This window comes from Pleurodeles waltl, chromosome 3_1 (assembly GCF_031143425.1).
Source record: "Pleurodeles waltl isolate 20211129_DDA chromosome 3_1, aPleWal1.hap1.20221129, whole genome shotgun sequence".
Lineage (NCBI taxonomy): Eukaryota > Metazoa > Chordata > Amphibia > Caudata > Salamandridae > Pleurodeles > Pleurodeles waltl.
This window is the reverse complement of record NC_090440.1, coordinates 1,034,703,875-1,035,734,138: the sequence shown is the minus strand read 5'-3', so window position 1 is coordinate 1,035,734,138 and position 1,030,264 is coordinate 1,034,703,875. Positions and strand designations below refer to the sequence as shown.

The 1,030,264-nt window shown below is 46.3% G+C and overlaps 2 protein-coding genes across 5 annotated transcripts; one reads left to right on the top strand and one right to left on the bottom strand.

Moving 5' to 3' along the window:
• Positions 1–161,905: 161,905 nt before the first annotated feature.
• Positions 161,906–669,230, bottom strand: PARP9 (poly(ADP-ribose) polymerase family member 9). Of its 4 annotated transcripts, XM_069224307.1 has the most exons (11): positions 669,004–669,230; positions 632,550–632,737; positions 605,823–605,961; positions 534,781–535,646; positions 460,620–460,832; positions 460,297–460,515; positions 408,509–408,575; positions 357,966–358,346; positions 267,338–267,483; positions 222,125–222,296; positions 161,906–162,612 (listed from the first exon to the last, which is right to left on the bottom strand). In XM_069224307.1, exons 3-11 carry the CDS (start codon positions 605,932–605,934, stop codon positions 162,323–162,325), a joined length of 2,466 nt encoding a protein of 821 aa, XP_069080408.1. In that variant the 5' UTR covers positions 605,935–605,961; positions 632,550–632,737; positions 669,004–669,230; the 3' UTR covers positions 161,906–162,322. The 4 variants fall into 4 exon arrangements, with proteins under 4 accessions (XP_069080408.1, XP_069080410.1, XP_069080407.1 ...); XM_069224309.1 differs by lacking the exon at positions 605,823–605,961; XM_069224306.1 differs by lacking the exon at positions 632,550–632,737.
• Positions 669,231–726,117: 56,887 nt separating this feature from the next.
• Positions 726,118–834,031, top strand: LOC138283550 (E3 ubiquitin-protein ligase DTX3L-like). The gene is made up of 5 exons (XM_069221491.1): positions 726,118–726,137; positions 726,507–726,585; positions 740,810–742,287; positions 792,565–792,782; positions 833,261–834,031. The coding sequence occupies exons 1-4, from the start codon at positions 726,118–726,120 to the stop codon at positions 792,683–792,685; spliced, it is 1,698 nt and encodes a 565-aa protein (XP_069077592.1). The 3' UTR covers positions 792,686–792,782; positions 833,261–834,031.
• The last annotated feature ends 196,233 nt before the right edge of the window (positions 834,032–1,030,264 follow it).

Here is a 1,030,264-nt window from a genome sequence, read left to right as displayed (position 1 = left end):
ACCAAAAGTGGGGCTTTGTCCGGGGGAGGGGGGGCAGCTGTAATCCAAGGCTTGAGCCTTTGATGCTCACTGCCAGGTGTTACAGTTCCTGTAGGGGGGAGGTGTGAAGCACCTCCACCTAGGACAGGCTTTGTTTCTGATCACAGAGTGCACAAAGGCCCTTATCCCATGTGGTCAGAAACATGTCTAAAAGTGGCAGGCTAGCACAGACCGGTCAGTCCTACACTAGCAGTTTGGCTAACATACAGAGAGCATTTCTAAAATGCCCTCTGTGTGCATTTTTTAATAAACCCCACACTGGCATCAGTGATGGCTTATTGTGCTGAGAAGTTTGATATCAAACTTCCCGGTATTCAGTGAAGCCATTATGGAGCTGTGAAGTTCGTAATGACAAACTCCATGACCATATACTCAATATGGCTACAATGCACTTACAATGTCTAAGAATGGATTAAGACACTGCAGTTATGCCCTCACCTGTGGTATATTGCACCCTGCCTTAGAGGGGTGACTTACATATGCCACAGGCAGGGGTTTGTAGGCATTGCCCCCGAGAGGGATGTCCTGTCGATTTTTGTTTTTTTTCCTCCCCACCAGCACACACAAGCTGCAAGGCAGTGTACATGTGCTTGGTGAGGGGTCCCCAGGGTGGCATAATACATGCTGCAGCCCTTTGGGACCTTCCCACAGGGCCCTTGGTACCAGAGGTACCATTTATAAGGGACTTAACTGTGGGCCAGGGTTGTGCCAATTGTGTAAACAAAGGTACAGATTTGGGGAAAGAACACTGGTGCTGGGGCCTGGTTAGCAGGATGCCAGCACACTTTCAATCAAAGATGGCATCAACACTAGGCAAAACGTGTGTGGAGGGGGTAACCATGCCAACAGTGGCACCTTCCAAAACTGTTAAAGAGAAATTGTACTAACCCTGTAACCACCTATTCATAGGTTGTAGTGCTGTAAATTCAAAGGTAATGCACACCTCTACCATCTGTGGTTGGGGCCGGATATTTGTGACTTGTTTTTCTTCTAAGAACTTTGAGTCACAAAACCTGTTGTGAATCTTCCTTTAATCCAGAATGCAGCAGAATATATGGGCTCCTCCTCAGTTTGATTTCCACTTAGTGGGTCTGTATTGTTAGTAAAGTGCACTGTTGAAGAGACAGTGCACTGTACATAGTAAAGTGGATAAACAAAAAGGCATAGAAAATATCTGTGATCATCACTGGCTTATGGAGGAGAAGGGTAGGCACATGTGAAGCTTCAGCACTACATGCTACAAACAGATAGTTACAGAGTAAATAAGATTTTCTGTTCAAAGCTGTTGTGGCTGTAGATACACATGCTCTGCATAGACTACAAAGCAGTCCCTCTCCAAAGTGGTGGCTAGCTAGTGGATGATGCTGATGTCGGCAAGAGTGTTCTCAATGATGCTGATGTTTGAAAGAGTGTTCTCAATACCGTTTGGTTAATTAAAGTTGGTTACATAACTCACAACAAATGCGGCACAACTACTCTCATTTCTGGAATACCAAAAATGTGCTTTATAAAAACCACAGTCTAAAAACGGAGAAACATTTTGATGGAAAAGCTTCACCCACTGTTTTGTGGCATGCTTCCTCATTGGCCAGTCCGACCCACCATGTTAAGATGATACTAACATGGTGGTCCCAACCTTATTGAGGAGGGAGTTCAGAATAATTCTTTTCTGATCATACGTGGGGTCAAGATACTTATCTAAAGCAACCTCAGTTTAGACCCCGGTATTTCCTCTGTTCTTGGGTTCACTGAACTAGATTACAAAATAAACATGAGGATGCTACTGGGAGTTTACGCCTCGAGCATGAGCTTATATTTTCTTTGACAACATGTTTCAGCCTCCATAAGATCTCTCGTGAGTGAGTCCAGGGCCTTCATCAGGGCAGTCAAAGGTTATGGGGGAGGAACATTATTTGTGAACCTAGCAAGATCCTGACCTGGAAGAAGGTGAGCTACTTTCACATAATCCAGTTTTTGAGAGGCTGGACATTGCAAGTGGCTTGGACTCTTCCCAAGAATGGGAGTTATTGTCATCAAAAGGCATGCCTCCTTATGAGATCACTTCATATCATGCAGTGATAAGGAAGGCTGTAGATATGTAGGAGTTGCCCCTTCCTATAAATGAACTTTACCCCAATCTGTTGACAGAGGTACTGCATTCTGCTTCCTCTGTGTTAGAACCATTATTGCCTTTTAATGAGGCTTTAACTGAGCCTGTGTTGGACATTTGGCAGAAACATTTGTCAACCCAGGAAGTGTCTCAATCCATTGCCAGAAGGTACAAGACTGCTCAGGGGGATCCTCTGTTTTTGGGTAGTCATCCGAAAGTTTGGTGGTACAGGCTTCTTGTTCCTCGAAGTTGACTCCAGGGTCCTTTCCAACTTCTCCAGCGGACAGGGAGTCTAAGAAGAAGGAGCAATCTGCGAAGAAGGTATTTTCTTCAAGAAGTTTGGTTCTGAAGTCTGCCAACACTAGTTGACTTTTGGGCCTCTATACTCATGCTTTGATGGATTCTGCCAGGACTGTGATTCCAAAGCTGCCAGATGATGTTCAGGGGCACTTTGTAGAACTGTTAAATGACAGCCAGGCTGAAGCGAGGCAAGTTTTTCAGTAGGGCCTGGATACAGCTGATTTGTTTGCTAGAGCAATGGGAACCTCTACTGCTACACGGAAACACGGTTGGCTGAGGGGGCCTGGATTTTCGCCTGACCTGCAGTCCACTCTGATGGATTTGGCCTTCGATAATGCAAGACTGTTTGACACCAAAGCTGATTCTGCGTGGAGAGATTCAATGACAGTAAAGGGACAGTGAGGTCTTTAGGTCTTTACCTAAGCCCAGAGACTACAGGCCCTTGCGCAAGTTTGGTGGGTTTGGCCAGAACTACTCTTTTCATGGCAGACAGCAGTTACAGCAACAGCAGCAGTCTACAAATCCACTTTACAAGTCTTACAGGGGGGGTGGCAAAGTTAGAAAGCAAGGAGACACCCATCAGCCTTCCTCCTCCTTTTCCTCCTCTTTCGTGGCCAACATCACAGGAAAGCAGCCCTAGTTTCACCTTCTTGGAGCATGCTTTGCCAGTGGGAGGAAGGTTGTTTCATTGTCTACCACAGTGGAGGTCCATAACATCGGATCTGTGGGTTTTTAGTATAGTATAAAATGGGTACTCCCTATCCTTCCAGGAATTTCCCCACCTTGCCATCTCCAACAAAGTTTTTGTCCAAGGAACATCTTCTGCTACTTCAGCAGGAGGTCAAATCCCTACTTCATAAGGGCGCAGTGGAGTTGGTGTCAGAGCAGGAACGGGGTCAGGGATGTTATTTGCAGTACTTCCTGATTCTAAAAAAAAATGTCCGTTTGCGTCCAATCCCAGACCTCCGGGTTTTAAGTTGGCTCCTCAAGGAGGAAAAATTCAAAATGCGGACCCCGGCACAGGTGCTTTTTGCACTGGACAAGGAAGACTAGATGCTTTCAACTGATTGCAGGATGTGTATTTTCACATCCCGATTCTGCAGTCACGCAGGAAATATCTCTGCTTCATGGTGGGGTCTCAACATTACCAGTTTGTTGTCCTTCAATTTCATCTTAATACACACCTCGAGTCTTCACGAAGGTGATGGCAGTGGTTGCAGCACATCTCAGAAGATAGAAAGTACTGGTATTCCCTTAGCTAGACGATTGGCTGCTCAAAGCCAACTCGCCAGAGATGGTGCTGCATCACTTGTAGTTGACAACTCGGTTGTTGTACAACCTGTACTTTTCCATCAATGTACCAAAATCTCATCTAGAGCCCTCTCTGCGCACCCAGTTCATAGGGCAGTACTGGACACTACAGTAAATCATGCCTACGCTCCTCCTGAGAGGATTCTGGACATTCAAGCTATGATTCTGATGCTTCAGAGTGGAGCAATGGTTGCAGTTGTGAAGGTCTTGCACCTGCTCTGTCTGATAGCGTCCAGTATTCTACTAGTCACCCATACACGCTGGCACCAGAGGGCCCTCCAATGGTGTCACCTCAGGCAGTGGTTTCAGCACAACTAGATCTCAGAGAGTCGGTCAAAATCTCCAGAGACACTGCAGCAGATCTTCGGGGGTGGGGTATGGATGGCAATCTATTGCAAGGGAAGCCGTTTTGTCCTCCTCCGCCAGTGGCCAGAGTGATCACGGAAGCCTTCACTCTTGGATGGGGAACATATTTGGGGGATCTGGAGATCAAAGGACTTTGGTCGCTAGAAGAGAGATTGTTTCATCTCAATCCTTTGGAATTGTGAGCGATACATCTGGCTCAAGGCTTTCCTCCCTTCCATTTGAGGTCAACCAATCCAGGTCTAGACAGACAATACTACCACAATGTGGTACGTCAATAAACAGGGGATGTAGGGCCATATCTTCTTTGCAGAGAAGCTCTACGACTCTGGTGCTGAGCTCAGGACCATCAGATTTGCATCATGGCAAATCACTTGGCTGGAGTTCTGAACATGCATGCGGACAGTCTGTCAACATTTTTCAGCTGATCACGAGTTGTGTTGCCATCCAGAGGTGGTGCTTCACATCTTCCGGCTATGGGGGATCCCTCCGAAAGGCCTGTTTGCCACTCACGAGAACACGCACTGCCCTTTGTTCTGCAGCCTCCAGTAACCGATGCAGAGGGTATTGGAGGACATGTTTGAATTGGATTGGGGCCTTCCAGCTACTTTGCATGTTTCCACCCATACCCTTGAGTCCTTGGGGTCTGAAGAAGTCACCAAGACCGTGCCCAAGTCATACTAATAGCCCTGGATTGGCCAAGAAGGGTGTGATACACAGACCTTCTTCACCTCTCACTTTGCACTCCGCGCTATGTCCCTCACAGGGAAGACCTTTTGCAGTTGCAGGGGCAGGTTCTACACCTCCACCTTCACAGCCTGCACCTACATGCCTCGAGATTGAATGGGGCAACCTGAGTTCTTTTCCTCTTCCCCCTGATGTGGTGGATGTTATTTAATCAGCCAGGCGACACTCCATCAAGTAAGTTTATGGTGAAAGATGAGGTTGGTTTGTGAAGTGGTGCGACGAAAATTTGATTGACCATTTAAAAGCCCGTTTTGCACTTTCCCTAGCACACCAAAGTTGTGCAGTTGCAACAGTTAAGGGATAATTGTCTGCCCTTGTGGCATTACTTTGTTTACCCAACCAACCTTCTCTGTTTATGTCCCCTATAGTGTTAAGGTTTATTAGGGGACTTTCTAACAAATACTCAATTTTTTATGCCTTCGTGGGTTATTCATTTGGTACTAACTTACCTTATGGGTACTCCATTTGAACCCTTACAATGTTGTCATTTGAGACTACTTACTTTCAAAACTATGGGCCAGATTTAAGAGGGGCTAGTGCCTCCTTGCGCCACATTGGTGTCCTTTTTTATGGCGCTAATGTGGCCCAACGAGGCCAAATTCACTGCACCATATTTTCAGTGGTGCAATACATGCATTGCGCCACTTTGTAACTCCTTGAGCCACATTATGCCTGGCGCAGGCATAATGTATGCAAGGGGGGTGTTCCCCTGTTAGTAGGACGGCAAACATTACACAGTGGAATCTAAGAGATTACACTGTGCCATTTTTAGCGGCTATTTTTAATGCCTGCACAGAGCAGGTGTTAAAAGGAGGCATACCATTGTTTTCAATGGGCCCCTATGTACTCTGCAGAATTAGCGCCAACATTTTGGAGATAATCCTGCACAGTACATCAATAGAGTCAAACATGTTGATGCTATTGCCCCTGCCATGTGCCATGGTGCGCCGTAAATTAAATAAATCGCAAATATGGTGGCGGTGGGGGGGCAACAAAAGTGGCGCTGCATTGGATGCAGTGCCACGTTTCTTAAATTAGGCCCTATTTTTCTGGTTGACATAACCTCGGCTAGACGTGTTAGTGAAATGCAGGCATTAAATGTGAAACCCCACTTCACGACTTTCTATGCAGATGTTAGTATTGAAAACCAGGGCTCCTTTCTTGCCAAAGGTGGTTACTCTCTTCCACTTATCCCAGGCTATCACCGTTCCTACTTTCTACCCACCTCCACATCCATCTAAAGAGGAGGAAAGGCTCCATTGGTTGGACCCTAAAAGGGTTGTGAGCTTTTACGTGGACAGAACTCGTCATCTCTGGCTGGATGAATAGATGTTTGCTGGCTATGTGGGCAAGATGAAAGGAAAAATGGTGCATAAGAGAACATTCTCCCGATGGATCATCCTGTGCATAAAGATCTGCTTGCCATGGCAAACAAAGAGCCACCATAAGTAATGAGAGCTCATTCTGCCAGAGCTAAGTCTTCTACTTTTGCTTTAGCTAGGGGTGTCCCAGTAGTTGACGTTTGTAAATGGGCACCACAGGCCTCCTTGCACATGTTTGCAAAGGAATATTGCTTAGTCTCCAAAGTGAGGAGGGATGGTCATTTTGCCTGTTCTGTTTTACAAGATTTTTTGGTATAGGCAGACAGGCACCCACCTCCGAGTGCAGGACTGCCTGGGAATTCTATTCAAAAGGTGAGAAATCCACAGGTGGATATATCCATCAGAAAAACAAGTTACTTGTCTTTGGCAACGCCTTTTCTGGTGGATATAGTATCTACCTGTGGATTCCTCACTGACCCACCCGCCTCTCAGCATGCATATGCCCAAAAGAAATCTATTTGTATATTATTTATGTATTTCTTATTTCATATACATATTTTGGTATATATGTGGATTGCGACGTTGTTGCACTCATGATGTTGGTTTCAGCCTTTTGCCTCGAAGGCACAAAATAAGTGGTTGGAAACTAACGTCAGCACGCCGATGAGGGCTTCTTATGTCTCTGATGACATCACACATAGTCGTGTGCAGCACTGTGGCACTGTGACATCCTCGTCAAGGTGGAAAGCTAGGAAGAAAAGTTTCCATAGAATGCTGGTGCTTTAGGATGTTCAAAAGGTGAGGAATCCACATGTAGATACTGTATCCAGCAGAGAAAGTGCTACCACTGTACGTATCTTGTGCTTTAGGTTCTGGGTGAATTACTGATTTATATGCTGAGTGAGAAGGCCCGGTCTGATTGGCAGCTTCTTGTGTCGACTGACTGACGTATCAAGGAGCATTGAGTGCCAGGACTGTCTTGAACAGGAAGGCACTATTAGGATGAGGGTCATGGACACTTGTTAATGCACCCTGCTAAGCAGGCCCACAAAAACTTTCTCAACTCTCTACAGGTGCTCCACCAATAGGTGAATGTTGTTAAGAGTTGCCCAATGACAGATCTCCTGTGCCGCTGAGAAAACTGGGTACAGTGGGTCCGTTTGCTTTTGGAGGTAGAACGTGGCTGTCATGTTGTCTGTTTTTATGTGTACTAATTGTCCCCTCAGAAGTGTGAAAAATGCTCCGAGGGCTAGTCTGATGGCTAAAAGCTCCAGGTAGTTGATGTAATGGTCCTGGTGCTGAAGAGCCATAGAGCCTTGAATTGTTATCTGGTGGAGAAGAGCTCCACACCTTAAAAGAGACACATCAGTGGTGTTGGTCACATGTGGAAGGGGGTCTACGAAGGGTCTGCCAAGCTACAGGTTGCTGTTCCACCACAGGAGTGAATGCTGGGCCCTAGTCGTTACCAAAACTAGATCATTCCAATTGTCTCACCCCCTGTGCCCACTGCCATGTGAGGCACTCTTGTAATGGGCATATGTGTAATCGGGCCTGTAGTATAATCACTATGATTGTAGCTGATTCTCAACAGGTTCAGTGCAGTGATGGGACGCATTAGGATGCAAAGGTATGCGTCTTTTATATCCAGTGCCGACATAAAGTCACTTTGGCATAGCAGTGGGAAGATGTCTTATAAAGTGACTTTGTGTATTTTTTTCTGCTCATTTCTTCCATAGGCCCCTCTTTGAAAGTACTTAGGCCCATATTTATACTTTTTGACGCTAAACTGCGCTAACGCAGTTTAGCATCAAAAAAATTAGCGCCGTCTAACGCCATTCTGAAGCGCCATGCGGGCGCCGTATTTATGGAATGGCGTTAGCCGGCGCAAGCAGACCGGCGCTGCCTGGTGTGCGTGGAAAAAAACCACGTAGACCAGGCAGCGCCGGCGTTGGGAAAAAATGACGTTAGGGCGTCTTAAAATGGGGCAAGTCAGGTTGAGGCAAAAAAATCGCCTCAACCCGATTTGCGCCATTTGTTTACGACGCCCAGACGCCATTTCATGACTCCTGTCTTAGTAAAGACAGGAGTCATGCCCCCTTGCCCAATGGCCATGCCCAGGGGACTTGTGTCCCCTGGGCATGGTCATTGGGCATAGTGGCATGTAGGGGGGCACAAATAAGGCCCCCCTATGCCACCCCAAAAAAATAAAAAAATATAAAAAATTATACTTACCTGAACTTACCTGAATGTCCCTGGGGTGTGTCCCTCCATCCTTGGGTGTCCTCCTGGGGTGGGCAGGGGTGGCAGGGGGGGTCCCTGGGGGCAGGGGAGGGCACCTGTGGGCTCATTTTGAGCCCACAGGCCCCTTAACGCCTACCCTGACCCAGGCGTTAAATAGTGGCGCAAATGCAGGGTTTTTTGACCCGCCACCTCCCGGGCGTGATTTTTGCCCGGGAGTATAAATACGACGCATTTGCGTCGCCGTCATTTTTTTAGACGGGAACGCCTTCCTTGCATCTCATTAACGCAAGGAAGGCGTTCACGCAAAAAAATGACGCTATTTGCCCATACTTTGGCGCTAGACGCGTCTAACGCCAAAGTATAAATATGGCGTTAGTTTTGCGCCGAATTTGCGTCGAAAAAAACGACGCTAATTCGGCGCAAACGGAGTATAAATACGGGCCTTAGGCTATTGGTAGTCCTGAAAGAGCTGTTGGTCCTGCTGATGGGTGGGTGTCTCTGCCGAGTCCCCTTGCTTGTTACCTCTCGTGGTGTGCTGCTTGTGAAACGCAGGCTTTGGACTGAGAGACTGGAGGCCGTGCAAAGACTTTGCTTTGTCTGCATCCTTTATTATTTTTTCAAGCATCTGGTCGACATGAGGGCTGAACAAATTTTCCCCGCCAAAAGGTCCATTAAAGAGAGGCTGTAGTACCTTGAGAGCCTAAGCCAGGCATGCCTACGAAGAAGGATGCTAGTGCTGATCCCTCTAGACACTGTGTCTGCTGAATAAAGGGCACAACAAATATTACAATCACTAATTGTTTTGCCTTCTGCAACTAGCTTTTGTCACCTTTTGTGGTGAGCCTCCCTTAGTTGCTTTATGAGCTCCTCCAACTCTTCCCAATGGTAATGATCGTACTTGGAGAGGAGGCCCATCGAGTTGGCAATTCACAAATGTGTGGCTGTCCCCAGTGCGACCTGTTTCCGAACATCCTCAGTCTTTTTGGACTCCTTACCATGGGGAGGACTATACCTTGTGGCCTATGCAGAAGCTGCCTTAGGGGCAGTGTGCACCACCAGGGAATCGGCACAATGTGTCCAGAAATATAAACCAGATCTTCTGAGGCAGGCTTACATGTTTTATCTGTCTAGGTAGTAACAACCCTGTCCTTAACAGGGTCCTTAAAGGTATAACTGGTTTACCCTAACACCCCTTTCAACATAGGAAGTTAGCTAACAGACTTATCTTTCTTCGACATTTCCACAAAAATCTTTGTCATCTTCAACACCATCATGTCAAGCTCTATTCTGTGAGACAGCCCATTGTATTTATTGCATGGCACACAGTACCATCGGATGGGGATGGTTTAGCAGGATACTGCGCAAGATCAGGTTCATCCTGTGGATCCTCAGCATAATCCTACCAGAGATCATCTCCTTCCAGAGGCCGACAGGGCTCTTGATAGGGTTATTGTAAGTAGTAAGGCCTATCTGAATTGGAGTCAGAATCCAGTATTTTGGGCCACTAATAACTTTTTTTCGGATTTATCCAGGCTATCTACCAGCTTTTTGAAGATTGACCACTCCTAGGTGTCCAGTCTCTGAGTCTGAGGGGTGTTTGGTGGTGACTTTGGTGCCTGTTTTTGGTGGATCTTCAACATGAATTTTGGGTCCAAGTGGGGTTTGTCTACATCTCGGGGCTGAGCTGGTGGTGGCAGCAGAGCCATGTAAGATTCTTTTGCCACCTAGGCAATGAGCGGGCGACTGAGCAGGATGAGATTTCGTGCTCTTGGATGGGGCTTTCTTCAACATCAAACCAACCACAGAAGTCCATTACATGCTGGCCGGAGGTGTGGAACCCAAACGTTTATGCTGGTTTTGGCTCAATGCCTGACTCCCTCAAGAGCTGTGCTCAATTTCGGGCTTTGTTTGTTAAGAGTCTAATCATGAGGAGCAGCCTATGCGCATAGTGTAACCCTCGTCTTTGGGCCTTAGACTGGTGCATCCTGTGGAGCTGGTTCAAGGAACTCTATCTACTTTATCCTCGATGCTAGGTGCATCAAAGGGCAGGGCCTGTGAGTGAATCTTCTTGCATCTGGCCCTTGAATGCGAGCCCTGAAAATGTTGGGCGTTGTCGATAACTTTTGACCCTACATCTTGTAATGTAGCCTATATTTGATTTCCATACTTACTTTGTTTTCACTAAAGCTCGGTTTAGAGTGAGGGCCATCACATCAAGTACCAGGAGCTTTTAGCCATCAGTCTAGTCCTCACAGCATTTCTCACACTTCTAAGATGAAAAATAGTACTCATAAAAACAAGGAGCATAACAGCCATGTTGTAACCCTCATTACAAGGCGCCGGAAACTTGATGCTTTAATTATGCTCGTCACTGCTTTTCTGCACTGTTTGTCTGGCTTCATTAAGGTGGTCCTGCTGTTCTGTGGGCATTCATAGCTGCTGAGGGCTCTCATGGTAAATGTCTCACTTTAAGTGAGTCCTGAACTTTTAACAGACATTACATTGTATTCTGGATTTGAGATTGTGGTGATACCAGGTTGTAACCATGGGCTCAAACACCCCTGCAGTAAAGTGCAGTTGGGTAAAGAGCCACCATTAGCTGAAGGTATCACACATAACAATGGGGCACCTTTCAGCTATGAATTGTGTTAGTATATGAAAAGTCTTGTGTCGTGTTTCCACCACTATCACATGTGCATGGTGGCAGTACTCTTTTCGGAATGGTACATGTGAAAATTCCTTGCACTAAATGTCTCAAACCTAGAGTGTCTGGCAGGTGACCTGCTATCAATACTGACTTGTTAGAAAATGGGTCTGATGAATCAAAGGGTTTTACCCGTTCTGTGTGTAAATGTGAAGGCACATATTGGCCAATATCCTTATGAGCCAGACATTTCACCAATAAGTGAAAGCATTAAACACTACCAAAGGTTCAAATATGATTTTAACACTCCCAGATTCCCTGTAGTATATAAGATAATTAAATCAGACCTAAAACAAGCTTCTAAGCCCTGCACCTTTAATCCAAGCACGTCCATATACAACAAAACTCAAGCAGAATAATCTTAGACCAGCCTTTCTTGCAACTGCCTTGAATAACAAAGTTACATTGTGTTGCCCCCTTCAGAAAAAAATAAAAATAACTCATCCACTTCCTATGTTGAAAGGGGTGTTAGGGTAAACCAGTTATACCTTTTAAGGACCCTGTTAAGGACAGGGTTGTTACTACCTAGACAGATAAAAAATGTAAGCCTGCCTCAGAAGATCTGGTTTATATTTCTGGACACATTGTGCCTGATTACCATCTTGATGGGTGGGGTTACTCTGTCACAAACGTGACAGATATCACGTCACGCCACATTACGATCCCATTATATCCAATGGAGATTGTAATATGACACACGGAATGTCTGTCATGTTTGTGACGGAGCATTCCATCTGCTAAGATCATAAGGAGGTTCCAGCAAATTATAGACCTATCTCCTTGCTCCCAGCTTTTTCCAAGATTCTGAAAAACATGTTTACTCACAACTTTCCAGCTATCTTGAATCTAATAAACTGCTACATTCCAGTCAGTCTGGGTATAGGCTCAGGTATAGCACTGAGACAGCGCTCCTGGAGGTCAGTGAATGCATCAAAGGTACACTGGATGGAGGAGGTAAGGCTGTGCTGATATTGCTGGCCCTATCGGCAGCCTTTGATAAGGTCTCCCATGCCTGCCTCCACAGGGTCTGTCATCAGTGGGCATTTCGGGTCAAGGCTTTAATTGGCTGTCATCTTTTATAGAGGGACCCAGTCAGCAGATCTGGATTCCAACTTTCTCATCTGGGTCTCGAGATTTGTCAGTTGGGGTTGGCATTGAGCCCCACAATCTTTAATATATATCTGACTCTATTACCGGGCTTGCAGAATCCCAAGGTGCTAAGGTTATTTCCTATGCTGATGATACACAGCTTTTGTTCTCTTGTGATTAGGGCAGTGATCTCCCTAGGAACTAGATCAGAAGCTGCCTGATGGCAGTATTTCACTGGATGGCAGAACAGCTCAAGTGTAATGCAGAGAAGACAGAAATCCTTGTGTTCGGTGATCTTCCATCCAACTGCTGGTTATTCTTTTGACCTAATAATGCTCCTACTCCCGGCCTTAAGAGTGGCGCTGTCAAGAACTTTGGAGTGAAATTTAATGAGCAGTTATCCTTTAATCCACAAATTAAGGCGGTGGTAGGCATGTACTTTGGGATACTCTATTCTCTAGGAAAGTTTTTACATCTCCATTCTCAGCAAACAAATTTGTCATCCAGGCTCTGATAACATCTAGGTTTGATTACGGCAATTGACTTTACCTGGGCTTGCCTGAGTATCTTCTGGAGAAACTTCAGATGGTACAGAATGTGGCAGCTCGCCTCCTCCACCTGCTGGTGAGACTGCACTTCTCTCCATACCTGCGTGAGTTGCACTGGCTGCAGGATAAGAAAATAATTATGTTCAAAGCACTGGTACTGACACAGCGGCCCTTTATCTATCTAGGGCTGAATACCTGAGATTTAGGGCATATTTATGATGCCCCTAGCACCACCATGCGCCATATTTGCGTCATTTTTCTATGCAAATGTGGTTTTAAGGTGCCATTTCCCACGCTGCATATTTACAAAGTGGCACCATACAAGCTTGGCGCCACTTTGTAAACCCTTGCGCCACATTATGCCTGCACCAGGCATAATGTATGCAAAGGGGGCTTTCCCACGTAGGGAGGCCCAGAAAAATGGCGCAGTGAAATCTAGTAAACTTCACTGCGCCATTTTTAACATCATTATTAACGCCTGCCTAAGACAGGTGTTAAGATGACACTGCCATTGAAAACAATGGGTCTCCTTATGCTTTGCTGCATTAGCACCATAATTTATGGTGCCAATCCAGCAAAGCGCCACATTAGCGCCATAAATTATGACACTAATGTGAACACAACCGCCATGGCGTGTCGTACTGTAAATACGGCACACACATGGTGTTGTTAGAAGGATGCAATGGGGCACTAGAAAAGTGGTGCATCATGAATGATATGCCCCTTAGTTTTAGTTTTCATCACCCCTCTCACAACTTGAGATCAACTAATAAATCATTGGCAGTGATTCCAAGAATGTGGAAGGCCAGAATTGGCGGTAGATCCACTTTATTCCTGGTGCAATGGCCTGGAACAAGCTGCCACTAGAACTGTGGTCCCTGCCCTGACAATCAGCTTTTAAGAAACAATTGAGATGCCTGCTGACTTGCTGGCTTGTGCACCGGGACACTCTATTGAGTAGCCGTGTGCAATATAAGTCTCCTTATTCATTCATTCATAATCTGGCCCTTAGTTTGAGGTTGTGCAAAAGTATAGCAGTGTTTATATGTTTACACTGATGAGGGATGTGTCAGATTCTATAGGGTTTTATCAGTTATTTTAGCCTAAATATACGGTACGATTAGTCCAATAATCACTCCTCCATGCCAAGTCATGGGATAGTTATTTGACCCCCCATTGCATTACCAGAAACACTGAGGCCCATATTTACGAGTTTAGTGGCACAGGGCCGTGCAGCAAGTCACCTTGCTGCACGGCCCTGCGTCACAGGAAAAGGGCAAGAATGCACTATATTAATCCAATGCAGCTCATTCCTGTCCTTTCCCCGTGCACTGGTGCCATTTTGGCAGCCTAGTGCCAATGCAGGGACCCTTGCGCCACAGTGGAAGGGTGCCTGTGTTGTAGGCAGGATTGGGTTTGTGCAGGAGGGTGCCCTTTCCTGCATAAAAACAATCCTACCTGTAACACAAACACCCTTGCGCCATATGCCAATGCACTATCAAAACAAAGCAGTGCTTTTCTTTTAGGCAACTTTCCATTAAAGTAAATCCTAAATCATTACTTTGCACCAGTACCAATCACTTTTGGTGACCTTGCACCAGAGCAAAGTGTTGATAAATCTAGCTTTGAATGGTGCCCAGGATCCATATGAAAATGAGAGCACTTAACGACCTGCCAGGGATATGAACACTACATAAATATTGCATCCAGTCACCCAAGGAATCGCTTTGGGTCTCACAAGGGTTGTAAAAAGGACTACACAAATAACCAAAACAGTACAGCACTATATGCCCGTGCCTCTCCTTAATCACTAATCCTCCACCTCATGGGTCTCCCCTTCAGTTCAAAAGGAGCCAGCTTGATGAATGGACAGGAAGTGGTCTTAGCTGAGCTGGAAAAATGAGTAGGTCTTAGTATTCCAAAATGGACAAATGCCCAAATTTACTATGATTTTGTGGCAGTGTTGGTCGGATGCAAAATAATTTTTGGCATTTACTACATCATACGAAGCCACTTTGTGTGGCTTTGTGTGGTTAGTAAAACCACAGTAATACTAGCCAGCTCGTATACTTTATGTTCAGTAGATGTTACATGAGTGAAGCATGGGCATTCCCATACATTCACCCATGTATTTTGAGGTAAACCAAAATTTACAAAGTCCGAAAACCTGGGTTTGCGCCAAAATGGTGCACCTACCTGACAGAAGTGAAACTGAGGAGACATATCCTTATTACTTCTCTTTACTTTTTCTTTCCATGTGTACTGTGTTTTGCAGCAAACGTAGAGAGAGGAATATGCTTCGCTGGATTGTTTTTGTGCAAGGTGTCCTTTCCTGCCTGCTCAGGCACCATGCCTGCATTGGAGCAAGGCAGCACATAGTGCACCAGCGCAAAGAGAGAACGGAAATGCTCCATATCTTCGTAAATATGGAGAATTTCTGGTCTCCCCCTTTCAAGCAATGCAGCTCAGCAAGCTTTCTTGGTCAGCTGTGTGAAATAATAATGAATATGCCACCAAGAATCTAGTATGTGTGCTATTAAGCAATGGAAATTATTGCACTAGTTCAAGCATTATCTGAACTCATCTACTTAGTTTATTACAATTTTTGAGTATTCCCTGCTTGGTAATATCTTCCACAAAATTCTTAATTCTGAAAAACAAATGCAGGATCTTGGAGTTTCTTACAGCAAGTGCCTGACATTCGAAAGCTCTCTTATACTTTGAGATTGCTAATGTCCTAACAAACATCATGGGGAAGATTTACTAAGTTTTCACGCAAAGCAGAATAGCAAGAAAAATTGCTGCGCTGGGTTGCATGAAAGGGAGGCAGAAGAAATGCACCATGTCAATTATGATACAGCACATTTTTGCTGCCTCCTAGCGCTGGTACACTGGCACATGGTACAACGGTGTCTGTTACAGGCATGATTGTTTTAGTGCAGGAAAGGGCATCTTCCTGTGCAAATTTATTTTAATGACCTTCCCCTCTTTCTATGTGTGCTGTAAATGCAGCACACATGGAAAGAGGAACTAAATATATTTTTCCTTATTACGCCTCACTGGGGAAGGCCTGGCATTTTTACATATTCCCAGGTTTACAAACGATTGTAAATCTGGGAATGCACCAAAATCCATAGGTGGATATGCGGGTACACCCTTGCTGCACTCATGGAACACTTTCCCAAAGTAAGGTAAAGTGGCTTTTCATGGCTTAGTAAATAACAAAGATGGTTTTGCCTGGGGGCTGCAACACAAAAGTGACGCAACCCAGACACAAACTTTTAGTAAATCTGCCCCCCACTTTTTATTGCTCTGAGAGGTTACACTCTTAAACACCCTCCCCCATATGGTCAGTTAATTAGAACCTAGCTTCACTCTCACTGCAGTTTTGTACAACCCATTCAAGCCACATATAGGACACACTTTATCCTCCTTAGAGGGAAGAAGGGCAGCTTAGGAAGGGCAGGAGGGTCAGAAACGTGCTATAATGGCGATTACTTCTAATAGTTAGGACATTACCACCTTGTTTCACCCCTCGTTTTCAGGCTTATACATAGAGGAAATAAGGGCCAGATGTAGGTACCAAAAAATTAGCGACTCGCAATTTGCGAGTAAGTGCGACTCGCAAATTGCGTGTCGCTAATAGAAATGCAGGTACAATGTCGGTGTACAAATTGCGACTCGCACCCAGAGTCGCAACGCAGAGAGCGAGTCCGCTGTTTCCGAGGTCGCTTTTTGCGACCGTGCAAAAAACGAACTCGCAATTTGCGAGTGGGTGTCGCAAATTGCGAGTACCATGTAGATTGATTGCAGGTGCTGCAGAACACTCCAGAAACCACTCCATAACACTCTGGAAACACTTCCTGGCACATGATGATGACATCACAGCCAGGAAGTTTACAAATACACCTGGGAGGAGGGAGGACCACACCCATTTTAAACTGTTGAACTGCACACAGGAGGAACAGCAGCTACAATGGAAGAAACTCCTAGAAAAAGAAAACTAAAATTTTCAGAGAAGGAGCTGGAGGTGCTGACAGACGAATGCTGTCAGTACTATGATGAACTATTCAGAAAGGGAGCCCTCAATGTGCCAGAAGCCACCAAAAAACAACTCTGGCAGGAGATCCAAGAAAAAATTAACTCCCTGGGGGTGAGCCACGGGAGTGTGGAAGAGATAAAAAAACGGTGGTATGACCTCCGCTCCCGGACCAAGGAGAGGGTGGCTGAAAGGCTCCGGGAGATGAGAGGCACAGGAGGGAGACCATCATCTGTACCACCACCCACACCCCTGGAAGAAAGGGTGGAGGAGACCCTGGAGCAGGAGGCAGTGTCAGGATTTGGAGATCTGGACACCTCTGAGCCCACTACATCAACCAGTGAGTACCATGTGATATGCCTGTACCCCTATCAATGCCATACCCCCACCCACCATGTACACAGGGGCATGCTCAACCAAGATAGCTCCATTTCAGGGTAGCAAACACCAGAATGATGCATTATGGGAAATGTAGTCAAGTAGGCAGTTCATAGGCAAATGTTTATTAGGAAGTGTGCAACAGATAGTAGAAACTGACAATCTGTTCCCCATGTCCCACAGGTCTCCCACAAGACACCACCACAACCCACAGCAGCCAGCCCCATGAGGACAGCACAGGAGCCGCCACCACTCCCACCTGCACGACCAATACCATCCCTGTGATGTCCACACCTGCTGCAACTGTGTTTCAGGAGGCTGCACCAGCAACAGGCAGGAGTGGCACAGTTGAGCACACAGGGCAGCCACCACTGCGCAGGCAACGCAGGTACAGGAGATCAGGGCTGCAGGCTGCGTCCGGCCGTCAACCTACCACCAACAGTGAGGCACAGCTGCTGCGTGGTCAGCGCCTGCAAAACAATATATTAGGGCGGATTAGTGGTGTGCTGCACCGCTTTGTCAGAAACAACGAGGCCAGCATGCAGCATCTAAATTCCCGAATTGACGTTATGGCCACAAACACTGGGGACCTAGCCCTGTCCATAAGGGAACTGGTGGCAGGACTACTGGCACAGGGCGAGGGTGGGTGGTGCAGAGACCGTCAGCTGCTACAGAGGCTTGACAGGATGGCCACATCAATTGGCAGACTGGCTGTGAACACCACTGGCCTGTCGAGAAGGACATTTTGCAGGAGATGTGGCTAGGGGCCTGGGCCGGATCACACACGTGATTGACTTAATGGAGGCACAGCATCTGTCCAGGGGCACAGGGGACACACCCCAGGACAGCGAGGAGGGCTCTACAGTGAGCAGTGTCTCTGCCAGTGACACTAGGGTGCTCCGGAGTGGGAGTACCAGGCAGAGCACTGCAGAACCACCAGGGACCAGCCAGGCTGGCAGGGGCCGCCGTAGGACATAGACATAACCCTGTCCCTGATGATGTGGCACATGACAGCAATGTACCCCATGCATGGTTTGCATTTAGATGACCATGAACAGTTATTATTTGTAAATAGTTGTATTTCTGCACAAAATAAATCGTTTTTTTTTTCCACTTAACAAATGGAGTTTTTGGTCAGTAGGTGAGTATGGTTGGAGTTGACACGTACCTTCCAAAGTATTGGTTTGCGATGTGTTCCCGTCTCAGTCTGCCCTGATTAGCTATACTCCGATCCCCATGATGGCGATGTGGTTGCTCTTGCTCTTCATCCTCAGGATCTGGGTCTGCAGGGATGAGAGGTAGCCCACGTCGGGTGGCAATATTGTGCAGGATGGCGCATGCGACAACAATTTTTAATGCTGTAATGGAGGTATACTGGAGGGCACCTCCACTGCGGTGGAGGCATCTGAATCTTGCTTTCAGTAATCCGAAGGTGCGTTCGATAAGGTTCCTGGTCCTCTTATGTGCACTGTTGTATCGCCTCTCACATTCATTGCTGGGTGTTAAGAACGGAGTCATAATCCATGGGCGTAGAGCATATGCACTGTCACCTGTTGGGCACAAACATTACAGTGTTAGAAAGTCCTGGTTGGTGTGCAAAGTGACCTGTGTGTATGTCTGCAAGGTGTATGCAGCTCTACCTAGGAGGTATCCGTCTCCAAACTCCCCACGTTCCAGGCGTTGGTGTATCCCACTGTGCCTAAAAATGTAGGAGTCATGGGTACTGCCTGGAAACTTAGCTACAATGTCAGTGATGACATAATGGGCGTCACAAACAACCTGAATATTGAGTGAGTGGGTACACTTTCTGTTGCGGAAAAGATCTTCCAGGTTTGCAGGGGGGCATATTTGAATATGTGTCCCATCTACACATCCTATGACATGGGGAAAGTTGACAATCCGGTAAAAGTCCAGCTTGGTGCTGTTAATTTCTGCCTCATTCCTGGGTAGGTATATGAAGTGAGACATGTGTGTGACTATGGCATCTAGTAAGGCCCTGAGGAACCTTGACACTGCATTTTGAGATACCCCACCTGCCACAGCAATGACCCCCTGATAGCTCCCTGAGGCCAAGAGGTGCAGTGAGCATAGCACTTGCACATGCGTAGGGATGGCGCAGCCGCGCAGAGTCTGGTGTTCTAGCTGTGGTTTTAGTAAATCAATTAATTCTAGTATGGCTGCGCTGCTAAGGTGGTATTTATCGTATATCTCTTCCTCAGTTTGCTGGAACAGAGTCTGCCTTGTTCTATAAATCTTCTCCTGTCTCTGGCTCCTCCTCCTCCTCCTCTGCTGGGCTGCGTGGACTCTCCTCTTCACTGCTATCAGGTATATCTCCGCCATCTTGAGTAACCCAGATGCCTTCTGGGTCTCCTTTTATACTTTGGTTCTGGTTACCACCTGCTCTGAGTTAGTGGTAAATTGGAAGTGCAAAATGGGCTTTTTGCGACTAGTCGCAATTTGCGAGTTGCTATTGCATATGGTTTGCGACTCGCAAATTGCGACTTGCTATTTGCGGGTCGCAAAATGGGGTCGCACATTTTGCGAGTCGCTAACGGCTCGCATCGCTTTTTGCAAGTCGGAAATTGGATTTTTGCATCCCATTTCCGATTTTGCACAGTCGCAAATAGCTATTCGGGCCATTTGCGACTCCCAAACTTTGCTACATCTGGCCCTAAATCCTCAGCAACAGAGTTTGTCGCATAACAAAGGAAGACTGAGACTATGGGAAATGTAACTTTGGAAATGTAGTCCAATAAACAAAAAAAACATTTTAGACTGTGCTACCTTTAGTGAAGAGAATTCAACCTGAGCTGCTCTGTTGTTGCCTATCACCTCTTAATGCGAAATGTAGGGGGAAGAGACCTTGCAGATCTTCTACACACATCTGCCAAGGGAATGTCTACAGCCCAGGAAACCTCAATGGTTGTTGCAGACCAGTCGGCACCAGTGAACACGGGGCCTGATGTGCAAAAATTACATTTGCAAAAGGAGGTCGCAAATTGCCCACCGTTTATTTGCGACTGCAATCTGATATTGCGAACAGACCCTTTGAATTAATACTTTGGTTCATAGCATACTAAATCCCAAAACAGCCTGTGTCATTAATATTAATTTGGCAGGTCACAATCTGCAACCCCCTGTGATTGATTAGAATCGTAGGGATGGTGGCGGGCATGTGACAGCAGACCACCATACCTAGTCCTAGGTCTGTATGTACTAAAGCTTTTTCCCATATACACAAAATGGATAAAACCCTTTGATATATCTGGCCCCAAGTTACTTAAACAATCTGGGGCTGCTTAAAAAAATAATACATTTTCTGTTTTGGAAAACTGTGAAAGCAGGCAATGGTCTTGTGAATCACTGCCAACCCTGAAGCTGCCACCATGATTCTCAATGGGGGAGGGGTCCAAAAGGGACTTGGGGAATAAATTCCCATTCTAAGTTAGGATTCGGCAGCTGGTCAGTGGGTGGAGATCACAAATACTGTTGAAAACCATTCATATATCTGTGTCCATATATGTATTTGGAAGGGGCCCCAAAAACATGCCCCTTCCAAGTAGCAATTCGGGAACAATTTCTAAACCCATTTAACAATTCAGAAAACCGTTTCCAAACCACTACATGGGTTAAGTGCATAACAAAAAGATTTGTACTGGTTGGTTGCAAACCCTCGGAGTTAGGGAATCAGGGAGGTTTGTGACTGGTAAACAGCTTTATGCATCAGGCCCTTGCCTGCCAGTAGATAAGTTCTAGAAATTGGTCGAGTGTTGCTATACTAAACTAGTTCGTATTCTATTTTGATAAAAATTAAAAAGCAGAGCTTCATAATACTTGAAGCCCACCATTCTGGATAACTATTCAAAAGCCAAATTATGGATGTGCTACTCCTGTAATTCTGGATCAGTGCCATCAGTTGACGCACAGAAAGTGTAAAGTGCCTTTCTGAGTGTAATTAAAACAAAAATAGAAGAAAAAAAACAAGGTAACGACGGGGAAGTAAAAATGGTTTACCCTAATACGTAGAAAAAGATAAAAGTTTAAAGGAGGGTTTAACTTTAAAATAAAAAACGGAAAGTTATAGTTTATTGGAAAAGAAGGTGGATTATGGGGATCCCCTCATCAAAGAAAAAATCGATATTAAGTGAATTGTTAAATATTAAGTAGAATAGGGAAAATGAATTCATCACAATAAGGATAGAGCTGTGGTGTGGTGATTGTCCGTAAGCAGATAAACCAATGGCATTCAAATGTTTTCATGCCATGAACCCCCCATACCCAGAAAAATAAATTCTTTAGGCCCTTCAAAAAACAACAAGCATATTTTCTAACGCTTATCTCGTAAAATGATAAATATTGATGCATGCTAAAGAATTATAATAGGGATTGAGGGCACATCCTCTTACCAATACAGATAAAATTGATAATCAATAGTGCTTTTTAATATGTGTCGTGTTAAAGTAAGCAAGCCAAATATTTCAAGTAAGAATGGAGCGCATTTTAAAAGATGAGTATTATAATAAATCCCAGAAGTGAAATTAAAAATATATCAAAGGCAGAGGAGCTTAAATGTGTATGGGACTTTATAGAGCAAAAACTGCATTCACCCTCAACTTTTACTTTTTCATGTTATGTAGTGTAGCTGATAATTGGCACTGTGTGATGCGTGACAGCATCAGCACGTTCTGGTTGATAGCTAAAACCACTTATGTTGTGTTTTTGAGCTCATGCTTACAATATTTACAACAAAGCAGCATGTCCCAATATGCACCGTGCTGTTGGCTAAAATGTCACGACTAATTGAAGGGTGTGAGGAGGTGGGTGTTATTTGGAGGGGCCCTTTGGCACCTATTGCCAGCCCAACAGAATATAAAAAGACATGTTGGCCCATTACTGAGTGGCCCTTGATAATTCTTTATTTTCAATAAAATCACAGCACTGTTTTAAAGCATGATGTTTGCTTTCTTTTGGAATAAACTGAGAGCTCCACTTGTCCAAAGCTTTGCACCTCCCTAACACCCACACCCAGTATCCCCTTGTGAAAAAACCCTCACCCATTCAGAGTTCGAAGACCAATGACAAACAGGCCTGAAAGTATAATGTAGCAAGGGGTGAATTTCCTGATCTAATTCAAGCAGCTATTAAACGGCATTGAGGCTGAACAGCTGGGCAAGAGGTTTGGTGGGAAGAACATGGAATTATATTTGATATATAAAGTTAGCCTTGTTTTATTTCCATGAAAAAAGTGGAAATGTGAAATATGTTGTGGCGAGAAAAGCCCTGGTTTACATGGAGATCTAAAGTAGCCATGGGAAGGAGGGGGAAGGGTCTTTACATGAAGTACCATTTCCCCTCTTTAAAACCGATATGGGGCGACTTCCAAAGTACACTCCAGATCGAGGAGGGCAGTGTCCTCGAGGATAATCCTCCATTAAGATTAGCTGATCCATTAATCCTGTAGGCGATCTTAAGCGGGGACCACCTAGACAAATATATGCAACAAATCCAACTCAATGAAAAACCGGGGCCAGCCTTCTGAATACTTCTCACACTGCTTTGCTAGTAAGATGTCCCAGGAACCCACCAGTTTGACAGGCTTCAGATACATCAAGGGAATCGACGAATCATATTTTCCTCCACCGACAACTATCTTCTTTTTTAAAATATTTTTATTGAGCATTTATCATGGAAACACCATGACATGTTTGAAACAATAATAAACCCAGGTGCTGAGGTGTATGGACATGACATGAAAATTCAAAACAACAATGGAGTTGCCTGGCCTCTTAAAATAGGATGGTGACTCTCCATCCTCTATCCCTTCGGTGTTCTCAGGTATAGGGCATCTAGTTTCCCCCGTTATCTCCAGGGGCACTGGGTCTGACCGGTGGGCTCGGCTCCTGGGATACCGGTACCCAACCTCATTTACCATCATGACCTTGCCATGTTCCCCAAATGTTTGCAAACTTCTGAGGGCACTCCCTCGCATGATAGATGGGTTCTTTGGCCTGGCTACACCACTCCATGTGGGATGCCCACTCCCTCACCGATGCGACCCCACCATCCTCCAGTAACGTACTGGCTGTTCTGGTTACAGCCAGGGCCTTGTTGCAGAGGAGGAGAATTTACCTGTCCAGGGTCACATCACACCAGATAACCAAGGAAACCAGCTGATTGGTAAGTGTCAGAGGTCCCCAAAAAACAAGTGAGAGCCTGTGTTGTATTGCCAACCAGAATTCAGTTAGCCTCGGACACTCCCAAATCCTGTGCAGCAACGTGCCCCATTGGCAGCAGCATCCCTGACACTATTTGGTATCTATCATGCCCATCACAAACAGCCTTGTCCCGGTGAAGTACGCTCATTGTAATAATTTTAGCCTGACCAACCTGAACCCAGCTCGGATAACAACTTCCTGGGGTATCTACATGTCACCCCACATTCCTCATCCTCGTGTCTGCCTAGGTCTCTTTCCCAAGTTTCCTTCAGTTTCTGCAGGGGGCTAACTATTATTGAGGAGTGTGGAATAAATCTGAGATACTGCGTGCCTGAAAAGGGGGGCCCTAGAACACTGCATTCTAGCAGATTCTCGTCTGCTATTTATTTGGCCTTGTCAATCTGGCGTGCCAGGGTCGACCTGACCTGTAAGTAGATTAGGAAGTAGCTTCTAGTCCAGTGATATTGGCTCTGTAGTTTCTCAAAGGACAGCCACCCCTTCTAACCCCAGATGTCCCCCAGGTTTCGAGATGCCCAACGTATCCCATTGCTCATATCCTGTCACACCACACAGATCTGCCAGGGTCTTCATGTCCCATAGTGGTGTCTCTTGCGTCAGCAGTTTTGTCCATCCCAATTTGACAGACTGCCCTTCTCCAGGTCTAGACCATGGGGGCTGTTGGCGTCAAGAGATCCACCCATCTCTCTGTGTCGTAGAGCTACCCAACGTAGCACCAAGGCTCCATATCATGTCCTTCTACCATCAGGGAAGGCTTCATCTGGGTCTGCAAAGGACCAATTGTTTACCACAAATGTTTGGTTCACCCAATAATACAGATGCAGATCCAGTAATGTGGTTCCCTGTCCACTGACTTTCTAGTATAAATGGTGAGCGCTATCCTTGGCATCCCCCAGTTCCAGCACAGGGATCTAATCTCGGCCTCAACCAATTTGAAGATGTGGTTTAGGATTTCAAACAGCGCATTATGCAGGGCATAGAAGAATTTTGGCAGGTATTTCATCTTGTATGGGGCGGACCTTCCTAGCAGCAAGAGAGGGAGTTTACTCCAGTGGCCCACATCTCTTCAAAAGTTCACCAAACCGCATCACAAATTTGTGTCATGGAAACATTTGCTGTCTGTAGTCACATATACCTAGGTAAGTGAACGCAGTGGCGTAGCGTGGGGGGGGTGCAGGGGGGGCCGGCCGCACCTGGCGCAACATCTTGGAAGAGACTTGAGTGCTAAAATCCACAGGTTAGGGGGCGCAAATGACTTGCCTTGCCCCGGGTTAGGGGGCGCAAATTACTTGCCTTGCCCCGGGTGCTGACAACCCACGCTACGCCACTGAGTGAACGCACTTTTCTCCTAAATCAGTGGGCCTTGCCACCCACCACTCTGTCTGCAGTTTGAGGGTAGATATGCAGCATATTTCTTCCAACTGATGTTAAAGCCCGAAAACAGTCCAAAGACTCAATGGATCTTGAGAATCCTCAGAAAAGAGTGATCTGGGTCTATGAGATATAGTAGAATTTCATTGGTGTATAATGAAATCACATCTTCTCAGTTGCAGTCCCATTGCAATCCCCTTAACTGTGCCCCTCGCATCCAGTTCACCAGTGGTTCCATAGCCACTGCGAACAGCAGCAGAGACAGAGGACAGCCCAAAAGATGCCCTGGCCCAGGAGAGTGTGTCATTGACTCGGACACTTACTGTCGGTTTATGGTAAAGAAGATGCACCCAAGTAAAAAAAAAAAGAGTGCCCTAGGGCCATCTGTTCAAGCAGCACCAGGAGGTAGGGCCATTCTAGCGCATCAAAGGCTTTATCGGCGTCCAATTGCAAAAGCATGTCTGGTTCCATCACTCCTTATCTGCGCGCCAGGCACTCAGACAACTGCTGGAGATTGTGTCTAGTGCATCTATACGGCAATAAGCCTGACTGATCTGGGGCGACGATGCCATCTATGATTTGCATCAGGCTATTCACCAGGACCTTGACCGGTATTTTTGTTTCAATGTTTAAGAGAGATATCCACCTGTGTGATGCACTGTCCTTTAGAGCCTTTCTCAGTTTATGTATGAGCATGGTAGTAGCCTGTCGGAGGTCCCTGGCAAGCTCACCCTTCTTCCTAGGCTTGTAGAAAATATAACGGAGGGGTTGTACCACCCTTCTTTTTAAGCATTTTAAAAAATCCAGGGGTAGGCCGTTGATTCCTGGAGACTTCCCACTCTTAACTTGAGTAAGGGCCACATTGATTATAACTTCCGCAATCTCTGCATCCAGGGTTTCCCTAGCTTCCCTCACCAACAGACTGACTGGGATGTTGATGAATTTGTGCAAGTCTCTCAGCCCCATCAGTCGGACATGAGGCATAATGACTACCCAGGAACTGCACATAGGTTTGAGCAATCTCCCCTGCTGAGTCTGTCAGGTCGCTATGGTCTGTGCGAAATGTATGAATCCATCTCTGGCCCCCCTCTTTCTTGGCTAGCCAGGCCATCATCTTCCCTCCTTTAATCCCCATTTCATAAACCCTACTTTTCCTCATCCTGTAAAGTGCCCTGGCTTCCTAGCCCAGGAGGTGCCTGTATTCTTCTCTAAGTTGGGTCAATTGCTCTGCCAGCTTGGGGTCCAGCACTGGCACGTATCTCACTTCCTCTTATTGTATTCTTGTTTCCAGCTCCATGTCCTCTATGTACTTGCCTTCCTCTTCCCTGCCACATGGGAGATCAAAAGGCCCTCGCTGCTGTTTGTATGCCTCCCAGAATACAACCCCTAGGGCACCAACCCTTTCTTATCTTGGAAGTAGGTTTCCATCACCACCTGTACTTGTTTCCTGGTAGATCAATCGGTTAACTCCTAGGGATCCAATCTCCACCTGGGGCCGGTGTGGGACCCAGTGAACCATAACTGCATTGGCAAAGAAGAGGGGGCCAAGATGCCTATCAGCAGGTGATGAATGAGCTGCGATGGACGGATAGGAAAATTGCCGGAGCCCAGGGTGCAAGGTCCACCAGAGGTCCACCAATCCCAGTACCTCCATTAATATCCACAGGCACGAATCATCCCTGGAATCCCCCCTGGATTGAAGTATCCTATCTGTAGGAAGCTGGCTTGTTGTGTGGTGTACACCTATGGTGTTGGCACTTTATTCCAGGTACAGGCAACCCCTACTAGTGAAGTGTAGGCAGTATCTAGGAAGCCAGGGCTCAGTAGAGGTAGCTGTGGATGAGCAGCCAAGACTTCTCTAGGAGACATGAAAAGCTTATGCAATACCACTAGTCACATGCAACTTATTGCACATGAAAGAACCACACAGCATTACAAAAATAAGGTACTTTATTATGGTAACACAACACTCGATTTCTTATAAGCAGTACCCCCAACTGGAGGTAAGTACACACTAGATATATACAAATAGCAATCAGAAATTAACATAGAAACAACAAACATTGGCAATACTTAGTGAAAAAAGTAAGGGGCATAGGGGAGGGCCAAACCATATACTAAGAAAGTGGAATGCGAGATACAGTCTCCCACCCAAGGATGTGGAGTTGTTAGAGGAGAGCTGGAAGAACTAGGAAATCTGAGAGGTGAGTACCTGCGTGTTCCCCAGCAACCAGGAGAGCAGAGGTAAGTGCCTGGCCTTCCCAAGAACTAACAGGAGGACTTAGAAAAGGGATTGTGCAAGAACAGGACCAGTCTAAAGCAAACCAGGGGGGATTCCTGAAGAAGAGCACCTACAAAGGAAAGGGACAGAGTCTGGTCCACGATGGAGTGTCCAGTGGGGGCAGGAGCTACTACCCACCGTTCTGTGGATGAAGAACCAGGTCAATGTGGAAGAAGAAAACCAGCTGTGGAGCACAGGAGATGAAGAAGAGTCCTTGGAGCAGTGCAGATAGTGCCTCATGTCAGTTGTCGGTTTTCAGGTGGTCAGTGGTGTAGGAGAACCACCAACAAACCTTGGCAAATGCAAGAGGAACAAACGAAGCGTAGCAAGGCTGAAGAGAACCTGAAAGGCCCAGGGGTCTCAACCCTTGGAGGGAAGTCTGGGGTGACCCTCAGCAGTCAGGAGAGCTAACAGAATCAGTCACAGCCCCCACAGGCAACCCACTGGCAGCAGGCACACTAAGTCGCAGTGAGACCCAGTCAGCACACCTGAAGAGGAGTCCCACACTGCTGGAGCTGCAGAGAGGAGATTGTGCTTGGCAGAAAGAAGCGCTGGGGGCAGGGGCTACTTGGAGCCTAAAAATCCCTTGGAGCAGGAGACAACAAGCCTTAGTAGCTGCAAGAGGTGCGGTGCACAGGGGTACTGTCCTACAAGGAAAGGCAAGGGCTCACTGTCTCCTAAGTTGGCAGCTGGCAGAGAGGACCAAGGGGACTACTCCATACCACCACCTGTGATGCAGGATCCACGCAGCTGAGCGTCATTGCTGTAGGTGTCTGCACATGCAGGATAGTGACTCCTTCACTTTATGGGAGATTCCTTCTTGTTTCTTGGTGCAGGCTGACGTCTCGTCGACCCCAGAGGATGCAATGCCGGGTAAATGTTGCAGTTGCTGGAAGGAGCCGGATAAACAATGTTGCAATGCGAAGTTGTCCGGAGTTGCAGTCTTGTCAGTTCCTGAAGAGTCCTTTTGCTTTTCCAGCAGCCAGAAGTTGAAGTAAATGATGCAGAGGAGTCCTGGTGGAGTCTTGCACTTTGAATCTGAGGACCCACCCACAAGGGTGTCCCTAAATAGTCCTAAAAGGGGGACTGGTCACCTAGCAAGGTGACCACCTATCAGTAGGAGGTGTGACATCACCTGTGTCACCTGGCCACTCAGATGCTGCCAGAGGCCTCTGCACATCTTGGTTTCAAGATGGCAGAATCAAGTGGCCACCTGGAGGAGCTCTGGGCACCACCCCTGGGGTGGTGATGGACAGGAGAGGGGTCACTCCCTTTCCTTTGTCCATTTTCATGCCAGAGCAGGGACCGGGGGTCTCTGGACTGGTGCAAACCGGTTTATGCAAGGAGTCACCAAATGTGCCCTGCAAAGCAAACTGGTGGCTTGGGGAGGCTACCCCTCCCAAGTCTTGTAATACCTATTTCCAAAAGCTGTTACCTCCCTCTGCCACAGGAAATCCTTTATGCTGCCTTCCCCTGATTGAGCTAGTCAAGCAGCAGGAGGGCAGAACCCTCTCTGAAGGGTGGCAGCAGCGTGGGCTGCCTGGAAAACCCTAAAAGACTGGTAGGAGCAATACTGGGGGGTCCTCTAAGGACCCCCCAGAGTGCATGGAATCATACAACCAATACTGGAAACAGTATTGGAGTATGATTCTGACATGTTTGATACCAAACATGCCCATGTTCGAAGTTACCATTATGTAGCTGGACATAGGTAGTGACTTGTGTCCAGTACATGAGTAAAATTGCTTCCCCGCACTTACGAAGGCCAGTGTAATGGAAAAGGAGTTCGCAGGGGCACCTGTGCTCATGCAGGGGTGCCCTCACACACAGGGACCTGCAGCCTGGCCCCTGGGCTAGGAGGCCCTACCATAGGGGTGACTTACAGTAACCTGGTGCAGTGACCTGTGGTGAAAGGGTACATGACCATTTTCATGCAGGCTGCTATGGCAGGCCTGCAGACACATTTTGCATGGGCTCCCATGGGTGGCACAATACATGCTGCAGCCCATGGGGAACCGCTGGTGACCCAATGTTTTGGGTACCTAAGTACCAGTGCTTAATTTGTGCTTGTTGTTTCCAGTGCAGAGCCCCAGCACGTATTTTTGAGGGCCGGCGCTTATTTTTCTGCCTCAAGCATTTACTGCGAGCAAAAGACACGTATGGGAAAGACGCAGGAAGAGAAAAAAAGAAAAAGGGTCACAATGGGACACAGCAGAAAGCTGCAAGAGTGAGCTGAAGGGGCAGGGAGTGGCTTTAAATGGGTTGAAGATGCCTAAGATGGCTTCAGGTTTACGCTGCCTCAGTATTCTGTGCTCGCACATTTAATTGCAGAAGCCGCGTGTTTAAGAGGAGGGCATTGGGCACCGTCACATTTTTATTTACAAATTAAGCACTGCTAAGTACCATATACTAGGGACTTATAAGGGGCAACAGTATACCAATTGTGGAGTGTACAGAGTCCTAGGCAACCAAATTTAGAGGGAGAGAGCACAATCACTGGGGTCCTGGTTAGCAGGATCCCCGTGAAAAAAGTCTAAGCATACTGATAGCAGGCAAAAAGTTGGGGTAACCATGCCAAAAAGAGGGTACCTTCCTACACTATCCATGTCCCCCTTAGAGATCACAATTATTATTATTACATTTGTAAATTATTACTACATTTGTAAAGGTCATTTTTCACCTCAAAAGTATCCTGGTGCTGACCTCATTAGAGCAGGGCATAAAACAGGTTAGCTGCTAAGTCCCTATCTGGCCTTCTTAGCACAGACCTGTTATATACAAAACAACTATTCCTAAACTGAAGAAGGCCCTTACTGGCTCTCAGGAGGGTTGGCAATTTGTTATTTAGTTGTGCTGCCCTTACTGAGAAGGTCTGCCCTCCATATCTTACTTTCCGAAAATTCAGAATACATAGGAGATTCGCAGAGGAGGAGCGTAGGTTCCTTAATGGTATGTAGCATTTGAATTTTGTTTGTAAGGGTATGGGTCCTATTTTTTGCATTGCCTTATATACAATGCATAGTGACTTGAAAGTAATCCTCTCCTTTACCAGAAGCCAATGAAGTTCCTTCATGTTCCAGAAGAGGAGACATAGGCCCTCATTACAACCCTGGCGGTCGGTGATAAAGCGGCGGTAATTCCGCCAACAGGCCAGCGGTAAAAAAAAAAGGGATCACGACCATGGCGGAAACCGCCAACACAGACAGCCACTTTAACACTCTGACCACCACAGCGGTAGCAACAAACACCGCAGCGGTAACCGCCAACAGACAGGTGGAAGACAATGTACCGCCCACACTATTACAAGGCACCAATCCGCCAGCTTTCCTGGGTCGGTACCAACGTCACCAAAAGCACGGCAGAAACAGCCTGTGGAATGGAAACCACTCACCTCTCGACACCCAAAGAGGAACAAGGACGCCACGGAGCCCGAGTTACAGGTGTTACCAATGTTGGTTTACCTCCTCTTCTACCAGGAGCAGCAAAGACGGCTACAATGACCGCAGTGAGTACTGCACCTAGCACACAGGGGAGGGGGGGGAGAAAGTGACACACACACACGCAACACCTCCACCCCTCACCCACAACAACACACACACAAACACATGCATAAACATTACATTTACACCCTGTAACCCCCTGGAAGAAGGCAAGGACCAAATGAAATGATTGTAACAAGTGTAATAATCAAAAATCCAGATAGGTCAACATAACTTTAAAAGATCAGTATCTACAAATATTTACAGCAAGTACACAAGTCCATATACTGTTCCATCACATGTCCGTGGACCAGTGGCCCCAAAAAGCATGGCCGAAGCCCACACATGACACCTGCCTCAAAACGGAGAGAACACTGCAGGGGCATCAAGTCGAAAAATACGCAGGCACCTCAGCCGGAAGATGGGTCGCCGCCACTGCTCCTCGAGGGGGCTCCATGCCCACTGCTTGTTCCTGGGAAGTGCAAAGCCACAGTCTCTCAAGTGGGTGGGTTGACCACTGCTTGGTCCTGGGGAGTCCAAAGCCACAGTCTCTCAAGTCTCTCAAGTGGGTGGTTTGCCCACTGCTTGGTCCTGGGGAGTGCAAAGCCACAGTCTCCCAAGTGGGTGGGTTGCCCACTGCTTGATCCTGGGAAGTGCAAAGCCACAGTCTCTCAAGTTTCTCATGTCTCTCAAGTGGGTGGTTTGCCCACTGCTTGGTCCTGGGGAGTGCAAAGCCACAGTCTCTCTAGTGGATGGCTTCTCTACTGGTTCTGGAGGGGGCATGGTGCCCAGAGTGCTTCATCCTGCCAAGGACTCGGGTAGTGGATGCTGTTCTCCAGTGGTTCTGGAGGGGGCTTTGTGCCCAGAGTGCTTCATCCTGCCAAGGACTGGGGTAGTGGATGCTGTTCTCCACTGGTTCTGGAGGGGGCTTGGTGTCAAGAGTGCTTCATCCTGCCAAGGACTGGGGTAGTGGATACTGTTCTTCACTGGTTCTAGAGGGGGCTTTGTGCCCAGAGTGCTTCATCCTGCCAAGGACTGGGGTAGTGGATGCAGTTCTCCACTGGTTCTAGAAGGGGCTTTGTGCCCAGAGTGCTTCATCCTGCCAAGGACTGGGGTAGTGGATGCTGTTCTCCACTGGTTTTGGAGGGGGCATGGTGCCCAGAGTGCTGCACCTGGGGTGTGGCAGTTCCCATTCCCTCACCTGGGTGTCTGAGCCACGAGATTTCCTGGAAACAGGTAGCATGATACTCCATGGAGGCAGAGACACACTCCACCCTGCGGCGAGTTAGCCTGCCAACTGCTGGTACTGCCAGTGCTGTGTATGGTGCCTCATGTAGGGTGTGCAGGGTCCAGGACGTCTCCTGCTGCCTCGGACGGCTGCCCACTGGGGATGCTGCTGATGTCCGCTGCAGTGGCACTGGCTGGGCACTTTGCGGGGCAGGTAACGGTGGCTGCGGCGGTGTCTACGGCAGAGATGCTGCCAGTGGTGCAGGTGTCAGCACCTGTGGAGGGAGACACAAGGACGTCTCCTGCAGTCTCAGACGGCTGGGGATGATGTTGGGGACTGTAGCAGAGGCAGCAGACGTGCAGGTGGCAGTGCAGGTGGTGGTGGTTGCGGCGGTGGCCACCGTAGTACAGTTTGCTGTTCTGTCTTGCAGAAGGGGTGACACCAGTCCCTCACCCGGAGGCTCCTGAGCTGACTTCTCTTTGGCTTTGTGTCCCTTCCCCAGCCTGGAAGTCGCTGCTGGGACCTTGCCACTGTCCTCTTTTGTCTTGGGTGAGGCCTTGCTGGGGGGTTGGTGCGGCTTTTCCCTATGGCATGTGGGCCCCTTCTTCACCTTGGCAGGTGGCGGAATAGGGTGATCCTTGGCCTCACTAGGTGGCACACTGGCAGCCCTGATGGGTGCCCCCTTCGATGTTCCCGGACTTACTGGGACCACAGTGCTTGAGGATTTTGTGGCTGAGGTGCTGGGCTGGGATCTGGACATCCTGGCCCTAGGGGAAGGGCGGGGGGAGGTGTAGGGAAGAGGTCAATGGAAGCTAGGAAAAGTTTTGACACACTGGGAAGATGGAGGGGGTTTGGGAGTGGAGCAAGAGGTAGTGGTTGTAGGAGGTGTACGTCTGCTGAGTTTGGGTGAGGGTGCATGGGCTGGAGGCTGTTGTGAGCTGGATGGCTGGTGAGTGGGTGTGTGCCTGCATTTGTGTACTTTGGTAGGACGGCTCACCGACACACTGGGAGAGGACACAGGGGATGTGTGCATGGTAGTGGGGGTGGTGATTGCACCTGAGCGGTGTGTGGTGATGGGCGTGCTGGTAATGGAGGTAGTGGCTGAGGATGTAGTGCATGCAGGTGTGAGTGGAGACGAGACTGGGAGGGAGGTGAAGGACGTGGAGGAGGGGGACACAGTGGAGGCAGTGGATGTTGGTGTGTCAGCATGGGGATGGTGCTGGTGTGAGTGCCTGTGGGATGTGTGGTGCTTATGTTTGCCTGAGCCACTTTTGAGAGTTGATCAGTGTGCATGCAAGTCTGATGGTGTGCTTGGGATAGGCTGAGGTAGAGGGGATTGGGTCTGGGTAGTGGAAGTAGGAGGGAGAGGCTGGACACAGGGGCAATGGCTGCCATCAGTGCTGAGGCCAGAGCCTGAAATGCTCTCTGTTGAGCCGCCACGCCAGAATGAATGCCCTCCAGGTATGCATTTGTTTGTTGCAAATGCCTCTCAACACCCTGGATGGCATTCAGAATGGTTGACTGCCCAACAGCTAGGGATGTCAGGAGGTCAATAGCCTCCTCACTAAGGGCAGCAGGGCTGACTGGGGCAGGGCCTGAGGTGCCTGGGGTGAAGGAGATGCCCATCCTCCTGGGTGAGCGGGCACGGGAAACACGCTGAGGGGCTGCTGGGAGGGCAGTGCTGGTAGGGGGGGTGGCGGCTGTACCTGTTGTTGCGGTGGGCACTGAGGTGCCCGCCACCGCAAGGGAGCTCCCATCAGAGGAGGAGTCGCTGTCGCTGGTGTCTCCTCCTGTCCTCGTCATGGAGCTCCCGTCGCTCTCCGTCCCACTGGTTCCTTCAGACTCTGTACATTCCCCTAGGGCCATGTGGGTTGCAGCTCCCTCCTGCTCGGGTGCCACTGCTCCTCCGCCAGATGATGCTGATGCATACAAGCACAGGGTGACAAAAAAAATGGCGGGAAAGACAGAGGAGACACATGGTCAATGCCAGCAACAACACCACAGTTGGCGGACACAACACACAGGGAGCAGCCCTATGCACTAGGCCATGCATTAACAGTTCTTAGGAAAATCACCTGTCCATGGGGGACTGTGCCTAAGCCCATTTGCTGCGCACCTGGAACCCACAGGAGCCTGACTAGGTGTACCTGGCCACTACCACTTTTGCGGTTGGAGTGCCATAGAGCCTGCCTAAAAAGGGACCTACCCTAGCAAGTTTGCCCTGACCTAGGAGAACCCACAGCCCACTTCCCCCACCCAGACGCGCAGAGTCAGCTGAATGAGACTGTACTCACCGCCTGTGGCTGCTGTGATGCCCTCAAGCGCCCATCCAACTCAGGATATGCCACCGCCAGGATCCAGTACATCAGGGGCGTCATGGTGCGACAAGCACCCCTTCCACGTTGGGAGGCCATCCCCAGCTGGGCCTCCAGCGGCGCAGGTCCTCCCATCTTTTGCCGCAGTGGGTGCGCTCCGTCTATGGTAGATCCCCAGGGTCCGCACTACCTTGGCGATGGCACACCAAATACCCTTCTTCTGGTGGGCGCTGACCTAGAGGAAAAGAGAATTAGGAATGGATTTTACTCCCCCGTCCGGTTATTCTTACTCATTGGCCATAACTTCCCAACCATTCCCTGAAACACATATACTGACCATCCTCACATGCTGGCCACAGCCCTCCCCCACATGTATCTTCCATCCACGCCACTCCATACATTCATGTCCCATCCATCATGCTCACAGTGTACTCACCTGTTTGTCTGGAGGACCGTAGAGTAGCGTGTACTGGGGGAGGACCCCAGCCACCAGGTTGTCCAACTCCTCCGCGGTGAAGGCAGGGGCCCTTTCCCCAGACACAGTAGCCATTGTCTCTTCCAGACTCAGGTCACAGCAGCACTTGCAGTGTAGGTCCTCTCCTGTTGAAGGTCAGGTATCAAGTGAGTGAACATATAGAATATGGTGGTTATGTCCGCGGCGGTGCGTACCGTCATCGCCGGCGTACATCGTCATTGGCTCCTGGAACCCATAGGGCCCAATGATAACCAATGCTGAATTGCGCCGCGGTCTTCATTCGCCTACCGCGACGCTGCACAACGCCTGCGCAGTTACTTCATTTCCCCTTGTCCCTCCTTACAGGTCAGGCAGCCGCCATTTCAGGGGGCCACATAGCAGGCCAGCTAACTGCGTCACAGCACTTTTGGGCAGGAATACGGACAGACAGCGCCACAGACCGATTACATCACAATTGTTCAAAACACCCTTGTGTAAGCTATGTGGTGTATGACCCTCTGCTCACCATCCTCCTCCATAGGGCACATCCGCTGGGGCAGATGATGAGATGGCGTCATCCTCCGGTATACAGACCCTTGGTGGACCTGTCGACAATGGAAGACAGACACATCATTATCACCTACAGACTTGACCATGCCACAATCCATGAACTGTGTGCCCAGTTGGAGCCAGAACTGATGTCAGCTGACCGCCATCCCACAGGTATCCCCCCTCTAGTGCAGGTCCTGTTGGTGCTCCATTTCCTGGCCTGTGGTTCCTTTCAAACAACAGTGGCCATGGCATCAGGGATGTCACAGCCGATGTTCTCTAACGTGTTGTCCAGAGTGTTATCTGCCCTGCTGAAACACATGCGCAGCTACATCGTTTTCCCTCAGGTGGAGGATTTGCCCATAGTGAAAGGTGACTTCTATGCCCTGGGACATATCCGCAACATCATTGGTGCCATTGATGGTACACATGTGGCATTTGTCCCACCCGCAGGGATGAATAGGTGTACAGAAACCGCAAAAGCTACCATTCCTTGAATGTGCAGATGGTGTGTTCGGCAGGCCAGTACATCTCCCATGTGAATGCCAAGTATCCTGGCTCAGTGCATGACCCTTACATTTTGAGGAATAGCAGCATCCCTTATGTGATGGGGCAACTCCAGAGGCACCGTGTGTGGCTAATAGGTGAGCCCAAGGTCCCCACACAGTTTGAATAGGTGTCTGGGTATGGGAGAGTCCCTAAGGGTTGGTGTGTGTCTAACAGATACCCCTCGATATTTGCAGGTGACTCTGGTTACCCAAACTTGTCATGGCTACTGACCCCAGTGAGGAATCCCAGGACAAGGGCAGAGGAACACTATAATGAGGCACATGGGCGAACTAGGAGGATAATAGAGTGGACTTTCGGCCTCCTGGGGGCCAGGTTCCGGTGCCTCCATCTGACAGGTGGCATCCTATACTACTCACCAAAGAAGGTGTGCCAGATCATCATGGCATGCTGTATGTTGCACGTTGCACAACCTGGCTTTGCGACGCCAGGTGCCTTTTCTGCAGGAGGACGGGCCTGATGTTGGTCTTGTGGCAGCTGTGGAGCCTGTGGACAGTGAAGAAGAGGAGGCAGAAGAAGAAGATATAGACAACCAAAACAACATCATTATGCAATACTTCCAATGAGATACAGGTAAGAGACTGGCACTGCTCCTATCATATTATACTACTGTAGGACATTGCATGATTCTGCCTTTTTACCTCTGTGTATGGACCCTGACAGTTCACTTTGCCTTTCCATTTCACAGATCTGGGTACCACTTTCTGCCTTCTGGTATGTTTCCTGCTGGCCAACAATTGTCAAACATTGGTATGTGAAAATGAACATTGACATTGATATTTGTCAGAGAGGTTGTAATAACACTTGCGAAAGTACAGACTGTCTCCAGATCGTTTTGTGATTCAAGGGTGTTTATTGAAGTGCTATTCAGTGGAGGGGTATGTGCAATGGGCTGGGGTGATGGTGGAGGAATGTCCATGGTGAAGTCCAGTCTCTTTCCATCACAGTTGCATTGTCCAAGGGGGCATAGGAAGTGGACTAATGGCAGCTCAAGGTTGTCAGAGTGACATAGTGGGACAGAAGGGTGACAATCAAGAGAGTCTTATTTTCTGGCGGGGGACTTGGCAATGTTCTCTGTCTTGTGCCTGGGTCTCAGGGACCGTTTGCGGGGTGGTTCTCCTTCTGCAGGGGGTGGGGTGCTGGTGGCCTGTTGGTCCTGTGGCGGCACCTCCTGTCCACTAGCACTGGCGGACGTGGAGGGCTGTTCATCGTTCAGGCTACTGTCAGGGGCCCGTTGGTGTGCCACTGTCTCCCTCATGGTGTTGGCCATGTCTGTCAGCACCCTTGCAATGGTGACCAGGGTGGTGTTTATGGACTTCAAGTCCTCCCTGATCCCCAAGTACTGTTCCTCCTGCAGCTGCTGGGTCTCCTGAAACTTGGGCAATACCGTGCCCATGGTCTCCTGGGAATTATGGTATGCTCCCATGATGTTTGAGAGTGCCTCATGGAGAGTGGGTTCCCCGGGTCTGTCCTCCCCCGTCACACAGCAGTCCTCCCAGCTTCCCTGTTGTCCTGTGCCTCTGTCCCCTGAACCGTGTGCCCACTGCCACTGATCCCAGGTCCCTGACTGTCTTGGGTTAGTGGGGTTGCCTGGGTTCCCTGTAATGGTGGACACACTGCTGATTGACGTGTCCTGGGGACAGAGGTATGGGCCCGCTGGGTGGGTGCTGTGGTGGTGTTTCCTGAGGGGGGAGGTTCAGTCGTGGTTTGGGAATGTGGCAGGGTAACCGACTGTCCTGAGGACCCTGATGGGCCAGGCTGGTCATCTTGATCCAGGCGTGCAGAGCTGCTGTCGTCACTGTGGGCCTCTTCTGTGGGGGGACTGAATATGGCTGGCACCTCCTGTCCGGTGACGTTGGGTAGGGGTCCTGTTTGGGTGTAAATGCATTGTTATTATATCTGTGTGTGCCATCTTGTGCAATTGGTGAGTTACCCTCTACTCCTGTGCTTGCATTACTGCCTTGGCCCTTGTGTGATAGGTGATTTTGGGGCCTGGGTGAGTCTCTCTACTGGACATGCTTTGGTAATGGGTGACCATGCATTGGTGTTACATGCAGGGCTTGGTTTTGGGATGTGTGGGTTGTGATAGTGGGGTATCTGTGAGGTATTGGGGTGATGGGTGTGAGGGTAGGGGTAGGAGTTTGTGATGGCATGCAGGTGGGGTGGGGAGGATATAATAGTAAAGATTTGCCTTACCAGAGTCCAGTCCTCCTGCTACTCCTGCGAGGCCCTCAGGATGCATGATCGCCAAGACTTGCTCCTCCCATGTTGTAAGTTGTGGGGGAGGAGGTGGGGGTCCACGCCAGTCTTCTGTACGGCTACCTCGTGTATTGATACCATGAAATGCACCTTCCCCCGTAGGTCGTTTCACCTCTTCCTGATGTCATCCTGTGTTCTTGGACGCTGTCCCACTGCGTTGACCCTGTCGACAATTCTTTGCCATAGCTCCATCTTCCTTGCAATGGATGTCTGCTGCACCTGTGATCCGAATAGCTGAGGCTCTACCCAGATGATTTCCTCCACCATGACCCTGAGCTCCTCCTCGGAGAAGCAGGGGTGTCTTTGGCGTGACATGGGGTGGTGTAGGTGATGTGTGGGGTGGTGTATGTGTTGATGAGTGTGGTGAGTGCAGTGGTATGTGGTGTTTTGTGCTTGGATGTTGCGTGGATGATGGTGTTGTGTGCCTCTGTGTGATGGGGTTGTCTGTTCTGGGCTGTCTCTCTGAATTTTTGGTAGTAGGGGTTTGTGGGTGATGTGGGTGTGTGTTTTATATAGTATTGGGTGTGTGGGAGTGGCGTGTGTATGTGTGTCAGGTGTGTGTATTTGGAATTGTCCAATGTGGCGGTGTTTTGGAGATGTGTGTGTATTTTGAGCGCGGCGGTGTGTACCGCCAATGGAATACCGCGGTTGAAAGACCGCTGCGTGGATTCGCGGGTCGTAATGTCATGGGCGTGATTCTGTTGGCGTGGAGGTGGAGGATGTGTTTCCGCCAGTTTCTCGCTGACCTTTGGTGACCCTCACTGTCCCACTTTTTTACCCTGTCCAAATCGGAACTGACCTAGCTCCACTTCCAATGCCCAGATGTGCAATGTACCTGTGAGACTAATAGACTGGACTCTGCAATGGACATTCCTCCACCATCACCCATCACCAGTTTACAACCCCCCATAATTTTTTGAGCACTTAAATAAACACCCTTGAAACACTAAAAACAAATGGAGTCAGTCTATGATTTGTAAATCTGTATTATCAATTACAGTTTCATAATGGGTTACCCATTGGAAGGCTAACATACCTATGTCACACATCACAAGCCCTTCAAGGATGCAAACAGTTGACACGTAGGTTACCACATTTGTGAAACTGAAATGGAAGGGGACAACTCAGTTAACAAATAGTGAGTGAAATGTCGGTACAGGATAGAGGTAGATGTGTGAAAGTTAATGTAATGGTAAAAATGATAATGTTCTCACCTGTGTCTCACTGGAAATATTGCTGTATGACTGACTCCCTGTTGTCGTTTTCGTCTTCCTCAGCTTCATCCTCATCACTGTCCACAGGCTCCACAGCTGCCACAACACCGTCATCTGGATTATCCTCCTGCAGAAAAGGCACCTGGCGTCGCAATGCCAAGTTATGGAGCATGGAGCAGGCGATGATGATGTCGCACACCTTCTCCGGTGAGTAGAATAGGGACCCACCTGTCATATGGAGGCACCGGAACCTGGCCTTAAGGAGGCCGAAGGTGCGTTCGATAACCCTCCTAGTGCGCCCATGGGCCTCATTGTAGCGTTCCTCTGCCCTGGTCCTGGGATTCCTCACTGGGGTCAATAGCCAGGAAAGGTTGGGTTAACCAGAGTCCCCCAATAGCCATACATAGTGCCTCTGCAGTTCACCCATCATATCAGGGATGCTGCTATTCCGCAGGATGTAGGCGTCATGCACTGAGCCAGGGAACATAGCATTTACCTGCGAGATGTACTGGTCTGCCAAACAGACCATCTGGACATTCATGGAACGATAACTCTTCCTGTTCCTGTACACCTGTTCAGTCCTGCGGGGGGACCAGAGCTACATGGGTCCCATCAATGGCACCTATGACGTTGGGGATATGTCCAAGGGCATAGAAGTCACCTTTCACTGTAGGCAAATCCTCCACCTCAGGGAATATGATGTATCTCCTTACGTGTTTCAGCAGGGCAGACAACACTCTGGACAACACGTTGGAAAACATAGGCTGGGACATCCCTGATGCCATGGCCACTGTTGTTTGAAATGACCCACTTGCAAGGAAATGGAGCACTGACAGCACCTGCACGTCAGGGGGTGTTCCAGCCAGATGGCGGATTGGTGACATCAGGTCTGGCTCCAACTGGGTACATAGTTCCTGGATTGTAGCACGGTCAAACCGGTAGGTCACGATTAAATGTCTCTCTTCCATTGTTAACAGGTCCACCAGTGGTCGGTACACCGGAGGATTCCGCCATCTTCTCATATGTCCCAGCTGACGATGCCTAAGAAGGACAACAGCGAAGAACCAGTCACTACTCCTCCAGGTATGTACCCACAGTTACACACAAGACTACAGCAGACACAAAACCCTTCCTGTATGTGTGTTGAGTGTAGGCCTCAGTATGTGTGACGCAGTTGAAAATGAATCCATGTGGGCCCCTGAAATGGCAGCTGCCTGACCTCTAAACTGGGACAATGGGATTGTGGGGTAACAGCGCTGGCGTTGCACACCGTCGCGGTAGGCGGTCGTAGACTGCGGCGCAATGCTGCATTGGTTAACATTGGAACCCTATGGGTCCCAGGAGCCAATGAACAGGTGCGCCGGCGGTGATGATGCGACCCGCCGCGGACGTCACCGCCGCGGACGTCACCACCATTTTCTATCTGTTCAATCACTAGATACCTGACCTTCGACAGGAGAGGACCTACACAGCTAGTGCTGCTGTGACCTCGGTCTGGAAGCGACGATGGCTGCTGCGTCTGGGGAAAGGGCCCCTGCCTTCACTGCTCAAGAGTTGGAGAAACTTGTGGATGGGGTCCTCCCCCAGTACATGCTACTCTACGGTCCTCCAGACCAACAGGTTAGTACACAGGGAGCACGTTGTAGGGGCTAGGCCTGGGTGGACAGGGCTGGGTGGAAGAGGGAAGGAGTCAGAAGTCATACTACAGTAAAGCACGGGAATAAATGGGCCACATGGTCAGAGTAGGGAGGGGGCCACTCACATTGATGGTGCAGTTGGTAATGACTGTTCCTCTTTCCTTGTGCATGTCATGTAGGTCAGCGCCCACCAGAAGAGGGACATTTGGCGTGCCATCGCCAAGGAGGTCCGGACCCTGGGGGCCCATTAGAGACGGGGCACCCACTGCCGTAAGAGATGGGAGGACATTCGCTGCTGCAGCAAGAAGACGGCGGAGGCTCAGCTGGGGATGGCCTCCCAACGTGGAAGGGGTACCCGTCGTACCATGACCCCCCTGATGTTCCGGATCCTGGCGGTGGCCTACCCGGAGTTAGATGGGCGCTTAAGGACATCACAGCAGACACAAGGGGGTGAGTACACTCTCATTCTGCGGACTTTGCGTGCAGTGGAGGTGTCTGGGTGGGGGAGGTGGACTCTGGGTGTCCCTAGGCCAGGGCGAGTTAGGTAGGCAAGGCCCCTCCGTAATGTAGGCCATGTGGCACTCTACCCCACCTCAGTAAATTATCAAGTTGAGGTATAGTTGTCCCTGTGGCATCCAGGTGCGCAGATTTCCACCAATGCCATGTAGGCCATATCCCAGAAATTGCATGTGCAGAGGGCAGGAGCGCGGCGTTGTGCATTTGGCTGCTGCGCCTGTCTTGTCCGCCAACGGTAGCGGTATGCCATGCACTAAAACTCTCTTTGTTCTGTCTCCTCCCCTTTTCCTGCTCTCCCTGTCCTTTTGTACATCAGCATCAACAGGCGGAGGTACAGTGGCACCGGAGCACGAGGGAGCTGCATCCCACATGGCCATGGAGGGCCACACCACAGACTCTGAATACACCAGTGGGACGGAGGGCGAGGGGAGCTTCACGTCAGCCCCCGGATCACCAACCAGCGACACAGACTCGTCCGCCGATGTGAGCACCCCTGTGGTGGCGGCACCATCTGTGCGCCCCACTTCTACAGGTACAGCCGCCACCCCCCCTACCAGCACCGCCCTCCCAGCAACCCCTCAGCGTTCGCCCCGTGCCCGCTCACCCAGGAGGGTGGGCATCACCTTCACCCCAGGCACCTCAGGCCCTGCCCCAGTCACCCCTGCTACCCTCAGTGAGGAGGCCATTGACCTCCTCAGGTCACTCACTGTTGGGCAGTCTACCATTGTGAATGCCATCCAGGGTGTAGAAAGGGCATTGCAACACAGTAATGCATTCCTGGAGGGCATTCATTCTGTCAGGCTGTCCTTCAGCGAACCCTGCAATCTCTGGCCTCAGCACTGATGGCAGCAATTGCCCCTGTGTCCAGCCTCCCCCCTCCAACTTCCTCCACCCAGACCCAATCCCCTGTACCCCAGTCCATCCCAAGCACACCTACAGACCAGCATGCACACAAGTCAACACACAAAAGTAGCTCAGGCAAACATAGGCACCACACATCCCACAGGCACTCACACAAGCATCACACCCATACAGAAACAGCAACATCCACTGTCTCCACTGTGTCCCCCTCCTCCTCTTCTCCCTCATCCCTCCCAGTCTCGTCTACACACACACCTGCATGAACCACATCTACAGGCACTAGGACTCGCACCAGGACACCTAGCACCACACGCCGCTCACCTGCACTCACCACCTCCACTGCCATTTACACGTCCCCTGTGTCCTCTCCCAGTGTGTCTGTGACGCCCCCTCCCAAAGTACCCAAATGCCGGCAATCACTCACCCAACATCCATCCACCTCACGACAGCCTCCAGTACCTGCACCTGCACCCAAAACAGCTAAAGTGACACCTCCTACAACCACCTCCTCTTCCTCCACTCCCAGACCCCCTCCAGCTACCCATCCCAGTGTTCGTCAGAAACTGTCCCTCTGTCAAATTGATCTTTTTGCCCCTATCCCCCCACCATAATTCATCAGTCCCGTCGTAGCACCTCAGCCAAAAAGCCACCAGTACCAGTGGTGCGTGTTCCAGGTCTTTTGGAGTGCACCGTCCACCAGGGCAGGCAGTAGGACCCGGAGCCAAGGCACTGGCAGCCCACCCCCTGTAAAGGCTCAGAAATTGGAGAGTGGACGACGGGACCGTGTCAAGACTCCTGGTGGGACAACAAGTGAAATGGGATCGAAGGCGATTGGTGAGTCAGCTGTAACTCCAAAAAAGGTGGGGAAGGTCCCGAGGAAGTCTTCCCAGCCTGTTGTGTGTCACGGCGGAGAAGTGCGCCATCATTTCCGGCGGTCCAGACACAACCGCCAGCACCGTCGTCACTGGTCCAGAGCCCACCGCCAGAGTCAGTGCACAGGAGGGCCCAAGTATCGTAACGGGTCCAGAGCCCACCGCCAGAGTCAGTGCCCAGGAGGGCCCAAGTATCGTCACTGGTCCTGAGACCACCGCACAAGACACAGCCCAGGAGGGCCCAAGTATCGTCACTGGTCCTGAGACCACCGCACCAGACACAGCCCAGGCGGGGCCAGGATGCCACAGCCCCGCTGGGCAATAATGGAACGTCATGCCACACACCAATGTCCAGTATGGAGATCGTCATGCCACACACCAATGTCCAGTATGGAGATCGTCATGTCACACACCAATGTCCAGTGTGGAGATCGTCATGCCACACACCAATGTCCAGTATGGAGATCGTCATGTCACACACCAATGTCCGTATTAGAACCGCCATGTCAAAGCACCGCTGAACAGGGCAAAGACCGCCATGGCAAAGCACCGCTGAACAGTCCAGAACCGCCATGGCAAAGCACCGCTGAACAGTCCAGAGACCGGCATTTTAAGCACCGCTGAAAAGGGCAAAGACCGCCATGGCAAAGCACAGCTGAACAGTCCAGAGACTGCCATGTCAAAGCACTGCTGAACAGTCCAGAGACCGGCATGTCAAAGCATCGCTGAACAGGGCAAAGACCGCCATGGCAAAGCACCGATGAACAGTCCAGAACCGCCATGGCAAAGCACCGCTGAACAGTCCAGAGACCGCCATGTCAAAGCACCGCTGAACAGGGCAAAGACCGCCATGGCAAAGCACTGCTGAACAGTCCAGAACCGCCATGGCAAAGCACAGTTGAACAATTCAGAACCGCCATGGCAAAGCACAGCTGAACAGTCCAGAGACCGCCATGTCAAAGCACCGCTGAACAGGGCAAAGACCGCCATGGCAAAGCACCGCTGAACAGTCCAGAACCGCCATGGCAAAGCACAGCTGAACAGTCCAGAACCGCCATGGCAAAGCACCGCTGAACAGTCCAGAGACCGCCATGTCAAAGCACCGCTGAACAGGGCAAAGACCGCCATGGCAAAGCACAGCTGAACAGGGCAATGCACTTGAGAGACTGTGGCTTTGCACTCCCCAGGATTGAACAGTGGGCAAGCCACCCACTGTAGAGACTTGAGAGACTGTGGCTTTGCACTCCCCAGGACTGAACAGTGGGCAAGCCACCCACTGTAGAGACTTGAGAGACTGTGGCTTTGCACTCCCCAGGATTGAACAGTAGGCATGCCACCCACTGTAGAGACTTGAGAGACTGTCGCTTTGCACTCCCCAGGATACATCAATGGGCATGGAGCCCCGTCGTGGATCTGGCTTTGCATTCATCTGGCTGAGGTGCCCCCCCTTCCCTTCCTCCTGAGGTGCCTGTAGTGTTTCTATCTGATGCCCCGGCAGTGCTCTCTCGGATTTTGGTCAGGTATCTATTGTGGGCCTCGCCCATGCATTTTTGGACTGTTTGTGCACGGACATTGTTGTGTACATATCTGCAATACTTATCGGATTATTTATGTAAATATGAGTGATTTTGGAATACATATATTTGTATATTTTTGTATGACATGTATATTGGCACATTATAATGTTTTCCCGAAATTCGCATTGTGTTTGCATTCTTCCGGGGGGATTGTGGGTTGTTACTGTTCTTTTTGTGACTGCATTGGTGTGTATGTTGTACTATGCGAAGGTGGGGGTGGGGGTGTTTGGTGGGTGTCCCCCTAACTTTTGCCTCCCCCCTCCCCGTGTCGTAGGTGCAGTACTCACCGGTATCTTCTGCGCCTACGTCGCTGTTGGTCGTGAAGGAGCAGAAAGACAAGGACAGGTAGTATTTGGAGTTCCGGATCCATAGAGTCGTCGTTCCTCGTGGGATGTGTAGAAGGTGAGCGTTTTCCCATAGCAAAAGCTGTTTCCGCCTTGTTTTTATCCACGGTGAATCCGCCCCGGAAAAGGTGGCGGATTGGCCTGTTGTGATACTGTGGGCGGTACATTGTCTCCGCCTGTCTGTTGGCGGTGACCGCCGCGCTGCTTGTCTGTACCGCCGTGGCGGGCGGTGTGTTAAAGTGGCTGTCTTTTTTGGCGGTTTCCGCCAGGGTCATAATTCCCTTTTTTTGTCCGTCTGACTGTTTGCAGTATTACCGCATCTTTAACACCGTCCGCCAGGGTTGTAATGACCACCATAATATTGTAAGAATTAGGGGCTTTTCTTAAAATAGAGACCAGTTGCCTAAACAACATAATAGTCCAGCCGACAACAATACACGCATCATAAATGACTAAGATGTACAAATTACATATTCTTGAAAGTAGCTAGTACCAAAACTGTGCTTTTTAGCTTGAAGGATTGATACTTTGAAGGGTTAATGAGATGTAACTGTATAAGCCATGGTATTGTCACTCAGATGTACAGCATGTAGCAATGATGCTCGCACGTGCTCTCTTTATATCTTTCTGTATTGTTGCTTTAATAATAAAAAGGAAAGGAACAGGAAAACATCTGGAGTTGCACAAAGATTGACACGGGTACATGGGACTGCCACATTTTCTAAAAGGAGAAATAGAAGAAATCTTAATATAGTTATGGCGGTCAGGAGGAGCACACCCACTATCTTCACCACTTGTATTTAGGAGGAGGAAAACTCTTTAGTCAGGATACTCGTCCTTTAACGCTTAGGACTTCCAGGCTTGAAATGGGGTGAGTGGCAAGTTACTGGACGGGACATGGATCCATGCAGAAGGCCACAGGACCCTGTGCTGTCCTGTGGCAAAAGTTATAACAAGCGTCCACGGGTGTACAGATAGAAAGCGGCATCTAGGAATTCTGCAGCTACTTAACTGCCAAAGGACCAGAAGTACAAAAATGCAATTTAGCATTTCTTAAATAGCTAATTCATAGAAATCATTGCTATTTAAGAAATTCATAATGCTAAGGACAGAGATACCGATTTTCTAATAGCGATTCATACTATGTAGGAATCTCTATTAGGAAATCGGTATTAAGAAATCCCATTGCATTTTAGTCAATGGGCCGGTTTTGTATTTCCTAAATATTGATTTCTTATGAAGACACTTTGGCGGTAATTATGAACATGGCGGACTGGGCCACCATGCGCCCAGACTGCCATATAATGTTTGTGGCATAACCGCCACTTTTGTAACTCTGCCACCGCCAGGCTTCTGCCACCAGGCAGCCTGGCGATGCCAGAGCTACATATCCGACAGGGCAGCACTGCAAGCAGCGCTGCCCGCCGGATAATGAGGCAGGTTCCACCAGCCTTTCCTTGACAGTTTACCCCGCTAGGGAAAGGCTAGCAGAATGGGTGCTTTGGGGCCCCCCAGGGGGCCCCTGCACTGCCCAAGCACTTGGCATGGGCAGTGCAGGGGCCCCCATGCACAGCCCCGTCGCGCATTTCACTGCCCGAATTATAGGTAGTGAAATGTGAGACAGGTGCTGCTGCACCCGCCGCACTGCTACATTGCCACCGGTCCAGTTGGAGCCAGTGTCAATGTTCAGGCGCTGCATTCAGCTGGGCCGGCTGGCGGAAACACTGTTTCCGCCCGCCCGCCGGCCCAGCTGACTGTACATTATGGGGGTCATTACGACCTTGGCGGTATAAGGCGCTTACCGCCGTGCAGAAGAGCGCCAATACACCGCCGCGGTAGACCGCCACAGCTATTATGACACACATCTCGGAATCCGCCGAAATTCAGACACCCACACAACACCGCCATACCAAAGGTCAGCGATAAAAATGCGGAAACAAATCCTCCACCTCCACGCCAACAGAAACACGCCCATGCTATTACGACCCACGAATCCACGCGGCGGTCTTTCAACCACGGTATTCCATTGGCGATACACACTGCCACGCTCAAAATACACACACATCTCCAAAACACCGCCACATTGGACAATTCAAAATACACACACCTGATACACATACATTCACCACTCCCACACACCCAATACAATATAAAACACACACCCACATCACAAACAAACCCCTACGATCACAATTTCTGAGAGAAGGCCAGAGAGAGACAGCACAGAATAGAGAACCCCATCACACAGAGGCACACTACACCATCACCCACACAACACCCACGCACAAAACACCACATACCACTACACTCACCACACTCATCAACACATACACCACCCCACACCTCACCCACACCACCCCATGTCACGCCAAAGACACCCCCGCTTCTCCGAGGAGGAGCTCAGGGTCATGGTCGAGGAAATCATCCGGGTAGAGCCACAGCTATTCGGATCACAGGTACAGCACACATCCATAGCCAGGCAGATGGAGCTATGGCAAAGAATAGTCGACAGGGTCAACGCTGTGGGACAGCACCCAAGAAACAGGGAGGACATCAGGAAAAGGTGGAACGACCTACGGGGGAAGGTGCGTTCCACGGTATCCAGGCACCACATCGCGGTACAGCAGACTGGCGGCGGACCCCCACTGCCTCCCCCACAACTAACAACATGGGAGGAGCAAGTCTTGTCCATCTTGCATCCTGAGGGCCTCGCAGGAGTAGTTGGAGGAACGGACACTGGTAAGTCAATTCTTAAATATCATATCCCCCACCCTATCTGCATGCTATCACACACCCCCACCCTCACACCCTCCCCTATCACTCCAAATCCTCACCTATCTACCCATGACACCAACCACCCATCCCAACCCCAAAACCTGCATGACCTAACTAAGCATGGATACACATCACTAAAGCATGCCCACTGCACAGACCCACAACACCCCACAACTATCACCACACAAGCCCCCACACAGGAATGCCTGCACTGGGGTACACGCACACCCAAACATTGCACATCATGAAACACACACCTGCAATAATCATGTACTCATACCCCCGCAGGAACCCGAAGGAACGTCACCACACCAGAGGGTCCAGACAACACCACTCCAACCCACAAGAGGCCCACAGTGACGACAGCAGCTCTGCCCCACTGGATCTTGATGACCAGCCCGGACCAAAGTGGGCCTCAGGACAGTCTGTTCCCCTTGCCCAGCCACAGCCCAACACCGAACTGCCACCCTCTGGGAACACCAGCACAGCACCCACCCAGCGGGCCCAAACCTCCCTACCCAGGACAGGTCAATCAGCGGTGTGTCCACCACTACAGGGCACCCAGGCTAACCCACCACACCAACAACAACAGGGACCTGGGGGCAGTGGTAGTGGGCACACGGTCCAGGGGACAGAGGCACAGGAACACAGGGCAACTGGGAGGGCTGCTGTGCGACAGAGGGAGGACAGGCCAAGGGAACCTACTCTCAACGAGGCCCTCTCCTCCATCATGGGAGCACACCACCACTCCCAGGAGACGATGGCAACTGTACTGGCCAAGTTGCAGGAGACCCTGCGTCTGCAGGAGGAACAGTATTTGGGGTTCAGGGAGGAGCTCAGGACCATCGGCTCCGCCCTGGGCACCATTGTAGGGGTGCTGACGGACATTTAAAAGACCTTGAGGGACACCGTGGCACTCCAAGGGGCCCCTGACACTAGCCATGACGATGAACTGCCCACCACCTCCGTTGGCGCTAGTGGACAGGAGGCACCGCCACAGGACCAACACACCAGCACCCCATCCACTGCAGACGGACTACCACCACGCAAGCGGGCCCTGAGATCCAGGAACAGGACCGAGCAAGATGGCAAGACCCCCGCCAGGAAATAAGACCACCCTGATCGTCCTCCCACTGTCCCACTTTGTTACCCTGTCCAAATTGGAACTGCCCCAGCTCCACTTCCAATGACCAGATGTGCAATGTACCAGTGAGACTAATAGACTGGACTCTGCCATGGACATTCCTCCACCATCACCCATCCCCATTTCACAACCCCCCTTCATTGTTATGCACTTAAATAAACACCCTTGAAACACTAATAAAACTGGAGTCAGTCAATGATTGTGAATTTTGTATGGTCAATTACAGTGTTAAAAAAGGTTACCCATTGGAAGGCCAACATACCAATGTCACACATCACAAGCCTTTCAAGGGTGCAAGCTGTTGACACGTAGGTTACCACAATAGTGAAACTGAAATGGAAGGGGACAACTCAGTTAACAAATAGGGAGTGAAATGTAGGTACAGGATAGAGGTAGACGTGTGAAAGTTAATAATCTGCGAAACATGAAAATGTACTCACCTGTGTCTCACTGAAAATATTGCTGTATGACTGACTCCCTGTTGTCGTTTTCATCTTCACCAGCTTCATCCTCATCACTGTCCACAGGCTCCCCAGGCTCCCCCGCTGCAACAACACCATCATCTGGATCATCCTCCTGCAGAAAAGGCACCTGCCGTCGCAATGCCAAGTTATGGAGCATGGAGCAGGCGATGATGATGTCGCACACCTTCTTCGGTGAGTAGAATAGGGATCCACCAGTCATATGGAGGCACCTGAACCTGGCCTTCAGGAGGCCGAAGGTCCGCTCGATCACCCTCCTAGTCCATCCATGGGCCTCATTGTACCGTTCCTCTGCCCTGGTCCTGGGATTCCTCACTGGGGTCAATAGCCAGGACAGGTTGGGGTAACCAGAGTCCCCCAATAGCCATACACGGTGCCTCTGGAGTTCACCCATCATATCAGGGATGCTGCTATTCCGCAGGATGTAGGCGTCATGCACAGAGCCAGGGAACATAGCATTTACCTGCGAGATGTACTGGTCTGCCAAACAGACCATCTGGACATTCATGGAATGATAACTCTTCCTGTTCCTGTACACCTGTTCATTCCTGCGGGGGGGACCAGAGCTACATGGGTCCCATCAATGGCACCTATGACGTTGGGGATATGTCCAAGGGCATAGAAATCACCTTTCACTGTAGGCAAATCCTCCACCTGAGGGAAGATGATGTATCTCCTTACGTGTTTCAGCAGGGCAGACAACACTCTGGACAAGACGTTGGAAAACATAGGCTGGGACATCCCTGATGCCATGGCCACTGTTGTCTGAAAAGACCCACTTGCAAGGAAATGCAGCACTGACAGCACCTGCACGTCAGGGGGGATTCCAGTCGGATGGCGGATTGGTGACATCAGGTCTGGCTCCAACTGGGTACATAGTTCCTGGATAGTGGCACGGTCAAACCGGTAGGTCACGATGACATGTCGCTCTTCCATTGTCAACAGGTCCACCAGCGGTCGGTACACATATGCTGCATTGGTTAACATTGGACCCTATGGGTCCCAGGAGCCAATGAACAGGTGCGCTGGCGGTGATGATGCGCCCCGCCGCGGACGTCACCGCCGCGGACGTCACCACCATTTTCTATCTCTTCAATCACTAGATACCTGACCTTCGACAGGAGAGGACCTACACTGCTAGTGCTGCTGTGACCTCGGTCTGGAAGCGACGATGGCTGCAGCGTCTGGGGAAAGGGCCCCTGCCTTCACTGCACAGGAGTTGGAGAAACTTCTGGATGGGGTTCTCCCCCAGTACACGCTACTCTACGGTCCTCCAGACCAAAAGGTTAGTACACAGTTAGATGGGCTAGGCCTGGGTGGAGAGGGCTGGGTGGATGAGGGAAGAGGGCAGAGTACATAGAACAGTTATGCATGGGGATGAATGGGCCACAGGGATAGAGTTGGGAGGGGGCCAATCACAACGACGGTGCAGTAGGTAATGACTGTCCTCTTTCCTTGTGCATGTCATGTAGGTCAGCGCCCACCAGAAGAGGGACATTTGGCGTGCCATCGCCAAGGAAGTCCGGACCCTGGGGGCCCACCAGAGACGGGGCACCCACTGCCGTAAGTGATGGGAGGACATTCGCCGCTGCAGCAAGAAGACGGCGGAGGCTCAGCTGGGGATGGCCTCCCAACGTGGGAGGGGTGCCCGTCGCACCATGACCCCCCCTGATGTTCCGGATCCTGGCGGTGGCCTACCCGGAGTTGGATGGGCGCTTAAGGACATCACAGCAGACACAAGGGGGTGAGTACTACCTCATCATATGGACTTTGCGTGCAGTGGAGGTGTCTGGGTGGGGGTGGGGGTTTGTGGGTGTCCCTAGGCCAGGGCGAGTTAGGTAGGCAAGGCCCCTCCGTTTTGTAGGCCATGTGGCACTCTACCCCAGCTCAAAGCAGAGGGAAGTTGATGTAAAGTTGCCCCTTTGCCATCCATGTGGGCAGATTACTACCATTGCCATGTAGGCCATATCCCAGAAATAGCATGTGCAGAGGTCAGGAGCACAGCGTAATGCATGGGGCTGCTGCGTCTGTCTTGTCCGCCAACGGTAGCGGTATGGCATGCACTAAAACTCTCTTCTGTCTCCACCCTTTTCCTGCTCTCCCTGTTCTTTTGTACATCAGCATCAACAGGCGGAGGTACAGTGGCACCGGAGCACGAGGGAGCTGCATCCCACATAGCCATGGAGGGCCACACCACAGACTCTGAATTCACCAGTGGGACGGAGGGCGAGGGGAGCTTCACGTCGGCCACCAGATCATCAACCAGCGACTCGGACTCGTCCGCCAATGGGAGCTCCCCTGTGGTGGCGGCACCATCTGTGCGCCCCACTTCTACAGGTACAGCCGCCACCTCCCCTACCAGCACCACCCTCCCAGCAGCCCCTCAGCGTGTGTCCCGTGCCCGCTCACCCAGGAGGGTGGGCATCACCTTCGCCCCAGGCACCTCAGGCCCTGCCCCAGTCACCCCTGTTGCCCTCAGTGAGGAGGCCATTGACCTCCTCAGGTCACTCACTGTTGGGCAGTCTACCATTGTGAATGCCATCCAGGGTGTAGAACGAGAGTTGAAACACGGTAATGCATTCCTGGAAGGCATTCATTCTGGTCAGGCTGTCCTTCAGCGAACCCTGCAATCTCTGGCTTCAGCACTGATGGCAGCCATTGTCCCTGTGTCCAGCCTCCCCCCTCCAACTTCCTCCACCCAGACCCAATCCCCTGTACCCCAGCCCATCCCAAGCACACCTACAGACCAGCAGGCACACAAGTCAACACCCAAAAGTAGCTCAAGCAAACATAGGCACCACACACACCACAGGCACTCACACAAGCATCACACCCATACAGACACAGCAACATCCACTGTCTCCACTGTGTCCCCCTCCTCCTCTTCTCCCTCCTCCCTCCCAGTGTCGTCTACACACACACCTGCATGCACCACATCTACAGGCACTAGGACTCGCACCAGGACACCCAGCACCACAAGCCGCTCACCTGCACTCACCACCTCCATTGCCATTTACACGTCCCCTGTGTCCTCTCCCAGTGTGTCTGTGACGCCCCTTCCCAAAGTACCCAAATGCCAGCAATCACTCACCCAACATCCATCCACCTCACAACAGCCTCCAGTACCTGCACCTGCACCCAAAACAGCTAAAGTGACACCTCCTACAACCACCTCCTCTACCTCCACTCCCAGACCCCCTCCAACTACCCATCCCAGTGTCCGTCAGAAACTGTCCCTCTGTCAAATTGACCTGTTTGCCCCCCCCCTCCAGTTCATCAGTCCCGTTGTAGCGCCTCAGCCAAAAAGCCTCCAGTACCAGTGGTGCGTGTTCCAGGTTTTTGGAGTGCACCTTCCACCAGGGCAGGCAGTAGGACCCGGAGCCAAGGCACTGTCAGCCCACTCCCTGTAAAGGCTCAGAAATTGGAGAGTGGACGACGGGACCGTGTCAAGACTCCTGGTGGGACAACAAGTGAAATGGGATCGAAGGCGATTGGTGAGTCAGCTGTAACTCCAAAGAAGGTGGGGAAGGTTCCGAGGAAGTCTCCCCAGCCTGTTGTGAGTGTCACGGCGGAGAAGTGCACCATCATTTCCGGCAGTCCAGACACAACCGCCAGCACCGTCGTCACTGGTCTAGAGCCCACCGCCAGAGTCAGTGCCCAGGAGGGCCCAAGTATCGTAACGGGTCCAGAGCCCACCGCCAGAGTCATTGCCCAGGAGGGCCCAAGTATCGTTACTGGTCAGGAGACCACCGCCAGAGTCGTTGCCCAGGAGGGCCCAAGTATCGTCACTGGTCAGGAGACCACCGCCAGAGTCAGTGCCCAGGAGGGCCCGAGTATCGTCACTGGTCAGGAGACCACCGCCGGAGTCAGTGCCCAGGAGGGACCAGGATCCCACAGTCCCGCTGGGCGATGATGGAACGTCATGCCACACCCCAATGTCCAGTGTGGAGTTCATCATGCCACGCCCCAATGTCCAGTGTGGAGTTCGTCATGCCACACCCCAATGTCCAGTGTGGAGTTCGGCATGCCACACCCCAATGTCCAGTGTGGAGTTCGTCATGCCACACACCAATGTCAGTATCTGAACCGCCATCTCAGGCTACCGCTGAACAGTCCATAGCCAGGCATGGCAAAGCACAGCTGAACAAGGCCAAGACCGCCATGGTGAAGACCGCTGAACAGTCCATAGCCAGCCATGGCAAAGCACCTCTGAACAAGGCCAAGACCGCCATGGTGAAGACCGCTGAACAGTCCATAGCCAGCCATGGCAAAGCACCGCTGAACAAGGCCAAGACCGCCATGGCAAAGCACCGCTGAACAAGGCCAAGACCGCCATGGTGAAGACCGCTGAACAGTCCATAGCCAGCCATGGCAAAGCACTGCTGAACAAGGCCAAGACCGCCATGGTTAAGACCGCGGAACAGTCCATTGCCAGGCATGGCAAAGCACCGCTGAACAAGGCCAAGACCGCCATGGTGACGACCGCTGAACAGTCAATAGCCAGCCATGGCAAAGCACCGCTGAACAAAGCCAAGACCGCCATGGTGAAGACCGCTGAACAGTCCATAGCCAGCCATGGCAAAGCACCGCTGAACAAGGCCAAGACCGCCATGGTGAAGACCGCTGAACAGTCCATAGCCAGCCATGGCAAAGCACCGCTGAACAAGGCCAAGACCGCCATGGCAAAGCACCGCTGAACAAGGACAAGACTGCCATGGTGAAGACCGCTGAACAGTCCATAGCCAGGCATGGCAAAGCACCGCTGAACAAGGCCAAGACCGCCATGGTGAAGACCGCTGAACAGTCCATAGCCAGCCATGGCAAAGCACCGCTGAACAAGGCCAAGACCGCCATGGTGAAGCCCGCTGAACAGTCCATAGCCAGCCATGGCAAAGCACCGCTGAACAAGGCCAAGACCGCCATGGCAAAGCACCGCTGAACAAGGCCAAGACCGCCATGGTGAAGACCGCTGAACAGTCCATAGCCAGCCATGGCAAAGCACCGCTGAACAAGACCAAGACCGCCATGGCAAAGCACCGCTGAACAAGGCCAAGACCGCCATGGTGAAGACCGCTGAACAGTCCATAGCCAGCCATGGCAAAGCACCGCTGAACAAGGCCAAGACCGCCATGGTGAAGACCGCTGAACAGTCCATAGCCAGCCATAGCAAGGCACCGCTGAACAAGGCCAAGACCGCCATGGTGAAGACCGCTGAACAGTCCATAGCCAGCCATGGCAAAGCACTGCTGAACAAGGCCAAGACCGCCATGGTGAAGACCGCTGATCAGGGCAAACACTGTGTGGGTATGAATAGGCCGCCACATCAGGCATCCTTCTCCCATGTGCAGCTGGGACAGTGACAGGACAGAAACTTTCACGGGGAGACTCATCCAGTCTGGGCACCAGTCCCACCCAGTACCAGTTGAGAACTGCATCTACTTGCGTCAATGTGGCTTTGCACTCCCCAGGATGGTCCAGTGGGCAAGCCACCCACTGTAAAGACTTGAGAGACTGTGGCTTTGCACTCCCCAGGATGGTCCAGTGGGCAAGCCACCCACTGTAAAGACTTGAGAGACTGTGGCTTTGCACTCCCCAGGATTAAGCAGTGGGCAAGCCACCCACTGTAAAGACTTGAGAGACTGTTGCTTTGCACTCCCCAGGATGGTCCAGTGGGCAAGCCACCCACTGTAGTGACTTGAGAGACTGCGGCTTTGCACTCCCCAGGATTAAGCAGTGGGCAAGCCACCCACTGTAAAGACTTGAGAGACTGTGGCTTTGCACTCCCCAGGATGGTCCAGTGGGCAAGCCACCCACTGTAGTGACTTGAGAGACTGTGGCTTTGCACTCCCCAGGATACATCAATGGGCATGGAGCCCCGTCGTGGATCTGGCTTAGCAGTCATGTGGGTGAGGTGCCCCCCCTTCCCTTCCCCCTGAGGTGCCTGTAGTGTTTCAATCTGATGCCCCGGCAGTGTTCTCTCGGATTGTGGTCAGGTATCTATTGTGGGCGTCGCCCATGCATTTTTGGACTGTTGGTGCACGGACATTGTTGTGTTCATATCTGCACTACTTCTTGTATTGTATATATAGATATGTCAGGTTTCGAGATATGATTCAGTATATTTTTGTATGACATGTATATTGGCACATTACAATATTTGAACGGATCTCGCTTTGTCTTTGCATTCTTCCGGGGGGATTGTGGGCTGTTAATGTGATATTTTTGACTGCATTGGTGTGTATGTTGTACTATGCGAGGGTGGGGGTGGGGGTGTTTGGTGGGTGTCCCCCTAACTTTTGCCTCCCCCGTGTCGTAGATGCAGTACTCACCGGTATGTTCTGCGCCTACGTCGCTGTTGTTCGTACAGGAGCAGAAAGACAAGGGCAGGGAGTATTTGGAGTTCCGGGTCCATGGAGTCATCGTTCCTCATGGGATGTGTAGAAGGTGAGCGTTTTCCCATAGCAAAAGCTGTTTCCGTCGTGTTTTTATCCACGGTGAATCCGCCCCGGAAAAGGTGGCGGATTGGTGTGTTGTAATAGTGTGGGCGGTACATTGTCTCCTGCCTGTCTGTTGGCGGTGACCGCCACGCTGTTTGTCTGTACCGCCGTGGCGGGTGAAGTGTTAAAGTGGCTGTCTTTGTTGGCGGTTACCGCCAGGGTCGTAATTCCCTTTTTTTTCCACCGGCCTGTTTGCGGTATTACCCCACCTGTTAAACCGCCCGCCAGGGTTGTAATGACCACCTATGTGTCCGCCAGGTTGTTCTGCGTGCTGGTGGTCTTTTGTTGACTGCCAGCACCAAACCCGGTCAGTTTTCCTGCCAAGTTCATAATGACCACCTTTGTTTTGGTGCTCAGGCTTATTTTATGTTACAGTCCGACATTGTCAGTGCCTCACTAAATTCTCCTATGTAAGGTTTTTCCACATTTATCATGGTAAATGTGACAATTACAACGCAGAATGCACGTTCTTACCTTCAAAGACAACAGGGTGGATTTTCATTGCAGCTGAAATTCCCTACCTTTTCTGCCTTTGTAGTCCTTTTCCTTTGCTCTCTCAGGGAGTGTGCACCCTGCGTTTTGTCTGCTTCCATATACTTTCCAGTAGGTAACTGCTAGATCCTTCAACAGAGCAAGGAGAGAGGTCCTGTTTAATAGGCATGTGTGGTTTTGATCACTCCATTCTTCTTCTCCAATTTCTTCATTTATTGTATTTATTCACATTGGATGGTTGATGTCGCAAACATTTTCTTAGACTTTGTTCCATGGACTTTACATAAGTTTATCCTTTGTGCTTTATTCAACTTCTTTATTATAGGACTCTACCTTCAAAATACTGAATTCATTGTAGCCTGATTCCTTTTTATGGGATGCATGTGCTCCTTTCCAATTATTCTTCTCCCATGTCCTAATCTCTTGAGCACATTAGATTTACATCCGTTAGCCCTCTAAAGGCCACATGATGATATTCATCTGTCAGGGGGCGTGGCTTGAGGAGACAATATGGCAGACGCGAAATAGAGGAGCTCCGCCACACTGCCAACTTATCCTGCTCAAAGAGACCACATCATGAGGTACAGTGCACCATCATCGGTGCGCATGGAATACGTATAAGCTGTGTTATCGGGCAATGCTTTCCACGTGCCTGATGACGGCCGGCAAGAACTAAACTGCTGCAGAGTCCAGAGAGCAAAATAGCGTGCTGACCTACAGGCCGGCTGGAAGTGCGCCTGGTCCCACCTCGCACCCACGCTGCTGGGTAAAGCCAGATAATCATTGCCAGTGGTGGCAAACGGCGAGGGGGACCCGCTTACGGGACTGCGGGAGCTCAGCTGCCTGGTGGAGGACCGCTGAGAGCTTCTTGAAATAGGCTGCGAGAGCCGACGTGGGGCCGCGCAGAGGCTGGGAGCTGGCTGCTCCCTGAACTGGGGCCCCCTGTTGGATCAGCAGGGCGCAGGGGACTTCCTAAGGGGGCTGGCCATAGGGAGACCCGCACCCCCTGCAGTGATGGGCGGTTGAGCCCTCTCCTCTGCGGGACAGGCCGATTGAGACCCTCGGCAACACGGATGACGCCGCTGGACACGGAGCCGTGTGTGGAGGACTGCACAACGCTGCTACGGCCTCACCCTCTGAGCTGCGCTGTCATTGTGGGGCACGCATTTTGTGTACGGGCCTGTGTGCCCCTACGCTCAGCCTGTGTGTCCCAGTTACAAGTCTACTGTGATCCTTTGCCTTGCTGGAGGTGCAGGGGCGACAGCGCACTGGGTGAGTGCAGAGACAATGCGCTGTCCCCTGGCAGCACAAACACTAGACACAGCACACTAGGTGACGCTATTTATTAAGCACTGCGCGTCCTGTGGTGTGGCCTACCTGGAGCCATCAGTGAAACAGTACGTTACCTGGCAGTGCAGTAACTGTGATGGAAGAGGGGAACTGCATTGCAGTGTACAGAGCGAGCTCTGGTGACCATGCTACCAGGATTGAGCGCGGGCTCCGCTTTTTTAAATCGTGGGCTGCTGTGCCCAGTCTGTGATATGCATGTGACATTGGCGTGCCACGTTGACTTTCCTACAGGCAGTGGCACCTATGGGGTAAGAAGGCGGGAAGACATCAGTCGTGACAGGCAGCAGCATTCCATAACCTGTTGCATGCTCCACAATCTGTCATGCGCCACAGCACATACTTGCTCGCAGTGTTGAAGCCTATCCTACAGATGTAGTGCTGTACGGACCTGCCCAGGTGTTGGTTGACAGACTATCGAGTCATTGATGACTCTGTCTTGCTCCATAACCCTAAGAAACAATACAACACCGGCCATGGGCTGCCAGCGCACCATGGGGCAACCAACCACCACCCAATCCTGAGTATCCACGACGCAATCAATGACTGCTATAACTAATATGGCACACCCTTACACATTAGAGGAAAAAATAGATGCTGTATTGTTGGCAAAGATAACATGCGGACCAAAATGGACACAGTCGCCTCGATCATAAACCTTCTCCATGCGGATCACAGGAAGCTAGCGGACAGGGTAACACTAAATGAGCATGCTAAGCTATTGTGACATTGCCACCTAGAGCGACCAGCCTGGAATCCTCTCTGCAAAAACTGTCTGAAATAGTGTGCATGCTGGAGCGCGTGAAGAGGACGCGGAGGGCAGGTCCCGCACAAATAATGAGCGGCTGGTGGGACTCACAGAGGGCAACGAGAGACAGGACCCAGTGGAGTATCTTGAGGACAGGTTGCACGCCATTCTTTCCCCAGCATGCTCTCCCAATTTCACTCCATTGAACGGGCACATTGGGCCCTGGTGGGCGCTAACCAGCAGGCGATGGTGATATGCTTTTTCCACCACCGTGACAGAGATATAGGCCCTCATTTTGATGTTGGCGGTAAATCCTGCTTACCGCCATGGTGACGGCTACCTACATACCCCCGCAGTGGTGAATATCCGTTCGCCATATTATGACACACACACACCAATCCGACAGAATACTGCCACATACACAAATCTGCCAGGTCAAGGTCAGTGCTAAAGTGGCAGTACCAACACCCATACAGTTACGCCAACAAATCAATGTCCATGACATCATGACCCATCAATCACCATGGCGGACATTCAATGGCGGTAAACCTTTGGCGGTACACACCGGCATGCTCAGAATGGACACCCAAATACTAAACAGCACAATATATACCAAAAACACACACCTGACACTCATACACAGGCCACACCCACCCACCCACAGCACTGTAAAATACACAACCACATCCCTTTACAAACACAAATCATTGCCACCAGACTGACACCAAGACCACTGCGACAACTAGAGACACATACCACATTCACCCATACATCACTCACGCACACCACTACGCACACCCAACCACAGTAGCCAACACCCACGCACTTACACACACCACACAACAACCATGTCCCCACAAAGGCACCCCCATTTCACAGATGAGGAGTTGAGGGTCATGGTGGAGGAAATAGTCAGGGTAGAGCCACAGCTGTTTGGAGCACAGGTACAGCAGATTTCCATTGCCAGGAACATGGAGCTATGGCGGAGATTCGTGGGCAGGGTGAACGCCATGGGACAGCATCCAAGAACAAGGGAGAACATCAGGAAGAGGTGGAACGACCTACGGGGGAAGGTGCGTTCCATAGCGGCAAGGCACCAGCTTGCCATACAGAAGACTGGGGATTGACTCCCACCTCCTCCCCCACAGCTCACAGCATGGAAGGAGCAAGTCTTGGCAATACTGCATCCTGAGGGACTCACTGGAGTTGCCGGAGGACTGGACAATGGTGAGTCAATATTTACTACTTATCACCCCCATACCTGCATGCCATCACACCCCCTCACTCCCATCATCCCACTCCATACCACACACTGCACCTACACATATGACTAACCACAATGCACAGTCCTGCATGCAATACCAATGAAAGGACAGCCCTCCCAGCCCTACATGAACACCCATCACCAAAGCATGCCCATCATGGAGAACTAACAATCCCACAATACATCACCATACACAAACCAAGGTGTCAGGGAAACAGCAACGATAGACAGGAAGCTAGGGGTGTATAATATATCACAGGCATGAAGCATAATACATCACTTACATCCCCGCAGGTGCCCCAGCCAATGTCAGCAGAGAGGAGGTGCCACGACAAACGAGTCCCCCAACAGGAGATGCCCCCAGAGATGACAGTAACTCTGGACCTCAGGATCTGGATCAACAACCTGGCCCATCAGGGACCACTGGACAGTTGGTCACCCCAGCCCACTCACAGTCCACCACAGAGCCTCCCCCATCAGTATCCAATACCACAGCACCCACCCAGCGTCCCCACACCTTTGTCCCAGGACACGTCAATCAGCTGTGTGCCCACCTGTACAGGGACCAAAGGCCACACCTCACACCCAAGACAATCAGGGACCTGGGGTTAGTGGCAGTGGGCACACTGTTCAGGGGACACAGGCACAGGGACACTGGGAGGACCACTGTGCGCCAGGGGGAGGACAGGCCCGGGGAACCGACTCTCCACGAGGCTCTCACCAAGATCCTGGGTGCCTACCAACAATCCCAGGACACAATGGGCCAGATCCTTGACAACATTCAGAAGAACAAGCAGCTGCAGGAGGAACACCATCAGGAGATTAGGGAGGACTTGCAGGCTCTCAACACCACCATGATCTCCATAGCAGGAGTGCTGGCAGACATGGCCAACATCATGAGGGAATCGACAGCACACCAGTGGGCCCCTACCATTAGCCAGTCTATTGACCAGCCCACCACCTCCGCTGCAGCTAGTGGGCAGGATGCCCCACCACAGAAGCCACAGGCCACCAGCACCCCTCCCCGTGCAGAAGGTGAACCACCCCGCAAACGTTCACTGCGACCCAGACAAAAACCAGAGACACTTGCTAAGACCACTGCCAGGAAATGAGACCCTACTGAAATGACCCCCTTGTGTCCCACCCTGTCACCTTGTCCACTTTGAACTGCCTTTGCTCCCCTTCCTATGGCACCTTGGATACTGCACCTGTGCTATAAACAGAATGGAACAATACCCAGGACTTTCCTCTGCCATCACCCCATTCCATTGCACTCTACCCTCAATTTTATAGCACCATAATAAACACCCTTGAACACAACTTGACTTTATGTGTTGAAATTGGGCATATAGGGGAACAGTCACATCTGGTGCAAATGATATGGACACTGTGATAGCATACAATTAATGACCTGTTTCTGTGTGTAGTAACACATCAGGACACTGTTGTCATATCACCAACATCTGTAAAATGACAAGCCATAGATGACAGTAATTTTAGTTGCAAAGGAAGCGAATGCCATCATGCCAGTCACACAGATGAAATCAATAGTCAGAGCAATGATCAGTTCCACTGTCTCGCCTGCGTGTCATTGGTTGTCCACATCCTCATCCTCTGCCTCCTCATCCTCACTGTCCTCAGGGTCCACTGTTTCCACAGAGGCATCTCCAGTCTCCTCCTCCTGCAGAAAAGGCACATGCCGTCTGAGGGCCAGGTTGTGCATCGAGCAGCATGCCACTACTATCTGTCAGACCTTCCCGGGTAAGGTGCACAAGGATCCACCTGTCTGATGGAGGCACCTGAACCTGGCCTTCAGGCGGCCGAAGGTCCTCTCAAATATTCTTCTGGTTCATCCATGTGCCTCATTATAACGGTTCTCAGCCCCTGTCCTAGCATTCCCCACAGGGGTCAGGAGCCATGAAAGGTTTGGGAAGCCAGAGTCACCTGCAAATAGTGAGGGACAGAATTTAGCCTTGCACAATCCTATGGGGATAACACCTCAAGGCATATACTGACATTAAGTGGGTGGGGACTCTGGATCACCTATTAGCCACACCCTGTGCCTCTGTAGTTGGGCCATTATTTGGGATGCTGCCATTCCTCAGGACAAAGGCGTCATGCACTGACCCAGGATACTTGGCATTGACGTGGAGATGTACTGGTCAGCCAGGCACACCATTTGCACATTCAGTGAGTGGAAACGTTTCCGATTCCTGAACACCTGTTCATTCTGGCGGGGGACAAATGCAATATGTGTACAATCAATCGCCCCAATAATATTGGGGATATGGCCTGTTATGCCTTAACAGTGGCCAAATAATCCATCTGGGGGAAAACAATGTAGCTGCAAATGTGTTTCACCAGGGTAGACAGAACCCTTGCCAGCATGATTGAGAACATTGGCTGTGACATCCTGCTGCCAAGCCCACTGTCACTTGAAAAGAACCAGTTTCCAGGAAATGGAGCACTGATAGGACCTGCACAAGAGGGGGGGATCCCAGTGGGTAGACGGATAGCTGATATCAGATCAGGCTCTAATTGAGTACACAGCTCTGTGATTGTGCCCCTGTCCAGTCTATAGATCAGCATTATGTATCTGTCCTCCAGTGTAGCCAAGTCCACAAGGGGTCTGTACACCGGGTCTTGTCTCCTCCTCCTATTCCTCCGCAGTGGTAGGTATCTAAGGGAAACAAGTGAGTAGGCTGTTATAAATTGAACAATAGACCCACCACCTCAGTGTACATAGAGCATCAATGTGATGGGACAGTGGGAATGGCAATGTATGTGCTATTTTAGGCATTGACGCAGTTATGGTTTATCTGATCGTTGTCCACCACCATGAAATGGCGACCGCCTGTCCTGTATCTTGGGACAGGTGGAAGTGAGGTAGCTCCACCGACATTAGGCGTCATGGCGGAAGGCGGTCTTGCACCGCCGTGCAATTCCTCATTGGCTAATATGGGGCTCTATGAAGTACAGTTGCCAGTGGGGATCAGCGCCGGCAGTGAAGGTATACACCGCCGCGGACCTGACTGACATTTTCTATCCAAATCCTCACTTGTTTCCTGACTTTCCACAGGACGGCACTTACACTGCATGTGCTGCTGTAACGTGTCTGGAACCTACCATGGCCCGTGTGACTGGGGAAAGGGCCCCTGCCTTCACTTTGGAAGAGTTGGAGCAACTGGTGCATGGGGTCCTACCCCTGTATGGACTGCTGTATTGGCCTCCAGACCAACAGGTGAGTACACCATGGGCACGATGCATGTGGGAAGAATGCATGGGGATGTGTGTGCAGTGTGCAAGTATCACGTCATTGGGGGGTGTCTGGTGGTAGTTCACATGGTGGGCGCCCGACGATGTGTGTGCCAATGGTGATGGTAATGCAATTGGTGGGCCATATGTGTGACAGGCTGGATTGTATGTGTAATGGTATCCTCCTGTCTGAATTCCCTCTGCAGGTCAGCGCCCATCAAGGGATTGTGGTGTGCCATCACAAGAACGTGCGGACCCTGGGGGTCTACAGCAGGCGGAGCATCCGCTGCAGGAAATGGTGGGAGGACCTGAGATGCTGGGAACGGAAGACCGCGGAGGCCCAGTTGGGGATGGCCGCCCAGCGAGGAAGGGGTGCCCGTCAGAACCTGTCCCACATACTGGCGGTGGCCTACCCAGAGCTGGATGGGTGCTTGAGGGCATTACAGCGCCATAAGGGGGTGAGTACACTGGGCATTACTACAATAATTGGTAGGTGGCATGGGATCCGGGTGCTGCGTGTGAGTTAGTGGGTGCCCCTTTATGCCAGGCTAGACATTGCAGCCTGATCCAGCTCAAGGGTAATGGGTGTATGGCAAATGCAGGTAACCTAGCTTGTTCTTATTCCATGTCAGTCGGGGCTCTGTAGGTCCCAGGAGGGGTGCAGTTGGCGGTGTTTGGCCCTCATTTTGCTGTGGCATCTACCCAAATCAATGGCAGTGCAAAGTATAGTGCTCAATCCTGATCCCTGTGTGTGACGGTGCTGTGTATGCCAACTATGGTGTTGGTGCTGTAATTGACCCAGTGCTCCCTTTCTCTCCTCCCCCCCTTCCTCCTTCTGTCATCCTGTTCATGTGTGCATTAACATCATCTGGCGGAGAAGCAGGGGCTCCAGCGACAGAGGGAGCTGCATTCCACAGTACCCAGGAGGCAGAGTCATCTGACGCCAAGGGAACCAGTGGGACAGAGGGTGAGGGGAGCACCACGACGGAGACAGGAGGTGACAACACTGACTCAGATACCTCCTCCGATGGAAGCTCCCTGGTGGTGGCAGACACCTCTGTGACCACCCCAGCTGCAGGTACAGTTGCAACCCCCCATACCAGCACCGCCCTCCCAGTAGCCCCTCAGTGAGTTGCCCATGCCCGCTCACCCAGGAGGGTAGGCATCTCCTTCGCCCCAGGCACCTCAGGCTCTGCCCCAGTCAGCCCTGCTGCCCTGAGCGGGGAGGCTATTGAACTTCTGAGATCCATCTCTGTAGGGCAGTCAACCATTGTGAATGCCATCCAGGGGCTGGCATCCCAGATGCAGCCATGCAATGCATTCCTGGAGGGCATCCACGGTGGCTTGACAGCCCAACAGAGATCGATTCAGGCTCTGGCCTCCTCTCTAATGGCAGCCGTTGTCCCTGCTCCTACTGTCCCCCCTCCAAATACCACTTCCCAGTCCCAGTCTCCTGCACCCTAACCCATCCCATGCACACATACAGACGAGCATGCACACAGGACAACACACAAGAGTGGCACAGTCAAACACAGGTACCACACTTCAGCCCACAAGCACTCATGCAAACACCAGACAGTTGCAGACACAACCACATCCACTGCCTCCACTGTCTCCCCCTCCTCCTCCACCTCCCTCAGTCATGTCCACACTCACACTTGAATGCACTGCTTCAAAATCCACCACCATCACCACACCAAGCAGCACACACACCTCACTTGCAGACACCTCCACAACATACATCCACACGTCCCCTGTGTCCACTCTCACCCTGTCTGTCCCCCCCCTCCTAAAGGACACAAACACAGGCACTCAAACACCCAACAGCCACCCACCTCACATCAGCACACTCCCCATGCACATGCACCCAAGTCCAGCAGACGTACACCTCCAACAATCACTTCCTCAACCTCCACTTCCATCCATTCTCCCTCATCGTGCCCCACTGTCCCTAAAAAACTTTTCCTTGCCTAACTTGACCTCTTCCCTCTCCCTCCACCCCGTCCTGCCCATAAGAGCAGGGTCCCAACAACCCAACCCAGCACCTCAGCCAAACAGTCCACAAGGACAGTGGGGTCACCTCCTAGTCATGGAGGCAAGACAGGGAAGGATCCCACTCCAGCAGCCAGGAAGGGTAAGGACCCCACTTCAACAGCCAGCAAAGGGAAGGATCCCACTCCAACAGCCAGGAAGGGGAAGAATCCCACTCCAATAGCCAGGATAGGGAAGGAGGCATCACCTCCTGCCATGAAAGTAAAGAAGCCCTCACCTCCAGCTGCCACACATTAGCCCTCACCTCCAACGGAGGCTGCCCAGGAGGCAGCTTCCACAGCTGAGACACAGCAGCCCTCACCTCCAGCAGAGGCTGCCCAGGAGGCACCTTCCACAGCTGAGACACATTAGCCCTCACCTCCAGCAGAGGCTTCCCAGGAGGCACCTTCCACAGTTGATACACAGCAGCCCTCACCTCCAGCAGAGGCTGTCCAGGAGGCACCTTCCGCAGCTGAGACACAGCCCCTCCAGAAGAGGCTGGCAGGGTGCCACCACTACCACCACCAGTGGTCACGGATCCCTCACCTCCAGCTGAGACAGTGCAGCCCTCACCTCCAGCAGCGGACATGTAGCCCACTCTCAAGGGACTGCTGTGCAAGGAGCACCCTCCAGAAGCAGTTGGCGAGTTCCCCACCTGAGAGACTGTGACCTTGCACTCCTCAGCAAAGGAAAATGGGCATGGAGCCCCCTCTAGAACCAGTGGGCATGTTCCCCACTTCAGAGACTGTGGCCTTGCACTCCCCACCAGGGACAATTGGGCATGGAGCCCCCTCCAGAACCAGTGGGAATGTTTCCCACTTCAGAGACTGTGGTCTTGCACTCTCCATCAGGGACAATTGACCATGGAGCCCCCTCCAGAACCAGTGGGCAAGTTCCTGACTTCGGCTGAGATGTCCCCCACCCCCCTACCCCCTGAGGCGCCTACCCACTTCAATAATGATGCCCCTGCACAGTTCTGTGAGGATGTCGTCAGGAAACGAGTTGGGCCTTGGACTGTGCCATGTGCCATGTGAGCCCTTAGTACTTTGGACTGGGCATTAGCCCTTTGTGGACAATTGTACATATCTGGTTCATGTGGTGGCTTTTGCCTTGCTAATACATTTTCAGTACTTCCGAACTCTAGTCCTTGTATTATTATGCTGTGTGTGTGCCATTGGTTTGACTCTGCAGCTGATTGTGTGTATGGTGTGTGTGTGTGAATAGTGTGTGTTGTGCGTGTGTGTGTGTCACTCTCCTTTTCCTCCCTCCCTCCCTTGTGTGCTAGGCGGCTGTACTCCCCGTCATCATCTTCATCGGCGTTGGTGTTCCAGGTAGAGCATGGTGTAGAAGAGCATCCGGAAGACTTGCAGTTCCTGTTCCATGAAGGCATTGTTCTTCTCTGTGTCTCTGATGGTGAAGCTTTGGTCCTCTGTGCAGTTTTTCTGCCAAGCTTTTGTTGGCGTTGGTTCCACCCCGGAAATCATGGCGGATTGCAAGGTCATAATATGGTGGGCGGTACTTTGTCTTCTGCCTGGCTGTTGATGGTTATCGCCGTGGTGCGTGGTGTTAACACCCTGGCGGATGGTGTGGTACATTGGCTGTCTAAGGGCGTTCTCACCGCCATGGTCATGATTTGGCGGTAATTACCGCCAGCCTGTTGGCGGTATTCCCACCACTTTATCACTCACCGCCAATGTCATAATGACCACTATAGTTTTAAAGGAGACGCGCTCCTGTGCTGCCATACAGGCGGACAATGCCAAAGTGATGTTCTTTCCAGACTATACGATTCCGGTGCAGAAACAGCGCAATACCTTTCTGGCAGTGAAGTGACGACTGCAAGAGTTGGGACTTGGCTACTCTCTCCTCTTCCCAGTTAAACTCCACGGGGTGGCTAATAGCACCACACATTTCTTCACCACCCTCGAGGAAGCATGGACCTGCCTCGAAGGCTTCAATGTCCGCAGCAGCTGCCCCAAGCAAGTGGAGAAAACAGGAGAGGAGAGGTCCTGACGCAATCGCTGGGAACGAGGGCTGAGGTTGCGAGTAGAAAGAGGCCTCTCCGTGGTTCCACACCTGGAGCAGAGAACCCAGGAGCGACACAACACCTTGCAGCTAGCGGCTGCTCCAGCCCGGATGCCCTGGGCCCCCCTCGTCAGATGAGGAGAGCTCCATTGCTACATGGCCCTCTGTGCAAAGTTTACACATTCCTCCCGACATAACCCAGCGGACGGCAGATGCTATTATCCAATGTAATCTACAGGAAGTGACATCCAGGAAGTATTGAAGACACCATCTCGGATTGGGAAAAGCCACATTATAGTGAATGGGAAAATAGGGAAAATAGCCATAGGGGGTCATTCTGACCCCCGTGGGCGGCGGAAGCCACCCGCCTGGCGGGAACCGCCAGAAGACTGTACCGCGGTCAGAAGACCGCAGTGGTCATTCTGACTTTCCCGCTGGGCTGGCGGGCGACCGCCAAAAGGCCGCCCGCCCGCCCAGCGGGAAAGCCTCAGCAACGAGGAAGCCGGCTCCGAATGGAGCCGGTGGAGTTGCTGGTGTGCAACGGGTGCAGTTGCACCCGTCGCGATTTTCAGTGTCTGCCAAGCAGACACTGAAAATCTTAATGGGGCCCTGTTAGGGGGCCCCTGCCAGTGGCATGGGCACTGCAGGGGCCCCCAGGGGCCCCACGACACCCGTTCCCGGTGAAAACCGCCAGAAACAGGATGGTGGGAAGGGGGTCGGAATCCCCATGGCGGCGCTGCTTGCAGCGCCGCCGTGGACCATTCCCTGGGGCAGCGGGAAACCGGCGGGAAACCGCTGGTTTCCCTTTTCAATGGCCCCAGAAGCACCGCCAGCCTGTTGGCGGTGCTTCCGCGGTCGTTGGCCCTGGCGGTCCATGACTGCCAGGGTCAGAATGACCCCCATAGTCTAAAAAGTAGGGAGCAAAGCATGCAGGGAAGGAAACACAGACTCCTGGGAAGTAGAAAATATGGCCAAAGAAGAAAAAAGAAAAGAAAGCAAAAATAAGAAAAGAAGAAAAACAGCAAAAAACAGGTAAGTAAAACTAGGATGGCAAAAAACGGGCACAGTGTGAAACGGAGCCCAAAAGGGAAAGTTTCAGGTCAGGCTGCGGCCCAAAAAACAGGTCGTGAATCGAAAAGCGCCAGCGGAAGAAAGGCAGTCCGAGACGCAGACCACCGATCTGACCGCGACCCACAAGTAGGGCACCGCCGGTCTTCGCAGCGTCACAGTAGGTCTCCTCCCTGAAGCCCAAGGCTTGTTCGGAAAATGCCAAAATATGTGTGGACCAATCAAGGAGCATGGACCTAGGAAGCATCCTCCCACGAATAGTCACTAATGGGGTATTCCTTCCAGCGAATCAAGAATTGGAGACGATTCCAAAAAATGCGAGAATCGCATATCTCTTGTACTTCATTCTCAGGATGGCCATCAACCAAAAGAGGAGGAGGACAATAGGCATTTCTCTTGTAGGGATCAGAAATAAAAGATTTGAGTTGAGACACATGAAAAACATGATGAACCTTCCAAGTCAATGGTAGACGAAGTCGAACAGAGACTGGATTTATCACATGCAGGACTCTAAAAGGTCCATAGTAACAGGGTTTGAACTTATTCCGGGACAGGTGAAAAGGCAAAAACTTAGAAGAAAGCCAGACTTTGTTCCCAGGCAGGTAAGATGGTGCAGGACTATGCTGAGTATCAGCTACCTTCTTCATGTAAAGTTTTGTAGCTCAGAGATTGGTAAGTAGCAGGTCCTGAACCTGACGGATATTTCAAACAACTGAAGTAACTGTGGGAACAGAGGAATCCTTATTAGTGACGGTAGGAAAAGCAGTAGGGTGAAAACCATAAGTACAAAAAAAAGGTGTGGACTTTGTGGCACTTTGGACGACTGTATTATTATAGGAAAACTCAGCCAATGGTAGATATGAAGACCAACTACTTTGAGTTGCATTACAAAAGCAGAGTAGATATCGTTGTATCCTTGATTTAGGCGTTCTGTTTGACCATTGGTCTGAGGATGGAATCTGGACGATAGAGCCACCTCAATATGTAAAAACATACAAAATGTTATCCAAAAATGGGATACATATTGAGGTTCTCTATTGGAAATGATTACTTGAGGGAGGCCATGCAATTGAAATATATCGTAGAAATACTTGACTCATTTCCTTAGCAGTGGGTAATTTCTTTAGGGCTGAAAAATGAGCGATCTTAGTAAAAGAGTCAACTGTTACCATTATGACCTGATAACCCGCAGAGGATGGCAAAGAGAATATAAAATCTGTGGTCAATGTATGCCATGGAACGGATGGCACAGGCAAGGGCATCAATAAACCTGCTGGCTTAGTTCAAGGTGTCTTAGTTTGAGCACATATTGGGCAGGATCTTACATATGTTTCAACATCAGATCTTAACATGGGCCACCAAAAAGAACGGAGGAGCAGTTCCTGTGTGTTCCTAATTCCACGATGTCCAGCAATAGGTGAGTTGTGACACATTTGCAAGGCTTCAGATTGCACCTTCATAGTAGGCAAAAATAAGGTGTTTTTACTATAGTAATATTCCTGATGCTTCTGTAAGTGGGAAATTAAAGTGTTCCATTCTTCCATGGGTAGATTCTGATACTCTGTTTTCACATGATCGAGAAAGGACTCAACGACTCCCACTATTCGACATGGCTCTATGATGTGGCGAAAGTAGTAATTGTGCTCTCCGGATATTGGCAGGATAAAGCATCTGCTACAACATTTTGGGATCCAGGTACGTATGTTACTACAAAATCGGATTGGCTGAAAAAGAAAGCCCATCTGGCTTGCAGACTGTTCCGACATTGAAAACTACAGAGGCATTGTAGATTACAGTGTTCCGTTTTAACTTCAAACGTTTCCTGTGAACCCTTTAGAAAATGCCTCCATTCCTTGTAGGCAGCTTTTAATGCTAGTAATTCCCTCTCCAACATGGAATATTTTCATTCTGCCAACACATGGGATAGATAAAAGACAGGATGTTCAATCGTCTTGTCTTTGTAGAAACACGGCTCCAATAGCTCTATCTGATGCATCAGTGACCACTATAAATTTCTTTGTAGTGTCAGAATGATGTAAAATCAGAGCTTGTGTAAAGGCACGTTTTAGATTCTGAAAGGCTCTTTCTGGTTCTTCTGCCCAAATTAAACCCTTCTTTAGGCTTTCTTTTTTGATCGTCTGGGTTATATGACCTTGTTGTTGGGCAAAGTCTTTTATATATTGTCTATATAAATTGGATAACCCTAGAAAGCACTGTGTCTCCTTAACAGAAGCAGAAGAAGGCCAATCTAATATGGCTTGTGCCTTTTCTGGGTGTTCGAGCAGCAGAAGCACCTCTACCCCCGTCCCCACCTACCTCAGCACCTTGAGACCCTCATGGGTGAGTAGTGCGCTTTACAAAATTCCTAATTGATTGATTTTCTGGGTCCATGGCGATACCAACTTGATTGATACAGAAACCAAGATATTAAACCTGAGTCTTGTTGAACTCACACTTTTCAGGATTACAGTACAGATTGTTTTGTCGGAGTCTTTCCAGAACCTGAAGAACATGCTTAGTATGGTGTTCAGGAAAACAAGAATACACCAGGATGTCAACTAGATAGATTACAACACTTTGGTTCAAAAGATCAGAGAAAACTGAATCCATACATTTTTGGAATATGGAAGGTGCATTAGTCAGATCAAAAGGTATGACACAGTATTCAAAATGGCCTAACGGAGTACGAAAAGTGGTCTTCCATTCGCCACCTTCCTTAATTCATAAAAGATGATAGGCACCCCACAGATCTAACTTAGTGAATATCGTGGCCCCTTGGACTGCTTCCAAAATATCCTTAATAAGAGGTTGGGGATACCTATCCTTGATGGTAATTTTATTCAACTCTCGAAAGTCAATACAGGGGCGGAAATCTTTTGTCTTCTTAGGTACAAAGAAAACAGGAGCCCCGGCAGGTGATGAAGAGGGAACAATCTATCCGTTTTGCATGTTTCATCTATGTATTCCTTAAGTACTTTCCTTTCCTCCTCTGATAAGTAATACATTCTTCTGAATGGAACCACTTCCCCAGGTATCAAAGGAATAGCACAGCCCTAATCCCGATGAGGAGGCAAAATGGGTTTTTGAGGTTTCTGGAACACGTCGGAGTATCCTTGATAGCATCTGGGTACTCCTTGAATCATATTAATGGTACTGCTTGCTTCATTGGAAGAGAAAATTGACCCTTTCGGAGACCAATATGAATCTGTCAAATGGAAATGTAGTTGACAATAGTGGAAAGAAAGTGACATAGTCCGTGTCTCCCAATTTATATATGGATTATGTTGTGTTAGCCAAGGAATACCTAGGGGAAGATATCAAGTCAATGGCAACATATTCCTTATGTCTTCCGAACTGCAGGCAAAGGGTAGGAATAGTATCCACCACTGGTTCGAAGGTTAAAGGAGAGCCATCTACTGTTTGAACATGTTTGGGGATCTCTTTAGGAACACAAGGTATTCCTTTTTCCTTAGCCCTTTTCTCATCCAGGAACTTTCCACTGGCTCCACAATCCAATAACGCGAACACTTGTTCTTCCTGGTTAGGGCACTGTAGAATTACTGAAAATATAAAAAGAGCTGTGGTATCTTCTCTGGAGGAGCAGATGGAAGGTATCTCAATGCCTCCCGTCCCCTTCCTTCTCACAGGGGACGGGAGTTAGCTTTTCCCGACAGTCTGATGGGACGGATTGGACACATTTGAATAAATGACTTGCACTGCCACAATAAAGACACAAGCCTTTACATCGTCTGTTTTCTCGTTCTGCTTCAGATAATGGTCCACGAGCAACATCTATTTGCATGGGTTCTTCTTCTGTAGAAGCTGGTTTCTCTGATCGGTTTTCTTCAGGGTGATGTGCAGAAGGGGGCAATGCTACTGACTGGGACTAAAACCTGGACCCTCATTTCTCCAATCTACGTTCTCGTAAATGGTATTCAATATTAAGTGCCAGGTCCATCAGTTATTTTAATGATTCTACCTAGGTGGAATGCGCCAGTTCATCCTTCATTTTGTCTCGTAACCCTTGACGGAAGAGTGTTACAAAAGTGTGTTCAACCCATTTGGTTTCAGCCGCTAGTTGTTTGAAACAGGTTATCTAAGTTAGGACATCCTGATTCCCTTGTTGTATCTGACATAACGCCTCTTCCGCAGCCTCCTTCAGTCCAGGTCGTTCGAACATCTGTTTAAAGGTTTGAAGAAATTCTGAATAGTTGGATAATAAAGAGTCATTGGCAGCTACCAAGGGGGTTGCCCAGGCTAGGGATGGGCCCGACAGGGAGCTTATCAAATAACCAGCCTTGGTCTTATCCTGGGTAAACTGAGAGGGTTGAAATGCAAAATATACAGTTAAAGAGTCCAGAAATTCCTTTAACTTGTTTGGATCTCCAGAATCACGTAGTGTAGAGGCTGAGATAGTAGGTACATCAATGGATGGAGACACCAGAGCTTGTCTCAGAGCTGTACTTTCGGCACACAGTTGTTGTAATTCCTGTGCCTGTTGCTATACGGTATGCAGCATAGACGGTGCAGTATCCACAACATTTTCAGGTGGTCCTTCCATGGTTCCAGAGCAATGCAGAAGTTTTTGGTGTTGCAATCTGTCACGACCTGAACGCTTCTTACCGCTGTAACCTGCCAGTCTCTGGGCAGCACCTTGTTTCGTGCTCATTCTGGATTGAAAAAGGTAGGGGTGACCCTTTCCAGTAGCCACAGTGCTGCTGATAATATAAAACCAAGCAGGCCGTAACCTCCAGAAGGAGTCCCTAGCAGGTTTACCCCCTACGCTTTGGGAGGCCACATTGGTTTCCCTGCTAAAGCCGCATGAAGACCCTACTAATCTACACTCCTTTAGACCGTTAGTGCTCTTAAACACAGACAAAATATTGGCCAAAGTTGTTGCAATGCGACTGGCCCCGCTGGTACCTGTATTAGTACATGAGGATCAGAATGGATTTGTACCCGGTCGCACAACATCTCTTAACGTACGCCGATTTTTTCATATACTGCGATATGCCCCCCGTCGCTGGCCGCAAGCGGGTTGCCTCGTGATCAACTTAGAGAAGACATTTGACTCATTGGAATGGCCATTTCTTTTTAAAGTCATGCCAAAATACGATTTCGGCCCACGTTTTCTCCAGCTAGTGAGGTTATTGTACACACTCCCAAAGGCCCAGACCAAGATTGGATGCCTTATGTCACTGCTGATTCAGATTGGGAGAAGTACGCGGAAGGGGTGTCCTTTATCCCCCTTACTCTTCGGCCTGGCGATGGAGCCGCTGGCAGTCGCACTCCAGAAGGCAGTAAATGCTTGGGGAATACCTCAGGGGGATGGGGTCCATGCTGTGTCTTTATATGCAGTTGACTTTCTTGTGTACATTAGGAACCTAGCAGAGTTTCCCATGGATATAATACCCCTGTTTGATACGCATGCGAATGTCTCCGTCCTACGAGTCAACTGGGCTAAATCCTGTGTTTTCCCATTGTCACACGCTATGTCTGATTTAGGCCCCATCTCTGTCGCCCCCGGACTGGTGCAGCAGCCAAGTACATTCAGATATCTTGGCATTCAGGTACATCATACGAACTCTGATCTGTTTGATGGGAATCTGTTGCGTGCTGTATCAGCTCTGCGCAGCCAGATGGCATTCTGGAAGACATTGCCACTGACAGTGATGGTCCTTGTTAAAATGATAATCCTGCCCTGGTTGTTATATTACTTTGTGAATTTGCCACTATATATCCCAGCCTCCTTTTTTTGCTCCATGTAGCGGGACGTGCATAACTTCATTTGGAATACCGTTGTAGAGTGGCCCTTTCTAAACTCTATTGCCCAATGAACCTAGAAAGGTTGCCACTACCAAACCTGGAGCACTACTATCTGGCTGCGCAGCTGAAATGGGTGGCTCGCTGGTTTTCATCTCAACACCTATCGGATACTGCCACTGACCTACCAGCATGGTCACATTATAAACTGCTCAATTTATTCCACTGTTGTACCAAATCTCCTGAAACAGAGCCTATGTTACTGAGCCTAGCGTACCGCTGCTATCGTAGATGCTGTTACCTTACTAGGAACACCAGCCATACCACTACTAAGGATGCCACGTGGCGCATGTATCACATCAACAACAAATTTATTTCCTGGCATGAAGTAGGGATACGCAGCCTAGGGGACCTCTACACTGATGGCATGTTCCACACTCACGATACACTGATGGAGACCACTGATCTGCCCGAGGGACGCTTTCTATTATATAACTCACTCAAGCATACATTGCAGTGTGCATGGGGGGACCTGACAAGGAAACCTCAAATACATCTCACGTTATAATACCTACATGTGTTTAGGGAGGGGAGACACCTGGTGCGCTGGATGGTGGACTCTTTAAGGCTCCTCACGTCTGGCCCGCTCACAACTCTCCGCGGGCGATGGGAGGAGGACAAGGGGGGGGCCTTCACTGATAAGGAATGGCTGACTGTATTCAAAACTCTCGTGCATGTCCCACACAATATGCAATTCCGCCTATTACAATATTATGTCACACGGAGGGCCTATCTCACTCCTGAAAAGGTCAACCGATACTTCAGTCACATTGATGGTGTCTGCCCACGTTGACGGGGGGTGGAAGTGGAGCTACTACACATGATGTGATCGTGCCCAACTCTGAATCGTTACTGGACTGCAATTCTGAATCGAAATTCTGAACTGCTTAATGCACTGTGTGGGCCGGCCTATACCGCAGACATGGGAAGCATGCATTTTAGGGCTGTTCTCTGGGGGTAAAAAACTGAAAGCCATGTCCTGTTTTTCTGGATCAGGGCTTATTACTAGTTAAACGCCTTATAACTCGTAAATGGCGATCCCCTGATCCGCCAACATATGAGGCGTGGGTACAATCGCTAATCATCTGGGCAAGAGTGGAGGGCACAAAACGAAGAGCAAACGTTTTGGATTCGATGTAGTGTGGCTGGGGAATGCACCCCCCACTTCCCATGCCTCCACAGCCCCCCTCGTGGTCACACCCTATAGATTGAAGAGCTCTGCACTGGAGGCTCCTCAAGGGGACTTCATTTTTAGGTCTCAGCTACACAGCACATGTACTGTCTCTAACAAACATGTTGTTTAGAATCTGTGAGCTTCAGCCCGCCCATAGCACATATTGTTCGCAAACGATTCTCAACGAATTTAGATTTCTAGTAGTGTTTCAGCCAGCCTAACTGAATATGGTCTATGCTTCTTGCTCCCTTAAGAAAAACAACTGAGTGCCATTGGCGCTGTATTTCAGCAAGAAACTGATTTATTTCAACTAAATTTAAACTCTGAGGCCTTCTGACAGAAGTGTAATGCTCCTAAAATACTGCTTCAGTGCGCCTTTCATCTGTGCGTACTCTAAAGATCAAAGGCCCCAGCCATCTTTCCACATAACAAGCAGGCTCGAAGTTGGGCAATATAAACACCCAGAGAAATTTGGATTGCGACTTGTCTTTATAGCTGCCTTAACGTGCTTTGTACAAAACAGAAACAAACAAAAATAAAGGGCCAAACACAGAAAACAAGGATACATCACATCTTCCCTGCTTAGATTTTTGCTCTTAAACTACATGGCTAAAAGACATTAACAAAGCCAATTGCTTTCACATCGCCAATACCTATTGGCTTTGCCAATGCTTGTTTGTTTTGTATTATCTCCTTATGTCTTCTCAGACCACGGGTAGCACTACAGTGCTAAACTGCAAGGCTTTACACCTGTGATCTATGATGACCCCCTAAAAGACATTCATGAAGTTGACTTCTAAGTGTCATGTTCTGATTAACAGAGATGTTAGAGCTGTGATCGAACTGTAATACCGTGTGACATGGAGTGGGAGACTGAGAAGAGACTCTAGTGACAAGACCTCAGCTGAAAGCAGAGCTGAGTGAAAGTCTATTGCATCCCGGAAGAGCATCCAGTGGTAGATTATTACCCTGAAATAACAAAGAATAGCGTTTTCCCAGGGCCCCCCTTCCTACTCAGGAGGGGGGGAACCCTCAAGTACCTTGCATTGTCACAATGTCCCTCCTCTTCCTACTGAGGATGAGAACCCTTAAGTACTTTGCGATCTCCTGGGTTCCCCCTTCCTACTCCTATAGCACAATCTTTATTTTTGTTTTACCTGTATCTTGCTATTTTGAACAGTCAGGGCAGTACTGTGACAGGAAGATATAATAATGCTTGTATGAAAGTTCTCTAGTCAAGCAGATCCACTTGGACTATTTTAAGGGAATGAGCGTGGCGTTCACCCTGAGAAAGGAGAGTGCTTGTGAGGGGTAACTGACATCTAAAAATATATCCGTTGAGCTTGATAATCACTTTTTATCCATATATTTTTGTGTGTGTATATGGGTCACTGACCAAATATCGAAACCCTAAATATCATCATACAGAAATACTGTGTCAAAAATATCAAGCACAAAAATATCTATTCCTATACGTATAATAAAAAAAGTACAAAAATATCGAAAAAAATATTGTTTTACACTAATATACCAAAAAATATGTGAAAAAATATTGTTTTGAAGACATATAGTTAAAGATAGTAAACATTAAATATATGAACATTTAACAGTAGTGTAATGTAATTTAAATATATTTAAATAATATAATATATATATATATATACCTATTTAAACAAACATATGTATGTTTACAATTTTTTTTACATTTAATTAAATATATATATATATATATATATATATATATATATAAATACATTAAAGCAGTAAGAAACAAACTGGGATAAATTACAAAACATACCAATTTAATTACACATAATAAAGTAAACTATATATTACTAAAAATATATTATATATTACAAACATTACTGATCAAAAAATATTATTTAAAATACACAGAAATATAATAATAATAATATAATTTCAAACAATGTAAACACAACTATATATTTCTAGAAATATTATATATATACTATTCACACTCCAGTCTGTGCAACAGTATTGAAAGTGTTGGACTCAAGAGTGGTCAAATGTATTATTCCCACTCCAGTCAGTGCAACAGTATGGAAAGTGTTGAATTAAGGAGGGGGAAAATTAACTATTCCCATTCCAGTTGGTGCAACAGTAGGGAAAGCGTTGGACCCAGGAGGGGTGAAAATTAATATTTTCACTTGAGTCTGTGCAACAGTAGGGAAAGCAATAGACTCAAGAGGGGTAACATTTACTATTCCTACTCCAATCGGTACAACAGCAGGGAAAGATTTGGATTCAGGAGGGGTAAAATGTGCTATTCCTACTCCAGTTGGTGCAACAGTAGGGAAAGCATTGGACACAGGTGGGGTGAAATTTACTATTACTACTCCAGTCGGTGCAATAGCAGGGATAGAGTTGGACTCAGGAGTGGTAACATTTACTAATCCCACTCCAGTCAGTCCAACTGTAGGGAAAGTGTTGGACTCAGGAGGGATACAATGTGTTATTCCCATTCCAGTCTGTGCAAGAGTAGGGAAAGTACTTCACTTCAAACTCATATCTCATTTTAATACACAAGTATTAATCTCATAAAATTATAAAACTATTATCATAAAATTAATCTATTATTTTTTAACTTCCCACCCTATACCCCTACAATCCCAACACACACCTAAAATGTAAATTACATTTTTTTATAATTACACAATTTACATAATTGGTTAAATAATGAATGAATAATTTATCAATAATTAATAAATGTTCAATTATCTTCCCAGGCTACACCCCTACAAACCCAACAACCTGCACCTCAAATATTAAAATATACATTTAAAACTTATACTGATGACACAATTTACATAATAAATTAACAATTAATTCAAACTTCATCAAGTTATTCCCATTCCAGTCTGTGCAAGAGTAGGGAAAGTACTTCACTTCAAACTCATATCTCATTTTAATACACAAGTATTAATCTCATAAAATTATAAAACGATTAACATAAAATTAATCTATTATTTTTTAACTTCCCACCCTATACCCCTACAATCCCAACACACACCTAAAATGTAAATTACATTTTTTTTGTTTATTACACAATTTACATAATTGATTAAATAATGAATGAATAATTTATCGATAATTAATAAATGTTCAATTATCTTCCCAGGCTACACCCCTACAAACCCAACAACCTGCACCTCAAATATTAAAATATACATTTAAAACTTATACTGATGACACAATTTACATAATAAATGAACAATTAATTCAAATTTCATCAATAATTATTAATTAATTATTAGCTTCCCACCTTATACCCCTACAAAACCACCAACCCACACCTCAAATATAACTTAAAAAGTATTAGACATTTTGCATACTTGATAATAAAATAAATAATTATTATTAATTAGAAAAATATAAATTAATTATACGTAACTTCCCACTCTGTACCCCTACAAACCTCACAACCTGCTAAAACGCCATAAATTACTGTTTTAGAATTAAATTAAAACTATAAATAACTTAAAATTACAAACTATATTGAAAAACATTAACAACAATTACACAAACAATATAAAACATATACAAATAATATTTTATTTAAACACATAAAGAAACATAAAACATAAGAAACAATATTTCTTAACTTAAAGAAAAATCAATATTTTTGTCAACTGTATTTTTGCACATGATATTTTCTATATATCTAAAAACATACTGGTGGTAGCCAGTATGTAGGTATAGTTAGGATCTACTTTTCATAGGTAAAGCGTTTTTTGACTTGGCTATATCTCTGGTGCCGTTTGACGAATCTTCATGAAATCTTCTAAAAAAAATAAGTCAAAGTGATCTTGTTGTATATGGAAAGTTTCCAGGTGATCTGTCATCTGGGAGCCAAGAAAAAGGGGGGGATAAAAAAAAAAGTGTGTTACCCATGTTAATTCCCATAGGGATTTAAGACACGACTAAAGCCCGAACCTATGGCCAGAATTACAGCAAATTTGGCATTAGGGTAGCTCTTGGCCTAGAAACCGCCCTTTTTTGTTATTTGTTGTAAATTCGTTCAGTAGTTTTTGAGATATCAAAGAAAAAACAAATTTGTATATCTAGGTGTAAGAATACTTTGCAATAATTTTGCAACAAATCATGAATTTGTGCAGCAACAGGAATGCTGGGCTTGGCTGGCCACAACCTGAGCAGAAAGTTGCAGCTGCCATTTTAGGTAACAGAACATGGTGACCGGGGCTGAAAGTAAACATCAAAAGTGGTATAAGAGGTCAGGATAGAGGTAACCTGACCCAGCAGGTGGCATACAGGGGTGTTTGTGGGACACCTTATGCATACATGACGGTGAAAAATAATGTTTCCAAACAAGCGCTATTTGTGAATGTGTTGCGACACTCAGCGTAGCCCCCCACTTAAAGTCGCAACACCTTTGAGAATATTGACAAAAATATATTCAGACACTCACTCAGACACTTATGCACTCACTCACAGACACTCTCAAACTCTCTTACACCCAATCACAGACCCACTCAGAGTCTGACACACCCACTCCCAGGCCCACTTAGACACACACACCCACTCACAGACCCACTCAGACAATCATGCACCCACTCAGATACTCACTCAGTCGCTCACTCACCCACTTACAGATCTTCTCGAACACTCATGCACACACACACACACACACACAGACCCATTCAGGCACTCATGCACCCTCCCACAGACCCACTCAGAAACTCACACACCCACTGACTCACCCACTCAGACACTGAAGCACTAAGTCAGAGAGTTAATCTCTCAGAGACCCACTCACACATTCACACCCAGTCACAGATCCAGAGACTCACACACTCACTCACAGACCCAGTCAGACACAAGCGATCCACTCACAGAACCACTTAACGTCACACAACTACTCACAGACCCACTGAGACACCCACCCACTCAGAGACTCATCATTCACTCACACACCCTCTCAGAGACTCATGCACCCACTCACAGGCCCACTCAGAGGCTCTCACACCCACTCACTCACCCACTCAAAGATCCACTCACACTCTTACAACCACTCCCACAACCACTTCGAGGCTGATCCATCTACTCACAGACCCTCTCAGACACTAATTCACCCACTCTCAAACTTAGTCATGCCCCATTAGCCCACCCTGAGACTCATAGACCCACTCACAGTCCCACGCAAATGCTCAAGCAACCAGTCACTTACCCACTCAGAGACTCCTCCATCCACTCACAGACTATTTCAGTCACTGACACACCCACACACAGACCTATTCAGACAGTCAAGTATCCGCTCACAGGCCCACTAAAGCAGCCACACACAGTTAGACACCCAGTGACAGAGCTACATCCACTCAGCCATTCATGCACCCACTCACAGACCCACTCAAAGACTCATGCATCCAGTCACAGACTCATTTAGACAATGACACACTCCGTGTGATGCACAGAATCATTTACATAGCTGTGAATTTTAAATGTGCTGGGGTCTAATGAATGTCTGCTTTTGTTTTCGGTATTCGCAACGTATTCGCAAATATTGAAAAACATTTTTTAAAGAGATTTTAAACTAAAATTAACCAGTTTGGGGGAATTAGGGAGCCTCTGAGAAGAGCCTTTGTGTTTATTGTGTGTAGATGATAACTACACATAAAACAGGATGCATTGTTTCAAGTTGCTGAGGAATATCCTGTTGCCTATCTCTTTGAAGTGAACTCCATCATGTCAAAGTGTAATTTATTGTTGAATATAGAGCTCATGCTATGGTCTCTGAGCAACGCAAAAACAGTTTTATTAACATGCTTCCTGGCTTTGTCTATCTTTGGACAGAATGTGTTTGACTACTTCAATTTCTGCCTTTGACATATGTTGGAGAACACCAAAGCAGAGTGAGGTAATAGTACCATTAATTAAGCAAAGGCATCCTTCATTAGGATTTCCTGTCCTAACCCAGTAGATTAGCCCAGGACATTGCCACCACAGCGCACAATTACAAGGTCTGCACGTTGGCAATCCACAATGGCAGCTAATAATACCACTTTAACACTCTCTGGCCAACCCAAGTAATATCCACATTAGGTGAACCCAGGCCCCAGTCAATTTCACTCTTTCAAGCACTCTCCCTGGCCCAAATCACAAAGCTATAGCCCCACAATCCAGGCTATGTGCATTTTGTAGGGATGCTGAAGTAGCACACAGGAAAAAGCTGCAGCTGAATGAAATAGATTTCAAATGAAAGGCGTTTAAAATGGAGGCTAGCATCTAAAATGTAAAAGAGCAAATTGACTTGGATAGTGTAAATATGATAGTTCCTGAAAGCATGTAGTGATAGTAAGCAAAAAGTAAGTAAATGTGTTGTTGGCTGTGTAGAAATAACAGAAAAGTAAAGGTGTTTGGAACATTTCTATAATTTCGAACATTCTAACACACCTGCTGCAGTTGGTTTAGAAGTTAGCATGCTGCTCTCAGAAAGTGTTGTGAACTTGTGACATACTGTTAGTAGAGAATGTTTCAAACTTGGTCACCATGGTAACAAAGCTACGGCAGCATAGGGGGAAGGGAACTAAAAAGACTAGACTGCGTCTGAGAGAACTATGCTTATAGAAGTAATGGTGATTATGGAGCGTTTAAGTGATAATTTATTTACTTACAGCAAATGGGGTATAAATGTAAATTATCAGCAACAGATTATTAAAAACAGCTCTGAAGTGCAGTGTGTATTTGCAAATCTGCCACAACTGTGCATGGGAGGTGGTTGTGGGGGGGGGGGGAAGGAAGGGGCTGAGCAATGCAGCAGATTCACGAATTCTCTCAGAACACCCTATCAAATTATCCTTCTTCAGAGGGGTGTTAGAACGGGATAACAATATTAACCATTCATAAGTAGGGTGACACAGACCAAATATGAAAGGAAGCTTGTGATTTTTTTTCTGCCTGAGTAACTTTGAAAGTAAAGTTGAAAAAGTTGCCATGATTGGTTGCCTTTTATGAGAGTGGTGTACCATTCTTCTGCTTGTTTGTTTTGCATTTTCAGTAAGAAGAGATTCTAACTGATATTGAGAGACACAAATATAGGTATGTGTTTTAGGGTCTAGTCTGAAGAAAAATGTGTTTGAAAAACGTTGTGAGTGTATTAGGTGGACGAAAGTGCGTTGTATGTTAAAAAAAGGGAAGGTGTAGATAAAATGGAGCGCACATAATGATAGTAGGGTGTATTATAGTGACTAGCAAAGAAAGGAGGGACATTTGAAGTAGATATACAATACTTCTAACTATGTGAGTAGTACATAGTTACTACAAAGTAAGAAACTCAAATGCATTTTTAAATAGCAAGTTTCAGTTTTGGAGAAATAACTTTGATTCCCAAAGTACTATTCCAGGAAGTATGTAACACTCTACATTATATTAGAGTTTATCACAATATATGCTAAAACTCTTCAACAGAGCAGATACGCTATATTTATAGTGCTTTATATACTATACCTATTAAGGTACCTACAGAATTAATAAAACAGTAGTCAATCAATGACATAGTTAAATACAACTCTACAGACCCAGCCAAAGAGGAATTTATGGAGTCACTTAAAAATGTACTTAGGCACTGCAGGGCTTGAAAAATCCACTCGACCACTCGCAAGTCTTATTTGATCAGGTCGAGCTATTTTTAATACTTACAGTTGACGGGAAGGGCAATAAAAGATGCCTTTAAATCTTGTTCTTATGTCACATTTGCTCTGTGTTCACAGACATAGGTCAAAAGTCAGTTTTTCTCACAATTAATTTTCCTTCTGACTGCAGAGTTCCAGGACTTTGTAAGATGAACTGTGTGACTTGCTGCTTAGAATGTAAAATAAAAGAATACAGGGTGTCAGGTTTTTCCTAACACACTACATTCAAATGACTAAGTCAACGGTGCAAACATTTCAAAATATATTTCAGTAGTTGTGAAAGCCCTTTTTTATATTTCTGTGTGATGAAAAAATATTTGAATAGGATGAAAACAAATCAGAATACTTTACATGTTGATGTGCAAAGGATATGTTTTATCAAACCCTATATTCACAGATTGTTAATACACTATATAGTTTTATCAGTAGAGCTGCAAGTTAGTGAAGAGGTTTTTGGACATTTCTTGGAACGTTACTGTGTATAGATGACTATGGGGGTCATTACAACATTGGCGGTATAAGGCGCTTACCGCCATGCAGAAGACCGCCAATACACCACTGCGGCGGCGGTAGACCGCCACAGCTATTATGACACACATCACGGAATCCGCCGAAATTCAGACACCCACACAACACCGCCACACCAAAGGTCAGCGATAAACATGCGGAAACAAATCCTCCACCTCCACGCCAACAGAAACACGCCCATGCTATTACGACCCACGAATCCACGCGGCGGTCTTTCAACCGCGGTATTCCATTGGCGGTACACACCGCCGCGCTCAAAATACACACACATCTCCAAAACACCGCCACATTGGACAATTCCAAATACACACACCTGATACACATACAAACAACACTCCCACACACCCAACACAATATAAAACACACACCCACATCACCCACAAAGCCCTACGACCAGAAATTCTGAGAAAAGGCCAGAGAGAGAGCACAGCTATTGACAACCCCATTACACAGAGGCACACAACACCATCACCCACACAACATCCACGCACAAAACACCACATACCACTACACTCACCACACTCATCACCACATACACCACCCCACACCTCACACACACCACCCCATGTCACGCCAAAGACACCCCCGCTTCTCCGAGGAGGAGCTCAGGGTCATGGTGGAGGAAATCGTACGGGTAGAGCCACAGCTATTTGGCTCACAGGTACAGCACACATCAATAGCCAGAAAGATGGAGTTATGGTGCAGAATAGTGGACAGGGTGAACGCCGTGGGACAGCACCCAAGAAATAGGGAGGACATCAGGAAGAGGTGGAACAACCTACGGGGGAAGGTACGTTCCACGGTATCCAGGCACAACATCGCGGTGCAGCGGACTGGCGATGGACCCCCACCTCCTCCCCCAGAACTAACAACATGGGAGGAGCAAGTCTTGACCATCTTGCATCCTGAGGGCCTCGGAGGAGTCGGTGGAGGATGGGACACTGGTAAGTCAAATCTTAACTATCACATCCCCCACCCTACCTGCATGCTATCACACCCCCCCACCCTCACACCCTAACCTATCACCCCAAATCCTCACTAATGTACCCATAACACAAACCACCCATCCCAACACCAAGCCCTGCGTGACACAACTAAGCATGGTCACCCCTTGCTAAAGCATGCTCACTGCACATACCCAGAACACCCCCCCAACCATCATCACACAAGCCCCCACACAGGAATGCTTGCACTGGGGTACACAAACACCCACCCATTGCACACCATGAAACACACACATGCAATAATCATGTTCTCATACCCCTGCAGGAACCCGAAGGACCGTCACCACACCAGAGGGTCCAGACAACACCACTCCACCTCCAGAAGAGGCCCACAGTGACGACAGCAGCTCTGCCCCACTGGATCTTGATGACCAGCCCGGACCATCGTGGGCCTCCGGACAGTCGGTTCCCCTTGCCCAGCCACAGCCCAACACTGAGCTGCCACCCTCTGGTAACACCAGCACAGCACCCACCCAGCGGGCCCAAACCTCCCTACCCAGGTCAGGTCAATTAGCGGTGTGTCCACCACTACAGGGCACCCAGGCTAACCCACCACCCCAACAACAACAGGGACCTGGGGGCAGTGGTAGTGGGCACACGGTCCAGGGGACGGAGGCACAGGAACACCGGGGAACTGGGAGGGCTGCTGTGCGACAGAGGGAGGACAGGCCAAGGGAACCAACTCTCCACGAGGCCCTCTCCTGCATCATGGGAGCATACCACCACTCCCAGGAGACGATGACGACGGTCCTGGACAAGTTGCAGGAGACCCTGCGTCTGCAGGAGGAGCAGTATTTGGGGTTCAGGGAGGAGCTCAGGACCATCGGCTCCGCCCTGGGCACCATCGTAGGGGTGCTGACGGACATTCAAAAGACCTTGAGGGACACCGTGGCACTCCAAGGGGCCCCTGACACTAGCATTGACGATGAACTGCCCACCACCTCCGCCGGCGCTATTGGACAGGACGCCCCGCCACAGGACCACCACACCAGCACCCCACCCCCTGCAGACGGACAACCACCACGCAAGATCCAGGAACAGGACAGAACAAGATGGCAAGACCCCCGCCAGGAAATAAGACCACCCTGATTGTCCTCCCACTGTCCCACTTTGTTACCCTGTCCATATTTGAACTGCCCCAGCTCCACTTCCTATGCCAAGATGGGCAGTGCACCTGTGAGACTAATAGACTGGACTCTGCCATGGACATTCCTCCACCATCACCCATCACCATTTTACAACCCCCCTTCATTTTTTGAGCACTTAAATAAACACCCTCGAAACACCAAACAATCTGGAGTCAGTCTATGATTTGGTACTTTGTATTATCAATCACAGTGTCATAATGGGTTACCCATTGTAAAGCTAACATACCTATGTCACACATCACAAGCCCTTGAATGATGCAAGCAGTTGACACGTAGGTTACCACACTTGTGAAACTGAAATGGAAGGGTACAACTCAATTAACAAATAGTGAGTGAAATGTAGGTACAGGATAGAGGTAGACGTGTGAAAGTTAATGTAATGTTAAACCAGAATATGTTCTCATCTGTGTGTCACTGGAAATATTGCTGTATGACTGAATCCCTGTTGTCGTTTTCTTCTTCCTCAGCTTCATCCTCATCACTGTCCACAGGCTCCACAACTGCTACAACACAGTCATCTGGATCATCCTCCTGCAGAAAAGGCACCTGGCGTCGCAATGCCAAATTATGGAGCATGGAGCAGGCGACGATGATGTTGCACACCTTCTTCGGTGAGTAGAATAGGGATCCACCTGTCATATGGAGGCACCTGAACCTGGCCTTAAGGAGGCCGAAGGTGCGTTCCATAACCCTCCTAGTCCGCCCATGGGCATCATTGTACCGTTCCTCTGCCCTGGTCCTGGGATTCCTCACTGGGGTCAATAGCCAGGAAAGGTTGGGGTAACCAGAGTCCCCCAACAGCCATACACGGTGCCTCTGGAGTTGACCCATCATATCAGGGATTCTGCTATTGCGCAGGATGTAGGCGTCATGCACTGAGCCAGGGAACATAGCATTTACCTGCGAGATGTACTGGTCTGCCAAACAGACCATCTGGACATTCATAGAATGATAACTCTTCCTGTTCCAGTACACCTGTTCACTCCTGCGGGGGGGGGGGACCAGAGCTACATGGGTCCCATCAATGGCACCTATGACGTTGGGAATATGTCCAAGGGCATAGAAGTCACCTTTCACTGTAGGTAAATCCTCCACCGGAGGGAATATGATGTATCTCCTTACGTGTTTCAGCAGGGCAGACAACACTCTGGACAAGACGTTGGAAAACATAGGCTGGGACATCCCTGATGCCATGGCCACTGTTGTCTGAAATGACCCACTTGCAAGGAAATGGAGCACTGACAGCACCTGCACGTCAGGGGGGATTCCAGTCGGATGGCGGATCGGTGACATCAGGTCTGGCTCCAACTGGGTACATAGTTCCTGGACAGTGGCAGGGTGGAAACCTGTAGGTGACGATGACATGTCTTTCTTCCATTGTCAACAGGTCCACCAGCGGTCGGTACACTGGAGGATTCCGCCATCTTCTCATATGTCCCAGCTGACGGTGCATACGAAGGACAACAGCGAAGAACCAGTCATTAATCCTCCAGGTATGTACCCACTGTTACACACAAGACTACACCAGACACAAAACCCTTCCTGTATGTGTGTTGAGTGTAGGCCTAGCTATGTGTGACGCAGTAGTAAATGAAGCCATGTGGGCCCCTGACATGGCGGCTGCCTGACCTCTAAACTGGGACAATGGGATTGTGGGGTAACTGCGCTGGCGTTGCACACTGTCGCGGTAGGTGGTCGTAGACCGCGGCGCAATGCTGCATTGGTTAACATTGGACCCTATGGGTCCCAAGACCCAATGAACAGGTGCGCTGGCGGTGATGATGCGCACCGCCGCGGACGTCACCGCCATTTTCTATCTGTTCACTCACTAGATACCTGACCTTCGACAGGAGAGGACCTACACTGCTAGTGCTGCTGTGACCTCGGTCTGGAAGCGACGATGGCTGCTGTGTCTGGGGAAAGGGCCCCTGCCTTCACTGCACAGGAGTTGGAGAAACTTGTGGATGGGGTCCTCCCCCAGTACACGCTACTCTACGGTCCTCCAGACCAACAGGTTAGTACACAGGGAGCACGTTGTATGGGCTAGGCCTGGGTGGAGAGGGCTGGGTGGAAGAGGGAAGGGGGCAGAGTACATAGAACAGTTATGCATGGGAATGAATGGGCCACATGGCCAGAGTAGGGAGGGGGCCACTCACATTGACGGTGCAGTTGGTAATGACTGTACCTCTTCTCTTGTGCATGTCATGTAGGTCAGCACCCACCAGAAGAGGGACATTTGGCGTGCCATCGCCAAGGAGGTCCGGACCCTGGGGGCCCAACAGAGACGGGGCACCCAGTACCGTAAGAGATGGGAGGACATTCGCCGCTGCAGCAAGAAGACGGCGGAGGCTCAGCTCGGGATGGCCTCCCAACGTGGGAGGGGTGCCTGTCGCACCATGACCCCCCTGATGTTCCGGATCCTGGCAGTGGCCTACCCGGAGTTGGATGGGCGCTTGAGGACATCACAGCAGACACAAGGGGGTAAGTACAACCTCATTCTGCGGACTTTGCGTGCAGTGGAGGGGTCTGGGTGGGGGAGGTGGGCTGTGGGTGTACCTAGGCCAGGGCGAATTCGGTAGGCAAGGCCCCTCCGTAATGTAGGCCATGTGGCACTCTACCCCACCTCACCAGAGTGTCAAGTTGAGGTATAGTTGCCCCTGTGGCATCCATGTGCGCAGATGTCCACCATTGCCATGTAGGCCATATCCCAGAAATTGCATGTGCAGAGGGCAGGAGCACGGCATAATGCAGGGGGCTGCTGCGTCTGTCTTGTTCGCACTAAAACTCTCTTTCTTTTGTCTCCCCCCCCCTTTTCCTGCTCTCCCTGTCCTTTTGTACATCAGCATCATCAGGCAGAGGTACAGTGGCACCGGAGCACGAGGGAGCTGCATCCCACATGGCCATGGAGGGCCACACCACAGACTCTGAATGCACCAGTGGGACGGAGGGCGAGGGGAGCTTCACATCGGCCACCGGATCACCAACCAGCGACACAGACTTGTTCACCGATGGGAGCTCCCCTGTGGTGGCGGCACCATCTGTGTGCCCCACTTCTACAGGTACAGCTGCCACCTCCCCTACCGGCACTGCCCTCCCAGCAGCCCCTCAGCGTTCGCACCGTGCCTGCTCACCCAGGAGGGTGGGCATCACCTTCGCCCCAGGCACCTCAGGTCCTGCCCCAGTCACCCCTGCTGCCCTCAGTGAGGAGGCCATTGACCTCCTCAGGTCACTCACTGTTGGGCAGTCTACCATTGTGAATGCCATCCAGGGTGTAGAACGAGAGTTGCAACACGGTAATGCATTCCTGGAGGGCATTCATTCTGGTCAGGCTGTCCTTCAGCGAACCCTGCAATCTCTGGCCTCAGCACTGATGGCAGCCATTGTCCCTGTGTCCAGCCTCCCCCCTCCAACTTCTTCCACCCAGACCCAATCACCTGTACCCCAGCCCATCCCAAGCACACCTACAGACCAGCATGCACACAAGTCAACACACACAAGTAGCTCAAGCAAAAATAGGCACCACACACCCCACAGGCACTCACGCAAGCCTCACCCACATACAGACACAGCAACATCCACTGTCTCCACTGTGTCCCCCTCTTCCTCTTCTCCCTCCTCCCTCCCAGTCTCGTCTACACACACACCTGCATGCACCACATCTACAGGCACTAGGACTCGCACCAGGACACCCAGCACCACAAGCCGCTCACCTGCACTCACCACCTCCACTGCCATTTACACGTCCCCTGTGTCCTCTCCCAGTGTGTCTGTGACGCCCCCTCCCAAAGTACACAAACGCCAGCAATCACTAACCCAACATCCATACACCTCATGACAGCCTCCAGTACCTGCACCTGCACCTGCACCCAAAACACCTAAAGTGACACCTCCTACAACCACCTCCTCTTCCTCCACTCCCAGACCCCCTCCAGCTACCCATCCCAGTGTTCGTGAGAAACTGTCCCTAAGTCAAATTGACCTTTTTGCCCCCACCCCCCTCCAATTCATCAGTCCCATCGTAGCGCCTCAGCCAAAAAGCCTCCAATACCAGTGGTGCCTGTTCAAGGTTTGTGGAGTGCACCGGCCACCAGGGCAGGCAGTAGGACCCGGAGCCAAGGCACTGGCAGCCCACCCCCTGTAAAGGCTCTAAAATTGGAAAGTGGATGACGGGACCGTGTTAAGACTCCTGGTGGGACAACAAGTGACATGGGTTCGAAGGGGATAGGTGAGTCAGCTGTAACTCCAACAGAGGTGGGGAAGGTCCAGAGGAAGTCTGCCCAGCCTGTCGCGAGTGTCACGGCGGAGAAGTGCGCCATCATTTCCGGCGGTCCAGACACAACCGCCAGCACCGTCGTCACTGGTCCAGAGACCACCGCCATAGTCACAGCCCAGGAGGGCCCAAGTATCGTCACTGGTCAGGAGACCACCGCCGGAGTCAGTGCCCAGGAGGGCCCAAGTATCGTCACTGGTCCGAAGACCACCGCCGGAGTCACAGCCCAGGAGGGCCCAAGTATCGTCACTGGTCAGGAGACCACCGCCAGAGTCACACCCAGGACGGCCCAAGTATCGTCACTGGTCCAGAGACCACCGCTAGAGTCACAGCCCAGGAGGGCCTAAGTATCGTCACTGGTCCAGAGACCACCGCCAGAGTCACAGACCAGGAGGGCCCAAGTATCGTCACTGGTCCAGAGACCACCGCCAGAGTCACAGCCCAGGAGGGCCCAAGTATCGTCACTGGTCCAGAGACCACCGCCAGAGTCACAGCCCAGGAGGGTCCAAGTATCGTCACTGGTCAGGAGACCACCGCCACCGCCTGAGTCACAGCCCAGGAGGGCCCAAGTATTGTCACTGGTCCAAAGACCACCGCCAGAGTCACAGCCCAGGAGGGCCCAAGTATCGTCACTGGTCAGGAGACCACCGCCACCGCCGGAGTCACAGCCCAAGAGGGCCCAAGTATCGTCATTGGTCTAGAAACCACCGCCGGAGTCACAGCCCAGGAGGGCCCAAGTATCGTCATTGGTCCAGAAACCACCGCCGGAGTCACAGCCCAGGAGGGCCCAAGTATCGTCACTGGTCAGGAGACCACCGCCAGAGTCACAGCCCAGGAGGGCCCAAGTATCGTCACTGGTCAGGAGACCACCGCCACCGCCGGAGTCACAGCCCAAGAGGGCCCAAGTATCGTCATTGGTCCAGAAACCACCGCCGGAGTCACAGCCCAGGAGGGCCCAAGTATCGTCACTGGTCAGGAGACCACCGCCAGAGTCACAGCCCAGGAGGGCCCAAGTATCGTCACTGGTCAGGAGACCACCGCCACCGCCGGAGTCACAGCCCAGGAGGGCCCAAGTATCGTCACTGGTCCAGAGACCACCGGCAGAGTCACAGCCCAAGAGGGCCCAAGTATCGTCACTGGTCAGGAGACCACTGCCACCGCCGGATTCACAGCCCAGGAGGGCCCAAGTATTGTCACTGGTCCAGAGACCGCCGCCAGAGTCACAGCCCAGGAGGGCCCAAGTATCGTCACTGGTCAGGAGACCACCGCCACCGCCGGAGTCACAGCCCAGGAGGGCCCAAGTATCGTCACTGGTCAGGAGACCACCGCCAGAGTCACAGCCCAGGAGGGCCCAAGTATCGTCACTGGTCAGGAGACCACCGCCACCGACGGAGTCACAGCCCAAGAGGGCCCAAGTATCGTCATTGGTCCAGAAACCACCGCCGGAGTCACAGCCCAGGAGGGCCCAAGTATCGTCACTGGTCAGGAGACCACCGCCAGAGTCACAGCCCAGGAGGGCCCAAGTATCGTCACTGGTCAGGAGACCACCGCCACCGCCGGAGTCACAGCCCAGGAGGGCCCAAGTATCGTCACTGGTCCAGAGACCACAGCCAGAGTCACAGCCCAGGAGGGCCCAAGTATCGTCACTGGTCAGGAGGCCACCGCGGGATTCACAGCCCAGGAGGGCCCAAGTATTGTCACTGGTCCAGAGACCACCGCCAGAGTCACAGCCCAGGAGGGCCCAAGTATTGTCACTGGTCAGGAGACCACCACCACCGCCGGAGTCACAGCCCAGGAGGGCCCAAGTATCGTCACTGGTCAGGAGACCACCGCCAGAGTCACAGCCCAGAATGGCCCAAGTATCGTCACTGGTCAGGAGACCACTGCCACCGCCGGAGTCACAGCCCAGGAGGGCCCAAGTATCGTCACTGGTCCAGAAACCACTGCCAGAGTCACAGCCCAGGAGGGGCCCGCATGCCACAGCCCCGCTGGGCAATGATGGAACATCATGCCACCCACCAATGCTCATTGTAGAGAACGTCATGCCACCCACCAATGCCCATTGGAGAGAACGTCATGCCACATACCAATGCCCAGTGTAGAGATCGTCATGCCACACACCAATGTCTGTATCAGAACCGCCATGGCAAAGCACCGCTGAACATTCCAGAACCGCCATGGCAAAGCACCGCTGAACAGGGCAAAGACCGCCATGGCTAAGCACCGCTGAACAGTCCAGAACCGCCATGGCAAAGCACCCCTGAACAGGGCAAAGACCGCCATGGCAAAGCACCGCTGAACAGGGCAAAGACCGCCATGGCAAAGCACCGCTGAACAGTCCAGAACCGCCATGTCAAAGCACCGCTGAACAGGGCAAAGACCGCCATGGCAAAGCACCGCTGAACAGGGCAAAGACCGCCATGGCAAAGCACCGCTGAACAGGGCAAACACCGCCATGGCAAAGCACCGCTGAACAGTCCAGAACCGCCATAGCAAAGCACCGCTGAACAGGGCAAAGACCGCCATGGCAAAGCACCGCTGAACAGGGCAAACACCGCCATGGCAAAGCACCGCTGAACAGGGCATGCACCGTGTAGGAATGAAAAGGCCGCCACATCAGGCATCCTTCTCCCATGTGCAGCTGGGACAGTGACCGGACATGAACTTTCACGGGGAGACTCATCCAGTCTGGGCACCAGTCCCCCCCAGTACCAGTAGAGAACTGCATCTACTTGAGAGACTGTGGCTTTGCACTCCCCAGGATGGCACAGTGGGCAAGCCACCCACTGTAGAGACTTGAGAGACTGTGGCCTTGCACTCCCCAGGATGGCACAGTGGGCAAGCCACCCACTGTAGAGACTTGAGAGACTGTGGCCTTGCACTCCCCAGGATGGCACAGTGGGCAAGCCACCCACTGTAGAGACTTGAGAGACTGTGGCTTTGCACTCCCCAGGATGGCACAGTGGGCAACCCACCCACTGTATAGACTTGAGACTGTGGCCTTGCCCTCCCTAGGATGGCACAGTGGGCAAACCACCCACTGTCGAGACTTGAGAGACTGTGGCTTTGCACTCCCCAGGATACATCAATGGGCATGGAGCCCCGTCGTGGATCTGGCTTCGCATTCATCTGGCTGAGGTGCCCCCCCTTCCCTTCCCCCTGAGGTGCCTGTAGTGTTTCTATCTGATGCCCCGGCAGTGTTCTCTCCGATTTTGGTCAGGTATAGTTTGTGGGCCTCGCCCATGCATTTTTGGACAGTTGGTGCACGGACATTGTTGTGTACATATCTGCACTACTTCTCGGATTGTATGTGTAAATAAGAGTGATTTTGAGATATATATATCTGTATATTTTTGTATGACATGTATATTGGCACATTACAACGTTTGACCGAATTTCGCATTGTCTTTTCATTCTTCCGGGGGGATTGTGGGTTGTTACTGTGATTTTTGTGAATGCATTGGTGTGTATGTTGTAATATGCGAGGGTGGGGGTGTTTGGTGGGTGTCCCCCTAACTTTTGCCTGCCCCCTCCCCCGTGTCGTAGATGCAGTACTCACCGGTGTCTTCGGCGCCTACGTAGCTGTTGGTCGTAGAGGAGCAGAAAGACAAGGGCAGGTAGGATTTGTAATTCGGCCTCCATGGTGTCCTCCTTCCTCGTGGAGTATGTTGAGGTGAGCGTTTTCCCATAGCAAAAGCTGTTTCCGCCGTGTTTTTATCCACGGTGAATCCGCCCCGGAAAAGGTGGCAGATTGTAATAGTGTGGGCGGTACATTGTCTCCCGCCTGTCTGTTGGCGGTCACCCCCGCTGCTTGTCTGTACCGCTGGGGCAGGCGGTGTGTTAAAGTGGCTGTCTTTGTTGGCGGTTACCGCCAGGGTCATAATTCCCTTTTTTTGTCCGCCGCCCTGTTTGCGGTATTTCCGCAGCTTTAACACCGTCCGCCAGGGTTGTAATGACCACCTATATGTTACCATATGATGATTTAGTAATATATTTATTAAAATTGAGTGTTTAAACAAACTGAGAAACACTCCTGCCCTGATGGCAATGTTGTTAGTAAACTAAAAGAAGTCCTAGGTTATGTGGGCTAGACCTCGTGGGTATGTGGGCTAGATTCTTGTGATGCATGCAGCAAACGTTAGTCTACTTAATCAAACAAATGATGTTTTTTGTACTGCAGAAATGCTGAGCTCACATATTTGAAGGTGCAATCATATGTGAGAATTAAGAAAAAGGTGACTCTGTAAACTATTTGCCTAGGATCACACAATTTGAGACCTGTTTACTGGTCAAGTACATTACAGTTAGGTCGAGTAGATTATTTAAGTTATTCAACCTGCAGGTCTAGTAACATTTTTATGATTTTTTGAGCTCTGCACTGATACATTTAGTCACATATCCATACAGTATGGCATAAATGCATTTATAAATACAAAGTGAGGAACTTATAGTGCATGTTACACAGTGCATATTAACCGCAGGTATCCACCAAGTTATAGTGTTAGAAAACCCCTTATTACCCCAGAAGTGGTATAGGTAGATAACAAATGACACTGTGAGAAAGACACTAACGAAAATAATCATACACTCATTAACTCATCTACACATCCGTTAACATACTCACTAAGAATAATACAGCCACTGACAAACCCATGCATACATTGATCCACAGACTTAGACAACCAGGCATACACAGTTGCATACAGTGATATAGTAAGGCTCATACTGATCAATGCAGTGAAACACTCAGGCACACACTCACACATACACTATCACACCCAAACACACTCTAATGCATAGTTAGAGACACCTAGACACACACTGATGCACACAACACACCCAAGCGAACAGTCATCTATATACAAACACAGTCAGGCACACATTGATGCAGATACTGAAAGAACCAGACAGATACCCTTGCTTAAACTGACCCACCAAGACCTACACTCACACTAACACACACTGACCAACAGAACAACATAGGCAGCCGCACACTGATGCAAACATGGAAAGAACCAGGAAGATAGTCATGCATACACTGAGACACAAAGGCATTAACTGATGCATATAGTGACAGATCGAGAAACATGCTTATGCAAATACAGACACACGTAGGCAGACAGTGATGCACACATTAACACATCCAGGCACATTATCATGCAAACAGCAACACACCTAGGCGCACACTTATGCATACACTAAAACATGCAGATACACACTGACCCATACAGTAACTCAGCATGTCATACACTGATGCATACACTGACAGAACCAGTCTGATAGTCATGATTATACTAACACATTCAGGAACACAACTGTGCATACAATCACAGAACCAGGCCTGCTAATTTATACACTGACACATGCAATATGCCAGGCAGGCAGACACTGATGAATACACTAACACACCCAGGCAAACACTGATGCTTATACTTATACACCCAGGAAAACACTGATGCATATGCTGACACATCAAAACAAACATTGATGCATACAGATTTACACAGACATACTCAGATGCATATGCTGACATACCCATACACACACTCATGCATGCACTGACACACCCTGGCACACAGTTATGCATATACTAACACGCCCAGGCACACATTTATCCGTATGCCAAAACATCTAGAAACACAGTGATATATACTGTAATACACCCAGGCACACTCATGTTTACAATAATACATCCAGGCAGACACGGATTACTAGACCCACACAGACAGGTATCCATATAGTGACACAGACAGTCATACACTGATGCATACACTGACAGATCATGGATGATAGTCATGATTACACTAACACATGCAGGAACACAAGTGTGCATACAATGACAGAACCAGGCACACACTGATTCATACACTGACACACCCAGATATACACTGATACATGCAATGACACACCTAGGCACATACTCATGCGTTCACTGACACACGCTGGCACACAGTTACACCGACACTGATATACCCAGGCTCACATTTATCCATTTGCTGAAACATCTAGAAACACACTGATGTATAGACTAATACACCAAGACACACTCATGTATACAATAACACACCCAGGCAGAGACTGATTAATACACTAACACAGCCAGGTATACACTGATGAATACACTGACACATACAGGCACACACTTATTTATAAACTAATACACCCAAGCAAATACTAATGCATTTGCTGACACACCAAGACACACATTGATGTACATAGTACTACACCAAGACATACCCTGATGCCTGCCCTGAGACACCCAGGTGTATATTTGTGTATGCACTGACACAGCCAAGCACACACTGATAAATACAGTGACACACCCAGGTGTACACTGATGCATACGATGACACACCCAGACAGACAATTATGAATACATTAACACACCCAGGTATGCACTAATATATAGAGTGACACACCCAGGCAGACACTAATACACAGCCGCGGCCCGTCCTTTAGGACGGAGGGGCCACGCCCCCACCTTTTGACCCTCATGGAGAGTGTCTGTCAGGCTGAGCAAAGGTCAGCCTGACAGACAGTCTTCATGTTCAGATCTGGCAGCCAGGAGTGAGACATGCACAATTTGCACAAACTCCTGGCTGCCTGAGCTGAACTTTGCTGGGCAGAAGAGGTCACAGCTCCTATGGGCAGGACCTCCTCAGCTCAGCAAAGGTGCCTCGAGGCCCTTCCCCTCGGTGATGAGGGGAAGCGTCACCCATTGACTTAGACCTAGGCGCTTCAGGTTTAAGCCTTGAAGCGCCCTGGCGAGTGTCAATCAGTGACACAACACCTCGTCACAGAGTGGGGAGGGGTCAGAAGTCTCACTGACCCCATCCCACTCTGTGACGAAGTTGGGACTGCTGCCTTCCCTCATTGGCTGACCAAAGGTCAGCCAGAGAGGGAGGGCAGCAGTCCCAACCCTCCTGGAACCTCCGAGCTGAAGGTGTGTGTGGGTGTTTTTTAAATGAATGTTTGGTACGTGCGTGTATGTTTGAATGTTGATGAGTGTTTTGAATGGATGTGCGTGAGTGCGTGTGTGAATGAATAAGTGTGAGTGTGCTTCCCCCTCGCCCCCTAAAATTACCGGCCACCACTGCTAATACATAAACTGAGATACCCAGGTATACACTGACCACTGACCATACACTGATACACCCAGACAGACACAAATGTATAGACTAATTCACCCAGGTACACACTGATGCATTTGCTGACACACCTGGGCATACACTCGCGCATAGAGTGAAAATACCCAGACACACTGATACACCCAGGCACACACTAAAGCATATGATAACACACCAAGGAACACACCTATATGAACAATGACACATCCAAGGACACACTTGTGCATACAATAACACAACAAGGCACACAGTAATGCATACACTGATGAATACACCAACACACTCACATATACACTGATACCTGTGTAAACATACCGAGACAAACTTTGATGCATATAGTAAAGAGTACCAAGAAAGAGGTGCTCCTTATATTCACATGCTGCTATGGATAAAAAATGCACCGAAATTTGGAACAGGCAGTGATGAGCCTGTACTGTCCGTCATAGAACAGTAGGTTAGGTGCACCATTCCGAAAGACAATGATGAAAAAGGCCTCATACATCAAGTTCTATGGTTTCAAAAACCTAGATGTCAGAAGTACTGTCGTCGAAAATACAGATGTAAATTATGATTTTATACAAGGAGCTGTTTTGGATTTCCAAGACCTGTAATTTCCAAGGGAAGAGTGAAGAACTTTTTATCTACAGGCCGACATACATTGACACGAAAAACGCATACAACCTGAGAAGAACAGAGCCCTCCAAGTACATTAATGGCTATAATCCAGTGATTCTGAAAATGTGGAATGCAAACATGGATATACAATTTGTTGCAGACAACTATATCCCTATTGCTACTTATGTCACTTCTTACTTTACATAATCGGGGAAACAGAGATGGAGGATATTTCTGCTGAAAGGTTTCTAACAAAGAAATTGTACAGCTTCAGCTTGAAAATGCTTTCACATAGGAAGATAGGTTCCTATGAAGGCTGTGAATGGTTGACCCCAGCCAGTTCGTACTCGAAGTCAAGAGGAATTGTTTGGGTAAGTCTAGGTCTTTAAGTGTTTCCCTGAAATTCAGTATCTAGCAGAGTTTGATCCGGAAAGTACAGACATTGTTAAATCAAACATGTTGAACAAATAGGGCCTTATTAGGAGTTTGGTGGTCGGACTGCCAGATTGCCAAGTTGGCGGTCTTCCAGACCGCGCTATTACGAGCTACAAAGGCAGGACCACCAACCAAAAAAGGCGACTGCCAGTGGCACAGAGACCTGGAAATAGGCAGTCCCACCTCCAGCGCCGTCAGCACCGCGACCAACCACTGATCTTATTACATGCACACAGTCGCCATGTGTAGTGCTTTTGCTCTTAGCTAGTTTTTAGCACTTACATAAAACACCAGAAATGCACTTCTGAGTTCAAAGAAGATTTTTATTGTTGTTAATTCTTCCCCAACCGCAATTTTTATGTTGACGAATTAGTAGATTTCAAGCACACGTCAATGCACAGTTTGCAATATACACAGCAGGTTATATTTATAAGATATTGAATGCAAAGCAAAACAAATACTTCACTGTGTGGGAAACTATTTACAGCTTCATCTTTCTAGGGTCTGCAAGCTGATGACTCCCTGTCAGCTGCGAGAAAGTGATTCATCTACCCACACGGGATGCTGGCAACTGGCTCCTAGTTCCAGCACGAAGTCAGGCAGATCCGAATCTGATTCTCTGAAGCCTGTGACATTTGTTACAAAGGTGTGCCCCCTCCTCTCAGACTCGGGAAAACTGAGCAAGCCTTTGGAGACTGGCCAGGTCTCCAAGACTACTCCTCTTCCCAGGCTCAAGCGGAGAAAAACAACCAATGTACCCTCTCTTATCAGGTCTAGTCTACTGTGAGAAAAACATCTTGGTTCCTCTTGTGCAAAAACACAGCTTGGAAAAATACAGCTTGGATTCTCAACTGCAATGTCTAACTCCACGTTAAAGGCAATAGGCAGCTAACCTAAATATCAAATGCAATGTCTAGTATCATGTCAAAGCCAATAGGCATCTGAGCTGAATACAAAATGCAATGTATAATATCATGTCAAAGCCAATAGGCAGCTAAGCTGAATACAAAATGCAATGTATAATATCATGTCAAAGCCAATAGGCAGCTGAGCTGAATATAAAATGCAATGTATAATATCATGTCAAAGCCAATAGGCAGCTGAGCTGAATATAAAATGCAATATATACTATCATGTCAAAGCCAATAGGCAGAATATCTAATAGCATGTCAAAGCCAATAGGCAGCTAAACTAAATACATCATGTCAAAGCCAATAGGCAGAATACAGAATGTAATGGCTAATGCAATGTCAAAGCCAATAGGCAGAATACAGAATGTAATGACTAATGCAATGTCAAAGCCCATAGGCAGAATACAGAATGTAATGACTAATGCAATGTCAAAGCCCATAGGCGGCTAAACTGAATACAGAAAGTAATGGCTAATGCCATGTCAAAGCCAATAGGCGGCTCAACTGAACAAAACATACAATGTGCTACTGGTGAACATTGAGCAACTAATATGCGCAGTGGTGAAACACAAAGTCATTGGTCAAACAAAACTAATCAAATGGCAGAACATTCCGCCCTTTGACCAATGAATTTTTGTTTCACATATCTCTTGTTTCAAACAAAAACAAAAAACAAAAACATCAGCACAAAAAAAAACATTATCAGCAAGTCAGATTTGAATGATCAAAGCAATCCCTGTAAAGCAATAGAAGTGGATTAACACATTGATCTCATAACCTTTCACATCAGATACATCTACATAGAAAGGATGAGTGTCTCTAATTCAACAGTGTTAGCAATTTGATGTGGCATGAGTTCTACTCATGTAAAGGTGCACGGTCCACCTGAAAGGTATGCTGGAAGGTAAGCAAAAGTCAGAGTTCCATACGAGAAGGAAACAAAAAAAAAAAAAAAAAACACAGCTTAGTTCCAGTGGAAGAATGCAATCAAACAAGTTGAACTTGAACTGAAGGCGCAGTTTGCGCAAAATGGATCCATGGTGCTGGCACTTTACTCAGCCAGGTTCAGGTTGGGGATTCGGTCCCTTCCCCGACCCCACACGCACACACCGGAAGGGGGACCACACAGCACACTCAGGGACAGTGGCGAAACGTGGTAGGATCTGCAAAAGAAACAAGTATGACTTTTCTTGCAAATAACATTTGTCATTTAAACTGCACCCTTCCTCTTTCTTTCCCTGTTTTATAATCAGCATGACGTTTTTGGGGCCCTTTGTTATGATTTCTGCAGGTTCTGGAGGGTCACTTGGGGCTTCAGCCCACACATCAGCACTGAGGTTTTTATCTGCTGCGCCACAGCTTCCCTTTTCTTGCACTGTCAGAATGGCTGGGGCAGACTCATTCTTTACCAAACGTCCATTCACTGCATTTTTGCCAATTTGGGCCATTCTGTCTCCAATTTGTATGAATGAATCAGATTCTTTTCTAGGTATCAGAATAATTTCGATTTCTCCTTGGTAATTTGCAGCAATCACTTTCCCTAAAACCTGATCAATTTGCCATTTCTGTCCTGGTAACTTTTCTCTCCCCAACTGCTCTGTGACTGCTTGCATGACAGATTGCTTTTGTGCGCGCTGCACAGTTTTTATCAAATCTAGGGGAATGTGCATCTCTCTCATCTCTGCCCACCTGTAAGTGGCTTTTTCTCTCAGCTGTTCACATTTCTGGGGCACCCACTTAGCCATCCCCACTAAGGCAGAATTATGGGTGTACACTTCTCTCTCTGAATTTTTCTCATTAACATCTGCAAGGTAATTGAACCAGTTAGGTGCAAGCCATGTGGAAAAACAAACAGCTAAAATTTTAGCAATGAACCAAAAATCAGCATAAAAATGACACATCTCAAGTAGCTCTTGCTTTAAAATCTGACACACATTGTACAACTCTGTTCCTTCTCCTGTGCCATAAAACAACATTTCAGTCAATGAATCATTAGTCAAACAAACATGCTTTTTACCCTCAGTGGACACGAGTTCAAATGGTGCACACAATTTCACTAGTGACTCTTTTACCTGTGGTACTCTAGCCCTGTCTTGCAAGTACCAGATCCAGTGTATGATCCTAGCTAGGGGCACTATTTTCTTCCCTTGTTCATGATTTACATGTACATCAGTTTTTACCTCTTGCACTGCGCAGAAACCTAAAGTCTGAATTATTTCATTTGCCAAATCACAAGCGCGCAGCTGCATATAATTTTTCACAGTGACCATATACCAAAGTGTTAGGATTTCACTCAAATGAGGGCTATTCAGTTTCCAAAAATCAAACAAGCTAATGAAACTCGGTGTCTCTTGCTTAGTGCAAACAGTAAACAACGCTAAAATCTTTCTTTTTACTTCATTCTGCAACGGTAACTCGTAAATCACATTCTGAGCTCTCTCGTCCGTGTTATCAGTTAAGGAATCCATTTTGTCTGCCTAAAACCCTGTCTCACACAAAGGCTCAGTGCAGCTCGGAGCTGTCTTAACCCCCTCATTACTGGAATGGGAAAAGAAAGATTCTTCTAAAACAACATTTTTATAGCTTTCAGCATTATTTTGAATTAATGCATTCTGGCTAATTTGCTCACGTAAATTCCTATTTTCATGTTCCAACTGCCTACATTTCTCCTGCATTTCTCTGTAAGCAGATAAAGGTATCCAAACCTTTCTGTCATCATTGCTTCCAAAAGACACATTTTCTAAATATACACAACAAAAATTATTTCTCAAAGCACTATCAGGCAGTTTCAAACATGGTCTGCCGTGCTTCTGTAATTCTCCAAACAGAAAACAATTCACAGTTTTTTATAGCACCATCGGGCAGTTTAACAACACATGCATTTTCAGACATGGTCTGCCGTGCTTCTGTAATTCTCCAAACAACAGAAAACAATTCACAGTTTTTCATAACACCATCGGGCAGTTTAACAACACATGCATTTTCAAACATGGTCTGCCGTCGTACTGTGATTCTCCAAACAACAGAAAAACTATTTCTGTAATTCTCCAAACAACAAAAACAATTACACTTTTAAAGTGTGCACGTAGAAATCTACTAACTCGTCAACGCCTTAACCACCTCTTAACCGCCTCTTACCGACCCGACTTCTGGTACCAAATGTAGTGCTTTTGCTCTTAGCTAGTTTTTAGCACTTACATAAAACACCAGAAATGCACTTCTGAGTTCAAAGAAGATTTTTATTGTTGTTAATTCTTCCCCAACCGCAATTTTTATGTTGACGAATTAGTAAATTTCAAGCACACGTCAATGCACAGTTTGCAATATACACAGCAGGTTATATTTATAAGATATTGAATGCAAAGCAAAACAAATACTTCACCGTGTGGGAAACTATTTACAGCTTCATCTTTCTAGGGTCTGCAAGCTGATGACTCCCTGTCAGCTGCAAGAAAGAGATTCATCTACCCACACGGGATGCTGGCAACTGGCGCCTAGTTCCAGCACGAAGTCAGGCAGATCCGAATCTGATTCTCTGAAGCCTGTGACATTCGTTACAAAGGTGTGCCCCCTCCTCTCAGACTCGGGAATACTGAGCAAGCCTTTGGAGACTGGCCAGGTCTCCGAGACTACTCCTCTTCCCAGGCTCAAGCGGAGAAAAACAACCAATGTACCCTCTCTTATCAGGTCTAGTCTACTGTGAGAAAAACATCTTGGTTCATCTTGTGCAAAAACACAGCTTGGAAAAATACAGCTTGGATTCTCAACTGCAATGTCTAACTCCACGTTAAAGGCAATAGGCAGCTAACCTAAATATCAAATGCAATGTCTAGTGTCATGTCAAAGCCAATAGGCATCTGAGCTGAATACAAAATGCAATGTATAATATCATGTCAAAGCCAATAGGCAGCTAAGCTGAATACAAAATGCAATGTATAATATCATGTCAAAGCCAATAGGCAGCTGAGCTGAATATAAAATGCAATGTATAATATCATGTCAAAGCCAATAGGCAGCTGAGCTGAATATAAAATGCAATATATACTATCATGTCAAAGCCAATAGGCAGAATATCTAATAGCATGTCAAAGCCAATAGGCAGCTAAACTAAATACATCATGTCAAAGCCAATAGGCAGAATACAGAATGTAATGGCTAATGCAATGTCAAAGCCAATAGGCAGAATACAGAATGTAATGACTAATGCAATGTCAAAGCCCATAGGCAGAATACAGAATGTAATGACTAATGCAATGTCAAAGCCCATAGGCAGAATACAGAATGTAATGACTAATGCAACGTCAAAGCCCATAGGCGGCTAAACTGAATACAGAAAGTAATGGCTAATGCCATGTCAAAGCCAATAGGCGGCTCAACTGAACAAAACATACAATGTACTACTGGTGAACATTGAGCAACTAATATGCGCAGTGGTGAAACACAAAGTCATTGGTCAAACAAAACTAATCAAATGGCAGAACACCATGGCAAACCCCCATGGCAGTCAGCCAATGACAGTCCGAGCTACAGTGGTTCGCAGTCACCAAAGTAATACACAACAGCACACTGGATGAATTTGAAAACAACACAGCTGGCACATATTACTACACTGGACACACCTGCAAATTACACTATAAAACACACCCCTTCCACAACACAATCTCTTGCATTTAACACTGCAAGCCAACGAAGCCCGAGCACGTTTTTTGTAGAGTACATAGATTAGGCACCACTTTTTTCACCAAACAAGTGAACACAGTGCACACATTGTAGTCCATTCACACCCTATTGCACTCCCCCTGTTTAGTAAGTCACTGTCAGACGTTTTTATTTTTATTTCACCATGTCACATTAAAAAAATCCCTGTTTTTCTGGAGGTGAGTTAAGAGTCATGGTGGATGAAATCATGCAAGTAGAGCCACAATTGTATGGAGCACGAGTCCAGCACACTCCTCTCAGTAGGAAAATGGATATGTGGGACAGGAAAGTCAAAGCTGTAGGCACCACCCTGCACACAAAGGAGGACATTAGGAAGAGGTGGAACAACCTCAGGGGCACGGTCCTATCCCTGGTCCAGGCACCAGCTGCAGGCCAAGAGGCCTGGTGGTGACCCTACCAGTGCCCCATTCCATCTCTTTCCCTGGGAGGAGAAGTTCTTGCTTAGCCACCCTGCATCCAGAGGGCTTGACAGTAACACCTGGGGGAGTGGAGTCGGGTAAGTCACAACACTAAAAATGTCACTGAAATGCTATGTCATGCATGTTCATAGCTCACCTTTTGCCTCATTTACGGTTACTCCACTCACCAGGCCAGTGTTTACTTGTCCAAAGACCTCTGTTTGGCAATTCACAATTGAAGTGTACTCACTTGGGGTGGTGACATTTGTATAGTGTGTGTAGTACAGGGACAGACAAGACAATAACTCCCAGCAGACACTGTTCTATATCGCCAAACACCAGACTAGTGATCACTTCTCCAAATACCCCTGTTAGTTACCTTTCAATTTAAGGGTACACACCTGGGGAGATACCATTTGTCAAGAATGTGTAGTACAGGGGCTGACATGAATATAACTGCCAGGAGGCACTATTCCTGTACCTACAAACACTAGCATAGTGGTCACATGCTAAAATACATCTGTCAGTGAACTCTCAATTGAAGTGTACTCACCTGGGGGGGAGAACATTAGTCAAGTGTGTGTAGTCGAGAGAGTGAGGTGACTGCAAATCACAGAAGGCACTGTTTCTACAATTCCAAACACCAGAATAGTGTTTACTTGTCTAAAGACCACTGTCTGGCAACTCAAAATGTACGTTTACTCAGCTGAGAGGATAACATTTTTCAAATGTGGGAAGTAGAGGGAATGACATGAATACGGAGGTCATGGAGGCCCTGTGTATGTAAAACTAACTACTAGCCCAGTGTTCTCATGTCCAAATACCTTTGTTTGGTAACTTTCAATTGAAGTGTACTCACCTTGGAGGATAACATTTGTATAGTGTGTGTACTAGAGAGAGTGACCTGACTGCAACTCCAAACACCAGCACAGAGTTCTCTTGTCCAAGGACCCCTGTGTCTTAACTCTCAATTGAAGTGAACTCACCTGGGAGGATACCATTTGTATAGTGTGTGTAGTACAGGGAGTTACATGACTGTAACTCCCAGGAGGCTCTGTTACTGTAACTTCAACTACCAGTCCAGTATCCTCTTCTCCAAAGACTCCTGTTTGGTAACTCACACATGAAGTGTACTCATCTTGGGGGATAATATTTGGCTAGTGTGTGTACTAGAGTGACCTGAGTGATACCCCCAGCAGGCCTTGTGTTGGGGGCATCGTCACACCACATAGCTGCATACTGCAGCAAGCCTGCCATGTAGTATAGATAGAGGTCCAGTAGCCCCAATCCCCCATCAGCCAGGTCCAACTTCAGTACCTCGAGGCAGACTCTGCACCTCTTACCTGCCCAGACTAGGGACAGCAGCAACTTATCAATCTGGCGTATTGACTGTTCCGGGTCTGTGACGTACATCAGAGCATCATCTACATATAGTGATACAATGTGCGTTCTGGTCCCCACCCATTATGCCCCACTCCTGGAATCCTGCCCTAAGTTACACAGCCAGAGGCTCCATCGCCAGCGGAAACAGAAGTGTTGACAGTGGGCAACCCTGTTGCTTGCCTCGTTCAATGTCAAATGAATCTGACACTATCGCCCCAGTACGCACCGGTGCCCGCAGTGCCGTATACAGAAGGCGCACCCATGTCTGGAAGCTCAGTACAATGCCATTCTGCTCAATACCTTCCACAGGTAGTCCCAAGACAGAGCATTGAATGCCTTTTCTACGTCCCGGGGACCCAGTGTGGCGCGAGCTGCAGAGCCCCGGGTTTCATGCATTACATTTACGTGAGATAGCCTCCGCAGATTATTATGAGTTCCCCTCCCCGGCATGAATCCGCACTGATCCTCTTGCACCAGATGAGTAACCACATGGCTTAAGCGCATGGCCAAAAACCTATTACCTAGCCACGGTTTTGCCTGCACTGGTGGGAAGATGGCATTCTCAGGCCATCCTCCAAAGTGCTAATGATTTGCACATTTCAGCAGCTGCTTGACTTGAATGGAATTGTCATGCTTCACAAATATCAGATCAATACAAGCAAGACCATGGATACCTGCCACAATAGGATTAACTGCAAATTAAATTTGTACAAGTTGTATACTTAATGTAACACAAAATTGCTGGAGGTAGATGTCAAAATACAACCAGTTACATTGAATAGTTCACATTACCAGGTCGAACTGCCATTGGGCACGCAGAGGCCACAGAAGAGACTGCCACTACTCTGGATAAAGCCCTCAGTGAAGAAGACACTCCTGGACGTGGAGGATGGTTCTGGCCCATCTGGGCAACCTGGTCAGACACCAACAGTGAGTCTCACTGTGGCCAAATCAACACCTCCCAGCCCGGTTGCCTCAAAATCACAGGCAACCATTCCCCCACCCCAACATGTGTACCGAGCAGTGTCTACCATCTTGTGCCCCCCAATCCTGGATTTGGAGTTGCAGCTCAAGACTTTGGACAATGAGAGTCCAGGAACTAGTGGGAGAGAGCACCCTGTGGCAAGGGCACAGAGCAGTCTGGGTAGGGTGTATGAGAGGGATGCTGTGGGCCAGAAGGGTGAGGCCACTGGGGCTGCTCCAGGCCAGGACACCATCAGCCCTGTCTTGGAGGTCTATCAGGAGTCCCAAGGCGTGATGGGCCAGGTCTTGACCGAACTCTGGGAAATCAAGCAGCTAAAGAGCGACATCAATAGGGACATGCAAGAACAGATGGAGGCCCACAGTACCAACCTGACCTCCCTACCAGGGGTGATAATGGTCATACATACAGTCCTTTTTGTGTTGCACTTTTTTATTGTAGGAACAGAACAGACAAGTTACAACTCTCCTTGGATGCTTCACATCTTAAAACATAATACTGCATATTGTGATACAGAGTTACATGATACAGCACCTAACACATAGTACAGAACAACGACTTAGCAACGGGACCCAAAAGGGGGAAATGAGAAGGAGTGGTGAGGGGAGAAGGGAAGAAGAGATGTATAAGGGCGTACATCATATAAATTATAAAACAGCATCCCACAAAAGGGTATATGATAGGAAGAGAAAACATGAAAGGTCATTGTATGAGGCGAGGTAGATATGGTTCTGGGGGTCCCGGTGGTTGGGCAGGGCAGTTCGTTGACGGTCTGGAATAGGAGCAAAGAGAATTGCCAGACGAGAGAGGATGGAAGATCACTGAATGGAGATAGAATTACCTATGGTTCAGGGAGGAGGAGATACAAGAAAAGAGCATCCAGCGACGCTGTAGTATGGGGCGGAGAGCCCGGAGAGAGGGGGCCATCATTGAAATGGGGGGTGGGTGCGCTGAGATGGGACAGAAGTGGACAGGATATGTAGGTAGCCCCAGGTGAGACCAGTGTGGGGAGGGAGAAATGGATATGGGGAGGGGAAAAGGAGAAGGGGATGGGATGGTATAAGGAGAAAGGGGGGGAAGGGGGCAAAGCGTGAGGAAGGGACAAGGGGGAAGGGGGCGGAGGGTGAGGAAGGGACAGGGGGTGCCAGGACATCTACATCATTCTCTGTAGCAGCGGGGCAGTCAGTCACGTTGAGGGTCGTCCCTTAGGAAGGACCCCCAGGTCTGCAGAAATAAAGCTGATTGGTCTTGCAAGTGATAGATGACACGTTCATGGGCTGCTGTCTGTATCATCGCCACAGTCCATTCCTCTGCTGGGGGAGGGATTGGGGACCTCCAGTGCGGAGAATGCAGTTTTTGCCTGTTGCTGTGTGCAGAAGGCAGCGTTGCGGGTGGGACAAGTCAAGTAGGAGGATTAAAGAAGGAGAAAGGGGTGTCTGTAGCATCACGTAGGCCCTTAGGGTGGAACCTACCTCAGTCCAGAAGGATCTTATCTATGGGCATTCACAGAGGATATGCGTTAGGTCACATCTAATAGTTGTACACCGCCTGCAATTCGCATGGGGTAGGAGTTCCGCCTTGTGTAGTTTAACCAGTGTCCAGTGCCACTCAAAAAGCGTTTTAAAGAGGCAGAGGTTCAAGCAGGCCTCCTGTGCGCCTCTTTCAAGGGCTTCCATAATCTTGGTCCAGTCTTCCTCCCCAATCCACCAATTGGAGAATTGTGAGGCGTACCAGGAGCGGGAGCATAACATTACATGGGTGAATCGTGGTAGGGTGATCATCCGTACAGCTTGAACCCGGCTCCACATGGAGAGTCCCAAGCAGGACCATTTCTCAAAGTCCAATTTAATTCGGGCTATGAGGGGGTCAATGTTGTCTGCCACCATACAGTCCAATCCTTTGCTAACAAGAAAACCCAAGTATTTAAGTTGGGACGGTGTCCATCGTAAGGGATAACCGCAGATGGCTGCCCTCGCGGTGCTAGTGTAGAGGGGTACCGCTTTGCTCTTTTCCCAGTTCACCCGATAACCGGAGACGGGCGCAAAGTTTTCGTTGCTCTCCAGCAAAGCCTGAAGAGAATGGTCCAGGTCATTTAGGGTGAGCAGGCGGTCATCTGCATACAGGTGCAGTTCGGACAACCCCCCTCAGAGGTTATCCCAGAAAGCAGGGGGGAGTGGCGGCTAGGGGTTCCATCGCCAAGATGAATAAGAGCATCGAAAGCAGGCAGCCTTTTTGTGTTACCCTGCATATCAGAAAGGGGTCAGACAAAAAGCCACCACAATTCACCTGGGCCGTGGGGCAATCATAAAGTAGCCAAACTTTCGCAATAAACTGGCCTCCTAGTCCAAATTTTCGCATTGTTGCAAACAGCCCCATTCAATGGGATCAAATGCCTTTTCGGCATCGAGTGAAAGGGCTAGGGCCTCATCTGCTAGGTCCCTAGCTTCCCAGAGGGTATGAGACAATGGGCGGAGGTGATTTCTGGAAGTGCGGCCCAGTACGAACCCTACCTGGGTATGGTGTATAAGAGACGGGATGAATTACGGAGGCGAGCCGTCAGAATGTTAGCACTAAATTTTACCTCTCCATTCAGGAGGGAAATGGGACAATAGCTACTGCACAGGAGAGGGTTCTTCCCAGGTTTCGGGCTGACCACTATTGTTGCTCTATTTGAAAAGGGATACCAGGGAACCCTCCTGGGTTGCCTTCCAGAAGGCCTCGTAGAGGGAGTGACCAACCTCTTCTCCCACCCATTTATTAAAATTGGGTGGGGAAACCATCCTCCCCGCGGGCCTTGTGATATGGGAGCCTGGATATAGTTTGAGCGATTTTGGTCTTACTGATCTCCCCTTCGAAGAGTGCCCGGCCGGTGGGTGAAAAGAGGGGCATTCAAACGCATGCCAGGAAGGTTTCCACTTGATCAGTGCTGGCCACTGTTTCCAGGGTGTACAGCTCTTGATAAAAAGATACAAACTTGTTAACAATGTCTGGGGGTGAGTGAGGACTTTGCCACTTGAGGAGTGGATTGCAGGGATGGCCTGTGTTGCCTCCAGTTGGTGTAGTTGAGCGCTAGCTGCCGTCCGACATTTTTCCCTTGTTCATCATGGCGGCTCTTAGTTGTTGCAGGGCGTGTTCTGCCCTGGAGGTGTAAAGTTCATTAAGGGCTACCTGGACCTGCTCCAAACCCCGAAGCACGGGAGGTGAAGGGCTGGTGGTGAACAGATGGGTGAGGGAAGCTATGTCGGCTTCCAGTTCACTCTGGCGAGCCACTCTTTGTTTATTAGCTAGCACCACATCCTTCATCAGATGCCCTCGGATGGTTTCTTTCACAGCCATCCATAGGGTCCTGTGACACTTGATCGAGCCTTTTTTATTTTCCTGGTAGGTGGAGACATGGTTTCGGAGCTCGATTTTACCAGAGGGGGGCAATGGGTGCGGTAGCGTTGCACTGCGAGGCGCCAGGGTTTACGACCCAGAGAAGCAAGGCCAATGGCCACCATCAGCAGAATTGTAGCGTGGTCAGAGATGGAGGGTTCCAAAATGCAAGAGTCTTGTGTACAGGCCACCACGTTTTGAGAAATTAAAAAGTAATCCAGACACACCTTGGTACCAAACACTGACAAAAGGAAACTGTGTTCCCTGTCCGCTGGGGGGTAAGCCTCCACTGGTCTACCAATCCATGGTCAGATTGCACAACAAGGCCCTTATCTGGGTTGGTGCCTATGGCTATGGGGCCAGTCCTATCGAGTACTGCATCTCAGGCGAGATTCCAGTCACCCCCAATTATGTATTGAGAGGCCCCTATCATGGTAAGAAGGCGGCTGAGGCAGAGGAGGAAACTGCGTTCAGATGGTGTGGGCACGTAGACAGATCCCACACATTGCGTGGTTTCCCTGACCTTCAGTTTTGCAAAAATAAACCTGCTGTCAGGGACAGTCCATGTTTTGGTACGGTGACGGATAGCATCCTGCAGAGCAGGATCGCCATGCTGCATTTCCTAGTTGTCCCTCCCTCTGTCGTGGGTGGTTTCGGGCAGCTGCTGTAGAATACCCTCCCCCCACAGTCCCGGCACAATTTGTCAGATTGCAAGTCATTGTGGTGGGTCTCCTGTAATAAGGCCACATCTGCACGTTTCAAATGGAGGTAGGAGAGTACTTTTTTTTGCATTTTACGTAATCAGTCAGACTGTTGACATTCCACAAGAGGACGCGTAGCAGATGGGGGGGATGAGGGGCTTGACTGGTCATTGGAATGGCATGGGAGGGAGTAGAAAATAGGGAATATGGGAGGAAAAATGTAGAAGAGCACAAGACAGGGGGCACTTGGGGGGTAGGGATGTGGCAGAGGGAGTTGCAGGAGTCGGGAGAGGGGAGGGAGACAAGGGGTCTGGTTCTAAACCAGTGCAAAGCCTGGAGGGCCAAGGTCTTTAGACCGCTGGTCTAGGCTTGAGGAGTCAAGAAGCACGTCAGGGAGGGTCACCCCTGAAGGAAGGGGCATACAGAGAATGTGTTGGATGGCACTGGACGAAGATGCGGGGAGGGACCTACCTGGGGTACAGTGGACTTAGACAGCAAGGGGGAGGGCCAGAGTGGATGTTGATGTGTGGGTCCAGGGTACAGATTGCAGTAAACAAGCAGACCAGTATCAACAGGTAACCATTCAAAGCTGTTCTTTTAAACAATACAGAGTGCAGTTCAATAACATCTTACTCAACGCTAATATGCTCAGTGACTGGACTATAAAGACACGGGCACAGCAGGGCAGTAACATAACGACATAACAATCAACATGACACAATGCTATCCCGGAAATAGTGCTTCTTTTTACTATCATAACTAGCGCAAGCAGGCATCAGGATACTCAGCTGTCTGTCAGTAGCAGGGTCCAGTTCTATGGTCCCATATCAGGGCGTAGGCCTAGGGGGGGATGCAGAGTTCCCCAGCCGTCTCAGTGTCAAGTGGGAGTTGGTTTCAGAGGGGACATCGATTTATCCCTATCCTAGGATTGAGTACGATGTGCCACCACCTGGAGCACATGTTCTCTGCCACCCTGGGTACGCGCCCCCCTCTCGAGATCTCTGCCTCTTTGAAGCACCTCATCCTCTGCAAGCACACTCCCATCCAGGGAGGCTTGTCGAGACAGGGGCAGTGGGGGAACATTGGATGACGACAGGGAGGGAGCGACAGGGTTGATATCCATAACCTATGCCGAGAGGCCATCCAGGAATGAGTGCAAGTCTTCTGGGTCAAAGAAGTCTTTTTGATTTACCGTCTTTGGTGATCCACATCTGGGCTAGTTCAAACAGGCCATACTTTATGTCTAGTCTTTCGAGAAGTCTGCAGAGATGCGGATATCATGTCCTTCGCAGACTGCAGTAAAGAGCTGGCAAACCTGTTAGTGGCGCAGAAAGCAGGCGTTGATGGGGTGAGGCCATATGGGGGAGTCCTGCTGCTTCGGACCCAATCGATGTGCCCACTGGAATTCTAGCGGAGGATCAAAGGTGAGGCCAGTGATCACAGGAATAGTGTTTCTGAGGAAACCCTTGGTATCCGATCCCTCTGAGTTTTCGAGGAAGCCGAAAAAGCGGACACTGTCTCTGCGACTTCTGTCTTGCAGGTCGATGACCTTACTGTGAAGAAAGAGAAGTTCATGGTCTCTCTCCGGTATGCCTTTAAGGTGGTTCTCTACTGCTGTGATCCGTTGTTCCAGGCCAGTCACTCGGTTCTGAAAGCCTGCAATGTCCATACCAATGGATTTGGTCTCAGCTGTCAGCGCAGAAATATTAGAGTCCATCCCTTTCAGCCTCCGGCCCACTGTCATGACTTCCTGCAGGATACACTCTATGGTGGTGCTCTTGGCCGGGTCCATTGGGTCAGTGACCTGGTCTGCAGATGGTGTTCCCTTCACGGTGGCCGTGGAGCAGGGGTGTTGTCCAGCTTTTGAGGAGAGGAGTTGATGTGCAGAACTGATATTAGTCTTACTACTGTGTTTGCCTGACTGAGACAGTTGGAGGTCCACACAGTGCCTACCCTGATCACGGGACACACAAGCGCCACAGGCGTAGATAGTCCCTGCGTCCGGGAGGATGGGCTGTGGTCATACATTGGATGGGCCCCTTTGAAGTATCTTCGGCTCTACCATGGAGTTGGTGGAGGCAGAACAGGGGTCGTGGAAGGTTAGGGAGGACCGCCACCCCCTTGGAGGTTTGGCGCTGGTGCCTGGTAGTTGATCCTGGCTGGTGTGGAGGCCAAAGAGAATAAAAAGTCCCAGGGTAATTTTGAGGAGGAAGGCGGCAGGCAAAGACAGCTCCCCAAGCATTCATACAGCCTCATTCCGTTGTGAGGCTCCCCCTTAGGCCTCTTCAACTTAGGCAGTCTCTGAGAGTGGGGGGTCGATTAACAGTTGACCCCCGTGTCTTATGCCCCAGGCCCTTGGATCACTGTGTCTCGGAAGAAGGGGTGGGGAGAGCAGCAGTCCTGGGGAGGCAGCAGGTGCCCCCCGGAGTCTCAGCTGAATTCCACTGTCTTCAGACTTCAGGCTGGAGGGCGGCAGCCAGCAGCTCACGACCCTGGCCTCAGGTGCAGGCAGGCCCGGTTGCTCAAACCCGAGGCCGTGGTGTCTTCGGCCCTGCTAGGCATGTCCTCTGGCAATCACAGTGGGTGGGGCAGCCAGCGGGAAGGGGTTCCTGCACACTCAATCATGCTGCAGCCCCTATATGTTGGGAAGGTTTAGGCATGGTTACGGGCTCCTTCCGCATTGGGGGATGCCACTGCCTCTGTTCTGGGCCCGCAGGTGTGCAGAGCTCCCGGATCAAGCAGCAATCTGCAGCGTGGCCAGAATACATCCCCCCCCCCCATACACACAGTCCTGAGCAGGGCTTTTCAAAACCAATCTTCCCCTTGCTTTGGCTCAACAACACCAGGCATATCTACATCGGTGCCAGCCCCTGGAAGGGATGCCCTGCCAGTGGAAGAACCCGCCAGAGACACCCCTACCTCTGTAGAAGCAGATCCCGCCCCCGCAAGGGAGGACATCCAGCCAAGCATCCAGGAGGTGCAGATGGCAAGACACCCACCACTGCCAGCAGGTGACCTCTTCCGAAAGCAACTCCTTTGTGTGCCACATATTCATTCTGCTGACTGATCCTCAACCACTTACCAATCCAATGGGAGGACTACTCTGGACTTTGGACTCCCAGTGGTGTGGCATCTACCCCAGTGATTTCATCTACCATTAATGGCATCTTCACTTTATTTGTTCTTCTTTTCTGCATCAGCATTGTAATAAATTCACCCATCACAAACTCACTGTTTTGCTATGTAGAGATGTAAGACCATGTGAACCACATGATGAAGACATAACTTACTTGTGCAAGAGGGGATATGTTACAGGTACACAGTGTCCTGCTCAGGATTACAACTATTACACACAAACACATAAGCACACGTGTCTGGTCACACCAAACATTTTATTCCAGTGTACAGCTCATAGGCTGTCCATATGTCTGGACCATTTCTGACACAAGAATGTATAAGTCATATGGAGTCAAAGTTCATATTCCAAGGCACAGCTCCCCTTAGACCATGGAAGGAAGGGATTTGTCAGACATTGTCCTGTAGGCAAACATTAAACTGGATGATGGCAGCAGCTTGAGCCTTATCACATACCACACCAAAGTAATCAAACATCACATAATCCAAGATACAGACAGGTGGCAGTACAACAGGCCCTGATCACAGGGCCATCATAATCCATTACCGTGCATCTGGTGGTATGACTTAAACATATGTAAGTGTTGTGGTACAAGCAATGTGGCCTGCAATGATGAAACACATCAACAACTACATAAAGGTCATGCAAGAATAGTATTTAGTCAATGTAAAAGGTGAACAACTTGGTTGCAATCTATGACTACATATTTCATGCCCACATGATGACACACATGATGCAATTGTCCCAACACAGCACACAAAAAAAGTCCAATGTGCACTTCTGACCTTGCACCCAAACATTGTGCAAGCTGCGTTGGCACAGGTCTCATAACACCCCAAATCTATGACCTACGTTACCTGGAACAATCCATTGCCACTTTGTAGTTCAGAACAGCATCAGATACCTGCCAGTGTCACAACTCTGAAATGCCCATATGAGGATGTCATGGTGAAGGTACATGTACAAAGACAAAACAAGGATTATAGGCTTCAAAACAAACCTAGTACACACATCACATAGCAAGCAAATGGAAATGAAATTACATTGCAAGGAAACTGACATAAACAAAGCAACATCATCAAGGTGACGATATATCAAAGCCCAGCTCTTCAAGCAGGCTTCGGATGAGTATCAACACCCTAGTTGTTGCTAAAACACTCAACTCCACACATTCTCACAACTAGTTCATTGTACAGTTACAGTCATCACATCACACATACTTACACTCATGAAAAGTGGCTGTTGATGAGATCTTCGCGTAAGTCAGCTCCTTCACCACTGTCATCCTCACTTGGCATTTCAGGATTCTCATCCAGTGGCACTGCAGGCCCCCCCTCCTCTGGCATATATGGGATATTCCTCTGAAGGGCGATGTTGGGAAGCATGCAGCATGCCACAGTGATCTGACACACTTTCCCAGACGAGTAGAGGAGGGCTCCACCAGTCCTTTCCAGACACCTAAATCTGGACTTCAGGAGCCCAAAAGTCTACTCCACTACCGGCCATGTTCTTCCATAGGCCTTATTGACGCGGACTTCCCCTGTCGTAGTTGGATTCCCTTTGAGACGTCAGCAACCAAGGAGGGTTTGGATATGAGGAGTCTCCTGTTAAGGAATGGGACATATGTGCAACAAGGAGTCACTCACTTCATGATTGTAGCACCTGGCATTGCGCACATGCACAATCAGGACAGATCTGACTTACCAACCAGCCAGGCCCTTCCTGGGTACAGTTGTGACATCAGCTGGGGTATGGTGCTGTTCTGCATTATGAAGGAATCAAGGGCTGAATCCGGATAACAGGCACACACATATGAAATGTAGAGATCCTCCAAACAGACAACTTGCACGCTGATGGAATAGACGTTCTTTCTGTTGCGATAAACTTGTTCATTGGCCTTCGGTGGGACCAAGCCAACATGTGTGCTATCAATGGTGTGCAAAACCATAAAACTCAGCCCTCACATGGGCTAAATCCTCACATCAGGTAAACCAGATACAGATGTCAAGGTGTTTCAACAATGCTGAGAGGACATCCTTCAATATACATACCACTAAGGTACATACCACAGAACCCCACCCCCTGAAGTGGCATAAGCCTGCATTTGTTATTTCACATGTCCACACCTGGGCACTTTCCTTACCCACCATGCCAGCTCCTTGATTGTTACTCATGTGTAATACTTAAGTTTGGACTCTGGTTGTTGCCTGTAGGGACTGTATGAGGTGAGTCATTCTCAGAGTGTGAATCTGTTGGGCCATTCATGCCTACAGAGGTTCCCCTTCAAAAGCCACAAAGGTCTGTAATGTTTCATTGTGGCACGAATCACAGTATAGGTTTCTAGACCATGGGCTACCTGATGTCAGTAAGCTTGCTCGTTGTAGGCCATGAGCAGGGTAGTGGGTTAGTCTGCAGATGCAAATACATTTTTGTGTAGTCAGGTCCCTGTACTTATTGGCTTGTGTGTTTCACTCTTGGGGAGTATTAACAGTCAGAAAAGTCCTAACTTGGTGATACTTCCACATCTGTGAAAAAACTTGTGATTGTAATCTCTTGATTTGCCTTTTGCATCCATGCAGGTCAACGGGCATCAGAAAAAGGAACTATGGAGAGCCATCACCAAGATGGTGTGGACTGTGGGGGTACACAGCCTACGGAGTGCCCACTGTCAGAAGAGGTAGGAGGTCCTGAGGCACTGGGCCTGGAAGATTGCAGAGGTCCAGCTGGGGATGTCCTTCCAACGTGGGATGGGAGCCCATCAGACCATGACCCGCCAAATGGACCAGCATTCTGGTGGTGGTCTACCCAGACCTTGATGGGCATTTGAGGACAGCACAGCCCCCATAAGGTGGCGAGTACAAGGTATATTCCTGCTTGTCACATTGCCAAGTGAATGTTCTGACAGCTCCTACTAACGATTAGGGAGGAGCCCAGTGTAACACAGTAGATGAGTGATTGATTGTGTAGACATGTCATGTGTTGTATACTGATGTGCCTTGCCTATTTTCCCAGGGACCTAGGACACAACTGGGTACAATCCACAAACAACTTGCTCTCCAGAGGCAACATGTGGCTGTGTACATTGATCAATAAGTACTGTTTGTTGTCGTAGTGGTTGTAAATTCTATGCGATAGACCACAACTCCTCAGCGTTGCAGGCCAAATATAAGGAAGTAATGGATCACTGTCCTCAGCCATGGGTCTGGTTAAATGAGTATTTTGGCATCTGCCACCCAAAGGCTACTTGTCTTCAAGGCATGATGAGTGCTGGTGCCTCACTACTGTCTGTAATGTAAAAATGGCCATCACACATGTGACAGAGCATACATAGGTGGTTCTTATGAACATGGCAGTCTGGAAAGCAGCCAGTTCACTACCACCCACAGCAGGCCAGATTCGACCGCCGGGCCGACTGTGGGCACATTCGACCCGGCGGTGGAGGCTGGAGAGGCGGTGGGATTATGATCCCATTTCCACCAGGCATTCCCTGGCGAGTTACCCCGCCAGGTAATCTCTGGCAGGAAGCATACAGGTGACAGGAATAATCATTCCTGTCACCTGTATGTGACACGCCAGGCCCCTCCACCCCTTCTCACAACACCTGCCCACCTACCCAAGCCCCTGGAACAGCCTCCACCCCGAACACCGACCCCCCAACCCTCCACCTCCAGAACCCCATGTAGGTCTCCCCCAACCCGACCCTCACCATCCCCAACCCTACATACATGTCCCCCAAAGCCCAACCCCCCACATCCACAGGCACCCATTCACTTACATGCACACACGCATACATGCACTCAGATACACATCCCCCCAACACACATACACTCACGCACACCCCCATGCACTCACACACACCCCTTCCCTCTCAGACAGCACTTACCTTTCCCGTCACGCTGCTCCGGGAGGGAGCAGGCTCCCTGGATGCTACTCCGCCACCATCGCCGCCTCTCCATACACCGCCACTTCTATAACTGCTTCATTATAGGCGTGACGGTGCATGGACTGACGTGGCAGTGAGGGTGGAGCAGCATCCCCCCCGCCACCTACCGCCAGCATGGCGACCCTCACTGCCATCAATGGCGGTGAGGCTCCATGCGTCATTATGTGGCGGGATGCCGGCCGCCAACACTGGCGGTCTTTCATTGACTGCCGGCACGGTTGGCGGCGGGGCATCCCGCCATATTCATAATGACCCCCATAGTTCTTTAGGTGCAGCTACAGATCGATATGTTCCCTTGGTAAGCGGGTAATGTCCAGTGGCATGATTTATGTGCGATCACTGTTGCCAAAATTCATTGTGCCTACATGTCAGCATGTGTCCCTTTTTCTTTAGCAAGACAATTGTGAGCTGCTGTTTCATGCATGGTCTACCTGTATTGAAGGGTATATGTCTGTATTCCCTCACATATATGTGCATGGCAACCTGTGTGTGGAATAAGACATTTACAATGGGGGTACATTTCATGTTGTGCCACATAAAGGAGTGTGACAGCATTGTTTATTGGCTGTCATATACTCTTACACATCATAGCATGTAATTTGCCATGTATAACTGCAGTAGCAATGAGGGACATAAGAAGTAGGCCTAGACTGTTTAGCCACAATGTGCATTTCTATGCCATTGATGTAGAATCAAGTAGCAAAGTGCTTAGAACATGTGAAATGGGTAAGGTTTGTAACCTGACTGTTGGCATGCATCATGAAGTGACGTGCAGTTATGTTGAGATCACATGTGCTTGGGTACAACCATTCATCCACAGACATTTGGGTTTGCATGCCCAAAATGGAGACAATGATGTAGCTTCCAACTGGGCAACATATTGTGGGCCTTCAACAAGTACTTGCAAATCTCTGGGCCTCTCCAACATCCAAGGAAGTAATAACATCTACTGATGCACTCGGAGTATGTAATTGTAAGAGGTGCCAGACATTAGTGGTGATTTTCCTGGGGCTTGCTGATACATTGTGTTATGGAGTTTAGAGACATATCTCCCTGACATACTGCACATGATGTCTAGAGTGTCCATTTCCATGTTAAATGTGTGGCCCATCTGAACAACATTAGTACTACCTCCATGACTCCACTGGGAAAAATAACACTTGGTGAAGTGTGCTTTGTGGAACTGCTTTCGGTGTGGCATGAGTATTTCTATGTCACCTTCTCCATGCTATTGTACTGTTGTTAGCAACATGGAAGGATTTTGGAGCATAATTTCTTATTCTTGGGTTATTATGTAAGTGACAAATAGATGTGTGCATGATCTTGTGTGGGATCTGTGGGAATGCAGTTGGCATTGGCCTACTATTCTATGACAACAGGTATGCTCCATGGGTCAAATCATTGAGGGTGATGAGGTCTCCTACTAATTCAGTGGTTACTGTGATTGCACAACTTCAGCCATGCAATTGTAGTTGTCTGAGATCCTGATTTTCCTGTGGGCAACTGTTGACAGTTCAGTGGCCATGCATGCATGCATTTGGTATGACATAATGTATTGGCCACTTTGGTGGACTTTGTTGCTGGGGCCTACTTGGCATCATGGTAATGTTTCATAATCAGAGATGTTGTTCAAGTGTGATCATGGACATGTGATAACCCTATTTCTATTTGCAGCATCAGCCCAGGGAAGCAAAGGAGACAGGGCACAGCTGAGTGGGGTTGCATTGGGCCATGGGACCGAGGGTAAAGACACCACTGACACAGAGGGACCTCATGGCGCAGAGGGTGAGTGGAGTGCCACGGTGCGGACTGGATCAACATCCTCTTCATCATCTGATTCTTCCTTCTATGGCCACTGCCTAGTGATGGCGCACCCATTGGGGCATACCCCTGCATTATTTTTGTCCGCCACCCCCAGTTCTATCACCACCCTCCCTGTTGCTCTCCACCCAGTTGGCCGTGCCCGTTCACCCAAGAGGGTGAGTGTCTCCTTTGCCGCAGGCACCTCTGCCCCAGCCCGTTACCCTCGATGATGAGGCTATTGACCTCCTGAGGAGTATCTCTGTGGGTCAGACAGCCATTGTGAATGTCATCCAGGAATTAGTAACCCAACTGCAGCAGACCAATGCATTCCTGGAAGGCATTCAAGGTACAATGTCTGGCCTCCACAGTGACAGCAGCCCGTCAGCCCCCTTCCCCCACCCCCACCTTCTGTCCTCCCTCTACCTCCCTCTTCCCAATCCAAATCCCCCATTTCCCTACCTAACCTAACCACACAGACAGATCAACGCACACCCGCTTCAGCACACAAGAGCAACAAACATAGACACAAGAACCACAAAACACAGTGGCACACAAGCAAACAACAGAGACCCACACAAACATCAATCACCACTTCCCCAGACACCACCAGCAAACCACACACATCAAGCATACCCACAGGCACCACCACAACAGTGACATACACACCATACCCGCAGACACCACCCCAACAAACACACAGACATCCACCACTTCCAGCATACCTGCAAAAACCACCCCAACAGACACAGACATCCACCACTACCAGCGTACCCACAGACACCACCCCAACAGACACACATCCATCCATCACTTCATTACCCAGCACCTCCACCTTCCAGCCCCCCAAGACATGCTAACGCCCACACTCACACAAGTAACAGACACCGCCCAAACACAAGCATACCACACACACACACACACTGCCAAGACATCCATGAAGACAACCACTCCCTCAACCTCCAAAACCTCAACCCCTTCTGCTGGCTGTACCCGTGTTCCTAAGTCAGATTTTTTTGTTTACGCTTGCCCTTTCCCCTGTTCCCTCAAAACCCCGTCCCAAACCCAAGGGGCACTGACCCAACTCCCAACCCATCCCTTCCACTTCAAAGTCCTCCCCTGTCACACCTGCCCCCCTGCAAGTACCCATACCTCTCTCCCCCCCAAAAGAAGCCCACCTCGCCTAAGCAGTTCACCCATCCCAAACCCAACTATCCCAGACCTGATCCCCCACCCCCTAAGATGATCCCTGGAGGTGCCTGCCTGTCCACTTGATGCCCCTTCCTGTGGAGGTTCCATGGCAGTTAGGAGTCAAGTGACAGCACAGTGATGTGCCTGGACATTTCTATTTGGAATGGCCAATGGCCTTGTACTTCTCAAGTTTGGTTCTAAATAAAGGCCAAACAGTTGTTTTCTTGGGTTGTGTGATAGAACCACGTATGGCAGACCCATGCATGGCTTAACAAAGCGGTCTGAACCACAACATGCGCATTTACTATGCATGCCTTTACAATGAATTTCGTTGTAAAAGGATGCTTAATAAAGATATATCTGGTAACGCCATGCATGGTTGTGTGATACAACTCCCCCCGACTTCCTTGCCACAACCCTAAAACCTACCCTGCCCTAAAAACTACCCCACCCTGTATTAAAAACTACCCGCACCTGCCCTAAACCCTAAAAGCTACCTTGCCTGTCCTAAAACCTAACTCACCATCAAAAAACTACCCTGACCCTGCTCCTGCTCTGAACCCTAAATCCTACTGTGTCTTAAAAACTACCCTGCCCTGTCATAAAAACGACCCTAACCCCTGCCTTGAACCCTTAAACCTACCCACCCTGTGCTAAAAACTAACCGACCCCCTGCCCTAAACCCTAAAACCTACCCTGTCCTAAAAACTACCTCAACCCCCCACCCTGAACCCTAAAACCTACCCTGTCTTAAAAACTACCCTGCCCCATACCCTGAAACATACCCTGTCCTAAAAACGACCCCACCCTGTCTTAAAAACTACCCTGACCCCCACCCTAAAACCTACCCTGACCTAAAACCTACCCCGCCCTGTCCTAAAAACGACCTTGACCACGGCCCTAAAACCTACCCTGTCCTAAAAACTACCCCACCCTGTCCTAATAACTACCCTGACCCCCTGCCCTAAACCCTAAAATGTGCCCTGTCCTAAAATCTACCCCATCCTGTCCTAAAAACTACTGCGATCCCAGCCCCTGCCCTAAACTCTAAAACCTACCCTGTCCTAAAAACGACCCCATCCTGTCCTTAAAACTATCCCAACCCTGTTCTAAACCCTACCCTCTCCTAAAAACTACACCACCATGTCCTGAAAACTACCCCTACCTGCCCTAAAACCCCGCCCTGAACCTTAGAACCTACCCCACTCTGCCCTAAAAATTACCCACCCTTGCTCTGAGCCCTAAACCCTACCATGTCCTGAAAACTACCCAATCTGTCATAAAAACGACCCGACCCCGCCTAGAACCCTAAAACCTATCCGCCTTGTCCTAAAAACTACGCCGACATACGGAAACGCCCTAAACCCTAAAGAACGAGTTACTTACCTTCGGTAACGACTTTTCTGGTGGATACATTAGCTACCTGTGGATTCCTCACCTAATGAATACTCCCATGGCGCCAGCATTCGACGGAAATCTTCTTCCTAGTCTCTGCACGTCGTCGAGGACGTCATTCCAGCCACGCGACGCCGTCTGACGTCATACAGGCAATAAGAGGTGCTCGACGACGTGCCGACGTCAGTACCAACATTTTTTACGTGCATGAGAACAACAATCCAATGCAATGAAAGAGCAAGGTAACATCCCATAACATTGTAAAACACACAACATTGCAATGAATAGCTGTAAATTTAATATAACTCTCTTTTTTTTTTTTTAAACCAACAAATATATGCAAATCATGTATATACACAAAGATATATACATATATATATATATATATATATATATATATATATATATACAGATAAATATACACAAATATCCATATATACAACATCTATTGCAACCTTGAAGACCAAGAGGAGCGCACTCAAGGATTACTTGGTAAGACCAGAAAGGCAACGGGGAGGCGGGTGGGACCGTGAGGAATCCACAGGTAGCTAATGTATCCACCAGAAAAGTCGTTACCGAAGGTAAGTAACTCGTTCTTCTGATGAATACAACTACCTGTGGATTCCTCACCTAATGAATAGAGTCCCAAAGCAGTACCACGCCCGGTGGCGGGTGCCTAAATGGTCAAACCAAGAAATCCTGCAGCACTGACCATGCAAAATGGCCGTCCCTTCTAACCTCAGAATCCAAACAGTAATGTTTCGCAAAAGTGTGAAGGGACGACCAAGTTGCGGCCTTGCAGATGTCGACCACAGGAACACCTCTGGCCAAGGCCGAAGTGGCCGACTTAGCTCTGGTGGAATGAGCTCTAATGCCCTCAGGAGGATCCTTCTTTGCCAAAGAGTAACAGATTTTAATGCAAATAACAACCCACCTGGATAGTGTTCTCTTGTGGACTGCCTTTCCTCTCCTCTTGCCCACGTATCCAATGAACAGCTGATCCTCCAGCCTGAAACCTTTGTTCTATCAATAAAAAAACTCAACGCCCTCTTTGGGTCCAGCCGGTGCAGTCTTTCTTCCTCTTTGGAAGGATGAGGCGGAGGATAGAACGTGGACAAAGTAATTGTCTGAGCCAAATGGAAAGGTGAAACAACCTTCGGGAGGAAAGCAGCCTTGGTCCTCAACACCACCTTATCCCCATAAAAAGTTGTATAAGGGGGCTTTACCGACAAGGCCTGCAACTCACTCACTCTCCTTGCAGATGTTATAGCTACCAGGAAGACTGTTTTCATAACCAGATACCTTAAGGGGCAAGAATGCATAGGTTCAAAAGGGGCCCCCATAAGGAAAGACAGGACCAAGGACAAATCCCATTGCGGCATAACAAATGGTTTTGGAGGATATTTATTTAGAAGACCTTTCAAGAACCTGATAACAATAGGGGATTTAAATAACGATGGTTGGTCTGGAAGACATATGAAGGCTGACAAGGCCGATAAATAACCCTTAATGGTAGCCACTGCACAGCCTTTCTGCACTAGAAACAGAGCAAAAGGCAAAACGTCCGATAAATGAGCTTGCAAAGGATTAATCTGCCTCTCTCCACACCACGTCACAAATTTAGACCACCTATTAGCGTAGATAGATTTAGTGGAGTGTCGCCTGGCTGCTAATATAACATCCAGTACATCAGGCGGGAGAGAAAAGGAACTCAGGTTGCCCCGTTCAATCTCCAGGCATGTAGGTGCAGACTCTGGAGGTTGGGGTGTAAAACCTGCCCCTGCGACTGCGAGAGGAGGTCTGCCCTGAGAGGGAGACGGAGCAGAGGGCACATTGAGAGTTGGAGAAGGTCGGAGTACCACACCCTCCTTGGCCAATCCGGAGCTATAAAGATGACCTGGGCCCGGTCTTGGCGAATCTTCCTCAATACTCGAGGAATCAAGGGTATGGGAGGAAACGCGTAAAATAACTGGCCGCACCAGGTTATTTGAAACGCGTCCCCCAACGCTCCCTGCATCGGATACTGGAGGCTGCAGAATAACGGACAATGCGCGTTCTCCAGAGTGGCAAACAGATCTGCCCGAGGAAACCCCCAACTTTGGAAGATTAAACGGACTTGATCTGGATGGAGACGCCACTCGTGGTCTGCCGAGAATTGGCGACTGAGACTGTCCGCACGTACATTCAAGACCCCGGCCAGATGATTTTCTACCAAACAAATCTGATGGTCCTCTGCCCAGGACCATAGTCGAAGAGCTTCTCTGCAGAGAAGGTACGACCCTACTCCTCCCTGTTTGTTTATATACCACATCGTGGTAGTATTGTCCGTTAGGATCTGTACCGACTGACCACGAAGGGAAGGGAGGAAGGCCTTGAGAGCCAGACGTACAGCCCGTAACTCTAACAGATTGATATGAAACATCTGTTCCTCTGGAGACCAAAGGCCTTTGATCTCCAGATCCCCCAGATGAGCTCCCCACCCTAGAGTGGAAGCATCCGTTATGACCGTGGCCACTGGTGGCGACTGCGCGAACGGCTTTCCTTGTGAAAGATTGTTGACCGCAATCCACCACCTCAATTCCACAGCAGCATCTCTGGAGATCTTGACAGCACCTTCTAGATCCCCTTTGTGTTGAGACCACTGCCTTCGGAGGCACCACTGAAGAGCCCTCATGTGCCAGCGAGCATGCGTGACCAACAGAATGCAGGAGGCAAACAGACCGAGCAGACGAAGGACCTTGAGGACTGGAACTACCGCTCCATTTCGAAACATTGGAACCAATTCCTGAATATCTTGGATCCGCTGAGGCGGAGGAAAGGCTCGACCCAATGTCGTATCCAGTACTGCCCCTATGAACAGGAGGCGCTGAGAGGGCTTCAGGTGAGATTTGGGCTCGTTCACCGAAAAACCCAGGTCGAACAACAGCTGGGTTGTTGACTGCAGATGATGCGACACAAGCTCCGGAGACTTGGCTTTGATCAACCAGTCGTCCAAGTAAGGGAATACTGCTATCCCCTTCCTTCTGAGCTCTGCCGCAACCACTGACATCACCTTCGTGAAGACTCGAGGAGCTGAAGTAAGACCAAACGGGAGGACCGCAAACTGATAGTGTTGCGACCCTACCACAAACCGGAGATACTTCCTGTGCGACTTGAGTATCGGGATGTGAAAGTAAGCATCCTGCAAGTCGACAGACACCATCCAATCTTCTTTGTTCAACGCCAAAAGCACCTGTGCTAGGGTCAGCATCTTGAACTTTTCCTGATTGAGGAACCAATTCAAGATCCTCAGATCCAGGATCGGTCTCAACCGACCATCCTTCTTGGGAATCAGGAAATACCTTCAGTAACAACCTCAACCCCTTTCCTGCTCTGGGACCAACTCCACCGCGCCCTTTGAAAGGAGGACTTGAACCTCCTGTTCTAGCAACAGGAGGTGTTCTTCTGAACAATAAGATGGGCGGGGCGGGATGAGGGGCGGGAACTCCCGAATGGGAAGGGTGTAGCCTTTTCCCACAATACTGAGAACCCAAGTGTCCGTTGTAACAGTCTTCCATTTGCGGAGAAAATGCTGTAATCTTCCCCCTACAGGAGAGGAGTGAGTGGGAAATGGTGGAAGCCTAAGGCTGCTTCCCCTGCTGCACCCCTCCAGAGGATGAGGAAGAGGCAGAGTGCTGCTGAGAGGCTCCTCTGGTGCGGGCCCTACCTCTCCCTCTAAAAGATCTATAGGGATGGGAAGAAGCAGGTTGCTGGTATCTCCCCCGAAAGGAAGAGGAGGAAGAGCCACGCCCAAATCCACGAAACCTCCTGAAAAATCTGGAAGAGGCAGAGGAAGAAGGAGCTTGGAGCCCTAATGATTTAGCTGTGGCCCTGCTCTCCTTAAAAGTTCCAAGGCCGAATCTGCCTTGGCCCCAAACAGCTTGTCCCCATCAAAAGGGAGATCCAATAAGGTTGACTGCACATCCGCAGAAAACCCCGAGTTACGGAGCCAGGCCTGCCTCCTTGCCACCACAGTTGTGCCCATCGCTCTGGCCACCGAGTCGGTTGTGTCTAGCCCAGTCTGAATAATCTGGGTCGCGGCAGCCTGGGCATCTGAAACAACATCCAAAAGACCCTGGGGAAGCTCCGTAAATGATGAGGAAATGTCATCCATAAGAGCATGAATATATCTCCCCAGGATACAAGTTGCATTGGTGGCCTTCAACGCCAGACTGCAGGACGAAAAAATCTTCTTGGACTGCGCATCCAGTTTCTTCGAGTCCCTGTCTCCAGGCACCGTCGGGAACGAACCAGGCGCTGATTTGGATGAACAGGAGGCCTGCACCACCAAGCTCTCCGGTGTAGGGTGCCTAGAAAGAAAGCCAGGGTCAGTTGGTGCAGCTCGATACCTCCTGGCTACGGCTCTGTGAACCGCTGGGGAAGATACTGGTCTCTTCCACACCTCTAGCACCGGATCCAGCAAAGCGTCATTAAACAGCAAGAGTGGTTCCGCCGCAGCTGAGGCCGGATGTAGCACCTATGTCAAAATGTTCTATTTTGCCTCTACCACCGGCAAAGGCAGGTCCAGAAAACTAGCCGCCTTCCGTACCACTGCGTGAAAGGAAGCAGCCTCCTCCGTGTATTCCCCTGGAGACGAAAGATCCCACTCAGGGGAAGTGTCCAGCCCACTGGCCGTCTCTAGACCATGCAGTCCATCACCCGAGTCCTCTAGTTCTCCTTCTTCCAGGACTCTTTGGTACTCCTGCTCCTCTAATAAACGGAGAGCACGTCTCCTCGAATGAAGCCTATGCTCGATACGCGGAGTCGACAATGCCTCCGCCGAATTCGAAGATCGGCGCCGATCTTCAGAAGCCACCGACGCCACGTCCGGCGCCACAGGTAACTTCGGCGCCGATGAAAGAGCACTCGGAGCGGATGGACCCAACGGAGTCACAGGACGAAATCCTGACGTCGACGGGATGGAAATCTCCGGGGCCAATCCCTCTGAAGCCACCGGAGCAGCCACTGGCGCCGACACCGGCGCCGAGCCCACGTTCCCAAAAGGGAGAAAGGGCATAAAGGGTGCCGGCCGTAGAGGCGCAGGATCACCCAAAGAAAAGGCCAAAGGGCCAGCTGGAGCACCCCCTGGAGCCATCTGTTGGAAGATGGTATACATCGCATTTAGGAATGCGGTACTATCGGCTCCAGGGGTGGGGAAAGCCGGATACTGGGGTGCCTGTCTCGAAGGCGACCCCGACGCCGGCCTCGACGTCTGAGACGCCAGAGACAACACTTGAGGCTGCACCACTTCAATCACCGACGCCTGTCCAGGTGAAGTCGGCGACGCCGGAGAGGGCAACGGCGTCGATGGATGCGGCGTGACCGTGGGACTGACCTCCCAAGCCCTCCGGCGCCGATCCGAAGACCTAGAACGAGTCTCCTTACTTGAATGGCGCCGTGATTCTTTACGGCGCCGGGAGTCTCGATGACGCCGATGCCTTGGTGAAGAAGACTTCTTGTGATGTTTTTCTTTTTTCGACTTCGCCATAAACAACTTCGCCTCACGTTCCTTGAGGGCCTTTGGATTCATGTGCTGGCATGAATCGCAAGTCGCGACGTCGTGGTCGGAGCTCAAACACCAAAGGCAGTCGGAGTGAGGGTCCGTAACTGACATCTTGCCCCCACACTCACGACAAGGCTTAAAACCCGACTTTCTCTGCGACATTCTTACTGTAGCGAAGGACTACGCAGCAAAAATACGCTGTAACCACGAAAGTAACAGTTGCTCCCTCGAAGATAACCGTTTCGAATGCACAGAAAAAAGGGATCTGACGTCGGCACGTCGTCGAGGACCTCTTATTGCCTGTATGACGTCAGACGGCGTCGCGTGGCTGGAATGACGTCCTCGACGACGTGCAGAGACTAGGAAGAAGATTTCCGTCGAATGCTGGCGCCATGGGAGTATTCATTAGGTGAGGAATCCACAGGTAGTTGTATCCATCAGAAACCTACCATCCTAAAAATGATTCCACCCTGTCCTAAAAACTCCCCGACCCCCTTGCCCTGAACCCTAAAACCTACCCTACCCTAAAAACTAACCCCCTCCTCGCCTGAAACCCTAAAACCTACTCTGTCCTAAAAACTACCCCCACCCAGTCCTAAAAATGACCCCAACCCTCTGCCCCCGCCCTGAACCCTAAAACCTCCCCTACCTTGTCCTACAAACTAACCCGACCCCACGCCCTGAACCCTAAAACCTACCCCACCCTGCCCTAAAAACTACCCGAACCCCGTGCCCCTGCCCTTAAACTTTAAAATCTACCCCGCCCTGTGCTTAAAAATCTCCCTCACCCGCCCCAGCTCTACTTACCTGGCCACCACGATCCTCTCTTGGCTGTTCCTGCTTTGTGCCTGAACCACGCATATGCATGGTTCCTTAACCACGCATTTGCATGGTTCAGGCTAGCGTGGTAGCGGCTGTGTGGATACACCACATGTTGCTCCAGCTATGTAGAAAAGGCTGTTTCACATTTTCTTGGGTACACATTTGTCCTGCAATTCCTTTTCTACCTTTATGCTGTTCCTGAGTGACTTGTGTTGTCTGCCTACAGTTGTGTGTGTTTCAGCTTGCTTGTTGATCCATTTGCTGTTCTTTGCAGTATCTGACTTTGTGGGAAGAGCTGGTGTCCCCCAAGGCAAGGGTATATGTTGACTGTATGAATATGTGGGGGTAAATGCAATGGTGGTGTCATAGCATTGTGTTCTGTTTGGTATGGTAAGTTTTACATCTTGCATTGTCCAATGTGAGTATGTATGGTGTTACACCTGTCCACCCTGATATGGAATATAGATGCATCTACTTTGTGGCAGCTTGAGTTTTTGTGTGCAGGCATGGAGTATGTACAATAGTGCTACCTTTATTTGCATTAGATTGTGCACATGTCAATTTAGCTGTGTGTGCCTTGCAGCTACTTCATGTAGATGTACGTTCCACACAGTTGGAGTTGTATGTGTTTTCTTGACTTGGACTTCTGCATTGTGCAGATGAGCATGTCTTTTGGCTCTAGTATTGTTTGTCCCTGAGATACATGTAGGGCCAGTTCCTGTGCAAATGTTGTTTAAGGGGCATGTGCAAAGTGGTATGTGTCCCAGTGCAGCCTTCTTCCCTGAGTGCTCCTGATGCCCCCATCCCTATTATGTAGGTATTGTTTGCATAGTGAGCTTTGTATATTTGCCTGTCTACTGTGCTTTCCATTGTCCTTCCATTGTGTTGCAATGTGGGTGATGTGTGTGACCATTGCACGGCTGTTTAATGGTAGAGGGGTTTGTGTTCCATGCCACATCCATACATATATGTGTTGAATGTGACGATAGCCCATGGCATGTGTGCAATGTCAGTGTCTGAGTTGTATTTGTAGATGTGATGTTGCAGTGTTGGTGTTGTGTGAGACAATATTGTGTACACTTCACTGTCGCTGAAATGAGCAGACGTGCATTTTTGTGTAGTGCTGAGGTTCAGTGTGAGTGACCTACCCAAAGGGGGCGCATTGTGACTGTGAATGTGTCTTTATTTGTGTTTGATTCCAACCCAGAATACAATACGGGTACTTGGAGCCTGCAGTGTGACCCCCCCCCCAATATCATGTGTATGACTGCGCGACAATCTGTTGTTGAGCACAATGGTACAGGTAGATGTGTACTTATGGTCGGTTGTGTCCACACTAGCGTGGATTTTGTGCACCTTCGATGATCAGCAGCAGGGACAGGACTTTTGTGACGGGCTCCATGGCGGCACCGGACGTGTAAGGCTGCCTGCAGGTTAGTGTCTCCCTTTATACTTCCCATTTCCGTCTGCTGAGAGGTGGTGGTTGGACCGCCACAATCACATTGGTGGTGTGTAACCTCATAATGTGTCCGGCAGCAACACAAGCTACGTCAGCCTGTTTGTGCTGCCTCATGACCGTGGCTGTCTGTACTGCCTGGCAGCACCAGCGGAACCGCTGCAGTCTTTGCTCCATAGGCTCCCATGACTTGTAATACGGCGGTCAGACCACCAATCTGACGGCCGTCGGACCGCCAACACTGCCATGTTAGTCCACAGACTGCCAAACTTGTAATGAGTCCCACACGATCCAAGAAGGAGTCCACATCCAGAAAACATGTGCCTGTTCTCATGGGAAGCAGGGTCAAGACTGATTTGCATATGGTTGGGTTCAAACTGGGGTGGCATTGTAAGCAAAAGAACAATGGATTTAACCCAGATCTGTGACTGGGGGTGAGTGTTTGAAAAGTTTCAGCATTCTGTCCATCAACCTTTTGTGTTGCTAAAGTCACCCTTTATGAAGTACTTCAACACTACAGACACAGCAGTAATTGAATGTGACGTTGTTTGGTGAGACATACAAAAGGAAATCTTATTAACTGCAGAAAACTTAGTTGTTAAACTCCAGACAGGAGAGAATTTTTCTATTTGAAACTTCTATAACTCTTTAAGCCCTGGTGTGCTGAATCAGAATTACGTAGAGACTATGATTGCTACGAAGATTCTTCCAATGCTGTAAAAGACAGCATTCAGGCTTTCCAAACTACTTGCAAATGTTAAATGATGAGACTGAACAGGAAGAAATGACTGCTGTTGAGATAGCTAAGGAGAGTTCACAAAAGCAGCCAAAGCTCTGGACAACTGACTCAAGGTCCTCTTAGACAACCAAATATTGAAAATGAAGCCGCAATAGCCGTGAAAGGGGTGGAAAGTGCAATGGAACAAGCGAGAAGAGAAAGTGTTGATTTCAAACACTCAGGGCGTCATTATGTTTTTGGCGGGATGCCCTGCCGCCAACCGTGCCGGTGGTCAATGAAAGACCAGTGTTGGCGGCCGGCATCCCGCCAAATAATGCAGTATGGTGCTTCACCGCCATTGATGGCGGTGAGGGCCGCCATGTGCCATGCTGACGGTCGGTGGCGGGGGTGGATGCTGCTCCACTCTCACCGCCACATCACTCTATACACCGCCACGCCTGTAAAGAAGCAGTTATAGGCGTGGCAGTGTATGGAGAGGCGGCGATGGCGGCGGAGCAGCATCCAGGGAGCCAGTTCCCACCCGGAGCACTGTGATGGAAGAGGTAAAAGCTGTCCGAAAGGGAAAGGGGGAGGGGTGGTATGTGCATGAATGCATGTGGGGTGATTTGTGTCTGAGTGCATGTATGCGTGTGTGCATTTATGTGAATGGGTGCATGATGATGTGGGGGGGGGCTGGGGTTTTGGGGGACCTGTATGTAGGGGAGGGGATGGTGAGGGTTGGGGTAGGGGGACCTATGTGGGGTTTTGAGGGGTGGAGGGTCGGTTTTTGGGGCTGTTCTAGGTGCTTGGGGGGTGAGTAGGGTTAGTGAAAGGGGGGGAGGGGCCTGGCCTGTCACATATAGGTGACAGGAATTATTATTCCTGTCACCCGTATGCTTTCCGCCAGGGATTACCTGGCGGGGTAACTCGCCAGGAAATCCCTGGTGGAAATGGGATCATAATCCCACCGCCTGTTCGGCCTCCACAGCCGGGTCACATGTGCTCACAGTCGGCCCAGCGGTCTAATCTGGCCAGGTGGTGGGTGGTAGTGAACTGGCTGCTCTTCAGCCAGTTCATTACTGTGTTCAGAATATGGTGGTCTGGACCACCATGCCGTTGGCGGTAATGACCGCCTCCACTGGCGTGGCGGTCCAGATTGCCATGTTCATAATGATCACCTTAGTTACACAACTGAATGACGAACAGAAAGAAATTTATTTTGTGGTAAAAGAGAAAATAGAGCATGGATTCCTCCATGAGAAGAAAGAATGTCAATGTTCATTCTTTAAGACAATACAATTATACATCAGTGGTCAAGCTGGCACCAGGAAAAGCTTTTTAATTAAAGTTCCCACTGCTTACCTACAGTGCTACAGAATCAAATATATCATGTGTAGTAACAGCACCAACTCGATTAGCTCCACACAACATTAAAGGAATTACTTTACATCAACTTATTCTACCTGTTGAACATAACTTCAGGTGTTCCACTTTATTGTTATCTGTGTGAAGCTTGTCACGAGCTGTTAAGAATACTGAAGAAACTGAAGCTGTTAATCATCGAGGTCAGCATGGTTTCAAACCTAATGCTTTCCTTTGTACACTTGGGAATGCAACAGATTTTAAAAGCAGAGTATAATGTGCTGTTTGGAGAAAAGCATTTGCCTTCAGTGACCTACTTCAACTTGCCCCCACCCCATTAAAGGACAGCCTGTTTTGAAGACACTTCTCCAAGATGAAACATGACATTCATTTGGCAGTATCAGCAATGTAAACATTTGGATAAACTTTCAATCCAAGGATCTACTGAAGAATATGTGTCAAGCATCTGATGTGGAATACAGAAATATTCTCAAGGACATTAGAGTAGGAGTTTTGAAAAAGATGGGGAAATGTACTTTAGAAAGTCGACTTATCAAGGAACTATTTTCATTTAACAAAAAAGCAGCACAACTAATGTTCAATTTCAAAGAAGAGAAATTCATAGTCTGTTTAATGCCTACACTTCAAGAGTGCTCCAACTTTAATGAACAATTACTAAAACTGGAGAAAGAAGACATTTTGGAAATTACAGCTATCGACAATATGGAACACCAGGGAGTGCCAATGCTGCTGAGTGGAAAACTACAAGCAAAATTAGACTAATTTGTGAAGTCTGTATCCAGGACTGCAGGATGAGAAAAGTGTTTACACGTACAAAAACTGTAATTTTGCACCATCATTTAAATGTTGAGAAAGGGTTAGTAAATGATGCTATAGGTAAAGTTATTGATTTCCTTAATTTTCCAAATAGGGATGAGGTTGAATACTTAATCATAAAATATGATCAGATTGATGACATGAAGCAGATTGGCCGATTTATTGTCCATTATTTGCTTATATAGGACTTATATATCCGGTTGCAGCAGTTCCTATTCTCTCTGATGTATGCTGTAACTATTCCTAAATCTCAAGGTTTAAGTGTAGTCACAAGTTTTATTAATATTGGGAATACTGTATTTCAAGAAGATAGGTCATATCTAGCACCACCTCGAGTTAGAACATTGTCCGGTTTGTTTTGGTTGAGTTTGATAATAGGAAAGTTAGTGCTGATGCAAGTTGTGCCAGACAGTGTAATCAGTTAAGAAGTTTATATGCTCCTCATTCAGGACAGTATCCTAGCAGATAATCTGATCATAGCGGAAGCTTACAAAAGAGAAGATGGATGTTCCTGAAAAAAAGGAAAAAATGACAAGGAAAACCTGGAACATGAGGGAGGTATTGTAAGATACTAGTTGGAAAACAGTTCTGGTGTCAACTGCTGTGCAAATGTTGCTCTCAATGTACTCTTCCATTTACGACATCTTTCAAATTAAATTCAACAAAAACTAGAGAACAGTGTTGTGTGCTGTGTTGTTTGCTCAAAGTTTACATAGTAATAGGAGTGTAATGCATTTTGCTTCTGGCATTTAACAACTTGTAGATACATATAGTGGATCTCTAGTATTTACTCTCAACACTCAATAAGACACAAAATAATTTATAAAAGAATTTATAATGGCCATCCTTGGAGTTTTAGAAGAAAAAGTAAACATCAATGACTTATTTGGAATGAGTGACAAATGGAACCATGACTGTGAAGATTGCTCTTTTACATCTACCACTCAAATCAATTTTGTGTGATTTCTATACTGAACACTACCACATTCCAAAACTGTGCCGTTTGACAGATTGATCAAAAAAGAAAACCAAAATATGACCATGTCCAAATTGTAGATCAGATGTTATGCCTCTGTTGCATCTACAAATAAGTGGAAAATACCTTATATTAATGCTAAAATGATGCAGAGCAGATGGATCCAAACTGGAAATCAAAATTACAAACTTCAAAGGTGGACAAGTATCAATTTCTGGAAGGACTTATACTACTTTGGCTATTATCTTCCACAAAGGACTTAATGTAACATCTGGACACCACACTGTCTATTTAAAGAGAGAAACTGGATGGACAGAATGGATTGACATCAACCTTAAATTCAAACAAAAACTACCTTTCAAACTACCAAATTCTTACCTTTTGTTCTTCAACCAAAGTTCTAAGGAGGAGTGCTGGAAAAAAAGTAATGTGTGGTGTTTCTTCTACATGGATCCTCGGTGTTTTAGACAGCATTCACCTACAAGGGGTGATGTCTTTAAAAAGGTCTCAAAAATTCAAGTGTGCTTTAATCTATTAGTACTATTGTACCAGTTATAATAATAAAGAATTATTGTTAGCATTTGTTTGTTTGGATTAGTTTAATAATTGTAGGTAAAACAATGGATTAAATAATTATAGTGAGTGCAATGCATAGTCATTTATTTGTAGTGATATACAGCATTCTTTATTCTTCAATCTATACAATTGTTCTTTTCCCACTGTTCAAGGATGAATTCTTATATAAAACAATATTTAAGTTGTATAAGTATAAAAGCTGAGAACAGAAAAAAAGGGAAAATGAAATGTTTACTATAATGTGATATACTCTTACAGCGTGAGTAATGTGCATTGTTTTGTTTCTGGAATTTTGTAAATTTAATACTAACTTCTATTTATGTTCTATTTCTTTTTCAACAGTGGTTTGACTTATACATCTTTAGCTGTGTCAACATACTGTATCGCTACACAAATATTTCTGTGACATACCCTTGGAGAGGTTCTTGCCATATAAAGAACACTTGATGAACAATTTACTTCCCTTTGGTAACGCATTATCAGGTAGAGGCCTATTTTAGTTGCAGTTTCCTTACCACTGAATTTCCCCCAGGTGTCAGTCTGGGTCCAGAGATTTTTCTCGAGCAGTACCACTGCACGCCATTAGGTGGTGTCGGTCGACTCTGCTTCCATCATCGGCGTCATGCTCGCCGGATATTGCATTGTGAGTCCTATATAGGCGTACTGAGAACAGTTTCTTTTCACAACTTTCCACGCCAGGAGCACGGAGTCATGAAAAACAATGACCCTAGTACATCAGAAGTAGGGCCCTGAAAGGGAAGTCCCTGTCCATGGAAATCAGTTCACAGAGTGTGGAGAATGGGTGGGTCAGTAAGGAATCTGCAACTAAAATATGTCTTTACCAGATAATGCATTAACGAAGGTCAGTAACTTGTTCATCTGGTAGAGACTTCTAGTTGCAGATTCCTTACCTCAGAAAAGTTACCCAAGCAATACCATCCCCAGAGGTGGGTCTGCAAACCAAGATCATACTAAGAAGTCCTACCAGACCAAACAGGCAAAGTACCCATTCCTTTGGACCTCACTGTCCAGGCAATAGTGTTTGGTGAACGTGTGAAGAGACGCCCACGCTGCTGCCTGACAGATGTCAAAGACTGGAACTCTGCGTGCTAACGCACTGGTTGCAGCTGTTGCTCTGGTGGAGTGAGCATGCAGACCCTCCGGGGGTTGCTTTTTAGCCAATGCTTAGCACATTTTAATGCAGAGCATGACCCATCTGTAGAAGGTCCTCTTTTGCACTGCCCTACCTTTATTTACACTCACATAACTCACAAAGAGTTGATCATCCACCCAGAACTCTTTGGTATGATCAAAGTAGAATACACTGTTTTGGGGTCCAGGTGGTGGAGTCTCTCCTCTTCCATACAAGGATGTGGGGTGCGTATAAATTAGGCAAGTTGATAGACTGGCCTACATGAAACCGCGTGACCAACTTTGGTAAAAAGGAAGCCTTGGCACAATGCACGACCTTGTCATGATGAATTGAAATGAAGGGTGGCTTTGAGGAAAGGGCCTGCTCTTACTCACCCTGCAGGCAGAAATGATGGCTAGAAGGAACACTGTTTTTAGAGTAAGAAGCCTGAGTGGACAGTTATGAAGTGACTCAAAAGGAGCACACATCAGAAAAGTAAGAATCAGGTTCAAATCCCATTGGGGCATTAATGAACAGTGAATGAGGAACATATGGGTAAGACCCTTCAGGAATCTACCAACAATAGGAAATTCAAACAAAGAGGGTTGGTCAGGTAATCTCAGGAAAGCAGAGATAGCAGACAAGTAACACTTGAGGGTGCCCAAAACAGAGCCCTGCTGGGTTAGAGAAAGAACAAATAAAAGGACCTCTAATAAAGGGGCAGAGAGGGGGGGTCAACAGACTTGTCCTTGCACCATGTCACAAATTGCTTTCGATGACAGGCATATACCGTTTTGGTGGAGGGACGCCTGGCTGCCAAGATAACGTTATAGAATTCTGGAGGAAGGTCAAAAGCTGTCAGCTACTTCCGCTCAAACTCCACACAAGAAGGCAGAGACTGGACAGGTTCAAGTGGAGAACCATCACCTGCTGCTCCGACAGAAGATCCTCCTGAATGGGCAGTCTGATCGGAGGATAGCTGGCCATGCCCAAGTGCTCGCGATACCAGACTCTACGTGCCCAGTCTGGAGCCATAAGAACTATTTGGGCCCGGTCGTCCTTGATCTTCTTGTGAACTCTAGGCAGAAGTGGTATAGGCAGGAAACTAATTGCACTCGAGACGATAAGTGTCGCAGAGTGAGTGCCACCCTGGAAACTCCAACGTGCAAAACAGCTGATGTTGCGCAATCTCTGCAGAGGTGAACAGATCTAACCAAGGTTCTCCCCCACTGCTGAAAGAGACCTTGTGCCACCTCCAGATGGAGGTGCCATTCATGATCGCCCAGGCATTGATGGCTGAATTTGTCCACTCTGGGGTTTAGAGAACCTGCCAGATGTTAAACCACCACGGGTATGCCCTGATGTTCCAGTCATATCCAGAGGTGGAAAGCCTCCTGCCAATGGTCCAAGACACCACCCCACCATGTCACGGGCTACTCTTTGTTTATGTCTTTGGCCCACCGGAACTGCAGAGTGGTCTTGATTCTTGTAGGTTCTGCCTTGACCAAGGTAAGGGCAGCACTTTCTGGTAGCCACGGTGCTGCTGATGAAGGAACGGCAAGAGGCAGTTGTGCCCTCCAGAAGGACTCCCAGATGAAAAAAAAAACAACGGGAAAATCCTCTGTAGCGGGAAAAACCTCTGTAGCAGGAACTCCCTGGAACAAAAAGAAGCAAAAAGGTAAGTCTTTCAACAAGAAAAACAATACTGGAAGAAGCTGGAACAAGTGAGGAATAAAACTGGAGAAAAAATAACAGAAGCGAAGATCACCACCAAAGAAAGCGTTGCAGTGCAAGCAGAACAAGAATCACAAACCTTATATACCCTAAAGCAGGAAATGACCAACAGGACGAAGAACGATACCATTTTGGATTGGGAAAGAATCATAGGAGAATATAGAGAGAAGGCACCATTTTGAAAAAGGGTCCTAAGGCATGCAGGGAAAAAGATAGGCATGCTGGGAGAAAGAAGAACATGGCTGCTAAGTGTGAAAATAAGAACAAGAGGAAAAGGAGAAAGAAGAGAAAAAAAGAAGAAAGGAACAAGCTGCACCAGGTAAGTGAGGGGTTGGGGGAAGGTGCCCCCGTCTACTATCGAGGGCCCAAGACTCGCTGAGGCCCCATACCCACTTTGGGGCCTCGTGCAAGGAAATAAAGGACAGAAGGGGCGTGGCATGCCTGGCCGCGCCCTGAGCTGAACGCTCAGCTTGCGCAGCGGTCTGCCTTGGCCAGGGAATGGGGCCCCCCCGGAGCCCCGGATTTGTGCAGACACAGATGCAAAAAACGACGGATCAAAAGTGGGGCGTGAACAGAAGAACCTCTTCCCTAGAACATTCACTAAGAGGATAGCCTTTCCCATGAATAAGATATTGGGGATGGTTTCGGAAAATGCGAGAATCACATATTTCTTGAGCTTCATATTCGGGTCCGTCATTCACCAACAAAGGGGGAGGACAGGTGAATTTTCTATGAAAAGGGTCAGGCTTATAGGGCTTCAATTGAGAGATGTGAAATACAGGATAGATTTTCCATGTTCGAGGCAAACAAAATCAGAAAGGACACTGGATTAATCTTCTGAAGAATTAAAAAGGGTCCATATTAGCGGTTTTAAACTTATTTTGTGATAGATGGAGGGGCAAAAATCTGGAAGAAAGCCAGACTTTATCTTGGATTTGATAAGATGGAGCCTCACATCGTTTCTTATCAGTCATTCTTTTCATGTGCCTTTTAGTTAACAAAAGATTAGACCGAATAAGACGTTGAATTCTATGTAATCTTTGGGAAAAGGAGGTGATTGCAAGAAGTGTAGAAGAGGTCTTAGGAGTGGCAGGAAAAGATTTGGGATGAAATCCATATGAGTAGAAAAAAGGAGTGGCTTTTGAGGCACTATGTATGGTATTATTGTAGGAAAATTCAGCAATGGGTAAATACATGGTCCAGTTACTCTGAGTGGTATTGCAAAAACAGCGGAGATATTGCTCGAGTCCTTGAGTCAGGTGTTCCATCTGCCCATTAGTTTGAGGATGAAATACAGAAGATAAGGCTACATCGATATTTAGGGTTTTACAGAAGTGCATCCAAAACCGTGATATGTATTGAGGGCCACAATCTGAAACAATAACTTGAGGAAGGCCATGGAGACGAAAGATTTCTTGGATGAAGGCCTGGCTTAATTCTTTGGATGTGGATAGCTTCTTCAAGGCAGTAAAATGAGTCATTTTTGTAAACAGATCTACAGTCACCATTATAACTTGGTTTCCTCCTGAGGGTGGTATTGAACACATAAAATCGGTTGATATGATATGGCATGCCAAGGGACTGGTGGAACCGGTAAAGGTTGAAGTAGACCTGCAGGCCTTGTATGGGGTGTTTTTGCTTGGGCGCAGATGAGACAAGATACCACATAACTTTCAGTATCTTGCTTAAGCGTAGGCCACCAAAAAGAATGAAGGAGTAATTCCTGCGTGGCTTTGATACCACAATGACCGACCACAGGGGAATCGTGATACATTTGTAGTGCCTTTCTTTGCATTATCTTAGAGGGTAGGAATAACGCGTCCTTATGGTAGTAGTACCCTTTACTCTTGCGTAATTTGGACGCAGTTCCTTCATTTCTTGTTCTGAGAGGGTTGAGTACTCAGATTTTACTTTATCAAGGAAAGACTGGACTAAACCAATGATTTTGTCTGGTTCACTTAAGTGCTGTGAAGAGGTGTTAGTACTTTCAGGGTAGCATTGAGACAGAGCATCCGCCAAGATATTTTGAGAACATGGAATATAGGTAACATAAAAATCAAATTGGCTAAAGAAAAAGGCCCAACGGGCTTGGCGACTGTTCCGGTACTGAAAGTTTCGTAGGCATTGTAAATTGCGATGGTCTGTTCTCACTTCAAATGGTCCTTTAGAACCCATAAGCAATTGATTTCATTCTTGACAAGCTGTTTTTAGGGCTAGAAGTTCTCTTTCCAACACCGAATAATTTTGCTCAGAATCAGACAGCACATGAGACAGCACATGAGACGGATACAATATTGGATTTTCTAATCTGTTCTCGTCCTGTCTTTGAAATAATGCTGCCCCAATTGCTCTTCCTGAAGCATCAGTGACTACGATAAATTGTTTGCTGGTGACCAGACGCCGTAGTATAGGTGCTTGGGTGAAAGCTTGTTTTAGGTTTTGGAAAGCGTTTTCAGCCACATCTGTCCAGATGAAACTGTTTCGCAAACTTTCTTTTTTAAGAGTCTGTGTTATTTGTATAGTTTGTTGAGCAAAGTCCAAAATAAATTGGCGATAAAAGTTGGCCAGACCGAAAAAAAAAAACCACTGAGTTTCTTTGATGGACGAGGGGGATGGCCAATCCAGAATGGCCTGAACTTTCTCTGGGTCCATGGAGATATCAACCTGACTAATGTGATATCCTAAATATTTTACCTCTGTGTTGTCATATTCAAATTTCTCTGGTTTACAGTAGAGCTGATGTTGCCTAAGTCTGTCTAGTACTTGCTTTGCGTGTTTGGTGTGGAGTTCGGGGTGTCTAGAATATATGAGGATATCATCTAGATGAATCACAATGGTGTGATTTAACAGGTCAGAAAATACCATATCCATGAGTCTTTGAAAAATAGAGGGGGCATTTGTTAAACCAAAGGGCATTACCCTATATTCGTAATGACCAAAAGGTGTACGAAAAGCAGTCTTCCACTCATCACCTTCCTTAATTCTTAAAAGATGGTATACTCCCCGAAGGTCTAATTTTGAAAAGATCTGTGGCCCCTAACTGCTTCCAATATGTCTTTGATGAGAGGTAGTGGATATCGGTCTTTTATAGTGATTTTATTTAATCCACGAAAGTCTTCTTAGGCACGAAGAAGAAGGGTGCCCCAATGGGAGAAGAAGATGGTGCAATGAGACAACTCTGTAGATGTTCTTGCAGGTAATCCTTGAGTATCTTCTTTTTAGGTTCCGTAAGAGAACATTCTACCAAAGGGAACAACAGCTCCAGGTTCCAGAAGAATGGTACAATCATAGTCTCTATGTGGAGGTAGTACTGGTTTCAAGGGTTTTTGGAACACATCTGTATAATCCAGATAATGACTAGGTACCCCTTGAATAGAGTTTATGGAACACCCTAATTCAGGTTATGTGGATAACATAACAATGGTCTTGACAGAATTTGGAAGACAGAGAAATAGTTCTGGTTTGCTAACTGATATAAGGATTGTGTTGTGTAAATAAGGGTATTCCTAAGATTACTGTATGATTGGGAGAGGAGATTAAATCAAAAGAGACATGATCCTGATGCTTTCCAAAGTGTAGACATAGGGTAGGAGTGGTACTAATGACAGGACCGGATGCTAATAAGGATCATCTACTGTATGAACTTGTTCTGGAACGTCCTTCGGTAGTCGTGGAATTTTTTGTTTCTTGGCCCAGGTCTCATCCAGATAAATTCTACTCACCCCAGTCTAATAATGCCAAAGCTCTTTCATCCCGACCGTCAGGTAACTGCAGGGTAACGGGTAACAAAAACAGGGCAGTTGCATCTTCTTTAGACAAACAGATTGAAGGTATCTCAGAGAATTCCGTCCCCTCCCTTCTCAAAGAGTACGGGAATTGGCGTTTCCCGAGGACTTCACATGATAGACTGGGCAGGTACGAATCAAGTGGCCAGCAACCCCACAATATACAGGGAGTGCAGAATTATTAGGCAAGTTGTATTTTTGGGGATTAATTTTATTATTGAACAACAACCATGTTCTAAATGAACCCAAAAAACTCATTAATATCAAAGCTGAATATTTTTGGAAGTAGTTTTTAGTTTGTTTTTATTTTTAGCTATGTTAGGGGGATATCTGTGTGTGCAGGTGACTCTTACTGTGCATAATTATTAGGCAACTTAACAAAAAACAAATATATACCCATTTCAATTATTTATTATTACCAGTGAAACCAATATAACATCTCAACATTCACAAATATACATTTCTGACATTCAAAAACAAAACAAAAACAAATCAGTGACCAATATAGCCACCTTTCTTTGCAAGGACACTCAAAAGCCTGCCATCCATGGATTCTGTCAGTGTTTTGATCTGTTCACCATCAACATTGCGTGCAGCAGCAACCACAGCCTCCCAGACACTGTTCAGAGAGGTGTACTGTTTTCCCTCCTTGTAAATCTCACATTTGATGATGGACCACAGGTTCTCAATGGGGTTCAGATCAGGTGAACAAGGAGGCCATGTCATTAGATTTCCTTCTTTTATACCCTTTCTTGCCAGCCACGCTGTGGAGTACTTGGACGCGTGTGATGGAGCATTGTCCTGCATGAAAGTCATGTTTTTCTTGAAGGATGCAGACTTCTTCCTGTACCACTGCTTGAAGAAGGTGTCTTCCAGGAACTGGCAGTAGGACTGGGAGTTGAGCTTGACTCCATCCTCAACCCGAAAAGGCCCCACAAGCTCATCTTTGATGATACCAGCCCAAAACAGTACTCCACCTCCACCTTGCTGGCGTCTGAGTCGGACTGGAGCTCTCTGCCCTTTACCATTCCAGCCACGGGCCCATCCATCTGGCCCATCAAGACTCACTCTCATTTCATCAGTCCATAAAACCTTAGAAAAATCAGTCTTGAGATATTTCTTGGCCCAGTCTTGACGTTTCAGCTTGTGTGTCTTGTTCAGTGGTGGTAGTCTTTCAGCCTTTCTTACCTTGGCCATGTCTCTGAGTATTGCACACCTTGTGCTTTTGGGCACTCCAGTGATGTTGCAGCTCTGAAATATGGCCAAACTGGTGGCAAGTGGCATCGTGGCAGCTGCACGCTTGACTTTTCTCAGTTCATGGGCAGTTATTTTGCGCCTTGGTTTTTCCACACGCTTCTTGCGACCCTGTTGACTATTTTGAATGAAACGCTTGATTGTTCGATGATCACGCTTCAGAAGCTTTGCAATTTTAAGAGTGCTGCATCCCTCTGCAAGATATCTCACTATTTTTTACTTTTCTGAGCCTGTCAAGTCCTTCTTTTGACCCATTTTGCCAAAGGAAAGGAAGTTGCCTAATAATTATGCACACCTGATACAGGGTGTTGATGTCATTAGACCACACCCCTTCTCATTACAGAGATGCACATCACCTAACATGCTTAATTGGTAGTAGGCTTTCGAGCCTATACAGCTTGGAGTAAGACAACATGCATAAAGAGGATGATGTGGTCCAAATACTCATTTGCCTAATAATTCTGCACTCCCTGTAGACATGATCCTTTTCTCCATCTATTTTCGCATTCACTAGCAGTGAGAGAGCCACGAGCGGTGTCTATTTCCATTGGTTCCCCTTCTATTACTTCTCTTAATTCAGGTCCAGACTCTTCAGAACGATGGACGATTGTACGTGGGTTTTCTGCATGAGAAGGTCCACGAGTTTTCCTTTTTTCTAGATGGTGTTCTTGTAGACGATACTCTATGGAGAGCGCTAAATCCATCAATCCACGTAAATCTTCCACTCTAGCTGAATGTACTAGTTCGTCTTTTATTTTGTCTCGTAGACCTCTACGAGACAGTCACCAGAGTACGTTCTACCCAGGTCATCTCTGCTGGCAGTTGTCTAAAGGGCGTTATGTATTGGAGAACATCTTGGGTACATTGCTGAATATCACATAAAGCTGCCTCCGCTGATACCTCCATTCCTGCTTGTACAAACATTTGTTTAAATGCATTGACAAAAGCTGAATAGTCAGACAGCAAAGAGTCATTGGAGGCTACTAACGGAGTCTCCCAGGCCAAGGCAGGCACTTTGCGCAAATTGTGTTGGTTGAAAGGCAAAATAGACTGTCAGAGCATCGAGGAATTCTTGTAGCTTATTTGGATCTCCTGAGAAACGTGGCGTGGTGGCAGAGGCAGTGGGAACATCTGTGGTTTGGGATACCAGGGCTTGTGGTATAGCCGCATTTTCATTTCGTAATTGTTGCCGTTCCTGGGCTTGCTGTTGAATGGTTAAGAGTAGCGACTGGTTGGGTTCTGCAGCTGCCGTTGCGGTATTCTCCATACTGCTCGATGAAGTCTGCTTTGTTTGGCGCTGCAATCTTTCATGGGCTACTAGTCGTTTATGTCTTTGGCCCACCAAAACTGCAAAGTGGTCTTGATTCTAGCAGGTTCTGCCTTGACCAAGGTAAGGGTGGCCCTTTCTGGTAGCCACAGTGCTGCTGACGAAGGAATGCCAAGAGGCAGTCCGTGCCCTCCAGAAGGAGTCCCAGAGGAAAAAACCCCAACGGAAAAGCTTCTGTAGCAGGAACTCTCTGGAACAAAAAGAAGCAAAACGGTAAGTCTTCCAACAAGAAAAACAATATTGAAACAAGCTGGGACAAGCGAGGAAAAAAACTGAAGAAAAAATAACAGAAGCGAAGATCACCACCAAAGGAAGCGTTGCAGCGCAAGGAGAAGAAGAATCACACACCTTATATACCCTAAAACAGGAAATGACCAACAGGAAGAAGAAAGAAACCATATTGGATTGGGAAAGAATCATAGGAGAATATAGAGAGAAGGCGCCATTAGGCATGCAGAGAAAAAAAAAGGCATGCTGGGAGAAAGAAGAACATGGCTGCTAAGTGTGAAAATAAGAACAAGAGGAAAAGGAGAAAGAAGAGAAAAAAGAAGAAAATAAAGGAACAGGCTGCACCAGGTAAGTGAGGGGTTGGGGGGAAGGTGCCCACGTCTAATAACAAGGGCACAGCGCGCCCAAGACTCGCAGAGACCCCATGACCACTTTGGGGTCTCGTGCGAGGAAATAAAGGACAGAAACCGCGGCCGCGCCTCCAGCCGAACGCTCGGCTCATGCCACAGTCTGCCACGGCACTACACACCCTGCTTATTGCAGTATCACTTGGCAGTGGTGAAGTCCAAGAACACATGCACCAATTTCCTTTAGGGGAGGGAAGGAATGCTTAAAATGCTCGCCTAATCGCCCTGAGCTCCAAAAGACTGATTTGGAGCCCGGATTCCCCTGGAGACCGGACTCCACTAGAGACCAGACGCCTCTGATCTCCACCTCTCCTATGTGCCTGCCCCATCCCAGAAGTAAAGCATCTGTCAGATCTGGTTGGGAAAGGGAGAGGGATCTGCCTCTGACCCAGCTGCGGTTCAAAAGCCACCACTGGAGATCTTGCGCAGTTCCTTATGACATTTGGCTAATGTTGGAGAGATTCCCATGATGCTGTGGCCACTGGAACTTCAGGTCCAACTGAACAGCCTGGAAATGCCATTTGGCACATGTCACCAGCAGGATGCAGGAGGCCATGAGGCCCAGCAGCCTCAGAGTAATTCTCACAAAATCCAGAATAGATGCTAAAATATAGGTATCATAGCCTGAATATCCAGGACTTGCTCCTCAGGAGGTTAGGCCAGAAACTGCAGTGTTCAAAACATCTCCGATGAAAGGGAGATTCTGAGAAGGAGTCAGGTGTGACTTTGACACATTTATTGTGAACCCCAGCGAATGCAGGAGGTCTGCCGTAGTCTGGAGGTGGGAGAAGACAGACTCGGGCGAGCACTCCTTCAACAGCCAGTTGTTGAGGTAGGGGAGGACTGAAACCCCTGACCTGCGCGGATGAGCTGCAACCAGAGCCATCACTTTGGTGAACACCCAATGTGTGCTGGTAAGGCCAAAGGGGAGCCCGGTAAACTAAAAATGCCTACCATGAAGCACAAGTAACGTCTGTGGGCAGGTAGGATGGGAATATGGAAATATGCATCCTGCAAGTCCAATACTACCATCCAGTCTCCTGGGTCCAGGGCAGATAGGACCTGAGCCAGAGTAAGCATTTTAAACTTCTATTTCTTAAGGAAGAGATTGAGGGACTGGAGGTCTAGGATAGGGCGGAGGCTTATGTCCTTTTTGGAGCAAGCAAACACCAGAAAGTAGCTGGAATAACAACCACGACCTACTTCTGGCACATGACCATCTTTACGGCTCTCTTGGCCAAAAGAGACATACCTTCCTCATGGAGAAGTACCAGGTGATCCTCCATCATCACGTTGTAGGAAGGTGCCATGGATGGAAAGGTAGTCTTGAAGGAGAGGGAGTAGCTCCTTTAGACTATTTGCAAAACCCACCTGTTTGACGTGATGGATTGCCAGTGGGGCAGGTGATGGTGAATCCATCCTCCAACTCGTCCCTCATGGGGAAGCGCCAGACTAGGAAGGTTTGGAGGCTGCAGCAGGAGTGTTGGTGGACTGGACAGACCACATGCCCCCGGATCCACAAGGACATTGGATCCCACGTCCTTACCCACTCAGAGGCATGGAAGCATGTGCGGCACAGTAGCTGGGGGAAAAGGGACGTGGTTGGGTGCCCCTTGCGCAACCATGAAAGTGTCAAAAAGCATACTGAGGGGGGCGAGGGTCAGCAGTGAGGCCCAAGGACAGGGCCATTGCCTGGGTCTCCTTAAAGCGATTGAGTGCCAAGTCTGCTTTGCCTCCAAAGAAACGGGTGCCATTGAAGGGTATGTCCATAAGTGCGGCTTGGACATTCCCTGAAAAGCCAGACGTGCTCAACCAATTGTGGTGCCTCAATGCCACTGTCGATGCAACCGATCTACCTAGTGAGACAGTCGCATCCAGTCCACATTGTATCATGAACGTTGCTGCATCCCTCCTGTGAGCAACAGCTTGAAAGAAAATGGCCTGGGCCTCCCCAGGGACTCTGGCAGCACCTGCCCAACCATGTCCCATAAAGTAACATCCCAAAAAGCATGCGGTGTTCACGGACCGCAATGCCAGACTGCAGAAATAAAGCATCTTTTTCCAAGCTGATCCAGTCTTTTGGATTCCCTATCCCGTGGTGCAGAAGGGAATGTGCCTGAGGATGTAGAGGCCTGGATAGCCAAGTTCTCAGGGGTGGGGTGTTGCGTCCTGAATACTGGGTCATTAGGTGCTGGTCAATGGCAGCAGGTGATTGTCCTATTAATAGGAGCTCCTGTCCTGGGTTTGGACAACGCTCCCGCTGGACATCAGTGAGGGCTTCATTAAAGGACAAAAGGGGTTCTGAAGAGGAATCCCCTGGCTGAACAACCTCAGTCAGGAGTTTAGTTCTGACAGCCACTGAAGGCAGCTCGAGGCCAAGGACCTACGCACCATTAATAAGAAGCTCCCTCCTCTGTAGCCATGGTAGGGGTAGAAAGCACACCAGCGTCATAGGAAGTGCCAGACCGTTGGCTTCACCCAGGTCCTGATCCCAGTCCATGGGGTCAACAAGCTGGTATTCTAAAGGGTCCAGCACCCCCTCCGTACTCTCATCCTAGCCGTACCCATAAGAATATGTGTCAGGATCCGACCTAGGGAGCAAGATCCCCATTGAAGTCAGAATCAGCATCAAGCGATGTCGGCCCAGTTCTGTGTCGGAGTCAGGAATGACTATGGGATCGACGGCGGGTGTGGGTGGCATCGGAAGCATCGACGTCTAAACCGTTGTCAGGGAAGGTCGTGGTGGCACAACCAACGCCAGTTTGGACCTTGAAATGGATCCCTGGGTGCCCTCTGGAACTGAGGCCAAAGCTGTCACGTGGAACCTGACAGTGCCCCTGCCGACCCCGTGAGGCCCAAAGGTGCTCAGGCAGGGTCAGACTGCCTAAAGATGAGGCGCATGGCCTAATAAAACCCACGCAATTGGGCAGGGGTGACTCTGGCTCCCAGAAACTCGGGGAAGCACGAAGCCGACCCAGAAGTAGGCTCAGAGGACGGAGGTCTAGAGTGACGACGATCCATTTCCCATATTGCGTCATCCGACCAACAGGGTGAAGTCAAAGAATGCTTGCTATTTATTGACTTCTTATTGTGCTTACCTGAATGTCCCGAGGACAAAGGTCTTGGGACCTTCCTTTCAACCGGGAGCAACGCAAAGCTGAGTGCAGGGCACCAAGAAGCTTTAGGGACTGCTCCATCAAAGCCTTCTGGTTCATGGCTCAGCACTCGGAGCAACACTTTGGGTCGTGGTTGCGCTCCAAACACCAAAGACACACAAGGTGCGGATCCGTCACAGACATCATCCGGTGACAGGAATCCCAAGGCTTGAATCTGGTCTTCCGTGAAGACATCTCGAAGCACCAGAATGTCAAAAAAGCTTTGACAAAAGTTGAAAAGTCCATTTAAAAAGTGACTATAGGGGTAGCTCTTCTTCAGATCCGCCGTAGGCTGGCGCAGAAAGAAAAAAACTGACAGTGTGCCCAGGTGGCACCAATATAAGACCCGCAACATCATATCCTATCAGCTAAATGCCCCGAGTCGACCGACCCTGCCTAATGGTGCGCAGGGGTACTGCTCAAGAAAACTTTCCAGATTCCGACTGATGCCTGGGGGAATTCTATGATAAGGAATCTGCAACTACATATCTCTATCAGATATGGTTTGCCACCACTTTCTTATGGCTTGGGTGGATGATGAAAAACTCCAATGCAATTGATTTCTGCTTTCTTGTGCACTGGTCCTCCAAAGAACTGTATTCAACAGGGTGTGGTAACTGATCCTCACTGCCACAAGATGATATTTTATTGGCAAATGCGGAGGATAGCACCAAACTGCAAGCTAGAGAAAGAAAAGAGCACATGATGAATAGAGAAAATTGAGAAACGTTTTCTTTACAATCTTTGATTGTTTTTTCCACACTGTTCAAGAAAGGAACATTATATAGTACATTGATTATGCTGTACAAGTACTTAAGCTGACAAAAGTAAAAAAGAGAAAAGGGAATGCTTTACTATAATGTGAAATTCTATTACAGCATAAGAAATGTCTACTATATGGCCTATAGTATCAACTTATGTATTGCAGAAACTAAAAGTTTATCATGGAATTTTGCAAAAAGTAATACTACCTTATATGTATGTTCTTTTTCTTTCAAAGAGATGAAAGAGATCTATTTGTGTAAAGTAATTTCCTAATTAGGCTTCTTTTTGAGTAGTTCTGCAAACTAACAATGCAAAGGTATACCCCAAAGTGGAATTTATAGAGCCTCAGACATCCAGACACACACTGAAAGACACACCTAGTCATTCACCCTTTCAACCATCCACACACTCACTCACTGACACAGCCATCGTCTCTTACATCTAATACTAGTCATTCATACAACCACTCAGTCACCCATACACTCACTAACACACCCACTTTCCCATGTAACTACTGATACAGCCAATCACTCACACATACAGCTACAAACACATCCACTCCCTCCTCCAAAGAGCCACTCATACACTCACTTACTTACCTATGCAGCTAATAACATAGCCAGCCAGTCACTTATACAGCTAGTGACACACATACAGGCACTGACACAGTCATTCACTCACCCATACAGAGACTCATACATCCAGTCACCCACAATCACTAACACACACGGTCACTCTTATTTAACCACTGACAGTCCATCACTCACTCATACAGTTACAAACACCTCCACTCACTCACACACTCACCCAAACAGACAATCATACACCCACTCAGTCACCTATACACCTACTAACACAGCCAGTCAGTCATTGATATAGCTATTGACACACACTCAGGCCCTCATTCTGACCTTGGCGGTCGGCGGAGAGGCGGCGGTCGGACCGCGAACAGACCGGCGGTATTAAAAATGGCATTCTGACCGCGGCGGTCACCGCCGCGACCGACCGCCACTTCCCCACTCCGACAGTCACGGCGGTCATGACCGACGGGCTGGAGTCTGCGCACTCCGGTCCGGCGGTCGACCCAAGACCGCCAACGGTATCATGACCCTGCTTACCGCCGCGGTTTCTGGCGTTCGGGAACCGCCATGCGAACCATGGCGGTAGGCACTATCGGGGCCAGGGAATTCCTTCCCTGGCACTGATAGGGGTCTCCCCCACCCCCCACTGCCCCCCCGAGTCCTCCCCCCACACCCTCCACCCCCCTGCCACCCCCCAGAGGTGGTACGAACCCCCTCCCCACCCCCACCCCGACATGCACATACACGCACCCCGACATGCACACACCCCCAACATGCACATATACACACCCCCTACACACACACATACACAACGGGGACACATACCCGCACACATACATGCCGACATGCGCACCCGCCGAACTACACACATTGCCCATAGGCACAGCAGCACTCCCCGCCCGCATGCACGCACTCACACACCCCCTCTACACACTCACACGCACACCCCCATGCACGCACACATCACACAACACCCCCCCACCCCCTCCCCTCACGGACGATCAACTTACCTTGTGCGTTGGTCCTCCGGGAGGTGACAGGAGCCATGGGGAGGTGACCGCCAACAGAAGACCGCCAACAGAAGACCGCCACACAGAAATGTGGGTCGTAATTCTGTGGGCGGTGTTCTGCTGGCGTGGCGGTGGAGGTTGACCAGTCTCCACTTTCCCGCCGACCGCCAGTGTGGCTGCTGGCGGTTTTCCGGCGGAACGCTCCCAGCGGTCAGAATGCGCACAGCGGCATATCGCCGCGGTCGGCGGTCTTCACCGCGGCGGTAACTCGGCGGTCTTGTGAAAAGACCGCCAAGGTCAGAATGACCCCCTCAGTCTCTTGTACACTCACTGACAGAGGCACTCATTCATATGTACCCACTGTAGGAAAGAGCCTCTTTTGGCATGGGTACCCCCAACCTTTTGCCTAATAATGATGCTGACTTGACTGAGAGTGTGCCTGGATCATGTTAGCCAGCACCAGTGTTCTTTCCCAAAACTGTACCATTGTTCCCATAATTGGCAGACCCCTGGCACACAGCTAAGTCCCTTGTAAAAGGTACCAGTGGTACCAAGGGCTCTGTGACCAGGAAGGGTATCTATGGGCTGCAGCATGTATTGTGCCACCCTAAGGGACCCCTCACCAAGCACATGCACACTCCTATTGCAGGTTGAGTGTGATGGTGGGGAGAAAAAGGTTAAGTTGACATGGCATCCCTCTTATGGTGCCATGCCTACCAACCACTGCCTGTGGCATAGGTAGGTGAGCCCTCTAGCAGGCCTTACACCTAAGGCTGGGTGCACTATACCACAGGTGAGAGCATAGCTGCATGAGCAATATGTCCCTACAGTGTTTAAGTCCATTCTTAGACACTGTAACTGCACGGTGGCTATATTAAGTATGTGGGCTGGGAGTTTGTCCCCACGAACCCCACAGCTCAATAATGGCGGCTCAGACGGCTGGGAAGTTTGGTATCAAACTTCGCAGCACAGTAAACCCACACTGATGCCAGTGTTGGATTTATTGTACAATGCATCCATTGTATTTTAACCAACCCTTTAGTTTAAGGCTGAACAGTCCGTGCCAGCCTGCCACTAAAAGACACGTTTCTGAGAGCCTTTGTGCTCTCTGGAGTCAGAAACAAAGCCTGCTCTGGGTGGAGGTGCTTCACACCTCCCTCCTGCAGGAACTGCAACACTTGGTGGTAAGCCTAAAAGGCTCAGGCCTCCTGTTACAGTGCCGAAGTGACCCCCTTCCTGCAGAATCTCCCATCTTGGTTTGGAGGGCAGGGACCAGTAGGGTTAGGAATGTGCCCCCACTTTCCCCAAAGCGATTGGGCACAGGAATCCTGCTAACCAGTACCCCATTGACGGTGCTCTCTTCCTATAAATGTGGTTGTTTCTGACTTTGTACACCCCACAATTAGCATACCGGTGCCCCCATGTAAGCCCCAGTACATGGTACCCAGGGCATTGGGGGTACCAAGGGATCCCCATGGGCTGCAGCATACATTATGCCACCCATTGGAGCCTATGTAAAATGTGTCTCCCTGCCTGCCTTTGCAGCCTGCGTGAAAACATGCATGCACCTTTTCACTACTGGTCACTGCACCAGGTCACTGTAAGCCACCCCTATGGCAGGCCCTCCTAGCCGGGAGGGTAGGGTGCAAGTACCTGTGTGTGAGGGCACCCCTACACAAGCAGAGGTGCCCCCACGAACTCCAGCTTCATTTTCTTGGACTTCTTGAGTGCAGGAAGCCATTTTAACTGTGTACCTATGTCCAGCTACACAATGGTAACTCTGAAACTGGACATGTTTGGTATCAAACATGTCAGAATCATACCCCAATACTGTTGCCAGTATTGGTTGTATGATTCCATGCACTCCGGGGGCTCCTGAGAGGACCACCAGCTTGGCTGCTATCAGTTTGCATGGTTTTCCCGGGCAGCCTGTGCTGCTGCCTTCCTACAGACAGGGTTATGCCTACCTGCTGCTTGACCAGCTCAAGCCAAGGAAGACAGAACAACGGATTTCCTTTGGGAGAGGGAGGCAACACCCTCTACCTTTGGAAATAGGTATTACATGGCTTGGGAGGGGTAGCCTCCCCAAGCTACTTGTATGCTTTGAAGGGCACATTTAGTGCCCTCCTTGCATAACACCGGTTTGCACCAGCCCAGGGACACCCGGTCCCTGCTCTGGCTCAAAACTGGACATTGGGAAGGGGAGTAACCATTCCCCTGTCCATTACCATCCCAGGGGTGGTGCCCGCAGCTCCTTCAGGTGGCCACTTGATTATGCCATCTTGAATCCAAGGTAGGCATAGAGCACTGGGAGCATCTGAATAGCGAGGTAGGGCAGGTGATGTCACAGCCCCTCCTGATAGGTGGTCACCCTGCTAGGTGACCAATCCCCCTTTTAGGGCTATTAAGGGTCTCCCTCTTGGATGGGTCCTCAGATTTGATGTGCAAGATTCCAGCAGGACTCCTCTGTAACGTTTACTTTGACTTCTGGCCCCTGGAACTGTGACTGATCTTCACAGGAACATACAATCTGCAGCTCCAGCAACAACTTTGCTCTGTAACATTGTCTCTCCGGCTACTTCCAGCAACTGCAAAATTTCCCCAGCTGTCCATCCTCTGAGGGTGGCAAGTCTTCAGTCTGCACCAAGAAGCAAGAAGGAATCTCCCTTGGAGTGAAGGAGTCACTCCCCTACATCCGCAGGCACCAACTGCAACGACGATCGGCCGAGTGGATCCTCTCTCCTGTAACTCTGCGTGGGTCCTGCAACACAGGTGGTGGTCTGGAGTGGTCCCCTCTACCAGCTGCCTAAAGTGGGAGGTGGTGAGTCTTTGCCTTTCCTTGCAGGACGGTACCACTATGCACCATGACTATTGCAGCTACCAAGGCTTGTTGGCTCTTCTTCCGAGGGATCTTCAGGCTCTGTGTAGCCCCAGCTTCCAGCACTCTTCCCTGCAAAGCACAGTCTCCTGCCTGCTGCTCCAGCAACATAGGACTCCTCTCCAGGTGTGCTGAGTGGGCCTCACTGCAACTCCTGTGCCTGCTGCATGAGATTTGCTTGTGGCGGCTGCATTATTAACTTCTGGCTGTCCTTACTGTTGAGGGTGGCCTGGGACTCCCCTCCTTGGGTTGAGTCCCCTCTGACCTTCCTGGTCCCCAGCAGCTCTGCAACTCTTCTTCTGCAACTCTTGCCTTTGCCAAGGCTTGTTGATGGTTTTTCCACACCACTGACTGACTGCAACTCATCTTCCGACATGGGACATTGACTGCATCACTCCTGGAACTCTTCTCCTGTGCTGCATAGCCCAATCCTGGTCTTCACCGTTGACCTGGTCCTGCATCTCCAGAAGGGTGGGTAGTGGGCCCAACCGGACACTCCAACTGGAAATGGACTTGGTCACCTTCATTTGCAGGTTCTCTTCTGTCAGGATCCATCTTCTGTTTCTTCCATTCTTGCTTGGATTAGTCACACTCACTCATACAGTCACTGACACACCCACTCACTCGTCAATACACTCACATGGCACCTCATTCACTCATACGGCCACTCACACATCCACTCACTCACCCATAAAGATACTCGCACACCCACTTATTCACCCATACAGCTACTCACACACCCACTCACCAAAACAGCTAACAGCCACTCATTCACATATACAACCTCTCACACACCCACTCACACATCAATTAGCTAGTCACACAGCCACTCACCCAACCATACAGCCTCTCGCACACAGATCCAGAGAATGACACATGCAGATGAAATATGTTTGAAATAGTGTCACTCATCAGTAGTACTGAAAGAATAGTAATTTAACTTATGCAGTAGCTTAGTATCTATCTTTAACTCTCAGAATCGTTTGAAACAAACTCACTGGATGATGTCATCAGTGATGTAATTTGAGATGTCATCAGTGATGTCACCGACCAGGTCAGGAGTGATGTAATATGTAAGGTCATAAGCAGTGCACCTAGGGGTCTTAAGTTATAGTTAGGTCAGGTAACTATAACTGCTGAACTTCTGTTTTTTTTAAGGGAAAATTTGAGCTTAACTATAAAGTACCAGTAACCTTTGTTTTTTCAATATATATATATATATGGAAAATGTCACTTACCCAGTGTACATCTGTTCGTGGCATTAGTCGCTGCAGATTCACATGCTGTGCACAGTCCGCCGTCTGGTGTTGGGCTCGGAGTGTTACAAGTTGTTTTTCTTTGAAGAAGTCTTTTCGAGTCACGAGACCGAGGGACTCCTCCCATTTCGACTCCATTGCGCATGGGCGTCGACTCCATCTTAGACTTTTTTCCCCGCAGAGGGTGAGGTAGGAGTTGTGTATGCTAGTAATAGTGCCCATGCAATGGAGTGAATACGTATGTACATAATGAAGCTTAAAGTAATATATTTACAAATGTACAAATGTTCAAGATCTACTTTGAAACGGCTACAGGCTGCCGGGGAGGCGGGTGGGCGCATGTAAATCTGCAGCGACTAATGCCACGAACAGATGTACACTGGGTAAGTGACATTTTCCGTTCGATGGCATGTGTAGCTGCAGATACACATGCTGTGCATAGACTAGTAAGCAGTTATCTCCCCAAAAGCGGTGGTTCAGCCTGTAGGAGTTGAAGTAGTTTGAAATAATGTTCTTAGTACAGCTTGACCTACTGTGGCCTGTTGTGCAGTTAACACATCCACACAGTAGTGCTTGGTAAATGTATGAGGCGTAGACCATGTTGCTGCCTTACATATTTCGTTCATTGGAATATTTCCTAGAAAGGCCATGGTAGCACCTTTCTTTCTGGTTCAGTGTGCCTTTGGTGTAATAGGCAGCTGTCTCTTTGCTTTAATATAGCAGGTTTGAATGCATTTAACTATCCATCTAGCAATGCCTTGTTTAGAAATTGGATTTCCTGTATGAGGTTTTTGAAAAGCAATAAATAGTTGATTTGTTTTCCGAATTAGTTTTGTTCTGTCAATGTAGTACATTAGAGCTCTTTTGATGTCTAATGTATGTAGTGCTCTTTCAGCTACAGAATCTGGCTGTGAGAAAAACACTGGTAATTCTACCGTTTGATTCAAATGGAACGGTGAAATTACCTTTGGTAAAAATTTTGGATTTGTTCGTAGGACTATTTTATTTTTGTGTATTTGAATAAATGGTTCTTGTATGGTAAAAGCTTGAATTTCACTCACTCTTCTTAGAGATGTGATGGCAATTAAAAACGCAACTTTCCAGGTTAAGTATTGCATTTCACAAGAATGCATGGGTTCAAATGGTGGACCCATGAGTCGTGTTAAGACAATGTTGAGGTTCCATGAAGGAACAGGTGGTGTTCTTGGTGGTATAATTCTCTTTAGTCCTTCCATAAAAGCTTTTATGACTGGTATTCTAAATAATGAAGTTGAATGAGTAATTTGCAGGTAAGCTGATATTGCGGTAAGATGTATCTATATGGAAGAGAAGGCTAGATTTGACTTTTGTAAATGTAGTAAATATCCTACTATATCTTTTGGAGATGCGTGTAACGGCTGGATTTGATTACTATGGCAGTAATAGACAAATCTTTTCCACTTATTTGCATAGCAGTGTCTAGTGGTAGGTTTCCTAGCTTGTCTTATGACCTCCATACATTCTTGTGTGAGGTCTAAGTGTCCGAATTCTAGGATTTCAGGAGCCAAATTGCTAGATTCAGAGATGCTGGATTTGGATGTCTGATCTGTTGTTTGTGTTGTGTTAACAGATCTGGTCTGTTGGGTAGTTTGACATGAGGTACTACTGAAAGGTCTAGTAGTGTTGTGTACCAGGGTTGCCTCGCCCATGTTGGTGCTATTAGTATGAGTTTGAGTTTGTTTTGACTCAACCTGTTTACTAGATATGGAAGGAGCGGGAGAGGGGGAAAAGCGTACGCAAATATCCCTGACCAGTTCATCCATAGAGCATTGCCTTGGGATTGATCTTGTGGGTACCTGGATGCAAAGTTTTGGCATTTTGAGTTTTCCTTTGTTGCAAACAGATCTATTTGTGGTGTTCCCCAAATTTGGAAGTAAGTGTTCAGTATTTGGGGGTGAATCTCCCATTCGTGGATCTGTTGGTGATCCCGAGAGAGATTGTCTGCTAACTGATTCTGAATTCCTGGAATAAATTGTGCTATTAGGCGAATGTGGTTGTGAATCGCCCAATGCCATATTTTCTGTGTCAGGAGACACAACTGTGTCGAGTGTGTCCCTCCCTGTTTGTTTAGGTAATACATTGTTGTCATGTTGTCTGTTTTGACAAGAATGTATTTGTGGGTTATTATAAGTTGAAATGCTTTCAGCGCTAGAAATACCGCTAACAGTTCTAAGTGATTTATGTGAAACTGTCTTTGCTGTATGTCCCATTGTCCTTGGATGCTGTGATGATTGAGGTGTGCTCCCCACCCTGTCATGGAAGCATCTGTCGTTATCACGTATTGTGGCACTGGGTCTTGGAAAGGCCGCCCTTGGTTTAAATTTATACTGTTCCACCATAGAAGCGAGATGTATGTTTGGCGGTCTATCAACACCAGATCTTGAAGCTGACCCTGTGCTTGTGACCATTGTGATGCTAGGCACTGTTGTAAGGGCTGCATGTGCAACCTTGCGTTTGGGACAATGGCTATGCATGAAGACATCATGCCTAGCAGTTTCATTACCATTTTGACTTGTATCCTTTGTTTTGGATACATGGCCTGTATTACATTGTGAAATGTTTGAACCCTTTGTGGACTTGGAGTGGCAATCCCTTTTGCTGTGTTGATTGTCGCTCCTAAGTATTGCTGTGTTTGACACGGCATAAGGTGTGACTTTGTGTAGTTGATCGAGAAACCTAGTTTGTGGAGGATTTGTATGACATATTTTGTGTGCTGTGAACACTGTCTTAGCGTGTTGGTTTTGATTAACCAGTCGTCTAAGTACGGGAACACATGTATTTGCTGCCTTCTGATATGTGCAGCTACTACTGCCAGGCATTTTGTAAAAACTCTTGGCGCAGTTGTTATTCCGAATGGCAACACTTTGAATTGGTAATGTATTCCTTGGAATACGAACCTTAGGTATTTTCTGTTTTAAGGATGTATTGGTATATGGAAATACGCATCCTTTAGGTCTAGTGTTGTCATGTAGTCTTGTTGTTTGAGCAGTGGGATTACGTCTTGTAATGTAACCATGTGAAAGTGGTCTGATTTGATGTAGGTATTTAGTGTTCTGAGATCTAGTATTGGTCTCAGACTGCCGTCCTTTTTGGGTATTAGAAAGTACAGTGAGTAAACTCCTGTGTTTATTTGTTGTTTTGGTACTAATTCTATTGCTTCTTTTTGTAGCAATGCTTGAACTTCTAGTCCTAGAAGGTCTATATGTTGTTTTGACATACTGTGTGTTTTCGGTGGGATGTTTGGAGGGAATTTGAGGAATTCTATGCAATAACCATGCTGGATAATTGCTAAGACCCAATTGTCTGTTGTTATTTCCTCCCAATGTTTGTAAAATTGGCTTAGTCTCCCCCCCACTGGTGTTATGTGATGGGGCTGTGTGACTTGTAAGTCACTGTTTATTTTGAGGAGTTTTGGGGCTTTGGAACTTTCCCCTATTCTTCTGGAATTGGCCCCCTCTATATTGCCCCCGAAAACCTCCCCGCTGATATTGGCTCTGGTAAGTGGGCCTTGCTTGTGATGTTGTGGTTTCTGTTGGTTGACCTCGAAACCCTCCCCTAAAAGGTGTTTTGCGAAAAGTGCCTCTGCTCTGTGGGGAGTAGAGCGCGCCCATGGCTTTGGCTGTATCAGTGTCTTTCTTGAGTTTCTCAATAGCAGTGTCGACTTCCGGCCCAAACAACTGCTGTTCATTAAAGGGCATATTTAGCACGGCTTGTTGAATTTCCGGCTTGAACCCCGAAGTACGCAGCCATGCGTGCCTTCTTATTGTAATTGCAGTGTTTACTGTCCTTGCAGCCGTATCTGCTGCATCCATTGAAGACCGTATCTGATTATTTGAGATACTTTGTTCTTCTTCCACCACCTGTTGCACCCTTTTCCGGAACTCTTTGGGTAAGTGTTCTATGAAATGCTGCATCTCATCCCAATGAGCTCTATCATATCTTGCCAAAAGTGCTTGTGAATTGGCAATGCGCCATTGGTTTGCTGCTTGTGCTGCCACCCTTTTGCCCGCAGCATCAAATTTACGACTCTCCTTGTCTGGAGGTGGTGCGTCCCCTGAGGTATGAGAGTTCGCTCTCTTACGAGCTGCCCCGACAACTACTGAGTCCGGTGTCAATTGCGTTGTAATATAAACGGGATCTGTTGGCAGTGGCTTGTATTTTTTCTCCACCCTTGGGGTTATGGCTCTGCCTTTAACAGGATCTTGAAAGATTTGTTTGGCATGTTTTAGCATTCCTGGGAGCATAGGTAGGCTTTGGTACTGGCTATGGGTGGATGATAGGGTGTTAAACAAAAAGTCATCCTCAATTGGTTCGGAATGCAAGGTGACGTTGTGAAAAGCAGCCGCCCTTGCGACCACCTGTGTGTAAGATGTACTGTCCTCAGGTGGCGACGTCCTTGCAGGGTACGAGTCTGGGCTGTTGTCTGATACTGGGGCGTCGTAAAGGTCCCATGCATCGGGATCATCTTGACTCATTGTAGTATGAGCTGGGGAGTGCATCAGTGGTGGAGTTGTTACTGGTGATGCATGTATTGATAGTGGTGGAGACGGTGGTGGAGTTGTTTTCCTTGCCACTTTTGCCTGTGGCTGCTTGTCCTTTTGTTGAAAGGCAAGTTTTCTTTTAATTTTAATGGGGGGAAGAGTGGTTATCTTCCCTGTGTCCTCATGAATGTGGAGCCTTCTTTGTGTGTAATCTGGCTCTACAGTTTCAAGTTCCACTCCAAATCTATGCTTTTGCATTTGGGAGGTTAATCCTTGTTCCTCTGTGTAGGAACCTGTTTTCGGCTCCGAGGCTGGATGTTTCGGAACCGAAACTTTTTCGGATGTCTTTTTAGGCTCAGAAGAAACCTTTTTTATTTTCGGCGTGGTGTCTCGGTGCCGAACGTCTTCGGTGCCGCTGTCTCGGTGCCGAATTTTTTCGGAGCCGCTGTCTCGGGTCCGAGGTTGCTGTGTGGCGGTATCTCGACCTGAGTCGGATGACTTCACCACAAGCGTGCCCTTTTTCGGTGCCGATGGTCGGTCACCTATTTTTCGGGTTAAGCCATGGCCTGTTGGCGGTGGCGTCCCCTGGGCTTTTGTTGACTTGTCGTGAGTCTTACTCACGGTTTTTGGCGTTTCTTCGGCCTCAAGCTCTTCCGAGTCCGACTCGTGGATGGAGAAAGCTTCTTCTTCCTCCTCGAAACGCTCTTGTCCTTTCGGCGTCGACGCCATTTGCAGTCTTCTGGCTCTTCGGTCTCTTAATGTCTTTCTCGACCGAAACGCTCGACAGGCTTCACAAGTATCTTCCTTGTGCTCGGGAGACAAGCACAAGTTACAGACCAGATGCTGATCCGTATACGGATACTTGTTATGGCATTTTGGGCAGAAGCGGAATGGGGTCCGTTCCATCAGCCTTGTAGTCACGTGTGGCCGGGCCGACCAGGCCCCGACGGGGGATCGAAAAAACCCCGAAGGGCCACCGGAGCTCTTCTGAATTCGGTGTCGATTTGTTCTAACTAACCCAATACCGAACACAAACAATACCGACGTTTTTTTCCGAGATTCTAACTAACTTTCCGACCCGAAACACGGAGCGAAAAGGAACACGTCCGAACCCAATGGCGGAAAAAAAACAATCTAAGATGGAGTCGACGCCCATGCGCAATGGAGTCGAAATGGGAGGAGTCCCTCGGTCTTGTGACTCGAAAAGACTTCTTCGAAGAAAAACAACTTGTAACACTCCGAGCCCAACACCAGACGGCGGACTGTGCACAGCATGTGTATCTGCAGCTACACATGCCATCGAACATATATATATATATATATATATATATAACATTACACTGGTGACTCTAACACCAGTGTAGTTATAGTTGGGTCTGACATTCCATAGGAAATGCATTTTTTGTTTTTTAGCGTTGCCAAACACTGCACAGCTGAGGTGGGCACAAGCAGAGGTTGGGTGCGTGAGAAGGTTTGGTGCAGGGCCACCGATGATCCACGTGGCCAAGGGCACTGCTTATGTTCTCATAATCACATCACTTGTGACATGTTAAAAATAAAACAGTAGATAAGTGAAATCACAACACAAGAAAACTTTAGAAAAATAGAGTACAATAGACAGTTGTTGTTGGAGGTTCACGTTGGCAGTCATTGCGAGCTGTTGATGTTATAGCGCAAAGTGCAAAGCTCGCGTTGCCGGTCGATGCTGGTGGATGCTGTAGAGCAAAGAGTCTGGTTCCCTGCAAACTTCACGATGGCGGACAACAGGGAAGGTGCTACACTGATGCCACACCAAGGGTCCAGGACTTGGTGGGTACCGCTCGGAGATCAGGAGCTCACTCCAGCAGAGGCCAGCAGGGCTGGGGCAGATTCAGGCAGCAGTCAGCTGGGCACTTGCAGAGAGGCCTCTGGAGCTTGTTACATCACTGTAGCTCAGAACAGGCAGTGAGACACCTGACCCTTAGAGTCACAACAGACTTTACTGAAGGGAGCAAGTCCTGTCTTCCTTCTCAGCAGGCAGGCAGCAAGGTAGCAGTTCTTTTGGCGGCAGAACAGAATGCGTTTTCTGTAATATCCACAGGTCCATGAGTGTACTGAAGAGTTGGGTCTGAGGGTTAACTATTTATACATGGTGCCTACTTTGAAGTACGAGAGGTTTCTAGAGGCTTCCACCCCCAGAGGTGCTTGGAATTTTCTGCCTCCCTGCCCTGGTCCCAGTTTTTCTAGCATCAAAGACAATAGTGTCAAACCCTTTGTTGAGTGTGCTTAGACGGAAGCTTTGTGATGTGCAAGTGTGGTAGGTGATAGCTCCGCCCCCTGTCAAGTCAGAGACAGAACATCCTGCCAATTACTATTTCCCCTCTGACACACTGTCTGAGAGCAATACTCAAAGACCAACTGCCAGCTACACCTAGTCATGCCACTCAGGAAACAGGCTGAAGGCATCAACTGATCAGAAAAGAAAAATGCCAACTTTCTAAAACTGGCATTTTCAAAATTGTGACTTAAAATCTGACTTTGCCAATAAAGAGGTTTAGAATTACAATTCTTTAGACCCCAAACTCGACATGCCTACCTACTGCTAAATAAAAGTTATAGTTGGGACAGACTTTACATAAAAAGAGTATTTTTTGTTTTGTTTTGCTAATATCTTTGGTGCTGTTTATCAAATCTGCACAAACTTTTACAAAAAAAGAGTTTAGCCACCTCCGGAAACTTGTGGGGTTCTGTCAAGCTGGGGCAAAGAAAAAGGGGTGGTGTCCCAAAAAGCGATTTCCCCATTCCATTTCCAAAGGAAATTTTGCACAATGCCACAGTCGAAACAGCTGATCAGATCTTTTTTTATAACAAATTTTTGCTAGTTTTGAAAGCACCAAATAAAATACATATATATTCACATTTCACTTCCAGATGGTGCCAAGAGTGCTAAGCAACACTGTAAAAGGGTTATGTAGACTGACTAAAGATGACGTCAGCAACATTCAGTATGTGAGCCACTTTCAATAAACAAAAATGACTTTGAAGCAAATCAGATAGCGTAAGCAATTTATACAAAGGATTGGGTTTACTACCTTCCAAAGCAGGAGGGAAAGAAATGGTATGCATAGGTAGATTGGTTAAGAAGATATTTGGAGAGAATGAAAAGGTTTCAAAGTAAATGAATTACCGGGATTTACAGTGATGCATGATTTATTCCTGGCAGTTCTTCTTTTTATCTACTAAATATATATAATCAAGGTAAGTTATAAGTCCTATGGAAAAGAGTACAACGATAACGAGTAGCAGCATTTAATGTCAAGCTTGTCACACAATGGCTCCTGTCCCGGGCTACTTTTGGACCGAAGCATACATTATTCCACTCTGAGTCAAGTGTGTACATGATATTCAAAAACAGGGGATTTTCACAAACACGAGTCATCATAACTAATAATTGTATTACTGGCTTGGAATCATATTTTTCTCATACCAGGTGGCCCTCTCATGTGTAAGCAGCTACTTCATAGAAACAATAAATGGTGGTCAGACTTTGAGGCAAAGGGCCAATTTTCTTAGCTGCATGCTTCTTTTTTAATTCTTTATTACACGCACACAGAACACACACTACAGAGCTCCTGCTGTCTGCGACCCTCCAAATCAAAGCCGTGAATACAGAGTGCCAAAAGGACTACTGGAGGGCAGAAGTCATGTAAAAACGTCAGTAGAAATACATTTATCAGACGTGTGTAAAACTAACGTTCATAGATCCATATTACCAAAGCAACTAATAAGAGCGGCAGAAGTCAATTAGCTTTTAATACGTTTTATTTGATTAAACATTTTTGTGAAGGGTATTACTGTTGTTCTTAGTAGCTTCACTGTTATAAAACACAACAACGTTCAATTTCATTTTAAGCGGAATCGCTTTGATTTGTGTTTACATATATATTAAAACAATTTAGTGTGTTGTACATACATTTCTCTCTCGTTAATACTTTTTTATAATGACTACAACTATTTTCAAACAAAAAACTTGGTGTATGAGAACAAAAAAAATTATGAAAAACATATGCAATGAAAATTAATGTCTTCTCTAAGAGCATCAAAGCTTATCGAAAGATGCACCGGCTATTACGAACTACAATTCGCAAGCTTTAACATGAATCGTAATATGGATCTTACGGTAAAGATATATCTGATCTGAACTCTAGATTTATATTTCTATCATTTTCTTTTACAAGTAAACAAGAACAGTGGCATGGCCTGGCTGCTGTTAAAAATTACAAAGGTTTCTGGGGATGTCGTATCATCTACAACACTGTCATGCAAATCCAGGTAATCTTGGCCTACTGGAGGGGGCACAATGAACGACTCTTTGCCCCTGGTGAAGGAGCCTGTGATTACTTCAGCTTGGAAGATGTAAACATATTGATCCGGAACGGACATCTGCTTGTTAATGGCTTGGAGACCTTTAACAGATCTGGTAAAATACATTCCAGCTCCGTAGCGTGGTTCTGTGAAGAAATTAATGAAATGAGTTAAATGTCTTTTTTTTTTTTTTTTTTACCATGAATAGAGTGCAAACTGCAGGTGTGTTAAAAGTGATTCCCAAGATGGTGAAGGTGTACGACATTGTATTTTTCTGCTAATTAATACACGATGTAGCATCTGGGTTCACTCTGTATTGTTTCAGAGACAAAGATGATCAAAGACTACTTCCTCTTGGTACTCATACAGCGGGAAAATTCCAAACAAAATCTCCAAGACACTAAATAAAGGTTAATCCCGGAACGATTAAAAGACAGAACAGTCAATTCCTGCGCTAACATCATATAAGGACCATGTGGGAGCATACAATACTTTGGCAGGGCGCATCTATCATGGAAGGGAGTAGAGGCTTTAAGGGATCAAGGAATCTATAGGAGGCCAAAGTATATCTGCCAGAAGTGTCAAATTTTGTAAAGCTTTTTCGGGTAACCCGGACTTGCACTGTATACTTTCTCATACAAAGGTGCATGCCTGAGTTCTGTGTCCATCTCTGAAGAAAGTCAGATTCCCCCGAGTTGATCAATGCTTAGTCTTGTCAAGCTCCGATCCAAATAGTGGTAAAGAAAAGTTTGTTGAATTCCCAAGTTGCAGACTTTTCCCCACACTTCCGGCAATGCAGTTCTCTAAATAGTCTGGCCCAAGGATCCCAGGACTGTACTTCGATATCTCTTCACGTTTCCCAGAACACCTTTATCGATGAACTCTGCCACAGAGTACAGAGAAACGTATGTCGTTTTACAATGAATCTCATCCTGAGTAACTACGTTTATTTGTAGTATACCCTATAAATTAATTGCAATTGAATCAGCATAAACCATGACAGAATTGGCTCCTTCCTGGGGCATAATTTCGCTGTACACCAGTATTCTACACTTAGGGCCTCATTACATGTTCGGTGGTATTTAGGCATGACCGCTGTGCTCGCGTCTGCCAAAATACCGCCAGTGATCGTGGGCTCCTGACCGCCGCATAACGAGACAAACACGGGAGACTGCCCAAATACGGTCGGATTACGAAGACCACCAGGGCGGGAGAGAGGTGGTCCCACCACCAGCACCGCCACGACGTCATGATCTACCCGCCATATTATGTGGCAAATCACTGCACAGCGGTCACTGCACTGTGGTGAACCATTGGCGGTTTGCACCACCGTACACCAACCAATGGGGTGCCTTCATCTACCCCCTCCCAGATGGCCTCCTCGACGTGGGACACTGTGTGGTCCAGACAGGTAGGTGGGCCGACTATAATGCGGGGGGGGTTGCGAAAAGTGTACGTTTGTGGTGTGCGTGTGTCTGTATGGGTGTGCATTGGTGTGGGGGTGTGTGTAGGTGCGACAGGAATGGTTTTTCCTGTTGTAGGGTGCGCTTCCATCAGGGTTTTCATGGCAGGGTGACCGCTACGAAAACGCTGGCGGTTTGCACCCTTGTAATATGGCCAGTGGTGTACGGCATGCCGCTGGCCCAGAGAAAGTCCCTGCTGGCCGCAGCGGTCCACCTGCACTGCCGGTGGTGTGGCTATTTCCAGTCGGCCACACCGCCATGCTCATTATATAGCGGTGAGACCGCCACCTACACTGCAATGGTCCTCGAACCGCTGCGGTCGTAATGAGGGCCTTAGTGTGCCTACAGTCTCTTGCTTTTTATTCTAGATTGTAGTAAGCGTGTCTGGAGCTTTACTGAAAACTGTTTCACATAGAAATAATATTGGATTCTTCACTAGCAGTTGGTACAGCACTCTGTTTGAATCGGGAGGTGCTCTGCAGATCCCATTGGTTAACACCTTATTTGTGCATGGCATGTTTCAAAATGTACATTTTGTTGGGAGGCTGAAACCTGTAAGGGGTTTTCAAACTAATCTCATCCCACACATCACCCACTTTAGAGTTTCTAATCAAGTCCCACCCGCAAAGTTACTTGAGACTCTTGGGTCACCCAGCAAAGCTGTGTCCCACAGTGGGATCTTCGGACTCGTGATCCATTTACATCTAGTAGCTGCAGTAGTGGCCTTCCAAGTGTGTACAGCTTCCCTGATATGGGTGGAGAGGCCATATGAGAACCTCCAATTGGCAGCACTAAGCATCCCCTCGTTCCAGAGGATACCTATGTGATGCTATTGATCAAGTTTGACCAATGACTTTGTGTTTCACCACTGCGCATATTAGTTGCTCAATGTTCACCAGTAGCACATTGTATGTTTTGTTCAGTTTAGCCGCCTATTGGCTTTGACATGGCATTAGCCATTATTTTCTGTATTCAGTTTAGCCGCCTATTGGCTTTGGCATGGCATTAGCCATTACTTTCTGTATTCAGTTTAGCCGCCTATTGGCTTTGACATGGCATTAGCCATTACTTTCTGTATTCTGCCTATTGGCTTTGACATGCTGTATTCAGTTTAGCTGCCTATTGGCTTTGACGTGATATTATACATTGCATTTTGTATTCAGCTCAGCTGCCTATTGGCTTTGACATGATATTAGACCTTACATTTTGTATTCAGCTCAGCTGCCTATTGGCTTTGACATGACATTAGACATTACATTGGATATTTAGCTTAGCTGCCTATTGCCTTTAACGTGGAGTTAGACATTGCAGTTGAGAATCCAAGCTGTATTTTTCCAAGCTGTGTTTTTTCCACAAGATGAACCAAACAGTTTTTCTCACACCAGACTAGACCTGATAAGAGAGGGTACATTTGGTGTTGTTCCTTTCGGCTCAGGCTTGGGAGGAGGAGCAGTCTAGGAGATCTGGCCAGTCTCCAAAGGCTTGCGTAGTTTTCCCGAGTCTGAGAGGAGGGGGCACGCTTTTGTAACGGATGTCTCAGGGCTTCAGAGAATTAGATTCTTTTTCAGCCTGACTTCGGACTGGAACTTGGCGCCAGTTGCCAGTCTCCCGTGTGGGTAGATAATCTCTTTCTCGCAGTTGACCGGAGTCATCAACTTGCAGACCCCAGAAAGATGAAGCTGTAAACAGTTTCTCACACGGTGAAGTATTTGTTTTGCTTTGCATTCAATATCTTATAAATATAACCTGCTGTGTATATTGCAACTGTGATATATTTTGTTTTCATTGAACGTGTGCTTGAAATCTATTAATTTGTCTCTTTCGAACTTGTGGGTGGGGAAAAATTAACAACAATAAAGGTCTTCTTTGAACTCAGAAGTGCATTCCTGATATGTTCTGTAAGCTCTGATTACGAGATAAGAAGGAAAGCAGAACATTTTGGTACCAGAAGTGGGGCTAGAGGCGAATTATAGATTTCTACGTGCACAATTTAAAAGTGTCATTGTTTTTTTGTTGTTTGGAGAATTACAGAAGCACGGCAGACCATGTTTGAAAATGCACGTGTAGTTAAACTGTCTGATAGTGCTTTGAGAAACATGTTTTGTTGTGATGAAGCATATTTAGAAAATGTGCCTTTTGGAAGTGATGTTCCTTTTGTTTTTGACAGAAGGGTTTGGATACTTTTATCTGCTTACAGAGAAATACAGGAGAAATGTAGGCAGTTGGAACATGAAAATGAGAATTTACGTGAGCAAATTAGCCAGAATACATTAATTCAAGATAATGCTGAAAGTTATAAAAATGCTGTTTTAGAAGAATCTTTCTTTTCCCATTCCAGTAATGAGGGGGTTAAGACAGCTTCGAGCTGCTCTGAGCCTCCGTGTGAGCCAGGTTTTTTGGCAGTCAAAGTGCATTCCTTAACTGATAACACGAAAGACCGAGCTCAGAATGTGATTTACGAGTTACCATTGCAAAATGAAGTAAAACAAAAGATTTTAGAGTTTCTTACTGTTTGCACTAAGCAAGAGACACCAAGTTTCATTAGCTTGTTTGATTTTTGGAAACAGAATAGCCCTCATCTGAGTGAAATCCTAACACTTTGGTATATGGTCACTGGGAAAAATTATATGCAGCTGCGCGCTTGTGATTTGGCAAATGAAATAATTCAGACTTTAGGTTTCTGCGCAGTGCAAGAGGGAAACATAGTGCCCCTAGCTAGGATCATACATTGGATCTGGTACTTGCAAGACAGGGCTAGAGTACCACAGGTAAAAGAGTCACTAGTGAAATTGTGTGCACCATTTGAATTCGTGTCCACTGAAGATAAAAAGCATGTTTGTTTTACTAATGATTCATTGACTGAAATGTTGTTTTATGGCACAGGAGAAGGAACAGTGTTGTACAATGTGTGTCAGATTTTAAAGCAAGAGCTACGTGAGATGTGTCATTTTTACACTGATTCTTGGTTAATTGCCAATGGGTTAGTCGTTTGGTTTTCCACATGGCTTGCACCTAACTGGTTCAATTTCCTTGCAGATGTTAAAGAGAATAATTCAGAGAGAGAAGTGTACACCCAGAATTCTGACTTAGTGGGGATGGCTAAGTGGGTGCGCCAGAAATGTGAACAGCTGGGAGAAAAAGCCACTTACAGGTGGGCAGAGATGAGAGGGATGCACATTCCCCTAGATTTGATAAAAACTGTGCAGCACGCACAAAAGCAATCTCTCATGCAAGCAGTCACAGAGCAGTTGGGGAGAGGAAAGTTACCAGGACAGAAATGGCAAATTGAGCAGGTTTTAGGGGGAATGATTGCTGCAAATTACCAAGGAGAAATCGAAATTATGCTGATAACTAGAAAATAATCTGATTTATTCATACAAATTGGAGACAAAATGGCCCAACTTGTCAAAAGTGCAGTGAATGGAGGTTTGGTAAAGAATGAGTCTGCCCCAGCCCTTCTGATGGTGCAAGAAAAGGGAAGCTATGGTGCAGCAGATAAAAACCTCAGTGCTGAGGTGTGGGTTGAAGCCCCAAGTGACCCTCCAGAACCTGCAGAAATTATAACAAAGGGCCCTAAAAATGTCCTGCTGATTATAAAACAGGGAAAAGAGGAAGGGTACATTTCAAATGACAAATGTTATTTGCAAGAAAAGTCATACTTTTTTCTTTTGCAGATCCTACCACGTTTCGCCACTGTCCCTGAGTGTGCTGTGTGATCCCCCTTCGGGTGTGTGCGTGTGGGGTCGGGGAAGGGACCGAACCCCCAACCTGAACCTGGCTGAGTAAAGTGCGAGCACCATGGATCTATTTTGCGCAAATGGCGCCTTCAGCTCAAGTTCAACTTGTTTGATTGCATTCACCTTTACATGAATAGAACATCAAATTGCTATTTTAGAGACACCATAATCTCATTCAGAGTATAAACGTTTCAGTCGTTTCTGTTTAGATGTATCTGATGTGAAAGGTTATGAGATCTGTATGTTAATCCACTTCCATTGCTTTACAGGGATTGCTTTGATCATTCAAATCTGACTTGCTGATAATGTTTTTTTTTGTGCTGATGTTTTTTTTTGTTTTTTGTTTGAAACAAGAGATATGTGAAACAAAAATTCATTGGTCAAAGGGTGGAATGTGATGCTATTGATTAAGTTTGACCAATGACTTTGTGTTTCACCACTGCGCATATTAGTTGCTCAATGTTCACCAGTAGCACATTGTATGTTTTGTTCAGTTTAGCCGCCTATTGGCTTTGACATGGCATTAGCCATTATTTTCTGTATTCAGTTTAGCCGCCTATTGGCTTTGACATGGCATTAGCCATTACTTTCTGTATTCAGTTTAGCTGCCTATTGGCTTTGACATTGCATTAACCATTACTTTCTGTATTCTGCCTATTGGCTTTGACATGCTGTATTCAGTTTAGCTGCCTATTGGCTTTGACATGATATTATACATTGCATTTTGTATTCAGCTTAGCTGCCTATTGGCTTTGACATGATATTAGACCTTACATTTTGTATTCAGCTCAGCTGCCTATTGGCTTTGACATGACATTAGACATTACATTGGATATTTAGCTTAGCTGCCTATTGCCTTTAACGTGGAGTTAGACATTGCAGTTGAGAATCCAAGCTGTATTTTTCCAAGCTGTGTTTTTTCCACAAGATGAACCAAACTGTTTTTCTCACACCAGACTAGACCTGATAAGAGAGGGTACATTTGGTGTTGTTCCTTTCGGCTCAGGCTTGGGAGGAGGAGCAGTCTAGGAGATCTGGCCAGTCTCCAAAGGCTTGCGTAGTTTTCCCGAGTCTGAGAGGAGGGGGCATGCTTTTGTAACGGATGTCTCAGGGCTTCAGAGAATTAGATTATTTTTCTGCCTGACTTCGGACTGGAACTTGGCGCCAGTTGCCAGTCTCCCGTGTGGGAAATCTCTTTCTCGTAGTTGACCGGAGTCATCAACTTGCAGACCCCAGAAAGATGAAGCTGTAAACAGTTTCTCACACAGTGAAGTATTTGTTTTGGTTTGCATTCAATATCTTATAAATATAACCTGCTGTGTATATTGCAACTGTGATATATTTTGTTTTCATTGAACGTGTGCTTGAAATCTATTAATTTGTCTCTTACGAACTTGTGGGTGGGGAAGAATTAACAACAATAAAGGTCTTCTTTGAACTCAGAAGTGCATTCCTGATATGTTCTGTAAGCTCTGATTACGAGATAAGAAGGAAAGCAGAACAACCTATCAATAGTCAAGGAAGGCTCTTGTTGGGGGAAAAAAGACCATGGCATTTAAAACTACTAAGTAGGGTGCCTAATAATCCTGGAAGAGACATTCTAACATCATAAATTCCTTTACTGAGGGAGGCCAGCAACATTCTATGGCTAACCCCAATCCTGAGTAGAATGTGAAACACAGCCTCATGTTTCATAAATAATTTAACGGGAACCCGTAAATGAAGCATTCTGCAAACCTCAAGAAATTAAGAAAGGGCAGTCATTTTAAGGAGGGCAATGCAGCTCAGCAGGGGGAGGGGAAGAATCCTCCCTTAGTGCACATCCTTCGTGAGTTGGACTAAGGCACTTAGGGGCCAGATGTATGAAATTTTTTTGCACTTGCAAACGGTGCGAATCGCAAAATTCGGCCGTTTGCGAGTGCAAAACAGTGGTCTGTGATGCATGAAAGGCATTCGCAGACCACAAATAAGAAATCGCAAAAATTGCGATTTCTTGCGTTGTGACCTGGTTTTGCGAATCGCAATTTGCGATTCGCAAAATCCACATCGCAAGGTGATGCTGCAAAAAATCACAAATTGTGATTTTTCGCAGAATGGCATTTTGCACATGCAAAATACCATGAAATGAAACCAGGTGGTAACCTGGTGCAAAATTTAAAAATGCATTTAAAATGCATTTTTAAATTGAACATGTAAAGCACACATGCCCTTTTGGCATGTGTGCACCTTACCTGTCCCCCAAAACATTTTTGGGGTGCAGCAGAGGGGGCCTTGGGCCCCCAGCACCCTGGGCTTTTGTATTCCCAAAATTGCGATTTCTGGTTCAGAAATCGCAATTAATGCTGCGAATGGGGCCGGTATTGCAATTTGCGATTCAGTAATAGCATTTGCGATTTTTAAGAAATCGCTATTACCGAATCGCAAATGTGATACATGGCACTTTGCGAGTCGGAAATAGCGATTTCTTAAAAATCGCTATTTCCGACTCGCAAAGGGCCGTGATGATACATCTGGCCCTTACTAACGAGGTTGTCAACCATAATGATGTCTCTATTCATTCTATCAAAAATCCCCAAATAACAAACGCCCTGAGAAGTCACTAAGTGCAGATACGTGACATTAGGTAAGATGGTGTCCCCTTGCCAAGGGGAAAAGGAAAGGGTTCCCCAGTTCATACCTACACCACAATAACGGCTATTAATGTGTAAGGATGTATTAGGGTAAGCAACGTACACTAGTAGTTCATCCACATATAAGGATATCCCCTCATGTCATTCCAAATGCCATTCCGTCCCCTAAATAGTGCATCTCACAAGACTGGAGTTGTTGAGATGCTCGTTTGATATACAGCTTTAAAATTAATGTTGAACATGCAGTTTTTATATTACTGTGAAATTTGTTTTCATTATATCTATGATACTCTCAACGAAATGTGTGAAAATCACAGAGAAAAAACAATGGTATTTTTGTTTGCCAGATGTAGGTAAGTGTCCATGTAGGAGGCTGGCCTGGCTTATAGTGGGTACCTGATGGTACTTACACCTTGTGCCAGGTCCAGTTATCCCTCATTAGTAGATTAGTAGTCTTCTAGCAGCTTAGGCTGATTGAGGTAGATATAGCAGAGCAGCTTAGGCTGAATTAGGAGACATGCAAAGCTCCTATTATACCACTTATATCATATAGCACTATATCATACGAATCACAATACTCAAAGTTACTAAAAATAAAGATACTTTATTTTAGTGACAATGTGCCAATAATATCTCAGAGGATATACTCCCTTAGGAGGTAAGTAAAATACACAAAATATACACGCAAACCAAAATCAGGTTAAGTAAACAGTTAGAAAAGTAGTGCAAACACTGTAGAATACAATAGGATGCAATAGGCCTAGGGGCAACACAAGCCATATACTAAGAAAGTGGAATGCGAACCACTTAGGGACCCCAGGCCTAGTGTAGTGTTTCGCTGGGAGTGTAAGAAAACACTAAGGGTGTCCAAGATACCCCACCCCAAGACCCTGAAAAGTAGGAGTAAAGTTACCCTACTTCCCCAGAAACACACTAAAGGCGTGATAGGAGATTCTGTAAAGACAGCAACTGACTGCAAATCACTGAAGATGGATTCCTGGACCTGAGGACCTGCAAAGGAAGGGGACCAAGTACAAGAGTTACGAAAGTGTCCGGGGGCGGGGGGGGGGGGCAGGAGCCCACTAAACCCCAGGTGAAGGTGCAAAATGGCTGCCTCCGGGTGGAAGAAGCTGAAGACTGTGCAACAACGAAAGATGCCAGGAACTTCTCCTTTGTACAGAAGATGTCCCACAGCGTGCTGGATGCAGAGTAGTTTCCATGTAGAAAGACAGCAAACAGGCCTTGCTAACTGCAAAGGTCACAGGTGAAGAAAATGGGTTCTGCTCGGGCCCAGAAAGGACCAGGAGGTCGCCCCTTGGAGGAGGAGACAGAGGGGGCGCTCAGCAACACAGAGAGTCCATGCAGAAGCAGGCAGCAACCGCAGAAGCACTAGAACAAGGGTTCAAGAAATCTGAGCACGGCGGTTGTCTCAACACTACAAAGGAGGGTCCCACGAAGCCGATGGTCAACTCAGCGAGCTGAGCAATGCAGGACGGAGTGCTGGGGTCCTGGGCTGTGCTGTGCACGAATGATTCCTTGCAAAAGTGCACAGAAGCCCTAGCAGCTGCAGATCACACAATACACAGGATTACTGTCTGGCATGGGGAGGCAAGGACCTACCTCCACCCAATTTGGACAGATGGACCACTGGACTGTCGGGGTCACTTGGATCCAGCTCCTGTGTTGCAGGGACCATGCTCGTCACGATGAGAGGGGACCCAGAGGACAGGTGATGCAGAAGTTTGGTGCCTGCGTTAGCAGGCGGAAGGTTCCGTCGACCCACGGGAGATCTCTTCTTGGCTTCCAGTGCAGGGTGAAGGCAGAGAGCCCTCAGAGCATGCACCACCAGGAAACAGTCGAGAAAGCCAGCAGGATTAGGCGCTACAATGTTGCTGGTAGTCGCCTTGCTACTTTGTTGCGGTTTTGCAGGCGTCCTGGAGCAGTCAGCGGTCGATCCTTGGTAGAAGTCGAAGAGGGAGATACAAAGGAACTCTGGTGAGCTCTTACATTCGTTATCTGAGGAGAAGCCCACAGGAGAGACCCTAAATAGCCCTCAGAGGAGGATTGACCACCTAGTCAGGTAAGCACCTATCAGGAGGGGTCTCTGACGTCACCTGCTGCCACTGGCCACTCAGAGGTCTCTATTGTGCCCTCACACCTCTGCATTCAAGATGGCAGCGGTCTTGGACACACTGGAGGAGCTCTGGGCACCACCCCTGGGGTGGTGATGGACAGGGGAGTGGTCACTCCCCTTTCCTTTGTCCAGTTTCACACCAGAGCAGGGGCTGGGGCATCCCTGAACCGGTGTAGACTGGATTATGCAAGGAGGGTACCACCTGTGCCCTTCAAAGCATTCCCAGAGACACCTATTTCCAAATGGAGAGGGTGTAACACCCTCTCTCAGAGGAAATCCTTTGTTCTGCCTTCCTGGGACTGGGCTGCCCAGACCCTAGGAGGGCAGAAGCCTGTCTGTGGGTTGGCAGCAGCGGTAGCTGCAGTGAAAACCCCAGAGAGGTAGTTTGGCAGTACCCGGGGTCCATGCTGGAGCCCCGGGGATGCATGAGATTGGCACCCCAATACCAGATTTGGCATGAGGGGACAATTCCATGATCTTAGACATGTTACATGGCCATATTCAGAGTTAGCATTGTGAAGCCACATATAGGTATTGACCTATATGTAGTGCACACGTGTAATGGTGTCCCCGCACTCAAAAGGTTCCGGGAAATTGCCTTGAACTATGTGGGGGTACCTTGGCTAGTGCCAGAGTGCCCTCACACTTAGTAACTTTGCAAGTAACCTTCACTAAGTGAGCGTTAGACATATAGGTGACTTATAAGTTACTTAAGTGCAGTGAAAAATGGCTGTGAAATAACGTGGACGTTATTTCACTCAGGCTGCAGTGGCAGTCCTGTGTAAGAACGGTCTGAGTTCCCTATGGGTGGCAAACGAAATGCTGCAGCCCATAGGGATCTACTGGAACCCCAATACCCTGGGTAACTAGGTCCCTTAAACTAGAGAATTATAAGGGTGTTCCAGTGAGCCAATCAGAATTGGTAAAAATGGTCACTAGCCTGCAGTGACAATTTTAAAGACCGAGAGAGAGCATAAGCACTGAGGTTCTGGTTAGCAGAGCCTCAGTGACACAGTTAGGCAGCACACAGGGAACACATTCAGGCCACCACGTATGAGCACTGGGGTCCTGGCTAGCAGGATCCCAGTGAGACGGGCAAAAACAATCTGACACACAAGTAAAAATGGGGGTAACATGCCAGGCAAGATGGTACACTCCTACACAACCCCCCCCCCCCCAAACGAGGGACAATAAGGCTAACCTTGCCCAGATGAGTCTTCATTGTCTAAGTGGAAATATCTGGAAAGTCCATCTGCATTGGAGTGGGAACTCCCAGGTCTTTGTTCCACTGTATAGTCCATTTCCTGTAGGGAGGTGAACAACCTCAACAATTTAGGATTTTCACCTTTCATTTGTTTAAGTCATAATAGAGGTTTGTGGTCTGTCTGAACAATAAAGTGAGTACCAAACAGGTGTGGCCTCAACTTTTTCAGTGCCCAGACCACAGCAAAGGCCTCCCTCTCTATAGCGGACCAACGCTTTTCTCTAGGGGTCAACCTCCTGCTGATAAAAGCAACAGGTTGACCCTGGCCCTCAGTGTTAAGATGCGATAGCACTGCCCAAATTCCTAATTCAGAAGCATCCGTCTGGACTATGAACTTCTTGGAGTAGCAAGGGCTTTTTATGACAGGTGCAGAGCACATGGCCTGTTTGAGCTCATCAAAAGCCTTTTGACAGCTAGCTGTCCACAATACCTTTTTAGGCATCTTCTTACTAGTGAGATCATTAAGAGGAGCTGCAATGGAGCCATAGTTCTTAATGAACCTCCTGTAGTACCCTGTGAGGCCTAAGAAGGCTCTCACCTGGGTTTGAGTTGTAGGGGGAGCCCATTCCATAATGGTCTTGATCTTCCCCTGCAGCGGTGTAATCTGTTCCCCACCTACCATGTGGCCCAGATAAGCCATTTTCCCCTGCCCTATCTGGCACTTTGAAGCCTTGATAGTGAGGCCTGCCTTTTGCAGGGCCTCCAAAACTTTCCATATGTGGACCACGTGCTCATCCCAGGTGGAGCTAAAGACCGCTATATCATCTAGATATGCTGCACTAAAAGCTTCCAAATCCTGCAGAACTGTGTTCACCAACCTCTGAAAAGTGGCAGGTGCATTCTTCAAACCAAGGGGCATCACAGTGAACTGATAGTGCCCTCCAATGGTGGAAAATGCAGTTTTAGGTTTAGCATCTTCTGATAATTTAATCTGCCAATACCCTGCAGTTAAATCAAAAGTGCTTAGATAATTGCCAGAAGCCAGTGTATCTATTAGCTCATCTGCCCTGGGTATAGGGTGAGCATCAGTTTTGGTTACTTCATTGAGTCCTTTATAGTCAACACAAAACCTCATTTCTCTTTTAACATCCTTACTGTGAGGTTTTGGGACAAGCACCACTGGGCTAGCCCATGGGCTTTCTGAAGGCTCAATCACTCCTAAATCCAGCATTTTCTGTACCTCCTGTTTTATGCAATCCCTGACATGATCAGGCTGCCTATAAAGCTTACTTGTGATAGGTAAACTGTCTCCAGTATTGATTGTGTGCTCACACAAGGTAGTGGTATCAGTGAGAAGAGGTCTGAAAGTTGGCCTAGGAGATGTATACAGTTGTCCTTCTGCTCAGCAGTAAGGCAATGTGCAAGCACTACTCCCTCCACTAAGCCACCAGCTTCAATGGTGGAGAAGAGATCAGGGAGAGGGTCACTCTCTTCTTCCTGTCCCTCATCAGGTGCCATGGGCAGGGTTAAGTCAGCCCTGTCACAGTAGGGTTTTAGGCAATTGACATGGAGCACCCTAAGAGGACTCCTGGCAGTGCCCAGGTCTACCAAGTAGGTAACCTCACCCTTCTTTTCAACAATGAGATGGGGTCCACTCCATTTGTCGTGGAGTGCTCTTGGGGCCACAGGCTCCAATACCCAAACCTTCTGTCCTGGGTGGTACTGGGTCAGGACAGCCTTCTGGTCATGCCACTGTTTTTGGAGCTCTTGGCTGGCCTGAAGATTTTTACTGGCCCTTTTCATGTACTCAGCCATTCTGGATCTTAGGCCAAGTACAAAGTCTACAATGTCTTGCTTTGGAGCTTTTAAAGGTTGTTTCCAACCCTCCTTCCCAAGTGCAAGGGGACCTCTTACAGGGTGCCCAAAGAGGAGTTCAAAGGTGCTAAAGCCCACTCCTTTTTGGGGTACCTCCCTGTAAGCAAAAAGGAGGCATGGCAAAAGGACATCCCATCTCCTTCTGAGTTTTTCAGGGAGTTCCCATAATCATACCTTTGAGAGTTTTATTAAACCTCTCAACCAGACCATTTGTCTGTGGATGATAAGGAGTAGTGAACTTATAAGTTACACCACACTCCTTCCACATAGGCTTGAACTATGCAGACATGAAGTTACTACCCGTCTGACACCACTACCTTAGGGCAGCCCACCCTGGAAAAGATTCCCAGGAGGGCCTTTGCCACTGCAGGAGCTGTAGTGGTCCTTAAGGGAATTGCTTCAGGATACCTAGTGGCATGGTCCACCACCACAAGGATGAACCTATTGCCTGAAGCTGTTGGAGGGTCAAGAGGGCCAACTATGTCAACCCCTACCCTTTCAAAGGGTACCCCAACCACTGGGAGTGGAATTAAGGGGGCCTTAGATGTGCCACTAGTTTTGCCACTGGTTTGGCAGGTCACACAAGAGTGATAAGACTCTTTAGTGTCCTCTGACATATGAGGCCAATGAAACAATGGAACAAGCTAGTCCCAAGTTTTACTGTGGCCCAAATACCCAGCCAAAGGAATGTCCTGTGCCAAGGTTAGAAGAAACTCCCTATACTGCAAAGGGATAACCAATCTCCTGGCAGATCCAGGTTTAGGTCCCCTTGACTCAGTATAAAGGAGGTTGTCTTCCCAATACACCTTATGGCTATCAGTGACATCCCCATTCTGCTGTTTGACAGCTTGCTGTCTCAAACCCTCTAGTGTGGGACATTTCTGCTGTGCCACACTCAGCTCTTCCCTAGCAGCCCACCCGCACCCAAAAGCTCAGCTGTGTCTGCTGCCAGCTCATCTGGTGTAGGTTCTGCACAGGGAGAGGATTCCTCTTCCTCAAAAGGGGAATCTTCTGGAGAGGGAGGGATAGTGGGCAAGGATTTACCCTTTCTACCCCTAGCTTTTGGGAGCACTTGGTCCATTGTTCCAGGATCCAAGTTTCTCTGTCCTCTTTGCTTCTTGGCCTGAGCCCTTGTCAAAGCAAAGATATGCCCAGGAATGCCCAGCATTGCTGCATGAGCCTCCAACTCCACTTCAGCCCAAGCTGATGTTTCCAAATCATTGCCTAGTAAGCAATCTACAGGTAAATCAGTGGCTACCATAACTTTCTTTGGACCAGTAATCCCCCCCCAGTTGAGATTCAAAACAGCCATGGGGTGGCTAAGAGTGTTGTTATGAGCATCAGTCACAAAATGGCAGAGGTCCGGGACACAATGGAGGAGCTCTGGGCACCACCCCTGGGGTGGTGATGGACAGGGGAGTGGTCACTCCCCTTTCCTTTGTCCAGTTTCGCACCAGAGCAGGGGCTGAGGGATCACTGAACTGGTGTAGACTGGTTTATGCAAGGAGGGCACCATCTGTGCCCTTCAAAGCATTCCCAGAGGCCAGGAGAGGCTACTCCTCTTAGGCCCTTAACACCTATTTCCAAAGGGAGAGGGTGTGACACCCTCTCTCAAAGGAAATCCTTTGTTCTGCCTTCCTGGGACTGGGCTGCCCAGACCCAAAGAGGGCAGAAGCCTGTCTGTGGGTTGGCAGCAGCGGTAACTGCAGTAAGAACCCCAGAGAGCTAGTTTGGCAGTACCCGGGAGTCCATGCTGGAGCCCCAGGGATGCATGGGATTGGCACCTCAATACCAGATTTGGCATGGGGGGACAATTCCATGATCTTAGACATGTTACATGGCCATATTCGGAGTTACCATTGTGAAGCTACATATAGTTATTGACCTATATGTAGTGCACGTGTGTAATGGTGTCCCCGCACTCACAAAGTTCGGGGAAATTGCCCTGAACTATGTGGGGGTAGCTTGGCTAGTGCCAGGGCGCCCTCACACTTAGTAACTTTGCACCTAACCTTCACTAAGTGAGGGTTAGACATATAGGTGACTTATAAGTTACTTAAGTACAGTTAAAAATGGCTGTGAAATAACGTGGATGTCATTTCACTCAGGCTGCAGTAGTAGTCCTGTGTAAGAAGTTCTGAGCTCCCTATGGGTGGCAAAAGAAATGCTGCAGCCCATAGGGATCTTCTGGAACCCCAATACCCTGGGTACCTAGGTACCATTTACTAGGGAATTATAAGGGTGTTCCAGTGTGCCAATCAGAATTGGTAAAAATGGTCACTAGCCAGCAGTGGCAATTTTAAAGACAGAGTGAGCATAAGCACTGAGGTTCTGGTCAGCAGAGCCTCAGTGACACAGTTAGGCACCACACAGGGAACACATTCAGGCCACAACGTATGAGCACTGGGGTCCTGGCTAGCAGGATCCCAGTGAGATTGCAAAAACAAACTGACACACAAGTAAAAATGGTGGTAACATGCCAGGCAAGATGGTACTTTCCTACAGTCCATTTGCAGACGTTCGATAAAATAACTGAGAAAGAGCATTTATCCATCTACTTACCAGAACCACTACCCAATGGACATAATTACAAGTATTCACATGGGTTACAGTTTTTTTTACTGTAGGTGGAGTTGTGCATCTGAAGCATCACTTAGTTTACCCACAATTGATATTTTACATGACAACAATAATTAAGCGGAAAATAAAGATGAGGCAACCTTTAGATGAGCTACTCACCTGTGTTATCTGTACTACTCTTGGTGAAATGGGTTCTCTCCGTCAATACCTCTGTTATTTCAATAAAAAGTGTGCTGCTATGGACATCTTGTTCCTTTTTACTTGTCCCATATGCTGCTACACTCGATCATAGGCCCACCCAGTACAAACACCCGTTCTAAACAAGCACTGACATAGCCAAGGATCTGGTGTGAAGCCGTTGCCAATACTGGAGAAGCTGCTTTTAGTGCTGAAAAATGTGTTGGCTGCGTGTGCAGTAAGGAATTAATTTGTCCACATCACCAAAGCCATACTATAAAGTCAATAGTCCACTGTAATCATCCCCTAAATGCCTTAGCACTACACTGGCCTTATTAGAACACACATCAGACAGCCAAAGCTGCCTCTAGCCAGAAACAAACAAAACAAGGATTGGCAAAGCCAGGGGGCCTGTTTTTTTTTTTTAACATCTGAAAGTTCTACTTAAATGACTGTAGGGGTTGTGTGTATGGTTGAGTGATGAATATGATAATAAAGCAATGGATGGCTGAATAGTTAGAGAAGAGAGTACAGACAGATGATTAGATAAGTGAGTGCATGAATGAGTATGCAGCAGCAGCATATAGAGGGGGCAGCAGCATGCTGTTATCAATGTAACTACAAGCACGGTGGCCTCTGCCATCTATGCAGTCAATCACCTATCTTTCCTATACATACATCTTTACACTCAGGCATTCACCTCTATTCTGGAGAAGAAAGGCATTGTATTCAAAGAAAAGACCTGACTTTGTCCCCACAGAAAACCCTAGTCCCAGCAGGTACCAACTATTAGGTTAGCATCTGCACAACCCCTTGCATGTAAGTGCTTCACCAAGAAGACTCTTTGTCAGTGAAAATGTCAGCTAGTAGCCAAAATGCAGTCTTAGGGATCAAGGAACAGGGGTTTGGATCCTGGTTAATATATTTGACCAAACTCTGTGTTATTAGAGAGGTCACATTGTCACTCTGTGCTTCTCTTCTCTTAGCCACTAAAAAATTGAATGCCTTGAAGCTTTTCAGTTTGCAACTGTGAGTGATTCAAGAAAATAAATAAATTCTCTGATGTGATGCACTAACAAACGCACATTGTAAATATAATAATAGGTTTTTGGGCGATTTGACCTATAGAAAAAAATATATATATATAGTAAGCAACTCTATTAATATAGCCTATCCTGGGCACAGAAGGGGCGTCGGGTTCAACAAATATTGCACATTGCAAGAATCCTGGAGATAAAGATCTTGCACAGTGTCAGGTGTACAAACGCAAACTTCTCAAGATCATACAGTAGCAACTGATTAGACATCAAGGCCAGAGATAGTGTTAGTGACAGCGCACAAGATCACCAAAACTGACATCTGCTCCACCAAATAGAACACCGAGTTCTACTGATCCTACTAGCATCCCAGCCTTCTCCACGAGCCTTAGTAGCAGCTCTACTGGCGGGGCAACATTTTCGCCAGTGTGGTTAAGCCTTTAGTGAGGAATAGGTGGCACTGGCAAAGAGTGATACAGCTAAATGCGGGAGGATGCCCTCTCCTCCTCCAATAGGTCCCTGGAAGCAGGCAATGGGTCGGTGCGCAACACAAGAGAAGGCTGTGTACAAGCCTGGAGGATGCCCCAAAAATCATGCGAAAGTATGGGGGAGGTGGTTGGAGTATCATGGAATGTGATGGAGTGCATGATCGGGTGGGATATGATGGTGCACAATCAATGGTGTCATTCTATTTTATTTCTGGGCCTGTGGAAATGTTGTGGGTTGTTGAATGCTTCAAAAACCAATAAAATTCATTCAATTTATTAAACAAAAGTGGAAAAACAGCTGACTATTTACTACAGAAGAAATACAAAAACAACTCCATAGTTGAGGCCACTTCTCATCTATGACAAACTGTCAATCATTTTTTGTTGTTATCTTTAAGATGGTATCCATATATTTCATAACTTAACATACCGATTGATTTGATTGCCCATAAAAACAAAATTTGCCTGCAGTGCTCCCTGTTCTGCAAACATATTCTCAAACGACCTTAAAAATTTGGACACACACATAACATATGAATTGTTTCAAGGCTAAAAGAACATGGGGTTTCATATTCAAAAAGTAAAATTTTCAGTTCCTAAATAGCGAATAGTACCAACTTGCTATTAAAAAAATCGAAAAATGTGATGCAGTGTGAGTCCAGTTACTTAAATAGCAATTTCTCAGGAGTTGTTTAAGATACCAGGCCTCGTTTATGAAGAATGCATTTAGTAAAAAAGGGTTACAATGTGCTCACGGACTTTTACTGAAAGTATTTGTATTTTGCAAACTGACCTATGTACTAAAACGTCCATTCACAAAATACAGAAACAACTGCTATTGGCTACAGTCACAAGCATGGTAGCCTTCTGAGGTCAGCAGACCACCATGTCTTTGCTTGCTTTTCAATAAAGCTGACAGGACGTGCTTCCAAAGGGCTCCCTCGTGACCTCAACTAATCCTACGTAATCCTGCCATCATCAGGGTCTATCTGCCCTAAATTGCTGACCCCGCTGCCCTACACTGAACCGGAGCCTAGGACATACAGGGACAAGGTGGATTGGAGCAGCAGAAGGCTGTATGTTGCCCCCCTAGAGGCCTGTTGCGGTCATGGAAGGCGCAGCCAAATGCTGATTGAGCTCCTTCTTCCGGGGGTGCCTATGTGCGTGCACTGGGTGTTGCTGCCAATATCACCGGTGCCTGAGGGGATTGCTGACAGGAGTCACACGGCTTGAATCAGGTCTTGCGGAAAGACATCTTGACGCACCAAGTAGTCAAAAGCTTCGACAAAAAGGCATCTGGGTGCACTCTGTACTGTCTCAACGACAAAAAGGTTGAAAAGTAGGTCAAAAAAAGATTGAGGGTAGCTCTTCTCCGGATCTGCGTGTAGTCTGAGGTGGAAAGAACAGAACTGACATCAGCGCGCCACCGTGGTGCATATATATGACTGCGACATCATTACGGCAACCATGACGCCAACGACGGACGTGAAGTTGACGGACGCCACCTGAGAGTGCGCAAGGTTACTGCTTGAAGAAAAATCTCCGGATCCAGTCTGACGCCTGGGGGAAATTCTAAGGTAAGGAATCTGCAACTAGAATTCTCTATCAGATAGTGTGGATATGGCTGGATTTGCAGAATGATTCCATGTTGTTTTATTGTCTATCCGGGGTGGGGTGTTGCATTATTGTCTACTCATGCTAGTGGTAGGTTGCTTATTGTTATTTGCAGTGTGGGTGTGGAGCCGACTACGTATTTGCACCAATTAGTATCTTTCATGGTGGCACACAATTTGGGGGGCGAATCCAATCGACCCCTAGGGAAGGAAGTTGTAACACTGCATGGCTGACTGTACGTTTATCTTCACTTGAAATGTTAGGGGCCTACCAAGTTACTTCTAAGAGATATTTGGTCCATTCATTCCTCAGAAGGCACAAGCTACAAATTGCGTGCCTGAAGGAGACCCACTTGTTAGAAAGAGAGCCACAGAAACTGGGAAAGAGGCGGCGAGACCAATTGTTTTCGGCCACGTACTACTCATATGCCAGAGGGGTGGCCATGTGGACTGCACCTAGAGTTCCTTTTAGGCACACTTATAGTGAGGTGGATATTGAGGGTCGTTATTTCCTGATCCAGGGTACACTGGATGGCAGGGATATTCCTTTGTTGCCTCATAATTACAAACTATTTAATCATACAATCTCTGTCTCAAATATGGTTGTCTAGTGCTGCTCCTAGCTCTTATTGTGGCATGAGGTACATTGACACTGTTGCCCCATGTCAGGTGTATGTTCAACACAAGGACACTCCAGTGGTAGTTTTTGTTGGACCCTTCAGTCCTGTATTTTTCGCGAAATTCAGTTTAATCTTTTTAAAGGGCGTTATAACTATACACATTATGTTGGCATTCTGCCAAACAGTTACAACTGAACACCCCACAGTCACCCTCACTTCTTCTCCCTTAGGTGCAGCACAGGGTGTCTGTTGAGGCAGCACAGACATGCAATTTCAAGTGTAGTGTAAACTCCCGTCGCCAAGTAATGGCATTGGATAATTGGACAGGTTCATAACCGCACTGACCTCCTTCATCGTGAGGTGGATACTCGAATAGCTGATTGGGCCTTCAGGCCTACAAGAGGAAAGCAAGAGTTTTCCACTTTCATGCAGTATATGAGTGCCAGGTTCCATGTTTTTCACCACATTTAGCTTTTATGCGCCTAAGTTAGAGTCCAGTTACCTGTCAGGAAGTCAGAGTATTTTACTCAGTTGCCTTGACCGAGTAATCACACTCCAAATGTAAGATGTCTGCTGCCCCAGCAGGCAACTCTTCCATTGGCAAGTTCTAGTCTAAGCTTTCTTTTTTTTCCCAAAAAGAAAATCCAATGCTGGCTTTTCTTTTTGAAAATAAAAAAAAGCAATGACTTCTCCATCATGGGAGTTTTCTCCCATGTTGTGGGGGAGTCACTGAAATGTATTTAATTTCACTTACTGTCACGTTTTGGGTGGGTTGGAAATTGGAAAAACCTACGATGGCCCCTAGTCCATCGGGCCTTTGGAGGTGTAAGTCAGCAGTGCAAATGGAATAGTCTCTGCTGCTAACAAACTAAAAGTCTGCCTGACTCTAAATGAGGCGAGCAGAACTCCAGCATGATGGAAAGGTTACTCCGTCGCCTTTGTGATGGAGGACCCTTTCGGTCACACTCTAAATCAGGTCCTATGTCCGTAAGATTGTGAGACAACTTCTGCATCACCACTTAATGAGTTGGTGGAACTACAGAGCTATTTCTGATGTTACCTTTGACTGCCTGTTGAAACTGATCAACATCCTTGCATGGAGCATCTGAGATAAAAGTGCTCCCCCTCAGCCCTGTTCAAGCTCTCCAGTTGGGGTGGTCCAATAACCATCAGTGTCAAGTTTTGTTGTTGTTGTATCAGAGAGCCCAGAACCCCCTTAGATGCTCCATGACCTGTTCTCACAATGTTTCGATGTAAAAAAACACTTCCACCATATATGCAGCAAAGAGCCCACTCCTGAATCGTATCTCTAGCACTGTTGGAAAGTTGGGAAAGGTCCGAAGTAGAAGTTGCTGGGTTAGCTACCACTGGCACATGATTTTATAAGCTGATTCCATATATGAGATGCTCCTAAATGAACATGGAATACTGTCCCCCAGTTTGGACCAGACCTTCTACCAATGATGTCAAGCCAAAGTTAACTCCCATCAGTTCTGATATCCCCAACCACCTACTCAGTTCTGCGGTTTTAACAGAGAGGGCAAAATACAAAGAAAGCCAGCCACCATCTGTGCAGATTGGTGCTGTGAAATACTTGTGTCTAATATGACAGCCATAGGCATTTTTGGAATAAGGATGCATTACGTAGGCAAATGTAGGCAGCTGGATTAAATATATAACGACAATAAGACATAGTGCGACCCTATATTCCTTGGAATCTGGCCTTCTAACACTGTATAAATAACAATGATTCTGTCTGGTTCATTTGAAATCATTTCTAAGAAGACTTTAGCAAAGGAGGCTGAAATGGTCCTTGCAATGCCACCATATAAGACAAACGTACACTTAAATTTATTTGTTTCTCAAATATGTTAAAACTTAAATTGTTTTGGACACAAATCAAAGCACGGATTAACTATAAAATTATAAAGGTGCTCCTATGTAAACAAATGTATATGGCACATTGCTCGTGATGTGTGACGAAAGTGCAACAGAAACACAGTAAAAAGTACACAGAAAAATATACAGCCTTGTACTCCAGCTAGACTATTATGAATTTGCTGTTTTGCTTATTGTAATGAGCTAGTACCCAAGCAATCATTATATTTAAGTGTTAACGTTTCGACTAGTGGAAAATAATTTTGCAAAAAAACATATCTTCACCAGGACCAAGAACAAAGATTCATCCTAAAACAGGGTTCTCCTTTCAACAAATGGTGTACATGACGGCAATTGCCTTCAATTGATGTGCGACCATGTGCAGTGTTGTGCAGCTCAACACAGTTCTAATCCTATTGTGAGTGTAGGAGTTTGGTGGGGAAGAGTTGACCCCAATACACTTCAAGCTAGAACTGGGGACCAAATCGGCCCATCATATTACTGTTATCATGAAGAGATGTATTACACAAAGCCACAGACTGACTGAAGGTGATTGCCATCATTTATGGAATTCGGTGATAGGACTAGACCAATGTCCAGGCAGTTCTTCTGATTCCTAAATGAGTGTGCACAAACATTTAGGAATCAGAACAACTGCCTGGACATTTCAGAAGCAGATATGTCGAGAAACGGAGAAGCAAGAATGCAAATTTTGTTTCTTCTTTTATAGGTTTACTTTGTTAATTTATAAAATGCTTCATACCTCACAGGGAGTACTGAAAATTGAATACATTTATTTCACGTCAGATAAATTAGGGGTCAAGAGGTGGCAGTAGCAAGGGGGGAGTGCAGTCACAAGAGGCAGCGTTATGAGGCGCAAGTTCTGATAGTCAATTTAGACATTCAATTTTTTTGTAAAACTGTGCCCTCAGAGAAATTGGCAACATGGACAAATGGGATGGTAAATCTGTTCTGGATAACTTAATTGGTTTCAGACTGCCCTTTAAAATATCTTACAGGGTTAAAACACTTGCTGCAGAGGCTTTGTGTACCTAGGAAGTCCCAGGGTGTATTAGCTCCAATATAACTCTGGTGGTACATGCACTTGCCGTAGAGATGCATGTGCAGTCTAGGCACAGGTCTGACTCGGAAAATAGCACAGACGGTCAAGCTAAATGCTACAAAGCAAAGCATGTGGCATGCATGGCACAGGTGTATGTTCTTGTATGCTGTTCAGTGGGATAATATTTTTATTGCAGGGATCCTTGTGTTATCTGCAGGTTACAAGTTACAATCCCCGTTATATACCCTAGTGAGTTTTGAACCTGCATGAAGAAGGGGTATGCACACCACAGGGCATTGAGTTTAGAACCTTTGTGGGTTATTTCTCAATCTTTTGTTATTCCAAGGTTGCTAAAAAGGGTGCTTGGGTTGGCAATCACCACTTATTAGTAAGTGTTATGTACATGGTTATTAGATTCGATTCGATTAGATTAGATTCCTCAGTGTGTGCATATCTCTTAGATCCAGTGATTGGAAACGTAAAAAAAAAAACAACAGCTTTCAAATCAAAGTTTATCTCTTAAGCATGTGTGAAGTGACACCCCGAGTGTCTTCCTTTCCTCACTGGTATCCGAGTCTTACGCTCGGCTAGCTATCAGTATGGTTCACTCTCTAACAAAACGAGTGCTGATTGCCGTTTGTTTATGTAAGGCATTTATGTAGGGCTCAGCTGAAACTGAAAACAAATGTTTTCCCTCAACCTCTGCAGGTTGCTTCTCTGAACATAAAGCCACCTCTAAATATGCCCCGCCACCTGCAAATTGCACCAGTAAGCATATTTCACTGGCATCAGCCTAGACCCCCAGATCTGGTTCAATAATAGCTATTGGATCTATAATCTGGCTAGGGTCCAGCTTTTCTAGTACTGCTCATGAGACCAGGTGCTTTTGCTTACAGAGCAAAAAACAGTGGGCACATCACTGAGCCTAAAGCTTCACAGTACATCAGTCCCCTCCATTTCCGCAATGAGGGGCTTGGGGGACTTTCCACTGTCACTTCGCATGACACTCTGAAGATGTGTTTATACTATGTATGCAGAGACATCAGAATACATCAGAGTTAGGAACCGGAGGGACTATTTGTCATATACAGTATTTTTAGGGTTTCATTCTATATTCAGTCTCCTTTAAATCAGGCCCATGTAAAAGAGATAAATCCTTTGGATAAGGAGCTTATTGAGGGTGAAGACTAAATATTGATATTGTATTCGAGTTCCTATCCCTTTACCCCCTCCCGAAGTAAGCCAGGACTGCTCGCTATTGCCACTTTTGAGAGACAAGGTTACATATCAAACAAAGTCCTGAAACACCCATGGTAAATATCAGAATATAACCTCAGATATTTCCCAGTAACCACCTATTGCCATTTGTCCCAAAGAAAAGGCCCAACAATCTACCCATGTCGTTGTATGAAAATATTGGAATTGTTTAGAAACTGAATGAACAGAGTTAGTTAGTGTTTTTAAAAAACACATTTCAAGGGCCCCCACACTGCTAACAAGGTGAACAAATCGCTAGGGTGGGCAGACAACAGACCTAGATAGGGTTTAGCGGATAGTTTTTAGACCTGAAGCTACGATGCTTGACCACTTCAGCTCAATATACTTGAAATAAGAACTGTACTATGAATTCGACCAGAACACAGAACACAGTGACATTTCCTTGGGAACAGTAATTCCTATGCCTTAGCATGGGAATCACTGCTACCCCAACTGGGGTATAGTAGACTATTTGGAAATTATGGAGGCATGAGATGTGATTTTTAAATCATGTCATCCCCGTTTGGCCAAATTGTGCTCTGTGGCGAGCACTCTTTGCACTCATTCATCTGCTTCCTTTTTGGCAATTTTAGGAGTAGTTGTAATCACTACAAAAGCTGGCATTAATTGTGTGGTTAAATAGCAAATCTGAACTGGGTATTATCTTCAAGAAATGTGGGGCAGTGCAATTCTCCTTGTATATTCATCTAAATGCATTTTATTGATACATTTTGTCCCTCATTACAACCCTGGCGGTCGGTGTTAAAACGGCAGTAAGACCGCCAACAGGCCGGCGGTCCAAAAAATGGAATTATGACCATGGCGGAAACCGCCAACATAGACAGCCACCTTAACACTCCGACCGCCACGGCGGTACAAACAAACAGCATGGCGGTCACCGCCAACAGACAGGCGGAAGACAATGTACCGCCCTCACCATTACGAGAGGCCAATCCACACCTTTTCCGGGGCGGATTCAACGCGAACAAAAACACGGCGGAAACTGGACTTGGAAGGGAAAACTCTTATCTCTACACATCCCACGAGGAACCATGGAGCCGGAACTCCAAATTCTACCTGCGATTGTCTTCCTGCTCCTCTACCAGGAGCATGACCGACATCAGCGACAACCACGGTGAGTACTGCACCTATGACACAGGGGAGGGGGAGGGAAAAGAGAGTGACACACAAACACGCAACACCCCCACCCTCACACACAACAACACACACACCAAATACATGCTGAAACATTACATTTACGCCCCCTAACCCCCCCTGGAAGAACGCAATGACAAAAGGAAATGAGACGAACAATATGTACACCAAGAATTCAAGTCCATGGACCACTGGGCCCAAAATGCATGGGCGAGGCCCACACTCAATACCTGATCCAAATGGAGAAAACACTGCAGGGACATCAGGTCAAAATAAAACAGGCACCTAAGGGGGAAGGGAAGGGGGGGCACCTCAGCCAGATGAGTGCACAACGCCAGCTCCACGAGGGGGCTCCATGCCCACTGCTTTATCCTGGGGAGTGCAAAGCCACAGTCTCTCAAGTCTCTCCAGTGGGTGGTTTGCCCACTGCTTTATCCTGGGGAGTGCAAAGCCACAGTCTCTCAAGTCTCTCCAGTGGGTGGGTTGCCCACTGCTTTATCCTGGGGAGTGCAAAGCCACAGCCTCTCAGGTCTCTCCAGTGGGTGGTTTGCCCACTGATTTATCATGGGGAGTGCAAAGCCACAGTCTCTCAAGTGGATAACAGTCTCCACTGGTTCTGGAGGGGGCTTTGTGCCCAGAGTGCTTTATCCTGCCAAGGACTGAGGTAGTGGATGTCATTCTCCACTGGTTCTGGAGGGGGCTTTGTGCCCAGAGTGCTTCATCCTGCCAAGGACTGAGGTAGTGGATGTCATTCTCCACTGGTTCTGGAGGGGGCTTTGTGCCCAGAGTGCTTCATCCTGCCAAGGACAGAGGGAGTGGGTCTGACACTCCACTGATGGTGGGGCTACATGGAAGCTGTCCAGGCCCCTGGAACTGACCACCAGCCTCGTACGAATGACCACTGGGGATGGCAGCCTTGTCTGTGGTGGTGCCACTGGCACAGGATGTGGCGCGGCTGCTGGCGGCGGCCTCAGTAGTGGCTGTGCTTGTGGTGCTAATTGGGCAGCGGTGCTGGTGGGGGGCTCACTGAGCATGCTGCTGGAGGCGGTGTCCTGGGCGGCGGTGCTGGTGGGGGGCTCACTGAGTGTGCTGCTGGTGGCGGTGTCCTGGGCGGCGGTGCTGTTGGGGGGCTAACTGAGCGTGCTGCTGGCAGCGGTGTCCTGAGCGGCGGTGCTGGTGGGGGGCTCACTGAGCGTGCTGCTGGCGGCAGTGTCCTGAGAGGCAGTACCCGTGACGGCGGTTCATGTGGTGGTGCCGGTGGCGGTCTTGTCCGCCGTGCAGGTTGGCGGCAACTTCCCGGCAACTTCCCCTGCTTTCTCTGGCCCTTCCACACCTTGGATGGTGGCGCAGCTGTCTCGCCACTCCCAACTGTTGTCCTGGCTGAGCCCTTGGTGGCAGGTGTTTTGGCCTTCTCCCTCCGGGCTGTGGGCAACTTCTTTTGTTTTGAAGGTTGGGGAATGTCCCCAAGCCAAGATTAAAAAGGAAATAGGGGAGTGAAATACGGGGGATAATGTCCCACTACACTCCGTACAGAGGAAAAAGGTAGTGTACCTAGTCCTAACGTATTCTGGTCAACATGTTTCGCGTCTCCACGGTCATAAAAATGATCCAATGACGCTTCATCAGGACCCTAACAGCTACTTCTCCTATTTAATTATGTAGTTAAAAGTGCTGGGAAGTCACTTACTGCACGAGGACTATTCGTCAACGTCGATTTGGTCAATCAGTCACCCATCCCATAGTGAAGGATAGACATCATAGGAACGCGCAAGCCTCAAACCACAGAAGAATTATTCAGTCTTCCGCTGGTCCCTCGTATTAACCTGCCCTGAGGTGCGCGCCTGAATGTCCTTGGCCTGGTTCCTTGGGACACTGGCTGCCCTGCTGCTTGGCGCACTCCAGAAGCCGGTTACTGCTGGCACCACTGTTCCCAGTGATGTGGTGGCTGAGGTGCTGGGTTGGGACCTGGAAAGGCAGGCCCTAGGGGGCGCAAGGGGTGGGGGAGGTGAAGGGAAGAGTTCAAGGTTTGACAGGAAAAGTTTTTTAGACACATCGGGACGGGTAGATGGAGGGGGTTTCGGAGTGGAGGAAGAGGTAGCGGTTGTAGGAGGTGTTCATTTGATGACTTTGGGTGAAGGTGCATGGGCTGGAGGCTGTCGTGAGGTGGATGGCTGTTGGGTGGGTGTGTGACTGCGTTTGTGTAGTTTGGGAGGAGGGCTCACAGACACACTGGGAGAGGACACAGGGGATGTGTGAATGGTAGTGGGGGTGGTGAGTGCACGTGAGCGGTGTGTGATGATGGGCGTGCTGGTGATGGACGTACTGGCTGAAGATGTAGTGCATGCAGGTGTGAGTGGAGACGTGACAGGGAGGGAGGAGGGAGACGTGGAGGAGGGGGACACACTGGAGGCAGTGGATGGTGGTATGCCTGCATGGGTATGATGCTTGTGTGGGTGCCTGTGGGATGTGTGGTGCTTATGTTTGCCAGAGCTACCCTTGTGTGTTGAGGTGTGTTCATGCTGGTCTGATGGTGTGCTTGGGATAGGCTGAGGTACTGGGGATTGGGTCTGGGTGTGGTTGGAGGAAGTTGGAGGGGGGAGGCTGGACACAGGGACAATGGCTGCCATCAGTGCTGAGGCCAGAGTCTGAAAAGCTCGCTGTTGGGCTGCCTGACCAGAATGAATGCCCTCCAGGTATGCATTGGTCTGTTGCAACTGCCTCCCTACACCCTGGATGGCATTCAAAATGGTAGACTGCCCAACAGTGAGGGACCTGAGGAGGTCAATGGCCTCCTCACTGAGGGGAGCAGGGCTGACTGGGGCAGGGCCTGAGGTGCCTGGGGCGAAGGAGATGCCCACCCTCCTGGGTGAGCGGCCACGGGGCACACGCTGAGGGGCTGCTGGGAGGGCGGTGCTGGTGGGGGGGTGGCGGCTGTACATGTAGATGCGGTGGGCACAGAGGAGCTCCCATCAGAGAAGGAGTCTGTGTCGCTGGCCTCTGCTCCTGTCCCCGCCGTGGAACTCCCCTCGCCCTCTGTCCGACTGGTGAATTCTGAGTCCGTAGTCTCACCCTCCAGGGCCATGTGGGATGCAGCTCCCTCCTGCTCCGGTGCCACTGCTCCTCCGCCTGATGATGCTAATGCACACAAGAACAGGGAGACCACAAAAAGGGGGGGAAAGAAAGTAGAAAGACATGTTCAGTGCATGCAATACAGCGACCGCTGGCGGACACTACAGACACAGCAGCCCTCTGCACTACGCCATGCACTTAGAGTTCCCTAATTAATCACAGGGACATGGGGTACAAGGCCTATGCCCGATTGCTGCACACATGGAAGTCACAGGAGCCTGACTAGGGGTAGATGGCTCTTACCACTGGTGGGGTGGGGTGCCACATAGCCTGCCTCACGAAGGGACCTTGCCTAAAAAACCTGCGCTGGCCTAAGGGAACCCACAGCCCACCTCCCTCACCCAGACACCTCCAATCTGCACTGAATCAGATGGATGTGACTGTACTCACCCCCTTGTGGCTGCTGTGATGCCCTCAAGCACCCATCCAACTCCGAATACGCCACAGCCAGGATCAGGAACATCAGGGGAGTCATGGTGCGACAGGCACCCCTCCCACGTTGGGAGGCCATCCCGAACTGGGCCTCCGCCGTCTTATTGCTCCAGCGGCGAAGGTCCTCCCATCTTTTACAGCAGTGGGTGCTCCATCTGTGGTGGACCCCCAGGGCCCGGACGTCCTTGGCGATGGCACGCCAAATATCCACTTTCTGGTGGGCGCTGACCTACAGGAATAGTACAGGGGAAAAGGCAAAACTACAACCGTCCGGACCGTCACAGTCATTGGCCCATGTTCCCACCCTTGCCCTGACGCACATCCACTCACCGTCTGTAGGAAGTTGCCTCTGTATATACTATTTCAAAGTAAGAAATAGTGTGCACGGAGTCCAAGGGTTCCCCTTAGAGGTAAGACAGTGGCAAAAAGAGATAATTCTAATGCTCTATTTTGTGGTAGAGTGGTCGAGCAGTAGGCTTACCAGAGGGTAGTGTTAATCATTTGTTGTACACACACAGGCAATAAATGAGAAACACACACTCAAAGACAAATTCCAGGCCGTTAGGTTTTTATATAGAAAAATAAAATATATTTTCTTAGTTTATTATAAGAGCCACAGGTTCAAGATTTACAAACAATACTTTAAATGAAAGGTATTTCACTCAGGTATTCTATGAACTTTGAATTATCACAATAGCATGTACAGTTTTGACAAAAATGGCAATAAGCTATTTTAAAAGTGGACACTGCAAAAAACAACAGTTCCAGGGGGAGGTAAGTCAATGTTAAGTTCACAGGTAAGTAAAGCACTTACATGGTTCAAAGTTGGGTCCAAGGTAGCCCACCATTGGGGGTTCAAGGCAACCCCAAAGTTACCACACCAGCAGCTCAGGGCCAGTCAGGTGCAGAGGTCAAAGTGGTGCCCAAAACACATAGGGGGTCATTCCGACCGCCGGGGCCGGGGTCGGCGGGAGCACCGCCAACAGGCTGGCGGTGCTCCTGAGGGCATTCTGACCGCGGCGGTATGGCCGCGGTCAGAACCGGAAAACCGGCGGTGTCCCGCCGGTTTTCCGCTGCCCTGAGGAATCCCCCATGGCGGCGCAGCTTGCTGCGCCGCCTTGGGGGATTCCGACCCCCTCACCGCCATCCTGTTCCTGGCGGTTTCGACCGCCAGGAACAGGATGGCGGTGAGGGGTGTCGTGGGGCCCCTGGGGGCCCCTGCAGTGCCCATGCCAATGGCATGGGCACTGCAGGGGCCCCCGTAAGAGGGCCCCACTTTGAATTTCAGTGTCTGCTTAGCAGACACTGAAATTCGCGACGGGTGCTACTGCACCCGTCGCACACCTTCCACTCCGCCGGCTCCATTCGGAGCTGGCTTCGTCGTGGAAGGGTGTTTCCCACTGGGCTGGCAGGCGGCCTTTTGGCGGTCGCCCGCCAGCCCAGTGGGAAACCCAGAATGACCGCCGCGGTCTTTTGACCGCGGGACGGTCTTCTCGCGGTCCCAGCCAGGCCGACGGCTACCGCCGCCGGCCGGGGTCAGAATGACCCCCATAGGCTTCAATGGAAATAGGGGTGCTCCGGTTCCAGTCTGCCAGCAGGTAAGTACCCGCGACTTCGGAGGGCTGACCAGGGGGGTTTTGTAGGGCACCGGGGAGGGACACAAGCAGGCACAGAAAGTACACCCTCAGTGGCACAGGGGCGGCCGGGTGCAGAGTGCAAACAGGCGTCGGGATTTCAATAGGAATCAATGGGGAGACCCAGGGGTCTCTTCAATGATGCAGGCAGGCACAGGGGGGGCTCCTCGGGGTAGTCACCACCTGGGCTAGGCAGGGTGTCGTCTTGGGGTCGCTCTTGCACTGGAGTTCGGTTCCTTCAGGTCCTGGGGGCTGCGGGTGCAGTGTGTTTTCTAGGCATCGGGTTCCTTGAAACAGGCAGTCGCGGTCAGGGGGAGCCTCTGGATTTCCTCTGCAGGCGTCGCTGTGGGGGCTCAGAGGGGGTCAACTGTGGCTACTCCACTAGCTGGGATTCCCTGTGGCGCTGTAACAAAGGGGGTGAACCTTTGAGGCTCACCACCCGGTGTTACAGTTCCTGCAGGGGGAAGTGAGAAGCACCTCCATCCAGTACAGGCTTTGTTCCTGGCCACAGAGTGACAAAGGCACTCTCCCCATGTGGCCAGCAACATGTCTGGTGTGTGGCAGGCTGGCAAAAACTAGTCAGCCCACACTGGAAGTCAGATATGTTTTCAGGGGACATCTCTAAGATGCCCTCTGGGTGTATTTTTACAATAAAGTGCACACTGGCATCAGTGTGCATTTATTGTGCTGAGAAGTTTGATACCAAACTTCCCAGTTTTCAGTGTAGCCATTATGGTGTGTGGAGTTCGTGTCTGACAGACTCCCAGACCATATACTCTTATGGCTACCCTGCACTTACAATGTCTAAGGTTTTGTTTAGACACTGTAGGGGCATAGTGCTCATGCACATATGCCCTCACCTGTGGTATAGTGCACCCTGCCTTATGGCTGTAAGGCCTACTAGAGGGGTGACTTGCCTATGCCACAGGCAGTGTGAGGTTGGCATGGCACTCTGAGGGGAGTGCCATGTCAACTTAGTCATTTTCTCCCCACCAGCACACACAAGCTGGCAAGCAGTGTGTATGTCCTGAGTGAGGGGTCCCTAGGGTGGCATAAGACATGCTGCAGCCCTTAGAGACCTTCCCTGGCATCAGGGCCCTTGGTACCTGGGGTACCAGTTACAAGGGACTTACCTGGGTGCCAGTGTTGTGCCAATTGTGGAGACAAAGGTACAGTTTAGGGAAAGAACACTGGTGCTGGGGCCTGGTTAGCAGGGTCCTAGCACACTTTCAAATCAAAACTTGGCATCAGCAAGGGCAAAAAGTCAGGGGGTAACCATGCCAAGGAGGCATTTACTTACACCGTCGTTTTATGCACGCCTCATCCCCATCCCCAATCTCCAACCCACACCACTCCAAACAGGCATTGCCCATACAGCATGCTCACAGTGTACTCACCTGTTTGTCCGGAGGACCGGAGAGTAGCGTGTACTGGGGGAGGACCCCATCCACTAGTTTCTCCAACTCCTCCGATGTGAAGGCAGGGGCCCTTTCCCCAGACACTTGAGCCATTGTCGCTTCCAGACTGAGGTCACAGCAACACTTGCAGTGTAGGTCCTCTCCTGTCGAAGATCAGGTATCAAGTGAGTGAACAGAAAGAAAATGGCTGTCACGTCTGCGGCGGTGTGTACCGCCACCGCCAGCGTACATTGTCGTTGGCTCCTGGGACCCATAGGGTCCAATGTTAACCAATGCAGGATTGAGCCACGGTCTTCGACTGCCTACCGCAACGGTGTACAACGCCAGCGCAGTTACCTCATATCCCCTTGTCCCACATTACAGGTCAGGCAGCCGCTATTTCAGGGGGCCACATGGCATGAATTTTAAATGCGTCACACATATCTAGGCCTTGCATACACACTAAGACAGGCACATAGCGGATTGACAAATGTGTGCAATAATGTTGTTTATTTCGTACCTCAGTGTTGGCTGACCCTCTGATCGCTGTTCTCATCCATAGAGCACGTCCGCTGGGGCAGGTGAGGAGATGGCGGCATCCTTCGGTGAACAGACCGCTGGTGGACTTGTCGACAATGGAAGAGCGACATTTAATAGTCACCTACAGACTTGATGGTGCCACAATCCAGGAACTGTGTGCCCAGTTGGAGCCAGACCTGATGTCAGCTATCCACCATCCCACAGGAATCCCCCCTCTAGTGCAGGTCCTGTCAGTACTCCATTTCCTGGCAAGTGGGTCCTTTCAAACAACAGTGGCCATTTCATCAGGCATGTCCCAGCCAATGTTCTCTATCGTGTTGCCTAGAGTGTTGTCTGCCCTGCTGAAACATATGCGCAGCTACATCGTGTTCCCCTCAGGTGGAGGATTTGCCTACAGTGAAAGGTGACATATGCTCTGGGAAATATCCCCAACATCATAGGTGCCACTGATGGGACACATGTGGCCTTGGTACCCCCCCACAGAAGTGAACAGCTGTACAGAAACCGGAAGAGTTACCATTCAACGAATGTGCAGATGGTGTGTTTGGCCGACCAGTACATCACCCATGTGAACGCCAAGTTTCCTGGCTCACTGCAAGGCGCTTACATTCTAAGGAATAGCAGCATCCCTTATGTGATGGGGCAAGTCCAGAGGCACCGTGTGTGGCTATTAGGTGAGGACATGGACCCTATACAGTGTGAATAGTTGTCTGGGTCTGGGGTTGTCCCTAAGGGTTAGTGTGTGTCTATTAGTTGTCCCTCGACATTTGCAGGTGACTCTGGCTACCCCAACCTGTCATGGCTACTGACCCCAGTGATGAATCCCAGGACAAGGGCAGAGGAACGCTACAATGAGGCACATGGGCGAACTAGGAGGGTTATAAAGAGGACCTTCGGCCTCCTGAAGGCCAGGTTCAGGTACCTCCATATGACAGGTTGTTCCCTATACTAATCACCAAAGAAGGAGTGCCAGATCATCGTGGCCTGCTGTATGCTGCACAACTTGGCTTTGCGACAACAGGTGCCTTTTCTGCAGTAGGACGGTCCTGAAGGAGGTGTTGTGGCAGCTGTGGAGCCTGTGGACAGTGAAGAAGAGGAGGCAGAAGAAGAGGACATAGACAACAGAAACACTGTGATCCATCAATACTTCCAGTGAGACACAGGTAAGAAGACCGGACTGCCTCCTACATCTGATAAAATTGTTCGACCTCTCATCTGTCTGTCACTTTCACCCACTGTATGGACCCTGATTTGTCACTTTCGATTTCACAGATGTGGGTCCCACTGTGTGACCTCTGCTATGTTACCTCATGGACTAGAGCTGTGTGACATAGGTTTGTTGACAATACAATGGACATTGGTATTTTCCTTAGTTATAGCAAATACACATTTGTGAAAGCACAGACTGACTCCAGAGTGTTTTGTGATTCAAGGGTGTTTATTTAAGTGCAAATTAGTGGAGGGGGTTGTAAAATGGTCAGGGGGGATGGTGGAGGAATGTCCATAGCAGAGTCCAGTCTATTTGTCTCACAGGCGCCTTGTCCAGAGGGGCATAGGAAGTGGAGCTAGGGCAGTGTAAGGATGGACAGGGTGACAAAGTGGGACAGAAGGATGACAATCAGGGTGGTCTCATTTCTTGGCGGGGTCTTGGCATTGTTCTCTGTATTTGTCCTGGATCTCAGGGACCGCTTGCGGGGTGGTTCTCCATCTGCAGGGGGTGGGGTGCTGGTGTCATGGTCCTGTGGCGGTGCCTCCTGTCCACTAGTGCCGGCGGAGGTGGTGGGCAGTTCATCGTCCAGGCTAGTGTCAGGGGCCCCTTGTTGTGCCACAGTGTCCCACCTGGTGTTCACGAGGTCCTTCAGCACCCCTACAATGGTGCCCAGGGTGGTATTGATATATTTGAGTTCCTCCCTGAACCCCAAATACTGTTCCTCCTGCAGCCGCTGGGTCTCCTGAAACTTGGCCAGTACTGTTGCCATCGTCTCCTGGGAATGATGGTAGGCTCCCATGATGTTGGAGAGGGCCTCGTGGAGAGTGGGTTCCCTGGGCCTGTCCTCCCCCTGTCGCACAGCAGCCCTCCCAGTTTCCCCGCTTTCCTGTGCCTCTGTCCTCTGAACCGTGTGCCCACTGTCCCCAGGTCCCTGCTGTTCTTGGGGTGGTGGGTTAGCCTGGGTTCCCTGTAGTGGTGGACACACTGCTGCTTGACGTGTCCTGGGGACAGAGGTATGGGCCCGCTGGGTGGGTGCTGTGCTGGTGTTTCCTGAGGGGGGAGGCTCTGTGGTGGCCTGTGACTGTGTCAGGGGAACCGACTGGCCCGAGGTCCCAGAGGGGCTGGGCTGGTCATCTAGATCCAGTTGGACAGAGCTGCTGTCATCACTGTGGGGGGAGTGGACATGTCTAGAAACTCCTGTCCGGTGACGTTGGGTAGGAGTCCTGCAGGGGTGTAAAAGCATGATTATTGCATCTGTGTGTGCCATGGTGTGCAATGGGTGGGTGACCCTGTACCCCAGTTCTTCCATTCCTGTGTAGGACCTTGTGTGATAAATGTTTAGGGGTCTGTGTAGTGGACATGCATTGGTGATGGGTGTCCATGCTTTGTTGTTGCATGCAGGGCTTGGTGTTGGGATGTGTGGTTTGTGATAGTGGGACATATGTGAGGAGTTGGAGTGATGGGGGTGAGGGTGGGGGTATGTGATAGCATGCAGGTAGGGTGGGGGATGAAGTAGTTAAAGATTTAACTTACCAGAGTCCATTCCTCCAGCTACTCCTGCGAGGCCCTCAGGATGCAGTATAGCCAAGACCTGCTCCTCCCATGTTGTTAGTTGTGGGGGAGGAGGTGAGGGTCCGCCGCCAGTCCTCTGAACCGCAATGTGGTGTCTTGAGACCACAGAACGTACCTTCCCCCGTAGGTCGTTCTACCTCTTCCTGATGTCATCCCGTGTTCTTGGGTGCTATCCCACTGCGTTGACCCTGTCCACGATTCTGTGCTATAGTTCCATCTTCCTAGCTATGGTGGTGTGCTGCACCTGTGATCCGAATAGCTGTGGCTCTACCCGGATGATTTCCTCCACCATGACCCTGAGCTCCTCCTCAGAAAACCTGGGGTGTCTTTGCGGTGGCATGGGGTGGTGTGGGTGATGTGTGAGGTGGTGTGGGTGTTGTGATATGTGGGGTGATGTTAATGGGTGTGTGGTGTTTTGTACCTGGATGTGTATGTGTGATGGTGTTGTGTGCCTCTCTATGCTGGTGTTGTCTTTGCTTTGCTGTCTTTCTGGCCTTCTTCAAATTTTTGGGTAGTAAGGGTTTGTGGGTAATGTGTGTGTGTGTGTTTTATATTGGATTGGGTGTGTGGGAGTGGTGTGTGTATGTGTATCAGGTGTGTGTATTTCGATTTGTCCAATGTGGTAGTGTTTTGTGAATGTGTGTATTTTGAGGGCAGCGGTGTGTACCGCCAATGGAATAACGCGGTTGAAAGACCGCCGCATGGATTAGTGGGTCATGATAGTGTGGGCTTATTGCTGTTGGCGTGACGGTGGAGGTTTTGGTATTGCCAGTTTATCACTGACCTTTTGTGTGGCGCACTTGTGTGGGTGTCTAGATTTTGGCGGGTTCTGAGCTGTGGGTCGTAATAGCTGTGGCGGAACTCCGAAGCCGCGGTGGTGTTTTGGCGGTCTTCTGCACGGCGGTAAGCAGCATTTACTGCCAATATTGTAATGAGGGCCTTTATCTTTTGGAGCAAGTAGGAATGTGCTGCATGCTCAGGTCTTCTTCTTTGACAGAGGGCTAATCAGACAATATGTAACCACTCTGAAACAATCTTAATGCAATAAATAAACATCAAATCCATATTTCCAGTACAGTACCATATCATGGTTTCCATTCACATATTCAGGGCTGATTAGCACTGGGCTGGTGTCTGTACTTGCATCTCTAAAGCTGAACATGCTTCTAAAACAACACTGTGCAGGACCCTTCCCGTGGTGTAGCTCCTCCTTCCCAGCCAGAGACTGGGCATGATTCACAGCCCACTAAGGGCTGTAGGAATGAGAGTTGGACACCCTGCCAGGCTGCTCAAGGTGTCTCTACTGGCAGCTCCAATCCTCCTTTCTTACTTGTCCTGTGTAGGGGTCACAAGTGACGGGAACTAAAATGCAGGGACAAACTGGTGACCCGCAGTGCCTCTGTGTGGGCAGTAGGTGAAGAGGCACCACTGTAGAACAAAGATGCAAAATGCAGAGCAATTTGTCACCTTAACCCCACCACACATGGAATGTGACACATCTTGTTCAAATGTCCCAGAGTGGTCTGATTATCATTACAAGGCTAAAACAAAACATCAGTGAAAGGATAAAACAGGAAAGGAAAGAAAGTACATTACTCACTGTAGGTAGTTGCTAATATCCCTTGCTTCTGACTCAGTGGCTATTCAGTCTAGAAGGCTCAACACAAAGGAGAATAAATTAAACCTGCTGGCTTGTGCAGTTCAGTTGTACTCTCATTTTAACTCATGGCTTTGAAGCACAGCAAAGATTCGAGCCAAGGGCCACTCAAAAAGGAGAGGGGGTAAAAGGGTGGGGTCCATTGGACTGAAGAAGATTAAAAACTACCAGTATTTAAGGTGCAGAGTATGTGCTTACCGGTCCATCAAGCCCTCCTTTCTCCAGCCTTATGTAAAGATAAACAAAAAAATCATCCAAAATTAAACTTTAGCCAGACAAGAGCATTGCTTATAACCAGAAGGCTCCTACTGACAGAGACAGATGGATAGCAGGACCATAATCCAAAAGGGATCACTGGATGAGCCAAAACTGAAAGTAAGCTAAAGTGACTGAAATGGTAAGGAAACCTTTTTTCAAAAGAGAAGCAAATGAAGGAGCAGAACCTACAAACCTCTGTGCAGGCAAAAATGGGTTAAAACACACAAAATATAATGGGGGGATGCTTGCAATGAGTCTAACTACTGTTAAAAGTGGGGCCAAACATTTCAAGTTCACCCAGGATCTGAAGCCATGATCATAAACTATGAGAGCCAATGTCAGAGTGCAAAGGAAATGACTGCCACCACCCTGGCTGGTCTACTGCCAGCCATATGGTGAGATCTTCACCAGTCTGGTATGGATCTCATACCTTCAGATGAGCATTCAGTGTAGGGTTCCCAATGCTAGATCCAGCCGGGAATCACCAATGAAAACATGATGGTCCACAAGACTCTCATTGAGGCGGGAAGATTGTCATTTTGAGAGACAGGGTACTCCTGTCTGTCAAACTCAAAATGAGGTGCCAAAGTCTGATATTACAGCAGAACAGCACACATTTCACCTTCCAAATACTGTGACAAAAGCCTACTCCTCTTTTTTTCCTACAGTTGTGTACACACCTAAGATTTTAACAGTCTAAAAGGGACTCCACTTGTGGGTAGGCAGAGGAACAATGAGCCCTGAATGAAATCCAAAGTTTAGGAGAAGAGCCAACGGTACATTGTAAATTCCTACAAGATCGCACCATCAACAAGTCCAAAGTACCAAACAAGATGGTAGAAAATCCAGGCAAAATGTTGAAAGCAAAGCAATTGAACTAACGCTATAAATGCTCAGGAAGGGAATGGGTGATTCTTCTTGGGCCCTTTCAGCACTCTACAGTTATCAAAGATACTTGGACAGGTCACCTCACCCACTTATAATCTGGCATGCTTCATCATAGGTGACCTAACCATACTGTGTTAGGAATAGTATAATTACAATGGACTTAACCGTGTCCTGGGAGTTCTTGAAAAAGTGGTTCTGGAAATAGAGAAGGTTCCAGATATAAAAATATGGAGGGTGAACCCACAAAATATTTCCTTTATTGGTTGAGAAACTCCTGTATTATTAAAAGACAGAAAAATGGATAGGAAGTGATATACAATTTATCCTCTATGCATTCGTCATTTTTGTTTTATGTTGTATGTATGTAGCCAACATGTTTCAGGTTTGAACTTGCCCCTCTGGGTGAAACGGACCTTTTCAGGGCTTTGATGTATGCTCTCTGTCTACCACACTCAGACCATGCTAATACATGAGGCAACAGCTCTCATATCTATGTCTTCTTTCATAGTTTGAAACCTGTAAAAGGAATGCCTATGATCACTGCAAGGTATATGTAAACAAGGACAGCAACCCATATACTTGTAGACACCACAAATGTTGCATCACCCATGTACAAGTGCCATATGTGCTGATGTTGTGAGCTTAACACACTGCAATACATTGTTCATTCAAGACAGGTGTTCATGCATGTGTGAAAAATCATACTCATTAGCACATTTAACTAGCACCACGTATGGGTTAAACAGATGTCACTGCCATGGGGAGGGGGGTACCTCCCTTTAGTCTCACACTATGCAGATCAAAAATGAAGATATGATGCTGGTAGTGTATATAGTACTATGTTTGTCTTTCCCCATGCTAACTAAATGTGTGTTGCTCGTTGGTCAGAACTTCCCCCATTTTTAGGTTGCAGCCCACCAGACAACGGAGCTGTCTGGTTTGCTAAAGACATCTTTGGGACTTTCAGAAAATTGACCTAGGAATGCATTCGTCCCGTTTTCTTTCTTCCCACTTTCTGGCTGTATTTGTTTTAGTCTCTCCAAGTTCAGTTTATCCAGGCCGGTAAGAAAGCCATGTTCAGTGAATACTTCCACAAACTCCTTTTCTGACAACAGGCCTTTAAATCTTGTTCTCATCTGTCAGGTTTGCTGCACATTCAAAGACTGAGGTCAAATGTTAAACTGTGTTTTCATGGAAGCCTGGTTATTTTGTTGTGCTTTCTGCTGACTTCAAAGAGACAGCCTTTAAAGGGAAGAAGAATGCAGCCTGTGCCTTTTTTTGTATTTTATTTTAGACACAGCCATCACAAAGGGTATCTTTTTCTTCATCTGCATGTGTTTGAAAATTCTTCTTTGAGTCCATTTAATTTGTGAAACTGCCTTTTTTAGGAACAAAATACAAAACAGCATTTCAGTCTCAGCATCAGCTTCATATATGGTGATCTTGGGCAATTTACACTGTTTATAGCCCATTCACTATCAAGCAAAGGATACGATATTTTCACAGAAAACAGCCAGCCACAATGCAACACAATTTAACAATGCTTTGTTTTCAATTTGATGTGTAAAGCATATGCTTTTTTAATGACATCTGTGGCCACTCGTTTTGGAGAGTTGGCACCTTTTTATGAAAGCATTTGGGTTTGTTTACCTACAAAATAATTATGCATTCTATCTGTGATGTGCCTTTTTTCACAACACATACATTACTGGATATAAATGATTTCCTCACGTTACCTTACAGGCACTAAGGCCATGATTCGGATGTCACGCCAAGGTGCAGGGGCACAGGGGCCAAAAGGTCTAGGAAATTCACTGGACAGTGATTATTGCTATATGTTTCTACTAGGCAAGTTGTCACAAGTGCAGTTACCTTGCAGGCACTAAGGCCATGATTTGGAGAGTACAGCAGGTGCAGTGGCACAGGGGCCAAAAGCTCTAGGAAACCCACTGAGCATTGATTATTGCTATATGTTACCAATAAACAAGCAGTCCCAATGGCAGGAACCTTGCAGCAGACACAAGGGCCATAATTCTGATGGTGCAGCAGGTGCAGTGGCACAGGGGCCAAAAGCTCTAGGAAACCCACTGAGAACTGATTATTGCTTTAATAGAGACTCTAAATAGATCAAGGTCGTTGTTAGATTTAACCCCTATTAGAAATTCTGAAAAGGATGGATCATGAAATGGTTCCGAGTTAAAAATATTGACTCCTCAACATGTGAGCCCAATGCAGCAGCAGTTACAGAGTATGGAACCTGGTAATATTTAATTACAGGGTTTGACTGCACAGCAATTAACAAGGTGGTTGGAAGAATTAAGGGGGTCATTCTGACCCTGGCGGCCGGTGGCCGCCAGGGCCACCGACCACGGGAGCACCGCCAACAGGCTGGCGGTGCTCCCACGAGCATTCTGACCGCGGCGGTTCAGCCGCGGTCAGAAGCGGCAAGTCGGCGGGCTCCCGCCGACTTACCGCTGCTCGGGGGAATCCTTCATGGCGGCGGAGCGCGCTCCGCCGCCATGAGGATTCTGACAGCCCCTACCGCCATTCTGTTCATGGCGGGAAACCCGCCATGAACAGGATGGCGGTAGGGGGTGCCGCGGGGCCCCTGGGGGCCCCTGCCGTGCCCATGCCAATGGCATGGGCACGGCAGGGGCCCCCGTAAGAGGGCCCCGCAAAGTATTTCAGTGTCTGCCATGCAGACACTGAAATACGCGACGGGTGCAAACTGCACCCGTCGCACCCCTGCAACTACGCCGGCTCAATTCTGAGCCGGCGTCCTCGTTGCAGGGGCATTTCCTCTGGGCCGGCGGGCGCTCTTTTGGAGAGCGCCCGCCGGCCCAGAGGAAATGTTAGAATGGCCGCCGCGGTCTTGTGACCGCGGTGCGGTCATTTGGCGGCGGAACCTTGGCGGACGGCCTCCGCCGTCCACCAAGGTTATAATCAGGCCCTAAGTGTTTCAAGTGTTCCAGAGAATCAGTTTAAAGAAAAGGAGTTTATAAACAAGACGAGGTTGTGAACGGAAGCACATGAGCTTCTTGAAGGGACAATGGGAGTAAAAAGACTTGAGTCTTACAGTGAAGTTGAGTAGAGATATTTTTGTCCATTGATTACAGAGGGAGCAGCTGAAGTGCATCAGCAACTACAAGAATTAACAGATAAATATGGAATAGATCTTACAAAAACGAAATGCCTGAAAATAAGTTATAGATTAAATTTTGAAGCTGAAGATTTTGAACACATGAGGTCTGCAGGGATGAAAACACATCTTAGAGAGTTACTTGAGAAAGTACAAATTTGGAGAGCATTAGAAAAATGGGAGGGCAGTTGGGTCAAGAAAATGGAAATGCAGAGGAAAGTTTCAGATACTACTCCTGTAGATGTATCACAAATTAAAGAGGTAGTAAAAGTCTTACCAATGAGAGAGATTCCAGGAGGGAATTTTGTACAAGTCCCTTGGAGCAGGAGAGATATTTTGTCATTTACAAATGACTACCTGAGGTTGAGAGAGAAACCAGTCGAGTGGTACCAGCAAACAGATAGGTTTGCGAAACTTGCAAAATGCCTGTGGGAGGATTTAAAAAATCTTTTATAGATAGTTGTTAGAGCAATTTTGTGGATCGAGTGTAAGAGGAGTGTAGATTGGCCAACAAGTGAGCCGCCAAGGTGCACCATCTCAAGAAGTAATGAAGTATTACTATAAAGTTCCTGAAAACGAGAATTTCGCTGAAAAACACTGATTGGCAACACATAGATAGAACGGCTCAGGAAGCGAAAGAATCGATCCATGCATATTTTGAGAGATTGTTAAAAGCATTTAAACATTATAGTGGAACAGAAACAATTGAGTCAAAAGACATGATTCATTTTGTGTTCAGGTTTGTTGAAAAACTCAGACCAGATATTAGCCAGATGATTATGAATCATTTGATTTGTTGGCAAGCAAAGCCGATTGATGAGGTGTTGCAGCATGTGAAATACTGTAGTGATGAGATTGAATTGGAACAGAAAAAGTTGAAGGAAAAGGCAATGGTGATGCAGATCAAGGCTGCTCAAACAGGGATTCAGGCAGGATATCCAAATCATCAACAGCAACAGGGAAGTGGTATGTTTCAGCGTGAAGGGACGTTTCAGAATGGTGGCAGAAGTGAAGGTCGGGGTGGTAAGGGAAGTGTTAATTGTGGTCCTGATTTGAATTCTGTGATGATGCAAGCAGAGCCACAAGGAAAGAGAATGTTACCTTGTCACGTTTGCGGGGGAATCGGGCATTGGAAAAGGCAGTTTTCAATGTTAAATCAAGGAGGTGTTCCAACAGATGAATGGCTTCAATGCTTTTTAGAATATGAGAGGACCAAGAATGAGAGGTCAAATTCCAAATTTCCAGAATAATGTAAATCCGATGCAGGGTTTCCAACCCTTACAACCCATGCAGCTTATGCAAAATGTGCAACCGCAGGTACAATAAGTACAATTACCCCAATTGCAACAGATGCAGCCACAAGTGCAGATGGTCCTGCACAACAAATTTAAGTGCCTGGATAATTTCAGGTACCACAGTCTCCGATGGGTCAGCAACAGGTGATGCTTTCTCAGATGGTCACGAGTCAAAAATTGAATCGGGGTAATAATGCAGTACACCAATTTCCTTTACACACTGAGATTGGAATAAAGGAAGTATGGCAGTCAGATAGTTCAGATGAGGAAGAATGTATGAAGGCTGCTTCGTCAGAAGTGGATCAGAAAGGTCATTATGTTAGGGGAAAAGTGCATGGTCACAAAGTCTCTTTTCTGGTTGATACTGGAGCTACACGTTCAACAGTGAGATCTGCAGAGGTTCCAGATTTGCCTTTGTCAGGGAAGACAGTTCAGATTGTGGGAGTTGCAAATCAATATTTGACTACCCCAATTACAGAACCAGCCTTGGTTAAAATTGATACTTTTAAGGCTTTGCACAAGTTTATGGTTTGTGGTTAAAGTCCTGTATCCTTACTGGGAAGGGATAAACAAGGCGCTCAATTACTTGTTCTGATGAAGGTATTGAAATTCAAACAACCAGTGATGATGAGGAAGATCCAACACTTACTGTCAGCAGTGAGTCAGTGTCAGAAGAATTTCCTTTGATCATTTTTGATGAGCCAGTGATTGAAGAAGCTCCTTTGATTAGTTTCTTTCCAGTTTTTGAAGTAAAAGATCTTCCTTTTGATTTGCAAAAGACTGTTAAGTCTAAAGTTTGGGATCTTTCGGGAAAGGATATTGGGTTGATTAAAGAAGTAAAACTAGTCAGAGTTGCAGTGAAGCCCAATGTAGTTTTTCCTCAGACTCCACAATATCCGATGACAATTGAACAATCGAAGGTGTGAAACCCTTCATAGAGCAGTTCGTGGAGAAAGAGATTTTGAAAGAAGTGTTGAGTAGCCCGTGTAATTCACCAATAATGGGTCTGCGGAAACCATGTGGGAAAATGCGTCTTGTGCAGGATCTGAGAAAAATAAATGACATACTGATTAAGTGTTGCCCAAATGTGTCAAATCCATCTGTGATTATGTTTCAGATCCCATGTGATGCTGAATGGTTTACTGTGATAGGTGTATGTCAAGCTTTCTTTTCCGTGCCTCTTCATGAGGACAGCAGATTACTCTTTTTGTTTTAAATTTCTGAACAAGGTCTACTGCTGGTGTAGAATTCCACAAGGGTTTTCAGAGTCATCATCCATTTTCAGCCAGATCTTGAAATATAATTTGGAGTCATTTGTGATGCCTTACCAGTCAACATTAGTGCAATACATTGATGATTTATTAATTGCATCCAAGACAAAAGAAGGATGTAAATATGATACAATTGCTTTGTTGAATTTTCTGGGAGACAATGGACATAAACTATCCCCTGCTAAATTTCAGTACTGTCAGAAAGAAGTGAAATATGTGGGTCACCTGATTGAAAAAGGAACTAGGAAAAGTTCCAGGGAGAGAATAGATACAATTATGCAGATGAATGTACCGAATACACAAAAAGATGTGAGGATGTGTTTAGGAATGGTTGGCTAATGTCGCCAGTGGATTCTGAATTTTTCTGTTCTTTCAAAGCCCCTACAGAAACTGACTCATAAAGATGTTTCTGATCCTGTATAGATGGATGCAGCTTGTAAGAAAGCATTTAATAATCCGAAAGAAAGTTTATGTCAAGCTCCAGCATTACGTATGCCTGACTTCACCAAACATTTTCTACTGTTTTGTCATGAACATGATGCATGTCCTTTGTCTGTTCTGACTCAAGAGTCATGGTGCGGTAAACCTCTCAGTGGCATATTTTTCAGTTACTTTGGATCCGGTCACAGCAGCCTTACCAGGATGTTTGCGGTCTGTTGCAGCAGTCTAGCAGAGCCTTGCTCAGAGTGAGAATATAGTGATGGGTTATCCCCTTACTATTATGGCACCACATTCTATTGAGATTTTGCTCAGCTGGTCCAAGACACAATATCTGGACCAGTTCTAGACTGACCAGATATGAGACCTCGATCTTGGGGTCTCCAAATGTAAGCATTAAGAGATGTAAAGTGTTTAACCCAGCAACCTTACTCCCGATTGAAAACTATTTTTCTGACAAATTGGATGATACAGAACATGGTTGTCTGGAAATTACAGAGTTATGCACAAAAACCTGAGCAGATATTAGAGTTATCTGCCTTGAAGAAAGTGATCAGATTATCTTTGTTTATGGTTCCTGCCTGAGAGTTAATGTGGGCACATTAAGAGCAGGATATGCAGTGTGTACTTTCACTGGCATACTGGAAGCATCATGGCTTCGAGGAGTGTTTTCTGCACAAGTGGCAGAATTAGTAGCTCTGGAGCATGCCACATTTCAAATCAAATGAAAGTGACAATTTACACCAATAGTCAATATGGATTCGGCGCTGTGCATGACTTTGGCCTTATATGGTCACAAAGAGGCTTCTTAACCTCTTCCGGTTCACCAATAAGGAATGGTGAGAGAATTCTTGAGTTGTTTCAAGCCATTCAAAAGCCTGAAAAAGTTGGTGTGGTGAAATGCAGTGCACATCAGAGATCACAAGATACAATATTACGAGTACCATAGGATATAATGGACTCGTAATATGGCTGGTGGTATATCCATCACTTTACCGTCACTTTTGGGACGGATTAACACCTCCTCCAAAGTTGTAATAACCCCCTATGTGTCTTTGGGAAATACATATGCAGATCAAGTCGCAAAGTTTTGTGCCTTAAACAGCATATCCTTCAAAGGAAACTGGGAATTGTTGCCTGAAATGATGGGGCCTATACAAATTGTACCGTGCAAATTGTTGACACGGTCCCAAAGAAGAGCGTAGAGACTGGATTAAGCTCAAATGTGTGCAAAATGAATGATGATATCTGGATAACAGGAGAAGGGAAGGTAATTCTGCCAAATAGTCTACTGACTTAAATGGCCAGATACTATCATGCCCATGTAGGTAGAGATGCTATGGTCCGATGTTTCAAGCAGCATTGGAAAAGTTAGACAGGTTGCCGAAGAAATTTGCCATAAATGCATTGTTTGTCAACAGATGAATGTTGGGAAAGGGACAGTGGTCAATATGGGACATATTGGCATGGCTGGAGGACCATTTAACAGAATGCAGATGGATTTCACTGAGATGCCTGCGTGTGCTGGTTTGAAATATGTGATGGCGATTGTGTGCATTTTCAGTCATTGGATTGAGGCTTATCTTCCAGGGAGAAATGACAGTCTTACAGTAGCAAAGTTACTACTTTGAGAGTTAATTCCACATTTCGGTTTTCCGGTCTCTTTGGAAACAGATAAGGTAAGCCACTTCAACAATGAAGTGATTAAGATGCTATGTGCAGCCTTAAAGCTTGAGCAGAGATTCCATTGTAGCTACCGCCCAGAAGCTTCAGGACTCGTAGAGCAGATGGATGGCACTCTGAAATTGGGACTGGTGAAAATGTGTGTATCCACGAATTTGAAATGGCCAGATGCTTTGCTGTTGGTTCTAATGTCAATGAGAAGCACCCCTGACAAGAAAACAGGACTGTTGCCCCATGAAATCCTCATGGGAAGAGCTATGAGATCACCAGCTGTACCTGCAAATGCTGTTGTGAACATTACAGATGATATGGTGTTAGACTACTGCAAGGTTCTAGCTGATGTGGTAAGATCTTTCTCTCATCAGGTGGAAGCTACCACACATCAAACACCTCAAGGCCAAGGACACAACCTGAAGGCTGGTGATTGGATTGTGATCCGTAAGAACATGAGAAAATCGTTTTTGGAGCCTCTGTGGAAGGGACCCTACCAGGTGATCTTGGTAAGGACTACAGCTGTAAAGTGTGCAGGACTCTCAAATTGGATCTACGCAAGTCACACTCAGAATAATCCAACAGAGCAAGAAGAGGAGCTATCGAGATTCCCAGCACCTAAACGTATTCCAGGTCAAGAAAGAGAAAGAGAAGAGCAGAAAGCTGCACCTGAAAATGCTCCAGTCGACCTACTCACTCCTGAGTCGGACGAAGTGGAAGATATCCTAGACGAGGAGGGTGAATCATCCTCAAATGAAACTGTAAGGGAACAGGTCCAAAGAGAACAAGAGAGAGTACTGGTCCAAAAAAAACCTGCTCAGAGGAGGGTGTCCTCAGAAGCAAATGGTCTGACAAACCAGACTGAACAAGTGACTGACCCCAATGGAAAGGGAGTTGAGGCAGATCCATGTCAAGAGGGTTTGACTCCTCCTGAACCAGTTGCGGGAACGTCGAAGGAGAAGATATCAAGTTCAATTCTGAAAGGAGAATTACCTAGAAAACCTTTGAAAGGTGACAACCGGCCGGTGACAAGCTAATAGGCAGGGAAGATTAAAGTGGTGCCACCAATTCAGGAAGAAAACGAGTCAAGCATAGAAGAAGCTCTGAGTGAAGGAGATGCAAACAGTGGTCGAAGATTGAAAAAGAAAAGAGTTGTTAGTAAAAGATACTCTGGTCCTGAATGGGCATATGCACCTACTAATGAATGGAAAGAAGAATTTTTGAATTTTTGTTTTGACAGAGACATTGCAGGTCCATATTTTGGCACATGAGAAAGCTGGTGAAGATTTGTTGAGAAAAATTGAGAATTTGAGAGCTAAATGAAAAGACTTTGTTGAATAATTCCTGAAAAGACTTTGATAACCTAAACTGATTTTGACAACTTTTACTGAACTTTGACAAAATGAACTTTTGAAGAAGAAAAATAAAAACTTAGGAGTGATTGTAGATAGAAGATTGAAAGTGAAGAATTGAACCATTTTTGTCTTTTTGTTTTGATTTTTGCTGCATAGCTATACTTTTGTTTTTGCTTTTACTTTCTGATTCTGTACACACCATAGGAAACTTTAGTAATCAACACACTAAGAGTAGTCATTGTAAATTCAGAGGTATTAGTTTGGCAATTGTTTGTGCGCTAGTTTGTTTGTTATTGATTGTGAGTGTGACTGTCTTTGACTCAAATTGAGCCAACCATACAATAGCTTTACATACAGCTATTGCTCTTTTGAAATCAATTCCTACTCTCAGCAATAGATAGGTTTAAAATAGATGAGAGATACTTACATGAAAAAAAATAACTTTCTTCTAATGTCTTCTATCGCTTATTGCGTGAGTATGTTGATATAATAGATGCAAGAGATTGTTATGTCTGTATGCAGACTCCAGCATCTGTTGAAGAGGGAATTACCTATCATAGTCTGCCTCTAACATATGGCATGAGATGTAGTCTTTTACTAACACGATTATATAACCAAGAGTATATCCAATATTTCTATTCAAACATAGACATTGTGTTTTCTTTTGTGCCTATCATTATTAATTAAGGATATCAATAAGATAGCTAGGGATTATAACATAGAAATAGTAAAGGGTTTCTTTGAACCTACATTAACCATTGGGACTGCTTTTGCTCATAGAAACAATCTGACTTGTTTATTTTCACCTGCAGAAAAGAGTTTTCCAGATAACACAGAGTATAAGAGAACAGCGATTAAAGTTAACATTGATAAGGGATTAGTTCAACAAAGTCCTGGAACTGATCATGCTTACACTGACATTACTAAACAAGAACAACTAACTTTAGATGCATTATATATAGGGAAGCTTTGTATATATAGGCCTCAATCTAGAATAGATAGAATATTTGTGCGAACAAGTGAATGTAGACATGTGTTTTTGTTTCAGAGTAAATGGACATTTATGCTGAATGGTCAAGATCCTGCGATGCCTGGAGTTTATTACATCTGTGGGAAAAATGCCTATTACCGTCTTCTTAGAGGATGGTATGGCACATGTTATTTGGGAATAGTCTTTACGAAAATGTACCAACCGGAAGACTTGAGTAAGTTTCCTAAAGTTACTGGAATACAACCGAGACACAAGCGAGAATCAATTTATAGCATTGCGGGAGACATATCTGAAGCAATAATACCTTCAGTGGGAGTGTTCTGAATGCAGTGAAAATACAAAAGTTGTCCACAGTTGTGGATAACATGTTAATGGATTATTCAGGAGCTATTCTGCTCTTAGATACTGAAATGGCTGCGACAAGAGCTACGACTCTTCAGAAACGCCTTGTGTTAGACATTCTCTTAGCAAAGGAGGGCAGAGTTTGTAAATGACTTGGTCCGCGTCACTGTTGTTCATACATACCGGACAATAGTAAATTAGTTAGAGGTTTGATTAACAATGTAACTAAACATGAATCAGAACTAAAAGAATTAACCGAAACTACTATTTGGGAAAAGGCAGGCAAGGGAATTGCTTCAGTGGGAAATTGGCTTGGCAACCTAGGAGAAGGTATTATATTAAAATTAATAAAATGGATTTCAATTATTGTGTTTTGTCTAATTGGAATTCGAGGAATATATAAATTATTTCAAATGATCAAAAGAAGAAACTTTGAAAAGAATTAGAGGAGGCTAGATGTTAAAATGGAAAAACGTTATGGGAAAAATTCAAGAGGAAAGAAAATTTATAGAAATAAGGATGAAACTAAATTTTGAATAATGTAATGAAATAAATACATTTATTTTGGGTTTTTGTGTGATGACATATCTAGTCATCAGAGAAGGGATTTGGAGCGCATAATTTTTGTACTAATATTTTACTCATATGTAATCATACTTATATTTCAATATATAAATCATTATATGTTAATTTTATGTTAACACGAAGATAGTGCTCTTCTTAGTGGCCGCCTTCAAACGAAAGGCCTGCTTATGTTTTCTAATGTTGCATTAACAATGTGATGAAAAGTATTCTGTCTCTTTAAGAACATGTTTTCTGCTAAAACAAATGCTGAAATAAAATGAGTATTTCTTGTTCTCTGCTGGGCTTGAGGCACAGCAAGGTCACTGTGAAATGTTATCTATATTCAATGTTTCTATTGTACTTCGTTCCTATGACTTCATGACCGTTGCATAACAGACTTCCTTCATTGAATTTGCATATTGCTCTGTGGTTATGTTTCTAACTCCTGTATTTCTCTTGGGGCAAATGGTGCAACGAGAAATGTTTCCATATTTTGTAATCATTGTCCAGCAACAGCGTAACTGGGACATGCTGAACAAAAGTGCCTACAGATGCAACCGGAGAAGGAAGTGTACAAGATACATTTAGTATAATCCTGAACTACAAACGAAGAGCACCAGCTAATAAAAATCGTCGGAGCTAACATTTTATATAATTTTTATATCTGTTAAGTTTCCAATTGTCTTAACTGTGCATTGTTATTTGTATTTTGTTTTCCATGTAAAAACTGCTATTGTTTCTAGTCTGTAGTGACTAAAATATAGCCGAGATTTCTGCTTTAACACTACCAGAAAATATGATACATGCAGAGTCCAGGAAGAGCCTGGTGACCCATAACAAGGAAATACTAGTATCCCTGAAGCACACACAGCATATTTCTTTAGGGTTTTTAAAGACAACTGCCAGTGTCTGAAAATAAACATCGAGAAATGCGTCTAGTACAATGTGATCCATGGAAAAGTCTGAGTGACAGAAACTAAGGGCACCATTTGGTGTCTGAAATCAGAGGTGTCACTTGCACTGGGCTGAAAGATGTGGCAAAGGATGCTCTGGGGCGACTTTACAGAAACAGCATATGATCTGTCAAGAAAAGTGAAGCACTTTGAGTTGCCGAGCCATCACAGCAAAGCAGCTAATCTACCATAACTGCGATGCGTTTTAAAGCGTGGCTCTCCCGTCAACAGAAAAAACGAAGTCATGATATTCAGTGATTACACTTAACAAGTACTGACAGACAGGAAGTCCTCTGAAAGAGTTAAATATAATACTATGATCAATGAATGAATGAATAAACAAATTAAGATCACTCGCGAGCAGAGTATTATTTTTTGCAGATCCACAAGATGCCAGAAAGTGAGCAGGTGGATGATGGGCCCACGAGATGCAGAACGACTGGTAAAATGGTAACAGGAATGAAGAAGCTCCTGTGTAACTTAAAGATAAGAATGAACATGATCAATAGCAGGTTGCAGAAAATTGTCAGAGTCATGGAAGAAGGACTCCAAACGGGAGTAAAATCCTAATAAATAATTTGTTATTTATATAGTGCTTCATTCGGCACTTCAATCTCTTAAGTGCTGATGAATGAAGAATCTCAGGACAATGTTTCATATGGTTCAAAACCTCCATCTGGGAAGAATGCAAATGGGTGATGCAAGTGAACTTCTGTTTGCCAGATGAAACTTGAAGCACACAATCCGAGATCTAGAGTGGCTTGAGTCATCAACTGCTCATAAGTGACTATGACATGGGCACATTATACCTTAGCAGGTTGTAGACGTCCGTTTATGTCAGAGGAAAGAAGGATTAAAATAAGGTTTCGAAATTCATTGTTTTATATATTTGCTATTTTTGATAGGAATGGACTATCAATGTATTTCTAGAATAAGGCATTACAATTCTCATTAGTTCTTAGTGTGTCATCAAAACGGCTGGGCCTGGAAGTGGTAGTACACTAATTGTGCATCAACAAATACATATCACATGTGGACATTTGGAAGGGGTTGCAATTCAAAGAAGAAAGGTATGGAAAGGAGGGGGCAAAAGAAAGGGGAGTGATAATTGTGGTGCAATGTATTTCCACATACTGGGGTAAGTTCCATGGGGCATGTATGAGGGACGGAGTTCAAATGACGTTCAGTTGATGCAGTTTGTCAAGCAGCCCTATCCCAAGAGAAGAAGTGTTGGGAAGGAAAAGTCCTCTGCATGGTAAGATATGTGTACCCCTGCTCTAAGTGCCCAACTGCACTGTTGTCTTGATCCCTAATGCTGATTTTTGTCATAGGCAAACACAGATAATGCTTGTGCACCATGACACCTACCTGTCTCACGTCACGGATTGTGGTCTTGTTGGACCGGGAGGGACATTCAAAGTGCTATGCTCATAGTGGTGGAAGGCTACCGCATTCACCAGTAAGTAAGCAGCACGAGCGCAGAAGTGGCAGCATTCTGTGCAGTGATCAGTAGTAGTGAACAGGACCTTTCTACCCTGTCTCACTGAAGTGAGGCCTACATGCTCACTCACCTTTTTAAAAGTTCCGCTGCTGTGTGCTTAACTCACCCTTGGCCTACATCAGGTAAGATGCTGAGTGCTGTGCAACATAGGGGTAGGGTTACTGACTCTGCATTAGTTGTATGTGTGAGTGGGAAGGGTACAATACAAGGATGGAGAAGTACTGTGCAGTGAATGTGTGGTTAGTACATGTACAGGGTGTACGTATGCCTATGAGGAATACATTACATGAGAGATGTAGTGCGGTGCAGTGCATGTGCGGAGAAAGCATGTGCTGAGTGTATGTTTATTTGGGTGGTGTGCCATATATGAAGACTGAAGTGCTGTGGAGCATACACACAGCGAGTGTGTGTGCTGGCAGTGTGTGTTTGTTTTGAAGTAATACACCCTGGTTAAAGATAGAAAAGATTCAGTGCTGAACAATGCGTGCAGGCTGACTGTGTGTGCTGAATGCATGTGTGCAAGTAAGGGTAGAATGCAAACAGGTATTAGTGCTGGACAGTAAGTGTACTGTGATTTTACACCGAGTAAATGTGCTTGGTAGGGAGCCTTGTGTGGAGGACCTTGGTTTCCATTTTGGGAAGCCCAACCCTGCCTGATGAAGACATAAGAAGGTAAGGAATCCCCCCATACAGATTTGTGGGGAGCTGCATTCCTGTGAGCTGGGTGAGGACACACAGGAGGGAAAAGGAAGAGACTCCCTTTACATTCGAAAAGCCTACCTTTTGATTCAGTGGTATATCACAAGAATGGGCTTGATATCAGGAAGGGAGATGGGGCTGATAAGAGAATCATAAAGAGTAAGGGTGGGGTCTGCGATTAACCATTTGATGCACGCATTTTTGAGGCTGGCATCCTGGTGTGAACTCTAGCCATTCCAATCTATCAATCAAGCAATCAATCAGGATTTATAAATTGTGGATAATCACCCAATAGGGTGTCCAGGCGCTTGCAGGACCTAGAGGATTATTTGAACAGTCAGGTCTTGAAGGCCATTCAGAATTCTGGAAGTGAGGTGATGGTCCGGTGATGCGTGGGGAGGCTGTTCCAGGTTTTTGCTGCGATGTGCTTCAGTATATGTGGGAGTATGGGAAAGTGGAGGGGAGGCAGAGAGTAGTCTTCTCGACAGGTGGTGGAAATTCAGGCGGTGGTTAACGTACACGCGTTCTTGGATGTGTAAAGCCTTGTGTGCGTGGGTCAGCAGCTTGAATTGGCATCTCTTTGTACAGGGAGCCAGTGGAGTTGCCTGAGGAGGGGTGTGATGTGGGTTCGTCTGGGAAGGCAGAGGATGAATCTGGCTGCAGCGTTATGTATGGTCTGAAGTCTCTGTAGGAGGTGTGTGGCGATACCTACCTAGAGGGTGTTGCTGTAGTCCAGTCACCTGGTGTGAGGGTCTGTGTCACGATGTGTGTTCGGGTATCCACCTGAAGATCTTACGTAGCATGGGCAAAGTGAGGAAGAGGCAGAGGAGACGGAGTTGATCTGTGATTTCATTCATTCAGCTTATTGTCAATGATGATTCTGAGGTCTCTGGCATGTACGGATGGAGTGGGTGCGGGCCTTAGGTCTGATGGCCACCAGGAGTTGTTCCATGTGGTGCCGCTATTGCCAAAGATCAGTACTTCCGTCTTGTCTGTGTTCAGCTGCAGGCAGTTGTTCTTCATTCAGTCAGCGATGCTTCTCATGCATCTGTGTAAGATGGGAGGGGTCGTTGGTGAGTGAGAGGATGAATTATGTTGTAGATAATTAGCTTCAGAATCAGGCCTGCTGTGACAGACCTCTTTCATGAAGGAAAATGAAAAGGAGAAGTGCGCACTTCAAAAGAAACAGAGCCCCAAAATAAAAGTTCAAAGACCCAAACCCTAAATCACATTTGGTGTCTGGAAAAGGACTATAAGAAGAGGAGGTTGAGTCCCCAAAAATGTGTTATCGGCCAAGCCGCCAGACGGACTGTGTGAGAAGGGGAAGTTCCTCAAGACTTCTGCCTGTGACCAGGACTAGGGGCCAAGGCCTGTTAGTCTCCTTGCCTGGGTGAGGGGACATCACCCAGGGAAGACCAAGACCACCTGCCCAGGAGCCTGGAGCACCAGGGCCTGCCTGCTTGCCAAGAGCAGTGTGCCCTGCGAAGAAGAGGACAGTGCTGAAGGAAGCGAGGTCCAGTGGGGAGCCCTGCAGTGAGGACTTTCTGTGTGAGGTGTGAGGATTCGGCTGTGCACTCTTCGGGCCATAGCCCCTGTGTAAGATTGTTTTTGGTGACCCCTGTCTGCTGTAGACAGTGACACGTATTGAGCACTGTGTTAAGAGTGCCGAGCCCATAAGGCTGCATTGCTGTGAACCTCTATGCCACAGGAGGGTCACCAGTGAATGCCTGAGCAGCAACTCCATGTGCCAGGAGGGGCCGCAGTGGTGCAGGCGATTGCACCTGAAGAGTCTACATTGCGTCTGAAGGTACAGAGAAAACCCCATATGCCAAGTGGAGCTGCCAGGAGCAAATCAAAGACTTTGTGCCGTCGCCTGGGACCAAAGTGAGGCTGTGAATAGTGAGTTCATACTGAAGGATCTGATCTGACTGACCAGTAGGTAGTACCACGAATTTGTGAAAGAGCTGAACAGAAGTGGAGGGGCTGGGTTTATTATATATGTATGTAAGTGTATTTATTTAAAAAGAACTTAACTGTGAAACAAAGGACCACTGTGAAAGAAGAAGTACATGAGCACAATATTAGAGGGATTGGTTAGAAAAGAATGAAGCAAATACAATGCATTTGCAGACTCCGTAGTCAGTCTCCATATCTGCTCCACAAGGGGGATGCAACTGTTGCAGTAACTTGCAGTTAAGGTGTTCGTTGAAGAAGTCTATCTTCAATTACTTCTACAAGTGGGAAAGCGAAGGATCAAGACACATCTGTGTCAAGGCAGAATTTCAGATCTTGGTTAGTCCGCGGGCTTTCCTTCTGGACGTCTCATTTAGCACATGTTGGTCTCAATCCAGTCTATGTCACTGCTGCAAGCACTGCACTAAGCACCAATGATCTCGTGTCTGCCTGCTGGACTTGCTCATGGAAGTGTGATGCAGCAGCTGTTGTGCTGCAGGCAGGCAGGTAGAACCAATGAAGTTCCTGATAATTTGGCTTGACTGTGTCAAACTTTCTCACATCCTGGATTAATCGTGCACCATCACAGGGGACGTACTTCAAAGGAAGGGATAGCCGGCTTAGCTCCATGTAGGTGGGACAGAAAGAGAACCTGAATGGCCATTCTGAAGTAAGGAATGAGGAATTATGCCCTGACTTGCCGTCAGACTGTCTGAGTCTTTTTAGCAATGTGTCTTTTGAAGCCCATTCTGTTGTTTGGAGGGAACTCCCCAGTCCACCTCTCCCCCACATCCATTCTTAAACACTGTCAAGTTATAGTTTCATGCTCCCTCTGCCGAACCAGATGATTATGGAAAAAGCAACAGGGGAATTATGGGTCAATGTCCTAATTTCTGGACCACTCCCTACCTTTAGCCCACATCTGCCACCTTGGCCCACCTGAGATCAATCCGAAAAAGGAAAGTGCTTTAAATGTAACACACCCCTGTTTTTCAAAATGGTTAATAGTATTCCAGTAACGGAAAAGCGAACACATCCTAATATACTTATTGGGTATGTGCCTAACTCCATAGTGATCTTATTGATGGCATTAGTGTTTCAAGGTTTTGTTTCACAGAAAGTCTATTGATGGTTTCTCCAAGATTTCCATTTGTGTCAAGATCTTGTCAGTAATAACTTGCATTTTGAATATCTACACACTTGTTAGCCTGAATGGAGCAATAAAGTAATACAGACACTCCAAGGCCTTTTGGGATATTTAACTTGTGATTTATAGGTTCTTATTATTTTTATTAATAACGTCAATTAGAACAAAATAGATTCCAAAGCTGAGAATCTCCCAGAACCCAACCGCATGTTGCAAACCTCTTCAGTCAGTGCAGCAGGACTCCATAGGTAATATAAAACTTACACGACCCGAAAGACCAAATGGACAGAAAGGGATAGAAAAAACAATATGGAAAAAATCCAATCCCCAAATCATCTATTCCCCGCTACTCATCTCAGGGAAACATGACCCCATATCAACACTACAGTGTAAAACTCAGAAATTTCCACGCCTCAAAATCCCGGCCATAGCCTATCAAGGTCTCATCAACATTTATACCATCACCCTGCATTTAGATCCAAGCTTATCAAAAGCTATCTACCGACCTCACTTTGTAAGAGCAACATTTTTTTTCTCTATAGATTGTATAAAGTTGGAATGGAAATTCCATAGTTGTTTCTGTGTCTCTGGCAACAAGCACCTTCCTCACCTCAAAGAGTTAATGTTTATAGCTAAACTGTCTGTACTACAAGAGGGAGCTTGAGAAGTTTGTGACAGTTGCACAACACTGACCTCTTCCACAAATGTATCTCAATATCATGTCATGCCTCTCAGGGACATTGAGGACCACCATCACTGTGCATCCTGCCTCTGTGTCTACAGCATTATTTCTAGAGGGAATCCTGTAAGCACCACATGCTTTATTTTCGCTTCTGAAACCTCTGGCAGATTCCATAGGCGCTCATTCATCACTTGCCACACAGACTCCACATTCATTGACCCAGAGACCCCCCCCAGCCTGCTCAACAAGGATCAGCATTGTATATCATTTAGTACTGTGCACCGCAATAGACTCCTAACAGAGCAATATTTAAATTCAATCTCTAAGACCTTCTCTCCCTAAATGTCTACCTTCTTGATCGCTGCTGCTGAAGTCCCCAATGCCTGTTCCACTTGAACCACTCTACTTCTCAGCCCCACCACTTTATCCTTCACTGCCACTAAATCTTGTCTCAATTTTACTCAATTGTAGTATGAAGGCCATTTAGTGATCTAAGGAGGACCATTATTCAACTCTACTTCTTCCTCTTTTTTCTTCTTCATGATTGTCATGTGGCAGGGTTTTTAAGTGGTGCGGATTGTGCAAGTTGGACAAGTCTGCCCTCTACTTGTTTATCCCAAGCAAGCAGAAGTATGTGGCTTTATCTTCTAGCATGGCTGATCCAGGCTCCAAAGCCTACTATTAGGGGAGTTCTTGTATTCCAGCTAAGTTGGGAGCAGGACACCGATGTTTCTGGTGCCCCACTCGTGGTCTTGTGGCCACTGTATTCCTGGCTCATTTCCTGCCTTGCTGTGCTGCACAAGCACTCATATTAACCTCCACTGAACACTGTCCACTGGACTGCCACTGCCCATGACACAAGCCCTCCGATACGGTGTAGGCAAAAACTGGGGCTACAGTAGAAAACCGAATCCAATGCCGCACTCTTGGGCTCTGGGTGTCCCTTTAAACCCCGCCCCCTTACAATAGCACACATCCACTTGTTATTTTTATAGCACTTCCAGTGCCTTCACACATTCAGATTTTTCCAATTTGGGAACACTATTTGGTAGGTGGTAGTCTGGCAAGCAGATTCAAATGTTTCTACAAAAGAGGTATTTTTGTCCATTCATTTTAGATTCATTAATGTACATTCCCAAACCTTTCACTTGGGACTTGGCTGAGTTAGTCCTTAAGCCCACATCATCCATGAAGGAAACAAATTAATTCAACAATTTTTGAAGATCTACGCCAGTACTTGACATCAAAACACAGTCATCTGCATAAAGCAGAGCCAGACGTCTCTTAGTGCCCACCCTGGGTGTGTCAGCCTCTCCTTTTTTCAAACATTTGAATTATTAAAATAAAGGCAGAAAAAGAATGGTGCCAACAAACATCCCTGCCTCACACTGCATTTCATTCTAACTGGATCAGTACACTCCCCTCTCTTACCATATCTTATACGGCCATTTATACCTTCATGTAACCTGGCCATAAAACAGACCAAAATGTCATCTATACCCATGGAAAGCATTTTAAGCCACAGCTTTCTCCTATTCACCCAGTCACAAACTGAGGTGAGGTCCTTGAAGGTAAGATGGAGACGGCCATTCTTGGCCACCGTGTATTTACTAATGATAAGGTGGGTATTAAGGCATTGATTGATGGTGCTGAGACCTTTTATAAACTTGTATTGCATTTCAGAGAAACAACCCCTCTCAGCCACCCAGGTTTCCAATCGACACAATAAAACCCTACCCAAGAATTTTCAATTCGTATCAATTAATGAAATCGGGCAGTAACAACGAGGTTCTGCCCTGTCGCCTTTTTTTAATATGGGCACTATTAGGGAGCTAGAGCATGATTTTTGCATCCACCGCACATCCCAAAACGTTTGTCATTAACAGGGCCCATAATTCGAGGTTGTCAATGAACAGGTCAACGGGGACCTTGCTTTTTGCACTCTGCTGCAAAGCACAAATGACCTCCTTGAGTGTGGGACGTAGAGACTCAACACTACCCTGAGAGTGATCCAATAAAGAGTCAGTAGGCAGACAGTCATCACTAGCGTCACTACCATAGACCTCAGCGAAGTGCTCAATCCATTTGGCCGGAGGGATAGTAACATCAAATGGGCGTATCATGGATATCACTAAAATAGGGGGCATTAACGGTTTTCCAAAAAACAATGGGCCGTTTCTGATGGTGGCTTCATGTAATTTCCCCCAGATTTCTCGCCTGATAAAATACTTCCTTTCAGCAATCACATACTTATAATTCACCCTGCACATTCTTACCGCTCCCCATCCCTTGGCTCTTATTTCAGAGCAAAAATAAGATCTTTATGTGCCTTTGAGCACTTGGCATCGAACCACCTCTGTGGTTTGGGGCCCCGAGCCTTACTCTCAGTGGTCAAAAAGTCAGAAACACTGTGGCAAATTCCTGCAAATGCCTGAAGAACAAGCTTAGGGTCCGGTTCAAGCTCCACACATACCATAATCTCATCCCTACTTCTCTCTACTAAATGTCTTAGGGTAGCATCAGCATTCACAAAGGCCCATTTAGCAGTATCCCCTTGTTCTGATGATATACTACTGGAGTGACAGTGAGCATAGCACACTTTTTCTCATTACCGAAGTCGACAGATATGGATAAAAGTTAATGGTCACTCAAGCAATTGTGCACCATCATGACATCGGTGGTGTTTGTCTTGAAATGCAGGGGCATTATAATAAAGTCAATAAGGCTAGCCTGCCTCTACCAACATACGTAACCTCGCCAACAGTATTGAGTGATACCAGGTCAAGTGCAATAAAATGTGAATATTAATTTAAAATAGAGTTAAAACGGTCCCCACTAGTCTGTGCTCGAAATGTGAAAGATTCTCTGTTTCAGAGTCTATTAGCCCTTCTGTATGTACCTGCCAATATCAACCTGACACCTTGTTATAGTTAATTATGCTGTATAGCTAGGTCTATCTTCTCTGTTGGTTGTAGAAACATATGTATGTAATATTGGAACCTCATGAGCTAGAATCTCTCCAACAGATTCCGAGCTGAGGTTGTTGTGGGGGAGCCTGAAGGAGCTATTGGTGGTGAAAGACATTAACTCAATAAACCTTTGTTGTTAAACTTCTATGCAGTAGCTTGTTCTGTAGAATACTACAACACACCTTCAAGAGAGGTCTGCATGCCACAATCCAAGCTCTGAGCATCGGGGTGTGGTGTACTAAATACCTTTGGTATATCATCTTCAACACATTTATCTGAAACTAAAAAACAATAGATATATTTTGGGTATTTTGGACATGTTATTGAACTGCTATGATTTTTATTCCGCAATCATAGTTTAGTGCTGAGACTGGGGCATTCACCCCAGAATTTGGTTTACCTGTCTAGAAAGTTGTCAATGAGGTTCCACCTGTGTCATACATTATAAATGTGTTCACCAACTGTATTGCATATCTGTTAGAATACATTGGATGGATAATAATGTCCAAGATACGTGTACCAGCAACAACTGTGCTCTAGATGACTTTCACCCACGTGGCCTGGCTCTGCAGTCCGTTACACAGTTATGTCTAGCAGCCACTCAAGAACTCACAAACTCAGTGCAGTACCAAACCACTCAATGTTTCCTTCTCAGATGCGTGACACGTTCTTGTGGCACTCACTGTTGGTGTACCTGACTAGAAACTCAAATCTTCTCCCACATGAGTCATATAAATAAAAATATTTTAATTAACTGTAGTACATGGATGGAAAGATCTCCATACGATGCATGAATTCGATCTTCCCCCGCACATTAAAATATAATCACCAAATATATTAAAAGCCTGTTACGAGCATATTTGCATGTGTAGCCCATTTGTCTTGTCAGCATTTTTGCCAACAACACCATACATATGAACAGGCTCACATAGATTTATCTAAGGCTTCATTGATAAACATGTATTTTCTAAAAACGTGAAAAAGTTTTGCAAAATACATTTGAAGTGAGGGTTTTTAAAAAATGTAGTACACTTACAGCGTTCTAGTATAGACTTACCATGTGGGTGTGAGTAAAGTCTCTGAAACCCAATTTTGCATACCAGATTGCAGAACTGGGCAGGAACCTGGTGGTACAGCGTGGAAATCACACCTTTTTGTCTTTTTAATGAGACGTAATCTTTTCTTGATTGGTAGGTACCCTTTAGGAGATGATTTTGTATTTGCTCCATCTACAAAACAGAATATTTTGGATAGCAGATCAAAATTTTAAAATGTTTTGATTTACTATGGAACACAAAGAACCGTCAGAAGGTTCAGGCATACATGACGTATATCAACAAGCATTAGCAGAGCCAACAGGTCTCTGCAATGGGAGAGCTACTGGCTTTGTCAATATCAATGTCTTTCAGCCATGTTGTATAGCAGCCTCATAGCGCTTTTCTTCCTGACTTTCAGACATGCTGAACAGCAGCTACGCTGCTAAACAACATAACTAAAACACACTGACAAAGCCAATAACCCTCGCTTTGCACTTTATAAAATAAGTTTTGGCCACACTGCAAAGTGTCAGTGCTGCTGTGCAGTGCAGCTACCAAAGATTGCCAAAGCCAATAGCTCTAATAGACAAGACCTTGGCTTTGCAAATGTTTGTTGAGGACTACGGCTTACTTTTCATCATGAGATAATGACTCAGAGCAGAAGCGAGAAAGACAGAAAAAAAGGAGAAAGAGAAAAACAGTAACAACTGGAAAAAGCAGAGCTGAAAAAGAAACTGGAGGGTAATATAAATGGGGAGAAAACGTGAAAGTGGAAGAAAGAGGCATTAAATGAGATTAAAACGAGGCAGTCTTAGCATGTAGTACCCCAGAATTCGACAGCACTAGAAATGCCATCTCGAGGAAAAAATGTGGTCCCTCAAATTATAATTTTATTTATGTATGTATTTTTTTTATTTATTCACATGTTAAGAGCTGTATTTAATATTTTACTTAGGTACATTTTTGATTCATGCCATCGTCGTTCTTGCCTTTTTTTTTTCTTAGTAAAGCAGCATTCCTTGCATTTGGTTTGAAAATCATGTTATCAAGTACAGCCGTTTGCTCTGGAGTTAACAAGCTGTACAGTCTGTTCCCAGCAGCCTGTTAATGACGGTTATCTCTATTAATTGGGCTCTGAAACTGAAACTGAAGCCCTAGCAACATGTTATCCTAGGGGTAGAAGAAAGGTGAGAAGCATAAATATGTGAGGTGTACTGTTCCACTGAGAAACTGCAGGTCAAAAGGGCACTATTAAAAGTAGAAGACAGAGCCCTCACACACCCAATGGGTGTCATGCTTCATCATAGGGCCTGCTCCTCGTTGGGCTGGTGTTGCAATGTCCTACGGGCCGCTCAAGGGGGCTTTTTGCCAGAGATCTTTTGTGAAAAAGTGCTGTTGTTGTATGTAGGGGTAGATTCAGACCAAGCAGGAGAAGTGAAAAGCTAGAGACAGGGGATTATAAACCCTAACAAAAATTTATAAATTCCTTAGAAAGGGTCTAGATCAAGGTTAAAAACACAGGGAGTGATCAGGGGGATAATGTTCCTGCGCTCTACCAGAAAAGATAGGGAAAAGGGAAATTGATCTTACAACCCTAAATGATGGTCAACATGTTTCCCGCCTACGAAGTCCCGAACAGATTTATTGGCGTTTCTTCAGGACCGAAAACAAAAAAAGCAACTCCTAAGCTTCACTAAAGAACTCAAATTAAGTCAGAGGTAGGTGAAAAGAATATAACTTACATAAAGAACTACATAAAAAACACACTAGTTTATGACCTTCCTATATAAGTGAAAGGGCCCCTTGGGAAAATGCGAGCCTGTGGGACTACTGTGGCCGTCTACCCATAGCATCCAACTCTCGAAACCTACCCGGCGGCCAAAAATCCAGAAGAAAGGTGAGAAGCCTCATATTGCCAAGGCTCAAAATGCTTCTAAGATAATTGCTTGACAAAGACACGTAAACCTTGTTTTACAGTTTTCTGATTCACTGTGCTAGGAGTTGCTTTGCACACATTCCGAGAGTCCTAGACCGCACGGAGACCTGCCAGAATTAGGATGACCACCCGTCCATAATTTTCATGGACTGTCCGTGAATTAACCCTAAAGTCTGTTGTCCTTGATGGCGATTTCAACGGATAGCATTTATCTGCAATTTTGAAATGCGTACTAAAATACCAATGTTACAGTTTAAATGTCTTGCTGAAGTGGAAGGTCTCCTGTGCTGTTATCCTGAAGGAGGAGCAGACACAAAAAACAAGTAACAAGCCTTCTCGCCAAGGTGCTAGCTGCTTCAAAAGAAACATAGATCTGTGCAGTTAGTTAATGTGTAGATGTAAAGGTAGATTGTAAGCCAGGAGAGGTGGTGTTAAATGATGGAGACACTTTGGGCTTCCTGAAGGCAAATATTAGTTCTTTTTGAGATGTATTGTAGGGGTGTTCCAAGATAAGCTATGGATTGTGTGCTTTTAATGGACAGTAGTTAAACTGTTTGCACTAGGTACAATGTTCATATTACTAAAATCTATGGCTAAAACATTTTTTCAGTTCTATAGGCTTCTGTGTGTGCGACACACAGACACACGCACACACAGGTTGAGCGCTCCATTGGAAACAAAGGAGTAGCTCCGGGCTTCTAACGGCTGGTAAGAGCCCAGAGCCTCAACATTCCAATATTCATTGTTGAAGCAACCGCTTTGGTTCCCCCTCAATTTAAACATGTTTTTGGCTGTTCCCTGTCACAGGCACTTGGCCCACCTACACAAGTGAGGTATCATTTTTATCAGGAGACTGAAGGAGACATTGGGTGGTAGGAAATCTGTGCCGGTGCAGTGATCCCACATAGAAATGTGGGGCAAATGTGATGTTATAGCTAAATGTAAGGTTTGCTGAGGATTCTGGGTAAGAAGACACTGGGGTATCCATACAAATCACACTTCGCTGGACTCCCTAGGGTGTCTAGTTTTCAGAAATGTCTAGGTTTGGTAGGTTTCCCTAGATGGTTGCTGAGCCCGGGACCAAAAACACAGGTACCTGGCACCCACCTCCCCCCGGAAAAAACAGGTAGTTTTGTATTTGATAATTTTGATGTGTCTACATAGTGTTTTGAGGCATTTCCTGTCGCAGGCACTAGGCCTACCCACACAAGTGAGGTACCATTGTTATCGGGAGACTTAGAGGAATGATGGGTGGAAGGAAATTTGTGGCTCTTCTCAGATTCCAGAACTTTCTATCACCGAAATGTGAGGAAAAAAATGTTTTTTTGTTTGCAAAGGATTCTGGGTAACAGAACCTGGTGAGAGCCCCACAAGTCACCCCATTCTGAATTCCCCTAGGTGTCTATTTTTCAAAAATGTATAGGTTTGCTAGGTTTCCCTAGGTGCCGGCTGAGGTAGAGGCTAAAATCGACAGCTAGGCACCTTGCAAAAAACAGGTCAGTTTTCTTTGGGAAAATGTGATGTGTCCATGTTGGGTTTTGGGGCATTTCCTATTGCGGGAACTAGGCCTACCCACACACGTGAGGTACCATTTTTATCGGGAGACTTGGGGAAATGCTGGGTGGAAGGAAATATGTGGCTCCTCTCAGATTCCAGAACTTTCTATAACCGAAATTTGAGGAAAAAGTGTTTTGTTTGCAAAACTTTGAGGTTTGCAAAGGATTCTGTGTAACAGAACCTGGTGAGAGCCCCACAGGTCACCCCATCCTTGATTCCCCTAGGTGTTTAGTTTTAAAAAAATGCACAGGTTTGGTAGGTTTCTCTAGCTGCCGGCTGAGCTAGAGGCCATAATCCACAGCTAGGCACTTTCCTAAAAAACACGTCAGATTTCAATGTAAAAATGTGATGTGTCCATGTTACGTTTCGTGTCGCGGGCATTAGGGCTACCCACAAAAGTGAGCCACCATTTTATCGGGAGACTTGGGGGAACACAGATTAGCAGAACAAGTGATATTGCCCCTTGTCTTTCCCTACATTTTTTCCTTCCAAATGTAAGACAGTGTGCAAAAAAGACGTCTATTTGAGAAATGCCCTGTAATTCACATGTTAGTATGGGGACCCCGGAATTCAGAGATGTGCAAATGACCACTGCTTCTCAACACCTTATCTTGTGACTATTTTGGAAATACAAAGGTTTCCTTGATACCTATTTTTCACTCTTTATATTTCACCAAATTAATTGCTGCATACCCGGTATACAATGAATACCCATTACAAGGTGCAGCTCCTTTATTGGCTTTGGGTACCTAGGGTTCTTGATGAACCTACAAGCCCTATATATCCCCGCAACCAGAAGAGTCCAGCAGACGTAAAGGTATATTGCTTTCAAAAAACTGCCATGGCTGTAAAAAGTTATAGAAGAAAACGTAGTCAGAAATGGCTCTTATTTCACCTCAATTTCAATATTTTTTATTCTAGCTGTTACTTTCTGTAGGAAAACCTTGAATGATCTACACAAATGACCCCTTGCTGAGTTCAGAATTTTGTCTACTTTTCAGAAATTTTTAGCTGTCGGGGATCCAGCATTGGTTTCACACCCATTTCTGTCACTAACTGGAAGGAGGCTGAAAACACAAAGAAATAGTAAAAATGCCCCAGTAAAATGACAAAATTGTGTTGAAAAATGTGGTTTTCTGATTCAAGTCTGCCTGTTCCTGAAAGCTGGGAAAATGGTGATCTTAGCACCGCAAACCCTTTGTTGATGCCAAGCTTTCTTCTGCAGCCCTTTTTTCCAATTTTCTTTGAAAAAACTAAATTTTAGCTGTAGTTTGCTTAATTTCTTGGTCCCTTCCAGGGGAAACCAAAAACTCTGGGTACCTCTAGAATCCCTAGGATGTTGGAATAAAAGGACGCAAATTTGGCGTGGGTAGCTTATGTGGACAAAAAGTTATGAGGGCTAAAGCGCAAACTGCCCCAAATAGCTAAAAAGAGGCTTGGCTCAGGAGGGGAAAAACGCCTGGCAGCAAAGGGGTTAAGTTAAATCAAGTTACTTCATGTGTCTAGTTAACTTGAGAGTGACATTTGAGAGCACATTCAGATAATTCAGTTCAAGATAGATCCTGTGTAAAAACATCACTTGCAAATGCTTTAATTGACTGTAATATTTCACTATCCATAAAATTAATATTTTCCATGACTTAAGGGACACTTGACAATAAGTACTCTTTGTTCACTCATGGCTTTATCAGAAGGGAGGGTTAATAAATGTTTTCAAGTTCATGTTTAGAAACTTTCAATTCAAATAAATGTCAATGCAATGCCGTGATCTAATGTTCTAAACTGAAACACTTCCTTGTGTTAAAGAAACACTTTCTACATTTTAAAGTGTTTGTCATGTTCTTATATTTTGTTGTGTAATTTGCATCCCAAACATTTAGAAGGTTCTGTATGTTCTTTGGCACTTAGAAATGAGCCAGACCACTGGTTCAGGCTTGGCTTGACTGCAGAGGCATTTTAAGACATGGACAGAGTAGGCAATTGCCCAGGGCATAATATTCCAAGGGGCCCAGCACCTACCCACCCTCCTCAAGCACTACCAATGGACCATCACACCAGCAGACTTGGCTAGGGTGGGGGGGCGCTGCTTATTCAACAACTTGAGTGCCTCTTCTGTTTCCAGCCTCTCTGCTGAGACTATTCTCCAGATACACAATACTATCTAATATTCATGGAGGCCCTATCTGATTTTAGGAATTGTCTCACCTGGTTCTTCTCTTTCTTATTTGTCTGTGTCTCAGTATCAGTGGCTGTGGATGTCCCATCTGATCTTAACTTCATTATGCTCTTTAATTCTTTGTCTGGTAGTCGGGCTTCCAGTTCTAGGATAAATATAGAGTCCCTGACGCATAATCTAATGCAACAGTCAGGCCTTTTTGGTGCTGTAAGACTACAGACAAATTGTGGGTACCTCACATCCTGACATTTGGTGTGGGACTGACACCCACACCATCTGGTCTGCCTCATTAATTTTCTTATGTTTGATGTCTAGTGGGTATCAGGGGTGCCCCATGTGTTTCTTCAACTTGTATAAACTAGCAGAAAGTGAAAAAGTCACTTACCTTAATGTTTCCCCAACTGTTAGCCATGGGTATTGAAATGCTTAGAAACATAAACAAAATGTTGCTGTTGCATTTTCTCCAAGAAAGACTAGGTATATTTGGGTAGGAGTGATGACCTTGACACCATGCTCAAGAAGATCAATTTACTACTGATAAAGGACTTAATGCACCACCTGAAGGCAGCTTACCAATAGGCAATATCATACACAGCACAGTGAATAAATAGAGCAATATAAAAAACAGTAAATAAATGCATTGATAAACCAGTGGGGTATGGCCGCTCCTCCTTTTCTCATGAATTTTTGTCATGAATTTTGACCCTTTGTCCTGATTTTTTTTAAAGTCCCTTCCTGAATTAGCCTCCATGTCAGGTGGTCACCCTAACCAGAGCAGCTTGCAGCAGGTTGGGTCATTACTGAAATGCGGGAAGCAGCGCATGCGGCTTCCATGTTTTGAACTTCAAAGTTGAGCGAAATACTTACAAGCAATGTGCTTTACTTTTTAATGCAAACCTTTGAAACAATCACCAACTTTTCTTTTCTTTACATTTTTGCTGCATTACGACACATGAACAGAGAAGCCTGGGCTGTTTGTTCAGTGCATACAAAAGCAGAAGGAAAGGGCTTAGGCATGCCTTCACAAACCAGAACAAAGAAAATGAGAGCAACGATGCTCAAACCATTGAAAAGCTGAGAACAAAATATGCTGCCTAGCTGACACCTAAAAATCTGTATTTTCACTTCACCTAAGTGTACATAGTCACCTCAATCTTAAGGATTCAAATTGTTGCCAAATCAAGTGATCATTGTTGATTCATTTCCTTCACTCTAGGGCACAATTCCTTATGCAAATATTTTATCACTCTTACTTAACCACTTACCAAATGCAGTTACAAATGTTTTTTGCTGTTGTTAGTGAATCATGATCCTATATAAAGCGGTGGCCAGAAAGCCTACAGGAACTAATTGTGAGTCTCCCTTTAAATCCACTGGGAGATACAGGGACCAGAAATAATGATTGCAGTTTGTATGGACATAATGATAAACATCCAGATGACATTATGTCAGGAATCTCACCTCAGGTCTTGCACAGGAGCAAATGAAGAATGGTCCCAACTCCCTACCCAGAACCCTTCCCATATCCAATTTCACTGGAACACGGAAAAGCCCTGAGGGTATAAAGTTGAACCTTGTCTTCTGGTTCCTGTCTTTAATGTTATTCTTCCATCCATTGTGAACCATTCCTTAATGTGATGTCACTTATATGTCGTATTATTATTTTTCAAACTATTATTTTGACATACCCATGAATACTGAGACATTTGCTTCTCTCCTGTAATGTAACCTTCATATGTATTCTTCCTCGTAATATTCTTGTTGTGTGTGTCTGTTTCTTTCTAAAGCCTCTAATAAATTCTATTTTTATTGCGTTATGTATGGCATTTTGGAGTATTAAACATAGCACAATCACAGGTAAGCTCTTCACCTTACTATGGTTGCTCTCTTTCCATTGTTTTCACTTTTTAGATCTTTTTATTATATTTTACTCTTGTTGTGTATGAATATTTAAAAAGTTATTGCCAGGTTTATTTGTACATTCTTATAAAAAAAATTAAGGTTTACTTAGCTACATTCTGGCAAAGGAAGCGCGGAGTGAATAACCTCTATAACTAGACAGAATTCTGTTGTGCTTGGATCAATACTCTTTTTCTGTTCTGGTGCGCGACTCTCAGAAATATTCCTTACTGCCTTTACTACTTTTTCTCTCCGAAGCCACCACTAAAAATAACTTTATCATGAACTGCTCACTCACTTAACCAACTGGCAAACTCAGGGGAGTAAAACTTGAAGATGCTACTTCTTTCTATCTCTTATCAGCTGCGCAGACTCAATGGATGGCTCTTGAAACGCTGTCTTTCATTTAAATTTCTCAGACACCTCCGACGGTCGAAAGGACGGTGTGAAGCAATATTAAACAGACTGGTGACTCGTCGCAAACAACTCTAACTAAGCATACTGACAGAAACTATGAACTCAAAGTACGTATCGATGGAAACTCCAGTGAAGTGCACACTTATTCAGAAGCGCGATCTTCACTTTGAATCCTAAATTGAATTAGGTGGAACACTAGAGCGCTATAATCCCAGGCTTTGGGCAGCCATCTTGGAATTCCATTGACTCCAGGCTTTTCCCCAATCTTGTTTTGTCTTTCCCATTTCAGAATGCACCCTGTTCTTATAAATTGTTACAGCCACAAATTGACCTTTTGGTCTTTGGATCCTGACAGTACCCCTCGCGAGAGTGGTCCCTTTGGTCTGGATTTTGTTGGAAATTTTTGATGAAAGGCCTTAACCTATCTTGGTACATGTACATTAATAAGCACCTCCCAAGACATCGCTTCGGGTCCCTAACCTTTCCAATCTATTAAATAATAGATTCAATTATTACTTTTTTAATCCAAAATCCTTTTTATCTCAAGTTCCACTCCATCTTCTAGTTGCACTGGTTTGGGTGGAAGTTTCTGTCTTAATTCTGGAGGTGTATTTTTCAGCAAAGAAATGTAAAACGCTGGATGTACCTTCATTTTCTTTGGTAGTTCCAAAAGAAAGGTTACTGGATTCACAATCTACTGAACTGGATATGGTCCAATGAATTGTGGTTGAAATTTTGGATCTCCTTTAAGCTTAAGGTTCTTTGTGTTGAGCCAAACCTGATCCCCAACTTGCAGGGGTGGCTCTTCTCTTCTTTTTCGATCAGCAAAAGTTTTATAGCTTTCCTTGGCCTGAATTAGGTTCTTAGTTGCGGACTAGTGTACTATTGTAAGATGCCTCATTACATCCGTCACAGCTGGTACTGGGGTGTCCTTGAAATCCACCAATGAGTTAGGATGCCTGCCATAGTTTAGATAGAAAGGGGAATACCATTTGGACACATTCTTCGCATCATTATGTGCAAATTCCAGTGCCCTCAAGTAATCCGGCCAATCTCCTTCCTGGTCTAATAAAAACAACCTTATATATTGTTTTAGTTCCTGATTGGTTCTTTTAGTTTGACCATCAGTTTATGGATGGTAACTAGTGGAGTATCGAGATTCAATTCCAAACTCCCCCCCCGCATAGGCCCTCCAAAAATGGGACAAAAATCGAGAACCTCCATCTGAAATGAGTATTTTTGGAATTCCCTGGGCCTTTATAATGTGCTCATATAAGTGCATGGTTAATTGCTGAGCAGTAGGAATTCCTTTTAAGGCGACAAAATTAGATATTTTAGTGAATGCATCCACAAACACCGAATGGTTTTGTATCCCTGACTGGATGGCAAATCTACTATTAAATCTAGAGTCACTCTGTGCCATGGTGGCAGTGGGGGAGGTAATGGTTTTAAAAACTCTTTAGGTGGTTGCCTCTCCGATTTTCCCTGAGCACAAATTGTGCATGTTTTCACATAAGCATGGATGTCTCTGCTCATTTGTGGCCACCAAAACCTTATTTTCACTAGATCTTCAGTCTTTAAAATTCACTCATGGCTAGCGAAAGGACTGTCTTGACATTCATACACGGCATTCTTTTATAGTTCCGGGGTGGGCAGATATAAGGTTCCTTCATGAAAAGGTAATTGATCACAAATTTCTCTACTACAATCTTGTTGAGCACATTGCTGCATTTCTTCTGGGCTCATCACATCTCTCACTAATTTTTCAAAAGTGTCATGTGTCACAGTTCCTATCATTTTTGATTCTGGTATTATCTTTTGAATTTCTACTGTATCTTTCTGAACCTCTGTATCAATTCAAGACAAGGTGTCTGCTTTTCCATTTTTTTTTCCATTTTTGTTTCCTGGTCTGAAGGTGATGACAAAATCATAGTCAGCAAAATATAAAGACCAACAAAGCTGTTGTGGGGTCAATGTTCTTGCTGACTTTATGAATTTTAGATTGCAGTGATCAGCGAATACTATAACTGTACATCGTGCTCCCATTCAATAGTGTCTCCATTCTTAAAGGCATCTTTTATAGCAAGTAACTCCTTCTCTGTGATTTTATAGTTCACCTCAGCTGGGGTTAACTTCAGAGACTGGTAAGCCACTGATTATAATTGTCTGGTTCTTTTATGTCTTTGGGACAGCACTGCCCCAATAGCCAAATCTGATGCGTCTGTTTCCAGGTAAAAAGGTTCGCAACAATCAGCATGAAGGAAAAAACGGTGCTGTGGTGAAGTATTCCTTTAAAGATTCAAATAAATTTTCAGCATCGTCTGTCCATGAGAATGAAACCCCTTTCTTAACTGACGTGTGAGTGGAAAAATAATATGTGAGAACTCCTTGATGAATCTTCTATAAAAGTTTGCAAAACCAATAAAACTTTGCACTTCTCCTATGCAAGTTGGAGATTTCCACTCTGTAACTGTCTTTATCTTGTTTTCATCCATAGTGATTCCTGTTGGGGAAAGCATAAATCCCCAAAATTTCACAGATCTTAAATTAAAGGCACATTTTTCCAACTTTATATATAACTTGTTTTCTCGTAGTATTTGCAGAATTTTTCTCACTTGCTCTCAATGTTCTTCTTTGATTGAATAGATCAAAATATCATTGATATAAACTATAGCGCATTGATCAATCAACTCACTCAGGACATGATTGATGAAATGTTGGAATGCCTCTGGAGCATTACAATGGCAAGACTTGATATTCAAATAGCCCATATTTTGTCCTGAAAGCGGTTTTCCATTGGTCTCCCTCACTGATTCTAAACAGGGGGTTAGCTCCTCTGAGATGAAATTTTTTGTATATTTTTGCTTCTTTTATTTCGTCTAGCAGCACTAATATTAAAGGCAGAGGATAACATGTTTTTATTGTGACTCTGTTGATCGCTTGGTAATCTATACAAGGTCTCAATTTATCTTCCTTCTTTAAAACGAAAAACAGAGGTGATGAAACAGGAGATTGGGAAGGTCTAATAAATCCATTTGCAAGATATTTTTGGATGGACTCTTATAAATGCTGATTTTCCTTGTCAAAGTGTAAACTCAGCTACAGGGCAAGATTGACCCTGGTTTCAATTCTATTTTGCAATCAAAGGGTTGGTGCAGTGGAAGTTTATCTGCTTCAACTTCATCTAAGGCATCCTCACAATCTTCATACTCCTTTGGGATTTCTGTGGCCTTTGGGATTTCTGTGGTATGTATAACGCAAATTTATGCCCCTCCATCACACAGTAAGGTTGCGGATCTTGTTTCTCTTGTGATTCACTCTTTTTAAAACAACTTTCCTTACAATAATCTGAATCCAGGATAATGGTCCTGGCACTCCAATCTGTTGTTGGGTTGTGCTTTATTAACCAAGGCAGACCCAATTTTAACTGGAACTGAGGAGCATTGATCAGATTGAATTTTATGAACTCTTTATGACCCTCTTATGAGATCAGTTCAATCAGCTTGGTGTGACTCAATAGGTTCAGATGAGAGATTGGTTCCGTCAACAGCACTTACTGGCTCACTTTTACTCTTCTGAATTGCTTCTCAACCAATTTTTGCAGCAAATTTTATATCACAAAAGCTTCCTGTGGCTACAAAGTCAATCATTACAGAACCCTTTGACAAAGAAATATGTTGAAACTCAAGTGTCATAGGTAAGACCAAATGAGAGGAAGACGATTGCAAGGTGTTTTCTAGACAATGTTCAACTGGAGTTCTACCTTAATTGCATCAGTTCAACTCTCCCTACTTATGGTGCCGGAAGTTTTTCTTCTCCTTAGATGACATCTTTGGTTTCTTCGGACAGATCTTCATGAAATGGCCACTCATTCCCAATATAAGCATAGATTGTTCTGCCTCCGCTTCTTCTTCTCTTCCTTAGTAAAAGGACCTCATATGGTTCCAATCTGCATTGGCTCCACTCCCAATTGAATATCTCTGATCTTTGGATTATCGGTTTTAACTCTATCGAATCTAGGCATACTGGATCGGACTTCTTTTCTTCATTCGCCTCTCCTCTCATTTTGTCTACAATCGATTTCCAACACCAAATCCGCTAATGCAGATGTTTCTGTGGGTCTATTTGGAATTTGTGCTAATATATCTTTCAATTAATCTTATAACCCTTGATAAAAGACTGCTGCTCTTTCACTCTCTGGCCGTTCTGTTCCCAGCACAAGTTTGTTAAACTGAGCTAGTTAAGATACCAAGGGGGTCATTACGACCCTGGCGGAAGGCGGAGAACCGGCGGTAAGACCGCCAACAGGCTGGCGGTCTTACCTTGTGGAATTATGACCATGGCGATTACCGCCATGGTCATCCGCCGGTTCTCCGATCCACCCGCTGGGCTGGAGACCTGGGTCTCCAGCCCGGCGGCTGTCACTATACCGCCGGCGGTATTTGGACCCGGCTTACCGCCGTGGATTTCCAGCGGTTTGAACCGCCATGAAATCCATGGCGGTAAGCACTATCAGTGCCAGGGAATTCCTTCCCTGGCACTAATAGGGGTCTCCCCCACCCCGACTCCCTCCCCTACACCCCCCACCACCCCTGCCACCCCCCAAAGGTGGCAGGGCCCCCCTGCCCACCCCGACCCCCAACATCACATAACTCACACACACCCGACACATGCAGGCACCACCAACACACACACGCACACACCCCGACATACATGCCAACATCCACACACACAGTCAGACACGCACACCCACATTCAAACATACACGCACACATCCATATAGACATACCCACAGACATACACGCACTCAAACCCAAACACGCATCACCCCCACAAGCATACACGCACTCACACACCCCCTCTACATACTCAGACGCACACCCCCATGCACGCACACAACACACAACACCCCCCTCCCCTCACGGACGATCGACTTACCTGGTCCGTCGATCCTCCAGGAGGGGACGGGAGCCATGGGGGCAGCTCTGCCGACACCACACCGCCAACAGAACACCGCCACGGCAAATCACAGGACGTGATTCGCTGAACGGTGTTCTGTTGGCGTGGCGGTGGAGGTGGAGCAACCTCCACTTCCCCGCCTCCCGCCAGTATGGCTGTTGGCGGCTCTCCGTCCGTAAAGGGACGGAGAGCTGCCAACGGTCATAATAGGCAGAGCGGCAAACCGCCTGCACTGGCGGTCTTCCGCACGGCGGTCCCTCAGCGGTCTTGAAAAAAGACCGCCGAGGTCAAAATGACCCTCCAAGTCTTGGTTCCCGGCTTTATTACTAGAAGCTCATTATCAGTGGCTTGTGATAACTTTCGTCTATCAAAAATCCATAGAAATTACTTTTTCAATTTCTCAAAATTATATAGAATGGAATCATCTCGTGCAACTAGTGCATCAACCAGGAAGCCGCATCCCCACTAAGGTAGGACAGACCGAAAGCTACACAAGATTGTGCATCTGCAAAAATCGCAGGGCGACACATAAAATGTAAAGAACACTGTGTTAAGAAAATCTGTGCCTTCTATGGGTCCCCACTTCGGGTGGGGCTAAATGTATAACTGATGATAATGAGTGTATAACCGGCGTGGTTACTCTTGCTGTCGAACCAGTAGTTGAGCTAGTAGCCTCATCTTCCGAGAAATTGAATTTTAGACTGGGTCCAGAAGTGATTCCACTCAGTTTTGAAGCTAAGTTGGAGGTTTCTCTTTGAGAAAATATTAACGTTTGCTGGAGGTTTTTATTTTCTTCTCTAACAGAGGCTAATTCTTTCTTACTCAATCCCAGGACCTCCCCCAGGTTTTGCAAATGCATTCCCTTAGCCATTTGCTCAGGTGAAAGTTTAATACTTGGGCACTTCACTCTGTCAGGAATCTCACCTCAGGTCTTGCACAGGAGCAAACGAAGAACGACCCCAACGGCCTACCCAGAATCCTTCCTGTATCCAATTTCACTAGAACACAGGAATGCCCTGAGGGGGCAAAGGGGAAGGGGAAAATAGAAGAGACTGTCTAGTCTTCTGGTTCCTGCATTCAATGTTTTTTCTCCCATCTATTGTGAACCACTTCTTAGTGTAAGTCTATGGATAACATATAGGAACCTAATGACAGAACAATTATTTGACTAAAAGGTTGTTCTTTATTCATTACATGTCATATTATTATTATTTTTAACTATTCTTTTGACATACCCATAAATAGACATTTGTTTCTCCTCTGTAATGTAATCTGCATATGTATTCTTCCTTGTGATATTCTTGTTGTGTGTTTCTGTTTCTCTCTAAAACCTCTAATAAATTCTATTTTTATCTTCTTAGGTAAGGCATTTTGGAGAAATAAACATAACACAATCTCAGGTAAGTTCTTCACCTTACTACTGTTGCTCTCTTTTCATTGTTTTCACCTTTTAGATCTTTTTATTATTTCACTCTTGTTGTTATGTATGAACATTAAAAAAGTTATTGCCAGATTTATTTGTACATTCTTTTAAAAACGATTAAGGTTTACTTAGCTACACTCTGTCGAAGGAAGCGCGAAGTGAATAACCTCCACAATTCGAGAGAATTCTGCTGTGCTTGGATCAATACTCTTTTTCTGTTCTGGGGCCCGACTCTCATCAGAATTATTCCTTGCTGCCTATACTGTTTTTCCTCTCCGGTGCCACCACTAAAAATAACTCTGTATGAATTGCTCACTCACTTAACCAACTGGGCAAGCTCATGAGAGTAACACTTGAAGACGCTACTCCTTTCTATCTCTTCTTAGCTGTGCAGACTCAATGGGCGGCTCTTGAAACACTATGGTGGTCATTACAACCCTGGCGGTCGGTGTTAAAGTGGCGGTAAGACCGCCAACAGGCCGGCGTTAAAAAATTGGAATTACAACCGTGGTGGAAACCGCCAACAAAGACAGCCAATTTAACACTCTGACCGCCACGGTGGTACAGACAAACAGTTGGCGGTCACCACCATCAGACAGGCGGAAGACAAAGTACCGCCCACAGTATCACAACCTACCAATCCGCCACCTTTTCCGGGGCGGATTCACCATGGATAAAAACACGGCGGAAACAGGACTTCGAAGGGAAAACGCTCACCTCTACACACCCCACGAGGAATCCGGACGCCATGGAACCAGAGCTGCACATCCTGCCAGCCCTCACGTTCTTGCTCCTCTACCAGGATCACGAATGCCGGCGGCGAAGACCACGGTGACTACTGCACCTACGACACAGGGGAGGGAAAAATCAAGGACACACACATGCAACATCCCCACCCCCACCATCACCCACTACAACACACACGCTAATACATCATGATACATCACAGTTACGCCCCCCCAACCCCCCAGAAGAATGCAAAGACAAAAGGAAATGAGTGTAACTGTAACCGTAGCGGCACATAGGAAACACACATGAACCGGTTGTTCTATGTACAAGGTGTTTATTTTAGATATTGTGGGTTAGAGTCCGAGTAGTTTTAGGTCTTTCTTCTGCTGCCTTGGTTATGGAGGGTTTCAATATCAGGGTATGTTCTTCACACTTCTCCTTTGTCTCCTCGTCTCACAGGTTCCCCGGGAAGCGTATGTGGAGAAAAACAAAAGAGGAACAGAGGTAAGTGATTTAGTTTCGATACTCAGGGATTTTGTTATTCTCTTTTCTGTCTCCTTTCTGGTTTTCCTTCTTTTCTTTCCTCTCCACTGTGGTGTCTTTTCTTCCTGGTACTCGTTCTCTGTTCTATCTCTTTAACTAGGATTCTTCCTATGGCTATTCTTCTCTCTTCTTCTTCCTTTTCTTTCACTAACTGTATCAGTTTATTCGGTTCCTATAACTATTTGGCAGGTAAGACCCTGTGCGCGGTGCCTTGGTGTGGTCTCTATACTTGGTGCTGGAATTTCAGTGCGTTTAAGTGGTAGTCCTCTCCCACCCTTCAGTTGCCCTTTCTTTCCCCCCCCCCCTCTTTCCACTCCCTCAGGGCAGAGCCCTCACGCACCTGGAACTGCCACGCTTCTCCAGAAGCGTGGAGGGGTGCAGGGTTCCGTCTTCCCGGATTCCTGCTGTTAGGGTTCCCGTCAGAGGTCTTCGGTCGTCTTGCTGGGATGAACACCGCTCCCTCGTCTCTGAGCTCCTCTTGCATCTCCAACTTTCTTTGTCCTCTTCCTCGTTGTCCTCACAGTCTTCTGCCTTAACACCGGTTCCGTCTCCTTCTCCTCCGACAACTGCTCGTTCAGTTCCTGGAAAATTTGACCTCCTGGCGTCCCGTGCCCACGGTCCCTTCAGCCAATCACGGGACGGGAGGCCGGGAAGATCGGGAGCAATACCGGCAGCACCAGCACCAGTCAGTCCAATGTGCGGGCGATCCATACCTAGCCCGTCACAGTAACCATTGTAATATATAAAAATTAAGTACGCAAAAATATATATATATACACCATAAACAAAATATACACCAAGCTTAGTAGTCCAGGTAGTGCTCCAATGAAGTCTGTGGAACACTGGGCCCACACGGTATGGACGAGGCCCACGCAAGATCCCTGACCATGGCAGAGAGAACACTGCAGGAGCATCAGAGAGCAAAAAAACAGGCACCTCAGGGGGAGGGAACCTCAGCTGGTTGAGTGCACAACGCCAAATCCACGAGAGGGCCACATGCCCACTGTTCAATCCTGGGGAGTGCAAAGCCACAGTCTCTCAAGTCTCTACAGTGGGTGAATTGCCCACTGTTCCATCCTGAGGAGTGCAAAGCCCCAGTCTCACAAGTCTCTACAGTGGGTGGGTTGCCCACTGTTCCATCCTGGGGAGTGCAAAGCCACAGTCTCTCAAGTCTCTACAGTGGGTGGGTTGCCCACTGTTCCATCCTGGGGAGTGCAAAGCCACAGTCTCACAAGTGGATGACAGTCTCCACTGGTTCTGGAGGGAGCATGGTGCCCAGAGTACTTCATCCTGCTAAGGACAGAGGTAGTGGATGTATCTCTCCACTGGTTCTGGAGGGGGCAGAGGTAGTGGATGTATCTCTCCACTGGTTCTGGAGGGGCCATGGTGCCCAGAGTGCTACATCCTGCTAAGGACAGAGGTAGTGGATGACAGTCTCCACTGGTTCTGGAGGGGGCATGGTGCCCAGAGTGCCTCATTCTGCTAAGGACAGAGGTAGTGGATGTATCTCTCCACTGGTTCTGGAGGGGGCATGGTGCCCAGAGTGCTACATCCTGCTAAGGACAGAGGTAGTGGATGACAATCTCCACTGGTTCTGGAGGGGGCATGGTGCCCAGAGTGCTTCATCCTGCTAAGCACAGAGGTAGGGGATGTATCTCTCCACTGGTTCTGGAGGGGGCTCTGTGCCCAGAGTACTTCATCCTGCCCGTGACGGACTCAGTAGCGTCAGTGCCATTGGCGCTCATGGACCAGCGGTGCTTGGAGCGGCGGTGCCCTGTTCAACGGTGCTTGAGGCGGCGGTGCCCTGTTCAGCGGTGCATGGAGCGGCGGTGCCCTGTTCAGCGGTGCTTGGAGCTGCGGTGCCCTGTTCAGCGGTGCTTGGAGCGGCGGTGCCCAGTTCAGCGGTGCTTGGAGAGGTGGTGCCCAGTTCAGCGGTGCTTGGAGCGGTGGTGCCCTGTTCAGCGGTGCTTGGAGCGGCGGTGCCCTGTTCAGCGGTGCTTGGTGCGGCGGTGCCCTGTTCAGCGGTGCTTGGAGCAGTGGTGCCCCGTGCAGCGGTGCTTGAGGCGGGCGGGGCTCTGTTTAGCGGTGCTTAGAGCGGCGGTGCCCTGTTCAGAGGTGTTTGGAGCGGCGGTGCCCTGTTCAGCGGTGCTTGAGGCGGCGGGCTCCTTTGCAGTGACTCAGCTGCTGGCGGTCCTCTCTGTCTCAGCGGGGCTTCTGCTGCCGGTCCTCTCTGTCCCAGCGGGGCATGTGCTGGCGGTCCTCTCCGTCCCAGCGGGGATGATGGCGGTGGCCTCCTTTCCAGCAGGGATGATGGCGGTGGCCTCCTGGGCAGCGGGGATGATGGCGGTGGCCTCCTGGGCAGCGGGGAGGATGGGGGTCTCCTCCGCCGTGCTGCTCTTCCCAGACTTTCCTGGTTTCTTGTGGCCCTTGGAAGGTGTCGCAGCTGACTTCACACTCCCACCGGGACCCCTGGGAGCGGCTATGGTGGCTGGAGTCTTCCCCCTCTCCCGCCGGGCACTGGCCAACTTTTGATGCTTGACAGGTGGGGGACTGTCCGTGCTGTGGCTCAGTGCCACACTGGCTGCCCTGGTGGCCTGTGCACTCCAGATTCCGGTGACTACAGGCACCACTGATCCCGGAGATGTTTGTGGCTGAGGTGCTAGTTCGGGACCTGGAGATGGATGGGGTGGGGTGGGGGAGATGTGGGAAAGAGGTCAAGGTTGGACAGGAAAAGTTTTTTGGAGACACTGGGACGGGTGGCTGGAGGGGGTTTGGGAGTGGAGGAGGAGGTTGTGGTTGTAGGAGATGTTCGTTTGCTGACTTTGGGAGAAGCTGCATGGGCTGAAGGCTGTCGTGAGGTAGATGGCTGTTGGGTGGGTGTGTGCCTGCGTCTGTGTATCTTGGGAGGTGGCGTCACAGACACACTAGGAGAGGACACGGGGGACGTGTGAATGGTAGTGGGGGTGGTGACTGCACATGAACGGGGTGTGGTGGTGGGTGTGCTGGTGATGGCAGTAGTGGCTGTAGATGTAGTGCATGCAGGTGTGAGTGAAGACAAGACTGGGAGGGAGGAGGGAGACGAGGAGGAGAGGGACACAGTGGAGGCAGTGGATGTTGGTGTGTCTGCATGTGTGTGATGCTTGCGTGAGTGCCTGTGGGATGTGTGGTGCTTATGTTTGCCAGAGCATCCCCTTGTGTGTTGACGTGTGTGCATGCTGGTCTGAAGGTGTGCTTGTGATAGGCTGGGGTACAGGGGATTGGGTCTGGGTGGAGGAAGTTGGAGGGGGGAGGCTAGAGAAAGGGACAATGGCTGCCATCAGTGCTGAGGCCAGAGTCTGAAAAGCTCGCTGAAGGGCCGCATGACCAGAATGAATGCCCTCCAGGAATGCATTTGTTTGTTCCAACTGCCTTTCGACACCCTGGATGGCATTCAAAATGATAGACTGCCCAACAGTGAGGGACCTGAGGAGGTCAATTGCCTCCTCACTGAGGGCAGCAGGGGTGACTGGGGCAGGGCCTGAGGTGCCTGGGGCGAAGGTGATGCCCACCCTCCTGGGTGAGCGGGCAAGGGGCAAAGGCTGAGGGGCTGCTGGGAGGGCGGTGCTGGTAGGGAAAAGAGCTCCCATCAGAGGACGAGTCCGTGTCGCTGATCTCAGCTCCCGTCCCTGCCGTGGAGCTCCCCTCGCCCCACGTCCCACTGGTGAATTCAGACTCCGTAGTGTCACCCTCCAGGGCCATGTGGGATGCAGGTCCCACGTGCTCCGGTGCCACTGCTCCTCCGCTTGATGATGCTAATGCACACAAGAGCAGGGAGACCATAAAAAGGGGGGGACGACAGAAGAAAAACATGTTCAGTGCATGCATACCGCTACCGTTGGTGGGCACGACAGGCACAGAAGCCCTCTGCACTACGCCACGCTCTTGGGCTCCACTGTTCAATCCCTGGGAAATGTTCTACTAGGCTATGGACGACATCTGCACACATGGATGACACAGGGGCATGACTAGGTGTAATTGGCACTCTACAGAGGTGGGGTGGGGTGCCACATGGGCTGCCTTACGGAGGGACCGTGCCTACTAAACTCGCCCTGGCCTAGGGAAACCCGCAGCCCACCTCCCCCACCCAAACACCTCCACTGTGCACAAAATCAGCAGGATGAGAGTGTGCTCCCCCCCATGTGGCTGCTGTGATGCCCTCAAGCGCCCATCCAACTCCGGGTATGCCACCGCCAGGATCCTGAACATCAGGGGGGTCATGGTGCGATGGGCACCCCTCCATCGCTGGGAGGCCATCCCCAGCTGAGCTTCTGCTGTCTTTTTGCTCCAGCGGCGAATGTCCTCCCATCTTTTCCGGCAGTGGGTGCTCCGTCTGTGGTAGACCCCCAGGGTCCGGACGTCCTTGGCGATGGCACGCCAAATATCTTTTTTCTGGTGGGCGCTGACCTACATGAATTGTACATGGGGAAAATAAAAGTTATTACCAACTGCATCGTCGCAGTCATTGGCCCCCATCCCTACCCTTGCCATGTGGCACATGCACTCACCGTGGTTTCATGCACGCCGCAATCTCCCCCTCCCCCTTCTTACATCCACCCAACTCCACACAGGCATAGCCCATACAGCATGCTCCCAGTGTACTTACCTGTTTGTCTGGAGGACCGTAGAGTAGCGTGTACTGGGGGAGGACCCCGTCCACGAGTTTCTCCAACTCCTCCGATGTGAAGGCAAGGGGCCCTTTCCCCAGACACTCGAGCCATTGTCTCTTCCAGACCGAGGTCACAGCAGCACTCGCAGTGTAGGTCCTCTCCTGTCGAAGATCAGGCATCGAGTGATTGAACAGATAGAAAATGGCGTTCATGTCCGCGGTGGTGCGTACCGTCACCGCCAGCGTACATCGTCATTGGCTCCTGGGACCCATAGGGTCCAATGTTAACCAATGCAGCACTGCACCGCGGTCTTCGACCGCCTACCGCGACGGTGTACGACGCCAGCGCAGTTAGCTCACATCCCACTGTCCCACTTTAGAGGTCAGGCAGCCGCCATTTCAGGAGCCCACGTGGCTTCATTTTTAAGTGCGTTACACATACCTAGGCCTAGACTCAACACACATACAGGCCACTTTTCGGATTAGGATTTGTGTTCTGTGTAAGCTGTGGGTACGTACCTCTGAGTTGTTTGACTCTGTGCTCGCTGTTGTCCTTCATAGGCACCGTCCGCTGGGACATGTGAGGAGATGGCGGCATCCTCCGGTGCACAGACCGCTGGTGGACCTGTCGACAATGGAGGAAAGACATGTGATCATCACATACAGGATTGACCGTGCCACAATCCAGGAACTGTGTACCCAGCTGGAGCCAGACCTGATGTCAGCTATCCGCCATCCCACAGGAATCCCCCCTCAAGTGCAGGTGCTGTCAGTGCTCCATTTCCTTGCAAGTGGGTCATTTCAAACAACAGTGGCCATAGCATCAGGGATGTCCCAGCCTATGTTTTCCAACGTGTTGTCCAGAGTGTTGTCTGCCCTGCTGAAACACATGCAGAGCTACATCGTTTTCCCTCAGGTGGAGGATTTGCCTACAGTGAAAGGTGATTTCTATGCCTTGGGACATATCCCCAACATCATAGGTGCCATTAATGGGACCCATGTGGCTTTGGTCCCTCCCCGCAGGAGTGAACAGGTGTACAGAAACCGGAAGAGTTATCATTCCATGAATGTGCAGATGGTGTGTTTGGCAGACCAGTACATCTCCCATGTGAATGCCAAGTTCCCTGGCTCATGTCATGACGCCTACATCCTGCGGAATAGCAGCATCCCTTATGAGATGGGTCAACTCCAGAGGCACCATGTGTGGCTATTAGGTGAGCACCTGGAAGCAAGACAGTGGGAATGGTTGTCTGGGTCTAGGGTTATCCCTACAGGGTAGTGTGTGTCTAACAGTTGTCCCTCGCCATTTGCAGGTGACTCTGGTTACCCCAACCTGTCATGGCTACTGACCCCAGTGAGGAATCCCAGGACAAGGGCAGAGGAACGCTACAATGAGGCCCATGGGCGAACACAGCGGATAATCGAGCGGACCTTCGGCCTCCTGAAGGCCAGGTTCAGGTGCCTCCATATGGCAGGTGGATCCCTATTCTACTCACCAAAGAAGTTGTGCCAGATCATCGTGGCCTGCTGTATGCTTCACAACTTGGCTTTGCGACGACAGGTGCCTTTTCTGCAGGAGGATGGTCCAGATGGCAGTGTTGTTGCAGCTGTGGAGCCTGTGGACAGTGAAGATGAAGAAGCAGAAGAAGAGGACATGGACAACAGGGACTCAGTAATCCAGCAATATTTCCAGTGAGACACAGGTAAGAATACAAACCTGCCTACTACATGTACTTTAACACTACTACCGCTCTACTGCCTGTCGTTTTCACCCAGTGTATGGTCACTGAGTTGTCACTTTCCCTTACGATTTCACAGATGTGGGTCCCACTGTGTGACATCTGCTTTGATTCCTCATGGACTAGAGCTGTGTGACATAGGTATGTTGAAATTACAATTGAAAGATCTTTTTGCCACAGTAATTGCTAATACACTATTCCGAAATCACAGACTGACTCCAGATTGTTTTGTGCTTCAAGGGTGTTTATTTATGTGCAAAATATTTTTTGGGGGGGGCTTTGCAAAATGGTGAGTGGTGAGGGGTGGAGGAATGTCCATGGCAGAGTCCAGTGTATTATTCTCACGTTCTCTGTCTTTGTCCTGGATCTCAGGGTCCGTTTTCGGGGTGGTTCTCCCTCTGCAGGGGGTGTCGTGCTGGTGTGGTGGCCCTGTGGCGGTACCTCTTGTCCACTAGTGGGCAGTTCATCGTCCATGCTAGTGTCAGGGACCCCTTATTGTGCCACAGTGTCCCTCCTGGTGTTGAGTAGTTCCTTCAGCACTCTTACGATGGTGCCCAGGGTGGAATTGATGGATCTGAGTTCCTCCCTGAAGCCCAAATACTGTTCCTCCTGCAGGCGCTGGGTCTCCTGAAACTTGGCCAGTACCGTTGCCATCGTCTCCTGAGAGTGGTGGTAGGCTCCCATGATGGAGGAGAGGGCCTCGTAGAGAGTGGGTTCCCTTGGCCTGTCCTCACCCTGTCGCACAGCAGCCCTTCCAGTTCCCCTGTGTACCTGGGCCTCCGTCCCCTGGACCGGTTGCCCACTGCCACTGCCCCCAGGTCCCCGTTGTTGTTGGGATGGTGGGTTATCCTGGGTTCCCTGCAGTGGTGGACACACTGTTGATTGACGTGTCCTGGGGCCCGCTGAGTGGGTGATGTGCTGGTGTTTCCAGAGGGGGGAAGCTCTGTGGTGGCCTGTGACTGTGTGAGGGGAACCGATTGTCCCTAGGTCCCCAATGGGCTGGGCTGGTCATTTAGATCCAGTTGGACAGAGCTTCTGTCATCACTGTGGGCCTCTTCTGTTGGTGATGTGGACATGTGTGGTCCCTCCTGTCCGGTGAAGTTGGGTAGGGGTCCTGCAGGGGTATAAAAGGATGTTTATTACATCTGTGTGTGGCATGGTGGGAAATGGGTGGGTGCCCGTGTACCCCAGTGTTTGCATTCCTGTGTGGGACCTTGTGTGATGATGGTTTAGGGGGGGTGCATGGGTTTGTGCAGTGGGCATGCTTTAGTGATGGGTGTCCATGCTTTGGTGTTGCATGCAGGGCTTGGTGTTGGGATGTGTGGTTTGTGATAGTGGGACATCTGTGAGGAGTTGGAGTGATGGGGGTGAGGGTTGGGGTATGTGATGGCATGCAGGTAGGGTGGGGGATGTAATAGTTAAGATTTGACTTACCAGAGTCCATTCCGCCATCTACTGCTGCGAGGCCCTCAGGATGCAGAATCGCCAGGACCTGCTCCTCCCATGTTGTTAGTTGTGGGGGAGGAGGTGGGGGTCCGCCACCAGTCCGCTGAACCGCAAGGTGGTGTCTTCAGACCACGGAACGCACCTTCCCCCGTAGGTCGTTCCACCTCTTCCTGATGTCATCCCTATCTCATGGGTGCTGTCCCACTGCGTTGACCCTGTCCACTATTCTTCGTCATAGTTACATCTTCCTTGCAATGGAGGTGTGCTGCACCTGTCATCCGAATAGCTGTGGCTCTACCCGGACGATTTCCTCCACCATGACCATGAGCTCCTCCTCCGAGAACCTGGGGTGTCTTTGCCGTGCCATGGGGTGGTGTGTGTGATATGTGGGGTGGTGTGTGTGATGTGTGGGGTGGTGTGTGTGGTGATAAGTGTGCTGATATGTAGTGGGGTGTTGTGTGAGGTGCGTGGAAGTTATGTGGGTGATGGTCTGGTGTGCCTGTGGATGCTAGTATTGTTGATGGTGGTGTCTCTCTCTGTGGTTCTTTCTCAGTTGTTGTCGTAGGGGTTTGTGGGTGATGTGGGTGTGTGTTTTATATTGTATTGGGTGTGTGGGAGTGGTGTGTGTATGTGTATCAGGTGTGTGTATTTGGAATTGTCCAATGTGGCTCTGTTTTGTATGTGTGTGTGTATTTTGAGCGCAGCGGTGTGTACCGCCAATGGAATACCGCGGTTGAAAGAGCGCCGCGTGGATTCGTGTGTCGTGATAGTGTGGGCGTATTTCTATTGACGTGGCGGTGGAGGTTTTGTTTTCGCCAGTTTATCACTGACTTTTGGTGTGGCGGACTTGTGTGGGTGTCTGAATTTTGGCGGATTCCGTGCTGTGGGTCATAATAGCTGTGGCGGATTTCCGCGGGAGCGGCGGTGTGTTGGCGGTCTTCTGCACGGCAGTAAGCGGCTTTTACCGCAAATGTTGTAATGACCGCCTATATTTTATTTAAATTGCTCAGACACCTCCGACGCTAGAAAGGACGGCGCAAAGCAATATTAAACTAACTGGAGACTTGATGCAAACTACCCTAACTAAGCATACTGATGGGAACAATGAACTCAAGGTGCGTACCATTGGAAACTCTTCACTGAAGTGCAAAGTATTGTATTGTATTGTATTGTGTAGGTTTTGTAAAGCGTATTCCGGCAATAGAGCATTGAAGCGCTAACCTTAGTGAGAGAGAGAATCCAGGACCAATCTTGAATATGAAGCCAACGGAACCCTACCTACTGAGAGAAGAGCCACGCTTTTAGTTTCTTTCTGAAAGTCGTGTATATCTCCGTCTGTCTGATTAAAGAGGGCAGGGAGTTCCATAGTCTTGCTGCCTCCACCGTAAAGGCTCTGTCCCCCCACCTAGCCTTATGGCAGCGGGGTACCACAATCAGATGTTTAAAAGAGGATCTAAGGATCCTAGGTGGTTGATGATACTGTAAGGTGGAACTCAAGTACTCACATCCCTCTGCATGGAGAGCCTTGTAGGTTAAGTAAAGAGATTTGAACTTGATCCTTTTTTCGATCGGTAACCAGTGAAGCTGTCTAAGGCTGCTACTAGCTGAAGAGGAGCGGGGTAAATTCAGGACCATGCGAGCCGCCGCATTCTGAATAAGTTGGAGTTTGTGGAGGGCGGATTTACTAATATTTAACAATAAGGCGTTACAGTAGTTTATTCTGGATATGACTAACGCCAGAACTACAGTAACTTTCAGATTGTCCTCCAAAAAGGCAAAACATTTTCTGAGTATTTTCAGAGCCTAGGAGCAAACTTTAATCGTATTATTGACCTGCTGCTCAAAGGAAAGTGAGCTATCAAATACCATACCCAGATTTCTGGCTGAGGTACACGGAACTGGGCACCCACTGCAGGACTCCGGCCACCATCTGGCATTCCAAAGATTGCTGTTAAGACCAAAACAAATAATTTCAGTCTTGTCACCGTTTAGTTTAAGCCAATTACTGGACATCCAGCTCTTAATAGCAGTCATACATTGCTGGAATCTCTCCCTCGTTTCCTCCCAGTAGCGGGAAACTGGGATAATAAGCTGTGTGTCATCAGCGTAGGACACTATATGGAATCCAAAAGAGCGAACCACACTGGCCAGAGGTGCGACATTTAGATTGAAAAGAGTGGGGCGAGGGAAGAACCCTGAGGAACTCCGCAGGGCAGTTGGAAAGAGGTCGCACTATAGTCACTGCGGGACACCGTAGTGGATCTATTGGTCAGAAAAGACCTAAGAATGTTGAGTGCTTTGTCTCTCACTCCTGCCTGATGCAGACGCTTAATGAGGAATTCAGAAGCGAGTCCTTCATACTGAATTCTACATTGAAGTAGGTGGAACCCCAGACTCTAGGCAGCCATCTTGGAATTCCGTTGACTCCAGGCTTTTCCCCAATCTCGTCTTTTCTTTCTGATTTCTGGATGCACACTGTTCTTACATATTTTTACAGCCACAGATTGAAGTTTTGGTCTTTGGATCCTGACAAATTAGGTCTGAAACTCTGAATCAGTATTCATGTAGTTGATTGGTGCTTAGGAGGTAATACTGTAAGATGATTTTTAAAGGCCTATTCTGATGTGATAAAAATGTATTTCTTTCCTCACACTACAATGAGTCTGCAGTTTTCATGCTGTTCTATGGGTAAATATCCTTTACAATTTTTTAAAATGGGGGTGAGCCAGAACTACTTACCTATGCTACTAGGTATGCTGTGCAATTTCGCACTGATTCTGCTACACATCATAGACTTAGCATGTTCCTATAATTGTGTCACTTTTCTGTAGTAATAGTCTTTATGCCAATTGGTTTCTATGTATGCAGCAGTTTCTGAAGTTAATTTTGCTACTGTGCCTCTTTTAAATGCTTGTAATTAATCTTCACAAAATCCTTAATTCCGCCTTAGAACTCACTTATTGATGTAGCCCTTCTTTATTTGACAGTATTTTTTATGTGCGGATATGAACCTTATCTAGGGAAACACTGCCTTATGAAATTGAGGTGAACACGATCCCTGCTCCACCCAACCTGTGGTCGTGATTTTGAGGTGTAAGAACGTAGGGGTACAGCGTGTCCACGGTGTCCTAGGCAGCTAGCCATTGTGACAACTGGCCTCTCCTGCTAAGCTTAAACACATCCTGTGGAAAAGAAGCTGCAAGCCTTGACTACCCCATCTCATGGTTCAAAAGTGACTTGACAATTAAGAAGATATCTATCAAATACATCACAGAGCAAGAGCCTTAGGAAGCACTCGCTCTGCCCTAAGAGCCAGTAAGAAACATGTTGTGGGAAAGCCCAAAACAGTCTGTGATGACAAGGTCATTCCTTTTCACAGGCAAAATGACAGTATACTCTTGAAACAAGTACAAGAGTCTCCATGCAGCATAATATGAAATGTGCAGCTCGGGGGAAATTTTATAGTGAGAAATTCCATAGACAGGATACATTTTATGAAAATAAAACCTAGCCCTAGCATCAAGACCTTGCTGTCAGGTCTCATCCAGCCTGTGCGTGTGTTACCCACTGGCTGGGGCGAGACTTGAAGGAAGAACTACTCAAGTATTTCTTCTCGAGTAGTTCTTCCTTTTTGTCCTTAAGCGCATGCATGAGTTCGGGTGCGTGCTTAGGCGTCAGCGGTCGACTCAGATGCGGCAATTACAAAAGCTGTGTACGAGGCTGAAACGATGCTTGGCTTTATGTCTTCTGGCATTGTGTCGAGCCTGGCCACATTTGTGTGTCCTTTTTGAGTCCCAGCACCCTACATGCATTCCTCCCTCATAAGTAACCCATCTGAATACCTTTGTGTACCTTTTTTATCAAACTTTCTTAATTGGAGTTTAAGTGGCTTAGTGTATAACATACACCGGTGATGAGCTATGAGCCAACAGCATATAAAAGCTACAGACTGATACAGTAATTCAAACAGTTGGTCTACACAGTGAAAAGATACCTAACAGTGAAAACTTCATGGTTATCGCTCAGTGTGACAAGTAGCTAAACACAATACCACTGTTTAATGTAAAATATCCTAAAACGTAAACCAAGTAGGAACTAACACAATTTGGGAAAACAATCTGACCAATATAGCATGGATTAGACAGTGATTGCCAGATTAGGCCTAAGGCAAAAGCCATCCTGAGTAGGAATCTTTTATGATAATAAAAGAGCAACTTCTAAGAGAGATCGGGGGTCGCTATACCTGGAAGAGGTGGAGTGCTCGTATGAGGGGGTGGCAAGAAAGAAGTGGTAGAGAGGAACTGTACTAAAGGCCCCCAAATAAAGTCATAACCCTTACTCGTGTCGGTCAGAATATCAGCCATAAATTCCACAGAAAGGGTTCGCCAGAGTCTGGTATATCATCAAAATTTGGATGGGGCCTCAGGTTTCTTCCATGCTGCTGCCACGGCCATCTTAACTGTCCACAGACAGAGTCATATTATTGACCGAACGCCTGTCATCTGATGTTTTAAAGAGGGGTCTCAAAGGACCACGAGGACAAAGTCAACACCTACAGGAATTTGATAGCCCAAGAGGTGTGTCAGTATTCCCTTCCAATATGGGCGTATAGTCAGGCAATCCCACCATGTTTCTAAAGTCACCCAGCATTCCACACGCCCTCCAGCTGGTGTCAGAGGGATTCTGGAAGATCCTCTATATTTTTTCTGGATAGAGATGCCAGTCATAAAGGAGTTTGTCTCCCTCAGGCCCATAGAGCGATTACATTTAGTGATGTCCTGATAGAGTGTACTGCATTGCCTATGATCCATGGTTCTTCCCAGTGTCTGTTCCCAGAAAGTTACAAGATGAGGGAAGGGTGAACAACTGGCGGACATCAGTAAGGCATAGAGAGTGGAAATACAGCCTGTGTTCACCTAATTCTTTGAACAAATTGTGCAATAAGGGGCAGCTCCTTAGTAGCTGCGGAGAGAACTTGTGACTGTAACACCCAATGTTTCAACTGAGTGTTATGAAATATTTATGTAGGGGTTAGATTAAAGTCACAACAGAAGTTCTCAAAACGTCCATATGTCTGCTCTGTGGAATAAATTGGAAATCATCAGAAAACCTCCCTCCACTTGTCAAAGGGTCTGGGATGTTGTGCTGCGGGAAAGTCTGCATTTTAATGGATGGGAGTGTGTGGTGAAGGGAAGTTGTCAGTTCAGATGCCCTTGTTACTGCATCCTAAACATTAAGTGTGGCAGCCACAGGAGTACTTAAATATGGGTTTCTTGGGAGATCTTGTTTGGGTTTCCATAGGACATCCAATGTTGTGCAACCTAACACTGCACGATCCATGTGTAGTTAAAGTTTGTCCAAGACAGTAAGGGTCCACTCGGACATGACTCGCAATTGTGTCGCTCCAAGTCATAAGGAGGCCCAGTAATGCTAGACCGCCTAAATCCTTCTGAAGGGTCAGCATCTTAGAGGAAAGTTGTGCCCCATGTCCCTGCCAAATGAAGCTTGTGAACATTGATTGAATGTCTGTTAAGAAGTCTCTGCACACCTTGACTGGAAGACTTTGAAATAGATACAATATGTGTGAGAGGACCGTCATTTTAATTGCGTTGAATCTGCAGACATCTAATTAAGGGAGGGAAATTTGCCTTATGCAAGTCAATGATTTTGGGGGTTATCTTTATACCCAAATAAGTGATCTCCTCTTAACCCATTAAAAGAGGGAGGTAGAAGCTAGTTCCTCCATTTCTAGAAAGGGGATTGTCAAATTGAGTAGGTAGGATTTTTTAAGGTTGACAAGGAAGCCAGACACTGATTCAGATGCCTGGAGCTCCGCCTGAAGGATCAGCATTGAGGAATGAGGTGAATTGACAGACAGTAAGATATCATCCGCAAATGGGGAGACCTTATGCTCATCAGCACCAAAACTGATCCTGTGGATATCAGGGTGAGCGTGTATTCTTGCTGCTAGTGGCTCTATACCGAGAGCAAAAAGCAAGGGCGAGAGGGGGCACCTCTGTCTGGTCCCTCTTATCAACTCAAAAAAAGTCAGAAGCAGTGCCATTGAGGAATACCCAAGCACGGGGACAGGAATAGTTACTCATTATAATGGTGATAAAGTATTCGCCAAATCCAAACCGACGTAACATGGTCACCAAGAATGACCAGTCCACTTGGTCAAAGGCCTTCTCGGCGTGAAGCACCAGCAAGACCGCTGGTATGTGTTTCCTTGTTAGCTTTTTTATCAAGTGGTCTATACATCTCCATTTATCATGGGTTTGCCGGCCTTTGATAGATCCAGACTGGTCCTGGTGAATCAGCTCGGACATAATATCTTCCAATCTGTTGGCCAAAATTTTAGTATAGTTTTGTGTCTACCTTCAGAAGGGTCATAGGCCTATAAGAGGCAAAAGATTGGGAGTTATTCCCCGGTTTAGGGAGGACCGTAAGTAAGGCTTCACCCATAGTAGGGGACACCGTCTGCGAGTCCACCATATGGTTGAAAAGGTCAGTCAAGCTGGGGGTTAATTCAGAACTAAAAGTCCTAAAACAAATGTGCATTAAGGCCATCAGGACCGGGGGATTAATGCAGTTTAAGAGTATCAATGGTGGAGTCCTCTTTTATCTTCAGGAGATCGTGTAAGCCATCGCTTAGGTAAATAATAAACTATTTATAGGTCTCGGCTCTAGACAGCGCATGAACTGTCTCTAAAAAACATTAACATTCACAACAGCAATAGCCATCGTTTTCAGTTTGCAGTAGAGTGTATGATGGGAACTGTATTTCTTTTGGGGACACCAAAGTTCATGAAACTCACACCGGCGCAAATATGTTACGGTTCACAGTAGTTTTTGTCCCCCACTCGGCCCCATCCTCACCCCTATTGCTCTATCTACCCTGTGTGCGCAGTGCATATCTTTTGTAGTGTCTTTTTTTGTGGTATCTTTTCATGGGCAAACTCGCTTCACTGGATCCCAAAACTTGTGCATTTGGACCCAGCATTTGCCTGTCTCTGCAGTGAGCAGTCCTTTGGGTTGCTGTGTTGCTAGATGGTGCCGCTGAGCTCTTGCTGCACAGGCATGTGTGAGGAACACTGCAAGGCTAATGCAAAACATCTTTTGATTTCTTCGTGCAAGGGCTTGCAATCCTTTAATGAAGCTGGTGCGTGCAACTGGGCAGAGATATTGTGAATATTCGATATACTCTGACCTAAATAAAATGGATCACTCTCCTCCCCACTCCCTGTGTCGCTCAAAAGCCCTGTGTGCTTTTCTGCTTCCCAGCGCAAAATACTTTCCTGCTGTACCTTGAGTAGACCTACCCTCTGCTATAATCTCTGCAACGCACTCTCTTCCAAACATCTGGGAGAATGGCAAAGCTAGTCAACCATATACTTTCAATGTTTATTAAAGTCCATTGACAAAGCCAAAAGCTCTCCAATCGCCAAGATAGACTGGCTATTTATTTAGCGGAATCCACACCGGATGTTCCCATAATTGATGACCATAAGGTCTCAATTTTACTTTTTGCCGATTATGTGGTCCTACGGACTAAAACCGAAAATGCTATGGATAAGTTATTGGGAAGATATGTTACTGCCACAAGAAGGTTTTGACAATCAACTGCATAAAACAAAAGTGATGCTCGTGAAACCTACATAGAGATTGAAAAGAAAACTAATGCTGTATGGAAATCTAACAAAGTGTTGAGCAATTCGATTATTTGAGCATATGTTTTACCAAACAGCTTCTCTGGAAGGAGTGAATACTGAAAACAAGTACCACACTTTTGCAAGCATCTAGTGCTGTGCTCAAATTTATGGGAAAAGAAGGCCCCCAGTGAGTTAGCACCACAATCCAAGTTTATAAATCGAAAGCTGTGGCCACTGTCTTGTATGGGACTGAGCTATGAGGTTATAGTAATTTTCATGTGTAGCAAGAAGTGGAAAACAACTTTTTAAGAGCGCTGTTAAGGCTTGGGCTGGGGACCTCTTTACTGCCTCTGGTTACTGAACTTGGCCATACTACGATCTCAGATTTGGCTGAGATTAAGCCTGTATTGTACCAGATTAAACTAGTTAGGAACCCATATACCTTCACATATTTAAAGATGGTGGAGGGGGTAGCAAGTTGTGGTAGGATGCAGGGAAGTAACTGGCTGGTTCATGGCAAAAAAATGCTATCAGACCTACAATTGTGATACCTCTGGGGTGGAGACAAATAAAGTTGGTTCTGACAAAATTGGAAACGGTAAAAGAACATCACCAACTGCTAAAGTGGGAAGTCAAAGTGGCCAATCTAAGATCTGGTAGTATAGTGTCAGTTTACTTTGATCTAAAGATGGAACCAGGGCTAAAAAGTTATCTTGATGTACTTCACCCTGGACAGAAACGGACCCTGCATGTTAAGTTCAGACTGGGGATATTTCCAACTGAAGAATACCTTGTTAGATCTGAAATGCTTAAGAAGGCGTGAGAATACTGCGACTGCATGGTCGAGAGGGAAAGAAGCTATAGCACATCTCATGCTCCTCTGTTCTAAATTTAGAAGAGCATGCAAACATTGCCTTTTCCCGTTATTTAAGTCTTAAGGAGCAAATTCCTGCAAGAGTGCCCTGGATCTTTGCTAAAGAGCAGATGAGATGGACATTCTTAAATCCATAACTTCCTATCTGTGGGCAGTAAGACCCGATGTTAGAAATTAGGCAGTAGTGAGGAATTCAAGTTTTAAATTTTAAGGAATAATGTTCGCGATAATGTATGGTGTTTTATAATTAATAGAACTGTGCAATATGGTATTTGGATGCAACAGGCATGTTAGAATTTCTAAATTAAAAATGCTACTTTAATGTACTGTTATCGCATAATTTGATGTAAGGTATATTGGTAGTTGCAAAGATGTAGGGAGGTGATGAAGAGCAGAGACAGCTTCAAGTGTATTAAGCATTGGGTAATACACCCCAGCCATCACATCTGCTTCTTCCTCACAGCGATCTCTCCCTTCAACTGTCCTCGGTCCCATGGAAACCAAGGGCTACATCATGAACATTGTGATGTTTTATATTCTATGCTCAGAATGCCACACGCCTCTCTCCTATCATTATATAACTACAATATTAATATTAAGAATGTACATAACCAAAACACTTTAGATAACAATAAAATCATTTTCATACACATCGTTCTAGATTCTTTTTTTTTTACATGACAAAAATCATGTTTCAACAAATCCTTCAAGAAATTTCGGTCTCCTAACAACTCTTGAACTCCTCCTTATTTCTGGATAATCTTCAACAACATTCCTTTCCTTCACTTAATTCTTGACTGATTTGTTTTTCTTGACAAGATCCAACCCAGACTTGATTTTTACTACCGTTCCTATGTGCCACATCTTATGATATTCAGTCCTTATAGCATTCCCAAACACCTTTGTCACTCTGAGGCAAACAGAATACTTAGAATGATCTTGTGATAGACCCAAAGGGGATTTCTCACTTTTTGACAATATCGCCAACTTGAATCACAACTTTTTTTTACAGCTTTCTGTCTATCAAACCTGATTATCCTTTCTGATATTTTCTCTGTTCTCTCTCACATATCTTCTCATCATTACAAACAATTTCCAATTCCTGTCCCACCTTGTCATTTACCCATGCTAAACAAACTACTGTGTTAGGTTTTCTTCTCTTAAATAACTCAAAAGGAGAAATACCTGTGGTTGTCTGAAGAAACACTTGTTATTTAAAAAAGCCATCTGTATAGTTTCCTTCAAAACCCTGTTAAGTCTCCCTACCATACCATTTGTTTCTGTATGATAAAGTGAGCCCTTTTTGTGCTTAATGACTCTATCATTTATATACTTTTCCATATTGTGCAAGACAAATTGTACACCATTATCTGTCAGGATGGAAGAGGGAAATCCTTCTCTTTTAAAAATGTGTTCAAGACAATGTATAACATCTCATGTTTCTACAGAGGTAGTAATTCCTACTCCAGGCCACCGTGAGTACATATCCATTAAGACTATGATGTATTTGTCTGTATTAGAGTGTCTTATAGGACCCAAAATATCCATTGCTATTTCCTGCCAAGGTTCCTTTGGTATTTCTCTCACTTTCATAGGTTGAGCCCTACAAGTAAGAGTTTTATCAGCATTAGAACACTCTGCACAATCCCTTACACACCGCTCAACTTGAACATGCATTCCTGGCCACCAATACATTAGTCTAAACCTCTCTTTTGTTTTTTAAATTCCCGGATGACTCTCATGAATTAAAGATACTAATTCTTCTCTTAATTTCATTCGGGGCACTAATCTTGTCCCTCTTAGTATTAATCCTCCCTTAAGGATAACTCCTCTTTAACTCTCCAAAATCCACACAATAGTTGATCATTTTTCTCCCACACACTCCAACCATTACTGATCTTCCATATCACCTGTTGCATCACCTCATCGCTTTCTAGTTCTGCCACCCCCTCTTCTTCTTTATTTCTTCTCTTACCACACACACTTCAAATTCATCCTCTTCATATTGAGTATCTTCTTCGGCAATAGAGATATCATTTGGCAACCTTGAACAACAATAAGCAATACTATTTTTTACACCAGGTATATACTGTACCTCAAAACGAAATTCCTTTGGCACTGGTATCTGACATTATCACAATTTCTTGACCAGGTTTATTGTTCTGCAAACTTGAGGCTTTCCATAGATTTTGTTTCATTTTCTTGAATTTTTCTTCACATTGTTCACTCCACCTAAATGCAGTACCCTTTTCTACCAGCTCTCACATGAACTTTGTCTTTTCCACAAAATTGTTTACAAATTTACTGTAATATTCCGTCATACCAAGAAACTTGATCACCTCATCCTTGAAAGATGGACTCACAAGATTGTCAATAGTGTTGACCAACTCCTTTTTAGGTTTAATGCCTTTTGAAGAAATTCTGTGTTCTAAATAGTTAATTTCGTCTACACTGAACCAACACTTTTCAGCCTTCAAAGTCAGACCACTCTCTTTAAGTCTTTGAAGAACCTCACGTACCCGTTCATTGTGTTCACTATCATTTACCCCATAAACCAAAATGTAATCTTGATACACTTTGAGTCCTTGTACCACTTCTAGTATTCTTTCCATAGCACGTTGGAATACAGCTGCTGCTGAAATCAGACCAAACAGCATGCAAATAAACTTATAAGTACCAAAAGGGGTTATAAATGCGGTTAAGTCTTGCGGATCCTTGTGTAATCTTATTTGGTGGTACCAGATGTTAAATCAATGGATTAACAAACATTTTGCTTCCTTTAACATGGGCAACATCTCATTAATAGTTGGAAGAGGGTAATGATCAACTACTACACACTTATTTAATGCTCTCAAATGAACACATAATCTTGCTTCCCCGTTAACCTTCATTGCCATAACCACGGGAGCCAACCATTCCGTGGCTTCTACCTCCTCAATAATATCATTCTTTTTTAAATTCTCCAACTTTTCTTAAACCATTAAATGTACACCCCTTACTTTGCTAACTACAGGTGTAATTCCTTTCCTTATTTTAATCTAATGTATATAGTCCTTCAAACACCCAAATTTACTCTGAAAGACTTCAGGAAATTCTTGTTCATATTGTGGCCTAGAACTAGTTACTGTGTCAACACGTTCCATGTCTTTGAGTCTAGCCAAAGCGTTTCATTAGGATCAAGATATACCTTCAAATACCCCTGGTGAAACCAGCTAATAAGAAAGTCACCCTTTATGGAGATGTACATTTTCCATGTGGTTAACCTATCTTTGAATTTTATCAAACCAATAAAATAGCCCAGCAACTTAATAGGCTCACCACCATAACCCTTAGGAGATATATCCGGTTTAAATAACTTTACTTTAGCCCTAAGACTTTCCTCAAACATAGCTCTGGGAATAAGTGTTATTTTTGCCCCTGAACCAAACATCATGGAAACTGATATACCTTCAATTTGTACAATTTCTATTGGACCACTATTGCCATCTTTCACTTGTTAAATTATCTCCTCAGATGAAAAATCATCTTCATCAAATGTGACTTTTTAGACGTTTTTTTTTTTTTTTTAAAACAGAGCTCCTGCAACAGGTAGTAACGTCCTTTCTTGCCACAATTTTTACAAGTGACTTTCCATCCCACACAATCTTTGTAATTTGCACAATGACCAAACTCACCACACCTAAAACCCTTCTTTGACCTTTTTTTTTTTTTACTTTATCTTTATTAAAATCTTCCATTGTTTTCTGACTCACTACCTGATCATTTAGTTTTTTACCCTTACCAACAGATTGTACTAAACTTTCTTTGTCACCCAAAGCAGCTTTTTTAATATCTTCTACACATGTTAAACTATGCTCACACATCGTGGCGATAGTTATAACTTCACTGAGTGAAGGATTATCTTTAATCCAGAAAGATGATTTAGCTTTCTCTATGTTATACCCTAACATAAATTGGTCTCCTAATCTTTTTTCCTTACTTCCCCCAAAACTGCACGTCAAGGCAAATTTTCATATAACAGTCACATACTCTTCAACAGATTCACCCAATTTTTGTAATCTTTTGCCAAATTGATAACTCTCTAAAACTGTGGACATTTTTGGTAAGTAGTGTAGGTTGAACTTTTTTACACATATTTCATAGTCATTTATTTCACTGGCTTCTTCTGGAGAGAGTTCTTGTAAGTTTTCAAAAACCTCTTGCCCATCAGAACCTAAACAATGCATTAAAAGTGACATTTTATGTTCTGCGCTCAAAGAAGTACTGCATACTCTTGCGTAAAGTGCAAACACAGATACGGTACTTGTGGATCACCTGGAGTTGTCAAGAAGAAAGGTGGAAAAGTTACGTTTTGCATAATGATTTAAGAGACAAATATGACGTGTTACCGAATTATATAATACTCTATTCAAGTGTAGAAAGCTTCTCTATCCCTTTTTTAGGTGTGCCCGTCACCGAGCAGTTATCACATGAAGATGTGTCTAAATTGTTGTACTTAAAAAAAAAAAATCATAAAGGTGTCTGACACCAATATTGTCTCATGAGACTAAACGTCAACAGGTGTTCCATCCGATTTCCAACACAGCGAAGGCCCAGAAAGTGTAATAAAATGGTGTGCCTATCATCGTTCAAGGTGTGCTTATCCTGAGAAATTTTTTTAATAGAAGGTGTGCATATCAACGATTTCCAACACAGCTAAGGCACAAAAAGTGTATTAAAATGGTGTGCCTGTCACCGTTCAAGGTGTGCTTATCACCAATTGCCAGAATGAAGAAAGCACTGTAAATGATCGTGGCAATGGGTCCCCTCCCCAGTCGCCTCCCACCGTGGCCAGTCAGATGAGTACAGGAACAACCACAGAGCCCCCCCCCAACCAATGGGGAAAGGCCTTAAATTCCAGGCGCAGAGACCACTCAGCCCTGACAGCGGATAGGGTACGGGGGAGCCACTCCTGCGCCTGCTTGCAACCCCCCCCAATGCAAGCCATCTTACAAAAGATACTGGAAGCGATTGAGGAATCAAAAAATACCCTTAGGCACGAGATCGGGAAGGTGTCGACAGAGCAGAGCCACCTACTGTCAGGAATAAGGCTGTGCACGGTCCAGGTCCTGCCCGAAACTCCGCTGCGCGTATTTGCGGCGCTTCTTGCGCACCACTTGTCATCCCTTCCTGTTCTAAAAGTGGTCATCAGCATTGCCTGCCCTGTGGTAAAGCTAATGTAGCTGCAGGGTCAGGACATTGGTGGACAAGATGCACTTATCAGTGCTATTCTATAAAGGGACTACAATTCCTAGGTTTTTAGAGGCAGTGGCCATCTTGGGGTGTGGCAGGCCTATAAAGCCCAGCCACACCCAAGCCCCGTGCTCACTATTTTGAAGACTTCGATGCAGTCAGACCTCGTGGGGGTTCCTCTGAAGAAGAGAAGATTTCCTGCATGGCAGATTGACAGAAAGTCGGAGTATCCTTGTTTCCATGGTGAATTCAGATACGAGTAGGTCGTACTCGTAGCGGTAAGGTCTTGATGAGCCCAATCTTGAAAGAAGTGGTTACTTCCAAAAGTACCGCGCCCCTTAGCACAACGAGCAAAGGGTTTCTAGTTCTAAGAGTAAAGCGACCTTGGCGTAATGATCCAAGCGCTTCGGATCACAGGAGTGAAAGCGCCCCTTAGCACAACGAGCAAAGCGCTTCAGGCCACCCGTGTAAAGTGCCCTTGGCATGATAATCAAAGCGTTTCAGTCCACATGAGTAAAGCGCCCTTGGCAGGACAATCAAAGCGTTTCAGTCCACATGAGTAAAGCGCCCCTGACACGACAATCAAAACGTTTCAGTCCACATGAGCAAAGCGCCCTTGGCACGACAATCAAATCACTTTAGTCCACATGAGTAAAAGCTCCCCTTAGCACAACAAGCAAAGTGCGTCAAGGTATAAGAGTAAAACGCCCTTGGTACGACAATCAAAGCGTTTCAGGCCACATGAGTAAAGCACATAACAAGCATAGCACTTCAGACAAAGCAAGTAAAAGCGCTCTCTGGCATAATAAAAAAGGCGTTTCATGTATGATGATCAAAGCGCTTCATGAACAACAAGCAAGGCGCTTATGCCCAATGAACAAAACACCTCAAGTTCAATGAGTAAACTTTCAGGCCTAGGTAGTAAATGTGAAAACGTTTCAGAGATAAGCAAATTATAGTACCATTGTTTTTTTGGAAACATAATATGTGAGATACATATTTAAGTCTTTGAGAATTTCTAGGCTTAGATCAAAGGTTTATCTTATGAATGTATAATTGTTACATGATTGATATTCAGAGTATGACCATAGTCCAAAGCTCTTGCCATCTCTAGGTTTAGAGGTTGCAATTTGTTCTTGTTCCATGTTTCAAAGAAGGGGCTATGCCCAATTCACAAAAGGTCTCAATCTGATATCACGGAGACACCTTTATTCAAGAGTCTATTGGTGAGTTATACTGTTATGAATGAATGTATGCATATTTGTTCTAACCGTTTCTTTTCAGATCTCTCTCCCTGCTGTTCCCTACTCTAATTCCCTTCCCCCGCCTGGCTTCATCATATCTCTGTGCTATAATAGGCTTCTGAGTTGGTGACGCCAGGAGGTGGGCCTTTTGTTCAGCAGCGTGCAGATCCCGAGGAAAGGGCACTGTGACACCTACGGGCGGAACACCAGAAGCTTTCTGACAGGGTGAAAACCACCAAGGAAGAGTTGACAAGTCTTTGAACCCAGCAGCAGTCACACGAGATACAGATAGCCCATCTCACCAACAAAGTGCAGAGATTGGAATATTGAGCAGAAAATGCAGAGCACCGCAGTCGCTACAAAAATGTACGCATTATAGGACTCCCGGAGGGGGCTGAAGGTGCTGATATGGTGGCCTTCCTAGAGCCCTGGATGAAGTCCCTTCTCGGTGAGCAGCAGTTTACTTTAATTTTTTTGCACTGGAAAGAGCGCACAGGGTTCCGCCTAGACCCCAGGTCTCCCCAGACTGGTAGTGGCTAAGCTGCTACATTATAGGTATTGAGGCATCTTGTTACAGAGAGCACGAGTGGCAGGCCCTTTTACAGTAGAGAACAGCAGAGTCAACATGTTTTCGGATTACACAGCAGCGGTGCAGGCAAAGTGGGACTTATATCTATCTGTGAAAAAGGCACTATGCAACGAAGGAGTCCTCTATGCGCTGCTCTTCCCCTCAAAGCTGAAGATAATGTGGGAAGGCAGAACACACTTTTGCCAGACCCTGAAAGAAGCATGGGCCTGGTTTGAATCTTACAAAGATGGAAAAGTTGACTGTGCAGGGAATGAACTCAGTGCAGCTGGTAGTCATAGGAAGAGGCGCGGCTCTAAGGATCAAACGGTCATGGACCGCTTGGTCTGACCAACGCAACTACAGGAGGAGCAAAGCACAGCAAACTAGTTTACAGCATTACTGGGACAGAAACTACTCCACAGATATACACGAAACAGAGGACACATCCGACCTTGAATCTATCGGCAGTGTGATTGAGGAGCTCCCTCAGGTGACATCCCAAAAGCAGAAGACATAATCTGACATTTAATGGAGGACCTACCCTTGCTTTGCTAACGTCTCCTGGCTGGAGTGGCAGCTTTCAACTGGGTAGTGCCAGTCCGGGCAAGCTCAATGGTCTATTACAGGCTAAGGGACAATTTTACCCCCCACTCGCCCTTGGACTGCTCCAGATGGGCGACAATGAGAGACTGTAAAAGTTCGGTTTGGGCGGTTGGCCGTTGCTTGACTGCTCTTGGGTTGGGGAGTTGGGTTTTGAATATTGTTGTTCTTGTTGAAGCCCAGATATGCAATTGGCGTGTGGGGTTGGTGGTGTGAGTGGGAATTGGGGGGGGGGGGGGTTTCGGGGGGAGTCAGGAAAAGTAGATCAGTGGACACTGCAAAAATATGTTGAACAACAGCACTGCAATTAAATTGATGTCCTGGAACATCCAAGGGACAGGGACCACATTAAAACAGCTTAATATACTGACCTACATGGAGAGGAGAGGGGTCCATATAGCATTCCTACAAGAATCCCACCTCACTAAGACAGAGGCTGATAGTCTTCGCAGGATCTGGCAGCTCTTTGTCGCTACATATTCAGCCTATGCATGAGGCGCACTGATATGGGTGCGGGTGCCCTTTGAGGTCATCACACTAGATGCTGACAAAGAAGGGCGATATGTCTTAGTGGAGGGACGCCTTAGTGGCAGACGGATAGCCTTGGAGAGCGTATACGCCCCTAACCAAGACCAGAATCTCTTTTGGCAGGTTCTTTCAACCAGCCTGGCGCGATTCTCATACAGGCCCTATTTGCTGTTGGGGGCATTGCAACAGTATTGTTGACCCAGATTGGGATCGCTCCTCTCTCCCTCTGCAGGGAGCCGCAAAACTTAGAGTAGCGAAAGGCCTGGTGCAATGGCTAGATCAATGGGGTATGGAAGATACATGGCGGACTTAATACCTTCACAGTAAGGAATACTCACACTACTCTTCCCTCCACCAAGCGCACACAAGGATCGATCACATGTTCTGCTCCACTACACTCATGAGCGATGTTCTACATACCGAATACCTGGGTAGAACAATCTCTGACCACAGCCCATTGCTGCTGACACTGATGACACTGGGGAGGCGCCCACCGATACCGACATGGCGACAGTACCCTAAGTCCATAGAGGACAAGGTCTTCTGAACTGCACTAGCCTCTAAACTGACAGACTATCTCACAAGGGGACCGTCTCCTCTAGGGGGTTGGAATGGGAAGCCCTGAAAGTGGTTATTAGGGGGCACTGCCTTGGACAAACAGTGGAGATTAGGAAGGAACTAGAATCAGAACTAATCAGCCTAGAGACAGAGCTGGGCAGGTGAGAGTCAAGGCTGGGGACGGAACCCGGGGCCACTCGACAGCTAGCAGAAACGCGAGAAGCCCACACTGAAGCCTTAGAGCGCCTTAGATGCCACGACTACAAAGCATACTTAAGCAGGATATACGAAGAGGAGGGAAGGGCAGGGAGATTATTAGCCTGGCTGACCCAAACGGAGAGCAGGGACACACCAATTACCCGCTTGACGTCCAGAACCGGGGCTCCGCTTTATTCCCCGACAGACATCAATGATGAGTTTAGAGCCTACCACACATATTTGTATAGCGCACCAAGGGGGGATGACTTGGACTCTCTCCAAACTTACCTGGTGGGTCTACGGCTAGTGACGTTAACAGAGCAGGACGGCGCAGAATTGGGGGCACAGATGTGAGCCCAGGAGGGGGAAACTGCCATTTAAGCCCTGGCGACAGGAAAACCCCAGGAACGGATGGCCTCCCGCCAGAATTTTATCAGAGATTTACCAGAACTCTGGCACCGCGACTGATAGAGATGTATACCGAGGCCTATGAGATGGACAAACTTCTGCCATCCACTAGGGAGGCCTTTGTGATAACTCTCCCCAAGGGTAAACGGACTGACATGGCGGTGGCTGATTACCGCCCATTATCAATGTTGAATACTGACATTAAGGTGCTTAGCAAGGTCCTTGCGACCCAGTTACTACCACACATGCAGACTCTGATTCATAAAGATCAGAATGGGTTTATACCTACGCATAGTACATCACACAACCTACGGAGACTCTATTTCCTACTTTACGATGGCCCACATCCCCCGGAGATGGCGGCTACAATAGTGTTGGTGGACTGTGCAATGGGACTATCTAGAAGCGGTAATGATGTGGATGGGGCTAGGGCAGCAATGGACACAATGGTTAAGTCTACTATACACCCGACCCACGGCAAGACTGAAGACCGGACACACAATCTCGAGTAGCTATGACATTTGCAGGGGAACCAGGCAGGGCTGCCCTCTCTCGCCTTTATTGTTTGCCCTTGCAATAGAGCTGCTAGCGGAGAGCTTCCAGGCTGTGGCTGGAGAGTGGGGAGTAATCAGACGGGGAACCCTGCACATTATCTCCCTATATGCTGATGACCTCCTCATTTACTTGCGGGATGGGAACGCAGTGCTGCCACAGGTATTGCAGATGCTGGAGGACTTTGGCAACCTCTCAGGCCGGCGCCTCAATTGATGTAAGACATGTGTCTTCCCGATGATAGCAGGGATGCCACGCCCTCTCTCCTGCCCAGAGGATGTCCAGTGGTACCTGGGAGTTCAAATTTACCATGACTTGAAAGACCTTTGTGAGGGTAACCTGGGGGGAGTATACCGGGCATTGAAGTCTGCAGTAGCTTTTTGGCAATTGGTAAACTTCCCATTATGGCATGGATCGCCCTGTCCAAAATGGTGATGCTCTCCAGGCTTCTTTATTACTTCGGCAACCTACCGTTACTCATCCCAGTGTCCTAGTTTCGCACCTTGGACGGGCTCTTACGAGAGTTGGTGTGGGACATGGGGCACGAACGAGTAGCCCTGACAACACTCTGCCTGGGGAGGGGGGCTTGGAGTACCTGACTTTGAACTGTACCACTTGGCAGCTCAGCATCATTGGCTGGCATCATTGGCTGGCAAGATGGGTGGGACTCCTGGCTTCCCCATTTCAGGGGACACAGCCCCTTCCTGGATCGAATATACTGGTGGCCGCGGCATTGGCAGCCTGGCGCAGGACCCTCAGGTGAACACATACGACAAAACCCTACGCCCGGCCCCCCGCTGGTCAGCCTCCCACATGGTGAACCCTGCTCCTCCTTTACTGCACGACAGCTACAACAGTGGTCGTAGGTGGGATCACAATGATGGGGGACCTGTACCAGGGAGGAATGTTGATACCCTTTGGTGGCTTGAAGGACCAAACAGGCTTAGTCGCCGGCCAGTTCTTAAATTATGAGGCCATTGTAAGAGCCCTGAAAGCCATGTGGGGGGACGGAAGCGAGGAACCCACTGCAGCTGCGATCTTACAATCTATGTTGATTCTTGGGGGCGGATCACCCCTGGTAACGTGGTTCTACAGAGCCTTGAATGGGAAGATAGACCAATCATTGGAGGGACTGAGACGTAAGTGGAACACGGATTTAGGGAGACAGATGACAGACGCTGAATGGACTTGAACCCTGGCATACCCATACAAAATACGCGAGGATGTAATTTTCTATAGGCAATTGAAACTTTTTTGAAACGTGATGCTTGCAAGTTTGTTTCTTAAGTTGGTAGAGCACAGGCCAAGACAAAACAAACACAAGCAGAGCACAGTATTCAAATGATAACACGCCGAATGTTCTCGTGCACTGGACGCAGCATAAACATATAGTCGATGTTGAAGATATAATTTTGTAAACATATCTCATTTGGTCAGCAATTGAATGAGAGCATAGCTCGTAAACCAACAATTGCAAAGTACATACAGTTAAACGGTGTCTTTCATGTGTTGTGAGTTGGGGTGAAGAAAAAGCTGGCAGGTACTTAACCTCTTCTTTGAACTCGTCACCAATGAAAAGATGTAGGGAGGCGATGAAGGGTAGAGAAAGCTTCTAGTTTACTTAAGTATTGTGCAGTACACCACAGCCACCGCATCTGCTTTTTCCTCACAGCGATCTCTCCCTTCAACTGTCCTCGGTCCCATGGAAACCAAGGGCTACATCATGAGCATTGCGATGCTATACATTCTATGCTCAGAATGCCACAGGAGTCTTATGGAAAGAGTATAGTTTAAGAAGCCGAAATGCATTGGTTAAGTGATCTTGAGTTTCTCTCATCACATGAGGTTGATCTGCCACTAATGGCAGCCAGAAAAAACTACTGTTGCATGCTATCCAATAGGAATACCAAGATTGCTACTTGTGTCTATCTGTATTAATGCAACAGGAATTGCTGTGAGACTATGGAGAATTGATGATCGTGCCATTATGTGGTTGTTGCCGAGGGGGAAGTTAATGACCTTTCCACATTTACAAGCTCCAGCACTTTATTACCTTTGCACTTTCGGGTTGGCATACATATAGAGGTGATATTCTAATTTGATTTTACTTGCTGTTTTGGCTTTTGAGTAGATTAACATGTCATTTTAATGTTGTATTTTAATGTAAGTGTAGGGCAATTTTGCTGAAACAATAAAGAATTGTGTGGCTTGGAGCCTTTTCCACTCAGGCCCACTCCAGCGGCTTCTGACCAAGTGCATTGCGCTTAGTGCCTATGCCACCTCATCTACAGTACCATGTACACCTACCGGTGTTTTGCCATTCTAACCCTATAGCTTCTAAGGTACCAGCGGTGGCTCCGTGTGGTAATGCCTTTCTAAACCAAACCTGGGAAGGTGCTTTTTTCTTGGGGCTGTTGGTTGTCTGTGCCACTCACTGTTTGAAGTGCTCAGCTCCTGCTTAATCCCTAAACTCAGCTCCAGATTGGGTAGCACAAAAACCATCTTTTCAGATGATGTAGCATCAGAACTGCCTTCCGTTCTAAAACAGTGTAAGCAATCAGCTTGTAACAAGATTCATAAATGGCGTAGGCATAAACTTAAATGTACATATGCCATAACCCATTAAAAACAGAAAGAAACGTGGTCTATAAAGTATCACAGTGAGATGAAAACAAAAGCTAGAACTATCATCAAGTTCTTGCTACTAAAAGTATTACAAAATGCAACTAATATAAATGTTATTTCTATTATTGATGTAAAGCAAAACCCTGTCTGAAATTATATGCACACACACCAGGATCATAAAGAGGTATTCAGTACCAATCAATTACTGGTAGCTTAAACTCTGTAGTCACAAGTCTGTCACTTATAAACCTCTGCTGCAAACAATACTGTTATTTGGAAGACAGAACTGATAAAATATACCAGTCTAGAGTGCTACTGATTAATAGCTGTGATTCCCTCAAACTGCCACCTTGTCCACCTCAACGGGGCAGCCTGACACAATTAAGCCTTAATACACAGAATTTCCGCTGGCAGCTGCCAGTCTTCTCATAGTTCAGCTACTAGACAGGACTTCTACACAGAGTAAAACATCCATGTTTAAGTCAATCCCAACATCTATTATCAAATACTATTTGCTACAACTTGCATATTTCTCTATCATAGCTATGCTAGACAGTTTCGTTGCTAACCAAAAGCACACCAATCACTAGCATCTCACTTTTCAAGAATCCAGTCATGACCCACACAAAACGTCTGGATATTGCGCAAACAAATTATCTCTGTGCTGTAGAAAAAGGTAGGGAGAGAGAAATGTAGATACAAGAAGACACTGAAGACACTCTTACCTTAACAAGGAGAAAGCCTGCCTTTTCGAATTCCTTTTCTTTATCTTTATATTGTTGTCGATACGATTCAATGGCCTTTTTAATGTCACTAGCTTTAGGAAGTGTGATGTTTTCTCTCTTTTGCCCATATTCCTTATTTGGGATATCTATATGAAAGGAAAAGTACACTTTAGGCTTGTTTCAACTCTATAAAGCTGTCACCAACAAATTAAAAGCAATGATGAAGGATCCAGTCGCTTAGTGAGCATCATAACATGTAGGCGCATGTCTTCCTTGCCTTAATGTTATATCCCTATAAAAACGGAGCATTTGACTTCCATGTGCAAGATAATTTCAGGGACATGCAAACATTATTTGCATAGCACTTATGGCCTCACAAAAGCTGATTTGCAGCCCTGAGTGGAAATAATGGAACAGGAGCTAGGGAAAAAGGTGCTATGATGTTATGCTAATTTTGTTGTTTACTATATGCTCACTTTCAACTCAATTGTTTTTTCTCAATTTTTATGAATCTTAGCAACATTCACCAAAATTGTACTGATAACCACATTCGCCATCAAAACTCAGTGTATAATACATGAAAAAGAACAAAAGTACATATTATATCATTTATGAATCTTGTAATTACAAATTACTTTCCCAACATACATAGGTCCATCTGTCAACTGGTTATTCGGCCTTCAGCTATTCAGCCGTGGGCAACATCAGCACTGCTGCGTCTAACCAGCCTTTAACACATAAAAAGTACACACACAAATCTGACTGTATGCATCACAGGACTACCTGCATAATCTGACGACCACCATACACTCCTTTCATTTCTAAACTGCATAACATGTTTTCAATTGAAGCTCAGAAGGCATTTGTTAGTCGCCTTCATCAGGACCTTCTGGTGGGAGGTATTGCTATACTCACAAATTGAGCCTTTCTGTTTTGTTTTATAGTGAATCCCCCCAAAACAGACCAGTGGAATAAACTTTATTGTGTGATTACTTAAACTCTTTACAAACAGGATAAGAAAAATACATCACAATAAAATTAACAATGTAAAACAGTAGCCACAAAGTACCACTTAATAAATAAGACTCTGTGACAAATAAGCATTACGAGACCAAACAATAAAAACAATAACAAAATTAAGAAAATGACTAGACAACAAAGCAAAAGCGAAATGTATTCCAAATACGCAAAAACTGGCAAGTCATGATTTCTTGAGTATGATGCTGATATGCTGAGGGTTAAAACTTCGGCTAGGTCCGAATGGACCTTTGCCACATGTTCTAGTTCTTCATTAAGTGGCTTTTGCAGGAAACAGAGCATACGGGCCTTGTATGTTCCCACTTCCAAGGGCGGAACGCTTTCTAAGTGTGCTTAGTAAGCAAAACTGATCTAATATGTAGAGTGCCATGTGCATGTGCAAATGCAATCTATGTGTGTCTTAACCTTCAAAGTTCACAATACCCTCAAATATAAGTCTGGACGAACAGTACTAAAGTTATGATCGAAGTGGCCAAGGCTGGTGCAAGGACGCTACACTAAAGAGAGATTCTAGAGTCCCCCGAGCAGAAAACTGCAATCTATGTAGTTCTTTGCCAATCAAAGTGCAATAAACATTAGGGTGTGGTCCAAGACAAACAATACTCTAAGTACCCCATGCTTATACACAGGACATGCCATGAATGTGCTCAACAGATTAATATGCAAAGTGCCCAATGGTCGAGGCATAATGATGTGGCTCTAATCATTCTCGAACATATAATATGCCAGAGATTATAAACATTAGGACCATCCTTTGATACTCCCTTCTGGTCGTTTCATTCCCATTGCGAATGTTGAACTGCAGGCTCAAAGTTCTCAAGAAGCAGCCCTCATTGGTCGACTGGTATCACGCAGGAGCCTGCCTGCTTCCAAGAAAACTTAGCCAAACTGTGCTAATTCCATTGGGGCCACTGCAGTATATAAATATGTTGGCGCCTCTTTACATGTTCTTACCCCATGTTGTACAAAAATTGGCCTTATGCAAATTCGCCTACGGTTTAGCAAACCAGGACAGCAACATACAACATGGGCAGCTGATTCTTCGGGATACTGACACAGCCTGCAATGTCCCTGACTATAGGCTGAGGCCCTCCAATGAGACCTATATTGCCCTATGGGCATTGCTAAGAGCCTAGTAGACAAAATGTTCCTAAGCGCACATCTTCCAGTGGCTGCTTTTAAATATGAGTGGCAAAAAGTGGCTTTGTGTGAAGTCACAAGACCCACAGCTCCTCTAATTTTCCTGATTGAATTTATATTGGATTCTCTTAAGAGCCTCTTGCCTTACTCCTCTAAGGTTTTCTTTAATTGGTCTATTGTAATGCAAAGATATGTAGAGTACATCAAGGCCAGTTTTAGAGTGGCCTGGGCACTATCGAACTACTTTGACCAATTACTTTTTTTGTCCTGGAATATTACTTTCAGTGCCCCACGCACAGACTCTGGATCAGCCCTGGTCACCCGGCGATCGAACCTGATCATATCTTTTTAGTATTCTATATCAATGTTCACCAAGAGGAACTCAAGGCAAATCAATGTGTGCTGAATGTGCTTAGGGATTTTAAATACTTTCTTATATGAGGCTATGTGGCTACACTCAAGTGACTCAGTGAGCCTGTCGGGAAAAGCAAGGTGGCCATAGTTTATTGTGGGTAATAATTTGCCCTTATGACTCTCCGGATCGCCTCTGACAAGGGACTATGTAGCTTGTGATGTAATTTCGATAGAGCACATGTGATCTTGGCTGCTTAATCTGCCATTGTGGTAGCCTGGAGTAAGGATTTGCCGGTATCTGAAAGCCAGACACTAAGATAGTATATTTACTAGATGTCCCTATCTTTAATGGGCCTAGTTTCCATTCCAACTGGTGCTTATTGGTTCTTTGGCCCAAAATCAGGACCTTGGTTTTGGCAGCATTTGCATGCAGAGCATTCATGGTATTATACTACCGAAGTATATCTACGGCCTCTTCATCCCAAAGCGCGTTTGGTCAAATATAACCAAATCATCTGTATATTGTAAAATAGGAAGTCTCATCTGGCCTCATTTAGGTGGAAATGGGTTCTCTTTGAGCAGTTCCCCGCCCAAATCCACTGTATATAGGTTGAACAAGGTGGGGGCAATGACACAGCCTTTTTAAGCCCTTTTTATTACAGATTTTCCCCGTGGCATGGGTCCGCGTTATCTTCATCTGTACCCAGATATCTGTATATAATGCTGTTATTGCCACCAACAGTTGCCCAGGTATGCCCAATCTGCAAGTTTTTTCCAAAGAATACTGCAGCCGATTCCATCAAATGCTGCACTGTAGTCTGTAAAGTAGGCATACAATGGAGGAGTGGTGGTTTCCAATGCATTGGCACCCAGATAAGAAAGAGCAATCATACTATCCATAGCAGAGGAGTTGAGTCTAAGCCCTGTCTGATACATTGGTATGATGTTATTAACTTTTATCCAGGCGTCAAGCTTCTGTAGGAGCTTCTGTAGGAGCATTTTTGCAAAGGCCTTGCTGTCCAACAAGGCTATTAGGCTAACATTTTTGGATGGGGCGGTATTCCCCTTTTGGTGAATAAGATGCAGGATACATCCTTTCAATGATTCTGGGAAGGATGACAAATTGAGACAATCACTGAACAAGTTGAACATATGGGAGGCCTAAAAGGCCCGGTCTTCTTTGAAAATGCTCCCAGGTAAGCAATTTGGTCTTTGGGCCCCATCCTTCCAAATGCTCTTCAAAATGCTTAGTGTTGTCTCTTCAGTGACTGTATTCCAAGCCTTCTAGTATGTTGAGCAACAAGGACTTGTTGGTAGTCTTTGCACTGTCCTGGTTCACGCACAGTTTTTTCATGTACCCCTCCCAATCATTGGCTGAAACAGAGCTCTCCTTGCTTGAGGACATATTTACCAGACTACTGACATGTCCCCAAAATTCCCTTTTTTCCCCAGGTGGCAGCAGGTCATATATGTATTTCCATTGCCCCTCCCTTAGATTTTGTTTTAGCTTCTACTTTTTGATGTTGTTGCCTGGCCTCTTTCATCTTACTTTCCATAATGATGTTCTTCTCTCTTATGTGATGCTGTTCTGCGTGACAGGAGTGCAGTTTGCTCTCCCAAAATTCACTGGACTCGGACAGTGGATGCGATCTCCCTCTTTTGTCTCAACTGGCTGATTGTGCTGCCTAGTAGTGTTAATGCCTTATGGAGCTTTTTTTGCATTAAGCCCCAGTGTTAATCTACCACGTTTATCTTGTTTCCCAAAATTGGGAAGGCATAGGCAAGTTTCCAAAGTGATTATTTAACCATTCAGGCTGGGCCCCCACTTAACTCTTTTTATTAGCGGGCCAACGTTAGCTGAAAGTAAATTTGCGCCCGGTTTGTATGTCTTTTGCATTGTCATACTCAGATTGACCACTATAGATATCGGATAGTGATCCCTTTCAGTTCTATGTAGAATCTGATAGCTTATACATCTGTTTAGTAGGTCCTTGTTTAAAAAGATATAATCCAATGTGGAGCTATTTTTAAAAGTGGGTATGGTTTTTCCCACCTTTATACCTTTTTGATCAGTCAATCCCAGTTCTAACTTGCTACAACAGGCTTTGAGAAGGGCAAAGTCTTGTCTGTTCCCCTCCTTCCTGATGTTCCTGACCCATGCTCTCTTCTTGACGGGACGCAACTGGACTGGCAGCAACACACATTCAGATACTTGGGGGCACAGGTCTACCACTCCATGACTAATCTCTTTGAAGGTAATATCACTTGATCTGTAAAATCTCTGCGTGCACACATGACCTTTTGTGTTTGCTGCCATTGGCGGTGGTGGGGAGGATTACGTTCCTAAATATGGTGGTCTTGCCCCACCTTCTGTATTTCTTTACTAACCTTGCCATTTACATCTCTGCCACATTCTTCAGTGCATTTGACCAATAAGTTAGCAAATTTATCTGGAATAAATCATGGTGGAGGGTGGCAATGGGGAAGCTCTGTTTGCTAACAGACAAAGGGGGGTTAGCCGCCCCACACTTTGAGCAGAATTCAATGTATAACTAAGTGGCCCGCAGGTTTACAACGGATGGACACAGCGACATCTTCTCCTAGGTGGAGCCTGCCTGCCATTTTACTCGTTTCACCCCTGCACATGGACACAGGTAGCTGACTCCCTATTACTGGGGGTTGTGTATCAATGCTTTTGTAGATGCCTACGTACTACTAGCCATGTGATCCCCTATGCACTAGGGCTGGCCCCGCTGGGCACACCTAGGGCTGGAGGATCCACATCGGCAGCTAAGCTGACAACATGGCGTGCAGCAGGCTTACATACATTGGTGGATCTATACAGGGATGGTCCCTGGTACCATATGCAACGTTAACAGAAGAGGGTGGCCTACCCTCGGGACAATTTTTGCTACACAACTCACTACGTGCCTCACTGGGGCGTGAATGGGATGACATGACCACTGAACTGCCCATGCAACTCTTGATCCAATATTTATACGTGATGGGTAGGGGCAGACACCTCATACGCTGGTTCGCTGACACAATTCACTTTCACACTACTTCACAGCTTCTCCCCTTATGTCACTGTTGGGGGACCGACTTAACACGTCCCCGCTGTGACAAAGAATGGGCTGCTTCACTGAAAGGCCCACGACACATGCCCCGAAATGCCCGCTTCAAACTCATTCAGCTATGCATAATACACAGGGCTTATCTCACAGCTGCCAACATTAATAGGTTCTAACATTAGGAAGAAGCAGCTTGCCCAAATTGTCTCCTTGTAGATACAGGCGTATTACACATCCTTTGGTCTTGCCTCCGTTTACATACTTACTGGTTCAGCATCACCTCTTGTATATCTTCCTCCCCTGGGCACCTGGACTTACATAAGTGGGAAATATGTCTCCTGGGCTTGTATCATAGGAGCAAGGCAAGTAGGGTGATCTCCAGTTTCCTAGATCTGGGTTTCATTGTAGTTAAATGTCTTATTACCTGTAGATGGAATCGCTGGAGCCCCCATGGGTTACTGCCAGTGAGCGCGCAATGCTTAATTGGGCACTACAGAAAGTGTAGCCCTGCACAGAGAAGATGCACTTGGACTGCAAAAGTACCCTATGGCTACTTACAGGGACGCTATTTTATCCGACTTACAGTCCACTCACTCCTCCCCTAGGGGCAGTAGCCTGGTCACAGTAGTAGAGGGTTGGACCCTCAAACAGAAACCGCAGACTTAGGTTGATACAACGCTCATCAATACACCTCTCATGCACACTCTTCCCGTGGTCATTAGCAGTGCATATCTCACATGGCACCTATGGGAGATGACAGTTGGGGGGAGCAGTGGCGGGAAGATTAGCCGTGGGGTCTGTTACGATGTTCTGTTTAGTTTTCATTGCTCAATGTTTCTTGAAATGTGTGAATCTGTTCTTATCACTCACTATGTTCCTACTGGTCCTCTGCCTTTCTTATCCATTATTGCAGGGGTTCCCGTACAGACGTCCTATTAACTGTACAATAATCTACATCTTTGCTATGTTTCCTAGTCTGGAGCTAAACTCTGGTATTTCTCTCTTTAAATGGGCGCCTTCTATGCACTTGCTATTGTGATTTTACTGTACTTTTGGAATTACATGTTTACCATACCGACTTGCTGCAATTGTATGCTGTCATGTACAATTATATATGTTGTGCCACCTGCCTCTTGCTCTGCACTCGGATTGTATAATTGAAAACCTCAATAAACAGATTCAAATAAAAAAAATAAAAAATCAGGCTTCGAGAATAGCTCGAGAGGGGTCCCAGTGATTTTTCTCTGACTGACACAGATCTCTTAGGTTAAAATAATCTGCCACTACACATTCGTACCCTGGATCCTCAGCAAGGTTTTTATCAGCGCAGCAATGTTCTTGACGTAGGCCATTTTTACATCCTGACGGGGATTAACATACAGGTTGATAACCGTGATCGGAGTGGGTCTTCCATTTAGTACCAGTCCCTTCATGCTGACTACCTGTACATCCCAAGAAGAATTATTCCATACTTTTACTTTCACCTGTAGATCTAGTTTCACATATTTTGCAAGACCACCCATAGGTCTACCAAACAAATGTTTCATGTGTGCATCAGTGTGAATTGTTTGGTACCCTGGAATGGGAATTGGTGCAGTCGACCAGGTTTCTTGAAAACATAGTATATTACCAGTCTATAGGTACTCTAGTGTTTTTGAGTTTTCCATAAAGGAAGTCAAACACGCCAACTAATTTTCTTTGTAGTGCTTCTTGACAATTTTGCCTTATTTCATCCCTACTAGAGATTCAACCACCCCTTTGTTAGAAGGACTGCTGAAAACTAAGCCCAATCGGTCTGTCCTGCTCTATCAACTCCTCAACACCTTGATTATAACCTGTGCCCCTTGACAACTGCACTGTGATTTTTTTGTCCCAAGATGAATATGATATTTGCGGTGTTATTTGAGGTGTTCCTATTACTACTTTCTTCTCTATTTAGCAATGAAGATTGGTGTCTCTATCATAACACGGATGTTAGGTGCGCAGATGTGAAATGAGAAAGCAACGGTATGTTATGTAAAAGATAAATGATGTTGGACCTGTTAAGAGTATCTCAAAATCCCCTCATCCTAAATTCTGGAGTAAATATTAAGGTTGTCACCCTGGGAGTCCGCAAACAATCTTCACTGGCTCCATAATCTTGAGGCTTTTTTTAGTGGGCAGTTTATTCTTATTTTATGATCGATCTGATGTCTAGAGCCCTGCACATTCTATGTAGCCTCGACCAACCTAAAAGGGATGGCCGTAATTCTTTGGTCTACTGAAGTTGCCTTCTTATGCAATATGGTTTGTTGAACGGTGATGAAGTTATTATGACAGCTCTCTACATGGGATACAGTTGATACAATTTTATAACCCTGATGTGGCTCTGCTGCTCTTGCTGGATTGATTCGCTTGGAGATACAATGATGTACCCCTGACCTGTTTGTATCTGAGCCTAGTACTACCTCTCGCCCCGTCATCTGTGGAGCAAGTAAATAGTCAGATTGTTGGAGGTATTGTTGCTTAGCAGCACTGCCTTTATTACCAGAGATCACCACCTGTTAGTAGGTTTCTGTTTGATCGTTATGTACAATTGGGTGTGGCCGGAGTGTTATTTTTCTATTCCCCAGGACCATCCTTATGCAGATATGGTCCGGTACTTACTGAGGGGGATTGCCTTTCTGACGTTTCTACAGCTTGTTTAAGTTGTATAGGCTGTTCCTATGTACTATGAGGTGCTACTTTTTGTTGAACTATCGGATAGATCTCCAATTGCTTCAGGTTATTTTTTTTATCATTATCTCTACACATCTCTGGTATATTGGATATAGTGGTAGTTGCAATGGCATTTCTTTATGCCCATTACGGCTCAATCTGGTCCTTCTTTTACTACTTTTTAGGGATTTCCATAATTTCTTCTTTTGTCATCATGTTAACTGTGTCTGGGCCTTTTTCACCTCTTCATTGGTACCACTTGCCTGTTGGGTGTTTGGAGGTGCACCTCTGTGCACCCTATGGAGCTAAGATTGTCGGGCCAGCACTTTTTTGGGATTGTGCTCGACTTCCTCTTCAGGCCAGTGTACTTTGTTTGTTCTGTTGTATCTTATTGTTAATTTTGCTCACCATTTTACCAATACTAAATTCTAATGTACTTGGAGACATGGGTGCTTTGCAGCCTGTTTCTCTCCCATTATCGATGTATATTATGTCCTTCAACACGCCAGGCTCTATATTGGCCATCGATTTACCACATTGTGTATTACTCACATGGATAATTTTGCAGTGTTTTATTAATGTAGTAGGTCCGGCAATGTAGTTAATTATCAATTATTGCATTGTTTGCCCTACTGGCTGCCATGCTCCCATTGTTACATTTGTTTATCCAGTGGTCTACTTTCATATTAAGCTTGTCTATCTTATCAATCATTAGCACACTCTGGGCTAGCAAATGTGTGAACTCCACTTGGATTTTTGATTTCCAGGTAGAACTTTGAATGCCGCTAATAAGGAGGAGTTAATAGTGTTTATGATGGAATCAGGACTTTCCTCGCTTGTTGCAATGAAGCTAGGCGAAGGATCTTCTGCACGTGTCAAGTTTGGTGCTGCCCTGGTTTCTGCTTTGATGTGATTAACATCACATTTGTTCTCTTGAGGTAGCGCAATAATTGATTGCCGTTGCCCTATTCTGGATTAGTCAAAGGGGGTGGAACAGTTCTGATTAGGCCTAACGGGTGCTGAATCTTGTAATATATCATGTTGATGAAGACCTGACTAGTGGATCATTGCTTTTACTATGATTTCCTGCTTGCTTTGCAATATACCCTGGTTATCCTACCGCAGGCCATCCCCAAGTGAATTAAGGGCACTGGTACGTTTGCTTGGGCCGAGTCCCTGAGTGATCTCCTCCTGAGTTTGTCCATCCAATTCTGTACTCATTTCTCCAGTAATCATAGCTGAAGAAATCTCTGTCACCTCTATGACTTCGGTCTCTCCCGCTGACATATTTACATTAAAGGTATTTATAGTATAATTACTTCTTTCCAGAGCAGTCTCTGCCAACTCTACCATCTCTCCAACAATTGAAGCATATAGGCTAAGGCCTGCAACACTGTCTATGGGTATTACCTCTTGAAAAAACTCTTGTAGCCTTTTTTCAGATTGCTTTGGGTCTGGTCCATAAGGACCTTCTGGCATTGATTGCATCCTAGAAACTCCTACTTTCCCCATGCCTACCTTCCCATAAAATAATTGTGTACCGTATTTGTAGTTGCTGCCAATCCCAATGCTTGGGACCTTATACCCTTGGAGCCCGTCTTGCCAGCATTACCCTCCTGAAGCAGACCACTCTCCGGTGTAGTATGGATCCCCATCTTTCGCTGACCCTGCGTGCCCTTATTTTCCCCTTGCTGCTTCGGTCCACCTGCTTCTATTTCTATTGATGTGAGTCTGACAGTATTGCTCACTATGGTTCTCTGTTTCACTGTCTTTTGTGCCCTTAAGTTTGTGATGCACATGCATGTCTCAAATATCCTGTGTGCTAGCTTCCAGCTTGTGCAGAAAGCTGAAGTCTTATGGCGTGTTATATATGGCTTTAACAGTGTCCTTGGTTGCTTTACGAGAGCCGTCTGGCACCCTAGGGTGTGACCTGTTTTTTTAAATGACATGAATGCCACTGACCATCATTCAGGCAATGCGCTGATGTAAAGTTAGAGGCACCACACAATCACCAGACTGTTGATGACAAGATCAATCACAGGGTAGCTACTTTCAGTACTTTGCCTGTCACTTTAGCAGTTGTTTATCCTCTTCACTGCTGCCACTAGCACTGCAACTGCAACTGCTGCAACAATCGTACTTCTTCCACCACCGCTGCCGAAGGGCTGGCTGATGCCTCTGATCCCACCACTTTGACAATACAACCTAGGTCGCCTGTGTGAAGTCGTGTGCCTTGATGAATTAATGGGTTGATTGCCCTTTGTTGTTTCCTTTCGGTTCCTTTGCTTTTTTACCTACGTAACTAAGGCTATATCCACTAAATCCTTTGAGAAGAGGTGGTCACAATAGATCCCAGGAACCTACAGACACCGTATGTACGCCGCCTCACTCCAAGCAACTGGCTCCTAGGCTTAGGGGGCACGAGCAAGCACATGTGTCTAAATTAGATGAATTAACTGACGGCCCTCTGGTCGCTTATTGTTTGATAAATTATTTGAGAAATTTCCAGCAGATCCTTCTATCTCCTTGTGTGCGCCGCAACACCCCTTAATGCCGTCCTACAGGATAGGGGGGGCACAAGCACACTCAGCTTATTGATCAGAGGGAGGGTGTAGGTATAGGCCCAGGGAAGCTTTAGTTTAGTAGTCCTTGAGGGTTGTTACAGGTCAATCTGCAGAGAGGGCAGAAAAGTAAGCCACAACAGCAAGCTTTCGCTCAATGACAAGTCAATTGAAACTCATTTCTTACACAGTTTAATTCAAATTCCTGAAAGAGTTTAATTCAGATGGGTTTGAGCATAAACAATAGCAGGGGCAAGAGCTGTAAACCAATTACTGCCCGACTGATTACACAAGACCCCAGTTGAGGGCTTGACACAGCAAGCAACAGGCGCCGGCAGGACACGACCCAGGCCAAAAATGGAGCCTAAGGCCGGCTGCTTCCATGCCCCTTGGCAGGGCCCGTGGCTCTGAGGCTTACCTACCTCCCAAATCACTCCGAAGCTGCGCTGCCCTGCCCAATCCCGCCTCACTTGCTGCATACTACGGTCACCCTGCCTGAGTTCTGCCGTGCGGGCTGGCTCTGCCGTGCTGTGTCATGAAGGAACCCTCCCTCTCTGAATGCAAAGCGAGCAGAACAGGCGCGGCACGGCGTGCAGAGCCAGAAATCGACTTGCCAGGGGCGACCGCCTATCCACACCCCTAGCAGCAAGACCTGCGATGATCAGCCTTCTCCGGCCTCCTCAATCAGCGCTTCTCGCGAGCTCGAACTGGCTGCATATCGCATGTGATGTCAGTTCCACCATGTGACCAGTGGACCTGTAGCCTTCATTTAATCAGTCAGTGGCTTTTTACTACTCTGCTTCCCACAATGATGGGACGGTAATTCATGCCAGTGTGCTTGGCATTTCACTTCATTTTAGAGAGGTCTTGCAGATAAAATGTATTTATGTGCATCTGAGCCCCTGGAAAGTATATCCAGGTATTTTTCCTTGCAAGTATGGAGAGAAAGGTGCACCTGGTGCAAAATAAATCACATACGAACATTTTAAAAAGAGAGTAGGTGCCTTAGTAAAGTTGTCCTTAAAGACGCCGGAGGTACAGTTCAACAATGCTTACACATTCGGACTAACTAAAGAGGACCTCTGTCGATTTGGTATTTTCATTAAAAGGGTCTTTCCATTTATAGGGACACTGCGATGAAGCTAGCTGAATAAATCCAAGTATAGTTCTCACAAGAAAACCTGGAGGGCAGAGTCAGAAGTCTGTCTAATGTCCTCTATATCACATAAGAATTATTGCCCAATGCCAAAGGAAATAATGGTTGTTAAAGGCCCTTAACCCAACTTATAGAACCATTACAGCAAGAGGCTGAAGGGCTGTGAAACGTTTAGAACATTCAACCTACTCTGGGTAGTATCTTCTACATTAAAAAGGTAAAATGGTACAAAAAGAAAGTCAAACACTGTAATGCTGGAGCAGATGGCACGCACCAATCATTATTAGCGCTGAGCTACTCCTTTTGTCTTCAATGAGCTCAAAACATTCAATGTTCGAGGGTATTAACTCCCCAGGAAGGGGTTTAGTTACCTCTGCAGCACGCTGTCTTTACCACGCACCCTTTACCACACATTGCCCCAGGGAGGTGGCGGTCCCCAGGGTCCCCTCATAGATTACGAGGAATTGCCCTGGGCAGGTGGTGCTCCCTGGGGTATGGGGGGGTGGGGTAGGAAGCCTACATCTTATAATACTCTTGCTCTGGGGAGGTGGTGGTCCACAGGGTTTGATAAGCCCCAGGAGGGGGGCCCATGTGTCTCCCTCCTATATTTTATGAATGCCCCCAGGACCAGGCCCACCAGGGGATTAAATGAAAAGCAAACTTTTTTCCATGGCAAAATTTATGAATATTTATGATTTTCACAGTGAATTAAAAATAAATGCTTTTTAGCCCTGGAGGTATCCCTGGGGGACCTCTCCACCAAGGCTAGGACGGTAGGGTAACAGAACCCTGACCCCTTTTTTTTTTTTTTCTTTTTTTTTTGAGACACACTTTGAAGCCGAGTCTCAAAATGGCTGCTAAAACTCCCTGTTGAAGTGTTGGTGGCATCCAATCAGATCTCTACATGAGATCGGCACAAGGCACAACCCACGTGACTGTGTTGGAAATGGTGTCCATGAAGATGCAGGCATGGAACTTCACGGTGACTGACGCCACTCTGACCCTCACAGCATGCATAATGAAACCTCTTTGGGAGGGAAGACATTACTTATGGCATTGTGAAATGCAGGAAACCAACTAAAAAGCAACAAATGCCCTGTAAGCCTGTTTCCCTGTAAAGGATACACTACAAGTAAAAAAAAGCAGCATGTTTGGGGAATTTATGGTCTTGGTCCCCACAATATAAGATAGGATGATGGCACAGTTTAGGTGAAACGGATAGGAACACTATTTCAGAGGTTGCATAAAAGTCAAAAAGGACACTGGGAAGAAATGGCAGATATATTCAGAAGACTATTCTATCCTGATTAAAGCAGAATACGACTCAGAGGAGAAAACATCCTGAAACTCACTCACATTGCAAGCAGTGGTAACCACAGCGAAAAGCACACCTTTTCAGTGCATCTAATTAAATGTCACTTATATGAGCAATCGGGGTTTATTATCCATAACAAACAAGCTACTTACTTTTGGTAACGCTTTTTGTGGTGGATACTCTCCCAAACCCCAGATTCCTCATCTTTAAATATTCTCTAGGGGCTAGACTGAATCTGGAAACCTTTCTCCATATCAGTATGTCAGCACGCCGCTAGGTGGTTCCCTGCTGAATTCATAACACCTCAGAAGTAACAGAGCAGAGTAGCATAGGAACATCACCATTGAGTGACGATATCAGTTTCTTGACTTTTCTTTTTTTTCAAACTTGGACATGAACAATTGTTGGTACCAATCAATCAATTGTGGATTTATATAGCACGCTAATCACTCATAAGCGTATCCAGGCACTGGATCCAGCTGCTCAGTGTGTCAGTTGAACACCCAGGTCTTGAGCCCCTTTCTGAATTCCTGGAGGGAGGGTGCAATTCTGAGTTGGACAGGGAGGCTGCTCCTAGCTTTTGCAGCAAGGTACATGAAGGAGTGGCCTCCACTCTTGCCACAACAGATGAGGGGGTGTGGGCGAGGAACGCAGGGTCCTGCAGAGCAGGTGGAAGCTGAGGCGGTCTTTGAGGCATGCTGTTCCTTGGTTGTGAAGGGCTCTATAGGAGTGGGTCAGCATCTTGAAATGGCATGTTTTGTCAACGGGTAGCCAATGTAGTTTCCTAAGGTGAGGAGTCATGTGGGCCTGGGGAGGTTCAGGACAAGTCTCGACGCTGAGTTCTGTATGACGTGAAGTCTTTATGTGAGGTGTGATGTGATTCTGGTGTACAGGGCTTTTCCCATTGGGAGTGGGACGAAGGTCTCTTGAGCAGGGGTTTGATTTCGGTGTGTTTCCATCCATCCAGGTAGACGGCTGAGGTGAAGGATGTGCTTAAGAAGTCTGAGTTTGCAGCTGATGGTGAAGCCTCCAAGGTTGACAATGTGCTGAATACTAAACTTGGCACCTTTTTAGATGTTAAAAAGAAGAGGTCACTCACAGAATGAGGAGGTGGGAGAGTGGCAATGAGGAATCTGGTAAAATGGAATATCCTCCACAAAGATTGTTACAAAAAATAAGTAACTTATTCTTCTAATGTATGGTTATAAATGCAGATTTATCACCTTCAAAAGATATTCAAAAATTACCTTCCCAGTTGGAGGGTCTGTGGAGTGGAAGCAGACCAAAAAGTCTAGCAGGACCGAGCAGGCAAAAAGTTGTCCTGCCGGACCTGTTGGTCAAAGCAGTAACACTTTGTGAATGTTTGCACTTGACGGCCATGCTGTAGCCTGGCAGATGTAAATGACAGGAACCTCACATATGCGTGCAGTGATAACAGCCTGAGCCCTGGTAGAATGGGCTGTCAGGGCTTCCAGAGGCTGTTTCTTGGCCAATGCAGAGGATTATCAACCTTGACAGGCTCCTCTTTTTCACAACCTTCCCTAATTTTGCTTTGGAGAACCCCACAAAAAAGTGACCATCCACTTTAAGGTCCTTGTAGAAGCTTAAAGCTCATATGGAAACTAGCTGATAGTGCCCGTCCTCCTCATTCAAGGGGTGAGGTGAGCAAAAAATGCAGTTAGAGAGATGGATTGCCCAAAGTGGAAGGGAGCCAGGACTGCTCAAGTTCTCAAGCACCAATGTTTCCAGGAAATAGGTGGTATAGGGTGGCTACAATGAAAGTGCCTGAAGTCCATTCATGCGATGAGCTGACTATCGCAATGAGGAAGATGGCCTTTAAAGTCAGGAGAAGCAGTGAGCAGTTATACATCGGATCATAGGGCACACATATGAGAAACATCAAGACAAAGTTAAGGCCCTACTGTAACATCACAAATGGTTTGCGAGGAAACATGTATGACAAACCTTTAAGTAATCTCATCACCATAGGTGATTTAAACAATTACGCTTGGTTCGGCAAATGTAGAGAGACTGAAAGGGCCAACAAATAACCTTTAATTCTGCACACCATAAGACATTGATGGGCCAAAGATAAACATAAGGAAAACTGACAGCTCTGCTTGTAAGGGGTAAGTCTTGCGAATGGCACTCCAGGCCACATTTTTGTCTCAGCATATATGGATTTTGTGGAAAGGTGTCTGGTAGCAAGGGTGACATCCACCACTTCAGGTGGCAGATCAAAAACAGTCAGATTGCACCCCTAAATCTCTGCACATGAAGGTGTAGATTTATATTGAATACCTTGCCCTGCTGCTGAGATAAGAGGTCCTCGCAAAGTGGTAGCCTGATCGGAGGACAGGTGTTCATGCCCAGAAGGTCTGGGTATTAAACACACCAGCCCAAATAAGGACCCACTAGGTTGACTTGGGCCTGGGTCCAACGACCAGGCCCAAGTCAACCTAATGCACCTCCTAAAAAGTGTTCTTGCAGAAAATACACTGTGCATTCTTGACACTGGCTAAAATAGTTAGCTAGGGTTCTCGCCATTGTTGGAAGACACTCAGTGCTAGATCTGTATGTAGATGTCACTCGAGGTCTGACAGAGGCCACCTGCTCAGCTCGTCCACTTTTGCCTTCTGGGACCCTGCTAGGTGGCTTGTGATCAGTAAAATGGCCCAGCTATCAAACCACCACCAGAGGTGCAAAGCCTCTTGATACAGGACGCCATTCCGTGCTGCTTGTTCGAGTACAACACAGTGCTGGTGTTGTCCATGAGAACCTGTACCATCCTCCCTTTGATGGACAGCATAAAGGTTTTGAGAGTTAGATGAATGGCCCACAACTGCAGCACTCCTATAGGAAACCCTAATCTCCACGTCCCCAGATGACCCCTCTGCCCCAGAAGGTATGCAGCCATCACCACTGACAGCTCTGTGTAAGGAGGGGAAAGGGGTCTGCTGCTGGACCAATTGCGTTCAAGTAGCCACCACTGCATATTTTGAGCAATCGGACTACCTCAGATTCTATTGTAGAGCCTGCATATGCCACCTCAGATAGATGATGTGGAGGATGCAGGAAGCTAAGCGTCCAAGAATCCTAAGAACTCTTCTCACTGTAATTCAGGATTGTGCCTGCACATTGGGATCCTAGCCGATATGTCCTGGCCTGGTTGTGGCAGACTGTGGGGAGCCCGCCTTCAACAGCCAGTCATCAAGTTACAGGAATACTGGTATCCATGATCACTGAATATGTGCTGTGATCGCTGTCTTCACTTTTGTTAACACATGAAGGGCATTGTGAGGCCAAAAGGGAGTACAGCAAACTGAAAATGCGTCTGCCCTAGTTTGGACCGCAGACAGCACTTGTGGGACTGCAGGACAGCTATATGAAAATATGTGCTCTGAAGGTCCAATGACACCATTGAGTGGCCGAGGTCCAGTGCAGACAGGATCTGGACCAGTGTGTGCACTTTCAATTTGTCCTTCCACAGGAAGGCATTCAGAGGTCCAGAATAGGCCTCAGGCTCCTGTCCGGCTCCCGCACTTCTTTGGAAATAGCAAGACATACACCCTTCCTCTTTTTGGATGTAGTCTTCTTGATGGCACCTTCAAAGGGTAACAACTGCACCTTCTGTAATAGAATGAAAAGTTGCTATTTGGAAATCCACTCTGGGATGGGAGGAATAGTAGGCAGGGATGAAATAAAAGGCAGTGCATAGCCCTTTTTAATGATTTGTGACACCTCTCAGTTGAAAGTGATGGATTGCCAGCCTAGGAGGAAATGTTGAATCCTGCCCCCCACCAGATGGACATGTGCGACTAAGGGCAAACTAGTGGCTTAGTGGCCTTGTAGCAGGGGAGGAAGAATTGGAGGACTGATGCCTCTGATGGCCTGCATGCTGCCTGCAAAGCCACATCTATAGCCTTGTAGGACCTGGGCTGCATATTGCACTAGGTTGGGAAGGCTGTCTTGGTCTATACTGCAGGTGCCTTGAATAGCCTCTAAACCAGAGGTCTTCAAACATTTAAATACCGCCCCTCCCGTCTGAAATAAAAAATTATGGGAGGCCCCCTATGAATTCTTTACAATTCGTCTATTAATTTGGCAATGTTTAAATATGTGTAGACTTATTTAAACACTACAGTTGAGTTATGTTACTGATTTAAAAATGCAATCAAATACATTGTGCCAAGCACAAAGTTCTGGTAAGGCAGGACTTACTAACGTTCAAGAGTATTCAGGGTGTGATTATTAGAAGTGGGGGTCCTGAAGGGTATTTGGAGTCCCATCCCTTTTGACACACAATCCCAGCTAGGATTTAGATGACAAAACATGTTAGTAATGGCCCATTACAGAGCGGTTTACTGCTGCTCATTTTATTCAGCTTAAAACAAAGCCCTGTTATCAGCATAATGCTTCTTTTGGTCAAAGCCTGTCCCACCCCAGGATCACTTGAAGCCCCTGTGGTCCCCATAGGGGTCCCAACTCCAATTTGAAGATCCCCTGCTCTAAACTTTCTGAATTGATGCTGGAACTGTTTAGTAGTAGCCAACAGTCCCAAATAGCACACCCTGGCTCTACTGTTCTTAAAGCACTTCAAGGCAGGGTCAGCCTTCTAACCAAAAGGCAGAATGGATCTAAGAGCATATCCATGAAGGAGAGCAGTTCATCGCCTAAGAATCCTGTGGAATGCCCCCATGCTTGTCAACAAAGTACAACACTATTTCCGATTGCTCTCATCAGCAATCTATATTATTTAAATCTGTGTGCATAAAATATTGGCCACATCCTGTCTATCATGAATGATTTGAGCTAAAGATACCTAGAGTCTTCCAGAACTGCTAGCAAGATGTCACTGGCCACGTCCCACAGGGCCTCTATGTACACCCCAGCAAACAAACAGAATTAACAGATGGCAATGCTAGACTGGTGGGAAAAAACACACAGTTAACAACATTTCTAAAACCTCAATCCTCTTGGATTCTTTGTCTAGAGAGGTGATTAGAAATGAGATAGGATTTGCTTTACTGTTTGAGGCTTGTACAATCAGGTCCCTGTGGTGGGGTGCTTAGAGCAAAAATGCTGGTCACCAGGCATCAGTCTGCTATGTCTGGCCTCTTTACAGGCATGCAAGAACAAGGCTTCAATCAAGTACCCATAAAGGTATTAGTGAGGGCATCTTTAAAGGCAGGGGCTCAGAAGTAGCTGACCCAGGCTATAAAATCTCTATTAGGACATTTATTTCAGACTCAGCGAAGGGTAACTGTAATTTTATAGCCTCAGCCGCGCTCACGGCCAAGGAGGCACTCTCTTCCTTTAGAGACCCAAGTAGTGAATCAAGCTCTGTCTCAAGCGATGTGTCAAGCTCCCTGGCATTCTGTAAGTTTATGTATAAGGCATCATCACTATAGTGATGGAGAGGGAGAAAAAAAGCCATCCCCGTAATCATCTTGGGGTTGCCCTTGCTTGGACATAGGATCAGAGTCAGTACCAATAAGATATCAGAGCTTCTGCTGGTCGGTGTGACGTTGCAGAGGCAAGTTACATGATGACCTGTTTCGCTTTTTGTAATTTTATAGTGTGACATCGGTTGGGCTCAAGCCAAAGCCAGTCTGGGGTCAGACATTGGTGTCAGCCGCAGGTCCTCTTCTGGCACTAGTCAATCTCTGGGCCGCAGTAGAAGTCTGTACCAAAGTCAGCAGGGGCCAAGTAATGGGGGTTAAGAGGGCAAACATCACTGTGGTTAGAAAGACGAGCTGGCAGTAATAACAGCGGGCACCTGTGATGTCTTGGGCCCAAAGGCACATCAAAGGAAGCTCGGAGCAAACTACAAATTTGCAGAATGGCCTCCTTGAAGGCCTCAATCTGCTGCAGGGTTACCAACTATCCAGGAACTTCAGGGTGTTTCGGGACCAGCTGAGGAATCGGTTCTATTGCCAGAGATTTCAAAGTCCTGCAAATGTCATTTTGATGGTCTTGCTTCTTCTCTCCTCCTCCTGCAGAGAGTTGGGATGGGTCGAGTTGATTTAGAGTTAAAGAAGTACTTAAAGCACAACGTTGACCAGCTGCTACAATAGTTTAGGGACCATGCTTCTGTGTTTTTTTTTAAATCAGTGCTCTGGGGCTCTGCTTACAAGGTCCCGCTGTATGTGCTCAGACCCACTAAAACCTGTTGAAATTGTCTAGACTCCTAAAGCCACACACAGGAGTGCACCGTTGCCGGATCCTTCAGCACCAGGAGCAGGAGACAAAAGTCTTGGCTTGGAGCAGTCCTGACTGGACCAACGGTAAGTGTCTCAGGTATTGAGTCTCCTTCATAGCTGAATGGCCCTCAAGGAAGCCCTGAATTGGCCATGCAACACTTCGGCAGATGCAGACTCTTGAGGCTGGCCACAACTTCCAAAGCTGCCTCACCGTACAGGTTGGGTACAACAGAAAGTCACAGCCACACACAGGCCGGTCTCTTCACTTTGCAATTGTGGCCACAAACAAGCAGGCAGGCCAATGTGTAGCCCGGGAGCTCTCTGTCTTTTAACATTCAGCTAATGTTTGGTAAGAAACTTGATTTCTGATTCTGCGACTTGTAGTAATGCAGCTCTTGTGGGTAAATTGGTCTAGATTATGGATCTCGTTCTCTAGGCTGAGAGGGCCTTGTATGGTTTTAAATATACCAGAAAGCTTGAATATATATAACCTCAATATATAAGGTAAAAAAGACCCCCGTATTATGTCAAGACTGCCCATCGGGCCTAAAATTAGATTAAAGTAATCAGTAATCACTTGCCGCACCTCTGCCATGGACATAATTTTGTGAAGTGCCTCTGCACAGCAGCAGCATCTGCAAAACACACCGGCCTGAGTCAGCACAGCCACGTCGTCTACTACAGACTTATATAACAGGATGTTAACCAATAGTAGAGAAGCCATGATTCTTCATGAACAGATGAGTGGCAAGTGTGTTCCTTTTTATCAGCATATCTCGATTGCCTTACATTCACCAGACCCTGGTGTTGCATAATTTGAGGTAAAGTGTTTTCTACCAGCAACTGAGGCTGAAGTGTGGTCGATGATCTGTCTGGGTCTGAATAATGAGTTGTGTTAAAACCTCCCTCCTACACAACAGTATAGGACTATGGGGGTCATTCCTACTTTGGTGGGCGGCGGAGGCCGCCCGCCAAAGTACCCCCGCCAGAACACCGCTGCGCGGTCAGAAGACCGCCGCGGTGATTCTGGCTTTCCCGCTGGGCTGGCGGGCGACCGCTAGAAGGCCGCCCGCCAGCCCAGCGGGGAAAGCGCCTTCAACGAGGAAGCCGGCTCCGACTGGAGCCGGCGGCGTTGAAGGCGTGCGACGGGTGCAGTAGCACCCGTCGCGATTTTCAGTGTCTGCATAGCAGACACTGAAAATCATGGTGGGGCCCTCTTACGGGGGCCCCTGCAGTGCCCATGCCATTGGCATGGCATGGGCACTGCAGGGGCCCCACGACACCCCATACCGCCATCCTGTTCCTGGCGGCCAAAACCACCAGGAACAGGATGGCGATATGGGGGTCGGAATCCCCATGGCGGCACAGCAAGCTGCGCCGCCATGGTGGATTCCCCTGGGCAGCGGAAAACCGGCGGTACACCGCCGGTTTTCTGTTTCTGACCGCGGCTGTACCGCCGCAGTCAGAATTGCCCTCGATGCACCGCCAGCCTGTTGGCGGTGCATCCGCGGTACCCTACCCTGGCGGTCTCGGACCGCCAGGGTAGGAATGACCGCCTATATCTTCCCACATACAGAGAACATCTCATTGGCAAAGAAAGACTCAGAGATATTCTAAGGAAGAAGGGGCGGAAGAGCAACTATGGGTAGATAAAATAGCAAGGCTTGAGAGACAGCTAGTACTTATGCCAATGTTTATTGTAGAGCACAGGCTGTGGGAAGAATTAGAAAGGTGCAAACAAGCAGCAAGGGTTCAAGTGGAACTTAAACAACAAGAGAGATGGGGGCTGGCGGTCTGCAAAGGTTCGAATATGGTGAAAAACACAGGAACATTTTAGCATGGAAAGTTAAGAGACAAAGGACAAGGAATAATATAGCCCACTGCCAGGATGTCTCCGTGGAGATGTGCTCAGGTAATGCAGAGATAGGCAAAATCTTAGGAACTATAAGCTGAACAGAGAGGGATGACTGAGCAAGAACGAGAAGCCTGGTTGGATTCATTGGTTCTACCAAAATTAGGACTGTCTGGAGCAGGTAGATTTGGTATTGGAAATTTCAAAAGAGGAGGTCAAGGCAGCCATAGGCAGAATAAAGAAGATGGAAAGCAGCAGGCCCTGATGGGTTGTCAGGGGAATTATATAAAAACTTAGATGATGAAATAATACCCGTGTGGCTGGAACTGCTCAATGGTATCCTGTATAAGAGAGTGGATTCACCTAGCTTGTTGAGTGAGGCAACAATTGTAGTTATCCCTAAACCTAAGAGAACCCCTCATTGGTTGTGAGTGTTACTGGACAATGTCACTGTTGAACTGTGACTATAAAGTATTTGGTACAATTTTGGCCGCGAGAATCCCTGGTGTGGGGGGGAAACTGGTGAGGGACAATTAGAAGGGGTTTATACCAAGTAGACCACTGAACAAGCTAGTCCACAAGGTGATTGGAGTGATCAATGTGGCCTGTACATTGCAGGCCCCTTCAGCCCTGATAACCAGGGTTGCAGCCAATGCATTCAATCAGGTCAATTGGGAGTTTCTATGGTCCTGTCAGAAGAACTATGACTTCCTGCTCAGATTTATTCAGGCAGTTAGGGCTCTGTGTTGGAACCCCTCAGCCAAATTCCTGGTTAATAATACACTGACAGAGACAGTGGAGATTGGGAGGGGCACAAGGCTGCCCTCTCTCTCCCTCTCTTTTTGACCTTTTCATCGAGCCCGTGGCCCAAGCGATTAGGGCAGATGAAGGACTTAAACTATTTGACTGTGGCGGGTATAGGAGAAAGATTGCTCTGTACGCAGATGATCTGATCATGTTGACTAGTGAACTACAATCAGCAATTAGCATCTTCTCACTGCTAGAAGGGCACTTTGGCAGGATGGCAGCGTACTCGTAATCAAGAGAAGACAGAGCTAATGTGTTAGAATACTGAACATTTCGACGGCTCATTATGTACACAAACTAGACACTTGGGGATTGTTATCTGTCAGGACCTAGAAATAGTGGCTGAGGGAAAGGTGTCTTGAGTAGCAAAGGATGTCAAGGTCCTAAAGAAAAGGCAGAACCTCCGGTTGACCATTTATGTGGGAGTGAACTTAGTGAAAATGTGTGTGATGCCCAAGTTCTATTTATGTTTAATTGTATCCTCCCAACATTTGACTAAGGGACTCTTAAGAAAAACATTTTGGGCAAGCAAAGGGATCAGAATAGCATTGAAAAAGCTGAGACACAGGTTGGAGAAGGGAGGTCTGGGGTAACTTGTTTTGTTGGGCCTTCCAATTGAAAAACTATAGGTTGCTGCCTGAGACACTGGAGGAGGGAGTTGGACAGATATATGCAACAGTGACTCACATTAGGAAGTGATCAGCAAGCTTCTTGTATTAATTCGGCTCACCTAAATATTTCAAGAAGGTCAGGCTAAAGGTTTTGAAGACAGCCATAAATGTATGGTGTAAAATAAGGACTACATGGGGAATTCCATATTTTTAGGCGTTCTCACCAATTTTGGAATCCCAGGGTCACTATAATGTCTGAAGGACCCCCTAAGTCGACCACTTAAAGTAGCAAGTTACACAAGGTGGGGTGATCCGATTGTTGAAGGAGAACTAAGACCTTAGGAGAAGATGGACTTTAAATTTGCAGAGTGCCTAGCCAGATTTGATTACCTGCAACTTAGCTCTTGGTTGAAGGCCCTAAAACAAGGAAAAGGTATGGAGGACTCGACACTAGAGAGAGACTTGCACATGTCTGATGCACATAAAAAGGAAGTGGCAATGTGATCCCTATTACTCTGCGATGCACATGATAAAGGGAAACCTCCCCCCTGTCAGAAATGGAGCGTATGCTTGCTGAATGGAGAGCTGGAGAATCTATGGCAAGTGTCCTTAGCAGAAAATGGAGAATCTACAGCAAGTTTGGTGAGATCACGTGAAAATTTCTGTAGAAAGTTCGGTGACGCGGACATTAAACATATGTTTGTTCCGTGCCCAGTTCTGAAGGAGTTATGCAAGGATGTGAGTAGGTTATTAAGGGCAATTACCTGCATCCCACTTAAACATGGTACAACCAGCAAACTAGCAAGGCTGGAAATTGTACTCTCACATCTATAAATTAAGGTACGTGGAGATCAGGACTTCTCCAGCTTTGTGTAGGCCCATTCACTCAATCAGACAGTTTTCAAGGGAGCCGGTCAGGACACTGCCTCCAATCCAACAGAGGTAACAACTATACAATGTCAGTACACCCTCACAAAAGGTACAGTGGAACTCAACTCAACAGCTAGTAACTATGGTCACCAAGTAACTACATAAAGTGACTCAGCACTTCTACATTGACGAAATTCTAGGATAGGATACTGCAATAAAACAATAATGTGAAAAACCTCACTCGTTGTTTCATTCAATGTTTTCAATGGTTGGAGATGTATGAATGGGCAGTACTCTCCCAGAGGGAGACTTCAGAGGATCATAAAAGAAGTGTGAGATACTCTAATAAGTGATTTTGAGTTTAGTTACGTATAACATGACATACTATAGCTTCATCTTTTGCAACTTCTTCTTGACTCGCATAAATGTTTACCATGAGGGTGAAGTCAGGGTACACAGATAGCAAGAGGATTTGGTAGGCTAACACACTGTCTCCCTCTCAAATCTAAGGACTATTTCAAAGTCCCTAAAGGTTAGGTGGTGACAGTGATGTGTCTACCTGCCGCAGCACCAATATTAACTGAACTTTTTCACCTGTGAAGGCAAGTGAAAAGTCAGATCTTTCAAAAAGTTCCACTAGTTACTCCCCAACTAACGTTAACATTTTCCCTATTTGGAAGGCTCTGGGACTCAGGGGTTCAGATGATATTTCAAGAGGACCTAGGCTCAAAATCTTCATGTTGGGCCCTAATCACTTCCAGCACTTTTTCCATCTTGAGGAGTTTCTCCTCCCTGATGTTTGCATCATCTTCAACATCAGATGTTCTTATTTCCGCCATACCAAAACAATCCACCTGATTTCCAAGCCTTTCTTTCATGTGGTCCATCTCCTCAGTTGGTGCATCAATGTTCCTACTGATTGTGTGGAATTTCTTTTGCATGTCTAGCAGCAAGTTCTTCTCTTCCAAATCAAACCAGCAGTAATACTCCTTTACCAGGGGGTGAATACACATTGTCCTCAACTCTGTCCACAGACATTGCCACTTTTTTGAGTCAAAATACTTTTAGTGTTGTTTATAGTTATTCCTTCTTATGTATGACAGCAGACATATAATACGCTTTCTAGTACTCTGTTGGTGACATGCCGGTCTCTAACCCCAGGATGCAATCATATGATGATCAACTCTGTGCTCATGCCATGACAGTAGTCTCCAGGAAAGGGTTGGAAGCCCATCTTTATATGTTACAGCAATATTAGTTGAGACACTTCAACTATCCACTCCACCAAGAGACTAAACTCTTGCTGTGTGTCTCACGTGTCCTTATGCAGGCACCTAGCTCGCTCTCCTGCCATTGGAAACATCTGTGATGCTGCAAATGATAGTGGAGTGATACTGCAGATGATCATGGATTTCATGCTGGCTGACAGAGCTTTTGCCGCAATCTCAGGCCTTTGGTCTTTGGCACCTCCTGGTGATTGAGATTAATACATTGGTATTTTCTGTATTTTGTAATGGTATTTTGAGTGGACTATCTAGAATACAGGTTATTACTACCTATGAATGAAGCCTCATACAGTAGGAAACTTCCCCTGGTCGAAAAGTAAAAGTAGACTTTGAGAACTCTGATAGATAAATGTTACAGAAAAACCTTGCAATATCAGGTAATGTTTTCAAAGATACAGACTATTCAGCCATGTCAACCCAATAATGTGGGAAGCTAAAATATAAAGACAGAACAAGCACTTGCAGAAGGAACTAGGGTAACAGTACAAAAATCTGTTCTACATCATTAGCAATTCTCATTCCGCAAGCAAACACTGTGCATTGGCTAACTGCAGGTAAATAATTGATTCCTGCAGAGGAATCACTTGGAGAAGAGATGCTAACATAGGCTAGAGTAAGTTAATCGTAGCTGAGGAGCAAATGTAGAGGAAAGCTGAATGATGCAGAGAACTGGTTGAATATCAGTGTTAGAAACTGGGTCTCTAGTTGGTAGAGGTGTGCACCCTGTCCAAGTAGGAACCACAATCCTAGTCAGGGTAAGACACAAGGCAACCTAAACCATCCTGTACTCACCCCCAGTAGCTTGGCACAGAGCAGGCAGACTTAATTCAGAAGGCAATGTGTTAAGTATTTGTGTTGTAACTCATACAGTAACACAGTGAAAATACCACAAAACTTATTCCACACCAGTTTAGAAAAATAGATAATATTAATCTGAATAGAACAATACCAAAACGACATAGGTCCAATATACAGAGGCCAAGAGATTACCTTTTAAACATTTAAGTAGGTCTTAATCCATAGGAATCAATGGATGTATCTCTTTAGCACAAAGTACCTGGGATATGTCAAAAGCAAAATGATGCATCAGTTCCTTACTGCACAGTGGAGGTGATATGTGGATTCTTTCCTCACATGGGAGACGATGCTTCGATTTCCGGACACGCAGCCTTGGTTCCGTACTGTGGTCCGGGGTTGATGACAAATTGATGCCCAGGAATAATGTGTGAAAAATCCAGACACACTGTGATTAAGGAACCACAGTTAAACAGGTGTTGTCGATTCTGCAGGCACTGCGTTGATTTTTTTTGTCGACTGTTCTGGCGCGCTGCGTTGAGGCGTGGATTTTCTTCTAGGTGAAGTCTTTGATGGCCCTGAGACTTCTTAACAGGAGGAAAGCTGACCAGCCCTTGGAGATCAGTTGTGGTGGGAAGGCAAAGTCCTTCCAGCAGAGACAGGGAGCAGCAGGCAGCAGAGCAACAAGCACAAGAGCAGTCCTTCCAGAAAAGCAGTCCAGTTGAGTTATTTGGGCACCAATGCAGTCCTTCTGACGGGGTCCAGTTGTTGGCCCAGAAGTGTTTGATCTTGGGGGGTCACAGACCCAGTATATATATGCCCAAATGTGCCTTTGAAGTGAAGGAGACTTCCAAGAGTGGTTTCAAAGTGCACCAGTTCCCCTTTCAACCCAGTCCTGTCTTGCCTGGAGATCTGTAGGGAGTTACAAGTCCTTTGTGTGGGATCAAGCCAATACCCTTTGAAATGTAAGTGAGAGCCCCTTCACCCTTCCTGCCCAGGAAGACCAATCAGTATGCAGATGAATGCAGATGCAGCTGAGTGTCTGTGTTTATGGCTGTCTGGGTGGAATGCACAAGGGGAGCTGTCAACCAGGACTGACCAGACGTAGATTGGAGACAGTCTGTAAGGTACAGAGAGCAGTAAATGCATAGAAATGACTATTTCCTAAAAGTGGCATTTCTAAAATAGTAATGTTAAATCCAACTTCACCTGTAAGCAGGATTTCTCATTACCATTCCAACCATACCCAACATGACATTGCCACTCCTTTCAAATCAGAAATTACCACTTAAAAATATATATAACGGGGATTTCCAGTGCTGTCCTATGAGAGGAGCAGGGTTCACAATAGTGAAAAACGGCTTTGGGAGTTCTTCACTACCAGGACCTGCTGTATGTGCTACCTAGGGCCTGCCATAGGGGTGACATATATCTAATAAGAGGGGAGTTTAAGGCTTGAGAAGCAGTTTTATAAGTAAATGCCAAGTCGAAGTGGCAGTGAAACAGCACACACAAGCTTTCCAATGGCAGGTCTGAGACACGGTTAAGGAGTTACTTATGTGGGTGGTACAATCAGTGCTGCAGGCCCCCTAGTAGCCTTTAAGTTACAGGCCCTGGGCACATATAGTGCTCTTTACTAGGGACTTACAGGTAAATAAAATATGCCAATTGGGTAGGAGCCAATGTTACCATGTGTAGGGGTGAGAGCACAAGCACTTAAGCACTGGTCAGCAGTGGTAAAGTGCACAGGGTCCTAAAACCAGAAAAATCGAGATCAGAAAAATGGAGGAAGGCAGGCAAAAAGTGGGGTCAAGACCACCCTAAGGGTGTCAGGTCTAAAAATCAGAAACTACACAGACCTAAAAAACTGATTAGAAGAGTATATAGGAATCATTCTGTCTCCGAATATCTGAAAGTGTATTCTAAGATAGAATATTTACTGACTTGAGTTGTCGCTAAAGGACTGCAAAAGCCAGGAAGACTTAATCCAGTAGGCATGTGACAAAAAGAAATGAAGATGGAATCCAAAAGTGAAACATTTGAATTGCTGAAGAGTGAATCAACATCACAGAACTATGGCCCTCATTACAACCCTGGCGGTCGGTGGAGAAGTGGCGATAATACCGCCAATAGGCTGGCGGACATAAAAATTTAATTATGTCCATGGCGGCTACCGCCATGGACAACCGCCACTTCTCCACTCCGACCGCCAGGGCGGTGACGACTGCTGGGCCGGAGACTTCGGTCTCCAGCCCGGCGGCCGTCACCAGACCGCTGGCGGTATAAGGACCATGCATACCCGCCATGGATTTCGTGGGGTTTGGAACCGCCACGAAATCCATGGCGGTAGGCACTATCAGTGCCAGGGAATCCGTTCCCTGGCACTGATAGGGGTCTCCCCTTCCCCCCTCCCCAGAGTTGTCCCCCCCAAACCAACGACCCCCTACCGCCCACCAAAGGTGGGAGGACCCCCTCCCCACCCCTGCCCCCCCAAAACATCCACACACACTACCCCCGCCCCCCCAAAACATCCACACACACCACCCCGCCCCCTACATGCATGCACACACTACTAATACACATACATGCAGACATACATGCACACATGTACACAGACATATACCACACATTTACCATACACACAACACCCCCCGCATGCATACACGCACTCATACACCCCCTCACACGCACACCCCCATGCACGCACACACTACATAACACCCCCTCACCCCCCTCCCCTAACAGACGATCACCTTACCTTGTCCGGTGATCCTCCGGGATGGAACGGGATCCATGGGGGCTGCTCCACCGCCAGCTCCCCATCACTAGAACACCGCCACGCCGAATCCTGGGACGTGATTCGGTGGGCGGTGTTCTGATGACGGGGCGGTGGAGGTGGAGCAGCCTCCAATCCACCGCCGACTGCCAGTATGGCTGCAGGCGGGGAGGGCTGCCAGCAGTCATAATATGCTGGGCGGGAGACCGCCTGCACTGGCGGTCTTTGGCCCGGCGGTACATCAGCAGTCTTTGCAAAAGACCGCTGAGGTCCAAATGAGGGCCAATGTGTGCACCTTAAGGGGAATAGATGGGACAAAAACAGGTGGAAGCCCTATGGTCCACAAAGAAACACAAATATAAGAAAACCAAATGTCAGAGGGGAAACAGAAGCATAATTGTCATGAATGGGTATGAAAGGCCTAAGCCCCGGAAGACAGACAGTGCAGCTCACTTCTTTGTAGCAAATGAACAAACCTGCACCATGCTTTGTAGAGAACTACGAACCATGAACCAGAGTAAAGTTCAGAATAACAAGCACATGACTGGAAATTCTTGTACAATAATAAACAGGCTGAAGATTCCAGAATGCAGTCAGGTAAAAAAAATTCTCTAAAGAACAGAACAATGGGGAAAACCAGTGCAAATCATCTTTCTTACCACTGCTCTAGTATTCAATTATTTCACCACTACACCACCCACATGGCTACTCTGACCCAAGACAGGGTAATTACAAACTTTGCAATCCTAACTGTATGCTGAACACTGGTCTTTAGCCTTTAATGATTTATTTTGTATTGTTACAAAGATACTATAGATCTCCACATTGCACATTGTCATACCATTATATCGCACTTTTTGGTTATGACTTCAGATTTTATGCCTGCAGCAACCGTAAACTAGCAAAAATAGTTCTCTAATTACAAAAGTTAATTGCTAGTTATGGTGATGGGGTGGTGCCTTCGTGGGTGCCTTAGTAAGTTGCCAGTGTAGATGGATTACATTAATGATACAATTAGTGAACACATTTCCACTTCTTCTGGTATTGGTAATGAGTGGGAGTCATCTCACTAACGGCACGTCTTATAATTCTCAGTTTACATTAGAATACGTTTTCAGCCTAGTTTTTAAGTATTGCTATGTACAAAGATATGTCTAGATACATTTGATTCAACATGACTTGCCAAATTAATCTCTCTCTTTATTTTTAGTAATATTTTGTTCATCCTGTACATTTGCCTCCAAATGGTCTCAATAAACCATAATGCTACGTATGGTAGCTTTGCTTACTGTACCTGATAAGAGACATTACCACCAATCTATCATGTTTCAATCTCATGGCATGGTAATATGAGAGTGTACCAGATGAATGCAGCTTCTGCTGTACCGTTCATGTTTATTCAGTGTCCTGAGGGCTTTGAACTTCGCTTCTGCCCAACTCAGCAATTTCTCTTTTCAGGAAGTTTTTTTTAGGGGGCTTAGGAGCCTTCCAAGTCATTGCTATTTGTCATTTACTAGCAATGGTACATCTATGAATCTTCATATTATTTCAGCCATTTAGGCCTTGACCTTTAATTGTACAAATTTCTGGACGACAAAGTTGATCGACTAGTACCCTTGGGTAGTAGTTCTGTTATCCCTTTCCAGCAGTGTGCTAGTGTTAGGCAGGCCCAAGATACATAGACAACATATGCCCCATCTAGTTTACATCAAGGGCAAGTGTCAGGGATGGAGTATTATGTGTTGTCGACTTGGTGTCAGCTGTGTCTGATGTAAATAATTTAACTGAATGGAATTTAATTATGCCTTTCTAGATACCTTTGTGAAAAATCCTCTAGGTCTGTCACATTCATCCACGGCAAATCTTCTTCTTTTGATAGATTCCCACTGCATTCTGAAATAATTGTGTTATGCCCTGCAACCCAATGAGAAGAGTATGTTTTGTGTTGTACATTATCATTAGATATATGGCTCATCACATTTGCATTCCCATGTTTTGTGAATGTTTTGACAAGATGTTATTAACCTGATAAGACACTGTGGCGGTCATTACAACATTGGCGGTAAAAGCCGCTTACCGCCGTGCAGAAGACCGGCAACACACCGCCGGGCTCGTGGAAATCCGCCACAGCTATTATGACCCACAGCACGGAATCCGCCAAAATTCAGACACCCACACAAGTCCGCCACCCCAAAGGTCAGTGATAAAGTAGCAAAAACAAAACCTCTACTGTCACGCCAACAGAAATACGCCCACACTATCACGACACACAAATTCATGTGGCGGTCTTTCAACCGGGGTATTCCATTGGCGGTACACACCGCTGCGCTCAAAATACACACACACATACAAAACACAGCCACATTGGACAATTCGAAACGCACACACCTGATACACATATACACACCAGTCCCACACACCCAATACAATATAAAACACACACCCACATCACCCACAAACCCTTACAACAACAACTGAGAAAGAAGCACAGAGAGAGACACCACCATCAACAATACTAGCATCCACAGGCACACCAGACCATTACCCACATAACTTCCACGCACCTCACACAACACCCCACTACATATCAGCACACTTATCAGCACACACACCACCCCACACATCACCCACACAACCCCATGGCACGGCAAAGACACCCCAGGTTCTCGGAGGAGGAGCTCAGAGTCATGGTGGAGGAAATCGTCCGGGGAGAGCCACAGCTATTCGGATGACAGGTGCAGCACACCTCCATTGCAAGGAAGATGGAGCTATGGCGAAGAATAGTGGACAGGGTCAACGCAGTGGGACAGCACCCAAGAAATAGGGATGACATCAGGAAGAGGTGGAATGACCTACGGGGGAAGGGGCGTTCCGTGGTCTGAAGACACCAACTTGCGGTTCAGCGGACTGGCGGCGGACCCCCACCTCCTCCCCCACAACTAACAACATGGGAGGAGCAGGTCTTGGCAATTCTGCATCCTGAGGGCCTTGCAGGAGTAGATGGCGGAATGGACTCTGGTAAGTCAAACCTTAACTATTACATCCCCCAACCTACCTGCATGCCATCACATACCCCCACCCTCACCCCCATCACTCTAACTCCTCACAGATGTCCACCTATCACAAACCACACATCCCAACACCAAGCCCTGCATGCAACACCAAAGCATGGACACCCATCACTAAAGCATGCCCACTGCACAAACCCATACACCCCCCTAAACCATCATCACACAAGATCCGACACAGGAATGGAAGCACTGGGGTACACGGTCACCCACCCACTGCACACCATGCCACACACAGATGTAATAAACATCCTTTTATACCCCTGCAGGACCCCTACCCAACATCACCGGACAGGAGGGTCCACACATGTCCACACCACCAACAGAAGAGGCCCACAGTGATGACAGCAGCTGTCCAACTGGATCCAGATGACCAGCCTGGCCCACCGGGGACCTCGGGACAGTCGGTTCCCCTCACGTCACAGGCCACCACAGAGCTTTCCCCCTCTGGAAACACCACCACAGCACCCACCCAGCGGGCCCATACCTCTGTCCCCAGGACATGTCAATCAGCAGTGTGTCCACCACTACAGGGAACCCAGGATAACCCACCACCCCAACAACAACAGGGACCTGGGGCAGCGGCAGTGGGCACACGGTCCAGGGGACGGAGGCCCAGGTACACAGGGGAACTGGGAGGGCTGCTGTGCGACAGGGGGAGGACAGGCCAAGAGAACCCACTCTCCACGAGGCCCTCTCCTCCATGATGGGAGCCTACCACCACTCCCAGGAGATGATCACAACGGTACTGGCCAAGTTTCAGGAGACCCAGCGCATACAGGAGGAACAGTATTTGGGCTTCAGGGAGGAACTCAGATCCATCAATTCCACCCCGGGCACCATCGTAGGGGTGCTGAAGGAACTACTCAACACCAGGAGGGACACTGTGGCACAACAAGTGGCACAACAAGGGGCATGGACGATGAAATGCCCACCACCTCCACCAGCGCTAGTAGACAGGAGGTACCGCCAGAGGACCACCACACCAGCACCCCACCCCCTGCAGAGGAAGAACCACCCCGCAAACGGTCCCTGAGATCCAGGACAAAGACAGAGAACGATACCAAGACCCCTGCCAAGAAATGAGACCACCCTGAATGTCATCCTTCTGTCCCACTTTGTCACCCTGTCCATCCTTAAACTGCCCCAGCTCCACTTCCTATGCCCATTTGGGCAATGCACCTGCAAGACTAATAGACTGGACTCTGCCATGGACATTCCTCCACCATCACCCCTCACTATTTTTCAAACCCCCCCAATATTTTGCACATAAATAAACACCCTTGAATCACAAAACAATCTGGAGTCAGTCTGTGATTTCGGAATAGGGTATTAGCAATTACTGTGGCAAAAATATCTTTCAATTGTAATGTCAACATACCTATGTCACACAGCTCTAGTCCATGAGGCATCAAAGCAGATGTCACACAGTGGGACCCACATCTGTGAAATCGTAAGGGAAAGTGACAACTCAGTGACCATACACTGGGTGAAAATGACAGACAGTAGAGAGGTAGTAGTGTTAAAGTACATGTAGTAGGCAGGTTTGTATTCATACCTGTGTCTCACTGGAAATATTGCTGGATCACCGAGTCCCTGTTGTCCATGTCCTCTTCTTCTGCTTCCTCGTCTTCACTGTCCACAGGCTCCACAGCTGCAACAACACCGCCATCTGGACCATCCTCCTGCAGAAAAGGCACCTGTCGTCGCAAAGCCAAGTTGTGAAGCATACAGCAGGCCACGATGATCTGGCACACCTTCTTTGGTGAGTAGAATAGGGATCCACCTGTCATATGGAGGCACCTGAACCTGGCCTTCAGGAGGCCGAAGGTCCGCTCGATTATCCGCCGTGCTCGCCCATGGGCCTCATTGTAGCGTTCCTCTGCCCTTGTCCTGGGATTCCTCACTGGGGTCAGTAGCCATGACAGGTTGGGGTAACCAGAGTCACCTGCAAATGGCAAGGGACAACTGTTAGACACACACTAACCTGTCTGGATAACCCCAGACCCAGACAACCATTCCCACTGTCTTGCTTCCAGGTGCTCACCTAATTGCCACACACAGTGCCTCTGGAGTTGACCCATCACATAAGGGATGCTGCTATTCCGCAGGATGTAGGCGTCATGACATGAGCCAGGGAACTTGGCATTCACATGGGAGATGTACTGGTCTGCCAAACACACCATCTGCACATTCATGGAATGATAACTCTTCCAGGTTCTGTACACCTGTTCACTCCTGCGGGGGGGACCAAAGCCACATGGGTCCCATTAATGGCACGTATGATGTTGGGGATATGTCCCACGGCATAGAAATCACCTTTCACTGTAGGCAAATCCTCCACCTGAGGGAAAACGATGTAGCTCTGCATGTGTTTCAGCAGGGCAGACAACACTCTGGACAACACGTTGGAAAACATAGGCTGGAACAACACTGATGCTATGGCCACTGTTGTTTGAAATGACCCACTTGCAAGGAAATGGAGCACTGACAGCAGCACCTGCACTTGAGGGGGGATTCCTGTGGGATGGCGGATAGCTGACATCAGGTCTGGCTCCCGCTGGGTACACAGTTCCTGGATTGTGGCACGGTCAAGCCTGTAAGTGAAGATCACATTTCTTTCCTCCATTGTCGACAGGTCGACCAGAGGTCTGTACACCGGAGGATGCCGCCATCTCCTCACATGTCCCAGCGAGCACAGAGTCAAACAACTCAGAGGTACATTCCCACAGCTTACACAGAACACGAATCCTAATCCGAAAAGTGGCCTGTATGTGTGTTGAGTCTAGGCCTAGGTATGTGTGACGCACTTAAAAATTAAGCCATGTGGGCTCCTGAAATGGCGGCTGTCTGACCTCTAAAGTGGGACAATGGGATGTGAGCTAACCGCGCTGGCATTGTACACCGTCGCGGTAGGCGGTCGAAGACTGCGGCGCAATGCTGCATTCGTTAACATTGGACCCTATGGGTCCCAGGAGCCAATGACGATGTACGCCGGCGCTGACGGTACGCACCGCTGCAGATGTGATCGCCATTTTCTATCTGTTCAATCACTCAATACCTGATCTTCGACAGGAGAGGACCTACACTGCAAGTGCTGCTGTGACCTCGGTCTGGAAGAGACAATGGCTCGAGTGTCTGGGGAAAGGTCCCCTGCCTTCACATCGGAGGAGTTGGAGAAACTCGTGGACGGGGTCCTCCCCCAGTACACGCTACTCTACGGTCCTCCAGACAAACAGGTAAGTACACTGGGAGCATGCTGTATGGGCTATGCCTGTGTGGAGTGGGGTGGATGTAAGAAGGTGGGGGGGGAGATTGTGGCGTGCATGAAACGACGGTGAGTGCATGTGCCACATGGCAAGGGTAGGGATGGGGGCCAATGACTGTGATGATGCAGTTGGTAATAACTTTTCTTTTCCCCATGTACAATTCATGTAGGTCAGCGCCCACCAGAAAAAAGATATTTGGCATGCCATCGCCAAGGACGTCCAGACCCTGGGGGTCTACCACAGACGGAGCACCCACTGCCGGAAAAGATGGGAGGACATTTGCCGCTGGAGTAAGAAGACGGCGGAGGCTCAGCTGGGGATGGCCTCCCAACGTGGGAGGGGTGCCCGTCACACCATGACCCCCCTGATGTTCAGTATCCTGGCGGTGGCGTACCCGGAGTTGGATGGGCACTTGAGGGCATCAAAGCAGCCACAAGGGGGTGAGTACACTCTCATCCTGCTGATTTTGCGCGCAGTGGAGGTGTCTGGGTGGGGGAGGTGGGCTGTGGGTTTCCCTAGGCGAGTTTAGTAGGCACGGTCCCTCCATAAGGCAGCCCATGTGGCACCCCACCCCACCTCTGTAGAGTGCCAAGTACACCTAGTCATGCCCCTGTGTCATCCATGTGTGCAGATGTCGTCCATAGCCTAGTAGGACATTTCCCAGGGATTGAACAGTGGAGCCCAAGAGCACGGCGTAGTGCAGGGGGCTTATGTGTCTGTCGTGCCCGCCAGCGGTAGCGGTAATGCATGCACTGAACATGTCTTTCTTCTGTCGTCCCCCCCTTTTTGAGGTCTCCCTGTTCTTGTGTGCAATAGCATCATCAGGCGGAGGAGCAGTGGCACCGGAGCACGAGGGAGCTGCATCCCACATGGCCCTGGAGGGCGACACTACGGAGTCTGAATTCACCAGTGGGACGGAGGGCGAGGGGAGCTCCACGGCGGGGACAGGAGCTGAGACTAGCAACACGGACTCGTCCTCTGATGGTAGCTCCCTTATGGTGGCGGCAACCTCTGTGCCTCCCGCATCTACAGGTACAGCCACCACCCCCCTACCAACAACGCCCTCCCAGCAGCCCCTCAGCCTTTGCCCCGTGCCCGCTCACCCAGGAGGGTGGGCATCACCTTCGCCCCAGGCACCTCAGGCCCTGCCCCAGTCACCCCTGCTGCCCTCAGTGAGGAGGCCATTGAACTCCTCAGGTCCCTCACTGTTGGGCAGTCTACCATTTTGAATGCCATCCAGGGTGTCGAAAGGAAGTTGCAACAAACAAATACATTCCTGGAGGGCATTCATTCTGGTCAGGCGGCCCTTCAGCGAGCTTTTCAGACTCTGGCCTCAGCACTGATGGAAGCCATTGTCCCTGTCTCTAGCCTCCCCCCTCTAACTTCCTCCACCCAGACCCAATCCCCTGTACCCCAGCCTATCACAAGCACACCTTCAGACCAGCATGCACACACGTCAACACACAAGGGAAGCTCTGGCAAACATAAGCACCACACATCCCACAGGCACTCACGCAAGCATCACACACATGCAGACACACCAACATCCACTGCCTCCACTGTGTCCCCCTCCTCTTCGTCTCCCTCCTCCCTCCCTGTCTCGTCTACACTCACACCTGCATGCACTACATCTACAGCCACTACTGCCATCACCAGCGCACCCACCACCACACCCCGCTCACATGCAGTCACAACCCCCACTACCATTCACATGTCCCCTGTGTCCTTTCCCAGTGTGTCTGTGACTCCACCTCCCAAGATACACAAACGCAGGCACACACCCACCCAACAGCCAGCCACCTCACGACAGCCTCCAGCTTATGCACCTTCACCCAAAGTCAGCAAACGAACACCTCCTACAACCACAACCTCTTCCTCCACTCCCAAACCCCCTCCAGCTACCCATCCCAGTGTCTCCCAAAAACTTTTCCTGTCCAACCTTGACCTCTTTCCCACACCTCCCCCACCCCGTCCGTCTCCTAGGTCCCGAACTAGTACCTCAGCCACAACATCTCCGGGACCAGTGGTGCCTGTAGTCACCGGAATCTGGAGTGCACCGGCCACCAGGGCAGCCAGTGTGGCACGGAGCCACAGCACGAACAGTCCCCCACCTGTCAAGCATCAAAAGTTGGCCAGTGCCCGGCGGGAGAGGGTGAAGAATCCAGCCACCAAAGCCGCTCCCAGGGGTCCCGGTGGGAGTGTGGAGTCAGCTGCGACACCTTCCAAGGTGGGGAAGGGCCACAAGAAACCAGAAAAGTCTGGGAAGAGCACCGCCATCATCCCCGCTGCCCAGGAGGCCACAGCCATCATCCCCGCTGGCCAGGAGGCCACCGCCATCATCCCCGCTGGCCAGGAGGCTACCGCCATCATCCCCGCTGGGACGGAGAGGACCGCCAGCACAAGTCCCGCTGGGACAGAGAGGACCGCCAGCACAAGCCCCGCTGGGACAGAGAGAACTGCCAGCACAAGCCCCGCTGGGACAGAGAGGACCGCCAGCACAAGCCCCGCTGGGACAGAGAGAACCACTAGCACAAGCCTCGCTGGGACAGAGAGGATCGCCAGCAGCTGAGTCACTGTAAAGGAGCCCGCCGCCTCAAGCACCGCAGAACAGGGCACCGCCGCTCCAAACACCTCTGAACAGGGCACCGCCGCTCCAAGCACCGCTGAACAGGGCCCCGCCGCCTCAAGCACCGCTGAACAGGGCACCGCCGCTCCAAACACTTCTGAACAGGGCACCGCCGCTCCAAGCACCACTGAACAGGGCCCTGCAGTCTCAAGCACCGCTGAACAGGGCACCGCCGCTCCAAGCACCGCTGAACAGGGCACCGCCACTCCAAGCACCGCCGCTTCAAGCACCGGTGAACAGGGCACTGCCGCTCCAAGCACTGCTGAACAGGGCACCGCCGCCTCAAGCACCGCTGAACAGGGCACCGCCGCTCCAAGCACCGCGGGCCCATGAGCGCCAAGGGCACTGACGCTACTGAGTCCGTCACAAGCAGGATGAAGCACTCTGGGCACAGAGCCCCCTCCAGAACCAGTGGAGACTGTCATCCACTTGTGAGACTGTGGCTTTGCACTCCCCAGGATGGAACAGTGGGCAACCCACCCACTGTAGAGACTTGAGAGACTGTGGCTTTGCACTCCCCAGGATGGTACAATGGGCAACCCACCCACTGTAGAGACTTGAGACTGTGGCTTTGCACTCCCCAGGATGGAACAGTGGGCAACCCACCCACTGTAGAGACTTGAGAGACTGTGGCTTTGCACTCCCCAGGATGGAACAGTGGGCAACCCACCCACTGTAGAGACTTGAGAGACAGTGGCTTTGCACTCCCCAGGATGGAACAGTGGGCAACCCACCCACTGTAGAGACTTGAGAGACTGGCTTTGCACTCCCCAGGATGGAACAGTGGGCAACCCACCCACTGTAGAGACTTGAGAGACTGTGGCTTTGCACTCCCCAGGATTGAACAGTGGGCAACCCACCCACTGTAGAGACTTGAGAGACTGTGGCTTTGCACTCCCCAGGATGGAATAGTGGGCAACCCACCCACTGTAGAGATTTGAGAGACTGTGGCTTTGCACTCCCCAGGATTGAACAGTGGGCATGTGGCCCTCTCGTGGATTTGGCGTTATGCACTCAACCGGTTGAGGTGCCCCCCTTTCCCTCCCCCTGAGGTACCTGTTTTCTTGCTCTCTGATGCCCCTGCAGCGTTCTCTCCGTCATGGTCGGGGATCTTGTGTGGGCCTTGCCCATACCGTGTGGGCCCAGTGTTCCACGGACTTCACTGGAGCACTACCTAGGCCACTAAGCTTGGTGTATATTTTGTTTATGGTGTATATATATATATATATTTTTGCGTACTTGATTTTAATATATTACAATGGTTACAGTCATTTCCTTTTGTCTTTGCATTCTTCCGCGGTGTTTGGGGGGTGTAACTGTGATGTATCATGATGTATTAGCATGTGTGTTGTAGTGGGTGAGAGTGGGGGTGTTGCATGTGTGTGTCCCTGTTTTTTCCCTCCCCTGTGTCGTAGGTGCAGTACTCACCTTGGTCTTCACCGCTGGCGTTCGTGCTCCTGGTAGAGGAGCAAGTAGATGAGGGCTTGCAGGATGTGCAGCTCTGGTTCCATGGCGTCCGGATTCCTTGTGGGGTGTGTAGAGGTGAGCGTTTTCACTTTGAAGTCCTGTTTCCGCCGTGTTTTTATCCGCAGTGAATCCGCCCCGGAAAAGGTGGCGGATTGGTAGGTGGTGATACTGTGGGCGGTACTCTGTCTTCTGCCTGTCTGTTGGCGGTGACCGCCAAGCTGTTTGTCTGTACCGCCATGGCGGTCGGAGTGTTAAAGTGGCTGTCTTTGTTTGCGGTTTCTGCCACAGTCGTAATTCCAATTTGTTTACCGCCGGCCTGTTGGCGGTCTTACCGCTGCTTTAACACCAACCGCCAGGGTTGTAATGACCAACTGTGTGATTGTCTACGGGCATTACATTTAAGCTTTGTTGCTTTATATACAGGTCCCAAAATCTGGTTACTTCTACCTCCCTCTCTCAGTATTCTAAGCAGTCTTTTGGTCTGTTATTTCAAACCGTGTTAGGCACCACAAGGGCAAGTTTAGGTTGCTCATGCCTTTCAAGCCAGCTCTTTTTAGGTATCACATGGAACAATAATGTGCTGTGTCAGCCAGATTTAGGAAATTTAGCTGTCTGGGTTTCCTCCCTCAGCTGGTCTGTGCCACAGTGGAATTTTAGTGTCCTCGTTAGCATTAGTGTCACTGCTGTTTTGGTGTCCACTAACCATCTAGTCAAACACTGTAACAAATCTATTACCCCATGTCTACCTTTAGTGATTGGGAGCAATGGTTTAGTTGCAGAAACCCTTCTCTCGCCTCTTCCCCATATGTAATCTAGAATTAGTGGTGCTAACTCTTTGAAGAACTATCAGGGCTGCCTACCATGCCTAAGAGCAACAGTTCTGCTAACATAAATTCTGCCCGGCAGCAGCCACAAGCTTCAAGGTATCACAGGGTTAGAAAAGAAAGTATGATTCATTAAACAAATAAAACCGGCCTGCACGGACTTTGAGCAGGTCTGTTTTATTTTTTTTGTGCACGGACACCATAAAATATATGACAACTTCATATGTTTCATTTTATTTAAATTGTCTATTGTGTGTTGTTTTCTAGGTTCCTAATTTTCCCGTATGGCTGTATTTCACATTTCTATCAGGCAGCCTTGGACGTTAGATTACTAACCTGCACATTTGATAGTTCCCGAACTGCATCATGATGGTTGGTTGTTGTAAGAAATCAAACATCAATAAAGCTGGCAGTATTTACAGCATTTACTTATTTGCTGTAGATACTACCAGTTTTATCTTGCTTCATTGCCCACGAGGAGCAGCCATCATGATGCATATCGGGAACTATCAAATGTGTGAGTTAGTAAACTAGCGTCCAAGGCTGCTTGATAGAAATATGAAATACAGACACAGGGGAAAATTAGGAAGCTAGAAACCTAAATTCTATGTCAGGACCGGAGGCTTCGGATTGTGCTTCTCTCTCTTTAATGAATAACTCACAGCAGCCAATGAAAACAGTTTCTCAATATCCTATGTAGTCCATACACTGTCCAATCATAAATAACCCTTGTATATAAATGTCATCATCCACAAAGTCCTTCCTTTCCTTTGCTGCTCACAGTACGAGATAAGTGTCATTGTTTTCCCTTCTATCTGATTAATGATTGTCTATTCATTTAACCAGCTCTTGTGGAGTGGGAGCGGGACGTGAACCTGACGTACCGCTGTGCCCAAATAGTTTTCCTATCGCGCGCACTCTTTTCAAGGTAACGCGTGATCGGTAAAATGCTGTCGGGTCGCCGGACCCTTTATTGCATATTTGGTTTTGCGTTTGCGTTTACCCGAGGCTTTCGGGTCGCTTGCATGCTCTGATTCTGAGGAATGGGAGGACTCCGACTCTGCAGTCTCTAAGGTATTTGTAGACAGTTTAGGAAGAGACGCCGCAGCTTCCAAGGAAAAGAAAGGGTCATATTCGTGGTCCTTGAGCACTGACGCAGCCACCTGCGCAAGAATCTCTGCTGATGCTGATGGACCCACAGAGGCTCTCTGGGCAAAGCCCACATCTGATGCCAGATCATCTCTGGGCATATTCATCATAGGGAGTTTCCCTCTTAGTTCACCCTGGCCATATCGTACCGGGTGCCCAGGGCTTCCACAAGTCTTTTCTCCATTCCATATTCATCATGCATGTCAGGATTTTCCTGGCAAAACTCCTCTTCGTCAACGTAGTATGCCATCTTATTAATGAGCGGAGAGGAGTTCAAAGGGGGGGTGTCACCCAGCAGGTAAAATAGTATTTATCACCAAGTGCTTACAAAAATCGCTCTGGTCAATAAGAGGTGTAGGGAGCACCTGCAAACCCCTAGGGCAAGGCCCTACAATGTTTATACGCCCCGTCGGGCGTTCAGGGACAGTTTGCTGCACTTCGGAACTCGTGCTGCGCTCTGAGGCATGATCAGAATGAAAGGTGGTGTCAGAGCGCATGCGCGAGTTGGAAGCAGATAGAGGACAGAGTCCTCCATGTCCAGCCGTCACTAGAGCACGTGGGAGCAGCGCACCATGCCCACAGGCTCCCAGAGGGAGAAGTGCAAATCTTCAAGGAATAATTTGAACTTGAGGAAGACAGTCAGACCCAAAAGACCTTGTCCTTCGACCCTGAATCCATTATCCACCCAGGATCTACCAAATGGATTCCCTGTGCCGAGGTAGCGCACTACTTATAGAAGAGAATCCGTAAAGGTTTTGACCGCGTCGTACGTAGCACTCTACGCTCAGAATGTACACACCCTTCACTTCCAGGGAAAGTCGCAGATACCCCAGAGAAAGATCTAAATCTGGCAACTTTTATTAAAAAGTTCACTAAAGACCCCAAAGAGTGTTTGGATAGAGCCTGGAAAGGATGCCAGGACAAGTTGTTGGATATATCTGGCCCCATTACAAAGATCCTCGAACTTGCGGTGCAAGCTAAAGAAACCAATACTCCCTTAGATCCGGACACTATATTGCAATGGTCTCATGCTACATGTCTGCTTGGCAACGCAAACTGTGCTATTTCCATGGAAAGGAGACGGTCCTTCCTCATGCAGATTGATCCTAAACTGGCAGAGCTAGCACCGAATGAGACGGGCACTTTAGCAAACGGGATGTTGTTTGGGGACAAGTTTTTTAAAGATGTGGGGAAATATGTGGCCACTTTTTCAGCCTCAGACAAAGCCCAATCATCCATAAGGTTGATGTTTATTGGAGGCCTGTTTGCCAGTGCTGGGCAATTCAGAGTTCGTTCGCCGGCCCATAGATTTCATCAGGTGTCAGTAGGATTTGTGAAAAGAGGAAGAGGATCTACCTCTGCAGGATTCTATCCCTCCAGATCACAAAGGAGCTACGGCCATGGCTACCGAGATGATAACCGAGGCAGGTCCTCCACTTCAGACAACACCACAGGTGAGAATTATTCCCTTTTCAGAAGTAGTCCTGGGGGGCAGAATAGGACATTGTGTAAGTTACTGGGACAGCCTCTCTCCAGGTCCTTGGATCTTGAAAACCGGTCAAGGGTTCAGACTAGAGTTCTAGGCTACACCTTAACAGTCCAGTTTCCCTCAGACTCTTCATTTGTCCCGAGAAGAGAGTTCTTTCATAGATCTAGAAGTTTCTGCTTTGCTTCTCAAACACGCCATAGTCGAGATGACTCCACACCCTCTCGGCTTTATCAGTCCCATTTTTCTGGTGCAAAAGAAAGGCGGAGATTCTCGTCTGGTTCTCAATCTAATGAAATTAAATTCTTGGATAGCATATCGTCACTTCAAGATGGAAGATATCCATCTTCTAAGAGACTTGCTTCAAGAAAAAGATTTTCTTGTGCGACTAGACCTCAACAGCGTTTTTCTAACCGCCTCGATCTTCGGACTACATCGCAGATTCCTCTAATTGTTCTGTAGAGATCAATGTTATGAATTTACTGTCCTCCTGTTCGACCCGTCATCCGCCTGTAGTGTTTTACCAATCTCTTACGACCAGTGGTACAATCCCTCAGAGAGAGAGGTGATTATTTACCTGGAAGACATGCTGCTCATGGTCCAATCCAAAGAGACTCGTGACACATTTGTCATGGACTATCAGTCTGCTCCAAGACTTAGGTTTCCTCATCAGACTGGAAAAGTCGATATTGCCTCCTTCTCAGAATATAGAATTTTTAGGTTTTCAAATAGACTCCATCAAAGCGCAACTTCTGTTACCTCTTTCGAAGAGGACCTCTATTAAGAAGAGTTGAGGAGAGCCCTTGCCTCTCCGAATATATAATTGAGGACATTAGCTCGCCTGGTAGGCCTTCTGACCTCTTCCATTCAGGCAATCTTCCCGGGACCTCTCCATTATCGATCCCTTCAATGCTTAAAAATCCTACACCTTTGCAGGGGTCTATCCTATTCGGAACAGATCAAGCTTTCCAACGAGGCCAAAGCAGAGATCTCTTGGTGGTTAAATCATATGGATCCTTGTAATGGCAGAGAAATATTTGCAGCCACTCTGCAGATTGTGATGGAGTCAGAAGCCAGCCTTTGGGGCTGAGGAACTCGTTGCGGCTCAGTGACAACAGGGGGAAGATGGTCCATTCAGGAGAAATTACTCCATATCAATTGCCTGGAACTCTTGGCAGGATTGTTTGCGATCCGTTCACTATCCCCTCGGAACTCGAGTTGCTGCATTCTGCTGCGCTTGTACAATGTTACAGCGGATCGATACATGAACCATTTGGGGGGGACTAGGTCACAAGTGCTGGTGACGACAGCCAAAGAATTTTGGGAGTGCTGTCTCTAACATCAGATTTCTATTGTAACAGAGTACATTCCGGGCAGGTCCAACCGGACTGCGGACTGGAACTCTTGTTTCCTGAGGACGGCAGCGACTGGAAGATGAACCCTAAGATATTCTCCAAACAATCTGTTATGGGGTCCATGTTATATCGATCTTTTTGCCTCTCGTCTGAACGCACAACTTCCTTGGTTCTTCAGCTGGAGACCGGACCCTCTGGCAATGGGGTCGGACGCTTACCTTCAATCATGGGAGACGGGTCTGCTATATGCTTTTCCCCCATTCGCCATGATTCAGAGAGTTCTCTCTCAGGTGAGGAAACAATCAGCGGAATTGGTCCTTGTGACCCCGCTCTTGAAAGCTCAGCCATGGTTCCCAGTGGCGATGGAACTCTCATCTGCCCTTCCAATTTGGATCCCTGCATTTCGATCTCTGTTGCTAGACCCAGCAGTTAATAGTGACTGGACAGTTGTCCCTCATGACATGGAGACTTTCAGGAACCGTTGGCAGGTGCTGGGAGTTTCAGACAACGCTTTGTTCTTCCTGTCCCAATCCTGGGCTCTCTCTACTCACAAACGGTAGAGCTGACACGTAAACAGTTAGCAGCGAAACTTACGATCCATCTTTGTCTAATTTCCTGTCGTAAAGTGTCACATGTTAAAGCATTGGATTTAGCACGTAGAGTATTTACTCCTTTGGGAGTATCTTTTACTATTTCCAAAAGAACGCAAACAGATTCTAAATGTGTCTCTTATCCTGCTTTTCCACATCATAAAAAATTGTGTGTGGTTCAGTGTTTGAAAGTGTACAAGGATTCCACTCGGGAAGTTCGCCGAGACTTCCAGGGCCAACTACTCATTTCATTACAAAAGCCTTTTGATCAAGTGTCATCAGCTACATTAGCTAGATGGGTTAGATGGTTAATGACCGAAGCTGGGATAGATACCTCCAATTTTGGGGATCATTTGATCAGAGGAGCTATGGCTTCCAAGGTTTTTTCAACAGGTGCTTGCTTAGAAGACATTATGGCAGCAGTGACTGGTCAACCGACTCTTCCTTTAAAGTATTTTAGCATGAACTAATTGTTGATGTGGCTTCAGTTATAGTAAATCAACTTTGAACTAGCATAATCCGAAGCCTCTGGTCCTGACATCGAATACAAAATGTTCTAGCTGTCATGTCAAGAATTTTCAATTCTTCTAAGGACATGGAGGCGAGGATTATACCACCCTTTTACTTTACATTAAAACGATTTAATGGAGAAAAAAAATCTGTTATTGACTGAAATGATGTAACATTATATCAAAAACTGTGTATATATATATATATATATATAAATATATATATATATATATATACATATATATATATATATATATATATATATATATATGTATATATATGTGTATATATAAAAATATATATGGAAAATGTACTTACCCAGTGTACATCTGTTCGTGGCATGTTCCGCTGCAGATTCACATGCTATGCACAGGTCCTGCCATCTAGTGTTGGGCTCGGAGTGTTACAAGTTGTTTTTCTTTGAAGAAGTCTTTTCGAGTCACGGGACCGAGTGACTCCTCCTTTTCGGCTCCATTGCGCATGGGCATCGACTCCATCTTACATTGTTTTCCCGCAGAGGGTAAGGTAGGAGTGATAGAGTGTAAAGAAAGAGTTGTCCATGCAATGGAACAGAAATGTATATACATATGTACAAATTTTAAATGTAACTTAAATGGCTACAGGCTCCCGGGGAGGAGGGAGGGCGCATGTGAATCTGCAGCGGAACATGCCACGAACAGATGTACACTGGGTAAGTGACATTTTCCGTTCGATGGCATGTGTAGCTGCAGATACACGTGCTATGCATAGACTACAAAGCAGTAATCCTCTCCTAAGCGGTGGTCAGCCTGTAGGAGTTGAAGTTGTCTGAAATAATGTTCTTAGTACAGCCTGTCCTACTGTGGCCTGTTGTGTTGCTAACACATCTACACAGTAATGCTTGGTAAATGTATGAGGTGTCGAACAAGTGGCTGCTTTACAAATTTCTGTCATTGGTATGTTTCCTAGAAATGCCATTGTTGCTCCTTTTTTCCTAGTGGAATGTGCCTTTGGCGTAATTAGCAGTTGTCTTTTAGCCTTTAGGCAACAAGTTTGGATACATTTCACTATCCACCTGGCTATGCCTTGTTTTGATATAGGAGTACCAGTATGTGGTTTTTGGAATGCGACGAACAATTGTTTAGTTTTGCGAAATGATTTTGTTCTGTCAATGTAATACATTAGAGCTCTCTTAATATCTAATGTGTGTAGTGCTCTTTCTGCCACTGAGTCTGGCTGTGGGAAGAAGACTGGGAGTTCCACTGTTTGGTTTAAATCAAACGGTGAGATGACTTTAGGTAGAAATTTAGAGTTTGTGCAAAGTACAACCTTATGTCTGTGTACTTGTATAAAGGGTTGTTCAATAGTGAATGCTTGTATTTCACTAACTCTTTGTAATGAAGTGATTGCCACTTTCAAAGTTAGGAATTGAATCTGACTAGAGTGCATGGGTTCAAACGGTGGACCCATGAGTTGTGTAAGTACAATGTTAAGATTCCATGAGGGTACTGGTGGCGTTCTTGGAGGTATGATTTGTTTTAGACCCTCCATGAAAGCTTTAATGACTGGCACTCTAAATAGAGATTTGGTTTGATTATTTTGGAAATAAGCAGAAATTGCTGTGAGATGTATTTTGATGGATGAAAAAGCTAAATTTGCTTTTTGTAGGTGGAGTAAATAACCTACGATGTCTTGTATGGGCGCATCTAAGGGTGTTATATGTTTTGCTAGTCAGTAGGAAACAAATCTTTTCCATTTGTTAGCATAACACTGCCTGGTAGTAGGTTTTCTTGCCTGTTTAATGACTTCCATACATTCTGGTGGAAGATTTAGATACCCAAACTCTAGGATTTCAGGAGCCAGATTGACAGATTGAGCATCGCTGGATTGGGGTGTCTGATCTGCTGTTTGTTTTGTGTCAGAAGGTCTGGCCTGTTTGAGAGTTTGACGTGTGGTACTATTGACAGGTCTAGCAGTGTGGTGTACCATGGCTGTCGTGCCCACGTTGGTGCTATAAGTATGAGTTTGAGTTTGTTTTGACGCATTTTGTTGACCAAAAATGGAATGAGCAGGAGAGGGGGAAAAGCGTAAGCAAATATCCCTGACCAGTTGATCCATAGAGCATTCCCCTTGGGTAGAGGGTGTGGGTACCTGGATGCAAAGTTTTGGCATTTCGCGTTGTGTTTGGTGGCGAACAGATCTATGTCTGGTGTCCCCCACTGACAAAAGTATTTGTGAAGTACTTGGGGGTGAATTTCCCACTCGTGTGTTTGTTGGTGATCTCGACTGAGGTCGTCTGCTAACTGATTGTGAATCCCTGGAATGTATTGAGCTCCCAGGTGTATGTTGTTGTGAATTGCCCAATGCCATTTTTTTTGTGCTAGAAGGCAAAGTTGTGATGAGTGGGTTCCTCCCTGTTTGTTTAAGTAGTACATTGTTGTCATATTGTATGTTCTGACAAGAATGTGTTTGTGAGCAAGAAGAGGTTGAAAGGCTCTTAGTGCTAGGGAGACTGCTAGCAGTTCAGAAGTGATTTATGTGAAACTGTTTCTGTTGGTTGCCCCATTGTCCCTGAATATTGTGCTTGTTGAGGTGTGCTCCCCATCCAATCACTGATGCATCTGTTGTGAGAATGGGGTGAGGCACAGGGTCTTGAAATGGCCGCTCTTTGTTTAAAATTGTGGGATTTCATCACTGAAGCGAAATGTGTGTTTGGCGGTCTATCAACACTAGATCTTGGAGATGACCATGCACCTGCGTCCATTGTTTTGCGAGGCACTGTTGTAAGGGCAGCATGTGTAACCTTGCGTTTGGGACAATGGCGATGCATGATGCCATCATACCTAGCAGTTTCATGACAAAACGGACAGTGTAGCGTTGGTTTATCTGAATTTTTGGCAATATGTTGTGGAACGATTGCACTCTTTGTGGGCTTGGACTTACAAGCGCCTTTTGAGTGTTTAGTGTAGCCCCTAAGTACTGCTGAATTTGTGATGGTTGCAGGTGTGATTTTTGGTAATTTATTGAGAACCCTAGTGTGTGTAGGGTGTCTATTACATAACGTGTGTGATGTCAACACTGTTTTTGAGTGTTGGCTTTTATTAGCCAATCGTCGAGATATGGGAATACATGCATATGTTGTCTCCTTATGTATGCTGCGACTACGGCAAGGCATTTTGTAAAGACTCTGGGGGCTGTTGTTATCCCGAAGGGTAATACTTTGAATTGGTAATGTTTTCCTTGTATAATAAACCTGAGGTATTTTCTGTGAGCTGAATGGATGGGTATGTGAAAATACGCATCTTTTAGATCCGTGTTGTCAAAAATTCTACCTGTTGTAGCAGTGGGACTACATCTTGTAGTGTTACCATGTGAAAGTGTTCTGATTGGATGTAGAGGTTGAGAGTCCTGAGATCTAATATTGGTCTTAATGTTTTGTCCTTTTTGGGAATAAGGAACTACAGGGAGTAAACCCCTGTTCCTTTTTGATGATGCAGCACTAGTTCTATAGCTTGTTTGAGTAATAGTGCCTGTACTTCTGTTTGCAACATTGCAAGATGTTGTGATGAAAGTTTGTGCGCTTTTGGGGGAATGTCTGGAGGAAATTGTGTGAACTCTATGCAGTAACCATGTTGGATAATGGATAGTACCCATGTGTCTGTTGTGATGTTTAACCATTGGTCGTGGAACATTTCAGTCTTCCTCCCACAGAGGAAGTGTATTGAGGGAAGGTGATGATAAAGTCACTGTTTGTTATTAGTGGCTTGTTTTGAGGATTGGTATTTTCCTCTAGATTTGGGGAATTGTCCTCTGTAGGATCCTCGAAATCCCCCTCTTTGGTATTGTGTCTGGTAAGAGGGCTGGGATTGTGAGGTAGATGGCTCGGAGGGCTGTGGCCTGAAGCCTCCTCTATATTGAGGCTTCCGAAATGAGCCTCTGTATTGGGATGAATAAAGTGCTCCCATCGCTTTGGCAGTGTCGGCGTCTTTTTTTATCTTATCTATGGCTGTGTCCACCTGTGTGCCAAATAATTGTTGCTGATTAAAAGGCATGTTGAGGACGACTTGTTGGATTTCAGGTTTAAAACCTGATGACCTGAGCCATGCATGTCGCCTAATGGTGACAGCTGTATGTATAGTCCTTGCGGCTGTATCTGCTGAGTCTAGCGCCGACCTAATTTGATTGTTCGTAATTGCCGTCCCTCCTCTACTACCTGCTGGGCACTCTTCTGTTGGTCCTTGGGGAGATGCTGAATATTGTCCTTCATCTCATCCCAATGAGCCCTATCGTATCTAGCTAGAAGGGCCTGCGAATTAGCTATGCGCCACTGATTGGCTGCCTGTGACACCACCCTTTTCCCTGCAGCATCAAATTTTTTTGTTTTCTTTATCTGGAGGGGGTGCATCTCCACAGGACTGTGAGTTAGCCCTTTTCCTCGCTGCGCTGACCACTATTGAATCAGGGGGCAGCTGTTGTGTGATATAAACGGGGTCTGAGGGTGGTGGCTTGTACTTTTTCTCTACCCTTGGGGTTATAGCCCTTCCTTTAACCAATTCTTGGAATATCTGCTGCGCATGTTTGAGCATACCGGGGAGCATGGGTAGGCTTTAGTATGTGGCATGAGTTGAGGACAATGTATTGAATAAGAAGTCGTCCTCTAGAGGTTCTATGTCAGAGTCACCAGATCCTCAGGGTCTGTGCACGTTCCCAACACATCCACCACTGAACAGCTCCAAGACTCTGATAGATAAATCACAGAGACTGAGAGAGTTCAAGAGGGGAAGAGGGTATTAGGAAGGGAACAGCTGGGAAGGAGACCTGTAGTAAGAAAACGGTTAGAACACACAATATGAAAATTATATCTCCTGAAATCAATACTAGACTATGATTCTAAGCCTAGTCACTCTGAAAACATGAACAATCTAAGAGTTAAGTTTAGAATGATTAAGTTTCAAGATGGCCGGATACCTGTAGGGGAATCAAGATGAATTAAATGAAAACTTTCTTATTCAAGTACTTTCCTTTACATGAGAATCAGAAAAACATTCTGACTCAATTTTAAACCAGTCATATAAATCCTGTTTTGAGAATGTATACTAGGACCATACAATATTGCATCTAGAAACTCTGGCCTTCTGTGTACTCTTAAAATGTTTCAACACAAATTGCGCATATTGCAGATATATATATATATATATATATATATATAGTAAACACCATAAAAGGATTGTGCACCATGAATAACACGATATGGATTCAGGAAACAAATCACATAACTTGTCAACTCGAATATTACATAATAAATATCTTAGAATAGTGGCATACAATAAACAACATGAAATAAACTTGAGGAGAGAATCGTGCGTCTTGCTGATTCGAGTGTCATCATGTAAAATACCAAGAAATGGTAACACGCACTGAATATCAAGGTCAAATCATCATTAATCGAATCACGCGTCTTGCCGATTCGTACAACACAATGTAAATGTCAAGAAATAACAGCTCACAATAAATAAGAAGATCAGAGTACAATGAAACGAATCGCGCTTCTTTTGCCGATTCTTAAGCCACCATGTATATGTCAAGAAATGGTAGCGCGCCATGAACAACAAAGTTAAATCCTCATGAAACGAGTTGCGCGTCTTGTCAATTCGTAAAACATCATGTAAATGTCAAGAAATAGTAGCGCGCAATGGACAACAATGTTTAAACACCATAAAACGAATCGCGCGTCTTGCCGATTCTTAAGCCACCATGCCAATGTCAAGAAATGGTAGCACGCAATGAATAACAAAGTCAAACCTTTATGAAACCGATCGCGCGTCTTGCCTATTTGTAAACTACCATATAAATGTCAAGAAATGGTTGCGCGCAAGTAATCTGTTACTCATTTAAGAATTAAACCAAGAATATGAAAATTCTCAATAACGGTGTCGGGACACTCCAACCACCGTCTTACCACCTGGAACAATGATCACCAATGAAGGATGAAGGGCAGAAGACTGGAAAATCCAAATAGGCCACCGGAACAGGAGCTAAGGAAGAAGCTGCCGCTCTGCACCGGGACCTCTGAATAGTGAGCACTGGCAGTTGGGCTGGCTCTCTTTTATAGAGTCTTGGCCCAGCCCAGAACCGCGCCCAGGCATGTTGCAGGGAAAGTCTCTGGAAGGCCCTGGAAAGGGGCCACACCCTAACACACTCTGAAAACCTACAGCAATACATTGCAAAGGAACAGTATTTGTAAGCATATTAAAAATAAGTTTTCAGGATTGAACTCTGCAATGCAAAAGGTTAAACCACAACATATCAGCACAATGCATAAATTACTTTGTTTTGAGAGTGCTGGGTTTTTGCATTTTTGTCGCCAATAGAGCGCGTACTGCTCTGGTGTTGACATTCTGTGTGCATGGTCACGTTGTGAAAAGCTGCTGCCCTAGCTAGAACCTGTGTATACGAGGTGCTTCCTCAGGTGGCGATGGTTTAGATGGGTAGCACTTTGGGCTATTGTTTGAGACTGGGTCGTCATAGAGATCCCATGGATCTGTGTCCTGATGTGACTGCATAGTGTGTGATGGAGACTGTGCAGTGGGTGTAGCAGGCGGGGAGACAGTCTGTTGAGGAGAGGGAGGAGGAGACTGGTGAGGGGAAAACTGGGGAGGCGAAGATTTCTCTCTTGGCACTTTAGCCGTTGGCTGATCAGTGTCCAAGCGTCCGTGGAAGGCCAGTTTTCTTTTTATTTTGAGAGGAGGTGCTGTGAGGATCTTGCCAGTGTCCTGTCATCGAAATCCTCCATTTGTTGTAATTCTTCCTCAAATCTATGGCTTTCTTTTAACTGTTTCGAAGTCCATGCTCCTCTGTATAGGAATGTCTTTTCGGCTCCGAAGACGTTTTTTTCGGCACTGAAGGGCCTGGAGTAATTGTTGGCCTCGGTTCCGAAAGTGACTTCTAGGGTCTCGACTCGATGGGTCGGTGTCGTATACTTTCGGAGCCTGTGCCTCGGCTGGAGTCCGAAGGCTTCGTTACGGGCATGGCCTTTTTCGGTGCCAAAGATGTTACTTGGTCACCGGTTGCTTTTTTACGGGTGGAGCCATGGCCTTTCGGCAGTGGCGTCCCCGAGGCCTTGTGTTTGGGCTTGGTTTGGGTCGGGGCAAGCGTACTCACATGCTGGCCCGCTGTTAGTGGTTTGTCGACGTCGGACTCTTGTTCGGAATCGGATACCCGAACGGAGACGGCGGTGTGAATCATCTCCTCCTCTTCTGCCTCGAGGCCTTCGGTGCTTCTGGATTCCATCTCTAACCTTTGCGCTCTTCGGTCTCTCAAAGTCTTTTTCGAACAGAAGGATTTACAGGCTTCACAAGTATCCTCTCAAAGATCTGGAGATAAACACAGGTTACAAACCAGATGTTGATCTGTGTAGGGATACTTGTCGTGGCACCGAGGGCAGAATCTAAACGGGGTCTGGTCCATGAGGCTTCGACAATACTTTTGGTCGGGCCGACCAGGCCCATGTTGAGCACGGGTGCCCCGAAGGGCAACCAAAGAGGTGTATCCGCCGGTACCGAGGTGTCGATGCTGGATGAGACGCGATCAAGAACAATACCGACGATTTTAGATGGTTTCTAAGATTTTCTGACTCGAACAACCGGAGTGAAGAGGAACACGTCCGAACCCGATGGCGGAAAGAAAACAATCTAGGATGGAGTCGATGCCCATGCGCAATGGAGCCGAAAAGGAGGAGTCACTCGATCCCGTGACTCGAAAATACTTCTTTGAAGAAAAACAACTTGTAACACTCCGAGCCCAACACTAGATGGCAGGACCTGTGCACAGCATGTGTATCTGCAGCTACACATGCCATCGAACTTTTATATATATATTGATCTCCACCTGTTATCCTAGGTCTGAGAAACGTTTCAGAACTATTTTATTTTGTCCTCTGTTTTAGTTACGAGGAGTAATCCTGATCTTCTGCAAGTTGGTGTCCTGTTGACTCCACATTTGAAAGTTGTAGTTCCGTGTTCGTGCGGTTGATGATGCAATATTGGACTTCATCTATCGCAAACAAAGAGGAAGGACTTTGTGGATGGTGACATTTATATATGGGGGTTATCCATGAATGGACAGTGTTATGGACTACATACGAGCTTGGAAAACGTAGTTTTTCTGTTTATAGTGTTTTCATTGGCTGCTGTGAGTTATTCAGTAAAGAGAGAGAGGCATAATCCTCACCTCTGTGTCCTTAACAGAATTGAAAATTCTTGACGCTACAGCTAGAACATTTTGTATTGTAAGCATTCCTTAGGAAAGATTTTTGTCAGGAAGCGGCTGCTTTTAGGAAACCCCCACACGGTCTCCGTTCACACACCATCAATGAGGGATTAAGCAGAAATATTTCACACTCAGTATTTGTTATGCTATTCATATTATGTTTATGTTGACAATTGAGAAAGGACTACAAAGACTGGTGAGAGATTTGAGAAAAGATTCACCCATTGTACAACTGAAGTATAACGTACAGTTAGTATTACATTAATAGACATGAAATTATCCTAAAGAATGAAACTAAGACTAGGCATTTTGTGTTCGCTCAGTGTCTGCTTCCAGTGAATGCCATAAATGTCATTCATAAGCTTTATCATCATATTGAGCCATTCCTCTGAAAATGAATTACACTGCGCATCTATCTTGAAGAAAATGATGCATACAATTGAGCATGTTGCAAATATGAATCTAATAACGGTGTTTGAGGGGGAAATGTCGAGCTCACTGCACAGTTATAGACATCATATCTGATTAAAAAGGGGTCTGGGGTTTCAATTAGATGAATGAATGGAGAGATATTGTACTACCAGGTCTACCAAGTCTTTCCTCCTCTGCCCAGTGCTACACAAAACAACCCTTCAGTTGCCAGTTTTGTCTTTTCTGTTACACTTACTGGTTTATTGTAGTTTCAACAGCTGAGGACAAGCAGGTTGTGATATGAAGAATAGAAATCTGCCAGCAGGCCTGTTATCCCCAGTCCCTACTCATACGCAATGATGGAGCAGATTCCTTTATATCTTCAGTCGTTATTGGGGAATCTGATTCTATTCTTCAGGGACTTAGAGCCTGAATTAGATCTTGGTGGAGGGGAACACTCCGGCACAAACGTGACAGATATCCAGACGATCCCATAATAGCCTATGAAAATCGTAATACTGCGGACGGGATATCTGTCACGTTTGTGAAGGAGTAACCTGTCCACCAAACTCTAAATCAGGCCCTCAGTCTTCAATGTGCCCATTAGAGTACAGCTGTGTGCAATATGTTGCCACATTGAGGTTGTCCTTACATATGTAATTTCACAAACATAGCCTGCTTTATCACGGTTTACATAAATGCTGGCTGTATATTCACATTACTACTCAAATCGTCCTTTCGAATACTGGGCTTTGGAAAGTATGCAGCTGCAGTTTCTGGGTGGCATCCATGTGTTTTATTGCCGCATGCCAGAGTATAGATGAGGGTAATGATAAAAAATCAGTATACTAAGTATTCGTCATTCTCCAATTAAATGTAAGAGGATAATAAACATATCCAGCCTCAAATGTAAATATTACACTGGTGAATAAAAAGAGTATTCTCTGTGCCAGGGATGTGCATCTCTCATTTTCCAATTTTTACATCAGTATTTAGGCCTTCACTGCTCTGTTAACATATACATATCTATATTTATATATATATATATATATATATATATATATATATATATATATATATATATATACATACATATATAAAAATATGCTGTTAGAACAACCATTGATATATATTTGTGTCAATAAAGAAAGGGGTCCCTTTTTTTTTATGGTCCCTTTGTGTGTCTGGGGATTGGCAGTGGGGTGGGGGTGGGGGGGTGTCTATGTGCCATGAGCGAGGTGGGAGGGCGTTGTGGGCGCGATCTACTTCTGGTGTGTTTGGATTTTTCTGGAGCCAAATCACTTATGGGTTCCGTCAAACAATGAATCAATGAATCAGGTGGCACAGTGCTAACTTCAAGGTCACCTCATTAATGCGCAGGCTACATCACTAGTAACGGTGTTTGGATAAAATAGAGTTTTTAATATCGGACACAGAAATATCTAAAAAAATATTGTGATACAGAGAAATCATGATGCAGAAATATCGCTGTTAAGATTATTGTTTTTGCCACGTAAGTAATATTGTTAACAAGAACATCGCTGTTGTTTATATCATTTTCAAAAATATAGTTGTACATAACATAGTTTTTAAATTATTTTTATGTCATTTAGTTCATATATTAATTGTATTTGTTATTATTGTTTGCATATTTTTTTAGATATGGTTTGTGATTTTAAGTGATTTCAAATGTGTTATTAAATTGTTAATCGTAATTTATAGTGTTGTAGCGGGTTCTTGGGTTTGTAGGGGGTTAGGGCGGGAGATTAATTAAGTAATATTTACTTACTGTTAATTTTTAAGTAAGTGATTAAAAATAATTATTATATGTTATTTACTACTGTTTTAAATAATTATATTTCAAGTGTTGGTTGCTATGTTCGTAAGGTTACAGGCTGGAAAGTTAATTATGCAATAATTAACAATTTTTAATTGATTAATTATCTTATTGTTAATTATGTATATTATGTAATAACCATTTATTTTAGTAATATTTCAGGTGTGGGTTGCTGTATTTGTATGGATATAGGTTGGGAAGTTAATTAGTTATTTATGAATAATAAATTATTAATTTATTATTAGCATTTGGAGTGAAAATTAATCTTGTACATAATGTAATGCAGAAGTATTTTAGTTAAATTTTAGTTGTGGGCTGCTAGGTTTATAGGGGTATAGGGTTGAAAGTTAAGTCATATTTAATAAATAATAATTGTTATTGTATATTTAAATAATGAATTGAATAATAAGCATGCCAATTATGTAATAATTACATAATACTTTATATATATATACATATATATTAACTAGTGGCGGTCGCCACTAGGTAGGATCACATTTCTATACAAAAAGCTTTTTCTTACTTTCTTATATCTTTGGCAGCGCTTGGCGAATCTTCATGAAACTTTCCAAAATGTTTTGCCAGTACCGTCAGCTGCTGCTTGGAAAGTTTCAGGGTGATCCGTTGAGGTGGGGACGAGAAAAAAAGGGGGGAAGGGGTGTCTGGAAAACACGTTTTCCCCATTTATTTTTCCAGAGGGATTTTGAACAGTGGTAGCCCAAAAACTACTGGACGGAATTACACTAAATTTAGCAGGAAGGTAGGTCCTTTTTTTGTTTTGGTGTAATTCATCTGAGTCCCAAAATAAAAGTAAACAATAAACAAAAGGGCCAGGATACGATCACTCTGACCCCTTAGCTCTGGTGCTGGGGTCCTAAAGGGCCCCTCCCAGGGCAAAAAAGCATTTTTTATTTTTTATTTTATGAGCGTAGACGCGATGAATCCATGAATCCACTCGTAAAATTAAAAATATATAACGAAGCGTGGTCTTCCACGCTTGGTTAGTTTAAAGCCCCCGAGTGAGCCAAATCCCAGAGGCTTTTTTTTTTTATTAAAAAAAAAAAAAAAAAGCAGGGGGCCTCCTGGCCTCCTCCCGCTGCCCTAGGGACCACCACCCCAGGGCAAATGTTTACAAAAATAAACCACCTCCCTGGGGCTATTCCCGTTGGAGAGGAGCCTCTGATGGCATTGGGGACCGCGACCCATCCAACCCACCCGGCTCCTGCTACGTCCCGGGGTGTCCACTGCCACTTCCGTAATGCCCTGCTTATGACCTCACATATTACATCACTGATGACATCTCATAAGACATCACTGATGACATCTCATATGACATCACTGATGACATTACTGATGACATCATCCAGTGAGTGTAAGTGGTTGTAGCAATGTGTGAGTGGGTGTGTGAGTGTGTCTATGGGTGAATGAGTGGTTGAATAATTTGCTGTATGGGAGACTGAATGGATGTGTAAGTTGCTGTATAGGTGGGCAAGTGACTGTGTGAGCAGCTGCATTTCATTTAGTGAGTGGGTCTGTGGGTGGCTGAATGTGTAAGTGAGTGGGTGTCAGAGTGGTTGTCTGGGTAAGTGAATGGGTGAGTGACTTGGTGAGCCACTTACTGTATGGCTGTATGTATAAATGGGTGGCTGTGTCAGTGACTGTATGCGCACGTCAGTGGGTGTAGGAGTAGCTGTATCGTAAACTGAGTGGGTGAGTCAGTTTTTATATAGGATAGTGAGTGGCTGTGTGAATGGTTTATGGGTGACTGAGTGGGTATGTAAGTGCCTGCTGATGTGAGTGAGTTGGTGTCTGAATAGTTGTGTAGTTGAGTGATTGCGTGTGTAAATGACTGTAATAACGAGTCAGTGAGTGTGTGGGTGAGTGTGTGGGTGTGTTTCTACAGCTGATTAACTGGACATGTCGCTAGAATAGTGATCTATTAATGGACTGCATGAGTATGAGTGGGTGTGTCAGTGGGTGTATGAGTGGGTGTGTAACTGTAAGAGTCTGTGAATACCTCAGTTAGTAGTGTATGGGTGAGTAAGTGGTTGTGTCAATGGCTGTTTGACTGAATAAATGTCTGTATATCACTACTTGTATTCATCTCTGAATAAGTATGTGAGTAGATGTGTGTGTGTGGGTGGGTATAGGACTGTGTGGATGATGTCATCAGTGATGTCATTTGAGATGTCATCAATGGTGTCACTGACCATGTCATAAGTGATGTAATATGTGAGGTCATAAGCAGTGCATTACGGGAGTGCCAGTTATAGTTAGCTGGGGTACATGTAACTGCTGAATTTCTACGGTTTTGTACAAGTCAATTCAGAACCTAACTATAACGTCCACGTAACCTTTGTTTTCTTCAGTGAATTTCAAAGGTTTTTTATATTCTATTTCTTAACTATAACATCCCTGTAACCTTTGTTTTTTTCATTGATTTCCTAACTATAAAGTTCATGTAACCTGTGTTTTTTTTCAGTGAATTTCTATGGTTTTTTAAGGTATAGTAATGAAAATGTCACTTACCCAGTGTACATCTGTTCGTGGCATCAGTCGCAGTAGATTCGCATGTTCTGCAATAGCTCGCCATCTGGTGTTGGGCCGGAGTGTTACAAGTTGTTTTTCTTCGAAGAAGTCTTTCGAGTCACGGGACCGAGTGACTCCTCCTTTTGTCTCCATTGCGCATGGGCGTCGACTCCATCCTCGATTGTTTTTCCCCGCAGAGGGTGAGGTAGGAGTTGAATTGTAGTAATAGTGCCCATGCAATGGAGTGACTAAGTATGCACCTATTTAAGGTTGAGATGATACATATATAAATAATTGAAGGTAACTTCCAAACTGCTACAGGCTCCCGGGGAGGCGGGTGGGCACATGCGAATCTACTGCGACTGATGCCACGAACAGATGTACACTGGGTAAGTGACATTTTCAGTTCGATGGCATCTGTCGCTGTAGATACGCATGTTCTGCATAGACTAGTAAGCAGTTATTTCCCCAAAAGCGGTGGATCAGCCTGTAGGAGTGGAAGTAGTCTGAAATAATGTCCTTAATACGGCTTGACCTACTGTGGCTTGTTGTGCGGATAACACGTCTACACAGTAGTGCTTGGTGAATGTGTGAGGCGTAGACCATGTGGCTGCCTTACATATTTCTTGCATTGGGATGTTTCCTAGAAAGGCCATGGTAGCACCTTTCTTTCTGGTTGAGTGTGCCCTTGGTGTAATGGGCAGCTGTCGTTTAGCTTTAAGGTAGCAGATTTGGATGCATTTAACTATCCATCTGGCTATACCTTGTTTTGAAATTGGGTTTCCTGCATGAGGTTTTTGAAATGCAATAAAGAGTTGTTTAGTCTTTCTGATGTTCTTTGTTCTGTCAATGTAATACATCAATGCTCTTTTGACATCTAATGTATGTAGTGCCCTTTCAGCTACGGTATCTGACTGTGGAAAGAACACTGGAAGTTCCACTGTTTGATTTAGATGGAACGGTGAAATAACCTTTGGCAAAAATTTAGGATTGGTCCTTAGGACGACTTTATTTTTGTGTAGTTGTATAAAAGGTTCCTGTATAGTAAACGCCTGAATCTCGCTTACTCTTCTCAGGGAAGTAATGGCGATGAGAAATGCCACCTTCCAGGTTAGGAACTGTATGTCGCAGGAGTGCATGGGTTCAAAAGGTGGACCCATAAGTCTAGTTAGGACAACATTTAGGTTCCATGAAGGAACAGGTAGTGTTCTTGGTGGTATAATTCTCCTAAGGCCCTCCATGAATGCTTTAATGACTGGTATTTTATATAGGGAAGTTGAATAGGTAGTCTGCAGGTATGCAGATATTGCTGCAAGGTGAATCTTAATGGAAGAGAAAGCTAGGTTAGATTTTTGTAAGTGAAGCAAGTAACCCACTACATGTTCTGGAGTTGTGTGTAATGGTTGTATTTGATTAATATGGCAGTAGCAAACAAACCTCTTCCATTTACTTGCATAGCAGTGCCTGGTGGATGGCCTTCTTGCTTGTTTTATGACTTCCATACATTCTTGGGTAAGTTGTAAGTGCCCGAATTCTAGGATTTCAGGAGCCAGATTGCTAGATTCAGCGATGCTGGATCTGGGTGTCTGATCTTTTGGTTGTGCTGTGTCAACAGATCTGGCCTGTTGGGCAATTTGATGCAGGGTACCACTGATAGGTCTAGCAGCGTTGTGTACCAGGGTTGCCTTGCCCAAGTTGGTGCTATCAATATGAGTTTGAGTTTGCTTTGACTGAGTTTGTTTACCAGGTAAGGAAGGAGAGGGAGAGGAGGAAAAGCGTAAGCAAATATCCCTGCCCAGTTCATCCATAGGGCTTGCCTTGGGATTGTTTGTGTGGGTATCTGGATGCGAAGTTTTGGCATTTTGCGTTCTCCCTTGTCGCAAACAAGTCTATCTGAGGTGTTCCCCAGAGTTTGAAATAAGTGTTCAGAATTTGGGGGTGAATTTCCCATTCGTGGACCTGTTGGTGATCTCGAGAGAGATTGTCTGCGAGTTGATTTTGTATCCCTGGTATAAACTGTGCAATTAGGCGAATTTGGTTGTGAATTGCCCAATGCCAAATTTTTTGTGCTAGCAGGCTTAACTGCGTGGAGTGCGTCCCTCCCTGCTTGTTTAGATAATACATTGTTGTCATGTTGTCTGTTTTGACGAGAATGTATTTGTGAACTATTATTGGTTGGAAAGCTTTTAGTGCTTGAAAAACTGCTAGAAGTTCTAGGTGATTGATATGCAGTTTTGTTTGATGTACGTTCCATTGTCCTTGTATGCTGTGTTGATCGAGGTGTGCTCCCCACCCTGTCATGGAAGCATCTGTTGTTATTACGTATTGTGGCACTGGGTCTTGGAAAGGCCGCCCCTTGTTTAAATTTATGTTGTTCCACCACAGAAGCGAGAGGTAAGTTTGGCGGTCTATTAACACCAGATCTAGAAGGTGACCCTGTGCTTGAGACCACTGTGATGCTAGGCATTGTTGTAAGGGCCTCATGTGCAGTCTTGCGTTTGGGACAATGGCTATGCATGATGACATCATGCCTAGGAGTTGTAATACCATCTTTGCCTGTATCTTTTGTGTTGGATACATGCGTTGTATGATGGTGTTGAAATTTTGAATTCTTTGTGGACTTGGAGTGGCTACTCCTTTTGATGTGTCTATTATGGCTCCCAGGTATTGTTGTACCTTGCGTGGCAGAATTTTGGATTTTGTGAAATTGACGGTGAACCCTAGTTTGAAGAGGGTTTGTATGATATGATTTGTGTGATTTGAGCACTCTATTAACGAATGGGCCTTGATTAGCCAGTCGTCTAGATATGGGAACACATGTATTTGCTGCCTTCTTATGTGTGCTGCGACTACTGCTAGACATTTGGTAAAGACTCTTGGTGCGGTTGTTAATCCGAAAGGCAGTACCTTGAATTGGTAATGTATTCCTTTGAATACAAACCTTAGGTATTTCCTGTGCGATGGGTGTATTGGTATATGGAAATAAGCATCCTTGAGGTCTAAAGTTGCCATGTAGTCGTGCAGTTTTAGCAATGGCAATACTTCTTGTAGTGTGACCATGTGGAAGTGGTCTGATTTGATGAAAGTGTTCACTACTCTGAGGTCTAGGATTGGTCTCAGCGTTTTGTCCTTCTTTGGTATCAGAAAGTACAGTGAGTAAACTCCTGTGTTTATTTGTGTGTTTGGCACTAATTCGATTGCATTCTTTTGCAATAGTGCCTGCACTTCTATCTCCAGGAGATTGGAATGGTGTGTTGTTAAATTTTGTGCTTTTGGTGGTATGTTTGGAGGGAATTGTAGAAATTCTATGCAATAACCATGTTGGATAATTGCTAGAACCCAAGTGTCTGTAGTGATTTCCTCCCATGCTTTGTAATAATGACCTATTCTTCCCCCCACTGGTGTTGTGTGGAGGGGGTGAGTGACATGTGAGTCATTGTTTAGTAGTAGGGGTTTTGGGGCTTTGAAATCTCCCTCTATTTCTAGGGAATTGCCCTCCTGTATATTGTCCCTGAAAACCTCCTCTATACTGTCCCTGGTAAGTGGACGGTGTTGCTTGTGAGGTGCTGGCTTGTGTGCTTTGACCCCGAAACCCCCCTCGAAAGGGCGTTTTACGGAATGTGCTGTAATTCCCTCTGCTCTGCGGGGAGTAGAGTGCGCCCATGGCTTTGGCAGTGTCCGTATCTTTTTTGAGTTTCTCAATCGCTGTGTCCACTTCTGGACCGAACAGTTCTTTTTCATTAAAAGGCATATTGAGAACTGCTTGTTGAATCTCTGGTTTAAATCCAGACGTTCGGAGCCATGCATGCCTTCTGATAGTTACAGATGTATTAATTGTCCGTGCAGCTGTATCTGCAGCGTCCATGGAGGAACGTATCTGGTTGTTGGAGATGGTCTGTCCCTCCTCAACCACTTGTTTTGCCCTATTTTGGAAGTCCTTGGGCAGATGTTCAATGAGATGTTGCATCTCGTCCCAGTGGGCTCTTTCATAGCGCGCAAGTAGTGCCTGGGAGTTCGCGATGCGCCACTGGTTTGCAGCTTGTGTTGCGACTCTCTTACCAGCTGCATCGAACTTGCGGCTTTCTTTATCTGGGGGTGGTGCATCTCCAGATGTGTGAGAGTTGGCCCTTTTCCTAGCTGCTCCTACAACAACAGAGTCTGGTGGCAGCTGTGTAGTGATGAAAACCGGGTCCGTAGGAGGCGGCTTATACTTTTTTTCCACCCTTGGTGTGATTGCCCTACTTTTGACCGGCTCCTTAAATATGTCTTTTGCGTGCCGGAGCATACCAGGGAGCATAGGCAGGCTTTGGTAGGAGCTGTGGGTGGAGGAGAGTGTGTTGAACAAGAAATCATCCTCGACCTGTTCTGAGTGGAGGCTTACGTTGTGAAATTGTGCTGCTCTAGCCACCACCTGAGAGTACGCGGTGCTGTCTTCTGGTGGAGATGGCTTTGTAGGGTATGCCTCCGGGCTGTTATCTGACACTGGGGCGTCGTATAGGTCCCATGCGTCCTGATCTTGGTCACCCTGGCTCATGGTGGTGTGAGCTGGGGAGTGTGATGGAGTTTGTGCTGGTGAAACGTTAATCACGGGCGGAGGAGAGGGTGGTGGTGTAACTCTTTTCACCACTTTTGGTTGTGGTGCTTGTTCCGTCTGGAACTCCAACCTTCTCTTTCTCCTAATGGGGGGAAGGGTGCTTATTTTTCCTGTCCCCTGCTGAATGAAGATACGCTTTTGCGTATGGTCCACATCAGTTGCTTGTAGCTCTTCCTCAAACCTATGCTTTTGCATTTGGGAGGTTAGCGAGTGCTCTTCCGTATAAGAGCCTGAAGCTGGGTCGCTTGCAGTTTGTTTCGGCATCGAAACTTTGTCTGCGTGTTTTTTCGGCTCCGAGGTGACTTTTTTCCTTTTCGGGGCCGAAACCTCTCGGCGTCGATCTGTTTCGGTGCCGCTGTCTCGGCGTCGAGCCGTGTCCACACCGGCATCTCGGTGTCGAGGCTTGTCTCCAGCACTTTCTCGGTCCCGAGAAGGCTGCGTGCCGGTGTCTCGACCGGAGTCGGACGATCTCGGCACTGTTTGGGCCTTTTTCGGTGCCGACGGTCGGTCACCGAATTTATGGGTCGAGCCATGGCCTGGTGGCAGTGGCGTCCCCTGGGCCTTGTAAATGTTTCTTTGTGTGGTTTTCGACGTCTTACTCACGGTTTGTGTATCGTCGAATCCTTCGGAGTCTGAGTCTTGGATCGAGAAGGTACCTTCTTCTTCCTGTTCCTCGAACTCCCGTTGGGCTGTCGGTGCGGACGCCATTTGAAGTCTTCTGGCTCGACGGTCTCGGAGTGTTTTTCGGGACCGGAACGCACGACAGGCCTCGCAGGTGTCTTCGCTGTGCTCAGGTGACAGGCACAGGTTGCAGACCAAGTGTTGGTCTGTGTAGGGGTATTTATTGTGGCATTTGGGGCAGAAACGGAACGGGGTCCGTTCCATCGGCGTTCTTCAGCACGCGGTCGGGCCGACCAGGCCCCGACGGAGGATCGAAAAACTACGCCGAAGGGCACCGGAGCTCTTCGATCTTCGATGCGGTGTGGAATCTAAGTACGCCGATCCCGAACGCAACAATACCGACGAAAATCTTCCGAAATTAGCTAATTTTCCGTTCCGAAACTCGGAGCGAAAGGAACACGTCCGAACCCGATGGCGGAAAAAAAACAATCGAGGATGGAGTCGACGCCCATGCGCAATGGAGACAAAAGGAGGAGTCACTCGGTCCCGTGACTCGAAAGACTTCTTCGAAGAAAAACAACTTGTAACACTCCGGCCCAACACCAGATGGCGAGCTATTGCAGAACATGCGTATCTACAGCGACAGATGCCATCGAACTTTTAATTACTATACTTTAATCCAACCACTGCCGCGCAGTAAGCCACAGGGCCTGGCTTCAGGCCAGGCCCTGAGGCCAACCCCCTATAAGCACCCAACCGTGCTCGTCCTTCACCAATGCACAGGGGAGGTTGCCCGAAAGACCTGACCTGCAGTCAGACCCTGCGGCCAACATCCCCCAACCAACAAAACCCACACTGTGCACAGCCCTTTCGCCGTGCATAGCAGGACTCTGGGTATGAGAGGGTGTATCGGGTGGTGAGTGTGGCTGTCAGATTAGCTGGGTGTGAGAGTGCATACATTAATGTTTTAGTGGGTGCATCAGTCTGTGCACGGGTCTGTGAGTGGCTGCATGAGGGTGTCAGTGGGTCTGTGAGTGACTGGGTGAAAGTCTGAGTGGGTCTGTGAGTGTGTGCATAAGTGTTTAAGTGGGCGTGTGAGTGGAAGAAATTGATTGAAAGAGAGACAGAGAGAGAATGAAAGTGTGAGACAGATTTTTTTCAGGCTTTAATATCTCATATACTTAGAATTAGATATTTTTGTTGGATTTAACAAAAAATTTATTTAATATTTTTTTTAGAGGATTTTTTTTTATTTAAAAAAATAAATAAATAATGGTAATGAGTCAAGCTGGATACAACCCCCCATAGCTCAGTGTGAAAGTCTGCAACCTTCACACTGAGCTATGGGGGTTTAATTTTTTTTTTATCCCTTTATGGGCTTTCAGAGACCACAAGGGAGCCCAAAGGTTCCCCCGCAATCTTTATATATTTTTTATTTCAATATTTAACTTTTTTTAAATAATCAAAAACCCTTTGTCGGCTGTGTGGGACCGCAAGGAGGCTCCCCTGCAGTCCTTACTTTTTTTTAATGTATTTAATTTTTAGAACAATGCCCTTACGGACTACCTGGCACTGCGGGGGAAGCCTTAAGGCTTCCCTTGCAGTGCCAATGCTTCAGCAAGCACGGAGTACCAGTTGTAGTTAGCTGAGGTACCTATAACTGCTGAATTTCTACGGTTTTGTATGAGTAAATTCAGAACCTAACTATATTGTCCATGTAACCTTTTTCAGTGAATATACATATATATATATATATATATATATATAGATATATATATATAGATATATAGTCCTCCAAACACCACTTAAACTGACGAACTCTGTTACGAAGGGTGCCTCCTTCGTGCAAGTGGCATGCACGTAAAATATACAGAACAAATGGCTCTCCTCAAAGAAACCAAGGAGCACTCTTCGGGTTTGGTTTCATTATTTTATTCCAATCGCCAAGCATGACGCGTTTCGGACATTTCCTTTTCCACATGCTGGCTACAAAGTGACGCTCCTACAAAGTAAAAACACACATCCATAAATAGTTTACTCCAATTAGTTGTGTGGTCACCAAAGAGAACGGACTTCAGTCTCTACATACTGCTATTTGATTTGAGCGCCGCCATCATAGTATGCTACTTTCATTTATATATCGTGACTAAAGTAGCCATTATTTAAATCACAGTGAGTCTTTGCATATGCTGCGCTCTTTGTTCACCAATTTTCCAATGTTGCCTTTATTTAAGAATGTCATGTCATAGCAAAAGATTCTCTCATTTCACCTCCCTTTCATCTCCGTATACTGCCGAAAGGAAGCTCCCAGTCACCTGAGGGCACTCACCTGGTGATTTATGCCCTTCCGTGCTCTCACGTCCCAATCGTTGGCAGATAAACAATGCTTCCCAGGCTACGGCGGTTCTGGCAGTATATGTCAATAGTCCTCTAAACACCACTTAAACTGATGAACTCTGTTTCAACAGGTGCCTCCTTCGTGCAAGTAACATGCACGTAAAATATACAGAACAAATGGCTCTCCTTAAAGAAACCAAGGAGCACTCTCCGGGTGACGAAAGGGAGGTGAAATGAGAGAATCTTTTGTTATGACATGACACCCTTAAATAAAGGGAACATTGGAAAATTGGTGAACAAAGAGCGCAGCATATGCAAAGACTCACTATGATTGAAATAATGGCTACTTTAGTCACAATATATAAATGAAAGTAGTATACTATGATGGTGGCGCTCGCATCAAATAGAAATATGGAGAGAATGAAGTCTGTTCTCTTTGGTGACTACACAACTAATTGGAGTAAACTATTTATGGATGTGTGTTTTTACTTTGTAGGAGCAACACTTTGTAGCCAGCATTTGAAAAAGGAAATGTCCGAAACGCGTCATGCTTGGCGATTGGAATAAAATAATTAAACCAAAACCGGAGAGTGCTCCTTGGTTTCTTTGAGGATAGCCATTTGTTTGATATATATATCTATGTATATATATATATATCAAACAAATGGCTATCTATAAATATATATACACCCTGCCATGCACAGTTTTCTCATAGTAAGTTTATTGGAAATGTTGCTGTGATATTATCAAAGTTGGCATAGAAGATCTCGTGACTGATGTAATATGGGGGACAATTAGCAGTGCATGGCCAGGGCACGAGTTATAGTTACCTTACGGCGTGAATTATAGTTTCTTGAGATAAGTATAACTATAAACGCTGAATTGCTATGGTTTTGTATGTGTCTGAACCTAACTATAACGTCCCTGTAACCTTTGCTTTTTTCAGTGAATTTCTAGTTTTTTTTTTTTTTTTAACTTCAAGTAATATTTATTTTCCATATGTTAATCCAACCGCTACAACCGAGGGGTTGGTGCAGGGCCTGGACAACCCCCCGCATGCAGCCAACCCCATGCTCTGTGTCTGCAAGTGGAGGTGGGAGTGGCTGTATGTGCATGGTTGTGTAAGTGAGTGTGTGAGTGTATTAGTGGGTGTGTGAGTACGTGTGAGTAGCTATATAGGTCTGTGAGTGGGTGTGTGAGTGGCTTTGAGGGTCTCAGAGTGGGTGTATGAGTTTCTGTATGGGTGTGAGAGTGTTTATGTGTATGTACGAGTGGGTGTGTGAGTGTTAATGTGTATGTGTAAGTGGGTTTGTGAGTGGGTGTGGGAGTGGTTTTGTGGGTTTGTGAATGGCTGTATGGGTGTGTGAGTGGCTCTGTGGGTCTGTGACTGGGGGTGGTAGTGGTTGTGTGTGTCCATGAGTGGGTGTGTGAGTATGTTTGTGAGTGGCTGTGTCTCGATCAGGCCCATGGAGTCAGGAGACCTCTAACTTGACTCCTTATATCATATTCCATCTTTATTCCCCCTCTCCCCACCACGAATCATGCCCCAATTGACAAAATGGTAGACGCAACCTTTCTCTCAGGTTGCAGCCAGCCAATCACGGAATTGCTGTTGGCATGTGGATCCACTGATCCACCGCAGTGGATCCATGTCTCTAGATATACATAAATCTTTTTGTTATTAAATCCAAAACTACTGAACAGATTTACACCAAAGTTGAATTACAAAAAGAGATCTTTCTGGACCAAGATCTAGCTTTCTGCCAAATTTGGTGTAATTCCGTTCAGAGGTGCAGGCTGTAGTTGGTTCTAAAATTCCTATGGAAACTTGCATGGGGAGAGTGTGATTTGAGAATAATTTAAAAAACTAATATTATGTGAAATATATATTTTTAATAATCGTGTTATATATGTGTATGTATGAAAACATACATACAAATATGTATGTGTATAAGTATATATTTGTATACAGTATTAAACATTAGTGAGATGTAACTAACATTATAACAATGTTATATATTAAAATATTTAAGATTTTCTACTTCAAGCTATACTTTTATATTATTAATTAACAATATTTTTGTATGTTTTTAACACTATTAGTGTGAAACAATATTGTTTTGTTCAATATTTTTGTACTTACCATTATAAGTCTAGAAAAATGATATTTTTGTTATTGTTATTTTTGACACAATATTGTTGGTTCCGATGTTATGTCCGTGATCCCTAGTGATATTACATACATTGGACGGGAGAGGGAGGGGGTTCCCTGGCTAATCTTAGGGCCATCCAAGGATCGAGCAGGTGGGGTTATGGAAGGGGCTAAGGGCAAGAAGAGATATCCTTAACTCCTTCCGAGCCATGCCCACCAGCTAAAGCCACTTTCTTCTGTTGCTGGGAAGGAGGGGAGTGAAAGAGAGTTGAAGAAGCAGGTCAGTGTCCTCCATCCTCTTTCCTACCACCAGTCCCAATCCAATAACGGAAACAAATCAGGAGGTTGGTATTGGAAGGGAATGGATTCTGATTGTTCTTAATCTCTCCTCTTCAAGTCACCCATCCTGATGCAATGTCAGACAGCTCCTTCACCTGACACTGCTTCTCTATAAAATGTAAGCATGGGGAGTGGAAAGACGTGTGCTAGTGCCCTAGATACCCATTCCCCATTGAACCCAGTAATTTCTGAACAGTAGACACCTGAAGAATTCCTGGGTGTTATTGCCACCACTTTTTCTTACCCAGAATTTCCTGCACAGGTGAATCACTGATTAGAAAACACAGGACTGCCTCAAATTTGTGTGACGTGATGGATAGTCCCGGCAGATCGTGATGGGAACTGCAAAACTCCCAACATCCAGTGTTCCCAAACTTCTATCAACAAAAAGAGTTCTTCACATGTGTGGGTGGGCCTACTGCAACTGACCAGAACAGGCCAAATAATTAACAGTGAGCTGCCAATACAGTGTCAATATGGTCTTCATACTGGCACAACTTTGACCTATACCTCTCCTGTGCAACAGGCCCATCCACATAAGAAGGAACACCTGATGCTAGAACTTATGCCTTTTGCCTAAAGTTGTGGATTTCTCTGTCACAGAAACAGAAAGAATTGTGATTTCTGTTTATCCTTTCTTTGACATTTACAGAGGATTCTGATAAATAAAACGAGTTGTGATTCATGCAAGCCATATCACTATGGAGTATCCTGTGTCTAGTTTACAGAAATGGCTCCAGTTGGTAGGTTCCCTTGGGTGCTGTCCGACCTTGTGCCTAAATACAGCAGATATACCTATAGAATTTCCCCTATCAAAACTTTAACTGATGTCTAGTTTGTGGATCCCTGTTCAAATCCATCCATGTCCAATTAAACAACACTCAGAACACATAGAGTAACACAGAGTTGGGTCGAACCTTGGGAGGGATTCATTTCTGTGTGGGAAAGACAGAATTAAACTTCCATATTTGGGAGGAAAATGCAGAAAATATGACAAAAATGACAAATGGCACCTTGTCCTGGCAAGCCAGTCCAGGTGCTCTGACACTTAACGATAGAAACCTTATGAAGGGTAAATATTGAAAATATGTGGTTGTAATATGTATCTGTGGAGTCCAGTGGTAGTACCTATGACCCAAAGACAGGTTTTCTAAACAGGCATTTTGTGTGCAGCTGCTTTTCAAATTTGCAACGTACAGTGCACATGGTTCATCACCTGTGAGAACCCTGCACTCATAGAAAACCCATACATGTCTGATACCCCCACACTCAGGACACCAGAGGAACAAAGCTAGGAGTCACGTCTTGGCATATATCCCTGTGAGAGGAAGAGCGGCAGGAACTGCCATGTTTTGGAAAAAATACAAAAAATCTAACATCATATTCAGCCATCTTCCGGCCAGTACATCCAGGTGAGGGACGTCTATCACCCAGCAATAGAAATCTTAGGGTGTTCAGATGTCAAAAATATATGGTTGTGATATGTTTCGTTACAGGTCAGTGGTGATCTCTGTGTCTAAAAGAGATTAATACAATAAATATCTATCACTTAATTACTGCTTGAGAGAGAATCAAGGGAGTTACTATGTTTTAAAAAAATGCTAAAAACATGACAAACGTAAATGTTTAGCACGATTTCTCAGAAGCCAGTCATAGCAAGGAAAGGCTAGGTTGCACCAATGGATTTTTAGGTCATACGAAATCAAAACATATGTAGTTTTAATATTTTCCATATATTACTGAGTTTGAAGTCTGTCATCAAACGAACAGTGTATTACTAACAGTGACCCTGCCACAATTTTGTGTTCTGTGCTAATATTACTTAAGTAACTATACTGGCTACCTTCCTTAGTAAACACTGACATGTTTGGTATAACCAGACTCCAAACATTTAGGGCAACAATTCCTTGCCTATAGTTCCACGGTTTGTTTGTCTGTTTGAGAGATGAAATGAAATGAAATATTGAGCAAATATCTTAAAAAATGAAATAGTGCCATATTTGTATTTTATCTTCAAGCTACTATGAAATATTTATGTAGGGGTTGCACCAATACATAGCCCTGAATGTGCCTATTGTTTGTATGTGTGCACAAAGAGACCAAAGAGGTACATTTGACTGAACAACCAAATGCTAATTTACAAAAAACAAAAAAAAACGCTCCAGCATTCGAGGAGTGCAAACACCCTTAGCAGTCAACATCAAGTTACCTTCCTTTGATAATGCTCTTTTTGCAGAACTCTAAAAGGGGTCTCTTTTTCCAAATTGGAGATCTGTGCACTGGTACCTCTTATTATTGATGGGCTCCGTGTCTGAGGGCGGAGACAGACACTGATGTCAGAGTGCAGGGGTGGCACTTATATTGGTCTGTGCTCTGTCACTTCCAGGGTGGAACGACATCAACACTGAAGAGCACAACATCCCCTAGTGGCACGTGGAAAACTGTTGTTATATCTTCCAGATTCAGTCTGGTACCAGGGGATATTCTCAATGTGAGGAATCTAAGATTAGACGTAACCATCAGAATGGTTTAAAGTCTGCAGCTGTTTTTGTGTTTGCAGTCCTAGCTAGTGGGGGGTAAGAGCAAACTCTGTCTGCATTGGTTATGTAGTAAAGTTGCCTTGCCATAGTACTGGTGTATGTTCATCAAGTAGTAATTGGCCTATTATCCTGTTCAGGACTGGCACATCTGCAGAACCTGGGGCACAGATGCATACACATAATATTGGTTCTCAGTCCAATTTGCCTTTCACCATCAGATACACGCCCTCGAGATACTTGTAGGGATAAAGGGGACCCCTGGTCTAATCCAAAGGAGGATACCACTATCATAGTTAGAATAATACGTGTTGTATATTTGTCCCCTTCAGCATTTTTTTATTTTACGATCTTCATCTCCTCCAGAAATGTGTGTGTTCTTGTTGAAAGGCTATATGGACACCTCTACATTTCGACTGTTTATCTGAAGACAATCTCTGTGTCCAGCCATGTTACTGACATTCCATGTTATAAATATATTTGTTTTTTTTCTTTGATGTCGTTAGTACTTCAATGCGTGGGCTGCAGAATATCTATCCAATTTATTCAAGCTTGCACCAACTGCTATATTCAAGATCATATAACAATCCATATCTTTTCATGTTGGCTCATCCATTATGATCACTATGCTTCCAACTACACTGGTCTGAAAATTGTATTACCCCACCCTAGATCCATCTACTCTTATTTAGAAATACAACTTGAACTTGTAAAACTGTTGGCAGTAATGCAAGTATCTTTTTTCCACTTGAGGGCTGAGATCTGTGTATACATTCTAAAAGAACTACTGACAACAAAGTTAATGTATAAGCAGGGGTAGGCTTTCTGCGTTACATGATCTGCTATTGCTTTTCAGACCTAAATTCTACAATGTGTATTACCCAAGAATATATTACTTGACTTTTCTTTCTACTCCAAACAGGTCACCTGCGGAGCAGAGATCTGGAATCTATTACCTGATACAATGCCTTTGCATTTAAGACAGCTTTATTACTGATTTGCTAAATAGTAGTGTCAGGTGCCATTGGAGTGACTTGGAGGTCGATTTGCTCACTCAATCCTGACTGTTCCATGACCTCGCCTGACATTACAGAACTCTGCTCTGATTTCCTGCCTGGTTCTCTGGATGCCACACAATGCAATTTTCTACAAGTTCCACAACTGCTGTTTTCTCCTTTGCAGCTAGTACTTTAATTGGTTGGCCAGGTCTTTTTGGTTACCCCCTTCTTCATTGTTCTCACCATTGCCATCTGTCTTTATTTTGATCTATCCCCTTGGCTGATCCTGCTTTGCATGCTATAGTTTGTTTTTCCCTCTGCGATTGCCTTCAATTTAGCTGGAAAGAGAAGCATGCACTTGATACGGATTACATTTGCTGTAATAAGGGAAAGTGTGCTCATTTGTGTTTCCATACAGTACTTCGCCAATATTCTGAGTCTTTTCCAGAATGTGACCATTATCTCCACAGTTCACGATTCTTGTAATAAGTGGTCTAGGGTTGGATCTTGGAGGCATCAGGTCAATCGGTGATTTTTGTACATGATAACCCAGTCGGTACCACTGCTGGCAATACACAGTTCTCCAGAAAATATTCCTTTCTTGTACCGCTGGTAGGTCCACAATGTGGAAGTTATTACCTCGTAATCATTGTTCACATTCTTTTCTGCCATATTTGATAAACTGTCTGTCCTTTTAGGTTCTAAAGTGTTAGTTTTTTGTTCATTTTGCCAGTTTACGATAGGCTGCTCTTAATAACTTTTTTTGAAACTTTTTTTTATTAAGTATTTTGGAATCATCACTGTCTTCTCGACGATGCATAACATTGGCTTGTTACATGAGCAGTAGGGCTGCAGTAGTACAGAAAAAGCATACGTTTCATAACAGGGGGTAGTGAGCAGGGCAGGCAAGTGTGTGAGCACAGTTATTGAAAGAAAGAGGAAGATAGATTGGGGAAGCAACATGGGCACACTTAGGCCCTCATTACAACATTGGCGGTAAAAGCCGCTTACCGCCGTGCAGAAGACCGCCAACACACAGCCGCGGCAGTGGAATTCCACCACGGTCATTATGACCCAAAGCCCGGAATCTGCCAAAATTTAGACACCCACACAAGTCCGCCACACCAAAGGTCAGTGATAAACTGGCGATAACAAAACCTCCACCGTCACGCCAACAGGAATAGGCCCACACTATCACGACCCACGAATCCACGCAGCGGTCTTTCAACCGCAGTATTCCATTAGCGGTACACACTGCCACGCTCAAAAAACACACACATTTACAAAACACTACCACATTGGACAATTCCAAATACACACACCTGATACACATACACACACCACTCCAACACACCCAATACAATATAAAACACACACCAACATCACCCACAAACCCCTACTGCCAAAAATTCCGAAAGAAGGCCAGAGAGAGACACCACAATCTGCAAACAAGCATCCACAGGCATTCAACACCATCACCCACATAACATCCACGCACCTCACACAACACACCACTAAATATCACCCCACACATCACAACACACACCACCCCACACATCACACACACACCACCCCATGGCACGGCAAACACACCCCAGGTTCTCTGAGGAGGAGCTCAGGGTCATGGTGGAGGAAATCATCCGGGTAGAGCCACAGGTATTCGGATCACAGGTGCAGCACACCTCCATAGCTAGGAAGATGAAGCTATGGTGAAGAATAGTGGACAGGGTCAATGCAGTGGGACAGCACCCAAGAAATAGGGATGACATCAGGAAGAGGTGGAACGACCTACGGGGAAAGGTGCGTTCCGTGGTCTCAAGACACCACCTTGCGGTTCAGAGGACTGGCGGCGGACCCCCACCTCCTCCCCCACAACTAACAACATGGGAGGAGCAAGTCTTGGCTATTCTGCATCATGAGGGCCTCGCAGGAGTATCTGGAGGAATGGACTCGGGTAAGTCAAATCTTTAATACTATATCCCCAACCCTACCTGCATACCATCACCTACCCCCACCTTCGCCCTCAACCCCATCACTCCAACTCCTCACAAATGTTCCAATATCACAAACCACACATCCCAACACCAAGCCCTGCATGCAACAACAAAGCATGGACACCCATCACCAAAGCATGGCCACTGCACATACCCATACACCCTCCTAAACCATCATCACACAAGGCCCCACACAGGAATGCAAGCACTGGGGTACACGGTCACCCACCCATTGCACACCATGGCACACACAGATGCAATAATCATGCTTTTACACCCCTGCAGGACCCCTACCCAACGTCACCGGACAGGAGGGTCCAGTCATGACCACTCCACCCACAGAAGAGGCCCACAGTGATGACAGCAGCTCTGTCCAACTGGATCTAGACGACCAGCCCGGCCCATCTGGGACCTCGGGACAGTCAGTTCCCCTCACACAGTCACAGGCCAACACAGAGCTTCCCCCACCTCTGGAAACACCAGCACAGCACCCACCCAGCGGGCCCATACCTCTGTCCCCAGGACACGTCAAGCAGCAGTGTGTCCACCACTACAGGGAACCCAGGCTAACCCACCACCTCAACAACAGGGACCTGGGGGCAGTGGCAGTGGACACACGGTTCAGAGGACAGAGGCCCAGGGAAACAGGGGAACTGGGAGGAATTCAGATCCTTTAATTCCACCCTGGGCACCATTGTAGGGGTGCTGAAGAAAGTCCTCAACACCAGGAGGGACACTGTGGCACATCAAGGGGCCCCTGACACTAGCCTGGACGATGAACTGCCCACCACCTCCGCCGGCGCTAGTGGACAGGAGGCACCGCCACAGGACAACCACACCAGCACCCCACCCCCTGCAGATGGAGAACCACCCCACAAATGGTCCCTAAGATCCAGGACAAAGACAGAGAACGATGCCACGACCCCCGCCATGAAATGAGACCACACTGATTGTCATCCTTTTGTCCCACCTTGTCACCCTGTCCATCCTCAAACTGCCCCAGCTCCACTTCCTATGCCCCTTTGGACAATGCACCTGTGAGACTAATAGCTTGGACTCTGCCATGGACATTCCTCCACCATCACCCCACACCATTTAACAATCCCCTCCAATATTGAGCACTTAAATAAACACCCTTAAAGCACAAAACAATCTGGAGTCTGTCTGTGATTTCGAATTAGTGTATTAGCAATTACAGTGACAAAATGCTCTTTCAATTGTAATGTCAACATACCTATGTCACACAGCTCTAGTCCATGAGGAAACAAAGCAGATGTCACACAGTTAGAAATCTCACACACACATCTGTGAAATCATAAGAGAAAGTGAAAACTCAGTGACCATATACTGGATGAAAAGGACAGACAGTAGAGAGGTAGTAGTGTTAAAGTACATGTAGTAGGCAGGTTTGTCTTCTTACCTGTGTCTCACTGGAAGTATTGCAGGATCACAGAGTTCCTGTTGTCGACGTCCTCTTCTTCTGCTTCCTCGTCTTCACTGTCCACAGGCTCCACAGCTGCCACAACACCTCCATCTGGACCATCCTCCTGCAGAAAAGGCACCTGTCGTCGCAAAGCCAAGTTGTGAAGCATACAGCAGGCTACGATCATCTTGCACACCCTCTTTGGTGAGTAGAATAGGGATCCACCTGTCATATGTAGGCACCGGAACCTGGCCTTCAGGAGGCCGAAGGTCCGCTCGATAATCCTCCTAGTTCGCCCATAGACCTCATTGTAGCGTTCCTCTGCCCTTGTCCTGGGATTCCTCACTGGGGTCAGTAGCCATGAAAGGTTGGGGGAACCAGAGTCACCTGCAAATGGCGAGGGACAACTGTTAGACACACACTAACTCTTAGGGATATCCCCAGACAACTATTCCCACTGATTTGGTTCCAGGTGCTTACCTAGTAGCCACACACGGTGTCTCTGGAGTTGACCCATCACATAAGGGATGCTGCTATTCTGCAGGATGTAAGCGTCACGCACTGAGCCAGGGAATTTGGCATGAACATGGGAGATGTACTGGTCTGCCAAACACACCATCTGCACATTCCTCAAATGGTAACTCTTCCGGTTTCTGTACACCTGTTCACTCCTGCGGGGTGGACCAAAGCCACATGGGTCCCATCTATGGCACCAATGATGTTGGGGATATGTCCCAGGGCATAGAAGTCACCTTTCACTGTTGGCAAATCCTCCACCTGAGGGAAAACGATGTAGCTCCGCATGTGTTTCGGCAGGGCAGACAACACTCTGGACAACACGTTGGAAAACATAGGCTGGGACAACACTGATGCTATGGCCACTGTTTGAAATGACCCACTTGCAAGGAAATGGAGCACTGACAGCACCTGCACTTGACGGGGGATTCCTGTGGGATAGCGGACAGCTGACATCAGGTCTGGCTCCAGCTGGGTACACAGTTCCTGGATTGTGGCACGATCAAGCCTGTAGGTGATGATTTCATGTCTTTCCTCCATTGTCGACAGGTCCACCAGCGGTCTGTACACCAAAGGATGCCGACATCTCCTCACATGTCCCAGCGGACGGTGCCTATGGAGGACAACAGCGAGCACAGAGTCAACCAACGAAGAGGTACGTAAACACAGCTTACTCAGAAAACTATTCATAACCCGAAATTTGCCTGTATGAGTGTTGAGGCAAGGCCTAGGTATGTGTGACGCAGTTAAAAATAAAGCCATGTGGGCCCCTGAAATGGCGGCTGCCTGACCTGTAAAGTGGGACAATGGGATATGAGGTAACTGCGTTGGCGTACACCGTCGCGGTAGGCGGTTGAAGACCGCGGCGCAATTCTGCATTGGTTAACATTGGACCCTATGGGTCCCAGGAGCCAATGACGATGTACGCCGGCGGTGACGGTACGCACCGCCGCGGACGTGACCGCCATTTTCTATCAGTTCAATCACTCGATACCTGATCTTCGACAGGAGAGGACCTACACTGCAAGTGCTGCTGTGACCTCAGTCTGGAAGAGACAATGGCTTGTGCGTCTGGGGAAAGGGCCCCTGCCTTCAGCATGGAGGAGTTGGAGAAACTTGTGGATGGGGTCCTCCCCCAGTACACACTACTCTATGGTCCTCCAGACAAACAGGTAAGTACACTGTGAGCATGCTGTATGGGCAATGCCTGTGTGGAGTGGGGTGGATGAAAGATGGGGGGGGGAATGAGGCGTGCATGAAACAACGGTGAGTGCATGTGCCACATGGCAAGGGTAGGGATGCGGCCAATGATTGTGACGGTGCAGTTGGTAATAACTTTTCTTTTTCCCCTGCACCATTCCTGTAGGTCAGTGCCCACCAGAAGAAGGATATTTGGCCTGCCATCGCCAAGGATGTCCGGACCCTGGAGGTCTACCACAGACGGAGCACCCACTGCCGTAAAAGATGGGAGGACATTCGCCACTGGAGCAAGAAGACGGCGGAAGCCCAGCTGGGGATGGCCTCACAACGTGGGAGGGGTGCCCGTCGCACCATGACCCCCCTGATGTTCAGGATCCTGGTGGTGGCGTATCCGGAGTTGGATGGGCGCTTGAGGGCATCACAACAGCAACAAGGGGGTGAGTACACTCTCATTCTGCTGATTCAGTGCGCAGTGGAGGTGTCTGGGTGGGGGAGGTGGGCTGTGGGTTCCCCTAGGCCAGGGTGAGTGTGCTAGTTAAGTCCCCTTTTTAAGGCAGACCCTGTGGCACCCCACCCCACCTGGGTACAGTGCCAACTACACCTAGTCAGGCTCCTGTGACATCCACGTGTGCAGATATCAGCCATAGCCTTGTAGGCCATGTCCCAGGGATTGAATAGTGGACCCCAAGTGCGCGGCGTAGTGCAGGAGGCTTCTGTGTCTGTTGTGTCTACCAATGGTAGCGGTAATGCATGCACTCAACATGTCTTTCTTCTGTCTCCCCCCCCCTTTTTGTGGTCTCCCTGTACTTGTGTGCATTAGCATCATCAGGCAGAGGAGCAGTGGCACCGGAACAGGAGGGAGCTGCATCCCACATGGCCCTGGAGGGCGAGACTACGGACTCCGATTTCACCAGTGGGACGGAGGGCGAAGGGAGCTCCACGGCGGGGACAGGAGAGCTGACACCAGTGATACGGACTCGTCCTCTGATGGGAGCTCCCTTGCGGTGGCGGGCCAATCTGTGCCCCCGCATCTACAGGTACAGTCGCCACCACCCCCTCCAGCACCGCCCTCCCAGCAGCCCCTCAGCCTTTGCCCCGTGCCCACTCACCCAGGAGGGTGGGCACCACCTTCGCCCCAGGCACCTCAGGCCCTGCCCTAGTCAGCCCTGCTGCCCTCAGTGAGGAGGCCATTGACCTCCTCAGGTCCCTCACTGTTGGGCAGTCTACCATTTTGAATGCCATCCAGGGTGTAGAGAGGCAGTTGCAACAAACCAATGCATTCCTGAAGGGCATTCATTCTGGTCAGGCAGCCCTTCAGCGAGCTTTTCAGACTCTGGCCTCAGCACTGATGGCAGCCATTGTCCCTTTCTCTAGCCTCCCCCCTCCAACTTCCTCCACCCAGACCCACACCCCTGTACCTCAGCCTATCCTAAGCACACCATCAGACCAGCATGCGCACACCTCAACACACAAAGGAAGCTCTGGCAAACATCCCACAGGCATTCACGCAAGCATCACACACATGCAGACATACCAACATCCACTGCCTCCACTGTGTCCCCCTCCTCCTCGTCTCCCTCATCCCTCCCAGTCTCATCTCCACTCACACCTGCATGCACTACATCTTCAGCCACTACGTCCATCACCAGCACACCCACCACCACACCCCGCTCACGTGCAGTCACCACCCCCACTACCATTCACACATCCCCTGTGTCCTCTCCCAGTGTGTCTGTGAGGCCACCTCCCAAGGTACACAAACGCAGCCACACACCCACCCAACAGCCATCCGCCTCACGACAGCCTCCAGCCCATGCTCCTTCACCCAAAGTCAGCAAACGGACACCCCCTACGACCACTACCTCTTCCTCCACTCCCAAACCCCCTCCATCTACCCGTCCCAGTGTTCCTAAGAAACTTTTCCTGGCCAGCCTTGACCTTTATCCCTCACCTCCCCCACCCCGTCAGTCTCCTAGGGCCCAATTCTCCAGGTCCCAACCTAGCACCTCAGCCACAACATCGGCGGGACCAGTGGTGCCAGTAGTCACCGGAGTATGGAGTGCACCAGACAGCAGGGCAGCCAGTGTGGCAAGGAGCCACAGCACGGACAGTCCCCCACCTGTCAAGCATCAAAAGTTGGCCAGTGCCCGGTGGGAGAGGGGGAAGACACCAGCCACCAAAGCTGCTCCCAGGGGTACAGGTGGGAGTGTGGAGTCAGCTGCAACACCTTCAAAGGTGGGGAAAGGGCACAAGAAAACCGACAAGTCTGGGAAGATCAGCCCCGCTGCCAAGGAGCCGACCACCAGCAGCCCCGCTGCCAAGGAGCCGACCGCCAGCAGCCCCACTGCCCTAGACAGGACCACCAGCAGCAGCCCCACTGCCCAAGACAGGACCGCCAGCAGCAGCCCCGCTGCCCAAGACAGGACGGCCAGAAGCAGCCCCGCTGCCAAGGAGCCGGCCAGCAGCAGCCCCGCTGCCCAAGACAGGACCGCCAGCAGCAGCCCCGCTGCCCAAGACAGGACCGCCAGCAGCAGCCCCGCTGCCCAAGACAGGACCGCCAGCAGCAGCCCTCTGCCCAAGACAGGACCGCCAGCAGCAGCCCCGCTGCCAAAGACACCGCCGCCACAAGCACCACTGCCAAAGACACTGCCGCCACAAGCACCGCTGCCAAAGACACCGCCGCAACAAGCACCGCTGGCAAGGACACCGCCGCCACAAGCACTGCTGCCAAGGACACCGCCGCCACAAGCACCGCTGCTAAAGACACCGCCGCCACATGCACCGCTGCCAAAGACACCGCCGCAACAAGCCCCGCAGGCCCATGAGCGCCAAAAGCTCTGACGCTACTGAGGCCGCCACAAGCAGGATGAAGCACTTTGGGCACAAGGCCCCCTCCAGAACCAGTGGAGAGATACATCCACTACCTCAGTCCGTGGCAGGATGAAGCACTCTGGGCACAAGGCCCCCTCCAGAACCAATGGAGAAAGACATCCACTACCTCTGTCCTTGGCAGGATGAAGCACTCTGGCCACAAGGCCCCCTCCAGAACCAGTGGAGAATGTTATCCATTTGAGAGACTGTGGCTTTGCACTCCCCAGGATTAAGCAGTGGGCAAACCACCCACTGTAGAGACTTGAGAGACTGTGGCTTTGCACCCCCCAGGATTGAATAGTGGGCAAACCACCCACTTGAGAGACTGTGGCTTTGCACTCCCCAGGATTATACAGTGGGCAAACCACCCACTGTAGAGACTTGAGAGACTGTGGCTTTGCACTCCCCAGGATTGAACAGTGGGCAAACCACCCACTGTAGAGACTTGAGAGACTGTGGCTTTGCACTCCCCAGGATTGAACAGTGGGCAAACCACCCACTGTAGAGACTTGAGAGACTGTGGCTTTGCACTCCCCAGGATTGAACAGTGGGCATGGGGCCCCCTCGTGGATCTGGCATTGTGCACTCAACCGACTGAGGTGCCCACCCTTTCCCTTCCCCCTGAGGTGCCTGTTTTATTTCTATCTGATGCCCCTGCAGTGTTCTCTCCATCTTGTTCGGGTATCTTGTGTGGGCCTCGCCCATGCATTTTGGGCCCAGTGGTCCACGGATTTTAATGGTGGAATACCGTGGACTAATATTATTGGTGTATATATTTGTAAATAGTGTATGTATATTTTTTGAATACTGAATTTTAATATATTACAATCGTTCACCTCATTTCCTTTTGTCTTTGCATTCTTCCGGGGGTGGGGGGATTGGGTGGTGTAACTGTAATGTATCATGCTGTATTAGTGTGTGTGTTGTCGTGGGTGAGGGTGGGGGTGTTGCGTGTGTGTGTCACTGTTTTTTCCCTCCCCTGTGTCGTAGGTGCAGTACTCACCGTGGGCTTCGCCGCTGGCGTTCGTGCTCCTGGTAGAGGAGCAAGAAGATAAAGGCTGGAAAAATGTGGAGCTCTGGTTCCATGGCGTCCTGGTTCCTCGTGGGGTGTGCAGAGGTGAGCGTTTTCCCTTTGAATTCCTGTTTCCACTGTGTTTTTGTTCGCAGTGAATCTACCCCGGAAAAGGTTGCGGATTGGTAGGTTGTAATTCTGTGGGCGGTACATTGTCCTCCGCCTGTCTGTTGGCGGTGACCGCCGCTGTGTTTGTTTGTTTGTTTGTTTTTGGCGGTCGGAGTGTTAAAGTGGCTGTCTATGTTGGCGGTTTCCGCCACGGTCGTAATTCCATTTTTTTTTTTTACTGCCGGCCTGTTGCCGGTCTTACCGCCGCTTTAACACCGACCGCCAGGGTTGTAATGACCACCTAAGTCCTCAGCACTCACACATGGACATCCGTCGAGCTGGAGGAGAAAAAGTGTACAAATGGAGCACCTGTAACGGAGGTAAGTGACAGAACCAGGGGGAGGAAGACAAGCAGGGAAAGGGGCTGGGGAGACGATGGCTCCGGTATACAGCAGCAGTCATTCAGGTGTTGCAGCAGGAGGAGTATCTGTGGCAGATAATAGGGCAGGGGCACTGCTCTGAAATGGGATAGCATCTGCCCCATATTTGAACATCTCAAGCAGGGTGTCTCGCTGATGCAGAGTTGGGTACTTCTGAAGTCCCTGCAGTTTCTCTGATTGCATGGCAGCTCCCTCTGCCGTCGCCCATACCCCTACTGATCAAGCCCAAGCAAGCGGTCGAGGGGGAGCCCTTGACATCTATGCATGCATAATTCCCTGCTCAGCCAAGAGAAGCATTAGGTCAAGGAATCTGGAAACTGCCCTATTTTTCTTAGTATGTTTAAACAGGCCATAGTGAGGAAACCCCAGTGGTGCAGGAGAGGAGGGCAGCAATAGATAGCCGGTAGTCGGCTGCTTTGGGACAGGGCCGAAACATATGGACGAAGTCTGCGCCCTCGTGCAAGCAACGGGGCAGGAGGCATCTATAGTAAAAGATTTGATTAATCTTCATGGGAGTAAGATATGCTCTGGGCAGGATATAAAACTGTATTAGTTTGAATTGCAAGTTTCAGGAGATGTTGGCAGGATAGGTCAGGATTGCAGCCCATTCCCCATCGCTGCATGCTTTGCCCAGGTCCTTGTCCCACTGGTCACTTAGTGTCAGGAGAGACAGGCAAGTGAGTTTTGTGAGCCGGGTGACCATGTGATGCCCCTTGACCAGTTGATGCAGGTTTTGAAGGACCTGATGAGTGCTTGGTTTGGGCTGCAATGGCCCCCAGTGTACTTGTATTGTATCTATGACCAAATTGGGTGGACTAGTTTGGTTGCTCAGGTCAGCAAACAGAATGAGTGTAGTGTCAGAAAAGAGGTTGCCCAAAGTGCGGAGGCCTGCTCGTATCAATGGGTGATAGCCATCCTTGTGAGGTGCCTCGCTCTGTAGGTGTACCGAGTAGTGGGAGCAGGGGGATCTATGGTGCCAAGGCATTAGTAAGACTCAGGCAATGGTGAAAGCAGTGCAGCGCCACAGACAGGCGAGGCAGGGGCGGAATGGGAGCTTGGATTAAAGGGTAGAAAAGGTGCAGCAGGTGCTCCAGTGTCCACAAAGGGGACGTTTGTGTCACTGTGTCATCTTGATCGCTATCCGCGAACCACCGCACTAACCATTGCAGCTGGGCAGGAAGGTAATAGTGTTCAAAGTTGGGAGCCCCCTGCCCGCTCCTGTCAGTCAGTAGATACAGCTTTGATAGCTCTATTTGGCGGCGGCTGCCATGCTAAATGAAGTCACCCGGCAGATGCTCAAGTGTGACAAAGAAGGATTTTTGGAAATAAGTTGGAGCTAAGAAAGTAATAGAGTAGGCACAGAGGCATCACCATGTTGGAAAGAACGATGCATCCTGGCACAGTCAGAGGTAAGGTTGTCGAGAATGAGATTTGTCCGTGAAGGGAGGACACCATCTAGTGTATGTTGCCATCCTCCATTGCCGCTGTGTCCTAGCAAATCCGGATACTGAGGTAGCAAATCATGTCCTGTTTCCACTGCCCTAATGTCTCGCCCCGTTGGACAGCGGAGTCTGTTGCCCCGGCTGACAAGGAGAAGAGGCAAGACTTGTCCCAGTTGATGCGCAGGCCTGAGACAGCAGGAAAGAAGGTGAGCAAATGCTCAATCGCAGGCAGGAGTTCAAAGACATCTTGCACATAAAGAAGCATGTCATCGGTGCAGAGCGAGACAGCTTGTAAGCCGTCTCCCAGTGGGATCCCCAGTCGCGTCCTGGGACCTGCAGTTTATGCGCCAGGGGCTCCATAACCAGAAAGAAAAGAAGTGGCGAGAGAGGACATACCTGGTGAGTGCTGCAGCCTATCCATATGGGTTTGGAGATGTACCTGCAGATCTTAACGCAGGTTAGTGGTGTGGTATATAGTAACTTGATGAGTTCAAGCATGTGGGAACCCAGACCAAATTTGGACGTGACGGCAGAAAGGTAGCCCCACTAAGGGCTCCAAGTCCAGTACCAGACAGCCAGATCGTGGCCAGCGGCATGGCTCCAGTTCCATGACCCGGAAGAGGCAGCATAGATTCAGGGATGTGATGCGGCTCAGCACAAAGCCTTTCTGGTCTTTATGGAGCAGCTGTGGAATCACTGCCACCAGCCTGCTCACCAGGGTTTTCCAAGGGTTTTATTGTAAGCGTTAAGCAATGCCAAGAGTCTGTAGGAACGAAGGTTGGTCTGGTCTCACCCTGGTTTAGGAATAGAGCCTATCAATGCTTCGTGGAGTGACTGCGGGAGGCAGGAGCACTTGAGTGCTTTGTTGTATACGATTTGAAGGCAGGGGACCAGGAGCGTGGCATATGTTTTACAGAATTTCTAGGGGAGCACATGAGGGCCGGGAGCTTTTCCTCAATGCCAGCGAATGGATGGCCTCACGGATCTCAAATAGAGTGATTGCTGCATTGGTTCCTAGTGCCAAGTGGGGTGGGCTCTGTGGCAGGTCCACACCCAATAGGAAAGCCTCAACAGCTGAGGCAGTAATCCCAGCCACAGGCGCGAAAATACGCTTGTAGAGTTGGATGAAAGCTGTGTGTATTTCATGCTGCGTGTGTAGTGTTGTGGCTAGGGGCACAGTGAGGGATTGGCAGAGGCCGCCCCCGCAGGGGGCATCAAGGGCCGGCGCATTAACAGCTGCTGAGGACCCGGAAAGTACTAGTTAAAGCCACCTCAGCGGCAAAACAACAAAAGGATGGGCATCCTGCTCCCCCTCAGGGGAATTAAAAGAGCGCCAAGGCGGACGCGAAGTCATCAGGCCAATGAGGGCCCGGCAAGAACAAGGATTCCTTGGAACGCCCCTACAGGGAACAACACTGCACCCTCAGCTGGGGAACGGGGGTTTAAAAGGATGGCGCTGCCCCTGCAGAAGGTAAATCGTGGGGCAGGGGCAGCGCACAGGTGCTGTGGACTGTCTTGCTTCATAAACAAGGCCAGTAGGGTGCTGGATTTGTCTGCTCTGAAGGAAACCGTGCGAGTGCCCTGCGTAGTTAAGAAAGCGCTGGCACTCCAGCAGGGTTGTGTGCTCTCGGAGCGTGTTGGTGAGCTGGCACCTGCCCCGACCGAGGAGACAGCCAGCCTCTCAAGGAGGAGGAGGCTGCGCTCCATTCCCACAATATCCTGATCCAGCCGTTTTCTTATACCCATGACCGCATTCATACAGTGGCCATAAACAGTTACTTTAAATGCGTCCCATTCTATCAGGCGGGACAACACAGTGTCAGCATTTGTTTGGAAGAATTTGACACAGGAGACATTTAGGGTTGTGTGGAACTAGTGCCTCAGGACGCAGGTGCCACATCGGTATAGGAGGGAGAGCGTTGCCCCAGCAGATCTGGTTGCACTGAGGGTTGTGGTCCAAGTGCGTCCTTCCCAAGTGGTCAGTGTTTGTCACGTAGGTGGCCAACTCAAAAGAGCAGACAATGTGGTCAAGGCGCACATGGAGGTCGTGAGGATGGGAGTAGAAGGAGTATGCTCTGTCCTCCACACGGCGTTGTCACCATATGTCTACCAGTACCCAGTGGCCCAGCCAGGTACTCAGGTGCTTGGCATTAAAGTGTGTGGGAGAGTGGGGAAGTAGGTAGTAAGACCTGTCTAGTAATGCATCTAGGACACTGTTAAAGTTCCCACATAGGCAACCAGGAACTGCCTCCCCATCATGCTAAGACCCCTAAAGGCCTGTTGGAAGGCAGGCTGTTCCGTGCTCAGAGCATATATTGTTCTGAACAGCAAGCGGCGCTCCTCCAATGTGCCCTCCATGAAAAGTAAACGACCTTGGGCATTGACCGCTGAGTCAATGGCCAAAAAGGGGATCTCTGCTCTGATCTGCATTATGATCCCCCAGGACGTAGGAGGACTAGACAGTTGTGAAAACCTGGCCTCTCCAGCCGCAAAGAAGGCTTGTGGACTTCATGTTGGTGATATGTGTCTCCCGCTGGAGTGCAATAATTGCATTACAATGGCATAAGTAAGAGTATGACAAGTATCATCTGGAAGGGGATATGCATTCCCCTGATGTTCCATGTGATCACATTAAGGGCAGATGTAGCAGGTATCAGGGTGGGACCTCAGGTTGGCTTTGGTTGCAATAAAGGCGACAGACTCCAGGTGGGGATTGGGTGGCACCCGATGCACTGCAGCAGGGAATGCACAGGAGAAAGAGAGGGGAGAGAGGAACTATACCACACTAGACAGGGCACGTAGTGGCATGCGGGGGCTAGACACCACACAGAAGGTCAATGGGCATGCAGTGTAATCAAAGGATATCTTCTGCCGTCTGTGGCGTAAAAGCTGGCAGTGTGATCGAGCTCCATAGGGGTGAGCAAGTCTGCAACAATCCACTGTCTCTCTAGGAGGCTCGCTAGGGGCTGGCGTAAGAGTATGTGTCATGGTCAGCAGCATGAATGGATGCCTCCAAAGCTCACTTCCTCTCACGCATCATCTGCTCCAGGTCAGGAGGTGTAGTAAGCATCTCTGCAGGGAGGTCCCACAGCAGCCATTTAAGTACCGGGACTTATGTGACAAAATAGCCCAGTCTGATGTGGGTGGCAGGGAGGCTGCACGGCCTCAGTGTGCCTCTCGCCCAATCCCAGGCCACCACCGGTACAGCAAAGAAGAAGTATTTACCGTCAGAGGCCACTCAGAGACGTGCTGGGAAGAGCAGTAAGTACTGGAGATGGAGCTCCTGCAGCTTACGTTTGACTAGCTGGAATGTGGCCCTCTGGCTCTGCACCTCCAGTGTTTATTGTGAAAACAGCATCACGGGGCGATTGTCCACCATCAGAGGTCCTGCAGCCCGAGCCACATGGAGTAGAGTGCCTCTGTTGTTAAAGTGCAGGAGTTTAAAGACTATGGGTGCAGGGGCTATCCTGTCAGATGCTGGTGAGCTGTCACTCTGTTCGCTCTCTCAATGGAGAAGAATGATGATAAGGCGTCAGAGGGCATGAAGGATTGTAGCCAATCTTCCATGTAGGTCACTGTGTCTAGTTCCTCTCTAGTTTCCACAAGTCAACCAACACACAGGTTGGTCCTGTGTGAGCGACCCTCTGCAATGTCAACTTGAGTCTCCAGTCGATGAACATGGTTCAGTAACGCTTGTAAGTTCTTGTGTGTAGCCGCCGATGCCAGTCGAAGATCCGCTAGCTCAGGTTCAATGACAGTCACCCTGTCTACTAGCTTCCTGTGATCATCACGAAGGATGTTGAAGTCCTCTGCCAGATAACTGATCTTGTTTTCCATGGAGACACGTGACCTCTCAATGACGGCCAACACTATGTCAAGCTTGTCCTCAACAGACAGGTGCGTCACCGGGACACTTTCGGGAGGATCAGTCTTTGTCCCCATGGTTGTGCAGTCTCCAGTGCGTGGCATCAGGAAGGATCCAGCGGATCAAAAGTGGCGAGAGTTTTGACGCTATGTAGGTAGGTGGGAGCACTCAGTCAAGAGGTCAGCAGGGATTCCTGTAAAGCAGTCAAGGCAGGTGACCTGTAACCTGGGCAGTGTCAGCAGATCCAGTTGAAGTTGAAGTTGTTTCTCAGACAGGTGCCAGTGGCAATGCCCCCTGCCAGTCGGACCAACTCCAAAGTGCAGCACTGGGGGAGTAAGGTGATCCCCTGGTCACCAGAGTCTCAGGGCTCAGAAGCATCCTAACCTGATTCAGCTGCTCTATAACCTCTGTTAATGACCACAGTGGTGAGGTTGTAATGAGTGGGGACCGGGGGAAGGCAAGCATGCATCCTCGCGTCAGGGGGCAGCCTAAGGGTCAGTAAGCATGTTGTGTGCCGTCTCTCCTATCCCCGGGCCTGTCCTGTGCTCAATTGCAGCTGTTGCAGGTCACCAGGCCACCCTAGGCCTTCTCCGCTGCTGTTTCGTAGCCACAAGGCGTGTCCCTGATGCCAGAACGCACCAGCATGGTGCTTCTCCTCTGACAGTGTGACTCTTTGTCCCCTCTGCGGGCAGTGGAGCAAAAGGGGAGGGCCACAGAAGTCTGGATTGGAGGAAGGAAGAGTGGTAGGTAGCCGCAGCTATGCCATACTCCATGGACATTATCCGCCTCCCCTGCCCCACACTGTTACTTACTGATTTCTTTGCCTGCGTTGCGACCAGCAGGTAGGGGATGCCAGGAGGGCGTCAGGGCAGAGTTTTGCCCAGGGTGCGGAAGGCAAATCGCGTGTGAGGGACTCAGTGCAGGACTCTCTTCCCAGCTTGCAGCCCAGCAGCAACAAGCTGCCAGCCTCTTCGGGCGCCGAACGCTGCAGAACAGGCTCGGAAGTGCTTCCCCGATGTGTGTCCTGGTCAGGGGAGGCAGATTGCTGCAGCAACCGCCTGGACTCAGATTAGGACGTCCCTACCCGGGAGCGTTGGAAGATTCAGGCCGCAATCTTGGCCCCCCAGGCCACGACACCCCTCCCCCCCCCAAAAAAAATCATATGTTACAGCAGGCATGCCAGGCCACAACCCCCTAACACGACCTGGCACAACCTAACTGCCCAGCTAGCATCTACATCACCTTAGGTGATTCGCTATTGAAGTTAGACCACTTCAAACTATGAGATGCTCTTAATAACTTAACTTTAGTTGCTACTTGAACTATCTTTTCTTCCGTAGCTGTTCTTGTTTCCTGAACTGTTTAAAGAATCCATTCAAACCTGTCTTTGGCATTCATTTCCCCGTTAGGTCTCTTTTGCTTGCAGTGTCCAAAATGGTCAGATGTGTCCAATGCTGGGGTTTTTTCAGTTTATTTGTGGGTTCAGATTTACAGGCTCTGTGCTTCTCGATATCTGTATGCCATACATACATTCTGGGTTATGCCTTGCAAGCTATGAGACCGCAGTTGAGTAATTCAGAAGGGCTTTCGATCTAGATCACTAAACCAAAGGGCTGCACTGTTAGATAACTGCATCCTCTTAGCAAAGCTCTTTCAGAATACCTGTTCATTTGCCGATGTGCGTTCTCATGTAAATTCAGATTAGGTGAACAACCTGGTCCAGTGCCTGTACCAGCCTTTTTTATATTTACTAGTTGTGTGCTTAAGGTGCTATGTAACAAGAGGTCATTTTCAGCAATTTTCATAAGTTTTCATTCTGAATTTTACCTTCTTTATGGCATCTGTTTTATGTTAAATGTGAGTGTGGAAAGAGCGCGGCGCAGTCATCCCCTGTAATGCTTCTAGTAGTGTCTATATAAAATTACATCCGATATTCGTCTGTGTTCATGTCTTTCAGGGCTTTAGTGATATAAATGAGAGAAAGTACACTAGGTCCCTCCTTGCCATAATCTTCAGTTTTTGGCATGATTGTACGCCTGTGTTCGAGCCAAACTTTAGCTTCCTTGCAAGAAAATTCAATCCTCCTCCCACCACCAAACAATGTGTCGGTGTGTGTGGGGGAGCTGGGGGTGCTTAGAGTTACTGCTAACCTCAGGGGCTCAGTATTCTCGAAATTATAAACATGTTTCATGCTTCTGGGTGCAGGACGTCTCTGCAGGCTTGTAGCTTTTTCAAGAGCTTTCCCAGAACCATCCAAACCCAATCACAGTTAGACATGCCCCCTTCAGCTTTAGTTGCTTTATGCATGGTTTTAGTTACACAGATAATGGTCTGGTAGATAACATTGGCCACCCTAGAACTTAGGGTCAGTGAAAGGAAGCATGCTTTATAACTCGCAGCATGGCACTCAAACCATAAATCAATTAATTTAATATTCACAAACACTATTCAAACTTCGGAAAATTACCAGGGCATATACATGATAGTAAAGGAATGCTCTCGGCAAGCAGCCAATTATGTATAACTGAATCAGAGATCAACACTTTTAACTGGATGTCAGAGACGAGTTAAATGCATCATTACAAAAGAATAACTCTCGAAATGACTCCTGATCTAATCACGTTTTAGTGACAATCTTCACCAACACACTGTAAACAAGCTAATAACATACTGGGTTAGCACAATTACAGGCTAGAATGAGATCTGCAATGGGCTGAATGAATGGTGCCTGTTACAAGTCATGGTCACAACATTTCATCCACTGTAAAATTATTTAATTATATACATATAAGCCAATGAACACTACAACCCGGTAATCAGGATTCTGCACTTACACGAAGAACTCATGGCACAGAACATCTCCATGACAGATTACGATTTACAGATGTAATACAATATTAGGTACCTAAACTCTGCAACTTTGTCAAATCATTTCCCATACCTTTTCCGAGTGGAACTGTTACATGCTATTAGTATTGTTACAATCATCCCCTGAAGCCAAATGTAACAGGCATTTTAAGACTTGCAAACTTCCGATTCAGCATTTGTGACCATAAAAAATATTTTTCCTATTCAGACTCCTAAAATGAGAATCCGAATGGATAATGATTCGATATCTAGAAGGGAGGTATTCCAAATATCATATCGGTCTCTAATTTATCAATGTTTTGTGACCGGATTTCAGATTGATAGGAGTGGTAACAAATTAATGAAAGGGAGTGGTCCCCTTGAGGCACCTTGCACTTTGTGAACAAACAATAAAAGTTTAAATGTTTAAGGAAAGGCATTGGTCCATGAGACCACTGCATCCTTTAAACAAATGTCTGCTTTCTTAAAAACGCAATCATAGACCTATACATATACATAAAAATCTTTACTGGTCGCAAATTGCAACCACTAAATAGTACATATGGCCCCTGGTTATCTAGCAATGCATGTGACAAAATGTATTAAGATTTTTTTATACTGCGTACAATAATAAAAAGTTTAAAAATTATTCTGAATCTGTATGTTACTCGCTGAGAATAAGTTTGAATAATCGTGGGCCCAAGGTCTGCCTGCAGTGCCGCTCTGAAATCGGCTCTGTTACACCTCTAGAGGTCCTGTCACTGGGAAGAACGTCTCAGAAAGGATATTTTTGCCCAAATAAAAGTGTCACCTGGCATCCAATGACCAACCAGGCCACTGAAGATAGACAAAGCAGAATGCGATAGGGCTGAAATATATACGTTGGGTTCTATGACAGATCGATGAACCTTGCATCTTTTACTGACAGCTAGATCTACCTTAGCCCAGAGCTGAAAGTACTGGAGGAGTCCCATGATACGTGGAGGGTTAACATTTGGAACTTATAAGTCAGAGGAGGAATTCCAATTGAACTGAACTCCAAGTTTATATGAATCAAGAACAACTAGTTTCCCTCCAGGAGAACAACTGCCGCGATGGGCAGGCCACTGATTTACTAGATAAAAATTGGTGAATTCTTTGGCTGCTGAAATGTGACTAGCTTTTGTTACATCTTGTCAATTGTTTTGTCTATCAATGGGTCATCTTGCAGTTACATATAAGCTAAATATATTTTTCATTTTCTGCTTGTTTATCTTTAAAAATCGTTAATGACAAAAGTACTGTGCAAAATTTGCGCTTAGTCTTGCTTTGGGTATCAGAGTTATTAAAAGAGTAATTTTAAACCTCTGTAGTTATCTTAAGATTTTACACATTCGGGAACATATGCTAAGCAGCTACATGTATTGTTATTTTCAAAATAATATCATCTTACCTGCTAACTCCTTGAGTTGTCTCATCTGCTCCAATTCATACTGTTGTTGGACTTCATAAAGCAGCTTCTCTATTTCAAGGGCTGTCTTGACCACTGCAGGACCAAGACCTACAATTCTGATATGAGCGCTTCCATTTTCCACGGTTTCCAATAAGGATATATTCAGATCAAGGTTATTAACAAGCTTCTTGTGTTCTTGAGCTCCAAAGTAAATAATATGGTTGTTTTCGATCGTAAGCCCATGCTGGTGCTCCTTCAGTGTGTTCTGTATCCACGCTTCCGCCTCCTGTACACCAGTAAAGTTACTTCCACCAAGGTGGACAGTTGATTTCGAAGATTTCGACTCAAAACTCCCACTAAATGATCTTGCTATGGCAAAGTCTGAGGAGAGAAAATATTTTTTTTAGACAACTAATAACATGTCAAATCCCTATGCAACATATGGTGTGAAGCAAAAGCAACAATAAAGCTAGAGCCGAGTATTCAGTCACACTAAGGGACAGATGTACTAAGCTTTTTCAGCCTTTGCAAATTGGCCAATTTGCAGAATTGACCTGTTTGCAAACCGCACACAAGCATTTTCGTATATATGAAACCCAAACGTCAATTTGGTAACAGTGTACCAAATCGCAATTTGGATTTGCGACGAAATACAGATTCGGTATAGGAAGGGGCGTCCCTTCCAAATACCGAATTGGAATGGTATGTATTAATGTTTTGCGACCAAATTCTGTTTGAAAAACATTAATACTTTATTGACAAGAAACATGTAGTAATAACCCATTTGAAAATGTTGTAGTCCAATTTCCTTTAAGCAAAACGGGCTGTATTTATTAGAACAAAGATTGCTTTATTTAAAAGTAATCACAGACGTGGTGGTGTCCTGACCACAGCAGGACACCATCCCTGTGAAGGTTGCGATTCACAGAGGGTTGCAATTTGCGACCTACAGCATTAATAGTCACAAGGCAGGTCAAATTGCAACGCATTATGAATAAGTAATTTGCCAACCGACCTATTAGTACATAGGTTACTCCTGAAATGACCACACTGATCTTAAATTTTATCAAAGTATTTTGCCACCAGATGTACGTACATCTGGCCCTCAGCTGCATACTGATACAGCATGGTAAAATGTAAAAGACATAGCACATACACAAGGGTTGCTCGTGGTCTGACTATGTCACTGTCCGAACCAATCAATGTTTCATATATATTGACGTTTTTGTATAATGCTTTTCTTTGATCTTGTATAATGCTTTGTTTCTTTGCTCTGCCTAGCTCTAATCTCTATGTCAAAAGTTTGTGAATAACCACAGACTCACAAGTATTGCCTACACATAAAATTAGATTATACAAGTGTAAATTTTATATGTGAATAAATCACTCCAATTGTGATTTTTATTAAATATAACACATTAATTTAATCTCAAAAACAAGTTGTTTTGGTATCTAAGTTCAAAATAGTGAGCATATGGCTTCAACATTCTGGAACAATGCGTTGAGATTGTCCACCAATATAAATCCAACAATTATGCATCTGAAAATTCTACAGCATGTGCACTAAGTGGAACACAAAATACACTAGAATAAGTACTCCCAGTAAAACTGCAACTGTTGATGCTTTCCGGGAGTACTCTCTGAATACCAAAAAAGCCAATGGGAGAACAGTTCTGACTTCTTTGAAAATCAATCCCACTGTTGATTTAGTTAGAGAGTTTTGAAAGTACAAAACATGTCTCAGTCCATCCCGAGCATAGAAGGGAAAGGTACCTACCATCTGAAGAAAAGCGAAAAAAGGAAGAAGAGTCCAACCACATGCAAGATCGTACTCTAATGCACTTCTCAACCATGCGAATGAGCAGACAAATGTCTGTAAAGTTAAGTCTTCTGATGTTCATGAACTGGTATGGTTTGGCTCCGTCTGCTCTTTGAGCAGGCTGTAAGGCATTCCATAGTATGGGCCCTGAACCCACATAAACTTGGGTCTATGTTTTATTCTTCTGAAGATATGTTGTTAAATAAGGTGTCTGTTCTTTGAATGAAGACCCTGTGGTGGGGCGTGGATATTGGGCTCGATAGTACAGAGGCTCAGACTCAGTTTTGGAAGGGTTTATAAGGCCGAAGCCAGGGTTTATTGATTATATAAAAAAAAATGTTCAAAAACAAATAGAAACTGGTCTTCTCCTTAGTCTTTTCTCCGGGGAGTCTCTGTTTTACATGTGGGGTGGTTTGTGCAGGCCCTCAATATTTCCTTCTGTCCTTCTTGTAGGGGGTGGTCAGCTGCCGGCTTCTTCCTGGACGCCCGTGGACTCTCGGCAGAACAATAGGACAGGTCTCGGTAAGTGGGACGGTAAGTTACTAACTTTGTTATCTTTTTAGTATAAGGGAGGGGTGTGAGGAAAGGAACGACAGGGGTTGGTGATGTTATGGGGTTCGGGTCAGAAAAAGAGAGAAAACAAAAACCTGGGCGATTACCGGGGCTGTGACATAGTAGTGCAGGGCGGTTGACGTGCTCTGTGACTCCCGAGTCCTCTGTTCCCCAACCCAAGCTGCCCTGTTCCCCTTCCACCCTCCCCAGTTCCTTTTCCCTCCTTTCTCCTCCCTCCTACCTCTTTAGTGCAGGTGCCCCTGAATAAACCCCGTACCTTGGTTAGCCACGACCCTCCTGGGTCGTGGCAGGATTCTTCGTCTTCTCTGGCGGTTTCTCCGGTGTGAGTGCAGGGCTTCTGCTCCTTCTTCCTTGGTTCGGCCACAGACGGCTCCACGCTCTCAAATTCTTCGGTCCTCTCGTTTTCTCCTCTCGTCTGCTCTTCTCTCGTCTGCTCTTTTCTCGTCTGCCCCCCTTTCTCTGCCACGGCGTCCGTTTTTATGGCGTCTTCTCCGTTGTCCGAGCCGACAACCCGGAAGTCCGGTTGTGCCCGGCTGTGCGGGACCCACGCGTCTCCATGACGACGCGTAATGGGGAGTGAAGAAAGACTCCGTCGGCGCCAAGGCTGAATCTCGGTAGGCGAGGTGCATAACGCCCGCCTACATACCCCATCCCATGAACGGGACTGGTAGAGGCCCGTAGACTCTGGACAACGGGAGAGAAAGTCAGCGGGGCACTGGCTGGACCCAGGGATGTGACGAACCTGAAAGGTAAAGGGCTGGAGTTCAAGGAACCAGCGCAACACCCGGGAATTAGTATCCTTATGGGAGGCCAACCAAGTTAAAGGGGCATGGTCAGTATAGAGGACGAAAGGGCGACCCAAGAGATAATACTGGAGACACTCAATTGCCCACTTTATGGCAAGGCATTCCTTCTCGATAGTGGGATAGTGGGTTTCCCGGAGCAGTAGCTTACGACTAATATAGACAATGGGGTGATCATACCCCAGGTCGTCCGGCTGTGCAAGGACGGCACCTAGCCCGACGTTGGAAGCATCAGCAAAAAGATGAAAGGGCCTAGAAAAATCAGGACATCTCAATACGGGTTCGGTTGAGAGGGCCTCTTTAAGCAATGAGAAGCTCTTAAGATGGGAGGGCGAAAAAGAAGGCAGGGTGGTAGGATATTGCTTTTTTAGTAAATCTGTAAGAGGGGCAGTTATGGTAGAATATTGCGGAATGAATCTACGATAATACCCCACCAACCCCAGGAAGGAACGGAGTTCTTTTTTTGTTCTGGGGAGCGGTATCTGTCTAATGGTTTCTACTTTATCTTTCTGAGGACGTAGAACTCCCATACCAATGACGTAGCCTAGATATGCGATTTGGGTTTGGCCTAGGGTGCACTTTGAGGGATTGACGGTGAGTCCGGCTTTTGCTAAGGCGGAGAACACTTTGTCTAGGTGTTGGAGATGTTCTGTCCAGGTTGTACTAAATATAACAATGTCATCAAGGTAAGCGGCAGTAAATTCTTGGAAGGGCCGTAAAAGTCTGTCCATTAGTCGTTGGAATGTAGCAGGAGCACCGTGAAGACCAAAGGGAAGGACGGTAAATTGGTATAAACCCGATGGGGTGGTAAACGCTGTCTTTTCTTTATATTGTGGGGCTAAGGGAATCTGCCAATATCCCTTCGTTAGATCAATAGTGGACATGAAACATGCATGCCCAATCTTCTCTAGTACTTCATCTAGCCGGGGAATAGGATAAGTATCAAAAAGGGATATCTCATTGAGTTTCCTAAAATCTATACAAAACCGAACTGAACCATCTGGTTTCGGGACTAAAACAACAGGGGAACACCACAGACTTGTGGAAGGTTCAATGACTTTCATGGACAACATCTTTGTTATCTCTTTCTCTATAAGACGTTTTCTTGCTTCAGGAATTCGGTAGGGACGTAGACGTACGGTTCGTCCCTCAGGTGTTCTAATATGATGTTGGACTAAAGACGTGCGCCCAGGTAGGTCTGAGAAGAAATCGGAATGTTTTTGAATCAACTCAAATAGTTGACTTTTCTCTGTATCAGCTAAGGAATCATTGACACAAGGGTGTTTTTGTTTGTCCGGCTGAAGGGTGGGACAGAGTTCTAACCCTAGTGAGTTGGTTGGGGTTACCATGTATCCCGTAGCAGGACGATCACTATTGTCCCCAGGGTTCTCCCATTTCTTTAGCAAATTGATATGGTAGATCTGGGTCCGTTTAGGGTTATTATTTAATTCAATCAGGTAAGTAACGGGGGTAACTGCTTTTATTACACGATATGGCCCCTGTCATTTTGCCAACATCTTATGTTCGGAGGTGGGTCGTATGAACAGTACTTGATCATTGGGGTGAAGAACTCGCAGTTTGGTGCCCTGATCATATGAAGCTTTTTGACTTTGTTGAGCTATCTCTAAGTGGTGCCTCACGTCCTCCCAGACCGTCTGGAGGTGGGCTTTTAAGTTATGAATATAGTCTAGAAGGGACCTCTCCTCATCATTCTCTTCTTCCCACAGCTCTGCCGCCATATCTAGCAAATTACGAGGCTGTCTTCCGAAGACCACCTCGAACGGACTATGCCCAGTAGAAGACTGTTCATGTGTTCTAATTGCATACAGTACTAGGGGTAATTTCTGGTCCCAATCTTTGCCTGAGTCATTTACAATTTTACGCAAAAGGGACTTGATGGTACGATTATATCGTTCCACTAAACCATCAGTTTGTGGAGGATATACTGATGTCTTTATCTGGGTAATTCCTAAGGTCTTACAAATCTGTTTCATGAGCCCAGAAATGAAGGGTGTCCCCTGATCGGTAAGAATTTCTTCAGGGAAACCAACCCGCGAAAAAAAAGATATCATGGCTTGTGCAACTGTCTTGGTAGTGGTACTGGTAAGGGGAATTGCTTCCGGATATCTGCTGGCGTAATCAACTATCACGAGGATATGTGTATGGCCCTTGGTAGAAGGTAAAAGAGGTCCGACCAAGTCCATGCCTACTCTTTTGAAGGGGGTATCTATAATTGGTAGTGGATGTAATGGGGCTCTTCTGGTGACTCCTGGGTCTACAAGTTGGCATTTTGGGCATTGTGTACAGTATCTTCGAATTTGGGCATAGACTCCTGGCCAGTAAAAACGTCTCAATAAGTATTCCTCTGTTTTTTCCCGGCCACAATGGCCTCCTCGAGGCTGGTTATGAGCTAGGAACAATACTGAGTCCGGTAGGGCTCAGGGACCACTAGTTGTCGTTTCTCCCCATTTACTGTCCTGGATACTCTATATAATAAGTCCTTATGTACTATAAAGTGAGGGCCTACCTCTCCGGTAGAGTCACTTTTGGCATTTCTCCACGCGTGCTCGAGAGTGGGATCTTCGCGTTGGCTTACTCTAAACGATCCTGGGGCGCTGGTTATATTGGCCACTGTTTTCTCACCATCCGTCTGTCTTTGATTCATAGCATGTTTTTGTTTTTCAACCCTTTTCTCCCTCTTAGTTAGTTTTTTCCATTCGGGGAAACTAGCAATAGGGGTATCCCGAAATGGCGCTACTCCCCACCAGTCATCAATAGGGTTGGGCTTCCGTGTTTGGTCTAGAATGTCATTAAACCGCTGATAATCAGTCCCAAGAACACATTCTTCGATCAGGTTATCCATGATTCCCATGGCGAGAAAGTCATGATTAGCGTTCCACTCTACTTCTACCACTTCAAGGGGATACCGAGCTCGATCCCCATGGATGCAGCATATCGTCACCCAGTGTTCTGCATTAGACTTTACAGACCTGACTATATCGCGACGTATCACTGACTGAGTACATCCGGAGTCAATCAATGCCATGACCAATTGTCCATTGATCCGTAGAGGATATTTAAAGGATGTATCGCCTGTCCCTATGCACAGGACTCTCCCTCGAGTAACCCCTATCTCCATAGGTTCTACTCCCTCATGTTTCTTAGGACAAACTCGGGCTATGTGTCCCCACTCCCCACAACTGAAACATTGAGGTTGTTGCATGGGGTTTCTCTCTGTACTCCGAGAGGAATATCCTGGCTGAGTTTCGTCTAGTTGTATATTGAGAAGGAGTTGCAGGTGGCTTGTTCAGGGGTCGGGAAGTTTGGCCTTTCACATCCACTGATCGGTGATAGGCACACGCCAAATCGACTGCTATTTCGGTGTCGATTTTAGGGTGTTGTCTGATCCAATTCCGGGTGCTTATAGTTAGTGCGTCTAGATATTGTTCTAAAATAATGGCCTTGATGATATCTTCACGGTCGATCCCTAAGGGTCCCAACCACTTCAGTCCTAGATCTTTCACGCGGTAGTAAAACGTACGCGGATCCTCATGTGGTCCCCATTTAACTTTGCGGAACTTTGATCGATGATACTCAGTATCATGCCCCACTCGTTCTAATATACTCTTCTTAATTTCGGAATAGGGAGTGGTGCCTCCAGGATTTGCAGCCTGATAAGCGGACTGGAGGGTGCCGGTTAAGAGTGGGGCAATATATTGGCCCCATCAATTTTCAGGCCATTGAGCTGATGAGGCGACTTTTTCAAAGTTCGTAAATAAGGAGTCGGGATCCTCCCCCTCCTGATACTTCTGTAACACCGAGCTTGGTACATTTGGGTGTACCTTACTGGCAGCAATTGTATCGGTCAGTTTTTGCATAGCAGTCTCATGAACTAACTGATTATTGGCCATTATAGTGGCCTGACTTTTCAAGGCGGCTTGAAGTGCTTCTCTGTCTTCCTTGGCCTCCCTTTGTTGTGCCTCCCATACTAATTGGAGATGGCGTTGACCCTCTGCCAGTTGTTTTATCATATCCTCGACTGTGGGTTTCTCTTCCATACTTACAACACCTCTGTACAGCCCAGGGGGAGTGTAATATCCTCAGGTTTCCCTGATCCCACTTCTGACACCACTGTGGTGGGGCGTGGATATTGGGCTCGATAGTACAGAGGCTCAGACTCAGTTTTGGAAGGGTTTATAAGGCCGAAGCCAGGGTTTATTGATTATATAAAAAAAAAATGTTCAAAAACAAATAGAAACTGGTCTTCTCCTTAGTCTTTTCTCCGGGGAGTCTCTGTTTTACATGTGAGGTGGTTTGTGCAGGTCCTCAATATTTCCTTCTGTCCTTCTTGTAGGGGGTGGTCTGCTGCCGGCTTCTTCCTGGACGCCCGTGGACTCTCGGCAGAACAATAGGACAGGTCTCGGTAAGTGGGACGGTAAGTTACTATCTTTGTTATCTTTTTAGTATAAGGGAGGGGTGTGAGGAAAGGAACGACAGGGGTTGGTGATGTTATGGGGTTCGGGTCAGAAAAAGAGAGAAAACAAAAACCTGGGCGATTACCGGGGCTGTGACATAGTAGTGCAGGGTGGTTGACGTGCTCTGTGACTCCCGAGTCCTCAGTTCCCCAACCCAAGCTGCCCTGTTCCCCTCCACCATCCCCAGTTCCTTTTCCCTCCTTTCTCATCCCTCCTACCCCTTTAGTGCAGGTGCCCCTGAATAAACCCCGTACCTTGGTTAGCCACGACCCTCCTGGGTCGTGGCAGGATTCTTCATCTTCTCTGGCGGTTTCTCTCACTCCGGTGTGAGTGCAGGGCTTCTGCTCCTTCTTCCTTGGTTCGGCCACAGGCGGCTCCACGCTCTCAAATTCTTCGGTCCTCTCGTTTTCTCCTCTCGTCTACTCTTCTCTCGTCTGCCCCCCTTTCTCTGCCACGGCGTCCGTTTTTATGGCGTCTTCTCCGTTGTCCGAGCCGACAACCCGGAAGTCCGGTTGTGCCCGGCTGTGCGGGACCCAGGCTTCTCCATAACGACGCGTAATGGGGAGTGAAGAAAGACTCTGTCGGCGCCAAGGCTGAATCTCGGTAGGCGAGGTGCATAACGCCCGCCTACAGACCCCTAACTACAATGCAAAGAAGGCCTAGCATTTGAAGTACCAGGAACCCTTGTTGATGGAGCAAAGGATTTTAAACTTGACACTAGATTCCACAGAAAGCCAATGATTGGTTTAAAAAGCCAATTTCCCACTGTAATTTTTCTGGGACTGAGGTAGAATTTCTTTATGTGATTTTCAAGTCTTTACAACCTGCTGGTGAGCTTTCTGTAAGGCCTCTATAGACAACATTAACCAAACATCCCGTAACTAGGGTTCTTGTAAGTTCCACTCAGTGATAGCTTTGCATAAAGGGGCAGGCACTTCCTGAGCAGTGAGAGATGTAAGCTGAGGCCACAGACAGCACTGTTAATGCGGAGACCCAATGACAGACATGTTTGAAATATTCTGCCTAGATTTCTAGCTTCTTAATATGTTGGAGCCCAGGCTCTTGGCCAACGAAAAGGATGAATGTCATGGTGAAGTTCTCTTAGTACCCGGCTCTCTGTTTTTAGAGAGTGGTTTGTTTTGTGCAGGCTACAGTAACTTTAATTTATCAAGTATAAAATGTAGCCTAGGCATTCCATGATGTTGGACTGATTTTCAAAATTGCTGTCCAGTAAGATATGGATTTGAGAAGAATCAGCATATATCTGGAAATGTACCTGATGCAGTTCTAGGGCTGGGTAAATCACAGCACATATGTAATAATCAATAATGGTGAGTGGGAGAATCCAGGTGGGACAAGGCGTATGTCACCCACCTTTTTGAAGACTCTTCCTATCCAATGAGCATTCATTGGTTTCTAATAGGTGGAAGGAGCAGATCAAGTTTGAGTATTCCACATATTTTGGCCAATTCTCTCTGTCTTTTCCTGAAGATCTTGTGATCCATGATATCAGCAGCTGCTAAGAGGTCAAGGAGTATTAAGACTACTGTCTTCTATTCAGAGTAGGCAGCAGATCGTAATCTCCATTCATTTATTTACAATATAGCTATGCCACAGCTGCCTTAAACACACACTGCTCTCAATTTTACATCTGCCCTAGATGCATATTTACCTGTCTCACCTAGCTAATGTATTTTCACAAAATAACACATCATATTAGTAGTGTTATAAGATAGAGAAACAAGCTTTGGTCAATCTTCTGTAGCTATTGGTTTGTTAGTGTGTTATTGAAATGTTGCGTCAACCCAAAATAAATCCTTTCTACAGTGTTGGAATGAGTTAGTCCTCCTTAGCTACTGGCTTCACTGAGAGTGTCTCCCTAATTTGGATCAGCCCACAGGGCAAGAAATTGATAATTACATTATCAATTATATTGAGTCACAGCTTTTTGCCTGTGCACAGGAGTACATGGCTTAATGGGGCAGAAGAGATTTGTGAGTGACTCATCATTTGTAAGCCTTCTTTGTCTATTGCTTGGAAAGAAGTTATTGCTCAAGCTGTTGGTTTTAGAAGCAACCATGTGGAATTGGTAACAGCATTCTATTTTCCAAAACTAATTGTAGCTAAGTGGTAAAGTGGTGGTTGCATCTCTAAACATCTTAATGCTATGCATTTCATATTTTGCTTTTAGTAAGTCTGATTGTTTTTCTAAACAACAATATATATCCCTTTAACCCCATGGGTGCAGTGGACGAGCTGGTCTCGCCCTTGGTCACGGTTGCCGTGTGCAGAGGACGAGACCATCTTGTCCTGCACCCGGCCCATGGGGGAAGCGCTGGCCCTCCCCGTGGGTATCCCACCCACCCACAACCCCAGGGCAGGGATAGCACTTCCCCTGCCACCCCCCCTAATCCCACCCCCAGCGATCTGATGACGTCGGTGAGCTCATAAATAGATCCATGTTTCGCCCCCCCCGGGGGCTAGATTGGGTGTTTTTTCGAGCAATCGGCCACCCGGGAGGTCGCTGTCCTGTGGGCAAAATATTTGTCTATGTTTCGACCCCCCTCCCCACCCCCCCAACCCCTTGGAGCTAGATAGGCCATTTTTTCAGCTCCTCTGTCCTGATCTGTTTTATATGTTTTGTTCAGTTTCACGGTTAGCATTACTGTCATGTATTTGGTTAGAGCTTTTGTAGTTTTGTACTTATTGATAATTAGTTAGTGGTTTATTTGTTGTTTAAAACAAAAAACGTGATAGCGGTGTGCATGTTGTGGCGTTTGGCCAGGGGTGTGCGTGGAGTGGTGCTTGGCTGGCGGTGTGCGTGGGATAGTGCTGGGTGGCAATGTGCGTGGAGTGTCGCTTGGCTGGTAGTGTAAACAGTGAAATGCGGTTGCCCACTACAACACACTGCTAGCCAAACGCCAGTCCACAGACTCCCGTCAGCTGGTGTGATTGCTGTATCAGGTATGTGGGAGTATGAAAGTGATGGGCCCTTGAATGGCGCTGTGAGTGTTGTAATATGCTGGGACCACGGCTGGCGGCGTGAATGGTCTTGTGCATGTCATATATGAAAGGTGTGTGAATGGACTGTAAAGTGGTTGGTGCCGTGACGTGGCTTTACAGCTCACAAGCTGTGACTCAGTGGTTCCGTTTTATTGCCTTTCAGTTATTAACAATGAATTTCATTTTTGTGAAATCTCTTGTTAAAAAAATTTGATTACTGAACCATCACTCACCCTCGTGCCAAATTCAACCAGTATGTGGGGGTAAAAATGAAAAAACCTGCTCCGCTGTAATCAGGCGTCCAAGCACACCCGAGACATGCTAGGTGTCTCGGTGGGACCCCAATGTTGAAGCATGCCAACAACTATGTTGGTGGGTGAGGGGTCTTTTTAACATAACTTAAGTGCGTTTGGTATCACAATTTTAGTTTTTGGATCATTACAGAAGTAGGAATCTTGGTAGTGTGCTTGCTTCTTCTCTAGGGAAGAAGTACCAACTCTAGATTAGTGTGCAAACTGGACAACTGTTGGAGTCTGGGGAGCTGTGGCCTGCATGGATCCCCCAACATGTTTTTGTCCAGACTCCTCTGCAAACCTTCAAATTTGCTTACAAAAAATCACTTTTTCCTCACTTTTCTTTGTAGGATCACCGTGCCTGAACAAATTTCCTACTAACCATTGTTCCTCTCAGTCTCCTAAGTAAAACAATACTTCACTTGTGTGTGTTCCGCAAAGCAGAGGCAGCCTACAAATGTATTAAAAAAGTGTGCTTATCAACTTGCTGTGATATCTTTGGGGAACGCGGGGTGGAAAGAAGTCTGTGGCTTCCCTCAAATTCTAGCACTTTGCAGCACCGACTTGTGAGGAAAAAGTGTTTTTTGCCACATTTTGAGGTTTGAAAAGGATTATGGGTGCCAGAACCTGGTGAGAGCCCCACAAGTCACCACATTCTGGATTCCCCTAGGTGTCTAGTTTAAAAAAATGTATAGGTTTGCTAGGTTCCCTTAGGTGTCAGCTGAGCTAGAGGCCAAAACCCACAGCTAGGCACTTCCACAAAAAACAGGTCAGTTTTCTTTGGGAAAATGTGATGTGTCCGTGTTCTGTTTTGGGGCATTTCTTGTTGCGGGCACTAGGCCTAACCACACAAGTGAGGTACCAATTTTACCGTGTGACATGGGGGAATGCTGGCTGGAAAGAAGTCTGTGGCTCCCATCAGATTCCAGCACTTTGCACTACCGAAAAGTGAGGAAAAAGTGGTTTTTGCCACATTTTGAAGTTTGCAAAGGATTCTGGGTGCCAGAACCTCGTGAGAGCCCCACAAGCCACCACATTTTGGATTCCCCTAGGTGTTTAGTTTTGAAAAATGTATAGGTTTGCTAGGTTTCCCTAGGTGCCAGCTGAGCTAGAGGCTAAAACCCACAGCTAGGCACTTTGCCAAAAACTGGTCAGTTTTCTTTGAGAAAATGTGATGTGTCCGCATTGTATTTTGGGGCGTTTCGTGTTGAGGGAACTAGGCCTAACCACACAAGTGAGGTACCGTTTTTACCGTGAGACTTTGGGGAATGCTGGGTGGAAAGAAGTCTCTGCCTTCCCTCAGATTCCAGCACTTTGCAGCACCAAAATGTGAGGAAAAAATGTTTTTTTGCCACATTTTGAGGTTTGAAAAGGATTCTGGGTGCCAGAACCGGGTGAAAGCCCCACAAGTTACCACATTCTGGATTTTTCTAGGTGTGTAGTTTTAAAAAATGTATAAGTTTGCTAGGATTCCCTAGGTGCCGGATGAGGGTAGAGGGAAAAATAGACAGCTAGGCACATTTCCAAAAACAGGTCAGTTTTCTTTGGAAAAATATGATGTGTCCGCGCTGTGTTTTGGGGCGTTTCCTGTTGTGGGCACTAGGCCTATCCACACCAATTAGGTACCATTTTTACCGTGAGACTTGGGGGAATGCTGGGTGGAAAGAATTCTATGGCTCCTCTCGGGTTCCAGCACTTTGCAGCACCGAAATGTGAGGAAAAAGTGTTTTTTGCCACATTTTGAGCGTTTGTAAAGGATTCCGGGTGCCAGAAACTGGTGAGAGCCCCACAAGCCACCACATTTTGGATTCCCCTAGGTGTCTAGTTTTGAAAAATGTATAGGTTTGGAAGGTTTCTCTAGGTGTCGGCTGAGCTAGAGGCCAAAATATACAGCTAGGCAGTTTGTCAAAAAACAGGTCAGTTTTCTTTGGGAAAATATGATGTGTCCACATTGCATTTAGGGGTGTTTCCTGTTGCGGGAACTAGGCCTAACCACACAAGTGAGGTACTGTTTTTACTGTGAGACTTTGGGGAATCCTGGGTGGAAAGAAGTCTGTGGCTCCCCTCAGATTCCAGCACTTTGCAGTACCGAAATGTGAGGAAAAAGTGTTTTTTGCAAACTTTGAGGTTTGAAAAGGATTCTGGGTGCCAGAACCTGGTGAAAACCCCACAAGACACCACATTTCGGATTCCCCTAGGTGTGTAGTTTAAAAAAATATATAGGTTTGCTAGGTTTCCCTAGGTGCCGGCTGAGGGCAGAGGGCAAAGTCCACAGCTAGGCACTTTGCCAAAAACGGGTCAGTTTGCTTTGGGAAAATGTGATGGGACAGCGCTGTGTTTTGGGGCGTTTCCTGTTGCGGGCACAAGGCCTACCCACACAAGTGAGGTACCATTTTTACCGTGACACTTGGGGGAATGCTGGGTGGAAGGAAGTCTGTGGCTCCCAGGTGTCCAGTTTTGAAAAATGTATAGGTTTGCTAGGTTTCTCTAGGAGTTGGCTGAGCTAGAGGCCAAAATCCACAGCTAGGCACTTTGCCAAAATACAGGTCAGTTTTCTTTGGGAAAATGTGAGGAAAAAGTGTTTTTTGCCACATTTTGAGGTTTGAAAAGGATTCTGGGTACCAGAAACTGGTGAGAGCCCCACAAGTCACCACATTCTGTATTCCCCTAGGTGTCCAGTTTTGAAAAATGTATAGGTTTCCCTAGGTGACAGCTGAGCTAGAGGCCAAAACCCACATCTAGGCACTTTGCCAAAAACAGGTCAGTTTTCCTTGGGAAAATGTGATGTGTCCACATTGTATTTTGGGGCGATTCCTGTTGCCGGAACTAGGCCTAACCACACAAGTGAGGTACCGTTTTTACTGTGAGACTTTGAGGAATGCTGGGTGGAAATAAATCTCTGGCTCCCCTCAGATTCCAGCACTTTGCAGCACCGAAATGTGAGGAAAAAGTGTTTTTTGCCACATTTTGAGGTTTGAAAAGGATTCTGGGTGCCACAACCTGGTGAAAACCCCCCAAATCACCACATTCTGGATCCCCCCAGGTGTGTAGTTTTAAAAAAATGTATAGGTTTGCTAGGTTTCTATAGGTGTCAGCTGAGCTAGAGGCCAAAACCCAGAGCTGGGCACTTTGCCAAAAACAGGTCAGTTTTCTTTGGGAAAACTGTGATATGTCCGCACTGTGTTTTGGGGCGTTTCCTGTTGCGGGCACTAGGCCTACCCACACAACTGAGGTACCATTTTTACAGTGAGACTTAGGGGAATGCTGGGTGGAAGGAAGTCTGCGCTCCCATCAGATTCCAGCACTTTGCACTACCGAGAAGTGAGGAAAAAGTGTTTTTTGCCACATTTTGAGGTTTGAAAAGGATTCTGGGTGCCAGAAACTGGTGAGAGCCCCACAAGTCACCACATTCTGAATTTCACTAGCTGTCAAGTTTTGAAAAATGTATAGGATTGCTAGGTTCCTCTAGGAGTTGGCTGAGCTAGAGGCCAAAATCCACAGCTAGGCACTTTGCCAAAATACAGGTCAGTTTTATTTGGGAAAATGTGAGGAAAAAGTGTTTTTTGCCACATTTTGAGGTTTGAAAAGGATTCTGGGTGCCAGAACATGGTGGGAGCCCCACAAGTCACCACATTCTGAATTTCACTAGCTGTCAAGTTTTGAAAAATGTATAGGTTTGCTAGGTTTGCCAAAAACATGTCAGTTTTCTTTGGGAAAATGTGGTGTCCACATTGTATTTTGGGGCGTTTCCTGTTGAGGGAACTAGGCCTAACCACACAAGTGAGGTACCGTTTTTTCCGTGATACTTTGGGGAATGCTGGGTGGAAAGAAATCTCTGGCTCCCCTCAGATTCCAGCACTTTGCAGCACCCATATGTGGGGGAAAAGTGTTTTTGCCACATTTTGAGGTTTGCAAAGTATTCTGGGTGCCAGAACTTGGTGAGAGCCCCACAAGTCACCACATTCTGGATTCCCCTAGGTGTCTAGTTTTGAAAACTTTATAGACTTTTCAAGGTGCCAGCTGAGCTAGAGGTCAAAACCCACAGCTAGGCACTTTGCCTAAAACAGGTCAGTTTTCTTTGGGAAAATGTGATGTGTCCACATTGTATTTTGGGGCGTTTCCTGTTGAGGGAACTAGGCCAAACCACACAAGTGAGGTACAGTTTTTTCCGTGAGGCTTTGGGGTATGCTGGGTGAAAAGAAGCCTCCGGCTCCCCCTCAGATTACAGCACTTTGCAGCACCGAAATGTGAGGAAAAAGTGTTTTTTGCCACATTTTGAGGTTTGAAAGGATTCTATGTGCCAGAACCTGGTGAAAGCGCCCCACAAGTTACCACATTCTGGATTCCCCTAGGTGTGTAGTTTTAAAAAATGTATGCGTTTGCTGGGTTTCCCTAGGTGCCGGCTGAGGGTAGAGGGCAAAATCCACAGCTAGGCACATTTCCAAAAACAGGTCAGTTTTCTTTGGGAAAATGTGATGTGTCCGCGCTGTGTTTTAGGGCGTTTCATGTTGTGGGCACTAGGTCTACCCACACCAGTTAGGTACCATTTTTACCGTGAGACTTGGGGGGAATGCTGGGTGGAAAGAATTCTATGGTTCCAGCACTTTGCAGCACCGAAATGTGAGGAAAAAGTGTTTTTTGCCACATTTTCAGGATTGAAAAGGATTCCTGAGGCCAGAACTTGCGGAGAGCCCCACAAGTCACCACATTCTGTATTTCCCTAGGTGTATAGTTTTTAAAAATGTATAGGTTTGCTAGGTTTCTCTAGGTGTCGGCTGAGCTAGAGGCCAAAATCCACAGCTAGGCACTTTACCAAAATACAGGTCAGTTTTCTTTGGGAAAATGTGATGTGTCCACATTGCATTTAGGGGGGTTTCCTGTTGCGGGCACTAGGCCTACCCACACAAGTGAGGTACCATTTTACCGTGACACTTGGGAGAATGCTGGGTGGAAGGAAGTCTGTGGCTCCCATCAGATTCCAGCACTTTGCAGCACCGAAATGTGAGGAAAAAGTGTTTTTTGCCACATTTTGAGCGTTTGCATAGGATTCTGGGTGCCAGAACCTGGTGAGAGCCCCACAATTCACCACATTCTGGATTCCCCTAGTTGTGTAGTTTTAAAAAATGTATAGGTTTTCCTAGTTGCCAGCTGAGCTAGAGGCCAAAACCCACAGCTAGGCACGTTGCCAATAACAGGTCAGCTTTCTTTGGGAAAATGTGATGTGTCCACCCTGTGTTTTGGGGGTTTCCTGTTGAGGGCACTAGGCCTACCCACACAAGTGAGGTACCATTTTTACCGTGAGACTTGGGGGAATGCTGGGTGGGAGGAAGTCTGTGGCTCCCATCAGATTCCAGCACTTTGCATTCCCTAAATGTGAGGAAAAAGTGTTTTTTGCCACATTTTGAGGTTTGCAAAGGATTCTGGGTGCCAGAACCTGGTGAGAGCCCCACAGGTCACCACATTCTGGATTCCCCAAGGTGTGTAGTTTTAAAAAATGTATAGGTTTGCTAGGTTTCCCTAGGTGCTGGCGGAGGTAGAGTCAAAAAACCACAGCTAGGCCCTTTGTCAAAAACAGGTCAGTTTTCTTTGGGAAAATGTGATGTGTCCGCGCTGTGTTTTGGGGCGTTTCCTGTTGCGGGCACTAGGCCTACCCACACAATTGAGGTACCATTTTTACAGTGAGGCTTGGGGGAATGCTGGGTAGAAGGAAGTCTGTGGCTCCCATCAGATTCCAGCACTTTGCACTACCGAAAAGTGAGGAAAAAGTGTTTTTTGCCACATTTTGAGGTTTTCAAAGGATTCTGGGTGCCAGACCCCGGTGAGAGCCCCACAAGTCACCACATTTTGGATTCCCTTAGGTGTCTAGTTTTGATAAATGTATAGGTTTGCTAGGCTTCTCTAAGTGCCGGCTGAGCTGGAGGCCAAAACCCACAGCTAGGCACTTAGCCAAAAACAGGTCAGTTTTCTTTGGGAAAATGGGATGTGTCCGCGCTGTGTTTTGGGGCGTTTCCTGTTGCGGGCACTAGGCCTACCCACACAAGGGAGGTACCATTTCTACCGTGAGACTTTGGGGAATGCTGGGTGGAAGGAAGTCTGTGGCTCCCATCAGATTCCAGCACTTTGCAGTACCGAAATGTGAGGAAAAAGGTTTTTTTGCCACATTTTGAGGTTTGCAAAGGATTATGGGTGCCAGAACCTGGTGAGAGCCCCACAAGTCACCACATTTTGGATTCCCCTAGGTGTCTAGTTTTGAAAAATGTATAGGTTTGCAAGGTTTCTCTAGGTGTCGACTGAGCTAGAGGCTAAAATCCACAGCTAGGCACTTTGCCAAAAAACAGGTCAGATTTCTTTGGGAAAATGTGATGTGTCCACACTGAATTTAGGGGCGTTTCCTGTTGCGGGCACTAAGCCTACCCACACAAGTGAGGTACCATTTTTACCGTGACACTTGGGGGAATGCTGGGTGGAAAGAAGTCTGTGGCTCCCATCATATTCCAGCACTTTCACCACCGAAAAGTGAGGAAAAAGTGTTTTTTGCCACATTTTGAGGTTTGCAAAGGATTCTGGGTGCCAGAACCTGGTGAGAGCCCCACACGCCACCACATTTTAGATTCCCCTAGGTGTCTAGTTTTGAAAAATGTATAGGTTTGCAAGGTTTCTCTAGGTGTTGGCTGAGCTAGAGGCCAAAATCCACAGCTAGGCACTTTGCCAAAAAATAGGTCAGTTTTCTTTGGGAAAATGTGATGTGTCCGTGCTGTGTTTTGGGGTGTTTCCTGTTGCGGGCACTAGGCCTACCCACACAAGTGAGGTACCATTTTTACTGTGAGACTTGGGGGAATGCTGGGTGGAAGGAAGTCTGTGGCTCCCATCAGATTCCAGCACTTTGCACTACCGAAAAGTGAGGAAAAAGTGTTTTTTGCCACATTTTGAGGTTTGCAAAGGATTCTGGGTGCCAGAACCTGGTGAAAGCCCAACAAGTCACCACATTCTGGATTCCCTTAGGTTTCTAGTTTTGAAAAATGTGTAGGTTTGCTAGGTTTCCCTAGGTGCCAGCTGAGCTAGAGGTCAAAACCCACAGCTAGGCACTTTGCCAAAAACAGGTCCGTTTTCTTTGGGAAAATGTGATGTGTCCGCGTTGTATTTTAGGGCTTTTCCTGTTGCGGGAACTAAGCCTAACCACACAAGTGAGGTACAGTTTTTACCGCAAGCCTTTGGGGAATGCTGGGTGGAAAGAAGTCTCTGGCTCCCCTCGATTGCAGCACGTTGCAGTACCGAAATGTGAAGAAAAAGTGTTTTTTTCCACATTTTGAGGTTTGAAAAGGATTCTGGGTGCCAGAACCTGGTGAAAGCCCCAGAAGTCACCACATTTTGGATTCCCTTAGGAGTCTAGTTTTGAAAAATGTATAGGTTTTTCTAGGTGCCAGCTGAGCTAGAGGCCAAAACCCACAGCTAGGCACTTTGCCAAAAACAGGTCAGTTTTCTTTGGAAAAATGTGATTTGTTCGCGCTGTATTTTGGGGTGTTTCCTGTTGCGGGCACTAGGCCTACCCACACAAGTGAGGTACCATTTCTACCGTGAGACTTGGGGGGATGCTTGGCGGAAGGAAGTCTGTGGCTCCCATCAGATTCTAGCACTTTGCAGTACCGAAATGTGAGGAAAAAGTGTTTTTTGCCACATTTTGAGGTTTGCAAAGGATTCTGGGTGCCACAAGCCACAAGCTCCACAAGTCACCACATTGTGGATTTCCCTAGGTGTCTAGTTTTGAAAAATGTATAGGTTTGCTAGGTTTCTCTAGGTGTCGGCTGAGCTAGAGGCCAAAATCCACAGCTAGGCACTTTCCCAAAAACAGGTCAGTTTTCTTTGGGAAAATGTGATGCGTCTGCGCTGTATTCTCGGGCTTTTCCTGTTGCGGGCACTAGGCCTACCCACACAAGTGAGGTATAATTTCTACCGTGAGACTTGGGGAAATGCTGGGTGGAAGGAATTCTGTGGCTCCCATCAGATTCCAGCACCTTGCAGTACCGAAATGTGCGGAAAAAGTGTTTTTTGCCACATTTTGAGGTTTTCAAAGGATTCTGGGTGCCAGAACCTGGTGAAAGCTCCACAAGTCACCACATTGTGGATTTCCCTAGGTGTCTAGTTTTGAAAAATGTATAGGTTTGCTAGGTTTCTCTAGGTGTCGGCTGAGCTAGAGGCCAAAATCCACAGCTAGGCACTTTGCCAAAAACAGGCCAGTTTTCTTTGGCGAAAATGTGATGTGTCCGTGTTGTATTTTGCGGCTTTTCCTGTTGCGGGAACTAGACCTAACCACACAAGTGAGGTACCGTTTTTACCGCAAGACTTTGGGGAATGCTGGGTGGAAAGAAATCTCTGGCTCCCCTCGATTGCAGCACGTTGCAGTACCGAAATGTGAAGAAAAAGTGTTTTTTTTCCACATTTTGAGGTTTGAAAAGGATTCTGGGTGGCAGAACCTGGTGAAAGCCCCACAAGTCACCACATTTTGGATTCCCTTAGGTGTCTAGTTTTGAAAAATTTATAGGTTTTTCTAGGTGCCAGCTGAGCTAGAGGCCAAAACTCACAGCTAGGCACTTTGCCAACAAGAGGTCAGTGTTCTTTGGGAAAATGTGATGCGTCTGCGCTGTTTTCTGGGGCTTTTCCTGTTGTGGGCACTAGGCCTACCCACACAAGTGAGGTATAATTTTTACCGTGAGACTTGGGGGAATGCTGGGTGGAAGGAAGTCTGTGGCTCCCATCAGATTCCAGCACTTTGCAGTACCGAAATGTGTGGAAAAAGTGTTTTTTGCCACATTTTGAGGTTTGAAAAGGATTCTGGGTGCCAGAACTTGGTGAGAGTCACACAAGTCACCACATTCTGGATTCCCGTAGGTGTCTAATTTTGAAAAATGTATAGGTTTGCTAGGTTTCTCCAGGTCTCGGCTGAGCTGAAGGCCAAAACCCACAGCTAGGCACTTTGCCAAAAACAGGTCAGTTTTCTTTGGGAAAATGTGATATGTCCACGTTGTGTTCTGGAGCTTTTCCTGTCGCGGGGACTAGGCCTATCTACACAAGTGAGGTATCATTTTTATCGTACGACGTGGGGGAATGCTGGGTAGAAGGAAGCTTGTGGCTCCCCTAAGATTCCAGACCATCCCATCACCAAAATGTGGGGAAAATGTTTATTTTTTTGCCGCATTTTGAGGTTTGCAAAGGATTCTGGTTGCCAGAACCTGGCGAGAGCCCCACAAATCACTCCATTCTGGATTACCCTAGCTGTGCAGTTTTAAAAAATGTATAGGTTTGCTAGGCTTCCTGTAGACAGTCCCCACAGTATAGACACTCAGGAGAGGTAAATTTGGGTTTTTGAGGTAAGTATTTATTAGTAATTTGAAATAAGAACTGATGAAAAGTCAGTACGACGTTTAGCGCCAGTTTCTTCTCTGGAGTGGTGAATATCTTCCTTCTAATCTGTGTCCCTTTTCTTCCTTTTCTCTAGGTGGCGTACCGGATCGTCCTCGTCAGGTCCCGGATGTGACATATAAGAAAAAGGGAACACATACCGCTGGTGAGTGGAACGGACGCCTTATACCACGTCTTCTACTTATATGTTTTGCTGGGAAAAGGTTTAAGGAGGGGGGGGGGGTTTTATGTGTGATATAGGTGCCAGTGAGGACTTCAGGGCTTGTGTATATTCCGTACTTTACCCCTTTTGTGCTCTCCCGGTGCTCTCTAAAGTGCCCTTCTCTCCTCCCTCCCCTCACCCTGCCTTCCTCCCTTCCCCAGCGTCTCTCCCCTTTTATTGTGCCCCTCGGTTTGTCCAGAAGGACCGTACCTTGTAGAGCCACGACCCTCCAGGGTCGTGGCTGGCTCTGTGGAGGTCCTCTCGTCGGTCTGGGCTGGTCTCCCCTGCTTCCGGTCGGGCGCTGTTCCTCTGGGTTCGGGTTCCGCCGCTTCCAGGCCACTGGGGTCCTCCTCCGATGTCCTTGTCGCCGTCTCTCTCTTCCTCCTTCGGTTCGCCGCCGCCGCCGCCGTTCTCCTTTCTCTCTCCCTTCCCGGCTCTCCCCTTCTCGACCGGAGCTTCCGTCTTTTGGCCGCCTGGTGGCCAATCCGGAGCCTCCTCGTCACCGGAGGTTGCCGAGGCAACGTCAGGACGCTGGCCTCGTTGCGGACGCGTTTCCAGGGGAACCTGGGAACGCGGCCGTAGCGGTTCCGTTTCTGCCGGTTCCCCGCTGTTGCCCGGGGCGGCCCGGTCACACACCCTTCCCCAAGAACTGTCCTGTTCCAGGACAGGCGAAGACAGAGGAAATCGGGACAGATAATCAGCGGGGGCCTGGTGAGATCCAGGGACGTGCCGAACCTGAAAGGAGAATGGTTGCAGTTCAAGGAACCATCGCAGTATCCTGGAGTTAGAATCTTTATGCGCAGCCAGCCATGTAAGAGGAGCGTGATCCGTGAATAGTATAAACGGCCGCCCTAGGAGATAGTACTGCAAACAGTCAATGGCCCACTTGATAGCCAAGCACTCTCTCTCTATAATTGGATAGTTACGTTCCCGGGAAACCAGTTTTCTACTGATGTAGACCACCGGATGGTCAAGCCCCTCGCTATCTGGCTGAGTCAGAACCCCTCCAAGCCCAACATCCGATGCGTCAGTGTAGAGGTGAAACGGCTTCGTAAAATCTGGGCAGTGCAGGATGGGATCGGAGGTTAAGGAAACTCTCAACTGTTCAAAACTCGCGTTTTGCGTCTCCGAAAAAGGCAAAAGTCGATTGGGATATCGTTTAGTGAGTAGGTCCGTAAGAGGTGCTGCTAAGGTGGAGTAATGTGGAATGAAGCGCCGATAATAGCCCACTAATCCTAAAAAGGAGCGTAATTCCTTTTTCGTGTGTGGAAGAGGGGCATGTAAAATGGCATCCACCTTCCCATTTTGAGGTTGTAGTGTACCCTGATTAATCCGATATCCCAAATAGGAGATGTCGGTTTTACCTATCACACATTTCTTGGGATTGGCCGTCAAACCAGCAGTTTGAAGGGCTTGGAATATTCTCTGTAGGTGTATTAAGTGGTCCTCCCATGTTTCACTAAATACGACTACATCATCTAGATACGCAGCGGAGAATGCAGGATAGGGTTTTAGAATCCTATCCATCAACCTCTGAAAGGTTGCAGGGGCTCCATGAAGCCCAAAAGGCAGTACTGTAAATTGATATAACCCGGACTGGGTAGAAAAAGCTGTTTTTTCTCTATCTGGAGGAGCTAAGGGAATCTGCCAATACCCTTTAGTTAGGTCGATAGTAGACATGTATTTTGCTTTCCCTAGTTTTTCGAGAACATCGTCCACCCTAGGGATGGGATAGGTGTCGAATAGGGAGTTTGAGTTCAGTTTGCGGAAATCTATGCAAAACCTGACGCTACCATCAGGCTTCGGTACTAGGACAACCGGTGAACACCAGGGACTAGTGGACGGTTCGATGACCCCTAGGGATAACATTGTTTTGATTTCTTCTTCGATTATGTGTTTTCTAGCTTCTGGAATACGATACGGGCGTTCTCTGGTGATCTGCCCTGAGCTTGTGCGTATATTATGGTGAATTAAAAACGTCTTTCCTGGTTTCTCTGAAAAGAGTGGTTGCCATTGCTTTAAAACCTTAAGGGCTTGTTGCTTTTGCCCTTCAGGTAAAATATCGTCTACTATGGGTAGGGTACTTTCAGTATCGGGGTTGGTAGGGTAGAACTCGATATCTAGGGTCTTGTCGGGACACACAAACTGACCCATTTCTACGGAACGTTCAGGTTGTGCGGGGGTCTCCCATTTTTTTAGCAGGTTTACATGATATATTTGTGTTTTTATTGGACGGGAGGATATTTCGATAAGGTAGGTGACAGGGGAAACTGCTTTGATTACTCGATATGGGCCCTGCCATTTGGCCAGGAGTTTATGGTCGGAGGTGGGTCTCATTATTAGGACCTGGTCCTCGGGTTGTAAAACCCGTAGTTTACTTCCTTTGTCATAATAGGACTTTTGTGTTTGTTGGGCCTGTTCCAGGTTTGCGTGTACGTCGGTCCATAAGCTGTGTAGGTGGTTCCTCAATTTTTCCGCATATTCTAACAAAGGAGTCCCTGCTTCCTCAGCCTCGGCCTCCCAGGATTCTACCGCCATGTCTAAAAGGGACCGAGGTTGGCGTCCGAAGACCAACTCAAAGGGGCTATGCCCCGTGGATGCTTGCTCATGTGTCCGTATGGCGTACAACACTAGGGGTAACTTTTGATCCCAATCCTTCCCTGTCTCATTGATAGTCTTTCTCAGCAGGGTTTTAATGGTTCGATTATATCTTTCGACTAATCCGTCCGTTTGAGGATGGTAAACGGAGGTTCTGATCTGAGCTATCCCCAATGTTTTACACACTTGTTTCATTAAGGTGGACATAAAAGGGGTCCCCTGGTCCGTGAGGATTTCATGTGGAAACCCAAGACGAGAAAATACGTTAATCATAGCTTGGGCCACTGTCTTGGTTGTCATACTAGTCAGGGGAATGGCCTCTGGGTATCGTGTAGCATAATCTACAATGACTAAGATGTAGGTGTGTCCTTTGGACGAAGGAATCAAAGGTCCCACTAGATCCATCCCTATTCTTTTGAACGGGATATCGATGATGGGAAGGGGTAGGAGAGGCGCCTTCCTAGGCCGACTAGGTTCGGTTAACTGACAACGGGGACATTGGGCGCAATACCTACGTATGTGGGCGTACACTCCAGGCCAATAAAACCTTCTGAGTAAATATTCCTCGGTGTTTTCTCTCCCAAAGTGTCCTCCCCCTGGGTGATTATGAGCTAGTGTAAGAACATGTTCCCGATAGTGGGTAGGTACCAGAAGTTGGCGTTTACGTTCTCCCCGTCGGGTGGTAGTAACCCGATATAATAAGTTTTTTTGCACTATAAAGTAGGGACCCACCTCTTCTGTCTCCTCTGTTACTGCCGACCTCCAGGCATTGTTAAGGGAGGGGTCCTCTCTCTGTTGTTGGGAAAAAGTACTAGGAACTTCATGAATTTCTGCCACTATCTCTCCATAGGTGTTGTCACCTTTCGTCTTCCGATAGTCCCCTTTTCCCTGTCGTTTCTCTCTTCGTGACAACTTTCTACGATATAGCGGACACTCAATATCACTCTCTGAAAAAGGTGCCTCTCCCCACCAATCCTTAGTTTGTTTGCTATCTCTGACGTAGTCTAATAGTTCTTGGAAGTGGATGTAGTCTGTCCCAATGATGCATTCCTCGATTAACCGGGGCATTATCCCCACTGGGAGGAAGTCCTGATAGGGTCCCCACCTGATCTGGAGTACCTGTATAGGATACTGGGCCTTGTCCCCGTGTATGCAACATATAGATACCCATTGTTTCTCTTCTATATCATTATTTATCAAGTCGTTCCTAATTACTGACTGGCTGCAGCCGGAGTCAACCAGGGCATATACACTTTTCCCGTCCACTTGTATCATCATTTTAAATTTTAGGGCGCCCTTCCCAGTACATAACACCCTTCGCCTTGTCATCCCTATCTCCATGGGTTCTCCCATTTCTTGTTTCTGGGGACACATACGTGCGATGTGTCCCCATTCACCACAACTATAACATTGGGGTCCCATGGTAGGCGGGCCTTCAGGAATCCTACGTGGTACTAGATAGTTGGGTGGACTTTTTACAAATGTCTTTGGGGACGGTAGAACTGGTTTAATGATACTTCGCGTGGGACAGTTTCTGACATCGGTGGATCGATGAAAAGCACAGGCCAGATCGATGGCCGTCTCAGTATCCACTTTTGGGTGTTGTCTTATCCAGTGTTTTGTGGATGGATGTAGACCATCGAGATATTGTTCCAGTATAATGGTTTTGATGACTTCCTCCCGACTATCTCCAATATGGCCTAACCATTTTAATGCTAGATCCTTCACACGAAAATAAAAGGTTCTAGGGTCTTCGTTGGTGTCCCATTTGGCTTTACGAAATCTCATCCTGTAATATTCTGTGTCGTGACCCACCCTTTCTAGTATACTTGTTTTTATGTCTTGATAGGGGTTGACACCACCTGGGTTAGCGGCTTGATATGCTGATTGTAAGAGACCGGTGAGCAGGGGGGCCACATATTGTCCCCATTTATCTTCTGGCCATAGGGCGGAGGAGGCTACCCGTTCAAAGTTGGTGAAAAAGGATTCCGGATCCTCTCCCTCCTGATACTTCTGTAATACGGAACTAGGTACATTCGGATGTACCTTACTAGCGGCGATAGTCTCCGTTAGTTTTTTCATCGCACTTTCATGGACTAACTGGTTGTTCGCCAGTATGGTCGCCTGGCTCTTCAGCGCAGATTGTAAGGTTTCTCGGTCTTCTTTGGCCTCTCTCTGTTGGGCCTCCCATACTAGTTGTAAGTGTCTTTGCCCTTCCGCTAGTTGCTTAATCACGGTCTCTAACGATGGACTCTCACTCATTGTGTATACTGTCTGGACTGTTTTATGGAGAGGGATTAGAAACAAGATCCCACTTCTGACACCACTGTAGACAGTCCCCACAGTATAGACACTCAGGAGAGGTAAATTTGGGTTTTTGAGGTAAGTATTTATTAGTAATTTGAAATAAGAACTGATGAAAAGTCAGTACGACGTTTAGCGCCAGTTTCTTCTCTGGAGTGGTGAATATCTTCCTTCTAATCTGTGTCCCTTTTCTTCCTTTTCTCTAGGTGGCGTACCGGATCGTCCTCGTCAGGTCCCGGATGTGACATATAAGAAAAAGGGAACACATACCGCTGGTGAGTGGAACGGACGCCTTATACCACGTCTTCTACTTATATGTTTTGCTGGGAAAAGGTTTAAGGAGGGGGGGGGGGTTTTATGTGTGATATAGGTGCCAGTGAGGACTTCAGGGCTTGTGTATATTCCGTACTTTACCCCTTTTGTGCTCTCCCGGTGCTCTCTAAAGTGCCCTTCTCTCCTCCCTCCCCTCACCCTGCCTTCCTCCCTTCCCCAGCGTCTCTCCCCTTTTATTGTGCCCCTCGGTTTGTCCAGAAGGACCGTACCTTGTAGAGCCACGACCCTCCAGGGTCGTGGCTGGCTCTGTGGAGGTCCTCTCGTCGGTCTGGGCTGGTCTCCCCTGCTTCCGGTCGGGCGCTGTTCCTCTGGGTTCGGGTTCCGCCGCTTCCAGGCCACTGGGGTCCTCCTCCGATGTCCTTGTCGCCGTCTCTCTCTTCCTCCTTCGGTTCGCCGCCGCCGCCGCCGTTCTCCTTTCTCTCTCCCTTCCCGGCTCTCCCCTTCTCGACCGGAGCTTCCGTCTTTTGGCCGCCTGGTGGCCAATCCGGAGCCTCCTCGTCACCGGAGGTTGCCGAGGCAACGTCAGGACGCTGGCCTCGTTGCGGACGCGTTTCCAGGGGAACCTGGGAACGCGGCCGTAGCGGTTCCGTTTCTGCCGGTTCCCCGCTGTTGCCCGGGGCGGCCCGGTCACACTTCCCTAGGTGTCGGATGAGCTAGAGGCCAAAATCCACAGCTAGGCACTTTGCCAAAATACAGCTCAGTTTTCTTTGGGAAAATGTGATGTGTCCACATTGCATCTTGGAGCGTTTCCTGTTGCAGGCACTAGGTCTACCCACACAAGTGACGTACCATGTTTATCGTGAGACTTGGGGGAATGCTGGGTGGAAGGAAGTTCGTGGCTCCTCTTAGATTCCAGCACTTTGCAGCATCGAAATGTGAGGAAAAAGATTTGTTTTTGCCACATTTTGAGGTTTGCAAAGGATCCTGGGTGCCAGGGCCTGGTGAGAGCCCCACAAGTCACCCCATTCTGGATTCCTCTAGGGTAGGTTTGCTAGGTTTCCCTAGGTGCTGGCTGAGCTAGAAGCCAAACCCCACAGCTAGGCACTTTGCCAAAAACGGGTCAGTTTTCTTGGGGAAAATGAGATGTGTCCACGTTGTGTTCTGGGGCATTTCCTGTCGCGGGCTCTAGGTCTACCGACACAAGTGAGGTACCATTTTTATTGTGAGACTTGTGGAAATGCTGGGTAGAAGGGCGTTTGTGGCTCCCCTCAGATTGCAGAGTTTTCCAGCACCGAAATAAGAGGAAAAAGTGTTTTTTTTGCCATATTTTGAGAGTTGCAAAGGATTTCGGGTACCAGAATCTGATGAGAGCCCCACATCTCACCCCATTCTGGATTTCCGTAGGTGTCTAGTTTTGAAAAATGTATAGGCTTGCTAGGTTTCCCTAAGTGCTGGCTGAGCTAGAGGCCAAAATCCACAGCTAGGCACTTTGAAAAAAACAGGTCAGTTTTCTTTGGGAAAATGTGATGTGTCCACATTGCGTTTAGGGGTGTTTCCTGTCGCGGGCACTAGGCCTAGCCCCACAAGTAAGGTACCATTTTTATCAGGAGACTTGGGGAACGCTGGGTGGAAGGAAGTTTGTGGCTCCACTCAGATTCCAGAACTTTGCAGCACCGAAATTTGAGGAAAAGGTGTTTTTTTCAGCCACATTTTGAGGTTTGCAAAGGATTCTGGGTAACAGAACCCAGTGAGAGCCCCACAAGTCACCCCATCCTGGATTCCTCGAGGAGTCTAGTTTTAAAAAATGCACAGGTTTGTTAGGTTTTCCTAAGTGTTGGCTGAGCTACACGCCAAAACCCACATCTAGGCACTTTCCAAAAAACACATCAGATTTCAATGTAAAAATGTGATGTGTCCATGTTGCGTTTCCTGTCGCAGGCACTAGGCCTACCCACACAAGTGAGGTGCCATTTTTATCGGGAGACATGGGGGAACACAGGATAGAACAACAAGTGTTAGAGCCCATTGTCTTTCTGTAAATTGTCTCCTTCCACATGTAAGACAGTGTGTAATAAAGAAGTGTATTTGAGAAATGCCCTGTAATTCACATGCCCCCAAACTCAGAGATTTGTAAATAACCACTGCTTCTCAACACCTTATCTTGTGCCCATTTTGGGAATACATAGGGTTTCCTTGATACCTATTTTTGACTCTTTATATTTTACCAAATAAATTCCTGTATACCCGTTTACAATGAAAACCCATTGCAAGGTGCAGCTCATTTATTGGCTCTGGGTAGTTAGGGTTCTTGATGAACCTACAAGCCCTATATATCCCCGCAACCAGAAGATTACAGCAGGCGTCAATGGTATATTGCTTTTGAAAATCTGACACTGCAGGAAAAAGTTACAGAGTAAAACGTGGAGAGAAAGGCTTTTTTCACCTCAATTTCAATATTTTTTATTTCAGCTGTTATTTTCTATAGGAAAACCTTGTGGGATCTACACAAATTACCCCTTGCTGAATTCAGAATTTTGTCTATTTTTCAGTAATATTTAGTTGTCCGGGATCCCCCATAGGTTTCACGCACATTTTTGTCACTAAGTGGAAGGAGGCTGAAAGCACAAAAAACAGTAAAAATGGGGTATGTCCCAGTAAAATGCCAAGATTGTGTAGAAAAATTTGGTGTTCTGATTCAAATCTGGGTGTTCCTGAAAGCTGGGAAGATGGTGATTGGAACAGCGGAAACCCTTTGTTGATGCCATTTTCAGGGGAAACACACACATGCTTTCTTCTGAAGCACTTTTTGCAAAAAAACGAAATTTTAGCTGCATTTTGGCCTATTTCTAGGTGTCCTCCAGGGGAACCCACAACTCTGGGTACCTATAGAAACCCTAGGATTTTGGAAAGAAAGGATGCAAATTTGGCGTGGCTAGCTTACATGAACAAAAAGTTGAGGGCCTAAGCGCAAACTGCCCCAAACAGACAAAAAAAACGCTCAGCACAGGAGGGGTAAAGGCCTGGCAGTTAAGGGGTTAATATAATGTTGCTATTTCTAACTGCTCTAAATTGTTATGTTATGAACTGTGGAATGTTGTCTTTTTTTGGGTGTTGTGTATTCAACCAATACTTAATTGTGTGCTCAAAAAAAGCCACATTGTGGTTTTCTTGTAGCACGAATGATTTGAGAATAAAGTTAGCCACTGTACCAGAAAATAACTTGGCAATCAAGCTCTGACTTGGTGCTTTTGTCAATGCTTGTTTTAAAAAGATTGCACATATCCTTAAAAATAACAATATCTCACAGTGCAGTCAAGTATGGCGCAGTGCTGTCCACATATGCAGTGCTCAATTAGAGCCGGTGGATTCCGGTGTTCGGCACCAACACTTAATTGTCAACACCAGCGCTTACGATAATCTAGCACATTGAGGCGTTGTTTGTCTAAAACAGAGAGAAGCACAGAAATATTAGTTAGTTCATTCAATATAACGTAAACATGACTAACACCTGCCTCTCAAGCCATTGTTATAGCTTTGGGAGCCTGGAATAGTCTGAATTGTCACACATGGAGGGGTGTGATGGTTAGTAGTTGTGCTGGTACTGTCATTGGTGGTTCTGGCAGGGGCATGGTTGGTGCAAGCTGCAGCGGTCGCCTGAGAAGGGCCCTGGCACTTATTTGTTCACTAATTAAGCACTGCAGCAGAGTGCTGCCAAATATATTGTGGGGCCAATTATTACTTTCTGCTGATGCATTGCTACACAGGACAAATGGAACTGAGGAAAGAGAAAGACAGAGAATAATCATTGAGCAGTGTGTGATGGTAATCGCCTTAATTATTCGATCTGAACAAAAATTTGAAATAAGCCAGTGAAATTTGTGTAATTTCCAGTTATGCAAAATTCACTACATTTTTCAAAATGACACTTTTGCGTAGTGTTGGAATATGAGAGACTAGTTTGCACATTAAGGGCCTGATTTAGATCATTTAAAAAAAAGAAGAAAAAAAAACTTTATTTTTTCATTTTATTTAACTCTTGGTAGATTCTGAACATTGCGCCATTAACACGTTTGCACATATAGGTGGCTCTTTTGAAGGCGTGTAGTGGTTGCTGGAACGGGAGACCACCATATGTTAAAATCTTCCAATCATCTCTGATAATCCTCTGGATCTTATTAGATAGTGGATTGAACATGGTTACACACACTATCTGTTCCGTCTTGGGTTTGTTGGCCCGGGTTTGTAACAACTTGTCTCTATTGTTCCGTGCTCTTTTATATGCACTCCTAACAAGGTGTTCAGGATAATCTCTTTCTTGTAGTTTGATATACAGATTGTTAGCATGTTTATTATAGTTCGAGAGATTTGAGCAGTTCCGTCGTAGGCGTAGGAACTGACCCACGGGGAGGTTCTCCCTCAGGGATCTTGGGTGGTAGCTCTTAAATTGTAACAAACTGTAGCATTAACATAGATCTATGGGCGCCCACCCAGTACTGTGTCTGGACATTGACACTCCCCCTACCGAACAACCTGGACCTGTTCCCTTAGGTTGCTACTCCCCCAGTTTCCATCTCCTTTCATCCCAAAATCACCCAGTTTTCTGATTACTATAATGGGGTGAAGAATGTAATAAGCTTATTTTTCTATTTCAAAGTATCTTTACGTTGTAATGGCATATGTCTCAGTAAGCCTGGTGAGAGGCACTCTATTGATTCAGCTTGCCGACCAAAAGTTCAATTCCGGGTAAATGGCACCCCAAAGTGCTGAACAGATAAAAGCATTTTTTCCTCTCTGGCGTAATGTTCCTCAGCCTTCCTGCAGGGCCTTCTCACGTGGCCCTGTATCCGGTGTAATCTCGGGGCTGGAGTGCACATTGGGCGAGACGACCTCTCCCAAGGACGCCCGCTCTGGGGACCAGTCAGCTCTCCCCAGTGAGCTTGATTGTGACAATTGCATAGTGCCATCCTCGCCTATACAAATTCTGTGAGAAGTCGACGATTTTCGCTCCAGGTTCCCTCCGCCGGTGTATGTAGGTGCTCTGTGTGGTCGATTATCCCGTGTTCTCTTCCATCGTCTGAGCTCTTGCCCACGGCCCTGTGCACCCTTTCAATGACAAAAATCTCTGAAAGGCCACGTGATTTCAGGGATGACCTAACCCAGTCCTCCAGGAATTGCTTTGCCTTTGTCCCCCTCTGTCTTTTCTGGGAACCCCAGAACTCAAATGTTGCTGCGAGGGAAACATCCTTATGCATCTTCTGTAATTCTGCCAAATTCGGCCAGCTCAGCGCTTACTGTGGTCATCTGCCTCTTCATTGTGGCCATTTCCCCATGGAGGGTCCCTGTGTTGGTTTCCGCTGTGGTAACTTTGTCTGAGACTTTGCGGAGGTCCACCCTCAGAAAGTTGAGGTCAATAGACACCGTTTCTATCTGGTGTTCCAGTGCTGATCGGAGACCCTGAATGGCCTGCATCAAATCCGCTCTTGTGGGCTCTACTGTGTCCCCCCCCTCAGGAGGACCCCCATCTACTTCTCCTGTCTGTTGTGTGAGCCGCTGTTTTGGGGTGGTATATTGAGTTATGGAGTGCAAGCCAGCCACCCACGCTGCCCTGTCTTTCCCCATCAGTCCGCTGAGTCTGTTCCCTAGGGAGGCCCAGGGCGGGTCCGCTGGTAGGCAGGGAAATGTCCTCCACAATCAAGTATGCCCTCCGCTCAGCAGGATGTGCCAGTCAGTTGGAACCTAGTGGTGACCCGGGCAGAACCACCTGTCAGCGCCCCCACGGTGCCACACCATCAAGGGAAGCAGAAGGCCTAGATATTGCCACTTCTCCTGGGGCCCTGTCCACTGTCTTCCGGTCACCCAAGTGACTCCCCGGCCGGCCGGTAGGCTGTCACACTGCTAACTGAGGGCCCCCCTTCCGACCCAGACCTCAGCCGGCCGGTCCAACAGGCCGCCCGACGGTCAACATGCGCTCCGGTTGCACCAGGCTCGAGCTGCGCCTTATGAATCACCCTTGCAGGTGCCTGCTAATTTCCCATGCTGAACGCCAGGGCCAGCCCCACCACTCCGGCCCGTCCCCCTCTCACTCTCGGCGTCTCCCTTCCATCTCTTCCCTGATCTTCCGCTGCCAGCCCTCACCTTGCAGAGGGGGCCCACTGTGTTCATCAAGAGCCCCCTCCATCTGCGTCCAAGCAGGGATCTGCTCCGACCTTCTTCTCTTCAGCACTGCCGGCTCCCCCGCAGCTCAGCACCAAGAGCTGCCAGATCACAGGGAGGTCGGTGGCCCGCAGCTCTGCTCCTTCATCCACTGGGCCTCTGAGTTAGAGGCAGGTTACGCGGCCCGCTGAGGCCGCTACAAGCCAGACGCCAGGGCCGCCCCTGCAGTCTCAGCCTGTGCCGTTCTTTCTGCCAGCGTCTCCCTTGCGTCGACCACCCGATCCTCCGCTGCCAGATTACACCTTCCAAGGAGGCCCACTATAGGTAGCGAGAGCCCCCTCCGTCGGTGGCCGTGCAAGGGGCCCGTTCGGACCCTCGACTCTCATCCCCACCGGCTCCCCCGCAGCCTGATTCCCAGGGTCACCAGAGCTCCGGGAGGACAGCGGCCCCCAGGTCGTCTCCCTCAGTCTCCAGGCCTCTGAGTGTCAGAGGCTAGTTCCGCAGCCCGGCAAGGCCGCCGTAAGCCCTCTGTTGCTGTCTGTGGCTGCAGTCGGATCTTTTCTGAGGGCACTAGGTTCCCCAAAGCCTATGGCTTCCATGCCCGTAAGAAGGTGTGCTGGGTGTTAGGATTATCCAGGATTTAAGGATAAGAGCTCGGGGATTTACGTCCTGGTGGCCATCTTGTCAGGCCACTCCTCCCGGGCCGGAGTTAGATCTTAGCGAACAGGGTCACCAACGTGACAGATATCCCTTCTGCCGTATTATGATTCCATTATATCCTATGGAATTAGTAATACGGTGGATGGAATAACCGGCACATTTGTGACTGAGAAACTTGTCCGCCAAGATCTAAATCAGACACTAAATGTCTCACCGGGACGTTTTCTGCTGAAACCACTTTCCTGCCGGTATGTTGCAAGACTTATAGTACGCGAAGTGCGCACCTGTGTGAAAAGAGTCACACAAGTTACTGAAAAGCCACATTTCACTCTAAAAGAGTAATTTAGTGAATTATATGGAACTATGAGAAATTTCAAGAACAAAACTAAATTATGCACGTCCTTAGAAAGCATGTGTGTGAGTCTGTTGTTCAAGGATATTCCTGTGTCACATTGTGCTACGTTGTATGTAGCATGACAGTGATTTATGTGTTCCTGTAAGTCTGAAACTGTTCACCACACGCAGGAAGGGCGTCAGGGGCTGTGTGTGTGCACCTATGTGCATGTCATTGTCTCCCGCCATGACTGGAATGAATCTCCTCTTCCACCTACTGGAACCCTGGAAATTGGATACCGTGCACGGGTGTCTGAGTTCCCTGACATTTACACAGTAGTTGTCACACACTAGTAGTTAGAAACAGTTCGGACTAATGACACTGTAGTTGTCTTACTAATGATGTGTTATGTAAGAAAGCCTCAAAGCTTTATATGTACATTGCATTGTACTTTACATAACATAACAACATGTACTTGCAAGGGTCATAACCAATCCAATGGTATTGTGGCACTGAATTTCAGATGTTTATTGGAATGGATGAAAGGCTGTCAGAATTTGACATTGTGAAACTTGAAACTGTGACCAGAAACCTCCCCCCACCGTGCCTGGAGTCATCAGTGAAAAGAACAAATGATGGACTGAGTGATGACCAATGTCAAACATTCGCCCCGTCACAGATCTGGGTTTAATACATAATTTTTTCTTCACTACACCACTCCAGTTTGGACCCAACCATATGCAAATCAGTCTTGATCCTGCTCTCCATAGGAAAAATTCAGCCCGAACTGCCAGGCCAGGTCATCCCTGGACTGGCAACAAGCATCCTGGGACTGGTTTCATGGTATTACCCCTTATCAGCTAGGCTAGCTTGAATCCGTGACAGTGAGGACCAGACTCATGTTTGAGCATACCCTTCCCACTAAGGGTGACAGTGCCGTACACGGAGTGAACACCAGCCTGAAGAGACCCCTATGCATAGCCACAGAGCCCTCATCCAGCTTGCGGCCGCAACAGTGCATTAATGAGATGCACGGAGCCAGGAAGACATATAGCATCCAGTTGGGCCCCGCTCATCACGCCAGGGACCCACGGAGAGCAGCCGTATCCACGTATGTCGAAGACAATGCTGGCCAGCAGAATACTGATGTACTTTACCACTGAACGAGCCCATTGCCTGTCAAGATGACGTACGCCACTAGGAGCGTGTCCCTGCCTGGTGACTGCACAAGCCTCAGCTACAGGGACAGAGACTTGTTCCTCCAGATCTTTCGAGCAAAAGGTCTATGGCGCTATGAAAACAGCGAGCTCACAGCATTCCCGGACTACACTTCAGAGGTACAACCTCAGAGTGCCTCCTACACGGCTGTGAAAACCCAACTATAAGCACTTTGATTTAAATATGATCTCCTCTTCCACACAAAACTCTGAGTTGTGGTTGGAGGCCACACTCGTTTCTTCTCGCCCCCAGACTACGCTTGGACATGGCTGCATGCCAAGGGCCTGCCAGAGCGACTGGTGATGCCCCCAACTCTGGGGAATGGCTTACTCTGTGACGATATTGACGCCCCCAGAAGCCCCAACCTACGCCAGCCTTGGAACAGGCAGCCGAAGAACGGGCTCAGGTGATACAAGAGGTACTCCAACACATCTGCAATCCTTTTGAGGTCTTAAGGTCCAAAAACGTATGTCAGACTGATGGCACAGTGATCTCCACTGACGGCAACGTCTGTGGCCTGTTGCTGACACCCCTGGCTTTCTAACAGGCTACTGAATTGGACACACATAAGGTCGTGAGGAGGGGATACTGCATTGCACTACTTGGGGGGTTCGGCAGCCACTGCGAAGAGACATAGGGGGTCATTCTAACTCTGGCGGGCGGCGGAGGCCGCCCGCCAGAGTTCCCCCGACAGAACACCGCTCCGCGGTCTAAAGACCGCTGCAGTGATTCTGTGTTTCCCGCTGGGCTGGCGGGCGACCGCCAGAAGGCCGCCCGCCAGCCCAGCGGGAAACCCCTTCCCACGAGGAAGCCGGCTCCGAATGGAGCCGGCGGAGTGGGAAGGTGCGACTGGTGCAGTTGCACCCGTCGCGAATTTCAGTGTCTGCTAGGCAGACACTGAAATTCTTTGTGGGGCCCTCTTACGGGGGCCCCTGCAGTGCCCATGCCATTGGCATGGGCACTGCAGGGGCCCCCAGGGGCCCCACGACACCCCATACCGCCATCCTGTTCCTGGCGGGCGAACCGCCAGGAACAGGATGGCGGTATGGGGTGTCAGAATCCCCATGGCGGCGCAGCAAGCTGCGCCGCCATGGAGGATTCTGCAGGGCAGCGGAAAACCGGCGGGAGACCGCCGGTTTTCCTGTTCTGACCGCGGCCATACCGCCGCGGTCAGAATGCCCTGCGGAGCACCGCCAGCCTGTTGGCGGTGCTCCCGCCGACCCTGGCCCCGGCGGTCCTTGACCGCCGGGGTCAGAATGACCCCCATACTGTCCAAAGAACGAGACATGCATAGTCTGGAAACAGCCCAACCTCAATTCCTTGCTAGACTGAACCCCCTCCTATAAATGTGAAGAGAACACAGGGAACTAAAGCAGAGACTGGGAAAGCTCGACTACAATTACTATATTACCAGGCTACAAAGAGAGAGGGACCGGATGGTTAGGACGTTGGCGTGGCTCTTGCATGATTACTATTCACTCCCACCATTGGGTGCGATTCGAGCAGTAGACGGCTGGGTTCTTAACAAACAGGACAACATCAACGCGACCTTTGTCGGTTATTATAGTCCCCTTTACACGAAGGTACTGGGCTCATCAGGCTGTGCCCTACACAGCTATCCTTGGGAGGTGACACTCCCTGAGCTAAATGCTGTACAAATAGATGAATTGGATGCCCTCTCCAACTCGTGGAGAGGCGCCTACCAGTCTCACAGATTGCTTGCAGTAAAACAGTGGGAACAGATGGCCTCTTGATTGAGTATTACTCCACTTACAGTGCCCTTCCGATGCCCAAGCTCTTGAAGGTTTATACTTGGACGGGAACTGGACAGTTCCCGATATGCTCTGGGAGGCTCTCATAGTAGTCCTCGTAAAACCAGGCCGTACCCACTTAGACATGAAATCTGACAAGCCACTCTCGATGTTGAAACTAGATTGCAAAATCTTAGGGAAAGCCCTGGCAAATAGACTACTCCCCCTACTCAGCATCTTAGTGCACAACAACCAATCAGACTTTATACCAGGCCAAAGTACCTTCCTCCACATCTGCCACCTACTGCAATTACTGCGAGCCGAGCTGTATGCCACCGGTGTTTCGGTGGCAATGACGCTCGACACCCTGGTATGGGATTACCTGTTTGCAACACTTGGGATGATGCAGGCAGGTTCGGGCTATCTTAAGTGGCTTAAAACCCTCTATGGGCATTGTTGTGCAAGAGTTAATCCTAGCCAGTACATCTCTGACAAATTCGACAGGGCTGCCCACTGTCCCCCGTTCTTTTTGCGCTTGCTATGGAGCCTCTGCCTTCTCGGCTGCACATGAGAGCGGAGGACTGGAGGGGACAAAGGTTGGGAGTGCCCACCATTTCGTTTAATTATACGCAGACTATGCGGTAACATACTTGAGGGACCCGATGTCGAGTCTTTGGGTGAACTTGGAGAAATCGCGTTTATTCTCCCTCCGTCCCACTCACGAACTGGATATGTGTGCTCTTCCCAAGGTGCACCTACAATGGCACAGCAATACCTTAAAATATCTAGGTATACAGGTATATCACTCAGAAGCTAGTCCACCAGAGGGCAACCTCAACAGCACCCGTAACTCAGTGAATGGCTTGCTGCCTTTCTGGACATCTCTTCCGCTATCACCCATGGGCTGGGTGGCTATACTAAAGTGGCTGCGACTTTTGTATTATTTCTCTGCTCTCCCGCTCATGCCCCTCATGTGCTTCTTCTCTTAGCTACGATTGTTATCAGTTGAACTGATCTGGGGCAAAGGTCGGAGAAGAGTCGCACTTGATACACTGTACAATCCCCTACAAGAGGGAGGGCTTGGAGCCCCCAACTTTGAACTCTACTTCGCAGCTGCCCAGTTACAGTGGCCCCTGCTATGGCTGGGGACTGCCCTATGTGTTCAAAGACCAGTGGTCACGCATCTCTTTGTAGGGACCTCCATGTAGACCTGGCTTTCATTCACCCACCCTGGGCTGCTGGTAGTCTCACCTCAGATGACAGTGGGCAAACATTGTTGACAGAAATATATTCAGGGATGCAGTGATCCCCGTATACTCACCATTGATACCACTGTAGCAGCTGCCGTGTCTACAAGATGTTCTTTGAGTCCATGACCCGAATAGTTGGAAGGAGGCGGGAGTGATTCGGATAGGTGACCTATACAGCCGTGGCGCTATGCCCTTTCCCAGAACTAAGGGAAACATACCATATACTGGCTGGGCAGTTCCTGACCTACGGGACTATCCGCCATGTGCTGGCTTCCATATGGGGATGCAAACTAATGGAACCTGAGAGCGCACCTCCACTGCACATCATGTTGGCATACAAGAGTACATGCAGGATTATCAAAGCCTTACACACAGCTCTCCCGGAACAGAGACAGCAATCGGGAGCTAAGGTTAGGGAGCGCTAGACAGCAGACCTTCACCTCCCATTGACAGAAAAACAATGGACTCAAGCCCTGTGACTCGTCAACGATGTCTCTCGGAACTCACACTTCCGATTTACCCAATTAAATTACTTACACCAAACATGCCTTACATCCCACTGCATATCATGTGTATTTTCCACAACTAATCCAGGCTGCCCAAGATGTTGGGTCATTGACGCAGGGTTGTTCCACATGGTATGGGACTGTCCGGGTGTACAATAGACTGTGGAGAAAAGGCAAGGATCTCGTCATCCCTAGTACACACCCTAGTCCAGCCTACCCATGAGTCCTGCTTACTCAGTATTCGACCTAGAGCCAAAGGAGATAACTACCTCCACAGATTTGTTGATCTGGCATTCGTCCTATGCAAACAACAGATTGCAATGGCATGGGAATTGCCAGCTGCACCAGATACACCATGCTGAGATGGTGGAAGGCAGAATCAACAGCACTCACAGAGGCATGGCATAGGGGTGGGTCAGACCAGGGGATCATATTATGGGACACATTAATGCAAAAATTAAAGGGCAAGGGTGCTAGAGATGAAAGATAATACAAGACCACCCCAGACTGGACAGATCACACATATTCATGACCCACTGACATTAATGATGATCCCAGACATACCTATGAGATAAGCGGGTAGACGACCCACCACATGTTATGTGTCTGACCCTAAATTGTACCCTAAGCTTTCATGCTACCAACATACCTTTTTACAACGTAGATGTACTGACTCAAGGGATTTCCTCCCTGAACTGGATGCTTAAGACAGTGAGGATTGTAATGTGTTAGTTTTCCACGTCTTTTACTGTACTGATAGCCACAAGGCGTGTAGACTGTAAGAGCTCCCACAATGTCTTTATTTTGTTTTTGTTCTTATGCTTAGTAAAGAAATGTAAAAAAAAAAAAAAAAAAAGAGGTCTACAAAGGGTTACTCTTCGGTACATTTGGACCATTATTCATCAGACAGTCTGCAAATAGAGACCATTCAAAAACGTTTTCTCTTAATTTAATGTGTCCTCATTGGCCTAGGTGAGAAACCTTTCCATTTGGCCATGAGTCCAAAGTCTCGATCAACCAGATAGGCTGGCATCATAAGAACTTTTCTTTAATGCCAGCTATTTTGTTTATGCCCTAGTTTATGAATACTCTGCAAACCTCCATGTCAGGGAAAACAGGTTTTAACCACAAAGGCATTATTGAGTTATGGTCATCACATGGACTGTCAAAGAAACATATAAGAGGGGTAGGAAAGGCACTAGTAATTGTGTAATTTGAGATGTCATCAATTTTGACGCATGTTTGAAAGACAGCTTTGCAACTTAGTATAACTGGAGAAGTTCGAGTGTTTTTTGAGTTTGCATGTTAACTATAAAGTGACTTTTACTGTAGTTATTTACTAGACTGAGTTTTTTTTTTTTTAAACAAATGGTAATTTAATATGAGCGAAGGTAGCTACAAATTAGAAATAGCAAGGCTTTCAGTTATATACATTACAGAGCTGGTGAGGTCATGTGCGATTTTTGCTTTGCTTATAACAAACAGCATAAGTGGCTTAGTTTTGGCAGGTCAAGGTGAGTGCAAATCGGGTTAGGGCAAAAAATGAGGCAGGCATAAAAAAGTAGTTCCTATTTTAACTCCCAAAGAGAAAATGTCTCTTGCTCTATAAAAAATGGACTTGGCATGCAATTAGAACTTTACTCAAAGGAGTGTATTTGCTTGGGTTGGTGTAAATCAATTAGGTAGTTTAAGAGAAAATATGTTGTGTGGGTTTTTATGGGTTAAATTATACCAGGATCTTGACTCCTAGCATGGAAACAGTTTGCAAACCCATGTTTCCTCACCATTTATAGACCCAAATGTTTAAAAAACCGAACCCCTTTGGACAAGACAGTTTTTCCCATTGTCCAGTTTGGGTCCACAAACCAAAGCCAGGTTCACAAACCTGAAAGTTCTAATTGGCTGACTACAGCAAAGAATTTTCTGGTCTGGTGCAACCATCATTAAATTGGCACTGAGCACAGTCCCCCTCATCCAGAAAAAAAACGTCTCAAAAGGTGGCAGGGTGAAAATGCTGGTTTGGCTAAGTGAAGTAGTTTATGAAGTTTATAGCAACTGTCATATATTTTGCATAAAAAAAGAGTGTGGGCCTGGCCAAGATGGCGGCGGAGTAGGACGTGATCTGTGCTTCTCTGCTGCCCAGTCCCGCAAACGCTGCTGTAACTGGGGGCCTGACAAGGCGATAGCTCCCACACGCAGCATTAAATAGCCAACCGCAACATGGCGGGCCCTAAAAAGGCCGTCGCCTTGTTGCGAAGGCAGACCTCAGGGGCAGAACCACTTGGAGCTCACACGGCGGGACAATGGCGGCTGGGGATCCGGCCTTGGACCAGCAATAGTGCCCGGTGCACCTGGGTGCAAGGGGGACCACGATAACGCACCACTCCAACCTGCTGGCGGGGACGCGAAGTGAACCGGGGACCCGCCGCAGGTTGGTGGCTCATCCACAGCGCAAAAACAGCAGTGCCTAGGCAGGACCACAGGACCCACATGAGGGGCACCACGCTCTCTCTCAGAGCTTCTGAAGACAGCAGGCGACGGAAAGGAGCAAGGCCACGGGTGTGCCTCCTTGCCTGCCTGTGCGACCTACTGCACCCTAGCACAGCATTGCTGCAGGCGCCCGGGACACCACATTACTGCTCCTGTGCCCAAGGTGACGGTACCACGAAGACAGGAAGCCCTCCTCCGGGGACATTGTGGGGCCCCTCAGCGCCACCGTAGTGAGGCGGATCTGCTACGCCCTTCACTGCTTTACACCTCATGGCAGCACTGGCACCTCTGCTGCGACTGCACAGACCGCGAGGCCCACGGAAATGGGCTTGGACCCTGGCGACTACCCAGAGGGCCCCCCCCACACTACATACCGGTAAGTGCCTGGCACTTTGGGAACAGTGACCCTTGCCACCGCTAGAGTGGGGTGGGTTTGCTGGAAGAGTCATTTATCTAAGGACCATCCACCATACCAGCTCACAAAGGATTGCGTTGTTAGGTCCCGGGCAGCCTTCATAATACCAAACTGACTCTTTTGAAAGGGCTCCACAGGGAAGGATGCAGGATCCTGGCAGCCACCGACCACTGAAGGGCACAGCACACCCCCGGAGCAGTCTGCCCCACATGCAAACCATAGAAAGTTGCTACCATCCGCACTTTCCCCTACCCCTCCACCCTTGCAACATGGACACAGGGACCAGAACCCAGATTGCACTAACTACGGGGTCCTAGAGGACACCTGGAGAAGGGGGGTTTGAGAGTCATCGCCACCCACCAAATGTGGGGGACAACGACTGAGACAGGATCGAGAGGAGTTTACACCCCTCTTCCCTCCTACTGAGACCCTTGGCCTCCTTCGGGCTTGGTGCATTCACGGGCCACTGATTATATAGAAGCGGTCTAACAAGTACAGTGAAGCAGGTTCCATGCAGGGTAGTGACGAGGAATCCATTGATGCAGACTCAACACCAGTCACAAAGGGCTTCCTGACCTCCTTGTTTGACTCCTTGAAAGCTAACCTTCAAGATCTTCGCAAGGATATATCTCAAGAACTGCAAGACCTCCGCACTGAATTGACTTCGCTTGGGGAGGGTCTCTGGACTAGAAGAGAATGAGACGACCCGGGAAGATGATGCAGAGCTGCTACGGCTAAATGAACAGCAAGACATCCTACAAGCCCACACGGAAGATCTAGAGAACAGGTCACGCCATAACAATATCCATATCAGGGGGTTCCCTTCTGGAGCAGAAGGGTCAGACATCAAGGAATACACCCTTGCACTCTCCTCCTCTATCCTGGACTGGTAGGAAGACAAAGATCTACTAGATCGAGTACACAGAGCAGGTCACATAGGAGAGACTGATGCCAGACCACCAGACATCCTTGTATGTGTGCACAATTTTCAGATTAAAGAGGAAATTTTGGGAATGGCCAGGACCAAACAACCTATCGGTTTTAGGAATGAATCCCTTGGCCTCTACCAAGACATATCCCTGCTTACCCTACAACGAAACAGGGAATACAAACCTGTCACGGAATTCCTGTTCTCCCATGAGGTGACGTATGGCTGGGGGATCCCTTTTGATTGATTTTCCGGTGGGAAGGCAAACTTCATCAAGTCAAGAATCTTAAGGATGTGCGCTGAGTACTAGGGCTGACGGATGACCTCCATCCCCTATTCACACAAATTCCCGACTAGGGGGCCGCTGCCCCAACTATCATGATGGCAAAAAACAAGCCACCACCGTAAACACAACCAGTTGAGCCTTGAGGCACAAGCTCAAGGATGACAAGCGATTCTAGACAGGCTGTCCTCTGACACCAACAACCCTGTCCCATAATCTGCACTCCCTCAACTTCTACAATTAAGAATGATTTACGGGCCTAGTCTGCCCCCAGATTACCGGACCTGTGGCAGCAGAGGGGTTCTTCTTGGAAATGACCCCTCTAATGAACTTCTCTGAACTGCAGGTATATGTCCTAAAAGTAGTAACTGGTTCCTATAGCAGGACTCTGTTTTCTAACTAGTTTCTTTCGTTTTATGTTTGAATCTGTTGGTATAGAATTTACTCCTCCGAACTACATAATCTTTCACTATAGTTGTCAAGCCTACCACATGATGTATCATAACGAAAGTCTTGCCAGGGATTTTCGTAGCCCCCCTCATTATCACTGCACCACAACGTACAACAACCTCACATGCACACCTGGAACGTAAAATTCTGAGCCTCAATGTGCGGGGCCTAAATAACCCTACTATGCATGCTGCGGTGCTTTCCTCCTGCAGCTGACCCATCTGCTGGCTTAAGACACTCACCGGATGCGCTCCAGGTGGTTCCCACAACAACTCTGGACCCCTACCGGAAGCTAAGAAAGGGATTGCCATACCATTCTCAAGGGACTTCAGCGGGGAGATAATGTCCAAAGTGGATGCTGGTTAAGGGACATCTTCCGGGCTATCGGCTGCGGGTGGGGAATCTCCATTTCACTAAGAGTATATATACCTCTAACAAACACCAAGAAAAATTTATCACAAACCCTTTGGCCCCTGTCCTCCATACCCCAGACTCTGAAATCCTAGTAGGGATGACTGGAACCTAGTAATGGACCACGAGCTCGACAGATCTGGCCAACGGTCCGACCAGACTGGAGCATTCTCGCATGTAGGCCTTCAATGTTTGAGACACTGCAATCTGACTGACGCATGGTGACAGGCTCACCCTCACTCATGGGACTACACTTTCTATGCAGCTGCTCGGAAGGCCTAAGCCTGCATAAATCACTTCCTGGCCACCCCTGATTTTTTCCAACTGATTTGGGACACCTCAATCGAACTTAGGTCGCTATCTAACTATGCTCCCCTATCCCTGACTGCACACACTGATATAACTCAATACAGGTCCTCGTGGCGGAGGCTGAGGGAAACCATGATCCATTTTCCCCCCAATGTCAAAGTCGTGACCCGGGCCATCATAAACCATCTTAGCAACAACGACACAACACCCCTCGTCTCCATCTGGGAAGCGCTAAAGCTTGTCATATGGGAGAATTTGTTGCAGTTTGTTGCAATCTCGGTAGCCGAGAACAAGACTCGCAAAGAAACATGACAACAGCTAAAAACGCACATTTCTAGAATGGGAAGCCATACACAAACACACTGGGGCTCCAAGGTTATGGAGGGAATTAGAAAAGGCACGGTTACAACTCAAGCGACTTGACCTTGACAGGGCTGAATACCAGTACTCGTTTAAGACAGCTTGTTGCCACACGTCCCTTCGCCTTTTCAGGTTCCGACCACAGGCTTACCAGGGTCTGCATTCATTTTTTCTCACTCAACCATACTCTTATTAGGTCTACTCTAAGAAGTTACCACTGACGTTCCTGGGCCCATTCAACTGATCACGAGGCTCCCTCATTACTTACCTTTGTTACGCACCATCCTGGCCGGCTGGCCCAGCCTTGATAAAGTCACTGGTGTGACGAAACACGTGTTGGCTGTATCTCGCTGATGACACAATGATTTCTAGTATCTACAAATAAAAGACACCATCTACAAACAGGACTTGAGACTCCATTCAACTTTGCATCCTAGCAACATACCACAAGGGATACCTATCCCTGCCATACTATTGGACTATACTTTCTGTGTGCTGTGGCCATTTTGTCCAATTAGGGCTGAATACACGATTGCCGTTTGAAACATAAGTTCTATTTGGGAAGCAATCGATGTGTCCGGGTGCTAGCACATTGGCTGCGCACCCATGCCCAAGCCACTTCCATAATGGTTATTCGGTCACCTTCGACTGAAGAAGCACACGCGGACCTGCAAATAGCAGCTATCTTTCACCAATTTTACTGCACTCTATACACTGCCCCTGAGGGAGACCCCATAGATGACACTAGCTACTTGACTATATGTAACCGTACCACACTGCAAAATAATGAGGCTGAAGCCCTGGAGAAACCCGTACGCATGCAGGAGGTCATATCAGCAATAGCTTAAAATCTGGCAAGGCTCTCTGTCCTGATGGCTTCTCCTCCCTTTTTTATAAGACCTTTTGCAAAGAACTGGTGCCACTCCTAACAAGACTCTCTAACTCTTTTACAGACACGGGCTCCCTTACAAACTCTATGCTTAAAGCCAGTATTACCGTGATCCCGAAGCCGCGCAAAGACCCCACTAAGTGCGCGTCCCATAGGTCCATCTCCTTGCTCAATATAGATGCCAAACATTTTACTAGCATACTATCCCACCGCCAGAACTCCCTTATGCCTGGCTTGGTAGGCTTTATCCCTACTAGGCAATGCGGAGACAACACCAAACACACACAACCCTTAATAGACACGATCCACTGCTCCAAAAAGGAGGCCATCCTTGTAGGAAAGTAGCCTATTTTTAGCATGGTTACCCACACTTTTTGCCTGATGTAAGTATGTTTTGACTGTGTTCACTGGGATCCTGCTAACCAGGACCCCAGTGACTGTGCTCTCTTCCTCTAAATTTGGTTGCTTGGACTACACACACCCCACATTTGGCATACTGGTGCCCCATATAAGTCCCTAGTATATGGCACCCAGGGCATTGGGGCACCAGGGGTTCAACATGGGCTTCAGCATGTATTATGCCACCCATATGAACCCATGTAAAATGTCTCTGCAGGCCTGCCATTGCAGCCTTCATGAAAGGGTGGATGCACCCTTTTACTTCGGATCACTGCACCAGGTCACTGTAAGTCACCCCTATGGTAGGCTCTCCTAGCCCACAGGGCAGGGTGCAAGTACCTGTATGTGAGGGCAACCCTGCATGAGCAGACGTGCCCCCATGAACTCCAGCTCCATTTTCCTGGTCTTCGTGAGTGCGTGAAGGCTATTTATCTGTGTACTGGACATAGGTCACTACCTATGTCCAGCTACATAATGGTAACTGGGAACCTAGACATGTTTAGTATCAAACATGTCAGAATCATACCCCAATACTGTTGTAGGTATTGGTTGTATGATTCCATGCACTTTGAGGCTTCTTAGAGGGCCCCAAGCATTGCTCCTACCAGCTTTCAGGGGGGTTTCAGGCAGCCCACACTGCTGCCACCCCTCAGATGGGTTACTGCCATCCTGCTGCTTGATTAGCTCAAGCCTAGGAAGGCAAAACAAAGGATTTCCTTTGGGAGAGATTGAAAACACCCTCTCCCTTTGTAAGTAGGTGTTACATGGCTTGGGAGAGGGGTAGCCTCCCCAAGCCACTGGTATGCTTTGACGGGCATATTTGGTGCCCTCCTTGCATAAACCAGTCTGCACCAGTTCAGGGATGTCCAGTCCCTGCTCTGGTGCCAAACTGGACAGTGGAAAAGGGAGTGACCACTTCCCTGTCCATCACCACCCCAGGGGTGGTGCCCAGTGCTCCTCCAGGTGGCCTCTTGATTCTGCCATCTTGAATCCAAGGTGGGCAGAGGCCTCTGGGAGCATCAGAGAGGCCAGGTCAGGCAGGTGACGTCGTAGCCCCCTCCTGATAGATGGTCACCTTCCTAATTGACCAATCCCCCTTCCAGGGCTATTTAGGATCTCACTCTGGGGTGGGTCCTGGATCTCCCTCTTGGGTGGGCCCTCAGATTCAACATGCAAGACTCCAGCAGGAATCCTCTGCAATGCTTACTTCGACTTCTGGCCACTGGAACTGCAACTGGACTCCACAGGAACATACAATCTGCAGCTACAGCGACGACTCTGCTCTGCAACATTGTTTCTCCGGCTCCTTCCAGCAACTGCAACATTTCCCCGGCTGTGCATCCTCTGAGGGTGGAAAGTCTTCAGTCTGCACCACGAAGAAAGAAGGAATCTCCCTTGGAGCGAAGGAGTTACTCCCCTGCATCTGCAGGCACCAAATGCAACGATGACTGGCTGCGTGGATCTCCTCTCCTCCAGAACTGCGTGAATCCTGCATCACAGGTGGTGGTCTGGAGTGGTCCCCTCGGTCCTCTCTACCGGCTGGCCAACTTGGGAGACGGTAACCTCCTGTCTCTCTGTGTAGGACAGTAACCCTGTGCACAGCGTCGCTTGCAGCTACCAATGCTTGTTGGCATCTCCTCCAAGAGATCTTCAGGCTCTATGTAGCCCCAGCCCCTAGCACTCTTCCCTCCGATGCACAGCCCTCTGCATGCTTCTCCTGTGATGTAGGACTCCTTCCAAGGTGTGCTGCGTGGGCCTCATCGCAACTCCTGTGCTTGCTGCCTGGGGGTTGTCTGTGGGGGCTGCCTCCTCTTTCTGTGACTCTCCGCACTGCTGAGGGTCATCCGGGACTCCCCTCTGTGGGTTGAGTCCCCTTGGACCTTGCTGATCCCCGGCAGCTTTGCATTTCTTCATCCACAGCATTTGCCCTTGCCAAGGCTTGTTGGTGGTTTTTCCACACCACTGACAGACTGAAATCTTTCTTTCGGCATCACTGCAGGCACTCTTCTGCTGCTCCAGTGCTGCACTGCTGACTGTCTTCGTCCGCCGTCGACCTAGTCCTGCATCCACAGACAGGTGGGTAGTGGCACCTGCCACCATCGGACACTCCAACATGAAGGGGACTTGATCCCCTTCTTTTCCATGTCTTCCTCTTCCAGGATCCACCTTTGGTTTCTCGTAGTATTGTCTGGGTCTTGCAATATCCTTCTCTGAAGTCCTTTTTTTGTGTTTGGGGTGAACCAGTTAGTTACCTCTTTTCTCCTGGTCGCTGGAGGGTCCTTGTCCTTGTGGGTTTCCCAGTTCCTCCAGCTCCCCTCTACCGATTCCACTTCCTTGGGTGGGGGCCTGACCTTTGCATTCCACTTTCTTTGTATATGGTTTGGTCTCCCACTACGCCTTCAGTATTGTCTATTGCTTTCACTGTTTTCTATTGCACTATATGCTAATTCCGGACTACTACTGTACATATAATAGTGTGTTTTACTTACCTCCAGATGGGGTATTGCCTGTATAGTCTTTTAGTATTTGTGTCACTAAAAAAAGTACCTTTATTTTTGGAACATTGTGTTGTTCTTTCATGTGTGTAAGTGCTGTGTGGCTACAGTGGTATTGCATAAGCTTTACATGTCTGCTCGATAAGTCTTGGCTGCTCATCCACAGCTACCTCTAGAGAGCCTGGCTTCCTAGACACTGGTTACACCTCACTAAAAGGGGATACCTGGACCTGGCATAAGGTGATAACACCATAGGTGCTCACCACACACCATGCCAGCTTCCTACAATCCTTCTCTCAATGGATGCGGAAAAGGCATTCATTAGAGTACACTGACCCAACCTCTCCGCGACTCTCTCCCACCTGGGCTTTGGAGACAAATTTAGGTGCTGGGTAAGGAGTGTATATAGCACACCTTGGGCCTCAGTACAGGTGAATGGAGTATCTTTCCAGCTAATTCCCAACACAAAAAGGAACAAGGCAAGGATGCCCGTTATCCCCACTCCTCTTTGCCCTTGCACATGAAGCCTCTGGCCCAAAAGATCCGAGCTAACCCCGGCATTACCTGGTAATGTTTGGTGGAGATCGTCACCTCATTAGCTTATATGCAGATGATGTGATCCTGGCTATTTTAGATCCAGTGACATCTCTCCCTGCAATGGTCGCTGAACTCCAAGAGTTTGGGCTAATCACAGACCTCAAAGTGAACATGCAAAAATCTCAAATCTTAAACCTCTCAGTGACACCATCTCATGAGGCCACTCTCAGCTCTAGATTCTTCCTTACGTGGGCAAATGACCACAGCTCCTATCTGGGAATCAAACTGGCCCGATCTTTACCACACACTCTCATGTTAAACTATTCTACTCTCACATCACAAATACTGGCTGAGCTAGAGATTTGGCAATGCCTCTGCCTCTCCTGGGTGGGTTTAATCGCTGCGATTAAAATGACTACCATAACTCGCATCTTGTATCTTTTGAAAATGCTTCCTTTGGCCCCACTGACAAATAGCATACAAACCCTCCAAACCGCAATGTTCAAATTAATCTGGGATAGTAAGCCGCCCCAACTAGCCAAGCCCTTGATGCATCGTCCAACCTGAGAAGGGGGACTTGCAGTCCCCTGCCTCTGGCAATACTTGCAAGCTGCTCAATTACGTTTCTTAGTGGAATGGAGTCACCCGCTATCAGAAAAGCACTGGTGCTTCAAGGATCAGGCAGTGGCAGGGTTGCATTTATGGAAGGAAAATTGGCTTCCCCGCGAACACTGGGCATGGGGACTCTACAGCGTCCCAGAAGGTGTTTTTTAGCAGAGATGCAGCAGCAGCGAAAGTGGGTCTAACCTCCTTCCCATCCCCGATGACTGCAATATTTACAAAACCGCCACAGAGTGCTGCAAGCTACCCTGAAACAGCATGCCCGGCGACTTCTCACACTGTTCGAGAAATGGGTCTTTCTTAAAAAAAGATTACAAGATTCTCATCTCAGAGATCTACCATCTTTTGAGCACACAAACTCGCCTTACTAAGACACCCAGCCAAATTAGCTGGGAGACGGAACTAGGATGAGAACTGACTGACAAAGAATGGGGGATATATTCTATAGGGCCCATCACTCTGCCCACAGCATAACTAGCACCCAAACTGCATACAAGCTAATATAATACTGGTACTATACTCCTGTAAGGCTCCAATCATGGTCACCGATCAAGTCCAAAGAGTGTTGGAGAGGATGCGGGAATACGGGACCTTTCCCTACACCTAGTGTGACATTGTCCAGAACCCAAACAGTTCTGGGACTGCATACTAATTGACAGAGACCAAGCCTTCAAAACTAAGATTCCCCGTTTCCAAGCATACACCATCCTGGGTCTTCCCAATCCCTTAACTTATCCACTAAGATCCCCATGAGGGAAACAGATAGCCCTTGTTGTAGGACAATAAAGTAATTTTGGTACACTGGGGCAAGGAGACGATTCCTGGCTATATTGCATGGCTACACAAATGGTAGTTCATTATGGGGATGGAGGAGCTATCCTTGGCAGGAGGCCAACAAGACCTAGAATATCACACAACCTGGGTGCCATTACGCCAAATTCTATCTTCAGAATTAATGCGCTAACCTGTTCTTACCTAAAGGTCCTGCGCATTATACCACAAAACAGAATGACCCTAGATTAACACTAATTTACACTCGCACAAGCTTGCAGACCTGTGGTCAGGCTCACTCACCTATATGCTCAGCACTGGACAGACTAGTTGACATAGAGGAGGATGGGGGTTGGGGAGTTTTAAAATATGGATATTAATGTTTTTCGTTTACTCATTTTCTTAATACTATATTTACGCAACGCTGCCGCCTCCGGGTTGTTGGCATTAAGCTGTGTACACTTTCTGTTGATCAGCTTCACCTGCTGCCAGCCCTATGGGTTGTAGGCATTTAGCTGTATTGCACTAATGAATAAATAGAATTGATGCATAAAAAAAGAGTGTGGCAGTACAATTTACATTTTTGTAAAAGATCCATGGAAGCTGACATGGAAGCTTGCAGATTCAGCAATGTAGGCAGGGATTGGATTCTGCTCTCTGAAGCTTAGGCGCATGCTTGCTAAAAAGACCACAGGCTTATAGTGTAGATTTTTAAAAAAATATTTTGAAACGTGCATTACTCCTAAAATCCACATGTTCCTTTAAAAATTGTAAAATAACCTATTCCCATTCCACAGCAGACCTCTTTCACCAGTCAGATCAACAAATAATAGCCACTTCAATTGTAGTAAATGTTGTAGACTATGGCGATCATTATGATCTTAGCGGGACAGCCTGCAGCCAACCATGCTGGCGGTTGACAGAAGACCGCCAGTGGCGGCGGCTGGCATCCCACCAGATAATGACGCCTGGAGCCTCACACCGCCATTGATGGCGGTGAGGGCTGCCAGGCGCCAAGCCGGCAGTCGTGGCGGGGGTGGATGCTGCTCCACCCTCACCGCCACGTTAGTCCAGACACCACCACGCCTAGTCTAGGGGCGGTGAGTAGGGGCTGTGGCAAGGGGGGGGGAGGGGGCCTAGCGTGTCACATATGGGAGACAGGAATGAGATTTCCTGTTACCTTTATGTTTGTGATGGTACCATTATCCCACTGGAGGTCTGGCCTCCACCGCCGGGTCGAAAGTGGCTACCGTCGGCCCGACGGTCGATTCTGGCCTGGCGGTGGGTAGTAGTGAACTGGCTGCTTTGCCAGTTCACTATTGTTTTCTTTATATGGCAGTCTGAACCGCCATGCCGTCGGCGGTAATTACTGCCACCGCCGGCGGTGCGGTCATTACCGCCAACGTAATGACCACCTATAAAACTAAGACAAAACAAATTGAAAACATCAGACCAATAATTATCTGCGTCACCGTTTTGATCCAGATAGCTTCACCTGCTAGTCAATACTAGAAACTACTTGAAAATATATGTATGATTCACAAATGGCCTACCAGCAGAAGCGGTGTCTGGTGATGCATTTTGCTTTGGTGCTGCGGACTGGAGTGCATCAAGAAAAGCCTTCAGAAAGGGACAAGAAAAAAGATATATTAAAACAATAAATCAAGAACTACTGACGTGAAATAAGAAGATTTAGCAACTTCTGAAATACCATACTCAGATTTTAATGCATCTGATAAGAAGGAATTTTTCCACAATGATTCATTTTTTCTAACGATTTTATGAATCCACAAAGCATAAAACAGGCACACCAAAAGCTACGAATAGGCACACCAAAGGCTAAGAAATCATGTCATATGTTCCTCAGGAATGCCTGATTGGTTACTTTGTGACCATGTTTTAGATCGCTTTGCAACCTCGTTCTGGGCTTCTATGAGACTAAGTCAATGTTGAACAAAACCCACAAAAGCATTTTTACAGGTTTTTCTACATTTATTAATCCTAGAAACTTCTCTGAAAATTCTTGAGACACTCAATAGTTAAGTGAATGACCAAAACTAGTGTTTCTGCATACTTAGCTTCATCCACGAAATACTTTTTGATTGGTTAGAACGTGTGAAAGTGCTTCAGACCAGATGTACGTGCAGGGCGATCGTTTCAGGTCTCTTCCTTTCTCTCTACAGTCCCAACAGTGTCTTGAAACGTTCAGTAAACACTTTAAGACTCGGCTTTTCTCCTCTTTCAAAATATAGGAAATGAGGTAGGAATATCTCTTGATGCTAGCACTGGTATTTTTCTAGTGCCAGGACGCATACTGATGAACATCTTCACTGTAAAAAATAATCAAAACAGTAATACACAAGTCACAAATACGGGCGCACGAAGTGTGCACCAAATTTTTGAAACCTGTCTGTAATTTTCTGATGCAATCTATGTACTAATAGGTCACAACGAAAAAAAGCTTCACTCAGTGGGTCACAGAAGGACCTGCCAGATGAATATTTGATTGCTGCTGCAAGTTGCTACCAACGTAGAAACAATGATCAACACACCAGAGTTTGAATTTCCAAACGGGAAACATTTTTGGGTCTTGCCTACCAGGCAGCAGAACCTCTGTTTGAAAAAGATCTCTTGTGGGTTTGCCATTAACTTACAATAAGCTTACTGCCTGCACATACAGGTCCCCCCCACATCCTCATGTACCCATACACTTACATGCACACACGCATTCATACACTCAGGACACACATCCCCCCTTCACAAACACTCACGCACACCCCATGCACTCACACACTTACACACACGCCTCCCTCCCCCCTTCCCTCTGGGGCAGCACTTACCTGATCCGTTGCGCTGCTCCGGGAGGGAACGGGCTCCTTGGATGCTGCTCCGCCGGCATTGCCATGTCTCCATACACCGCCACACCTATAACTGCATCACTATAGGCATGGAGGGGTATGGACTGACGTGGCAGCGTCCACCCCCGCCACCGACCGCCAGCATGGTGGGCCTCACCGCCATCAATGGCGGTGAGGCTCCATGCGTCGGAATATGGCGGGATGCCTGCCGCCGCCACTGGCGGCCTTCTGTCTACCATCAGCATGGTCGGCGGTGGGCTATCCCTCCATGTTCCAAATGAGGGCCAAGATTTTGTTGTTAGATGTAGAAAGCCACTACAACTACCAGAGTACACTCCCCAACTCACACTCCAATCCTCAGAGCTCATGTTTAGTGTGGTAGAAAACTACTGCCATCTAAAAAAATGCCCTCATATACAGTTCAAACTCTAAATTAGGCCCGAAGTCAGAGGTAAAATCTTTGACCAGGGAGAACCTGGTTGGTGTATCTGACCTGTATTCCATCGCTGTAAGCCTCAAACCACCATTGCCCTCCTTGCACTTTGTTCTTTTTGGCGCTATATTTACCTACAACTTTAAAATGTAATCTCTCGAGCCCCATTATTGGATTATTGCCATTTTAGTGTAATTTTATGTATTAAATTGAACTCTATTTCCCTAATTTGGTTTTGGATTTTTATTGTTTGGTGTTTTACCTTTATTATTGCATTGGTGCTGTATAAATACTTTACAGATTGCACTAAGTTAAGCGTGTTTGTTCTGAGACATATGTGCTGGGGTTAATATCGCTAACTTTGGGTTTTGCCATGGAAAGAGTTGAAGGCAGTTGTCCACCCCAAATAGTATTCCAATTTGCTACGCCAATTAACTTCAAAGAAAAAGACATCAGTCAAAATGAAGAATGCACTGTGCGCACTAGTTCGCATAAAAGCCACCATACTTCAGATTTCGAAGCACAGTGTGAAAGGAAATGATGAGTGAACCTTTTTTGGGGAGGCGGATTGTTTTCTGGAAAAATGTAGTTACAGGTAAGTAATTGATTCTTTTGTAGAGGTCTTTTACAGAGTTATGTGCTTGATTAACAGTAGGAAGCAGTTTACAAACACATTAAGCAAAAATACATTTAGATCTTTGCAGAATAAAGTAACATATTTTAGGTTCTTTTCAACTGCTCCTTACCACCACAGTTTGCCTGACAGTGACAGACAGTAAAAAACCAGATACGTGTCCGCCCATCCTAGTTGAGCCAATTGTCCGACGGCCCTTAATCCATTAGGCCATTGGAGCAGTTTGTATGCATTGGAGGCTGAGTAGTTTCGGTCGTCAAACTATGGTCTGCCTACTTTTAAATTTGGTTGCCAGTAAGTATACTCTGTCTTTGTTGCAACAGTGTATGCTAACCGCTAACATTTGAATCGGGGCCCAAGTCCTGGCTGTTCAAGCTGTAGAAGATATGTTGGCATTTGATGTGGATTTGACAATACTAAATGCAGACCTTTAGACTGAGACCAGAAACAAAATCTCATCTATGGCCTGGCAAGTTTTGTTAGTAATCATTGTTGTTGAATAAGCAAGGATGGCCTGATACTCCACTGGAATATCTAAGGTAGAGTATTCCAGGTACTCAGGAGCAATGTCAAAAAAATGAGTGATACCAGTGATGGGGAATATCCCCTTTGCACCTGGTTAGAAGGACCAGTTATGCAACCAAGGGGATGCCTGGGGCTCCCATTGTTAAAGAAGATCCGTGGATTCAGTGTGGTGCAATCAGGATCAGATGGTCGGTCTACCTCTTAGAATGCTGATCACTCATTGGGACGAGAGACAGTAATGGAAAAGTGTAAGCAAATGCCTTGGGCATGGATATCTAAAAGGCAGCCTCCCTCAACCATGGTTCCCAGTGCCTTCTTGCGTAGTGTGGTAATTTCTTATTAGTTTTTCACTTTTGCAAACACAACCAGGGGTGGAAGATTCCAAGGGAAAAATACCATGTTAAGTGGAGTCTGGTTCTGCTCCCACTCCTGGCTCACCCCTTGAAGGCAGCTGAGAGTGTCCACTCACACATTGCTGTTTATTGGCATCTGTTCTGTTTTCATGGACATATTGTGATTAGGTGCCTACAGGTTTTGTGCTTCTAACAGCAGTGGTGACTTTGTTCCACCTTGCTAGTTCACGTAAAACATCAATGTGGTGTTGTCTCTTCTTGGGGTAACTGGTGAGTTTGTGAGATTTGAAATGGAAACCCCCCCCTCAACAACTTGGGATCCAAAAAATGTATGTGTAGCTGCTTTGTTTTGCGGGACTAGTGTCCTTATGTTTCCATGTCCTGCAGGATAACATCCGAGGCTCTACAGAAGCATCTCTAGTCATGACAATCGGAACAGTTTACTGTAGAAAGCTCAGGCTTACCGTTAGGCTGACCCATGAACGCCAGCAGGAGACTGCGCTTCTCATTAGTGGCGTAATTATGACCTGGTATTCAAACGAGTATGTGCATTCAAATCCTCCCAGCAAGGGTGCATGTGTAGTCCATAGTTTGGAATTAAAGGAATGCAGGAAGACTCCTTGCCCAATAGTGACTTGAATAGGGGGCACGAGCTGGATCAAGCCCCACGTCAAGCCCAATGCTCTTTAAGAGAGCTCCGTGCCAGACCCATCAAAGTTACGCACAATCCTGCCCAACAGAGGAAACCCAGAGCAACAACACAAATAACATTCGCCTAAGATACAGAAAGGCACTGGCCTGGGGGAGTCAGATGGGGACGGCCCGTGAGCGGGACTCGCAGGATGGCAGTCAGGTGGAAGGCAGTGGTAGGCCTGAGGACGTGGGGAGGCATGTCGCATGGTGAGGGGGCCTCAGGAGACTCCTGCTTCATCTACCGCTTCCGTCCTCTGAGTTGAGGGATGGCCACCGTCCCCAGGCCAGTGGGGCTGATTCGGCGGAGACAGGCTGCAGGGTCCGGCACCCGCCAGGGGAGCTGTTTAAGCGGCTGAGACAGCAGAGCTGCTAGGGGCACACAGGCAGCCGCTTCGTGAGCAGCCGCCACTGAGCAGGAGCACCGGCACAGTAACAGACATTGGGCCCCCCTCACATGGAGAAGAGCAGGGGTCACAGCCTAATATCATAAGATAGAACTACATATTTTTAAGGTCTGAACACTTCCCCATTTGAGCCCGGACCTCCCTAGGTGGGCTCCAAAGTAATGTTAAAGCGCTGGTCGGATATTGACCTCTATATCATGGCTAAAGATAAAGACCCAAACCACAGAGACAGGGGAAACTTGACCACTACGCCAAAACGATGACCCCCTCTTCCAAAGGATACCCCACCACCGATGCCTGACAACGCTACCCTCCTTCAGGCAATCCAAGCTTCCAGAGAGTACTGGAAGGTAAACTGGGGGAAGTGTGCACAGAGGTGTTGCTGCGGCAAGACCTCCGGAATGTGGCGGAAAGAGTCTTCTCCACGGAAGCAAGGATCTCCGAACTAGAGGACACAGTAAAGGATCTACACATGGCCGTGACTGAAGCCAGGGCATAAACGAAAGAGGCACTATGGAGACTGGATGATGCAGAGAACCAAGCCCAAAGTAATCAACTAAGTTTTTTGTGGGGTTCCCAGAAGGAGTGGAAGGCATGGACATGATAAGATTTCTGGACAAGTGGCTATGTAGCGATTTTCCTTCTTCTGATAAATTCTCCACATGCTTCATCTTAGAAAGGGTGCACCAAGTCTGAGGAAGCAAACCTCCACCTGGAGCCCCCCTCCAGGACAGTAATAGCCGCTTTCTCAACTACCAAGACCGCAATATGATCATTAGTGAGGCAATGAAAATGAGGAATATCCGCCATGAGAACTAAAAAATCCTTGATTACTCCAGAGAGGTACAGAAACAAAGACGTATTTTTGATTCAGTGAAAGCAAAATTGAGAGGTCTCAGCCTGAAATACAAGCTAATGTACCCAGCAAAACTAAAGGTCATGTCTCAAGGCAAGTCCTTCTTCTTTTCAAAACCAGAGGAGGTGTGGGTGTGGCTCGAAGAACACCCGAGCCTGCACAGGGCACGTAATAGAACCCTGGATATGGATCCCTATTAGAGGGTAGGAGCCAGGCCCAAAGAAAAGAGGAAGATCGGAAGGAGTGACAGCTTGGATCAATCGCAGATAAGCAATACCTTGCGGTCGGAGCCCACTGCGAAGGTGCCGTAGAAAACATTTTGACACAGAGGAAGACAGGCCTGCGGCCGGTCAAAAGAACAGGGTGAACATGCAGTTGGAGGTCTCCAACAACGACACAAGAGGGGAAGATATGGACAGTGACATAAAGCCAGATACGCCACACCCCCTGGCAAGGGCCACTGAAGCTTTAGAATGGACCGGCAGGGCATACTTTCAGACATCATGACTTTGTGTCCAGTGGCAGACACGTGAGAACAAGTTGGGATTGAGAACAGGAGCCGAGCAGCAAAGATATAGAATAATATTTGGCCCAGACCATTAAAGACAAGCTCAGAGAACGTTCAACAGAGCTCTTGAGTGGGACCATACAAGTGTATTGACTGTGAGCTCACACCAAGTTAAATGTGAGATTTAATTTGTGATTTGAAAAAGTATTTGGTGGGTGGGCTACAGGCCCCCTCGAATTCTCCTACGGCTTGTTATGGCTCAGTTGTTGAGTATTACTGCTGGTGGGAGAAAGGCGGGGGTGACGGGGTGAAGGGAGGGGGATAGTGTAAGTTTAACCGAAGTTCTCCTTACAGGATTGAGGGCCGGGCAAGTACAGGGAAGGAATGGGAAAATAACCCTCAGTAGAGTAATGCTACCACTGCTGATAGACACACATGGCACATACTGAACAAGTGGGTAGTTTCACACTGCTCATATTAACATGGAACATCAACGGCCTTGGCAATAACTTTAAACGGGGCCTCGTCATGCAATATATTCAACGTCTAACACCAGATGTGGTATTCCTCCAGGAAACACCTCTGCAGGGCACTCACTGGAAATTCCTCAGGAAAGGGGCTTACTTGACCGTAGCACATGCTGGCTTTACAAAGGGGGGAAGGTGCCTATCCTTGTAGGAAAAACCTCTCATTCACAGTGACTCGAATGTTGGTGGACCCCTTAGGGCGAGACACAGGGGCACTGGGCATCTTAGGCCATACCACGATCACCCTATTAAGTATCTATGCAAACCCCTACCATGATCCAAGTCTCCACTATCTTACTGGACTCCACCTCCACAATCTATATAAGAGGAGGTGACTTCAATGATGTAATGGACACAAAGCTGGACTGCTTCGGAGCCTCTTCCATTGGCTCTTAGCCACCCCAATGGCACAATTCACCAAGGGGATGGAACTGCAAGATGTATGGCAAGGGCTTCACCCAGACGTAAGTCTGTACTCTTACTTCTCTGGGGGGTATAGAGTGTATTCAAGGACCTACTACATCCAAGTGCTGAAAGGTAAGAGGGAAGATGCAAAGTGCAGAATATATGGCAAGAGGACTGTCTGATCACTCACCTTTGCTGGCCCAGATGGGACGCATGAGGAGGGGGGCTGAAAATTGAACGCATGGGACTTGAAAGACAAGGAAGTAACCAAGGGGCTCCAGACAGACATCACTCTCTTTTCTGAAGAAAATAATGAGTTGGTCCAAATCTAAAATTACACTGTGGGAGCCATTCAAAACAGTGTTCCGAGGCCAGGCACAAAACAGGATTGCACAGGAAAAAAAGGAGCGAGACCAAAGACCTGGAGCGCCCTGAGGGACAGATCCTACAGCTAGAAAATACGCGGGGCACCCGACTGAATCCTCTGGCCCTAAGACAAAAAAGCGGCCCTCCAAGTTGAATATAGGGACCTATCACAAGAAGAGGCCAAAAAACAAATAATGGCTGCCCTACACGACCTCTATGAGACTAGGGATAAAGCTGGACGCCAGTTAGCATTGTTGAGCAAAAGAGAACGAGAAGCCCGGTGGGTACATAGCATAACTTACACTAACGGGGAAAAATATGACACAGGTGACCTTATAGTCAGGGAATTCGCCCGACACTTCAGGGTGGGGGCACCTCCAGGATGTAGAGGCCATACGCCAATACCTCAAAACCATCCCCACTCCGGTCTTGGAGGATGAAGCTAGGAAATCCCTTGAAGAAGACATATCACTCCTGGACTTGCAAGCTGCAGTTGCAAAACTCCATACGGGGAAGATGCCCGGACCAAACAGTATCCCGGCCGAGTTGTATAAAAAACACCTGAACCTCCTTGCCCCACATTTGCTAAGCATACTGCAGGAGGTGGGGGAATGGGGGGAACTCCCCCCGGACCTTCGTAGGGCAACCATAGAGGCTCCCCTTAAAGCCGGGAAACCCAAAGATAAATGTGACTCTTATCGTTCCATCTCCTTGATCAACGTGGAAACCAAAATACTGGCCATGATCCTGGCCACACGTATGTTGCAGATCATTACGTTGTTGATTCACCTTGATCAATCCGGCTTTACGTCCGGAAGGTCAACACGTTTCAACCTAAGGCGTACGCACAATTGGTTGAACACGATACAAGACAGGCATCCCATCTTTTCCTATCATTAGACGCTGAGAAGGCATTCTTGCTGTGCACTGGTCGTCCTTAGAACAGACTTTGATAAAATTCTGATTTGGCCCCAAGTTCCGGAACTGGGTTGCGATTCTGTATTGCAGCCGTTACCGGTAGTCAAATTAACGGAAACATTTCAACAGACTTCCCAATATGCCAGGGAACGAGACAGCGGTGCCCCCTCTCCCTGCTCCTGTTTGCATTAACAATAGAGTTGCTGGCATGCAAGATCCGTCTACACCCAGACATGGTGGGATTCCGCGCCCCCAGGGAACATGATACACAAGGAAAGAACATTTCTCTTTACGCGGATGATATACTACTATATGTAGCTGAACTGATGACCACCATCCCTATGATATTCCAGGTGCTGGAGGAATATGGAAAATATGCAGGATACCAAATAAATTGGGAAAAGTCAGTACTATGCACTTCTCAGAGGTTGCTGGGTAACCTGCAACTACCTATGGGGCTCAGTTGGTCAGAAGAGCGGTTTCAGTACTTGGAATATTGTTGACAATACAGAGGGAACTGTGTTTACACAGGAACATAATACGGGTATTGCTTGAATTTCAAACAGATGCTGCGCATTGGAGAGGCCTTTGGTTATCCATAGAGGGACGGGCAGCCATGTTCAAAATGATTACCCAAATTAATATATGTTTTTCAAAACACTTACTACTCGATCCCCCAGGGAATATTCACTAAGGCCAATAAAGAACTGACCACATTATCATTGGATGGGAAACACCCGCGTATCTCTCTTAAGACGCTGCAGAGAAATCAATAAAATGGAGGCCTGGCCCTACCAGATATAGAAGGTTACTAATGGGCACACACCTACTAAATATAAATAACTGGATGTAGAGGCTAGGGTATAGTTACTGAAGGAGCGATATAAATGACTCTGTGAGAGACGTAATGTTGCTTTGGTAATGGTGTTGTTTATTGTAACATTTATTTAAGTCTCTTAGTTTCTCAAGAGTTCTGCACAGTCAGTGTTCTCTTTGTTATGGTTTTCTTTCTTTGGGTTCTTCTGTCCTCTGTGTCTTTTCCTTTCTTCTGTTCTCTTTGTCTCTAATTCCTTTCTTTGTCTCTTTGTTTAGGAGTCTTCTCTTCGGCTAGATGCTTGCCGCCGTCCGAACAGAACCAGAGGGACCATCGGGCGGAAAAAAGGAAAAAAGAAAAAAAGGTAAGTGGTTTACTCAGTGGCGGCTTTTGGGATAAGGGTTAGAAGGGAAAGTGTAGCGTGGTGGGTGATGGGACAGGGAAGCCTTAATAGATGCCCAAAATCTCACCAAGTTGTGGGGTGTTTCTTTGTGCCCTCAAAGATGTCCATCTTAACTCTATCAGTTAGGCTGTTAATTTCACAGTCCTTGTTTGTGCGTGTTTGTGAGACGTTTAAACAAAAACAAACAAATAAAAAAATAGTTTTTTGTTTATTAGGTCAACGGTGCTGAGTTAACCTTGTTAACCTTTCCCAGCACTTGTCCCCGCACCACCCGCTTTCCCCTCCCGCCAGAAAATTACATTATAGGGATTCTGGAAGCAGGCACGTAGCTACGATAGCCACGTCCCCTCCAGGGAAATTACTTCTGAATGTTATTTCACTTGGCCACAGGTCGTGTCGTCGGTTCCTGGGGTTTTTCTCTCGTCCTCCGGGTCCGGTCACTCTCCTTCTCATTTCTGTCTGTCTCAGTCTTCTGTTCTTCCCTCCGACGCTGCGCGTGCCGGCAGTCCTTCCTTTATTTTCTTGGTAACCCAGATACCCGGGTTTGTGAGGGACTCTTTTGTTTTGCATCTCCCATTGGTGCCCCCGGGCATTGGCTGATCGGCCCAGGGTCGATAATGGTAAGCAGGGCCCTCGCGTCCCTGTTACACTGGATCTATGCTCCCACTGACCACCACACTTTTGGCTGCAACGGGATCTACTGGAGCACAGAACACACCTACATTACTTATATGGGGGAGAAGGGGATCCACAGACTCCCACCCGCAACACAGGTGACCATACAGGCATGGATCAAGGCAACTAAAACATTAGGCTGGGCCACTAAAATAACAAAAGAGGTGGCCCTGTGGAAAGGAGACTGGCTCCGAGACATCAACACTTTCAAGGCTTTGGACCATGGGATACCATTGGCATCTCCAAGGTGGGGGACCTTATTAAAGCTGGAAAGTTCATGTATTTCCCTCTAATGCAAGACGAATATCAACTACACCTCACAGTTTCTGCGGTCCACGCTACTCAAACATGCCGGGGGGTAGGGAGGGCACAGGGTTGGAGGCATCTGACATACCAGAATATGCACCACTGGAGGGGCGGGTGCTGATGGATGAGATGGACAAAGAGGCAATCTCAGCCATATATAAGACAATAAATAATAACATGCCCAACATCCTAGGCACGCTGAGGCAAAGGTGGCAAAGAGAAGTATGGGACATGGAGCACGTGGACTGGGAGGCAGCACTAATGCACCCCAGGGAACTAGCCATTAAGATGTGTTTGCTCCCGATACAATTTAAAATCCAGAATAGAATATACTTTGACCGTCGAAAGCTGCATCTTATGGGAAGGGCCCCTTCTCCCACTATCTGGGAGTGCGCCAAAATTCAGGCCTACTGGACTGAGATGATAGGAGAGCTATTAAATATATTAGACACAACACTCCAACAAGATCCACATTTTGTGCTCCTGGGGATCCCCAATGAAATTGACCTTTCCTGTCCATAACTTATATTCTGTATGTGAGGCCATGTGGTGGCTAAGCAAGATGTAGCTCGCTTGTGGGGAGCGTCGGACCCACGACCCATACAAAAATGGAGAAAGCGAATGGACTTATACATGGCAGCTGAAAAAGTTGCGTATAAGAGCAGGGAATGCTCCCATAAGTTTGAGAAGATCTGACGGGGAGGGAGGTCATGCTACAGCATGGGGGGCCAGGATGCCAACATAAATGTTTACATGGGGGGGAGATACCAGTGAAGCAGTGACCTGGGATCGCAGTGATGTAAACGGTATAGCGATGTTCAACTGTGTAAGCTGAATATTCAGGATACATTGCTTGAGGGACTCTACTCAGAGTCATGAAATGTGGATATTTTATATGTTCAAATGTCATGCCCTTGATTGCTATGTTTTTGGTTAAATGAGAAATGTTCTAAAAAAAGAAAATAATAAAAACATTAAAGAAAATAGTGATTTGAATAGATGGATTGAGATGGCTGCCTTTTTAGTTAGCAGATTATCGTGTCTGATAGATATGCTTTGCCTAATGCTGTGTCCAGTACTGCTCCTAGAAATTGTATGTGAGCAGATGCAATGAGGAAATACACAAGCCATGGAAAGGCAACAGGCATGCTCCTGTAAAATCTTCTGCTGCTAAGCCAGAAGAAGCATGTGAGTAGATGCAATGGGGAAATACACAAGTCATGGAAAGGCAACATGCATGGTCCTGTAAAATCTTCTGCTGTTGAGCCAGAAGAAGCAGCCTTTGATGAAGCAGTCGCCTTGGTAGGGAAACACCTGGTGACTCTGCCATCATAGAAAGGGTGGAAATGTGTCAATACACTTGGTAAAGATCCCCGGGCCGACTTCAGTACAAAGGGCAAATCTGTGTATCGATAGTGGCATCAGGCTACATTGGAGAAACAAGAACCTGTTGAGCTTTGGAAGGATTACGAATAGAAATGTGCACCCTGACCTTCTCCTACTGAAGCAGCTATATATATCATCTTGCAGTGTGGCCATCTTAAAAGACTGCTTCCTTATATACTTATTTAGTTGGACAAGATAAAGAAAATTTGGCCATGCTTCATATATTTTCTTTACTAGGAACAAACAGGAGTAGCACCCCTTGTTGTAATAGTATATGGAATGGGCTAAAGAACCATTTTAGTCAGCATTATAAGGGTTTCAGACTCTAGTAACTGGAGGTGCTGATGTACATTCTTCTTCAGCAGAAATTCTGGTGTCTAATGCATGAAGTCCCCCCGATATGGGGCAAAGCATAACATTCTCTCATTGACGAGGCCCTGTGGAGAAGAGTGGTGGTGTGAGGTAACTGGTGCCAGCAAGCTGTCAGCATTTTTTCTTGCTTCCTCTGAGAGCCTCTATTTTCTTTGATTGTTGCCTGAATTGCAAGCAACTTAGGCCCTCATTTGGACCTCGGAGGTCTTTTGCAAAGACTGCCGAGGTACCGCCGGGCGAAAGACCGCCAGCGCAGGCGCTCTCCCACCCAGCGTATTATGACTGCTGGCAGCCCTCCACCCTTTTTTGGACGGAGAGCCGCCATGGATCCCATTCCCTCCCGGAGGATCACCAGACAAGGTAAGGTGATCGTCCGTTAGGGGAGGGAGGTGGGGGGTGGTGTGTGCGTGCATTGGGGTGTGCGTGTTAGTGTGTAGAGGGGGGGAATGAGTGCGTGTATGCATGCGGGGGGTGTGTTGTGTGCATGGGAAATGCATGCGTATATGTCTGTGTGCATGTGTGCGTGTATGTCTGCGTGTATGTGTAGTATTAGTGTGTGCATGCGTGTAGGGTGTGTGTGTGGTGTGTGTGGATGTTTTGGGGCTGGGTGGGGAGGGGGGTCCTGCCACATTTGGGGGGTGGTAGGGGGGTCGTGGGTTTGGGGGGGAGGACCCTGGCCGCAAGGGTTCGGAGTCTTGTGACAACAAGAAGGAGGAAGCCATGGTAATCCTCAGAGAGGGCATTGATGACTGCAGTTGGTTCTTAAATGGATGCCACATCCACATGGTTTTGATCAAATGGCAGGTGCTGCGGTATTAAAACTTTAGGGCTTGCTGTGATGCACACATGAGGTTCAGAATTACATACCCAATCTGGCCTTTGACAATGAATCATTGTTCTGGCAATATGTGGGCAAGGCATTGCAGTCCATTGAAGCGTACTCAAACACTGCTGGATCACTATGGGTAATACAATACTACCATGGGACACCATTCTGTGGCACATGAGGAAGAGTTTTTTTATTTCTTCTGTGAAAAATACAAGCCAGTGATTACAACCAGAACAGCAACAGTAGCAGTTTAACTGTCACCAACAATGTGGTCCTTTGGCCTGAACTCACTATGGCCCTCATTACAACCCTGGCGGTCGGAGTGGAGAAGTGGCGGTTGTCCATGGCGGTAACCGCCATGGACATAATTCTATTTTTTTGTCCGTCTGCCTGTTGGCGGTATTACCGCCACTTCTCCACCGACCGCCAGCAGCCATACTTTTTTTTTTTTTTTAAATAGTTCTTTATTGGCATTTTACAGATCACATCAGCAGGTTGTTTACATGGCAAATAAAGTATCCACACTACAGCTCACATTGCAGAGATCAGCAGAAACCATATCCAATTAACAAACGGCAAGTATAAGAGATAGCATTATAAGTGTCAATGTGTTGTTCCAATGTAATGACACAGTTATTTAAGCCAGTACGATGTACACAGTAGAAGTATTGCCAATACTATACAAATAATGGAATAATAGCAAATAGCAACAAATAGTTGACTGGGGCCATGTAGGTGGCATAGGGATATACATATATGATCACAGTATAATCATTATACATTTTAGTAATCATTATAGTGGGGGAAAGCAGGGAATGCAGGGGACCCAGGGGCTTCATCTGGAAATCCTCAGCAGGCCAAAAAAGAGAGGGGGGATTGGGGTGGGGAGCCGGCCCTTCTATAACAGCCAGAAAATCTGCACCCAACGCATGATGACAATTTTACGTCAAGGAGCAAAGTGAACTAGTGGGCGGGCTGATCCAATTTGTCAAACAGTTTAGGTACTTATGTGTACCAAAGTGTGGTAGCACTCACACCACCGCCTCGGCCACTGCCCATTTATGGACCACTTTAAGCCAGTAAGCAACAGTGGGGAGGGGGACGAGCCACTTTCCAAGATGTTGCAATTAAGCACTTAAACAAAGCTAAGGCCAGGTCAACCAGTTTCATGTAGCGGTTGGTGTGTATCATTTGTATAGTGAACTCCATTAGGCACAGTAAAGGACAAGGGAGCATTTGTACATTAATCCATGCAAATACATGCTCTATCATCTACACCCACACTTGTGCCAACAACGGGCATTCCCACACCACACCATATGTAGAAAAGTGACATCTTGGGGAGCGCAATGCGGGCAAGCCAGCGTCACTCACAGAAGCATTTTATGCTGCCGGCGCAGCATTAGATAAGCTTGATGTAGTTATTTAAATTGTATAAACGTTGTGCAGGCATTACGGGACACGCATTTCAGTAGTAGCATCGCCATCCCCCATTGCTTGACTGTCAGTGGTGCCTTCAACTGGGGCTTGCTATGCAGTGTATGTTCCTCTGTGACTGCCCGTCTGCCCAGGCCATGAGTGAGGAAGCACTGAAGCCCAAGATGTAGTTCTGGTTCCCCATGCCCCACTGTCCACGTATCCCTTAATTACCAGAACCAACACATTGTAGGCCAGAAAAAGCCCAGCTCCTAGTCCATATATGTCCTGTAAATCCTGAAATGAGTGCAATGTGCCCTCATTATATAGATTTCCCAGTTGGAATACCTCTGCCTCCCGCCACAGAGCCAGATCATGTTCCGTTAGTAGGACTCTCAAAACAGATGCGCTCCAATGCGCAACTGTGGGGCATATGGTGTTGGCTTGCACCTGGGCTGGACATATCATTCCAGCAGAGTTTGGTTACTCGAACCAGTAGTCCCAGATCCGTAGCTGGACCCCAGGTGACATAAGGCAGTCTAATACACCAGTGTCGCCCAACTCCTCCCAAATGCACCTACCTTCTCCCATTATGTCGCCATTCAGCCACCACATGGGCCACTGCAGCTGTGACTCTGTAAACTAAAGCTCAAAGTCCTGTGCTCCCAGACCACCTTCTGTCAGTGGTCGCTAAGTGTCACATTCATTGCTATCATCTGTCTGATGATCAAAAACGTTTTTTAACTCTTCTCCCTTCCCCTTCATTAATTTGATGTAAAGTGCATAGATTGGTAGATCCTTGGATAGAACAGAGAACAGGTACTGGCTTTGGTGTTTGAAGTGGACATTGTTCTGGAAACCAAGGCTGTGCTGATGGTTGAGGATGCACTAAAGGTTGTTGTGGTTGCTGTGGCACAATTCTTGAGTAGTAGTCAGACTGTGGAGGTCATTATGAAGTCCACTGATAGCAACAGAGTGTCATAGTAAGGGTGATTTTAGTAGTACTCATCATAGTGGAGGTCGTAATGTGAATGACTATAACCCCAACATATTTCTTCCTGCTCCTCTTCATCATATGGATGACTGGTTTCTTCTTCATCATGGCCACACTGAAAGTCTCGGTTGTGGCCTGAATAAGCCATATCATCACCGTCATCTGCATTCTGTCAACTAACACAGAGTTGTGTCGGACTGGTAGCAGGGCCAAAAGGGCACTTATCTTGGGACTCTGTCACCAGGAATTTTTAGTATTAGGACCAGAGGTACATTCCTGGGTCAGGCTTCAGGTGGCAGAATAGCTGATGGAATCTCATTCACTAAGATCAAGGATAGCTTCTCAGGAATTGTTATAGAAGGAGCTGTCATCAACAGAACTGTTCTCAATGGTCTGTTGATCAACGGTTCTGTTGCTGACTGCCTCTTCATTGGCAGTGCCCTTGTTAACAGTGTCTTCATTGATAATGTGTTCAGCAATGGTACTGTCCTCAATGGTGAGGTCAACGCAAAAGGAAAATGTAATGATAAAGACAGTGAAAGTGTGTGACAAACTTTAGTAACAGACTGTAACCAAGATACACTAAAGAGTAGGAGAGCACAAAAAACCCTGAACATAGGCTATGTGCAGCTTGCTATTGTACTTGTTAGAGGCCTTAAAGACAGATTTCACAAAGGTGGATGGCAACTCCTTAGCTGACACCCTGTTATTTGGCCTTCCCTTCATTCCAATGACATTTCTGTACTTATTTCAATCGTCCGGAGTTTACAGAGTCATCTCCAGAAGAAGGAATCTCAACTGAGGCCATTTTTTTTTACGTCATCTTAAAATTTGCCCTTCATCCATCAGGGTCACTGAAGGTTTTTGTGAAGAATCTATCATATCTTGAAGTCTTTTAACTTTTGACTTAAAAAAAAAATCAAAACATGCAGTCCTTGTGGGAGTCTTCCACGTGAAATTTTGTTTCTAGGAGTTACAGGCTTTGAGGAGAGCTTTTGTAGAAGAATCTTCCATGACCAAAATGCACTTTCTAATGGAGCGAAGCCAAAAGGCAGCAGACTGAAATAGAAGGTGCTGGAAGAGTGGGTACAAATTTCTTGGGAAGTGGAGGAAATTCAGTTTTAAAGACGAGATTTGCTTACTTTTTGACTAGGTATGTGCTTAACCAATAGCACATACATGCAGAGCTCTGAAGAACTCTATTCCACACGACGTGCAGTAAAAATATGAAGTATGGTGGCAACTAGAGGAAATAAACTACAAAGAGCTTTCTTCCTATTGGCTGACACTAAAGTTATTTTCTATGGTGCTGATCAACTACTAAAGCGGTAGTGCGTTTGGCCCTTTAGGTCTTGTTTAATAAGAACTGCTATTTGAAGATTAGGTAGGACTTCTAACATGACGAAGGAAAATGATTCAAGCAAGTGAATCTATGAAAGATCCACTGCTGGAGACCTGTAAGTTACGAACAATGGCCTTTTTATTCACTGCCCAAAGTGTTTATTAAGTGCATTGTGACTAATACAATTAGCAACATTTGCCACCAATGCTCTCGTCCTTTGTCAATATTTCAGCATTATATTTGCTTATATCTACGCTTTCCCTAGAATTGAACTTCTTAAACATTTAACACAGAGCTACACAAAGCCAACTCCCTATCAATCAGTCTTTCTGTAGAAACTTCATTTTCAATGAAATGGAAAAAGGTATGATATTTAAGGTTCAAGGAACCTTTTGGGGAATTGCATTCAACAAGCACATGCAAAGCATTATGGTCACTGATACATGGGAGCCGGCAATTCCCATATAAAGACATGTCTCTAATTTTCTTAATACAGTGTAGTTGTGACAGTACTACTCACCTGTAACAAGAAAATGGTGTTGCTACTCACTGTAATATTATTACGTTAGTGCTGCAACACCACAATGTTTCCTGCCAGAGTCAACAAACGGTGTGAAACACAGGTCAAGGATCAGAATCATAACAGCTGTTTAAACAATGAAAGTGAGAGGTAGCTTTTTGGTGCAACTGTTTTCCGGAAATAAACTGTCATCAGCATGGCGGAGTTGTTCATGATAGTATGCTTATTTTTTGCAGGACTATAGGGCAGGAATAGCTCTGCATGTTACCACATATAAAACTCACAGAATTAGAACACCAACCTGAATAAAATATCTTATTGAAACTGTGAGAAAACAGGGCTGATTGCAGAGGCCCCCTAACTTTTTGTCCCCATTTTTTACTTTTTGCTGGTGTTTTCCTGACTCTGATGGTGCCCTGGGTATTACTAACCAGCCCCAGGGCCTGTGCTCTGTATACAATGAGTATGCAAATTAGGCTAAATATAAATGGCTAAGTCAACCTACCTATAAGTCCCTAGTACATGGTAGGGTATGTAGGTTCAGGGACCTCAACATAGGTGGTGCACCCACAGGTGCACTGCTGAGGTGCCCAGTATCATTTTAAAGGCAGGCCTGCCTTGCTGGCTGCTTTTAAATTAAAGTTACATGCAAATTCGACTTTGGAACTTCTTTTAATTCCAAAGTCGAATTTGAGTGTAACTTTAATTTAAAAGCAGCCAGCAAGGCAGGCTTGTTGCATTTGGATGCATTTATTTTCATACTACAAATGCCACATCTTTGTAAATATGCACATTCTTATGCGGAAGCAAGAGTCCAAGGATTTACACATTTTGAGGGAAAGGTAATGATTTGACCATGTATTACAAGGAATAAAATATTTTGTGAAATACGTTGAAAGGAAAATTGCAAAACACCTCGGATTTCCCTTACCTAGTAAATGCACTCTGCCGCTCTCTGTCACTTGCAAGATCCTGAGAATGTACACTAGAGAGTACTCCCATATACAAGACAACTAAGACAGGATGTCAAAGATTTGAAAATGTTAATGTTGTCCCTTTGTGTCCAAAACAACAAAATCGAGATGCCTGATCTGCCCACGTTTCTATAAGAACCAAGCAAAATATTGGTTAGCAGTATAAGAATAATATATAGAGGCGCATTTCTTGGGAGAATGACCAATTCAGCTTGTCATATGTGCTAACAGCAGTTACTCTCCTGCTAAAAATAGTAACAAGGCAACAATCTGTTATCAGGAGCACTAACTTATGAAAATGATGGTTCTGAACATGAATGACTGCTACAAATTAGTAAACTATTTGTTCATGAAAGTTATAAAACTCAGTTTTGGAGAGAATGGTATGTCTGGGTGTGAGAAACTGGGTTGCTGGTTGAGAGGATAAAACCCTACTCAAGCAACAACCACAATACCTGCCAGGGTGAACCACAAAAAAATACACTAAATAACCTGTACTTAACCCTGTGGTAACTTGTCACAAAAGCAGTCAGGCTTAACTTAGAGGCAATGTTTAAAGTATTTATGCAGCACTTAAACAGCAATAAAGTGAACACAAAACACACACTCACCAATTTAGAACAATAGAGTGCATTCTAATAACTTGACACCCAAATGATAAACATCCAATTGGTAGAATCAGAGTTATGAATTTTTAAAGTTGAAAGTGAAAAACAGAGTCTAACAGATCAAAGCCCCAATTGCAGACATTTAGTTGCGCGAGACCGGGGCAAAGTTGAAAGTTATGGATGACTGCAATGGAGTGCAGGTCTGGTACACAAAGTGGATTGGGCACGGTCTCCGCTTAGCTTTGTATTTAGAATAATTTTTATGGAAAAATGTCTGAGAAGGTAAAGTTCAGATGTACAAGGCAGCCGGTCGGGGAACTAATGGAAGAAGTTGCGGTAAAGATTTCAACATTCAGACTTAGGCTCTCATTACAACCCTGGCGGTCGGTGTTAAAGCAGCGGTAATACCGCCAACAGGCCGGCGGAAAAATAAATGGAATCACGATCATGGCGGAAACCACCAACATAGACAGCCACTTTAACACTCCGACCGCCATGGCGGTAGAAACAAACACCGCAGCGGTAACCGCCAACAGACAGGCGGAGGACAAAGTACCGCCCACACTATTACAAGAGGCCTATCCGCCACCTTTTCCGGGGCAGTACGAACAACATCAAAAGCACGTCGGAAAGAGGACTTGGAACGGAAACCACTCACCTCTCGACACCCAACGAGGAACCAGGATGCCATGGAGCCCGAACTACAGGTCCTGCCAATGCTGCTCTTCCTCCTCATGTATCAGGAAGACTCAGTCGACAACCACTGTGAGTACCGCACCTACAACACAGGCAAGAGAGTGACACACACACACGCAACATGCAATACCCCCACCCCCACCCTCAACACCACACACACAAATACATGCAGCAACATTACATATACACCCCCTCACCCCCTGGAAGAACGCAAGGGCAAAAGGAAATGATTGTAACAATTGTAATCAATAAAAATCAGATAACGCAATTTTAAAAATCAGTATATGCAAATACGTACAGTAACTACACAAGTCCGGATAGTGTTCGAATCATTGTCCGTGGACCATTAACCCAAAATGCATGGGCGAAGTCCACAAAAGACACCTGACTCGAAACTGAGAGAACACTGCAGGGGCATCAGATCGAAATGAAACAGGCACCTCAGGGGACGGGAGGGGGGGCACCTCAGCCGGATGAACGCACAAGGGCACTGCTGCACGAGGGGGCTCCATGCCCACTGCTGTATCCTGGGGAGTGCAAAGCCACAGTCTCTCAAGTCTTTCCAGTGGGTGGTTTGCCCACTGCTCTATCATGGGGAGTGCAAAGCCACAGTCTCTCAAGTGGATGCTATTCTCCACTGGTTCTGGAGGGGGCTTTGTGCCCAGAATGCTACATCCTGCCAAGGACTGAGGAAGTGGATGCTATTCTCCACTGGTTCTGGAGGGGGCTTGGTGCCCAGAGTTCTTCATCCTGCCAAGGACTGAGGAAGTGAATGTATCTCTCCACTGGTTCTGGAGGGGGCTTGGTCCCAGAGTGCTTCATCTTGCCAGGGACTGAGGAAGTGGATGTATCTCTCCACTGGTTCTGGAGGGGGCTTTGTGCCCAGAGTGCTTCATCCTGCCAAGGACTGAGGAAGTAGATGCTATTCTCCTCTGGTTCTGGAGGGGGCTTGGTGCCCAGAGTGCTTCACATGCAGTGTGACAGGTCCCATTCCCTCACCTGGGTGTGTGTGCCACAAGATTGCCTGCAAACAGGTAGCATGATACGCCACGGAGGTTGAGACACACTCGACCCTGCTGCGACTTCGCCTAACACCTGCAGGTACAAACAGTGCTGAGAGTTATGCCTCATGGACGCTGGGCAGGGTCCAGGACGTCTCCTGCAGCCTCGGACGGCTGCCCACTGGGGATGATTGCCATGTCAGCTGTGGTGGCACTGTCTGAGCACGTCGCGGGGCTGGTGGCGGTGGTTGCGGCAGTGTCTGTGGAGGAGGTGCTGGCGGTGGTGGATGTGTCTGCACCTGTTGAGGGACACAGCAGGACGTCTCCTGCAGCCTCGGACGGCTGCCCACTGGGGATGATGCTGGGGACTGTTGCTGAGGCAGCAGACGTGCAGGTGGCGGTGTCCACCGCCGTACAGGTTGGTGTACTGGTTGACAGAAGGGGTGACTCTGGTGCCTCAGCCAGAGCCACCGTGCCCTGTCCTGACCTGCTCTTCAGTTTGTGTCCCTTCCCCACCTTTGATGTTGCTGCTGGTGTCTTACCACTGTCCCCTTTTAGTTTGGAGGAGCCCTTGCTTGCTGGTAGGTGCGGCTTCTCCCTCCGGCATGTGGGCACCTTCTTCACCTTGGCAGGTGGCAGAATGGCCTGCTCCTTGGCCTCGCTAGGTGGCACACTGGCAGCCCTGATAGGTGGCAGCCGCGATGAGACCGGAGTTGCTGTGACCACTGTGCTTGGGGATTTGGTGGCTGAGGTGCTGGGCTGGGACCTGGACAGACTGGCCCTAGGGGAAGGACAGGGGAGGGGGGGGGGGGCGGAGGTGTAGGGAAGAGGTCAATGTTAGCCAGGGAAAGTTTCTTAGACACACTGGGACGGGAAGATGGAGGGGGTTTGGGAGTGGAGGAAGAGGTAGTGGTTGTAGGAGGTGTACGTTTGCTGAATTTGGGTGAAGGTGCATTGGCCAGAGGCTGTTGTGAGGTGGATGGCTGTTGGGTGGGTGTGTGCCTGCGTGTGTGTGTACTTTGGGTGGAGGGCTCACAGACACACTGGGAGAGGACACAGGGGATGTGTGAATGGTAGTGGGGGTGGTGAGTGCACGTGAGCGGTGTGTGGTGATGGGCGTGCTGGTGATGGAGGTAGTGGCTGAGGATGTAGTACATGCAGGTGTGAGTGGAGGCGAGACATGGAGGGAGGAGGAGGACGTGGAGGAGGGGGACACAGTGGAGGCAGTGGATGTTGTGTCTGCATGGGGATGGTGCTTGTGTGAGTGTCTGTGGGATGTGTGGTGCTTATGTTTGCCATGTCCACTCTTGTGTGTTGATGAGTGTGCATGCTGGTCTGATGGTGTGCTTGGGATAGACTGAGGTACAGGGGATGTGGTCTGAGTGGAGGAAGTTGGAGGGGGAAGGCTGGACACAGGGACAATGGCTGACATAAGTGCTGAGGCCAGAGCCTGAACTGCTCTCTTGTTGGGCCACCTGCTCAGAATGAATGCCTTCCAGGTATGCATTTGTTTGCTACAAATGCCTCTCAACACCCTGGATGGCATTCAAAATGGTAGATTGCCCAACAGTGAGGGATCTCCGGAGGTCAATAGCCTCCTCACTGAGGGTAGCAGGGCTGACTGGGGCAGGGCCTGAGGTGCCAGGGGCGAAGGAGATGCCCACCCTCCTGGGTGAGCGGGCACGGGACACACGCTGAGGGGCTGCTGAGAGGGCGGTGCTGGTAGTGGGGGGTGGCAGCTGTACCTGTTGATGCGGTGGGCACAGAGGTGCCCGCCACCGCAAGGGAGCTCCCATCAGAGGAGGAGTCAATGTCGCTGGTGTATGCTCCTGTCCCCGTCGTGGAGCTCCCCTCGCCCTCCGTCCCACTGGTGCCTTCAGACTCAGTTACTTAACCCTCCAGGGCCATGTGGGATGCAGCTCCCTCCTGCTCCGGTACCACTGCTCCTCTGCCAGATGATGCTAATGCATGCAAGAACAGGGTGACAAAACAAAAAGGGGGGGAGGGAAGACAGAAGATACACATGGTCAGTGCATGCAACACCACTACCGTTGGTGGACACAACACACAGAGAGCAGCCCTATGCACTAAGCCATGCACTAACAGTGCATGGGAAAAGCACATGCCCAAGGGGGACACTGTCTACACCCATTTCATGCACAGCTGGAACTGATGTGAGCCTGACTAGGTGTAGAGGACAAATACCACCTCTGTGGTTGGACTGGGAATGAGGCTGCAAAACAGTGGATCTACCTATGCACGTCTGCCCTTGCCTAGGGGAATCCACAGGCCCCCACCGCCACCCAGACACCTCATCAAGCACGCTGAGTCAGCTGAATGAGAGTGTACTCACCACCTTGTGAATGCTGTGATGAGCTCAAGCGCCCATCCAACTCCAGATATGCCACTGCCTGGATCCGGTACATCAGGGGGGTCATGGTGCGACGGGTACCCCATCCACGTTGGGAGTCCATCCCCAGCTGGGCCTCCGCCGTCTTCTAGCTCCAGCGGTGAAGGTCCTTCCATCTTTTCCGGCAGTGAGTGCTCCGTCTATGGTAGACCCCAAGGGTCCGCACTTCCTTGGCGATGGCACGCCAAATCCCCTTCTTCTGGTGGGCGCTGACCTACAGGAAAAGTGAAGTAATAATGGATGTTACTATCCCATACTGTTCTTGTCACGCATTGCCTAAAAACCTCCCACCCTGGCCCAGACATACATACACACACACTATCCTCACAAGCTGGCCTGTCCCCCTCCCCTCCCTCTTCCATCTTCCATCCACAACACTACGTACAATCATGTGCCATCCACCATGTTCACAGTGTACTCACCTGTTTTTCTGGAGGACCGTACAGTTGCGTGTACTGGGGGTGGACCCCATCCACTAGTTTCTCCAACTCCTCTGAACTGAAGGCAGGGGCCCTTTCCCCAGAATCTGTAGCCATTGTCGCTTCCAGACACAGGTCACAGCAGCACTTGCAGTGTAGGTCCTCTCCTATTGAAGGTCAGATATCAAGTGAGTGAATAGATAGAAAATGGCGTCCACGTCCACGTCCACGGCGGTGCTTACCATCACTTCCGGCGTACATCATCATTGGCTCCTGGAACCCATAGGGCCCAATGTTAACCAATTCTGAATTGCGCCACGGTCTTCGACCGCCTACCGTGACAGTGTCCACCACCAGCGCAGTTACCTCATTTCCCCTTGTCCTACCTTACAGGTCAGGCAGCCGGCATTTCAGGGGGCCACATGGCAGGCCAAATAACTGCATCACACCTATTTAGGCCAGGAATACGGACAGACAAAGGTACATTGAGATACTGTTACGTTTTCGCTAAACGGCACTGTGATACCTAAGTGTTGTATGACGCTCTGCTCACCGTTCTCCTCCATAGGGCACGTCCGCCGGGGCAGGTGATGAGATGGCGGCATCCTCCGGTGTACAGACCCCTGGTGGACCTGTCGACAATGGAAGAGAGACACATAATTATCACTTACAGACTTGATCGTGCAACAATCCAGAACTGTGTGTCCAGTTGGAGCCAGACCTGATTTCAGCTATCCACCATCCCACAGGAATACCCCCCTCTAGTGCAGGTCCTGTCTGTACTCCATTTCCTGGCCAGTGGGTCTTTTCAAACAATGGTGGCCATGGCATCAGGGATGTCCCAGCCAATGTTCTCTAACATGCTGTCCAGAGTGTTGGCTGCCCTGCTGAAATACATGCGCAGCTACATTGTTTTCCCTCAAGTGGAGGATTTGCCCACAGTGAAAGGTGACTTATATGCCCTGGGACATATCCCCAACATCATAGGTGCCATTGATGGTACACATGTGATATTTGTCCCCCCCCCCCCAAGCAGGAATGAACAAGTGTACAGAAACCGGAAAAGCTACCATTCTATGAATGTGCAGATAGCGTGTTTGGCAGACAAGTACATCTCCCATGTGAATGCCAAGTATCCTGGCTCAGTGCATGACGCTTACATTTTAAGGAATAGCAGCATCCCTTATGTGATGGGCCAACTCCAGAGGCACCGTGTGTGGCTAATAGGTGAGCCTAAAGTCCCCACACAGTTTAATTTGCTGTCTGGGTATGGGAGATTCCCTAATGTTTGGAGGATGTCTAACAGTTGTCCCTCAATATTTGCAGGTGACTCTGGTTACCCCAACCTCTCATGGCTACTGACCCCAGTGAGGAATACCAGGACAAGGGCAGAGGAACGCTACAATGAGGCACATGGGCGAACTAGGAGGATAATAGAGCGCACCTTCGGCCTCCTGAAGGCCAGATTCCGGTGCCTCCATCTGACAGGTTGCTCCCTATACTATTCACCGAAGAAGGTGTGCCAGATCATCGTGGCCTGCTGTATGTTGCACAACCTGGCTCTGCGATGGCAGGTGCCTTTTCTGCAGGAGGATGGGCCTGATGCTGGTCTTGTGGCAGCTGTGGAGCCTGTGGACAGTGAAGAAGAGGAGGCAGAAGAAGAAGATGTAGACAACCAAAACAACATCATCATGCAATACTTCCAGTGAGACACAGGTAAGAAGATGGAACTGCTTCCCACATGTCATACTATTGTAGGACCTAGCATATATCTGCCTTTTTACCTCTGTGTATGGACCCTGACTTGTCACTTTGGCTTTCCATTTCACAGATCGGGGCCCCAATTTGAGCCCTCTGCTATGTTTACTTCTGGCCTACAGCTGTGTAAGATTGGTATGTAAACAAGTACTCTGACATTGCTATATTCCAGAGATTTTGCAATTACACATTTGTGAAAGCACAGACTGACTCCAGATTGATTTGTGATTCATGTTTATTTCTGTGCAAATAAGTGGAGGGGGTGTGAAATGGGCTGGGGTGATGGTGGAGGAATGTCCATGGAAGAGTCCAGTCTCTTGGTCTCACAGGTGCATTGTTCAATGGGAAATAGGAAGTGGAGCTGTGGCAGTTTATGGTGGACAGGGTGACAAAGTGGGACAGAAGGGTGACATTCAGGAGAGTCTTATTTCCTGGCGGGGGTCTTGGCCATGTTCTCTGTCTTGTTCCTGGATCTCAGGGACCTTTTGCGGGGTGGTTCTCCTTCTGCAGGGGGTGGGGTGCTGGTGGCCTGTTGGTCCTCTGGTGGTGCCTCCTGTCCACTAGCTCCCGCTGAGGTGGAGGGCTGTTCATCGTCCAGGCTAGTGTCCCACTGTGTCCCTCATGGTGCTGACAAGGTCTGCCAGCACCCCTGCAATGGTGACCAGGGTGGTGTTAATGGACTTCAAGTCCTCCCTGATCCCCAGGTAGTGTTCCTCCTGCAGCCGCTGGGTCTCCTGAAACTTGTCCAGTACCGTGCCCATGGTCTCCTGGGAATGGTGGTAAGCTCCCATGATGTTGGAGAGTGCCTCGTGGAGTGTCAGTTCCTTGGGCCTGTCCGCCCCTGTAGCACAGCAGTCCTCCCAGCTTCCCTGTTATCCTGTGCCTCTGTGCCCTGAACCGTGTGCCCACTGCCACTGACCCCGGGTCACTGATTGTCTTGGGTTAGTGGGTTTGCCTGGGGTCCCTGTAGTGGTGGACACACTGCTGCTTGACATGTCCTGGGGACAGAGGTATGGGCCAGCTGGGTGGGTGCTGTGGCGGTGTTTCCTGAGGGGGGGAGGGTCTGTGGTGGTTTGGGACTGTGTCAGGGGAACCGACTGTCCTGAGGTCCCTGATGGGCCGGGCTGGTCATCTTGATCCAGACGTGTAGAGCTGCTGTGAGCCTCTTCTGTGGGGGGACTGGATATGTCTGGCACCTCCTGTCCGGTGACATTGGGAATGGGTCCTGTTGGGGTGTAAATGCATAGTTTTAGTATCTGTGTGTGCCATCTTGTGCATTGGGTGAGGTACCCTCTACTCCTGTGCTTGCGTCATTGTGTTTGCCCTTTTGTGATAGTTGGTTTGGGGTCTGTGTTGGTTTCCGTACTGGACATGCTTTGGTGATGGTAGTCCATGCATAGGTGTTGAATGCAGGGCCTTGGTATTGAGATGTGTGGGTTGTGATAGTGGGACATATGGAGATGATGGTGTGATGGGGTAAGGGTAAGAGTGGGAGTATGTGACGGCATGCAGGTGAGGTGGAGGGGGTAAAGTAGTTAAGATATAACTTACCAGAGTCCAGTCCTCCTGCTACTCCTGCGAGGTCCTCAGGATGCATTATTGCCAAGACTTGCTCCTCCCATGTTGTTAGTTGTGGGGGAGGAGGTGGGGGTCCACTGCCAGTCCTCTGTACAGCAATCTGGTGTCTTGATACCACGGAACGTACCTTCCCCCGTAGGTCGTTCCACCTCTACCTGATGTTATCCTGTGTTCTTGGATGCTGTCCCACTGAGTTGACCCTGTCGACGATTCTCTGCCATAGCTCCATCTTCCTTGCAATGGATGTTTGCTGCACCTGTGATCCGAATAGCTGTGGCTCTACCCAGATGATTTCCTCCACCATGACCCTGAGATCCTCGTCAGGAAACCTGGGGTGTCTGTGAGGTGCCATGATGTGGTGTGGGTGATGTGTGAGGTGCTGTCTGTTGTGATGTGTGGGGGGATGTGTTGGTGTGTGTTGTTTGAGGTGCGTGGATGTTGTATAAGTGATGGTGTTGTGTGTCTGTGGATGCTGGTGTTGTGTTAGCTAATCTCTCTCTCTGGCCTTCTTCGTAATTTTTGGTTGTAAGGGTTTGTAGGTAATGTGGGTGTGTGTTTTATAGTGTTGTGGGTATGTGGGTGTGGTGTGTGTATGTGTATCAGGTGTGTGTATTTTGAGTTGTCCAATGTGGTTGTGTATTGTAAATGTGTGTGTATTTTGAGCACGGCAGTGTGTATCGCCAATGGATTACTGCGGTTGAAAGACCGCCACGTTGATGCGTGGGTCGTGATAGTGTGGGCGTTTTCTTGTTGGAGTGACGGTGTCAGTTTTGGTATCGCCAGTTTATCACTGACCTTTCGTGTGGCAGACTTGTGTGGGTGTCTGTATTGTGGCGGATTCCGAGCTGTGGGTCGTAATACATGTAGCAGATTTCCGCCGCCGCAACGGTATGTTGGCGGTCTTCAGCATGGCGGAAAGCGGGATTTACCACCAGGGTTGTAATGAGGGCCTTAGTCTCTTAAGAAAGCAGAAAATCTCCAGTGGAACAAAGCTGCAGCTTGTAGCCCATGAGGGCTCCACGAGGCTGGATACGCCTTCTGCGACGAGCCACTGAAGGGGATTTGCTGCTGCAGAGAAGAACGTACCGGGAGCTGCCACAAAGTCAGGCTAGCTGGCAATGCATCTTGGATAGATCAGCAAGCAGGTAGGCTCTTAGCTCCTCTTGGTTCTCAGAACACTTATTGGCAGAACATTTTCAAAGTCCCATGTTTTGGATTTGGGTAATATGGGATCATCCAGCACCATTTCCACTTGAAGCGGTAGGAGTCACTCATGCTAGGTCCAGGTTGGGGTTCAAGATGCTTGGAGACTTTTCTGTCCATGAGGCTCTGAGCAGGTCGGCCAACTAGCCCTTGAAGTCACTCTGGAGGGCCTGGGTTTAAGTAGAAAAGCAGGTCTCAAGCAGCAGGGCAACCTTCTGAAGGCACAAAACAGGCTTCAGGCAGCAGGGTATTCCTCTTGATATAGCAGGAAAGCCCTCTGATGTACACAGTATGCCATGGGAAGCAGGGCAGAAGTCTGAGAGTCCTTCCATAGGTCCAGAAGTGAACTGAAGAGTAGAAGAAATATTTGGGTTTTCCCCCCCAGCGAAGTGTCTGGAATTTCCTGCCTCCCTGGTCCCAGTCAGTCTGCAGTCACAATAGGCTAGTGTGAAGTTCTTTGTGAGTGAGCTGAGGTAGTGTCTTTGAAGTGCAAGTAGGGATTTGCACACCACTGCCCCCTCATCCAGCCATGGATGGCCCGTCCTGCCAAAACCTAGTACCTCTATTGTGTGGTTGTCTGGGAGAAATACACAAAGGTCAACTGCTGACTACACCTAGTCCTATGACCCATGAAACCGGCTGAATTCACCAAATGGTTAGGACAAGAAAATGGCAACTTTCTAAAAGTGGCATTTTCAGAATTGTGACTTAAAATCCGACTTTACCATACACACCAAACATGACATTCCCACCTACTCCCAAACAAAAAGTGTCACTTATTAAATGTAATAAATCAACAAAATGTTATCCTTTGGGAGCGGTAGGCCTCAAAAAAGTCAAAAATGAATTTGTGAGGCAATGTGAAGCTTAAAAGTGCATGTCCAACTATTTACTTACAATGCACCCTGCTCTATGGGCCGTCTAGGGCCTACTTTATGGGGGACCTATATGAAATAAAAAGTGAGTTTTGAGCTTTGCAAGGGGATTATTTTACTAAGCTGAATTGGTAGCTTAAAACTGCATACAGGCTGCTATTGAAGGCCTATGACGTGTTCTAATGGGCTACTTAAGTGGGCTGTGTAGTGTCTTATTTGTTAACGATGACAGGACCTTTATGGTCTCTGATGGACTCCGTAGAATTGTGACATAAGTGTTTGGATGTGGTGAATAGATTTAACTTTTAGAATGTTGAGTTTGCAGATACACACAGAGAAATAAAGATGTGTAAAACCAAGCAACATGTGTGGCATAGCCATTTATGAGTATGCCAGCTGGGGAGGACAGTACAACATTTGACAAGATACAGAATAAGTAACCCAAAGATCAACAGTGCTGTGGTCCAGCAAACTGCTTGTGCGTGCCACATGGGCCTTAGTCGAAGTGAAGATCGACATCTGGTGTATGTGGAGTCAAAGCACCACTCCAGTCAGTGTGAATCTTTTGAAGAATGAAAGCCTAATTGAAAAGTTAGTGCATTGTTGGCCAGAAACTTGCTAGTACCGCCATGAAATAGGTACTGCACCACTACGTGACACTGAGCTATAAATCATTCAGTATGACAACGAGAAAGGCAGCGACAATCGGTACACAGAAACGGTAAAGGCAGAAGAAAACAAATACAATGCAGAATGGCAAGAACGGTGGAGAACCTGTGCCAGAAATAAAGCCGCTACTCACAGTTAAAGAAGATGACAGGGCCTCACAGACAGAGAGCGGGTGTGATGACCCATGTGGTAGCACATGACTAATGCATGACGAAGGTGCCAGTACAAGCGGGCAGCAGACGCTGCCGGAATGAGCCCAGCTCTCGACAGACGAAAGTTCCACGGGTTATGATGCTGCCGCATTTTTTAAACCATTGCCTCCCTTCGATACCGTCAAAAAGCTAAATATTAGTGACAGATTGACTGCATGGGTAGAAATGTTTGATGATTTCATCGATGCAATGGAAGAAACAAACAACAAAAAGACTGTCAAATACCTCAAAAATCTTGCCGGTGAAGGAATAAAAGAGGTAATAAACAAACTGCAGCAAACTGAAGAAGTCACATAACGTCAAATCAAAGAAGCGTTAAATCTCAAGTTCAATCCAATGCCGAATGTCAATTATGAAATACATATTTTCAGTCCGGAATAACAGAAAGTTGGTGAAACAATCGACAAATCTGTCAAGAGACTTGATATGCTTATCAAACACTCTAGGGTCAAGGATTTCAATGATGAAGAAGCCATACGTCTCTGAATTATTAAAAGATGTCTGTCAGATTCATTTAGATGACAAATGCTGAGAGAAACTCTTAGTCTCGAGCAAGACCTCATGCCTGCCAAAGCTGAGGAATGTGCTGATCGACAAGCTGCTAACATGGAGGCTAGGAGTGCCCAGAATGAGTCAGTCATGAATATGAAAAGTAAGCAGAAATACAAAGATGAAGGACACAAAGTGATGCCTCTAAAGAAAAAGAAACTGTACTTTAGATGTGGATGTTCATTTGCACACAAAGGTAAATGTCCCGCCATTGGACAAATATGCAAAGGCTGTGGGAAGCAGAACCATTTTGCGACGGTTTACAAGGCGAAGGAAAATCTAAGCGCCTCATGACGAGAAAACAAAATGCACACCGAAACGTCCCAGAATCAACACAAAATGAAGTCTATCGTCCTCTAAATCTTGGTCCAAGAGTACTTCGGTTTCGCTGTTAAGTGACATTGAGGAAGATGGATGTGCGATGTCGATGTTTACCTTAGAAAGATGTGGGCATGTAGGACTGGTCGCATGCAAAGAAAAATTTGAGTCAAAGAAAAGTCAACAAGTAAAATCACAAAAGTCATTCAAACATTGCCTGAAGATTACACTAAAAGTAAACAGTTACTCCATACCTATTATTGACAGTGGTGCGTCGATAAACATTATGCCTGAGGAAAACTACAATGAACTGTCTCCATTGCCCCGTCTCACTAAACTAGACTAAAGTGCATGCATGGGCTGGATCAACACCATTAAAGAGTCAAGATTAATTTGTAGCAACTATGAGACACAAAAAGCCAAAAGCGCAAGCACCCATTCACATACTTCAAAGTACTGCGTCAAGTACCTGTTTGCTCAGTTTCAATAGTGTTGCTGATATGGAACTGATATCTGTGAACTACAACACAAATGCTCATCACGAAACAGTAAGTCAGGTCCGTCGAAGTTTCATGGATTGGGAAAACTGAAATATCATGAGAGTAAAGCTGAATATCAATAAGGATGTTTGTCCTGCTGCTCTAAGACATAGACAATTTGTATTTCAACTAAAGAAGCTGTGGAAAAGAGCTTAAAGACTACTAAAGCATGCTATCATTTAGCGATCTACTAGGTCAACTCCGTGGGTTTTGCCCATCGTACCAGTGCCCAAAGAGGACAGTGAAGGAGCTGAAAGCATCTGTGTTGATATGTGTCAAGATATCAACACAATTGAAACAGAACATCCCCGTCCGCACATTGCAGACATGATCCCACAGCTAACTGGTGCCAATGTCATCTCTTACCTTGATCTGAACAAAGAATATCATCAATTGGACTCAAAGAAAACTGCAGGTACATTACCACCTTTTCTATGCATGTTTGTTCAGATATGAACGTTTAAGTTTTGGTGCGTAATCAGGTGGACAACGTTTTCAAGATTTCATTAACCATATCATACAATCTGTCATGGATGCTTTAAATTATAGTGATGACATATTGGTTTTTGGAGCTACCCAAAAGGAACATGAAAAAGCTCTGGCACAAGTGTGTTGTTTACCTGCTGATGCAGGTTTTACTCTGAATGCTGAGAAATGTGAGTTTATCAAAACAAAGCTCAAATTATTTGGCTATATCTTTTCTGATGGTGGTATGAAGGGAGATCTAGCTGATGTCCAAGCTTTGTCAGATACCAGTCCTTCACAAGATGTTATGTTCATTCCTTGGCATGGCCAGTTATTGTTCCAGGTATATACGTGACTTTGCCACAGTAAGTGTTACCTTGAGAGACTGAACAAAAACAAATGCTTCATTTTACTGGTCACACAAATGTGAACAAAGTTTTAAGAAAATGAAGCATGCAATTGAGAAAGTCAATGAAATGGCCTACTTTGACCCAAAGCTTCTTATAGAGGTTGTTGTTGACGCAAGCCAAGTCAGGCACAATCCTTGCCCAAAACAATGGACACTCACATGCTCAAAGGCATATTATGGCACATGCAAGCAGGTGTTTGTCACAAACTGAATGTGCCTATTTACAACCTGAGAAAGACAGTCTAGCAATGGTGTGGGCTTGTGAACATTTCCACGTATTCTTATATGGAAAACCTTTCACTTTTGTAACTGATCATCAAGCATTGCTTACCATCTTTGGCAATCCAAAAGCCAAGATGTCTACAAGAATTGATAGTTGGGGTTTGCCACTGCAGGAATATGACTACACTATTATGCATGGACCAGGGAAAGATCCAAACCCTGCTGACTAATTTTCATAAGTGCCAGTACAGTGTCATTGTACCCCTTCCAAAGCTGCTGAAGCCTACATTAACTTCATTGTAAAGTCTGGTACTCCTGTTGCTACTTCTTAAAAAAAATATGAAAGACGAACTACCTGTTACTCAAGAAGGTATTGTCTTATGAGGTATAAGAATTGTCATACCACAGAGTCTGCGACAACAAGTAATTGAAGTGGCCCATGAAGGGCATCTTGGAATTGTTGCCACTAAACAAGCTCTACGAGACCATGTTTGGTTACCTCATCTTGACAAGAATCGAAAGAGAGTTGAAGGCTCGTCACTTGTGTAATTGCTTATTTCCCAAAATTACTCAACATACCTTGAACATGTTGGATTTGCAAAAATATGTATGGGAGAAAATCACTGTTGATTTCTTTGGTCCTCTTGACAATGGACATCATCTGATGGCGATTATTGATGAATACTCCAGTTGTCCACTAGCAGAAGATCTCTTATCCATTACTCAAGAAAGAGTCATCAAGAAGTTAGATGCCATTATTGCAATTGGGGTGTTCTTTCAAGTCTGAAGTCTGACAATGATCCACCTTTCAATAGTTGAGAATTCAGACTTTCTTGATCATCTCAATGTGAAGCATCAGAAATGCATACCTCTTTGGCCACAAGCAAATGGAGTTATCAAACACTTTATGAGCACACTCCAAAATACTGTCCAGCATGCTAAATTGAAGAAGCTCGATCTGAAGTCAGCTCGTCATACTACTCTGAGCTTATCAGTCGACTCCTCATTCAATGACAGGTGAAAGTCCTGTCACCCTGATGTTCAGGAGAGCCATGAAGACCAAGTTACCACAATGGACCAACAGCAAGGTCTACAAACAATGGTGAACTTCGTCGAACAGACTTGTGTTGTAAACAAAAGATGAAAGTATATGCCTGCAAGAGTCGATGTGCCAAGACATGGTTTTCAATAAAGGAAATTGAATATTGCTGCGACAACAGAGGAAACAAAAATCTGATGCTCCCCCTGATGCTAAACTCTTCTAAGTTGTAACTAGCAAAGGACACATGGTGACTTCCCACCGTTCTTGAAAGTACATAACGCAAGACTCTTCGACTTCAGTCATCGCCAGTCCCTGATGTCAGGCATGAGACTGGTTCGACTGAGACTTTAGAGAACCCCTCAACTGCACCCGTCACTCCATCACCAGTGCCAGTCATGGACAATTTTCTTCTCTCTTCACAGCCTCAGAGGACACAATCTGGGCATTTTTTCAGAGATCCACAACAACGTATAGAGCACTTGTAATATATATATATTTATATATCTGTGAAAAAAATTATTTTTTATTTAACAAGGTGGGAGATTTAGGCCCTCATAACAACTTCGCCGGTCTTCACAGAGGACCGCCGAAGCTGCGGGCGCCAGTATACCGCCAGTGCTGGCAGTATTTTGGCTCCCTATTTGGACTTTTCCGCTGGGCCAGTGGACAGTAACAGTGTTACCGTCCGCTGGCCCAGCGGAAAAGTCACATCAACATTGCTGCTGGCTCGTAATAGAGCCGGCGGCAATGCTGATGTGCAGCGTCGTGCATTTCACTGCCCGAAATTCAGGCAGTGAAATGCGCGATGGGGCTATGCCTGGGGGCTCCTACACTGCACATGCCAAGTGCATGGGCGGTGCAGGGGCCCCCAAGTCCCCCTTACCGCCAGCCTTTCCATGGCAGTGTTTACTGCCGTGGCCAGGCTAGCGATCAGGGACTCATAAGGATTATGACCACCAGGCGGAAGCCTGGCGATATAGTGGAGAGGCCGGTGCTATGGCCATGGCTATTGCGCCACAGTCATAATAGCTGGCGGAACACCGCCAGCCTGTTGGCGGTGTTACCGCCAGCTTACCGCCGGCCGCCAGGGTTGTATTGAGGCCCTTAGTGTCTTGTGAGTTAGCAATGACTGGACCATTTTGGTCTCTGATGGAAACCGCAGAACTGTGACATAAGTGTTCGGGTGTGGTAATGAAAATGTCACTTACCCAGTGTACATCTGTTCGTGGCATCAGTCGCAGTAGATTCGCATGTTCTGCAATAGCTCGCCATCTGGTGTTGGGCCGGAGTGTTACAAGTTGTTTTTCTTCGAAGAAGTCTTTCGAGTCACGGGACCGAGTGACTCCTCCTTTTGTCTCCATTGCGCATGGGCGTCGACTCCATCTTCGATTGTTTTTCCCCGCAGAGGGTGAGGTAGGAGTTGAATTGTAGTAATAGTGCCCATGCAATGGAGTGACTAAGTATGCACCTATTTAAGGTTGAGATGATACATATATAAATAATTGAAGGTAACTTCCAAACTGCTACAGGCTCCCGGGGAGGCGGGTGGGCACATGCGAATCTACTGCGACTGATGCCACGAACAGATGTACACTGGGTAAGTGACATTTTCAGTTCGATGGCATCTGTCGCTGTAGATACGCATGTTCTGCAATAGACTAGTAAGCAGTTATTTCCCCAAAAGCGGTGGATCAGCCTGTAGGAGTGGAAGTAGTCTGAAATAATGTCCTTAATACAGCTTGACCTACTGTGGCTTGTTGTGCGGATAACACGTCTACACAGTAGTGCTTGGTGAATGTGTGAGGCGTAGACCATGTGGCTGCCTTACATATTTCTTGCATTGGGATGTTTCCTAGAAAGGCCATGGTAGCACCTTTCTTTCTGGTTGAGTGTGCCCTTGGTGTAATGGGCAGCTGTCGTTTAGCTTTAAGGTAGCAGATTTGGATGCATTTAACTATCCATCTGGCTATACCTTGTTTTGAAATTGGGTTTCCTGCATGAGGTTTTTGAAATGCAATAAAGAGTTGTTTAGTCTTTCTGATGTTCTTTGTTCTGTCAATGTAATACATTAATGCTCTTTTGACATCTAATGTATGTAGTGCCCTTTCAGCTACGGTATCTGGCTGTGGAAAGAACACTGGAAGTTCCACTGTTTGATTTAGATGGAACGGTGAAATAACCTTTGGCAAAAATTTAGGATTGGTCCTTAGGACGACTTTATTTTTGTGTAGTTGTATAAAAGGTTCCTGTATAGTAAACGCCTGAATCTCGCTTACTCTTCTCAGGGAAGTAATGGCGATGAGAAATGCCACCTTCCAGGTTAGGAACTGTATGTCGCAGGAGTGCATGGGTTCAAAAGGTGGACCCATAAGTCTAGTTAGGACAACATTTAGGTTCCATGAAGGAACAGGTAGTGTTCTTGGTGGTATAATTCTCCTAAGGCCCTCCATGAATGCTTTAATGACTGGTATTTTATATAGGGAAGTTGAATAGGTAGTCTGCAGGTATGCAGATATTGCTGCAAGGTGAATCTTAATGGAAGAGAAAGCTAGGTTAGATTTTTGTAAGTGAAGCAAGTAACCCACTACATGTTCTGGAGTTGTGTGTAATGGTTGTATTTGATTAATATGGCAGTAGCAAACAAACCTCTTCCATTTACTTGCATAGCAGTGCCTGGTGGATGGCCTTCTTGCTTGTTTTATGACTTCCATACATTCTTGGGTAAGTTGTAAGTGCCCGAATTCTAGGATTTCAGGAGCCAGATTGCTAGATTCAGCGATGCTGGATCTGGGTGTCTGATCTTTTGGTTGTGCTGTGTCAACAGATCTGGCCTGTTGGGCAATTTGATGCAGGGTACCACTGATAGGTCTAGCAGCGTTGTGTACCAGGGTTGCCTTGCCCAAGTTGGTGCTATCAATATGAGTTTGAGTTTGCTTTGACTGAGTTTGTTTACCAGGTAAGGAAGGAGAGGGAGAGGAGGAAAAGCGTAAGCAAATATCCCTGACCAGTTCATCCATAGGGCATTGCCTTGGGATTGTTTGTGTGGGTATCTGGATGCGAAGTTTTGGCATTTTGCGTTCTCCCTTGTCGCAAACAAGTCTATCTGAGGTGTTCCCCAGAGTTTGAAATAAGTGTTCAGTATTTGGGGGTGAATTTCCCATTCGTGGACCTGTTGGTGATCTCGAGAGAGATTGTCTGCGAGTTGATTTTGTATCCCTGGTATAAACTGTGCAATTAGGCGAATTTGGTTGTGAATTGCCCAATGCCAAATTTTTTGTGCTAGCAGGCTTAACTGCGTGGAGTGCGTCCCTCCCTGCTTGTTTAGATAATACATTGTTGTCATGTTGTCTGTTTTGACGAGAATGTATTTGTGAACTATTATTGGTTGGAAAGCTTTTAGTGCTTGAAAAACTGCTAGAAGTTCTAGGTGATTGATATGCAGTTTTGTTTGATGTACGTTCCATTGTCCTTGTATGCTGTGTTGATTGAGGTGTGCTCCCCACCCTGTCATGGAAGCATCTGTTGTTATTACGTATTGTGGCACTGGGTCTTGGAAAGGCCGCCCCTTGTTTAAATTTATGTTGTTCCACCACAGAAGCGAGAGGTAAGTTTGGCGGTCTATTAACACCAGATCTAGAAGGTGACCCTGTGCTTGAGACCACTGTGATGCTAGGCATTGTTGTAAGGGCCTCATGTGCAGTCTTGCGTTTGGGACAATGGCTATGCATGATGACATCATGCCTAGGAGTTGTAATACCATCTTTGCCTGTATCTTTTGTGTTGGATACATGCGTTGTATGATGGTGTTGAAATTTTGAATTCTTTGTGGACTTGGAGTGGCTACTCCTTTTGATGTGTCTATTATGGCTCCCAGGTATTGTTGTACCTTGCGTGGCAGAATTTTGGATTTTGTGAAATTGACGGTGAACCCTAGTTTGAAGAGGGTTTGTATGATATGATTTGTGTGATTTGAGCACTCTATTAACGAATGGGCTTTGATTAGCCAGTCGTCTAGATATGGGAACACATGGATTTGCTGCCTTCTTATGTGTGCTGCGACCACTGCTAGACATTTGGTAAAGACTCTTGGTGCGGTTGTTAATCCGAAAGGCAGTACCTTGAATTGGTAATGTATTCCTTTGAATACAAACCTTAGGTATTTCCTGTGCGATGGGTGTATTGGTATATGGAAATAAGCATCCTTGAGGTCTAAAGTTGCCATGTAGTCGTGCAGTTTTAGTAATGGCAATACTTCTTGTAGTGTGACCATGTGGAAGTGGTCTGATTTGATGAAAGTGTTCACTACTCTGAGGTCTAGGATTGGTCTCAGCGTTTTGTCCTTCTTTGGTATCAGAAAGTACAGTGAGTAAACTCCTGTGTTTATTTGTGTGTTTGGCACTAATTCGATTGCATTCTTTTGCAATAGTGCCTGCACTTCTATCTCCAGGAGATTGGAATGGTGTGTTGTTAAATTTTGTGCTTTTGGTGGTATGTTTGGAGGGAATTGTAGAAATTCTATGCAATAACCATGTTGGATAATTGCTAGAACCCAAGTGTCTGTAGTGATTTCCTCCCATGCTTTGTAATGATGACCTATTCTTCCCCCCACTGGTGTTGTGTGGAGGGGGTGAGTGACATGTGAGTCATTGTTTAGTAGTAGGGGTTTTGGGGCTTTGAAATCTCCCTCTATTTCTAGGGAATTGCCCTCCTCTATATTGTCCCCGAAAACCTCCTCTATACTGTCCCTGGTAAGTGGACGGTGTTGCTTGTGAGGTGCTGGCTTGTGTGCTTTGACCCCGAAACCCCCCTCGAAAGGGCGTTTTACGGAATGTGCTGTAATTCCCTCTGCTCTGCGGGGAGTAGAGTGCGCCCATGGCTTTGGCAGTGTCTGTATCTTTTTTGAGTTTCTCAATCGCTGTGTCCACTTCTGGACCGAACAGTTCTTTTTCATTAAAAGGCATATTGAGAACTGCTTGTTGAATCTCTGGTTTAAATCCAGACGTTCGGAGCCATGCATGCCTTCTGATAGTTACAGATGTATTAATTGTCCGCGCAGCTGTATCTGCAGCGTCCATGGAGGAACGTATCTGGTTGTTGGAGATGGTCTGTCCCTCCTCAACCACTTGTTTTGCCCTATTTTGGAAGTCTTTGGGCAGATGTTCAATAAGATGTTGCATCTCGTCCCAGTGGGCTCTGTCATAGCGCGCAAGTAGTGCCTGGGAGTTCGCGATGCGCCACTGGTTTGCAGCTTGTGCTGCGACTCTCTTACCAGCTGCATCGAACTTGCGGCTTTCTTTATCTGGGGGTGGTGCATCTCCAGATGTGTGAGAGTTGGCCCTTTTCCTAGCTGCTCCTACAACAACAGAGTCTGGTGGCAGCTGTGTTGTGATGAAAACCGGGTCCGTAGGAGGCGGCTTATACTTTTTTTCCACCCTTGGTGTGATTGCCCTACTTTTGACCGGGTCCTTAAATATGTCTTTTGCGTGCCGGAGCATACCAGGGAGCATAGGCAGGCTTTGGTAGGAGCTGTGGGTGGAGGAGAGTGTGTTGAACAAGAAATCATCCTCGACCTGTTCTGAGTGGAGGCTTACGTTGTGAAATTGTGCTGCTCTAGCCACCACCTGAGAGTACGCGGTGCTGTCTTCTGGTGGAGATGGTTTTGTAGGGTATGCCTCTGGGCTGTTATCTGACACTGGGGCGTCGTATAGGTCCCATGCGTCCTGGTCTTGGTCACCCTGGCTCATGGTGGTGTGAGCTGGGGAGTGTGATGGCGTTTGTGCTGGTGAAACGTTAATCACGGGCGGAGGAGAGGGTGGTGGTGTAACCCTTTTCACCACTTTTGGTTGTGGTGCTTGTTCCGTCTGGAACTCCAACCTTCTCTTTCTCCTAATGGGGGGAAGGGTGCTAATTTTTCCTGTCCCCTGCTGAATGAAGATACGCTTTTGCGTATGGTCCAAATCAGTTGCTTGTAGCTCTTCCTCAAACCTATGCTTTTGCATTTGGGAGGTTAGCGAGTGCTCTTCTGTGTAAGAGCCCGAAGCTGGGTCGCTTGCAGTCTGTTTCGGCATCGAAACTTTGTCTGTGTGTTTTTTCGGCTCCGAGGTGACTTTTTTCCTTTTCGGGGCCGAAACCTCTCGGCGTCGATCTGTTTCGGTGCCGCTGTCTCGGCGTCGAGCCGTGTCCACACCGGCATCTCGGTGTCGAGGCTTGTCTCCAGCACTTTCTCGGTCCCGAGAAGGCTGCGTGCCGGTGTCTCGACCGGAGTCGGACGATCTCGGCACTGTTTGGGCCTTTTTCGGTGCCGACGGTCGGTCACCGAATTTATGGGTCGAGCCATGGCCTGGTGGCAGTGGCGTCCCCTGGGCCTTGTAAATGTTTCTTTGTGTGGTTTTCGACGTCTTACTCACGGTTTGTGTATCGTCGAATCCTTCGGAGTCTGAGTCTTGGATCGAGAAGGTACCTTCCTCTTCCTGTTCCTCGAACTCCCGTTGGGCTGTCGGTGCGGACGCCATTTGAAGTCTTCTGGCTCGACGGTCTCGGAGTGTTTTTCGGGACCGGAACGCACGACAGGCCTCGCAGGTGTCTTCGCTGTGCTCAGGTGACAGGCACAGGTTGCAGACCAAGTGTTGGTCTGTGTAGGGGTATTTATTGTGGCATTTGGGGCAGAAACGGAACGGGGTCCGTTCCATCGGCGTTCCTCAGCACGCGGTCGGGCCGACCAGGCCCCGACGGAGGATCGAAAAACTACCCCGAAGGGCACCGGAGCTCTTCGATCTTCGATGCGGTGTTGAATCTAAGTACGCCGATCCCGAACGCAACAATACCGACGAAAATCTTCCGAAATTAACTATTATTTTCCGTTCCGAAACTCGGAGCGACAGGGACACGTCCGAACCCGATGGCGGAAAAAAAAACAATCGAAGATGGAGTCGACGCCCATGCGCAATGGAGACAAAAGGAGGAGTCACTCGGTCCCGTGACTCGAAAGACTTCTTCGAAGAAAAACAACTTGTAACACTCCGGCCCAACACCAGATGGCGAGCTATTGCAGAACATGCGTATCTACAGCGACAGATGCCATCGAACATATATTTCCTGTTTAGAATGCATTTACACACAGAGCAATAAAGACGTGTACGACCAAGCTCCATGTGTGGCGTAGTCATTTACCCGTACCCTGGCTGGGGAGGACACTACAGGTGGCACAATGAGTGTTGCAGGTCCATTAGTAGCATTTAGTTATTCAGCCCTGGACATATCTTTTGCTTTTTTTTGCATGTGCCAGTCCTTCCCCACACATACCGGGCCAAATTTGTGACAGTACTAGGGATGACCAAACTCTGAAATTGATTGCCATAAGTCTGAGATTTGAATATTCAAATGCCACCATCAACTGCTTTAAAAACTGTTTCAGTTGCGCAAATAATCATTGTATTGAGTTGTGTTATTTTGTTAGAGTGCCTAATTGTGTTGATGTACACTAGGTTACATTTCTTTAGACACTTCGGTCAGTCTATGATCTTTATGTGTGTGTATAACTTGGTTCTGTGAACCATTTATATTATCCTAGCATTGTGGTTGTAAAAATATAGCTTTGAAACTTAATCCGTTTGGATCTTTGTTTCCATTGCCAAATTGGTCATGGTGTGTCTAATTTCCTAAATTTTGTCCAACTTGTTTAAAATGTTGATGTTGTTTAATTGGTGTTCAATGAATTTGATTACTACAGTCCTCTCTAAGTCAAAAGATCCGGTCGGCCTGATAGGGTGGTATGTGATGACTGCCCTAACATGTCTCTGAATGCTTATAAGGAGGAGGAACGGGCCTACACCACTAGGGGGGGTCTAATCAACCATCCATGATGGGGCAGTTCCCAACAGGCCCCTAAAGGTCACCATGTGGCTATGTTCTGGCAGGGGATCAGGCCCCAATGAAGCGGGGGAGTGAGTGCCTTGCTGTGACAGGCCTACAGAAGTCTATGGAAAGCGGGGTGGGCCACTTCAGGCCCTCTCTGGCTTCCTATTCAGTGGAAGTGAGTGCAGCGGACCCGAAACAAGAGCAGGTGGCACTACTCCACACCAAATTGGTGCCTCATGGCTGTTCCTCAGCTCCTGAACCACAAGCAGACAGGCGGATACGGCTTCTAAGCCCTAAGTCTGCGGCACACCCATCACTAGGAAGCTGTTACCTTCACATCACATTGCGTGCCTCGATTTCTATAAGGAGCGGACGGGTGTGAAGTATAGCTGGGAAAGCAAAGGCTTCATCGTGGCCAGACAAGAAGCTTAGAGATCACGCATCTTTTCGGCTTGGCCACGCCCAGAGACTGAGGTTTTCAGAGACTGATTACAAAGGATGGAGAGAAAGCCTTCTAGAAAGGAGAGGAACTGCATGGCTTTCCAAATAAGAATATTCATTTCAGATACACTTATTGTGTCATAGGGGGTCATACCGACCCTGGCGGTCCATGACCGCCAGGGCCGGGGACCGCGGAAGCACCGCCAACAGGCTGGCAGTGCTTCCTGGGCCATTCTGACCGCGGCGGTAAAGCCGCGGTCAGAAAAGGGCAACCGGCGGTTTCCCGCCGGTTTACCCCTGGCCCAGGGAATCCTCCATGGCGGCGCTGCTTGCAGCGACGCCATGGGGATTCCGACCCCCTACCCGCCATCCTGTTCCTGGCAGTTTTTACCGCCAGGAACAGGATGGCGGGAACGGGTGTCGTGGGGCCCCTGGGGGCCCCTGCACTGCCCATGCCACTGGCATGGGCAGTGCAGGGGCCCCCTAACAGGGCCCCATAAAGATTTTCAGTGTCTGCTTTGCAGACACTGAAAATCAAGACGGGTGCCACTGCACCCGTCGCACCCCTACAACTCCGCCGGCTCCAATCGGAGCCGGCTTCATTGTTGCAGGGGGTTTCCCGCTGGGCCGGCGGGCGGCCTTCTGGTGGTCGCCCGCCGGCCCAGCGGGAAAGCCAGAATGGCCGCGCGGTCATTCGGCAGTTCCCGCCGCCCACCGGGGTCAGAATGACCCCCATAGTGTATAATCAACCCCAGGTGGGTATTCCCAAAACACTACTAATATCCCAACATTTTTTAATAGTCCTAAGCATTGTAATTTAGAACATGTAGTTACGATAAAGATTTTGAGAATACTTACACAGAATTATTGAAGAGTTACAGAAGAATAGTGAACTTGTCTGATTGTAACATAGTAGCCACTTACCCACTTCTGTTTCAGGGAAGATGTGACTTTTACAGCAATTAACTTTGTCATGTGGTTTATCATGTTCACTTTATTGTTCAAATAATTATGCACCTGAATTAGTATGAACATAGTTTATTTATGTTCCAATAGATTACTTACCTGTTGTAACAAGGTTAGAAGTAACTGAAATTTCTGAGGGTTCTATAAAGTACAGTACTCACACTGAAGTGTTATTATACAGACTATGGGCCTGATTTCGACCTTGGCGCAGGGGATTACTCCGTCCCAAAAGTGACGGATATACTATCTGCCGTTTTACAAGTTCCATAGAATATAATGGAACTTGTAATATGGCAGGCGGGATATCCGTCACGTTTGAGACGGAGTAATCCCCTCCGCCAAGGTCTTAATCAGGCCCTATATGTAGATTAGCTGAAGAGGTGTGTAACTTTCTTTAAAAATATAACATGAAAAGGTCAGATGTCAAGTTGATAGGTTCACAAGTAATGGGATTTGATTTGAGGGAAGAGCCTATAAATAAAAGTTCGCCAATACACCCCAGCCTTAGAATTTGGAGAAGTAAATGTGTATATGATGTAAATGAAATGTACTGATAATAATAAAACAGTTATGATAGGGAACAGTGTGCATGATTAGAATTATCTAATAGATAGTTTTATATTTTAGGTGGTGTTGATCCTATGTTTAAAAGCATTTATGATATTTGAAACAAAACTACTTATTTTACACTTCTAAAAAGCCGGACAGGTTCCTCTTATTTAGCTTTAATTTACAATAAAATCAATCATGTAGATAGTTTGAGTGATGTGCATCATGGGAGAGTGAGAAGAAACAGTGTAGGCCAACAAGTATTAGATGTTTTTTCTAAATTAGTTCCTTGATAACATGACTAATATTGTGAATGTGTTTCACCCATAAGGGGAATCTGGGATCAGATATGTTCATGGATAGGTGTGGAAGGGCCAGCGAGCGGGATGCCGACGTACCCAAGATCTGATGAGGCGGGTGCAGTTCTAGTCACGCAGTCGCGCTCAGCAGCCCAGAACTCCGTCAGTCATCGTCTGTGGCCGATACAGAGGCAATCACCATCAAAAAGGAAGGCGAAGCTGACCCGACTGATGGAGCTTTAGCTGACGAGGACACAGAGACGTGTAAGGAAAAGTCCATCTGAAGAAGGAAAGAGAACAAGCAGCGAAGAAGAGAGAGATCCAGGCTGCCATCCCCTAGAGGAGGTTGTGGTGAGCAGCCGTTAAGAGAGCGAGGGGGTCCGAATGACTGCATGTCTGTTCTCACTGGACAGCCCCAAGAATGAGGACTCTGAGGTCTCCAACGCTACAGCTCAGGAGACAAGCCAAAGGCAAGTGGCCTGTGGTGATAAGGTGAAACATAGTGACGGGTCGGATTTGTGTGGTACCCAGGGACCTGGTGAGGACCCAGAGATCACCTCTATGTTCACATGGAACACTAGCAATGGATACCTGTCACCCATCCTAAAATAAAGGCACACTTCACGTGTGAATGGTGGCAGGGAATCACCTGAGATTCAACATTAGGTAAAAGACCTCTTTTTGTTTCCTGAGGGTTCGCTTCCATCGAAGAGGGAGTAGAAAAGGAGAGACCAGCGGCCCCAAAAATAGAAAGAGTATGAGAAGGGAAGTGGAGTACTCTGACACCATTCAAGAGGGTTAACATAACCTCCCTGAACTGAAGGGTGGGGAGATCCCTTAGACATGGGGTAAAGAGATACGTCCTCCCTACACTATATTATTATTATTAGGGAGCTCCCTGGAACATGGTTGAGCCCACCCTGACCTTTAGGAGTCAGGGTGAACCCGATGATGTAGCATGCCGCTAATAGAGTGGGTGAGGACTATGTATAATAAAAACTGTTTTTTTCCTTTCCCACACCTACAGGTGTGGAGTACAGGTGCAGCCAGCTACCATCAACTTTATTCCTGTGAGTGCCTCAGATCTAAGGAATATTCTAGTGTTAGTAATAAATGGAAATGGAGTGACATAACTCCGAACTGAAGTATATACAGCTCTTTGTATTTCCAACACTGAAGTTCAAACTAACAATAAACCACTATCCAGGTGTTTTCAATAAAGCTCTCAGACTTTCACACTGTCTGCATTGTTATCTGTTCGGCTAGCCTGTTACAAGTGGTGGCAGAAGTGGAATCTGGCACAGATACCACAGGCTACCGACATGACACAACCCAGCACTTATGAACAAATGATACAACAATTGGGGGGAAGTCAACGACACCTACAGCTACTAGTAAAGCATCACACAAAGCCACCAAACCTCAATAACGTACTGACAAGACAGACAGTCTTAGTTACTGAGAAACAACAGGCCCATGATGCATCTCTCCTGAAATTAATTGATGCATTGGTTAGCTCCAAAGTACATCCTAATGTCCCCAGTTCTGCACTACAGAAATACCAAGCAGGGGATGACCCGACTATTTCTTTACAAACTTTGAAAAAGTCACAAGAATTGCCTCCTGGCCAGTGCTTAATTTGAGCCTGTGGTTTCCAGTGCGGAGCACCAGCACTTATTATTGAGGGCCAGCACTTAGTTTTCTGCATCAGGCAATTACTACAAGCAAAAAGCACATATGGGAAAGGCAGAATAAAGATAGATGGAAAAGCGACACAAAAGGAGAAAGCAGAAAACTGCAAGAGTGAGCTGAAGGCTCAGAGAGTGGCTATAAATTGATTAAAGAGGCCCAAGATAGCTTCAGGATTATACTGCCGCAGTATTCTGTGCTCGCCCATTTAAATGCAGGAGCTGCGTGTTTCAGAAGAGAGCTTTGGGCATTGGCAAGTTTTTATTTAAGAAATTAACCACTGCTCCTAGCCCCCAGAAAGATGGAGCCAATAAACAGCACCCCTACTTTCAGAGTTTCAGCCAGCTTATCAAACTGCTAATCCCGAAGGACTACACTTTACGATGAAATTTTAAAAAACATTTTAGAAAGGTTAGGTTATGATAGTAAACATTATCGCATCAAGTTCAGAAAGGAAAAATGAGGCCTTAATGATAACCCACAAGCCCTATACTATAGGATACAAGACCTGGTAAATCTCTGGTTACAGCCAAATACCTCCACCATCGAAGACGTTGTTGAAAAGATGTACCTTGAGCAATATCTAGACACTCTACCCAGTTCAACTAGAGCGTGGATTAAACAACACCCTAATATTTCAGTGGAGGGGGCCATTGAATCAGAAAGCCCAGTAGCAACATTCCCTGGCGAGCTCAGCTTAGACCAAATACATTGCCCCTATATGAAAACAAAGGTCCTCAAAAAACCCCAGCTAAGGAGGTGGGTGCGGGTCCCCAGTGTTTCCACTGATCAGATTGGGGACACATTGAGAGGAATTTCCCCCAGAAAGGATCAACAATACAACCCACGGAAGTAGGGTTTTCAAAGGGTCAGGTGCTGAAAGTGGGGGAGAAACGCCCTAATGCATATAAACAGAAAGCACAGACAACAAGTAAATGCACTAATCGACTCAGGGTGCCATCACTCAGTCATTCACAGCAAGTGGATTAAACAGACCCCTAAGCGGGTATCTAAGAAGGTAGCCTTCACCTGTTTACATGGGGACTGGAAAGTATCCCCCACAGTACCTATAGATACACGAAGGGACAGCCAAGTACAGACAATGGAGGTAGGGAGAATACCAACTTTTCCTGAAGAGGCCATCACAGGCGTTGATCATCCCCAATTCACACAACTCTTATGTGATAAGGTCCAAGATAGTCCAGAACACAGCTAGCTAATAGAGGCCCCTTTCCGGTCCGGGACTAGGACTTGTAAGGGGGTAAGAGTAAAACCAAGAAACAAAACAGAAAAACGCAACAATAGATGAGTGTTTAAGTTAAATCATTTGAGTAACAAACCGTTTTTGTATTCTCCCACAGTGAACTACAGTGACACCCAGTGTAGCTTCAGTGCCACTCAATGGGAGGACACTAATTTAGATCAGGCTTGGACACAGGCAATCTCAGAAGACCACGGACAGGAAGGCCCTTTATCTTCTATGTACTAAGTGTTCTTAAATAGGGGGGTAAAAAAAGGGGGTGTTAAGCAAAAACAGTTAATACCCTTACCATTTAGGGAACAAGTCTTAATGCTTGCCCAATGGCAGGTAGGGAGGTGGACATTTAGGGAAAGAGAAAAGAGAATAGTATCTGCTGAGGAGATTTTATTGGCTAGGGGTCTATTCAGACATTCGAAAGTTCTGGATATCATGCCCCTGCTGTCAGCAGGTGAATCCGCCTAAAGACAGAGAGTTCCCCTACGACTGCTTCTTATCATTGATCTCCCATTCAAACGGGTGGGGATGGACCTGGTGGGTCCATAAGTAACATCATCTAAAGGATATCAGTACATACTAGTATTAATGGAAAACACCACAGGATATTGGGAGGCTATACCACTCACTAGTATTACCACTCCCGCGCTACCCAATCTATGGTTGGGTTCTTTTTCAGGGTGAGGTTCCAGGCTGAAATACTGACTTATCAGGGTACACCATTTATGTCGTGTCTGATGGCTCAAGTATGCAAATCCTGGGTATATAACAAATCTGGACCTCAGTATACCACCCCTAGACGGACAGACTATGTTAAAGAAACTAGTGTGCGAAACAGGCTGGGAATGGGATAAAAAGCTTCCTCTCGTCCTATTCGCCAACAGATGCTATGAACAATCCTCTACCGGGGTTTCCTCATTTGAACTTATTTTTGGAAGACAGCCACAAACTTTATTAGATATGGCCAGAGAACAGTGGGAGGATGAGGACTACGAGGGAAATCATTCTTGGGGTACACAGCACAGTTAAAGGACAATATAGATGAGCTATGGAGAAAAGTTGGAATAAATGTAGGAGAGGCACAGGAAAGACAGAAGGTGGGCTATGACAGGATAGCAAAAATCCTGGTGATCACCCCAGGGAAGAAAGTACTAATTTTATATGCCTCTTCCAATAGGACACGGTTAGCCAATTGGCAAGAGTCTGCACACAGTGCTAGGTCAAGTAACCTATAAGGTGGCCATACCCTACTGAAAACAGGGCAATGGATATTTCACATTAACCTCCAGAAGATATTGGAAAAACCAACAATAGCAGAAGTTAGAGCCCAGTGAGTCACATCCCTAGACATATGTTTTCCATCAAGGATTCATCCCTAGAGACTCAAGAAATGAGAATGGGACCCAATATCACAATAAATAACCACAGCGAGTTACAAAGTGTTCTCCAAATGTTTGTGGGGGTCTTGATAGGGAAACAGAATACAATACACCGGATTTGTAAAGCGTATGGCTATCCAAGACCGGGGCTTCCCAGAGTTAACGGAAAACAGTGAGAGACAGGCCCAACACATTAAGGGAAGAAGTAGGTTTTTAGCTGTTTCCTGAAGTGCAGCCTATTATTTTCACGTCTCAAATGGAGTGGGAGACAGTTCCACAGCCTAGGAGCAAGATATGAAAATAAACAACCGCACACCTGGATTTTTTTTTTCTAGGTGTAACTAGAAGATCCAGTGTGCCAGAGCTAAGGGCCCTATTCGGTTGGCAGGGTTTGATCAATTGGTGGAGGATTGTGGGGCCCAATTTGTATTTGAACCATGCAAAGTTCCTTAATCTGGACTATGCTGGTTATGGGCAGCCAGTGCAGAGTTCTAAGTGCTTCCCTCGCTGAATATGACTTTGGAATCCCCAAAAGAATCTGCCCTGCAGCATTCTGGATGAATTGAATTTTCCTTATCACCATCTTAGGGCTGCCTAAATATAGTGAACTGCCACAATCCAGATGAGATAAAAGTAACCCCTGGATTACAATTCTTCTAGAGTCCACTGGGACCCACTTCAAGGATTTTCTGAGTGCTCTCAGTAGACCAAAGCAGATGCCAGAAATCTTGTTGGCCTGCAAACTGAGAAGAGCTGCCTTCGTGACCCATCACATAGTAGTTGAAGGGAAGCAGGTGATTCGGTTACACTCCTACCGAATACCTGAAACCAGGAAAGGGGCTGTAGAAAAAGAGGTAGGGTCGATATTACAAGATGACATCATAGAACCCTCAATGGTGCTCTCTGGTAGTTAAATACCTCTCCACCCAAGACCTCACGAAGGGGTACTGACAGATCCCAGTCATTAATACAGCCAAGAAAAAAACAGCTTTTGCGACCCCATCTGGCTTAAACCAGTTCAAGGTCTACCTTTCAGTCTACATTTTTAAATCTTCCTCGAGAAGTTTTAAGTCTTCCTGAGGGGTACAAGTTTTTCCACCTACACTTCCCATCTCTGGAATTCTCTTCTAGTCTACCAGAGAAGTCAGCCTAATCTGCTTCTATTCAGGAAATGTCTTAAAACTTGGCTATTTATGCTTCCCTAGGTACTTTTTTCTATTTCTATACATGCATTTCTTAAAGATTTGTTTTTAGGCCATTTCTAAGTTCTGTTTTCTTATACTTAGACACTTGAGGCAGAGTGGAGGCACCTTTGGGCATTTATTCGCGCTTTACAAAGAAATAAACTCTAACTCATGGAGCACCCACAACCTTCCAAAGACTGATAGATAATGTCCTTCAGCCACATCAGGGTTACGCAGCTGCTTACTTGGATGGCATAGTGATCTTTATTCCGGACTGGGATGGTCATCTAGTACATCTGGAAGCCGTCTGCTTGGCTCTGAAAGAGGCAGGTTTGGTGTCAATGCAGAGAAATCTATCTTGACCACAGACTCTATCCATTATTTTGGACACCATTTTCAGGCCGGCAAGATTAGGCCTTAGTTGGACAAAGTGAGGACCAACAGAGACTTTCCTAGACCCCCCACAAAGTGAGAGATCAGATCATTTTTGGGTCTGATAGGCTATTACAGGAGATTCAGACCCCAGTTTTCAGTAATAGCGCACCCTCCTACGGACTTAATGGGAAACATCTCCCCATCTAAGATCAATGACTGGTCTGTTCTTCATCAAAGAACCCTTGCTAGCCTGAAGGAAACTTTGTGTTTTGATCTGGTGTTACTGTGCCCCGACCTTAAGAAACCATTTGTGTTTCAAACAGATGCTTCTGGTTTTGGCCTTGGGGCAGTTCTCTCCCAGACTGACCAGAAGAGAGCAAATTCTATCCTATTGTTTACATAAGCCGTAAACTGTTACCCAGGGAACTTAATTAAGCCACTATTGAGAAGGAATGCCTAGCAATTAAAAGGGCCGTTGAATCATGCCCTTTTGGTCTGGCTAGCTGGTAATAAACACCCGAATGTTCAGGTTCTTAGATGGTTTTTGGCACTGCAACTTATCACCGTGCTGGCTGACTTCAGACAAATGCCGAAAAAAACAAAAAGGGCTGCCGTTTTTCCCACCCTGATGAGGGTGCGATTCTAGTCAACAGGTCGTGCTCAGAGTTGTGAACTCCTGCGGTCATGCCCCTGTGGCTGCTTTATGAGAAGGGACCTGCCGATGCAGAAGGCATCGCCATCAAGAAGGAAGAAAAAGCTGATTTGAGTGAAGGAGCCATAACTGACGAGGACACTAAGATGTGTGGGCAAAAGCCAAAAAAAGGAACAGAAGCATGCCACCCCCGGAAGGAGGTCAAGCAGCAAGGAGGAGAGAGGTCCAGTCTGCCGCACCCAAGAGGATGCTGCGGTGAGCAGCGGTGAGAAGAGCGAGGGGGCCCTAACGATTGTATGTCTGTTCCCTCCCGGCAGCCCCAAGAGAGAGGACACTGAGTTCGACAACGCTCTGGCTCAGGAGATGAGCCGTAGCCCAAGGCAGTTACCTGTTACATGTTTGTGAAGTAGTGATAAGGGGCACCACTGTGACAGGTCGGATTTGCGTGGTACACAGGTGCCAGGTGAGGGCCCAGAGATCACGTCTATGTTCACAGGAACCCATATTAAAATAAAGGCACACTTCACGGGTGAATGGTGGTGGGGAATAGCCTGAGATTCAACGTTAGGTTAAAGACCTCTTTTTGTTTCCTGAGGGTCCATTTCCTTTGAAGAGGGAGTTGAAGAAGAAAGACCAAGGGACCTAAAAAGCAAAAGAGCATGAGAAGGAAAATAGGGTGACATAACTCTAGACTGCAGTATATACTGCTCTTTGTATTTCCAACACTGGAATCCAAGCTAACAATAAACCCCTATCCAGGTGTTTCCAATAAACATCTCAGACTATCACACTGTCTACTTTGTGATCTGTTCGGCTAGCCTGTTAGACTAGGGAAATACTTATTGGTGAAGATTGCTCTTTCATTAGCAATATATTTACGATTCAAACTAGTGTTTCTTTAAGATTTAAATTTTGTGAATCAATTTGTGACAGAGGTTCTAGATGTGATTGCAGGAACAAGAAGAGGGAGATGATGAGAATGTTGACAAATTAAATTGCTCTCAATAAAACAAAAGCAGAGGTTTATGACAATCTAAAAGCATTACACAGAGAGGATCCCTCAAGTGATGAGATATCATAAGTTTGGTGGTGTGATAATTTTCCATTATCAGGAGAGAGGGGGGCTTTAGAAAAGTATTATTTTATAAGCATAATAAAGCTTAATATAGGTTTGGTTAATGTAGCATAACAGGGCCACACCAGGCCACATTACTGACAGTGCTAGTTCAAATTCTGTGCAAGCTCACGTTCCTATTAGTTTTCAGAAAATCTCAAAATTCAGCTTCAACAACAGTCGCTGTATAAGTAAAGTATTGTTTCCTTAGGCTTGTTTGCCAAGGGCATGTGTTGGAAACTGTTTGCAAGGATATTGAGTTAAACCTCCATTTCTCTGTCTGTTGCTGTGCCTGTTTAGAACAGCCTATTGTATTATTTTCTTTTCTTGTTTTCTGTATTATCGTAACATAGGATTTCCTCCATGCTACTAACCATGTGCTTAACAACTAATGAAATCAGTTGGAAGTGTTTGTGGTGGTTTGGAAACTAACTGAATGACTGGGTTGCTATACAAGTAACATTTTAGTGACACCTTTTTACATAGTGTCATGCCATGAATCTGTATGCTTACATTATCTAAAACATAATAAAAGATTTGGAAATGTTACCTAGAGGTACTTATTATCATTGTTGTTCAGCTCTGCTTGTTATGTAGAAAGGGCTAGTTATGTGTGGTTTTGTTTCTATCTAAGAGTGTCTTACTCTTAATTTGATTATTCGTCAGATGTTCTGTGATAAATCAATTTCTTGAGGCACTTGACCTATTTTGTATTGATTCCTCCGACTCTAGCTTTTTACTTTCTGTAATGATAAATTTGATAAATTTGATATTTCAATAAATCAAATCTACAAAACTGAGAACTGAAAAAGCTAAGTTAAATAAGCTTCTCCTTAATGTTCCTGGTTGAGGGATCAGGTATAGAATTCTTCCTTTTCTGCAAATCGGTCCTTCTTAATATTTAGTGGGATGCTGAGTCAACAATGGAAACCGTGCATTAGAACTCATTCAAACCTGTTAAAATTGTTTACGGTAACATCAGAGCCAGAATATATGGCAATAACAGTTTTCTCTATGCTGGAATTTTAATGAGTTTATAAATGTTTTAATCCTAAAGCGATGCATTTTTTAAATGATAATGTCACACAAATACAAACCTTAAAAGTACCAACATCCATTGGATATATTACAAAGTACACCTGAACTTCCTTTTCAGAATGTTGTTTTGCAAAATGTATTACTTCGCTGACCATAATGTTCGCAACTTGTTTTTTGGAAAATTGAAGATTGCCAGTGCCAATTGCAGGGAACGAAATGGACTTGATGTCATCTCTGACTGTTTTTTCCAAGCATTCATAAACAGCACGACGAAATCTCTAAAATAAAAGAAAATTCAAAAATGAAATCTAATGAAAATCATGTCCTTGATAGAGGTAAAAATGCACTTTCAATTCGAGAAAATTGTTAAAATATATTTCACCTCCTCTGCGTGACTTGAGTGAGCTTCAGGTATAACCAGATGATATACCCATGCACATGGCAACTTATACCCTTTGGTCTTCAGCACTATAGAAGTAGTTTTCGTATTAATTTCATGCTGCATCTCAAAGCCAGCTTTACAAAGAATAGCTTTCGAAATATTTCCATCGTCGAGATTATGATTCTGGTTGACAGAATTAACGATGACTGTAGTCTAGAGACAAAAAAAAGATTAATTGAATGTTCATTATTTACATGCGTATTCAATTGTAATGCTTACGCACATTGTCACAGCAGCATGCATCTTAGCAAAGCGGTTATGCAGTACAATATATCACCTACAGTACTTTACAGCCATTTCTTTTCACATTTACAGTCCTGACCAAAAATCATGGTCTCTCTCTCCCTCCAAACAAAAAGTATGGAACACTGTCAACAGGCTAAGAGCCTCAGTCCGAATTCGGAGGTAAAATGATGGTGCTTTTCTACACCCAGTAAATATGCAGCCTCAGAGTGAGATATTTACCTGGTGTGTTGAATACCACCAATTCTGAATTCTGCAGGTCAGGATTACCAACAACCTGCACTCTTGTATTTTGCGCATTAATTACCCAATTATTCATATATCTTCTGATCATTTCCACAAAGAATATTTTACCAGGTTGTTCTTAGTGGAATATGTCTCGTAATAATTGTGGGTGCTGGGTAATTACCATTTTGCTATTGACCCTCTGTTTTACATGCCAAGCGTGCTAATTACCCAAACAGCGCTAATCACCCGACCATTCGAAATTCTGATTTATGTGCATACACAAATTAGAATTTACCACAATATTCGAAATGTAACCCTCTCTGCCCCCTGATATGGGTATTTGGACTACAAATGCAAGTGCCTTATGTAAAACTGATTCAGAATTCGTCAGAATACAGGTGCTATGTATCACACATGATAAATACAGATATCCTTGGGAACATTACTTGTCGGGTGCGATTAACAGCTCCTACTACAAGCTTTTGGGGAAAAATATGCACTTTTCGGTGCTTACTACAACAAAACCAGCATGGAACGGTACTTACCTTACACTTTTCCGCTACAAACGTCTGGCAGCTCTCATTTTCCGAAATTTAACAAGGTGTGAGATATCAAACACACCCTCAACAGGCTCCAATTTCCACCTCAACAGGCTATTTAAATCCTTGCACGGGGCAAAGGTTTATCCACTCAAAATTACGACCAGCTTGTATTCAGTGTCCATAGCCTTTATTTAATGCTTGAAAGTTAAGGGGTTGCAGATTTGGTGTCTATTAAAAGTTAATCTCTGATCAGTTTTTAGAGTGGCATAATAACAACTTCGTTTGTTTTAAATTTTACTGCTCCCAAAACTATCACACTTCATCTGGAATTACCTTTCTTTCCAAAACCAGTGCTTTAAGGTTCTACCAAAATGAAGGCTGCGGAGCAGGCAATAATAGGTCACCCACGGATTGATGCATTTCTCTTGGACATTTTCGCTGTCTAAAACTAAATTCTCCTGGTGTCCCTTGCAATGCTGAGCTAGTTTTTTTGTTTACTTGTGCAAATGCCCATCATGGCGTGAACCCACTATTTTTGTGTGCTTCGCTTTTGCCTACAAACGGCAAAAAAGAGGGTGAACTACAAACGGTAATTTTGCATTAGTACACAAACAGTAATTTTTCTTAAATCATTTTTATTCAAGGTTTGTAAACCCGTTCAAAATAAAATAATCAAGGTTGCAAGCGTCAATGGACGGAAGTCAGGAGATTCGTACAATGATATTGTCTTAATAGGCAAGATTAATTACAAAGTACCAGTAATACATGTGGGAATATGTGCTTATTAGTGCAGCTCTTCTAAATAATAAGTTTTATTGAAACACATTTATTTTCAATGCCAGAGAATGATTCTGTTTTGTTACAGCAAAACAATCACAATCAAGTTAAGAATTAAGAATACATGCAGAGGAGGTCACAGAGATCGTTTACTTGTACTAAGAGAATACATTTGGATCAAATCAATTGACATTACATCCCTCGTTAATAACTATAAACAAAATAGAAATACAAACTGAACTGTAATTGAAAGGGGAGGAGAGACTGATAAGTAGAAGAAAGATTACTCAGAGTTGTGCTTTGGATTGTTTTAAGAGTCATTTGTGATGATAAATATGTCTCTCAAGTGTGAAAGTTTACTACGCCGATTCGATTTTTTGGGATAGATTAACAGGTGAAAAATTAGTGATTTCATTCGCCTCAAGAAATGGTAGAAATAAGGCTCAAAATACACTGAAAATGAAACAATAATGTAGTGTCTTGCATGATTTAGAAAGGAACCTTTCGGAATACCCGAGTCAACATTAAAATAACAAAATCGTATGAACACTGTCGAAAGATTAAATTGAAAATAAATAGATGTTCAATGCCTTTAATTATCAATAGCAGTGCTTTGATAAATATAATGCCTGAAGAAAAGTACAATGAACTGTCTCCGTTACTGCGGCTTATGTCGTCAAGGCTCAAAGTGTACAACTGGGTTGCACTGACATCCATGAAAAGCAAAGGTTAATTTATGGAGACAGTGAAGTATAAGAAAACAAAAGTACAAGCACCGTCCATGCTCTTCAAAGTACAATGGCAAGTGCCTGATTGCTCGGTTTCAATATGACTGCTGACATGGGACTGATTTCAGTAAACTGTTGAGAGAGCGTAGTTTAAATATTACATATATTAGATATGAAATGCTTATATAAATATCTAACAACGCTGCATATAAAAATGATCATAAAATATTATTTGCTTAAATGTATTCTTAACATGATTATAAGTGTGAAGCTACTATTGTGCACATAAACTAATGTCGACTGTAAGAAATAATTGCTTGCATTATGATTAATTGAATATGTTAACACCTACGAAGATTGCATTTGTATTAAGACCCATAGGCCTTAAGTTAGCGTGAGTTGAAGTTTTAGCCGTGTAGCTCTCATATTTTTCTGTTTTCCAGTGTGCTGACTTGTAAAAGGCCATGACCCAGCATGTGTTCTTTTCCTTTGTTTATGTTGCAAGATTTGCCCTGTTCCCATCCGCATGCTAGCTGCCTTAGTATAAGTTTTATACTTTTTGCAACAAATGTAGAAACATCCAAGGACATTTAACCATGGAAAAGAGAACTTTTGACCCGAAGAACGTGCCAAGGAGATGACATCCTCCGGATGTGCCACCTACGAAGGCGTCAATTATGAAGACCAATCAAAGCGTTATAAATTATCGTGGGGTGACAATATGGATTACCTAATGTATAATTTGATAGGCTAAAGATAGTGGGGTATAGCGAATATCCAATAGAATTTTGGGGGAATGTATTGTGAAAAAGGGATAAAAACTCATGACACAGAACGGTCGTTGGAATTAGGGAGGGAATGATATCGATTGCATCCAGAAACTCTGTCACTCTGTTTGGTGATTTGAGACTTAGACAAAACCATCTTAATCCATAGACTGCCCTTTCACTTGTCCTCCTTATGAGGGAAGTGTCCCCTGTCCCTTAGATGAAATAAACTGTTGGCGATCTAACTGATGTCCTGAAGACGAAGACTGATCCTGTATGCTGACTTATTCCGAGGAGGGTAATTATGGCAATGCTATTGTAATTTGTCTCTTTGCTTTTCCTTTCTAGGTACCAACTGCTGTATTTTTGGATAGAGACCTTAGTTAGATGTTTTCCAAATTTATGTTCAAAATTATTTTGCATGAAGTCCAACATGCTGATGCTAATTAGTGGTTAGGCTAGGTGATCACTTTGACTGACGCAAATAGACATGACTGACATTGTGTTATGCTGAACTGAGATGTATATGATATTCTATGCACTCTGATCTATACATATCTTATGTTGGTGCTCTTATGTTTGTGATCCTTGCATTGTTGAAGTCTTATCATAGCTATTGTGTTGTGACTTTGCCTTTATGCTGCTTGGATTTGAGATTGACACTTCTATTATTAGATTGTAGTCAATACGGAATAAAATTCACAAAACTCTAATAAAGGTGTGGTTATTCATGGCTGAAAGATCATGGTTGCGCCGAGAGTTTAATAAATGTCTTCATCCAAAGTAAAGTATATTGTGGTGATATATGTTGATAATATCATTGACATATTGCTTGACATATTGATCAGTTATCTCGTTCTACAGTGTCTCACCACTGGGTCAAAAGATTCATCGGCCTAAAACGAGTCCTAATGTGTATAATATTGACATAAAGGGACGCGTTAACAGTTCTGGTAGCAGAGCGACGGTTTGGCCCTTGGGGACCCTAGGACAGAGATTCATTGTTTAATTTTTTTTTCTGTGATAATGCAAATTAGAGAGATGATGGGTATCTAAATTCACCATGACTTTCCCGGGATCTCGAAGCCTGCCTGAATAAGTTGGGAATGTTCTCGGCGCCATAGTGTATGTGGTTAGGGTCTTTGCGCTTGCTTAAGCTTATGCATTTTGCATGTGATTGTGAAAATTTTTGTGTATTTAGGCCAAACTAAGTGTTGTTTAGTAGGAGTGGGCGTACTCCACAGTATGAGAGCAGGGAAGTCGGCGTACTTCATGTGAATGTAGCGTTTGGTGCTCAAAAATTATCCACGTGGTTGGTTGTTGTGTACGGACCTGTTGAGGTCTAAGACTCCGGAGTATGAAGTCAAATATGGTTTATGTTGTAATCTGTGCGGTTTAATAGGTAAATCGGGCGTGGTTGACAAGTCAAGTTTGAGTCATAATGTGCGTATGAAACCTTCGATGGAGTTTTGGTGAGTTCTAAAGTGCACTAGGATAAGCCATTGACAAGTCGAGAGTAGAATTTGAGGGTCGAATTCTGCTTGCGTATGCGGGAACTGATAAGGAGAGAGTAGCGGCCGAGGCTTCAAGTGAAATCTCTGTAAAGTTCTGAAGCGAATGCGTTACCCTTTCTGTAGTAAACCGGCAGATTTGTGTTGTCATTTTAAAGTGCTCGCAATAATCGCATTAGTTTATGTGAGATTGTATAGGTTCAGTGAGGAACGGATGAGCCGCAAGACTTTGTCAGCTGCAGTGTGTGTGAGTGTGACGTCAGTGGTGCCGCGCTGAGATAGGTTGGTTGTCGAGAGGGGTCGCGCACGGATTGGCTGCCGTCCGTGAGAGGCAATAGATTGAGAAGGACGGGTGAAGAGTGTCCTGGGAACTAAGTCACTTCTGATTAAATACAAAATGAGAGAATCACAAAAATGAATTTCGTTAAAGCATTTAAGAGCGCTCTGAAAGGAGATGTATATATTGTTGCAACCGATGGAGAGCCTACACCACCCGAGGCTACTCCAGCTTATATAGTCATGGAAGAAAAAGGTGTTGCACCATGTTTATGGATGAAACAGTGGTGCAAGTTAACAGAAAAGGAGGGATGTTTAGCGTTTCCAGAATATGGGACGTTCAATACGAGGATTCTTGAAAACTTGAGGTGGATGTTAAGTACGCAGAAACCACCTCCGAAACCAGCTCAGTATGAGGCTTTGGCAATTTGGGATTTGATGGCTCTTAAAAATAGACAAGAAAGGTTTCAGAGAAGGCTGCGGAGGGCAGAAAAATCTTATGCAGAGGCTAGGTGGGATGATGAGAGCAAAATGTGGAGACGGGGAATTGTAGACAGATTGAAATTATTCCCAGCAATAACACAGGGAAAGAAAGCCTCTTGTAAAACCGACAAAGATTCAGGCAAATCTAAAGAGAATAAAAGATCTTGGGAAGAGGAAGATGATTCAGACGATGAGGAATTTATGGACAGATTATTACATGATCGTCCGCCACCATATGCAGTGAGCGACAATGCTCCAAGTACTAGCTTGGATCCTGGGAACCAGACGCAGGAAAAGGGAGTTACTGATATGGCACAGACTGGCGATACAGCTCCGATACAGAATGGTGTCAGTGTACCCACTGCACCAGACATACCGATACAGTTGCAACCTCCACCGCAGATACAGAGAATCTACTCTGACGACCCAGTGCTTGAAACAACTAAGAATTTGATAGTGTTGCCAGACCCGATATACACGAAGCCAAAGCTAATACAGATTGAATCAACTCCAAAATTAATATCTCAACCACAATCACAGCTGATACCAGGGTACAACCCAGCAGCTGGTCCACCATTAGTGCCGGTTCCGGGTGCATTGGAACAGACTTATGGAGTTGCTGCTCCAAGAAGTCTGGGTTCGGGCCAGACACCTGCTGCTATATCGTTACCCATTACTGTCGGTCCACCAGTGCCATTTTACACACAGGGTAAAACAGGAGTATGTGATCAGGGAGTGATGACACAGGAGGCGATAAGAGGAGGGTCCATGAGAACTCCACAGATAATGGCCCCTGGAGAACAAGTAATTGAACTGCCTAGGCCCTTAATGGACCTTAATCCAGTGGGAGCACCTCTTGAAGCAATGCGTCAAGCAGGTTTTGGAGTTCTAACCCCGCAAACCATGAGTACGAATACCTCACATTCCCTGATGAGGCATACGGGAACATTTCACTGCAGGATTTTACAGTCCAACAGTTAAATGAATGGTTAGAGAAAACTTATACTTCACAGAAGACTGCAGTGGTTACAGTTGAACCAGAGAAAGAAAAACAGGATGAATACCTGAACTTCGTATGATTAGGGGCGGAGGCTGCTGAGTTGCTAGAAGGGACAATGGGAGTAAATAGATTGGAGTCCTACACAGAGGCAGAATTGAGATACTTATGCCCCAAGATTACCAAAGAGGTAGGCAAAGTACATCAGAGAATTTAGCAGACAAATACAATATCGATATCGGAAACACTAAGCATTTGAAAAGAAGTTACAGATTAGATTTTGATTCAAAGGATTTCGAGCACATGAGATCTGCAGGAATGAAGGCACATTTGAGAGAACTGTTGCAAAGCGCACAAATTTGGGGTGCACTGGAAAAATGGGAAGGCAGATGGGCAAAGAAAAGAGATAAGGGAAAGGGTGACAGCCCAGGGTCTAATCAAGTCAAGACCTCACCTGATTTGGAATCAGTGAAAATATTACCTATGAGAGAGACAGCTGGTGATGTTTTAGTTCATGTGCCATGGACTAGAGGAGACATTCTATCCTTTACTAATGATTATCCCAGATTGAGAGAGAAACCGATCGAGTGGTATCAACAAACAGATAGGTTTGTAAAACTTGCAAAGTGTCTCTGGGAAGACTTGAACACCTTGTTTGAGATCATTGTTCCGCCTGATTTGTGGCTCGAGTGCAAGAGAGGTGTTGATTGGCCAACAAAAGAACCAGCAAGGGATAAGGTGACTGGAGCACCTTCTGAAGAGGTGATGAAGTATTATCATAAAGTGATTGAGTTTTTTAAACAAAAGGTTTCGCCGAAAGTGACTGACTGGCAGAAAATCGACCGGACCTCTCAAGAGGTTAAAGAGTCAATACATGCTTATTACGAGAGATTGTTAAAAGCATTTAAGCACTATAGTGGTACTGAGACTATTGAACCAAAGGACATGAACCACCTTGTGTTCAGATTCGTCGAAGGATTGAGACCAGAAGTTAGCCAAATGATTAAGAATCATTTGATTTGTTGGCAAGCTAAACCGATTGATGAAGTGTTGCAGTATGCAAAGTACTGTAGCGATGAGATTGAGTTGAAGCAGAAAAAGTTGAAGGAAAAGGTGATGGTGATGCAGATAAGGGCTGTACAGGCTGGAATACAGGGAAATGGAGTTCAACAGATGATACAGCAACAACCGCAGATGAATGGTGTGTTTCAGGCACAACCGAGAGGAAGAGGCAGAGGGTTTGTAAACTGTGGTTCAGACATGAGTACTGTTGTAATTCAAAATGACATTCAAGGGGCAAAAAAGATGTCACCATGTCATGCGTGTGGGGGCGTGGGTCACTGGAAACAGGAGTGCCCGAATATGGTGCAGGATGGTGCAGTTCAGCAGAGCACTAATGTTGGTGCATTACAAAATTCACGAGGCCCATAAATAAGACATCAAAACCCACATTTTCAGAATAACTTGGTACAAATGCAAGGGGTACAGCCCATGCAACAGATGCAAATGCTGCGCTTTCAGTCAATACAAATGCAACCAATGCAGCAGCAGATTCCTATGGTGCCTAGACAGCAAATGCAAATACCAATGGTTCCGATGGGACAGTAACAGGTGATGCTTCCTCAGCAGGTCACAGGCCAGGTAACAAGTGAAAACAATACTGTACAACAGTTCCCATTACGAGGTGAAAATGGCATGAATGAAGATTGGTCAGATGACAGCTCAGACAGTGAAGAGTGCAGGCTTGCAGCATCCTTAGAGGTAGATCAGAGAGGCCCATACGTCAAGGGAAAGGTGATGGGGTATAAGGTTTCATTTCTGGTTGACACAGGAGCCACACGCTCTACAGTCAGAAGTGTGGAAGTTCTGAGATTGCCACTGTCAGGGCGTACCATACGAGTGGTTGGAGTAGCAAATCAGTATCTGACCAACCTGATTACAGATCCAGTACAGGTTGAGATTGGCAATTTCCAGGGACTACATAGGTTTGTAGTATGTGATTCAAGTCCGGTATCCCTACTGGGAAGAGACTTACTGTGCAAGACAAAATGCTCAATTACCTGTTCCAACGATGGAATTGAGGTACAGACAAATAGTGATGATGAAGGAGATGAAAGCCAAATTTTTTAGGAAGAAGCAGGAACAAATGAGGACTATCCTCTGATTACTTTATTCCCAATGCATACCTTGATCGACTTACCTGTCGAACTACAAGGGACAGTAACAGAAAAGGTGTGGGATTTAACTGGGAAAGAAGTAGGATTGATAAAAGGAGTAGAACCAGTTAAAGTTCAGATAAAACCAAATGCAGAGTTCCCACAAGTGCCACATTACCATATGACCCAAGATGTTCTTATCGAAGTGTCACAAATAATTGCATACTTTCTCAGACAGGGAGTTCTAAAAGAGGTTTTGAGCAGTCCATGTAACTCTCCCATAATGGGGTTAAAGAAGCCTTGTGGAAAAGTTAGAATTGTGCAGGACCTGAGGAAAATAAATGAAATTGTGATAAAGTGTTGTCCTGTGGTGCCCAACCCGGCAGTAATCATGTTCCAGGTTCTCTGTGATGCTGAATGGTTTACCATGGTAGACCTATCACAAGCCTTCTTTTCAATACCTCTTCATGAGGACAGCCAATTTTTGTTCAGTTTCAAATTCCTGGATAAGGTGTACAGTTGGTGCAGAATTCCTCAAGGGTTTTCTGAATCACCGTCCATCTTCAATCAGATATTGAAAAATGATTTGGAGCCGCTTGTGCTGCCTTTTAATTCAACTCTTGTGCAGTACATTGATGATTTGATGATTGTGTCCAAAACAAGGGACAGTTGCAAGTATGATACCATTGCATTACTGAATCATCTGGGAAAGAACGGACATAAGGTGTCACCCAGAAAGCTACAATACTGTCAGAAGGAGGTAAAATACTTAGGACATTTGATTGAGAAAGGTTCCAGGAGAATATCAAAAGAAAGAATAACAGCTGTCTTGCAAATTAATCCCCCAACAACAAAAAGAGATGTCAGGATGTTTTGGGGAATGGTGGGCTACTGTCGCCAGTGGATACCCAACTTCTCAATCATTTCAAAGCCATTAATAAAACTGACAGGAAAGGAAATCAAGGATGAGCCATATACTATAACCTTGTCAAAAGAAGAGCTCGAATCATTTATGTAATTGAGAGAATGCATGTGCAGGGCACCAGCACTAGGAATGCCAGACTACGAGAAACCATTTCTGTTGTTTTGTCATGAACGTGATGCTTGTTCTTTGTCTGTCTTAACACAGGTCCACGGAGATGAAAATCGCCCTGTAGCATATTTTTCAGCTACCTTGGACCCTGTTGCAGCAGCCTTACCAGGTTGTTTGCGTGCAGTCGCAGCAGTTGGTCAGAGCCTTTTACAATGTGAAGGCATAGTCATGGGATACCCTCTAACAGTAATGGTTCCACATTCAGTTGAAATTCTGTTAACTCGAACTAAGAGTCAGCACATGACAAATGCACGTCTTACTAGATATGAGACGATCATACTGGGGTCACCGAATGTCATGCTCAGGAGATGCACTGTACTGAACCCGGCAACTTTGCTTCCAAATGAAAATACTGAAATCAAAGATGGGGAGGAATTTTAACATGATTGTCTTGAGGTGACTGAGTTGTGCACCAAACCTCGTCCCGATATTCAGGACATTCAACTGAAAGAAAATGACTGCATCATGTTTGTTGATGGGTCCTGTCTTAGAGACTCTGCCGGAACACTGAGAGCTGGTTATGCGGTATGTACTTTAACCGGCATCGTCGAAGCCTCCTGGCTCGAAAAAGTGTTTTCCGCACAAGTGGCAGAACTGATTGCCCTTACTAAGGCATGCCACACAGCTGTAAATTTGAAAGTCACTATTTATACTGACAGCAGATACGGATTCAGAATCGTACATGATTTTGGCCAACTTTGGTCACAGAGGGGTTTTATGACTTCATCTGGTTCTCCTGTGAAAAATGGTGAACAAATAAAGGATTTGTTGCATGCGATTCAGTTACCTCTTGAAACTGCTGTGGTGAAATGCAGTGCTCACATTAGATCACAAGACTTTGGGGGTTATTCTAACTTTGGAGGAGTGTTAATCCGTCCCAAAAGTGACGGTAAAGTGACGGATATACCACCAGCCGTATTACGAGTTCCATAGGATATAATGGACTCGTAATACGGCTGGTGGTAAATCCGTCACTTTTCCGTCACTTTTGGGACGGATTAACACCTCCTCCAAAGTTAGAATAACCCCCTTTGTGTCCATGGGAAACGGTTATGCAGATCAAGTCGCAAGATTCTGCGCATTGAACTGTATATCGTTCAAGGAGCAATGGGAATTGTTACCACAGACTGAGAATGACACATGTTTAAACCTAGCATTGCGGGTAGTTGACACATTGGACGAGCTAAAAACATTACAAAGCCGTGCAAGTAAGGAAGAAAAACGCTCTTGGCACAGAATGCAATGTGTGCAGAGAGCTGATGATTTATGGGTTTTAGAGGAAGGGAAATTAGTTTTGCCAAAAAGTCTCCTATCACAATTTGCCAGGCTCTATCATAGGCAGGCTCACCTGGGAAGAGATGCCATGATAATGTCATTTAAAATTGATTGGTTTAACCCAAAATTCAGACATGCCGCAGAAATTACTTGTCACAGATCCATCAGCTGTCAACAGATGAATGCAGGAAAAGGAACCATGGTAACTTTGAGCCATATTGGAAGAGCTGGAGGTCCATTTAACAAAATGCAAATGGATTTCATTGAAATGCCTGTTTGTGGAGGACTGAAGTATGTGTTGGTGATTGTGTGTGTTTTCAGTCATTGGATTGAGGCACATCCCACACTTAGAAATGACAGTCTTACAGTAGCCAAACTACTACTTAGGGAACTGATACCAAGGAGTGGGTTTCCGGTTTCTATAGAATCAGATAGGGGTAGACACTTCGACAATGAGGTGATTAAACTCCTGTGTGCTGCACTCAACATTGAACAAAAGCTGCATTGTAGCTATCGCCCTGAAGCATCAGGACTAGTAGAGCAAATGAACGGTACTTTGAAATCGAGAATGGCAAAAATGTGTGCAGCAACTAACATGAAGTGACCAGATGCCTTGCCTCTAGTGCTGATGTCAATGAGAAATACCCCAGACAAGAAAACGGGACTATCCCCCCATGAAATCCTCATGGGCAGAGCTATGAGACTATCAGCCGTACCTGCAAATGCACTTGTGAATATTACAGATGATATGGTGTTGGATTACTGCAAAGGTTTGGCTGATGTGATTCGCTCTTCCCCTCACCAGGTGGAAGCTAACACTTTGCCACCGATCGGAGATCCAGGCCACACTCTTCAAGCCAGTGACTGGGTGGTTGTCAAAAAGCGCGTGAGAAAATTGTGTCTAGAACCACGTTGGAAAGGGCCGTATCAAGTAATACTGACGACTACTACTGCTGTAAAGTGTGCTAGGGTTCCCAAATGGATACATGCCAGTCATACAAAAAGGGTAACGTGTCCTGTTGAAGAGGAACTTGAAGTTTCCGGCACAACAACGTTAGAAAGAGAAATCCCAGAGCCAGAGAACAGTCAAGAAGAAACTGAGACTACCGGAGAGCCCTCTGAGAACAGCCTTGTCCCTCAAACAGTTAATGAGTTCGAGAGAGGTGACAGAGTGCCTATCTCAGAAGAAGCGACAGGAGAACTAAATCAAGGAGAGGTTCTCCCAGAAGCAGGCGGATACGGGTTGGAGTTCGAACCCGGCACAGAACTGGAAGAAGAAGAAGAAGGAGAAATTGTAGAGAGGAATCAGAACATATCAGAACCTCCTGAACCCGTTGCAGGTCCATCAAGAGAAAACACCATATCACAAGAGGAGGGTACCGTCCAACGTCCTGAAAGGACACATCGAGAAAAGACACATAGAGGCGACAATTGGCCAGATGAGCCACTCTTCAAGATAAGAGATGTATCAAAAGACACAATAACTGAAGAGAACAATACATCTAGAGTGGATGATCTGAGTGAAGGAGAGCAACAGGGTGAGCGAAGGTTAAAGAGAAAAAGAATCGCAAACAGAAGATATACGGGTCCTGAATGGGCATATGCTACAACTTCTGAATGGCAACAAGAATTTCTAGCATTCTGCTTTGATCAAGAGGTACCAGGCCAATACTACGGTACCTGAACGAATCTGAGGGAAGCTTGGTTAAGTTCTGAGAAATTGAAATTGAAAAAAAGACATTATAAACTACCGGAAGGGACACTAAAACTGGACTGACTTTAAACCTGATTACGACAAGCTGCTAACCTGATTTGACAAAAGAGGTCCTGGAGTGAGTGAAGACGCTGTAAATATACGCAGAAAAAAAAAAAGAGAAAGAGAGAGTTTTATCCTGAAGTTGATTGTTGATCTGCTATTCTGATTCTATACAAACATGGCTTACAATAGAAATAGTAGCTAGGGAAGTAAGGTGTGTGGTTGGTTAGATCTTATAATAGGTGTGGTGTGTGCAGTAATAATTGTAGGAGTGATTGTAGGAATGCCCTGGATAGAGAAAGAAACTATTAACGCTACTTCAAAACCTGAAACTACCACACTGACACCGTGGGAGGGATTTGCGCAAGATGCAAGACACATGCATGAGGGAACTAATGCAAAAGGGGAACTTTCTACTAATGTCTTCTATCGCTTACTAAACGAATATGTGGAAACTATGGATGCGAAAGATTGTTATGTATGTACTAAAATTCCTTCATCTGTGCAGGAGGGAGTTACTTATCATAGCCTCCCTTTAACATATGGGATTAGTTGTAGCTTGCTATTAACAACATTCTATAATCAAGAGCATGTGCAATATTTTTATTCGAATCTGGATGTTGTGTTTTCTTTTGTGCCTGTGATTGAATTTTTGAATAAGTTAGCTAAGGAACATGATATAAAAATAGTTAGGGGATTCTTTGAGCTGACACTTACATTTGGAACTGCCTATGCACACCGCAATAATTTGACTTGCTTATTATCGCCTGTAGAGAAAAGCTTCTTAGATCACACAGATGATAGACACAAAGCATTAAAAGAAAGATTAGAAAAAGGATTAGAGAAACGCACATACGCAAATGATTATGCTTACACTGCAATTAAGACACAAGGCAAATTAGCAATAGATGCATTACATGTAGGTAGGCTTTGTATAAATAGGCCAAAATCTGAACAAAATAATTTGCTTGTGGGAACGAGTGAATGCAGGCATGTGTTTTTGTTTCAGAGTAAATGGACCTTTATGCTAAATGGACAAGATCCAGCGATTCCTGGAATCTATCACATCTGTGGGCTAAATGCTTATTACCGTGTCCCTAAGGGATGGTATGGGACATGTTATTTGGGGATAGTATTCGCCAAAGATTTACCAAATTGATGACCTAAAGCAAATACCTAAGACGTCTGAATTACAACATCCCAGACAGAAACGAGAATCAGTGGCGGCTGTCATTGGTGATATATTTGGAGCTATAATCCCATCAGTAGGGGTTATCTTGAATTCTATGAAGATTCAAAAGTTGTCTACTATAGTGGATAACATGTTGACAAATTTTACAGGGGCTATACTCCTGATGGATACTGAACTTGCTGCAGAAAGAGCTATGACTCTTCAAAATCGGCTTGCTTTAGACATTCTTTTAGCTAAGAGTGGAGGGGTCTGCAAGATGCTCAATGAGCGTCACTGTTGTTCATTTATACCAGATAACAGTAAGAAGATTAGAAGTATGCTTACTAATCTTACCTAGAGATAGAACAGATTTGAAGGATTTGAAAGAACTCGGTGTTTGGGAGAAATTTGGAAAGGGAATTGCCAAAGTTGGGAGCTGGTTTACCAACATTTGGAATGGGGTACTTGCAAAAATATTAATGGGTCTATTAATTGTTCTGGTCTGTCTATTAGGATTATGGGGGGCATGCAAAATCAATGACAAAATAAAGAGAAATTTGACTAAAAGAACAAGGAGAAACAAAGAAAGTGAAAGAGAGAAAATGTTCAATTAAATTTGGGAGAGTTCACATAAAGGGCAAGATGTTGAAATGCGTATCATGCGCAAGGTGAAAAATTAAAAGTGAAAGGTCAAAGAGAAAGATTTGTGTGATGACGAGCATCATCAGAGGAGGGACTGAGAGAGCGTAGTTTAAATATTACATATATTAGATATGAAATGCTTATATAAATATCTAACAACGCTGCATATAAAAACGATCATAAAATATTATTTGCTTAAATGTATTCTTAACATGATTATAAGTGTGAAGTTACTATTGTGCACATAAACTAATGTCGACTGTAAGAAATCATAGGCCTTAAGTTAGCGTGAGTTGAAGTTTTAGCCGTGTAGCTCTCATATTAAAGCATATTGTTCTGTTTTCCAGTGTGCTGACTCGTAAAAGGCCATGACCCAGCATGTGTTCTTTTCCTTTGTTTATGTTACAAGATTTGCCCTGTTTCCATCCGCATGCTAGCTGCCTTAGTATAAGTTTTATACGTTTTGCAACAAACGTAGAAACATCCAAGGACATTTAACCATGGAGAAGAGAACTTTTGACCCGAAGAATGTGCCAAGGAGACGACATCCTCCGGATGTGACACCTATGAAGGCGTCAATTATGAAGACCAATCAAAGCGTTATAAATTATCGTGGGGTGACAATTTGGATTACCTAATGCATAATTTGATAGGCTAAAGATAGTGGGGTATAGCGAATATCCAATAGAATTTTGCGGGAATGTATTGTGAAAAAGGGATAAAATCTCATGACACAGAACGGTCGTTGGAATTAGGGAGGGAATGATATTGATTGCATCCAGAAACTCTGTCACTCTGTTTGGTGATTTGAGACTTAGACAAAACCATCTTAATCCATAGACTGCCCTTTCACTTGTTCTCCTTATGAGGGAAGTGTCCCCTGTCCCTTAGATCAAATAAACTGTTGGCGATCTAACTGATGTCCTGAAGACGAAGACTGATCCTGTATGCTGACTTATTCCGAGGAGGGTAATTATGACAATGCTATTGTAATTTGTCTGTTTGCTTTTCCTTTCTAGGTACCAACTGCTGTATTTTTGGATAGAGACCTTAGTTAGATGTTTTCCAAATTTATGTTCAAAATTATTTTGCATGAAGTCCAACATGCTGATGCTAATTAGTGGTTAGGCTAGGTGATCACTTTGACTGACGCAAGAGACGTGACTGACATTGTGTTATGCTGAACTGAGATGTATATGATATTCTATGCACTCTGATCTATACATATCTTATGTTGGTGCTCTTATGTTTGTGATCCTTGCATTGTTGAAGTCTTATCATAGCTATTGTGTTGTGACTTTGCCTTTATGCTGCTTGGATTTGAGATTGACACTTCTATTATTAGATTGTAGTCAATAGGGAATAAAATTCACAAAACTCTAATAAAGGTGTGGTTATTCATGGCTGAAAAGTCATGGTTGCGCCGAGAGTTTAATAAATGTCTTCATCCAAAGTAAAGTATATTGTGGTGATATATGTTGATATTATCATTGACATATTGCTTGACATATTGATCAGTTATCTCGTTCTACAGTGTCTCACCACTGGGTCAAAAGATTCATCGGCCTAAAACGAGTCCTAATGTGTATAATATTGACATAAAGGGACGCATTAACACTGTAACATGAATCCTCATCACAAGATAGTAAGTCAATTTTCTTTATTGCTTCATGGTTTAGGAAAGGTAACGGCTATGAAAGTAAAGCTGCATATTAAAGAAGTTATCTGTCCTGTTGCTCAGTTGTTTTCCATTCACAAGAAGCTGTTTAAAAATAACTTGAATCATTACTCAAGCATGACATTATAGTCAATGTTCTAATGGTCTAACTGCATGGGTTTCTTCAATAATAGTAGTGCCTAAAAGGGACCATGAAGGAGCCGTGTGCATATGCTCTGACGTGCCAGGCGAACAAAGTGATTGAACGAGAGCGACATCCAGGGCCGCACACTGCTGACATGATCACGCAACTGAATGGGGCAAAGATCTTCTCTCAACCTGATTTAAATAAAGGTTGTAATCAGTTGAAACTGGAAGAAAGCTGCAGATATAGTACAACCTTTGCCACACATGTTGGTTTATTTAGATACAAGATACTGAGTATTGGTTTCTCATCAGCTGCCGAACTTTCCCTAGATGTCATACAATGGATCATACAGCCTGTTGTGAATGCATTTAACTATAGCAATAATATACTAGTCTTTTGAGCTACACAGAAGGAGCACTAAAGAGCCCTCATACAAGTGTGTCAATTAATCAATGATGCACGTTTTACTTTAAACGCAGAAAAGTGTGAGTTCAATAAGACAAAAATGAAACTCTTTGGTTGTATGTTTTCTGATGGGACATGACACCTGATCCTGCAAAAGTCCAAGCCCTGAATAATGCTAAACCCCTACAAGATTTTCAGTTGTACATTCTTTTCTTGGAATGGCCAGCTACTGCTCACAATACCTAAAAAAGTTTGCCACTGTCATTGCTCCATTACAAGATTTCACATAGAAAAGTATTTCTCTTAAATGGTCAAGAGAATGTGAAAAGAATTTTCAAGAGCATTAAACATGGCATCAAAAATGCTACAGAAATAGCGTACTTTAATCCAAAGCTACACACTGAGATTGTGGTTGACGCTAGCACTGTTGGCTTAAGTGCTATACTTGCACAGCATTGTGGACACCCAAATTCAAGATTACATATTGTGGACTATGCTAGTAGACGTTTGTCCTAAACAGAACGTGCTTACTCACAGCTTGAAGAGGAATGTTCAGCTCTGGTATGGGCTTGTGAACAATTCTATGTATTCCTGTACGGAAAGCCTTTTATGCTGCTGACTGATCATCAAGCACAGTTAACCATCTTCTGGCAATCCAAAAGTCAAGATGCCTCCTCGAATTGAACAACGGGGACTACAATTGCAAGAATACAAATATACATTGACCCGGAAAGAATAAAAATCCTGCTGACTACTTTTCAAGTGTGCCCATTCAAGGTCATGCTACCGCATCCAAAACGGTTGAGGCCTGCATCAATTACATTGTTAAGTCAAGTACAACAGCTTCAGCATTGTTAGCCCAGATTGTCACTGCTACGAGTCATGATAGTGACCTACTCAAGTTAAAAGATATAATTACACATCAGTCTTGGAACAAACACGTTCAACCTCAGTAATGATAATGAACATTAAAAGTACAAGAATGTCAAAGACAAACTGTCCATAACTCAGAAAGGAGTTATACTACCAGGATCGAGGTTCCTGATTCCTGAGAGACAACGACAAAAGGTGGTAGAAGTAGCTCATGAAGGACATTGTGGTATTGTTGCTACCCAGAGAACTCTCTGAGACCGAGTTTGGTGTCCATACCAAGATGAATGAGTTGAAAAAGGAACTCAAAGCCTGTCACATATGCAACTGCCTGTCAACCAAAGTTACTCAAAATACTCTGATCATGTCAGAACTCCCTGAACATGCTTGGGAGAAAATCACAATCAATTTCTTTGGTTCCCTTGACAATGGATATCATATAATGGTGATTGTAGATGAATAATCATGTTTTCCTTTGGTTGAAGATCTCTCATCCATGACATAGGAGCGAGAGATCAATAAACTTGGTGATATCTTTGCAACCTGGAGATTACCAGCCATTGTGAAGTCTGACAATGGTTCACCCTTCAACAGCAAATAATTTAAAGAATTTCTGTTCTAGAGCATCTAAAAATAAGCAGTTGAGCGGTTTATGAGTATGTTAAAGAAAGCAGTGCACTATGCAACTCTTGAGAAGCTCAGTCTAGAAACAGTGCTGAACTCAAACCTATGAGCTTATCGTTCAATACCCCCACACAACCACAAGTGAAAGTCCTGCTACTTTGATGTTCAGGAAGGCAGTGGCAACCAGGATACCCCAATGGACCACAGAAAAAATAATAATGAAATCCAGATTTGTATCAAGGACTTGGTTCAAAACAGAAAATGAAAATATATGCAGATAACAGGTGATATGCGAAAGATCTCTCATTCTGAAAAGGAGATCTGGTGATCGCTTGACAGTTACAGAAAAGTGAATCTGATGTTCCTTACAAAGATGAAACTCTTCAAATGGTGTCTACCAAAGAACACATGGTGACTGCCCTACGGGCTGGGAAGCCCTTTCCCTGAGACACTTCTCACTTCAGGACTGTTTCACTGGTGTTCAACTTGAGATGGTGAAAAAAAGACTGATTCTGAAAATTCAATAACTGTTGCTGATTAGTTACCATCATTTGCAATCTCCGACATTGAAGATGATTGTTTATAGCATTCAGTAACCAGATCGGCTTGACAGATCAAAGTGCCAAGAAGATTAATTGAAGAGCCATAACTGTACATGACTCTCTATATATTTAGATATGTGTCTGTCTCATGATTTCAAAAAAAAAAACTCGCAATTTTTCATTTAACAGAGGGGGAGATGTAATGTCTTGCATGATTTACAACAAAACCTTTCTGTCTCCCCGAGAATTCCATATCGTTGTGTGACGTAACCGTTAGAATTGAATCTATGAGCATTTGGTTTAAAATGTTGAAGTCCACGGGTACACGCAGAGGATTAAAGACGTGCGATTTATAGCCCCGTGTGTGGCCTAGCTATTCAGCAGGTAACAGGCAGAAGATGCTACAAATAACATCTGAAAACATTGGTTATTTAATTGTATGAAAGTGACATTGGTTATTTAATTGTGTGAAAATGCTCATAAAGAAATATCCAAGTAACGCTCTTTCTGGTAGAGACATTCTAACTGCAGATTCCTCACCTTTTGACCATTCTCCAGGTGTCAGACTAGATCCTCAAACTTTTGAACAGTACCGCTGCACACCAGTAGGTGGCTCTGTGTGGCTCTGCACTGACATCGTACTGCTCAGGAATGGACATGCAGGGCCCATACAGGTACCCCTCCCGTATAGTGACATCAACTGGTTTTGAGGCTGTCCACATACTCAGACAGAGAGCCCCAACAACAAATTAGCTTTGACCAATGTGCAGATTCCTAGATGTGGGATCTTATTATTGAACAGAGTCCAATTCATAGAACGAGGAGGGTGGGATGGCAAAGGTGGAATCTGTAGTTAGACAGAATCTCTACCAGAAAGACCTTTTCAGAAGGTAGGTAGCTTGTTCTCCTGATAAAGACTTCTTACTGCAAATTCATCACCTTTTGAATAAGTATCAGAGAAGTGCCTATAAAGAGGTGGGTGTATGAATTGGGTCAAATTAAAAAATCTTGCATGACCAAGCGGACAAAATACCTTTCTCTGTAAACCTAACTGTCCAGACAGAAGTGCCTAGAGAACGTATGGAGTGGTGCCCACATAGCCACCTGGGAGATGTCCAGGACAGCAACCCTGCATCCCAATGCAGGCAGTGGAAACAGCTTTCACCCTGGTGGAATGAGCTCACCATCCTTCTGGATGCTGCTTTTTGGCCACTGCCTAGCAGATCTAAGTGAAGAGCATAATTCCACAGGAAATGGTATTCTGAATTCTCTTGCCTTTTATCACTCGGGCTAAGCCTGCAAAGAGCTGATTGTTCACCTGGTGTCTTCTGGTACGATCGATGTAAAAGCTTAGTGCCCTTTTAGAATCCAAGCAATGGAGTCTCCCCTCCTCTTTAGAGGGGTGAGACAGTGCACAGACTGATGGCATGATGATGGTTTGACTAACGTGGAATGGTGTCACAACTTTCAGAAAGAAGGATGCTAGTGTCTGCAGAGCCAGTTTGTCTGTGAGGAAAGTGGTGTACAACTGGTTAACACAGAGAGCCTGATGCTCACTCACTCACCATGTCGATGTGATGGCCCTGAGGCACACCATTTTTAAGTTTTAATGTGAGGAGTTTGAAATTGACAGCTGTGAAGCAGCTGAAAGAGAGTGCACATTAAATATGTGAGGACCAAATTAAAGTCCCACTAAGGCAAGAGAAAAGGAGAGCGGGGAAAGAGGTGTTGCAGGCCTTCCAAAAAAACACGACAACCAGTGATTTAAATAACGTAGGCTAGTTTGGCAACCATGTAGAGACTGAAAGAGCTGAAAATTAACCTTTGACTGAGCCCAGAGCAGAGCATTGCTGGTAGAGGGGTAAACAAACAACAAAACATTAGCTAATTTAATCTGAAGGAGTCAATCTGGCACATACTGCACTAATTCACAAATTTGCCCCAACAAAAGACATATACAGTTTTTGTCTAGGGATGCCTGGATGCTAACCTGACATCAGCCACATCCAGAGGAACATCAAAGGTGTTTAGCTGTTGCAGCTGAATCTCTAAGCAAGAAGGTGGAGATTGGGAACACCCGGGTGCAGAACTCTGAGCTGTTGCTGCAAAAGCAGGTCCTCCTGTAGGGGCCGCCTGATCGGAGGAAGATGCTTAGGGCAGGTGCTCTGCACAACAAACTCTCTATGTCCAATTCATGGCTACAAGGATGACTTGGGCCGGATCGGTTCCGATCTTCTTAAAAAATACAGAGGTATCGTTGGGAATGAGTACCGGAGTCCAGAATTTCACCACACGGTGAATGTGTCTCCTAGCAAGATGCCTCAGAAACTCTAATGCGCAAAGCTGCTGAAATTGTGCGTTCTCAACGGAGGCGAAGAGTTCGACCCAAGGTTCTTCTTATGTGTAGAAGAGACCTTGCACAACCTGTAGGTACAACTGCCACTGGTGATCTGCTAGGTATTGATGGTTGAGCTCATTCGCCTCGGCATTCAAAGATCCTGCCAAATGGTTCACCACCAGGAAAATCCTGTGATGGTGCAATCATTTACAGAGACATAGGGCCTCTTGAAACGGGGCCAGGACCCCACTCTGCCTTGCTTGTTGCAATACTACATGGCAGTGGAGTTGTCTGTAAACACCTGCACAAGCCTCCCTTGATGGATGGAAAGAAGGCTTTCAACGCCAAATGTAGCCCTCAGCTCCAGGAGGTTGCTATGGAAGTGGGGCTCTGCTGGAGATCAGAGACCTCTGATCTCCACATCTCCCAGGAGACCGCTCAAGCCCAGAAATGACACATCGGTTACCACTGTCAGTTCTAGGTGTTGTAGGGAGAGTGGTCTGCCAAACCCCCAATTGCAGTCCAACAACCACCACTGCAGGCATTTTGCAGTATCCTACAAAATCTGAACATGGTTGGAGAGATCCCCGTGACGCGGGACCCCTGAGAGATCGCACTGCAGAGCCTGCATATGCCACCTGGTGTGTTTAACCAAAATGATGCAGAAGGCCTTCAGTCTCCACAGCCTAAGAGTCAACCTCACTGAAATCCAGGACAGAGACTGAAGGATCAGGATCATAGCCTGAATGTCCTAGACTCTCCCTTCCAAGAGGAAAGGCACGCAACTGAACTCTGTCTTGTAAGGCTCCAATGAAGAAGCGCATCTGAGAAGGAGTCAGGTGTGACTTCAGCACATTGACAGTGAACCCCAAAGATGACAGGAGGTTTACCATAGTCTGGGGTGATTAGAGACTGCCTTGAACCAGCTTGACTTCAACAGCTTGTCGAGCTGGGGAAGACTGTGAACCTTGATCTCAAAAGGTGAGCTACTAAACCCACCATCACTTTCGTGAACACACAAGGGGCACTGGTGAGAACAGGGGGAGCACAGCAAGCTGACCACCATCACTTTCGTGAACACACGTGGGGCACTGGTGAGACCAGGGGGGAGCAGAGCAAGCTGAAAATGTTGTTGAGCTGGGGAAGATTGTGACCCCTGATCTCAAAAGGTGAGCTGCTACCACCACCATCACTTTCGTGAACACAAGAGGGGCACTGGTGAGACCAGGGTGGAGCACAGCAAGCCGAAAATGATGTTGTCCAACCACAAACTGCTGGTAGCGCCAATGGGCCTGGAGGATAAGTATTTGGAAATAGGCATCCTGAAGATCCAATGTTACCATCCAGTCTCTAGTGTTGGGAGCAGGCAAGACCTGGTCCAGGGTGAGAATCTTGACTCTATCCTTCAAGAGGAAGGCCCCGAAAAAGTGCAGGACTAATGGAACGAAGGCCTCCGTCCCACTTTGGCAACATGAAGTAGTGAAAGTAACAACCAAAACCCCATGCTGATGCCAGACCCCCTCCCAAGAGCCCCTTTGGCCAAAAAGGCTTGCATTGTATACAGTAAAACAAACAAATGGGCCTCCTCCTTCAGTCATTCCTGCGACAGTCAAAGGTGTGACAAAACAGACAGAAAGGGTAGGGAATACCCTTCTGTACAATTTGCAGGACCCGCCTGTCAAACGTTATAGTCTGCCAGCCCAGTGTGGTGTCCCTGACTGCGGGATTGGTGGTTGCCAGTGCCTCTGCCACAAAAAGGCTGGATACCTTGCTGAAGCAGCAGTCTGAACGAGGTACCTATGTGTAGGAAGTTGGCTCTGTATGTACTATTTCAAAGTAAGAAATAGCATGCACAGAGTCCAAGGGTTCCCCTTAGAGGTAAGATAGTGGCAAAAAGAGATAATTCTAATGCTCTATTTTGTGGTAGTGTGGTCGAGCAATAGGCTTATCAGAGGGTAGTGTTAAGCATTTGTTGTACATACACAGGCAATAAATCAGGAACACGCACTCAAAGACAATTCCAGGCCAATAGGTTTTTCTATAGAAAAATATATTTTATTTTCTTAGTTTATTTTAAGAACCACAGGTTCAAGATTTACAATCAATACTTCAAATGAAAGGTACTTCACTTAGGTGTCATAGGAACTTTGAATCAGCAAAATAGCATGTACAGTTTTCACAAAAATGGCAATAAACTATTTTAAAACTAGACACAGTGCAAATTTCAACAGTTCCTGGGGGAGGTAAGTATTTGTTAGTTTTGCAGGTAAGTAAATCACCTACAGGGTTCAAAGTTGGGTCCAAAGTAGCCCACCGTTGGGGGTTCAGGGCAACCCCAAAGTTACCACACCAGCAGCTCAGGGCCGGTCAGGTGCAGGGGTCAAAGTGGTGCCCAAAACACATAGGCTTCAATGGAGAAGGGGGTGCCCCGGTACCAGTCTGCCAGCAGGTAGGTACCCGCGTCTTTGGAGGGCAGACCAGGGGGGTTTTGTAGGGCACCGCGGGGACACAAGTCAGCACAAAAAGTACACCCTCAGCGGCACGGGGCGGCCGGGTGCAGAGTGCAAACAGGCGTCGGGTTTGCAATGGAGTTCAATGGGAGACCCAGGGGTCTCTTCAGCGAAGCAGGCAGGCAAGGGGGGGCTCCTCGGGGTAGCCACCACCTGGGCAAGGGAGAGGGCCACCTGGGGGTCGCTTCTGCACTGGAGGTCGGATCCTTCAGGTCCTTGGGGCTGCGGGTGCAGTGCCTTTACCAGGCGTCGGGTTCTTTGAAGCAGGCAGTCGCGGTCAGGGGGAGCCTCTGGATTCCCTCTGCAGGCGTCGCTGGGGGTGGTCAGGGGGGTCAACTCTGGCTACTCACAGGTTCGCAGTTGCCGGGGAGTCCTCCCTGTAGTGTTGTTTCTCCGCAGGTCGAGCCGGGGGTGTCGGGTGCAGAGTGGAAAGTCTCACGCTTCCGGCGGGAGACCGTGCAGTCCTTTAAAAGTTGTTTCCTTGTTACAAAGTTGTTTCTTCTTTGGAGCAGAGCCGCTGTCCTCTGGAGTTCTTGGTCCTTTTAGATGCAGGGTAGTCCTCTGAGGCTTCAGAGGTCGCTGGACCCTGGGGAACGCGTCGCTGTTGCAGTTTTTCTTGAAGTGGGGAGACAGGCCGGTAGGGCTGGGGCCAAAGCAGTTGGTGTCTCCGTCTTCTCTGCAGGGCTTTCAAGTCAGCAGTCCTTCTTCGTCTTCAGGTTGCAGGAATCTATCTTGCTTGGTTCTGGGGGCCCCTAAATACTCAATTTAGGGGTGTGTTTAGGTCTGAGGGGTTAGTAGCCAATGGCTACTAGCCCTGAGGGTGGCTACACCCTCTTTGTGCCTCCTCCCTGAGGGGAGGAGGGCACATCCCTAATCCTATTGGGGGAATCCTCCATCTGCAAGATGGAGGATTTCTAAAAGTCAGAGTCACCTCAGCTCAGGACACCTTAGGGGTTGTCCTGACTGGCCAGTGACTCCTCCTTGTTTTTCTCATGATCTCCTCCGGCCTTGCCGCCAAAAGTGGGGCCGTGGCCAGAGGGGGCGGGCATTTCCACTAGCTGGAGTGCCCTGTGGTGCTGTAACAAAGGGGGTGAGCCTTTGAGGCTCACCGCCAGGTGTTACAGTTCCTGCAGGGGAGGTGAGAAGCACCTCCACCCAGTACAGGCTTTGTTACTAGCCACAGAGTGACAAAGGCACTCTCCCCATGTGGCCAGCAACATGTCTGGTGTGTGGCAGGCTGGCAAAACTAGTCAGCCCACACTGGAAGTCGGGTATGTTTTCAGGGGGCATCTCTAAGATGCCCTCTGGGATGTATTTCACAATAAAATGTACACTGGCATCAGTGTGGATTTATTGTGCTGAGAAGTTTGATACCAAACTTCCCAGTTTTCAGTGTAGCCATTATGGTGCTGTGGAGTTTGTGTATGACAGACTCCCAGACTATATACTCTTATGGCTACCCTGCACTTACAATGTCTAAGGTTTTCCTTAGACACTTTAGGGGCATAGTGCTCATGCACCTATGCCCTCACCTATGGTATAGTGCACCCTGTCTTAGGGCTGTAAGGCCTGCTAGAGGGGTGACTTATCTATGCCATAGGCAGTGTGAGGTTGGCATGGCACCCTGAGGGGAGTGCCATGTCGACGTAGTCATTTTCTCACCACTAGCACACACAAGCTGGCAAGCAGTGTGTCTGTGCTGAGTGAGGGGTCCCCAGGGTGGCATGGCATGAGACATGCTGCAGCCCTTAGAGACCTTCCCTGGCATCAGGGCCCTTGGTACCAGGGGTACCAGTTACAAGGGACTTACCTGGATTCCAGGGTGTGCCAATTGTGGAAACAAAGGTACAGTTTTAGGGAAAGAACACTGGTGCTGGGGCCTGGTTAGCAGGCCTCAGCACACTTTCAAATCATAACTTGGCATCAGCAAAGGCAAAAAGTCAGGGGGTAACCATGCCAAGGAGGCATTTCCTTACACTATGCCAAAGCTGCAAAAAGACTGATGCAGCTGGCATGGCAGAGTAGACAGGCCCAAAGTGCGCGTTATGGCCCTGCTCTCTTTGAAGTGCTCTAGAGTGAAGGCTGCCTTGTTCCCAAAGTCTGTTCCTGAAAGGCCACGCCTACAAGAGACAATTGGCAATCGCCCGAAAAGCCTGTCAATATGCAGCCAGGCATGATAACAAATAGCCATGTTAGCGTCAATTGCAAGCACGATGGAGTCAGTGGTGTCCAGCCCTCAACTGTTCATAAATTTGGTTGTATCACAGCAATTTCGAATTGGCTCTGTCAGTATAGGACGAAGGTCTTTTGGTATATCTAGGAGGATATGAGCAGCAGAATCCGAGAGAGTATGGGAATATCGCCTCAGCTAGCAACTAGCATTTATGGACCAGAGAGCCAAACTGGTAGAATAGAATTCCCTTTTTCTAAAGTTTTCCACTCGTTTGGACTACCTATCCAAGGAAGTAGTGGGAAAGTGTTAGGGTTCTTCTGACCAGTGAAAGCTTCCACCACTAACCTCTCAGGAGAGGGATGCTGAGACAAAAATGAGGGACACCTTGTGCAGGACAGTGGCACCTCGCAATTTGTCGATTTACTGGAGGTCCAGACGAAGGTTTGGCCCAGACCCCAAAGATGCTGCCAGTCATTGCCTCACTGAAAGACAGTAGGGGCTCAGTATCGGTCTGCCCATGCTGGAGGGCTTCTGTTAGAAAATTAGATTTGACCTCTGAGGTGGGTATCAGGAAGACAGGAACTTCTGCATCCCGCCGCATTACGATGGCAAAGAAAGAGCTTTGGGGGCCAGAGGGGATATGAGGCGAGAATCAGGATAGGTGTTGATGTCACGTACTGCGCTGGACTTCTCACCTCTGGATTTCGGATTAATTCTTTCAAAGAACAAGCTGGGGAAGAGTGTACAAGCTCATCTTTAATTTCTTCACGCAGGCCTCGGCGGAAATGGGTTACGAAGGTGCGTTCTACCCAGGAGGTGTCAGCTGCCAGCTGTTTGAAGCGGGTTATATACTGCAGTACATCCTGATTACCTTGCTGAATGTCACATAAGGCTTCTTCAGCTGCTGCTTCTACCCCAGGTCTCTCAAACATTTGTTTGAAAACAGTCAGGAAAGCGGAATAGTTAGCCAGGACTGGGTCATCTGCAGAAACCAGAGGAGTCGCCCAAGCAAGCGCTGGACCAGACAAGGCGCTGATCAGATAGCCTACCTTAGTATTATCCGAAGAAAACTGGAGTGGACGAAAGGCAAAGAAAACCATCAGGGCGTCCAAAAATTCCTTCATCTTTAAAGGATCTCTGGAATATTGAGGAATAGTATCAGATACGGGTGGTATGTCCATTGATCGGGAAGACAAGACCTGTCGTAGCGCAGTGTTCTCTGCCCGTAACTGTTGTAACTCTTGGGCTTGTTGTTGGACCGTCTGTAACATAGCTTGAGCATTTTCTGACACCTCTCCCTGTGGATCTTCCATGGCGCTCTTGCAACGCAGAATCTTTTGGCGTTGCAATCTGTCACGTACTGCGCTGGACTTCTCACCTCTGGATTTCGGATTGGCGAATACACCAAGTCTTCTACAGGTCCTGGATGTTCCCAGATAAGGGCGACCCCTTCTAGTAGCCACGGTGCCGCTTGACAGGCTACGCCAAAGCAGACCGTATCCTCCAGAAGGAGTCCCAGAGGGAAAAAACCCCAACACTGGGGAAAAAACCTCTAACAGGAATTCCTGAAGGAAAACAAGAAAAAACAGGACTTGACAACAGGAAACAAAAATAGGCAAAATCCAGGGTACAAGGCAGGAAAAAAGGAACAGGCAAAAATATCCCAAGGCAAAAGCAGGAACAAAGAACAGGCAAAAATCTCCCAAGGCAAAAGCAGGAACAAAGAACAGGCAAAAATCTCCCAAGGCAAAAAAGCAGGAACAAAGAACAGGAGCGAACAGCACAACCAGAAGGAAGTGTTTGCAACGCAAGGAGGAACAAAACTGACTGACTTATATACTGAGAAAAGGGAAGTGACATCACAGGAAAGGGAAGTAACACCATCTTGGATTGGGAAAGGCCCATAGACCAGTATAGGAAAAAGGAAGTAGTATAAAAGAAAAACAGAGCATGCTGGGACAAAAACACGAAGAAGACAAGATGAACACAACATGGATAGAGACAGGCAAAAGGCCCAACAAAAACCCACCACCAACAATAAAAGAAGAAAAAAGGCTACAAGTAAGTGTAGCGCGACCGGGAGTGAAATATATGCTTCCCAGAAAGCATAGTCAAAAAACGCGGAGAACGGCGCTCCGAATATCGGTAGCGTGTTCCACCCGCGAGGACAGAAAGAGACGCCGCGTCAGAGCGCGGCGTTACAGTTGAGGCCGCTGGCATCGTGGAGGTTATCATACCACTTGTTCTCGTGTTAGGGTTGGCCAATTTCATCACCTACTATGCAGTCGTTAGCGTCAATCTCTCCCAAACAACAAATGTAACATGTGGGACCTGCCTTGCAGAGGAAGGACATTAAGAGGATCCGAAGAGGAATGCTGTGTGTTATCAAAAACAGAGCGTGGGCTCGGTTGAGGTCGTGGCGGCGTTGGCTTCAGAGTCGGAGAGCACTGCGCCCTCCAGCATCAGTGGAGTCGGCATTGACATCGATGTTCTGGGAACTGGCGTGGGATGTGGAGCTGGAGTAGGTACTGGCACTGGAGAAGGCCCGGTGATGGTCCAACAGGCATTCTGGGCAAATCCGACAGCTGCATCCGAGGCAGCAGGCCTCTTAGCTGCATGGGGCCCATAGGCATACCAGAAGAAGTCCGAAGGGATCGAAAAAGTCAGAGAATGGCCTGACAGAACTCTTGGATCTTCCTTGCGGCTTCTTGTGTGTATGAGAGGCAGAAGGGGCTGCTTATGTTTTTTCTTCAAATTACTTGAAGATTTGGAGCGCAAGGATGAGCAACTATGGGATTGACTCCTGTGACATCTAGACCAGGAACTGACCAAGAACGATTGTTGAACCTGGACCAACCACGTCGTAGAGTTTCCAATGCTTGGCAACATATAACTTCACCTTGCGGTATCCTATTGTCTTCGCATTTATTGATGCACAGCTTCTGCAGGTCTAAACCTAGCGACTCGACCCTAGGTATCACAGGCAATTTGTTTGTGACATTCCTTACAATATTTGAATCCTATCATCTTGGGAGGTGACATTTTCCTTACACAATGTAAAATTTTGATAGAAAATGTTGTAGAAGAGACAAGAGGTAACGACGGACCTGCATATGATGGAGCAGAAACAAAGGAAATGATGTCAGCGCAATGGAGCTTTGCCTATATGTGCCCCACACCTCATTTCTGTAGGGTGCAAGTGGTGACTCATAAATAAGGATAGAAGACCCGATCTGGTGTGAGAAGCACGTTATGCTGAGGAAGTAACAAATTGACCTGCTGGGAAACGGCAAATAAATCTGCATGGGTTATCTGGACAAATCTCAATCTTGCCCATTATGTCTGCTGCAAGCATTTTTGCCAAAGAAACTGCTGGGAACCGGCCACATTCTCAAGCTCTTGGATGGGTCCTTGTGAGCAAGTTCCAAATTAAGTAGGTTATGAGCAAAGCTCTTGACACAATAGGGCGGCCATCAACACCCTTTAGCGCCTACTCATTCAGAACAGGGACAGCGGCCACTGCAGCACAGTACGGCATTGAGGAAAACAGATATAAGGCTGGGCTGCTGAGGGTCCACAGCATTCAGGATTTGCTTTAGGCAAGGTAACTGCGAATAGGAGCTCTCCTATTAGAGCTCACTGCTATTGTTTGTGTGCTTTTAGAAGGACTGACGGACAACATGACACAAGTATGTGTCTTCAAGCAATCCTACAACGATGGATGGACAAGAGGGGTAAGTATAAAGAAATGTAAGCACAACAACAATCGGACGGTTCAACCTAATTCCAAGGTTTGAATGGAGATGAGCAGCATTCCACCGAGCAGCAGCAAAGCTGCAGGCGCAGCTAAACATAGCCATGTGCAAATTCTGAATGAGAATTGCAATGGACAGGTTCAGACATGGAATAATAAATCTGGGGCTACTGGTATATTACAAAAAGGCCCGGATTTTGAAAGAGGCAGGAAGTCAATAGGCCCTAAGATCTTGGTTAGCATTGGGACCCTAACCGCCATAAGAACCTTCTCTTGAGGATAACAAATTAAAATACAAAGCAAATGACAAAACACCTGGCATACTAGGCCTGTTTTGGTCTCCTCACCCTGATCCAGGCCGCCCATATGTAGCAAGCTACTGACACACAGATCAATGGGATTTTCATTCTATAACAAAGTGCGAGTGCATTATTGCATGTTGTAATTGCAAAAAGTTTAAAAGAGGGCACTAGCCACTTGCTGTGTGGGTATTTAGTTTTGGTACAAAGTAATAAAAAATGCAATAGGGTTTCACGCCCTCTCAATCTTACAACCATAAAGTTCACCAATAGATGGGTTTGGTAAAAAATGTACGAATACACTTCAGTGGGGAAAACTCCCTTGTGAAATATAAGATATAAAGTGGCACTTGCCTCTGGGGATACCACATTAACAATAGGACTCCATCTCTAGCCTACCTATAAGTTAGAACAAGTAACTAGACATCAAGTGAGAAAGTATTGCCTGATCAATATATGTTTTAAACTTGTGTTGAAGACATGCATCCTTAACTTTGGAAATAGCGCTAGATTAGCCCAAATGTAACTGTGCCCCAATGTAGTTAGAGTTATTTTGGCATAAAGTGCCCATGCACTGCTAGAGAGATTTGTAGGCTTGATCATTGGGGCTAGTGCCTTCAGAAGAATTCTTCCATGATGATTTCTAGTCAACTGGAGCCAGTACAACAAAGGAGCAAGAGCAATAACATCCAAAACTGGGCCGATTCCAAGCTCCAGATACAATGGAATTAACAGTCCCACCCTCGAGCTTTAACAATGTAGTTAGGAAGTTGTTCTCTACTACTTGAAGCTATTTGCAGTTGCTGAATCCCCACAGTTCAGAGCCGTATGTTGCAGATGCCACCACGTTCTGTGTGTAGACGTCTAAAATAACATTCAAAGAACCGTTTCCGAATTTATTTTTAAGCCGAAGGGTGGCAGTTGATGTGTTTCAGAATAGCTGCACACTTGTAATTGTTCCAGTTCAATTTATGAATGAAAAGGGTGCCCAAGTATTCATATCACATAACAGGATCCACTAATTATCTGACTATCATTGGAAACCTCGAGAGACGGTGATGGATGCTTTGACATGATCTTTGTTTCTGACAGACTGTTTTGGGGGACCCGTTTCTTCACAGTACTTTTCAAAGCTGGCCAGTGATTTATGTATATCAGTTTGTGTCCTTGATAAGATAACTGCATCATCTGCAAAGAGTAAAATAACTATCTGTTATATGATTTTGGCGCATTGGGTTTCTCCTTCTCTAAGGACCCCTCAGCATTATTCAGTAAAACTAAGAACAGGAAGTGGGAGAGCACGCTTCCCTGACTAACACCAGAAGGGAGGGGAAAGGACTTGTTGCATTCCCCTACAGGTCCATATTGAACACAAGTAGTGGTTTGCACATGTAGATCTTTTGAGTCTTGTATTAATGATTTATCGATTTCCAAAGTTTGAGTGTATGCCATAACTTCAATCTATTCAACAAGTCAAAGGCAGAGTTAAGATCTATGAAAGGTAAATAAAGCAGGGAGTACAGGAATTTTGTATATTAGACACAGATCATGTGTAATCTAATTGACTGACTGACTGATCATGCGGATTCCTTTGCAGAAACCCACCTGGGTCTCAATAAGGATGGAATTTTGATCTAATCAGGCCTGTGTTTACTAAGCAGGGAGTGGACAAGAATTTATTTTCCCATGCCAACAAGTAATGGAATAGGCCTGTAATTATATAGCAACAAAATACTGCCCTTTTATGTAAGTGTATTAGTACAAAAGAGCGCCACAAAGAAGGAATAGAGTTCGTGTTTAATGCTGCATTACACACTCATGTTAACACTTCAGCCTAGAACACTGGGTTTGCACGAAACAGGTCTACAGGTTTCCGGGCCTCGTGTTTTGTTTGGCTTCAGCCCCATGATTTCTCTTTCTACTTCAGGATGCAGTAGGTTAAGCTGCCAGTGTTAACAGCTGGCTCTGGGTTTTAGCACCTTTTAAATTTTTATCCTGGTAACAAGCATAGTAGAGGAGTTCCCCTAGCGAGCCACTACTATTTATAGTACCCAAGAGCTTGCACTGATATATGGTGCATACAATTCCTTTTTGCACCTGCCAATACTCTGGAGATCACATTCCAGAATCCTTTACTGTTTTTCCCACAGATGCTAGCTTCAAATCCCTCCAATTAGCCTGGTTATAACATGACGTTTTACTTCTGATGAAAGCTTTGTATTCTCTTTTCAGACTTTTAAAGGATTCTTCATTTATTGGGGACATATGGCCCACACATTGCACATTTGATAGTTCGACTTTCATATCTCTACAAGCCTTGTCAAACTAACCGTCACAACACTTAATCTGTCCAACAACCTAGGCCGTAATGAGTACTGACCAAAACGATGTGAGCTCCACTGACATGATGTTATAATACACCATTATTATTTTAGGATCTTGTATCTCAGTGTGACAAAGGCTGTCTGTTTGATCTTCATGAATATACCACAGAGTGTGGCATTTGTTCAGTAATCTTGCCGAATTCAATGTATTAGCCCTTCTATTGCTAGCCGGTACAACCTGGGTAGTGATTTAATAAGATCCTTCAAATTTATTTTGCACCTCAAACACAATGGATCATGATTACCTGCAAAACTCCTACCTTCATATTCACTTTATCTAATCTATCAAGCTTCATCTTTTGCTGTCCCAGAGGTTTGGGTTTAGGAGCATGGGTTAAATAAAATTATTGGTCATTAGGAAAGCTGAGGTGACAGTTGGACAGAAAATTTACAAATACCTTCCCCAATCATGTATTGCAGAGCGTGATGCCATTAGGATATCAGGTGCAGGAATACCCTGAGAGGTCTCTTGTTAAGTGATAAAATCATCCCAAATTTCCATTGGCAGTGAAACATTAAAGTCCCCACAAACAATCATTATTATGAATATTAGCTTAATTTGATATTGCACACAAATCATCCCAACCGGGGTATCTCGGCATATGGTCAACCAGAAGCTAACAAACATGGACTGTGAAACAGTGCAATTTTAAGTAGTTTCCTAAAATTGTTGAGAAAGACAATCTGTTCCAGAGAGTGGGAGCCAAATAAGAGAAAGCTCTACCACCGCATCTGGTTCGCCATATGTGTAGAACTGACCATAATTTTTTATTACTAGAGTGCATTTCTCTAGTGGGCAAAGAGCGCTTGATCTTCTGACAAAGGTGATTGGGGCCTTTCCCTACAGTGCTTTATAGGTTAAATAGCAGATTTTGAATCCTCTTCTTTTCTTTACTGGCAACCAGTGTAAAGATCATAAGAGAGGTGTGGAGGCCGTTCTAGGGGGGCGATTACAAATAAGCCGGACAACTGTGTTTTGCACCACCTGTAATTTAGAGAGTACTGCCTTACTGGTGGATGCCAAAAGTGCATCCCCATAGTCCAGCCGGCTCACCACAAGAGCCTGTACCAGGGTCTTTCTTGTTGTCAGAGAGAGAAACGGTTGAGCTTTCTTTAGTAAGCGTCACATATGAAAGTAAGTGCCTGTTGTGGATAGAACTTGTTCTTTCATAGAGCGATCCTGATCCACCCTAACTCCAAGATTGTTGTTACAACCTTACTTTGGGTGGGGGCCTTGCCTAACTCCAACGGCCACTAGTCTGAAATCCACAGATGTTGAGCTTCCCAAACAGCATAATCTCAGTTTTCCCTGAATTCAGTTGGAGGAAGTTATCCAACATTCATCCTGTGATAGCTTTTATTCCTAATGAAAAGAGGTACTTCATCTTGTCAATGTCTTTGTCAAAGGAAATGACTAGCTGTGTGCAATGCGCATGACAGGACATTGAACCTGTATGGTTTACTTACTTTGGCCAGGGGTGCCATAGATGATGAATAATGTTGGGCTAAAACCAGGCAAGGGCAGAGCCAGTGATCTCACACTCTTGTAGTCTTGCCAGTAACTTGGCATGGGACACTGTATGAAAGGCTTCGGATAGGTCTAAGAGCACGAGCATGGCTGGAATACCCACATCCAGAGAGCACCTTACAATGTTAGCCACGGCAACCAAGGCCAACTTGGTGCTATGCTCAGCTCTAAAGCCTGCTTGTGAAGAATCTAGGATCTTATTCATTTTAAGATATTCAGTCAGTTGTTTATTAATTAGGCCTTCCAGCAGCTTTCCAAAAAGCATGAGTAATGAGCTGGGTCTAAAGTTTGAAAGGATGGAAAGTTCAACATTGCTCTTCTTTTGAATAGGGATAATCAGAGCCAATTTGCAGGCTAAGGGAATTTTCCCTGTCTGAATAGATAGATTAAATAGCAATCTTATAACCAGAGCAATATGGCTAGCCAATAAGGCTGCAATCATAGGGAACCAGATTTCGCTTTTTCCAATGTCTGTTATATTAGTTCCAGAGAGAAGGTTTGAAACTTTTCCAGCCTATTACACCTGGAATCAGCTGTCATAATTTAGATTAATCTTCTCCTCGAAAAACTCAGCGAGGGAATCACAGAATTCCTGCTTAGCCTGAAGTGGCTGGGTGCAGGCAGGAGGATGGATAAAATCCTTAAGAGTCTTAAACAGTTCGCTAGAGGAATTGCCTGCCTGATCAATTTGCTTGCTAATATAGCTTTTGTTCGCCCTTTTAAAATTCTGATGATAGACCGAGAGGGCCTTCTTGAATGTGACTCTATCATCAGAAGCACAGGACTACCGACATAGCCGTTCTAACTTCTTACACAGCGATTTTTCAGCTTTGAGCTCTGTAGTATACCAGGGTGCAGAAGGTCTATCTGGAGTATTTGCCTGAATTCTTAAAGGAGCGATACTATCAAAAGCAAGGTTTAGGGCAGACTGGAAATCTGCCAACATATGATTTACACCTAAAGCCTGTCTAGCTGTGGAAAAGTCAAAGATTGCAGAAAACACATTTGGAGAGACACGATGTCATTCTCTCGTCCACCTTTGTTGCCAGGTAATCTTAGATTTGGGTTTACCCTCTTATCAACCTGGAAGCGTATCAGAGCACGGGCAGCCCTTGTCAAAGACAAAGGCAATTCACAATGGAGACCATTGGAATTTGTAAAAATCATGTGCAAAGTATGGCCAGGGGAATGAATAGGGCCCGGACCTTTTTAGTACAATCCCAAAGTCTCTAAGTCAGCTAAAAGCTGTGACATGTCTGTATCACAGGGGTAATCAAAGTGATAATTAAAATCTCCCAGTAATAAAAAACCTTGAACAGACAGCACATGGGTGGCAATGCTCTTAATGAGGAAATGGCTAATGTCTTTTTTTGGCTCTGGAGGGGCGGAAGAGCAGGCATCTTTTCAATGTTCTATCAGGGAAAGTTCTGTTTTAAAAAATGCACATTTCAACCCAGTCCTTGCTAAAGGATTCACTGAGAGAGACTTTAATAGAGTCTCTAAAAAGGATAGCAACGCCACCCCTGGTCTTCCCTCTCGATCTGCTTTAATCATCAAGTAACTGTGCAGCAGAGCCTGGGTAAAGGGAAGTACGGAGGTAGGGCTTAGCCAAGTTTCTGTTAGAAAGCCAACATCAGGTATGCAAGAAGAGAGGAGATCCCAGCATTCAACCATATGGTTAGGAAGAGATCTAGTATTATATAAAAAGTTCTTAAAACAGTCAGCAGAATGCAGAGGCTGCGGTGAGGTACATGCCCCAACAGTGACAGAAGTTGGAACATTGCCAGATGGCTTTTCTCCTAGTATTGCCTTGCTCATTACAACAAGCTTGCAACTGTATTTATATTTAGAGCAGCTTACAGGCCCTTCTAACTTCTGCGGGAAACCGTTAAAGCAACCTCGGTTCGTCAGCCTACATCTCTCACCTATCTAAATGAGAGCTGAAGAGGGGTAGGTGATTCTAGGGACGTCTGCCTTTGGAGAACAAGGAGCAGGCGTCCTGGCTCCTGGCGACGGTCAGGCACGGACGGGTTGAGACAGGCTTGTCTTTGGTGTGCCGGCGGCGAGTCCACTGCACGCCAGACCATTCATCTGATTTTATAGAAGGAGGTGTGGAGGACTACACCGCTACCTTCCTAATGGAGGTGTGGTAACGTCTACATTTGATCTGATTGCTCGGAGCAGCTCATCAAGAAGTTCTAAGCGGCCAACTTCTCCTCTGTGCTGAATAGGCGAGACATAGACATTGAGGATGTCTACTATTTGAAATCAGACCAACATCTTAGACAACCTTATATAAAGGAGATTTCAAAGCATTGCAGTCATGGGGATCTAGGTGACTTTGCAACCCAACTTCATAGAAATCCAATTAGTAAGGACCCCCAATTACTCTACCTCTATAGCATTTTCTTTCTTCAATTGGAAATGCGAGTTAATCTGCTGAGGGAAGCTCAGCTTGGTTACTATGCAACACCCACATCTCCGGGAAACAACAAATCTCATAAGATTTGACAAAAGTTGGTAAATCCTCATACTTTGTGTGAAGGCCAGCAACATTACAGGACAAGACAGTAATTCCAGCAGCCGGGTCTAAGCTCTAACTTCCAAAGTTTCTGCAATGTGTATATTCAGGAGAAGGGTTGTCTGCCACATTTAAACAAAGAAGAGTGTGTTGGTCTGTTAACACTTTCAGTACTGGGAGCACTACTGAAGACCACAGAAAGCCAGGCCTAGTTGTTATCCTCTTCTTGCAGTACTATTCTAGAGTCAATGCTACTCTGTGGCTATCACAACTGCTCTGACATCTTCTCTTCCTGTGACAATCATACGTTTGGCTTCAGAAATAATGTGCTGGTCACCTTATACACCCCCTTTGGTTGCAAAGAACTAGTCCCAAGTTTCCAGTTTACACTAGCAGCTATCTTTGCCTCGTTTTGGTAATTTTCCCAGGATTGGTTCTCCATTTGTTACAGTTAGGGATCATGTCTATGCCCATAATATGCAGTTGGTCAGCGCTATCCAAAGTTAGCCATGGGATCTCTGGAGTATAAAATTCCACCTCAAAGTATAAAATTGCATCTCACATCTAACCTCACAACACATGGATGACTAAACAGCACAGCGTCCTTGCGCTGTAGGCTGTGTAATTACAAACTTGAATCATTGTTGCATATAGTTTGTGTTTGTAATAAATTGAGTGACTTGAGGCATTATTGGTTAACTCCTATATTTTGCTTCTTAGGAATCAGGCAATGTCAAAATGCAATACAACAAGTCTAAGTGGGACACTTGTCCGGTTAACCACAAGATTTTTTAAATTCCTGAAAAACGCCTATAAAGTTAAGGGTAAGATTGCCTTGTTGACATAGATTTTTTTTTTATTAACTCATGAGAGACTGTGGTTTTACCAGTTTGTTTTCACTGTAGCTTAAGCTTAACTTTTAATTTTCAGGGTTCTCCCATATGGCAAATTGCACCTTTTTTATGCTCTTGCACTTTTAACAGTATCTAGCAAGGCATCCTACAGAAAAGGGGAAGTCCAACCCTGATAGCCCTAACCAGCACAATGCACTTTACACTCTTACAATGAAGAGTTACTAGCCCTTTTTTGCACATTGAATCAATTTCTAGATGTAGTGTTTATTATGTCTCAATTCAAGAATTAAGTTTGCGTTTATCTTGCTCATTTTTCACACTGAATCAATTTTTTTGTAAAGTGTTTTTATGTCTCAATTTAAGAATGAAGTCTGCATTGTCTAGCCCTTGCTAGCCTTAGGCACTTTACGCTTTTAAAATACGAAAAATTATTGGACCATTTCTGTATAATGTATTAATGTTAGATAAAGTGTTTATTAAGTCTTATTTCAACAATGAAGCTTGTAATTACCTTGCTTCTTTTATGTCAAAATTGTTATGGTTTTAATTAACTTAACAATAAAAATGTACCTTACCTTATAACACTGGTTCTGGATAATGAAGCAGGAGCTAGGATTGACAATTTTTACATCATGTGAGGTAATTAGTCTCAGCGTTGGAATAGCAGGCATTGGGAAATACATCTACAATGAAATATGATGTTAATACCAGTGGCAGAGGGGCAAGATGTGTGGCCAGGTCTTTAGTTGCATTCTTCTCGCATAGCAACTGTATTCTCTACTCTAAACACTTCTGCAAGAGGACTGAGCGGCTTTGCAAGCTCAGTTTTGAAAGAAGTCTTAGGTGAAGAGTCCAGCTGGGTTCCTTTCCTTTACTCATCAATAGTTAGGACTCCATCAGTTGCTTGCTTTCTTTATGTCATCACCAAATGATCATTTTGCTCCTCTAGTTATTTGGTTATCTTCCTTGGGACTTGCTCTATCTCTCTTGGCACTGATGTTGCTCCTAATTGGTATCTTAGGTGCCCCTTTTAGTTTCCTTTTCGGTTTGACTTTCAATTTAGTCTTAGGTTCGATCTATTACTAACTGCACCAGGCTTGACATTAAAAGGTAACTTTTTTCTTTCTTGGTAGAAAGGTTTTTTTCCTTCAACAGCCACATTCTGCACTTTGGTTGCTGGTTCTATCTTGCTTTTAAAATCCCTCCACTTACACCCACTTACAGTAGTTATAACGTTTGTAGTGCAAGCCAGCTGCAGCTCCTCTGCAATAGTGGAGGAGCGTCACCCTGCTGGGTCAGAGCCAGCAGCAGAAAAATAAAATTATATTTCACTATTGTTTTATTTTTTTTCTCCTGCTGGCTGAGCCAGCCTGTGCAAGGAGGGGCGGGACTGGGCATGGAAAGGGGGGGAGGTAGGAGTGGGGAGTGGAGTTTGCCCTTAACTGTGCATGTCTGTTTGGCCGGGTGTTCTAGGCTGGTCAAACAGACTGCACAGTTAGGTTTCTCCAGCCCAGCTGTTCTTGACCACACCACTACATGTCAATGTCCAGTTGCAAGGGGGTGCGGAGTCAGGCCACCTTGCCCATATGATTGAAATCAAGAATTTAACATCATTTCAAAGACTTCGGCTACACGAAAGTGCCTTATTGGTGCTATTATCACTTATTAGTCCTGATGATGACCCACTGGTAACTTATCTACTGATAAGGTCAAAACATCGACACAGAATTTAATGTGGATTGTTACTAAAAACATTGTAGATGATTTATGACATTCCAGATGCTTTAGTATGGAATCACTGAAAAAGTTTGACAGCCACATGTTACTGTTTGTATATATTTGTAAATATCACTGGTGCACTTTAAGTTGACTTCCTCACTTTTAACTGTGCCATCACTTTGTAGGAGCACCGTTATATACGATTCTTCAGTTTTATTTTACTCTTTTTATTGATGTCCTGATTGATACTAGTACATTGGTTTATAAATGAGTTTGACCTCTTGAAAGAATAAAGAAATAACACTCTAGTAAAATCAATTGTACATAGACCTTATCTGCTTGGAAGGGAAGTTTTTCTTTTACTAGGAGTCAAGGCTTATACTTTCCCAGTACGACCAAAAAATGTTTGCGTACACTATAGCACTGTGGGTTGGGTCAAAGGAGGTGTGACATCTTTGGGATCCTTAACCTTTCTCGTTTGTCCATTCACTGCAGCTCCTGTAGGCATCAGTACCAGGCGACATGACTACCACTCCAATTCTTGGCTGCTGCTAAGCCTTCTTCCTGCAGTCTTGGGGATCATCGCCCCGACCATATTCAAGACAGCCTTTTGTCGGGCAAGTATTCTGCAATTCTGCCATGACTGGGCACTCCTGAGTACACATGTCCTTTCCCTTTTCTTAAATTTTTAATAGAAAAACAACTAAAAAGGATGTAAACTGAGGTAATTCCTAAGGAAATTAAGATGTGTCTGAAACGTGCCATAAGAAAAATAATGTGGTTCATACAGCTATTAAGCGAGCCCCAACTGCTTTATAGTCATTACAGGACACGCCTTACTGCTAATATTGGGCAGAAGCAAGAATTGTAAAGATGGGAGCAGAGCAGAAGACGAAGCTGGCTTGATTGGTTTACTTACTACTCCACTGCTTCCTGGGAGGTTTGAGGAAAAGATCCATGGACAGCTGCAGGCTTGGTACAACGCAGTACTGTTTTCAGGAGTTTTTTTGGCTCATTAGGAATCCATGAGGTGGTGGTCTATCAAGTATTTGATCCTAAATCTATCATGGCCATCCTCTGTTAATGTTCTGAAAGAGTCTCAATCTATCATGGTATCCTTTCACCTTCGAAAAAAAATGTTTTCTCTTTATTTCTGCTTCATTTCCATACCAACATTTCTCCGGGATCTCTAGGTTTGCTCCTCTGTACTGAGCCTCTAAACTGGCCCTAGGGCTCCCAGTCCTTGGGTTGACTGGTTTGATCTTCACTACTATGCTAGTGTCATCATCAATTCCCATCTGGAGTTTTTTTTTGTGATATTTACGTTTTTGACCAAATCGGCAAACTTTTCAAGAAGTCAATGTCCTGCTTCATGTTTAAACACTAGAAGGGGAAGGCGCTACATATAGGGATCATGTGAGCTGCAAATCAAAGTACTTCAAGTCCAAGGAATAATAACCGTGACTCACATTTTAAATTATACGACACTAGCATCAACAGGAATCTGTTTCCTCTACGGTCCCTACTCAGGGTTTACAGCATACTATTTGACAGTGTACGACTGGAATCTTTACAAAATGAGAAAGCAGCTCTAAAGGTAGCTTTGTCCACAAGAGAGTCCTCAGAAAAGGCCCTAATTCCATCTGGAGTCTTACAATTTGATGGAGATCCTAACAAACTGAACGAATATTCAGATTCACTAATTGTCCAGTTTACTTTCTGTCCATCCCAGAATACACTTGATAAAACTAAAGTGGGACACCTGATTAGTTGTTTGTCTAGGCAGCAATGGATTCAGCAACTTTCTTGGTTATGGCTGCTGCCACAAGTTTGAATGATTACACAGCCTTTGTTACAGCCTTCAGTCAGAGGTTTGAAATGCCAGGCCTTGAGAACTCTGTGAAATAAAGCTTATACAAAATTCAACGGGCATTCCAGAAAGTAGTTTCCAATTTAACTAGTTTTAAAAGACTTGTAGCTGAGATAACATGGGTTGAGGGAACCCTACTGACCATTTTTCAAAAGTGTTTGAGGAGATTTAAAACTAACATGCCTCTCATCCTATTTCTGTACATGAAGCCATATAATCAGCTATATGTGGAAAATGTCACTTACCCAGTGTACATCTGTTCGTGGCATGAGACGCTGCAGATTCACATGCTGTGCATTATCCTGCCATCTAGTGTTGGGCTCGGAGTGTTACAAGTTGTTTTTCTTCGAAGAAGTCTTTTCGAGTCACGAGACCGAGGGACTCCTCCCTTTCGGCTCCATTGCGCATGGGTGTCGACTCCATCTTAGATTGTTTTCCCCGCAGAGGGTGAGGTAGGAGTTGTGAATATAGTAAATGTGCCCATGCAATGGAGTAAGTATGTATGTACATAATGTGTATAAGAATAGTATTTATTTACAAATGTACAAGTTTCATTCAACTTATAACGGCTACAGGCTCCCGGGGAGGTGGGAGGGCGCATGTGAATTCGCAGCGTCTCATGCAACGAACAGATGTACACTGGGTAAGTGACATTTCCCGTTCAATGGCATGTGTAGCTGCAGATACACATGCTATGCATAGACTAGTAAGCAGTAATCTACCCCAAAGCGGTGGCTTAGCCTGTAGGAGTTGAAGTTGTTTGAAATAATGTTTGTAATACAGCCTGTCCTACTGTGGCTTGTTGTGTTGTTAACATATCTACACAGTAATGTTTTGTGAATGTATGAGGCGTAGACCATGTGGCTGCCTTACAAATTTCTGTCATAGGTATAGTCCCTAAAAAAGCCATTGTGGCACCTTTTTTCCTAGTGGAATGCGCCTGTGGTGTAAGAGGTAGATCCCTTTTTGCTTTAATATAGCAGGTTTGAATACATTTCACTATCCATCTGACAATGCCTTGCTTGGATATAGGATTCCCTGCATGAGGCTTTTGGAAGGTTACAAATAATTGTTTTGTTTTGCGAAACTGTTTTGTTCTGTCAATGTAATACATTAGTGCTCTTTTGATGTCTAACGTATGTAAGGCTCTTTCTGCTACTGAGTCTGGTTGTGGAACAAAGACTGGGAGTTCCACTGTTTGAGTTAGGTGGAATGGTTATATAACTTTTGGTAAAAATTTTGGATTTGTACAGAGAACCACTTTATGTTTATGTATTTGTATAAAGGGTTCTTGTATAGTAAATGCTTGTATTTCGCTTACTCTTCTAAGAGATGTGATAGCTATCAAGAAAGCTACCTTCCAAGTTAAGTATTGCATTTCACAAGAGTGCATGGGTTCAAATGGTGGTCCCATGAGTCGTGTTAATACAATATTGAGGTTCCACGAAGGGACTGGTGCTGTTCTCGGGGATATGATTCTCTTTAATCCTTCCATAAATGCTTTGATGACTGGGATTCGAAAGAGCAATGTTGAATGTTTAATCTGCAGATAGGCAGATACTGCTGTGAGATGTATTTTAATAGAAGAGAATGCTAGGTTAGATTTTTGTAAGTGTAATTAGTAACTTACAGTGTTTTTTGCGGAAGCATGTAGTGGTTGAATTTTATTATTGTGGCAGTAGTAAACAAATCTTTTCCATTTGTTTGCATAACAATGTCTTGTAGTAGGTTTCCTAGCTTGTTTAATGACCTCCATACATTCTTGTGTAAGGTCTAAGTGTCCAAATTCTAAGACTTCAGGAGCCAGATTGCTAGATTGAGCGATGCTGGATTTGGGTGTCTGATCTGTTGTTTGTGTTGGGTTAACAGATCTGGTCTGTTTGGTAATTTGACATGAGGTACCACTGATAGATCCAGCAGTGTTGTGTACCACTGTTGGCGAGCCCAGGTTGGTGCTACGAGTATTAGTTTGAGTCTGTTTTGACTCAGTTTGTTTACCAGATAAGGAATGAGTGGGAGAGGGGGAAAGCATAAGCAAATATCCCTGACCAACTTATCCATAACGCATTGCCCTTGGACAGAGGGTGTGGGTACCTGAACGCAAACTTTTGCCATTTTGCGTTTTCTTTTGTTGCGAATAGGTCTATTTTTGGTGTTCCCCAGCGTAGAAAGTAATCTTGTAGGATCGTGGGATGAATCTTCCATTCGTGTGTTTGTTGATGATCTCGACTGAGATTGTCGGCTAACTGGTTTTGAATCCCTGGGATGTATTGTGATATTAGGCGAATGTGATTGTGAATTGCTTCACAGATAATAGACCTTATGATATCCCATGGCCTCCGTTTTGGTAATGGCCGCTTTCCAGCTGACACTCCTGCCAGACCAACTTTCTTCAGGGGCCTATATAGTAATAAGCTGGACTACATTTTCTTTGATTTAAGAGCTTGGCACTACATACTAGACGTGGAAGTAGGCAACCCCCACACTAGCGATCATGCCCCTCTCCAGATCACGTACAAGAGATCTCTTTTAGCAGGAGCTGTATTTCCTCCTGCTTCTTCCACTGCTATGAAGTTGTCTAACAATAGGCGTACGGTAAGATGGGACCCCTTTGAGCAATCAAATAAGCTTCGAGAAAAATTGTGTGCTTTAACTTCTTCCCACTAGCTATTTGATGACAGCCTTACTTTTGCTCCAACTGAAGTATTGTCTCTCCATCTGGACCTCTTTGTTACTCTGAAAGAGTTGTTTACTAAATGTCCTAGGCCACCGACTAACCCCCGTACCCAACCTCACTCTAAATGGTTTAACAAAAGGTGTAGGGAGGCTAAAAATACTTTGGTCAATGTGTTAAGGACAAAGGATAGACTAGGTATTATTAATGCTAGACGTCATTATGCCTCTACATGCAGCAAAAGCAAACTTGAGTATGAAGAGGGGCTTTGGAACAATTTACTTGAGGCAGCTATGGTCCACGACTCCAAACGGTTCTGGTTTCTGGTTTCTTGCAGCAATCAGAACCGAGCACCCTATCTGGAGTCTCATATTACTCCTGATGCCTGGCTCTTTCATTTCAAGGAACTGTATGGCCCCCCACCGGCCAGTGATGTATCAAGTCTGGGAGAGTCTGGGGAGTCGACAACTTTGGGTGAGCCTACGCCCTCTTTGCCTCCCTTCACATTGAATGAAACTGTGCTGGCCATCATTGCCCAGAAAGCAGCAAAGGCCCCAGGGTCGGATGGGATTCCCTCTGACATGTTTAAAGCGGACCAGAACATCTGGAGTCCATACATTAACAGGCTCTCCAATGCCATTTTGATTACCAGAACTTACCCTGAATCATGGAAAGAGGCAATTATTGTGCCCATACACAAGAAAGGAGAGAGGAATTCCCCGTGAAATTATAGACCCATCAGCCTTCTCGACAATCTTCAAAAAATATTTTGTCATCAATTGTTGAGCAGGCTGAGTAAATGGATAGTAGAAAACCAAATCCTAAATCACCTCCAAGCGGGTTTTAGAGAAAAAATCAGTACAATAGATCAGATATTCTGTTTTATCTCCATCAAATGGAAAGGTGTTGATGTAGACTTAGGTCATCCATATGTAGTATTTGTTGACCTAAAATCAGCCTTTGATTTAGTACCCCACTACAAACTGTGGGAGGTCTTGTCTAAAACAGGAGTTCCTTGCTCTATTCTAAATATTATCAGAGATCTCTATACTGGTAATTATGGAAGAATCAGATGGGGCCGTCAAGGTGAATTAACTGAAAAATTTCCTACCGCTCGCGGCGTAAGACAAGGCTGTGTGCTTGCCCCTACCTTATTTCTCCTTTTCATAAATGCATGTATTCCTTATCTTATGGAGTGTTCCAATGATGCCCCCAAACTAGGAGGGCAGAAGATCCCCTGCCTCCTATTTGCCAATGACACCTTGCTGATATCCCAAACAGCCACAGGTCTTTCAACCCTGCTCTCGAGGTTCATGGATTTCTGTAATGACCATGGCCTTGAAATTAATCGACTAAAAACCAAGTGTATGGTATTTGGGGATAAAAAAGGCAGGATGTGACGACCTATCTATTTAGAGGGTGCCACGCTGGAAAGAGTTAGCGATTTTGACTACCTAGGCCTGAAATTAGAAGACTCGCATAAGTGGCACTGTCATATCCGGAAGGCCACCCTCCGACTGAAACAACGGGCGAGTGGCATTGTAAGATTCGCAGCTAGATCTCCTAGCTTTGCCATGACGCCCGCTGTCGAAATTTACAAATCACAAGCAAGGGGGGGGCCATTTATGGAGCCGAACTGTGGGGCCACTGTAGTTTAGACGATCTGACAAAGGTGGAAAACTCCTTCTTATGGTCGTTGCTAAGAGTTCCTTCCAGCACCCCAATGCTCCCAATTCAAATGGATTTAAACCTGCCCCCCATCAGCCAGATCGCTGCACTTAGGCCCTTGTTATATTGGATTCGTTTATGGTCACTAGACTCCCTTGCTCCCTATAGATGTGGGCTAGTCAATTTGATGGTCAACAACACCAGTCCAAAAATAAAGTGGTGTGTATACGTAGAATGGACCTTCTCACTACTTGGTTTGGGGTCTTACTGGAAGGACCCGCTATCTATCCCAAAAAATGCAACACAGACATTAAAGGACGCATTCTGGCTCTATGTCCAACTTTTACAATTGTCTGCTGTCTTGCCATCTTCCATGACGGGCAACTTCCTACAATTCAAATGCCACTATGAATCTGTGCAATATATGGACATAGTTTCTTCCCCACATGCACGTGCATTGTATATTAGATGCAGGATAGGCTCTCTTCCTCTGCGTACCCTTACATATAAATGGTCTAACACTAGTTGCACTTCTAAGATGTGCCCGATGGGCTGTGCCAGAGAAGAATCTATAACCCACATCCTTTTCCAATGCCCCGCATACCACAAACAGAGAATCCGTTGGATTATTCCTTTATGTAGGAAAATGGGTTTTAAAAACTGTTCACTGGCTTTGAGAATTTTTAAATCTGACTCATCTGTTTTAGTGGCTTGCTGCCTGCCAAAATATCTAGATTCCATCTGGCATAATAGACTGAATACGCTCAAAAAAATAGAGGAAAAGCTAACAATGGATGCAGGGAGCGGTCATTGATGAACCCATTTTTGTATGCACTTATCACTTTACATTGCCTAGATGTATTTCTTTCTTCTTTTTTATGCTTAGATATTTTTATATTTTTAAACAGAAATGTCTTATTTTATGTGATATGTTTGGCTAGGTTTGTATTTGACTTTTAATACCCACTATGCATTTTTATACAACTCTATAATATGGTATGAATTTCCAGTAGGAAAAATGCTTATGCCTAACATTTTTTATGTAGCTCAATCTCTTATGTTCGAAAATCTCTTTTATATAGCTTGTTGTTTTGCTAAACCACAAAACTGTTAATTGTGATGTGCTTTTATGGTATTTACTTTTACCAAAATAAAGCTAATGAATGAATGAATGGTTTGTGAGTTGCCCAATGCCAAATCTTTTGTGCTAAGAGACACAGTTGTGACGAGTGTGTCCCTCCTTGCTTGTTGAGGTAATACATTGTCGTCATGTTGTCTGTTTTGACAAGAATGTGTTTGTGGGCTATCAGTGGTTGAAATGCTTTCAATGCTAGAAACACTGCCAACAGTTCTAAATGATTTATGTGCAGTTGTTTTTGTTGAACGTCCCATTGTCCCTGTATACTGTGCTGGTTGAGGTGTGCTCCCCACCCTATCATGGAAGCATCTGTTGTGATCACGTATTGAGGCACTGGGTCTTGGAATGGCTGCCCTTGGTTTAAATTTATAGGGTTCCACCATTGAAGCGAGAAGTGTATCTGGCGGTCTATCAACACTAGATCTTGGAGTTGACCCTGTGCTTGTGTCCATTGTGTTGCTAGGCACTGTTGTAAGGGCCGCGTGTGTAGTCTTGCGTTTGGGACAATGGGTATGCATGAAGACATCATGCCTAGAAGTTTCATACAAACCTCACCTGGTAGTGTTGGTTTGACTGCATGTTTAATATTATATTCTGGAAGGCTTGTACTCTTTGTGGACTTGGAGTGGCAATCGCCTTTTGTGTGACGAGTGTTGCTCCCAAGTATTGTTGTATTTGGGATGGTTGTAGATGTGATTTTTGGTAATTTATAGAGAACCCTAGTTTGTGTAGAGTTTCTATAACGTATTGTGTGTGAAGAAGACACTGTTGTTGAGTGCTGGTTTTTATTAACCAATTGTCTAAGTATGGGAATATGTGCATGTGCTGTCTCCTTATATGAGCGGCTACTACTGCAAGCCATTTTGTGAATACCCTTGGGGCTGTTGTTATCCCGAATGGTAACACCTTGAATTGGTAATGCACGCCCTGTATTACAAACCTTAAGTATTTCCTGTGAGAAAGTTGTATGGGTATGTGGAAATATGCATCCTTGAGATCTAACGTTGACATGTAGTCTTGTTTTTTGAGCAAGGGAATCACGTCTTGAAGTGTTACCATGTGGAAGTGATCTGATTTGATGTAGAGATTCAGTGTTTTGAGGTCTTATATGGGTCTCAACGTTTTGTCTTTCTTTGCAATTAGGAAGTACAGGGAATAGACAACTGTTCCTTTTTGATGGTTGGGTACTAGTTCTATTGCTTGTTTTTGTACCAATGCTTGGACTTCTAGCTGTAACAGGTCTAAGTGTTGTTTGGACATATTGTGTGCTCTTGGGGGCACATCTGGTGGGAAATTTATGAATTCTATGCAGTAACCATGGTGGATAATGGCTAGGACCCATGCGTCCATAGTTATGTTTGACCAGTTTTGGTAGTATGCGGGAAGTCTCCCCCCCACTGGTGTTGAGTGTTGGGGGTTTGTGACATTGAAGTCACTGTTTGGCTTGGGGTGTTTTAGGGCTTTGGAATTTCCCCCTTGCTTTTGGGAATTGTCCGCCCCTGTATGACCCTCGAAACCCTCCTCTTTGGTACTGCCTCTGATAGGTGGGTCTGGCTTGTGAGGTGGAAGGCTCTGCGGTTTGGGAACAAAACCCCCCTATAAACTGTGGTCTTCGAAAAGTGCCTCTGCTTTGTGGGGAGTAGAGCGCGCCCATGGCTTTAGTCGTGTTTGTGTCCTTTTTGAGCTTTTAGATTGCCGTGTCCACCTCCGGCCCAAACAATTGTTCTTGGTTAAGCGGCATATTTAGCACAGCCTGCTGGATTTCCGGTTTAAAACCCGAGCTGCGTTACCATGCATGCCTGCAAATGGTTACCGCAGTGTTCACTGTCTGTGCTGCTGTGTCCAGAGCAGACCTTATCTGGTTGTTGGAAATCGCTTGTCCTTCCTCAACAACCTGTTGGGCACGTTTTTGATGTTCCCTGGGCAAGTGCTGTATTATATGTTGCATCTCGTCCCAGTGTGCCCTGTCGTAGCGAGCCAGTAGAGCCTGTTAATTGGCAATCCGCCATTGATTGACTGCCTGTGTTACCACTCGTTTGCCTGCAGCATCGAAATTCCGACTTTCCTTGTCAGGCGGTGGTGCGTCTCCTGATGATTGGGAGTTTGCCCTCTTTCTGGCTGCTCCCACGACTACCAAATCTGGTGTCAGTTGCTGTGTTATAAACACGGGGTCCGTTGGGGGAGGTTTATATTTCTTCTCCAGCCTAGGCATGATAGCTCTGCCTTTCACTGGGTCTTGGAACACTTGTGTGGCGTGCTTGAGCATGCCTGGGAGCATTGGCAAACTTTGATAAGAGCTGTGAGTGGTTGCCAAGGTATTAAATAAGAAGTAATCTTCTATTGGCTCCGCATGCATTGCTACATTGTGGAAAGTAGATGCTCTTGATAACACCTGCATATATGCAGTGCTGTCCTCTGGTGGTGACGGCCTTGTCGGGTAACAATCGTGACTGTTGTCGGAGACCGGTGCATCATATAAGTCCCATGCATCCGGGTCATCCTGTGTCATCCCTGTGTGTGTTGGTGACTGCATTGGGGGTGGGGACAGCTGTAGTGAGTGCAGTGGAGAAGGCTGTGGCGAAAACCTTGGTGGTGGTGTTCTGTCTCTAGCCACCTTTGGCTTTGGCTGCATTTCCGACTCCTGGAATGCTAGCTTTCTCTTTACTTTTATTGGAGGAAGAGTTTGAATTTTACCAGTCTCTTTCTGGATGTGCAGCCTCCTTTGAGTATGGTCTGGCTCTCCCATACTTAATTCCTGCTCAAATCTGTGCCCTCGCATTTGGCTGGAAAGTCCATGCTCTTCTGTGTAGGAACCTATTTTCGGCTCCAAGGCTGCCTTTTTCGGCACCAAAGGTTTTGGACCAGTCTTTTTCGGCTCCGAGGAAACCTTTTTTATCTTGGGCGTATCTCCCTCTCGGTGCTGAGATGGTTCGGAGCCGGTATCTCGACCGGAGTCAGATGTCTTCGGCTGTTGGGAGGACTTTTTCGGTGCCGATGGTTGGTCACTGTGTTTTCGGGTTAAGCCATGGCCTGTTGGCAGTGGCATCCCCTTGGCCTTTATAATCTTGGAGTGAGGCTTGGCCGGGGCAGGTTTACTCACAGTTTTTTGCTGTGCCTTCGGTTGCTCACTTTCGGAGTCGTCCGAGTCCGATTCTTGAATGGAGATTCTCTCCTCTTCCTCGACCTGTTCGGCCGGTGTCGACGCCATCTGAAGTCTTTTGGCTCTTCGATCGCGTAGGGTCTTCTTCGATCGAAATGCCCGACAGGCCTCACAAGTATCCTCCCTGTGTTCCGGTGATAGACAGAGATTACAGACCAAGTGTTGGTCTGTGTAAGAATACTTGGCGTGGCAATTCGGACAGAATCGGAAGGGGGTCCGGTCCATGAGTTTCGACGAGGGATGCAATCGGCCGACCAGGCCCCGCTGAAGAGTGGAAGCCCCGCAGGGCTGCCGGAGCGCTTCTACAATCGGTGTGCATGTACTAACACTAAACCGGTACCGAGCGCAAACAATACCATCAAATTTTTCGATACTTAGCTAACTTTCCCGATTCGAAATACGAAGCGAAGAGGAACACGTCCGAACCCGATGGTGGAAAGAAAACAATCTAAGATGGAGTCGACGCCCATGCGCAATGGAGCCGAAAGGGAGGAGTCCCTCGGTCTCGTGACTCGAAAAGACTTCTTTGAAGAAAAACAACTTGTAACACTACGAGCCCAACATTAGATGGCAGGATAATGCACAGCATGTGTATCTGCAGCTACACATGCCATCGCACATATACATATATTTACACACATATATATATATATATATATATATATATATATGGAAAATGTCACTTACCCAGTGTACATCTGTTCGTGGCATTAGTCGCTGCAGATTCACATGCTGTGCACATCCCGCCATCTAGTGTTGGGCTCGGAGTGTTACAAGTTGTTTTTCTTCGAAGAAGTCTTTTCGAGTCACGAGATCGAGGGACTCCTCCCATTTCGGCTCCATTGCGCATGGGCGTTGACTCCATCTTAGATTGTTTTCCCGCAGAGGGTGAGGTACGAGTTGTGTATTATAGTAATAGTGCCCATGCAATGGAGTGAATACGTATGTACATAATGTAGTTTAAAGTGATATATTTACAAATTAACAAATGTTCAAGATCAACTTCTAAACGGCTACAGGCTCCCGGGGAGACGGGTGGGCGCATGTGAATCTGCAGCGACTAATGCCACGAACAGATGTACACTGGGTAAGTGACATTTTCCGTTCAATGGCATGTGTAGCTGCAGATACACATGCTGTGCATAGACTAGTAAGCAGTTATCTCCCCAAAAGAGGTGGTTCAGCCTGTAGGAGTAGAAGTTGTTTGAAACAATGTTCGTAGTACTGCTTGGCCTACTGTGGCTTGTTGTACCGTTAACACATCTACACAGTAGTGTTTGGTAAATGTATGAGGCGTAGACCATGTGGCTGCCTTACATATTTTGGTCATTGGAATATTTCCTAGAAAGGCCATGGTAGCACCTTTCTTTCTAGTCGAGTGTGCCTTTGGTGTAATAGGCAGTTCTCTTTTTGCTTTAAGATAACAAGTTTGAATGCACTTAACTATCCATCTAGCAATGCCTTGTTTAGAAATTGGATTTCCTGTATGGGGTTTTTGGAAAGCAATAAATAATTGTTTTGTCTTCCGAATTAGTTTTGTTCTGTCAATGTAGTGCATTAACGCTCTTTTGATGTCTAATGTATGTAGTGCTCTTTCAGCTACAGAATCTGGCTGTGGAAAGAACACTGGAAGTTCTACTGTTTGATTCAAGTGGAATAGTGATATGACTTTTGGTAAGAATTTAGGATTTGTTCGTAAGACTACTTTATGCTTGTGTATCTGAATAAATGGTTCTTGTATGGTAAATGCTTGTATCTCACTTACTCTTCTTAGAGATCTGATAGCAATTAGAAATGCAACTTTCCATGTTAAATATTGCATTTCACATGAGTGCATAGGTTCGAAAGGTGGACCCATGAGGCGAGTTAAGACAATATTGAGGTTCCATGAAGGAACTGGTGGTGTACTTGGTGGTATAATTCTCTTCAGGCCTTCCATAAACACCTTAATGACTGGTATCCTAAATAAAGAAGTTGAGTGTGTAATTTGCAGATAAGCTGAAATTGCGGTAAGATGTATTTTAATGGATGAAAAAGCTAACTTTGACTTTTGCAAATGTAGTAAGTAGCTTACAATGTCTTTAGCAGATGCGTGTAATGGCTGGATTTGATTATTGTGGCAATAATAAACAAATCTTTTCCACTTATTTGCATAGCAATGTCTAGTGGTTGGTTTCCTAGCTTGTTTTATGACCTCCATACATTCCTGTGTAAGGTCTAAGTGTCCGAATTTTAAGATTTTAGGAGCCAAATTGCTAGATTCTGCGATGCTGGATTTGGGTGTCTGATCTGTTGTTTGTGTTGAGTTAACAGATCTGGTTTGTTTGGTAGTTTGACATGAGGCACCACTGAGAAGTCTAATAGTGTTGTGTACCAAGGTTGTTTTGCCCAAGTTGGTTCTATTAGTATGAGTTTGAGTTTGTTTTGACTCAATTTGTTTACTAGATATGGAAGGAGTGGGAGAGGGGGAAAAGCGTATGCAAATATCCCTGACCAACTCATCCATAACGCATTGCCCTGAGACTGATCTTGTGGGTATCTGGATGCGAAGTTTTGGCATTTTGCGTTTTCTTTTGTTGCAAATAGGTCTATTTGTGGTGTTCCCCATCTTTGGAAGTAAGTGTTTAGTACTTCGGGGTGAATCTCCCATTCGTGGATCTGTTGGTGATCCTGAGAAAGATTGTCTGCTAACTGATTCTGAATCCCTTGAATAAACTGTGCTATTAGGCGAATGTGGTTGTGAATCGCCCAATGCCATATTTTTTCTGCTAGGAGACATAACTGAGTTGAGTGTGTTCCTCCCTGTTTGTTCAGATAATACATCGTTGTCATGTTGTCTGTTTTGACAAGGATGTGTTTGTGGCTTATTATGGGTTGAAATGCTTTTAGCGCTAGAAATACTGCCAGTAGTTCTAAGTGATTTATGTGAAATTGTCTTTGCTGAGTGTCCCATTGTCCCTGGATGCTGTGTTGATTGAGATGCGCTCCCCACCCTATCATGGAGGCATCTGTAGTTATTATGTATTGAGGCACTGGGTCTTGGAAAGGCAGCCCTTGGTTTAAATTTATGCTGTTCCACCATAGAAGCGAGGTGTATGTTTGGCGGTCTATCAACACTAGATCTAGAAGTTGACCCTGTGCCTGTGACCATTGTGATGCTAGGCACTGTTGTAAGGGCCGCATGTACAATCTGGCGTTTGGGACAATGGCTATGCATGAGGACATCATGCCTAGTAGTTTCATTACCATCTTGACCTGTATTCTTTGTTTTGGATACATGACCTGTATTACCTTGTGAAATGCTTGTACCCTTTGTGGACTTGGAGTGGCAACCCCTTTTGTTGTGTCAATTGTCGCCCCTAAGTACTGCTGTGTTTGGCACGACTGAATGTGCGACTTTGTGTAGTTGAGTGAGAAACCTAGTTTGTGGAGGGTCTCGATAACATACTTTGGGGGTCATTCTAACTCTGGCGGGCGGCGGAGGCCGCCCGCCAGAGTTGCCCCCTCCGAAATACCGCACCGGTCAGTAGACCGCGGAGGGTATTCTAAGTTTTTCCCTGGGCTGGCGGGCGGTCGCCAAAAGACCGCCCGCCAGCCCAGGGAAAAACTCCCTTCCCACGAGGATGCCGGCTCGTAATCGAAGGTGGGAAGGTGCGACGGGTGCTGTTGCACCCGTCGCGTATTTCACTGTCTGCGAAGCAGACTGTGAAATACTTGTAGGGGCCCTCTTACGGGGGCCCCTGCAGTGCCCATGCCAGTGGCATGGGCACTGCAGGGGCCCCGCGACCCCCCCTACCGCCATCCGGTTCCCGGCGGGCGGACCGCCGGGAACTGGATGGCGGTAGGGGGGGGTCGGAATCCCCTCGGCGGCGCAGCTAGCTGCGCCGCCTTGGAGGATTCCAAAGGGCGGCGGTACACTGGCGGGAGACCGCCAGTGTTGCCGGTCCGACCGCGGCTTTACCGCCGCGGTCAGAATGCCCTGCGGGGCACCGCCGGCCTGTCGGCGGTGCTCCCGCCGACCCTGGCCCCGGCGGTCTTAGACCGCCGGGGTCAGAATGACCCCCTTTGTGTGTTGTGAACACTGTTTTTGCGTGTTGGTTTTGATTAACCAATCGTCTAGGTACGGGAACACGTGTATTTGCTGTCTTCTGATATGCGCAGCTACCACTGCCAGGCATTTTGTGAAAACTCTTGGCGCAGTTGTTATCCCAAATGGCAACACTTTGAATTGGTAATGTACCCCTTGGGATACAAACCTTAGGTACTTTCTGTGTGATGGATGTATCGGTATATGGAAGTATGCATCCTTTAGGTCTAGTGTTGTCATGTAGTCTTGCTGTTTGAGCAATTGGATTACGTCCTGTAACGTTACCATGTGAAAGTGATCCGATTTGATGTAGGTATTTAACATTCTGAGATCTAATATAGGTCTTAGAGTTTTTTCCTTTTTGGGTATGAGAAAGTACAGAGAGTAAACTCCTGTTCCTTTCTGATGAATTGGTACTAATTCTATTGCTTGTTTTTGTGGCAACGCTTGGACCTCTAGTTGTAGAAGATCCATGTGTTGCTTTGACATATTGTGTGTTTTCGGTGGGACATTTGGTGGGAAATTGAGAAATTCTATGCAATAACCATGCTGGATAATTGCTAAGACCCAAGTATCTGTTGTTATCTCCTCCCATTGTTTGTAGAACTTGGTTAGTCTCCCCCCCACAGGTGTTATGTGTTGGGGATTTGTGACGTGTACGTCACTGCTTGCTTTGTGGAGTTTTGGGACTTTGGAATTTCCCTCTACTTTTTTGGAACTGTCCCCCTCTATATTGTCCCCGAAAACTTCCCCGCTGATATTGGCTCTGATAAGTGTGCCTTGTTTGGGAGGTTGTGGGTTCTGTGCTTTGTCCTCAAAACCCCCCTCAAAACTGTGTTTTTCAAAATGTGCCTCTGCTCTGTGGGGAGTAGAGTGCGCCCATGGCTTTGGCCTTATCTGTGTCTTTTTTAAGCTTTTCGATGGCAGTGTCCACCTCCGGCCCAAACAACTGCTGTCCGTTAAATGGCATATTCAGCACGGCTTGTTGTATTTCCGGCTTGAATCCTGATGTACGCAGCCATGCATGTCTCCGTATGGTCACTGCTGTGTTTACAGTTCTAGCAGCTGTGTCTGCTGCATCTATTGCTGACCGTATCTGATTGTTTGAGATACTCTGCCCTTCTTCCACTACTTGCTGTGCTCTCTTTTGGAACTCCTTGGGCAAATGTTCTATAAAGTGTTGCATTTCGTCCCAATGAGCTCTATCGTATCTGGCCAACAAAGCCTGTGAGTTTGCAATACGCCACTGGTTTGCTGCCTGTGCCGCCACTCTTTTTCCTGCCGCGTCAAATTTACGACTCTCTTTATCTGAAGGTGGTGCATCTCCTGAAGTGTGTGAGTTCGCTCTCTTGCGAGCTGCCCCTACTACTACTGAGTCCGGTGTTAGCTGTTGTGTGATGTACACGGGGTCCGTTGGTGGCGGTTTATATTTTTTCTCCACTCTTGGAGTAATGGCCCTTCCTTTTACAGGCTCCTCAAACACTTGTTTGGAGTGCTTTAGCATTACAGGTAGCATAGGAGACTCTGGTACTGGCTGTGTGTGGACGACAGTGTATTAAATAGAAAGTCGTCTTCAATTGGCTCTGAATGCAGGCTAACATTATGAAACGCCGCTGCCCTAGACACCACCTGCGCGTAGGCTGTACTATCTTCTGGTGGTGACGGTCTCGCTGGATAACAGTCAGGACTATTATCTGACACTGGCGCATCATAAAGATCCCAGGCGTCTGGATCATCCTGACTCATCCCTGTATGAGTCGGGGATTGCATCATTGGTGGAGTGGCTACTGGTGATGGTTGCGGAGAGCTTTGTGGGGACGGTGGCGGGCTTACTTGTTTAGCCACCTTTGCCTGTGGCTGCTTTTTCCTGGAAAGCAAGTTTGCGTTTCATTCTAATAGGAGGGAGAGTGCTGATCTTCCCCGTTTCTTTTTGGATGTGGAGCCTTCTTTGGGTGTAGTCTGGCTCCATTGTCTTTAGTTCCTGTCCAAATCTGTGTGTTTTCATTTGTGAGGACAGTCCTTGTTCCTCTGTGTAGGAACTTGATTTCGGTTCCGAGGCCGGATGTTTCGGCATCGAAACCTTTTCGGCTGCTTTTTTCGGTTCCGACGAAACGTTTTTTATTTTCGGCGTCGTGGTTTCTCAGTGCCGACCCATTTCGGTGCTGCTGTCTCGGTGCCGAATTTGCTCGGAGCCACTGTTTCAGGCCCGAGATTGCTGTGTGGCGGTATCTCTACCGGAGTCGGATGACTTCGACACCAGCGTGCCCTTTTTCGGTGCCGATGATCGGTCACCTATTTTTCGGGTTGAGCCATGGCCTGTTGGCGGTGGCGTCCCCTGGGCTTTTGTGGTCTTCTCGTGAGTTTTATGTTTCGACGTCTTACTCACGGTTTTCGATGTTTCTTCTGGATCGAGCTCGTCCGAGTCCGACTCCTGGATGGAGAAAGTTTCTTCTTCCTCCTCGAAACGCTTTTGTCCTGTCGGCGCCGACACCATCTGCAGTCTTCTCGCTGTTCGGTCTCTTAATGTCTTTCTGGACCGAAACGCTCGACAGGCTTCACAAGTATCTTCCTTGTGCTCTGGAGACAAACACAAGTCACAGACGAGATGCTGATCTGTATACGGATACTTGTTGTGACATTTTGGGCAGAAGTGGAATGGGGTCAGTTCCATCAGCCTTGAAGAGACATGTGGCCGGGCCGCCCAGGCCCTGACGGGGGATCAAAAAAACCCCGAAGGGCCACCGGAGCTCTTCAAAAATCGGTGTCGATCTGTTATAACTAACCCGATACCGAACGCAAACAATACCGACGATTTTTCCGAGATTCTAACTAACTTTCCGACCCGAAACACGGAGCGAAAAGGAACACGTCCGAACCCAATGGCGGAAAAAAACAATCTAAGATGGAGTCGACGCCCATGTGCAATGGAGCCGAAATGGGAGGAGTCCCTCGATCTCGTGACTCGAAAAGACTTCTTCGAAGAAAAACAACTTGTAACACTCCGAGCCCAACACTAGATGGCGGGATGTGCACAGCATGTGTATCTGCAGCTACACATGCCATCGAACATATATATATATATATAGAACATAAGTAGAACAAAATAAAAAAGCAGAGACGAGGAGGATGGGTTTCAATTTAATTGTAATCCCTAAATTTACAACATCGAGAAGGGCAGATACTTCAAGTCATTATGCCAATACTGATGAATCTATGCAAGTAGGGGCAACATGAGATTGACAGAAGACAAAAGAAGCATTAGAAGAGCCAAGGGTTTCTGTTTGTATTGTGGGGAAGATGGACCATCATCAGACTATGTCATATTTGATGCAATAAAATTTCAGAAAACTACAGACCCATCCCTTATAAAGAAGAACGTTTGGATAACTTATCCCTTCCTCATGAGATGTCTTTTTCAAATAAAGACCCTGCAAATGAGTATGTATACCTATTAAACATCAATATACATTTTCAGCATAACCATCTCATTTCTGTCATAGCTCTGTTAGACTGTGGAGTCCATCAGGGTAGAGGGTCGGGTTTTCTCCGCGAATCAGTGTCATCAGCCAAGGCAGCAGGTGTTGTCGAGTCGAGGGGGGGGGGGGGTATTTGGGTGGCATTGTCCCTGGAGGTTTGGAGGGGTGGGAGGTGCAGGGTGAAGTGGAAAAAAGGTGATGTCCATGGACAAGAACTGGGTAGATGGGTAAACAGTAATATTATTTCTAAACACATGAAATCCAAAGTAGATATTGTCCACATATTCCATGGACAAGACCAGGTCAGCCAGTAATAATATTTCTAAACAAATGAAATCCAAGGCATATATTGAGCACAAAGTGGATGGATCAGTGATAAGTTCAGAACCATTCACTGAATGCACTTACCCTTTAGAGTAACCCTTCAATTGTTACGTCAGCATAACATATCTATAACTAAACTACTAGTACTATCGCTTTAACTTCTAAATATTGTAATAAGAATTGCCTACAAACTGCAACTCCCATCCAACAGCATCTCTTGCTTGAATTCCTGAACACCTTAATTTAGTGATGAAAATTCAAAGCTGAGCATGCTGCCGCCACATCACACCTTCGACTGCACGATTAATTTAGAAGAGTAGTGAAGATTCCTTTAGGAAGGATGTACTCAATTTTCAGAAACTCAGAAGGAACTTTTAAGACAATAACTAAATGAAAATTTAGAAGAACAGTTTCATTGTGTCATCAACCTCATCAATAGGAGCACCCCTATTTCTTGTCTCGAAAATTCAAAGGATTTGATGTCAAATATCAATATAAGGACAGAATGAGATCACCGTCAATAAATTACTCCCTGCCTTTAATTAAAAAGACATACTGGCATCTTCTAGGGGCGCTAAGATATTTTCTTAATTGGATCTACAAGGAGCATTTAATCAATTGTGATGTAGAAATAGTGATGAATAGAAAACTGTCTTCCGCATACACTCCATCCATTTTGAATATAGGGTAATGCCATATTAATGGTCCATCAGTCTTCCAGAGATTTAACAAAACATAATTCCAGGTTTCCTATATACGGTTCTGGTCTGTTGAGGAACACTGTAGGCCTGCTTCCGAAGTACTGTTTGAAATATCTGAGGTGGAACACTTAGGATTAATGGTATCACCATGGATCCAAGGAATATTGCTGCAGTTTTGGACCAGGAATCCTTTTCTTCAATAAAGAAGACCCAGGGCCTGATGTTGGCGGTTGCTCCACCAAGCCGCATAGGGCGCAAACCCGAAAAAAATATTATGTCGGCAGTCTTCCACCTGCTGTATTTAAATGTTACTGTTCTGCTGGAGGTCTTAATGGTGGCAGCTCGTTGATGGCGGCAAGACTCTGGCGTGACTCCATGGACTTCGTACAATGGCTGGGGCTATGTAAGAGAGGTATGTGACACACACATACACTGTCCCTTAGCCCTAGGTGTACCCTCGCTGTACACATTACACAATACATGCAGACAATTACCCACTGCTATTCCCGTACATGCCAAAAATACAACATACACACACCAGTGACACTGCACCTACACACGACACAACCACAACAATCATAACTACAGACTCAGCTACACAAAACACACTCTCTCATGCCGCACCTCAAGCAACAAATTGCATACACGAACCGACTCACACACACAACTCGCAGCACAACATGACAGATCCTCTGGAAATGAGCATACATTGACACAGTTGGTAGGGGTAAATGTACCATCACTGTGGTGCCAGCAGTCATTTCCCAGTGAATACTGGCACCATAATGACAGTTGTGTATGTGTGCTATATGTGTTGTGCATCCATGTGTCTCCATCTGTGCCTGTCCCACTTGTTTCCAGAATTTTGCTGCTGCATTTATTGTTGCTCTCATAGGGGCTAGGCTGACTTTCGCTAACACTATGAGTGTGGCATTTCCATAGTCCAGTCTTGAGAGCACTAGGGATTGAACAGCCGTTTTGAGGTCTCTTGGTGGTATGAAGGGTTTAAGTTTTCTAGTAAGTGCAAATGAAAGTTAGCGCTTCTAGTTGTGGCTTGTATGTGAGCTTGCATGTCTACATTTCAGTCTAGATGGATGTCTAGTGATTTTACGGTGTTGCAGATGGTTGGGGTGCAGTTAAGTGATTTGAGGTTAAGCGGCCATAGTTGAGGTTGTAGGGATCTTAGGGGTGGGGAGAAAGTAATGAATTCTGTTTTCAGTGGATTTAGTTTTAGGTGGTTGAATGCCAGCCAGTCCTGTGTTTTCCTCAGTGTTATTCAGTCTCCAGATATCCTCTTCAGAGGAGTGTTTGATGTAGAGCTGGGTGTTATCTGGGTACATGTGGTATGATATTTTTGATTGCTTCAGGATTTCAGTGAGTAGTTCCATGTATAGACTGAAGAGCTTTGGAGAAATTGTAGAACCTTGCTGAACGTCCTTCAATGTCTGCTACATATAATAGTATGGTGCCAATTTTGACTCTTTGTTGACGGTTCTATAAGAAGGAGATGAACCAGTTCAGGGTGGCTCCTGATAGGCCCATTCTTAGTTTAGGAGTTTCTCTGAAGCGTTTGTAACTGATCGTGCCGAACACCACTGATAAATCTAGAGGCTTGATGTGTAAAGGCAAGACTACCCTGGGCGGAAATGTGGTGCTGGTTTTGAACACCACCCTGTCCTTGTGTGACCTGACTGAAGTGTTCCTGTATTGTTAAGGCTTAACGCTGGCTAACACCTGAGCAAATTTACTGTTAAGGAAAGCAACCTCCCATGATGGAACTATAGTTTTCAGGAGTGTATGGATACAAAGGGTGGACTCATGAGCTGTGTGAGGTCTATATTACAAACAAAGGCTGGTGGAGTTCTAGGAGGACTTGCTGTATTAAGCCCCTCCAGGAAGGCCTTAACTGCGGGGATTTTGACAAGGGTTAAATATTTCTTATTTTGCAAATACATTGCAACTGAACCCACGAGTAAGTGTATGGAGGTGTGTGCTAGACCTGCCTTTTGCAGTGTAACAATAAAAGAATTATATATCTCGCAGAGAACCTAAAGTTGTCTATTTGTCTGAATGTGTAGTGGATAAATCTTTTCCATTTGGCCTTTTGGCATACACGTGTTGTGGGTTTATGTGTTTCATGCAGGATAAGCATACACTCTTATCAGAGGCTGACATAACCAAATTTTCAGAACTTGAGTACCATATCACTAGACCGAGACTCTTGAGGTCTGGGTGCCTGAGTTGACCCTGATTTTCAGTGAGAAGGTCTGTCCTCAGAAACAGCTTCTTGTGGGGGATGATAAATATTTCTAGCAGCAGGGAGTTCCGGTTTTGTATGACCCAGATTGGGGCCACTAAAATATGCGCCATGGAGACCTGCTTTATATTCCCCACCATTTTTAAAAAATCTATTTATTGAGCATTTTTCATGTTTTCCAATTTAGATATTACTGCCATACAATGTGTGTCATCACATACAGCTCAGGAGAATAATAGGCAAGTAATTACGGTGTGTCAAGCAGGATATTACCCGTTAATATTTTTATAAGAATGAAGTCCGTGTGTCTAGCAAGGGATGGCTACATACAGGCAGGTGTAACAGTTTTAAGACCAACATGGCTACATGTAAGCAACAGGGAGATTTAGTTTAATCCAACAGGAAGAGGAGAAATACAAACAGAGCGTTTCAACAAGCCTGCACCTTCCCAGTTTGCAAGTAAGTGTCTATCCGCAGTGAAATAATAATGTGAACTGTTAATGTGCTGGGGGAGGAAGAAAACAGTTTGGTGTGTATGATACGCGGTGTGGGAGGCAGGCAGCCGGGGAGCTCTCAAACCTGCTAGGGGTCAATGCTCCCCCAGGGGTTTGTCTGTACTTGACAGGGTAGATTCGAATTCAACCAAGATAGTGTCCCAGGTAGTCAAGAGAGGGTATTTAAGCAAACCCCTAATTTATTCTCTGTGCATGACAACACTTTCATCCTGAGCCTATGTGTTCATGGACTGTTCCCAGGCAGTGATTGTTGGAGGAGCAGGCGATTTCCACTTACGAGTGATTAGGCTTTTGTCAATAAACAGGTGATGACCCTATTCTTCTTGGTCTGTTGCTGCATACTCAGCAGGCACACCTCTCATGTAAGCAGCGAGGCGCGTCCTGTGCAATTTATCAGGTATGTAGTGACACCTTGTCAGTACTGGTGGATTGACAGGCAGGCCCAGCGCATGTGTAGGAAATCTGCATCAGGCAAGCAGCAGTGGTGGACTGGCCGCATCTGTGTGATGCAAGTAGCGGTTGATCTGGTTAGAAGTGAGGTATACAGTCTGAAAGAGTCACAAGTGGGCAATGAGTGGGATAAGGGCAGGGTGTTCCAGTACAGAATACCATTGATGATCTGTACAGGGATGGCCCAGCTAAGTCTCCCAGTCATGGCGCAAGGGTGAAAGTGATGTTGCTGCCTATGTTTGTAGAGAATCACCAAACCAGTGCGTCAAGTGTCATCCCATTCCCATAACGTGGAGATATTGGACCGTGTGGTTCATCGTGGATTCCTGCTCAGGTCCCCCAAGTGCCCATCCAACGCCCTAGTAAGAGAGCTGTAAAGTAAGAAGTGGCCAGGAGGAAGTCCGTTCTCCTCAATCAGAGTTGCAAGGGGGATGAAGGCATTGTTGTGACATAAATCTTCCTTTGTGTGTACTCCTATCTCGTGCTAGGGGCTACTTCTGTCAGGGAGGTGAGTAGCCCTCCCCTTGGTGTGCCTACAGGAGGCAATGCTGGGGCACTTGTAGCGAAGACACAACCTTAGTGAGGTTGCAGCGTAAGAGGTCGGCAGTCCTGTGATAGATTTGAATGCCCAAGTCTGAAACATGACGGGCTGCAGTGTCAAACGTATACCCTTGCGGCGAAAGGCAAGATCAGATGTTGTGTCAGTGAGCGGAAAAAGACATGATTAAGCTCAATTAACCTTGAGACCCGAAAGTTCAGCAAACTTGCTGAGTGTCAATGCTATGTCGGCCGGGATACTGTGTATGTCTCTGAGGTAAAGGAGCAGGTCATCTGCATACAGGGAGAGTGCAGACCGTCGCCCAGTGGAATCCCTCAGTTCTGCCCTTGCGCAGGAATGGCAAATGCTAGCGGCTCCATGGCCAGAGCAAAGAGAAGTGGGGACAGTGGGCAGGTGCCTCTGTAAGTCGAAATGGGGTCAGAAAGGAGATTATCTGTTTTCCATCTGGCTAGCGAAGGATATAAATTAGTTTAACCAGTCGAATGAATCAAGCCCTCAGACCATATCGCGGCAGCAACCTGAACAGGAAGGCCCACTCCAATGAATCAAACGCTTTCTCCAGATCCAGTACTAGGCAGCCTGTTCTGGGCCAAAAATAGGGGCATGCTCAATGGATCCAAGAAAATCGGTGTAAATTGAAGGAAGAACTGCAGGTCGAGACAAATCTGTTCTGATCTGCATGTTCAAATAATGGGACATGGGGTGCCAAATGATCAGCAAGGATCTTAGCATATATTTAGCAGTCTGTGTTCAGGGATTCATTATATATAATATATTTAGGCTAGGGGCCAAAAGGGAAGCATATGCTTTGTAAAATTCAGTTGGGAGTCCATCCTCTCCCGGGGTCTTGCCAGCGGATAGTGCATGGATTGCAACCTGGATTTTAAAGGGCGTGATGGGACTGTCTAGGTCCTCTCTTTGCTCCGGTGCCACACAATGCAGGGTCATGTCAGTTAGGAAAGAGTCTATCCCTTCCATGGATGTGGTCACTAATAATGTGTACAGCGAAGTATAATGGTGTGTTTGCTCAGTATGGATGTCTCTTTGAAAATGCAGGAGGGCTCCAGAAGCAGACTGGAGCGTAATTATGGGGTGCTTCAAGAGTGCACCACATAGTTATGACAATGTAGCCTCTCTAGCAACGGGGCGTGTTCCTGCTGTGCCCGCACAAGGACGTTTTTACACTCTGAGTCTAACATCACTTAGGTCTCAAAGCTCAATAGTTCATGTTGAATCAGAGACATTTCTGCAAGCTAGAAGCTCGCAGTCCAGGTGCTGCCCAGGCATTGATCCCTAACGGCCACTTTTAATGCGTCCTATCCGATCAAACAGGATGTAGCTGTGTTACCATTTATGTCAAAGTGTTCTGTAATGGTTTTGCCAATGGAAGTAAGGATTTGGGGGGGGGGTCATCTAGCGATGCCGGCTGTACCCTCTTAAGTGGGAATAGGGAGAGACCCTGGGTCCCAGTACAGCTGCAGATATTGTGGAATATGTCAGAGTGGGAGCAACCTAAGTAGTCGATATGGGTTATGTGGGGGACTATGTCAGGTGTGCCAACTAGTCGGTTTTATGCAGTCGTGAAAGCCATGTGCATGAGAGCAGAACAAGTAAATGCTGATGCGATTGTTATGCAAAAGCCATATGTCAGACAACTGCCAGTGGCTGAGCCAGTCAGTCAGGGACAGGAGCGATGGAAATCAACCTTCAAAACACTGTTAAAGTCCTCTCCGAGTAGCCAGGGGATCGGTACACTGTGAGAGTACCACCAATAACTTGGTTAGGCATCCTGTATGATCTGAGTTGGGGGCGTAGATGGCACCAAGTACAATGAGATGGCCCTCAGGCTGGCCCTCCACAATTAAAGAGAGACCCTCCAGGTCAACAATTGTTGTGTCTGCTGTTAAGGGAACACCAGCTATGATCCACAATAGAATACCGTATTGTGGAGTAATTGGTAGAGTAGACCTGCCCACACCTGAACCCTGCAGTTTGACAGTTTCATTTCAGACTAAATGAGTTCCTTGTAAAAATGCTATGTGTAAGGCGCGGGGCGCAGATAAGTTTAGACAACGTATCTACGAAAGGGAGTACGCATGCTCTGAACATTCCAGATGAGTATGACGTTGCTAGTCATCATGGTAAGTAGGAAGCAGGTTCGTGGAAACACTCATGTGGAACAATGTTATGGTCACTTTTAAATGCAGTTCCAGCACTTTGTGGAGTCACTCTGGGTGGCAGATCGGAGTCCAGTCTAGAAGGGCAGTACTCTGAGGAGCCATCTTCATTGGAGGACTTGGTATTCTCCTCCTTCAGGTCCGATGGTTGAACAGGGTTTCATCGCCTCAGCCATCTTTAGAGCGCACTGCCTCTCCTGAATTACCTGTTCAAGGTCAGATGAGGCCTGTGATTGCAAGAGGTGTTCCTCCCAGCGGTGGCGTCGGCGATGCTGGCCTCCCCCTGGGGCCGTCAAAGATGCCATCACTGGCCAGGAGTCGACAAGGGGCGCAATCACTCTACTGTCAATCCAGTTCCAGGCCTCCTTGGGATCCGCGAAAAAGTGCGTTCTGCCTTCCACATTAACGTGCGGGAAACAGGAGAGAGTATTTTAGGGCTAACTGCTGGAGCCTGAGATAAACAGTAAGAAATCTGTTCCACTGGTGCTGCACTGCCAGCGTATGATTGGGAAAATCATGCAGTGTCTACCACCAGCTCAGTGAGCTTGTGGGCCACCTTAAGGATTAGATCACGACTGTCGATTATGTAGCAGGCAGACCACCAGTGGCCTGAAGGCAGCCTTCAGAGCGGGTTTCTTCGCTGGGATCCTGCATGCTTGTTCATTGGAAAAGAAGGGCGACAGAGCAGTGTGGGGGACAATACTGCACACCATTGTTAAAGATAGGTAGCTGCGTCCTGACCTTCTGCATTTTCAGGGAGGCCAACCACATTTATATTGTGCCTACCGAAGCGTCCTTCTGCGTTCTCAGTCTTTTCTTCCAGAATACGAACCCGGTCACACAGCATGCGTGGATGTGACTCCATCTCCCAAGCCTGTGGCTTGAGCGTTGCAAGTGTCTGCTCCGCAATTTGAACATTGTCTACCTGCCTTCGATGATCTGCGTGTACACTGCACCAGTGTCAACCTCGTTTTCCAGGGAGACCTGAGAATTCTCTATAGCAGCCAACACGATGTCTAGCTTGTCTTCGATTATTGGGGGTTCCCCAGAGCGACCAGAGGAGTTGACAGTTTCAGATGTCAGCTTAGGTGAGGCTTAGGGTGGTTTGAGGGGGGTAGGGCTTTTGGGCACAGAGGCACATTTTGAGTCCCAGAGCACAAACAACCTATTTCGAACAGGGGGTCCGGATGCCAGGAGAATGCAACAAGTCTTTGATGCAAGAGGGCGAAGTGTGACATTGCAGCATGAGCAGCCCAGAAGTTAGATCAGTTTACAGCCCCTGTAATATTCTGTACTGGGGTCATATACCAGTCAGTAGATTCCCCATGGTAGGTTGAAGCTCAGCGGTGAATCGAGGTCAGTTGCACACACAGTAATACAGCTCAGTGTAGTGCAGCATGAGAGCCCTCAAAGAGTATATTTTGGTGATGGATTCCCAGGTCTGCTGCCCAAACAAGGTTGGGTTGGTTCACAATCCACCCCCAGGTTGCAGTATGGCATGGTGGAAACAGACCCCATGCAGTCCATCTCACCTTCGGGGCACTCAAGAGGTCAAGTACAGGTATGGTCAAATATGTGGCAGGCGCTGATACTTTATCGGGTTCCATCACCACATGCCTTCTTATCGAATCAGCGGGATTAGTGTGAGTGGGCCTTGTCCTATTGTAATGCCGCCAAGTCAACAGGAGCAATGGGGCCCAAATGTAAAGCCTGACTCACAACAAGCCATGTCCAGGATGGCGTCCTCAAATTCACAATCATTCCAGTTACTTATATCCATGTTGTCCATTGCCAGCAGGCCAGCTCCAGAGTGTTAAGGAGGAGGCATGTCTGCAGCGCCTGCTTATATGGGCAGCTCCAGGCTTTTGGTACTCAGCTTGGGGCCCTTGGTGCGATTTCTGATGCCGCAGGGCCTCCCAGCACCAGCAGAGTGAAGACCCGGCCGTGCCTCAAGAGGTCAACAACTGCTCAGCGCAACTGCCGCTGGGCAAGGAAGGAGGAAAGGAGAGTGTTGGGAGGCCACAGTGCTCCCTCTGGTGCTCAGGTCGCCTCCACCGCCGCATCTAGGCCCAGCCTCAAGCCGCCCCATGGGCAACAGCAGGTCATCTAGGCCATGACCCTCCACCGACACTTCCCACAGCACTGAGGTTTCAACAACACCACCACCCCAAGGCCACACTTGGCTAGTGGTGAGTGGTGTGCTGGGTAGAGGGATTGATGGCAGGAGGAACAAAGGATAAATGCCAGATAAGAGGGGTTTCAATACGGAGCTCTGCTAAAGAGCTTCCATCATCTTGGCTACCCAAGCCATGCCCCCTTCATATTTCCCACCTTGTAGGCGATGAGAGAGAGTGGAGGAAACACATAGACAAAAATCCCTGAACAATGCATCCATCGTGCATTGCCCATAGACTGTGGGTGTCAGCAACTGGAGGTGAAGTTCTGGCATTCTTCATGTGCATTGGTATCGAAGAGGACAGTGGTCAGGATGCACTACTGATGAAAGAGGCTTTAGAGGATTAGTTGGTGGCGTTTCCACTCATGTACTTGTTATATACTACTGGGCAGGACCATAACATTGTTGTCTACCACCTGGCAAGCACTGAGTTTACAGTTGGATATTGTTGCTGATTGCATAATGCCCAATGCAAGATCACCTGAGCTAGCATGGAGAGCTGTGTGGAGCGAAACCTTCCCACTTCTGAAATTCGCACCCTGTAGTCATGTAGTTTGTCTTGAGAACTGCCTTTCCCTGGATGCACTTGAAGAAGGTTTTGAGGCTTATACATACAGTCATGAGTTTCATGTAACTGATGCTGAAGGCCCTTGTCCTGGGGAGACCAGGTGCCTTGGACAGTGGCCCGCCATCCCAACAGTGAGGGCCGGTGGTAATAGTTAGAGGTTTGAGGAAAGACCTGTTGAGAAACAGGTCGTTGCTGTTCTACCGTAACAGAGAGCATGGAATATGGGCCTTTACCAATACCAGATCTCTCCATTGTCCCTACCTTGTAAGCGTTATTGAGCAAGGAACTCTTGTAGGCAGCGCATGAGGAGTCTTATGTACAACACAAGAGCAACACATGAGGGCATAATCTCCAATATTTTGATTACTGTCCTGACAACGTCATGTCTGAAAAAAAAACAGCAACTACTGGAATGCAATCAGCCTCTGCTCAATGGGATATGCTTTCCATGTAAAAGTGTCTAGGAACTTGTAGTGTTTTCCAAATACCACAAAGCAAGGGTAATGATTGTGGGTCGGGTGACTGGATATATGAAAGTAGGCTTACTTTGTATCCAGCGCTGTCATAATGTCCCCCTTTCGGAGAAAGGGCATGATGTCCTGGAGAGTGGTCAAGTGTAAGTGATTCAACAGGATGAATCGATTGAGGGGCCTAAGGTCTAGGATAGCTGAAAGGAATCATCCTTTTTGGGAATTAGAAAGCATACAAAGTACATGGCTTAGCCTCATTGTTGTGAATGCACCGGTTTGATGGTTCCCTTAGCAAGAAGTACCTTTACTTCTTTCAGAAGACAGAGGTGAAATTGGCTGAGGACATGGCAATAGGGTGGGATGCTGGGGGTGTGGTGTGGACTTGAAGGCAGCAGCCTGGCCTTGCCGCCTTGAGTGCCACTAATCGGGGGTGATCTCCCCCAACCAGAGAAGGAAATTCCCTAGACTACTATCAACAGGTGTTGTGTGATCAGGGAGAAAGATAACAATTGTTTGGGGGTGGAGGTGTCCATCCTGGAGCAGCTTTAACCTTTGCCCCCTTTGCGCCTGAATACCCTCACAGGTGAAAAGCAGCGCTCTACAAATCTACTGGCTGATTGATTGTTGCATCTGTAACTGTCCCTGATGTAGCTCTTGCATGTTTGTGAGTCCTGAAAGAACTGCTGTTTGTGGTGATAACTTTGCACATGACCCAGTGGGTCTGGCTTTCACTCTGCTTTAGAAATGTTTTCTCAGAAACGCAGCCTTCGGGGGAGTACCGGTCTTGGTGTCCTTTTTTATTTTCTCAAACTTCTTGCAAACTGAGGGCCGAATTCTCTCTCAAATGAGCGGTTGAGAATGTGCTGTTGCCCCCCCCCTTACCTGAACCCTGAGATACATAACCAGGGATGGCATCGCAGGAGGACACTTGTGTTAATGCCTCAGGAAGTGGCATCTGCCTCCACAAGGGTGCTGCGGATATTGGTGGTGGGGATAAATTTCCCTAGGCCATGTGCTTTTGTTCCATCTTTCTATGGCTTTCTGGGATGCGCTTTACCAGGTTCTCCATCTCCTCTCAATGATACCTGTCATATCAGGATAGGAGGACCACAGAACTTGGTGATGTGCCAAAGGGGGGCAGCCTCTACTGCCATGTGCTTGCCAGCAGCGTAAATATGCTTGCTTTCCTTGTCTTTTGGGAGGGGCATCACCTTTTGCCTGTGCCAAAGTAAGTTTCTGTGTTGTATGCATGACAAGGGATTCTGGGGGAATCTGAGGCAGATGCACAGTAGGTAAGAAGTTGTGTTTTTTATCCGCCATAGGCATGACATCCTTTGACTTTACCAGCTTCTTGAGGTTGTCTGAGATGGTGTTTAATCCTTCAACATCCTTTCAGTTTCAGAGACCGTCTACATTGGAAGTCATCCTCATACTGATAGACGTGCATATCCAACCTTTTGGTGCTGGGCAGTCCTCTGAATAACCAGGTGGTAGAAAGTGGAGTCTTCAGGTGGTGAAGGGTTGGCTGCTCTCAATTTACAAAGAACTGTCACAGATCGTAGTTAAAATTCGAAACTTGCTGGACAGTGAAGAAACGAGAACACTTTAGATCTTATCCTTTGCTCTTTTGTTCCCAACTGTGATGCAAGATGTAGATCAATGTCACCTCCTGTGCTCAATATAAAGATTCTCATTTGAAACAGAGTGGACAACTCCAGCCACTGACCCCATGTAAGTGGCATACAATCTCTACAGATTTTATTAGAAAACTTCCCCCTTCTGGATTGTTGACAACCATCATGGTCACAGCTGATGCCTTTACTGGGATGACCCACTTTTATGCATTGCTCAGTGCTTCAACAAGGGAATTTTTTATCTACATGAAATGCTTTCCCTCACAAATATTGAACACAGGTCCTCAGTATATATCTAACTTTTGAAGAGGCATTTTTTTGGCCGTATGAATTTCTAGAGTATTAACATCTGGCTTCCATCCCCAAACAAATGGATTAACGGAACATGTCATCAGATGCTATATCATTCATATGGTATTTTTGCAGGGCAACTTGTGATAAGAGGGATCATTACTGCCTTACATGGAGTTTGCACATAACAATAGAACATGTACTAGTTTGACAGTCCTTTTTTGGCTTGTACGGATTTAAGCAAGAACAACTGATTTATGACTAGTGTCCTCTTCAGTACTACCAGCCTGTGAATTTCTACAACCTATTAAAGAGGTCTAGTATTAGGGTTCTGAAAAGCTTGCAAGCAAGCCAAAATCAAATGATGTTACTGGTAGTCATACACGACCAGAACGTATCTATTTTGATGGGGGCAGTGTCTGGTTATTCTCTTGTTTCCTTCACTTGTAAGGCTGCCATCCCAAACTTGGCCTTTGTTTTTCAGGACCATTTCAGAATGCTAAAATCATCAGTCCTATTACCATAAGGTTAATTACCTACTTCCTGGTGTGTTCATCCGGTTTTCCATGTTTCTCAATGGAAACCATTCACTTATGTTCCCTTTTCCTGGGTTGAGCCTCCTCCCCTTGCTTCTCAAATTCAAGTATATCCAGAGTCTGAAGTTTCTGACATTTGCTTTTTCATGACAAAATAGTTTTTGGGGTTTGATAGAAGACCTCTTTGTCAATAAATCGTGCATAACCAATCTTCGGAGCCTGCCTCCGCAGTTCCTGCTCCTTTATTGGTTCCCAGGTTTTTCCATTCTCATCCTTACTTGGCGATTAAGGGCAAGGGAAGCAGAGGGGTGGGCATTAAGGGGTTGATTGCTGTTAAGCACTTCTAACAGGGTTTATCATTACCGTCACACCCGGGACAAGCCTTAACTCTGATTTGGGACTGCACTTGAAACAGTTTAAATAAAGTTTGCCTCCTCATCGTGGCATGTTGTATAAATGTAATAGAGCTGAAATTCAGAATCCTTTTGCATTATAAAACTCAAGGAATAAATAGTTTTAGATGGCTACACCATGAATTAATATTCTATTTTTAGTATAATGTTTGGAAGAAAAATTAAGAGTTCCAATTGGGGGGTTAGCATTTGATTTGCTTTTCCTTAAGCAGCAAATGCAGACAGTTAAACTTGAATCTTTTTTTTTTACTTTACCAGCAGAATACAAAATAATTTATTCTAGTCACCATGTGGGATATCAAACAGTCTTGAGTCAACATGCCTACTCAACATCTATATGGACCCCTAATGAATTCTATTGTTACATATTGTCTGCTGTCACACCAATGCTTACAATATTCACATTTCCATGACTTGACAATTTGGTTGCGTTCTTGAATGTTCCATAAACGATCAATGAATTGACCCTTCCCCCCAATTTAGCCCACCCTATGGGAGCCAAGATCAACTTCTGGACTGACTATTTTAATGGGCTTCTTTAGGCTTTGGTACTCAATTTCCACCAGCATGTAGTTCAAGTGCATTGGTTCACTACAGATGAACCTATTGTAGTGCTCCAAAATATCTACAAAAGATTTTTGCTTAACACCCCACCAGGCTCCTTCGTCTGGCAACGTCTAATTTGGTCACAAAAATCTTGTTTTGACTGACAGTCATAGGTGGACTTCAGCTGAAATGTTTGTGATGTCCTTCCTGGGACAATCACCCAAATAGCATACAGTAAGAAACTAATTTCCTCTGCTTCAAACACATACTTAAATCTTTTGCCTTCTAGTCCTTAGGCATTATGGCACATCCTGGACACTGAAGCAACTGTAGGTTGGGCAAGTGAGCTATACAAATGCTCTTGCATGTTATAAAGTTAGAGGATGGTATGTTCTACTGTGTATGTGTTGGAGCACACAATGGAGTAGGTAGTAATATGGCATGTAGGTGATGCAGTTAGTGTATGATGTAAGCATTTTTGAAGAGTTTAGGTATTGATGTAAGTTTCAGTTGGTGTAAAGTGGAGGAGGTTTTGTAGGGAGTGGAAGAGATTTGTAGTGAGTGCGGGCAGCATGTAGGCAGTAGTGTATAATTGTTGGTCTGTAGGTGACAGTGTAGACTGCAGTTAGTGTACTGCACAGGAGGTGCTAGATGCAGATGCTGGTGAAGCATTTACAAAGTAATAAAGGGTATAAGCGATGATGTAGAATGTAGGGTTGGTGTACGTGGTGATACTGGATGGCAGTGACAGAAGGTGTGCTGTAAGATTTGGAATGTTTGCTGGTAAAAGGTTGTAGGTAGTGTAAAGTGTTGTTCCTTTTTTCCTACTGTAACATATGTTCTGCTCAAGACAATTAAAAAAAAAAGTCATTGCAAAACTTCAAAGGATGCAAAATTAAGAAGCTGGAATCTCCATTAAATCAGCTCATCCTTTCCTCTCTCTGTGATAGCCCCTATCAAGACTGTTACAGATGGAAACAGAAATTAATTTAAAACTGCACTATTCACATACATTTTTAATAGTTACACATGATCACTAGTTTCCCATCTTTTCTATCCTACCTATTTATAATAAAATATAAAAACAAAATTCACCGGAAGCACAAAGAAAGAACTGATTTTGGAAGAAACAGAATACAGAGGTACAATAAACACATAGGTGCTTCAGGGGTGCTCATTCGGAAATATCTGTAGTATGTAGGCTCAGCAGAGAGACGCAAACACACACCTAATGTCACATTAGAAGAGCATGATGGTCAGTGATGGGGTGGAAAGTGAAGAGGATGGGCACTGTTACACTAAAACAGTATTTTTATATCATTTTGTATGGCTCTGACTTCTTTTTGATATAGATAACAACCTCAACCCACATCTCACATACAGCACATACTATGGGGGTCATTACGAGCTTGGCGGGCGGTGGTAACCGCCGTGCGGCCGCACTCCCGCGGACCCCATTCCGACATCCCCGCCGGCCCAGCGGAGATGAGGCAGCAACATAGGAGCCGGCTCCTAATGGAGCCGGCGGTGTTGCGGCCGTGCGACGGGTGCAGTAGCACCCGTCACGCTTTTCACCGTCTGCTATGCAGACAGTGAAAAGCTGCCTGGGGCCCTGCCAGTGGCATGGGCGGTGCAGGGGACCCAGGACACCCCTTCCCCCAGCCTCTTCCTGGTGGTGCAAACCGCCAGAAACAGGCTGGCGGTAGGGGAGTCATAATCCCCAGGGCAACGCTGCTTGCAGCGCTGCCCTGGCGGATTATCACCGCCGGGGCTACAACTGCGGGAAACCGCCGGCCCCGGCGGTGCGACCGCAGTCGTAATAAGGGTCTCCGTACCGCCAGCCTGTTGGCGGTACGGACGCCACAGTCGTAATGACCCCCTATATGTTTTATGACTTCTAAATGGTTTTCAACCTCTCAACAATTGTGTCTCAAGGCTCAAGCTTTGCTACTCTCCTATTCAACATCTCCTTCAGTTTGAAACTTAACCCAACATCCTCCTTTAACTTCATTTACTAAAACCATACTGCTATCCAAATCGTTCTAAGGATAACATTTTAATCTAATCTAGACCATTATCATGAGGCGAGCTATAAAAAATATCATTGCTGGATGTTTGCTAACCACTTGAAACTTAACCCTGCAATAACTGAGGTTCATTCAAGTGTGAAATGGACAAACCATCGCCATTCAACTATTTGGCCTTAAGAACTAGGACTGAGACAATGGCACTAAGTTCAAGTGAAGAACATCGGGTGTTTATGGATTGCAACCTAACCACTACACCATAAGTAAATCAATTAGCTAATCAAAGCATCCACATGATGAGATGTATTCAGTAAACTTTCCCATACATTGGGTTCCCTCAAAAAGTCCACTCTTCCAACTTACCTATACAAATGGGGTATATCTTGGAGCTCTCCTATTGACAATTCAAAGACTATAAAGAATCAAGTTCAGCCTGGCATAGACAAGCCATATAATATACATACCAAATGTACACATTTTTTTTAAAATGGACAGCTTCAGGATATAAATACAAAAAAATAATCCATAATATAGCTGCCAGACAATTTGTAAACAAGTTGATATGGGCCATTACTACACCTCATTCCATTTCCCTTCACTGGCTCCCAGATGCTAGAAGGATCACATTAAAACAATATGGACTGCTCATGGACCATTCTTCCTACAACACAAACTCCTTACATATTGTTTTGCACAACCTCTGGTTCAATCTGGATAAGAACTGTCAGAACGACCTTCTCCATCCAGTCAGTCAAAACTTGGAATTAAAGATCTACTCAAATGAGGAACACTGAAAATCACCTCCATTTTCAGAATGTTTTTAAAACATGACTCTTCCCTCTAAACACAAGATTAATAATCCATATTGTACAAAGTAGTAAACAGATCTGTGCACATTCATCTATTTTCAAACTCTCCACATCACAAAATGCTTTCTGTGCTTTGATGCACACCATGCTACATCGCTAAACTTTATGCATCTAAAACAACGCCTCCCATATAGGACATACAACATCTAACACCATTCCCAACATACTCTATAAAAAGGACACCCAGAAATCAATGTAAAGCAAAGCGCTTTGTACTTTTGTCAGCAGTATGTGGCGCTATACAAATGCTATACAATACAGTTCCAATTGCAATAAGAGTGTGACGTTAAGACTGTATAGTAACCAGTTTCTTACAACTTCAACAATATCAAGATTTATCCATCTTTCTGGTGCTATATCTTGTCATCTCACAGTTGAACTAGGAAATCTTCTTTCCTGCAAAAGCAACTTTATCACATAACCACAATGAATGATTGACTATGATCAAATAATGAAAGCACTATAGCAACAAACTCTGACCCCAACACTTTAAAAATCAACTAAACATTAACAAGGCATATAAAGTGTAAAGTGGAATACTAACTTCTTGATCTTCAATAAGTCCTTTTTTGAGGTGAAGAAAAACATTATTAATTCTGATAGGATCTGAAGACTGGCTTGAAATGGACTTTGAGGAACTGCCTAGACTTCCATTTCTCCCAAAAGTATCTTCGCAAGCTTTTTTCATTGCAGTGACTGTCTTCTCATCATTGTTCACTAAGCGGATTTCTTTTAAATGCTCACCAAGACGATCTCTTTCAGACAATTCATTTATGCTCCTCACTATTATTTCTGCGCATTCCTGCAATGGAAAACTGAAAATTCCTGAGGACAGAGCTGGAATGGCCACAGAATCTATAATGTCCTCTCTTTTAGCAATGCCTTCAAAGATGCTTGTAATAGCTTTCTTAAGTAGATCTCTACATTGTCCATGACTATGGCTCCACTTTTTACAGTCTGGACCTACAGCATGGATGACATGTTTACAAGGAAGATTTCCTGCAGTGGTGAACACACATTCTCCAGTTGGTATTCTTCTGTGCATGTTAATGATGGCTTTGCTCGCTTTATCAATCTCAGGGCCACCAGCAGCTACAATGGCAAAGGCAAGACCTCCGATATGTGCCAAATCTTCATTAGCCGCATTCACTACAGCAGCTACACGTTGCTGGGTTAAATCGCCCATCCAGACGGATAAATTAACTCTCCTTCTTCTGCCAATTGTCTTCTCATAAACCTTCTTATCCGACACAGGTCTAGACTGAGTAGTCCGAGCAGAATCCATAAGAAAAGCCTCGCAGTCAAATTTCATCCTAATTATTTCACTTAAGCCACTACTATCCTTAAGAACATCATAAACAGCATCTTCAATTGGAACTGTGACTGCTTCCCCCTGATGCATGTTCGTGTCTGAAATAAAAACATATGAATATTTTGACAAGATTGCACATCAAAGTGATTCAAGGACATAAGACATGCAAATTAGACAGTTGCTAACCTACGATGGCCCCGCCTTTACTTTCAGTCATGAAACCTCTATACTCTAAATGTGGGAATCTCGCTATCTTCCCCCACTAGTTTCTCACAGCAACATCACAACCTTCTTTGTTATAGTTGCTGACAGACATCAGTGCAGGTAAAGAATCAATGCTATTCATATCCCACTCCTCACCACCGAGAGACTAGTTCTCTGAACACATGGAACTTCAGAGGTAATATTTATCAATAAATTGCCTTTACACAAGATATTTGACACATTTTGTAACTATGATTATGCTAAATTAAACTGCAGTTACCCTCATAGTTCTGTAAGGACAAACCAGTTGCTTTTCAAGAAATACCGTTTGCACGTCTACAACATAGAATTACTACATTTTCAAAAGGAGGCCTGCACATGAATTAAGAGTGAGTGGGTGTGATCATGATCATTTATTTAAACAGCAAGGGATTTTAATATTTGAATTAATGTGAACTCGTATTAGTGTACCACATACCAATGTTTAATACTTCATCTAGTCTTGGTTCTGGTCCCACGGAAACAGTCCAGACCAACTCTCTATGCCACATCCCTTTGGAATGAGAACACAGGTAACCCAGGGTCTTTTTTGCCCAGCAGGGCTCTCTGAGGTGCAGATTGAGTCCCTATAGTACAGTTAGAAACTGCTAGGTCATATCCCACACCTGGGCACACACATACCAAATACATCGACTCACCAACACAAGAAAAAAGTAATGGATGGAAATGTCTGCAGGAATGTGGAATTCCTATCGCCCGACGCCCGGGACATCTTGTTTGGGGTCAAGGGCAACAAGTTTTTATGTTTACTTTGTCCTTGGGACAAGTAGGCACAACCCTCTGCAGCACAAACCCTTTGGCTGCCTGTTTACAGAGAGTGGAACTCTCTGCAGTTGAGGTAATGTGTTTCCAAAAGATAATGCTGTTCGAACTTGTATTTATGGTTCATTATTTGAAAACCTTCATTATTAGGGTGAGTGCTGTAAATAAATGTTTTAAGGTCACACTTCACTACTGACATTGGTTCCAGTACAAAAACAAAAAAAAACATGTATACACATGTTTGAAAACTTTAGGCTATGAGGCTAAGTAAAATGCTCCCAGAATGCTCTCTGATTAGATGCAAATGAAGTGTCATTTAGTAAAATGTGTTGATGCATGCTAGTAGTTCCCAAAAATATTTCTAATGGAAAATCAGTGTAACCATTTTCAACACGAATATGGGAAGCATGAAAATAAACAAACACTGACAAAGCCAACTGATCTGAAATATTTTTATAAGTCTTTTAGTTTTATCAATGCGTGTCTTGTTTTGACATGGCTTTTGTAACACTTTATTGTTGTGGGAGCTACCAGGCCCTCAACATTGTAACAAACACTGGCAAAAAAAAACAAAAAACATATTTTGAACTCTAAAAGCACACGTTGCCACCAGTGGCATAACAAAGGCCCCGCAGCCGCCCTCCAGGGGGCCCCTTCAGCACCTGCCCTGAGTGAGTCTTGAGAGGGGGCTCCTCCATGTTCTTTGCAAAGGGGCACCCTCCAGTTTCGTTACGTCACTAATTGCCACTGTAGTTCCTGACACTGAACAAAACTACTTTGTGTGCCAATATGCTCCTTGTGGAAGAGCAGAATGCAATCACTCACAGTAAAGCCAGCCAAAAGAGAGAGAAATAGAAGTTTTTATTAAACAAAATGTCTTTGTTAACACCAGACCTAATTAAGGGACCAAGACCCACATGTAGGTAGCTTTTTGCATGTCACAAACAGCGACTTTCGCTGTTTGCAACGTGCAAAACGCATATTGCGATGCACAAACCCAGTTTTGCGATTCAGTAACCTGGTTACCTAATGGCAAAACGGGTTTGCGACTCGCAATTAGGAAGGGGTCTTCCCCATGGGACCCCTTCCCCATTGTGAATGTCACTGTAAACATTTTTTCAGAGCATGCACTGGTTCTGCGGACCACTGCTGCTCTGAAAAAAGAAAACAAAAACGTTTCATTTTTCGTTTTTGTAATGCATCTCGTTTTCCTTTAAGGAAGCAGTCACAGACATGGAGGTCTGCTGTCTCCAGCAGGCCACCACCCCTGTGAGGGCCGCTATTCGCAAGGGGGTCGCAAATTGCGACCCACCTCATGATTATTCACTAGGTGGGCATATGCGAAGCCCTTGCGAATCACAGATGGTGTCAGGGACACCATCCTACATTCGGATTTGCGACTTGCAATTTGCGGGTCGCAAATCTGAACCTACCTACATGTGGCCCCAAATTCTTAAAGAAAGTCACAAAAGTGCACCCATGGTATATGTCGTACCCCTATAAAATATTTGTGAACTGTATTTTAGCATGGGTAAATACGTATGTGTAGATTTGCTCATGTGAAAATCTATTGAGCATCTGCAAGTTCATTTTCCCTCCGCCCACTTTCTTCCCAACCCTGGAAGAAGTTCTAATTCTGCCATTGTCAGGAGTAAATGTCCAACCTTTCTTATTATGGTAAAATATTAGAGAGAAGCTGGTGAAAATCTTTAAAACATGCAGGTTAGTAGGTTTGCAGACTCAAAGGCATGCCAGCCCTGGAACTATTGCTTACTGCTTCCTCCAGCCCCAGTATGCAGATCTGCAGAAAGGTGGCAAAATAAGGAAATTGCTACAGTAGGGATTGAAACTGCAAGTCTTCAAGCCCTATTATGGTAGTAGCCCTGGCATAATCAGAGAGGCTATTATCAGAGCTCTTACATAATGAGATTGCTGCCATAATTTGTCACCACACTACATGGCACCAAAGGGACAAGTAGATCTTTTTACAGGACAAGTAGATTTGAAAAGCAACCTGTCCCCTGGACAAGTAGATATTTTAATAAATTCCACACCCCTGGTCTGAATTAACCGGAACCATTAGTAATTACTCTGACTAATTTAATACTTTTTTTAGTTCATGTGTTGTGATTTTATAAAACACAACTGTTAAGTCAACAGATATAGGCCCTGGCCATATGATGCTAAACCTGCACATGGATAAAATTTAATCTGGTTCTGACAGTCTTGCAAAACTCATGTCAGATGAGATGAAGTTCGAAATTGTGGATCTTCAAACTCTAAATGTGTGGAAACCCGGGAACAAGGATCTAGGGTGGAATTCTGGCACATCCAAAGATACAACTCTGGTTGTGGACAATTTTTACAGAGAGACTAACAGAAGCATTATTATATATGCACTTGTAGAAGTCACAGGATCTAATCTTTATAAACAATCACTGTCAATTTATTGCACCACCCAGTTATAAACAACACACATATTAAACTTGTGAGATTTGTAATATAGCAAAGACCAGCAGGAGATGACTAAAGCAGATATTCTATTTACTCACATGATGCAAAGATGTCTAAACATATTAGTGCTTTCAGCAACACAACATTCTTCCTATAACGTTAAATTCCTACTACAAGGAAGTCTATCTCTGTAGTCCCACATAGGGTCTATTCCAACTGTGAACAAGAAGCACATTACAAGTTTCTAAAAAGATGGGCTCTTTCATCTTTTTTGTAAAACTGAGATCTAGGATTGTCCAAATCTTGTATTCAAACTTGTATTTCAGTACTATCCACTTTGGATGGACGTTAAAGATGGGACTTGATGGTACGGGTATTCATAACACACATCTAGGCTGGGTCATCCCACCCTATAGCTACACATTCTGCCTGTTTTGTAAATTATTTCCGAAATACACACATTTTGAGGGCCTGGCGAGTCTTGATCACCTCTTCATTCATTGATATCATTTAGGCACTATTATGGTGAAAAGCAGAATGTGTTTAACACTACTGGTAAGTATTCAGAGATGTAAAAAAGGGAGTTAGAATGCCAAAGTGCTCTTGGTGTTTGCCATTTTGATCGAGACTGGATATAAAAGCTGACTAAGTTTGAGACTTTTAGCTGCTTGGAAACTGATTCTGGACTGACATACTGCCGGTTATGGTCGTATTTTGGGAAGCTAAGGAAACACCTTAGATAAATGGGAGATTTAACATAAATGAAAACATTTGGTAAGTTTGAGACTAAAGATAAGATTTTGGGGGTCATTACAATATTGGTGGTAAAAGCCGCTTACCGCCGTGCAGAAGACCGCCAATAGACCGGGCGGCGGCGGGAGACCGCCACAGCTATTATGACACACATCACGGAATCCGCCGAAATTCAGACACCCACACAAGTCCGCCACACCAAAGGTCAGCAATAAATATGCGGAAAGAAATCCTCCACCTCCACGCCAACAGAAACACGCCCATGCTATTACGACCCACGAATCCACGCGGCGGTCGTTCAACCGCAGTATTCCATTGGCGGTACACACACGCCGCGCTCAAAATACACACACTTCTCCAAAACACCGCCACATTGGACAATTCAAAATACACACACCTGATACACATACAAACACCACTCCCACACATGCAATACAATATAAAACACACACTCACATCACCCACAAACCCCTACGACCACAAATTAGAGACAAAGGCCAGAGAGAGACAGCACAGAATAGATAACACCATCACACAGAGGCACACTACACAATCACCCACACAACATCCACGCACAAAACACCACATACCACTACACTCACCACACTCATCAACACATACACCACCCCACACATCACACACACCACCCCATGTCACGCCAAAGACACCCCCGCTTCTCCGAGGAGGAGCTCAGGGTCATGGTGGAGGAAATCATCAGGGTAGAGCCACAGCTATTTGGCGCACAGGTACAGTACACATCCATAGCCAGGAAGATGGAGCTATGGCAAAGAATAGTCGACAGGGTCAACGCTGTGGGACAGCACCCAAGAAATAGGGAGGACATCAGGAAGAGGTGGAACGACCTACGGGGGAAGGTGCGTTCAACGGTATCCAGGCACCACATTGCGGTACAGCGGACTGGCGGCGGACCCCCACCTCCTCCCCCACAACTAACAACATGGAAGGAGCAAGTCTTGTCCATCTTGCATCCTGAGGGCCTCGCAGGAGTCGTCGGAGGAACGGACACTGGTAAGTCTAATCTTCACTATCATATCCCCCACCCTACCTGCATGCTATCACACACCCTCACCCTCACACCCTCCCCTATCACCCTAACTCCTCACTAATCTACCCATAACACCAACCACCCATCCCAACTCCAAGACCTGCATGACACAACTAAGCATGGACACCCATCACTAAAGCATGCCCACTGCACAGACCCACAACACCCCCCAAGCATCACCACACAAGCCCCCACACAGGAATGCCTGCACTGGGGTTCACGCACACCCAACCATTGCACACCATGAAACACACACATGCAATAATCATGTTCTCATACCCCTGCAGGAACCCGAAGGAACGTCACCACACCAGAGGGCCCAGACAACACCACTCCACCCCCAGAAGAGGCCCACAGTGACGACAGCAGCTCTGCCCTATTGGATCTTGATGACCAGCCCGGACCATCGTGGACCTCAGGACAGTCAGTTCCCCTTGCCCAGCCACAGCCCAACACCGAACTGCCACCCTCTGGGAACACCAGCACAGCACCCACCCAGCGGACCCATACCTCCCTACCCAGGACAGGTCAATCAGAGGTGTGTCCACCACTATAGGGCACCCAGGGTAACCCACCACCCCAACAACAGGGACCTGGGGGAAGTGGTAGTGGGCACACGGTCCAGGGGACGGAGGCACAGGAACACAGGGGAACTGGGAGGGCTGCTGTGCGACAGGGGGCGGACAGGCCAAGGGAACCCACTCTCCACGAGGCCCTATCCTCCATCATGGGAGCATACCACCACTCCCAGGAGACGATGGCAACGGTCCTGGACAAGTTGCAGGAGACCCTGCGTCTGCAGGAGGAGCAGTATTTGGGGTTCAAGGAGGAGCTCAGGACCATCGGCTCCGCCCTGGCCACCATCGTAGGGGTGCTGACGGACATTCAAAAGACCTTGAGGGACACCGTGGCACTCCAAGGGGCCCCTGACACTAGCCAGGACGATGAAATGCCTACCACCTCCGCCGGCGCTAGTGGACAGGACGCCCGCCACAGGACCAACACACCAGCACCCCACCCCCTGCAGACGGACAACCACCACGAAAGCGGGCCCTGAGATCCAGGAACAGGACAGAGCTAGATGGCAAGACCCCCACCAGGAAATAAGACTACCCTGATTGTCCCCCCACTGTCCCAGTTTGTTACCCTGTCCAGATTGGAACTGCCCCAGCTCCACTTCCAATGGGCAGATGTGCAATGTACCTGTGAGACTAATAGACTGGACTCTGCCATGGACATTATTCCACCATGACCTCTCCCCATTTCACAACCCCCCTACATTTTTATGCACTTCAATAAACACCCTTGAAACCTTAATAATATTGGAGTCAGTCAATGATTGTGAACTTTGTATTGTCAATTACAGTGTTAAAAAAGGTTACCCATTGGAAGGTCAACATACCAATGTCACACATCACAAGCCTTTCAAGGGTGCAAGCTGTTGACACGTAGGTCAACACATTAGTGAAACTGAAATGGAAGGGGACAACTCAGTTAACAAATAGGGAGTGAAATGTAGGTACAGGATAGAGGTAGACGTGTGAAATGTAATATAATGTGAAACATGAAATTGTACTCATCTGTGTCTCATTGAAAATATTGCTGTATGACTGACTCCCTGTTGTCGTTTTCATCTTCATCAGCTTCCTCCTCATCACTGTCCACAGGCTCCCCAGGCTCCCCCGCTGCAACAACACCGTCATCTGGATCATCCTCCTGCAGAAAAGGCACCTGGCGTCGCAATGCCAAGTTATGGAGCATGGAGCAGGCGATGATGATGTCGCACACCTTCTTCAGTGAGTAGAATAGGGACCCACCTGTCATATGGAGGCACCTGAACCTGGCCTTCAGGAGGCCGAAGGTCCGCTCGATTACCCTCCTAGTCAGCCCATGGGCCTCATTGTAGCGCTCCTCTGCCCTGGTCCTGGGATTCCTCACTGGGGTCAGTAGCCAGGACAGGTTGAGGTAACCAGAGTCCCCCAATAGCCATACACGGTGCCTCTGGAGTTCACCCATCATATCAGGGATGCTGCTATTCCGCAGGATGTAGGCGTCATGCACTGAGCCAGGGAACATTGCATTTACCTGCGAGATGTACTGGTCTGCCAAACAGACCATCTGGACATTCATCGAATGATAACTCTTCCTGTTCCTGTACACCTGTTCATTCCTGCGGGGGGACCAGAGCTACATGGGTCCCATCAATGGCACCTATGACGTTGGGGATATGTCCGAGGGCATAGAAGTCACCTTTCACTGTAGGCAAATCCGCCACCTCAGGGAAAATGATGTATCTCCTTACGTGTTTCAGCAGGGCAGACAAAACTCTGGACAAGACGTTGGAAAACATAGGCTGGGACATCCCTGATGCCATGGCCACTGTTGTCTGAAAAGACCCACTTGCAAAGAAATGGAGCACAGACAGCACCTGCACGTCAGGGGGTATTCCAGTCGGATGGCGGGTTGGGGACATCAGGTCAGGCTCCAACTGGGTACATAGTTCCCGGATTGTGGCACGGTCAAACCGGTAGGTCACGATGACATGTCGCTCTTCCATTGTCAACAGGTCCACCAGCGGTCGGTACACCGGCGGATTCCGCCATCTTCCAATGTGTCCCAACTGACGGTGCCTAAGAAGGACAACAGCGAAAAAACTGTCAGCATTCCTCCAGGTATGTACCCACAGTCATACACAAGACTACACCAGGTTTTGAGTGTAGGCCTCGGTATGTGTGACGCAGTAGTAAATGAAGCCACGTGGGCCCCTAAAATGGCAGCTGCCTGACCTCTAAAATGGGACAATGGAATTGTGGGGTAACTGCGCTGGCGTTGCACACCGTCGCGGTAGGCGGTCTTAGAGCGCAGCGCAATACTGCATTGGTTAACATTTGGGTCCCAGGAGCCAATGAACAGGTGCGCTGGCGGTGATGATGCCCACCGCCGCGGACGTCACCACCATTTTCTATCTGTTCAATCACTAGATACCTGACCTTCGACAGGAGAGGACCTACACTGCTAGTGCTGCTGTGACCTCGGTCTGGAAGCGACGATGGCTGCTGCGTCTGGGGAAAGGGCCCCTGCCTTCACTGCACAGGAGTTGGAGAAACTTGTGGATGGGGTCCTCCCCCAGTATAAGCTACTCTACGGTCCTCCAGACCAACAGGTTAGTACACAGGGAGCATGTTGTATGGGCTAGGCCTGGTTGGAGAGGGCTGGGTGGATGAGGGAAGGGGGCAGAGTACATAGAACAGTCATGCATGGGGATGAATGGGCCACAGGGATAGAGTTGGGAGGGGGCCAATTACAACGACGGTGCAGTAGGTAATGACTGTTCCTCTTTCCTTGTGATTGTCATGTAGGTCAGCGCCCACCAGAAGAGGGACATTTGGCGTGCCATCGCCAAAGAGGTCCGGACCCTGGGGGCCCACCATAGACGGGGCACCCACTGCCGGAAGAGATGGGAGGACATTCGCCGCTGCAGCAAGAAGACGGCGGAGGCTCAGCTGGGGATGGCCTCCCAACGTGGGAGGGGTGCCCGTCGCACCATGACCCCCCCTGATGTTTCGGATCCTGGCGGTGGCCTACCCGGAGTTGGATGGGCGCTTAAGGACATCACAGCAGACACAAGGGGGTGAGTTCAACCTCATGCAATGGACTTTGCGTGCTGTGGAGCTGTCTGGGTGGGGGTGGTGGGCTGTGGGTGTCCCTAGGCCAGGGCGAATTAGGTAGGCAAGGCCCCTCCGTTATGCAGGCCATGTGGCACTCTACCCCAGCTAAAAAAAAAGGCAAATTGATGTATAGTTGCCCCTTTGCCATCCATGTGGGCAGATGTCTACCATTGCCATGTAGGCCATTTCCCAGGAATTGCATGTGCAGAGGGCAGGAGCATGGCGTAATGCAGGGGGCTGCTGTGTTTGTCTTGTCCGCCAACGGTAGCGGTATGCCATGCACTAAAACTCTCTTTCTTCTGTTTTCACCCTTTTTAAGCTGTCCCTGTCCTTCTGTACATCAGCATCATCAGGCGGAGGTACAGTGGCACCGGAGCACGAGGGAGCTGCATCCCACATGGCCATGGAGGGCCACGCCACAGACTCTGAATGCACCAGTGGGACGGAGGGCGAGGGGAGCTTCACGTCGGCCACAGGATCACCAAACAGCGACACGGACTCGTCCGCCGATTGGAGCTCCCCTGTGGTGGCGGCACCATCTGTGCGCCCCACTTCTACAGGTACAGCCGCCACCAACCCTACCAGCACCGCCCTCCCAGCAGCCCCTCAGCGTTCGCCCCGTGCCCGCTCACCCAGGAGGGTGGGCATCACCTTCGCCCCAGGCACCTCAGGCCCTGCCCCTGTCACCCCTGCTGCCCTCAGTGAAGAGGCCATTGACCTCCTCAGGTCACTCACTGTTGGGCAGTCTACCATTGTGAATGTCATCCAGGGTGTAGAACGAGAGTTGAAACACGGTAATGCATTCCTGGAAGGCATTCATTCTGGTCAGGCTGTCCTTCAGCGAACCCTGCAATCTCTGGCCTCAGCACTGATGGCAGCCATTGTCCCTGTGTCCAGCCTCCCCCCTCCAACTTCCTCCACCCAGACCCAATCCCATGTACCCCAGCCCATCCCAAACACCTACAGACCAGCATGCACACAAGTCAACACCCAAAAGTAGCTCAAGCAAACATAGGCACCACACACACCACAGGCACTCACACAAGCATCAGAGCCATACAGACACAGCAACATCCACTGTCTCCACTGTGTCCCCCTCCTCCCTCCCAGTCTTGTCTACACACACACCTGCATGCACCACATCTACAGGCACTAGGACTCGCACCAGGACACCCAGCACCACAAGCCGCTCACCTGCACTCACCACCTCCACTGCCATATACACGGCCCCTGTGTCCTCTCCCAGTGTGTCTGTGACGCCCCCTCCCAAAGTACACAAACGCCGGCAATCACTCACCCAACATCCATCCACCTCACAACAGCCTCCAGTACCTGCACCCAAAACAGCTAAAGTGACACCTCCTACAACCACCTCCTCTTCCTCCACTCCCAGAGCCCCTCCAACTACCCATCCCAGTGTACGTCAGAAACTGTCCCTATGTCAAATTGACCTTTTTGCCCCCACCCCCCCTCCAATTCATCAGTCCTGTCGTAGCGCCTCAGCCAAAAAGCCTCCAGTACCAGTGGTGCGTGTTCCAGGTTTTTGGAGTGCCCCGTCCACCAGGGCAGGCAGTAGGACCCGGAGCCAAGGCACTGTCAGCCCACCCCTGTGAAGGCTCCGAAATTGGAGATTGGACAACGGGACCGTGTCAAGACTCCTGGTAGTACAAACAGTGAAATGGGATCGAAGGCGATTGGTGAGTCATCTGTAACTCAAAAGAAGGTGGGGAAGGTCCCGAGGAAGTCTCCCCAACCTGTTGTGAGTGTCACGGCGGAGAAGTGCGCCATCATTTCCGGCGGTCCAGACACAACCGCCAGCACCGTCCTTACTGGTCAGGAGACCACCGCCAGAGTCATAGCCCAGGAGGGCCCAAGTATCGTCACTGGTCCAGAGACCACCGCCGGAGTCATAGCCCAGGAGGGCTCAAGTATCGTCACTGGTCCAGAGACCACCGCCGGAGTCATAGCCCAGGAGGGCTCAAGTATCGTTACTGGTCAGGAGACCACCGCAACCGCCGGAGTCACAGCCCAGGAGGGCTCAAGTATCGTTACTGGTCAGGAGACCACCGCCACCGCCGGAGTCACAGCCCAGGAGGGTCCAGAATCCCACAGCCCCGCTGGGCAATGATGGAACGTCAAGCCACACACCAACGTCCAGTGTGTGGAGATCGTCATGCCACACACCAATGTCCAGTGTGGAGATCGTCATGCCACACACCAACGTCCAGTGTGGAGATCGTCATGCCACACACCAATGTCCAGTGTGGAGTTCGTCATGCCACACACCAACGTCCAGTGTGGAGATCGTCATGCCACACACCAATGTCCATTGTGGAGATCGTCATGCCACACACCAATGTCCAGTGTAGAGTTCGGCATGCCACACACCAATGTCAGTATCTGAACCGCCATCTTAGGCTACCGCTGAACAGTCCATAGGCAGCCATGGCAAAGCACTGCTGAACAAGGCCAGGACCGCCATGGTGAAGACCGCTGAACAGGGCAAAGACCGCCATGGCAAAGCACCGCTGAACAGGGCAAAGACCGCCATGGCAAAGCCCAGCTGAACAAGGCCAAGACCGCCATGGTGAAGACCGCTGAACAGGGCAAAGACCGCCATGGCAAAGCACCGCTGAACAGTCCATAGGCAGCCATGGCAAAGCACCGCTGAACAAGGCCAGGACCGCCATGGTGAAGACCGCTGAACAGGGCAAAGACCGCCATGGCAAAGCACAGCTGAACAGTCCATAGGCAGCCCTGGCAAAGCCCCGCTGAACAAGGCCAAGACCGCCATGGTGAAGACTGCTGAACAGGGCAAAGACCGCCATGGCAAAGCACCGCTGAACAGTCCATAGGCAGCCATGGCAAAGCACCGCTGAACAAGTCCAAGACCGCCATGGTGAAGACCGCTGAACAGGGCAAAAACCGCCATGGCAAAGCACCGCTGAACAGGGCAAAGACCGCCATGGCAAAGCCCCGCTGAACCAGGCCAAGACCGCCATGGTAAAGACCGCTGAACAGGGCAAAGACCGCCATGGCAAAGCACAGCTGAACAGTCCATAGGCAGCCATGGCAAAGCACCGCTGAACAAGGCCAAGACCGCCATGGTGAAGACCGCTGAACAGGGCAAAGACCGTGTGGGTATGAATAGTCCGGCACATCAGGCATCGTTCTCCCATGTGCAGCTGGGACAGTGACAGGACAGGTACTTTCACGGGGAGACTCATCCAGTCTGGGCACCAGTCCCCCTCCAGAACCAGTGGAGACCTGCATCTACTTGAGAGACTGTGGCTTTGCACTCCCCAGGATATGGCAGTGGGCAATCCACCCACTGTAGAGACTTGAGAGACTGTGGCTTTGCACTCCCCAGGATGGCGCAGTGGGCAATCCACCCACTGTAGAGACTTGAGAGACTGTGGCTTTGCACTCCCCAGGATGGCACAGTGGGCAATCCACCCACTGTAGAGACTTGAGAGACTGTGGCTTTGCACTCCCCAGGATGGCACAGTGGGCAAACCACCCACTGTAGTGACTTGAGAGACTGTGGCTTTGCACTCCCCAGGATACATCAATGGGCATGGAGCCCCGTCGTGGATCTGGCTTCCCATTCATGTGGCTGAGGTGCCCCCCCCCCCCTTTCCCTTCCCCCTGAGGTGCCTGTAGTGTTTCTATCTGATGCCCCGGCAGTGTTCTCTCGGATTTTGGTCAGGTATCTATTGTGGGCGCCGCCCATGCATTTTTGGACTGTTGGTGCACGGACATTGTTGTGTACATATCTGCACTACTTCTTGTTTTGTACATTTATTTTTGACAGATTTCGTGATATATATCCGTATATTTTTTAATGAGTAGTATATTGGCACAATACAAAGTTTGACCGCTATTCGCTTTGTCATTGCATTCTTCTGGGGGGGTTGTGGGTTGTTACTGTGATTTTTGTGACTGCATTGGTGTGTATGTTGTAATATGCGAGGGTGGGGGTGTTTGGTGGGTGTCCCCGTAACTTTTGCCCCCCCCTCCCCCGTGTCGTAGGTGCAGTACTCACCGGTATGTTCTGCGCCTACGTCACTGTTGGTCGTAGATGAGCAGGAATGCAAGGGTAGGTAAGATTTGTAGTTTCGGGTCCATGGAGTCGTCGTTCCCCGTGGGATGTGTTGAGGTGAGCGTTTTCCCATAGCAAGAGCTGTTTCCGCCGTGTTTTTATCCACGGTGAATCCGCCCCGGAAAAGGTGGCGGATTGGTGTGTTGTGATAGTGTGGGCGGTACATTGTATTCCGCCTGTCTGTTGGCGGTGACCGCCGCGCTGTTTGTCTGTACCGCCGTGGCGGGCGATGTGTTAAAGTGGCTGTCTTTGTTGGCGGTTTCCACCAGGGTCGTAATTCCCTTTTTTTGTCCGCCGGCCTGTTTGCAGTATTACCGCAGCTTTAACACCGTCCACCAGGGTTGTAATGACCACCTTTGTGTGTTTCTACTATAATTATTTGCTCAGCCTGATGAAAGTAAAGCAGTCACTCAAAAAAAAGGAGCACTCCTGACCTCAGCAGCAGGCTCTTGTGCCTCAAACGATTACATAGGGGGGCCCTCCTTGAACATGAATGATTGCTATGTTCATGGAGGAGAAATCAAATACCTGCAGAGGTGTGCCATTCTCTCCAGAACCAGGCAGAAAACATTTCCATGCCAACACTATACTAATAAACATGTGTTATTAGTGAGGAGGGTGTGGCCAGCAAGATGGCCTATTAGACACTCTTTTCCAAGCTTTGGCCAGAATCTTACGAATCCTGTGTAATCCGACGCTATCGGAACTGTTTCCCCCCCTATTCATGCCTGCACAGTTGTCAGTGGCCTAAACTACACGCCTTACTCCTCGGCCTAAGTTGGAGGCAGATCCCTCTGGTGGCACTGAACACTGTAGCAGAGCCTGAGACCGGATCGCCTTGCCTCCTCTGTCTTGTCCTGGCGTTCTGGGAGAGAATCAGCTTGGTGAAGTGTACCGCAAGCTAGCTGTGGGCGGCCCTTGAGGACACTGAGCCCATGAGTGGCGGCGTGACTGGGACAATGTGGATTAGTGGTTGATGGGCAATGGAGGAGCTTTACGGAAGGAGTGGGTGCCCCCGCTATTGTGTGAGAAACAAAGAGAGGCAGAATCGGCCAGGGGGTGACCACCCCACCCACCAGAACTGTGGATATAGTAATCTGTTGAAACAGGCACCATGGAGCCTTGATCCAGCCAAACTCAACCCAGGACTGATGTCACTGTATGCATGCAACACCCAGTTAGTCCCTTGGGGTTGTGCGCGAGGCAGAGAGGGTGCTCAACTGGGACTTTACACTCATGGGGGAAACAATTGTGGACTTGTATGACATCCAGTGTGCACTCCTCTTAAATATCTCCTGCGTAAAAGTGTCATGCTTCACTGAGGTGACAGGTCGACATCCCTTGCGGAAAATGTATGGGCCTTATTTGGGTCGCCCCTCCCCTCAGGGCAGTTGGACACAAGCTGATCAACTTATCCTAGCATTCCCGGTGATCACTGGAAGTACTAAAGTCACACCGTGGGACTCAGAGCCCTTTGTGGCCTGCAACTCAGGGAGCAAGACCTGCTCATGGGCCTCAGCCGGCGGCAGCTGCTGCTGGGACCTGTAGAGCTTTTTTCTGGACAACTGACTGGGGGCCACTTTAATGGCCAAAGGCAAAAGCAAAATGGTGAAAGATAAAGCACAGTGTCAATCCTACACCAAAAAGATTAATAATTATACCCAGGCAACATTACGAATGGATCCCACGGGGACACTTAGACAAACGAAAAACAAGATGGTACCCCACTGCAGCTGGCACAGGCCCCGTCTGTGCCAGATGTCATGGACGAACTCAGAGGCACTCGTCTGAACTGGCATATAAAATATACCTGATGGCCACTAATGTAAATCTTCTGAGGGCAGACCTCCGTAAGGGGGCAGAGAGAGCGACGATAACCAAAGGGAAATTTGGAGAAATGCAATAGGAGGTGGTCGCCCTGAGACAGTATCATCCCTACAGAAACTGTCTGAGGGATTGGAAGAACGAGTGGAAGACTCCGAAGGAAGATCTAGGAGGAATAATTTGCGATATGTGGGATTTTCGGAGAAGGCAGAGGGACAATCGATGAAAACCTTCTTTGAGGAATGGCTCCTGTCTGTCACGCCTAAACAGGGACTCTCCAATATCTTCTCCATTGAAAGGGCTCATAGGCTACAGCCCCCGCACTGGGGCCACGTGCACCACCACGAGTAATTATTGCTCACCTCTTCCATTATAGAGATCGGGACGCTATCCTGAGCCATGTCCGGCTTTTGGGGCACCAACAATTTGAAGGACACCCTATCTTAATTTTTCCTGATTACACACAAAAAGTTCAGAATCAGCAGAAGACCTATTTGAATGTCAACAATAGATTATTGACTTTAAATTTGAGATACAGCCTGATGTTCCCATCAAAACTGAGGGTGGTGCATGAGGGCAGAACACATTTCTTCATCGCAGTCAAGGAGAGTGAGTGGGTACACACTCTGGAGTGAGCCCCTGATGGTGGGACTGCGCAGGAGGCCTGGCTTGTCTCCGGTGAGTGAAGCCAAAGACAGAAGTCCAAGACTATGGGAAGGCGGGAGAATGAACAAAAAACACCGGGCCTGTCAGGTTGTATTGTGGTGAGACTGGATGGAACTCTCCTGGAAGCTGCGGCAATTATGGCACTCAGCACCTCCTATCGGGAGAGACAGAACTCTCTGGTCTCAGACACAGACAGTACGGAGGAGGGGATGTCCTTAAAATATTGATAACACATATACTTTACGCGGAGAAGAGGGAAAGGCACAGATATAGAACTCTAGACAGACTACTTTCTGGCAGGAGCCAACAGGACCAGGTCCTGTATTGGTTGGATGTAAACCATATTTGCTACTACTTGTTGATGTTGTAGGTTTCTTAAATTATACAATAAACTCATCCAATATGTATTACACATCATGAATGGCAGGGCAGCTTTAACAAGACCGGTAGTGCAGGGACAGGTTGCTGTGCACGCAATCAGTCCACAGATAATAAACACTATCATGGGAAAGATACCCATGAAGCATGATGAGACTGCCTTCAGGGTTTCTCAGAAGATAAACAAGCATACTATGTGTTTTCCCATTGCGATGGTGTCACATTAAGGGGTGCAACATTTAGGGAAGTATATTTGCATATATGCATGCATGCATCTACACTAACAAATATGGCACAAACTGATGAGCAGTTTTCTCAGAAGAATGAAAACAAGTACAAAATGAACATGGGACTGCACCGGCTCTGGATTTAGGCATGAAATCAACAGGAACTTTTTCTACAGTTTTCTCAATCATCCTAAGCAACATTAAGAGAAAAGTGACAATTGTGGCTATACATCAGAGGCTTGGAGCAGTTCCTGTTCAGGATGGTGACGGGAATTACCAAAAATATTATCTGAAGTTGATCCCTCTGTGTGCCATGATACTTTAGGTACACAAGCCGTTAATCCACAGAGAGAGAGAGAGAGAGAGAGAGAGAGAGAGAGAGAGAGAGAGAGAGAGAGAGAGATCCTATAACCCAGGAGTCCAGCTAGGGTGCTTAGAATTTGTGGGACTACAAAAAAATGAAAAAGCCAGAACAGTATCAGTATAATGCTAGCCGCCCTTCCTGTTCTTCTCAGGATCCTGACACTAGACAAACAGATAATGGCTCAAACTGAGTACCGTAGAAGAGAAGCAGAAAGGTGAATCAGGATGAGAGACTGAGATCAGTCCAACAAGAGAAGAAAAAGGTTCAGTCCCTAAAAGTCAATTTAAGAAGAAGAAAGTGGTTGGACCATCTATGAAACTTGCCATATCAGTAATGAAAACGTCTGCAGAACTATACTTGGACGAGAGCACTTCAAGACAGTGCACCAGAAGTAACAATAGTGGATGCGACTCTCCATAACTTTCGGGTGGGACGTCCAACTGACATTTTCATACAGATTCAGACTCCAGAGAAACATCTAAATCTACCAGAGAGGTTTTATAATTTGGATATACAAATTGAAGGAAATATATCATGCATACTTAAAGCAGTCTTCTGACCTCATTTATCTGAAAATTATGATAAAAATGCTAGCAGAAGATGACTGGCCCCTGGTCTTCATTGGGGAAGCTCCCCAAGGGGAGAAGTTAATACAAGTACACTTTCCATCAATGGTACGTAAGGATATCATGGAAATTTAGCAAAAGAGTAGGTTATAAAATAAGCCACAGCTCTGTACACAGCCAAGTGGGTAGGAGAAACACTCTACTGACCATCATTCCCTTACACAGTGAGCCCCAAGCAAAGCCTGAATATGCGATGAAGCCAGAAGTCAAGCGTGATATTAAGAGCAATACTAAATCTATTACAATAGATTGTGATCACATACCTGAAGGATCACACTGCACTAATTAGCCCATTGGAGCAGAGACTGTGAGCGGAAGCGGCAAGGCGCAGGGCGCAAAGTGGGCAAGGAGAGAGCAGAGCGAGGGGAGAGAGCTCACTGTCACTCGCTCACAGCAAAAGCCACCTGAGTCATCGGAGCCACCGAAGCGGCCTCCCACTCACTCCCCTCCCGGTTGTCCGCACTGTGTTTGTCCCAGCACTATGGGTCTGTGTGTGGGGGTGCAGCCGCAGCGGGCTGGAGAGGTCACGGGAGAGGCCCGGCGCGAACGCGGCTTGAGGCCCAGCGGTGCATCTGTGAAAGGGCAGCCATGCAGAGGCATATGGCCTTCCAGGAGGCCTATTGTGTGGCTGGAGGCACGGGAGGTACGGCGCACTGCAAAAAAATAAAAAATAAATAAAAACATGGATAGCAGTCGGGCAGCAGTCAGCTATCAGGCCAGCCACCAGTCAGGCCAGCCACCAGTCTTCATTACCAGCACCGCTAGCCCTTAGTCACTGGCACCAGCATCAGTGCCTGAACCAGGACCAGCATCGGCACCAGCACCAGGTATTGAGGCTCACAGAAGAGCAGTCAGGCAAAGTGAGCACGGCAGCCGTAGTTGGATATCGCTAAGTGTGTGCCACAGCCCCCTCCCTGCCGGAGAAGCGGTCCGGCTAGGTTCGGATGCGGCTGCGGGGCAGCTAGTGAGCCACGCTCGCTTTGCAGACCACACCCTTGTCTCAACTATTCAGAATACAAGGTCATTTTCACGACAAGTGTAAACAAACAGAATCAACTGAATACAGTTGAAAGAAATCAATCATTAATAATCTGGAGTACAAACTCGAATAGAACAAAAGCACAAGCACAAGTGCAGTGCAGAAGGTCTCAAATTGGATTATACTGCCTCTGCCTATCCTGCATTGTCGCCCGTATTGTTCATCAACTTTAACTAAAAAGAAGGAGAACGAGGTCAGGAAAAGCAAGAGGCAATATTCCCAATATTTTTTATCTAATGAGGAGAAAGGAGAAAAGAGAACTGGCCCATGATGAGGTGGCCATAAAAAGGAGGGCGAGTAGTGCCTCAGAGCTCCCCAGCCCCTATTGGGCTAGGAGTACAATCAATATACCCAGCAGAAGCCCAGCAGTGCAAAATAACAGCATGGAAAAGATGAATATAAGAGAGACAGATCAGTTAATAAATAAGCCTCTCCAAGCGCAGTAGGCAAAGTATACAGTCCAATCCAACTACTGTAAGATAGCTGACTATTATTCTGTCTCAAGCAATGTCTCAAAGCAATGTCTCAAAGCAATGGTGAAAACAAGTCGCTCACTGGGTAAAAATCAACAAGCTCCAAGGGGTAGTCCATCACCAGCTCTGGTCCTTCAACCAAAAGGGCCTGGAAAGAAGAATGAGGCCAGAGAAGAGCTGCCATCACCATTTCCGCTATCACCAACAACAGTGATCACGGAAAAACGGCTCCCAAACGGAAGCATTTCACCTGCGGCCCCAGCGGAACTAAGTCCTATTTTAGGAGCCCACAAAACCCCTAAACAAGCAAAAATTGCAAGAAATAACTGTCTAAATCTCGATAATATTATGTCTAGTCTGGCCAACCTATCCATTCCGGACTCAGAGATGGTGGCAACTGCCAAAACTCTGGAACAGGAGACCCTGCAAGATTGCCCAAAGAGTTCCAGCCTTAAGTTCTACTCTTTTCTGACTTACAGATCTGAAAACAGGGAGCAGAATCCTTTGAAGACAAGACCAGTTGATTCAAACAAGAGGGCGGAGCAAGGGAATGTACCACAGATAAAAAGATCCAACGTGAAATCCACAGTGGGAGACCAAAGGGTTGATCACAGGGATAATCTACAACCACTGGTTGTAACCAGTGCAAATTAAATATGGGCCCAATTTTTAACCCAATGCAGGCAACATTAATGGCCCTCCAGTTTCACTCCAACAAAATGGATATTCAGGTAGACCTGTTAAATACATTGGCTGTGTTCATCTCCGGAATAGATGGCAAACTAGAAGAACTAAATGCCTTGATAACTCGAGCCAAGCTTGGGCTCAAGCCAAACAACTTAATGATTTCACCATCTGCTCAGGAGGTGGCAGACAGATTATCACAATTTCCAATAATCCTGGAACGAATACTAAAAGAAGTCCGCACCACCCAGAAAAAGGAATGCACATATGTCAATTCATTATCTAATATGCTGACATCCGTTCTCTCCACAGAGAAACCAGGCACCATGGTGCTGTGATCCAACTAGCCTCATCTTTGGTTTCAGTAGATAGAAGGGATCCTCTAGAAAACAATGCCATAGTCAAATCTATCACTGAGGCTTCGGAGGCTGCAGCGTACTCATTCGTTGTAGATAATCCCGGCACACTTGAGAACCCTATGCCCCTGAAATTGACAAAGAGAGAGAGAAAACGTGCGAGAAAGGGCAGGAAGTCTGCTCGGTCCTCCCATCCAAACATTATAAAGGCCACTGTGACTATCCCTGTAAAACCAAGTAAGGAAGGTAAGGCCACAAGTGGAAGATAAAAAATGAAATAGTACTCCCTGTTCCAACTCAAATGCAGCAGCAAAGAATGCCCTTGAGTCAGAAGGCACCCCATGACACCATTAACACTGTTAGAACATCAACTACCCCTACTAGCCAATGGCCCCTTGGAGGAAAGGGGAAGTCCCACTAGGGATCAGCAGGATGTAGTGTCAAAGAACTGTATTACAGGAGGGGTGAGCTCCCTAACCCCGAGTAATGCAAGAAGTATGAGAAGTGAACACCAGGCCATGGAGCAGTCAAACTTGGCAAATCAACAAAACACGAGCAATCAGGAGCAGGAACATCAGTTGCTCTGGATCCCGGAATTCGTTTCAAGATCCCCTTCAGATGTGCTCAATCGTTCTACCATCCTAAGACTTATAAAAGCACTTCCAGATCACAAACATGTGTCCACAGAAGATATTTCTGCTATAACATTCATCCAAGCAAGGGTTAATCAGCACACAGATCCAAAGCTGGTTATCTTCTTGGCCCCTGACCTCCCCAAGCAAATTCTGGAAAGAAGGGAGCACCTGAGAGCCTGGGGCATATTGAGGTGGTCACATACCAAGGGGATAGATATCCATATCGATTAATGGAGGACCATGAGGCCAACAAGGCCACAGGTGCATGGTCAGTTCTACGTGGGGTACACAGCACATCCAATTTAAGTGAAGACATTGAAGAAAGACTAATGAAAGGTCTATAGCTCAGTCCCCTCTAAAAGTTCAAATATGGAAGGAAGAGGGGCAAAGGAAACTAGTAACAAGACAGGATCCCTTGCCCAACTTGAGTTGGCTACCGTCGGTACTATCCTCAGGAAGGGTCTGTGATAGTTGAACAGCAACCAAACAGTTTTCACGAGGGACATTGAGCGTTTGTTCATGGAATATAGGAGGCCTGCAGGCACAAGTGGAAGATCCAGCAATAATCCAATTTTTTGGCTCCTGCGATATTATAATGATACAGGAATCCTGGGCCGAGGTGTCCATACCCCTAATTGGATACACAGAATTTATCAAACCAGCAGTGAAAACCAGCAGGTCTGGAAGGGCAAAGGGTGGCTTAGTGACTTATGTCAGAACAAGTATCCTTGCCAAGCCATCAGAACTTAATGACGAAGGTCTACCATTCGAACTTGTTTGACTAGAGTGCTGGGGAAAAAATATACATGAACCACTGATATTAATCAATGTACATATCAACCCAAAAAAGAAATCAGCCAAAGCTAATAACCTGATAAAACATCTGGTGTACATAAAAAGTATAACATATCCGGCACATTGCTTCATTTTGGGTGACTTCAACCTCAACTTATTTCATATTCCAAGTGAGGAACACATACAAACAGTAGCAGCAGTGCCAAGACAAACCATCCCAGTGATTATAAAGAAAGACAAAATCAGAGAAAAATTAATAAAGACCTGTGAGTCTGTTGGCCTATTCACGCTAAATGGTCGGAATCCAGCCGATATCCCACCTGCATGGACAAGATCCTCCGGAAAAAGGTATCTTATCTAGATTACATGTTGGTTAATCCATCACTGTAAAAGTTTGTGGCCGATTTTAGAATTCTGGACCGTGTGGAAAGTGATCATAAACCGGAGGTAATTACGATACGATCCACAGTGCGTAAGCCAGAGAAAGCGGTATGCCTTGAAGGGGAGATCGGCACTGGAAATCTCAAGCGACTGAAATGGTCATCCAACTCCAACAAAAGTCAAGCAGAAGAGGCTCTGTCCAGACTAGAATCTATGGTTATGGACCTCACAAATCTGACAATGGTTTGGGAGGACTTCGTTAAGGATCTTACAAGCCAAGGCCTCTAAAAAAAAACAAAAAAGGGGGCTCAATTGACATATTGCAATGGCATACAAATGCCATGGCCAGTTCGTGTAAGGAAAGCAGCGGTGGGTAGGCTACTGAGGCACAATTTCCTGAGGATGGAACATTATTGAGCACCCTTCGAGAGCAAAGAAAGCTCATAAAAAAGGAAATATGGTCCTTTAAAAAACTTCAGCAGGAAACGCTATGGACCAGACTACATTACACGTCAAAATCATCAGACTCAAAACGTTTCTGGAAACTGATTAAGTCCATTGAAAAGGGTCCAAAATCAGCTCAAAATGCTAACATAACAGAGGAAGCCTGGGTCAACCATCTAATATCACATTTTAGTGAAACGTCCATCGGAGAAGTTGTGCAAGCCCAGTGGGAGAAGGACCCCCGGGAACCTGATGTCTTGACCACCTTGATAATCACGGAGTCAGAGATAATAAGGATAATTGGGCAATCGCGAACTGACTGCGCGCCTGGTCCTGATGGACTACTGCAAGCACTATTTAAACTGGCAACAAAAAGATGGGCAGATTTCCTGGCTGCAATGTTTAACCACGTTCTATTAACCTGGATCTGTCCTGGCAAGTTGGAAGGCTTCAATAATCTATCCCATTTATAAGGGAGGGAAGGCCGCCTCTCCAAGTAACTAAAGACTAATTGCCCTCTTAGATGTAGACCTCAAGTACTTTTCAGTATGTTTGTTGTAGCACTTAGAGTCATGGGTCACAGATAACAGCATACTTCCCCTAAATCAAAATGGATTCCTTAAGAACTAGGGTACTATAACAAATCTTATGGCACTGGGACTGATCATTAATAAAGCAAAGGCAACAGGGACCCCTACATATTTGTGTTTTGTTAACTTTAAAGCCGCATTTGATTGTCTACCCCTCTGCAAACTGTGGGCAAAACTATAGTAATGGGGGCTGACATTAACTTTGTTTAAATGCTATTAGACTGCTTTATTCTGATACATGGGTGAAGGTTAAACTTGAGGATGGTTCATATCTATCAAGGGCAGATAAAGCAACGGTTGGTTTAAAACAAGGCTGTGTTATGGCACCAATTCTCTTTAATCTCTATATAGAAGACCTCTCTACAACACTAAGGCCCTCTTTATGAACATGGCGGGACGAACCGCCATATAAAAAACATGGTGACGGCCGCCAGCGGCAGCCATCACCCACCGCCAGGCTATTGCCGTCAGCCAGCCTGGCGGCAAGATGAAACACCATCCGCCAGGGTAGCGGCTCTACCCTGTGGATAATGTGTTATTCCCCACCAGCCTTTTCCTGGCGGAATATCCCACCAGGAAAAGGCTGGCGGAGGGGTGCCCCTGCACTGCCCATGCACTTTGCATGGATAGTGCAGGAGCCCCGGTGCCGGGCCCCGGTGCAGAGCCCCATCACGCAGGTCACTGCCCGATTTTCGAGCAGTGATATGCGCGATGGGTGCAACTGCACCTGCCGCACATAGGCATTGACGAGCCGCTGTCAATGTCCCGTCCAAGCCTTTCTGCGAGCCGGCAGGCAGAAACAACGTTTCCACCCGCCGGCTCACAGAGAAGTTCATAATGTGGCCAGCGGGGTTCCGGGGTCGCTGGCGGTCAGTGTTTCGACTGCCAGCATGAACACGGCGGTTGTTTCCGCCGTGTTCATAATGACCCCTAAATAACCAGTCTGCCCATTCACCCACCCTAGGCGGTCATCAATTATCTAACATGCTGTATGCAGATGACCTGATGCTGCTCAGCAACACCAGAACTGGTATGCAAAAATTGTTGAGGGTACGCAAGAACAAATTAATTGGAAATAAACCAGAGTAAAACAATAATAACTATAAAAAGTATTTGGAAAGAAACCTAAATCATTTGGGCCTAGTTGATGTATGGGACCAGACACTCTCCAGTCCAGCATTTAAGAAAGCAGTGAATATCGCAAGCAAACTACACAGCTGGCTAGAAGACAGGGAGGAACTGGCTAAAAGGTCTCATGGTTGGCTGGTTCTTAACTCGTATAAAACTCTCAAAGAATCACCATTATTGGCTGCTCCCTACTCACTGAAAATTAAACAACGCTTTCTAAGGCTACGGCTGGGCAACATGGAAGAAGGTGTCGCAAAGACACAGCCAGGAATGCCGCTTATGTCATCTTGCGGTGGAAACCTTAGGGCACGTGATGTATTTGCCCAGCTTTGGTTATTCAAAGAAGACAAATACTGACAAAAGAATTTAATGAATACGGGATCAGAAGATGTATTCAAGCCCTAATTGAGGCACTTAACCCAAGAAATGCAATACTGAATATTAGTCTGGTCCAATTTCCAGAAGCTTTTATGTCTCCAGCCGGGGATATCCATTAATCACTGATAAAATAGACATATACCCGTAGTCGTTACTACATACAAGCCCTCATTATGACTTTGGCGGTCTTTTTGCACGACCACCAAAGCCACGGGTGCCAGAAGACCGCCAGTGCTGGCTGTCTTCCGCCCACCATATTACAAGTACTGAAGGATTCCTTCCACATTTTGGGTAGAAATCCAGCAGTAGTATTGCTGGCGGGCGGAGGCGCAGGGGCGGTTTCACCACCGGCCCGCCCGCCAAAATGTCTCCGCCAGCCATATTACAACCTGTATACGCTACCTGCCAAATGGAAAAGCATCGAGAACTGATGGCTTGCTGAGCAAGTTCTATAAAGGGTATGAAGATCTTTTGATACCACACTTGAGAAAACTATGTTGATGCTTACAACAAACAAATTTTGCCTCCAACTCTTCGGGAGGCATTAATGATTATGCTTCTCAAGCCAGATAAGCCACCTGATAGATGTGACTCATGCCGCTCAATATTGCTAATCAACACAGATGTTAAGATTCTCGCCAAACTCCTGGCAACCCAACTCCAGCTAGTATTCCCCGAACTGGTCCTCCCGGATCACTCAGGCTTTGTCCCTTCCCTATCCACATCACAAAAATTGCGCACACTATTTGTGGTATCAACTTGACACCTCACTCCCAGCAGCTTGAGTTCTGCTTGACGCCGCAAAGGCTTTCAACTCCATATAATGGCCATATATGTTTGTAGTGCTGCACCGTATGGGAATGCCATTGCCATTTCTTCAGTGGATACATCTGCTATACACTGATCCGGTAGCGCGGGCGAGCCAATGGCACTGTATCAGAGACATTGAAAATTCATATAGGGATACAACAGGGTTGTCCACTATCACCTATACTATTTGCCCGAGCGCTCAAACCACTAGCCTGCATAATCCGGCAGCGACACGCTAATGCCACGCTGAGATACAGTCAAAGGCCACTGGTGATATCCCTGTATGCCGATGACATGGTGTTATATGTCCAACACACAGCAGTTAACTTGGCACTGATAATCCGTGAACATGTTAAATATGAATGGTATTCAGGTCTGAGTATTATCTGGAGCACATCAACCATATTCCCCTTGACCAGAAGCACCGGTCCCCATCCAATAGAGTATCCGCTGGAATGTTGCACAGATCCCATTAAATATTGGGTGTATGGGTACATGGTAACCCAGACATAGTCATCCGCCAAAGCTATGGGACCGCGGTCTCATGTCTGGAGGATCAAACAGCCCTGTGAGCAAGGCTCCCAATAACATTTGCTGATAGAATAGCACTTAAGATGATTGTGTTTCCCAAGTTGTTGTACTTGTTCATGAATATTCCCATTCCATTGACAACAGTTTCTTTTAAGACACTCAGAAACCACATGATAAATCTAGCATGGGCAGGGAAGCAGCCTAGAGGGAGCTGGAATACATTAACACAACCATATGCGCAGAGGGGCTTTCGAGCTCTGGATTTGTACCTATGTTATCTCTGTGAACAGGCACAATTTGCCCATTACTGGTGTAGGAAAGTAGGCTCTTTTTTTTAAGCATGGTTACCTCTCACTTTTTTCCTGATATCAGTGTGTTTTTGACTTTGTTCACTGGGATCCTGTCCTGCTAACAAGGACCCCAGTGACTATGCTCTCTCCCTTAAAACTTGGTTGCTAGGACCACACACAAGTCACATTTGGCATACTTGTGCCCCCATATAACTCCGTAGTATATGGTACACAGAGCATTGGGGTACCAGGGGTCTCCATGCGCTGCAGCATATATTATGTCACCCATGGGGAGCCCATGCATGACACTGCAGCCTGCATGAAAGGGTTCATGCACTCTTTTTACTACAGGTCACTGCATCAGGTCACTGAAAGTCACCCGTATGGTAGACCCTCCTAGCCCAGAGGGCAGAGTGCAGGTACCTGTGTGTGAGGGTGCCCCTGCATGAGCAGAGGTGGCCCCACGAACTCTAGGTCCATTCTCCTCGACTTGGTCAGTGTGGGGATGCCATTTTACGCATGTACTGGACATAGGTCACTACCTATGTCCAGCTACATAATGGTAAATCCGAACCTAGACATGTTTGGTATCAAATATGTCAGAATCATACCCCAATACCGTTGCCAGTATTGGTTGTGCAATTCCATGCACTCTGGGGATTTCTTAGAGGACCCCCAGCATGCTCCTACCAGCTTTCTGGGGTTTTCCGGGCAACCCAAGCTGCTGCCATCCTACAGATAGGTTTCTGCCCTGCTGCTTGACCAGCTCACGTCATGGAAGGCAAAACAAAGGATTTCCTTTGGGAGAGGGGGGGTAACACCCTCTCCTTTTGAAAATAGGTGTTACATGGCTTGGGAGGGGTAGCCTCCCCAAATCACTGGTATGCTTTAAAGGGCACATTTGGTGCCCTCCTTGTATAAACTGGTTGTGTAAACCAGTCTGCACTGGTTCAGGGACCTCCAGTCCCTGCTCTGGCATGAAACGGGACAATGGAAAGGGGAGGGACCACTCCCCTGTCCATCACCACCCCAGGAATAGTGCCCAGAGCTCCCTTCATTCTGCCATCTTGAATCCAAGGTGGGAAGAGGCCTCTGGGGGCATCTGAGTGGCCCGGTGAGGCAAGTGACGTCAGAGCCCCCTCCTGATAGGCAGTCACCTGGCTAGGTGACCAGTCCCCCTTCTAGGGATATTTACAGTCTCCCTCTTGGGTGGGTCCTCTGATTCGGCTTCAAAGATTCCAGCAGGACTCCTCTGCAACCTCTACTTAGACTTCTGACCACTGGAACTGTGACTGGACCTTCCAGGAACCAATAATCTACATCCACAGTGAAGACTCTACTTGCAACATTGTTTCTACTGCTCCTTCAAGCTTCTGCAACACTTCCCCGGCTGTGCATCCTCTGAGGGCGGCAAGTCTTCAGTCTGCACCAGAAGGAAGAAGGAATCTCCCTTGGAGTGAAGGAGTCACTCCCCTCATCTGCAGGCACCAACAGCAACAACGTCTGGCTGCGTGGATGTCCTCTCATCCTGAACTGCGTGGATCCTGCATCAAGGTTGGTGGTGTAGAGTGGTCCCCTTGGTCCTCTCGGCGAGCTGTCCAATTTTTTGTGAAAGTGAGCCTTTGCCTTCCCACGCAAGACAGTATCCCTGTGCTCTGCGTCTCTTGTATCTAACAAGGCTTGTTGGCATCTCCTCTGAGGGATCTTCAGGCTCTGTGTAGCCCCAGCACGCTTCCCTGCGATGCACAGCCCTCTATGTGCTTCTCCTGCGGCGTGGGACCCTTCTTCAGTGGTGCTGCATGGGCTCCTCTGCGACTCCTTGGTCCTCTTCCAGTGGGTCTCCTATGGGGGCTGCCATTTCCTCTGAGGACTCTCTGCATCCCTGAGGGTGGGTTGAGTCTTCCCGGACCTTGCTGATCCCCGGCAACCCCACTTTTCGTCCACCATGACTTCTGCCTTTGCCAAGGCTTGTTGGTGGCTTTTCCATGCCACAGAGAGACTGCAATCTTCTAGCCGGTGTGGGAAACAGACTGCATCCTCCAGGAGCTCTCACCTGCTCCGGGCTGCATTGCTGATTGTCTTCTTCCTACCGTCGACCAACTCCTGCAACCACAGATGGGTGGGTAGTGGCTCCTGCCCCACCAGACACTCCTGCGACTTCTAGACTTGATTCCCTTCTTTTTCAGGTTTTCCTCCGCTGGTTTCTTACAGTCTTGTCTGAGTGTTGCATTATCTTCTTTTTAGTCCTTTTGGGTGGTTTGGGAGGAATCCAGTAACTTATTCCTTTCTTCCTGATCGCTTGAGGGCACTGTGGTACTTACCTTTGTGGTTTCCTAGTTCTTCCAGCTCCCCTCTACACATTCCACTTATCTAGGTGGGGGTCCCGCATTCGCATTCCATTTTTTTTTTTTGTATGGCTTGGGATTCCCCTAAGGTCACTATTGTCTATTGCTATTTACACTGTTTTCTATTGCTATTTATGCCTATTTCTGATTACTAGTGTACATATCCAGTATATTACTTACCTTTTGGTAATTGTGTCACTAAATGAAAATGTCACTTACCCAGTGTACATCTATTCGTGGCATCAGTCGCTGCAGATTCACATGTTGTGCACAGTCCGCCATCCGGTGTTGGGTCGGAGTGTTACAAGTTGTTTTTCTTCGAAGAAGTCTTTCGAGTCACGAGACCGAGGGACTCCTCCTCTTTGCTTCCATTGCGCATGGGCGTCGGCTCCATCTTAGATTGTTTTCCCCGCAGAGGGTGAGGTAGGAGTTGTGTGTGTTAGTAATAGTGCCCATGCAATGGAATGAATAAGTATGTACAAATTAAGGTTAAGTAATATATATATATACAAATGTACAAATGTTGAAGATAACTTCCAACGGCTACAGGCTCCCGGGGAGGCGGGTGGGCACCTGTGAATCTGCAGCGACTAATGCCACGAACAGATGTACACTGGGTAAGTGACATTTTCAGTTCGATGGCATCTGTTGCTGCAGATGCACATGTTGTGCATAGACTAGTAAGCAGTTATCTCCACAAAAGCGGTGGCTCAGCCTGTAGGAGTGGAAGTAGTCTGAAACAAAGTTCTCAGTACGGCTTGACCTACTGTGGCTTGTTGTGCGGATAGCACGTCTACACAGTAGTGTTTAGTAAATGTGTGAGGCGTGGACCATGTGGCTGCCTTACATATTTTGTGCATTGGAATATTTCCTAGGAAGGCCATGGTAGCGCCTTTTTTTCTGGTTGAGTGTGCCCTTGGTGTAATGGGCAGTTGTCTCTTTGCTTTAAGATAGCAGGTTTGGATGCACTTAACTATCCATCTGGCTATACCTTGTTTTGATATTGGGTTTCCTGTATGAGGTTTTTGAAATGCAATAAACAGTTGTTTTGTTTTCCTAACCTCCTTTGTTCTGTCGATGTAGTACATTAGTGCTCTTTTGACATCTAATGTATGTAGTGCCCTTTCAGCTACTGAGTCTGGCTGTGGGAAGAACACTGGTAGCTCTACCGTTTGATTTAAGTGGAACGGTGAAATAACCTTTGGTAGGAATTTAGGATTGGTTCTTAGTACTACCTTATTTTTGTGTATTTGGATAAAAGGTTCTTGTATTGTAAACGCCTGAATTTCACTTACTCTTCTTAGAGATGTGATGGCAATGAGAAATGCAACTTTCCAGGTTAAGAATTGTATTTCGCAAGAATGCATGGGTTCAAAAGGTGGTCCCATAAGTCTTGTCAAGACGATGTTAAGGTTCCATGAAGGAACAGGTGGTGTTCTTGGTGGTATTATTCTTCTTAGGCCTTCCATAAATGCTTTAATGACAGGTATCCTAAACAGTGAAGTTGAATGGGTAATCTGCAGGTATGCAGATATTGCTGCAAGGTGTATTTTAATGGAAGAGAAGGCTAGATTTGACTTTTGTAAGTGTAGTAAGTATCCCACTACATTTTTTGGGGATGCGTGTAATGGATGAGCTTGATTATTATGGCAGTAGCAAACAAACCTTTTCCATTTGCTTGCATAGCAGTGTCTAGTGGATGGTCTTCTAGCTTGTTTTATGACTTCCATACATTCTTGAGTGAGGTTTAAATGTCCGAATTCTAGGATTTCAGGAGCCAGATTGCTAGATTGAGCGATGCTGGGTTTGGATGCCTGATCTGCTGTTTGTGTTGTGTTAACAGATCTGGCCTGTTGGGTAACTTGACGTGTGGTACTACTGACAGGTCTAGTAGTGTTGTGTACCAAGGTTGTCTTGCCCATGTTGGTGCTATTAATATGAGTTTGAGTTTGTTTTGACTCAATTTGTTTACTAGATATGGAAGGAGAGGGAGAGGGGGAAAAGCGTATGCAAATTTCCCTGACCAGTTCATCCATAGGGCATTGCCTTGAGACTGTCTGTGTGGGTACCTGGATGCGAAGTTTTGGCATTTTTCGTTCTCTTTTGTTGCAAATAGGTCTATTTGCGGTGTACCCCAAATTTTGAAGTAAGTGTTTAGGATTTGGGGGTGAATCTCCCATTCGTGGACCTGTTGGTGATCTCGAGAGAGATTGTCTGCTAGTTGATTTTGGATCCCTGGAATAAACTGTGCTATTAGGCGAATGTGGTTGTGAATTGCCCATTGCCATATCTTTTGTGCTAGGAGACATAGCTGTGTCGAGTGTGTTTCCCCTTGTTTGTTTAGGTAATACATTGTTGTCATGTTGTCTGTTTTGACAAGAACGTATTTGTGGGTTATGATGGGTTGAAATGCTTTTAGCGCCAGGAATACTGCTAGTAATTCGAGGTGATTTATATGCAGTTTTGTTTGATGTACGTCCCATTGTCCTTGGATGCTGTGGTGATCGAGGTGTGCTCCCCACCCTGTCATGGAAGCATCTGTTGTTATTACGTATTGTGGCACTGGGTCTTGGAACGGCCGCCCTTTGTTTAAATTTGTACTGTCCCACCATAGAAGCGAGATGTATGTTTGGCGGTCTATCAACACCAGATCTAGAAGGTGACCCTGTGCATGTGACCATTGTGATGCTAGGCACTGTTGTAAGGGCCTCATGTGCAGTCTTGCGTTTGGGACAATGGCTATGCATGAGGACATCATGCCTAGGAGTTTTAAAACCACTTTTGCCTGTATTTTTAGTGTTGGATACATGGCCTGTATGACCTTGTGAAAATTTTGAACCCTTTGTGGACTTGGAGTGGCTAATCCTTTTGTTGTGTTGATTACCGCTCCTAAGTAGTGCTGTATTTTGCACGGCACAATGTGTGATTTTGTGTAGTTGAGGGAGAACCCGAGTTTGTAGAGGGTTTGTATGACATACTCTGTGTGTTGTGAACACTTTGTTAGCGAGTTGGTCTTGATTAGCCAATCGTCTAGATACGGGAATACGTGTATTTGGTGCCTTCTGATGTGTGCGGCTACTACTGCTAGGCATTTGGTAAATACTCTTGGTGCGGTTGTTATACCGAACAGTAAGACTTTGAATTGATAGTGTATTCCCTTGAATACAAACCTTAGGTATTTCCTGTGCGAAGGATGTATCGGTATGTGGAAATACGCGTCTTTGAGATCTAAGGTTGTCATGTAATCTTGTTGCTTTAGCAGTGGTAACACCTCCTGTAGCGTGACCATGTGAAAGTGGTCTGATTTGATGTAGGTGTTTAGTATTCTGAGATCTAAGATTGGCCTCAGTGTTTTGTCCTTTTTGGGTATTAGAAAGTACAGTGAATAGACTCCTGTGTTTATTTCTGTACATGGTACCAGTTCTATTGCTTCTTTTTGCAGTAGTGCTTGAACTTCTATTTCTAGGAGGTCTAAATGCTGTTTTGAAATTTTTTGTGTTTTTGGTGGGATATTTGGAGGGATCTGTAGAAATTCTATGCAATAACCATGTTGGATAATTGCTAAGACCCAAGTGTCTGTTGTTATATCCACCCACGATTGATAAAACTGACTTAGTCTTCCCCCCACTGGTGTTATGTGGAGGGGTTGAGTGACTTGTAAGTCACTGTTTGGTTGTTGGGGTTTTGGGGATTAGAAATTTTCCCCGGTTTCTCGGGAATTGTCCCCCTCTGTACTGGCCCCGAAAACCACCCCTTTGGTACTGTCCCTGGTAGGTAGACGGTGTTGATTGTGAGGTGCTGGCTTGTGTGGCCTGACCCCGAAACCCCCCTCTGAAGGTTGTTTTACGGAAGGTGCCGAAAGTGCCTCTGCTTTGCGGGGAGTAGAGCGCGCCCATGGCCTTGGCTGTGTCAGTGTCCTTTTTTAGCTTCTCAATTGCCGTGTCAACCTCTGGTCCGAACAATTGTTGTTCGTTGAACGGCATACAGTATTGAGTACTGCTTGCTGTATTTCTGGTTTAAAGCCAGATGTGCGTAACCATGCGTGCCTTCTGATGGTTACTGCAGTGTTTATTGTTCTTGCAGCTGTGTCCGCTGCATCCATAGAGGAGCGTATTTGGTTATTGGAGATGTTTTGTCCCTCCTCAACCACTTGTTTTGCCCGCTTTTAAAATTCTTTGGGTAGATGCTGGATGAGATGCTGCATCTCGTCCCAATGGGCTCTGTCATAACGCGCTAGGAGCGCCTGAGAGTTTGCGATGCGCCACTGGCTTGCAGCTTGTACAGCGACTCTTTTCCCAGCTGCGTCGAATTTTCAGCTTTCTTTATCCGGGGGTGGTGCATCGCCCGATGTGTGTGAATTGGCTCTTTTGCGAGCTGCTCCTACCACGACTGAGTCTGGTGGCAGTTGAGAGGTGATAAAAGCAGGGTCTGTGGGAGGTGCTTTATATTTTTTCTCTACCCTCGGAGTGATCGCTCTACTCTTGACAGGGTCTTTGAAGATTTGCTTCGCGTGCCTTAGCATTCCTGGAAGCATAGGCAGGCTTTGGTAGTTGCTATGGGTGGAGGAGAGGGTGTTAAAAAGGAAGTCATCCTCGACAGGTTCTGTGTGTAACGACACGTTGTGGAATTCTGCTCCCCTAGCTACCACCTGTGCATACGCTGTGCTGTCCTCGGGTGGTGAGGGCTTGGTAGGGTATGACTCTGGACTATTGTCTGACACTGGGGCGTTGTATAGGTCCCAAGCATCTTGGTCATCTTGGCTCATGGTGGTGTGAGCCGGTGAATGTGACGGAGTTTGTGCCGGTGATATCTGAGTTACAGGTGGAGGAGAGGGTGGCGGAGTTGCTTTCTTTGCCACCTTTGCTTGTGGTGTTAGTTGTTCAGTTTGGAACTCTAGTCTCCTTTTTCTCCTGATTGGTGGAAGAGTGCTAATCTTCCCTGTTCCACTCTGGATGAAGATCCTTTTTTGTGTATGGTCTACATTAGTGGTCTGTAACTCCTCTTCAAACCTGTGTTTACGCATTTGAGAGGACAATGATTGTTCCTCTGAATATGAGCTGGTAGTGGGTTCGGTTGCTGGTTGTTTTGGCACCGAAACTGTCTTTTTTTGTTTTCGGCTCCGAGGCTAATTTCTTCTTTTTCGGAGTCGAGCCTTCTCGGCGTCGATCATCCTCGGTGCCGCTGTCTCTGTGTCGAGCAGCGTCGGCTCCGCTGTCTCGGCGTCGGTCTTTTTCGGCAACACTTTCTCGGTCCCGAGAATGTTGCGTGCCTGTGTCTCGACCCGAGTCGGACGATCTGGGCACCAGTTCGGCCTTTTTCGGTGCCGATGGACGGTCACCTTTATGGGTTGAGCCATGGCCAGTTGGCAGTGGCGTCCCCTGGGCCTTGTCTGTTTTCTTGTGCTGTGTGCTTTTCGACGTCTTACTCACAGTTTCCTCGACGTCGAATTCCTCCGAGTCCGATTCATGGATGGAGAAGGCTTCCTCCTCTTCTCCTTGTTCCTCGAACTCTCGGTGTTCTGTCGGCGTGGACGCCATCTGTAGTCTTCTGGCTCGACGGTCACGGAGCGTTTTTCGGGACCGGAACGCACGACAGGCGTCACAAGTTTCTTCTTTGTGCTCGGGTGACAGGCACAAGTTACAGACCAAATGTTGGTCTGTATATGGATATTTATTGTGGCATTTAGGACAGAATCGGAACGGGGTCCGTTCCATCGGTGTCGATGTTACACGCGGTCGGGCCGACCAGGCCCCAACGGGGGATCGAAATTACCCCGAAGGGCTACCGGAGCTCTTCATGATTCAGTGTTGATTCTAACTATCCCGATCCCGAGCAAAACAATACCGAATTAGTTTTCCGAAGTTTTGACTATCTTTCCGTCCCGAAACCCGGAGCGAAAAGGAACACGTCCGAACCCGAGGGCGGAAAAAAAACAATCTAAGATGGAGCCAACGCCCATGCGCAATGGAAGCAAAGAGGAGGAGTCCCTCGGTCTCGTGACTCGAAAGACTTCTTCGAAGAAAAACAACTTGTAACACTCCGACCCAACACCAGATGGCGGACTGTGCACAACATGTGTATCTGCAGCAACAGATGCCATCGAACATAAAGTACCTTTATTTTTCTAACACTGAGTGTTTTTTTCGTGTGTGTAAAGTGCTGGGTGACTATAGTGGTATTGCATGTGCTTTCCATGTCTCCTAGATAAGCCTTGGCTGCTCATCCACAGCTACCTCTAGAGAGCCTGGCTTCTAGACACCGACTACACGATACTTGGACCTAGTATATGTACCTTAGGTACCCACCACACAGCAGGCCAGCTTCCTACAACTGGTATTACCCCCCCCATCAAATATACACTACATGTAGCAGTAGAAAACGACGAGGCATACTCTATATCTCTTTGGGCCAATTTGCCCCTCATACGCACAACTATACCCCATAAATAAACACAATAGGCAGTTCAACAAAGGCCTGGCTATCCCTAGGCAACAGAGTGAGCAAATCTCTATTATAAGCTCCTGCCCTCCAACTTGCATACCATCCTGCCCTATCAGTCACACAGGAGCCTGGCACGCTGACCCTGCTGGAGAAGACAGGCATGACCACGATAAGTGATCTTTATGTAGGCAGGACCTTTATAGAGCTTAATGAGTTCATGGATACGCATCAACACACTTCGCTCCTAACTTTTCTATATCAGCGTATGCACAAGGCTATAAAAACACAAAATAAGTCATATCGAAACGAACCTGCACCACTGGAAGCACTTCAAAATTACTCACATGCAAAAATCTAACACAACTCTTTACCAAGTTGTATAATGCATATCAGAGGGATACAGCGGCAAATTATATTTGTGCATTGGATAAATGGAATAGTTTATTAACCGACCCATTAACAACCACTGAATGGGAGTACTGCTGTGCACTGCTGAGTAGACTGACACCGAATTGCAATTTTAAGGTAATTCACTTTAGATACCTACAACAGACACACTATTCTCCTCATAAGTTATATGGAATTGGATTTTGGGCATAGGCGAAGTGCAATTGGTGTCATATACTGAAAGCAGACTTTTTAAATGTGGCCTGACCCTGCAGCCAGATACAATACTACTGGACACAGGTGACTGAGTCCCTGTGTGTTTTGGCAAAAGAGACAGTGCCCTGCACCCTTCAAACATGTCTCTGTGGCCTTTTTTAAGTCTTTGTGGCCAATCAACCAGAAACTGGTGGCGGTGGCACTACTGGTGGCAAAAAGAAGAGTAGCTGTACATTGGGGCAGTAAGTGAGCACCAAAGTTTGACATGTGGCAGAGAGACTTGACATACTGTAGGGATCAATTAGATTGCTACATAGAAGGGCTTCCACAGGCTTCTCGTCCCAAGGACATATGGGGACATTATACGGTGTACGTGGTGTCAGCTGTGGCCACAATGGAAGAGGGTAGGGATAATGTGTAGTTTGTTATGCTTAATCAGTATGATCTATGGTATGATGTTTAATGAGTTGAGGTGATGTACTTAAGCAACACCTGTGATGTTCTGATATGTATTTGATGGAAAAATTGCTGAAAATAAAATGTAAAAAAATATGCAATTGCAATCTAAAAAACAAACAAAAAAACTACCACAAGACTGTTGAACGCTTTGCGAAAGTCAATAAGGAGGGCCAGACTGTCCTTGAGTTGGGACACCTGAGAAAGGGCCAGCTGCACTCTTCAGATGCACTGATGAGTGCTCCTGCTGGGCATAAAGCCACACTGGTCCCTAATGAATGAGGTAAGCAAGAGCTTTAGTCAGTCTAGTCACCAAGATCTTCACAAAGATTTTAATGTTTGCATTAATAAGAGCAACTGGGTGGTATGAGGAGCAATTTCCGGCCAGGTATACCATCTTCAGTATAACCACAATGGTGGCGGTATCAAGGTGCAAGGGGAAGAAACTGCTCTTTTATGCCTCAGTGTAGAGGGCCAGCAGATGAGGTGTCAATATGTCACAGTAGCGCTTAAAAAAACTGATAGGGAACCCACCTGGTCCAGGGTCTTGTAACGCTGAAGATCAGTTATGGCCTGCCCAGTTTCCTCTGCTGACAGCTGTAGTTCCAGCTCCTCTGCCAAGAAAGAAGGAATAGATGGCAGAGGCACATCCCTCAGAAGGGGATACACAAGTTCACCCGGTGGGGTCAGGAGTGCCGCATATAAGTCCTGATAGAACACCGCAAATGTTTGGGAGACTACAGGCAGCTTCTTTTGAGAGATGCCAGAGCAGTCCTTAATAGCTGGGACCACTCTGCTAGAAACCCCTTTTGTCGCTAACCAGTATAGCAACTTAATTTGTGCAACATATCTTCCGAGGCACATACCCACTGGGTAGACAACCTCCCACATTGCTGGGCCTCCTCAAAGGAGACCTGACAGAGCTTAGATCTCTCCATAACCAGGCGGCACACCACCTCTCCTGACCTCGTGTCACCAGCGCTCAGTCTTAAAGCAAGGATATGTGCCTCTAACTCCGTGACTTGCGCCTGTTGCTCTCACTCCTCACGTCGCACATGACCGGCTAGAAATGGGGTCTCTAGTTGGCAGCAGTCAGTTACACCCTGTCCAAGTAGGGACCCTAACTGTAGCCAGGGTAAGGGAGTCACACTCCTAAGATAACCCCTGCTCACCCCCTTGGTAGCTTGGCATGAGCAGTCAGGCTTATCTCAGAGGCAATGGGTTAAGTACACACCACCACTGGTAAGTACTTCACACCATTATAGAAAAATAGCCAATATCCAAGTAAACCAAAACCACAACGACAAAAATCCAACATACAAAAGCAAAGATACAAATTTTTAAAGATTAAATCCAAACAAAGCGCTTACAAATACAATAGCTCACAAAATTGTTGACTGAGTCGTTGCCAACATTTCGACGTCACTCGCGAGAGAGCATGGCGCTGATCACAGAGTTGTAAGCATCCAAGGTACAGGACCTTTGAAAACGTTGAAACAAAGACATTGCATGGAGTCGGAGAAGTGAGGTTTTGCTGGAGCCAGTGTGGCGTCGGTTCCTTACTGCTACCGGGGAGGTGTTGGTTCCTTACTGCGAGGAAGGAGGGGGTGAAGCATTGGTTCCTTACGGTTGCAGGGGAGGTGATGCGGCATCAGCAGGGGCTGATTAATCCAGCGGGTCAAGATGCAATGGGGCGTCCTCTCTGGGTTGCGGTCACACCACAGGGCCACAGGAGCCACAGCAGAGTCCAGTGTCCCTGACATCAGTGACACAGCACTCGGGACTCACAATATCATGGGACTTCAGAGCCACTGCGGCTGCTCTGGGCCATCGGCGCCGGGTCTGCAGCATTGGTCACAATCTTTGCACTTCAGCAGGGACCACGGCTTCAGATGCAGGTAGCGGCGGAGTCAAGCAGCACCATTGGTTCTGGAGTCGTTCAGAGTCGATGTACTCGGTTCTTCTTGTTTTCACCAGAACTCACTTCCAAGGGCCCAGGAACTGTATTTGGCACCACTTGGCAAGTTGGAACTCTCAGCAAGAAAACTCAGGTGCAGGCAGATGAAGTCTTCGATGTCCCTGAGACTTTTAACAGAAGGCAAGCTCAGTTCAAGCACTTGGAGAACCTTGGAAAGGAGGATGTAGAAAGCAAAGTCCAGTTCTTTCATTCCCAGGGCAGAAGTAGCAGCTGCAGGCAGAGTGGAAGGTCTTCCTCAAGCATCCAGCTCTTCGCCGTGGCAGAATGTCCTCAGTCCAGAAGTGCTTTGAAGGTGTGGGGTCAGCAGTCCAATACTTATACTCATTTCTGCCTTTGAAGTAGGCAAACTTCAAAGGAAAGTCTTTGTAGTGCACAAGACCCTGCCTCTCCCCATCCTGGCCCCAGACACACTCCAAGGGGTTGGAGGCTGCTTTGTATAAGGACAGACACAGCCCTATTCAGGTGCAAGTGTCAGCTCCTCCCTCCACTTTAGCCCAAGAAGACCATTCAGGATATGCAGGACACAACTCGGCTCCCTCTGTGTGACTGTCTAGCGTGAATTTGCAAACAGCCCTTAAAAGATACTACAATACAGGCAATCCCCAGGTTACCCTATGGGGGCGATAGGCCCTGCAATAGTGAAAAACGAATTTAGCAATATTTCAGGACATGTAAAACACACTAGTAAATGTCCTACCTTTTAAAAAACACTGCACCTTGCCCATAGGGCTTGGGCCTACATTAGGGGTGATTTACATGTAGTAGATGGAAAGGTTTGGGCCTGGCAAGTGGCTGTACTTGCCAGGTCAAAATGGCTGTTCAAAACTGCACACACAGACACTGCAGTAGCAGATCTGAGACATGATTACAGGACTACTCGTGGGTGGCACAATCAGTGCTGCAGATCCACTAGTACAATTTGATTTACAGGCCCTGGACACCTCTAGTGCACTTTGCTAGGGACTTGCTAGTAGATAAAATATGCCAATCATGAAGTAAACCAATCACCAACCCAATCCAGACAGAAAGCACTTGCATTTTAGCACCGCTCAGCAGAGGTAAAATGCCCAGAGTCCTAAAGCCAACAAAAGCAAAGTTCAGCACAGGACCATAACAGGAGGTCAGAAGCCAAAAAGACAGGGGAAGTCACCCGAAGAGCTGACAGGTCTAACATGACCCTTGATATTACCCTGCATGGTAGGCCTACTGTTTTCCCATAGGGTCCCTGCAGAGGATACCAAGTCCTCATTGTGATGGAAGAAGGTGCAGAGCTCCTCCCCCACAAAGTCTATGTAATCCTGGTCAGTTAAGTACCACACGTTGAATCTCCACGTAGGGTGAAGGGCGCCATCAGGGGTCCCCACTCAAATAGAAGGAGCGCATGATCAGAGATGCCTCCTGGTAAAATCTGGACGCATTGCAATTGCAGTAGGTCACAGGCCAACAGCCAGAGGTCGATCCTGGACTCGGCTTTATGGGCTGCAGACATGTGAGTGTAAGAACGTTGCGTGGGGTTCCAGGAACGCCAGGCATCACAGAGGCCCATGGAGTCTGCCCATGTGTTAAGGCTTGCAGAATGAGCCACCCTGTTTGGTCGTGGAACATCTGATGTGTCTTTTATAGGGTCATGGACCGGATTGAAATCCCAATCAACAATGGTCGCCCACGCGGCAGAACTGTCACTAAGGACTGGACTGCGCACAGAGCAGATTGCAGGAGATGTGGGGAACATAACGGGAAACAAAATTGAATTGGGTAGCCTCCAGATGGCCCACAACACCAATGTATTGCACCTGGGGATCAGCATGTATAGTGGATGCCCCCAGCGGAAAGGTTTTATAAAGAAGAATCAAAAACCCCTCTTGAGTCTCGAGTGTGGCCTGCATGATACACACGGTCATACCCAATTCGACCCAGGAAAGGACAGTGAGCTTCCAGGAGATGTGTCTCCTGGAGGAGGACTAAATCTGGTTAATATCTCTTGGTATACCTCAAAACCACAGACCTTTTAATGCGGTGCAAAAAGGCATTTACGTCCAGGAGATGATTCTAATCATATGAGAGAAGAATTATGAAGTTACGAAAGAGCTTGATAAGCCCCTCAACCAGGGTGAAAGTGGTGCATCTGTCGCCCCTATAAAGAACATTTTATGATCAAACTAGGGGGTCATCAAAAAGCACACGTCTAGAACTCCATACGCCCTTGCAAGGAGAATTTGCCTGACAGCAATATTCAACAAACGAGATAGGAGGCCTCCATACACAACAAGTTGAAAGATACCATCCCAGGAGAAGACATCTTTTTACCCCAATGAAATTTAGTCACCCAGCTACTAATGATACACTACCAACGCTGGTTGGGCCTTACACACTGCATTACCCCAGAGCCGAACCTGCATAGTACTTCTAGCAGTTTCTTCTAAAGGCAGGGAGTCTGGCAAGCTCTCTGTAGATCTGAAGATCACTGGGGTATCAGAAAGGGAGGTCTCTTGATCTGCAAGGCTTAACACTTTGCCTGTCTGAGAGGACTTGCTGAAGCTCTTTTCCCCCACACCATGGTGACTTACTGTTCCGGGATCTATTGCGTCATCTGCGTGGTTCCCAGGCAGGACACGATGGAGGGCACTTCCTTGCTTCAGTTCCCACTGGGTCCGCAGAACCCGATGGGCACAGTGGTCGTTACTCAATCACCCATTCCTAGGCTTGTTCAGGACTGTCAAAGAAGTGGAGGATGCAAAAATGACTGAGCTGGGCAGGAAAGAGGATCATGTAGCACATTTTGAGTACTCTGAGTTTTTTGTTACCTCTTCAAAGGAGTGGCGGCGTTGTGTAACTGGCCTGGTATAATCTGCGAAGATTGACATTTTTTTATTAGATTATCTTAGGTCAGGGTGTGTCCGGGCCTCGCAGAGAATGGCATCACGATCTCAATGGTTGAGGATGAGTGCCACAACAGGATGGGGAAGGGCATCTGGGGGAGACTTCTTAGTCAGGGCTCTACATGTCCTCTCTAAGATGAAGCAGTGGGATAACTTGTCGGCCGGAACCCACGATCAAAACCACTCTACTAGAAGATTGTCCATGCTGGCCCCCTCAAATCCCTTCGACAGGCCAATACAGTGCAAACTGTTTCTGCGTTAACAGTTTTAGCATCTTCTGCCTGATCATCCAGAACTGCCACTTTGGACAGTAACTGGGAAAATTGCCGCTTAAGGGTCATCACGTCGTTTTTGGCTGTTGATATCTGTATTTCAGTCTCCGTGACCCTCTCCGCCATCTTGCGGAGATCTTATGGCAAAAGGGAGAGGTCATCATGGACGCCGTCCACTTTGGATTCCACGCTTCCCTGGAATCCTGAAACACTCTGCGGATGGCCGTCAGATCTGTAACGGGCTGAGTCGGTAAGTTCCCTCCCGCTGCTCCTAAATTATCCACTGTGGAAGTGGTATATTGGCCCATCTTTATTTGGGCTGCTTTCGACTGCAAAGGTTTGTAGCGCCCAATCACTAGGCAAAGAAAGGTGGCACAGAAGGCGGATCCAAAGGACATCAGGGAGCTGAACCACTTACCACAGGACAGCACGAGCAGCCTGTTCCAAGGAAAGCAAAGGATGATCTGTTGCGGCGTTAATTATCTCTCATATGGTTCTGAAAGGTGAGGCCAACTGCAGAAGCTCACCGTGCTGACCTGCTTGCCCCAGGGCTGCACAAGTAGCTGGAGGTGGGTGTAGTAGCTTGGAAGAGCAGTGCCTATTTATGGCGAGGTGTCTGTGCATACAAAATCTCTTAGGCATCCATTTTACAGAGCACTGCACAGATTCACCAAATTTGGAGGCCCAAAGAGAGCCTCCCGGCGGACAAACCTGGGGCGGTAACTAGCATGGTTTAGGTAAGAGGAGGGGCACCACCACTCCAGACTGCGTAGCACACTGGGTGTATGCAAGGGGTCTGAAACATTAATTGGCTTTCCCCCCGCTGGGCCTAGCAAGTCTCAGTAAAATGTTTCTACATTTTGTTGTTGCAGATGTGATAACTGCTAAAAATAAAGTAAGTCTGAGTGGGCCTCTAATCAACCCCCCAGGGTGTCCCGGTCACTCATCTACACAAGGCCATGTCATACGGAGCCCAAGGAAGTTTAGCAGGGCCCACAGTTCAGTGCGCAGCAGCAGTACCGCATGTGTGTCGTCCAAAGCGGGCAGATTCATCTCTGCCATTCCTGCAGTAGGGGGATGGCCTTGTTGCAGTGCGTGGTCGCCCCATGTGTACAGAGCAGAGTGTTTCAGGGATCACAGCCACAGAAGGGGCTACCTCAGATATCTCCTCACCCAGGTTAGTCTGGGCCCGTGTCACAGATCACAGGGAGGCTCCTCAGGATCTCCGTGTCGCACTTACCTTCCTGTACTCGGGCGCAGCAAGACCCACCGCTCCCAGTCTCCTTCAATACCTGTCCCGGACAGGAAGGGTACTTGCTCCCCACCACAGGCCAGCGAACAACTGCAGACGGGCTCAGGGAGCCTAGTCAACTTCCCTCATCATAGATTCAGCGATGAGCCAGGTGCGCCAGATTGATGCTTCTGCCTCCTCTCACCCGACAAGTGTGGCGTTGGAGAGGTTTACTGAAAATACCCAGCATGTGTCAACCGTGGGGGACTGATGGGGGTCAGTAAGAAGGCGTCTGGGTTACTTATGTTAGGCTGGATTGCAAACTGGCGGCGGGAGCTCCGCTAAAGTTAGACCGCCATCTTGGCCTCCTGGCCACGCCCACAGAAACATATATTATTAAACCTTCTCTTTCATTATTATGTTAACTATATCACACTTGAAGATTCCCCATTCATACAAAATAATGAAAGTTCTCAATGCCATCTGGTTACTCGATTAAAGAATATGTGAAAATGAAATTAGAAAATCGGAGATGGATTTAACATGGCTAAATACTAGTGTTACAACTGACTGGCAGAAAAAAGGCTAAAACGTACGAACAATTTTGCACATACAGGTAACTACCCAGTGTCCTTTACTATGGTACAAGTGAAGTTTTCTTTCCCTAACATAGACTTCAACAAATTTGTGAAAATTAAGTCACTATTAGAAATTTGATTTTCTCACACCACTGGCAACATTGAATTATTAAACAAGAGAACAAGACAAGATCATATTGCAAGCAAAATGTACACAGTTTTGTGAAGTACAAACAATAAAGTCATCAAACTTAATAAAAAGTAATGGGAGATTTCCGGTCTGTCAATGAATATTACCCCTCTGATGGACAAACAGCGGACTACTAGTTGGTCTCAAATCCTAAAATTAAAAAATTCATAACTTCTTTATAAATGCAAATCTTGGATTCTTTAGAAATGGTACTAGTCGCCCAAACAACTCAAACAAAAACTTGAGGACACATCAACATGTTGGAGCTGCTTAGGTGATATGGCAAACTTAGACCATATGTTTTTTCACTATAAATAGGTCAAGAAAGTTTTGAACTAAATTGAGCACACATTAAACAAAATATTTCAAACAAAATTGTTGCAACATCAGATTACGACCTTGGTCTATGAGTTCATCGCCTTCTATAAGTAAACCAGATATGACTTTCTTAGGCTTACTATTAACTATTGGCATAAAAATAAATCTTATGTGAAATGAAAGAAGTTAAGAACCTAAAAGACCACACAGCGCAAACAACACCCTATCTAATAAAGGTCCCACTATTACAGAAAAAACCACTAGGAGACATAAAGGATATTTACCTACAGAAATCAAATCTCCCATGAATCAATAAAATTAGAAATCCTTTTTAAACATATGTAGAATTATTTGATGCCAAACATGAAGGCCTACAATCCTTACCTCTTTGACTCTACGTTCCAACTAGGCGCAGCTTTACTAATCTCTGCTATTCTTATAATTAGCCAGTTACCTTATATTTCACTTTTTTTCAATAATTGAGTCTTATCTTTTATTAACTTTTCTTTTATTAAGTAACTATAGACAGTAGTCCAATATAGCTCAATACCATTAATATGTGGAAATGCGAATTGCAAAATAATCAAAACTTACAATAAAGTTTACCTTACTTGACCCAGAAACCATGTATTAGACTACCTAATTTGACAATACAAGCATATAGTTACAACATTTTTTGATATACGTTTTTACATGACCGACAGAGGGTTCAAGACATTATTATAGTATATCATTTTGTTTTTGTTAAAAATCATTAAACTCTTCTGAAATAAAAATATTTTTTCTGTAGCTGCCTTGCTATTATGTTGTGCTACATTTAAGATCTCATTAGACTCTTAGGCCCTCATTACAACCCTGGCGGTCGGTGTTAAAGCGGCGGTAATACTGCCAACAGGCCGGCGGGAAAAAAATTGGAATCACAATCACGGCGGAAACCGCCAACATAGACAGCCACTTTAACACTCCGACCGCCACGACGGTACAAACAAACAGCGCGGCGGTAACCGCCAGCAGACAGGCAGAAGACAATGTACTGCCCACCCTATCACAACCCGGCAATCCGCCACCTTTACCGGGGCGGAACCAACGCGAATAAAAACACGGCGGAAACAGTACACAGAAGGGAAAATCACTCACCTCTCCACACCCCACGAGGAACCAGGACGCCATGGAGCCAGAACTGCAGATCCTTCCGGCGATGGTCTTCCTGCTCCTCTATCAGGAGCTCCAACGACGGAGGAGACGACCACGGTGAGTACTGCACCTATAACACAGGGGAGGGGGGGGGAGAGAGTGACACACACACGCAACACCCCCACCCACAACACCATACACACAAGTACCTGCTGCAACAATACATATCCACCTCCCCTTGAATAACGCAAGGACAAAAGGAAATGAATTGAACGATTGTAATCAATAAAAATCCAGTAGTCAAAACTCCAAATCCAGTATATACAATTATGTACACCAACTACACAAGTCCGGATAGTGCATCAATCATTGTCCGGGGACCACTGGGCCCAAAATGCATGGGCGAGGCCTACACTAGATACCTGACTGGAAACGGAGAGAACACTGCAGGGGCATTAGATCGAAATGAAACAGGCACCTCAGGGGGAGGGGGGCACCTCAGCTTGATGAACGCACAACGCCACTGCTCCACGCCCATTGCTCCATGCCCACTGATGTATTCTGTGGAGTGCAAAGCCACAGTCTCACAAGTCTTTTCAGTGGGTGGGTTGCCCACTGCTTTATCCTGGGGAGTGCAAAGCCACAGTCTTGCAAGTCTTTTCATTGGGTGATTTGCCCACTGCTTTACCCTGGGGAGTGCAAAGCCACAGTCTCACAAGTCTTTTCAGTCAGTTTGTGCTTTGCCCACTGCTTTATCCTGGGAAGTGCAAAGCCACAGTCTCACAAGTCTTTTCAGTGGGTGGGTTGCCCACTGCTTCATCTTGGGGAGTGCAAAGCCACAGTCTCACAAGTCTTTTCAGTGGGTGGGTTGCCCACTGCTTTATCCTGGGGAGTGCAAAGCCACAGTCTCACAAGTCTTTTCAGTGGGTGGGTTGCCCACTGCTTTATCCTGGGGAGTGCAAAGCCACAGTCTCACAAGTCTTTTCAGTGGGTGGGTTGCCCACTGCTTTATCCTGGGGAGTGCAAAGCCACAGTCTCACAAGTCTTTTCAGTGGGTGGTTTGCCCACTGCTTTACCCTGGGGGAGTGCAAAGCCACAGTCTCACAAGTTTTCAGTGGGTGGTTTGCCTACGGCTTTATCCTGGGGAGTGCAAAGCCACAGTCTCACAAGTCTTTTCAGTGGGTGGGTTGCCCACTGCTTCATCCTGGGGAGTGCAAAGCCCCAGTCTCACAAGTCTTTTCAGTGGGTGGTTTGCCCACTGTTTATCCTGGGGAGTGCAAAGCCACAGTCTCACAAGTCTTTTCAGTGGGTGGGTTGCCCACTTCTTCATCCTGGGGACTGCAAAGCCACAGTCTCACAAGTCTTTTCAGTGGGTGGTGAGTGCAAAGCCACAGTCTCACAAGCCTTTTCATTGGGTGGTTTGTCCACTGCTTTATCCTGGGGAGTGCAAAGCCACAGTATCACAAGTCTTTTCAGTGGGTGGGTTGCCCACTGCTTCATCCTAGGGAGTGCAAAGCCATAGTCTCCACTGGTTCTGGAGTGGGCTTTGTGCCTAGAGTGCTTCATCCTGCCAAGGACTGAGGTAGTGGATGTGATACTCCACTGGTTCTGGAGGGAGCTTTGTGCCCAGAGAGCTTCATCCTGCCAAGGACTGAGGTAGTGGATGTATCTCTCCACTGGTTCTGGAGGGGGCTTTGTGCCCAGAGTGCTTCATCCTGCCAAGGACTGAGGTAGTGATGCCTTTCTCCACTGAAAGTGATGCTTCATGGAAGCTGTCCAGGCTCCTGGAGCTCACCACCAGCCTCGGACGACTGACCACTGGGGATGGCAGCCATGTCTGCGGTGGTGCCACTGGCTCAGGATGTCACAGGGCCGCTGGCAGTGCTTGCGGCGGTGTCAGTCGCGGCGGTGCTTGCGGCGGGCTCTGTGGCAGCGGTGCTTGCGGCGGGCTCTGTGGCAGCGGTGCTTGCGGCGGGCTCTGTGGCTGCTGTGCTGGCGGCGGGCTCTGTGGCTGCTGTGCTGGCGGCGGGCTCTGTGGTGGCGGTGCTGGCTGCGGGCTCTGTGGCGGCAGTGCTGGATGTGGGCTCTGTGGCGGCGGTGCTGGCGGCGGGCTCTGTGGCGGTGGTGCTGGCGGCGGGCTCTGTGGCGGTGGTGCTGGCGGCGGGCTCTGTGGCGGCGGTGCTGGCGGCGGGCTCTGTGGCAGTGGTGCTGGCGGCGGGCTCTGTGGCTGCTGTGCTGGCGGCGGGCTCTGTGGTGGCGGTGCTGGCTGCGGGCTCTGTGGCGGCGGTGCTGGCCGTGGGCTCTGTGGCGGCGGTGCTGGCGGCGGGCTCTGTGGCGGTGGTGCTGGCGGCGGGCTCTGTGGCGGTGGTGCTGGCGGCGGGCTCTGTGGCGGCGGTGCTTGCGGCGGGCTCTGTGGCAGTGGTGCTGGCGGCGGTGCAGGAGGCGGTCTTCTCCGCCGTACAGGTTGACGTGGAAAGAAGGTGTGACACTGGTCCCTCAGTCGGTGTCACAATGCCCTCTCCTGACCCGCCCTTCAGTTTATGGCCCTTCCTCACCTTTGATGATGGCGCAGCTGTCTTGCCACTATCCCCTTTCATTTTCCCTGACCCCTCGGTGGCAGGTGTTTTCTGCTCTCCCTCTGGGATGTGGGCAACTTTTTTAGCTTGGCCGGTTGGCGGAATGTCCTTGCCCTCGCTCCATGGAACACTGGCAGCCCTGGTGGTTGCCGCACTCCAAAAGGCCGCAGTTGCTGGCACTACTGTGCCTGGGGATGTGGTGGCTGAGGTGCTGGGTTGGGACCTGGAAAGCCTGGCCCTAGGGGACGGACGGAGAGGGTGGGGGGGAGGTGTAGGGAAGAGGTCAATATTAGCCAGGAAAAGTTTTTTAGACACACTGGGACGGGTAGATGGAGGGGGTTTGGGAGTGGAGGAAGAGGTTGTGGTTGTAGGAGGTGTACGTCTGCTGAATTTGGGTGAAGGTAAATGGCCTGAAGGCTGTTGTGAGGGGGATGGTTGTTGGGTGGGTGTGTGCCTGCGTTTGTGTACTTTGGGAGGAGGGCTCACTGACACACTGGGAGAGGACACAGGGGATGTGTGAATGGTAGTGGGGGTGGTGAGTGCACGTGAGCGGTGTGTGGTGATGGGCGTGCTGGTGATGGAGGTAGTGGCTCAAGATGTAGTGCATGCAGGTGTGAGTGTAGACGAGACTGGGAGGGAGGAGGGAGACATGGAAGAGGGGGACACAGTGGATGTTGGTATATCTGCATGGGTATGATGCTTGTGTGAGTGCCTGTGGGATGTGTGGTGCTTATGTTTGCCTGAGCCACCTTTCTGTGTTGAGGTGTGTGCATGCTGGTCTGATGGTGTGCTTGGGATAGGCTGAGGTACAGGGGATTGGGTCTGGGTGGAGGAAGTTGGAGGGGGAGGCTGGACACAGGGACAATGGCTGCCATCAGTGCTGAGGCCAGAGCCTGAAATGCTCTCTGTTGGGCTGCCTGGCCAGAATGAATGCCCTCCAGGTATGCATTTGTTTTTTGCAAATACCTCTCAACACCCTGGATGGCATTCAGAATGGTAGACTGCCCAACAGTGAGGGATCTCAGGAGGTCAATAGCCTCCTCACTCAGGGCAGCAGGGCTGACTAGGGCAGGGCCTGAGGTGCCTGGGGCGAAGGAGATTCCCACCCTCCTGGGTGAGCGGGCACAGGACACACGCTGAGGGGCTGCTGGGAGGGCGGTGCTGGTAGAGAGAGGGGCCCGCCACCGCAAGGGAGCTCCCATCAGAGGAGGAGTCGCTGTCACCTCATGTCCCCGCAGTGGAGCTCCCCTTGCCCTCCGTCCCACTGGTGGCATCAGACTCCGTTGTTCCGTCCTCCAGGGCCAAGTGGGATGCAGCTCCCTCCTGCTCCGGTGCCACTGCTCCTCTGCCTGATGATGCTATTTCACACAAGAACAGGGAGACCACAAAAAGGGTGGGGGAAGACAGAAGAAAGACATGTTCAGTGCATGCAACACCACTACCTTTGGCGGACATTACAGATACAGCTGCCCTCTGCACTACGCCATGCACTTATTGTTTCTAGCTTATTCACATGCGTATGGGGTACAAGGCCTAAGCCCAATCGCTGCACACATGGAAGTCACAGGAGCCTGACTACGTGTAGATGGTACTCTCAAGGGACCTTGCCTACCAAGCTCGCCCTAGCCTAGGGGAACCCACTGCCCACCTCCTCCACCCTCACCCAGACATCTTGTAATGCGCGCAGAGTCAGATGAATGTGACTGTACTCACCCCCTTGTGGCTGCTTTGATACCCTCAAGCGCCCATCTAACTCGAATACGCCACCGCCAGGATCTGGAACATCAGGGGGGTCATGGTGCGACGGGCACCCCTCCTACGTTGGGAGGCCATCCCCAGCTGGCCCTCCACCGTCTTCTTGCTCCAGCGGCGAATGTCCTCCCATCTTTTACGGCAGTGGGTGCTCCGTCTGTGGTGGACCCCCAGGGCGATGGCACGCCAAATATCCTTCTTCTGTTGGGCGCTAACCTAGAGGAATAGTACAGGGGAAAAGGAAGATCTTTACCCGTCCGGACCGTCATACTCATTGGCCCACGTTCCCACCCTTGCCCTGACGCACATACACTCACCATCCGCTCATGCAGGCCTCAGTCCCCCCCTCCCCCCCCCATGTATCTTCCATCCACACCACTCCAAACAGGCATTGCCCATGCAGCATGGTCACAGTGTACTCACCTGTTTAGCTGGAGGACCGTGACTGTACTGGGGGAGGACCCTATCCAATAATTTCTCCAACTTCTCCGAAGTGAAGGAAGGGGCCCTTTCCCCAGACACATGAGCCATCGTCGCTTCCAGTCTGAGGTCAGAGCAGCACTTGCAGTGTAGGTCCTCTCCTGTTGAAGGTCAGGTATCAAGTGAGTGAACAGACAGAAAATGGCAGTCACGTCCGCGGCGGTTCGTACCGTCACCGCCGGCGTACATCGTCATTGGCTCCTGGGACCCATAGGGTGCAATGTTAACCAATGCAGGATTGCGCCCGACGGTGTACAACGCCAGCGCAGTTACCTCATATCCCCTTGTCCCACCTTACAGGTCAGGCAGCCGCCATTTCAGGGGGCCACATGGCATTAATAATAACTGCGTCACACCAATCTAGGCCCTGCATACACACAGTAACAGACACATTGCGTATTAACAAATGTGTGAAAATGACATTTTGTGATACCTCTGTGTTGGCTGACTCTCTGCTCGCTGTTCTCCTCCATAGGGCACGTCCACTGGGGCAGGTGATGAGATGGCGGCATCCTTCGGTAAACAGACCGCTGGTGGACCTGTCGACAATGGAAGAGAGACACGTAATAGTCACCTACAGACTTGATCGTGCAACAATCCATGAACTGTGTGCCCAGTTGGAGCCAGACCTGATGTCAGCTATCCGCCATCCCACAGGGATACCCCTTCTAGTGCAGGTCCTGTCAGTACTCCATTTCCTGGCAAGTGTGTCTTTTCAAACAGCAGTAGCCATTGCACCAGGGATGTCCCAGCCAATGTTCTCTAACGTGCTGTCTAGAGTGTTATCTGTCCTGCTGAAACACATGCGCAGCTACATTGTTTTTCCTCAGGTGGAGGATTTGCCTACAGTGAAAGGTGACTTCTATGCCCTGGGACATATCCCCAACATCATAGGTGCCATTGACGGGACACATGTGCCATTGGTACCCCCACGCAGGAGTGAACAGGTGTACAGAAACCAGAAAAGCTATCATTCGATGAATGTGCAGATGGTGTGTTTGGCAGACCAGTACATCTCCCATGTGAATGCCAAATTTCCTGGCTCAGTGCATGACGCTACATTCTGAGGAATAGCAGCATCCCTTATGTGATGGGGCAACTCCAGAGGCACCGTGTGTGGCTAATAGGTGAGGACAAGGACCCTATACAGTGTGAATTGGCGTCTGGGTATGGGGTTGTCCCTACGGGTTAGTGTGTGTCTAACAGTTGTCCCTCGAAATTTGCAGGTGACTCAGGGTACCCCAACCTGTCATGGCTACTGACCCCAGTGAGAAATCCCAGGACAAGGGCAGAGGAACGCTACAATGAGGTACATGGGCGAACTAGGAGGGTGATCGAACGGACCTTCGGCCTCCTGAAAGCCAGGTTCCGGTACCTCCATATGACAGGTGGTTCTCTCTACTACTCACCAAAGAAGGTGTGCCAGATCATCGTGGCCTGCTGTATGCTGCACAACCTGGCTTTGCGACGACAGGTGCCTTTTCTGCAGGAGGTATGCTGCACAACCTGGCTTTGCGACGACAGGTGCATTTTCTGCAGGAGGATGGTCCAGCTGGAGGTCTTGTGGCAGCTGTGGAGCCTGTGACAGTGAAGAAGAGGAGGCAGAAGAAGAGGATATCGACAACAGAAACAACGTTATCCAGCAATACTTCCAGTGAGACACAGGTAAGAAGATGTCACTGCCTCACACATCTCATACTATTGTTTGAGCTATCAGAAGTCTGCACAACCTGGCTTTGCGACGACAGGTGCCTTTTCTGCAGGAGGATGGTCCAGCTGGAGGTCTTGTGGCAGCTGTGGAGCCTGTGACAGTGAAGAAGAGGAGGCAGAAGAAGAGGATATCGACAACAGAAACAACGTTATCCAGCAATACTTCCAGTGAGACACAGGTAAGAAGATGTCACTGCCTCACACATCTCATACTATTGTTTTAGCTATCAGAAGTCTGTCATTTTCACCCAGTGTATGGACCCTGACTTGTCAATTTGACTTTCCATTTAACAGATGTGGGTCCCAGTTTGTGCCCTCTGCTATATTTCCTCAAGACCTACAGCTGTGTTTCATTGTTACGTGGACAATTAAATTGACATTGCTATATTCCATAGTTATTGCAATTACATATTAGCGAAAGCACAGACTGACTCCAGATTGTTTTGTGCTTGATGTGTGTTTATTTCTGTGCAAATAAGTAGAGGGGGGTGTAAAATGGGCAGGGGTGATGGTGGAGGAATGTCCATGGCAGAGTCCAGTCTATTTGTTTCACAGGTGGGCACAGGAAGTGGAGCACGGGCAGGTGACTGATAATTATGTTACAGAATAAGGATAATGAAGATGGCAGTAAGTAATTTGGGTATTATCTCTGGGTCCTTACGTAATCATCCCATTCATTAAGTATTGAAGGATACCAAAACTCATGCTGGCCACCATAAAAAAATAAATGAATGCAAGCAGGATTTAATAGTGAAAGAAGAGATACTAGTGAGGCAACTAAATTTACATCATTCAGTCCTTCTAAGAAACAGATTTCAACACATTTAAACCATAATTATCATTATCCAGACCCCACCCCATAATTTTTGAGTGATTGAGGAAAGTACGGGGTGATGCCCCTGTCGCGTAGGTTTTCATTATCCTAATCAGACTACTGGATGTGGGCGGCAGAATCACCTGTACTGCGGGGGATCTGATCCTGCATCATGTGACACCTGTCGGCCTAATCCGGATTTTTTCCGGCTAACTAGCAGTGCCTCATCTCCACCAAAGAGCAGGGATGATTGGGGCAACCGGGCGCATGACATACATGACTCCTCAGGGGAACTGTGGTCACTCAGATCTCATCCGTTTCTCTCAGGTACGTTAGTCTCACATATGCAAGGAAAATCAGAGGCAGAGGCAGAGTAAAGTTCAATAAGGTTTTACTGAAGTAACTGCATCTTAGATAATAAAGCACGTATTGCAAAAACTAGGACGATGAAGCACAATAAGGTTAAAATTGTGACAAGGAGAGTAAAACACAAGAATAACGCTGCCATACTGTCACTAAGGTTTGTAGGGATAGTTCCTACCTAAGCTATGTTAGAGCACAGCATGTTAAGCTCTAATTCTGCCTTTCAGGTTCCCCCTGGGAAGACATCATCCCTCATATCTGAGCAAGAGGCAGCTGTAGCAAAGCGATCAGCAATCAGTTCTCAGTCATGGTCATCTGGCTGGAATCTCCCTCTAACGTACATGGGTCAAAGTTGTGTTTTTATAATAAAACAGTTGATGTACCAAGAAAGGATCCCCACGTAAGAGTATGTATGTTTCTGTGAACATTGGAGACAAAGCGTACCACCTTTGCCAGCAACCTATCTTACTGCAGCCTTGAGAAAGACACAGAGTGAAAGAAATGTCTTGTTTAAGAACGCAGTGCTGACCTAGGCGAAGAACAGCTAGATAGAGAAAATAAAACAAGACCGCAAATTTGGCTAATGTTAAAATAATATGATGAAGCTAAACAAATATATCTAGGTTAAAGTGCACAGTGGCAGGCCTAGTTTGCTAAAATAACGTGTATAAAACCATAGCTAAAATGGCTACACAACGCCCCTTCACCAGCCCGGCAAATCTTAGCAAGGGATACTCCTTTACGTTTAGCTCAAGAGGCTGCTACACCTATAGTTAATCTCCCAACTATCTTTTCAGGTGAAGTGGCCTTATTAGCACAAATATAGCAGAAAAAATAGTATCCCTTAGCCATCTAAATATTGGAAGCTTTATTGCCTTGATTTTAATTCCTCAGGTTATCATTTGTTCATTCTAGATAAATTAAGAGAGCAAGTTCTCTTAACATCTAGTGAGTGCATATATGTTTCTTCTGAGCATTTAGGATTAGGAAAAAGGTAAGGAGAAAGGTCTCTTGGTATTTATGTGCCAGGGAATCCATTTAGGAAGAAAATGGGAACTAGGTTTAAGAACAATTCTATCTTCTAGGATTCTCAGATATGGAGGTTTGCACAAAAAAACTCCTAGTTTCCCAATTCAACTAGCTGACATAACAGCAACTAAGAACATCAACTTTAGAGCAATACATTTCAGGTCTGTAGTTTTCAATGTCCAATGGGAAAATTCTGAAGAGGCTACAAAACTAAAGGTAAGTCCCAAGGGAGATAAAAGTCATGCACCGAAGGATGATAAGGAAAGGCCCTTTATCACTCTAAATCCTAGACTTTCATCCTGGAAGAAAACATCCCATGGTTTGTTGAAGACTCTGATAGCAGTCCACTGAACTTTTAAAGTGGTAACAGCAAACCCTTTCTGAAAACTCTCAAACAATCTCAAGTGCCATGTTAATGCTATACGCTACAGGAATGATAGATTTAGAAGAACATCAAAGTTCAACATTTTTCCAGTGCTAGTAATAGGCTTTGAGTGGAGGGGTGACTGGATTTTTGGATATAATATCTTAAATGATCTAGAATATCTTTGTTTAGCAGCCCGAAATGGAGGAAGATAAAACGAGTTCTCCAAGGAGGAGTGAGAGACATAGAGAGTAGGGGAGGGAACCGGGATCTCTTTGGCCAGTGTGGAACAACCACAATTACTTTTGCTGATTCCCTCTGAATCTTTACGAGTAGGCAACTGATTAGGTGAACATGAGGAAAAGGACAGGAGGTCAGGGAATATATAGGGTGTTCACCCATCGAGGACCCTATATAGGAGATTGAGAACAAACGTTCCCCAGAAGAGAATTGAACGAACAGACAAACAGGTTAATTTGTGGATGCCCAAATCTGATGCATCAACCATGAAAGATAGACTTTGTGATGTACAAATCCTAAGACATTGAACGAAAATTTGAGGCACAGAATCTGCCAGTATAGTCTCCTCCGCTCGGATATTTTCTGCTTTTATTCAATGATGGCTTCCAGTAGTTGAGTAAATAACTTTGATGAGGACTGGCCCAAGGAACCAGAAACATGCATGAAGCAATATGACCTTGCACTTTTACAAAGTTCTTGCTGTAGCCTGAGGATGAGCAAGGAGAGATGCAAGAAGCCTCCTCAATTTCTCTGCACTTTCTACGGTAAGGTACACCATTCCCAAATCTGTTCTTAATAGTACTCCTGTGAGGGTGTTAGATGACTGTTAGAAATGGGGTAGTTGGCAGTCGGATTGCACCATGTCCAAGTGGGGACCATCACTCTAGTCAGAATAAGGGAAATACCCAACTAAGATAACCCCTGCTCACCCTCATGGTATCTTGGCACGAGCAGTCAGGCTAATCTCAGAAGCAATGTGTAAAGCATTTGTACAGAACACACAGTAATACAGTGAAAACACTACAAAAGGACACCACACCAGTTTTAGAAAAATAACCAATATTTATCTGTGTAAAACAAGAACAAAACGAGAAAAATCCAACATACAGTAATAAAGATATGAACTTTGCCAGAATTACTTAAAAATACAGTTCCTTAAAGTCGATAGCTCCATCTGGGACTATCAAGGCATCGTCAACAATAAATCCAACAGATCAGGCCAGCCGCGGTGTCGTGGGCCAGCTACTGTGTCGAGAAGACCCGCAAACAGTACCTTGGAAATGTAGGGCGTTGTGATCCTCGCAATGAGATCCGGAGCACAGCATTGCAGTCGTCTGTTCCGGAGGTAGTTGCGGGGGTCGTCAGGACCTTGAAGTCACACGCATTGAAGATCGAACTCCAGGCTGATGAAGAAGTCAGGAGCTCTGGTGTGAATGGCGTCAGGCCTGTGGGGTGAAGCGGGACAATGTGACATGTGGTGTCTCCAGGTCACGGTGCAGGCAGCAGCACCGTCGTTGCTGAAGCGCTGTCGTAGGTAGGCTGAAGGCAGCGGGTGCAGCGCGGGTCAGGCTCTGTGCGGTGCCCACAGGTCGCAATGCAGACAGGGGTGTCTGTTGACAACACTGGAGTCGATGGCACTGGCGTCGGTAGACCGGGGATGTGGTGTGGGACTATGCATTGTGTACCTCACAAACGGTGTTCTCAGGCCACGGTACAGGAAAGGCGTCGGTGTCAGCGTGGAGCAGCGTCATCGGGGATGCCAAGGCTGTGGTGTGAGCAAGGCGATGCAGAGTGCAGGGACCACAGGTTACAGCTCGGTGACGGCGTCAGGTGGCAGCGGCGGTGAGGCTAGGGTTGAGGTGCCACGTGGGGCACGGCTCCGTGTGGCATCTTCAGGCGACACGGTGGAACCCCTGACGTCGTTAACAGTGTTGCAGTGGTTTTTCTTCTGTTGCAGCCAAAAAAAACACATTTCCTAGTGCTATAGGCAGATAAAGCTGAAGTCTTTGAAATCCCTGAGACTTCCAACAGGATACAAGCTCTACTCTAAGCTACACAGTAAAGTCCAGTATTGCCCTCTTTAAGGCAGAAGCAGCAACTGCAGGCCAACTCAGCAAAGCACACACGGCAAAGGGGCAGTACTCCTCCTCCTCCAGCCGTTCAGCTCTTCTCCTTGAAAGAGGTTCCTCTTGATCCAGAAGTGTTCTAAAAGTCTGGGGTTTTGGGTCCCCTACTTATACCCAGTTCTGCCTTTGAAGCAGGCAAACGTCAAAGGAAAGTCTCTTTTGCTGACAAGATCCTCCCTTGCCCAGGCCTGGCACACATCAGGGGGTCGAAGGCTGCATTCTGTGGGGGCAGGCACAGCACTTTCAGGTGTAAGTGACCATTCCTGCCTCCACTCTAGCCCAGATGGCCCATCAGGAATTGAAGGCTACACCCAGCTCCCTTTGAGTCTCTGTCTAGTGGAGATTCCCAAACCGCCCAACTGTCAGTGTGACCCAGACGCGGAATACACAATCAGGCAGGGGCACAGAATGGTTAAGCAAGAAAATGCCTACTTTCTAAAAGTGGCATTTTCAAACTGACACTCTAAAAACCAACTTGACTAAAAGATGTATTTTTAAATTGTGAGTTCAGAGACCCCAAACTCCACATCTCCATCTGCTCCCAATGGGAAACTACACTTAAAATATATTGAAAGGCAGTCCCCATGTTAAGCTATGAGAGAAATAGGTCTTGTAACAGTGAAAACCGAATTTAGCTGTATTACACTGTCAGGACATGTAAAACACATCAGTACATGTCCTACCTTTAACATACACTGGACCCTGCCCATAGGGCCTACCTTAGGGGTGCCTTACATGTACAAAAAGGGAAGGCTTGGGTCTGACAAGTGGGTGCACTTGTCAGGTCGAATTGGCAGTTTAAAACTGCACACACAGACACTGCAGTGGCAGGTCTGAGACATGTGCACAGGGTTACTCATGTGGGTGGCACAATCAATGCTGCAGGTCCACCAGTAGCATTTGATTTACAGGCCCTGGGCACCCATATTGCACTTTACTAGGGACTTATGAGTAAATCAAATATGCCAATCTTGAATAAACCAATCACCAATACAATTTACATAGGGAGCACTTGGAGCACCTGCACTTTAGCACTGATCAGCAGTTGTAAAGTGCACAGAGACAATAAACCAGTAAAAACCAGTCCAGCATACCATAAAAATAGGAGGTCAGAAGGCAAAAAGATAGGGGAAACACGCCAAAAAATGCCAGGTCTAACAATGACATTTTGGGAGAATTATCAATAAAGCATGTTTGGATGGGCAATTCTGTATGACATTTACTGACAAGTGGATTCCTTTAAAGATGCTGTCAAAAAGCAGTCATCCAGAACTGGAAACACGTGGAGACCTTTAAGATGTACAAAAGAGATCAGAGACATCATTTCGGTGAAGACTCTAGGCAGATTTGATGCCAAAAGGACTAGACGCTGGAACAGATAATGTTCCCCAAATATGACACATCTCAGATATTTTTGGTGAAAGATCTCTATAGAAATATGGAAATAGGCATCCATTAGGTCCATGGTTAAAAGACATGCTTTCGTAGGACTTCCATTTTGAAACATATCTTTCTAATCCATATGTTCAGGTACCTGAGCTCGATAATCATTCTAAATACTTCTGCCACGTTGGGGACCTGAAACATTCATGAGTAGATTCACTGTTCGGTTGTGGATGCAAACATGTTTTAATGTCAAAAAATTACCCCAATAGCGTGCAGAATTAACATGTAGGCCTTAGAAGAAAAATAATGCTGTTAAATTGCAAAGAAATGCACTAGACCACTAATCTTACAAATATTAGGCTTGAAAAGCTGAGGCAGTATTTTCTGACAAACTGACCTGGTTCATGAATGTGCTATGTTATGTTTCCTGACCTTCCCATTGGCATATTTTCATAATACAATAGTTGAATTAAATTGTTATAGTTTAACTTTCTGCTCTCACAAAAACACTGTAGAATTAATGAATAAGTAGCTTGTATTTTTAGTGAGGTAATGTAGAGGCTAAAATACACTTCTTAAAGGCAAATGAATGGTGAGAACAAGCTGAAGCCTATACAATGTAGCTGAAAAACTGTTTCATTCGACATTCCTGTTCTGAGGATTATTGTATTATTCTTGAGAAGATGAACAAGTGTTTCTGTTCCCATGAAGAGACCGAAAACTGATTGTTTAACTAAAGAATAAAGAAACATGTAACAAAATCTTAGGTTATTCTGCCTATAATAATGTGTGTTCCTAGAGTAGGTCAGACTTTTGCCCTCATTCCTTTCCCCTGCCTGAATCCATGGTGCTCATGCTGAGACTCTACAGAGTTTCTTGAACCCATCTTTATGGGAAGTTCTGTTTTGACGCCAGTTTCCTTTCACAACCTTCCGCACCAGAAATGCAGAACCAGAAGAACATGGACTACTGGTGTGTCAAATCTAAGGCCCTGAAAGGGAAGCCCCCACCCCGTTAAATTCATTCAGTGAATGGTGAGAATGGGTGGGTCAGTAAGAAATCTGCTAGATATAATCGCTATCAGATAAGACGCTACCGAAGGTAAGTAACTTGTCCATCTGATTTAGACTTCTAGCTGCAGATTCCTTACCTTTGAATTGATATCCATGCAATCCCAGCCCCGGAGGTGGGTCTACAAACCAATTTCAAACAAGAAAGTCCTGCAGGACCAATCAAGCAAAGCGCCCGTCTCTATGGACCCCACTGTCCAGGCAGTAGTGTTTGATAAAGGTGTGAAGAGATTACCCCATTGCTGCCTGGCAGTTGTCCAAGACCGGAACTCCACATGCTAACGCAGTGGTCGCCGCTTCAGCTTTGGTAGAATGAGTGCACAAACCCTCAGGGGTTGTTTTTTGGCTAATGTGTAGCAGATGTTAAGGCAGAGTACAACCCATTTGGAGATGGTCCACTTCTGCCTGCCCGACCTTTCTTCACACCCACATACCCTACAAAGAGTTGGACTTCCACCGGAACTCTTTTTTACAATCAAAGTAGACTGCCAGTGCTCATGCTGGGTCCAAGTGGTGGAGTCTCCCATCTTCCTTAAAAGGATGTGGGGATGAGTAAAAAGTGATAGATTGGCCTACATGAAAAGGCATGACCACTTTTTGGCAGAAAAGAAGCCCTAGTGCAAAGCACCACTTTGTCAGAATAAATAGAATTGTAGTGCGGCTTGGATGATAAGATCTGAAGCTCACTCATTCTGCTGCCAGATGTAATTGCCACATGGAAGGCTGTTTTCAATGTGAGAAGCCTGAGGGGACAGTAGTGAAGTGGCTCGAAAAGAGCACAAATCATAAAGGTCAGAACCAAATTAAGAGCCCACTGGGGCATAAGGATGGGGATAGAAGGAAGAGATGTGCAAGACCTTTGAGGAACCTATGTAAAGTAGGCAACTTGAACAAGGAAGGTAGATAAGGCAACTGCAAATAAGCAGAAATAGCAGTCAAATAGCCCTCAAGAGTGCCTAAAGGCAGAGCCCTGTTGGGTAAGGTAAAGAATGAACAGTAGGACCTCAGAAGAAAGAGGGGCAGAAAGGGGATCAACAGACTTGTCTGTGTACCATTTCACAAATTTCTTCCAACCACAGGCATATAACGTTTTTGTGGAAGGATGCCTGGCCGCCAAGAAGACGTTACAGGCTGCCACTGCTCAATCTTCACACAAGAAGGCGGAGAGTGGACAAATTTGAATGAAGAAGCCTCCCCTACTGCTGTTACAGAAGATCTTCTGAAGGGGAAGTCTGATCGGAGGATCAATGGACATGCTCAACAGCTCTGGATACCAGACTCTCCATGGACAGTTTGGAGCCACAGGTTTACTTGGGCCCGGTCTTTCCTCATCTTGAGAACTTTGGGCAGGAGTGGTATGGGCGGAAAGTCATACAGGAAGCCTGAATTCTTGAATTCTACTCGAGACAAAAACCGTCTGTGAGCGATCGCTGCCTTGGAAACTTCAGCATGCAAAACTGCTGACATTGTGCGTTCTCGGCAGAGGCAAACAGATCTAACCAAGGCTCTCTCCACTGCTGAAAGAGACCTTACGCCACTTCGGGATGGAGACACCATTTGTGATCCTCTAGGCATTTTGGGCAGAGTTAGCCCGCTCTTCAGAGATCCTGCCAGATGTCGAACCACCAGGGATGTGCCCTGCTGTTCCAGCCATGTCCAGAGGCAGACAGCCTACTGACAAACGATCCATGACCCCACCCCGCCCTGCTTGTTGCAATAACACATGGTGGTTGTGCTGTCAGTGAACACCTGCACTATCTTTTCCTTGATATAGAGAAGAAATGTTTTCAATGCCAGTCGGATCACACAGAGCTCCAGCATGTTGATGTGGAGTCCTGCTTCTGCCAGGGACCAGATTCTTCTGATCTCCACCTCTCCCAGATGGGTGCCCCATGCCAGGATTGACACATCTGTCACTACTGCCAGATCTTGTTGGGGAAGGGAGAGGGATCTGCCTCTGGCCTAATTGTGGTTTGTTAACCACCACTGCAGATCTTTTGCAGTTCCCTCCAAGACATGGAGCATCTCGGAGAGATTCCTCTGATGCTGCACCCACTGGAACTTCAGGTCCCACTGCCGAGCCTGCATATGCCATCTAGCATGTACCACCAGCAGGATGCAGGAGGCCATGAGGCCCAGCAGCCTCAGACTCGTTCTCACTGAAATCCAGGATAGAGGCTAAAATATTGGTATCATATCCTGCATAATCTGGGCTCCCCGCTCGGGAGGATAAGCCCGAAACTGCACTGTGTCCTGAAAAGCTCCAATGAAAGGGAGCACCTGAGAGGGAGTCAGGTATGACTTTGGCACGTTTATAGTTAACCCCAGGGAATTCGCCATAGTATGGAGGGGGAGACAACAGCCTTGGATGAGTTTGTTTTAAACAGGCAGTCATCGAGATAGGGAAATACTGATACCCCTGGTCTCTGCAGATGAGCTGCAACCACAGCCATCACCTCGGTGAATACCAGAAGGGTGCTGACAACGCCAAAGGGGAGCACGGTGAACTGAAAGTGCTCATGACCTACCATGAACAGCAACTAACGTCTGTAGGCAGGCAGGTTGGGGGTGTGAAAATAAGCATCCTGCAAGTCTAATACTACCATCCAGTCTCTTGGGTCCAGGGCAGACAAGACCCGAGCCAATGTAAACATTCTTAACTTCTCCTCCTTGAGAAAGAGACTGAGGGCTCGTAGATCTAGGATAAGGTGAAGATCATTGTCTTTTTTGGTGACCAGAAAGTAGCGGGAATAGCAACCATAGCATACTTCTGCCAAAGGAACCCTCTCTATGGCTCCCTTGCCATAAGGAGCAGCAACTTCCTTGAAGAGAATGGATAAATGATCCTCTGTCTTCCAGTCGTATGATGGTGGCATGGATGGAAGGGTACTCCTAAAGGGGAGGGAGTAGCCCCATTGGACTATTTGCGAAACCAACCTGTCTGAAGAAATGGACTGCCAGTGGGGCAGACAATGGTGAATCCTGCTGCCAACTGTGTGTCCCTGGTGGAGGAGGGACAGACAGGAGGTTTTAGAGGCTGCTGCGGGAGAGGGTTTACAGGGGGGCAGTGGGGCAGACTGAGCAGATCGCTGCCTAACTAACAAATGAGGACGGCCACATACAGGCTGGGGAGCATGCGTGGCATAGCAACTGAACAGAAACTGGCGCGGCTGGTAGATCCTTCTGTGGCCACAAAAGGAGCAAAAGGCGGTTTGGTGATGGCGAGGGGCCATGGAAAGTCCCAAGGACCTGGCTGTAGCACGACAATCTTTAAATCGTTTGAGCACCAAATCCGCCTTGTCTCCGAAGAGAAGAGTGCCATCAAAGGGCATGTCCATCAGGGAAGCTTGGACATTCCCTGAAAAGCTGGACTTCGTGTCCAGTCTGCAACTAATTGTGAACTTTCAAGCGTCTCTTCTGAGGCCACACCCTGAGAGAGTACAGCACAGGCCTCCTCCGGGACCTGGGCAACTGTAACAGTGAAAATTTGTTACCAGCCCTAACATCACAGTGTTGATCTATATGTGACAATGACTGACCATATGTAATACAAGAGTTAGTGATGTATCCATATAAACTGATGCACTCTAAATTAATGATACAGTGCATTCACTATAGTGTTAGAGGTAAACATACTGTGTCCTTTAACCCTATTAATAAAAATGTAATCATTGAATGTGTATTCTAAGCCATCCTCACGTCATTTGAATGTACTTGCACATAAACAATAATGGCTCGGGTAAAATGTGCGCTAATGTTGTTGATTAATGTTGAGAAAAAAACTTCTCCATTATATTCACTTATATGTGTTAACAAGCTTATTCGGTTTTTATATTACTGTAACATGAAGCGTAAATGAGAAATGTAGCTGGCATGATATAATGCAGAAGTTAACTTCGCACAGTGCAACTTGGATTAAATGTGCTTTTGAAATATTTCTTAACTTGACTAATCCTGAACTTCATAACGTGAGAAACAGTTTTTACATTTCTGCTAACGTGTCATTTCATGTCAGATATCTTTGCAATGAATTGTTAGTTTGGAAATAGATGTGCTATTGTTTTCCTCATAGAAAGCTGGAGTGGAGAATTCGATGAGGGAATAACAGAGAGAAACCAGAAGAGAAGTGAATATCACAATTCATACATGTTGGAAATGTTGTACAGGAGGACCAGGGACAGCAACCCTCCCAGGCTTGTCTTGGGAGCGTGCAGTATTGTTTCAAGTTACACAGTGGGATAAGGGAAGAAGCCTGATCATGTGATGGTGTAACCATCTACATTGTTGAATGTTGAAATTGTGACAACAGTTAGGCATACACTGATAGTAGGTAAGGCAGATTCCTTTGGACTTTGAGAGGTACAGACCTCTGACTTTCCCACTTTACCCATGCTCTGCCGAGTGTAGCTTAAGCTTACGCATGAGTCTCTAAGCAAACTCTTGACCGAGCTTCTGAAATGCTGACACCTTCTCTTTTTACCTTCATTTGTTTACTTCTTTTTGCCCCTGATGACATTTTTCCAGATCCTGTTTGACCTGTTTTTGCTTTTCACCTTTTGCCCCTATGTTATTTAGTTAGAATAATTTTTCACTGGTTTAGGTATTTTAGGAGAATTCCTACTTGCCCAAAGTTAATTTTATTACATGACTTTAATTTGCATTAATGTGTAACAAGTGTTTGTTTACTGAGCACCAGATTATCCTCTTGATGTTTTGCATAGAAGTGACTGAGGTTTTTTTTGCCTTTTGCTAATTTGTCTAAACAATTTTCAAAGATTCGGTTATCCTATTGCTATTCTGTACCAGTACAGCAGATTTTTTAGACTTGTCCTCATTAACCTGAGTGTTAAGTTTAACTTTATTTCCGATTTGGGTTTTCATTGTGTGGCCAAATTGGTTACACTGTAAATGTTGATTTATTGGTCCTGATTCCCTTTTTGTACTCCTTTGCACGGCTCCCAAGGTTCACTGACCTTGAATTAGAGCATGCAGAAAATGCTACATCACAGCGTGTGGGAATAACGGCCCAAAAGGCATGGAATGTTCACAGACCACAACGTAAAGCTGGCGGAAGAAAACATCTTCTTCCCACATGATCCAACCGCTTGGATTCCCCATCCAGGGAAGGGTTAGGGAACATGCCATAAGAAGTGAGGCTTCCTCCTCCGTAGCCATGGAAGAGGGAGAAAGCATAGCAGTATCTGGAGTCCATTTCTTCTTAGTATGGCTGGTATGCTAAAGTGTCCAGTTACCCCTTCCGTTCTTGCCCGAGGCGTGGGCCAGTAGAATAGGGCTCAGGATCCGAAGGAGGAGGCACAGTTCCTGTTGGAATCCGAGTCGGCATTGGGAGATACCCATCCAGATCTGTTTCGGAGTTGACAATGGGGATAGCGTTGACAATGGGGATAGCGCTGCCAATGCCAGGAGCATCAGTATCACAACCAACCCCAGGGAAGGTCAAGGTGATACAACCATCACTGGTCCCAATCCAGGACTGGATCCCTGAGAGCCACTGGTGCTGAGGCCAAAGCTGCAGGCACGAAACCCAATGGGGCCCCTAGGATCCTGCGGGGCAAAAGATGCCCCAGCAGGGTCGAACTGCCAAAAAATGAGGAGCATGGCCTCATAAAATTCTTTCAGTTGGGCAGGGGTTGCTCCGGCTCCTGGAAACTCAGTGAGGCATGAAGTCAGAACAGGCGCATGTCCCAAAGAACAAAGCCTCGAATGACAACGCTCCATCATCTCAGCCAATGGACGAGGACAAGTCAAAGAGCGCTCCAGGCCCCCCAAGTACATGAGGTGCAAATATGTCAAGAACATCGCCCTATGATATGAACCTCAGGGCTTTGAAATTGGTCTTCCTAGTTTACATCTCTCGACACACCAGCAGTGATCTAGAAGAATAATTTGACAATATTTTGAGAAACAGCAGTCAAAAAGCGATTGTGGGACAGCTCTCTTCGGATCAGCTCTGACTGGCATGGAAGGAAAAAAAGAAACTGACTTTGGCGCGCCTGATTGGTGCCTATTTTGGAACCAGGATGTCATTTCCAATGACGGACGCGGAGCCGATCGACACCACCTACCAGCACGCAGGGGTACTGCTCACGAAAAATCTTTCAGATCCAGTTGGACATCTGGGGAGAATTCAAAAGTAAGGAATTTCAAGCTACACATCTCCATTAGAATAATAAAGCTTTCAAACTCACATCAACTTTCATTATTGACTAAAAGAAATTGAAACTGTGGTGATAGATTAACTTATGACTATCTTCTGGTTAAGCTCATCTAACATGAAAGATCCATATGGCCCAGAAAAGCAGGGATTTCTCCCTGATGAGTTGGTAAGCTCTACCTTGTAAACCAATATTTAAACCAAGATTCCCGCTCCAGCACGGAGTTATAGCTCCTTTCATTACTGGAAAATGGATTGCTGTCCTTATGAATGTCAGTTTCAGTGGGTCGATTGGGGTTGGCATAAGAATGATCTTCGAAGATGGAGGAAGAGAGGAGAACTCTTTCTTCTAACCTATTGCCACTCTCTGTAGAAGCCAAGAATCTGGGGCAGATTTTTTCAGTTCCAAGGGGAAATGTTTTACCCTTCTTCCAACTAACCGCTCGTGGCCATTTTCGGCACAGGTTTTCTGAGGAGACTTAGTTTTCTGTACTGTAGAAGTCTTGAATCCTCTACCCCTCTTTTTTCCGATTATAAGTAAATTGTTTTCTCGAAGGTTGTCTGAAAGATTACTTGAATGGGGTTGCCAGTTGAAATAGCATCAGTATGTGTTTGGTGAAAGGATGAGGAGTGGTTTCTCTTCTTAAAAATCTTGTGAAGTTTATCTTCTAATTCCTGTCCGAACAACTTGTGTCCAGCAAAGGATAGCCATAGAATTGTATTTTTTTCTCTGAAGAGTCAGCATGCCAATGTTGTAAAAATATGTTTCTTCTTTCAATGACGACAGCAATCTCAGCTAGAGCGGATGCTCTGAGTACATCGAAGACTATGTGAAAAAATTCACTGAGATCCAACCTGCTCTCACTCTTCCCACTGTGCTATCAAGTTGAAATTGATTTATGTGGAAGACTTTGTAAACACTCAGTAAGAGGCTGGACCAACTCCTCCTCACAGTGACAGTAGTTTAACAGCTGGGTGCCTAGTCTTCCAAACCATATATTGAATTTCATACAGTGCTTGGGTAACTTTTAGAAAATCGTTTTATCTTGTAAGAAGGAGCAGTTAGCAAAGTAGATGTTTATTTGTTGTTTTTAAATTTCCTTTATTGTTGTTGGTCTCATATTGATATAAAGCATACGTAGTTCCATTTACTTCAGGTTGATACAGCCAATATGTGTTTCACACCGTTACAATGCCTGTACGGCTGGGGCTTTCTCAAGGCTTGTCTTTTCTGTCAATTTAGAGTTACTAGCATACAATATAGCATCCAAAATATCTTAGAGAACAAGATCAATATTCACTTCATCATCATACACAGCTTTATTCGGTTATATTCAACCATCAAAGCAATAACGTCATAAAAAATACAGAGATAAAATCAATTTAAAAAAAGGAGGACACAACTATCATGCTATCAGAAATAACTTAGGAGGAGAATAAAAGCATAAATACTTAAAATCATAAACATACTTTCCCGCAAGTTGTATTTGACCACCTGAAAGCCTATTTCTCTTAACAGTCTCATTAACAGCTGGTGAACAATCACAGTAATCTTAAAAGATATACATTAGTCAGAAATAAATAATGAAAACTATAGAACTTAGAACTAGTCATTATAGTTTTTTAGATAACGTGTGCGTATGTACCATGCGGCCGCAAGGAACTTGCTGACCACACAGAACAGGGGAGTGGAGGTATCCCTCATCATAATCCTTAGGGCATCTTTGCCATGTCTCATGCCCATATTCCTACAAATTGGACGTAGCCACTTCCGCTGTGCAGTCCTATATGTGGGGCATATAAAAAATAACTACAGATTCTGGAGTGCAATTGCAGCTGGGACATAAGTCAGTTACTGTAGTATAACTCCACGTGCTGTTAAAAGATTTAAGAGGTAAGCATCCAAACCTAAACTGAATATATAAACTTTTGCTTAGCGGGTCAGAAATTGAATCCATAAATGGTTCAAGATGAGGATACCACTTGAGATCAAGAAATTGGGATGTCAGTCTGCCATGTGACATATGTAGCAGGTAGTTTTCCCTGACATAAGTCCAATAAACTGTTTTCAAGTGTTTCTTGTGGTCCCTCCTTAGATTGTAAGGTTGACTCCAAAAGTTCTTAAGCCCCAAAATATGAAGCCAATTTGAGATATGCTTAAGCTAAGGAATAAAAAATGTGCATTGGGTCTATCTAGAATATCTTGGAGGGACTCCTTATATACAATTAGTTCAGGAGTAGTCCAGATGCAAACCCAAAAAAGCAGGGGTCATATTCACTTATTCCAGGTCTGGAAAGGAAACAAAGCTCTGCGGTCCATTGTACATCGAAGTCTATGTCTGAGAGATAGCTGGACTTTCTTTCTATATTTTCCAGTAGGGATATGCATTCAGTTACTTCAATGGTTTTAAAGTGCTGTTGAAAGTCAGAAATTAGACTCTGACTTGCATAAGCTGTGTATATGCCTTTTCTCATAGCCAGATTTGATTTTGCATATCCTTTTTTAAATGCTGAGTCCACTCTTGTCAGAAGAGTGGTTAGGCATGTTTTCCTCCACTACTGATTATCTTGCGAAGAGACCACCAAGGAATCCACTGGCACAGACGCTGGTATTTTCTTCAATTTCGACAAAACAAGTGGCACCACAATCTAGTCCGGATCTCTCCACTCCCGAGCATGACATCCACGACGTGTTAATGTATGAGTAGTGAAGGAGCACTAGCTTTAAGGAACTGAACTAATATAGGTACAGTTGACGCAGAAGGGACTTCATCATCAGGAAAATCTGGATAGAATGTAAACCAAAAGCTCTTATTTAATGTATTTACCCTTTTGCTCATTATACTAAAAAACATCCTCTTCATCAGTGACAGAAGAGATGTCAAACATTTCCAGGTTATCTTCAGAGGAGTCTTTAGCTTTTGACAAGGTTAATGCCTCCCACAAAACTTTCTTCACTTTCTCCTCAAATTCTGCATCATGTAAAAAAAAAAAAAGTCTCCGATATATTTTTCTTGGAGGAAAAGGAGATCTGTAGGTAAAACGAGAGGAATCACGGCAAGAAGGCTCCAAGCATTTAGCAATTTTCAAGTGTTTCCCCATGTTGCTCATAAAATACCTTAAAGCTCAGAAATTAAAAAATATAGCTGTCTAAAAATCAATAATCAAGGCTTTCCTACAGAACAAACAAAAACTTTACTCTCACTGTGCTCCTTAAGTAGTGAAAGGAGTGTGATGACCTGGAAATAATACAAATGTGCATACACTGAAAATCCAAATACATTTCTAAAGTGCATGAGTGAAGATACTTGCATATAATATGAGGGGTAAGCCCTGTGTGCCTGATACCAAAACAGAACTAGGAGCGAACAAAGATAACAAAAAAGTCACTGCGTCAGTCTGTTAACTTCTAGTTAGCAGGCAACTAGTGCAAGAGGTCCTGAATCCTAGCTTTCCCTCAGGACATTTATTCTCCCGCATAGCAGCACCACCTCACTCTTTAGCGCCTGGCAGCAGAGAGTCCAAGTGCTGTAAAGCCAGGTAGAGAACCCGTCTGATTTCCTCGTCCTAGTCACGGCAGGAAAAAAAAGCAGGATGAATTGTGGGAAGTCGTCCTTCTTACTGACAACCACAAACGTGGGTGGGTTACTAAAACTGCCTCAACTTCATCCGAATTTATTTTTCCCTGTCATGAGGTGGGATTAACCTCGATACTTAATGACTGGGAGGAAAACATAGGGATTATATGACACCAACTAGCGTAAAACCAAGACACAGACTATGTCTAAAAATGCTAGAAATAACAATTGTCAAGCTCACTTGATTCAAGTAGTGATTTCATTTTATCAGATAACAGCGCGCAAAAGCCACTGAGCAGAGCAAGAAGAGTCCCAACCACAGATCAGTCTTAATAGCTGTGCAGGGGTTCGGGGGGGGGGGGGGGGGGGGGGCGGGACTATGGCTTCATTGGTAAGCTTGTGACACTGAGCAGTAGCTATGCTGTGCAGGCAAGGCCACCACCAACAGAGCTCACATTGTCTAAGGCTGGCACAGTTAGCAGAGTCCTTCGAGTACATATTAAACGGACCATTCAATGTTGTATGCCGTGTGGGACTAAAATCATCATAACATTAAGGAACACAAGAATTCCACTGCTTGTGAATTTTGGTGAGGCAAAATTGAAAGAGCCCTTAACAGTCTCCAGTAAGGCAAGCAAATAAAAGTAGAAAACCCTCCCAATATAATGTGCAGGACATGATTATCTGAACCCTGCACACCTCTTGCTGCTTTTTTCCCAAGGGCTTTAAGCTTAGAATCACAGACTCCCTGTGAGTCCACTCAAATCTTCAGTTTGATATTATATTCTACAAAGAAGCAACACTTTTAAAGTTCCTATGGCAGCCTAAGAAACACTCCTTCCAAAAGTGTTTATCAATCACAGATGTGAATTGCCTTGATATAGACTCTTCAGCGTGATGTAGTAGGCATACCAAGTAAAAAGGACATGGGGACAGAGTTTACCACAACAGGCCATAGGAAATACCCCCTCATATCTCTTTGCCAAGGATTTCAGATCAAAATCAAGACACCGCTTAAGAGTTCAAAGTTTGTGCAACATTATCTTAAAACATGTTTGTAACATTTGTGAGCCTCGGCCAGGGGCGAGATGGGTCTCTTGCCTTTATCTAACGTCACATATATGATGGCTCAGCCTTCAGATTGCAATACTGTGAGGGTTTCCTCAAACTCTGAAGCTAAAAAGTGGCCATTACTCACTGGAAATGGGTATAGCATACGGGTATAGCATAACGTGCAAGAAAAAAACTGCAGAACTGCACTGGTATTTTGGAACATCAGACAACCGCAGTAACTCAAAGACTGAAGAGATAGCACTGTACGATTGTACAAAGAAACTACTGAATTGGTGAAATTCACTTTATGAAAGCAGTGAGTCATCTGTTCCGTTTATTCTTAACAATACTCTTTATTTTACAGTTCATTTAATTGTAATTGTATTTATATAGCGCTTAAAACATCTAACGAGGCGTTGAAGCGCTTTTCGGCGAGTAGCACACTACTCCGAACCCCAAGAGAAATTAGTGGTGGGTTAGTATAGGGTCAATTTTCCGTTTGCTTTGGTATTGAGGGGCCACCCTGAGATTGTTCCCAACCATTAATTGGTAGCACTAGAGGGAACGTTCGGCCCTAGGCTCAGTTATTGAATCGCTCTTAGGGTAACGATTGATTCCTTTTAAGCCTCTCTAATTGGAGTCTAAAAGGCAGCTTATTCAACTTTCTGAAATGCGCTCAGGTTTCCCTGGAGTCAGGACTACTCTCTCTGTCTGGGGTCCTTATATAACTTTGAAAATCTGGAACAGGGTGCGCCACTTCGTGAGCCTTGAAATTAATCTCAGAAAAAACTTTTCATGTTTGCTCAGCCAATCAGATTGCTTCTTGTTTCTAAATCAGCTCAACCAGTATACCAACTGGAATAAAAATCATCTAAACCAACCAGATACAATTAACTCAAATTACATTTAACAAACATGTTCACAAACTAAACAGTTCGGATGTAAATACATCTTATCATTATATATTTTTTTTTATTTTCTCTTATTGAAATTCCTTAAACGAAATGGCCAGCTCGGTCCAACGTATTTTTTACCCAAGATCAGTTTGATTCTATTTGGTTTTAAGTACAGCAGCGTGCACAACTTCATGTGGGGACTTGAATGAGAAACAACACCGTTGGGTCTCTATACAGCCTACATTTGATCATTTAACATAAATCTTTTCACCATACCTAATATTTCGTGCAGTTCAGCCAAAGGCAGCCACAGCTATTAGGAATCAAAAAAGGCTTTCCCTATAGACCAATCATTGCCGAATAACATGGAAGTAAAAAGATCTTAACAAAAAAGATCTAGAAAAACAAATCTTCACATTACGTTAGTATCTTGGATATATAATCACATATGGAAGAAATGGTTGCAACAATAAAAAGCAGTGAATTCACTCAAAAAACGAGAATTGCATATTGGAGTATCCTTCAAGAAGTTAGACAAATCCTCTATCACCTAAATGTGCAAGAATTGTGTAGAGAATAAAGAAAAGGGTCTGAAAAATCTAAAAGAAGCAGTGATTATCATGTAGAGACTATGGAGGAAACGGCTACAAGGCTAAAGATCCATCACACACATTCTCAAGTTACAGATTTGCATCAAGCCTAGTGGGAATACAGTTTTTGAAAATGGTTTTTATAAAAGAGGGGTCCAAATGGAGGTGTAAAGGGTACCTGAAGTAAAGGAAGAGCCCTTTTCTCCAGCAACAGAATCCATTTCTGACTTGTGCCGCAGAGCCACCTTATCACTTTTGGACTGAGTAAAGAAACTCCAAATATTGTCCATGGAGATTTCAAACGACAGCCCAGTGGTCTGCAGAAAGAAATGTATAGTGTAAGTTGAAGAGGAGATACTGGTGTTCGACATATCAAAATCATCAGATGTTGGAATAAGATTTATGGATAGTCACAACTTGTTAATCTGCCTTCTTTGGTGTGACTAGCCGTAGAAGTAAGGTACTGATAAACATAAGGCAGAAAATAAGACAAATTGCTGACAAAGCCTATAACTTAGCTATTATGCAGAACATGAAGATATGTGGGTCACACTGTAGGGTATCACATCTAAGAGCTACAGTCTTTTTCTTGGTCCCTTAATCACTAGCAAACTATATCCGCCAAGTCAAGCGGTGATTCTTTACAAGTAATTCCCCTACATGCCAAGTCCCTCAATGTCTTGCACTTTCTGCTTGTCGGCTCTCACATGAATGCAGAGGATACATGGATCTTCTTCCAGCTGGATAAATGAACTAGATGTCACTATCAAGTTGCAGACTGTTGGAGTGAAGACAAAAACTGGATCTACCACAATTGGATTTGTCAGATGGAAGAGTGAAAGCCTTCTTGCTGTCCTATCGACCATTCACTTCTGAGCTTCACTTGGAGAGGCACTATGGCACTTACCCAATTATCCTTCCCAGAAGATCTGCAATCTGGGCATTATCTTTGACAGCAACCTTACCTTTACTCCTCAAATAAACTCACTTATTAGTGTGCGATCTACAACCTTCACTTGTTTCAGGCACTTTCCTCCAATGCCTGCAAAAGACTGCAGTAGACCTGCCATTGTGGTATCTCGCTTCAGTTATTGCAACTGAATACTTACTGCGCTCCTTGAAAATTCACTAGCCAAAAAAAATGGTGTTTGCCTTTTCTCCATACTCCATGGTTCTGAAAATGCAACTTTAGAAAAAGAAACACATACATACAAGAAGACAAAGTAAAGCATTTACAAACACAGACACACATGCATCCAAGCACACAGATAAAACGCATACTAGCACTAAAACAATAACCACCTATGTACACAAACAACACTGAGACACACAAAAAGGCACATCTGCAGAGCAGCAAGCAGAGTTGAAAATAGGGTTTTGAAATGTATTTTACATTTGGAGGTTTGTAATGGAATAATTTAGGGAGTTAAATACGAGTAACTGTCATTCCCAAACAGGGGTATTTTTATGAACATAAATAATTACACATACATTTATTTTAAACAGTGGCTATTTGTTTTATGGCATTTATGTTTCTTTTGAAGGTGGAAATTCATGTACATGAAAAGATGTATTTTGTTGCACCTCAAATATATTCTTCAGGGTATGCAAGCAAGCCAACGCCCTCTTGCGGCAGGTCTATGCAGAGCGCACTAACCTGGAAATATTATGGCAGTGAGCAGAGACTTTTGTAGAATTGCGTTCCCCTGTCACCAGATAGCTTTTAACTATCCATTGGTGAAAGCTCATGTGGACCATACCAAAAACCTACATTGGGTTCATAAATGCCTATTTCTTACAACTGGCTGGCTTTATAGCCACTCTCGTTTGCTTGGCCCTAGTTCAATGGCTTGCCATCCTCTTCTGTGTATGTCCCTCCAAAAGCCTGTTTACCATCCTTTTGATTGTCTGACTTGTGCCGTTCCACTGCTCATAATTAGGGAACTACATTTATCTTTATTGATCACACTCCCTGACAGTGTACTTGATTTCCTACTCTCTCTCATGTGATGCTTACCCTCCTTCAAATACCCCCACCTGGTCTTCCCCTTCAACTGCCCCTGTGCTGCTCACCTATACCTCCCAGACTGCCAGGCCCTAACAGGCACCTCCGAGAATCTCCTTTGCTTTCTGCCAATGATGCACAGCATCAGCAAAAAGCACAGAAATAGCAACAATAAGCATATAGGCACATCTATTTGCTTTGCCAATGCTTGTGTATGTAGGAAGTATTTGGCTGAGTATACAGTGTAAACAAGCTAGTAAGCCACTTATAAGGTAAACTAGCTGCATAACTGCCATATGTCTTGAGCAACACTAGTAGCCAGTCAGAGGTTCATGATCTATCACATTTTGCCTTCCAGAAATTTTAGTTTAAGTCATTTTATCAGCAATATAAACAACAGTAATGACACCCAAAATATAAGAAAAAGAACAATGTACTATTATGAAACTGGAATGTGGATTATTATTTGGGGTGTACATTTACTCACCTCATGGAATAATAATATAACTAGCCTGTTAGGGTAAACCTCAAACGTTACTCAATGAACCTGAGCCCACTCAACCACCTCAGCTATGGCACATTGCAGACCGACTTAATTTACAGCAGTGTGTAATGTATTTATACAGAACAAAAAAAGAGTAAAAATCAAAACACCAAACAATACAAATCCTAAACCGAATTAGAGAATGAGTGCACATTTTAATAAACAAAATTACACCAAAATGGAAAAAAATCCAAAATGTGGATTTAGAGATATGCGTTTTTCAAGTTTTAATTGAAAATTGTACCAAAAAGGACTAAATGTCAATGACAGTCTATGGTTTGTGTAGCAACACAAAAGGATGATGGACGGAGTGCTGAACAATGCAAACAGTCAACCCCAGTCACAGATCTGGGTTTAATCCATCGTTCTTTTGCTCACCATGCCACCCCAGTTTGGACCCAGCCATATGCAAATCAGTATTGACCCTGTTCCTCATGGGAACAGTCCAGCCCGAACTGCTAAGCCAGGTCCTCCCTGGACCAGAAACAAGCATCCTTGGACCGGTTTCAGGGTTTCACCCTTCATCAGCCAGGCTAGCTTGACTTCAGTGGCACAGTGAGCAAGGGGCCCACGTCTGGGCAAACCCTTCCCACTTAGGGGCAACTTTAGCAACACTAAAGGATGATGGATAGAGTGCTGAACAATGCAAACACTCACCCCCAGTCACAGATGGTTTGTGTAGACCAGGATCAAGGTGCACTTTGAGGCCGACCATGATGGATCCTGAGTTTGGATACACCAAGCAGGGTAGCACAGTCAAGAATTTTATTGTCTCACTTAGTCAGCAAATTGGAAGTAAAAATCTTTCAGCAGGCAAGGAAACAAGCTGCACCCGGTAAGGTCTCACCAAAGCTGGATAGGTGTTGAGCAAGGTCCAGCTGAAGCTGTTGGTTTTGGCAGAAAAAGCTCTGAGCAAGAAAACTCAAAGTCTGCACTAGATAAGTCACTGCATTGGCCAGATACTTTTGGCACCTTCACCCGGTCCCGATTTCTATGAAGGAAATTACTCTCTTTTTTGGATCTCTGGTTTTCCAGAGGAGCAAGGCAGCAGGCTGTCTCTGCACAGGGCACCACAAGGCCAAATACTGTCTTGCCAAGGTCCTGCAGAAACTGATTTGCTACTGCTGAAAAGCTCCCAGTGGGCTTTAACCTGTTTCTTCAACCCTGGGAGGTCACACACTCACCCCAGATTGATCCTGGTTGTTGGTCTCGGTCATCCGGAGATCTTGAAGTCCAAAATTTGCAGGGGCAGTTTTTACCCCCAGTTCTTCACCGGAGTATTTCTGAGCTCAGGTGAAGCTCTTTCAAATCAATTCAAATCAAAAACATTTATAAAGCGCGCTACTCACCCGTGAGGGTTTCTTTGGAGTTTTAGGGCTTGAATCTGCCACGGCTTTGCAGAGTACATGGCATATCCAGTTGATATCGGGTAACTGTTTTTCCAGAATAAAGTGTTTTTCTCAGCTTTTTGTGTCCCTGTAGGAACGCAGCAGATCAGCCCACTAATCCTTGGAGTCTACTTTTTTGTCCTTAGTCCATGAGGGAGCAGGTCCAATCCTTTACAGCTCCTTTCAGGTAACAGCAAGCAGGGTCCAGTCTTCTGTTTTTCCACAGATCCAGAAAATGTTCTGAAAAGGGTGCCACTTATATGGTTGGCACCAGCTGGTGGGGGTGGGGGGGGGGGGGAGGGGTGACTGCTGGTTCCTCCTTGCCAATGGTGTAAAAACTCCCAGGGGCTACGCAGTACACTTTTATATCAGATCCTGTTTGCCCTACTGCAAACATTCTCACAGTGCACCTTACTAATAACATTTTAGATGGAGAAACATTTCCTTCCACGAGCAGAGCCTTTCTGACCATCCAGAGGTGTGGTCATGGAAATTAACAGCCCCCCTCCTCTGTATTCACTCGAAATTAGTTTTGGAGGTAGTTGTCCTTTCATTAGGTTTGGTGCCAACTTAACTCACAAAGGACTCTCTTCCCGGGTGTCTCCTTACACTGGCTTGTGAAAGGACAGGCCCACTTACAATTGAAGTTCCTGGGTTACCAACACTGTTTTTTCTGCAAGGAGGAAAACACCTCGACACACACAGACAATAATTCCTGCTCTGGGCAACACAGGTATTAAACATGAAAATTAGTCTTCGAAGTACCTATGAAGCTGTTTCCTATCAAATGTTATAAATTGAAGTTTGTCATTTGTAATTGGACATCTTCTAGGAGTCTGCTACAGCCATGCCGATGAAAAAAGCTTCTGAGCTACTCACTGGAGAAATAAGCCTATTTTAATTTTGCATATGTTCCACTTTTAAATATCAGGCACCCTACTTTGCAGGCAACTTGAGGGTGACTTAATAATTAAACGCAGAGTTTCCTGTATGTGTAAAAGGATTAGTATGACAGGCATATTCAGCAGGTTTTAGGCTGCTGTGGTTGTTTGCTCTGTCAGGGTAGTGGACGACACAATCAGTGCTGGAGTCCACAAGTGATATTTAACTTTCCATGACATGGGTATATTTTTGCACCGTACACTATGGTCTTATAAGAAAGTTTAATATGTTGATTCGGATAAGCCAATTGCAACATACTTTTTCAAGAGCCAAGTGCCTTAGTTCAAAATCAAGAAAAACTGAGAGGGCAAAAAATGAGGGAAAATCATGCAATATAGTGTCATTTCCTACACTCACTATCGTGAAATGCACCAATACAGACCTAAATACATCACCATAAATGTAAATTTTCCTACAATGCTTGGAAACATTTGTGACAAAAAAGTTAGTCGTCATGGAAAAACATTCAACGCAGGAAGGGATCTACAGGTAGACGGTATGTAACTGAAATAATACATTTTATCATGATCAGTTACTGAAAATAAATAAAGAAATCATTCACGTCTTAAGAATGTTACACTGGGAGGCGTGGGCAGCAAGATGGCTGGCTAGACGTGTTCGCCGACGGTTCTAGCAGCCCATTCGAAATCCAACCGAAATCCAACTGAAATCCTGCCACACGTCCCTGTCTCAAAACCTCCAAATTGTGGTACAGAATTGTCGGCCATCCAATCCCCCAGCGAGGCTCTTGAAGAGAAGATAGGCATGGTGAGATCCAAAGTATCCTTCCTACGCGTACCGCCGGACATGATGGCACGGGTAACAACAGCAGAGACCAGGATCTCTGAAATGGAAGACACAACAGAAGGAATGTGCAAAGAGGTCACCAAACTCTAAGCCTTAACAAAGAACTACAATGCAAAGGCGATGATACAGAAAACCGGGTGCAAAGAAACAAGTTGCGCTTAGTAGGCTTTCCAGAAGGTGTTGAAGGAGCCAACATGGCTGTCTTCTTAACCATATGGCTGAAAGATACACTCCCCAATGAACACTTTTCTCCCTAGATTGTTCTAGAAAGAGCTCATCATGCCTTGAATGCCAGATTGCCACTGGGGGCCCCTGGCGACTGGTAAAAGCCTGCCTCCTCAACCTTCTGGACTGAGACATGATCTTACAAGAAAGACAGGGTGAGATCCACTACAAACATTCAAAATGTATGGCCTTCCCTCAATATTCATGTGAGGTCCAGAAACAATGTTGTACCTTTGATTCTGTCAAGACAAAGCCTTACAGCTACAATATATGTTATTATAACCTGCAAAACTTAAGGCTACTTTTGAGGGATGGGCCCACTTCTTTCACTCACTAGAGGAGGCCTGGACCTGGGTAGAGGGGAAAGACCGAGATAGTCTGAAGACAGAAGGCAAGCGGCTCAAAAGGTACAGGGACAGAAAGCGAGGGCATCTGCAGTCACAGCAGCCACAAGAAAAAGGAACTCCCCTGACAGGTTTACGGCTGACACATAAACCGGGAGTCTCCTCAGACTCTGGTGACGAGCCAACCATATACTCGAAAAAAATCGAAGAAAGGCTCACCGAAGGGCGAGATAACTTCAGACAGTCTGACTGGTGACTCTGCTTCGTAATCCTCAATGGCCTTGATTGCAGAAATGGAAAGAGGTCATAAGGAAACCACATCCCTTCGGAATGAAACGCCATAGAACCAGGACGGATCTGGCAATTAATGATAAACAGGAATGCCCATGAGGCAAAATGACTCAAAATGACTGCCACTCTCTGCAATCTCCTAAGAGCCTATAGTGAGTAAGTGTATATTTTCTTTCTTTTTACTTCTTTTCCCTAAACTATTAGTTTTATTCAGAGGGGACGGGGGGGATTCATTTGTTGTTTGTTTCAGTAGTTAATGTCTTTGTAGGATTATCCCACTGTCTCATTAATACGAAGCCTTTCTTATTAGGGTGAGCATTCTAAATAAATGTGGTAAGCTCAGACTGCACTACTGACCAATAAAAAATGTGTACACAGTTTTGCAAAGTTTAAAAATATGAGGCTACGTGTAATGCTCACAGAATGCTCTCTGATTAAATTAAAATACAGCTTGAAAGCAAGATTGATGATTTTTTGCTTTCAAAATAAAATGTACACAACAAAATGCAAGTAGAACATTTTTTTTTTGCTAAACTACTGTGAAATTTTAGGTATCGTTTCCTTGAAGCATCATTTAGTAAAATGTGTTGATGCGTACTAATATTTCCAAAATTCATAATAGAAAGTCAATTTAACCAGTTTCAACAAGATTATGGGAAACATAAATATAAACAAGCATTGGCAAGCCAATAGGTCCAACATTGGTGGTCAGTCTGTTGATTTTCTCAATGCATGTCTTGTTTTCACGTGGTTTTTGTAAACCTTTGGTGTTGCGAGTGCTGCTGGGCCCTCACCACTATAACAAATGTAAAACAAAACAAACATTTTTTTTGCTCACAAAAAGAACACATTGCCACAGTAGTTTCTGGCACTGATAAAACCACGTTGTGGGGCGATATGCCCCTTGTGAAAAAGAAGGTTGAGATCATTGTAATGTAATGTAACATGAATTTGTATAGCGCTGAACTTGCCACCTGTTAGAGTATCCAAGCACTGAGTAGAAGTGGCTTGTGTAAATAGAATCACAGTGAAGCCCGCCGATAAATAGATACAGAGCGAGATAGAATTTTAATAAAACAAAACGTCTTAGTTAACGCCAAACCTAATTAGGGCCCCAATTCTTAAAGAAAGGCACAAAAGCGCACCCATGATTTACGCCTTTGCATTAGTGCATATTTGCATATTTCTTGAATTCACAATAACTTACAAAAGTAAGCCAAGAAATCATACTCCTAGAAAATATCTGTGAACTGAATTTTAGCATAAGCAAATATGCAGGTGTAGATTTGCTCATGTGAAAATCTGTTAAGCATTTACAAATTCACTTTCCTTAAACCACTTTTTTCCCCAACCCTGGAAGAAGTTTTACTCCTGACCCTTGTCAGGTGTAAATTTCCAACCGTTCTCAGTATGGGAAATGATTATAGAGAAAAGCTGGTGATAACTCTTAAAACACGCCAGTTAGTAGGTTTGGACAAACTCAAAAGGGCATTTGAATCCTAGAACTATTGATTACGCTACCTCCAGCCCATGTATGTAGACCTGCAAAAAAGTGGCAAAATAAGAAAACTAGTATTCAAGCCCTCCTATAGTATTAGCCCTGGCATAATCAGAGAGGCAATCGTCTGAGCTCTTATATAATGATACCGTAATGTGAGGGCCCTTTTTAGTACCCAGGTTGGGCACCCCTGTTTTAGCTTAGTTCTACAGCTTGTACTTTGGTTCATGTTTTATACACATTTTATTCATGTTAGCAAGACAACTTTTAGGTAAAGCTTTTACACACTTTTATCAGTCTGTTTCATTCCAGAAAAACAAAGATCACAATGCTCATTAATCAGCCTTTGCACTACATATAATCAGTACTCTCTGTCAAAGGCTGTGAAGCGCAGTATACAATATGTTAACTTGTGCCGCCTTCTATCACCAGGAGCCAGCTTATATTTTCAAAACACAGCATTACATCACACCTGTGGTCCCAATATGGCATGGGTGATTATATAAACTGTACACTGGTCCAATGAGGGAAGAGGGCATTCCGGTCATGACCTTCCTGAGACGCGCTCGGCATGACAGGCAGTTTTGTTGATCTTCCAGGTCCCTGAGAGGATTGCCATCTACATGACAGGCCGATTCCAGATAGCCCCAGCACTATACCTGGATTGGATAATCCCTTAGATTGGGTGAGGCAGAGGGTTACAAACACATGCTGGCCACACTTCATAGACTGTACGAGTCCAGGGATAAAGCACCAAATTTACTGGTATGACTTAGCAGAAAAGAGCACAAAGCCAGGTGGATAAAGTCACTCCATTCAGACGCGAGGGAAATCTGACACAAGCACACAAATAGTAGGGAAATTTGCACAATATTATGCACATTTGTACAGTCCCCATCCCCTAGCGGACTCAGATGAAATAGCTTGATACCTGGAGATGATTCCCATCCCTGAACTAGATGATATGACAGAAAGGACCTCAACCAAAACATGACCCTAAAGGTGGTGCAGGCAGCAATAGCGAAACTCCAACTGAGGTAAACTCCCGGACGAGACAACCTCCCAGCGGAGTTCAATAAGAGATATTCCAACGTATTAGGAACTCATCTGTTGAGCATGTTCCAAGAAGCAGGCGAGACAGGGGAACTACCCCTGACCTCTGGAAAGCCATAATCATCATAATACCCAAAGAGGGGAAGCCAAGAGACAGATGTGCGTTATACTGCCGGATTTCTTTATTAAATGTTGAAACAAAACTGCTGGCCACGATCATAGCCACATGTCTCGTACAGGTCATATCCAAGTTGATTCACCAGGATCAATCCAGTTTCATGCCGGTCAGATCGACGCGCGTTAACCTTAGAAGAGCACACAACTAGCTTACGCTCGAGGGATACATCACATATTTTCCTGGTCCTAAACGCGGGAAAGGCCTTCAACACTGTTCATTGGCCCTTTCTGGAGCAGACACTGTGCAAATTTGGGTTCGGCCCCAAATTCAGAAAATGGATAGCAATTCTATAGTGCAATCCTGTAGCAGCCATAAGAGTCAATGGACTGACCTCCAATGACTTCCTGATGGCCAGGAGTAACAGGCAGGGATGCCACCTACAGCCCCTTTTGTTCGCCCTCACAATGCAATCGCTGCCAGGCGTGACAAGACAACACCCCGACATTCATAGATTCTGGATTTCCAGTGAAAAGAGACAGGAGGAAAAAATATTGCTTTATGTGGACGATATACTCCTACATATAACCAACCTTGGAAATGCCATCCTACTGCTCTTTCGAACTCTGCAGGAATATGGGACCAACTCAGGCTACAAAATTAACTGGAATAAGTCTGTACTATATTCCCCGCGAGAGCTACGAGATCCCCAGATGATTCCGCAGGGCCTTAGAGTCACCACAGAGGGCTTTAAATACCTGGAGATCTTTCTGACCGTAAAGAGGGGAACACGTTCCTCCAGGAACATAAGTAGAGTTATATAAAACTTTCAAGCAGAGGTGGGGCGCGGGGGTACAAGAGGCCCTTTGTAAAATTATTACCCTTCCCAAGCTGCTGTACATGCTCCAGAATACATATTACCTGATCCCTCAGACGGCATTTGCCAAAATAAATCCTGAGTTGAGAATCCTACTTTCGGTAGCTGGTCACACACGGATAGCAGTCAGTACATTAGAGCACAACCCATACAAAGGGGGGGCTCACCCTCCCTGACATAGAAGGCTACTACTGGACAACACAACTGATAACCATCAATGACTGGATTCACACCCCACAAGACAACTTGACCTTACGTCTTGGAAGAGACCTGCTTGGTCAGAATTCCCACTTACATTATCTATACGGACGGTCAGGTTTAAGTAGTCTCCCCCGACCACACCCGTTACAATTACGGTATGGCGTAAATCCACCCAAGAATCACTAGAGAGACACCCCTGTGGAAAAGAACATGGCTAAGGGAAATGTCTACAGGGCTTTGAATCTTGGAATACAAAAGGCATCTCCACAGTGGGGGATATTCTTGAAAATTGAAACATTATGCTCTTCTCACCTATACAGCAATAATACAACATGTACCTGTCCCAATTTCTGAAATATGCGCAACTGCGCCAAGCATGGCAAGCCCAGAGATTGAGAGAAATCAAAATTCCTGAATATGCCCTACTGGAGGGAAGGTTACTGATGGAGGTGCTTAGGAGCGGGCCATTGCATGCACATATAACACGATCAACAACAATATACCAGACAGACTGAGTACATTGAGGGCCAGGTGGGGGCGGGACCTAGGAGAGTTCGATGACACAGATTGGGAGGTGGCACTCATGCACCCCCGAGAAGTAGCCATTAAATCCTGCCTGTACCTAATCTAATTTAACATCCTCCACAGGGCCTATTGTGACAGACAAAAACTTTATCAAATTGGAAGGGCCCCCTCGGTGCAGTGTCTGTGATGTATGATGGCTAGAGGTTCCTCTATACACTCACTTTGTACTGCTATACAGGCCTACTGGTAAACGATAACCCAGGAACTTATTGAAATACTGGAGGTGCCAACCCCACTGGAGTCAAAATTTGTCTTGCTGGGAATCCGGAATGATGCAGACCTTCCTAGGTTCAAGCTGCTGTTCCGTGCACTGGGATTGGTGGTGGCAAAAAGAGAAATAGCCAGACACTGGAATGCGCCAGAAGTGCCTAATATACACGAATGGCGAAAAGGCAAGGACCAATACATGGTTGCAGAAAAGGTTGTCTACCGTAGCAGAGGTTGTCCCCGTAAGTTTGAGAAAATATGGGGTTGGTGGAGGACATATTATGGACTGGGGACAGCATTAAATACTAAGATACTTGCCATGATCCAGTTGCTAATATGTAATAAGTATTTCCAGGGCTATAGATTATATACATTTATGCTGATACCCACCACTGTCAAATGTGTGAAATGTATAATATGATGCACTGTTTCTACAATATCACGCTTTGTCCCTGAAACACTGTGCTTATGATTGCGATGCGACGGGCTCTTAACTGTACTGGTCCATTTTTCATAATGTTACAAAATAAAATTAAAAAAAAATACATCATAAAAAAATTAAAAAGAATGTCCCACTGGATTCTGTTCCCTTCAGCTTCTAATGGGGCAGAGTTTACCACAGACCCATTAGTTTTCAAAGTATCTTAAAAACTGGATCCAGTATCCTTCCCCTATCAGACTCTCCAGCTACACCTCTTCGATGAGTCAAGAAACCTAGGCCCTCATTACAACCCTGGCGGTCGGTGTTTTAAAGCGGCGGTAAGACCGCCAACAGGCCGGCGGTAAAAGAAATTGAATCACGACTATGGCTGAAACCACCAACACAAACAGGCACTTTAACACTCCGACTGCCACAGTGGTACAAACAAACAGCGCGGCGGTAACCGCCAACAGACAGGCAGAAGACAATGTACAGCCCACCCTATCACAAGATGCCAATGTGCCACATTTTCCGGGGCGGAACCCACGCGGAAAAAAAACACAGCGGAAACAGGACTTGGAAGGGAAAACACTCACCTCTCCACACCCCACGAGGAACCAGGTCCCATGGAGCCAGAACTCCAGATTCTCCCTGCGTTGGTCTTCCTGCTCCTATATCAGGAGCACCAAAGACGGCGGCGAGGACCACAGTGAGTACTGCACCTACAACACCGGGGAGGGGGGAGGGAAAAGAGAGTGACACACACACACGCAACATGTAACACCCCCAACCCCACCCTCACCCACAACATACACACACACACAAATACATGCAGCAACATTACATACACACCCCCCCACCCCTCCTGTAAGAACGCAAGGACAAAAGGAAATGAGTTGAACGATTGTAATCATGAAAAATCCAGTAGTCAAAACTCGAAATACAGTATATACAATTATGTACACCAACTACACAAGTCTGGATAGTGCACCAATTATTGTCCGTGAACCACTGGTCCCAAAATGCATGGGCGAGGCCCACACATGATACCAGACTTCAAACGGAGAGAACACTGCAGGGGCATCAGATTGAAATGAAACAGGCACCTCAGGGGGGTGGGGGGCACCTCAGCCTGATGAATGCACGACGCCACTGCTCTACGATGGGGCCCACTGCTGTATCCTGGGGAGTGCAAAGCCACAGTCCCTCAAGTCTCTCCAGTGGGTGGGCTGCCCACTGCTGTATCCTGGGGAGTGCAAATCCACAGTCTCTCAAGTGGGTGGTTTGCCCACTGCTGTATCCTGGGGAGTGCAAAGCCACAGTCTCTCAAGTCTCTCCAGTGGGTGGTTTGCCCACTGCTGCATCCTGGGGAGTGCAAAGCCACAGTCTCGCAACTCTCTCAAGTGGGTGGTTTGCCCACTGCTGTATCCTGGGGAGTGCAAAGCCACAACCTCTCAAGTCTCTCCAGTGGGTGGTTTGCCCACTGCTGCATCCTGGGGAGTGCAAAGCCACAGTCTCTCAAGTGTCTCAAGTGGGTGGTTTGCCCACTGCTGCATCCTGGGGAGTGCAAAGCCACAGTCTCTCAAGTGGATAACAGTCTCCACTGGTTCTGGAGGGGGCTTTGTGCCCAGAGTGATTCATCCTGCCAAGGACTGAGGTAGTGGATGTCTTTCTCCACTGGTTCTGGAGGGGGCTTTGTGTCCAGAGTGCTTCATCCTGCCAAGGACTGAGGTAGTGGATGCCTTTCTCCAATGGTTCTGGAGTGTTTTATCGTGTCAAGGACTGAGGTAGTGGATGCCTTCCTCCACCGAAAGTGGTGCATCATGGAAGCTGCCCAGGCTCCTGGAACTGACCACCAGCCTCGGACGACTGACCACTGGGGATGGCAGCCATGTCTGCGGTGGTGCCACTAGCTCAGGATGTCACGGGCAGCCGGCAGTGCTTGCGGTGGGGTTCGTCGCGGCGGTGCTGGCGGCGGCCTCTATGGCAGCGGTGCTTGCGGCGGCCTCTGTGGCAGCGGTGCTTGCGGCGGCCTCTGTGGCAGCGGTGCTTGCGGCGGCCTCTGTGGCATCGGTGCTTGTGGAGGCCTCAGTGGCATCGTTGCTTGTGGAGGCCTCAGTGGCATCGGTGCTTGCAGCGGGCTCTGTGGCGGTAGTGCTGGTGGCGGGCTCTGTGGCGGCGGTGCTGGTGGCGGGCTCAGTGACTGCGGTGCTGGTGGCGGGCTCAGTGACTGCAATGCTGGTGGCGGCCTCAATGACAGCGGTGCTGGTGGCGGTGCAGGTGGCGGTCTTCTCCGCCGTACAGGTTGGCATCGACGAGGACAGAAAATGTGACACTGGTCCCATTGTCGTGCCACCATGCCCTCTCCTGACCTGCCCTTTATTTTCTGGCCCTTCCCCACCTTGGATGGTGGCGCTATCCCCTTTCGTTTTCCCTGAGGCCTTGGTGGCAGGTGTTTTCTGCTTCTCCCTCTGAGATGTGGGCAACTTTTTAACTTTTGCAGGTGGCGGAATGTCCTTGCCCTCGCTCAGTGGCACACTGGCAGCCATGTTCGTTGGCGCACTCCAATAGCCCGCAGTTGCTGGCACCACTGTGCCTGGTGATGTGGTGGCGGAGGTGCTGAGTTGGGACCTCTAAAGCCTGGCCCTAGGGGATGGACAGAGAGGGGGGGTTGGGTGGGGGAGGAGGTGTAGGGAAGAGGTCAATATTAGCCAGGAAAAGTTTTTTAGACAAACTGTGACGGGTAGACGGAGGGGGTTTCAGAGTGGAGGAAAAGGTAGTGGTTTTAGGAGGTGTAGGTTTGCTGAATTTGGGTGAAGGTGCATGGGCTGGAGGCTGTTGTGAGGTGGATGGCTGTTGAGTGGGTGTGTGCCTGCGTTTGTGTACTTTGGGAGGAAGGCTCCCAGACACACTGGGAGAGGACACAGGGGATGTGTAAATGATAGTGGGGGTGGTGAGTGCATGTGAGCGGTGTGTGGTGATGGGCGTGCTGGTGATGGAGGTAGTGGCTGAAGATGTAGTGCATGCAGGTGTGAGTGGAGACAAGACAGGGAGGGAGGAGGAGGACGTGGAGGAGGGGGACACAGTGGAGGCAGTGGATGTTGGTATGTGTGCATGGGTATGATGCTTGTGTGAGTGCCTGTGGGATGTGTGGTGCTTATGTTTGCCTGAGCCACCCTTGTGTGTTGAGGTGTATGCATGCTGGTCTGATGGTGTGCTTGGGATAGGCTGAGGTACAGTGGATTGGGTCTGGGTGGAGGAAGTTGGACACAGGGACAATGGCTGCCATCAGTGCTGAGGCCAGAGCCTGAAATGCTCTCTGTTGGGCTGCCTGGCCAGAATGAATGCCCTCCAGGTATACATTTGTTTGTTGCAAATGCCTCTCGACACCCTAGATGGCATTCACAATGGTAGATTGCCCAACAGTGAGGGATCTCAGGAGGCCTCCTCACTGAGGGTTACAGGGCTGACTGGGGCAGGGCCTGAGGTGCCTGGGGCGAAGGTGATGCCCACCCTCCTGGGTGAGCGGCCACGGGACACATGCTGAGGGGCTGCTGGGAGGGCGGTGCTGGTAGGGGGGGGTGGCGGCTGTACCTGTGGATGCGGTGGGCACACTAGTGGCTTCAGACTCCGTTGTCTCGCCCTCCAGGGCCAAGTGGGATGCAGCTCCCTCCGGCTCTGGTGCCACTGCTCCTCCGCCTGATGATGCTATTGCACACAAGAACAGGGAGACCACAAAAAGGGTGGGGGAAACAGAAGAAAGACATGTTCAGTGCATGCTATACCACTACCGTTGGCGGACAGTACAGACACAGCTGCCCTCTGCACTACGCCATGCAATTATAGTTCCTAGATAATTCATAGGGCCATGGGGTACAAGGCCTCTGCCCGATTGCTGCACACATGGAAGTCACAGGAGCCTGACCAGGTGTAGATGGCTCTTACCACTGGCGGGGCTGGGGTGCCACATACCCTGCCTCACAAAGGGACCTTGCCTACAAAGCTCGCCCTGGCCTAGGGTAACCCACTACCCACCTCCCCCACCCAGACAGCTCGTAATGCGCGCAGAGTCAGATGGATGTGACTGTACTCACCCCCTTGTGACTGCTGTGATGCCCTCAAGCGCCCATCCAACTCCGGATACGCCACCACCAGGATCTGGTACATCCGGGGGGTCATGGTGCGACGGGCACCCCTCCCACGTTGGGAGGCCATCCCCAGCTGGGCCTCTGCCGTCTTCTTGCTCCAGCGGCGAATGTCCTCCCATCTTTTCCGGCAGGGGGTGCTCCGTCTATGGTGGACCCCCAGGGTCCGGACGTCCTTGGCGATGGCACACCTAATATCCTTCTTCTGGTGGGTGCTGACCTACAGGAATAGTACAGGGGAAAAGGAAAAACTTTAACCGTCCGGACCGTCACAGTCATTGGCCTACGTTCCCACCCTTGCCCTGAAGCAAATACACTCACCGTCCGCTCATGCAGGGTTCAGTCCACCCCCCCCCCAATGTATCTTCCATCCACACCACTCCAAACAGGCATTGCCCATGCAGCATGCTCACAGTGTTCTCACCTGTTTGTCTGGAGGACCGTAGAGTAGCGTGTACTGGGACCCCATCCACTAACTTCTCCAACTCCTCCGAAGTGAAGGCAGGTGCCCTTTCCCCAGACACGAGCCACTGTTGCTTCCAGACTGAGGTCACAGCCGCACTTGCAGTGTAGGTCCTCTCCTGTTAAAAGTCAGGTATCAAGTGAGTGTACAGATAGAAAATGGCGGTCACGTCTGCGGCGGTGCGTACCGTCACCACCGGCGTACATCGTCATTGGCTCCTGGGTCCCATAGGGTCCAATGTTAACCAAAGCAGGATTGCGCCGTGGTCTTCGACCGCCTACCGCAACGGTGCAGAACGCCAGCGCAGTTACCTCATATCCCCTTGTCCCACCTTACAGGTCAGGCAGCTGCCATTTCAGGGGGCCACATGGCATTAATAATAACTGCATCACACTTATCTAGACCTTGCATACACACAGTAACAAGAGGATTAACAAATGTGTGCAAATTACATTTTGTAATACCGCAGTGTTGGCTGACTCTCTGCTCGCTGTTCTCCTCCATAGGGCACGTCCGCTGGGGCAGGTGATGACACGGCGGCATCCTCCTGTGTACAGATCGCTGGTGGACCTGTCGACAATGGAAGAGAGACACGTAATAGTCCCCTACAAACTTGATCGTGCAACAATCCATGAACTGTGTGCCCAGTTGGAGCCAGACCTGATGTCAGCAATCCGCCATCCCACAGGGATCCCCCCTCTAGTGCAGGTCCTGTCAGTACTCCATTTCCTGGCAAGTGGGTCTTTTCAAACAACAGTGGCCATTGCATCAGGGATGTCCCAGCCAATGTTCTCTAACGTGTTGTCCAGAGTGTTGTCTGCCCTGCTGAAACACATGCGCAGCTACATTGTTTCCGTCAGGTGGAGGATTTGCCTACAGTGAAAGGTGACTTCTACGCCCTGGGACATATCCCCAACATCTTAGATGCCATTGATGGGACACATGTGGCTTTGGTACCCCCCGCAGGAGTGAACAGCTGCACAGAAACCGGAAGAACTACCATTCGATGAATGTGCAGATGGTGTGTTTGGCAGACCAGTACATCTCTCATGTGAATGCCAAGTTTCCTGGCTCAGTGCATGACGCTTACATTCTGAGGAACAGCAGCATCCCTGATGTGATAGGGCAACTCCAGAGGCACCGTGTGTGGCTAATAGGTGAGGACTAGGACCCTATACCCTGTGAATAGTTGTCTGGGTCTGGGGTTGTCCCTACAGGTTAGTGTGTGTCTAACAGTTGTCCCTCGACATTTGCAGGTGACTTTGGGTACCCCAACCTGCCATGGCTACTGACCCCAGTGAGAAATCCCAGGACAAGGGCAGAGGAACGCTACAATAAGGCACATGGGCGAACTAGGAGGGTGATCGAACGGACCTTCGGCCTCCTGAAGGCCAGGTTCCGGTGCCTCCATATGACAGGTGGTTCTCTCTACTACTCACCAAAGAAGGTGTGCCAGATTATCGTGGCCTGCTGTATGCTGCACAACCTGGCTTTGCGACGACAGGCGCCTTTTCTCGTGAGGATGCTCCAGATGGAGGTCTTGTGGCAGCTGTGGAGTCTGTGGACAGTGAAGAGAGGAGGCAGAAGAAGAGGATATCGACAACAGAAACAATGTTATCCAGCAATACTTCCAGTGAGACACAGGGAAGAAGATATCACTGCCTCCACATCTCATACAATTGTTTGACCTATCATAAGTCTGTCATTTTCACTCAGTGTATGGATCCTGACTTGTCACTTTGCCTTTCCACTTAACAGATGTGGGTCCCACTGTGTGACCTCTGCTATATTACCTCATGGGCTAGAGCTGTGTTACATCGGTATGTTGACAATAAATTTGACATTGCTATATTCCATAGTTATTGCAAATACACTTTTGTGAAAGCACAGACTGACTCCAGATTGTTTTGTGATTCAAGGGTGTTTATTTCTGTACAAATAAGTGGAGGGGGTTGTAAAATGGTCAGGGGTGATGGTGGAGGAATGTCCATGGCAGAGTCCAGTCTATTTGTTTCACAGGTGCATTGTCCAAAGGGGCATAGGAAGTGGAGCTAGGGCAGTTTAAGGATTGACAGGGTGACAAAGTGGGACAGAAGGATGACATTCAGGGGGGTCTCATTTCCTGGCGGGGGTCTTGGCATTATTCTGTCTTGTTCCTGGATCTCAGGAACCGTTTGCGGGGTGGTTCTCCATCTGCAGGGGGTGGGGTGCTGGTGTTGTGGTCCTGTGGCGGTGCATCCTGTCCACTAGCGCCGGCGGAGGTGGATGGCTGTTCATCATCCAGGATAGTGTAAGGGGCCCCTTGTTGTGCCACAGTGTCCCTCCTGGTGTTGACAAGGTCCTTCAGCACCCCTACAATGGTGACCAGGGTGGTGTTGATGGACTTGAGTTCCTCCCTGATACCCAGATAGTGTTCCTCCTGCAGCCGCTGGGTCTCCTGAAAGTTGGCCAGTACTGTTGCTATCGTCTCCTGGGAATGATGATACGCTCCCATGATGTTGGAGAGGGCCTCGTGGAGAGTGGGTTCCCTGGGTCTGTCCTCCCCCTGTCGCACGTCTGTCCTCCCAGTTCCCCTGTTTTCCTGTGTATCTGTCCCCTGAACCGTGTGCCCACTGCCACTGCCCCTGCCCCCAGGTCCCTGATGTTCTTGGGGTGGTGGGTTTGCCTGGGTTCCCTGTAGTGGTGGACACACTGCTGCTTGACGTGTCCTGGGGACAGAGGGATGGGCCTGCTGGGTGGGTGCTGTGCTGGTGTTTCCTGAGGGGGGAGGCTCTGTGGTGGCATGTGCCAGTGTCAGGGAAACTGAATGGCCCGAGGTCCCTGATGGGCTGGGCTGGTCATCTTGATCCAGTTGGACAGAGCTGCTGTCATCACTGTGGGCCTCTTCTGTGGGGGGTGTGGACATGTCTGGAACCTCCTGTCCAGTGACGTTGGGTAGGGGTCCTGCAGGGGTGTAAAGGCATGATTATTGCATCTGTGTGTGCCATTGTGTGCAATGGGTGAGTGACCCTGTACTCCAGTGCTTGCATTCTTGTCTAGGACCTTGTGTGATAATTGGTTTGGGGTCTGTGTGGGTAGCTGTTGTGGACATGCTTTGGTGATGGGTGTCCATGCTTTGGTGTTGCATGCAGGGCTTGGTGTTGGGGTGGGTGGGTTGTGATGGGGCACATTTGTGAGGTGTTGGAGTGATGGGGGTGAGGGGGATCAGGGTGAGGGTGAGGATATGTGATAGCATGCAGGTAGGGTGGGGGATGTAATAGTTAAGAGTTGACTTATCAGAGTCTATTCCTCCTGCTACTCCTACGAGGCCCTCAGGATGCAGTATAGCCAAGACTTGCTCCTCCCATGTTGTTACTTGTGGGGGAGGAGGTGGGGGTCCGCCGCCAGTCCTCTGTACTTCAATCTGGTGTCTTGAGACCACGGAATGCACCTTTCCCCGTAGGTCGTTCCACCTCTTCCTGATGTCATCCCTTGTTCTGGGGTGCTGTCCCACTGCGTTAACCCAGTCGACGATTCTGCGCCATAGCCCGCACTAACCAGGTAGGAGGAGGTATCGCCATCGTCTTCAAAGACTCCATCAGCGTCACCACTTCCACCGAAGACACCCCTCTCGCCGCTGAACACCTGCATTTTCAGATTCGCACCGATCCGAGGACCACCCTCAGAGGATCCCTCGTCTACCGTCCTCCCGGGCCACGCGCCCCTTTCAGCGACGCCATCGCCGACTTCATCTCCCCGCACGCCCTCGCCACGCCGGACTACATCCTCCTAGGTGACCTCAACTTCCATCTGGAACAAAACAACGACACCAACACCACCACCCTGCTCGACAACCTCGGCCTCAAACAACTGGTGAACACCGCCACCCACATCGCCGGACACACGCTTGACCCCATCTTCTCCGCCAGCAAACACGTCTTCTTCAGCCACGCCTCCGCCCTACACTGGACCGACCACAGCTGCGTCCACTTCACATTCCGACGCGAGACCCGCCACCTCCGCACCCAACCCATCCCTCGTCGACAGTGGAACAAGATCCCCGAAGAGCAACTCTTCTCCGCACTCGACACCAACCAACCCACCCTCACCACCGACCCCAACGACGCAGCCCTCAACCTCACAAACTGGATCTCCAACTGCGCAGACATCCTCGCTCCCCTCAAATGCACGCATCGACAGACCAACACCAAAAAACCTCTCTGGTTCTCTGACACCCTCAAAGAATCAAAGAAAACTTGTCGCGCCCTTGAGAAAGCCTGGCGCAAGGACCGCACCGCTGACAACATGACCGCCCTCAAGAACGCTACCCGCGAACACCACCACCTGATCCGCGCTGCCAAAAGGAACTTTTTCACCGACAGACTGGACAAAAACAGACACAACAGCAGAGAACTCTTCAGCATCGTCAAGGAGTTCTCCAGCCCCAGCGCCAACGCCAACGCCGTCACGCCCTCACAGGATCTGTGCGAATCCCTCGCCACTTTCTTCCATCGCAAGATTAGCGACCTCCACGACAGCTTCGGACACCAGACCCATCCATACACCACCGAACCGGCATCCACGGCCATCACCATCAACAACTGGTCCCACATCAACACGGAAGAAACCAAATCCATCATGAACTCTATCCACTCCGGCGCCCCTTCGGACCCCTGCCCGCACTTCATCTTTAACAAAGCTGACGACATCATCGCCCCGCACCTCCAGACCGTCATCAACTCTTCTTTTTCTTCTGCTACCTTCCCCGAATGCTGGAAACATGCCGAAGTCAACGCCCTACTAAAGAAACCTACGGCTGACCCGAGGGACCTAAAAGACTTCCGCCCCATCTCTCTTCTGCCTTTCCCAGCCAAAGTAATAGAGAAGACCGTCAACAAACAGCTGACCACCTTCCTGGAAGACAACAACCTGCTCGACCCCTCACAAACCGGATTCCGAACCAACCACAGCACTGAAACCGCCCTCATCTCAGTCACTGACGACATCAGAACCCTGATGGACAACGGTGAAACAGTCGCCCTCATTCTGCTCGACCTCTCGGCTGCCTTTGACACCGTCTGTCACCGCACCCTAATCACCCGCCTCCGCTCCACCGGGATCCAAGGCCAAGCCCTGGACTGGATCGCCTCCTTCCTCTCAAACCGTTCCCAAAGAGTTTACCTGCCTCCGTTTCGCTCAGAACCCACCGAGATCATCTGCGGCGTACCCCAAGGCTCATCACTCAGCCCGACACTCTTCAATGTCTACATGAGTCCCCTCGCCAACATCGTACGCAAGCACGACATCATCACCTCCTACGCCGACGACACCCAACTTATACTCTCCCTCACCAAGGACCCCGCCAGCGCCAAGACCAACCTACAAGAGGGTATGAAGGACGTCGCAGATTGGATGAGGCTCAGCCGCCTAAAGCTGAACTCTGAAAAAACGGAAGTCCTCATCCTCGGCAACACCCCGTCCGCCTGGGACGACTCCTGGTGGCCCACGGCCCTCGGCACCGCACCGACCCCCACAGACCACGCCCGCAACCTCGGCTTCATCTTGGACCCTCTTCTCACCATAACCAAGCAAGTCAACACCGTGTCCTCCGCCTGCTTCCTCACCCTCCGCATGCTCCGCAAGATCTTCCGCTGGATCCCCGCCGACACCAGAAAAACCGTGACCCACACCCTCGTCACGAGCCGCCTGGACTACGGCAACACCCTCTACGCCAGGACCACAGCCAAACTCCAAAATCGCCTGCAACGCATTCAAAACGCCTTGGCCCGCCTCATCCTCGACATACCCCGCAGCAGCCACATGTCCGCACCCCTGAGACACCTGCATTGGCTCCCTGTCAGCAAAAGGATCACCTTCCGACTTCTCACCCACGCACACAAAGCCCTCTACGACAAGGGACCGGAATACCTCAACAGACGCCTCAGCTTCTACGTCCCCACCCGCCTCCTCCGCTCCTCTGGCCTCGCACTCGCTGCTGTCCCTCGCATCCGCCGCTCCACGGCGGGTGGGAGATCTTTCTCCTTCCTGGCGGCCAAGACCTGGAACTCCCTCCCCACCAGCCTCAGGGCCACCCAGGACCACTCCGCTTTCCGGAGACTCATAAAGACCTGGCTGTTCGAACAGCGATAACCCCCCCTTTTTCCCCTAGCGCCTTGAGACCCGCACGGGTGAGTAGCGCGCTTTATAAATGTTAATGATTTGATTTGATAGCTCTATCTTCCTATCAATGGAGGTGTGCTGCACCTGTGATCCGAAAAGCTGTGGCTCTACCCGGACGATTTCCTCCACCATGACCCTGAGCTCCTCCTCAGAGAGCCTTTGGTGTCTTTGAGGTGCCATGATGTGGTGTGGGTGATGTGTGAGGTGGTGTGTGTTGTGATGTGTGAGGGGATGTGTTCGTGTGTGTTTTCTGAGGTGCGTGGATGGTGTGTGAGTGATGGTGTTGTGTGCCTGTGGATGCTAGTGTTGTTTCTGGTGGTGTCTCTCTCTGGCCTTCTTTCTCAATTTTGGTAGTAAGGGTTTGTGTGTGATGTGGGTGTGTGTTTTATATTGGATTGGGTGTGTGGGAGTGGTGTGTGTTTGTGTATCAGGTGTGTGTGTTTCTATTTGTCCAATGTGGTTGTGTTTTGTAAATGTGTGTGTATTTTGAGCGTAGTGGTGTGTACGCCAATGGAATACTGCGGTTGAAAGACCGCCGTATGGATTTGTGGGTCGTGATAGTGTGGACGGATACCTGTTGGCGGGACGGTGGAGGTTTGGTTATCGCCAGTTTATCACTGACCTTTGGTGTGGCAGAATTGTGTGGTCTGGATTTTGGCGGATTCCGAGCTGTGGGTCGTAATAGCTGTAGAGGAATTCCGCCGCCACAGCAGTGTGTTGGCTGTCTTCTGCACGGCGGTACGCGGGATTTACCGCCAATGTTGTAATAAGGGCCCTAATGTCAATCGATGGTTGCGGTGGTCAACTTCGGATCCTGGAGACCTTGGCTTGGAAGAAAGGATAATTAATTCTCGAAGACACCCAGCCAACAGGGAGGTATCATAGGTTATGGGATGCTCCAAAAAAAGAACCAATTCTGGAGAAGGAAAAGTCAAGGGCACGAAAACCTCTAAGAAGAATCCAGAATGGGGTAAAACGAGCAGAAAAACTAGTAAGAACGCAAGAAACTAACTAGGAGCATGTACACAGGAGTGCGTCGCAAACATATTTCTACTGACAAGGTCTGGCAGCCTAATATACTGTTAAATGAACAAAAAGCAAACCAAAGGAAGCAAATGACCGTCATCTTGGATTGGGAATTCATTCAAAGGGAACAACAGGAAAGGCGCCACTGTGGATTGGTCATACAAGGACCAATCCACCAATCCAAGATTATTCATATAAGGACCAATCCACTGGTGCCACCTGCCCAGGACAACAAAGACCTCCAGCAAGACTGGTGCATCCTGCACCACCAGAATGGTCTCCCCAGCCTGCACTTAACCACCTGACCATCCATACTGAAGGTGAGAACCGACGAGGAGCTACTGCATCCAACACGCCATCCGAGCACCACGTTAGCAGAAGTGAGGCACGTTGGGCATGGGGCACCTAACACCTAAAGGTTGCCGTTGGATTGAATATAAGACACATTTTTTCTCAAACTGCACTGTGCTGTTACTCTGACCAGGAACCACTAAGAAGCTTCAAACCTATGGCCATTATTTTTACTGGTTGCATATCAGGCTTTTTCTTGAAAGGAGCATTAATCAAGTCGGCAAAGATGTGCACTGGCAAATCAAAAATTTGTGTAAAGCCAGGAGACTAAATATGCTCAACAGGAAAGTCATTACTTCTGGGTGATCAAAGCAAGTAATATTTGGAGAGCGTTTTGCAAAGGAGGAGCAAAATAAGGAGCAAGATTCCCAAATGAAGGGAGGCAGGAGACTGGCTGAGATGCACGAAGGAATCCAGAAGGAGGGCGAGCTTAAGGACCCGATGGTACTCTGCAGCACTGGAGAACAGCTGGAGGCTCGTTAGAAAGACAGGTAGTGTTAGACAGCCTTAGGGTGGCCATCCTCCAACTTTTTGCCTGCCGCCCTTTACTTTTCTGACACTGTTTTTGTTGGTTTTAGGATTCTGAGAACTTTGCCACTGCCAACCAGTGCTAAAATGCATATGCTCTCTCCCTTAAACAGGGTAACATTAGTTCACCCCCAATTGGCATATTTGATTTACTTATACATTCCTAGTAAAGTGCACTACATGGCCCAGGGCCTGTAAATTAAATGCTAGTAGTGGGCATGCAGCTCTGATTGTCCCACAAACATAGGTAGCCCCTTAACCATGCCTCAGGCCTGCCATTGCAAGGCCAATGTGTGCTGCTTCACTGCCACTTACACTTTTTGCATTTAAAAGTACTTGCCAAGCCTTAAACCCCCCTTTTTCTACACATAAGTCACCCTTAAGGTATGCCCTAGGTATCCCACGGGGAGGGTGCTGTGTAGGTAAAAGGCAGGACATGTACATGTGTGTTTTATATTACCTGGTAGTGGACAACTCCTAAATTTGTTTTCCACTACTGTGGGGCTTACTCCTTTCATAGAGTGCATTAGGTCTGCCCTCATATTCCTTGTGAGTGGTAGATTCTGATCTGAAATGGGGTAACCAGGTCATCTTTAGTATGGCCAGAATGATAATAGAAACTCCTGCTTATTGGTGAGGTTGGATTTTATATTACAATTTTAGAGATGTCACTTTTAGAAAGTGAGCATTTCTCTGCACTTACATCCGGCTGTGCCTTCCTTGTGAGTGGTAGACTCTGATCTGAAATGGGGTAACCAGGTCATATTTAGTATGGCCAGAATCGTAATAGAAAATATTGCTTATTGGAGAGGTTGGATTTTATATTACAATTTTAGAAATGCCACTTTTAGAAAGTGAGCATTTCTCTGCACTTAAATCCATCTGTGCCTTACAGCCTGTCTCCAATAAACATCTGGTCTGTGCTAGTTGACAGCTCCCTTGTGCATTCCACCCATACAACCACAAACACAAGACAGTAAGGGGGTCATTATGACCCCGGCGGCGAGTGTTAATGTGGCGGTAGTACCGCCAACAGGCTGGCGGTACATACCTCCACATTATGAGAATGGCAGGTTGGCTTCAGCCAACCCACCACTTCTCCACTCATACCACCATGGAGGTATCAGTGGCTGGGCTGAAGATGTCAATCTCCAGCCCAGCGGCTGGCATAGTACCGCCGGCGGAATTTTGAGCCTACCTACCACCATGGTTTTCATGGCGTTAGCACCGCCACGAAAACCATGGCGGTAAGCCCTACTTATGACAGAGAAATCCTTCCTTGTCACCAGTAGGCGGCTCCCCCCCCAACACACGCCTGACACCCCCTCCATCCAAACTCTCCCTCCACCCCCTCCGTTCCTCTCACTCCCCCCACCCCCCATAAATGCACACACCCGCAGACACGCACCACGCATACACCCAATCACTCACACTGGCATACACGCATACTTCCAGACATGCTTGTACACATTCTTACACACAATCACAGTGACATGCAGACACGCACTCACTTCACCATTTTTACACGCATTCACTCAGACGCATACACCCATGCAAACAACACAACACACAAAGACGCATTCACACACACACTCATGCACACAACCAGACACACACACACCTCCCCCCGACTCCCTTGTCGGAAGCCCGACTTACCTTGTTCTAGGAGGTCTTCGGGGAGGGAAAGAGCGGTGCTACCGCCAGCAGCACCCGGTAGCAGCAGCACCCGCCAGCAGAACACCGCCACAGGTCATGATATGGCTGGTGTCGTTCAACTGGCATGGCGGTGCTGGTGGTAGCAGCACCAGCTTACCATCGTCCGCCAGTATGGTCACTGCCGGATTTCCATCCTTCTTGGAAGTCCGGCAGAGATCATGATATGGCGGACGGATGGTAGCCGTAGTGACAATATTTTGGCGCCCGTCACCGTGGCAGTAGGCGGGTTTTACCGCCAATGACAAAATGAGGGCCCAAGTCACATCTACATTTGTTTCCACATTGAATGGTGCTTCCTGGGCTGGAAGGATGGAGGGCCTGACACTTACATTTCAAAGGCCAGTGGCCTGGCCTCACACAAGGAACTGATCATCTCTCCACAGGGACCCTGGCAGACAGGACTGGGCTGAAAGGGGAACTTGTGTACTTCAAAACCCCTCTTTGAAGTCTCCCACACTTCAAAGGCATTCTTGGGCATACAAGCTGGGTCTCTGACCCCACTGGCTCAGATTCTTCTTGACCTGCCCTGAACTCTGTCAGAAGACCTGCCTGGCTGCCCAAAGGACTCTCTGGACTGCTCTGCTGAGAAGGACTGCTGCCCTGCTGTTGCCCTTCTGCCCTGCTGGCCTCTGACTGTGCTGGAAGGACTCTGCCTTCCCCCAAAACTGCTCTCCAAGGGCTTAGATTGAGCTTGCCTCCTGTTCTGAAGTCTCAGGGACAGCAAAGACTTCAACTACTAGCTTTTTGCTAGTACCCAGTCCAGCGACTCCCGAACGACTTCAGCGACGCCGCAGCCTGCTACCGCTATGTGGACCTCGCTGCACGTAACGACCGAGGCCTGCAAAACAAATCTGACGTGTCCACGACTCCAGTGGGTCATCGCGACACTGCAATGTCGACATATAACGTCCTGACAGACTGGAACCAGCAACCCCGCTGGGTCACGAGGAATCAGCACATCGCAGACGAATCTCCATCATCTCCCCCGGCACCCGGATGAAACCGACGCCTCACCTGCTTTGCAGTGCGGAACCGATGTCTCTTTTTTCGGATGCCAGAAGGGACTGACACCGCACCGACTCCAGCGACGCCTCTTTCCGACTTTCAAAAGGTACTGTATCTGGTGGTCCGTGTGACTCCATAACCATCACCGGTGGTGTCGGATTGTTGGGAACGACTCCGTCAACGACACTGTGATAGCCCTAGTTGGAGATATTGTGTTTGTAGGCACTTGAGTTAGATTTAATCGTTAAAAATTCATAACTTTGCTTGTGTACATTGGATTTTAATCGTTTTACCAGTATTTTATTCAGATAAATATTCTCTATTTTTCTAAACCCGTGTGATGTATTTTTGTGGTGATTTCACTGTGTTATGGTATAAATTATGCACAAATCATTTACACATTGCCTTCTAATTCAAGCCAGACTGCTCAGTGTCAAGCTATCGGGAGGTGGATGCAGGATAATTTGGACTGTGTTGTGACTTACCCTGACTTGGACTGTGGTACCTACTTCAACAAGGGGGTATACCTCTGCCAACTAGAGACCCCATTTCTAACAGGAAGTAAGAACAGAGGCTGAAAGATAAGGAAAACATAGGAACTTAAGGCAGGAAAATTCTAAATAGGATGCAGTGAAGGGAAAGGCCAAAAGGCAGAGCACTGATGGGGAGTTCCCATTTTCTGGGAGTCACAGTTGTGAATCATACACTCTATGGATGAGTTTCCATTTATGTATTGACACTAGCAAGAATGCACATTTGCAACGGAGAAGAGGAAATACATTTCAGAGTGTGCACAACATTATAGATACTATACTATGATGTGCAAGGACAATGTGCCTGTAGCTGCTTCAGGGAACATAATATTCTTGTCACAACCATTCTCATGTGAATTTTCGTGCTGAACATTAGGCATTCCTCTTACTTTCCACCACCCTTAAGAAGTCAGAAATAAAGACATCCAGCTAACCAACCCTCACAGCTTACCAGACCACCACAGCATGAAGGACGCCTATAGAAGGCACAATGAGAATGTGGATGAATGTAAACAGGTCACAGCATCAGGAGCAAGATGTGACAAGGCTTCCAAACCATTCTAATACACGTCTATCTTTTTTTACTGCACCCTTTGTCACCAGTTCATGCTGAATGGGGTTCCCCCAGAACTGTCCTCATCAAGCCCATGACAAACATTCTAACTTACAGGCTCTGGGTACCCCTGGTACTATATACTAGAGACTTAGAGGAAAGCTAACATATGCAAATTGAGTACAAGCTAATCAAGCATTTACTTTTAAGGGTCAGAGCACTGGCACTGAGATCTGGTTAGCATGCCTCGGTGCACACTCAAGAGTTGAAACACCAGCAGCATCAATCCAAATCGTTGGTAGTGATCATGCATAAAAAGGCATTTCCTTACAACAGTGCGCTTTACTAATCTTATCTGGACTTACCCTCCAGTTTGAGTTGGTGAAGACTGCATAATCAACAGATTTGACTGATATTTGATGTCTGTATGGGATTACAGCCAACGTTCATTGGAAACTTCAACTAAGTATGTCTGGTCTCTGCAGAATTACTGTCCACAGGTTTTCCTCACCACAACCTTGTGAAGTGTTATTTGATTTCTTAATCAGACATTAGACTGCTGAAGCACAACATAGGACCATGGCAAAATTATTGCAGCAGACAAAGGCCAGCTCCATAAATTCCATACTTACCACACATTTTCATAGAAGGTATGTAACCTCCCTTGCTGTGGTTTCTGTATTTGTTGCATTCGTCAGAAACGTGCTCCTGAAAATGCACCTTATCTCAATTTTACTTGAATGCCTGGCATCTCCCGTACATTGCCTCCCCAAACAGAATCTGTGCTATAAATGAGGCTAGAATGTTATTAATGGTTATATAAAAGTAATGTTTGCTGTTATTTAACAAGCTGGATATCTCATGTTCTCTTTAGAGTTTATTATTCCTAAAATAATTCCTAAAATAATTTTCTGACACATTATTTTAAGCATTTCTGCAGTGTTTTTCTTATATTAGTATTTTTATGATTCCGATTTTAAAATATACTCTGATACCTAATTTTCTTAAACATTTCTGTAACAGAAAAATAACAGTACATCAGATCATTTAAGCAGTTTTTTTGCATTTAAGTTGCTATTTAAAAAAAGTATTCTGACTCTTAAGCATGGTTTCCAAAACTTTAACATATGTGTTCTTCCCCCTGTATTTAAAGGCAAGAAAATGCTGACTAAAACAACTGACCATGCAAAGCACAAAACAGCCTTATTTATTTAGTTAGAAACCACTGAAACGCAAGTGTAATGGGGCTAATTCTGATGCCCACCACAAAAAGTCTTCTGCAGCTAATTAAACCACATGTTGGAAAGAAAATACAACTTATGCGCCCTGCAAGCGATAAAAATACAGAAGAAACAATGACAAATCAAATAAAATTGCTGAAAAGTTCCCAAGTCACAGAAATGCCACCTAGGAAGTGTTAGGCCCTTAATATCAGGAAGAAAGAAGATTTTCATTTTATTTGGCACTTCCACTAATGAGGCATCGTAGCCCGCAGCTATAAGGTGAAGGTGCTGTGAACGTAAAGGTCTACAGTTGGCATTCTGGTGTGAAATGATGCAGGCTTCAGGTAGGAAACGTTCAAATGAGCACAAAGCAAATTCACCGAATCACTAAATTATTAACTAGTCTTACTAGGCTTCCGGTCTTCCAGCAAGTACCAAAGAAAGAACGGGAAAGCAGGTTCTGAACTTGGAACTTTTAAGCTGATGAGTCCTAAAGCTTCAACGTTGGCGATCAAGACTCATAATCATGGGTACTTGGGTGTAGCAGCGGGACCAGTTGCTCTGGACTACGAATATCTGGAGTCTTTCCTTTCTATCATGAGATAAAGCCTCATATTTATGAAACTTTTAAAAACAACTGTGTTTATACAGACATAAAGGGTATAGGAAATACAAGACCTGTTAATATGGTGGCTAGCATTTCCAGTTTGCCATCTCATGGAGAAAAAAAACAAATGATAATTACTGCAAGACGAAATACAGGCACTTTTATAAAAAATGGTTTAAACAGTTTTCGTACCAGCGGCACTTTCAGAATATGAAGGTGTCCTACCACAATATTGATTTTTTAATATCTACCTGCAAAAATATCAGCTGCCAGCATATTGTCTCGGTAGTTATATATAAAGCTGTATAAATGTACTATTCTTAACTTCACATCTACTTGCCTTGAAATAGCATTGTCCATTATGATAAACGTTTTCGTAGACCTTTTTGGAACGCTTTGTGTCTTTCCCCTTCCTAATGCATTCAGGAAATATTTTCCTTATACACTCAGGAATTACGACAAACGTGCTGCCTTTCATAAACTGAAAAACAATTTAATCCAGTATATATAGTTCACTTTGTCTTAAGCATAAAAGTAGAGACGGGTTTGTGTGGCCTGCAAGATTGCCGAGAAGCGGTGAAGCCCATAGGCTCCGGGGGCCCAACTTTCATCCGTGCTTAGTCCTGCCTTCCCAGTGGAACCTGCCACTCCGAATGTCGCCCTTATTAATCTGAAAACTGGCCAATCAATGGGGAATCAGTGCCCACCCCCTGCCACCCCCGCTAGAGACTTTGAGCCGAGTAATGTCTCTTTGAAGGACCTGCCGGGCACTCCAGCCAAATGGCAGCTGCAGGAGAGTAAGAAACCTGTCGGTCTGAAGGAGAATGTGACAGGGCCGCCAAGAGGGCAGGTGAGGAAGTGACGCAGACTAGAGTGCCTCAGCTCTGCCACCTTTCTCCCCCTTCTGTCTCCTGAGCTGGTGGGGGGCTACAGAGCTGGGCCGGGCCCTCCAACAGAGACAGAGACCCCAGAGGGCAACATTGCTGGTATGGAGGCCGGCAGGCCATGCCAGCCTAATCCATCAGAGGGGGCAACATCATAAAAGGTGGCTGAAGAGCAAGGGAGAGCTCTGCACAACAGCACCCTCTCCCCCTCTGATTTGTGCAATAGCCTTACAATCTGTAGCGGCGTCTGCATTCTTCGACCATGTACCTTCCCCGTGATATGGGCTAGCAGCGACCACAGCCCGGGAGATACAGACAGGTCCTGGGGGCCAGAAACATCGGCGGCGCAAAGCAGCCACAGGTCAGTGCAGAGGAAGACTGCAGTGGGGGGTAAAGCGATTCCACATGCCCACCCCATTGCGTGGGCTGCGAGGACCCAGTGAGTAACACTGAGCCTGGGAGGGACAGCACTAAAGCAGTGCAGGGATCGCTAGGAAGCACTGATGATCCATCTTTGTCCTGTGGCTAAGGAGCGAGATGGGGTGGAGCGGAGACGGTGCTCTTGGACCCCTTTTTATATCCTTTTTCTCTGTCTTCACTCCCCTTCATGCGGGGTCATAAGGCACTGGGGACACAGACAAGAGTCCAGTGCAGTTTGGGGGGCAACAGAAGAGGCATGTGGTACATGATGCCCCGGACTGAGCGATACAGCTGTGCTTCTGCGGGGCCCTACAGACTTGAGGGGGGCACTGCACACTGCCTGGCAAACTTTGGAGAGAACAGAGACCCTCTAATTGCAACTGACCTTCGAAAGGACTTGGGGGGTTGCTGGGTTGCCAAAGCTGGCCATTTGACGGCAGATCCAGGGGCAGACGTGGCCTTGTGGTGGCTAGAGGCGCTACGGTCATGCAGTGGAGGAGCTAGCCCAACCAAAATACCGATCAGACAGTGCACTGACAAGGTGCACTGGCACAAGGGGTCATTCTTTTACTCTTCTTCTGCTTTCCTGCTTCGGCTCAGTGGGCTGAGAGGCCCCTGGGGCCCCCACTCCATGATGCTACGGGGTGGGGAGGGGGAACCCTAGTCATAGAAAATGGCTAAGGATAAGTACCCAAACTCACCTCTGCCAGGGAAAAATGGACCACTATATTAAGGTGGTGGTTCCACCAGGAGAGGAGGTGTTGCAAACCATGCCTAAAATAAGGAGCCAAAACCATCCCACTAGGGAAAAATGGAGAGCTATACTAAGGTGCTGGCTCCACAGGCAGAGAAGGTGTCTTAAACCATGCCGGACAATGCTGCTTTGCTTCTCGTGATTCAGTCGTCTTGAGAAAGACCCTGGGAGAAGGGGGAGGAAAGTAAGCCTCGAGGTGTCTCCAGCGTCAAGATCTCCACAATGTGGCTGAAAGAGTGACAGTAACTGAAATCAGAATCTGTGAGCTGGAGGACACTGTCCATGGGCTCCGGAGGGAGGTGACAGAGGCCTGGCCACCACCAAGGATGTGGTCCGGTGGATGCAGAAAATCAAGCAAGACAAAACAATTTGAGATTTGTGAGTTTCCCCGAAGGGGTCGAGGGACCTAACATGGTGCTTTTTTATGGATACTTTGCTTAAAAAAAGAAAAAAGTCCCTCCCCATGGCAAGGTCTTCCCCTGCTTTGTAATAGAATGGGCACACCAAGCACTGGGTGGGATCATTCCCCCAGGGGCTCCACAAGAACTGTGATTGTAAGATTTTTGAACTTCCATGACCGCAACAAGATCGTTAATGAAGTTCGGTGCCTGGGGGAAATACTCCAGAAAATACAAACATTCTTGTAATCCTGGACTATACACGCAAGGTCCAAAGGCAACACCACACCCAAGCTGCGGGCGCTTCAGATGCAGTACATGCTTCTATTCCCGGTGAAGCTTAAAGTCTTATATCATCTGAGGTTGTTCTTCTTCCAGGTGCTAGAGGAGGCATGGATCAAGTAGTGGCCCTGGGTGACAAGACAGGGGGATCAAAACACTGGCTTGAGATGGAGGGGAAGCACAGCCAAAGGAGAAGTCACAGACCTGGAGAAGGGCCATCAGGTGATGCAGTGGAGTAGAGGGACTCCGTGGCATGGTGAGCTGGGCCTGGGACAGCAGGTGGCCTTCTCTGACTTGGAAGGTGACCGGACAGTGACAATCAAAAGTCCAGGATATGTGGTCTAGGAGAGGGGACCCCCCCACACTGTACTGTGGGAGAGGAACAGACGACCAGGCCAGACGACGCGCACCCCGCGGTTGCAGCTATTGGCAAATTGGGCATGAACCTGAGACTCATCCACTCGAAAAAACGGTTTAACGCCAGGATGCGGAGGGCGACATAACTGGGATGGTTTGTCTTGGTTGGGGCTGAAGAGGAGTGAGGAAGGCCACCCCACACCCTCCAACATCTACTTGATGGGATCTGAGTGTGAACTTCTCCTTTAAAGGACTAAAGGTGTGCTTCAATTAAGTGGCTTTACACTGAGATGGAGTGGGGGGGAGGGTCGGGGACTGAGCATGGGGTTTCTAGTTATACTAGTTCACAGAAGGGGGGCGGGTTCAGACATTTCAGCCAGTATTTGGTCCTGGACAATGATACTTGACCACACTGAAATGCTATACAGAGGCATGGCATAGTTTCAACCCTTAGACACCACAGTATTTTGACATGGATATGGACTTGGTAGCTCAATACATCAAATGGTTGCAGCGAGATGTTGGCTTTTTACACAAAACTAACCTCCAGGGGACACACTGTCAATTCCTGGGGGGCATATACACCACGCCGGTGCAAGCTGGCTACACCACCTGCTCCAGAGGTGTCACCATACTAATTAAAACGGACCCACCATTTAGGGCGACTAAGCAATGTACAGACCCCTATGGCAGATTTGTGGGGGGTGCAGGGGTTCTGGGGCAAGACCAATGTCACCCTGCTGTGCGTGTACGCACCCGCAATGCTGCAAGCATCCACAATGGCCAAGCTTACAGAGATTGTTTTGGAGGCAACTTTTTTGCTCCACATAGTGGGAGATGACTTCAATGATGTTATGGTGGCAACTTAGGACAGATCAGAAATGTCCAGGTTGGCCCCACTCAATACCCCGCTCTCATACTTTGCAGCTACGATGGAGCACTCAGACCTGTGGCACCGCAAGCACCCCATCAACAGACGATAATCATACTTCTTGAGGGGCGGAGCTTGCCCGGCCGCAAGATGGCCGCGCTGTGAAGGAGCTCCGTCAGCCACTTCACAATGTGTGCACAATCCTTAGTTATAAACAAGCTCAAAAACCCTGTAAAGCATTGATGCTGCCGGCGCTGTTGTCCTGGAGGACGGGATTGAGGCGGCGGCCGCAGAAGTTACTTCTATCCAAAGTAAATCGGACTGAGGCCTAGGGAGGCTGGAATCTGGCGCACCCGGAAGCGGAGCCTGACTGGGCGGCTCCTCCTCCGGGCGCTAGTGGAGGCATTGTGGCATCTTATGGAGGTGCGATGGAGCCGCGGCGGTGAGTGGCGGCAATCCTGGCCCGGGCATCAGTTGGGTCAGACGCTGCATTTTGGAATGCCTTGGGTCGGCAGTAGTTAGAGCGGTTCCCGGAGGCCCAGGTGCGGCGAGGTGTTGGGAGGTCGCGTGGCCCGAGTGTCGGACCGGGCATAGGAGCGGCACTTTGGTGAGAGGTCCAGCTAAACACGTTGTGCGGCAGGCGGGCGGTTCGCCCTGGTGGACGGCGGCTGAATTCCCTGCTAGGTGAGGTTGGTCCCCCAGCCCCCCACCCTTTTTTGGGATCTGCCTCCCGGATGTGGCTACTCTGGAGCTGAACACTAACTGCCCTACAGACTGAGATGCATAATCATCAGTCGCACTCCCCGGGCAAATGGCGACATAGCACATCTGCAAGGATTAGGCTGGCTACCAAGACGGGGCACAGTGAGACAGATAAGGAGTGAGGCAGCGTGAGCGGGGAGGTGAGGTTGCCCTGAGAGTCGCAGTGCAGTGTCGCAGTGCAGTGTCGCACGGCCTGGATTCTGGTGACCGCGACTTTTGACGCGCGACATTGCTGTGGTGTGGAAAGACTCATCTGGAATTGTATGTCCCCCGGGGTGTGTACAATGGGCAAGTTGGACAAAAACCAGGCCAAGCTGCAGTTCGACCGGCGTCAGACATGCGGCCTCCTCAGGCGACAATACGGGGTCTGGCCTGGCAGGGGGATCTGGTGTGGCAACAGGTGAGGAGCAAGACTTGAGACAAATGCTGGTGGCGATGCAGCACAGCCTGACTCAGATTGATGGCAAGATAGACTCCCTCTCCTACCGTATGGATAGAATGACTGAACGCCTGGACAAGCATGCGGAGAGGCTCGACCAGTCAGAGAGGCGGGTATCTGAGGTAGAGGATGGTCAGATGGAACTGACCACTGGTCAGGCTAAACTGAGCAAAGGCTTGAGCTACCTACAGGCTCAGGTGGACGCCTTAGAGGTCAGGTCCCGGAAAAACAACTTACGTATAGTTGGGGTCGCAGAGTCCACCGCAATAGTCAATATGGAGGGTTTCATCGAGCGCTTACTTGTCCAGCTGCTGGGACGAACAACCTTCTCTGATCTGTTTATCGTTGAGAGAGCCCATCGCTCCTTGGCCGCTGTCCACCTCCGGGTGGCCCTCCGCGCCCTATTAAAGCGAGGCTGCTAAACTACAGGGACCGAGACGCGGCTCTGCGCCGAGCCAGGGAACTAAAGACGCTGCAATATGAGGGCATGGAGGTCTCGCGCTATCCGGACTTCACACTGCAAGTGCAGGAGGCGAGACAGCAGTTCATCGCTGGAAAAAAACAACTCAGAGAACTACATCTGGAATACTGCATGCTTTACCCAGCCAAACTACGTGTGGAGGTCAACGGGAAGCCAGTGTTTTTTACTGACCACAAAAAGCTTGCTCAATTTGTTAAACGTAGAAAGGCAGGCAGTGGAAATTGCGGGGGTGAAGACACTGACTCCTAGACAGTTGGTGATTGAGTTGTCTATTTCTGTTGCATATTCCAGGGGGGGGGCATTTACAGCACCATAGTGATGTGGCCCATGCTGCTGTGCTCTACATGATTTTGCTGAATACTGGTGGGCAGTTGTGGGACTCATACTGTGCAGGCCAACATCAGGGCAGTTGGCGATTCTACATTCAATGGCGCTGACAGGGGGGCTTTCTTGTTCCTTGGTTATCACTTTTCTGAAATATGATTCATTCTAATGCTTGATAGTTTGTTTGTCACAACTGTAGGTGGCTGACGTATAGGTGTAGTACGAGGAGGCTGGGTAACATCCACCTAAGCGTGTACCACACTTATAGAAGGGCGAAGGGGTAGTCTACTTAAGTAAGGGTGGGAGGGTAGTTGAGAGTTAGATGTCAGCTAGGCGTGTTGGGGTAATGCCTGCTGTGGGTAGGGGGTGGAAGTTGAGGGGTATTTTAAACTTTCACCGTAGGTATTGTGCTGTATGTATTAATCGAGCGAGTGCAGACTTATGGACAATATGGGACTTACATGGTGTCATGTAATCAATGACACATAATTATTTGCATACAGACCACAAGGGAGCCCTGGCCGATTCAGACTAGTCACGTGGAATGTGAGAGGCTTAAATGATGCTCGAAAAAGTTTGTAAGGTGGTGGCCTACTTGCATAGACACAAAGTGGATCTTGCTATTTTACAAGGGACACACTTAGCGCCAGGCAGCCCAATGCTCACCCCTAGAAGCGGCAGGGTTCACTACTCATGCACGGGGTGTATTGATCTGGGCTTCGCGGTCCTCGGGTATTGGTCTCAGGGAGGTTGTGGCAGATGCAGGCGGGAGATACATGGTGGCGCAATGTAGTGGGAGTGCTGCTCCATTCTTACTGGTGGGGATATACGGCCCAAATTTTGATAATCTTAAATTTTATTACAACTTGGCTGTCAAGGCGGGCTCCTGGGTGGGGGGGGGGGGGTTACCACAGATCTGGTGGGAAGACTTTAACTGCACACTGAATCCCGCACTGGATAGGTCGGGCGGAGGCGACCATAGGCCGGCGGCTGCAGCCAGAGCAGTGACAGAAGTGGCATCTGAACTGGGGTTGGTAGATATATGGCGAGATAGACATCCGGACAGGGGCAGGTACACACATTACTCGGCTGCACATAATCTGCATACGCGCATAGATCTGTGGCTGGTTGCCAGAAGTCTCTTGGGCGGCTCACACACAGATGTTCCAAGGCAGAGGACATATTCCAATCACTCCCCAGTCCTACTGACAGTGACTAAAGGTACGCGTGTGACCCCCCCCTTCTCGTGGAGGTTCCCTCCCTATTCGCTATTAGATTCAGTCTTCCGGAAGGAGCTAGCCACGGCGATCAAAGACTTCTTCCACATCAATAAGGGTTTGGTGGCTAATACAGGCACGGTGTGGGAGACATTTAAGTTATATATCACAATTTCCAAGTATGCTGGTGTTCTGCGGTCTCTCAGGGGGCATCTATGCTTGCTGGAACGGTCGCATACACGTCAAATTGACTGAATTTCAGGACACAGCCCATGCAGATTCAGCATATGGGGAAATATGCCACAGCCCGAGCGTATGGGGAGGGGGAAAGACCAGGATCGGTGCTGGCGAATGTGATTCATCCTAATAGAGAAAGAAACATGATCATAGCGGTGCAGGCAGAAGATTGTAGTGAAATTCGAGAACCAGGATCAATAGCATACAAATTCCGGGACTATTATGACTCTCTTTACACCTCTAGGGTCACTCCGGATCCGGAGGAGCTGCTGGATTACCTAGTACAAATTGATCTGCAGAGGTTAGTAGACACGGATAGAGAGCCTCTTAGTGCACCCCTGACCCTAGAAGAAATGGACAAAGCTATAGGGGGCATGGCAGAAGGAAAGGCTCTGGGCCCTGATGGGCTCACTGTGCGGTTTTATAAAGCCTATAAAGACCTATTGTTCCCCCATCTAAAGGAGGTTTATGAAGAGATGGCGGAGAACGGACTTATGCCTCCTTCAATGCGTGAGGCGATGCTGATCATGCTGCGTAAGCCGGGTAAGCCCCCAACGAAGTGCTCACGTTACCGTCCGCTATCTTTACTAAATGTGGATGTTAAAATCTATGCTAAGGTTCTGGTGGACCGGTTAGCCAAGCTGTTGCCGAAGATGGTACAGCCAGAGCAATCGGGTTTTGTACTGGGCCGCAGTCTCACTATGAATCTCCGAAAACTGTTTGGCACCATACAGAATATAAACCCAGAGCTGAAGGCAGTGGCGTTTTTTTGGGACGCTGAAAAGGCGTTTGATTAGCTGGAATGGTGCTTTATCAAGGAGGTCCTACAGCGGTTTGGAGTGGGAGATATTTTTCTGCATCTGGTGTCCATGATGTATGGGTAACCATCAGCCAGACTAAGAATCAATGGGATAGTTACCAACACTTTCCCTATCACTAGGGGCACCAGGCAGGGGTGCCCACTGTTGGCTAAGCCCCTGGCATGTGCCTTGCGGGAATATCACAGTCATCGGGGTCTCCGGTTTAAAAACGAAACCCTTCTACTCTCGGCTTATGCGGATGACACGTTATTATATCTTAAGGACCCGCAGCGTAATGTTGTTCCGGTTCTCCGGGAGATCGCGGGGTATGGTACCTTTTCAGGCCTTAAGGTGAACTGGGCGAATCCATTATGTTCCCTGTGACACCGGCGACATCACAAGTTGATGTGGGGTTCCCCCTCAGGTGGGAGGCAGACTCGGTCCGTTACCTGGGCATCAGAGTCCATACGGATCCTAAAGTGGTGGTGACTGATAATTTTGAGGTCGCTCTTGAGGCACTGGCAGGTGACATGGAGAGGTGGATTAGGCTTCCACTTTCCGTGTAGCTTTTATGAAAATGGTAGTGCTTCCTCGTTTCTGTTCCTATTTCAGAATATCCCTATGTTATTACCGAAGACATACTTTGCAGCCTTGAGAGGTCTACTTATCAAATTAGCATGGGCAGGTAAACAGCCGCGAGTGCAATGGAGCACCCTGACCCTACCCTACGAGCTGGGTGGCCTGGGGGCCCCAGATTTGGAGACCTACTATTTGGTTGAGCATGCTGTGGTCGCTCACGCCTGGGTCTACGGGTCCAGTGACATCCCGTTTCTTAAAATAAAGCATGATCTGGCATCCCCAGTGCTGCTGCAGAGTAAGATATTCCATGCTCCAAACAAATGTTGTGGCGAGCTACCATCTCTGAACTCGCATGCTTGGCATGGCTTGCTACATAGACATGTGCCCTTGGGGCGGTGTGCTTGGTTTGAGTTGTGGCGTGTTAAGAGTTTAATACAGGCCATGGTCACCCTAAATATCACCACTATGGGGGATTTGTGTGAGGAAGGTGTTATGAAACCATGGGAAATGATAGAAGAGCGGACTACTGAGCTGACTGCGCTGCTCCGATATCAGTACTACAGGGTTAGATACACTATGGCAACACACCTGGGGGAGGATATGCGGGAGCCTCTGGATATGCAGGCCTTATCCACAGTACTAACGAACGACCAACCCCAGAGACTAGTCTCTGTTCACATACAGAAGACACATATCAATGAGCTAAACAAAGCAAGACTTGAATGGCAGAGAGATTTGGGGTTGCAGCTCACTAACGATCAGTGGCGTTATTGCTGTTCTTTGACTTGCAATGTCTCACTGAACGGCCGGCATCGTCTAATACATTTTAAATATCTAAACAGAGCATTCTATACTCCCCTTAGACTACACAGATATGGATTGCGCACTAATGCGACCTGCCCCAGGTGCAGTGAAGACCAAGCAGGTTTTCTCCATATGTCCTGGGCCTTTACTGGGGTGCAGCGCTTCTGGTGGTCGGTTTTCAGGGAACTGGAGGCGATAACCGGACAGCGTATTACTTGTGAACCGATATTGGTGCTTCTAGGTTGGGATAGAGACTTACCAAAATCAGTCCGACGGTTGGTGGCTACTGGCCTGCTGCTAGCCAAGCGTCGAATTGCCATGCGTTAGGATCGTGGTCCGGTGCCGACAACAGAAGAATGGCATAGAGATATGGTGTATTGTAACACACAAACAGACGTTTATAGCGAACTGCTTCTGCCAACTAATAGGCCAGCAAAGTATTGGGACATCTATAAACAATACCTAATTGGTAAAGAAACAGGTGAACCAGAGTCTGTGCAAGATAGTACTTGAGGGGTAGGAAGGGCTAGAGATGTGACAACGTGGGCTTGGATATGGACATTCATAGCACTGTGCAGGGCTCCTGTTAGAGTTGTCTGGACACTGTTGGAAATGTATGACTTTGTGATACCTGTCAAAGATATTGTGTTTGTATGCAATCGGCTTTTTGCCTTTACTGTATTTGAAAGTGTTTAAAAGCATAAATATTTTAGAAAAAAATCATACTTCTCTGTGGCACATAGGATCTTTTCCAGGTTGGAATATATATTTACCCCGGCAGGGGAGGTGGGCACCATTCAACAGGCAGACTACCTAGCTAGGGGGCTCTCAGATCACTCCCCTCTATTGGTCAAGCTGGGACGGCGTGGAGGAGGTAAGGGGACTATGTGGAAACTCAGTGTCTGGGGCTTGCAGAACCGGGAGGTCACAGTAGGACTTCAAATCGTCACTGAACTTTATTTGAAAGAAAATGAGGGCTCAGTTAGCTCTAGGGTGGTGTTGTAGTAAGCATATAAGATGGTTTTCGATTTAGATCAAAGAATGTAGAGGCCCAGAAGAAGAGGAAAGCAGTGGCAGCCCTGGAGGGCATTCAGCACCAGCTCCTTGAGTTGGAGAGTGGTCCAGGGTCGGAAATAAGCCCTCCCCCACCCACCACACTCAGGAGGATAGACAATCTGAGAACTGCGTACCGGGACTTAGCACAGGAGGATGTAAAGAAGCATGCTCACCACACTGCATCGTCTGTATGAAACAGGAGATAAGGCAGGCAAACTCCTGCCATGGCTGGGTAGTAAGGAAATGGATGCCAGGTCCAGTAGGAGAGGCATGTGACTCAGATGGACAAATCGCAGAGGAAGTTAGCAAATATTTTGGGGCATTTTAGAGGGCCAAATGCTGCACGGTACTTACCGTATAGCACAATATTTGTCAACAGTGGACACCCCGGTGTTATATGTGGAGGCACGAGATACCCTAGAGGCTGACATCACAAAGCCCGAGGTCCAGTCCACAATACCAAAACTGAGGACCGATAAAACCTAGCGGCCCAATGGGATCCCGGCCAAATTTTATAAGCAATACGCTGGACTATTGGGGCCCTATCTGTTGAACTTGTTTAAGGAGGTTGGGGTGCAGGAAATGCTCCCACCGGATATTTGGTGTGACATTGTCGTGGGGATTCCCAAGGAAGACCAGCCAAAGGAGCACTACGAGCTGTACTGCCCGATTTCTTTACTTAATCTAGAAGTTAAAATTCTGGCTACAAAACTTAATCTAGCTACAATACTGGCCTCACTGCTTTTGCAGGTAATAATACCCCCTGATTCACTGGGATAAGTCGGGCTTCATGCCTGGCAGGTCAACGAGGTACAACCTGAGGGAGACACACAACTGGTTTGCCGAGGTGAGAGATCAACCAGCAGCACACATCTTCCTCGCACTAGAAGCGGAGAAGGCATTTCATGCAGTTGTTGAAGTTCAGGTTTGGTCCTAAGTACAGTAAGTGACTGGCAGTTCTCTACCAAGCCCCAGTTGTGGCAGTGAAAGTAAATGGGTGCTGTGTTCAGAATTCCCAATTGGCAGGGGAACCAAGCAGAGGTGCCCCCTGTCTCCTCTCTTGTTTGCCTTTACCATACAGTCATTGGCATGTATTGTGCAGAATCATCCAGTGGTTCAAGGGTTGAAAATATCCGAGGCAGATGACGATGAAGAAAAAAATCTTGCTTTGTGCAGATGACATCATGCTCTACATTATTGACCCAACCACGACTCTTCCAGCGCTTTTTCAAATATTTCAAGAGTGCAGAGATCACTCCGGTAATAGGATTAACTAGAATAGGTTGGTGATCTATCACCCCAGGGGGCAGATGGACACATCCCTGCTCCGGAGAAGCCTAGCAGTAGCAGTAGCAGCAGAGGGATTCATGTACCTGGGGATCTTTATGACACCAGAAAGAGCTTTGCCTCCACAGCAATCTGGGGAGAATAGAAAAACATTTTCAGGAAGATGCTAAGAGGGCTGCCTCTCACCCTCATGGGGCAAGCGGCCATCTTTAATATGATCTCACTCTCTAAGCTGTTATATGTCCTATAGAACGCTTACTACAAGGTGCCTCTGGAGGTGTTTACTAGGCAGGAGGGGGTGTGAGATCCCTGTTATGGAATGGGGGCACCCCAGCATTGCCCTTAAAACACTGAAATGTATCCCCTACAATGGGGGTGTGAGGTAGGGTGTTGGGGGGAATAGCGCGCCTGGATTTAGAAGCCTACTATTGGGCGTCATATTTAATCAATATCAGTGATTGGATATTTGCCCCTACATGACCATTCTACCTTCAGGCTGGAACAGGCAAAGTTAGGGACACAATTGTATACGCACTACCCCTATTGGGGCAAATGGTCCCAAAGATTGCTCCCAGCCACACAAGTGGCCCTAGCAGCATGGGGCAGGGACACAAGATAACTGGGCTGGACGCACATAATCACATGAGAAACGTCTTTATGGGAGGTACATGACTTACCAAGTCAGGGAAGTTGCAGGTGTTTGGGTTCCGGAACATTACTGGTGTCTCCAAAGTGAGGGACCTTCTAGAAAATGGGTATCCTATGCCATTTTCCTCATTGCGAAGCGAATATAATATGCACTCCAACCAATCCTTGAAGTATGCACAAATACAACACTTCTGGCAGGCGGAAAGGCTACAGGGGGAGGAAATCCCAGAATATGGAGAACTAAAAGGGTAGTTATTAATGGAGGAACTGGGGAAAGACGCGATCTTCCTCACCTACAAGACACTGAAGACAATATGCCACATACCCTGAGAAGACTACGAGAGAAGTGGGCAGGCTGCGAGAGAAGTGGGAGTGAGATGTGGAGGACATGGAGGCTATAGATTGGGAGGCAGCTTTGAGGCACTCTAGGGAGGTGACAATAAATTCAGTTTAAGATTCTACACAAGGTCTATTACGACAAACAGAGACTACACTGTATGGATTTTAATTAATCATAAAATAGATTGACTGACTGACAATTAATCTCTCTGTGCTTAAATTAATGTGATTTTGTGTAAAGTAGCTGATATGGGGAGGGCAATCTCCCGACCTTTATGCAGTGCAATGGTGCAGATGACAATTTCCTTCACACACACTGGAGCTGCCCACTAATTCATGAGCACTGGGTGGCGATTACTGCAGAACTGAGAGCTATCCTGGAGGGGACCATCCACTTAAGCCAAAGTACATTTTTCTGGGGATCCCTAGCAAAGCGGTTGTTCCAAAAGTCAAACAACTGTTAGGTGGCTTAGGTCTAGAGGTGTCAAAAAAGGATACAGCTTGGTATTGGGGGGGATGGGGTTTGAATGAAACGCCATCAATACAAAAATGGAGACAAGGCATGGAAGTTTATATGGCGGCAAAAAACGTTACGTATGGCAGTATGGGATGCCTCTGGGAATTCTACAAGGTGTGGGGCAACTGGCTGAAGTAATATTCTCTGGGGTCCTCAGGGAAGGAGGTTGAATGGATTCCTGGTGCATCTGCTAACCAGCACTGGGTGACGCAAGGGGTGTAGAGCTGATAACTGTTTGTGGGTTTCTGCTATTGTATCTTTTCTTCCTTCCTTTTGTGAGGTATATCAGCTGTCTGACGTCTGGGGTGGGGAATTTGGCGGGGCGGTGGGGGGGGGGGGCGATGTCTGTTTCTTATTGAGTGTGTGCTCATACAGGTGTCCTTGGGTGATCCTTATAATGTTATTCTTTCTTTCACCTGCAAAACAGGTTGGGAGTTAGATACAACATTCTTTAGTAATCATACAGAGCGTAATACGCTTGTCATTCACTACTGTCCTCAACCATGTAGCCTGGACATGAACTTGCCTTATGGGCCTTTATTCCATCTTCACAGAAATTGTAATCTTAAAGAGGACTACTTACTAGAATTAGACCTCTTGGCATCTTGGTGGATATAAAGATGTATTAATGAAGCTTATTTAAACAAGCAACATAAAGAGCATGTTTTCGACAGGAAGATTTAGTATTCCCAAAAGGTGAAAGACCCACCAACCTAGAAATGCCCGTGTTCTCACATTTCTCCTTTCAGGAATGAAGTTAAATGATTGTGAGGAAACTCTGCCATAGTTTGATGTGACTGGTCAGTTCACACAGGTAAATCAAAATGTGCCTTCAAGAAAGACAATAAGGTTAGAGAATATATTGTCAGAGTGCAAACCAATCAATCATTAGCAAGGCCTATAATGCGGTGCTGACAGCCAACCTTTTGGCTTTGTCCCTTCTTGTTTTGTCAGAGAATTTTCAAAACGTTATTGGTGAAGCTTTCAGGCCCTAGTCAATCTTTAAAGAAAAGTTCTCTAAAAGAGAACATATTTTTGTCTGAAAAAGCATACATTGCCATATTAGTCCTTGCCTCTGAAGGGAGCTTCTTTGTGTGTGGATGTACTATTCTTAAAGAGAAGAATGCCCTTCATCACAGTTAAGGTCGCAAATGGATGAAGCGGGCTGACCTACTGCTGCATGCTTTATACTGTAATGGGTGGATGAAAATGTGAATGACATCCATCAGACCAATGAATGAATAGGGTCATCTAAAAGCCCATATTTTTAAGTATTTTATACGTATTATTTTGGTAAAATCAAAAAGGACTTGGCCAACACCAATTTTACTGATATCCCAATGGGGCTTTCCCCATAATGCAAAGCCATAAATGCAGAAGTTGCTATATCACCACTGACTACAAACACCAACATTTTGAACACAGGGACACAAAAATAATTGAACATCATTTTACAGTGACGGTCACTTGATACGATTTATGCAACTGTGCCCCTGTAATGTAATCTAAACAGAACAAATTGTCCACAAGAAACAAATTATGATAGAGGTGAGACCGGATACTCCCAATGCTCCCATTAAGCAACATTTCAGCAAAAACAGACATACTGGCAATGATAACAAATGGCAGGAGACTGAGCAAAATTTTCCTCCATTAAAGGGTGGTAGCACACATTTAACCCTCAACTGACGAGAATAAAAATTAATTGACCTGGGGCGTGGTTTGGACGACCAACATGACAGCCGCATCCTGAATATCTCCGCAATTAACCCCCTTGAATCCGACATAAATCCTGGGATATAGCCTCCATCGATGGCCCCAACCTGACTCCCTGAGTCGTGAAGACGGGATGCTGCCCTATCACACCTTGGGTGCCCCCAGAGCAGAGGACTGGGCAACTAACCGCTGCTGAGAAGGCTCCAGCTGGGAGCTGAGCTGCCTGACAGCCACTGGACTCCGACAGCACGTGAAGAAGAGAACGGCCCCTCCCAACCTGGGGTGTGACTCCGGGAGGGGTGCGTTGGCGGCGTGGGACGAGGACTAGGGAGAGACTGGTGATTGCCGCTCGGTCGCGCAGCGGGGTCTGCCACTTGGCTCCGAGGTCCTGACCTCCAGTGAGGCACTTCAGCGGCGAGGGAGCCTGGAGCTGGACCTGCAAGTAAATCCTGCACATGTGCCTCGGCACACCACCTGGCTCTGAGACGTACTTGCTGCTGTGGAGAGGAGTAAAAAGACTGGTGGCAAGATATGACCGGGAGCACTTGGAGCGGATTCGAACAGCGTGTTGATCGCTTTCACCCTTCCCGGACTCTTATGGACAATATAAATGGGCTTGGGAACCGTGGCCCTGGGTGGGGGGTGGGGGGATGACCTCGCCCTGATACAGCATTCCCTCTTCATGCTGGGACTGCTGCCTACCGGAGAGGGCCGTGGGCACTTTGACTGAGAGGGACCTTGGAGTCTGTCCCCCCCTAGTTGGCATCTGGCAGTTGGGATCGATCTCCTGGCTCCCTGCTGCTTCTTCTGGAACGTCAGAACTGTGCTGCAGGCCTGGGTGGGGGGCTACTCGCCTTGACCTCCCTACCGTCCAGCGCTACTAGCGCCCTGCTGAGGGGATCAGACCCTCCTGGAGGCCCTTGCTGTCGTAGGGCCTGGGGGGTTGCGGAGTCTGGGGAGGCCTTTGAGATCGAAGGTAGGAGTGACCCGTCTCCCAGATCGCCTACCCGCCGGGCATGAGGGCTAACTCCCCCACAAGGGATTGATGTGTTCTACTGTCCTCCTCCACTTCCTCTGGAACCGCCAGCGGTGACTTGACCCCACACTCGGAGGATGACCCAGACACCCCATATTGGGCTGACTTCTCACCATCCACAAGTTGAACTGTTAAAAATCGGCTGAGGTTCACTGGAAAATGCCTCATAGCGGAGGCACAGCAGCCCTCCCGCGACCTGTAGACCTGTTTGAAAACAGACACTTACCTGGGGACTTGTATCCACATCACAAGGCTGAGTGGTAAGACATTTATTTGTTGACCATAGAAAGCCAGCTGCTTGTGCTGCCACGACCCATGGTAAGCAGGGTGACTCTTCTCAGAGGAAATCTCAGTCCCCCATCAAAATGGGCAAGGATAGGCCCACCCGCACTGTCACACCGCCGACTTGCATGGAGCAATACACCACAAGGCCTGCCTCTGACCTTTCAGGCCTCCAGGCAGGAATAAACCTGCTTTGATTTCCAATGAGCTCACCACTATTCTGCAAATCATCCAAACAGCCAAGCTGCAGTGGAAACAAAAATCAGAGTGGTGCGGATCTCCGGAATGCCACGGCGTGCATAGCGGAGGCTGAGTCATGGAGCTCCAGAGGTGAGGACGATGTCTCCACCCTCAAGACCCAGGTAACCACTCTTCTCTCCCGGATGCCAAAAACCGATCCAGGTGCAACAATGTGCGCATAATTGGGGTTCCTGAGGGTTTTGGAAGGCTCCGGTCCCCAATCTGTGGTGGATTTCACAGAATGGTGGTGTAAGTCATGGATGACTCTAGAGTATCTGTCCTCTTGGGTCACTGTGGAGAGGGCGCATCAGGGCTGACACCCAAGCCTCCTCCAGGAGCACCGCCTAGGCCAATAATTACTCGCATCCTTAGCTACAGAGATAGAGCTGCTATCCTCCAAAGAGCTCAGGGGGAACCGGAACTCCGGTGTGAAGATGCTCTCATCTTCCCGGACTACACCTGCGAAGTCCAGCAACGATGCCACTCCTATGTGGAAGTCAAACAGGGATTCCAGTATCACTTGCTATTCCCAGACAAACTCCGCATTATTCATGCTAGCCATGTGCACTTCTTTGATAACCCAGAACCCCCATAGCAGTGGCTAACTGAAGACTATCCACTCCACGGCCTAGAAAACTCCTCTTCGAATAGACGCTTATCCACAGACCCCGTGGTCTTGCTGCCCAGGCCCCGCAAATGACGCACCCACACCCAGTGGTACAAAATGCTGCATGCTTAGGTACGCCTTCTTGGATTCATCGGTCGCACTGGGCGTCACTGACTGGCCCTGTGGTCGAACCCGTATCTGAAAAGGTACAGAGAGGGCAAGACTTGGATGGTTCTCCGGATCTGAGGTTTCTCACCCCGACTAACTTCCATACTGACACAGATCTCAATTGCAGCCCCATGATTTGATCCGTTTTGAACTTTGCAGGGGTCCTCTGGATACTGAACCTACCGCTCATGCACTCTTTCTGTGGACCCCCCACGTCCTGATGGAATGATAGGTTGGGCCGATATATCCATGAACGCTTACTAATGAGGGGGGTTTCTCCACTGATGTTTCTAAAATGTTTTGGATGTTCTTTTTTCTAACAAACTTTACTTTTATGGTGAGATATGCTTCTAGGGTAGAAGTGTGGGGCGGGATGGGTGGGGGGCTCACTTAGGGTCAGTTGGATTTACAATGTTTCAGTGGTAAACTGCATGCATGCTTGCCTTCCCTTTTTTCCCTAGGTTTTGACATAGAACTCCATAATAGATGTAGCAGAGATCCTCTGACTGCGATCTCTGGTAATGCCACACCACGGCCCTTTCCACCCGGAAAATAGGACACATTAGACCACACCCATCCTACACAATGCTGACCTTCCATATACTATCCTGGAATCTGAACAGTCTTTTAGACCAAGTAAAACTGTCTGCTGTTCTTACTTTTGTCCATGGTCACTCCCTTGAGGTTCTACTGTTACAGGAAACACACCTTATGGGAAACGTCCCTTCTTGGCCCGAAAGGAATACAACAGAGTGTTTCATGCAGGGTATTCCAGAGGCGTCTGAGGAGTTGCTATTTAGCTTCAACGGTCCTTCCCCCTTTCAGTGGTTCAACCAACATGTGATCCACAAGGCCGCTTTATCACCCTCAAGAGCACACTAGAGGGACTAACGATCACCCTTGTATGTCTCTATACTACATCAGCCCTCACTCATGCCTGCCTACAGGACTTCTCCAAACTCCTCCTCAACCTCCCCCAGGGTACTACTATCATAGGAGGTGATTTCAACGCTGTGCTAGACCCAACACTCGATACAACAGGACCCCCCACTGGCTCCAGATGAACTGGGGCTAGCCTTCTCACCGACCGGATGGCAGCCCTAGGCCTCTGTGATGTCTAGAGGGTCTGGCATCTCGGCCTACGCCAATATACACACACATCGGCTGCCCACCACACTCATTCGCACATAGATCTAGTTTTTATGCCCGCTACCGAGAGTTGGTAACTTATCCAAATCCAAATACTGCCTTGTGGGATCTCTGATCACTCTCCCTTGCTTATATATGTGAGACCCCATAGGGTTGGCTCACGACCCATGTTGTGTCTGGTACCTCCAGGACAAATCCTTTGTCCAGGCACTATATGAAGAGCTCTGAGCTCACTTAGACAATAATGGAGGATCAGCCCCAAAAATGGGTACCCAATAAGGCCACTATACAAGGTTTTGCCAAGGGGCACATTAGAGCCAGAGAGTGAGACAACTCCCCCCAGATAACTAGACTGGAGGCCTGGGCTTTTTGCCTAGGACAACATATTGGAGCAGGATCCCAGGTAGACCTCTCCCGGCAATTGGACCTCATTCAGGAAGAAATCCGCCAGCACTCCCTAGAGGCTGCCAAATATCTTTGGCGTTCCACAGAAGCAAAGATTTCTGTCTGGGGAAAATGGGAAGTTGCTGTACTAGCTAGTCTCACATCAACAAGTGACGCGAATCATACCTGAAATTATCGTTGAAAACGGTGACCCGAGACATAATCTCCCCGAGATCGCACAAACGTTTGCACACTAATATAAGGCCTTGTACACAACATCTATAAGGAACGATATGGAGGCTGCCAAAGGTTTCCTCAAGGCAGTTCCCTTGCCCCACCTTTCTATGCTGAAGAGACAAATGCTTGATGAAACCTTCACAGCAGAGGAGGTGGGAGCGGCGATAACCAAACTGGCACCCGGAAAGACTCCAGGTCCTGAGGGTTTCCCCACGGAATACTACACCATGTTTTGTGAGCTCCCGATATCCCGCTTCTTGGCACTATACATGGAGGTATGCCAGGTTGGAGCCTTCCCCCTGGAACTGGATGCTGCCACTATAGTAGAGATGCCTAAAAAGCAGGCTCTCTCAACATCCTGCGCAGACCATCGTCCTATTTCCCTCTTTAACAGAGAGGTAAAATCTTTGCAACTGTCCTGGCTAACCAACTTAAACATGTCCTACCCACACTGATTCATTCAGACCAATGAGGCTTCATGCCAACCAGGGGCACAAGACAGTGCCTTTGAAGACTCCATGTGTCCCTGGTCCACCGTTCACAAATGCCTCTAGATCAGGCCCAATATTTTATAGACTTTGAAAAAAGCCTTTTGACACGGTGGACTGGGGCTACCTTCACCTGATGCTGTCTCGAGCAGGCTTTGGCCCCCGATTCTGAGGTATGGTGTGCATTTTGTACGCTAATCCCATGGCCCAAGTCCAAATTAATGGGGACCTCTCCGAAACCTTTCCAATAGGATGAGGGACAAGACAGGGATCCCCTCTCTCTCCACTCCTTTTCGCGTTAACAATTAAGCCACTAGCCCGGAATATTCGAGCAGACACCCAATTTATGGGATGGCGATAGAGAGAGGGTCGGTAGAACCGAGTTGCACTGAATGCAGATGACGTCCTCCTGTACCTAACTAACCCTGCAACCAGTGGCCCCTGATCATCAAAGCATCAAGTCTTAAAATTAACCCTTCTAAATATGTTCTGCTCCTTCTGGGCCTGTTCAGAGATTGCTATGGTTGGCAAACGAACATTCCTCTTCATCAACTCAGTTTTAAGTATCTGGGCATTCGGGTCGCCCTACATCTGGAGCTCACATGGACCCTCAACCTCCAGTCCCTAGTCCAGAGGGTCAAGGCTGACCTTGCCAGATAGCAGCCTCTTCCACTGAACGTGCTAGGGTGCATAGCACTATACAAAATTATGGTCTTGCCGCATTTTCCGTATGTCTTTCAAAATCTACCGCTACATAGGAAGTGACTTTGTGACCTTGACCAGCTGACAACCACTTTCTTATGGCATGGGTCCCCAATCCCGGATGGCCCTTGTGCACTGCCAGAGGCACCCTTTTGACGGTGGCCTGGGAATTACCAATCTCTTTCTCTATTACCTAGCATCTCGCCTGCTTGTCATTCATGATTGGTTTAACGGGAGTTGGTCAGAACCAGCTTACTAGGTAGAGCTGTCTCAGCTGGGATTTCCCCAGGTACAGGCCATGTTATATGGCTCCCCTGCCCCAGATTCTGTACCACAAGTTACTAGAGTAGTGTTCTTAGCCCGGTGGGCTGCGCTCCAACACATGCAATGGGCTGCCAAACTCACACAAGAAACCCACCTCTGGCATGATAGGTTGTTGGGGGAGGTTGAGAAACTGTAGGGCGGTAGGGCCGGAGACCTCATCGGTGTCTCCCACTTGGGTGATATTTGGGCCGGGGCACCCATCTGCTCCTTTTCGGACCTTCCGGCCGCACACGCATTGGCAATCACTCAGTTCTATATGCACTACAAGCTCAAGTCACAGTTACCGAAACACTACCTGAGTTTAGTCCCCTGGAAGTGAAGCTTCTCATGGGCAATGTGGCCGTGGAGGGATCCCTCAGATTTGCTGCAACCTGGTAATTAACTCACCATCAACTCTGTAACACCTTCGGGATCGATGGGAGCGATGACTGGGTCCCATTGAAGATGAAGACTGGACAGATGCTCTGATGGGCCCGAAAGAACTTGGAATCCCAGCTGGTTGCAAGTGATACAGACATACTATCTTCACTCTGCCTATCTCTTACCGGCTCGGTTACATCAAGCGGGTCTCTGCCCTGACCCTTCCTGCCCCCAATGCGGGACAGAGTTACAGATATCTATTATCTAGTGTGGTCGTGTTCCACGATGGAGGCTTACTAAACCAGGGTGACCTGGGAACTGTTGGATATCCTTGGGTGGGAGATACCCCTCTCTCCTTTACTGCTACCATTTGGAGTGTTTGAGAGATCCATGGGGCACGAGGGCTGAAAGGACCTTCCTAAGCATGGCCCTTCTAGTGGCCAAACATGACAGTGCTACACGATGGATGTCCCCCACCCCTCCTGTGGTGTCACAATGACAGCGAGGTGTAGATTGGTGTGCACAGCAAGAGCGTGTGGTTTATAAGGCCAGGGGATGCCCCTGTAAAGACAAGCGGGTTTGGGGGAAGTGGCTGGGCTCTTTTGCTTAACTATTGTAGTCAACCTAAAAATTGGGAATATGTTCATTTAGTTGCTTTGGTGTTATTCGGGGACTGTCATCCCGGATCCTTGCTGTCTATATATATGTATGAATCTATGTGTTCACTTGTGTGTCACTGTTCAATCTTGCAATTCTGTGGAATAAAATCAATAAAGTTTGTTTATAAAAAAAAATGAATTGACCTCCTTTTCTCAGTTGAACTGGGACTTAATCAGAATTGTTTAGGGGGTAATTTTCAACAAATGAAAAACCCTTGGAACTATACAGGTTTGTATATCCTGTGGCATATTTTAAATTGTTGGGCATGATTTGAGGAATACCAATAGCCTCTGCTTTAAGACGCTTAGATTATAAATATTTTCAATAAACAATAACACATTTATGTAAATAAATAATATACTGTAATAAAGAGGATTGTGAATTACAACTGTTGATTACATTTAGCAGATATAGTAAGAGTTATTACAATTACTACATTCTCCAATTTTGGCCATTTGACTTCATTCACCGCATATCATTTTTCCCATAGAATAAGGACCATCTTTTTTTCTGTTTCCATTCTTGAGAGAAAGACAAGACGTTCTCAAGCATTTTCGGCTTAGTGGTTTCCAAATTTACTGAGTAACTTGAAAATCATATAGTTGATTTTTACCAAACGTTTCTGAATAATCAGAGTCTTTTTTTCATGCTATTTACCTGCTGTCAATTTTTAGTGCCACAGCATTTGTCAGCACCATTTTGCTTTCCGTCCCAGAGGATAAGATGCTGATAAGCTGCATCCGCTCATTCCCCAGTAACTGACAGACGAGGACGGCACCCCATTTATCTGTATGAATGCAAGTAAGCCAATCTGGCTATTTAAGATCCATCTTTGCTCCAAAATCGTTTCTTTATTGATCTCTCTTATATTTAATCAAGTTGGGGGTGAATTTGACAAACTGTATGGCTTCATTCCTGTTATACCGTGCAGTTCTCTATCAACAGATATCTGTTGGGCTTTCTTGGTTGCAAGCCACTCTGAGCAAAAATAGTGCAAGTGTTCTGTCAAACATTCACTTTGCTGTCAAACATGCCCATCCAGACATGTGAGCTATCGACAAAAGTGTGTGAACGTAGATTTGTGAGGCTGTTATTGGCAGTGAATTTTGGTGTTCCCCACTACGTCAATGTAAGAGACGAGTTCTTGTCCCCAGAGTTCGACATTTTCATGGCAAGAAGAGCATGAAAATGCATGAAGGTCACAGCTCCTTAGAATCTCTATGGTCACTGCTCTTCTGAAAGTTGCGGAAATGGTAGGGTTTATTGGATGGTGTGTCACCTGGGGACAAAAACTGTTGACATAGCAGTTTTCAAACCATGAACTCTCCATCTTAAATTCATCATCATCATAGTTCATTCAGCTCAAATCCATAAAAGCAAAAGTATATAAAATGATGAATAAAAACGTATATAAAATCAATACACTAAAATGATACATACATAAAACTACAACACTGCAGAAGTCGCATAACATTTCCTTGTAATGAGTGCAGCCTAGATAACATTTAAAACAGCGTAATCAACACAAGGGGAGGATAATTTCTGTACCTATAATAAAGTAATGTGATATTGTTTAACACTGGTTGCACGCAGAAGAGATACCAAAATACATGAAAGCGTAATAACACTAAAAATTGTAAAAATCACCATAAAGTGTCTCGTGTTTTGGGGTTGGGATAAATCACAGTGGTATATGAGGAGCGAGTCAAACCATCTACCCTCCATCAGGAATCAATTAAAAGTGCAAAGTGTTAAGTCTAAAACAAGTAAGATAAAATCTGTATTAAACATTTTGAATAAGAGCCTAATATGGTTCCTGCCCTGTGGAAACACGTAGATTAGAATGAGTAACCACAGTCCTCAAAGATTTTGCCTTTGAATTACGCAGCCTAGATTTTTATGTTAGGTATATTTTTTATAGTGGCTTTAGGAACTGTGGGCCTCATTACAACCCTGGTGGTCAAAGACCGCCAGGGCTGTTTTGGCGATTGTACCGCCAACAGGCTGGTGGTACAATCTGCCTCATTGTGACCACGGCAGAAGCGCTGCGGTCGCACTGCCGGGACCGGCGGTTTACCGCCATGGTTGTCCCGGCGGTTTTAATCCTCCAGGGGATTACGAGTCCCCTTCCCGCCATGGAAAGGCTGGCGGGAAGGGGAGTCGAGGGGCCCCTGCACTTGGCATGGGCAGTGCAGGGGCCCCCAGGCACAGCCCACCCTGCTTTTCACTGTCTGCCTAAATCTCAGACTTTGGAGTTATCAAAATATTGAGGGACAACCATTTCGGAGAAAGTTTGTCTCTGGTATGAAAGCCAAGGGATCCAGGGTACATTATCATTAGCCAGACAGACAATTAGAAGGGATTTAGATAATCCTAAACTGGGTTCACGCCACATTTCATACCACAATATAATAGGGGACTATCTAATCAAATCCTCCAAATAATTCTACCCTATTTTGGCATGGCAAATTATGTTAGCCATAGTCCTTGGTAGTGCCAAACATTTATGTAAAAAAAAACTACGTTCAATTCACTGTAGTAATTGAGAAATAATATGTGCATAAACACCAGCTCTATATAAGGTCAGTGCAGAACACTTGGCCTTATAAATTTTAATAAGTTCCTTCACAGCTCTGTGTCGAAGCCTTGATGCAGATTTAAAGATTGTGTCAACAGCTCTCTGAAACTGCATGGACTTAATATTAAATAAATAAGTCAATATTAACTCTTCATCAAAGGGGATACCCAACTAAATACATTTTATTTTACTCTATTTATCAATCAGGCCCCGATGACACACATTTTGATCCTTAGTTTTTTTGGAGCCCTGAAACCATAGTGTTAGTCTCATACACGTTTAGCTTTAGGTGGAACAGATTCCTAAAGGAGGCAAAACCCTCCAACAAAAGCCGTAGCTAGCCCATTTGCTGTTCTCGTGAAAAGAAAGGCATTGTCGGCATATAAAAGGATTGGAATTGGTCGCTTTCCAATTTGGGGCATGTAATAGTTTTCTAAAACACTTATATGACGCAAACATAACAAGCATTTGCAATGCACTAGGGTCTCGCATTTCTCCGAGTTACAGCTATTAGCAGTTGTAAACTCCCAACCGGATTTTTCTTTCCACATTGAAATAAAAAAACAGCGCAATTGCGCTGCTACAGTTCACTCGTAATAAAACCTATCAGCAAAAGTGCAATTATCTACATAACCGGCAAAAGTGAAATTAACTATGTAACAGGGTCAATGTCATGCAAAGCGCTGGACTTCTGCAAAGCGAGATCGGGCTGCGAACAAAAGATAAAAAGTGGTCCACAAACCGGTTGAAAAACAGCGAGCCTCGCATGTTTTCAGTACTTGGTCGCTGCGCTCGAGGAGGGCTAACCACCGGAAAAGGCATGACGTATGCGTGCCTTCCACTAATGAAAGCAAGCAGATTTAAACAGGCAAGCCCACGAGCCAATGAAAGACAACTGACGTGATGTGAACGGGGATCCAAGCCCTTTTCTAACTCCTAAAGCGTCTCGCAAGAGAAATGCATGCACAAGCGCATGCGACGCAAGTTCGACCCTAAAAAGGGATGAAAATTAATTATTGCCGGACTCCCAGAAAGATTTAAAAAGTGAGTAGTAGTAAACCATCACAAAAGTATCCCAATGTAGGTGACAAAGAAGATCAATCAGGACATGTTCAACCCCCATGTCCCCTAACAAGTTCCATAATTTTGCACGATTTACAGTGTCAAAGGCACAGGCGGTCCGGGGGGCCATTCAGCTTCCCAAGAAGGGCAGATCAAATGATAACACCTCCAATCAGCTCCCCAGTGGTGCTGAAATACAGACGGTGGATACAGACAGGACAACCTACTGTTCTTCTAGTTTTTTGTTTTACAAATCAATGACCCCTGATGTCTAGATTCCCTAAAGGGACAGACTGAAGGTACACCGCCCCAATCCACCCAAGTACATGGGGGAGCGAGGTGTTGTGTCAGGAAGAGGGGGCAGAGAACAGTCTCCCCACACAGCCAGGACACGGACAGGGTGTGTGTGGTCTCATGGCAGAAGGATTTGACACCTGACTGCATATTTTTGCAATTTAAGAAACAAATGACATCATGTCTAGTGTGCCTCAGCCACTTAGTCCACAGGCTAAGCGATACACCCTGCCTCCCCCCACTGCTTGCCAAGGGAGTTCCTAGACCACTCCGTTCAGCTTAGTTGTGCAGAACAAAGGTTTCTTATGGCCACCCTAACAAAATAAATCCCTTGTGGTCCAGTAGTGCTTTCAGGCTTCCCAGGGAGAGCAGATTAGGGTAAACCCCCATTCTGCTCTGCACATGGAAGTTGATACTGTTCTGAGGATGGTGGAACCATGCCCTGTGCTAGATGGCCCCACAACCGTGTGAGTAAACATTCTGATGGTTCACTGTTGCGTTTACCACCGGGGTGGTAGCAAGACTGGGAGTAAACACTCCCAGCTAAGGACAAAGTTCCGGGGGAACGCATTGCCCATGCATGGGTGCCACTCCCTCTCCACAGAAAAAAAATATCTGATGGATCAGTTGTGCTTCCATCCAAGGCTGGAGTGGACAAACAGGGAGTAAACACGAACACTCCAAACCCCCATAGTGGTTGAAAGGTTGGTACTGCTGAACGGAGTTGGGCTCTAGATGCTCCCTGTTTAACACAAATCCCTGCCCCAACTCTCTCATCCCCCTCCTTGGTTGTCCAGTGGTACTTTCAGTCCATCCGGGACAGCACTCTACATCTGCCCCAGGGTAAAATTGAGCCATCATTATGCATGTGAGAGTTGTGCCACTGGGAAACACTGAGTTACCCTTTCCAACTGTACCTCACTCATCACACTTGGTGCTTGTGGGTGCTGATCTTCTCCTGCCAGCAGCTAGAGCTGAATGGCTAAGGCAGGTTCCAGGAGTACCCGTCAATGACAGCAGTAGGAGTAGAAGTAATTCCGCTCCATAATAGAATGAAGGCATGACAAGGGAAGCTCTCCAATGAGTGCACCAAGGGTTTCCCCATAGATGGGTGCCTGGACATGAAATTCACCTCCTCCACTATACAGAAGTAGTGCAGAGGACACAAACGTCACAGCTCTCATCCTAATGTGGTTAAGAATGAAACCTGAACAACACTGCAATATTGTAAATGTTAAATAGGTTAATGAGAGAAAATAAAATGTGAAAATGAACATCAATTTTTCTTAACAATATCTGGACGATATACGTTTGTTCTTTGTACATAATCTGCCCCCTTAAGCACCACTACGAACCATTACTAACTAAAGTTCCACATTTTAGAAAAGTGTGAAGAAATGTAATTTGGAGTGTCCTGACCACATTTTTTGATGAGAGTGACAGCTCAGCATCAAAAGGTTTAAGGACAACTGTTCTGGCAACAACCCTGAAGACCAGGTCTTAAAATGGGCTGGGCTCTTTGGAATTCTTTACTGGTAAAAGGAAAAAGCAGACCTCTTTTCCACCAGCAAAAAATATGGATGGGCTGCAGAGGCGAGGCTTGCCGGGCTCACAGCAGCGCATTCTTCTGTGTGGTTCCTGCTGCTCCCATTATGGGGATGGGGACGGTTCTGGCACCAAGGAATGTGTGGACCAGAAAGTTAGTGGGTTGGGGAGTCACAATCTCCACGCACTATATGACATGCTTTGTTATTGTTGATTCTGCAAACCGTGCTAGAAGTACTGTGGAGTGATGGCTCCCAGAAACATCGCAAGTTTCAAGAATCAGGTGTGTCTTGGAGGCAGCAGCCCAGGTCACAGCTACTGAGCAGAAACAGAGATGGTGCTATGCAGATAGGGCTCTAAGTACCAAAGAGCAAACTGGAACACTATGGAACACCAAGGCTCTGTCATTCTAGCTGACTGGAGCCACAGAGTGATAATCTCCTCAACGTAGACCGGTGTGGCACAGAAACATACTATGGTAGGTGTCCAAAAAGTTGGGATCCATGGCAGTCTCAGGCCTCGTGGCCTGAAGGGTTACCACATGGTCGGATGACTGCAGTTTTGGAAGGGGAGTGCTGTGCAAGATTTTGGAGTAAAGGCACATTGTGGTGGACTGTAATTCTCCCACCTTGTCATGTAAGGAAAATTAATTGAGAGAAGCCTGACACAGGAAGTAATTTTTCAAGCAAACACAGACATCTTTGGAATTCCAAGATGGAGAGGTGACCTTTGTGAAGATCTGTGCCTGACTAATCTTTCCCAGGGGAATTCCTTCACTTGGAGTTCTTATATATCTAAATGCTACACATAGAGTACAAACTACCAGATATAAGCTTTGGAGAAATTGTATACAAAGCTGTGGAAAACAGTGGAAAAGGTTACTGGACTCAAAGTAAAATGGTAATACCAGTGGTGAAAACTGAAGGTCATGAGCCTTCACTGAAGGTCCATATGGAGTTCTGAAAATGTACAACGTCCATCACTGTCAGCTAAAACAAGTGAAGCGCCTGATACATTAATGAGAACTTGGGTGGTAGGAATCTCTTCCAACCCTCACCAGGAGGCTTCAAAGTCCTTAATGTTGTGTTTTCTTTCTGAAGGGGCTCTGGGGGGGGACAATGATATGTGTCAGCTATAGGTATGCACAACTTTGTGGTTACTAACTATGAGCCCCAGGCAGCATCTACTTAGGGTGGAACATGCTGACTGAAATAAGTTCACCTGCGGAGTCATTACAATTGCCTACCAAAAAAAAGTATGTATATGGAAAGGGGTTACAAATGTCTTATTTCCCCTGACCTCTGTCATATTACCCAAGGCAGAAGTAAGGAGCTACAAAGACGGCAGAAGGAATTGTAGGTGCTGAACTACGATACATCACTTAGGTTTTCGGCTGAGCGAACAGCATCCAGTTAGAATAGTAACTGAATTATTACAATATGAGAGGTAGCTAGAACCTCACTGAAAAACATAAAGAGCTCCCAACAGCTGGATTCATAGCTAAGAGACCCAAGATCTGAGGTGTTGTGTTTGTTACTGAGTTAGCAGAGTACTTATAATGTTTTCATAGCTCTTCCCTTTCACTGCCTATTTGTCTCATCTTCAGGTGGGGTCTAGGGGGCTAGTTTGCCAAATGTATCAATATCTATTCAGTAGAGGTACTGCATATAATTACTTTACTGGTCACTATTCTCCGGAAAACCTTTAAACTGATTCAAGATTATTTTTGTAGTGGATGATAAATGATAATGCTGACAAAACAACAGGGGGTCTGGGGAGTGAAAGCACTGTAGTTTACCTCGATGTGTGCATAAAGATGATGGTCACTGTCCACATGTAATTCACTGGTCGGCATGAGCCTGTAACTTATTCCTGCTGCCTCTAGCACAGTTAGACCTTCATGAGGTTGCACGCTCCAGATTTTCACACTGGAATAAGCAGCAAACTAAAACAGAGATAGCCTGAACACCGTAGGAAATCTCTGACTTAATGAACACCCTTGTGTAGTTCAGGATTCACCCAGGTGAACCCAGGTTCACCCTTGGGTAGTATGTTCACTCCTGAATTCTCACCAGAATACCAGTCCAGGGTAAGCAGCACCTCCATTATGTTATCATCATTCACTGAGAGTGGGACAGAGCTTGCTTTGTGAAAGCGCACGTATCAATGTGTGGCAACAAAGATCAATGGCATATGCCATGCCTACAGAGTCAAAGTCAAACCATAAAGCACTGCATTTAACACTTCTGTCCTTTGTTTGTTGGTCTGAAAAGCATTCCTAAAGTCAGGACCACTGAAGTGTGTGATTTTGTGGCTGCAGCGGTTTCCACATAATTATGACTATGCTGCATCTGCCACATAATTAGTCTTCTGCTGCATAGTCTCCAGTTGGACTCCAGTCCAACCCACTCCAATCCAACCCAATCCACCCACTCCAATCAAGTCCACCAGTACCCAATCCACCTCACTCCAATCCACACACACCACCCCAATCCATCCAAATCTATTACTATCCACTTTAATCGATCTCACTCCAGTCCAATCCCGTACACATTAATCCACCCCACTTCAAACCACCTTAATCTACCCCACTCTACTCCAATCCATCCCACCCCTATCTAAATCACCCAAATCCAATTCACCTCACTCAATGCAATCCACCCCATCATAATCCACCATACTCAATCCAATCCACCACGCTAAATCCACTCCAATCTACCCCACCCCTCTCTGATTCCAATCCTCACTACCCAACCCCAATCCGATCCACCCCATTCTGACCCACCCCGAACGAATCCACCCCAATCGATCCTCCACTCCAGTCCACCACACTCCAATTCACCCCACCAATCCAATCCACCCCAATGCAATCCACCCACTCCAATCCAGCCCAACCCACCCCAGCTCACTCCAATCCACCCAATTCAGTCCAGCCCACGCCAATCCACTCCATCCCACTCCAGTCCAGCCCACTCTACTCCAATCCACCTCACGCTACCCTAATTCAATCCACCCACCCCATGTCAGTCCACTGTACTCCAATCCACACCACTTCAATCCCACCCCACTCCAAGCCAATCTACCCCACACTAATCCACTCCAGTCCACCCAACTCCAATCGAATTCACCCCATGCAAATCCAATCTCTCTCACCTCAATGCAATCCACCTCACTCCAATCCAACCCACCCCAGCTCACTCCAATCCAATCCACCCCATTCAGTCCACTCCAATTCACCCCACCCCAATTTAGTTCAGTCCACTACACCCAACTCAAATCCACCGCACACAACCCGAATTCAAGCAACACCACCCCATCCCAGTTCAGTCCAACACATTCCAATACAGCCTACTCCACTTCAATCCAATTCACCCCAGTTCAGTCCACCCCACTCCAACCCAATCCGTCCACCCCACCGCACATCAATGCAATCCACCACACTAAAATTCACCCCGATCCAATCCACCTCAATCCAATCCACTGCAATCCAATCCATTCTATCCCAATCCATCCCACTACAGTCCACCACAACCCATTCCAATATACCCTACACCATATCAATCCACCCCACTCCAATTCACCCTACCTCATTCCAGGTCAGTCTACTGCACTCCAATCCGTTCAGCCTACCCCACTGAATCCACACCAATCCAATCTGCCCCATGCCAATCCAATACCACCCCACTGCACCCCACTCCAGTCCACCCTACCCCAATCCATCCCACTACAGCTCACCACACCCCAATCTAATATACTCCACCCATTTCAATCCAGCCCACTCTATCCCACCCACTCCAATTTACCACACTGTATCCCAATCCGGTCCACCCCACTCCATCCCAGTTCAGTCCACCCCACTCCAATCCTATCCATTCACCCTACTCCCATCCAATCCACCCTACTCCAATCCAGTGAATCGAATCCACCCACTCCAATCTAATCCACCCCACTCCAGTCTAATCCACCCCACTTCAATCCCAATCCACCCGTTTTATCACTCCAATCCAAACCACTCGCCCCAATCTAATCCACCCCACTTGAATCCACCCCAATCCAATTCACCTCATCCCGTTTCAATCCACCCCACTCTAATCCACCCCACTCTACCCCAATCCACCCCATTTTACTCCAATCTAACCACCACTACCTCAATCCACTCCACAACACTCTCTGCCATTGAACCACTGAACTCTACTCTCCTCTATGACACTCCACGACACTCCCAACAAATCCACTCTATGACACTCTACTTCCCCACTCTGACACTCCATACCACTAATTTTTAGCCATGCTGAACAGCAGACACACTGGTGTACAACATGGCAAAACACATCGCCAAAGCCAATAGCTCTTACATAGGCAAGACCTATTGGCTTTGCCAATGCTGGTTCAATAAGGCTTACGTGCTTTCTTTTCTGTATGTCAGACATGCACATCAGACACAGTACTCGCTTGTTATCAATCATCTTGCAGACAGGATACTCTCTAAGCTCCAGCAGTGCTTAGTGTCTCAGTAAAAAAAACTTGCATTACGCCACTAGATATGGATTTAATTAGCTAAAGGGCGAAAGCTCAGGCTTGCACAAATGCTGACTGTCCATGTTTAGCCAGTGGTCGAAGTGGGCGTGATCGGAGTGGCATGGTGTGCCCCTACTTTTTTAATTTATGAAAAAACGTTCCCCTACTTTTTATGAATAGACAATCATCCCAGGACAGTAAACTCCTATCGTGCAAATGCTTCAGTTGAAGTTCCATTCAGGGTGTCTCCTGGAGACCGAGGAAAGGGCAGGTAGTTTAACAATAAACAGGCCTTCTTGCCCGGATCCCCTCGCCTGAAAGAAATGCAAATGTGCACAACTAGTTAACCTGCAAATATAAAGGTGGCCCAGGAGCTGGTATGTTTAAATGATCGAATCACATGAAACTTGGTGATGACAAAGATTTATTCTTTTCATCTGGTAGTGAAAGGAAGTTACCTGCTGAGCCATGCAGTGAGTGCTTTTCAGGACAGTTAAATAAAAATAAAAAAATACGTACAGCCTGGGCATTACTAAAACCTATATTTTGGAAGATTTTATCTGAAACCTTTTGGCACATTTGGTAGCAGTCTGTCTTATGCCATGTGTAATGCAAGTTTAACAAAATTACTTACACATTCTCAGCGCATTCTGTCACAAGATGGGCCCTCATAGCACTAACCACTAGTCTCCATTGCACCAACTTAGATTTTATTCTGTGGCTTTCTGGATACACACAGATCTCGAAGTGCATTAACAGACTGAGGTTTCATAATACACACGAGTGCGCTTAACACTGAGTAACCTAACTTTTTTTATTGAATCGATGAGTTATTATATATATAGCTACCTGAAGGAAAATATTTTGGGGGGTTTGTAGCCATACCTTTGACCCCGATCCCCAGTGCATGCAGCATCACAGTTCCCATACGTTTTTTAAAGCACTTCGACCGCTGGTTTTAGCACATTAAAGCCAGACATATTGTGTTAAATGGTAGTCCCACCACCGCGCCCTGAAGTATTAGCCTTTCCAGAAGATCATGTATAGTGGAGCCCCTTAATCGACAAGAGGGTGCAGAATTAGGGCCTGACGTTTTCATAACGACGATGCTATATGCTCAGTTTGCTTTACATATATGTAGGCGGTAAGCAACCAGTAAAAGCTAATAATTCGAATGTATTAGCTTTAGGTATTCATCATCATAGGGATATAGTCTGCATGTATTAGGGCACAGTCACACCCTCAGTTACGGAGGCCACGCCTCCTACGTGTTTTTCTGCACTTTTTAACGCCAGGCAACTTCCAAAGATCTTGATCCACTTCGCCGCCCACCCCTTGCCCTTTTGATACACTTCAAACAGCGCTGTTATTCAGAAAACAACGTAGAGGGATGTAGCTGCGTGTTTTTCTCGCCTAGTTCTACACGACTTGACTCAATCTTAAGCCCATTAGATCACAGTTGACGATTTCGCATATTATTTTAGTAACCTTTCAGTCTCACTTTTCGGATACTTTCCTTAAAAAAAAACAAGTAATGTGAAAAAACGGATTGTGTTTCTTGACAACCGTAGTCGAAACTGTAAATCTGCGTTTTGACAACAAACATTCTTCGAAAATCTTGCACCCTACCCTGACAACCCGCGTTCTCAAATAAGAACTTCTAGAAGTACCCAGTACATATTACCCTATCAGCTTAACCAATAGCACCCACCCACCAAAGTTAACCATATTGTGTACTCACTTGCAGTTTTTCTCACCGGAGGACTGAAACCCGTAGGTCTGGCTGTACTTTGCGAGAGGGTGCAGAAAGAGTTCGAGCTTTAAGTTTCTGTTTCCATTTAGTTTCCAATACGTAAAATAGAAACCGAAAGTATTTCGGTATCTGTTGCCGCCGTTTGTTCCGGGCCTGTCACTCATGGGCGTACCCGCCCCAACTGCTGCTGCGGGGCACTCCCCAGCACTGAAGTACTATTTCCTGGTGCAAGGGTTGTTTCCGTGCTATACACCAAAATTGTTGCCAGTCCCGGGACAGCCTCTAGTAAACAGAGGAGGCGGTGCGAGCGAGGAGTTTGAAAGACGAGCAGGTATGGCGAGAGGAGGTGCAGGCTATGTCTTTTATTGTGTACGCACGGTCGCGGTTTCAAAGTCCACCCGAGTGCATCATTACAGCACCCTGTGAGCTCTTCGGGAAGCACGCTAACGAATATAACCGAAGAGCGGAGGTGAGGGTAGGGAAGGCGAAAAATGAATAGAGATGATCGAGCCATGGTTCTGAGAATCAAAGCCACCTGTAACCAGGGGCGTAGGAGACCATCAATTTCTGGTGGTGGCAGGGACAGCCTTGGGGACTTTCAATCAACCCTATACAAATCGCTCGTTGTTTACTGCAGGCTCCGATAAATATACACAATCATATGTATTGGAAGTGAAATAGGGAGAAAGGAAGGCATGTTTTCACAGTCTGAAAGTATCTTTGTTATTTACATTCGCAAAGTAATTAGCTCAAATGTGAAAATAACATGTTGATTAACCTTGCATCTTCATGCACCAAGCAAATAAAGGTAGGAGGGTAAAAAGGAAGAGCATACCCTTTGCGCCCCACACCCACCATGCCCTTCGCCTCATGCCAATTGGAACCGCACTGGAGATATCAAAAGCGATTAGGTACAAGAGTTGTAAACTGTGCTCGGAAACCATAGTTCTAATAACACTTCTACTTCTGTGTGTGATCTTGGGCAGCTCAGCTCCACATCAGTTAAAACTAGAAGCATTTCAACTGAAGAAGCTTTTGCAGTTACAGGCTATATAAACATGGATTCTCTAATCTCTGTATGAACTGCAGTCACGCATTTCTTTAGAAATGGCTGTTTGTGATGCACCAAGTCACTGCGTATAGAGAAAAGACATTCACTGATTATAAAGAAAAGACATTGGAAAATGATTATGATAGGGTTATTACAGTCGAGTTCTGACATTACAGTGCCTTCAACCAGAGCTAGCAGCCAAGGTGAAAGGCAGATCAGGTCACAGAGCATAATTAATGCAGCTGTTTAAAGCAAAAAAATGAATGTTGCTTTTCTTCCTTCTGCTCTACTTCAATAGCTTGGAATGACAGAAGCTATGCACTAAGGTTTTAAGTGGTTTGTGGGAAAGTTGGTGGTGTGACCATGTATTATATGGGGTAAAATACCCCTGGCGTACATAAGGATATTGCAAGTCACCTTGAAGTTCATACCTTATAAACAAGCATTGGCAAAGCCAATAGGTCTCGCCTATGCAAGTTCTATTGCCTTTGCCAGTGTGTTTTAGCCATGCTGTACACTAGTGAGACTACTATTCAGCATGGCTCAAAGTTAATGGCATAAAGGAGAATGATGTGTCATCGACTGGTGTGGCGTAGTGTCATGGAGTAAGTAGAGTGTCCTAAAATGGAGCAGTAAACTAACTTTAAAGGAACAGGGGTCCCTTGAATAAAACGCATCACCACGCCCATAAACAATGATATTAAAGTAGTATGCAAATGGAATGTTTCATACATTTATTCAATCAAAATATAAAATATCAAATGTTGTGGGAAAACATCAACAGGGGAAATCGAGAAAGACTGGTATTCGGGCACTACACAAGTTATCTGGATGACCCATTGTCACCAAGTACAAGAAAAATGTAAAAAGTAACCTATATAGTACAGTGGTTTAGAGGAGGCTGGCCTGGTTTGTATTGGGTACCTATGGTACTTATACCTTATACCAGGTCCAGTTATCCCTTATTAGTGAAATGTAGGCAGTGTCTAGAAGCCAGGCTCTCTAGGGGTAGCTGTAGCCAAGGCGTATCTAGGAGACATGCAAAGATCATGCACTACCACTGTAGTCACACAGCACTCACACACATGAAAGAAAATACTCAGTGTTACAAAAATAAAGCTACTTTATTTTAGTGACACAAATGCCAAAAATACCATAGAGTCTATACTCCCTTAGGAGGTAAGTAATACACCAATTATATACACTAGTATGCAGCAATAGCAATAAAAACAGTTAGAAAAGTGCAATTAGTGAAAATCACAATGGTTAGAAATGGGCCTAGGGGAAACATAAACCATATACTAAGAAAGTAGAATGCGAATGTCGGTTTCCCACCTAGGCAAGTGTGGTGTGTAGAGGGGTGCTGGGAGTATTAGAAAACACCAAAGGTAAGTAATAGTATGCACCTCAGAGCCCAGGAAAGCAGGAGTAAATCACAGTAACTTTCCTAGAACACACAAGAACACGAGAAAGAAGATAATGCAAGAACCAGTAGATACTTCAAGACACAAAGGGTGGATTCCTGGACCTAAAGACCTGTGGAAGAATGGGACTAGGTCCAAGAAGCACAGAAGAGTCCAGGGAGGACAGGAGACCCTGCTAACCCAAATCAAGGTGCAAAAGAAGAACCACTGGTGAAGAACAACAGGCAGCCCTGCACCCAAGAAGATGGATGCGGGTTCCTGGTTGGTGCCGATGATATCCCACACCGGATGGATGATGGCAGTCTGGTTTGCATCACTGGATTCCGCCAACAAACCTTGGCACACGCAAAACTCATGGTTAGCGGAAAATGGCACTGCCTGGGACCAGGAGGGACCTGGTGGACTCTACCCAGGAGGAGGAGTCGGAGGGGGCTCTCAGCAACTCAGAGAGCCCACAGAAGACCAGGCAGTGCACACTGGAGTCCTTCAGCACGGGGACAAAGGAGTTGCAAAAGGAGGCCCAGGCAGCACAAAAACAAAGGATCCCACACCGCCAGAGAAGCACTCAGGAAGCTGTGCATTGCAGGAAGGAGTGCTGGGGGCCAGAGTTACATTGTGCACAAAGAATTTCATAGAAGGATGCCAACAAGCCTTGGCAACTGAAAAACATGTGGTGAACAGGGTTACTGTCTTGCATGGGAAGGCAAGCTCTTACCTCCACCAAAGTTGGACAGTAGGACGTCAGGACCATCAGGACCACTTCAGTCCCCCACCCGTGATGTAGGATCCATGCAACTCAACAGGAGAGGGGACCCAAGCAGATGGTCGTCGTTGCAGAGAGGTGCCTGCTGAAGCAGGGGAATGACTCCTTCACCCCAAGGGCGATTCGTTCATTCTTCTGGTGCAGGCTGAAGACACGCTGTCCTCTGAGGATGCATGACCGGGAAACAGTTGCATTTGCTGGCAAGAGCTGAAGATACAATGTTGCAGAAGTTGTCTTTGCTTCGTTGTTGCAGTTTTTGGAGTTCCTGGAGGGTCCAGATGCAGTTTTTTCAGTGCGAAGGTGAAGTAAATGATGCAGAGGATTCCTGCTGGAGTCTTGCAATCCGAATCTGAAGAACCTCCCAAAGGAGAGACCCTAAATAGCCATGAAAGGGGGATTGGTCAGCTAAACAGGTAAGCACCTATCGGGGGCGGCTCTGACACCACCTGCTGGTACTGGCCACTCAGATGCTCCCAGAGTTTGCTGCCAACTTGGAATCCAAGATGGCAAAACACAGGGACCCTCTGGAGGAGCTCTGAGCACCACACCTGGGGTGGTGATGAACAGGGGAGTGGTCACTTCCCTTTCCTTTGTCCAGTTTTGTACCAGAGCAGGGACTGGGGGTACCTGAACCGGTGTAGACTGGATTATGCAAGGAGGGCACCAAATGTGCCCTTTAAAGCATTTCCAGTGGCTGGGGGAAGGAAGCTACCCCTCCCAAGCCTGTAACTCCTATTTCCAAAGGGAGAGGGTGTAACACCCCTCTCCCAGAGGAAATCCTTTGTTCTGCCTTCATGGGCTTGAGCTTCTCAAGCAACAGGAGGGCAGAAACCTGTCTGAGAGGTGGCAGCAGCTGGGCCTGCCTGGAAAACCTCAGAAGGCTAGAATGGCAATACTGGGGGTCCTCTAAGGAGCCCCCAGAGTGCATGAAATCATACAAGCAATGCTTGCAAAAGCCTTGGGTTATGATTCCAACATGTTTGATACTAAACATACCTATGTTCGGAGTTACCATTTATGTAGCTGGGAATAGGTAGTGACCTATTTCAAGTACACATGTAAAATGGCATCCCAGCCTTCAGGAAGTCTGGGGAAATGGTCCTGGAGGTCGTGGGGGCACCTCTGCTAGTGCAGGGGTGCCCTCACACACAGTTACTCAGCACCCTGCCCTCAGGGATGGAGGGCCTGCTATAGGGGTGACTTATAAGTGACCTGGTGCAGTGTAACTGGCAGTGAAAGGGTGCATGCACCTTTTCACGCAGGCTGCAATGGTAGTCCTGCAGAAGCCTTTGCATGGGCTCCCTATGGGTGGCAAAAGAAATGCTGCAGCCCATAGGGATCACCTGGAACCCCAATGCCCTGGGTACCTAAGTACCATATACTAGGGACTTATGAGGGGGCACCAGTATGCCAATTTTGGGTGAAATACTGGGTTACCAGTATGCAACAACCATAATTTAAGGGAGAGAGCATAACTACTGGGGTCCTGATTAGCAGGATCCCAGTAGACACACTCAAACACACTGGCAAACAGGCCAAATGTGGGGGTAACCAAGCTAGAAAGAGGCTACTTTCCTACAAGGTTAGCATCCACAATAATGATTTACAAGCTTTTATACACCGACTTTTACATGAATGACTCAAATAGTGAATAAAGAAGTCATTAGCTCATAGTACCTATGCTTATGCCCACTTCTGTACAATATCACAAATTCAAGTCAAGGTACTTTGGCCGACGATATTTCGATCCCCTAGACAAGTATCAGGATCATTCTAAGCCTTTGTTAAGCTTGAGTTAAAAGGGTTACAGAGTGCTTGTAACAAAAACGTCGAAGATAAATCGGACTCGCGTCTCATATGAGTGAGAAGGCGATCTGAATCTCTAATCAAGCGCCAATGCCATAAAGTAGTAGTAGAGTGGAGTAGTGTCACAGTGTAATAAGAGTGTCATAGAGTGGAGTGGCATGGAGTAGATTGCTCAGAGTACAGTATAGTGGTGAAGGGTAGATTGTTGCAGAGTGGAGCATAGTGATGTAGAGTACAGTAGCATAGAGCGGTGCAGAGCAGATTGGAGTGGTGCAGGATAGATTAGACTGGCATAGCAGAGAGTAGATTGCATAGATTGCAGTGGCATAGAGGAGATGATTTCAAAGTAGAGTGAAGTATCCCTACAGTGGAGTGGTGTAGAGTAGATTAGAGTGCAGTGGTGCAGAAAAGAGTGCAGTGGGACAGAGCACAGTGGCATTGAGTGCAGTGGTGCTGAGTAGAGTAGAGTGGCGTGGAGTTCAGTGGCAGAAAGTGCAATGTTGCAGATTAGAGGGTCGCAGAGTACAGTGGTGTATTGTAGAGTGACCGAGTGCTGTGGCACAGAGTACAGTGGCATTGAAAGCGGTGGAATAGAGTGCTGTGGTGCAGAGTAGATTGGCATAGAATGCAGTGGGATAGAGTGCATTGGTTTTGAGTAAAGTGGTAAACAGTGCACTGGCAGAGTGCAGGGGTGTAGTGTACAATGGTTAGAGTAGAATAGCATAGATTGCAGTGGTGTAGAGTGCTGCAGAATAGAGTGGTGTAGAGTGGAGTGGTACAGCATAGATTGCAGTGGCGTAGAGTAGCACAGAGTGGAGAAAAGTGGTGTAGGGTGCAGTGGCATAGGGTAGATTGTTTCAGAGTAGAGTGAAGAAAAGATAGAGAAAAGATAATATACTTCAATATGCTGAAGTATGTAACGATAACAACAACATAAATAATAAGGCTAGGCATAACAGCCCAAAATGAAATATGGCTTCTCCCTGTTAGCCACACTGTAATCAAGCGCATCATTACCTAGAAAACAAAACATTAAACATAAATGTTAGAAAAATATACCCTTCTAATAGCTAAATTGTTATGGGAAAAGGTCAAATCTGGGCTCAATCTCGACTTCACTGTTTCACCAACTGGTGTGATCTTAGGCAAATACAAATATTGTGTTTCACAGAGTCTCCTTTCTAGCCTGCAGGCATCAGGGTGAATGGGACTATGTTTTCTCTTAAGATCTTCCTCATTGTCTTGCAGCTCCTCTTGAAGGCCTCCTGCAGTGCTCCTCTTCAAGGTGGCAGGTGATGTAGACAGTAATCACCCAAAACTCTTCTCCTCCTCATGCCCTTTGTTCTTATGAGCACCCTTAATGCCCACAGCTGTGAACAGGACAAACAAAATGGCAGAGGGTGCAGGGGGGCTCCTGACTCATCTTCATTCTGTTACCATCAGATTGGAGGATGGTCGGTACAGGGCTATCATAAGTAGCACTTTTGTGCGCTAATGGCCCTCTGAATAATAGATGTGACGGGAAATTATTGTGTCCCCCCCACCTTCGTCCCCCACACTCCAAAATCTGCTGGGGATACATCCCCCGCGTCCCCCACACTTCCTATGCCCATGCCTGTAACATGGCCTTAGTATGATTATACGCAAAACTGTTTTAATATATGTGAAATTTCCAGTTTTTAAATGTGTTTGTATCGCAAGTAGAATAATACTTTTATATGTATGCAATGAAGTGCGTTTTATGATTTCCCCCTTTTGGACAATTAGTTGGTCTATAAGAAGACATAAAACTATTGCAACGCTCCTAAAGTTCTTTTGCAGCATCACAATTCTTTTATTTCTTAACATAATAATTCTGTAAACGTTACTGAAGAGGCCGAGAAAATTGAAGAAGTGGCCTTAGTGTTGCAGAGTTTGTGGGACGGAGCCTTGGTTCTAATCAGGCAAACCCCCCACACCCAAGAGATGACTACCCACTTCATTTGCTAGCTCTGCATGAGCAGGAGTGCTTCCCTCCTACTGCTGGGGGTTAGATGAGTTTGAGGCACCCATTTATCCTGGAAGATGCACAGATGAATTAAATCGTAATCTGTTGGGGAACAAGCGGTGTTAAAGGACGCGTGGCAGGTGTCATAGATAGGGTAGTCCAGGCTCTCTCAAAACATTGCAGAACATGCCTTCCCCAACACACAGCTGGCCTCTTGCAGGGCGCATTGTCGAACACATCAGTATATAAACCAACAGTCATTATATGACACAGCTGTCTATGATGTATTACATTTATTTTCATACTGCCTTGTAAAGTTGTTAGGTTCTGCTACTTTGCCGGTATATGTATTTGTACAGCATTATACGCAAATAGCTAGTATGCACTAACTAACTTTCTGTGTGTTTAAAGCGTTCCCAGCAGCTAGCAGAATTTAATGAAATTCAATAGATGCATGACTCTGAACATGAGGAGGACAAGAAACCCTGAATTTTATGTCAAGACCGGAGGCTGCTATTATGCATTCTTTTCATAATTTAATAAAATAGCAAGGGGGCAGTAGTCCTAGACTTCCACGGTAAGCTGTATGTTTGACAATTATGTAAATCCAATTTATTTGTTACATAAATCGTACTTTATTTCTTTTTTGCTTTCTTAAAGAAATTTAACAGCATTCTACCGTCGCGCGCGTTTCTGCCACTCTACGCTTGTTTCCTGGGGCAGCGGCATAATTCCTCCCTTCGTGCCGTTTGCCGCATTGGCTCGGCTCTTCCAGACTCTCCTCACGGACTTTTGTTTCTGCTTCACCATGACCTTCTCTCTTCAGGGGGCACGGCCTCAGTCTCCGCCCTCCGCTTTGGTTGGACACCTTTCTCGGCTCTTTCACGCCTCAGGGCAGTGTCACCTTCTATTTTTTTACCAACCCCTTTTTTATTTGCTATTTAAATCTTTTAACTGCTGTTTTTCTCCACACGGCCTTTTTATTAACATGGAGTTAGACAGTTCCCCTTTGATGCCTGACATGAATGACGATGGGGAATCTTTTAAACAAGAACGAAATGGTTTTTATTCAATCTTCCATTGAACAAGCCCTTCAGGTTTCTATGGACAAAATGTCAAAAAATATTGAAAGCTCTGTCAGGAGTATGATGTCCAATACTTTACTGGCCCATTCTGCGGGGGAAAGCAGAAAACGTAAACTGACTCCTCTAATTAAAATTTCTTCTAATGGCGCACAGCTGACTAGTGAGTTTTCCTCACACCAGACTGAGGACTTAGTTCCTCCCGGGCCTCTGTGTAACGAGGGGAATACTTCTAAAAATACTAACAACTCCTCTACCCTGCCTTCTAAATTCAAATCGAAATCAAAATATATTGATGAAGCGCCAAAAAAATTATCATTTCAAATGTATTGGACACGGATGACAATGAAATGGATGATTTAAATCAATCCCATATGGCTGGTGATCATTTTTCCACCTCTCCCCCTCCTCCTGCTAAGAAAAGCAAAGTATCCATTTCTGAGCCGTCCTTCTCTATTGTGGATACTGAAGGAGTCCCTATGTTTGACCCTACCCTTATCCATCATCCCAATTCCACCGAATGGTTACCTTCTACCCATGTTGGGGGACTATATTTCTTCCCGCCTGCACCTTCCCCTAGACAAAGAAACTTGAGCAAAATTGAAATCAGAGTGCCCTAGACCTTCCTTACGGTCCATCATAACTATCACTCCCTCCATTGACCAATCCCTAATAACTTTTTTACTAAATTTTGAAAGGACCCTCGTAAAGGGGTTGATAAAGCCTGGACCACCTGCCAGGACAAACTACTCGATGTGGTTGCCCCTCTAGCCCGCATTTGTGACCTGGCTGAATCAGCCAGATTGGATAATACAACCATCAATCCTACAGATCTGTCTCTTTGGATCCAAAGAGCCTTTTGCCTTTTGGGAAACGCCAATTCGGCTATTATCCATAAAAGAGGAAAAGGTTTACTTTTAAAACTGGTCCCAAAACTGGCAAATCTCGTTTCTGTTGATCCTGCCATTCAAGCGGATGATAAATTATTTGGAGATTCTTTCATCAAGGATCTTAGTCGATATGTTACAACTTTTTCCTCTATCGATAAGGCCCAACAATCTTTGAAAAAAGTCTTCAACCAATGTGTTTTTGCACAGGCCGGTAGAGGCAGGGGCCGCTTTACTGGCCGCACCTACCGTAATCAAGGTTCAAGAGGCTCCTTCAACACATCCTACAATGTCTAAGGCTACAAGCCTCAGTTCTACCCTCATAGGTCCAGAGGTTGACGCTGACAACAATATTCTAAATCAGTTAATTCCCAAGGTACGTCTGTTTTCTGGCCTTCCTGTGGGAGTGCGCCTTCAATATTTTCTTCCAAAATGCCATTCAATTACATCAGACCCTTGGGTGTTAAAAACAGTCCAGGGTTATCTCATAGAGCTATCCTCCCCTCCATTCCAAGATGTTTTTCCACCTTCTCCAAAATTCTCTATAGAAATGTCCTCTGTCATTACAACAGAAGTTCAGTTACTCCTAGAGAAAAACGCTATCCAGCCTTCCCTTCCCGACCCCTCGGGGTTCATGAGTTCTCTGTTCCTTGTCCAAAAGAAAAACAAAAAGTTAAGACCGGCAATCAATCTCAAATCGTTCAATCAATTTGTAACATATCGCCATTTCAAAATGGAAACTATAATTCATCTCAGAGACATTTTACTTCAGAACGTCTGGCTGAGACTGGATCTACAGGATGCCTATCTTAGGATTCCTATTCATCCATCTCACAGAAAATTTCTACAATTTCAATGGCATTCAAAAACCTATCAGTTTTCTTCCCTTCCATTTGGGCTTTCTTCATCCCCCTGGTGTTTTACAAAGGTAATGAAACCAATTGTTGCCCATCTCAGATCGCTAGGCATTAGACTGATAATTTATCTAGACGATATCCTTCTCATGCACCAAAAGGTACAATCTCTTTACTCCCATCTTCAGCTCACAAGCTCACTCCTTTTGGATCTGGGCTTTATCACAAACTCAGAAAAGTCTATTGTGATCCCTACTCAACAAATAGAATTCTTGGGTTTCCTAATAGATTCCACCACAGCTACTCTCCACTTTCCCCCTTCAAATGTGTCTTGGATCAAAAAATAACTCATTCACACCCTCCACAAAGATCAGTTCTCCCTCAGGTTCCTTGCAAGAGTGGTAGGGCTTCTCTCTTCCTCCATTCAGGCCATTTTCCCAGGACCTCTTCACTACCGAGCTCTACAACGCCTCGAATTTCTCCATCTTCGCAAAGGTCTCGTCTTTTCCGATCTTATAATTCGAGATACAGAATCTCGGCTAGAGATTCAATGGTGGATACACCACTTAGACGCCTGGAACGGCAGGACTATCTTCCCCTCTGTGCTCCATCTTGTATTAGAATCAGATGCAAGTCTCACGGGCTGGGGCGCCTGTTGTGGACCAATATCGACTGGCGGTACATGGTCTGCAGAGGAGTCCAAATTGCACATAAATTGTTTAGAGATGCTTGCAGGTGCCTTTGCAATCAAAAGCTTTGCAAAACACAAAGTACAATGTTCTATTCTTCTTCGAATGGACAACGTTCAGGCAGTCTGATACATAAATCACCTTGGAGGAACCAAATCAAAACCTTTAGCTCTATTAGCAAAAATTATTTGGGAATTCAGCCTGTCTCACAAGTTTTTGCTTCTAGTGGAGTATCTTCCAGGTTCCCCAAATTCCATAGCAGATTGGCACTCCCGTCCTCTCAAAGATACCAGCGATTGCAAACTCCATCCCTCCGTTTTTCAAATTCTTCTGAACAAACGGGGCCCTTTCTGTATAGATCTCTTCACTTCCCGGCTCAATTCTCATTTACCACTCTTTTTCAGTTGGCGTCCAGATCCTTTGGTGATGGCAACAGATGCGTTCCTACAAGATTGGTCCCTGTCAATCAACTATGCCTTCCCTCCTTTCATTTTAATCAACAGAGTTTTAGCTCAAGTCAGATGCCAGAAAGCTTCCTTAGTCACAGTGACCCCCTTCTGGCAGTCTCAGGTTTGGTGCCCCCCCTCTCCTCTAATTATCAACAGACTTTCCACTTCTTCTTCCTTCTTTCCCTTCTCTCCTTCTGGATCTCCCCATATTCTAATACTCAACAATTCCCTAACTCTTTCAGCCTGGAGAGTCTCGGGATGTCCCAACAAACCACTCTTATTTCGGCAGAAGCTTCAGAACTCCTTAACAACGCCTGGGCTCCCGGTACAAGGAAAGCCTACAAATCAGGGTGGCCTCTTTGGACAAGCTGGTGTGTGGGGAAAATTTATCAATCCCTTTTCAACAGATATAAATGTTATCATTAACTTATTGGCTGCTGAAGCCAGTTCAGGTGAATCCTACAGAACCATAAATCTCTGTAGATCAGCTGTTTCCATGCATCAACATATCAACGGCAAACCTGTTGGAGAACATCCCCTAATCTGACGACTATTGAAGGGAGTAAAACTTTCCAAGCCGTCTTCTTCAAAATACACATATCTGTGGGATGTATCGCTAGTATTAAATTTGTTCCTCTCATGGCCCGAGAACACAGATCTTTCCTTAAAAATGCTCTCAGCAAAGTTGACCATGTTATTGTGCCTTATATCCATTAAACGTGTGTCTGATGTCAAATACTTAGAGGTTTCTTCTCGTCAATTCATACCTACAGGAGTGTTATTCCACATTACTAAGCAAACAAAAAACAATTTACATACAGTATTTTATCCTTTCTTTCCTAACAAACCCAAACTCTGTGTAGGACTGTGTTTAAAGGAATATGAGAAACGTACTCTCAGCCTCAGAATGTCCTCCCTCCCCCAGATCCAGATTTATTTTGGTAAACCCCACAAACCAGTTTCCTCGGCTACTTTAGCTCGTTGTGTTAAAAGGGTCATGTCTTTAGCTGGGATTGACATCTCCACCCGAGGGGCCCATTCTTCCAGGGGTGCCATGGCCTCTAAAGCCTTTTCAGTAGGCTCTAGCCTAGAGGACATTCTGAGGTCGGCTGATGGGTCTAATGGCAATGTTTTCAGAACTTTCTATTGGAAACCTCTTAAAACTGCAACTTCTTTGGTGGTTGATATGCTTTAAACTAGCATAATAGGGGCCCTCTGGTCTTGACATAAAATTTGGATTTTCCTAGTAAACTATGAAGGAAAGTCTTAATTTTATTAAAGGCACGGAGGCAAGTATTATCTCACCGCATTTACTATTCGCATGTTTTCTCTCTTTCCCTCTCAGAGAATCCGGCATTACCTCCTTCCTCTTCTTGATGATGCCAGATGTTCTTTGCTTTCTTCTTCCTCTTCTGGGCTGCGGACTTACCGGATCTCTTTCCTTCAAGATTTTCAGATTTCTCCAAGTTACGCCTGGATCGTCTACTCTTGCCAAGAACTTTTATCTTTCATTTTGGCAATTGCTATTATTGGTTTAATATTACCTTTGTTTCATGACTCTCTTTGACCTACTCACACAAGAAAAGAGGGCTGCTTGCAGTCAAGTGTGTACTCTATGGTCCTAGGTGTTATCCCATTGGCGCTGGCCATTCCTACGTTTTTGTTCCCATTGGCTAGCCTGTTGCTAAGCCTCTTGGGATGTGTAGTTCTTGACTGCTGCTATTTTATTAAAGCATGAAAAAAATGCATAATACTCGCCTTCATGTCTTTATTAAAATTACTTTCCTTCATAGTTTGCTAGGAAAATCTACATTTTGCAGTATCTGATTTGTTCCAGTAAAACAGAGGGTGGTCCTGGGTTCTCCGTCTGGCAAGATGGCGCTCCAAAAAAGACAACCACTATGTAAGCGGAAAAGGCCGCTTTAAAAGCACATGAAAATACATCAGTGAGTGACTGGTTAAGAACACTCAGTGATTAAGTCTATGAAAGTGTTAGCTTATGATGCAACAAAAGAAAGGGATACATTTTGTGTTGCATGGAAACCTCCAGTAGTTCGCCTACAAAGTTAAATGCCCAATTTGTCGTCATCTAGGACATTATGGTCTCTGGTGAACTATTAGGACCCTCAAGAGTACCAGAAAGCTTGAGTTATTACTCCATTTCTTATGTAATGATGCAATTACAGAACACTGGCCCAAAAAGAAGGATCTAAGATTGCCTAACTAAATGTGTGAATCTAGCCACATATGGTAAACGTTTTTTCGCACATCTTGTTCTGTCCATAACTATAACTCATTTTTCTGCTTTTGTAGATGCTTTAAGCCAAAACAATACTTTATGCTTTTTTTTTTTAGTTCTTCATTGTCATTTCAATATTAACAGTCAGAGGTCTAAAGTTCACAATGGATTTATCTTTTCTTATTATTAGTAAACTACTCAAAAAGTATGCCATTGGATTGCATTGATTTTACCAATTTGTGTTATCACTAACTTGTTTTGCACATCTCCAGCCTCAGATATTTTTCCAACCAATGGCAGGTCTGAGCATGCAAATTCATTTTTGTTCCAGACAACAACATCAGGGGTAGACTTCCAGAGTAGTCCTCCCGGTCTCATGTGACACCTTTTTGGTAAGGAACATCCAATTTCAGTATTTATAGTGAACTATTTTAAAGTTTGCCTTTATGTAAACTTTCTATATGTATTTCTTTAAGTATTTAATGACTCCCCAAATCTCTTTCTCAGTAATCTCCCTCAGGCACCTTTTATGATTGCCACACCAGGTTAGTAATTATGTTGCCTTCAGACCACAACAACTTCAGTGTTTATGTAAGCTATTTTTTGTTCAACCTTTTGTTGGTAATTTGGTCCTGGAATACATGCCACTGTGGCTAGAAAAACACTTTCCAGTGCACCATTTCTCATTTGCCTATTTCTAGCCTGTACACCTGCCATCCACATAATCCTCACTCACAATATGTATACCATTTTATTCCATGATGCATTGCCCCTTCCTTCCTGGTCCCTTTGAGTGGGATTTTTCTCCCAGTGGGATGCTGCCCTTTAACCTACTCCTAAATTGAAATCTAAAAATACTTTGTATATCTCTTCACTCTTTCATTTTGCATTCATAATATATGTGGCCTGGTGAGTGGTTTCATCAAAATCCCATTCATTTTGCTCATTGGGTCTGCAGCTGATTCTGTCAGCCAATCTGCAAAGTATTACAAAGTGATGCATAATATAATGTTAATTCATTCAGAGGCTCAGATTCCCAGCCTCTTTGAGTAAATGTTGCATTGCACTCAGTGCTAATCTTAGCCCATAGCATTACAGCACTAGCTCAATAATAACCAATGTAATCTTTTAAAATACCTCCTAGGAAAACATGGGCATGTTTTGAAACAGGTACAATAACTAGTTTGATTGGTTAGTAATTTTTTCAAAGGGGGCATAGCCAGCTGCCGAAGATAGCAGCCATTTTCTCTTAGTGCTCTGACCTAGTGCCACACTAAAATCCTGATTAGTCGACAGAACAGCAAGCATATGGCACACTGTTGTAACCACAGCAGTGTCAACAGAGCATATTATTTCTTGGGGCACAAGTAGCTGCTTGAACACTGCGCTAATTAGCCCTGCATGATTGAGGAAGCATGTTGTAGCCTGCTTCTTAAGCCGTACAGCGGGCCCGGAGACTGCACAGTGGTCGACAAAGATTTGACTTGTACCCCACATACATGGATGCTGGCATGCTGAGAACCTACGGAGACGATCCCCATTCCACTTGAGTTCTTACGTCGGGCAGAGGACCTTGGCTCGGCCTTACTTCTTTGGGGGCTCAGGCAGGAACGACTCCACTGGCTGTCCCACCCTGCCTGCGGGCTCCCTGAGGCTGTGATTGTTGGCTGTGGCCACTGAGGCTTCCGTCCCGACTGCAGGCCCATTGAAACTGCTGCAGAGAACAGTGAAGCTGTGACTAGTGCAAATGGCTTGGCACATTTGCGCTGGACCTGGAGACCCCTGAGCTTACATGAGGTGAGTCGTGATTGCATATAGGTGGCCTGCAGTGAGGTGGTGTGAATGGGTGTGCTGGTGAATGAATCTACACCCACTCCTGGCCCGCTTTGCTTGCTCATAACACTGTGAGTACATGTCCAGAATCAACCAGGCAAGTGCTGGTGGGCCCCCTCGAGGACCAGTTGCTACACTTTAAAAGGCACACCAATTGGGCCACAAGTGGTAAGACTATCCAGGATTTCCTGCTGCCTTTCTTGCAAGTCCTCCCAGCCTTTGCACCTTTCCTGCCTGCATGTGCTGGAATTAACACCACGGCTGTTATAGTGAGCCCTGCCTGTAGTTCTCATAGTGAAACCTGATGGTGAGTAGGGACATTACTGCCTAGTTAATAACTACCTCTCTTAGGCTATCAGTGATTGTGAAGACTTCTGTGACTGTGCTGCCATCGCCTCGGGCCTTCCTGAATACAACGCAACTAACTGATAACACTCCTCCCGGCATTGTCCGGCGCAGCACTCCGTTCTCTAAGTCATCACAATGAGGTGCACAAAAAACACTCAAATTACTGCTGCAAAAAGGTAAGGGGACTGCCCCAACTCAGTCAATCTGACGCATCCTCTACCCATACCACTGAAGCCTGCATTCCACCCACTGACCTGCCCCCAGTACTAAGCTTGAAGTAATCTTACAGGAAATAACAACACCAGAGCGGCCATTGAGCAGCGTATTCATACACTATCCACATATCTAGGCCTTTTAAGAGACGACCATTGGAAACTCTCAGAGGAAGTGCAAACGGCTGAAACCATGTTACGCACATTGGCCCTGCAGCAGGCGTTACACACTACTACCATTACTGAACTCTGGGGGCAGGTAATGGCACTGCAGGAAAGGGCTGATGATGCTGAGGAATGTGTGCGCTGCAACAATGTACGTCTAATGGGGATGCTGGAGGGGGTGGAAGGCACCAACCCAACACACTATCGAACAATGGTTTCAATCTATTATAGCACCCCAGGGCTTCTCTGCACTGTTCACGTAGGACGTGCTCAAAGGGTGCCAGATAAAAGGACCTCCTCCCGGAACGCCCCCAAGCCCCATGCTTTTATGTATCCTTAGTTTTAGGGACTGTGATGTTCTCCTTCAGAAGTCATGAGAAAAGGCCCCTATAACAATGGACAATACCATAATATCACTATTCCCTGATTATGCATGTGCAGTGCAGCACCGCTGAGCCTCCTTCCAAGTGGTCATACATCAACTACATACATGATTCCCCAAATTCAGTATGGGAGTGGTTGGAACAACAGTATCCCAATGCACGCCTCCCACAGAATGCTCACTGATGAAAAATTGAAACCCATCCTGACGCCGTCAACGAAGGACGTCTCGGAGGATGAACCCAAAGATGACATCAACTCTGCAACAAGTTTTGGAGGGCTGTCCTGAAGACGGTGGTCTCCTTAAGATCTCAACATTGCCAACTTTCCTCTAGTTCCTCAACAAGTGGTACATCGGAATCAAATGCAAGTGTAGCCCTTTTTCCACCAGTCACCCCACAAACTGCAGACATTGTGAACTGACTGTTATGTGACTAGAAATGCTTCCTTATTTACACTATTGCGCCAGCTGGTTGGTTCAGATCAGTTTAATCTTTTGTCTTCCCATCCCATCTACCGCCCTTACTTCCCTCTCCCCTCTCATACCTGCTCTATTCTGTCTCCTTATTTTGCATAATTCCCCCTCTCATTTCTATTCACTCCTTTTTTCCCTTTCCAGCTTACTTTTTCTTTTTCCATAAGAGGGTTCCATACATAAAGGAGATGTTTAAGTACAGTGCACCTGTCGAGTTATTGTACTATATATAGTTGACCCACACTGTAGCTTACGAATACGCTATTATTCCTGAGAATGGTTCAGATTGATGCACATCTAGTAATTTTATTGTTATAAAAGTGCATCGCACTTTTATTGTTCAGTAGGTCTTAAATCACCTTCATGTATAAATGTATGATGAGGTGCCTGTAAGGAGTGCTTATACTCCTGTTTATAAATGCGGCAGCTGGACGCAGGCAGTGGCCCCCACCACAAGCAATTGCAAAGTGTATTATTTTAGTTTTGTTCAAGGTTTAATGAAGTTTTATTGGTCGAACGTGTGGTTACTGTTGGATCATGTATTTGTCAGAACTTCCATGGCTTTTTCTGTTGCCGTCTCCACCCACCAAGCCAGCCTACATGCAGTATCAGTTCCCCTGACTGGGTACATATAAAATACTCCTATGTTAACTACAGCTCACCATGAAAAGATATTGACTTGGAACCTCAGGGGCATGGTTTCAGCCCACAAGCGCCATAGGATCCTGGCACAACTGCATTGCCGAAAAGCGAACATAGTCTACTTTCAGGAGACACCTTATAGCGGTTGAGGCCAATAAGTTGTGTCATAAATGGTGGGGTCAATTATTCACTACTACATATTCACGATTTGCACATGGGGCAACTACATGGTCACGAGCTGGCATTTCCTTTAAAGCACACAAGACAAAAATTGATATTTATGGGTGACATGTCTTTCTCAAAGGGCCTTTAGATGGGGAACTGGTAGTACTGGGTAATAAAATGCCCCAAACGCGGACCAATGTATATTCCTCCAACATATATCTACAATACTGGCCGAATTGGTCCCACCTCCCCTGGCTAATAGTGTGAGATCTTAACGCAGTAATGAATGTCAATTTAGACAGTTCGCACCACCCCCTTACTGTTTCCAGGTGCCACTAAATATTCGGCAGCTCTTTCGAACTGGGAGTCCACAGATAATGAAGGCACGACCTCCACGCCCCTTGTTGAATGGGAAGCGTTAAAAGTGGTTGTTCATGGAGTATCCATAGCCACTATAACAGGTGCAAGGCACTCCGTGTTCATTAGCTACGCAATACTGAATCACAGCTGGGGCCACCAGAACGTGACTCCCTACAGGATCCCTCATGCTTAGAAGACCTCCAAAATACTAGGATACGTTATGCAAAATTACTAGAATGTCTACAAATAATTGACTATAGATCATACACAGCAATTACATTTGGAGTGCAACAAAGCTGGGACACTACTAGCACATATGATACGCCCTCCTTTGTCCCCAACTCTGATTCTGTTACAACACCTTCTGGGTCAACATGCACCACACAAGCGAACATTAATGAAGCTTTCCGATCGTATTATACTGCACTGAATAATGTTCGGCCGATGCTTCCTCCCAATGCTAGATATGAGTTTCTTATCGGTCTTGGCGTCCTCAAAATCTCCCCACTGGCCCATACAACACTGGAAGCCTCTTTAATGCCTGTTGAAATTACACAAGCGATAAAAGAAATGGCACATAATAAAACGCCTGGGGTCAATGGTCTGCCCATCTATTTCTTCTCAACCTTTGCATCTCGCTTAGTTCTGCGATTTGAGAAATTGTACCTGGAAGCTGGTACCTTACACCCCAAATACTAAACTGACTCTAGTTACTGCTTAACCAGGCCGGGCTCTCTTCATACAGGCCACTCTCCCTTCTGACTACAGAATGTAAGTTCTTAGCAAGGTATTATCCCTACCTGTACTTCCTCTACTTCCATATTTGGCCCATATTGACCAATTTGGTTTTGTACCACATTGGAGCACATTAACAAATCTTAGACGTTTATATCAAGCGATGGAGAGCACGAAAGACTCTTTCCCAAATGCCAGCTGTCTTTTCTTCTTAAACCTTCAGCAGGCCTTCGACTCACTGGATTGGGATTATGTGTTCACGAGGTTGGTAATATTTAATATACCTCCCATTTTTATCGACTGGATTAAATTATTATACGCTACACCTACCGCAAGAGCTAAAAAAGGCACACACATTTCAGAACAGTGTCCAGAGGAACACGCCAGGGATGCCTGTTGTCACTGTTACTTTTTGTGGTAGCACTGGAACGCTTTGTGCAAACATTTAGACTAGAATCGACTCGCCGGTCAATTCCAAGAGGTCTCCAAACACATGCAGTATCCCTACCCATGCCGATGACATGTTGGTCTAGATACAAGACCTTAATATGGACCTTACACAGACTGACACATTATTACATTTTTTGGAGCGATATTGGGCCTGCAATCCAATCATTCAAAATCACATGCGTTTAATTTCCATAATGATACACCCCACAACACGAATCCCCTGGACAACCAGAATATACCTGTCGTACTCTCTACCTTCCGCTGTTTAGGAAAACAAATCTATATAACTCCCAAAGATTTACTGGATGGGAATTTATTTAAAACTATAACAGCCCTTCATGCACAGATTCAATTCTGGGTCGCGTAACCTCTGTATGTGATTGGTCGTCTAGCTATTTCCAAGACGGTCATGTTGCAAAGATTTTTGTATTATTCAATCAATTTACTGATTACCATAACCTGTCCTGTCTTTAAAATATTGGACTCCCATCTCTCAGACATCCTATGGGGGCCTGATAGACGTCGATTCAGTCTTTCAAAATTATAATTATCTACACTGGGAGGCAGTTTGGGAGCACCTGAATTTTGCTCGTACTGCCTAGCGACCCAACTACAGTGGCTTTAACACTGGCTGGCTAGCACAAATTTGCAGGAAATAGGTTATACACGCTTGATATTACCTCCTGCTACCAGGGGACACAAGCCCTCCAACAATCTGCATACTCCTCCAGAATGCCATCACGTCTTGGAGAGGAGCACTCCATTACACACGTAATACATTCATTACGTTCTTCCCCAAGCATCCTCCTATATGGTCTGCCCACCTCCCTGGTAACACTAACGGCCACCCGGCTGGCACCATAGGAAGAAGTAGGGATCACAATCATTGGTGACCTCTTAGAATACAGCTTATTACAATCCCATCAAAATGTTATTTCAACCCATGGTCTCCCCAGAGTGCATTTCCTCACATAAGCTAACATATTGGGTTCTATCCGAAAACACTGAGCACCTATGGGAGCTGAATCTACAACACACTCATTTGTGCAGGCACTACACATAATGGGCACCCGGCAGCCATTTATTTAATCAGATGGTTGTTTAGACATCTTTGTACCCATCTACAAACCTCAATTGCTTCCCTGAGAACAAAGTGGGAAACCGATATAGACTGCCCCCTATGTGATAAGGAATGGAATTTTATTGGAGAACACCTCAGCAAAATACCACGCAAGGCATGTTTCAAGTTCATCCAGTTTACGCTCCTTCATAGAGCCTATCTAACATCTGCTAAATTGCACAGGCTCTTCCCCGTAACCTCGGCAGCATGCCCATGCTGCAGTTCTGAAGAGGCAACACTAATTCATATGCTGTGGTCATGCCCTGCATTGTCGACATAGTGGGCGGAAATCCGTACCTCCCTCAGATCACTAACATACACAACTCACTTGGATACTATGGAACAATGTCTATTGGGTCTTTACCTCAGACCTAAATCCTCAAAAGTGATGGCACACTTTGTAGACTTGGAGCTCTTCCTTACCAAGAGACAAATAACAAGACGTTTGAAATCCTCTGTCACACATGACTGTGGGATGGCATGAGGAGGTATGACGCTGGGGCTCTGCGGAAAGCCTAGCACTCTGTAGAGAAGAATATCACTGCCTTCATAAGCAACTCATAGCCATGGCCTGGGATACCATGTTAGAATAATTTAAAACACAAGAAGAAGATACAGCCTGACCCCCTCCATGCCCCGTGACACCACTGTCACAAAGGACTGAACCCCCTAATGACCTGATTTACTGTACACAATTGGCACAACATTTACTCTTTGCAACATATCCATATGAGGGGGGTACCCCTCTGTTTTACAGAATGTAAGGTACAGATTTTTTGCAACAATACTTACACCTCTGATTTATCAATACAATGTGTTGTTTTGAAAACAATAAAATATGTTTATAATTTTTTTTTAACTTTTTCGAAAGTGCCACCTGCCCCATTAGTGACAGTGGGGGTTTCTTCCAGAAAGAGACAAACTCAAGACATTTCTGTTCCATTTATACTGAGTTGTTTTTTTTGTTGATAAACAACTTTATTGATTTATGTGTATAGCACTATGTCACATTGCAGGAGAAGGCAATTTGTGACATCACAATATAGTACCATTTCAGCAACCCACAATAAATGTACAAGCTAGTCATTATCCTACAGCTTCCAACCATCCTGCCCACACCTTATTCTACTTTTTCAGGCAGCCTCTCGATTGATACACAGGCCTCCCTCCTCCCGCCCCCAATCTCCAGCGGGGCACCGACGGGGGGGCATTCACTTCCTAACACATGGTGATGTCTCTCTTTGCCAGAAGTAGCGCAGTACCCAGAAATGTTTGGAGTGCCCCCAAATCCTTCTATCACACCCATCAGTACTATCGGCGGCGAGGGCTACTCCAGGACGAGACCCAACACCCCGGAGAGTTCATTCAGAATTTGCATCCAGTATCTCATAATGCTAGGGCAGGACCATGCCATGTGGAAAAAGTCAGGTGGTGAGTGGGGACATCAATTACAGTGCGAGTTAGGACGTAACCCAGCTCGATGAAGCCTGGAGGGGGTTAGATAAGCGTAGTGCAAGTAATATGTTTGCACCAGGTGTTACCTGGCAGAGATGGTGATAGTACATGGTGCCATCATCGCATCCTGCCAGTCTTCATCTTCTTTTGTACCAATCCAGGCCTTCCAGCAAGACTGTAGAGGTTGGAGTGAAGCAGAGGCGTTCAATAAAAGGGAACGATATATCTGTGAGATCCCTTCCACACCCAGCGCCCCCATCAATGCCTTGGCCTCAAGAGGGTGAAATTCAGGTATCTGTGGCAATGTGTGTTTTTAATGCATGTCTCAGTTGTAGAAACGTATGGGACTATATTTTAGCAATTGCATATGTCTTCTCGAGTTCTTGAAATTACATCATATGGGTCCCTTCCCAGATATCCCCATCACTGTAAGGCCTAGAGCATCCCATCGCGAAAATCCCCCCGAAGGTCACAACCTCCCGCAGCCAAGTTCCTTGCCAAAGTGGAGAATGCCGGGTGATCCGGCCCCACCATCCTGTCTGTCTTTGAGCTTAGCGCCGTCCTTGCAGGACCTGACTTGTTACCTTTGGCAGGGTCTTACGTATGGGGCTGCCATATAACATATCCATAATGGGTGAAAACCCCATTGTGGAGGGTTCCAGCCGGTAGGATCATCCCAGCTCCCTGTAAGCCATTCGTTAATGGTGATTACCTGAATAGCTAGATAATAGAAATATAAGTTGGACATACCTAGGCAACCGTCATATGTAGCTCGCTGGCATGTATCCCATGAGCGGCGTCGCCATTTTGCCAAATGAAGGCATGGGCGATGGTCTCCATCTCCTAAAAACAATGGCGTGAAAGCTGAATGGGGAGATTTTGAAGGAGATAAAGAAAATATGGCAGAATCAGCATCTTGTAAAGTGCTATGCGGCCCATAACATTCAGCATCAATCCATGCCATTTCAGCTTTCACCTTATGTGTTAGTGGGGTAAGATTAAGGGCCCAGGTCAGGGCTGAGTCACGTGCCACTCCCCAGGTATTTAAAACGAATGCACCGGATGGCACTATTTGATTGCAAGTCAACAAGGTCTGGGGAACCCGAGAAGGGGACCAGGGGAGATTTTTTAATGGTTCATCCAAAGGCCGGATGCCTCTCCAAATATGCGTTACAGTTGGAGACACCACTCACCACCTGATGCGATAGATATAGTAATGCATAGTCAGCATAAAGTGCGATGCGACTTTTTGAAGAACAAGGTCTAAGTACCCCCAGTCCACGGTATCAAACGTTTTTTCAAAATCAATTAATAGGAGGGCCAGTGGAGTGGGGAGCATGTGCCAGTGCTCCAGGGCAGTGTGCAGCCTTTGCAGGTAATGCCTGGTGCTGGTGCTGCGTGATTGCATAAAACCCCATTGATCAGGGTGTATTAAGTGGTGCAGAACCGTCTTCAGACGGGTGCCCAATATAGTGGCATATACTTTAATTTCGCTATTGATTAGTGATATTAGTTGGTATTCCGCACAGGCTACTGAGGGGGGCTTAGACTTTGGAAGGACCACTATTTGGCTTGATCACGAGGAAGGTGCCTTTCTCCAGAGATGCTGTATATAGGCCATAGAGTTGAGGTATCCGAATATCTTTAAATCTAGAGTATTCTGCAGGATAACCGTCTGGGTTGGGAGTTTTGCTTACTCCAGGGTTGCAGTAGTCTCACCAATCTTTTCTATGGTTATGGGTTCATCTAGACTTGCCAACAGAGACCAGCAAGTAAGGCATATCTAACTTATTCAGTAGTGGCGCCTCACGTTCGATCACTGGTCTAGGCACTGCTGTATAGAGTGTGGTGTAATAATGGGCAAAAGTAGACTCTGTCCGGGGGGGATGTATGGACTGTCCTGGTTCCATCCACTATCTCAGGAATCTCCCTCCCCACCCGTGGTCCAGTGGCCAGCCAGTAGAGCAATTTACTAGTCTTGTTTCCCCATCCATAAATGTGCGCTTTCGAGGCTCACCAAATTTCCTTCGCCTCCTATAGTGAGTGAGTCCTGATTTCCATCCCCAAGTCATATTTAGCAACCTCCCCCTCCTTCTAACTCACGCTCCAGTTGGAGCACTTGGGCTTCAAGGTATGTTATACGTGCCTGTTTCTCCTTCTCTCGACGTCACAAGAAGGCCTAGGTGTGACCATGGATGATAGCCTTGCCCGCAGCCCAGAGCGTGAGGTTAGACTGAACAGTGCCCTCGTTATCACAGAAATAGTGTTCAATCTCCTTGCAGAGGCTAGCAGAATAGATCTTACCCTGAGGGAGCCGCCCGTTGAGACGACACATGTGCCTATGGGTATAATCTGAGTGAGCAATAGTCAAGAGAGCCAGGGCATGATCCGAGACCCCACAGGCAAGTATCCGTACCTGGGTGACTAAGGGTAGATCAATAGAAGGCTTAAGGATCATGTCTGTACGAGCATGGGTGTGATGCACCGCAGAGGTGTGAGTATATTGTTGGATACGAGGATGCCAGGTCTGCCATACATCACAAAGGCCACCAATTTGCTGAGGGAGACGGACCATTTGCATCGGGTTTCCGCCAGGGGGGACAGTGATTCTAAGCCTGAATCTAGAACCAAGTTCATGTCCCTGCCGATAATGGTGCTACCCACGAGCATCTGAGCAAGTAAGTGTGTGAGTGTGGAGAAAAAACAGTCAAGCGCCACTGGGGGGGCATACACAATAAGTAGGTTAATGGAGTAACTGTCTATCCAGGCTGTCAGCGCAAGAAACCTCCCCTGAGGATCCGCCACATCCTCGTATCACAACCTCTCAAAGAACCTGCGCGAATCCTGCACAGTAGACACAATCAAAGCTGTATAGAGCAAAGAACGGGCGTGAGGTCCCCAGTAAGTGTGTCTCCTAGATGAACAGGATAGAGGGGCGAAGCCGCTGCATGTGGCACAGCACCACCACCCGTTTAATGTTATCTAAGAGTCTATTAACCTTCCATGAGATTACAGTGGAGAGTATCATGAGGTGTCCAAGAAAGGGCGCTCACTAGGTGGGGCTGCTTTGTGAGGTGAGGCTTGTGTTTGTGTTTGTGTCAGGATCTAAACAGTTCACAGCCTTACATGCCTTAGCAACATCAGTGGGCAAAGCAAACAACCTTTCAACAACATAACAATGCACTGGATAACACCCCCCACCCCATACTTACCCTCCCATCTGAAAAGGCATCTGTCTCCCTGTAAGCAAAACCCAACAAAGACCCCCCCCCCCCCCAAAGGAAAAAAAGAGTACGGTATGAAGTGGTAGACCCCTCCAGGAGATCGGATCTCATGCGTGCCGTTGTGATGCACCCACCCAGACCTTGTTTCAAACCCAATGGGTCAGCTAGATTGGTGGTGTGTGACTCAGTCTCTTTCCTCCTGGTGGGGGCGTCTCATCTGGAAGTACCAGTTCTTTGGGGGTATATTCTCTCCGTTATCCCCGTGGGGTAGGAGGCCCGAGGATAAGGGACCGCGAGGTAGGTCAAGTCCTCCGTCTGCGGCAGGAGCCAGCCTGGGAGCGCCATGGGCAGTCAGTTCCCTCCACAGATGTCCCAGGTGCACGGGCCGAGGCCCTGTGGAAGGACTGGGATGCCCCAGCGTGTCGTCCGTTTCCCCCCTCCCCCAAGCAGTTGCTCCTCTGTCGCCAACGCAGCCTCCGGCATATCGAAGAAATGGGCTCTGCCTGCATGTAGAACCTTGAGACAAGCCTGAAAGAGGAGCATGTATTGCAGATGCAGGACACGCAGTTTTTGTTTCAAATGTTCATAGGAGCATTGCTTGGCCTGAATTTCGCATGAGTAATCTGGAAATATCAAAATCTTTGAGATCTGGAAGTGGATCTCAGCAGGCAGATGGGCCTCTAGTAGGATTCTATCACGATCTTGGAAGTTGAGAAAAAGGACAATCAACGCCCTGGGCAGTGCACCAGGCAGAGGCTTGGAGGAAAGAGCTCTATGGGCTCGCTCAGTGGCGAACCACGGGGACAATCCATCAGAGGGCATCCAAGTTTTAATCCATTTGAATTCAAGAGGGTGAGTGTCCTCTGCTCCCTCAGAAAGTCCAACAGAACTCAGATTGTTGCGTCTTGATCGGTTTCCCGCATATTCGGTGCGTTGTTGCAGATCGTGACTTTCAGATAATAGGCAGGAAACCCTAGTTTTAAGGTCTCGAATTTCATCTTCCACCAATAACACTCATGTCTCTGCCTCTGTGAGGCGTGCATTGGTGTTCTTAAGGTCTTGCCGTAATAGAGCAATGTCCACTCACACCTATCAAGTTTTGTTCTCAAAAGCTGTCTGTGAGGCCTAGATGGCCTGTAGGATCTTGTTAGTGGCACCCACATCCGTGGCTGAACTGGCCGTGACATCTCCCCCCTGAGCCCCAGACGAGGTTGTGAATTTGTCAATACGGATTTGGGAAGAGGATGATTTTTGCCTGCTTATCCTTCTCCATGGCTTGAAACTTATAGATGTGTAATGTCAAAGGTGGTCGCCACGGATCATTACCTGAACAAGGAGAGGTGCATAGGTTGGGACCCCCCCACCCCGGCTCAGATGCAGTACTTTAGTTCTTTGGAGGGGAGGTGGGATGGCGCAATGCTCCAACCCTATATCTCTGGCTCCAGTCCCCACCACAACACCTTCAGAGGCCCCACACATCTTAGTCCAAGTTGGGGTGCCCACTGTTGAGCGCTGCAGATGGGGGCCGGGCAGTCTATGGAGGCCGAGAGCTGGTCCATGCGGATCATAATCAAAGTCCCCTTGGCGCTACTGGTCCCCACTAATTCAGGTCATCTGTTGACTGGTGTGTAGAGGGCTGTAGACCGCACTTTAAGGTAAGCACCGGCAATAGATGAAGGTTACCGCGACGAACGTCGGAAAAGGGATGGCCCGCATGAGCCAAGCCCGGCCCGGGATCCCTATCGCCGCAGTCCCCGTCCACCCAGTCCCAGCCAGAGGCCTAGTTGTAGGCCTTTGAGAAAGTCCAGAACCAAAAACAGCAGGGACGGTCAGCAGGCGGCACACCTCACACCCCCAATAAGTCCTCCAGGTGGGCTCTGGCAGCCCCGAAGGATAGGGAAGGAAAGGCCGCCCAGGCCGAACCCGGCCCCTGCACACCGGGCGCTGGCTTATATTCAAAATGTTAATTGCAGGTCACCTCTGTCTGATCCCAGCCAGGAGAATAGAGGGGGGGGGAGATCCCAGATGTGAATTGGCAAGTCCGCAGCCCAGCCCCCCCCATGGGATTCCAGTCTCTGGCATGTCTCCAGTAGGTCTCTCCGGGAGGCAGGCCTGCCACAGGGCCAGCAACATTCGGCCAGGCCGTTCCCCAGCTCCCGGGGACATGCGCGGATCAGGTGGGTGGCTCCAGGTTCTTCCCGCCTCTGCTCACTCCAGTGCCTGGCACAGAAAGGGTGGAGGCGGAGCCCGCCACAGGCAAGCCAGTCTCAGCCCCATATCCAGCCGCAACCGCTGCTCCGCACTCACCATCAGTCCCTCGGGGCGGCCACAGTCGCCAGAGGATCAGCGCTGCCCGGGCCGAGCAGCCCGCCCATCAGGGCAGACGCGAGTCTGGCAGGCCACCAACGGCCCTGGTCATCCAGATCCGGATCAATGATTCCTCATCCTCAAGCCGAAGCCCCTGGGATACTGCCAAAAAGGGAGGAGCAGCGCCTCTCTGGAGTCCTGGAAAGTTCAGCGGATGCCAGCCTCCACCATCTTGCTGCTCTGCCCCGGGTCCTCCGGCAAGTCGGGCCCCACAGCATGAATGGGGCACACCACGTCGCTCCCTGATCTGCAGTCCTTCCCAGGCAAGGCGGGACCGGTAAGACTGGTCCAGCAGGTCTCACAGCGGCATGGATGGATGCGGGTGACAGAGGGTTCTGGAGCACTCTGAGTGCAACTGCGATCTTGACACCGCAAACCACATCCGCCCCCCAACCCCTCCGCCACCATTTATACTAAGTTATGCTCAAACATTTTATCTGGTTCACTGATAATTATCCTCTATATATATCTGAATGGGCTAGTTGGGATTTTTCGATAGAAATTTCTGGGTAACAGTATACAAAATACGCTTATTTCAGAGTATTTTCACTGCAGGGCACCTCCATAGCTCGCCTACCTTTACTACAATTTTCAGTGCTGTTTCTGGACATTTTGATAAGTACATCAGGGCAGTGTCTTCTTACAGGAAGAGCATACCTCCTTCAGTCAAAAATACGTTTTAACTGCATAATGTATCATACATGTATACCAATTGTTATTAATTAAACCAGTTGATCCATAGTGCATACATCAATGAAGATTTAAATTAACATTTCTCCCTAATTTTCAACTGTTTTTCATTATTAAAAAAGTGATGAAACACAATGGACTTGAGCTGTTTATGCAGAAAGTCAATTGAACTATGGCCTACTGAAATGCAATTTTCATGTAAATAGAGATTTTACAATTAAATACTTTTGAACAGCTTTGTAGCAAGCCTTCTACATTACACAGTTCATTCAAAAGACATAAGCTCATTCCTTGATCCTGTTTTCATTTCACAGAAAACCAGCTGTCCAGCAGCCATGTTAAATTGTAATTCTTGGCCTTTTCATTTCGTCAACTGGGATCAGGCTTGCTCTAGAAGTAAATGCCAAAGTTATTTTCCTTAAGAGGTACAAAATGTATTATTCAGATGGTGTCCTGTCCACATATAACATATCCTTTCTAGTGTGGATAGGTTGTTCCAAGTTTTAAAGACACAACATTTGGGAGGAGTTGGAGCTCCATGGCAAATGTAATGGGCACTTCGGAGCTCCGTGTGTAGTTCCTCCCCTCTTGATGGCAACTGTAGGTTGGCTTCAGAGTTTCTTTCATTGCAGGCTTTGAGACCTGAGGAGGGTTGTGAAGGCGATTATATTCCACAGCTGGACTAGGCCCCATGGTTATTGGCAGGACAGAGACTACACCCTGGGGTTCATTGCTCCCAAGATGGTAGTCGGAGTACTGGTAAATACCTGAGACACAGGCCTATCCTGTGACAGAGGTGTGCATTGATACAAAGCAGGGTTTATTAGGAGGCCCAAGGTGTACAGAGAGATGCACTATAAACCCAGCTGCCATTACAGTTGAAGAAGGGATGACTTTCTGGAAACACTCCTCAAGAGATACACTAGGCTGTGATGACCCGAAGGCTTAGTGACAGTGTGAAGGAAGTATTTCAGTAGTATTGTGATGCCATGTCTGGCAAAACTACCAAGCATGACAAACATGTTTTATTTCTCTCTAAGCACAGACTCCGAGGGGAGCAAAGGCAATGGAAGATGATGGTGGGAAAACAGTTATGGTGGAAACAATGGAAATTCTCAACTGCTATTTTTGGCAGTATATATCAGAAAGTGGGAGGGGTGGAGGCATCTAAAGGTGGTGCTGATGTTAAGCCACAATACCTTTACAATTGAGTGGACCTCTTAGATAGTGGTGAAACAACATTCAGACTTTCAAGATAGTCGTGAGGGCACAGCTTTTGTTGGAGGGAAACAATACTTGTTGGAAAAAGTATACAGTGTGTAGAATATTAGTATCTCGCGATATCCAGCTATTCTGCTATCTAAAACATTGATTGAGAAGTTACTTGTGCATTTACATAATATAGCATAAGTCTAGTTCTTTCGTTTTCCTGAATTTTTCTATGCAATTCTGTACCTCTTGAACAGTAGTTTTTAAGCTCTCTTTCCTTATTTTCCTTTCTTTTTGTATTGAGCCTTGTTAAAAATAGTAATTGAAGTGAGAAATAACCCTTACAAAATAGAGGTGGGTCAAATTTGGTTGCAGTACATTGCTGGGGAGGGGAGTGTTGAGATTTAATTAATTCCCTGCTCTTATTGTTCAGTAAAAATGATCCAAACTTACATTTTAAACATGAAACCACTGTTAGTATTTTCACCTATCACTGGCCAATCAAATAAAAATGCTCCTTGTTAACTATTGAGCTAATCGAATAAGTTTAGCTAAACGAAATCTACAGGAGTAGAAAGTGGAGTGCATTAATACCTGCTATCAGAAGGCCAACAGGTGTCTTCTAGATCAGCGTAGAGACCATTTAGCTAGAAGAAAAACAACTACTACTATTGCTGTCATGAAGAACATTCCAATCATTGAACTTTGCACAACGCCAGCATTGGTTCAGTCGACACTTTTGACAGTACTTTTATTATTCTGATTCCTGAACTTACACAAAATTAAGTAATTCCTTTCTTAGGAATTTATTTACCTTGCAATCATTTCACTATTTTATGCATATTATTCTCCTGTTTCTGGCTTCCCCAACCACTTGTGCGAGGTGATATGTTGTGTTTTTTTAATTTTTACTAATATTTGTGAATATAATGTGATGAAGTAGGCAAAAGTTGTTTTGTAATAGACGACCCAACTATCTCACCAATGAAAGTAGGAGGTTAACTGCATATTGCCATTTGTTTCTCAAACTTAATTGTTAGTGAAGTGAGGGTAACTGACAGAGTACACAAGTATAGGACAATTTAGCAGCTTGTTTGCCCTAATGTGAGAGTGTCAAATTCTCTTTCAGTAAGATGTCTTGCCCCTCTTTCCTTCTATTTTTAGGTTCAGCTTGGCAATGCGCAGCGCTGTCTGCAAGACATACTATATTCAATATGGGCTTTTAGCCACGCCCACTCAGGCGATTTGTTCTTTCTTGTGCTTGTCTTAAAGGCTTCCTTTTTATTGGTCCATTTTTCAAAATGTCCCTCCCATTTGTGCTTTAGTTCCCTCCCAGTGGGATTTCACTAAGAGAACATTTTTGTTTGCCATCACACTACGTCACGCTTCCTCCCGTTAAAGCGCATGATGGCCCCCTCCTCATGTCTGGTTTCGGTTTTGCCTTTAATCCCAGCCGCAATCCTTTCTCCTTGCCGCTCGGTGCCAGGTTTCATGTTTTTGCATTGATGTGTTATTTTTTTAATTTGCAATTTTCCTCTAAAACTACCAAGCAGGTGTCTAGTTTAGAAAAGCTGTGACTCACTCGAATGCATTGATTTATGACTCTGACTACCACAAGCTTGAAACTTTAATGAAGACCTTTGCTGTCCTCGGTGCCTCAGCCTCGAGGATGTGTAGGAAGCTTGCCTGGTGTGTGGTGAGCACCTATGGTGTTATCACCTTATACTAGATCCAGGAATCCCCTAACACAAATAATAAAATACTGTAAAGGCAATACTCCACTAGCAGGTGAGTAAACACACTATTATATACACATTAAAAGTCAAGAACTATCATAAAAGGCAATAGAAAACAGTGAAAGCATTAGTATGTACTGAAGGCCCTGTTGGGGGGAACCAAACCATATACTAAGAAAGTGGAATGCAAAAGTCGGGCCCTCACTCAAGGAAGTGGAATCGGTAGAGTGGAGCTGGAGGAACTAAGAACCCCAAAAGGTATGTACCAGAGTGCCCCCCTTTCATCAGGAGAAAAGAGGTAAGTACCTGGTTCTCCCCAAACCCACGAAAACGACTTGAGAAGAGGATTTTGAAAGACCCAGACAAGACTGCAAGAGACCAAAGGTGGATTCTGTTAGAAGAAGACGTGTAAAGGAAGGGAACAAAGTCCAGTTCACGTTGGAGTGTACGGTCGGGAGAGGAGCCACTACCCACGCGTCTGTGGATGCAGGACCAGGTAGACGGTGATCAAAGACAGTCGTCAGTGCAGCACTAGAGCATCTGAAGAGTTGCTAAAGTGATGAAGTCTGTGCCCCATGCCAAAAGAAGGATTGTAGTCCGTCAGCGGTGTGGAAAAACCACCAACAAGCCTTGGCAAAGACAAATGTCATTGGAGAAGAAATGCAGAGCTGGCGGGGACCATCAAGGTCCAGGAGGGCTCAACCCACAGAGAAGAGTCCCAGGTGACCCTCAGCCGTGAGTAGAGTCGCCGGAAGAGGAGGCAGCCCCCACAGGCGACACACAGACAGCACGCAGAGGAGTCGCGGTGAGGCACACGCTACACAGCTTGGAAGGAGTCCCACGTGGCCAGAGAAGCACGCATAGGGCTGTGTTTCGCAGGGAAGAGTGCTGGGGCTACACAGAGCCTGAAGATCCCTTGAAGGAGAGACCAACAAGCTGTGGTAGCTGCAAGAGTCATGGTGCACGGGGGTACTGTCCTACATGGGGAGGCAAGGGCTTACAGTCTCCCAAGTTGGACCGCTGGCAGAGAGGACCAAGAAGACCACTCCATACCACCACCCGTGATGCAAGATCCACGCAGCTCTGGAGAAGAGGAGATCCACGCAGTCGCTCGCGGTTGCAGTTGGTGCAGGCAGATGCAGGGGAGTGACTCCTTCACTCCAAGGAAGATTCCTTCTTGCTTCTGGTGCAGAGTGAAGACTCGTCGCCCTCAGAGGATGCACAGCTGGGGAAATGTTGCATTTGCTGGAAGAAGCTGGACAAACAATGTTGCAGAGCAGAGTAGTTGCTGTAGATGCAGATTGTCGGTTCCTGGAGGGTTCAGTTGCAGTTCCAGTGGCCAGAAGGTGAAGTAAACGTTCCAGAGGAATCCTGGAATCTTGCATGTTGAAACTGAGGACCCACCCAAGAGGGAGACCCTAAATAGCCCAGAAAGGGGAATTGATCACCTAGCAGGGTGACCACCTATCAGAAGGGGACTGTGACGTCACCTGTCTGACCTGGCCACTCGGATACTCCCAGGGCCCTCTGCCCACCTTTGATTCAATTTGGCAGAATCAAGTGGCCACCTAGAGGGGGGAGCTCTGGGTACCACCTCTGGGATGGTGATGGACAGTGGAGTGGTTACTCTCCTTTCCATTGTCCAGTTTTGCACCAGAGCAGGGAATGGGGGTCACTGGACTGCTGAAAAACAGTTTATGCAAGGAATGCACCAAATGTGCCCTTCAAAGCATATCAGTGGCTTGGAGAGGCTATCACTCCCAAGCCATGTTACCCCTATTTCCAAAGGGAGAGAGTGTTGCCTTCCTCTCCCAAAGGAAATACTTTGTTTTGCCTTTTTGACATGAGCTGGTCAAGCAGCAGGAGGGCAGAGACCTGTCTGTAGAATGGCAGCAGCGCGGGCTGGCCAGGAAAACCCTGCAAACTGGTAGGAGCAAATCTGGGGGCCCTCTAAGGAGCCCCCAGAGTGCATAGAGTCATACAGCCAATACTGGCAACAGTATTGGGGTTTGATTCCGACATGTTTGATACCAAACATGCACAGGTTCGGAGTTACCATTCTTTTGCTTGACACAGGTGTCCAGTAGATGTGTAAAAGGGCTTACCCGCACCTACGAAGTCCAGGAAAATGAAGCTGGAGTCCGTAGGTGCACCTCTGCTCATGCAGTGGTGCCGTCACAGACAGGTACTTGCGCTCTGCCCTCTAGGCTAGGAGGGCCTGCCATAGGGGTGACTTACAGTGACCTGGTGTAGTGACCTGAAGTGAAAGAGTGGATGCACCTTTTCACGCAGGCTGCAATGGCAGGCCTGCAGACGCATTTTTCATGGGCTCCCTCGGGTTGCATAATACATGCTGCAGCCCATGGGGAACCCCTGGTGTACCAATGCCCTGGGTACCTAGGTACCATATACTAGGGGCTTACATTGGGGGGGGGGGGGGGGGGTACCAGTATGCCAATTGTGGGGAGTACACAGTCGGGAACAACCAAGTTTAGGGGGATAGAGCACAGTCACTGGGGTCCTGGTTAGCAGGATCCTAGTGAACATAGTCAAAACACACTGACAGCAGGCAAAAAGGGGGGTAACCCTGTCAAAAAAAGGTACTTTCCATCATACCCCCTCTCCCCAAACGAAGGACAATAAGGCTAACCTTGTCCAGAGGAGTCTTCATTGTGTAAGTGAACATATCTGGAGAGTCCATCTGCATTGGAGTGGTTACTCCCAGGTCTATATTCCACTGTATAGTCCATTCCCTGCAAAAAGGGAGGTTAACCATGCCAGAAAGAGGGTACTTTCCTACAGTGGACAAATGACCTTGTCAGCCCGATGCCGAGGCTGGCCCAGGCCAGTGTGTTTTGTGGTCCCCAAGGCGCCTCCTGCTTATCCTATACTCTGTCATCCTTTCAGTCGGCTATTTCCACTTCTCAGTGGTTTAGTATGACATCCACCCTGTTCCTGCATGTGCCCCTGCATGCCCCACACACAAAGGTAGCATAGTAGGTTGCTTAGAACACGTTCTTTGAGGAAGGCATATTAACCCTGTGCGCTACCTTATGATGACTCCAAACTTCCACTAGACAAACGTACATTCTCTCACCAGAAAAAACATAAATCGCATGAGATATTTTGACATTTTTATATTCTATGTATTTTGTGATTTGCCTAACACACGTTCTTGGCAGCAAGCACATTAAACTGCTGTGCTACCTTATGATGTCTCCAAGCTTCCACTAGACAAAAGTACATTCTCTCTCCAGAAAGAACATTAACCCTCTGCGCTACCGTATGAGTCCAGTCCTCCACTAGAGAAAAGTATGTTCTATCTCCAGAAAGAACATTAATCGCTAGAGTTATGTTTGGCATTTTTACATTGTATGCACCCTGATCTGCTTACTACACATTCTTTGCAGCAGGCATAATAATCCTGTGCACTACCTTATGATGACTCCAACATTCCACTAGACAAAAGTTTGTTCTCCCTCCAGAAAGAACATAAATTGCCAGAGTTATTTTGACATTTTACATTACATGCACTTTGTGATTTGCCTAGTACATGTTCTTTACAGCAGGCATATTAGCCTTTTGCGCTACCTTATAATGAGTCTAGACTTCCACTAGACAAAAGTATGTTCTCTCTCCAGAAATAAGTTTAATCACCAGAGTTATTTTGGCAACAGCCAACAGGATGTTTGGGTTTGAGTTGAGAGGAATATTCTGGTCTTAGAAGACATCTGAGACTCGTTCGTCACCCTTATATTCTTGACTGTCTTCACTGAGAATTGGATTAACTGGTCCATCTTTTCTAAATAGATCACTTTTAAATCAAAGAAAAAAGGTGCTTTGGGTTAGGTTTTCAGACTTTTCATTATCTCACAGCAAACTTGCAATTAATACTCTTTGCTTGGACAACAGATAATCTCTTTTTTCTTCCAGTACATTAAACCGTGTCTCCCTTTTTTACTCTTCAAGAAAACTGTTCAAGGTAAGTACCACTATTTCAGTGTAGCGGTAACTGGTTGTCCAAGTCCAATCTTGCATGAATTTCAAATAAAAATAGCCTCTTCTTACTATGCTTGTAAAAGTTTTCTCAATTATTGTTTCTTATTGTTCAGAAACTAAAGTTTGTTTTAGAATTGTCTGTTCTGGTATGTGCACTAACCTTGTAACAAGTTCTGGGCTCACTGAACTTGATCTTATTCTGATGCTCTTTTTTGGGTGGGGTGGGGGTTCTTGTGATCACAGCTGTCATGAGTGAAAGTTCAAACATCGGATGTGCAGTGAAGCCTCAAGATTAATACAGTTAAGGTTTTTTTTTAGTCCGGTGCCTGTGACGTTTTCCTCCCGAATGCTGGAAGCCAAGCATCCAGCAATTTTTGGGCAGGGTATTTATAAACCTATGTCCAAGATGGTTGCCCTGCTTCTTGCTTTCGAGATTTCATTTGAAGTAGCACATGATCTCAAGACCTGAAAGATTTGGACCTATGCAATTGTTAAAAGGGCTGTGATTCTTCAAGGTCCTTATTAGCCAAGGGAGAGGTGCCACTGAAAAAACAGGCAAATAAAAAGGAAGTGTCTTAGAAAAGAATGGAAAGGAGTCATTCATTGGGATGGGTCATTCCCTGGAATAGTAATAGGGGCACCGATGATGGGGGTATTTCTTGGGGTCAGTAATGAGACACAACATCTATTGGTGGTAGGTTGTGAGCAATAAACATATACTCCGGTTTTCCTAGGGATGCAGCAGAACGACAGAGTTGTGGATATGGTATTCAGGCTTATGGGATGTATGGGATTTTGTTTATTTTTCTCTTGCTTTCATTCTCTTTGCTCTCCTAATGTTGTTTGTATATCTTTATTTCTCTAATTAAAATGAGGAATCCAAAAAGATTTCCAAAAAGAATCGGTTGTCAGAAAGCACTAAGCTAACATTCTTGATCCAGTGGAAGTGATGTAGTCTTCCACCATTCACCACTACCAACCACTGACAGTGTGCTTTATGAGACAGGGAGAGGTGCATGGGAAAAACATATTATTCTCTGCTGGCCGCTGCTGTCTGCAAATTGATATGGATATCTAAAGACAGATAAGAATCCTTTTTGTAATGTAACATCCTGCATCTTTTTTCAGTGTGACTATATCTCTATATAACCGCAGCGTGCCGAATTACATATCTCTACATAACCAACAATGTTTGTCTTTATTTCGATGCTGACATTCCTGAAAATGAAATACACCAAGATATATGTGATCACTGAAATTCTGGTAACGCCCCCTCCCTATTGGCAAGAAAAGTACCTTCATACATCAATCAATCAGGATTTATAAAGTGCAGCTAATCACCCAAAGGGGTATCCAGGTGCTTGCAGGTCCCAGAGGCTCCTTCTAACAGCCAGGTCTTGAGGGCCTCTTGGAATTTGGGAAGTGAAGTGGTGGTGCACAGTTGTGTTGGGAGGCTGTTACAGGTCTTTGCTCCAATGTGGGGGAAGGAGCCTCTTCCACTTCTGCTACGGTAGATGCGGGGAGTATGGGAGACCGAGCGTAGGTGGAAGCTCAGGCGGTGGTTGATGTAGGCTGTCCTTGGTTATGTAGAGCGTTGTGTGCGTGGGTCAGCAGCTTCAATTGGCATCTCTTCTGTACGTTGAGCCAGTGGAGTTGCCTGAGGTTGGGTGTGGTTTCATTGTGGAAAGTCAAGGATGAGTTTGGCTGCAGTGTTCTACATGGTCTGAAGTGTTTTTAGGAGGTGTGCAGTGATTCCTACCTAGACAGCGTTGCTGTAGTCTGGTGATGAGGGCCTGTGTTACGGTCCATCTTGTGTGCAGGGTAGCCACATACATACATATGCACCTTCTGATACTATTCACCTTTTGATATTATATGGCTTAGTGTTCTGATTTGTTAGTACTGTGTTATTTCTAGCATGAATGCGGTGGGCATCCTGTTGGCATCCATGGCATTGCCTCTACATTGCGAGGGATATCCAAAGGTCATACACACACAACATTCAAGAATAAAATGCTTCTAGTGCAAGCACCAGAAGCATTCTCTTTTTAAAACTGAAAGTTGAGACATGAAGAAAGAGTGATCGAAAGTCAGAGCAAAGTGAAAGAATATGGTGTCATCTGTCTTCACTTTCAGTGTTACTCGGGTATGGTATAACTCTGCCCCTCCAGCACCAATCTATGCAAGAGGGGCATAACTGGAAAAGGGACTTTCCAGCGGCACCTGTCCCAAATGGTTCCTTGCTTGAGGATCGCACTATGACCATGATCCCTTCTCCAAGCAGGTATTCAATAGCTAGTCACCCCTGAATCCTTTTTTGGGGAGGCAGGAAAACATAATTTTTTTTTTTTTTTTTTTTAAAGGGTGCGTCTCCCCCAGAACGACCAGCAGTCTTTTTTCCCACCCAGGGGTAAGATTGGGGGAAGCAGTTACCCACAGTATGCTCCCTGGATGGAGCAGAAAGCCCACTAGACAGCATAAAAAAATGGTAAATAAAAAAAAAAAAGGGTTGGTGTCCTTGCCCATGCATCGGGCTATGTCCTGAACCTCGAACAGGATCAGCTATCTTTTGGAGGAGATGGGTGGGGGCGGATTGGTGGGCTTTACCCTCTAGTCTGGCCCTCAGCAGAGTGGGGAGAAAAAAAGTCTAGGAGACACTAGGAGAGAAGTTGGTAAAGAAGAGGCGGGGCTCAGAAAAGTTCCAGGACTCCTGCTGCCACATTGTAGGGTTTATTCCCAATCTGCCCCCCACCTCGGGAGCAAGGCCAAAGAGACACACCAGAGAAAAATGGAAAAACAGTCAACTGCGACCCACATCGTCAAAATGGGGCATTTTTCAGGGGGTAAAATTTATTGATTTCTCCATTTTGCTTGGAATGCACCCACACATAGTAGTGCCATTTTTTATCAGGTGAAGAGTGGGGAAAGAATAGTTGAACAGTTGTTTTCTTTATAGTTTTCACTTGTGCACCATTACTATTGTTCCTAAAATAACACTGCAGGACATAACATAAACCAATATACATTACATTTACAGAGGTCAAATATGAGATCACAGTATAAGGAGAAGAAAACCTGCTAATCAGTATAACACAGGGTTCTCCAGCCTTTTCTGTAGTGAGAGCTACTTATGGTCAGTGAAAATCGCCGTTCGCTATTAAAGGCCAAGCAATGCGCATTTTCCCTAGAGACCCCCCACACCCAGCTTCATTGACTTTAAGCTTAATTTTGTCAGAGGCCATACTGTGATTGGAGCAAAATACTTGAGAGTTCCCTAGAAACACTGATAGGAATGAATTTGGATTTGTGTTGTCACCCTGCTTTCAATTAATAGCTGTCACTGAAATAATCATTGTAATGCAGATCAATTAACAAACATACAAATACATTTTTTTTTACCTTTAATGTGGATCTGTCTGATGTCCCCCAATACTGTGTAATCTGGAAGCCTGGTAGGGCAGTTCCAAAGAAGTCATTTATAGTAGTCACAGTGCATGGCAGTCAGCGGGTGCAAAGCTTTGCTGAATCTCAAATGTTTCAAAATGTTTCAATGCAGCTGTGTGGATGTTATTATACTCTTCAGTATCCATAAGGCTCCAGAAAGTAATGTCAGATTGCTGTGCTTTCAATTCATTGTTATTTTGAAGTGTTACAATCTCCATTTCCATGGTTGCAGGGTCAAGGTTAAGAAGCACACTATTTTTTTCAGAATTGTCACTAACATCCACTTATTTGCACAAATTGAATTAATAATTTTAACAACAGGAGTCATCACGTTTTTAAACCCCTTTAGCTCGCCACATACTGCCTGTTGATGTATAATGCAATGGTAGATCAATAACTGAGGGAAATCTGGATCTGCCTTACAATTGGTAATGAAACCAGAATGACACCCTATCACCAAAGGTGCGCAATCGGTTGTTATTGCCACTAACATTTTCAATGGTATATTATGTTTAAAAAAATGATTCTCCACCTCATTGTGGATGTCAACTCGATCACAATTCTGTGGTTTTCAGAGGCAATAGAGTTAAAAATTCCTCTATCATTGAAATCTTTAAAAAAAAAAGAAAAAAAAGAAAATTCCAACGAACATTGCCAACTGGGCAATATCACTTGTATCAACTGATTCATCACACTGAATAGAAACATATTTGCATGTCTTTAAATCCCGCTCTAGCTGCTCTATCTTGTTGGCCGAAAATGCAGATACTCTTCATGCCATAGTGTTCGACCTTAACTACACATCTGAAATGGCAGACATAATTTCAGAGCTATTTTTGAAATCTTTGAATAAGGACTCTGCCATTAGAAGCATTGCTTCCTTCACAGTGGCTCCATCCAAAAATGTTGCTTTGTGCTTAATCAAGTGGTGAGTAACATTGAAAGATGCTTCAGTTGCAGTAGTGGCTTTCTTCGTTGTACCATGTGGACATCTTTAATGATGTTGTAATGCAGGCCATTTGTGATTAGCAGCCATACTGGTAAATTAACTCGTACGGTGCCTTGGACGCAGTGATCTCGTCCTGCAACCGGGAACTGGGGGGAGCGCTTGCGCCCCCCACCCCCCCCAACGATTTTAGGTCAATCTGCCCCCAAAGGGGGCAGAAACCACTAGGCACCGGGATCTTTTTTTTTTTTTTGCACCAATGTCACGCAAGGGGAGCGACCCCGTAGGCAAGGGTTGCTCCCCGGGGGTTGGGGGGCAAATTTATCTTAGGCCATTTCTGCCCCCTGGGGGCAGATCGGCCTATTGTTATTAGGCCGATCTGCCCCCAGGGGGGGCAGAAACCTCTAGGCGCCAGCGCTAATTTTTATTTTGTGTTTTTTTTTTTTTTTTTAGAGATGGGGAGCGACCCATTAGGCAAGGGTCGCTCCCCTGGGGGACAAATTGTATTTAGACCATTTCTGCCCCCCGTGGGGACAGATCGGACGATTTTTGTTAGGCCAATCTGCCCCCGTGGGGCAGAAACCACTTAGGCACCAGGGATTGGTGTGTGTGTTTTCTTTAGGGAGGCAGCCCCTTGGGTAAGGGTCGCTCCCCACGGGAGCACTTTACTGTTGGCCATATCTGCCCCCCATTGGGGGCAGATGGGCCTATTTTTGGAAGGGCCATCTGCTCCAAGGGCAGGCAGAAAGCCCACCAGAGGCCAGGGAAGTTTTTTGTTCCCAAAAATAAGAGGGTGGGGGTATGGCCATACCCCCACCCCAAATAAATGGGGCCAAAGTTGTTCTGCCCACTAGTGGGCAGATGAGGCATTTACCCCTGATCCACACCCCGGGGGGGGGGCAGAAAGTCTACTAGATGCCAGGGAATTAAAAAAATATATATATATATTGGGGTGGTGGCTACCAACCAGTATGGGCCAGGTTACGCCCCCACCTCAACTGAAGGGGTAACAGTCTTTCAGCTCTCCCCCGCACTCTAAAACATCTTATCCTACTGCAAGCAAGAAGGCATTTGAATATTTGGGGTTTTAGTTTCACATTTGGGCCATGAGAACTTGGCTTACTCTCAAAATCGTCCCACTTGGAATGGTGAGGGCTGCACTTTATGGACTTTGGGATGCTGCCATGTAGAAAAATCCACAAGACCTAGAAACATCTGAAAACTAAACATCTGGGTGATTCCAGACTGGTGTGTTTCACATGCACACCGTACTTTTTTTGTACCCACAATCCCCTGCAAACCTCCAACTTTGCTGGAAATCACACATATTTTTCCCACGTTTTTGTGATGGAACCTTCCAGAATCTGCAGAAATCCACATAATTCCTACCACCCAGCATTGTCTCATCTATACCGATAAAAATTCTGCTGCACTTGTCAGCCTAAAAATGTTTTTTTGCAAACTGCCCTTTTGGACCCCTTTTGTTCCCCCTCAATATAGACATGTTTTTGGCTCTTCCCTTTCACAAGCACTTGAGGTATCATTTTTACCGGGAGACTGAGGGGAACATTGGGTGATATGAAATGTGTCCAAATGCAGTGATCCCACACAGAAATGTGGGAAAAATTTGATTTTATAGCTAAATTTGAGGTTTGCTAAGGATTCTGGGTAAGAAATCATTGGGGGATCCACGCAAGTCACACCTCACTGGACTCCCTCGGGTGTCTAGTTTTCAGAAATGTCTGGGTTTGGTAGGTTTCCCTAGAAGGCTGCTGAGCCCAGGACCAAAAACGCAGGTGCCCCCCTGCAAAAACAGGTAGTTTTGTATTTGATAATTTTGGTGTGTCCACGTTGTGTTTTGAGCCATTTCCTTTCGTGGCCGCTAGGTCTACCCACACAAGTGAGGTACCATTTTTATCGGGAGACTTGGGGGAACGCTGGGTGGAAGGACATTTGTGGCTCCTCTCTGATTCCAGAACTTTCTGTCACCGAAATGAGAGGAAAAAGTGTTTTTTTGGCCACATTTTGAGGTTTGCAAAGGATTCTGGGTAACAGAACCTGGTCAGAGCCCCACAAGTCACCCCATCTTGGGTTTCCCTAGGTCTCTAGTTTTAAAAAATGCACAGGTTTGGTAGGTTTCCCTAGGTGCCGGCTGAGCTAGAGGCCAAAATCTACAGGTAGGCACTTTGCAAAAAAACACCTCTGTTTTCTGTCAGAAAATAGGATGTGTCCACGTTGTGTTTTGGGGCATTTCCTGTCACAGGCGCTAGGCCTACCCACACAAGTGAGGTATAATTTTTATCGGGAGACTTGGGGGAACATAGAATAGCAAAACAAGTGTTATTGCCCTTTGTCTTTCTCTACATTTTTTTCCTTCCAAATATAAGAGAGTGTGTAAAAAAGACGTCTATTTGAGAAATGCCCTGTAATTCACATGCTACTATGGGCACCCCGGAATTCAGAGATGTGCAAATAACCACTGCTCCTCAACACCTTATCTTGTGCCCATTTTGGAAATACAAATGTTTTCTTGATAGCTATTTTTGACTCTTTATATTTCAGCAAATTAATTGCTGTATACCCGGTATAGAATGAAAACCCACTGCAGGGTGCAGCTCATTTATTGGCTCTGGGTACCTAGGGTTCTTGATGAACCTACAAGTCCTATATATCCCCGCAACCAGAAGAGTCCAGCAGACGTAACGGTATATTGCTTTCAAAGATCTGACATTGCAGGAAAAAGTAACAGAGTAAAACGTAGAGAAAAAGTGCTGGGTTTTTTCACCTCAATTTCAATATTTCTTTTTTTCAGTTGTTATTTTCTGTAGGAAACCCTTGTAGGATCTACACAAATTATCCCTTGCTGAATTCAGAATTTTGTCTACTTCTCAGAAATGTTTAGGTTTCTGGGATCCAGCATGGTTTCACACCCATTTCTGTCACTGACTGGAAGGAGGCTGAAAGCACAAGAAATCATAAAAATGGGGTATGTCCCAGTAAAATGCCAAATTTGTGTTGAAAAATTGGGTTTTCTGATTCAAGTCTGCCTGTTCCTGAAATCTGGGAAGCTGGTGATTTTCAGCACCGCAAACCCTTTGTTGATGCCGTTTTCAGGGAAAAAACCACAAGCCTTCTTCTGCCGCCCCTTTTTCCATTTTTTTGGAAAAAAAACGAAATTTTCACTATATTTTGGCTAATTTCTTGGCCTCCTTTAGGGGAACCCACAAAGTCTGGGTACCTCTAGAATCCCTAGGATGTTGGAAAAAAAGGACGCAAATTTGGCGTGGGTAGCTTATGTGGACAAAACGTTATGAGGTCCTAAGCAAAACTATTCCAAATAGGCAAAAAAAGGCCTGGCACAGGAGGGGGAAAAGGCCTGGCAGCGAAGGGGTTAAACAGCACCATTGGAAAGTGAGATAACTAACTCACCTTAGCTGTGTTTAATTGTGAACACTGGTTGACTGTTTTTCACAAATGACCTGAGATTTGATTGAGTATGACCAAAGCTTACTTTTTGGGTGGTGTGGAGTTTAGCTGACTTCTGTAAATAGGAAGAGGACTAAAATTTGTACCACACAAAGCACCCAATTCGCAAAGGTGAAAGTTTTGCAATTCATTTCCATCGGGTTGATACGTACCACGAAGGCAACAATTACAAGACACAAGAAGATGTCCTGGACCTAAAACCCAACTGAGTTTTAAACTAAACATTACTTCATTGGGTGAGATGTGAGCTGTATTCCATATTGCACACAGCTGACTGAGGAAACAAACAATGTTATCTGATTATCTCATTATACTTAGGACTGAAAATGTCTTGGTTTCAGGACGACCAGTTATTCTTTGACTTGCTCTGTTGCGAAGACCCAGATCATTGAGCACTGCTGCTCTAAACTGCCCTGGTCATCTGCTTGTGTCTAATCTTCTTCAGTATGCAACAGGTCGCAACTCACCCAGTGAAGCACTAAAGATAGCCAAGCCATCCCCAGGGAGAAGGAGATACCCAGTGGTTGAACAGTACATCATGAAACCAGAAAACCTGGGATCAATCCCGGCTCCCCTCTTAAACAAACCGTGTGATCCTGACCTCAGTAGTAACCAGTTAAGGTTGCTAGCAGACTACTACAATCACCAGAAATACCTTTGGGACCTATTGAGCTCTTCAGAGCTGCCAGTAGACTGAAAATCATAAACTTTATATCTGTCTCACACATCATCCACCACACTGCCACTTGCTGCGACCCATAACATGATAATGTTTATTTATGTTATTGGATTAAGCAAGACATGAAAACACTTCCCACATAGGATCACAAACCAAAGAACACACTTCCAACCACACACCCTGCATGTCACAAATTGCTGATCACTGAGGTAAGTGCTTCAGGGCCACACATTGGGTTAGTAAGCGCTATTAATGCTGCAGCATAATGGCTCCCTGTTCTTCATTATCACACATGACAGCACCTTGAAAAGTATTAGTTCAGAGTGGACACTGTACAGCTCTGAGTTTAGTAATAACAATCTAAGCCACATATATGATGCACATAAGTGGCTTTTCTTTCTTGTCATCAGCCGTGGAGGGAGTCCATGATGTTTAAAAATTACTCACTTCTAAAAATGCCTCTCAATGCACATTACAGAAATACACTCTGCATTGGGCCTTGCGACCCTTAGCACTGCATTTGCAACCCCTTGTCTCAGAGGTGGCAAAATCAGTGCCAGTAACACAGGGACACCTTACCCTTACGGACAACAGTTGAGGATGCAATCATCTTGTTTCTTGCCAATTTTTATTATGCTAATAGTGAGCAATAACATATTATTCACTATTAGTGTAATAAAATAGAGTACAACTACCTGGGATACGTCTTCCCTCAGCAGTTGAGGTAAGTGAAACATGCTTTTAAATGTGTGTTGTGTGCATGCATGTGAGAGTGTGTTTATGTGAGTGAGTGTGTGTGTGTGATTGTGACTGTGTGTTCATATGTGTAAGCATGTGTGGGTGAGTGAACATAAAGGTCAAATGGTGTGTGATGTCACTTCCGCTATTCCTGGCCTTTTGGTGATTTGACATTCGTGGTACAGAGCTGCAAAAGCCAGAAGAAAAAAGCATGCCGCAGCATCTGCAGCATAAGGAACCCACTACTGCAGCAGCTTAAATGGGAGATGATCCTGGGCGCATGGGCTGGAGAACTTTGTCTCAGTTCAAAATTAATTACTTGTTTATGGGTGTTTTCTCTCTGCAGTCAAAATTCTCATAAATAACAATATGTGGAACACAATGAAGGAGGGATGTGGTGCTTCTGCTAAGTGCACAATGATAAAAAAAAAAGAGAAAAATGTAAATAGTGAAACAACACAGGGAGAATGATCAATAGGAAAAGTAAGAAAATGAGAAATAAGGTGGGTACATAGGGGAAAGAAAGAACAGGAGGAGAAAGGAAGGATGGTAGGAAGTAAATATTGAAAAGAAAAAAAGGTGAAGTGATAAAACAGGGAAAGAATGACAGATGTAAATGTAAAAGGTTGAAAAGATGGAATGATGAAAAGGTGGATGGAAGAATGAAACGATAAGGTGAAAGGGTGAATGGATGTAAGAATGAACAAACGGAGAACCATGGATGGATGGTTGGAAATATTGGTGGATGGGTGGGTAGATAGAAAGGTGAAGGGGTGGGTAGTTTGAAAGGTGAAGGAATGGATAGATGAAATGGTGAATGGGTGGATGTTTAGATGGCTGGAAAGGAGATGAAAGGAAGGAGGGTCTGATTTACATGCTTGGTGGTAATAAAGGTGTATTTCAAGTGAGAGGTGTTTTAATTTTCTGACTACTCCCTTGCACAACATGCCATAGTATGGCCGCTTTCAACCATTCCCCAAAAAATCACCCTTTTCTCACTTCCTGCTGGGCCTGTGGTTCCTAACTGGTGTTTGACACTGCCGGACAGTCTAAGAGCTACATGTCCCTTAAGACTGCTGGTCATTTGGCCCGCTGTGGACCACCTTTCCTGGCTCATGGGCTGCTAGGTCTCAGGGGCTGACAGGCCCCAGGCCTGTGTTTAAGGGGCCGGTGGTCCCTATATCTCTCGGCCCAGGAGAGGTCCTTCCATACACCCCTTCAGACCCGCAGGCCTCGGCAAAACCCAATGCCACCTGCAGGAAGCATGGGCCTCTGCGCCGAGCACGATCAACAGCTCATCGCAGGGGCATAGCTTCAGGGGGGTCTTTGGGATGCTATGCCCCCGTAATAAATGTATTTTCTGAAGAATAGTTGGGTACACTTGCTTTCAGTCGGATATGGTGAGGTGTCTGTCAGATTTCACCTGGGATTTCTGCACACACACGGATATATACATACTGTCTCTCATTTCTGTTTTAAAAGCCCGATTTTTTTTTTAGTATTTTTTAGATAGAATATTGTGTTTCTCTCACTTAGTACTCCTACCAGTTTGCATACTTCTCCCTTTCCACTGCCTCTTAAGCCCTTCTCATGCGTCCTGCTTGTCATGTAATGTATTTTAACATTATATGCCAGGGTGATTGTTAGGAAGCCTGAGGTTTATCTCCTATAAGCATCAGCAGGGCCAGTATTTCATATGAATTACTGTCACACCTTTCGTGATGACAATTCACGTCCCAAAAATACAGATCCCAATTCATATAAGATACTGGCCCAAACGCTGCTCATGCTTCCAGGAGGATTCGTGCATATAAAAAAAACAAAAAACTTTTTTGTGGCCCTGGCATGCAGCGTCACAATGATTGTCATCACCCTGTGTGCCAGGACCACAAAAATTTCTTTTTTTTTTCTTCTTTATATCCATGGAATGCGTATCATTTATCTGTTAGATAAATGGTATGCGTTGCATGGATATTAAAAAAAAAAAAAAAAAAAAACTTTTTGCCCCTGACTTGCAGCGTGAGAATAATTCATATGAAATACTGGCCCCAGTGCTGCCCGATGCTTGGAGGAGTTTATCTCTTGTAAGCATCGGCAGCAGTGGAGCCAGTATTTCATATGAATTATTGTCACCGCACGTTTGACAATAATCCATATGAAATACTGGCACCAGTGCTGCTGGTGCTTAGAGGAATTATAAACGATTCCCGCATATTAAAAATAAAAAAACACTTTTTGTGGTCCTGGCACGCAGCATCACAATACCCATTATTGTGACACTGGGTGCCAGGGCCACAATAAGTGTTTTTTTGTTTTTTTTGATATGCGCAAATCCTTTATCATCTCTAAGCATCAGCTGCATTAATTAGAAATGAGCCGCCTCGACAAATTAAACTTTAGGCCAGGGCCGGGCCTCAATACGGGTGTTGCTGTGATCTGGGCAGGCCAGGCCTCTTACTTGCTATTCCGATCGGTGGCATGCTAAATAAGGCAGGTGCCTAGGTCCTGGTAGCAGTTCAGTATTGCTTGCACCACTTTGCTACACCAGCCACTCAGCTCTGCTACACCTGCTGCTCCACACTGGCACTCACGCACAAAAAAAGTGCTGTGCTATGGTGTGAAACACAGGTAGCGCAAAGACGGAGATGCCAGGAGTGATAACGTCATCCTGTTCAGCCTGCCCCACCCCACCTCTGCTAAGCTCAGTTAAGCCAATCTGAGCAGCTGGATTGGGTGAGCCGGGCAATATCACCTATTAAAAAAAGGCCTAAATGTTAACTATGTTGATGGGCTGCTAAATTCAGACGCTACCTGTGCAAGCTACTCAGGCGATCGCAGCGAGCTAACGATCGCTTGGAGACCCCTGGTATAACAGGTTCAGGCCTTGAAAAATCTACTTGCTGTGGCAAGTCATACTTTATCAGGTCGAGCTATTTTTAGTACCTACTCCCCCCTTCTGACGTTTTGACAAAGAACAGTTGTTCAGCTCAAGTCAGAAAGTGAAGGAGCAATAAAGACACCTTTAAATCTTGTTTATATCTTGTGACATTTGCTCTGTGTTCAGAGAAAGAGGTCAAAAGTCACTCTTTCTTCTTACAGTTAATTTTCCTTCTGACTGCAGAGCTCCAGGATTTTGTAACCTGAACTGTCTGACCTGCTGTACAATGAGTGTGAAATGAAAGGCTGTAGGGTGTCGGGTTTTTCCTAACACACAACATTTAAATAACTATGTCAACCATACAAATATTTTAAAATATATTTCAGTAGTTGTGAAAGCCCATTTTTGTTCTTCTGTGTGATGAAAAAAATATTTTAATAGGATGTAAACAAATCAGAACAATTTACTTGGTAATGTCCCTTCAACCAGTCTGAGTGGGAGAGTTTTTCAAGTTAAGTATATGGATCATGCAATATGTTGTCAGAGTAGGGAGTATACAGTTGTAGATGACAATTCCCTTTGAAGAGGGGCAGGTGCTTTGGGCTGTCTTTTTTGCATCTCTTGGTATTTGGTATTTTCAAAGCTGCATAGATGTATGATGCTACCACCATGAAAATATCCTTCAAGTCTTTGCTGTAACAGAACATTAATGCCTCTCTGCAGTGTTGTGTTTTAGGAAAAAGGAACACTGATGGATCATCTGAATCTGTGCAGCCATTCAAAGGTTTTAAAGCTGGTGCCACCACCCTTGCACACATATGTTCCCCTTTTTTGTTGCTTTGCAGATCGTCTGACTAATTGGGGGATTTTTCCTCAGTAACTTTTTGTTCCAACAATACAGGATGAAGTTTTGTATTAAGTTGCCACGTACCAGGGTAATCCTATTGGGATGTGATAGCATCTTATTACTTATTTTGGTGACAATATCTATGTAGGTTTGAGGAGCAGTAGCTCAAGGGTTTTGAGTGTCAATGAAATATTAAATTCCCCCCACAAACACACATACACACCATGTTGCATAATTATGGTATTAATACAATAATGAACCAATCGGGTAAGGATCTCTCAAAATGTTGGTCATAGTGGTTGAGATTGGATATGATTTCTTCCCTTTCACATGAGAAGGATGTGAGTTCTTCTGTGGGTCATCGATACATAGTTGACCTGGTTTTGCAAAACCAAATGTTGGACTTGCGGTGCGCGGAATTACTTTGTTAGAATTGCATGGTTTAATACCGCTGTTTTCTTGTGTAGTTTTGTAATTGCTGCTCGTGTTGAAGGCTCCCACAGGGGCTTTATTGGGTTTGCCATCTGGCATAGAGATTATTTAATTCAGTGTTTTTTTTTTCAAACAATTTTTAGTGTTTTTTTTAATTCGCCATCTTTAGATATATTAGGTTAAAGAAGTGAACAAGCAGGGGTGCACAATCTGCATTGATGGGGTGATAGTGAATGAAGTTCGGGGAGTTGCGGGCTGGGGGACTCTGTTTGAGAAGGGTGAGCGAGCATTCAAACTGGCTCTGACGTGGTATGACTGCTGGCGTTTCTCGATACCTCCGGGGGAAGCGGGTATAGTTGGGGCCTTTGACGGAAAAATGAGTTCAGTGTATGAGGGGGTATCAGGCTATGTAGCATTGAGGGTTAGGGTTACTATAGACCAACATTAGGGCTATGGGACTACAGAGATTATTTCATTAGTTTATTTTGTGAGGCCCTCTGACTTGTTTTTCCCAGCCTTTGTTTTTGCTCGAGTTGTACACATGGTCTTGGTAAGTGAGTGCTATTCTGTGACTCCTTAAACTTATCAGCAGCCTTCTTGAGGCGAGCTGCCCGTTCCCACTTTATAACACAGAACAGCTCTATCTCAGGTCGGTGTGTTTGTTGCAGATACTGTGGCTCCAGATACTCCAGAGGCTGAGGCTCCAGGACTTTAGCCTCCCGGTGCTGAAGCTCCCAGGCCCTGCAAGCCTCAAAGCTGCCGACTTCACGGGCTGCCAACACTCAAGCAACCCCACTGTGCTAGGGTGCCCCCGGCGGCCGGCTGTCTCCTCTTGTAACACTGGCTTCGCAGTAATAAGGAGCAGAAGAGAGAAAAAGCCTAGGTGAGATCCCTTTGTGCCTGAAACGCGTTCCTACACTCAATATCTAGCGCACATTTAAACAGTTCATGAGTTTCCTTCATACCAATGTTTCATTCATTAGATTTTGTCATATGCATTGCTGCATGGTTGGTACACAATAAAAAATTATTATAAGTTTCAGCTTACTTGTTGACTTCAAGTATCCTTGCGCCTAGAAGGGTCTGAAGGCTGCAGTAGTATATTGCTTTTGTAAATCGACCACTGGAGCAAAATAAAATACACATAAAACTGCAGTCAGCTATTTGTATTTTTCCTAATGTTTTACTTTATTCAGGTTTCAGGTTTGTTCAGCTCTGCAGGTTCCCCAGAAACTGCAAGTAATTCGAAACCACAAAAGAGAAGAAGACAACTACCAAATTGGAAACACTGTAGTAAAAAATGTATGTGTTGTTTTTTTAAGCTAGCAGAACACACCTGTTGATGCTATTTTTAGAAATAAAAATACACTTCCTTGCACTGCATTTTTCTACCACCCCCACCCCGAAATACAAAAGAAATTGCCATATTTTGGTTATTTTTTTCAGTTTCTACCAGAGAAATCCACAAACCTGGCACTTTAGAATCTGCAACATGTTGGGGGGAAAACGATGCAAATTTGGCACGGATATCCTTTGGGGAAACAAAGTTATGAAGAATTACATGTAAAGTGCTGCAAACATCAAAAAAGGGTGCAGCACTGGAGCAGGAAAAGCTTCAGCAGCTAAGAAGCTAATAGTGATGACACGTTTATCAACTATTACTTGTAGTTTAAATTACATTATGCACGTAAATCATAATCATTGGAATTTAGACTAGATAATCTTTTGTGTTGCTTCACAAAGAATTCTTATTTAAAAAGACTGAAAACAATCCCCAAAGTCTTTGACTACAAAAGTCCTAATTCACGAAACAGTTCTAAAGTTTGTTTTTTTACCAAAATGACTGCTCTTCTGGATTACATCTCTGTAACATTGATATATTCTCAGCAAACTCCTTCTCAACACGAATCACACATCCACAAAGGAAGGTGTCTGGCTGCAGCAACATAGCAACTGCAGCCAGGGCACTGTGAAATTGAAAGGAAGTTAAACCTGATAATCCATGATGGCAACTACTTTCTAGCAAAATCCATTCCCTGGTGCACAGATTCAGAGAACAACTGAAGAGTGACTTTTGTATCCTAGAATGAGCTTGGCGCAGGTCAGCAACCCGGAAATAACACTGGTGCTTAAACTCTCAGGTGCTACCTGCCACAAGGCTTAACATAAACTAAAAGAAATTACTTCCTAAGAGATCAGTAACTTCCCAGGTAAACTCTTCGAAGTCGGTGATAGATTTGTAAACACTTAATGCAGTACAGTAAAGTCCCCAGCATTAAAGAACTTTGCAACATTATTGGCATGTTCATGACAAAAGTACAAACATTTATGGCAGCCTTAATACCAGATAATCCTACCCCCAATACGACCATCCTACCCAGTGCACTGGCACCGCCAACCCCTTCCTTCCCATATCATCACCGAAGCCAGCTATTAAGAATCTTACACTGTAGCATTCTGTAACCACCACATCATCTCTGGAATGGTGAGGATGTAATAATGATACATAATTCCAACAGAAAACTAATTGGGGAAGAGCTGACTGGTGGGTGCTGATGGGGTTTCTGATGTCTCTTACTTCAATAAAGGCAGTTTGAATATTTCTCTGCACACGTGAAAACCTTTCAGAACGTAACTTCGGCGAAAAGCTACATGCATGAATACCAGTGAAATCAAGGAGGCAATGTGGAAACCAAGACTGTGAAATTGAGACCTCAACACAATGACCCTCTTTCAACCAATCATAAAAAAGACGGAGCGTGAGGTATTACTACCTTCCCTTTTATATTTTTGGGATTATAAGATAGTGCTCTTCAACAGCTGAGGGAAGTTTGAGACTGGATAGAGTCACTTGCAGGGTGCACAAGGGATCCACTCCAGAAAGGGGTGACCTTACATGATAGACGTGTGCTGTGTCAGTGTGGACATCACGATGTCGTATGACAAAAATGCACGTAGCACATGAACAGTTTCCAGGCAGCATTATGTAGTGAGGTGAAATTAGCATGCATTCATTGTTTCCAAGCAATGGCAAGCGGAATGATGCTAGACTTACGAGTGGCGCACAAAGGAGTGAGTCAGCTTCTCTGCAATAGTGTGTCTGATAATTCAACTGCACCAAGAGATACTAGCATTCAGTTGCCACTGCATGAAGGAAGGAAAGGTAAAGAACCATTAACTGATCACAGAGAAAGTGAAAAACAAGGTATTACAGCAAGTTTATGCTTCATGGATATTTGTGTCACAATGACAGTAATTGATTAAACACTTGAATCAAGCAAACTTCGCAGAGGGGCATCTTGTATATCACTTAGGATACAGGTTGATTTTTGGGTATCAGTATCTAATATTGGTGTTAGTACTGTGGATATTTGGCATGTGTAATCGTCTTTGTGTTTCCCATCATCTTACAGTGAACAGTGTCTTGCTTGTTTTTAATTTTGTAATCTCAGTAGGTGCTACCTTTTGCGCCACTGCACCACAGTTTTTCCTATCAATACCGGATGATTCCCCCACCCCCAGTACTCACAGTGGTGCCTCTCACTTTGATGGAGGAGGTAGTGTAGCCATCAAAGTGGTGCAAAATAATTCTACTCAAAACAAACAGAGACAAGACAAATCGGTAGAGAATACTAAGGCTACTAAAACCTTTTCTGGCAAATGTTTGTGTGTGCAGGAATGTAGGTCACATGGCGAATGATAAAGGGTGCCCAGGATGGACAGTTGTCTGCAAGAGCTGTGGAAGGAAGGGTCACTTTGCAAAATGTTGCAGATCAGTAAAGAATTCAAAGAAAGTGAAGGAGGTTGAGTATGATGAGGATCATGAAGTGGTTGCGGAGGTCACAGTCTTACAAACAAAAGAGAATTTGTCTGAGGGTCCCTTCTGAAGTTGTTCAGGTTAACGGTGAACCTGTTAAAATAATATTTGACTCTGGTGCTAAGGTAACACATATCAAAAACATTCTATGAACAAAATCCAAAAGCGAATGTAAAACCAGATAGAAAACCAAAGGGGTACGGTGGAGAACCAATTGAACAACTAGAATACTTTTGGGGAACGATTGAATTCAAAGACAGAATCATACCAGGGAAAATATGTCTCTAGCAAAGGGAATTCTCTTATTAACTGGTTCCACCAGTAAGACCTATTCGTATATCTTGATCCCATTGAGAATCCCTGTCAGAGTGAAAGAGATTTCTGCTTTCAGTTGTGTTTCAGGAGGATGTGACAATTCTTTGAATGAGTTCACTGATATATTCAAGACGGATCTGGGGTGTCACCAAGACTATGTGCATATGATCAGACTGAAACCTAAATCCCAGCCAAAGGTTTCTAGAGAGACAAATGTTCCCATGCTGGTGAGAGATAGCATAAGAAAAGAATTGGATAAATTGATCAATAGTGGAATCATCCAGGAGGTAGAAGCCTCAAAATGGCTTGCACCTGTTGTGATGACTCGCAAGCCAAATGGTGAGACCAGGCTATGCTTGGACTTTAGAGAACTCAACAAATCCATAGTGGTGAATAATTGTCCACTTCCAAATGTCAATGGAAATGTTGTGTTCTCTTAATGGTGGTCAGCATTTTTCCTCACTCAGTATAACATCAGCATATCACCAGATAAAACTTAATCCCTCTTCACAAGAACTACCAACATTTACAACACCTTTTTGCACCTCCAGGTTTTTGAGGATGCTATTTGGGTTGATATCTAATTTCTTTGTTTTTCTGAGGCCAATAAAGAAAATATTGAAAGTATAAGATTGAGTGAAAGTCTACCTGGTTTTGGAGGTTCACCTCGGTGAATACAATGGAAGATTGCTTGAAATGTTAGGGAGGTTGCAAAAGAGGGGGTTGACATTGAAGTCAGAGAAATGCAAGTTTCCTGTGCCCGAGATCAAATACTTAGGGCACATGATTACGGTATCTGGTATTCAACCCAAAAGTGGTTTGGTGGATGCCATCAAGAGCTTGCCATCTCCTCAAAGTAAAGAGTTGATAAAGTTTCTTCTCATGGCAGAATTTTACTGCAAGTTTGTTTCCCCTGTTTGCAGAAAGAATGGTGTGTGTATAAGGGGTCTTTTGAAAAAAAGGCAAGACATTTGTCTGGTTTAAGTCATGTGAGAAGGTACTTGAAGGTGTAAAATCCTGTTTAGAAAATTCATCAGACTTGGAGAGTTTCAAACTCAAAGATGGAACTAACCATGACTCCCAGCTCAAAAGGTTTGGATGTAGTTCTTATGCAAAGATCTGGGAGCCAGGAGAGGCCATATTGTTTGTAGCACAGGGGTTGAGCGGAGCTGAACTCTGTTACTCTGTGATAGAGAAAGAGGTATTAGGAATGTGTTGGGCGCTGAGGAAGCTAACAACATTTCTCAGAGGGTGCAAATTTGAGATCAAAATTGATCACAAACCTCTCAGAGAGGTGTTTTCAAAGAAAGGAATTGATTTGCTTTCTAATCGTATTCACAAATGGGTTGAGGTGCTTCAAGAGTTTGAGGTTGAGTTGTCTTATTTAACCGTTGCAAATAATCTGCTGGCAGACTGCTTTTCACAAATGCATCATATACATATTGAGAATGATCCTGAGAGTGATGAATACTTTTGAGGGGAAGAGTATGAGAAAGAGGTGAGTGTGTGCCTGATAATAGATAGTATAGTGCAGGAAGACGAGTGGAGGAAAAAACTTCAGGAAGATGTGGTGCTACAGAAGGTGCTTAGGGTGGTACTAAGGCTGGAGCAGCAAAAACAAGTGTGATGAAGATGTTTCTGGATATTGGTAGATTGAGTGAGTTGATAGTGGAAAATGGGTTATTGATGAGACGGCGCAAACTGGTACCGCCACACAGCTTGAGGAAAAGGTTGGTGGATTTTGCCCATACAATCCATATGGGCATATCCAAGTTTAAGGAGAAGGTCAGAGAAGGCTACTGGTGGCCAGCGATGGACTTGATGGTTGAAAGAGAGGTGAGAAATTGCATAGAGTTTGTGCGTATTGAAATGCAGAACACAGCACATAGTTATCAGGGAACAGGCCTCTGGTCCCTGGGTGGACATAGTTTTAGACAAACTCGGTCCAATTTAGGTGAAATCGTCTGACAAATATGTTCTGGTGTGTATTGCTATGATCTTGCGTTGTCCAGAAATAAAAATAGTGAACTTAATAGAGTCTAGGGAGATGATAAGCCTCTTAGGATAGATGTTCAAGAGGGAGAGTTTCTGCCCACAATACGTACTGACAATATGGTGCAACAAACATCAGAAAATGTTGAAGAATGTGTGAGAACAAGAGGCATAAAGCATAAAAAGCTAGCCCTATATCACCCAGAAACCAATGGTGTGGTAGAACACTTTATTAAAGTGTTGAAGGAGAGTTTGGAACAATCCTTAGTGTTTAGTGTAGCCTGGGAAAGTAAAATGAGAAAGAAAGTGCAAGAGTACCCCCTGACGCCACACTCCAGTCTGAGTGTCTCACCATTCCAATTGTTTAAAGGAAGACTTCCTAGTAGTGAAACAGTTCCCAGATGGGTGAATGGAAAAAGAAAGGGCGAAGATGATAGTGCTGGGAATGTGGACATGTCGAAAGAGAAGGAAAAAGAGGAGATGGTGAGGAGGAAGGAACTTTATGATGAGCAGAAAGCTGTTAAGAAAACCCTGTGGAAGTAGGGGAATGGATAAAAATCAAATCTCCAAGAGCAGAGGGTAAGATTACCAAGTTTAGTCAGCCTTTAAAGGTAATAAGGATATTCAAAAAGGCAGTAAAGAAAGTGATCACAGGATCTGGAATCTTAACAAGTTGGCTAGATACTATCCAGTGGCGGGCAAGGATCCATGCCTTCTGATGATAGAATCATCAGAAAAAACAAATTTGTGAGACTACAGCGCATTAAGAAGAATCCAGTGCATTCACAAGATTGTTTAAATATGTGTATCTAATCTCCCTATCTTTGGTTGCATGTTTATTTTCTGCTACAAAAGTGTAAATATGTTCTCTTTCCAGTGATGTATATGTTCAACTTTGAGGTTTTCTTTTTTGGGTTGTGTTGGGTGAGGGAGGTGATGTGATGTGATGTGGTATTCTGTAACCAGGTGATGAAGTGGCATTCTGTAACCGCCACATCATCTCTGGAATGGTGAGGATTTATTGATGGCACTGGATTCCAACAGAAGCCTGACTAAGGAGGAGCTGGCCATTCGATGCTGATGTGGGTGGGGTCTCTGATATCTCTTACTTAAATTAAGACGGTTTGAATATTTCTCTGCACACGTGAAAGCCTTCTTTCAGAATGTAACATACACCTTACTAAAATAGTTTAGGTCCAGTGAAGATTCTAGCGACCCCGTCCACTGCGATTGTTGTGATACACACTAGCCACCCCAATAACAGCTTTCATCACCTCTTTAAAACCAGAAAACTATCCACAGATCTAAAGCGGAAAAAGCAGTTGCTGCCTTTTCTGCCACCTTAAATACAGTAGACCACACCACTCTTCTGCATCACCCCCAATCTGAGGCATCTACCACTCCTTCATAAGCATAAGATAGTTACTAACAGGACATGCGCTAAAAGTAAGTCTGGGAAATCTGACTACTTCCCCTTCAAGTAAAGGTGCCTGCAAAGCTCCATAAAGATCCTTTTATCTACCCTCTTCTTTAATAGCTACAATAAATATGGAAACCATGACCTTTCCTGCCACTGCCACGAAGATGTTATAAGTATCTGCTCTTGAGCCACAGAAGGGAAACAAAAAGTTCCCTGATGAATCGGAAAGACTAAAAGCGGTAGTCATGGATGAGCAATAACAGTCTGTAGTTCAAAGGATCCAAACCATACATCTTCAGGCAAGACTCTCCCCACCTACTGCTTAACAAATGGACCAAATATGATTGACCTATTGCATAATATAGGGAACACTACAGTTTAGTCAATGGGTGCTTTGATGCAAAGATGGCTAAAATTGTAGTAAAGGTTAGAAGGGGTGTCTGAAAGTCCTGAACGAACTTTGAAACCACTCTTTCATTTTACATACTACAGTTGCTCACATAATGTATTGGAAATTAATAGTATGCGCTGGCCACTAATGACTTTTATTATAACATTACTTAAGTGTTACATGAGCCTAAGATCTTTTGTAAATTTCTATCATGTGACACAAAACATGTTCTGTAATTGTTAAATGCTTTTGATAGAAATTGTACTCAGTCTTGCATATTTCGCTTCTTCCTTCTCCAAAGCCCTTACAAATATTTTAGTTATGCAGTGTCTGTGTGAGATGAGGCAAAAAGTGTCATAGGTATACACATCTAAGGAAAGTCATTTTTTTTTTTAAGTGATGGGTTAACATTCCCTAAATTATTATGTATAAAGGTAAGTGACTTTAATGTGTTAATTTTTTATAACTAGTTTTTCACAAATATTTTACTTGTAGCGCATAAACAACAATTATTAAAGAATGAAATCTTGTGTGCTCGTGTTTTAGTTGGTGGTGCACTTTAGTCCTGTGTGTTTGTAATGGTATGAAAAGTAGGACAAAGACAAGAGCAACTACAAATGTGTCTAATGTGACTGTTTCATGCTTGTTGATTTTAATCTTGACACTTTAAACTATGTATTTTCACTGTTTTATGTCATTAGCACCTCCGTTTAACTTAAAAAGGTTTCTTCTTTTTAGATAACAAGGTTATGATATTATTCATACACCTTGAAGACAAACACCATGAACTGAAAATGATGAATGTTTGAAAACTGAGTGTCTTTGCTTCCTGTCTAAAATGGATGGAAACTATAATGACAAGCCAAAGTCTACCTATGATTTGACCAACACAGACTTAGAGAAGCATCCTCGGCAGAGTGATGATCGCCTTACTGAAAAGGTAAGTTTACAGAGGTCATAAAGCAATTTCTACAGAAGTAATGAGTTTTCTCTCGCCTATTGAAACATCCTCGGGTGATAGTTACTAAAATCGGTACACCTGGGATGTCTTGTATTCGTCCTCTCAAGAGGAGCTTTGCTTTCAATGGGTTAAATTTCAATACTGGAACTATAGATGATAGTATTCCATGGTGCATTGGAGGATATCGCAAGAGCTGGCTATTATGGAGTTTATTTTCCTCCTGTATATCCTCAAAAGAGCATAACATTGTTCCTGCCATCATATACCCAGGCTTGGTCATTCCTGTCGTTTACCACTCCAGAAAACCTTGCAAAGCTGACATCTAACCCAACCTTTCTCCCTCCACAGGGCAGTTTCACCAGTTAACCTTCCCTTCCAACCAAGATCTCTGAGCGTGTGGTCGCTTATTTTGAAGACAGCTTGCATAGTAAGAGGGAGACGTAACTTAATCCTAACTCCATATAGTATGTGCATGCTTACCAGGGCCCTCTTCTCTGTGGCAAATGTGGGCGTCCTTGTGTGTCATAATTCCAATTGTTAATTATAAATAGGCGTGTTGCTCTGTTGTATGAGCTGTTGTTCACCACTGCATCCCCTCCCTCATTGGTGGACATGAAGCAATTCGTTAGAGCTATTCTTGGGGTTTTCTTCTAGAGGACATTTTGTAGCATGGAATTGGGGAATTGGGCCATATAGAAAGAGAGTTTGTGGTTTCAAATAGATAGCTCTGGAGATTTCCAAAGCAGGCTTTCTTCTTAAATACAGCGACAGCATATCAATAATAAAAGGAGAGAGGAACAGAATGTGTTCTCACCCCACAGTTTATTTAATTGGGGCTAGATATTTCTTTGCCACATGATGGTTTTGTTTTCAGATGTGCACATTCCTAAATATTTAAAACCCTATTTGGTCATTAGCAATTCACTAGACCATCTAAGGTATTGCTGCTGTCTCCTATTGGATAGATAATAGATTAGGCTTGGTTAATTTTCAGATCTATGTATTTGCTATGAACCATAAAGACTTGGAGTACTCTAGGGCCAGAAAACTCCAGAGCTCATAAATATATGATTGTCATCTGCATAGATGGGCACTCGATAGGCTCATTCGGAACCTTTAATATGTCTGTCTAAACTGATCAATTCAGCTTGACGGCAATAGCAAATTGGAGAGCAGACAGAGGATAACCCTGTCTCATGCTCAGACCTATAGGAAAGGGCTTTGACAGCTCCCCACACACCCTGGCACTGGCTTTCAAGTGGGTGTATAAAAGCTGTACATATCCAAGGTATTTGGGTCTCATGTTCACTTTCTTCAGCAGAATGAAAAGACCACTCAAGCTCACTGAATCAAATGCTTTATCAATCTCTGCCATAAGAATTGCTATAGGATCCTCCTACCTACCCAAGAGAGTGAGTGCATAGAATAATATTGTGTCAGACTTTCGTCTGGTAGAAACAGTGATCATATCACATGGGTTATTCGGTTGGCCAGTGTCTTTGCAAGGATGTTCACTTCAGCATGTAGCAGCAACAGACTGTAGCTGACAAAAGGCATCTTTTAGTCCCTCCCCTGTCTGTTTGAAGGAGTCCCTCTCTTTCTGCTTTAACTATCTTACTGGACATCTTTTATAAAACTCATGTCTTTTGGGGTTACCTCCTTGCTGCTTGCACATAGTGTGGTGTAATAAGACGTAAAGGCATATACAATGGCCCCACAACCTTCTACATAAGATCCTTGTTTGTCTTTTACAGTATATGCGTTGTGTGTTCTGCTTTATCCTTATTTTGGCATAGCCAATGGAGAGTTTTACTGGCTTTGTGGCATCATTGACATGTTCTCCTTTTTGAGGCTAGCCATGTCGCTTCAGCCTCCTTTGCTTTGTGATAATTTGTTGTAATATTGCTTTGTTCAGTATTATGGAATATGTTTGAACTATGTAAACCTAAATACTGTTATTCCTGGTCATGCAGATGGGTTTCAGGCTGTGCCACATCCTCTTGTTGACAAGTGTTTTCCCCTGCCGTAAAGCACATGATTTCTCCTGTAATAATTGCTTTGAAAGCAGACCATAATATTGCGGGTGAATTTATTGTATCCTAATTCTCTGTAAAATCTCTCATTGCTATATCGTATTTGAGATTTGCAGTCTGCATCAGACAGCCATCACCTATTGAGCATTAACACATCCTCCCAGTCTTAGGGCCCATATTCAATGTTAGTTCCGCCAGACAAACATCCAAGGAGCCTTTCATTCATATTTGTACATACAACACCTTACTAGGTTTAGCATGAGGTATTAGAACATTGGCGATCCTCCAGAAGGAGCCATGAGCTCCTGAATAGAGTGTATAACAGCATTTAATTTGAAGAAACATTTACCAGATGCTCACTAACTCAGAGTCTCCAGATACCTTGCAAGGCCTGTGGACAGTTGTGGTATCAACAGCGATTTTCTAGTGCATCCCATCGTCCAGTTAACAACACCATTGAGATTCCCCTCCATGATCAAGTAACCAAATAGAGATTGTGTTAATAGCTTACCAGTGGTCTTCAGAAAGGCCACGTGCCAGAGGTGGGACAGGAAGGGCTGTCGGTTTGTCAAGGGAAGAGGCTTCCCATGTAGTGTCCCGGTGATGGCTATATATCTCCCCATAGTGTCACACCATGCCTTCACTACTTTGAAGAGGACATGACTTTGGATAAAGACTGCCACACCCCTGAAGTCCCTGGTGAATCTTGCATGCGCACCCTAATGGTGCCATATCATGATAGTTGAACTCTAATCAAGTGTGTCTTGAGTGTGTCCTATCATCAGCTCAAAATCCTGTGATTTTGGCAAATCACTTAATTTCCCTGTGCCTGAAAAACAGATCTGACCTTGTGTAATGTGATCTGGTGCTCATTTAAATCATACAAATCTTCTTGAGCCAGGTTTGCACTGTGTAAAACTGCAAAAACAATAGTTAAATTATGTTGCTAGATAAATCAGAGGGAGCTGCCCACAGGGTTCCCCTACTCATCCAAGCGCCCCCCTTGAAATTGAACCAAAACATTCCCCAAACTGTTGTGCAATACAGGTGCTTCAGTCATGTCTGTTTGCCCTCTGCGCAGCTTACAAAACTCTCTCTTACCATACTGTGATGCAGGATTTGGCATTGCCACCAATGTACTGAATAACAGAAGTAATCCCATTGTCTCGTTGTTCAGTAGGTCTTAGAGATTGACAATCTATTGAGAACTGCCATTAGTTGTGGCGGTTCACTCCTCTTGTTCCAAGGGAGAAGTACATTTATGTGGGGTTAGCAATAAACAGCAGCCTCGGGGACCAGTGATGCTACCCATAGCTATATGCCCAATACTCCACCAGTCTATTCCTCTGTTTTAAGGGTAGATTTGGTCTTTGTGTTAACATTCTGTGCTGTGTCGTCGCCGTCCTAGTCAGGCATTCACATAGTCGAGAAGTCTTTATCACTGGTTCTTGCCTGCAGCTCCTTGTCCAATCTTTGCCAGTGCCCGGTTCGCCCTCTGCATGTAGGCCTTTGATCTATCCTTTTTTTGATTGAAGACTGAGTGTTTCCTCCTTCCTCGCTGTGCTCTACAGTTCTCATGTCAGAACAAGGTTCTTATACCAAGATGAGCCTTGTTCTGAAATGTCAAAAAATGACTTATTTTGGAAAATGAAAATTTTTAACAATGACCTTCATCTTTGCTGAGAACAGTAACATGCACTTGAGTTCCATCGCGCACTTCTTTTGCTTACAATATTCAAAGGACTTTCTCTGTTTCTGTACTAATCTTGAATGAGCCAGAAAGACAATAATCTTTTGAGTTTCAAAGCGTACCTCCTATATTGTTTGTGCAGCTTTGAGGACCAGGTCTTGCTAACCATAGGTTAGAAACATGCTATTACCAGCTTTGGGGAGCTGACGGTGGTGGCCTCTTGTTTAGGGAGCGGTGCACACACTCTGTTAAGAAAGAGGCTGAAATTAATTGCGCCTGTTATATGCTGAACCTCAGGCTAGGATGCGAGTGGGCCTTTATCGATCAGAAGCATGGACATTGGGTCAGGGGATACACCAGGGTTGCCCGCTCTTGTTCGCACTTTTGATGGAACCGTTGGCAAAGTGGATGCATCTGGAGATGCGGGAATGTGGCATCTGATCGGGTGATGTATGTAATGTCATAACTCACTATATGTGGCTGAACTAACATAGGCCTTGGTTGGGAAACCTCCCAGTTTCAGTATTTGAGGATCAAGATAGCTGAAACACAGAAACTCCAGCTTCACCTCAACATAGACAGAATACTGGATGGTTTGAAGTCCTCCATTTTACTTTGGAGCTCATTACCCCTCTCGCTGAAGGGTGGACATCCATAGTTAAGATGGTACTGCTCTCCAGATGCTTATACTTATTACAGAACTCCTTACTCCCGCTCCCGGCACTGACGTTCCGGCAGCTGGACTCTATCCTGATATCCCTCCTGTAGGTGGGTGAACATAGAAGGATAGCCTTATTGACCCTGACAAGATAGTATGTACAGGGAGCCCTCAAAGTTCCATGTCTGGACCTATACTACTAAGATGCTCAGTTGCAACGTGCAGCATATTGGCTAGACCAAGATGACAATTGCAAGAAGCAATTGTTGGCTGGTAGTGGCTGCAGGATGCCTGCCTGAACTCTTGATTGAAGGTGCAGGCCTTCCACTGGATGTCCCTCATATTGTCAAGCGTGCAGCCATACTTTGTCATTGGTTTGTTTAGTTCATATTGAAACGGGCTCCGCTGCACCAAGAAATTCCAATATGGATATTGAAGCCCATCTGGCGAATGATGGACCATGTGTCCTTCCAGTCATGGCGTGAGGGCGGCTGCAAACATTTCGGTGACCTGTACTCCAGTCAACACTTCATTCCCTTTGAAGAGGTCTGCGATGCATTTAGACTGGGACACAGTCTTTTCTTGTACCACGCAGCCCTGGCGAGTATTGTTAGGACTGCCTGACCCTGAACCTGCTGCCCCCCCAGCCAACACACATGCTAGGCATCCTTCTGGCTTGCGGCACAGGCCATTATTTGATTACACTGTTATATATAGCCATAGTATGGATGCTGAGGGACCTACCCCACCATCGTGCCTTGCCTGGGACACTGATTTAGACACTTCACTCACAGAAAGGGACTGGGCACATGTAAATGACCTTACACACAGAGTTTCCTGTTACGCACAATTCAAGTTTGTCCAATATAACTTTTTGCACAGGACGTAACTCATTCCCAGACGTCTCCATCGACTGAGCCCCATTGGACGTTATATGTGTCCCAGATGTGTTATTGAAGGAGTGGACTTTCTACATTTAACCTGGCAGTGCAGGGAGGTGCACAGTTACTGGGTTCGCGTGGTAGCAGAGATGCAGAGGACAGTATACTTACTCTTTGATCTTACAACACCCGACTGTCTACTAGGTAATGTTCCACGCCCTAAACGTAAGAAGAATGGGGTACAAATTATTTTGCAATTGGCATTATTACTAGCCAGGTGCAGAGTCGCTATCACATGTATGAGCTAGAGGGCACCTGACTTTGAACGTTGGCATGTGGACGTTATGGAATGGGCTGTGGCAGAGGAATCCCACGTGAGATTTAGTAGACGCGATGAAGGAGCAGAGCAGGATTTTAAAGTGTGGGGAGACCTTTGCGCTGTGTTTACAGACCCGAATGCCGCTACTGCCTCTATGGACAGTGAATGGTTGGTTGGCACGGGGAGTGAGTGTGACAGATATGAAATTGGGAACCACTCTAGAATAGACAGAGGCGCATAACAAGTATATCTGTGGAGGTGGGGGTTTGCGAGCTGGGGGTTCAGGAGTGACATGTAGACTGCATTATCATTTTCATGTCTTTTGTTTCTTTAAACCACTTTTCCTCTCTAAATTTGCTATTTTGTTGTTTATGATAAAACTGAAAAGTAAATTTTTTTTAAAAAAAGATTGAAAGAAAACTATCCTGAGGACAGTGGTGTCTAGTAAGTTTTTAAAGTGGTGAGGCATAATGCCTGTCCTGAAGTGCAGTCAGTGAGTGAAAGAAGCAAGCCTCACTGTCCCAACGGGAGTTACGGTGCAGACTGCTTTTTTAGAGAGACAGGTGCCTTTTTGAGAACCACAGAATGTAATTGTGCACATCTGGTTTGTGATACTTGGTGTCTTTTTTTGGTAAAACAGAGAGCATTTATGACAATTATTTGACTATGGATCGGTAACCTGTTTATGCCACTACAGATGACACTGTCAGATGGCAGGCAACTGTCCGTATGGGACTCACTGTCTGACTCCGCTAGAGCCAAAATGTCGACTAAACACAATGAAATTGTAGATCCAATTTAGCACACAAAAACATTTAAAGATTTGTTTTGGTCCATAGCTCTTGCTGTAATGTCATCTGAAACAAGTTAGAAATCTTTCGCCTTTTTCTTGTTATTTATGAAGTTTTTACCTTTAAAAATAAAAAAGGCTGAAGCTTGTAGGAAGAAAGCACTGAACCAGGTTTCTAGGAGTATTTCAGATTTCAAGCTCTGCGAGCCCTCTGGTAAGGTATTATGAAAGGAGCGACCAACAGTCTCTTCTGCTTGTGCTGGTAGTTCTGTAGATGGACTTTCTGCTTGTAGGACTTTTGAATTTGAGCACTCTAACAGTGCCTTCCAGTATTGATCTGCAACCTTGTACCTGTGTTACACACCAATAGCTCTTGGGAGGCCTTGCTGCAGGATGACCACACCTTTGCCGACCTCCCTGATCTTAGTTTCCATTGCCTGTCTGGAGGTGTGAATACTTGTTGGATCAGTTCTTTGAGGTAGGAGCTCCCATAGGAAGCATTGCTGTTTCACCTGGGGACAGCTGGTTGTCCACCTTTGAGAAAGCAAGCACTTCTGTGTATTTACCCAACTTCCCCTGCTTGAGGATTGCCCCCTTGCTATTAGGATTTATTCAGCTGTCAGGCCATTGGAGTCCTTTCAGCTCATCTGTTGTGGCTCACAACATACAACACCCAAGACTATCCCTGCCGCACCAAGCAATGCAGGTCATTGCACCCAACACAAGCTGCACCAGTAAGGACGCAACTGCTATTCTTGCTCGTGTCCTACGTCATCAGCAGCTTTCGCTCAAGGGAACTCGGATGAACAACCTTAGAGCAGTAACATCTGCTCTCCAACTCTTTCTTTTTGACTCTGTAATCGGTTGCCTGTGGCCACAATTTCACAATCCCAGCGGCACCCCTACTGGGTTTCTAAAGGCTGTCTCCCTCTTCTTTCGGGTTCATAACAGCCAGGGACGGGTGGTGTTGGATTTACCTCTGTCCTCTGAAGCCACAGCAGTTCCTGTCACCGCTTGGTGGACCAGATGTCCTGGCAGTCAGCAAAGCTCTCCGTCGATGAAGGGAGCACTTCCGAAAGAAGAGTGTATCAAATTTCTGGGCTAGCATGGTATGGCTAAGGCAACAACCTCCACCATGTTTGAGCATCACTCCACTCCCCTCCCCCCCGAGCACCAAAGCACACAGGAGAAGGGAAAATCTCCCCTTTCCAATGATACCTTTCCCAAGTGGATCACTGCTTGGGGAGCACCCAAGGAGTGTGATCCTCGAACAAGGATCCACCCACTAGACACCCGAGATTCATTTTGGAGCAGGGAGTGGCCCCTTAGGCAAGGGCGGCTCCTCATAATGGGAGACACATTCTGGCTGTTTTCTCCCCCTGAGGGGGTAGATTGGTCTTATTTTTAGGTCAAGCTGACCTGGGGGGCCAGGGGTTGAGGGGTTGCAGAATCCCACTAGACACCAGGGATTTAAAAATAATACATGTTGGGAAGCGGCCCCTTTGGGCAAGTGTCACTCACATTAAGGGGGCATTATTATGGCCTTTTTCTGCCAACCCCTGGGGGCAGATTGGCTATATTTTAAGACTGAACTGGACCTGAGGGTGGAGGGGAAGGTTGAAAGGGCCAGAAAACAACTAGTCACCAGGGATTACTTTTTTTATTTGTATTGGTGGTGGCTGCCCAGCATGAGCATGGCCTCTCTCCCCCTAGCGCGCCCCCCCAAAAAAATACCCTCTAATTCATATGCTATTGAGGGTACCCACAAATTCAAAGAGGTGCAAATAACCCCTGCTTCTAAACTCTTGTGCCCATTTCGGAAATACATAGGTTTCCTTGATACCTATTTTTCACTGTTTGTATCTTACTATATGACTTTCTCTAAATCTGTTACACAATGAAAAACCATTGCAAGGTGCAGCTAAGTTATTGGCTCTGGGTACCTTGAGTTCTCGGAAAACCCACCAACCCTATATATCTCCACAACCAGAAAGGTCTTGCAGAGCAGGGGTGTGGAATTGAATGAAATAGCTACTTATCCATGGAACAGGTTGCTTCTTAAATCTACTTGTCCTGTAAAAGAAAACTACTTGTCCCTTTGGTGCCATGTAAAAGCTCTGATAGCTTCTCTGGTTATGCCAGGGCTACTACTATAGTAGGACTTGAATACTTGCAATTTCAATCCCTACTATAGCAATTTCCATATTTTGCCACCTTTCCGCAGATCTGCATACTGGGGCTGGAGGAAGCAGTAAACAATTGTTCCAGGGCTGGAAAGCCTTTGAGTCTGCAAACCTACTAACTTGCATGTTTGAAGGATTTTCACCAGCTCTTCTCTAACCTTTTCCCATAATGAGAAACATTGGAAATTAACTCCTGACAATGGCAGAAGTAGAAGTTCTTCCAGGGTTGGGAAAAAAGTGATTGGAGGGAAAGTGAACTTGTAAACGCTCAATAGATATTTGCTTATGCTAAAATATAGTTCACAAATGTTTTCTAGGAGTATGCTTTCCTGGTCTACTTCTGTAAGTTCTTGTGAATTCATGAAAGCCACTAATTCAAAGACATATACCATGGGTGCATTTTTGTGACTTTCTTGAAGAATTGGTTCCCTAATTAGGTCTGGCTTTAACAAATAATTTTTTTTTTAAATTAAACTTCTATTTCTCTCTCTAGCTAACGGTTGGCTTTACTGTGAGTGATTGTATTCTTCTCTTACACAAAGAGCATATTTGCACGCAAAGTAGTTTTGTTTAGTGCCAGGAACTACTGTGGCAATCAGTGGTGTAACAAGCCTGGAGGCCCCCCTCCAGACTCACTCAGGGCAGGTGCTGTGCTGAGAGGGCCCCCGGGAAGGAGGCTGCAGAGCCTTTGTTATGCCACTGGTGGCAATGTGTGCTTTTTGAGACCAAAACAGTTTTTTTCTTTTTGACAGTGTTTGTTACAATGGTGAGGACCTGGCAGCTCCCACAACAATAAAGTGCTATCAAAGCCATGTCAAAACAAGACACAAATTGACGAAACCAAAAGACTCACCTACTTGTCCCAAGGACAAAATAAACATGAAGACTTGTTGCCCTTGACCTCAAACAATATGTCCCTGGCGTCGGGCGATAGGAATTCCACATCCCTGCAGAGGTAATGATATATAGTTTTTGTAAATCAGCCATCATGGTTAGAAGTTACAAATATATACCTTGTCACAAATGCCTTTTTTTTTCCTACTAATTTTCAATATTTTTATTATTTCAACACTTGGTCTATTTGGGGAAAACCTTGAAGGATCAAGGCAAAAGACCCCTTGCTGAACTGAGAATTTTGTCTAGTTTTCAGAAATGAATAGCTTTTCAAGATCCCCCATGGGTTTCATACCCATTCCACTATAAACTGTTAGGAGGTTGAAAGCACAAAAAAAGGAAAAATTGACTATCTCCCAGTAAAATGCCAACATTGTGTTAGAAAATTTGGTTTTCTGAATAAAAACTGTCTGTTCCTGAAAGCTGGGAAGATGATCATTTTTTTTTAGCAGCACTTCTTTTGCATCCCCCCGCCCTCCCAAAAAAAGAACTATCGTTTGGCTAATTTCTTGGCCCTCTTCAGGGCAATCAACAATCCCTGGGTACTTTTAGAATCTGGACGGTGTTTTATAACAAAGCAAAAAAAAAAAAAGAAGCAGCAGCAAATATGGCATGGATAGCTTATATGGACAATAGGTTATGGAGGCCTAAGCGCGAACTCCCCCAAATAGCCCCCCAAAAAAGTTTAGCGCAAGGGGGGAAAGGCCTAGCAGCGAAGGGATTTTATCACTATTGGGCATGGCAAGTAGCGGAAAATTAAGTCCTCTTGGTGTATCTAGAGTCATTTTAGATATTGTTCAAATGGCCAGAAAACACAAGTAAGGGACAAGTCTAAGTGTTAATAGCTCAGATGCTCTGTTCAACTTTTTATAAATTATTTTTATTTGTATTTAACAAAACAAAAATCACAGCAATTCTTATCAATTATCAATTGTTATGACAATACAAGTATATAGAAACAACTATAATTTTTACTAATGTGAACCTAAGTTACTTAGGACTTCATGTCCTATGCTTCGTAAATAGTCGTGCATCTTTCATAAGGTACTGCTTTCCATTTATATTATTACATTGTCCTAAGTGTGGAAGATAGATGTGCATCTTTGCACATCCCACTATCTCGTTATTGCACTCTGTGTACCAAAATTAAACTAAACAACTAAATAAAGTAAACTTAGAAACTTTAGAGCCACCTAACCCCTTAACTCCTCCCTTCACCATACACCCCTACATCCACCCCCGAAGCATCTGTTGTCCTCATAAAGCAAATCCAACCCAAAGAACTTAAGGTAGAAGAAAACGGGACATGGTGGATCCCTCCATTAAGTCAGATATTATGTAGCCATCAGAACTTATTAAACATTTCTAGCAGAGTGTCTCATCAGGTATTTAAGCCTGACCTGAGGAGATTCTTATAGCATATGAGTCTGGGAGAGGTCCATGTCGCTATGTGTCCCTAGCTGACCAAAGGAGGCCCCGTCCAGAAGGGTCCCTCGAGCGGGGTCAGACATGTCACTCTTATCTGCCCCCCACCGCTAGCTGCCGCCACGAGCTGAGATTGGTCATGGGCTGGAGGTGACGGTGAAGTTGAAGCTGAACATTGAGAGTGTTTTTGTCTCTGCCAGCTGTTTAGTTTCTGCTGGGGTTTGGGTCCTCGGCCAGGACGGTTCTCATCTGTCAGTCCAAGGTGTTGTGGAGAGCCCCGCTGGGGCATATGAAGCTGACATTCTTCTTTGAGTTGGGTCCAGGCCATTGCATCAAAAAAATGGGACTTGTTGTTATAGATGACCCAGAGCCTGACTGGCAATAGGAGACTGTGCTGTGTCTCCATTGCTTTGAGTTTCTTGTTGACATAAAAATATGAACAGTATAGATGTTGAACCTCTCTTGTGTAATTGGGGAAAAGGAGAAAAGAAGAACCTTGGCACCTCTGCATCAGAGGTCCGCGTGAGACCTGGCCTCCTGAAGGACATCATCCCAATCACGGAAATTGAGAAATCAAGTTATTACTCATCTGGGTGAAGAGCCTGGCTGTGGTTTGGGGGTCAGGGCCCAATGTGCTCGCTCAAGCGCAAACCATGAAGAAACAGCCAGCCTTCAAGGTAGTTAACTATGGACTGTGGTTCAGTGTTTTTGGGGATGCTAATAATGTGCATGTTATTGCGCCAAGAGCAATTTTCGGTGTCTTCGGCGCAGCAGTGCAATTTAGAGGTATGCATAAGGAGAGTAGATAACTGAGCTGTCACTTCATCTTCTACGGTAGACAGCCATGTTTCTGCTTCAGAGATTCAAGCTGTGGCATTGCAAAGATCTTGGCGCAACCATGGTATGTGTACACGGACCTCCCCAATCGTGGTCTCCACTGCTGTCTGCGATGATTGTATTGCCTGGAGAATTGTAGCAAGGTCACCCGATGGTGGGCTCACTTTACCTGCTCCAGAGTCTCCATTCGGGTCGGTGGCCGATCAAGCAGTGTATTGTTCCACGTGTCCGAGCATTGGAAGTCTCGGAGGCCTTGTCCTTGCCCATGGTTAGAGCCTCTTTGCAAATTGTCCAGGACTGGACACAGGGATCCGCATGCTTGTCACACTTTGCGACTGCACAAGCAGCCGAGTTGAAAGGCAAGTCTGCCCTAGCCATGAGTCCTGCAGGTCCTGAAAGAGCAGCGTTAGGTCCGCTGGTCCCAGTCGACCAATATACTATTGAAGAGGCCAATCACCGGGGAAACGCAAGGTGCTTCGGGAGCTCCAGGTTGACGAAGCAGTTAAATGACAGCGGGGGAGGACAGTGGGCCAGGGCCCAAGGCTCGTTCGGACTCTCCAGTGAAACACTCATGGCTGCAGACTAATCTATCCGACCCAGGGTCACTGGACGTGGGGTGCAGTTCGAGGCCAAACAGGGGTGGGGTCGGCGGTGCTGCTGAGGAAGTCTCCTGGGGTACAGGTAGGGGTTATTACCACAGACAGCTGCATCTTCTTAGTAGCCAGAGCAGGTGTCTTATGTGGCATCACCAGGAACTTGCTGCACCAGGCCCTCAGAAGCGGACTGCCTCACATGAAAGGTCACAGAGAGGGGCCCCACCTTGACAGCGTCCCAGTCAGCTCTCTAAGGTAGTGACCATGATGTAGGGAAGAGGCCCAGGGCTGACCAGCAGACACCAGCACCTCTGCGGAGCCTCCTGCAGATGGCCCCATAGGGGTCTGGCAGGTGCCAGCCCTAACCAGTCACAGGCAACATCATGTGGGCACCCTGACAGGGTGCAGGGTCGCCCAGCACTGGATTAGGCCTCCTTCCTCCACCTGTCTCAAATCAAACCAGGCTGTCGTAGATCCAGCAAGTCTGTGTCTAAGGTCTCGTAAGTATGTGGGGCTCTTGCAGGGTCCGCCCAATCACATCTGCGCCCCTGTGTGCCACTCTCCTGAAAGGGCGGGGGTGGGTGGGAACTCCACGTGGACAGCCCAAGACGCTGGCAGAGGGCCCGCCGCATGCGGAGCGGGAGGAGATCACTGGGCAGGTTCTCGCCTCAGGGAAGGCAGCAGCAGATGTCCTTCAATGCCCGCAGGCGCCCTCCAGCCACACCGCACTGTAGAGAGGGCGGGGGCCTCTTTGAATCTCTACGAAACTCAGCTGCTGACACAGCAGCACCAACAATTGAAGGGGGGGGGTCCTTCTCGTGTAGGGCCGCCCATGTCGCTAAGCCGAGTCCCAAGGTGGCTGCCAACACTTCCTGGTTTGAAGTGTTGGCAGCAAGTCAAAGCTGTGCATTTCCCTGCACAAGCTCGTCTTTGTTCGTGAATACATTGCAGCCAGAGATATACAAATTGAATTTCCCTAAATTTCTCAAAAACTACTGAATGGATTTACACCAAATAAGCAAAAGCTTAATCTGCATACCGAAACTAGCTTTCTGCCAAATTTGGTGTAATTCCGTTCAGTGGTTCGGCCTGTAGTTGTGTCTAAAGAATCCTATGGAAATTAACATGGGAAACCCAACATTTATTTAGCCCCCTTTTTCTCTGCCCCTGCTTGATGGATCACCCCAAAACTTCCCATGCGCAGCAAGAATCACCGGGCCACTTTTTGGGGGAAAATTTCATGAAGATTCGTCATACAGTGCCAAAGATATAGACAAGTAAAAAAAATGCTTTTTGGGGGGGGGGTGGGAACATGGGCCTAACTATACCTACCTAGTGGTGACCGCCACTGCCAATATATATATATATATATATATATATATATATATATATATGTGTGATTTTTTTTAGTTTAGTTCAGTAACTTGAATAATCAGCAAACTAAGATGCAAAGGAACTTCAGTCTCCTAAAGATTCCAGCTTATGTCTTTGTTTCTGTAATTGAAAAGCTGTATTCCTTTACAAAGTAAAATGTTATGTATGCTTATTTTTAACAAATGCAGTTTGGCTTTTAAATCAAAAGGGTGAAATTCTTAAGGTGGAGGGGGACTGATGTCTGTAACAGATGTTAGTTTTTGCTTCGTATGATTTCAAATCTGCATTAAAAAAATAAATCATTCAGAGTAGTTTTAGAGACAAAGCCAAGGTGAGACTAGTGAATAGGATTAGGTTAACCGCAGAACATTTAAACATTTGCAAAAAATACCTGTTTAAAGGGAGGGCTGGTAGAATTGGCGAAGTGGGCACGGCGGAAGATATGTTTGTTTGTTAGTGAAAACCAGTGGAGGTAAACATGCGGGACCTAATGTTACTGTATCCTTAGAACAAAAATGACGATTTGCCTCTTTAGGCAAGTAAGGCTTTAAAATTCGTATTCCACAGCATGTTAATTACTTGTGGTACCTATCAGTACAAAATGAGACCCAGGCGTTTCAGTTATGTTCGAGAGGTTCGGGGCATATTCGACCTGTTGCACAGATGCTATTACATACATGCTGTGTTGTGTTTCTGTGCGATTACATATGTATCACCAACCATAAATTGTGAATTGGGAAAAATGAGAAGGAGGGGGGCACATTTCAGCGGGGAGAAATAAAGTGTTGATTGTAAATAGGCATCTGCCTAATATTAATTAACTTAGATAATAATGTTGTAGTGCTAATGGGTAAATGCCTAGTATTGTTGATTTTTGTAAAACTGAATGGAGTTGTTGGTTTTTGCAAAACTAAACGTGTTGGAAAAACCGTTGAACATAATATAATTCCATTGCTTCCTTCCTTTCTTTCCAGATTTTTGGTTACATATCTGCAAACCTCAATAACAACTTGTTTTCAAAAGTGGAAAGGATACAAATATGCAAAGCCTTTGCAAATGTAAAAATAACTAAAGAAACTTTTGAAAATGGAATCGAAACAATAACTGGAACATACAAAGACATTGAAAAGATTTATCAGTGTTTTCAAGATCTTCTTCAGAGAAAACAAGAAAATAAAGAGTTTTCACATTCTGGACTCAATGGCAGTTTGGAATTTGATGAAAAAGAATTTTCAATAAGTGTTTCCTCTGCTCAGTATGAATACTTTAATCATGTTTGTCTCCGAAAGATTGAAGAATTGAAGCAAAGATTTTGCATCAGAATTGACTGTTCAGATAATTCAGATGGCACAATTAGCTTGCATTTTATAGCTCTTCGTGATGGGTGCCAAGTAGAGAAAGCCTATCAATCATATGTTTCTCTTTTTCAGAAGATTATTGGGGATTGGTCTCAGGAAGTGATTGAATTACCAGACCAAAGCCGTGTGGGTGACATAGCAAAGATATTAAATGAAAAATATAAGAGAATCCTAACAAAGAAGACCACTAATTCACTTATACTACGTGGCCCGAAGCAGGAACTTATGGAGGTGAAAAAACAATTGAAATATATAAAAAAAGAACAAGTTGCAAGCCCTGTAGCCTTAGCGATACAAACACATAGAAGGACTAATGGAATTGAAGTGGATTTCAATCAGTTACAGCTCTGTCGTGAATTGATAGAAAAAGATATTAAGGAAATAGAGCAAAAGTATCTTGTGTCCAAGCAATTAAGAAATGCTAAGGGCCTAAAAGTTAACATCATATTTACCCCCAAAGCAGATTTAGATCTCTCTAAACATGCTTATGAACATTTTATCATTGCATTTCAGAGAGCAGTCAGCAATTTAATTAAGAAAATAATCAACCTGAAGGATTTTCATCCATCTGGGAAGTTACGCTCTATAATTGATAGTTTGGCAAACCAATTTTGTGATGTATCATTCCAGATGGTAGACGAAACACTGACCATTAGTGGTTTACCCTCTCGTGTGATGGATGCTGAAAAACACCTGAACCTTTTACTTGGGAGTGATTTGTCACACATGCGGAATGTGGCCATAGACTCTTATAGCGAGAGGAAAGACTCCGACTTGGCAAGAGAGAATTCATTCCCTGTAAAAAAATCGGAGACAGCAGCAATAGAAGATCAAAAGGCTATATGCCCCATTTGTCTTGAAATTCCCACAAAGAAAAAGACACTGGACAAATGCAAACATGAATTCTGTGAACAATGTCTCAGAACAGCAATGTCACACAAGCCAGTCTGCCCTGTGTGTAATACACCTTACGGTGTTGTAATTGGAGATCAGCCACATGGAAGAATGACCCATCACTGTATACCTGATAGGCTTCCTGGTTACCGCTGTGGCACAATAGTTATTGACTATTCATTCCAGATGGAGTTCAAGGGGTAAGTTTGTGTTTTTAATATGCCTATCAAAATACGTTCAGGTTTTTTTTTATTTTTTATAAACCTGTTTCTTAAAAACAGTTAAACCACCAGTTCACAGGCTTTACAATAGTAAATCTGCTTTTCAACCATATTTTTCTCTCTGGGTCTATGCCCTCTTCCTCGCAGAAGATGCATGTTCAGGATGCATGAAGTGCGTTTCAAGGGGTGTCCCTTGATTATCACTGGTCTCTGTGGTTCACAAGTTGGAGAAAATAAAATCCAGCTAGTTTGTGTCAAATTGCGTACAAGTGAAGGTGGGAGTCGTAAATGGCGAGGCCTGAAAAAAAAACCAGTAATTCACAAAGGGTATTAACAATTGGAAATATGGGAACACATTTAAATCTACAAACAAATTAGGTATGTACATAAATGGGCAGATTCAGTGTACCTGGTGTTTTCTTTTCTTCCTTTGACTGAATGTGTCTTTATAATTATGTCATTAGTGCCAAACAACTATTTGAGTTGTATTTTATGCTAAGTAAAAAGTATCTGCATGCTTGCTCACAATCATGTTTCCATTTTATGGTGAAGCAAAACAAGTGAAGCAAAGCAAATTAGAGGAAGGTTACACTCAAGAAAGTACATCTTTTTATGGCAATAATTTACACTTTTCGAAAAAGAAAGTATGTTTTACTACATGGCCGAAAGGACAGTTGATGTGATGCAGGGTAGTTCTTGGGTGGGTGGAAAGGTGAGGTGGGGTGAGGAGTGAGAAGGATGGCCTAACGTCATTCTGGGAACTTTTATGAGAACGAGAGTTGTCCTGATTAGTAAATCGATTTTTAAAGACTATTTGCTGAACTTAAAGATATGAAAAATCCATGTTCAACATGGGGAGATGGAGACTGTAGAATTATTTGTAGATTTGTTTAAATCTGGTTGAATAAGGTATTTTGACACCCTGTAAGAGGGTACTTATTTAGAAGTGTTTGGGAATATGGAAGTAAAGTTAAGCACATGGACTAAGAATATTACAGGACCAAACATACCATGGGTAACCACCTACTGGCATGGGCAGTAGGGCGTTTTCAGTTGTTGAGGGGGTATTTCTAGTTCTGTTTTTTAAATAGCTTGACACCTGTGTAACATAAAACATTTGGTCCCCCAACCTGCGTTAACGGTCCTCTTTTAAATTGCACACATACTTGAAAATAATAATAGAGATTTATATAAATAAAAAAAAGTCCTCCATATTTTGTATTGTTAAGGCATCCAGACAGGCGGAGTGTCCTTCACACCACTGCCTACAAACAGGTCATGTATTCTCTAGCTGAATTATTTCTTTTGTCTACAAATGAAACCATAACGCAAGGAGATTGGAACGAGAATAGCAGGGCTGCCACCTTATTTCAATAACCAAACTCCAGGGGTTTCTCTGTGTGTTAACATTTTGAACTAATGGGTTGACTAAGCAACCTGTATTGGTGCCATGGGTGTTTGTGGGGAAAGACCTATGAAGCATTTTTCAAAAACAGTGGCACGAGCACTAATCATGTGCCCCATCCTTTAATGAGCAAGGTGCTGTCCCCTTAGGGGGCACTTGAAGAAAGAAGGAGACAGCTATCCTGGAAAGGAGCTCATCCAGTAAAATTATTATTAATACTTTATAATTGTGGGGGGCATGCATGCCCCAACCTGCTCCACTCTCATGCCTGACATCTTTCATTAATGTCAGGCTGAAAGGGATCATGCACAGTTCTGCTTGTGCACCTTAGATTTCACCCATTTTCTCCTGCCTGTTGGCTTCCTTACTTTTGTTTCCAGGCCGCACTTTGTTTTCCAGACCCAGTTAAGTGCCTGCTTCTCCTTCTTTGTCCCTTGGACCACAGAAAAGAGATCTTAATTCTAGAAATGTCTTACTTACAATCTGTTTTTTGTTGGAATCCAGAACATAGGAAAAAGAAAGTTAAGAGAACTGCAGGTCTGCGAAAATTATAGGAAGAAGTGACCCTGATTGTCCTGCAAGAATCCTTTTGAGAAATGTACATAGTTCCAAGGTTTTCTGGAGCATTGAGCTTCCCGAGATGAAAACCTGCGAGCAAGTCACTGTTTGTGTCCATGATAAATATTTTTCCCCGTACCAGACTTGGCATAATTGTAAAACATGTATTTTTCTGTTTCTTCTACTTCTCCACTTATGTGGTCTTATTTCAGTAGGATTGGTTAGGGACAAATGATTCAGACAATATTGATTGGGCCCATTTAACTTGTTTTCTAAGCAGAAGTGTGGAATAGTAGTGAGGGGTGCAGAGTGAGATAGTTGTATAATATATCCATGGTGTAGTTTTTGGCATATTCTAAGCTGTAAGAACCTGAGGTCTTCTCAGTCTTCCTAAGAAAGGCAAGGGTTGCTTTTTAAGCAGCTTATTTACAGATTTCGTGTAGATATTGAAGGTTTTCTTCACCCGATTGGGAGCTTCGGTTATGTGTTTAGAAAAATAGGCTCTTTTAGCTCTCATGATTATTTTTCTCTGGCCTCTTCTGTGTGGTTTTTTCATCAATTTGAGGCCAATTTGGTCTGCAGTTTGCTTCACTGGCAGTGCTTGAATTTTATGATTGTGGCAGGAGGAAGAATGTCTAGGGTTTGTTAGGTTGATGTAGTGATTGTCACAACTTACGTGCTGCTTAAACCTGGAGTCCGTAGATCGAGTGGCGTGGGTCTTGAATGTTCGGCCTTGGCCCAGGTAGGGGCGACTCTTTCTGGTAGCCACGGTGCTGCAGGCAGTGGAAACACCAAGAGCAGACTGTGCCCCTCAGAAGTAGCGCCTGAGGGAAAAAAAAACCTGAAAAGGGGAAAAAAAACTCCAAAAAGATAGGTTCCTGAAACAGGAACAAAAGAACAGGAATCAACAGAGGCAAAAATACAGGAAATATACTGGAACCAACGAGAACCAGCACAGGAAGGTAAAGAAACCGAAGCGAAGACACCATCCAAACAAGAAGTGTTGCAGCGCAAGGAGAGAATAGAATCACAGCCCTTAAATACCAACAAAACGGAAGCGACCAACAGGAAGTACAAGGACACCATCTTAGATAGGGAAAAGATACATAGAATAGAATGGACTAGGAGCCATAGAGAGTAGGAAACAAGGAATGCTGGGAAAAGAAGGGAAAAATGGGAAGGGAGAAAAAACATAAAGGAAGGCACAACCAGATAGCCAGAAAAAGCAGAAAAGAAAAGAACAGGTGAGTGGGAGGTCAGACCTGCCTGTGAGCGTGGTGTAGGAAAGGAAAACGAGGCCCCATGCCCAATTTGGGGCCTCGGAGAATGCAGATCAGCCTAGTGGCGCAGCGCGTCTTGTGACCGCGTGCTGCCACCCAAGCCGAATGTTCGGCTTGTGCGGCGGCGCGACAGTAGGTCCCTCACCCCCCCCCCCCTCCGAATGTCCAGGTTTGTGTGGAAACAAGTGGTGAAAATGGGGAATCAGAAGAGGTGCATGAACAGAAGATGCATCTTCCCAAGAGCATTCACTTAGAGGATAACCCTTCCAATGAATCAGATACTGAAGACATTTGTGAAAGATACAAGAGTCACAAATCTCTTGTACCTCATATTCAGGTACATCATCCACTAACACAGGAGGAGGACAAGGAAACTGACGAGAGTAAGGATCAGGTACATAAGGTTTGAGCTGAGAAACATGAAAGACCGGATGAATTCTCCAGTTATGAGGCAATTGAAGACGGACAGTGACAGGGTTAATCAGCTGAAGGATACGGAAAGGACTGTAGTAACGAGGTGTGAACTTTATCTGAGAAAGGCGTAAAGGCAAGAATTGTGACGAAAGCCAGACTTTATCATGAAGGTGATATTCTGGAGCATCCCTACGTTTCTTGTCTGCTATTTTCTTCATGTATCTCTTGGTGTTAAGTTAGATCGAATCAATCTATGGATCTGTAAAAGTCGTCTGGAAAAGGAAGTAACAGCGGGCAGAGAAGAGGTAGACTGAGGAGTAGTAGGAAAAGAGTTAGGATGATAGCCATAAGAAAAGAAAAAAGGAGTGACCTTGGAGGCACAATGGACAGTATTATTGTAGGAGAATTCAGCGCTAGGAAGGTAAGTGTCCCAGTTGCTCTGGGTAGAATTACAAAAGCAGCGAAGGTACTGCTCCAGTCCTTGGTTGAGACGCTCAGTCTGTCCATTGGTTTGGGGATGGAAACCCGATGATAGTGCTATATTGATATTCAGTGTCCTACAAAAATGTTTCCAAAACCGGGAGATGTACTGAGGTCCTCTGCCAGATACAATGTTATGTGGAAGTCCATGGAGACGGAAAAATGATGGATAAATGTCTGACTTAGTTCTTGGGACGTAGGTAACTTTTTCAGGGCAGTGAAGTGAGCCATCTTAGTAAAGGAATCTATGGTGACCATGATAGCCTGCTGATGGAGGGAGCGAACACATGAAATCAGTAGAAATGGTGTGCCAGGGAGCTAGTGGAACAGGTAATGGTTGTAGTAATCCTGCAGGTCTGGTACGGGGAATCTTTACTTGAGCACATGTGGGACAAGCCTGAACGTATCTTTCGACATCCGACTTCCAGGTAGGCCACAAGAAAGATCGCGAGAGTAGTTCTTGTGTGGCCTTGAAGCCTCTATGACCAGCAACCGGCGAATCATGGCACATTTGTTGTGCCTTTTCTCTTACTCCATTAGCAGGGAGGAACAACAGGTTCTGATAATAATAATACCCTTGCCTTTTACATATAAGGGGGTTTAGTTTCTTTAATTCTTGATCAGACAGGTTGGAATATTCCAGTTGTACCTCATCCAGGAAAGACTGAGCTACTCTGATGATCTTACTAGGCTCAAGTAGATACTGTGATGGGGTAGGAGTACAATCTGGATAACGGTGAGACAGAGTATCAGCCAGAATGTTTTGGGATCCAGGAATATAGGTGACGTAAAAGTCATACTGACTGAAGAAAAAGGCCCAACGAGCCTGACTATTCTGGCATAAAAAATTACGTAAACATTGTAGATTACGATGGTCTGTTCTCACCTCGAAAGGCTCCTTGGAACCCATAAGAAACTGTCTCCACTCTAGGCAGGCTGTTTTCAGAGCTAATAACTCCCTTTCTAGTGCTGAGTAATGTTGTTCCGACGCACAGAGTACATGGGACAAATAGAAAATAGGATGTTCTTGACCGTCCTCTTCTTGTTGTTGGAGTAAGGCAGCTCCGATGGCTCTTTCAGAAGCATCTGTAACAACAATAAATTGTTTGTTGTTATCTGGGTGTCTCAATATTGGGGCTTGAGTGAAAGCCTTCTTTAGACCTTGAAAAGCTGTTTCAGCCGCCCTAGTCCAAACAAAGCCTTTCTTTAAATTCTCCTTCTTTAATGTTTGAGTTAATTAGCTGGTTTGTTTTGCAAAGTCTAAGATAAACTGCCGATAAAAATTAGCCAATCCTAGAAAAAAATTGCATTTCCTTAATAGAGGAAGGCCAATCTAGGATGGCTTGTACCTTTTCTTGGTCCATAGCTATGCCAGTGGGACTAAGATGATAACCCAAATATTTGACCTCAGTCTTGTCAAACTCACACTTTTCTGGTTTACAAGACAGTTTATGTTCCCGGAGTCTTTGGAGGACTTGTTTCCCGTGAGAGGAATGCAGTTCAGGACGTCTAGAATAAATAAGGATATCGTCTAAGTAGGTGACAACCGTATGGTTCAAAAGATCAGAAAACACAGAGTCCATAAATCTTTGGAAAATGGAGGAGACATTAGTGAGACCAAAAGGCATTACTCTGTACTCATAATGACCAAATGGGGTCCTGAAAGCTGTCTTCCACTCGTCTCCTTCTTTAATACGCAAAAGGTGGTAGGCTCCCCGTAGATCCAGTTTGTAAATCGTTGAGCCCCTCTGACTGCCTCTAATTTATCCTTGATGAGGGGCAAAGGATAACGGTCTTTTATAGTTATCTTATTTAGGCCTCGAAAATCCAGGCAGGGACGAAGATCCTTCGTCTTCTTGGGTACAAAAAAGAGGGGAGCCCCTGCCGGAGAGGACGATGGTACAATAAGACCGCTATGTAAGTTTTCTTCCAGATACTCCTTTTGAACTTTCCTTTCGGGTTCTGTGAGTGAATACATCCTCCCAAAGGGAACGATAGTTCCAGGTTCCAAGGAAATAGCACAATCGTAATCTCGATGTGGGGGTAACGCAGGTCTGGATGGTTTTTGGAACACATCTTGAAATTCTAGATAGTGATCAGGGACTCCTTGGACTGTATTGATAGGACATCCGGTAGTAATTTCAGTAGGCATCAATCTCTTGGGTGACCAATATGTGTCTGAAGCAAAGCAGTTCTCATGACAAAACTGTGAGGACAAGGAAATAGTCCGGGTTTCCCAATTTACATAAGGATTATGTCTTATGAACCATGGAATTCCTAAAATTATAGTATGGTTGGGGGATGATATGAGATAAAAGGAGATGTGTTCTTGGTGGTTACCAAATTGTAAACTTATTGTCAGGGTGGTAGTATCAACTGGACCAGAGGATATTAAGGACCCATCTACTCTGTGTCTTGTTCTGGAATTTCTTTGGGTCGTGTTGGTATTTGTTGAGTAGTGGCCCAAGTCTTATCCAGGTATATGCCACTAGCACCACAATCAAGTACAGCCATCGTTCTTTCTTGACGGCCGTCCGGAAACTGTAACATCTCAGGTAACATAAACAAAGTTGTGGCATTGTCCTTGAATGAACTGATGGAAGGTATAGCCGATGATCCGTCCCCTCCCTTCTTACAGAGGACGGGAAGTGCCCTTTCCCCGATGGCCCTAGAGGACTAACTGGGCAGGTACGAAGCATGTGGCCGGCAGCACCACAATACAGGCACAATCCTTTCTTACGTCTGTCTTCCCGCTCGCTAACGGAAAGTGGGCCTCGAGTGGTATCCACCTGCATAGGTTCACCCTCTGTGTCTCTGGCAGGAGGACGAGGTTCCTCGGAACGATGCATAAAGACCTGTGAAGTGCTTGGCTGGGAAGATCCTCTACTCTTTTTCTTCTCCAATCGTCGTTCTTGGAGACTGTATTCAATGGAAAGAGCTTGATCCATCAGACCACGAAGATCTTCAACTCGGGTGGAGTGTAGTAACTCGTCTTTAATTTCTTCTTTAAGTCCTCTCCGGAATAAAGTCACCAGAGTTCGTTCCACCCAGGTGCTCTCCGCCGCTAGCTGTCGAAAGCGAGTAATATATTGAAGGACATCTTGTGAGCCTTGTTGGATGTCACATAAGGTTTCTTCCGCAGAGGCCTCCAATCCTGGACAATTAAACATCTGTTTAAACCGATTCACGAAGGCGAAATAGTCCGACAATACCGGGTCATTGGATGATACCATTGGGGTTGCCCAGGCCAAGGCAGGACCGGATAACGCACTGATAAGATATCCCAACTTTGTCCTGTCGTGGGAGAATTGGGTAGGTCGGAAGGTAAAATACACAGTTAAGGCATTGAGGAATTCTTGCAGTTTAGTTGGTTCACCGGAGAAACGAGGAGTAGAGGTGGAGACAGGCGAAACATCGGCACTGCGGAAAGCCAAAGCCTGTCGTAAAGCAGCATTCTCATTGCGTAATTGTTGCAGTTCCTGAGCCTGTTGCTGAATAGCTGCCAGAAGAGATTGATCAGGATCTGCAGCAGCTGCCACTGTATCATCCATGGTGTTGGACGATGTTGGGAGAATTTGGCGCTGCAATCTGTCACGACTTACGTGCTGTTTAAACCTGGAGTCCCAGATCGAGTGCCGTGGGACTTGGATGTTCAGCCTTGGCCCAGGTAGGGGCGACTCTTTCTGGTAGCCATGGTGCTGCAGGCAATGGAAACGACAAGAGCAGACCGTGCCCCTCGGATGTAGTGCCAGAGGGGAAAAAACCCTGAAAAGGGGAAAAAAACTCCAAAAAGATAGGTTCCTGAAACAGGAACAAAAGAACAGGAATCAACAGAGGCAAAAATACAGGAAATATACTGGAACCGACGAGAACCAGCACAGGAAGGTAAAGAAATAGGAGCGAAGACACCATCCAAACAGGAAGTGTTGCAGCACAAGCAGAGAAAGAATCACAGCCCTTAAATACCAACAAACAGGAAGGGACCAACAGGAAGTACAAGGACACCATCTTAGATAGGGAAAAGATACATAGAATAGAATTGACTAGGAGCGTTAGAGAGTAGGGAACAAGGAATGCTGGGAAAAGAAGGGAAATATGGGAAGGGAGAAAAAACATAAAGGAAGGCACAACCAGATAGCCAGAAAAAGCAGAAAAGAAAAGAACATGTGAGTGGGAGGTCAGACCTGCCTGTGAGCACGGTGTAGGAAAGGAAAACGAGGCCCAATGCCCAATTTGGGGCCTCCGAGAATGCAGATCAGCCTAGGGGCGCGGCGCGTCTTGTGACCGCGTGCCACGGCCCGAGCTGAATGTTCGTCTCGTGCCACGCGCGACAGTGATACTCTGCTTGACTATCAGCATTTTCATGGGTAGAGTGTTTGGTTGGGTGATGAGTACAGTTGACTACGAATCTTGTGTTTATATGTTTCCTAAGTGCCTCCTACAAATGGGGGATGTTAAGTCCAATAAGGGTGGTAGGTTTGTAATCTAGGTCAGTAAGGGTGATAGAAAGAGGAGTTGATTAACATGAATTTGAGCAACACCCTGTTTATGCAACATTTGTTAATGTTCAGTCAGAACTAAGAACCAATTAATATTGAGCCCTGATTTCATTGACTTATGCATTTCAGTCCAGAACACAGTTGCAGCATAGTTTCTAAGGACATTGTTTTTAGTTTTTCATAAACCATATCACAGTTTTAACAATGATTGATTTTAGGTTTCGAAATTCAGCAGAATTTTGGTTTATGAAATCATTGTGCTCATTAATGTACATTCTTAGGCATGTGTTTTTATATCTCATAATTCGAAAGCAGATGTATGTTGTGTATCCACGTTTTATGGTTTAATATAGTTTTGCACAAACATATTACTATGAGATCACTTATTAGTATTCTTTTCTACACAATAATGAAGAATACTTTGGTTATCTTACATATACTATCAATACATAGCAAAATGGTCTGATAGATATTCTATAGTGTTTGGCAGTCATGACAGCTTGCTGAATCCTTCACCTTGTGAGGAAGTTCTGACCTACAACATTGGCATGATAATTTAAAAAAAATAACTTAAGAACTCTTGTCAGTGTTCACTTAATCTATCCATCACCTTTTCTGGAAAGATGAGATTCTTCAAATACCTACTAATATACATTTACACACTTCCAACAGGCATTCAAATCAAATTCAATCTTCCCATTTTCACCAATGTCCAGTTTAGCCTTTAGCAGAGTCTTCATGGTGCACACCTTCCAGAAATGGGTATCTCCAGTTTCTTTATGAAAACCAGCGAAACCTTATTTGACTTGGGCTCAGAAAGCTCTGACTAATGTATTGCCCCACTCAGTTTTATATGTACTGAAAATGTCCATACTCTTGAGCCGTCAATCTGCATGTAAGAAAATGGTCAAACACCACTTAACTGTAATATTGAAAGTTGTACTCCATATCAATCCAATTTGTTCATGACGAAAATGCACCCAACACAGTTAAACATTCTCAAAGTACTACTATTGGTGGCGTGGTCTGGCCACAAAGAAGTATGGTCGCCTGAAGTAAGAGCTCCGCACGCCGTACTGTGCCAGAGGAGAACAGAGGAGCCAACGAACGCTGGGAGTGTTCGCCCTTTTTTCTACCTCCCTCCCCGAGCGACCAGAGAGATTCTCCGGGGCCACTTGACACCATCCGAGGGTTGGGGAGCCAGCGAAGCCTTGCGGCCCTACGCCTCGCGATAAGCCGCAGGCTAGATTTCGGCCGGGACAGCAAGCACCGCCAGGAGGCCTGCTGCTGCGACTTGCGTGCAGCCGCAATTCTGGTTGGCTACACACGCCTTTCTCCCCAGGCCACCAGAAAGCCCCATAAGAGCTGGGACAAGGTGGACATCATCCATGCCAAGACGGCAGCTGGGAGCTGCTGGAGAATTGGGTTTGTTGCCCCCCTCCCCCTGAAACAGAATAAAGGCCTAGCCGGGGACGGCCGCAAGACATCAGCCTGAGCCAGACTGTCTTCCTGATGGCGCTAGAGTGGGATACATAGCTTCACAGACCACGCGTATTTCACGAACAGGACAGGCTAAACATCTACCCCACCACTTACATTGGATGTAGTGGGGGTACGTACCCACCCTGTCTCCTTGGACGCGGAAGGTGGCCCTTGTAGTGGACCCCTCGAACCGGGGAACACCCCCAGATCCCACTTAACCACTTCACCCCATCGTTATCATGGTGAAGCCTCGGAGACTCATAAGGCTCTCCTTCCTGGGTGGCGATGCCCGCCGGCAAAACAACAAGTAAACACACCCACCTACTACTGTTTTCAGAAGCTATTGTGCTACCTAGGCCCATGGCATCACCTAAGACCCCTCCCAGTTCTGCGGTCGCATCAGCTGACTCAAGCTCGGATGCTGCCACGGAGCGCCTAATCCAGGAAATCACTGCCGTGGGCTGCCGCCTTGAAGCTATGGACTCAAAGATTACAGACCTCTCCGCGGCCTCCACCTCAATCCGGGCAGACATAGCCAGTTTCCAAGATAAGGTCACGGACCTCGACCATCGCCTCATGAATGTTGAAGGCCAACTTGCAACACTACCCGAACGAGACTCAGAGCTGCAGTTCCTTCATGCAAAGATTATGGACCTAAAGGATCTGAGCCGGAGGGACAACGTCTTTTTAGGAATACTGGAACACAAGGAGGGCTCGTATGTCAGGGCTTTCCTCAGGGCTTCTTACCTGAACTCACAGGCCTCGTCTTCTCCCTGTCGTTGGAGTTTCAACGAGCCCACAGAATCGGCCCCTCCATAAAGCTAACGCAGGAAAGCCCCATCCCATCATTGCATGCTTTCTACGCCACAAGCAAGCCCGCCAGGTTATAGCGGCCCAAGGTTCGTATTCTATGGAGAGGCATGAAATTTGCGTGGCAGCAGATTTCTTACGAGAAACTAATGAGAAACGGAAAGCGTTTCTGGCCCTCCGTCCACAACTGAGAAAAATTAATATCAAATTCGGCCTGTTTGAGCCAGCTTGTAGGTGGATCACACGGAATGGTAGATCCAGAGACTTCCTCGAACCAGCTGAACTGTGTACCTTTCTGGAGGGCCTTGTCCCCCAACCCATGGACCCCTTGAAGACAAGCCCTCCTGGTTTGGGGGACCCTCCCTCATACTCTAACCCCAACACACATGGTGCACATATTGCAGTGCAGAACATAGGCAGGACCTATGACCGCTCACAGAAATCACAGGAAGGCAGAGAAAACGCTCTCCAGGCTGTGATTGCTCTCACCCAAGACCAGTGCAGGGATAAATCCCATTCCCCTTTGAAACCAACACCCCCTACTGACCGACCGCAATGAAGGACTTATGAAGCAGCCAGGGTTTCCGGCTTGGAGGTCCGGAGCGTATACCCATTGGTAAGTACAGTGCTCATATCTTTAAGTAGTTCCTGCCTTTGACATAGATAATGGTTTTGTTATTGTTATTACCTCTGTGTATGTGGTTGCCACAATAAGTGATTTCCTGGTTGTATTCTGCTGTCTCTTTGATATTGTTATTATAGAGGATCCACATGTATTTCATGTAATTGTTGCTCTGGACAGGCTGCATACTACCTATGATAATGTTGAAATGCTGTTTCGACTATGTTTGTAGGCTTAGACCCCGTCACCAGTTGAGACCAGGCACTGCCCACCCTCCTGTATTGCTTGTCCCTGAGCCACACCCGGACGTAAAAAACAATTGGGGGTGTCCCATAGAGACCCTGATACTCCCATATACCCATTTGTTGCTTTACAGCCTGGGGGGGCCTTTACGAGCGGGACCACAGGCTGCCATGCCCGCCATCACAGCTCCCCGACCCGGTAATCCTCTGAATATCATAATCTAAACTGGACCTTTGGCCACATCCATGCCCACCAGTGAGTCATACCTACCACGGGAGGCTCACCCAAGATTGCGGACCCCATTAGTATCCGTCCAGAAGTCCCCACCATTGCCCAATAGAAACATCCAACCCACTGCCACAAACCTAAATTCCAAATCCTTTTCCCTGTTTGACACTTTGTGAAGACGGTGGGCACAGCTTTCAGTACCACTTGCCCCTCCCCCCAACCCACCCACCCCCCTCGGAATGGCAAGCGCTGTGGCATTGGGAGAAGGACAGAGGATAGTGCAAGTATTAACACTATATTAACACTAATATTAATGACAGTGACGTCATAATCAATGTTACTGGCCCTCGACTGAGAGATACCGATATTGGAGGTACATTTACACTATGATCACGTCGAGGCACTAAAATACTGTGCCCTCTGCTTAGTTTTCCAGTCCAGCGTTGACACAAAAGAGTAAAGACCCCTGGGGCAACCTCATCATCTACCCTCCCTTCTTGTCCGACGCTGGGGGAATGCTGGCCTACCCCCTCCTCAGCGCCCACCTATCTCCCCGCTCCATCGCCACCCCCCTTCCCCCTCCCCTCCCCCCCCCCCCAAAGTACCCCTGGAACTCTCTGAATATAAAGTCCTACACTGTTTGCCCATGGCTGATTATTGTCGCTGCCCCCACCTCCCCTGTGCGGATATCTGATGGGCGGACCGTACAGGTTCCGACCGGCAGTCCAACAGGACTCAAGAATTGCGAGGTGTTTACCTCTGTTTCCATTGGATCCCTGCTACATTTCGTCTTGTGTTTGTTCCATCTCCCTGTCCACCCCTTTTTTTCCCTCTTTATTCTGTTCTAGTCAGCCCTCTCTATTCTATTCTATTCTCTCCCATTCCTTCCACTTTTTCTGCCCCTCCCTTTCTGATTTCTTGACTGGTCCGCATCTCCCTGTGTATTGACACTACTACTGTACCATCCACTCCTTGCGGTGTTGACGTGGTGGGGGATCACCAACAACTGTGATCCGACAGGTCCGGGTCTCGAATGGGGACAGCATCTCCGTTGACGGTCCTCTCATGGAATGTTCACGGCCTAACACACTACATCAAGAGAAAGAAAGTTCTGTCCTACCTGCGGTCCTACCGAGCTGACATCGCCCACTTGCAGGAAACACACCTTTCCCCAACAGATTTGGATAAACTGCATGGGGATTGGGTTGGTCAGGTGCTCTTCAGTTGGGCTTCGTCAGTACATTCCGGAGAATCTGGCTCTGGGAGAAAATGCGGGGTGTGGTTGTCATCCGCCGGTCCTTACAATTTAGAGTACTCTAAACGTGGTCTGATCTGGAAGCTCGGTACATCCTCACCAAACTTAGACTGGGTGCTCACACAATTTGTGTTGGATCCATATATGCCCCTACGGGCTCCAAACGCCTCTTCTTCCTCTCTCTCTCTATCTCTATCGTCTGCTGACCGAGATTGGAGCCTCGCATTATTTACTGGGTGGGGATTGGAACTTGGCATACAATGCTGTTTTGGATCGCACAGGCAGATTGGATGTAGGTAACAATGCCAACAGGGCAGTCCTTGGGGACGTCCTTTTGTATCAAGGGCTGGTGGATCACTAGCGCCTCTACCACCCACGCGACCGTGAATACACCTATGTCTTACCGGTCCACGGGATTCGATCTAGACTGGATTACTTCCTTACCGCCCAGAGACTGGTCCAATCGATCAGGGAGTCCCAGATACTGACAGCAGCGCTGTCAGCCCATCCCTGGTCTTGATAGCATTAGATCTTGGCTTAGCTACACCTGGGCACAAGCCATAGCTTCTGAACACTTCAAGATACCGGCACCACAGGGGAATTACCAACTTCGCTCACATTTCGCTACCTACCTGATTAATAACAAAGGCTCGGTCTCCTCTCCACAACTCCTGCGTGCTGCGGTGAAGGCGACGATAAGAGGCCAACTTATGAGAGATGCTGCCATCGCTAATGCTCAGAGACGCTCCCGTCAGCAAGCCTTGGTAGATTGTATAGTTAAATGTACCTGCGAATATACTGCAACACCCTCCCTCCCTACTCGCCGTCGCTTAGAAAAAACGAAAATGGAACTGAATGCTCTCTATACTTCTCAGGCAGAAAATGCGTTGCAGTGGATGAAATGACGTCATTATGAACATGGAGAAAAGGCGGGCATTTATTGACTGCCCGCTCCGTCAGAGAGAAGCAGCATTAGCCAATCCAGCCATACTAGACTCTGATGGCACAAATCTTATTCACCCCCAGGCAATAGCAAATGAGTTCGGGCAATTCTATCAGTCCCTCTATTCTCCCGAAACAGTATAGGATCACAATAAACTGGCCACGTTCTTCGAGAAGGCACGATTACCTACCCTCTCGGAGGAAGGCAGGGCACTCTTAGAAGGGGAGATCAGTAAAGAATAGATAGCGCAGGAAATTACTAAACTCCCTTACCACAAGGCCCCAGTAGATGATGGGTTCTCGCAGACTTTTATAAATGGACAGGAGCAGAAACTGTGGATTCCCTATATGAGGCATACCGCGGGGTGAAACATACGGGTTCTTTGAGCACTTTTTCTATCAGAGCTTCATTAGCAGTTTTACCCAAACCAGGGAAGGACCCTCTCTTATGTGGCAGTTACCGCCCCATCTTCCTCCTTAATGGGGACATCCAGATACTGGAGGGAATCCTGGCGACACGTCTCAAGAAAGTTATACCATCCCTCATTCACCATACGCAAGTGGGTTTCATACCAGGCCGCTCCTCCAGGAATCATCTACGTACCCTATTGCATGCCCTCTGGACTGCACAAGACTCACAGGAAGAGGCCCTTGCCCTCTCCCTCGCTGCTGAAGAGGCATTCAATAGAATAGACTGGTGAATCAATTTCGGCTAGGGACCAGTTTTGTTAATAAGGTACGCTTGTTGTATGACTCGCCAGTGCCAAATGTTAATTGCGGGGGGTTCCTATCTGATGTCTTCTCCATTGGGCAAAGGACCCGACAAGGTTGCTCGTTATCGCCGTTGCTATTTCTCCTAGTTGTAGAACCCTTAGCGGCCGCTATCCGCAGATCAAGCCTCAGTACTGGTGTACTCAACCCTGGCAGTAGCTCCACCATCTACTTATACGCCGACGATATCCTGTTAACAATCACAGACCCAGCTCAGTCGCGCCCAGCACTTAGGTCAATTTTAGTTGAATTTGAAGCACTTTCGGGTTACAAAATAAACTGGGATAAAAGTGAGGGCTCCCTCTATCTCCTGTGACAGTAAGCATGACAATACAGGACCTCCCGGTTAAGTGAAAGCAGTCACGTCTTAAGTACATACACATATATATCAATAGGGACCTGGAACATATGGTGGCAGACAACCTAGATCCTCTACTTACCAGCACGAAGTGGGACTTTGACAAATGGTCCCAGCTAGGTCTCTCCATGTGGGGAAGAGCGCAGGCGGTACACATGGTGACCCTACCAAGGTTCTTAAATGTCCTTGGAATGTTGCCCGTACAGGTCCCCTTGACTACACTCAGCGAGGTGGATAGACGCATATGGCCTTTTTATGGGTGACCATGCAACCCAGGTTATCCAAGGCCACACTTCTAGCTCGTCATGAATATGGTGGGTTAGGATTAACCTCGGTGGAGCATTATGCCCTAGTGATGCATCTCACACAGCTTGTCTTCCTGGTACCGGGAGCCATGCGGAATTCCTGGAGATGGGCACACCGCTTGCTGGGAGGAGTAGCGAATGAGGGGCCTCTTACGCATTAATCAGCTTTTAGCCAATGGGTACCTGAAATTGTTTGCGGCCCTCTGGGAAGAATTTGACCTGCCCGCCCACCACTTGTGGCGTTTTCTCCATATTCAGCACTGCCTCAGACGTCACATAGGAACTTGTCCCTGGCAGCTCCACCACTCCCCAGTGCTCAGCTATTTAGGAACCTAGGGCTCTTCCTTGGGAGTCGTGTCTGGCATGCATACCTTGCTAAACCGTCACCTGTTCTCCCTCCCACTCTTGATCTCTCTCAAAGCCAAATAGGCGCAACGACAGATAGAATATGAGTTAGCTGATTGGGCTGACTTGATGGAGGCAAGAGACCGAGGGGCACGGAAGGCTCACTTGAAATTCTGTCTTTTCAAAACTCTGCCTGAATGGTACTGGACACACCAGAAACTTAGGGCTGCGGGGCTACTGGCCCATGTATCCTGCTGGCATTGTTCCCATCCCCGCTGTGATCTATTTCATATACTCCATGTCTGTCCGACCATCCAACCTTACTGGCAGGCAGTGGGGGATAAACTACGAGAAGTTCTGCCACTACCGCCCTCCCTTCCCCCCCTCTCTCCTCCTTCAGCAGGATACAGGCAACACTTAAGGTCTTCTCCGCCCACTATGCCTTCGGCACACAGCACTGGCGACGGCCAAATTATGCATTCTAAGACTCTGGCGCGCAGCAACACCCCCGTCAGTGATGAATTGCTTTCAGCAGTGTACCAAACTGTGTCTCATGAACGACTTATTTACAGTCTACAAGACAAGACTGAGATATTCCTCCAGACTTTGGCCCCTTTTCTTTCTACCCTGGACAACTGAACGCCCACACTTTTCCCCGATAAAGGGTATAATATTGTAGTCCTCCTGTATGGTGGTCCCCCCCTGTGCCCATACCTTCTACCGCTCATAATCGTAACCACATCATCTGACCCTCTTCCCCTTCCCTCCCTCACACCTGCACTCCCACCCATGCTGCATCACCCCCCTCAGTCGTTTGCGTTTGCATTATCGTCCTTGTTCTTGTTTCTCTTCTTCTTTTTTGCCTCATCGTTCTTCTTCTTGTCCTCATTATCTGTACTGTTACTATGGTTCTTATTATTATTTCATACTGATATTACGGTTTTTCATACTGTCCTTATTTTCGTCAATCCTGTTCTCATCCTTATCGTCATTGTCTGTCCTTCATATTGTTCACAGGATTGATCTTGGTTCCTATCCTTCTTTTTGTCCCTTTGCCCTCCTCTCTATCCTTCTTACCCTATTCTGTCCCCGCTCTTTCCTCTACTGCTTTTCCTCTTTCCTTATTTCAACATCTCTGCTCCTCTATTCCGCTATGTTAAATGCCACCCATTCCTGGTCTCTCATCCCCCATCATCTCCACACTCATCCTGCCCTTATATTTATATTCATTCTCCATACATATCTTCTCTCACTTTTTACCCAGAGAATCAGAGTCCCCACGATTGGTCAGGGTCTACACTTACATATCCCCTTGACTCAACCTCTGCCTCTTCTCCCTAGCCTTCGTCAGAGCCCCGATGAAGTCCGTGGTTGGTCGAAGGAAAGGTGGGCAGGGGTGTCCTCTTAGTCTCCCCTGTGGCCCCTCGTTCCATGTAGCTCCTCTCCGTGGGAGTCCACTAGTGGTCATAAACTGGTCTATACGTGGACAATCAGTGTCAGACTCAGCCCTTATACATTGTATTTAGAATGTAACTATGATCACACTCGCTAATGTATCCATGTATGGTTGTTTATATATTTTTGTATCACCAGGAATGACTATCCTGCTGTATGGCTTTATACGATGCTTCACTTGTTTCCCAAATAAAGAATTAGAAAACAAAGTACTACTAATATAGTATCATAATTGCCCTGCTTTGAGACATTAGTCTGCATTCTCACAAATGCAGCAAAAGTCTTTATTTGGCCCTCTACATCTATTTGGCCCACTCCAGCAAGCCCACCACCTACCCAACATTGTTAAAATGTGTTTTGCTTCGTCCTTATTACTGGGTTATTCCAAATTGACGAACAGTCACTTTTTCTCAGTAAGCCACCACTCTGCATATCCAAATTTAAATACCTTCTGTTAGAAATGGGTTTTTTGGTTGGCAGTCTGGTTACCCCCTGTCCAAGCAAAAGCCCTCACTCTAGTCAGGGTAAGTCACACACAATCCAAGATTATCCTGTGCCCACCCTCTGGTAGCTTGGTACGAGCAGTCAGGCTTAACTTAGAAGGCAATGTGTAAAGTATTTGTGCAATAAATCATACAATACCACCATATAGCACCACAAAAATACACCACACAGAGATTAGAAAAATATATAATATTTATCAGGATAATTGTAGGTCAAAAAGAATAAAGTTGCAATGTGAAATTGTAGAGATATCACTGAAAAGTGATATAAAGTGTCTTAAGTCTTTAAAATATAAACAAAGTCTCTTTCAAGCACAAGTACCTGGTTTGGAGTGGAAAAATCTCCTCAGAGGGCCACAAAAGAAGGGGGGCGTGGAAAAAGGGTGTGTGCGTTGATTTCTCCCCAGAACACACGGACTTGCGTCGTTATTTTTCACGCAGGGAAGTCGTCCGTCGTTTTCCGGCGCACGGACAGTCTCTTTCTGTGGATCGCAGGGATTACCAGATGTCCCGGGTCTGTGCGTGGACTTTCCTGCTTGTTTTCCGGCTGCGCGTCGGTCTGCGGGGCTGCGCGTCGAAATTACGATCTCACGGCAGGCGTTGCGTCGATTTCTCCTAGAGGTCGGGCGGCGTTGTCCTTGCGAAGCCGTGCGTCGGATTTCCAGTTGTCCCGAAGGCGTTGCGTCGATCAGCGTCGGTGTGCGGCGTTTTTCTCGCCGCGGAACAAGCTGTGCGTCGAAATTTTCGGCGCACGGAGCGTCCAAGTGAAAAAGAGAAGTCTTTTTGGTCCTGAGACTTCAGGGAACAGGAGGCAAGCTCTATCCAAGCCCTTGGAGAGCACTTTCACAGCCAGACAAGAGTTCAGCAGGCCAACAGCAAGGCAGCAGTCCTTTGTAGAAAGCAGACAGGTGAGTCCTTTGAGCAGCCAGGCAGTTCTTCTTGGCAGGATGTAGTTTCTGGTTCAGGTTTCTTCTCCAGCAAGTGTCTGATGAGGTAGGGCAGAGTCCCTGTTTTATACCCAAATGTGCCTTTGAAGTGGGGGAGACTTCAAAGAGTGGCTAAGAAGTGCACCAGGTCCCCTTTCAGTTCAATCCTGTCTGCCAGGGTCCCAGTAGGGGGTGTGGCAGTCCTTTGTGTGAGAGCAGGCCCTCCACCCTCCCAGCCCAGGAAGACCCATTCAAAATGCAGATGTATGCAAGTGAGGCTGAGTACCCTGTGTTTGGGGTGTGTCTGAGTGAATGCACAAGGAGCTGTCAACCAAGCCCAGCCAGACGTGGATTGTAAGGCACAGAAAGATTTAAGTGCAAAGAAATGCTCACTTTCCAAACGTGGCATTTCTAGAATAGTAATATTAAATCCAACTTCACCAGTCAGCAGGATTTTATGTTACCATTCTGGCCATACTAAATATGACCTTCCTACTCCTTTCAGATCAGCAGCTACCACTTCAATACTGTATGAGGGCAGCCCCAATATTAACCTATGAAGGGAGCAGGCCTCACAGTAGTGCAAAAACGAATTTCGGAGTTTTACACTACCAGGACATGTAAACTATACAGGTACATGTCCTGCCTTTCACCCACACAGCACCCTGCTCTAGGGGTTACCTAGGGCACACATTAGAGGTGACTTATATATGGAGAAAGGGGAGTTTTAGGCTTGGCAAGTACTTTTAAATGCCAAGTCGAGGTGACAGTGAAACTGCACACACAGGCCTTGCAATGGTAGGCCTGAGACAAGGAATAAGAGGCTACTTAAGTGGGTGGCACAACTAGTGCTGCAGGCCCATTAGTAGTATTTAATCTACCGGCCCTATGCACATAGAGTGCACATTACTAGGGACTTATAAGTAAATTAATAGTCCAATCAGGTATGATTCAAGGTTACCATGTTTTAAGGGAGAGAGCATATGCACTTTAGCACTGGTTAGCAGTGGTAAAGTGCGCAGAGTCTAAAAGCCAGCAAAAACAGTGTCCAAAAAGTGGAGGGAGGCAGGCAAAAAGTTAGGGGTGACTACCCTAAGGCTGTCAGGTATAACACCTTCAATGTAAGCATTGGATTTAGACCCCAAGAATACAGGTAAATTTAACAATAAAAACATGTAGAACTATTGGCTATGCCAGTACTTTTTGTCAATGCTATGCAGCATTGGAAAGGGGGAAAAACAAGGTCTGATGATGTAGCCACTGCTGCCTGCTGCGTCATTTTGGAAAAGCGTGCATGTGTTGTGACATGCATCACCAAGCATGCATGCACTTACAGAATGATGAGGGTCATTTCTTTTTTTTTTCTTCTTTTTTTCCATTGACTGATCTAAGTGATATCCGCCATCTTTGTCTGCCAAATTTAAGTTTAGATGTTTGAAAGTACTTCGCATTTTGTGTTACAGAGTGACAGACAGCAAATGGCAGCGGCAGATCCCTCCAATAAATTTTTCAAAAAAAATTAAATCACGAGAGTTGGGGGAATAAAGCAGGTGATTTTTAGGGGAGACAAAGAGCAGTGGTATTGGGGTGTAAAGTAAAGCCAGGTGGGTTGGTGAGGGAGGAAAGCAGCACACAAGGAAGAGAGCAACATGGTGCACAAGGGAAGAACAGGAGGGAGAACAGCACACAAGGGAGAGAACAACACAGAGTGTGTGATTTGGTACCCAAGGGAGAGAGCAACACGGAGCGTGTGATTTGGTAGAAAAGAAGCACACGAGAGGGAGTGCTAAAAAAAGCATGCAGCCTCACAGAGGCTATACTCCAGGGGAGGAATAAACAAAACAACAAGAAGGAAAGCCATCAAATAAGCTAGCAAATAAGAGTGACAATAAACAACCTGTGGGAGCAGTGGGTAAATCCACTGTAAGTTCTTGGTATAGTCCACATAGTGTCTTTTGCTACCAGACAGCTAAAAGCTGTCTAGTTGGAAAGACCTAAGGACTCCAGCTCAGTGTTTTTGAGGAAAAGTCTTTTTGCCACAGCCGAAGTCAGAATTGCCCTGTCACCTTCTCTCCACACAGACATTCTTGACTCTTCTAAAACTAAGTGCTTTCTGTTTTCTGGTCTGGGTTGACAGCGCAGCTGTCGCCCGCCAATAAAGTGAGACTCTCCAGGAGAGTGGTTTGGCTGTGCTCACATGTAGGGAGCCAGGTGCAATTTTGAGTGGGCAGGTGTTTGCTTCCACAAAAAAGTGCTTGTCCTCCACACAGCTGTGATAATTTTTTTAGGGTCAAGCCTGCGTTGCATGCGCTCGCGCATGCGTTTCGCAGCGAGACTCTTTTGTATTTAGAAAAGGGCTCGGAGCCCTGTCAACTTCACGTCACTGTTTTTTTATTGGTTCGTGGGCTTCCCTAATAAAATCTGCTTGCTTTCATTAGTCGAAGGTACGCATATGGCATGCCTTTTCCCGTGGCTAGCCCTCCTCGAGCGCAGCGACCAAGTACAGAAAACATGCGAGGCTCGCTGTTTTCCATAGGGCTCGTGGACTTTTTTTTCTCTAATTTACGAGTGCGATCTCGCTTGGCAGAAGTCGAGTGCTTTACATACTTGATTTCAGTTTTTCGGGTTATGTACATAAATGCACTTTTGCCCGATAGGTGAAAAGTCGGGTTAAGAGTTTACAACGCTATCAGCTCTAACATGAGCAAACGCGAGACCCGTTGCATTGTAAATGCTTGTTTTTCAAGCTACCTGCACTTGAACTTTCAGGGACACACATATGACAATGTAATTTTAATAATGTTTCTTGGATAACCAGACAAAGGATGGTGTTTTTTTCTGTCATGATGGCAGGAGGGTAGTCTTTAACTTACATGGATTTTTAGTTCTGGTTTGACAGTGCAACTGTGACCCGACCTTTAAACCTAACCAGTATAATTCTACAGTTCTTTATTTCCACACAAATACATATCCATTCCCATACTCTCTACTGCTAATGCTTCACATTACCTTAAAACATTCCTTTAAAGCCAAACCTATTGGCATTGCCAGTGCTTGTTTAAGAGAAGGCAAGCCAAGGCCTCCTTTCTTCACTGGAGACTGCAGGCAAAAGGTTTAAATCTGTGCTTTCCTGCCTACTCTTACTAAGTCCAACACAGTACTTCGAAACGCTTAGATATATCCTACCACCCATTTAGCCCAGAGATAATTACAACCTTGAGTTATTATGATAAGAAGTATACTTTCAATTAGATTTGCCAACAGAGCCAAAAGTTAACATTTTCTTTTTATTAAATTCATTCTTCACTTAGGAGGGTTCAGATACTCCCTTGCCAGCGTATATTTTGCTGTGTTATCAGAGTTTCAAAATAAGATATGCCCTTTTCCACCAACTTAAATTGCCATTGAGCATGCTTCAGCTTCTCCTCAGGGTCTGAAATAGACATATCTTAGGTTTTGGTCTAGGTTACCATATAACCAGATACATTTCTAAATTGTCGTATAGTTTCTAAAACCGCTGGAACATACTTATCTGGGACAGAAACATGCAGGTGTGTATTGTCTGCATATAAGTTTCATTGTGATAACTTCCATATTTGAATGCTTTATAATTGTGGTTAGTGGTTGTAATGCGACGATAAACAACAACATGTACAGCAGGCATCCTTGCTTTGCGCACTTTTGTTCTCCAAGCTGTCTGAAACTATGCCTTTGAAAATTGTGTGCCCTTTAAAGCCTCAGAAGTTCGTGTTCCCAGGAAGCATTAGTGTAAAAATAGAAATAGAAAGCTTTATTCGGTCAATTGACCATCAAAGCAGCACAGTACAATAAATAATCACAATTAAATACCATTGTTTATAATCAATATAAAACGTTAATACATATAAATAAAATCAAGATACACCTAAGGATTCTGTCTAAGTCATCTTCATAAATCCTTGATTTTTAAAATACAATGACGGATGTGCCACGCAGATACTAAAAACTTGCTAACTGCAATAATCAAATCATGTGAACTGTGGCTTTTTAAAATCCTTAGTGCAGAGCCACAACTGTTCAATCCCATGTCTCGACAAATTTTACGAATCCATCGTGACCGTGGGGTAGAATATGCGGGACAAAAAAACATAAAATGAGCAACAGTTTCTGAGGCGCTTCAGCATACTGGACATGTATCAGAAATAATGGATGGCCCCCAGATACTGGTTAAAGACTGCAATGGTAGAGTTCCAAACCGAAACCTTGCGTACAAACTCTTACCCTGCAGATCTGGTATAATATCTAGGTATGGTTCATATTGCGGGAGCCATTTAAAATCAATATAGAGATTCGTCAAGCAACCATGTGATTTGCTGATTATGTAGTTGTCACTTACAGAAGACCAGTAAACTGATTTTAAAACATTTTTGTGACGTCTCTCTAAATTGTAAGGATTTTCCCAATAATCACCCAATCCCAGCACACGAAACCAATGGGACACATGTCTGATCCATGGAATTGTGGTAACATTTTGGCTTTTTAGCAAATCAAGTAGTGAAACCTTATATATTTCCAACTCAGGAGTAGTCCATATCCTTATCCAGTATAGAAGAGGTCTTAAAACAACTATATCGGCTACTCGATTTAACCCCAAATCGTAAAAAAGAGGAATCCAGGGTGTACTACGGGGACATGCAATTAAATCCCTCGCAAAATTGTTTTCAATTCAATTCAAAGAAGCTTTATTGCGGCTACAAGAGCCAAAAAAGCGCGAGCAGTAATAAATACAAATAAATACACATAATAAAATTGCAGGTAAATATAATGATAAAAGGGAGTAAAAGATAAGAGAAAATGAAAGGAGTGAGATAAAAATGGAATAAAAATGGAATAAAATGAGATAAAATGAAATGAAATTAAATGCGCTGCGCAGGATGTTGGGACAGTCTTATTTGGAGTCTTTGTCCAGAAGAGTTTTCCCTCTGATAAGCCAACTGGCTCCGAGGAATTTGGCGATAGCGATCACTAGCGTTGGTCTGGTGTCTGATCTAAGGATTCGCAGGGCTAGCGCAGAGCAGCGTACTCCCAGTAGTCTGCATGCCGGGGCCAGCCATTTCCTACGGGGGGCGGTATACGCGGGGCATGCAAAAAGGAGGTGAGGGAGATTCTCCACGGGGGCTTTGCAAGCAGGGCATGCGGTGGATTCATTTTGTGACCAGCTGCTGGTGAAAAGTCTTAATGGGAGTGTTCCAATGCGGAGCTGGAAGTACAGTTTCCTGTCCCTTGGGGCCGTGATTAGGTCCCAAAAAGTTTCGTACTTGCATGACTCTTTTAGGTTGACAAAGTCACAAGATAATGTAGTGTGGAGTGCAGCCCTTGTGTCTTCGTGGTTGGCCATTTGCCAGTATAGTTTCCTTAGTTCGCTTTTCGAGGGAAAGACTGACGTGGCTGGTGAGTTCCATAGATCATCGAGCCTGAGTGAGTATAGTAGATCCTTGATAGATCGTAGCCAGGGGATTCTGTGAGAGTGGTCGGCTTTTAGGATGACCTGTAGAGCTTCAGTGAAGATGTCAAGCTCCGTGGTGGTCCAGAGGCGCCGCCAGTACAGCAGAGGTCGCAGGCGGGCTTTGTGACCAATGCGTTTGATGCCGCGATCCTTGACAAGAGGGAACAGTGGGGTGCTTAGCGGGAGGGACACAAGGTTTCTTAGGAAGTTGTTTTCAGCGGTGGTTAGGTTTTGGGTTTTAGTGTAGCCCCAAAGTTCAGCCCCGTAGAGCGCTGAGGAAACGGCTTGGGCTTCGTATAACTGTACTACTGGGCGAACTGGTTTTGTGTGTGAGAGGTGGAAATTTTTTAGTAGAGCCCCAGTTGTTTGTCTTAATTTTAGGGCTTGTTTTCCTATGTGTGGCTTCCAGGACATGTTGTCAGTGAATGTAATGCCCAGGTAGCTGAAAATGCCCACCTTCTCAAGTGAGGAGCCCTCTAAAGAAAATTTCCCTTTGAAGGATCTGTGGGGATTAAGAGTCATTAATTTTGTTTTCGAGGCGTTGATTTCGAGACCCTGAGATGAGCAGAAATGCTCAAAGCACGCAAGGAGTTTCCTTAGACCACTGGGGGTCTTGGATATCAAAAGAGTGTCATCGGCAAAGAGTAAGACTGGGATTTTTTGTGTGCCAAGTGAAGGTGCGTCAGCCTGCAGTCTGAGGAGGGAGGGGACAATTTCATTGATATACAGGGAAAAGAGGGTCGGGGCAAGTACGCAACCTTGCCGCACACCCCGGGAAACGTGGATTCTATCAGTTAGTTGGCCCTTGTTGCCCCACCTGACTTGTGCGTAGTTGTCCTCATGGAGTCGTATCAAAATGGCAAGAATGTGCTCCGGGATTCCCATCCGAGAGAGAGTGACCCAGAGTTTGTTGCGAGGTACTAGGTCAAAAGCGGATTTGAGGTCCACAAAAGCTACATAAAGGCTGCCTTTACCAATGAACACTGTTTTCCAATATAATAATAGGAATCTGAGGGCTTGATCAATGGTGGAAATCTTCTTTCGGAAACCGGCTTGGAGGGGGCTAAGGATATCGTGGTCAGTTATCCATTCTTCGATCTTCCCAAGGAGGCAATGGCAGAAGACTTTTTGGACACAGTCAATTAGGCTAATAGGTCTATAGTTACAGGGAAGAGATCTGTCGCCCTTTTTAAAAATTGGAATAACAATGGCCGCTTTCCAAGAGTCGGGAATTGGCGCCCCAGATGCTATTGCGTTAGCTAGAATGGTGAGGTATCTTGACCAGGATGCTAGGTCTGTTGAGAATAGGTCTGCTGGGACGCAGTCTGATCCAGGGGCCCTGCCGCGTTTTAAAGTGCTTAGAGAGTAGGTTATATCGCTTTGGGAGAACAACAGGGGAGCTGCAGTGGTGGGTGCTAATGAGTGAAATAGGGGGGGGCCCGTGCAAACAGAGGTGGGCTATCATGATCAGGGGAGTACAGATTACTAAAGTGAACTATCCAGTCTCTTGGGGCAATGTTGGTTGTAATGTCCAAACCACTGGTATCTGGGCCTCGCGCTGCCAGGGACCAGAACAGATTATAGTTCCTCTCGCGCACAGCGTCGCTGAGTGCTGTCCACCATTTGTTATCTTGGTCACGCTTGGCTATGCTTATTGCAGATTTATAGGACTTCCTAGCTACGCGGATGGCGGTGGGGTCCTTGGATTTAATGGCTTGAACTAGGCGCTTGTTTAGGGACCGACACGTTTTGTTGAACCAGCGGTGCCTACCTTTGGGTCGTTTGTCGTCGTGGGCAAAATTGTTTTCACCCACTGATATCTTGCTGCAATTACTGTATCCCCATACTTCCGCCCCATACAAGGCAGCTCCCTGCGCTTTAGCTATGTAGATTTTGATCACAGGGGATACTGCCTTTGTTGTAGAGCTTCGGTAGAAACGCAGTATGGGCGCAGCTCTGTATTGTAACAGCCCCGCACTCTTCGTAATCTGGTTTTGCCAAGATAATTTACTGGTCTATGGAACCAACCTTATTCAAGGGAAGTCCATCAATATTGATGGTACATCTTTTACTACGGCCAGAACAAAGCACCATCAATTTTGTTTTACTGATGTTTACCTCCAACCCATATTCACTACAAAATAACTTAAATCTGTCAACTAATGTTTGCAACCCCCTTGGTGTTTTAGAGATGAGAAGTGAGTCATCTGCAAAAAGGAAAATAGGGATATTATGTGCATTCAGTGATGGGGCATCATTCTGGCATGTGATTTAGATCCTTTACCACCTCATTAATAAAAAGGGTAAATATTAGAGGGGCCAACACACAACCTTGGCCAACTCCCCTTTTAACGGGGATTTTTTCGGTCAACTCGCCTTGCTTGCCCCATCTCACTGTAAAAGTAATGTTGGTATTATCCTTTAGTGTCACCAATAGTAGCTATGTAGCTACCTTTTTTCATCAGACAAGATGGGAACTGATAATTTTAGATAACTGAACCTATGTAGCATACCATCCTGTGACTTCAAATCATTAGTTCTCAGTGGAGGTTTTTTGCATAATTGTTCATCATTCGCACAAGGAACATTTACATTGGTGGCACTTCACACTGTGACACAAATCAGTTATGTATTGGTGTATATATTCAGGGTCAAGATTCTGAAATGATTACATTATGGCCATCTTTTAAAGCCCACAAATAGCTATGCAGAAATTGTTTCATTAACTTTTTTCAAGTATTTGTGTCTTAGATCATTCACTGTTGGAAACAAAGTAGTAGCCTGACCATACCTGGATTTGCTTTGCTGGTTTTGCGCTGTCAAGTTATAGGTCCACATCATGTCTAGGATGTGCATTGTTGTGTCGTTTGGAGCACTCGCCACATGTTTGAAATCAAAGGTTTGCATTTTGCCAAGGAGATCAGCACTGTGTGTGATGTCTCGACTGTCTACCCACAAAGTAAAACCTCCCATGATAAACATTCTTTTGCCTGCAGGTGGAGAGCAAGTTCTAGTAACTAGTCCAAAAAGGTGATGTTTACCCAAGGGAGCAGTGTACTACTTCTGAGATGAAAATAAGTGTTGGGATTAATGGTGCAGCGGGCTATTGTGCAGTTAAACAATGTGGACCTAGTGTAGGAATGAAACATTTCCTAGCTGTCATAACGGAAAGTTTCAATTCTATTAAGGAAACAGAGGTGAGGATTAGGCTGTCTCTCTTCACTTAATTTTTTAAACCAACAGCCTTTAATAAACTTAGAAAAAGGACATTATGAGAAAACTACAAGTCCCATGAATCCTTTAGATGGAGGCCCTCCTTCCTCAAACACCATCCCCTTCAAGAGCCTCTCCTGACATTCCTTCCTCCTCTTTCTTCCTGCGACCTCACCCGAAAACCCTTAGATCAATCCTGTTTGACAGACTACTTTCCTAAAATCCCAAAACAAGTTAATGCTTCTCTTCCTAAAGAACACCAACTCACCACAACAGTCATCAGCGTTATACAAGATCACTTGCTTCTCGTCACCATTAAATATAGAACCACTCTTCTAGTACAGCTTGAATAGTTCTTACACTTCGTACACTGAGGTGCATGGAAAATCTCTCTCTCTCTCTCTCTCTCTCTCTCTCTCTCTATATATATAATCAGAATAACCAATATTGTCAGAATAAAGTACTTACACGTAATTCCCATACATAGCAGACTGAGAACTCCAATCATCCGTTGGGTGGGATTTAATCATATTTCGGGAGGGACTAATCCCCGTCTCCATGTCCTTAATTGAATTGAAACTTTCTGTTATGATAGAATTAAATATTTCCTACCTATGACAGGACCGGAGGCGAAGATTGGGTTGGTTCAGAGCTTGTCTACTACCAGCGTTGCCAGATTCTGCACTGGCTTAAGGTAGAACTCTTGAAGGTAGATTCAGAGGACCAATCTGCCGTGTTGAGTATCTCCTCCAGCCAAGCCGCTAAGGAAACAGCTTTTGAGGCCATAGCCCCCCTCACCGAAAGGGCTCCAAAAATGGAGATATCAATTCCTGCTTCCTGCAGTACCCACCTGACCAATCCAGTGATGGTGGGAGAAGACACTGCTTTGTGTGGTTTGGTGATAGCTAACAATAGTTGACGCTCCCCAGGGGGACGGGTCTCCTCCATCATGGATTTGTAAGCCTTCGGAGCCTGGACAACACATAACTTTGGGTTAGTCCGGAAGCTAGTATAAGCGACAGTTCTCGAGTTACATTTTGTCTGTCTGGAAATATGGACTGTCACCCCATCAGATGTAAAGACTGTGCCGGCAATATCCAGTGCCCAAACATCGGAAACTCAGCGACAGGACACCAGGCTCACCACAGTAGCTAACTCTGCAGACATCGGTTTCACTGACAAATATTTATTGGATGGCAATGATTTGAATAATTGAAGGACTTTGTTGACATCCCGAAGAGTACAATATCGAGGACTGGGAGGACGAAACACCCTAATGCCTCTGAGGAATTTGCAAACAAAGACGTGCTCACCGACGGGGCACCCATCCACCGGAACATGGCCTGCCAAGATGGCAGAATGAAAGGTGTTGCTGGACCCGTAGGCTAAACCGTCAGATACCAGGGATGCCAAGAAATTCAAGATACGAGTAATGTCTTTCCCCACGGGATTAAGGTATCATAGTTAACACCAACCCAGCCATCTAGTCCCGGTCGATCTGTACCTCTTATTGGTACTGTCTGCCCATGACTTTGCGAGAAGGGCTGCAGCCTCCTGCAAAATGCCCGGGATTTTCCATCTTTCCCTATAATCCTCTAGGCCATGAGATGGAGACCACCTTCTATTATAAGGTGGTGACGATTCATTTGTGGATCGCGGAGGAGATACAGAAAAAGAGGAAGACAGATTGATAAATCCCAAGAAAGTTCTATCAGAACTGGAAACCAAACTTGAGAGCTCCAAATGAGAATGACTACCACAAAGTCTGCCATCTGCTTCTGAGTTTGAGTGGTCAGTCTTATGATCATGTTGAACGGGGAAAGGCATACCCCTTTTCCCAGCTCCAGTCTTGTAGGAACGCATCCTTCGCTAAGGAGTCCAGTTTCCAGCTGCAGTATCAATCCCGCTGATGGTCCAGACGTAAGTCAAACAGATCGATTGTGAAAGGTCCCCAGCAGGATTGTATCCCCTGAAACACCTGCGTGTGTAACCATAATAGACTGACGTCCCTCCAGTGGCGGGAATTCCAATCCGACACTCGATTAGCCTTCCCCTGGAGGTATTCCACCATCACCCAAATTTGATTGTCTAGGCAATATTCCCAGAAATCGCGTACCAGATTTGATAAGGTTTTCAATTTCATTCCCCCCAGATGGTTTATGTAGCAGACTGCCTCTACGCTGTCAATGTTTTAGAGAACGCAACAGAACGTCTTTGGTCCATCATTTCACTGCAAAAGACCCCTTCTGCCCCCCCCCCCATGAGTTTCAGGTAGTAGATGTGAAGGGCTTTTTCCTCAGATGACCAGCTTCCTAATGTGGAGCAATCTACGCACTGGGCCCCCAACCCGAGTCGCTTCGATGATCTGGTCCGGTTGGCAACCGAAGATGGTTCGGTCATTCCTGGCCTCCATGTGTGAAATCCATCATCTCAGCTCTTCCTTGATCTCCTCCACGAGGTGAACCGATTGAGAGTATGTGAGACCCTTTTTCAAGTGAGAAATCTTGAGCCTCTGTGGGGCACGATAATGCAATGGGTCCGGTAATATGGCCTGTATGGAAGAGGATAGGAGATGTACAATCCAAGCGATTTGTCAAAGCGATATGGTGGGTTTGGCTAACTTGCGAGAAGGAAGACTCAGTGTGGCTTGGACCGAGTCCACCACAGAACCCAGGAACTGTATCGGCTGAGATGGAAGAAGGGAAGATTTTGTGTTGACCACGAATCTAAGGGATTCTAGCAGGGAGATGGTCTGTTGGAGATGTCCCAGTAATCTCTATGGGCACTGATCTAGTATAAGAATGTCATCCACATAAACGAGCATCCTGATCCCTTGAGCCCGGAGGTATTCCACCTCCAGCTTCAAGACCTTGGTGAAGCGCCACAGAGTGGAGGGTAGATCAAAAGGCAGAGAAGTGAATTTGAAAGTTCGGCCCTTCATTTGAGACTAGAGGAAAAGCCTGTGGGGAGGGAAAATGGGAAACGTACGGTAGGTGTCTTTTAAATCTAGGTGCACCATCCAATTGTTCTCTTGTGAGAGATCTCTGAGAGGGTGGATCCCTTCGATTTTGAAGTGGCAGAAAACCAGCTACTCATTGAATTATTTGAGATTCATCACCAGGCGTTGGTCCCCATCCCTCTTTTCTACCAGAAAGAGATTGCTGAGGAATCCAAAGGGATGCAACCGGGTTTGGACAATCGCCCCTTTTTTCAAGAGCTGGGAGATTTCTGTATCCACCAGTGTCGCCCCAAAGGAGGAAAAGTTTAGGGGGTGTAGTCTTGTCTGAATTGGGGAACCATAAAACTCTATGTGGAACCCTTGGACCGTCTGTAAAACTCATGCATCTGAAGTCAAAGCCTACCAATAGTGAAGAATCATCGTGAACCTGCCTCCTACCCTTCCCCCTCCCCCCAGCCTGAGCCCAAAAGGGGATTGCACACTCACCTTGGGTAGAACTGTTGGAAGCCCTGCTCCTATAATCTCTCCAGGAGCTTCTCTGGTGTGGGTATCCAGTGGTGGGTTTAGAAGGTCCTGAATCTGGCTTAATCTTGCCACTGCCCTCATCGTGTTCCCAGTCTGTTAGAGGCTTGGAAGGTACCTCTGCCGGTCAAGCACCCCTATCACGACCAGCACTGGCAAAAACACGAGGTGTGAAAACTTGCTTCATTGATGTCTGGGCCTTATCCAGGGAGGTAAATGTGTTGACAAATTTACCTAAGTCCCAGATGAAGGGTTCTCCAAAGAGACCCCCTTGGGCAACGGGGCTGGCTTCTTATGATGCCAGTTCCCCCAGTTTGGGCTCAATCTTGATTAAGAAGGAATGCCGCCTCTCTGTAGATATAGCACAATTTGTGTTCCCTTGGAAAATTATGGCCTGTTGGGCCCAGCCGGACAAAGCCTCAGGGGATATGAGAGTACTTGAAGCCTTGGCATCTTCTGCCATGTCCAGGATTTTCGTCAGGGGACCGGCGACATCCAACAACTTGTCCTGACATGAACGCCAGGACTGGTCGATCCCTTTGGTGGTATCCCTCTTGAATTTTGCCAAAAAAGTGGCAATCTTAGGAATGATGTCCGAAGTGATGGCGACCTTATCCTCCAAAGAGGGTCGGGGGGCAACAGTGCCAGACTTCTTTATCCAGGGCCTTTCTGAGGTGTGACCTTTGTGGTCGGTGACCACTGTGTAGAGCATGGATGTAAAAGCTCATCTGGATTCAGCATATACAAAAGCGAGAGAGGTTGGTCTTTGTCTGACTTATGACCCTCCGAAAGGGAGGTAGAAGCAGCAGATGGTCGGCAAGGCCTAGATTATTCCCCGTCACCCTCCTCATCCGTAGCTGAAGGGGAGTCTGATCCGCCCTCCAGATGGAAGGGAGCTTTGGAGGTACTGAGAGCGGGCAAGGGTGACTAGGAAGAGGGTGGAACTCCATAAAAGCTTTCTTTTGCCTTGCAAAGGCATCCAGGTCCACCCACGGTTCATGTGCACGTTTGTGCACCATATCTGAAGTTGCCTGGAATTGCCCTGGAGGTGAGGGGGGCAAAGGCACAGATGGATCTACCCTCACAGAGAGGGGTTGCAAGCTCTGTGTTTACAAATGAAGTATTTTCTTCTCCAAGGGTGCCACAACCTGTGAGACTGTCTTGAAGATGGACATATCCATAATATGACAGAACTTACTGTCAATGGGAGGTAAGTAATCTTTTCTTCCTCCAAGTACTCCTTTGATCCTCTCGCAGGTAAACAGTAGGGTCCTGCGTTTGAATGAAGCAAATGGCAGTCATCCAATAGTAGAAGGCTATATAACTGGCCTGTGACAGGAGCAGTATATGTATTGAATAGACTTGAAGGCATTGGGACACTCTACACCCCATGGAATGGAAGGGGTTATTATGTCACCTGGGTCGTGTCCCAGACAAAACGCACAATTGTAGTCCCTACCCTTTATTAAACAGGTGTTCAGACTCCAGTTGGGGCTTGGATGAAAGGGTTTTAATTATACAGCCCCTGGTGATATGTAGAGATCGGCTGACTCGTTTCGTTCCAAAAGTGATGAGTGAAATTGATGCCGGTCGCATGGGGATAGAGCGCGCTGAGTGCAGATCAAATAATTTCACTCCTCTCTAGTGGTCGCCTGCCCGCATCGCGCCTGAGAGCCCTCAAGAATTGTTATTAAAGCAGCCGTAAAGGAGCGACGAGCGTTCCTGCAGCCTCATTGTGGGAATTAAAATAGATCGTAACGCAAACAGTTTGTAGCAACACTCGTATTTAAGCACAAGCAATACACGGAAAAACATGATAGGCAAAGTACTTCTCTTCCCGGCTATCGGAGTAGCGAAGAAAGAGGGGGAACAAATGTCAGGTGAGGCTCTTGAAGGGGATGGTGTTCATGCATTGGAGGGCCTCCTGTCTAAAGATTCATGGGACTTATAGTGTTGTCTTACTGTTGTCCTTTTTCTATGTTTATTAAAGACTGTTGGTTTAACTCCTTCGCGGCCAGGCCTTTTCCCCTCTTGTGCCGAGCCTTTTTTTTGGCTGTTTGGGGCAGTTGGTGCTTAGGCCTTCATAACTTTTTCTCCACATAAGCTACCCATGCCAAATTTGCATCCTTTTTTCCAACATCCTATGGATTCTAGAGGTACCCAGACTTTTGTGGGTTCCCCTGAAAGAGACCAAGAAATTATCCAAAATACAGCAAAAAAATCGTTTTTCTAAAAGAAATGGGAAAAAAGGGCTGTAGAAGAAGGCTCGTGGTTTTTTCCCTGAAAATGGCATCAACAAAGGGTTTGCAGTGCTAAAATCACCATCTTCCCAGCTTCCAGGAACAGGCAGACTTGAATCACAAAACCCCATTTTTCAACACAATTTTGTCATTTTACTGTGACATACCCCATTTTTACTATTGTGCTTTCAGTCTCCTTCCAGTTAGTGACATAAATGGGTGTGAAACCAATGCTGGATCCCAGAATGCTGAACAGTTCTGAAAAGTAGACAAAATTCTGAATTCAGCAAGGGGTCATTGTGTAGATCCTACAAGGGTTTCCTGCAATGCCATATTTTCAAAAGCTATATACCGTTACGTCTGCTGGACTCTTCTGGTTGCAGGGATTTTTATAGGGCTTGTAGGTTCATCAACAACTCTAGGTATCCAGAGCCAATAAAGGAGCTGCACCTTGCAACGGGTTTTCATTGTATACCGGCACGCAGCAATTAATTTGGTGAAATATAAAAAGTGAGAAATAGGTATCAAGAAAATCTTTGTATTTCCCAAATGGGCACAAGATAAGGTGTTGAGAAGCAGTGCTTATTTACACATCCCTGAATTCTAGGGTGCCCATACTAGCATGTGAATTACAGGGCATTTCTCAAATTGATGTATTTTTTACACACTGTCTTACATTTGGAAGGAAAAAATGTAGAGAAAGACGAGGGGCAATAACACTTGTTTTACTATTCTGTGTTCCCCGAAGTCTCCTGATAAAAATTGTACCTCATTTGCGTTGGTAGGCCTAATGCTTGCGACAAGAAATGCAACATGGACACCACATTTTTACATTGAAATCTGATGTGTTTCTTGGAAAGTGCCTAGCTGTAGATTTTGACCTCTAGCTCAGCCGGCACCTAGGGAAACCTACCAAACCTGTAAAAAAAAATTAAAACTAGACACCTAGGGGAATCCAAGATGGGGTGACTTGTGGGTCTCTCGTCAGGTTCTGTTACCCAGAATCCTTTGCAAACCTCAAAATATGGCCAAAAAAACACTTTTTCCTCACATTTCGGTGACAGAAAGTTCTGGAATCTGAGAGGAGCCACAAATTTCCTTCCACCCAGCGTCCCCCCCTAAGTCTGCCAATTAAAAATGGTACCTCACTTGTGTGGGTAGGCCTAGCACCCGCGACAGGATATGCCCCAAAACAGGTTCTGTTACCCAGAATCCTTTGCAAACCTCAAAATTTCGCCAAAAAAACACTTTTTCCTCACATTTCGGTGACAGAAAGTTCTGAAATCTGAGAGGAGCCACAAATTTCCTTCCACCCAGCGTTCCCACAAGTCACCCGTTAAAATGGTACCTCACTTGTGTAAGTGGGCCAAGTGCTTGTGACAGGGAAGAGCCAAAAACATGTTGAACCAAAGCGGGTCCAAAAGGGCAGATTGAAAAAAAATATTTTTAAGTTGACAAGTGCAGCAGAATTTTTATCAATATAGATGAGACAATGCTGGGTGGCAGGAATTTTGTGGATTCCTGCAGATTCTGTAAGGTTCCATCACAAAAATGTGGGAAAAACGTGTGATTTCCAGCAAAGTTGGAGGTTTGCAAGGCATTGTGGGTAAGAAAACGGTGTGGGTGCCTGTGAAGCACACCACTCTGGAATCACCTAGATGTTTAGTTTTCAGATGTGTCTAGGTCTTGGGGATTTTTCTACATGGCAGCGTCCCAAAGTCCATAAGGTGCAGCCCTCACCATTCCAAGTGGGACGATTTAGAGAGTTAGCCAAGCTCTCATGGCCCAAATTTAAAACGAAAACCCAAAATAATCAAATGTCCTCTTGCATGCCGTGGGATAAGATGTTTTAGTGTGCGGGGGAGAACTGAAAGACTGTTACCCCCTTCAGTTGGGGGTGGGGGCATAACAAGGCCCATACTCGTTGGTAGTCACCGCCCCACTATTTAATTCCCTGGCATCTAGTAGACTTTCTGCCCCCCAGGGAGTGGATCGGGGGTAATTGCCCCATCCGCCCGCTGGTGGGCAGAACAACTTTGTCCCCATTTATTTGGGGTGGGGATATGGCCATACCCCCACCCTCTTATTTTGAAAAGAAAATCTTTCCTGGTCTCTGGTGGGCTTTCTGCTTTCTTTTTCCGGGGGGGTAGATATGGGCAACAGTAATGTGCCCCCATGGAGAGCGACCCTTTGCCAAGGGGCTGCCTCCCCAAACAAAACACACACACACCAATCCCTGGTGGCTAAGTGGTTTCTGCCCCCCCCCCCCCAGGGGAGGCAGACATGGCCTAAAATAAATTTGCCCCCCAGGGGAGTGACCCTTGCCTAAGGGGTCACTCGACTTGCGTGAAATTCACGTTAGAAAAAAACTCCCTGGCGTCTAGTGGTTTCTGCACCCCTTGGGGGCAGCTTGGCATCACTTCACAATCCGGCTGATAAAATGCTCTGAGAGACTTCAAAGGGAAGGAAATTCCTTTCCTTCCCTTTGAAGCCTCTCAGGCCCCCATCACATGATCAGAAGAGAAATGCTTCCAGCGCAATGGGAGGCGGTCTCTGTGAGGTCAGCGTGTGATTGTGCGCTGACGTCACGGGGGTCAGGGGGGGAGTGTCGGTGGTGGAAGAGGAAGGGCTTCCCCTTCCATCCCTACCTTGTGGGGGGGGGGGGGGAAGAACCCCACGGAGTGAGCGCTTGTGCTCCCTCCGGGCTCCAGGCCAAGGACGCAATGGTTACATCTTCGGCACAGGAGCACTGTGTCGGAGGACGTAACCATTACATGGTACAATCATGTATGCTAGAGCTACTCCAACTCATTACTTGCTTCATCTGTTCTTCTGGATGATATTGTGGCCCAGACGAAGGAAATCATTGAGCGTAATGATTGTATTGTCTCCTACACTCATCAAAGTAAAGCCATCTTTGTGACAATTGGATTCAGACAGAATGTTAGGCTTTTAGTGTGCCTCAAAGTTGGGCAAGTGTTCATTAAGCGGAGTTTCAAGTAGGGATGCCGATATTGAGGTGTGTTAAGGTCACCTGTAGTTTACGGGTTGGAACAGATCCCCTGGTTCGACGGGTCTATGAGAGAGATGTAACAGAGTACTGGAGAGCCGGGTATGTGTTGGAGAAAAGGTGATGGGGTGTGTTGTTGGCAAACTGGGTTGAAGGAAAGTAGAGCAATAGGGTGAGGGCTGTCAACAGAGTTGTTACGCAACCAAGAGGCGCTACGCAGCGGTAATTAGTATTGACCAAGAGCAGGAATCATGATGTGTGATCAAGGAGTTGAGGTTTGTTTATGAGTATGGAGGCAGTATGTCTAATAATTCTGATTATGCTCATTTGTTGTGGTTTTGAGACCTTTAAGAGTTTTCTAAGCTCCCCAAATTTATTTTATAAACCTGGGTGATTGTACGATTCCGATGACTTTCGTAGTAAGTTGTCTAGGGCAGTCAAGATAGAGAACAGCACTGGGTCTGTGCCACCCTTATATTTCTGTCTGCTTGTTTGTGGGGAATTAAGCTAGTAACATATCACGCCATGCATCTGGGTTGACTGAAGCAAAGGTCAGTCTTGGTATTTTCTTATCCATGATCTGATACATCAGGGGAACGAGTGTGTGTGGGTTTGACAGCATTTTCTCTTTTCAGGCGCATTTGGAAATCAAAGTCCGCGGGTACTGGATGAGGCCTTTTTGTGGCCCCTTCTCTTTTAGGGTAGTGAATACGTTTTCCGTAGTAAGGAGGATGTAGAGGGGCAGAGTGGATGACTCTCGTTGGACTCATAGAGAGGACTAAATAGCTTTTAACCCCTTAGCTGCTGGACCTTTTCCACCCAAGTAATGAGCCTTATTCTAGCTATTTGGTGTAGCTTGTTTTTAGGGCTCCCTAACCTTTTTTCCACATAAGGTATCCATGCCAAATTTGTGTCTTTTTTTCCAACATCCTGGGGATCCTAAAGTTACCCACGGTTTGTGTTTCCCCTGGAGCGGACTGAGAAACAAGAAAAAATATAGCACCATTTTGAGTTTTTTTTTTTAAATAGAAAAAATAGGGAAACAATGGCTCCAGAAAAGTGCCCTTTTTTCATTGAAAAATTGCATCCAGGATCGGTTTGCTGTTCTAAAGTCACCATCTTGCCAGCTTTCAGGAACATGCAGAGCTGAATAAAAAAAAGGCATTTTGTACCACAGTTTTGGCATTTTTTGTAATAGGTCCATTTTTCCTACTGTTTGTGCCCTCAACCTACTTCCAGTTTGTGGTGGAAACCAGCGTAAAATCCACGCCATAAAGTTCTGAAAAGTAGACACAATTCAGAATCTGGAAGGGGCTATATGTGCAGATAGATCCTTCAAGGTTTTCCCAAGGAATGTCACTGTTGAAATAAAGAAATATTGAAAATGAGAAGGAAAACACAGCCATTTGTGATAACATTTCCATCTGTAACTTTTTGTCCTGATGCCAGATTTACAAATGCAATTTACCATTACGCCGGCAAGACCCTTCTGGTTGCAGGGATATATAGGGTTTGTACGTAGGCCTTGAAAAATCTACTCACCCACTCGCTATAACGAGTCCTATTTTATCAGGTCAAGCAACTTTTAGGACCTACTCGCCCCTTCTGGTGAGTTGACCAAGAACAGGTCTTCTGTTCTGTCAGAAAGTGAAGGAGCAATAAAGGTGCCTTTAAATCTTGTTATCTTTTCACATTTGCTCTGTGTTCAGACAGAGAGTTCAAAAGTCAGTTTGTCTTCTCACTGCAGAGGCCCTGGACTTTGTAAGGTGAATTCTCTGACCTGCTGTACAGAAGAGTTTGAAATTAAAGATTGTAGGGTGTCAGGTGCTTCCTAACACACACGATTTAAATAACTAAGTCAGCTGTGCAGACATTTCAAAATATATTTCAATAGTTGTGAAAGGCCATTTGTGTACCTCTATGTGATGAAAAAAATGTTTTAATAGGATGAAAACAAATTAAAACACTTTACTTGGTGATGTGTTAATGATAAATGTTTTCTGAGACCCAATTTTCACAGATTATTGTTAAGGCATTATATAGTTTTATCAGTAAAACTGCAAGTTAGTGGGAAGATTTTTGGACATGTCTTGGAAACTTACTGTCTGTACATGACAGTGCACTACCACATGATGCTTTAGTACTATATTTATTAACAGTGAGAGTTAAAACTTGAACTGAGAAACACTCCTGTCTTAATGGCAATGCTATTGGTAAACTAAGCGGCAATTCATGGATCATCTATACGCTATATATGGGCTAGATTCCTATTATACATAGAGCAAACATTTAGTCCGTTATTACGACCCTGGTGTTGGTGTTAAAGCGGCGTTTTTACCTCCAACAGGCTGGTTGGAAAAAAATGGGATTTTGACCCTGGCGGTAAACGCCATTACAGACAACCACTTTAACACACCGACCGGCAGGGTGGTAACTGCTGCTGGGCTGGAGACTTCGGTCTCCAGCCCGGCAGCCGTCACAATCCCACCCTCGGGATCACGAACCGGCCTACCGCCATGGTCTTCGTGCCAATCTTACCGCCACGAAAACCATGGTGGTAGGCACTATCAGTGCCAGGGAATCCCTTCCCTGACACTGATATGGTTCTCCCCCACCCTCCTCCTCCCTCTCCCGTCCCCGCACATGTACACACACACGCACCCATAGACACACATGCACACACGCATACCCACATCCACCCACGCATGCCCACATACATACCCCCACACCGCAACACACACCAACATACTTTGTCGCACACACGCATTCACAACACACAACATACACTCATTCAACGCGACTTACACCCGCATGCACGAATACCAAAACATACACACACCCACATACACACATATCCCCCACTCCCCTCTCCTGTTGGAGAACCCGACTTACCTTGCAGGGGGTCCTCTGGCTGGAGACCAACTGCAGTGCTGCTGTCAGCAGCAGCGTCTGCCAGCAATACACCGCCAGGCCGTATCATTGGTCATGCTGCCTTACCGCCGTCTGCCTCCATGACCGTCGGCTGTATTCTGCCAGCCTTCTGGCAGTATACCGTTGACGGTCATAATAAGCGTAGACGGCTTGTAGCGTCAGCATGTTGACGGCAGTTACCCCAAAGTTAAAATGAGGGCCTTAGTCTATTTAATCAAACAAAAGATGTTTTTTTGAACAGCAGAAATGCTGATCTCACATATTTGAAGGTGAACTCATGTAAGAATGAAGAAAAAGGTGACTGTAAAATAAAATATTTGCCTAGGATCACACAAATTCAGACCCATTTATGGGTCAAGTACATTACAGTTATGTTGAGTAAATTATTCAAGTTACTCGACTTGCAGATATAGTAAAAATTTTATGATTTTTCAAGGACTGGTAGGTTCTGTAAGAACTCAAGGTACCCAAAGCCAACAACTGAAATGCACGGTATAATGGTGTTTCATTGAGTACTGAGTATAGACCTATTCATATAGCGAAATACGCAGCATGAAAAATGGGTATCAAAGATATCTATGTGTAGCAGGGAGCCGGAACACCCGGCTACCAAAAATGGTGGCCTCCAGACTTCTCGATACTCAAGGGTGCGGGACAGGAAAACACACCTCTCGGGAGTCAGGATATCCGGATTCCTGTAGTGCAAAAGCCCGCAGAAGGACCGCGGCAGGGAGAGGACGGCGTGAGAGTGGAGGAGAAGATGGAAGAGAACGACGTGCGAACAGGAGAGAAGCCACAGCGGGAAGACGCCGAAACGGGAGAGAGGCGGCGCGGAGGACCAACCGAAGAGTGGAGCCGCCCAGAACGGCTGACTCCCGGAGAAAACCTCAACAGAGATGAAGGAAGCCCAGAAACACAGAGACTCTGCCACGTCCCTGGAGGGGCGTGGCTCCAGCATGTACGGTTCTGCTTACAAAGCAGGCTAAAAGCTCTGGTGGGGAAGGAGGAGGGAGAGAGAGGGAGGAAGGGGGTGAAGGAGGAAAAGGGAGGAAGGGAAGGGCCTGAAAGGAACCAACTGGCATAAATTGTCCTAGAAGTATTTTTCTTCTACCTGATTGCCTTGTTTACTGTTGTTGTGACTGTCTGAAAAATAGGAGCCCTATTTGCTAAGCGTGACGTTTTTTTTTTCTTCTTTCACTAATATCCACACGTACCTTTAAGACGCGGTGAGGGGGATGTGAGATTGACGTCTCCTCCATAGGGATCTAGTTCACTAAGGTGGTTGCACTACCGGGTGACCCCCCCTTTTCCCCACTACTCCCTTTTCTTACTGTTTCACAGCACCCTCTCTCCAAACCCTCTCACCCTACTAAAACAGTCCAAGCAGCAAAACCCAGTAACGACTTACCTTACCTTACCTTCTTTCTTTTCCCTGCTTCCCCGAGGATGCCATTTCCACCACGAGATCCTCGACGGGACTCCAGAAGACCTGAAAGAGAGAAGAGGAAAGAAAAAATTATTACACTGAGAGAGAGCAAGACTCATGGACTGCTAGAGAGGACTTGTGAAGTACCAATAAAATACACAACTTTAGCAGACCTAAAACCCTGAGTTGTCTCGTCTGTCCTTACCACTACGCTCACAGCCACACTATGCATTTCTGAAACGGGCACAAGATATGGAGTTTAGGAGTGGTTTTTTGTACATCATTGAATTTGTGAATACCCGAATTAGCTTATGATTTAGAACGTATTTTTCAAAATGTCATCTTTCTTATACCCTGGCTTACCTATGAAATGCACAAATGCAGTGAAACCCAGTTGGTAATAACAAATGTAGGAATCACTCACTGGCATTGGTTGCCAATTGAGCCTGCACAATTTGAAAGCAAGTAGAAAGGTTGCTGAATAAGTCCCATGGGACATTTGTTTGACTTATTACACTTACTCTGGTTCTCGGGGTAATCAGGGTGGTCCTTGTGTTGTATACCCTAGTACACTAAAAAGCACTTCAAAATCTAGTTGAGCCTTTAACGTTTTGCCACACAAGTATTCCATGACAACTTGGCATATGTTCTGTCCACCATTGTGTGCAGTGTGGGGACTATAATGCACTTGTCATTTGGCGAACAGAACACCTACCACGTATTGACGGTGGATAATGGTGTTGAGCAGGCCGTAAAGAAGTCCATGGTTATCTCAAGTATAGGAATTGAAATTTTGTGGCTGCTTGCCTAGCAAACTAGTGGCCCATGGAAGGTAGGTATCCACGCACAGCCATTGAATGGTTTACCTAACATAGTTCACCTCCGTCTGTTTCTCAGTACTTCACTTTTGTATGATACAACATAAAGCAAGTAGGAAAACACAGGGCTGGCTGAGATGGGTACTGGGAACAGTAAACATGACCCTGCTGCCTCTTTTCCAGCTTAGTGAAGACTTTGCAATGATGCATAGTCAAGCCTTTTTAGGTATTTCAGGAATGGAATGCGATCAGCAAAGTGTTGGTTTGCAGCCTTGCCATGTCCTCTAGAACATATCGAGTGAAGGCTGCTGCTTCTGTAGTAGTAAGGCATTCAGTGACGGACAACTGAAAGTCAGGGAAAGACTTGAGTCTTCCTGTGGTTGTCTGACGATCAACAGCATACTCACTGTATCTTGCCATCTGGATCAGGTAGGTAAACAGTTTCTTGTTCCAGGTGCAAGTTTTACAATGTGCATTGTATGACTGAAGAACCTGTCCTTCTTACCCACTCTGCCCATGTACTTGTTGTGTTCAAGTGTACAGATGGGCTTGTGAACTTCAGCCATCTGATCTCAAACCGCGACAGAGAAAGTGCTCTCATCATGAACTGTAGTGTCCACATACACATCACGTCTATCCGAGAACGTGACTGTGAGCAGTTTGTTGGAACGCAACACAGTGCTCTGGTGTTTCTGGAGCTTCTTACAGGCGAGCTCCTGCGGGAATCTTTAGTGGCGACAACTAACTACAAAATAGGCCCCAGTGTCGGCTTTGTAAAGCTCTACTCCTGTATAGAAAATGTCCACATTATGGTTGTAAACTTTAAGGAGTCGTCGCTGGACAAGCTTCCATGCAATTTTCCTTTGACTGCTAATGTGGGAGAGCAACCCACAGGGTTTACAATGGTCCTTGAGTGGTCCACTCTCAAGCTGTACACATAGCCAGTACAGATCTCACACAGCACGTAGCTTGATGCCATAGCGATCTCTTTTGCTCACAGTGAACTGCCTGAACAGCAGCCACCCTTTGTACAAGATTAATGACCCATCAGTGGCTATATTTGTTCTAGGAGTGTAGCTCTCTGGAAACCTGGCAGACAGAAGTTCTACGACAGGCCCCGAATTGTGAACAACATGTCATGGTCTGGATTGTCTCGGGGCAATGTAACAGAATTGTTAATGAAATGCAGCATGTTCTGGAATAGCAAAAAACGATCTCTGATCATGTATGGTGCAAAGATGGGGATTACCCACATTGACCAGTAGGATTGCAAGGTTGGTTTCTGCGCTAACCCCATTTTGAGCGTAAAGCCACCAAAAAATTTCTTTAACTCCTCAAGTGAAGTGGGAGTCCACTGGTGTGCCCTAGAACTAGGCCCCATGCTCCCTCAGAAATTGTTTGGCATGTACATTTGTTTGCTGTACAGTTTGCTCAAGGATGTTCCCATCCAAAAAGAAATGGACATAGTCAGTTGGCAAAATGTTGGCCGTATCAACTTTACATCTGTGAAAAGCAGAATTTGAGGCTTAATTAAATTTGGGGGCTGCCAAGAGAGCACTCAGTCTGTACTTGCTGCTGCATGTGTCTGCTCCCCTGGGTTGGCCTAACCTGCTAGGGTTGCCCCACTGCACAGATGGTGCTTGCTGAGGTACAGCACGACTGCCATTATCATGTCTCTCAGAATCACTGAAAGATGAGTCGTCGGATGGGACTCTGCTGACTGAAAAATCTCGTTCCGATTCTGTTCCATTCTCCTCTCCCTCAGATGCGGGCTCAATATCTGCTGTCCTCCATTACCTTAGTTATGACTTGGGCAGCAGTCATCCACCATGTCGCCATCTCTGCTACTGGCTAAAACCGTCCTTCTAAAACACTATCCTATGTAGAAGGCAGATTTGTTATTCTAAAACAGTCTGTTGGTGTGTGCATTAGAGATGTGTGTTCTTTCCTAACTCTGCAGCTCTCCAGAGACACTAAAAAAGACACACAAAACAAACAGTATTACTTCACCTTGCTACATACCCATCATCACAGCCTTTAGTGCTGGTGGCGCCCAGTGCAACAATTAGTTTGGTGCCCCATGACCTCCTCCACAGATTCCCTCACTAACACCAAACAAAAATGCCCCTTTTCTCCATAGCCCCTGTCTCACATATATTTCATTTGTTTTAAAGTGCTGGTAAAGGTTGGCTTCACTAATCCACTCATCTGTGCTCATAAAATACAGATCTGTTCTTTGCAGTAGGCATATTAACCCTTCTCGCTACTTGATGACATGTCAGAAATGTGATAGACAAAACTCCGATCGCTCTTTCTAGCAGGAACATTAATCAGAAGAGTTATATTGACATTTTTATTGCGCCTTGAAAGTTGGAGTTATTTTTAAATTGTAAGTTACTGCTCATTGCAGTAACATGTGAACATACTGTTTAAAAGCTTCACTGGTGTGGAAACAGGGCACATTTGTTTTGCTGGTTGTACTCCTTCCTACAGGTTGCTTACCCCAACCCTCCTTTTCATTGCATTTTCAACCGGTGCATACCAGATCAAAAAATGTATACAGAAAAACACTGTACCTTGGCACCAAAGGGAGAGAAAAGGAGCAACAATAAACCCCTCCCTAAACCCTCCACAGACACTCACATATCCTTAAGCAGTTCTATATTTGTTCTCATATCTCCATCATGAGTCCCAGTCCCACCACCCGCACCTGTCCATAGTTTACAGTCCTCATTGTACTCCAGTGGATCCACAGTCCATACATCCCTACACAGATAGTGAGTGGTACGTCATGCAGCCCTAGGCCCTCCCAAACTTTCTCGGACATCCTCTGTTTGTGTATGCTACCTCTTCTGCCATCATTAATCCATCCATCCCTCTCCTCTGTGTCTACCGTGGGGCCAAGCACTGCTCCCCACAGACAGGCAACATTCCTCTTAGCCACCACCAACCCAAGACTACAGAATATTAGTTTGACCACAGGCACATCAACATCACTGGGGACTCCAAGAAGGATAAATTTGGGGTCAAGCGGGATCCCCTCCGAGACTGCCCCCTGGTGTTCCCCCACGATCTTCACCCAGTATCCCTGCATGACAGCTTGTTCAAGGCACGTCCGTCCTCTGCATCATCATGGCTCCGCCCCCTTCCCTTTTTCATTGCTGTACCCCCACCCCCTGGGTAGCCTTCTTCCACCCGCCCTACTTTTTTTTCTGTCTGTTTAAAGATCCCAAGTTGGATGGCAAAGAAAAAATGTTTTAAACAACGCACTGCATGTACCTACAAAATGATGGCAGGTCACGTTTACACACATATATATATATATATATATATATATATATATATATATATATATTTTTTTTTTTTTAAAGCCATGTCGCACGGCATCATGGATGCTGTGCAGCATGGCGAGACCTATTGACATTGCCAATGCTTGTTCCTTTAGATCCTTCTAAGCTATGTCCACCACATTCATGGTTATGGGAGCTGCTGGCATACTTTCAGTATGGGTGGCTAGAGATCACACGAGATGAGTACATACATAGGTCGTGATTTGAGCAATCAGTGTTGTGATAGTGTGCATTCATGCATCGTATACGGCTTCTCCTGGGTGTTCTTGCAAACACATACATATATGAAGCACAGAAGACTAAAAGCTTGCTTAAACATATCCTGGGCATTAAAAGAAAATATGCTATAAACATAGCAAAACAGAATATCGCAGGAGACTATGCAATTGGACAGAAATACAAATGTTTCTAAGAGAGTAAAATCAGTAATGCGATCTATAGCTTGTATATGCTGTGCCATTTTTACCTCCTTATGTGTTTCCCTAGCTTTTAAGAGTTTTAATATTAACTAGCCACATATCAAACTAGCATCAGCTGATTAATCAAATTCTATCCACAAGCATCTTCAGTTTCTCAAAGGATAGTTTGTGGCACAAGTAATTATCGTATGAATAGAGCCAGTCAAGTGATTGAAATTATAGTTTCTCAGCTTTGTAAAATATAACAAAATAAAACAAAAGTAGTACAATTTGATGAATAAAGAGAAAACATTTATCCTTCATACGCGATTTCTGGGTGCGCCAAGGGTTGGTAACATCTTGCAGGAGTCAAAGAACACCAATACAATTTATACTTTACACATTTTTTACTAAATGTTTGAAGTGTGATTTGACAGAATGTTTTCCAAATCATTCTTATTGTTATGATTAAAAATAAGCTATAAACATCAAGAATCATCGGCCATGGACATGAGTCTCTGCCTGAGGGAAAGAAAAATTAGGGTGAAGACCCGCGTGTCATAAGTGTCATACTTGTACAGCAGATAAAACCACAGAGCACTATAACATGTATATCAGACAACTGAAATTGGGGGCTTCCACAGTGCGTGTCAATCCTCGCCGTACTATTCAGGACAAACCTCCTGCACTCTCTAGGGCCCTAGATATTTTCATAGCTGTTGGAGCTTCCCCAGGCCTTCATGAACGTATCTTTCAGCTTGAATGCATCCGTCCATTTCTGAGTAAGGCCTTCCACCAAAGGCTATACTTGACTTTCCCACAATTTGTCTCTGCGTGAAACTATGGACAACCGATTATCATCCCCAATACTCTGAATCATTAGTTTGTCCTTCCTTGATTGCCTAGTTCCTTAACTGCTTCAAAAAAATTGCTTGCTACATTCCAGAATGTTTCAAATCTAGAGGATTTCTAGATCATATGATGATAATCTGTGGCTTGCCCACAACCTCTCTGGCATAAATCATTGTCAGCCCTTACCATTTGTTATTGTCCAGTTGTCGTATTGTCGGTTCTGTATATTAGCTTGAGTTGTATCAGTCTGAAGCTTGCCTTACGACCACTTTACAAAGAGATTTAAAGGTCCCTCTCTTTCCTTGATTCTTCTAGCCCTCTCATATCTATGTCCAGTCAACAATTCAAAGAACTCAGAATATTGTTGATTATAGTCTTGTATGTCTTCCAAACCAACCTCTATGCTAGCATTCTATGCACTTATGGTGCCTCATCTGACAACTGCGTATCCGTGGGGGACTGTGTACACATCGTACATATCTGTATCTATACTCCTTGCTGTGTGCTAGCTTGTATTCTTCCTGTAATTGGACCAACGGTCTCATACCTTGTGCACCCCATATATCCTCCAAGCCAAGAATCCATACAGTATGCCACCAGCCAAAGCCATGCAGCCTCCTTGGCACCTTCATATTGTAGCTCTGGCACAGTCAACTTGTTATTACATGGTCCCCTCGTAAGTCTTTGGTGGGCAACGTTCACACCCTTACTACAAAGTCTGTGCAGAGTGCAGTTGTCTTGTGTGCCTAGCACCTTCTAATGCCACCAGTTATCTCACAATGCTCGTGACTGTCTATCTGATCAATGGGTCCGGTTGAGATGCAAATGGCCATTCATTTATTATAATCATGGGTCATCCAGTAATATTTCCACAAATTCAGGATATATGCCTTGAGCCAGTGCCTTTTGAGCAATCCGAGCGGGACTCTCAACCCGAGACAGTCTGTGCTCCTTGCCTTCTATCCATTGAAATTATGCATCAGATAGAAAGTAGAGTTCTGAAGCAAATAGAGAAATTTGGGACGGAAAATCAATTTGTCAACTGGAGCTCTGCCCAACATTGAGGACAGTGTTCTCTGTTTGTCATCATTTGGAAAGTTATCTATTGCCCTAAGAAAATTAGATCCATGAAAAATATTTACATTACGTATAAATGCAGACTATTTAAACCCCTTAGGATTCGCTCTGAGGGGTGGAAAGAACCTGTGTATCTGATTTTGTGCTGCTAATAGTGTAAACCACCAACTTATGCCAATTTATAGAGAATCCTAGGTATGTTCCAAAGGCTCAGAATATCTGCAAAACCCTGTGTATCAAAGCAGCCTCAGGACATGTGACATATATTAAAATATCATCTGGTACAGTGAGATTCGATCTTCCCACTGGGATTCCCCAGTCATGGTGCCTCTTCATGGCATCCTTCCACACCCAGCTAAGGGTTTCAGAGCCAAGACTAAGAGCACTGGCAACAGGGGACAACCCTGCCTTGTGCTCCAAGTTAGGGCAAACGTTTCCAATAGCACCACTTGGACTCGCGCCCTAGCCATGGGCATTCTGCATAGTCTATTCACACAGGACAGAAATTGTGGGCTAAAGTCTAACATCTTAAGGATCACCATAAAGTAAGTCGATTCCACTGAGTTAAAGGCCTTGGCCGCATCCAAAGATAATGTTGATAGGGGCTTTGGATGTGGTTTAAATGATACCCTTATCTTACTTGTTATCCTGAACATCTTGAGTTCGGTGATCAGTTTTTAAATGTATTAGACAGACTCAGTAATAAACTGTTTGCCCCTTCACCAGACTGTTAACTTACAACTTGATTAGTTGATTTTCAGCATGTTATTGCCTAGCTGCTTTTAAACTATGCATTCTTCTGTTCAAAGCTGCAATTGCTACGAATCGAAATACGAATACAAATTAATTTTATAAAACTGAAACACTGACACCCCATAAACCACGTACTTAAAGGAATGTTACTTACAAACATTGCGGATTTGTGCATATGTGAATTTGTATTTTGTAGTATGTGCATGGTTCCAGTTTGTAAATTCCGAAATATAAACATTATAATATAAATATACATTTTCCTATCCTTTGCATAGTATTTTTCATTAAAAATGTTTCATTGAAATGTCTTCCTTTAGTATATTCTCCTGTAACAATGGATAATGTTGTTGCACCATGCCATACTTCTCCTGCCCGGATCATTTAGATGTGGAAAGCTAGATGTATAAATATCTTTTTTTAACAGAAAACGTGGTTGGGTAAATAGCTCTGTGCTCAGATGGCACCAAGAGAACATTTGACAATCCCCAAATGGCGATCTTGTTTCTGCAAACGACAGTGTAAACTGGAGCATGGTTACAATATCTGCCTTTGGATTGACTTATTCATGACGCTTCTTATAGAATACTACAGCCAGTCTGCTTGAGTACGCAGCATTTGTGTATGGCTTTCTAGCTGCCATCAAACACCCATTACCTTCTGTGCAAGCCAGTACAGAGACAATGCTAGCCTTTCAAAGTACATGAGTGAAGACAGAGAGTATTTATTTTTTGGGAGAGGAGCTTCTCTGTCGGAGATGGAGGTAGAGTCCAAGACTTTGCACAGCTCAGGCCTAGAAAATCAGTGTACCGAAGGATGGCACCTAGAATTATTCCTTGCACGAGCAGCATTTTTGGAAAGGCACAGAGTAGGCTGAAGAACCCGTCTGGCACAGTGAATGCCCCCACTATTCACTCAGGGGGAATTCCACTGAGCAGGGCCTGTCATTTCTTGGTGGTGTGATTTACTTATAGATATGTGTCCAAAAGCAGTCACACTTGGAATGTCAGATCAGTTACGTTTGTGAGTTGCTCGTGATTAGTTTTTCTTTGTCTACTTCAACGGTCTGCCATTGTGTTCCGAGTGCTGCCCTAAGAAACAGATAAAGCATTTTCTTTGCTGATGGCCCAGAGGCTTGCTCACAAAGTGCTTTGGATTCGACTCCTCCTTTCCTACTGAAGGAGAATATTACAGTGGTATGGTTTATCAGTACTTGGATATGCTCGCCCTGCAACGGAATCAGAATAGTTTTCAAGGGCTAGTCAAATTGCATTCAGTTCCTGAAACGTGGTGTTTTCAGGAGACGATTTTCAATATTGTAGTGCACTTCGTTGACATCAGCACTGTTGCATCCTTTGAGACTCTGAGGGTTAGCAATAGGCAAAACAGTGGAAAACGCGAACTGAAAGCATTCTCTGTTTATTCCAAACTTGCGGTATTTTCTGTTGCATGGTTTGTGAAATACTGTACATCAAGAGACACTTAGCATTTTTTCTAATCTAGAGGGTTGTGAAATGTGATGCCTCATTACTCTAAATACTTTTTCATTTTCTTGTCCTTATTCCGAAATCTGACATGCACGGTTTGATGTCACTTCCTCCTCCTCTTTCTTGGGGTTCAAGAAGTATCTCAAACAACTGCTTGCGGATTCCCCTTTTCGAAAGGGGTACTTTTTCTATGATCCCCTTTTAGAGTAGGTTAGAAATATGTCATTAAAATATCTGTGTGAAGAAGGACAAATGAATGGAGGCTTCTTCAAGAAAGGAACGGAGTAGCCCGGCCTAACCAGTGGTTGGGCTCACTGGTGTACAGTAATCTTGTTCTAACTTTCTGAAACCTCTGCCACCTGTCTTTCAACAGAGAATGGTGGCACATCTCCACCAAGGCTTGTTACCGGGCAAACGATGATGAGAAATTGCTGCCTGCCTCTACTTGCACCTCAGTGTCCGTGGTAGCAGAACATTTGCTGAGGTTCAGGCAGAGTGTTTTATTTTAACTGGTTACTTTGATGGATGAAACCCAAGAATTTTCCGCAGCATTCCAGTTATTCACCTTTTAAAAGAACCCCTCAGTGACTTGTGATGTCCTTACAAAGCATGGCAGATTGTACTTTATCCAATACATCACTAGTAGATAAAGAATTCCTCCTCTTTGACCTAGCAATAACTTTAAAAATACCTTAAAAATGTGATACTGAAACTTAACAGTTGTCTTTTAGTCTGTGTATTTTTGTGCTTGTTACACGTGGATTGACTAATTTAAATGAATATGCCTTATATCATTATGAATTTATATAGGAATAAGCCTTGGTGTTTTTAATTATGTACATTTCATTACGAAATAGGCTAAGCATCCAAACCCGGGCCAGAGGTTCCAGGGAGCACAACGTAGAGCATATTTGCCTGATGATGATGAAGGACGGGACACTTTACATCTGCTTAAAAAAGCCTTTGATCAGAAATTGATATTCACAATTGGTCAATCTCGCACTACTGGAACCAGTAATACTGTTATATGGAATGACATTCATCACAAAACCAGCATGCACGGTGGACCGCAAAGGTGAGGCCTGAATACCTTCCATTGGTCTAAAGCTTAAATCTTAGTTGGGGTGCTGTACCACATTAACATATCTGACTCATGAGCTTGTGTTTATTTTATTCTTTTAAATGTTAACAAAAATTGCAGTATATGGTTGTAGTTTAGGGAAAGTAACTTTGTTGCAACCTCAGTGGTAGAACTTTATGCCACTTGCAATAAGGCAGCACAATAGAAATATTGATCGTCTTGAAGTAACTTGATATCTGTGTGACTCTCCTGTTTGTCTTTATTTAGTTGGCATGACAACATAGTTTCAAGAGGTCAGAGCCAGATTTTCAGGATGACCACTGTCTGTATAAATAGATTCCATTTAGGTTCACTGTATCCAAAGTTACCTTCTAAGGAAGTCCTAAAACTCTGCCCTTTCCAGACTTACGTTTGAAACCTTAATCTGCAAGAAAGCCACTGATGTAATCTAATGATGCAATCCATTGTTTTGAATTGGCTCTAGGCTTGAAAAGAGTTGGCATGTGGGTATAGAAAAGCCCCGCTAGAGATAACATCTGATGCAGATCTCAAGCTTGTTGCTTTTGCCAATGTATGTCTTGTTTTTGTAGTGCTGAGGATTAATAATTTATTTTGTGTATGGGACCCCCAAAACTTACATTTGGACATTCTTTTGTAAGATGTTTTATTCATTTAGGATTCTATTTATACTGTTCCTTCTACCATGGTTCTCTCCCTGTTGATAATATACCATTCATATTAGTTGGAATTGCATGCTATACACAATTGTGCCTACTGGACTTCATAAACTTTCATTTGTTGAAGTTGCTAGGGGATTACACTGCCACGAGTTTAAGTGGAATCCGATTTTCTTCAAATAAACCCTGATTGTGAAGCGCATGTTCATCCTGGTGGGAGAAAATATGATTTGGAACTTCAGATTATGAAGTTCCCCTCATTTTCTCCTTAGTTTATACACTAACTTGCATTTCTCCCTAGAGTACAAAAGACAATAACGGTCTGATATAAAATTGAGTGGTAAAATACTTTGTTTTTTAGAGAAAGTGTGTGAAGACAAAGCACATACAGGGAGTTCAAAACAACTCAAAGTTTGAATGATCTTCAGTAAATGCCCACTTCAAATAAACACCAGTACCAGGCTATCCTCTTGCCCAACTCCCAGTCATCAAATCCCCATGTATTCAACCCCTCCCAAGAGTCTAGTCCCAGTGCCACATTTCATGACCAGCATGGATGTGGCATACAAACTGAGAAAAGACACCCACCCGTGATATAACAAAGTGCAAAATCTGGAGGAGCATCCACTGGTAATCCACTGTAGGTTTAGTGAAGGAAATTACACCTTTAAATGTGACATTGATTGTAGGGTTCCAGTCATTGGATAACTTTCCATTACTACCTAACTCTAAATCAGAACCATCATTGCATTTTCCTGTGAGGGAAGGTAAGTATACTTGTCAGTGAGCAATTAGAAACTTGCCTCCAGGCTGTGGTTCATTGAATGACAACCACTTTTCAATATTGAAGTACTCAAAAACAGCTTCTTGTGGTACAAACATATCAGCTCCCCCCCCACCCCACCCCCCAAAAAATAACTATGTTATTTTTCAGTCTTTCATTGTAATTCAGCCACTAATCCGATTTAGAGATCTAGGTTTGACATTCTTTTTCATTGCTAGAAATTAAGATCTTCCTTTTTCATTAGCATCGCTTATTGTGCCTCAATTTTTAGGTGTCTGAATCAATGTTAAGGTTCTTAGGGTATTTCTGTACTACTAAATTGTTACAATTAAAACATTCCTTTTTTTATACAGTTACACCAGCTAGAGTTTCTTTTGAGGTAATATTCACTCAGCAACTTTCCGTTAAAAATATTGATAAAATCAAATTACTGTCCTGTGCAAGCATTGCTAGCTCATTACAGGATTGCTCTTTAGATGCACACCTTCCCACATTCCACCTCCTAATAAAGGTGACCGGTCACCCAAAGAGATTTTCCTGAAGGTACTTGTACCAGCCCTCTATATACAACTGCTCTTGCTGATAATTCTTTACCATGCAAATCTTTCAAAAAGTATTTCTCTTCAAAATCACTTGCATTCCATTCAACCACTAAAGTGTGTTTTCTGCATTTAGGGCCAGATGTACAAAGCATTTATCCGGTCGCAAATGGCCCATCTGGACATTGGCAAACGGAAATATGCTTTTTCTAATGTACAAAATTCAAAATCTGATTCAGTAGTTTGTTACCGAATCACATTTTGCTTATGTGATTTAATAGTTTGAAGGGGTGTGTTTAGGGCGTCACCTTAAAATACCGAATTAGTATGGTATTACTGTTTTGAAACTCAATTCCAGTCGCGAAAACAGTAATACTTTGCCAGCAGTTTGAAACTGGTGGTAGCCCATTTGCAAAGGGGAAGGGGTCCAAAAGGAACCCATTCTACTTTGGCAATGTAAATAATATTTTTGAACTATTCTTAAAAAAATGAAACTACAAAGATTATTTTTTTCTTTTTAAACTCATCCTGTTTTCCTTTACGAAACACAGGGCTGCATTTATTGAAAATATTTTTTTTTAAAAAAAAGAGATTTCTTTAATAAAAAAGATTCCTAATGGGCGTATTAAAATGCATGAGGTAGGTCTATTTGTGACCTACTTGGAATCGCTAATGAAATCAAAGGAGTTTCATACATTAGGAATGCTGAATTCCTAATTGCGATACAGAGCGAATCGCAATCATGAAATCGGTATTCCTAATGTTAGTACATCAGACCCTTCTTCCACCCCCACACCCATAAAGATACAGACTTCAATTCACTAAGCTTATTGAAAAAAATTAACAGCAGAAATTTTTTACACATATTTGTTATGGCTGTTTGTCAGTCCATCAGCATTTAATTGTGAATCATGCACAGTGTGAGCAAGGCGTTATTTATATTTTGATTGCCCTTTATAGTGCTGTACCGCACCAGTCTTTCAAAGCCTGACCTTGCACAGTGTTATGCAGTGCATACATTACCCGTCTGGAGTTAGGAAAATGCATCAATATAAAAATGTCGTTTTCATTGCCTGTCTTTTCCTGTTATTTACAGGTGTGTCTAGTTTATCTTCTTGTAGAGGCGTGGAATGTCAGGGCAGCACAATTGTTTTTTTGCCAAGTACAAAACTCAGAAAAAACTGTGAGTTCATGCACATCTGAGAGGGGACTAGAGTGGGAATAATCAATGGGGACATGCACTGGGAATCTCCGTCGATCCAGCCCTGCTATCCTGAAACAGCTTGCCTTGCTGTTAATTTTTTAAGAGCTTTGTGCTGACTGACACTTTCCTGTGGCATGTTTCAGTACGCACAGTCATGCTTGGGAACAACTGATTGCCTGTTCTTGGCCCTGCTTTATGGTGGTTTTCTTCCATCATTGCCACCTGTGGAGACCTGGCAGTGGAGAGAGTCTAGTAGTGGCATTGCACATTCGGTAGACTTGTCAGTACAGATGTATTGCACATGCAGATGTGGGACTGTTTTATAAAGACTCTTCACTCACGAGATCTTTTATAATAAAGATATTCTTTAGTCACTAGAATCATTAACAATAAGGCCCACCAGCAACACCGCAAGTAGAGCTGCTGGTGCCGTCCATTTAGTGAAGCTTCTATGCTCAACATTCTATGTCAACAATATTTATACCTCTTCAACATTCTTACTCTTACCTCATAACATGTCCAATCTATGCTATAATAAACATCTACTATTACTACCAACCATGTTCATGTTTTTTTGTGTTTTTACTATATTGTTTACAGTTGAATGTATATATAACATCTCCCTTTTTAATAAAAAAAAAAATACATGATAAACTCAGAAAATGTTTTTGGTACTACTACGTTTCTTCCTGTACTTGGAAATACGTTCACCTTTAACACTTTGTGAACTTGTAGTTTGAGACTGAGATGTTACGTCAAAATTACTTCGATCACAATATGTCAAACCATGTTCTACATCTGTATTCTGTTGAACATCACTATTGCTTTCTCTTTCTTCCATACTTTGGCTGAAATTCATATCAACAGTTTGTTCTCTTTCTTTTCTTCTGTCAGGAACACTCTCAGTGAATAAATCAAAATAATCATGTGTTTCACTGTTTGTAGCTGTCTATCGTTCATAAGTTTTCTTGACTGGGTTTCAGTAAAATAACTGCACTTTTATTTCAACATCCTTTATCTCTTAACAATAAGGCACTATTAGAAACCTTCACAATTTGTACAAATGAAGAATTGACTGAGTCCCCTTTTTGTACTTTCACACATTTTCTTATAAGAACCCAATCTCCCACTTTAAATGCTTTAGATCTTACTTTGTTAGTTGAATCATGGTATATTTTGGTTTTGATTTGTTTCTGAACAATATTTATTTTAATTTGCAATCCATCATCATCAATCTTTTTAAACATATTTTGTACAATCTTATTGTTTCCCAACTTGGGTGTAAGTATTGTGTTTTCTTTTCTGCTTCTTAATAAATAAAAAGGAGAATAACCTATTATTGAGGTAGTAGTATTGTTATACCATACACATTAACAAATCATGTATCGACAAATTAGAAGCTATGACAGTCTGTACTCCTATCAAAAATCTTTTGGTTCGTTCCTCTTGACCATTAGAAGATAGACTGTAAAGTAGTGTTTTTCTTGTTTAATTCCATGTTTACTTTAAAATGCAGACATTTTCTGTGAAATAAGTTGTGTACCATTATCCTAAACTAATATTCTTGGTAATTCTTCAATTGCAATAGTAGTTTTAGAAACTCTCTAACCACATCAGTAGTTAAGCTTGAAATAGTCATATTGAATCAACTTAGGATAATAATCAGTTAGAACTACTAGATAACGCATGTCAGCATTAAGCATGTTGAATGGACCTGAAATATCTATGGCTACATTTAACCATGGCCCTTTTTCTATATATCAACTAAATGAATTTAATCCTTGCAAATTCTTCAGTGTTGATCAGATCTTATACATTCTACACCCTTGTCAACATGCATGTCCACATAAACATCTAATCCTTACCACAAATAATAATTCCTTAGTAGTTCCTTCATGGCTGTAATTCCTGGATGTCCTTTGAGGGCTAAACCAGTTAACTTCCTTTTTAACTCCTATGGTGGCACAAACAAATCCTGTCTTGGTAATAAACCTCCTTCAATAGTTAATCCATCAGCCACTTGTACATATTTTTTAATAGCACATTTAAATTCCTGAACTTTCAACCGCGCCTCTTCAGATTACTCCTTCACAATACCCAACTACATCCACACTTGCCACAACACCTTCTAAATCATTTAACTCCAATGCGTTCTCTTCTCTTAGAGGTATTTTAGATAAACAGCCCGCGTGCTTGTTTCAGACCTCTTTGGAAATGTGCTCTTGTAACTCAAAAGATTAATCTCACCAGTCTTGATGGTGCTTTTGCATTACCTCTTCACATCCGTCCATCTTGAAAACTAAAGGTTTGTGATTGGTTACCAGTTCAAATTCACTTTCCCACAGATAGGTTTTCAATTTCTCACCAGCCCATACACATGCTAGTGTTTCTGTTTTGAACGTGCTGTAAAAACGCTCTGAACTCCTGAGCAGTTTTTTAAATGAATGCCAGTGTATTTTCTTTTCCTGACACTATCTGACTAAAAATGACTCCTATCTCTGTTGCACTGGCATCTACTGTTATATATTTTTCTTTTGGATCATATGGTTGTAAAGCAGGTGCCTTTAGTATTGCATTTTTGATTTCCTCAAACGCTTTTTCTTGTTCTAAACCCCCACACAAATTTTACTTTTTTGTCTTAGTAACTTTCCAAGTGGTTCCACCAAAATTTGCATTACCTTTAAGAAACAGTGTATAATATTTACATAACCCAAGAAATGTCTTTAAAGTACATTTATCTTCTGGAATGGGTGCTTCTCAAATAGCTTTAAGTAAGTTTTCTTTTGGTTTCAGAGGATAGAGTGTGCCTTAAACACTCAATTTCCGTGCATAAAAACTTGCATTTGGATTTACTTACTGTCATGCCTTTTTTCAAAGAATTTCCAGAACCTTATTCAATATTGAATTGTGCTCAGGAGGATTTTCAGCATGTATTAAGATGTCATCCTGAAATTTCTGAACACCTTTTAAATCTTTAAACAGAAAATCCATTATTTTTTTTAAAACATATGCGGCCGACTCAAGCCCAAACCGTAGCCACACATAGCTGTAAGCACAAAATGGTGTGACGAATGTGGTGTAATCTTTAGACGCAGTTGACAGTTTCATTTGATGATAAGCTGGCTTAAGATCAATTAATGAAAAATATTTAGAACCACTAGTAACAGCTAACATTTCTTGAATGTTTGGCAACGAGTGGCAATCAACTACTATGTTTTTGTTTAATGATCTTAAATCAGTGCACAATCTTATTTCACATTTTTTTCTTTATATAACCACTGCTAAAACCCATTCTGAACAGTCAGTCGGTTAAATTTTACCTTCGTCACATAGTGTAGTTAGTAAATCCTTCCTTACTGAAAGAGGCAGAGATCGCATTTTATGTATCACTGGTACTGCTTTTTCTTTCAATTTTATATTGTGTTCAAAGCCGTTCACAAAACCCATATGATTAGAAAAAAACTCCTTGGTTATTTTTCAGTACACCTTAAGTAGTCAGTTCCTCCACCTCATATTGTAGTGTTTTAAGTGTGGGGGGTTCTTTTGGGAAGTTTCAATAGAGATCTTTCACAGCTGAATGAAGGCTGTCTCACATAAAGATCAGTTGAGGTAAAAACGGTTGGCTCTGTATAAATTCTGTAAAGTGGCTCCCTGGAAATACGTCCCCCATGGTGTTAAGGCCCAGATGTTTTAATAGGTCAGGCCCCTGTTTTTTGCGCGTAATAGAAAGATTCGGGTGGTATTCCAGCGGAAGCTCTGGTGCATATAGTTGGTGCTTGTGCACACGAGATACCAGGGAATACGAGGCTGCTGTGGTACATTCACCGTATTAATCTCGCTTGTGTGACGCAACTGCCTGCAATGCGGTAACAACGGCTCTAGAGGTACTGTGTGTGCTATGTCCCTTTCAATCGCTAAATGTGGCATGTATGTCTGGGGATTCAGCAGTAGCGTGCATGTTGGGGTTGGGCACGGAGGTAGAATAACTGGAACTCTGACACCTCAAATCCCCCTTATTCATATTGCAAAATGAGTGTTGTGGACCCCATCCTTTGATGTTTCCCAACCCAAATTAAGGTCAACTCCATAGAGCATAGGGTCCTGAAAAAATATTACTTCAGCGGGATAGGCACAGTAAAGAATAGGCATAGAAATTTGGGAAGTATTATCATTTTGAGCAGTTCCACCCTGTCATCCAGTGATGGCGGCAGTCGCACCCACCTGGAGATCTGGTCATCTATCCGAGTCATGGCTGTACCATAATCATTATGAAGAACAAGCTCCGGGTCATTGTGTATCCACACGGCCAGGTACTTGACTGGCTGAAAATTCCACTCCAAAGGATTATCTAGGTCATTTGGTACCGTGTTATGGGTAAGAAGCACTTTAGTGGATTTCGCCCAGTTGATGCTTAGACCTGAATGGTACTCGTGTCAAATAGACATGGATAACTGACGCAAGGTATACCTGAGGTTCCCGTATGTACAATACCATATTGTGTGCGTAAAGAGATACGGCTAATGAACGGCTGGTGAGCGCAGAGCAGCTGATGCATAGCTCTGTCTCATATTGCATGCTAGCGGTTCTAAGACCAGCACAAATAAAATGGGGGAGAGGGGGCAGCTCTGCCTTGTGCTCTTGGATATAAACAGCAGCTGTGAAGTGTCTGTTAATTCTCACTCGAGCCGTCAGTTCAGTATATAATAATCATGTCTACAGCAAAAAACAGCTGCAGCACCCCCATGCGACCCAGGATTGAAAACATATATGTCCACTCTAGGGAGTTAAAGCCTTTGGCTGCATCAAGAAGCACTGCAGCCGCCTGCATGTCTGGGTCTAGATGATGTAGGAGTGTGAAAATGTACGCAAATTATGAGTCATGGACCGGTGTGGTCCGGTAGGACCATAGATTTGAGTAGTGGTTGTAGGCCTGTGGCTTGAGTTTTGGCTAAAATCTTAGCGTCTATATTAATTAACAACAATGGCTTGTAGGGATCGCATTTATTGGGTGGTTTCTCCGGTTTGAGAAGGGTGATAAGGAGGTCCTCCCAGAGGGAGGGGGCAAGTACCCTGAGTTATGTGCTTCGCCCTATACAGCGAGTAGATGGGGAACTAGTAGATTGTATAAAATTCACTCATTAGACCATCCATGGCTGGAGCATTGGTACTAGGTAAGGTATGGGTTGTCCTCTCAGGATGTTAATATTTTAGGTTTGCCACTGTGTTCTATACGTAATCTAACTATACAGCATGGCGTAGGATATAACCAGAGTTTGTAGCTTCTTTTTGACCAGGGCAAATTCCTTTCTGGCCTGCTGTACTGCAACTGTGAAGTCTGGAAAAAAAAATTCGATGGGATTTCCTTGGGTATTGTACCACGCCCTTCTCTCTGGCCTTGCTGAACACAGCGCCTCGACCTCTGTAATTTAGGACTCTGGCTATAATTGGACACGGGGGCACTCCCAGCAGTGGACGGGTTGCCAGGGTTCCATGTGCTCTTCTAGCTACCAGCACGTTGGACAAATGTTCTGCTCTGAAAAGGTCTCTGAGCATGGTCTCCAAGTACTGTTCCATCGGGCATGTGTTGGTGGGCCCAGGCACACCGACTACCCTCAGGTTGTTGCAGCGTGAAACACTTAGAGGTCCTCATTTTTGGCACGTATCACTTCCAGGAGCTTTTCATTTGGTGGAGAGCGATTGTAGACCATCTTCAGCCTCTGAAATACGTAACTCTGTGTCTGTTATATGAGCAGTTTGTTTATCTAGTTTGGCCGCTGTGTGGTCAAGGCGAATATTGAGAAAGTCTATTTTTCCACCAATTGAACTCAAGCTTTGTTGCATAGCTGCCATTGTTGTTTCAAGTGTGGTTGTATTCTGGGTTTATTGTTCCATGTCCGCGGTCATTTGAGCGTCTGGCAGGGTTTTGACGCCTTTCTGTAAATCAAATGTAAGGTGAGTGTGCACTTTATCTGCCTTCCCCATAATGAAGTCAGTATGTACCTACAACCAGGTTGGAGTTGGGCTATGGGTGTTTACACAGTCCTGCTGCTGTTGTTCTTACAGCATAGTTGCTTTACTAATATGGAATGCAAGCCCCCCATGAGTAGCCACCAGCAGGCCAACACAGTTCAATAATCTCCTGTGCCTGGTTTGGGAATACTTAATATCCAGCAGTTTATGCACCTCCTTGTTCACTGTTATAGTATGCATGCAAGTCACCAGACATGTTATCTTGTTGACATGCGGCCTGAATGAGTGTCCCCAGGCCTCAGTCTGGTCCACCAGGAGATAGCACAAGTCTTTGCAGCAGCACTGTCATCTTGGTGCGATACATAGCAGCATGCTCACCTGACTGATTGTGGCAACGACAGGTGGTCCTGCTGAGTCCCAGCGTCCCTCACTCACCCTGTGTAGTTCCCAGGGTTCTCCACCACCTCCTCCCCCTAATCCCCCCAGCCGAGGCTGCATACAACTGTTGGGTCCACTCTGCAGACCCCGTGCTCCCTGCTGTCCTCTCCATTTGGCAGGCGTGTCTGTCCTGCTGGGTCTCCCCTTCAACACACACTGCTCATTCCCATCGTTGCATGTGCTGCTGGCCTTCTGCGTCTATGTTCTGGCGCAATCATAAGGTGTTCCACCAGTAGGATCGGCCCCAGAGGCCACAGGTGCGTCGGCTACACAGGCACCACCTGCATGTACTGCTATGGGGAATCGTACCTCTCCCGTGTCTCTCCGCTTGCTGAGGCCTAGTTGCTGCGTGCCGCCATCTTGTGGCCTTTGTAGCAGTCAAACACGGTATCCGTAGTGTTACAAGCAGACCCAAATAATATAGTGGTGCTTCAGATTTCAGGGATAAAACACTGCTTTCGGCACAATTCCTGGGCCCTTGCTAAGATAGATGGTGGCGCCATATCAGGATGTTAGACTGATATTGTGTCCGGGCCAGCAGAGCGGCACTGCTGTGCGGCCATCTTGCCTTGGGTTCTCTAGCGCTCCACTTCCATCTCTACTACAGATATGTACTGGACAAGCTTGGCCCTGTGTTTGCATTGTCCTCATAATGTTTTCCAGGGGGTCCTGCTAAAGCCTTTCCTTCTGGCCTGCCCCAGGCTGGCACTGCAGATAATTGGCAGAATCTATTTGATGGAGGGGACCGCCCTTAAATAATGCTGCCTTTAAGAAACAGTTTGTGCTTGGACTCAGTCGGTGAAGAATCCTCTGATGATTGGGCTACGCATCCCCGCAGGCCTGTTGGCCTCCAGATTATCACACCACAAGGCGCAAGCTACTTCTTGTCTCAATCCATGTCAGAGAGACCTCTTGATTAATACAGCATGCTTGTTTGGGACCAACTCGTCCCTGTTCCACCATGTTGGTGGTGGTGTCACACTTGGCTGACATCAGTGATTCACTTGACCTTATAACACACCAATTGCACAGGCGATTGCTTGCAACACAGGATTGAGGCCCCCTCCACACCTGACTTGTACAAATTTGTGTAGGGACTTTGGTCTTTCTACCACACGAAGGTGCTACATCTTTGGCACACTTGTATGTGTGAATGCTTCAATTCTTCAGTGAGGACTATCCCCTGGATTGGTGAGTTTGTAGGACTAATATATTGGGGAAAGTTGATCAAAATGAGGCAAGCTGTCATTCAACCCAGTAGGGCCCCCAGATGAGGTGAGAAGAAGCAGTGTGGCCATTCTAGCACACTGAAGCAGCAGCAGTAACAGGCTGTGCTACGCTGTACTCAGATATGCAACAGAGCTTGTATAATCTAGTTGTCAAGTTAGACTTGTACTTAGTGTGCATGGAACACTTGAAGGAGAGACTTAACAAACAGGTGACCCACATAAACATGGTCGACATCCCCATCTCTGACATTGAAAATGACAGTAAAACGAGAAATGAAACATTCTTAAGTTTGAAATGGTCCTGGTGGTGATTCTAGTCGAGGATGTGAATTTCAGGGTAAGATAACTGCACATTAACGGATTGACTGGTGTCTTGGCTGCCACTGAGACTCATGACTACTCGCCTCCTTAATTTCGGGGATTGTGACACTGTCTGTGCCTGGTGTGGCAGATGTGTGAGTTGTGTTATACTAGAGATGCAGAATCGCTGAATCCAGATTTCATAGCTTTGGTGCAAGAGGCGAAGAGGGTGTTTATTGGAGTGAGAAAACCTGAACGCCCTGCTTGGCCATGACAGGAAGGACAGGATTGGAAACAATGATACAACAGCTTATGGTTGGAATGTGTTGGCCTCGGGCATTTCAGCCTGTTTTTCTTTTGCCCATTGTGCCCCTGCAGACAAGGCTCTAACATATGCAAATAGGTCACGACCTTGCTCTAAAAGAACTGTTAGAGTAGGACCGTGGGTGGGACTGTGGCTCAAGTGTTACCAGTGGCTGAATTCGTTCAAGCATTTCGGTTTGTCTTACCATTTTTGTGAACCTATGTGCACTATTGATTTGTTCAATGGGCTCCTAGGGAAGTGATCACTGTTACAATAACGTGAGAGCAGCAGTCCCCAACTTGGATCAAAAGATCGCCTGCCGTCTTTTTCCATGTACTGGATATGTGGTTTATTTCTAGATCCAAATTCAACCCCAAAGATCCTGTTCTGGTTTTACACTTAAAAGCTGCATCTTCACCAGCACATGCTGTAGTTCAGTGGCATATTTTTATTTTTGGTATTTCGCACGGATTTGGAGCAAGAGCAGTTATCACTGGTCAGACCCTCCTATAAGAACAAGCATTGGCAAAGTGGGTAGGTCTGGTGTTGGCTGCCAGTGTTTCTGTATTTCTTGATTTGTTTTGTCGTGGTTTTTGCAAAACTTTATTGTTCAGGATGCTGGCGGGTCTTCATCAGTCTTAAAGCCAATAAACATTGGCTAAGGGACAAATTAATTTTTGGTCTCAAAAAAGCACACATTACCATAGTACTCCCTGGCACTCGAACGACTTTGTTTGCAGATGTGCTTACTTGTCAAAGGCACTGTGTTGTAATTCATAGTGAAGTCAGCCAATGGGCAAAGTGAGCCAGTTCACTACCCCATGATGCATGCAAAAGTGAATAAGCATAGTAAAAATCAACCTTTAAGAAAGAAGGTAAGAAAGAAGGAATACGCAGAGAGAAAGAAGAAAAGAAGAGACAGAAGGAAAATAGAAGGTACAAACAGAGGGGGAAAAAAGGAAAAGAGGAGGAAAAGTAAGAGAAACAGAAAAGGCAAGAAGGAAATAAGGAAGAGAAAGAAAGAATTATGGAAAGAGAAAAGAAATAAAAAAGAAAAAGAATGAAAAGAAGAAAGGGCAAATGAAGAAAGGCAGAAGGCAAGTAAAGAAAGAAAGGAAAAGGCGAAAAAGAAGGGAAAGATGAAAGAGAAGGAAAAAAGAATAAGCAAGAAAGAGGCAAGGAAAGAAAAAAGTGAGAAAGGAAAGGGAGGAAGGAAAAAGAAAGAAAGAAAGAAAAAAGGCTAGTAAGAATAAAAGAAAAATGAGGGAACCAAAGAAAGCAGGACTGGACTTAAAACTCGTGATCTTATATTCAGAGTTTGTGTGTGCTGCTGTTTGTATTACTGTTGCCTTTCAAAAGGCTCTGGTCTCAGCTTTTTCCGACTAGTGAGATAGCAGTTATCAGATAAAGAAAGGTCAGACCAAATAGTATTGGCAGGAGACCGAAAGTGATAAAGCTGGAATGTGCCCTGTATATCAAAAGTGTCCTGCTATCACATCAGGCTGTAAACACGAAGGCAACACAAAAGTTATTATAAAGTAAAAACAACAACATTGGCACTGAAGGGATTTAGCTACTCTGTCTAGAGATGTGCTCATTGTGAGAGCGCAAAATGCCGTCACTCAAAGTGAAGGTAATCAATGGCTTAAGCAAGCCGACCCGCTTCCGTATGGTTTATGCTGTAGAAGGCAGAAGCAAAATGTGAAAAGCACAACAACACATCAGTGTTGAAAGCCCCTTTAAGGACGTATATTGAATGAAGAACAGCTTTTACTGGAGCAAGTTATTCCCAGCACGATGGCATTGATGAAGGCCATGCCCTGTATATTCAGTTCATGGGCTTTTGCTTCATTTAATAACTTCTCATATACTATGGGCAATATGGAGAAGACAGTGGTCATATATATGGAAAAGTTTGATGTCAGCATATAATGACTTGAGAAACCTGCGCTTCTAGAAGGTGGTGCCTCTCTGTGTTTGATTTTACTTTTGGTACTTGTTTTTTAAGTGAATTTCTATGTTTTATTTTAAAAATTCTATTTCTTAACTATAACGTCCTTGTAACCTTTGTGTTTTTTTTAGTGAATCACTTTTTTTTTTTTTTTAAGGTAAAGTAATTTTAATTACTATACGTCAGTGCATCCATCGCCGTTCATGGGCGGTGGTGGAGCGCCTGGCCTATTGCTAGGCTCTGCAGACAACCTCTGTAACCGCCAGGCGCAGTGAGGGTAGGCCGCAGGGCCAGGCCTCCAGCCAGGCCCTGCGGCCAATCCCTCATTTATAAGTCTGAGTGTGTGCAAGAGTACCTCAGTGGATCTGTAAATGGGTGCATGAGAGTTTGAATGGGTTTGTGAGTGTGTGAATGAGTTCTTGATTAGGTCTGTGAGTGTGTGTGTGTCTAATTGGGTCTGTGAGTGGATGCGTGAGTCTCTGAGCGGGTCTGTGAGTGAGCACATGAGTCCTTGAGTGAGTCTGTGAGTGGGTGCATGAGTGTTTGTGTGGGTGCCCCAGTAGCAGTGTGAGTGACTTGGCCACAAAGGGATCCCACCTGCCCTTATATGCTACCACAGTCCACACCATTGTACAAAATATCTACCCAGGTGTAGTTCTTTCTGCCTTCTGGGGTAAATGTCCAGGGTGTATTCTACACTACAGCTGTGTAATGGACCACAAGGAAATGTCACCAGTGACCTTTGGTGCGTTTGGCAATGTAATTGTTCCAGACCCACTTAGATACTCTAGTACACACTCACAGACCCACTCACTCATGCACCCGCTCATAAACACTCAGATTCATGCACTTACAGACCCACTTAGACTCAGGTACCCACTCAGACCCATTCAGACAATCACGCACCCACTCACAGATCCATTCAATCACGCACCCACTCACAGACCCACTCAGACCCTCACTCACCCATTCACAGATCAACTCAGAGACTCATGCGCTAACTCACAGACCCACTCAGAGACCCAGGCACCCACTGAGGCACTCATGCACACACTGACAGACCCACTCTGAGACTCATGTACTCTCTCACAGACCCACTCGTAGACTCATGTACTCACAGACCTACTCAGACACTCACGCACCCACTCACACACACTCACAGACACACCACTCAGAGACTCACAGACCCTCTTGGAGACCCACATACCCACTCACAGACCCACTTAGACACTCATGCACCCACAGACCCATTGAGACAGTCACGCACCCACTCAGACACTCATGCATCCATTTACATATCCACTCATGCACCCACACAGAGACTCATTCAGACACACACACCTACTCAATTACCTACTCAGTCATGCATCCACTCACAGACCTACTCACACATCCACTAAGAGACTCATGCACCCACTCACAGACCCACCTCGACACCCAGGCACTCACTGACAGACCCACTGAGTTACTCATGCACACACTCACAGACCCACTTGTAGACTCATGTACTCACTCACAGACCCACTCGGAGACTCCCGCACCTACTCACAGACCCACGTAGACATCCACGCACACACTTAAGACTTGCACACCCAATCACAGACCCATTCAGAAAATCACGCCTTCACTCACAGACCCCCTCAGAGACCCATACACCCACTCACAGACCTCCTGCAGACATACTCTGAGATTCACTCACCCATACACAAACCCATTTAGACACTCATGAACCTACTACTCACAGACCCATTCAGACAATCACGCACCCACTCAGACTCACTCAGACCCTCTCACCTATTAACAGATCAACTCAGACACTCGTGCACTCACAGCCCTGTTCAATCATGCACCACACACACATCCACTCAGAGACTCATGCACCAACTCACAAACCGACTTACACACTCATGCACACTCCTAGACTCACACACCCACAGAACCTCTCAGGGATTCGGGCACCCACTCACAGATCCATTCAGTCATGCACCCGCTCAGACACTCAGTCATGCACCTACTCATAGACCCACTCAGACAGTCCTGCATCCTCTCACAGACCCACTCAGTAACGCATCCACACACACATCCACTTTGAGACTCATGCACCCACTCACAGACTCACTTTGAAATCCATGCACTCACTGACAGACCACCTTTTAGACTCATGTTCTCACTCACAGACCCACTCGGAGACTCATGTACTCATTCACAGACCCACTGAGACACTCACGCTCCTACTCACAGACCCACTTAGACACTCAGCCACACATTCAGAGACTCAAGCACCCACTCACAGACCCACTCAGAATCTCACACATCCACTCACAGACCCATTCAGAAAATCATGCACCCACTCAGAGACCCATCCCCCAGCTCACAGACCTACTGAAGTACTCATGCATGCACCTACAGACACACCCTGAGATTCACGCACCCACACACAGATGCATTTAGGCACTCATGAACCTACTCAGACCCATTCAGACTATCACACACCCACTCACAGACCCACTCAGATCCTCAATCACCCATTCACAGATCAACTTAGACACTCATGCACTCACAGACTCATGCATCCACACACACATCCACTAAGAGACTCATGCACCCCCTCACAGACCCATTCAATCACCCACCCACAAACAGAGCCACTCAGACACACCTACTCACAGACCCACTTGGACAGTCATGCATCCATTCACAGACCTACTCAGCCATGCATCACCACACATTGAATCAGACTCATACTTCCACTCAGAGACCCACTGAAGTACTCATGCACACACTCAACCACTCCGAGACTTAAGCATGTGGGGTTGGGTGATTATATGGGGTTGACGCAGTCCAGGCCCTGTGGGCAACCCACACCACGCACTGCCAAAGGGCATGCCTTGTGTGGGGGTGGTTAGAGGGGGGCTGACTGCAGAGTCTGACCGCAGTCAAGGCCCTGCGGTCAACCACACACAGCCCATGTGTGTCAGTGGATACACTCAGGTATAGTAATTAAAATCACGTTTTAAAAAAACTCATAGGAATTCTTTGAAAAAAAAACACAAAGGTTACACCACCATAGAAATTCAGCAGATATAGTTACAGTTAGCTCAAGTTACTATAACTCGTGCCCTAAGATAGCTATAACTCCATGCCCTCCACATGTACTGCTAATTACCACAGATATTACAGCACTCATGAGAACTTTTATAACATCACTAAAATATCAGTGACACATTAGCAGTCCAAATATTGAAGAAAAAAATGTGCATGGCAAGGTCTTGAGATAAAGTTGTCTTAGGGCACGAGTTATAGTTACTTGAGCTAACCATAACTATAACAACTGAATTTCTATGGTTCTCTGCAAGTAAATTCAGATTCTATCTATAATATGTGACTGTAACTCGTGCCCTAAGGTAAATATAACTCGTGCTCCCCCTATGCACAGTTTTTTAATGAATAATTTTACAGAAAATGGTACAGTGAGATCAATGATGTTATAAAAGATGTCATAAGTGTTGTAATATCTGTGGTAATTAGCAGTGCATGGTGAGGGCGTGAGTTATAGTTACCTTAGGGCACGCCTTATAGTTACCTGAAATAACTCCAACAGGTGGATTTCTATGGTTTTGTATGTTTAAAATGTGAGCTTAACTATAACATCCCTGTAACCTCAGTGAATTTTTATGTTTTTTTAACGTACAATAAGTTAATCCAACTACCACCTGCGGTCAACCCTACTATAAACACACATTCCTGTCTTTGGCCGTGCGCAGTGAAGGTTGTCCGCAGGGCCTGGCCTTGCCATGCACAGTTTTCTCAGCAATAATTTCAGTACAAATGTTATAGTGATATCTATGATGTTGAAAATTCTAAACCTAACCATAACGCTCCTTTTAACATTTTTTTTTGTTGTTAATTTCTTAGATTTTCCTTATTCTATTTCCTAACTATGACGTCCCTAAAACCTTTGTTTTTTTCAGTGAATTTCTAGTTTTTTTTAATGTTGAGTAAGATGCCCATTGTAATGTACAGGGTAGGGGGTTGGAGGCAGGGCCTGATCGGAAATTGTGCTGCCCCCCGCCCCAAGCTTGCTGCTTCTGCCCCCCCACCTGCCATCAATTGTACTTGCCCCTGCTTCCTCATTTACAGCCCTGTGTGGCTGTTGTTTTGCCACTACCCTTCCCGCCTGCCCTGTCAGTTAGCCAGCTGCCCCATCCCCCTTCTCCCTACCCTCTGTTGTCAGAGTCCATGCACCAGCCCACTCCCTCCTACCCTGCATGGTCCGTTATGCTGCAACTGTCCATCTTTTTTGGTATGGTCAGCTTGCTGCCCTTGCCTCTTCCCCCCTCTGCTTTCCATGCGCATGGCCCTGTCCCCTTTCTATTGCGTTTGCATGGTCTGTTGTGCTGCATTGCCATCCTGCTTTCCCTTTGTGGTTTAGTGTGCTGCTGCAACCCCTGCTGCCTGCCCTGTTAAGTCATTTTGGTGCCCCTGGCCATCTCCCTCCTGCTCGCTGCTATCTGAGTACATGCTCGTACCCTTTTCCTCCTACCCTTCGTGATCCAATGTACCATGCTTGCCAAGATTTTAAACTTGGTAAGAGGGAGATTTTGAAAAAAAAACTCTGGTTGATTAATTACCCTCTTGACTTACATTGAGAAAGAGGAGATTTTAGGCAAGAGACACTTAAAATAAAGCCGTTTTGGGATTAAAAACATTGGGAGTCACCTGCCTTAATTGGGTTTGTTGGCATGTTTGGTTGTATTTCCACTGCCTCTTCCTTCTGCCCTTAATGGTCTGTTATATTGCCACAGCCTCTCTTGCCTGTCCTGCATGGTTGTTGTTTTATTTTATTTTTTTGCCCCTGTCCCCCTTTAACCTGCTGTCCATGGTCTGTTGTACTGCGACTGCCCCTCCCGCCTGCCCAGCGTGGTCAATTTGTTACCTCTGCACCTTTCTCCCTGCCATCGATTATCTGAGTCCGTGCCCCTGACCTCTGCTTCTCCACAGTATTCTAATGAACACCTTGATTGCTTACATTCTATATTTATTACAACAGTGTGGCCACCTGACATCCTCTTGAAGTAACAAATTCTAATACCTAATTCCTTTAAAATTATAAAAATTAGAGGGTCTTATTCACATAGAAACATATTTTCTGAGTTCTCAAATAGCGACAAAGCACTTTCTAAATTATTTTCTATATTTATGTACCAAAATTAATGAGTCCTTGTGTAATGTAACTGGTGCTCTTGTAAAGCACTCCAGTACCTTCAGATCAAGTCTGTGCTATATAAAACTGCAAACAAAATACAAAATTAAGTGTTTTGCACACTTCTGTCATTGGGCTATACTTGGGCTACATTTGGGTAATGTGTGTGCTACATTTAAGCCATCTTGGGAGACTTATTTGTTATGAAGCTCCCTAATTTCCTTATTTACTGCAGTATCCTCAGTAGAAAATGATATCAGTTTTCCACTTCGATTCCATCAAGTTGGCGTTCGGATGTGCTACATTTTTGGCAAATCAGAATGTTAGCACTCTAGTTGCTCATTAGAACACTGTAAGCTGCGGATCACCAGGGAGTTAACTGGCAGTCAACTGCTGCTAGTGTTAAAAGTGCACTTTTCAGTCCGCGTGTCAGAATGTTTTATTGAAATAGAAGAGAAAGATACTTGAGAACTCACTTAAAACATGTCCTAATCTTTCTTTCTACAGCACTGACCATACATTCTATGACAAAATGAACCCCCTCATTTGTTCCTTTTTAAATTAAATGTTTTGCGTTCTGTCGGTTTGATTCAATCAATCAATCAATCACATTTATAAAGCGCGCTACTCACCCATAAGGGTCTCAAGGCGCTGGGGGGGAGGGGGTCAGTGCTCGAAGAGCCAGGTCTTGAGCTGCCTTCTGAAGGGGAGGTGTTCGGGTATGGCGCGAAGGTGACTGGGCAGGGAGTTCCAGGTCTTCGCTGCCAGAAAAGAGAAGGATTTTCCTCCGGCGGTGGTTTTGCGGATGCGGGGAACGGCTGCCAAGGCCTGACCGGTGGAGCGCAGAGTGCGCGGAGGGGTGTAGAAGGAGACGCAGGAGTTGATGAGTTTGGGTCCGAGGTTGTAGAGGGCTTTGTGTGCGTGGGTGAGGAGTCTGAAGGTGATCCTCTTGTTGACCGGGAGCCAGTGGAGTTTTCTCAGGTGTCCGGAGATGTGGTGGTGGCGAGGTATGTCCAGGATGAGTCGTGCTGCGGCGTTCTGGATCCGTTGAAGTTTCCTCTGCAGCTTGGTGGTGATGCCGGCGTACAGAGTGTTCCCGTAGTCCAGGCGGCTGGTGACGAGGGCGTGGGTGACGGTCTTCCTGGTGTCGATGGGGATCCAGCGGAAGATCATGCGGAGGGTGTTGAAGCACGCTGAGGTCACCGAGTTGACCTGTCTGGTCATCGAGAGGGAGGAGTCCAGGATGAAGCCGAGGTTGCGTGCGTGGTTGGTCGGTTGGGGAGTGCTGCCTAGGGCGGGGGGCCACCAGGAGTCGTCCCATGCGGAGGGGGTAGGGCCGAGGATGAGGACCTCCGTTTTATCTGTGTTCAGTTTCAGTCAGCTGTCTGTCATCCAGGTCGCTACTTCCTTCATGCCGTCGTGCAGTCTGGTCCTTGCTGATGTGGGGTTGTTGGTGAGGGATAAGATGAGCTGGGTGTCGTCGGCGTAGGATATGATGTCGAGTCCGTGTTTGCGTGCGATGTTTGCCAGGGGGGTCATGTAGACCTTGAATAGGGTGGGGCTGAGGGAGGATCCTTGGGGTACGCCGCAGATGATCTCCGTGGCTGCGGATCTGAAGGGGGGGAGGCGGACTCTCTGGGTCCTTCCGGAGAGGAAGGAGATGACCCATTCCAGGGCCTTGCCTCTGATGCCGGCGCTGCAGAGGCGGTCTATCAGGGTGCTGTGGCAGACCGTGTCGAAGGCTGCAGAGAGATCCAGGAGAATGAGGGCCACGGTTTCACCCTTGTCGGTCAGGGCTCGGATGTCGTCCGTGGCTGCGATGAGGGCGGTTTCGGTGCTGTGGTTGGCCCTGAAACCGAACTGAGTGGAGTCGAGGGAGTCGGAGGTTTCCAGGGCGGCGGTGAGTTGAGCGTTGACGATTTTCTCAATCACTTTGGCGGGGAACGGTAGGAGGGAGATAGGCCGGAAGTTTTTGAGTTCGGTGGGGTCTGCTGTAGGTTTCTTTAAGAGGGCGTTGAGTTCTGCGTGTTTCCAGCTTTCAGGGAAGGTAGCAGTGGTGAGGGAGGCGTTGATGACGTCTCGGAGGTGGGGTGCGATGATGTTGTCGGCCTTGTTGTAAATGTGGTGAGGACAGGGGTCGGAGGGTGATCCCGAGTGGATCGAGTTCATGACGCGGGTGGTTTCCTCGGTGGTGGTAGGGTTCCAGGCGAGGATGGTGGAGATGTCGTTTGCGGCTTCCGGGGGCGGGTTCATGTTGGTGGTCGTGAAGCTGTTGTAGATGTCGGCAATCTTACGGTGGAAGAAGGTCGCGAGGGAGTCGCAGAGGTCCTGTGAGGGAGGGATGGGGTTGGTTTCTGCGTCCGGGTTGGAGAGCTCTTTGACGATGCCAAATAGTTCCTTGCTGTTGTGGGCGTCGTTGTCAAGTCTGTTCTGGTAGGCTGTTTTTCGTGCGGTGCGGAGGCGTTGGTGGTGTTGGCGGGTGGTGTCCTTGAGAGCTGTCAGGTTTTCCTCTATTGGGTTGAGGCGCCATGTCTTCTCGCGGAGGCGGCATTCTTTCTTGGAGTTTTTGAGTTCGGTGGTGAACCAGGAGTTTTTCTTGTGGTTGTTGGTGTTGGTTTGGGTCTTCAGAGGGGCCAGGAGGTTGGCGCAGTCGGAGATCCAGTTGGTGAGGTTGTTGGCGGCCTCGTTGGGGTTGCTGGTGCTGGTGGGTTGGTTCAGGGAGAGCGTTGCTGCGAGTTGTTCTGTGGTGATTCGGTTCCAGTATCTTTTTGGTGGTTGCCGGGTGTGGTGATGCACTGTGGTTTTCTTGAAGCTGAAGTGGACGCAGCTGTGGTCCGACCATGTGAGTTCGGTGGTGTGGCTGAAGGTGATGTGTTTGCTTGAGGAGAAGATGGGGTCGAGCGTGTGTCCGGCGTAGTGGGTGCGGGTGTTGACCAGTTGTTTCAGTCCCAGGTTGGCGAGGTTGTCTAGAACGGCGGTGGTGTTGTTGTCGGTGTGGTTCTCCAGGTGAAAGTTGAGGTCTCCTAGGAGGATGTAGTAGGTGGATGAGAGTGCGTGGGGGTTGACGAAGTCTGCGATGTCTTCGCTGAACTTGGTGCGGGGTCCTGGTGGTCTGTACATGAGGGTGCCTCTTAGGGTTGTCTTGGGGTCGATGTGGATCGCGAAGTGGAGGTGTTCGGCGTCGGGAAGTGAGTTGTCGGTGTGGGTCGAGATGCTGATGGAGCTTTTGTGTGCAATGGCGATGCCTCCTCCGGTTCGGTTGAAGCGGTCTCTCCGGATGATTTTGTAGCCGTCGGGGATGGCTATGGCGATGTCGGGTGCCGAGGAGGGGTTCATCCAGGTCTCGGTGAGGAAGGCGATGTCTGGGTTCGTTGAGTTGATGAGGTTCCACAGTTCGATGGCGTGCCTGTGGACGGAGCGGGTGTTGACCAGGATGCATTCGAGGTTGCTTCCGGGGGCGTCGTTCTTGGTGGTGGCGGTGTGGGTCCGTAGGCAGGTGAAGCGGCAGTTGCTGCAGGTGAAGGGTCCATGGGTACGTTTGGGGGTGGCGCGGTAGCAGCCCGGCGCGCGGCCGGGGTTGAGGTTGGCGAGGGTGGCGGAGTCATAGGTCAAGCGGGGGGCGCGGGGGCCAGGGGTTCGGGCACTAGGCGCGGTCCAGGCGCGGACGGGCGCAGACGGGCTTGCCTTCGGCGCGCCAGCGGCGCGGCCGCCATTTAAGGGGTAGGTGGGGAGGCGGGGTCAGCTGGGAGGCGGGAGGTGGGCGGGCAGGGGAGCTGGAAGCGGAAAAAAGAGCGGCAAAAAAGAGCGGCAAAAAAGAGCGGCAAAAAACGGCGGGAAAAGCGCGGTAGGAGCGGCGGGAAAAGCGGCAAGACGGCGAAAAGGGAACAAGAGCCTACTAAAATCTACTAAAAAGGAGGGGCTGAGAGGGGAGGACGGCGCACGGCACTCGGGGGCACACGCACGGGATACAAGGAGAGAAAAGGGGAATTTCAGTCACTCGGGGGCACACGCATGGGATACAAGGAGAGAAAAGGGATTTCAGTCAGCACCAGCACAAGCTCAAGCACTCGGGGTACACGGGCAAGAAGGGGGGAGCACACTCACAGGAGAGGAAGGCAGTCAGGGACTGGAGGCGCTGCGTGAGCAGGGGAGCGACCTACCCGAGGGTCAGTGGTCGCTACCTCTGCCTCGCAGCGGCCGCCATTTAAGGGGTAGGTGGGGAGGCGGGGTCAGCTGGGAGGCGGGAGGTGGGCGGGCAGGGGAGCTGGAAGCGGCAAAAAAGAGCGGCAAAAAAGAGCGGCAAAAAACGGCGGGAAAAGCGCGGTAGGAGCGGCGGGAAAAGCGGCAAGACGGCGAAAAGGGAACAAGAGCCTACTAAAATCTACTAAAAAGGAGGGGCTGAGAGGGGAGGACGGCGCACGGCACTCGGGGGCACACGCACGGGATACAAGGAGAGAAAAGGGGAATTTCAGTCACTCGGAGGCACACGCATGGGATACAAGGAGAGAAAAGGGATTTCAGTCAGCACCAGCACAAGCTCAAGCACTCGGGGTACACGGGCAAGAAGGGGGGAGCACACTCACAGGAGAGGAAGGCAGTCAGGGACTGGAGGCGCTGCGTGAGCAGGGGAGCGACCTACCCGAGGGTCAGTGGTCGCTACCTCTGCCTCGCAGCGGCCACCATTTAAGGGGTAGGTGGGGAGGCGGGGGTCAGCTGGGAGGCGGGAGGTGGGCGGGCAGGGGAGCTGGAAGCGGCAAAAAAGAGCGGCAAAAAAGAGCGGCAAAAAAGAGCGGCAAAAAACGGCGGGAAAAGCGCGGTAGGAGCGGCGGGAAAAGCGGCAAGACGGCGAAAAGGGAACAAGAGCCTACTAAAATCTACTAAAAAGGAGGGGCTGAGAGGGGAGGACGGCGCACGGCACTCGGGGGCACACGCACGGGATACAAGGAGAGAAAAGGGGAATTTCAGTCACTCGGGGGCACACGCATGGGATACAAGGAGAGAAAAGGGATTTCAGTCAGCACCAGCACAAGCTCAAGCACTCGGGGTACACGGGCAAGAAGGGGGGAGCACACTCACAGGAGAGGAAGGCAGTCAGGGACTGGAGGCGCTGCGTGAGCAGGGGAGCGACCTACCCGAGGGTCAGTGGTCGCTACCTCTGCCTCGCAGCGGCCGCCATTTAAGGGGTAGGTGGGGAGGCGGGGTCAGCTGGGAGGCGGGAGGTGGGCGGGCAGGGGAGCTGGAAGCGGCAAAAAAGAGCGGCAAAAAACGGCGGGAAAAGCGCGGTAGGAGCGGCGGGAAAAGCGGCAAGACGGCGAAAAGGGAACAAGAGCCTACTAAAATCTACTAAAAAGGAGGGGCTGAGAGGGGAGGACGGCGCACGGCACTCGGGGGCACACGCACGGGATACAAGGAGAGAAAAGGGGAATTTCAGTCACTCGGGGGCACACGCATGGGATACAAGGAGAGAAAAGGGATTTCAGTCAGCACCAGCACAAGCTCAAGCACTCGGGGTACACGGGCAAGAAGGGGGGAGCACACTCACAGGAGAGGAAGGCAGTCAGGGACTGGAGGCGCTGCGTGAGCAGGGGAGCGACCTACCCGAGGGTCAGTGGTCGCTACCTCTGCCTCGCAGCGGCCGCCATTTAAGGGGTAGGTGGGGAGGCGGGGTCAGCTGGGAGGCGGGAGGTGGGCGGGCAGGGGAGCTGGAAGCGGCAAAAAAGAGCGGCAAAAAAGAGCGGCAAAAAACGGCGGGAAAAGTGCGGTAGGAGCGGCGGGAAAAGCGGCAAGACGGCGAAAAGGGAACAAGAGCCTACTAAAATCTACTAAAAAGGAGGGGCTGAGAGGGGAGGACGGTGCACGGCACTCGGGGGCACACGCACGGGATACAAGGAGAGAAAAGGGGAATTTCAGTCACTCGGGGGCACACGCATGGGATACAAGGAGAGAAAAGGGATTTCAGTCAGCACCAGCACAAGCTCAAGCACTCGGGGTACACGGGCAAGAAGGGGGGAGCACACTCACAGGAGAGGAAGGCAGTCAGGGACTGGAGGCGCTGCGTGAGCAGGGGAGCGACCTACCCGAGGGTCAGTGGTCGCTACCTCTGCCTCGCAGCGGCCGCCATTTAAGGGGTAGGTGGGGAGGCGGGGTCAGCTGGGAGGCGGGAGGTGGGCGGGCAGGGGAGCTGGAAGCGGCAAAAAAGAGCGGCAAAAAACGGCGGGAAAAGCGCGGTAGGAGCGGCGGGAAAAGCGGCAAGACGGCGAAAAGGGAACAAGAGCCTACTAAAATCTACTAAAAAGGAGGGGCTGAGAGGGGAGGACGGCGCACGGCACTCGGGGGCACACGCACGGGATACAAGGAGAGAAAAGGGGAATTTCAGTCACTCGGGGGCACACGCATGGGATACAAGGAGAGAAAAGGGATTTCAGTCAGCACCAGCACAAGCTCAAGCACTCGGGGTACACGGGCAAGAAGGGGGGAGCACACTCACAGGAGAGGAAGGCAGTCAGGGACTGGAGGCGCTGCGTGAGCAGGGGAGCGACCTACCCGAGGGTCAGTGGTCGCTACCTCTGCCTCGCAGCGGCCGCCATTTAAGGGGTAGGTGGGGAGGCGGGGTCAGCTGGGAGGCGGGAGGTGGGCGGGCAGGGGAGCTGGAAGCGGCAAAAAAGAGCGGCAAAAAAGAGCGGCAAAAAAGAGCGGCAAAAGCGCGGTAGGAGCGGCGGGAAAAGCGGCAAGACGGCGAAAAGGGAACAAGAGCCTATTAAAATCTACTAAAAAGGAGGGGCTGAGAGGGGAGGACGGCGCACGGCACTCGGGGGCACACGCACGGGATACAAGGAGAGAAAAGGGGAATTTCAGTCACTCGGGGGCACACGCATGGGATACAAGGAGAGAAAAGGGATTTCAGTCAGCACCAGCACAAGCTCAAGCACTCGGGGTACACGGGCAAGAAGGGGGGAGCACACTCACAGGAGAGGAAGGCAGTCAGGGACTGGAGGCGCTGCGTGAGCAGGGGAGCGACCTACCCGAGGGTCAGTGGTCGCTACCTCTGCCTCGCAGCGGCCGCCATTTAAGGGGTAGGTGGGGAGGCGGGGTCAGCTGGGAGGCGGGAGGTGGGCGGGCAGGGGAGCTGGAAGCGGCAAAAAAGAGCGGCAAAAAAGAGCTGCAAAAAACGGCGGGAAAAGCGCGGTAGGAGCGGCGGGAAAAGCGGCAAGACGGCGAAAAGGGAACAAGAGCCTACTAAAATCTACTAAAAAGGAGGGGCTGAGAGGGGAGGACGGCGCACGGCACTCGGGGGCACACGCACGGGATACAAGGACAGAAAAGGGGAATTTCAGTCACTCGGGGGCACACGCATGGGATACAAGGAGAGAAAAGGGATTTCAGTCAGCACCAGCACAAGCTCAAGCACTCGGGGTACACGGGCAAGAAGGGGGGAGCACACTCACAGGAGAGGAAGGCAGTCAGGGACTGGAGGCGCTGCGTGAGCAGGGGAGCGACCTACCCGAGGGTCAGTGGTCACTACCTCTGCCTCGCAGCGGCCGCCATTTAAGGGGTAGGTGGGGAGGCGGGGTCAGCTGGGAGGCGGGAGGTGGGCGGGCAGGGGAGCTGGAAGCGGCAAAAAAGAGTGGCAAAAAAGAGCGGGAAAAGCACGGTAGGAGCGGCTGGAAAAGCGGCAAGACGGCGAAAAGGGAACAAGAGCCTACTAAAATCTACTAAAAAGGAGGGGCTGAGAGGGGAGGACGGCGCACGGCACTCGGGGGCACACGCACGGGATACAAGGAGAGAAAAGGGGAATTTCAGTCACTCGGGGCACACGCATGGGATACAAGGAGAGAAAAGGGATTTCAGTCAGCACCAGCACAAGCTCAAGCACTCGGGGTACACGGGCAAGAAGGGGGGAGCACACTCACAGGAGAGGAAGGCAGTCAGGGACTGGAGGCGCTGCGTGAGCAGGGGAGCGACCTACCCGAGGGTCAGTGGTCGCTACCTCTGCCTCGCAGCGGCCGCCATTTAAGGGGTAGGTGGGGAGGCGGGGTCAGCTGGGAGGCGGGAGGTGGGCGGGCAGGGGAGCTGGAAGCGGCAAAAAAGAGCGGCAAAAAACGGCGGGAAAAGCGCGGTAGGAGCGGCGGGAAAAGCGGCAAGACGGCGAAAAGGGAACAAGAGCCTACTAAAATCTACTAAAAAGGAGGGGCTGAGAGGGGAGGACGGCGCACGGCACTCGGGGGCACACGCACGGGATACAAGGAGAGAAAAGGGGAATTTCAGTCACTCGGGGGCACACGCATGGGATACAAGGAGAGAAAAGGGATTTCAGTCAGCACAAGCTCAAGCACTCTGGGTACACGGGCAAGAAGGGGGGAGCACACTCACAGGAGAGGAAGGCAGTCAGGGACTGGAGGCGCTGCGTGAGCAGGGGAGCGACCTACCCGAGGTTCAGTGGTCGCTACCTCTGCCTCGCAGCGGCCGCCATTTAAGGGGTAGGTGGGGAGGCGGGGTCAGCTGGGAGGCGGGAGGTGGGCGGGCAGGGGAGCTGGAAGCGGCAAAAAAGAGCGGCAAAAAAGAGCGGCAAAAAACGGCGGGAAAAGCGCGGTAGGAGCGGCGGGAAAAGCGGCAAGACGGCGAAAAGGGAACAAGAGCCTACTAAAATCTACTAAAAAGGAGGGGCTGAGAGGGGAGGACGGCGCACGGCACTCGGGGGCACACGCACGGGATACAAGGAGAGAAAAGGGGAATTTCAGTCACTCGGGGGCACATGCATGGGATACAAGGAGAGAAAAGGGATTTCAGTCCGCACAAGCTCAAGCACTCGGGGTACACGGGCAAGAAGGGGGGAGCACACTCACAGGAGAGGAAGGCAGTCAGGGACTGGAGGCGCTGCGTGAGCAGGGGAGCGACCTACCCGAGGGTCAGTGGTCACGATGGATGCAGGTGTGCCCCACTTTCATCATAAATAAGACTGTTAGCACTCTAGTTGTTCTTTAGAACACTCTGGGCGGCTGCACTAGAACACAAGGGAATCAACTGACAAGCTGAACCTGTTGGGAGTACATGCTTTACAGAGAATGTCAGACTTGTATTCTTATATGGCTGAAAAAGATAGTGTGAATTTACAGAAAATATGCTCATTTTAGCTTCTGGAGCACCTTCTGTCACCTCTATGAGTTCATCCGATCAGAAGGATTTTTCACAGGGTAAAATCACCTTAAACTCACCAAAATTCCTATAAGTAGTATGGTACCATCAACAAATGATTTATATTGTAACTAAAATCTGTTATCACCCTTTATATGTTCTCCTTTTTGTGAACCTCAAAACATGCCATTCACTCCAGTGCATTTCATTGGGGTTGCCATCATGTATATTGTTCCCATTATGACTGCCAGCACTTCCTGGTTGAAGTGCTGGCAGCCAGTCAGATCTCACCATGAGATCTGTGGTTAGGCTCAGCCCAGATAGACAAATTTGGTTTTCTTTAAATATCTCACAAACTACTGAACCAATTTACACCAAATAACTAAAAGTGTGTTTTCTGGACCAAAAACCTACTTTTCTGCCAAATTTGGTGTAATTCCATCCAGCAGTTAGTTTTTTTTACCAAATCGCACAAACCCCCCTGCACCCCCCCCCCCCCCCCCAACACACACACCTGTTTTTTTTGTTCTTGGCCCCCGCTTGATGGATCACCCCAAAACTTTCCATGTACAACAAGACCACCTTGGGCATATGTTTTAAGGAAAATGTCATAAAACAGGGCCAAAGATATAGCAAAGTCAGAAATCGCTTTTTCTATGGAAACTAGGCCATAACTACCTTCCAGTGATATGTATATATGTATGTGTGCGATGGCATGTGTAGCTGCAGCTACACATGCTATGCATTGCTTTTACCATCTAGTGTTGGGCTCGGAGTGTTACAAGTTGTTTTTCTTTGAATAAGTCTTTTCAGAGTCACAGGATTGAGTGACTCCTCCTCTCTGTCATATTGTGCATGGGCATAGGCTCCTTTGTTAGATTGTTTTCTTTCCGCTGTTGGGTTTGGATGTGTTTCCTCTCACTGTGAGATTTCGAATCGGACACTTTAAATAACTTTCTTGACTGTCGGCATTGTTTCGATCGCGTTTCCACCTATGGTTGAACCGATAGTACAGTAGAAAACCAAATTTTGCCCTTCTGAGTGCGAGCGCCGAACTCGGGCCTACCACGTCGAAGCCTGATGAATCGGACTTGGGTGCTCCACTGCCAGAGAGCCATGGTTCGACCCGCAAGAAAATACTCGGCGACCGACCTTTGGGTTTGGCACAGAAAACGGCCACACCTACTTCGATAACGGAGTCGAGCAGGTCCACCAAAAGCTCAACCTCCGAACCGAGTCAGCATCCACACTCTTCGGAGTCGAAGCCTCGACGTCCTGCCTCAGAGCCGAAACAACGGGCTGTATTTTCAGGCCCGAAAAAATTGCTTACTTCGGCGCCAAAAAAGTCTTGTACAGAAAAACAAGGACTTTCGAACCACCTAAAACAGAGCTCAAAAACATATGATGAATAGTCCTCAAATTCATCGAAACCATCAGAAATACATTTCAGAGGACACTGACATTCAACCAATTTTAGAAATTATGGATGAAAGACAATCAAGGATCCATATCCATAAAGAGACTGGGAGGATCATTACTGCACCTCCTCCACAGACTAAAAGAAAGTTGGCTTTTCATGAACATCTCGATACCGCTCCACCACCAGTAAAGATTTTTAAAGGAAAGGAGAAGCCATTACCTTCGCATACTTCTCCCCCACACTCACCACAACTTTCTTTTTCACCACCATCCATTAGCCCGCCAGCGTTGCCTTCACCAGCACACTTACAGACTTATTTTCATGGTGATACGGTTGATCCTTGGGATCTGTAAGATCCAGATCCCATACAAGCTAATGACCCAGACTTATATCCTTCTAAACCTTCCCCACCAGAGGATACAACTGCATACACGCAGGTCATATCTATGGCACCTGCTTACCACGGGGTACTCATGCACAGTGAGCCTCTAGAAGAGGATTTTCTTTTTAATACCTTGTCCTCCACACACTCACGTTACCACTGCCTCCCAATATTACCTGGCATGATCAAGCATGCAGATGAGATATTTAACGAGCCTGGTAAAGCTAGGGTTTTAACACCACGCATAGACAAGAAATATAAGCCTGCACCTACAGACCCTGCTTACATTACACATCAGGTACCTCCAGACTATATATATATAGGATGGGTTTATCAGGGCCCGTCCTAAATTAGTTCACCTCGTTTCTGCACAATAGAATCTAAAGAATCAAGGTTAATCATTCCCTGTCTAACCCCTCACCGATCAACGCTCTCTCCCACTCTCTTTAACCCATTCATGAAACCTTTAAATGAAATTCTGAAATTATCCAACATCTACTACCACATGTACGCCGATAACACTCAATAGTACTTGAAAACTTCTTCCCCAGAATGTATCCAGTTTCTCAACATCATAACTGTACTAGAAACCTAAAACTGGTTGACATGCAACCACCTCAAACTAAACACTTTCAAAACGGAATTCCTCTTACTTGCCTCACCCAATCAGTCATCGGATAACTGCTTACCATACATTAAAGATTCCACAAGATCCGTAGAAATAACACTAGATAAGAACTTGAACATGCAGGATCACATCAGTACTGCCCCTAAAGGAGATAACTTCCAAATCAACATCTTAAGAAATATAAAACCCTTCCTCTCTCTTGAGGACTTCATATCAGCTGTGCAAACCCTAGTGATTTCCAAGTTGGAATACGGAAGTGCAACTCTCTGTGTCCTACCTAGGTCTAAGTTGGTTCCACTAAGGGCCTCTCTTAACTCTGCTGCTAGGCTTATCACAGGATCTAAAAGATTCAACCATATCACTCCTGACCTTTAATCTCTAAACTGGCTCCCATATGAAGCAAGGATTCAATTAAAATTTGCCTGCATGACCCATAAAGCCCTAAACTTCAACACCCGAAGTATCTAGCAAACAACTGGTGCTATCTGGCGGCTTCAGATCCTCTCGAAGCACCAGCACCTTATTGTTGAAACCACTAAAATTTCTTAAAACGAAAACATAAAATCAAGCCTTCTCAGGTACCAAGAATTTGCAACTCCTTGCCCGCAGAAATCAGACTGAACACCTTAACGGCATCATTTAAAAAGGAAGTTAAAGTGGTACTGATTAATACATTTCTGCTCTAGAGCTCATGAACTAATTGGGCTCAGTGCCCCCACACCCCATGTACATTACTCATGTATTATTTTTATGTTTATTTAACTGGTGGCTTGGACCTTGTCTCTTTCCTCAACTTAGAGCTACCTCATCCTGTACCATTCTTGATTATTTTTTTTATTTTTTTTGGCAAATCTTTTTATTGATTTTATCCATTTAACAGTGCTCCAGTTACTATTATATAGTTTTGTAGTAGCAATGCCACCAGTCAAACACAATTTGCATATTCAAATTACATGTGGATGGACCAGTAACCTGCATACAGCGAAATAGATTGATAATAAAAAAGACCTAGGGGGCAGGAGCCGCTATCTAGCAACAACGGGCGCGATGTAAACTTGGATAAGGATGTTGTAACTCCGTGGCAATAAGCGTTTAAGGAGGGACAAGCCCAGAACATGTGGAGAAAGTCTGCCCCAATTTCGTTTTAGCGAGGGCAAGTAGAGTCCATTTGATTAAAATACCTGTTAATGCAGGCTGGTGTGAGGCAAGTTCTGTGGAGTATGTAAAATTGAATAAGACGGAATCTGGCGTTGCGGGGGACACTAGTATGGCTGGACAGTGCTCCAGACCAAGTGGCCTCAGTGAAGGGTCCCTCTAAATCACCCTCCAAAGTAGTTTGCAATGCAGTGAGGGCCCCCACTGTAAGTGCTCTAAGCGCATCGGTGAACCATCGAATCAAATGTCTACCTTGTCAAATAACTTGTAAGTATTGCACCAATAGGTGCATAGGGGACTCAAAGGACATATCTCCCCACCCTCGCGATAGTGCACACAGCAACGAATTATACAAAAGATTGTCCTGACGGCAGTCCCGTCTCCAGCGAGAGCTCCGTTAACCCAATCAGACCACCCTCCCTGTATAGGTCACCCAAAGTGTGTATGTCGGCCACATGCCAAGGACCCAATTCTGCAGTGATCGTGAGTCGCGCGCCGCATTGAGTACCAATGCCAGTGCTGGAGCGTAGGCAACAGTATCACTTGTGAGGTGCAGGGATCTGCGGTAGTAGCGATGAGCTACATTCAGCAGGAGCTCCGCAGGGGGCCGCGGTTTAGTGAGGGGGTGAAAGAGATGTGCAATCAGAGTTAGTGTCCAGGGCGGAGAATTGGTCGCAGTGTCAGCCAGTTGAAGGTTCGCTAGCCAACGCGCCACCCACTGAACTGGGAGGCCAGGTAGTAATGTTCCATATTCGGAACCGAGAGGCCACCTCGGGAAAGGGGTAAATAAAGCTTTTTCAACGCCACCCTACAGCGGCCCCGATTCCAGACAAACTCCCTTATTCTAGGCTCCAAATCACAAAAGAAACCAGCTGGAACATAATGAGGCAAATTGGAGAAGTAGTATAGAAGGCGAGGGAGGACTATCGTTTTCAAGAGGGCGATCCTACCGGCCACCGAGAGCGGCACAGCCTGCCAGAAGCTCATCTGTGATCAAATGGAGGACACTGCTCTGCGGAGATTGCCATCAGGTAGGTCCCTCTCCGGGTGGAATATCTGTATTCCCAGATAGCGGAATTAGCTCGGCTGCCAGGGGACATCTGTGCCAGAGATTCTTAGTTTTGGGTCTGACCGCCCCAGGTCAAAAGGGAAGAGGCATGACTTCGCCCAGTTAACACGGAGGCTGGAAAATGCAGCAAAGCAGCGCAGGATGTCTTCAATATCAGGAGGGACATTGTCAATATCACGGACGTATAAACGGAGGTCATCTGCATATAAAGATATAACATGCAGACCATAACCCTAAATTGTTCTTTTATCCTTCTCCATGACACGGGAGATCTTCCCGACCTGCCCTGGCTGCAATGCAGCCTACTGCACACTGCTCTCACGATAGCCAAGATATGCATCCTCTGCCACTGGAGATCCCCTATTCCACCCACCCCGGAGGAGTAGTTGGTGGCGATGATCCAGACTGCCACCCATGAATGTGTCATCTATCACTTTACCGCCAGAGGCTCCATCGCCAGAGAAAACAGCAACGGGGAGAGGGGGCAGCCCTGTCCGGTACCTCTACCTACCTCTCTCGGTTCAGACATATATGTGCCACCTTTAACCCTAGAGCGTGGCCAAGTATATAACAGTTGGGTCAAGCGTAGGAAGTATGGGCCCATCCCAAAACGACGCAACGAATCAAATAGGTAGGACCATTCCAAGGAGTCAAAGGCCTTATCCAAATCGAGGACCAGGCATCCTGCAAGAGGGCAATCTTACGTTAAATATTGCATAACTCTAAAGAGGCTTCGGATATTGCTCGAGGTGTCCCGTGAAGGTACAAAACCGTTTTGGTCTGAGTGCACCAGCTGTGGGACCAGGGGCCCCAAACGAGTTGCTAGAATCTTGGCCAGAATTTTATAGTCTGTATTAAGCATTGCCAATGGCCTATAGGAGCCCAGTTCAGATGGATCCCTGCCCGGCTTAGGGAGCGACACCAACAGTGCCTCGCGCTGTGAAGCTGGCAATATCGCCCCCGCAGTGCCCGCTCATAAAGAGAGAGAAGACGGGCACAAGCGTCGCAGAGAAAGACTTACAAAACTCAGACGGAAGTCCATCCGGGCCGGGGGTCCTGCTGGCTGATAGGGCCCGTATTCCCTCGCACACCTCTTCCAAAGTCAGGGGGTGCCTCTAGCTCTGCCCACTGATCATCTGACAATCGGGGTAGGGTGAGTGCCGAAATAAATTCAGCTCTCATCTCCCAGTCATCTACCACCGCAGACCGATAAAGTGACCAATAGTACTCAGTGAATTCAGAGTGAATCTCTTGGGGGATATGAAGCATATCCCCAGCTGTCGAACGTATCGCCATAATGGGGCTTCAATCGTGGTCTTGACGGATAAGCCATGCCAGCAATTTGCCTGTACGGTCTGCCGGAGCATGGGTGCGAACCAATTGAGCTGCATAGTTTAAGCAGCGAAGTCTCTCTAATAAGGAGATGCGTTCTGCTCTGGCCTCAGTTAATTGCTGCGAGTCGGGCGCAGAATGAGATTGCCTGCATTCATATCTCATCAGGGACCTCTCCACTATAGTCAAGTCACTCTCGATAGACTCCCGCGGATTCCATTGCGTGCCCATGCAGTGGCCCCTGATAAATGCCTTAAATGTCTCCCATTCAACTAATTCTGAGGACGCTGTGCCCATATTGTGATGAAAGTATTTGGGGATTGCCTTGTCCAGTGAGGACCTAAATGGCGCATCCTCCAGGAGCTCCGGACGGAATCTCCAAGTGGGGATGGCGGGCGGGATGAGTCCCATACTAGATGCTGTAGTTGTGCATTGTGGTCCAAGTGGGTACGGCCCAGATAGTCGGACCCTGTACTGCAGAATATAAATTAGCAGTGCACGTCAACCTGTCAAGACGGACATGCAAACGATGGGGTGCTAAGTAGAACAAGTATATCCTGGTAGTGGGATGACGTTGACGCCACACATCCACCATCTGCCAGTGGCAAAGCCAGTCGCGCAATGCCAGTGCATCTGTAACTGTGGGAGCAGTGTGCAATGGCGGGAAGGAGCGATCCAGTGAAGGGTCCAGAACACCATTAAAGTCGCACCTCCCCCCCACCCCCCGCCCAACAACCAGGGGAGGTTGCTCCAACGTGCCAGGAGGGGTGACAGTGCGCGAAAGAAAGAGGCTTGGTCGGTATTCGGGGCATATATAGATCCTAACAGGACAGCACGGCCAGCAAGGCGTCCGCGCAACAGTGCATAGCGCCCCTGGTCATCTACAGTATAATCATCAACTACAAATGGGGTACCCGGTCTAACCCATATAAGTGCCCCCCTGGCGTAAGAGGAGAAACCTGTCGCATAAAGCTGCCAGCGCCATTGTAATCTAGCCACTTCCCGTTGCGCCAGATGAGTCTCCTGCAGGAACGCTATGTGTATTGAATGCCTTTTGAGATATGAATAACTGGAATATCTGCGTGCTGGCGAGTGTATGCTACACACATTCCATGTAAGGAATTTAAAGGGGTTCATGGTGGATCAGTAAGTGGACAGAAGGACAGTGGCCAAACTTGAGGGATAGGGAGAGTGAACTGCAGGACAGCGGGGTCCCAAGGAGAGGGCAGGCAGGGCGGACATAGGCTCCACACAAAGCATGTCAAAAACAACTGGGGGACCATCAACAGGCCCACTAGTAACATGAGTGAATACCATAAGGGCACAGGAACAACAGGTGTCTGCCCAAACCAGGTAAGGTGCTTATAAAGCACAAACAATTTTGGGGTAAAGAAAAAGGGGGGAATCCCCTCTAGTGGGAATATGAGGTAGACCAGGCGCTAGAGAAGCGGTAGTACTCAGGTTGGGACCCCGAACCCAGCATGAAAGCAGGGAAGCAGTTAAAGCAGAGCGCAGCATGTTGTATAGAGGACACAGAGAGACACAACGCCCAGCGGCCTCCAGGCTGCCACACAGCCTATCCGTGGCAGGCAGCCAACCAGCATAGCCGACATTTGACCCAGACACAAACTGCTGTCAGTGGGTGAGTTGAAAGTAGTTCATCAGCTGTCTGAGGCGTCACCTCGGGCCGGCAGGATGATCCAAGTTCAGAGGATGTCTTAAGGGAGGATCCCATATCTCCAATAGAGTCTGCGAGGTCTGCTTCACCATCTGAAGTCACTGAGAGGACACTAATGGCTGCTGCAGTTTGCAATGCACAACGACGTTCCTGTATAATTTGTTCCAGGTCAGGGGCGTGACGCACCTCCCCAATGCAGCTGCTCTCCTTTTGCGATTTCAACGTCTACAGGGCTGTAGGTCCCAAATCACCTGCTCTGCCATGACAGGATCACGTCGATTGATCAGTTCTAAAGATTCCAGCCAGTTCCATGTCGCCTCTGGCGTGTTGAAGAAGTGCATTTTATTGTCTGCCACCACACGTATTCTGACCGGGAATAGTAGAGTGTATGACAAGTTGAGGGAACTGAGTTTTCGTTTAACTGCCAGGAAGGATGCCCGTTCCTTTTGTACAGTCATGGTGTAATCTGGAATATCATAAACGGAACATTTTGCACACTAATCGGAGGTAATGTTCGTACCGCCCGTAGTATGATATCCCTATCCGCATTATGTAAGAGCCAGAGGAGGAATGGACGTGGGCCAGCGCCAGGCGGCCGGGCCCTAGTAGGAACACTGTTGGCTCGTTCAATCAAGAAAAAGGGCATCAGCAAGCCTTCCGGCAGCAGCCCTCAGAGCCAGGACTCAGCAAAAGCAACCGCATCTGGGGCCTCCACGCCTTCCGGTAGACCCACTATTCTGAGGTTGTTCCGCCTAGTGCGACCCTCTGCGTCCTCCACTCGGTGCTCAAGTGTCTCTATCCGTTCCAGCGCAGTTTGCAGTGAGGCCTCCAGTTGGTCCAACTTAGGCGTGTTACTCTAGCGTGCGGGTTCTATCTGCTCATTTGCGATGATCCGCGTGTAGGAGGGTGAGATCGCTGGCCACCTTGTCGATTTTGCCCTCTAAGGAGGTCCGAGCTTGTTCCAGAGAGGTACCTATGTGCTCCACAGCTGCCAGCTCTGCATCCAATTTAGTGTCATCCAGGGACATAGGTTCCGATCGCGGTGCCTTAGGTTTGGGGCCGGTACCAAAGCGGAGGCGACCCGTACTAGCCATGTTGATGTCCAGAAGGAGGCTATGCGCCATGGAACCGGCTCGCGTTTCACCGTTGAAATAGGAGGCCCACTTGCGTACGCGATGTGACAGTCCAGGCGTAGCAGCACGAGCAGCCTCCCTCCCCGTCCCGATCCTGTACCATCCTTGATTATGTTGTTGTTGGTTTTACTTGTTTCTTCCTTCACATGTAAAGCCCTCTGATACCCTCACAGGTCATGTTCAAAATATATAAACTTGATAAATAAATAGCCTGCAAGATTGGTGGGTAATGCTGCCACTGTCTACATCTGGTGGGGTCATGTTGATTAAGATGGCCTTTCCCCCTAGGTCTTCTCCATAATTATTTAAATACCACTGACAAAGGCATTTTTGCAGAACGTGGGGACCACCTGACATGGTTAATATGGGTAGGGCAGCAACTCAAGATTATCTGATCTATGTTGATATTCCCGAAGGGGTTTGATTATGGCCTCTCCTGGCCTGCAACAATACTTTACTGTCCCCTTGTTAATTTTGTGTCCTTCTGGTATTACCAAAGACTGCATGACACAATTGTTGAAAGAGATGATTATACATTGTTCACTGCTTAAGTTACTGGTGACCAGTTTTGGCACACCTGTAGATGCCAGTCAGCACGGTTGCATGCACCAACTCTGCTTGATGCAGGAATTTGAACATTGTGAAGCTGAGATAAACTGTATGCTCCTAACATTCCCTCTATCCATATTATGAATTCACTTACCCAGACCCTGGTTGCAGAATAGGTGCCTGGACCTGTGCATCGTGGGTGACCTATTCTTGAATGGTCATTACTTATCACTTGCTTAGTTTCAGAAAACAGAAGAGGTGAATAGTCTTAAAGTGTTTCTCTACTTTACATTAAGCAGCTCACTGGCAGAGCAATTCCTAGTGAAACTCTGAGTCTGTGCAGTTCTGTTTCATATAAGACAGAAACTGGTTTGATGCAGCTGTGGTCTCCCATTGTTATGCAGCCACATTAGTGACCAGAGGAGCAGGAGGAGTTGCACACAGAGAACCATGGATGTATGCTTTAGGGAGCACATTACTGCCTGTGGTCATTCTACTGTGCGTAAGCTATAGAAAGCTCACTGCATAGACTCTTAAACTACAAATTCTTACATTAGGTTTACTACACCTCTGCTGAGTTACACGGGTTTGATCTGGACATGGAGACCAGATTCAAAGATGTGAAATTTCAACGCTGGCTTAATTCACCTTCAAGGGGGTTGGTGTGGGATCCTAGTTACAGGTACCAAAATACCTGATGCAGCATGTTCTACAATGGAGAAACGCAAGAAGGTTGAGGCAGTTGGAGAGAACCTTGAAGTAGGAGTGGACATTGCTGGCTTGCTCTTCTTAATACTTTATTGAACTTACCTGTTGAGTGTTGGAGTGTATCTTAAAGTTGGTATTTTCTTGGAAAAATCAACACACTAGCAGATACAATTGATTTCAGTTTCAAGTTAGCTCTCCTATTCGCTCTACTGAGCTACATCCTCAATGTATTAAGCATTTTCCTTAGAATTACTTTCTGAGCCAGCCTGACCTAGAGACATTTGGGTATCTTTGTCTCACAAAGAAGGTGATTTACGATAAGATGCATTTTGTATGTGGTTGTTTATGGGCCAGGCAAAGCACTGGATGACACAGGGTACTTCTTCAGTTGGGTATTGACCTGGGGATCTTGCCCTCTCCCGGTGATGATTAATTATGGTGCTTTACTGTGCGACATGTGCACCCTTTGAGTATGGGTGTGGGAAAGGCTTTCAGAAATATGACAGCCCATACATGTAATAAATGCTGTGTTATGTTTCTCAGTGTTTGTGCACAATTTATATAAACCTTTTAAATAATCACCTGGTATGTGAGCCTAGGACCCTTCTCGAATACTCATAAATGACCTTCCAATTCCCTAGTCCTCATCCTCTCATGATGTTGCATGAGTACTTTAGACCTGCTTTTTCTTCCAATCTTTTCATTTGGGAGATTCATTTCCCTGACTGACCCCTGTGGGGTTAAGGTCGTCAGATCTCTTTTGAGAAGGTGGAGTGGGTGAGTGCGTTATTCGTCTCTGTGTGTGCTCTCTCCCAGTGGGCATCCATAAGAGCTAATTTATTCTCTTCACCAGTCTTTGAAATCAAGATGCTGCAGCCTGCAGGTTGTAAAAACTTTCCCAAGAAAGTCTAGGACTTTTTTCACTGGCTCGACCCAAGTTTCCCCACGGCATTACACAATGTACCTTTCTAGGCCTTTCACTGCTTTTACTTCCAGTACCCTCCAAGCCTTTAAATCAGAACCCACCATATTACCTTAGACGTTAGTCGTTGTCATATGCTTAGGGAAAGGACGTAGTAAACGCTTTTCACCATACCTCTCTCAGGATGCCCCCAGAGGACATGATGAAGTTGTTTCCAGGGTTATACTAGATATGGATTCAGGAGGTTTTTCACCTGGCCTTGGCTGCAGAGCCCATGTGAACCTTACACCAGGTCTGAACCCCACAAAAATGTTCTATTATATCAACAGGTTTCAATTCATACTGCGGGCTGTTTACATCGTTGTGCCAAGGTATCCCCTTTGGCTTTTAAACCAGGTATCCCGTAGGTACAATGTCGAAAAGGGCACACGTCGGATCTGGCCTTTGTATTAACGCACTCATTTCTGTTATAATGCTATGATCTGATATCCAGGATTTGTAATTAGGTAGAATTGTTAAATATTTAATTAAAGTAAATATATTAAACTCGCAATTGAGTTAATAGTGTAAGGTTTTTACTACTATCTTTTCACATGTAGGTGAGTTTTCAGCAACTGGGACAGGGATCTCTCTATGATGAGATTTAGGGAACATGTCAAACGTTTATTAAACTTAAACCAAAAAAAAAAGTTAATGTTAGATATTAATGTAAATTAATGTTATACATTTATTTTACATACTAGAAAATGAATTGGGTGTGAATGATCAGTACAGATGACAGCAGTACCAGAAAACAATTGCTCTTGTTAAAAGCACAACCAAACAGTTAAATAGCCATAAAAAATGATCTACATGACCACTCAGCACAGCATCAGGAGCCAGATAGAACTGATTGAGCAAGGTATTGGTCTGTAAGTCGCTGATTTACATTAGACAGAGGCAAGAGGAAATGTACTTTATTAAAAGTACCCTCACCGAGGACCCTGGTGATGTATATTCTCCTTGAAGAGATACTTCCGACAGCTCTACCGGAACAAACAAAACTATATCAAAACTAGAGCTAGTCTAACAGAAAACAAGCAGTAGTCTATCAAACCAGGACATGTCAAGACACTATGGGGAAAACTTAGTTTTGTAGGGCAGGGCTTTAAAACAGAGTCACTGAGAGACAGAAATAGAGTTAAATGGTTTATAGTAAATTATTTCAGTAATAGTGCTATATCATCATCTGGGACTATTCCAGTGGCATGCTACTATAAAAGAGATATGTAATGTACTCCACAAACATTCCGTAAGCATTACTGTCCTAGTTCAAGTCATGTGGGAATATGGTTTGGTCACGTTGTTTTTGCAGCCAGTTTCCTTGATCTTTGGCCTATCCTGTAACTGTACAGCTTCTCCAGCTCATACTGTCCTCCATATTACCAGCTTGCAACTGTATGTAATTTGCCTGGCTAAGCCGCTGGTGCTAAGGCACAAAGGTGTATGCGTATGAGATGGGATGCGTATAAAGTAAGCTGAAGGCTAACTTGGGAGGTCCAGATATTAATTTTTTTTCAAAGCCCTTGCAGTTTCCACTCTATGCCTTTAGGTAGAAGATTTGTACTTTTATGCACTTATTTTCAAAATTGTTGACATTAAAAATCTCTACTTAAAGACGTCTGTGTTTACCATGGTGAATTATTTGTCCTACTTATAGTGCATTATGCAGCGTTGCTATATTAAAGGTTGATATAAATGGTGTCCTTATTTCATTTTTTTGTAGCTATGGATACCCAGATCTTCAGTACTTGAAGCGTGTGCGAGATGAACTCAAAGCTAAAGGAATTCATTGATAAATGAACTGCGTCACACAGTTTTGCTTGCTGGTGTGCAGTGCGCCGAACGATAGAAAATATGCACAAGCATTTCAGTGGAACGTAAGGATTCAGCATATGCTCACTCGGCAGCTTAATGTTACAGAGGTGCACGTGGAGAGATTAAACGTTTGATATCTTACAGTTTTAGGCACTAAAGAGGTAACTTCATGTTTTCCCTGATCATAGGTGGCATTCAAGATGTAGGTATATTCTACAAAATTGCATATTTTTACTCTTCAAAATTTAGATGTATTCAGCAGCACTGCTGAGGAAGCTCATCTGTTTTAATAATTGTTTTTTATTTTTTTATTATTCCGATTTCACTAATAATATATGTTGCATACCAGCTTTTCTAACATTTTGGTTTTAAATGTTTTAGTAGAGTACCAAGGACCTCAGAAAGTACAGTAAAACATGCTTTTGCACCCTCCACCCTGGAGTGATTGCTGTATTTTTGGAGTTTACACGATGATGTTGTTGGGTGAGTTTAAATGTGATCGTAATCCATATTAATACTGTTTTTATTTGCTATTTATTGGTCCTATTTTGTATTCATCATTTCACAAGCGAAAAACATAGATGTCTGTTCATTGTTTCTGTCCAACAACATTGGTGTTTGTCTGTAGCACTGAAATTTAAAAGGCTATTAAAAATACTGAATAAAAAAGTATTATTTCAGCTGGTGTCTCCTTGTACCTGAGTCATTGAAATGTTGCTGCACTGGAAAATCTTTGCTTGGCAGATAGAAGTATTAACTTTGGTTAACATCCCACCTTCCCCCCCAAGTGATCCCATCTCTTCCCTGACCCCACAAGATTACATTCTTTGTACACAGAAAGAAGCAATCACTCAATCTTTCTTCTCAACCACACTGGAATTGAGACCTAAGCCTTTTGAGAGCGATGGTAATGAAAACTCCTCTACCTTCTGAAGGAAGTGCTAAATCCAGCAGAGATTTTACCAACAGAAGTTTTACAACCATTTTACCCCCTATGCTGGAGATATTGCCAGCAGTTTGTTCCCGTTCAGATTTAGCACTTCCTCCAGATTTTGAAGGATTTTCCATGACCTCCCAACTGTAAGTAATGTTCTAGGTTTTAATTGGTACTGCCAGTGCAGAGAATACCAGGGCCTAACAAACTTGCTTCAAGGATCTACAAGAACCATCTCTCAGAAACTGACCTTCAGAAGATTAGCACCAGCTCCCCGCAACTGCTGCAGAGCCATAGCTCACCTCTTAGACTTGTTGATTGGAAGCTTTAATTTGAGGAACCAACTCCAGTGACAAAATACATTTTTAAAGAAAGCTGTGGATCTTGGCCAACGTGTAAAGTACAGATAGTTTGCCCCTCTTGCTCGTAGGTGGCTGATTTTCTCAACATCTGCATCCAGAGCTGACATGTACATAAGGCCGTTCACCTAAGATATGGCTGCTCATAGTTGGGCAGAGAGAAACGCTTGTCTGTGGGATACAAAAACAAACACTAAAGTTTGTAAAAAGAAATCCACCAATGATTGCCCAAATGAACACAGAACAGTTCAAGTGTGTGTGTTTTTTTTAAGTACAGAATGTAGGGATACACTGTTTGCCTTATATGTGGGGAAGATTGAGAGTGGCCTGAAATTGAGAGAAGTCCTCTGGAGAAAAAGCACCTTATGATGCACTTGCAAATGAGTGGGCTTGCGGTGCTGGGTTGAGTGAGAATTGGAACGCATGTATGATAGATGCTGAACCAGCAAAGATAATAAATTGTTTGAAAAAAGTGAGAAATGTGTTCAGTTAGAACTGGAAGGTGGACAATTAGAGAGGCAGCTGTTGAAGCCCAAAAAACATCAACCATGTTGTCATGTCAAAAGAAATTACTGTAAGATAAAGTTGATACTTACCAGACCATGGCAGAGAGAACTGCAGTGCGTGTGGCTCAGTGTAAATACAAAAGCACAGGGGAAGAGTAAATAAAATAAGGTTCATTTTGCCTTTGCTAAAGCAGGGCCAGACTGGAACCCAGAGGAATGGGATGCTAATATTTGGGATTCCTTCAAGTTTTCTGACTCTAGTGACGAGTCTTTTCAAAACAGTGAAGTTCAGGGCGAGGCAGACGAACAGAAAGTGATTTGTGCCCAGCCTATACACAGATGAAAGCTAAAATATGGTCTGCGTTACCTTCGGAGGGAGGGTTGGAGTGGGGGGTGCAGCCATGGACTATCTGGAGTATTATACTCAACAGGAAATCAATGACATCATAGACGGACTCCGGCAGAGATCTTGGAAAACAATGCTTACATGGATGCTGCGATTACTTGACATAGGAGCATCTGGAGTGATGCTGGATGTAGGAGACACCCCAAAGTTTTGTATACTTAGCACTGATCCCCCTGTGCAGGAACAGTTTAGGGGTTATCACAAAAACCAACAGATCACCCCCATGCAGTTAGCAGTCATATGGTGTAATCATAAATATCCTACAAAGTCTGACTGGCCACAATTGTCACGACTCACGTGCTGCTTGCGCCTGGAAACCGCAGATCTTGTGGCGTGGGTCTTGAAGGTTCGGCTTTGGCCCAGAAAGGGGCGACTCTTTCTAGTAGCCACGGTGCTGTAGGCAATGGAACCGCCAAGAATAGACCGTGCCCTTTAGAAATAGTGCCAAAGGGAAAAAAAAACAAAAGGGGAAAAAAAAACTCCAAACAGTGGATTCCTGAAACAAGAACAAAAAAACAGGAATCAAAAAGAAACAAAAATGCAGGTAAACACAAGTTTGACAAGATTCAGAACCGAAGGCTAAGAATCAGGAGCGAAGACACAATCAGAGCAGATAGTGTTGCAGCGCAAGGAAAGGGAGAAAACAGAGCCCTTATATACCAAGAAACAGGAAATGACCAACAGGAAGTAAAAAGACACCATCTTAGATAGGGAAGAAGTACATAGGACAGAATAGAACAGAAACCATAGAAAATAGGGAGCAAGGAATGCTGGGAAGAAAAAGGTAACATGGGAAGGGGGGAAAGACATAAAGAAAGGACAAGAAAATGCCTCAGAAATTCAAAGAAGAAAAAGAACAGGTAAGGAGGGGTCAGATGGAAACAGGGACGCAACAGAAAGCAGAGCGAGGCCCCAAGTAAAATCTGGGGCCTCGCGCGGTACACAGAAGGCTCAGGGCGCGCCGCGAGCCGAATGTTCGGCTCGCGCCACGTTGTGTGGCGCGACAGTAGGCCCCCCCCCGAAGGTCCAGGTTTGAAGGGAAACAAACGATGAAAACGAGAACTCAGAAGAGGGGCGTGAACAGAAGATGCATCTTCCCAAGAGCATTCACTAAGAGGATATCCCTTCCAGTGAATCAAATACTGAAGACGTCGGTGAAAAAGGCGAGAGTCACAAATTTCCTGAACCTCATATTCAGGTACATCATTCACCAACACAGGAGGAGGACAAGGAAACTGACGAGAGAAAGGGTCAGGGACATAAGGTTTGAGCTGGGATACATGAAAGACCGGATGAATTTTCCAAGTATGAGGCAAGCGAAGACGAACAGTGACAGGATTGATCAACTGAAGAATACGGAAAGGCCCATAATAGCGAGGCGTGAACTTATTTAGAGAAAGGCGAGAGGGCAAGAATTTGGAAGAAAGCCAGACTTTATCTTGAGGGTGATAATCTGGAGTGGGTCCACGTTTCTTATCTGCGATCTTCTTCATATATCTCTTGGTGTTCAATAAATTAGATCTAATTAGCCTATGGAGTTGCAAGAGACGTGTGGAAAAAGATGTAATTGCAGGCAGAGGAGAGGTAGATTGAGGAGAAGTAGGAAAAGAGGTAGGATGATAGCCATAGGAACAGAAAAAAGGAGTGACCTTGGAGGCACTATGGACAGTATTGTTGTAGGAATATTCAGCAATAGGAAGATAAGTGTTCCAGATGCTTTGGGTGGAATTACAAAAACAGCGAAGGTATTGTTCTAATCCTTGGGTCAAACGCTCGGTTTGTCCATTGGTCTGAGGATGGAAACCGGATGATAGTGCTATATTGATGTTTAGTGTCTTGCAAAAATATTTCCAAAACCGGGAAATATACTGAGGTCCTCTGTCAGATACAATGGTATGTGGAAGTCCATGGAGACGGAAAATATGGTCGATAAATATCTGGCTCAATTCTTGAGATGTAGGTAACTTCTTTAGGGCAGTGAAGTGAGCCATTTTAGTGAAAGAATCAACAGTGACTATGATAACCTGGTTTCCAGCTGATGGTGGAAGTGAACACATGAAGTCAGTGGAAATAGTATGCCATGGAGTTGGTGGAACCGGCAAAGGATGTAGTAATTCTGCAGGTCTGGTACGGGGAATCTTGACTTGAGCACATATGGGACAAGCCTGAATGTATCTTTCGACATCTGACTTCCAGGTAGGCCACCAGAAAGATCGCGAAAGAAGTTCTTGCGTGGCCTTGATGCCTCTATGACCAGCAACCGGTGAATCATGGCACATCTGTAATGCCTTGTCTCGAACTCTGTTAGTAGGGAGGAATAGCAGATTCTGATGATAATAGTATCCTTCTTTCTTGCATAAAAAGGTTCTTAATTTCTCTATTTCGCTATTAGACAGGCTGGAGTACTCCAGTTGTACCTCCTCCAGAAAAGATTGAGCAACTCCAAATATCTTACTAGGCTCCAGTAGAAACTGAGACGGGGAAGGAGTACAGTCTGGATAACGGCGAGACAGAGCATCAGCCAGAATGTTTTGAGATCCAGGAATATAGGTGATGTAAAAGTCATACTGACTGAAGAAAAAGGCCCAACGGGCCTGGCGACTATTCTGGCATACAAAATTACGTAGACATTGCAGATTACGGTGATCTGTTCTCACCTCGAAAGGCTCCTTGGAACCCATCAGAAACTGTCTCCATTCGATGCAGGCTGTCTTCAGAGCTAACAACTCTCTTTCTAGTACTGAGTAATGTTGTTCAGCTGTAGAGAGAATATGGGACAAATAGAAAACAGGATGTTCAAGACCATCATCCTCTTGTAGTTGGAGTAAAACAGCTCCAATAGCTCTTTCGGAAGCATCGGTAACTACAATAAACTGTTTGTTGGTATCTGGGTGTCTTAAGATGGGAGCTTGAGTGAAAGCCTTCTTTAAATCTTGAAAAGCTGTCTCAGCCGCCTTAGTCCAGACAAACCCCTGCTTTAGATTTTCCTTCTTTAAAGTATGAGTTATATGGCTGGTCTGTTTAGCAAAGTCTTGAATGAACTGCCGATAAAAATGTGCTAATCCTAGGAAACATTGTGTTTCTTTAATAGAAGAGGGAGAAGGCCAATTGAGAATTGCTTGTACCTTTTCTTGGTCCATAGCTATGCCGGTGGGACTTAAATGATAACCCAGATATTTGACTTCCGTCTTATCGAACTCACATTTTTCGGGTTTACAGGATAGTTGATGTGCTCGGAGTCTTTGAAGGACTTGTTTCACATGAGAAGAATGGAGATCGGGATGTCTGGAAAAAATAAGGATGTCGTCTAAGTAGATTACGACTGTCTGGTTCAAGAGATCGGAAAATATTGAGTCCATAAATCTTTGAAATATTGCAGGGGCATTCGTAAGACCAAAAGGCATGACTTTGTACTCAAAATGACCAAACGGTGTCCTGAATGCTGTTTTCCACTCGTCTCCTTCTTTTATACGTAAAAGGTGGTAAGCTCCTCGAAGATCCAACTTGGTAAAACGTTGAGCCCCTCTGACTGCCTCTAGAGTATCCTTGATGAGGGGCAAAGGATAACGATCCTTTATAGTTCTTTTATTTAGGCCTCGAAAATCCAGGCAAGGACGAAGATCTTTGGTCTTCTTAGGTACAAAAAAGAGAGGAGCCCCTGCCGGAGAAGACGATGGAACAATGAGACCACTCTGTACATTTTCCTCCAGATACTCCTTAAGAACTTCCTTTTCAGGTTCCGTGAGAGAATACATCCTCCCAAAGGGGACGACTGTTCCAGGTTCCAAAGGAATAGCACAATCGTACTCTCGATGTGGAGGTAATACAGGTCTGGATGGCTTTTGAAACACGTCTTGAAACTCTAAATAATGTTCAGGAACTCCTTGGACAGTATTAATGGAATATTCCGTAGTACTCTTAATAGGTGTTAATCTGTTCGGTGACCAATATCTGTCGGAAGCAAAGCAGTTCTCTTGACAAAACTGTGAGGACAAGGAAATTGTCCGGGTTACCCAATTCACATACGGATTATGTCTTGTAAACCACGGAATTCCGAGAATAATGGTATGGTTGGGAGATTAAATTAGATCAAAGGAGATGTGTTCTTGATGATTACCAAACTGTAAATTTAACATCAAGGTCGTAGTATCGACTGGACCTGAGGATATCAAGGATCCATCCACGGTGTGCACTTGTTCAGGAATGTCTTTGGGTTGTGTGGGAATCTGTTGATTAGTGGCCCAAGTCTTATCCATGTATATACCACTAGCACCACAATCTAATAATGCCATAGTTCTTTCTTGGCGGCCATCAGGTAGTTGTAATATGACAGGTAACACGAACAAGTATGTTGTATTGTCATTAAATGAACTGATGGAAGGTATAGCTGATGATCCCGTCCCCTCCCTTCTTACAGAGGACGGGAAGGGGCGTTTCCCGAGGGTCTGGAGGGTCTTGGTGGACGTACAGGACAGGTACGAAGCATGTGACCAGCAGATCCACAGTATAGGCACAATCCCTTCTTCCGTCTGTCTTCCCTCTCACTCGCTGAGAGCGGGCCTCGAGTAGTATCCACTTGCATGGGTTCCCCTTCTATGTCTCTAGCAGGGGGATGAGATTCCTCAGAACGAGGCAGATACATCCGTGAAGTGCTTGGCTGGGAAGATCCTCTACTCCTTCTCTTCTCCATTCGTCGTTCTTGAAGACGATACTCGATGGAAAGTGCTTGATCCATCAGGCCACGAAGATCTTCAACTCTGGTGGAATGTACTAATTCATCCTTTATTTCTTCCTTAAGTCCTCTGCGAAACAAAGTTACCAGGGTACGCTCCACCCAAGTGGTCTCTGCCGCTAACTGACGGAAACGTGTAATATATTGAAGGACATCTTGGGAACCTTGCTGGATATCACATAATGCTTACTCTGCCGAGGCTTCCAATCCTGGACGACTAAACATTTGTTTGAAGCGGGTCACGAAGGCAGAATAGTCCGACAATACCGGATCGTTGGATGACACCATCGGGGTTGCCCAGGCCAAGGCAGGACCGGATAATGCACTGATAAGATATCCCACCTTTGTCCTGTCAAGAGAGAATTGGGTAGGTCTGAAGGCGAAGTACACCGTTAATGCATCCAGGAATTCACGCAGTTTAGTTGGTTCACCAGAGAAACGAGGAGTAGAGGCGGAGATAGTCGGAACATCGCCACTGCGGAAGGCCAAAGCCTGTCGTAACACAGCATTCTCATTGCGCAATTGTTGCAATTCCTGAGCTTGTTGTTGAATAGTAGTCAAAAGAGATGAATCAGGATCTGCAGCAGCCGCCACTGTATCATCCATGGTGTCAGAAGACGTCGGAATGGTTTGGCGGTGCAATCTGTCACGACTCACGTGCTGCTTGCGCCTGGAAACCGCAGATCTTGTGGCGTGGGTCTTGAAGGTTCGGCTTTGGCCCAGAAAGGGGCGACTCTTTCTAGTAGCCACGGTGCTGTAGGCAATGGAACCACCAAGAACAGACCGTGCCCTTTAGAAATAGTGCCAGAGGGAAAAAAAAGCAAAAGGGGGAAAAAACCTCCAAACAGTGGATTCCTGAAACAAGAACAAAAAACCAGGAATCAAAAAGAAACAAAAATGCAGGTAAACACGAGTTTGACAAGATTCAGAACCGAAGGCTAAGGATCAGGAGCGAAGACACAATCAGAGCAGATAGTGTTGCAGCGCAAGGAAAGGGAGAAAACAGAGCCCTTATATACCAAGAAACAGGAAATGACCAACAGGAAGTAAAAAGACACCATCTTAGATAGGGAAGAAGTACATAGGACAGAATAGAACAGAAACCATAGAAAATAGGAAGCAAGGAATGCTGGGAAGAAAAAGGTAACATGGGAAGGGGGGAAAGACATAAAGAAAGGACAAGAAAATGCCTCAGAAAGCAAAGAAGAAAAAGAACAGGTAAGGAGGGGTCAGAGGGAAACAGGGACGCAACAGAAAGCAGAGCGAGGCCCCAAGTAAAATCTGGGGCCTCGCGTGGTACACAGAAGGCTCGGGGCGCGCCGCGTCCTGGGGAAGCGCTGCGCAGCGCGAGCCGAATGTTCGGCTCGCGCCGCGTGGTGCGGCGTGACAACAATATGCTAAGCCCTGGTATACATTAATGGCTGCAATGTTGAGAATTAAGGAAGAGGGTTTAAAAAACTGCCATTTGTCTGGGTGACGCTCACCGTCTGTTGGATGGACCATTGACCGTGTTAGTGTGAAACAAAATAATTTGCTTCGCTCCCCCAGCCTACAAACATTTGATAATGACCCTTTTAATCAGACAGGTAACCCTTTAAAGGATGTACTGGAGGATGTCCATGAGTTGGGAGGGATGGGAGAATGGATGAAACCTGGAGAGCCTCAAGGTCTGAGGGCTGTACAGATAACAACAGAGTATCTAGAAGATGTTTATGGCATTACTGAAGGATGGAGTCAGCAAAGAGCAGATAGATGGGATAGATACCAAGAGTATATGGGAGATTTATTGCAAGCGAGAACTGGACAAAAAGGAGGGGATGTTTTGCTTTTCACTAATGACCAAGCTGACAAAAATCTCTGGAATGCACTTCTTAGTCCAAAGAAAACATTTATTATTTCACTATGCGAGGTTCCTAAAAGGAGATTAGCATGTTGAAAGCGCACGTTTAAAAATAGTCACAACAATGAAATTAAAACATACCAAAATGATTCTCCACGGTAATATACACAGCAAATATATGTATCTATATCATAATGCAAAGCAAATAATGAATTAAAAATGCATCACCTTAGGGCCTGTCAGGTGCTTCATCTTTCTTATGTCAGCAAGCCGATTACCCCTTTTGACTGAGAGAAAGAGAGGTCTCTGCCCTTACGGGAACTCTATATCCGGCATCCAACATCTGAACCCTGATTGAGGCCACTCCAACCCTCACTGTCGCACAGGGTTTTTTTATCTCTTAAAAAACAAAAGGAGCTTTCTGCAAAAAACCCTCATTTTGCAATTCAAACATGCTGGCTAGTTTAGGTATGCTTTGAAAATAACATTTTGGGGTTTGGCCACAATCCCAAGATGTCAAGTCAAAACAAGGCTGTTCCCTATTGTACGGCAAGCCTTTAACATGGCAGTGTCTAATGCTGCGATAAAGTCAATAGGTAGAATTAATCTAAGGCTAAACTGAATACAAAATGTAGTCTGTAACTGGTGAACACTGGACAGCTAATCCAGGTGCAGAGTGGTGCAACACAAAGTCAGTGGTCAAAACACATATTTCTCTACAAGGGAGCAGAAAGATGAATAAGCAGGATAACAAATGAGTAAATCAGGGCAAGTCACAGATGCAGGAAGGAGGGAAAGAGGGAGAAAAATGTTTCTCCAAGGGGGAAGGAGGAGGAAGATTTGAATACTGACTGATTGACTGAGTAAAACAGAGAAAGGAGAGATATCTTCTCGCAAATATGAGAGTATACATTTGGACTTGACTTAGGCAAAAGTCAACAGGTTTAAATCAGATGAGGAAATAGTCCAAACTCCGGTATAGGGATGGGCTCGCAAAGATAATAGACCCCGTATTGATTTAGAAATTCACTGGAAAAATCTAAATGTTCAAAACGTTCAGGCCTTAGTGGACACCGGAGCAGAAACCTCTTCATATGGAAATCCAAAAAAGTTCACAGGTCAGCACTGCACCATCACAAGGTTGGGCAAAAAGAAAACCCTGCCGTACAAACTAATGTTCAAATGAAAATAGGGAGAACGCCAAAAAGAGAATAGACTGTTGTTATTGTGCCCCTCTTAGAATATATTCTTGGAATTGACATTCTGAAGGGAAAGACTTTATATTTAGAGGATGGATGTTATAAATTTTGATCAAAGAGATAAATTTCAGCGGCAGCAGTGAGGGTGGGTCATCTGAAGATACACTCCCCACCAAGGTGGTTCATTTGAAACAGTACAGAATCCCGGAAGGGCATGAGGAGTTAAGTAAGACCATTCAGGATTTGATAGAGGCAGGTGTGGTGGCCCCAGTCACCACTGTGTGGAACAGTAAGTTGTGGCCTGTGCACAAATCGGATAGGAGCTATAGAATGACGATCGATGTATCAAGAATTGAGCAAATATACACCCCCTTTGACTGCCCCAGTCCCCAACACCATCACTTTGAAAAAAGTCAAAAGTGCTTCCAAGTCCCTTGTCAGAGTGGGACTTTGTGACTTTTTTGAAGAAGAAAATTAAATTTGTATGTTTTCACTTTTTGGACGATAAAAGTTGAAATTATTCCAAGTGCCCTCTCAGAATGGGACTTTGTCACTTTTTTTAAGAAAAAAATTGACATTTGATTTTTTTCAATTTTGGGACAAAAAAAGATGAAATTTTGAATTTTTCAATTTTGGATGAAAAAAGTTGAAATTGTTTCTAAATGCCCACTCAGAATGGGACTTTGTCACTTTTTTGAAGAAATAAATTGAAATTTGTTTTTTTTTTCACTTTTGGGATTAAAAAAAATGAAATTTGGATTTTTTTACTTTTTGGATGAAAAAAGTTGAATTTTTTTCTAAGTGCCCACTCAGAATGCGACTTTGTCACTTTTTTGACGAAAACTATGAATTTGCACTTTTTCATTATTTGGATCAAAAAAGTTTATCTTTCCATCCAATAAGTCAAAATGTCCCATTCTGACATGGGAAGCGGCACACATGTCAACTTAGACAAAAGTTGAATTTTTTTCTAAGTCCCATCTCAGAATGAGATGGGACTTAGAAAAAAATTCAACTTTTGAAAAAAGTCAAAAGTGCTTCCAAGTCCCTTGTCAGAATGGGAATTTGTCACTTCTTTGAAGAAGAAAATTAAATTTGGATGTTTTAACTTTTTGGATGATAAAAGTCGAAATTCTTTCCAAGTCCACGTTCAGAATGGGACTTTGTGACTTTTTTGCAAAAAAAAATCGAATTCAGATTTTTTCACTTTTTGAATGAAAAAAAGTTGAAATTTTTCCAAGTGCCCACCCAGAATGGGACTTTGTCACTTTTTTGAAGAAAAAAAAATGAAATTAGATTTTTTCACTTTTGGGACTAAAAAAGATGAAATTTGGATTTTTTCACTTTTTGGATGAAAAAAGTTGAAATTTTTTATAAGTGCCCACACAGAATGGGACTTTGTCACTTTTTTGACGTAAACTTTGAATTTGCACTTTTTCACTATTTGAATCAAAAAAGTTGATCTTTCCATCCAATAAGTCAAAATGTCCCATTCTGACATGGGAAGCGGCACACATGTCAACTTAGACAAAAGTTGAATTGTTTTCTAAGTCCCAACTCAGAATGAGATGGGACTTAGAAAAAAATTCAACTTTTGAAAAAAATCAAAAGTGCTTCCAAGTCCCTTGTCAGAATGGGACTTTGGGACTTTTTTGAAGAAGAAAACTAAATTTGTATGTTTTCACTTTTTGGACGATAAAAGTTGATTTTTTTTTAATTGAATGGTACTAGTGGGCCACCCACATAAGTAGCCCCTTAACCATGCTGCTACAAGTGGGCCACCCACATAAGTAGCCCCTTAACCATGTCTCAGGCCTGCTGTTGCAAGGCCTGTGTGTGCAGTTTCACTGCCACTTTGACTTGGCATTTAAATGTACTTGCCAAGCCCTAAACTACCCATTTTCAGCGTATAGGTCACCCCTAAGTTAGGCCCTGGGCAATCCATAGGATCAGGGTGCCATGTAGGGAAAAGGCAGGACATGTACATGTGTGGTTTATATGTCTTGGTAGTGGAAAACTCCTAAATTAGTTTTCCACTACTGTGAGGCCTGCTCCTTTCAAAGGATAGCATTAGGGCTACCCTTATATACTATTTGAGTGGTACAGTTTGATCAGAAAGGGGTAACCAGGTCATATTTAGTATGGCCAGAATGGTAATACAAAATCCCGCTTACTGGTGAGGGTGGATTTTATATTACTATTTTATTACTATTTATTATATTACTATTTTAGAAATGCCACTTTTAGAAAGTGAACATTTCTCTGCATTTAAAATCCATCTGTGCCTCACTGCCTGTCTCCAATCCATGTCTGGGGTGAGCAGGTTGGCAGCTCCCTTTTGCATTACACCCAGACAACCACAAACACAGGATACTCAGTCACACCTGCACTCATCTGCCTACTGGATGGGACTTCCTGGGCTGGGAGGGTGGAGGGCCTGACACTTACATTTCAAAGGCTAATGGCCTGCCCTCAGACAATACACTGCCAGACCCCTTACTGGGACCCTGTCAGACCAGTACTGAAAGGGGACCTTGTGCACTTCAAACCACTTTTTGAAGTCTCCCCCACTTCAAAGGCATTTTTGGGTATATAAACTGGGTCCCTGACCCCACCAATTCAGACACTTCTGGACCTGAACCTGCAACCTGTCAAGAGGAACTGCTTTGATGAGAAGAACTACTGACATGCCCTGCTGTTGCCCTGCTGCCCTCTGACTTTGCTGAGAAGTGCTCTCCAAGGGCTTGGATTGAGCTTGCCTCCAGTTTTCTGAAGTCTCAGGGCCAAAAAGACTTCCCCTTTTCAAGGAACTCCTTGTGCCCCAAAAATCGACAAACAGCCTGCCGGAAACGACTTGTCGCCTGCCTTGAGAACAGAGGGATGCACATTACATTAGATATAATTAAGACCGTCATAATGCAGTGTCCTCTTTGTCAACACAGGCAACAGGGATCTGTTCCGCAGACTGTCAAAGGTCAGTTAGGGATAGGAAAGTTGCCAGGGCAGATATGGCAGATTGATTACATCGGGCCATTCTCGAATAGTCACTGGTGTCAATACGCCTGCATGGTGGTGAATACTTATTCTAGATATCTGATTGCATTCCCATGTAAACGTGCTACTCAGTTCAACACTCCAAAAATACTGGACTTGATAATGTTGTATTATGGAGTCCCGATGCAGGTCCAGGTTGACAACAGGTCACATTTAAAAGGTAAATTGATGCTAGTCTGTTGTTCGCAACACAACATAGAGTGGATTTATCATATTCCATACTACCTACAAGCTGCAGGTTTGATTGAGAGGATGAACTGTTTGCTAAAAGCCCAGTTGCATAAGCTTGACAACGGAACTTTGAGAAAGTGGAGAGATAATTTAAATGAGGCCCTCCAAATTTTAAATAATAGACCTTTGACAAGTGCAGAGACTCCTTTAATGCGTATGTTGATTCCAGCATTACAGATATAACCTCATACAGCAACCAAAACCATTATGTATTGGGAGACAAAGAGAGGAGCTTTAGCACCACATGAAGCAACGCCAGAATCTGCAGGTCCTGATTTGCATGCTTTAAACCTGTACAGACTGAAGTGACATGTCCATTATAGAAACAGGTGTTGGGACATAAATTCCCCCGGAGCATTTCGGATTGATTGCCTCTTCATCCGGGCTGGCACTCAAAGGTATTCAGGTCTTGGGGGAAGTAACTGATGCAGACTACCAAGGAGAGATCAAGATTATTTTACTGAACAGTGGAGAAGCTGATTTGATAATACAACCGGGAGACAGAATTACTCAGATCATCATCATTCCAGTGTATAGAGAAACAGTTAAAAAGGGGACTGCCCCAGCCCTTCTTACAGTGAGTGGGGAGGGAGGTTTTGGTTCAACTAACAAATATCCTGGTGCTAAGTTGTCAGTAAAATCCCCAAATTATCCTCCTGAACCAGAAGAAATCATAGCAAAGGGCAAAGACAATGTTTTGTTGGTCATGAAACCAGGACATGAGCAATGGGAGTACGTACCAGCTGATAAATGTTATTTGCAAGAATGATCATACTTGTCTGTTTTACATATCATTCATAAAGGTGTCTTTGTGCTAACTGCGCCATATGGTCAGTTTTCGGGTGTGTCCGAGTGGGGTTGGGAGGGACCGAAAGCCCCCAGCTTCGAAGTAATCGTCCGACAGCACCAACCGGCACTTCTATTGCACCGTTCTGACAACATTTGGTTCTATTTGGCACAAACTGTGCTGTACAGACCGGATTTCTGCATGACAAATATATGAAAAGCACTGTAGCTGTCATCTCCACTTGCCTGATGGTGATACCAACTCCCACCAGCGTTTTACTGCAAATTTTCAATGGCACCAATACTGATGGAGTGGTGGCTGTAGCATGACCCTTACAGAATTGGAAAGTGTGCTCAAATGCGCCTCGAGGCAACAACGGGGTCTCCCCAAGAGATCCCGTGGGAACGAGTACTATGTCAATGAAGAAGCGATAAAATGTGTAAAAACATAAATAATAGCGTGTCTTGCAAGAATATTGTCCCTCATTACGAGTTCGGCAGGCTTTTGCAAATACTGCCAAAGCTGCGGGCGCCAGAAGACCGCCAGTGCTGGTAGTCTTCCGACTGCCATATTCCAAGTACTGAAGGATTTCCACCACAATTTGGGTGGAAATACTCCAGTAGTCATGCTGGCGGTCAGAGGCGGTTCCACCGCCGGTCCCGCCCCGGCAAAAGGACTCCACCAGTCGTATTATGACCTGTAATACGGCCTGGGAGTGTCCTGATGGTGGGGCGCTGCCAGCTATGGGAGCGCTGGGTCCCGTCCACTCAGGGAGGAGCACCTCGTCTGATGAGGTAAGTGTCCTCCGCAAGGGGAGGGGGGTGGGGTGTGTGAATGGATGTGTGTTAGCATGTGTATGCATGTCATAAATGGGGGAGGAAGGGGGAGTATTTGTGCATGCATGTGTCTCTGTGTAAATGTGATGATGCGTGTGTGGGTGAATGTAAATGCTGGGTCGGGGTGTGTGTGTGCATGCATGCTGACGGGTGGGGGTTGTGTGTGTATGTTGAGGAGGGGGTGTTAGATGGAGTGTGTATGTGTGACAATGGGGGGTGAATGTAGTGAGTGTGTGTGTGTGAGTGTTGTGTGTGTATGTTTGTACGGATTCGGGGGTGTTGCGTGTGTATGTGTATGGGTGTTGTGAGCGTGACTGTTGTGTCAGTGCATGTCGAGGTGCGAGTGTCGGGGTGTGCGTGGGTGTGTGCGTGTAATCAGGGGTAGGGAGTTAGTACGGGGATCAGGGTGGGGGGTAAGTATGGGCATGCGGAGGAGTGGGGGAGATTACTACTGGGAGCGGGATAGGGGGCTTACTGGGGGGTCTGGGTGTTGGAATGTTGTAAGGGAAGAGGGGGTGAGGGGCTCTTGGGTTGATTGGGGGGGGGGGGGGTCGTCTACCGGTGTCAGGATTGCAAAATCCTGTCGCCGGTACCCTTTCTGCCAGGGGTTTCGCACCGCCACAAAATCCCTGGCAGAAAGGGGACTTGTAATACTGCCAGCAGTCTTTGGTGGACCGCTGGGTCAGAGATGCTTATCTCCATCCCGGCAGTCCTACTGCCCTGGTGGTAGGAACGGAAAGTGATGGTTTGGCACAGGCCAAACCACCACACTTATAATATGGAGGTCTTCACCGCCGGCTGTGTCTTCTACTAGTCACATCAAGCATGTCATATTACCAGTTGGATGGTCGCTTTCTTGTGGAAATATCACATATACTTACATTCTTGGAAATATAACTGGAGGACCATGTGCTTAAACCCAGCTAGTACTCATGATGTTTGTATTTCACTTCGTATTACATTCTCGAAACACAAGGGAACCATTTTTTTTATATATATCTTTTATTGCTTTTATAAAGGTGATAGCATGAATCAAAAACATATTAAGATATTCCCCAACTGCGAAACCCCTCCATCCCCCCATCGTGCACTTAGTACATCAAATAAGGATCTTATTACAACAAATCTCCGAAGTCCTGAGGTAGAGCGTAGTTCGAAGATATTAATAAAGTAGTTGTAGCTATCTGTTCGGTGTCCGAGTCCGATGTTGAATTGTCTTCCTCCGTAGATGGGGCATCTACAGCCTTTAAGTTTTCCAGCAATGAATCCCATTGTGTGACATTTTCTCTGGGTCTTTGGCCCCTTAATGCTTCTTTCATTAACACTGTGCCCTCTGTTTCAGCCCACTTTACCAGTGCACCTTGCCATCTATTTACTAGCGGACCACCTGGGTCTTTCCAATGTGAGGTTCTCTCTCTCTTCGCTAAAATCAGTGCCAGGTCCATGAATTTGTTTGAGGTTTTATGTGTCAACGGGCGCGGGAAATCCCCCAAAATTGCTGCTATTGGGGTTGGTGATAGTGGTCTTTCAGTGCAGATGTCTATTTTCCTGAATACTTCTATCCAGTACGAGTTAATTTGAGGGCAGTTCCATATCATGTGCATTAGGTCTGCCGCTAGTTCAGCATAGCACGGGCAACAGGAGTTATTTGTGTTATATATTTTGGTTATCATTTGGGGGGTTAAGTAGGCTCTATGGAAAATGTACAAGTTTATCAGTTTAAAACTTGCGTTTCTGGATACTGCATAGACGTGGGATGTGATTCTAGCCCATTGGGTATCTTCTAATGAGGTGTCAAGATCTATTTGCCATTTAGCCTTGAGTTTGTTTAGCGGAGTGCAGGTGCTGCTCTGCATGAATTTATATACCCCTGAGATTATCCCACTTTGGTCTCCTATGGAGCAGAGGAGGCCGCAACCCCCGTGGGGCCCCACAGTTTTTGAATGGTTCTAATGAGGGCATTGTGGCTGAGGAACAATCCAGGCGGGAGGGCAAATCGGTCTTGCAGCTCTACATAAGAGCAAAGTTTTCCTTTGAGAAACAAGTCACCCAGTTTCGTAATATTATATAGGACTAATTTGTTGACATGTTTGGTGATTTGATTTCCTGGGAGGCAATTCAATGACTCCAAAGGGATTTCAGATGCGTAGGGAGTCTTTGTTTTTAAGTAGTGATCCCAGCAGTGTCTTGTAGTAGTGATCCCAGCAGTGTCTTGTTGCATCCCACTCCAGTGGGAGTGGCTCTTTCGGTTTTCTGGGGTTCAATACAATGTGTAGGATTTTTCCTAGTGGACAGTTTAATGGTATCTGTAAATCTTTTACAACTGGGGGTTTATTAATCAATTTTGCCAACCATTGCACTTCTCCCGCCCAATAGTAGGTTTCTAAGTTAGGGGCGGCTAAGCCTCCCTCCGAGGTAGGTCTTTGTAGAGTGTGGGGTGCTATTCTGTGTCTGCTAGGTCCCTATATGAAGCTTGCAATTATAGAATCTATGTTTCTAAATACCGAACTCAGGATTATTAGTGGGAGTGTGGAGAAATAATATAATAGTCTGGGCAATACTATCATTTTAAGCAGAGCAACTCTCCCTAGGACCGTTAGTGGCACGGTGCTCCAGAATTGCATGCTAGCTTTAATTCCCCTAATTGCTCCATGTTTGTTCCCCTCTAGCAAGTCTTCTACTGAATGATAAATGTTGACTCCTAGATACTTAAATGTGTTCAGTGACCAGGGCAAACCCCTAGTGCCAGAGGGCCTCGGGGTGCCTTTGAACACTGGGAAAATTGAGGATTTCCTCCAGTTAATCCGGAGTCCCAAGGCTGAGGTGAAGTTTTCTAGCATATCTATCGCCCCTGGTAGGTCCATAACTAGGTTCTTGAGAAAAAGTAGCATGTCATTAGCGTAGAGGGCGATGTGGTGTGTCCAGTTGTTAATTAGAATGCCCTCAAAATACTTTTTGGATCTTGCAGTTTGCGCAAGGGGTTCTACCGCTATAGCGAATAAAAGAGGGAAGAGTGGGCAGCCTTGTCTGGTCCCTCTTCCCACAGTGAAGGGCTCGGAGAAAGTGCTACCTGTGCGTACTCTTGCTGTGGGGTTTGTGTATAATAGTTTCGTCCAACGAGTGAAACCTTCTCCTAATCCCAGTTTTAACATAACTTGCTCTAGGTAGTCCCATCTTAAGCTATCAAAGGCTTTTTCAATGTCTATTGAAATTATTGCTGCTTGAGGTATGGTAGCAGGCACGGAGTGAAGTATTGAGAATAAGCGTCTGATGTTTTGTGCTGTACTGCGTAGTGGGATGAAACCTGACTGGTCCTGGTGAATCAATGAGGTCATGAAGGGTAAGAGTCTATTGGCTAATATCCTGCTTAATATTTTATAATCTAGGTTCAACATAGATAGAGGTCGGTATGAGCGGACATCAGTAGATGTTTTTTCTGGTTTTAGTAAGGGGATCATTATGGCCTCGTTAGTAGATTGGGGTAATCTGTTATTATGCCACGCTTCTGTGTATAGTGTGCAGTGTCTTGGAGCAAGTGTGTCCTGATATAGTTGGTAAAATTCTAAAGGGAGTCCGTCTGCTCCCAGTACTTTACCCTTTGCCAAGCTCTGTATTGCAGTTTTGATTTCAGCTATTGAAATAGGGGCAGCTCGGGTCGCACTTTCTTCGACTCCTAGTTTAGGGAGATCAAGTGTTTATAGTTCCGAGATCTGGGTGATATTGATTGAGTCGGTGGGAGATGCGTAAAGGGAGGAGTAGTATTCAAAGAAGCAAGTGTTAATTTCTTTTTGGCCAAGTACTCTGTCACCTGGACACTTCTCAATTTTGAGTATAACAGTTTGTTGTTTGGAGGGTTTGGCTAGCCATGCCAGCAGGGTGCCTGCTTTATCTCCTTCGGCGTGTTTCCTACTTAATTACTGTTTATAGTTGAAGCGAGAGAGCCTAATTTTTTCTTCGACTATTTTCGTTTTAGTTTCCCGCAAAAAGGGGGTCAGCTCAGGGTGAGAGGGATGTTCACGTTCGGTGTCTCTTAGGGAGTCTTCAAGTTTTTTAAGCTCAGATTCAATAGATCTACGAACTCCTACGCTTTTCCCAATACAGTTGCCTCTGGTTACTATTTTAAAGGTTTCCCATTCTGTTGATCTAGAGGATGCTGTTCCTGTGTTTAGTTTGAAATAATCCTTGATACTATTGTGAAGGGAGTGTTTGAAAGCCTCGTCCTCTAGTGCCTCTGCCCCAAGTCGCCATGTGGGGATCACTGGATTTTCTCTATGCCAAGCCAGTGAAACCAGTAAGGGATTGTGATCTGAAATGGTACGGTCCAAATACTCTGCTGATACAAAGGTGGATTGTAGTTCCGGGAAAACTAGTACTGTGTCTAGCCTTACGTGTAGGTCATGTACTGTTGAGTAGAAGGAATATTCTCTGTTATGCGGGTTGAGGTGTCTCCAGCGGTCTCTTATTTGCCAGTGTTGTTGCCATTCTGTAAAAGCTTTAGCAGTTTTTAGAGTCTGAGTTTGTGAAAGGGGAGGGTGCGATCTATCCATATTAATATCAGCTATGCAATTAAAGTCCCCACCTATCACTTTCGGGCTCGCCAGAATCGGACCTAGTTCCCTAGACAGTGTGTCAAAGAATTTCTTTTGATCCTGATTCAGGGCATAGAGGCCCCCTATAGTTATTTCCCTCCCATCCAGCCTTCCCATGATCACAACGTATCTTCCGTCTTTATCTAAGTTTGTGTGTAGAGCCTGGAATGGAACGCCGGGGCGCACCCAAACCTGAACTCCTCTTGCAAACGCCGAATAGTTAGTAGCTAATAGCTAATATTTGGCCCCTCCATCTTTTCCTAAGTGCTATAACCTCCTGCTCAAATAAGTGAGTTTCCTGCAATATAGCTATGTGTGCCCCTCTACGTTTGAGGTTGCTGTACACCTTATATCACTTGGATATATTATTTAACCCCCTGACGTTCCAGGTTATTAATTTGTATTTTGAAGTCTTAGCCTTGATTTAATAGTTGTTGGCTACTATTAGGGAAAGGACCCAAGGGCAATTTGCTGCTATAACTACCTCTCAAGTGTTTGGTTCGAGAGTTATTTATCGCTCTAGGCCTCAGTGCACGATGTCCCCCTAAAACTAATTGAACAAACGTAAATCCCAACTCCCACTCCCCAGGACCGGCAACTAAAACTCTTCCCGTCCAAACCGTTAACATTCCTATTATAAAATCCTATAGGTGGGTGGCGTGGCAGGGGTCGAGAGCACGTGTCCTGAGCCTCTCCCGGGGCCCAGCCGCATCATGGTCAGTTGTTTATAATATCCGCTTTTGTCTCAAATTTTTAACAGTGTTCTGGGGCGAGAGCTGAACAGGGACCATAGTCAAAGTTAATTGATTTTGCTTAGATACTCACGGACAGATCGGTCTGCACACAGTAGAGTCAAATAATTTCTTCTGAGGTTCTTGGTGTTATTATAGGCAGGCTGGTGGTAGTGTCTCATGAGGATATCGAATAGCCCCGCAGCTAGAGTCAAGGTCCGAGAGGCTGCCGGAAGTCCAAGGTCTATGGCAGGACCCCCTGCTAAGGGCAGCGGCTGCATCCACGGCGTCTCGCATCTCCTGAAGGGATTGATATTTTGGGGGGGCCGCCTCATTGGTCCCCTTAGAGGATCGGCTATGTTTCTTACCCGGTTTGTGGGGGGGGGGGGGAGGGCTGAGGCCGTCAAGTTCTTGGAATTCAGCCACTCCCCTACCAGTTGTGGTGATGAGAAGAAATGCGTTTTCCCTTCATGTTCTATTCTGAGCTTGGCTGGGAAAAGCATTGCATATTTTATCCCATTCTCTCGTAGAGTACATTTATGACCGTGGAAGGAGGCCCTTTGCGCCTGGGTTTCTTTTGTGAAGTCCGGGAACATCATGACCCTCTGATTATTACATAAAGTTTCGCCTAGTAGCCGTGATTGGGAGAGTATATAGTCTCTATCTTTGTAATGCAGCAGTTTAGCTATGATAGGGCGTGGTCTAGCTCCCGGCGGTGGTGCCCTTTTGGGTATCCTATGAGCTCTTTCTATTGCAAAGTAAGCCGAAAGGCCCTCGGAGGCCACTGTGTTTCTAATCCAATTTTCCAAGAAGGATTCTGTGCTGTTTGCTGAGGATTCCGAACCTTCCGGCACCCCGAGAAGTCTGAGGTTATTCCTGCGTGCTCGGTTTTCAGCATCTTCTGCTCTGGTTTCTAATGTTTCAATTTGGGCTGTAATATGTGCTATTTCCTTAGATGCTGTTTGTTGTGCTAGGGAGACTGCAGATAGAGATTTTTTGTTTGTCCCCACTCTCTTTCAGTTTACGGTGGTCGTCTCGTAACAGTGAGAGGTCCGACGACAGATTGTCAATTTTTTGCTCAAGTGCTTCACAGGATTCTTTAATAGCTAGGAGGACAGTGTCCAGCGTTGTTTCTTGACGAGTTAAATTGTCTGTGCTGGCTAGGTTGGAGGGTTGAGTAGGGTGTTTCACATTTGCAGACTCCGTTTGGGTTTGGTCTTCTCGTTTTTTTAGGTTTCCCCATGTTTAAAACTGTACTGTGACTAGGAGGGGATGATTTGTGTGCCCAAACCACTGGAGGGTTCCGAGTCACTGGATTCAGCCCAGCTGATCCTCTCAGTATGCCCTGGTCTTCCTCCTCTCTCAGGTTCCAATCAGTGGGGAGGAGAGACTCTCCCACTTTTCCACTCTGAGTCCTCCGTTTGCTGGCACCGTCTGTAGAATCCTTTCAAACCCCAGGTATAGTGGGGTGGTCGGAATGCGAGGAGTTTTCTATGACCCGTTCCCCTCTGATCCAGCACTGTATGGAGGTTGCGATGTCGTCTTCTGGTCGCGATTTCACTCAATTTGTGCACCTTTAAGCTTAGGATCGTGTATGTTTTACGGCCCTCCGGTGGATCAGTCTCAGCCCTCCAGGTAGTGTAGTTGGGTAATAGACCCTCCCGGGGCATCCAAGAGTGTTCGGTAGGAATTCCCCGTTTGCTGGCTCGCCCTCGCCCCAGCCGGCGTGCCTCCCGCAACGGCCCGGTTACAGTCCCAACGACAGACGGCCAACCGCAGATGCAGGTGACGTAGTTTGAGTTTCTATCTGCGTAGGTAGTGCTTTGAGCCCCACAACGTGCAAGCATAGGGGCAGGGGCCCCCCACTCTAGCTCCCCCTCCCCGCTCCCAGCTCAGGGGTCATCCGGACCAAGTCATAGGGGGGGCCCCGGACCAATGGTGTCTCCGAGGCCCCGTACAACCCAGGGCTCCTGATGCAGGGTGGGCCTACCCCTCACTCCGCGGCGCCTCTCGGATGTGTCTTTTCTTTTATTCAGGAGCGCGTTAGGCCGGAGGCTGGGTGAGGGCCCTTCGTGCTCCAATCAACACATTTTAAGGCTATCGGAGGCCCCCGGGGCCAGCCATTACTTTCACCCCGTCATCCGGGTGGCCGGATTCCATTCCGCTCTCCGCGCCTGGGCGGGGGTTTACAGTTCTCCCCCGCTCGCGCGCCCTTGCACTCACCAGACTCCCACGATTAACCCAGGCCCCAAATGCTCCCAGCGGACTCCCCCGGTTGCGGCAGTCAGTTCTCCGCCATCGCGGATGCTCAGGGCCTCTGCTCTTCTACCGTCTCTTCAACGGCCGCTTTGCTAAGTGCGGTCGCCATTTAGTTTAGTTTTTTCCCCGGTCGTCCGAGGAGCCCGTCTGTAGCCGCGTATGTGGGGGTGGAATCTCCTAAGACGCGGCCAACTCCGATGCTAGCCGTCCACCGAGGAAGATCCCAGTGGACGATTCAGTGAGCTCTGTGCAGTAGCAATGAAGGCCGGGGCCCCGATCTCAGCCCCGGAGCTCCGCGCTAAGCTTGCAGCCTCATCGGCTGCCGGCCATGCCCCAAAGGGAACCAGTTCAATTAAATGAAGACTGTGAGTCTGAAGTTCAGTTATTATCTAGATCAGAATATGTAAGCATAGGTCTTTCTATGGTAGGAGTTCTATGGTTAGCTGTTCATAATACTAGAGTTATTAACAAACTAGCATGTTTGATGGTTAAAAATATTTACAGCACATCTATTGCTTTAGGAGAGCTATAACTAGATATATGAGGCACTAGAAAAGCTCCATTGCATAACAGGGCAGCGATTTACTACTTATTGTTGAAACATGACCACGGTTGCTCAGAATTTGAAGGAATGTGCTGTTTTAACCTGTCAGATCATTCTAAATCTATCCAGTCTCACATTGAAGCCTTGAACAAATTGGTGAAAGGGGTAAAGCAAGATGCAGTTAAAGGGTGGTGGGACTGGTTATTTAGCTGGTTGCCTGATTTTGGTCAACTTCGTTCTATTTTAGGTGGATTACTTATAGTAATTTGTATTATAATAATGCTGGGTTGCTGTATACAATGCATATCCAGCCTAATGACCATGCTTAAACCAAAAAGGGTTACTTTCAGACACTAAGTTATGAGAGTCACTGGTCAAAGGGTGGAGTGTAATACTATGTGTATTTGACCACCAAATCGATCTTGACCATTGACTCCATTTTGTGCTTCAGGTGCCGTCACAGCAGCGGCGCAGGTTCTTTTCCACACAGAGCTTGTTTTCCACACTGAACGTGTTGCTGCTCTTCTCACCAGAACAGGGTCATACCGTGCTAGAACATATTATGGGGGAAGGGAATGCGATAAGAGCATACCAGCCTGAGAATGTTTTCATCATGGAAAGATACAGCTCGGTCTGAGGAATGTGTATTGGGGCCTGACAGCTCTTTTGCGTGGTCTCGACACAGACCAACCAGTTTTTGAATTCAATAACAAAAAGTAGGGGGGGTTACTAGAATCTTCCTCTCAAGTTAGTTTAAAGTATAAAAGACAGGGAAACTTGGTGCTAAAGTAGGAACCCACCTGTGGACTGGACACACTGCTCAGGAAAATCCCATTTGGAAAAGGTCTCCTGCCTCAACTGTTGAGGTTTACCTGGTTTGGCTTTGGAAAGGATAATGGATTTAACCCCCATGGTGATGAATTTTAATTCTTAATTATTTAGCTTATACATATATATATATATATATATATATATATATATATATATATATATATTCACTGCTGATGTATTGCATATTTTTTCATGTGATTGTTTAAATGTCAGGATTATTTTTGATCCTTCACGTTTACCTACTCTCGATTTAAATGCTTATTTTCATGTATTCATGTGCTTTTATTTGATATCTGGGAAATGCCTTAATAAATTAATTACTCAGGCTAAGAGTGCTGCATTCTTTGGCATTGTTGCCTCTTAGTTTAAACAAGAGCAACACAGGAGGATGGCCAACAAGGACTGGGAAAACTAGAACTGAATGGGGGGAACATGAAATAATACAAAAGATTCATTTTGGTGAGTAAGAGCCATACATTCATAGGTGAATCTCCTGCCTTATTATTATGTTCATGACAGAAGCCCTTTTGCGAATGAGCTACTACAGCCTATTGAGTCTTGGAAATAGATCAGTGGTTTGCAACTGCAATTCAGTGGTGTGCAAACATTTTGTGGCAAACCTTTGAATACAGCAGTTCCTCTGCTGTTATTCATGGGCAGTAAAATGTTTTGTGACTCTAAACGTACATTTTCTACAGTATGACATAATGGGCCTCATTATGACTTTGGCGGTCTTTCCAAAGACCACTGCGGTGGCAGCCGCCGAAAGACTGCCATGTTGGCGGTAATCTGACCGTCGCATTACAACTCACACTGTGAAGACTGCCAAAAACAGCAACAAATCCAACACTGCCAGGAGACAGGAGGGCAGGAAAGAGGCGGTTCCACCATCAGCACCGCCACGCCAACACATTTCCACCCACCAGATTACAAGCCACAAATCAGCACAGCGGTTCTTTCTCAGTGGAAAACCATTGCCGCTGAGAACTGCTGTGCTCAGAATCCACCAGTCAGAACACAATACCACATTTGATAGTTTGAATATCCCACACCAGACACACCTAGTCACAGCACTATATAACACACCCCTGCACAACCCACAATCCTTTGCTACAAAATCAAATTACACAGAGAGCAGGCAAATACACCTATATATCACTGTTACACCATAGGCACAGATGCACATCCCACCAGGCACACACAACACAGCTGCAATACCAACACAAAAGATACATAACGACCACACACACCATCCATCAGAGCGTCCATCACCCACACCCCATCAATCACCCTACACTGCACACTTACACACACAACAACCCCCTCCCACCCACAACACAAGCACTTCCCTACAAAAGCACCCACAGTTCACAAGTGACAAGTTGAGGGTCATGCTGGATGAAATCATCAGGGTAGAGCCACAACTGTTTGGAGCACAGGTCCAGAAAACCTTGATTGCCAGGAAAATCGAGTTGTGGCAGAGAATAGTCAGGGTCAACTCAGTAGGCAATCATCCACGCACAAGGGAGAACATAAGGAACGACTACGGGGGAAGGTGTATTCTATGGCATCACAACACCAGATTGCTGTGCACAGGACTGGTGGTGGGCCCCCACCTCCTCCTCCACAGTTTACATCTTTGGAGGAGAAGGTCTTGAACATCCTGCAAGCCTGTTGGACTACCTATACCAAATAGATGTTACGACTGAGGACCACAACATAGAAATGACAGCAATGCAATGATGCAACACAATGCCAGACAAGGCTGAACACAGCTGCAGCACTGTGACTAATCCAATTGGCCACTAATCAGAATCCACAACCCAGAAAGTCTGCCACCATGGTATGGTATGGCAGACTCCATGCACAGACAGAATTTATTTTTTTAATAAATCTTTTTATTTGTTTTTCCACAGGTGCATACCACATCTGACCAGGATATATATAGTAATAGCAATATTTGTTCGTAGGACCCCGTTTATCAGAAACTGATACAACTAAGCCACCCTCCTTCCTTCCCACCTCGGCTCCCTCCCTATACATACACAATAGCATACTGCTGGACAAATCAGCCAATAACCTATTTACCATCCATGCCTCCCCACTTCTCTGTCTCTTAATAAGCCACCAGTCCCATCTTTTGTCCCAACCTGTGCATCTTCAGCTATTGGGCTCCTAGACATCCAATAAATAGTATGTCTTTCAGGCCCCCAAGATCTTCTCAAATTTCCTAAGACAGCCTCTATTAGCATATGTAACCTGCTCTGCCATCATAAATCCATCTATTCCTCTTCGCCACATTTCCACTTCTGGGCCTACCTCTAATCCCCATAATAGGGCGATATCTTGTTTAGCCACCACCAGCCCAAGGTTACAAAAAAAGAGGTGGGGCAAGGGCAGGTCTGCGTCATTTGGGATCCCTAGAAGAATGAATTTTGGGTCCAGTGGGATCTTTTCCATCAGTATTCCTTGTAATTCTCCCACAATCCTTGCCCAGTAGTCCTGTATTATAGTATGCATAAAGTCTCCTATTTTTGCATCTACGACATTCCGGGTAGTGCGACTTACCCATCCCATGTAACCGCTGTAGATCCTATGCAGGCTCATAAACTGGATCAGTCGCAACCTGGACCGTATAGCCGCCTCTCACTGGAACATAAGTGCAGCCTTCCACTGCAGATCCTCCATTTTTCTTTAATCAATTTCCTATCTTCTGCGTAGTTTAATTAGGGTGTCTGGCGTATTATTATTAATAGTCTTATATACTATGGAAATCGCTGTGGAGGTTAGATTCTACATCAACAGTCTGCCTTCTAACAGGGAGTACACAGCTATAGTCTCCCAGATAGACCTTCCACCCTCCAAGTATGTCTCAGTCAGATATACTGACACTGTTGCTTTGCACCAAGCTCATAGGCAGCCCTTAGCGAGTCATAAGACATAAGATCTCCTCTTTCTATCACAGCCCCAATCTTGGAAATGCCTACCTGCTCCCAAGCCTCAGAGCCCTTCCGCTTATTGATTTCTAGCAACCAGTTTCCCTCCCAGAGGGGAGTCATCTTAGTGGGCTTGCGTAGCCATCGCAATACTTTAGTGGTTTTGATCCATGCTCTAATTGCCACTTGGGAGGCCGGCAACAAGCTCTTCAGTCTCTTTCCTTTATCCAAGTATTGGAGGCATGTTTGCCCCTCCCATTGTAGTCTTTCCAACTTATACGTGGGGTGGTCCCCCGGGACGCACAGCCATTCTATAATGTTTATCAGATGGGCTGCCCAGAAGTATGCTTCTACGCCCGGCAGAGATAGCCCCCTCCCAATTATACTGGTTTCTTTGCAACGTTCTGATAGCAATACGAGGGTGTTTCTTTTCCCAAAGAAAAAGCTGTATGTCCTGTTCCAGGGATTGAAAGAAGTCTTATGGGACGTGGTAGTACGTGTTTTGCAGAACATTGAGTAACTTCTGAAGAGGGATCATTTTAAACATAGCCACCTGCCCCATCAGGGTGAGTGGAAGACCCTCCCAACGCTGCCAACTTCTCTAGATTACACGCATGACCCAGTGGGTTTCCGAGTGTTCTGCGACATATAGGAGGATGTCATCAGCATACGAGATGTGCTCCTCCTCCTCTCCTTCTTTCAATGGAAACCTTCTGATATCTGGATGCGCCCATTTATGGCACGCTAATGATTCAATCATGAGGGCAAACAACAAGGGGTACCAGGGGCAGCCCTGTCTAGTGCCCCTCACAATTGGGAACTCTGAGGAAAGAATTCCATTAACTCTCACCACTGCCATTGGACTGTAATAGAGCAATCTCACCCACTCTCTATATCTAGGGCCAATTCCAAATCTCTCCAAAGTACCTTCCAGGAAGGGCCAATGTACTGCATCGTTTGCCTTTGATATCAAGGGCCAGGAACATATGGGGTTCCGGGCGTCTTAATATAGTATGTATACAATTATGGGTACGCTTTAGGTGATATCTTGTGGAGCGTTCCGGCATAAAGCCAGATTGGTCTCCAGGAACCAGAGGAGTGATTACTCCCATCAAGCACGTCACTAAAACTGTGGCTAGAATCTTCACCTCTACATTGAGGAGGGAGATTGGTCTGTAGGATGTGCAGGACGTCCTAGGCCTCCCCTCCTTATGAATTACCACTACTTCTGCCTGTCGCAGATCTAGGTGGAGGGTCCCTTGGGCCTTCACCTCTTGAAACATATCCAGCAAAGGCAGGCCAGTATGTCATTGTATCTCCTGTAGAGCTCCGCTTGGAACCCGTTGGGACCCAGGACCTTCCCCAACCGGAGCTTCATGGTATCTGCTTTAATCTCTTCCAGAGTAATCTCTCCTTCCAGCTCCTCCCGAGCCCCTGCTTCTAAAACCGGGTCCTCGAGGCCTTGTAGGTCGCCCCTAATCTGCTGTAAATCCTGTAGCGGATGTGCCGCATATAAATTCTGGTAGTATTCAGCGAAGGCCCCTGCTATGTCTTTACTAGATATCACCCTTTCCCCCTTCAGGGTCACTCGCTCATCTATCCATCTGGCTTCCATTTCTTTTTTCCCAAGCCAAGCCAGGAGTTTCCCTGCTTTGTCCCCGTATTGTATAACCAATATTGGCCGTTACGAAGCCTGGCCCTTGCCTCCTTTTCTGCTGCCACTCTATACTCTGCCCTCTGGAGTTCTATCCAGCGAAGGGCCTGGGAGGACAGTTCTCGTTCCACCGCTTCTTCCAGATTCTCGAGCTGGCGCTCACACATACACAAGGTTTCGGATTCTTTCTTCCTCTTCCGTGACATCAGGTTTTGGGCGCTATCTCGTATTTATGTCTTGTACACTTCACACAGCACTACCGGAGACTCAACCAATCCCACATTCTCTTGAAAGTAGATCTCAGTATCCACCCGCAGCCCATGACACCTCATCCTGTAAATCCCAACCCCCTAGTCGTCATCTACACTGTTCCTCTCCACCCCTCACGAACCTCACCAGTAGGGGCGAGTGGTCTGACAAACCCCAGGCCAAATAATCTGTCATAGTATCTTGCTTTGATTCCCTCAGGAGCAGAAGATAAATCCTCAGACCCAACCCAGACTACTCACAACGAAATTGAATCACCATATAGAGCACTCTGGAAGGGGAAAGGGGAATGTGATTCAGAGAGACTGCCTCAGAGATGATGTTTCCTCAAATACTCAGTCTGCCACTTCATGTCTTGTCTGACTGGATAACAGCACCTGAAATATCACATTCGCAATTACTAGGGACACAATATTATTTGTTACTAACATTTCTTATTAATTTACAGTTAGTTCTCTCTGACATTCAATATTATACTCACTCAGCCTGAGCTCCCTGAAGTTTTGCTTCTCTTTGTCTATGTACATTTTTATTATGAATATGACAGTGAACTCCGTGGAATAGTTCTTCATGTAACACGAAGAGTTGTTTGCTTCTTGACTCATGTTATGAGATTTTCAGTTCTGAATATGTTTTCTTTATACGTTCTTAATATTCTGTTGAGTCGCTATATATATATATATATATATATATATATATATATATATATATATATATATATATATATATATATATATATATATATATATATGTTTGATGGCATGTGTAGCTGCAGATACACATGCTGTGCATATCCCGCCATCTAGTGTTGGGCTCGGAGTGTTACAATTTGTTTTTCTTAGAAGAAGTCTTTTCGAGTCACGAGATCGAGGGCCTCCTCCCATTTCGGTTCCATTGCGCATGGGCGTCGACTCCATCTTAGATTGTTTTCTTTCCGCCATCGGGTTCGGACGTGTTCCTCTTCGCTCCGTGTTTCAGTTCGGAAAGTTAGTTAGATATCAGAAAATTTGACGGTATTGTTTGCGTTCGGTATCGGGTTAGTTAACGCAGATCGGCACCAAATTTTGAAGAGCTCTGGTGGCCCTTCCGGGTTTCGATTCCCCGGCGGGGCCTGGTCGGCCCGACCACGTGCATCTACAAGACTAATGGAACGGACCCCATTCCGCTTCTGCCCCGAATGCCACAACAAGTATCCTTACACAGATCAACATTTGGTCTGTAATTTGTGTTTGTCTCCCGAACACAAAGAGGATACCTGTGAGGCATGTCGAGCGTTTCGGTCGAGGAAAACGCTGAGGGACCGGAGAGCAAGAAGGCTTCAAATGGGGTCGGCGCCGTCAGGACACCACGACTTGGAGGAAGAAGAAACCTTCTCCATTGCTGACTCGGACTCGGACGAGGCTGAAACAGAACAGATGCCGAAAACCGTGAGTAAAACAGCCCCGGCCAAAACTCACATAAAAATCATCAAAGCCCAGGGGACGGCACCGCCAGCAGGCCATGGCTTAACCCAAAAAATCGGTGACCGTCCATCGGCACCGAAAAAGGGCACACATGTGTCGAAGTCATCCGACTCCGGTCGAGATACCGGCACAGAACAGACACTGCCCCGAGACACTGGTTCAGAACAATCTCGACATCGAGATACCGGCACCGAGATGAGTCGGCACCGAGAGATCGGAACACCGAAACTCAAAAAAGTGGCTTCGGAGCCGAAAAAGACTGTTGAAAAGGTTTCGATACCGAAACATCTGGCTTCGGAGCCGAAAACAAGTTCCTACACTGAGGAACAAGGGCTTTCCACACAAATGCAAAGCCATAAATTCGGACAAGAGCTAGAAGCAGGGGAGCCAGATTATACACAGAGAAGGCTCCATATCCAAAAAGAGACGGGGAAGATAAGAACTCTCCCTCCTATAAGGATGAAAAGGAAACTTGCTTTCCAAGATAAAGATAAACAACCACAGGCAAAGGTGGCAAAACAAGTAACTCCGCTACCATCACCACAACGTTCACCGCAACCATTACCAATTACTAGCCCACCTATGATGCAGTCTCCAACGCACACAGGGATGAGCCAAGATGACCCAGATGCATGGGATCTTTATGATGTGCCTGTGTCAGATAATAGTCCTGACTGTTACCCAGCAAGACCATCACCACCTGAAGACAGTACTGCTTACACACAGGTGGTGTCGAGAGCAGCTGCTTTTCACAACGTGACACTGCACGCTGAACCGATTGAAGATGAATTTTTATTTAATACTCTGTCGTCCACACATAGTCAGTACCAGAGTCTTCCGATGTTACAGGGAATGTTGAAACACGCAAAGCAAGTATTTCAAGAACCCGTAAAAGGCAGGGCCATCACTCCTAGGGTGGAGAAAAAGTACAAGCCTCCCCCAACAGACCCTATGTACATCACGCAGCAACTGACACCTGACTCAGTAGTAGTAGGCGCAGCATTTAAAAGGGCAAATTCACACACCTCCGGAGATGCACCACCACCCGATAAAGAAAGTCGCAAGTTTGACGCAGCAGGGAAAAGAGTGGTAGCACAAGCAGCCAATCAATGGCGCATTGCCAATTTACAGGCTTTGCTGTCAAGATATGACAGAGCCCACTGGGATGAAATGCAGCACTTTATTGAACATCTGCCCAAAGAATTCCAAAAGCATGCACAACAAGTGGTGGAAGAGGGCCAAAGTATCTCGAATAACCAGATACGATCGGCAATGGAAGCAGCAGACACAGCTGCAAGAACTGTAAATACAGCGGTCACAATTCGGAGACACACATGGCTACCACCTCAGGATTCAAGCCCGAAATCCAACAGGCTGTGCTTAATATGCCTTTTAATGGACAACAGTTGTTTGGGCGGGAAGTGGACACAGCTATCGAGAAGCTGAAAAAGGATACAGATACGGCCAAGGCCATGGGTGCGCTCTACTCCCCACAGAGCAGAGGCACTTTTAGGAAGACACAATTTAGAGGGGGGTTTCTGGGCCAAACCACAGAACCCTCAACCTCACAAACCAGGCCCACATACCAGAGCCAGTATCAAAGAGAAGGCTTTCGGGGACAATACAGAGGTGGACGGTTCCCTAAAACTAGAGGGAAGTTCCAAAGCCCAAAGACCCCTCAAAACAAACAGTGACTTCAGTGTCACAAATCTCCAACACATAACACCAGTGGGGGGGAGACTAACAGATTTTTACCAAATTGGGAGGAAATAACAACAGACTTGTGGGTCCTAGCCATTATCCAACATGGTTATTGCATAGAATTCCTACAATTACCACCAAATGTGCCTCCAAGAACACACAACATGTCCAAACAACACATGGATCTATTACAGCTAGAGGTCCAAGCGTTGTTACAAAAAGATGCAATAGAACTAGTACCCAATCATCAGAAAGGAACAGGGGTTTACTCCCTGTACTTTCTCATACCCAAAAAGGACAAAACTCTAAGACCCATATAAGATCTCAGAACACTAAATCTTTACATCAAATCAGATCACTTTCACATGGTGACACTTCAAGACGTAATCCCCTTGCTCAAACAACAAGACTACATGACGACATTAGATCTCAAGGATGCGTACTTCCATATACCCATACATCCTTCACACAGGAAATACTTAAGGTTTGTAATCCGAAGGACTACATTACCAGTTCAAAGTGTTACCATTCGGGATAACAACAGCACCAAGGGTATTTACAAAATGCCTTGCAGTAGTAGCAGCACATATCAGAAGACAGAACATACACATATTCCCGTATCTAGACGATTGGTTAATCAAAACCAACACACAATAACAGTGTTTTCAACACGCAAAATACGTAATAGAAACCCTTCACAAACTAGGTTTCTCACTAAACTACCAAAAATCACACCTACAGCCGTGTCAAATACAACAATACTTAGGAGCAACAATCAACACAAAAAAAGGGATTGCCACTCCAAGTCCACAAAGGGTACAAGCATTCCAAAACGTAATATAAAGCATGCACCCAAATCAGAAGTATCAGGTAAAATTAGTGATGAAACTACTACGCATGATGTCCTCATGCATAGCCATTGTCCCAAACGCAAGATTACACATGCGGCCCTTGCAACAGTGCCTAGCAACACAATGGACACAAGCACAGGGTCAACTACAAGATCTAGTGTTGATAGACCGCCAAACACAAACCTCGCTACAATGGTGGAATCATATAAATTTAAATCAAGGACGGCCTTTCCAGGACCCAGTGCCTCAATACGTGATCACAACAGATGCTTCCATGGTAGGGTGGGGAGCACACCTCAATCAACAGAGCATCCAGGGACAATGGGACACTCAGCAGAAACAACTTCACATAAATCAGCTAGAACTACTAGCAGTGTTTCTAGCGTTGAAAGCATTTCAACCGCTAATAGCCCACAAACACATTCTTGTCAAAACAGACAACATGACAACAATGTATTACTTAAACAAACAGGGAGGCACACACTCATCACAACTGTGTCTCTTAGCACAGAAAATTTGGCATTGGGCGAATCACAATCACATTCACCTAATAGCGCAATACATCCCAGGAATTCAAAACCAGTTGGCAGACAACCTCAGTCGAGATCACCAACAGATCCACGAATGGGAGATTCATCCCCAGATACTACAAACCTACTTCAAAAACTGGGGAACACCGCAAATAGACCTATTCGCAACAAAAGAAAACGCAAAATGCCAAAACTTCGCATTCAGGTACCCACAGCCTCACTCCAAGGGCAATGCGTTATGGATGAGTTGGTCAGGGATATTTGCTTACGCTTTTCCCCCTCTCCCACTCATTCCGTATCTAGTAAACAAACTGAGTCAAAACAAACTCAAACTAATACTAATAGCGCCAACTTGGGCACGACAACCTTGGTACACAACACTACTAGACCTGTCAGTAGTGCCTCATATCAAACTACCAAACAGACCAGATCTGTTAACTCAACACGAGCAGCAGATCAGACACCCGAATTCAGCATCGCTCAATCTAGCAATCTGGCTCCTGAAGTCTTAGAATTCGGACATCTAAACCACACACAGGAATGTATGGAGGTCATCAAACAGGCTTGAAAACCTACTACAAGACATTGCTACGCAAATAAATGGAAACAATTTGTTTATTACTATCATAATAATCAAATTCAACCATTACAAGCGTCCGCTACACACATTGTAAGCTACTTACTACACTTACAAAAATCTAAGTTAGCTTTTTCATCCATTAAAATACATCTCACAGCAATTTCAGCTTATCTGCAAATTACACATTCAACTTCACTATTTAGGATCCCAGTCATAAAAGCTTTTATGGAGGGTCTAAAAAGAATCATTCCACCGAGAACACCACCAGTTCCTTCGTGGAACCTCAATATTGTATTAACGAGACTCATGGGTCCACCATTCGAACCCATGCACTCTTGTGAAATGCAATACTTAACTTGGAAAGTAGCCTTCGTAATAGCGATCATATCTCTCAGAAGAGTAAGTGAAATACAAGCCTTTACCATACAGGAACCCTTTATACAAATACACAAACATAAAGTGGTTCTACGTACAAATCCCACATTTTTGCCAAAAGTTATATCTTAACTTAAACCAAACTGTGGAACTCCCAGTGTTTTTTCCACAACCAGACTCTGTAGCTGAAAGAGCATTACATACATTAGACATAAAAAGAGCTCTAATGTATTACATTGATAGAACCAAACAGTTTTGCAAAACAAAACAATTGTTTGCAGCTTACCAAAACCCTCATACAGGAAATACAATATCCAAACAAGGCATTGCCAAATGGATAGTTAAATGTATTCAAACCTGTTAGGTTACAGCTAAGAGAGAACTGCCTATTACACCAAAGGCACACTCCACTAGAAAGAAAGGCGCCACAATGGCCTTTCTAGGAAATATACCAATGACAGAAATCTGTAAGGCAGCCACATGGTCTACGCCTCATACATTCACTAAACATTACTGCGTGGATGTGTTAACCACACAACAAGCCACAGTAGGACAGGCAGTACTAAGAACTTTATTTCAAACAACTTCAACTCCTACAGGCTAAACCACCGCTTTTGGGGAGATAACTGCTTACTAGTCTATGCACAGCATGTGTATCTGCAGCTACACATGCCATTGAACGGAAAATGTCACTTACCCAGTGTACATCTGTTCGTGGCATGAGACACTGCAGATTCACATGCGCCTCCCACCTCCCGGGAGCCTGTAGCCGGTGTAAGTTGATTAAAATTAAATACATTTGTAAATATAATACTTTCAGTCACATTATGTACATACATACTTACTCCATTGTATGGGCATTATTACTATATACACAACTCCTACCTCACCCTCTGCGGGGAAAACAATCTAAGATGGAGTCAACGCCCATGCGCAATGGAGTCGAAATGGGAGGAGTCCCTCGATCTCGTGACTCGAAAAGACTTCTTCGAAGAAAAACAACTTGTAACACTCCGAGCCCAACACTAGATGGCGGAATATGCACAGCATGTGAATCTGCAGCGTCTCATGCCACGAACAGATGTACACTGGGTAAGTGACATTATATATATTAAAAATCCAAATCCTTCTGTTCTTCCTAAGACTGCCTTGCGAAGCTGGCGCACCTTTATGGGCGCAGGACCCATAAATATTTAACAAAAGAAATTGCAATTCTCCACCGGCACTCCAAACAACCAAGATGTTTATTTAAGGCTTAAATCATCTTTCACAAAAATAACTTGCACTGGAAACGCGTTTCAACCATAACGGTCTTCTTCTTTGGCCCAAGTCATTACAGAGGCCCCCCCCTCCCATGCAACATATACCATTAATCATCATAGACATTAAAGAAATCTTCAGTCAATCCTATAAGTAATTTTAAACGACCCCAATTGTAAATATATCAACTGACACATTTTAAACACATACACAAGTAATTCCATCTTGAATTCCAAATTGGGACATTTATATCCAACTAAAAGAAAATTAATATTCACAAATAGTAATCAGTTGTTGGTTCCAGACGTCAAAGCAACATACTCAGTAATATCCCTGTTCCACCAAATAAATTAATAATCCACATCTAGGTGGTACATGATTCCAGGGGAATGGCCAATATTAAAGAACTAATTGAATTAACAGATCTCAAATGGCTCAATCGTAGTTTACACTCTTGTCCATACAATGTCAAAATTACCCAATGTGCACAAAAAGTTCCTCATCCTGGTTTAAATCCCAAGGGTGCTTGCTGTTAAGTCGGATTATGTACTCAGATTCCATCCTTCTTAGTCTGCGCTCCCTATTACCCCCCCCCCCTCGGGGTTGGTGGTACCCTGTCAATTCCAAAAAACGACATTGCCTCACTTTTACCTCCATGTACCAAATTGCAGTGGCGGGTCACCAGATAGGTTATATCATTATTTTTTGGTGGCGCGCCAAAGTTCCAAAATCTGTTTTTTCATTGGGAAAATTGTACTACCCACATATCGCGATCCACATGGACAAATATTTACATAAATGGCAAAGTCTGAATTACAATTTAGGAATTTTTTGATCTTTACTTCATTCCCTGTCGGTAGCTGATATCCTTTACAATTGACACTATTACTGCAGGCCTTATATTTGGCACATTTGTGAAAAACATTTTACAGATTCAGCTGCCCAAACCAACTCTGGTCATTCCTTCTCTTGATCAAAAAGATATTGTTCTAATTCTTGATTAACTCTCTCTGTTTGCCCATCTGTTTCGGGATGATAACTGGTAGAGAAATGTGACTCTATACCCACTTGTTTAGTAAAAGCCTTCCAAAAGCAAGAAACAAATTGGGAACCCCAGTCAGAAACAATAATTTTTGGAATCCCATGGGCACATACAATATGTTGTGTGGTTCGAGGAATTTCTTTTAAAGGGATAACATATTCAGTTTTAGTGAAAGTATCCACAAAAACTAAGATAGTGTTAAAACCTTGACTACTAGGGGGATCTACAATGAGATCCATAGTGACAGTATGCCAGGGATGGGGGTGCAGTGGGTAATGGTCTTAAAAGACCGTGTGGAGCTGTTCTGTTGGATTTCCCTCTTTGACATTTTTCACAAGTTGACACATATTGCCTTATCTGAGTTTTCATTTGTGGCCACCAAACATTTCGCTGTATCAAATTCTGAGTCTTTTGAATTCCTTTATGTCCAGCCATCTGATCATCATGACAAGCCTGAAGAACCTTTTCTTGTAATTTTAAAGTCGGTATATACAATGCACCATTATAATGCGGCACACCGTCCTTGATCACTCGTTCTAGGGCTTTTTTGGACCATTTCAGCATCTTATTGGGTGTTAACTTTTCTTGGATTTCTTTGAACAAATCAGCATAATGAATGGTTAATATAAATTTTTCTTGTGGAATAATCAGACTTTTTTTCTGGAAGTTCTTTAGTTGCCTCAATATCAATTTGAGATAGAGCATCTGCCTTGCCATTAGCTTTTCCTGGACGAAAGGTGATGACAAAATCAAAATCTGCAAAATAAAGGGACCAACGCCGTTGTCTTGCTGTTAATGTAAAAGCTGATTTTAAGAACAGTAGATTTCAGTGGTCAGTGTAGATGGTCACTTTATGCTTAGCTCCCAAAATATAGGCCCTCATTACGACCCTGGCGGTTTGTAACCGCCAGGGCCACTGGACGCTGAGGCACCGCCGACAGGCCGGCGGTGCCCCGCGGGGCATTCTGACCGCGGCGGCTTAGCCGCGGTCAGAGAAGGGAAACCGGCGGTCTCCCGCCAGTTTCCTGCAGCCCCCAAGGAATCCTCCAAGCCGGCGCAGCTTGCTGCGCCGGCTTGGGGATTCCGACTCCCCCTCCCGCCATCCAGTTCCTGGCGGTTCTTCCGCCGGGAACCGGATGGCGGGAGGGGGAGTCGCGGGGCCCCTGGGGGCCCCTGCAGTGCCCATGCCAACGGCATGGGCACTGCAGGGGCCCCCGTAAGAGGGCCCCAAAATGTATTTCACTGTCTGCCTTGCAGACAGTGAAATACGCGACGGGTGCAACAGCACCCGTCGCACCTTCCCACTCCGCCGGCTCTATTACGAGCCGGCATCCTCGTGGGAAGGGAGTTTTTCCCTGGGCTGGCGGGCGGTCTTTTGGAGACCGCCCGCCAGCCCAGGGAAAAACTCATAATACCCTCCGCGGTCTTCTGACCGCGGAGCGGTATTACGGAGGGCGGAATTCTGGCGGGCGGCCTCTGCCGCCCGCCGGAGTCATAATGAGGGCCATAATGTCTTTACTCTCAAAAGGTTCCTTTGACCGCCAAAAGCTCCTCATCAGCAATTAAATAGTATATCTCTGGCGGAGTTAACTTTCGAGAGAAAAAGGCAACTGGATGCAAGTGACCTGCATGTTTATGACTCTGGGAAAGAATACCTTCTATAGCGACGTCCGAGGCATCTGCTTCCACATAATAAAGCTCATCTGGATTGGGGTGGAGCAATATTGGAGCTGTGGTGAAGGAGTTTTTCAAAACATTTAAAGCGTCATCTGCTTCTTTTGTCCACTCAAACTTCACTCCTTTCTTTAACAAACGAGTAATGGGAGTGACTGTTTGGGAAAAGTTGGATATAAATCTTCGATAAAAATTGGTGAATCCCAAGAAACATTACAAGGAGAAGGCCAATTTTGAACTGTATTTATCTTAGCTAGATCCATGCTAACTCCTTCGGGTGACAAATAGATCCTAGGAACTCTACTCGTTCTACAAGAAATGCACACTTCTCCAATTTCACATAAAGACTGTGCTCTTGCAATCTTGTGAGGATGGATCGAACATGTGAAACATGTTCCTGCAAATTGTTGGAAAAGATCAAAATATCATCTAAATACACCCCAGCAAATCTGTTGAGGAATTCTCGTAATATGTCATTGACAAAATGCTGAAAATCTGCAGGAGCGTTGCATAATCCATATGGCATCACTTGATATTCAAATAATCCATATCTAGTTCGAAAGGCTGTTTTCCATTCATCTCCTGATCCCACTCGTATCAAATGATACACCCCTCGCAGATCTAATTTGGTGTAAATGTTAGCATTTTTGTACTTGATCCAGAAGAACTGACACCAAAGGCAGCGGGTATCGATTATTGATGGTAACCTGATTGAGGGCTTCGGTAATCAATGCAAGTTCGAAGTCCCCCATCCTTCTTGAGTATGAAAAACAGTGGAAAGGAAATCGGAGATTCAGAGGGGCGAATAAACCCATTAGAGAGATATTGATCTAAATACTCCTTCAAATGTTGGTTCTCCGCTTCAGTCAATGCATATATTCGACTACATGGCAATATTGCTCCCGGCTCCAATTCAGTCTTGCCGTCATATAGCCGACAAGGCAATTTCTCAGCCTCCTTCTTGTCAAAGACTGTAACTAAATCTTCATATTCCTTTGGGATTTCTGTTGTTTCAAGTGCACAAATTGTTGAAGAATGAGATGATAAACAGGCCACTTTGGACTTTATGGTCGTTCCGAATTCACCATGAAAACAATTTTCCTTACAATAGGAGGAACTCATTTCTATTGTTCTCTTACTCCAATTAATTTGAGGATTATGTTCAGTAAGCCAAGGCAGACCCAGAATTCATTGAAATTGTGGAGCATCTATTAAATTAAAAATGATCTGTTCCTGATGTCCACCAAAGCCTTGCAATTGAATCGGTTCGGTCTCATGAGTAATTGGATCTGAAGAGAGACTGGTACCATCTACTGCTCTTACTACTTTGAATTCCCATCTTACGAGCGTATCTAATGTCACAAAAATTGCCTGTAGCTCCAGAATCGATCATAACTGAGATTCCTTGAATTACCTTCTCAGAAGTCTTGACTGTCACAGTTTATACTAAATGTGGCGCTGCTGTCTTTAAAGTATTTGCCACTCGCTGCTCTGAAGGAGTTGTCTTAGATTCAGCTTTCATCAGGGCAACTCCCCGTACTGATGAAGCTGGCCTTTTCCCGACTGAACAGTCTTTGGTTTCTTGGGGCAGTCTTTAACAAAATGTCCAGCTGCACCACAGTACAAACACAGTTGATTCATTCTTCGTTTTTTCCTTCTATTCCTTAGATAACAGAGCTCGAATGGAGCTAATTTGCATTGGTTCTTCCACTGTTATTCCTTCTCCTACTTTTGTATGATCATTTTTTATTCGATCGAATCTCAGTGGGAGGGGCCAATAATCTTTCCTTTTTTCTGCTCTTCATTCAGTTAACCGATAATCAATTTGCAATACATGATCAATTAATGCAGAAATTTTAGTGAGTCTATTTGGGACTTGCGCCAAAGCATCTTTTAATTCATCCTTCAACCCACGACAGAATATAGCGGCCCTCTTCGACTCTGGCCAATTGGTTTCTACCATGAGTTTATTGAAATGAGCCAGATAAGGTACTAGATCTTTATTACCTTGCTTAATTTCCGACAGCTCATTGTCAGTGGTTGGGCGGCAGCTCAGCGATCAAATATTCTTACAAAACTGATCTTTGAAATTTAGAAAATTATATAAAAATGGATCATTTCTGGAAACAATGGGCATGGACCATGCAGCTGCATCACTAGTCAGATAAGACAAAGTCACGACTCACGTGCTGCTTGCGCCTGGAAACCGCAGATCTAGTGGCGTGGGTCTTGAAGGTTCGGCTTTGGCCCAGAAAGGGGCGACTCTTTCTAGTAGCCACGGTGCTGTAGGCAATGGAACCGCCAAGAACAGACCGTGCCCTTTAGAAATAGTGCCAGAGGGAAAAAAAACCTAAAAGGGGAAAAAACCTCCAAACAGTGGATTCCTGAAACAAGAACAAAAACCAGGAATCAAAAAGAAACAAAAATGCAGGTAAACACAAGTTTGACAAGATTCAGAACCGAAGGCTAAGAATCAGGAGCGAAGACACAATCAGAGCAGATAGTGTTGCAGCGCAAGGAAAGGGAGAAAACAGAGCCCTTATATACCAAGAAACAGGAAATGACCAACAGGAAGTAAAAAGACACCATCTTAGATAGGGAAGAAATACATAGGACAGAATAGAACAGAAACCATAGAAAATAGAGAACAAGGAATGCTGGGAAGAAAAAGGTAACATGGGAAGGGGGGAAAGACATAAAGAAAGGACAAGAAAAATGCCTCAGAAAGCAAAGAAGAAAAAGAAGAGAAAGAAGAAAAAGAACAGGTAAGGAGGGGTCAGAGGGAAACAGGGACGCAACAGAAAGCAGAGCGAGGCCCCAAGTAAAATCTGGGGCCTCGTGCAGTACACAAAAGGCTAGGGGCGCGTCGCGTCCTGGGGACGCGCTGCACGGCGCGAGCCGAATGCTCGGCTCGCGCCGCGTGGTGCGGCGCGACTGTAGGTCCCCCCCCCGAAGGTCCAGGTTTGAAGGGAAACAAACGATGAAAACGAGAAATCAGAAGAGGGGCGTGAACAGAAGATGCATCTTCCCAAGAGCATTCACTAAGAGGATATCCCTTCCAGTGAATCAAATACTGAAGACGTCGGTGAAAAAGGCGAGAGTCACAAATTTCCTGAACCTCATATTCAGGTACATCATTCACCAACACAGGAGGAGGACAAGGAAACTGACGAGAGAAAGGGTCAGGAATATAAGGTTTGAGCTGGGATACATGAAAGACCGGATGAATTTTCCAAGTATGAGGCAAGCGAAGACGAACAGTGACAGGATTGATCAACTGAAGAATACGGAAAGGCCCATAATAGCGAGGCGTGAACTTATTTAGAGAAAGGCGAGAGGGCAAGAATTTGGAAGAAAGCCAGACTTTATCTTGAGGGTGATAATCTGGAGTGGGTCCACGTTTCTTATCTGCGATCTTCTTCATATATCTCTTGGTGTTCAATAAATTAGATCTAATTAGCCTATGGAGTTGCAGGAGACGTTTGGAAAAAGATGTAATTGCAGGCAGAGGAGAGGTAGATTGAGGAGAAGTAGGAAAAGAGGTAGGATGATAGCCATAGGAACAGAAAAAAGGAGTGACCTTGGAGGCACTATGGACAGTATTGTTGTAGGAAAATTCAGCAATAGGAAGATAAGTGTTCCAGTTGCTTTGGGTGGAATTACAAAAACAGCGAAGGTATTTTTCTAATCCTTGGTTCAAACGCTCGGTCTGTCCATTGGTCTGAGGATGGAAACCGGATGATAGTGCTATATTGATGTTTAGTGTCTTGCAAAAATATTTCCAAAACCGGGAAATATACTGAGGTCCTCTGTCAGATATAATGGTATGTGGAAGTCCATGGAGACGGAAAATATGGTCAATAAATATCTGGCTCAATTCTTGGGATGTAGGTAACTTCTTTAGGGCAGTGAAGTGAGCCATTTTAGTGAAAGAATCAACAGTGACCATGATAACCTGGTTTCCAGATGATGGTGGAAGTGAACACATAAAGTCAGTGGAAATAGTATGCCATGGAGTTGGTGGAACCGGCAAAGGCTGTAGTAATCCTGCAGGTCTGGTACGGGGAATCTTGACTTGAGCACATATGGGACAAGCCTGGACGTATCTTTCGACATCTGATTTCCAGGTAGGCCACCAGAAAGATCGCGAAAGGAGTTCTTGTGTGGCCTTGATGCCTCTATGACCAGCAACCGGTGAATCATGGCACATCTGTAATGCCTTGTCTCGAACTCTGTTAGTAGGAAGGAATAACAGATTCTGATGATAATAGTACCCTTCTTTCTTGCATAAAAAGGTTCTTAATTTCTCTATTTCGCTATTAGATAGGCTGGAGTACTCCAGTTGTACTTCCTCCAGAAAAGATTGAGCAACTCCAATGATCTTACTAGGCTCCAGTAGAAACTGAGACGGGGAAGGAGCACAGTCTGGATAACGGCGAGACAGAGCATCAGCCAGAATGTTTTGAGATCCAGGAATATAGGTGATGTAAAAGTCATACTGACTGAAGAAAAAGGCCCAACGGGCCTGGCGACTATTCTGGCATACAAAATTACGTAGACATTGCAGATTACGGTGATCTGTTCTCACCTCGAAAGGCTCCTTGGAACCCATCAGAAACTGTCTCCATTCGATGCAGGCTGTCTTCAGAGCTAACAACTCTCTTTCTAGTACTGAGTAATGTTGTTCAGCTGTAGAGAGAATATGGGACAAATAGAAAACAGGATGTTCAAGACCATCATCCTCTTGTAGTTGGAGTAAGACAGCTCCAATAGCTCTTTCGGAAGCATCGGTAACTACAATAAACTGTTTGTTGGTATCTGGGTGTCTTAAGATGGGAGCTTGAGTGAAAGCCTTCTTTAAATCTTGAAAAGCTGTTTCAGCCGCCTCAGTCCAGACAAACCCCTGCTTTCGATTTTCCTTCTTTAAAGTATGAGTTATATGGCTGGTCTGTTTAGCAAAGTCTTGAATGAATTGCCGATAAAAATTTGCTAATCCTAGGAAACATTGTGTTTCTTTAATAGAAGAGGGAGAAGGCCAATCGAGAATTGCTTGTACCTTTTCTTGGTCCATAGCTATGCCGGTGGGACTTAAATGATAACCCAGATATTTGACTTCCGTCTTATCGAACTCACACTTTTCAGGTTTACAGGATAATTGATGTGCTCGGAGTCTTTGAAGGACTTGTTTCACATGAGAAGAATGGAGATCGGGATGTTTGGAAAAAATAAGGATGTCGTCTAAGTAGATTACGACTGTCTGGTTCAAGAGATCGGAAAATATTGAGTCCATAAATCTTTGAAATATTGCAGGGGCATTCGTAAGACCAAAAGGCATGACTTTGTACTCAAAATGACCAAACGGTGTCCTGAATGCTGTTTTCCACTCATCTCCTTCTTTTATACGTAAAAGGTGGTAAGCTCCTCGAAGATCCAACTTGGTAAAACTTTGAGCCCCTCTAACTGCCTCTAGAATATCCTTGATGAGGGGCAAAGGATAATGATCCTTTATAGTTATTTTATTTAGGCCTTGAAAATCCAGGCAAGGACGAAGATCTTTGGTCTTCTTAGGTACAAAAAAGAGAGGAGCCCCTGCCGGAGAAGACGATGGAACAATGAGACCACTCTGTACATTTTCCTCCAGATATTCCTTAAGAACCTCCTTTTCAGGTTCCATGAGAGAATACATTCTCCCAAAGGGGACGACTATTCCAGGTTCCAAAGGAATAGCACAATCGTACTCTCGATGTGGAGGTAATACAGGTCTGGATGGCTTTTGAAACACGTCTTGAAACTCTAAATAATGTTCAGGAACTCCTTGAACAGTATTGATGGAATATTCTGTAGTACTCTTGATAGGTTTTAATCCGTTCGGTGACCAATATTTGTCGGACGCAAAGCAGTTCTCTTGACAAAACTGTGAGGACAAGGAAATTGTCCGGGTTACCCAGTTCACATACGGATTATGTCTTGTAAACCACGGAATTTCGAGAATAATGGTATGGTTGGGAGATGAAATGAGATCAAAGGAGATGTGTTCTTGATGATTACCAAACTGTAAATTTAACATCAAGGTCGTAGTATCGACTGGACCTGAGGATATCAAGGATCCATCCACAGTGTGCACTTGTTCAGGAATGTCTTTGGGTTGTGTGGGAATCTGTTGCTTAGTGGCCCAAGTCTTATCCATGTATATACCACTAGCACCACAATCTAATAATGCCATAGTTCTTTCTTGGCGGCCATCAGGTAGTTGTAATATAACAGGTAACACGAACAAGTATGTTGTATTGTCATTAAATGAACTGATGGAAGGTATAGCTGATGATCCCGTCCCCTCCCTTCTTACAGAGGACGGGAAGTGGCGTTTCCCGAGGGTCTTGGTGGACGTATAGGACAGGTACGAAGCATCTGACCAGCAGAACCACAGTATAGGCACAATCCCTTCTTCCGTCTGTCTTCCCTCATACTAGCGGAGAGCGGCCCTCGAGTAGTATCCACTTGCATGGGTTCCCCTTCTATGTCTCTAGCAGGGGGATGAGATTCCTCAGAACGAGGCAGATACATCCGTGAAGTGCTTGGCTGGGAAGATCCTCTACTCCTTCTCTTCTCCATTCGTCGTTCTTGAAGACGATACTCGATGGAAAGTGCTTGATCCATCAGGCCACGAAGATCTTCAACTCTGGTGGAATGTACTAATTCATCCTTTATTTCTTCCTTAAGTCCTCTGCGAAATAAAGTTACCAAGGTACGCTCCACCCAAGTGGTCTCTGCCGCTAACTGACGGAAACGTGTAATATATTGAAGGACATCTTGGGAACCTTGCTGGATATCACATAATGCTTCCTCTGCCGAGGCTTCCAATCCTGGACGACTAAACATTTGTTTGAAGCGGGTCACGAAGGCAGAATAGTCCGACAATACCGGATCGTTGGATGACACCATCGGGGTTGCCCAGGCCAAGGCAGGAACGGATAATGCACTGATAAGATATCCCACCTTTGTCCTGTCATGAGAGAATTGGGTAGGTCTGAAGGCGAAGTACACCGTTAATGCATCCAGGAATTCACACAATTTAGTTGGTTCACCAGAGAAACGAGGAGTAGAGGCGGAGATAGTCGGAACATCGCCACTGCGGAAAGCCAAAGCCTGTCGTAACACAGCATTCTCATTGCGCAATTGTTGTAATTCCTGAGCTTGTTGTTGAATAGTAGTCAAAAGAGATGAATCAGGATCTGCAGCAGCCGCCACTGTATCATCCATGGTGTCAGAAGACGTCGGAATGGTTTGGCGGTGCAATCTGTCAAGACTCACGTGCTGCTTGCGCCTGGAAACCGCAGATCTAGTGGCGTGGGTCTTGAAGGTTCGGCTTTGGCCCAGAAAGGGGCGACTCTTTCTAGTAGCCACGGTGCTGTAGGCAATGGAACCGCCAAGAACAGACGGTGCTCTTTAGAAACAGTGCCAGAGGGAAAAAAAACCTAAAAGGGGAAAAAAACTCCAAACAGTGGATTCCTGAAACAAGAACAAAAACCAGGAATCAAAAAGAAACAAAAATGCAGGTAAACACAAGTTTGACAAGATTCAGAACCGAAGGCTAAGATTCAGGAGCGAAGACACAATCAGAGCAGATAGTGTTGCAGCGCAAGGAAAGGGAGAAAACAGAGCCCTTATATACCAAGAAACAGGAAATGACCAACAGGAAGTAAAAAGACACCATCTTAGATAGGGAAGAAATACATAGGACAGAATAGAACAGAAACCATAGAAAATAGAGAACAAGGAATGCTGGGAAGAAAAAGGTAACATGGGAAGGGGGAAAGACTTAAAGAAAGGACAAGAAAAATGCCTCAGAAAGCAAAGAAGAAAAAGAAGAGAAAGAAGAAAAAGAACAGGTAAGGAGGGGTCAGAGGGAAACAGGGACGCAACAGAAAGCAGAGCGAGGCCCCAAGTAAAATCTGGGGCCTCGTGCGGTAAACAAAAGGCTCGGGCACGCCGCGTCCTGGGGATGCGCTGCGTGACGCGAGCCGAATGCTCGGCTCGCGCCGCGTGGTGCGGCGCGACAGACAATATAAATGCTACCTTGTATTGTTCTTCAGAAAAAATGATGGGTCTACATAGAAAATGCAATGAGCATTGAGTTAGAAAGATTTGTGCCTTATTTGGATCTCCACCAAAACGCTCAGGCGGAGCTCGGGGAATAATAGGGGAAATAGCATGAATTACTTGAGTAGATATACCTGTGGACTGTGAAGTACTAGGGGACGGTGAGAACGCGGAGTCACTAGACTTGGAAGTGTTTCCTAACTCATTTATTCGTTGTTTTATTTGGACTGTTTTCTCTATGGTATTATTTAATTGCTTCTGCAGTCCTTCTAAAGTAGTGGCTAATGCCTTTACATCAATCCCTTCTGTCATTCTGCTCAGGATGAAATCTAACTTCCCCGTAAATTAGGGAGGACACTTCAGTCTGTCAGAGTACTTTGATTTGATTCCCCCTGGAGCAGAAGATAAATCCTCAGACCCAACCCAGACTAGTCACAACGAAATTGAATCTCCGTTTTGAGCACTCTGGAAGGGGAAAGGGGAATGGGATTCAGAGAGACTGCCTCAGAGATGATGTTTCGTCAAATACTCAGTCTGCCACTTGAAGTCTTGTCTGACTGGATAACGGCACCTGAAATATCACATTCGCAATTACTAGGGACAAAATATTATTCGTTACTATACTTTCTTATTCATTTACAATTAATTCTCTCTGACATTCAATATTATACTCACTCACCCTGAGCTCCCTGAGTTTTTGCTTCTCTTTGTCTATGTAAATGTTCATTATGAATATGACAATGAACTTCGTGGAATAGTTCTTAATGTAACACGAAGAGTTGTTTGCTTATCTCACGTGATGAGATTTTTGGTTCTGAATACGTTTTTTTTAATACGTTCTTAAGATTCTGTTGAGTCGCTATATACACCTATATATATAGTTAATAGTTATTTTATGGTTGCACTAGTCGAGGTAAAGATTTTCAAAAGTAACTTGTTGAACCTCCAGTTTAAGTTTTCTTAAGTTTGTTGTTATATATCTGTGACTAGATTAGCGGTTAGTTGTTTAAATATCTTAATATCCTTCAAATGTTTTTAATTTTCCATCTCAATCAAAAATTCATTAGAGCATTCGAAAACTTTCTGTATCAGTTAATGCCTTTTCTCCATGAACTATTAATATCTGCCATTAACTTGTTATCTGTAAAACTGCATGCAAAGTCTAGTTTTTCCTCACAAAAAGTTTACCTCAAAAGACGCGCTCTCTCTGCACATGTGGTTCCTGTCAGATCACAGCTGAAGTGCGAAGCTCTCAAGCGGCGTGCATGTATCCTAGCAACTAACTGAATGCAACACTAGAACTACAACTTAACCTTCTGGCTTCTAGTCGGCCATCTTGGATTCCTTTTCTTTGTAAATAACGCAACACGACTTGGCAAACATTCTTCCAACTAGGACATTGCTGTCTCCACTGAGGATACTTCTTTGCCTGCATTCTCATTGCTTTTCTCAGACTTTTCACTGTTACTACGTAGCAGGTGTGAAAATATGATCCAGCCTTGAAAAGACATCATGAGCTCCAGAGAAATGAGAATACTTGTGTTCACCTGGATGAGTCCTGCGCCACAAGTCCGAGAGTCCCAGGGCTGTGACAATGTGGTTTAGCGGAGTGGGAAAGTCCTGCTCTCAGTCCCTCCCGATCTATTCACCTCCATGCCCATCACATTGAAGTCGCCCCCCTACCACAAGCAGCTCAGACTCTGTCCCCAGGAGTATCTCTGCTAGTTTCTGTAGCACCGGGGGTTGGAGCCTGGGTGGTGCATAGACACTCAGGATAACATCTTTTGCCCCCCCCCCACAGTACCCCTGCACCCCCACATATCTCCCTGCCGGGTCTACCCACTGCCTTGTAGGCCGGACGGGAGGGGATCGCCACTTCTCTCGAACCTGAAGTGAAGCTTCAATGTGACATAGGTCCCCCTGCCCAAATATTTGGACTTCATACCTTTGAGATGTGTCTCCTGGAGGAGCACTATATCCGGTAGCAGCGTGTATATATACTGAGACACCAACCTCCTCTTGATCTTATCTCCCAATACGTTAATGTTCCATGATGAGACCGAAAAGGCCCTGGATCACCCATAGGAGCCATGTTGATCCTTCTGTCGAATATTGCAGAGGGGAGTAGTCCGTTCCTCTGCAATCCCCATGAAAGCCATCGGGATGCCCAGAGCCTGACACCTCTTCAGTAAAGACCTGCGGCATGTCCGGCACAGACAGCAGGATTAACCTTGCATACTCCCATAGCCCCCACTCACTGGGACACCATGCTGCTATGTCCAGACTTCTACCACTCGCGACTACCAATCCTGAATAGTCACAAGCTAACAGTGCAGAACAGTCATGTGAACTATCAGTCTATACAAGTACCCATCCCGAACAGCCAGATGTACTAAACCTTAATGACACCAACCTAAATGGAGTATGGTACACATGTCACAGACCTTTACCTAACACCAATGGTATGGTGTGCAGCATCTGTCACTATCATTGCTGGGAATCATGTAAGCCACTGTATACATGTGATAAAGAGTTAAACAAACACATCTTCAGTATGTAACTCCCTCTCTCACTTCATCCACAGATACTCCTGCTAATGCCACCAGGGAGAGGATACCAGAGACTGCCAGCCCACCACAGGATGAAGAGTCCAGTGGGGACAACGCACCTGGATGTCTGGACACTGACGACCTACCTGGCCCTTCTGGGACACCTGGTCAGTCTACCACTCCCTGCCTCACCCTGCCCACATCAATCCCCCCAAACCCTGTGGCCTCAACATCACAGCCCCCCAAACGTCCCCAAACTTGTGTCCCAGGGACAGATCAAACTATTGTGTGCTCCACAGTACAGGGACCTGAGTTAACCCCTCATACCCCAGATGAAGATCCTGTGAACACTGTGAGTGGGCACACCATGCCAGGGGCACAGGCACATGGGGGTAGGGGCATGGGAGGGAATCTGTGGGCCATAGGATGGGGCCCCCAAGGGACTCTACTGACCAGGCTACCAGCTCCCAAGTCTTGGGAGCATACCAACAATCCCAGGACAGGATGGGCCAGATCATAACCATCCTGGAGGAAAACTAAAGGCAGCAGAGGGACTACCGCCAAGAGGTCATGCAGCAGTGGCAGGCCCACATTGCCACCATGGCCTCCATTGCAGGGGTGCTGAGGGATATCAGCACCACCCTGTGTGCTTCCTCCACCCACCAGCAGGCCCCTTCCACTAGCAATATATCAGACCCATCCACGTCAGCGGTAACCAGCGGTTGGAAGCCCTGCCAGGTGAACCACAGCCCTCCCTCTGTAGCTGAAGAACCCTAGTCCTCATTGCCCCTGCTCACCCCCAACCCTCCTCCTCGCAAATGTGGACATCCATCCAGACATCCAGCTGAAGCAGATACCAAGACCACACCCACTGCCAGGAAGTGACCTTCACCTGATTTGTCTCCCTTGTGTGCCACTGAGACACCCTGTTGAGTGTTCAATGACATAACTCCATCTCCCCATAGGCAATCGGACACTGGACCTGTGCAACCAACAGCTGTATCACCTACTCTGTTTATTCCATCTCCCATGACCCCTCTCATCACCTCTTGGACAGTGTTTGCACCATATATGTTTGTTAAACTATCAATATATGCACAATAAACACCAATGGAACACAGCTACTGTATATGTGTCTTCATTACAACATCAACAAAAGTCATGATTGCTATATGTGAATTGGCTATGCAGCCTACAGCCAACTGGCAGTGTAATGGACAGGAGAGGGAGGCATCCACAGCAGGAAGCACAGTACAACAGATATGTTCCAGGACACGTCAGACAGTCCAAAATCCTGACCCACACAAGAGTATAGTCAGCATGCAAACCTGCAAAAAGACAATGACAGAGAGTACCACTTATACCACCGGGATATAAGGCATGGAGGTACACAAAGCACATATCCAGCAAGTAGAGGGCGCCCCAAGTGTAGATTACTCCCTACTCCCTAACCAGGGTCCCCAGTGATTACCTATACAACACCAGTCAAAGAATAATCATTACTACGCACTGTAGCTGCCTTCTGTAATTTACAACTCTCAATTCTCAAATTATACTGCAATGGCTAGTGATTATAAAGGCCTCAAGCCATAGGCAGCAGAGGAACACGTTTTTCTCAGCTCACCAATCTGCTCTGATCAGTCAGTAGGTGAAATGCCATGAGTATGCAGCACACATTGCTGATTACTGGTCTGTACATTGGAGATTTGATTCAAGGAAACTTCAGTGGGTACACTTGTTAGATATTAGAAACTTTCACTGTACACATGACAAACAGTCTGCTCCCCCCAACACACACATAAGGATAGGACCAAATCACATCACAACTGATGAGTCAACTCAGGAGGACATTTGTCAGCAAATCATGTTGATATACAACACTTTCCAACCCACAATCATCATACCTGTACGTCACTGAAAGTACTGATTGATGAGCTCAGCCCTAGAGTCCAGCTGTACCTTCCTCTTCTTCCTCATGCCATGTCAGCATTACCAGCCACTGGTCCAGCTGCCTCACCCTCATCAGCTAGCAATGGTATCTGGTGTCTCAGGGCTAGATTGTGGAGCATGCAACAGGCTACTACTATCTGGCATACCGTTTAGGGTGAGTAGAGGAGGGCACCTCCAGATAGGTCCAGGCACCTAAATGTGACTTTCAGGAGACCAAATGTTTTTTTGATTACACGCCTCATCCTTGGGGCCTTATTGAAACGGACTTCCCCATCCCTGCCAGGGTACCTCACTGGTGTCAACAGCTAGAGAAGGTTAGGCAATCCAGAGTCACCTGTGTGAATAAATGTAAGACCAGTTACATAACAGGTACAGCGACTGGGAAGAAGTTGATAACAGATGCAATAACAGTGAACCACATTCAAATGCATACATACCAAGGAGCCTGGTCCTTTCAGTGTGTAGTCGTGCAATCATTTGTGAGACCTTGCTGTTCCTCAAAATGAAGGAGTCATGGACACATCTAGGAAACTTGGCTGTGACCTATGTGATGTACTGGTCTGCTAGACACACCATCTGAACATTAATGGAGTGGTAGTTCTTTCTGTACACCTGTTCATTGGCACTGGGAGGCACCAGAGCTATATGGGTGCCATTAATGGCCCCTATCACATGAGGGATGTGTCCCATATCGTAAACGTCTGCCTTCACACAGGCAAAATCGGCACGCTGTGGAAACCAGATGTAGCTATCCAGGTGTTTCAACAATGCACTCAATACATCCCTCAACACTAGACTGAATATTGGCTGTGACATCCCTGCTGGCAAGCCCACTGTATTCTGAAAGGAGCCTGTAGCAAGAAAGTGTAGCACTGACAGGACTTGTACTGTGGGAGAGGTGGAATAGGGATTGCAAATGACTGTTAAGAGGTCAGGCTGTGTACATAGATCCATGATGGTTTGACGATTCAGACGTTAGGCTTGTATGATATGGTTGTCCTCCAGGGTTGCAAAGTCTAGTGGATGGTACACTAGTGGTTGTGCAGTACATCTAGGTAGAGAGGAGAGAATGTACATTGATAAATGCACTTGTCACATGTAAGCGGAACATGTCAAAATAGCAAACACCTAACACTGTTGGACATGCGAAGCACTGCTGACATAAAAAATGGGCATGCAGAAGTGCTTTGGACACCAGCCTTGCAGCACAATGCTGAACCTGTTAGTCGTTTAGGACACATGTCATGCGTCAGCACTACCATGATGGCACAACATGGGGTTACTCCAAATGTGTTCTAATATGTGTATGGCACACTTAACTTGGCACACCAGTGCATGAGATGTGCACAAAATGGCAGCCACCTGTCCTGCAGCACTGGACAGATGACAGTGACATAAGTCTGCCGGCGTATATCGTCATGGCTGTAGGTGGTCGCTACCGCTGTGTAACTTGGTTAACACTGTTGCTGCCTATGGGTGATTGGGGCCAACGGCAAGGAATGCCGGCGGTGACGCTCCTGTACGTGGCAGTCGTGATTGCCATTTTCTGCAGCTTTCTCACTTGACTTCTGACACTGTTGCCAGCAAGACCTCCACAACCTGAGTTGCTGTGTATTGTCTCTGAGAGACATCATACCACATCCTGCAGGGGATAGGGCCCCAGCCTTCACACCAGAAGAGCTGGAGAAGCTTGTGGACGGGGTCCTATCCCTGTATGGACAGCTATATGGGGCACCAGAGGAACAGGTGAACCCAGTCCCATGGTCCTGTGTGATAAGGGTGCGTGTGACGGTGAATGGGTTAAGTGTACCCCGGTGAGGGAGAATAGATGCATGTAGAGGGCATGAAGTGAAGGCATTTGGGCAGAGAGAATGGGTATGTGTGGGCCCTTGGTGAGTCTGATGTGTATAGGCCTCTCCTGTTACTATGGTGCCAGAGTACATCACTTTCTCCTTTTGTTTGTGTCATCCATGCAGGTGAACCCCATCAGAAGAAAGGGATCTAACATGCCATCGCCAAGGAAGTGTGGACCGTGGGGGTCCATAGCTGCGGAACACCCATTGTCGCAAGCGGTGGGAGGATCTGAGACGTTGGGACAGAAGACTGTGGAGGACCAGCTGGGAATGTCTTGCCAACGAGGGAGGGGTGCCTGTCGGACCCTGACCCCCCTAATGGGCCGCATTTTGGAGGTGGCCTACCCTGAGGTAGATGGGTGTTTAAGGGCAGCACAGCAGCCACAAAGGGGGGGTGAGTACTGACAGTATCCTGGGACTTGGCTATGGTTGTATAGGATTAGCTGCCTTTCTGTGGCTTATGTGAAAATGTAGTCAATGCAATATGTATGTAGATTTTGGGGGGAATGGTTAGTAACGACCTGGCCTGAGTATTAGCTATAGATGTGTCTTGATGGTTTGCTGTCAGTGGATGTACATTTCCCATATCCAATATTCTACATGTCTGCATTGTGGAGATTGTCAAATTAAATTGGAACATGTGTGACTCCATACTGCCTTTACTATGGATGTGTGATTGTGTACTACCCTACCCATTGAGCATGACCTGCTCCATCCCTTTGCATTCAGGCATTTGTGGCTCTGAGGTGTCAGTCCACTTCCATCTGTATGGCACACCTGCATATGCAACTGTGTGACTCTGCTTTTATCATTAGGACAGTAGAAATCAGGTAATGGTGTTGACTTCATGTGATTCAGCCATTAAATTTCCACCACAGATATGGCTTATGTATGACTGAACTAATGGCTTGATAGTTGTATCCCCATATATTGGTAATCTGCTATCTGTTTTATTTGTAAAGGTTGGTCAAGTAGGCTCATTTGAAATATAGCTTTGAAATGGTCCGATTGCAAACAACATGCATTTTAAGTGCTAGACTTGTGGGGATGAAAGCTTGAACACAGTGGGATAGAACTACAGGTGGTAAGTGCCTAGACAGACCTCTTCATTCACAATGTGTAATGTTAATGCCATGTATGCCAGTGCCCTAGAAATTACAGTGCTACATAGCTTATTGGCTTCCTACATCATGTCCCGGTTGTTACTTGGGGGCACATCCGATGAAGTGTGAACATGTCAGCTACCCTTGGTCTAGCTGAAGTGGGTGATTAGGACAGGATTGGGTATTGTATGTCTAAGGATATGTTGATGTGAAATAAATGTATTTCCTCTGCTGAGGCAGCCCTAAGTAGTAGTGTGATGTGTTGTCAGTGGTGTTGGGCCATGTTTGCATATTGCATACACATACTGACTGTCAGAGATGTGTGCTGCCTCCTCCAGTGGACACTCTCTGGCGGTGGTAGACCCTTCTGGGACCACCCCAGCACCATCATTGCCTGCCACCCCCCTTACTACCACCGCCTTCCCTGTAGCTCCCCACCCACACAAGCATGCATCCACTTCAACAGACAAACGTACCACTGCCAAACACAAGCACCACAAGACTCACCACTGGCATGCACACAAACACCTGCCTGCAGACACACCAACATTCACTACCTGCACCAACTCCCGCACCACCCCCTCCTGCACACTACACCAGACACACCTCTAGCCACCACACCAGCATTGACAGATCCAGCCACAACTCCTATCTTACCCACAGTCAGCACAATAGCAGACCCGCAGGCACCCACCCCATTCACCACATCCGCATCAACCACAACCACTGACACACTCACATGCAGCACATTTACCATAACTGCAGACACCACCTCAACAGACAATCACCCATTCAGCATGGCATTTCCCAGCGCCTCCTCCCTCCTCAAAACACACAAACTCCTACACTTACTCACTCAACAAGCATTCATTGCACGCACTTGCATTCAAGACATCCACACCAACACCGCCTACAACCACTCCCTCTTCCTCCACTCCCATACCTTTTTGCCATGACTGCCCCCATGTGTCTAAAAAGCATTTCCTCTTGGAGTTTTCCCTGTTCCCTACTCCTCTCCTACACCGTGATACCATCTGTGTCCCTCCCCCAAGTCCAGCCCTTCCACCTCCAAGTCCTTCCCTGCACCTCCTGCTAGTACCCATGCCCCTCCCCCTGCCAAGAAGTTGACCGCTTCCAAGCCCAAGGACCCTCCTCCCAAACCCAAGCACAACCCCACCTTCCCCCGCACCCAACCCCTGAAGTGCCTGCCTGCTCCCTTGATGCCCCTACCGTGTGGATGTCATCTGGCAGTCAAGAGTCAAGTAGGGGCACACCGGAGTGCCGTTTGTGCCGTTGGCACTTTGGACATTGGACTGGCCAGTGGGCTGATTTTTGTATATAGTTATTTATTTTCTTGCCAACTCAACAATTTTAATACATCTGGCCCAACCTGTTATTGGATTCGATGGTAACATACTTGTCTTGCCTTTCTTTCCGCATGGCTGTATTGCATTTGCACCTTTGGTTTGTTTGTGTGTGACGTGTATGTGTGTGTTGTGCTAGCTGTAGTGTCTGGCCTGCGTGCATGTGTGTGAGTGTGTGGCCTCGGCTTTTGTCCCGCTGTGATAGCTGTGTAATGTATGTAGGATATGTTTGTGTTTGGTACATGCATGTATGTGGATTAAATGTGTACTGTTAGTGTTGCAATGTGTAATGGTGGTGCTGTGTGCCCTTGTGTGTGGTGATGGATATGTCAAATGCGTTCTGTGTTGTGTTAGCGTGGTATGACATATGTTTCATTGTGTTGCTGTGTGATTGTGCAGCCTCGTAATGTGTCAGGCGGGAACATGGTCCCCTCTGGCCCGAAGGGGTCTACCGCCGTCCGTGGCAGCATGACTGCACTGGCGGTTGTTTGGTTCTCTTCTGTTGGGAAGACCTCCACAGTCATAATTTGACAGTCTTCTCCACCGGTCCATTGGTGGTACGACCACCACTGACGACATGGCAGTCCTGGTACCGCCAAACTTATAATGACTCTGAATGTTTTCTGGTCTCAAAGCCTATTATTTTTCAAATTTTAAGCCTTTTTAACTGCAAAATAGTTTTGTGCATCTTTCCCCATAATCCTTTCTGACCTAATGTGCTTTATCAGGAAGCTTTTGACAGCAGTGCTACAGATTTGACCAAAACGGTTGGGGTTCAGTGCATAACGCACACGCACTCTCCCATGAAAGGATATTGGAGTGTTGCAACGTCTTCCAAACAGAAGGAACTACATAATCAATGTAATACATGCGGTTGGTAGCTGCCACTGCAGGAGAGACAGCCAAATCAGCAGAGAATGAAAACATCACAATGATATCAACCAGAAAAATGCAGGTCACAAAATCATAGGCGATAAATACATAATGCCTGGCCTAAAGTGATAGTGGGAAGGAAACCCCAACATAAAAGAGCTTGTTTAAGAAAATATGGTCTAAGCAGCTGCACATATGGTAACCTCGAAATAAGGGAAAAACAAACATTTGCAAAGATAGTAACCCCATCTTTTTGTTAAGGTGAAGTGCTTTGCCCTACTTTATTTGTGTTGTTGCTGCTACCTAGAAAGTTAATTGTGTAATAAAGCAAAATCTTTGGCTATAACAATTTGGAAACCGGGAGCCCCCTTTGCTGAACAGACTGCTGTAGCCAAGTTAAGTTGTAGTCTAAACAGTCAAAGGATGCAGTTTGTGTTGTAACTTGCAAATGTAAAAGACATACATGACAAAAAAATTAAAAAGTAGGTAGTTTTGACAAAGGATCAGTATTTTGTGTTGCATCTTCTAAAACAAACCTATGAGCATGCACATCTTTAATTTGTGAACAAAAATCAACAAAGTAATATACATGAATGTAGCTAACTACTACAACCGCTGCTTTGACATTCACGACAATTGGATATGGATATTAATAAAGTCTATCCCAGCAGATCTCATCACAGTATCTCCCTGTAACCTATGCCTACTCAGTGCCATAAACCTTAAATAAAATATCTCGAAATGCCCATTGCGGTAGGCAGCTAAGTGGAATAAGAATATAACTACCACAAGTGGAATACGAATATAACTACCACAAATGGACCTTTAGAGCTGCCAGTTTACTGGAAAACCATAAACTGTGTATATCGCTTACACTTCTTCATCCTTCACGCTGCTAAGCGGTGCATCTCATAGCACAATAACCGCACCTAGGTGGTCATTTCACACCTCATAGAAACACTTCCCATACAGGATCAAACTGATGTACTTGACAACCATAATCATCTTGAAGCAGGTTGTTGTCATTAGCTCAAAAGAAGCCAACTATGTCCTATATTTGTACACAACCACAATTTTGCAATTTGAAGCACATTATGGGCCTAATTACATCCTTGGCAGAGAGGATTACTCCATCACAAACAGGACGGATACCCCGCCCACTGTATTACAAGTTCCATTATATCTCATGGAATTTGTGATACAGTGGGCGGGAGTAATCCCCTTTGCCAAGGTCGTAATCAGGCCCTATGTCAATACATAATCTAATCTGGGTACACAAAGTCAGGAAAGACTATGGCCCTTCCAGGCCTCCTGAACATAAATATATTCAAGAAAACCTATTTGTCCTTGTACTGTCACAATTGACAAACAAAACACTTGTAGGTAACAAGACATATACATTTTACCAATTCTGCTCCTGCAAAGAACGAAGATCAGTTACTAGGAACACATTTATTTTCTAACAGAAGCAGTCCAGCGTTCTGGTCTTTGCTCTCAACAATAGAAATTGTTATTTATCATCGCCAAAGAAGCTTCACATCAGCTTGGAGTCCGTAGTGGGAAATGGGAGACACACTGTTATGTCTCATGCTGGATTTTGAGTGTGCCTTCAGGAATGCAAATGAAGAATCTAAATTATGTGACAATGTTGCTGGAGTAGAGGGAATGTGAAAGGGAAGAGCCGTGGGATCTTGTTTTTTGCAACACACAACAAAATGCAAATACATGTAAATGAACTGCAGGCATTCAGCATTTGGGAACCAAAAAATTAAGCAATTTTTTTTAGGTCGAGCCTAGGCATGCTCTGTCTCTTGACATGTTGAAATCTACATCTGTGGCCTTAAACCACGCCCATCACTTCCATTCCGTTCCTTGGCCTGCCTTTCAAAAGTCCCTTGATTTCATAGGTAAATGCTTTACGTTTGTCCCACCTTGAGGCTGCTTATTAGCTCCTCGGAGACTGACCCTGTTACATGAATTATTGCACCTTAGTGTGGCGCACTACTTTTTTCTTTTGCCACCCTGCTTCGCGCTGCGTGGCCGTATGTTGTTTCTTCTTCTTTCTTGTTTCGGGCATGCCGCCGTTTCAAACAAAGGCTGCAAGCTGGGTGGGGCGGGGGAGAGGCAGGGAGGGTGGTGTTCGTTATTTATTTTTTATTTTTAAAGGTTCATATAGCGCAAACTCAATTGGAGGACCACTTTAAATGAGTACGTAAAAGTTCATATAGCGCGAACCTGATCGGAGAACCGCTTTACATGAGTACACGAAGTTTCATATAGCACGAACTTGCACATTTGAAAAATATACAAACTGGAGCATTTCAAACAGAAAAAAACTGAAATCCTCAAAACACTCTCCTGGTGTAATGGAAGAGCTGATGCTACAATATTCACTGCAGTCGGCAAACTCGCCCCATAATGCTTTTCTGGCCATTTCCTTTTACAAAACAGTCTTGCCCATAACTCACCGCACAATGTGCTCTTTCTGTCTAGGTCATCTCTGGGTCCCCCCTACTAAGTTGGGGGGGGGGGACCCCAAATGATATAAAAAAATATAATAAATAATGGCAATATTTTCATTTTTTGTTGCAATTTGAGGAAGAAGGTAAATAGAAGAAGTGCTTTAGTTATATGCAGGGCCACTGGAATTATGTGGCAGAGAGGACCAAATTATGCGGCAGGATTGACCAATTTATGAGGCAAAAAAAGTCCAGTTATGCATTTGCAAATCCAATAGCTCTAACTCAAGCAAATGCAAGACCTATTGCATTGCAAATGCTTTTTGTAATTTTAAAGTGTGAGTGAAACAGATTTTATTAGGTCCCAAACAAATCAAGACACTTTACTTGGTGGTGCACAAACGATAAATATTCACAGAAATTCGATTTCCACACATCATTATTTGTGTGCAATATGTTTTTATCAGGAAAACTGTATATCTGTTCAAATTTAGTTGACATTTCAATGGAAAATATACTGTCTGTAATTGAGAATGTGATACAACATGGAACATTAATTCCATTAAAATATAGGGCCTCATTATGACCCTGGCGGGCGGCAGAGGCCGCCCGCCAGGATCCCGCCCTCCAATTTACCGCGCCGCGGTCAAAAGACCGCGGTGGGTATTACGAGTTTTCCCCTGGGCTGGCGGGCGGTTCCAGTAAAACCGCCCGCCAGCCCAGGGGAAAACGACCTTCCCACGAGGATGCCGGCTCGTAATCGAGCCGGCGGAGTGGGAAGGTGCGACGGGTGCAGTGGCACCCGTCGCGTATTTCAATGTCTGCAAGGCAGACACTGAAATACTTTTCGGGGCCCTCTTACGGGGGCCCCTGCCGTGCCCATGCCATTGGCATGGGCACGGCAGGGGCCCCCAGGGGCCCCGCGACCCCCCCTACCGCCATCCTGTTCATGGCGGCTTTCCCGCCATGAACTGGATGGTGGTAGGGGGGGTCAGAATCCTCATGGCTGCGGAGCGCGCTCCGCAGCCATGGAGGATTCCAAAGAGCAGCGGAAAGTCAGCGGGAGACCGCTGACTTTCCGCTTCTGACCGCGGCTGAACCGCCGCGGTCAGAATGCTCATTGGAGCACCGCCAGCCTGTTGGCGGTGCTCCCGTGGTCGGTGGCCCTGGCGGCCACCGGCCGCCAGGGTCAGAATGACCCTCATAGTCCCTTCTCAAGTCCTTTAAAAATAGATGGGTCACAAAGTTGTTTGTTCTAAAAAATCAGATCATGGTTCTAACAATTTTGGGAACCACTGATCTATAAAGTGTTGCTTTAAGAATTTGGTGCTTTCTTTAACTCCAGGGGAGTTACAACCTGATTTGCTACTGTGACACCATATGAAAGGGGTTATTTTTAAAGAATAATTTGAATGTGTTCCTTGTAAACAATATATCAGTTTAGGTGCATATTACTAATGTATTAGGAAATACCTGAATCTCTTCTTTCTAGGATGTGATACAATCCATATTACATGGTCTTGTACTAGTTGTGCAATTTTTTGTTAAAAGAGACATCTCTTACCACAAACACACACAAGAATGGACCTTGGATTTATATAGTACCACTCCTAAAAGCATGCTGACTCTGAGTTCCTTCTGGCTTTAATCAGCTCCTTTACCTTCCTCCTTTGAGTCTTCTTCTTACTCAAGTCCCTACTCAATTTTCTTACTAGAGGTATCCCATAAAAATGTCTGTGAGTGGGAGACCTGAGCTCCAGTAGTCTCACGCTACTGGTTCACTTTTGCCCTGTCAGTAAGTACTCTTCTTCTGTTTATCTATTGTGTTCTCAAACAATAAAATAATGTTACATGAACTGTCTTTTAAAGTAAACATGGTAGCATGTATCTAATTCCAGTAGCAAAGCACACTGCATACACTTGAGCCCAGAAGCAGGACACAGAGTCAAAGATCTGTGAGCGCCAGATCAGAGTGAACCACCTATAGCCAAGTCCAGGACAAAAGAACAGCACTGCTCTGCCTCCAGAGACAAAGACTGCCTTTTTCTGGCAGTCTCCCACAATTAATGTTCCATTAAATGTTTTTCTGAGATAAACCTAGCAATTAGTCTTGACGATTGATGAAAACATAGTGGATGATGTTAGCCTGCAACAGTTGTACTGGCCATGTTTAATAGAATATCTTCCTTTCCACAGTATAACCTTGGAGATCCATCAACAGTGACTACTTCAAGATTTTTTGAGCCGTAACTAGTCACAAGGAAAAAATCGGTCATTCCCCAAACCAAATCTTAGCTATTTGTCTTAAATAAAAACTATGAACTTTTACTTGTCTGTCACACAACTGTGTGGTTACTCACCAGCAAATCAGATTGTCACAACCTTTAAAATTGGCCATTTCTAACTACTCAGTTAAACCGGCACCGTGTTAAAAGAAAATGTGCTATCATGCTAAACCAGCTTTCTTCATTTTAACCCCTCATGCTCCAGTGGGGTTTCACATCAGCACTAAATTATATTTTAACATAATAAATGTCTACTTAGTTGGAACTTAAAATATCTTTCACCTATAATAGCTCATAAGTGTAGGAGGCTGGACTGGCTTGTAGTGAGTACCAAGGGGTACTTGCACCTTGCACCAGGCCCAGTTATCCCTTATTAGTGTATAGGGAGTCTAACAGCTTAGGCTGATAGATAATGGTAGCTTAGCAGAGCAGCTTAGGCTGAACTAGGAGACGTGTGAAGCTACTACAGTACCACAAGTGTCACTTGCACAATATCATAAGAAAACACAATACACAGTTATACTAAAAATAAAGGTACTTTATTTTTTATGACAATATGCCAAAGTATCTTAGAGTGTACCCTCAGAGGGAGGATAGCAAATATACACAAGTTATATGTACACAATACCAAAAATATGCAGTATAGTCTTAGAAAACAGTGCAAACAATGTTTAGTTACAATAGGATGCAATGGGGACACATAGGGATAGGGGCAACACAAACCATATACTCCAAAAGTGGAATGCGAACCACGAATGGACCCCAAACCTATGTGACCTTGTAGAGGGTCGCTGGGACTATTAGAAAATAGTGAGAGTTAGAAAATTAGCCCTCCCCAAGACCCTGAAAAGTGAGTGCAAAGTGCACTAAAGTTCCCCCAAAGACAAAGAAGTCGTGATAGAGGAATAATGCAGGAAAGACACAAACCAACAGTGCAACAACGATGGATTTCCAATCTAGGGTACCTGTGGAACAAGGGGACCAAGTCCAAAAGTCACAAGCAAGTCGGAGATGGGCATATGCCCAGGAAATGCCAGCTGTGGATGCAAAGAAGCTTCTACTGGACAGAAGAAGCTGAGGTTTCTGCAGGAACGAAAAGGGCTAGAGACTTCCCCTTTGGTGGACGGATCCCTCTCGCCGTGGAGAGTCGTGCAGAAGTGTTTTCCCGCCGAAAGAACGCCAACAAGCCTTGCTAGCTGCAAATCGTGCGGTTAGCGTTCTTGGACGCTGCTGTGGCCCAGGAGGGACCAGGAGGTCGCAAATTGGACCAGGAGAGAGAGGGGATGTCGAGCAAGACAAGGAGCCCTCTCTGAAACAGGTAGCACCCGGAGAAGTGCCAGAAACAGGCACTACGAGGATGCGTGAAACGGTGCTCGCCTGAAGTTACACAAAGGAGTCCCACGTCGCCGGAGACCAACTTAGAAAGTCGTGCAATGCAGGTTAGAGTGCCGTGGACCCAGGCTTGGCTGTGCACGAAGGATTTCCGCCGGAAGTGCACAGGGGCCGGAGTAGCTGCAAAAGTCGCGGTTCCCAGCAATGCAGTCTAGCGAAGTGAGGCAAGGACTTACCTCCACCAAACTTGGACTGAAGAGTCACTGGACTGTGGGGGCCACTTGGACATAGTTGCTGGATTCGAGGGACCTCGCTCGTCGTGCTGAGAGGAGACCCAAGGGACCGGTAATGTAGCTTTTTGGTGCCTGCGTTTGCAGGGGGAAGATTCCGTCGACCCACGGGAGATTTCTTCGGAGCTTCTGGTGCAGAGAGGAGGCAGACTACCCCCACAGCATGCACAAGCAGGAAAACAGTCGAGAAGGCGGCAGGATCAGCATTACAGAGTTGCAGTAGTCGTCTTTGCTACTATGTTGCAGGTTTGCAGGCTTCCAGCGCGGTCAGCGGTCGATTCCTTATCAGAAGGTGAAGAGAGAGATGCAGAGGAACTCGGATGAGCTCTTGCATTCGTTATCTAAAGTTTCCCCAGAGACAGAGACCCTAAATAGCCAGAAAAGAGGGTTTGGCTACTTAGGAGAGAGGATAGGCTACTAACACCTGAAGGAGCCTATCAGAAGGAGTCTCTGACGTCACCTGGTGGCACTGGCCACTCAGAGCAGTCCAGTGTGCCAGCAGCACCTCTGTTTCCAAGATGGCAGAGGTCTGGAGCACACTGGAGGAGCTCTGGACACCTCCCAGGGGAGGTGCAGGTCAGGGGAGTGGTCACTCCCCTTTCCTTTGTCCAGTTTCATGCCAGAGCAGGGCTAAGGGGTCCCTGAACCGGTGTAGACTGGCTTATGCAGAATTGGGCACATCTGTGCCCAAGAAAGCATTTCCAGAGGCTGGGGGAGGCTACCCCTCCCCTGCCTTCACACCATTTTCCAAAGGGAGAGGGTGTAACACCCTCTCTCAGAGGAAGTCCTTTGTTCTGCCATCCTGGGACAAGCCTGGCTTGACCCCAGGGGGGCAGAACCCTGTCTGAGGGGTTGGCAGCAGCAGCAGCTGCAGTGAAACCCCAGAAAAGGCAGTTTGGCAGTACCAGGGTCTGTGCTACAGACCACTGGGATCATCGAATTGTGCCAACAATGCCAGGATGGCATAGAGGGGGCAATTCCATGATCTTAGACATGTTACATGGCCATATTCGGAGTTACCATTGTGAAGCTACATATAGGTATTGACCTATATGTAGTGCACGCGTGTAATGGTGTCCCCGCACTCATAAAGTTCAGGGAATTGGCTCTGAACAATGTGGGGGCACCTTGGCTAGTGCCATGGTGCCCTCACACTAAGTAACTTTGCACCTAACCTTTACCAGGTAAAGGTTAGACATATAGGTGACTTATAAGTTACTTAAGTGCAGTGTAAAATGGCTGTGAAATACCGTGGACGTTATTTCACTCAGGCTGCAGTGGCAGGCCTGTGTAAGAATTGTCAGAGCTCCCTATGGGTGGCAAAAGAAATGCTGCAGCCCATAGGGATCTCCTGGAACCCCAATATCCTGGGTACCTCAGTACCATATACTAGGGAATTATAAGGGTGTTCCAGTAAGCATATGTAAATTGGTAAAATTGGTCACTAGCCTGTTAGTGACAATTTGTAAGAAATGAGAGAGCATAACCACTGAGGTTCTGATTAGCAGAGCCTCAGTGAGACAGTTAGGCACTACACAGGGAACACATACATATAGGCCACAAACTTATGAGCACTGGGGTCCTGTCTAGCAGGGTCCCAGTGACACATAACAAACATACTGAAAACATAGGGTTTTCACTATGAGCACTGGGCCCTGGCTAGCAGGATCCCAGTGAGACAGTGAAAACACCCTGACATACACTCACAAACAGGCCAAAAGTGGGGGTAACAAGGCTAGAAAGAGGCTACTTTCTCACAATAAGAAGCACTGAAAAGTGAGGGCCTTCACTGAATGCACTACGTGTCGCCAAAATATTGCTCCAGTTGAATAAACTACATTTAAATAATCTGAGGGATTTGTTTTCCTAAAAACAATTGCTCTTCAAGACAAAGTCAATTAAAAAATTATAATCTTGTTCTGTGCCTAGAGTAGCCTTTCTTTGAAATTGTTATACAATTCGTCCGAATTATGTAGGACTGTGTATCAAGTCAACTGAGACGTCAGGATTTAGGGTCTCGGCCTATCTTCACCATTGGGAAATGTTGACACAATTCCTAGCTAGCTCACATCTGAGCCCCAAGCCATACAAAGACACCAGATGGTATTAGCAACTTCGAACATGACTACTTTGACTCCCAAGGAAGCCGTGGAAACATACCTACCCTTTTGTTACTACTTCTGCATGCCAAGTTAAGAAATACGAGAATGTATTTTCAAACATCTGTTGCAACAATCATATTCTTGAATAGAAAGCATGAGCTGCAATTGTTAGGCAGATGAAACAAAGCACGGTAAACCAGCATTATAACAATGGGAAAAAATAAATAAATCATGGTAACATTACTGTCTTGGTACACTCATATCCGTTACTATATATACTATCAAGATTATAGTGAGAGTAACCTCTGCCAAATCAATTGGGATAGCCTAGCCACCCATACCTGGGTGTGATGTATGGGAGAACCAGGAGGCAGCTCTGGTGTAGTGCAGGCTATCGTCCTATGCAGGATGGATGTCTGATTCAGCAGGACTGGATCTCGATCACAGTGCATCGTGTTCCAGGACAATCCCAGCAGAAGTGTTCCTCTGCCTCATGATACAAGGGCATCTAGTTCTGTGTGCCTAGTCTTGGACAGAGTGTAGGTACTGCATGGCAGCAACACTTACACAGAGTTGGCGGCTGTATGTGCAGTGTCTTCCCAGTACATTATCTCATATGCAGAATTTGTTTTTTAAAAGGTCACCAACAGAAAGATATGCTAAGCTAAAATGTGCAATCTGAAATGGAGGCTCTCTGCAGGCTCTTTCATGCTTTACCACAAAATTAGTGTTTTGAAAGCCACATTTATAAACTTGGTGCCTATTGTACTTTACAAGTTTCTCTGTGACATCATCATTCCACTTCAACATTTGAACCCTGCAAAAGACTAAAGAACATGTTTGATCTCTAGTAATATTGCATCTCCAAATCATAGGCCTGCATGTACACAAACCTCTTGTGTTTAAATACATTAACAATTTACTGGCATCTCTTTAGGAACTATTGTCCCTATTTTGTTAGCACAATGTTCCTAAAAATAACAACATCCCCTCTACGTCACTTCCACTTTGACGACTGTCAGTATCTAGTCAAAGTATTTGTATCAACTACACCGCCTGACCCCAGTAGATATACAGCAATGCTTACAAGCCCACCAGAGGGCACTGAAATACGTAATCAGCTTTATTTTAAAAATTGATTAAGACCTCTACAGAGATCAACAATGTAATACAACAATAGCCTTCAAAGATCCATATACCATACAGATACATGTTTAAGGTTAAAGGAATACATTTCAGCTTTTAAAATATTAAAATAGATGTTAAAGTATTAGAAGAAAGCCCCTGAAAAATGTAAACACCAAAAATACAGATCTGTGCGGCTGGAGGATGTGTAATCAGTTGCATCAATTCATGGAGAATTCATGCGGGAGCTGGGGGTTCTATAGTGCAGTCACATGTGTTTCCTTTAGGGAAAAGCTGTGGGTGCCGGAGGAGGGTTTTCAGCAGTAGTGTCCTGTTATTTTAATTAATTGTTGTCAGCTTTGTGCCAGTGATCTAAGGCGGGCGGGTGTCGTCTTTTTCAAGTAACTGTTCTAGGAAGGTGTCCTATATCTCCGCATTTTTAACCACTATCCCTATGTCCCTTAATGAGTCTAATACATGTTTTTCTGCGTTGGCCCAGTGGATTAGGTCTTTAGTCCATCTGTTTATATCTGGGGTGCCAGGGGATTTCCATTGTGTTGCAATGAGTCGTTTAAAGATAATAAACGCTAGCTCTGCGCATCTATGTTTTTGATTGTCCTTGTTGCGTCTATGACGTATGCCCAAGAACCACTTGGTTGTCTGTTGTGTGATGGTGTGCCATGTGCGAAGTAGTGGTGGGCAGTTCCAGGTCATGTAGTAAAAATCTGTCTCCATGGTTCCGCATCGTGGACATTCAGAAGTTGCTTGTGGAAACATGCGTTTTATGCGAAGTGGGGTTAAATATGTCTGGTGTAAATAATTAAGTTGAGTGTGTCTGAAGCAGGCATTGCGGGAAATTTCCTGCGTGGTTGTGAGGGCCATGGTCTATTGTTGCTCTGTGAGGGGTGTTTGCAGGGCCTTATCCCAGTGTGATTTAACTTGTGTTTGTGTTTTTACGGGGTAGGCTTGTAGTATTTGGTATATTTGGGATATGCTTGGTGTCGTACCAATATCTGCTAGTAGTTCATGTAGAGTGGGGGCTGTTGGTGGTTCTGAGTTACCTTGGCCCCATATTTTACTTATCAGTCCTTTGAGTGCCCCGTATGTGATGAATTCACCTGGTCCTAGGTTGTATGTCTCTGCCAGTTTTGTGTATGTTATGTATTGCTCGTCTTCATATAGGTCGCCGATCTGTTGTAAGCCTTTTGCAGTCCACGTCGCTAGGTTCAGTGTGTAGTGTAGTTTATTTATCCCTGGTATGGCTAGTAGGGGAATCTTTGGTGAGTATAGTGGTACACGAGTTCCCTGAGATACATATCGGTTCCAGGTACGTTCGGCAACTGTCATTAGTGCGTTTTTATGATGCGAGGTGAGTGTCCCCCCTATGAGCCAATCTAGTATCTTTGTTTTTCCTAGTTGCGTTCTCACTTTGTGTCCCTCTGGGTTAGGGGGGTCTTGTAGCCAAGTCGTGATCCAATGCAGCTGTGCTGCTGCATAATATAGCTCAAGGTGAGGTACCCCCATTCCCCCCCTTTCTATTGGGAGGTAAAGCTTATCAATAGCCACCCTTTTGCAACAATTCGCCCATATCAGTTCAATCAACAGTTAGGTTAATTGTACAAAGAGTGTTTTTGGTAGTAATAGTGGTAGTGCTGTAAAGTAATAGAGTAATCGAGGAAACACTATAATTTTGGCCAGAGCCACTCTTCCCATAGGCGGGAGGGGCATTGAGCACCAAAAGGGTATTGAGCTTTTAATTGATCTAATGGCTCTATCTAGATTGCCTTACTTTAGATCTGTGGCACTATGATAAATATGGACTCCTAAGTATTTAAAAGTGGTGTGTTCCCACTTTAAGACATTATCGATTGACGCTTCGGCGTGTGGTTCTAGGGATGGACACATGGGGAATATGCATGATTTGGACCAGTTGACACGCAGGCCAGATAGGTCTCCAAAAGTGTTAACTAATTGCAATATATGTGGTAGGGAAACCTTGTGGTTGCGTAGATATATTAGTGCATCGTCTGCATATAATGAAATTATGCGGAATTCTTCGCCGTCTGGGATACCCCATTCTGCTGCTTCGTTGCGTAGTCTTGCCGCAAGTGGTTCTATTGCAAGTGCAAATAGTAGTGGTGATAGTGGACAACCTTGTCGCGTTCCTCTTCCTATGTCGAATTTCTCTGAGATGATTGCGCCGGTTTTAATCCGTGCTTTGGGATTAGTGTATATTATGGATATCCAGCGTATAAAGCCACCGCGAATCCCATTTTTTGTAATGTTGTCATCAGAAATGGCCAGCCCAGAGTGTCAAAGGCTATTTCCACGTCCAGTGACACTCTAGAGTGAACTAGTTCTGGAGTCATGGACATGATGCATATTAAATTTCTTATTTTAATAGAGGTATTACGCCCTGGTATAAAGCCAGATTGGTCTGGGTGTATCAGGGTAGTCAATAGTGGTAAGAGGCGATTGGCTAGGATTTTCCCTAATATTTTATAATCTGAATTTAATAGGGATAAGGGTCTATATGAAAGGACGTTTAAAGGGTCTCGTCCTTTTTTATGTAGGACTACAATTGTTGCCTCCCTTTGTGTTTCTGTGGGTTGTCCTCTTTCGTATGCTTCTTGTAGCATTGTTTGGAATGATGCGATTATCTGTGGTTTGAAAGTTTGGTAGTATTCGATGGGAAGTCCATCCGTACCTGGGGTCTTATTGTGTGACAACTGTTTTAATGCCTGTAGTATCTCTCACTTTCTATTGGTCTTCAAGGTTAATAATTTGTTCTGCTTGTAATCTCTTCATTGGGGCTTGCTGAAAGAACTTTGCCAGTTGTAGCGGGTGTGGGGGGGGGTTCGGTTGCGTACAGTGTGCTATAGTATTGTTTGAATGTCTCATTAATCTCTTGCTGTGTGTTTACCATTGTGCCTGTATCTTGGCGTATAGCGTTTATGGGTGTGACTTTCTGTGTCCCTTTTGCTAGCCACGCTAGTAGCCTGCTAGAACGGTCACCTTTGTCGTCTAATCGTGCTATGTAGTGTCGATAGTCAAATTTACGTAAGCGAGTCTCGGTTGCATTCCATTGGTTTTTGAGGTTAGTTAATTCGTTATTATTGCCTCTGCCCAAGGCCATTTCGCATTCCGAGTTGCGAATTTTGCTTTCAATTTCATGTAGTTCTGCACTTAGTTCTCGACGGACCCCGCCTGTCGTTGCTATGCACATGCCTCTTATAACTACTTTGTGTCAGTCCCATTCTATAGCGCGTGATGTTGTTGTCTTTGTGTTAATTGCAAAGTAAGTTTCTATTTCTTCTGCTAATTTAGCACGGAAAGGAGGGTCACGTAGTAGGGTGGGTTGCAGGTGCCATGTTGGTATACATGTTGACTGTCTGCCCCATTTTAATGTTACAAGTAACGGGCAGTGATCTGATATAGTTTTGGCCAGATATGTTGCATTATGTATCATGTGTGCTAGCCTGTTAGTGCATAGTAATAAGTCTATTCTCGTATGGAGTTGGTGTACTGGTGAGTAGAAAGAGTATTCTCTATCTGTGGAGTGTAAACGCCTCCATATGTCTTGTAATTCTCTTTCTTGTATCCATTTGTTGAGTGCTCAGGACAGTGCCCTACACTGGATGTCTCTCGTTGGAGGGTGTGATCTGTCTAGTGACATCTCAATTACGCTATTGAAGTCTCCCCCCCATATAGTGGGTATGGTCGGGTCGTATGGGATTTGTGTAATAATGGTTCGAAGGAATTCTCCCTGTCCTGTGTTGGGTGCGTATAGTCCATTTATCGTTAGTTGTTTCCCGTCTAACTCCCCGTCCAGGCTGGTGTATCTTGAATTAACATCTGTATGTACGTTTTTGACTGTGTATGGTACTCCCAGGGCTATCCATATTAATACACCCTTATGTCGAGGTTTTAGTACCATGTATTATTCCCGAACAATTTTTGTCTATTTCACACAATTCGTGTGCTGTGGCATGCGTCTCTTGCAAAATGGCTGTGTGTGTTTTGTGTCGTTTAAGGTATGGGTATATCTGTATATCTTACGTCTTTTGGTCGTGTTAGTTAGTCCCCTAACGTTCCAGGTTACTATATTATATGACGTCATATTGTGTGGATTGCTTGGTATAATATGTCCCTTGTGTTCCGGGTCCCACGCCATCTTGCTCATCTCCCCCAGAGTCTCCTATGTGTTAGTATATTAAGCATCTTGTGTGAGAGAATGAAAGTAAAAAATAAAATAAAACTTACATTGATTAATCTAACTGGGGGCTGCGAGGCACAACTGGTGCAACTGTTTACATTATTTACTGTAAGTTCCATTCGGTAACCCGTTGGGTTGGGGTGGGGGGGCGTTGATGTATTGTCCGGAGTGTCTCCGACTTCCAGCCCGTGTAGTTGTATTTGCATCCCTTCTTGTGTTCCGTTTTGTGCCAAGTATGGTTGTGGCTCGTGTGTAGTGCCTGGTTTGGTTTCTGCATGTTTCTTGCTTGTTTTCCCTTTTTTTTTTTTTTTTTTTTTTCCAGGTTTACTTGGTTTTTGGCGAGGTATATCCATGATACGTTCGTTGTTCTGTTTTTATTTCTTGAGTTCGTGAATACACGTAAAGAGAGTCCTGCTGTTTCAGTACTAAAGGTCATCCGCCGAGCGTGGAGTAAACATTGGCCCCGTGGTGAGTGTCGACGTGTTTAGGCCTTGTTGACTGTTCGTTGAATCGGAGTCCGAGTTGTTCGTGTCTTGGTTGGATCGAAGCTGTATGGTTGAGAACCTATTGCAAAAAAACAACAGACCAGGGCACTCCAAACAATATAATAGATGAAAAGTCCAAGATGAGTAGAGTTGCAAAAGATATTTTAATCCTTGATAATAGGAAAGAAGACACGGTATTCCAGAGTAATCGTGTCTTTACGTGAGACAATACATATGGGAAATCAGAAAACAGCCAACACGTGCTTCGTCCTCACGGACTTTTTCAAGGCTGAAACATAAACAAATTGCAATTCTTACACATAGTGTTACTACCATCCAGGTAGATACAGTAGTAAGTGATGCATTGAATAACGATCAATCTTAGGAAAAACAAATTTTAGCACGAAGGGCATGACCCTCTATTGTGCACAGACAGTTAAACAAAAGCGATACCCCTATTGTTAAACCATTGAAGCAATTGGACGTGCCATTTTGTATAGGATGCAGTAGATATGAGAAAAAGGTGAAGATGATGTGTAGTCATGGTAGGTAAAGGTGAAAAAAGTCACAGCGTGAAAATAGAGAACAAAACGAAGTGATCCGTTACTTATAACAGATAGCAAAGACGATGTTATTGCACTCATGCTATACAACGAGTGGGACATACGGTGCTTGTGAGGAAGAGTTGAAGAAAAATAGCAATTTTAAGATTTTACCTCATAAATTTGGTGTTACGAGAAAAAACAGTTCAAATCAAGCTTCATCTCAGAAGCAATTCCGTATCTAAGGGAGAAGCCCATAAAAACGAAAACTGTAATACCGAATTTTTTTAAACTAAGGTGAGCAGAAATAGATAGCGAGAGGAAAACAAAGATAGGGAGGAAAAGGGTCAGAGTCCACCTACCCACAAAATATGATTAGTCCCGCCGAAAGTATGGCTGACACTCATGTTGTTAAGATACGTAGCTTTCCGAATTCATGGAAGTGTGTCATGTAGTGTATCCGTGGTCCAAGATAATGCTACCATGGGGGTCCAAGAGGACCCAGTCTGTGAAAAATAAAACCAATAAGAAAACGAAAAAGAAAAAACATTGTGTGCTACAGCAAATGCTAACAAGAAAGAGAAAGAAACAAATAACTACAAGCCCGAGTATCCAATAAAGTACCCCTAATTAAAATCGAAAACTTTTGGGCACTGACCTTGTTGTTGTTCTAAAAACAACCGTAAAATGTGCACTATAGCATCCAAAACGACGTAACATGTAAGCTTCACCACGTAAGGCAATGACTATGTGTGATGTATGAGCTAAACAGATTGAAGTGCCAACATAGGGCCAAACGGGCGCTTTAAAAGACAAAGACAAGGTGTCTGTCTCTCGAACACAAACTGTTAAAGTCTGAATATGCTCTGTGGAGGTCATAAAGCAACGATCTACGTCTAAGTGACAGGCTAGGTGGAATGCCAAGCACAGCGACGTGTGCATGCCCCCATAATAACTTCTCCTAATGTATCTCGGAGACAAAACCACGTAGATGTGGGTGACCCCTAAGCGTGTAGTACATATACCTTAGAACTTCAAGGCTCCGCATGTCAGGGAGACGGAGACGGTGCGAATGGTCGGAAACAGCGTGTGATACCGCTGTCGTGAAGTATGTAAACTCCAAGCTCCAAAGAGTGTCAGCGTATATATACGCGCACTCAAAACATATAAAAAGGACTGTTTCTATGAGAAAGTAAAAGACCAAAAGCGCACTCGCCAGCTTTAAGACTTGGACTTGCTCCGTCTTTACTTGCGATTTTGTTGGACCCGATTCGGTCTTGAGTGTTAATTTTTTTTTGCGGCGTGGTTGTGGAGTCAGCCACTCTTTTTGTGTTCGGGTCTCGGCTGTAGGGTCTATCAGGCCTTTTGCATGTATCCAAGTCCATGCGTCTTCTGATGTTGGGAATATGTGGGATCTTTCGCCGTCCAACACCCGCAGTTTAGCCGGATACATCAAGGAGTATGAATAGTTTTTATCTCTCAGTATTTGCTTTGCTGTGTTAAAAGTGGCACGTTTTCGGCTGTATAATCTGGGTAGGCCGTGATTTTTGCATTTTCTGTGTCGATTGGGCCTGTTGTGCGGAAGTTTCTTAGTATCCATTCCCTGTCTCTATAGTTAAGAAGTCTCGCGATTAGCGGTCTTGGTGGAGCTCCCGGACGGGGAGGGCCCCCTGGTACTCGGTGTGCACGTTCCACTATTAATAGCGGTGGGAGGTAATTTATAAATGTGTTTTCTTTAAGCAAGCGCTCCAGAAATACTTCTGCGTTTGGGAGTTCAATCTTCTCCGGAAAACCGAGGAATCTCACATTATTGCGGCAAGAACGTCCTTCCGCCTCGTCAGCCCGCTTATTTAGGCGTAATATTTCGGTTTCCTGATGTTTGAGCCGGAGTTTCAAATCTGCTATGTCTGGTTGTGCTGTGTTAAGGGTTATTTCAGCTGTTGTGACCCTTTCTGCTAGCTTCCGATGTTCCATTCGAAGCGTGTTGACTTCGGCCACTACAGTGTCTATTTTTCCTTCTAACGATGTTCTGGTGTCGAGTATTGCTTGGAGTACCTTTTCCATTTGCGCGGAGTGGGCAGCTAGAGTCTCTATCACTTTATATAGAGCATTTGAGTGGTGTTCTGCGTCCATTTCTGATGCTGATGAGGGTCTAGTTTCAGTTTGTGCTCTTTGTGTTTTCGGTTTCACCATCTTTATATTAACCGTGAATTCATTATAAGTTTCTACAATTTGCCTACCGCGGCACCAACTCGCTACGGAACCGTTGAGCTACAGTGCTACTCAGTCCAGGAGCCCTGCTTTTGCAGATGAATCTGCACATGTGTTCGGTGATATGATGCTTTATAGGGTTGAATGAGGTTGCGATCCTTGTTGCTTTGCGTGTGTTTACGGTGGTCGCTTTATGAGTCGCTTGGTTCCTCATGCGGCCATGTCTTCCTGCGACATCCAATTCGCGCCCTCCGGCGCCTTTCACATTGGTAAGCTTCTCTGTGCAAGTTGTAAGGGTTCTTTGGATATGTTCAGCTGCTGGAAGTAGTGGAACTGCGCCTCACCTCGGGCCTTTTCTACCCTGTCGGGTTTAATTAAGCGTCGTTACTTGTTGCGCACGTCTACCGACGGCAGTGTCGTCAACAGGTCTCGGCACGGTTAGCGGCCGGAGCCCGGTTTCACGTTGATCATTTCTCCAGGCCCTCTACTCCACTCTACTCAATCGGGCCTGTCGGGGTTCGAGTAGGCCAGAGTGCGCCTCGGTCCGCATCGCTAGGTGTCTCCGCCCGCACCAGCCGGGTGCCCGGGCCTAGCTCCGCGAGGAGTTTCAGCGTGGGTAGCAGCACGGGCAGCGGCGCGGGTCTGAGCACCGGTACGCGTTCCGGGGTCTCGCGCGCCTCACCTCTGCCTCTCTCGGCTCCGCCGGTCAGGATTCTCACGGGTCCGGGTAGGCCCGTGCGCCGCTCCGGCTCCAGCGCGGGTCATCTGGAGCGCACTTGCTGCATCGCAGGTTTCCGCTGTTCGGTTTTCCTTAGTGTGCTATCCATCTCGCAATCATATTTGGTAGCTTTCATGTGCAGTGCCTGGGATTTTGGTGCTTTATCTGGATCTTTTTGCCGGCTGTGGACGGAGCTCACTTTAGAGCGTCCTTTCACGGCACCATCTTGACCACGCCATAAGCGTTTCACTTAATGGGAAATTTATTTAAAACAAAATATGGCTGTATATGACCAAAACCATTCACAACAATAAAACATTTCTATCTGATTTTAAATTGCCACAATGATCTATATTGTGGGAAAAGCTTAACCTTTCACTTTGAACTGACCTGGTGTTTATTACTTCAAGACGCCCGCATTTTGATTAAAACCCTCCAGTGCAATGTTAAAATTTCCGTGAAAAGTCATTTTTCTAGCCGGTCCTAAATCTAAATTCAAGAGGAGAAGAGCCCTTAAGGACTTGGCTGGCACACAAAAGACCTTATAGCCCCAAGAAATCAGATTATATTGCAGAGCTTAAATGAATGTAGGAGGTGTCTTTAACTCACAGATAGGTAGCAAAGGAATAAAATGCCTTTTCTCAGGAAAATGGTGAATGTACATGGAATACCTTTGGGGTCTCAACTTGCAGAGATTGCAGATCCCAGAATCCAGGCAATGTCCTCTTTATCTTGCTTGTAGGATATTAAGGGGAGAACTGCCAGTGCGTAAGAGAAAGAGCAAGCGTTTCACTTAATGGGAAATTTGATTTTTTTTTTTTAAATATGGCTGTATGTGACCAAAAACATTCATAACAATAAAACATTTCTATATGATTTCAAATTGCCACAGTGTTCTATATCGTGGGAAAAGCTTAACCTTTCACTTTGAACTGCCCCGCATTTCACTGCTTCAAGACGTCCCTATTTTGATTAAAACTCTCCAGTGCAATGTTAAAATTTACGTGAAGTAATTTTTTTAGCCGGTCCCAAATCTAAATTCAAGAGAAGAGCCCTTAAGGATTTGGCTGGCACTCTAAGACCTTATAACCCTAAGAAATCAGATCATATTGCAGTGCTTAAATGAGAGTGGAGGTGTCTTTAATTCACAGATAGGTAGCAAATGAATAAAATGCCTTTTCTCCATGCAATTATAGAAGTTATAAAGGGCCCCAGAGTGGGCCAGGCTTTTTTTCTCTAAGTAAGTCATTTTATGGGAGAGGTTGCTGGAACTAATTCTGTCCAAGTAGACATAGTTATCAACAACCTATATACCAGTTAATATAATCCCTCTTTTATAACCCCTTAAAGCAGCAACCTCTGTTTCTGTTTTTTAAAAACATTTTTTGGAAAGTGAGTATCATTGTAGATACTTAAATTTCATTGCAGATTAAGAGAAGTCAAGTCACATAAAACTATATAATCTGCATATTCGAGTGTGTGCAAAGGGCAAGGCCCCCTTCTGGAGAGAATTATTCACCTGCAGAAATTGTTGCGGGCAATCAGAAAATTCAAAAATAACATTGGTGCTAGCAGACAACTCTGCTTCAATCCAATATACGTTGGAATAGCTGAGATAAGACCTTTATTATTCTTTAATATAATTTAAGACCATGTCGAGGAATGCAGTGAGATAATTAATCTGAGCAAATTAGAAGGAACACTAGGGCCTTCAGCCTTAAGGAGTGTCTGTTTACTAGATCACCGCTTTGTGTTTACTCACAACATATTTATAAAGGACAGACTGTAGGACCCCCAATATTGTCCTTAACCGAAGAATTGGCTTTAAATCGTGACTGTTCAGATTGCCCTTTGTAGCGGAGCAACCCGTGACTTCCAGCGCACTAAAATGAAAGGTTGTGGTTGTTTTGTATGTGTTTTCCTCATTCAGTAACCATACCAACTCCCTTGTAAACACGTCTTCCATTTACCTTTGAACAGCATAGAACAGTGTCATAAAAACATAGCTGTCACCAAAGTTACACAGCAGGCATGTGCTCTGTAGTTGAAGGCAAACTACTTTTGCCTTTAAGTGGTGGCAGACACCGTTTTCGGTCAGTATTGTGTGTAAATACATGTATGTATCTATATGATGATATGGTTAGGTTGAAATTTGAGTGACAATGTAACATTTTAAACTCCAAAATACACTGAATTTAACCATTTATAGTTATCTCTAGTAACTAGAACGTGTGCCCTAAGGTAACTAAAACTGTCGCCCCCGCCCCCCTGCCATGCACAATTTTGTCATCGATTATGTAATTTCCAATGTTTGCAGTGATGTTATCAATTATATTATAATACATGTCACAAGTAATGGGGTAATCAAGCTGTGCATGACAAGGGGATGAGTTCTAGTTACCTTAGAGCACAAGCTATAGTTAATTGAGATAACTATAAGTGGTGAATTTCAGTGTATTTTGTTTTAGTTTAAAACGTGATGTCACTTAAATGTTTTGCCTAATTATAATGTCCCTCACTGACCTTTTAACAAAACGTTATATTTTATGACCATACATAAACCCAATCCCTCTGCAGCCAACCCTTCTCAGGCAAGCAACCCCATGCTGCTCAGGCCTTCTGTTGAGTTCTGTACACAGGAGAATGTGGGCAGGGTATGTCCACACTCTCCTGCACAGGTAACTACAGTGTCCCCATTGTAAGGTATGGCACCCTGGGGCATGGGGTTCCAAGGGCACTTCCACGCATGGGGAAGGCAAAAAGTAGCTTGTGGTGGGGGCAAGCTCCCACAGCAGTCTGGTTTGTGAGAGACATTTTGTGGAGTTTCAGAAAGTTGACCTGGTAACGCATTCTGCCCCACGCTTAGTATTGGCTTTGTGCTGTGTAATTCATGTTTGCTGAGTTTCAATTTGCTGCCTTAATTGGCATCAGCCTCCCGAGTTCAAATTCGTCCCTGCCCTTGCTAAAGCCATGTTTACAGTATCCTTCCACAAACTCATAGGCTTGTAAATTTTGTTTTCTGGTCACATCGTATTTGCTGGTCACATTTGTTGAGCAGATTGTTCTCCCCATGTAGTAGGGGGTGTCACTTTTTTTTAAAAAAAAAGCTTTCCTGTTAAATAAGAACATGTAGTCCTGGGCAAATCACTTTTAACTGTCATCTGGCTGTCACCCACACAATTCTGTTAGTTTATTCTTGCATATCAAAGTTGTTTAGGAGCACGCTAGGATGACTATCCGGTACTTACAATCCTTCCCCCTTCCCTTGTGACAAAGTATACACAAATATGTACCCTGGATCCGAAGGTCCCTCCTTTTGTGAAGCTCTGGGTTGCGATTGCATTGTGATAAAGGGGCTTCCCCTGTGTTTCATGTTGTTTTGTTTTCTTTAAGTTTGGTTTCTGCACAGCAGTGGCTTTGGGAGGGGTTTAAAGCCCTTTTCTGGTTTTTCTGAGGGACATCTGTTCAACTAGTCTTGGCGCATTAGCAGTGGCACCACGTTTCATAGCGCTTTGTTTCCATTGTGTGGTCCTTTCTAGTGGATTGTCTCACTTTCCAGTTAATTCCTCACTAACAGCTAGTCTTTATTAGCCAGTCCTCTTGGTAACCATGTCCACTTAATTTTTTTATCCTCTTAGTCTACTGATTCAAAACTGATCCTCTCGCCATCAGTTCAGCTTTTCTGCAACAATCATTCTTGGTAATAAGTAACGTGGCGAGTTCTCATTTACTTTAATCCATTGGCAAATTGCTCTCGAGTAGATTAAATGATTGAAAGATCCCATCAGTTTCGTGCCTTACTTGGATTCTGATGTTGTCAAAAATGTCACCCTGCTCTTATCCAATGGGTAACAAGGAAGAACATTTATAATCCCAGTGCGCTAATCATCTTCCTATTCTAAAATTAATTACTGACATTAAGGGAAGCAAACTGCACTTCCTGAGACTGGATGTTACCATGGATTCTCCCAGTTTTTTTTCCCATTCTTTAGAGTCTCATGCTTTAAATCCTGAGATGATGTTAATCGTAATGATAGGGTTGCATACAATACGTGCAAGTTGCATAATATGTTCAGTGTTCTTGATACTGGCATGGAAGAATAAATCAGTAAACTCATATGTCCAAATGTCAGCATTGGTACTAGGGGCATAATCATACTCATACTTCTCTTTCCTTCCCGTGATCAAGATTTTAGCCAACTGATTAAGTGATTGATCATTAGCTTCTGTATTTACAGCTAGCAGAAGTTCATCATACAAGGAAGCCAGGTGATCACCAGCACACAGGTTGTTAGGATTAGTTTGTAATGGCACGTTACTTGTTTCCTTACATTTTTTAAGTCAAAACATCTGGTGTTGTCAGTAGTGTTGATATATGTTCAGCTCCTCCAGTGACTTCTCCATTAGCAAAAGTATAGAAACTCTTCGTAGAGCAGGTACTGATGTGGAGCAGATAAAATCCGGCTTGGTTGATTTCTTAGATTAATGCATATTGTTTGCTCTGACAAGGCATGCTCAGAAATAAGGAGTCTCCTAACAGTAAACATGAACAATTATCACCTTATTGCAGGCAGGTGTCCAGGCTCTGCCTGCATTAAACCTTCTACAGCTTTGATAATATTCAGTTTAGTTGGACGACAGTGGCATGTCAGGAAGAGAACACAAATGAAGAACAGGTTTTTGTTATTTCTGAAGTGTGACACAAACAAATACTCGAATATGATCAAAATAAATCATTACACTAGGTGATGCAATTGCCACACATTTTCATCTGTGCCCTGCATCGTTTTATTAGTAAAACTATCTGTGCATATGTAATGGTCATTTCTGTTGAAAATGTGTTGTCTGTAATAGTAGTGTACATCCACACCATGAATACTCCACACTTCACCACTGCACTCTACTCTGCACCACTCTGCACTCTTATTGTCTGTCACACATCTGTGTGGTTACTCACCAGCAAATCAGATTGTTGCATCCTTTAAAATTGGCGATTTCTAAAAACTCAGTTACACCGGCACCATGGTAGAAAAAAATGTGCTATGATGCTAAACTAGCTTTCTTCATTTTAACCCCTCATGGTTCAGTGGGGTTGCACAGCAGCACTAAATTTTATTTTAACAAAATAAACATCTACTTAGTTGAAACTTAAAATATCTTTCACCTATAGCAGCTCATAAGAAGCACTGTAAATTGAGGGCTTTCACTGAATGCACTAGGCGTCATCAAAATACTGGTCCAGTTGAATAAATTACATTTTAATAAGCGGAGGGATTTGTTTTCCTGAAAACAACTGCTCTTTAAGACAAAGTCAACTGAAAAATGATAATCGTGTTCTGTGCCCAGAGTAACCTTTCGTTGAAATTGGTATACTGTTCCTATGAATTAAGTAGGACTGTGTATCAAGTCAGCATAGATGTCAGGATTTAGGGTCTCTGTCCATGTTCACCATTGGGAAATGTGATCACAGTGCTTTGTGTTCCAGGACAATCTCAGCAGAAGTGTTCCTCTGCCGAATTTGGCACTGAGGCAGCTTTTATAATGAAAGCACTGTTCATGTCACACTGTGTCAGAGGGCCAGAGCTGATGCAATGGTATGTCTGCAATTTCAGAGCAGTCTCCAACAGAGTCATGATAAAAGGTCATCTAGTCCGTGTGCCTAGTCTTGTACAGACTTTACAGACTGCATGGCAGCAACACTTATACAGAGTAGGCAGCTGTATGTACAGTGTCTTCCCAGTACATTATCTCATATGCAGAAAAAAATGTAAAAGGTCACCAACAGAAAGATATTCTAAGCTAAAATGCGAAATCTAAAACAGAGGCTCTGCGCATGCCCTTTCATGCTTTATCAAAAAATTAGTGTTTTCAACGCCACATTTATAAACTTGTTGCCTGTTGTACTTTACAACTTTCTCTGTGACATAATCATTCCACTTCAACATTTGAACCCTGCAAAAGACTAAAGAACATGTTTGATCTCAAGTAATACTGCATCTCCAAATCATAGGCCTGCATATACACAAACCTCTAGTGTTTAACCACTTTGCAGCCAAGGACGTAACTGTTACATACTTGGACCGGCTCATAGGGGGTGCGCTAGCACTTCCCCCATGAGCCTCACCTCCATGCCCCCAACTCCTCTGTGGCATCTGATGACGTCCTTTGATGTCTCTCTCTGCATTTCTGCTGCCCGATCGCAATGCCATCTGGCAGCAGAAATGCCCACTAGACACCAGAGGGTTTTAAACAAATATGTATTTACAAATGAGGGGAGCAGCCCCTTGGCAGTGGCCACTCCCCAGTGGAGCAAGTTATTTTTAGGCTGATCTGCCACTGGGGGGGGGGGGGGGCAGAAACTGATAGGCGCCAGGAATTTTTTTGTTTGTTTGTTTTCTGTTTTTTTTTTAGATGTGGGGCAAGGGTCGCTACCCTGAGGCAAAATTAACTTTAGGCCATTTCTGCCCTCCTTGGGGGCACATCGGCCTATTTTTATTAGGCTAATCTGCCCACTAGGAGGGCAGAAACTACTAGACACTAGGGATTTTTTTTTTTAGGTCAGTTCCACATGAGGGGAGCGACCCTTTACGCAAGGGTCGCTCCCCTGGGGGGCATATTTGTTTTATGCCATTGGTCTATTGTAATTAGGCCGATCTGCCCCCAGGGGTGATAGAAACCTCTAGGCACCAAGGAACTTTTTTTTTTTTTTTTTCCTTTAGCTGGGGAGCTCCTTTGGGTGGAAAAATCTTTTTAGGCCATATCTGCCCACCCCCCGGGGCAGACGGGCCTATTTTTATTAGGCCGATTTGCCCCCAAGGGGGTCAGGAACCACTAGGCCCCAGGGATTTCATATCTTGCAGCAATTTCACGCAAGGGGAGCAACCCCTTAGGCAAGGGTGGTTCCCCGGGGGAGCAAATGTATTTTAGGCCATTTCTGCAGATCAGCCTATTTCTATTAGGCCGATCTGCCCCCGGGGGCAGAAACCACTTGGGCACCAGGGATTGGTGTGTGTGTGTATATGTGTGTGTTTTGTTTCGGGGGCAGCCCCTGGGCAAGGGTTGCTCCCCATGGGGGCTCATTACTATTGGCCATATCTGCCCCCCTTGGGGGCAGTTCAGCCTATTTTTGGAAGGCCCACCTGCCTCCAAGGGGGGGGCAGAAAGCCCGCTAGAGACCAGGGAAGGTTTTGTTTTTCAGAAAGGAAGGTGGGGCTATGGCCATACTCCCACCCCAAATAAATGGTGCCAAAGTTGTTCTGCCCGCTGGTGGGCAGATGGGGCAATTACCCTTATCTACTACCTGGGGGGTAAGCCTAGTAGATGCCAGGGAATCAAAAAATAAATAGTGGGGTGGTGGCTACCAACCAGTATGGGCATGGTTATGCCTCTACCCCAACTGAAGGGGGTAACAGTCTTTCAGCACTCCCCTGCACACTAAAACATCTTATCCCACGGCAAGCAAGAGGACATTTGGTTATTTGGGGTTTTGGTTTTACATATGGGCCATGAGAGCTTGTCTAACTCTCAAAATTGTCCCACTTGGTAGGGTGAGGGCTGCACTTTTTGGACTTTGGGACACTGCCATGTAGAAAAATCTACAAGGCCTAGACACATCTGAAAACTAAACATTTGGGTGAGTCCAGGGTGGTGTGCTTCACATGCACCCCGCACCATTTTTTTTACCCACAATGCCCTGCAAACCTCCACCTTTGCTGGAAATCACGCATTTTTCCCACTTTTTTGTGATGGAACCTTCCGGAACTTGCAGGAATCCACACAATTCCTACCACCCAGCTTTATCGCATCTATACCAATAAAAATTCTGCCCCACTTGTCAGCCTAAAAATGTTTTTTTTTTTCAAACTGCCCTTTTGGAGTCGCTTTGGTTCCCCCTCAATTTCGACTTGTTTTTGGCTGTTCCCTGTCACAGGCACGTGGCCCACCTACACAATAGAGGTATCATTTTTACTGGTGATCCCACACAGAAGTGTGGGGAAAAATGTGATTTTGTTTTTTCTTTTTTTTAGCTAAATTTGAGGTTTGCTGAGGATTCTTGGTAAGAAAACACTGGGGGATCCACACAAGTGACACTTCCCTGGACTCCCTGGGGTGTCTCGTTTTCAGAAATGTTTGGGTTTGGTAGGTTTCCCTATATGGCTGCTGAGCCCAGAACCAAAAACGCAGGTGCCCTCCCCTGCAAAAACAGGTTGTTTTGTATTTGATGATTTTGATGTGTCCACATAGTGTTTTGGGGCATTTCCTTTTGCGGGCACTAGGCCTACCCACACAAGTGAGGTTCCATTTTTATGGGGAGTCTTGGGGGAATGCTGGGTGGAAGGCAATGTGTGACTCTTCTTAGATTCCAGAACTTTCTTTCACCGAAATGTGAGGAAAAATAGTTTTTTTGCCAATTTTTGAGGTTTGCAAAGGATTCTGGGTAACAGAACCTGATGAGAGCTCCACAAGTCACCCCATTCTGGATTCCCCTAGGTGTCTAGTTTTCAAAAAGGCACAGGTTTGTTAGGTTTCCCTAGGTGCCGGCTGAGCTAGAGGCCAAAGTCCACAACTAGGCACTTTACAAACAACAGCTCTGTTTTCTTTAGGAAAATATGATGTGTCCACGTTGTGTTTTGGGGTATTTCCTATTGCGGGCACTAGGCCTACCCACACATGTGAGGTAACCTTTTTATCCGGAGACTTGAGGGAACGCTGGGTGGAAGGAAATGTGTGGCTCCTCTCAGATTCCAGAACCTTCTGTCACCGAAATGTGAGGAAAAAGTGTTTTTTTTGCCAAATTTTGAAGTTTGCAAAGGATTCTGTGTAACAGAACCTGGTGAGAGCACCACAAGTCACCCCATCCTAAATTGCCCTAGGTGTCTAGTTTTTAAAAATGCACAGGTTTTGTAGGTTTCCCAAAGTGCCGGCTGAGCCAGAGTCCAAAATCAACAGCAAAAAACATGTCCGATTTCAATGTAAAAATGTGATGTGTCCATATTGTGTTTACTGTCACAGGCTCTAGGCCTACCCACACAAGTGAGATACCATTTTTATCGGGAGACCTGGGGGAACACAGAACAGAAGAACAAGTGTTATTTCCCCTTATCTTTCTCTACATTTTTTCCTTCCAAATGTAAGACACTTTGTGTGTAAAAAGAGACATCTATTTGAGAAATGCACTGTAGTTCAGCTGCTAACAAGGGGACCCCGGAATGCAGAGATGTGCAAATAACCACTACTTCTCATCACCTTATCCTGTGCCCATTTTGGAAATACAAAGGTTTCCTTGATACCTATTTTTCATTCTTTATATTTCAGCAAATGAATTGCTGTATACCCGGTATACAATGAAAACCCATTGCAAGGTGCAGCTCATGTATTGGCTCTGGTTACCTAGGGTTCTTAATAAACCTACAAGCCCTATATATCCCTGCAACCAGAAGTGTCCAGGAGATGTAACAGTATATTTCTTTCAAAAATCTGACATTGAAGGAAAAAGTTACAGAGTAAAACATGGAGAAAAATGGCTGTTTTGTTCATTTCAATATCAATATTTTTTTTTTATTTCAGCTGTTATTTTCTGTAGGAAAACCTTGTAGGATCTACACAAATTACCCCATGCTGAATTCAGAATTTTGTCTACTTTTCAGAAACATTTAGCTTTTAGGGGTCCAGCAGTGGTTTCACACCAATTTCTGTCACTAACTGGAAGGAGGCTAAAAGCACAAAATATAGTAAAAATGGGGTATGTCCCAGTAAAATGCCAAAATTGTGTTGAAAAATGTGGTATTCTGATTCAAGTCTGCCTGTTCCTGAAAGCTGGGAAGATGGTGATATTAGCACCGTAAACACTTTGTTGATGCCATTTTCAGGCAAAAACCACAAGCCTTCTTTGCAGTCGTTTTATTCCCTTTTTTTTTAAACAACATTTTCGCAGTATTTTGGCTAATTTTTTGGTCTCCTCCAGGGGAACCCATAAACTCTGGGTACCTCTAGAATTCCTACGATGTTGGGAAAAAAAAGAACACAAATTTGGCATAGGTAGCTTATGTGGACAAAACATTATGAGGGTCTAAGCGCAAACTGACCCAAATAGCCAAAAAAAGGCCTGGCACCTGAGGCGGAAAAGGCCTGGCAGCGAAGGGGTTAAGTACATCAACAATTTTCTGGCATCTCTTTAGTAACTGTTGTCCCTATTTTGTAAGCACAATGTTCCTAAACATAACATCATGCCTTGTATGGCACTTCTACTTTGACGACTGTCAGTATCTAGTCAAAATACCTGTATCAACTACACCCCTGGCCCCAGTAGATATACAGCAATGCTAACAAGCCCACCAGAGGGCACTGAAATACGTAATCAATTTTATTTTTAAAATTGATTAAGATCTCTACAGAGATCAACAATATAATACAGCAATAGCCTTAAAAGATCCATATACCATACACATACATTTTTAAGATTAAAGGAATACAATTCAGCTTTTAAATATTAAAATAGATGTTAAAGAATTGAAAGAAAGCCCCTGAAAAATGTAAACACCAAAAATACAGATCTGTGCGGCTGGAGGATGTGTAATAAGTTAAATCAATTAATGGAGAATTCACGATTAAAAGATAGAACAAAGCTATTTCTAACATCTCTTAAAGCAGGAAAATGGTGAAGTACATGGAATACCTTTTGGGGTCTCAACTTGCAGAGATTGCAGATCCCAGAATCCAGGCAATGTCCTCTTGATCTTGCTTGTAGGATATTAAGGGGAGAACTGCCAGTGCGTAAGAGAAAGAGCAAGCGTTTCACTTAATGGGAAATTTGATTATTTTTTTTTAAATATGGCTGTATGTGACCAAAAACATTCATAACAATAAAACATTTCTATATGATTTCAAATTGCCACAGTGTTCTATATCGTGGGAAAAGCTTAACCTTTCACTTTGAACTGCCCCACATTTCACTGCTTCAAGACGTCCCTATTTTGATTAAAACTCTCCAGTGCAATGTTAAAATCTACGTGAAGTAATTTTTTTAGCCGGTCCCGAATCTAAATTCAAGAGGAGAAGAGCCCTTAAGGATTTGGCTGGCACTCTAAGACCTTATAACCCCATGAAATCAGATTATATTGGGAACTTCCCAGAGTTCTCCTTTGTTTTTTGCATAATTTATGCGTCACTCTTACCCTGAAAGGGCCTTGGTTTGACTTCTACTGGGTGCTTCCTTGTGTCTGAATAAAGCTATATACCTCTGAAGAGCTCTTATGAGAGCGAAACACATGTCAGGGGTTGCTTTACTCATTCCAGGTTGGCTTGGACGGTATTTGACCAGTCCAAAGCTGTAATACTGTGCCTTGAGTGGTAAATGGCTTTTGTCACTTTACAGCTCGGTGAGGATGACACTGTGTCAATCCTATGCTTAAAGATTTTGCTGTACAAATGGCAAAAGACTTTGTCACTATCTAGCTCGGCGAGGATAGCACTGTGCTGATCCTATGCTTAAAAACTTTGCTAGATAAGCAGACATTTGAGGTGAGCAAATCTAGTGTCGCTGGTGTTTCAGGGTCCTCCTTACTAGAGCAGCTCTCCACCTAAAATTGGGAACTTCCCAGAGTTCTCCTTTGTTTTTTGCATAATTTATGCATCACTCTAACCCTGAAAGGGCCTTGGTTTGATATGTGTGTGTATATATATATATATATATATATATATATATATATATATATATATATGTTATGGTTAGGTTGAAAATTGAGTGACAATGTAACATTAAACTTAAAAATCCACTGAAATTAACAATTTATAGTTATCTCAAGTAACTAGAACGTGTGCCAACAGGTAACCAAAACTCTCACCCCCGCCATGCACAATTTTGTCATCAGTTATGTCATTTACAATGTTTGCATTGATGTTATCAATGACATTATAAAACATGTAATGAGTAATAGGGTAATTAGCTGTGCATAGCAAGGGGATGAGTTCTAGTTACCTTAGAGCACAACTTATAGTTACTTGAGATAACTATAACTGGTGAATTTCAGTGCATTTTGTTTTTGTTAAAAACGTGATGTCACTTAAAGTTTCACCTAACTATAATGTCACTTTGACCTTTTACTAAAAAGTTTTTTTTTTTTTTACCATACATAAAGCCAGTCCCCCTGCAGCCAACCCTTCTCAGGCGCGCAGCCCCAGACGCTCAGGCCTTCTGTTGTGTTCCGTACATGGGAGAATGTGGGCAGGGTATGCCCACACTCTCCCAGGCAGGTAATTACAGTGTCCCCATTGTAACGTATAGCGCGCCCTGGTGGATGGGGTTCCAAGGGCGCTTAAGCGCATGGGGAGGGCAGGTGCACAGCCCCTCTCATTCTTTAGGACATTTGGCCCTGGTAATGGGGTCTCCGGGCCCAAAAGTAGCCCGTCATGGGGGTAAGCCTCTCACAGCTGTCTGGTTTGCGAGAGACACTTTGTGGAGTTTCAGAAAGTTGACCTGGGAATGCATTCTGCCTCACGCATGCTATTGGCTTTGTGGTGTGTAACTCATGTTTTCTGAGTTTCAATTCCCTGCCTTTATTTGCATAAGCCTCCTGAGCTCAAATTCGATTCGTCCCTCTCCTTGCTAAAGGCATGTTTACAGTATCCTTCCACAAACTCATAGGCTTGTAAATTTAGTTTTCTGGTCACATCACATTTGCCGGTCCATTTGCTGAGCATTCAGAGTCTGAGGTCACATGTCAGGCGCTGTCTTCCGAGGTAGCATGCTGTTTACTTTACTTTCATCTGACTTCAAAGTGAGAGCTTTTTTAGGATTCAGGAGTGCAAATTGTTATCCCCATGTAGTAGGGGGTGTCACTGTTTTTTCAAAAGTTTTCGTGTTAAATAAGAACATGTAGCCCTGGGCAAATCACTTTTAACTGTCATCAGGCTGTCACCCACACAATTCTGTTAGATTATTCTTGCATATCAAAGTTGCTTAGAAGCACGCTGGGATGACTATCAGGTACTTACAATCCTGCCCCCCCTTTCCTTTTGACAAAGTATACACAAATACGTAGCCGGGATCAGAAGGTCCCTCCTTTTGTGAAGCTCTGGTTTAAAATTGCATTGTGATAAAGGGGCTTCCCCTGTGTTACAAGTTGTTTTTCTTTCTCTAGGTTTAGTTTCTGCATAGCAGGGGCTGTTGGAGGGGTTTAAAGCCCTTTTCTGTTTTTTCAGAGGGACATTAGGGATACACTTTTTCTCTGTTCAACTAGTCTTGGCGCATTAGCAGTGGCGCCACGTTTCGTAGTGCTTTGTTTCCATTTTGTGGTCCTTTCTAGTGGATTGTCTCACTTTCCAGTTAACTCCTCACTGACAGCTAGTCGTTACTAGCCAGTCCTGTCGGTAACCATGTCCACTTAATTTTTTTATCCTATTAGTCTACTGATGCAAAACTGACGCTCTCACCATCAGTTCAGCTTTTCGGCAACAATCATTCTTGATAATAAGTAACGTGGCGAGTTCTCATTTACGTTAGTCCATTGGCAAATTGCTCTCGGTCTAGATTAAATGATTGAAAGATCCCAGCAGTTTCGTGCCTTACTCGGATTCTGATGATGTCAAAGATTTTACCCTGCTCTTATCCAATGGGTAACAAGGAAGAACATTTATAATCAAAGTGCCTTAATCGTCTTTCTATTCTAAAATGAGTTACTGACATTAAGGGAAGCAAACTGCACTTCCTCAGACTGGATGTTACCACGGATTGTCCCAGTTTTTTTTGTTGTTTTTTTTAAATTTTAGTTTTTAGAGTCTTATGCTTTAAATCATGAGATGTTATTAATCTTAATGACGGGGTTGCATACAATACGTGTAAGTGGCATAATCTGTTCAGTGTTCTTGATACTGGCATGGGAGAATAAATCATTAAACTCATAATTACAAATGTCAGCATTGGTTCTAGGGGCATAATCGTACTAGTCTGTATCAGTAGTCACCTCACTTATCTTTCTTTCCCATGATGAAGATTTTAGCTAACAGATTAAGGGGGTCATTCTAACCCTGGCGGTCGGTGATAAAGCGGCGGCCAACCCGCCAACAGGCAGGCGGTCCAAAAAATGGAATTCTGACCCTGGCGGGAATCGCCAACACAGACCGCCACTTTAACACTCCGACCGCCACGGCGGGACAAACAACACAGCGCAGCGGTCACCGCCAACAGACAGGCGGCAGACAATGTATCGCCCACCCTATCACAACTCACCAATCCGCCACCTTTTCCGGGGCGGGAGCCCCGCAGATAAAAACACGGCGGAAACTGACTACGAACGGGAAAACGCTCACCTCTATATACTCCACGAGGAATCTGGACATCATGGAACCCGAATTAAACATCCTACCAGCTATTGTCTACCTGCTCTTCTACCAGGAGTACGAACGCTGGCGCAGACGACAACAGTGAGTACTGCACCTACGACACAGGGGAGGGGGGAGGAGGAAAGGTTACAGGCACACACATATGCGATACACCCACCCCCCCCACCCCAAATAACTACACACCAATGCAGAGCAACAAGTCAGAGTGACACCCCCCAAACCCCCCCGGAATAATGCAAAGACAAAATAAAATGATCATTAAAATTGAAGTATATAATAGCTCAAATGAAGTAATGGGAAATATGAAATATGAAATATACATATTAAACAATGAACATAGTTAAAAATATATACATAGGTTAAAAGTCCTGCACATTTTGGCAAAGTTCCATTGTCCGTGGGCCAATGTGCACAAACACATGGGCAAAGCCCACACATGAGACCAGATACCATTGGAGAGAACACTGCTGGGGCATCAGATGATAAAACTACAGGCACCTCAGGGGGAAGGGAAGGGGGGGCACCTCAGCCACATGAGTCCACGACGCCAGATCCACGAGGGGCTTCCATGCCCACTGTACCATCCTGGGGAGTGCAAAGCCACAGTCTCTCAAGTCTCTACAGTGGGTGGATTGCCCACTGTTCAATCCTGGGGAGTGCAAAGCCACAGTCTCTCAAGTCTCTACAGTGGGTGGGTTGCCCACTGTTACATCCTGGGGAGTGCAAAGCCACAGTCTCTCAAGTCTCACAAGTGGGTGGATTGCCCACTGTTACATCCTGGGGAGTGCAAAGCCACAGTCTCTCAAGTCTCTACAGTGGGTGGTTTGCCCACTGCTTTATCCTGGGGAGTGCAAAGCCACAGTCCATCAGATGGATTACCGACTCCACTGGTCATGGAGGAGGCATGGTGGCCAGAGTGCTTCGTGAAGCCCTGCTCGAAACAGAACCAGCACTGCCAATGGGCCAGCGGTGCTTGAGATGAAGGGCCCAGCAGAGCAGTTCAGAGACGGCGGTGGCCAGCGGAGCGGTGCTTGAGATGAAGGGCCCAGCAGAGCAGTTCAGAGACGGCGGTGGCCAGCGGAGCGGTGCTTGACAGGAAGGGCCTAGCGGAGCGGTGCTTGAGATGAAGGGCCCAGCAGAGCAGTTCAGAGACGGCGGTGGCCAGCGGAGCGGTGCTTGACAGGAAGGGCCCAGCGGAGCGGTGCTTGAGATGAAGGGCCCAGCAGAGCAGTTCAGAGCCGGCGGTGCCCAGTGGAGCGGTGCTTGACAGGAAGGGCCCAGCGGAACGGTGCTTGAGATGAAGGGCCCAGCAGAGCAGTTCAGAGACGACGGTGCCCAGTGGAGCGGTGCTTGAGATGAAGGGCCCAGCGGAGCGGTGCTTGTCACGGCGGCCCCTGTTCAGCGGTGCTTGTCTTGGCAGCACCTGTTCAGCGGTGCTTGTCTTGGCGGCCCCTGTTCAGCGGTGCTTGTCACGGCGGCCCCTGTTCAGCGGTGCTTGTCACGGCGGCCCCTGTTCAGCAGTGCTTCTCACAGCGGCCCCTGTTCAGCGGTGCTTCTCACAGTGGCCCCTGTTCAGCGTTGCTTTTCACGGCAGCCCCTGTTCAGCGGTGCTTGTCACGGCAGCCCCTGTTCAGCGGTGCTTGTCTTGGCGGCCCCTGTTCAGCGGTGCTTGTCACGGCGGCCCCTGTTCAGCGGTGCTTGTCACGGCGGCCCCTGTTCAGCGGTGCTTTTCACGGCAGCCCCTGTTCAGCGGTGCTTGTCATGGCAGCCCCTGTTCAGCGGTGCTTGTCTTGCCGGCCCCTGTTCAGCGGTGCTTGTCACGGCGGCCCCTGTTCAGCGGTGCTTGTCTTGTGTTTCTAGGGGACCAGACCTGGCCAATACTTCCCGCTCAGTCGCCATCCGACCTTTCGGTTGCGGGCCCTCCTGTGATGGAGTCCTGGGCCCGTGGGTGTCCTCCGTCACACCCGGAATGGGGCTGGTGGGGCCCTCCTGGCCAGCTCGCCTGCTGCCGGACTTGTCCGCCCTGCTGCCCTTGCCCTCCTTTGCTGAATCTCTGGGGCCCATGCCTCCCTTTGTTGATGTGCCAGGTGACGGGGCAAGGCTACTGTCCTTGGTGGCAGCCGTCTCAGGCTTGTCGCGCCGGCCCTTCGCTTTTTTGGTCCTCTTCCCAGGGCGTGGGCTGGCTGTCCCCTTGCTGCTGGCTGATGTTCCTGCCCTAGGAGCTGGTGGACTCCAATAGCCCTGAACTATGGTCCTAGTAGGTGCAGGGCTTGTGGTGGCTGAGGTGCTGTTTGGACTCTTACCAGATGGAGGGGGTGGGTCAGGTGATGCAAAGAGGTTAATTTTGGAGAGGAAAAGCTTTTTAGGAGCAATGGGAAGGGTAGGTGCAGTGGGTATGGGAGTGGAGGAAGAGGATGTGGTTGTAGGAGAGTCAAGTGTGCTGTCTGTGGGTGCAGGTGCTTGTGACGGAGGCTGTCGTGAGGTGGATGGCTGTTGGGTGGGTGGCTGCCTGCGTTTGTGTGGTTTGGAAGAGGGGGTGACAGACACAGTGGGAGAGGACACAGGGGACGTGTGAATGGCAGTGGGGGTGGTGACTGCACGTGTGCGGACTGGTCTGGAGGGTGTGCTGGTGATGGAAGTACTGGCTGATGGGGTTGTGCATGCAGGTGTGAGTGGAGACGTCACAGGGAGGGAGGAGGGAGACGAGGAGGTGGGGGACACAGAGGAGGTAGTGACTGTTGGCATGTCTGCATCTGGATGTTGCTTGGGTGAATGCTTGTGTGATCTGTGGTGCTTATGTCTGGATGAGCTGCCCTTGGGTGTTGAGGTGTGTGCAGGCTGGTCTGATGGTGTGGATGGGATAGGCAGAGGAACAGGAGACTGGGACTGGGTGGAGGGAGTTTGAAGAGGGAGGCTGGAGACAGGGACAATGGCTGCCGTCAGTGCTGAGGCCAGAGCGTTGAACGATCGCTGATGGGCAGCCTGACCCGAATGAATGCCCTCCAAGTATGCATTGCTCCGATGCACCTCCCTTTCTACCCCCTGGATGGCATTCAAAAGGGTAGACTGCCCAACAATGAGCCTCTGGAGGAGGTCAATGACCTCCTCACTGAGGGCAGCAGGGGTAACTGGGGCAGGGCCTGAGGTGCCTGGGGCGAAGGAGATGGCCGGCTTCCTGGCCGAGCGGGCACGGGCCGAACGCTGAGGGGCTGCTGGGAGGGCGGAGCTGGTGCGCTGGGTGGCGGCTGTACCTGTTGTGGCGGTGGGCACGGATGTTGCCGCCACCGCAAGGGAGCTCCCTTCCGAGGACGTGTCTGTGTCGCTGACGTCTCCAGGGGTCCCCGTTGTGGAGCCCCCCTGGCCCTCCGTCTCACTGGTGTACTCAGAGTCGGTTGCATGGCCCTCCGGGGCCATGTGAGATGCTGCTCCCTCGTGCGCCGATGCCACTTCTCCTCCGCCTGATGATGCTAATGCACACATGAACAGGAAGACAAAGAAAATGGGGGGGGGGAGATATAAAGACAGGTTGAGTGCATGCATTGGCAACACCATTGTCGGAGAGGACAGACACAGAAGCCCCCAGCACTACGCCGCGCAATCGGGGTACACTACTCAGTTATTGTGACTTGGCCTACAGGTCTATGGACGACAAATGCACACATAGGTGAGGCCGGACGATGGATAGCTGTACATAGCACCCTACAGAGGTGGGGGGCGGGGGCACAGGGCCATGCCTAACGGAGGGGCCTAGTCTACAGAATGCGCCCTGGCCTAGAGATAGTCACAGCCCTCCTCCCCCACCCAGACACCTCCACTGCGCGCAAAGATAGCAGAATGTGCTGATACACCCCCCCTTGTGTCTGCTGTGATGTCCTCACGCGCCCATCCAAATCGGGGTAGGCCACTGCCAGGATCCGGGACATCAGGGGGGTCAATTGGCGGCTGGCACCCCTCCTACGTTGGGAGGCCATCCCCAGCAGAGCCTCGGCGGTCTTTCTGGTCCCGCGGCGGATGTCCTCCCACCTCTTTCGGCAGTGGGTGCCCCGTCTGTTGTGGACCCCCAGGGCCTGGACGTCCTTGGCGATGGCACGCCAAATTTCGATCTTCTGATGGGCGCTGACCTATGTGACATGTACAGGGTGGGAAAGGAAATATCATCACTTTTCTGCATGGTCAATGTGAGTGGCCCCCCCCTCACCAACCTTGCCATGTGGCACATGCTCTCATCTGTCGTGCGTTGCACTCCTCATTCGCTCACCTCCCCACCATCTTACATCCACCCCACTCAACACAGGCATAGCCCATACAACGTGCACCCTGTGTACTAACCTGTTGGTCTGGAGGACCGTAGAGTAGCCCATACTGGGGGAGGACCCCATCAACAAGTTTCTCCAATTCCTCAGATGTGAAGGCAGGGGCCCTTTCCCCAGTCGCAGCAGCCATTGTATCTCCCAGACCGAGGTCACAGCCGCACTTGCAGTATAGGTCCTCTCCTGTGGATGATCAGGTCTCGAGTGATTAATCAGATAGAAAATGGCGGTCACGCCCGCGGCGGTGCGTACCGCGACTGCTGACGCACATCGTCATTGGCTCCTGAAACCCATAGGGTTCAATGTTAACCAATGCGGCTTTGCACCACGGTCTTCGACCGCCTACCGCCACGGTGTGCCACGCCAGCGCATTGACCTCACATCCCAATGTCGCACTTCACAGGTCAGGCAGCCGTCATTTCAGGGGCCCACATGGCTTAATTTCTACTGCGTCACACAGGCCTAGGCCTTGCATTGCCACTCATACAAGCCTTTCAATGCATAACGAATCGTGGACTGTGCAAGCTGTGTGAACGTACCTGTGGGTTGCTTGACTCTGTGCTCCATGTTGTCCTTCCTAGGCACCGTCCGCTGGGACTTGCGAGGAGAAGGATGAATCCTCCCGTGTACAGACCGCTGGTGGACCTGTCGACAATGGAAGAACGACATATCATACTTACATACAGGCTTGACAGAGCCACTATACATGAACTGTGTGCCCAGCTGGAGCCAGACCTGATGTCCCCCATCCGCCAACCCACAGGGATTCCCCCTCTGGTGCAGGTTCTGTCAGTACTCCATTTTTTGGCAAGTGGGTCTTTTCAGACAACAGTGGCCATGTCATCAGGGATGTCTCAGCCTATGTTTTCTAAGGTTTTGTCCAGAGTGTTGTCTGCCCTGATGAAATACATGCGGAGCTACATTGTGTTCCCTGACGTGGGCGATTTGGCTACAGTGAGGGTGATTTCTATGCCCTTGGACATATTCCCAACATCATTGGTGCAATTGATTGAACCCATGTGGCTTTGGTTCCCCCCAAAGACAGTGAGCAGGTGTACAGAAACAGGAAAAGTTATCATTCGATGAATGTCCAGGTGGTCTGTTTGGCTGGCCAGTACATCTCCCATGTAAATGCCAAGTTCCCTGGGTCTGTGCATGACGCGTACATCATGTGAAATAGCAGCATCCCTTATGTGATGGAACAGCTACAGAGACACCGTGTGTGGCTAATAGGTGACTCTGGTTACCCCAACCTGTTCTGGCTACTGACCCCAGTGAGGAATCCCCGGACTAGGGCAGAGGAACGGTACAATGAGGCCCATGGGCGAACTAGGAGGATCATAGAAAGGACCTTCGGGCTCCTGAAGGCCAGGTTTAGGTGCCTGCATATGACAGGTGGATCCCTAATGTACTCACCAAAGAAGGTGTGCCATATCATTGTGGCCTGCTGTATGCTTCACAATCTTGCTTTGCGACGCCACGTGCCTTTTCTGCAGGAGGATGGTCCAGATGGTGGTGTTGTAGCAGCTGTGGAGCCTGTGGAGAGTGAAGAGGAGGAAGACGACGGGGACGACACGGACAACAGGGATACAGTGATACAACAGTATTTTCAGTAGCACACAGGTACGAATCAACCACGCCATTTTACATTTACTTAAGGCCTCCTGCCTCTCTACTGTCTGTGTTTCCCCCCAGTTCCTGTTAACTGATTTGTGACTTTCCCTTCCCTTTTCAGAGCTGTATGACCCACTGCGTGACTTCTGCTTTGTTTGCCAATGGACTAAAGCTGTATGACAGTGGTATGTTGTCATCACAATATAACTGAACATTTTTGCACCGTTATGTCTAATACATTTGTTAAGAATACAAGCAGACTCCTGATTTTTTAAGTGCAATAAGTGTTTTTATTACAGTGCTACATTTAGGTACATGATTGTAAAACGGTGATGGGTGGGGGTGGAGTAATGTCCATGGCAGAGTCCAGTTCTCAGTCTCACAGGTGCATTGTCCATATGCCTGTGGAAGGATGGAGCAGGGGCAGTTAAAGGTTGGACAGGGTGACAATGTGGGACAGTGGGATGACATCAGGGAGTATCTTATGCTGGCGGGGGTCTTGGCATCCTACTCTGTCTTCTTGTGAGATCTCAGGTTCCGCTTGCGGGGTGGTTCTTCTTCTGCAGGAGGTGGGTTTCTGGTGGCCTGTTGTTGTGTGGGGGCCTCCTGTCCACTAGCGCCGGCGGAGGTGGTAGGCTGTTCCTGGTCTGGGTTAGTGACAGGGGCCCTTTGGGGTGCCACATGGTCCCGCAATGTGGTGACTATCTGGTTAAGGGCCACAACGATGGTCCCCATTGCGGAACCAATGTTCCTCAGTTCCTCTCTGAACCCCATGTACCGTTCCTCCTGCAGTGCCTGGATCTCCTGGAACCTGGCCAGTACCGTCGCCATCGTCTCCTGGGAGTGGTGGTAGGCTCCCATGATGGAGGAGAGGGCCTCTTGGAGAGTGGTTCCCTGGGCCTGTCCCCCCCCCGTCGCACAGCAGCCCTTCCAGTTCCCCTGTGTTACTGGGCCTCTGTCCCCTGGACGGTGTGCCCACTACCACTGCCCCCAGGTCCCTGTTGTTGTTGGGGTGGTGGGTCAACCTGGGTGCCCTGTAGTGGCGGACACACCGCTGATTGACGTGTCCTGGAGACTGAGACATGGGCCCGCTGGGTGGGAGCTGTGCTGGTGTTCCCAGAGGGGGTTAGGTCTGCTGTAGCCTGTGGCTGTCTGTGGGGAACCGACTGTCCCGAGGTCCCCGATGGGCCGGGCTGGTCATCTGGGTCCAGGGAGACAAAGCTGCTGTCATCACTGGGGGCCTCTTCTGGGGGTGGGATGGACATCTCTGGACCCTCCGTGGTGGTGTGGTGGCGTTCGGGTCCTGCAGGGGTATAAGGGTATGGTTATTGCTTCTGTGTGTGGCATTTCGTGTAATTGGTGGGTGGCCGTGTACCCAAGTGCAGGCATTCCCTTGTGGGGGCTTTTGTGAGGGTGGCTTGTGGGGGTGATGTGTGTGTGCAGTGGGCATGCTTTGGTGATGGGTGTCCATGCTTTGTGGTTGCATGCAGGGCTTGGTGTTGGGATGGGTGGGTTGTGATGGTGAGCCATTTGCAAGGAGTTGGTGTGATGGGGGTGGGGGTGAGGGTGGGGGTATGATTCGGGATGCAGGTGGGGTGGGGGTGGGAAGAAGTAGTTAAGATTTGACTTACCAGAGTCCATTCCTCCGCCTACTCCTGCGAGACCCTCAGGATGCAGGATGTGCAAGACTTCCTCCTCCCATGCTGTAAATTCTGGGGGAGTAGTTGGGGGTCCGCCGCCAGTCTTCTGCACCGCGATGTTGTGCCTTCATACCATGGAACGCACCTTCCCCCGTAGGTCGTTCCAGCGCTTCCTGATGTCATCCCGATTGCGTGGATGCTGTCCCACAGCGTTGACCCTGTCGACTATCCTTTGCCATAGCTCCATCTTCCTGGCAATGCTGGTGTGCTGCACCTGTGCCCCGAAGAGCTGGGCCTCTACACAAACTATTTCCTCCACCATGACCCTGAGTTCTGCGTCAGAGAACCTGGGGTGTCTTTGGGGTGCCATGGGGTGGTGTGGATGAGGTGAGGGATGTTGTATGTGTTGTAGAGTGTGATGTGTGTGGTGGTGTATGGTGTTTTGTGCGTGGTAATTGTGTGGGTGATGTTGTGATTTGCCTCTTTGTGATGGTCTACTCTAAGCAGTGCTGTCTCTCTCTGTCCTTCAGTCGCTATTGTGGTCATAAGGGTTTGTGGGTGATGCGGGTGTGTGTTTTATATTGTATTGGGTGTGTGGGTGTGTTGTTTGTATGTGTTTCAGGTGTGTGTATTTCAAATTGTCCAATGTGGTTGTGTTTTGTAAGGGTGTGTGTATTTTGACCGCGGCGGTGTGTACCGCCAATGGAATACCGCGGTTGAAAGACCGCCGCGTGGATTCATCGGTCGGAATGGCAGGGGCGTATTTCTGTTGGCGTGACGGTGGAGGTTTGGTCATCGCCAGTTTTTCGCTGACCTTTGGTGTGGCGGACTTTTGTGGATGTCGGGTTTTTGGCGGTTTGCCAGTTGCGGGTCAGAATGACCGTGGCGGTTTCCCGCGGCCGCGGCGGTGTTATGGCGGTCTTCTGACCGGCGGTAAGCGCCTTTTACCGCCGAGGTTGGAATGACCCCCTAAGTGATTAATCATTAGCTTCTATGTTTACAGCTAGCGGGAGATCACCATACAATGTGATCACCAGAACTCAGCTCATTGGGATTAGTTTGTAATGGCACATAACTTGTTTCCCTTTATTTTTTTTAGTCAAAACTTCTGGTGTTGTCAGTAGTGTGATATATGTTCAGTTCCTCCAGTGACTTGTCTATTAGCGAAAGTGTAGAAACTCTTTGTTCAACAGATACTGATGTGAAGCAGATACCATCCTGCTTGGTTGATTTCTTAGTTGAATGCATATTGTTTGCTCTGACAAGGCATGTTCAGAAATAAGGAGTCTCCTAATGGTAAACATGAACTATATCAGCTTATTGTAGGCAGGTGTCCAGGCTGTGCCTGCAGTAAACCTTCTGCAGCTTTGATATTATTCCATTTAGTTGGACGACAGTGGCATGACAGGAAGAGAACACATATGGAGAATATTTTTTGTTATTTCTGAAGTGTGTCAGAAACAAATACTTTAATATGATCAAAATAAATCATTACACTAGGTGATGCAATTGCCACACATTTTCATCTGTGCACTGTATAGTTTTATTTGTAAAACTATCTGTGCATATGTAATGGTCATTTCAGTTGAAAATGTGTTGTCCATAATGGCAGTGTACAACCACACCATGAATACTCCACTCTTCACCACTGCACTCCAAACCACTGCACTCTACTCTGCACCACTCTGCAGTCTTACTTGTCTGCCCCACAACTGTGTGGTTACTCACCAGCAAATCAGATTGTTGCATCCTTTTAAAGTGGCCTTTTCTAACAACTCAGTTAAACCGGCACTGTGTTAGGAGAAAATGTTCATGCTAAACTAGCTTTCTTAATTTTAACCCCTAATGGTTCAATGGGTTTGCACATCAGCACTAAATTATTTTTAACAAAATAAACATCCACTTAGTTGAAACCTAAAATATCTTTCACCTATAATAGCTCATAAGAAGCACTGAACATTGAGGGCTTTCACTGAATGCACTAGGTGTCACCAAAATATTGGTCCAGTTGAATACATTACATTTTAATAATCAGAGGGATTTGTTTTCCTGAAAACAATTGCTCTTTAAGACAAAGTCAACTGAAAAATGATAATTGTGTTCTGTGCCTAGAGTAACCTTTCTTTGAAATTGTTATACAGTTCCTACGAATTAAGTAGGACTGTGTATCAAGTCAGCATAGATGTCAGGATTTAGGGTCTCGGTCCATGTTCACCATTGGGAAATGTTGACACAATTCCTAGCTAGCTCACATCTGAGGCTCAAACCATACCAGGACACCAGATGGTATCGGCAACTTTGAACATGACTACTTTGACTCCCAAGGAGCTGTGTAAACATATCCACCCTTTTGTTAGTAATTTTACATGCCAAGTTAAGACACACAAGAAATACGAGAATGTACTTTCAAACACTTATTGCAACAGTCATATTCTTGAGTAGAAAGCATGAGCTGCAATTGTTAGGCATATGAAACAAAGAATAGTAACCAGCATTATAACAGTGGTAAAAAATATAAACAATTCAGTCATGGTAACATTACTGTGTTGGTACACTCCTATCTGTTGCTATCTACACTATCAAGAATATAGTGAGAGTAGCCTCTGCCAGATCAATTGGCATAGCCTAGTCACCCATATCTGGGTATGATGTACAGGAGAACCAGGAGGCAGCTCTGATGTAGTGCAGGCTATCATCCTTTGCAGGATGGAGATCTGATTCAGCAGGACTGGTTCTCGATTCCAGTGCATCGTGTTCCAGGACAATCCCAGCAGAAGTGTTCCTCTGCCGAATATGGCACAGAGGAGCTTTTATAATGAAAGCACTGTTCATGTCACACTGTGTCAGAGGGCCAGAACTGATGCGATGATATGTCTGCAATTTCAGAGCAGTCTCCAACGGAAAGTCATGATACAAGGACATCTATTTCTGTGTGCCTAGTCTTGGACAGAGTGTACAGACTGCATGGCAGCAACACTTACACAGAGTTGGCGGCTGTATGTACAGTGTCTTCCCAGTACATTATCTCATATGCAGAATTTGTTTTTTAAAAGGTCACCAACAGAAAGATATGCTAAGCTACAATGTGCAATCTGAAATGGAGGCTCTGTGCAGGCCCTTTCATGCTTTACCACAACACGAGTGTTTCCAAATCCACATTTATAAACTTGGTGCCTATTGTACTTTACAATTTTCTCTGTGACATAATCATTCCACTTCAACATTTGAACCCTGCAAAAGAATAAAGAACATGTTTGATCTCTGGTAATTTTGCATCTCCAAATCATAGGCCTGCATGTACACAAACCACTTGTGTTTAACCCCTTCGCAACCAAGGATGTAATGGTTCCGTTCTTGGCTGCGACGCTTCGGTTAACGACTTAAACGTTACGTCTTTGGATCGGCACATGGGGGGATCGCTAGCACTTCCCCCATGAGCCACGCCTCCACGCTCCCAAGGCAGGGATGGAAGGGGAATCGCTTTGGGGGTGGGGGGGGGTGGGGTCAGACACCAGGATTTTTTTTGTTGTTGATGTTTTTTAGATGTGGGGAGCGACCCCTTAGGCACGGGTTGCTCCCCTTGGGGCAAAATTAACTTAAGGCCATTTCTACCCCCCCCTTGGAGGCAGATCAGCCTATTTTTATTAGGCCAATCTACCCCCTACGGGGGGCAGAAACCATTAGTCACCAGGGATTTTTTTTAGGTCAGTTTCACATGAGGAAGCTCCCCTGGGGGGCAAATTTGTTTTAGGCCATTTCTGCCCCCAAGAGGGGAATAAACCTCTAGGCACCAAGGATAAAAAAAAAATCGGTTTTATTTTTTAGACATTGGGTGGAAAAATCTTTTAAGGCCATTTCTGCCCCCCCCCTTGGAGGCAGATCGTACTATTTTTATTAGGCGGATCTGCCCCCAAGGGGGACAGAAACCACTAGGCACCAGGGATTTTTTTTTCTTGGTCAATTTAACACAAGGGGAGCGACCCCTTAGGCAAGGGTCGCTCCCCTGAGGGGCAAATATATTTTAGGTCATTTCTGACCCTCCTAGGGGCAGATCGGCCTATTTCTATTAGGCCGATCCGCCCCTGCGGATGCAGAACCCATTTAGGCACCAGGGATTGGTGTGTGTGTATGTGTGTGTTTTGTTTGGTGGGGCAGCCCTTGGGCAAAGGTCGCTCCCATGGGGGCACTTTACTGTTGGCCATATCTGCCCACTTGAGGGCATATCAGCCTATTTTTGGAAGGCCATCTGCCCCCAAGGGGGGCAGAAAGCCTACTTGAGACCAAGGAAGATTTTGTTTAAAAAAAAAAAGAGGGTGCGGTTATGGCCATTCCCCCACCCCAAATAAACGGGGCTAAAGTTGTTCTACTCACCAGTGGACAGATGGGGCAATTACCCCCGATCCACTCCCCGGGGGGCAGAAAGTGGGGTGGTAGCTACCAACCACAATGGGTATGGTTATGCCCCCACCACACTAAAATGTCTTATCCCACAGCAAGCAACAGGACTATTTTGGATTTGGGTTTTACATTTTGGCCATGAGAGTTTGTCTAACTCTCAAAATTGTCCCACTTGGAATGGTGGGGGCTGCACTTTTTGGACTTTGGGACACTGCCATGTACAAAAATCCACAAGACCTAGACAGATCTGAAAACTAAACATCTGGGTGAGTCCAGGGAGGTGTGCTTCACATGCACCCGCACCATTTTCTTACCCACAATGCCCTGCAAACCTCCGCCTTTGCTGGAAATCACTCATTTTTCCCACATTTTTATGATGGAACCTTCCGGAATCTGCAGGAATCCACAAAATTCCTATCACCCAGCATTGTCACATCTATACCAATAAAAATTCTGCCCCACTTGTCAGCCTAAAATAGTTTTTTTCAAACTGCCCTTTTGGACGCGTTTTAGCTCCCCCTCAATTTCAACATGTTTTAGGCTCTTCCCTGTCACAGGCACTTGGCCCACCTACCCAAGTGAGGTATCATTTTTACCAGGAGACTGAGGGGAATGTTGGGTGGTTGGAAATTTGTACCGGTGCAGTGATCCCACACAAAAATGTGGGAAAAATGTTTTTTTTATTTTTTAGCTAAATTTGAGGTTTGATGAGGATTCTGGGTAAGAAAACATTGGGGGATCCACGCAAGTCACACCTCCCTGGACTCACTCGGGTGTCTAGTTTTCAGAAATACTTGGGTTTGTTAGGTTTCCTTATATGGCTGCTGTTCCCAGGACCAAAAACGCAGGTGCTCCCCCAACCCCCTGCAAAAACAGGTAGTTTTGTATTTGATAATTTTGATGTGCCCACATAGTGTTTTGGGGCATTTCCTTTTGCAGGCACTATGCCTACCCACACAAGTGAGGTACTATTTTTCTCGGGAGACTTGAGAGGATGCTGGCTGGAAGGAAATTTATGGCTCCTCTCAGAGTCCAGAATTTTCTGTCACCGAAATGTGAGGAAAATGTGTTTTTTTAGCCAACTTTTGAGGTTTGCAAAGGATTCTGGGTAACAGAACCTGGTCAGAGCCCCACAAGTCACCCCATCTTGGATTCCCCTAGGTCACTAGTTTTAAAAAATGCACAGGTTTGGTAGGTTTCCCTAGGTGCCGGCTGAGCTAGAGTCCAAAATCGACAGCTAGGCACTTTGCAAAAAACACGTCAGATTTCAATGTGAAAATTTTATGTGTCCATGTTGTGTTTCCTGTTGCAGGTACTAGGCCTACCCACACAAGTGAAGTACCATTTTTATCGGGAGACTTGGGGGAACACAGAATAGAAAAACAAGTGTTAATGCTCCTTGTCTTTCTCTACATGTTTTCCTTCCAAATGTAATACAGTGTGCAAAAAGGACGTCTATTTGAGAAATGCACTGTCATTCAGATGTTAATATGGGAACCCCGGAATTCAGAGATGTGCAAATAACCACTGCTTCTCAACACCTTATCTTGTGCCTATTCTGGAAATACAAAGGTTTCCTTGATAATCTATTTTTCACTCTTCATATTTCAGCAAATGAATTGCTGTACACCTGGTATACAATGAAAACCCACTGCAAGGTGCAGCTCATTTATTGTCTCAGGGTACCTAGTGCTCTTGATGAACCTACAAGCCCTGTATATCCCCGCAACCAGAAGAGTCCAGCAGACATAACAATATATTTGTTTAAAAAATCTGACATCGCAGGAAAAAGTTACAGAGTTAAACGTGGAGAAAAATGGCTGTTTTTTTCACCTTAATTTCAATATTTTTTTAATTTCAGCTGTTATTTTCTATAGGAAAACCTTGTAGGATCTACATAAATGAACCAATGCTGAATTCAGAATTTTGTCTACTTTCCAGAAATGTTTAGCTATCCGGGATCCAGCATTGGTTTCACACCCATTACTGTCACTAACTGGAAGGAGGCTCAAAGCACAACATATAGTAAGAATGGGGTATGTCCCAGTAAAATGCTAACAATGTGTTGAAAAATTTGATTTTCTGATTCATGTCTGCCTGTTCCTGAAAGCAGGGAAGATGGTGATGTTAGCACCGCAAAACCTTTGATGCCATTTTTAGGGAAAACCCACAAGCCTTCTTCAGCAGTCCTTTTACCCCTTTTCTATTTAAAAAAACACATTTGTTTTGCTGTATTTTGGCTAATTTCTTGGTCTCCTCCAGGGGAACACATAAACTCCGGGTACCTGTAGAATCCCTTCGATTTTGGAAAAAAAGGACTAAAATATGGTGTGGGTAGCTTATGTGGACAAAATGTTATAAGGGCCTAGGCGCAAACTGCCCCAAATAGCCAAAAAAGGCCTGGCACCTGAGGGGGGGGGGGAAGGCCTGGCAGCCAAGGGGTTAAGTACATCAACAATTTACTGGCATCTCTTTAGGAACTATTGTCCCTATTTTGTTAGCACAATGTTCCTAAATATAACATCATGCCTTGTATTGTACTTCTAATCTGACGACAGTCAGTATCTAGTCAAAGTACATGTATCAACTACACCGCCTGACCCCAGTAGATTTACAGCAATGCTTACAAGCCCACCAGAGGGCACGAAATACCTAATCAATTTTATTTTTTAAATTGCTTAGGACCTCTACAGAGGTCAACAATATAATACAACAATAGCCTTAAAAGATCGATATACCATACAGATACATTTTTAAGATTAAAGGAATACAATTCAGCTTCTAAAATACTAAAATAGATGTTAAAGTATTGGAAGAAAGCCACTGAAAAATGTAAAGACCAAAAATACAGATCTGTACGGCTGGAGAATGTGTAATAAGTTGCATCAATTCATGTAGAATTCATGATTAAAGGATAGAACAAAGCAATTTCTAACATCTCTTAAAGCAGGAAAATGGTGAAGTACATGGAATACCTTTTGGGGTCTCAACTTGCAGAGATTGCAGATCCCAGAATCCAGGCAATGTCCTCTTTATCTTGCTTGTAGGATATTGAGGGGAGAACTGCCAGTGCGTAAGAGAAAGAGCAAGCGTTTCACTTAATGGGAAATGTGATTTAAAAAAATATATAGATATATGGTTGTATATGACCAAAACCATTCTTTTTTTTTTTGTAAACAAATTTTATTGAAAAAAATTAGTACTTCCTTTACATGCATATAAGAATGGAAAGATAAACGCCAATAGTTCCATGTTACATAAAGTGAGCATCAGCAGCCACGTAAATCACATACCCTTATCTTATTCTATTTGGTATTGTAAAGTCCTGCCAATGTTGATATCCGCTCAGCAGTTATGCATTCTGAGCAACTCTCTCCCCTCTCATTGATAATAGGGTTCGTTTATAAGAAAATAGGGGGGGGAAATGGGCATGGTTATTCCTGGCTGCAGTGCTATAACAAGTAAAGGATTGTTAAACTCAACATATAATTAACTTCTTTCCCCCCGCTCGAACTTGCCTTATATAGGAATGTTGTGTAGAGTCCATGTTCATGTGGTTGTAGAAGTTATGTGTGGTGTTAGAAATGGGGTCTCTAGTTGGCAGTTGGTTGGCACCATGTCCAAGTAGGGACCCTCACTCTAGTCAGGATAAGGGAGATACCTGCTCAGATAACCCCTGCTCACCCCCTTGGTAGCTTGGCACAAGCAGTCAGGCTCATCTCAGAAGCTATGTGTAAAGCATTTGCACATAACACACTGTAATAAGTGAAAACACTACAAAAGGACACCACACCAGTTTTAGAAAAATAGCCAATATTTATCTATATAAAACAAGACCAAATACGATAAAATCCAACATACAGTAAGAAAAATATGAATTCTGCAAGATAACCTGGGGTTATCACGGCGTCGTGATAAACAAAACCAACAGTTCAGGCTGGCCGCGGTGTTGCCAGCCAGCTACGGTGTCAGGAAGACCCCCAAACTGTACCTTGGATTTGCAGGGTGTTGTGATCCTCGCGGTGAGCTCCGCAGAGCGGCGTCGCTGGCATCGGTTCCGGAGTCGGTGCAGGAGTCATCAGGCCCTTGAAGTTACGCACCTCGGGGATCGAACTCCGGGCTGATGAAATCAGGTGCGCTGGCGTGGATGGCGTCGGGGCTGCAGTGCGAAGCGGGACGATGCGACATGCGGTTCCCACAGGTCACGGTGCAGGCAGCGGCTCGGTGATGGCGTCCAGCGGCATCAGTGAGACCAGGGCTGCGGTGTGAAGCAGGGCGGTGCAATGTGCAGTGTCCACAGGTCACAGTGCAGGCAGCGTCGTCGTCGTGGAAGCACTGTCGTCGGTAGGCCCAAGCCAGCGGTGCGGGACGGGATGGTGCTTTGTGACCCTCACGAGCAGTGTCCACAGGCCACAGTGCAGGCAAGGATGCCTGGTGACGACACTGGAGCCGATGGTGCTGACGTCGGTGGACCGGGGCTGCGGCGCAAGACGGGACGGTGCTTTGTGCATCTCACGAGCAGTGTCCACAGGCAACGGTGCAGGCAGCGGCGCCGGTGTCAGCAGGAGCGACGTCGTCGGGGATGCCCAGGCTGCGGTGTGAGCAGGTGACGCCGGAGTGCGGGACCCACAAGTCGTGGTGCGAGCAGGGGCTCAGTGAAGTCGTCCGATGACGGCGTCGGTGAGACCAGGGTCGCGGTACGAAGCAGGGCAAAACGACTCCGTGCGGCGTCGGCAAGTCATGGTGCAGGCCAGCGGCATCATTTGCAGCGTCGCAGTAGTTTATCCTCTCGAACAATACAAAACGCACAGTTCCCACTGCTGCAGGTCGAGGAAGCTGAAGTCTTTGGTGTCCCTGAGAATTCCAACCGGAGGCAAACTCTACTCCAAGCCCTTGGAGAATTTTCTCAAGCAGGACACAGCAAAGTTCACCCTTTGCACTCTTTTCAGGCAGATGCAGCAACTGCAGGCAAGTCCAGCAAAGCAACACAGCAAAGGGTCAGTACTCCTCCTTCGGCTCTTCAGCTCTTCTCCTGGGCAGAGGTTCCTCTTGATTCCCGAAAGATTCTAAAAGTCTGGGGGTTTGGGTCTTCTTCTTATACCCAGTTCTGAATTTGAAGTTGGCAAACTTCAAAGCAAAGTCTCAAGTGTTTGCAAGATCTTTCCTTGTCTAGGCCAGGCCCCAGACGGACACCAGGGGGTCGGAGACTGCATTGTTTGAGGGCAGGCACAGTCCTTTCAGGTGTAAACGACCACTCCTCCCTCTTCTCTAGCTCAGATGGGTCATCAGGATAAGCAGGCTACACCCCCGCCCCCTTTTGTGTCACTGTCGAGAGGTGTGAACAGCCCAACTGTCAAACTGACCCAGACAGACAATCCACAAACAGGGAGAGTCACAGAATGGTATAAGCAAGAAAATGCCTACTTTCTATAAGTGGTATTTTCAAACAGACAATTTAAAATCCAACTTCACTAAAAGATGTATTTTTAAATTGTGAGTTCAGAGACCCTAAACTCCACATTTTTATCTACTCTCAAAGGGAATCTGCGCTTTAAGGATATTTAAAGGCTGCCCCCATGTTAACCTATGAGAGAGATAGGCCTTGCACAGTGAAAACCAAATTTGGCAGTATTTCACTGTTAGGACATATAAAACACACTAGTATATGTCCTACCTTAAACATACACTGCACCCTACCCCTGGGGCTACCTAGGGCCTAACTTAGGGGTGCCTTACATGTAGTAAAAGGGAAGGTTGAGGCCTGGCAAGTGGGCACACTTGCCAAGTCGAATTGACAGTTTAAAACTGCACACACAGACACTGCAATGGAAGGTCTGAGTCATGTTTACAGGGCTACTAATGTGGGTGGCACAACCAGTGCTGCAGGCCCACTAGTAGCATTTGATTCACATGCCCTGGGCACCTCTACTAGGGACTTCTTAGTAAATCAAATATGCCAATTATGGATAAACCAATCCACAGTACAATTTATATGGGGAGCACTTGCACTTTAGCACTGATTAGCAGTGGTAGAGTGCACAGAGACAATAACCCAGCAAAAACAGAGTCCAAAGCCAGGAGGTCAGAAGGCAAAAAGACAGGGGAGACATGCCAAAAAGCTGCCAGGTCTAACACATGGTATCTGAGTATTGTGCTTTGGGGTTCTACTCTGTCTACTCCGACTGCTCTTCTACAGATATGTGGGTATCAGCAAATAGGTGTAATGGTCAGTGCAGCGCCACCTGCTTGAGGAGCGAAGTGTTCCCCTTGTAATACTATAGTGATCTGCTCCCATGCCTCCTTCTTCTCGGGAGAGCCCCTTCCCCGCTTAAGCTCAGTGTGCAGCACCAATCCTTCACTCCGACTGTTCTTCTACAGATATGTGGAGTCAGCTAATAGGTGTATTGGTCAGTACAGCTCCACCCCCTCGAGGAGCCAAGTGTTCCCCTTGTAATGCTATAGTGATCTGCTCCCATGCCTCCTTTATCTCAGGAGAGCTCCTTCCCCGCTTCAGCTCAGTGTGCAGCACCAATCCTTCACTGTCTGCCCACCTCTTGAGCTCCCTTCTCCAGTCTTGAGGGTTGGGGCCTTTCGGGTTTTTCCAGTTCTTCGTCAACTCTCTTTTAGCTAAGATATATGCAAGGTCTTGAAACCTGCTAGTGGCTATATTTTTGGGGATGTGTGGGAACCAATGCAGCAGGCATCGAGCAGGTGGATGCGCAATATCAGTCTCTATAATGTTCGCCACCACTGCATCCCAGTAGATCCCCTGCTGAGGAAGTCTGCAGTCTCTGCTCAGCACTGGGGGCAACTCGCATTCATCACACCAAAGTAGCCTTGCAGTTTCCGCGGAGTGAGTTACGCCCTGTGCAGTACATAGAATTGAATAAGCCGAAATCAGGCATTTCTGAATTTTTTTGGCGTTCTCTCCAGTATGCGATCCCTGTCCCTTTCTGCTATCTGAGTCCCCAGGTCCATCTCCCACTTTCGTCACAGGTCGCCTAGAGGGGGTCAATGCTCCCGCTCAAATGGCCCTGTATAGTCCAGTTACCACTTTATGATTACCCTCTGAAGTCAGTAGGTAAGTGCTGAGACTGTGAGGAGGGGGCTCAGTAGCACCCGACCCCCAGATCTTTCCAGTGGTGCGAGTGAGCGCGCGTGCAGCAAGAAGTGGCCCCGTAGGAGATCATTTTCCTGCTGATAGTCCTCAAAGGGCATCAAGCTGCCCTCTTCGTATAGGTCCCCCATCCGTGTAGCCCCCGCATTTGCCCAGGTCATCAGCCCCCTCCATTCTCCTGCCCGGGGCAGCCAACAAAGCCAGGCCATTGGTATGTCAGAGGAATATGGCACAGCCAGTCCGCCCTCCGAAGGCAGCCCCCCCAGCGGCGTCAGATAACAGCGACCTCAGAAGCCAGGGCCGGGCCCGTGCTGTTAAAGAAGATTTCCGCCAGTATCGATGCGGGGGAACCGCCGAGCTTCCAGTGACCTCCCCAGTACCGCACTCTGCCACCCAACCCACCAGCCTTTGCAGCTGGGCGGCAGGGTAATAGGCTTCGAAGTCAGGAACCGCCAGTCCCCCCTCTGCCCGAGGTCTCTTTAAGGTAGTTAGCGCCACCCTGCATCTGCCCCCCCATATAAACGCCATGATCACTGTAAACAGCTCTCTGAACTTTGCGAGCGGTATCCATAGTGGCAGAACCGCAAAATAGTACAAAAGCCGCGGCAGTGCCACTATCTTAAGAAGCGCAATCCTCCCAGGCACGGAGAGTGGAAGCGAGCCCCAGAAGCCGATGCTCGATCTCAGAGCCCTAACGGCTCCTCCGATATTACCTTCTAATATGTCTGAGTAAGAGTGGTACACGCGAACACCCAGATATGAAATACAACGTGGCTCCTACTTCACATCACCCAGTTCCGTTGGCGGTTCACACCCCGCCGTCAGTGGGAACAAGAATGACTTCTGCAAATTGACCTTCAAGCCTGACAGCCGACCGAACAGCGCCAACTAAGCCTGGGCCCCCTCCCTCTCCAGGCCGGTAGGAATAGGAGTAAGTCGTCCGCGTATAGTGCAATTGCATGATGCTGATCGCCCCGGGTCAGACCCTGATACCAAGTGGCCGCCCTAGCCTGGGCAGCCAAGGGTTCCATCGCCAAGGCAAACAGCAATGGCGATAGGGGGCAGCCCTGCCTAGTGCCCCTGCCAACCGAATATTGCTCCGAGGTGATTGTCCCCATTCTAACTCTGGCTTTGGGGGCTGTGTACAGCAACTTTGTCCACCTGATGAAACCTTCCCCCAATCCCATGTGGGCGAGGACCGCATATAGGTAGTCCCACTCCAAGCTGTCAAATGCCTTCTCTATGTCTGTTGCTAGCACTGCCGTCATGGGCTCCAATGTGGCAACGGTGTCCTTAAGATGAAGCAGCTGCCTTATATTCTGGGCACTACTCCTAGTGGGAATGAACCCCGCCTGATCAGGGTGGACCAACTTTGTCATATAGGGTAGTAATCTCATTGCTAATATTCGGCTCAGTATTTTATAATCTGAATTGAGCATAGAGAGGGGTCCATAAACTCTGCTATCATCAGGCAGTTTGCCTGGCTTAAGCAGCGGAACTATCAGAGCCTCTTTTGTCGAGCTCGGAAGATGTCCCGTTGCTCGTGCTTCATTATACAGGTGTATTAACTTAAGGGTGAGCTCCAATGCGTATGTGGCGGAAAACTCAATGGGCAGTCCGTCCGTGCCTGGGGTTTTCCCCTGAGCCAATCCCGCAATGGCCGAACTAATCTCTGGCATCTCAATGTCCCCTCCCGGAACGTCTCGCTCCTCATCATTTAGGGTCTGGTGTGAAAGCACTGACAGGAGGTCCTTTATCTCAGCTCCTGTCCCACAGGTTGTACTGGTATACAGGGTAGTGTAATATTTGTGAAAGTGAGAGTTGATATCAGTTTGTTGGTAAAGCTTAGTTCCCAAGGGGGAAGTGATCTCTGTGATGGGGGATCCATGCTTAGCAGGGTTGGCCAGCCATGCCAGCAGCGCTCCTGTCTTGTCTCTTTTTCCGCATGCGACCGCCCCATAAATTGTTTATAATCGAAGCATCTCTGTGTAGTCTGCAACCCTGTCCCTGGCCTCCCGCTCCTCCCCCTGCAATTCTGGGTGGTCAAGAGTCAGTTTCTCCAACCACCAGAGCTCTATCTCAGCTAAATCTATGTCTTGCAATAAAGTCCTCCTAATCCCCATAGATATCGCTATACAACGGCCGCGCACTACTACCTTGAATGCTTCCCATAGTGTCTGGGGTGAGGGGGCAGTGGGTTAATTATCCTCGAAGAAATGAGTAATGTGCTCCCTCCCTAATCTGTTCACGAAATGCGGGATCCTCTAGTGAGTCCGGCTTGAGTCGCCATGTGGGTATTCGTGAAATTGCCCGTGTCCATAATAGGTGTAATAGAACCGGGTTGTGATCAGATATAGTTTTCCCCAAATATTCTACTCCTCATGACTGCATGTGCATCTCTGGGGTGCATAAAAAGGTATCGAGCCACACATGCAGGTCATGTACTGCAGTGTAGTAAGAGTATTCTCTGGCATTTGGGTTGAGAATTCTTCAGATATCTATCAGTTGCCACTCAGTCTGCCACTCTAGGAATTTTTTTTAGCTTGTGTGTTCACCAAGGAATCCCGCAGCGGTGGGTGGGATCTATCGAGTCCAGGGTTTGCCACACAGTTAGAATCAGCCCCAATGAATGCAGCATGTAGCATGTGAGGTGCTAATGTATTCGATAATTTTTTAAGGAACATGCTTTGCTCTATGTTAGGTGCATAAACATTTATCAATGCTATGTCCCGCCCTCCCAGGCGGCCTGAGGCCATGACGAAGAGCCCAACAGGATCCGTCAGTGTGTTAGTTACTTGGAACGGGACCCCTACCCTTACTCATATCAAAGTGCCTCTTGCGTAAGCTGAGTAGGTTGTGTAGAATAGTTGACCTCTCCATCTCCTCTGCAGCGCAGTGCCTTCTGCTGCCGTTAGGTGGGTGTCCTGTAGCATTGCTATGTGAACCCCTCTTCTACGTAAATAGGAGTATACCTTGTAACGTTTGGTCATATTATGCATTCCCTTTATATTCCAAGAAATCACTTTGTACCCATGTGAATCACCCATTAAAAATATTCACCAGCCGAGCTACCCCATGCTTCTGCCGTTCAAGTTGATGACTCAGATCGTCACATTTACGGGACACTATTCTTCTACAGGAGTGGCATTTAACAGCTCCCTTTCTAAACAAAAAAAACCTCTCCCAACTCCCCTTCCCCAGGGCAGGAGACAAAACAATTCCCCATCCAAACTGTTACAAACCAGTCAAGTCTGGATAGGTGGGCCAAAAGGGCGCTTCAGCCGTGCAAAGATCAGAGCTCACGGCCCGAGGTTGGTTTCCATATCTGGCTGCAAGCCTCTTGAACTATGTATCCTCGGTGCTTTGTGCTCCGGTATGATTTCCGACACTGGGTCAGCCCATCAGATAATGCTCACCGAAGTCCCTGGTGTCACCACCGGCAGCTCCAGGCTCATAGTCGCTAAACTCGCTGATTCTGCGTCCGAGTTCGAACCTCCGGTCTCCCTCATCGTACCTACAGAACGTGGACTGTTATTGCTTTGACTGAAGGAGGCCACCGCGGCTTGCTGCCTCTCTTCATGGGCCTCTTCCTAGGTGGGCGCTGCACCCCCCTCTTGGCCCCAGATGTCTACTTCAGGGTCTGGGGACTCGGGGTGCCCCCATGTCCATTGGGTCCCCTCGCTCCTCCAACCAGTCTCTTGCTTCCTGAGGTGTGCGAAAAAATCATGCTCCTCAGCTGTCCGCCACTCTCAGCATGGAGGGGAACAGCATAGCGTATTGGATGTTTAATTGTCTTAGTTGTTTCTTGATCTCCAAGTACGTTGCTCTCTGCCTTTGCACTTCACAAGAGAAGTCAGGGACGATACGGATCAAGTTAATTTCTACCCTTAGTTCTCCTGCCTTTTTAGCCTGTGCCAGAATGTGGTCCCGATCTTTGTTTTGCAATAGGCTGGCTATCACCGGTCGTGGAGCAGCTTCCGGTGGGGGAGCCAGCGCGAGCTCTCTGTACGCCCTCTCAAGGGTAAAGAAGCATGAGAGTCCCTCCGGCGCCACAGACTCAGAGATCCAGCACTCCAGATACTCAGGCAGGTTTTGCTGCTTGATTCTTTCGGGAAGACCTATTATTCGGATATTGTTCCTCCTAGATCTGTTTTCTGCATCCTTAGCGCTGGCTGCTAATGTCTCTGTTTGTTTCTCCAGTTTAGTGATCCGATCCCTGGCTCTCAGGGCCAAGATCTTCCAAAGTTCGTTCTGTAGTCGTCACTCACTCAGTGTGGTGACGTTGATCCTCACAGAGCAGCCCCAGGTCCACTGCTAACGAGTCAATCGTTGATTCAAGGCTTTCCCTGGACAACGTAATTGCTTACATTATGTCTCCCAGCAAGTCCTCATCTTCTCAGTTCCTTGGCACTGCGGCAGGGGAGGATGCACCCATCATGTCTTTTTTCCTTCCTGTTTTACCCGTCCTGCGCCGAGGGGAGGATGCGCGGCTTGGGTCTAGTGTCGCCGTCCGCCTCTGCCGGTATCTGCCAAAAGAGCTGCCCTGGCCCGCCACCAAGCGCAGCCGCCCAGCACGGCAGCCCGGGGCCCAGAGTTCAACCAGGCGCTCCTCGGTTGATGTCCCCCCCTCTCCACACAGTCCAGAGCGAGAAGAGGAGTTCAGAGCAGTCCGGCCCTCAAGCCTCGCCCCCCCCACTGATCAAGGAGGGGTGGAGAGTCCCACAGGCCCGCACACTCTGCCCAGATAGCCCAGTCCGTGCTCCTCGCGCTCCGGTGCCCCACTCACCTCCAATGTCTGATGGTGTTGTTTTGAGCCTCAGAACTGCCGGACCAGCAGCGGGGAGCGTGCCTTCCAGCAGGGCTCAGTCCAAAACGATCTTGCCCACTCTAAGCCGGGCTCCGTTCCAGGCTGGCAGGGCCCGGCACGCCCACCATCTTGAAGTCAGGCGGCCCGATCATCCAGCCGCCTCTTGCACCTATTTTCACTACTTTCGGCTCTGGGGTCACCTGGTCAATAGTAGGGGCCTCGCTGCCTGGCAGGGGCCCACCCCCAGCCAGCCAGCCGAAGAGCCAGTTTCTTCAGATGCAATGTGCCCGCCATCTTGAAGTCAGGTGGCGCATTGCCGTTTTTCTTCTCTGCAGGACGAATTCTTGCTCCCAGGCAGGTGGTTCGAATACACGTCAGGACCCCCGCTCTCTCGGTCCCGGGGCTCTGAGATACCGGGCTTTTGCACTGGCAGTGCAGTGCAGTCAGGATGGGCTTCAAACGGAAGGCCCAGGCCAGAGCTCTTCCTCGTGGCTGCTCACTCTATGAGCGCCAAGCCACGCCCCCTGACCAAAACCATTAATAACAATAAAACATTTCTATATGATTTCAAATTGCCACAGTGATCTGTATTGTGGGAAAAGCTTAACCTTTCAGTTTTAACTGCCCTGGAGTTCATTATTTCAAGACGTCCCTACTTTGATTAAAACTCTCCAGTGCAATGTTAAAATTTCTGTGAAAAGTCATTTTTTCAGTCGGTCCCGAATCTAAATTCAAGAGTAGAAGAGCCCTCAATGACTTGGCTGGCACACAAAAGGTCCTATAGCCCCAAGAAATCAGATTATATTGCAGAGCTTAAATGAGAGTAGGAGGTGTCTTCAATTCACAGACAGGTAGCAAATAAATACAATGCCTTTTCACCATGCAATTATAGAAGTTATAAAGGGCCCCAGAGTAGGCCAGGTTTTTTTTTCTCTCTACATAAGTCATCTTATGGGAGAGGTTGCTGGAAATAATTCTGTCCAAGTAGACATAGTTATCAACAACTTCTATTTTGCTTCACCTATATACCAGTTAATATTATCCCTCTTTTATAACCCCGTAAAGCAACAACTTTTGTTTTTGTGATTTCAGTTTAAAAAATGTTAGTATGTGCCTATCATTGTAGATACTTAATTCACGCAAATTTCATTGCAGATCAAGACAAGAAGTCAGTTTGCATAAAACTATATAATCTGCATACAGGAGTGTGTGCAAAGGGCAAGACCCCAGTCTGGGGGGAATTATTCACCTGCAGAAATTGTTGTGGGCAATCAGAAAATTAAAAAACAACATAGGTGCTAGCAGACAACTCTGCTTCAATCCAACATACCTTGGAATCGCTAAGGAAAGGCCGTTAGTACCCTTTTTCATATAAATTAAGACCATGTCGAGGAATGCAGTGAGATAATTAATCTGAGCAAATTAGAAGGAACACTAGGGGACGACAACTTCAGCCTTACGGAGTGTCTGTTTACTAGAACACCGCTTTGTGTTTACTCACAACATATTTATAAAGGACAGACTGTAGGACCCCCAATATTGTCCTTAACCGAAGAATTGGCTTTAAATCGTGACTGTTCATTTTGCCCTTTGTAGCGGAGCAACCTGTGACTTCCAGTGCACTAAAATGAAAGGTTGTGGTTGTTATGTATGTGTTTTCCTCATTCAGTAACCATACCAACTCGCTTGTAAACACGTCTTCCATTTACCTTTGAACAGCATAGAACAGTGTCATAAAAACATAGCTGTCACCAAAGTTACACAGCAGGCAGGTGCTCTGTAGTTGAAGGCAAACTACTTTTGACTTTAAGTGGTGACAGATGCCGTTTTCTATCAGTATTGTGTGTGTGTGTGTATATATATATATATATATATGTTTGATGGCATGTGTAGCTGCAGATACACATGCTGTGCATTATTCTGCCATCTAGTGTTGGGCTCGGAGTGTTACAAGTTGTTTTTCTTCAAAGAAGAGTTTTCAAGTCACAGGATTGATTGACTCCTCCTCTTCGGTTCAACTGCGCATGGGTATTGACTCCATTGTTAGATTGTTTTCTTTCCGCCGTCGATTTCGGATGTGTTTCCTCTCGCTCTGGTATTTCGATTCGGAAAACTTTGAAAACCTCTCTTTTCGTCTGTATTGTATCGATCGGGTTTATATCTTCCATCGACTCAGGGGTACCGTCGGAGAAAACAATTTTATTCGCCCTTCAGGCCCAACTCAGGCCTATTCAGGCTGACCGCGTGGAAGCCTCATGGATCGGACTCCATTCCGGTTCTGTCCTTGGTGCCATGCAAAATACCAGTATACAGACCAGCATCTGGTTTGCAATCTTTGCCTTTCCCCGGATCATCGGGAAGAGAATTGTGAGGCCTGTCGATCCTTCCGATCAAAAAAGACTCTTCGAGACAGGAGGGCACGAAGACTCGAAATGGCGTCGAAAAGCAGTGAGCATCTCGACGTGGTGGAGGAACTGATGCAAACAGCGGTCTCGGTTCGAGATTCCAAATCCGATCAGGAATCAGAAGAAGACAGACCAGTCACAGCAGGACAACATGTGAGTACGCCTGCCCCTGTACCCTCACAAAAGCATAAACATAAGGCCTTGGGTACGCCACTGCCAGAAGGCCATGGCTCAGACCGAAAAAAGACTATTGGTGACCAACTTACCAGTTCGGCACAGAAAAAGGCCACTCCTCCCAAAACATCGGAAGCAACAAAGAGCTCTGTGTCTGACTCCAGCAATATATTTATTTGGAGTCGAAAATTTGAAAATCACTTTCGAAGCCGAAAGTATCATCAGCATCATATTTTTTGATCCTGAAAAAGCCTGCTTCGGAGCCGAAAAGGCCAGCATAAACAGAGGAACATGGACTTTCAAAAAGACTTAAATAAAGCCACAAAACCTCTGGAGAGGAGTATCAAGTACAACCAGTACTTGAAGTTATGGATGAAAGGCAGTCCAGGATCCACATCCATAAGGAAACAGGCAGAATTCAGACAGCACCTCCTCTAAAACCAAAGAGAAAGCTAGCCTTTCAGGAGGAATTGGACACTATGCAGCCTCCAGCAAAAGTGACAAAGCAGAAGGAGAAACCACCACCTCCTCAAACTTCTCCTCCTCACTCTCCACACCACCCTACCTCTCCTCCTACTAGTCCTACACCAGTGCTGTCACCCACTTACTCTTTTGACTCACAACAGGACAATGTTGATCTATGGGAGCTTTATGACCCAGATCCCATTCCTAGTAATGCCCCAGACAGCTATCCCTCTAAACCTTCACCACCTGAGGATAGCACTATCTAAAATCAAGTTATAGCTAGGGCTGCAGCATACCATGGGGTCACCATGCATACAGAACTCCTAGAAGGGGATTTCTTTTTTAACACCCTATCCTAAACACACTTTAAATATCAATGCCTTCCCATGCTCCCAGGCATGTTAAAACACGCAGATCAGATATTTAGTGAACCTGTTAAGGAACGTATAATAACACCCAAGATAAAGAAAAAATATAAACCTCCACCCTCTGATCCTGATTATATCACCCATCAGGCACCTCCAGATTCTGTGGTTGTTAGTGCTGCCAGAAAAAGAGCAAACAGTCAGTCATCAGTAGGTACACCCCAACATGATAAGGAGAGCAGGAAATTTGATGCTGCAGGAAAATGAGTTGCATCCCAGGCAGCAAATAAGTGGAGGATAGCCAACTCACAAGGACTGTTAGCTCACTATGACAGAGCCCACTGGTAAGAGATGCAAGACATAATCCAGTATCTCCCCAAAGAACACCAAAAGAGGGCACAACAATTAGTGGAAGAAGGGCGAGCCATTACTAACAATCAAATTCGATCTGCCCTAGATGCAGCAGACACCGCTGCTAGAAGTGTCAATACTGCAGTCACAATACGCAGGCATGCATGGCTCAGATCTTCTGGATTTAAACCAGAAATACAGCAGGCTGTGGTAAATATGCCATTCGATAAAAAGCATCTTTTTGGGCCAGAAGTTGACATAGCCATAGAAAAATTAAGAAAGGATTCAGACACTGCAAAAGCAATGGGCGCACTATACTCGACACCATACAGGGGATCCTTTCGGAAACCTCAGTTTCGAGGAGGGTTCAGACCACAGACAACAGAGGCATCTACATCACAGGCAAAGCCAACCTACCAACCACAATACCAATGAGGTGGTTTTAGGGGCACATATAGAGGACAGTACCCCAGAAATAGAGTGAAATTTCAGACCTCTAAGCAACCTCCACAGCACCCTAAACAGTGACTTATCTCATTCCCTTCCACTCCACACCTCTCCTGTTGGGGGGAAGACTACAACAGTTCCTCGCAAATTGGCAAAACATTACCACAGACAATTGGGTACTATCAATTATCCGCAATAGCTATTGCCTAGAATTGATACACACTCCTCCAAATATACCACCATGGTCACACAAACTATCCACAGACCACATCAGTCTGTTACACGAAGAGGTCCAATATTTACTACTACTCAACAAGCAATAGAATTGGTACCACAGTCTAAAATAGGAACAGGAGTTTACTCACTATATTTTCTAATTCCCAAAAAAGATTGCAACCTCAGGCCAATATTAGCTCTCAGGAACCTCAATCTTTACATCCTGTCAGAGCATTTTCACATGGTAACTCTACAGGATGTCATCCCACTACTACAAAAACACGAGTTCATGACAACATTGCACCTCAAAGATGTACATTTTCATATACCCATCCATCCTGCACACAGAATATATCTCAGGTTTGTCATTCAAGGAAAGCACTATCAGTTCAAAGTGTTGCCCTTTGGAATAACAACAGCTCCAAGGGTATTCACAAAGTGCCTAGCGGTAGTCGCAGCCTACCTAAGAAGACAACATATACATGTCTTTCCATATCTAGACGATTGGCTAATAAAATCAAACAGTCATACGCAGTGCCAAAATCATACGCATTATGTAATACAAACCTTGCACACACTAGGGTTATCAATAAACTACCAAAAATCACATCTACAACCGGCACAAATACAACAGTATTTGAGTGCAATACTAAATACTCAGCAAGCGCTAGCATGTCCAAATACACAAAGGATACAAGCTTTCCAAAATGTAATCATACAAATACAAACAAATCAATGATACACTGTCAGATTTGTCATGAAAATTTTAGGGATGCTGGCATCATGTATTGAAATTGTTCCACACGCAAAACTAAACATGCAGCCCTTACAAAAGTGCCTTGCAGAACAATGGTCACAGCCACACGGTCAAGTTCAACATCTAGTGTTGATAGACCGCCAAACATGCGTGTCCCTTCATTGGTGGAATTCCACAAATCTAAGCAAAGGACAGCCATTTCAAGACCCTGTGCCTCAGACCATAATTAGAACAGATGCATCAATGATTGGTTGGGGAGCTCACCTAAACAATCACAACATACAAGGGCAATGGGATGCCAAACACAAACAGCTACACATAAATCACTTGGAGTTGTTAGCTGTCTTCCTAGCACTCAAAGCTTTTCAACCTCTTGTCACACAGAAGAATGTTCTTATCACAACAACAACATGACAACCATGTATTACCTAAACAAACAGGGAGGGACACATTCATCCCAACTCTCCCTTCTAGCCCAGAAAATTTGGAAATGGGCAATCCACAACCAAATTCACCTGTTAGCACAATGCTTTCCAGGGATAGACAATCAATTAGCGGATATTCTCAGCATAAATCACCAACAAACACACGAATGGGAGATTCACCCTCAAGTACTTCAAAAATACTTTCAACAATGGGGAACGCCAAACATAGACCTGTTCGCCACAAGCGAAAACACAAAATGCCAAAACTTTGCATTCAAACACCCACGTCCCCTATCCAAGGGCAATGCTCTATGGATCAATTGGTCAGGGATATTTGCTAACGCTTTTCCCCCTCTCCCACTCATTCTGTTTCTAGTCAACAAGTTGCGTCAAACTTCACTCAACATGATACTCATAGCACCAACTTGGACCCGTCAACCATGGTACACAACATTATTAGACCTATCAGTAGTACCACACTTCAAACTCCCTGACAGACCAGCTCTGTTGACACAAAACAAAGGCCAAATCAGGCACCCAAATCCCAAGACACTCAATCTAGCAATTTGGCTCCTGAGGCCATAGAGTTTGGATATTTACAACTCCCATCAGAATGTATGGAAGTTATTAAACAAGCAAGAAAACCCACTACTAGACAGTGCTATGCAAACAAATGGAAAAGATTTGTACATTACTGTCAATCTAAACATATTGACCCTCTTATAGCATCAATACAAGACATTGTATGCTATTTACTTCATTTACAAAAATCAAATTTAGCATTCTCTTCCACAAAAATTAATCTTACTGCAATTTCTGCATATTTACAAAATATACAGCACAGCTCCTTATTTAGAGTTCCTGTCATTAAAGCTTTCATGGAAGGTTTAAAATGCACCATTACAACCATGACACCTCCAGTCCCCTCTTGGAGCTTAAACATAGTGCTTACACGACTTATGGGACCACCATTTGAACCCATGACAAATGCAATTCTTAACATGGAAGGTTGCCTTCCTAGTGACAATTACTTCTTTAAGAAGAGTAAGTGAAATCCAAGCCTTTACTCTTGAAGAACCGTTCTTCCAAGTACACAAGCATAAAGTTGTACTAAGAACAAATCCAAAATGTCTTCCAAAGCTCGTATCACCATTTCATATAAATCAAACAATGGAACTGCCAATCTTCTTTCCACAGCCACATTCTGTGGCAGAAAGAGCTCTACATACATTAGACATCAAAAGAGCGTTAATGTACTTTATAGGCAGAACTAAACTATTCAGATAGCACTAAACAACTATTTGTAGCCTTCCAAAAACCTCATACAGGCAATCCCATATCAAAACAAGGTTTAGCAAGATGATTGTAAGATGCATCTAAACATGCTACATTATTGCCAAAAGACAACTCTTTGTTACTCCTAGAGCACATTCTACAAGGAAAAAAGGTGCTACAATGGCTTTTTTAGGGAATATACCAATGGCTGAAATATGTAAAGCAGCCCCTTGGTCAACACCACATACATTCACTAAACACTACTGTGTAGATGTTTTATCATGACAACAAATCACAGTGGGCCAAGCGGTACTAAGAACATTATTTCAAACAACTTCAACTCCTACAGGCTGACCACCGCTCATTTATGGGAGGAAAAACTGCTTTGTAGTCAGTGCACAATATGTGTATCTGCAGCTACACATGCCATTGAACGGAAAATGTCACTTACCCCAGGGTACATCTGTTCGTGGCATGTTCTGCTGCAGTCACATGCACCCTCCCACCTCCCTGGGAGCCTGTAGTCCAAACAGTTACAAACATTTGTACATATGTATATACATTAATATTAGCATAGACATCTTTTACTCTGTACCTATACACTCTAACACTCCTACCTTTACCCTCTGGGGGAAAACAATCTAACAATGGAGTCGATGCCCATGCGCAATAGAACCGAAGAGGAGAAGTCACTCGATCCCGTGACTGGAAAACACTTCTTTGAAGAAAAACAACTTGTAACACTCCGAGCCCAACACTAGATGGCAGAATAATGCACAGCATGTGAATCTGCAGCAGAACATGCCACAAACAGATGTACACTGGGTAAGTGACATTTTCCATATATGATGTTATGGTTAGGTTGAAATTTGAGTGACAATGTAACAATTCAACCTAAAAAAATCCACTGAAATTAACCATTTATATTTATCTCAATTAACTAGAACATGTGCCCTAAGGTAACTAAAACTCTCAAACCCCAGGCCTGAAGATGAATCCGGCCAAATCGGTTTTGGTCCCTTTGGTAAATACCCGAGACTGCTTCGACTGGCAGGACACAATACCCCTTCGCAGACTGAGCTTTAAATACCTGGGCGTCTGGGTGACCCGTCTGCCGGAACTAACCTGGGCAAAAAACGTAGGCTCGCTGTTAACACGAGTCAAGACAGACCTACAAAAATGGCAGACACTACCACTGAACATAATGGGGCGGGCAGCCTTAAATAAAATGAAGATTCTACCCAGATTAACGTATGCCTTTCAGAACTTCCCCCTCCCCATCCCACGTTCATGGTTTCGAACCCTAGAAACAGCGACACTACAATTCCTCTGGGGCGGGAACAGACACCGGGTAGCCACAAAATACTGCAAGAGGGGAACACATGAGGGAGGCCTGGGGATGTCTGACGCATACCTATACTATTTGGCGACACAGATTCTAACAATACATGACTGGTTCAACGGAGGGTGGTCGAACCCAGCATACCAAATGGAACTGAATACTCTAGGCTTCCCACGCATCTTGGATGCGCTGTACGGTACACCTCTTCCCCAATTTATGGGGGAGACAACTAGAGCCACCCTCCTGGCATGGCGGGCTGCGCTGAGACACACCCAATGGAATGCAGTAATCACCCTACAGACCCCGCTGTGGAGAGGGAAATGGATGAACACCACCGCCACACTGGAGGGATTCGCAGAATGGGATAAACTGGGGATTTCATTGGTGACCAAACCGTCCTCCTCCTCTTCACTGAGCGAGATCAAGGAACTACATATGCCCTCCCCCGAGAGGAAAAGAAAAACATGTACACAGTAAATGTATTACAATTGAATTGTTCGGTTGTACCTGTGCTAAAAGGTTGTTGCCATAATTCTTTAAAAACAATAAAATGTGATTATAAAAACTCTCAAACCCCGCTGTGCATAATTTTGTCATCAATTATGTAATTTCCAATGTTTGCAGTGATATTATCAGTGATATCATAAAATATGTCATGAGTAATAGGGGAATTAGTTGTGCATGGTAAGGGGATGAGATCTAGTTACTTTAGAGCACAAGCTATAGTTACTTGAGATAACTATAACTGTTGAATTTCAGTGTATTTTGTTTTAGTTTAAAACGTGATGTTGTAACTTAAAGTTTCTCTTAACTATGTCACTTTGATCTTTTAACAAAAAGTTATATTTTATGATCATACATAAAGCCAGTCCCCCTGCTGCCAACCCTTCTCAGGCAAGCAACTCCATGCTGCTAAGGTCTTCTGTTGCGTTCCGTACACAGGAGAATGGGGGCAGGGTATGCCCACACTCTCCCGGGCAGGTAACTACAGTGTCCCCATTGTAATTTATGGCACCCTGGGGGATTGGGTTCCCAGGGCGCTTACGCGCATGGAGAGGGCAGGTGCACAGACCCTCTCGTTCTTTAAGAAATTTGGCCCTGGGAATGGGATCTCCGGGCCCAAAAGTAGCTTGTTGCAGGGGTAAGCATCCCACAGCTGTCTGGTTTGCGAGAGACATTTTATAGAGTTTCAGAAAGTTGACCTGGGAATGCATTCTGACCCACGCTTGTGGTGTGTAACTCATGTTTTCTGAGTTTCAATTTGCTGCCTTTATTTGTATCAGCCTCCCAAGCTCAAATTCGTCCCTGCACTTGCCAAAGCCATGTGTACAGTATCCTTCCTCAAACTCGTAGGCTTGTAAATTTTGTTTTCTCCGGTCACATCACATTTGCTGGTCACATTTGCAATGCATTCAGAGTCTGAGGTCACATGTCAGGTGCTGTCTTCCGAGGTAGCATGCTGTTTACTTTGCTTTCAACTGACTTCAAAGTGAGAGCGTTTATAGGATTCAGGAGTGCAGATTGTCCTCCCCATGGAGTAGGGGGTGTCACAGTTTTTAAAAGCTTTCCTGTTAAATAGGAACATGTAGTCCTGGGCAAATCACTTTTTTAACTGTCATCTGGCTGTCACCCACACAATTCTGTTAGTTTATTCTTGCATATCAAAGTTGCTTAGAAGCACGCTGGGATTACTATCAGGTACTTACAAATCCTGCCCCCCTTCCCTTGTGACAAAGTATACACAAATACATATTCACAAAAAGTATAGGGACAAGGAGGTTGACTGGTCCAGTGTACAGCCTCCTATATCATATCTTGTCATATCAAAAAACTGTTCCAAAAAAGGTGACACCACTAGTGAGTCTAGTTCCCTTAGAAGCAAAGGCCCTCAAGTTTCATCACTGGGCTTGCTCCACGCCAGACTGGTGCTGCAATGTCTGACGGGACCCACAATGCAACACTGCACTTTACACCACTGTACTCTATGCTAATACCCTTGAGGCCAATGCACTTTACTCTGCAACACTCAACTCTATGCTTTGTGCACTCTACGCCAATTCACTGTGGGCCACTCTAATCTACTCTGCACCACAGCACTCTTTGCCACTTCACTTTACATCACTTTACACTCTATGCAACTGCACTCTACCATGCACCATTCCACTCTGCGTCACTTTATTGTACTTTGAAACAATCTACTCTACGCCACTCTGCACCACTCTATTCTTAACTACTGCACTCTACGCCATTGTACTCTACACAACTGCACTCAACACCACTGCTCTCTATGCCACTCTACAACATTGCACTCTGACCCACTATTCTGTAACACTGCACTCTCTGCCACTGAACTCTATGCCAGTCTACTTTGCATTACTCCACTCTACACTGCTGCAGTCTGCAACAATATACTCTACTCTGCACCACTCTATGCTACTGTACTCTGCACCACTCTACGTCACTGCACTCTATGCCACTCCACTGTACACTGCAATCTAAGCCACTACACTGTTCTCTGCACCACTCTACTTTAAGCCACTCTAATCTGTGCCACTCCAGCACTCTAATCTGCGCCGCAGTACTCTGCAACACAGTACGGCAATTCACTCTACACCAGTCCATTCTATGCCACTCCAGTGTATGACACTTTATGTGACTCCACACTTTGCCACGCCAATACATGACAGTCTTCAATTCCACAACACTCTATGGCACTCTTTGCCATTCCACTCTACGACACTTTACTCTTCTCCATTCCACTCTGTGACACTCTACTCTATGCCATACCACTCAGCGACGCTCTACTCTTTGCCATTCCACTCTGCAGCCCTCAGCTCTTCATCATTCCACTCTGCAGCACTCTACTCTTCACCATTCCACTCTGCAGCACTCTACTCCACTCTTTGCCATTCCACTCTGTGGCACTCTACTCCACTCTTCGACATTCCACTCTGCCACACTCTACTCCACTCTTCACTATTCTACTCTGTGGCACTCTACTCCACTCTTCGTCATACTCTGTGGCACTCTACCTCACTCTTTGCCATTACAGTCTGAGGCACTCTAGTATCCCTGGGGATGAGGTCCCCCGCATCTTCAGTACTGTTGTTGCCCCGGAAAGGTGATGGTACCTGGAGCCTGAGAGGGGCTAGGCAGCCCCCGCATTTTGTAAGTTCTTGTTGCCCTGGGGAGGTACTGGTCCCCAGGGCCTAGAGGGGGTCCATGCGAGCCAGCCGCATCTTTGAAATGCTTGTTGCCCTGGGGAGGTGGTGGTCCCTGTGGACCGGGGAGGCCTGCGGGAACCTCTGCATCTTTGCGCTTCTTCTTGCCCCAGGGAGGTGGTGGTCACCGGGTCACCGGGTCCCCCCCTAATATTTACAGCCACAGCAACCCCCCCACGCTGTAATATTGGTATAAGTACCAGGGAGGATGTGCCCGGGGTATTATTAAGCCCTTGGAGGCCCCCACCCCTACCCCTCTTTTAAAAAAATATACCTGGCCCACCCGGGGGCTACAATTATAGCAAGCACAGGAGAACAAATATTCATGAATTTCGCCATGAATTAAAAAAACAAAATGGCCTGGTGGGGTCCCAGTACCAAGTCTAGTGGATTAGGTTAACTGTACTATGCCCCTTTTCTTTTTTTGTGCTTTTTTGGGGGGACTTAACTGAAGGGGAATCCGAAAGTGGCTGCCAACACTTCCTGGTTGAAGTGCTGCAGCCAGTCATTAATTTGTTTATCTAGAAACATGAATACTTTGCGAATAGTCCTGATCTCATGTTGCGATTTGATTGGCTGCAACAATTTGTCCTGTGTTGTGGCCAGCCAATCAGGCGCTCACTCTAGCAGGAGTGAGTAGGCCCAAGGGGGAAAAGGCACCCTTGGCCAATCAGAATGCTTTATTTTATCAAACTGGGTTTGAGGGACTCTCGCGAACTCAGCTATCCAGATATACAAATAGTTTTGATACTTAATTTCTCAAAACTACGTAACGGATTTACACCAAATCACAAAAAGCACTCTTTCTGGACCCAGATCTAGCTTCCCGTCAGCTTTAATGTAATTCCTTTAAGCAGTTTTTGCAGCAGCGCTGCTAAAAAAAAAAAAAAAAAAAAAATCTACAGAGAATGCATGGGATTTTGTGCTTTGGGACTACCCCAAAAAGGCATTTCCTCCTGTGGATAACCAGACCTAACTATAACTACCCAGTGACGACTGCAATTGTGCCATATATTTAAAAAGTGATTTTAAGCTTAGTGATGGGTAACGATGAAGGGAGGTAAGGGTAATTTTAGGGCTCATAGTTGGGTAGAGGTAAAGAGAGATGGTGGTGACTCGAGGGGTTAGGGGCACACAGAGGTAAAGGGAAGTGAGGTTGACTTGAAAGTCTGAGGTGGGTAGGAGTAAATGGAGGTGACGGTGACTTGAGGTTTCGGGGTGGTTAGAGATAAGGGGAGGTGAGGGTGACTTGGGGGTTCAAGTTGGGTAGACGTAAAGGGAGGAGGTGTGGTAAACTTGAGAGTTCAGGATTGGTAGAAGTAAAGGGAGACGAGTGTGGCTTGAGGGTTTGTGGTGAATAGAGGTAAAACAAGGTGAAGGTGATGAGTGTGCAGGGGGTTGATAGAGGTAAAGGTAGGTGATGATGAGTTGAGAGGGCAGGGAATGGGTAGAGGTAAAGGGAGGTGAGGGTGACTTGTGGGTTAGTGGGTGGGTAGACGTAATTGGAGGTGAGGGTGACTTGGGGGTTCGGGGTGGGTAGAGGTAAAGGGAGGTGAGGGTGACTTGAACGTTCAGGTTGGTAGAAGTAAGAAAGATGAGGGTGACTTGAGGGTCCAGGGAATGGGTATAGGTAAAAGGAGGGGAGGATGACTTGAGGGTTTGGGGGTGGGTAGAGGTAGAGGTAAAGGTAGATGAGGGTTACTTGAGGGTTGGTAGATGTAAAGAGGTGAGGGTAACTTGAGGGTTCAGGATGGATAGAGGTAAAAAGAGGTGAGGGTGACCTAAGGGTTTGAGGGTGGGTAGAAGTAAAGGGCAATTGAGGATTCAGGGGTGAGTACAGGAAAGGGTGACAAGGGTTCAGAGGAGGATAGAGATAAAGGGAGATGAAGGTGACTTGGGGATTCGGGGTGTGGACAGGCAAAGGGAGGTGAGGTTGACTGTAGGGCTCAGGAATGGGTAGAAGTAAAGGGAACTTGAGGATTCAGGGGTGAGCAGAGGAAAGGGAAAGTAAGAGTGACTTGAGGGTTCAGGGGTGGGTAGAGGTAAAGGGAGGTGAGGGTGACTGGAGGGTTCAGGGGTGGGTAGAGTTAAAGGGAGGTGAGGGTGACTTGAAGGTTCAAGGTGGGTAGAGGAAAGGGAGCTGAGGGTGAATTTAGGGCACAGGTTGGTAGATGTGAAGGTGACTTTAGGGCTCAGGGGTCGGTAGAGGAAAGGGGAAGTGAGGGTGACTTGAGGATTCAGGGGTGGATAATGTAAAGGGACGTGAGGTGCACTTAAGGACTTGGGTGTAGGTAAAGGTAGTTGATAGTGACTTGAGGGTTATGGGGTGGAGAGATGTAAAGGGAGGTGAGAGTGACTTGAGGGCTCAGGGGTTGGTAGATGTAAAGTGAGATGAGGGAGCCTTGATGATGGGGGTAATGGTAAAGGGAGGTGAGGGTGACTTGAGGGTTCAGGATGGGTAGTGGTATAAGGACATGAGGGGCACTTGAAGGCTCAGGGGTTGGTGGATGTAAAGGGAGTTGAGGGTGCCTCTAGGGCTTGGGGGTAGGGGTAAAACGAGGTGAGAGTGACTTGAGGGCTCAGGGTGGGTAGATGTACAGAGACATGAAGGGCATTTAAGGGCTCGGGTGGGTAGTGGTAAAGAAGATGAGGGTGACTTGAAGGCTCGGTTGAGTTGGATTAAGAGAAGGTGATTGTGACTTGAGAGGGTATGGGGTGGATAGGAGTAAAGGGAGGTGAGAGTGACTTGAGGGCACGAGGTGGGTAGAGTTGAAGGGAAGTGAGAGTGACTTGAGGGTTATGGGGTGGGTAGAGGTAATGGGGTGAGGGTGACTTAAGAACTCAGTGTGGAGAGAGGTAAAGTGAGATAAGTGTGACTTAGGAATCAGGGATGATGAGCGGTAAGGGGAGTAGAGGGCGATTTGAGGGTTTAGGGGTGGTTAGAGGTAAAGGGAGGTGAGGGTGACATGAGGGTTCTGGGATGTGTAGAGGTAAATAGAGATGAGGGTGACTGAAGGGTTTAGGGTGGGTAAAGGGAGGTGAGGGTGACTTTAGGGTTCAAGGTCGGTAGAGGTAAAGGGAGGTATGGGTAAATCAAAGGTTCGATGGTGGGGTAGAGAAATCAAGAACTAACGGTGATTTTGGGGTTTAGGGTTTGGTAGACGTAAACGTGAAATATAAACCTTTTGTAATCACAGTGTGTTTCATAATGAGTAAAACATTCTCTAATTTATTACCGGCACCTACAAGGTATGTTTCAAAAATTGGTGACATGCCACAAAGCTCCCCCATAGATCATGGTTTGAATTCAGCTATTTGAAATCCTGGGAATGGAGGTCTTTAACTCTGATGGTTTCAAGTTGTTTTGAGACCAAGCAAAAAAAAAAAAAAAATACCACAATCTGAGTGCAAGCAGCATGGCAGAACAAATAGGAAGAAATCGATCAGTACTTGGTTCGTGCTCCAGGGAAGAAGACAGAAACACGTAGACAAAGTGAAGCCAAGATGCACAGGCACACGCACACAAATGAAAAGTAAGAATATAGAAGTGACAATGTAGCCAATCAGTGGTTAAGTAATGGGGGGGGGGGGGGGGGTATAAGCACCGTTTTAAGAGTTTCTTAAAAGAAAAAAGAAAAAAAACACAATCTGAGCTCAAGCAACGCAGAAGACGAAATGACGCAGGCACACGTTCGCCAAGGAAAATAAAATAAGCGTGACATTGAAGTCAGACAGTGGTAAGGAATGGGTGGGCCAAAAAAACAGTTTAGAAGGTTTTTCTTTTTTGTCGAAACAATAGTTGATTCCAAGCAAAAGCGCTTGCACACAGTGTCAGGGTAGACCTAAATACTAGCCCCTCCCCCTTACTGGATTTTAAAAAACTTCAACCTGGTTTGTCCTTTCTCAGAGAGGGCAACTGCTTTTGCCTGGCTGGAATTAGCTCAAGCTTCAATGTGATACCTTTTGTTACTAGTAAGGCATCATTCATACATATGTAATACATGTGTCTCATGAACAAATTCCAGACACCTTCATTTGTTGTACCTGGAGGATATGTCTTATAGGGGAAGGCCCAAAGGCTCTTATAGCTGCTTGTATCATAAAAGATTGTTTCCACAGATACTGAATTTACAAGTTGTGCAATAAGCACTGCACCCCCAACAATTTACCCCAGGTAAAATTTTGGGAACTCAAACCTTGCAAAATGTACCAGAGAGAAATGGCACATAAATAACGGGACATGCAGACATTGTTATGGTAAAGTAGAGAAAGGTGCTTAGTCCAGCACTTACTTGGCTCAGATATGACATCTGGTTTGTTTATGGGGCTTTGAGTTGCTCATTGATTCTGTTGAGGTTTTCATCATCACACTGACACCACTCTAATATTATCATTGGCTGTATAGTCCAATTTTGCTTCCTGTGATTGGTAGCATGGGATCATTTTAAAATGCAAGAGGCAGCATCTTTCAGCGTACCAGCAGTGGAACATTGTATCTCCCCCTTTGCATATATTTCCCTTGGTATGAGCGTTGCATCTTCTCCCTTAGTGTATTTCCTTAATCTTTGATACCAGCAGTGCATTTTCTCCCTGCATGTATTTCCCTGGTCTCTGATATCATCAGTGTATATTCTCCCTTGCATGTATTTCCCTGGTCTCTGATAACAGCAGTGTATCTTCTCCCTGCGTGTATTTCTCTGGTCTCTGATAACGGTGTGTATTCTCCCTTGCATATATTTCCATGGTCTCTAATATCAGCAGTGTATCTTCTCCCTGCATGTATTTATCTGCTCTCCAATAACAGTGTATATTCTCCCTTGAAGTATATTTCCCTGGTCTCGGATATCAGCAGTGTATCTTCTCCCTGCATGTATTTCCCTGGTCTCTGATTTCAGCAGTGTATCTTCTCCCTGCATGTATTTCCCTGGTCTCTGATATCAGCAGTGTATAGTCTCCCTACATATATTTTCCCAGTCTCTGGTATCAGCAATGTATCTTTTCTGCGCGTGTATCTCTGGTTTCTGATAACAGTGCATATTCTCCCTTGCATATATTTCCCTGGTCTCTTATAGCAGCATTGTATCTTCTCCCTGCATGTATTTCCCTGGTCTCTGATATTAGCAGTGTATATACTCCCATGCACATATTTCCTTGGTCTCTGATAGCAGTGTATCTTCTCCCTGCATGTATTTCACTGGTCTCTGATTGCAGTGTATCTTCTCCCTGCATGTATTTCACTGGTCTCTGATTGCAGTGTATCTTCTCCCTGCATGTATTTCACTGGTCTCTGATTGCAGTGTATCTTCTCCCTGCATGTATTTCACTGGTCTCTGACATTAGCGGCCCATCTTCTCCCTCCATATATTTCCCAGATCTCTGGTTTAGGTTGTTCAAAATAGTATTTCCTATTTTCGAAGAGGATTGGAGGTTCCTACTTCAATGAAAGTTTATGGGAATTGGGGCAGCCACAAACTTCACCAGACTTTTGGTTTAAGTAGTGTCATCGAAAAGCGTCCATGTCATCACATTGGTGTATTCTGGTGGGGTGAGGGGTTTGATCTAATTGCAGCAGCGTACATAGACCGACATGGTCTTTTTGCATTTTTCTGTGCTCTTGAACATTGTTAGTCTTGCTCGCTCTCCCCCGTTTTGGCTATGGGTGGCATTTGGTATAGAAGGGAGGGGTTTTACCGTGGTTGCAACTATTTGAAGGGGCCACTTTGATGTACACTTCGGCGGCAAGGTTAGTTTGTATGTTTAATTTTTACTTCAGGTGTGAGGAGCCAGTGGTGTTTTTAGCCACAATAGTAGATCAGATCAGATTAGGTTATTGGAGAGTAGTTGCTTTCAGGTAAAGGCCTTATAAGATGGTTGGTTTGGATTGCTGAGACGACAGGGCAGCATGGGGGAAGGGGATGTTTTGTCAGAGTGGGAAGAGCTGATGGGTAGGTTTAGAAGATATTGAGGTTGGTCAATAAGAGTACAGATGGGTACTCACTGGCGGAATTATGTTTAAGGCCGTTTAGGTGGGCAGCATTTAGTTAAGAGGACAACCCAGGGCTTTGGGGCTAGTAGACTCACAGTGGGTGAGATTTGAATTGCAGTCAGAGGCTCGCTTGTTTTGTTTGAGGATGTAAAGCAAACGACCCTATTTATGTATTTCACATTAAACATTTTTTACACAATGAGTAAATCAGTTATGATTGCAGAGTCTCTGCCAAAAAGATGATTTTCATGATAGAGAATTATTCATTTTTCTACTTTTTGAGGGTATCATCTTGTGAATAGTTTATGTAATAGAAAGGTGAGTGAGTGGAAGAGACTCTAATGGCAAGGGCATACTCTCTCTCTAAGAGATGGTTATGGACCCTTTTTCTTATGTAGTAATACAGAGTATCAATGCAGAAAGCAGCTATACCCAGGAACACTGGCATTATGCGATTCTGCAGTCGCTGGGATTTTTGTATAATTATAGATTTTATGCGTTTGCCACTTAATCCTTCATATACTGCCTAATTTGCAGATTGTAACAAAATAAATTGTTTCTAGCTCAATTGGATCAAATGTTACTTAACATGTAGGGATGTGTTCCCGCACAATGGAAGGCCATTCAAGAAGGTTCACTCTTCATACTTCGGATGTTTATTACTATATTTGGTTATTTAGATTGCATGTATGAGGGAGGCACATATGAGCGTGGGGAAATCTCCAGACAGGTCACTGTACGGTTCTGTTCCCTCTGCGATCTTTGACCATTGATCGGCCCCCAGAGGAGGGAGAACGAGAGGGTTGCAGCTGGCCCCCGCGGCAAAACCAGCCTGAAGCCTGGCTCTACTGGTGGAAGGAGAGAGGAGGAGAGATGACCACACAGTAACACCGTGGCATGGCATGATTTGCGCCGAGAGACGAGGGGCACGTTGCGAGGTGGTAAAAGCACAAGGGTGCGGGCAGGAGCGCAACTAGACCCGAACTTCGGGGTGGGGGCTAATACTAAACGTTGTTGGTGGGACTACCATTTCACACAAAAGGGGGGGGCAGAGAAAGTATTAGAATTCACATTTAGAAGGCCAATAGGTTCATATTTAATGTACTAACAATGGAAAAGGATATGTCCATGCCTGATCTTTCCTGCAGGAGCACATTATAGCCACATCTTTTGTCTTTGCTAATGCATTCCTCTGAGACACCGAGCACTTTTGGCGCTCAGAGTGTCCACCAGACCTGCAAGCATCAGATGTCTGCATGATGTTTGGTACCAAGCGAGTCCTGTGCATGTCAAAAATGTTAGCACTGCAGACTTACTGGAAAAGTTTATTTTCTGATTTAGAGTAACATGAACTGGGGGGCGGTGCCAAGATAGCAATGAAGATGGACGCTAAGTGAAAAGCTCTGCATCTTGGCCCCGTCAAAATTCTACCTAAACCTGCCTAACTCTTGGAAATATGAGAGAAAACTGTTGACAACAACGTGGGGACACCTAACCCCTAAGAGAGACCAGGGGCAAGTATACAGCCAAGGTGAGGGACAAAAAGCAAGGGTGTGTCATAGATACAAGGCAGAAATGAGATCATTGAAAAGGCATCGCAGAGGCCTGCCGAAGGACAGACCAGGTATAAAGAGGAGGTACGAGGGTAGCAGCGGGACATCAAAGTGGAAACCATGGCTTACCCAAGAGCCTTGGAGATGGAGGCGTCCACCGCCACGTCCCAATAGCTGGCAGGCAAAGACTGAAGCACTGGCAGCTGCAGGTGGGCCAAGGCGGGAGAGGCCATGGTGGCTCCCAGCAGACTTCTAGATAGATCATCGTGGGGAGCCATCGATGGCAACCACCGACCTCACCATGGTGGAACATCAAGTCATCAGAATCCGAGGGGGAGACACACGGTTCCCAATACAACACACAGGGATACAAGCTAACAAGACACTCAGACAGATAATATCCGGAGAAGATCCTGAATCTGACTCTGAACAACCTCATCCGTTTGCGGAAGCTATCGTCATACTGGAAAAAGCAGCGACAGACACAAACTGTCTCACCTGGCAGACCAGCTCACAGACCAGCAAGAGACACTATAACCCATGGGTACGAAATAACTTTGGGGAGTCACGACTGGTCCCCTGCATTCCAGGTAGTGGCGGTCCCTAGGTTGGAGTGAGATACATTAGAGACTAAGGACCACCAGTCCCTAAGGCAAACAGCTCGAAATAAGATTAATTAAAGTTTGACTCCTTGGGGTGAGAATCCGGTGTAGGGGCAACAGACCTTTCGTTTTCTGATGAGTAGTTACAGGTATGTTTTTAAAGGAAAACACACACAGAGAATATTTGGGGATGGGGAGGAGGGAGTTTGGGGGCTTTAACTTTAACCAAGAAGGGTAAGTTGTTAGAACAACACAATGAGGAATGCATGTCAGAAGACACAGGATACAGACACATCCAATACCCTTCAACTATGAGATATAAACACAGAAGTAGATGGGCGATTCAAACCAAAGAACAACCACTGCTGTTGTAATCTGACCTGGAAGGTGAATGGGCTAGGCAATAAGGTAAAACAGGGACTTGTAGCCACATACCTAGAAGGACACAAACCAGATATGGTCCTTCTACAAGAGAAACATCTGAAGGGATCCCAATGTAAATTTCTTAACAGGGGAGCATACGTTCTCTTAGCACACACAGGATACACAACAGATTTGAGTAGAGTGGCCATATTGGTAAGAAAAAGCCCTCCGTTCAGGGCTATAAAGATATGGATTGATCCATGTGGCACATATGTGGCTGTCAAAGGCATGTGCAGAAGTCAAGATGTGACATTGGCCAGCATTTATGCTCCCCTGGGATTGCAAAAATGTACTCTAGACAAAGTAGCAGAGATACTACTAGACTCCTCTTCCTGTAACCATCTGATAGGGGGTGATTTTAAGTATGTACTAAACTCAGAGTTGGACAGATCAGGCCCCTCACAAACACCTGTTAGGGAGACCCCACTGATGCGCTTTGTAAGCACTATGAGACTAACGGGCCTGTGGTGACAACAACACCCAAACACCTGCCAATACTCTTATTTTTCAGGGAACACATAAGGTGTTTTCAAGATTGGACTATATCTTTGCACCAGTAGGGGAAGTGAAGAAAATAACGGAAGCAGAATACTTAGCCAGAGCCCTATCTGGCTTATGATGGAGACTATACCCAGGGGTGAGGGGTCTGGATGGAAGTTAAACGCCTGGAAACTTAAAGATGAAGAAGTTTCACATGAACTCAGAACAGAAACCTAGCTGTACTTTAAAGAGAACAGAGACTCAGTACCCTCAACCATTATAGTATGGGAAGCTTTCAAGGCAGTCTTCAGGGACTGAGGACCAAAACGCCATAGTATACAGAAAGCGAAGAGAGACACAAGAGGCAGATTCCATGGAACACCAACTACTGGACCTAGAGGTCCAGCCTGGGGCAACAGACCCTGACACCATTTATAAAATCACAGTCCTAAGACAGGAATACCATGTGCTGGTACACCACATCGCCAAAGCCTAAGCATTAGCTACACAATACTGGCTATACAATACCGGCGATAAAGCTGGACAATTACAAACATGGCTGGGAAAGAGAGAGCAGGAGGCGAGATGGGTACATAGCATACAGGACCAAAACGGCAACATTTATGACACATACCAGGCAATAGTGAGGGAATTCGCATAATATTATAGGGAGTTCTATTGAAGGAGACCATTAGCAAATGAAACCTACATGACCCTTGCAGAACTACGTAGCGCAATAGGAAAGGTCAAGTTGGGTAAAACTTCAGGTCCCAATGGGATCCTGATAAGATGTCTGCATTTTGTTTCAGAAATTCTGAGTGCCCACCTACTTAATATGTTTAAAGAAGCCAGAAATGAGGGGAGCCTTCAAAGGGACCTTCATAGGGCAACAATAGTAATGCTTCCTAAGGTGGGCAGGCCAATAGAGGCATGTAGTTCCTATTTCCCGATCTCCCTCCTAAACAGAGAAACTGAAGTGCTAGCTACAATCCTTGCAACAAAGCTAATAGGAGTCATAACCCAATGTATTCACAAAGATCAATTGGGCTTCATGCTCAAGCGATCAATTATATTTAATCTGTGTAAGCTCCATAACTGGACGCCATAAGAGAGAGGAAGGAACCGCATATGCTATTGTCCCTAGACGCCGAAAAGACGTTTGAAGCTGTCCACTGGCCCTTTATGAAAATGGTCTTAAGAAAATTTGGGTCTGGACCTAAATACTTAAGGTAGTGATTACTATTACACCACTGCCCGATGGCAGCAGTCTGGGTCAAAGGGGTGACCTCAGAGGATTTCCAGGTAGAAAGGGGGACAAAGCGGGGTAGCCCTCTATAGTAGTCCAGGACCTGGTGAAGCAGACCGGACGTACCCCTGGGGCGCCTCCGCATATGGCGAACCTGACCCAGAAGACGTGAGAAGGGCAGTTGCCAACCAACACTGTACGATTGCAGAAGGAGGATGCGGTTTTAAACCCGCATGGACAAAACAAGGGGCAGTCACGCACAGGATGGAAGAAGGCACGCAGTGTCAAACAACCTGTGGAGGAGCAGTTATTTCCCGAGACTACAGACGCGCACGGAGCGGAAGAGAGGACGCGGTACGGAGGAGCCAAACCACCTGCAGAGGAGCCGGAGAGAGAGAGCGGCAAGGGGAGGGACGAAGCGAGTGGACCGGCCACGCTCTAGGAAGAGCGTGGCTCCATCAGGTACGGTCCGAACCTAAAACAGGGACTGGGAATAACGGGGAGAGTGGGTTGCAGCTCCATCAAGAGGAGGAGGGAGCAGAAACGGTATAGAAGAGAACCAGTACACAGCCACGATTTAGGTCTCTTTATATATTTGTGTTTTTTTTCTTTGAGTTTTGTTTGTGTTAATACATTTTCCACACGTGCAACACCCATGTGGAAGGAAGCATGCCTCAAAGAAATAGGGAAACTGCGGGGATTCACAGCTTGGGACAAAATAGGCATTTCTACAGTAGGAGATCAGCTGGAGAATGATCATCTTAAATCATTTACCTCCCTGCAAAGGGAATATCACTTGGACAACACACAACATTACAAATACATGCTATTACACCATGTGTGGGAGGTGGAGAAATCAGACTTTACAGAAATCCCTGAATACGCCCTACCGGAGGGCAGGTCATTATAAGGAGAGATTGGGGAAAAAGCAGTCTCCTGAACGTATTGAACCACTAACAATAACACGCCTGACACACTTAAAAAATTGCAGGAGACGGACCTGGGAGGACACAGACTGGGAGGCAGGCCTGATAAATCAGAGGGAAGTGACCTTCAAAACAAGGTTGAGGCTGACCCACAATCGTTTGCAGAGTATACTATGACAGGTCACGCCTACATAAGATGGGGAGAGTATCCTCCCTCAATTGCCTCAGGTGCTGGTCAGAAACGGGCGCATTCCTGCATATAGTAAGGCAATGTCCAAGTATACAATCGTACTGGGTAGAGGTTCTGAGTGAACTTGAGGCAATACTGGCAGATACAATCCCCGTAGACCCCAAATACATCTTGCTAGTGATACTGACTGACATAGATCTCTCTAGATCTAAACTCCTATATGGCAATCTGGGTCTAGTGGTGGCAAAGAGAGATGTCACCAAGCATTGGGGGGCCCCGGAACCTCCCATCATCAGAGAGTGGAAAATGGGAATGGATTTATATATAATGGCAGAAAACATGACATACAAGGCCTGAGGGTGCCCGAAAAAGTTCACTAAGATTTGGGGTCCAAGGCGGAAACACTCACCTCGAGCCGGAGAGCAGGAGGGAGGAGAATTCGTCGCCTAGTACACTTGCACCATAGGAGGATAGGCAAAGTAGCATTCAGCCACCTGGGACGCTGAACGACTGAACAAGGTGCTTAATGTATAACTGTGTCAAACTGCAAGTTGATCGAATAGCATTCCACTTCTATGTAACTGTTTCTCATAGAAGCCTGATTAGGCTTATTGTTTGTTTAATACCACTTCAAAATGCAATAAAAATATTTAGAAAAAAAGAGTAGCACAAACTGCATAGTGATAACATGCTTCCGGGGAACAAAAAGAAAATGATGCAAGATTGTATTCATCAAGTGGTGGCTTATATTCTTTTGTTACACACATTTGCACTAGTATCTCACACATGTCAATTTATTTTAGGCACATTGTGATTAAGTGATTTCCCAGAACTGCACAGTTTTCAGTCAATGCCAAGCTGGATTCAAATCAGGGTCCTCAGATTGCCAGCTTAGGCACTAGACTTAGTTGATGTAGTAGAACTTTCAAAAAAGCTTAAAACATTCAATTTCGCTACTCCTTGTGAACACTCAGGTCTGTTGATGTGTCAACATAGCCATTAGGTTGCATTCCTCATGCCGTCTAATGAGTGGGTGGAATGCAAATCATTTTGGTATTTAAGTTTTATATATGGGTAGCACCTAAAGGAATTCTTTCTTGTTTAAGATTGAAGTTTATCAGGTTACATATGCACAATGGTTTAAAGTTAAGTACATACACAGCATGCATAATGGATAACTGTGTAATCTGGTCCAATATTACCATTGAGGGCTTCAGATGATATCTTTGGCCTTGTGGTTTGTAAATGTCACCAGCAGTGTGAGATGGCAATAACAAGGTACCCATTATGTATGTTTTACATTACGAGGTGTTTTATTCAAAGTGCAGATAATAATGGGCATTGACTGCAATCAAAAGCTAAGGTTTAGTTTACCTGTCACAAATAAGTTCTTGATAAGACTATAGGCAACAGTGAGATCAGTGAATTTATGTGCCTCTGTGGCTGCAGATATTACAGATAATGACGGATTTAATTAATTTGCCACATCATTTATAAAAATATGCAGATGTCACCAAAACTGTTGTTTCCAGCTCAAACAGATGAAAATAATACAGCCAAAGGGCTGCATAATTTGCATTTGTTGTGGCATAATTTCAATAACCTTGGTCCTCCAAGCTGCATAATTCTTCTAGTCTGAACAATGAAAACCCTCTGCACAGTGGTGACAAAATCAGTATTTCACTGTTATCTGTGAAATATTTTCCATACTTCATGGTTACATATTAATATGTGGCCTTAATACCTCAGCTTTGGTGCACTAAAAGCACCAACATATGTAATACACACATTTTTACTCAAAGATGTAATGACTCCTCAATAATGTCCATTGTAGACATCTGTATTTTTTAAATGTTTTATTTTCTGTCATCTAAAGTAGTATTCAAATGATTGATTAATCTTTTTTTCAGTTTTTGGCCCTGCAATATTACTTTTAAATGGCCTAACACTACTGTGCGAGAAATTAGGCTATAGTGTAAATTACAAGTAAATCACAAGTACAGCCAATTCCCATTTTGTTAGCTCTAGATTAATTTTCTTATAACAATACACAATTACACCTAAACCAAACTTGCACTCAATCACAGTTTTTTTTCCTCTCCAAAGGAAAGAAGGTTAGATAGAGATGCACATATATGTGCTTGCTGCAACAGAAATTCGTCATGGGAAGTGGTGTTGGCAGCCACATCAGTGAAGGAGCTGAAGCCATTTAAAAATTACATTTATTCTTGTTATGGTGAACATAGACAGCATAAGACACTTCTGCAGGATTCTATTGATGTAGCCAGAAGGAGACCTGTGAGTAGACACATGCTTGTGAGAAAGTGTGTGCATTCCCATAAATCTGCTGGCCCACTCTCAAAGGGCTTCTGTAGCTCCAGCCAGTGCACAACGCCTGCACCTTCACGCCGTGCAGAGCTCATGTTCCATGCCCTGAACAGATACCTGGTGCTCTCATATAGGAAGATGAAAGGTACAGCTAGCAGAATAGGGGAGTATGCAGAGCTTTTGTCCACTAAGGGCATCATGATTTGAGGGTGCAGTGATTGGAGCCATTTTCTTTTGTTTGTTGTGCCACTTAGCCATACATTAACGATTAGCAATCATGCTCTAACAGAGGCTCCTGCAAGAAATCCCTGCTATTGCACCCTTGAAGTTGACCTGCTCTAACAAGCCTTATGCTTTACTCCTCCATCAACTCACTTTGGGACTTTGGGGTTTGCCTGCTTCAACTATTCCAAGGGAAGGAAGTTTACAATGCAAAAACTTCTTCAGTATGTGAAGGGTTTACGTTTGATGTTCCTCGAGAAACAAAATTTCAAAATTGACTAGACCACCTTTTACAATTCTAAAACAGATAGAGCTGCCAAGTGAATCTGTCACATATGTGTAACACCTTCACCTTGGCCCAGAGCTTAATTTGCAAAAACAAAATGTGTGCTGTTGACCAAAATGTTTCTTTGGAGATTGGTATCGACACCATCCACAAACACCACTACCCAGTGACACAGTGAAAGGCAAATTTCTTATGCAGGGAGCAAAAGGAATAGGTAAAATATACTGTAAAGTTTGCTTTTGTCAACTTAGTCACTGCATCCTGCTTCTTCGCACTCAAAATGCTCAATGTAATCTTCAAATGGCTCCTTGTTAGCACATGCAGAATGGTCACTGAGGCCCTCATCACCAGCAAGCAGGACTATGGCAAAGCACGGTGTCGGAGGCACTGTCTAACTGCTAGAAGACTTCAGACCACATAAAAGTATGCGGCCTTACTCACAGTTAGGCTTTCCCCTGTGATCACATCACCCCACCCAACAAAGACCTCCACTGGCCCCCTCATCCACTAACCCACAGTAACCAACACACAACACACCCCCAGACCCTTCTGTTCAGCCAGAATCCTGCTCAGACACATACCTCCATACATAGAACCAGGGCTGGCTGTTGTGCTTTCCCCTACCTCCTGCCCAAAGCCTGAAACAAATGGCTCCTACACCTTAGTGCTGCCTCTTCAGTACTTGAGCTCCTCAAGAATCTGAAAACATGGCACTTCACCTGGACAAGTCACAGCCAATAAATTCCCTGCTTTCTCAGCACCAGGATACTCTCCACAATTCCCTTAACAGATCATAAAATAAAGTTTGCCTCAGCATTATTGTTGTGGTGGTGTTAATATATCTCTTACTCTGGTGTCTCCTGTTTCACACTCCATCACTGTCACACTCTCCTTATTTCTTTCTCACCTTTCTGTCTGTCCATATTCTTAAGCATGCTTAGTTCTCTTTCACTACTATCTACCTTGTCATTCTCTCTCTCTCTCTCTAACTATCGCTTCTCTGAGTCCCTCCTCTCTCACCGTTATCCTCCATCCCACCTTCTCCCTCTCACTCCCTATCAGAAACAGGCCTTGTGGAAGATTAACCTGAGTCAGAGATGTGTGAAACTCCCAAAGGATATTAGCTGGTTCTGTTTTCTCAGTCTCAGTGAAGCTCAGCTCAGTCTGTCCAGGACCGAAGTGCTAAGTATCCAGGAACTCAGTTCCAGCTCAATGAAAGAAAGTGCCTTTAGGTACACGGTCTCTAGCCTATCTGTGCATTTGTTCAGCACTATGGATGCAGAGACAAGGCTGCTTCTGTGCTGGAGCTCAGCTCTATCTGCAAAGAAATGAGTTCAGCTGTACAAGATGATAAGGTATGTTTGTGGCGGAGCGCCACTCTCTGTATGCACAAGAACCTACTTTTCTCTGTGCAATTTATGTCTTTTAAGTGTTCAGCTTATCTCCAGAAGAACAACTAACTTCCTCTCCTCAATGAAATAGGCACTGAAATTAGCTGCTTGATACCGAGATGCCTTCACCCTTTTGAATGGTGATTTATTTTAATTAACTTTGCTCTGCAAGAATATGGACATATGGTGCTGATCTCTATTTACCTTGTCTTATCCCCGCTCAATGGCACAACCTCTTCTTTCCCAGAGGGCACTTTGTAGTTAGCATCTGATTTTATATCATTTTGGTATGTGCTGTTGGTCTACATTTGTAGTGGGGAAATTTAGAAAGAGCAGGGAAGATCAGTCTGAGACAAGAAGACCATGTTAAAAATTAAACGAGACAAAGGTGAAATGTTTGGAGTGGGAAGGGGCAGGTTGAGAAAAATGAAAAGGGAGGCTGACAGGGAACAGAAGAGAAGGCAGCAACATGTGGAGGGAGTGACAAGAGTTAAATAGGGCAGGATGAACACTGCTGAGGTCCAGGTGACTAACTATGGGCTATGCAATAGAAGTTACACTGCATTGTAGCACATGGAAAGGAAATAGTGGCCCTGAGCAGAAAAGCAAGGTGAAAGAATAAACATAAAACCTGAACTATTGTCTCTAAGCACCAAGTTTGAGCTTTAAAACAAGTGGCCTCTGAAAAGAGGGGGGTCAGGTAGACCATGTCTCTGAAGTAGGTGTGTTAATCCACGGGACTACACTTACCTGTTTGGATCCTTTGAAATGTCAAGGGCCCTCATTACAACCCTGGCGGTCGGTGTTAAAGGGGCGGTAATACCGCAAACAGTCCAGTGGAAAAAAAAATGGAATCATGACTATGACCGAAACCGCCAACATAGACAGCCACTTTAACACTCCGACTGCCACGGCGGTAGAAACAAACACCGCGTTGGTATCCGCCAACAGGCAGGCGGACGTCAATGTACTGCCCACCATATCACAAGAGGCCTATCCGCCACCTTTTCCTGGGCGGAACCAATGCGAACAAAAACACGGCGGAAACAGTACACAGAAGGGAAAACACTCGCCTACCCTTCTTCTGGTGGGTGCTGACCTAGAAGAATGGTATAGGGGGAAAGGACATTACTCACCCGGCCGGACCGTCATACTCATTGCCCTCCAGATCCCACCCCTGCCATGACGCACATACACTCACCATCCGCACATGTAGGCCTCAGCACCCCCCATGTATCTTCCAGCCATACCACTCAAAGCAGGCATTGCCCATTCAGCATGCTCACAGTGTACTCACCTGTTTGTCTGGAGGCCCGTACGGTTGCGTGTACTGAGGGAGGACCCCATCCACTAGTTTCTCCAACTCCTCCGAATTGAAGGCAGTGGCCCTTTCCCCAGACACATGAGCCATGGTCGCTTCCAGACACAGGTCACAGCACCACTTGCAGTGTAGATCCTCTCCTGTTGAAGGTCAGGTATCAAGTGAGTGAACAGACAGAAAATGGCGGTCGCGTCCGCGGCGGTGCGTACCGTCACCGCCGGCATACATCATCATTGGCTCCTCGGACCCATAGGGCCCAATGTTAACCAATGCTGAATAGCGCGCAGTCTTTGACCGCCCACCGTGACGGTGTACAACGCCAGCGCAGTTACCTCATATCCCCTTGTCCCACCTTACAAGTCAGACAGCCACCATTTCAGGGGGCTACATGGCATTAATAATAACTGCGTCACACCTATCTAGGCCTGGAATACACACAGTAACAGGCACATTGCGGATTAATACATTTCTGCAAAAGACATTTTGTGATACCTCAGTGTTGGCTGACTCTCTGCTCGCTGTTTTCCTCCAAAGAGTACATCTGCTGGGGCAGGTGATGAGATGGCGGCATCCCCCGATGTACAGGCCCCTGGTGGACCTGTCGGCAATGGAAGAGAGACACATCATAGTCACATACAGACTTGATCGTGGAATAATCCAGGAACTGTATGCCCAGTTGGAGCTTGACCTGATGTCCTCTATCCGCCATCCCACAGGGATACCCCCTCTAGTGCAGATCCTGTCAGTACTCCATTTCCTGGCAAGTGGTTCCTTTCAAACAACAGTGACCATTGCATCAGGGATGTCCCAGCCAATATTCTCTAATGTGTTGTCCAGAGTGTTGTCTGCCCTGCTGAAACACATGTGCAGCTACATTGTGTTCCCTCAGGTGGAGGATTTGCCCACAGTGAAAGGTGACTTCTGTGCCCTGGGACATATCCCCAACATCATAGGTGCCATTGGTGGGACACATGTGGCATTAGTACCCCCACGCAGGAGTGAACAGGTGTACAGAAACAGGAAGAGCTACCATTCGATGAATGTGCAGATGGTGTGTTTGGCAGACCAGTACATCTCCCATGTGAATGCCAAGTTTCCTGGCTCAGTGCATGACGCTTACATTTTGAGAAATAGCAGCATCCCTTATGTGATGGGGCAACTCCAGAGGCACCGTGTGTGGCTAATAGGTGAGGCCAAGGACCCAATACAGTGTGAATAGGTGTCTGGGTATGGGGTTGTCCCTAAGGGTTAGTGTGTCTAACAGTTGTCCCTCGATATTTGCAGGTGACTCTGGTTACCTTAACCTGTCATGGCTACTGACCCCAGTGAGGAATCCCAGACAAAGGCAGAGGAACGCTACAATGAGGCACATGGGTGAACTAGGAGGATGATCGAACACACCTTCAGCCTCCTGAAGGCCAGATTCCGGTGCCTCCATATGACAGTTGGTTCCCTCTACTACTCACCAAAGAAGGTGTGCCAGATAATCGTGGCCTGCTGTATGCTGCACAACCTGGCTTTGCGATGGCAGGTGCCTTTTCTGCAGGAGGATGGGCCAGCTGGTGATCTTGTGGCAGCTGTGGAGCCTGTGGACAGTAAAGAAGAGGAGGCAGAAGAAGAGGATATTGACAACCAAAACATAATCATCCAATACTTCCAGTGAGACAGAGGTAAGTAGATGTCACTTCCTCCCACATCTCATACTATTGTTGGAGCTAGCATAAGTCTGTCATTTTCACTCAGTGTATGGACCCTGACTTGTCACTTTGCCTTTTCATTTCACAGATGTGGGTCCCACATTGTGCCCTCTGCTACATTTCCTCCTGGCCTACAGCTGTGTTACATTGATATGTGAACAAGTAAATTGACATTGCTATATTCCATGTTTATTGCAATTACACATTTGTGAAAGCACAGACTGACTCCAGATTGTTTTGTGATTGAAGTGTGTTTATTTCTGTGCTAATAAGTGGAGGGGGTTGTAGAATGGGCTGGGGTGATGGTGGAGGAATGTCCATGGCAGAGTCCAGTCTATTTGTTTCACAGGTCCATTGTCCAAAGGGGCATAGGAAGTGGAGCAATGGCAGTTTAAGGATGGACAGGGTGACAAAGTGGGACAGAAGGGTGACATTCAGGGGGGTCTCATTTCCTGGCGGGGGTCTTGGCAATGTTCTCTGTCTTGTTCCTGGATCTCAGGGACCGTTTGCGGGGTGGTTCTCCATCTGCAGGGGGTGGGGTGCTGGTGTCGTGTTCCTGTGGCGGTGCCTCATGTCCACTAGCGCCGGCGGAGGTGGAGGGCTGTTCATCCTCCAAGCTAGTGTCAGGAGCCCCTTGTTGTGCCACTGTGTCCCTCCTGGTGTTGACAGGGTCTGCCAATACCCCTGCAGTGGTGACCAGGGTGTTGTTAATGGACTTCAAGTCCTCCCTGATCCCAAGGTAGTGTTCCTCCTGCAGCCGCTGGGTCTCCTGAAACTTGCCCAGTACCATTGCCATTGTCTCCTGGGAATGATGGTAAGCAAGCTCCCATGATGTTGGAGAGGGCCTCGTGGAGAGTGGGTTCCCTGGGCCTGTCCTCCCCCTGTCGCACAGCAGTCCTCCCAGCTTCCCTGTTGTCCTGTGCCTCTGTCCCCTGAACCGTGTGCCCAGTGCCACTGATCCCAGGTCCCTGATCGTCCTGTGTTAGTGGGGTTGCCTGGGTTCCCTGTAGTGGTGGACACACTGCTGATTGACATGTCCTGGGGACAGAGGGATGGGCCCGCTGGGTGGGTGATGTGCTGGTGTTTCCTGAGGGGGGAGGCTCTGTGGTGGTTTGTGACTGTGTCAGGTGAACCTACTGTCCCGAGGTCCCAGATGGGCTGGGCTGGTCATCTTAATCCAGTTGTGCAGAGCTGCTATCATCACTGTGGGTCTCTTCTGTGGGGAGACTGGATATGTCTAGCACCTCCTGTCCGGTGACGTTGGGTAGGGGTCCTGTAGGGGTGTAAAAGCATGATTATTGCATCTGTGTGTGCCATCGTGTGCAATGAGTGAGTGACCCTCTACTCCAGTGCTTGCTTTCTTTCCTTGGTCCTTGTGTGATAGTTGGTTTGGGGTCTGTGTGGGTATCGGTACTGGACATGCTTTGGTGATGGGTGTCCATGCATTGGTGTTACATGCAGGGCCTGTTTTTGGGACGTGTGGGTTGTGTTGGTGGGGTATATGGGGGTTGTTGGGGTGATGGGTGTGAGGGTAAGGGTGGGGTATGTGATGGCACGCAGGTAGGGTGGGGGATAAAGTAGTAAAGATTTGCCTTACCAGAATCCAGTCCTCCTGCTACTCCTGCGAGGCCCTCAGGATGCAGTATTGCCAAGACTTGCTCCTCCCATGTTGTTAGTTGTGGGGGAGGAGGTGGGGGTCCACCGCCAGTCCTCTGTACTGCAATCTGGTGTCTGGAGACCACGGAACGCACCTTCCCCCGTAGGTCGTTCCACCTCTTCCTGATGTCATCCCTAGTTCTTGAATGCAGTCCCACTGCGTTGACCCTGTCGACAATTCTCCGACATAGCTCCATCTTCCTTGCAATGGATGTCTGCTGCACCTGTGATCCGAATAGCTGTGGCTCTACCCGGACAATTTCCTCCACCATGACCCTGAGCTCCTCCTCAGAGAACCTGGGGTGTCGTTGAGGTGCCATGATGTGGTGTGGGTGATGTGTGAGGTGGTGTCTGTTGTGATGTGTGAGGGGATGCGTTGGTGTGTGTTTTTTGAGGTGCGTGGATGTTGTGTAAGTGATGGTTTTGGGTGTCTGTGGATGCTGGTGTTGTTTTTGGTAGTGTCTCTCTCTGGCCTGCTTTCAAATTTCTGATAGTAAGGGGTTGTGGGTAATGTCTGTGTGTGTTTTATATTGGATTTGGTGTGTGGGTGTGGTGTGTGTATGTGTATCAGGTGTGTGTATTTCGAATTGTCCAATGTGGTGGTGTTTTGTATATGTGTGTGTATTTTGAGCGCGGGGATGTGTACCGCCAATGGTTTACCACGATTGAATGTCCGCCGCGTTGATTTGTGGGTTGTGATAGTGTGGGCGTATTCCTGTTGGCGTGACGGTGTTAGTTTTGTTATCGCCAGTATATCACTAACCTTTGGTGTGGCGGACTTGTGTGGGTGTCTCTATTGTAGTGGATTCTGAGCTGTGGGTCGTAATACCTGTAGCAAAATTCTGCGGCCGCAACGGTATGTTGGCGGTCTTCTGCACGGCGGTAAGTGGGATTTACCACCAGGGTTGTAATCAGGGCCAATATGTCTTGGATTTGGAGAAGACACCATTCTCTCTTTGGTTCAAGGTTTTCCAACCACCAGCTGCCACTTGCAGAGATTGAAAGGATGATCAAGAGGTAGAACATGATGGCAGAGCAGTCTGGGAACACCATGCTGCTGTGGCAGAAAGCTATGGTGGGAGGAGTTGTCTATCCACAGTATCATTCTGATCCACTTCTTCAGTCTATTAGATGTCGGTCCACCAAATGTAAAGGGGTGAAAGGCACAGAAGGCCATTGTACGAGGTGGAATGTGAAATGTCTGAGTGGCATAGTTCAACTATGATCCCCTAAAACAGGCACATTCCATTTTATTTAGCAAGCATACTGCAAATGCCTCCAGGCAGCACAGTATATCTGTTGAAATGTGACTATCAAGGCACACCCAGTGCATCCCTGAAGCCAATTAACGGCCACAAAGTGCAGCAGGGACAGGATCCCCAATACAATCCCAGCTGTTTCTGGGCCTGTGCTTCCAGTCCTATCATCAGGGACACTTGAAATATGTGATTGTGTGGCTGTGGAGTTTTTTGCATAATTATTGTTTTGCCGCATTCGCCACATAATCCATCATCTGCTGCACAATCTCCAGATTTTAACAAAAAACAATTTGTTTCTACCTTAAGCGGTTCAAAAGTTACTAAAACGCAGCAACATGTGTAGTTGTGTAGCGGAAGTCCCTTTACAAAGGTTGATAGGTCACCTTACAGCTACATATTACTATATTTAGGTGTTAAATTGGTACCAATGAGGCGCAACCTATGCTCAGAAAGTGTTAAGTGAAAAAAGGTATTAAAGTGGTTCTTCTCCTTTTCATTCTTGCCCTTGCAGCTCCATTCGGATTTGGCTCATCCTTGGTAATCACAGCTTGCTGGTTCCTATGCCCAGCACCAGAATCCTGCTTTGCTGCTGCCATGGATTCTCCGAGTTGCCAGCGAACTGAGCCAGGCAGTAAAAACAAAACGTTATTTCTCTATGTGTTTGTGAGTGATTGAGAGTGAATGGGATTGAGTGAAAGTTTGTGTGTTTGAGAGTGTCAATGAGGGTGAAATTGAGAATCAGAATTTTTGGAGTGTGAATAAATAGGTGAAAGTAAGTACAGGAAGTGAATGAGTGAGTATGAGTGTGTCAGAACCTGTTATTAATGTTATGAGAGGGAGTAGAAGTGAATTTTGGATTTAGCTGTCAATGGTGCAGCAAGTGTGCTTGCACCAGGGCCCGGAGTTAGTGAGTGTAAGTGTGTTATTAAATGGAAATGAGTGAGTATGAGTATGTGTGTGTGAGTAACATTGAGTGGGAGTGAGTATGTGTGAGAATGAGTAAGTGAGAGTATGTGAGTTAAAGTGAATGAGGGAAAAGAGACTTATGCTCATGATTACCCATACTTTCACACAATGCAGCACAGCACCAAAAGGAGCTGTGTTGTGTGAGAGGGAGAGAGTAGGAAATCACAATGTCTCTGAAGATATGGCACCATCCTACTCTCTCCCTATCGCTGGCACAGAATCATGCTGTCTAGAACCATGCACACACCTTTCAACCATAGTGCAGAGATGTCTGCATGAGCCTATCATAGGTTTTGTACTGTAAGGGGGCCATCCCAGACCAAAATACTATGCTTTTACTAACCATAAAACGTTTCCTACTTTGGATATGTGCTGTACAGTCCAGTACACATACAAAGTGGGAAGATTAGGAAGAAATAAAAACATTTCTTCTTTTTAATGACTGCTTTCAAGTGGCATTTATTTTTTGATGCAAAACACTGTCTACTATTGTTAGCAAATAAGGTTTTACATCAAAAACTATAGGTGATTGCATAGGAACGCCCGTGTATGACCTATGTAATGCACCTTTAATGTGGAGTAACACAAAGCAGCGATTTGCACAACTTTGCATTAATTTCAGGCAACCTTCTAGTGTAAAAACACTGGAAAGTAAATTAAAAAAGACTTTGTGCAGGTTTGTGTCACTTTTGTGATGCAAACCTAGCTCAAAATGGTTGTTAATCTGGTCTAAATGTGAGCAGGAATGAGTATGAATGAGGCAAAATTTGAAAAAATGGGGTAAACTCCTGGGCGGTATTATGCCTTACCACTTTCAAAGATCACCAGCCATCATTGACGCAAATACTAACTGATGAGGTCTGGCCTAACAGATTGAGCTTCCAACTGCGGAACAAGGTTTGAATCCCAGTGTTAGCTCAACATCCTGTGGTCCTGGGCAAATCACTTAGGGCCAGATGTAGGTAGATTTCCTTTTGCGAGTTGCAAATTGCGAGTCCCAGCGACTCGTAATTTGCAACTCGCAAAAGGAAACGCAGAAAGGTGTCTCAGACACCTTCTGCGACTCGCTCTGGGGTCGCAAAGACCCACCTCATAAATATTTATGAGGTGGATCACAGTTTGCGACCCCATAGCGAGTCTAGGCACTCACGGGGATGGTGGCCTGCTGGAGACAGCAGACCACCATGTCCGTGACTGCTTTTAAATAAAGCAGTTTTTTTTCGCTTTGCAGCCCGTTTTCCTTAAAGGAAAACGATCTGCAAATAGAAAAAATACCGAAACCTTTTTGTTTCGGTTTTTTTCAGAGTAGGCAGTGGTCCATAGGACCACTGCCTGCTCTGAAAAAATAATTTTGTGAGCATTCACAAAGGGGAAGGGGTCCCATGGGGACCCCTTCCCGTTTGCGAATGAGTTACCATCCACTTCAAGTGGATGGTAACTGCGAGTTGATTTGTGACCGCTTTCGCGGTCACAAATCAACTCTACATCGCGGTGCGTATCGCAAATAGGAAGGGAACACCCCTTCCTATTTGCGAGTCGGAAACACATTTTGCGAGTCGGTACCGACTCGCAAAATGTGTTTCTGCATCGCGTAAGGGCTTTTGCGCCTCGCAAACTGCGTTTTTCACCGTTTGCGAGGTGCAAAAACCTTCCTACATCTGGCCCTTAATCTCCCCTTGCCTAAAAATTTTAAAAAAATGATTTTGTGTGATGTAATCTGGTGCTCATGTAATGCACCCTGATGCATTTGCTCTATATAAAACTGCACAAATGAAAAATGACCAGCACCAGGGACATTTTACCCAGAGGATTGGAACTTCTACCAACTGGCTCTATTTGTTATCCATCTACCCCACCCCTATTTTGCCCACATCATTTTGCATGTTCTTATGTTTTAGTCAGAATTTGTCTTTTTTAGAACCACAATCACAAATTCCCCCCTTGGTATTGACAGAAAACAATGGACTGCTGGATGGTCACTGCATTTAAAAAACAAAAAACGTACTTCCCTTTTCTGCATTTATTTAACGCTCATTACCCATCAAATGAGAAGTGAGCACTATATAAAAGCAATTTGAAATCAAGACAATTTGGAATTTCTGCCTTGTTTGCTTGGAAGAACAGAAAGATAACAGAGAAGTGTAGATGTGGTCCCAAAAAAAACGCAACAATCGGCCATCATTGTCTCACTTTAAAACAAAGGGTGATCAGTAAAACACATTGCCTTGCACAATTAAAACGCCCCACTATAGAGCTATTGTCCTGGATATCTTGAATCACCTGTGGCCACCCATCGCCTTCTTTGAGAATTCTGCAAGCAGCCAGATAAGCTGTCTGTCGAAAAAAGTAAAATGTTCATTCCGATGTACTTCTCCAACCGCACTTCGCCCAGGCTTTCACTTGTACAAACACCCACACAGCTTCAGCCAGGGCTATGAAACATGGGAAGGCTGAAGATCTTTCAGTCTAATGGGTGTTGTCTGCCTAGCTGTAAGCACCACATGATGCACGATAGCAGTTGGCTATAGGCTGGTGCAGCTTGTGCCAGTCGCGGTGTCTATGCGCCCTGCTGCCATGACTCTCACTAAGCTCTTCAGCATAAACAACCACTGCCCAAAGGAAACCTCGCATAATGCGAGATTGCAAGGAAAACAAGGAACACATAGATAAACAAGCAGCCAACAGCCATTGATCACAAACCCACCAATAAAACTAACAAAACATACCCAATCTTTGAAAAAAGGAATGAAGTTCCTAAAGGCACATTTCAGGCTGCCGCCTCTACGGGTGAAAATTTTCCAATCTCTCCCCCCACAATCAAAATGGATATATGGCAGGAGGCTCATGCACAGGCTTCCACCAACACAGGTTTCCCACAAACTAAAGTGTCTCTAACCTTGAAAAATAGTAACCCTTCATTTGAGTTGCAAAAGCCTGAGGTAACCATCATCAATGTTATCTCCATGGCAAGGAAGAATACCCCAAATTGAGGAATTCTAGATTTGCAGCAGTGAACCCTTTGTACAACATAGGGACTTTAAAATTTATAGTGGTAAATGACCACTATAAGTATTATAATGCCACCAACTTTCCGCAGTGCATCTCCTAACCCGGACGGAAGAGCTCAGTTGTGATCGCAAAATCACTAATCTCAAATGCATTTAATAAGATGTCACTGGGCACTGCAACAGCCCGATGAGCAAGACCATCTCACCAATCAGGTAACAAGATCCTAATGTATCCTGAATATGCCTTAAGAGGCCCCAAAGACAAAACAGGGGAAATAATTTAAAACTATTGGAAAGTCACGCACCTGTGGCTCACCTTACTAGCATGGGCATTCAATCAGTTGTGTTCCTTCCGTTGAGAAGCAAGCTATCTAAGGAACCAACTTAAATAATACTGTCCACGTCTGAACAAGTGACTCAAATATGGAATGAAAAGGACTATTTTAAGACCTGGTGAACAAAGCTAACAAGATATGGGACTAAAGCATTTCCGGCACAGTTGTACGATCCAGTATGTCAGCTTATTACGACAGAGGCTGCTCAAAAGGAACTTTCTTGATTCTGAGAAATGCAACAGGTAGTAGCGGCCAGCCCAAAGAAACAACCACCAGGCTTGAAAGTAAGTCAGGATGACTCATAGGCAGTACCAAGCCTGAAATTCCGTCCTAGACTGGTAGTGGCTAGCCAACAGCCTTAATCAGACAGGAAAGGGACGACCGCCCCACTCTTGTCTAGACTCTGTAGCTCACACACTGGTTTAAAAATATGTTCCTTAACTGCAAAAAGTATGAGCAGCTTATTTGACGATGCAGAAGTCATTACATACTGGCAAAAATGTATTGTAGTTATGCTGCAGGAAACATGGAGCACCACTTCAACTCCCCTGGTTGTGCACCTGAAGTTCTACTCAGCAGTAATTAAAATAAATGAAAAAGGCAGACCCAAAGGCGGCTGGCTAGTTACTTACACCATCTCAGATTTGGATGTTGGCATGGAAGAAATCAACCATCATGAATCATGGATGTACTTGTTTACAACTGGGCATGCAACATCAAGGCACCCGTCATATTACTAAACATTTACATCCACCCACACCCTCACTCAAAATGGGAGATCATTCCCAAGCTGGAGTCAATAACAGATCATAGCCAAATGCATGGGTGGGCTCATATGATCCTATCTGGCTAATTTAACTGAAATTTATTGACCAATTGCCTAGGAGACGAGACCAGACTGCTACATGATGACCTTTGGCACATCACCTCTCACATGAAGTATTTTGCCAAAAGATGTGACAGATCTGGGAAACAGATTCTGGGCGTATGTTGGCAAGCCAACGTTAGATCACTGAATGGAAGAGCAAGCGAGAATGAGCCTCCTGGCACCAATTAACACTGTGCTGAATTCAAGCTCGATTATAGATAGGACTCTCGTTTTTTTTAACATTTCCATCTCAGTTTATCCACATTAATTTTTTGACCACGTTATTGGTATTTATCCATAACTATTTTGTGTTTTGTGAATAAATTAGTAAATATTTCCACATTTATTTAACTGATAAATACACATGCATGCTTTGATGCCTGTGGATTTTAACACATTAAATAGCCAAATATAGTAAAACAATACACCTATATGACAACTGCAGCATTAAACAACAAATATATGTTGAGATTGGCATTGATTTAAGGAAATCTCAACTAGTTTTGTAACTCCCCATGCCGTCAATCTGCTCAGCTGTGTAAGTGAAATTCATAAATGACAGCATGGAGTCACTCAAAACATGCCCAATTTTCAGTATTTTTATGCTTGTAAAAATAAATACAGAAAGCAAATACATCGTTTTCTGTCTGTAACTGTAATCAGTAAAAAACGGTAAACCGGAAGCCTTAATTATGCAGTTTACCTTTATGGGACCCCTGTTTGGATACTTGGTGCACTTTAGGATCGATGTTCAACCAAAAAAACGACTATAACTCACAGACTCTGCAATTAAGTAATAAACAACTGCTGCTAACCAAAAGCAGACCCGGACTCTGCAACACCAACCACTAGCCTAAAGCAACTAATATTGAAAGGCGTCACTGCGAAGGACTTTGATGAGCACTGCCGACAGTCCATAGGAAATCTGGCCTCAAGTGGTCTCAAACAGAATACGGTCTGGGAACTGGTAGTTACACATTTGATTGAGGAGTTCCTTTCCCAGTCACTGAAAGCGTGGGCTCTCACATGAAATAAAAGATTCTGCCGTAGGCTTCAGCCTCACATAACAGCCACTAAAAAGGAACTACGCAAACTGTTCAAAACTCTTAGAAGCAATCCAACTCAGATTGGCCAAGCTGCAAAAACTGCAGCTACCAGGTAGCTACAAGAAGGAAATATTGGCGCGCAGACGCACTGCTCATGACAACTTCTGGGCAACCCTCCTCTTTGATAGTAGATCAAGAAACGCGAAAAAGTTCTGGGAGGTCGTGAATAATAGCCAAAAAGATCCCTCAGTGGCAAATTCTGCACTCCAATGGGTAGTCTATATCACCATGGCCCAAAGCCTGCATGCAATGGCTTTTAAAAGTCGCACTGTAGCAGGAACCATCGATGTTGAAACCTCCACGGAAGTTGTTCAGTCAACCAGGCTAAGTACAAAGTGTATATCAGCAGGAATCGCAGGAGTTGAAATTGGCACCGAAGCGGAACAAACAAATCAACGGAGTACAGCTACCTGGACTCGCCCCCCGCCCAAAAATTCACAGATCAATAGGCTGCTCTGCAATCAGGTTACAGACATTATCGCCAGGGGTACACGAAAAGGTGTCCTAGGACCAAACGACCTACTGCAACAACTGTTCAAAGATAATCCGGAATACTGGGCTTCCTTATTAACCCCTTTATTTCATCACTAGATTACCCCCCAAAAAATCCTGTGTCTTGGAGAGGGGCGATAATTCACTTAATATACAAAGAAGGGAAGCCCTCTGATGTGGGAAGTTATTGACAACTCTACCTTTTGAACAATGAAGGCAAATACTATGCAGGTCTCTTACTAGCAGAACTGGAGTCTTGGGCGGATGAAAAAACATTGTTCCTCCCCACCCCAGCAAGCAGGGTTTAGAAAGGGGTTGGGAACCACAGCAAACCTTTTTGCACTGACATCACTAGTGGATAAAACAATTAAAAACACATCCTTGCTGTACCCCCATTTCGTGCATTTCAAAGCAGCTTTCAATTCAGTTTCAAGGAACTTATTATGGCAGAAGCTTGCAGCAAGGAATATTCAGACTTATTCATTAAAAAGCATTGTCAGCTCGTACTCAAACACCTGGCTTCAAGTTAAATTGGGGGACAGTAGATCCCTGTCACAAAAATACAGACATTGACAGGACTCAAACATGGCTCGTGTCCTTGCTCCCCTTCTTTTTAACATCTTCCTTGTGGATCTTTCTATAACCCTTGGGAAAGTAAATGCACACAAACACAAACCGGGAGATAAACCATCTGCTGCCTACTCTACAAAGATGACGCCCTCTGTTACTAGGACCAGAGTGGGGCTACAAAGGCTTTTGCACTTACTTCACTCTTACATGAATTAAAATGGGATCTCCATCAACCCTGAGGAAACAAGATGAATGATCATAGGCAGTGTTTTGCTTTCACTTATCTTATGACCGAGCTGACAAAACTTCTCTGGAATGCACTTCTTAGTTTAAAGAAGACATTTATTATTATTACTTCACCACAAGGTTCCTGAGAGACGAGATTAGTAGGTTGGAAGCACACGTTTAAAAGTAGTCACAGCAATGAAAGGAAAATATATCAAAGTACTTCTCAATTGCAATGTACACAGAAAATGCATGTGATTATATTATAGCATAACTTCAAAGCAAAGAATAAAAGTCAAAATTCATCACCGTAGGGCCTATCACTCCTCTTCATCTTTCTTATGCCTGCAAGTTGATGACTCCTTTTCAACTGCGAGAAAGAGAATTCCCACCCATACGGGAGGTCAGGCAGCTGACGTCCGCTCCTGACTGAAGTCTTGGAAAATTCTCTGCTGCTGCCCAGAGACACCCCTTATAATGAAAAAGCCTGTTAACAGGCCCTTTACTCTAATAGTCAAAACATGCTGACTACTGTATCACAGTGGGAAAAGAACAAGCGTTGGAGAGTGGCCAAGCCTCCAAAGCTCGCTTCTTCCCAAGGCTGGGTAGAGAGGAAAACACCAAAATATACGCTCTCTTATCACGCTAGGGCTCGGTGAGAACAAAATACGAAAAACACAGCTTGGTCTATCATGTGGAAAAACACAGCTCATCCGCAATGTCTCAACTGCAATGTCTAACTCCACGATAAAGCCAATAGGCAGGTAAACTGAATACAAAATGTAATATCTAATGCCATGTTAAAGCCAATAGGCAGCTAACCTGAATACAACATGTAAGGTGCTACTGGTGAACATTGAACAACTAATATGCGCAGTGGTGAAACACAAAGTCAGTGGTCAAACATACTTAATGGCATAACAGGCAGAAAGAAAAATAAACCAGGCGAGTGGTCTGGCTGTCAGCACCACTGTGGAATATAAGTATCTGGGCGTGATCTTGGACAACTGCAGAGCCTTTCAACCTCACAAAGAGGCCCTAAAGTCGAAATCAGTTATGCTGCTATGTGCATTCCTCAAGCGTGCCAAAAAGTTCCATGGACCCTCATTTGACCCTCTAACGAAGGTGATGTGCCAAGCTAGTGCCCATCGAAGCTTATTGTTCAGAAGTCATATACGGAAGTGGCTCTCTTCTGCTGCAGAACTAGTAGTGGGTGGTTATAAAAAGGTTTTCCGCCTCCTGTGCAAACCGGGCTTGAATTCGGCGTGTATTGTAAAGTACTACAAAGACAAGCCGCCTTCCTGAAAATATGTTTTAACCTCCCACTGCAGGCACTGATACATTTGAAAACCAACTATGGATAGAGATATCTAAAACGGCCAGCAACTCCTCAGCCCTAGCTTCTCTGGAACAATCAGTCGAGAACCTACAGGCAGCCGTACTGTGGGCAACTCCCACCTCCTTTGCTAATTTCAAAAGCACCATCACCAAAATGGTCCACCAGATATCGTGGCTAGCCGACAGACAACAAATGGCTTCACGCTCGCAAAGAAGGGAACGTCTGCGTAACCTATGCAGCCTTTGTCTATCCTGCAAGTAAACACTTGGGCACATCATCTATATCTGCCCTGCCCTGCTGAAAGAAAGACAGGCTCTTTTACAACCTCAATTCCTAGCACCGAGCATCCACTCCTGCAGCCCTCCTGTAATCGCCGGTCTCTCTGCTGAGCACCCCATCTTGGCAGGAAGGATCGTGAAATTTATGCAGGCGTTTTTGAGAGAACATTGAACAACTTAGTCCATAATGATTTACACAATTATCAGGCGTTTTCGGAATGCACACCCCTTCTATGAAGTCTGTGTCTGGTTGGTTTGAACACAACACAAATGGACTGCAATCTGCTCCTCTGAAGTGGATGTATGTACAGAAGAGGCATCATTGCGATAAATAAATGCGTCATAAAATATGCCTTCGATCCGCAGTGCTGCATCATAGAAAGAACTTTCCTCTTTGCACACACTCCGGGGATTTGAACTGTTTAGTTTTAGTGAGGTTCGTGTTTGTGTTCAGCAATACAGCAGTCTAGGCAGTGATCTTTTTTACTGCACGCACAATGTGGGGTTTAACTTCGTTTTAGCAACGCTTGTGTAATGTGCCTACAATTTGCAATTCAGCAATTCAGATAGCACTTTTATAACATTGCGGATTCTTTAACTTTTTATGAAATGTGCCAGAGATCCGTAATTCAGTAGCCCAGACATCAGTCATTCTTTGTATGCATAATGGAAGTTTAACATCTCTTCAGTGAGGTTTTGTGCCTGCGTCCCGCACCCCACAGCCCAGACAGCACTCTATTCAATTGATGACACATGGAAGGAGGCCACATTCTTATCAGTGAGGGCTCATGAAATGTGCCTGCAGCACTTCAGTCACTTTGCGCACCTTGGGGGCACACCAACTTTCTTTCCCTCATTTAAGGTCGAGCTTAGCAGCGCTTTAAATCTACTCTGTGGGCTTTAACCATGCCCATCCCATGCCAATCACTTTAATTCGTTCCTGGGACTGCCTTTTCAAAATTTCCTGTTTGTCCCGCATTCAGGCTGCTTTGTTACGCCTTGCAGACTAACCCTTTTACATGGATTATTGCAACATCGGCCCGATACCTTAGTGTGGCGTGCTATTTTTTTCTTTTCCCTCACTGCTTTGTGTTGAGTAGCCATATGTTGCTTCTTCGTCTTCCTTGTTGTGGGCATACCGCTGTTTGTTTGTGATGTCTGCGCTTAAAAGCTGCAATATGGACGGGAGTTTCTTTTTAATTTATTTAATAAATTTTTTTAAATGGTTCATGTAGCGTAAAGTCTATCTGAGGAGCTCTAAGGTTTCATATAGCGCAAACTCGATGAGAGGAGCTCTTTATATGAGGACCACTTTACATGTTTAGCAGTTGAAAAATATACAATCTGAAGCATTTACAACAAAAATAAGCACAGAAATATTCAAAGCGCTCTCCTGGAACAGGGGGAGAGCAGATACAACGTTCACTGCACTCGGGAAACTCACCACATAACGCTTTGCAGGGCATTTCTTTTTCAAAATATTTTTGCCCGTAAATCAGCCTATGGTGGTCCTACAACAATGGGAGCACCACCAAACCGTTCAGCACGACACATTCTTTCTATTTAATTCATCCCTGGGTCCCCATCCTAGGTTTGGAGGACCTCAAAATAGTAACCTCTCCGACCATTCAGTGTCTTTTTAAATGATCTCATGGCTGGAACTTCTATCTCACAGCTGAGAGTAGTTTGTGTTTTAAGGGCCTTGTTTGAAATAGTATTGCAGAAGGCCTGAGAATGTGTAAGGCTCTTCTTCACCATCTTGGGGCTACATTTATGGTTACACTGCATTAATTTCTGTCATTCTCTTTTCATGTTGCTTAGGTCCTCTAGGGGTTGACTATATGGTTACATGACCATGCTTCTTACACATGCTATTTTTATTATATTGTTCTTTAGGTGCTGTTCTGAGCATTGCAATCAAGATACTACAATACTTGCGGAAACTCATCCCATAATGCTTTGCAAGGGCATTCCTTTTACAAAACGTCTTTGCCCATGACTCACCGTGTGGTGGTCCTAGGATAATGGGACGGCCATCAATATTTTCAGCACAACACACTCTTTCTGTCTAAATCCTCTCGGGGGGGGGGGGTAGTAACCTCTTTCACCATTCAATGTCTTATTAACCTCTCTTATGGATGGAACTTTTGTTTTACAGCTGGGAGTAGTTAGTGTTTTACAAGCCTTGTTTGTAATAGTATTGCAGTGGGCCTGCTAGGCTTGAAAATGTGTGAGGCACTACCCTCTCAGGACTACATGTGTAGTTACACTGCATTATTTTCTGCCATTCTGTTTTAATGTTGTTATGACCTCTAGGGGCTGAGTTTATGGTTACATGACCTTGTTTCTTATAAATGTTATTTTTATAGTGGTGCTCTCTAGGGGCTGTTCTGAGCATTACAGTCAAAATACCACGATATTCGCTGCACTCTGAAATCCTTTTAAAAAACATTGTTGCCCATAACTCACCATACAACCTACTCTTTTTGTCTAGGTCATCTCTGAGTCCCCACACTAGGTTGGTGGGGCGGGGGGGGGGGGATGGGGGGATTGGGAGGGTGCCTAAAATAATAATATAAAAAAATAAGAAATAATGGCAATGTTTTCATTTTTTGCTTCAGATTGAGGAAGAAGGTAAATGGAAGTACTTTATTTATATGTGGGGCCTCTGGAATTATGTGGCAGAGAGGACCAAATTATGCTACAGGGTTGACCAATTTATGTGACAAGAAAAGTCCAGATATGCATTTACAGCGCCAATAGCTCTAACTCGCAATATCTATGGCATTGCAAATGCTTGTTTTAATGAGTGGAATATCCAGCTATATAAGCTCTGATCTTTGTTTGCTACCAATTTTTTAATACATATATTTTAACCCCTTCGCTGCCAGGCCTTTTCCCCCTCCTGTGCCGAGCCTTTTTTTGGCTATTTGGGGCAGTTCATGCTTAGGCCCTCATAACTTTTTGTTCACATAAGCTACCCATGCCAAATTTGCGTCCTTTTTTTCCAACATCCTAGGGATTCTAGCGGTACCCAGACTTTGTGGGTTCCCAGAAGGAGGCCAAGAAATTAGCCAATATACAGTGAAAATTTCGTTTTTTTCCAAAAAATTGGAAAAAGGGGCTGCAGAAGAAGGCTTGTGTTATTTTCCCTGAAAATGGCATCAACAAAGGGGTTGCAGTGCTACAATCACCAGCTTCACAGCTTTCAGGAACAGGCAGACTTGATACAGAATACCCAATTTTTCAACACAATTCTGGCATTTTACTGGGACATACCCCATTTTTACGATTTTTTGTGCTTTCAGCCTCCTTCCAATCAGGGACAGAAATTGGCATGAAACCAATGCTGGATCCCAGAAACCGAAACATTTCTGAAAAGTAGACAAAATTCTGAATTCAGCAAGGGGTAAGTTGTGTAGATCCTACAAGGGTTTCCTACAGAAAATAACAACTGAAACAAAAAAGATTGAAATTGAGGTGAAAAAAACTGCAACTTTTTTCTACGTTTTACTCTGTAACTTTTTCCTGCAATGCCAGAATTTTTAAAGCAATATACCGTTACGTCTGCTGGACTCTTCTGGTTGCAGGGATATGTAGGGCTTGTAGGTTCATCAAGAACTCTAGGTACCCAGAGCCAATAAATGAGCTGCACCCTGCAGTTGGTTTTCATTCTATACCGGGTATACAGCAATTCATTTGCTGAAATATAAAGAGTAAGAAATACCTATCAAGAAAACCTTTGTATTTCCAAAATGGGCACAAGATAAGGTGTTGAGGAGCAGTGGTTATTTGCACATCTCTGAATATCGGGGGGGGGGGGGGGGCATACCAGCATTTGAATTACAGTGCATTTCTCAAATAGATGTCTTTTTTACACACTCTCTTATATTTGGAAGGAAAAAATGTAGAGAAAGACAAGGGGCAATTACACTTGTTTTGCTATTCTATGTTCCCCCAAGTCTCCCGATAAAAATCGTACCTCACTTGTGTGGGTAAGCCTATCGCCCGCGACAGGAAAGGCCCCAAAACACAACGTGGACACATCCCATTTTTTGACAGAAAACAGAGGTGTTTTTTGCAAAGTGCCTACCTGTAGATTTTGGCCTCTAGCTCAGCCGGCACCTAGGGAAACCTACCAAACCTGTGCATTTTTTAAAACTAGAGACCTAGGGGAATCCAAGATGGGGTGACTTGTGGGGCTCTGACCAGGTTCTATTACCCAGAATCCTTTGCAAACCTCAGAATTTGGCTAAAAAAACAAATTTTCCTCACATTTCGGTGACAGAAAGTTCTGGAATCTGAGAGGAGCCACAAATTTCCTTCCACGCAGCGTTCCCCCAAGTCTCCAGATAAAAATGATACCTCACTTGTGTGGGTAGGCCTAGTGCCCGCAACAGGAAATGCCCCAAAACACAACGTGGACACATCCCATTTTTTGACAGAAAACAGAGGTGTTTTTTGCAAAGTGCCTACCTGTAGATTTTGGCCTCTAGCTCAGCCGGCACCTAGGGAAACCTACCAAACCTGTGCATTTTTGAAAACTAGAGACCTAGGGGAATCCAAGATGAGGTGACTTGTGGGGCTCTGACCAGGTTCTGTTACCCAGAATCCTTTGTAAACCTCAAAATTTGGCTAAAAAAACACATTTTCCTCACATTTCGGTGGCAGAAAGTTCAGGAATCTGAGAGGAGCCACAAATTTTCTTCCACCCAGTGTTCCCCCAAGTCTCCCGATAAAAATGATACCTCACTTAGGTAGGTAGGCCTAGCGCCCGCGACAGAAAGTGCCCCAAAACACAACGTGGACACATCCCATTTTTTGACAGAAAACAGGTGTTTTTTGCAAAGTGCCTACCTGTAGATTTTGGCCTCTAGCTCAGCCGGCACCTGGGGAAACCTACCAAAGCTGTGCATTTTTGAAAACTAGAGACCTAGTGGAATCCAAGATGGGGTGACTTGTGGGGCTCTGACCAGGTTCTGTTACCCAGAATCCTTTGCAAACCTCAAAATTTGGCTAAAAAAACAAATTTTCCTCACATTTCGGTGACAGAAAGTTCTGGAATCTGAGAGGAGCCACAAATTTCCTTCCACCCAGCGTTCCCCCAAGTCTCCCGATAAAAATTATACCTCACTTGTGTGGGTGGGCCAGGTGCCTGCAACAGAATAAGGCCAGAAACTTGTAGAGATAGAGGGGATAGCACAGCGAGTTGATAAGGACATATTCTTCTTTTATACATCTTTAGGCTGACTCTGCTTTGGGGACCCACACAAGTGAGGTGTGATTTTACTTGGGAGACTGAGGGGAACGCTGGGGAGTAGGCATTTTGTGCTGGAGCAGTGATCGTACAAACGAAAGTCAGGAAAATATGCTTTTTAAAGCAAATTTTGAGGTTTGCAGAGGAGTCTGGGTAAGAAAATGTTGGGGGATCCACTCAAGCCGCACCTCCCTGGACTCCTTGGGGTGTCTAGTTTAAAAAAATGTCTGGGTTTGGTAGGTTTCCCTAAATGAAGGCTGCGCCCAGGACCAAAAACATAGGTGCCCCCGCTCCCCCAAACACAGGTAGTTTAATACTATATCATTTTGATGTGTTCACATACGTCTGTGTTGTGCCAAACACTAAAATTGTGAAAAGAAATGCACTTAGGTTATGTGAAAAAGACCCCTCACCCACAAACCAAGTTGGTGGCATGCTTCATCATCGGGGTCCCACCCGAGGCACCTAGCGTGTCACAGGTGTGCTGCGACACCTGATTACAGCGGAGCAGGTTTTGTCATTTTTACCACACATACTGGTTGGATTTGGCACGAGGGTAAGTGAGGGTTCAGTGGATCAAATTTTATTAACAAGAGATTTCACAAAAATAAAATGCACTGTTAATAACTGAAAGGCCAAAAAACTGAACCAATGACTCACAGCTCGTGAGCTGTAAAGCCACGGCAAGGCACCAACCACTTTACAATCCATTCACACACCTTTCATACATGACATGCACAAGACCATTCACGCCGCCAGCCACGGGCCCAGCACATTACAACACCCGCATCGACAGACAGCACCACTCAAGGGCCCATCACTTACATACGCCTACATGCCTGATACAACAATCACACCAGCTGATGGGAGTGTGTGGACTGGTGTTTGGCTGGCAGTGTGTTGCAGTAGCCAACAGCAAGCCAATATGTACACTATGTACACCCTCAGCCAAGCCCCACTCCACACACAATGGCATTACTTTTTTTTTTTAAACAAAGAAACCCCTAACTAGTTAGAAATAATTACAAAACTACAAATACAAAAGCTCTATCTAAGTACATGACAGAAATGCTAACCATGAAACTGAACACACGAAAATACAAAACAGACATGAGTTTACACTCATGGTTGTTCCCAGTAATTCTTCTGGGTGTGGTAATTCTTAAAACAACAACCCACACACAGCCCAGGCTTTGAAGGACAATCTGGGCAGTACATTTGAGTCTCCCTCCGGATACCTCTTCGAAAACACACTCTACATTTCTTTGCTGGAAGGTCTTTTTTGGGTGTGGGAGGAATGTGCTCAGCAAAGTGGCGATCTTTCAATCTAGCCACATCCTCCACCACTGCTTCTCTAGGAACTCTGGCCTGTTCCACCACAATAAGGCTCTCTGTCACTGACTCCTGAAATTTCACAAATGTCATCTTTGACTCTGGAGACCTATCCTTAAACACAATAAAAGCATTAAAAGTTGCTAAGTGGAAAAGGTGAATTGCTAACGTCTTATACCAACGTAAGACTTACGAATAGCAGTGAGAGGTTCCAACCTTTGATCAACTCTATCTACACCTCCCATGTGCTTATTATAATCTAAAATGCACACAGGTTTGCGCACTTCAGCAACCTGGCCCCAAACAGTCACGGGGGACGTACTCTCATCATGGATGGTACTTAGCATGTAGACATCCCTCCTGTCTAAAAAAACTTCAAACCTAGCAGCTCATCATTCCGCAAGGCACTGCACTGTCCCCTCTGAAGTTTTTTACAGACAAGCTCCCTTGGATAGCCTTTCCGGTTACAACGAATTGTGCCACAAGCAACAGTGTCCACTCTAAACAATTCCTTGAACAACTGCACTCCAGTGTAAAAGTTATCTACATACAAATGGGGACCTTTGTTGAACAGTCGTCTACCAAGTTCCCACACAATTTTCTCAGTAACTCCAAAAGTGGGAGGACAACCAGGGGGGTCAATACTGGAATCCCTACCAGTGTAGACACGGAGATTATACACATATCCTGTAATACTTTCAGACAGCATATACAATTTAATTCCACATCGTGCCCTCTTGCTAGGAATGTACTGCCTAAAAACCAAACGACCCTTGAAGAGGACTGTAGCAGTGAGTGTGGTGATAATAAGGACTATGAGGCTCAGGATGGTTGTGAATGATGATTTTATTTAAATTTATAGAGGTGAGAGATAGTCTTCAGGGTTACTGGATATGTGGGTTCTCCGTGCTAAGTGGTCTCTTCTCTTTTCCCAGGTTTCCTCTTGACTGGCGGAGATATTCGTCGGATGACTCTCAGGTACACCGAAAACAAGAGGAATGGAGATATGGGTGAGTCTGGGGTTTTGATGTGTGTTTATTACTAACACGATGAAAAGAATGGGAGAGAGAGAGTAAACCGTCCTGTAGGATAGTGTGATGAGTTTGTAAGTCCGAAGGTGAATGAGTGGTCACCAATGAGTGTCTTCGGAGGGACAGGTTTTATCTCTGAGGTGCTCTTATGGTTTTAATTCCTTCTTTCTATTACACATTATTCTAATTCCCCTCTACAGGGTTACTGTTCCTTACTATCCTTCTTCCTCCTTTCTAGCGTTTCTCTCCTCTTCCCTATAAATTCCCTCCCCTCTCCCTGTAGTCTCCCTTCCCTCTCCCCTCTTGATGTCCCTCTCCCTTTTGGCCAGATACTGTCCTTTAGACATGTCCGTACCTGGTTGAGCCACGTCCCTCCTGGGACGTGGCGGAGTTCTCGCTTTTCTGTTTCCTCTCTGGCTTCAATTCGGTCTTGGGTGTTTGGGTGCAGGGCTTCTCTCTGATTCGATGTTTCTTCTATTGTCACAAATCCTCCTCTTGGCGTTTCCTCCGCTCTCTCGGCGTACTCCTCCTCTACTACGTGCTGCGCGCGTAGTCCGTCATCTATTTCTAGCACTTCGGGAACCCGGCTATCCGGGTTCCCTGTGAGGCTGGTGTTGTTTATGTTGCCATGACGCCCGGGCAGGGCGTAGCCATGGAGGGAGATTCGGGACTCCGTTCCCAATTCTGTTCGTAGAGTAGCCGGAGCATCCGTCTGCCGGCTACAAGGACCAAAGACTCGTCCACAGCTATTTCTTTGCCTGGAACATAGACCTCTGAAAACCGATCTATAAAATGATCAAGGACAGGCCTAATCTTAAAAAGACGGTCAGAATCAGGGTGATCTCATGGCAAGGCTAATGCATTGTCAATAAAATGCAGCATCCTAAGAAGAAGCAAATACCGATTACGACTCATTGTTGCAGGAAATATAGCTGTTGCCATAAAGGAACTAGAAGACCAATAAGAAGCCAGTGACGGCTTCCTTATCAACCCTATCAAAACAGTCAAACCTAAAAACCTTTTCATCTCCTCCAAATTTGTGGGAATCCACTGGGCAGCTCTAGAATGCGGCTTAAGTCTAGCAGCGTTGTCCCTCAAATACTGCTCTGTATACAAATTAGTCTGCTCAACAATCTCTTCCAAAAACACATCATCCACAAATAGCTCAAAGAAATTGACAGGCAAAAAGTTCTCAGTATTGACTCTACACCCCGGGAGACCAGTAAAGGCAGGCAAATCTGGCTGCTCCATGTTTGGGGCAACCCAGAGTTCAGGTCTTCTAACGGGAAACCTTTCAGCCCCAGGTTGGTGCACTAATGGCACCTCAGTGTCCTCCTCTGAAACAGGCCCTTCATCTGCACTGAGTGTGGCTTCCTCATCAGAAGATTCCTCTCCGACAGAAACTTCACTGCCAGAATCCCTCACTTCCTCCTCTGCCTCAGATGCAGAGTCCGTCTCATAATCATGATCAGACAATGACTCAAAAAGCATACCAACCACCTGCTGAGTGGTCATCCTGCAGCTAGCCATGATCTTTCCTACGAAAATTAACTGGACAAATGCACCACCAACAACCAGCACTGTGTAAGATAAGTAATAAAGTGTAGCTTTATTAGTAAGAGTTATAAACTCAAAAACTATACCGCTCACTTGCCTGAAAATGCTTGAATCACCAGCAACTACTCTGCACAGAAAGAGCAATCACCAATGATATCCCACTAAAAAGAAAGAAAGAAAAGCAAATTAGAAATAAGACAACACAAATATCATTGTGCACAAATCTAAGGACAATTTCAAACCTGCATTTAGTACACAACCTACAAACATGTCATTCATACATGGCAACAATACTCCTTTGGGGCAAATTGTTTTTACTTACCTAAAACAAATAGGCCCATCTGCCCCCAAGGGGGGCAAAAATGGCCAACAGTTCAATGCCCCCCCCTTGGGGGGCGCCCCTTGCCCAAGGGGACGCCCCCACATAAATAAACATATTTTAAAAAATCCCTGACGTTATAGTGATTTCTGCCCCCCTTGGGGGTAGATGAGCCTAAAAATAATAGGCCGATCTGTCCCCAAGGGGGGCAGAAATGGCCTTGGTACATTTGCCCCCAAAGGTGTTGCCCCCCCCTCCACTTACACACACACACACTATCCCTGGTGTCTAAGTGGCTTCTGCCCCCTGGGGGCAGATCGGCCTAAAAATATTAGGCCGATCTGCCCCCAAGGGGGGCAGAAATGGCCACACAAGCATGCCCCCCAAATGGGAGCGACCCTTGCCCAAGGGGCCACTCCCAAACATGACAACATTTCACAGCAAATAAAAAAAGAATCCCTGGCGTCTAGTGGATTCTGCCCCCCTTGGGGGCAGATCGGCCTAAAAATAATAGACCGATCTGCCCCCAAGGGGGGGCAGAAATGGCCACAATAAACATGCCCCCAAATGGGAGCAACCCTTGCCCAAGGGGCCGCTCCCAAACACGTAAACATTTGAAACAACAAAAAACAAAAATCCCTGGCGTCTAGTGGATTCTGCCCCCCTTGGGGGGCAGATCGGCCTAAAAATAATAGGCCGATCTGCCCCTACGGGGGGCAGAAATGAGCAACATAAACATGCCCCCAAATTGGAGCGACCCTTGCCCAAGGGGCCGCACCCAATCACGTAAACATTTGAAACATAAAAAAAAAAAAAATCCCTGGCGTCTAGTGGATTCTGCTCCCCTTGGGGGCAGATCGGGCTAAAAATAATAGGCCGATCTGCCCTGAAGGGGGCAGAAATGGCCAACATAAACATGCCCCCAAATGGGAGCGACCCTTGCCCAAGGGGCCGCTCCCAAACGCTTAAACATTTTGAAATAATAAAAAAAAATAATCCCTGGCAATGCGATCGGGCAGCAGGAATGCTCAAAGAGACACCGGGTGAAAGGAAAAGCCTTTCCTTTCTCCCAGTGCCTCTTTGTCCCAAACCCCTCACCCACTGGAGGAGAAACTCACCTGTTTCTCCTTTCCTCACACTGGAAGCAAATGACTTCCAGTGCGACCGGCAGTGGGTAATGATGTCAGCGCGCGATTGGGGGGGTGGGGGTGGAAGGGAAAGGTCTTCCCCTTCCATCCCCACCTTGGGGGGGTGGGAGGGATCCCCACGGAGGGAGCGCTAGCGCTCCCTCCGGGCTCTGTGCCGAGGACGTAATGGTTACGTCCTCGGCACAGGAGCATTGTGCCGCGGGACGTAACCACTACGTCCGCGGCACAGATGGGGTTAACATGCATTTTCTAATGTTTTTAGTATGTGAAATTGTGTATTTTTTGTTAATCAGATAAAGAATTAAATTGAAAAAAGTAGATTTGGTTGGTAAATTGGTAGCAATGAGGTAACATCTTTACCCAGATAGTGTTACCATGTGCAAAAAAATAAATAAATAAAACAAAATATGAAAGCACTATTATCACAAAATGTGCCGCACTACACTGCATAATTCGCCTTTTCGGGCCACCTTAGACACTCTTGCTGCAAAATTCCAGAAGCCTTGGCCATACCATGGCTTTCGGATGTTTCTTACCTGTAGTGCTGCTAAATGCAATCACAATACAATACATTGTGATGACCGTTATGCAAGGTCTGCCAACATGCTACAACTCTACACGTGTGCTTTTAAAAGGCACTAATTTGTCTGTAGTGTAAGGAAAAATTACATACTAGCTGAAACAAAAGAAACAGCGAAATGGTTGCATGTCCCCTTTTGAAGGATGCATTTGAGTGCACACAAAGTGGCAAATCAAAAACAAGCATTGACAAAGCCAATATGTCTCATCTATGTGAGAGCTATTGTCTGTGGCAATGTGTTTTAGGCATGTTCTACACCAGTGTGGCTGCTGATCAGCATGGCTAAAAGTTTGTAGCATGGAGTGGGGTGGGTTGGGGCGTGTGTTCTGCTTCCCTACATATCTCCTATCGGAGCTTACAGAACCTCTCTGGAATGCACTTCTGAATTCAAAGAAGACCTTTATTGTTGTTAATTCTTCCCCCACCTACAAGTTCTTGAGAGACGAAATTAGTAGATTTCAAGCAAACAACGTAGTTGCAGCAATGAAAGCAAAATATATCACAGTACTTCTCAGTTGCAATGTACACAGCAAATATATGTATGATTATAGTATAGCAAAGCATAAAAGTCAAATTCATCACCGTTTGGGCAAGGTGGCAGGGCCTATATATTCAGCTTCATCTTTCTGGGGTCTGCAAGTTGATGACTCCGGTCAACTGCGAGAAAGAGATTATCTACCCATACTGGCAGACTGGCAACTGACGTCTTGCTCTAGCCTGAAGTCAAGCAGATTCGAATCCAACTCACTGTAGCCCAGAGTCATCCTTAAAAGCAAACTCAGTGTGAGGTTTGAACGACCTTGGAGAATGGCCAGTTCTCTGAGCCATTCCGCTCTCAGACTGGATTGCGAGGTAAACACAAAATCTACGTGCTCTTATCAGCTAATGTCTGGTGTGAAGAAAACAGCTTGGTTCATCTTGTGGAAAAACACAGCTTGGATTCTCAACTGCAATGTCTAACTCCACGTTAAAGCCAATAGGCAGCTAACCTAAATATCAAATGTAATGTCTAATGTCATGTCAAAGCCAATAGGCAGCTAAGCTGCTAATGTCATGTCAAAGCCAATAGGCAGCTAACCTAAATATCAAATATAATAATGTCTAATATCATGTCAAAGCCAATAGGCAGCTAAACTGAATACAGAATGTAATGTCTAATGCCATGTCAAAGCCAATAGGCAGCTGAGCTCAATACAAAATGTAATGTCTAATATCATGTCAAAGCCAATAGGCAGCTAAACTGAATACAGAATGTAATGGCTAACTCCATGTTAAAGCCAATAGGCAGCTAAACTGAACAAAACATTCAATGTGCTACTGGTGAACATTGAGCAACTAATATGCGCAGTGGTGAAACACAAAGTCATTGGTCAAACACAATTAATAGCATCACATTCCACCCTATGACCAATGAATATTTGTTTCACATACTTCTTATTTCAAACAAAAACAAAAAACAAAAACATCAACACAAAAAAAACATTGTAATCAAATCAGATTTGAATGATAAAATCAATCACTGTAAAGCAATGGAAGTGGATTAAGATATATAGATCTCATAACCTTTCACATCAGATACATCTACACAGAAAAGACTGAAACTTATATACTCTGAATGAGATAATAGTGTCTCTAAAATAGCAATTTGATGTAGCATGAGTTCTACTCATGTAAAGGTGCATGGTCCACTTGAAAGGTTTGCAGGAATGTAAGTGAAAGTCAGAGTTCCACACGAAAAAACACAGACAGTTAACTGTTAAGGTTGCTTAGTTCCAGTGGAAGAATGCAATCAAACAAGTTGAACTTGAACTAAAGGCGCCATTTGCGCAAAATGGATCCATGGTGCTTATACTTTACTCAGTCAGGTTCAGGTTGGGGGTTCGGTCCCTTCCCCGACACCACACGCACACACCCGAAGGGAGACCACACAGCACACTCAGGGTCAGTGGCGAAACGTGGTAGGATCTGCAAAAGAAAAAAGTATGACTTTTCTTGCAAATAACATTTGTAAATGTGCCCTTCCTCTCCCTGTTTTATAATCAGCAAGATGTTTTTGGGGCCCTTTGTTATGATTTCTGCAGGTTCTGGAGGGTCATTTGGGGCTTCAACCCACACCTCAGCACTGAGGTTTTTATCTGCTGCACCACAGCTTCCCTTTTCTTGCACTGTCAGAAGGGCTGGGGCAGACTCATTCTTTACGAAACCCCCATTCACTGCACTTTTGACAAGTTGGGCCATTCTGTCTCCAATTTGTATGAAGGAATCAGATTATTTTCCAGTTATCAGCATAATTTTGATTTCTCCTTGGTAATCTGCAGCAATCACTCCCCCTAAAACCTGATCAATTTGCCATATCTGTCCTGGTAACTTTCCTCTCTCCAACTGCTCTGTGACTGCTTGCAGGACAGATTGCTCTTGTGCGTGCTGCACAGTGTTTATCAAATCTAGGGGAATGTGCATCTCTCTCATCTCTACCCACCAGTAAGTGGCTTTTTCTCCCAGCTGTCCACATTTCTGGTGCACCCACTTAGCCATCCCCACTAAGTCAGAATTCTGGGTGTACACTTCTCTCTCTGAATTTTCCTCTTTAACATCTGCAAGGAAATTGAACCAGTTAGGTACACGCCATGTGGAAAACCAAACTGCTAAACCATTGGCAGTGAACCAAGAATCAGCGTAAAACGACATATCTCAAGCAGCTCTTGCTTTAAAGTCTGACACACATTGTACAACGCTGTTCCTTCTCCTGTGCTAGAAAACCACTTTTCAGTCAATGGATCATTAGTCAAACAAACATGCTTTTTATCCTCAGTGGACACGAATTAAAATGGTGCACTCAATTTCACTGGTGACTCTTTTACCTGTGGTACTCCCTGCACCCTCTCCACATCCTGAAAAGGGGGTTGTGGCACCTGTTCATGTACGGCTGCAGTGACTCTAGCCCTGTCTTGCATGTACCAGATCCAGTGTATGATCCTAGCTAGGGGCACTCTTTTCTTCCCCTGTCCCTGATTTACATGTAAATCAGTGTTTCCCTCTTGCATTGCGCAGAAACCTGAAGTCTGAATTATTTCATTTGCTAAATCACAAGCGCGCAGCTGCTTATATTTTTTCCTAGTGCCTTTATACTAAAGTGTTAGGATTTCACTCAGATGAGGGCTATACTGTTTCCAAAAATCAAACAAGCTAATGAAACTCAGTGTCTCTTGCTTAGTGCAAACAGTAAGAAACTCTAAAATCTTTAGTTTTACTTTTGTCAGTAACTGCATGCACATTTTGCGAGAGTACCTCGTAAATCACATTCTGAGCTCTGTTCTCTGTGTTATCAGTTAAGGAATGCACTTCGACTGCCAAAGACTGAGGGATATTTTGTTTTATGCCTGGTACACACGGTATACATGGAGGCTCAGGCTGGCTCACAGCTGTCTTAACCCCCTCATTACTGGAATGAGAAAAGCCAGATTCTTCTAAAACAGCAGTTTTATAGATTTTAGCATTATCTTGCATTAATGTGTTCTGGCTAATTTGCTCACGTAAATTCTTATTTTCATGTTCTAACTGCCTACATCTCTCCTGCATTTTTCTGTAAGCAGATAAAAGTATCCAAACCCTTCTGTCCAGAACAAAAGGAACATCATTGCTTTCAAAAGGCACATTTTCTAAATATGCTTTATCACAGCAAGAAAATATGTTTCTCACAGCACCATCAGGCAGTTTAACTACACGTGCATTTTCAAACATGGTCTGCTGTGCTTCTGTAATTCTCTAAACAACAAAAAACAATTACAGTTTTATATTGTGCACGTAGAAGTCTCCAATGTCCGACTCTGAAAACTGACAGCTACGCCATAATGTTCTGCTTTCCTACATATCTCCTATCGGAGCTTACAGAACCTCTCTGGAATGCACTTCTGAGTCCAAAGAAGACCTTTATTGTTGTTAATTCTTCCCCCTACCCACAAGTTCTTGAGAGACTAAATTAGTAGATTTCAAGCACACAACGTAGTCGCATCAATGAAAGCAAAATATATCACAGCACTTCTCAGTTGGGATGTACACAGCAAATATATGTATGATTGTAGTATAGCAAAGCATAAAAGTCAAATTCATCACCGTATGGGCAAGGCGGCAGGGCCTATATATTCAGCTTCATCTTTCTGGGGTCTGCAAGTTGATGACTCCGGTCAACTGCGAGAAAGAGATAATCTACCCAAACGGGAGACTGGCAACTGACTTCTAGCTCCAGCCTGAAGTCAAGCAGATTCGAATCCAACTCACTGTAGCCCAGAGTCATCCTTAAAAGCAAACTCAGTGTGAGATTTGAACGACCTTGGAGAATGGCCAGTTCTCTGAGCCATTCCTCTCTCAGACTGGATTGCGAGGTAAACACAAAATCTACGTGCTCTTATCAGCTAAGGTCTGGTGTGAAGAAAACAGCTTGGTTCATCTTGTGGAAAAACACAGCTTGGATTCTCAACTGCAATGTCTAACTCCACGTTAAAGCCAATAGGCAGCTAACCTAAATATCAAATGTAATGTCTAATGTCATGTCAAAGCCAATAGGCAGCTAAGCTGCTAATGTCATGTCAAAGCCAATAGGCAGCTAACCTAAATATCAAATATAATAATGTCTAATATCATGTCAAAGCCAATAGACAGCTAAACTGAATACAGAATGTAATGTCTAATGCCATGTCAAAGCCAATAGGCAGCTGAGCTGAATACAAAATGTAATGTCTAATATCATGTCAAAGCCAGTAGGCGGCTAAACTGAATACAGAATGTAATGGCTAACTCCATGTTAAAGCCAATAGGCAGCTAAACTGAACAAAACGTACAATGTGCTACTGGTGAACATTAAGCAACCAATATGCGCAGTGGTGAAACACAAAGTCATTGGTCAAACACAATTAATAGCATCACAGGCGTGGTAGACTGGAGTGGGGTAGATTAGGGTAGAGTGGAGTAGGGTAGATTGGTTGGGAGTAGAGTAGGAGTAGTGTGATAGAATGGAGTGAGGTGGATTGGGATACATTGTAGTGGAGTGGGGTAGATTGACGTAGTGGAGTGGGGTAGATTAGAGTGGTAAATTGGAATGGGGTAGATTGAATTGGGGTAGATTGTGTCGTGGGTTAGTTTGGAGTGGAATAGATTACAGTAGGGTAGATAGGAGTAGAGTAGATCAGAGCAGAGTGCAGTGGAATAAATTGAGGTAGATTGGAGTGGAGTGATTTAGGTTAGATTGGAGTGGGATACAGTGGGGTAAATTAGAGTGGAGTGGGAGAAAATGGAGTAGGGTGGCGTTGGGGTCGGGTGATTGGAGTGGGATATGTTGGGGCAGATTGGAGTGGAGTGGGGTAGATTGGAAAGGAGTGCAGTGGATCGGGGTAGATTTGAGTGGGATAGACTGGAGTGGAGAGGAGCAGATTTGAGTGGGGTAGATTAGGGTGGAGTGGGGTAAATTTGAGAGGGATAGACTGGGTGGATTATGGTAGGGTAGACTGGAATGAAGTGGGTTAGATTGGAGTGGTTTGGGGTACGTTTGAATGACAAAGAAGTGTGCTAGTTCTGAGTGGCGTAGATTGGAATGACTAGGGTAGATTAGAGTGGAGTAGGTTGCAGTGGAGTTGGATAGAGAGATGTAGGGTATACTGAGATGGGGCAGAGTTGATTGGAGTGAGTAGATTAAAGTGTGGTAGATTGGATTAGGGTGTGGTAGAGTGGAGTAGATTGGAGTGGAGTAGCTTGGGGTAGATTGGAGTGGTGGAGTGGGCAGATTGGATGGGATAGATTGGAGTAGGGTAGTTTGGGGTAAAGTGGGGTAGGGTAGGGTGGATTAGAGTGAGCTGGAGTGTGGTGGATTGGGGCGGAGTGGGTTAGATTGGCCTGGAGTGGGTTGTTTTGAGTGGGAAGTGGTAGTATGGAGTGGGGTAGAGTAGAATGGAGCGTGGTAGTATGGGTGGAGTGGAGTAGGAATAATTGGAGTGAAGTAGAGTATACAGTAGAGTGGAAAGGATTGGGGAAGACGGAAGTGGGATATATTGGAGTGAAGTGTAATCGTGTATTACGGTGGTGTGGGGTAGTTTGGGTGGAGTGGAGTAGGGTAGATTGGAATGGAGTGAGGTTGATTAGAGTGGGGTAGCTTGAAGAGGGATGATTACAGTGGGGCAGTTTGAAGTGTGGAACAGTGGAATGGGGTAGACTGCAGTGGGGTGGTTGGAGTGGGGTAGATTGAGGGAAGAGTGGATTGGAGTAGATTGGAGTGGGTTAGATAGGGAAGTGGTAAATTTGGGTAGGGTAGATTGTGGTGAAGTGGGTTGGAGTAGATTGGAGTGGGTTGGGTTGAGGTAGATTGGAGTCGGGTAGATTTGAGTGGAATGTGGTAGATCAGAGTGAGGTAGATTCAAGTGTAGTGGAGTGTGGTAGAGTGGAATGGGATAGATTGAGGTGGTGTGGGTAGATTGGGATGGGGTGGAGTAGACTAGAGTGGGTTAGATTGCAGTATATTAGGTTAGAGTGGGGTAGACTGGGGTAGATTCAAGTGGTGTAGTTTGGAGTGGGGAAGTGGAGTAGATTGAACTGGGGTATTCTGAGGTGGAGTGAGGTAGACTGGAGTGAAATGGGATAGATTGGAGTGGGGTAGATTGGGGTATGGTGGAGTGAGATATATTGGGGTCGATTGGAGTAAAGTGGGGTCGATTGGAGTGGAGAGGACTACATTGGAGTGGAGTGTGGTACAGTAGAGTGGAGTTGGGTAGATTGGAGTGAGATAGGTTGGGTGGATTATGGTAGGGTAGATTGGAGTAAAGTGGGTTAGTTTGGACAGGAGTGAAGTAGATTTGAATGAGATAGAAGTGGGCTAGATTGGAATGAGTAGGGTCAACTGGAGTGGAGTTGGATAGAGTGGTGTAGAGTAGATTGGGATGGGGTGGAGTAGATTGGAGTGGGGTAGATGAGAGTGTGGCAGATTGGGTTAGGGTGTGGTAGAGAAGAGAAGAGTAGATTTGAGGTTAGTAGACTGGGGTAGATTGGGGTGGGGTAGATTGAAGTGGGGAGGATTGGATTGGGTAGATTGGAGTAGGGTATTTTGGGGTAGAGTGGGATAGGGTAGACTTGAATGAGGTGAAGTGGGATGGATTGGGGTGAAATGGGTTAGACTGGCCTGGAGTGGGGTAGATTTAAGTGGCATGTGGTAGTATTGAGTGGGTAGATTGGGTTAGGTAGAATGGAGAGTGGTAGATTGGGTGGAGTGGAGTAGAATAGACAGGAGTGGAATCAAGATTACAGTGGAGTGAAATACATTTGGGAAAGAGTGGAGTTGGGTAGATTGGAGTGGAGTGCAGTCGGGTAGATTGGAATGGAGTGGGGTAGTTTGGGTGGATTAGAATAGGGTAGTTTGGAATGGCGTGGGGTCAATGAGAGTGGGGTAGGTTGAAGAGGAATTATTTGAGTGGGGTAGTTTGGGGTAGAGTGGAGTAGGGTAGATTGCAGTGAGGTGAAGTGGGATGGATTGGAGGTGAAGTGGGATAGATTGGCCTGGAGTGGGGTAGATTTGAGTGCCATGTGGTAGTATGGAGTGAAGTGGAGTGGGGTAGATTGGATAGAGTAGAATGGAGAGTGGTAGATTGGGTGGAGTGGAGTCAAGATTGCAGTGGAGTGAAATACATTGGGAAATAGTGGCGTGGGGTAGAATGGAGTGGAGTGTACTTGGGTAGATTGGAATGGAGTGGTGTAGTTTGGGTGGATTAGAATAGGCTAGTTTGGTATGGAGTGGGGTTGATTAGAGTGGGGTAGGTTGAAGAGGGATTATTGGAGTGGGTTAGTTTGAAGTGGATGGAGTAGACTGGAGTGCAGTGGGGTTGATTAGAGTGGGGTAGTTGGAGTGGGGTAGATTGAGGGTAGAGTAAGGTAGAGTGGACTGGAGTAGATCAGAGTGGAGTAGATAGCGTAGATTCGATTGGGGTAGATTAGGGTGGGGTAGATTGGTATTAGGTAGATTTGAGTAGGGTATATTGTGGTGGAGTGTGGTGTGTAGATTGGAGTTGGGTGGGTTAGGTTCAGATTGGGTAGACTGGAGTGCAATGTGGTAGAATGGCGTGGGGAACATTGGAGTGAAGTGGAGTGTGGCAGATTTGGCTTCAGTGGAGTGTTGTAGAGTGGAGTGGGGTCGAAAGGAGTGTTGTGGGTACATTGGGATGGGGTGGGGTAGATTGGATTGGGGTAGAGTTAGATTGTGTTATAATGGAGTGGAGTGGAGTAGACGGGTAAATTCAAGTGGGGTACATTGGAGTAGGGGAGTGGAGTAGATTGAATTGGAGTAGATTGGATGGAGTGAGGTAGACTAGAGTGAAATGGCATAGATTGGAGTGGGATAGATCAGGGTAGAGTGGAGTGGGATATATTGGGGTAGATTGGAGTAAAGTTGGGTAGACTGGAGTGGAGATGAGTACATTGGAGTAGAGTGGGGTAGATTAGGATGGAGTGGGGTAAAGTAGAGTGGGGTAAAGTGGAGTGGGGTAGACTGGGTGGATTATGGTAAGGTAGACTGGAGTGAAGGGGTGGATTGGAGTGGAAGGGGTCAATTGGAGTAAGATAGGTAGGAGAGTAGAGTAGTTTGGAGTCAGGTAGATTGGAGTAAGATAGATATGAGAGTAGAGTAGTTTGGAGTCAAGTAGATTGGAGTGGTGTGGGGTAGATAGGAGTAGAGTAGGTTGGACTAGAGTTGGATAGAGTGGTGTGGGGTAGATTGAGATGGGGTGGGGTAGATTGGGTTAATGTGGCATAGACTGCAGGGGAGTGGAGTAGATTGGGGTTGGTGGGGTGTGGTAGACTGGAGTGCAATAAATTGGATGGGGTAGATTGGGTAGGATAGTTTGGGGTAGAGTAGACTGGTGCAGGTTTCGGCGGGCGGAGGGGGTTAGATTGGACTGGAGTGGGGTAGTTTTGAGTGGCATGTGCTAGACTGAGTGGAGTGCGGTGGACTGGGTACACTGAAATGGAGTGCAGTAGATTGGGGTAGAGTGGAGTGGGGAAGACTGAGTGGATTGGAGTGGGTACATTGGAGCCTGGTCTATTAGAGTAGGGTGGAGTGAGGTAGACTAGAGTGGACTATGGTGGAGTTGGATAGATTGGAAGAAAAGTGGAGTAGAGTGGGAGATTAGGGTTGAGTGGAGTGGGGTAGCTTGGGTAGGGTACATGAGATTGGAATGGAGGGGGATAGATAGACGTGGGGTAGACTGGAGAGGCATAAGTGGAGTGGGGTAGTTTGGAACAGGGTAGATTGGAATAGGGTGGATTGTAGTGGGGTAGAGTGGGTGGGGTAGATTGCAGTGTGGTAGAGTGTGATGAAGTGGGGTATATTGGAGAGGCATGGAGAGTAAATTAAACTGAAGTAGATAGCAGTAGATTGGAGTGCATTAGATTGGGGTGGGGTAGATTGAAGTTGGGTGGAGTGGGTGGGGTAGATTGGAGTGGGGTGGATTTGGGTAGAGTCGGTTAGATTGGAGTAGAGTGAGGTAGATTTGAGTGGAGTACTGTAGACTGGAGTGGGGTAGATTGTAGTGAAGTAGAGTGGGACAGATTTGGATAGAGTGGAGTGTGGTAGGGTGGAGTGGAGTGGGGTAGACTGGAGTGGCATGGGGGAGATTGGGTGGAGTGGAGGGCGGTAGATCCTGGTAGACTGATGCGGGGTAGATTATGGTTGATTTGAGTGGGATAGATTGGAGTAGGGTAGATTAGAGTGTAGAGGAGTTGGATGTATTGTAGTGTAGTTTCAGTGGGGTAAATTGGAATGGAATGGAGTATATTGGACTGGGGTAGATTGGAGTGGGTTGACTTGGGGTACATTGGAGTGGTGTGGATTGGGGTATACTGGAGTGGCATAGATTGGAGGTGATCGGAGTGGAGTGGTGTAGATAGCGATAGGTTGGAACAGATAGATTTGAGTGAAACACAGTAGATTGGGGTGGAGTAGGGTAGAATGGAGTGGAGTAGGGTTAATCGGGTTAGATGGAAACCCACTGGCTGTCACCAGGGAGGACTTTGAAAAATCATCTGGGGAGAGGAGATGTGGAAGCTATTCTGCGTCTCCCATCCACCGCCAATCTGTGGCGTCAGCATGCCACAAGGTGTGCTCATGTCACAAACACCCACCAGAGCGGCCATAGAGAGAATGTAAGGTCTGCTCCCGCGTCCGGTGGGGTTTTCGGGGGTTTAAAAGAAAAACCCATGTTTGTGGGAGGCATCGCTGAAAAGAGGAAGAGTCTCCCCTTTCCAGGAATGCCTCCCACAAACAGATTTCTGATCCTGGATCGTGGTGCACCCGATCCATGATCAGGAATCCTACTAGGCCAAAAGAGATACCACAGGGGTCGGCCGTCCACCTGGGGGCATATTCATTTATATAGAATTGTTTTCTTTTTCCTGGGGGCGCAATCGCACCCCTCAGGGTATAATAAAATGTAAAAAATAATTTGAAATTGTGAGGGGGTTGGCCCTCCGATATGTGGGCCGACCCCCATTTTTTTCTAGATGTATGTGTGGTTACCCTGGGGGCCTATCACGTCCCCCAGGGAAGCCACAAATATATAAAAATGTGATATATTGTGTAGCTGCATATACACATGCTATACATAGGTCCGCCATCTAGTGTTGGGCTCGGAGTGTTACAAGTTGTTTTTCTTCAAATACGTTTTTTCTTGTGTCACAGGATGGAATGACTCCTCCTCTCTGTCATAGTGCGCATGGGCATCGACTCCTTTGTTAGATTGTTTTCTTTCCGCTGTTGGGTTCGGAAGTGTTTCATCTCGCTCCAAGACTTTAGAATTGGAAACTTTATACTAACTTTTTTCTACCGTAGGTATTGGTTCGATCTCGTTTCCATCTGTAATCGAGCCGATAGTACAGTCAGAAACCAGAAATCGGCCTTTTGGGCTCACGTGCCCTACTCGGGCCTGTTCAGGCCTACCACGCGGTAGCCTGATAGATCGGGCTCCATTTTGATTCTGTCCTCGATGCCACGCGAAATTCCCTACACCGATTCACACGTGGTATGTAATCTCTGTCTCTCTCCCAAACATCGAGAAGACTGTGAAGCCTATCGGTCGTTCCGGTTGAAAAAGACACTGCGAGACCGGAGAACTAGGAGACTCGAAATGGCGTTGAAGCATACAGAGTCCACTGACACCTTTGAAGAAGAGCAGGCACAGACGGCTGTTTCGGTTCAAGACACCGACTCCGAAGCAGACTCTGATGAAGACAGCCAACCGATCACTGCGGCTCAGCATGTGAGTATACCTGCCCCTATGCCGACTTCCAAGAGACCTATTAAGGCCTTGGGTGCACCATTGCCAGAAAGCCATGGTTCTACCTGAAAGAAAATCATCGGCAACCGACCTTTGGGTTCAGCGCCGAAAAATGCCATACCTGTTTCGATGCCAGAGTTGAGCACGTCTATTAAAAGCTCCACCTCTGAGCCGAGCCGACGTCGACAGTCTTTGGAGTCGAAAATTCGACATCTGGCTTCGGAGCCAAAACCACAGGATGTATCTTCGGGACCAAAAACGTCATCCACCACTTCGGAGCCAAACAAATCTTTTAATACAGCGGAACAAGGACTTTCGAGCAGATAAAAACACAGCTCAAAGACAATTAATGATCAATCCTCTAAAAGATTTAGAACATCAGAATATCTTTCTGAAGATTCTGATATTCAGCCAATCCTTGAAATCATGGACACAAAACAAAGAAGGATACTGTGACAGATCGAACAGTATAAAGGCAACGGAGAGGTGTAGAATTGATTTTTGTACGTGGTTTATTCTAATTAATTGGTGAAAATAAAGTGTTGTAACAGAGGTGGGGTTGGATTTTCCGCACTTGTGGTCTTGTTCGTCTGCTTCCCCGGATTGGTGTTTTCTTCAAAAAATTTTCCCTTGTTGTCTCTGTCAGGTTGAATGCTGGCTTGCCCTCTCAGGTGAATCCAGGACAACACCGGAAATAGAAGGACAGAAATTCTCAGGTAAGTATGGGGCCTATAACAGGGTTTTCACTCTCTCTCTATCACTGACTGGGGAAAGGAAAGAACACAAGGAGGGGTTGGTGCCAATGAGGAGTTGGGGAAAATGATGTGACCATAAACTAAAATTGGTGGGGTAAAAGTGCCACACATGTGCTGGTCGAGGTGCCCCTTATTAATTCTCCCTTTTCTCTCTCCCCCTCCCCCTCCTCTATATCCCCTCCCCAGTCCTTTTGTTATTTGTGCCCCTTTTCTGAGTCCACAAGGACCGTACCTTGGTTAGCCACGACCCTCCAGTGTCGTGGCTGGCGTTGTAGCGGTCCTCCTGTTGCTCTCTCCTTCCAGGGTTTTCCACCTCGAGCTCCTCGTGGTCTTCAGGCTTTCCTCGTTCTTCCGTCCTCGTTAGTTTTTCTTTTAGTTGTTCCTCTTCGCTGGCTGTCTCCTCCGGTCTCCTGTTCTCCTCTTTCCTCACGGGTCGCTCCCCCGGTTGCAGCGCGTTCCCCTTTTTACCTTTGCCAGAACCATAATGGGTTCCCTGGCAACGGCATTCTGCCAGCCTCGCTCTCGTCGCGTTTCCCCGACAACGGGGAGACGCGGAAATGACGTATCGGCACCGTCCGATACGTCACTGGGAGCGCTCTGTGCCGGGAACGCCCGGTCACAGATACATATGCAAAAGGAGACGGGAAAGATCATTGCTTCACCTCCTCCACAAAGCAAGAGACTCTTGACACTGCACCACCACCAGCAAAGATATTTAAAAGGAAGGAGAAACCATCACCTTTACAGATTTTTCCACCACATCTACCACAACTTTCTTTCTCTCCACCACCTACTACCCCACCATCATTGCCCTCACCAACACATTCTCATACATATTCACATGGAGATACATTTGACCCCTGGGACTTATATGACTCAGATCCCATTCCACTAAATGACCCAGACCTCTATCCATTTAAACTTTCACCACCAGAAGACAGCACGGCTTATACACAGGTCATTTCGAGAGCAGCTGCATACCATGGAGTTCAAATGCATGCTGAGGCTTTGGAGGAGGATTTTCTTCTCAACACATTGTCCTCCACTCACTCACAATACCAGTGTTTGCCGATGCTGCCTGGTATGCTTAGACAAGCAGATAACATATTTATATTTAAAGAACCTGGTAAGGCTAGGATTTTAATTCTCAGAATAGACAAAACATACAAGCCTGCGTCAAGAGACCCAGTTTATATCACAAAACAGGTACCACCAGACTCTCGACCTGAGGTTGACACAATTATTGAGAAACTCAGGAAGGACTCTGACACTGCAAAAGCTATGGGAGCCCTATACACTACACCTTACCGAGGTTCCTTTCGTAAACACCAATTTAGAGGAGGTTTCAAGTCACAGTCGACAGAGGTTTCCACCTTGCAAACTAAACAAGGTCAGCAGTACTAACAAAGAGGAGCATTTAGAGGCTCTTCCAGAGGTCAATACTTCAGAGCCAGAGGCAAATTTCAAGCCTCAAAGAGTGTCACCACTCCCTCAAAACAGTGACTTCCTCAGTATACCACAACCCCACACATCTCCTGTGGGGGGCAGACTAGAGCAACTCCACTCCCAATGGCAAAACATCACCACAGACCAGTGGGTGCTTTCAATTATCCGCAATGGTTATTGCCTGGAACTCATTTCTACTCCTCCAAACATCCCCCCTCGCTCTAACAGACTGACCCCAGAACGCAATGTTCTGTTACAGCAAGAGGTACAATCAGTATTGCTAAAAGAAGCAATAGAATCAGTTACAAAATCTCAACAGGGAACAGGAGTATATTCACTACATTTCCTCATACCCCAAAAGGATGGTACTCTCAGACCCATTCAGGATCCCAGACCACTTCATCTATATATCCTACCAGAACATTTTCACATGGTAACTCTGCAGGATGTAATTCCCCTACTGCAAAAACATGATTACATGACTGCATTGGATCTCAAAAATGCCTACTTTCATATCCCCATACAACCAGCTCATCAAAAATACTTAAGGTTTGTAATAGCAGGAAAGCACTACCAATTAAAGGTTTTCCCCTTCGGCATAACAACAGCTCCAAGGGTTTTCACAAAATGTCTAGCTGTAGTGGCAGCTTACCTAAGACGATTGGCTAATAAAATCAAGCAACATGATGCAATGCCAGGAACATACTCAATACACAATAGAAACTTTACACACATTGGTGTTCACAATCAACTACCAAAAATCTCATCTTCCACCAGCACAGGTTTAACCTTACCTCAATGCTACTCCCAAAAAGGCTTAGCCTATCCAAATACACAAAGGATACAGGCTTTTCAAAACCTTATATCACAGATACAGCCCAATCAACATTACACTGTAAAGTTTATCATGAAACTTTTGGGAATGATGGCATCATGCATAGCAATAGTACTGCATGCAAGATTAAACATGAGAACCCTACAACATATATATATATATATATATATATATATATATATATATATATATATATATACACATTTACATATATACACACACATACATATATACACACATGCCAGTGGACTCCCACTTTTCTGGAGGAGATGAAGATATTTTTTGGGCTTACGCTCAAAATGGGGTTAGTGCAGAAAAAACCCACCTTGCAGTCCTACTGGCCGACTTGTACAGCTTGGGTAACCCCCATCTTCGCACCATACATAAGCAGAGATCGTTTTTTGCTATTGCAGAGCATGCTGCATTTCAATGACAATTCTGCTGCATTGCCCCAGGACCATCTGGACCATGACAGATTGTTCAAATTTGGCCTGTCGTGGAATATTTGTCTGTCAGGTTCCCAGAGAGTCACACTCCTGGAAAAATATAGCCACTGATGAGTCCTTGACCTATACAAAGGGAAGCTGCTGCTCAGGCAGTACATAGCAAGCAAAATAGCTCTCAATGGCATCAAGCTGTACGTGCTGTAAGAGAGCTCTACTGGCTGTGTGTACAGCTTAAGAGTGTATACATGTAAGGACTCCACGCTAAACCCTGTAGGTTGCCCTTTCACTCTAGGGGTCACAGGAAAGATTGCATGGGAGCTTGTACAGCCATTCCTTCACAAAGGTAATAACCTATATGTGGACAATTTCTATGGAGGAGTAGAGCTGTTGAGTGAGCTCTACAAAGCTGGCACAGTGGCCTGCGATACAGTTCTTTGTCACAGCAAAGGATTCCCGCATGTGATTGTTTTCAAGAAGCTCCAGAAAGCCCAGAGTACTGCGCTGCATTCCAGCAAAATGCTTGCAGTCAAGTTCTTGGGTAGGCATGATGTGTATGTGCTCACTACAATTCATGATGAGAGCACTTCCCGCTTCATGGTTTGGGGTCAGAATGACCAGGTTCTTCAACCATACAATGCAAGTTGGAAAACTCACACTTGGTACAAGAAAGTGTTTTCCCACTTTATTCAGATGTCAACATACAATGCATATGTTGTTTATTGTCAGACAGCCACAGGAAGACTCATGTCTTTCCTTGACTTTCATGACTGTGATTGGAAGCCTCAATGCTTCCACAGAATCAGCAGCCTCCACTTCCTATGTTCTGGAGGATATGGCAAGGATGCAGGAGCGACACTTTGCTGATCGCATTCCTAAAACACCCAAAAAGAATTTTCCATGTCATCGTTGTAAAGTGTGCTCAAAGTATGGAAAGCGGCAGGAGAGTTATTATTACTGTCCCCAGTGCCCATCTCAGCCAGGCCTGTGTTTTCAAATTTGTTTTATATTGTATCATACTAAAGCAAACCTCTGGGAAATTGACTGAGGTGGAGCTGCAGTTGGGTAAACCTTTTAATGGCTATGTATTGATACCTAATGTCCATGGGCGACTTCTTCATTAGGTAAGCAGCCACAGAATTTTTGTTAATCTACTTCAGGATATCATGGACTTCCTTATGGCCTGCTCAATACCTTTAACCACCATCAGAATGCAGTAGGTGTTCTGTTCAATGATTAGTGTGCATAATAGTCCCCACACTTCACATACTAGTGACAGAACATATGCCACGTTGTCACAGAGTCCCCTGTGTGGCAAAATGTTAAAGGCATGACTGAATTTTAAAGTGCTTGTTAGGGAACTTTTGTACGCTACACAAGGACCACCCTGATTGTCAATGAGAACCAGAGTAAGTGTAATAAGTCAAACAAATGTCCTGTGGGACATATTAACCAACATTTCTACTTGCTTTGAAAGTGTGCAAACTCAATGTGTGGCTTCAGTTTCAAAGCAAAAGTAGATGTGTCGGTTAATGAGTACTACAGGATATTTGTTTGGCTTTTTACTTTAGGGACCTTAGGCAGTAGTTACCAGCATGTCTTACTTAGTTTCAATCGAAGATATGCTCACTCAGTTCGAGGAATAGGCCAGGCAAGGCATACTTGGACACCCTCACCTTGCATCCACAATTTGGAAGCAGTTGGATTTAGCACAGTAAGTGCGCTGATGGCTCATGAAAGATACGTTTTCTTGAGCTTCAAATAGCTAGGGACAGAAGGCATTGTTATAGGTTCACTTGGCAATTATATATGATTAGTCAGGACTCTGATGAGGACAGAAACATGAAAGGGTAAGAACAGCTTACAGTGGGCGTGCTTTCCTAGGGATATTGCTTAGGTAGAACAGATACACATACCATGATGTCATCTATACCTATGGATTCAAACCCATTGGTGCCACGCTCGCCCTGAATTACTATGACACGTGTGGGTCAATGTTTGACCTGCTTGCCATTTTCATCCTCCGTCAGAACCTAGTAGATGTTCAGTTTGCTGTATGAGTGCATTACAGTCACAGCACTGCACATAACGGTAGATGGGACATATTGTACAACAATGTCACTGACTACCACGTGTGCCAAAAACTACCCTTCATAGTTTATGATGTTCTATTTAGGGAACTTTGCAAAAAAAAAACAGCATGTCTGTCTTAGTTTCAAAGGCAGATATGCTAAGTCATTTCAAGGAATAGACCTCAGAAGGCATCTTCGGACACCCCCAGCTTGCAACCACAAACTGAAAGGAGTTGGGTTTAGCACAGTGAGTGTTCTAATGGCGCATGAAATACATGTCTTCCTTAGCATTAAATGACGATCATGGGAGCCATTAGTAAAGGTTCACTATGAATGCGTTTGTTAATGTTCAGGAAGAAGGAGGAGGTTACTTGACAAGTGGTAAAATGTGGTCAAACTTATTCCGTCCTGTGGCATATGAATGTGATGGGCCCTTCTCTGGCGGCGGTAAGTTGATGTGAGTGCACTGATTGGTTGGATTGGGCCCATGCCCGGCGGTATGAAAGTGTTATGTGTTGTGCATGAATGGTGTATGAATGGACCATAAAGCAGTTGGTGCCATGAAGAGGCTTATGCCTCCCCTTCAGAAGGATTGGTTTTGATATTCAGACACTTTGATAAGTATTTATGCTTTAAAACCAGACTTTCTGGAGGTGCTAAAACCAACCAGTGTGAGTGGTGGATTAACTTTAACAAATTAATACCAGATTTATATCTGTGGCAGTGAGATGGCCTTTAATAAGAACTCCTTAATTTCTTTTTGGCATTATGGGTAGCTGAGGATTTTTAGGTCTAGCCTAGCCGCACCTAGGCAAACCTGCACATTTTTGAAAAACAGACAACTAGGGGAGTCCAGGGGTGCATGACTTGCATGGCTCTCACCAATTTGTTTTTACCCAGAATTCGCTGCAAAACTCAAACTTTGCTTAAAAAAACACATTTTCCTTGCATTTCACTGAGCAAAAGTCCTTGTATCTGCAGGCAGCCACAAATTTCCTACCACCCTGCGTTCCCCTAGGAGAAAAACAGTGCATCACTTGTGTGGGTGGGCAAGTGTCCGCGACAGGGAAGAGCCCAAAATGTATTGTGGAGACATCAAAATTATCTAGAACAAAATAACCTGGTTTTGTAAGGCGGGCACCTGCATTTTTGGTCCTGGGCTCATCAGCCATATAGAGATACCTACCAAACCCAGACATTTCTGTAACCTAGACACCTTGGGAAGACCCCAGAGGTGTGGCCTATGTTGATTCCTCGAAGTTTTCATACCTAGAAAGCCCTGCAAAGGTGAAACATTGAATGAAAAAACTATTTTTCCTTGCACTTCTGTCACGTAAACTCCAGGAATGGACAGGGAGACACAAAATTCCTACCACCCAGTGTTTCCTCACTTGTCCTGATAAAAACGTTACCCCACTTGTGTGCCTGTGGCTACTGCCCCCATCAGAAATGTATCACCCCAGGATTAACAGTAGCCATCATGCAAGGACGACCATTGACCCTTGTGTGATCCATTCCTGTCACGGGCACTAGGCCCAGGCACACCAGTGGGGTAGCATTTTTATCAGGACCAGTTAGGGAATGCTGGGTGGTAAGAGGTTTGCTGATCCTTGTATATTTTTGTAGTTTACATCACAGAAATGCAAGGAAAAATAATATTTTTATTCAACGTTCACCTTTGCAGGGTATTCTGGGTAAAAAACAACTTTAGGGAATCCACTCAAGAGATTACCTCCCTGGACTCCCCCTCATATCTACTTTTCAGAAATGTCTGGGTTTGACAGGTTTCCCAGGGCTAATTAGTACACCGACCTTAGTTATTATCGCCACAATACGTATTGGACTTTTCCCTGTTGGGGGCACTTGGCCTACCCACACAAGTGAGATACCATTTGTATTGGGAGACCTGGAGGAATGCAGGGTGGAAAGAAGTTTGTGGCTCCCCCAGATTCCAGAACTTTAGTCAAAGTTTGAGTTTTGCAAGGGATTCTGAGTAAAAACAAATGTGGTGAAAGTCATGCAAGTCAGCCCACCCTGCATACACCTAGGTAGCTAGTTTTCAAACACTTACAGATTGGCTAGGTTTCCCTAGGTGCCGGCTGAACTAGGATCCAAAATCTTGAGTTACCCGCTTTGGAAAAATGTTCAGTTAACAGTGGAAAAATACACTCTGTACATGTTGCGTTTTGGGCCGTTTTTCTGTTGCAGGCACTTGGCCTACCCACACAAGTGAGGTACCATTTGTATCGGAAGACCTGGCGGAATGCCGAGTTGAAGGAAGTTTGTGGCTCCCCGTGGATTCCAGAACTTTCCATCAGAGAAATGTGAGGAAAATGAGTTTTTAGTCAAAGTTTGAGGTCGACAAGGGATTCTGGGTATAAAAAAGGCGTGAAAACCATGCAAGTCAGCCCACCCTGCATTACCCTAGGTGATAAGTTTTCAAAAATGTACCAGCTGGCTAGGTTTTTGTAGGTGTCGGCTGAGTGAGGGTCCAAATTCTCGAGCTACTAACATTAGAAAAGGGGCCAGTACTCAGTGAAAAACTACATTGCGTCCATGTTGTGTTTTGGGCCATTTCCTATTGCAGGCACCAGGCTTACCCACCAGGCTTACCCACTCACACAAGGTACCATTTTTATCATGAGATTTGTGGGAGCATAGAATAGTAGAACATTTGTTATTACATATTGGTTTTTGCTGCATTTGTGCCTTTCAAATGTAAGCCAGTGTATAAGAAATATGACATTTAAAAAAATACCCTCCAAATCATACGCTAGTAAGCATACCCACAAGTTCAGAAATGTAGAAATGACCTTGAAATCTTGAGCCCATTTCAGAAATACATAAGTTTCCTTTCTACCCATTTTTCACTCTCCCTATTTCGCTGTAAGAATTGCTCAGTACTCGGTGCTCAATGAAAAACCATTTTACGGTGCAGCCCAGTTGTTGTTTCTTGGTATCTTGGGTTCTTGGAGTTCTACAAACCCTATATATCCTTGCAACAAGAAGGGTTTAGCGCACATAATGGTATCCTGCTTCTGTCAATTGGCCATCGCAACAAAAAGTTACAGATGAAAATGTAGTCACAAATGTCTGTTTTTTTTCCTATTCATTTTCAATATTTCTTTATTTCAACAGTTCTTTTACTTGGTCAAACCTTGTTGGATCTAAACATATCACCCCTTGCTGAATTCAGAATTTCATCTATCCTTTTAGAAATCTATAGCTTTTTTTGGATCACCCATGGGTTTCATGCTGGTTTCCACCACAAACGGTAAGCAGTTTGAGAGCACAAACAATAGGGAAAATAGACCACCTCTTAGAGAAAATGCCAAAACTATGGTACAAAATCCACAAACTCGGGTACCTTTGCAATCCCCAGGACGTTGGAAAAAAAGGACGCAAATTTGGTGTGGATACCCTATGTGGAAAAAAGTTATGGAGCCTTAAGCGTGAACTACCCCACATAGCCAAAAAAGGGCTGAGCACAGGGGGGGGGGGATAGATTGGTGGCTCCCAGCAGCTAAGGGGTTAACATTAAGTTTGGCTAAGTAGCCTAGTTGTGCTTCTTGCAATTGGTAGGGTGTGATCGTTTTAAAACACACGAAGCAGCACCATTTGCCATTCTCCACTCACTGGCACCTCTGGATGCATAAGTGTGTCTATTTCACCTCTGCTTGTTCCACCTTGAGCTACAGTGACCCATCTTTCTCACAGATGAGTGGTTGGTGGGGAAGGCAGGAAGTCAACAGATTGCGCAAGTGCGGAGCGAGGATGGAGCTCTGGGCGAGAGATACTACACCACTGCCATGTTGAGCGAGTGGCTTGAGGCTTAATTTTGAGAATTCATTCATATAACTGAGTTATAGCTGAGTTGATGAATCCAATAATTGATTTATTCTTCCATGTGCTGCTGTTTTTATTGCAGTGGTGTGTAATTTTATGTTGCCTCACAATTGTATTCATGCACTCCACTCTTCCTTTGTTTCTCAAACAATTAGGACACATGAGTGCAGCCAAAGGAGCCGGTGAGTGGACAACAGCAAGATCACCTTGAGAGAGTGTCAGTCTTCAGAGAGCCTGTAAGTATGGAGGCAAGTTACTGTCAAGAGTTACAGTGAGTCGCTGACAGAGACCCACGAAAGGTAAATTGACAAAGCTTGCAACATCTGTTAGCACAACATAAAACACAACAACAGATCGCAAACCACACTAACCACTATGACCATTTTTCACTTGAAGTAAGCCATCAATCATGCAAGAAGCAGAAAACAAAAGGGCAATAATCCACTGTGACCTAAATCAGGATCTACCAGCAACCACAGTTCGGAAAAGAAAAGTTTATCAAATACGGAGGAACTGAATAAAAATAACATTAGATGTCCCTAGCTATTACCAGGTAGTTTGCAATCCACCTTGAAAGATAAGAAAGTGATGAACGCTATAGATGAGGATGTCGGAGAAACTCTGCCTTTAGATGAGAGGGACCAAACAGGAAGCAAGATACAGCTCCTGGAGTGACTGATGCAGGAAGGTGCACTTAGGGAAACAATCAAAGCCACTTGTGATGCCAACAGAAAATCCGAGAAGAAAAGAGGAGGCAGAAGAAGAAACATTGACCACACCCAAGCGAGAGGAACTCACAGGCTTGAAAAAACAGAGACAGGTGACAACTGCAACAAGTTGACAATTGATGCAATGGACTTGCTAGATGGATTGGACCAGATTGTTCTTCCCAGGCCAACAAAGATAAAGGAGGGCCAATATGCCGAACCAGAGAAATATTGTATCATCACACCTTGGAGCCCATAAGATTGCTCAGAAAGAACTTGTAGCCAGGGAGCGAGATATGCTCTGTTCAATTACATGGTGCAGAATTCCAAATGTTTATTCATATACTTCACAATAAAGGAGGTCGCCGAGCATAGACCTAACACTTCGCAAGAGCAATATCTGAGAACAAAAATCAGATAAATAGTAAAATTAGAGGGAAAACAGTTATTAGTTGAGAAGACGTGAATATGGTCTATGATCTACAGACTGATGCTGGCCAATAATGTCCTTTACCAAAACACTAAGGGGCATATTTAAGAGCCCCTAGCGCCACCGGAGCTTCACTTTATGTGACGCTTTGGTGGAGCTATGCCCCGTGCTGTATTTACAAGGTGGCTTTAAGCCACTTTTTGTGGCCCCTTCACACACAGCACTTTGGGTGGAAGGGATGTGCAATGGGTGTTGCTGTGGGCGTGCTTTAGCAGCATCCGTTGCATTTTGATGCTGCCCTAGATTTATGTGTTTTTGTAAATCTGAGGCAGTGCCAAAATCAAACCCCACCCCTAGGGTGGCGTTAGAGTGGCGCAATGAGAAATGCTTTAATTTCTCCTCGTTTTTTGCTCATTCTATGTGTGCTGCATCCTGCAACACATGTAAAAAGAGCAAATCGCTATTTGAGATAATTTTTGTGTAGGAAGGGGTCCCTTCCTGCACAAACGCAGTCTCCCCCTCAACGCAGCCATCCTTGCACCATGGTACAAGGGTGGGTGCGTTTGAGCTTGGCAGCAAATTTAGAGCCGGCACAGGGGACAACACAGGGGTGTGCCGTATTCTATTAAATATGGCGCATCCCTGTGTTGTGAAAATGATGGAGCATGGCGCAGCCAATTTTGGTGCAGCGTCGGGCTCTGTCATTTTCTTTTAAATCTGACCAGAATACCTTATTTGAGAATCATTTGATCATTGGTACATTGCTGTTTCTGTATCCCACCCCTTTTCACATTTCTACAGATCATACATTCAGACTGATTACATATTCATGATTAAGCTCTGATGATCAGAGAATACACTTTGGCCCTTTAACACAAAGTAAGTATCTTTGTGCAGGATATACTACTGTAGCTGATACAAGCTGGGCATTTTATACTAGCGGTTATGAGGATTATGGAGGATTTGGAGAGAATATCAGGCTTTCTAATAAACGAAGAAACATCTGCGATACTTAGGGGGTCATTACTACCCTGGTGGTCATGGACCGCCAGGGCAGGGGACGGAGGAAGCACCGCCAACAGGCTGGCGGTGCTTCAGGGGCCGGTCAGAAAAGGGAAACCGGCGGTTTCCCGCCGTTTTCCCGCTGCCCCAGGGAATCCTCCACGGCGGCGCTGCAAGCAGCGCCGCCATGGGGATTCCGACCCCCTTCCCGCCATCCTGTTTCTGGCGGTTTTCACCGCCAGAAACAGGATGGCGGGAACGGGTGTTGTGGGGCCCCTGGGGGCCCCTGCAGTGCCCATGCCACTGGCATGGGCACTGCAGGGGCCCCCTAACAGGGCCCCATTAAGATTTTCAGTGTCTGCAAAGCAGACACTGAAAATCGCGACGGGTGCAACTGCACCCGTCGCACACCAGCAACTCCACCGGCTCCATTCGGAGCCGGCTTCATCGTTGCTGGGTCTTTCCCGCTGGGCGGGCGGGCGGCCTTTTGGGGTAGGAATGACCCCCTTAGTAACTAATTTCCCCCAGATAGTGTGCTTGATCTACGGGGTTCCACCCTTTTTCAGTGGGCAGCAAAGTCCATAAAATACTTGGGAATACCCCTGACTGAATCGTTAAACAGGTTTTTGCCTTCAGTCGGCCCGTCTCAAAGTGCAAATAAAGACTGACCATGTTATCATACTTTGCTTTCTGGATAAGGCATATTAACACAAAAAGGAGGATGTCATACCACCTTTCTTAACTTTATTCCAGTCTCTCCCCATGCCAATTCCCGAGCCTGACCAATATGGCATCCGACAATTGTTGCTTGACTTCATATGGGCAGGAGGTAGGACAAGAGTAAACAAAACAATGCATGGGGCTTCACTAAATCAGGGATTACCCGGTTCTGACCTACTCTCCTACTATTAGTTTGCCCATCTATAGTGCTGATAGAAAGGACTATTAGGGTGTCAGAAAAGAAGTGGATGGAAATATACTGGGTCATGGTGGTTTGGCCACTATTGGACCTGGCATGGCTGTCGAAAATGGCTATACCCTAAAAAATGTTAATATCTCCTCTTATGCAAAAATTGCACTAGACATTTGCGTCCAGATAGCGATCAAGAGCAAACTCCCCATCATCCCATCCCATATAATCCGATAGACTACAACCACAGCCTTTCTTCAGCTATGTAAGATGACAGTTTTGAGAAAGGGAGATGCGTTTATAAAACACAGAGTGCCCTGTTTGATAAAAGCAGTAATTAGTCATTTAAAGCATGTAAAAAGGACTTTTAAGTGATCGAGTACATTAAGAGGCTTTAAGAGACAATGGGGGTCATTCTGAGTCTGGCGGGCGGCGGAGGCCGCCCGCCAGACTTCCCCCCTCCAAAATACCGCTCCGCGGTCGAAAGACCGCTGAGGGTATTTTGGCTTTTGCACTGGGCTGGCGGGCGACCGCCAAAAGGCCGCCCGCCAGCCCAGTGCAAAAGACCCTTCCCACGAGGACGGCGGCTCAGAATTGAGCCAGCGGAGTGGGAAGGTGCGACGGGTGCAGTGGCACCCGTCGCGTATTTCAGTGTCTGCAATGCAGACACTGAAATACAAAGTGGGGCCCTCTTACGGGGGCCCCTGCAGTGCCCATGCCATTGGCATGGGCCCCCAGGGGCCCCACGACAACCCATACCGCCATCCTGTTCCTGGCGGGAGAACCGCCAGGAACAGGATGGCGGTATGGGCTGTCAGAGGCCCTGATTCTGACCCCGGCGGTTCCTTACCGCCGGGGCCAGGGTCGGCGGGAGCACTGCCAACAGGCTGGCGGTGCCCCGCAGGGCATTCTGACCGCGGCGGTTTGGCCGCGGTCAGAAGTGGAAAACCGGCGGTCTCCCGCCGGTTTTCCGCTGCCCTGGGAATCCCAAGCTGCGCCGCCATGGGGGATTCTGACAGCCCATACCGCCATCCTGTTCCTGGCGGTTCTCCCGCCAGGAACAGGATGGCGGTATGGGTTGTCGTGGGGCCCCTGGGGGCCCCTGCAGTGCCCATGCCAATGGCATGGGCACTGCAGGGGCCCCCGTAAGAGGGCCCCACTTTGTATTTCAGTGTCTGCATTGCAGACACTGAAATACGCGACGGGTGCCACTGCACCCGTCGCACCTTCCCACTCCGCCGGCTCAATCCTGAGCCGGCGTCCTCGTGGGAAGGGTCTTTTGCACTGGGCTGGCGGGCGGCCTTTTGGCGGTCGCCCGCCAGCCCAGTGCAAAAGCCAAAATACCCTCAGTGGTCTTTCGACCGCGGAGCGGTATTTTGGAGGGGGGACGTCTGGCGGGCAGCCTCCGCCGCCCGCCAGACTCAGAATGACCCCCAGAATCCCCCATGGCGGCGCAGCAAGCTGCGCCGCCATGGGGGATTCCCAGGGCAGCGGAAAACCGGGGGGAGACCGCCGGTTTTCCACTTCTGACCGCGGCCAAACCGCCGCGGTCAGAATGCCCTGCGGGGCACCGCCAGCCTGTTGGCGGTGCTCCCGCCGACCCTGGCCCCGGCGGTAAGGAACCGCCGGGGTCAGAATCAGGGCCAATATGTACAGCTTCTTCATTAGGTACTTCATGCATTTTATAAAGAGGCAGTCACACGACCTTTGGCAGACTTTGAAAAGTTGATTAGGCATTTGTGCCTTAGGGGATTGATGTCAGACTTGTACAGGTTACTGAAGAATGAGGACCAGATAAATGCTTTAAACATCAGGACCGTTGGTCTGGAACTCTGGTTAGCAACGTCATCGACAACAAGTGGGAAGAACCAATTGTATAAAGTCCCAAAAATGTACAAAAATGTACAAAGAGAACTCATGCACTGATTAATGTACTAGTGCTATCTAATCCCTATATGTGAGGATTGTGTTGTATTATGTGGTGTGACCAGTGCTTAATTTCTGCTTGTTGTTTCCGGTGCTGAGCACCGGCACTTATTTGTGAGGGCCGGGGCTTATTCTTATGCCTCAAGCATTTGCCACGAGCAAAAGACACATATGGGAAAGACGGAAGAAGGAAAAACTAAAAAGCGTCATAAAGGGAGAAAGTAGAAAGTTGCAGGATGAGTTGAAGGGGCAGGGGTGGCTGTAAATAGATTAAAGAGGCCCGAGATGACTTCAGGATTATGCTGCCTCAGTATTCAGTGCTGGTAGATTTAATTACAACAGCCTTGTGTTTAAGAGAAGGGCTTTGCGCACCGGCACCTCTTTACAAATTAAGCACTGGGTGTGACCTCACCATGTAATGCACCCACGAAATTATCTTAGGTTCAGTCAGGCTCGTTTGTATAACCTCTAGCTAACCCTGGGTATATGTGGATTCAAGCAGCAAGGCATGAACAAAGGAGCTAGTATAAAGCATTTAGACATACCAAACATCTGAATAAGAAAGCCACACAACATAAAAGAAATCTGACACCAATTTATAAAAATAGATTATGGGGGTCATTCCAACCCTGGCGGTCGGTGTTAAAGCGGCGGCTAACCCGCCAACAGGCTGGCGGTTAAAAAAATGGAATTCTGACCCTGGCGGAAACCGCCAACAGAGACCGGCACTTCAACACTCCGACCGCCACGGCGGGACAAACAAACAGCACGGCGGTCACCGCCAACAGACAGGCGGAAGACAATGTACCGCCCACCCTATTACAACCCACCAATCTGCCACCTTTTCCGGGGCGGTAGCCCCGCCGATAAAAACACGGCGGAAACAGCCATTTCGAACGGAAAACGCTCACCTCCATACACCCCACGAGGAATCTGGACAGCATGGAACCCGAACTCCACATCCTCCCAGCTATTGTCTTCCTGCTCCTCTACCAGGAGCACGAACGCCGGCGCAGAAGACAATGGTGAGTACTGCACCTACGACACAGGGGAGGGGGGAGGCAAAAAATTACGGGGACACACATACGCCACACACCCACCCCCACCCTCACCCACTACAACACACACATCAATGCATAGCAATACATCACAGTTACCCCCCCCAAACCCCCCAGAAGAATGCAAAGATCATAAACAGTCGAATATATTGTATCACTGGCTTATAAAAATATCACACATCTAAAACTATTATATACATAAATATTAAAAGTCCTATAATTTTTGCAGGCATTGTCCGTGGACCACTGGGCCCAAATCACATGGGCAAAGCCCACACAGGATACCTGACACCAACGGAGAGAACACTGCAGGGGCATCAGACAGCAAAACTACAGGCACCTCAGGGGGAAGGGAAGGGGGGGGCACCTCAGCCAGATGAGTCCATGACGCCAGATCCACGAGGGGCCTCCATGGCCACTGTTCCATCCTGGGGAGTGCAAAGCCACAGTCTCTCAAGTCTCTCCAGTGGGTGGTTTGCCCACTGTGCCATCCTGGGGAGTGCAAAGCCACAGTCTCTCAAGTGGATGACAGTCTCCACTGGTTCTGGAGGGGGCTTGGTGCCCAGAGTGCTTCGTGCAGCCCTGCCCGACACAGATGAGGGCCGGCCCCTTCTGCCAATGGGCCAGCGGTGCTTGAGATGAAGGGCCCAGTTCAGCGTTGCTTGAGACGGCGGTGCCCTGTTCAGCAGTGCTTGAGATGAAGGGCCCAGTTCAGCGGTGCTTGAGACGGCGGTGCCCTGTTCAGCGGTGCTTAAGATGAAGGGCCCAGTTCAGCGGTGCTTGAGACGGCGGTGCCCTGTTCAGCGGTGCTTGAGATGAAGGGCCCAGTTCAGCGGTGCTTGAGACGGCGGTGCCCAGTTCAGCGGTGCTTGAGACGGCGGTGCCCTGTTCAGCGGTGCTTGAGATGAAGGGCCCAGTTAAGCGGGGCTTGAGACGGCGGTGCCCTGTTCAGCGGTGCTTGAGATGAAGGGCCCAGTTCAGCGGTGCTTGAGACGGCGGTGGCCTGTTCAGCGATGCTTGAGACGGCGGTGCCCTGTTCAGCGGTGCTTGAGACGGCGGTGCCCAGTTCAGCGGTGCTTGAGACGGCGGTGCCCAGTTCAGCGGTGCTTGAGACGGCGGTGCCCTGTTCAGCGGTGCTTGAGACGGCGGTGCCCTGTTCAGCGGTGCTTGAGATGAAGGGCCCAGTTCAGCGGTGCTTGAGACGGCGGTGCCCTGTTCAGCGGTGCTTGAGACGGCGGTGCCCTGTTCAGCGGTGCTTGAGATGAAGGGCCCAGTTAAGCGGGGCTTGAGACGGCGGTGCCCTGTTCAGCGGTGCTTGAGATGAAGGGCCCAGTTCAGCGGTGCTTAAGACGGCGGTGCCCTGTTCAGCGATGCTTGAGACGGCGGTGCCCTGTTCAGCGGTGCTTGAGACGGCGGTGCCCAGTTCAGCGGTGCTTGAGACGGCGGTGCCCCGTTCAGCGGTGCTTGAGACGGCGGTGCCCTGTTCAGCGGTGCTTGAGATGAAGGGCCCAGTTCAGCGGTGCTTGAGACGGCGGTGCCCTGTTCAGCGGTGCTTGAGATGAAGGGCCCAGTTCAGCCGTGCTTGAGACGGCGGTGCCCAGTTCAGCGGTGCTTGAGATGAAGGGCCCAGTTCAGCGGTGCTTGAGACGGCGGTGCCCAGTTCAGCAGTGCTTGAGACGGCGGAACCCAGTTCAGCGGTGCTTGAGGTGAATGGCCCAGTTCAGCTGTGCTTGAGATGAAGGGCCCAGTTCAGCCGTGCTTGAGATGAAGGGCCCAGTTCAGCCGTGCTTGAGACGGCGGTGCCCAGTTCAGCTGTGCTTGAGACGGCGGTGCCCAGTTCAGCGGTGCTTGAGACGGCGGTGCCCTGTTCAGCGGTGCTTGAGACGGCGGTGCCCTGTTCAGCGGCGCTTGAGATGAGTGTCCAGGTCAGCGGATCCGGCCATGGCATGGATGTCACTCGCCACCTGACATGTGGCTGGCGGGGCCTTCCTGCCCAGGTGTCTGGTGGCTTGCGGGGCCCTCCTGGGCTGCAGTACCGGGCCTGTGGGTGTCCTCCTGCACACCTGGAACGTGACTTGCGGGGCCTCCTGGGCTGCAGTACCGGGCCTGTGGGTGTCCTCCTGCACACCTGGGATGGGGCTGGTGGGGCCCTCCTGGCCAGCTGGCCTGCTGCCGGACTTGTCGGGCGTGCTGCCCTTCCCACCCTTCCCTGGTCGCCTGTGGCCCTTTCCCACCTTGGGCGGTGTGCCAGGTGGCACCCTACTTCCTGCAGGAGCCAAGGTAGGGATTTTGGCCCCCGGTGTCTTTGGCCTCTCGCGCCGGGCACTGGCAATCTTCGGGTGCTTTTCCGGCGGTGGGCTGGCCGTGCCTTGGCTCCTAGCTGAACTGGGTGCCCTTGAGGGTGGGGGACTCCACAGTCCATGGCAAACAGTCTTTATAGGTCCTGGTTTTGTGGTGGCTGAGGTGCTGATTGGAGTCTTATGAGATGGACGGGGTGGGGGAGTTGTTGGAAAGAGGTCAAGTTTGGAAAGGAAAAGCAATTTCGAAAGAGAGGGACGGGTAGGTGTAGTGGGTATGGGAGTGGAGGAAGAGGATGTGGTTGTAGGAGTGTGAAGTCTGGTGTCTTTGGGTGCAGGTGCTTGGGCTGGAGGCTGTCATGAGGTGGATGGCTGTTGGGTGGATGGCTGCCTGCGTTTGTGTAGCTTGGAAGAGGGGGTGACAGACACACTGGGAGAGGACACAGGGGACGTGTAAATGGTAGTGGGGGTGGTGACTGCACGTGTGCGGAGTGTTCTGGTGGATGTGCTGGTGATGGATGTAGTGGCTGAAGATGTTGTGCATGCAAGTGTGAGTGGAGACGTCACAGGGAGGGAGGAGGGAGACGAGGAGGAGGGGGACACAGAGGAGGCAGTGGGTGTTGGTATGTCTGCATGTGGATGTTGCTTGTGTGAATGCTTGTGTGATGTGTGGTGCTTATGTCTGGATGAGCTTCCCTTGGGTGTTGAGGTGTGTGCAGGCTGGTCTGATGGTGTGTCTGGGATAGGCAGAGGTACAGGGGATAGGGTCTGGGTGGAGGAAGTTGGAGGGGGGAGGCTAGAGACAGGGACAATGGCTGCTGTCAGTGCTGAGGCCAGAGCGTTGAACGATCGCCGATGGGCAGCCTGACCAGAATGAATGCCCTCCAGGTATGCATTACTCCGGTGCACCTCCCTTTCTACACCCTGGATGGCATTCAAAAGGGTAGACTGCCCAACAATGATGGTCCTCAGGAGGTCAATGACCTCCTCACTGAGGGCAGCAGGGGTGACAGGGGCAGGGGCAGGGCCTGAGGTGCCTGGGGCGAAGGAGATGCCCACCTTCCTGGGTGAGCGGGCACGGGGCAGACGCTGAGGGGCTGCTGGGAGGGCGGTGCTGGTGCGCTGGGTGGCGGCTGTACCTGTTGTTGCGGGGGGCACGGATGTTGCCGCCACCACAAGGGAGCTCCCTTCAGAGGACGAGTCGCTGTCACTGACATCAGCACGAGTCCCCGCTGTGGAGCTCCCCTCACCCTCCGTCTCACTGGTGAATTCAGAATCCGTTGCATGGCCCGCCATGGCCATGTGAGATGCAGCTCCCTTGTGCTCCGATGCCACTTCTCCTCCGCCTGATGATGCTAATGCACACATGAACAGGAAGGCAACAAAAAAAGGGGGTGGGGAGAAATAAAGAAATGTTGAGTGCATGCCTAGACGACACCGTTGGCAGACAGGACAGACACAAAAGCCCCCTGCACTACTCCGCGCACTTGGGGTCGACTACTCAATCCGTGGGACATGGCCTACAAGCCTATGGACGACAACTGCTCACATAGATGACACAGGGCCATGGATACCTGTACTTGGCACCCTACAGAGGTGGGGGGTGGGGGCACAGGGCCATGCCTTACGGAGGGGCCTAGCCTACAGAAATCGCCCTGGCCTAGGGATACCCACAGCCCTCCTCCCCCACCCAGACACCTCCACTGCGCGCACAGTCAGCAGAATGTGTTTGTACTCACCCACTTGTGTCTGCTGTGATGTCCTCACGCGCCCATCCAAATCAGGGTAGGCCACCGCCAGGATCCGGGACATCAGGGGGGTCAAAGTACGACTGGCACCCCTCCCACGTTGGGAGGCCATCCCCAGCTGAGCCTCCGCCGTCTTCCTGCTCCAGCGTCGGGTGTCCTCCCACCTCTTCCGGCAGTGGGTGCCCCGTCTGTTGTGGACCCCCAGGGTCCGGACGTCCTTGGCGATGGCACGCCAAATAGCGACTTTCTGGTGGGCGCTGACCTATGTGACATGTACAGGGAGAGAAAAATAGTCATCACCTTCTGCATGCTCGATGTGAGTGGCCCCCCATCCCCACCCTTGCTATGTGGCTCTTGCTCTCATCTGTCGTTTGATGCATGCCTCAATCGCTCCCCTCCCCACCATCTTTCATTCACCCCACTCAACACAGCCATTGCCCACAAAGCATGGTCCCAGTGTACTTACCTGTTGGTCTGGAGGACCGTAGAGTAGCGCATACTCGGGGAGGACCCCATCCACAAGTTTCTCCAACTCCTCCGCAGTGAAGGCATGGGCCCTTTCCCCAGTCGCATGAGCCATTGTCTCTTCCAGACCGAGGTCACAGCAGCACTTGCAGTGTAGGTCCTCTCCTGTGGAAGATCAGGTATCGAGTGATGAAGCAGATAGAAAATGGCGGTCACGCCCGTGGCGGTGCGTACCGCGGCGGTGCGTACCACGACCACCAGCGCACTTCGTCATTGGCTCCTGAAACCCATAGGG

Bases quoted from the DNA above. Each gene is read 5' to 3' on its own strand.
- PARP9 (XM_069224307.1), bottom strand. From the start codon at position 605,934: ATGGACAATATTTGGAGTTTCTTTACTCAGTCCAAAAGTGATAAGGTG. The intron at 358,347-408,508 runs GTAGGCCATTTG...TTCTCTCCTCAG, and splicing joins ACCAGACACCGCTTCTGCTG to ACTTTGCCATAGCAAGATCA. The intron at 267,484-357,965 runs GTAAGATGATAT...CCTTTCATATAG, and splicing joins ACAACTCAAGGAGTTAGCAG to ATATCCCAAATAAGGAATAT.
- LOC138283550 (XM_069221491.1), top strand. From the start codon at position 726,118: ATGATCGCCTTACTGAAAAG. The intron at 726,138-726,506 runs GTAAGTTTACAG...CTCCCTCCACAG, and splicing joins ATGATCGCCTTACTGAAAAG to GGCAGTTTCACCAGTTAACC. The intron at 726,586-740,809 runs GTAAGAGGGAGA...CTTTCTTTCCAG, and splicing joins TTTTGAAGACAGCTTGCATA to ATTTTTGGTTACATATCTGC.